The sequence below is a fragment of the Sarcophilus harrisii genome, chromosome 5, assembly GCF_902635505.1.
Source record: "Sarcophilus harrisii chromosome 5, mSarHar1.11, whole genome shotgun sequence".
NCBI lineage: Eukaryota > Metazoa > Chordata > Mammalia > Dasyuromorphia > Dasyuridae > Sarcophilus > Sarcophilus harrisii.
The window spans coordinates 76,732,741-77,836,935 of NC_045430.1; the positions used below are offsets into that span (position 1 = coordinate 76,732,741).

Genomic DNA, 1,104,195 nt, shown 5'->3' on the forward strand with positions numbered 1-1,104,195 from the left:
CAGGCTCCTTAAGCTACCAGTTAGATAGCTATATTCATTAACTCAAAACCCTTGGTTATTCCAGAGGGCATTTACCCAAAAACATTTACGCTTCTGTCCAACTGAGGCAGGACTCACCATTTGGCATTTCTGAGCAGTTTAAACCCAAACTGGCTGGATTCAGGATTTAATTAAGAAATCATATGGAAGATTACTTGGAATATTAAGAATAGAATCCTATTTTAATGGGGTTTGTCATATGCTTAGAATGTCTCTGATGGTTTCTCCCCATGTGGAAGAAGATAGGCTCCTGCTTCTGGGAGAGTCATGATGAGGTATAATGATTTCATGGAGGAGGTGCTTAGGAAAGATGGAGCATGTATAGACATTTTGCAGCTGGTTCTGGTCAACTGACCACATGGTCTATAAAATGCACCAATTAAAGTTGGCTGCAGATGCATTCATAAAGAACTAAAGCCAAAAGGATCAAATAAGAAAAAACAGTACAGCCTAGCTTTCCCTACTGTTGAGGTTACAGAGTGCAGACTCTCCCTATACCAAGCCACCAAAATGATGAGATTAGGAGTATGGGGTAATACACCAAAAAGTATATTGAGGTTACAGTTATGGGCTGGTGTTGTGAGTCACCTCAAGAATTTGTAGGCTTAGACATCCTCCAAATTAAGGGATAAAGATTTTATTACACTGCTAAGAGCAGGCTAAATCCATAAGAGTTTTTAGTAAGGATAGGAGTTTTAGCAATTAACAAGGGAGAAGACAAATTCCCTGGAAATAACCAGGAGGAAAATGCCATCAAGAGAAAAGCACCATGAGGTGAGATAATACCATTGATTGGTAGGCTAAATTCATAGAGAAGTTTATCAAGGATCTACAGTATAAAAAGATTTTTTAATAGGGCAAATATAAACTCCAAGGTTTAATATAATATATTCTTGGCTTTCTGAATAAATATAGTAAAGGTAGATTATAGAAAGCACCCGGGGTGGGATTGTTATCAAAAGTCCACTTGAACAAAAGGCCTAAATTCCAATAGACTTGTGATAGAAAGTGTCATCCATATCCAAAGAGAGAACTATGGAGACCTAATGTGGATTAAAGTATAGTGTTTTTACTTTTTTGGTTGTTATTTCTTTGCTTTTGGTGTCTAGAGTACTCAGCAAGGCTAAGCTCTGTTTTCTCAAAGCAGATATCTGAAAGAATGAAAAAACAAAATACATTGAGACAAAGGACAATGAGATACATATTTCTGGACATGGTCAATGTAGGAATTTATTTTGCCCGACTATTTATATTTTTAATAAGAGTTTTGCTTATTTTTTCAGGGGGGAGGTAGGGGAAGAAGATGAAAAAGAAAAAATACTTTATAATAATAAAAATAACATTGAATTAATTTGAAAAGGACTAGCAACCTGAATTTTGGCCATCCTGTTTTTTAACTGCACCCTTGATGGATCTCTTGGACTAGTTCACAGACAGTGTTTAATGAGAGACAATACTGTGAGAAGGCAAGTTTTAGATCACCTCATCAATGGCAACATGTGACCTAATGAATACAGACCTCAGTTCTTTGCTTGTCTTGGCATTAGTTCTTTTCTTTGTGAAGGGAATCGAAGGCATGTGTCCTGTATTCCAGTATTTAGATTTTGCTGTATTGACACAAATAATGATCAAAAGGTAACTTTGGGGAATAACCTTTGTGACCCAGCCCAGTAGTAGCTAACATTACTCATCTGGACATGAATTTGATGGAACAACAGTTATTAAAACAAAACAAAGTCAAGTAAAACATCTCAACTAAGTTTGAGTTCACTATCTTGAGAATAAAATGAAATAGAGTGTGAGTATCCTTGAAAATGTTGGGAGTATATGTTGGTACTTTTGTTCTTGTTGCATCTCTGAAATAAATAGCCCTCTGTAACAGTTAATTTAGGTTAAGTGATTAAATGGTACTTCAGTGCTACTCACTAGAGGGTAACAGTGGGAAGGAATACAACTGATGGGAATTTGAACTGATGGCAATAGAGAAGCGAAACTCCAAGCCTCTGAGGGTATCCCTAGAACTCTGAAAGGAAGAGGCAGTCAACCTAACTCTAGGAGAACAAGCCGGAGTATATTTGCTACACTAAAAGCTGAGAGGGAGAAAGTGTTTTTGTTTAACATTAAAACAAATTTATTTTGTTCTTCCTCATACTTTGGATTTTTTTCCCATTCTCATTCCTTTATTTTCTTGATTTCCTGATGCCTCTAGTCCTGGCTATCAGGAGAGCATTTTATAACATCACACATAAGTATGGGGAGTATGTGTGCATGTGGTTGTTAAAGCTGTCTCTTCTAAGTGTTTCTGAGAGATCAAAGTTAATAATCCCACAGCAGACATATTACAATTAGCCCCTAGTAGAGGATGATTGTGTATTCCTAAATGCCTCCTCTTTTTTTGCAATCCATCCCAACATCAGGACAGCTTTTGAGATCTAGAAATCAATATTGTTGACACTCATTAGGCCTGAAATATAAGAGTTCTAAGAAAAGGCAAGGACACTACTTAGGATCTGCTTTCCTGACTAGAGATGCTTGAGTGCCAGGACAGTAAAGTTGAAGCAAGGAGAAGAAAAACTTAGAGGAAGAAAGAAATGTCTACATAGAAGGAAGCTGGCTATGAAAGACAATGGTTAATGATAGAATGCAAGAATAGGATAACTAGAGGTGCTGCCAACTAGATTAATTCAGGCCTCTACTTCAGTGAAAAATTATAGCATAGATTCAGCAATGGGCTTATTAAGCAATAAGACCCAAGGAGTTCCTAGATTGGGGGAACATTCACTCCTATTTTCATTTCCTGGAAACATTCACTCCTATTTTCACAATTATGAATGCAGATTATGCAGACTTTGGGTATACCAGATAGCTTTTAGGAACATATTTGGTATGTGATAACTCATATGAAATGTTTGCAAATCTTAAAGAGCTATATAAATGCTAGCTATGATTGTAATTTATACAATGTGATTATAATTACTGGGATGTGTGACTTTTGTGAAGGAAGGAATACCTGACAGATGAATATCTCAGGTGGAATACCTGACAGATGTCTTTTTTTGAGTTGCTACATATTATTATGTAAGGTTTGGTACTCAGAGTAAAACCACAGTGCTACCCAACATTATCTCACCTTATGCAGCCACCTTCCTTTTTTAAAAAAAATGTTTTATTGATGCTTTCTATTTCTTACATCATCATAGCATTCCATGTATTTTCTCTCTCGCTGAGAGTCATCCAATATGACAAATAGTGGATTGTTTGGTTGTTTTGGGGATTTTTTGAGAGGATATATAAAATCAGCATAACTAACTCATCAATACATAGAAAAAGTCCCAAAATATGTGCAATGTGTGATACCCGTGCACTTCATATCTCCACAAAGGGGCAAGTTTGAGTCCCACTTGATCTCTTCATTAGAGTCTCATTTGATCTTATAATTTTGTTATACTTATTTTTTATTGTTAGCTATCTTGTTGTTTCCATTTCCATTGTTGTGGCCATTGTGTATGGGCAGCTAAAGTAGTGCAGTGGATAGAGTACTGGACCTGAAGATAGGAATACTCATCTTCCTGAGTTCAAATTTGACATCAGATACCTACTATGAGAACTCAGCAAGTCACTTCATTCCGTTTGCTTCGGTTTCCTCATTTGTAAAATGGCAAACCACTAGAGTATCTTTGCTAAGAAAACCCCTAACTGGAGTCACAAAGAATCAGATATGATTGAAACAACTGAACAACAGCAATAGTCATTGTGTGTAGTTTTCTTGATTCAATTTACTTCATTCTGAATCAGTTCATCTAGATTTTTCCATGATTCTCTATAATCATAACATTTGTCATTTTTTACAGCACAATAATATTCCATTACATCTATTTGCCACAATTTGCTTAGCCATTCTCCCATGGATGGGTATTTACTTTGTGCAACCAATTTTCAATTAATATTCATAGCTTTTCAAAATGTGTACTACATTATAAATTCCAGAATACTTGTAAACATTTTTGCATTCAATATTTTTCATACCTCTACTATATTTCAATATGCCTTGGGAAACATTTCTTGAATGTGACTAAAGAGAGATTTTAGTTAGATAGTTGAAATTTATGCATTATTAAAAATATTTGATCATTAATACTTCTTAAAATGTGAATGGCACTTAATTTTGCAGTCCATTTAAAAAAATGTTGCACTCTGTACTGCTATCTCTGGAAAAATTGGCACAGTGTAGCTTTGGGCTAAGACTAAACAGTCTAAATTAAGTAAAAGTTGAGCAAAGCATTTTTACTTCTGCTATTTAAGAAATCACTTAAAGGATGACATTTCACAAAATAGTTTTATACAATTGTTTCTCAGATGCTACAAGCAAATGATTAAGATTGCTACAATTCTTTCTAAAAGCATTCAGTTTCTTATTTATTAAATGGAAGCTGATGCCAGTCTTGTTTAATTTATAGGGTTTATAAGGAATATAAAATACAAGAGCTGGAAGACTATAGATCTCATCTAACTGTTATCATGATCAAATGAGATTATACATGTGAAATAGCTTGAAAAGCTACTAAAGATGATACAAATGTCAAAATTATATGGGTTAAATTTTTTTTAAAGAGGATCTTAACAGAATGGAAGAGCAAAGGACCACCCACAGTTTGCTGGATGTCATCTTAAAGGAACCAGGCTTTCAATGTTGAAATACATGGCTCTGTGGAGACAGCCAAGTTATAGCTGGGGGAAAAAGTGAATGAACATTTATATGGTATCTACTGAATGCCAGGAACGTGCCAAGTTTTTACAAATATAATCTTATTTGATTCTCACAACAACTCTGGAATGATCCCCATTTTATAGTTTAGGAAACTGAGGCAAATTAAGTGATTTGCCAGATTTCAACTGAAGTCTTCTTAATTCCATGCCTAGTTCTCTATCCACTACACTGCCAGATACCTCATTCTATGAGTACTCTATGAAATGGATATACTACCCTCTTGCTAATTACCCTCACCTTCTAATACTTAGACCTCCCATTATAATCTCCTGCTATAGGAGACTACCTGATAACTTGCTAGAAATCACAAAAAAGTAAATGGAAAATATAACAATATGGAATTAAAATTCCTAAAATACAGGAGACCTGGCTTGAGTTTCAGTATCTATACCCATAAACAAAGGAGTTGGATTAGATCATAACTTGCCACTAAGGAACATCTAGGTCAACTCTTCATTTTAGAGGAAAATGAGGTTCCAAGAAGTGTAATAAAGAGTTCAAGGTCACACATGTAGCAAGAGAAGAGAATCTGAATGCATGTATTGCATTGCACACCAGTATCTTTGCCCAAGAACCCCATCCCCATATTGACATGTTATGGTCCATAGGGTCACAAAGAGTTGGACAAGACTAAACAATTCAACAAGAACAATTGTTGCACAGAATCCATTGTTCTTTCTACTGTACCAGATCATCATGAGATCCCTGCTAATTCTAAAACTATGTTTCAGTTATTTAATGAATACAACTTAGATCTTTTTCAGAATAGAAGTTGCTAGTAGAATAAAAGAAACTTGGCTTGTTGTAGATTTCCCTCATTGATTATTCCATCAGCTACTGAACAGAAACATCAACATAATGTAACCTGTAAATAGAAAGATAAAGACCTTGTCTTCTTCTCCTGAGCATCATTTATAGTTGTAATTGGAGCAATATTCTTAAGTGAGTTTTTTTCTTAAATAGTATTGAGACTATCCTTGAAATTTAATTGACCTAGTCGATGACTATAGTAATCTAGTATTGGGTAAATCCAAAGACTCCATCTTTGGGAACAAAAAAACTCACTATTTGACAGAAGCTCCTGGAAAAATTGGAAATTAATATGGCAAAAGCTAGGCATTGACCCACACCTAACACCCTATACCAAGATGAGGTCAAAATGAGTTCATGATTTAGGCATAAAGAATGATACTATAAGCAAATTAGAAGAAAAAAGGATAGTCTTCCTCTCAGATCTGTGGAGAAGAAAGGAATGTTGGCCAGTGAAGAGCTAAAATACATTATAGAATGCAAAATGGATAATTTTGACTGTATTAAGTTAAAAAAGTTTTAGTACAAACAAAACTAATGCAGATAAGATTAGAGGGGAAGTAATAAACTGGGAAAAAATTATATCCAAGGATTCTTGTAGAGGGCTATAGATAGTGCGGAACCCTGGGCAAAGTATAAGATCCTCCAGTCCAATAAGGAACTCTGATGACTCATCTGGTTTGACTCCACATTGCTCCCCTAAGGGCAACTCAGCCTTCCTGAGAAGTCAGGGAGTGTGACAACCTGTGTTGAACTTGAAGTAGAGTTATGGTATTGTGGCAAGGAAGCATCTGCACACAATAGCAAGTTGTTTATGTGGTCCCATATGCACAGTATCCTATAGTTATATAAGTGTGTTACATAAGCTGAGGATTTTTTGAATAAATAGCCTCCTCTTTGACCATCCTTGTGAGTTCTGTCTCATCACTCCTCACCCATGGTCAGGACTTGGGCTAGTACCAAAGTTCTCCCATGAGTAGGTTCAGATAGGTTCTGATAAAGGCCTTATTTCTAAAATATGTAGAGAATTGACTCAAATCTATAAGAATTCAAGCCATTCTCCAATTGATAAATGGTCAAAGGATATGAACAGACAACTTTCAGATAAAGAAATTAAAACCATTTTAGACATATGAAAAAAAAACAGATAATTTTCAGATGAAGAAATTGAAACTATTTGTAGCCACATGAAAAGGTGCTCCAAATCACTATTGATCAGAGAAATGCAAATCAAGACAACTCTGAGATATCACCACACAACTGTCAGATTGGCTAAGATGACAGGAAAAGATAATGACAAATGTTGGAGGGGAATGTGGGAAAACTGGGACACTGATACATTATTGGTGGAACTGTGAACAGATCTAACCATTCTGGAGAGCAGTTTGGAACTATACTTTTTGAGTGTGACAACCTGTGTTGAACTTGAAGTAGAGTTATGCTATTGTGGCAAGGAAACATCTGCACACAATAGCAAGTTGTTTATGTGGTCCCATATGCACAGTATCCTATAGTTATATAAGTGTGTTATATAAGCTGAGGATTTTTTGAATAAATAGCCTTTGATCCAGCAATGTTTCTATTGGGCTTATATCCCAAAGAAATCTTAAAAGAGGGAAAGGGACCCACATGTACAAAAATGTTTGTGGCAGCCCTTTTCATAGTGACAAGAAACTGGAAACTGAGTGGATGCACATCAAGTGGAGAATGGCTAAATAAATTATGATATATGAATGCTATGGAATACTATTGTTTTGTAAAAAATGACTAGCAGGATGATTTCAGAGAGGCTTGGAGAGACCTGTATGAACTGATGCAAAGTGAAATGAGCAGAACCAGGAGATCATTATACACAGCAACAACAAGACTATATGATGATCAATTCTGTTGGACTTCGCTCTCTTCAACATTGAGATGATTCTGACCAGTTCCACTTGTGCAGTGATGAAGAGAACCATATACACCCAGACAGAGAACCATGGGAACAGAGGGTGGAACACAGCATAGCATTTTCACTCTCTGTTATTATTTGCTTGTATTTTGTTTCTTTTTTCTCAGTTTTTCTTTTTCTTATTTCTTGATCTGATTTTTCTTGAGCAACCGGATGGCTGTGTGAATATATATATATATATATACACATTTTGGATCTGGCATGTATTTTGGCATTTTTGGCATGTATTGGACTTCCTACAGGGTGGAGGAGGGGATGAGGAGAAGAAGAGGAAAATTTGTGGCAGGAGGTTATGCAGTGGTCAGTGCTGAAAAAATTACCTATGCATATGCTTTGTGAATAAAAAGCTTTAATTAAAAAAAGGAATAAAAATCATTCTTAATAGATAAGTGGCCAAAATATGATTAGACAGTATTTAAAGGAAGAAATATAAGGGATCAAAAACTATATAAAAATACTTCAAATCATTAGTAATTAGACAAATGAAAATTAAATCATTGTTGAAGTTCCCCACACTTATCAAATTGTCCAAAATGACAAAAGAGGAAGATGACAAATGTAGAAGAAAAAAAGGTTCCCTAATGCACTCTTGGAGAGTTGTGATTTAATACAGCCATTCTGGAAAACAATTTGGAACCTGCCCCAAAGTCACTGAACTATGCACACCCTTTGACCTAATAATACCACTATTAGACACATTCCCATCAAAACAAAACAAAAAACAAGAAAAGAAGGAAAAGATCCTTGTGTATCATTTTATAACAGTTGTTTTCATAGCAAGGGGAAAAAACCAATTAGAAAAAAAGAAAGTGCCTCCCTATTGGGGAATAGTTAAGCAAACATAATGGAATATTTTTGTGTCACAAAAAATGAGACAAGAAACTTTTAGAAGCACTAAGACATCTGTCTTTGAACTTAGGAAAAAAAGTTATATATTGATAGCAACATTTTGAAGAAAAACAACTTTGAAAGATGGAACTTTAATCGGTAAAAATATAAGCAATGATTCCAGAGGACTCATGACTATCGTCTTCCTGCCAGAGAGGTGGTTGATTTAAAATGCAAGAAAGGGCATGCATTTTGGAGGTGGCCAATGAGGGAATTTGGTTGGGTTTTTTTGGAGGGTTTTTTAGTTTGGGATCATAAATATTTGTTATGAGGGTTTTCTTTTTTTTCTTTTTATTGTTCAATTGGGGGGGGCAGAGATAGAGAGCAGAAAGGAGCAAAAAAAAACCTCCTACTTGTTCACTGGAAAGAATAATAAAATTGTATTTTAAAAAAAGAACTTGTGCTGAATGATCTGTTTTTTCCTGGCATTTGGGAAGCCAGAGAGGCAGCATAGTATTGGATAGATATTATGTCCTGCTTTCTAGAAGCCCCAAGTTGGGATAACAAAATACACTGTGCTTTCTAGAGCCCTCATGCTGGAGTGGTTAAAATATACCATCTTAGTGGAGAAGTGATGAGGCTAGACTCCTGAGGATGGTGGGAAATGGAGTCCATTTATTCCAAATTCTCTCCTTCTTATATACTCCCATACCCTTATAAAACCAAAGCAACACTGTGCATGCGCTAAGAATATACTGCACAAGTGGGACCACATAAACAATGTGCTATTGTTTGTAGTTTGCCACCAGGTATCACTCTTTGCCACCTACTATCACTCTACTTCAATCACAACCCAGGTTGTCACCACCCCCTGACTTCTCAGGAAGGCTGAGAGCCCTTAGGGGAAATGGGGAACCGAACAGACATTGTCAGTAGGTTCCCTTTGGGCTGAAGGGTCTTATACCTCACCCAGAGTTCCTCCACTATCTGTGGCCCTATACAGATAGAGAACCAGTCTAAGAATTCAGACCTGCATTGTCCTCCTGCCTCTGATACATAACTGTCTATATCACCCAGGCAAGTAACTTTTCCATACTCTTACCCAGAGTCAATTAGAAATGGGGGCCACAAGACTGTGCATATAAGAAAGGGTCCCTGCAGGTCACATGTTTACTTGGAAAACCACATATTAACCTTATCTGTATTCCATTGTATTTTTATGTATTATGTTAAATATTTCTCAATAACATTTCAATTTGGGTTCCTATACAACCCTTGGGGGGAAAATTTGACATTTTTAATTTGGACCACTCCCCGAATGCACAGAGAAAAGTTGCTGAGAAAATGTTGTTAAGATTTACCTTCTGGGAGTTCCCTTCAGTAATGAAATTTTAGGTCTAGGTTCTATCCCTATTTAAGATAATATTAGAACCTGTGCCTTGTGAATTCTACTGGAATCTCATCCTTGCTTCTCTATCTTGCCTTCTACAAGAAGCCTTTTATGAGCCTCTTATAAAGGTAGAATATTTGCTCTGTAAATTATCTCCAGTTTTTCCTAAGTTTTGTTCATACATAAATGATTCATACATGTTGTTTCTTCATTAGACTGTGAGCTCCTTAAGAGCCTTTCCTTGCATCCCTAGCTCCTAGCACAATTTATGTTGTATGGGAGATGTTAAATAATGTTTATTGAATGACTGATTTACTGAATAAGGTACTTGAAAGCACAGTTCTTGATCTTTTTCAGCGTCCAAAAGTCCTTTCTAGAATTGGACACATGGACAAATGTGCTGAATGCTGCCTAGTTGATAGTTATAGGGAAGGGAAAGGAATACATCACTTTAAAAGAAGAAACAGTTTCCTCTCTCTCTAGAGGGACTGTATCTCTCTTTCTTGCCAACACTTCCAATGAGGGATGAACCCTGTGGAGTGGACCCCAACACAGAATCTAGGCCATCCTTCTCCTGGCAAAAATGGCCTCTGCCCACATATGCAGCTAGAGTTAGTCCCCTGGCTTCCTCTTTTGCTTTTGTTCTTTCTTTAAGCATTGATGAGTGATTCTGAGCTGCACATTCCTAGTCATAGTGTAGCCTTGAGAATTCAAAACTACTATAGTCAGTCAATAAACATTTATTACAAGAACTATTTGCCTTTATAGGATCTGATTGCAATAAGAGGAATTTCCTGCTTTGGAAACGATGACTACCTGGAGGAGGAAACACAATCCTGGTCTGACTGCTCAGAACATATTGGGGTTGCCTGAGCCATCATCATCCACCTGATGGAACAGGCAGTACTATCCTGACCAACAGCACTAGCAATAGATAACCCAGCCCTACTATAGAAGGGCAGCCCCAGACCTGACCCGGGAAGACACTGCCTGGTCCCAGTGTAGATGGGGGGAAGGAGGGGAGGCAATGCTTAGGCTTTGGCAGTATTCATCCAATCAGAGAAGGACACAAGAGTATCCTCCACTTAGACCTCCTCATTAGAAGCAGCAACTGGCCCTGACACAGGGGGGAAATTTGATCCCAATACCATACTTGTAGGCAGCCCTTTTCCCAGAACAGGAGGATATTACTAAGCCTTGGCTTGGTGGGGTTACTGGTAGGCAATAATATAGATAAGACAGTGCTCAGTTCTAGCATAAGAACTGGCACTCAGAACCCCAAATCCACAACTGGGAGACATTGCTAGCCACAAAACAGGAGGCAGCACTCACTGTGCTAAACAGAGGGAAAGCACTAGCTCCTGGCCTAGGTAGACATCAGCCCAGAGCAATGTCAGTAACAAAAATATTGCTCATTCAAGCCCAGGAGAGCAGGGAAGGCTTAGGCACCTCAAACATAAGGGATAGAAATAACATGTAAGAGTTCCAGCATAGGAAGGCAATCCTTGACTCTAGCACCCTGGACAGGGCCACTGATCCTTGTGGCAATAGACAGGGCTATAGCCCATAAGCAGTATTAGATAAAACTAGATTATAACATGGGCCATAGCAACAGTGGAGTGAATATTGGCATGGATTGGAAAGGCAGGCCCATTGTTACCCTTTAAATGCTGTAATTTTGAACTGATAAGGTCCCTCCACATTGCTTCCAGTGTAGTCAACCAGAAGGTTTTGGAGAACTAAGACAAAAGAGTTGTGGGGAGGTCTTTTGCTTTCTACTGACACAGGTGGGAAGTAACATTATTGTTTTTTGTTTGTTTGGAACAAACTGAGATACCTGAAGGTCTTTCAACAATGAACAAATGGAGATTGTTTAGCCACAGCTGAAGGATTTTCAACTAGGCATGTGCAGAGAACCTCTCGATGTGAAACAGCTGAGCAAAACTCCCATTGTTATTCATCTGTCAAGCATCTTTGCTTCATAATCACACTCTGAGGAAGTGATGTCAATAATCTAAAGCCTTAGTCCTGTGAAAAACAACTAAGTTTTAGGGAATGCCTCAATAATACTTAAGGAAACACTAGTCTAATCTGCTTAGGGGAAAACGGTCTGGCTATTACTCTGGCCACACTATCTTTTTATTTCAGTAGTTTTTTCCTTCCCTTTAGTGCTGACCATACCAGATTTTTTGTATTGCAGAGATCAAAGTTGTCTAAAAACAATTTTAAAGTTATTTAAGTTAGAAGGTCACTCAGATTTTAGGCTCTTTTTGGACTTGTTAACAAAGGAGAAGGATCACAAGCCATGGTCTCTCTCTCAGATGGAGTTAGCTTAGAGTGCATGGCCCTGTGGTTTCTTCTATAACTGTGATTTCTATTCTTCCTGCTCTTAGGCGATTGGAAATGACTATAATCTTTTATTCTTCAAAACATCTGAGAACAACTGGCCAGAAGATCTAGCAATGGAATTTATGACAGATTTTGTAGCTAGCCAATCCAACATGGAAGTCTCAAGGAGTTACTCAAAAGTTAGACACATTTAGCAGCTAAGTCAAATTTGAAGGTGACCATAGTAGGGCAAATGCTCTATAGAAACCGAGTAAAGTCTAAATCCATTCTCCCCAGGGGACCAAATAGCATAGGGGAGAGTGTAGCCTACAGCTGTCAGGGAGAAATGTTTTGTTTTGTTTTGACTTTTATTTTTTAAAGGGGAGGGGAGAGAGACAGATAAATGAATAAACAGAGACAAAGAAAAGCACAGAGAAAGAAAAAGAAAGGAAGGAAGGAAAGAAGGAAGGAAGGAAGGAAGAAAAAAGGAAGGAAGAAAGAAATGAAGGAAGGAAGAAAAGAAGGAAAGGAAGGGAAGAAGGAAGGAAGGGAAGGAAGGAGTGAGGAAGGAAGAAAGAGAGAGAGGGGAAAAGAAAGGAATCTTTAGGACTGTTCCAGCAAGGGGTGGGTATGATGATATCATTATTCTCAGATCCTACCCCACATAATCTAGTGTAATTCTTCCTTAAAATGAATTGAAACCACCCTTAAGACATAATTGTCTTATTATTATTATAGATTTATATATATTATATATAATTATAGACCATAATTGGCCTAAAGAATTTAGATTTGAAACATTGGTGTAATTTCATGTGTTCTAAGTATAAAATCTAACTGATGAGAAGTCAGAAGCAACTCCAATAGATTTGATTGGTGCATCAATATGGCCAACATAGAGGGATGGAAGTTATAGCAATGTTTTATCCTTACTGAATATCTTTTCCATCCTGGGGTTAAGTAAATGTAATTTTTTTTAACTATTAGATGATAAAAGGAGTTTGATTTAATCTCAAATCAAACCTCTCAAATTCAGTCTGGACTACAACTTTGGAAAGTTCCACCTGCCATTATTCTTCTGAAATAACTGCTTTTTCATTTTACTGAGTACATGCAAACAATCCTTAAATTGAATTTTGCTACATTCACCTAACCCCATTATCTAATACTATATGTTCCACTGTCCATATAGCACATCAATCTAGTTATCTTGCTGTAGTTTAAAGGCATCAGAGAAAAGGCAGACCTATTTCTTTTTCCTATCTATTCATCTTGTCCCTCTGTTGGAAATTAGATTGAGTGAATTGAGGAGTCACTCAGAACTTTGCCCATGATAATAAAGCTTCACAACTGCAATTCTTTTTTCCCTTGAAAATATTTCATGACATTTATTTTCCCCTTTAAAAGGATTTATTCATAAACTTAAGCCAGATTCAGTCATATTTTAGTAGTTATTGTATCACTTAGGAATATATAATCCTTTAGAAAACTATATTACCACTGTCAAAATTATAGCATTTTTCAGTGGATTGTTTCTGTGCTACCACTGAATTGGCAATGAATTCATGCCCATTATCCTTGTCTCTTCTAAGAACAAATTTGAAAATATTCCAATATTTTATTAATTGCTAAACTAAATCTAATCTGGACATGTAACTTGAAGAACTGATTCCGACCCAGAAAAAAATTTTAATTGCCTCATATATTTCTTTTTTAACCAGTTATCCATGCTTTTGGAGATGCTATAGGGTAAAAGCATATATACAAATCAATAAAGGGGATGAATACTAGAACTGTGATAAACATGATATAGGGAACTTCCAGGTAAGGAAACTATCAGTGCAGGTCAGCACCTTTTCTGCAACTTAGTCCTCAGAAGTTATCTGTTCTAAAACATTAGGTCATAGAGCTAGTATATTTCAAAGATGGACTTTCTGACTTTGAGGCTGGCTCTATATCCATTATAGAAAGAGCCCTTTCCAAAACTTCCATTTAAAGAGGGAGTCCATAGAGTACAAAATATTTGGGAATCTACCTGCCAAGACAACATACAAGAGCTATATGAACACAATCATAAAATGTTTCTTTACAGATAGAGATAGATCTAAACAATTGGAGAAATATTAATTGCTCATGAATAAGTCAAGCCAATAAAATAAAAAAGACAATACTACTTAAATTAACTTATTTAGCACCATACCAAACAAACTACCAAAGAATTATTTTATAGAGCTAGGAAAAATAACAAAATTCACCTGGAAGAACAAAAGGTCAAGAATATCAAAGGAATTTATGTCAGAAAAAGTGAAGTAAATCAGCCCAACAGGACCAAATCTCAAATTATACCTCAAAGTAGTAATTATTAAAAACAATATAGTTATTGTTGTTCTTAGTTTGGTCATTTCAGTCATTCCATTTCTTTAGGACCCCATTTGAAAGTTTCCTAGCAAAGATATTGGAATGGCTTGACATTTTCTTCTTAGCTCATTTTCTCGATGAGAAAACTGAAGTAAACAGCGGTAAGTGACTGGTACTGGTTAAGAAATAGAATAATTTGTCAATGGAATAAATTAGGTACATAATATATAGACATAAATGACCACAGTGTTTGATATATTCGATTGATATATTCAGATATTGAAACAATGGCTCATTATTCAATAAAAATTGCTGGGAAAACTGGAAAGCAGTTAGTAGAAACTAGACAAAGAACAAGTATACTAATGTACTTTTGGTGGAACTGTGAACTAATCAAATCATTCTGGAGCACAATTTGGCCGGAGAATTTGGCCATAAAACTATGCATATCCTTTAACTCAGCAATACTACTACCAAGTCTATATCCAAAACAGATAAAAGAAAAATAAAAAGGACTTATATGTACAAAATTTATGTATTTATAGAAGCTTCTTTTGTGTTGGCAAAGAATTAGAAATTGAGGAGATTCCTATCAATTGGGGAATAACTGAATAAGTTATGGTATATGATTGTGATGGAATATTGTCATGCAGAATGAAATAATTAAGTGAATGATTTCATAAAATCTTGGGAAGACTTATATGAGCTGATGAAAAGTGAAGTTAAACAAAACTAGGAGAACACTATACACTAACACTATACACTAAACAGTATTTATGACAATTATCTTTAAAAGACTTAGCTACTTTGATCAGCATAGTGAGTCATAATTTCAAAGAACTCCTATTGGAAAAATTCTATCCACCCCTAGAGAGAGAACAGATGAACTTTGAGTGCTTATTGAAGCACATTTTCTTTCTTTCTTTCTTTCTTTTTTTTTTTTTTAACATAACATAGGTAAAATGCAAATAGGTTTTGCATGACTTTCCATGTATAATGGGTATCATATTTCTTGCCTTCTCAATGGGAAGGGGAGAATGGAAGAGAATTTGGAACTGAAAATATTTTTTTTAATTGAAGTACTTTTTTTTTAAAAAAAAAAGGAGGTTGCTTAATCCAGTCATCTTTCTCATTTCCCACTTGGTTGTACTCTTCGGACTTCTCCATTATGCCACATCACTGGGCATAATGGTACCTTCCTTCTCTCCCAGTTTCCTATTGTGTTATCTTCCCTCATTAGATTTTAAGTTAGAGAGTCCTCTCTCCCTCTCTCCACTGAGAGCAGGGATTATCTTTTTTTCACATTTGCATCCCCAGTTCTTATCACAGCATAGTGCATGCTTAATAAATATTTATTGACTAAATGACTGACTATATTATCATTTCTCAAACTCTTTGATCTCAGAACTCCTTTACTTTTTAAAAAATCATTGAGAATCTCCCAAAGAATTTTTGTTAAATATGAATTATATTTATTAATATTTACCATATTAAAAATTAAAATGTCTTAGCATTATCATGAAAATTATCTTGACCTTGCAGACCCACTGAAAGGGTCTAGGGGAGTAATAGGGATTTCCAGAACACATTTTGAGAGCCACTGTACCATACCATCTTGCCATTCTAAATAAATATATAATTTAGAGTTTTTGTGTGCAAATGTGTTACAAGTGTTTTCTTGCAACTCTTTTATCATTAATTTTTTAAAATACTAATTTATTAATTATTTGAAATTTTGGAGAAGGGAGTTGTTGTTTTTTTCTGCTTTTAAGTGATTTTTTAAAATAGCCTTTTATTTACAAGTTATATGTGTGGGTTACTTTACAGCATTGACAACTGCCAAACCTCTTGTTCCAATTTTTCCCCTCCTTCCCTCCATCCCCTCCCCCAGATGGCAGGATGACCAGTAGATGTTAAATATATTAAAATATAAATTAGATACACAATAAGTATACATGACCAAACCGTTATTTCGCTGTACAAAAAGAATCGGACTCTGAAATATTGTACAATTAGCCTGTGAAGGAAATCCAAAATGCAGGCGGGCAAAAATATAGAGATTGGGAATTCAAGGTAACGGTTTTTAGTCATCTCCCAGAGTTTTTCCGCTGGGCGTAGCTGGTTCAATTCATCACTGCTCCATTGGAAATGATTTGGTTGATCTCATTGCTGATGGCCAGGCCCATCAGGATTGATCATCATATAGTATTGTTGTTGAAGTATATAATGATCTCTTGGCCCTGCTCGTTTCACTCAGCATCAGTTTGTGTAAGTATCTCCAGGCCTTTCTGAAATCATCCTGTTGGTCATTTCTTATAGAACAATAATATTCCATAACATTCATATACCACAATTTATTCAGCCATTCTCCAATTGATGGGCATCTACTCAGTTTCCAGTTTCTAGCCACTACAAAGAGGGCTGCCACAAATATTCATGCGCATACAAATCCCTTTCCCTTCTTTATGATCTCTTTGGGATATAAGCCCAGTAGTAACATGCTGGATCAAAGGGTATGCACAGTTTGATAACTTTTTGAGCAGAGTTCCAAATTGCTCTCCAGAATGGTTGGATGCATTCACAGTTCCACCAATAATGTATTAGTGTCCCTGTTTTCCCACACCCCTTCCAACATTCCACATTATCTTTCCCTGTCATTTTAGCCAGTCTGACAGGTGTGTAGTGGTATCTCAGAGTTGTCTTAATTTGCATTTCTCTGATTAATAATGACTTAGAGTATCTTTTCATATGGCTAGAAATAGTTTCAATTTCTTCATCTGAGAATTGTCTGTTCATATCCTTTGACCATTTATCAATTGGAGAATGGCTTGATTTCTTATAAATTAGAGTCAATTCTCTATATATTTTGGAAATGAGGCCTTTATCAGAATCTTTGACTGTAAAAATATTTTCCCAGTTTATTGCTTCCCTCTAATCTTGTCTGCATTAGTTTTGTTTGTATAAAAACTTTTCAGTTTGGTATAGTCGAAATTTTCTATTTTGTGATCATTAATGATCTCTAGTTCTTCTTTGGTCATAAAGTTCTTCCCCTTCCACAGGTCTGAGAGGTAAACTATCCTGTGTTCCTCTAATTTATTTATAATCTCATTCTTTATGCCTAGGTCATGAACCCATTTTGACCTTATCTTGGTGTACAGTGTTAAGTGTGGATCAATGCCTAGTTTCTGCCATATTAGTTTCCAATTTTCTCAGCAATTTTTGTCAAACAGTAAGTTCTTATCCCAAAAGCTGGGGTCTTTGGGTTTGTCAAACACTAGGTTGCTATAGTTGTTGACTGTTTTGTCCTTTGAACCTAATCTATTCCACTGATCAACTAATCTATTCCTTAGCCAATACCAAATGGTTTTGGTAACTGTTGCTCTATAATATAATTTTAGATCTGGTACAGCTAAGCCACCTTCATTTGATTTTTTTTTTCATCAATTCCCTTGAAATTCTTGAACTTTTGTTTTTCCATATGAATTTTGTTGTTATTTTTTCTAGGTCATTAAAATAGTTTTTTGGGAGTCTGATTGGTGTAGCACTAAACAAATAGATTAGTTTAGGTAGTATTGTCATCTTTATTATATTTGCTTGCCCTATCCAAGAGCATTTAATATTTTTCCAATTGCAGACTTAATTTGTGTGAAAAGTAGTTTGTAATTTTGCTCATAAAGTTTCTGATTTTCCCTTGGCAGATAGATTCCTAAGTATTTTATACTATCAGTAGTTACTTTAAATGGAATTTCTCTTTGCAACTCTGACTGTTGGATTTTGTTAGTGATATATAAGAATGCTGATAATTTATGTGGGTTTATTTTGTATCCTGCAATTTTGCTAAAGTTGTGGATTATTTCTAATAACTTTTTAGTAGAATCTTTGGGGTTCTCTAAGTATACCATCATATCATCAGCAGAGTGATAATTTGGTTTCCTCATTGCTTACTCTCATTCCTTTAATCTCTTTCTCAACTCTTATTGCCAAAGCTAGCATTTCTAATATAATATTGAATAGTAACGGTGATAGTGGGCAGCCTTGTTTCACTCCTGATTTATTGGGAATGGTTGCAGTTTTGGGAGTTGTTACAGCATAGTAAATTCATGCTTTCAGTTATTACATCATAGTATAAGTGTGTGCTACATATGACACCTAGGGTATTGAATTATAAAATTTGTGACATCAGTAGTTGTCCAATTCTACTTGTATATTATGTAGGTAGAGTGTCAATTAATTATCCTGTGGGGGAATGAATACAATGTATAATTTATCCACCAAGAAATATTCTTTTCTAGGTATCACCAAATGGTTCTATCAAACTTGCTTTGGGTACTATGCAGAAGAGCCTTTCTAAAAGGGAAAGTATTGCAAAATTGTAGATTACTCTTTCTCCTATTACCACTGTGCCTCACAACTAATGATCTATCTAAAAAAGCCCTGTTGGCTGGGTTCTGAGTTATAGCCTAGAATTCATTATAAAATATGACTCTGGATTATTAAAATGGCTAAAATCTACAATTTTTCTCTCATATCTCATAAATGGGATTTTCCCTTCTTTCATTCCTGATGTCCTCTTCCCCTACATTCTCAATAGTAAGACCCAGTAATTCAAATCATACTGGCAACATGACTGACTAGATAGCAAAATTCAAAGAACATTTGAAATATTCCCCAGGTGAGAAGCAATTGCCAAAATATCTCTTAGAGTCCTTCCCTGAATCCTCACAACTGAGAAAAGCATATAAATAAAGAGATATGTGGGACCTAATCCAGTGGATCTTAGAGCTTTAACAAAAAAAGCAAGCAGAGTTCAGGGAGAAAGTTTGGCTTCTGGTTCTCATCCCATGCTACTCACTTCTTCAGCTCCAGTTGATAGACCTCTACCTCTCTGAAATTATTCCTTTGCTGTCAACAGCCTAAGAAATATGATTCTGAAAATCTGTTTCATTCTTTACACATAGCAGACAAGGCTCCCCAGTTTCTCTTTTGGGGGTCTCTGTCCCAACTGTCTACATAAAGGTCTCTCAATGTTGAAAATAACAAAAGGCAAAGGGGACTGGCAGAGTAACATGACTGAACCTGAAATCTCACCACTTCCATCCTCATATTCTTATGTAGCTTCATCTCTGTTGCTAGAGTACTTGCTTTTACCTCAAAGACTTATCTCTACTAGGTATATGTCATTTTGCATTTACATTATTTACATTGCAATTTACATTACATTACATTACATTACATTACATCTTCTTATTGACTTTCTTGTTTATGGAATTTCCACCCTTCTAGGAGGTACTATTTCAATATGTTTCCATTGTATCTGTAATTTTCCAGTATGTTGAGGACCATGCTTAAGTGTGGAACCCAGAAAGCTTGTAAAAAGGTTCAAGGGAACTGCACCTTTAAAGAGCAGCTTGGTTCTCCAAAGCCACTAATCCCAATCCCCACAGCTGTGAATCACAGCACACTAGAGAAACTAAAAGATATGTTTTGGTAATCTTTATCTCACTCTATGAACAGAACTAGCTGACTCTAGTAACTGCTTTGACCCACACTGGTATTCAGTGAGGTCATAAAACAATTTTATTGACAGATGGTGCTTGTGACAGAATGTATGCTTTTATTTTAATAATCTTGTTGTATTTTAAAAAACGTTTTATATATTCTGTATTGGGAATGGAATAAAGAGAAAGGTTCAAAGATTTTCACTGCAATTGCCTCTTTGTCTCCTTGTATCATTATCATCCTCTCATATAACACGATCTATTCTGCTGGTCAGAATTAGATCCCCAGCAGCTGCTAGCAAGGGGTTCCTGCACACCAATAGAATCATTTCTCCTTTGAGCCTTAGCCTTATTTTTTTTTTTAAAGGAAAAACAAAAGGAAAAAAAACTGCATTCCTTTATTTAAAAAAAATTCATGGCTTTTCTGAAATCTCCACATGTACTAGCATTAATCATATTAGCCAAGATAGGATGCCACCAGATTTCCTTTCACACATAAAGAAAAAAGCAAAATGATAATGATGAAAAGACAGTGAGCAATTTCAGGAGGCCAGGCATTTCATCTGGTTTGGAAGTAACCATTGGTTCTCAGTTCTAGGTTCAGAGGCAGAATCAACAAAGAGCTCAAAAGAATCACAGTTAATGGGAGGTACTCTCCAAGGTATTCATTTTCATTGTTTTCCACTTTGCATTGTACTTTTTATTGTCCAGCAGCAGCAAAATTAACAGTAGTGGTGATAATTCTGAAAGAGAAGTCAGAAGAGTAAGGTCATTCTTCATTTTGGAACCAGCCAGGGAAACATATAGCCAGGGTTGATAAGTTGATAAGTACATCTGGATTCTGAGGACTGTTTTCTTCATCCTTCTTTCTGATATCTTGATAAGCTACTATTGTTTAAACTTTATTCAGGAGACAATAAGGAAACATTGAAGGAATTAAGCAAGGAATATCATGACAAATCTATCCATAAAGAAGATAAATATAGTAGAGATAAAAAGGATGAATTAGGTAAAAAGTGGAGATGGGACAGATGGAGAGGGTACATTTGGGAAGACTTGTGTAAGGGATATTGCAATAGTCTGGGCAGGTGATAAACAAGGTTTACTTATTCTAGGGCAGTGATAGAAATAGAGGAGGGGATGAAGTGTAAATGTGGCATGAAAAAGACTTGGTAACTGAATGGATAAAATGTAAGAGATGGGGAATAATCCAAAATAACTTTGAGATTTCAAATGTGACAAAAATAGAGATTGAGAATTTAGAAAATAAAGCAATAATTTAGAGGGCAAGAAAAAAAGTTGGCTTTATACATGTTAAGTTTGGAGTAATAATAGATTATATAATGAAAACATTAAGAAGACAGTTGGAAATATGGGTCTGGAATTCAGAAGAGAGATCAATTTATCAATCAACAATTTCTTAAATGTCTACTATATGTCAGGTATTCTGCTAGGTGCTTAGGATAAAAAGATAAAAAATGAAACTCTACTGTTGAGCTTACATTTTACTGGAGATCAAGGTTGAAGATATAAATTTGGGAGCCATTAAGTCATTCAACAAGTATCTAACAGGTCACAGATTCACAGAATTTTAGAATCATAGAATTTGAGAGTTGAAAGAGGCTTTGGAGGCCATCCAGACCCACCCATGTCCAAAAGAATTCTAATAATGGCATACCCTACAAGTGGTCATTCAGCTTCTGTCTGAAGATCTCCATGGAGGAGGAATTCACCACTTTTTGATGCAGGCCAGTCCATTTTTTGATAACTCCAATTAGGTATGTGTTGGTGAATGTTAACTATAGGTTTTCTGAAAAAAAAAAAACATATATACATGATGCACTTTTAAGCTTAATCTGTATTAGTAACATTTTCTTTATCACTTAAATCTAAATCAGCAAAACAGTAAATCAAGCCCTGTTTTAAAGCATTTACCCACTTCCAATATATAAATGCTCACAATGAAAATTTTAAAATTGAATCTTGAGAGACAGTACAAACTGGCTCTAGAACATCCCTGGCTCTAATTCACATTCCTGGCTCTAATTGTTGGGCAGCTTTCCTGGCATTGTCAAAATGAACTTCTGTGACTTCTATCCATTGGTTTTGATCCTACTTTCTGGGACCAGTACTATGAGATATTGGAGATACAAAGATAAAAGTAAAAAATATCCCTGTCCTCATGAAGATTACATTCAATTTGTATGGTGAGAGGCAGAGAATGGTATATGACATGTACAAATAAATAAATTTCACAATAAGGAGTGGTGAGGTCAAAGGAAAGATCCAGAAAAGATGCTTTAGGAAAAATGTTTCTATCAGTTATGCCTCTATGCTTGACCTGTAATTGCCTGTCTCAATGAAATTTTGTGGGTGCCTCCCATGCTTAAAATGTATGCCCTTCTCATGTACATCTTTCAGAATTTTTACTTAAACTCACGTGTTATCTACTCTGTATAACCTTTCTTGATTTCCCTAGCTGAATTTCTCTTCTCAAATTTTCTTAAAGTGAATTTTTTTACTAATTGGGCAACTTCTAAAAAGCATTTGGAAGACTAAGGGATAGTTTTATTGGGAGGCACTTTGCTTTTCAATAGCATTGGGAGGTGAAGCTGTCAATATATAACTATGATTGATTATATTTACTTGGAAGAAAAAACATCCCTTATCTGACTTGATGACAATTCTGAATTACTAGATGTGGGTGAGAAAGAGTCCTAATTTAGCTTCTCTAAAAGAAGGTTGCAGCCCCTTCACAAAGACCTCTAAGATGGCAACTTTTTTTTTTTTTTTTTTTTTTTTTTTTTTTGCATCTTCTGATATGGTTCAAGAGTGGTGATTTTGGTAGATGGGTCAGAAAATACTGATTTGGTAACAGTACAGGGAGAGTCTCAATATTAACTTAGATTGCATGATAGAGTACATGAAAGAGGCTTATGGCCTTTTGACTACTTTACTACAAAAAACCCTGATGTATGACAAAGAATTATTAACTGTGCCAGAAGTGTCTCTTATATGTTCCCATTATCTTGCTCTAGGAGAAGAAATCTATGAAGTTACTGGAGATGGCATCTGTGCTGTACCTCTGATGTTCCTGGTGATGTTCTGGTTCATCTTCATCACTTTCTATTAGGAGACCCACAGTGAAGTACAAAAGATTTGGTATCACCCACCACATGGACCCAATTATTGAGACTTGAGACTTGGATTTTTTTGAAGGAGGGAGGAAAAGATTAGGATCTCTTACTTTTGTTCATATTTTTTCTTCATTTCTCTCATTATGGTAACTCCTTGGAGTATGTGATTACTTTTTTCTTTTTTTTTTTCTTTAGTATTATCCATGCCAAGAGCACTGTTTTATATTATTTTAAAAGGTAGAATCTTCCCTAAAAGTTAATAGATAGAAATAAAAAGAGAGGTTCAAAGATTTTCACTGCAGCTTCCTCTTGGTAAAAAGGACATGATAAGACAAGCATTTCCCTGATTCAAATTTTTTGGGGCAAAGTTGTCCTCTTTTCCTAATCTGTATGGATTAACTTTCCCTAAAAGGAGGCAGAGATATCCCCAGGATTGGACCTGATTTCCTGATGTACCTTACTAGGGATCTAAAAGCATAAATAATCCCAGTTTTGGTCATTTAGGGCTCCTCAGACTTGGTGGATTTCTGAAGACACCATAAAGTCCTTCACCATGTCCGGCTTTGCTGATAAACTTAAATGAATACTGCTGGCAACTGCCCCCTTTCCTAAGCTTTCTGTTTCTCTCTTCTTGACATCAGTTTATTCCACTACTAATTTTAAAATGTAATAAGCTAACCTTCCCCTACCCCTTCTTTTTGCATGTATTTTTATTTGTAGGACAGATTGGGGAACAATAATGAACCTGGAATAAGAGCAGAAAGTTATTCCCTTTCTCCTTATTCCTATCCCTCCACCAGCTATGTCTTGGGCTTTTTCCTAAGAAATCACCACACACAGGGACTTCCTGTAACAGTTTTCTAAACAGCCTAAGGTGATAAGCAGTAAAAGATTAGGAACCTAAAGAGAATCATAAATTTCTACCTAGACTATTGTTGTTAGGGAGTCAGAAATTCAGGACTGAGGAGGAATAGGAGAGGGACTTGACTAGATTCCACTATCATCTTCCTCAACTTTTTTCTATACATGGGGTTACCCTATCATGCTGTTATATGTGAAACATCAGACTTCATTCACCTCTAGGTAATCCTTTTTTGTATGACAAGAACTTTTAAAACCTCTTGCTACATATTATATATTGCCTTATTTTCTAAAGAATGTTCCCTTATAATCTCCTACATTTTATTTTTCAGTCTTAATTATTACTTCTTGAATAGCTAAATTACATGCTTCAGAAAACTTCAAATGCTTTCTACAGTAAAAAAATTAAAACAAAAGTAAGTTATAGAGGATCCACAATTAAATAATTTTAAAGTTCCTGTTTTTAAGTATAAAAAGGAGTTATTCAAATTTAATGGGTATATTCTCATATTATTAAAAGAATTGCTTTTTCTTTCTACTTTGTATATATTTCACAAACCCTAAAATCTGTAACTGCATTGTATGTCAACAACTCACCAAAAATTCTTTTTTCCCCTGAGGCAATTGGAGTTACGAGACTTGTCCAGGTTCACACAGCTAGGAAGTGTTAAGTGTCTGAGACTAGATTTGAACTCAGGTCCTGCTGACTTCAGGACTGGTGCTCTAGCTACTGTGCCACCTAGCTGTCCCCTCACCAAAAATTCTTAAAGAAAAATAAAATCCCATTCTGAATAGTTTATCAAAGGAAATATGAAGTAATTAAAAATTCATGTGAGTAGGGATTGTTTCATTCTTTGTGTATGTGTTCTCAGCAACTAGCAGAGTCCCTGGTACATAATAGTTGCTTAATAAATGTTTGCTGATTAGTTGAGTCTACCCTCAAATATCTAGGTCAGAAAACTAGTTCTAATTTTTCCTTTACTCTATCCTTCTTTTATACAAAAAACTGTAATGAAACTGTTTTTATTAATTTTAAAAATTTAACATTAAACATAAAATAAGGAAAACCAAAAAGAAAAAGAAAGATAGAGAATGAAACAAAACAAAACAAAACAAAACAATGAAACAATGTTATGTGCCCAGTAGAACATCAGGAAGAATTCAAAATATGTGACAAATTTCCAATTCAAGAAAACATATATAATAATAAAAGACATTATGCTCATGACTATCCCATCTTTTCTTTGCTTCCTTGAAGGTTATTCTTTTGTCTTCTGCTGCAAACTTTTTACTTTATTCTTTTTTCCTCCTTTTATCCCTTCCATCTCCCCCAAGCAGGCTACACATACACATACACACACACACACAGAGACATATATGTACATATACACATACATATATAGGTATATATACCCACATTCACATACATACCCCCCAACATGTATTTATATACACACATGCATTCACCTACATGCATACCTAGATTATATCTATTTACATATACATTTATACATATATAGATATGCATCTAAAATAATATTTTATTTTATTTTGTTTATATATATATATCTTATTTCCTGCTAACTCTTCTTCTTTAATTCTATTCTTTAACTTGACCTGCTATAACTCAACCTCCCCCCATCCATGGATCTCCCTTTTCTTCCCCCTACTATTGCATCTTTTCTCTCCCTCTTTATCCCTTTTCTATTAATGCTTCTGCTTTATTAAAAGAAGGCAGTCCTTAAAATTAAAAATTCAAGTTGGAATTTTGGTATGTCCCAGCCCAGCACTATGTCTCTGGCAGCTGTAGTAGCTTTCTATCTCCGTTTTCAGTTTTCACCGCCCTTCCCTGGATTCATGCTAGTACTGTCTCCTATCCAGTACCATCTTACTCTCACCTAGACATTAAACTGCCTAAAATTTTAGCTGGTAATAGCTTAAGCTATTCTGAATTCCAGGAGCATTTATATTTTAATAATGAAGCTCTTGAAGAAAAAAATCTTTCATCTCTGAAGCAATAAAACTCTAATGATTCAGGGGAATATCAGGAGGGACAGAAGAACTTGTTAGGAACAGATCAAATCATATCATTAAAATGGACGGCCACCTACCCATACCAGCAATCTGATCAGTAACTAATGAGGCTCCTCTAAAAAGCTTACAAAGTAGGGGCTGAATTTGGAGTTTTGTTTGTAGCAACAGATGACATCGAAAATTACTTATACCCCTTCTAAAAGAATTTCACTTTGACTTCTCCTGCTGAGACTAGCCTCTCAGAATTTTCAGTCTTTATAATTCACTTAGGAAAATTTCTCAACATCAATAATTTACAGACATCAGCGGCCATTTTATAGATCATTTGTTTGCAATGTTATCGCTTATTTTTTATATTTTATATTATTGATTTGCTAATTTTTTATTTTATTTTCGTTACCTATTTTTTCTTTCTGTATTAAGTTTTATAGCTCTGATCTTGCTTCATTCATTTGGCTATTATATAAATTCATTTTTGAAAATGTATTTTATTTTTAGTTTTTGTGTTTATGTCACCTACATTTTCCAATGTATCATCTCCTTAACTTCTCCCAGAAAATCATTTCAGGTGAAGAAGAATAAAACAGAGGAGGAAAAAACGTTTCATAAGAACTTCCCAATGTATTGGAAAAGCTTAATATTATACTCAGTGTTCCACACCCACTTTTGTACAGCAAAGTCTGGTTTGAAGTCAATTTTAGTTCACAAATTAAATTCTAATTAGTGTTCAAAAAAAGGAAGTAGAAGAATCAGGCATTTTATGAGTCAGAATAGTTCTATTTGGCTAGAGTATAGAGTACATGGAGAGGAATACATTTGGTTCATGAATTATAGGATCAAAGAATTTAGGGTTGACTTTTCATAGGGAATTCTAGTCCAAACATCTCAATTTACAGTTGAGGAAAATGAGGTCCAAAGAGGTAAAGATAATTGCCCAATGAAAATAAGGAATAAAACTAATATTCCAAACCAACTCCTTCACTTTTATTACACAATAAGGTCAGGAAGGTATCATGGCACAAGAATGTGAAGGGGCTTGAATATCAGACAAAGGAATTTAAACTCATATTTAATTTCCTAATATTTAATATTACTCATACTGAGCTCATTTAAAATATAAATTTATGAATAGGTAATAGGGAGCCACTTAAGATTTTTGAAGAGAATAGAGACAATCAGATCAATGCATAAGAAATATCATAAGGAAAGATATATTGGAAAGAATGAAAAGTGGAGACAATAATCTGAGAAGGTGAGAATGACAGTTTCTGCACTATATTGGTAGTGGGAAATGTATGCAAGTGATTGCAGAATCACAAAATGTAAGAGGTAGAAGGACCTCAGAAGCCATTCTAGTACAAGCAGTATCTGGCCAACCATCCATCTCTTTTGGAAATTCAATCTTGACTCGAAAAATCAGAGGGACCACCAATCAGTCAGTCAATTAGTCAATAAGGACACCAATAAGTTAGTCAATAAAACTAGTATGTACCAAGGACTGTTGCTAAGCACTGGAGATAGAAAAAGAGACTAAAGAGAATCCCTCTAGGACTTCTCAATCTAATGAGAGACATGATACAAGGGAGAATTTGGTGATGTTGTAGTAGTAGGATTGACAAGATTTTCATAACAGATTATTTATCAATGGTGAGGAAAGTAAAAAAGTAAAAAAAAAAAAAAAAACACCACCAAGATTTTGAATTTGGTAAACAGATTGATTGGTGGTGCCACAAGTGGAATTATTAATTCATAAGAAGCAAGCTTGGGGGAAAAGATAAATTTACCAAGACTCATTTTTCAGGATTGTAGATATTAACCTAAGATGTTGTGACTTTTAAAATTATTGCTCATGATTCCCTTTCCACTGGGCTCATTGATTATCTGTTAACCAGCAGAATAATTAAATAATTTTTAGAAAGGGATATTTACTAAGTAGATACATTTAGGACAATTATTACAAAAACAATCCTTCCCAATTCAAGACCATATAGTTTCCCACAGCTAGACTCTGTGAAGGAAATGGCCTCAGGTTTATAGAGTACTTGTGGCAGAGGGGTAATATAATTTCTGATTTGGGGAAGTTTTTTTCTCCTTGTGTGAATCTTTAAGAAATTACTTTTTAGGTAAAGGTCTTTGATGGACTTTGAGAAGGATGTGCTGATAGAGTCTTAAAGTGGTCTTTCCTTGGGTAAGTTTGTCCTTGGCATGTCGCCTGGATCGTAACACACCCATTGTCTATAGTCACTATTGCTTCAGAGAAATTGCTACTGAAACTTATCGTGATTATAATCTCCTGACATTATCAAAGCTCACAAGGTCAGTGATGGGAGGGGGAGGTGAAAGAGAGGGGAAGAATGGGGTCACTTCTCTCTTCTACAAGGAATCTACATTCTCAAGGAGTCTCAAAGCATGACATTTTCCTTGCTCAAATATCTCTTCCTTGAAATAAATGGGCCAAGAGATGTGTTTAATTCTCCCAGCCAATCTCAATATATTTCCTGTGGCTTCATCAACAATACTTCTCTCCTCTTAAGTTGATTAAGGATTTGCTCAGACTTAATTTATACCCTTGATTAAATAATTTAATAGAGGTGTCTAAAATTTGTTCACCCTTATTTTATATTTTTAATTGATTAATTAAATAAAGTACTCAGGAATCTGTATCTATTTGTAGGAGAATACGTCTTTGCCCTTCTATACATGTTGAAAATGAGGTGCTGATGAACACATCTAGATGCAAATGTCTTATAGGCAGTTGAAGATGAAAATCTGGACATTTGAAAAAAGATCAGTTTTAGAAATAAAGCACATGTTTGGAATGTATCTCAACAGAGATCGTTAGTTCAAGCTCAGAAACGAAATGAAATCACTTACAAAGTAGAGATATATAAGATGACGGTCAAGGGGAAGATTCTTGGAAAATTCACACTTTAAGGGCTTAGGAAGATGATGTTGATAATTAGGATCATAGTTCTAGATTTTGAAGGGACATTAGGGGTCTTCTATTCCAAAATTCTCCTTTTAAAGTTGAGAAATTTGAGGCCCAGACAAGTGAAGTGACTTGCCAAGAGCACACATTAGATCTAACATTGAATCCAGATTCCTTGACTCAAGATCTTGCATTCTTTCTACATACATTGCTGATTCCCTAAGGAGATAGCAAAGGAGCAGTTAAAGACAGAGAAAGAGAACTAGAACAGTAGTCTACATATTTCTTTTTATTAAAGCTTTTTATTTTCAAAACATATGGATGGATAATTTTTCAATATTGACCCTTGCAAAACCTTGTGTTCCAAATTTTCCTCCTTTCCTCCCACCCTCTCTCCTAGATGGCAAGTAATCCAATATATGTTAAACATGTTAAAATATATGTTAAACCCAATATGTGTATACATATTTATACAATTATCTTGTTGCACAAGAACAATCAGATCAAAAAGGAAAAAAATGAGAACGAAAATAAAATGCAAACAACAACAAAAAGAGTGAAAAATGCCATGTTGTGACCACACTCAGACCCTACAGTCCTCTCTCTGGGTGCAGATGGCTCTCTTCATCATAAGATCATTGGAACTGACTCAATCATCTCATTGTTGAAAAGAGTCAAAACCATTAGAATTGATCATCATATAATCTTGTTGCCATCTACATATTTTTAATCACATATTCCATTAACTTAAAAAATTACATCCTCCCCAGATATGTGTATTGTTTATAAATTGTCATCCCTAGGCTCTCCCTCCAACTTTGGTCTAAATCTCCAATTGCTTATTGGACATTTCAAACTGGATATTCCAGAGAAATCTCAAACAATGCATCTTTCATATGTGTCAGACTCAGTCTTTTCTTTCCTCCCAACCCTCTTCTCTTCCAAATTCCAGATTTGCAAGCTTCATATTATTCTCCACATCTCATTCTTTCACTATATTTCTAACATCTTGTATAAGGCAAGGATGTGCTGGAGTTAGCTCATGTTGACTCAGAAGTGCTGATTGTTGAATTTTCAGAGTAATCGTTTACACCTTAGAAATGGGCAAATGCTACAAAACAGGAATTGATTTACTTATTTGTTGATTATCTAAATTTAAGAAAACGATAGAGAAAATGCTAAAAATATAAATTATACTTAAAAGTGTGTCTTCTGTACATTCTATTTTTTTTGAAAGCAGAATGTTAAAAATTTTTATCCTGCTCACATTCTGCCTCTTCTCTCACTCATTTAAATGAATTCAGGTCTTCACTACCTCTCAATTATATGCATATGGCAAAGAGATTCTGTACTTATGATAGAATCGGAGGTTAATCTCCAACTCCTAACTAAGTCTTTTGTGTTATCCTGTCCCCAAAGCAGAGGAAACTAAATAGGGGTCTTGAGAAATGAATATATTTAGCCCTGAAGGCTACTCTATGTCTTTGAGATGTCTGCAATTGGTCACTCAATGAGAGTGAAATTTATATTATTATGAGAGATAAAGAAAAGCATGGTAGAAAGATGAGAGACACTAAAGAATCAGGACCTTGAATTGCTACTTATAAAATATAGATAGGAAATGAAATCACCTTTACAAATCTCCCAAAGATCCTTCTGATTTCTGGGGATAGTATGATAGAGATGATAGATTGTAAAATATATTTTAAATATATGGTAACATAGGCTTATGAACATTTGAGGAAATCTGTAACTTTGTCTCCTCAATATTTATTACTTTGTAGCATAAGAAGCCCTTTTAAATTCCCTTTAGGAAGACTATAGATGTGAATTATTTCTAAGTTTTGTTTTAGAGATTTTCCTTAGCATTCTACTTTGGGAATTGTGCCATAATGAATCAGGAACTATGAGAAAAGAATGATCATTATTGGGGGTCAGTCTCCCCTGAGAATGGAATTCAATCTGTGTGAGTTTAGAACAGGAGCCTTTTGTGAGAAAGGGACACCCTCCTGGGTCATAAGTTACATAAAATTAAATGGATTTAGAACTGGTTGGATGGCTGGAATTAAAGAGTAGTTAGTTATTAGTGTAGAATGGTCAGATTGGCAGGTAATCTAAGTCAAATGTTCCAGGGATTTTAATGTTTTTTGCCAATAATGAATCAATATATCAATCAATCAATCACCAAAGATTTATCAAATGCCTGTCATGTTTGAGGCACTTTGCTAGATATTGGGGATGTAAAAGCAAAAAATTGAAACCAATTTTGCTCTCATGGAGCCTTCATTCAATTAGAGGAGACATATATGTATTATGGCATAATGGGCCAGAACTCTGGAGGTTTTGAGTTCAGGGTAAAGAAACATGTGGGAGACTTAAAGAGAGAAGAGGAAGTTTTGGAATAGGAATCAATAAATGTTTATGAAGTGTCTACTATGGGCTAGGCTCTGTGCTAAGCTTTGAAGATACAAATACCAAAAAATGATAGTTCCTGTCTTCAAGAATTTTACAATCTAGTGAAAGAAGACAATACAGAAAAGACATGAAAAGAGACAGCTTAGGATGTAAATACTTGGTTTGGGGTCATGGTGGATAAGCCAATGAAATCCAAAATGAATGTAACTAGGTCAGAAATGTCTGAGTCTTACTACAGAATCAATCAGGGAGGAGGTAAAGCGTTGGCTTTCTTAATCAAGGACCCAGCTGATGTTTGCTGAGATTAGTTTTTAGTACCCAGTAAATTTAATAACAAAATTTGCAAATGACATAAAGCTAATAGGAATCACTGATATACTTGATGATAGAGTTAGGATCTAAAATAATTTTGACAGGGTACAGAACTGGATTAAGTCAAATAGATAAAATTCTATGGGGATAAATGTAACATTTTTTATAGTCAAATAGATAAAATTCTATGGGGATAAATATAAAATTAAAAAAAATAAAAAATTATTATAAAAATATTTTATTATTTATCTATGGAGATAAATGTAAAATGGTTTAAAAATAAACCAAACCTCTTAACAAGTATGAATAGGGGGAGACTTAGGTACAAGTTTGTCCGAAAAAGATGTAGGGGCTTTAGTAGGTACAAAATCAATACAAGTTGGCAGTGTGATATGACAGCTATAAAAGCTAATGAAGTCTTGTCCTTCAATAAAAGGGGCATAATTTCTGGGAAGTGAAGGAGGTCTGTATTCTATCCTGAGTGGATTATTCTTTATCAGGAACAATGGGTAGAACTTGGCAGGAAGCAGATTTAGAATTACTTTCTTGGGAAAACTTCCTAACAATTAGTGGAACTTCCTTCCAAAGTGGAATAAAATGGCTTTGGTGATAGTGGATTTCCTCTTACTGAATGTCTTGAAATTCATGCCAGATGAACATTTGTAGCCAGCTGGAGCATCTTTCCAGAGTCATATGTTAAATTTCTGGTATAAACATTTATACCTCAGAAACCGTCAAACACTACAAATCAAAGCTTAATTTAAACGCTTTGTCAGTCCTCTAGATTTAAAACACTTAAGTGATTGAGTAAATGTTAATAATGCAGATTAAACAAGTATCTTTTTTTTTTTTTTAATGGAGAGGCAGTTGTTAAAAATTTACCAACAAACTTCTGATAGGATTCTGATTGTTGCCCCCAGCCCATCATAGTTCAAACCTACCCCCAGCCCCAAGTCCTATAGAAATCATTAATCATGGATCTCACTAGAACAATGAGAAAGCCAGAATATTCTGTAACCACATCTCCAAGTTACCATGTGATGGACACCACAAAACATAGTACAGAAATCATCCAATAAAAAAACTAGCACCAACAAGATGATGAGCATAATATTAGACTGGAAACTTCAATAAATTTTTCCCTTGACATGGAGCTTGTGCAGTTGCCCTTCTTTGCAGTCCTTGGATGAACCTATGCTAGTTATAATATCATTGCCACACATTTGTATCCCCCCCAGGTGGGGTAGGATATACATTTTCTGTATGCGTTCTGGGTAACTGTATGCACTAGTTCCACCAAAGTTTTAGGAACTCCCCATGTTGGCAAACTATTCCAATAATCTCATATTTCACATATGTGATGTACTCAGCATAATTTACTTTATAAAAATCCTTTCCTTGCTTTGCTGGGCTGCTGACTCCTTCAGGGAGCTTGGTCTGGGCACTGAGTATGGGAATCTCATTAAAATGAGATTTTAATCTTTGCTTGGGTTAGAGACCATCTGAACCTGAATTTTTTCAGAGGTGACACCATGACACATACCTGATACTTTAACACTTCTGCTTCTTCTGTTGCTAGAGGAAAGACCTCGTAATCATATTTAAAGGGCTTGGGTTCTTTCTAACCCAATTTCTTTCCTTTTCCCTTATATATCAGGGCTTATTCAGTAACCTGATGCTGTAAAGACAGTTTGCCATTTGCCTCTTAGGTCAAATTTCTAAAAAAAATTTATTTTTTAGTGAAGCAATTGGAGTTGAGTGACTCATCAAGTATCACACAGCTGGTACATGTTAAGTGCCTGAGGCCCTATTTGAGCTCAGGACCTCCTGACTTCAGAGCCAGTGCTCTTTCCACTGCACTATCTAGCTGCCCCCAAATTAAATTATTTTGAGCCTTTCATAACCACTCCATTCCACCAGTTTTTCAATATTTACCATCCCATTTGCCAATCAATTGCCCCTTTCAACAACTAAATACTAGCTTTCTCCAAAATCTGCCCAAGGCTGATTCTAGTTCATCAGTGTATCTGATTGAGAAGGTTTCTTTACAATGTTTTCTTCTTCCTTCCTTATATGCCCTTCCACACCTTTTTAATTCTTCCCTAATAACAAGAGTGTGTCATAACTTCCCTTGCAGGTCAAGAAGAAAAATCCATTGAAAATATAGAACTCAAACTTTCAAAGCCAAAAGACCTTACAAATAACCTAGTTTATTTTACAGATGAATAAAATGAGTTCTAGTGAGATATAGTGGATTTGAAGAATGATGGACTTTTTGGTAATACCATGGGAAATTTTATAATTAATGATAAAATGACAATACCTTTTATTAGTGGTATTTATCCCAACTATATCTTATTTCTATAGTTGTTTGCTTGTTGTCTCCTCCATTAGATTATGAGTTCCTTGAGAAAAGGACTATCTTTTGTATGCTATCAGTTTAGCAAGTCCAGCCTTGTGTGACCTTAGGCAAGTCACTTTATCTCTGCCTCAGTTCCTTCACCTGTAAAATGAAGAAAGTAATAGCACCTACCTCTCAGGATTCTTGTGTGGATCAAATAAAAAATTGTAAAGCTCATAAGATAGTTCCTGTTACATAATAGGGACTATATAAATGTTAGCTTTCACTTATTTGTTTGTTTGTTATTTTGTCTGAGTTTGTGCAGGAACTCATAAAAAATAGTGGGGGCGGGAGTCGATATTTGGCTTACCAAATATAATGAAATTTTATTTTATTTTTTGACTTTTCAATATTTTATTTTCCCTGTTACATGTAAAACAATTTTTATATTTGTTTTTAATATTTTGAGTTCCAGATTCTCTTCTTTCCTCTTTCTTTACTTCCCAACTCCCATTGAGCAGGCACATGTGAAGTTATGCAAAACATTTTCATAAAAGTCATGTTATGAAAGGAAATATAGATTTCCCCCCCAAAACCCCTCAAAAACACATTTTTTTAAAAAAGGTATGCTTCAGTCTGTATTTTGATACAATCAGTTCTTTCTTTGGGTATAGATAACATTTTTGTTTTCTTTCTTTTTTTTTATTTTGATATTTTATTTTTTCAATTACATGTAAAAACAATTTTAACTTCATTTTTTACAATTTTAACTTTGAAAATTTCTCTTTTTCCTTTTCCCCATCAAAAGCAATTTGAAAATATGTATAATATGATATGTGTGCAATCATTCAAAAGTTATTTCTATATTAATTATACTGTGGAAAAAACAGACAAAAATTCTCAAGAAAAATAAAATAGAAAAACCAGTATGCTTTGATCTGCATCCAAATATGGCCAGCATTTTTCATAAGTCCTTCAGAGTTGTATTGCTGAGAATAGCAAAGTCATTCATAATGTGAATCATTTTACAATATTGCTGTTACTTTGCATATAATACATTTCCTTTTGCATGTACTCAAGGAAGTCTTTCCAGGTTTTTCTGAGAGCATCCTCTCATCATTTCTTATAGCACAATCGTATTTCATCATAGTCACATAACACAATTTATTTAACTATTCCCCAATTGATGGGCATACCCTCAATTTTCATTTCTTTGCCCTAAGAACAGAGCTGCTATAAATATTCTGTAACTTTATTGTAGATCCTTTCCCTTCCCTCCCCCCACCCCTTCTGTGATACATACCTAGTAGTGGTATTATTAGGTTGTTATGTTAACATTAGGATACTATGCATGATTTTATAGCCTTTGGGGCATAGTTCCAAATTGCTCTACAGAATGGTTGAATTATTTCGTAATTTCACCAGCAATGTATTAATGTTTCATTTTTTCCACATTCCTTCTGATATTTGTCATTTTCCTTTTCTAACTTATTACCCACTCTAATAGGTATGAAGTAGTACTTCAGAATTGTTTTAAATTGTATTTCTCCAATCTATAATGAGTTAGAGTATTTTTTAATATGGCTATAAACAGCTTGATTATTTTGTCTGAAAAATATTCATATCTTTTGATCATTTATCAATTAGGAAATGGTTCTTTTTTATAAATTTGACTCCGTTTCCTATATGTTCGAGAAATGAAGCCTTTATCAGAGATACTTGTTTCAAAATTCTTTTCACAATTATTATGCTAACTATATTTATTCCATTTATTCTATTCTCTCTCTCCTTCCCCCATCCCTCCACAAAAGTGTTTTGCTTTTGACTACTCCCTCCCTTCAAATGTCCTTGCTTTTATTCCCCTTCCCCCTTCTCATATTCCCTTCCCCTCTTATTTTCCTTCATGTTAAGATAGATTTCTACACCCAATGTTATTTCTTCTTTGAGCCAATTCTGATGAGAATAAGGTTCATTCGATCTCTCTCTGCTCCCCCTCTTCTCCTTCACTGTAAAAGCTTTTTCTTGTCTTTTTTATATCAGTTAATTTTTGCAATTCCACTCTTCCCTTTCCCTTTCTCCCAGAACATTCATCTCTCACCCCTTAATTTTATTTATTTATTTATTTTTTAGATATTATCCCTTCATATTCAACTCACAACTGTGCCCTCTGTGTATATTTATTCCTTCTAACTGTCCTAATAGTGAAAAAGTTCTTATGAATTATAAGTATCATCCTCACATCTAGGAATATAAACAGACTGACCTTATAAAGTATCATGATGTTCTTTCCATGATAACCTTCTTATGTTTCTCCTGAGTTCTGTATTTGAAATTCAAATTTTCTGTTCAGTTCTGTTTTTTCATCATGAATGTTTGAAAGTTCTCTGTTTCATAGATTATCCATTTTCTCCCTTGATGCATTATACTCAGTTTTGCTGTGTAAGTGATCATTGATTGTAATCCTAGTTCCTTTGCCCTCCAGAATATCATATTCCAAGCAGTCTAATCCTTTAATGTAGAAACTGCTAAATTTTGTGTTATCTTGACTGTGGCTCCATTATACTTAAATTGTTTCTTTCTGGATGCTTGCAATATTTTATCCTTGATCAGAGAGGTCTAGTATTTGATTATAATTTGGGAATTTTCATTTTGAGGTTTCTTTCAAGAAGCAATCAGTGAATTCTTTCAATTTCTATTTTACCCTATGATTACAGGGTTTTCCTATATACAGTTTTCCTTGATAATTAAATGACATCTAGGCTCTTTTTTTTTTTTTTTTTTTTTTGATTGTGGCTTTTAGGCAATTCAATAATTTAAAAATTCTCTCTCTGGATCAGTTTTCTAAGTCAGTTGTCCTTCCAAGGAGACATTTCACATTGTTTTCTACTTTTTCATTCTTTTGGTTTTGTTTTATTGTTTATTGATTTCTCATAAATTCATTAGCTTCTATTTGCTCCATTCTAATATTTAAGGAATAATTTTCCTTAGTGACTTTTTGTATTTCCTTTTCCATTTGCCAATATTGCTTTGTAAGGCTTTCTTCTTCTTCTGTAAGGCTTTTAAAACTTATTTTTGCATCACTCTCATTTCTCTTCTCAATTTTTCCTCTCCCTCTCTTACTTGATTTTCAAAAATCCCTTTTAAGCTCTTCCATGGCCGGATTCTTATTTTTCTTGGAGGCTTTGGATGTAGGAGCTTTGTCTTTGTTATTTCCTTTTAAGTGTGTGTTTTGAGCTTCTTTATCACAATGGTACCTTTCCATGGTCAGAACCCTTTTCTGTTGTTTGCTAATTTTCTCAGCCTATTATTTGATTTTTAACTCTTTGTGAAAGTAGGACTCTGCTTCCAGGGTAGAGGATGCATTGTCCCAAGCTTCAGGGACTTTGTTTAGCTGTTTTAAGAGATCTTTCTACGGACTTGTAAGTTTTCAGTTCTTTTAAGATGGCATGATCTATTATATACTTCAACAACAATACTAGATGATGACCAGTTCTGATGGATCAGGCCATCCTCAGCAACGAGATCAACCAAATCATTTCTAATGGAGCAGTAATGAACTGAGCTAGCTATACCCAGAAAAAGAACTCTGGGAGATGACTAAAAACCATTACATTAAATCCCCAATCCCTATATTTATGCACACATGCATTTTTGATTTCCTTCACAAGCTAATTGTACAATAATTCAGAGTCTGATTCTTTTTGTACAGCAAAATAATGTTTTGGTCATGTATACTTATTGTGTATCTAAGTTATATTTTAATATATTTAACATCTACTGGTCATCCTGCCATCTAGGGGAGGGGGTAGGGGGGGGGTAAGAGGTGAAAAATTGGAACAAGAGGTTTGGCAATTGTTAATGCTGTAAAGTTACCCATGTATAAATCCTGTAAATAAAAGGCTATTAAATTAAAAAAAAAAAAAAAAAAAAGATGGCATGATCTAAGAAGAAGTATATTTATTCCTCTCCTGGCCTCTGCTCTGGTCTGTGAGTTACCAGAAGCATTTTTTCCTACCTTGGAACCTCTGTGAGGAGGGTCCCTACTCCACTGTGTCTGTAAGTTCTAGTAGTGCTCCTCCTCCCTTGGGACTGTGAGACTCCTTTTCTACTGATTTTCTAAGTTGCCCTTGGCTGGAAAATTGTTTCACTCCATATTTTTATGAGTTCTGATGCTCTAAAATTTATTTAGAGTCATTATTTAAAGGTATTTGGAAAAGTCTGAGGGGCAATTTGGGCAAACCTCTACCATTACTTAGTCATCTTGGCTCTGCCTCTCCTCAGTACTTATACCATGAAATTTTAAATGGGAATTCAAGCATAAGATTAGTAATATTGAATTCATCAAGGTGGAAATGAGAAGAAAAATAATAATATTTTTATAAGCATAATAATGCTTACCTTCTCTCAAGCTATACTTTGCAGGGATTAATTCTATGGACAGTTTATTTTGCATTATTTGTGTGAAAGTGAATTTTGATGAGTTAATATCACATTTGAGACATGCCTTGAGAAAAACTGACCTTACCAAAGGGCCCAAAACTTGAATATATTCAGAAAGTACAGTAAGATTAAGGAACTCATTAGCTTCTCTAGTGATGACTCATTGTGGAAAGGCAGCAGACCAAACAATTACACATTGATTAGATTGAAGAATAAGTGCATTTTGACACTAGGTTACATTCCTAATGAATAATTTAGTTTTTATAAGTCACACTATATTGTGAAGTCTTTCTGTGATTTTCCCCCACTCTATTATTGTTCAAGGAGTGTGCTGTAAGGAGCAGGTACTTGACATTTCTCGTTTAACAATAACAAACACTATGTAGAGTTAATTGCCCTACTCATACAAAAATTATGAAAGGCTTGATATTTAGAAAGCAATAGAGTTTTATACAGTTTTCTGATAAAATTATTTTGTTCAATTAGCTTATTTAGCCTGAAGTCTTTCTGTCAAGGAGAGATGGTGTGGGGCAATGGATAGAGGGCTAGGAATATGTAGAGGTCCATCTCTGACATACTGGCTATGTACCTTGGGTAAGACATTTAATTTCTCAGCACTGCTCTAGGAAACTCTCAAACTATTTATAGTTATCCTTTCTATACTGGGAGTTAGAGGCATGGTGCCCCAGTGATCAGGAAAATCCATATAAAATTTGTTGGCCCTCCTTTTGCATCAGTAAGTTTGATTTTTTTCCTTTTTCTTTTATGGGATATTTTTAGAATATTATTATAAAATTTGCATTAAGTATTTGGTTATAGGCTCTGCATCATCTGATGGCCTTCATATATCATGTGCAGCTTCTCCAAAACTCCCCCAAATTCCCGTTAAATTATTTATGCTGACCCAGAATTTATCAAAACCATAATGGGGAAAGTTGAAATGTGGAAGGGATAACTGTATTGCAGCAGAAGCACTAACCTGCATTGGTAAAGGGAATTTTCTCTTGCCGGAGTTCCCCTTACTGATGAAATTATAGGCATTTCTATACTATGTAGAAGTTCCAAGAGAATAGACTTTCTTATTATTTTCATGGAGTATCACTGAGATATGGAGGGAACATCTGACTTTTTGTCTAAATAAATAAAGCTCCTAAATATGCCCTGTAGGATTAATAAAGCTATTTTGACCTGACCTTAAACCAAGTCTTGTGAACCATTAGCCAGAGCTCTAAGGGTCAAGACCACAGTTACATACTATACTCTCGGTTAAGCTTTATGAAGTGTGCCCTCTGCTGATCGTGGAGGAGGAAATGGAGACCCTTGAGTATCTGGGATGTGGAAGAGAGAGGCAGTGACTTAAAGAGGTCAAGGATGGACCTCAGAATGACTGCTGTAATATACAGTGCATGAAAGTGAGACAGATTTACTCTCATTTATGCTTAGGAGAACTCATGGTACACAAGAGGCTGTGTGCTCATCAATTCTCTTTGTTCTGCTCCTTTCATTCTTTATCAGTTTATAAAATTCTACAAAATTATTTGTTTTTGAAACATAGATACTTTTGTATAAATTAATTTTCTGGCCCTACTTATTTCACTCTGTATCAATTCAAGTATTTCCACATCTTTGAATCATCTATCTCCTCATTTCTTGCAACACAATAGAATTCTATCACATTCATATTCCATAAATAATTCATCCATTCTTCAATTGATGAATATCCCATTAGTTTTCAATTCTTATTTATTTATTTTGCCTCTACAAAAAACTACTATGAATACTATGAAGTTTCCTATTTCTTTGTTCTCTTTTGGGTGTAGAAGTTTCCCTAGTAGTGTGTCCATTCTCAGGCCCTCCTGAGAATGTGTCTGTTTTCCCATAGGCCCTCCAACATTTAACACTTTTCTTTTTTTGTCATTTTTTTCCACTTTGATAGACATGAGCTAGAATCTCATAATTGTGCCAATTTAACTTTTTTTCTAAATAGTATTGATTTGTAGTATTTTTTCAATATAACTATAGATAACCTGGGTTACTTCCTTTGAGAATAACATGCTTATATACTTAAACCATTTATCAATTGGGGAATGGCTCCTGTTATGGTAAATTTAAGTAGATTTCTTATATATCTTGCAAATGAGACCTTTATCATAACAATTTTCTGCAAAGATTTCCCCCCAAGTGATTGTTTCCCTTTTAATATTAGCTTTATTGTATATATACAAAATTTTTTATGTAATAGAAGTTATCCATTCTATCTTTCATAATTCTCTCTATCCTTCAGTCATAAACTTTTCTTTTATCTATAGATCTTATGGGTGATTCTCCCCTCCTGTGTATCTAATTTGTTTATGATATGACCTTTTATAGCTAGGTTACATGTCCATTTGGAGCTTAACTTGATGTGAGATGATGGTCTAAATCTAATTTCTTTCATTTTGCTATCTAATTTCCCCAGAAATTTCTGTCAAAATTCTAGTCCTTATCCTAGTAATTGGGGTCTTTGTGTTTAAGAGCATGCTTTAAGATTTGCAAAATGCTTTACAAATATCTCATTTTCTCTACATAACAATCCTGAGAGGTAAATGCTATTATTCCCATTTTGCAGATGAGGAAACTGAAAATAAAGCAGAGTATAAGTGACTTGCTATGAAACTAGTAAATGTCTGAGGTTGGATTTGAACTCAGTGGCTCTTGATTCCAAAAGCAATATTCTGTTCACTGTACTAGGAGGTGCTGTGCTCTATGAACAAAGCAGAATTGAATTAGCCCAAAGGAAATGTGAAATATGAAAAATTAGAGAAGCTGCCCCAAATGTTCATATGGACTATTGTGTCCAATCTGTGGAAGAGTATTCCGAGCTCCTATTGGTCTTATCAGTCACAATTGGACACACTAAAATAACTGAATTCTAACATAGTGATGGAATTTTGGTCCTCTTTGAAAATGAAGGTCAAAGGAGATTATATACTTCACCAACAATACTATATGATGATCAGTTCTGATGGACGTGGCCCTCTTCAACAACAGATGAACCAAATCAGTTCCCTTTGTTCAACGATGCAAAGAACCAACTCACCCAGTGAAAGAACTATGGGAAATGAGTGTGGACCACAACAAAGCATTTCCACTCCTGTTTTTGTCCATCTGCATTTTTTATTTCCTTCTCAGGTTATTTTTACCTTATTTCTAAGTCTGATTTTTCTTGTGCAGCAAAATAACTATATGGATATGTATACATATATTGTATTTAACATATATTTTAACATATTTAACATGTATTAGTCTACCTGCCATCTGGGGGAAGTCATGGAGGGAAGGAGGGGAAAAGTTGGAAGAGAAGGTTTTGCAAGGGTCAATGCTGAAAAATTACCCATGCATCTGTCTTGTAAATAAAAAGCTATATAAAAAGGAAAAAAAAAAAAAAAAAGAAAATGAAGGTCAACAAACTAATCAAAGTAAGATAACAGATAAATTTGCTTCTGAATATTGTTCTAATATTTCCCACTGATTTATCTTAAAATTTTAAACTAATAATATTTGGAGAACTATTAACTTGTAACATAGTTTGAGAGTTGGAACTTTTTAAACCTCTTTTATTCATATTTCTTTTAATTATTTCTCTTGAGAATCTTCACTTTTTACCTCCACATGAATTCTGATATTTTTTCTAGTTCTATAAAGTGATTCTTTGACAATTGGAATGGCATTAAATAAATAAATAAATGTAGGTAGTATTGTTATACTCATGATGACTCATCCTGCCCAGGAGCAATTAATATTTTCCCAATTATTTAGGTTGTAGTTGTATTTATATAGTTCTTGTATATATCTTAGTAGTTAGACTTTCAAGTATTTCAGACATATTGCAATTATTTTAAGTGGAACTTTTCATTCTGTCTCTTTCTGTTGGGTTTTGTTGTGCTCTGTAGGAATATAGAAATGATGACTGTGTGAGTTTCTATTATATACTGCAAGATTAAAGGTCTTATAGTAAGGGAGTGACATGCTTATGCCTGTGCACTAGCAAAACTAATTAGGCAGTGCTACATAGAATATATTGGAAGGGAGATAGAGTAGAAGCCAGTAGTTTTGTTAAGAAATCATGCAATGGTCTAGACGAGAAGTAATGAGGGTCTGAGCTAAGGTGGTGGCAGTGTGAGTGGAAAGAAGGGGATGAAATTGAGATACATAGCAGAAGGAAGTTGGTAAGACTTGATCTCTAAAGAGATTTGAGTAGAAAGAGTTGACTCTGAGGTCTTGAAAGTGGATAACTGGGTAAATGGTGTTTCCTTTAAAAGAAATGGAGATCAGTCAACAGTGTCAGACGTCAGACATTGTACTAAGCCTTAGGGATACAAAGAAGAGCAAAGTCATAGGCCCTGCTGTCAAGGAGTTTCTATTCTAATTGGGGAAGCATAATACAAAGAACTCTATATACAAGTTATATGTAGTGTATATAAAAGCTAATCCCAGAGAGAAGGCATTAATGTGATGGGACATAAGAGTAGAAAAGGACTCTTGCAGAAGATGGGAATATTGAAGGGAACCAAGGAATTCAGGAAGTAGAGGTAAGGAAGGAAAACATGTAGGGATGGAGAAAATCAGTGAAAAGGCAACTACAGTGGATAGTGGGCCTGGCATGGAAATAGGAAGTTCAAATCCAGCCTTAGAGACTTACTAGCTTTGTGACTTTGGGTAGGTCACTTAACCTGTGTTTGCCTTAATTTTCTCTTCTGTAAAGTGGGGGTATTAATAGTCTACCCTATCTCCCATTGTTGTTGTGAGAATCTAATGAGGTAATAATTATGAAGCACTTAACATAGTAGGAGCTAGATAAATGTTAGCTATTATGATTATTAATTAAAAGGCACCATGTCCAGAGATGGTGTGTCCTGTAGGAGGAACAGTAATACAGTGTCAAGAATGGAAAGGTAGTGAACAAACAGAAGACTTAAATATTTTATCCTGAAGGTAATAAGGAGTCACTGAAGTTTAGTAATAGTAGTAGTGGTGGTGGTGGTATATATGTGTGTGTATGTGTGTGTGTAGTCAGATCTGCTCTTTAGGAGAACCACATAGCAGTTTAGTAACAGATAGATTGAACCTGGGAGAGACATGAAGTAGGGAGATTTGATTTCTTCATTTGTTTTGTTTGTGGCTGGACATAGCTAGTTGGAGACACTTATGTGCTTTTTTAGTGGGAATACCTATGAGTTGATGGGAATTTTTGGTTAAGGGCTCAGAAAAATGGTTGGGATTCAAAATAGAGAACTGAGAATTTTTCCTATCCAGCTGAGAGTTTGATTTAATGAAATGAATGAAATTATCCATGGAGATTATAGAAAGAAAAGAGAAGGCTGAGGGGAGAATTTTGAGGCATATGTATGTTTTAGAGGAAGATGCCATTGAAGAATAGAGAAGTTGTACCAGAGCTGAAAGAACTTGTATTATCCAATATTATAGAAAATGAGAGGAAAGAATTTTTTAAAAAGGGAAATGATTACTGGTGTTTTGTATTGTGTCTATACATTGTGTCCAATGTACTCAAGAATTTTTTTTAACATTACTTTGTTGGTTGAAACATATCACATAATAAGTATGAGAGAAGGTTAGAAGCAAATTCATTATTTTTCTCCCGTCCCTGAATTTCCTGTTAACTCAGCTGGGGAATCTGAAATCTGGCCCTATAACTCATAAACTATCTTCTACTCTGATAATAAAAATTAAAAGAGTCAGAATATAACCTTGGGACTTTCACGTTGGCCTGGCTCCAGGGTATTAGTATGTGTTTATTATTACTGGAATAAAATATAATACTTTGTTCTACTTTCTAGGTACTAGTAAATTAAATAGCATGATTATACCTGACTTGTTCTACCTATCTATTCCTATAATCATATATAAAAAAGGCAGAATGGCCCAAAAGGAATGAAGTTACTGGGTCAAGAATATGAAAATTGGATTCAAGTGAGTGAGCATGAGCAAACAGATTCATAAGCTCATAAACCTAGAAGCTGTCTACTGCAACCTCTTCATTTTATTGATGGGGAAATTGTGCTTAAGAATTACAAGGACTGAGGAAAGTAATTCTCTACTGTTTATCCTGTATATAGTTGTTTTATATAAACTTGTTTGCATGTTTCCTCCTCTAGTAAGGTCCTTGAGGAAAGGGACTGTTTTTCGTGCCTTTTTGTATCACCAGTGCTTAGCATAGTGCCTGGCACTTAAAAGGTGCTTGATACTGATTGCTTGTTAGCCCTTTGCAAAAGGATTTCCAAACACATCATCTCATTTTATCCTCATAATAACTCTGGAGAGAAGCAGGGAAAGTATTGCTATGATTTTTTTTTCTGAGACAATTGGGGTTAAGTGACTTGCCAGGGTCACACAGCTAGGAAGTATTGAGTGTCTGAGACCAGATTTGAACTTAGGTCCTCCTGACTTCAGGGCTGGTGCTTTATCCACTGCACCACCCAGCTGCCCCTGCTAGGATCATTTTATAGAAAAAACAAGTGAGACTCAAAGAATCATTTTGCCAGTGTTACATAACCGTAAAATTCAACTGTACAATGCAGATAATATCAGCACTTACCTCAGAGTTCTTGATCAAATGAAATAATATTTGTAAAGTGTGTAGCACATTAAAGGCATTATAATTAGCTGTTATTATGATGATGATTGTTAAGTTCTAGAGCTGTCACTGAAATTGAGGGGTTTTGACTAATTCTCTAGTACTGTTTCTATTTTATCTTTCTATTCTAAGGGAAGATTAGGGAAAATTTAGAGGTGGAGAGCCCAGGGAGGTAAAAAAGAGTCTTTATATGTCTAAAAAGTTGATGATAGTTGGGGGGAGAGGGGAAGTAGGGAAAAGAGGTCTGAAGATTTGAGGATAGTAGACACTGTGAACAAAACTAATTTGAAAAGTCAGAAAACACTGTCTGTTCACTAGTCTAATTTGTCAATTCACTGACAATAAGCACTAATCATTTTCATTGAACATCAACACATGGTGGTTCTAATACAGCAGATGGAATTCTGCAAAGAAAGGCTAAAATAGTTATCAGCTTATTTTAGGTGCGATCAAAGGGCAGTTTGTGTGACTCTCCAACACCCATCAAATTATGGGCTAGCTTTAAAGCATAGATCTTTCTTTACAAAGAAATCTGAGAAGCTAAAATGACTAATGCCTTGGTGTTCTTCTGCCCTCTCCTGGACAACTGAAGAGCTATCAAGGAAAATCAGTGAACTATTAATCCACAATAATTCTGGAAATCTTCCAAAATATCCTAGAAAGTCATACCAACAATTTAATCAATCCATTTAAGAATTAAATAAAATCAATTTAACTTCTATTAACATCACACTAACTGGTGTTGATGTACTAGGGTATATAGAGGGAGGAAGAGAGAGACAGAGAGAGATACAACACAGAGATAGAGAAAGACCAGGATACAGAGAAAGACAGAGACAGAAAGAGATCGAGACAGAGACAAATACAGAGAGACAGAAAGATGGATGGAGAGAGACAGAGATAAATCAAAGCAGAGAAACAGACACAGAGAGACAAAGGTAGAGAGCAAAAGAGAGACAGAGACAGAAAGAAAGAGACAGAGAGGGACAGAGGAGATACAAAGGTAGAGACAGAGAGAAAGAAGGATAGAGACAGAAAGAAAGATAGAAAGAGACAGGAATAGAGTCAGAGACATGGAATCCAACAGAGAAATAGAAAGAGAATAAAACAGACAGAGATGGGGAGGGAGAGAGAGAGAGAGAGAGAGAGAGAGAGAGAGAGAGAGAGAGAGAGAGAGAGATTGGGTGGAAACTGTGAGCGAGGCAATGAAAAAGATGGTGAGAGCTATAGTGAAAAAGGATAATCCAAGAATACCTTTGCAGAAATCAACCACAGGGGTGCTCTGATAAATTACTAATAATTGGCTCTCCAAAAAATGTATCCAAGACACACTTTTAAATTTAGACTGCGTTATGATTTTCTCCATCATTTTCTCCAGGCAATCAACAAAATAATAAACCAAGCCCTGATGTACACTGTTTTGTGGTTTTTTTTTTTTTTTTTTTTTAAATTTCCGAGGTATAAATGCTCACACTGAAAATTTCACAATTTCTCAGGAGCCTGTGGGAGCTTTTTCTACTGCACTGACCTGCTAGGATAATGGTACTTTAAAGGCAAAATTTGTGATTATATAAAAAGAAGTAGGTAGAAAGAAAGGATTACAGAAGAGGTAATGAATAGCCTGTTGTGAGTGGATTGAATTAAGGAATACTTTTAAAATATAAATCATTGTGAATGTGTGCTCATTTGGTTTTGTTAATATTAAAATCATAATGAGTTATGTAAAAAATAAAAAGCAAGATGATATCATGCATCTCAGAGAACCATATTCACTAAAACTTTTATTTCTTTTGAAATAAAAGTCATTTCTGAGACACCCAAATTAGATCACTGTGATACAGTGGGCTGGTGTATGTGCACATACACTACACGCCAAGGAGTTAAAAGCATTTGAAGATCATACATATTTCCTACTTTTAATACTGAGAATTATTCTTATCTTTTGATGAATAATGTCTGGGACTCAATGAGTCATTAAATTGGCAAAAAGGAATCTCAAGAGAAATTTGGAGTATGTAATTAACACAAACACACAGAAGAGCTTGATTGCAATAGACACTCCTCCAAATATCATTAAATGTTTGCAAGTGCTCATGAAGTGTCTTTAAAAGAAAGTAAACAAAGTATAAACAAATCTGGGGAAAATTACACTTTCTTAAAAAAGAATGATGCTAGCCTATATTAATACTAGATATTCACGGATATGTATGCATGTGTAAGATTACTTTATATGGTGCAATGGATAGAGAGTCAAGTCTCGAGTGAGGAAAATCTGAGTTCAAATCTGACTTTGTGACCCTGGGCACTAAGTCACTTTGTTTGCCTCAGTTTTCTTATCTGTAAAATGAGTCCTAAAACCACTCCAGTACCTTTGCCAAAGAAAACCCCAAAATGAATCATAAAGAGGAACATGGCTGGAGATATCTAACCAAAAACAATAAACTCTTTATATACATATATATATGCATATACACATACACACACATGATATGTGTGTGTATTTATACAGGTATAGATGTGGATGTATACATACTCACATATATTGTTTAATAATCTGTTCATTTTTTAAATCAACCAGTGCATTACTTGGTAACGTAGTTCTCTTGTTTATAAAGGATTCATAATATTAGACTGTGAGTTTCTTGAGTGCAGGGACTTCTCCCCTCCCTTTTTTTCTTGTTTTCCCAGTTCTTAGCTGGAGATACGAAGGTACATAGTAGATGCATAATAAATATTTGTTGAATGAATAAATAAATAAGTGTGTATAAATAAGAATCAAGAATTATTTTGCACTAAATGCATTCTGTCTTGTATCATAGCTATTGGTATATATATCTTCCTGTCTCTTATCTTTTTGCTTTGCTTTATTATTGTGTTTTAGAGGCAGCTAGTGGTTTAATGTAGACAATATTGGATTTGGAATCAAAAGACAAATTCAAAATATGCTTTATTTAGTAGGTATGTATCATAATCTCTCATATAACTTTCCTCAGCCTTAGTTTCCTTATCTATAAAATGGCCAGCACCTCCTTCCCAGGGCTGTTGTGAGCATCAGATGAGATAGTATATGTAATGAGTTTTGCAAATTTTAAAAGGACTATATAAATGCTAGCTATTATTATTATCTCCACTTTATACTCAATTAATTTTAAGCTCCATTAAAGTTGGATCTGTTTTTGCAAATCTCTCTGGAATGCCTGGCTGACTGCTTTATATATGATAAATACCTCATTTGTATTTTTTGAATTGAATTAAATCCTCCTATTATACTAACATTTTCCACATGGCTATCAAATTGATATTCCTAAAGTACAAGCCTGACCTTGTCACTTAACCAGCTCAATAAGTTCAAAGGGCTCCCACCTGCATCTAGGATAATGTACACAATTGTTTGTCTTTAACTCTTCTTATAGTCTGACTTTTCAGGAGTATCTCAGTCCAATTAGCCTAGTTATTTTCTCCATATATGACATTGCAACTTCTGTCTCAATATTTGCACTATCACCCTTACTCTGCTCTTTCCCTCCACCCCATAGAACTTATAGAGTTCTTCAAAATGAAAACCTATCTAGATCCTGGCTAGTTCCACTCTGTGTCCCCAGAAAATGGCTTTGTAACTGCTGTGTTCAAACAATTATTCCCCTTCTATATTTATAAACTCCAAAATTCCTTTAGCTTATCATAATCTTTTATTATTCCACCTTTCCTTTTGCATTATCACCACAATGGTTTTTATTCTCTCTAGTTTTCTGTTTGTTTCCAGCTCATGATACTGAACACTGGCTATACTTCCCTTCCCTTTATAACACATTTATCCCTTGATGAGACAGTGTAACTTTATGTCATCCTCTGTTCTCAAATTCCTTGTCTCCTTATTCTGTCTGTGATTATACCTTGCCAAAAACCCAACCTTGGATTAGTCCTTCTCCCCCTTTTTAAACTACCTATTTGCTGCTGGATGAAGGTAGAGAAAATCACAAAAGTGTGCTGTGTCCACTATAAACTTGTCAGTTAACCTCAGATAGTACCTCATTGAAGCAGATAAATACTCCTTTACTCTAGAATCAACTTGTTACCTACTCTTCACAGCACAATGTTCTCTTAGATTTCTCCTTCATAAGTCTCCAAAATATTGAGGCTGCTGACTGTAACCGTTTCTGTTCTCCTTATCTCACTATTATTCAGCTATCTTCCCCCACCATCTCCTCTTTAAATCCTGTTTCTGATGAAAAGGTCATGCTTCCAAATTCCAAATTGGCTCCTTGCCAAATTCAATCCTTTTATAAGAAGAATTCTATCCCCTTCTGTTTTTTCAGATTTCCCCCTCTACTATCTATCTTCAATCTCTCCTTGCTACCTAAAAAAACCTGTCTCCTCCCTTCTTAAAAAAGAAAAAAAAAACTCACTTGATTCTATCATTTCCATTTTTACCATATTTTTTTTTTCCCTGAGGCAATTGGGATTAAGTGACTTGCCCAGGATCACAAGCTAGGAAATGTTAAATGTCTGAGGGCTGGTGTTCTATCCACTGCCCCACCAAGCTGTACCTACCATTTCCATTTTCTATCATCTAAATCTCCCTTCTCCCTCTGGGCTAAAATTGAAAAATCTATTTCTCCTTGGGAATTATCCCATCTTCTTCCCTCACTCTCTTATAAACCCTCTGAAATCTGGCTATCAACTTCCATCATTCAACTGAAACTATCCTCTTCAACTATTTGAGGATCTCTTAATTGCTAAACCATGTGGTCCTTTGGTCCTTTCTCAGTCTTCATCCTTGACCTTGCCATAATAGCATCTGATACTGTTGATCCCATTCTCATCCTGTAGACTAGCTTCTATCTAGGTTTTTGTGAAACTATTCTTGGTTCTCTATCTGTCCAACCAATCCTTTTCTTTTCCTTTGCTGGTTCTTCATTCATGTTGCAGCCAGTGCTCCTGGGTACTCTCAAAAGCTCTATTCTGAGCTTTTTTCATTCCACACTATTTCATTTGGTGTCATCAGTTCCAATGGGTTCAATCAAAATCTCTACATAATTCTCAGATACACATATCTACTCCTAATCTCTCTCCTATACTACTGTTGTAGTTTGCTTATTGTATCCAAAATCCAGGAATAAGGAGTCTTATGAATTAAGCCCCAAGTTGTAATAATACATAATATAATAATATGTAATAATATACATATATAGTATAACAATATGCATATAATATGAATAATATATAAATATAATAAATTTTGATTCATACATATTGAGTTTAAGATATCTATGGGACATCTTGTTGGAGATGTACAATAGACAGCGATGGAGGTTTGGAGACAGGTTAAGACTATATAGGATATATAGATATATAGGATATGGAGAATCATTTGCATTTAGATAATAATTCAATCCATGGGAATTGATGAGATCACCAAGAAAGAGTATATATAGAAAAAAGGGGCAGAGCCTTGGGGGATACCCCAGAGTAAGAAGGGTGATGTAAATGACAATCCAATAAGGAGAATTAGAAAAGGATATACAGGTAGGAGGAGAACCAAGAGAAAGCAGTGTCACAAAAATCTAGGGAGGAAAGAACATCCCTGTTAGTAGGGGATTTCTATTTAGCCCTTCCCATGATAACCAGAATAGAATTTCTTGAAAAGACCCATATTGGTACTGGTTCCCAAGACTCTTTGATGTCCTTCCCCTTGGTCCTGTCCCTTGAAAAAGGAGATATGAGGAACAGCTAGCTGGTGCAGTGGGAGGATTTGAGTTCAAATCTGGTCTCCAACATTTCCTAGCTGTGTTACTCTGGGCAAGTCACTTAGCCCCAATTGCAAAAGAAAGAAAAAAAGAAAGAAAGAAAGAAAGAAAGAAAGAAAGAAAGAAAGAAAGAAAGAAAGAAAGAAAGAAAGAAAGAAAGAAAGGAAGGAAGGAAGGAAGGAAGGAAGGAAGGAAGGAAGGAAGAAAAGGAGGTACCATATTAAGGTGTCTCTGGTACTACAGCATTTTGATTGCTAGATAGAAGTAACTCCTTATATCTAAGTAGGTTGGGCTTTAAGGCTTAGGTGGGGCGGAAGGGCCCTTACTGACCAGACTCTGCATGTTGTGGTTTCATTTATACCAGACCCAAAGCTCCTTCTGGGCGAATGTACGGCCATTATTCTCTCATCTAGCAAGGGGTCAGGCACCGTATTTACTGATAACCATATTTACCCAGCTGTCCTGACATGTTGTTCAAATGTCATCAGTTTATCTGCCTACGCCTGTATGGGGTGTGGTAGGGGATACCCATAAGGTCAATTTTGATGCCATTCAGTCAGGCTCTTTTCAGAAGGATCTTTAATTTCCATGAGGTAGATTGACTAAAAGCAGCAGCAGACTGACTAGGGAGATAGACGGCTAATAGGAATCTAGTCTATCTGATCCATCACTTTTAGGAACTTCAATGCCCTACTCCCCAACATATTGCCATGGAAACTCATTTATGAGGCTAGGTTTATTTAACTTCCCATCTTAGCCACTAATAAAAAAAGGGAAAATTATGGTCCCTATCAAGGCTTCTAATTGATTTTTAAAAATTAAATTAAATTAATTTTTTTATTAAAGCTTTTTATTTTTAAAACATATGCTTGGATAACTTTTCAACACTGACTCTCACAAAACCTTGTGTTCCAAATTTTTCCTCCCTTTCCTCCACTCTCTCCCCTAGATGGCAAATAATCCAGTATATGTTAAACATGTTAAAAATATATTAAATCCAATATATGTATACATATTTATACATCTAATTGATTTCTTAACTGACTTTGTAAAAGTAATTTTGTAATCTATAATTCCCCAAACTGATGGAATTCTGTCACAGGAAGAAATTCCAGGTTGCCCTCATTGTACCAGAGTCTGATTTTTTAGGCTCCTGTTTAAATTCTGCATCTTCTCAAAGTTCTTGGCAGTAAAAAGCCTGCTCACTCTTTGTTCTCTGAAAAGTAGTAATAGGGTAAACCTAAGGCTCTTAGTACTGGGCCAGATTCCCAGCCTTCGTCTTCACCCCTTCTTCTATTCTTTTACTTTATGGCTCTAATTTCAGAAAGATTTAACACATATTCATTAAGACCTTGGAATCAGAAACTATACTTCTGATCTGCTGGTTTCCACCTCAAGTGTCTGACTCTTCATGACTTCATTTGGCTTTTCTTGACAAAGTTAACAGAAGTGGTTTGCTATTTCCTTCTCTAGCTCATTTTACAGATGAGAAACTGAGGCAAATAGGGTCACACAAGTAGCAAGTATCTGAGCCCAGAGTAGAACTTTTTGATTCCAGGCCCAGTACTCTAACCACCTTATCACCGGCTGTCCTTTCTACGCCATTAATATTATCCTTTTTTACACAGGATTTTACAAAGTCTAGAAGGCATCCCTCTGTCTTCACGGTACAGTCCTTAAAACCAAAGATTTCTATTTCTAATTGCTGAATGCAGCGAATCAACTTATTTCCATTTTCTGTTAGCAAGACCATTAAGAATAACTCTGGGATTCTACATCTAGCTTCATTTTAATTGAATTGTTCCTTTCCTACTTCAATGAGAATGTCAGTTATGATACCATTTCCATCAAATCTTACCTCCTATACCAAAATGTTGTAAGTTAGGCTAGATTCATTTTGGTAGGTCAGGTTCAGTATTGAAATAAAATGGACACTCATAGTTCATTTAATAGTTAACAAAAAGAGGTTTCTTTATTCATAGCATGGAAAGAACACTGGCTTAGGAAGATGTGACTCCACCTCATTTTTTAATCTAAAAAAAAGTTAGCTTCAATATAACAATATTTTCATGTGCATTGTAGAACAGGACTATATGAAAATATGAATCTATTTCACAACACTAACTTTTAAGAATGTATATGCAAAATAAATTCTATGCTTTATTTCAAAACTAGACTACCTATCTGTGTTCCCCTGTGAACTTTCTTACATTCTCTTCTATATATCTTAAAAAATACTTTAATGACCTCTTTTTTCATCTTATTGCTTAGATCCTCTTCCTTAATTAAAAAACTGAAAGAAAAAAATCTAATTAATTACAACAAATTGACAATCTATGTCGAAAAATATTGTGTCTTTTCTGCATACTGAGTTCATTACCACTCTGTCAGGAGATATGGCTGATCATTGCATTATATTTATTATTAAGTTTTTTTAAAGTTGTTTTTATTTACAGTCTGCTATCCTTTTATAAACTGTTCTTATTTTACTGGTATGCCTATAATATCTCTACTATTCAACAAAAAGGCATGTTTAAAAAAATAAAACAAAACAAATAAAAGAAAAAAGAGGAAAAAATCAATACAACCAATCAATATGATAAAAAAGTTCAAAATATGTGCAGTGGACCTGTGGACCTCTCAAATTCATGAAAGGGTGGCTTGAGAGCATCATATATCTTCTTTCTCACCATGCTTATTTTTCATAATTTTGCAACATTCACTATTTATTTTGTGTGTGTTTATTCTTTCCATTTACATTGTTATGTTTTTTTTTGATATATATTTTTTTCTTGCCTCTGCTTATTTCACTCTGCACCAATTTATGTAGGTCTTTCCCCATGCTTCTCTGCCTCCATCACATTCGTCATATCTTAAAGCATAATAATATCCTATTATATTTCTACACACATTTTTTTTTTTAGCTATCCCCTCAATAGATGTGCATTTACTTTATTTCTATCAGAAAAAGTGCTGCTATCAAATATTTTGGGGGTATGTAGGGACTTTATCAATGACATCTTTGGGATATATGCCTCATGATGGAGTGTCTGGCTTGAAGAAGGTGAATGTTTTAGCCACTATTTGCACAATTCCAAACTGCTTTCCAAAATAGTTGTGTCAGTTCACCGTTTACTTATATACTATCTTCTCACAATCCAGCATTGTCCCATTTTTAGGGCGTGAAGTGAAACTTCAGGGTTGTTTTGATTTTCATTTCTCTTATTATTAGTGATTTGGACCTAATTTCCTATAATTATTAATTTTTTGCAATTCTTTTGAGAATTCATTAATCAAAATCTTTGATTTTTCTCTATAGGTCCCACAAACACACAAACTTATCTGCTAATTGTATACATATCTTGGATACTAAAAGAAATTTGATACAAAATTTTTTCCCATTCAAGTGTTTCTCTTTTTCTAAGTAAATTAATTTTATCTGTGAAGAAGTTTCTCAGCTCATGTACTTAAAGTAATTATCTCTATCTCTTATTTGATAAAGAATCTATTTACTACTCATAGTTTTGAAAGGTATACAACCTGCTTCTCTACTAATAAAAACAGCAATATAATCTTTAATGCTAGGGTCAAATATTCATTTAGTGTTTTGTGGAATATTGAATAAGGTCATTGGGCTAAGCCCAATTTCTGATAGGTTTTTTTCAGTTTTTCCAGAAGATTTTATTAAATAGGAACTTCTTTTTTGAGTAATTTGATTTTTGCTTTATCAAACATTGAATTATTGAGTTCTATTGCTTCTGTTTCTCCTATATTTCTTCTACTTTTATATTTAAAAAAAAAACTAATACCAGATGGTTTTGATGATTGCTACTTTATGATGAAGTTTCAAGTCTGGAAGTGTTTTTCTCTTTCTACCCCTATCTCTTTTAATCATTTTCACTGATAATTTAGAATTTGTAAGGAAGAATTATTTTTTCAAGTTGATAATTGAAATGGTATAGAATTTTGGTAGAATTGTCATTTTTATTATATAGGTATGGTCTAGCCATGAGTACTGATATTCCTCTGGCTATTTAAGATGATCTCTATTTCTGTACTTTGTAATGTAATCGATACAAATGTTTTTGCCTCTTTGATAGATTGCTCCTCAAATATTTCTGTGGATTTTGTTGTTATTTGGATTTCCCTTTCTATTATTTCTCTTGGATTTTTATATTATTATATAGATATGTGGTTGATTTTTAAGGATCTATTTTGCAGTCTGCAACTTTGCTGATGCTATTAACTTTATTAATATCTTTGTTGATTTTCTAGTATGGCATCATATGATCAAGAAATAGGGATAATTTTGCCTTCTCTTTACCTATCTTTAATTTCCTTCTCTTCTTTTATTGTTATTACTTTCATTTCTTGAACTATATAAGATAATAGTGAGGAGAAGGAGGATGTCCTTGTTTTACTCTCACATTTATTGGAGAAGATTCTAGAGTATCCCCATTGCATATAATATTTTTGTTTCTATATGCTTTATATATATATATATATTTTCCCCCCAAAGGCTCCTCCACGTTTAAATTAGTGTTCAAATTTGTCAAAGGCAAAATTCTTTTCTTCTTTACCCTGCATCTAATGAATAAAAATAAGGCTTTAGAAGTTTTTTTTTTTTTTTTTTTTTGTTTTTTTTTTTTTTTTTTTTTTTTTTTTTTTTTTTTTTTTTTTTGTTATTATACTCTTTTCCTTAAAACTTTGATAGAATTCCCCTTTACATCCATCAGGAGATCTCTTGCACTCCCCTTCTCCTTAGTTCTATTTCCTTTACTGAGATTGTGTTATTTATGATCTCTATTTAATCTTCTATGAATTTGGGTAGTTTAGGTTTTTAAAAGCGCTCCTCTGCCTTCTCAATTTTATTAGCATAAAATGATGCCTAATAGATTTTGATTATTCCTTATATTTCTTTTGATTTTGTTGTGATTTTTCCTAGGTTACTGTCTATTTTGTTGATTTAATTTTGTTTTTTTTTGTTTTCAGTAGTATATTCCTCCATTTGTAAAGATAGTTTCCAACATTCATTTTTGTAAGATTTTGAGATCCAAATTTTTCTCTCTCCCTCCCTTCTCCACGACAGTAATCAATCTAATATAGATTATACATGTATAATCACATTAAACTTATTTCCACATTAGTCATGTTGTGAAATAAGACTCTTGCTGCCTTCTTTTTACTGAGATTGGCTAAAAACTTATCAATCTTATTGTTTTCAAAGAATTAGTTCTTAGATTATTTATAATTTCTGTAGTTTTTTGGTTTCTAGTTTACCTAAAATTTTTTTTTTTTTTTTTTTTACTAATTCCACTTTTGTACTCATTTTAGTTAGCTAATTAAAACATATTCACTTCATTCTTTTTTTATTTTGTTAATGTGTTTGAGGAATATAATTTTGGCCCTGAGGATGGCTTTAGTTTTAGCTCAAAACTTTTAATATATTGTTCAGTCATAATTTTCACGTTTCTATATTCTTTAAACTCATTCAATACTTAGGATTTATTGTTGGCTCCACTTGAGTTTGTGTTCTTCACGTATGATTCTTGAATTGATTCCTATATTTATTCTTGTGGTCTGTAAAAGATGTTAACTATTTCTGCCTTTTTTTTACATTTGCCATAATATCTCCTTTCCCAACTATATAGTCAATTTTTGTAAACTTTACATGTGGTGCTTAGAAAAATATATTCTCTTGCAGTCCCATCTAGAAAAAGACAGCAATTTGTTCAGTTCCATATTTTCCCTTTTGTTTATGTTAGATTTTTTCAATATTGAGAGGGATATTGAAGTTTCCTATAACTACTGTGTTACTATGTCTTCCTGTAGCTCAATTAGGATTTCCTTTATGGATTTGGGTGATATGAAATTTGAAACATAAATTTAATTGATTGCTGTCTATGGTTCGCTTCAATATAATGCAGTTTTTATTTATTTTTTTCTTTTTGAAAATTTTATTCATTTATTTAAAATTAAATACTAAATAAGAAAAAAAAAGAAAATGGAAAAAGAAAGACAGAAAAAGGAATATAAAAGACTCCAAAACAAAACATTGTCATGTGCCCAGCAGAATGTAAGGATAGATTCAAAATATGTAACAACGAATTTCCATTTCAAATAACAGAAGAAATTATATTCATGATTGTTCATCTTTTCTTTGCTTACTTATAGGTTATTCTTTTGTTCTCTGTTGTACACTTTTTACTTTATTCTTTTTTCCCCCTTTCATCCGTCACACCCCTCTCCCCCTAAGCAGGCTAGAGTTAAACATGGACACACACACACTCATATTCATACCTCCCTCCACCTATATCTACATACACATCTATACATCTCTACATGTATACACATACACACATATACATATGCATTTACACATACATGGACATGCATCTAAAACAATATTAATGTGGCTGACATATAATGAATGTAGATTTCCCTTGATTGAATTTTAAGTTTGACTTTGAGATCAATGATTACTAGCTCTACTTAAAACAATAATAAATTCTATCCCTGATCCTTGTTATTTGTGTATATCTTCTACTTTAGTTCTAATCCATAACCAACTCCTCATTCTCCTACTTTTATTTCTACTCCGTAACTTGCCTTTCTATTATTAACCTCCCCTGCTCCAATTCAAGGATCCTTTCCTTATCTTTTTCCCCTACTGTCTCCCTCTTTATCCCATTCTTACTAAATTATCTCTCCTGTTAAACACCCTTCTGTGCCATCCTTTCCCTACTTCCTTATCTCTGTCCCATCAATCTGTGTACCTTGTCCCACTGCCATAAATGTATACATCTTTCCATACTTCACCTGGGATCACCTGATCCCATTCCTTCCTCTCTTATTTCTTTATGTATTTTGGAGAGTTTTTGCCCTTCATCATATCTATATCTATATATACAACCTTTGTGGTATATACATACATATTTTTACATGTATATATATATACACACAAACACATATATCAACCTGCTTTGATGATCACATGGGAGTATTTGTTTCCAATCTTTGTTTATCAATTTGAACCTGTATAGATCTGATCAGTCACAGTTGGACACTTTAACTTAACATAGTTTTGTCATTTTGGTCCCCTTCAAGAAGGAAGGACAACCACACCACACACATATACAAGAATATGTATACACACACATGCATATGTATGTATTGTTAGCTATTTAACCCATTGCCAATGTCAGGTTTTTTAAAATACTAATCCTCCTCTCCATCTGATGTCTGTGTCAATTCTTTCTCCACACCTCATTCATACAGCATAATTACTATTTTTTACCTTTTCCTAGACAATTTTGCTTTTTAGAGTGAGATCATACTCAGTTCTGCACCAATCTTTCTTTTGAACTACCTAATTACTGATGTCAATCTTAGACATATGGTTTACATTTCCATGTATAAAACATGAACATTTTGTCCTCGTGGAGTCCCTTGAAATTAATCTTTGATGTTAGGCTTATATGTAAAATTTTCTATTGAGTTCAGGTTTGGTTGGAACAAAATCCCAAAAATTTGCAAGTTCATTGAATGTCCTTTTTTGTTTTGTTTTCTTCAATTTTATGGTTACTTTTGCTGCACAGGTTTTTGGCTGCAGGTCTAATTCTTTTGATTATCAATATAAAGTATTCTTGGACCTGCAGTTATCTTTAATGTAGCTGTTGATAAATCCTATACAATTCTAATGGTAGCTCTAGCATATTTGAAATTTTGTTTGTTTTGTTTCTTGTAAAATTTTCTCTTTAATTCAGGGGTTTAAAAATTTAGCAATAATGTGCCTATGTATTTCCCTTGTAGGATCTGTTTAGGTGGTGATTGGTGTAGGATCTACCGAGGTGATGATTGATGGACTTTTTTTTTTTTTTTTTTAAATTTCTACCCTCCCCCTCATGTTTTACACTTTAAGGCAATTTTCTTTGATTATTTCTTGTATTATTGCAGTAAGGTTTTTTTTTAATCACAACTATCAGATAGTCCAATTATTTTCTCTTCTTGATATGTTCTCCATATCTCTTTTCTTATGAGATGTTTCACATTGTCCTTTATTTCTGCCATTTTTAATATTGTTTTATTATTTCTTGGTCTCCTACAGCTTCACTGGCTTCCCCTTTCTCAATTCTAATTTTCAATGTATTATTTTCCTCTTTAAGACTCTGGATCTCCTTTTTTTAGTTGACTTTATTTTCATAATCTTATTTTTCATGTATATATATATATATAAATAAAAGTTTTTCTTCAATATCTCTCACTTGATTTTTGAATTCTTTTTTGACTTCTATAAATTCTGGGCAGGTAGTCATTTAATGTTACTCTTTAGGGTAGGAGGGCTTTTTTTTTTTTTTTTTTTTGAACTTCAATGTCATCCTCTGATGAATTCCAGTCTTCCTTATTTCTAGAGTAACTTTTTGTTGTTAGGTTCTTTTTCCTTTGCCTGCTTATTATTCCTTTTTGATGAGAATTTATCAGTGTAACCACCTATAATTCTGGGGTGTGGGGAATAGTCTCTCTGGCTTCACTTCAGCTGTCCCCTTTGACCTGGAACCCCAAATCAAAAACTCCACCCTCCTGCAAGTGCCCAGAATCAGTAGCATTCCTGCCTCACTTTGTTTCTTGATGGGTTCCTTCTCTAGGGCTATATCTTTGCAGCACAGCAGGGCCTGGCATTCCTTATCAGGAGAGATTTTCACCAGACCCTGAATTCTCCAAGCTGTCTGAGAAATGAAAGTCCTGTGACTGGGCTCAGGCAACCTCAGAACCCAACTAGCCTCAGGGTTCCCCACTTGCTATTTCAGTGGAGCTAGCTTGGAGGTATTTATACATCACACTGGTTAAACCTCAGTCCTGTGGTCTCTGGTTCTTCTTGGAATGGCCCCAAAGGACCCCTTTTGCCCCAATTCTTGTTTTTCACCAGTCTATGTTCATTCTGAGGCAAAATTTATTTTGTTTGTGGGGAAAATCTGAAGAGCTTGGAATTTTCTGACCAGAATCCTCCAGTTTTGAAGGCTTTTGTTTTGTCTAACAGCAAGATTACAACCCCATTTTGGGGGAATTCTTTGGATGAGTGGCACATTTTTTTTCCTAGCATCCCTTCTTAAATTATTTTTGTTTCTTAAATGTTTCTTTGTAAACAATACATTTCTTTCCACTTATTTTTGCTTTATTAGATTGCTTGATTCATTCACATTTAAAATTAGATTAATATTTTCTCCATGTTTGTAATAGTTACTGTCCCAAATTATAATTTCCCTCTCTTCTACTGTAAACACAGTACAAAGTCTTGCTATTTTAGCTAAAAAAAACTTTTTTTTAAGGTGCCCTTATTTTTACTGGCTTTTGTCCCTTTACCTTTACACCCCCTCCCATCTGTATCTCCTTTCCCCTTGCTCCAGAGTTTTGCTTCTTAGTTCCTTTTTGTCTAGTTAATTCTTCTCTTTCTACTTTCCCCTCAAACAGAATGCCCACTTCTCATCTCCTTCATTAAAAAAAAAAAAAAAATCCCATAATTCTATGCCTTTTTCTAGAAAGGATTTATTTTTTTCATACGCATTATCTTCTTGTTCTATTCTAGACTTACTTCTTTTTTGGCTCATAATCCTTACACTTAGTTATTCCTTTATTTTCTGTAATTCTCATGGTATTAAAATTTTTGAGTTAGGTATTTTGAGTTTTCTAAACAGTTTGTCAATGCTGTGTAAATATTACTTTTTTTTCCCTATTGTGCTTTATTCTGAAAAATACCAATCCTTGTAGATAATAAAGATACTGCCTCAAGGCAGAACTTTTTATATGCCTGATCATACAGTCCATTACTGTTATTTCCCCCTTGCTGATCTTTTCCTCATTAGCCTCAAAATCTCTTCTCTGGGTCATGTCCTACTCTTTCAGATTTCAGCTGCTCTCAGAGCTCAGATTTCCTTCTAAGAATAAGTGCTTTAAGCACTAAATGTTTGCAGGTCATGCTCATTTTTATGTTCAGATCTCTCTTTATAGATTGACTTTCCCCATGGAACATCTATTTGTGATATCCTTTCTACCACTGAAATAAGATTCCCCTTTTCTTCTTTTCTCACCCGTTCTCTTTTTCCTGAGACTACAAGAATTATTATCCACTGTTAACCTCTGACATGGTTAGGGTACACCACATATTCTTCCCTTGTTCCCTTTTTATACACTCTCATTTTGTCATTTAGTCCCACAAAAATCAGATTTACCTGAAGGCAAGGTGTTGTGAGATTTAAGCTATGCTTAAGCATGTTTCTGCATTGACTTCTATTTGAATTCTACATAAATCCTTATCTCCTGCTATACATCTAGATAAATTTCTTAATGCTATTTTGTTAAATTCTTTTGTCCTGTGGTGTTTAAGAGATACTCTTTTCAGGTCTCGTTTTCTTTCTAAGAATATTTTGAACAGGTTTTACGGTTGAATATTCATTTTCTTTTTTCATTTAATGAGTAGGGGAAATTTGTAGGGGAGATCAATTTGGGAGGTATTTTGAGCTCCATTGCTCTTTGGAATACGTTATTCCATTACTTCATGTGTTTTCTGATAGGTGCTAAAGTTTATTCAAGCTTCTTTTGTATTTAAAGGTCTTTCTCCAGGTTTCTAGAAAAACAATTTTCTCAATAGTAATTTTAAAATTTAGCCATTATCTTGTTATCCTCTCTTTAGCTTCTTTGGTAAGATTTGCCAACATGGATTCAAGATTTTCTATTCTGTTTTTTTCAACTGGGCAAGCCATAAATTCTTTCATAATTCTTCTTTCTCTTTTAAACCATTCAGGAAGTGTGCTGTGGTTCCATGCTCTTTTAAAAATGCAAAGAGACCTTTTACTTATCAGGTGTATCATTTTCCTTTGTCTTGTATATTAATTTACAGATGTCTGAACTCTTTAGGATCTGGAGGCTCTTAATGTCTTCCCTGTTGGTTTACTGAATTATACTCAAGGTCTTTGAATTTTTTTCATTCTGAGACCTTTATTTAACTTCAATCTTTTCCCCATATTGTTCTTTTTCCGACTCTTTCTCCTCTGATAACTTTTCTAGGGGTTGCATTTCAAAGCACCTTGCTTGCTCTCTTCCCACCAGGCTAGTTCATGGTTCCCCAGTTTACAACTAGGGGAGGGAGGAGGAAGGAAACATAGAATTGACCTCATCTGGATGGTTCTTTTCCTCAGAATTATCGGAATTCCACAGAGATTTTCTCCCCACCCCCTTTTGTTAAAAAAGTCTGACCCTGAATAGGAACTTTTAATTATACTGGAGTTAAAAGATAAAAAGCCAAATACAAGGGAATAATTGAATAGGAATTTATAAAGATAAACTACTTACATTTTAATGGTGGATGAGGAAGAGGTGAATCATTCAAGAGTCCTTTCAGCCCTCTGTTGTCATGTCATCAGGATAGCCATATAATTAAATGAGACAAATTGCCTAAGATTGGTTTTTATTATGAATTGACAATGCTCAAAGAAAGGAAAGGATGCAGTGGAAGGCTACATTAAGGGGCAGGGGAAAAGGAGGAAGATGGGATAAACATCTTTGCATCCTCAACGCTCAGCAGAGATTAGCACTTAAAAAATTGCTTTTTGATGAATTTTTTTTTTTATAATTTCTTGAAGTACACTGTTCAAGTTTCTGTTTGATCATGGTTTTCAGCAAATTTGATAATTCTTAAAATTTATCTTTCCTTGTTTTCCAGGTCATATGTTTTGACTGTTCAAAACTATATTCCATTGTCTCTATTTGTTTGCTCCATTCTTTTTCTTAACCTTGCATGAGATTTTTCCACCTTCTAAGTTTTCTTTTTTTCTATTCCAAACCACAATTAGCAATTTAAAAAAAAATAACATTTCTTGACTAATTTCTTCCAGTCATTCTTATACTTTTTGTTAAGTCAGTTTATTTTCCAAGGTCCTACTTATTGGTATTATGGACTTCCTTTTTTTTTTTTTTTTTTTTTTTTCTGGATCACCTCATTTGGGCTTCACTTTATAAACAGCATTTCTTCTTTGTATTGTTTGTACTTGGTTTGGGATGTTTTGATTAGAATAGTCCTCTGGCTTTCTTGGATGGGATGGGTAAGCATTGATCCTAACCCCACTGTGATCTGGATGCCTCTGCTCCAGTTCATCCAGTTGTATCTGGCATTGGGGCCCCAGACTAGTCCCCAATTACTGATTTCTTAATTCCTTAGTGAGTCCACTTAGGATTCTAGTTTTGATTGGAAATTTGTACAGTCCCTAACTGGGAGTTTGTTTCAACACATCCTAGTGGTTTATTGGGAGATTAGATTGGTTTTAATTGTACACTCCCATGCCATTAACACCTGCTGGTTATCATATCAAGTATGTGTTTCCCAGTGCTTAAGGAAATGTACAATTGGGATATCTTCCTACTAAGTGATCTTTGGGGAACCTTTTATGTCCTTTGCTTCTTTTTTTTTGACAAAGTAGCTCTGGTTCTAGACCCTCCCTACCTCTCCCCCTTCCTCTTTACCAGAGTTGTGATGACTTGTATATCATACCTCTTCCTCCCTGCCAGATGAAAAGCTTCAAATTAATTTATAATAATGCTTATTAGCTTCCCTGACATAGTGACCTCTTTTCCCCAATCTTCTGGTCTATTTTTGTGTCGTACTTCTTTCTGAGGTTTTCAGTTTTTGGTCCACAGAGAGGATACTCTGTAATTTTTCAAAATAATCATCTTAACCAAAGATTTCCTGTGCTTTCTTAGGAGCTTTTTAAAAACTACAGTCTACTTTGTTCTGGTTAACATATAAGGATATTTTATTATTCCTCTTCATTTGTACAAGATTCCTTGGTTTTAACTCCTGTTATGTTAATCCCATTTTCTCTCTTCAAATCGAGTATGCTGCATTCAGAAAGAACACAGCATTTGGATTGAGAAAATCTGGTTTCAAATCACACCACTGATAATTATTAGTACTGAGCAAATAACATCCAGAAGACTGAACTCTAAGCACCTCTAAGATTCCTTCTAGATCTCTGATTCCACATGTATTGATCATAATATTTGTATAGGTACATTAGCATCTTGCCCATTTTAAATTAAGGTAAATGATCAACAGGATTAGAATCACTTAGATTAAAGTGGATTAGAATGGTGCTTCTGAATTTGACTTGTACTTTTTATAGTTTCATTATTTTCCCTCAGGCATGATATTGGCTAAATTGATTCATTTCTATAGTTATTTTTCAAAATTGGTAAATGTTTTATTTTGAAGATCCAAATGAATTTATTTACAAATGAAAAAAGTTCATTTTAATTGATGATGATGTTTTCATTGATAAAACATCACTCAAATCTTGGCTCTATTATTTCCTGTGTTCCCTTTGCCAAGTCACTTTGTTTCTTGTATTGTTACTTTGGTAAACATTGGCAAAATAAAGTGGCTGGACTAGATGGCCGTTAAGGCTTTTTAATTCTAAATCTATAATCCTATGATTTAAAAATACTTGTATGTAATGAGCAATTTTCTTTTATAGCATTTCTATTAAAAATAACATGCAAGTGAGATGAAACCATGTTTAGCTACTCAAGGAATATTTTTCCCAGAAACTTCTAAAAGATCTAACTCTCAAACTGATCAGAGTTTTTAATATGCCAACATCGTAAAGCTTTGTGATTTCCTTAGTATTTCCTCAATATAGGAGTTCTGGCCACTAAGACATATTTAAACACTTCCAGTGGTTTAGTTAATTTGTTCTACTGACCTTCCTGAGGCACAAAGAAGTTAAATAACTGCTGCAGGTTCACATAAGAGTCAGAGACAGGATTTAAATCCAGGTCTTGACTCAAAGCCCAAGTATTTTAAAGTACTATTCCTAGCTCTATATTTATCATCATCAAATTGGTTTTTTTTTTTTTTTTTTTTTTTTTTTTTAAAGATAGGCCGCATTCCTTAGAATTTGTTATAGGAAATATAAAAGTTTTGAATCTAGTTTCACTAAAAAATTTATAACAATTTACTTTCCTCAACTAAGTTGTAAGTATTCTTTATTGCTATTTGCATAGTTTGTTTCAACATTCTTTTCTTATAGTAAAGAACACAACATATCAAATACTTATGAATGTATGAAAGGTCAATAAATTTCCGGCAGAGAAGTAAATTCTTAAGTTTAAATAATCAGCATAAGTTTGAATATATTATAAATGTATGAAGGCAAATATTTCCTGCAAATGTGTGAAAGCAATTATTTCCCTCAAAGTTGATATTATGTGATTTGAAACACTTAAAGCTTTGCAACTGAAAGAGAAAAATTACTGAGAATGTAAATGAACAAATTTACTTTGTTAATTTTTCTATTCTTTGGTGGAACAGATCTTTCAAAAGTTACAGGAGGAACAAATATATTTTGGGAAAAAAGCTGAATTCCAAATGTATTTGGATTAATTTACTCATATTTTAGTCTATGGAAGAGTAACAGCAATAATAATGCAAGGCTACATAATATAGAATCAGGAAAATCTGGGTTTGAGTCCAACCTTTATTGGAAGTCACTTAACTTTTTAGTGCTGTAGAGAGCTCTGTAAGATTCCTAAATTATAGAATAAGTTTTGACTTTCATTGGTAAAAAGAGCTTTCCAATTTGGGCGTTACTAATACCAAGGAAATCATAGATCTAGTTTCTTTCTTTAACCTAATGATCAAAATGACAAAATCCTATCATTTCATCTCTCTTAACCAGCAAAGGTTTTTCTTTGTGGCTTCAGAAATTAACAGCTTTCTTCACTTTTCTTCCTGTTCTTCTGATAGTCTAGACCTTGTATTACTCCCAAATTCTTCAAACTTTATTCATAAGGACAAACCTAGAAAGAGTAGGTTCCCACACTGAATACTTAGTTTGCTCCTGGAATCCTCTAATTCATTGGTTCATTTCTTCTATTGTTTACTTCTGTTTAAATAATGTGATAGCATGTAATTACTGGGTAAAGCAGCAAGCCTGGCTTTAAACTATTTACTTGGTTCAGCACTCACTCACTGTCACAAATTATTATCTTGCATTTAGGTGTCAGAAATGATGAATATAAAATATTGGTTATAAAAGAAACAATGATTTGTACAAGAAGCATGAGATCAAATTTTAGAAACTCAATGACAATGAGGCTCCTTTCTAAACTCCAGTTGTTTTAAATTGCCACCCCCCAAAATCTGAAATCTATTATGACATATGTAATTTGCATATATGGAAAACACAGATCTTAGAGTAAGAGGAAATGGATGGAATCTAAAAGTGTTAATTCTGAAAAATGTGACATTCAATTTTATAAAAGTTTTGACTAAATTAAGGTACTTTGAAAAGTCACATATTAAGCTGGATATACTGCAATAAACTAAATCATTTGATTTCTAGTTAGGGTTTTAAAATATAAAAGTAATAATGTTAATTTTTCCTTTAAATTAGAGGTGATATCTAACCTTTTTTTGGGTATTGCTTTAGTTTTTCTTTTGTAAAAGGATAGGGGCAGATCATCTCTCCTAAGACTTAAAATTCCAAGTGCTAAGCCACATTTGTGGAGAGTTTTCCCTACCTGAAAGAAGGGTTAGGTTTCTCATATGAGTGAAACCGTAAGTCAAATCTCTATCCCTATAGTAATAATTTAAAACATTAAAAATTAGTTATAATGTGTTAAGAGTGCTGAATTTGAGTGTCACTAAGCAAGAGTTCCAATTCTGGCTTTGTCATTTACAGTAGTGTTAAGACAGTTTTTAATGTTCGTTGTCAATGTATAAAACTGAGTTAAGTGACAAACTCTCTGGTCCTCAATTTCATCTAAAAATGAGAGGGCTGATTACTATCTGACTCCATCTAGACCTAGATCTCTGGTCTTAGATGTATCTGTCTTTGTGAAGGTAGAAATTACAATCTAGGTGTAGAAAAACATGATTTTCAGAAAAATGAGCATGTTACATGCTGCTTTGCATGTCTGTTGTGCATCTGGTTCAAAATGGAGATATTCAGTTAAAATTAGCTTTTGTGATATGCTCTTCAGAGGATACATTTTGGTTTTGAATCATTTCAAATAATTAAGCTATAATTATGATGTAATAACTAATGAATGACATTTTGGTCACCTACCTATATAATAAAAGCTTTTGTCAAAAGGTTCAGAGTAAGAAATGAAAGACTAAATAAGGCCTTGAATAGCTTTATTGAAATCTGTATAAATAAACATGCACATTTCAAATGTAAACTCAAGTGAACTCAAGTGCAGACAAAATTTTAACCTCTGTCATGCAGGAGGTTAGTTTACATTAGAAAAAAAAACAAACAAAAAAAAATCCAAAAAGCAGCTTTAAAATACCAGGATGAAACGCCAGCTTTAATATCAAGGTATAAAGCAAAAGCCATGTTCAACATACCTCGTTTATCCTGGTCAAATGCATCTTTTTTTTTCCTCTTTTTAATAATGCTAACATAAATAAATAATTTACCAAAATGTGCACTCACAGAGTGAACTTTTATTTACAATACACAATTTATAACCTATTGTATTTGATTAGTTCAAGTGAAGAACATACTTTTTGCTTCAATAACAGTGGGACACAAAGCAACTCCCTCAGGTCATAGGTAGGTATATGAAGTGTGTCCCAGCACTTAAAAGATTTCCTATTAAAGGCAGTATTGTATGCCAATCAACAATACATTCTTTCAACTAGATCAAAGGGAAAGCAGCAAATAAAAAATGATTAAAATGTTCACACATATTTTTGGCATCCTGAATCCTTGAATGTGGTTAACTAAATCAAATTCAAGGTTTGTATGCTTTATATGCTGTACAGGTTCTGACTCTGGAACATGCAAATGCCAATTCTCTTATAACAAATTACCTTCTGAGAAAAGCTGTAAGGCTATGGTGAATTCCATCAGGAACACACAAAGAAAATTAACAGACCTACCTTTAAAGCCAATTGTCCATTAATGATTTAAAGGCAAGTACATGAAAAAAATCTCATCTAAGCTTGATGTACAGTTATTACTATGGATACAGAATACTATTAAGTCTGACCTTATTTTATAGTAATTGGGAGAGCTGAAAGTTGCCAAATGATGAAAAAAATGGGGCAGAGAAAAATGAGCAGCACAAATTTAAACTCTGGACAAACACCAGATTGAAGTTATGCATTTCTTATAAGCAATTTAAAAATTTTAATGTCTAAGTAATAGATCCAACAGCAATAAGGAATATTTAACTGAAAAATTACTTCATATGCGGTGAGAAATAGAGCCTGCTCCACAGCAGCAGTTAGATGAACATAATATTCTTGATGTTTAATGATACCACAAAGAGAAATAACCTTTCTGAGCTTATTTCTTCCACCATGATTCAGTTTTTCTTGATAGGCCAGCTTGATTATTAGGGAAAGATTTGAAAATTTGGTTTTCCAAAAAATACTACTGTTGTATTTATGCTGCATTTACTAGTGCAGCTAAATAGCATAGTAGTATGAAAGGTTGCCTAATACACATGAGTAAGTTCATCCAAAAACTAGGTTTAGTCATTGTTTTCTTGCAGTCTTATTAGAGTAAATTAAATGACCAACATCCACAAATTTAACATTTGTCATCAGTTAACTCACATCCAAAACAATTAAAGAAACATAATTCATCAAAACAGCAGCAAACTTAAAAGGGGTTTATTTGTGATTTCCTATATATATTTAGCTTGTAAATACAAGACTGTAAATGTATTAAGAGACAATTTCTGTTAAAGTTTTCATTGTGTTTCACTTCAAGTACTGCACAAGTTAAAATCTGATAAAGGATTTACATTCTCTTATTTGAAACTCCCCGTCTCAGACTTCTGTTTTAATGTGGTGGGTAACTTCATTATTTCAACAGAAACCACCTGCAGGAAAGTCTTTTTTATGGCTTCTAGGACTTTCATTAGTTAGTGTGCATACAATTTTCATTTTCTATATCATTGTCATTCTCATTACTATCTTCGTCACTCTCTAATGGGATGCCTGTGGCAGCTGAAGCACCTTGTTTAGTTTCTCGGTCAAGGGGAAAAAAGCCAGTTCCACTGAAAGTGTCCTGTCTCTGGTAGAAGAGCACATATGCTGCTTTGGACTGTAGGAGCAAACAGACAGACACACAGACAGAAACACAGACAAACAAAGAGTGTTAACGTAGTAATGATGTTTAAATGATGGCTGATATGATTTGAGAAGCAAGATGAAGTCAAGTAAGTGAATAATATGTGACTTAATGAAGATAGACGGGGGGTAAAAAGGGAATTTAGTTTAACTGAGGCACTCAGAACTACTTAAAAAAAATCTAATGAACTAAAACTTACCATTGTGTGTTTTCTTTCTAATAAGATTAAAAAAAAAACACGAGTGAGGAATCCTATTTACATAAATAAAAACTATTTTAGACTCATTATTATACCATTAAATTCCCAAATAACAGAATTATATTGTAAATATAATTAAGGGCAAATCAAAACTAGTTCAAACTTGAATCAAAAACAGTATCTGAAATACATACTAAATATTGATTACATACATATACAGTCTTGTCTAGGAATTAAAAACTCAGAAAGTAACCTGTAGTTCCTGACCTAACAGAATTCTTTGAATTTTAGGACAGGAAAGGACCTTTCTGACCATTTGTATCAACTCCCTGATGTAATCCAGATGAAAGAACTTTGGCCACAGATTTAAGGTGACTTGAGTTGTCACATGGAGATTTGATGAAAAAGTCAGGAAAGCTAGATCTCATAGTGTTGCTCCGTGATATTTCAAGAAATGTAAAACATGAAACAAGCTAACATCTCATTAATAATAGAACATTTGTGGGACCAAATTCACTGAAAACCCTGGATGACAAAGAAACACAAGAAGGACAACAATAGAAATCAAATTAGCTGACATTATTTTAACTGTGTGATGTTTTTAGTTTAAAAGTATCCTGATGTAGGATAAAATTATTAGCCTTTATAAGTTACCACTGATTTTTAAATTGACAAATCTAATAGCTTCTTCTCAATCCTCAATTCTTGACCTTTGTGCTGGCAGCTTTTGGTACAACTGATCCCCTCCCTACTGATGGACATAATGCTCTCTGGGTTCTGGGTTCTCTCCCGATTCTCCTTCTAACTTTCTTAATACTTCCACTTCTTTTTTTTTTTGATGGATAATCATTAATTGTCATGACTACCAACTATGAGTGAGGCCTCTAGGATCTGACTTGGGGTATTCTCTCTTTTCTTTCCTCTCTATATTCTCCCACTTGGTTAATCATCTCCTCAGTTCCCCAGGATTAAATCTATATACTTTGCCCTAGTTTCTCTCTTGTGTCTCAGGCTCACTGACTGTTTAGTGGACATTTCAAACTGGGATGTCCCTTGGTCATCTTAAACTCAACATATAAAAAACTAATTATTTTCTTCCCACATCCATCTCACCTACTGAACTTTCTTATTACTGCTAGGGGTATGATATCTGGTATGGGATACTCCTCACTCTTCTTCAATCCATATTTATTATTAAATTTTGTCATTTCTTTTTCTCATCACACTTTCCACACCTAACTCCTCAGAAAACCAACATTTTAGTTCTGGACCCCTCATTACCTTCCACCTGCGCAACTTAAAAAGCCTCCTGCTTGGTCCCACTCTCTCCTATCTCTTCTTACTCCAATCCATGAATGATAAAGTGATCTTTTTATGGCACATGTCTGACCCCATCATCACCCTGCTTCTTTCTCTTCCAATCTATACTTAGTGTCTCCCTATTATTTCTAGCATAAACTCTTTTGTCAGGCATTTTAAACTCTTCACCATCTAGTTCTTTCCTATATTTCTATTCTTCTTATTAACTTGTACCTTTCCACAAAGTCTATGGTTTGATCATACTAGTTCATTTGCAAGTTCCTCATATACAGCACTGGCCTTCCTGTTACTTGGTCATGAACTACTTTTCTTCCTCACCTTTTGGAATCTCTCATTTCCTCAGAAAATCAGCTCAAGTGTCAACTTTTGCATGAAGTTTTTGTCAACCTCCCTAGCTGCAATCCTCTCCCTCCCCAAAATATTGTGCATTTACTTTATATATATTCTCCTTAAAATTATATAGGCATGTCTCCCCAGTTAGAAGGTAGATTACTTGAGGCCACAAAATATTTTACTTTTGTCTCTATATCCCCAGCATGTAGGATTTGACAAGATTTTTCCCATCTAGGCTAGACTTTGAATTTAACAATTCATCTAAAAACAAAAAAGGCATATTCAGTGCATAGTAGAATATCAAAGAAGGAGCAAAGTTCTTAAAAGGAAGGAGGTAAAAAGAGACATTATGATGTTAAGAAGATAATGACTAAGAAAAGGTCACTTGGGTTTCGAGATTAAAATTTCATTGTTTTACCATAGGTGATACTTTTTAGAGTGAGTCAAAATAATAATAGTTAAGTTTTTTTTTTTTTAAATGGAAGTATAAACAATAAATAAGGAAGAATTAGAACTGAACAATCTCAGTGATGTAGTCTTCAGTGGTGAATTTATTATATTCAAGAAAAGAAAATTTCCTCAAGCTGTTGGGAAAAATGCAAAACAGTTTGGCAGAATTAAGATTTAAACCACCACCTTATACCATATGCTACAATTTACTCAAAGCAGAAAAGTCACTTAAAGATTATTATCATTTATAAAAAAATCACTCCTGAAACTTGAAAAGAATAAGAACAGGTATTTTCCATAGCTACGGGCAAGGGGGCAGAAGAGGGATACACAAGATTTTATTCATATAAGGGATAAAATTTCAATTATGTGAAACTGAAAAACTTTTATAAAAACAAAATGTAGTTAAAATTAAAAGGAAGCTGCTGACTGAAGTAAAACAAACAAACAACTTTGATCTAAAATATATAGAGAACACATGTAAGTACATAAGGGCAAAAACCTTTCCTTAAATAAGCAAGTGGTCAAAGGATATGAACAGTCATGAAAAAAATAATTATAAACTATTTGTAAAAGATAACTACAAATCACTAATAACAGGAGAAATTCAAATATAAAAACTTCATGTTTTATAACTCAACCAGCAAATTGACAAAGAGGATACAAAGTTGGGAAGAGTCAATAGTGAAAGAGTTGTAGAAACTAGGTGCATTTAATACTAAATCAAATGATCTAATAATTCTAGAAATCCACCAGAATTTAATCTAATAACATAGATAAATTATTCATACTTTCAGATTCCATGATCCCTCTTTTAAGCATATATATATATATCCAAAGGAAGTCAAACACAGAAAGATTTTGATATAGCACAACAGTCATAGTAGCACTTTTGTGAGAGCAAACAACTAAGCAAAAAGTAGATGTTTACTGATTATTAGCTAAAAAATACCTTGCTGAACATCAATGTAAAGGAACAGTACTAAATCATAAGAAGTGATGAATAAAAAACACTTAAAGAACCATGAACAGATGTGGGCAAACTGATAGTGAAACAACCAGAACTAGGAAAACAATATAAATAATGTTTGCAAAAATGTAATAAATAAAAAGGTGGTGTGCTACAGTGGAAACAATAGTACTAACTCTGGAGTCAGAAAAACTACATCTAAATCTCACTTCTGTTGTTTAATGCCTGCGAGGCCTTAGGCAAGTCACTTAATATCCATGGGCCACAGTTTCTTTATTTGCAAAATGAGGGATCTGGACTAAATTGCCCTTAATGTCTCTTCCCAGATCTAGATTTGAATCCATGAATGGAAAAAAAAAAAAAAAAAAGAAGAACAATGTTCAATTATAATGATCAAGGAAGAGATGAAAAAATATATCTCTTTCTTTGCAGAGATGTGGGACTATGGGTCTGGGACATTACCTGTGGAGTCAGATTTGTTGATGTGTTGATTAATTCTGCTAAATTGCATTTTACTCTCTTTGACTCTTAATTACAAGAGATAGTTTACGAGGTAGAGGAGGGATGTATTTGGAAATGAAAATGATGTAAAACAAAAAAAATCAATAAAAAGAAGAAAATTGAAAAAGAAAGTTATCATTAAGAAGGCAACTTCAGATGAATGGGGGAAAAAAACAGACCCCTGAGGATCATAGGGTTTTTTGAATTGAAAGCCACCTTAGAGACCATCTACTTTAATCTGCTCACTTTAAAGATGAGAAAATGGACGCCCAGAAAGATGGAATGGATGTAAAATACTGAAGGAAAGAAGTAAAAACACATACAAGCATAATATAACTTCTCTAGAAAAGGGTACAGCAAACTACTCCCTGAGAACCAAATCCTGGGTCCAAGGAATAGTTTTTACATTTTAAAATACAGTAAAATTTCAATTTAACAAAGTAAAAACTATTCTTAGTTCTCAGGCAATACAAAAGAGCAAGTAGGTGACATGAGTCCACTGACTTCTACCCTAGAATTTTGGCAGAGAAGAAGTGAGGATGAAAAGCAGGTTGGATGAATGGCTGGGCTGAACTTGGGTTTAGATGACTTGCCCAAAATCACACAGCTAGTAAGTGCTAAGTATCCGAGATCGGATTTAAATTCAGAACCTCCTGACTGTAGAGCTGGTAATCTATCTACTGGGTCATCTACCTGCCCTGGACATATTTTTCTTTTTAAGGGTAGGAGATATATATTTTTCTGTTGCATAGTTTTTTGCTTTGTAATGTGTTGCAGTCTTCTCATAGCCACATAATCTTTATAATTCTTTGAATGATCCTCAACTTTTTGCGAATATATAGCACTTTAATATTATCTTGAAAAAGATGAGCCTCTGTTTTCAGAGAGAAATTTGGGTTCATTAAAAGATACATGTAATTTTCCAAAGGCAACAAATATAGTTCAATCTCTTCTTATTCAATTCTGGGTTATTCTCAATGGTCATTTGCAGTATCAGTCCAAGGTTCATATACACAGATGAAACCAACAGCTTTTCATACGACTTGAGAAGTAAAAACAACTTACTTTTGCAAGTTAGTCAATCTAGACATGTTACATAACAACAGGAACTTCCTGAACAGGAAGAAAAAAGACTGGATTATGGAGACAGATAAAAGAAGGGTCAGGATATCTGTTGGATCATGTCTAGATTGAAGTGTTCTATAATAAAACATAGACTGAAGTAAGGTCATTAAAATTAGGCTGGTCAATCTCTTTTTGGGCATAGACAAATGCACCTTGATGACAAAGGGGAAAAGAGAAAGGGAATTTGAAGCTACAGGAAAAGAAGTTTTAAAAGAGAGGTCAAGCTGCCTTCTCTCCTTTTCCTGGTCTCTTATCATCCATCATTTCCCAATCTTCCTCCTCCCCCCCACTCCCTCTTTCTCACTTTCTATCACTTAGATGCCTTTTATTACTATTATCTCCTGCCATTCTCACAAGATGAAGTGGTCTTACTACTTTCCAAGGATAATTCCTTCTGCTTGTTCAAGAGACAGCATTCCATTCTATTTTCTCCAATGAACTGCCCCCTTCCTCAATCTCTATCATTTACCCTCAATATCTACTGGCTTCTCCCCTACTTCTATAAACTTGTGCATGTTTCTCCAATTCTCAAAAACTCTCATGTGAACCTTCCCTTCCCACTCTCATCCTATGTTTTCTGCCCTTTGTAGACAAACTCTCTGAAAAGACTGTCTATATAGGGGTCTCCCCCCCTTCCTCTCCTCTCATTCTCTTTTTAATCCCTTACAATTTGGTTTCCAACTTCCCTAAAATTACCAATGACCTCTTAAATGCCAATTTCAATGATCTCATCCTCATTTTCAATTTTTCTGACTCTGATAGGCAGGGTTCAGGATTGGAGTTATCCTCTTCTCCTGGATAACTCGATTCTCTCTATATTTTTGGAACTCCACTATCTCCTGGTTCTTCCCCTACCCATATGACCAGTCCTCCATCTTCTCTGTTGGATGCTTATTCAGATCATGCTGTCTAACCAAAGATGTCCCCCTAGGACTCTCTCTTGGGCCATATTCTCCTCTCTCTTTGTCCTACTTCACTTAGTGATTTCATCAGCTCCCATGGATTTAATGACTATCTTTTATGCTGCAACTTCTTTGCTGACTTCAAAACTTGCATCTCCAATGACCTTTCTTACATCTTGAACTGGATGTAAACACAATGTGTTTAAAATGGAATTTACCATCCTTCTCTGACACCCTCCCTGACTCCTAACTTCTTTATTATTTTACTTTATTATTAATTATTAATAAAAAAAATAATTATTATTATACACCATCCTCCATCTTACAACCTAATCTGTCACTCTTGACTCCTTGCTATCTCTTACCCCTTCTATACCCCCTCCCCATACAATCTTTTGCCAAGGCCTGCCAATTTTGCCTCTGTGACATCTCAAATTTGCCCCCTTCTACCTTCTGATGCTGCTGCCCCAACCTGGGGCAGACCTCTAACTTAGGCTTGGACCACTGAAGCAGCTTGTTGAAGGGTCTTCATATCTGTCCCAACTCCAGTTCATCCTCCATCTGGCCCTTCCACTGATTTCCCTAGAGCACAGGTCTAATCATGTTACACAGGCAAAGAAAGTGTGCCCCTACTTTCACCCACTCAATCAACTTCTGGTGACTTCTTAGTGCCCCAAGCATCATACACAAAATCCTCTGTATTCTAAGCGTTTTCTAATCTATCCCACGTTCCAGGCTATTTCTACCTTACTCCCTGCCATGTACTCTTTGATCTGGCAATACAGCCTCCTGGTTATTCCATGAACAAGCCATTCTACCTCTACCATGGGCATTTTTTTCTGGCTAATCCTCTTGCCTGGAATGCTGTCCTCCCTCTTTCCTTTCCACCTACTGGTCCCAACTAAAATCCTATCTTTTTTTAAAGGAAATCTTGCCAAATGTTCTTAATTCTAGTGCTTTCTCTTTTAAATTTCCCATTTTTCCTGCAATTAGCTTGTTTGAACATATTTGTTTGCTTGCTGTCTCTTCCATAAGACTTTAAGCTTCTTGAGAGCAGGGACCATCTTTTGACTCTTTCTTTTATTCTGAATTCTTCACTGGTTGTTGTTTGTTCTTAAAGAAGAACAAAATGACATCATTATGTTGAGGGTCAAGATACAGTGTGTGTGACCCCGGCTGAGAAGACTAATAACAAGCTCAGATTATAGATTGATGGTAAATAGTTCTTATGAACATTTGGAAGGAAGATGAATCTAAATTTGCACATCTCTTGTTTCTCTTGAGCTATTACAATTCTGCTTTGGTCACAAAGTGCAGTGCTTTTGCTGATGTGGGCATACCATGCTGGGTAGTCCTGTGCCAGGGTCTTCCATGTCTCACAACAGATTCCAAAGTTATTCAGCTAGATCTTGGGGCATCTCTCTTTCTTGCTCCTTTGAACTTCTATGGGAGCACTTGCCCTGTGTGAATTCTCCATAGTCTTTTAGGCAAATGTACATTTGACATTCAAACAAGGTGGTCAGCCCATTGGAATTGCATTCTCTGCAACAGAATTTAAATGCTTGGCAGCACAGATCACTAAAGAACCTCAGTACCCAAGACTTTATCCTGCCAGTGATATTCAAAATCTTCCTAAGGCTATTCAAATGGAAGCCATTCAATTTCCTGGCATGGTGCTGGTAGACTAAATTTCACAGGCTTACTACAATGAGGTCAGCTCTATAGATCTTCAGTTTGAAAGATAACCTAATGCCTCTTCTCTCCTACATGTTCCTCCATAGTCTCCCAAACACTGAGTTAGTTCTGGCAATGTGTACACGAACCTCATCATTTATGGTTTTATATATATACATATATGGTTATATACTCCCTGAAGAGTATAAACCAAGGTAAGTGAACTGATTCACAGTATCCAAAATTTCTCTTCTGTAACCAACATTCCACGTATGTGTGGTGTGGAGTTGGCTGGTGGGGGACATTTTTTCTCTGGTTTTGTCAGGCAAAATTAACACAAGTGGCAGAGGACTGATCAAGAGATCATTTGAGCCATTTCAGCCTCAGAGGCTGCATTTGAGTACACAATCCTTTGTGAATAAAGTCACACACCAGCTCTTCTTCCACTTTAGTCTTGGTTTGTAACCTTTTCAAGTTAAGTAATTTAACATCAATATCGAAGTTATCTTGACGTTTCTGACCTCTTTGAAATCATGTGACAAGACTGCTGAAAAGCATGGGAGCAACTTCCCTGCTTTGCTTCCCTCTATAAAAGAATAAGAGCATCGTCCTTAATACAAAACCCATGCAAATAGGCTGTCATGAAACTAACTGAACACTGACGAACTTCTCTGGGTAACCCATTTGAGTGCTCAGCACAGTGCCTAGCATATAGGAGATGCTTAATGAATGTTTACTGACTCAGGGACTAATATCCATTCAATGTCAAGAGAACCCAATGAACAGCTTACTGGGTAGACCTTTTATACTAACTGGATGAGTTCATGAGCAAGACTGGCACAAGTCAGGAAGGCATATGGGTGGATTATGATCTGCCTGGAAGGAAAACATATCCTGACAAGATAAGAAAGCCAGAGTACTGAAGAAGAGATGGAAAGAAATGAAGATGCTAGTAGGTAGAGGAAAAGACAAAAGTATAAGGCAAGAGAAGTGATGATTAATGAAGCAACATTGTAACCTTGTTTCTGTTATTTCACCAACTTAAAAGACAGATTCCTCTCCTTAACTGCTTGGCGACTCTCCATCAAGAAGAACTAATAATCAATATCAGTCCTGAATCATTAGAATACTTCTATAAAAAACAAACTAAATTACATCATCCCTTTCGGTATTTTTTCATAACTAAATTTAATTTTAACAGTCTAAAAAAGATTCTTTTCATTTGGAACAACAAAATAGGTACTTACCACAATTTGGTCTTCAGAACCAGTTGAGACACTAGTGTCATCAAAATAGTACCATTTTCCATCATCTTTATTTTTAGCGAAAGCAGTATCTAGAGTGAAATGTGGTCCCTTTAGTGAGTAGTCAATACTTTGCCTAAAACTATTTAAGTGGAAAAATCATATATAGGAAACATTTCTATAAAATACACAAAATATTCAATTACCTGTATATGCAGAGTAGCAATTATTTCTTATAGAACATTTGTAATATTGAGTAATTTCAATGAGACTAACTAACATCTCTTCTGCTCCAAGTTACATGCTAAGGAAATTATTTGCTATAAATTACCAACTCTAAAGTTTCATTATCTTAAGATTTTCTAGAAAATACTAATAAAAAAACAAAAACAAAAAAACCCCAAAAAACCACACCATATATCTGGCACCAAATAGTTTCATAAACAATTCACAAACATGGAAATTCACCATTTCAACTGTCAAAGGAAAAACTAATAAATTCTTAAAAGCTTCTTTTTTTTCCTTAAGTCTCATTCTATACAAAGCCCTTCCTGATTCATAATTATAAATGCTTTCTTTCTTTTCAAATTATCTTGTGTTTATCTGCTGGATCTGTGGGGAAGCTGCCAGTATCTTAAAGGCTGTTTGTCTTTGTATTCAAAAGTATCTTTAAGAATGCCATATTAATAGAGAGTAGGGTCTTAATAAATGTTTATCAAACAAATCATACCCCAGTCTTTAAAAAAACGATTACTGTCTTTGTCCCTCGCTTCTCTTCTATTCTGTTATACAAATAACAATTGGGATGGAGAAAGCAAAACCCAACCCCTTAATCATATGCTCTTAAAGCAGCTATAAAATATTAATGTATGTAAATTCAGATACAATTTCCCTACTGAAATTATTTTTTTCAAGTATATTTTGGATATTACTTGGTAAGAAAAGCGTGAGATTTAAAAATAATCTTTTGCTATAGAGAAATACAAGCTCTTAAATAAATTAGGGTTGGACAATTGATGTTCAGCTGTTTTACTATCAGCTCCTTAAAACAACGATTTTGTTTTTCACCATACTGACCTGAAGAAATAAACAAGTTCAAATTCAATCCTTAAAAATCTTATGACCTTTAATATCTATGACTAAAATCTTGATGATTATAGACCACAACTACAAATAATATATAAAATATCAACTTACAGTGCCCTCCTCCCATTCCTCCATAGTGGTTGGACACAGCAATCAAATTGTAGCGGCAAGGCCCTGCATTTGGATTAATAAGGAATTCTGACATATCCAAGTCACTGTTTAAAGAAAAACTCAAGTTACTGATAGATTATTATGTATTCAATAAATACTGATTTCTATTATCAGGAACAATTTGCTTTTTTACAGAAATTACTACGTCCCAGACATTTCCTGCTGTCTACTGGCCTTCCCCGGAAGTGCTTCTGAGAGGCTCTGGGATAGAGTAAAATTTGCTTAGGGACACATAATTTAAACTTATTCCACTGTTTGTCATTACCTAGTACTACCCAGATTTATAATGTCAAAACATTTTTACAACTAAAATACTCTATTATCTTGAATGAGAATTCTATTATTTCTAAAATCAGTGGTTTCTTAGCATTTATCAAATGCAATTCAAACTTACTTAATAGGAAAATCAACTAATGTGTCCAACTTATCCCTCATGTATCTGCTGTAAGAAAAACGTTTAAGATGTACCACCAGTACAGGAGGCAGTGACCATAAATCTAATTTTTTTGTAGCCTGCTGATGTTCTTTACAATTTGGACAGTACCTAAAAGAAAGAGAAATATTTGTAAACTTGATTAAAATAAACAAAAGCAGCAAAAGATACTAGTTATATTAACAAACTGAAATAAATCAAAGAAGCCATTTTCATACCTTTAAAAGAAAGCAATGTTTCTTTATTCTTATCATATGTTCTAAAAGATTTTAATCATTTAATGAAATGAATAAAAATATGTGAAAGTGCCATTTATAATGAAAAGAATGACACCTGGATTACTTGAAATCCATTAAGATAGGGACTTTTCCATAACAAATATTTTAGGATAGCTATAAAATTTGTGAACTGTTTATCTAATTTATATTTCTGTAACTTTCTAATAATTTACAACAAATCTGAAAATGCAACTGTAGCTACACATAGATACACAGAGCGCTATATTTGAAGAAATAAATGTCCTCAAAGTAATATTAACACTTAATAGAATTTGATTAGTGTTTATTAACCATTAGTTAGTTAATTTTCACATGAAGAAGGACATACCTGAGCAAAAATCCTTATAGGAAATAATTAGAAACACTTATTTAACATTGTCGCTTACCAAGGATCTTCAGCACCTAGCTTTTCTTTTGTGGTAAAAAGTTCAATGCAATCTTTTAATTTCACAAAAGGTTTTTTGGGAGGTTTATATTCCACACTTTCATGTTTTTCAAAATCCTAAAGAGAAGTATTTCTTGAGTTAAGAGAACAAATGAAACAAAACTCATTTTAGTGATATCATCCTTACTATGAAAAATAATGACAAGCTCCTAAAATATGAAGAATTTCTCTGAAAGTATTAAATCATATTGCAGGTAATACTTTTTAACAAGTTTCTAAAATATTCTTTAAATCACAACTTTTAAAATGTTAAACATTTAATAAACTTTTCACTATTTTTAGCAAATGCTTCAAAAATATTATTTTTTTTTCTGAAAAGTCTTTTCTCTAAAAAGCCAGCTGAAAAATGTGTACTAAACAGATTCAACATACATGTCAACATTATTGTGCATCATTAATTTTAGGATGCTAAATTGAAAAGTTAATGAAGTGACTTACCTCAGCTGCATTATCATCAAAGTATCTTTTTTTCAATTCAGGATCCCAATCCAAAGCAAGGAAAGATCTTTCTAAGATGAAAAACATTTTTCCTTTTATAATATCTAAGTATTTATTCTGTCAATGTTTAAATAAACATTTTTAACATGTTTAGGTAACTAGGGAGATTTTATTCCATTTACTTCAGGAATCATTGATGAAGCACTTATTAGGAGCAAATCACTGTTTGGTGCTGGAGATAAAACCAACACAGTGAAAGAGCTATTCCCAAAGACATGTTTGTAAATTAGCATTAAAAAAATGGATTAAAAAAAATGAAATGATTTCAGTACAAATTCAACAAATTTTGAATAGGTTATTACCCATTCCTAAAATAAAATCTCCAACAGTAGTTAAAATTGTCCTATTTTAGATACAAAAGCTTCAAGAAAAGATTAATTTATGTATGTAAATTCTGCATACAAATTCCAGACCAAAAAAAAAAAAAAAACAAACAAACAAAAAACCCACCAAGATACTTTTGATCAAAATTAGTGTTTTAAACTTTTATTCCGAAACAAACTTACCATCTAGTCTAAGCTGTCTGTCATCAAATCTAATATGTCTAGTATCATCTTTGATGTAATTGATATCTGTATTGCCTAAGTTGTTGAACTGGAATGTAAATAATCGCTTTTTGTGTCCCATGAGAAGTTGACCTTTGCAAGTTTCTTCAGTACATAATCCATTCTCAGAATCATTATCTCCTCCAACTGAATCTTCAGACTGACTATTCTCATTCTCTGAAGGAAGTTCTTGATCCTGGCTGGATTCATCATCTGGCTCATCTGTTTCCATTTCACCTGAGGAAGTATAATAGTTAAAAACAAAAAAAAAACAAAAACCCTTCAAATAAGCCTGAAAATCTTATTTTCTTCATTCTAAATTCTAAATCAGAAGTCAGTAAATTACTTATAGAAAAGAAAATTACTTATAGATTTTAGAAATCTACTAGCTTAAAAATAAATCCCATGGATTTCAAGGTTGTTAGGTTATTTTTCCTGTCTTTCACCATTGTTTTTTTTCATTATTAAGCACCACTATTCCAGGTGCTGGGAATAAAAGAATAAAAGACAACACAATTTAACAATCTAAGTGCTATTTCCAAGGATATAAAAAAAAATTTTCTTACTGATGATCAAATAAACCTCAAACAACAATGAAAATGAACACTTCCTAAACAGCAAATGACTCTTACTTGGGGAACATTCTTCATGTATTCCATTTGGGCCATTCCCATTAATATTTTGGTCCTTACAGCAATGTAGGGATCCTTCTGTTTCTTCAGTTTCAGTAGATGTTTTTACATAACGACTAAAATAAAATCAGGGTAAATCATAAATTACATATTCTACAATGTCTTATTGTGTCCTCTTCCTCCCCTCCATTGCAATCAATCACAAGCAGCTTTACAATGAAAAAGTTTGGTGGACAGCTTTCAGATCAAGATAATACTCAAATGTAATTTCACACTATAAAACATAGTATCAAAAGTAAAATTCACTATTATGGTATACATAGTGTCTTTTATTTCTAATAAGTAAAATTAATTTTAAGACATTTAAATGGCTTAAATTGAACTTTCTAAATTTGTGAAAAATATGCCTTTCTTCCAATTAACACACAAAAGACTTAATTTTCACATATATGTAAAATGAAGGAGCTGAATTATATGACTTCTAAATACAGTGAGCATGGATCGGTACTTTAAAAAAGTGTTTTATCGCTCAAAAAGAAAATGATCAATCAAGATTGATATTTGCCAAGAAGCTATATGCTGTACTTGGTAGCTAAAGAGGAATCTTTTGAAAAAGCTACCTATCAATACTCAACTCTCTAAGAAAAACAACCACCCAATCAATATGTTCTGAAAGTACTTTACAAGCTTTTTATTAGACATTTATTTAGGTTTCTCATTTACTTTTTTAAATGTGCACTTACCACATCCTCAATAATAAAAGATTGTAGAGTTTTTCTTCAGTATTATTTCTAGGTACTGCCATAAGAAAAGGTTGGCCAAAGAGTGATGAACCACTGTGGTGGCTATAACCTGTGTGTCTGTATTTTTCTCTTAAACAAACAGGAATTATGACTTGTTCAGTATCTTCTGTTCTATTGATGGTAATTTCAAATCTATAAAAACAGTAATCATAAAACCTCAGAATAGTATATTTCTTTTGTAAATGTTTGTTAGATAATCCACTATATAACATGTTGTGAACTTACACATAAATATCATCCCGTTCCATAATACTATTAAGATTTTCATCCATAGCAAATATTCTGTGAAATCTGTGATTGTAGATATCAGTAACTATCATCTAAAAGGAAAAAAAAATGCTATTAAAATGAATTCAACAATGCTGAAAAATTAAACATTAAGTTATATGTATTTGTCTAAAAAAAAAAAAAAAAAAACCCAGAAAAAAGAATTTTACCTTATCAGCTGGTACTCCTGACAAAGTGGATAGAGCTGTGCAAAGATCTAGTATGTTTCCAATTTTGGGAACAACTACTTTGTACTAAGCAAAAACAAAACACAAAACAAGAAGTTACAATTTGGCATTTTTGAAGAATGTTAAGATTGAGGCAAGAAGACTTTTCATATACTTTTATTTCCAACAAACTGAATGTCTTTCTATTAAGGAAAGGATGAATATGACTTACATTACATAAGCATATTGACTCATTTCTTTTAATTTCACTCCCCCAAAGTCTCTGACAAAAGTTCTATCCTTCAGTCTACAAATTCCAAAAAATGTATAGCTGTATTCATATACAGAATGAGTAAGAAAAAAAAAATGTGGCTAAATAAAATTTTTGTTACTAGAAAAACACACGAAGTCAAATGCTCTGATGCTAGAAGGGCCACACAAGATAAAATGATTTTTTTTTCTTTTTCATAGTGAGCTATGGTGAAAACAGCAGTGGATTGGAGTCATAAGAAGTATTATCTGAATCCTTGTTCTTCCACTTACATTCTTCTACTTTCACCACTCATTGGTAGTTGATCCTGGCTAGATTCATCATCTGGTTCTTTCACTTCTCAACCTGTTGTAGTCTAGCTTTTGACATCACAACTTAACTGAAACCACTTTCTCCAAAGTTAGGTGGTTTATTACCCTTATCACTTCCCCCTCCACTGCAACTATGTGTGAACAATAAGTCCCAGACCAGCCCTGACTTCTCTCTCTCTCCCCCTTATACTCTTCTCTATATAAAATTACAAGATCTAATACATTCATTCATGAGCTCCAGTTATGCATTTCCAATTGCCTACTAGACATTTCAATTGCAATCTCAGCTTCAACATCTAAAAAAATGTTCCTTATCTTTTTTTTCTGTAACGTGTCTCTTTAAAATTCCCTTATTTCTGTCAAAAAAAAAATCTCTTATCCCTCTAGTCACTTGGATTTGCAATATGGGCTAACTGATCCATGATATCACATATCTAGATGCCTTTGCAAAATCTTATCTGTTTTAACTCTATAACATCCCTTACATCTATCTCTATTCAAATGGCCACCAGTCTTGTTTAGATCCTTATTCCTCTGGCTTGCATTATTGAAAATAGCCACTTGATTGGTCCCCCTTCAAGTCTTTCCTACACTACAATCCACTCTCTATAAATCTAAGGGTACTTTCCTAGGTGTGACCATGCTATTTCCACATTCCACAAAGACGAACTTCTCCCTATTGGCTGTAGTATAAAATAAAATAAATTCTTTTGTTTGGCTCTTTACAATCTGGTCCTAATCTACTTTTTCAACCTTCAGAAACAAACCAAAACTAACCACAAAAGATTTCTATTATATGGCCCTCCTATGTGAGTCATGTAGGCCAAAAAGATTGTCCCCCAAGGATGACAGTATATAAACAGCCATCTCCTATTTCTGCCATTGCACTGACTGGCTCCTATCCATGCCTACGAAGTGCTCTTTCTTCATCTGTCTCCCAAGAAAGTCCCATTTCCTTCAAAACTCAGCTAAAATTTTGCCTTCAACATGAAGCCCTTCCTGATCTTTTCAGCAAATAGGGATCCCCATTTTCTTTTTTCTACATTTTTTATATATACATGATATTTCCTCTTATAGTGTGTAAGTTCCTTGAGGACAGGGACTGTTCCTTTTTTCATGAGTGTCCACAGATGCCCTAGCTACATGTTATGAGTCTAATAAATTCTTAATGACTAACATATTCTAAATGAAATTGGATATAAGTAACAGGACAGAGAAATAGAAAAATCTTTCCTGCTATTCTTAGAGTGTGCTTTCTGATAGTACTGTAAATCACATCTACTTACATGTGTTAAAATTTTTATCAATTCTCTCCTCCATTCTCATACATTATCTAGTTGATTAAGGGCACATAAAACTACTTTTCAAGTAAAAAAGTGGTTCTGGATCTTTTACCTCCTTGATTCAACACAAACTTCTTGGCTTGGCATTTAAAGCTCTTCGATTCCTAGCCTCAATATACATTATACTCCATTATGCACCCCACAGTCCAGTTAAACAGACCTTTCTTCATAATCTGCACATATATTTCTTCACCTACCTCCATGCATTTGCACAAGCCGACTTCAATATCTGAAATGTATATGAGCCCTTTCCTTTCTTTCCTCAGTGGCCTTCAAAGCTTAACAGCCACTTCCTTACTCTCAGTTGTAATCTTCATTACTTTGTACTTAAATTCTGACAGAATGTAAATTCCTTTTTAGCAAAAGGACAATTTCATTTTTGTCTCTATCTTTACAATGTCACATAAATGATTAATAAAAGGTTGCCACTAAAGAGTTTAAAAAAAAAAAATCTTGTGCGGTAGTTTTTCTTCAACAAACCAGAAGATAAAAGTTATGTGTTTTTTTTTAAGAAAAACTTTTGTGGATAATTAAATATTAAGAAAAAGATTTGTTTATTTCATTTAAAATGAAAACCTTGAAAAGATAACCAAAAACTTCTCATGTTTTCTACTTCATAGGATTTCAAACTTAAGAGCTGGAAGGGACATTAGAGGACACCGAGTCTAGACATCTACTCATTTACGGATGAGGAAACTGAGGGAAGCCTGGAAATATTAACTGATTTGTCTACTATCAAAGAGTTATATCAAAGATATCAAAGTATATATCAAACTTTTCCAAGTTTGGTTCTCTTACAGATTCCAAAAACTTTTTTTTCCTCACAATTTCCTGTGTTTCCCCTTCCCATATGCCCTTTTACTTGTAGAGTTAAAAAATTTAAGCAAAGAAAGAGACTTCATTATTTGTTCTGAGAGAGTTATAAGACACAGCTACTCCACTAAGCCTAAGTCCATTAGTCCTCTAAGACTAGCTAAGTTATGTCTTATTATTATTTTCTAATCAAAGAACAGAGCAATGAAGATCAAGTATATGAAAGGACTGAAAATGACAAAACAAAAGAGATAGAGATTGCAGTATGACTTATTTTTCTCTAGGTCCAGTGACTACTGAGACTCTGTGCCTGTGATAGCTCACTGAAGATGACAATGTCAATTTGTGCTTTAGGTATAAGGCATATAGATATAATTCAGTTACTGAATTTTCTCTCTTCTATCTCTATGTTTTCTTTTTCTATGTCCCTCTCTATATAAATAAAAGAAATGAGAGAGAAAGTGAAAATAAAAAAGAGAAATTGTATTAGCCCTAATGGACTCACTGTGTAGAACAAATCTAATCCTTTGAGATATCCATAAACTCATATTTATAATGAGGGAATATAAAATCTGACTTTAAAGGACAAAAAGCCGCTCTCTGACCTCATTAAAAAAAATTCTGATATATCAACCAGAAGGCAGAACATGTTCTCAGCTATAAACTTTTCCCAACAATAAACTCTTTTCTTTATTCTTGTTAAGAGTATGGGAAAAGCCAGAGTGAAAGAAGTGAAGCAGAAAAAGAAATCTTCATGAAGAAAAGCAGTTTCATTTGCCTGAAAAGGAGAAAGTATGGAGCAAGGAAGGTCTAGTATTTTCTTCCCTGATGTTACAAATCTACTTTTTTAGAAAGAATCAATAAGGTAGAAATGAGAAAGATAATTTATTTTTGAAAGTTTTCCTATTTTTATTTTTTCTTATATAGAGCATCTCTCAGATGTACCAATTATGACTGCTATTGGAGTGAAGTCCATGAGAAGACTTCTGGGTGACTAGGCAGTATAGTGTAATGGAGTGAGTATTGATTGGTCTTGGGGTCAAGAAGTGCAGAGCTCACTTAGCTATGTGATTCTGGACAATTAACTCCTTTGTGTCTCAGCTTCCTTATCTGGAAAATGGGGAATAAGATTGGAACTGCTAAACTCATAGAGTTGGAAAGCCAAAGTAATTTTTAGAGTACTATAAATGTGTGAATTATACAAATCTTTCTGGCCTTTTCTTGTCCCAGTTTGAGGACACTAATTTATATATATAAATATAAATAATATATGTATGTATATATTTTATTAAAGCCTATTTACAAAACATATGCAGGGGTAATTTTTCAACAATGACCCTTACACAAAGCCTTCTGTTCCAAATTATCCCCTTCTCCTCCCCACTCCCCCTCCCCTAGATGACAGGTAGTCCAATACATGTTAAAGGTACACTAAAATATAAACTGCAACTAAAAACTGACCTATCCAGTGACTTCAGAAGCAATTGTTAGGTAAACTGGGGAAAAAAATCCACAATGAGTTAGATAGAGTATGACTGACTACTGGGTATTATATGCATATTATATGATGATTGCATTTTAAAGAATACCTTGTAATCTTTGCATGGAAAGGTAAAAATGACATATATTTTTAGTTGCTTGTACAGTGGTAGTGGATTTTTCACTGATGGATTTCAGGTACTTTTGACCAAACTCTTTTAGGAAAGAGAAATTTTCTCCATTTGAACTTAAATAGAGCATATGTTCACTGCAGGTCTTACCCATAAGCATAGCTAAATGACCAGATTTCAAAGGTTTCCCTCACTAAAGACATTTTTATCATTAACCTTACTCAATCAACTGCTCCATTAAGAACTCACAAGTTGGGGTTAAAATCCAAAAAGCTAGGTACTGAAATTCAAATCTTAATCTGGGAAGATAACACATTAATATAACTTAACTATTAGTATCAATCATTAATTCAAATTTATTCATCAGATTACCTTGTCAGTCTGCTGACTTAGCCATAATGAATAAGACATATTTTAATTTTATTGCAGAAGGCGATCAGGAAAGTCTAAGTATGAAATAGTCTTCTAGGTGAAGTGTTAAAAGTTGGAAAAATTGATTTAGTCACGTTTAGTAAGAGAGAATGGGCATTTTAATCAGGAAGAAAAAGGAGGTAAGAAGGTAAAGAATGGTGGACTTAAGGAAGTAATTTTATCGCTCCCCTGGGACAAATTGAACTAAATGGCCCAAACACATAATACATACCTGTTGAGAGAAAACAGAATTTAAGTTCTTTGAGGGTAGGGACTATTTTGTTTTTGTGATTTTTACAGGAAAAATAATGCCACACAATTATGAAATTCTTTAATATCCTAAAAGTTACCATGTCTTAAATTTTTGAGCACATAAATCCTTGGCAATATACAATCAACCTACTTTTTTTTTTCAAATCTAAGTTGGGTCTGAAAAATGAAGATTCAAAGTGAATTTGTATTAATGTTTTATAAGTGTGACACAAATAGTGCTGTTTACCTGCAAATAATAATATTTACCTGCATAGGTTTGGTAAGTGGATCCATTCTAACTAAGTAAACTTCCAAGGTACGCTCTTTTTTCATAGGCAGTGGAAGTGTCAAGTAACAAAAAGGATCAAATGTTACTGAAATCTTAGCACATTCAGGACAAACTAGGGTTGATTTGAAAAGGCCATGAAATATATCTACTATGATAGAGTCATTTCTCTTTAAATGGTTTTCCCAGGCTTCTTCAGCAACCACCTACAAATAAAACAAACACATGTTTACAATACACTATTAAAAAATTACAAATTTTACACAAGGTAACAATTTTAATTTTACACAAGGAAAATTTACCTTGTCAGGCCTTCCATCAGCATCCTTCAGCTGAATATAAGGTTTTTTCCTAATTCTATTCAAATCTTCATGTAGACCATCTAAGAGGAAAGCTAGTAATTCTTGACAGTCTTGCTGTTGATACCCAGAAAACTGAGGTGCAAAACGTCCTACTTGTGTCTGCAATTAAAAGAAAGAGTTAAATGTAGTTTTATGTAGAGAACTGATTAATGATTATTTTTTAAAAGCATGATTACCCATTGTTTACCACACCTTGTAAACACTCAAAAAATTATAAATGATATACTTATCAATGTTTTTCCACCCAATAAAAAGAAAACAACTTGAGGTAGGAAATATTTAATTTGGCTTTAATTTTAATAGTACATGGCATGTACTTAATAAACCCTTATTTGCTGACTACTTATTTTGTATTTTTATTTGGTTTAAATAATTAGAACTGAGAGGGGAAAAATCTAGCAATCCAAATATGACAAATAGATCCCTTAAGAAACAATTTTATTAACTCCTAGTCCTCTGGTATTAGGCTTCTCTGTCATCAAGTACCAGTAACAAAAAGTCCAGAAGATTGTTCTTGAAATTCGTGGCTTCAGAAACTTAGAATTGGATAAGACCCCTAGACATCATCCAATCTAACTATTTAATTTTTATGAATAATGGTAGCAAGAGAGTTAAGTGACTTGTGTAAAGTCTTATTACTTGGACTTAAACAAAGAGCTTGAACTTAAACAAACATACTCTGACTTCAAATGCAGAGCTCTTTTCTATTGTATTATGCTACCTATTCTGTTTTTCTTCAATAAAATGCTTTATGTAAAGATTTTTAACTATGAAATAAAAAAGTTTTTTTGACCCTGTCTTTTATGACATTCATTTCTCAGAGTCATAGACTAGAGTAGGAAAGGGTCTCTGAAACCTCTCATTTTTCAATAAGATCCCTCTCCCTTGTGCCAAAGAAAAACAATGAAGTACAAGCATTGGTCACAGAGACCTTGTTTGACAATCTCTTATCGTGGTTCAGTTGTGTTTGACTCTTCATGACCCCATTTGGAGTTTTCTTGGCAAAGATACTAGGGTGATTCGAAATTCCCTTTTCTAGTTCATTTTATAGCTGAAGAAACAAAGGCAAATAGGGTTAAACAACTGGCCCAGGGTCACATAAGTCAGATTTAAACTAAGGAAGTTATGTTTTTTTGACTTTGGACCCAGTCCTCCAGCAGTGGCTTAGCTGCCACTTAGCTGGCCTGCTTTATAACAACTGACATTCAAAATTATGCCCTAGGATTTTCTCACTTTTCTACTATGAGAGAGAAGCAGCTTTGTTTCATTATATAATCTCCAGGATTTAGGATTAAAAAAAAAAATTTGAAGTTCAACTTTCTTTCAATGATTGTATTTATTTATATGGCTCTAGTCACTGCTATCATGTAACGTTATTTATCTTGTAAAATTTTTGTTTGAGTTCTTATCTTTTTATGTTTCTTGTAATTCTTCATATTCATCATTTCTTACTATAATATTCTGTTACACTCATTCTGTTTTCCCAGTTCTTTGGTCATAATAATAATTATTATTATTTTGGCTAAGGGAATTGGGATTAAGTGCCTTACCCAAAGTCTAGGAATTGTTAAGTGTCTGAGGCCAGATTTGAAGTCAATCTATACAAATTTTAAAAGAAAACTGACATCCCATAATCCAATCATTCACTCCCCCCCCCAATAATACTCATCTTTGTACTCCAAAAACTGATAGTATCTAATCTATATATGTACCCCCCTCCCCCCACAGATATATGTGGTATATGAGTTTGATTTCACTAAAGCTGGAGAGCTTTGTGTGTCAAATATAAGAATCAAAAAACTTTGTCATTTCATCATTAAAAGAGTAAATATTTAGAGAGAAAAAAAAATTAACTATGCTTTCCAGGTAAATTTTCTAACAAAAAACCCCATTCAATGAATTTTGTAAAGCAATTTTTCAACAAACTTATAATTTCATTAATATGGGCATTTCTGCCATCCATATACATTATACTAACCTTGAAGGCTCTTGGGGTGACATAGCTGTATTTTCCAGACCACATTTGCTTGATGAGCTCAGCATAAGATTTCGCTATTTCACCTCTCATTCCTAAGGGATTGTCAAAATTCAATTCTTCTTGATATTTATCATTGAGGAAATACTCAGTAAGAGGAGGAGTGTTGCTCAAACACTGCAAAAATCAAAATTGGTGACTTCAAGTAAAAGTAAACATAACCACACTTTTTAAAGAGATTTTACTATAATATACTGAGAGGAGCAGATATGTTTTTCTTTAATAATGTCCATATAGAAAGCTTTTAATAAGAATTTTAAGATTTTTAAAGCTTCTGGTCAAATAAAAAAACAAATAACTAATGCACCTTAACAATAATCCACCCAAATAATCCATTCTATGCTTCCAAATTTCAATTCAATTGCTTAATAAATAAAAACACTAAAGTAATATTCTGATCTTTTAGACTTAGAACAACCATTCTATTTCATTTTGATTTGGTAATAGAATATTTGTAAAACTTTTTAACTGTAGTAAATTACCTGTTAACTGAAAAAGAATAGTTCATTGTTTACTGCTCATTCTGTCATTTGAACTTGTAGAAATTGTTCTTTATTTAGTAATTCAGCAACTTGAAATAAGTTCTGACTGAGTAAGTAAAAATTATAGTCCCGTGGAAGCAAGATACATTGCTTTAAAGAATATTTGTTTCGTAACTACCAATTACTCAATCAAGTGTTCACAAAACCCCAGCTCTCTATTTGGCAAAAGAATGATAACTGCTGGTTCTGCCTGTGAGCTTAGCTGAGCCTAGTAAAACACACTGTCATTGAGAACTCAGGCCAGGTGCATTTTTACTCTCCCTAATTTCCTCAGATCCCAGCAATCCAACTTTCTTTTGGGGAAAAGCTGAAAACTGTAGACACATTTATTTACCTATTTCTTAAACCAAAATTAAATTATTTAATGGGTTAAAATATAACCATAAAAGCAAGCTTTTTCTTAATATTCAACCTCAAATTTCAATGATCATTTTTAATAGCTGACAATAACATATCATTTAACATCTATGTGGATAAAATGTTAAGTTTTTCTTTTTTTATTATACTCTTTTAGGCTCCACTTAATGCCACACAATGTATGTCACAGACAATGGACAAATGGATATTATCATGTAAGATACATTGCTTTAGTGAGAAAACTTGTTTTTGTGATTGTTGGAAAAACTTAAAAGCCAGTTGCCATTACCTATTTTTTGAGATAAATGACTCATTTTACTGTGAAATTTTATGTGTTAAATTTTTGATTACTTCTCACTTGGTTTAGTGTAAGAAAACAACTTAGACGAAAAAGGTTTAGATAACTTAATATTATAATCTAAATTATATACCTGGTTTATCTAACATTATTTGCTTAAAATTTCAACAGAAAAATGTTAGAAACTGACTTTACTAACTAAAAAACAATTATCGTGATGTTATAGCTGGAACCAAAAATATAACTTAACAAACATAGTCTAAGTAATTAAAATATCTATTTGGGGAGTGAATTGAGAGAACAGACTGGTTTAACAGGTAGCTTAAGTCCTCTTGCCCAGTCACAGTTAGAATTTCATATACTAAGTAGGATTTACTATTAGACAATTTATTTCATCAAGAAGTTGACTTGAGCAGTTTGGGATGGGCTTTGGAAACTAATCAAATGGCAAAGTGAATGTAAAGAGGGAGAAATGGAGTGGAAGAAGAATTTATGCAGAGAGATAAAGAGTTTCCTTTGTTGCTCCTGCCTATTCCCACTCAAAACCTTTAGCTATTCTCCAACTGATTTTTTTCCCTCTTTAATTTACAGAGTTAGCAATGAAAGTGTGGAGTCAAGGAAGATAAAAGAGGTTTAATTGTTACAACATACTAATATGATTCCATTTTTTTTTAATATACCAGGAATCTTTTAGATATCAAAAGAATATTTAAGTAAAAAAGCTAAGTTGTTAAAAAATTAAATAGCATTTATCTAAGTTTACTGTGCAGAAAATACTGTCCCAGTTCCTTAAGGAATTAAAAGAAGACATAGAAGTTCCTTTCTTTAAGGAATTAAGTTAATAGATATTATGGAGATAAGTCAACATAAACATGCATGCAAGAATACAAAAAAGCAGTAGTTTGGTATAGAGGAAAGAATGTTGAGTATGGAGTTAAGAAAGATAATGACTTGAATCTTTTATTCACTGTATGACCACAGGTAAATCCTAACTTTTAAACTTCAATTTCCTCATCTATAAAATGGGGGTTTATTAACACCTGCAATATTTATCTACTAAAGTTGTGAGGCTGAAATGAGATAATATAGTGTTGTGCCAAATTTAAAACACCATGTAAACATTGACTGTTTTTACTGTTGATAGACTCATAAAAGACCTTTCAAACCCATGGCCATCCACAGCAGGACTGAGATAAATAAATGTCTACATATTCATAACAGTAGAAAAAGAAGCTATGGGAAGAACAAATATGGTTTCCTCTTTCCCGCTATTCTCTTTACTTCTCTCCCTTTTCCAGTTTTGCTTCCACTTGTCTGCCTGCTCCTTTTTAATTTTGTTGATTCACGGCTATTCCATAAAGCTCTTTATTAGGATTTTTTCCAGCCTCTCACTAAATTCTCTCACTTGGTAACTTCATCACCTTGCAAGGACGTCATTATTTCTACACAAGTAATTTTAAACTCTATAGACCTAGTAGTCCTAGGGCTCCATAGGCCATCTAAAACTGGATGTTTTGTAGGCACCTCAAATTCAATATACCTAAACCAGAATTATCTTCACCTTAATACACTCCTTTCTTCTGAACTTCCCTATTTCAGTTAAAGGCATCAATATCTCCAGCCATCAAGGTTCAGAATCTTGGCATTATCCCTGATACTGAGTATCTAATCACTTAACAAAGCTTATGACCTTTAGCCCTATAACTTATCTTGCATCTGTTCTTAGTTCAGGCCCTCACTATTGAAATAACTGCCTGCACTATGGAAATAGCTTCATAATTTCTATCTTGTGTCATTCCTCTCAAATCTATCCTACATATAATTATCTATGCAATTCTTCTAAAGCATAAGTCTGACCATGACACTCTCCTCCTCGATAAACTTTAGTAAGTCTCTACCGCCTCCAGAATCAAACAAAGTCCTCTGCTTTCCTTTTAAACCCCTTTGAAACCTGGCTCCAATCAATCCTTACAAACTTATTCATCATTCCTCTTCCTACACTTAATGATCTGGCCAAATTGGATTTTGCTGTTCCTCACAAATGGCACTCTATATTCTATCTACATGGTTTTTACACTGCCAATTTTATCGTCTCCATTTCTATAATATTCTCTCTCAGTTCGAAGTGCCTTGTTTTCCTTCAAAACTCTCTTCAAGCATTACCTTCCAAATAAAGTCTTTCCCCAATTCTCCAGCTGCTACTGTTTTACCATCATTTTTATTTAATTTGTTCATACCTCTTTGTGTAATGTTTTATCTTCGTTGAGGACAGTTTCATTTCTTTCTTGCTAACCCCAATGCCTCACACTGCTTTAGGCAATAATAGGTACTTAAAAGTGCTTGTCTATCAATTTTTGGATCTGAAGTGATTAGAGTGACCAATTATGAGACGTTGATTGGTAGGATTATTTAAAAAATAGTATTTCATGAAGGGAAAATGATTTACCAAGTAGTTTTAGATCTTTATGGACAAGTAGATTTGCTTATATAGTCTTTGCTGACAAGCAGATTGGCTTACAAAGAATAAGAATACAAGTAAAAATTGCTGAAAAGGTGCTATAGACAAAGCATTTCATTCTATGAATAGATAGTATGTTCCAGGAGAGTAAGAATGGTTTGTGGATCAGTTAAAAACAAGAACTGCAAAGAATGCTAGAAAGTGACAAGTAGGTATATGTAGTCTGAAACACAGAGAAAGGACCAGGAAAGATGAGAAAAGCTAAGTGACATAATATGTTTTAAATTTTAATACATAAGCAATGTGGAGTCACTGTTAGGTTTTTTAAAAAGGGGGAGAGAAATTACACCCAAGACATAACTTGTTCTTATGAGCTGTTTGGAACTGGAGGATAGTAACTGAAGACAGATTAAGTAGATCATAAATAGGTCTATGGGAATAAGAAGGGGGGAGGATCTCAGCTTAAATGCCTCTTTTTGCAAAGAAATTTTTCCTAATTCTCTTCTTTCCTTTGAGATTGGCTGTATATACTGTAAATCTTTGATGTAGATGGTTATTTGCATTTTGTCTCTCATTAGAATGTGACTTCCTAAAGGCCAAAGAGTGTCTTTGTCTTTCTTTATACCTTTGCAAGTATCTATTATATTACTAAGCTATTCAATAAATTCTTGCTGCCTTGAGAAAAATGAAAAACCTATAGTTTGGGGCTATGGCAATACATTTGTTTTATATATGTCTAGCTATGGGGTAACAGAAATGGAGTTGCCTTGTGAGTTAAGAAGAAAAGGATATGATTATGTAGACAATGTTCAATATTAGTGATGCTGAAAAAGATGAGCAATAGCAAATCAAAACAAAAATGAATAACAAAGATATCAAGAAAGTAATAAAACTATACTGGTCCTTAAATGAAGTTTAAGAAATCTGTTAAGAAAAATAAGATACACATTATATTAAAGACAGTAGAAGAGTCAAGAATAATAAGAGAAAAGGCTGCTGAATTTGAGTAGAAGGGAGGCTTTGATCTTCAGCAATAGTAGAAATTCAATAACTTCTGACAGAAATAAACTATGGCTTTGAAAAAAATAACTTACTATCTCTTTGGATCGCTTAGGAAATATTTAGCATACCACCACTCTACTTCCTCAAGGTTGTTAGGCAGAATAAAAAATAGAAAGGAAACTCTCAGGTTTGCTTTTACTAAAAGATAGTAGTAATTGTAAAATGCTAAAGTAAGTGTAATCCACCTTCTAAAGTAGATGGAAATTGCTGATCTAAATTATCTTATGGGGGAAAAAAAATTCGATCTTATTTTTAAAAGTTTGCCCTTTAAATAGATATATCTTATTAAAAAATTATTTGTGGAATCTATTAAAAAATTATTTGTAGACACTGAGATTGCACAATTTCACTTGGAAAGCTGTTCTAATTAATCTTTTTTGTCCAAGATGGTTCCCTCCTGTCAAATAAATCTCTTTTTCTTGAAATTTAAGTTACTTAATTTTTAAGTAACATTTTTAAAACATTAAAAATATCTACCAAAGTTAAACAATCCAAATTCCTTATCCTCCCCCGCCCCCATTCTCTTTAATCACTATATCCAACATCAGAAGTGTTGACAGTCCCAAGAATATTTTTTCTACCCCTTGATGAGAGTGGACAAAACAAGATGATAATTTAAAGGATGGGGATAAGTTATTTATTTGATGCTATTTTGATTGCTTCTTTTTGTATAGGGATAATGCTTTTTATACTGTCAATTAATTGGCTTATTACTTCAAAATAAATTTTAATGTCTGAGAAATGTTTCTTTTTCTCTTTCCTAATCTAAATATATTCTTTTGATTTTTCAGATAGTTAATTAAATTTATTTCTTTCCAACTACCTTTTCTATTTATCACTATATTCAGTTTATATTAGGCTTCCAGGATTTTTTCCTGTTACTTGTCACTTGCTTTTGAGAAATATTCAAAGCAGTTCATATTCAGTTTATTTGCAGTCTCAGTTCTTATACCTCCTACTCTTTTAAGGGTAAAGGCGTCAGCTTTTGAAATATGGTGAAGTACAAAGGCCAAGGGCTCTGAAGTTTAAGCACTTGTGTAAAGATCCCAATTCTACTTACTGCCTAAATGACCACCCTGACTAGTCATGAACTCTCTACATCCTAGTTTCTTCATTTGCAAAAGTTTTCTGGGACTGGACTACAGACATAATGCAATCTGATGGTTATTACTGTCTCCCACCTTCTGCTATGCATGTCCTTCGAGAGTAAATTCAAACATGAACATTCTCATGTCTGGTCGTAACCTCCACAAACCTCCACATCTCAGTGACTGTAAATTCTTATAGAACATCATCCAAACTGCCTTTAAAATTATTTATTTCTCATTCCATCCCCCTCAGTTCTCACAGTCTAAAGTCCCAAACCAACTCCACTCAGCCCTTCCACTGTGCCATCTGGAATGCATACTTGATAGGAAAAGTTATTTTCTTTCACATTAAATCTTTCCCTCTCTCAGTCTTCCCCATTCCCCACTGATGACACAGTGTCTCTGGCCATCCTTTCCAATACTAGCTGAACTTTCACTCAGTCTCCTTGGCTCATTGATTGAGACTCTCTATTCCCCATTGCCACTTCCATGTTCTTCCCTCTTCTTCATCACTCAGCAACCCCTCTTCCTTTGAGATTCACACTACTCATATCTACCACTCAATCAAAATCTTGGTAGTTGTCACCTACCTTGTTTTCCTCAATTTTTTGATACCTTGGCTCACAATTTTTCTTTCCTCCTCCAATTCCTGCCTTTCTATGAGGCCATATACATTGATTCTCCCTCTAATACTTTAACCACTCAACCTAATCGCAGCCACACACAAAGTCATCGTGTTTCTGATCTTATTTACACTCAAATTCATTTCTAGGACATTTCTCTTTTTCTCTCCATGTTGACCCTTTGGTCAACCAAATCAATTCTAGCCTCCTTATCATATTTCTGATAATATCTTATATTTGTTGCTTTTGCTCCAAAACATATGCTGCTGAATAAAGGTGTGGAGAAAAATCATACCACCATTCAGACTGGGTCTACCACAAATGCATGTTACATTCTTAACTGGGCCCTCACTACAGCTAGGCAACCCTAATTCTACCACCCTTCTCAACTCACTCTCCTGTTCTCCACAGAGGCTCTTCTTTAATATATCCCCTTCTCTCCATTAACAGTGTCACCACTTTGATGGGGGTCTCAATTTCATGTCTTGGTTAGTGCAGTAGCTGATGGTGGATCCTGACTGCTTTTATTCCTTGTGTCATGGAGATAACTAGGATCTTAAAGCCTGGGACAGCAGAGTAGAAGCGCTGGGGGAGTTTGAAAGGCAGGCTTAGCACAAACTTAGTACAAACTGTTAAGTCTATTCTCTGAGGGCAAACTTTGTGAGGGCAGGTGGGGCTCATCTACAGGTGGACTTGTCTGGGCAGCAATAGAAACTCTTAAAGGCTGTTTACCAAGTCAAATATGAAAAGTGGCAAACTAAGAGAAGTACACAGTACTTTTAGTTAGGAGGGAACTTGGAAATAGTCTAATCTACGACTTCATTTTACAGATGAGGACATGAAGATTTAGAAAAACGAAGGGATTTCTAGGATACTAAGACATAGGAAGATAGATAAATGTTATAGCTGGGATCTGAAATAAATTTTTTGGCTTCACAATTTATTATTCTTATCAGCAGACTATGAGCATTCCTTTAGTTTATAAGTAGCTTTATATTTTATGGAATAATTAAAGAAAAATGAGTAGTTGTAAAACAAAAAAATTTAAGATACTCTTTAGAGGTTTGAAAAGATCAGTTAAAAACATATAAAAAATAAACTTAGAAGAGAGATAGAAAAAATTGGCTTAAACAGTGACTTTATAAATCATTTGGGAAAGATAAGGCAGGGACATTTTTGCTTAATAATAATGATCATCACTCACAGTTTGCCATATTCTCTCTTAGTTTATAAAATTAAAATGAAATTCTAAAAATAATATAGTCTTTTTAAATCAAAGTAAACACAGGTATATTTTACTTTGCAAAAAGTTTTCAACTAAAAATAGGGACTAATAACTTTTAATAATTGTCATTCATGACCCTGGGGCAAGTCATTTAACCCCAATTGCAAGGCCCAATTCAGCAAAAAAACAAAAAAATTGTCATATCTTTTGTTTTTGTCACCTTAATTTCTGAGTAGATTTCTCCCTCCCCAATAAGCCATCTTTTGTAGCAAAAAAACTAAAAAAAACTAAAAAAAAAAAACTAAAAAAAAAAAAAAAAAAAAAAAAAAAAAAAAAAAAAAAAAAAAAAAAAAAAAAAAAAAAGAAAAGCAGTTCATCAAAACTAATCAACCAAGCCTGACGGTACATATATGCAATGTCACAAACACAGTTCTCTACACCTCTACAAAGAAGGTAGGTAAGTACATTGTCATGAAATAATACTAAGCTATGGCAATGCACAAATTATGTCTGTAATAATTAAATTCAAGAATTCATCTAAAAACACAAGTCACTGTTTACATCAAAAAAATGAAAGGCAAGGTCTATTGAATTTCTTTTAGATGTCCTCATTGATTTTTCATTAGATCCATTGTCTACTTTTTATTGGCCTATCTACTTTCTTCTAAGTTCTGAACAAAAACCAATGTCTATTTTCAAAGTTATAAATACATACTTGGCAAAATCTGTCTCAACTGCATATGAAACAAAAAAAAAGTCCTGCTGCTAACAAAGTGATTTTCTTAGCTTTCTGAAAGAAATTGGTTGTTTTCAATCAAGAAGCTATAACCAATGATTTATCTTTTAGGCACAAATAGTTACCTTTAAATACCAACACTCAATTTTAAAGGTCAATTTCTGATGACTTAAAAGGCTGCTTGGAATCAAGCAGATATGGGATCAAGTCCTGTCTTTGTTCTGGGTGCAACCCTGGTCCAAATTACTTAACCTTGCAGGATCCTAGGCAATTTTCCAAAACAAACTATAGCAGAACAGGTACATTGGTGGAAGGAGTTTTTATATCAGGACCTTAACTCCCCCAATTGGTGAAATAATAGTCAAAATGACAACAAAACAATGAAAAATCAATCCAAAGGAGTGTAGTTTGTCCAAAAAAAAATTAAAAAAAAAAATAAAAAACCACACATATCGTTAAAAAATTACTAATGTGAGACATACCTTATTATGCTTATTATGTATAGGTCTATAAAACCCAAATGCTTGAATGTAGACACTGGACATAGCAAGTCCAGTTTTCATTAACAAACAAATCATAAAAGTTTATAAAAGTAAGTCTAAATCAAATTTTCCTACTTTTGCCCTAGAAATACTATTATATCAGAAAATTATATTACAATGTAAAGTTTCAGTAGAACATTCAAGCTTTCCCTTTTCAACTTTGTTGTACAGACTGAAAGACAATTTGTACAAATCCAAAGTCACAGTCTCTAAAACCACCATGAAACCAATCTTTTTTTTAAAGTTGCATATAATGGCTCATTTTTAGCACAACATCACACATAAAAAAATCCATAGAACAATGAATACAGTCCCCGAGGAAGGTTAGCAAACAACAATTTGTAATTGTATTATTCTTGAGTTTTTTTTCCCCTTAAACAATCATGTTTGTTACAGAAAATCTTTACACAAGTCTTTTATATTTATAGTGACAATTTCCACTTACTGGGTTGTTTGACACTATGTCTTACCCTAGTTAAAAACCCCATGCTCAGATAACCAAACAGAAGTATGAAAAAACTTCCTTGAAATTATCACAAGAAGGCATATAAGCTACTTTCTTAACTAGAATTCTTTTTCAAAGCAGTTTCTAAATCTCTACAAAAAGAAAGATGATCTCTGGTCTTCAATAACATGGGCAAGGTACAGTTACTTATACTAAACACTGTATCTTTTTATAAATTTTAAAATAGTTCAACTGAATTAAACTGAATGGTGAAATGAAGAGAACAGTGAAATCTAAGAAACTGACGAACTACATTTCAGTCTTGGTTCTCTGATTCAAACTATGTGAACCCAAGAAATAATTTAGTTCCTCTCTTGGCCTTAACTTCAAAAATGGAAATGTAAAATTGGAATAACTGCAATATTAACTAGATAGTTCTGAGAATTGTCAATGTATACGAAAACTATAAGGCATTATGCTAACAAACAGTATTATTGATTAGGCAATAAGTTTTGTGTTAGGTTGAAATTCATACAATTTTTCTGAACCATTCTTTATTATTGATAGTAAATTTATTTAGCTGCCCTAAAAGAAAATTCAGACTAACATCTTTACAAAAGATCAATTTGCTGTACAAAGATTACTAGATCCTACAACTACCACTATAGGAGATAATGGCTATAAAACAATGTAACTGAAATTAAATTTAACAAACATATTTAAGTAATTGAAAATACTTTACTCTAGAACATTCAAGAGATGATAAGCAGTAGGCAGGAAAGCTATATACCACTGTTTTGAAGAAAGATTTGGCCTTGAAGGGCTCAATTTTGGGGTCATCTGCAGGGTAACAGTGGTGAAACCCAGAGGAGCTGAGGAGTGTTATAAACTTACAATAGTTTTCTTGGAGGGGTCTGTTTGTATATGTATGTATGTGTGTGTGTGTGTGTGTATGTATGTATATATGTGTATATATATATATATATATTCCAACAATTTTGCTGTAGCTTAAAGCTTAAAGGGTTATTTTTTCTAATTGTATTCAATTTGCAACATTCTTTTGAATATTCTCAATGGTGGCAAATCTTAAGGCCAAATGATCAATGTAATTTTGGAGTAACATCTGCTAAGTTAGATAACACTATTTTTGGTTAAAATAATGATGACAGCAACAAGGACAAAGATATAACCATAAAGTATGCACAATGATTTTGTTTGGTGCCTAATCCACAATTTCAAAATATTTTGTGCAATGTTAACATTGAAATAAGTATACAGACTCATAAAATGAATCAGAAAGAAGAGACATTTTGATGTATAAGTCCGGTTAAAAACAACAAAAGTCTCATTCATTTCTTGACAGTCATTCATACCTTTAAGGTATGTTCTTTTAAATAGGTTTAATTGGAACCAAGCTAAGACACAGCCAAAACCTAGAAGTGGTGAAAAATTACCTATGCCTGTTATAGATCAGAAGTCAAAGTATTATAAGATATAATTTGTGGTCCCAACAAGAGCTTTGGATGAAGTGTCTTCTAAGAAGTTGATCTTCTACTCTAGTTCTCTCCTGTTAACATATATTTTTCAGATTAATAATGGTTGGCAGAAAAAGTTTAGGTTGAAGGATTGGGTCTGAAGATTAGCAAGACAAAGAAGGGCATTATGGGGAAAGCCAAACGCAAAGTGATGTTGATTCAGAATGCCAGGGTGGAAATGGAAGGTACAAAGACAAGTATGTTTATTCTGTAATTCTTTCTGTTGGTCCATGATAACTAAATTAGATACTATTGACAACAAAGACTGTACAAATGAAAAGTAACAATGAAACCTAAAACTGAATAAGTTCTGTGCTAAAAATCTGGATAACAAAAATTAAATCTGAATTTAATGCAGAAAGGTATTTTCTTGAGGCCAGAGACTATTCTGGTTTTGGCTTTGCATACTTGGATCTAAGAACAGTATATGGAACACAGCAGATGCTTAGTAAATGCTAATTATTGTTTAATTCAATTTAATTCAGATTGAGGACAAGATTAATAACTTTTTGGGGTATGGAGAGAAGTCAGAAGAAAGTTACAATAACTGATATAAGAGAAGTGGAAAAGATTTAAGGAATCAGAAAAACAAATTCTGGAAAAATTTCAATTTGTTCTCCTAACACACTAAAGTTCAATTGAACAAAACACTCCAAGAACAATTCTAGGATAGAACAGTTAGAAAGCTTAGGCTCTATATAGATCTAGCTTCATCAATGACTCAGTGTATGATCACACTGATGAACATAATTATTTAACCTCATTCTGAATCAATTTCACCACCTGTAAAATGGTAAAAATAGCACCTGGCCTACCTACTTCACAAAACCAATGTGAAAAACCCTTGTATAGCTGGACATAGTAGCAAAAACCTGTGATCCATGATCACTGGAGAAGTTAAGGCTGACAGAGATTGAGTTCAAAAGTTTCGAGCTTCCATAGGACAAAAGCTAATTCTATGTTTGCACTGTCTGGCTCCAATGTGTTGGGGACCCAGGAGTGGGTGGGGCACAAAAGAAGGGGTATACCATTATTGCTTAAGGAAATGTGAAGTGGTCAGAAATGGAGCATGTCAAAGGTTCCATGCCAATTAGCAGTGGAACTGGGCCTAGGAGGGACTACCACAGCCTAGGTGAAACAGGAAGATCTACTTATCTCCAAATCAACACTGTATATAATCTTACACATACTATACGCACACATATGCTTTAAAGCTCTGTACATTTTAAACATCAAGATACAGATTTAGAAATGCTCCTTTTATGTAGCTATTTCTATAATTTCTAACAGAAGTGTCATGATGCTTGAGAATTAAAAATACTTTAATATAGTTTTTCTGCAGAAGGGAAATAATTTTTGAGCAACTGACCTAAGAACTTCTAAGAAAAGTAATTGGAAAAAAAAGAAAAAAATTATTTTAAGGATATGACATGAATGCTCCTTGCAATCATCAACCTGGAATAAAACAAGTATTTCAATATTCTAATAGAAAACTTTTCTAAAGAAACAAAAATCTTAACAATGACTCTTCTGTTAAGTAGTTGAACATAAATAGAAGAGGCAAAGTATTAAAAAAAAAGAATAAATATATAATTAAGCCACTGTTTAATGGTTAATTCCTCTTTATGACATTTTCCACATAAAACTTTCTACCTTGATCTTAGCACTGAATATGATTTGAATACTCTAAATAGAAATGATATATGTTTTCTTTATTCTTTTATTACATATGAAGAAGTAAAACACAGTTTTCCCCTTATACACACATACAAAAATACACACAACATACATAAATCTTATTATTCTTATGTAGTATACTATACATTTCTTTTACTAAATACATTCTGACTTATATGACTGGATTTACAGTGCTCTGGTCTCTGCTTTACAATTCTCCCATAAATTCTATATCCACTTTTATTCGTGGATTCAAATATACTTCTATTATATAACCAAAACTCAAATCTTTAACACCATCATATTTCAGGAAATGAGTAATTAATAGCCATCCCAATAATTTGTAATGAATCTGGAATTTCCCCAGTACCTGGAAAATAGTCAAAGTAATCCCCTTCAAAAAGAGAAAGTTGTCTTTTGTAATGCTGAATATGAACCACTCCCTTTCTGTTCAGGTGCTCCAGAAGCCCAATTCTCAAGTGATCATTGTATGCTCACTATTTTAGTAAACCGGTAACTAGAACAGGAAAGAAAACAAACTTAATTTTTGATTACCTAAAGCTTTTGAATGAGTTGAGTAACTCAAACTGATCAAAATGAAATAATCTCTCACAATCCTTGGGGGAAGGGGGAGAAATCTTCCCACTGATAATAAAAATGAAAACCTGATCTAAATTAAAAGGTAATCACTTAGATTTGATAAAACAAAACCCAACAATTCTATGATTAAAAGCAAAATCTTCCTCCCCCTCCCCCGGAGTTTAAAGGGGATGGAAGGATGAAGAAACATTTTCAGATCTGACATCTCAGTAACATTTCCATGAACTGTCTTTCTAAAGTGTCATGGTAACAGTAGTCTGAAAAGCTGGTGTACTCTAACTTGAAGGTCCCGTATTATTTGTGTAATGAAATAAGGGAGGGAATAAAAGAATCACAAAACCTAAGTCTTTGCTTGATAAGGAAACCATAAAATCATTACAGATAGTTCTGTGCCACAACTTTTTTTCTTTAAAATTATTTTTTTAGGAAAAAAAAATCTGAATAAAATTTTAATATTCAAATTCTTCCTCAAAGTTTTGAGTGCAAAGCCATTTGTAGCACCATTTCGTATTGTACCTCTCTCCTCCTTCCTCAAAAGAAAAGTAAAATATAAGTGGAGACTAATCCTCTTTCATTTTACTTTTACTATGATTTTCTACAACAACTTACCAGATTAAGAGTATGGAAAGTACTATTCTTAAGAATTATGTAATCAGTAAAGTTTTAGAAACATGACTTTGATGATCAGGCAAAAAGATTTTGCTATTTTCATGTATTAGTATAGTATAGCTGTGAACTCCCCCCCAAAATATTCATGCTATTTGTAATGATTAAAAATCCTATACCATAACAATATTTATCTAATTTTGTTTTCTGATATTTTTCATCACTCAATGGCTTTGCTAATAATGGGAGTAGTTGCAGAGGAGTTTTTCACACTAAAGACATTTTTTAGTGTGATCTTAAAAAATTCATTTGTAAGGCTGAGTTATAAGAACTCTAAGTTCATCCCAAAGATAACTGCCAGGTTTTACACATGAAGGCCCTATTCATCAATATAGTAATCTAAACCAAACAATGATGATTATATAAATTGATGAATGGAGACAAAAGTTCTAAATGTACAAATACTGTGATGGAGTCACTTATTGTACAATATTGATTAAACTAGTCTAAAAGGCAAGGTGTTAAGAAAACATCATCAGCAAGAAAGTTTTATGTAGGCTGTGACTCAAATTAAATTCTAACACTAAGAATACATCCAACCACTCTGGAGAGCAATTTGGAACTATGCTCAAAAAGTTATCAAACTGTGCATACCCTTTGATCCAGCAGTGTTACTACTAGGCTTATATTCCAAAGAGATCATAAAGAAGGGAAAGGGACCTGTATGTGCACGAATGTTTGTGGCAGCCCTCTTTGTAGTGGCCAGAAACTGGAAACTGAGAAGATGCCCATCAACTGGAGAATGGCTGAATAAATTGTGGTATATGAATATTATGGAATATTATTGTTTGGTAAGAAATGACCAGCAGGATGACTTCAGAAAGGCCTGGAGAGACTCACATGAATTGATGCTGAGTGAAATGAGCAGGGCCAGGAGATCATTATATACTTCAACAACAATACTATATGATGATCAATTCTGATGGACCTGGCCATCTTCAGCAATGAGATGAACCAAATCAGTTCCAATGGAGCAGTAATGAACTGAACCAGCTACACCCAGAGAAAGAACTCTGGGAGATGACTAAGAACCATTATATTGAATTCCCAATCCCTATATTTTTGCCTGCCTGCATTTTGGATTTCCTTCACAGGAGAATTGTATAATATTTCAGAGTCCGATTCTTTTTGTACAGCAAAATAATGGTTTGGTCATGTATACTTATTGTGTATTTAATTTATACTTTAATATATTTAACATCTACTGGCATCCTGCCATCTAGGGAAGGGAGTGGGGGGAAGGAGGGGAAAAATTGGCACTAAAGGTTTGGCAATTGTTAATGCTGTAAAATTACCCATGCATATAATTTGTAAATAAAAAGCTATTAAAAAAAATTCTAACACTAAGTATGAAATCCTGACACTGCAATAGTTTTTGAAGATTTTTTTTCAGTAACATAGTCAATTATGTATTTCTAAAACATTCTATTATGTAAGCCTATATTTAAAGCAATAAAATGGTTTTGTTCTACTTCCAAGTTAGTATGATGTTCCAATGACTTTTCAATTTTAAATCACTGTTATCTAAAGCAACCTGTCTGTTTATTCTCTTGTTAATGAGTATTACTGCCTAGGGCCTTAAGAACTTTTGTTTTTACTTCATATGCCCTTTTACTAGAAATCTTGATCAGCCCCCTTTGGGTTCTAGTACCATCTTCATGCAGATGCTTTCAAATCTAGATAAATCTAGAATCTAGACATTCTAACTCTCTTTAGATTATCAGTATCTATTAATTATCTGCCTACCAATTATCTTCTCTTGAATGTTTTAGAGAGAGAGAGAGGATTTCAAGCATGACATTTCAAAGCAGAATCATTACCTTCTCTTAAGAACTTGCTGTTGAGGGCATCATAATGTCTAGATACCTGGGCTCAAAACCTTGGAGTCATCTATGACTCTTTCCCAAATTTTAGTGGTATTACATCTCTCACAATCACCCTCATTCAAGGCTCTTTGCTATTGCCTCTCTCATGTGATACTCTGACAGCCATTCTATTTTTATAGCTTCTTAGCCTTACAATAATACTCTTCTCCATTAGGAATCCTGCCTCTCTAGTCAAACTGGACTCCTTCATTTCCATAAATTACTCCATTTTTCTCAGTTTTACACATTTGCACAAAACATTCCTTAATTCTGGAATGTACTCTCTCCTCACCTCAGAATTTCCTTTCTTCGAGAGTAAGCTCAAATAATATCTTCACCTTTGTGAAGTCTTTCCTAACTTCACCTTCATATTGTTTTCCAAACGCCATCCCCTGCCATCTGTCTCCTTTTCTGAATTTTCTTGTATTGCATTTCCTTCTGTACATCTCCATTTTCCCTAATGGAAGTAAGCTTGAGAGTGGGAAAAGTTTCATGTTTGTCTCTGTATTCTCTGTGCCATCACAGTACCATACGTATAATAGGCAGTTAATATAAATTTAATCTGACTAAAACAAACAAACAAAAAAAACCCAAGTAGTTTTGTTTGTATAGAAATGATAAAAGAAAAAAAAAAGATAAAAGCAAACTCTATTAAAAAAAGTGTCAATATAACAATTCTGAGAAGTTCCCAAATGCCTTTTTTATACTAATGGTGTGACTTCACGCTCTACTTTCTAATTGTGTAATGAGGAAGGCATCACTGGAAAAGATTTATAAATAATTCTTGAGGGCAGGGATTATGCTATGTACATCTCTATCCATATGCCACTCTATCTTTTCAGCCATCTCACATTCAACATGTGTCACTCAGTATATATATATATATATAGATGGAATAAAATGAAAAAGCTTTTCATTATAATCTAAGGTTCTAATAATATTTAGTGATTTACTATATCTATACAAGTCTATTATAATTTGAACCAGGGTCTAGGGTGAGACTGTTTCTCAATAATAATTAACAGAAAGAAGAGGATGAATACAAACAGAGAAATATTTTAAAGATATGGAAATCAAAGAGATCATTGCAATCAAAAGGATTCCATGATATAATAAAATTTCCCATTCTATAATTTTTCTAATAAACTATAAAGTTTATGGAAAAAAATCTGCATTAGAAAAGGGACTTGAGGACATATCCAGAAATGATGATATAATACAAGTAATTTTTAAAAATGCATGAAATAATGTGCTAGGATTCTGAAATTTCAAAAGAGAAGTTGGAAAAATGTTTCAAGCAACAGTTGTTCCCCTAATATAAATTTAGCAAATAACTTCCTAAATATATCACTTTGAAGGAGACAATATTATCATTAGATTATGTAAACTCTGAAATTCTTACTGCAAAACTTGTAATTATGTATATTTATAGCTTATGTTACAGACACATATGATATTTTGAAATATTTATATGATGATAATCAAAAAATGTAGCATTAAAGTGATTTTATGAAGCATTCAGCTAAACCTTCTCATTCTGCTGGTTATGAAATGTGGATCAAGAAAGGATAGTGACTTGTTCAAGGTTATCTAAGTAAAAATAGGATTCAAGTTAAGGTCCTCTAACTCAAGATTCATTTGTCTTCCCTACTACTTAGGTATTAATGTAAAAACATCTTACAAAATTTACATATTTTTATATTCAGTTGCTACACCCCTTCAGTCTTAGACCAACAAAAGCTGATTATTATTTTCTGAACCAAAAAAGTATTCAAATTTTAATCTAAACCTAACCATTAAGTCTTAATGTAACCAGGTCTTCCGTTAACTTGTATGACTTTCCTTAACCAGAGTCACAGTAAGACTTAACCTCTTCTATAAAATGAATATATCATTGATATCATTTCATAATATCCTTGTGAAAATGAGATAAAAAAATGTGAAAAACTTATAAAGAGTCAAAGAGTATAAAATAGTATTAAATAGAAATAAATTAATTAGAAGTTGGACTTTTGGTAATAATTCATAATACATTTTGTGTATTTTATTTCAACACAGCTGAATGTTGGCATATTAGGGACAAAAATTCTGTACTATAGCTTAATTAGAAAAATCACTTCAAAGAAGCAATTGATTACAATAGATTCTGGGACACTATATAATATATATGAATCTGTATTATATTAGGATAAATATTCATATTAAGCATTTGACAATATGATTTCACAATCTTCCTTCTAGCTCTATTTCATATTATTACTCCATTCACGTACTATGTGTTCAAGTCGAATTGGATTGTTCAAATCAGTTGTTCCCTGAACTTGATATCTTTCACAGAAAATGCATATGCAAAATTGCAGGAACACTTTGTTGCTTGTCTGTTGCAGACAAACTAAGAAAAGATATTATAGAAGTTTATTGCATGAAGCAAGAAGCATATTTGGAAAATCATTTCTACTCACACAGAATAAAGTGCTTTTTAGATTTAGAACCCATTGATTTTTAAAACTGAAAACTAAATGGTGAAAAATGTTTGCAAAAACTGGATTAACAACGAAAATTTCATTTTTTGGGTAACTATCATCTTTAAAACAGATTAACAACGAAAATTTCATTTTTTGGGTAACTATCATCTTTAAAACAGGCAAGCATAAAAAAGCCATCAAAACAAAAACAATAACCCAAGCCCATCTCATATCAGTACCACATATCCGGCTCCCTAGGCATAAAGTCAATATATAGCCAACTAATCCTGCGACTAGACCCAGATGGCTCTGCAGGGGAAAGTGAGACAGGTGACCTTGCCCAGCCCTCCCACAAGCAAATCTATTTCACTAGCATGTCACAGTCCTCTTTGAGAATAAAAGAATCACCAACATTTCCATATAAATTTATAATATGATACAATGAATATTCATATCAAGGAACTCTATAATCTGGTTTCAACCTTCCTTATGATTTTATTTCATTCATGTACTTTTTGTATTGGACAAGTAGTTATTCCTTGAACTCAATATCCGATCTGCTAGTAGTTTTCACAGGTAATTATGCTTACCTGGAATATAATCTCTTCTTATTTTTGCCTTTCAGAATGTTTCTTCTAGGAGCAGATCAGAGGTTGTTCTTTTTTTTATTCTCCTTAGAAGAATGTATTCTTTTTTCTTTTGAAATATTCTTAGATTATTTTATTTGGATTTCCCCTTCATCCTATGTCATTTAAAAAATCTTTAAAATTTAAAAAGACTACCTTAAGGCCAGCAATGTTCCTTGGACACAGCAGGTGTTTGACAAATGTTGATGGATTGAAATTAATATCTGGAATTTTATATTGAGGAAGTGAATGAACTTTAGTGATCAAAGGAGTAATGATTTTCATTCTAAACATTCTAGTTAATCAAGATATTAATCCTTTGTAATATACCAGATACTGATGCCTGATATTCACTTAAATTAAAAGCAGTGGTGTGAATATGAAAGGAAAAATGCAAAATTCTCAAACAAATGACATATGCATAAAATGACAATTTAGCATGTTGTATTTGGTTTCCATATTAAATAAATTTGTTCTCTTATGGTTAGAAGAACTTTGAGGAAATAGTTAACACGTGCTTTTTTGCTTTAAACATTTTTCTACAAGAAATCCTAACAATATTCATTACAAATATATTCATTGTAATATGAATTCTAAACAGTATGTATTTTGGGATTATTATTAAATATCGGCTTACAGATGTCATATCTAACTCTGGTATCCAAATTCAGAGAAAGGCTTTTATTTCTCTTCAAAGTATTACTGTTCTTTATGTTGCTCTTTTTGTTTTAGGTCCAACATAAAACTGGTTTTGAAGAAATTTTTTTTAATGATTCAAAATATTGGCAATAAAAAAGGGAAACAATTTAAAATTATTCTTTTAGTCATGTTATATGGCTGGAAGACATGGAATACTCAGTACAATACCTGTAGAACTGAAAGTGAATTATCAGGTGAGAATAAAAAGGCTCATGGTGGGAGTAAGTTGTAACACTACATCAAAAAGTAATTACAAAGGAGAACCAGAAGGATGTGGTCAAGAGAGATATTAGTGAAAAAAAGGGGATTGGTTAAATGGAATGATTAATGAACATAAGTGCTACTGGTATTCTTATGATGTTGAGAAAACAAGAGATTAGGGCCTCTGGCAAGTTGGGTGTCCCAGCTACATGGAGAATTTATAGAATATAACAGGCATGGATGGGTGGCAACTTGAAGGGAGTAAACATATTGATTTGGTCAAAGACTGTTAGTATTTAAAAATGAAACCAACATGAGAGATATTATCAATCTGGAGGAACAATATGGCATAGATGTGGAAAGAACTACTGGGAGATGGAATCAAAATGTAAATTTCCCCCTTTCCCTAAAAAGGCATCAGACTGAATCCTGATGAGGAAATCCAAGAAAAAAAAAATCATTTCTACTCCAAGTGAGGACTGGGAGACACAAAGACACAAAGAGAAATCTTTAAATGCTAAAGTCAAGGTTAGGTCAGGAGCATAAGAGGTTGTCCTAGCGCAAAGATGGGACAGTGTGCTGAGAAGGAGCAAGTTCAAGAGCAAGCAGCAATGGTATGACTCATTTCATATTTCAAGAACAGAGCAGGATCTCAGGTCTTTCTTCTAGCTCAGAGTGAAAAACCAAGGCAGGAATCTTAGAACTAAGGGATTCTTAAGTTCTGTCACACTTATCCAGCAATGCTGCCCATATGGAGAGATGATGTTCAATCTCTGAATCTTATCACTATCAGAGTTCACAGAAGGAGTCTAGCGGTTCTATTTGATGACCTCAATAAGAGAAGGGAAATGGGGAAAATGCACTGGGGGGGAGGAGAGGAGGGATGGGGGGGGATGTGAAGGGAAGAGGGAAAGGAAAAGAAAATTAAGTAATACAACTATGCAAGCAAAGAAGAAAGGGGAAGAGTAGCAACTTAAATATTATTCTCATCTGAACTGCTCAAAGAAAGTAAGAGCATACATACAGTTGAGTACAGAAATACATTTCATTTAACAAGGAGTAAGAGGAAAAAGGGGTAATTAGAGGGGGGATAGATTAAAGAAGACATTAGCCCTAAGCAAAACAAACTTTAATTAAGGACGTATTCTTCTTTTTGAGGTGGCAAATAATGGGAATCTGAAGGAGTGCCCACATCATTTATAGAAAGGATAAACAAGTTTTGGGACACAAATGTGACAGAATACTTACTGTGTATTGAGGAAGAAGCTAGTATTGGAAAAATCTGAAAAGACTTGTGCAGTCTGATGCAAAGTAAAGTGAACTGAACCAAGAGAATCAATTTATACAATGACAACTATGTAAAGAAAAAAACTTTGAAAGAAATAGGAACTCGATCAATAAAATGACCAATCACACTTCAAGAAGACTAATGATGAAAGCATAATATTTTACTCCCGAGAGATAAGGGACTCAAAGTACAGAAAGGGATATATCAATGTTATCTATATTTATATAGAAATGGCCAGTGTGGAAATTTGTGTACCTTGACTATTTGTTTTTCTTTCATTCTCAATTGAATAGGCACTGAGGGTAGGGTGATTAGGTAGTATTTGGGTGGGAGGCAAAAAAGGCATAATATAATAAAGAGCTCATTTATTTTGAATATAATATCCATATTATAAATAAAAACAAATGAGCGACTGGATTAGGAATTCAGTTTTGACTTTGGAGTTCTGACCTGGATTCAAGACCTATCTCTAACAAATACTATCTATGAAACCCTGAATAAGTTTCTTAACTTCTCAGTTAGTGGTACAACTTTCTAAAGGTATTAAGTTACTAATGAGCATGGATAAAGTTTAGTTCCTCTCAAGGTTTTCCTACACCAATGAACTTATAAATATGATTTAAAAAGATAAATGTATGATTCTTATTTGTAATTCATGGAATACACCTGCCATTCGCCTTTAAAAAACATGTGGGAGCAGCTGGGACTTCAAATCTGGTCTCAAACACTACACTTCCTAGCTGTGTAACCCTGTGTTAACCTCAATTGCCTCAGCAAAACAAACAAAAACATGTGGATATCATGCTGCATTATTACTGACATTTCTTTCAATAATCAATAGAGAATGATGTTGAAATAAGTAGTAGAATTAAAAATCTTGTAAAACAGAGACAAATAAATCCTGTCCTTTTACAGGATTATTTTGAGGATTAAATAAGAGACAGAATACATTAAAAAACTTTTTAAACTTAAAGCATCACAAATGTTAAACTATTATAATCAACATGAAAATAAAGTATTTTTGTCCTAGTATGTTAAAAACTATAATTCCATTATCTTAGAAATAGCAGTGAATAACTTGATTAGAATTCTAGTTATATACATTAACAGTCTCTCTCTCAAAAGCAATTTTGTGACCAGTTTAATTCAAGGTCATGAGTAAATTTGCTATCAGGTATGATTTGTATTTAAAACTCTCAAACTGTTCACTTTCCTACTCACACAAATACATTATTGACTGTCACAGATTTAACCAGACATCTAACAAAGTTATGTTCAGAATACTGATTATTCTAAGTCAGTGATGAAACTGGTAAATCCATAAATATATCGAATCTCTGATGGATCTGTGGTTTCATATGTGGGTACTGCTTCCATTGATAGAGAACACAACATATATTTTAGTGCAATACTCATCTGTCTTTCCATAAATCTATCCCAAGAGATAGAGCTTTTCCCTTGGGTTTTAAAGTATCTTGTGGATTACAATACACATATGGACTATTTATCTTTTATTCTTGATGCATTAAACTTAATTAAATTCACCAATTATTTATTAATATGTACTGAATAAAAAAGAATGATATACTCCTTGTTCCCAAAGGGCTTAACATCTTATTAGTGGAAACAAGTTCATATAAATTTGTTATGGGTGGGAGTGAGTGAAACATCGACAATCACAGAAAAGTCCTATTGTGAAAGATGTCATTTGAACTAAATCCTGAAGGGCATTTCAGTTGGAATGTAGAATTTATAAAATATTGGGAAATATAGATGGAAAAATAAATTGGAGATAGATTGTTAAGTACTTTACATGAAAAATAAATTATTTTTATTATTTTATCCTAGAGTTCAAATGGATCTACTAAGGATTTTTTTTTGGGAGGGGGGAGGGAAGTGACATGTTCAAGACTTGTGCATTAGAAATATTAATTTGGGAGATGAAAGGATAGATTGGAGAGACTTGAGATAGGAAGACCAATTACGAGACTATTATAATATGTTAGGGCCAATAAAACCAAATTAGGAACTGGGGCAACTAAACGAAGGTATTGACTTAAAAAAAAACACATTTTAAGATTTTCTATCTTCTATTACATTTTTATTTCTTTTGTGAAATACTTCCCAATTACTTATTAACTGGTTTGGCTGAATTTAGGAATATATATATATACCAACTAACATCTTATCTCCTTCACAAAATGAAAAAGTTTCCGTCTGAAAACTATTCTTGATGATTTAGAATGGCAGGTGATTACCAACTAGGAAAAGATAGATCATAATAAAATTATGACACTTAAAAAGCTAAATCTGTGAGCTCAAACTCTGTTCAGAATAGCTTAAGATGCTTGAGGTACTGGGCAATTTTGTGGAATGTTTCCTGAACTTCTATCAAAGAGAAGTTAAGGAAATGGTGAACAGGGAAGGACTTGCTCATACCAGGTGTATTTGTTCTAGTAGGAAGAATTTAGTGAGCTGAGCAGTTTGATGTAGAGAGCAGAGATTCTAATAGGAGAAGGGAGAGTCAGCTTATGGAATTCAAGGCAAAACTCACTGCATTTGTTTAGTCAAGGACTGAGCTGCTGTGGAGAGCTCTGGAGCAGAATATGAAAGATCAGCTCAGATGCAGCAGTGAGAGACCACATGGGAAAAGCCTCTGAGGTACTAGAGCACTTAGAGGAATCAGCTGTCTTGGCCATACATGTTCCCTGTATGTGTTCCTCAGTACCAGTGTATTTTAAGTTTATATTCACTCTTACCACTGTACTTGTGGAAGAATGAACCCTAGAGGTTTATGGGTAGAATAACTTACATTTTTACTTATTACTCTATCACCTTAGTAAATGACTTTGCTTTGAATAAGATGTGTTTACTAGTACACTTGGAGAGTTTTGTGATCTACAGTTTTATTAAAAGTATCTACAAAATATCTGAAGCCTGGGAGAAATAACCTCTTAGATATAGATTTGGAAGTGATTTGTACTGGAAAGAAAATAGAAACCATGTGAACTGGTCATATCAACAACAGAAAAAATATAAAAGGGGGGAGGAATCACAAAGACCTAGCAAATGTCAGATTGGCACCATCAAGAGTACAATGCTGGATAAAATCCAGGGAGAAGAGAATATTTAGGAAGAAAAAGTCATCAAGACTTTCAAATATTGCAGGGGTCAAAAAAGAAGAGGACTGGGGGAAAAAAAAAACAAAAAACTAGTGGATTTAATATTTTACAAGTTTTAGGTTTGTAAACCACCAACCAAAAAACATTTATTAAACTCTTACAATGTTACAGATGTTATACTTCCCTTTGTGCAACACTCAAGCATCTCCTATTCTCAAGAAATTTACATTCCAATGTAAACTTGAAAAGAACAGTTTAAGTGGCATTCTAGAGTTATATTACAAATTAAAAGGGGTTCACAAGAAAGTGTGAAAAAGCAGAGGCAATGAATGTAGACTCCTTTTTCTAAAAGAACGATGGGGAAAAAGAGAAATAATTTAGGACAATATCTTGAAGAATATGACACCTTGCTTTCCAATCATGCAAATTTTTAAAGTTTTTTAATGCCACTTTTCACACACAAATCATTACTGATAACATGTTGTAGTTTATATAAATGTACCATATATATTTCCATGATCCAAAGAGTCATCTGTATTTTTAAAAATTTCCTTTGTAATTAATTTATGAACTCATGAAGAACCACAGAATAATTGAAATAGGTATGAGCTTGTATGTCAATAAACATGGGTTCACTCAAAGTGCTACGAAATTTCCCCAAATCTCCTTAGCCTTTTTTTCTTTTAAGTCTCTCTCGTTTTAGTTTATTGTCCATTTGTCATATCCTTCTAAGATATAAGTATCAATATATTCATACAGGCAGGGTCCCAAACAGTTGCTCATTCACAGTATGGGCCATTATGCGAAATACTTTTCCTACCCTTTAGAAATGTTTTATTGATGCTTTCTCCCCCCCCCCCCCCATATCACTGTCATTTCCCAATTGCCCCATGCCCAAAAGTGCTCCCCTTATATATAAATCAGAACAGTCAAACAAAACAAAACATTGACTATGTCTGAAAATGGATGTCTAACTCTCTGTAGTTCAATAAACCAATTTGGCCAGAGGCAGAAACAATACACTTCATTATTTCTTGTAAATGATGACTCATCATTGCATTATGAAAATGAGTTTTAATAAAAAGGATCATTTTTAAGATTAATGATATTTTGTTATAAAAGTTATTGTTCTGAAAAAAATACTTTTTATTTGGATAGTAGACATAACACTGAAAAATAACAGCATGTATTTCTGTTGATGTATGCCTTAATGAATCATAAATCGAAGAATCATAAAACGAAGTTAGTCCTGCTGCTGCATCTCTCTGGGAATCTTGCACAATCTTAAGAAATGTGTACATGACATTTCATTTAAGGCAAGTTTTAAAGCTGTGGTTTTATCTATTGAATCAAATGTATTTTATGATTAACAACATAGGTTCTTGTATTCTCTATACTCTCAACTATGTGATTATGAAACAGTGGTTTTCTGTTATCTGTAAAAGTCATCCTGTTCCTTCTCTTATTTTTTTTAATCAAAGATTGCACAAATCATTTTCATAATGACTAACACACGAGAGAGTAAGCAAATGAGTTAGTAGTTGTTTGGCTTCTCAGCCATCTTTTGTAGGTAATAATGCTAAGACATATTCTTTGAAAGTTTACCCTCTTTGAGACGTCTTGGAATCTTATTGTTGAGCAGCTCAAAAAAACCTTGGTTTCTTCTAGGATAAGCTTTCTTTGTGCATCAGGTCTGCTACTTTCTGCTTCTTTACATAGCATTATTAAGCATTATACTAATAGACAACAATTATGTCAAAATTCCACTGTCATTTGATGAAGATATTGTGTTTTACACATGTAAAAGAAGGCTTCTAAGATGGAGATGTGAAGTCACATAGGAGCTGAAGTCTCTATTATTTACTCTTAAAAAGGATGTAAAAGTAGAAAATTTTACCCAAGTAATGGAATCTGCCTCTCCCTTTTCTCTTCCCCCTTCTCCCCCACCAAGAACGAAAAGTCAGTGATTCCAGGAGATAAGAATTCTTAGGAAAGTTAGAGAAGATTTTAAAAATTAGGCTCCCTGGAAACCATGACCAAACAAAAAATCTGGATATTATATTTCAAGAAATAAAAAGAAAACTTCAACCATATTTATAGGAATCAGAGGGTAAAGTGAAAATAGTGTAAATCAGTAAATTAGTAGTGTCAAGGAAAACAAATATCCCAAGTTCAAAATAAAAAACCCCCCACAATTAGCATCTATAAGACTATGCTAAATAATAAAGGAGATGAAAACTTGGAATATAATATTCCCAAAGGCAAATAGTCAAAGAAAAAAGAAAACTTATGCTGCAAAACTGTGTAATAATACAAGAGGGGGTAAAAAAGTACCTTGTAATACAACAGGAGATTTTCAAGAATTCTTAACAAAGATTAGAACATTAAGTAAAAACTATAAAACAAATTCAAGAGACAGGAGAAATTTAGAAGAGAAAATACATTTGAAGAAGTGGAAGGAATTAAATATTGACGATTTGCTTACATTTTAATAGGAGAAAAGAAAAATATCTATTCAGAATTCTACTGTTTTCAAGGGTCAAAGACAAATAGGGTTTGAGAGTAGGTTTTGTTCTATTTGGATGATCTTAAGAGAGAAAAGGAATACATTAGGGAAGATGTGAGTAAGAAGAGAAGAGGATTAACTACTTCTCAAAACTGGGGTACACAAAAGGAACAATCTGGAAGGATAGGCTGATTGGAGAAAACAAATGAAGAATATTACTTTTCCTCCCTGAACTGGACAAAATAAGGTTAAACAAGTGGATAAACTCACACAAACTAAACATATTAAAGTAGCAAACAAGTAGGGAAAGAAAAAAATTTAAGAGAGAAGAAAGAGTAAGGCAGGAATAGGAACAAGCAAAAAAAATTCCAAATTATAAAGATACATTATAAAGAAGGAATAAAAAGGAAAAAAGTCCTAAATTATAAGAACTAGTGATTTTGAGGTCTCAAGGTGAAGAGAAGACAGCATTAGGAAATGGGTCACTAAAATATGATATGAGTGTTACTTACATTCACTTTCTTTGTAAAATGCATGGGAAAAGAGGGGAAAAAAGTAAACAAGGATATGACAGAGCAAAATACATAATTAATAATCACAACCATGAACATGAATATCATCCATAAAATGGATAGTAGAATAGATAAAGTGAAATAACTATATTATTTACAATAATTGGTACTGAAAATAGCCAAAATTTATACAATACCTTAAGATTTATAAAATCTTAAACACATGTAATCTCCTTTGATCCTCAAATAATTGTGTAAAGTCGGTGATATTAGTATCCTCATTTTATCAATGAGGAAAATGAGGCTAAGAAAGGTTAAAGGGACTTTTTTTTTAGAGCCACATAATGAATACGTGAACAAGGGAGGGTTTGAACTCAGATGTTCTTTAATCTGAGTCCAACATACCAGATATTATATCACCTACCTACTTTATAAGAAAGACTTGAATAAAAATTCACAAAAAAGTAAAATGAAGAGCTGGATCTAAATTTACATCTCAAAAAAAAAAAAAAAGGCAGCAATTATGATTTCATATCTCACAGAAGACAACAGTAAAAAACAGACACGGTTCAAAAGAGATAAGCAAGGAAATTACAATTTGTTTTAGCAGAGACAATGAAAAAATACTATCATGTGTATATGTGTGAATGCCATGTGTATATGTGTTACACAGGCATGTAAGTATGCAATACACATATTCCATTCCCCCCCGCCCCAACACATACATACACCCATACAGAATGACATAAGTACTTTAAGGAAAAAATTCACCAAAGTATAGGGAAAACTAAGACAACAAAACTTTAACATTTGGGACCTTTCAGTATGTCCCTTTCAAACATAGACAAATCTAAACAGGAAATCAGAAGCTGAATGAAAGATTAGAAAATATAGCTATCATAGTTCTCTGAACATTAATAAATGGAAACAAAAGGAATATACATATTTCTTTATGCATGGCACTCTCATAAATCATTTATCAAGTGACAAAAATTCATAAAGAAATGCAGAAAAATATAAATATCAAATACATTACTTATTGACCACAATGCAAAAATGATAATCAACAAAGAACATGTGAAGAAAGGATTAAAACTTAAGTAAAGTAAATTAACTAATTCTAAAGAATTAGTGTGTAAAAGATTAAATCATAGAAAAATAGATAATTTCGTGGAAGAAAATGATAATAAGGCAAAAATATGAAAATTTTTGGCTTTTGGCTACTTAGGGGAAAATTTATCTGAGTATCTTTTTCAAAAAAAGGAGGAGAGATCCATCATCACCTGAACTTACAATAAAAAACAAACAAACAAAACTCCAGAAAAGCAACAAATCAAAATACTAATTAAACATCAAAGTAGAAATTCTGGTAATTAAAATACAAGACTACCAATACTAAAAATAAAAAGTCCATTAAACTGATAAAATAAAATTCTCACCAAATCAAAATAAGAAAAATAAGAAACAATTTTGCCCCTTATACAAACAAAATAAAACAAAACAAAACCCAACCCCAAAACAAAAAAGCCTCCATAAAACCCCCAACCCAATGAAAAGAAATATTTACAAAAATATAATATACCAAGATTAATAGATTAAATAACCTAGTATCAGAAAAATAAACTGAATAAAACTGTAAAGGCACTTTCTAAAGAAAAAAAAGGATATTCAAAAAGTAAATTATATCAAACATTCAAAATACAATGAATTCTAACATAGCTAATCGTTTATCACGTTCAGAAACTGTTTGCTATCTAAAACTTAGAACTAGTAATAATAGAAAGACTAGAGATCTTTCCACTAAAACAGTAAAGCCAGGGTGACAATTATAATCATTCTTATTTAATACCAGTTCAAGAAGTGCTAGTTTTAGCAAACAGACATGAAAATTAAGGGAGTAAATAAAGATAAGCAAAGAGCAAACAAAACAATCACCTTTTGCAGATGACATACTTTGTTTCGCGAACTAGAGAAACAGAATAAAAATCAAAACAAGTAATTGGAATAATTAATAATTTCAGTAAAGTAGTAGGATATGAATAAATACACAAAAGCCATCAACTTTATTGCATATAACATAAAATCCAGGAGCAAGAAATAAAAAAGCCATTAAAATAACTATTGCATGAATAAATTATGTATAAATTTTTTGTGAAAAGATTGATCAAGATACATGGCATTTATATGAAAAAAACTACCAAACAGTATCTGCAGAAATAAACATAAGCTCAAATAATTGGAGAAAGATTAATTGCTCATGGCTGGGGCATAAATAAAATAATAAAAATGGCAACGTGACCTAAAAATAATAAACAATGCAATATCTAAGTATCAAGGAATTACTTTAAAAAGTCAGAAAAAATTCATTTGGACAAAGAAAAGGTTAACAATCTCAAGAAGAATAGGAAATAAAAGGGGTCATAGCAGTACAACAGATCTTCAGTTATACTACAAAGTAACAATCATCAAAACTACTTGGTATTAGTTAAAATTATAAAAGTTGTTTTATCAACCAGATTAGGAATATAAGATTCAGAATAGAGTGACACAAAGATTGATAAAACCTAAGAAATCAATTAGGAAAAACTAGAAAGTATTCTGGAAGAAATTAAGTTTAGATCAACATATTTCATGCATTATGCCAAAATAATTTCCAAACTGATATATAACCTAGATATAATAGTTCATGTCATAAACAAATTAGTAGAGTACTTTTTTCAAGTATGAAAAGCAGAAGAGTTCTTCACCAAACAAGGGATAGAGAAGATCATAATATAGCAACTGATTACATAAAGTCGAAAAGCCTTTTCATATACAAAATCAATAGTCAGAATTTAAAGTGAAAGTTACTTAGGGGGAGAATCTGCAGAAATTCTTTTTTGAAAAGGGTTGATAACTAAAGGGAACTGAACAAAATAGAGAGGAACAAGAAAAATTTGCCAAAAGAAAAATGACGAAATGATTGAGCAGTTCTCAAAAGATGAAAGGCAAAACTGAAAACTGTATGAAAAAATGTGACAAATGATTAATAATAGGAGAAATGAAAAAACTCCTCTTGGGTTCTGTCCTACACCCAATCGCATCGAAAAAAATGACAAAAAGAGGAAAATGAACATTGTGAGGAGAGAATATGGGGAGAATAGGCACATCAAAATACTACACTACATTACTAAGGACCTACAAATTGTTCTAGCCAGTCATGAAAGTAATTAGGAAATATATCACCAAAGTGACTAAACTGTCCATAACCTTTTGAGACAGTAATCACTATGTATCTCAAAGAGATTAAAAAAGATAAAGCATCCATATGTACAAACATATATAAAACATCATTTCTTGTAGCAAAGAGCTGGAAACTAGGGAGGGTATGCCCCATCAAGTAGAGAATGTCAACAAATTATGGTATATGAATGCAATGAAATATTACTGCACCATAAGAAATGATGAAAGAGTCAGATCAGAGAAATCTGGAAAGAAATGTATGAAGGGATGAAGAGAAAAATGAGCAGACAACCAAGAAATTTATGTTTGTAACAATGTAAAGAAAAACTGTAAAGTAAAAACTCTGATCAATGCAATGATGAACCATATTTCTAGAAGACCAATAATGAACTAAGTTTTTCACCTCAACATTAGTGACTACGTACAGATATACAGAATGAGACATACAATTTTGAAACATGACCCTGATATACAGTTCTTCTGACTGGCTTTATTATTATTTTTTTTATTGGGGTGGAGGTGGAAAATTTGTGGGAAAGAGTTTTGAGAGGTTTTAGTCATAGTGACTCCAAAAAGGGAAAAGAACATCAGCAAGGACAACTTTGGAACTGTATTACTTTGTTGTACTCTAAGAAAAACCACCTAGCTGGTTTAACAATATAGGACAACTTTGGAACAGTGTTGGTTTGTTACACTTTAAAAAAACCCCCACCAAGTTGCACGTAATAGGGATGTACAGATTCTCTTTGTCTATTTATTTTGCATAACAAAATGTTTATATGTATTATTTTTGTTATATATAAACATCAAATATTATAAATATTATATTTATAAGTATGTAAATATATTTATGTACATAAACATATATAAATTTTAATCAACAAAAAAAGAAATGTTAAAGAATAAAATCTTATTTCAAGTTTATTTGTCTTCTTCCAACTTTTGTCAATTAAGTATTTTTAGAATGATTTGGCTAACAAGTTTTCTTATCAAGATATCCTCAGGTTTTCCCTTCCATTATTGTTTTATGAAGTGATACTATCTTTCATTTTCCCATCCTCCTGTATGCTGTTTTAAAAAATGAGCTTGTAGTTTGAGTCCACATTGCCCTTGGTCACTATATGTTTCTGTATAGCACGGAGATTGTTTTTTGCTAGCTGATTAATTTTCTGGCTCTTTAGGCCCCTTTGTTCTGGTGACTATTTTATATCAGTTAAATTTCTCTAGGATACAGTGATAATGAGAGCCAAAATATTTTTAGATATTTCTCATTTGTTTAGCGACAAAAGCTTGTTTAAATAGGATGGGTAGGAGGTGCTATAATTGAACACAGGGTCTTCATTTTGTGCATTCCTTTAATTTGGAATAGACTTTGACTTAGTCTATGATGATGCTAATTCTAAATGACTTCCACATGAAGAACCAAACATTTCTTGTCTATTAATAACGAGACAGAGAGATATATAGGTTAATAGGACAGCAATGGAGTAAGGGAGACCCTGGGGTTTCAAGTCCTACCTCAAATAAAGGACAAGCTAGGAGACCATGGTGAAGTCATTATTTCTCCATCCTTTGCCTAGGAGGGCAATTAAGACCACAGATTATAGCGTAGTTACCAATCTGTACTAACTGACTGGCAATTCTGTTTTTTGGTAAAATTTTGGGTAGTGCATTGTTCCATTGCTTTCCATCTACAAAAGAAAATATCAATGACTGAAAAGCAAGAGATTTGCACACAGTCTGATTTTAATTTCTTGATTCCATGCACATGGAATTCCAATACAATGTTTTAGCTGGTATCTTCCAATTCCATACTGAAGTCACCATATATGAAGTTGGATATCTGACAATTTAGAGGAGCCTGATTGCTTTTCATAGTATTTTTCTACTTTGCAAAAATAGTTAAAGAATAAAATCTTCATGTTTATTTGTCCTCTTCCCACTTTTGTCAATTAAATATTCTTAGAATGACTTGACTAATTGGTTTTCATATCAAGTTGTCCTCAGGTTTGCTTTTCCATTCTTGTTTTATGAGGTAATAGCACCTTTCATTGTCTCATGCAGTAAATGCATGAGTACACAGTCTACAATAATTGTTTTTGTGGCTTATATAATGCATTGAGGAAAGTTGACTAAAAGTGCTATGAAATTTTACTTCTCACTGCCTTTTTGGTGAACAAAGAAAAATTCCACTACTTTCCTTATATGACTGAGAATAATCCATGGACTATCCTTCCATTTTTTTTTTTTTTTTTTTTTGCTATTTATGTGTTCTGGTTACATTTAAAAAGCAAATATCAATACTGATGTAAGTGCTATTCTTTTAGAGCTAGGTCAATGATCTAGTTATTCAACAAAGTCTCATACAGAGTACCAAGAGTTAATGTTTGTGAATGACTTAAAAACTGATATAAAGTTCCTATATCTAATTTTCTGACATTTTGTCACTGTCATAACAAATATAACTCTTCTTTTCACAATGATAGCAGATTGCATTGCATCTTAAAGGATACCACAATGTATATTAAGGATAAATAAGGTATTCACTATATGTGCAAGCTCCTTATTGACAGGGACTTTCATCTTTTTCAATTTATATCACCAGGGTGTAGCTAGTTTTTGACACAGAATAAGTACTTAATACACAAAGACTAAAGGCTACCATTTATGTTTAGCTCAATTGTACACTATCACAGCCAAAGAACACCACATCTACTACAAGAGCTTCTGGATACTCAGTTGTGCAGTCCTAATTCAGGAGACACAATTTAACACTGGGACTGTACTCATGGATCTTTCTGCTTGGCAGAAATTTGTCTTCTACTGACATAACCCATAGGAACCGTATAGCAACACGAGAGGCAGCAGACTAATTCTGCACATACTAAAATATTTTAAGATTAAAAAAAAAAACTGCATGAAACTCTAAAATAAAAGAATAATTCATTTATTGTGAAAGGGAATTTGAAATAGAAATGAAATTCCCACAAAGAACATTTATGGCTTAACCTAACTTAATTCATGTATATAATTTGGACAATGATATTTTTTGAGACCTACATAGAGGTACATAGAGGCAAAATAAGCTTATTCAAATTAGTTGTACAACATACTCACTAGACATCAAGCATACTATATGCTGGATATGTGAGGAGGCAGTCTAAGGCTTCAAATCAAATGGAGATAACAATCATGCATGGGGGTGTAGCTTCCTTTCCTAAAGCTTAGTAAAAACAAAGCTACAAAAGCAATACAATGAAACAAGACTTTGAGACTGTAGACATATAGAAGTCAGAAGTCTGAATAGATAATTCTGTCTTTACAAAAAAAGATAGTGTATAGCTAAACAAAGAATACATCTGACACTTATTTAAAGTGCCTAAAAATGGTGAGAATGATCTTTTTAATAATATTATAAAAATCATTTTGAAAGATGATTTCAAATGTCAAGTTGTAACTCTTGGGAACTGTGGTTATCTCATTTTCATTTCCTGTTCTATTCCAAATGATTAATATGCTTCAAAGAAATGTACCAAGCAATATTATTATGTTATTTAAGAACATTCCCCATTCAATGTGGTCTAACAATGAGGCTTATAATTATTAATCCTCCTTTATTCTTTTGCTATGATATGCTTTTCTGAAATTAGTTCGAAAGAATCTGGCTCAATTTAATTTGCTTAAAAAGATTTTTTTTGGGGGGCTGATATTTATGTTTAGTTGCCACTCACTAAAGATTTCATCATCTGTCATTTAATTTCAATTATCATTAACAGGAAAATCACTCATACCTCTCCACTCATACCTCCCCCTAAAGGATCCAAATAAGAAAATCTTAAAAATTTCTGGCTGGTTGCAAAAAGGCCATTTAAATTTATTTTTTTTTCTAACAAATCTATATTTGGGAAAGATATAAAAGTAGATTAGAATTTTCCTGTATTTTGTCAGCATAGTTAAGGTTTCTATTTACAGGAAAATAGATACATACCATTATTAAGCCAACTATGCAATTCTTTAAAATATCTATTGTGATCTAATATTGATATATATATCACAATGAATTGAAACATTTTTATTAAGATACTGAAAAACCTAAAACTTCTAAAATGAAACAATAAAAGAACAAAACATAGCTGATAAGGCAAAAAAGTTCTTTTGGCTTGGGGAGAACAATATTAAGCAGATAAACATTACTGAAAGATTTCCTTTCTTAATTAAGGGGAAGAAAACAAGACTAGACTAAAAATATTTCTTCATGGGATTTATTTGTTTCTTATTATATCTTAAAACAGAGTCCTTTAGTAATAAAAGACATGTCATTACTATTGAAGTTCAATCTCCCCCGCACTACAGTTAGTCCACTGCTTCCAAAAATATTCTTCTAAGAGTCATCTAGGAATAATGTTGTCTTACTGCCAGATCAAGTCATTCACTTTACACTTCTGTGAAACAGAAATACCCAGAAGTCCAGTTATTAACATGAATATTTTAAATCTATTTTACTCAGCATTAACCCTAAGAAAATAATTTATTGATGATAGTTTCCCTCAAAATATATACCTAAAATAAGAGTTGTTTTAAAAATTTATGTCAGCACCCAGGAGTTTAGAGTGGCAGGATTTAAGTTTAACTATTTTTTGAAATATATTTCTTTGTAATAGGCCAGTGATTTTAGGTTGCTGTACTCTGCATTAAAAAAACAAACAAACAAAATCACACTACAGAGTTGGCAATTGTTTAATGTAGAGATTGAACTATAACAAATTATAAATTTTGCTTTTAACCCATAGCTAAACACTTCAAAGAATTCTAAAGTTTTCAACAATTTGGATTAAAACAAACAAACAAACAAACAAAAAGAACTCCACCAGATTGGAATGTGTTCTACTGATCCCTTAGTGTCTCATAGGGAAGTTTTTTCCCACTATTTAGAAGAAAGCAATATAAATAGTGTTTTTCGCATGGAAAACATATTTAGATTATGACTCTCTAAACTGATTTTGATTGCTAATGGCAGTTCTGATAGTATATAATTTACTCTCAAAGAAAGTCATATTTATCAAAATGATTAAAAATCAATAATAGTAATAGCACACCATACTTAGAATTCTAGATGATTGTAATTATTCTAAAATCTCAATTGTGACAACTTGTGTTAGAGGTGAGGATATGCTAAGCTGACAAACCTACTACTAGATGCTCCTATCTCCTCTATAGAAAAAAGCAATATAAATGGTGTTTTTTGCATGGAAAACATATTGCTTGATTTAAAGGAGTGTCCTAGTTATACCTTTTAGGCCCATTGTAGTCATGAAATAATTTTTAAAAAATGAAAATAGAAACTGTAAAAAAGCTTTTATTATAATCTTGCATTATAACTTCTCAGAAGTCATTTTCAAGGAAATTATCATGTTTGAAAAAAAAAAATATTTCCTCTGAAATACACCACACCAAATGCCTATTTACTTTCACTCCATTTTGGACCGATGTAAGTGATGTATTTATGAGAAGAGTTGTGGAAATATTATTGCTATTTATTAAAATATCATGCAAGAATCTGCAAATAATACCTATCAGTCTTTTGAGAGCTATAGTTCAATTTGAAACACAAATGTTTAAAAATCAAAAAAATCAAAAGCTACAAGAAAAGTAACTTTTAAAAAATAAAATATTTAAGTCTAAATTCTATTGAATTTAGAGAAATTCACAATATAAAATAACACAAAATTATTTAAAAATCACATTTACTCAAAATTTTTATCATGAGCAGATTTTATATCTGTAAAAAGGTATAGGATAATTTTATTTTAGATCACAAATCTTGTTGATAAGAATGGAATGTGGAGGTGGACATGATATTTTATAAAACCCTTGGGAGAAGTGACCCATCCATTTAGAATTTGTGACCAAAAAGAAGGAGGAAGTCTGGAATAGTTTGATATGTGCACCTTTAGTATGGAAAAGAAAATTTCAAAGGGTTCAAAGGATAGTATTACTACAAAATAAAATTCTTCAGGGAATATCAGTCTATTCATGAAGGATGGGCATCTTAAGAATGAAATATTGAAGACATTCAATTTAAAATAATGTAGACATACAGAGAATTGCTGTACTAACCAAAATTTCAAAAATACTGAAGGTACTAATAATGGATATAAAAGCAGATTTAAGGAGTGGAATAGTCTTGTAAGTATATATGACAAGAATGCAAAACTCAAAATGAACTAAGTCTGATAAAGAAAACTATGAATAATCTTTACTACTTACCCATTATCCTAAAAAAGGTGGGGAAGAAAAGCTATACTGGGGAAAAGAAAATGGGCAAAATAGGACTGAGTGGGGGTAGATGAGATGATTCTTGTAACAATGACACCGAGAAAGTAGCCACTCAAATTTTACTTTGTTTCTGCTTTTTCTACCAAGGAGAAAATCTTTAAATTGTAAAGAACAGGACAAAGATAGCTAGGAGATGTTGAAAAGTTGGTTATTGTTCCTGAAGTGAACCAAAAAAGGATCAAGGTACAATATGACTGATCAGATGATTTGGAAAGCTTTGTCATACAGCGGACACAAATAATCCATATGAAGACTTACAGTGGAGATAGCTCTACACATGTATATCTCATGTTTCTTTTATGCTACACAATTCTACGTTGCACATAGGGTATAGAGCATTCTTCGAGGTAGACATGCCATGCCATGCTGGGTGGTACAGTGCCAATGTCTTTCAAGTCTCACAAGTGATCCCAAAGTTCTTCAGAAACACATAGTCTCTTGTAGTGCTTTTTCCACACTTTGTGTAAGTTCTTTGTAAAATATTTTTTTTTTTTGGAAAATAAGGAGATAATAGGAAAGTATTTAGATGCCATTGATAAATTCAAATCACCTGGCACAGCTGAACTACATCCTAAAACACTGAAACATCCTAAAACATTTTATAGCAAATGTGATTACTGTGCCATTGTTAGAATAGTTATTGCAGGACCTAAGAGCAAATGTACTATTTTATAAAAAAAATAAACACAAAAAACTAGGAATATAATAGTCCAGAGAGCCTGACTTTGATGCCTGCAAAATTCTAGAATCTGCTGTTAAAGAGATAGTGAACATATAAAAAGGAAGTATTAATTCTAAACAATCAATGTATAGCTTCATCGAAAATAGGTCAGTTTAAAGGGCAGGTAGATGGGGTAGTGGATAGAGCACCAGCCCTGAAATCAGGAGGATCTGAGTTCAAATTTGGTCTCAGACACTTAACACTTCCTAGCTGTGTGATCCTGGACAAGTCACTTAACTCCAATTGCCTCAGAGGAAAAAAATAGGTCAGTCTAGACTACATATTTCATTTTCTGACCAATAAAGTTACTGACCTGTTAAATGAAGAAAATGATGTACATAAAATTTGCCCAAATTTTAGTTAATGTTTTGTAAAGTTTGAAATGTCATTTTTGTGGACAAGACTGGAGAAATACAAATCGGATAACTGCAGAATTATTTAGATTAGCAAATGGTTGAATGGCCAGATCCAAAAAAAGTCCTTCATGAATTAATATTAACTTGAAAAGAAGTTTTCCATGGAATGCTCCTGGGAACTATGCTAGGTCCTTTTGCTGTAGGATATTTTCCCAAAGATTTGGACAAAAACAAAAATGGCATATTTAACAAATTTCCAGTTAATGCAAAGTTGGGATAAACAGTTAATATTTTAGTCAGAATTTAAAAACATCTTGATATAACATTGGGCTGAATCTTAAAAAATGAAATTGAATAGGGTATAAGTAGAGAAACATATTTGGATTTGAATTCAAATTACCTGGGCTAGATAAACTAGGTCCTAAAACATTGAAAGTTGGGCAGCAGGTCTGAAAAAGAACTTTTTTTTTTTTTTTTAAAGTAGACTACAAGTTCAATGAGCCAAGATTTTGATACTGAAATCAAGAAAATTAATATGATCACAAACTGCTCTATGAAAGGCAGGAATTAAGGAGGTAACAGTCTCATTATATTCTATTATTCTTGCCACATACCATTTGAAGTATTGTGTTCAGTTCTAGATGCCATAGTTTAGAAAGGACAGTGATACAGTAGAGGGTACGCACTTGAAAGTAACTAAGATAGTGAAGAGCCTGAAAGTCAGATGATGTGAGGACCATTTGAAAGAAATGAAGATGTTAAACATAAAAAATAGGAGACTTAAGAGAGGAACCCTATATCTGTCTTCAAGTACTTGAAAGTCAATTGTGGAGAAGATGGATTAATCTTACTCTCTTTGCTGCAGAAGACAAGAGGAAACAGGAACAGTGGGCTGAAACTGCAAAGAATTTAGGTTTGATGTAATGAAGCTAATCCAAAGATGAATCAGGTTGCCTTGAAGGGGAGTTTCCCTCAACTGAGAGATCTCCAAGCAAAGGATGAAAGTGGGTTCAAGAGAGGTTGCCTGACTAGCTGGTCAGGGTTCTGTTCCAAACTTGAAAATTCCATGTTTCTATTTCAGATTTTCACTATCTATAAGTAGAATCTTCCTTCTAATAATCATGTTCCATGTATAATGGAATGGGATATATGGCAAATTTCTAAAATATAAAGAGATATGGTTAGAACTGCACATCTTTCATGCCCGGGGGGGCGGGAGAACACCTTTATAATCCCTCTAATTAATAAAACAAAAAGGGAGAACTCTCATACTCATATGAAGCTTCTCATCTTTTAAGTATACAACATTATTCACAATAAAGGTTTAGAAAAAGGTGAGATGAATCTATTTCTAGCCTGCTGACATAAAGCTCACTTAGTTGGACTACAAATATTTACAGACTGCCAACACTGAGAAATATTGCACCAAGTGAAGTTAACAAGAATCTTGGTCCCACTGAATGACAATTAGACTTAAGTGACTAAAAAACTAGGTTCTGATCTCCCAGCTACATACATTGCTGTGTGACTTTAGGAAAGTATGGCCTTACTGGGACTCAAGTGTCTTATATGTCTTATGGCAAAATACCAAACTCTCACTCTTAGCCCTCAGTTTGCTCTAAGTTATCACATAGGGTTGTGATAAAGATTCAATAAAATAGTGTGTAATATATGCAGACACTGTAAATATGTAAGCTACTGCTATGAAAACTGAAATGAGTATCATAATTTTACACAAAAATAACTTTTTAGGTCATTCTGATTTTCTGCGAACATCTTAAGATCTTATGAGAAAAGAAAAATAAATCACAATCCTAAAGACTGATTCATAAGTAATAGAAAATTCAACTTAACCATGAACAATAAATATAGTACTTTCCCAAACAGTTCAGATTTTAATATAATATAATATAATAAGACAAATCATTTTCTAAATTATAATAAATTTATATATAATAATAATAAAAAGACATTATATACTAATGAGTCTATGAAAAAAGAATTTATGATTTCTTCAATATGGGAATCAAATAAAATTCATAGATTACTGATGATTCAAGATTATGGTACTAGAAAAGGTTTTTTTTAGCAATATATGACATATACTATTAAAATCTTAGGTAAAATTATATAAAACAGTTTTTAAAAAAAATATTCGCTTATCATCTAGCATTTCCTTATACTTACTTCAAGCTGTGTGGTATCCTTTAGCTATGTAGTATATAAAACCTGGTACTGTAGTATCCACTGAAAAATCTTCCATCACTAATCTAAATTCCTATTTTCTCATTTCCAGTTTTCTCAGCTAGTTTTTGAGGGAGAGTAATCTGACTGGAGAAATTACATTAGGGTATCAAGGACAGATGCTTTAAACTCCCATAATTCAATTGGAAGATGGGATTTAAGTCCCATCTTTATAATTACTTATAAAATACTCATAAGCTTATAAATTTCATACCTTACATTCAAATCTTTTGATGCTTTTTTTTTGAGCTTAGATTAATATTATAAATTGAATTTAAGAGTTCATGTAAAGAAATTTAAAATATGGATTTAGAAAATTCTTAAAGAAAATACAATGCAGGGGCAGCTAGGTGGCGCAGTGGATAGAACACCAGTCTTGAAGTCAGGAAGGCCTGAGTTCAAATCTAGCCTCACACAACACTCCCTAGCTGTGTGACCCTGGGAAAGTCACTTAACCCCAATTAAGAAAGAAAGAAAGAAAAAAGAAAGAAAAGAAAGAGAGAGAGAGAGAGAGAGAACAAGAAAAACAGAAATACAACCCAAATTTCCAGAGAGAATATTATAGCAAATGTCAAAAGAAGAAACAATGCCTTTTTCGGGGTCAAGACTTAAGTTGCTCTTTACTACAACTTTAGATTGACAGATAGTACATACAGCCCACAGCAGGTGAAGCTAGAAAAAACATCACTAAAGGAATAAGAAAAAACACGGTTTCTCTTACAACATAAAATACTTGAAATTCTAGTTAAAATTTTCAAGCAAAGTGTTTTTTAATATGGTAATCAATAAATTACTCCCATTAAGAAATATTACTTAGCATTATTTTATTTTTATTGACATTGGTATTTGAAACACTTTAGTAGATATTTCCCCTTTGTCAATCTCTTCCTGTGAACATCTCTTTCATATCATTAAATGTTTTTTTTTAGTTAGAAAAGCAATTTTTAGGGTTTCTAAATATTTCTTAAACAAAACTCCAAAACTGTTTTTAGTATAAAGAGATGCACATACTTATTATTGAGGTTTTGTTTTCAGAAAACTAAATATTTTCTCCTTTTAAATGAATATCTGAATGAAAAATTCCTTAAGCTGCTACTAACAACCAATCACCTGCTTGTTTAAACCAAAGATGTGGCAATGATGTTGTGATACACATTCTAGAACACTGAATATAAATTTGAAAATTATTCCACTATTCAAAAAGTAGCGATTTCCAAGAAATACATTCATTTCATTTCAATTTGAAACACCTACCTGAATAGCTGAATTCATGAAACACGTATTTCCCAAGTTACTTAGGCCACATAGGCCAGGCTGTTCATTGTTTCTTCCTGGCTCTGAATAATCATAGTTCTTATAAGCAGTGTATGATGGGAGACAATAATTTGAATTTTTCACACTGGAAGAAAACAAAACATCCTTCATAATGCAGCCAATAAAGAATCCATGGATTGCTATAATACACATAAAGCACTTTTTATCACTTATGACATAAATGGTCCAGAGTTCAATTTTTTTTAAAAAAGCATTTAACTTAGATATTTCTAAGTTCTGAACCCCAGCCAAAATAAACCCACCACACATCCCTTGATCAGTCATCAAAAACACTGCATCATGTATCACATCAACCAATACAGACTACTACTGTATTTTTCTACCCTTGATTAACTGGAGCAGCTTCACAGCAAACTGCATTCTTCATTGCTCCATCAAATTTAAAACATTTAGATTTTAAACACCACCAGCAGCAATAGATCATCTCATTTATGTCTCTTTTGCATTCTGCTACCATAAGAGTAAGAACAGTAGAAAAGGGAAGGAAGAGTTGTGCTTTAGTTACAGGTGAGAGCTGAGATTTCCAAGGCCACTGTGACATCACTGGCCTGATGCATTGAAAATTCTATTTATAGTTTCTCTGCTAGGACAGCATAATCCAGCATTGAAATACAGAAAAAGCTTGTGGTGATCAGAAATGCACAAATGCTTCTAAGTACGTATACCCCCTACTAGTGAGACATAGTTTTTCTTTCCTTCAAGCTTGTTAGCTTGAGTTATGTAGTTTATGTGATTGGAAGACTGATTTTAGGCTAATTTGCTTAAAGGCATCCTTTTATTTTTTAACCTATTAATGCGTTAGAAAAAATCCAATTAATTAAAATATAAGTATACAAGGGAAAATAAAAAATTCCTATTTTTAAGAAGCAAAATATTCTTGTCTAAGATTCGATTTAACTTCTAATTATAATTATAAAATGTTCATGGTAGAAACTTTGTATATTGTTCAAGGCATTCCTGCAATTGTTCAATCTTTTTTCCACCTTAGAAAAAATCTGAGTAAGATTCACAAGGTCATCTGATTTAAAAGCAAGCATGCAGTATTATGAATGAATAATGAATTACAAATCTTATCATGTTAAAAAAATTAGTTAACATGTTTTGCAATCTATGGTGTTTTAATTTTAAAAAATCATGTCTGTAGCTGATAACCAAAATAGCAAAAATATTTTACATTTCCCTTTATTATTATTTTAAGAATTGAACTGAATTATATTGCTGTAAATTTTAGTTACCTACTGCCTAAACCTTCTTCTGCTTTCCCAAATAAGTTAACTCCAATAAATGAATGAATGAATGAAATCGTACAACCACCTAAGATTAGACACTTAGTGCAAATGATTCAAAATCTTGAAATATCTGGTGGGAAAAAATGAATTCTTCAAACGAAAGAGAAATAAAGAGAAGACTACAATGAAATTAAGTGATGGAAGGGTTATACCAATTGACCCTTAAAAAAATACCTTAAAAGCCACAAAAATAAAATTCAAATGTGCTTTTTTTCTGCAAATTATTACTCATTATAGGTTCTTAAATAATGAAAACAAGTTGGCATAATATCCATTAAAAGAAATTTGTTATGCTAATGTTTTAAGTAAATTTAAATCGTGTTACATTCTTATTACTAAACATTAAAATACAGGTTTCTAGGCATGGCATAAAAATACATATCTGCATTTTATAGGGTTAATTTAATAGAAACTGAAACTATATCTTTGTTATAACAATATAATGACATTTCAGTAGTTACAACCCACAATTTATGGGGAAAAATATGCACAAATGTACACACATGCTTTCTCATGCATTCTCTCTCTCAAAACACAAGTAAAAAAAAGAAAGCAGTCTCACACACATGCAAAAAAAAAAAAGTAAAGAAAAATAAAAAGAAAGTACACAGCCTCACTACACAAGTATATATTCAGATATGTACCCTTCTCTATACATAAGTGGTGTATGTATCAGAATTCTTTTTTGGTGGCTAAGTAATCAATCAAGTCTATCAGAAAATGAACAAAATACATTTCCTAAGAGTTTAGGTAAGAGATAAATGTTAGGCTGTTTTGGTGACAAGCTAAGAATTGCTTCCCGAGATAGCAGGGGATGGCCTATATGATTAAATCAAATCATTTCACTTATGATACAATGACAATAAAACTTTTGAAAGCCCCAAATGATGTTACACTCCCTAAAGCAAATTACATTAAATCATTTATAAAACATTCTGTGACTTTAGCACTACTTTTTAAAAAATTAATCTTTACTATGCTATATAACTGCCATTCATCTTTTCTTATTATAACACCCTAAAAGCCAGTCTCCTTCATAAAAGGTAATTTTATTTTGCACAATTTCCAACAAATTCAATAGTAAATTGAGTGGACTGCATGTAAAAAAGAAAAAAAAAAAAGACTGTTTTAGGATATTGCTAGCTTTATACAACAGTAGAATATTAAAATTAGTTTTTGTAAAGTTGATCCCTATTTTCCTCAATGGTGCTTGAAATAATTTTAGGCATTTTATCTTTATTTCATCAATTTTCAATTGGCAGAACTCTTCAGCTTTGTTTTTTTCCTGTCATATAAACGTGCATTCTTAAAAAAAAAAAAACCCACAAGATTTATCTGCATCAAATATTCTTGCTTAAAAAACTTTTAAAAAACCCAAAACTTCATAATTTATATAAAAATTATTACAAGTAATGATTCTAAAATTTAAAATTTTTTTTTAATAACACTCAAAATGGCACAATTATGAGGGCTTTCCCAAATGGATGAAGAGGATTCTTAAAGAGAAGAACCTTTTACTTTTTACTTTTGATGGGCAACTTCCTTGAATGAGAAAGATGCTATAAAAGCCCTTTATGGAATGAATGCAAATTAAAGATAAAGGAAACTTTACAGATGAACCAATCTAATATCCATCCATCAATCTCCACATCTGTCCTCCGCTCACCTATTTATTTATTTTTTTACAGATTTAAGAATAAAACAAAACAAACCAAACCAAGACACAAGTAGTTTAAGTACCCCCAAAAATCTTTAATGCAAGAAGTTTAAGTGACTAAAACCAGGCTCAATAAAAGTCTCTTGAATCCTAGGAACGGGGTTTTTTTTTTTTTTTTTACTTATACCACAATGTGTTTATACAGGATGATTAAAAGTCTTAGTGAATTTTTTAATCTTAAAATTTTAATAGCAAATTCACTGATTTAAACTTAAAATTGCACTACAGCTTTTAGAAACTTTTGTATTTCAAATTTCTACATTCACTAAAAAAGTTTCACATGTGGATGGGAAAAGTCTTTCTTTATTAAGAGTGCAGCAATAGTTATATGACATTTACTGTCTTTTTAAGTAAATAGGAGTCAGAAGACGAAAGAACTACAGAGTAGAGGAAAAGGAAATTAGTTTTAAACTAAGAAATTAAGTTTTAAAAAATATTAAGAGCATTCCTCTAATAATTGGAAATTGGCATTTCTTTTTGTTAAATAATGATAGTAATTAACGGATCAGTCAAAAAAAATATAAAGTTCATTAAAGGTGGAGGAATACATTTTGGAGAAGGTAGAGTTCAAATGCTATATCAAAAGAAAAAAAGTTCTGGCCACATATTTACAATTCTTTTTTGCCCTATCATTAAATTTTTCTAAAATAATCAAATATTTATATTACATATACATATCAGTATATTATGTGACTTGCAACTGATTATTCATAATTCAAGATGGCAAATTTTTAAACCACAATATTGAATCACTTATAGAATTTTACAAGACTGATCACACACACACAGAAAATTATCACACACATTCATTTTAGCACACAATCTAAACATGCTAACATTGAGTGACACTTAATAACTGGCTAATGAATTGCTATCTGGAACTTCATTTATGCATTTAGTATTAAAGAGTTACCCTTAAATGACTTAATATTGACATGTTTATATCAACCTGAACCTGAAGTTCTATTCCTCACTGCTATATGATTTCAAAAACTGAAGAGTGGATCAAGAAAATACTATAGGCAAATAATTTTAAATATTTATGATGTAATTTCTACTTAAAATTTCTCTATGCAAAAAAAACTCTGATTCAGCACTGCTTAATTAACACATAATAGTAAGAGTTACAAAATATGGAAACATGCTTCTATGCATGAAAATTTAAACAGTGGTAGTCATGAGAATTTTATTAAAATTCCCTTCTAACAAAATTACCTGCAATGATAAATCTTAAATATATAACAAAAATACTAAAAGGAGTTTCCAAAATAATCCAATCATTACAGTAATATGTTATCATGTTGTGATTTATCTGACTGTGAAAATCATTTTCATCATGAGGGAACTCAAGATATAAACTTTAAAAATACTGCTCCTTATTAAGCACATAAGCTATACTAATCTCTAATTAACAGTTAGGAAACTAGTTCACCATTTCATTATGTAAATTAAATACATATTTACAACATCAAGTTAAATAGCATGTACTTTAATTTTTTAGTATTAATATTAATAATATTTAATACTGAAGAGCATCAAGGAAAAAATTACTTCTAATAAAAGCACTATTTACTAGAAGCTATGGTCCAAAATATGTGTATTTTACTATATTTTGTCTAAATTATTCTGCTACATACCAATTCGACAAAACATACGGAATAATTTAATGCAAAAACTATCAGCAGAAACAGGTTGAGTTCCTTTGAATTTGCTTAGCTTTACTTGACATGTAAGGTAATTAAATATTGTGTACTGTAACTAAAGTTAACTTAGCATATACATAATATTATGCTCAGATGAGAGACTATAAAGCAGGGGGCCTCAAACTTTTTAAATAGGGGGGCCAGTTCACTGTCCCTCAGACTGTTGGAGGGCTGGACTATAGTAAAAACAAAACCTTTGTTTTGTGGGCCTTTAAATAAAGAAACTTCATAGCCCTGGGTGAGGGGGACAATTGTCCTCAGCTGCTGCATCTGACCCACAGGCTGTAGTTTGAGGACTCCTGCTATAAATGATAAAAATCCTTAAGTTTTTTTTCCCAGAATTGGATCCCTCTAATACCAAACAATACAACTGCAACTTTTAGTTTGTATCATTATAACACATATGCTAATCCAAATGTCTTAAGAAAATATGCACTATTAGTCATGGATAAATATAAAATAAATTATAAGGTAACTCACCTAAAAGTTTTCTAACATTATGGATCATTATTTATTGTTCACATCAAAAATATATTTCTTTTTAATAATTTGAGCCATAACCTTTAATCACTGGTGTTGGAAACATCAAATTCTAAAGAAACTTTATTATATTTGACATATCTCTTTTAGATCAGAATTCAAATTAATTATACACATATATGTAATATATGTATATAAGTATATCTGCTAAATTAAGTGTAAGTTTATAAGCATACATGATTGCTCATTTTATAATGAGCAATGATGAAATGCTAACCAATAATTTAGAGAAACTCAGTTTTAATGCAAAAAATTATTCAACCTGAATTCTAGATAGGATTTATTTTCTGCAACCAGAAGGGAGTGATTCAATTAAACAAACAGTTCTTAAGATACATTGCTTACTTTCTGTTGTTGATGTTGTTATAATTATTTGATAGAGATGAAGGAGAGATCTTTGGTAAAGTTGAAAAATTGGATGCACCTGGGGACCTTTAAAAATATGAAAATGTTAAATTAGATAAAGATGCTAAATTCTGAAATTAATCATGAAATAAAGAAAAGAACAGATGCCAATGTATGTAACAAATGAATGTTGAAAAACAAGTTATGAGCAAAAACCACTAAATATCAATTGGTTTCCAAATTCAAAATGCATTCTTCACATAAAATTTAAACTCATAGCAAAAAAGTGAACATTTTTTGTTTAATTAGTCAAATTAAACAAGCAACATCATTCTTTTGATTATTTTATTAAATAAAATGTATCTCTTTTCTAAAAATTAAACATTTACTACAAAACATTTTGTTGCCAATGTTCCATTGATTGAAATATTTAAATTATTTAGGATAGTAGTCTCTTCTCATGAGTTAATCCAGAATAGCATTACATAGTAAGAAGCCAAGAATCCAATTGTTCACAAAGTCACTCAAACAATAAACTCTTAATAATAGAAAGAATACAGAAAAAGCATGAATAATAAATCCCAAAGATAATACACAAAGAATTTTTTGGTCAAGAAATTCAAAGCTGATTAATATTACAAGTATATAATAATAATAATAAACTTAGTAAATTCAGATAATCTTGAACCATTTAGAGTTTTTCAACATTTTATTTGGTGTCATTTAGTGCCACTCAGTGGCAGTCTGGTGAAGCCTAAGTATGGACCCTTTCTTGGATGATGTTTTAAAATGCATTTTAAAAATACATAGGATTACAGAGGAAACCAATTATATTGAAATTATCTGTTTTAGAAAACAAGTTCACTGATCCCAAGTAAAGAACCCTTGGTTTAATACAACACAGATGAAGAAAGATGCTTATGGAGATAGTAATTTGCCCCAAAGCCACCCAACTATTAAATAGCTAAGGTAGGATTCAAAGTAGGAGCAGGGCAGGCTCCTACTGCCCTGCAATGTTCTAGTGGTAATTCTTAAATTTGTTATCTACAGCAATTTAATCAGTTAATTTCTCCTATAATTTGGTTTACACTATTAATTTATTTGGCAAGTTCCTTTCCCACTAACAGTGTAAAACTAAACTTCAGTACAATAGCAACATTATCACAAATTTCAAATTTGGGAGGATCAAATGAAAATGGAAAAGGCTCAATTTTATTTTTATATTTTAATTTTGATCTACTCACAATTTCTCTATAAGATAAACATGAACTAAGATATACCCTTAATCCTATAGAGAATTTTAGCAGCAATCTCACGGATTCAAACTTTCAAAGTACAAAAGTACCCTCAATGTTCTATTTTGTGGCTAAATTCATATAAATTCTTTTGCTGACCATCAGACATTTGCTATATTTATCAACATGCAGTAAAAATAGTGTTTAACAGGAATAGGTAAAACTGATAAGTTGTTTTTGTAGGCTTTATAAAATTTAAGTATCTACCTACCTATTTATTCCCACAATTTTTGAAAATATCTTTTTATGCTGCTACTCAGGCATTTCTAACAAAATAAAGGGTTACCTGCATGGTATTGATGGGGTTAACAGACTAACTTGAGCCTGATAACAATTTGCTGAATTGAATTTGGAGTTAAATGCTTTCCTTCAGTAACCCCAAATTGAGCTACAGACCTAGAATACATGCAGGAAATTGTGAATCCACGATCAACAATTTTAGACTATTTAGAGGGGGTTGTAATATGATAAACCAGTTTATCCACTTATTATGTGGTTTTCTTTTTATAGATCTTGCCCACATTCTGCATATTACCCTGCTTATTAATAACCTCCATTGTTAAATAGACAAGATAGCTTTGAAATGTCAGTGTAGGTATGGGAAATTAGAAGAGATGAACTATATAGTCATATTGCAATAATGAAAAAGTGGTTTGTCTACATGGATTTTAATAGCTACTAGTGTTCCTTACTTCCTTTTTCACTTTTACCAATTAAAGATTATACTGTATCCAAAACTAATTTATCCAGTAGACATACCATAGTTATTATTCAAAAATCAATCTGTGAAATTAGATAAATGCCAGTTGAATGAATTTTGAAGAAAGTACACCAGAATTTGTAATATTAGACAAACTCTAATACAAAGTTTAAAAAGATGGTAGATGTTATTTGTCATTAATGTTTTCACACTAATTGCTATTAACAAGTACAATATTTTTAGTATTTAAAAAAAAGGTACCAAGTATTATTCTAAATTGAGTTTTTTTTTTTTATTCTAAGCTATGGCAAGAAAGGTTATACATGTCATTAGAAAACTAAAATTTAGTATCAATAAATAAAACATTCTCTTATGGACAACACTTACTGGTCATACATGACTCCTTCAAGAGAAACTAATTTTAAAATATCTGAAATTTTATTTACCATTCCGAATACCTACTTCTGTGCTCTACTTTTTTTTTTTTGGAGAGGATAAGAGGAATTTGGTATGGGGAATTCTAGATATGGAAATTCCTTTTACCAATACAAAAGAATAGCTTTTTGACACTTAATAGTATAGAGAACTGCTAACTGACTTGGTCACACACTTATGGTACATGTTTAAGGTAGGACTTTAAAATTCTGATCTTCCTGACCTTTATGCACATTACCACTCTGAACACAAAAATATTTTTTGCCTATTGAACATGGACTTGCACAGTGAATGATATGATTATTATATTTATTTTAAATTTACTTACATTTATATTAAATATATGACCATAAGGCCATTAGACATTTTTTACTTCCTCATACTACTTACATTACACATACCCTCCCCCCCACAGTAAAGCTTTTTTCCACCCAGAAATTGATTTACAAATTCAAACTTAAATGTTCTCCCAGTTTGAAATAATTTTTTCCTCTTCATTTAACAATGAAGGTTCTTGACAGAAACTTGAAAAGTACTGCTGAGTAATAATGAAGTTTCATATATCAAGGTTAAATTAAAAAAAAAAAAAAAAGAAATATATATATATATATAGCTAGCTAAAATTGCATGTATGTATGTATGTGTGTATGCTAATATAGAGCCATTACCCCTCCAACTTTGCTTTTGACTTTCTGTATTTTGTCATGATTTCTCAGTTGCTGTCTCACTCAGAAGGTTCCCTCAGCACCTATGGCTCTTCATCCTGGAACATTCCTTGTCATGCTACGTCCCTTCTCTCATTGCTGAACTCCTTCCTGAATCTCAATTAGCAGGTAGGGGTGGAGGACCCTAAACTGGCCAATTTTCATTCTCCTCCTGACTGTTTCTGACTTTTTGTACTTATAGGGTACCTACCCTCCCTTTTCTGTATTGTCTCCCCCATTAGATTGTAAGCTCCTTGAGAGAAGAAAACTATCTTTGCTTTTTGAGGTTTTTTTTGGTAGCCTTAGCACTTAGCATGGTGCAGGCACATAGTAGATAATAAATTTTTAGTGAATCGAATTCAATTGTTGCTTGTATTTGTATCTTTCCTATAGCACTGAGCACACCATCTGGGACATATTAAGCATTTAATAAATGCTTGTTTCCTTGCCATACAAGCCTTCTTTCCTAAAATAGCAAACAAACCTCTTTTCTTTATACATTAATATGCCATTTTCATTTTTTTAAAGAAAGGTTAGACTACTCAAGTACAAAGAAGGTAGAAAACAAGTTAACAATGAATAATAAGCAGATGATATAAAAAGCTCTCATGAATAAAGTCAAGCATACTGAAACTTCACTATAATATTTGCTTCAAAATCGATTTAGGCATAAAAAGAATGTACAATTACTTAAATAACAAAAAAGACTTATTTATAATGTAGTTTCAGCTTAAGGCACGGTGATCCTATTGCTGTCTCACTCTACTTCTGTCTCATTCTACTTCTCTATTTACTTTCACTGTAAAATTTTTTGACTGAGTGATGTATACCTTTTTTCTTTTAATGAGATATTTATTCCTCCTTAAACTGTGACAATTTGGCATTCACTTTCACCTTTTTACTTAAAGTTGAACAATGAAATACATGCATGATCTCTCAAAGACCTAAGCCATAGGCTTCTTTCATTATTTAATTGTTTTGCTACATTTGTGAGTGCTGACTACTTTTAGGACATTCTTTTGCCCAAAAGCCTTCAATAATCCCATATTTCCTACAAAACTGCTCTGCCTAATAATTTCATGGTGTATCATCATCTGACACCTTTTTTTACCCCTTCACTTCTAATTCATGCAACTTCTCTCCATTACATGATTGAGGGGAAAGGATCTACCCTGCCATCCCTTAAGAAGGTCATTCATTGTCCAGCTTATATACCTTTATTCACATTAATATAAGCCTGGAATGTTATTCCCTTTAAACTGTTGACTCTTCAGTAACTCAAATACCATTTCCTCCAAGAAGCAATAAACTTAAAAACTTCAAATGCATTTTACATTGGTGAGGTAATCCACAAACTGTTTCATGAAAATTAAATTTATTTATTATCTACTGGAAAGATGAGGGCAGGTTTTCTGGGATCCACATAGAAGAAAGGGGAAGCTGAGGGAAGCACTAACAACTAAGGGAATCAGGAAAGGCCTTTGGTAGAAGATGGTACTTGAGCTGAGCCTTACAGACAGGAGGCTGAGGTGAGGAAGAAAACATTTCAGACAAGGGGAATGACTTATGAAAAGGGAGGGAGACAATAATAAGACTAATTTGGCTGGAATGTACAGCCAAAAAAAAATGTTTGGAAGTATGTATTTCTGGAAGCAATTAGTAGATGCCTAAATGATCATAGCAGCACTGTGAAACATTTTTGTAATATCTTTACCACAGACAAATGCTTATCTGGCATTTAATCATATAAGAGACTTGTATGGTTAAATTCTCAGTGTTTGTCTCTTCAATGAAACAGTAAAATCCATGTAGATTTTAGAGCAATGAGGCTCTGCACATAGATGCATAAAAATAAATATGCTGAGTTATCTGAGCCCCAGCATGGATAGCATTATAGTAAAGTTCTAATATGTAAGCACAATGATAAAATTCCACTTAATAAAAAGAATGAAGAAAGCATATTAAAAAAAAAAAAGATTCATGAAAATTTTCACTTAAACAATTATAGCATGGTTAGTCAAACAATTCAGAAAGTTATACCCATGCATTAATATATTGAAACTAGCCAATATTTACTTATTTAAAGCTATGACTCTTTTTGAAAGAACAGTTCATATTTTATTATTACACATTTGTATATTATTTTAAAATATATATATAACATTATATAAATATATTATGTTATATAAAATATAATAACTACTTACAAATGGTTGCCTAGAAAACACCAAGTGGGGTCATGTAGTCAAACCCAACTGAAAAACTACTAAGCAACACCATCTATGAATAGGTCACAATAATAGGCATTGGTTATAGTTTGCTTGTTGATAAATGATTTAAAAATCCCAGGTGTGTTGAAATATGATTTGAATATGTAAATTTATGTGTGTATATTTGTTTACACTCATGTAAAAATAAAAGAAAATGAACATTAGAGACTCTTTTTATTCTTTAATGTTTTATTTCTTGATTGTCAGTCTGATCAGATTGAAAACAAGGGAAGTGAGACATAACAGTGAGGCTGGAATCAGATTGTAAGCAGCTTGAAATGTCAGAAGAATTTATATTTGATGCTATAGGCATTAAGAAGCTAATGGAGTTTAACTGAGCATGAAGTGACATGGTCTGACCTGTGCTTTAGAAAACTCACTTTGAATAGATGGGAGAAGAGAGAAACTTGAGAAGAAAGTATTAACTAGGAGGCTGATGTAATAGTTCAGGGTGAGAGGTGATGAGGTTCTACATCAGAGTGAGACTGATGGTTATGTGACTGTAGAGAAGAGGATGCATACAACAGATGGAGATTAAAGCTGACAATGCTTGAAGTTGTTAGTTTAGTAATTGATTTAACAGATTTTGTTAGTTTTATTCCATTTATAATATTTCCAGTTCTTCTAAGAACAAAGAATCCAGAGATAATTAGTACAAAAATTCATCAAGAATTTCTTTTATAGGCATTCTCCCCTCACCCCCAATCCTCATAACCGATGCTTAACGAACTTTAATGAGAGTAAATAAACGATCTTTAAAAGCAACATATTGAACTTATGAGTAGCTCTAATTGTTATAGAGTTAGTCCTCATATTAAACCTAAATAGTCATGTCTATAGCTTCTAACCCCTGTTGCCAGTTCTGCCTTTGGGACTAAGCAGAATAAAGGGTAAATGTTCTTCTAAAATGACAGTCATTCAGTTATTTGAAAATAAGTTATTGAGTCCCAACTATTCTTCTTTGCTCCATTCTAAAAATTTCTAATTCCAAAAAGGCATATTCTTCAATTCCTCTTACAATCCTGGTTTCTCTTTGACGTGCTCCTGTTCTTGACCTTTTTCCTAAAATACAGTACCCAATACTAAGTATATTATTATAGATGTGGTCTGACATGTTAATGAACATCACACATGTATATGTGTGTATGTATACTAATATATGTACTTTCTTAAATTGGTATTTGTTATATATTTTGAATACCTTCCTGATGTTCTAGTGGGGACATTATAATATTCTCTTTTGTATTGCTTTTCTGTTTTTCTTTTTGCTTATTTTGTTTCTGTAAATAAAATAATTTGGGGGAAAAGAAATTTTAATTCAAACACACACACACACACACACACACACACACACACACACTCACTCACCTAAATTATTGATCTAAATGTGGAAAAACATAGGGTTCAAGGTAAGATCCATGAAGCATCTTACCAGAGATCTCCCTCCAAGTTGTTATCAAAAAAGAGCTATCATTAATTTGGTCTCATATGACCTCTTCTTAATGAAGTCATTAAAGAAGATAAAATGGCTTTTAGTAATCAGAGGTTTCCCAAATCAATCTTTTACTGTTTTTTAAAACTTTCTCAAGATAAGTTATGCTCTCTGATATGTAGTTGGTTGCTCCCTTTAGTACTACAATCCCTTTACAATTAAAAATTGCTCTTTTCTGCTTGTACCCTCTTTCATCCTCTGCAATCCTTTTTAAATGACCAGTAATGGATCAACAATCCTATCTGTCAATTTTTAAAGAATTATAGGATATCTGGGTTCTGATAATTTGAACTTAACTGAGGGCAGCATGATGCTGATTACCTTATCACTTAATCTTAGATTTCTACACCCTTCTAACTACTTTCATTCTTCATTCCTAGTCCAAAAAGGATCTTCTTTGGAAAATAAGTAAAGTGAGTTGTTTTTTAAACCTTTTCATCACAATCCATTAATTACCCTAATCTCCCTGAGCATCAATTCTAGCCAAGAAAAAGCTTTTGCTTGTAATAAATGTTAAAATACCTTTTGTTTTTATGTTATCCTTACCACAAATCACAAGCATTATCTGATTTTGAGCTTTAGCTCAAACAGTTAGCTGAAACAGTGCTTACAGAACTGTGTTATTCTTTTATAGAGACCTGATGCAAGAAAAAATAAAACAGAGCCCTGACTGTTCTTTTAAAGCCCAGTTTGGTTTTTCTCCAGTACTGCTAAATTTATGCAAATATACTGAGGTACACAACAATTTTGTTTTTGCTCCCTGACAAAAACTGTTTTCATCCTGAAACTCTTAGATAACAAGGTGAATAAGGTCACTGAAATGCAAACATCACAGTGGCAGGGAGCTTCCTCTTTCAATATAATATATAAGGTTATGAGGTCATCTACTCTCATCTCTTCATTTTACAAATGATAAAACTCAAAGAGATCAAGCAACTTGCCCAAGTGCAAGTAGGTACTAAGTGGCAGAGGTAAGATCTGAATTCATGTTTCTGACTCTTTAAGTTTAGCTCTTTTCAATGTAGTATTCAGACTTTGACTTATCTCAAGGGTGTTAGTATGTCTCCTAATCTCAGAAAGTCAATTCTCTCTAATTATAGGGTCTTGACCCTAGTTCAGGTCATCATTTCCTTAGTATCTTGGGATTTATATATACATTTAACTATACATATTACATATATATATATAAAACATATACACACACACACCATATATTAACAAACAGTTGCAAACACTCAAACATCCTGAAGGTGAAATCAAAGATCACACTGAGATAGGATTTGAACTCAGGTCTTTCTGACCTAAAGCTCTAGGCATCTCACAAAACTGCTTTTTTTTTTTTTTTTTTTTTTAAAATACTGTTGCTCTTTCAATCTTCCACTATTTTCAACTGTCAGATTTACAAATAAGTGTAAGTTTTAAATCAGCACTCCCCTTGCCAGATTTATTAGATCTATTTTGCTAAAATATATAGTGTTTGCTAGTTAGGGCAGGTTCAAGGCTTTTTTCAGTTTCCTGATGGTAATGATTATTAATATTCCTTAGGAATTCCTATTGTCAATATCCTTTTTTTTTTTTTTAAATAGCAACTATTTAAATAAGTCAGGTTGGAGCTTCAATAAATCTATTTTTTTATTTTCTTGTGACTAGGTATCAATTTTGATCTTTGCTCTAAGAAGAGAATAATTTGACAGTAACAAAGACAGCTTTTTTGGCAGTAGTTATTTCCATTCTATTAAGTAAGTTAATTTCATTTATGAGGTATTTAAATGCTTGCCACATCTAGAGCCTACTTATTCTCTTCTGGAAGAGAAATGTCAATTATACAGAGGTTTAAGGACTTTAGCCCTTCCTTCATATTTCTTTTTTCTTAACATAGTTTTTATTGTCCTCCACTGCAACTATCTGTATTGAAATTACTGAATGATGTATATTTTGATGTCTTCTTTTTTGGTGGGAAGATGGAAGTGAGGGGAGGTGGTGCTAAGTTATTATAGAATTTTTCTTTCTTTTCATTGTAACAGATGTTGTACCATATGGTACATTTATCTTCATAGTAGTCTTTTTCAAATGTTTACCACCAACAAAAACTACAAGTCGATTAAATGTCCCATCAAATTGGTGTCTATTCTGCCTTTGGATGTACCAGAAAATCAACTCTGCAACTCCTTTAATTTACTTTTCTGGAAGAATCGAGTGCTATCTCCTCATTTGACTGCTATATGCCTTTGCCTTCTGGCTTAGTTAACAAAAACATCCCGTTTATTATGATTCAATTCAATCAGTAATAAATTTACCTATTAATCACCTTTTGGGGTAGGGAATATATGAGTTATGAAGAACATTCAAGAGGCCCTCATAGAATGATACCCAGAGTGTCAAAGGGTAAAAGGGAGAAAGACTGAGAAGACACGAGAAGCAGGACAGCAATTAAGAGAAGACACGAGAAGCAGGACAGCAATTAAGAGGATCTCTAAACACGGCCTACTTTGGGGTTGAAGAGGTACTGTTAAGAGCAATGTTTCCAGGCATGAGTAGCTAACTAAGGTTAGACCTGGAAAGGTAGGGAAATGAGATAGTTTTCCATTCTATCCAGAAAATGCCAAATCAGAGTGTAGGCTATGCATGCAGCTGTAACATATTCTGTGGTGTGTGTATGTGTATGTATGTATATATATATGTATATGTGTGTTTATGTATGTGTATATATATATATATCAATAAGTATTTACTATATGTCTATTATTTGCTGTGTACTGTGCAAGGTATTAGGGAAAGGGACAGGAATCTGACAGTGATTTCACTGATACTAAGAACTCCAGCATAAGGAAATTCCCTCTACTGAGAGGCAAAATGACTTGCCCAGGAACCCACAGCCAGACACTAGATGCTATGGATAAAAATGGAACTGTCCCTGCTCTCAAGGAGGGTATATACATATAAGTACATATTAAATATATACAAGCTAAATTGTGGGATGGAAAAACAGGACGACCTGGAGTGATCAGTTAGGGCTTTTGTTAGAAAGTGGCGCTTAAAATGAGATTTTCAAGAAAATAAATTGCTCTAAAGGGAAGCAGTCAGAAGAAAGTACAAGGGAAGGTGGGACATTTTAGCCATGGGAGCAAAAGCACAGAGGTAGGACACAGGAATGTCTCAAATGAGAAACAGGATAGTAAATTTATCTCAATCAAAGGGATAACTTTTAATTAAGTTGTAAAGATAGATTTAAGCCAGAGTATGAAGGGCTTGGAAGGTGGATTAGCATTACTTAACCTTAGAGATAATAAGAAGCCATTAGAGTATGCCAGTGATATATCTGATTTGATCTTTTGCAAAATCTTTTTGGCAAATGAAGGTGGATTGGATTGGAGACAGATTTGAGATAGGGAGACCAATTAGAAAGCTGTTGCAATCAATTAAGCAACACACATTTATTAATTGCCAATTCTGTGTCATGTGTACTGATAGGAACTCTTTTTTTGTAGCGAGAAACAACTGAAAACTAAGGAACTGACCCATCAATTGGGAAGTGATTGTCACAAGAAATAATGTAGGGTACTTACAACATAATATCAATATTGTAAAAACAAATAATTTTGACCTTGAGAGATCTAATCAATACAATTATGTACTGTTTCCTGAATGCTGAAGAATGACATCCACCTTCTGAAATAGAGGTGATGAAGTAATTATACAGAAAGAAATACACATTTCTGAATAGGAACAATGTGGAAATTTGTTTTGCTTAATTAGGCTTATTTGTTACAAGGTTTTTTGTTTTTTGTGTTTTTCATTTTTCTTTTTCAGCAAGGGAAGAACTAGGAAAAAAAAAATTAATTTGGAAGTTTTCCAGTGAACCCAAAGTAACTAACAAGTGATGTTATAGATGTAATCTCTGTATTAATATATGGGATGGATTAGATAAATTCTGATTACTACTATAGGCTTTTGGTTGGTATCCCTTCCTCAAGTCTCTTCTCTTATCTAATATCAAGTAGATTTTTAAAAAGAGGAGGGTGTGACCACATTCAAGAACCTGTAGTGGCTCCATATCACCTTCAGGATCAAATGTAAAACCTTCTTTTTGGCTTTTAAAACCTCCATTATCCAGTCAGTCTCTTTCATTCCCAGTTTCTGATACCTCTCCCCACCCCCCTTTTCTGAAATTCAGTGTCACTGGATCTGTGCTATCACTTGCACTTTGCAAAGCACATTTCACAATGCCTAGAAGACAGTAGGTGTTATAAAAATGCTGCTTTTGCTATCTTGGCTACCATCACCATTATCTCCACCTCCTGATTTCCCTGATGTCCTTCAAGTCTCAGCTAAAATCCCATATTCTGCATGAAGTCTTTCATAAATACTAATTACTTTCCCCCCAGAGAATTTCCAATTTATCCTGCTTATATCTTATTTGCATACTGTTCCCTTGCATTTCCTCCTAACCTCATATTAGACTGTGATGTGAGCCCCTTGAAAGGAGGAACCAATTTTATTTTTTTGTGGGGGAGAACACCCTTTTTTGTATCCCCAGGATGCAGCAGAGTATTTGGTATATGGAAGATATTTAATAAGTACTTTTTGACTTAGGTCAAGTTTTTATGAGTGTATAAAAACTATACTTTTACAAACAATTTAAATATAACTCTCTTGACTTTAGGAAAACTACAGTGAAGGATATTTAATAGCAAGCCAGAGCAAAATCCATTCTTTACAAACTAATCTATTAGGTTTAACAATCAAAGAGAATAACAAACTCAGAACTTTTCTCCTCAAATCAGAGAAAATAAGAATATTTGATATATTTCATAGGAAAATTATTACTCATAACTTGTCATTAGTAAAAATAGCACAATTTCAAAAGGTATAAGATAAAATTCTCTAGATAATTTGAATATCAATTACACAGTAGGTGAAGTCTCAAAAAAATCTGTAATTTTTGAAATCATGTCCTAAAAATTACTTAAATATTACAGAAGATATTGTATGACCTTTCTATGCAGAGGGGCCTAAGTTACAAGATCTCATATCCAAGTAAATAAAGGTTTAATTACTTTACCATATAATGCACTGGTATTTAACAATTGTATTTATAAAGTACTCTCAAGTCACAAGCATTCATGGCTAGGATGCTGCTGCATTATGAAATTCTGCTTAACAAAAAATACATGAGTAATACAGGGAGTGTGTAAAACTACTGGCTCAATCTTTCAGCAAAAACTATTGGCTCAATATTTCCATTTGGATTTACTTTAGGTTAAGGTTTTCTCTTAAGCATTATAATAACTATTATATATATAACATATTTACATTGTATGTATCCCAAAGTTTTATAGGCTAGAAATAATAATAATAACAATAATATAGCGTTATATGCCAGATACTGTGCTTAAGCACTTTCCAAATATTTTCCCATTTGATCCTCACAACAACCCTAGGATGTAGGTTCTATTAATACCCCCATTTAAAGATGAGGAAACCGAGGTGCAGAGCTGTTAAATGACTTGCCAACAAAGCTGTTAAGTGAAGATGGATTTTAATTCAACTCTTCCTGACTATAAGCCCACTGCTTAAATGGACAAGTCAAATAAATCTCTAGGTAAATATGCAAGATATCTTAATTTTGCCCAAAATAACTTAAAGATACATTTTATGACTTTTGGGATATTTGTGATCTGTTGCTTTTAGTTTCAGTCAAAGTTATTTAAACAAAGTATTTAATATTTTATTGTAAATAAAGCATTTTCTTGGTAAAAAAAAAGATTTATACTTTGGTTGGAGAGAGATTACCTTAAGTTTTCCTGACAAGCTCTGTCCAAGACAAAATGGCTAATTTTAAAATATTTCAGATTACTAAAGTAAATCACTAAAGAACAATCAAATGGGTATTTCACCGATATAATTTTTTATTTGGGAAGTATATGGCAAATGTTTAATTATTTATAAGTGAAAGGAATTCTAGGTGAAGAAATATATTACCATTGCAGAAGACAATAAGAAGTTAAGTGTTGTGTCAGAGGAAGAATGTGAAACCTTAATTCAAAAAGATGGCTTCCTATCTACGTGTCATATTTTCAATAAGAAAGTAAAATTTTCTTATTGTGTTAATTTTCCTTTTCATTTTAGTCTACATATCTGTTGGGTTTCTTACATAGAAAATACAATAGATACTAACAAAGACATTGAGTTTTAGTCAAACTAATTGAAATCTTAGCTAGGAAATAATATTGGTCATACTGTACATAATTCCAAATTTCACTAAATTCTGATTGGTCCAAAATATTACCAACTCCCTTCAATTATATTTGGTGTTACAATGCTACCAATTTTCAATAAACTACAAACCACTCATGTGACATCACATTTTTAAATGGGATCTCTGGTATTATTATATTGAATATTTTTATATATTTTATTTAGCAACTATAGTATGTTGTGACTTATGTTTTGCTTCTTAAACTAAATTGTGAAATTCTTAAGAGCAGGACATTGCTGTAGATTTCTGTATTTCCTGCAAGGAGCAATGTTACTATTGCTCATATGAAGCAACTGTATTGATTTCAAAAAAGAATTAAAGGGGCAGTTAGGTATGCAGTGGATAGAGTACCACCCTTGAAATCAGGAGGACCTGAATTCAAATCTGGCCTCAGACACTTAACACTTCCTAGCTGTGTGACCCTAGGCAAGTCACTTAACTCCAATTGCCTCAGCAAGAAAAAAAATTTTTTTTTAAGTTGAAGGAAAGATATTTAATGAAATAAAGGGTCAAATAACTAACCACTGACTTGCATGTCAGTGACTAAGTGAATCTTTTGCATTACTATAATAAGAGTACTCAGTAATATTATTATATTAATAATACTAATAATAAGAACAATAGTAACTTGCAGTTCTATGGTAGTTGAAAGATAAAATTATCTCATAATTCTTGTTAACTCTTCTGTAAGTGAGAGTAATACTGGAAGGATCCTCACTTTAAAGAATAGGTTTTGATCAGTTAAACAACTTGACGGTTATCACAAAGCTGATTAAATGGCATGCAATTTGACCTAGGCAAATGACCTAGACATTAAATTCAGTGCTCTTTCTACTACATAATTTCCTTCAGAATATCAAACATCGTTGCAAATTATGAGCAAAGATAAATTAACTTTATGAAATTCTAAATAGAAGACCCAACACTGACTCAAATTTTAATCTTAATAAGGAACTAATAATCAAACATAAGCTTTCAAACAAGTTATTTCCATATTTTGCAAGATTAATCTCTCACTCATAAAAACCTACATACTTTCTTTGGCTCTCTTTACACCAAGTTAATGCTTTCATACAGCTACCCACTGTAACTTGACTATGAAAATAAGCATTTAACTAATAGATTCAGGAATTTCCCATGGATATTTCAAAAACAATGTGACTGCTGTCTAATTATTATGTATATTTTAAGACTGGTGCTTAATTTAAAACTATTTTCTTTTATGTTATGAGCAAGTAGATAACTAAATTATTTCACTTATTAAAATTCAAGTCAACCAAAAGCATCTGTGTAGGCTGTACAAACAAGCTATTATAAATATATGCCTTACGATCAATATCTTATAGTTAAAAAGGAATCCTAAATTTAACTTTTGTCATTCTATTTCATATTCTAAATTCCTCATTTCTCAAAAATCTTTGTTTCATAGCAATATTACCAATAAAAACACAAAACATTTTACAATGCAGATTTGCCACTTTGAATAGAACATACCAGTATAAATAAAAAGTTTAAATCAATTTGAAAACTTAAGAAAAAAATCCTGAAACATTAAATGAAGGCATATAGATTATATTTCAGTTACATTCAATTATTCTGGATTTTAATGTACAAAAAGTAGTTATAAAAGCATAAAAGTTGAATCACTCAGATACTTACTTAGGAGTTGAAGGACCTCTTGGCCACGTTCCATCTTCATTTTTCTGCTCTATTACTAGCATCTGCAAATATGACATAATAAAATGGTCTTCTATAATTTTAAAGTTAAAAATCAAAATTAATCCATGATATTTTTTTCTTTGTTTTTAGTCCAAAAAAGGCATGGGTTCAGTTGTTATACAATAACAGGAAAATAAAACCCACTATTATAGGTTAGATAGTGTAACAACTAGTTTTTGATCTTAATTTTGACTCATTTACTAGAGTAAACAAAATACCTATAAAATCTATATTATTATTTTCTCAGGAATCAATGTAAAAATCTCGAAAACTAATTTGTAGAGAATGAATACTATTTGTGTGACTTTAGCGTGTCATGATCATACTCTATGTATTTTGTCAATGTATTCAGATACATTTAGATACAGATAAGAGGATCGCTATGAGGAAGCAAGAAAAATGAAATCCTTACTTTAAGAGTAACTACACTGGCATATAAATAATACATATTATATGTTTATATTTCAGCAAGGAAAATCTTTCTTGATATTCTTGGGAAATGATGTAAGCATTATGACCACAAAAATTACTATACATATAAAATTAAATGATCAGACCAAAAGAGCACTGAGCAATGTTAATCTAAAAGGAAAGTCTCTGGGAGTGTTAAGGGCTGTCCTTGTTCAACATATCATTGACTTGAATAAAAACATAAATAGGATGCTTAATCAAAATTATCAAGAATACAGAACTTGATAGGAAAAGGCAATATATTAGAAAACATTAAAAATCTGAAAAACAAATTTAAAAAATGGAAAAGTAGGCTAGAGTTAATAAAATGACTTCTGAGGTATCTTCTAATTCTTAATTATTTATTTTTCTAAACTGAGAAGTAACTAAGGGCTTAGCAAACCAAATTTTTTCTGAAGTGAGAGGTAACTAGGGGCTTAGCAAACCAAATTTTCTAAAAGTGGCTAACAATGAATGTCTAAGTTTAAAGAAAACAGGAATTTGAATAAGGAGAGGTGGATTTGAATCTCAGCTCTAACAATGCCTGTGACTGTGGGCAGTTCATTTAACCTTTCTCAGTTTCTATTTCTTCTTATATGAAATGAAAAAGTAGTGTTTGAGTTTTTGTTAGCAAAAGTGGTTTTTCAATCTTAAAGCACTAGATATATAGATACACATGACCAATTATTAACATTATAACACATAATTATGTTAACAACAAAAGGTAACCAGGTTTTGCTGAAACAATTACCATTCTTTTAGAAAAATGTCTGGGTTACTTATTGAAGTTTAGAGTGGAAAGAAATCCCAGATATGTCACCTGGTCAAAACCCCTCATATTAAAAGATGTATTAACAGAAAAAGGCACAGCCAATGATTGTGCAGCTAGTTAGTAAAGAACCAATACTAAATGCCAATAAATATTTATTTCACTGTAATTACTTTGAATTATATTAACTTTAAATAATCTTTAGCAGAAATTTTTTATAGAAAAACTAGTAATATAGACTATTATTCTAAAATCAATTCTATTTTGTTCTAATATTAGGAAAATGCTCTTATGGATGATATGAAATAGTAACATGAGTTATTGATTTTAGGCATTTAAATTTATTTATATATTTTCATGTTCAATACACTGGGTATTATTATGGATATTATTATTATTTTTAAACTTTTTATTGACAGAACATATATATGGGTAATTTTTTACAAAATTATCCCTTGCATTTACTTCTGTTCCGACTTTTCCCTTTCTTCCCTCCACCCCTTCCCCTAGAATGGCAGGCAGTCTTATACATGTTAAATATGTTATAGTATACATGGATATTATTATATTAAAACCTTAAACATATTAAAGTCACACCAGGGGAGATGTGACTGGAGAGATATGGATCAATTATTCAATTTTACTCATCTTGTCCCTAACCCAAGCATTCCTCAACACTCTTAACTGAAATGAACATTATCACCTTTCAGTCAAATGGAAATCTCTAAATAGAGCTTCCCCTATTTAAGCTTCCCATAAATTGTCTCTGGCAGTTTCCTCTTCTGAACAAATGCTTTTTTGGATAGATTTTTCTTCTTATTTTTGCTGGATTTAAGCTCATGCAGAATAGTAAGTTTTAAGAGGGATGATCATCAATAAAAAATTTAAATAAGCGTTGGTGTTAACAAGATGTTGGAAGTAATAAATGTTAACAGAGAAACTTTAAGGAAGTAAATTCAATTAGCTGAATTGTACTGAAATGTGAATATGTACTATAAATGTATTTTCCATCAGTCTATTTGCTGACTTATGATTACTGATTTTAATTTTAAAAATATTTAATGGGAGCCAATCTCCATTGCTGTCTCCCATCAAGAAGTGTTAATAATCTTCCTTTTAACAAAATGTATCCCAAGTCACAGAATCATGGAATCTTAGGAGTTAAAGGAATCTCAGAGATCTTCTATATAACTTTAGCATATGAACACTCTGCTAAAATATATCTGATAATTCACCATCTAATTGTTTGAAATGATAAAATTCACTCTTTTTCGGAGTCAAGCCACACAATTTTTTCTTGAATAGTTGTTAGGAAGTTTTTTCTTATAAAAATTGATATGCATTATGGAGCTCCTAATATGTGCCAAAGTACTATGTATGCATCTCAGGAGATACAAGGACAGAAAGTATCCAAGCCCTCTATTCTGTGGGGTTAAGCAGTATGAGTTCTCTTCCACATGCTAATTCTTCAAATACATAAAGAAAGTTTTAATACTCCTCATTCCTAATTTTTTTTTTCTAGGCTAAACATTTGATCAGTTCATTAATCATTATTATGAAATAGTTTCAAATGCATTTAACATTTCTGTACAAACCCTAAAACTTGTTTTAAAAAAATCTAAACATCTAGAACTGAACATATTTCCAGATGCAATCAGACAAGGATGGAAAAGACTGATGAGCACTAGCATTTCAGATAATACATTTCTTTTTGATAAAAAAGCATCATTAGATTTTTCCCACTTTGCTTGCTAAGTAAGGCTGGCTGCTAAATTAGCTTTTGGGTTTTTCCATGAACTGTTTATTTAGTCCAAAATTCCACCTATGTAGAGATAATTTTGGGGAATTAAGTAAAAGCTTTTATATTTACCTTTCTAAGGTGTTTAGTAAATACCTTACTAATATTTACCAAAACTTAAGCACTTCTTATCTATCAAAAAATTTTCAGATCTTGTTATGTTTTAAATATAGCAACTACCCTCTAAAGCAACTATACATTTGACAGACATTTGATAAACTGATATACCTTTATCCAAATAACTGATAAAGGTATTAGAACAGGACTAAGGACAGGCTCTTCTTTCATTAGATTTCCTTCTTGGATGACAGTGATCCATTAATCAATATCTTTTAGGTCTATTGAGTCTATTATGGATATTCAGGTACACACATATAAGTAATAAGTATCTAACATACTTAAAATAAAAAGTGTTAACAAACAATACCTGTCCTTGATATAAACCAGCATCCTGAATGGTACTGTCTGGCTTATTTAGTGGCTCAAATGTATTACTCATGTATTTGTTCCATAATCTGGTCTCTTTTTCATCTGGAATATTGAAGATTTTTCTTATTTCTTTTTCAATTGTATCTGAATTTAAAGAAAAAAAATTAAATATAAAAACTTAAAAGTTGACATCAGATAAAGTTAATCATTAATTAATAGTCCAAAACTTTAAATAAGAAGATGATATAGAAGCCAGGAAGTTGGGCTTAAAAGTCAGACAGAAGGGGTTCAAATACCACAGTACATAAACACACACATGCACACAGTCCTAGGCAAGTTTGTAGACATAAATTCCAAAAAAGGTCATTAAAATGTGAGATTGTTATTATACAAATGTTTTTTATTTCAAATGCATGTTTGAAAAAAGATTCCATTCAAATCAATAATAAAGAGATAAACATATAAGTCAAAGAAACTAAAAAGTCAAAACGCCTTTTTACATCAACTAGATCATTATTCACTAAACTGAATGTGAAATTTTTCTTTGAATAATTTCAATTATAAAAAATTAAATCAAGTCCATTAAAGATAAATTGCCTTCAAAGAGATTACCTCAAGTTTAAAAACACCTTAAAATTAAAAACCAGTCCCCTCCAAATATAGTATACTTTGAATTATATCATTTCACTATCATATTCTATTTTCTGCATATCAATTATATGATTATAAAATAAATCAAACACAGAAGCATAATTCAGCATATAGAAATGTTTTGATTACATTGTTTCTTAAAATTCAATTATAAGACTCATACTAGAATGTGCTAAATTTCAGAGTAATCAAAATCTACGAAATAAATAAATAAAATCAGTTTTAAAGAGTTCTATAATTATACAAAGTAAACATATTGAGGAAACTTAAATTTCTCTTCTTTAATATGAATCATTTAGGGTATACAGCAGATCTTTAAAAACATTACTTTTAATTCAGATTCCAAAAATAAAACCAAGATATTCAAAACAAAAGCTAATTATACAAAATTACCTTTTAAAAAAATCCAAATTAGATACCTTATTATTTACTAATCATACTTTTATCACATACTATGCTAAAAAGGAAGAAATGTTAAAAGATCAGATTTAGATAAAAAAAATTAAACATGAACTTAAATTCTTAGTGGCACTGGCACATTAATTATTTTTTCTGTTGACATGACTATGATCTTTCAGAAAGGGCTTAAAAACTATTAGAGTACTTCCTAAAGAGTAAATGAAAAAAATAAGGAACCTAGCTGCAGCTGAGGTTAGAATCTCTCAAAGTGACAGTCAATTATTCTCAGTTTTACAATGAAAAAGCTAAGCTAGAACGAGGATCAGATTAGAAAAACTGAGTCCTTGAAGCTTTGTGTTTGTTAAACACTTTTGGCAAAGTCACCAAAAAAAGACTCATTCTCATGCTTTGCAGAGGTATGAATATGATCCTGGGTGCTTGATGCCAAGAAGAGACTGTCTATCTAAACAGGATGAACAAGGATCAATCTAAAAGCAGAAGAGAAATTATCTTTAGGAAGTCATAGGCAATGATCTTGTCTTTCCTTTCTGCCTGCTTGCCTGCCTGCCTATCTGTCTGTCTGTCTATCTAGCTATCTATCTATCTAGAGATGGCTTGTAGAGAAAAGATTTTTCTTTGGTTAGGGCAACCTGTGAAAAAAAGTAAAATATATCATGACTTCCAGTTCTCAGTGGCCCCCTTCCATTTACAGTCATGGTAGTAAGATAGCAGAAGGTAATAAGAATCACTTAGTTTTAAAACTATTTGTGAACACAAATTTCATTATTAGTACTTGCATAAGGTTTTTTGATCAGATACTAGGATGGTATAACACTGGAAGAATCAAATCATATTAATATTGACAAAATGTAAAGTATCATTTTAAGCCCAAAGGCAGTTAAGAAACTTCATTTGTACAGTACAATCTGTGGCTTCTTTGAACCTTAGAGAATCTTATAGAATCTCCTAGAACACTGTGAGACTAGGGGACTTGGCCAGGATTAAGTGGACAATTTGTATAATATGTTGGACTTGAACCCAGGTCCAGTTTCCTCCTGGCTTCATTTTTTTTTTTTTTAATTAAAGCTTTTTATTTTCCAAACATGTGCACCGATAATTTTTCTACATTGACTCTTGCATAGTTGTGTTACAAATTTTCCTTTTTCCCCCAACCAGTCCTCCTGGTTTCAAAAGCAGTATCCCTATCTGTTATGCTACACTGACTCATCTAGTCCAAAACTTTTTTTTTTTCCTTTAAGCTATATGTTTATTTTGTTTCTCTTTGATGAAAAAATCCCAAAATCACTGAATAATAATCAAAATACTGTATTTATGTAAGCATACCTAAACTTTCCCCTTTCTACTAGCTCCACACAGGTACCAAAGTGATTTTCCTAAAGTTTGGGTCTAATTATGTCACCTCCCTCCTTGCTCAGCAAATTTTATTGCATCTACAATCACATATAAACTTTACTACTTTTATAATCTTGTTTTACTTTACTCTTCTCCTATGTGTACACTGTGTTGAACTCATACTAGTTAACACAATTCTGCACACACCATGTATATGTGTCTTTGCACTGGCAGCCCCCCTTGGATGCACTCTTTCCTCACCTGTCTTTTCGAATGTCACCTTTCTCATTTAGCCCTTCCCCATGCTGTTCTGTCCTGCCCCACTCTGATCCTCAAAATTACAGATAAGTACCTAATTATTGATAGTAAAGGGGTGGGGGAGATAAGATTCACTTGCAGAGCAGTCCAATTCACTATAATTTGGCTTGTCTAGGCATTATATCACAGAAGCTATGTCTGGGGACTCTAAAGAAAATTATTTAAATGTAGAGTTTATCATCACTCTCAACCATTGTTCCTATTCTAATCCCAACTGAGATAAATGAACTTTACATTTTACCCTTTTTAAGGGACAACTTGAAGAAAAAAAATTTCTTCTATTAAAGTTCTAGTTTTACAAAAGAGAACATTTTGATTTCATAGTCTATCCACAAGCCTTTGACAGAACTCTTTTATTTCTTAATTCCAAACCATATTCTCTTAAAATTATGATCATCCTTTGTTCAGCCTACTTCCTTACTGAAGTCATTAAATACTTGCTTATATTTTGACTTGATTTAGGGAGATTTTCTTTAATTTTTCATAGAATTTTCTATTTCATCCTTTGCAATAGATGTTGTCACACAAATGAATTGTTTTCATGGTAGTCTCTATATTCTCTTATGAACACTGCAAATTAAGATGATCACAGAAGCACACATGAAATGAAGATAATAGGGATAGGGAAATCTCAGTACTTTCTTCACCTGAGATTTCCCTATCCCTATTATCTTAGACTAAGTGATCTTTAAGACCATATTCTATTATTTTATGCTATGTTTTCACCTATCCCATCTATTAATGTATCATTTCTTTTTGATTTCATGAAAATTCATCTGTTATAGAAAATGTGACTAATCCAACCAATTTAACTTAAGCATTTCCATGTATTCAAATTATATAAAAGGTAAGGTTCAATTTATATAAACTTGATAAATATAAATCCAGATCAATATGATATTATTAAATATTCACTACCAATTAAACTGTTATTTAGTAAGCCTAAAAAAAAAAAAAAAAAAAAAAAAAATCAACATTCTTAGTTTTCTTCCCCAGATATCTGATGGTCTCACTCAGATTTTCTCATCAAAAGTTGAAAAACTTGAACTTTTAAACAAAGTAGAGATTCTTATTAATTTAGTTTAAAATTGTTTTCTGGATTAATGTTACATAACAGATTGTAGTAATTTTAAAAGATGTATACCGATTTCAATATAACTTATATTATTTTATGGATAATACTGAAAGTTATTCAGCTTTACATTTGTTCCATGCCCTTTAATGCATCAAATATTCATAGGCTCAATAAGAATTCTCATTATGAATAAACTGAACATAATCATGCATTAGCAGTTAATTCCTCCCCCTAAAATGACACTCAATACAATGTAATAAAGAGTCCATTATATACAATTGCTAACAACCAGGAAACAGATATTCTACAAATTATTTAATATGCTTAACCCATTCCTCTAGAATAAGATAAGGTTAATTGAGGAACAAATTTTTCTTATTACACATGAAAGAGCCAGATGAAAAGTGGGTTCTTGCCATGAAGGAGAAGCAACACAAAACCCACCTCACTGGTGAAAATCAAGTATTCCCATAGTTCTGAGAGTGTGAAAATGCTGATTAAACAAGCTGAGAAGTCTCAGAGCCATCCAATCTCGGCTGGCCTCTTCTAACTGCTAATGTCTCTTCCATGATGAGCATAATAGGTAAAAAAGCCAGAAAAGAGGCTTAATGTACCTGGCATTTTTCCCCCTCTCTAAAGCTTTTAAACAAGACAAATGACATTGTCATTAATTCCAAATTTAAAAACAAAGAACCTGCTTTCATACATTAGTATCTACAAATTTATGGGAAAATGCATCATGTCTTTAACATGTTAATACATGAGATGATAGAGGGAAAGTGATTGGAACTATGATTTCATTAGTCTGGGAAACTCCTAGGGAAGCCAACTCCTTTCAATAATGCAGGGCAGCATAACTCTCCGAACTTTAAGTCTTAGAAAGTTGCCAAGAGTGCTGGGAATCTAAAGTATCTGGCTCAAAGGCTACATAGGAAGAAATGAAGGAAATAAGCATTTATTAAGCATATACTATATGGCAGGCACTATACTGAATAGGTAGGTTCTGCTATTATTCTTATTTTACAATCGAGAAAACAGAGGCCAAAAGAGGTTAAGTAACTGGTCCAGAGTCACGTAGCTAGAAAGCATCTGAGGCTGAATTTGAACTCAGATCAGGCACAGTGCTCTCTGCACTGTGTCACAGCTGCCTCCACAATACAAAGGCAGTATGTGTCAAGATGCAAGACTCAAACCTAGGTCTTCTTGGCTTTGAGGAGGTCTGGCTATCCACTGAACCATGCTGCTTCTTGTAAAGTACTCTAGGAGTACTTTAAATCCAATGCTAACTTCAAAAATCCATATAATATAATATTACTCAGTTTTATGCTGCATTTTGGGGGGGCCTTCAGAATTTCAACTGCAGGGTTGAAAAAGAAGAAAGAGAAACATAATTGAGATGAATTACTAAAAATAAATTTAATTATCAATTCTTTAAGCTCCATTAAAATTTCTTCATAATGCCATTTTTGTGCTTTTATATTCTCATTTATCTTTTTTTCTAGTCTAACAAGGAAAACATAGTAACTAGGTAGTTAGGTTATGTTCAATTTTTAAAAAGGAACAAAAAATTTTACTAAGAGTTAAAGAATTTTACTTTAATAACCACTCTACTGTTACCAATTTTAATTCTCCTTCAAATAGTAAATGTAGTATAACTTGTGTTGACATAAAATATAATTCTGTCATTGAAAACATTTCTAATTAAAATACCCACAAAATGCAATGGTGACATTTTAAGATTATTTTAAGAACTTTATACCAAATAATTTGATTTCTGGCTAAAATTATACCAATATAACAACATTTAAGTTTCAACCCAAATCCTTTAAATAGAACTTCTGATGGAACTAGTCAGGTTACAATAGATTATCTGAGAGTAATGCTTTATTTTGTCATAAAAAATGATAAATTTGTTCATACCTATTGTGTCAGCTTTGCTAAATCTTCGTGTTACAACATTGTTCATATTTCCATTTTCGCACAGCTTTAATTCTGTTAGATATACTTCTACTTTGCAGTGCTTTACAAACATACCCTGTTCAACCACCTGAAAAATAACAATTCAATGTCAGCTATATAGGTAAATATAATTGAATTTCTCCAAAGATAATAAAATCTTAAGGTTTAAAAAACAAACTTGGAAATCTCCAATGGAAAATAATATTTATTTTAAAATTATTAAAATTTTAAAAGAAAAATTTGTTAGACACAAATAAATTCAAAAAATTTTGTAACCTGAATAAAACTTAAATTATGAAGGTATATTAAGTAAATTAAAGTTTCAAAAGCTATGCTATTAGTATTTAAGTTCACTTTTATGTATTTAGAAATAAACAAATTTAAGGAAGTATAACAAAAAAGTACCTTATAATACAGATCTATAATTAAGTCATTTAAGTATTTCTAAATTTTGTTCCTGATTCTAAGGAAAAGTAAAAGTATCTTAAAAGTACTATTTTTACAAATAAATTTGATAAGAGTTATTACAACAGTATAATGCTATATAACAGATAATTTTTACAAATGAAAACTATAAATGAATGGTAACTCTTAGCCAAAATATTCAGCCATATGCTCTTGTAACTGATATGTTAGTTTCTAAATGTAAGATGACTTTTAGTTTGACCTTAACTATATATTTAGTAATATAAAACTTCAAATGATAAAGGAGTTAAACAAATATGCAAGAAATCAAACTTAATAATAACACAGACACACATATAGGATCACCTTTTAAAATATATATATATATATGTGCATATATATATATATATATATATATATATATATATATATATATATATATAAAATATATATAGAGAGAATTCCTTGCGATCTTCCAAAGGGTAACTGTGGCCCTTAGTTATGAACACTGTTTCTGAAAATAGTCAGCTGCCTGACATATGATACAATCGACAAATATGGTATAAAGGGAGGCTCCAAATGACTGCTATGAGAATCACTCTCTCTATTCTAGTAGTCTTGCCATCTTCTCTAAAGAACAATGATACTATGTTTTATGAAAGCAGAAATGGATGCTTTTCAAATTATGTTATAGTTAAATTTCTGATATACATAAGGAAACCAAAAATGCTTATTGTAATTTGTTCAACTCTAATGTTTAACATTTACTACACAAAAATTATTATTATTCTAAATTCGCCTTAACAACGTACTTTAAAAAGTGTGGCTATTAATGCATAATACTAAATCCATTTTAAGATGACAGAGAGGATAATGCCATAGGACTTGGAACATTACAGAAACTATAATTAAAAAGAATACTTGGGAATCAAATACTCACAAGTACTCCCAAATACTTGATGATAATCAATTGTTTTCAGTGTAGAAGTAAATATAAGAATGAGAACCTGATACAATTAACATTCACATAACTTTAAAAGAGTAGATAAAATACCCAAATTTCTATACAGGAAAAAAAAAAAAAAAAAAAAGGAAAAACTTGGAAGCAGTAGATTAAAGTGTTAAAAGAGTGGCAAGCTAGCTGGAAGAGGGAAAATGCTCTGACATCAAGTAGCTGAGTCAAAGCCTCTCTGCTGCTGTCTTTGCAACAGCTATTTCAGCAGGTTTTGTAGAGTGCTTATAAAACTAAAAAACCATTAAGTATGAAACACATGCTTTCATTGCTCAGTTTTCTTATTTGTACTCTGACAGATTCAAGTTAAGAAACCCTATTAGATTAAAAACTCACAAAAAAACACTATTAGATATTTTAGCTGAACTTTTATGAGAATGGAGGGCTTTTTCTTCATTTTTAAAAGCACATTTTTACATTAAGAATATTGCTATTCTTATTTCTACTACTATAATGCATTTATAACTATATATATATATATATAAACATTATTTTCAGTTTTATTAAAAAGCATCTTAAGTGAAAACAAAAGGAAATAGGAAAAACCAACTTATAACAACAACAAAGAAAAAACACACAAGAAGTATCTGATGAAAGCTATATGTAACATTTGAGAAACTATGAGAAACGATTATTTTTGAGAACTATTATATAGTAGTCTGTTTTGGAAATGGGAGTGTCAAAAGTTCATGAAATTATACAAGACATCATATTTCAGGGCTGCCACAATCATCCCCCTTATACCTGTTTTATTTTCTATACCATAGCCTCATGCAATCTTTATTGCTCCCCAATCCCAAAAGAATAAGAGTTTGACAACAAATAACATAAGGGGATTAGAACACAATACATGTACTGCTTGAGTTTCTCAATCACAAAGTGAGTTTGGGTTTGGAAAACAAAAATTATTTCATTTAAAAACAAAACTATGATGCATTAAATGCATCAACAGGGGGAATATATCATGCAGTTCCTGAAGTCATTACCATTACCACCCCCCAATCCCATATACACTTCAAACCTATAATTGCCAAGATAGTCAAAATGAATAATAAAAATAATCAAGCCATTGTAAAGGAATTTCTGTCATTTTACGGGTTAAGAATAGGGTGTGTGTGTGTGTGTGTGTGTGTGTGTGTGTGTGAAAGTTTGTAGAATCAAGGAGGAAAAAGCAACCATAAAATTCTTCAACATACTTTGAAGTATAAAGAGGGTATCCTTATAAAGGTTTTATAAAGAGAAACATATTAGGGCAAATTAAAAAATATATTGATGTGCAAAATGAAAGTAACGTGCAGTAAGTAACGTGTGAAAACTTCTGTTTTCCATCTAAATGTGGTATTTTTATTACCAAAAATAATATGTTCAAGAAGGGTTTAGATAAATACATGGACAAGAGACATAACAGAATATTATGATAAATTCTAGTGGTATCTATAGCCCTACTTTCAGGGAGAACCTACCATGTACTCCTAGAAGATCCGATGTCCCTTTATGTCACTATCAGAGTTAGCTATTTTTTCTTGTCTTTTAACTATTTATTTATTGATAAATGGGTTTCAATATTATTTCTCTTAATTGTCTATATTCGTAACAAAGCCTCATGTAAGAAATTTGATAGTTTCCAGTTGACCTTGCCTTCTTACATGTAGCAATTTTGTTCAAAACTTTTATATTTTATGTAGTCCAAATTATCTATTTTATCTTTTGGAATTATTTCTATTCCTTTGTTTTAAATTTCATCCCTTTTCCATAGTTGTTAAAGATTTATGAATCTGCTTATCTTCTAATTTTTTTGTAGTATGATTTTTAATTTTCAGGTTACACATCCACATAGAATTGTGAAAATGGCTTAAGATGTTAGTGGTCTAAACCTAACATGAAGCTGCTAAACAGGACAAGTGCTAGTCCTGGAATCAGGAAGAACTGAATTCAAATCTACCTCTGATACCTATTAGCTGTGTATATCTAGACAACTTCTTTAACCACTGTTTATTCTAGGTCCCTCAAATGTAAAATGGGGTTGTTCATAAGATGAGATTAATAGTTGAAAAGTACTTAGCACAGTACCTGGCCCATTACAAAAGATACGATACATAAATGTTAGCCATTATCATTATGAAGTCTACAAGTTCTATTTTCCCACTTCCATTTCTCTTGAAATTCTAGATGTTTTATCCTTCAAATGAAATTGCATTATTTCTATTTCTATTTTTTTATGTAATATAAAAAACAACCAGTTTTTGTCAGATTAATCTTTTTACAATATAGTTTCAATCATTATATCAAATTTTAAAATCCAATATCCATGTAGTAATGTGTCTTGGTGGCTATAAATTAACTTTAGTACATTGTCATTTTTATTAGGTTGGCACAGCCCAACAATGATCACTGAACATTCCTCCAACTATTTAACTATTTATGTTCTTTATTACCTTAGGGAACACTTTGTAACTGAATATATATAATTGCTCAGAGTGCTTTTGTAGATGGACACCTAAATATTTTATGCCTTCCATAGCTCTGGAAATGCATTTGATTTTTGCAGGTTTATTCTAAAGCCTGTAACTTTGTAGATTGTCTGATTTCTTTGATTCCTTAGGCTTTTCTAACTAAACTATCATGCTGTCAGTAAACAGGGAGTGTTATCTCCCCTTGCCTTCTTTTTATATCTTTAATTTCCTAAAACTATGTCAAGTAGTAACAGGTGAATGAACACCCATGATCCTAACATTTATTAAACTCTATGATACTGTCTGCCACCAGAGGCTTTAAGACTCCACTGTTCCATCCATCTTGATTTATCCCAACGTATATAAATACTATCAATAAAATATATCAATAAAAATGTGTGCTTCTAAAAAAGAAACTTTAATATCCTCTAAATGTTGAGTCTTGCCCATCAGTTTTCTTGGCTAATTGTTCATAATGATACACCATAACATAACCAACCAGCTACTTAGGAAAAGAAATAGTACAAACAAAATCAATACTGACAAATCTGTCAGTTGTTTCTCTCTACTATGGACAATAGCTGGCACTTTGTACTTTATCATGATGTATTTGGCAGTCTGATTCAACAAACATTTATTCAGCACCTCTTGCTATACTGATGTGCTGCAATGGGAGAAGAGAGATATGCTACTTAGATAATACATAGACCTAACTCTCATAGAATTTATACTCTAATAAGGGAAAACAATTCCCTCTAGAGAACTGGAAGTAAACTTAAAAGTCATCTAGTTAAAATCCCTTATTTTACAGTTGAGAAAATTACATTCTAGAGAGAAGTGTCAAAAAACAGGATATTTGGAGCTGCAATCTCAAGTTCTTGCTCTTGCAGTATACCACAAGGCATGCATTGGCTATTGTGAGGTACACAAAAAGGTGCATCCTGCCCTAGGATTACGCTGCTACTGGTTCAGAGTCAGTACCTGAACCTTGATCATCAGTCTTTGGAACTTTTCAATTTCTTGTGTTACTGACCCAACATACCAAATTACTGCTACATAAAGTAATGAATACACTACTCTCTTCTCTATATTTAGGGAACAAGTTAGTTAAAGGACAACTTAGTTGTAAGTTATGCTACATTATAAAATTCTGTCTTTTTTAGCTTGTGAAAACAAGGGTAATTAGTGTAAAAGGAAATCAGAGACTATGAAATGTTCAAACAACATTATATCCATGAGATATTTAAGCTATCTTTAAAAAGAAGCGACTATGTGATTATGATTGAGGATAGGTAACACATCTTAAAAACTGAGGTCAGACGACAGCCTTAAAAAAAATTAGAGCAGGAATTCCCGAGAGCAGGGAAGATATAAAAGAAAATCCTTTGCTGACTTCTCCTAGCTAGTTATGCTTTTGGTTCACAGGGCTGTGATGAGACTCCCCAGGAATAAGGCTCTGAATATGTAAATATCCTAATTAACTACTATATTAAATATACTTCTTGTGAGCCAAATTAAATCATGACAGCTGGATACCAAATAGGAAAAAATGCACACAAAATAATCTCTATAGTCCTATTTGACTTTGTTCACAAAGAATTATGGCATTGATGCTTATATTCAATGTCCAAGCTAAAAACAACATTAAAAATGTTAATATTTGACAGAGGAAAGGCTCCTTCCTACTCTAAAGAATATAAGATCATATTTTAATTATCTTCCCATATTTATATTTTTGCCAAGCATTTGTGTCCTTGAAATTCTGTCATTCTATTACCTACATATATTTTACCTATTTAGTAATTAAAAAAAAAAAAGCTTTAAAATATGAAACATTACAATAAAATTCAAAACCTGAAAGAATAAGTCTGAATTTCATTATGACTATATGGTGACTAAGCAGCTATATCCAGGACATTCATATTTCAGAATATGCTGAGGACAGCCAAATTGTGATTGGCAAGGGGCAACTGAGAAAGGCTTGTCTCTGCCAGGCCCCATAGGGGTCAGAGCCTGACAAGCAGATGCCAGAAGAATCAAGTCTGTACTTTGCCACACCATACTAGTTAGAGCCTAAACGGTTTTTCATGGACATTTAACAGCTGGGGAAAAAGGCTTCTTGCAAGGCCAAAAAAGACAAGTTTTTACATATGTAATCAAATCAAACTTCTGTTAAAAAAAAAAAAAAAGACAGGCTTGCCCCTCATTTTTTTTTGATCATGGCCTTCAGGTAGAGCCAATAATTTTTATTTGTCTTTTTTGGATCAATTTTCCAGATCGGCTATTTATCCAATAAAGCATTTCACATTTTTTCATTCTTTTTAGTTTGAGTTTGACTGATTCTTTCTGTCTCACAAGTCATTAGCTTCAATTTGCCCTGTTCTAGTTTTTAATAGTGTGATTTGCTTCAGTTAGTTTTTGTACATCTTTTTCTATTTGGTTAGTTTTACTTTAAAAGAGTTGTTTTCTTCAGTTTTTTTCTTTCCTTTTCCAAGATGCTGACTCTCTTATGCATATCTCTCATTTCCTTTTCATTTTATCTTATGCATTTCTTATTTGCCTTTTGAAGTCTTTTATAAGTACTTCCAAGAAGCCTCTTTGGGCTTGAGATCAATTTATCTCACTCCTTAAGATTTCTTCAATGGCTATTCTGTCCTCATCTGAGTTTGTGTTTTTGGTCTGATCTGTCCCTATAGTAGCTTTCTGTGGTCAAGGTTCTTTTCTGTTTCTTGCTCATTTTCTTTCCTTTTCTTTTGGTATTTATTTCCTCTTGTTTTACTTTTAAGGTCGAGCTCTGCTACTGGAGTATAGGGGGCGCTATCCCAAGCTACCAGTGCAGCTCTATGCCTTGGATTTGAGCACAGTGCCCCCTTGTGTTTGCATGGGATAGTTATGATAGTTCTGTTCAACAAACAGTCTTATTTCCCAGAATTTGCCTTCTGAGTTGGGACGGGATGCTGCGCCCACCTGCGCTTCTCTGCTGAGCCAGGATGGAGGGTCTTAGTTGCTGATTTGTTGTGATTAAGACCCTCTCACCAGTTTTCCCTGAATCTGTCTTAGCTGGACTGAACCTTTTCACCCACTGATTCTGACTACCTTTTGAAGTTCTTTTCAGTCTATCTTGAGCTGGAGAGAATTTCAGTCTGTCAGACTCTGTTCCAAGACTTGATTTCATGTGGTTTTTCAAGGGAACCTGGAGGAGCTTGAGCAGCTTTCTGACTTTACTCTGCCATCTTGGCTCTACCCCTGGTCCACCTGCCCATCATCTCTTCTACATACTAATACCCTAGTTTGTTTGTCACCTGAAAATTCTGCTAAGGCTCAATATGAAAGAAATAAACTTAGTTTATTTTCCAGAAGTATTTTGACCCAGATGAGGTAGAAATCAAGAGAATAATTTGGGGAAGGGAAAAAGCTAGAAAAGGTTTGAGGGTCATTCTTCAGAGCTGACAAGATTCTTTTCTGTGGTATCATTTGTTGTTAAACTTTCTCAATGAGGAGAAAAAGATGTAAAATAAGACTGTTAATTTTAATTGTCATATTAACCTTCCTAAAATATGGTTTCCATCATTAAAAAGAACTTTTAAAAAATTTCACAGTACCTGTTACAATCTTCTCAAAAACCTCCAATGACTTTTCATTAACTATAAGATAGACGTATGGCCCAAGATTTACTTGCATGAGCCAATTCCTATTTCTTAAAGCTGTTAATGCCTTTTCCTCCAAGGTTACTTCATATCTGGTTCTAAACGTTTAAATTTTACAATCTATGCTTGTTGTCTAGTAGAAATATAAGCTCCTTAAGGGTAGCAACTATTTCTTTTTTCTCTGTATTGCCAGCACCTAAGTACTAGTGCCTGGCAAACAATTCTTAATAAATGCTTACTGGGTAGATTAATAATTAACTATTAATTATCTAAGACTTTTGCTACTATCTATATATCCCTGCTTAGTACATGATCCTCATCTGTGATACACTTGCCTACAGTCTTAGCTCACCTAATTCCTCTGCACGTACTACATTGTCCCACTCTTATAAAACACAGCCTTCTCTAAACAACCCCCTCAGCATTATATTTATCCTCTCACAGTTAATAGTGCGCATAATAGTGTCAACAGGCAATTACAACTTCATGAAATCTACATGAAAACTAGATTTACTAGAAGAGAAATGAGCATACATGTGGACTAGGAAGAATTTAAAATCTATATAGAAATTTGCATATTTATGATGGTAGGACAAAGTACGGAGAAGATACCAGACATTTTCACATAAAAGGAGTGTGTTATAGAAGGGAGAAAGTAGTAAAGGTAGGAAAAGGATAAAAAGCCCTCCTGAAAGAGGAGCAAGAAAATGGTAAAAGCCACACTGTTTCCCCTGGGAACTTTTGGACCAAGAAGATAGGAAATTTTATCTATCTACAAAGGTCCCAGACATGCAAAAGTAGTGCAGATTGTCTGGTATCTGTCCTGATTCTCAAAAACACACAGGAAGTCCAGTGTGGGATGCAAAGAACACATTATATCAACTGATGGTGGGAAGGGAAACTATATGACACTTTGACCACACATTTCAGGGCCTCCTGCATATTCTGGGTCCAGTGTTTATAGAAAACATGAAGTTCAGGATACTCTTTAACACGCTTAACAATACATAGTAGGAACTCAAATACTTTGTGGAATTAATGGGTCTTGTATACAAATAGGATCTGTGATTTTACTGATATAGGGAAACTTAGATGAAGATTCTCTCTGCCAATGTGCAATTCCTTGTGCTTAGCAGGTGTTTATTCAACAGAATTAATGAACTGAATGGATTTTTCTGAATATAACTCACTTGTCTCTTTAAGTCATGCTATAGTTTCTAATTCTTACCTCTCCAGAATTCAAAGCACCAAGAACTCTGTCACAATTAAGAGTAAAAAGTCAACAAGGAAATATCACAACAAAAGTTTGAAAAAGGAAAGGGATAATGTGGATTAACTATTAAGAAAAATAAGAGAGAGACAAAAGGGAGAAAAAGAAAAGGAAAGGAGCCCTTAACTATGGTACAAAATACCACATACCTTTACCTTTGAATATACAGAACTGTATTAAAAACTATTCCTGAAAATGGTCTGATGAACATATTTTTAAAATTCTGAATAATTATGCTCTGCACCAACATCCTTTGCTATTAAAAAAAAAGTCTATTATTTGAACGTTCTCCAACTTTTTAGTTTTGCTCTATTTTAGTTGGATAAGAAATTCTGTGAAATGGCTACCTCTAATTACTTATAACTGCAAAACAGCAATCAAACAATTTACAACCAAGTTAATATACATATCTGTAAAGTATTGCAATGATGAAAGCTATTAAACGACAAAATATAAAATTTCAGTGAATCATTTAGTTTAGACAGAATTTTAAAAATCATGGCCCAGCAGTACCAATAACTGAATAAAATCCTATAAGCATTTCAAATTCAGGATGAAATACCTTTTCCTACATACCCATCATTCTTTCAAAATTTTCTCTATGGTAATAGAGTCTAGGCACTTAACTGAACGGTTTGGGTATAAACCTCCACTCTTTACTCGTACTCAGTCCTCATATCTAATTGATTATCAAAAATCCTGTCCTTTCTACATCTATTCACATTACCATCACCCACAAGTACAGATTCTCATAACCTTTAGCCAGGATCAGTATAAACATCTCCTAAAATGGTATCTGGTCTTTAAGTTGCCCTAATTCAACCCATTTTCTACATAGCCACTTCTTTAAAAGACTGGTTTGACCCTTTGTCCATCTTCACTCCCTCCCTCAATTCAGTACTTATAGAATCAAATGTAATTTCCTTTGCTGGCCTTTAAAACTTTATAACCTTGCCTCTCTTTAAGATTAGTACAAGTACCATCTACTACATAAATTCTTTTATGAATTCCTCAATTGCTAATCTTCCTCTTTCCCAAACTACCTCACATTTATTTTTTATATATCATGAATATACTGTTTCCCTCATTAGAATGAAGGTAGTGATTATTTTTTTCTCTCTATATATATCCAGGTACATAGAGAAACTCAAATGACAGCATGGATGCAAGTAACTTTGTAAACCTTGAGGCACTATATAAATGCTAGTTTATTATTAGCCTATAGTCACCAAGTTTTTAAATCTCTTCTGCAATCCTGCTGAACTCAAGAATTGTTTATAGAGAAATATAGTCATGTGCAGGTAATAACCAGGTTCTCCAGAAATATTAAAAGTTTAATCTACATTTATTCTAGGCAGTCAACAAACCAACAGACTTGGTTTTAACTTTTTAAATATTTAACAGGATGATCAATACATGTTAAATATGTTAAAGTATAAATTAATACAAAATAATTATACATGTCCAAACCATTATTTTGCTGTACAAAAAGAATCAGACTCTGAAATATTGTACAACTAGCCTGTGAAGGAAATCAAAAATGCAGGTGGGCAAAAATATAGGAATTGGAAATTCAATTGTGAATCAGAATTTAATTTGTAGCAATTGTTAATTTTTGAGGTAATCACTCTGAAAACTTAATAGTAAACTGGTTAGAGCTGGCTCTAGCATACCATACTCCATATTCTTAGAGCTTAGCACAGTGCCTGGATATATAAGAGGCCTAATAAATGCTTCTTCATTAACTCAGCTGGGGAAGGGTAGGCAGATACAAAAAAGCCATAAGAATTTGGACTAAGTGACAAATATGGATAGATCACTCTTTTCAAGAGCTGCAAGATTGGCAGAGTCAGCTTGATTGCTATTTGTAGTGGGTTGGAACACAGTCTCAGGATTATAGACAGGAGGAGGAATCAGCCAGCTTTTCATGAATATGAAATATATACGAGTGTTTGTAACTTGATCAATATCTATACAAAGTATATTTAGCCACTGTTCTCTCCCTTCATACTGCATCAAATATGCTATGATCATAGTGTTTTTCAAAATTTTCTATTAAATTTAAAACCATACTATAATTCCAATATATTAATTGTATAATATAACGAATTCTATATAACTTTAACTTTCTTCCTAAAATTATTCTTCCAAATAATTAATACTTGCTCTATAGCATATCAAAAGAACATAAGGTAAAAAATGCACTTAGCTAAAGTAGTTGGTTACAGAACAGGAACAAAAAATTTAGAATTGGGACCTAAGAGATGATCTTATGTAATAGCTGAGGAAATGAAGTGAAGTAACCTGCCCCAAATCACAAAGATTGTAATTGTGAGATTTCAAATTCAGGTTTACTTCCTTATAACAAATCCAACAGTCTTTCTACTTTCTTTACTTTTTGTTAAATACCAAGATCTTAAATTAAACAACTGAAGTTTTAATAAAAAGGGCTTAATTCTTTCCTGCCTTATAAGGGAGAGCTAGAGTTTTTACCTAGAGTAAAGGGAAAAATGAGAAATTATGGAAATGTTATTTATTCCTTTCACAGAAAAGACACTGCAGTCCTCTATCTATATTTTGTCATAAAGAGGTTCTAATTCAAAGTTAAAGCCCTGGGAAAAGATGGAGAGAACTAATATTAAAAACAATGTTATTTTTTATATGTGAAAATATCTCCATGGGATTTATTATTAATGTGAAGCTGATAAAAATGAAAAAGATGAAACAAGTATGTAGGGAATAACATTGCCCTAAAAGATAAAGATAGAAGCAGCTAGATGGGGGGGGAGGGTTGGGGAGTAAGGAGAAGGAATGACAAAATGACATGACTACTTATTCTGAATGAGCCTTTCAACTTAATGAAACCAGGAATTTGGTGAGGAATATTATATATATACTTTTAAAATTTCAATAATATATTGAGTATTCCCCATATTAAATTATATCAAAATTACTGGGAAATAGAATAAGTTATTTTTTAACAACAACAAAAAAACAGGTAAGAAATTTTATGAATGATGAGTCTATTCATTTAAAGGTCACCAACTACAACTTGATTTATTCCCTTAAATTCTTTTTTTTTTTTTTTTATTTTTTTATTTTTAATAGCTTTTTATTTACAAGTTATATGCATGGGCAATTTTGTAGCACTGACAATTGTCAAACCTTTTATTCCAATTTGTCCCCTCCTTCTCCCCACTCCCCTCCCCTAGATGGCAGGATGATCAATACATGTTAAATATGTTAAAGTATAAATTAAATACAAAATAATTATATATGTCCAAAGCATTATTTTGCTGTACAAAAAGAATTGGACTCTGAAATATTGTACAATTAGCCTGTGAAGGAAATCAAAAATGCAGGTGGGCAAAAATATAGGGATTGGGAATTCAATGTAATAGTTCTTAGTCATCTTCCAGAGTTCTTTCACTGGGTGTAGCTGGTTGGGTTCATTACTGCTCCATTGGAACTGATTGGGTTCATCTCATTGCTGAAGATGGTCAGGTCCATCAGAATTGATCATCATATAGTACTGTTGTTGAAATTAAGTTCTTTATAGAAGCACTAAATAGGAAATGGGAGTCTAGCAGAAAACATTTGCAATACTACTTTTGGTAACTTTGTTGACCAATCTGTATCAGTCAGCATCTATCTACTAAGTTCTTACCAAATATTGGTCAGCAGAATATAATAATTGAATATAAAACTTTGAATCAGGGAAAGCCAAATTATAATAAACATTAAAATTAAAAATCAATCAATTTGGTTGATTAATGATACATGTCATTCTATTACTAATATTTGTTAGATCAATTTTTTTTAAGGTGATAAAGGTACAAGACCTAAAGCTACCAGCAGTAAGTTCAAGGTAGTTATACCTCCTATGAACCGGTTTCCATCTCTTTGCTGTTATTTCTACTAAAGATTTTTTTAACTAGTCTCCTGAAATCCAGACTTGATCATCCATTAAATTCCTCCACCAAACTAAGGTCTTTGAAGATAAATCATGTGCTAGAACATTAAATAGGAACAGCAATTATTTCAACATAAAAAATGCCCTACTTAAAAATATCCTTTGCTTAGAGATTCACGTTCCTCTACCTCTCAGAAAAGATTATCTGCAAAATTGATCTGTAGCATATCAAAAGAATAAAAGGTCATAAATGCACTTAGCTAAAGCAGGTGGTACAGAAGAGGAGCAAAAAATTTAGAGTTGGTACCTTAGAAATGATCTCATTTTATAGCTGATGAAATGAAGTGAAGTGACTTGCACCAAATCACATAGATTTAACTGTCAGATTTCAAATTCAGGTCTTTTTTCTTATGCCAAAACATACAGGGATTAAGGCTTTGCTTAACTTCTTCTTCTTCTTTTTTTTAACAGCATCTTCAGTCAAAGATTTCAGACTTGAGAAAACTCATTATGGGATAACCTCATCATCCTATAAAAATCATCAGTTTTGATGCCCTACCTTCTCACTACAGGGCCATGAATTCCAAATCACTATTTAGGGTTCAGTATAGGTATCTCTTTACATTTCTCTCCTGGATATACCACTCTGGGATTTTTCCCCATCCTTTTTCTGTTTCCTCTTGTTTTGTCTTCCCTTTTTAAACTGAAAGTTCCTTAAGGGATGGGACTGTCTTTCTCTTTTTTGTATTTCTATCTCTTTCTCTCTCCACACAGTGCCCTAATACAAAATAAATAACTTAATGTTTACTGACTACTAAATTAACTTTTAAATATTCTATGTTCTAAATAGCTTCTTCTGGTTAAGGCAAGGTATAATATACATAAAGAAAAAGTGACCAATAGAAGGAAATTGAAAACATGTCACACTAGGACAGATTGAAGAAACTGAGGATATTTAAAGATGTTATAAATATAACTCTCTTAAGAACTATCAATGTCGCAAATGACTGGCTTAGATTGATTTATGTAAGCATAGAGGTTAGACTTAATGATAATGGATAATAACTATGCAGAGGAAGATTTTATCTTCATTTAAAGGTTTTTCTTTAAAGAGCTGTCCCAAAGTGTAATAGGCTGCTTGAGTTTATAATAAATTCCCTTTGGATAGCTACAAGTGAAAGATGGATGGACAACTGTTAGGGATGTTAAAGAAAGAATTCCTCTTTTAAGTATGCATTAGATTAGACGAATTCCAAAGCTGCTGTCACTTCGACATTCTGATTCTATATTTCCACAAAAAATGGAAAAGAGAAATAGAAAATTTTACCTCACTTGAACATACAACCAAAGTAATCTAAGCCAATAAATTTCTTTTTCATCTCATTCACATATAACTAATCAAACAAGATAATATTTGTATAGCACTTAGAAGAGTGTTTGGCACATTGGTAGGCATTGTGGTAAAGTGGTACATAAATATGTTCCCTGTCCCTTCTAGCAAGAATCTTCTTCCTAGACAAAATATACTAGCTCAGATGGAGGGAAACCCCCAAAATATAAATTCTTTTTAGTTTTAGTCATCATTTTCAGATGATTTGCTAATTCTCAGATTATTTGTCCTTGACCTGTTTCCCTGGTTAGTGAGAGAATGTATCTTCCATTTTCTTCTTTTTTCAATTTTTTATCTGGTTTTAAAATTTCATGTTTTTTGACAAGAGCAAATTGTTTTTTAAATGTCCCATTTAAGCTTTCAGGGAGTTTAATTACTGGGTAAAGTTTATTTCTATCATTTCTAAGCTACTCATTCCCTTTGCAATTTGTTCTTCGCTGTCTTTTTTTTTTTTTTAATTATATATTTTGTATCTCTTTTTTGTTTCTTGCAGATTCTCTTCTAACCCTTATGGCCAAGGACATTATTTTCTCTCAAACTATACTGGATGTGAAGTCTTCTAGGTTTGCCTCTTGGGATTCTCTCAAGTCCATATTTCTTCATTATGGTTGGGATTTTCTTGTGCATAACTCTAGCTTCAGTTTCTAGAATGGAGCTTTATGCTTGGCTCAGACTGTGCTTTCTCCATTATTCTTAGAAAGCTCTGTTTATTTCTGAATATAGTGGTTAATTAAGAGTGGGCCCTATCATCTGCAGGGATTATTAGATTTTTTTTTTTTTTTGGCTCAGTGTCCAGTAATCTGGGATAGGTGTTTTAGCCTTCCTTTCCTTCATTGTCTTCTGTAAAGGGACTGAACTCTGGAGAAGTACACTTGAAACAAAGATACTTACAGCAGGGTGTTAACTCAGTTTGATTGATGAGATGATGGTTCTCTAGTTTACATATACTTAGTATGGTGATGCAATGGTTCTCTAGTTCACACATACTCAGTGTGCTGTAATGACTGGAAATGGAGACATTCCATCTTTGGCCATCCTCCTGCTGGCTCTCCTACCTCCTGCACTCCTCCACTAAGATCAAGGCTGGCCCTGAGATCTACCAGAGAGCTAGTCCGGACAGTACAGTCTTCATCTTGCACATTCCTGAAGCTTGAGTTGGAGCTCTCTTGCTGTGATGCTGAAAGATTCTATCCAACCCAATGTTACTGATAGTCCTGTTACTGCAGGCTTCCTATAAGTACTCAGGTGCTTAACTTCTTAAGTCCTACCCTGCTCTTTTCTTCTAGAGTCCCAGCAGGTTACTTGAGTGCTGTGCTAGATACTGGCTTGCATTTAAATGTTTTTCAGTGGCTTTGATGTGGGTTGGTATGGTCGTCTTGGCTCCTCCTGATGGGAGACAGGGATGCTATATACATTTTGCTTTTCACATACACTGGTTTGTCTTTGTTCAGAACTCCCAGATGATTTTGGCAGGCCTTTTATGTGGTCTTGGACTGGATGCAGGCATTCATACCTGTTAGTCTTTAAGTTTCTTAATTATTGTTCCTTCCGGAGTTTTTTTTACTATACTTTTTACTTTACTATAAGAGCTTTATTGTGAAACATATGGGGGATCTGAGTGCCTCTAAGTTCTAAGACAATACCATCTTCCAATGCTCTATTTTGATTTCAGATTTTCAGTAAGAAAAAGTTATTTTTGTCTTTTGTAAAATTTTTACTCCCAAAATGTGAAATTACCTTCAGTGGTTCAAAGCAAAACAGCATTATAACTCTGATTGAAAAATAACAATAACAAACAAAAAGACTACTTAAATTTAGAAGGTTTAAGGTGATGGTATTGTATTAAATGAAGGTGATTGTGTTTATAACAACATAATAAAATTTTAAGATAATTCCACATAAGCTTAAGAAGTAGCATCATATGAAATTTAATGGTTCATTATAAAATTCATTCTGGCACTATCTGGAAATAGAAACCACATTAAAAGTAACTCTCACAGAACATATTGCAAATTCTTTTGTGCTCCTTTCTGGTTAGACAATAAAAAAAGAAAGAGTAAAACACTAAAGATGGATATAGATTAAAAACAAACAAAAAAAATCCTTATACTATAGCTGTCATTTACCAACATTTTCTAATGCTAAAAATAGTGCAATTTATATTTTTTTGTATATATGTTCATAATGACAAGCTATAAGTCATTCATCTATCAATTCTTTGAGGATTTATTAAGTGAAAGGTACTGTTAGGTATTTAGGGGACAAAAATAAATATAAGGTCCTAATCCTAATTCAAGGACTTTTTAGTATAGGTAGAGGAGATAACACACAAAAATGAATGCACAAAACCACTTAGTTGTGTAAACAATTCAAGACAGAAGCGCTAAGTCATAAAAATAAGAAAATAAGAAGCAATTTTAGAACCAAGATTAAATTACGAATTTAAAAGCTACCTGTTCAAGTACAAGCTATTTGTACTTCTCTTTTGACACTTCATTTTGCTTAAGTGTAATAATTATTGGTTAAGAAAATTAGAAAGAAAGTATGATTATGGTAGCAATTTTCAAAATGAGACAAGATGAGGTGGGATCACAGTTAGCTCTCAATGTACCAAAAGACTCTGTCCAGGGCCTTTTTCTATCCTTTCTCTGCAATGTTTTGATGACTATCAAATCCCATAAAATTTTCTGTCTCTCTCTATACAGATAACTCACAGATCTATATATTTAGCCCTAGTCTCTCTCCTGAGCCAAACAAAACGGAGGTGGCATTAATCCAGTGTTAAATAGGGTATGAATATTAAGAGAATGGGGGTTGAGGGATGGATTGGAGACAGGACAATGCAGAATGTAAATGGTTAGCTGATGATAGGCAAGGAAGAAAAGTGAGGTTGGAGTAGGGATTGATGGGCTGGGAGCTTTATTCCCTGACTAAATATAAGCTTCTTAAGGACAAGACTTTTGTCTTATTTATCTTCATATTCTCTTTACTATAAAGTGTGAGACATTTGATACATATGTGTTGATTGATATTAACTGCAAGCAAAAAGGCCACAACAAATAGGAGGGTGTATTTTCTGGTTGTGGCAAATAAAACATTTTTTAAAACTATCATTTTAGGGGAATCCAAGTTAAATTATTAATCATTTTGACTAGTTCTCAAAAGATCCTGAAGCTTTCCATAACTTTTGTTTTTCTATTGCAATTTAATTGGGCAAAAATTAACATTTAATCAAAGAACAAAAACAATGATTTCCCTAATGATTTATTCTGCTAAATATGTGATCACACAGAGTAGTACAATAAAAAGAAATTTGAATTTAGAGTCAGAAGACTTGGATTTGAACCATTATTGCCTGTGACCCTGGATGTCACTTCACTTATTCAGCTTCAGTTCACTGATCTGTAAAGTGAAGGAGATTATATCTGATGACTTTTAATGTCACTTCTGGCTCTAAATACAAGATACATTTATTTATTTCAATCATTTATTACTTTAAAGCACTTTCTAATTGTTTCCCTTTTCTTCAAGATGTTCACAACAGTAAGCATTTTATACTTCATAGAATTAGATTTTTGGAGTTGAAAGATAGCAAAGATACCATGTAGGCTAACACCTCAGGGGAAAGAAAAAATTGATTCCTGGAGAGATTAATTTTACTTTAAAATACTTGTTTCAGTTCTGATGGAAGTGGCTATCTTCAACAATGAGAGGATCCAAACCAGTTCCAATTGATCAGTAATGAACAGAACCAGCTACACCCATTGAAAGAACACTCAGAAATGTGTGGACCACAACATAGCATTTCCACTCTTTCTGTTATTGTTTGCTTGCATTTTTGTTTTTCTTCCCAGGTTATTTCTACCTTCTTTTTAAATCCAATTTTTCATGAGCAGCAAGATAACTGTATAAATATGTATACATATATTGTATTTAACATATACTTTAACATATTTAACATGTATGGGATTACCTGCCACATGGGGAGGGAATAGAGGAAAGGAGGGGAAAAGTTGGAATAGAAGTTTTTGCAAGGCTCAATGTTGAAAAATTACCCATGCATATGTTTTGTCAATAAAAAGCAATAATAAAAAGAAAAGAAAAGAGAAAAAACAAAACAAAACAAAACTAATAAACAAACAAACAAAAAAAAAAAACCTTGTCATTTCTCAGGAAATGATTTCTCTCATATCTAAGGCTTTGGGATTAAGGTTTTAAGAAAGATTTTATTTTTACCTCTGTAAGTGCTGTGTCAATGAAAGTCGAAGGCAGCTTTAACTTTGTAGTTTTATAAAACTTCTTTCTCTAACCAGAAATTCTCTAAACCAGAACATGCCATTGTTACCAGTTTAACTAGGGAGTCTTTAGATATCATCAAGACTTTCAATTTTGGAAAGGTCACAAAGACATGTTGAAGCAAAACATGAAGCCCTATTAATCTTGCAAAATCTAATCAAGAACAACTGCATTTTCAACCTTGATTAAAAAAGTATTCCAGAGTGGCTATAAAAATTTAAATTTTTCTACATTCAAAAAATAATTACCAATGCTAACTTTGTATTACCATTTCCAAATAATCTACTTGAAATTATATAAATTCAATCTATTAGCTTTCTTACATTAGCAGACCTACATTCAGAATATGATCCATCCCTATTAGAAAATGTACATAACATAACAGAGACTTCTGCTTCTGCTCCCAGTGAGAAAAACTCAACTGGCTGGACAAAGTTAACAAATCTACTTGAAGATATTTTAGTGCTTGGCACTCTTAAGAATATAGCACTGCCCTTTGCTTTTAAGAATAATTTCAGTTTTGAGAGAAAAAAATCCTGACTAAAAAGTAAGCACAGAACTTTAGAAAGGTAACTATATAAAATTATGTTTTAAGTTTTCAATATTGTACCCTACAACAATAATAAATAAATCCTGATCATTCTTCAATGCTGAAAATTACCTTGCGTGCTATTGGTTCCTGACCTTCCATCAATGTGTACCAGCTGACAAGTTTATTCCAGCCTTCAGTTGGCAATAAGATATAATCCAATTCATCAATAAGATGTTCCTTAAGGGACTGAGCATCACCATCTACGAGAGAAAAATTACTCTTAATACATAAGATGTGACAGTACTTATTTCAATATGTTTAGGACATATATATTTCAAAATATAAATACAATCTAATTCTCTTTGATTTAGTACTTTTTAAATATAAGAAATTTCCAAATACTGATAAAAATGTACATATGGTTTTAATTAATTGGAAAACTATGAAATCCAAATGATGACTTTTATCTAAATTAGTTATCTTAGGAATTGTTTAAAATATACAAAAAATTATTTTAAATTATTAAAAAGAAAATTACACACATACATACCAGCAGGCAAAAAGCATGATTTCTGCAAAAAAAAAAAATTAGAAATGAGGAAGTCATATCCAATCTTTACCATCTGACAGTTGGAAATAGTCCAAAAAACAACCTATATCCACACCACCCCCCCCATGTTCGCCAAAGTCTGCAAATGAGATATTAATTATTATGACATTATTATATACATTATCAGATGTTTAATCTGTGATCTGGTTGCAGATCTAAATTCTACTGTCAAACTTCCTGTTGAAATGGAATTTCAATGACAGGGCAGCCCAGAAATGTAATGTTAAAATAAGTAGCTATAATCTTATTGGAAATGCTATTTTATTTCAAGTTCAGAATAAAATAAATAAAAAATTTTAAAAAGTTGTTGTGAAAACACTAAAATTCTGACCATTCCATGAATTAAAAATAAAGAGTTCCTACTAAAATGAATACTTTCAAGATGATCTGGTCACATCACATACATAGTTATATTTTTACTTTAAAAAGATATACTACTTAGTACATTTATAATTTTTGAAGGAAAAAAATACAGTACTAATAAAATTATATTCTAGCCCTTTGCTGGAAATCAATGGTGTCTATATTTGTATACTTAAAATTCAAGTTCAAATAATATTCCAAACTATAGTAACCTATAATGGTGGGAATTTTGGGGTCAGATAAGCCCAGAGAAAAATCAGGATTCTGAAACTTTTGGGCTAAAAAGTTAACAATCTAAATCAATGAACACAATATTTTAAATAGCAAAATTAAAAAAGAATAATAATAACAATGCAATTTGCTATCATATGAATACAATTTGCTACAATAATTAAAATATGCTATTGTGCAAATAAACAAAATAAAGGTCTTTCTGGATTTTAAAAAATATTCTACTAGTTGTATGTAATTATAGTCTAGTTTTCTGGTACATTAATATACCACAAGTTAAGTTACTCTCTCCTGCTGTTGGACATTTGTTTCTATATTTTTTTTATAATTAAGAAATAAAATTGCAAGAAAGATCTTTGTATACATATGTTCCTTCTTTTTGATAATATCCTCAGGACAACTTTCTAACAATGAAATTGATGTATTTGTAGATATGATTATTTTAGTAATTCTTAATGTATAGTCAGATTGCTCTCAAAAAAGTTTTCACTAGTCTGGGAATTGTACCAGTAATTCATAAGTATACCTGTTATGACGAATTTTTCTCAGCACTAATTTTAATTATTTTTGCCAATGTAAGTCGTGAGAATTGCAAATCTTGCTTTATATTTTGAATCTCTCTTAGTCGGATGGAGCATGTTCTTAAATGATTATTAACAATTTGTGTTTTCTTCTTTTCAAAGTGTTCTGTTTATATACTTCCAACTATCCACTGGAATGAATAAGAGCTACCTTTGTAAATTCTAAATATTTCCTTAGGTATTTAGATGCCCTTTTTGCCATCACTGTCATTACTAAACTCTTTAGTAAAGAATTTACTTTAAGAATGAATCTGTTTTTTAAAAGGTAAATAATCATTTTTCCCCTTGAAAGAATAAATTTGTACAAGAAATAAACTCAGAAAATAGTCTTTTTTCATATCATTTCTTATGTCCAAATAGCCAAGTACTTCAACAATTAATGGAAACCAGTAGGAATATATTTACATTTTAAATGTAATTGCATCATGTGGTAACATCATCAAAACAAATGATCAACTTAAGTAAAGACCTCATTTCTTAAATGGCTGTACTACTTTGAGGTTTCTCCAAAGAAGCCACTATGCCCAAAGAAACTCATTATTGGGGAAACCTCATCATCCTTAAATATCTCATCAATCTTAAATTCTATGTCATCACCATCATCATTCCTGCTGCTTGGAGGGTGGAGCCATGAACTCATTCCTTTATATAAAGAGCTCAGCTCAGAAGATTTCCATATTTCTCATCTGGCTACATTATTTTGGGACTTATTGGACTTTTTTTTTTTTTTTTTTTAATATATAGGCCTCGGGTACCTTCCCCTTCCTTTCCTTGTTCAGCTTCCTTTTGTGGGTTGTCTTCCCTCATTAAATTATAAGCTTCTTGAGGTCAGTGACTGTCTTTTTTCATATTTATATCCCTAGCAATTTAACACAATGGCTGGCAAATAGTAAATGCTTATAAATATTTATTAACTAAATGACTCATTTAAAAAATACTTGCTAGCTGGTTCATGTGGTTTTTTCCTTTCCTCTCAAAAGAAGTTCTAGCAGAATAGACATGGGAAAATCAATGGGTATTATAGGAAGAGGAAACATAAGAATTAAGACCACAAAATACTGGCTCCCCCCAAATGTCAACTAATTAAAAAAGATAAAGAATATGATTCTACTCATCCTAAAGTTAAAAAAAAAAAAAAAAAAAAAAGATTTTTTTTAAAAGGCTGAATTTCCTAATTAATATTTAAAACAGATAAAACAAAAACCCTTGTTACAAGCTACTTACTTCATTTAATTTAGTAAATTTTCATTATAGCAGGAAAATAAGTTACTCCAAATTCATGAAGATGTTTGTAGCCCATAATTCTGAAGTGATTGCTTTATAAATTACATATCCTTATGAATTCTATTACATGCTCATAAAACTTTCTAACTTAAGTTCTAAAAGTTTGTCAATTTGGAACTTGGAATTATTTTCCCACAGAAACAATGTCATAAATGATAGTCAGGTAATTTTTAAATTAATTAATTAAATTAATTAATTATTATTCTTTTTTAATTTTGCTATTTAAAATATTGTGTTCATTGATTTAGATTGTTAACTTTTTAGCCCAAAAGTTTCAGAATCCTGTTTTTTCTCTGGGCTTATCTGACCCCAAAATTCCCACCATTATAGGTTACTATAGTTTGGAATATTATTTGAACTTGAATTTTAAATATAGAAATATAGACACCATTGATTTCCAGCAAAGGGCTAGAATATAATTTTATTAGTACTGTATTTTTTTCCTTCAAATTCTATGAATCCCCATTTTAAATCTTAATGTACTAAAGCATAATAATGTATTAAGAATATTAAAGTATGTAACAATGTCTCTATAGGAAAGAACATTAGAGATCCAATATAGCATGTAAATACCTGACCTCTTTCTACAGTGAAGGATCAGAGAATCCTCATCAAAGGATCTCTAATCTAGCTAGATAATGGGGAGGAGAATGGCCCTCAAGGAACTAGTTGTAGCTACTACTGGCTTGGAAAAGACCAAGGGAACTGTTTAAGACACAAGGGAGAGCACGAGTACAGTGAAGACTGCAGGGAGGAGAAGGATGGCACTTATGTTGGTATTTTCCTCAGGATACTTTTTGATTTTAGCTAGTTCCCTGGTCATCCTTTTCTCCCTTCTTTTATTGACCTAAGGCTTTCTTTTGCAATATCTCCCCACTTACTCAGGAGGAGGAAATATTTATGCTTCTGAATGATATAAATAAGCGTTTTTTATATTATAAATGCTTATTATTATTATTTGGTACCTAATATGTACTAAGCACTTCATTTGATCCTCATATCAACTTCGCAAGTAGGTGCCATTATCCCCATTTTACAGACAAGGCTCAGACGAGATAAAATTTATAGTGCTTTACAAACTTTAATGTGATAAAATCAATTTTGTTTCAGACCATAGCTTCTTTCCTTCTAAGCCCATTTAAACAAAACAGTATCAAAACTTTCACCTGATTTTTAAGTTAAACATTCAGACATTTAAAAATGCTCCCTGCTAAATTAGTCCTTTTTTTTTTTTTCCCTCTTTTTCACAAAGACCCTCAAAGAGAAGACAAAGATTACACAGGGAGCTCTCTGGGTATGGTTTCTCTATCCAGGAAGTGGGAAGCAACGATGTTCTTGGTGGAATCATTAGCTCTCTGTGTTTGCTTTTCTGGTGCCCTGTCACCCAAGGTCCCCTGTTGTCTTTTGGGTGGGCCTCATTTATATGTAGCTTAACGTCATACTTACTGGCTCCCCTATTAGAATGTAAAGTCATTGAAGGCAGGGACTGTTTTTTTTTGGTCTTTGTTTAAAACCGTGCCAAGCATATCTATATATCTATAGCATTTAAGAATTCCTTTACTAATAATCTAGGCAAATTATTCAACCTCCCTGAACTTCAGATCTCGTCCTCTGTAAAATGAGGTTAATAATGCTTATTATATTCTTCCTCACGAAGATGTTGAATGGAAAGCATCCTTTAAATTTTAAAATGCTATATAAATGTGAATTTTTAATTATACAAATAACTAAATGAAAATTCATCTATTTCAGGAAAAATAAAGAGATTTAGGCTTTTCTACACAGTATATCCATAAGTTAGATTAGAGGTCTGTGGTAAAAAGACATAGAGAATGGAAGGGTAAGAATACTATAATGGGTGGAGGTAGAGAATGGAGGATAGATAATGTAAGAGCAGGGTGACATGACAGGGACAAGGGAGAAGTAAAAGGAAAATCACATAGGATTACAGTGGTTTTTTTCAACCCATATCTAATCTTTGACCAGAACTGGCTTTGGTATAGTAGATGTGAGAAAAAGGTCAGGGTTCTGATCTTAGGTTACGAGGAAAAGAAAGTAATTTTAAGTTTTGGTACTAAAGGAGAGAAGGGAATTTCTTGGGATTACAGGGATGAGATGTTATTTTTACGTGAGGGACATTTAAGACAGGTGTACTTAAACTGGAATAACAAAGAAGGCTTACTTATTTAAATTATCTTTTCAAAATGTTCATTTTCCCTATTTTCTCAATGTCAATAAAGTTAAATACTTATATTATTTCAAAATGAAGTATTAACTTGATCATAAATGAACAAAAATAATCAATTATACAGAATACTCTGGCATATCAGGTCCAATGTATAAAAGTTATAATGCAAAGGAATTTGTAATTTATTAATTCATTTAACACATTAACAGCCTTACTTAAGGAAGACAATAATAAATAACCTTTAAGGAGTCCAGAATTATCAATGGGACCAGGGTACACATTTTGATCTCCCATCTGGTATTTGTCCCAACTGTCAAACCCAACATATTTTTTCCACTGTTTGAACCAACGGCTATCCACTAAATACCTAGAAAAGAAAAGAAAAGAAAAGAAAATTGTTAAAGAAAATCAGTTTGAAACAAAAAAAATCATTCTTCTGACAATATAGTAACACTCAGGAACCACCCCTCCTTTCCTTCATAAATTCTTAGCAATCTCAAAAGATTACTAAGAATTATAGCAAAACATGTAAAGTTCTTGGGGACGGGAAAGGGGGGGAAGAAACATTATCTATGCATAGAGTATTATTACTGAAAAACTTCAAATGACTATTTTAGAGGGGAGGAACTAAGTCATATTTCTTGTGTAACTCTCTCCACTAGCATTTAGCATACTGTTAACAATAAAACAGTATTCCAAAAAAAAAGCTCCTGAAATGAACATTAATCTACATATACAATAATTTGAACAGTGGTTATTGAACAGTAGTAATTATTTCATTGTTTTGGCAAGTGCTGAATGAATAAACTCCCCCCACCAAAACCTACTCTACAATTTTAGAATTTCAGAGAGCTGCCTGGAGCACTAAAAGTACAATTACTTGTCCAAGGTTACACAGCTAAACAATCAGGAAACATTTGAAAGTAGGTCTTCCTTATTTATTAAGGTCAGCACTCTATTCACTGCTCCAAGTACTAATTATGACAATTAAATATTCAATACATTTTTTAAAGTGCCTTACTCCGTTTAAAAGCAAATCATGATTAAAACAAAAAAAAACATAGAGCAACAAAAAATTTACTAATAGAAAACATTCTGCAAATGATCTTAAACATAAGAGAAATTTGTATCATTTCTTTGCCTATAATAAAGCCCCAATGAAATAATCTGTTTTTTAAACATTTATACTATATTCTATAAGTATTTTATCTATATTTGACTAGAAATGTTTATGGTTAACATGAAATTTCAGAGGTGGCCATTTGTTTGTTCTTCAGTCATATTTAACTTAACTCTTTGTGATCCCTTTTAGGGTTTTCTTGGCAAAGATAGTGGAGTGGTTTGTCATTTCGTTCTCTAGCTCGTTCTGCAGGTAGTGCACTTGAGGGAAACAAGGTGAAGTGACTTGTCTAGGGTCACACAGTTGGTATGTGTCTGAGACCAGATGTGAACTCATGAAGATGAGTCTTTCTGATTCTAAGCCCAGTGTATTATCCATTTCACCACCTAGCTGTTGAGGTGGCTATATGTTTCTATAATGATACTCAAGTTTTCATCAGTTACCCCGTTGTTGGAATTTTAAAACTGTAATGAGCAACCTGGTACTGCAGTGGATAGAGTGCTAGACCTAAATTAAAGAAGACTAATCTTTGTGAGTTCAAATTAGGCCTCAGAGACTTACCAGCTATGTGATTTTAGGCAGGACACTTACCTCTGTTTGCTTCAGTTTCCTCATCTGTAAAATGAGCTGAAAAAGTAACCACTCCAGTATCTTTGACCAAAAAAACTTAAATGGGGTCATGAAGAGTTGGAAATGACTGAAAAAATGTAATTAATAAATTTTAGCTATTAATGTATCAGGAAGAGAGAAGTAGCAGTCTACAACTAGAATATTACATACATTTCTATTAGCTATACCTAAAGAAAAACTTGAGAGCTGAAGAAAAAAGCCATAAAGTAGCAAAGAAAATGACCAACAAGTTTCTTACTCTACATGGATAAAAGTTCTTAGGAATTATTCCTTTGGAAAGATGAAGGCTGGAATGGATAGGAAGAATGCAGATAAATTCCAGTATACTAGAGAGTACACCTTAAAACTTGGAAGAATATATAAGACAAAAGGAAGGATAACTTTTCCTAGCAGATAAAAGATTTATATAATGTTACCTCAAGAATTAGTGCAAGAAAATATAAATAACTTTAAATAACAAATGAATTCATGTATGATAAATTTCTAATGAGCAAAAAGTATGTTTTAAGGTACTTTCCTAATCCTTAACAGTTAATATCAGGCAAGAATGTAAAAAAATGACTGTTCCAATATGACAACTTTTATTTTCTCTATAGGAGTAAAGGCCAGGGGTGAAGAGAGAATATATTTGTTACCCAAAGATTGAACATTTAAATAACTATGCAGTTTAACTATAAAATATCAGTTATTTAAAGACTGGGTGAAAACTAAGAAATTCAAGTTGTCACCATACTGGTGCACAGGATAAGAAAATGCACCATAGTATCACAAGTCTATTTTCAGCTTTATAATAATGCAAGCGGGAGGAAATGACACATTTATCTAAAACAACCCACCCCCATCCCCACCCCCCGCAACTTTTAGTAAATTTAAGCAGACCAGCATCTGGAAATTAAAACTACAACAATCTATTTAGAATACCTACTATAAACACTGTAAACTAACATTCAAAATAAATAGATACAGTAAGACACTGAACTCTGACTAATCAAAAAGAACCTCAATTAAGTTCAGTATTGTTTTGATATTAATTCAAGGTGCTATTTTACTCTATCTTCATCTCACATATCCAATCAGTTCTTTATACAAATGAATTTTCCCTTCATCAATATCTCTTTCATTCACTTGTCCTTTCTATTTCTGGCCTTATCTTTTTTAACCTAATCTTTAATAAAAACTGCTTAAACTAGACTTCTTACTCAAATTTGTCCTCTTCCCAAAACAGACAACTGCTAAAGCAATATTTATAACTGACCATTCTGATGTCATGTAACTAAAAATCTTCAGCAAACAATTTTACCTACTGAATAAATATAAATTTCTAGCATTCAAGACTCTCCGCAAGAGAGTTTCAATATATCTTTCCAAGATGTCTTTCAATTGCCCTTCATATCCTTTATCTTCTAGTCAAAGTAGACTATACTTTCTCACCTGTATTTATCATGCCCTTGCCATTCCCCCCCCCCCCCCCTTATATCCTTACTACCATCTGGGTGGAAATCTGTGTCATAAACTGTGGAGATCAAGAAGGATTAGAACTGGGAAAAAACCATTAAATCTGGCAAATAAAAGATCAGAAGTAAACTTTGGAAAGAGCAATTTTGATTGAATGATAAGACTGGAAGCCAAACTACAGAATTAAAAAGAGAAAAACTTATTCTAATCTTTCAAGGAAAAGGAAGTAGAAGCAATGATTACTGCCAGCCTTCTTGGGTAGTTTAATAAAAAAAAAAGAGAAGAAATACAGGATGATAGCTAGAAAGAATCAATGAATCAGGTAAGCATTCTTGGAGGACGGAGAGGAGGAAGGCATGGGAATATTTGCAGGCAGAAGGGAAGCCAACAAGGAGAGACTGAAGTAAAAGGGAGAGGATGATGGAGGGAGCAATCTCCTGGAGAAGATGGCATGAAACTTGTAGAGGGGCTTGCCTCAGTAAGGAAAAAAGCTATCCATGTGAGAGGGGTAAAGAGATGTGTGGCATAAGATGAGATGAGGAGGAAGGAGGGCTCTCATCAAAGGCCTCAATTTTTTTCCCAGTAAAATATAAAGCAAGGTTCTCAGATGAGAGGTGCTGGCAAATGTAGCCACGGGAGGTTTGAAAAGGACAGAAACATTTACAAGAGTCAAATGTGATGAATGGAGCGTTAATCAGAAAGATTTTAAAAGCACTGTCTTGCCATAATGAAGCCAATCTAAGGTTATTTAGCATAAATTTATGGTGAACTTAAATCTGTACAGTGTTGAGAGGATTTTCTCCAACTTGATTCAATCAGCATGTGAGGAGAAGCAATGGCAGTAAATTGGTGAAAATAAATCAAGGCTGAAAGTTGGCAGGGCAAGATTATTATTCAGTAGTTTTTCAGTTGTGTCCAACATTTCATGGTCCCATTTAAGGTGTTGGTTTTTTTTTTTTTTCTTTTCTTTTGGGGTGGGGGGATGACAACAGGGGAGTGATCTGCCATTTCATTCTTCAGTTCATTTTACAGATAGAGAAGGTGAGGCAAACAAAGTTAAATGACTTGCCCAGAATCACTAATAATGACACAGTTAATAAGTGTCTGAGGTTAGATTTGAATACATGAAGATAAGACTTCTGATTCTAGGCCCTGCCCTCTGTTCACTATATCACCTAGTTGCCCAAAGCATTATCAGGGATATGAAAAGAGGTCGTCAAGGGATTCAAGGGAATGGTACTATGAGAACCACTTCACCAAGAAGTTAATATACAGAAGAGAGTAGGGTCAGGGAAAAAAAAAAAAAAATTGAGACGTCAAAGGATTAAAGGTCATGGTAAAGTTGGAGCTATTGGCAAGACAACACAACAGGTAGAATGACAATAGATTGTGTTCAGATAAAGGCATTTCAGAATTCCTGAGTATAGAAGTGGTGCATTTGCAGGTAATGGTAAAATCAAGAGTATTTTTATTTGTGGCTATGGTTGAGTGGAGGAATAGGGCACGTGAAATGAATAAAGTACTGTGAGGTTAGAGTAGTTGAGAGAGTTATCAAAATATATGCTGAAGTTACCTAGAATAAGGGTAAAAGTTCAGGAGGGAAAAATTGTAAGCCATCACTCAATTCACTTAAGAAAGGCAAATATCCCAAAGGCTGGAAAAATAAATTACACAATTATAAGAAATGGAGTAGTATAAATTAAGGTTGAAAATACAAAACTAAGGAGCTTGGATTTTATCCAGTGAACAAAAGAGAACCCACTGAAAGTTTTTGGAAATCTAGTTATTGAATATCTAGGGGAAAAAATGATGATTATAAAGAGCCAGCAAGGCTTTATAAAGAGGCATATATGGCAAAGTGATCTATTTTCCATTTTTAACAATTACTTAAGAACTAAATAATGCAGGACAAAGCTGTTGAGAGATTTTTAGCAAAGCATCTGATAAATTACTTCAAACTATTCTTACAGAAAAGATGATAAAAATAGACAATAAGAAGCAGATTGGATAATAAAATAATCAGAGGCATTCAGATTTGGTTGTATAAATAGATTCAAAGAGTGGTCATTAATGGTTCAAAGGCATCTTGGCAAAAAGTCTCCAGTGATGAACTCCAGGGATTTAAATATGACTGTTATTTATTGTTTTAATTAAAAAAAATTTTTTTATTATTATGGACTTGACAATAATTATAAACATTTCCTTATGTAACTGGCAAGGGGATGTCCCACTAAGACTCAAGAAAGTTTTGAGAGGCTAAAAAACAAGAGACTTTCAAAGATTAAGGGCAAGTCCTTCAGATAGAAAACAAATCTTCACTCTAAAAAAGGTGAGAATCTAACACTTTAAGTGCATATATGAATATGTCTCAGGAAAGCAATGAAAGTATAGACTATATCCAAACTTTTGTTTATAGTTATTCAACTACAAATTCTAAAATACGAGTATGAAAAGTGAAAATTACTAGAAGAAAAGGAACCACTTTAAAGCTGTGATTCTTAGTGTTGGGTTCCTAACCCAATAAATAGATTTCAGGGGATCCATATCCATGGACCAGGAAAAAACAAACAACAACAACAACAAAAAACACCCTTAATTTTATTTTCACTAATATAATTAAGATGTATCAGTTCCTTCAATTATGCATTTAAAAAACGTATTCTGGCATTATAGATTGCCAAAGAAGTTCATGACATAAAAAGGTAAGGCAACATGGAATGACTTAGAGAGGTATAAAGCTATTGGGATAGGAAGAATTTGTTAATAAGCGGAAATAAGTCTTTTCCCATCTCAAGTAGCAAACAGAGATAAGTCTCTAAGTCAATAAAAGGGAAAAAGCTTCTGACTCTTCTTGGCTTTGTAAAAAGCACAGTTCCAACAGAGATCAAAAATAAAAAAGACTGCAACTGCTCATCAAAGTGAGAGCACACAGGACAGTAGTGTACTGACCAGTACTGAAATGCTCTATCTTGAGATGTGAGCCCAGCAGATGAGCAACCTGTCCAGATTGACAGACACTGCTGCCCAATGACAGAATGACTTACCCAGCTCCATCTGGTAGTCATTTGCTTAGAATCCTGGTCCTGTCTAGTTATGGTTGATCCTGGTTGCATCTATAGCTGTTTGTGGCACTATAGCTATCTTCCTCTATAGGGTTAATTCAGATTTTTTTTCAGAACCTCCCTCATTTATTATCTAAACTCTACAACAAAAAACTCTCACTTTCTAGGAGAGCAGATAATCAAGTTCCACATTGCTGTTAGGATTGAATTCAGTCCCTTGGTAGTTTATGGATCATATTGGAATAAAACAGACATTGGTAGTTATTCAACAGTAAGTAAAAATGAGATTTATTTTACCATACCAGGAAAAGGTTATTCAACAAGGACAGACTTGAAAATACTTGGAGTTGATTCAGCTGAGTGAAGTTATCCATTATGATCAAGCATTAGAAAACTCTTGGAGTTTCAACATGAAATTAGGAGGTACTTTTGGCCATTGTCAAAATAGAGTGAGGTTAATTTAAAAAAAAAAAATGAGTTGGAGGTGGCACCATCCATTAGATAATTTGTAAGTATGAGTCTAAAGCTTTGAAGAGAGGGTAAGATAAGCAGATAAACATTTGGGAGTTATCAGTAGAGACAGAAGTGGTAGCTGAAGCCTGAGAAATAAGATTGCTAAAAATGTAGAGCAAAAAGGGCCAAGGAAAGACTTTTGAAGAGAATAAAGAACCACCTAAGGAAAATATTGATTCTAAAGCAGAAAAAGTTGCAATGACCAGAGAGAAGTCCTGGAAAAAGACCATTGTTTTTGACAATTAGGAGGCCTTTGGTCACTTAAGAGATTTTAGTACTAAATTTGAAGAAATAAGGATTGAGAGAAAAAAGTAAGGATGTATTGACATCCAAGTAGAGATAGTTTTTTCAAAAAATTACTCTGAAAGAGAAGAGAGAGATGAGTAAGTAATAGGGAGTAGAATTGTGAATAAAAGGTTTTTTAGAATTGGGAAGATTTGAATATATTTTGTGGCAGTCAATAAGCACTTTTAAAGTACCTTGCTAGTGCAAGGCTAGGGATTAAGTAAATATGCACATGTAGTAGGAAAAAAAAATGTAAATAGCACTAAATGACAAGGGAAAAGATCCATGAGAAAGAAGAATAACTTCTAGAGCAAGATTCTGGAAAAGAGAAACAAATGTTCTGGAAGATAAATTAAGACTATGAAGAATATCCATATCTCTATGTAATAGCTAAAGACAAATAAAAACATGTTTCTTTCAACCTATTCCGAATTATTTTAAATACTATATGAAAATAGAAGGGAGGATATAGGATAGAGCCTGAAGTTAGAAAGACTCATCTTTCTGAGTTCAAAACTGGCCTCAGATATTTATTAGTTGTATGGCTCTGGTTAAGTCACTTAACCTTTTTTGCCTTAGTTTCCTCATCTGTAAAATGAGCTGGAGAAAGAGATCACAAACCATTCTATTTCTTTGCCAAGAAAAACCCAGATGTGGTCATGAAGAGTTGGACATGAATGAAAAAAAAATTGGACTAAGTCATATCCTGATTATTTCCCTCTAATTTGTAATCACTGAATTGTCAGGGAATACAAATTAACCTTAACATCACCTTGGCCAAAAAAAAAAGAGAAAAGTTTATTGTGAAACTGAATTAGTTGATTTCATATTAAGGAGGTTTATCACAGTTTGATAATTCCATATCAAATCAAATAGAGGATTCCCCATAGTAGTAAGAATCTGAAACTATTGGCCTTCCTCACATAGGTTTATATATGTAAATATTTTAATTGTTATATATCAAAAAATCTTGCACTTTATAAGATTATAAATGTGAATGTAGACTATGTGCTTCTACCACTTCTCACATCTGTCCTTTCCTTCACAATGCTCATTGCTACCAACAAGTCCTCATTCCCTCACCTGGAGTACTGCAAAAGCCTCCTCCTGTTCACCATACTAATTCATCTTTCAACTCTCCTACAGTTTGCTGGAATATTCCTGAATATGAACTGCTCCATTGTGCCTTATTATACCGTTCCTTTAACCATTCCTTGTATGGCATGATTTCTGGTCCTTTTATCACCTTGATTGCTTTCTTTTGGCTGTATTATAGCTTCTCAGCTTTTTTTTATCCCCTTGGAATTTAAATTGATTATATTTTCAATTCAAATTGTTTCCACTTTCCCTCCTTCCTTTCCCAACTCAACTAGTAAAAAAGCAAGAAAAATATTTTTCAATATTAGCCGTGTTACATATGCATGAGTGTACACACACACACACACACACATACACACACACAAAGGAAAAAAAGGAAAAAATGAATTCATTAACTCTATGCATGTAGATATTATGTTTCATCATGAATCCTTTGGAACTGTGACTCATCATTTTGCTGATCAGTTAAATTGTAGTATGCAGCAATAAACACTATACTCCAGAAATGAGAAGACCAGGGAAGAGTTAAAAACAAAACTAGTACCTTCTTTATTCTAGGTGCTACATCTTAATGTAGTCTACAACAGGAAAAGTCCATTTGGCTGCCATGTAATAATATCAAACACAAAATGTTGGTTTCCATTTCCTTATCTGTAAAATGATCCGGCAAATGACTATAGTATCTTTGCTAAGAAAAGCTCAAATGGGGTCACAAACAGTTGAACACAACTGAAAAAATGCATAGCTTCTTCTTTCCCCTTCACTCATGAAAAAGAACTCTGGATCTCTACTACTGAATTGCAAGAATTAAATTATGTCTCAGTTTCCTTTTCTGTAAAATTAAAAAAGTTAATCTGGTTGACTTGTGGGGATCTTTTAGTTTTAAACCTGGCAAATCTTATTGCTATGAACTGCAAAATAAAATAAGTATATGTGTGTGTTTTTTCCCAAAGTATTGGTAAAAATGATAACAGCAAAGGAGGAGGTATGTGGTACTCCATTACAGACTTCCCTTCATCATTCAGACTGAACAATTATACCAAATAATGTTAGCTGATCAATCAGCTTACATTTGTCAAATTTCCTTACCTACATTATATCATGATTTTTTAAATTTCATAGTTAACTATGATAGCTGGCTAAAATTAAGATACAATATGTCTAGGACATTTCCTTCCATTATCAGTTCAGCAAACCTATCAAAAAGGAAATTAGTTTAATATTAAACTTTTTAGCTCTTAATGATACTTCCATCTTTCCCAAAAAACTTCCTAAGAAACTTAGGATCTAAGGGAAATGACGAATGATTCCTAATATTAAACACACACATCCACACCCACACACATCCACACCCACGCATTATAAAAGTATAAAGTAAAGTGCCAAAGATGATATCCAGAGAAGTATAAAGCACTTTGGATAGGGGATAGGATTTTGTAAACAATGGAAATTCAGGTGGTTTTCTTCAAAGAAAAGCAAACATCTGAGGTGAGTTCTGCTGGAAGGGTACAAATTCAACACAATGACAACTGGAAAGAGGAAATTCATGATATAGAGAATAGGATGACAAAAGCAGGAATAGGATATTTATTGTATCCTGGTTCACTTTATAGTCAAGACTGTCATCAAAAGGCAAAACCAAAATAAGAACTGAGTATTTGAGGCCCATGGTATCTGTTAATATTTCACTTTTTTATTTTCTTGCTCTGATTTATGTGCATTACTGATAGAAAAAGGAGTTCCCCCATCTTTTGCTTAAATAGCTCACAATATACTGGTTCTTTAATTTTAATGAAAAACTCTTGACAATTATCTATTCCACTAAAGATGCATGTTCCACAATGTAGAATTACACTCATATTTTTTGGCACAGTGTATTCCAAGATCTCCTTTCCTTAAAGGTAGAAGTTGTCAAGTCTTCTGTTTCTTGGTACTTAAACTGCTTCTTTCTGAATGTTTACAACATTTTTTCCCCTTTAATGTGGGAATTCTAAATTTACATTATGATATTACCAGGACTTTTCCTTTAGAAGATCATTTCAAAGGGCAATAAATGGATTTTTTCCCCCATCTTCATCTTTTCGTTCTAATATAATTGGGCAATTTTGATTTAAGATTCTTAAAAGTCAGCTATGCAATTGGTTATGCAGACTTTAAAAAAAAAATCATGGTTTTGAATAAGTCTGATTATTAAATTAGTTCTCCTTGACCTATTTTTCGGGTCAGCTATTTTAATATTTGATATTTTACATTTTCTTCTACAAGGTGTCCCAAATCTAATAATTTAAAACTAAGACTTTTGGGTCACTAACTTTCAAAGTTTTGATTTTATATTTCTTGGTATTCTATGAAACTACTGATAGCCATATTCATCTATTCTTATTTTCAGAGAATCCATTTGTTGGGCAAAGTTTATAATTCTTTCTTCTCTTCCTTTTTCTTACAATTTTTCCTCTAGAGTTACACTTTAAAAATCTCTTGGCACAGCTAGTCGATATACTGGATAGAGTATCAACCTTTTAGTCAGGAGGACCCGAGTTCAAATTTGACCTGAGAGCTTAACACTTCCTGGCTGTGTGATCCTCAGCAAATCACTTAACCCCAATTGCCTCAGCCAAAACAAACAAACAAACAAATAAATAGATGGATGAATGAATGAATGAATAAAAATCTCTTTGTTCTTTCTAGCTATTTATATTGCCCTTGTGGAAAATTTGCTTCCTTTCTCTTCCCTTTTTAAAGCTATAATGTACATGCGTTATATTGTTATTTTGTTATTCTTTCTTTTGGTGAATCTTTTTTTTCCAGTTACATGTAAAGATAATTATCAAGATTTACTTTTACAAGATTTTGAGTTCCAGAAATTTTTTCTCCCTCTCTCATCCCCCTCTTTAAGCCAGCAAGCAATCTGATACAGGTTAATCATGCATGTACAATCATTTTAAACCTATTTCCAGATTAGTTACATTGGGAAAGAAAAATCAGAACAAAAGAGAAAAAAACAAAAGGTTAAAATAGTATGCTTCTATCTGCATTCAGTATCCAAAGTTGTTTCTGTAGTATTTTCCATCCTAAAAGTCTATTGGAATTGTCTTGGATCATTGCACCACTAAGAAGAGCTAAGTCTATCATAATCACACAATCATGCTGCTGCTGTATTCAATGTTGTGTCTTGCTTCTGCTCACTTTACTCAGCATCACTAAGCCTTTTCAGGCTTTTCTGAAATCATCCTGATTTTTTCTTATAGAACAATACTATTCTATTATTCATATACCACAACTTATTCGGTCATTTCTCAGCTGATGGGCATCTACTCATTTCCAATTCCTTGCCAATTGTTGTTATAAAGAACTGTTATAAGCAGTTTTGCACATGTGGGTCCTTTTCTCTTTTTATGATTTCTTTTGGATACAGACCCAGTAGTGGCACTGCTGAGTCAAAAGAGTATGCATAGTTCCAAATTGTTCTCCAGAATGGCTTGGATCAATTCACAATTCCACCAGTAGTGCATTAGTGTCTACCCCAGTTTTCCTACATGGGAATGTAGGAAACATTACCCTCTAACATAATCTTTTCCTGTCATCTTAGTCAATCTGGTAGATAAGATAGTACCAGAGCTGTTTTAATTTACATTTCTCTAATCAACAGTGATTTAGAACACTTTTTCATATGACTATAGATGGCTTTAATTTCTTCATCAGAAAACTGTTTAAATCTTTTGTCCTTTAAAAATTGGAAATTGACTTGTACTCATAAATTTGATTCGGTTCTCTATATATTATAGAGATGAGGCCTTTATCAAAAACATGGCTGTAAAAACTGTTTCTTAGCTTTCTTCTTCCCTTTTAAACTTGGCTGCATTCATTTTCTTAGTGTGAAATCTTTTTAATTTAATAGAATCAAAATTATCCATTTTGCACTTCATATGTTCTCCATTTCTTGTTTGGTAATAAATTCTTTTCTTTTCCAAAGCTCTGACAGATAAGCTAATCCTTGTTCTCCTAATTTGTTCATAGTATCATCCTTTATGTCTAAATTATGAAACCATTTAGATCTTATCTTGGTATAGAGTGTAAGATTTTAGTTTCTGTCACACTATTTTCCAGTTTTCTTGGCATTTTTTTTCAAATAGTGAGTTCCTATCCCAGAAGTTGGAGTCTTTGGATGACAATTTTTTGATGCTGGTAACAGTTTTCTTTTATTTCTCTCTAGCTTTAATTCATAAATTGGGATTTTGTGCCAGGATGAGGCTATTAAAGCACCTTTCCCACTTTTGAATGATCTAGTTGGCCCTACTTTGGTTTTTCCCAGGTTACTCTTCCTTCCATCTTTGAAAGGCTGGATTTTTGCAAGCTGAGCACTGAACCTTTTCAAGAATTAGGGACGTCTAAACCTAGACTGTCCTGGTCATTCAGCACGTTCTTTAGCACTTTTAAGCTCCCCATCACAGGGCCTTCACTGAGAACTCTAGCTGCCTCAGAAAATAGAGCCTTAGAGGCTAACACAGATCTTTATTTGAGCCACAAGGCTACCCAATACTAGCACTAGCTTTGCTGGTAGACTTCTTTTCCTTTTGCCTAGGACCTTCTAGAAAACTCTTTATGAAGTTCTGAGAGTAGGAAGTAGCAATTTATTATAGTTTCATTCTTTTCCCCTCCATTACTTAGTATGATACAAGTTTCAAGCTTTTGCTAAAGTTGATAGGTTCAGAGCTGGATGGTCTGTTTCCTGGTCAGACACTCATTTTGCCTTACTGATTTCTTTAGATGTTCTCAAAATCTCTTGTGCATTATTCATTATTGTACAGTAAGGACTTCATTTTATAGGATCTCATGTCTCTGAAAAGAAGCATTTCCTTTGAGGGTCTTTAGCCAGAGATCATACCTGTTTCTTCTCTTTCCCATTTTGAAATCTGCTTTCCCCAAAGTACATGTCTATTTAGCATTCTCTTGTTACATTACAGATTCCAAAATCACATAATTACTTTTTCCCAAGGTTTTTGTCACTTCTACATCAGCAATCGCTTATTAGAATTATATACACTATAATAGTAATTCTCTTAATTATGTCATCACTTTTGAGAAATGAAATTGTCAACAAGGCAAACCAATTTATCAATTTCTCTTCTTTGAAAAGAATGAAGTATCAAATTAAATCTGATTGTTCAGTTCACTCCAACAAATGAGCACCCCTCCAAAACAGTTATAGAGTTAAGATTATAGGATTAAGTACAATTTAGCAGTGATCTCATCATCATCTTCTAACTATGCCAAACCACAGCCCATCCATGCATTCTTATCTTGTGAGACTATTTGCCCAAGTCTTCTTATAAATCTTTCATATAGGGTACACTCAATATGCTGAATATCTTCCTCTAGATCTCCTGACATGCTGTGGACACTAATGGAACAATCAAGCTGTCTGTTGATTATTGCTTATTCTTACCAATGAATTGACCCATTTCCTTTTCTGACCCCATTTCTTTAGCACTACCTGTCATTCTACAAGTCTTCTCCTAGTAATACAGCCTACTCATGCCCACTGTGTGCCTCTGTACTTGGATTCAAGCCAACTGATTTTTTTCTGAAACTATGGTATTACACAAACGCACAGCTTCTGGGGGAAAATATGTTAAAAAGTTGGACCTTTTTTTCAAAGAAGAAAGTGGGACTTTTTTTTTTTTAAGGCACTGTATAATTTCCCAAAGACAATTCAATTGAATTTCCTCTTCCTAATTCAATCCAAGATTAAGTTCACATTGTAAAAGCAGTGTCTGTTCCAATTCTATGTGCTATATTTATCATGGCCTGGATTACTTTGCCTTTCAAAATGTACTTCAAAGATACCTTCATGGAGTGGATAAGTCTCCTACCAAATACATTTTCCCCAGTCTTCACAAACTGGCTTTTGGCCAAGGGATAGCCAAATTAATCAAAATTTGGTATTATAGTCCATAGATATATACATTAAAAAAAAAAAAAAGGTAATATATATCCAGACTAATTTCCCATATAATTTTTCCTTTCTACAGTACTTATCATCACTTGGAGGGGAGAGTAAACTATTACTTGGTCTTCTTCAACATCTCAAATTCCCTCCCTAAAATTTCAATCTCAAAAATTCACTAAAGATTTCTTTTGCTTAATATTATTAATAATATTAATATTATTTAATTGTATCTAAGTGGGCAGCAATTAGGTGGTTTGACAAGCCTTTGTGAGCTCTCTCCATCACAACTTGCATATACACTTCAAAACAGTGCAATTCAAGATTGTCCTTGCTTTGTACTTATTGCCAGAAAACCACTAACTATCCTAATACCTTCACTTTTTCTTCCTGAGAACTCTATGACAAATTTATTCTTCCCTATGAATTCCTCAATATTTAACAAATATGGATGATATTTCTTTTTCAAAATGTGTGAAATCACCCTTTACAAGAAGTCTCATATTTGTTACATAATTACTATTTAAGAGTTTGTTTTTTTTCTTCACTACAATATTCTTGCACTCAAGTGCTTCTGGACAGTAATTTCCTTCTATTTTATTAAACCGTATTTCGCCTATGCTAAAACCCAGTCATTTTTCTCCCTTATAAACTGTAGTTTAAAGCAGCCTCCCTTTAAGCCCTTTTATTTTTCTCTAAAAGTATTATTTAAAAGTTTTCACACGATTGTTTTATGAACTTGAAATACATTTGTTACATATGGTTGCAAGATTCCTAGATTCCAATGACTAGATTGTTATAAGTCATATATGCTTATATGAACTATTACCTTCCTGAAGCATAGTAATTTTTATTCATACTTAAGAACCTAACTGTAATTACCCATGTTCTACAGGAAAACACTTTCAGTTGTAACTTGGTATTGTTCCAGAAATGCATTTCTTCTGCAGTAGAAGACTCCACTGAAGGGTTGGGTCTACTAATAGGTTAAGGAAAGTGATGGACAAATAGTAATGATCTATGGTTATTTGGTGCCTCCTTATGCATGAATCCCTCTTAACCCTAGCTAACAATCTAGTCATTCCCCTCCCCATTTTTTCCCTTTTGAGGACAAGCTGGAATAGTCATCATACTTCCCTTTCTAAATCCAGAAAGTTTTCTCTTTTTTCACTTATAACTCTCAGAGAAAATTCTGTGTAGGAGCTTACAGGATATCTTTGGATACATAAAGAACAAAAGGTTCAACTATATTTTCAAGATAATGTTGGGCATTTTATCACAGATACCAACAGTGAAAAAGGTCTGGGGAAGGATACAAATGATATGGGCCAAGGACAGGGAAATGGGCAAGGATGTAGTAGTATATTAGAGATTCAGTATAGTTTTTGGCAGTTCTCTTCCATTGTTGTTAGCCCAAGACTGAAGTGAATGGTATTTCAAGGAGATGTCTAAACAATGGCAAACAAAGAAAAGAGAGATGATAGAGAAAAATCCTGAACCCCTTGGTAACACGAAGGTAAGGAGCTCCTATGGTCATAGAATCAGTCAGAGACAGCAGCTACCCTGAGGTGTTAAATAAGGAAAAGTTGAGGATTGCTTATAAGCACATTTAACTATAAATTCAAACTTTTAAATACAACAACAAAAACAATTAAGATGTTATATGTGCCAAAGAACATTGCTAGTATGCAATGTTTCTGTTCATACATATCTTTTAAAGAGGTTAAAGTAATTAGATTAGTAATTATGAATTAGCACCACATCATTCTAGATATTTAAATTTGGAAATCTACATTTTAAAATATTTTACTTTGGCAAAAGCATTATAAACTAAAGATAAAATCATTCTCCCTAGTATTTCGGTTCTATTTAAGATTTGAAACATGATTACTAAGAAGGAATATTTCTCCACAAATAGTTTTTGGGAAAAAGTGACTGGTTAATGCCATTTTCAGAGAGGTAGATCAATTTTAAGTAGATTAATATTAAGTATTTTTACTGTGCGTTTAATAAGGAAGATTCCAAATAAGATGGAATGCATCATCTAATTTTTTTCTTTTCATCTAATATATAAACTTCAATTCAAAGAACTGCTTACCTGTGTGCATTCTTATATAGCCAGACATATTCTTGGTATTTAATACTTAACAATAATAAACACATTTACAAAGGAAACTTTAAAAATCAAATCTACAGATAATAAAAGGAACAATTCAACTAAACCAATATATGCACATGAAATCTAAGTGATACCTCCCCCTCGCCAATAAATTATAATTAAAGTATCATTTGAGAAAGAAACATAGAATCATAGTTTTAGATATCACCTAGTCCAATCACCTCAATTTTTAGATAAGGAGATAGTAGCAGAGAGGTTGTTATATAAGATCATATAAGAAGTAAATGATAGTGTCATCTATTTTCTTTCTAAATTCAGGGCATTTTTCATTTTACCATGTTATCTCCTAATCATTCATAGCTAGAAAGTACTATATATATATATATATATATTTATATAAAAACTTTCAATTTTGTTGGTAGTGAGTCACCTTAGTTCCTTAGGCAGGAAAAAAACCCCCCACCATTTTTGGTGATGTTTTAAAAATGTTACATAAAATGATTTTTAAAAGAAATTTACTTCAAAGTGGATTTTTATAGGTAAGGAAACCAAGACCCAGAGAAGTTGTTATTTGCCCAAGTCCTATCTTGCCAAAGTAAATGGGGGGGGGGAGGGGGAAGGCCCTCAAATTTGAACTCTTATAGTTTCAAGTTCAGTACCATTTCTACTGCATCATATTGCCTCTATAATCTTCTAGGTCTTTTGAGGAGGCAAGTGTGATAAGAACAATATCTAGGCCTTAGTTCCACAAAGAACATACAAATTTTTCCTTAAAAGGTACTGATAATGACTCAGGGGTCTAAATGCTCAGGGTATGGATGCAGGTTCCAAGGTTTAATGATATTAAACAAACAAACAAAAAAAAACAACAACAAAAAAAGCAGATCCTTTCTCAGAATTCTGACCACAAACAGTATCTTGGGCAATAGAAAAGCAGGAAAACCACACTCATATGAATCAATGCTGTATCTATGCTGAATATCCTGCCTTACCTATTTAAGAGGATAAATGAGTTTTATTTTCTTTTACTCATGATAGATTCCAAGTTTATCAAATAAAGTCTAATCTCACTATTAGGTAATGTCTTGATATTGTTCATTTTTTTGAGGTATTTAATAAAAGGCTTAAACAGAAACTATCATCAATCTATCAATCTTTTAGAGAATGAGAAACCAAGAAATTACAACCTTTAATATGGAAATACTTTTGCATGATTTCACATGTATAACAAGTAAATTACTAGTTTTTTTCAGTGGATGAGGAACTATAAGGAGTGAGAAAATTTGGAACTTAATTAAAAAAAAAAGAATACTAACAATAAATAAAATTTTAAAGAAATTACAGCCTTAATACTAGGAAAGAAATGATCTGTTAAAGCATGCAAATGTATACCATTATTGATTACTGAATTGCAAAGATCTAGAAGTCATTAAATTATATTTGTAAAATTCTAGGTAACACAATAAAGAATAACTACTAACCATTTTGTATTGAACACACTAAACTTTTTTTTTTTGCCAAAGCAATTGGGATCAAGTGACTTGCCCAGGGTCACAAGGCTAGGACGTGTTTAAGTGTCTGAGGCCAGATTTGAACTCAGGTCCTCCTGACTTCAGGGTTGGTGCTCTATTCACTGTGCCACATAGCTTCCCCTAAACAAAATTTTAAATTCTCTTTACATTATTGGATCAAAACAGTTTCACAAACGAGAGAGGTGATTGCTGGACTATTATGAGGTTTTTGGTTTTACCTATAGAAATCAGGAAGAAAGTTTACTAAAGGATGAAGCACTATCATTTGGCTACCATCATTTCTCCTTGTTGACTGGATTGGCAGCCAAGGTACTTAATAATGTTTATTAACTGATACCCAAACTACAAAACCCAAATTTCATTCCAAAATAACAACAATGAATTATTGATTTGAATCAACTGAATGAGATATTTATTAAGTGTCCCTTTTGAGAAGCAAAAGGGCTGGCCTAGGAGTCAGGAAGATCTAAGTTCCTACCCTCTGGAACATGTTAATTATGTAACCACAGGCAAGTCACTTAATCTAAGTGTCTGTCCTAGATAACTCTTCAAAACTATAAATTACAAAGAAGTGGCCCATCTATACAAGATAAGAAAGTTTTCCCAGAGATGAAATTACAAGCTTCCATCCAATGTAAAAGCACTGAGTACATTTATATCTCCAATAAAGACAAAAATCAAAGAACTTAAAAATTGACAAGAGAATAGATGTAGGGAATCTAAAATTTTTCACAATCCTAAATGTACTTCCCTTTCAGTGTGACATTCCCATTCCTCTCCCTAATTTACTCTACTCATGGGCTCAGAAAAAGGATAAATGAATGACTGAAAGGGTAATTGCCTATAAAGAGCTACAGTGACTGACAAGCAGACGTCAGACAGGATTGACAAGCAAGAGTCAAAAAGGTCAGATTGTTTGGCCCTGGATAGCAGGCCATACTTCCCCATTCCTATGTTGGGCCCTGGATAGTGGGGCATATGTCCTCCCTCCCCCCTTTTTATTTGTGTAATTAGACTTGAGAAAATTTTGTTTAAAAGAAAACTTTAAACCTTGAGGCTCTGACTCCCTTTCATATACCATTGATTGTGTCATAATGAAGGACAGAAAAGAAAATATCCAGATGCTTGTCTCTCTATGACTCCATCCTTGTCCAAAAATGTCCTGGAAATAGAATTATTGTCAAGGTCAAAGATACCAAGTTATGTTATCTAGTCTTCTTCCCCTGTGTGTCAGGGCCTGAGTCAAAAGCTCCAGGTTGCTAATGCCAAATTAACTACTCTCTCTTTGCTCTTTCTTTGAAGTAAAGATAACAACTGCAAAGGCTAATTGCATTTTTGGCTTCTATATTCTTCTTGCAAACTATATATAAAATCGCCTCAGTTTTTCTGTACCAAATGCTTTGGAAGCATATTCCCAATCGGTCAGCTAGCTCATTAAAACTCTCCACATTTAAAAATAATCCCTACTCATCTCAGTTTCTCTGGCATTACAAAATATGAAAAGATACAGGAAGAAGTAGCATCATAAAGCTAAGAAGTTATCCAGAAACAAATATGGTCAATTGTATCAAAAGTTGCAAAAAGGTCAAAAAGAATAAGAACCAAGAAAGACTTAACTTAAAAAAACAATTTAACCATTCATAAATTGATTGTAATTTTGGAAAGAGTACATTTAGTAGGAAGGTGGAGTCAGAAGCAAGTAGAGTGAGAAAGTGTAGACAATTAAAGATGATAAATGTCTCTAGAAACTTAAGTGACAAGGAAAAGAAATATACAATTGAAGGGATGACAAAATATGCAATGACTCAGGGAAAACAAAACAAACAAAAAATCACTTATAGAATGCCTTGACTGGTTTTAAATTTTGTACTATTAGTTGATATTTTAGGGGTCACCATTAGGTTTTTAACTTTTCTGGGGCAGACACCTTCTTTGTCCATTTAGTATTTTTGGAGCTTAGCATAATGCCTAACATATCATAGGCTCTTAATAAATATTTACTGATCAGTTACTATGTTTTCCACAAGGAATCCTGATAAAATAGCTCTCAATAATTGAATTTGGGGCTGCCAAGTAGAGAAAAATGAAAACTAATAAAGACACGACTGAAAATAACATGAAGGTTTAAAAGAGACAAGTGCAAAGTACATACTTAAAAGTTTAAAAAAAAAAGTTACAAGCAGCTAATCTGATACAAAATAGAGAATGAAGGGGGCAGCTTGATGGCATAATGGATGAGTCCTGGGTCAACCTGAGTTCAAACTCAAGCTAAGACACTTAGTAACTATGTGATCCTTGGCAAATCACCTCACTCTTTACCTCACTCTTATCTGTAAATTGAGGATAACAGCATCTACCTCTTAAGGTTGTTGTGAGAATAAAATGACATAATTATAAAGTAGCTCAATAACCTGGTACACAGTAATTGCTATATATAATAGCAAGTATCATCACTATCATTATTATCCTTAGGTTTAAGATGACTTAAGGGTGACTGTAAACTACATGTTAAATGAATCGTATAATTTTGTTATTTAAAAATCTAACAATGTTTATACGATACTGGGCTACAAAAAACAGAAGCCTGATCTGCACACCTGGAAATGGAAATGATCCTTCTATTACAATTATCAAAAAATATATATCTTATTTCTTAAAACAAAGAAAAACACCTCTATCTTTTGCCTTAGAATTTGAAAACTGCCATAAACTTTAAAAAGTGACACAAAGAGGGCAATGGAAAAGCATTTGATGAGTGTGAGCAACCAAAGAATTCTTCAAAGAAGAGGCAGAGTAAAAGAAGTCAATAAAAGGACAGACAGGATAAGGAAGGGAAAAAAGGAAGGATTCATAATGAGCTTAGGTGGAAACTTACAGGTAGAAAAGCAATGTTGCACTATTAGTACCTTCCAAAGTCAGGAGAACATAAAGACCTTTACAACATAGGTAGGAACTTCTGTGCTAAATTTATGGGAAGATATAAACTTCAGAAGCACAGACTAGCCAATATCATTGTGGGGTAATTGGCATTCCCGGAGTGAATTTCCAAATCAGTAATTTGCATTACTGTTTTGGAATAGTTTTATTTTGTTTTTATACCAACTTCATTTACAAACAAAACCTTCCCCCCAAAATAATTTTCCTAGACATTTAAAAAAAAAAGTTCAGCTAAAGTAAATAGTAAGTAAAAGTAAAAAAGTAAAAAAGTAAAAAAAGTAAAAAAAAGTAATGTAAAAAGTAAACTTTTGGTTAAAACAATGTTCAGAAAGGTTGTAGAGGAAAGGTTGACTCCAGCAAAGAGCTAAAATGGGCACCAAATTGATTAAGGATCAATAAAATAAAATAAACCAAAAACAGTGAGCTCCCCTATTCAGCCAAGGTCTGCACAAGAAGATAAGATTCTGAAAGAAGGGACCCAGCAGGGAAGCCACCTCTAGGCTTAGGTGACCAAGTTTGAAAACTGCCAATGTTCTAACTTAGGGGTCAGTGACCTATGAGTCAAGGGCCAGATTTAATCTGTCTTTTGATGTGTGTGTGCTCTTGGTTTTTTTTAACGGTTTAAAATAAAATAGAATTTTATTTAAAGTTATAAAAAATCATTTTTAATTCAGCAACGTAAAACTGGTGGAGAGCCAAAGTGGACCACAGGCCACTCTGTTAACTTCTTGAAAACTCTGACAAACAAACAAACAAAAAACAACCCATACATCATATTTTAAGAAAGTACTTTAATGTGTCAGGTCCCAGGCACAAATTATTTGTCCTGTTATTTACATATATTGCTATGTGTTTTCCAGGTTCCACCTTCATCCAGAACTGAAGGTCCCAACTCTGTAACCCTAGATTCTAATTGGTAATCACTTCATCTTGCTTCTCTCAGGCCCTGCAAGCTACTTCTTGAATATTTCTATGGTATGATCTCTGAACAAAACAGTTCTCCTTAACTGCTATTCCTCTATAGGTGTTGTTTTCCCTATTACAGTGTAAGCTCCTGGAAAGCAAGAACTACTTGACTTGTTTATATTTGTATCCTTAATGGTTGGCCCCATGCCTGGTACATAATAACTGCCTAATAATTTTTTTTTAATTCATAAAACAGCCCAGAATAATTAGAAATAAAGGCAAAGTGCGAAAAAAGGTAAATGCCAGTCATTTCCTGAAAGAATTTCAAGTTGAAGATATCCAGATTTGTGAGTAAAAATCCAGATTCCAAGTCAAAGAAAAACTTCTGTAGGCAGGTGACCTTGCATAGTCTTTCCTTACTTAAATCCAGTCCACTTCCATATCAGAACATCACCTCTTTTCCTTCATGGTTCTCTTCCAGAACAAAGATAAACAACAACATGGGCAGGCAAAAAAGAAAGCAATTAAGTACCAAGGATCTAGACTCAGGATTACACAAGATTAAACTGCAAACTACAAAAGAGAGGGAAAAAACTAGGAATGTTATCTCAACAGGGAAAAGGCAAAGGTTAAGAATCAAGCAAATTTACCCCTAAATATCGAGTATAAAATTACAAAGTAAGAAGGAAAAGGATCTTTAACAGAACAGAGGCTTTTTGAGGATGCCTCATGAAAAAGACTAGGGAAGAGTATAAATTTTGTAAGACAAAGAACCTGAAGGAAAAAGGAGAAAGGACTTACTATTCTTTCATAGTTAAAATGTGTAAGAAAAAATAGACAAAAGTACAATATATTTCAAATTTAAATAGATTATAAAGAGGAATTAAAAAGAGAAAAAAAATGAGTAAAATATAGAAACTAAGTAAAAGGAAAGAGAAAGGCAAGAAGAGTAGGAATTCCAAGAATATTGGAATGATAATTTATTAGTATTGATTAATTCTCTCTCTTAGAAAAAACACATCAGAAAAAAAAAGATTCATATTAAAAATAGCATAATGGAGAATTTAATATATCTTTTTATATAAAACACGAGCAATCTTAAACAAAAGCAAACATAATTAAAAGAAACTAAATTATATTTGAAGACAACCTTATGAAATAATAATTATGCAAAATTATCCTTTTCGTTAGATTTGTCTAGATCTGAAAGGGGAATACTGAGGTCTCCAACCATTATAGTTTTGCTGTCTATCTCTCTTTGTCATTATTTAATCTTTTCTCCAAATACTTAGATGTCATACCATTCAATGAAATGAATGACATGAAAATACAGATGACAGTGCCCCCTCCAGAGACAAATCTTAAAAAAAAAAAAAAAAAAAAAAAGGATAATTAGCTACAGATCTGAACCAGATTATATAAAAATTAGAATAGGCTAGCTCTGTGATGATTAAATAGGAATAGAATGGAAAATACATATTTTTGAGCTGTATATGATGATGGTCATGTACATAGGATAAAAACAACAAATGCAGAAATACTGAATACATTTTTAATAACTACCATAAAATTAAAATTATAACATTTTAAGAAAGGATTCAAACTTGAATAGAAACGTTTAACTGAAGATTTAATAGTTAAAATAATAGATAATTGCATCAAATAAATGACAAAAACAAAATCATAGAGCAAAACTTTTGGAATGCCACAAAAGTAGTTTTTCAGGCAAAACTCACATCTCAACACTTTTATCAACAAAAGGAAAAATCAAGATCAATAAAGCTGATATGCAGTTTTTAAAAATTGGAAAAGAAAAACTACAAATATAATTAACAAAATAAAAAATTTCTAAATCAGAGAAATTTATTTTATTTTTTAAAGTGACTTTATTATTTCTCTTTACTGAAAGTCTTTTTTAAAAAATGTTTTTATTTTCAGAATATATGCAAAGATAGCTTTCAACACTCACCCTTGAAAAACCTTGTTCCAAATTTTATAGACAAAATTTTAAAACAAGAAATATCAAATAATGAAAAAAAACCAGATTAAAAAAGAGTAAGAAATGGAAAAGTAAAATAACATGATCCTTAAAAAAAAAAAAAAAAAAAAATGGACAGGAAGTCAGTATAAAAGAGATTTACAAGCAAATTCTATTAATCAAAGGACAATTAATTTCAATTGTTACATAAATTAAAAGCAAAAGCAGAATAGAACCCCTATGCCCAATTCCTTCTCTGAGACAAATATGCTCTTCATATATAAACCAGGAAGAATCAAAATTGGCAACTATAAACCAATATTCCTGATACAAAAATATTTAATAAAATATTAGCAAAGAGGCTATAGAAACATATTAATAATATTATCTGCCATGACAGGTTGGATTTATAACAAGAATACAGGAGTTGATTCATTATTAAGAAAGCAATAAACATAAAAGACTTTATTATCTATAGTAATTCTATGTATTATTTTGGTTGTGAGATTAAACCATAAGAGTTGTTTTGATTTGCCTTTTTAACTGGTGGTTTGAGGCAAGCTTTCCCATGGTTGTTAATAGTATGTAATCTTTTAAGAATTTTTTTTATTCATAATCTTTGGAGAATGATTCTTGGTTTCATTCACATCTTTGTGTTTGTTCCATATCTCAAGTATTAGGCACTTAATAGATACCCGATGCAAAGATTTTCCCCTTTCAATTAAGTTTATCTTCTTTTTCTAGAGTTGCATTAATTTTGTACATGCAAGACTTTCAATTTTGTGTAGTCAAAAACATGATTTTATTTTTTATGAAGAGCCATATATTTCTTGTTTGGTTAAGTAATCTTGCATTAGCCAAAGCTGTAAAGGATACTTAATTTGGTTCTTTTCTAATATTTTTATGGTATGATTTCTATGGCAGTTGTATTTTTAGAAACACCACAAAACTTCCTAAAGTTCTAGCAAATGAGTTTCTTGTAACAAAAAAATGAGACTATTAGAAGTTAAAACATGATGTTATAACATTCATTATGATAGTATAATATATAGTATTATATTATATAATAGCATAATAGTAAAGGTTTTTTTTGAAAACCATTATTATATTAACTGGCATTAATTTAAGTGCTTTCAGATTCATAAAGTACTTTTCGTGTATTTTCATTTAATCCTTCCAATATCTCTATGAGGTTGTTAATATAGTTATTACAAATAAAGAAACTGAAGTTCAGAAAAGTTAATGATTTGTCCACAACCATACAATTAGCAAATTTCTGGGTATGGATTGAACTATCTATCATCCAATTAACTCCCAAGATGAAAATTCTTATAACTACAATGTAAATACTGGCATTTCTATTTTTTTTCAGAACACATAAGAATTAAACAATTTTGAAAAACAAAATTTACTTAATGTTTACTTGTTTCAAATCTACCAAGGTGACAATTTTCAAAGAAATGTGATACGGATGAAAGATTTTTTCAAAAAAGCAAAAAACCCTACCAAAAACCTTTGTGCTTTCAAAATTATGAGAGTAGTGATGCCATGTCTTTAGTAGAATAAGAGTATACCAAAAAAATTCATTTTTAAAAGAGTTTTTTATTTTTTTTCTTTAGCCATATAAAGGGTTCTCTTGATAACTCTAAAACTATAAAATACAAAAAAGTATTAAACTGCCATGGAAAAGGGGGTTTCCTCAAGTGGGAGGAGTACCCTATACAAATGAAATCACATACCACCCACACTCACACATGTATAAAAATATAAAAATTAAATATATATATATATATATATATATATATATATATATATATATATATCCTTTTTATATAAAGAGTACTGTGTCAAAAGAGTTTTTAAAACAAAACCAAAAATGATTAGCTAATGTGATGAAAACAGAGGAAAGCCAAATGACAATATAGTAATTTAAATGGATGAAAACTTACAAAAATATAAAATACACAGAAAAGAAAAAGAAATTGAAAATATAACTAATTCAGTATCAGAAAAAAAAAATAAATAGAAGTCTTAAAGTAACTACCAAAATAAAAAATCCAGGACCAGATAAATTTACAAATGAATTCTATCAATCAATTAAAAAAATATCATGTAAATAGTTTGCAAAGACAGAAAAGGATAAACAGGGGTACACAGAAAGCTTATGTTAAGCTCTGAACATTTACCAAGCTATTTGGTTCTCAGTCTTAATAGGCAATTGGAAATAAAGAGACTAGAACAGATAAAAGGTCAGTGCTGGATAAGATCCAAGTAAAGCCTGAAAAGGAAGGACTCAGAGAAGTAGGAAGACAATTAAGAGCAAAGAGTAAGGAAGAAGATGATGGTATCAAAGGCTGCAGAAGGATCAGTAAGGGCTTGAGGAATGAAGACAGGCTATTAATCTTGGCAATTAATTGAAGTTAACTTTGGAGAGAGCAATTTCCATTACATGATGAGACAGGGAGTCAGATTTAGAGTCAAATGTTGTTGTTTATACCTCATTTTGAAGAGGACCAACGACATCACAGGTGATGGCTTGAATAGGTGAACTGAATTTAAATAACACTGAGTTGCACAAAGTCATCAATCTCACACTCTCTTTTAGTCACTGACGTCCAATGGGCAAGACAAAAGTCAAGACAATGGGACCAGGATGCAGCAGATGACCTAAATGTCTGACTAACTTCTACCTGCCCCAAACTGCCCGCTTCAGTTTTTTTCATGGCCATTCTGTCAGGAGGGATCTTCATATGCTTGGTGTAGACAACACCCTGATTCACCAAAGGGTTTTAGGGTATATTGGGTATTTAGAGGGTTTGGGAGTATATGGAGTATTCAAGAACTAACATCTGATGACAGAACTTGGCCAAAGCCTTTTCAGGGACGTTTATCCACCTTAGTGTTTACTTTTCCTCTCAAGAGTTTAACTCCAAGAAATTATAGCATTCAATGAAGTCACAGTAAAAGCTTCTTGTCTTAACAGACCCATTAAATTAGGTTGAAAGTCACCAATAGGGCATTAAGTAGAGTGAGAAGATTCCTTGGTTCCTTCAACTCCTCTAAATATTCTTGTTAACCTTTTCTGGATGTGTTTTAGCTTGTTCATGTTCCTCTAAAAATATAGCTTTAATTATACCCTCATTTATCCCATCAGTAATGGCCGAAAATTCTAAACGGAATTTAAGGAAATGAAACTTATTGTCACTTAAAATTTCTGAACTTACATTCCAATTCAATTACTCTAATTCTTCTCATTCTATTAACTTAAAATTGGCCTCTTAGAGTTTGTACTTATGGCTGCTAGATAGATAAGAATGCTGAGTCTACAGCTGGGAAAACCTGAGTTCAAATCTGGTCTCATATACTTAGTAGTTGTACCACTTAACCCTATTTGCCTTAGTTTCCTCATCTGTAAAATGAACTGGAAGAAAAGTCAAAGTACTCCAGTGCCTTTGGTAAGAAACCCCAAAAGAGGTCAAGAAAAGTCAAACATGACTAAACTGAATGATCAAAAGCTAGTACTTACATAAGTTCCCAAGATAGATTGGCCTTGGAGACAATCAGTTTTCTGATAAACTTTTCTTCCTGAGTACAAGAGAGTCACTGGCTAAGTATAATATTAAAAAAATTATGGAACTAGAAGTCAAGGAAGCTGGATTTTAATCTCACTAGACCTTGCATTAGCTATTCCTACATATCAATTCACTTCTCTAAATCTCATTTGCAATTCAACAGTTCAATTAAGCTTGTACTTACTAAGTACTTACAGTATGTACTAAGTACTTCAGCAACACTGAAAAGGACTGTCTTTTAGTCCAATTCTTACTCTATGCATTTAACAAGTGGTTCATTTAGTCTTAGCTCAACTGAAAACCTCCAATCAGGGAACTCTCCACCAATCCATTTCTTTCTCTCTCTCTCTTTTTTTTTTTTTTTTTTTTTGACAATTTTAGTTATCAGGAAGTTTTGCATAAAGTACAGAAGTTATTTTTACACAACAAATTTTTGCTGGGATTTCCCCCAGGAATGACTTCCAAGGGACTGAAAAGCTTACTATGGCTCAGAATATTTGAACTGAAAATTAAACTAGTTTCATCATTAGCAGGTTACTCCAGCAACTATATGTAGAATGGAGCAGAGGAGTAAGGGATGACAATAGATCACTTAATATAATGTTAAGTACTAAGCAAGGGAAAATAAGGGAAATAATGTAAAAATGGATTATGACAAGAGATGCAGAAATGGGAAATAAAAAGATTCAAAAGATGCTTACGAAGGGAAAAAGTTAGCATTTACTGGCAGTACGGATATAGGAATGATGGTAGTGAACTCTGAAACTAGATTAGGGACCTCAGACTCTGAAAAGTCTGGGGAAAAAGTATACTTTTCCAGACAGGCCTTTTCCAAGTTAAGTGGTGTTATTTAATTGGAGATCTTGGTCAAATCACCCTCCACTAATCTTTTGGGAGTGGCCAATGCTCTTCAGGAAATTCCAGGCTCTGGGAAAAAGCCTTCAAAATGATTTCATTCAGTTGGAGATCTGGGTCTGATATTCCTATTGAGTGGCTTGAAACTCCAAGATAAGTACTCTCTTTTCAAATGGAAATCTAGGCCTGGGGGCATTGACAACATTGAGTGAAAATTCATTCAATTTTCACTGGAAGCCCAAGCCCCAGACAACTTTGAACTCCAAATTTAGGCAGAAGTCTGAAACAGGATTATGCTTTGCCAAGGAACCTCTCTTCTTCACACAGCTGCCTGCATCCCTCTTGCCCACTGTCAAGATACCCTCTTCTCAGTGATAATCTTTGTTATCTCTTTGACAGGACCTTGCCACTGAGGAGTCTTGTCTTCTTAGCAAAGCTGGCTTCTCAGTGCCAATAAAAATCCTTTTTGCCATTCAGACTTTTCAGTTTGCTAATTCTTTTACGTTGGACCTGTGTCTCCAACCAGAGGGGATTCTGACACCTCAATTCTACCACTAGAACCTCATCAGGAGGAACACAGTTGACAAAGAACAACATTGGGAAAATAGAAAAACACTGAACTAATAGAAGATCTAGAGTCTAGTCTAGTCTAGTCTTAGGTTATACATCTCAACAGGTCTCAATGCTTCCTCCCTTCCTTCCTTCATTTACATCTTTACCAGACCTAATTTGGTATACTGGCATAGATGAATTTAATATTAGGCATATGATCTTGAAAGTTAAATTCTTTAAATCTCAGAATAATACCTGCCTAACCTATTTCATTTGATTCCTATGAAATAAAGTGAGTTGCAATTCTGTGGGTGAAGTTGATAATAGGGAGAAGTGAAAACAGATGATTTCTGTAAAGTGAACAAAGTGAGATAGAGTTAGGTAGGAATGAAAGGAAAGGAAATGTCAGAGAAACTTCAACTTATGTACTTCAAAGATAAGGCAATCCCAAAAGCTGCCGCCCCCCCCCCCCCATGCACTACTTTCTCATATTCCAACAATTTACAATGAAAATTGCTATTCCCTACATTCAGATACCTAATTAGCATGCACACCATAACACCACTGAACAGTTTGATTACTAAAGGCAAAAAATGCAAATTATGTGGATTTTTTTCTTGCTTTAAGACATAAAAAAATTAAAGTCACAGAATATAATTGGGACAAAGTGGCATAATTCTGTTGCAAAAGATAAAATAGGTTATTTAAAATTTCTAGACATCCACAAATTTGACTTGAATAGGAATCTTCCACTTAAATAACAATTAATAGTCATATAGTATTTTAAAGTGTATAAAACATTTTAAATATATTATGGTACCATCTTTTGCCCCTTTTTGTATCCCCAGTGCCTAAAGTACCTGGCAAAGACTATGGGCTTAATAAATGTTTACTGACCAACTGAACAAGAAAAATTGTGAGTTACTATCTAATGAGTTACTAATGAGAAAACTGAGGCTCGGGGAAGTTTGGTGACTTGTCTAAGGTTACATAACTATTAAATGTCTAAGGACTTTAAATTCATGTTTCTTCAAATTCCAAGCTCAGTGCTTATTCTACTATATCACATTGCATAGAATTTTATAAAACTTTTTCAAAAAAGGAATATTCAGATTAACTTTTAAAAGTCATATTTAAATCTATCATTAGAAATTTTCAAAATATGTGAAGGCAAGAGATGCCTGTAGCAAACCTTTTTTTTTTTTTAAAGGAGAGTGAAGGGTGTGGGAGACAACTAGGATTATGCTTTCATTACTATAGAAAGCTTCCAGTAAAAACAATTTCTTCTCTCAGTACAGATCAACAACTTTTGAACTATTTACTAGTTTTGAAGAACTGCCAGAAGTACTCAGAGGTTAAATAACTTGCACAGTGACCAGCCAGCAGGAGTCAGAGGCAGGACTTGAATGGAACCTATTCCCCTCCAAAACTCTTCATTTACTACCTACGAAAGCAATGCTGATAAATGCTATAATTGAGAAAATCAAATCTCAGGAGTTTAATGTATCTTGTGACTTAAATTCTATGTTATTACCAAATAAGAAATGTAAATTAAGAGATAATAGAAAGTCTCGATCATTTTGGTCAAATAAAGATATTAAAGTTGGATTTCACAAAAGCTTTGTAATAATTAAAATACTTTGTAAAACTTTGTTTTAAAGTTATTTGAATTTTTAAATTTTTAAAAACGTAGCATGTCAACATTACAAATTTACTAAACATCTTAAATGACTGGTTTCCTATTTATAGAGCCTTTAAAAAGGGCTTATTTTCTGGTTTTTAGTTTCACTCACTATTTATTCATTTTGTGGAGACAACTGGGGTTAAGTGACTTGCCCAAGGTCACACAGCTAGTGCTAAGTGTCTGAGGGCTGGTGCTCTATCCACTGCGTCACTTAGCTGCCCCTCATTCACTATTTATAAAGCATTTTGAATACTCCATAGAAACAGTTAAGGATTGAAAATATTAAACATCTATCTGTCCATACATATATACATAAAATATAGATGCAACATTTTAAATTATTATTTATCAGGATTCAAAGGAAAAGAGGATTATAATGAAAAAAAAAGTTAAGCTGAAACAAGTAAAATCAATGCCTACTGAAATAGAAGTGCATTTAATTAATAAATTAATTCAAATTAAAAAAACCTTTTCATATCTCAAGGTATATAGAAAATGTCAAATTTATAAGAATACAACTGATTGATAAATGGTCAAAGGATCTCAGGCAGTTTTTTTGATGAAAAAACAAAATAAAAACAAAGTTATATAGAGAAAAAATATTCTAATTCATTATTGAATTAGAAATGTAAATTAAAACATCTTTAAAAAATTTTTTTCAATAGTATTTTATTTTTCCAAATACATGTAAAGATAATTAAATTAAAACAATTTTGAGAATCATCTCACACCTATCTGACTGACTAAAATGATAGCAGGGGAAAATAGCAAACCATTTATGAGAGCAATCTGGAATTAGTTCAAAGAATTAAAAAACTGTATATACCCTTTAACCAGTACCACTATTGGATCTGTTTCTCACAGTGATCAAGGAAAAAGGAAAAGAACTTACATGTTCTAAAATATTTATAGCTGCTCTCTTTGTGGTGGCAAAGAATTGGAAATTGAAGGGATGCCCACCAACTGGGGAAGAGCTGAACAAGTTGCAAAGTATAATTTTGATAGGTATAGTTCTTCTGTTAAAAATTAAGAGCAGACTGATTCTAGAAAAATATGAAAAGACTTGTCTGGAATAACAAGCAATATGACGAGATTATATATAGTAAATAGCAATATCGTCTGATTATGAATGACTAAGTTATTCTGAATATTCAAATATTACAGATTACATTATAAATATCAAAATCAACTACAAAGAATGCATAAAGGAGGATGCTATAGACTTTTAGAAAAAGAACTGATAAATAGAAATACATATAGAATGATATTACAGATTGTCAGATTAATCTATATTAAATAGTAGCCTTCTCTAGAATGTGATGGGGAGATAAACAATTCAAAACTTTAGAATGTCACTAAAAAAAAAAAATTAATTAGAAAAAAAAAAAAAGATACCTATTTTCCAGACAGGACCAATATGCTGGTTTATTTTATTTGAAAAGAAATGCTTCTATTAATTAATAAGCATTTATTAAACACTGAACAACATACATGCCAGGAACTGTATTAGACACTAAGAACATAAATACAAAAAAAAAAAAAGAAACAATACTTTTTAAAGGAAAGACTAGTACAGATGTAGTAATATGCAGAATAAATGTAAAAATAATAAACAAAAGCAAGGCAGTCTGGGAAAGAAGAACTGAAAAGTTGGGGGGATTAGGAAGGCTTTAGTTCTTAACCTTTTTGGAGTTATGGATGCTTCTGGTAGTCAGCATAATGAAGCCTAGGAATTCCTTGTCTGAAGAATATTTTTAAAGGATAAAATAAAATCCGTAACATTTCAAAGGAAATCAATTATATTGCAATAAAGTTATCAAATATTTTTTAAAAGTTCATGGAAGGAGTCCAGGTTAGGAAAACCTGAATTACAAAGTTATATTAAGCTGCTTCTCAAAGGAAGAGGGAATTTTAATTTTATGAAGTAGTGATGCAGAGCAAGATAATTCCAGGAACGGGGGGACAGTCATTGCAAAAGCAATGACCGGAATGCCCACTGAAAGGAAGAGAAGCCAGTTTGGCTGTATTATATAGAATGAGGAAAAGGTAGAATGGAGCAGGGTAAAAAAGGCTAGGGTCAGGTGAAGGGTTCAAATTGTCAGGGGGATGGAGAGGGCTAGAATGGGGGCAATAATAAATACTGAGATGGGAGAAGTTAGTGGACGAAGGGGTTCTTTTGTAAATAGTTTTACTGCATCAGCAAATGGTTGTAGGAAGCCATAGGGACCTACAATGTTTGGCCCTTTTCAGAATTGTATGTAGCCTAACACTTTGGGTTCAATGAGTGTCAGGAAGGCTACTGCTAGGAGGATGGGGATAATATAGAGTAGAAGGTTTATTGTGAACATTTATTAAGAAGAGGGTTTGAACCTCTGGGAATAAAGGCTTAAACTTTATGCAATTACCAACTCTGCCATCTTAACAACCCTGTTCTTGGGGAGAGGTATAAATTGATTTAGTATATTCAGATTGATTCATATGTTGGTTCTAGGGCTTATTGGGGATGTTGGCCCTATTTCTCTTGTCCTTTCATACTGGGAGAAATGAATTTATAGATAGAAACCGATCTGGATTTCTCCGGTCTGAACTCAGATCACGTAGGACTTTAATCGTGGAACAAACGAACCTTTAATAGCGGTTGCACCATTTGGGTGTCCTGATCTAACATCGAGGTCGTAAACCCTAATTTTCTATATGGGCTCTCAAATAGGATTGCGCTGTTATCCCTGGAGTAACTTGTTCCGTTGATCAAGAGATGGGTCAATTACTGGTATTGTTACACTTAGATTGGTTAATCTAGGTTATATTCATTCGGAGGTTATTTTATGCTCAGAGGGCTTTAAAATTTAAACAGATGGGCATACATTTTATACAGCCAATAGGAAGTTGCTGCAGTGTATTGAGTAGGAAAATGACAATTAGTTAGATTAGTACTACCTTAAGGAAAATCATTTGATCCTCAAAGTCAAAGAGGCACACTAGAGGGTTTTTTCTTTGGGTAGTGACAATAATACAAAGAAAGAAAAGACTATTGATGAACTATGTAAAAAGTGTAGAACCATGGCTATGGTTTCCTCCCCACCCCTCCTTTTAAAAATTTTTTAAAATATTTTATTATAGGGGATAGTTCTAGGAAGAAGTGGAGAAAATATTAATAAATTTTTATTTTAAAAATAAACAGAAGAGTGGAGAAGGAAATTCAGAAGGAATTGAACTATTTTGATACTACTGTGTGAAGTTTATACTCTAAAAATTTTTTTATAACGAGTTCAGGGTCTCATACAAATCATCTTTTCTGATCTTTGCATACTGAAATGCTCCCATTTGCTGACACTTAGGTTCCTTAATAAGACACATATTTTAAAAACTGATCCCATACAGAATTTTTCTGGATTGAGAACTGTGATATACTTTTCATCAATAGATTTTTAATTATGCCAAGCAAATTAAATTTCCCAAAGTTATTTTTAAAATGATATTAGAGAAAACACCAAAATTATTCTTAGTTTATTCAGAAGTGTACAAGCACATATATATTGCCTATCACACTATTTAAACAATTTAGTCATGCTAAAGAGATGCTAAAATATAACAAAACACAGAAAAAAGCCAGTACTTAAAAAAAAATATTACACCTTTGTTTTATAAAGCAAAAAAGTCATTCTAAAATAATGAGAATTTCTATTTTAAGTCAAGTTCTGCAGAGATTCTCTTGGCAATCAATTAGGCACACTTATACTGATCTGTCTTTTATTACTTTCTTCATATTAAACATAATTTGAATCATTTCCCTTTTTTAATCAAAAGTGAAAAATACTGTCAACTTCATACATCTAAAAATTAAGTTATTTTTCAGTGTTTCTTCATAGAAGCTATATTACAACTCTATTTTAAATCCTCTCTATCCACTATTCCAAAGTTACACAACACAGATGGAAAATACCTCATCCTAGAAAGGACTGCTTTACTACTATATTTTTTATTTTTACCCTCTTCTCTCAAATATATAATAGAAAAATATTCTCAATAATTTTGTTATAAAGCAGAAACTTCCAGTGCTACCCATTTTCCCCAACCCTTTCACCACTTTCCTCCCTTTTAAAAGCAGAAGCATTACTTTCTAAGTTATATTTAACTTAGGTCCACCATTAACTGTAGTGATTAATCATACTTGCAAAAAGTTTCCTATCTTTATTTTAAAGTTAATTTCTTAATTCAAGTACTAGTTTTCAAATATCTCTATCATACAACATTCACTATTTTCTCTAACAAGTACTCACTTAGCACTTACTATGTGTCTAACCCTTTACTAGACATTCTGATACACAAAAGTAGCATAATAGTGTCTTTCCATAAATAATTTACCGTTTCGCTATTGAAATGTAATACTATTTCCTTTAACTTACTCACAAATTAACTTGTATTATACTTAAGTGTAAAATGTGTATCCTTTTCTCTTATTTCCTCTTCCATTATTTGATTATAAGTTCCTTGTGGATGGCATTTTTTCATTTTTGGATTACCAGTGCCTAGCACAGTGTCCTATGTATGTATATATTACATATCATTAACTTTAAAATGCTTCATGAATATTATTTTTATTTGTTGTTGAATCATTTTACAGTTACAAACAAGTGGTCTGCCATTTTTTTCTCCAGCTTATTTTACAGATGAGGAAACTGAGGCAAGCAGGACTGATTGTTCAGGTTCACAAAGCTAATAAATGTCTGAGGCCAGATTTAAAGTCATGAAAATGAGTCTTCCTGACTTCAGGGCCCAGTGCTCTATCCACTGTACTACCTAGCTGTCTAGAATTTATATTATTGTTTCCAATATATCTGACTGTACTTTTGAAAATGTTCAAAGTAAATTTTTAAAAACTTATCACTGGTATACAGATTAGTTACACCTACAAAAGCAAACAAATACAATAGCCTCATGTTTGATAAAACCAAAGACTGATGCAACTCAAGTAGAAACTCACTATTCTTTAAAAAAAAAAAAAAAAAAAAAAAGTAGAAAAATAGAAAGTATTCTAGTAGAATCTAGTAGAATTAGATCTAGAGCAACATATCAAGATATAACTCTATAGATAAACATAGCTATAACTATGTGAATGTATGTATGTCACAACATACATGTATCACACATCTGGGTATAAAATACCAAGAGAAGATAACCTGAACAAATTGGAGAACAAGGCTATCTTTCAGATTTACACATATAGGAAAAGTTCATGAACAAACAAGACATATATAGTCTCCCTTAAGATAAAATAGACCTCTTTTTGTGGTGGCAAGGACCTGGTAATTAAGAGTATGCTTATTTTTTGGATAAGCATACTGAAAAAAAATATGGTATGTAAATAAATGGAAAACAATTGTGCTATAAGAAATAATAATAGGAATGATTTCAGAAAAAATATTGGAAGACTAATATGAACTGTTACAGTAAAGTGAGCAGAATCTGGAAAAATAATTTATATAATAAAGATAATACTATAAAGACAAACAATTTTAAAAAACAAGAATATCAATGTAATATTCAACCACTATTCCAGAATTCCCATGATGAAATATCTCTCGATAGAGAAGTGATAGACTTAGGTGTTGATATTTTCTGGATACAGCCATTGTAGAAATATTTTATTTTGATTGTACATATTTATTAAAAGAGTTTTCTTTTTCTTTTCAATTGGGAAAGGCAAGAAGGTGATGGGTTTTTTTTTTTTTTAATGTAATTTTCTTCCCCTAAAGTAGATTTTAAGAAACAAACATACAAATCTATTTCTAACATGTTTCCCCAAAAATTCCATTACTGGTTAGATGTTCCAATTATGGCTACTTCAAAATCATTAGTTCATTTACAATGGGCCTTTTTGTCTACAGTCCTGTAAAATAAGATTTTCCCATTAATAGGAAACCTTTATTTTTCCCCCCGAGGCAACTGGGGTTAAGTGACTTGCCCAGGGTCACACAGCTAAGAAATGTTAAGTGTCTGAGGCCAGATTGAACTCAGGTCCTGTGCCACCTAGCTGCCCCAATAGGAAACCTTTAAGGGTCAATAAAAACTACAGTTTATACAGCACTCAAGATTTGCAAAGTGCTGTATAATGTTATCTCATTTTATCCTCAAAATAACTTTGTGAGCCAAGTGCTATTATTATCCTGATTTTACACAAGCCTAGTAAAATGTCTTAAGCAGAGTGACCAAGGTTGAGAGAGATGAAGTGACCCACTCAGGGTCAACAGGTAGCTTTTGAGGCAAGATTTGCTAAGTTTAAAAGAAAAACATCACTTTAATTTAAAAGCAATGAACCAGGTAATATTTCAATTCAAAAACAAAAACGAATTAATATTATTGACGCTAAAAATATCAAACTTTTTTTTTTCTGTTCTTGGGCAGAAGAAACCCTCTGCCAAACTAGAAATAAAATATAGCCCATTTATAAATCGGTTAAGTCTCCCAATATCTACAACAATAAATTCATTTTCAGCCCCTTTTGCTTTTCTTTAATTAAAGTGGAAAATGGTGCAAGTCATTTATTGTATGATGGCATTTTACCACTAACAGCACATCTTGGCCTCAATTTCCTCAATGGTAATATAAAAGCAGCAAGAGTCTAAACCTGAAAAAAACTTTCAGATATGTAAGGAGAAACTATTTTCAGTAACTTTATCATAGAGCAAATACTTAACAGTAACCTTTAAATAAAAATGGGTAAGTATATGATACTCTTACTAGTGACTAGAACTTTTTACTACACACTACTTAAAGCATCTGCAATTTCATTGGTGTATATGGTCCCTCCACCAACCAAAAATTAAAACTGTTTCATGAATTCAAAAATTGGCTTCCTGAGTTGCTGTAGCAAAAATGCATCACTTTCAGTCAATCTGGCAATGAGCTTCTGTGGGCTTAGTGAAACTGATCGTTGGCCTATACTAGATTTTATCATTAAATGATATTACTAAAAAGGCTGAGGTAAGTTTTGAAAAGTTAATGTACTAGTTTCTATTTCAAAGCCTAAATTTCATTTTAAAGCAATAAATGTTCTTTTACTTACAGTAGGACAATTACTGACTCCATTCTGAAAGAACCATGTGCCTAAGTTAAATTTAAGTAATCCAGATATGCTTATTTTTTCCAAAGATTTGGAAAATATACAGATTACTAAAAGGCATTTAAAGTTGTTTTCCTGTATGGTAATTCCACAATTCATTTAAGTATAGAAGGTACTTGCCTAAAGTAAATAGCAGCTAGGCCAATAAACATTTGTTAGGGACCTACACTAAAACTCCAAACATTTTGTTAAGTACTTAATAGAAGCTACAGAGCACCAACTATAAACACACAAGCCAACTGAAGAAAATATCATTCAGGGTACTTGTCCATAACTTAACTTCCAAAACATATCATTTTAAGAAAGCAGACAACTAGCATTTTAAAGTACTTAATATGTGCAAAGCACTGAAGATACAAATCCAAGCATAAGTTAGAATATGAATTTAGATAATGCTTAATTTTCTTGAAATAAAAAAAAAAAAATCAGACAAAAAAAAGTTTATGTCCTCCAACTCCACGAATTTGGGTCATCTTTTCCTACATATTGTGCTTACCGAAGTGCCTGGATCACAGTTGTCTCTTAACGTTTATTAGGGTGTCAGGATGGCTCAGTGGACTCAGCAAGACCTCACTTCAAATTCGACCTCAGATATCAGATACTTCTTAGCTGTGTACTTAACACTCTATCTGCCAGAGTTTCTCATCTGTAAAATGGGGATAGTAACAGCACCTACCTCCCAGGAGTGTTGTAAAGATCAAAAAAAAAAAAATAAAAATTGTGAAGTGCTTAACACCACTCCTGACACATAGTAAGCAAAATATAAATGTTAGCTACTACTATTATCGTGATTATTGACTAAAGAGATGAATGCTTCTTGCATATAGCCTACATTTATACTTTCGGCTTAATGGGGTTACCAAATAAAAATATTACTTCCGTTTGTTTCAGCACTTACTCAGTACAGTGCCTCAAACATAGCAGGCCTTTAATGTTTACCCAATGACTGACTGACAGAGTACGAAACATTCTACTCTTTGGGATGGGATTAGCTACCTACCTATCTTGGGTAGGTGCAAGTATTCTGAGTCGAGTGCTTAACAAATATCACCAGCAAGTTGGTTCAACTCCCGCGGACTTATCTTTTTTTTTTGCAGGGCTCTCTTATCCCCAGAGTCCAGGAGGTACGGGCTGAACTTCAAAGTGAACCCCCGCCCCCCTCGCTACCGCCACCGCCGCCGCTGCTGCATGACAAGCTCCCTGGGAAGCCCGAGACCACGTGGGGCCTCCTCGATCGGTGTAAAGGGCTCCCAGACCCGCACTACTCCCCGACAGAGACGGGAAACTCAGGTCTTCTTCCTCTTTCGCAGTACCTCGACCCATACCACCTGTGCGGCCCAAAGCCCGCAGCCTACCCGGCCCGGAAGGATGCAACGCTCCCACACGAGCAAACTTGGCGGTCGGTCCAAGGGGAGGAGAGTGGGGGAGGAAACGACGGAAAGAAAGGAGGAGAAGCTCCGGATCCGGGCCGGATGGGACCTGTCCACCCACGCCCCTTCCCCTCCCTCCGCAGGGGATCACCGGATGAGGGCCCGAGGCTGGGAGCGGCTCGGGAGGGCGGGACGCAGGCGGCAGCCCCCACGCTCTCCCGGCTCCCGACCTCTCACCTCCAGCCTAACCTCTGACCTTCTTGCCACCCCCCTACCAGTCCTCCACGGTCCCAGTCAGACCTGCCCGCCCCGCACCTGTCACTCAGCAAAGACACCGGCCCCGGCGCTTCCCGCCCGGTTTCCCTTCGGCGTCCCCCAGGCAGCCGCGGGCGCCTCAGTCCCCGCCCCGCCCCGTCCCCCTCACCAGGTGTCCCCTTTCCGGAGCGAGGTTTTGAGCAACGTAGCGATGTCGGACTGCTGGGTGTCCAGATCCGCCGCTCCTCCCTCCGCCATCTTCTCCCACTAGTGGTAGCGGAGGCGACAGCGGCGGCGGCGGCGACGGCGGTAGCGGCGGCGGTACCGGCGGCGGCGGCAGCGGCGGCGGCGGCGGCGGCGGCGGCGGCGGCACCGCCCCGGAGCATTGTGGGAACACGGCGTCCCGCGGCCCCGCCCCGCCGCCGGGTCGGCAACCTAGAGAGACGTAATGGGGGAGGGGAGGGGAAGGGAGGAGCGGACTTTGGAGGGAGGGAAGAGGCCGATGGGAGCTTGGCCAAGAAGCGCGTGGGCGTCCTTTGCTGCCCCCTAACGGCCAGCGCCAAGGCCGACAGCGACAGTACCACCACCTTGAACTTCATTGGTTCTTTTCAACGAGTAAAAGCTTCCCATCCACGGTCCCCCACTGGGAGCCTCTGCTCTCTCTTTTTATTTGTGGCCCGGCACAAATCGGTCCTCGCGGCTCTCGGCACCTCTGCTCTCCTTCCCTCCCCCTCCAGGGGCCAGATTTGCGCGAAACCTTGTTTTTCTGACAACTCTAGCTAAATAAAATGTGTGTGTACGCGAACGTACGCGCGCGCCTGTGCCAGATAGGTGCGAAACACGACAACTCTGGCTTAGAGGAGTTGTGTGTGTGCCCGTGCCTAGGACCAGACGCGTGTGAAATGTGACAACCGGGACTTAAAGGGAGTTGTGTGTGTTTGCGTATGTATTTGTGTATGTATTTGTATACACATGCCAGTAGCTAAATGTGTACAAAACGTGACAACTCTCATAGGAATTGTATGTGTATATGTGTAGGCCGCTGGCCAGATGTAGGCAAAGCCTTAGCGTGTGTGTGTGTGTGTGTGTGTGTGTACCTATACAGGCAGAAGAGCAGCTAAAATATAGCAAATTTTGTTAGCTACTTGACTCTTGGGTTTGCATCAAAAATCCCCTTACCCAAGCTACTTGAAACCCAGGTAGAGCAAGAAAGAATTGGAAATTAAAACCCTTGGCCATAATGCCAAGACATTTTCGTTCTTCAGCTCTCCATCTTCCTACTGGTACCAGATTGTATACTATGTAGGGCCAATAATGGGGTTGCTTTATATGCCATGCCCATCCTCTCATTCAAATAGACCCCAAACAAGTTAAATTTAAAGAATTTGAAGTCTGTGCAGATTTTAAAAGTGATTAAAAAAAAAAAAACCCAAATTGAGCCCATTTATCTTCATGCCAATGAAGACCATACTTCCTGGCTCCATTGCCTAATGTTTAACAAAAACTTTTAAATCATTACATGTGACTAATTGAAGCTCGAGTAAATTTAGCAATTTTAGCAAAACAGTCCCTCACCAGAATATGAAGAGGTTCAAGGTGAGAATAGAACAAAATTGCATATTAAAAAAAAAATCTAAGAGCTTCACAAAAAGGGAAAGGAGGGAAAGGAATAGAACAAACATTAAGTACCTCTATTATGTGCTGTTTTTGTTTTAAAATACTGTGCTTTTTAAAAAAAATTCTGTAAAGCTATTTTTCTGAAATCAGATCTTCTGATAAATTCTCATTGATTACCTTAGTTTCACTATTTGTAAATAAAATCTGTCAATATTTTTTAGGGATGTGGCTAAGTAAGGTTAATAAGGTAATTTTAATGAAATATTTGATTATAAAAGATCCAGCACATTAGCTTTCTTCCCTTAAAAATTCTTTTCTTCTTACCATAAACTTTGGCAGGTTTCAGACCAAGCCAGAAAAGCTTTTAAGTATGGATGGGCCAGATTGACTAGATGTCATCAGAGGAACAGATCAGCTAAGTTCAGAAAAGCTCATCAAAAAAGGATTGGTCACCAAGAGATTTTTTTTTTCTCCAACAACTCATTAAACTCAAATATATTAGATAGGGTCTGTGTGACTGAAGGATGATCATAGCCACATAGATGAAATAATATGCCCTTTTTCTTTCTTCCTTTTCTCCAGTGACCTCACTTCTTACCTAATAATGGGGATTTTTTTTTAACCATTGTGCTACCTATAATATGAGAGCCTGAAAGCACTTTCCAGTCTTCAATTTAGAAACCAGAAAAGTAAGCAAGTTCTTAAGTACCTTGATGACAGCAAATAAAAAAAATAAAATAAATCAATGGTTTTAACTTTAGATAACTTTTGCTCTCTTCAAAGAATGACATTCCTGCTATTTGTCAGCTTTAGGAAATACATTAAGTGAAGTGAGATGCTAGAATTTTTTGTTTGTTTGTTTATGGTTACCAATAGCAACATTTGTTCATTCAGTCAACTTTTTATTAAATACCTTCTATGTTCAGAGCACTGTTCTAGGTACTGGAGGAGATATAAAGTTTGTATTAAGAAATGGTCTCTGATGTTCTGGAGTAGTTGATATAGACTCAGATCTTGTAATTCAGAATATCAAACATATATGTGCAGTTAAAAGGTGTAAAATGGAATACTATGTGAGGTACTCGTGGAAAGGTTCTTACAAATACTACTTGGGATAGTGGCAAGCATACTGAACTTGAGAGGCAAGAGGAATCTGTGTTCTTATCACATCTCTGATACTTAAAACATCTTTGTGACTATAGATGAGTCACTTAGCCAGATTAGCAATTGAAGGACTTCGGTTCAAATGCAGGTTTTCTGACACTACTTTCAGTTGACACTGCCTCCCTTTGGTCCTCAAGTTTTCTTATCTGTGAAATGAAGTTATTGAACAAAGAGCCTTTCCAGACCTAAATCTAAGATTAAATGAACTCTTTCTCATTTCCAAAAAAGAAATAAAAGGTGAATTGTACAATGCATAACCTGATATTCTCTGTCTAGTTTTGGTTGGCCCACTTTGGGGCTGTTTCCAGATGTATTGACTCATTGTTGAAAGAACTTGCCATTTTGTTAGGATATCTGAATGGTCCTTTGGTCTTTTCTTCTCCCACTTCCCCTCTGCTCTAAAATAGGGGACCGAAGTGCAATATCTGTTAAAAGAGATAACTTCTAGCTTTTTCCTCATTGGCTATGAGGGAGAAGCATATGACTCCACTGAGAGCTGGGGAAAGGACAAGGTACTCTACTTCCTATCATGGTGATCCCACCAACATGGGAGTTAGTGCTTGGAGAATCCAACTAGATGAGCTTGTTCCTGGGTCTCTCTGGCAGCCCCTGCTTTTCTTGTGTTTCCTTCTTGGAGCAGATGATTGTGAGATCCAGAAAAGATGGTAGCATCTGAATTGTTCACTCTGTTGTATAGGGAAGACCATTCTGCCATAGTATGACACCAAGTTCTTTCAACAATGAATTGGAGGCCAGAAGCAGCGACAAAGCTGCCCATGGTCAACTGGAGACAAATGGCAAATACTTTCATTCTGCATAATTCATGTTACATTTGTATTACCTAACTCATAAGGTGGTTGTAAGGATTACATGGAAAAATGTGTATAAAATACATCATGAACTTAATATACAATGTGTATATATTAAAATACTCTTGTAAATGTTAGGTATCCCCCATATCCCTGATTTGGCACTGTACCTTGTATATATTTGGCACTTAATATAGAGAATATTAGAGAATATTCTCTAATATAGAGAATAATAGAAACATTTATATCTTTTTTTGTTTGTTTGTTTGGCTGAGGCAATTGGGGTTAAGTGACTTGCCCAGGATCACACAGCTAGGAAGTGTTAAGAATTTGAGACCAGATTTGAATTCAGGTCTTCCTGACTTTAGGGCTGGTGCTCTATCCACTGGGCCACCTAGCTGTCCCAACATTTATACTTTTCTTTGCTTTTCCCTACCAATGAAAAGTATTTACACATTGGGAAGAAAAGAACAAAAATTGTTAGACCCAAAGTGGATAAGATCACACCTGGCAGGCCTCAGTGAGTTTGGAATCACCTGGACGAGGTGAACTTTTCATCCAAGGGATATATGTTGGAAAGGGAACTTAACCTTGGAGTCACAAGACCTAAGTTTGGATGCTGTCTCTAATTTTTACCCCCTGAATGACCATGCATAAATCACCCATTCTGGGACTCAGTTTCTTCATTTGTAAAATGGGGGAGGTGAACTCAACTCTATGATGACCTCAGTCTTAGTGAAATTGACTGGATCTTCAGCTATATGGATGGAAGATTTGTTTGTCATTGGCAAAGAAAAGGCAAAAAAAAAAAAAAAAAAGACTCACGTTGAAGGAGAGAGGAAGTTGATAAGGATAGAGTGAACACTTCTGGGGGCCTACCTATTAAATGGTAAGTTTATAGTGGGTAGGAACTGTCAGAAACTAGAATAGTGGGCATTATTACGAAATAATTATGTCCAGAACAAAGTTTTTATTTACTGTTTGATATCAAGATATTAGCATATTATTCTTCACTTATCAGAGACAGAATCACCATCTAGAATGCATGCATTTTTTTTTTTTAACTTATCTGGAGTTGTCTTCAAATTCTATGGAGATACAGAAAATAATGAAGGGAAGCACTCCCAAAAAAGGAATCAACATCTCTTAGACCAAGAAAGATATAGGTATAACAAAAATTGACAGTGGATAAAATTGATATATTTTGACAGCTACTTTGCCTATTACTGAAGTACATTTATAGATCTAAAGACTGACATAATAGTGATATTGGAGGCTTAATCTTGGAACCCTTCTGTGATTCTTATAAAAATGGACTCTGGAATGTTATATCACTTTAAAATCTCTACCCAACATTCTGAACAGATTTTCAAGTCATTTAATAGGATCAAATTGATCAATATTCCATTCCCATATCTGTGTCTTTACATTGGCAATCCTTATAGTTGGATCATGCTTCCAATTTTCTCTTAAGACTCCGGCCAAGTGCTGCATTCTGCATGAAATATACCTTTCTGGTCTCCTGATTCCTCCATTAGTACTTTCCTCCACAAAAGTCACCTTATATTTGCTTTGCATGTATAGGTATTTGTACATGTTGTTTCTTCTGATAGAATTTAAGTTGCTTAATAGCAGAGACTTTCATAAAATAAAAGATTAAAGCACTCACAGAGGGTATACAAAAAGTTTTCTTTATTCTCCAGGATTGAGAACACCCAAGGCATCAAGGCTAAGTTTTGCTACATATAGTTATGGCTAGATAAAGAAACAAGCAGTGAGGTGTAACTGCAACAATGTGGCAAGTTTGCCTAGTGACAAAAAAAAAAAAAGTCTATTCATAGCGGGACTTCATGACCAGAATGTGGTTTCCTGCAGATGCTTGTATGAGCTCAGAGACCACTTGGGGCTGGTTTGAACCAAATCTGATGTAGGTATAGCAGAGTTCATTCAGAAGATGAGCACAAAGGACTGTTGTTATACTAAGTTTAGAGCACAATTTGCTTGCTGGATCTTACCTCTGGAAAACAAGGTGTCTCCTAATAGTAATAAAAGAGACAAGTGAATAGGAGAGAAATGGTCTTGATATGGGGGTCCTGACAAATTTGTATCCCCAGTGCTTGGAATATAAGTAACAAATAAATGCTTATTGATTAACTGACTGATTCTTGAAATATATTTGATCCAAAAGATCTTCACAAACTGAAATAGAAAGATTATAATTACATAGCTAGCTATATAGACAACTGATTTTGACAAATCAGGTTATGTTATTTCTACACAGATGATTCCCACATCTTGTATATTTAGCTCTGTTCTTTCTCTTGTCCTCTAGTCCTATATCTCTTAATTGCCTAGTAGATATTTCAAAATATAGTTATATCAAACTCAGCATGCTCATAACAGAACTCAACTTTTCTACCAAACCAAATCTCTCTTTCAGATATTTCTATTACCATTGAGAGTACCACCATTCAAGTCACCCAGATCTTCATTCTCAGTATCATCTTTACTCCTCACTCTTACTCACCTTCACATATCAAATTGTCAGACTATTTTTTTAACCTTTATAGCATCTTTAATATAGGTCTTTTTTCTTTCCATTTAGACAGCCACCCCATGCTAATACAGGTCCTCTTCCCTTCTTGATTATTGGTTGGACTGTTACAATAGCCTTTTAATTGATTTCCTATTCCAAGCCATCCTCCACACGGCTGTCAGTGATTTCTCTAAAGTGTAGTTTTGACCCTAGGATCAAATATAAAATCCTTTTTTAGCTCTTTATAACCTGGCCTTTCCCCCCACAGTACCAGTCTTGTTACACTTTACTCTTTTTCACACACTCTATGAACCATATCACTCTACTACTGTTGCTTGCACATGACCTTTTCATTTCCATCAACATGCCTTTGCATTGGCTGTTCCCCAGGCCTGAAATACCCTCCTCCCCTCTATCTTTATCCCTTATTTTCTTCAAGATTCAGCTCAAATAATGCCTTCTGGTACCCCTTGTAGTTGCTGGAGCCTTCTTTTTGAAGATTACATTTTATTTGCCTTGTAGAGATTGTCCGTGTATCTATTCGCCTTTATTTGTTTTTTTCAATGGTTAGTATAATGTCTTAGTAAATTCTCAGTAAATGATTGTGAATTGACTATATAAATCTTCATTTATGTTGTTGCCTTCCAAAAAGTTCTGATTGACTTCTCTTTCTCTTCTTCTTTCTCCTCCTCCTTTCCTTCTTTCTCTTACTGCTACTACCACTGCTGCTGCTGCTACTACTAACTTTCTACCACTACAACCACCACTACTACTACTAACCATTTATTAGTGTTTTTATGTAGTGTTTTAAGGTTTGCAAAATATTTTACAAATATTCTCTTCATGACGATCCTAAAGCATCATTGCTTTTATTATCCCCATTTTACATATGGAGAAACTGAAGCACAAACTTACTTGTCTAGGGTCACACAAGTAGTAAGTGTCTAGCATCTGATTTAAATTCAGATCCTGACTACTGATCTATTTCTCTGTCTATTGTGCTGTAGGAGCATAATTTTAGAATCTGAAAGAACCTTGGATGCCATCTAGTTTACCCTTCCTCTGCCCTGTATTTTACAGATTAGACATTGAATTTCAGGGAATGTTCATTAACAATCAAAGTCATATAGGTAACAGGTGGTATACCTGAGATTTAAATTCCTCATGCTAATGGTAAGGAATGGCAGGAGAGGGAGATAACTTCTCTCAGTAGAAGTCTTCTTTAGGTTGATTGTACCCACTTGGCCATATCTTTTTTTTTTTTTTTCATTCAGAGATAGATCTATAACATAGCTAGAAGGATCTTCCAGCATCAGAGCAGACTTTGCAGAACAGACTACACTTAGAGACTAATATGAATACTGAGTGGGAGCTTCATGATTCTGTCTTCTACATAGCCTTAAGCACTAAGATACAGGCAGGTAGGTGGCACAGTGGATAGAGTGCCAAGGCTGAAGTCAAGAAGACACAGTAGATAGAAAAATAAGCCAGGAGTCAGGAAAATCCTTCTAGCTCTCATAGCCTAATAGATAGGGTATAACCATTTTTATAGTAAAGCAGATTCAAGAGATATATGGAAAGATCAAACATCTATATTTATTTTATGACAGGGTTAACCTGGATTGGCATAATTACCAGTTTGGATATCTAAAGAAGATAATTAGGAGCAAAAGATTTTTTTAATAACATAGATTTAATAATGTAGTCCTTCTGTTAGATTATTTCTTATAATAGAATTAAAAAGCCGTGTGTAAGAGAACACCATTTCCTTTCTCTTATTGTTCTCATTCTTGGGGATGCAACAAGAAACTTGGAATAGGTATTAGAACATGGTCCTGCATTGTTAGAACTTGTTAGAACAAGTTCCTTGGGATACTCTTTATGGTTAAACAAGCTTAAAAACCTCACCCAAAGTCCTTGAGAATGGTCATCGGTAGGCTCTTATGGGCTGTTAACTTTGTAATTGCACACATACGCAGGTATGTAAGATATCATGGACCATCTTGCAGAATTAGCACAATTATGAACTGAAAATCTGAAGGAAAGAGATTTTGGGCCACATGTCTTTTTAAAAAAATCTTTCCTTATAAGTTTGATATGTATATTTGGGTCTAAAATCTATCACTAAACTATTAGGACAAGATATTGGGTTTAATTAGAGGACCTAATTCTCAGCTGCAGTTTCTTGATATGTAAGAGGGATAATATATCTCATGAGGTCATTGTGAGAATTACATGAGATAATAAGGGTAAAGCATTTTGCAGGTATTAAAAGGACCTCATAAACCAGAGCTTTAGTAATGATAATAATTTGCATAGCAATATATTCAAAAATTATAATATATATAGCAATATAGTAATAATAATTATTAGTGATAATTATAATTTGTCAAGTTAATTTCTCTCTGCCTTAATGTCCTCATCTGTAAAATAAAAGGATTAGACTAAATGACTTCTAAGTCTCTTCCAGTTTCAAATCAGCCTTCTCAGCACCAGGGGCCTCCTCATCTTGGAACATCTGACCATCCCTTCCAAAGTGAAATATCCTTCTGTAAGACTTGCCTTTTGTTTCATTTGTGAGTTCTTGGGTCCTTCATTGTGTGGAATGATCCAGGCTGGCTTTCATTATCCTCCTGACCTTGTTTCTAGATTTTCATAATCAAGGTCACATACACACAGCCCTTTCCTCCCCTCAGTCCCTCCTGCTTTTCACCTCCCTTGTATGTGGTGTTTTCCTCATTAAAATGTAAACTCTTTGATGGAAAGGAGTATCTTTTTTTTAAAAAAAAATTGTATTCCCAGCATTTAGCAGATTCTTGACCTTGTGAGTGTTTAATAAATGCTTGTTTCAGTCCTTTCTTTCCTTCCTTCCATCTTTTCCTTTCTTCCTCCCCCTCTCCTTTCTTCTCTTTTTTTTCTTTTCTTTCCTTCTTCACTTCCTTCCTTCTTTTCTTCCTCCCTCCCTCCCCTCCCTCTTTCCTTCTTTTTTGCTTCCTTCCTCCTTTCTTGATGTGGTAGCACACTAACAAATAATGTGATAGTATAGAAATAGGGGATCAGCTAAAGAAGTCCAGTAAATTCTTTTAAGAGCTAACTGACAGAATAGAGGAGGCATGCAATAACCAACTCTCAATCAAACTGAAGGAATGCCAAGACGACAATCATACCAAGTTTTTTTGTGTGCTTATGACATTTGGCTCTAACTTAAACATCATTCAGTGTCCTGAGCAGTAAAGATACTAGTGATATCTATACCTCACTTTTCATGTCAAATAGCAAGACAGAATAAACAAGAATGAGGTTCTGGAGTCCAGCCAGTTCATCAGTATCTAAATTATGCTGACTATTTCTCATCTCCATTTGACTGGACTTGGGCCAAGGATAGATGGTGTGAGCTACTGAAATAGCTTCTGTAAAAGTTGAAATTGTACATGCTCTCCATTGCCTTTAGTATAAAAATATAAGTTCTTTTGTTTGGCATTCAAAATCTTTTACAATCTGGTTCCAGTCTACCTTTTCAGGTTGATAATAGAGCATTCTGCCATATGCATGGTATGCTCCAGCCAAATTTGACAATTTTATCTTTTCCATCTTTCTGTCTCTGCAGAGACTGTCCTCATTGCTGCCTCTCTCCTTACCTCTGCTTCTTGGAATCCTTCAAGCAGCTCAACTGCTGCCTTCTTCAAGATACCTTCTTTGATTTGCCCAGTGGTTAATACTGTTCCCCCAAATCAATCTATATGTGTTTTTATATATCCTCTATTTACCAGTGAATGTGTTGTATCCTTCTAATAGAATCTATGGTATATGACAGCAGGGACTCTCTCACTTTGCTGTTTGTATCTCTTATTCCTGGCTCATTATAACTGCTCGATAAATGCCAGTTGATTGTTATTTGGAGGAGTCATCGGGACATAGGCATTAAGTTAGAAAGGTTGCCTCATTCCAAGTCTTTAAGGGAACAGTTTCTACTATTGGGAAAATAGAAGGGGTTGGCTGGATGCTAACTCTTCATTATTCTATCTACAAAAAAGGCATATTGAGTTGAAATATCTACTATGTATTAGTGTAGGTATACAATGGTTCTTTTACAAGTTTGGAATGAAGGAAATATGCTGGCTCCTGTAATTAGTTTTATACAAATGGGGGAAAAAATTCAAAGACATGCTCCTTTTCAACATTTAGGATATAAAGTATATCCTAAAGTATAGTGCAAAAACTTTCTTTAAGAACAGAGAAGTTGAACACCTTAAATGACTTTCAGAAATTAACAGGAGATGTCCAGTGGATGCATCCAGCGTTAGGCCAAATTACCTATAATTACAACCATTATATGACATTTTAAGGGGAGACACTGCTTTTTAGACTCACTCCGCTTACAAAAGAAGCTCAAGAGGCTCTGAGAGAGGTTGAACTGGCTTTATCTAACGTGGTTGAAAGAGTCTCAAAAACCCTTGGAAATGTCAATTTTTGCTACAAAAGAGGCACCTACAGCAGTACTTCATCAAGGAGACAGTGTGATTGAGTGGGTGACCCTCCAAGCACAACTAGACCAAAGCCTTATTCCTTACTCAGTGCTTGTGGCTAGAATCTTATTAAAGGCCATTATGTAAGAAATACAATTTTCTGGGATAAGACATGACAAGATATATACCTTTTATACCAATGCACAAGTTAATATATGCTGTATAACCATCCCAGAGTGGCAAATTTTATTGGCCACAACTCCAAATTTTATACACGGGTCTCCCTTAAAGATAACCTGGCTATTACATAGTTGGCAATGGATTTTTGAAGAAAAGATTTTTAAGGTTCCTCTTAAAGGGCCAACCATCTTTATAGATGCATCCAAACTTAATATTTATACTGTATACTCTTATGACTTAACTGTAAAAAAGAGTAGAAGGAACTTCCTTTCAGTCCACTCAGCAGAATAAATTGTATGCAATCATGCTAGCTCTTACTTATTATCCAGGAGATACAATATCTAATTTGGCCTATTCACTAGGTATGATACAAAGAATTGCCACAGCCCAAATAAAATTTGTAACTTCCAATATATATCATCTCTTTAAGGAAATTCAAGAGCAAATGAGAAAACATTCAGGTAAGATTTATATCTTCCATGTCCATTCTCATAGTGGACTTCAAAGTTCTATTTTTTATGGAAATCCAAAGGCAGATTGCCTTCTGACCATATTGGCCCATACACCTTTATTTCAGGCAGCCCAAGAGTCTCATTCTAAATATCATTAGGCTGCTGGAGCTTTATGTCTGCAGTTTGGGATAACAAAAGAGGAAGCTAGGAGCGTAGTAAAAGCCTGTACAGCTTACCTTCCTTTACATACTCCTATACTCCCTCCGGGGAAGAACCCTCCTGGTTTGAAACCCAATGAAATTTGGCAAATGGATGTGTGACCCATTATAAATCTTTTGGTTGTCTGTCTTTTATCCATGTTGTGGTAGACATCTTTACAGGATTGCAATACCAGCAGCAAAAGAGAAAGCCCGAATGGTTACTGAATTCCTCATACAAGTTTTTGCAATTATGGGTGTGCCACAAGCAATAAAAATAGACAATGGACTTGCATATACTTCTAAACATTTTGCACACTTTTGTGCCCAGTATAAGATTTTACACACCACTGGCATACCTTTTAATCTTCAAGGACAGGCGAGGAGAAACATCAAGACGTTCCTCCGAAAACAAAAGAAGGAGCCACAGGTAACCCTAGAGAATTTCTAAACTTAATTCTATATACTGTTAATTTTAAAATTTTTGATGAAGATGCATTGGCTCTGGCAGACAGGTTTTATAACCCACTGGAAGGGCAGTGTCCAGTGTGAGCAGCTCCAGTATCTTTAAATAATCGCCAGGTGATGCGGAGAGATCCAGAGAGTGGTGAATGGAAGGGACCAGACAGACTAACAACTTGGGGCAGAAGGTTTGCTTGTGTCTTTACAGAGGGAAAAGGAATCAGATGGGTGCCAACAAGCCGGATCCACTTTGTCCATTGGAGAGAGACAGAAAAAGAGAAGACTCTCAAAATGAAGAAGACCCAAGAAACATTGGGTGATTCCATCTCTATGTGTGCCACTGAAAGAGCATGGCACTTAACCCTGTGTGTATGGCAATTGACTCATGAACATTACCATGACCATAAAAATATTTGTTAATGAGACTTATGCGGGACTTCAAAACCTGCAGGAATCATTGGATTCCCTGACACATGAAGTGATAGACAATAGATTGGCTTTGAACTGTCTCCTAGCTACTGAAGGAGGCACATGTATGATTGTTATTTATATATCCTCTTTTTAGGACTAATGAAAATCTTTTATAAAACCATGTCGATTCATATTGTTTGTTACATCAGTACTTGCCTGTGTGATTCCTCTCATGCTGATTCATATTGTTTGTTGAATCATTACTAGCCTGTGTTATATTACTACTTGCTTGTGTGATACCTCCCATGCTGATGGATTTATGTATACCTGTTTCAACTAAAACAAAAGAAAGCAGGATACAGAGAGCCACAGACAGTGGGGGAAACTCTCGGTGAGGTGTAAAACCCTTCAGCCTAGAGGGAACCTGCTGACAATATGTGGTTTGGCTCTCATCAACCCTTGAGGCGACTCACCTTTCCTGAGAAGTCGGAGTGGGGGGGACCACCTGTGTTCTACTTGAAGTAAGGGATACCTACAGTAAAAAAAAAAAGCATTTAGGCAGATTGCTTATAGTTAGCACTTGCACAGTGTGCTGTAGTGATGTAATTGTACTAAGTTATTTAGGGGCTGAGAGGACTTGCAATAGATGGATTCCATCTTTGACCAGTCTCGTGGGTCCCTGCTTCATCACCCCTCACTAAGACCAAAGACTCAGACTGGTCCCAAAATCCTCCAGAGATCTAGTCTGGACAGTATATTTTGGCACCCCAGCATAGCACCTCTAGAAAGCATAGTGGCATCCCAACTTGGGAGCTCTAGAAAGCACACTACAGATCCTGAATGGCCTGATGATTATGATAAGAGTTAAACCCTATGGTTAAATTTTTACTTTGTGTAAAAGACCCCCTGATTCACTAAAGAGTCCCAATTGGCTCATTCACATGAATTAAATTTATTTATTTATTTTTTATTTAATAGCCTTTTATTTACAGGTTATATACATGGGTAACTTTACAGCATTAACAATTGCCAAACCTCTTGTTCCAATTTTTCACCTCTTACCCCTCACCCTCTCCCCCAGATGGCAGGATAACCAGTAGATGTTAAATATATTAAAATATAAATTAGATACACAATAAGTATACATGACCAAACCGTTATTTTGCTGTACAAAAAGAATCAGACATGAATTAAATTTAGTTTTGGGAGATCCTGGCCTATAAAAAGAGAGATTGAATTCTTCATTTCCCTGATTCCTAGATTTCAACCCTGGAGCATCAGGGGAAATCTTTTCAGTTAGAGGTATGGCTGATATCTAGATTTCCTCCAACGAGTATTATCAGGGTTCATTATAGAAACCTATTCAGTGTATGGAATGGAAAACATTTACTAAGCTCTTACTATGTGTTATATACTGGAAATAGAAATAGAAAAAAAAGACAACTTCTACTCTTAAATAGCTCTCCCATTCTAATTAGAGAAGACAACATTTATAGGAAGATAAGACTGAAGGATAGATGAAAAAGTCATGGTGGCTAAAAGAAATCAAGTATAGTCCAACTATTTCCCTCAATACAAAAGACATATTACAGACACAAAAACTTGTGAGTATGCACTGCAAAGACTAAAATATGACACAAATACTTAAAGCATGAATAAGCATTTAATTTTCACATTGGCTCATTGTTGTTCAGACAATTCCTACAAGGTCCATACTTTCCTGGAAATTTAAAGCATAGTTTGAACTCATCCTTCTATTGGTGGTCACCTTCCACTTTAAAAAGTGCATTGTAGTAGCTACATAAAACTCCTATTGCTAGTCATCATTGACCACCCTTAAACTTATAAGGTAGCTTTAAATCATTTATAATTGCTGTTTGGTTATTTGTGCTCAGAAAAAGAAATGGAAAGCACTCATTTAAAGCTTTGAACTCAGCCTTAGATCTCAAATAGGCCAGGATATATATTCACTGGCATGAGCAAGAACCTACCCCCTCACAGGAAGTCCAAGGGAAGGAGCTCTCAGAGTTGCAAGCCAGACTTTTAGAAGAGAGAAGATAGGAAGACTAGAACTTGTCTCTTCCTTTAAAGCCTGCTGAGTAGGCAGTTTTTCCTGTCCCAGTGGCTAGGCTCTTTTATACGTTTCTTTCTACTGCCATCATGGAGACTAAAGGATTGCTTAGTACAAAGTGCATCAGTGCTAGAGACATGTCCTCTCAGCTCAGTTCCATACATAGTTCTTGAGATGTGCAATAACAAAACACAATCAGGGTGGCTCCCAAGTACCCTCATTTTACTTGAATGTATTTTACAGAACAATTTGTATCCTTCACAAGTTGAGAGGAGATGGCATAAAGTAACTGCCTCTGGAGTTTGAGGGTCCAAATCCTGTCTTTGGTATTAATTACCTGTGTGATTTTGGATGAGTCTCCTTGTGTCTCAGTTGTCTTGTCTCTTAAATGTGGGGAGAGGAGCAAATGGCCTCTGAGTTCCCTGCCAGTTCTAAATCTAGACTCCTTTGATATCTTAGTGTCCAAGAGTGGGATCTGCTAGTGGCTGCTGGGGATCTAATTCTGACCAGCAGAATAGATCTTTTCATGTGAGAAATACAATATAATACAAGGAAACTGAGAGGCAGTTGCATTCTCTGATCTCTCTCCTCTTCCCGCTTGCCTCCAATTTATTTTATTCCCAATTCACAAACAACATCTGTGTCAGTAATGGGCTGATTTGGTTTCTTCAAGTGTGTTATGATTTACAGCTGTGGGGGCTTTTGGAGAATCAATCTGCCCCTTCACACTTAGGTGTGGTCCTTAACACAGGGGGAATTAAAAAATCTTTAACCACTAATGATTTCCACTGTAACAAATATCAATTCTTCTTTTTGGTCAAAATCATTTGTTCACATAAACTGACAAAGTGATGAACTTTCATGCTCTAGTAGATTTCTTTAAACTTGTTATTGTCGTTGAATCATTTTTCAGTTGTGTCTGACTCTGTGACCCCATTTAGGGTTTTCTTGGTAAAGATATTGGAGTAGTTTGCCATTTCCTTCTCCAGCTCATTTTATAGATGAAAAAGCTGAGGTAAACAGGGTTAAGTGACTGATGTAGGGTTACACAGGTAGTAAACGTCTCAGGACTCAGGAAGATGAGTCTTCTGACTCCAGGCTCAGCACTCCATCCACTGAACCGCCTACCTGCCTTAAGGTATCCTTGATCACATAAAATATGGACATATATATATGTATATACATACACACATACAGATACACATTTAATACAGAATTCAGGAAGTCTCCATTTTAGGACATTTGACTTAAATTTGAACAACTATTCAGGCACAATTTGTCTTTCCAGATGGGACCACAGATCTTTTTCTCTTTTTGTTGCCTACCTGCAATTTCCCTGTCTTTCTTCTGCTTTTCCTTCCCATCAAACATTCCTTTTCTTGGGCCACAAGACTTCAAATGATAAAAATAGTGATTAAACCTGAGACTTTCTTTCTACTGATTTTCCTGATAATTCAAATACCTCCAAATCCTACCCTTACATTTTGGCTTCCACTGTTATCATTCTGCTAAAAGTGCTCTCTTCAAAATTGCCAATGATCCCTTTTTTAAATTATAAAACCCAATAGCTTTTTCTCAGTCTTCATTTTCAACTGCTTCTCTTCAATTTTTGACAATGTTGATCACTCTTCTCTTTGGTACTCTTTTGTCTCTAGATTTTTGGGATATCTAGATCACACTCTATAACTGTAAGGGTTCTAATATGGGTTTCTCTTCTCCCTCTTTACTGCTTCACTTGGTCATCTCATCAGTTCCCATGGACTTAATTACCATTTCTATGATGGTGATTCTCAAATCTACCTTTCCTGCCTCAGTATTTTTGTTGACCTTCATCTTTGGATTTCCAATTGCCTCTCACACTTCTCAAATTGGGTGTCAGTAGCTGTTCATAAGTGCTTGTTGATCAATTGATTTGTTGAAGTTCATATAGCCAATACATGTAGGAGGAGACCTGTTGCACCACACTATTTATCAAGTAGATAAATAAACCCTACATGTAATGTTCTATCACTCTTCTATATCACCACATAAAATGTGGAATGACCACTTATTGAAACTCTACAAGCAATTTTATTAGCTTTGTGGTCACTGGGACCATAGTCTTTGTTACTATATTTAAGAGAGTTGGTTACCTATAAAACTTGATGATGAAAGAATTGCTTTGATTTTAAAATGTTGACACTTGAGCAAACCTCAAACTAAATTAAACTGAAAACAGCAATTGTTATTCAGGATGTGGGTTTGCACTTACATAGTCTTGAGAAATAAACATTATATTATAGTACAGTACTGATATGCTCAGAAAAAGAAGAGTGAGAATTCTTCCTGTGACTTACATTTCCTTCATGAGGGTGCTCCTTGAAGAAAAGAAAAGCAGATGAAGAATTGAGAGAAATCACTATTTTAATTCCTTAAAAAGTTGTAATGATAATAATTTATATTTATACAATTTAGATATATAAAACTCTTGATAGAGTAGTGTATTATTAATATCTCCATTTTACAGATGAATAAACTGAAACTTAGATTAGGTGACACCCTCAGGATTACATATCTATTAGGTTTTAGTCAGGACTCAGACATATTGGTTTTTCCTAACTCCTTGTGCAGCTTTCTTTCCAAAATATAGTTTTCTATATTTTTTTATTTTCATTATAGTGAATGTTCTGGGCTATTTCTTTTTAAAGCTGAAAATAACATTCTTTGACTTTCCTCTCTTATGATGTAATCTCTAGTAAGTTGTCCAGAATTTGGAATGATGGATATATGCTCAGCTGTACTCTGTTGAGTTGATGGGGATAGTAAACCAATTTAACTTGGAGTAGAAAATGAACAGAGTGGGTCCTTTTTTTTTTTTTTTTTTTTTTTTTTTTTTTGCCTGAGAAGTCTGAAGACAAGGTGCTGAACTGTCTTTAAAATCTTAGGAGATCTCTGAGTTTATGAGGTTCATATTGGTCACTTGAATAAGGCAAAAAGGAAACAAATAAAAAATAAGACAATATACAAAAACTTTTGGGATGCAGTCAAAGCAATTCTTAAGGGAAAAATGGATATTGCTAAATAGTTTGATTAACAAAAGATCAGTGAATTTATTATGCAAGCAAAAATAAATAAAACAAACCAAGAAACACCTATAAAAGCAATAAATTAAAAAAAAAACCTAACCAAAGAGTAAAATATAAATTTTAAAAATCAAGAAGAGGTAAACAAAATTGAAAACAAAACAAAAAACTCCCAACAAAACAACATTAAATTGATTTTAAAAAGAGGACCTTAAAAAAAAAAAACCTTAACAAAATATATAAACACTTAACAATGTAAAACAGAAAAAATCAAATTGTCAAAAAAAAGGGGATGGGGAGAACTTATGATAAATAAAGATTCAAATAAGTTAATAAGGGAAATTATTAGCAACTATTTTATCTAATGTCTCAGCAAAAATTGAAATTTAAATGAAATGGATGACTAATCCTCTAAAAATAAATGCTTATTAATAGAGCATGAAATATAAGGATTTTTAAAAGTAAGTCTTATTGGTGTTTCTTGCTTTTATATTACAACCATTTCTGGATATCAACTTTCTTTCCTGTTATCTAGAATGGAAACCTCTCTAGTAAAAAGGAAAACAGGTAAAGACAAGACAAATGATTTTAGTGTACAGAAATAATCTACTCTGGTTCTCATACACTATGATTAATTTGTCAATTACATTCTGTATAGTCGCTGTATATATTGTACACAACATACTGTTTATTCCATTTGTATTCATAGATTTGCTATTGCCTTAGAGCTAAAAGGGATCTCAAGGCTATCCTGGCCAATCCTGTTATTTACAGATGAAAAAACTGAGCTGAGGGAGGTTAAGATGGTTCCAGAAATAGTAAACATTGTGGAAAACTTTAAAATTATGTATCAGAGTTGGAGACTGATTGGGGTTTGAAATCAACATATTTGGATACTTTTTCCAACAGAGCTTTGGAGAAGAAGTTAGAAACTATCAACTGGAAAAGGAGATCCAAGTTCTTAGAGTAGGTGTTCCACAAACAGACCTCCATTCTGGTACACAACTTTTCCTGTTAATCTCCTAAATTTTCTGATGCCGGAAAACTGTCTCACCCTGACTTTTTATAGACTCTGCTGATCCCAAAATTTGATTTGAGGCATTATTTCAAAATTGTTTGGAGGGAAATGTTGAAAGAGTTCAGCTGGATTGCTACCTCTGATCTTCCATCTTGAGTCTGCTTATTAAATTATTATTATTGAATTTTTCTCCTGTACCTGTTTTAAAGGACAATTTCTTTTAGAATAGATCCTTTACATTTTCATCTAGTTGTTTTCAGTCCTTTGACCTTGTTTTCATATTTATTTTTTCCCTTGGAGTCATGTGTCTATTTGATCTTTTTTTTTTTTTTTTTAGGGAGCACATTACTTGGTAAATTTTTCAACATTCTGTAATAAGTAATTTATTTTCTTCTTCAGAACCTCATTTCATCTCTAATTAAATATTTTTCTCTTTATCTTCCAATCAATCTAGCCAAGCCAAACCAGTTTCCCCCCTCCTCCATTTCTTTGTTTTAGTTGTTGTTTAGTTGTCTTCCAGATTTATCTTTTATACTTTTTTGACCCATAGTATTTTTTCATTGTGTTTGGTGTCTTTTTCTGTTTAGTATATATACAGATTCAGTTTTTAGATTGGGACTTTGTGCTCATTGCTGTATGGCATTCTTGAATGGATTAATATGTATGTATGTCATCTTTATATCATTCTGTACTCAGTTTTGATAACGTAATTCAGGAAAATGTGGTTTGTGCTAGAAGCTACTCCTTTTCTCAGATCTTAATTTCTGTCAATCTCCTGGTAATTCACTGTCCATTTAAGACTTGCCACATTTCTTTTTCCTTCTGGTTGTGTGATTATAAATAGGCTGTTATTTCAATTTCCTATTAAGCCCTGAAATATTCCAGTAAGTCTGAGTACTAATCTCTGGCTTCATGCATAGTATCCTGGCACAATGTTGGTTTTGTCTCTGTAGGATCTAGTGCCTCCCAGGAATGATTGGCTGGGTCCTGTGTCCTGTGCACAGGGTTGATTCTATCCTCTGCTGCTCTTTTGAAAGCCTAGAGTTGGGATATTGCTCCACGTACCCAATTATTTGGGCTGTTGGTGGCTTGTAATGCCACCATAGAGAACTCTGATTGACTAAAAATCTGTTTGTGGGTGCTTGTGCTGGTTCCAATTTTCTTTCTACCCTATTGGCTTTAAACTAGTCACCAGGCTTTGCAAATTTCTCTGGAGAAATCCTTCTATCTACTCTGCTCTCTTTGGCCATTTTTTGGTACAATTCTGGATTTGGCAGATAAGTTCTTTTTGGGATTTCTTTATTATATTTTTTCTTGGACTCTGTTCAAATGTTTGTTAGGTTTCTTTCTGAGACTGGACTTCTCCCAGATCTTTCATGTTGCCATCTTAACCCGAGATTTGATTCATATATTTGCAATATCTGCCCTTAACATGAGAACACTTTGTTCCTCTGGAGCTCCCATTTGTGGTTTCTTCAGCTGGGCACTATTATTACTTTCTTACCATCCTCCTTAAGCTTGGTTTTTGCCTTCACCTTTTTACTGAGTCTATTCTTCTGAATGTTATCAGTGACCAGCTCATTTCTAAATCCAATTTTAAAAAAATTTCTTGTATTTCTTTACTTACCTGTAATTTTTTTCATCATTGATCATTCTATATTACTGAATATTCTCTCTTCCCTTGTTTTCAGGAAATAATGCATCATAGAATCAATATTCTAACTGCAAGATTAAGATTTCTAATTTGATGTTTAATTGGGAATTTAAAATTTGTTCTTTTCCTAGTTTTTTAAAAAAAATCATATAACCAATTCATTAGTCTGCTCTTTATTTTGTGGATATAAGCATTTAGAAATATAAAATTTTCTTCTGATTACTGCTTTGGTTGCATCCCGTAGGATTTGGTAGTTGCCTCTTCATTGTCATTCTCCTTAATGGAATTATTGATTGTTTCTATTGTTTGTACTTTACCCCATTCATTTTTAAAATTAAAACTTTTTATTTTTTCTCTCTCATTCTTTCTGTATCTATACAAAATAATTTTCAACATTCACCCCTACAAAACCATGTGTTCTAATTTTTTCCCTCCCTTCCCCTGGCCTTTTTCCTCACTCAGCAAGTGATCCAATATATGTTAAATATGTGCAATTCCTATACACAAATATCATGCTACACAAGAAAAATCAGATCAAAAAGGAAAAAAAATATGAGAAAACAAAATGCAAACAATCAAAAACAAAAAAGTGAAAACACTATGTTGTGGTCCACTTTCAATTCCTCTCTCTGGGTGCAGATGACTTTTTTCATCACAAGACCATTGGAAATGATCTAAATCACCTCATTGTTGACCAGAAACATGTCCATCAGAATTGATCATTTTATAATCTTGTTGCCATGTACAATGATCTCCTGGTTCTGCTCATTTCACTTAGTATCAGTTCATCCTGCTGATTATTTCTTATAGAACAATAATATTCCATAACATTCATATACCATAACTTGTTCAGCCATTCTCCAACTGACGGGTATCCTCACAGTGTCTAGTTTCTTGCCACTGAAAAAAAGGGTTGCCACAAACATTTTTGCACATCATCCTTTATGATCTCTTTAGGATACAAGCCCAGTAGAAACACTTCTAGATCAAAGGATATATATGCACAGTTTGATAGCCCTTTGGACCTAGTTCTAAATTGCTCTCCTGAATGGTTGAATCAGTTCACAACGCCACCAACAACATATTAGTGTCTCAGTTTTCTCACATCTCCTCTAACATTGGTCATTAACTTTTCCTGTCATTTTAGCCAATCTGAGAGATGTGTAGTGATATCTCAGAGTTGTCTTTATTTGCATTTCTCTGATCAATAATGATTTAGAGCACTTTTTCATATGAGCAGAAATGGTTTTAATTTCTTCATCTGAAAATTGTCTGTCATATCCTTTGACTGTTTATCAATTGGTGAATGGCTTGAATTCTTACAAATTTGAGTCAATTCTCTATGTATTTTAGAAATGAGGCCTTTATCAGAAGTCTTGAATGTAAAATTTCTCCCCCATTTTATTGCTTCCCTTCTAATTTTGTCTGCATTGGTTTTGTTTATACAAAAACATTTTAACTTAATATAATCAATTATTACATTGATTACATTGATACATTTTCATAATGTATTCAGGTTCTTCTTTGGTCACAAATTCCTTCCTTTTCCACAGATCTGAGAGGTAAACTATCCTTTGTTCTTCTATTTTGCTTATAATATCACTATATCTAAATCATGAACCATTTTGATCTTATCTTGGTATAAGGTGTTAGGTATGGGTCAATGCCTAGTTTCTACCATACTAATTTCCAGTTTTCCTAGCAGTTTTTGTCAAATAGTGATTTGATAAAATCTGGGGTCTTTGAGTTTATTAAACACTAAATTACTATAGTCATTGACTATTTTGTCCCGTGAATCCAACTTATTCCACTAATTTCTTAGGCAGTACTAAATGACTTTGATGACTGCTGCTTTATAATATAGTTTTAGGTCTAGTACAAGTAGGCCATTTTCAATTTGTATTTTGTTTCATTTATTCCCTTGAAATTCTTGACCTTTTGTTCTTCTAGATGAATTTTGTTATTATTTTTTCTAGCTCTGTAAAGTAATTTATTGGGAGTTTGATGACACTGAATAAGTAGATTAATTTAGGCAGTATTGTCATTTTTATTATATTAGTTGGCCTACCTATGAGCACTTGATGTTTTTCCAAGAGATTAGATCTGACTTTATTTGTGTGGAAAGTGTTTTGTAATTGTTTGTCTTGGTAGGTAGATTCCCAAATATTTTATATTATATACAGTTAGTTTAAATGGAATTTCTCTTTGTATCTCTGACTGCTGGACTTTATATAAAAACATATATAAATGCTGATGATTTATGTGGATTTATTTTGTATTCTGCAACTTTGCTAAAGATGTGAATTACTACTAGCTATACTAGGACTCTCTATATACCATCACATCATATGCAAAGAATGATAATTTGGTTTCATCCTTTCCTACTCCAATTTTTAAAATCTCTTTTTCTCTTCTTATTGCCAAAGCTAACTGTTTAGTAATATTGATAGTGGGCAACCTTGTTTCACCCCTGTTCTTATTGGGGGCGGTTCTAGTTTATCCACATTACATCTGGTGCTTGCTGATAGTTTTAAATAGATGCTATTGATCATTTTAAGGAAACTCCTTTTATTCCTATATTCTCTAGTGTTTTTAATAGGAATGGGGGTTGGATTTTGTCAAATACTTTTTCTGCATCTATTGAGATAATTATATGATTTGTTAGTTTGGTTATTGATATAGTCAATTATTCTAATAGTTTTCCTAATATTGAACCAGCCCTGCATTCCTGGTATAAATCCTACTTGGTTATGGTGTATTATGCTAGGGATAACTTGCTGTAATCTCTTTGCTGCTATTTTATTTAAGATTTTTGCATCAATATTCATTAGGGATAGTGGTGTATAATTTTCTTTCTCTGTTTTGACCCTACCAGGTTTAGGTATCAGCACCAGATCTGTGTCATAAAAAGAACTTGGTAGGATTCTTTCTTTCCCTATTTTTCCAAAGAGTTTGTATAATATTGGAATTAATTGTTCTTTAAATGTTAGAATTCTCATGTAAATCAATCTGGCCCTGGAGATTTTTTCTTAGGGAGTTGATTAATAGTTTGTTGAATTTCTTATTCTAAAGTGGGACTATTTAAGTAATTTATTTCCTTCTCTGTTAATCTGGGGAATCTATATTTTTGTAAATATTCATCCATTCACTTAGATTTTCATACTTATTGGCATATACTTGGGCAAAACAGTAATTATTGCTCCAGTTTCCCTTTTATTAGTGGAAAGTTCATTCTTTTCATTTTTGATACTAACAATTTGATTTTCTTCTTTTCTTTTTCTGATCAAATTAACTAAAGATTTATCTATTTTTTGGTTTTTTCAAAAAAAAATGGTTCTTAGATTTGTTTATTAGTTCAATAGGTTTTTTACTTTCAATTTTATTATCTCCCCTTTTATTTTCAGAATTTCAAATTTATTTATTTGCTTGGAGGTTTTTTACTTATTCTTTTTCTAGCTTTTTTAGTTTCACGCTCAGTTGATTGATCTTCTCTTTCTCTATTTTATGCAAGTAAGCATCACAAACCGCCGAGAAACAAGTATACTTCATTCTGTTTCTATTCAATTTTTTCCAAAGATCTATCAAACCTACCTTTTTAAAAATTCTGTTTACCTTCTTAACTTCTTTCTTATTTATTTTGTGGTTAAATTTATCTATTTCTGAGAGAGCAAGGCTGAGATCCCCCAATAGTATAATGTTGCTGTCTATTTTCTTGCAGTTCTCAACTTCTCCTCTAGGAATTTGGATTGGTATACCAATATTCCATATTCCATATACCATATTCATATATGTCTAGTATTGATATTACTTTATTACCTATGGTACCCTTTAGCAAGATATGGTTTCCTTTCTTATCTTTTTAAATTAGATGTATTTTTTCTTTTTCTTGATCTGATATCAGGATTGCTTACCCTACCCCCCTTTTTTTTCTCCTGAAGCATAGTAGATCCTACTCCAGCCCTTTATTTTTACTTTGTTTGTATCACTTTGCTTTAAATGTGTTTCTTGCAAACAACATATTGTAGAATTATGACTTTTAATCCAGTTTACTATCTGCTTCTGTTTTATGGGAGACTTCATCCCATTCACATTCATAGGTAAAATGACTAATTCTGTATTTCCAGCCATCTTATTTACCCCAAGTTATACTTTTCTCTTTCCTTTTCCCCTTTCTCTCCTCCCCAATATTTTGCTTCTGATCACCACCTCCCTCAAGCAGCCTTCCTCTTTACAGCCCCTTCTCTTTTCTTATACCTTTCCCCTACTACTTCCATTTCCCCTTCTATTAGCTTCTCCCTTTCCTTTCCCCTTTCCCCTCCCACTTCTCTATAGGATGAGACAAGTTTCTCTGTGAAGTCATATATGTCTGATATTCTCTCTTTGATCCAAATCTGATGAAAGTAAGATTTACACAATGTTTATCCTCCTCTCTTCTTTCCCTCAATTATAATAGGTGTTCTTTGCCTCTTCATGAGATATAATTTCCCTCATTTTATCTCCATTTTCCTCTTTTTGTGGTATATCCCCTTTTCATCTCTAGTTTCTTTTTATATTATCACAATAAAATTATGCCTGTACTCTCTGAGTATACCCATAACAAAGATATAGTTCTAATTTTTAGTGAATTATTTAATTAAATTTAATAGAAAATTTTGAAAAACACTGTGATCATAGCATATTTTCCATTTGTTCAATTCTAATTTTTAGTGAATTATTTTCTTCAGTTACCTTTTTTTTTAGCTTCTTTTGTATTTGGCCAATTGAATTTTTAAATGAGTTGTTTTGTTCAATGCATTTTCTTTTCCTTTTCACAAATTCTGTTTTTCAAGGAGTTTTCTTTTTCCCTTTTGTCAGATCTGTTTTGTAAGGAGTTATATGGTTTTTCCATTTCATTAAGTCTATTTTGTAGGGAATTATTTGCTTTTTCCATTTCACTAAATCTCTTTTTTAATGAATTTTCTTCAGAAAATTTCTGTGTTTCCTTTTCCAAACCCTCTTGCAAAGTTCTCTTTTCCTTTCCCCATTTTTCTTCTAACTCTCTTTTAAGATCCTTTTTGAATTCTTCCAAGAGAAATTTGTGAGTTGGGGACCAATTCATATCACCCTTTGGGACTTCATCTGGAGGTGATCTGCTTTTAGTGTCCTCTGGATTTGAAATCTGTTCTTCTCTTTCTCCATAAAAACTATCTGGGGTCAGAGTTCTCTTTACTTTTTTGCTCATTTTTTTTTTAAAAAGGTTGTTGCATGCTCTTAGGGCAAAGGGGAGATTGTCCAAGCTTCTTCTACATGTGACAGTAGCTGTGCTGGGTTAGTGCTGACTAACTTCCAGTGCTGGATGGGTGTGGCCAGATCCCTTGGTATTCTGGGTTTCAGGGGCTCACTATTTGCTTTTAGTAGTTGCATTGGATGTCTTACAGCTAATCTGCTGATCTACTGGTTTGCAGCCAGGACAGAATAGCCAACACTGCTGTTGATACCTCTCAGTATATTCCCCAGATCACAGACCCCACACTGCCCTGGGTCTCTGCACTGTGTTTACGCTTGGCTGCTTCCCTTCATGCCTGATTAAAACAGACCTTTTCTGAAGTTCTTCCAAAATATCTTCTGCTGGAAATTTGTTACATTCCAAATATTTGTGGCTTCTGTCACTTCAAAACCAGTTCAGAAGCTTCATTTGGTATTGATCTGAGAGAAATCAGGGAGAGCTCAGATAAGAATGTGTCTTCTCAGTGCCATCTTGGCTCTCTGTCCCCTCAACCCACTCATTTTTTTAAGACTAAGTTATTTAGTCTCCAATTAATTTTTAATCTGTGTTTTCATAGTTGCATTATAAGCTGAAAAGGGTACATTTAATATTTCTGCTTTTCTGTATTTAACTATAAAGTTTTTATGCCCTAATATATGGCAGATTTTTCTAAAGGTACCAAGAATCCCTTTCAGTTCTCTTCAGAGATTTAGATTTATTTATTTAGGTTACTGAAGGTTCTATTCACTTCCTTAACTTCTTTCTTATTTTTTTTATTAGATTTATCTAATTCTGAGAGGGGAAAGATAAAATTTCCCATTATTAAATTATTACCATCCATTTCTATCTATAATTCATTTAACTTTTCCTTTAAAAATTTAGATGCTATAGTACTGTCAACCCCTTTACTCCCAATTTCTTCCACTGTAATATTTCTTCCATTCATGCCTCATTTGTATGAAATAATTGCTTCATTTTATCTCTCCCTATCCAGTTTTATTTTTTTTAGAATCATTCCCTATATTCAATTCTAAGCCTAATAGCTATGTGTGATCTTTCAAACTACTCAAGTAAAGATAACATTCTTAAAAGTACAGATGACATCATTTTCCTATATAAAAAAACAAAGACTTATTGAGTCTCTTATAATTGATCTTTAATGTTTATCATCTTTTATGTGTCAAATTTTTTATTGAGTTCTGGTGTTTTTGTCACAAATACCTGGAAGTCTTTTAATTCATTAAATATCCACTCCTCTCTCTCTTTCTTTCCTCCCCTCTCTCTAATTCAGGATTATTTTCAGCTTTTGTGGTTGTTATTCTTGATTGCAAATATAGCTTCTTTGCTTTTTAGAACATCAGGTTCTATGCTCTTCAGTTTTTTAAATGAATGTGGGACCTGCTATTACCCTGACTATATTTCTATAGTATTTAAATTGTTTTTTCCCTTTTTTTTGTTACCTATAGTATTTTCTTCTTAACTTGGGAGCTTTGATCTTGAGTGAAGTAAGATTGCCCCACTATCACCATTACTATTCAATATTGTATTAGAAACACTAGCCTCGGCAATAAGAGTCGAGAAAGAGATTAAAGGAATTAGAGTAGACAATGAGGAAACCAAACTATTACTCTTTGCAGATGATATGATGGTATACCTAGAAAACCCCAGAAATTCTACTAAAAAGCTATTAGAAATAATTCATAACTTTAGCAAAGTTGCAGGATACAAAATAAATCCCCATAAATCCTCAGCATTTTTATACATCACCAACAAAATCCAGCAGCAAGAGATACAAAGAGAAATTCCATTCAAAAATAACTGTCAACAGCATAAAATATTTGGAAATCTATCTGCCAAAGGAAAGTCAGGAATTATATGAGCAAAATTACAAAAAACTTTCCACACAGATGAAGTCAGACTTAAATAATTGGAAAAATATTAAGAGCTCCTGGATAGGTCGAGCGAATATAATAAAGATGCCAATACTCCCTAAACTAATCTATTTATTTAGTGCTATACCAATCAGACTTCCAAGAAAATATTTTAGTGATCTAGAAAAAATAACAACAAAATTCATATGGAATAATAAAAGGTCAAGAATCTCAAGGGAATTAATGAAAAAAAAAATCAAATGAAGGTGGACTATCTGTATCTGATCTAAAACTATATTATAAAGCAGCTGTCATCAAAACCATTTGGTATTGGCTAAGAAATAGATTAGTTGATCAGTGGAATAGATTAGGTTCACAAGACAAAACAGTCAACTATAGCAATCTAGTATTTGACAAACCCAAAGGTCCTAACTTTTGGGATAAGAATTCATTATTTGACAAAAACTGCTGGGATAACTGGAAATTAGTATGGCAGAAATTAGGCATGGACCCACACTTAACATCGTATACCAAGACAAGATCACATTGGTCCATGATTTAGGCATAAAGAATGAGATTATAAATAAATTAGAGGAACATAGGATAGTTTATCTCTCAGACTTGTGGAGGAGGAAGAAATTTGTGACCAAAGATGAACTAGAGACCATTACTGATCACAAAATAGAAAATTTTGATTATATCAAATTAAAAAGCCTTTGTACAAACAAAACTAATGCAAAGATTAGAAGGGAAGCAACAAACTGGGAAAACATCTTCACAGTTAAAGGTTCTGATAAAGGCCTCATTTCCAAAATATATAGAGAATTGACTCTAATTTATAAGAAATCAATCCTTTCTCCAATAGACAAATGGTCAAAGGATATGAATTTTCAGATGATGAAATTAAAACTATTACTACTCATATGAAAGAGTGTTCCAAAGCACTATTGATCAGAGAAATGCAAATTAAGACAACTCTGAGATACCACTACACGCCTGTCAGATTGGCTAAGATGACAGGAAAAAATAATGATGAAGGTTGGAGGGGATGCGGGAAAACTGAGACACTGATGCATTGTTGATGTTGTGAACTAATCCAACCATTCTGGAGAGCAATCTGAAATTATGCCCAAAAAGTTATCAAACTGTGCATACCCTTCGATCCAGCAGTGCTACTACTGGGCTTATACCCCAAAGAGATACTAAAGAAGGAAAAGGGACCTGTATGTGCCAAAATGTTTGTGGCAGCCCTGTTTGTAGTGGCTAAAAACTGGAAAATGAATGGATGCCCATCAATTGGAGAATGGTTGAGTAATTGTGGTATATGAATGTTATGAATATTACTGTTCTGTAAGAAATGACAAGCAAGATGAGTATAGAGAGGCTTGGAGAGACTTACATGAACTGATGCTAAGTAAAATGAGCAGAACTAGGAGATTATATACTTCAACAACGATACTATATGAGGATGTATTCTGATGGAAGTGGATTTCTTTGACAAAGAGACCTAATTCAGTTTCAATTGATCAGTGATGGACAGAAGCAGCTACACCCAAAGAAAGAACAGTGGGAAATGAATGTAAACTGTTTGCATTTTTGTTTTTCTTCCTGGGTTATTTCTACCTTCTGAATCCAATTCTCCCTGTTCAACAAGAGAACTGTTTGGTTCTGCACACATACATTGTATCTAGGATATACTACAACATATTCAACATATATAGGACTGCCTGCCATCTAGGGGAGGGGATGGAGGGAGGGAGGGAAAAAATCGGAACAGAAGTGAGTGCAAGGGATAATGTTGTAAAAAATTGCCCTGGCATGGGTTCTGTCAATAAAAAGTTATTATAATTTTTAAAAATTGGGAGTTTTGAAGCTTGGTTATGATATTCCTGTGAGTTTTGATCTTGGGATGGTGATCTGTAGAATTTTTTCAATTTCAATTCTACCCTCTAATTCTAAAACTTCAGGGTTATTTTCTTTAATGATTTCTTAAAGCAGAGTGCCTAGACTTTTTTTTTAATGATAGTTCAAGGGGTAGCTAGATGGAGCAGTGTATAGAGCACCAGTCCAGAAGACAGAAGGACTTCAGTTCAAATCCAGTCTCAGACACTTAACATTTCCTAGTTGTGTCATCTTGGGCAAGTCACTTAATCCCAATTACTTGACACAGTAAAAATAAATCATAGCTTCAGGCAGTCTCTTCTTGGTCTGTTTTCTAGGCCAGTTGTTTTCTAATGAGATATTTCATTTTAAAAAAAATTTGTCTTAGTATTTTATGTTTTATAACAGGCTACAACTTAGTTGATTGAGAGACAGTGCCTAACTTAAAATGTTTAATAACATTAGTTCTCCCTTGCCCAATTCTATTTTAACATGTTATTTTTCTTAAGTTTTTAGATTTCCGTTTCCAATAGGTTTACTTTCTTTTCATAATTTCCTTGATTTTCTTGGATTGCTTTTATTTTTCTCCCAATTTTTTCCTCAGCTTCTTTTAATGTTTTTTTTTTAAACTTTTCTAGGAACTCTTTTGGGACTTGTAGCCATTTGACATTTTTCTTAGATGTATGAGTGATTTTTTTTTTAACTTTACTATCTTCTTTTCAATATAAATCCAGATCTTCTCTATCCCATAGTGACTATCTATGGTCAGATTTTTTCTCCTTTGCTTACTCATTATTATTTTTTAGTAGCTAATTACAGTAGGACAATTCTAACTCCAAGGTGTGTGAGTGGGGATTTAATCTTCCAGACTTTAGATTTTTTTTGTACTTTTGTTTTCTGAGTGCTGTTTAGGGGCCTAATTTAGGGTACTATTCTCTGCCTCTGAGCCATAGTTCGGGCCTCCAGTCAAGCTGTTATCCCAAGTACTGTTGCTCCTTGCTGTGCTTCTTCAATGCTGAAAACTAATGCGCTCTCTCCTCTGCCCTGAAATGGAAACTAGGGATTCTGTTCTCCTATGAGTGCCCATAGCCAGGAGGGTCTTCCTCTGTTACCACACTCTCTGCTATGAGCTTACTTCTCCTTGCCTATAGTTGCAGCTTCATATCACTGTCTGGTCAGCATAACTGGGCCTAGCATCCCATCATTGGAGGATTATTGCAGGCTGATTAGCCCAGCAGCAACTAAGAAGTTTAGCCTAGGAGCAGATGGGTTGGAGGATGAGCTGACTAAAGTGTGGGTCAAGTGGAAAATGAAAAGCAACTCTATTTATTCCATAAGTAGCTCAATTTTATATAGAATACAAAATAAGAAACACCTGGATCCTGTCCTATGGGAGCCAAGCCAGCACCTCCCTGCCTCACTTCCTTTAGTGGCTTTGCCTAATCATGGAAAGGTCTCATGGAGAATGTGCTGAACCTTGAGCCTGGTTCTCATGGAACAAGAGAGTTGTGAGCTCTGACCTGGACTGGGGGCATAGATTTTGTTTAATGTTGTGTTCTTCTTATTTTCTCTAAAATATGATGGTTCTCTGGGAGCAGGTTTCTTGGGGAGCTTCTGGAGGCAGCCTTAGTTTCAGTTCAGAGTAATAATCACCTCAAATGCAGTCAGCTTGTTAAAAGTTTAAATCCTTTATTATCTCCTTCAAAATAGCACGGTTAGTTTTCTTAGAGGCCTATCTCCCTCCTTGGTTCCAAGAGCTCTTGCAGCTTGTCTGCCAGCTTCAGCCTCCAGCTCTCTCTGAATCTTGGTTTTGAATCTCCCGATTGAATTCTTCTTTCAATCTCTTCAACTGAACTCCTGACTGAAGCTCTAAGAGCTTCTCATATATGATCTCTTAAAGGTGTGAACCCAAAGGTTGACTCTCCTCCTCTGAGAGAGTGGGATTATGGGAGGCATAAACTTGTGAATCTCCTACTGAATCCTGAAATCTACCAAACTTGTGAACTAATGTGTGAGCTAATGTGTGAAGGACTATGGAGGAACCTCAAGAAAGGATTGTTAAGGACAATTTATAATCTCTAAATTTGACTTTGCAATTAGGAATGTTTTGGTGGGAGGTGGGAATGTTGGTGCATAGAGGAATTTTAACAATATTGGTGTTGTACCCGTTTTTTATTATTCCCAGAAAAGTTTATAGGGATTCTTCAATTGGAGAAAGTTGAATGAACATTTTTTAGGATAAAGAATTTATGAATGTTAATTCTGATCAGATTCTTTAATGAGAAATTAGTACAGTATATACTATATTTTATGTGAGTTTTAATTGATTGTATTTGGTCATTTTAAAGCTGTTCCCATTATTTAGGGAGATTCTGAGACAAGTGGTCTGTTGTTTTTGTCCCTTTGAACATACTTAGTACCTGAACATGTTTTGATATGGATTGGTTATTGAGCATCTTAAAATAGAAATGATTGGTGTAATGCTAAATTTAAAACCTGTCTACTTAGATATAAAGATAAGCTGTAAACTTTCTAGGATGAATCTCTTACTGTTATCAATGTAAATAGATGTAATCAAAATTTACTTAAGATATATGAAAAAATGAAGAGATAAAATAAAGACTAGGAGTGGCAAATATTAAATAAAATTGAGAGAGTATAGTTAGCAAGAAAAGGGCTTTTAACAATCAACAATGGAAAAGACAAGTTCCTCAGTGGAACTCACAAATTTCCAGTAGAAATGGAGTACCCCATGAGGTTGGGGCATGCCCTTGCTAGTGGGCTAAATGCTGAAAGGGATTTAGCACCTTAAAAGAGTTAGTTATCTGTAAGGAGAAGAAGTAGAGTTGGAAAGTATAGTCGAATTAGGGGAGATCCCACATGGCATGGAGGAAGGGAAAAGATATCACAAGGCAGAATGTTGTAGTGGGCTGACCCAGACTAAGGTAATAGCCATGGGATGGCCCACAAATAGGTTTTATAGGGAAAATTTAGCCATGGGGACATGACTGGGATTTCCACACTAGAAAGATTGAACAACCTGGAGGGGGAAGTCTAGTTAGACTTAAAGTTTTAGAGGGTAGGATTAAGGAATCAAATTGAAAACAGGTTCTTTGGTTCTTGACAACGATGGATTTCAGTAGAGAAACAGGACAAACCAGACCAGAGGGATTGGAGACTGAGAACAAGATGGTTGAGGAAATGTATCAAGAATGGTGTGAGAGGTCTTCAAAGATTCATAAATAAAGAGGCAAAATTGTGCAGGATAAAATGAGTGAAGACCTCTCATGAGAATATGACCTTAAATTGTGCCCTAATTATGGCTTGAGATTTTGCAAGTATTTGATTATCTTGGATGAACATTCCCTTCCTGTTTCCCACCACTTCTCAATAAGCATTTAAGTACTTCTTTTAAAGATTTTGGGATAAACTTCTACATTTAGAATGTAAACTCAGACTCCCCCAGACAATGGGAGAAAAGGTCGGGGGGGGGGGAGGGAGGGCTCTGGTCAATATAATCTCGTGTTTTGCAGTTTGTGCTTTGTACTTCTTTATTGACAAACACCTAGTCTGTTGGGAGTTGCCCTTTCTCGTGAGAAATCCTTTTTGCCTTTTTTTTTAAACCTGGAAAATCTCTGATTTTAATTTGGGATCACCGTCCCACACACTCTGATCCTTGTTTTGTCCCGAGGCTTTCAATTACTTCTCTTAAATATCTTCTAGAAGAAAGGGGAAGGAACCCTGACTTCCTAGAGTAACTGAATCTCCACTTTAGTGCTTCCTATCTAGGTGACCTTGGTCAAGTACCTTTTCTTTATGGAACTCAGTTTCCTTGTCTATATGAGAACCTTGGGTTAGATGACCTCAGAGATACCTCTTAGTTTAAACTCTGATATTATTCACATCCATCTTTCCTGAGGTGTGGTACTGCAATATATGTTTAACTCATGGATTATTCTAGGTTCAGGATTCTGTGACAAAACTCTCAAGAAGGGTTTTCCCTTTACTCCACTGCTGACACAGGAAAGACACAAGGGCTTTTGAAAGAACAGGCAGAGATGGGAATGAACAGTCAGCTATTTAGAATAGTCGATAGTAATTAAACAATTTTTAATAACCATACAAATATAAATAATTAGCATAGGAGGAGGCTCAAAAGAATTCACTGAAATGCACATGGAATGGTTGAAAAATAGTTGGAGAGGAAAAAAACTATGAAAGCAAAATCACAAAGTCCCTGAATTAAAAGAAGCATTTAATTGACTCAGAGGTTGCTTGTGATAGCGAACAATTCTGTTGTTACCCATTTGATGATACTCTCCATTGATGAGAAGTATGCACAGAAAAAATATTAAAAAACAATTTTAATTCTTAACAGAAACTAGATTCTGGATCACATTCTCAGAATTATTTTAATGAATTATAGACTTGATTGACTGGTGGCCACTTTTGGGGTATCATCTGGTCATCTCTTCCTCCTTCTTGCTGTTTGTTCTTTCCTGCTGTCTAGCTTCTTATACTTGATTCCTCAAGCCACCCTGTTGTCGATGGCTTGAGGAACTGAGTACCATAAATTTAGAAACCATTACCTTTTCTGATATATTAAGATAAACACTGGATGAAAAGAAAGGAGCACTGGTATAACTGAACCTTTAGTTATTTCTTTATTCAACCAAAAATGAAGATATACTTAATGGTACTGTTAGGACCAGGAAAAATAATTTTTTAGTCTTTTGCTTTCATCTTCACTAATCACTGTCATTATCATTATTTTTTATGTTCAAATGACTAGGAAAGGGAAAAGAAATTCTGAATATATAAATTTAATGCCCTAAACATTAGGAACAGCAGATGTAGGACACTATATTTACTATTGGGAATCCTTCCTGTGGAAGGAGGAGAAATGATAAAGAAATGATAATAGAAATTTTTCTCTCTAATGTTACTAATGCTCTCTAAACTGCTACATCTAGTGGTGTCCTCTTGATCCTAGCTACCTTATTTTCCTGGAGAGTCTCTTTATTTAATTTCCTTGACAATTCCCTCTTAAGTTCTTCTACCTTTTTGATCACTGCTCATTCTAATTTTCTGAATCATGTCCATCTCCTTCAATGTTTTCCCATGAGTCATTTTCTCTTTATTGTCTCTAGGATTTCATCACCTCTTAAAGAGTTTAATATCATCTCTATTCTGATAACCTCCTTTTTTTTGTATCCAATCTTAATCTTCTTAAACAAGCAAATTGTCCTACATAGCCAAACTCATACTAAATAGATACCTTCATGTGACTATCTCATATGTGTCTCAGATTTAAAAAACTTGAATTTCCTCTTAACTATAGCCCTCTTTCAAAATTCCAAATTTCTGTTGAAGCACCTTACTTTTACCTAAGTTCACAACCTCAGATTTATTCTTTGTTCTTCCCTTCTTCTTACTTACTGTGCTGCTCTTGCCCATCTCCTTTCTCCCACCTAATCAGCTGCCAAATCTTTTTTTTAATTATAGTTTTTTATTAACAAAACATATGCATGGGTAATTTTTCAACATTGACCCTTGCAAAAACTTCTGTTCCAGCTTTTCCCCCTCCTTCCCTCCACACCTTCTCCTAGATGGTAGGTAGTCCCATACATGTTAAATATATTGTATTATACAATATATGTATACATATTTATACAATTGTCTTGCTACACAAGAAAAATCGGATTTAGAAAGAAGGTAAAAATAACCTGGGAAGAAAAACTAAAATGCAAACAAACAATAACAGAGTGTAAATGCTATGTATGTTGTGGTCCACAGTCATTTCTCAGTGTTCTTTTGTTGGGTGTAGCTGATTCTGTTCATTACTGATCAATTGGAATTGATTTGGATCCTCTCATTGTTGAAAATAGCCACTTCCATCAGAATTGATCCTCATATAGTATTGTTGTTGAAGTGTATAATGATTTCTTGGTTATGCTCATGTACTTAGCATTAGTTCATGTAAGTCTCTCCAAGCCTCTCTGTGTCATCCTGCTGGTCATTTCTTACAGAACAATAATATTCCATAACATTCATATACCATAATTTACTCAGCTGTTCTCCAGTTGATGGGCATCCATTCAATTTCCAGTTTCTGGCTACTACGGAAAGGGCTGCCACAAACATTTTGACACATACAGTCCCTTTTCCTTCTTTAATATCTCTTTGGGATATAAGCCCAGTAGTAACACTGCTGGATCAAAGGGTATGCACAGTTTGACAGTTTTTTGAGTATAGTTCCAAATTGCTCTCCACAATGATTGGATCTGTTCACAACTCCATCAACAATGTAACAGTGTCCCAGTTTCCCCATATCCCCTCCAACTTGTGTCATTATCTTTTCCTGTCATCTTAGTCAATCTGACAGGTGTGTAGTGATCTCAGAGTTGTCTTAATTTGCATTTTCTCTGATCAATAATGATTTGGAACACCTTTTCATATGGGTAGAAATAGTTTCAATTTCATCATCTGAAAATTGTTTATATCCTTTGACCATTTATCAATTGGAGAATGGCTTGATTTCTTGTAAATTTGAGTCAATTCTCTATATATTTTGGAAATGAGGCCTTTATCACAACCTTTAACTGTAAAGATGTTTTTCCAGTTTATTGCTTCCCTTTTAATCTCGTCTGCATTAGTTTTGTTTGTACAAAAGCTTTTTAACTTGATATAATTAAAATTTTCTATTTTGTGATCAATAATGATCTCTAATTCTTCTTTGGTCACAAATTTCTTCCTCCTCCACAAGTCTGAGAGGTAAACTATCTTATGTTCTTCTAATTTATTTATAATCTCATTCTTTATGAACCCATTTTGATCTTTTCTTGGTGTATGGTGTTAAGTGTAGGTCGATGCCTACTTTCTGCCATACTGATTTCCAATTTTCCCAGCAGTTTTTCTCAAACAGTGAGTTCTTATCCCAAAAACTGGGGTCTTTGGGTTTGTCAAAGACTAGATTGCTATAGTTATTGACTATTTTGTCCTGTGACCCTAGACTATTCCATTGATCAACTAGTCTATTTCTTAGCCAATACCAAATGGTTTTGGTGGGCCCTCTTCATTTGATTTTTTTTTTTTCATTAGTTCCCTTGAAATTCTTGACCTTTTGTTCTTCCAGATGAATTTTGTTATTTTTTCTAGGTCATTAAAATAATTTCTTGGGAGTCTGATTAGCATAGCACTAAATAAATAGATTAGTTTAGATAGTATTGTTATCTTTATTATATTCGCTCGACCTATCCAAGAGCATTTAATATTTTTCCAATTGTTTAGATCTGAGTTTATTTGTGTGGAAAGTGTTTTGTAGTTTTGCTCATATAGTTCCTGACTTCCTTGGCAGATAGATTCCCAAATATTTTATACTATTGATGATTATTTTATTTTATTTTTTTATTATAGCTTTTTATTTACAAGTTATATGCTGTAATTTTACAGCATTGACAATTGCCAAACCTTTTGTTCCAATTTTTCCCCTCCTCCCCACCCCCTTCCTCAGATGGCAGGTTGACCAATACATGCTAAATATGTTAAAGTATAAATTAAATGCAATATAAACATACATGTCCAAACAGTTATTTTGCTGTACAAAAAGAATCGGACTTTGAAATAGTGTACCATTAACCTGTGAAGGAAATCAAAAATGCAGGTGGACAAAAATAGAGGGATTGGGAATTCTATGTAGGTTCATAGTCATCTCCCAGAGTTCTTTTGCTGGGTGTAGTTGGTTCAATTCATTACTGCTCTATTGGAACTGATTTGGTTCATCTAATTGCTGAAGATGATCACATCCATCAGAATTGATCATCATATAATATTATTGTTCAAGTATATAATGATCTCTTGGTCCTGCTCATTTCACTCAGTATCAGTTCAAGTCTCTCCAGGCCTTTCTGAAATCATCCTGTTGGTCATGTCTTACAGAACAATAATATTCCATAATATTCATATACCACAATTTATTCAGCCATTCTCCAATTGATAGGCATCCACTCAGTTTCCAGTTTCTGGCCACTACAAAGAGGGCTGCCACAAACATTATTGCACATACAGATCTTTTTCCCTTCTTTAAAATCTCTTTGGGATATAAGCCCATTAGTAACACTGCTGGATCAAAGGGTATGCACAGTTTGATAACTTTTTGAGCATAGTTCCAAATTGCACTTTAGATGACTGGATGTATTCACAAGTCCACCAACAATGTATCAGTGTCCCTGTTTTTCCATATTCCCTCCAACATTCCGCATTATCTTTCCCTGTCATTCTAGCCAATCTGACAGGTGTGTAGTGGTATCTCAGAGTTTTGACAGTTATTTTAAATGGAATTTCTCTTTGTATCTCTTGCTGTTGGATTTTGTTAGTAATGTATAGAAATGCTGATGATTTATGTGGATTTATTTTGTATCCTGCAACTTTACTAAAGTTGTGGATTATTTCTAAGAGCTTTTTAGTAGAATCTCTGGGATTCTCTAAGTATACTACCATATCATCTGCAAAGAGTGATAATTTGGCTTCCTCATTATCTACTTTAATTTCTTTAATCTCTTTTTCATCTCTTATTGCCGAAGCTAGCATTTCTAATACAATATTGAATAGTAAAGGTGATGGTACAACCTTGTTTCACTCCTTATTTTATTGGGAATGATTCCAGTTTATTACCATTATATATGATGATTAAATAAATGCTACTGACTATTTTAAGGAAAAGTCTATTCCATTCCTAGTGTTTTTTAATAGGAATGGGTGTTGGATTTTCTCTAATGCTTTTTTTTTTGCATCTTATTGAGATGATCATATGGTTTTTGTTAATTTGATTATTGATATAGTTAGTTATGTTAATAGTTTTCCTAATATTGAACCTCAGCTGCTAAATCTTATTAATTCATTCTTCATGTTATTTTTTGCTTGTTATTCCTTTTCTCTATTCGCATAGCCATTACTTAGGTCTAGTCTATTACCTCTTTCCTGGACTATTATAATATTCTCTTAGGAACAACATCTCTTACTAGGATGGTTTCATAACCCAAGTTTAGCATTAGAAAAACAAAAGAAAGACACTCATAGTACATCAAGGATTATATACTTACTACATAATTGCATAGTTGCTATAACTACATAGGGAAGTTTAGTTAGATGTCTCAAGAAAAGGACATTTCAATTAAGGAAGGGCTATTCATCCAGGAATCAGTCTCAATTTAACTGAATGTACTAGTCTTTGGTCAGTCTTGAGGGAGGTTTGACTGGCTGTATTTGTACTCAGCCTCCAGCTAGGTTCATAGTAGAAACCTTAGTCTGATGAATCGATTAAATCTTAAAGATTATTTCAGTACCTGAAAGGGGGTAGGGTATTTAAGATATAGATCCTAGGACTGCCTCTCAGTCTTTCTTTTTCCCTATTGCCCTTTTATACATAAGTGTAAAATAACAGTAGTGTACAAATACTTGGAATGAGCAGTAATTTTGATGTGGTTTTATTTTGTGACAGTGATGGTGATATTCTTGTTTAGATGATATGTTAACATAAAATATCCCCTCCGTAATGAGATTAAATTGGATTGAACTGGTTTCTACACCTTTGGTTAGTTTTTTTTTTTTTTTTAATAAGGAGAGTGAGTGTTGGATTTTCTGTCAAATACAAGTTTCATTGCTTTCTGTAGTGAGAGAAAGTGTGTGTGTGTGTGTGTGTGTGTGTGTGTGTGTGTGTGTAGACATTTAGGGTTAAGTGAGTTGCCGAAGGTTACATGGCTAGTAAGTGTCAAATATCAGAGGTCAGGTTTTTGAACTCAGGTGAATTCCTGACTCCATTCTGTGACTTAGATACTTAGTTATAATTATAATTCTTTGGTTTTTAAGAATTGAGTATTACTCTAAGGAAAAATACTAAAGTTATAACTAATAAAGGACACACTATTGAACGGAGCATTATTGGTGTGGGGAATCAAATATTTAAAGGATCATTCATTGCCACAATAAAATTAATAGCAAATTGTGTAAAAATAAGCAGGTATAGAAAAAAGAATGGGTATCAAAATAATTTAAGTGTTTAATATATATAAAACATTTAAATTAAAGTTACAAATAGAAATATGAAACACTCCCTGCTCTTAGAACTCACATTTTAATAAGGAAAACAGCAGATAGAAGGGATTTCAGATGAAAATCAAATAGAAAGGCCCTGGAGTCCTAAGGGTGCAGCAAAGTAATGACAATGTATTTTCTTTATGTCATTTAATGTGAATTATACCTATCTATATCTATATCTATTTCCTTATATTAACCATTAGACAGAAAGTCAAGAAATTTGGTGCCAAGAACTTTCTTTTCTGGATCTTCAGTAGCTATGGTCCCTTTAGAAAAACTTGTCAGTTTGAATATCCATAACAAATGCTCCTCTCAATGATAATTACTAAGATGAGGTAGCTAGCATTGGTAATCTGTGAGATGTTGATATTCCTGAGGTTGTGGGGTTTAGCTATCTAAAGGAAGCAGTTAGTTTCTATCAAAGTTTGTGGTGGCAGTGAGTCCTTTTTCTGTTGTGGGTTACTTTCAACAATGATGGCTCTAAAGACTTGCCTGAGGACTTGTCTAGGGGACATTGCAATTCTTGAAGTTTTGGGGCTTAGTTCTGGGCTGTTTTTGCCATATTTCAAGGGGAGGTGGTTTGACCTTACTGGCATATATTGTGCTTCCCTGAGTGCCTTCCTTAAGGCTTCAGCTTAGGTCGGCTACCCATCTAGTTGTTGGCAGTTAGTCAGCAGCTGGTTAGAGGGATGGTGGAGATTTTGGATTCTTCTTCATGATGTTTGCTTCCCAGGATGATGGCAAGCTGAATCAGTCTCCTTGCTATTTCCCCCAAATCAGAACATCAGCTTTTACCCAACTGTTGCCATGCTTGGAATATATTCTTTTCTCTTTTATTACATAGTATCCCTAGTTTCCTTCAAGGCTTAGCTCAAAGGCCACATCTTCATTTAAGCTCTTCTTGCTTGACCCAGTTGCCAGTATTCTCTTCCTCCTGAAATTATTTTGTATTTACTTATCTATGTATCTTTTATATCCTCTATTAGAATGTAAATTCCTTGAGCACAGAGACTTTTTTATTCCCCACCTTCCCTGGTTTCTACAATCCATCACAGATAGTAGATGATTAGAAATTATTATTATTTTTAGTTCAAATTACAAGAGAGGTAGTATAGTGGAAAGGAAAGAGATTTTACCTCTGACTTTTACCAAATCTCTGACTCCAGAGCCCAAACTCTTTTCTTTGTACTAGAATGTACTATCATTACATACTAAGCTGTACCCTTCCTGAATATTGTCCCATAGAAATGTATCATTCCAGAATGATCCTGGACAGTTTAAGGAGCTTCCTGAAGATGAGGAAGACCAACTTGTAGCTTTTAACAGAAGATAGCATGGTGCTCTAGGTGTTTCTTTCTTGCTATGTATGGTTTTCGTCCCAACCACTTGAGCTGTTATAAACTACATTCTTACATTTTTATGGATGTCCAGATTATGCCACCATTATTTGCTTTCTCAACAATTCCTGCAGTGTGAAGAGAGACCCCATACATAGGGTCTATAGACCATTCGATAGACCATTACATCAGATTTGTATTCTAAAGCAGAACCCATTTCTATTAAGAGATCTAATCTTAGTGCCCATTTATATTTCAGAGACTATAGTCATGATATAGAAAAATTGGCCCCATTTCAGGTTAATTACACAGGGCTCACAAATTCAGAATAGTCTGAAGAGTTGGTCAATTGCTACGATGAACTAAATAATAGTTCCAAAGTTTTTTGAGCAACTTGGGAAAAGAAAACTAGGTAAAAAATTTCATGCTATTGGTTACATGATTTATAAATGAATTTTCTTTCATAGTAAATAGATAAATGCAAAGAGAGTATTTTCTTCTGAAAAGAATGCCACTGGTGTATGATAAATGTTAAATTATAGTCATCTTGAATCAAAAAGATTGCTTGGAGCCAGAATTCTCTCAGCTTTCTGGATTTACACAGTGCAGTTAGCTTCTACTAGCTCAAGTCCTAAGCACTTAAGCACACAATAAACCAGAAAATTAGTCCATAAATGGTACCCTTTACAAATAATCATGAGTATATAGTGTTGCTAGGTTTAATCAACTGTGTAATGTTTTTAAAAAATTGCCTCTTTTAGTTGATAAACTGAAATGGCTGTGAGGCTTCATTCTAGCCTACAGGGTACATGATATGCATTTATAAATATGTAATTAGGTAGTTCTTAAAGCCAAATTTGCTACAGCCACAGTCAAAGCATGGCCAGCATCATAAGTACAAATGCCCTTTTGTTGTTTGTTTGTTTTGTCTGTCTTTTTTTTTTTTTTTTTTGGTGATGTTATTATATCTGAATGGTACTACTCAAACTTTGAATACAATTTTTGGTTTCAGATAATTGTTTTTATTATGTAATATATTTTCCGAAATGATGTGCTAAGAAGTGATCTTTTAAAAGGATATTGGTTAGCAGCTAATTTGCACATATTTGATAATATGACAGGAATCTATGATTTTATCATCATAAGGAATTCTTGGTGTGGAAGTTCTCTCTGTTAAGACAGGATGGCAACCAATTTATGACTAATGGATGAGATTATAGATTTAGAGTTGGAAGGGAACCTTAAGGTTATCTAGGTCAGCAGCTGGTTAGAGGGATGGTGGAGACTTTGCAGATAATCAAATTAGGACCTAAAAGGGGTAAGTTATTTGAGTCACATAGGTAGTAAGAACAAAGTTAGGACTTCACAATCATGTATTATAACTTGTTTAGTCATTCCCCAGCTGATAGACATGCTTTCAATTTTATTTTGGTTGAGGCATAAAGTATGTAGATGCAAGTAGAAAATAAATAAGGTTTGGAAGCTGGGAGTCAAATTAAGAGGGCCTAGATTTCCAGTTCCAAAGAAACTTTAACATACAGAAAGCAATAGGGAACCATTGACAGGTTTTGAGCAGAAGAATGGCTGATCAAATGTGTGTAAAAAATTGCTAAATCTAGCTGAAGTACGAAAGATGAATTAGAAGGGAATAGAGAAAAGGGTAAGACAGCCTATAATGAGGGTATTGGAAATATCTAGATGAGTGGAAATGAGGGTCTGAAATAGGTTGGTGACTACAGGAATAAAGTAGAAGAGGATAAATTTTAGAGATATTGCAGAACTGGAATAAACTTGATTTGTTATATACTGGATGCAAAAGATGAGGGAGAGAAAATAATAAAAAAATAACCAAAAGGTAATGTGATTTCCTTTGTTTAAAAAAAAGAAAGAAGAACATGGTTTTGATACCTAAATCAGAAAGAGTCAAAATAGACAAATAAAACTATAGACTAAATTATCAGTGAAATCACAGTGAAATGAATGTGAGAACAGTTATAAACCTTCTAGGACAGAGGGAGTTTCCTTTATCAGTGAAATAAAACAAACAAAATCTTTTGTTCCTATAAGTGTTAATAAGCAGTGATTCATATTTTCCTATCAGTCAAGCCTGGAAACATTTTATGAAGTAAAATTTAGAAGAAAAATTAGTTAAAAATGAAATTATTGCAGTTATTGAAACCATCCAGTGAACTATTTAGTGACAGAGAAAGACAAGTCTATTGTTTCTAGAGTTTTGTGTTTGTAACCCCAAAACAGTCACAGATATTGATCCCAGAGAAGAGATGATAAAACAAATCTCTACTCAGTATAGAGAAGTGAGGGAGTAATACTGAAGTTGCACATACCATCAGATTCAGTCAGTACGTATGATAAATGTTTAACAACCAAAAGCTCTGGGGGGAAATGTATTCACAACATACCTTTAAATTTAATCTGCATTGTTAGCAATTTTCTCTATTACTTTCTTAAAACAGACAATTGACAAAACAATAAACCAATAAAAACCCTGATTTGTTGCCTTTGCTCATTATGAAGGTATAAGTGCTCACACTGAAAATTTAATAATCACCTCCTTCATAGAGCTCAAGCTGGCTCAGCATACGTCTGGATTCAGTCAAGGTATTCTTTTGTTTTATGTGTTTCTTTGGGAATGGGATATGTGGGGCAAATCAATGGATGGTTATATTAGGGAATGACTATGGTGTAAAAAAAAAAGCATCAATAAAACTTTACAAAAAGCAATTAAGAGCAAAACAGAGGAAAGAGTAATGTTTTACTTGTCAATTAACTTATTATCATCTTTAAAGAAATTTTAGGATTATGTAGCTGTCTTTTCCTGTGATAGTTCTATGATGATATTGAAACAAAAGTTCATTTTGTGTTTTTGAACTAAAAAAATTTTCAAATTTTGTTGTTAGTATATCTAATGAAGTCAGCTTTCCTCTAAATGTCATTGATATTTTAAAATTTGCTCAACAAAGAGAAATAATGTAGTCTAGTAGGTGGCTTTGGAGCCAGGAAGACTTCAATTCAAGTTCCATCTGATCAATACTGGGCATATGATCTTAGTAAGCCATTTAAATTCTCTGTTTTCTTAGACTACAAGTTTCAAATTCAAATAGAAATGGCAAGCCACCTATCCATACATAAGGATTCCCATAGACAGTATATTGACTTAGTTTTAAATTTTAGTTTTATCTCTGTTTTATTGTGTTTCTGTTTATTTTGTTAAGTATGTCCCAATGACATTTTAATTTGGTTTGTGCAATACTTCGGAGTAATGAAAGTCCTTTGCAACCTGTTGGCAGTATATTTGACACCTCTGGTTTTAGGAAAATCTCCGAGTAGATAATGCCAGCCTTATACTGACAGAGAAAGTGTTTCCTCATTCAGTAGTTCCATATGCTAATGAGATCACAGATCAAGTTCCTATATTACTGACTTGGAAAAAACATGTTGACAAGAATATTTTGTAGGTATCAGAGCTCTATATAATTATGAACTAAAACAAGTCTTATTTTCATTATAAAATGACATAATAAAGGAAGCCTGAAATCCTAGGAGGTTATAGCAAAATGGCATTACAAATTTAATTTAACAAACATTCAATTTGAATTGTGTAAAAAAACACTGTACTAGGACTTGGAGGAGATATAAAATGTTTAGAATAATATAGAGACCCTTCCCTGAGAAGTTTCCATTCTAGTGAGAATAATATAAATGCAGTGAGAGAAATGATTATTTCTTTCTTATATTAATAACTAATTATTGGCATTAGGATTAAAGTGTTTTCTATTTCCTCATCCAGAAATTAACCATTATGGGAAATCTGGGCAACACTTATACCCAACCAAGAAGGTTAAGATCTAATCAAAGAGAATAAAGAATTTCTAAGTTTAGGTAAACTGGTAGATTCCTGCTCCTTGTGTTTAGTCATATTGGTTTGGAGTAGAAATTAATTCCCTCTTTAATAGGGATATTGATAAATCTCTTTAACAAAAACTGGCCATCAATCTTATATACTCGAAAACTCTTATTGGAATAAGCCTACCTTTCATTATGATATTTATTTTTTCATTGCTTATTAACTAATCAGAGTTGATTTCCATCCTGAGGTGCCCCCCTCTTTTCAAAGAGTCTATAATTATTAAAGGTTTGACAGAATAGTTCTCTTTGCTCACCTAGGGGAAACAATGATCCTATTTTGTTGACTGCTTTCTAGACATAGTTAATAACAATGATAATAATTTATACCTAGAAACCCTTTCTCTCGGAAAATTTTCAACGATCACAGCAATTAGTCATAATGTTCAATATTATAAGGTTGTTCCCTAGAGCAGAGTGACTTTTTAAATTTCAAAAATATTTTATTTTTCCAGTTGCATATAGTTTCTAATATTCATTTTTGTAAGATTTTCAGTTCCAATTTTTTTCCTCTCTCTCCTTTCCCTTTTCCCCTGTCCCCAAGATAGCAAGCAATCCGATATAGGTTATATATGTACAATCATTTAAAACATATATCCATATAAGTCATGTTATGAAAGAAAAATCGGGACAAAAGAGAAATATTTTGAGAAAGAAAAAAGCAAGCAAAAAATAATATGTTTCAATCTGTATTCAGTCTCCATAATTCTCCCTCTAGATGTGGATGGCATTTCTATCCCAAATCTATTGGAATTGTTTTGGATTACTGTATTGCTGAGAAGAGCTAAGTCTATCATACCTGATTATCTGCACAATGTTGCTATTACTATGCATAGTGTTTTCTTGATGCTGTTCATTTTATTCATCATCAGTTCATATAATTCTTTTTAGGTTTTTCTGAAATTAGCCTGAAGGGCTTTTTAAACTTTTCCCACTAGCAACCCATTTTCTCCTGAGAAATTTTTACATGACCTTGGGTATATAAATATATAAACTAGTTATACAAATCATCTATTTACTGATAACAAATCATAATTTTGTAACTTCCCATTCAGTTACATTATCCCATATGGGAACACAATCTCCAGATTAAGAGACTTTGCCCAAGAAAGATTACAATGTGCAATGCGAGGGCTTTAGGAATAGGTTGTTACAAGGGGATTTAGAGTAGCTTTTATGAAGGAAACATTATTTAAGCTGAACTATAATGGATAAATATGAATTCAGCATGTATAAAAAGAGCATAGGCTCAGACTCATGCAACTGTAGAATTGGAAAGAATCTCAGAGAACATTTATTTTGTTCAGCTCTTTCTGTTGAGCAACAGAATTCCCTCCTCTTACCCCAAAGCAAGTGGTCATTTAGCTTCATCATGAATACCTTTAGTGGGATGATGAATCCATCTCTTGAGTCAGTGCATTCAACTTTTGCATTCTTCAAATAAGTAGGAAGCTTATTCTGTCATCCTATCTAAATTTGACCCTCTGTAACTTTGTCTCATTGTTCCTAGTTTTGTCCTATGGGATCACAGAACAAAATCTCATGCTTTTTCTTCATAAAATTTCTTCAAATATCCCCAAACAGCTAAGTATTTAGATCTTGGCTGTGTGATCCTGGGCAGGTCTCTTTAATCTATTTTATAATAGCACCCCAAGGTTGTATAACCTTGAATATAAATGAAATATATGTGAAGAATTTTGTCATTCTTAAAGTATTATTAAATGGTAGCTTTTCTCCTCTTCCTCCTCCCCCCCCCCCCCATCATTCTTATTCTCTTCTTCTTGCTACTCCTCTTTTTTCTCCTCTTCATATTCTTTGGAGTCACCAAAATGACTATTCTCTCCTGGACATGATCCAGCTTGTCAATGGTCTTTCTAAAGTGGTGCCCAGAAATAAAAACTTTAAAAAGCAAACATTTATATAATGCTTTAAGGCATGCAAAGCATTGTACACACATTATCTCATTTGATCCCCACAATAACTAGGAAAGGTAAAATGGCAATATTATTGCTATTTTATGTTATGACAGGAGCCACCTTTCAGTGGCTGCTGGAGGTCTAATTCAGACCTGTAGAATGGATCTCTTCATGTGAGAGGATGATGATGATACAAGGAAACTGAGAGACAGTTGCTGTTCTCTGACCTCCAGACTGAGAGGCTGTTGTGTTGGCTGACCTGTCTCTTTTTCTCTTTGCCTCCAATTTATCTCATTCCCAGTCCGCAACACCTGTGTCAGTAAAGGCTACCCTGCAACTCCTTCAGATGCTATGATCCACAGCTGTGGAAACCCTCAGAGAATTGACCTGCCCCTTCACCTAGGCATGGTCCTTAACAATTTTATTGAAAAAACTGAAGCTAGGTGAGATTAAGTGACCTCCTCATGTTCATACAGCCGAGTAAATGTCTGAGGTCAGATTTGAACTCAGGTCTTCTTGATTCCAAATATAGCATTGCTTGTCCAATGGGCCACCTGCCTGCCTGCCTACCTACCTACCTAGCTACCTACCTACTAACCAACCAACCACTTACCTACTTACCTAACTCTACCTCCTTCTCCTTCTCCTCTTCCTCTTCTACCACTACCACCATCATCATCATCATCACCACCACCACCCCCCTCATTCTCCAAATGTAAACTGATCAAGATAGAGCATCTAAGATCTATTACATCACTTGCTCTGATTACTATACTTCTATTAATATAAACTATAATTATAGAATACTGTTGATCAATATCAAACTTAAAGTTCATCAAAACCCCCAAGTTCTTTCTATATAAATTATTTTTTGGTTATATTTCCTTCATTCTGTACTCAAGGAATATTTTTTTAAATCCAAGTATAGGATTCTTATCCTGATAGAGTAATATTTTACTTGATTGAATGAAATTCACTTCAAATACTTACCAAATCTTTGCCATGTCTAAGATACCATGTTGGACACTGAGGATATAAAATCAAAAATTAAAAAAAAAATTCCTGCCTTCAGGAGATTGAATTCAATCAATTATTCTACCCTATTAAGAAATTTTGGATCTTGACTTTCAATTAATGAAGCAAAAATCATGTTGAGATGAATACAGTCCACCCAGACACAATCATATATAAAGACTGATTCCTTCAATTTTCAGTTCTTTGCCACCACAAAACAAGTTGCTATAAACATTTTTTGTACATGTGATTTCTTTTCCAGTTTAAAAAGTGATACCTTTAGGATATAGACCTACTAGTGGTATTGCTGGATCAAAGTGTATGCAGTTTTATACCCCTTTGGAGAATAATGTACATTATGGCATATCATTGTATTTTTAATATGAAGTGGTAAATATGAATACTTATTATTGTATGAAATTGATTTAAAATTCCATGTCACTTCCAAAGTGACAGAGTAGAAAAAGAACTGCTTTTTCATAGCATCATAGAATTGGAATTCCCTTTCCCCTACTTTATAGACAAAAAACCTGATGATTAGAGAAATTAGATCACATACCCATGATCTCAAGGCTATTTAGTGGAGGCTAGTTAGTGGCAGAATCTTTAAGCTTTTTTGGACAAATCTCAGATAAATTCTCTCTTTTGATTCTCAGAAATATGAACTTTATAACTTTAAAAACATTAACAAAAACCAACAACAAAATTTCATGGGCCTGAAAGTATGTTATCAGCTCACTAGAACTCTACCACTCTGCCCACATTTACTCAGTGTTCCCAGTTCCCTCCTACCTACATCAATTCCCTGATACTGATCCCCATCTTAGGAAGCCACATGAACAGAAGCATAAAGCTGCCATCAGTCCCATAATTTCCCTCCCAAGCACTCAAAATGCTTGGTTTCCTTTAGAGCCAAAGCAGAAAGTTATGGGATGATTTCAGGGCTGCAACAAAACAAAACATCTATCCAAAAATAGATATTAAAATGTTTTATTAGAAACAATATCACACTCTAGTGCAACAAATTGAATAATTGCAATGGGAGGTATGTGTGTGGGAGCTGATCAATGAGAATCTAATCTTAATCCTAATGGTGATAATGATAACGATAGCTAGCATTTATACATCGTGTTTTAAGGTTTGCAAACATGTTATCTTAATTGCAGTAGACTATGCTGATAGGTTTCTTCATATGGACTTTAGAGTATGTACAGGAATCCTATACCTATCTTTTTATCTGCATCTTGAAAAAAGGACTTTTGATTGGTTGCTGAGTTAGAATTTAGAGTGCATGAAAATGATTTGAGTCAGTAGAACTGGGGGATTCAGTCTTCCCTCCACCCCTGGCCTTTGAATGAGGATCTTGTCAGTTCTGACTCAGCAACCAGTCAAAAAAAAAATCTGTATTCCTCTATTTACCATAAAGTAAGCAGGTTGAACAGTTATAGTCAATATAGTCTCACAATAATTCCCCTTTCCCCTGTGATCTTTCTCCATTCTATTGCCATTCTTTGTCCTAGTATTATATAAAATATATTACTAGACATGAATAATTGTTTATGTCATGCTGTGTAGACAATAAATTGGAAATCAATTCAATCTGGAATAAAAGGTTATTACTACCTATTGAAGAGGCAGGCACTAGGCAGAGAAATACTCTCCTCAGAAACTCCCAGACCTAATGGGACCATTTTCTAAGCTGGTAATAAATATGAGAAATAAAAGCAGTGTGGAAGATCTGTAATTTGAATTCATAAATCAACTCAAGATTATTGTTCCTGACAAGCCTGGAGCACAGATTTTACAGAGAGAGAAATGTTCTCTCTCTGGTTTACTTTATAGAGAATATTCCTCTGCTTGATCTCTCCCCTGCCCCCCTTTCATTGCTACTCATAAGATAAATTCGTTTTTGAATCCCTGTTGTATTTAAGTGACATGGTGTAAATATCTATTAGGTGTAACGGGAGGAACTCTGAAATATTTTAACTTTTCAGTGTCTTTATTCTAGTTTTTCTTGTTGCCTTATTTAAGCATTGAGTTCTATTTCCTTCATTCTGTTTCTCAGGGTATCTTATTTAGGTTTTCTTACTTAAGTTTTACTTACTTTACTTAGATTTTCTAATTTCATTTAAAAATTTAATGTTTCAGCTTCTCCTTTATTTCTCACATAAATTCTTAGAGTCCTTGTGAACAATACATAATTTTTTGGGGGGAATTTTTGTAGTTATTTCAGAGTTATTTTCTTTCTCTAGCATTTTATCTGGGGATTTCTTTAGCTTATAGTATTTATTATGAGAATGTTATGTGTAGAGCTTTAATTCTTGAATTAGAACTTTATGTCAGAGTCTGACTCTGCCTTTCTTGCATTACTATATGAGATATTAGGCCCATCACCACTGCCAGTTGAAGTACTGGGGCTAAATCATAGCACTGCGGTAGACAATTTGTTTCCCTACAGACTCTGAGTGCAAAGGCTTCTTCCACAGTGTTTGCCTCCGATCTCAGTTGTGGTGTGAGGTCAAGAGTTAAATGAAGCAGTGGTGTCAGATCCTGAACACTGCTTTAGTCTAGAGCTCCCCTCTGTCTTCTGTAGTCTTCCCAATTGGTAATGTTGACCATGTCAATTTACTTAGGTAGAAATCCTTCTTTTTTTTTGACCTTTAACTTCAAGTTATTTTTATTAGATTTACAATATACTGCATAAGGTCTCCTATCCCCCAAACTTAGATAAATAATTTTCTAACTGAATACTTCTTCAGCTAATTTATCTAGGCAGAAATCCTATTCAATGTTTGGAGCTTCAGGCCTTGCTCCCTGAAAGGAGATCTGAACTAAATCATTGGGTTTCAAATTGGTCTCCTGAGCCATCCCTCCACTTCTGATTATCATTACTTTGCCAATTTTCTATTTGATAAGTGACTTGGAGGTTAGCTCCAGACTTTGGTCCTTGCAGAACTGATGCTGGTTTGAAACTAATCTCTTTGGTGGTCCTCAGGCCATGAATATATAAATGTTGGCCTGATTTTCTTGCACTTTCATACCAGAAACTTCAAGCCTAAGAGTTACCCTTAGGTTCTATCTCCTTCTGTTATCTTTTATGGGACAGAAGAACTCAATGGGCTCTATCTTTAATTCTAAAATTCTGTTTGGAAGTTTTATTTATTGTTAATAGGTATTCTGTAGTGGAACTGAATCTGCTTAGAACTCTTCTTGCCACCATCTTAACCAGAATTTAATAGCTGTTTATTTTTATTTATTTATTTGCTGAGGTAATTGGAGTTAAGTGATTTGTCCAGGGTCACACAGCTAGGAAGTGTTAAGTGTCTGAGGTCATATTTGAACTCAGCTCCTCCTGAGTTGAGAACTGGTGCTTGATCCACTGTGCCACCTAGCTGCTCTGTATTTAATAGTTCTTTTGAAAAAGACTTCTTTTAAAAAATCAGTTAAAATATTTGAAAAATAATTTTTATTGATTTTTTTTGTTTTAGTTATTTTTATAAACTTCTTGTCAATAATTAAAATATTAGTACATTGTATCACTGTCTCATTTATTTTAAATCACAGATGTTCCTATATTGTCATTTTAATTCTATTATCTGACATTCCAAATGCCAGAATACCTACACTGGTTTGCAAGTATGATTTTATTGAATCTTCTATGTAAATACAGAACTGACTAGAAACATGTCCTTCAAAAATAGCCTTGGTAAATAAGAAACTGCTCCAATTCAAATTTTCTTCTAATTCTCATTCTACTTATCATCCTTACAATGAGATCGCAAGAAAATATAAGTCAAAGCAAGAGAATAGAAGTTGCATTGTATTTAAAAATTTTTTTTACATTTTTAGGTTCCTAAATTTAAAATTCTACCTAAATACATGAATATCATAGTAACTAATATTCCTGAGCAAGAAAAGTTGTTTAAAAAAAAGACAATTCCTTTTGTAGTTTTAGAATAACATTTCATCCCTTTATTACATTTTGTTCTTTATTAAAGGGGATACCGTATCTCTAGGTTAAGAGTGTTCCTTGAATTTATATAGGATTTAAAAGTTTATAGAGTATGTTCATAATATATTTTCTCTTTTTATTCTTACAACATCCCTATAAGATAAATGATATTATTTTACAAAGGAGAAAACAAACTCAGAATACTTAAATGACTTAACATGTTAACATGGTAGGAATGTGAAGCTGGATTTGAACTCAGGTCTACTTGATTTCAAATTCAGTTTTCTGTCCACTACACCACACTGCCCCTTGTGATTTCTCATTTTAATAGCTTAGTAAAGTAACAAATCACTTAAAGTGCTTGTGTCTCATTCCTGGAAATACTGGAGTGGGAAGAACAAAGGAAATTGATGGAAGTTACTAAACCTAGAACTCTTTAGATAGATCTGTGGTACATAGAATAATGATTCTTGAAGAGGACCAAAATGACATCATGTTACAGTCAGGTTATAGTGTGTCCTACAATGGCTGATCAGACCAATACGAGCTCGGAATACTGTGCTACAGATTGGACACAAATAGTCCATATAAACATTTAGGGTGGCTTCTCTAACTGTGGAGCTCATATTTCTTCTGAGCTAATTCAATTCTGCTTTGCTCATAGAGCTCAGCACCTTCTTTGATGAGGGCACGCTATGTTGGGTGGTCCTGTGCCAGTATCTCTCATGTCATATAATTGATTCTAAAGTTCTTGAGACCTTGAGAATGTCCTTGTATTGCTTTTTCTGGTCACCTTGTGAGAGCTTGCTCTGGGTGAGTTTTCCATAAAAAAAAATTTTTTTTTTTTGATAAGTATACATTTGGCATTTGAACAATATGGCCAGCACAACAGAGATGCACTCTCTCCAGTTTAGTTCGAGAAAGGACCCCAGTGTCATGTTCCTCATCCTGCCAGGGGTTCTTCAGAATTTCAGACAATTCAAATGGAAGCAATTCAGTTTTGTGGCATGGCGCTGGTATACTGTCTAGGTTTCACAGACATACAACAATGAGATCAGCACAATGATCTGTAGACCTTAAATTTGGTAGGCAAATACCTCTTCTCTCCTACACTTTACTTCAGAGCCTCCCAAACACTGAGCTAGCCCTGGCAATGCATGTGTCAATCTCATTATTAATGTGGACATCCCTGGAAAGTGTATTGCCAAGGTAAGAGAACTTATCCACAGCATTCAAAACTTTTCCATTTTCTGTAACTGATGGTTCCACACATAGATGGTGTGGTGCTGGCTGATGGAGGACCTGTGTTTTCTTGGTATTAATTGTTAGGCCCAAATTAGCACAAGCAGCAGAGAATTGATCAATACTTTATTTCATCTCAGCTTCAGAGGCTGCATTGAGCACACAATTATCTGGAAACAAAAAATCATGCTGCTGCTGCTGGCACTACTAAATCTTAGCAAAGGAGAAAGGCAACTTGGTGGTCCATTGGACAAAGTGTTGGGTCTAAAGTATGGAACACGGGTTCAAAACCAGCCTTAGACACTTACCAGCTATGTGACTCTATACAAATCACTTAACCCTGTTTTCCTCAGTTTCCTCATTTATAAAATGAATTAGAAAAGGAAATGGCAAACCATTCCAATATATTTGCCAAGAAAACTCCAAATGGGATCACAAAGAATGAAATGATTCAATCATTCACAACTGAAATGATTCAACAACAAAATGGAGAAAAGATCCTAAATGCCCTCTTAGCAGTTCCTTCTACCTGTTTTGTGATAGATACCTAATAAATATTACACACACCACACACACACACACACACACACATGTAACTGGAGGGAAATGGAACAAAGTTTTCAGTTCTTTTCAATCAGCTTTTGGAATTTCAGAAACCTGATGGATAAGATTTCAAGCAGTTTCCTCACTATATGTCCATTAAAAGGAATTCTCCCCAGTCTAACTAAGGAATCTCAGGTCTATGCCTTCCTGAATAAGCAAGATGTGCTTGGTAGAGTAATTATTCCCATAAAATCTGCACCTTACTGGGAGAATCTCTAAAAATCTCTAAAAAAAAAAAGCAGCAGCTGAATGGTTTAGGGGGAATAAGAAGGGGACGTTTTCCAATTTTATAGGATGTATAGCATCAGTTGTGATAGAATGATTGTTGCTGCTCTCCTTGGAGCATCTCCATTTCAACAAAGTATCTTCTTAAGTCATCCTTAAGATACAAAGAGGTCACCACTGAGAAATTCTCAGACTTAGGTTTAGAGTACACACAACTACTTAGGATGGCTTTATTTATACTTTCATTATTATTGTACCCCGTTCATATCTTTGTCTGGCTTAAACATTGGGACAAGAGAAATCAAGGGAATAGGCATTTCTTAATCATTTACTATGTGCTAAGTCCTTTACAACTATTATGTCATTTGATCTTCATAATCTATTCTTATAGGTGCTATTTTTATTCTTACTTTACAGTTAAAGAAACTGAGTCAGACAGGTTAAGTGACTTGCCCAATCTAATAAATGACTAAGGTTGGATTTGAAGTCAGATCTTCCCATCTCCAGGTCCAGCACTCTATCCACATGTCTCTAAGTTGACAAAGTCCCTGACTTAAAAAAACTACCAGTTTATGAAATAGCTATACACACGAACTGGTAGTTAGGAAATGTGTGTCACTACCACCACTTATATAAACATATATACCTTTTGTTTTGCCCAAATGGGTAAACAAATTGTGTACTCAGCAATATATGCCCTATTCCCCACCCTTGAGGAGTGGGGAGGATAAAAGTTTAGGAAATATGTTCCTGGCATTTCGAGTTGGATTTAATAGTGTATATTCTTGTAGAAGACATATGATAAATAGTGCTTGGGTGTAGCTGAAACAATACTATTATTTCTATAGACATAATGTTACTCATTGTCATTAGTTTAAAAACATATAACACAGGGAAAACAGTATAGGGACAATTAATTCCACAAAAAGTGTTACAAATGTAATGATGTTAAAGTAGGGTTCCTTGATATTTAATTACTCAAAAATCAATCAATAAAAAAGTAGTTGGGGCAGCTAGATGGCACAGTTATCAGAAGACTGAAGTCAGAAGAACCTGAGTTTAAGTCCTACCTGTCACTTAACACTTTTTTTTTTATTTAATAGCCTTTTATTTACAGGTTATATGTATGGGTAACTTTACAGCATTAACAATTGCCAAACCTCTTGTTCCAATTTTTCACCTCTTACCCCCCACCCTCTCCCCCAGATGGCAGGATGACCGGTAGATGTTAAATATATTAAAATATAAATTAGATACACAATAAGTATACATGACCAAACCATTATTTTGCTATACAAAAAGAATCAGACTCTGAAATATTGTACAATTAGCTTGTGAAGGAAATCAAAAATGCAGGTGGGCATAAATATAGGAATTGGGAATTCAATGTAATGGTTTTTAGTCATCTCCCAGAGTTCTTTCTCTGGGCATAGCTGGTTCAGTTCATTACTGCTCCATTGGAAATGATTTGGTTGATCTCATAGCTGAGGATGGCCAGGTCCATCAGAACTGGTCATCATATAGTATTGTTGTTGAAGTATATAATGATCTCCTGGTCCTCCTGCTCATTTCACTCAGCATCAGTTCGTGTCACTTAACACTTACTAGCTGTGTGATCCTGGGCAAGTAACTTAATCCCAGTTGTCTCACCAAGAAACAAAAACCAAACAAACAAAAGGTGCAGTGGATAGAACACAGGCCTTTAAGTCAAGATGATCTGAGTTAAAATTCAATCTCCTTTACCAGCTGTGTGACCTTTGGCAAGTTACTTAATTCTAATTGTCTCCAAAACAAAACAAAATAATAATTCATTAAATGCTTACTGTGTGCCAAGATCTGGATATACAAAGATAGAAAAGCAAACAGTTCAACCTGTACACATATAAAAAATATGTATGTTAACAGTAAGTACAAAGTAATTTCTGGAAAACAGACATCTGGAAAGGTGAAAAGGATATCATGCAGGAAGTAGAGCTAGAGTTGAGTTTTGAATGAAATGAAATTTTAAAAGGTGGAGGTAAGGAGGGAGATCCTTCCAGGCATGAGGGACAATCTGTGCAAAGGCAAAGAAACAGATGGAACATCATGTATGCAGAACAGCAAGTAGACTATACAGTACATGAAGTGGAATGATGTGAAACAAGCCTAAAGAAATAGGCAAAATCAGCTTATGAAGGATATTGAATATGAAAAAGAGGAGTTTATCTTTTTCCTAGATAGTATAGAAGTGATGATTTTAGGATGGGGTCTGGTTATGATATATTAATGATATTGTTGTAAAATTATGTTAGAGCTAGGTTAAGATGGATATTTCTAGTGTATACTATAGCTGTGTTAATTAGGCTTTTGTTGGATTGACCTATAAATTTATAATTTTCATTAAAAAAATCAATAAACATTTATTGAACATCTATTGTGGATCAGGCATTGTGTTAAATAAGGATACAAAAGGAGGGAAAAGACAATCCCTGCCCTTAAACAGCTTATGATTGAATGTACTCAGTTTCTAACTATATACTAAACACCTTTTTTTGTAATTAAATTTTTTATTGTTCCAGAAACAGAGATAAAGTATGTTTTTGAGGTTCCCCCACTAAAATACTGTTACCATAACACATATGACTCAACAGGCTAGCTAGCTTCTCACTGATGATATTTTCTAAACCAAGATATGTGAAATTGTTTGGAAACACAATAAACTGTGGTAAAGCTACACTGAGCATTTGTCCTGAAAAGAAAGGAAACCATATTCTTGGCTAAAAATTGGGAATTAGTATCATAATTACAAAAAAATTGTAGAAAAAGATGATCTTTATTCCATTTTTGTAAGGTGCTTATTTAGATTTTTAATTGTCATTATCATTGTTATGAACTATTTTTAAAGTATGCTAAAGTTTAGTTTTCTGCACTTAGAATTAGAAATGTCCATAATCAGTAGTTAGAAAATAGTCAAGGACTCCCACCAAAATGCATGTAGAAAATCTAGAAACATAACATGTTGCTGAAACTAATATTTTAAAATATGATCACAATCAGTTCATGAAGCTCTTGCTTTATTGACAAGAAACTCCTAAATTAATTTCTGGAATACAAGAACTTTCTACATTAACATGAACAAGAGAAAAATTGACTTTTATACACTTCAAATTCACAGAATTTTGAAATTACATGGAACCTTAGAGGCCATTTTGCCAATTTGTAACCAAAAAGGAATTTTCCCTAAACTCACCTAAATAAACAATCATCTAATCAGTGCCTTTCAGGGAAATCCCATCTTCTTTAGATGCTCCAATTGTTAGAAAATTTTTTCTTAAACTTGCCTTTTTGAAATATTTATCTATTTTCTCCTGGTCCAAATTGAACAAATGCACTTGCTCTTTCCTTTTACAGCCTTTCAAATACTTAAGACAATTATGATGTCCTCTTTTCAGACTAAACATCCTTATTTCTGCTGCTGGCATCAGCAATATCATTATTGCCAGTCTGAAATTGTATACTACTAGGCTGCAAGGACCATGTTTGTGTATATTTACATTTGTACATGGAGGAACTTACTGCCTTCCCTCTGTGAACTATTTCCACAGCTTTATGGAGCTTGCACTTATTCAATAGCTAGAGTGAAGTCTCCCCATTATATTGTAATTTCTTTTAGGGCAGGGACTTTTGCATGGAGCTTTTGCATGTCTTTTGCATTTCAGTAAGCCCTTAAAATCTCATACCCAAAGAGCTATGAAACTGCATACCCTTTGAGCCAACAGTGCCATTACTGGGTATGTATCCCAAAGAAATCATAAAGGAAGGACAAAAATGTTTGTAGCAGCTCTTTTTGTAGTGGCAAAGAATTGTAAAATGAATAAGGTGTTCATCAGTTGGGGGATGACTGAATAAGTTATGGCATATGAAAGTAATGGAATATTATTATTCTATGAAAAATGATGAACAAGCTGATTTTAAAAAGAACTAGAAATATTTACACGAACTGATACTGAGTGAGACAAGTAGAACCAGGAATACATTTTACACATTAAAATAAGAGTGTGCACTGATCAGCTACACAAGGCCTTGGTTCTTAGCAGTTCAATAATGCAAGGCAATCCCAATAAGATGGAAAACTCCATCTGCATCCAGAGAGAGAAATATGGAACCTGAATGTAAATCAACATATGATATGCTTATTTTTTTCCTTCTGTTTTTTTCTCTCATGGGTTTTCCCTTTTGTTATAATTTTTCTCTTCCAACATGATTCACAAGAAATGTGTTAAAAATGAATGTATATGTATAACAGAAAAACATTAAAATAATATATATATAAACTGACTGATAATTCTGTAGTTTGAACTAGCTTATTCTAATCATCCAGCTGGTTTACAAGCATCAGTAGGACTCTGTCCTGTGCCTTAGTATATCAATGCAACAGTAGAAGATGCCTACTCTATTCTACCTTCCCATCCCTGAACACAGAGGCATCAGTTGCAAATTCCAATTCTGATCTCTGTGTAAAAACAGGATTTTTTTGTCAAATAGTATTTTATTTTTTCTAATTACATGTAAAGATAGTTTTTGAGTTCCAAATTTTTCTCCTTCCTTCCTTCCCTGCCAAGATGGCAAGCAATCTGATATAGGCATACAGGTGCCATTATGTTAAACATATTTACACACTAGTCATGTTGTAAAGATGAAATAGAACAAAAGGGGAAAGCCGCAAAACCCCCAACAAAACCCCAAAAAGTGAAAATAATATTCTTTAATCTGCATTATCTATCTTCATAGTTTTTTTTCTGAATATAGATAACATTTTCCATCATAGATCTTTCGTAATTGTAAAGATAGATTTTTTTTCTTTCAGTGGCATCTTGCAAGACATGAAGTCTAGGGGCAGGCACTATCCACAAATCCTCTGGTTTTGGTATTGACTTATGCATAATTATGATCAAAGCTAATGTATAGAGGTTTGCAAGGCATTTTATGTTTGTTACCTAATTTGATTTTCATATCAGTGTTATGAAATATTCTATAAAATAATTATTATTTTACAGTTGAAAATACTGAGACCGAGGGAAGAGATTGGTTCAAAATCACATAACTTGTAAATGTCTGAGAGAGGATTGAACTCAGATTTTCCTGACAACAAATTTAGTGTACTGCATTGTAGCAGATTCAGACACTCCATGGGCTTCAAAGCCAACCACTTACATGAAAGGGAAGTTTCAGTTTTACGCATTACAGTTTCTAAGGTGAAGATTTCAAAGTTAGAGTGTTGGATAAAGACCTACAATAGAAGAATTATATCCAGGTTTATTTATGTCCTTTTTCATGAACAATAACATTAAAAAATTAACCTTCCTAAAATTCATTTTATTTGGACTCTAGTGGATTTATTTCCACTCTTTATTCTCTAGCATGCTCAGTGAATGCCCTCCATCTCCATTTTAAACTTAGATGATTAAAAGAAAAAAAAAAACCCTAACTCTAAAATGTTTAGCTGCAACTCATGATTTCTTTCATGATGAATTATATTGTCAAATAAATGAAGAAATAAATAAAGAAACTATCCAAAGAGACTCCATTTCAAATCAGTAGATTTTTAGGTAGAGCAAAGGACATGCTCAAAGGTTCTAATAGGTCTTTAAAGGGAAACAATTCTATCTGCCAGAAAAAGAATAGATGGTTAGAGAAAGGTTATTCAGGAGAGAAAAGAGGAAGAAAGTAAATTTTCATTAGTTTAAATCAGTGCACTTTATTGTAAAAGTGCCCAGCTCAGATTGCAGTCGATAGATTCTTAGAATGCCTAGAGAACCAAGGTCATATTTAACTCTTTCAAATTCTCTTGGAAATTATTTAACAATGGCAGAGAGGGTTTGTGAAAGCTAGATGGGGTATTACCCCCCCATATATAATGTTGAATTTGGAGTCTTGTGGACCCTATTTTACTCCTACATCACTTACTCAGCTGTATCACCCTGAGAAGGTCACTTAAACTCCTTTAGTCCAAGTTTCCTTCCTCATCTGCAAAATGAAGATAATGATAGAATGAATAAAACAGAATTTTTGTAAGGACAAAATGATATGACTATGTAAAGTGCTTTGTAAACTGTAAAACACTTTATAAATGATATTATCATTATTACTATTATTTTTACTATTATTATTAATATCATGCACTTCTCCTCTGTGTTGGGATGGTGTGTATGTATGTGTATGTGTGTGTGTGTATGTGTATGTGTGTGTGTGTGTGTGTGTGTGTGCGCTGAGAATTAGCAGGTGATCAATAGACTCCAAGCCACTAAGTACAGTAAGTTCTGCTGTAATGGACATACACATTCCTGAAAATCACTATGCTATGCAGAGTCATTCAATTATAAAAAACACAGGGCTTATGGGGAAAATGAAGTTAAGTCATAGCACTCAAAAGCTTTATCCATGACATTAAAGAAAAAAAATCTTTTTTTTTTAAAAATGGCAATACAATTTTATATGTTAAGTAATTAAAAAATATAGAAATGCTACTATGCAGAGTGACAGCATCCGGATTTCACAGTCTCAGGCTATTACTTGATCTGCTTCCCAGTTCCCATAATGCCGGAATGGCAAAGTCAATGAGAGGGCAACCTAAGTGGGTAGCAATTCCCAGAAGCATGTGTGGCAAAAGATGGGGATAGAGAGTGGAGTGCATGGATTTGGACCAACCCTCCTCCCCCTACAGCTTGAACTGTACCAGAAGACATTCAATAAATGTGCCATTTTACCTGAAAAATACCTGGTTTGTTTGTGGAAGTGGGTATCAGAAGGGTTGCAACTTGTGTTATTGTGAAATGGTACATTTTTCACATTCTCACTGTTTTTTAAGTTAGAAATTGTGCATAAGCAAATATGAAATTCACATTATGCTCAAATTGTTCCCTAGTAAAAAGGAACAGTTAGTTACATTGAAATAAATTTGCATTTCCAAATCAAGTGTTATAGCAGAACTAACCATAAGTGTAATGGGCCAAAGGAATGAATTGTACTTAATGCAAACTGAGTGGGCTAAGAGACAGTGATGAACCCTTCCCATTATTGGAATTATTGATTGTTAGCTCAACAATGACATTTCTTGCCTTTGACCTGCCCTTGTTACACAGACAGAGTAGGAGGGAGCCATGACCCTGGCATAATGGGCATGATTGCAGGAGTATAATGATAAATATTTCACAACTATTTTTCATGGGGAAAAATGTACACAGGACATAGTCAGGTTTAATTTGCATTATTAATATTATTCACCATCACTTTAAGTCTAGATGATCAACAGAACAATAAATCAAGGCCTGCTTTGTAGTCTTTGCTGATTTCTAAGGTATAAATGCTGACACTGAACATTTGAACTGGTTCTAGCATAGCCCTACATGGTTATAACCTAGGTTTGGGAGTCAGAGAATGACAGAAGTAACAGGTCCAGTGAGCTGGACAAGAAAATATAATCCCAACCTGATAGTAAAAAGTTCCAAGTTGGCGTATTGGAAGGAGCAATGTTTTGTTGGAACAAAATTAGGAAAACACCCCAGAGGACAGAGGCCTTACTAACTCACAGCTCCTCTCATGCAATTGAAAGAAATTCAGTTGGATTTACATTTTTTAAGGGCAGCAGCATACTAGCCATTTCCCTTTGTTACTCAACTATAGGTTTTTCACTGATGTGTTCAAATATATAAGATAATCCTATAGAATGTGGACAGCTTTGATTATAGCAGCAGTGAACACCTGATATAATGGACTTTTAATATTGAATTTTAACAGGGGACATAAGAATAGGAATTGAATTTAGACTAATGTAGCTCAGAGGTAAAGGAAGAGTTCCATTCTAATGATGGTTGATGCTGTAAGTAGTTACTAAAGAGAAATTATTGAATTTCTTTCCTAGATATTCTTAAAGTAGGAGGGAGTTTGAGTGAAGATATGTTTAGAGAAAGGAAGAGGAATTATATAATAAAAATTGAGATTATTTCCAGCCTAATATTGTATAGCAAAAAATTGTATGTCTAATGGACAGCTAGCAGGTAAAGCAGGTAAAACTGGAGTTAAGAAGATTTGAATGCAGATTACTAGTTGTGTGACCCTGAGCAAATTTAAACCTGTTTGCCTCAGTTTCCTTACCTATAAAATGATCTGGAGAAGGAAATGGCAAACCACTCCAGTACCTTTGCCAGGGAAACCTCAAAGGGAGTCATAAAAAGTTGAACATAACTAAAGCTACTCAATAACAACATTCTTCTTAATTAGATTGACTCTCAAAAGCTTCCTTCTATACTGTTCTCCTTGATGTCTTGCATAATCTGACTTTCGTAGGCAATAAAATAAATGTCAGTTTTATTTACTAGATAGGTAGGTAGATAGCTACATAAAACATTTATTAACTGTTTACTACATGCTAGGTGCTGTACTAAGTGTTTGGTATACAGAACTTAATGGTTCCTTCTTTGAGGGAACTTATATTTCAGTGGGGAAAGATAAAACATAGAGGGGAGATGAAAAGGGGGGATGGGGCACTTAAGTTGGAGCAAGGCAGCTGATGAGGAGGTGGAGCAGATTGCAGAGTGAGCCTGGATGGAAGGGAACAATGTGCTTCACACTTCTGATGTAGCAGTTCCAGACAAGGACATTGAGTCAGCCTCAGGGTGGAGTCAGATTTGAGGTAAAGGCATACAATATGGGGTTGGAACAGCTTTTTTGAGTGAGTTGGAGGTAAGGAAGGAAAGTGCATATGTCTGACCAGGGTAAATTGTTATTAGTATCAGAAAAGCTGGAATCTTTGAATTTGATTTAGTCATTGCTTTGTAAAAGATATGAAGAAGTAGGAGAATTAGTGGAACCTTAATATCCTTGTTGGAGCTTTTTATTAGAGATAAACATACCCACTCCTCTAATATTAAATAAACTATTTTAAAAATAATATCAAAGGATCTCTAATAGTCCCACTAGTAGAAGACCTTACTGAAGGAGTCTTGAACTTTTTCTGAATGATTGCCCAGTGAAATTTCTGCAAAAATTTCAAATATCTCAACTCTCTTACTGAATTTTATTCCTGAAGCTCATAGTTGTCAAAAGAGGGAGAGAGAGTTTGGTAAAGGAAGACCAAGAGAAGTGGGGAGACATTTTGGTAAGTATTTTCTGAATGTTTCGGATCAATAGTGAAATGGACAAACAACAGTACTGTTTGCTATAAATTCAAGCCTCTTTGAAATCTTGTGCTTCCCAATGCTCTGTTATTCAAACATTATGATTTTCTGGATAATTATATCGATGAATGAATGAATGAATAAAGTATATATTAAGTGATTACTATATACAAAGCATGGTATCAGCAACAAGGATGCTTTTTCTACTAGTATAGACTATAGCACCTGCAAATCTTTGGTTTTGTTTCTTACTGTTATTCTTGTCTTTCTATAAAACATCTCTAGAAGATTCCTTCAATTTGTTAGACCATAGAAAATTTTAGGAATTATAGGGTAATACCTGGATTATCCCTATGATGCTCTAACACTCTGATCCTGGAAAAGTAGCATAATCCCTTTTAGTCTCAATTTCCTGAAGCTGGGGATATTAACAGCACTTTACTTAACAGACTTTTTGCAGAGATATATAAAATACATTTTAAACATCTAACACTATAAAGGGTATTCAAAAAGTATTAAATTAGTTTAATTTAAATTATGATTATTATTGTTATTATTTTAAATTTCAGGGGAACCAATGCAGCATGTTAGCTATCATCTTAAATATTTCACTTTCATTCCATGGTTAGTCCACTTTTTTTCCCCCCAGCTTTATATGATTTTCATAAAATTCAAGAACTTTGGAGCTGGAAAAAGACTTCAGAAGCCTAATTCCCATTACAGAAATGATAACAAGTAGTCATGTACCTTTTGCTTAAAGAACACCATTGGAGGAGGTGGGAAGGGGCAAGAAGCCCACGATATCTCGAGGGGACTTATCCCTCTTTTGGCCACTCTAATTGTTAGGAAATACTTCATCAATTTGAACTCAGATTTAGCTCTTTATAAGATTAATATGATTGATTCCATCTATTTCTTCTATTTACCCTCTGGGACCAACTAGAACAAAGCAAAGCTCTCTTTTATATGAGAATCTTTCTAATACTAATCATTTCTTTCCCAAGCCTTTTCTTCTCTAAGCTTTTCACTAGACTTCCCAATGTTTCAAAAATTTTTGATTTTATTAATTTGGACACTTCTTCCCCGATGACCATCTATGATATAGTAGACATTTTCTGAGAATTGCCATGACCAAAAATTTTATGATTTTATGACCAACATTGTAATGAAATCCTGAAATAAAACAAATCTTTCGTAAGAAGTTATTAAATATACACATGGAAATACTATAAGAAATAGGCATAATAATACCACCAAAATGATAGCAACAGAAGCTAATCAGCATGATTGCTGTTCTTTCTCACTCATTAATATTTTTGTTCTTGAAGAAAATGACGTGACTACAAAATGCAGATTAAGGCCAGACACCAGGTAATTTATCTTATTTGATTGTATTCTTGTGAAAAATGTACTTTGTTGGTTGAGAAAAACTTGAAAAGGACTCTACAAGTTATTTTTCTATAAAAATATATTTTTAAAAAGAACTAATTTTGCATCCCATTTAAGACATTTTTAATTAAAAACAACAATAGATTGTCTAATTCTAACATCTTATCCTCAAACACTGGGAAAGATTTGAAAAGTTCATGTTGAAATATATGCCCTTCTGAAACATGTTGTTTATGTTCTATAAAAGATACCAGAAATGGATATTCATTAGCACTTGTGTTTAGGAATATTGTTCAAGGAGATTACTGATGTCACTGTGATCAAGTCTCATTATACTTCTGGGACCCAGTTTCCTTATATATATTTATTTCTAAGAGAGACAGAAATAGGCACAAACACAGATGGGGAGAGAGGAGAGAGAGAGAGAGAGAGAGAGAGAGAGAGAGAGAGAGAGAGAGAGAGAGAGGCTAACAAATACTAACACAAATATATGTGCCCAAGAGCCATTTCTCAAATGACTAAATGGTTAAAGGATATAACAAAACAATTCTCAAAAGAATAGCAAATTATTATTAATAATATAAAAGATTCCTACAAATCACTCATAATTGTTGTTCAGTCATTTTAGTTATATCCAAATCTTTGTGATACCATCTGAGATTTTCTTGGCATAGATACTTGGAGTGGTTTGTCATTTCCTTCTCTAGCTCATTTTACAGGTGAGAAAACTAAGGCAAATGGGGTTAAATGAATTGCCCAGGGTCACACAGCCAGCAAGTGGCTGAGGCTAGTTTTGTGTTTGTGTTTTCCTGACTCCAGTCCTAGCACTCTTATATATTGCCCTAATTAATAATAAGAGAAATGCTAATTAAAGCAATTTTGGACTTTCACCTTATACTAGTAAGTTGACAGAGAGGATAAAAGATGTGAATAGTCCATGTTAGAGGGACTATAGGAAGACAGGTATACTAATGCAATTTTGGCAGAGTTGTGATTTATAGAAGTCCAACTATTCTGGAACTCAGTTTGGAACTATGCTAAGAAAATGGTCAGAATATCCCTACCTTTTGATGTAGAGACCTCATTGCAAGATTTATACTCCTACCCCAAGGAGTTTAAAGACAGAGAAACATGCCATATACATATATAAAAACATTCATAGGTACCGCTTTTTGTGGTAGCAAAAAATGGGAAACAAAGTAGATATTCAACAATTGGTAAAAGGCTAAACAAACTGAAGTTCTGTAATATAATGGAATATTATTACATGAATGTAAGAAATGATAAAAATGGAGGTCAGAGAAACATGGGTGACCTTGTATGAAGTGTTGCAGAGCAAAGTAAGTAGAACAAGGAAAATAATATACACAATATTACAATAATGTATCTGAAAAGAATAATAGTGGCAACAAAATAAAATGAAATATTATGAACCCTGAAGAAAATGTGAGAATTTGTATCTTTCTGTCTTTGCAGAGGTGGTTTATAATTATATGTAGAACCTTGCATGTACTATGAAGCTTGTTTGATAGAGCTGTTAGTTTTGCTGACCTGCTTTACTTTCTCTTTCTCTTTTATTTGTTCCAAAGAATAGCTTCTAAATATGTGAAAGGAATGGATGTATTTGGAGATGAAGATATTAAAACAAGAAATATCATTAAAAATAAAAACAAAGAATCCATTGATTCATATAGAAATCTACAGCTACTTTTCTTGTTTCCTTTTCCCATTGTATCACTTATCTTGGAAGTCAATTAGATGGATCAGAGATCTGGGTTTGGAATGAGGAAGACTTGAATTCAAATCCAGCCTCAGATATTTAGCAGCTGCATGGTCCTGAGGAAGCCCTTTAATCTCTGTTTCAGTTTCCTCAACTGCAAAATGGGGATATTAATAGCACTTACCTCACTGTTTTGTTGAGAGAACTGAGATCATTTGTAAAGTGCCCACCACAAAATCCACTCTTTATAAATGCTTATTTTACTTCCTTTTTTTTTGAGTATGCACGTTTATGTATTTTACTTTGAAATGGACTTATAATTGACCTTCAGATGATGCTATTTAGTTCAAATCAATTCAGTAAACAATTTTAAAATAGCCATAATTAGGATATTTGACATCTAGGACAAATTGGAGAGACAAAAACACAGACTGCTGCTGGCAAAATGCCACTGCTGCCTATGATACTGGATATCCTGTATGGTGTGGCTCCCCAGGTCCATGATACAACATGGGGAATCTGGCCCATCAGCTGATGTTCAGAGATAATGTAACTTGGGTAGTGGTGACAGGTCATGGAACTAAAAAGGGATTATGTCATCATTTGCTATAGATCAATAAAGCACAAGGAGGAAAAGTGCCTATCACCCATCCCTGTGCCCTACATATGTTAGGCAAAAAAGCAAAACCCTGATTGCTCTGTGCTAATTAAAACTGATTAAACATTTACTCTGTTAATTATTCATGCATAGTTTTAAAGGTGATATTTTTCTTCCTTAAAAAATTGCACAAGGATCTCCATTAAAATTTTGAACTTCTATATGCCAGACACTATTATCTCAGTATTATTATTATTATTTGCATAGCATTTGCACTCTAATGATGCTTTAGGTTTAGATCTGAAAAATATCTTCATCTATTTTTTCATAGGTTTCCCATGAGTTGTCTATCTCAGTATTACTTGGAATATCTCTACTACAGGCAATTCTTTTCATTCCCTTTGTGCACCATTACACTGTCCAATTAACTGCTGCATTAAAAAAGGCATTAAAAATTTTAGAGCCAAAATGTCCTTTTAAAAGTTTAGTCATTACTATGGGTACTTTTGCAAAGGACTGAAAACAACTCCTTTTATGTTTTGTTGCTTTCTTGCATATAATTAAACTTTATCATCCCCTTTTCTTTTAATCTTTTTTTTCTAGATTGCTGAGGAAGAATTTTGTTTTTGGCTTAACAGAATGTGATTTGCACTTTTTCTATTTTAAAATTTCTTTTTATTTCTGCTGCAAGCAATGGTGTTGTTTGCTTCAATAGTATATATACTAAAATTGGAAGGAAACAGATAATTACTAAAGCTCCTATGCAAAGATGTCCAATAAGTGAAGTGTTCTATATTTTAAAAAATATCATTAATAAAATAATATAACACAATATGTATGTGTATGTATGTTTGTTGTTCAGTCATTTTTCAGAAGTTTCTGACTCTTTGTGATCGCATTTGGGGATTTCTTGACAAAGATACTGGAGTGTTTTGTCATTTCTATTTCCAGATCATTTTGTAGATGGACTCAGGCAACCAGGGTTAAGTAACTTGTTCAGTGTCACATTCCTAGTAAGTGTCTGAGACTGTAAATGAATTCAAAAAGAGGAGTCATCCTGACTTTAGGCCCAATATTTTATCTGCTTCATCACCTAGTTAGCTTATATGCATATATGTATGTGTGTATGTGTATATATATATATATATATATATATATATATATATATACAGTTCAATACATGCATGTATATATGTGCACATATAACTGAATATGAAAACAAGAAGTTTAAAAAAGAATAGAAATGAATAGAGCAACTGTTACTACCTTTTAAAATTTAATATACTTTTACAAAACAAACTATAAATAAAAGTAATTAATAGCATCATATACAGTCCATTTTTATTCCTATTTGTGTATTGGCATGTTTGTGTTTGGGGGCATTAAGCTTAAAATTTTTAAAAGAACATTTTTGAAAAGAGAAAAATAAAAGCAACAGAGCATCTTTTACTTGAAAATTTTGTTCCTGTAGTTGGCACTTGACCACTAGAGGTCAGACGTGCACCTGAAATGTGTTCTAGGTATGTTCAACAAGAATGAATAACAGTATAAAGATGGAAAGAAGCTATATAAACGAAATCAAAAGAGCATGAGTGGAAGAATCCACATCTCAGCTCCCAATTCTTCTCAGACTCGGTCTTTTTTTGATGACTATAAAAAAAAATCCTGGCTATTGCTATATGGTAAGTCTGCGGGCAGTGAGAAGTGCCTTTTTTTTTTTTTTTTTTTTTTTTTTTTTTTTTTTTTTTTTTTTTTTTTTGAGAGGCAGTTGGGGTTAAGGGACTTGCCCAGAGTCACACAACCAGGAAAAATGTTTCCTGTGTCTGAGGTCAAATTTGAATTCAGGTCCTCCTGACTTCTGGGCTGGTGCTCTATCCGCTACACCATGCTGTCTTTCTTAAAACTGAGGTCCATCAAAGTAAAGTGGCTTATCCTAAGTCAAACAGTGAGTGTTGGTTCCATGATCAGTACTCTTTACATTATATCATATTTCACTTAACCAAAGACCTGATCAAATACCAGCTCTGCCACACAGATCTTGGGCAAGTCAGTTGGCCCTCAGTTTCTTCATCTATGGAAGCTATAGAATAATAATATCATAGACTCATAGTTTTAAAAATGAAACTTTACACCTTAGAGATCATCTAATTAGACTATATCATTTTACAAATAATGAAGAACGCTCAGGGAAATTAAACAATTTGACCAAGACTACACAAAGTGTAAACTGCTGAAAGAATCCACATCCTTTGAAGCCACAACCATCTTCTTTTTCTGCTGCAAGCAGTGGTGTTTGCTTCAATAGTATATATACTAAAATTGGAAGGAAACAATTACTAAAGCTCCTATGCAAAGATGATGTACAATAAGTGCTTGTATATGCTTGTATATTATTATATGGTTATTATATAATATGTTATACTATTATATGCTTGTAAAACAGCTCAAATCTGTCATCTCTAAGATCTTTCTAATTTAGTAATTTTGGGATCCTTAATTCAATTCAACTCTGTAATTAAGTACCTATGATGTGTTACCTTCTAGCTGTGTGACTAAGGGCAAGCCTTTTAATCTCTGAGCCCGAGGCAACATACTAAAATGATAAATTCTAGATGATCTGTGATCCTCTTTGTTAGAGGAAGCTTTCCTAGTAATAATGACACAGGTGCTTGATATTTTGATGTATATACATATAAAGATGAAACTAAGGTGGTCACTGCTTTTAAGGAGTTGAAACAGCACACAAATAATAATAGTCAACTGGAACTTTATGGCTGGTTATGGATGGGTGAGGGATAAGAAGAAGGGTCTGTAGGGTTTTATGTTGAGACAGAGCTAGACATCTTTATAAATACACTAATTGAGGCTAAGTAGATTCCCAACTATTTTGATATAGCCCAAATCACAAATAAAATACATAAATATAACCATAGGATATGATGGAATTCCTTTAGTATCAGTAACTGTATTTCATGTCTCTTTTATTCAGGTGATTTCTGTCCACATGTTCATTTTTCCCTTTCTGCAAGAAGGGGCCTAGACTAAACAGACAGCATCAATGTTCGATAAGGAAAGTTAAGCCAGGACTATGAACCTTGGGCTCTCTTCCCCAACCCCATGCATTTTCCTTTAATAAAGTAAGTGGAATAAGCATAGGAAGACAATTTCTTCTGGTGATTTCTATACTCTAAGATCAGTTATTAAATACTGCAGATAAATATGTGGATAAAATGTATCTTACCTTTTATTCAACACACCTTCAATTATGCAGAATATTTTTACAAAAAGTAAGCAAAAAACACCTCCAAGGAGTCCAAAATTGGCTTTACAAGCCCACTTGTTAATGCCCATGAACTTTATCCCCTGCAAGAATTTTTTATTTTATACACAATTATAATAACACTGCCTGTCTGGTTTCTCAGCATAGGGAAAATAAGAAGTACAAAATTAGAATACAGTAAGGGAAGTAAGGAAAACTCTTGGGAAACATATGCTGATGGCATTTTTAAATATGGCAACAGATTTTTAGGGAAAACCAAAAATGCATCCCCCCAAAGAAACCCAAACAAAAAACCCACAAACCACAAACAACTTCTAGAATAGCACTTGGTTTGTTTTGTGTGGGAACAAAGGATCCTACTATAACTACTTCTCTGGAGCTGCTACCCTACTTCTCACTTACATGCCAAGTTACCAGATCATGGATACTAATTCCTTTCAGGGGTCTGGGGGGCACTGAGGAGTTGGGGTTCTGTTATAGTGCTATCATTTATGAACCACCCACTAAATGTGCTTCCTTTCCCTCCAAATGATCAGTTGAAAATAATGAACTACACTTAAATTGTATTTGGAAAGTGGTATTTGCCAAGATGATACAATAAGAAAAGTTGGTACAAACCATACTTCCAAAACTTGTGAGACACTATCCTACTAGTACACACAGGTTCTAGGGGAAATCTTTTTGTTTGATGATAGCTTTTTATTTTTCAAAATACAGGCAAAGATAGTTTTAAACATCCACCTTTGCAAAACTTTGTGTTTCATATTTTTCTATCTCTCCCCCCCAACTTCTCTCTCCCCTAGACAGCAAGCAATCCAATATAGGTTAAACATGTGCAATTAATCTAAACATATTTCCACATTTATCGTGCTGCACAAGAAAAATCAGATCAAAAAGGAAAAAAGAGAAAAAACAAGCAAGCAAACAACAAAAAAGGTGAAAATATTATATTGTGATCCACATTCAGTCCCCTGATCCTCTGTTTGAATACAGATGGCTCTCTATTACAAATTCCATTGGAATTTGTCTGAATCATCTCATTGTTGAGGAGCCAAGTCTAGGGGAAATCTTAAAGAGCACATGTGGTAAAGGGATAAATCACAGTACCAGGTTACTGAAAATCCTTTTCATATAATGCTCAGGAAATTCTCTTAGACATGGTTTAGGATCCCTCTCTGCACCCACTGCCTGGATGCTTTGTAGAACTGTGAATCTGCGTGCAATTTGTCCTTAATTCCTAATATTGATACTGCCACCGGCTGCTGCTGGCTTGGGACACAATTCTAAGGTATCAATGGAAAGATAGCCCCAAATTTTCTGACTCTTGGAAGTTCAAAAGCTCTTTCTCTGCCTAAAAAGTATGGGGAAATAGTCTAAAGCTGAAGTTACTATGTTCTTCTTTTCCAAAGTAACTTTCTCAGGGGGTTTAGCTGGAATGCTTCTTACTGGTTCTTCATCTGCTAAAAGTCACATCTCAGGCAGATGCTCTAAATACTTGGGTTCTGAACTGGTCTTCTATTTTGACCTACAAAGTATGATTAAATGTTCTCAAAACAATCCAGTTCATTCAAGAACTCTTCATATTTAATCTGAAAATGTTAATTTGTTATTACCTCCTTAAGGTATCAGGGCATTGAATCATTTATTTTAAGTTGGGGGTGGGACGGCTTAACTGATTTATATTAATCCCACTTTATATACTTTACTAGCCTTTGCAAGTATATATTAAGCATGGAATAATAGTGTGTTTATAAAGAATAATTTACTAAGTGCATGCTGTATGCAAATCACTATTCTAAGCACTGTTAATTCAAATAGAAAAGTTTAGAGGGTCCCTGCTCTCAAGGAGCTCTCATTCTGATGGGGGAGAAAACATATATGATAGGTTTTAGCTGTCTCAAATGGAAGATTCCCTTGGTCCTCAGGGTGCAACACAAAGCAGATGTTAATACTTCTTTGGAAAATGGAAATGTTATTGTCATTTGGAAAATGGAAATGTCATTTCCATTAATAAAATCACATCAGTTTGATGTTAAACTTTTTGAAAATGCCAGAGACTTTGTTGGCAAGAAGTTTCCTTCCTGGGTCTTCAGTAGCTGTGGCTATAGAACTTTCAAGAGTAGTTAGTTGCCAGGCTGCATCTCCACAGGATGATAGCTGAGGGCACTGGGCTAGAAACAATGTTATTTCCAAGAATCTTGGCTTTAGAGTCCTGGGCTGACTCTATTTGAATGTAAAGGGAAATGATGGCCAAAGTGCTGGTGATATTGATTTGACTTGTCTGGAACATACTGGTTCCTGTCTCTCCCTCAGAGTGCCTTGCTGCTGAATTAAGGCTCTGCTCTCCTGAAGTTGATTTTCCTGTCCACTGTGTGGCAGATGGTTGGCTGGCAATTGATGGAGATGGCTGACCTTTTCTCCACAGGAGCTGCTTTCCTGGATTATTGGCTGTGAAGGATATGATGATGTCTGAAGTATCAAGGAAAAAATATGTATATATACATATTATTTAAGAAGAAAAACAATAGTATATATATTGTAGAAAATTTTCTATCAAAATTTTATTAAAAATTTCTGATACTTAAAGAGATAAGCTTCAAAATTACTTGGAATATCTACTTATATTAAACAACCCATTCCCTAACATCTATCACAAATTTTAGGAGTTGGAAAGGATCTTAGTGATACCAATTGTTTCTAGACCTTGCAAATTGTTATCATAAATCAGTTATGTATTAACAATAGTGCCTATTGACATAAAGTTTTGAGATTTATAAACAATAAGACATTTAGCAGAAAGCACTTTTTTCCCCAATAATTTTTTGTGAGGTAGGTGGAATTCATATTATCAGACCAATTTTGTGGATGAGAAAATGAAACCAGGATATTAGTAGCTAAATTTAAGCAGGGAGGCAATGTGGTCTTGTTGAAAAAGCAGAAAAAAACTAGTAATGACCTGGATTCTATTCCTGACTTTGCCTCTAATTAATAATATAACCTTGTCCAAATCACTTCTCTGATCTCATTTTTACCATCTGTACAATTAGGAGATTGCACTAGATGATATCAAAAATCCCTTTCCACTTCAAATTTGTAGGATTCTAGAAATGAGAGTTAGAATATTTGAGTTCAAACCCAGACTCTGACTGTAGTTACCATATAATCACATCACTTAACCTCTTTTATAGTCTATAAAATGGGGAGGAGGCTGGGTGAGATAATTTCGAAGGCTCACTTTAGTTCCAAATCCCATGATTCCATAATCTCATGTCCAAGCAGTTAATCCCCTTAGTATGTGTTATACCATCTTCTGCTTAAAGCCTCTCCTGATTCTCCAGAATTGATTGTGCATTTAATTTCTTTATATATGTTTATATTGATACCTTTTATTGTTATGCTCTATGTTTATTATATACAATATACACAATATATATGTCTATGTATGTATATATATATATATATATGTATATGTGTATTTATATGCCAATATGTCTACTTCCTAGCTATTTCTACCATATTCTGCCTGTTCTTTGGCTATCATCCCCATTGTTCTCCCTTCCCTGGAACTCTGAAGACCATCACTGGCTCTGCTCATTCTGATAGATGGATTTTTGCTCAGACCACCTTATCATTTCCTAGGAGTCTAATATCCCCAGAATTCGAAACTTGCACATAGTAAGTAGTTATAAATTAACTTGTTCATTTATTTTCATACCATGCTCCTCTCCCTTTTTTGACAATTACTAAACTAGTAGATGAGGGAATGCTGTGGATATAATTTACCTATATTTTGGCAAAATTTAATGAAGTAATATCATTTTGAAAAAATTGATAAATATAGATTTGAAAATAATAAAATCAGATAGATTCAGATCTGGTTGGATAGCTAGACAGAAAGTATAATGGTTAATGGTTTGATGTCAGTATAGCAGGAGGTCTCCAGTATAGTATTCTAGGGATCTATACTTGGCCCAGTGTTTTATGTCATTTAAAAAATATTTTAATTTTGTCATTTTTATGAATAATAGGTAACTAGGGTGCTTAGTTATAGAACTAGATAGATTTATTGTTATTTATATGTTAACTTATTTATTAATAAATTAGATAATACAGATAGAAAGCTATTTGATATCCTTATCAACAGTTTGGCAAGTTTGATGGCTTGGGAAAATATTGAAGCATGGAGGATTTGGAAGTAATGGTGAGGACAAAGTATAGGTGTAGGAGGAGTAAGATATAGAAAAAGGTTGAAGGACATGGAATTATGATCAGATAAACACATTTCAGACCTCTTGACCATGGAAGCAGAAGATATGTGGATAATAGTGAGATCAAGATTATGATTTTCTCTTTTTGAGGCTGATGTAGAATGGAGAATAGTTCAAGGTAATTGAGTAGAATAAGGAACTAGGAGGTTCAGGTGTTTAAGAGAATATCAACATGAGATCTCCTCTAATAAAAGGACATGAATTAAAGTGGAAGAATGATCTAGGGACTGGTAGATAATTGTCACCAGCTTCTTGACTGGATGATAAATTTGAATGGAGTGTACTCTAAGGAAGAGGAAAGATTGCTATGTGATGACAGCTGAGGGAAAGTCTGGAAATAATAATGATGAGCAAGAAAAAACCCCATTTTCCCCTCCAGAAGCAATGAGAGAAGGTTCAACTAGTACTGGTGATCACTGTCATGAGATTTTGACAGGAACTATGTTCCTGTAAGTGCCAAAAAAGTGAAAAGAGTATGAAAGGAAGAGATTTAAATTAGAGATATATATATTAATTAAGCAAAAGGAATGCCAGAGGTCATAGTGGAAGGGCCAGGTATATTTGGAGTGAGTTAATAGAGGGTCAGGGTTGAGGAGGATCAGGACATGAGAACAGGCAGCAAAGAGTATGAGTTGGCAAAGAAGTTATTTATTTATTGGGAGTGGGAATCAGTATCACTGAGACTAGAAGAATAAGAAAGAGTGGGAGGTTGTTAAATTGGTACACTTTAGATCTTTACAGTCACACTCATAAACAATAGACCATAAAAATAGATAAAATCTCATGGGACTCTTCAAATCCCATTGCAATTTTATATCAGTAAATGTCTGTTTAAACAATTTCCTATGTTTCTTGGATAGATAGTTTAGGATTTGTAGTTTAATCCTCCATGGGACTGCATGTTAACTGCATGTTATCTCAAAGATAACTTTATAGCAAGTTGCCCTCACTATCTGAAATAATTGCATTTTCAATTGAAATAATTCTTTTCTCTTTTTCTCTATCTGTTCTTAAACAAAAGCTTCTCAAACAGAGTACCATAGTGAAAACCTGAACAAAGTCTACCTGAACTTCAGGTCTATCACAAGACTGCAAATCTGGGATCAGAGAGAACCTCAGAATTAAACACCCTCATTTTTCACATTAGGAAACTGAGGCCAAGAAGGGGTTAAATGATTTTCTAAAGTCATCCCTGATTAAAAAATTGAAATCATCTCATTTCAAATGCAGAGTTCTTTTATATTGGTGTATTTTCAAGGGCTCTGAGAAGAATCCTTACCTCTGAGAAGTATCCCTGACTACACCTTTTTATATCTATTTACTGAAGGCGTAAAAATCTATTGTTTAGGATTTTTTCTCCACTTTAAAATTTCAGTGTCTTTAAATGCAAATATCCTCTGGGAGATGTAACAATGGCAGGATAGTGTGAGTAAGGACAGTTTTCAGTGAACAGAAGTGACAAAATTGGAAGCTCTTAGACATTAAGGAAATCAGTCAGAGTGATCATTTAGCTTTGATTTCTCTCCTGGTCAGTGTCCATTCATATGGGATGGTCACCAAAATCTTAATGCAGTCTTAGGCTATTAAAGTTTAAAACTACTCTAAACTTTTGCAACATTCTCCACAACACCTTGGCTATTCAGCAGGTGGGATTTTTAAAAATCTTATATTAACTTAGATAACCAAATTTAAATTGAGAAGCAACATTGCAAATTCAATAGAACATTGAATTTGATACATCTTTAGCCCTGAGTTTGAATCCTACAACTGCTTTGTAAACCTACCAATGCACTTAACCACTGAGAATCTCATTTCATTATTTGTAAAATGGGAATAATAATACTTTTATTATCTAGCCCACAATTCCCCTCATGATGAATATGATTTATAAATATATGTTTATTAAGAGTGCTATGTGGTATATAGTACAAAAGTACCAAACCCACTAGCTATTTGACCCTAAGCAAGTCATTGCTCCTTTCTTAGCCCACATAATAGTGGTACTGACTTAAGGTTGTTGTAAAGATCAAATAAGACAATATATGTGAAATATTTTGTAAAAACTGTTATTATTGTTGCAATTCAAAAGATATCCTCATCAACAGGCATTTATTATTAAGTGCTATTGTGCTTTAAACTCTTGTTGATTAATTGTTTAAATGAAACAATTCCTACCCAAAGAACTTATATTCCAATAAGACAATAAGTATATATAACTAGGGTGTCGCATGTGACCAAAATCATGCAAGATGGAGTCATCTATATAGGTAATGCTATCTTAGGTGGTCCAGATATATATACTAAATACATATAATCACATAGGCATCGATATGCATGCAAAAATTATAAAAAGAACAAAAATAAATAAATAAAAGGTAGTTGGGGGTGAGGGTTATTGGAGGGAATCAGCAAAGACCATGCAGAAGGTGGAATTTGAGCTGAATTCTGCAGGAAGAGTAGGATTCTATGATGTAGAGATAAGGAGTGAGAGTATGTTATAGGCATTAAAAATGACCCATACAAAAGGCAGACAGATGGGAAGAGTGTTATGTGTGAAGATCAGAGAAAAACTCAGTTTGAATGGATTGTGGAGAATGGGAAGGGGTGTTAGAAAGCTAGATTAGGTTCAATTTGCAAACATCTTTAGGAGCTAAATAGAAAAGTTAGGATGAGAATTAGTTTATATTTTATGCTAGACATATTAGGGAGCCATTGGAGTTTATTGAATAGAAAAAGTGATATGGTTAGACTTTTCCTGATGGAAAACCATGATAGCAGTAGTGTGAGGGATGGACTGGACTAAAGGAAGTATTGAAGCTATGAGACCAATTATAAGCTGTGGCAGGATCTAGGTGGCAAGAACCTGAGATAACAAGGTGGTATAAAAGAGAAGGAATTAAGTTTGAGAGGTGTTGTAGAATTAGAAATGAAAAGTTTGGCAACTAATTGAATACACGGGATAAGGGACAATGGGGAGTCAGGGATAAAATCAAGAATGGAAACCTGGGAGACTGGAAGAATGGTAGTGGTACTTTAAGGTCCATAGGAAGTTTAGCAGAAGAGTGAATTTTGGAGGAAAGATAACCATTTCTCTTTTGCACTTGTTGAGTCTGAGATGCCCTTGGGGCATCATCCAGTTTGAAATAGGAAAAAACCCAACAAGCCAGGAAAAACAATAAAAAACCAGATTGCTGAAGAACATGATGGGGTCTTTAGTGCCTAGAGAATAGGAAGAAATATACACAAAAAAGGGAAAATATAGAGCAGCTAGTGTCCCCCCCCTCCAAAAAAAAATTCCTGTTTATCTTTTTCTTTTGTCTTTTTACAACTTTTATACATTAGATCAATTTTTTCCTGTCACAAAATCCTATTGGGTATTGTAATAATAATAACAACAACAACAACAATTATAATAGCTAATATCTATATAGAACTTATGTGCGAGGCATTGTGTTAAGCACTTTATAATTACTATTTCATTTGATCCTGATAACAACTGTGGGAGGTAAGTACCTTGAACTTTGAAGAAAGCTAGGGATTCTAAGACACAGAAATGAGGAAGAAATACAGTCCAGGAATGGGGGATGTGTTACCTGAGAAAAGGCACAGAGAGAAAGACTGGGTTTCTGTGTATGTGTGAAGAATAACAAGTAGACTAGTTTAGATCCTTTTTATTGTGTGTAAGGTCTTTTTATTGTGTGTAAGGGTAACTAAAAGGTTACCCTAAAAAGATAGCTAGAGATAAATTGTGAAGAATTTAAAATAATTAAGGAGTTTTCATTTTTATTCTAGGAGTAATAAGGGAGCCACTGAAGCTGTTTGAGCAAAGGAAAAACATGAGCATATCTGCTGTTAATGGCAGCTGTGAGGAGGATGGATTGGAGAAGTGGGAGACAAATTAATAAGTCTTGCTTGGTGCTTACACATAGTAGGCAATTATAATCTGGCTGGTTGACTAAAAGGAAGAACAATTTGGAAGTTATTGAATAATATAGACAAGAAGTAATATATATTTAAATATTTTAATTTATAGTTCACATGTATGCATGCATGTAGATTTGTGCATAGATATGTACCCATGTATATGCATACATGTTTAAACATATAAGCAGCAGTGTGTATGTGCATGCATGTATACATATGTACACATGTATACACACATACATATGTATACATATGCACACCCAAACTAATGTGGTAGTTAATTGAGTGGAGAGAAGAGAATGGATGAGAGAGATTTTGTAATAGTAGAGTCATTAAAATTTAATGATAGATTAAATATAGAAGGAGAATAAAAGTAGAGTTTGAGATGAATTTGAGTTTTACAAATCTGATTTTGACTGAGAGAAGGCCATTGAATAATCTTTGGTACCTTTGGAGATAACAATTCCAGTGAGTGATAAAGTCACAAGCCAGTTTGCAAGGAGATTGAGAGGAGATAAAATAGAGGTTTGAAAATAAACAGCTTTTTCTAGAAGTTTCTGCATTGGAAGGGAGAGGAAAGCTGATACTGTATATATTTAATATATAAATATATACCATATATATTTAAATAGGGGGCCAGTTCACTGTCCCTCAGACTGTTGGAGGGCCAGACTATAGTAAAACAAAATCTTTGTTTTGTGGGCCTTTAAATAAAGAAACTTCATAGCCCTGGGTGAGGGGGTTAAACGTCCTCAGCTGCTGCATCTGGCCCATGGGCTGTAGTTTGAGGACCCCTGCAAAAGGGCTGGCAGGATCAAGTAAGGTTTTTTTTTTTTTTAAAGGATGGGAGACACATTTGTAAGACAACAAGGAAGGAATCAGAAAATAAAAAAAAATGAAAATTGAAGAAAGGGATGATTATGGTAGAGGGAATAATTTGCAGGAGATTACAGGAAGGAGTGGGACATAAGAAGCATGTAGAAGAAATGGCCATAGTAAGGCATGCCTTGTCTTCAATAGAGACAAGAGTAAAGGAGAAGAGAAAGGGGAATAATGTCAAGTGGGAGAAGCAGACATGGGGAGAATAGATAGCTCATGGTAAATGGTCTTTATAAAATATGAAGAAAGGTCCTGTCATGAAAAGGTTGAGAAGGATTAGGGTGTTATGGCATGCTTGAAGAAAAAATAGAAGGTTCAGAATAGGAATTGTAGGGAATGGGATATAGACTCAATTAGGGAGGACTAAAAGAATTGCCATGAACTGGGCAATGACACCCCAGTTTTGGTAACACATTTTTGGTGACATGCATTTGTTTCATGATTTCTTACTATATTATAGTAGATAAGAACAGAGGAAGTAATCCAAAGAAGGGGATCTTCCATAATATGAATGATGATTTTCAAAAGGGGGGAAGGAACAGAAGAGTAAGTTTTAATCCCTAGGTTTATTTTTGCTTGTTTTTTAAATTTTAAATTGGATCTGTGATTTCATTTGTATTGGGAATATTGAGGATACTCTCTTTACTAGTGTAGATAAGCAGTTGCTCTTCAATTATAATTTTAGAGTGGTGTTAGGAATATTGAGACATTCAATTACTTTCTTAGGGCCACAGAAGAAAGTATGTGTCAGAACTGGGATTTGAACCCATATCTTACTGACTGTTATTTATCTTCTAGAACAGAGGTGTCAATTACATGGCTTACAGCCACATGTGACCTCTAACACTTCCTGGGCCTGAGTCAAATAAATATGCAATTAGGAAATATTTAACAAAATAAATAAAGATACAATAAAAGATAGTATTACAACTCATTATGCAGCTTTCAAGTTTGCCTTGGTTTTGATTTTCTGCTGGCTTAGACACAAAATTTCTGGATCTCAGTTTCTTTTTCTAAGCAAATGAGATCATTTGCTTAGGTGATATCTGAGATACTTCCTAGTTCTAAATATATAAACCTATGATTCTAGGAAATATTTTAGAGCTGTGAAAGTGCAATAAATGAGCAATGGAGGTGGGAGCAGTGTAAGAAGAATTGGGTATTACCATCAGACTTAATTCCTCCAAAATATTTCAGTTCTTTCCTTAATAGGTAAATTTTCTGGAGAGCCTTCAATTCTTTAGAAATGCAGATTTGAGATTTTTCTGGTTAATTCCTATTTTGCTTATCATAAAACTTGAATTGATGTGAATTTCAGAAGAGCCAGCTTTCCATAGTGTATGGTAGTATGGATCTTGGAGCAAGAAGAACTGGGTTCAAATTCTGCTCCTTACATTTACTGGTAACTACAGGAAAATTTCTATTTGCTTCTTGCATCTAAAATCCCAAGTATTAAATCATAGAGTGAGAGAATTACAGATCCATCCTGTAAATCAATATAAGGCAGGTCTGTCAGCCTGGTATGAAAGAGCATGAAACTCTCTTGGAGGAAAACATGAATTAACCACTGTACTTTCCCTTGTATTCTTTCTATTTCATACTGTGATTCAGAATTTTTTTTCAATGAAAAAGTTCAAATCAATCCCCAAAGAGAGAGATAAACATAGTAAATTCACTCTGCAGGAAAAGATTACTTAGCAAAGTATATGCAAATAGCTCAATTTTGAGTAGATGTGTGCCAAATCTGTATACATGCACAATCTGACACTGCTACTTTCATTTAGAGAAGTGTCATAGATAAGTTTTGCTACTATAATTGTAATTGAACTTGAAATGTGTCAACATCATTTCTTCTAGGAATTCTAATTGAATTTATTCCTAAGCTATGTTTTGTTCTGAGGCTTTATTTTTAGATGTTTTGGAATTCTTCTTCTAGATTTGTGTTTTGAACATCCTTGTCACCATAATTGTTCTTTAGGGTGGGAATCTCTTTTTGTTTCTTTATTTTTCCAGTATATTTTCCGTCTTTGGACTTTGTATGAGGGTTGGGCTCTGCATACTGATGGAGGAAATATCTGGGTTGTGCTTGTGTTTTCTTTAGTCCTGCTGCTAAGATTTCTGGGTACTGGGTATTGTATTAGATATTAAAGCATTTAGTGCTCCCTGAATTGTCTGATTCAGGGAAAATCTGAGTGCTGAAGTTTTGGGCTGAACTATGCAAATTCCTGATCTGAATTTGGGTCTGAGCAATACAATTGTGAGCTTACCCCTAGTTGGAGTTCTAGCAAACTAATGCTGGACTCAGTCACTGTCAGCAGCTAAAAAGCTCTGCAAGTGTTAAAAACTATAGGCTCCTTTTTGGTTATTCTGCTGTAATCTATAGGGAGTTTTTCCTTTGATTTCCCAAGTTAGGACTTGATCAGGTGCATTTTCCAGATCTTTGTTTAATAGTTGTGTGGGATAGCTTGGCTTTACTTCTTGCTACTCCATCAGCCTGGCTGGTTTCTTCTTTCATTTGATTACATATAGAATCATAGATTTTGAGTTCAAATGGTACAACCCCAACCTCTTGATTTTATAGTTTAGGAGATTGAGATCCAGAAAAGTTAAATGAGTTGCCCAAAGTTACAGTTACTAAGTATCTGAGGTGAGGGATGAAATTAACTTCTTTGCAACACTAAAGCACGATAAAATTTCAATATAATTGATTTTCAAAAACCACTAAAATGACACAATATTTTATAATTACATTGAACTGTACAAAACAAAATAGAAATACATGCACTAATTGAAAATGTGACCCCTCACATGACCTGGACACACTGCTTGCTTCATAATCATTTATTTGAGGAAATATGAAATATGAGTGAAGAGTTAAATATATTTTTTCAAGTTACAGAATAAACAACTTTACAAAAAACCAATCTAGGCTTTTGTTTTGACAAAATGTATGTGATGAGATGAGATGAGATGAGAAAACAGGGCACTTCTGTGAAATATGCTAGCTTTCTCCTTCCAAAGTACTTTGAAGGGGGTTTAAGGTAGAAAAAGAAAAAAAATGGGCATTTTGAAGGTGACAGTAAAAGAGATTTTATAGTGGTTTTTCTTCTGAATTTTGGATATTCCCTGTTGTTTTTTGAAAAATCTGAGTTTTCTAAGTTTATTAGTGCAAGGTTCCCTATTTCATACTATGATTCAGAATGATAAATTGCCTGCATTTATGAAAAAGTTAGAGCTATGGATAATACATTTTCAAAATGATATTTTCATACATTTACAAGTTTAAAAAAATATTTGTCCTGTAAATAAAATAGAAGTAAATAGTGTTACTTCTTAATCATTTGACTGATATTCAGAAGCAATTCTCACTTCATTTTAAAGAACTAGACATTTCTAAATATGAATGTATAGTAAATCCATTTCCTATGAACAGTTCTGATATATTAGATCCTATTCTTATTCAGATGGCAGCAAGATTTGGAATATCACTCTGCAGAATGAACTAAAGATCATTTTTCTAATCTACAAATATAACAATTATAAAAAATTTTATCAACATCGTATATCATGTTTTATTGCATGATTACTTTTTTTTTGTATGTTATAAAGGTTAACATAGTCTTAATTTTATTTTGATAAATTGTGACCTTGATATTATGGCTTACACTAAGGCCAATGAAGGCTGGTTAAGAGCTATAACAAAGGAAGAACTTTGAAGACAATCAGGATGAAATTGCTGATGTATTTGAGCAGTTGAGCAAAATATGAATTAAGAAAATTATAAAAAACAAGGATTATTTAAAATTTGTTTTTTGTATCCCCAAGCACCTAATATGTCTGTCATATAATAAGTCATTAATTGTTTTATGAAGTGAAGGAACTTGCCTTTTTTCTGTAAAAAAGGAAGTATCACTACATAAAGTGGAAACTACTGATGTTCAGGATGAACTTTTCTTAAAATTTTTATTACCAACTAATCTGAAAAAACCTTACCTGAAAACACATTTCTATGAGGGAAATCCTTACGTCTTGACTTTTTACAGATTCATCAAGATAAGCTGACAAATATTTTAGTGGAAATCCTCTCTTGGGATTTCTTTAAGGTGACATCTGCATAAAAGTAATATTCTGGAACCATAGAATTTCTTTTTTCTCTCTGTCAAAAGGAAACCTGAACTCTAGCTACGTCAGTTCAGATTTCTAACCCTATTCTCCCTCTGGAGGGAGACACAGTCCAGCTTTTATATCAGATTCCATTTCTTCCCTTCTCATCTCTCTTACTCTCCTTTTTCTGCAGGACCATTGTTTCTTTTCAGCACGCGATAGTAGCAACTTGCAGAATTGACTGTTGGGGGAGAAGCTGAGGCGATGCTGCCGGATCTTTCTATCCCATTTTACTGCTAAACTCAGCCAGGAGCTGAGGGTGCTAGAGACTTCTGGAGTTTCAATTGGATTTTGTTGTAATTCATTCCTAATTCTTGGGAGAGATAGGTGGGCTAGAGTCTAGATAAGATAGCAAAACTCTGCCCCCAGAGGACTTTTTTTTATTATTTTTTTTAAAATCTCCAGTTTCTTTTGCCAGTGCAATTTTCGAAGGAAGAAAGGTTTGTAGATCTCATACGTTGTAGGTTCCATACGTCCTTTTGGGGGATTTGTTTCCTCATTACCGTCCCTCCTTTTCCCTTCCTTTTCTCCGTTCCTGAGGTCTCTAGTGAAGTGACATAGACGACACTTGCCCGGCTGTATTTGACGTTGGGACTCACACTTTTTCCTCTCTCGTGACAGTGCTAGTAGTAGTAGGGGAGAGGGGGGACGCAGGTGTTGGCACTCGGTAAACGGCAGGTTTCCTGGGACCATTCGGAACAGTCTAGAGCCACTGCAGCTGTCCAGGAGTTGCTGTTATCGGGACTCTAGGAGCCAGAGCAAAGTCACCGCAGCTGGAGAGAGAACAAGCTATCGGAGACCTGCCAACAACAACCTTGCTACCAGGACCAAGGAATCAGGCTATCTCCGGTAAGGGAGTACCAGGAGAGCCCGAGATCCCTCCGGTTTCTCACAGTGTGCCTGCTCTAAGCTCCAACAACATCTTCCCTTGGCTACTCACCGGGTGAGACCTCGGAATCTCGGTATGCCCGGTAATCTAGACAATTCATGGAAGATGCTGCTTTCTTGAAGGTGAACCCACAGTTTGCCTTTCCCAAGAGAGAGAAGGGGAGAGGGAGGGCGGAAGGAAAGAACAGAGTTGGTGTGCCTGCCTGGGTGTGAGAGGGAAAAGGAGAGAGAAAAAGAGAGGGAGAGAGAAAAAAAAGAGGCAGCTTATGATGAGGATAAGTCCTTTCTCTGCATTAAAAGCAAACAAATCGAGACCGGTATAAAAGAGGTAATCGCTGCAAGAGACTCTTAGATTCCGGTAGTTGAGGTGGACCTCACCGCTACTCCGAGGACCAGTGGCGGGGGCTAGCTGAGCTGCCTAAGGCTCCAGGACTTGGGCTTTCTCAATCAACAAATCTTTTGATTACTTTGGCGCTGTGGGAGCAAAAAAAAAAAAAATTTTAAAGAAAGAAAGGGGAAAAAAAGAGAGGGAGAAACGCGCATCCTATCCACCACCTGCTTTGGGGATTCCGGGCTTAGATTTCAGGAAATTCCTGAAACCTCTCTTTGCCATCCAAAAGGAGGAAATACACTCATACACTCTCTCTCTCTCTCTCTCTCTCACACACACACACACACACACACTCACACACACACACACAGACACGCGCGCGCGCGCACACAGGGTCACACTCATACGCCCGCTCCAAGCACACACCACCAGACCGCAGGTCCCTATGCCCCTGGATGGTGAAGGCGGATTGGGATTTGGCAAGCGATGCAAGAACTATAAGTCTGGCGCTGGCCCCCGGAAGCTACTGGAGCATCACTAGGTGTTGTCACCTGGAAGCGGGGCTGAAGGTAGGTGCGACAGCAGCCACTTCAGTTCCCTCCCCAGCTGGAGGTTCCGTCAAGGGGTGGGGTGAGAGGGACTGGCCTGGCTCTGTAGTAGACTAGGACAACCCTAGCGGATTGTGATGGTGGGAGAGCCCACCATCCTCCTCTCCCTTGGTGGTCTTGGTCTGCAGTGGAGCACATACGGGTTGAACAGTCAGTGTCCTACCTTCCTGCTCAAAGAAGTGCTATTGTGGACACCCAAGGGAGAGACGAAAGTGTCGGGTACACGTTCTAGAGACACAGTTGAAAGGGTTCTGTGAGGGGCTCCCTCTTTCTGCTCCCAGTTCCTTTGCTCCTGAATTGATCAAGGATCAAAGACATGGGATCCCCAGTCTCAGACCAATCCGGATTGTAACCATATTGGACTCCTAATAAGTAGAGTCTCGTACTAAGAAGCATCAATGGGATGTGTCAGGTCGTCTTTTTGAAATCCCCACTTTCTGGCCACTTCTGATTAGTTAATTCTCCGGCCTGTCTGCTCAATGTGGGGCGCTTTAGTGAGATTATCGATTTCTCTACCCAACTATTTTCATAAAGCACCGGGCTGGTAAGCTCCGGAGCCTCAGATATCCAGAGTTACAATTGCTTGGAAAATGATCTCTCGGGTTTCAGGGTAACGATGTAAAAGAATTAAGAATCGTTTCAAGAACAACCTTAAGAAAAAAATAACTCGGAGAACCTGTGGTTCTTAATCTTTGCTTTCCGAACAGATACACCTTCAATCGTGGGAATGATATCGGAATTTTCCTTCGGGGTTGTTTTGCTGATACTCCTTTTTTCTTTTCTTCCTTTAAACAGCTCAGTTAACCACTAAGTGGTATTTTCTTTCAGGCTACAGACTCTTGCTCACTTCGCAGTGGGGAATTAGTTCGCTATAACTGGTACCCTGGATAGGAAAGTTTTGCAATTGAGCCCTATTTCTCCGAGAACTGTAGGATTAGTTGTCTAGCCTCTCCATGTAAAGAACACACAGCTGGAGCTCTCTGCGTTGTTGTGCTTGCTCTAGTTGGAGCCAGCACCTTCTTATTCTGTGTATTATCTATCTTCCCGACCAAGAGTTAAACAATTGCCTGAAGCGCTAAGAATCAGACTTGTAGTTACTATCTCGGTCTTGAGGAGAGTTTGGCTTGAGGCAGTTCAGACAGAAAGTAAAACACCTTGCTCTTGGGAGCATGGAAGGAATCTCTTACTCTTGTACGGTTCTTAAATGTGAGGTATGTTTAATCCGAACTCTCAAAGTCCTTTAAAGCATCGGGGTGTTTTAGGGTCTTCTCTCCTCACCTGATAGATTTAAATAGTCATTGACTAAATGATCATTATCTGGCTTCTGACTTCCCTGCTAGATTGCTTGAGACATCAACATTCAGACTGTTAGTAATTAACTCTTTAAAATGGCTCTATTAGGCAATATAAGCAAAGGCAAATCAGGAATTAATTTCAGATTTCTTGCTAAAGTGCCAAGATAAAAGAACTTGTCGAAATTGGAAGCACTTCTGAAGCCATTTTAAAACAACAGCACAAAGATTTTCTTTAGTATCCCAGTTTTCTATATTTGCACTTTTGCTGTCCTGGTAAATCTCGATCAATTTGAAAATTGACATTCAAGTTTTCATTAAAAAAAATCACACATAATCCAATTTCTTTCTTCCTCCTTCACACTCTATTTTGATCTTTATAACATCATGAGGACAATTGTTTTGATCTTTAGCTTACTATTGCCCTGCTTTTTAAAGATAAGCTGCTACCTGTAACCACACTAGACTTAAGCATTATTATCATTTTTCTGATAGCTGGCTGAAGAAATAGGTTGCATTATTTATAGATAGAGAATGAGAGCAGGGTTATTATTTACTGAATACTTAGTCTGCCTATAATCAAGCATAGAGAGACTTTTAAATGAGAAAAATATACAGTTGGGCTATGTTGTCTGGTTAGCAGTGTATAGTTTCTGAGATGAAAGACTTGATTCTCTTAATACTATTTTAATCAGTATATTCAGTAGACTGCAACTAATCCAGCAAGTGCATTTGGTCACATGCTTGCACATAGCATATATCTCTTAAAGAGAAACCAAGAAATTCAGATATTAAATTTGACACCTGTATTGTAATTATATGGATTGTGTTGGAAATGAATACAGGTTTGGGAGTGTGTGTGCTTTTATATATGTAAATTGGAGGTATTGTAGCAGTGACAAAAATGATGTAAAGATGTATTGAAATGCAAGTTTGTGGAGAAAGGGAACATTCTGTTTAGTGACTACATTTGCTAACAACCAAGTTTCAAAATATAATGATGTGGCCCTAAAAATGAACTCTTTTCAGATGAAGCTGTTTTATTCTTTTCTGAAATATAAAATGTTAAAAACTAATGAATACATCAGAGTTCTTAACATAATATCCTGTATATGATCATAAAACTTCCTCCCCTTTGGAAATTTTAAAATTCTAGGAGTCCTTAATGATCTTATTTTAACAATGACTCTTTAATATAATATTTTTAATAACAGTTCAATATTAAAGTTGCATTTTAGTCTCTATCATAATAACAATATGAATTACCTGTTACAGGTAGAGTTTAATAAGCAGCACCTATCTCTATTGTATTTCTTAGGCATTTCCCCCTTTTTGTCTAATATAAGATATCAAATGAGTGCTCTTGACTGATCATGCCTGTATTAAGCCTTGCCTATGTAAACTGACATTTACCCATCTACCATACAACTTGATCCAGAAATATTTGAAAGCACCACCAGTTTCTTTATCTGTATTTGAAATGATGAAACTACTAGAGACCAAACAGTTCTGTGCCCCTGTTTTTACTTCTGCAGTATTTTATTAGGGATGCCTCATTAAGTCACATTATTCTGCAGCTGTTTTGCTCATTGAAGATTCAAGTAAAAATAGGGAACTTTATTGTGCAATGCAGTATTGTTTTCTTGGTTAAAAACTGTAAGTTAAAGCAGAAGTATACATCTAGCAGATTCTCCTGTGATCTATTCCTGGCCTTTACAGATGCAATTCATCAACCTGTATATTAGTAGGACTCCATCAAAACAAAGAAAATTAATGCATTAAAACTAATAGATTAAAAAAAACTGGAGCTGGATATGAAGGCCAAACTGACTGAAGAGATTTCATATCTGAAAAATTTATATACAAGCACATTTCCACTCTATTTTGAAAATCACATTTCAGAAAATACTTTATGGATATAGCTAGTGTGAGTCATTGATTTTTGTACTTCTGTACAACATGGTGAATCTGCCATTTCCTCTGAACATTTAATGGTTAAAGATTATGTTTTTTTGTTCTTAGTTTTATAGATTTAAAGTCAGAAGATATCTTAGATACTATTTGGTACAATCCTCTCATTTAACAGAGTGGGAAATTTAGATCTAGAGAGATTAAGTTATTTTTCCCAAGTCATGTAAGTAGTAAGTGAATTTGAACTCGGATCCTTTGATTATGGGTCAAATACTTTTTTCATTGTACCAGGCTGTTGCCTTCTTGGGAAACTACTTGAATTTTTGCTGTAAATTATTACAATGCTAATTATAAGAACATTTCAAAATGCAATATCATGTATGACTTTTAAAGAATGAATTCTCTATATAAATTGAGATCATTATCTTAGGCAGGAGCAGCAGGATACAGCAAATACTGCTAAGCAGTCATAGTTAGACTCCTTTTTGGTGAATGCTCTTGTTCTGGGAGAGTTTGGGCAAATGGCATCTACTCATTGCAATATTTCAATGTTCCCATCTGTAAAATTAGGATAACCTAGTTACTTTATGAAAATTACTATGAAAATTATTTAGCCATGGTCTGCTAAGTACCTTTAACACATTGAAAAAATACTATGAGAGTGAATTTGCTATTTTAATAGTTTTATTTATAATGATATTCCATCATGATACTGATTGAGTGTTAGGAGACAAGACTATCAACAACAGCTTTTCATGCCCTGTTGAGAGGTATACTATCCATCCTTGAATTTGTGAGAAATATTATTTGACCCACTTGCTTTCCCAAGTATAAAAGGATCCTTGGCATAACAAGGTATCTTGTAAAGCAATTATCTCATTCAATCTCTTACTATATTTTCCCCCCTATTTTGTTTTTGTAGATATTTTGACTCACAAGCTTGAAATGCAAAATTAAATTTTTTTAAAAAATTGCCTTCTGTGCAAGAATGTTTGGGGATATGTTTATTAAAACAGCGATAGGGAATTTTGATACATTTTAAGCACTGAATATCTCAGTATGCAATACTTATTAAAGATAGACCTCCGCAGTCAAAACACAAACCATGCATAACATTACAGCATTTATTTTGTTCTACAAATTATAGCTACAGATTTTTCCAGAATCAAACTCAGACTGTACTAAAAAAGCATATTAGGTTGCCAAAGACCACCCACTTCCAATGTGTAAACCAATACACACTTTTATGAGCATATGCTGGGTTTGGGACTCACTCATTGATAGACAACCCTGAAAATAGCGTCAATGGTAATTTAGCCTGCTAGCAATTGAGAACTCTGCCCGTTGGAAATTCAGACATTTAGTTTGTTTTGGGACTAAGGTGAACTGTGAACAAACCAGCAAAGAGGAATATATTCTGTTCTGTTCTTTGTAATTCATAAGGGCTATGATACTCTATTGCAGGAGCAAAATTTATGTTATCCTACCGGATAGAATGCTTTTAATCATCTCCTTCATCCTCTTAAGTTACATCCTAGGAGTTGTAATTGTTTTTTGATTTCCCCAGACTGGCCACTTAGCCGAAGGCACAACATTTACCAGTACAAACCTTAGATTCACAATTCAATTTATATTTATATTGCTTCTTTTAGAGACTATAGATCTAGGAAAACTCTTTCAAGAGAGATGCAGTAATGTGATAATATTGCATGCTGGCAATTGTGGTGGGATACTGAATACTGTACTTTGACAAAATGAAGACAGCTGGCCAAACAAATTTTCTTTGCTCTTTTGTCTCCTGGGGTGTCTGAAGATCTCTCTCCACATGATGTCTGGAGGGTTAAAAAGGAGCTTTTTGATAAATGTAAGATTTGTTTTATTAAATAACTTCATATCTCTTGCAGTAGCAAACCAGTCATCTGTATAATTGCATGTATGTGAGTGGGTAAGTGGGTTGACCTTTAAAGGTCACAAACCTCCTAAACCTTTTATTAAATGGTGTTAATTGCCAATGGCTTCCATTAGCTGAATATGGTTTCCTACTGTTGACCCTCATTATATATAGTGATAATATCTGACTTCCATTATAGAATTGTGCAGCTATTTCTATGGAGAGATGGTTTAGAAGGTCTATGGAAAAGGTCCATTAATAGTGTGAGTAAAGAAAGTTTTTGGAAAGTTTAAATTTATGCCTAAAACCTGAAAGCACAATATATCATAGAATAACATTGGCTATGATGAGTAATGTATATATATTATAATATTTAATATAATAATAATATAATATATATATATAATGTTTAATGCTATAACTTATAATCTGATATTTTTATATATGGAATAACACTTTTACATTTTTTCATTTCTGTACTATTCTTTGATTTTCTCCATCGCTCCTTTTTCTCTCTGCATGGAGAATTTTCAGTGATAATCGACACAAAACATTCAGATATGTCAACACATTTGTCTTTTTCCCCTTGCCTGTAATAAAGATCATGTGTGTACTCAGGAAGTATGTTATATCATCTGTCCTTGACCATCTTTTCCTTGTACTGTACTCATTGGACTGGTGTAAAGAAAGAAAGAAAAAAGGTTACATGAGCACAGAAATCTTAGCAACAAAGCTCCATCTTTTGTTGTCAAGACAACAGATAAATTTTCAAGAAAAAAATCAAGAAATATTTATTAAACACCTACTATGTGCCAGGTGCTAGAGACATAAGTACAATGTATGGCACATTTGTTACTCATTTAGGCTTCTTCCAGAAGGTAGTCCTTCAGCTGAGTTTAAAGGAAAAAGGGATTCTATGGGCTGAAGATGAGGAAGAAGCACTTAGGGGATTTCCAGTGCAAAGACAAGGAGTTGAGAGTTGGAGTGTTCTGTGTGAACACAGAGAATGAAGGAGAAAAAAAGGCCATTTTGATTGAATTGCAGGGTGCAAGAGAAGTAAGATAGGTTGGGACCAAGTTGTAAAGAATTTTAAATTTAAGCAGAAGTCAAGAGTCACTTGGAATTATTGGTAAGGAAAATCACTTTGAGAGCAATGATGGACTAGAGACCAATTGGGAGATCATTGCAATCAACTAGTTGAGCAGTGATGAGGAAAACTATGTGAGAAGAGAGAAATGTTACATGGGAGAAATATGGAGATAAAAACGGCAAGATACGGCAACAGGTTAAATGTGTGTGGTGAGGGAGAGTGGGGAGTTGAGGATGATATAGAAGTTATGGACCTGGGACACTGCAAGACTTTTTTAGATTATAAACTCCTAGAGGACAAGGACTAAATATACCACAGTTCTCTTTCTATTTATTACAACACAGATAAAACATGCATTTATTCTTTTTGTAAGTGATGGTAATAGTGATTGTGATGGTGATAAGGAGATTCACATGAAGAGTGAATCTGAATGTTTCATTCATGTTGGTGATATTTTGTTCTTGACTTCTCTTCTTGTTTGTTTCTTTGTCTAAAGTGTTTTTTCTTTCAGTTTTATACAGGATAAATGTCTCTAGACACCCCATTCACACCTTCCTTTTTTTTTTCCTTCTCTTAACTCCTGCAACTAAGCAGAAACTTCTTTAGGGGTCGAGTGTAGTCTCAATTTTTAGTTGTAAATTCATTTAGCTATCTAGTCCCTGCAACCAAGAAGAAAATATAGCAGAAATTGAATATAAAGTCCACAGGGTGATTTAGTTTAATGTTTCTCTTCTGTTAGATAACCCTGTAGCTATTTTGTGGTAAATCTATAGTAGTAAACCTTAAAATGTTTTGTAAATATGAGTTATTAGTAATAATACTAGATTTTGAGCTCTTCAGTCAGTCCACAAACATTAATTAAGTGCTTACCATGTGCCAGGCAGTGGTGCGAGGGATGGAGGACTGGAAAAAGCCTCTGGCAGAGATGGGGATTTGACCTAAGTCTTGAAAGAAGCCAGGGAAACTGAGATGCAGAAGTGAGCAGGCAGAACATTTTAGGCAAGGGGAAACTTCCAAAGACTCACACTACATCTTTTTGATAAAAAGATTTTGGTACAATGTGTCATAGAATCAGTAGACAAGGGGTATGCTGGAGTCAGCTTGTACTATATCAAGAGAACCAATTGTTAAATATTTAGTGTGAGTATTTACACTTCAGAAATGGGCAAAAATACAAATCAGTGATGGAAAAAGATGTTAATTCAGATTAAACTTAAGAGTATATCAGAAACTACATTTTTTGGTGTAGTGTCTTGTTCAACATTTATTAGCACACTTGGAAAAATGGTTATCAATAACCAATTTATGGGGGAAAGTGAGGTTTTTTTAATTAAAGTTTTTTATTTTCAAAACATATGCATGATTTTCAGTATTCACCCTTGCAAAACCTTGTGTTCTAATTTTTTTTCCCTTCCTTCTTCCCACCTCCTCCCCTAGAAGGCAAATATTCCTATATAGGTTAAACATATGCAATTTTTACACACACATACATATATATATACATGAAAGTCCAATTCCACAATTATCATGCTGCACAAGAAAAATCAGATTAAAAAGGAAAAAAAACAAGAAAGAAAGCAAAGTGTAAGGAAACAACAATAAAAAGTGAAAATACTATGTTGTGATCCAATATTCAGTCCCCATAGTTCTTTCTCTGAGTGCAGATGTCTCTCTTCATCACAAGACCATTGGACTCTCCTGAATCACCTCGCAGTCAGAATTGATCATCATATGTATAATCTTGCTGTTGCTGTGTACAATGTTCTTCTGGTTCTACTCACTTCACTTAGCATGAGTTCATGTAAGTCTCTCCAGATGTCCCTGAAATCATCTTGCTGGTTGTTTCTTATAGAATAATAAAATTCCATGACATTCACATACCATAACATATTCAGCCATTTCCCAACTATGGGCGTCTGTCCACTCAGTTTCCAGTTTCTTGCCACTACAAAAAGGCTGCTACAAACATTTTTCCACATATAGGTCCTTTTCCCTTTTTTATGATCTCTTTAGGATATAGATCTAGTAGAGATATTGATGGATAAGGGGTATGCACAGTTTGATGACTTTTTGGGCATAGTTCTGAATTGGAGAGTTGGGTTTTTTCCTTGTCCTATTACCTTGTTCCAAGTCCAGTCATTACTGACCGCTGCCAAAAATATATCCCACCTAAGCTATTTTATGTAGGAAAATTCCAACTCATTATGTTCTACTAAAGTTTAGGTGGGAGTAAATTCTTTCATTAAGTAGCTAAGAAGGTAATTTGGAAGTAAGTGACATAACCAAAGTCCTGTCCTCCAGTCCCTCACTATAATATTTATTTTAATATTACAATATTCACTCTCTCTCATTACATGTTAATCAATCAGAGTCAACTGCCACCCTTAAGGAACACATTGAGTGGATTCCATGATTGGTCTTTGACAATCGAGAATGTCACTGACCTTTTATTAATAATATGCTAGCTTTATTAATAAAATGATTAGTTACCAGATATTATGTCTCTTAAACTTTTTAAACATCACACATCACTCTCAATGGCTATCCAGTAAAATTTTTGTTGCTTGATGTTTTTATGAAAACTAAACCCACACATTATGTCTACTTTTTTCATGAATATTGCTATGACTATTCTGTATTCACGTTCCTTATATAGCATGTAAATTCTTTAAGGGTAATATCCTTTCTCCCATGCCAATATAAGCATAAGTAGTTTCAGCATATCACTCTGTGTGTGTGTGTGTGTGTGTGTGTGTGTGTGTGTGAAATATTGAGTTGTCAGACTCTGTCAGAAAGAGTTTCAGAGATTCCTTTGTACCTTGGTCATTCATCTGAGGTCCAGGGTTTGGTCTGTAGTTTTTCAGGTTCAGAAATTTGATGTTAATCAGTTCTTCTAGAGCTGATCAAGTTCAGGGGAATGGAGAACAGTAAGCAAACTCATTAGAGGCTGATTGACAATCCAGAATGTCACTTTATTTATACTGATAGATTAATAATCTTTAAATTTAATTATTTATTATATTATTAATTATACATTTATATTTTTCCTTTTAAATACCAAGTAGACCAGATTGCTTGTTACAGCTGATTAGCATATTCTCCTTTGAGTAGAAAACCAATTTATAGCAATATATCAAGAACTTTTGATTTGTCCATATAAAGTCATAGAAAATTTCTTTGAGGCTCATAAAGGTTAATTGGATTGCCTGTAGTTCTCAGGTGGAAAGTGTCAGGGACAAGATTTAAACATGGGCCTTCCTGTGCTCTATCCACTATAGGCATTGCCTAAGGTTAACTTAAGAAATCACATTAATTAAGTAAAATTAATTAATTTATTTTTGTCAGATAAATCAGTTGCTCAGATGTTACAAGTTCATTATCTGGTTGTTATTTCGATTTTCAGAGATATTTTGAAAATATAATATGATAAAACTGTTGCAAAGAGGATCCTGGAAAGAGAGTCAGGAAGTATAGGGTCTCTTCTTGGCTCTGGTAACAACTAGTTACAAGCCCTTTTGGCAAAGTCATAACACCTCATTTGCCCCCATTTTCCTGAACTCTTTGATGGGTGGGTTAGACAATATGAGTCTTAAAAATCTCTTAGTTGTAAATTTCTAAGAAATTATAAAAGTTCTGAAAAGATCAGAGTTTTAAAAAATGTAGTCATGATATAGTCATGATTATGAGGGTGTGAATCTATTAGATGCCCTTATTCTATTACCAAAAATAATTTAACGAGGAAAAGCACTAATGAAAATATATACTTGCCCATCTTCCTTTTTCTTGTTTTCTATTTTTCTGCCTTCAATTCATTTGCCCTCCCATTTTCTCATCTAGTTGAAGTACTTCTTTCAAAATCTTCATTTTTTTTAATCAATTATTTTCATGTAATTTCATCACTTCTCATGCTTACACTGAGTATAAATTATATTTGCTATTACCAGGTTGTTTTCTTTTCAAATGAAGATTTTTTTTTCCTCTTCTGGAATCCAAATTTCTAACAGTTAAATTTATGTAAGCAGACATCGGAATTGTAATTATTCAGGGATTGGTTACATAGATTGCTTTATTTCTGCTTCCTTTCTGTTGTATGTACTCCTTTGAACACTTTATTGTTCATTATCATCTCTACCAGAAGGATAGGAAAAGAAATTTTAACCTGTCAGATTATATATTCCTGAGCAGATTTGGTTAAGGAAGAAGACTAAAAGTATGTATGAAAGCAGCTAGTTTGAATCATCATTGGAACTCATTTCTCCACTCCATATATCCATAAAAATGGATAATTCTTGTAAAAATTGTTTTTCACTTTTCTATATTTTGAATAGATGAAATGCTTTATGCTAAATTGCCTAGTATTCCCTAATAAGATAGAAGCAATATTATATTATTTTAGTCATGCTTTTTTGGAGGAAGCTTAGACTTTTTACTGGTGATCATGTTAAAAACTAATGATAGAAACTCATTGTAGAAATTTTAAGATTTACAAAATTCTTTCCTCAAAATAAAACTTCAACAACTTTGAAATACATAATATAAACATGTTATATATAGTTGATCTGGACCTGTGAATTCTTTGGTATAGAAAACTCATAGTGAGAAAAGTTCTCCTATGGTAGCTATTATTATTATTATTATTATTATTATTATTACCAATGCATGTCAATACGTACTCTGCAATTTAGAAAGTTGCATGTGGGCACTTAGAGATTAAATAGCTTGCTCAAAATTATATATACAGCCAGCACTTGCCACAGATCTCCCTGACTTCATGGCCAGCTCTACAACAAATTTTGTACTCATCTTACAAATGAGCAAAAACTATGTCTTAAAGAAATTAATTATTAAATGGTCACACAGTTGATGTGAGCCAAGATTCATACCTAGGTCCCCTGATTTACTGGTCTAGTTTTCTTCTCTACTCAGCTGTCTCTTAGTGATGAATAGGTAATTCAGATGATAGACTTGAGATCTAATATGAATTATATACAAAGTTTGTTTATTTTACTTTTCTCTAATAAGATATTTGGGCTTAATGTATTTTCCCCATCCAAATAGAAGGTGGAATTGAGTAATGAACAAAGTATTGCACTAGGAGTGGAGAGCCAAATTTGAATACCAGCTATATCATTAATGCGGCAACTAGGTGGCTCATGGAAAGAGGGCTTGGAGTAAAAAAGACCTAAATTCAAATCCAGCTTCAGACATTTACTAGCTCTGTGACAAGCCATTTTGCCTCAGTTTCCTAATATGTAAAATGATCTTCAGAAGAAAATGGCAAAACAGTTCTGTATCTCTGGCAACAAAACCCCAAATGAGATCACGAAGAGTTGGACATGACTAAAATGACTGAACAATAACAACAATATCACCAAATATTTGACCATGGACAACTCATGTAATTTCTCTCAGTTTAGTATCTTTTACCAACTACTCTATTTTACTAGGCTGTCAATCCAATCTCACACTCATTCTTGAACTCCAGGACCATGCATACTAGAAAAAAAATTGTGAAAGATGTTTCTTGCAATTAGAGAGATTACCATATGCTATAGTGAGGTAGATAAAATATATATGATGAAGAATTTTATCTTATTTTTATTATAGCTTTTTATTGACAAAACATATGCATGGGTAATTTTTCAACATTGACCCTTGCAAAAACTTCTGTTCCAACTTTTCCCCTTCTTTCCTCCACCCCCTCCCCTAGATGACAGGTAATCCCATACATGTTAAATATGTTAAGGTGTATGTTAAATACAATATACGTATACATATTTATACAGTTGTCTTGCTATACAAGAAAAATCGGATTTAGAAAGAAGATAAAATAGCCTGGGAAGAAAAACAAAAATGCAAGCAAACAACAGGAAGAGTATAAATGCTATGTTGTGGTCCCCACTCATTTCCCAATGTTCTTTCGCTGGGTCTAGCTGGTTCTGTTCACTACTGATCAATTGGAACTGATTTGGATCCTCTCATTGTTGAAGAGAACCATTTCCATCAGAATACATCTTCATACAGTATCGTTGTTGAAGTATATAATGATCTCCTGGTCCTGCTCATTTCACTGAGCATCAGTTCATGTAAGTCTCTCCCATCCTCTCTATTCATCCTGCTGGTCGTTTCTTACAGAACAATAATATTCCATAACATTCATATAATACAATTTCCCAACCATTATCCAATTGATGGGCATCCTTTCAATTTCCAGTTTCTGGCCATTACAAACAGGGCTGCCACAAACATTTTTGCACATGTGGGTTCCTTTCCCTCCTTTAAGATCTCTTTGGGATATAGGTCCAATAGAAACACTGCTGGATCAAAGGGTATGCGCAGTTTGACAACTTTTTGAGTATAGTTCCAAATTGCTGTCCAGAATGGTTGAATCTGTTCACAATCCACCAACAATGTATCAGTGTCTCAGTTTCCCCATATCCCCTCCAACATTCGTCATTCTCTTTTTCTGCCATTTTAGCCAATCTATCAGGTGTATAGTGGTATTTCAGAGGTGTCTTAATTTGTATTTCTCTGATCAATAATGATTTGGAACATATTTTCATATGGTAGAAATAGTTTCAATCTCATATGATGAAGAATTAAAATGAAGATTTGTGAGGATCAAATAAAATGTGTGTAATAGAGTTTTGAAAAATATAAGCAAGATCTTTATCACAATGGGGGCTGTCTGACTGAGCAAATTGCCTTGAAAAGTAAGCTTTCTGTGTAATTGTAAGTGTTCAAATTGGAGGTTCGTCGAAAAGTTGACTCCTGTTTTGGTCAAGATATTGAAAGTACCTACCAACAAAACAAATTGATTATGTAATTACTATCAGAGACATTGTATTGTGTTTGTGGACACAATCAAACTTCAAATTAATACAATACCTAAATCCTTGATTTAAATGAGCCATTCTGTTCTTTGCTCACAAGGCTGTTTCATGAATACCAGCTGTGTTTGTTGATCATAAATATCATGGTCAAATTAGGTACAACCAGTTAAGATGACTAAATCACCTGTAGCTCATTGACAATTTCATCCAACTGGTATGAGATTGGGTAGAAAGTCTATGTTAATATATTGGTCAATCTGCCATCTGGGGGAGGAGATGGGGGGAAGGAGGGGAAAAATTGGAACAAAAGGTTTGGCAATTGTCAATGTTGTAAAATTACCCATGCATATAACTTGTAAATAAAAAGCTATAATTTTAAAAACATTTTTTTTGGGTTGTAAAAAAAAGTCTATGTTAAATTGAAACTTTTGGTTCAAGAACTCTGATATTCTCTGAACATTTAAAAAAAGTTTTTTTTAAAAAATAGAACCCTTGGGAATATTCTGAGTATAATTCTTGAAGGTAAATAGGTACAAAAACCCCCCAGAGGGACCTCATTTAGCTAGGATTAATGGTGAGATAATCTGAGAAGGAAGGAGATGTCGATCAATGAACAAAGAATTTATTAAGCACCTGCAAAAGGCTAAGTGCTGGAGGCATAAAGACAAAAGGGAAATACACCCTACTCTAAAGAAGCTTATATTATTAGGAGTGGGAGTTAGATAGTAAATGCAGGCATAAATAGCGTACATAAATGAACATTAAAAAGTAACCTTAGAAGGAAAGGAATGAATAGATGGGGATGACAGATAGCAGCGGAGAAAGACCTTAGAAGGAGGTGATTGAGCTCGATCCACTTACTCAGGTTTGAAAGCTGGATGCTGTCATTTATTCTTCATTCTCACCCTCTCTCCATATCCAATTTGTTGCCAAGTATCTCAGTTTTACCTTCATAACATCTCATTATATACCCTATTGTATCCTCTCACACTGCCATCATACTGTTATAAGTATTCACGTCTTTATACCTGATTTATCAAAATAGCTTGCAGTTGATTTGTCTGCTTTAAATCTCTTCCCCATTCCATTCTATTCTCTACTCCCCTGTCAAAGCCATCTTCCTAAAGTGTAAGTATGACCATGTCATCCTCCCTCCAGACTGGCCACCATTCACCCGTTACTTCCAGCATCAAGTGTAGAATTCTTGGGAATTTGAAGTTCTTCATATGCAGGCCCCTTATCTTTCTAGTCTTTTTATACCTTACTTTCCTCTCCCCCACCACATGATCTTCCATCTAATGATGTCCCTTCTGGAAGTCCCCCATGGACTCCTCTCTGCCCATCTCTGCCTCTGGCTTCCATGACTTTCTTGGTTTCCTTCAACTCTTCACTAAAATCCTATTTTCTACAAGAGATCTTCTGGATTCCTCTTAATGCTAGTTCCTTTTTTTCTATTAATTATTAGCAATGTATTACATATATATATATATGTATATATATATATATATATATACATATATATATACACACACACATAGAGAGAATGCTTGTTTGTACAAATTGTTTGTATGTTATTCCCATTAGATGGGGATCCTTGAGATCAGAAACTTTTATTTGGCTTTTCTTTGTAAACCCAGAATTTAGCATTGTCTGGCACAATGTTTATTGACTGACCAAAAGAGACAAGAAACTCTAAGAGGTAGATAGGAGAAGGGAGAACATTTCTGACATGGAGGACATTTTGTACAAAAGCATGGACTCAAGAGATAGAATATCATGAACACCTGAGGCACCTAGTTATAGGAGCGTCATTTGGTAAGGTAGAATAACTGAGGATGTGTAATATAGTAAGCAATATGAGACACGTGGGAATACAAGAGCAATCAGATTGGGGGAGATTTATACAAATACTGCAGATGGCCATGTTTCACTCCTTATGCTTTCATATATCTCCAGCTTATCAAAATAAAACGGTTTGTGCCCTCAAGGAGTTTACATTCTAAAGGAGAAAAACAGGCATTTTTTATTTTGTTTTTTCCTTCTGTATGGGCAGGAGTATGCTTAAGCAGCTTCAAACCTAAGTTTAAGCAGATTCAGACAGGTAAATTATTAAATTTTCAGCATGAACCTTTACATGTCAGAAATCTGCAAAGTATAAATCAAGGCTTGATTTGTTATTTTGTTGATTGTCTTCCCTTAAGAATGTAATAGAGAAAATATTTTCAATGCAGATTAAACTTAAAAGTGTATCCTGCATGCATTTTTTTGGCTTGGGGCAATGCTTACCAGCACAATATTGTATAATATATGTAAAGCAAATACAAAGACATTTTTGTAAGGAATGGAGAGCTCTAGCAACTGTGGAAATCAGGAAGGCATCTCCCAGGAGTTGATGGACAGCTCATCACCTTTGAAATCATTACCCTTTCTGTCAAGGGTATTCCCATTCTTCTAGTAACCCAGATTTTTGAAACCTCAGCATCAACTTTGACTCATCTTTCTGATTCTCACCTGTCACATTTAATCATTTTCCAAGTCTTGTAGTTTCTACCTCCATGACACTTTGACCTGTCCACTTCTCTTCATCTTCCTACAACTATCATAGTTCAGCACCTTTTGCCTGATGATAATATACTCTCTGTTGTTCTCCCTACCTTAAATTTCTCTATTGGTCCATCCATCCCGGTTAGTTGAAAGTAACAGACCCAAAGCATGGGTTTGACTGTATTAAATTTCCTACTCAAAAACTTCATTAATTTCTTATTGCTTCTAAGTTAAATCCCATATTCCTTAAATTTGGCACTTAAAGTCTTTTATAACTTGGCTTTCATTTATCATTCCAGGATGATTAGAATTACTCCCCTTCATAATAATAGCTGACATTTATATTGTGCCTATATGTACCAAGCACTGTGCTAAGCACTTTACAAATATTATGATTCTCATGATCATCCTGAAAGGTAGGTTCTATTGTTATTTCCATTTTACAGGTGAGATAATGGAGGCAAACAGAATCACACAGCAGGTATGTGTCTGAGGCAAGATTTAGTGCATGAAATAGCATGAAGTATACTTCATTCAAACTGATTTTTCTTGGATAACATTTTCTTTCTCCCTTCCAGGCTTTGGCTCAGTCAGTCTCCTCTTACCTATAATTCTCTTTTTTCTTACTCATGCCTGTTCGACACCCCCAGATTGCTTCAGGACTCAGAGTTCCACTTTCTTCATTATTGTGTACTTATTTTGTATATACTCTCCATTTATTTGTGAGTATGTAAATTGTCAATAGAATGTATTTGTATTCCCAGAACTTACACAGTGCTTGGCACATGGAAGACTCTTAATGAATCTTGTCCGATGATTGATTGGGGGACTAGTTTAGCATTACAAATATTCAGGATGCTGCACATATCCTCATACATCTGGGAGTAGAATTCAAGGTTTCTGATTATAGTCCAGTGCTTTTTTTTTTTTTTTTCTATACATATCATCTCTCCTGGAAGGCTATTTAGGGAGTCCCTAACTGACCTGTGTGTAGTTACATTATTCTCTCAGGCAGGGAAAATGTAATCCTCTAGTATAAACCTAGAGTGGTTTTTTTCTCTCTTTTTAATTCAAATCTTGTTTCTTTTTCATAAATTGGGAGAATCAGGTTCATTAATCTCAGTACATAGAATATCATTTTCTCCAATCCACTATATGTAGACAACCTCTTAAGGTTAAATTCCACTTCCCCGGCTCTCTTCCCTTACCCAGTAACTTTCACAGTCTGAACAATAATTACTTCTTTCTAGGACTTAGATGTTAGGACTTCAAGAGCTATGATTTGGATCCTTGGGGCATATAAGCAGCAATAATGAGTTTTTTTCCAAATGAATTTGCCACCTTATAACTTCAAAGTGAACTTCTTCCTGACCTCTATCTTCTTCTCTCCTTCCTAAAATAACCTTTCCAAAGGAAGTGATCATTTGTGAGTTTGAAGATGTAATGAATCTCTCTTTCATGGGATCTACCTTTTCAGTAAACATTTGTTAATGTTATGCTCGAGGACAGGTTTTGAGTCAGCTACCATCATTGCTCTGGCATCTGTCCTGGTACTACTGTGACCTAGGCTAATGTCCCAGCCAGTTCATTATACAGAAATGTTTAATTTGCAGCTTTCTAAATGATGTTGGAAGTTTTCATGCTTTTCTTCCAGTGTAATATGCCCAATAATAATAATCAAGAATTAGATTCAGAAAGGTCAGTTTGGGTGAATGACTGAAGCAGCTTTTCTCTTCCTACAAAATTTCCCCTATAATCCTTATTAATATTAATAATATAGTAATGTTAATGCCAGAAGACTGTAAAGTATTTTTTCTGTTAATTGCTTTGGTAGATTCTGTTGTATAAAATAAAGTGGGTGCATCTAAAAGCAATGACACAATTGTCAACCTAGGTTTTAGAGTTTTCAAGGTGACCACACTATGATGTAATTTTTGACCTCCATAACTCCCAAGCTCAACATTTTAGGCATGGGGAGAGGGAAAATTGAGACCTGTGGCAGAGAAGAGTACCCACATTGCTTTAATCATAGCTCTTTTAAGTATCTTAGTATTTTGACCATTATTCACTTTATTTCACCAACTTTCCTTCGAAAGGAGAAGTTCCTGAGATACTTCTCTTTCCTGTGCAACTGTCATATAAATTAAGTAAGTCTTCAAAATGAAATCTGTGTTGTGAATCACATATGGGATATATTTTGATTGCTCTTGTCACTGACTTGACTCATCATCCTTCAAGGAATTTGCAGCTATTCATTCATCCTTATCTTTATAATGATCATATTCATAATTTGTATTAAACTCTCTAGTTGTTCTACTTTCCAGATTTTTTACCTATTGTAGCATCTATTGGATTGCAAGACATTGATATATTCTAAATTTTAAAAGTATTTAATATAGCACCTTGAACATAATAGGTGCTTATATATTTGTTGGCATGATTTAACTTTTTCTTCTCTATTGTCTGGAAACCAAAGCCTTCAAATTTTTTTCATATAATACTATAATAAATTTAATAAAATTCAAAATTTTTAGGTTTTTTTGCATGTTTTCTTGATTTCAACAGTATCAAGACCTGTTATTTTTTTTCTTTCAAGTAGAAAGGCAATGTGACTGAAACTTCTTGTTTTAGATACTTGTATTGATCACTGAGTGATTTAAGAAACATGTCCATGATCAAACAAATGATGTGTCAGAAAAAAAGATTTAAACTCAGGTTTTTCTGATCTCAAAGCTAGTTTTCTATCCATTACATTATGTTGCTTTTTGGGGGTTGCTTAATAATTGATTAATCTACTATCTCTGTCTTTGCCTCTGTTTTATACAGTGGCACTCTTTCTTGCCTAAGCAAATCCCTCTATGTGTACAACTAATCTTATTCCATTTGAACTTCACCAGCAGATTTCCCCATTTATCATCCCCTTTCTCTCACTTATCTTTAATCTCTCTTTGTCTGCTGGTTGCTTGCTTACTTCCTAGAAAAATGCCTATGTCTCCTCCATCTCAGAAAACCCAAATTCTCACTTGATCTATCCATCCCCTCATATCCCTCCTCCTTTTTGTGACAAAATTCCTTGAGAAGGTCATCTAATCGATGTCCCTGCTTCTTTTCCCTCTCTCTCTATTTCTAAAGTCTGGTTTCTGATCTCATCATTCAACAAAAATTGCTTTTTCAAAGTAACCAATAATCTCTTATTGACCAAATATGATCTATTCTAAACCCCTATCTTTCTTTATCTCTGTGCAGCCTTTGGCATGGTTGATCATCCTTTTCTCTTTGATAGTCTCTTTTCTCAAGGTTTTAATGATGCTGTTTTTTTATCCTTATATCTATCTGGGCACCCTCCATTCTTCTGGACTGGATTTGTATCTAGATCATGTCCTCTGATTGTGGGGGTCCCACAGGGCTCTTATCCTGGATTCTATTCCTTTCTCCATCTATATTATTTCACTTGGTGATAACATTAGCTCCCTTGGCTTCAATAATCAGCTCTATGTAGAGGTTTCGCAAATCTACTTATTCAACCCTAACTTGTATGCTAACTTTCAGTCTTGTATCTCCAGCTGCCTATATCAAAATGAATGTCCTGTAGACATCTTAAATTCAATATGTACAAAGGGAACTCTTTTTCTTTTCCCCAAATCCTCTTCTTTTCCTAACTTCCCTATTATCATCAAAGGTTCTACTATTACTTCAGTCATCCCTGGTTCAAAATCTAGGTATCATCCTTGATTCCCTGATATCTCATCTTCCATATCCAATCTGTGGCCAAGGGCTACGAATTTTACTTTTACAATATCTCTTCTTTCCTATGATATTGCCACCAGTCTAGTGTAGGTTCTCATTACTTTAAACTTGGACTGCTGTAATAATAATCTGTTAGTTGGTCTGACTGCCATAAATCTCTCTCACCTCAGTTTATAGTCTATTCAGCAGTCAAATTGATCTCCCTAAAGCACAGGTCTGACAATATTAGCCCACTTCCCTAATTGATAAACTTCAATTGCTCCCTATCACATCTAGGATCAAATATGAAATCCTCTGTTTGGCATTCCAAGCCCTTTATAACCTGGCTCTATCCTACCTCTTTAGCCTTCATGTATCTTATTCCTTCCAAGTACTTTCTGATTCGATGACCGAACTCCTTGCCATTCCTCACACAACCCTTCATTTGCCACTTCCAGGCATTTTTACTGGCTGTTCCCATGTGCTTAATAAATGTTTATTGACTGATTGATTAAGGGAATAACTACAAACTGGAAAAGTCTATATTATAGCTACAAGGATTCAGACCCTATAGCTAAATTCTTTATGATTGTCAGTCAATTTATGTTATATTATATTTAACAATTTTATTACTTCTTGCTTCCCTCAAGTTTATCAAGTTTTCCCGAATGTCTAAAACATTTTCTTTATACTTGGTGAGGTATATTATAAAACCTATATCTTTTCCAGGTTCTCTAAAGGTGCTAAAGGCAAATTATAACTTTTAGAAATCTGGCATTTTCATGTACATGCTGAAAACACTCCAATTCATTAATTTCAGATTAAGGTCTACTGAATGGGATTGTATTTTCAGACATGAATATGATTATTTCTATTCCCTCTCTTCTTTCTCATTTCCCATCTCTCCTCAGCCTTGTATGTAAAACAAATTGAGATTTAAAAATTCTTGAAGTCATGGCAAGAACAATTTCTATTCATGTAGTTGAAGCAGTATCTTTCCTAAAAGATAGGGAAGCTGTTCTTGAGATTTGACTTGATCCAAGGTGCTAGATTCTAGACATTGCTATGGTTTCTTGATAACACAGGGCATAAAAGATTAGGTCTCAAGGAATTAATACTCTTCAGATTTGGTAGATGTTCCAGCTTTATCAATCAAGTTTTAGAGAATATAGTGGATAAAGAGAAGCCACTGGATTTTAGACATGGACCAGAACAAGCTTTTTATACTCACTTCCCAACAATCTGAAAAGGAAGCCCAGAGGTTTATTGATTTATGGTTTTGGAAAATTCATATACTACCCTTGTGTATACTGATGGCTTACATTTACTTAATCACCTACAAGACAGCTTTATGTAAATATGACTCAGACAGAATAGGCTAGAATGCTCAAAATGGGCTGTCCAATCGTCTCACTCATGAACTCTTATGACTTTGTGAGGTCCCTCTCCTTGGAGGCTTTAGTCCATAAAAACCAGGCTCATGGCAATTTTTGACAGATACCTAAGGGTGGTCAGAGGAAATGATCAATATAGTTATGGAGCTGTAAGCTCTCTGAAGTATCCACTCATAACACTATTTATGAAAGAGAAGAGGAAAAGTAAGGGAATATACAATTTTAAGCATTTATGTGCTTAATCAATAATAATAACCTATGTACTATATGCCAGGTCTTGTGTGAAGCATTTTACAAATCTTATCGCACAAATTTAATCTTCACGACACTACTGTGAGGTATACATTATTATTATCTGCATTTTGCAGTTGAATAAACTTATGGCCCCTATGTATACATTGGAAGACAAAAGGTTAAATGATTAGCTCATGGTCATACACCTGGTAACTGAAGCTAGATTTGAATGTAGGCCCATAGATCTATTCATTCACTGAGAAGCATTTGCTCACCTGTAACTCAGTCCTAGTTGCTTCTGAACTGGTGAAATAAGGTCTTACATTATTACATTAATTTAGAGCCAATTATCAGTTAGGTGATTTGAAATGGTCCCACTAACAAGATGGCTAGGGCACACATTTGTGCAATAGATTGCAACTCTTCTGGAGGCTGAGACCTCCAGCCCCAGCTCTATCACCGAGACCCTACCTCCTCCAATGAGCCCTAGTTAAGAGGACCTGGCTTTGAAGGAATTCCATTTTGCTTGGGTAGCTGAAGGCTGTCAGCATTTGGCGGTATTATCATTTACCTTCACACTTGGTCTTTTGTGAGGAACCCTGGTCAGTATTGCTAAGTTAAATAACCAGGTTGATGCTATTAAGAGAGTGGAAGAGCTTGGTGATTGCAGTTCCAGAACTGCATTGTCAACGTGTACATAGGGTTCAAGAAACTATATTATTATGCTGAATGTGGGACCATATGATCCCACATCATATGGGTGTCTATATCCAGCCAGTTAATAATGTGTTAAGGGGTTAACTAAGAATTAGAATAATAGATATTTCTATAATAGAGTCCCTTATCTCAACCACAGCACACATATATCCTACTCCCTGCTGGGAAATTGACCTTCTTGGCTCTCTTGGGGTTTGCCAGTATTAAGAAAAAATTTTGTTGTCCTGCCCCTAACTCAAGGGGTTAGATGTTCCACCTTAATGAAACCATGTCCATAATAGGAAGAAGAAGAATAATTCAGTCTTGTGATTCCTTACATCTAACCTACCTCAATTGGCAGGTCTCCTTTCTTCTGAATAATTTGACCTGGGAAAGCTGAGGGGTTGGTGAAGGGTAAATCTTGGTACTGAGACATACTTTCCCCCTAATCATTACTTTCTATTGGAAAATCTACTGTGAACTGCAAATATCTGGTAACACTCATTATATGAACCAAATCACTAAGATCCTATACTTCTGAAAGATGTTTGGAATTTCTTTTTGGTTCTCTTCCATATTTGGTTACTCCTTTAGGAGGAGAAAACATTGATTGTTACTTCTTTATTTATTTAGCTACACTAAGCTTTTTCTTCAGCACTACCTACTCTAGGTTTTTTGAATCCCTGAGATCATGGTAATCCAGGAACAATTCAGAAGCCATTTCATTGGTGTAAATTCTCCAGAAGATTTTATGGGTCCTTTCCATTATAAGTGGTGTAATATAGGAACAATATCAGGGAGGCAGATAGACTTTTCAAGTTAAACTTAAAGTGTGTGTGTGAAATCTATCTATCTCTCTGTCTGTCTGTCTATCTGTCTATCTATCCTAAAGCTCAGTTATTGGCAACCTGGATGGTCAGCAAATGCTTCATTTAGGATATAGCACTTGATCTGAAGAATTGAGGAAGCCTAAGTAAGAGATAATAGTAGAGAAAAGGAGAGAAAGCATTCCAGGAATAGGGCAAAACAAAGGAACATATATGAAACATGAAATGCTTGTGGAACAGCTAGTATAGGCTTGTTTGTAAAATAAAATTAATGGAAGAAAATGCTAGGGAATAAAAGTGTAATAGTTCAGAAAGTTAAGTAAAGGTCAGATAAAAGCTTTATTGTTATTACAAGCCATGGTAGTGTGAGATTAATTAGCAGCACTCCTGTCAGCCAGGTAAGCTTTGAACACAATTTTATCTCTCTCTCTATCCATCTGCCTCTCCTTTCTCTCTTGTTCCTCCTATCCACATAGGTATATAACTGACACATTCATATGCATACATACACACTTACACACAGTGTAAAATGCAGAAAAAATGGAGCACAAGTCAGTTTGGGTCAGTTGCCTACTTGGGATATAGGGCAGAGTAAACTTTTGTCATTGTAAATTATTCTGTCACCGAGCTCAGGGGAGTGGAACAAGGCAAGTTTGTTTTTCTCTGGCTAGCATTGAAGGGGAACTTGGGGATAAGGTGGATGTGACTGCTCATTTTACAATGAAATACAGTTTAGTTTAAAGATGGCACCACTGATGTCAGAAGGGGGAAGATATTGGACTCTTTCTCCACAGGAAAAAGATATATTTAGAAAGTAGATTGGAGCTGGATTATAGAAAGCTTAGCCTAGGCATTTCTATCTTATCCTAGAGCCAAAAGGGTAGCATTGAAGATTTTTGAGAAGTTCATTTTCTTAGAAATATTAGTTATCCCTTGCAGGGGTCCTCGAACTTTTTAAATAGGGGACCAGTTCACTGTCTCTTAGAGTGTTGGAGGGCCGGACTATAGTAAAAACAAAAACTTTGTTTTGTAGGCCTTTAAATAAAGAAACTTCACAGCCCTGGGTGAGGGGGGTAAACGTCCTCAGCTGCTGCATCTGGCCCGTGGGCTGTAGTTTGAGGACCCCCCTGCTACAGGATAGTATGTCCTCAGAATGGAGAGTCCAAGCCAATTTCTCCTTCAGTCCTATAAAATTTCCATTTGAATCTATATTAATAATAGCCTACTTCATTTAATATTGCATATGACAACTTTAAGTTTTTAAAGTACTTTACATATTTCATTTGATTCTCACAACCATTCTGTGAAGTGAGGGAGTGTTTTTAATTTCTTTTTTTTTTTTTTATAGATAAGCCAACTGAGGCTGAGATGTCATGAAGGGTGTCTATATTCAGCCAGTTAATAATGTGTCAGACTTCAAGGCCAGGTCTTCCTGACTCCAAATTTAGAATTATCCACTATGCCCCACTGCTTCTCAGTAGAGAAATTTAATCATGCTTTGGACCATTTAAAAAAAAACCTTCCTAGTGAAGATTATAAAATTATACTTTTAATCAAGTGCCCTGCTGGAGTCCAGAAGATCTAAATCTTGATAGAGTTCAGTGACTATATTGGTCTTGCTGTAGGCCACAGCCATTTGCAAATCATATTCTAAAAGAATATATTATATATGAAATAGGTGGATGTTGATAAATAATAATTATTCAAATCATATTTTGGTGAAAAGAGTAGTCTGTATTAAAATCTATATGGTAATTGAATGTCCTTAGGCGGATTACAAATCTGTTGAACTTCATTTTTCTTCCCTGTAAGATGAAGGTGTTAAATTGTAATTTCTGTAACTTCTTTCCACCACTACTATTTGTGATTTTTTAATTCTAAGAATTTGAATTATTTTACATTGCAATTTTTATAGACAGAGCCATAACTAGCCAAATTGGTGCTTGAGACAATTGTGCCCTTAATCAACTTCTAAAGACAAGTTTTATGTGTATATATGAAACACACATATTTATGTATATATATATATATATATATATATATATATATATACACATGCATAATATGCACATCCAAGTATAGGTAAGAAATACCAGGACACTGCCTAATGCTGAAAAGAGAATCTTTGAATTTTCACCCTCAGCCTGGGAAGGAGATTAATTAGGATGTGGCTGACTTGGTAGAAAAAAAAGTTGGTTATCTTGTAGCTTCTTATTTTAATTATTATTGATAAGTGTGTGCTAAGGCCAATTGTTGCCAGAGGAATGTTGCTGAAAGAGTGCTGTTAGTAACTTTTAAGTTTCATGACTAGGGACAAAGCTTATCTTAGACTAGTTTATTTTAGTTATATCTCTGTCATATAGCATTTTTAAATGAAGAACTTATGCAACTGAAGAACATTTTTGTTGAATAAAAACATTAAACATATTACATTTGCATTCCTTAGAGTGGAAATAGGACCAATGAGTCCAAAGAATTTGTGCTCCGATCTTTTGATCTGTGTGAACATGGCCAAGTCACCTCACAAATGTAGATTTTAATTTCTTTCTCTATTAAGTGAGTGGGTTGGATTAGCCAATCTTTAAGGTCAGCTTTAGCTCCAAATTCTATTTTCCCATATTCTATTTATTAAGTGAACTCAACAGGGCTAGAAGGGGAAAGAGAGGATGGTCCAAGCCATTATTTGAGAGAGAGAGACACATAGAGAAAAAAATTAGAGCCTTGCTGACTCAAATCAAATTCAATATGAATTTAAAATCTAGCAGGGAAGGTCAGAGGTAGAAAATAGAATAAGAAACTGATCTAAAACCAAGGAAACTGATATGGAATCATGTGAAGGTTTTCCTGGAGGCAGCCTTAGTCTCAGTTGAAATAAATAATTACTCCAAAATCGCAGCCAGCTGATAAAAATGCAAACGTTTATTTCTCCTTCCAAAATTAGCCCGGTTAGTTGAGGCCTATCTCTCTGCCTGGCTCCAAAGCTCTTGCAGCTTTGTCCTTGGCTTCTGCCTTTGATTTCTTCAGCCTCCAGCCAGCACCAAAGGTATTAGATACAAGGAATCTCTCTTGCCTCGAAGATAGGGCTTGTAGGCTTTCTTCCAGAGTCTTTCTGTCTCAGAGCCCTGTCGATGTTCCGGAGAAATTCCTCCTAGCTCCAAGAGCTTCCTCCATATGTATCATCTCCCAAAGGTTAACTCCTCCTTCTCGAGGCAGGGATTATGGGTTATCTCCCAGAGTGCTCTCTGGTCCTAAGAACTTCAAGGGAGGTGTGAATTCAGACTAAGCCAGCCCTGAATTCTCCAAAACGTGTGAACTCCATTGAGTACTTAGATACTTATGAGCTCTCTAAAGGTGTGAACACAAGCATTGTTGTATCAGTTCCACATAGTACCTTGTTTCAAGTTCTGGCTCAAAATATCTCTTTCTAAGATCAAATAAACTCCAATGGCTTAACACTTTGTAAAGATTCCAACAGAATCAGGAAGAACACACTTCAGTAAGGAGCTACAGATGTTGCTGAAATTACTGATTTATTCTTCCTTAAGGCAAGAGATCTGCTTCCTCTCTGCTCCATTGGCTATTGTTGTTCTGTGGTTGGACAGATGGAACCATTGCTGCAATATTAAAAAAAAAAAAAAAAAAACCTTACAAGATACCAATAATGTAAGATTGACTCATAAACAGAAAAAAATTATATACTTATGTTTTGTTATTAGCCTTATCTCCATCTAAAAAGAAAGAAAGAAAGAAAGAAAGAGAATAAAAATATTTTAATATGTTTCCTGAGTCCATTCATTCACTTTTTAGAGGTGGATAATACATTTCATCATGATTCCTTTAAAACTGTGGTGGGTCATTGTGTTGTCCAGAGTTACTAAGTCTTTCACAGTTGATAATATTTATAATATTTCTGTTACTGTTTAAATTGTTCTCCTGATTCTGTTCACTTCATTTTGTATCAGTTCATACAAAATTTTTCAGGTTTTTCTGAAACTATCCCTTCATTGTATTCTATTTTATAACATATGTCACATATAATAATGTTATTATATTATATTTTCAAATTAGTTTTATTTAATAAATAATAATATTGTAGTTACTGCCCAGTTGACTAGAATCCCTCATTTTGCTGCCTTTACTTGGGCTTACCTTCTTTGTATAGATGAAACCTTGTAAAAGAATAGTAAGATTATAGAATTTGGAGTTAGGTCTACATTGGAATTCCACATCAGCCATTAACTATCAGATGTTGAGTGAGTGATTCATTTAAGCTTTCTTGGGATTCAGTTTTTTCATCTGCAAAATGGGAGCAATGTTACCTCTATTATCTATTGGGCAAGGTTGAAGAATTGTAAGGATGAAATGAGATAATGTATATAAGGTACTTTTGCACATACTTTGGGATGCTGTATAAATGTTGACTTGTTATTATTGAAGTGCCTGGGATTATTTGTTGAATATATATATATATATATATATATATATATATATATATATATATAACCTCAGGTCTTCCCTCTCCTCTCCAATTTGCTCTACTCCTTTCTTTCTTTTCCCCCTCCTCTTCTTTCTTTTTCCCCTCCTCTCCTTTCTTTTCCTCCTTCTGTTCCACTTTCTTGCTCCCTTATCTCTACTATCATCTTGCTCCAGGAACCATTTGTGATATTTCCAAAGGTGTAAAATTCCTACAAGTGAAGAACATTGAAGAGTGAGGCATTCTTTTTAGTTTCCTCCACCTAGTGTGGAAATTTTCTGTTGTAGGTTTATATGAAGCAAATCCCCAAGTCACAGGCTCATTCTTCACAATAATATGTAAGTTGAAAATTTTTCCCAAGCTCAAATATTTTAGATCTAATGACATTAAATTGGATCCAAAGGTATCAAAAACTACACAATAAATAACCTCTATATAGTTCATAGAATATAGCAATAATAGTAATGATAGTTAGCATTTATATTTGTCTTTAAGATTTACAGTCTACTTTATATACATTTTCTTATTTTATCTTCACAATCCTATGAAGTAGATGCTGTTATTGCCTCCATTTTATGGACTAGGAAACTGAACCTGAGAGGTTGGGATATATTTACACAGTAAATGTAGCAAACATAGATTTTCCTGATAAATAGCCATTTATCCACTGTGCCACATAGCTACTTATAATGCTATAAATAAAAATATTTATGATTTCTTCTTCATTCTTTTAATTAATAAATATTCATTAAGCATTTAGTATGTGTAGGGCAATAGAAACGTTGGAAGAGATACAAAGTTAGGTAAAATATTGTCCTTGCTTTCATGGGAGCCACTGGGATTAGAGATCCACTCAGATATCTACAATATACAATATTACAATGGTTTCTTCTGGTTTGCCAGCTCCATCTCATTGTTTAGAGAAACAATTGCTTGGAAACAGCTCCAACTGTAAGTCCAGTTTAGATCAAGAGCCCTCAAATCCATTTCATGAGGTTTCAATATTTAAAAGTGATTATGATCCTCAAGGTCTCCAGGAGCTCTTGCTAACTTACGCTAGAAATTCACACAAAGACCTGGTGCTATATTAATTCCTGACCATCCTGCCCAAAGAGATCAGGAGTTAGGTGAAATCACAATATCAAGAGAGCAGTAAGCAGAAAATATCAAATTCAGATTCTTAGAGGGGAAGACCTATCTTCTCAGGATTCTACCTCAGGAAGGAAACATAGCAGAAGTGGTAAAAGCCCCTAGACTTCTGACAGCCAAGTTCCAGAGAGAAAGAGAATAATTTTTCATCTGGAAAAAGAATAGAACAAAGCAAAGGACAAAACAAAATCCCAAATGTATATATTTGGACTGTACCTTTGCCCAAGCTCCAGGTTCATAGTAACATGAAGATGCCTGTTGGATATCTGATTGAAATTTCAAATTCAACATGCTATAGATTGAACTCAATACATTAATGTACCGTATGTTGTTGTATATTTCAATCATATCTGACGCCTTATGAATTCATTTGGGATTTTCTTGACAAAGATACTGGTGGGTTTGCTATTCCTTCTCCAGCTCATTTTACAGATGAGGAAACTGAAGCAACTGAGTTTTAACTGAGGATTAAGCACTTTGCCCAAGGTCACAGAGTAATAAGTGTGGGAGGGGAGATTTGAACTCAGAAGATGAGCCTTCCTTCCTTCCTGTATCACCTAGCTGCCCTGATCTTTCAATAACTTCCCTATTGCCTACAGGATTAAAAACAATAAGCAAACCCAGAAATTCCTCAAGGTGGAATTTAACTTTCAGGAGTCTGGTGACTACTTACTATTCCATTTTTCTTTTACATTAGTTCCTTTCATAAACTCCATGACTAAGTCAAAGTGGACCACCCACTGATCACTAAACTTGAAAAACCAAGAGCCTTGTATGTGTATTCACTCAAGCTAAGAATTTCTGTCTGGAGTTCATTCTTTCCTCATCTCTGCTTCTCAAAAATCTTACTGTCCTTCAAGCTCTGCTAGTTTTCTTATCCTACACAAAGCCTTCCTTGTTGCCCTCAATAATAAAAACTCTTCCATTCTTGAAATTACTTTGTATTTTTGTTGTTGTTGAATCATTTTTCGATCATGTCTGACTCTTTGTGGCCCTAGCTGGAGTTTTTTTTTTTTTTTTTTTTTGTCAAAGATGGTTTGTGAGGAAACTAAGGCAACCAAGACTAGGTGATTTGCCCAGGATCACATAGCTAGTAAATGTCTGAGGCCAAATTTGAACTGAGGTACACTTGACTCCAGGTCCAGTGCTTTATACACTGAACCACCTAGATGCTCCTACTTTGTATTTACTTCTCCAGATACATGATACATCCTTTAATTAATGGAACCTCCTAAAGATCAAATACTGTTTTTGTTTTTTATTGTTCTATTTTTTTTTTGGAGGATACTAGGTGTTAAAGTAGAGTATTGGTTGGACTTGGATTCATGAAAAGCTGGATTTGGATCTTGCTTCACACACTTACAAGCTGTGTGCCTCTGGCTCTGTTATACAACCTCTGTCAATCTCAGTTTTTTCATTTGGAAAGGAATAAGGATAATGATCTACCTTATAAAGTGGCTGTGAAACTCAAATAAGATTGATTCTATCTATCTATCTATCTATCTATCTATCTACCTATCTTTCTATCTATTGCTTTGTAAACCCGAAGGCATTATATAAATTCCAGCTATTTTTATCTTTATTTTATTATTATTAATTATTGTTAGATCCCTAGTTCATTCCAGCACAAAGCTTGAAACAGTGTATAAGCTTAATAATGAGTTGTTGAATTAAATTCATTTGGTTATATGCTTTGTTAGATAATAATATAAATGTGTATTTTGTGCAAATTTAAAAATGATTATTTTAGGTTTCTTATTTACATTTTAGTTTGATTGATCAATAAATCAACCAATAAGCATTTATTAGGCAATTGTTATGTGTTAAAAACCTTACCAAGTGACAAGGAGAGAACATGGGAGCAAGAAACCCTCCTCCAAACTTTAAACTAATGGGCTAGATGAAACCTATATCTTCTTGGAATTTAAATTAAGTTTTATTTCTTATTCCATTTGTCTTACAGAAATCTGTTGTTAACACTTGCTATGTAAAATGGAGGAGTTTCTTAGGGGTATGAACAGCATGTGCATCCATGTTTGTTGCAGGATTGTGTTGCATTTGTAGAACATCAATATGAAGCTAATCAGATGCTAAATGTCTAGTGAGTATTGAGTAGTGCAATTTTCTAATTTTCTGATTAATGACAAAGCCTTATGAAAACATTAATTATAGTTGGAAGAATCTAAACAACCCCTTTTGAGTTATACTTAAAATTAATTTTATTAATAACAAATGTTATAGTAAAAACAGAAGAAATATTTGGAATTTTTAAAATTTATAACATGATAATGCAGTCAACAGGCATTGTTTCACAATGATGTTAATTTTAATTGCATCTTCTTATTCTAAAGTTATGGATGTTTTTAATATGAGGGCAACATCAAAGTAGCAGCATTGCATTAATAGCTACAATGTATTTTCTTCTACATCTGTCTCTGAAGAGGCTGATTATATGGTTTGCTTTCATTTCTTTAAATGACCGATTCTGTGCAAATTTTCTTATTTTCTCAAGTATGTGCACATAGATAGATCAGAGGATAGATTGTAGGACTTACGAATCAGGAAAACTTGAATTCAAATTTTTTTTATACTTATTGGCTGTGTAATAATGGGTAAGTCATATCACCTCTCTGAGCCTTAGTTTCCTCATCTATAAAATGGGGTAGTAATCTCTGCATTCTATTATCAAAGGGTTTTTTGATGAGGCTCAAATGAGATCATGTGTGTAAATCATTTAGCAAATATCAATGTTTTAAATTTAAATGCTTTCTGCAGATTTTAAAATTATTATTTTTTAAAGATACAATTTGCATCTTTTACTTTGTTTTCTTTCTATATATTTATCTTTGCCTTTAAAGTAGAATCACCATTCATTGTTGACAATTTGTTTAAATTACCCATAAGCCATGAGTGACTATTAGATGTATTGCAGAAATGATAAATATTAGTGATGCTTTCACAGCTGGAGCAGAGAAAGGCATTCTATAAAAGATAATATTCAAAGTCACAACAAACCACCATGTAATCCTACTTGAAGAACTACTTTGAGGATGATTAAAAGGTGGTGCTTTTTCAGCTGGCTGGGCATACAGCGAAGCGAGTGTGCCATAAAGTTGGCTTGTTAGAGATGTAAGAACATTTAAAAAAATCAAAATGGAAAGTTTAAGAAAATGAGAAAATATGGCGATAGAGATATCGAAAATAGAGATATCAAATATTTATGTTTTACGTCTCAAGTTTTAATTCCCCGGCAGTATTTTATTTCATGGGATGTAAGAGCTATCTCTTTAAATCTATTTTATTTATTTAATTCCCCATCTATTTAAATCTATTTAAATCCCCATATTTGACAGATGAAGAAAGCAGGGTGTGAAACTGACTTGCCCAAGGTCACAAAGAAGTGGCAGAGCTGGGACTGAAAGTGACTTCTTGACCTTTCAAGGTCATTTCCACTTCTAGAATTCTGTAATTCCTTTTTTATATATGAAAATTATTTTATCAGTATCCTCTGAACGTCATAGTCCTCTGTATTTCTAATGCATTCATCACCTTCTGTTGTGCAATCTAAGTATTTTTGTATGACCTCTCCAGTGTTAAATTGTTGATTCCTTGAAGTTAGAGATTTTGTTATGCTTTTATTGCACGACTCAAGGCCACCTGATGGAACAGTAAATGTTTTCTGTAAATGACTTGTGTTTGAAAGGGTAAGGATTTTTCTGCCTTTGTTCTTCCTGAACTGGATTCATTTTGTGTTATGGATCATGATAATTTGTGTCATTTTTTATTTTGGATTTACCAGGACTACTTTGAATTCTAATCTTAACTTCAAAGGTGTTTAACACCTCATCTCCTCATCTGTCTTGGCTTTGTTAATTTGTAAATATAAAACATCTGGTATGTGTAAAAAAAGTGTGCAAATTAAGAAACAGGTAAAATATACAGTCCATGTCCTCAAAATTATGTGTGTGTAGTTGAAGGATATCCAGTAGATATCCAAAGTTCTTGATGAAATTGCAGAATGCTGGTTTTAAAACAGCCCACTTGTTCTACCCCTACTGGGTAGAAGATTAACAGTGACAATGAGAAACAGTGGAAAATTGGCAATGGATGTGTCTTGGGTTTGTATTACCCTAGTGCTTTTCTTTGCCCACTTTGCCCACGTGGGTGATGTGGAAGGCTGTAATTAAAAACTGGGGAACTGAATTTAGTTGAATCAGTTGAAAAGAGACTCACAACTTGAGGAATTGCCCTTGTACCAATTGTAAAGTATAATAAGGTTGGAGAAAAGGGGGTTTTATTTCCTTCTTTTATCAGCAACGTTATCTTGCAGAAGACTCCCACTGCCATTGGGAATGAAATGGAGAGTATAAGTATTTATTAAACACCTGCTGGGTTATTAATCTTATCATCTTTAAACCTCACGGAAACCCTGGGACAGAGGTACTGTGATTATCCTTTTTTTTATAGGTGAGGAAACAGAGGCAGACAGAGGTAAAGCCACTTGTCCAGGGTCACAAAACTAGTGTGTATCTGAGATCGTATCTGAATTCAGATCCTGACTCCAGACCCAGATCAATATACAACTGCCAAAGGGGGCATGCGTTTGTTTGAACTCTGAGAGGGAGATTCAAAGACATATTGCTTTCCTTCCTGAATTCCAACTCTCTTCATAAAAGTTTAGGGGAGAGAGGGAGGGAGGGAGGGGGAGAGAGAGAGACAGAGAGAGAGACAGACAGACACAGAGACAGAGAATCAGAGACAGAGAGACAGAGAGAGAGACAGACAGACACAGAGAATCAGAGACAGACAGACAGACACAGAGACAGAATATGAGAGAGAGAGAGAGAGAGAGAGAGAGAGAGAGAGAGAGAGAGAGAGAGAGAGAAGGAGAGATAGAAAGAGGGAGGAAGGGAAAGAAAGAGGGAGGGAGGGAGAGAGAGCTTGTTACATTGACTGGGACACTTTCTGCATGGAAGATACAATCTCACAGTTGAGACTGTGAGGAAGCAGAAGTACTCTGTTTAGTACTCTTAGAAGATTAAAGGCTGCAAAAATGATGGCAAATGAGAGGAATGAGCTGGCCTACGAACATTTGCAATAGACCTAACTAAACAATAATACATCTTGCCAAGATACCTTTCTTGTTGAGGAGCAAGGCATTTTTCCCATGTGAGAATATTAGAGATCCTTTAGTGTCAAAAGTGGGAGTTGTCCTTGCTCATATTATTCATGTGTGGATTCTGATGCATTATCTATAGATTTTCCCATTACCTCCTTCTCTACTATTTATACTGTTTATGTTTGTGTGAGAGAAAACACCTCATATTTGGTGGGAAGGGAAGACCGTTGTATTGTAAATCTTCTTACTATGTTATTCCAACAAGTGCCTTTGTTTTGGGCTAATATTGTCCTCTGGCCTCATACTGAAAGGCAGATGCATCAGGGAGCTTTGTGAAGTATAATTTCAGAAATGTGAACCTACAAAATGCCATTAACCTAGTCCTCTATAATCCTGACCTATAAACCTGAGTGGCACTTGCCCTAGAGACAATATGCTCATCATTGGCTAATAATGATAATGATAATAGTAATAATAGCAGGGCTTATCCTAGAGACTTTCCCCTTATCTTTTATAACATTATTAAACATACCACATAAGACAGTTGGGTATTCTGGAATTGGCATTTTAAATTCTAGTTTCAGCTCCCATCTTGGACACCTACTAATTGTACAGTCACAGGCAAATCATTTACATTCTTAGAGTCTCAGTTTTTTCCTTTTGTCTGCAAAATGGGAATAATAACATTTGCCCTGCTGAGCTTGTTGAACAAAGTGTTATGTCAAAGTGAGCTATTATTATGCTCTCAGTTAATTATGTAGAACACAAATGAATATTTTAAAACTGGGTGTCCAAGGTTAATAGCTTAAAAATGGTGTAAAAAAAGAATGGGCAAGGATTCATAAAGCCTAAGTTTGTGGCCCAGCTCTGATACTAATTGCCTGGGTAACTTTTGGCAAACCAACTACTCCTCTAGTCTTTAGATTCCTCATGGGTAAAAAGGGGTAACTGGAATAGATGATCTCTTTCTTTCTAGTGCTAAGATCTATTCATTGAAACTTGTGTTATCATCAGATTGATTCTTATCTGTTGCCATTATGTGATCTTGGATGCTTTTTTTAGATTTGGCTTAAAAGCCATTCATTCATATATTTATTTTTCTTTTAAAAATAATTTATTTATTTTTAATACATATTGGTTTGTGAATCATGTTGGGAGAGAAAAATCAGAACAAAAGGGAAAAACAGAAGAGAAACAAACAGAAAGAAGAAGTGAACATATATTTATTTTTTAAAGTGATTTTTATCCTCATCGATTTCCAAAAAGCATGTGAGTTTGAGAAATATAAGTTTGAATCAAGACAGTTTTGAGTTCTAGCCTTATCTTTGCTACATATTGGTCATATGACCCTGGATATATTCAGTGCCCCAATCTAAAAGGTCACAAGTTATATATATTAAATAATAGTAATCAGCATTTATATAGTGCATTGGGGCAAATACACAGCACAGTGAAGTCAGGATTTATCTTCCTTTGTTCAAATCCAGCCTCAGATGCTTATTAACTGTGAGAGCCTGTCACCACATTGTATGCCTCAGTTTCCTCATCTGTAAAATGAATTGGAGAAGGAAATGGCAAACCACTTCAGTACCTTTGCCAAGAAAATCCCAAATGGGTCAAAAAGAGCCAGAAATGTCTGGAACAATTGAACAACAACATATAGTGAATCAAGATTTACAAAACACTTTACAAATATAATCTCATTGATCATGATGTTAAAACTTGGGTTCAAATCCTGATTTTATCACATACTGGTTGTGTCATGATAGGTACATCACTTAATTGGTCAGCACCCAAGAGGGGTCTCTTGAGATCAAAATTTATAGGTGAGATGCTGCTCTGTATCAATGGAGGTAAGTTCTAACTGGTTTTCCTGACAGCAGTGAAATCACAAGTCTGCTCCTAAAAATATTTACGTCTTATCTCAATGTCATTGTTAGGTACTTCATCATAAGGAAAGGAATGATGCTCATTTAACACTCCCATGAGGCTTTTACTTCCGTAGAAGGTTATTTTTCCTAGGAACCCTGTCTGGAAGGAATGCTGACACAGTAGAAGTCTCTCCTGATCATCCTCCAGCTTTGTTCTAGCCACAGCTGTCACTTCCCCTCAATAACAACATAGCCCATAGCCCATAGCCCGTTAAGTGATGAGAATAGCTTCCTTTTTTGAACTTGTATCAGATTTCAACTTGAAAATTCTATGGGAGGAATTTTACTTTCTGTGAGACTCTCTGTTCTTTTCTATATACATATACAAGCTGTGTAGGATCTGGCATAGCCTGGTCTGCTATATTAAAAGAAAAATAACTGTAATAATGGTAATACTCTGTGTAATTGAAGATATACCTAGTTAAATGATGATGGATTATACCAGTGAGCATAGTAATATCTATCTACCAGCAATGCTTAAGTGTGGATCAATAAGGAAATTAACATAGGACCTTATAATAATATAACCTCATATTTCCATGAGCCTTAAAGTTTCAAAACACTCTCATATTCTCATCGCTATCACCCTAGTTCAGACTATTTATTATTATCTACTATCATAGCCATCTCTTAACAGTTCATCCTTTTTCCAGGGTCTGCTGCTCCTTCACTCTATCCTTGATACTGCTACTTGATTTGAGTATATTAGTTGTCTATTCAAAATATCTTCGGTAACTTCCTGTTTTTATCAAGGAAAGTTCAAGCACATTTCCATGGCATTCAAGATCCCTCTCTATCTCATACCACCCTATTTTTTCCATCCTTAACCTAAATTATTCTTGTCCAAACATTTTTTTTTTTAGAAACTGGGATCTATTCTTTGTCTCCTGAACATGCCATATTTCTTGATTTTTTCTCATACTATTCCAAATGTCTGTTGAATTCCCATTTGTCTTTGAAAGCCTTCTCCTCCTTTTCTAATTTTCCTCTTTTCATAGAGAAGGACCTTACTTGAATATCACATAGTATTTTGCAATGTAATGTGCATTATAATTATCTGTGGACAATGGTAAGTCTGCATTACAATGTCAACAATAGCTATATCTTTGACAACTCTATCTGAACCCTTCCTGAGTCTCTTAAAATATGCTTTTACTAGAATTTGCAGGGTCACTGTGCACAATGATAATATGACCTTAGCACTATAGATATTAATTTATTTGGAAACCTTCCTCTCCCTCCTACTGCCCTCCTCCCCTTCCTTCCTTTTTTTTCTAGAAAATTTTTTATTGTAGGTGGAGCAGAATAGCTGGATACAGACATTTTCTTTTTTGTTGGCAACATCTAAAGCATCATAGTCAGGAGCTAGTCAAACTTACATAGATCTTGTTTCTATCAAACCTGTTCAGTATGTTAACCTTGGATGCATCAATATCATATAACTTTTACCACCTGCTTGGTCTGATGCTTGTTAACCTTAATGAAAAAGTGTCTTCAGTCTTCTTCATGACAGACTCAGTGGTCAGGGGAAACTTAATGATGGCATAGTGATCAAGCTTATTTTTCTGACACGTTACCAAGGATATTTGTCTGGGTGCATTTGGATTTTCTCTTTTTTTTGTAGCTATGGACATTCTTCATCATTGCATTTTTGTTCTGAAAGCCTTAAACTTCACTTCTGTCTTGGAGGGTGGATAACCACTTCTCTCTTTATTTTTGGTTCCATTTTTTGGGAAAGTTGCTTCTCTGGGATTTCAGAAAAGGAAGAGATTAGGGCTTCCAAAAGGAGGTGTGTTGAACTACCCTTGAGCTGGGTAATATTTTAATAGATGAAGAAAGTATAGGATATTATGCCAAATGCAGGCCATTGTATGTGAGAAAGGCTAGAGACAGGAAAACATAAATCATTTTAGTGGGACAAAGAAAAAATAGATTTTTTCTAGAATGAAGGGTATTTGTTGGTGAATAAAGGGGATAAGTGGAAAATAGGTTGGATCAGTATTGTGGAAAGCCTTGAATACCAAGTTATGGTATTGGATCTTTAATCTTTTAGGTCACTGAAAGGTTTTTCTTTTTCAGATAGGTAGCATTTTGAAAATTAATATTTAGGAAATATTTGAAAAATAATATTTAGGAAAGATTTAACTAATAGTGGTATGCAGCTTAGATTGGAAAGGAGAGGAGACTGGCAGACAATGAACCCAGATAGGGGATATTAGAAGTTTATAATCCAGTAATTGCAATGAGAATAGAGCAGAAAGATGCAATATATTTTGTGAGGACAGAAACAAAGAGACTGCTAGGACCCAGCATATTCCAGGAGTGGATTTGTGATGGGCTCTTCCTTGCATTTGTAAAGGTGGAAAGAAATGTCAAGTTATCACTTTGTGCGTGCCTGCAGTAACACATTATACACATACAGCTGTTTCTCATGTGAGAAATGCTAACTACTAGTGGCCTGGAGCTGTCCACAGCTAGAGCTTGTTTCAGAGAGATGGGTGAAATGTACCACAAATGCCAGGGTCCTGACAATATTGCTGCTCAGTGAGTCCAATTCAATTCAATTCAGCAATAATTTAAGGACTTACTATGTTCCAGGTCACTTAACCCTGTATGCCTCAATTTCCTCATCTGTAAAATGAGCTGGAGAAGGAAATGACAAAGCACTCCAGGACCTTTGCCAAGAGAACCCCAAGTAGGATTACAGAGAGTAGGATGTGACAAATTATTCAACAACAAAATGTTCCAGGTCATTCAATCAAGAAACATTTATTTAGTACCTACTATGTGTCAAGTATTATGACAAAAATGAAAATAGTCACAGGATCACAGATTTCAAGTAAGATTTTTTCCTGGAGTCTGTGAACTGTTTTTTTTTTTTTTTTTTTTTTTTTTTTTTTTTTTTTTTTTTTTTTTAAGATTTTGATAATTATGTTTCAATATAATTGATTTCCTTTGTAATCCCCTGGTTTTTGTTTTATGCATATAAAAACATTCTGAGAAGGGGTTCAGACCACCAAAGATGTATAACAACAAAATTGTGAAGAAACCATGGTTTATAGTATGAAAAGACTGTAGATTATAACTTTGTCTAGACTCTTAATTTTACAGATGAAACTGATGTTCATAGAAATTAAGTGATCAAGGTCACACAGGTAGTGAATGATAGAGTTTAAAGAGTTCAATTCAAGTCTATGACCCTGAGGTTGTTCTTCCTAGGTAAGCTATCTATGGTACCACTCAATACTTGCCCCCAAGGAGCTTATATTCTGTTGTTAGGAGGTGCCTTTGTAGGCTAAGCTCAAATATATCTGGGTTGATCTGACATTGGACTGTTTTTTTTTTCCCTGATTTTGATGTCTTGCTTGATTATATTTACAGGCTTTGGAAATGCCTATGGTCTTTGGTCCCAGAGATTATCTCTAAAATGACTGATTATCTCCAGGGACAGAATCTTAGGCCTCTGATAGCCTCTTTCTTACTTCTGGGCTTTCTGTTAACTTGGACAGGAATGCTACAAAGTGCCCTTCACAGATCGAGTCAGCCTGCTGACCTCTTAGTCACAGTCCTGGCCTGCTCCTAGGCCCGGGGCTCAGTTAGTTTTGCCAGTTGGGAAATTTGACAAAAAAGGGGAAAAAAGTGAAAAAAATGGAAAATAAACCTCACAAAGTTGAAATATTTTAATTTCAATAGCTTCTGTGGCAAACACAGATAGTAGTGTCCCATAGATATAAAGATTTCACAGTTGGAAGACACCTTGGAAAACATTTAATCAAAAATCTTTTTTTTTTTTTTAACAGATGAGAAAATTGAGGCAGAGAAAAGGAAAGTAGTTAGGCATTGTCTGCCCCAAATGGCATTACATAGAGATGAGAGTACTTGATATGGTGAGAGCTTCTGAGTAGCAAAATAATAAGGTTTTTTCTGTCAGGTTATTCTTTCCTTCAGATGGTTCTTATCTACACTCAAGTGAATAAATCACTCAACTTCTATGGGTAAAAGTGTTTTCTCAGGACAGAATAAGAGAATCAAGATACTTTAGACTCCAAATTTTGACTCTCTAAATTGTTATGGGGGCTTGGGCAAGCTTCCCCCCCCCCCTTATTCTTCTTAGCCTTAATTTTCATGACTCCATAGAGATTAAGAATTTTTTCATTCAAAAATGTCATGAAGTCCAATAGAGATGGGGTAGTTTTGTCTTCTCTGTGTCCTTCATTAACATTACACCATTCTCCTAAACCACATGCTACAGAGGATCTCCAGTTTGTTGTCTTCAGAATTTCCCATAAGCCTTATCCCATTTTAGGATTCAGATTTCCTAATATTGTTATGATTTTGAACTTTTCTGAGCTTGTATGCCTCTTTTTATGTATGTCTATCTATATCAATATATCTATTTATCTATATTTCCTAACATTGTCATGGTTTTCTGCCACTCTTTTGAACTCTTCTGCGCTTGTATGCCTCTTTTTGTGTGTATTTATATCCATATATATATTTCCTAATATTGCTATGCTTTTGTGCTACTCTTTTGAACTCTTTTTTTTCTACTCACTGGGGATAAAAAAAGAGGCAAAAGATGGATCCTCCCCTCAGGGAACTTAAAATCCAATGGGAAAAGTTAGCACATGGTAAGTAATATATAAATATTAGCTATTGTTCTAGTCCTTTTTTACTTTTTAAGGTCATATTAATACATATATTTATGTATGAATATACAAAGATGTATCTCACATTAATTCAAGTTAATTTTCCAAGTTTGTGTCACTTAATAATGCTGCTAAAATTGTAACCTTGAAGTATTTTAAAGGTTTTTTGGCACTACTGCATGGGAAAATGTGATTCAAATACTAATCTAGGTTCATGAACAACAGATACACACATTTTGTCAGTTCCCAAATCGTTTTTTTCTCCTTAGATGATAAAATTATAGTTAAGAGAACTAAAAACATTCTTTACAGGGTATATTCTTATCTCCTAGCAGTCAATCAACAGTATTCCCCTTGAGGGTGTTTTCCCATATCAAGGAATCTTAGGAAACTCTTCTATTGCATTGAAGGTGACTTTTATCTGATAAAAACCTTTAAACATAGGCAATTGAGTTTATGCTGTACTGGTCAGTCCAAAGGATCATGGAATTGGAATATCCTTGACATAGTAATGGATGTAATGTTTTATACATAGTTAAATATCAGGAAATATTGGTTCAATTTTTAATTTCTTATTAAGGATATGTCATGACAAGATATACTTTTTGTACTTCTATCTTAATTTATTTTTCAATTTAGCACTTCTTCTCTGGAGCTGTTGAAGAACAGAATTTATACAAGCCTTGACTAGATGGTGGGAGATAGATTAGGTGATCTATTTAGCTAGAAGTTTGTATTTGTCACCTGAAATATACAAATATTTGAAATACACCATTATCATCAAACTGTCATCATTCTGATTATAATCCCACTTGAAGGAACATTAATTATGAGGCAGCTATATGGCACAAAGGATTGAATGCTGGACCTGAAGCTCCTAGGTTCCTGAGTTCAAATCCTTCCTTAGTTACTAATTATCTGTGTAGGGCGACTAAGCAAAACAGTGGAGAGAATGTCAGGCATGGAAGCAGAAAGAGTCTCTTCTGAGTTCAAATCTGGCCTCCAACACTGTGATTCTGGGCAAGTCATCCTCTTTGTCTTAGTTTTTCATCTGTAAAATGAACTGGAAATGGAAATCATCTTTGTCAAGAAAACCCCAAATGGGGTCATGAAAAATCAGACATGAGTGAACACAAGAAAGTCTGGACTAGGTACTTAACCTTTGTTTGCTTCAGTTTCTTCATTTGTAAGAAGGGGACAATAAAAAGCATCAACCTCTTAGAGTTGTAAGGATGACATGAGATAATATTTGTAAAGTGCTTTGTAAAACTTAAAGTGCTAAAAATAAATACTAGTTATTATTGGTATTCTTTGGATTAGATTTGCTGACTATGAGAAACCTTTAGATGACAAAGCTTTTTTTTTTTTTTCAGTTTAATACCCCTCAGCCACTGCCACTGTGTATTTGAAACATACCACAAAGATGATATCCGATATATTCACACATCCTGTCACAGTTAAGAGACAAATATGAAAGGAAAAAAAAAAAGAGAAGGGGAAGAAAGAAAGCAGATGGAAGAAGAGAAGGGAAGAGAAAAGAGGGGAAAAGAAAAAAAACAGATAAATGAAAGAACAGGGAGAAGAGAGAATAATTAATATTGCTGCAAAATTGTCTTTTCTTTTTGCAGTCACTTTCCCATCATTCTCTCCAGGGAGTATGTACATACCAGAGGAATCTGGGAACTAGGAATTAGAAATGGAACCTATCTTTTTTTTTTTTTTTTGTATTATTCTGTCAGAAATGTGGAAAGGAATCACAATACTTTAGTATTCTTTAAACAAAAGCATTAGCCAAGTGATTAAAAGTGAAATTCTTGATACCTATGCCCCTCTTACCTTTTATTGCTGAAAAATAAAACAGGTTGGTAGACCTTCCATAATGCATTGGTTACATGGCAATGTTTAAGTGAGTACTCTTCTGTAATAGCTTTTATGAAAGCTTTTATATGTATTGATAGTGCTTAAGTTTAATAGAGTTAATACTAAGAGAGAACTAGAATTTTAGGGTTTATTTTTATTAGTGTAAAAAGAGAGTGAAATCAAAATCTTCCTAAATGCTGCTAACTCATTCATAATGAATTGTGGATGGAAACTCCACACTGATGAGCTCACATCTATCAAAATATACTGAAACACCAATAGAAAGATGTCTGATTTGTTTCCTTATTCTGTTTTAAATAAATGAAGCATTTGTTAAGCACTTTTACTATGAGTGCTAGGAATTGCAAATATAAGCACAAAAGGCATTCCTTACCTTTAAAAAGCCTACATCTTAATATAGAAAGATAAAAACATAAAATGAAGTTAGAAATGGAGAGAGAAGAGATTAGCACAAAATGAGAAAGTTTGGAGATTCAGAATTAGAGCTGGAAGAGAAGTAAGCATGTATAGCCTGGGCACTTCATAAAAAAGGTGTACGAGTGAAGAACTCACTAATCAGAAGATGAACCCTCAGAAGTAGAGGCATTTACAGGGTGAGAAACCTGTAGTGAGGAGATAGAAAAAGATGGAGAGTCAAGAGTGGAGGCAGGAGAAAAGTGAGTCTGTATGATTGGGGCATTTCATGAAATGATGGTACCAAGAAGGAACTCACTAAATTCTCAAGGAGAGATAGCAACTGGTAAGGAGGTAGCAAAGTCTGAGGAGTCTCAGGACAGTGGGTTTCAAACCAAGCCAAAACATATAAGAAAGCATAAATGGAGGGAACTTTGGATTTAGAATCTGATTTAGAATCAGATAATCTGAATTCCAACCCTTTATCTTCCATATACTACCCAAGTGACCTTACGCAAGTCACTTACTATATGGGCATTTGTTTCCACAAGTGTAAAATAGGAAGGATTGGACTAAATAATTTTTAAAATCTCTTCTATCTTTAAGTCAATGATTTCATGATCCTGATAGAAATATCTATCCAAAAGACTAGCTAGTAAAGGATTCAGAAAAAAGTTAGTCAGAGAAGCTGGAGAAGAGTCCCAAGGAGTGTCATTGAAATCAAAGGAAGAAGATGGGAGTGGTCACTAGTGCCAGGTATTGAAAATACCTTTCAGGTATTAAGAGATCATTTTATGGAGAAGAATTGGATCTGTTCTATTTGGCCAGAGAAACAATAAGGAGATTTTTCAGAGAAGCAATTGCTTTTCCTGGTTGCCCTACATAAATTCTCTCCCCTTATCCCCACTTTATTTATATTATTTCCATTCTAGACCATTTATCTATAGAGCATGGCTACATGCTTTGCTTATACAGTTCTCCAAGTCTGGAATATACACTCTTTCTCTTTTTATCTGTGAAATTTCTTCATATTCTTTAATACTCAGTCCATATGCTACCTGCATAAAGCCATACCTCATTGCCCTGGTAGTAAGATAGTTCTCTCTCAAATCTCACATAAATCTTTGTTTTGCAATTCTTGAATGCTCTCAGCATGTAATTATATACCATCTGTGTTTGTATCTTTCCCCTCTACCAGTCTAGTAAGCTTCATGGAGTGGAGACTATGCCTTATCTAAAATTTATCTCCCCTTCAGTACCTGATACGATGTTTTGTTGTATACAGTAGACATATAATAAACATCCACGAAATAAATTGTTGTAGAGAACCAGACTTTGGTTCTCTTGAAATGAGAATGTTCTGGCCATTTTTTATTTCCTGGCCATTTTTTAAATCACCTGTTCCAAAATGGAATGTGCTGCTTTGGTGGATAATTAGTTTCTCCATTCTTGGATAGCTTGGATAGAGTGGATGATTAGTCAATGATGAGAAAGAAGAGAAAACTTGAGAGTCTGTGTTATTCTGTGATTTTAGCATTGTGATTGAATAAAACTGAATCTTAAATTCTCAAAGAACAGAGAGATGCTCTCTGTTTCTAGAAACTAAATGAAACTTTGGCTGTCCTTCAAAAACACAAAGTTCACCAAATCAGAGATCAATGAGCTGAACTCTTTCCCAAATTTCAGAGAGAAAGAGAGAGATCACTATGCATAAAGAGTGTGGTGAAAGCTCAGATGTTCTTTGAACTGTATTTGTAAAAAAACAAATCAAATGCAAGATTTCTAGCCTATCTTTGATTGGTTGAAATAAGATGATTCCTAACATTTAAAAAAATTTATATTTTCCTAAATAGAAAAAAAAGATCTCAACTCTGGTTATGTTTGTACCTGTTAAACCAGAAGATTCAAAAAATAGTCTTTGGCAAAGATTTAAAATGTATTTTTTTTCTTTTTCCTTAGTCTTTACTTTTTAATATACCTGTCAAAAGAAATATGATATGTGAATACAAATGGTTACTGGTCCTAGTCAATTCTTGTTCTGTCTGTTTTTTTTGAAACTCCATTGTAGTGATGATGACTCAGAGAAGGATTCATTTTATTTTGAAAACAAGCAAGCTAGTATATAAATTTTTTGTATTTAAACAACGGCCTCTTTCTCAACTGCATCTGTCTTGGTATAAGGATTTCACAAATGGAAGAAGACATTGTTTAGGCTCCTATATTTCTGTGATGACTTATTTGGTTTCAACAAATCATCTTTAAATAGGTAAGATACCTTCCTGAAAATGAGAAGGAAGGGCAAAGAAAAATGAGAACTACTTTCTTTATCCATCTCACTCTAGAAAATAGCATAAGCAATTTGAGAGAGAGGATGTTTCGTGCAGCACAGAATTTGTTGGGCTTTAGGGGAAAAAAAGTATATGGCATTGAAAATAAAAAACAATTCTTTAAGCAGCCATTTTAGGAAACAGCACAATGAGTGGCTATTGATTGTTGTGATGATAGAACAAATAGTAATGGTCATATTAATTAAAAAAAACAGTTTTGAAGAGCAACAATTGTGAGTCATGTTTGCTCTCCAAGACCTGGAAACTTTTGTCTAGATTTGTGGATCATTTATAGAATGTTTGGTGTGCATACTCCTGTCAGCCATCCCTCTTTATCTTCTTAGATTCCATTATTGCTCTTTGGTCATCTGTTACTCAAGTAAAATAAACAAAAGGTTTAAAACAGCCCATTTTCCCTCCTTTGGAAAATCCTGTTGATTTCCCAACTCTTAGATGGTTGTGTTATGGTGGAATGTGGGTTAGGAGACCTGGAATCTGAGCCCTGGTTTTGCCACTAACTCTGTGTAATCCTGAGCATATCACTTAGCTCAGATCATTTTTCTCCTTTTGTGATGTAATGGAGTTAACTTCGATGGTTGTTATGGTCCCTTCCAATCCTCTGATTTCTATGGTTCCTTCTAGACTACTGTAAGTGTAGATAATGAAAGACGAGTAACAAATATAAGCTTCTTTAGGTTAGTGACTATTTTCAGCTCACAGGTCATAGAGCTTTGCTACAAGAATGAAATTTAAGGGTTTCCAATAGTAGCCCCAAGGGACATTCTTTCCCTTTAATCTTGTTGGTAGCATTCATATTTCTCCTCCAGAAGCTTAAAAAGGTTTGGATTTCTCCCCCTGAAAGTTGTACCCCAGGTGCCTTTCCCTTTTCCCTTTTGCTTGAGGAACAAAAGTTGATAATTATAGTGCTGATTGTATTGTTTTTATCTTTGTATACCCATTATCTGGCTCAGTGGTTTGCACATTGTAGGTGCTTAATAAAATTTTTTGAGTGATTGGTTGATTAGGACCAGGACATGGAATGAGACCAACTTTTCCTGACTCCAGGCTCTTAATAACTATCTTTAGTGTAGCTCTAGATGAGAATGATGAGAATATGTGATTTGATAGAATCACTTGACTGGAGGAAATATATACAATAGATAAAATTGTTTATCTTTTCAAGGAAGAGGGGATGGTAATTACAGATCCATTTGTTACTTTAATTGAAAAAAAATCAATTTTGATCCATTTTGGGTTTTGAATTGCTATTTGCTGTTGGTTTTGTTTATTTAATTTTTAAAAATTTGTCCTGTGATAAAATAACCTCAAGATACAAATCTAAAAAAAGCCAAAACACTCCAAACCAAAATAAAACAAAAACCAAACCCAAACCAAATAAAATACTGGAAACCCTCCTAATGGACAGTTTTTCAGTATGTGGTTTTGAATATTCATAGAATCATAAATCTTATATTGAAAGTCACCTTAAAATTGATCTGATTTAATACCCCTGCCTTCAGGTAACTTTGTAAATGTAAGTCATGTCACCAATATTTGTTGAATGAATCAGTCCATTTTTTTCAGGTGAAGGGAGACCCAAAGTGGTTAAGTGACTGTTCCAAGGTGACACAGCTATATATGGCACAGGAAGGGCTGTAGTTTTGCCCTTTAACTCCTTTGTAATGTTTCAGGCAGCGGAAAGATAATTCAGATACATAACCTCTACTTAATATTAGAATCTTATAGTTTGATCCTTACCTGAGACCTTTTCACTAATTATAGAAGAATTCAATTAAATTCATAATGATTATGATTGACGATGATAATAACAACCACTGATATTTTAAAAATCATTTTAACATTTGTAAAACATTTTACAAATATTATCTCATTTTATCCTAATAACTCTGAGGTAGCTACTATTATTTTTCCATTCATGCATTTATTATTTAGTATATGAGCTTGAATTTGAACTCAAGTCTTCCTGAATACAGGTGCTGTGTTCTGTCCAGTGTGCCATCATTTTTCTATTTTGGAGAATCTCTAGAAAAGATTCTCCATGAATAAGAAAGGATTTGTAGAAAGTGCTATGAGAGAAACTGGGCATAGATGAATATTTTACACCATTTAAGGTAAGGTCAAAATGGATATGTGACCTAAATATAAAGAGAGATATTATAAGAAAATTAGAAAAACATAGAACATATTACTCATCAGGTTTATGGACAATTTATCCAAGTTAGATGTAAAAATGGGTTATTTCAATTACATTAAATTAAAACATTTTTGTACTACAAAGACAAATATAGCAAAGATCAGAAGGGAAACAAGATTGAGAAAAAATTTCAATAGACAGTTCTTCAAATAGAGGTCTCATATCTTAAATATTTAAGTAACTTTGTCAAATTGATGTGAAAATGCATCATTTCTCAATTGATAGATTGGTTATCTATCAAAGAGTATGAATAGACTCTTCAACAATAAAGAAATCAAAATAATTTATAGCCATATGAAAAATGCTCTAAATCATTATTGATTGGAGAAATGCAAATTAAAATAACCTTGAGATATTATTTTATATCTACCACATTGGCTAAAATGATTGAAGCAACAAATGTTGGAGGGGAAGTGGAAAAAATTGGAAATTATTGTATTGTTCATTCTTGGTGGAATTCTGAATGAATCTATTTTCGGAGAGCAATTTGAAATTATGACCAGTTATTAAACTGCTTGTATCTTTTGACCCCAGAAATATCACTACTATGTCTATTTCCAAAGATGATTAGGGGAAAAAAGAACTATGTTCCAATATATTTATAGCAGCTCTCTTTGAGATGGCAAAGAACTAGAAATGGCAGGAATGCCATCAATTGTGGAATGATTGAGCATTCCATGAGTGTAGTTTATGATTATGATGTAACATTACTGTGCTTTAAGAAAGAATGAGCTCAACAATCTTCAAAAAAACAGAGAAAGATTTGAACAAAATAATGAAGAGCAAAACCAAGAGAACATTATATATAGAGGAACAACAATATTGTTTTAACAATCACTGAGTATTTTCATTATTATGAGTACTCACATTAACTGTAAAAGACATGAAGAATTCTTTTTGAAGTATATGTTCTCACACCTGGCCAGTGTGTAGATTTGTTTTGTTTACTTTTACTTACTTGTTTAAAGGAAGGGCTTTCAAAATTTGAGTGTATATTTTAACATATTTAATATGTATTGGACAATCTGCCATTTAGAAGAGGGGGTGGGGGGAAGGAAGGGATAATTTGGAACAGAAAGTTTTGTAGCCCTGATGTTGCAAAAAGAACACTGGAAAAGAGGGCAAGATACTCAGTTTGGGCTGAGCTATTTAACTTTCTTTTGAGGAAGTTTTTTTTTAGGGTAATTTCACAGGGTCACACAGCTGAGGCTGGATTTGAACTTGGTTCCTTCTGACTTCAGGGGAGCTACTTCTTTTTTTTCTTCCTTGTCTCATCTGAAAAATAAGACAATTGGGCAAAATTGTCTTTAATATTCTTTCTTATTCTATGAAAGAAAGATAATATAGGAAAGCTGATTTTTTTCGTTCCTCTTCTCTTTTCAAAAGAATTTTCAAATTTGTGTACTTGTGCATAAGAAAGGAGTCTTTATTTTAACATACTTCTGCCTGGGGATCCATATGCCACACATTAGGATATATTGGATTTATTTGGCTGGTGTATTTATGGTGTTAGAAACAGTAATAGGACTTGAGAATAAATTCCTCAGCAATGTTTCATTTAGTTTTCAAATCCAGTTACCCAATGAGCTATTGAAACTAGGTAGCCTGATCCCTTGGTTGGATCTGGTGCTAGGGAGAAATAGAAAGTATCACTCGACCTTGTGCTTAAAGATATTTTCAATAAAGCAGGCATTTTTGATTTAGCGATTTCCCCTCAAATAGCTGGTCCTTCAGGAACACAAACACAAATGGCATTGCGTTAGTAGGAGTGCCAAATACCCTCAGACCACCTGCATTGAGAACTTGTGGATATCACATAATATCTGTGAGGTTTTCCCTGTAGTTCGAAATGTTTTGTTTTTTCCTGAAACTTACATGTGTGTGACTCACTATGTTGTATGCATTGTGAAAGAAAAAAAAACATGAGAATAGTTATTACTTTAATTTTTTTTAATGGGAAATCGACAATCAGGTTCAGAGACAGATAAAATGAAAAATCTAAAAGATCAAGACCTGAAGAAAGAAAAAATGCACAAACTCCCATACTCAGCAACATAAATACATTTATCATATTAGAATTTAGACAAGATCCTGAATGGCAAAATTGTTTTGCTTAATAAGATGTTTTATATTTTATTATTGACCTTTTCTTCCTAGCCTAATATAACACTTTGTTTTACCACTAGAAGGTGATAGATGGTTCAGCAAATAAAAAGCCAGATATGGAGTTGGGAAGATCTGAATTCAAATCTCACCCTCAGCACTTCCTGCCTGAGTAACTCTTAGCAAGTCATTTAAACTCTACTACGATTTCTTCAACTGTAAATGGGCATAATAATTGCACTTACTTTGCAAAGTTGTTGTGAGGAACCAATGAGGTAAGATTTGTAAAGCACTAAGTACTGATAAATGTAATCATTAATAAATGTTTCCTACTTTTCTCCCTCCCTCTCTCCCTCTTTCCCTCCCTCCCTCTCTTCCTTCCTCCTTCCCTTCATTTCCTTGCTTCCCTTCCTTCCCTTCCTCCCTTTCTTCTCACCTTTCTTCCTTTTCTTCTTCCTTCCCTCCTTCCTTGAATCATTCAATGACAAATTTTAGCTTGCTTTAAAGAAAAACTTCAATTTTGTACTTCTAGTTCAAAAGTAGAGAAGGGCTTCTTTGAGGCTTTACAAATTTCCCATTTCAGGAGGTTTGTGGTGACTTGGTAATGAGGCTGTAGAACAGATTTTTGTTCAGGTATGGGTTACACTGGAGCTGCAAGGTGGCACAGTGATTAGAGCACCAGGCATAGAATCTGAAAGATCTGAATACAGATCTAATTTCAAACACTTACTAGTTGCATGAACCTGGGTAAGCCACTTAACCCCTATTTGCCTTAGCTTCTCATCTCTAAAATGTCAGCACACTGAAGGAATGGCAAACCAGTAACTTTGCCAAGAAAACCCCATGGACTTTCATAGAATCAGACATGACCAAGTGACTGAACTACAACAATGGGTTAAACTAAGTGACTTTTGAGGTGATTTCCAACTCAGATGCTATAATTCTGTGAATTATTATCATTGGGCCAAGAACTGTTTAGTCTGGCACTGATGTATAGGGGTGAAAATTTTTGAAAACTATTTTAATTTTCTTTCAAATTCCAATTCATTTTTTATTCAGAGAGCTAGTATATAGCTATTTCAAGATTCAAGGATGCTTTCATAGAGAACTGAGATAGAGAACTGTGAAGAGGGCAATGAATACTTTTTGACTATACACAGCTACAGGTTCTTACCTGAGTAATTGAAGCAAGGGAAAAAATATTTTTTCCTACATGGACTAAATTACTATGGCTTTATAAACAGCTTTAGAAACCATAAAAGTGTAAAATTATAAAAGCACCCCAGCCAGTTCTCTAGAAAATATTCATGTTTTCCTTTCAATAAATCTTCATATTTATTGAATATCTATTTCAGGGGAAGAAATCTTTCTGAGTTGTATGATAGGGTATTCACAGAATAACATGATCCTAGATTTGGAAGGGATAATTATTTACATGGTGCTTTAAGGAATGCAAAGTATTGTTCAAATTTAATCACATTTTCCCCCATCCAACTATCCAGAGAGGTAGGTGATATTATAATATCCATTGTACAGATGAGGAAACTGAAGAAAGAGAGGTTAAGTGACTTTTTCAAGATAATACAGATATTAATTGTCTGAGGATGCATTTGGAGCTTCAGCTCCAGACATAGATACATGATAGTCCTTCAGGCACTGGAAGCTACTATCATATTTGGTTTCTGTCTCCTCCCTTTTTTCCCTTAGGCTAAATATTCTGAAATCATAAGATAATAGATTTATAGCTGAAAGGTACTGTGATACGGGAGCCACCTGCTAGTGGCTGCTGGAGGTCTAACTCAGACCTGTAGATTGGATCTCTTCATGTGAGAAGATGATAATGATACAAGGAGACAGAGACAGTTGCATTCTCTGATCTCTCCCTCTTCCCTTTTGCCTTCATTTTATTTCATTCCCAATCCACAAGGAACTTCAGCGTCAGCAAAGGCTGCTTTGCAATTCCTTCAAGTGTTATGATTCACAGCTGTGGAGGCTCTCGAAGAATTGACCTGCCCCTTCACCCAGGCATGGTCCTTAACAGAAAAGTGTCCCAGAAGTAATCTGTCCTAATGTGTTAATTATTCAGATGAGGAAACTGAATCATTACAAATTGTCTTGAGGCATGTTTAAAAGGCCAGCCATCATCTTGGTCACCCTCTTCTGGGGACTCCTTAGCTTATTACTATCCTTCTTAAAATGTAGTGGCCATAAGGAAAGAATTTCTCTAGATGTGTAGTAGAGTAAGAAAGCTATCTTACTAGTTCTGTACATTGTACCTCTCCCTGAAGCCTAAGATTATTTTAGCTTTTAGGATTTCCATATCAGATAGTTGACTCATATTGACTTTGTATTCAGAAAAACTCATAAATCTCTCAGACAAATTGCTCCCTTACTATGCTACCACACTTCTGCTACAAGTGTAAGAGTATGTTCCAGGTTCTGATCCTTAGTGTTCTTGGCAGGCAAGAGGGATGTTTTGGGGTGTGGAAATGTTAAAAAAAATTATCATATTCTGTCTCTGACATTCTTGGCCCGATGTATGCTCAATGTGAGACACCATAGAGGATACAAGAGAAATGTGAGAATTGGCCCCTATACTAGAAAAAATTTATAATCAAATTGGGGAAATAGTGAGTATGTACATGCATACATATACATACACAACACACACATATATAAAACATACACATGTGTGTTATGTTAAGGACCATGCCTAAGGGGCAGCTTCTCCAAAAGTCCCCACAGCTACTGAATCAGAACAAACTTGAAGAAATTGCAGCCTTTACTGACACACTAATTGGGAATGAAATAAATCAGAGGCAAGAGGGAAGAGGAAAGAGGTCAAAGAATGCAATGACCTCTCAATCTCCTTGTATAATTATCATTCTTTCACATGAAGGGATCTCTTCTGCTGGTCAGAATTAGATCCCCAGCAGCCACTAGCAGGTGGCTCCCACATAACATGTATACACACATATATTTATATGTAAAATATTTTATTGTGCTGTTTTCAAATCATTTCATATATATGGTTCACATACATATGAAACAATTTTAAAACAACACAAGAATATATTTTATTAATTTCTAAACTGTGTATTGCCAATAGTAGGGGCTATAAAATAACAGTTCTAACATTTTGTTTAATGCAGGATCAGGGTTTTTAAAATTCAATTTAATAAAGATTTATTAACTATCTATCAAGTGTCAGGCACTGTGCAAAACATAGGAGATACAAATAAAATAAAGGAAAAAAGATTCAAATAAGAAAAAGGAAGTCTGTTTTTATGTTACTTGAAAACAGACAATTTAATGGGGGAAGACAGCATATGAAGGAAACTGAAAAGCCAGAGATGGGCACCAGGGGCAATGTGGGACACAATGTTCTGTGGAGTTGAAAGCAAGCAGAATGCTAATGGAAATTGGAATTACCTGAAAAGTTCTAATCTGAGCCCTCTATAAAGAAAGACATTAGGAATAGTATCTACACAAAATCCATATAATTCAGGTATCGGTATCTCTCTCTCTCTCTCTCTGTATGTGTGTGTATGTGTATATATATATATATATATATATATATATATATATATATATATAATTAATGTGGGTGGACCGCCAATAGTGCAGATCATAGCCCATCCATGATTGCTCATCATGTGTGTCTTTAGTTTATGTCTTCCCACAAATCACTAGGAGTTGCCTCTTGGAGGTTGAGTGGAGTAGAGTTACAGTGTCATAGTCATACCTGAAACATTTTCTGGATCCCAAGGCCTGCCCTGTAGTCATTACACTATACTCTCTCAGTATTCTAATTATTATTAATGACTTGAATATTTCAGTTGATTTATTATCTCACTGATTTGGTTCTTCCTTCAGTTCAATGCATCTGTGCTTGCCCATCCTGTGAAATCTTTCATATCCTCCCAAAAGTTTGCAACAGGGGCCCTCCTAATATGCTGTCAGCCTTCCTCAAATTTTTTTGACATCAGGAGGATAATAGAGGAGCCAGCTCACTCAGTCCACCTCCTTTGTTCATTATATATTTTTCTCTTTTTTGAAAAATTTTGTTTTAAATTGTGAACCTTATAAACATCAAGAAAAACAGATATTTCAATATAAAAAGAAAAACAGAAAAGAAGATCCCATATAAAATAAAATCCCATATTAAAAAAATACATACAACTTCTTTTAAATTATGTAGTATATTTAACATAACAGTACCAATACTCTCCTTCAGGTTTGTATCCTTTGAGAACTTCCTTTCATTCTCTTCTGTATATTTCTTGAAGCATTTAATTGATGATCTTTCCCTCCCTCTCTGTTAGACATCACTATCAGAACTTTCCTCCCATAAATCTCTAGCCTGCATCTCAGATAAAAACTTTCCCTTGTAACAAGCAAAGTAAATCTACACATTGGTTGTGTCTGAAGAGATATGTTCCATTTTGCATTTCTATTCTATTACCTCCTTTAAAAATTAAATTATTTTAACTTATGGAATAAAACAAGCATTACCATAATAATATAATACATAATAAAAATAATTGTAAAAATAATTAAAATGCTTGCATTGCTACTGCAAATATATTTTGTACAACTTCCTATTCATTTAAAATATATAATAAAGTTACCATGTAAAAATTTCTTTTTTTCTCTTTTTTCCTTCCTCCTCCCCTCCTAAAGATGGCTACCACTAGACACAAATAAGTATATATGTAAAATTATTCTATACTTCGATTTATCAGTTCTTTCTTTGGATACAGACAGCATCTTTCTTCATATGTTCTTTATACTTAATTTGTGTACTTATAAGTCTGTCACTTCTTTGCCAAGAGAACAAGAAGCATGCTTTTTCATCAGTCTAGAAGACTGGCCATTGCATAGATCAAAGCTCTTGTGTTTCTGCTGTTTTCCTTTGCAATATTCTAGATATTATATAGAGTATTCTTCTGGATATTTTTATTTCATTCTGAATTAGCTCATAAATGTCATCCCAGGTTTCTTGGATTTTGTCCTTTTTCCTATTTATCTTATCTATATCATTTATCTATCCATCTATCGATCTAATGCTCTATCCACCCATCCATCTATTTATCTATCTCTCCACTTATTTATTTTTCATTCATTTATATATATAGATATCCACTTATTTATTTATTCTTCATTCTACCTACCTATTTACTCATTGTAGCACAATAAAATTGTTTTATATTCATATCATAACTTGTTAATCTATTTATTAATTGATGGGTACCCCTTTTGTTTGTAGTTCCTTGTTACAATAAAAAATGCCATTATAAATAATTTTATATATATGGATCCTTTGCTTCTTTCTTTTATCTTTTTTTGGTAGATGTTTAGTGAAGAAATTGCTGTTAAAGGGTTTATATAATTTAATGTCTTCTGGGATGTAATCCCAAATTGCTTTCCAGATCTACTAACAGTATATTATTGTGTGCCTGTTCTCTCACAGCTCTTCTAACACATGTCATCTCTCTTTTTTTGGGTTATTTTTGCCAATATATGATGGGTATGAGAATGGTAGAGTGATTGATCATGTGTTTTGGGGAGGATATCTTTTGTTTCTTTTTTTTTTCTGAGTTCATTATTTGCCAGGTGTTGCAGCCCACTCACAGCCACTATGCACTTCTCCAATGCCCTCTGAGTACTACTCAATTTTAATTCTATCAAGACTGTGGTTTTCCATGTCTCATAGTCACACAATAACTCTATTATTACTAGGTTATAAAACAAAGCAAAATAATTGTGCCATTCTACAAGACATCAGAAAAACTAATTTGGGAAGGAATAATAATAGCATCTGACATTTATGTAGTGTTTTAGGTTTTCAAAAAACTGTTCTAGTTACATTATCTCTTTTCAGCCTCCCAAATTCTCCAAGATAGTTACTTATTAACAGCATCATTATTCTACAGTATTTCATGAAAACATCTGGTTGTATAGACATATTCTAGTTTTTGAAGGTCGGCTTTTTTAGTATCTTATGAGAATAGCTCAAACAGTTGGCCCAGACTATGACCTCATTCATTTGTTCATTCAAAAAAAATTAAGTGCCAACTATATATGTATATATAATAGGAATTGGGACTACAGAGAGAAAAATTACCTGTTTGTATTTCATGATAAGTGAAAGATGAGCATATATTGAAGTCTTTTTTTAGCTTTTTATTTTCAATATATATGCATAGTTTTCAACATTTACTCTTGCAAAAGTTTGTATTCCAATTTTTTCTCCCTTCCTTCCCCTATCTCTTCCCTTAGCCAGCAATCCAATATATGCCAAACATGTACAATTCTTCTATACATAGTTCCATAATTCTCATACTACCCAAGAAAAATCAGATCAAAAAGAAAAAAGTGAGAAAGAAAAAAAAAAGCAAGCAAACAATAACAAAAAAGGTGAAAACTATATTGTGATCCACATTCAGTCCCCATAGTCTGCTCCCTGGATGAAGATCACTCTCTCCATCATAAGTGTATTAGATTTGGTCTGATTCACCTCATTATTGAAAAGAATCACATCCTTCACAGTTGATCATCACATAATCTTGTTGCCATGTACAAGTGTTCTCTTGGTTCTGCTTACTTAGCATCAGTTCATGTAAGTCTCTCCAGTCCTCTCTGAAATCTTCCTGCTGATCATTCCTTACAGAATAATAATATTCCATAACATTCATACTCCATCACTTATTCAGCCATTCTCCAGCTGATGGGCATCCACTGTTTCTAGTTCCTTGCCACAACAAAACGGGCTGCCACAAACATTTTTGCAATATGGGTCTTTTTCCATTTTTATGATTACTTTGGGATACAGACCCAATAGAGACATTGCTGGATCAGAGGGTGTGCACAGTTTGATAGCCTTTTGGGCATGGTTCCATAATTGCTCTCCAGAATGGCTGGATGCATTCACAATTCCACCAACAATGCATTAGTGTTCCAGTTTTCCCATATCCCCTCCAACATTTATCACTATATTTTCCTGTCATTTTAGCCAATCTGAGAGGTGTGTAATGGTTCCACAGAGCTACTTTAGTTTGCATTTCTCTAATCAATAGTGATTTAGAGCAAATTTTTCATATGATTGGAAATGGTTTTAATTTCTTCATCTTAAAATTGTCTATTCATATCTTTTGACCATTCATAAATTGGAGAATGGTTTGTATTTTTACAAATTTGAATCAATTCTCTATATATTTTAGAAATGAGGCCTTTATCAGAACCCTTGAATGTAAATTTTTCCCCAGGTTTTGCTTCCTTTCTAATCTTTTTTTAAAGCTTTTTATTTTCAAAACATATGCATATACCATAACTTGCTCAGCCATTCTCTACCTGATGGGCATCTCCTCAGTTTCCAGTTTCTTGCCACTATGAAAAGAGCTGTCACAAATATGTGGATCTCTTTTCCTCCTTTAAGGTCTCTTTGCTTCCCTTCTAATCTTGTCTGCATTGATTTTGTTTGTACAAAACCTTTTTAATGTAATATAATCAAAATGATCCATTTTTGCATTTTATAATGTACTCTAGTTTTCCTTTGGTGACAAATTCCTTCCTTATCCACTGATCTGAGAGGTAGACTCTCCTTTGGTCTTCTAATTTGCTTATAATATCATTCTTTATATCTAAACTATGAACTCATTTTGACCTTATCTTGGTAAAGCATGTTAGGTGCTGGTCAGTGTCTAGTTTGTCATATTATTTTTAAATTTTCCCAGAAATTTTTGTCAAATAGTGAGTTCTTATCCCAGAAGCTGGAGTCTTTGGGTTTATCAAACACTAGAATACTATAGTCATTGACTATATTGTCTTGTGAACCTCTCCTATTCCACTGATTAATTATTCTACTTCTTAGCCAGCACAAAATGGTTTTGATGACTACTGCTTTATACTATAGTTTTTGGTTTGTGTATACTTTCCTTTGTATTTTTTTCTTACTTTCCTTTGAATTCTTGATCTTTTTGTTCTTCCAGATGAACTTTTTTTCTAGTTGTATTTCTTGGTAGTTTAATTGGTATGGCACTGACAAAGTAATTTAATTTAGGTAGAATTATCATTATTATATTAGCTTGGCTTACCCATGAGCACTATTTAGATCTGACTTTATTTATGTGGAAAGTGTTTTGTAATTGTGTTTATATAGTTCCTGACTATGTCTTGGCAGATAGACTCCCAGATATTTTATATTATCTACAGTTATTTTAAATGGAATTTCTCTTTGTATAACTTGTTGCTGGACTTTGTTGGTAACATATGTTGATCATTTATGTGGATTTATTTCATACATTTTTTCTTACTTAAAAGCTGTCCATTACCAGTGTATTTAAGGCAACAGAATAAAGAATCAAATTGTTCAGGAACAAAAAGAAAAGCCTTTGTATGTATCCTGTCCCCTAAAACTGGCTCTTGCTTCTTGGGTTAAGGTCTCCATTCCTAGCCTCAGTCCTTACTTGTCTTTACCAATTTATAATGGTGAAACTAAGAGAGGTGTTTTTAAAATACTGAAACTTGTCCTCTTCACTGTAGGTTCTGAGACAGAAGGGTAAAGACAAGACAGTTCATTACAAATACAACTAGGAATTAATCTCCTGAACTGCACTTATCACTAAAATAGAATTTTGCTCTTCTAATCCTACAAGAATGATCTAAAAGTGATTATAAGTAAACTCGTTGGAAGATAAGAAAAGCTGTTCAATTTTTTTTTTGTTCAGGATATTTAAAACTGTAAAAACAAAATTGCTCATTTCAATTAAAAATGACATTCTTTAAAGTTACATCTATGAGCTTTACATTTTGAATAGGTACCCCAACTAAATTCCTTTTGAGGATGTGGTCCCATTGCAGAATTGATCCACTATATAAACACATACATTTACTCCTACACACACACATACACACACATATACACTACCACCACCACCACCACCACCACCATCATCACAAGTAGTAAAACAAACATATAACATCATCATCATCATCATCATCATCATCAACAGTAACATATACAACAATATCACCCTCATCATCAATAAAATCACACACATAATCTGCTGCAGAGGAAAAATCATTTCTTTCTTGTCCAGGGAGTGGCTTGACATGCTGTCAAAGATATACTCTGTTTATACAGATGTGCCAGATGTGACCAAAGGAAACGGCTCAATTTGTTTGCTCTTGGTAGCAGTTATGCTGTGCTTCTGACAGCCATTTCCCAGAAGGTGGTTTTGGGGAGAATAAAACGGAAGCATATAACTAACCAAAGGATTTTAATAATTCTGAAGAAAGATATTCAGCAGGATGGCCATTAATATAATGACTTGTACTATCATTACTAGTGCAATTGCCACCATAAAATAAGCATGTAAAGCTGAATTCCTGAGTGTCATAAAATTCTCAAGTATCTGGTAGGGTGCATTTATTCGATTTAGGGAATGCAACTCATAAGAAAATTGGCTAACAGGGGCAATTTGTTCCTTTGAGTATCTGTCTTCCAAGTTGTTTGTCACTGGAAAGCTAAACTATGTACTTATATGGTACAATTTTATTGATTTTTTTTTTTTGGAGGGGGTGGTACAGATCTGTGATTTTATTAATGTTGAGGACTATCAATGTGGAATTTTCCTCCACTGATATTGATCATCAATTCATCTATACCTAACGATTTTTGGCAGTTGCTGGAATACTAAGAGCTTAAACTATTTGCCTAAGATCATATAGCCAGTATATTTCAGAGGCAAGACTGGAATTTAGTTCTAATCCCAATGCTGACCTCTTCATTACATCATGCCATTTTAATTTATTTTTATCTATTATCTATCTATTTTTAAGACACATTGCTTTCTAAAATCATGTTGGGAGAGAAAAATCATAAAAGGAAAAAACTATGGTAGAGGAAAAAAAAAGGAAAAAAAGAAGTGAAAATATAGCACATTATGTTGATTCAGATTCAATCTCCATAGTTCTTCTTATGGATGCAGATGACATTTTTCTATCCAAAGTATATTGGGATTGCCTTGGATCACTGAACCATTGATAACTAAATCTTTCATAGTTGATCATCTCACATTCTTGCTATTATTGTGTACAATGTGTTCCTGGTTTTGTTTTAACATCAGTTTAAGTAAATCTTTCCAGGCATTTTAAAAATCAGCTTTTTTATAGAATAATATTACCTTTATATATCACAACTTGTTCAGCCATTTCCCAATTGATGGGCACCTACTCTTTTCCAATTCTTTGCTATCACAAAAAGAGCTGCTACAAACATTTTTGCACATGTGGGTCCTTTCCCCTCCTTTTTGATTTCCTTGGGATACAGACCCAGAAGTGGCACTACTGAATCAAAAGGTATGCATAGTTTTATAGCTTTTTGGGCATGGTTCCAAATTGCTTTCCAGAATGGTTGGATCATTTCACAACTCTACCCACAATGCATTATGTCTCAGTTTTCCTACATCCCTGCCAACATTTGTCATTATTTTTTCCTGTCATCTTAGCCAATCTTAGAGGTGTGAGGCAATACCAGAGTTGTTTTAATTTGCATTTCTCTAATCTAGTATTTTTTTTTTCATATGACTCTAGATGAGGTTAATTTCTTTATCTGAAAATTGTTTGTTCATATTCTTTGACCATTTATCAATTGGGGAATGACTTGAATTCTTATAAATTTGACACAGTTCTCCATATATTTTAGAAATGAGACCTTTATCAGAAACATTGGCTGTAAAATTTCTCCCTAGCTTTGTACTTTCCTTTTAATCTTGTTTCTGTTAGTTTTGTTTGTGTAGTCCTTTTTAATTTAGCCATTTTGCCTTACATATTGTTTAGTTCTTCTTTGATCATAAATTCCTCCCTTCTCCAAAGATCTGATAAGTAGATTATCCCTTGCTTTCCTAATTTCTTTATGGCATCACCCTTTATGCCCAAATCATTTCTCCATTTTGACCTTATTTTGGTATAGGGTGTGAGATGTAGGTCTATTCTGAGTTTTGACATATCATTTTCCAGTTTTACCAGCAATGTTTTTTTTTTTTTTTTTTTTTTTTAAATAGTGAGTTCTTATCCCAGAAGCTGGAGTTGGGGGGGGGTGGTTATTAAATGCTAGATTACTATAGGCATTGACTATTGGGTCATGTGTATCTAATCTATACCACTGATTCACCCCTCTATCTTAGCCAATACAAAATAGTTTTAATAATTGCTACTTTCTAGTATAATTTTAGGTCTGGAATTCTTAAGCCATTACCTTTTGTAATTTTAAAAATTAATTCCCTTGATATTCTTCACTTTTTGTTTTTCAAACGAATTTTTTTATTATTTTTTCTAATTCTATGAAATAATTTTTGGCAGTTTGGTATGGCGCTGAACAAGTAGACCAATTTAGGCAGAATTATCATTTTTATTATATTTAGCTTGGTCTACCCATAAACAATTGATATTTTTCTAATAATTTAGATTTGACTTTATGTGATAACTGTTGTGTGATTGTGTTCATAATGCAATATCTTGGCAGGTAGACACCCAAATATTTTGTCTACAGTTATTTCAAATGGAATTTCTCTTTCTATCTCTTGCTGCTGGACTTTGTCAGTAATATATAGAAATGCCGATGATGGGTGTATTTTATATCCTGCAACTTTGCTAAAGTTGTTAGTTGTTTTGTGTAGATTTTTGGATAATTTTCTAGGATTCTCTAAATATATCATCATATCATTTGCAAAGTGTGATAGTTTTATTTCCTCATTGCCTATTCTAATTCTTTTAATTTTTTTTTTCTTATTGTTAAAACCAACATTTCTGGTGCAAAAATTGAATATTAGTAATGATAATGGGCACCCTTGTTTCACCCCAATCTTATTAGGAATACATCTAGCTTCTCTCCATTACAAACAATATTTGTCTTTGGTTTTAAATATATGCTTCTTATTATTTTGAGGTATACTCCCTTTATCCCTATGTTCTCTAGTGTTTTTTTTTAAATAGAAATGGATGCTGTATTTTGTCAAAAACTTTTTCTGCATCCATTGAGATTATCATATGATTTCTGTTGGTTTTTTATTGATATGGTAGATTGTATTAATAGTTTTTCTGATGTTGAACCACCTCTGTATTCCTGTTTTAAATGCCACTAGGTCATAGTGTATTATCCCATTGATAAGTTGCTGTAATCTCTCTACTAATATTTTATTTAAATTTCTTTCATTAATATTCATTAGGGAGATTGATCTGTAATTTGGCTCTTCCTGATTTAGATTTCAGTATCATATTTGTGTCAGAAGGAATTTGGCAGGATACCTTCTTGACATATTTTTTCAAATAGTTTACATCGTATTAGAATTAGTTTTCTTTAAATGTTTGGTAGAATTGACTTGTAAATCCATCTGGTCCTGAAGATTTTGTTCAATTTCCCTTTTTACAGTGGGACTATTTGAGTAATTAATTTCTTCCTATGCTAATTAATAATATATATGTTTTTGTAAATATTCATCCATTTTAATTAGATCTTCAGATTTGTTGCCATAAGTTAGGCAAAATAGCTTCTAATTATTGTTTTGATTTCTTTTTCATTGATGGTAAGTTCACCCTTTTCAATTTTGATGCTAGTGATTTGGTTTTTTTCTTTCCTTTTTCTAATCAAATAAATCAAAGACATCTTTTTTTTTTTCATAAAACCAACTCTTAGTTTTATCAATTAGTTTAGTAGTTTTCTTAGTTTCAATTTTATTAATCTCTCCTTTGAGTTTTAGAATTTCTAATTTGGTACTTAATTGGATTTTTTAATTTATTTTTTCCAGCATTTTTGTTGCATACCCAATTTATTGATCTTTATCTATTTTATTCACATAGTTATTTAGAAATATAAAATTTCTTCTAAGAATTGCTTTGGCTACATACATAAAACTCTGGTATGTTGTCTCATTATTACCATTCTCTTGGATGAAATTATGGATTGTTTCTGTGATTTGTTGCTGAACCTACTCAATTTTTAGAATTAGATTATTTAATTTCCAATTAACTTTTAGTCTATTTTTCCCTGGCCATTTATTAAATATAATTTTTATTGCATTGCGGTATGAAAAGGAAGCATTTACTATTTCTGTTTTCTGCATTTGATTGTGAGGTTTTTTCCATTTTTGTGTAGGTGCCATTTACTGTAGAGAAAAAAGGTATATTTTTTTCTGTCTCTCTTCAATTTTCTCCAGAAGTGTATTATATCTAGTTTTTTTTAGGATCCTATTAAACCTCCCTAATTTCTTTCTTGTTTATTTTATGGTTAGATTTGTCTCATTCTGAGAGTGAAAGATTGAAGTCCCCCACTAATATAATTTTGCTGTCTATTTCCTCTATAGGAATATGTATGCACTACCACTTAGTGCATATACATTTAATATTCTTACTACTTAATTGTTTATGGTACCTTTTATCAAGATTACATTTTTTCCTTATTTTTTAAAACGAGATCTATTTTTACTTTTTCTTTATCTGAGATTGGAATTGCTACTCCTGCCTTTTTTTTTTTTTTTTTTTTTTACTTCAGCTGAAACATAATAAATTCTGTTCTAACCTATTGCCTTTACTCTCTATGTGTCTATATCAAATGTGTTTCTTGTAAACATATTGTAGGATTTTGGTTTTTTTTAATCCATTCTGCCAATTGCTTCTGTTTTATGGTAGAGTTCATCCCATTCACATTAACACTTATAATTACCATCTCTGTATTTCCTTCCATCCTATTTTCTCCCCTATATTCTTTTGTTCTCTCTTTTCACCCTGTCCTTAATGGTGTTTTATTATTTTGTGACCCATTCTGCCCACTATATTATCTTCTATCACCCTTTCCTCTTTCTCTTACCCTTTTTTCCTAGTATTTCTGCCCTCCCTTCTATCTAGCCCCTCCATTTTCTTTCCTCTTTTTCCTCTTACTTCTTTATAGGGTTAAATAAATTTTTATACCTAACTGAATGATTAAGTTATTTCATCCTAGAGCCAAAAGTGATGAGATCAAACTTCAGACATTCTCATTCCCCTCCCTTCTTTTTCTCTATTGTAATAAATCTTTTGTGCCTCTTTATGGGATCCAATTTGTCTCATTATACATCCCCTTCCTTTTTCTCTCAATACAGTCCTTTTTCTGCCCACTTACTGTCTTTTTCTTTGATATCATCATATCAGAGTCCATTCACAACCATACCCTCCCTCCATGTGATACCCCATATAACAGATATAGTTCTCAAGAGTTACAGATATAATTTTCCATCAAGGTATGTAACCTAATTTAACCTTTAAATAATATTTATTTCCCCCTGTTTACCTTTCTATGCTTTTATGTCTTGTGTTTGAAAATTAAATTTTCTGTTTAGCTCTGTTTTTTCAATAGAAATGATTGAAAGTCATTCATTGAAGATCCAAATGTCTCCTCTGGAACATGATGCTCAGTCTCACTAGTTAATTCTTGGTGATAACCCCAGGTCTTTTGCCTTCCAATATATGTTATTCCAGGCCCTCTGATCCTTTATTGTAAAAGCTTCCAGATCCTGGGCAATCCTGACTGTTGCTCCCTGGTATTTGAATTGTTTTTGTTTGGCAGCTTGCAATTTTTTTTTTTTTTTTTGAGATTGTAATTCTGGAACTTTTCAACAATGTTCCTTAGAGTTTTCTTTATGGGATCTCTTTCTGAAGGTGATTAATGGATAATTTCAATGACTATTTCCTCCTCTATTTCTAGAATATTAGAGTAGTTTTCCTTGATGATCTCTTGAAGAATGCTGTCTAGGCCCTTTTTTGGTCATGGCCTTCAGGTAAACCAATAATTTTTAAATTGTCTCTTCTGGCTCTATTTTCCAGGTTAGTTGTTTTTCCAATGAGATATTTTACATTTTCTTCCATTTTTTTCATTCTTTTTAGTTTGTTTGACTGATTCCTGATGTCTCATAAAATCATTAGCTTCCATTTGTCCCATTGTGGTTTTTAATTTGTGATTTTCTTTATTTAGCTTTTGTATCTCTTTTTCCACTTGGTTAATTCTATTTTTGAAGGTGGTGTTTTCTTCAGTGGATTTTTTTTTTACATTTGGCCAATTGCATTTTTTAAGGTATTGCCTTCCTTTTCCATGCTCTTTGGGCTCGAGACCAATTCATATCACTCTTTGAGATCTCCTCTGTCTTTGTCCAAGTTTATATTTTGGTCTTCCCTGATACCATATTAATTTTCTATGGTAAAAGTTCTTTTCTGTTTCTCACTCATTTTCTTTTGGCATTTACTCTTTTTTTAAATTTTTTTACTTTTAAGGTCTAGCTCTGCTCCTATGGTAAAGGGGGTGCTGTCCCAAGCTTCCTATGCAGCTCTGAGCTTTGACTTTGAGCACAGTTTGTGTTTTCAGGGGGTAGCTTTGTTTGCTCTTTCCATGAAAAAGTCTGGTTTCCAAGAATTTGCCTTTTGAGCTGGGACTGGGTACAATCCTCCTGGTTTGCTTCTCTAGTGAGCCAGGTCTGATGTCCCAGTTGCTGATCTGCTGTGATTAAGACTCTTACTGGTTTTCCTAGACTCTGTCTGATCTGGGCTGAATACCCCTTTCACTCCCGTGAGACTGACCTTTCTTGAAGTTTTTCCAATCTATCTTGAGCCGGAGAGTGGTTTCATTCCATCATTCTCTGTTCAGAGGCTGGATTTCATATTGTTTTTGAAGAAAACTGGGAGGGCTCAAGCACTCAAGCACACTTCCTTGTTGCACTCTGCCATCTTGGCTCAATCCCTGAAAGTCTTTGGAATTTTTCCTCAACTTGTGTTATAATGTGACTTACAAACTTACATTTATATATGAAGATTGTTTAAATATAAGTAAATCACTTAACCTCCCTGAGCTTTGTTCATCTACAAACTGAGGCTTTTGGACTAAAGGTAAAATGAATTTTTAAGGTATCCTCCAGCTCTAAATCTGTGATCTTCTGAATTCTGACTCTCTTTCACTTTCAATATTCCCTTCAAACCATATTAGATCCTTTTGTGTTGGTTGATTCATTTAAAAAATGAATTGCAATGAAATAATTCTTAGGGCCAACTATTTTGTTGTTCATAAAAAAATGTCTTTGGTTATTGTTAATACATTTTTAGAGGTATGCGCTAGATCATCTGACCCAGAACATATTTCTTGATATCCTACAGGTTTGTTTGTTTGTTTTTTTTTTTTGTATGTAGAGTGGAACAAAAAACTGTCAGTCTGGAAGAGTGGTCTTATTTGCTACTTATATCTTCTACCATGGCAACTATCCTTGTTCACTAACCCATGCTTAATTAATCCCCTAGCTGGTCCAACTCTGATTGTGTTCAGAACCCACATTAATATCAATGTATCACCAAATTGTATTATAAAAATAGTTGTTAACAATGGCATTCATTTATCTAGTGTTTGTGATATGAAATACATTATTTCATTTTATCTTCCTGATAAATGATGATAATACAATCCATTTTCCACATAGCTGCCAAATTATTATTATCTAAGAACAATTCTGACTATCTTATCCCTTGCTCAATAAGTTTTAGGGGCCCTTTTTTTTTACTTCTGTTATCAAATTTAAATTCTATATTTAGCATTCAAAGACCTTCACAATCTAGCTCCTATTTTTCCTTCCTTCCTTCCTTCCTTCCTTCCTTCCTTCCTTCCTTCCTTCCTTTGTCATCTCTTGCCTCTGCATTTTTTGGCAGATTTTTTCTTCTTATACTTTAAATGCTTTCCTTTCTTCTATCCCTTGAAGTTCCTAGCTCCCTTCAAGATTTGATATCACAGGACGAATTTCCTGATCTCTTTAGAAAATGCTTGCTTTTGTTCCTCCCTGAATTACTTTGTATGTTTTTACTTGTGCACATCTTCTGTATCTCCAATATATAAATCTTGTTGGCATATATATGCATTATATATGTATATAATTTAGTATGAGGAAATTGAGGTTCAAATTGATTCACTTACTTGTCTCAGGTCACACAGCTAAAAAATGACAGACTTAGATTTTTCAACTCTTGTCACAATGCTCTTTGCACAGTACTTCTTTGCATCAACCAGAATTTGGAATTCTTCCACTTAAAGGAACACACTGCCCCTGTTAGCCAATTTCCTTCTGAGTAGATGTACATCCTACAAGATACTTGAGAATTTTATGACACACAGTAACTCAGCTTTGCATGCTTTTTTTATGGTGGCAATTGCACTAGTAATAATAGTACAAGTGATTATATTAATGGTCATCCTGCTGAATATGACTTTCTTTAGAATTATTAAAATCTTTTGGTTAGTCATTTGCTTCTATTTTATTCTCCCCAAACCCACTTCTTGGCAAATAGCTGTCAAGAGCACTGTGTGAAGTACTACTGGGAGCAAATAACTTGGTTTCCTTTTGCCACATCTGGCACATCTGTATAAGCAGAGGATGTTCTTGCATCAAGTCACTTACAGGAACAGGAAGGAAATGATTTTTTCTCTACAATGGATCATATGTTTTTGTTGTTGTTGTTGTTGGTATGTGTGTATTTACATGTTTTGTGGCTGGGGCATCAGGAAGATCTGGGTATTGTTAAAGTTGACCTCTGTTTCTTACTAGTCGTGTGAGCCCGTGCCCTTAGCTGCAAAGTGAAAGAATTGTACTAGATAGACTCTAAGATTCATTTTAGCCACAAATTTGAGTCAAGAAGACCTTGTAAATTGTAGTACAAGAAGACCTTGCAAATAAACCAGAAGAGCAGGTAAACGCTTCCTCTGACCTTTACTAAGTATTTGACCCCTGGTAGGTCATTTAACCTTGTAGCATTTTAGGACACTCTCAAAGATTTCACAACTTAAGAGAAATACTGACTCACAACTGTAAGTTAATTTATTAGTGAAGTCATAAGTTTAGTCACTCTTCACTAATTTGCAGAACAGCTCATAGCAATTCATATTTGGTCTATAATTATAAGGAGGTTCCTATAGACCCTTGGACAAAGTCTATTTAGAGAAATTCCCAAGATGGCTGAGCAATCAGTATGAGCAAAATAAGGACAATCTTAGCAAAATGAAATCATAATAATAATAGCTAGCTTTTTAATAGCAATTTAAGGTATGCAAAATACTTTATAAATATTTTATTCACCCAACTCTAGGAGGTAGCTGCTTTATTATACCCATTTTACATAGGAGGGAACTGAGGTTGAGAAAGGCTAAATGTCTTGTCCATGATGTGCAGCATCTCTTAATAAAGATGAAGAATAGCACATATTTGTCTTCAAGGATTTTTACAACTTATTAAGGGAATATGTGGTATGTAGTGGAATGTGAGATGGGCAAAAAAGAGACAGACAAAATGCTATGGATAATTTTAAGAAGGGAGAGAATACTTTCAGCAAATGGACTCAGAAAAGGCTTCATGGAAAGGAGGTCCCTAAAATGAGACTATAAAAAAAGAGATTATTTTCAAAAAGGAGAGATAAGGAAAAAATATTCTGGGTGCAGTCTGCATGAATTCAGAGGGAGATGAAGCAGGTTGAGATTAGGGAAAAGTTTGTAGTCTAGTTTAATAGTAACAGAGTACAAGAAAGGGAATAATGTGAGTTAAGGCTTGACAGATAGTTGGGAATTACTTTGTGAAGAGCCCTAAATGTTTATTAAAGGGATTTATATTTATTTTCTAAACAGTAGGGAGTCACTGGAGGCTTTTGAGCAAAGGTTGACACAAAACATAGAATATGATTATCTTCGCTCTACTGCTGGAAGAGACCTACAAAGATGTTTAATTCAACACTTATTTTAAGGATGAAGAAAATGAAACTCAGCGAGGATATGATTGGTCAAAGTCATACTTCATCAAGCCTCCATGTTATACACATTATTTTGGCAACTGCATGAAGAATAGACTGGGTAGAAAAATAGTATAGGCAGAGAAAACAGTTTAAATTTTTCAGTTTCAATTTTTCAGAATTAAAACCAAGATGATGCCCATCTTTGCAGAGAGTAGGGGATGGAGGTAAAAGTTAGTGTGGAAAATGACAGTAGGGCTTAAAACAAGACAGGGAGGTAAGTTAGCCTTGTGTTTCATTAGCAACTAACTAGGTAAAAGGAAAACTAGGAGGGTAAAGAGAGGAAGAGATTTTGATGTGTGGAAGATAGGAGATGAAAAAGACTTCTTCATGAATGGAATATACTCCCTCCTTCTCTCTGCCTCTTGAATTAATTCTCAGCTACCCCCATCTCTGCTGAGTCCAGGAAATGTTTGACATTTTTGAATACCCTCTTCTTCTGAATTTTTATTTTTTCCCCTTGCTTTTATTTATGTTGTATTGTCTTAATTTTCTCCTTAATTCTATCTTCCCAGTCATTCTTTTTTCAGTATTCTCTTTCATTTGCCCAAAATTCCCATTCCCACCCACCTTGGTGATTTCTTCTATTCTCACAATTCTAATTATCATTTTTTAAAATCATAGACTAATCCCAAATACAGTCTCTAACTCCATCCCCTTTCTTTAGCTCTAGGATTGCATTTTCCTTTCTTTCTTTTTCTCCTTTTCTTTCTTTCAAATAAAAATATATATCAATATCTTCTGTTTTTGCAACATCTTCATTTCCAAATATATTCTTTCCTTACCCTACTATCCAAGAATCCATCATTGTAATAAAAGATAAAGAAAGGGAGAGAAAAAATCCATCAAAATGAAACAAAATCTCAATTCTGCCGGACATTATATGCAGTATTCCAAACCCACAGTCACCCACTTTTACAAAGAAGGGAAGATGGTTAGGCATGCATTTCAATTAGCTATTGGATACCTCCAGCAGGATATTCTGCCATTAATTCAAAATTAACACGTTCAGAATTGAATGTCTTTCCCCGAAATGTTCTCTTCTCAGTTGTTTTTCTCAAGTAATGACCATGCTGTTCTTTCTGCCCCAGGCTCAAAAGCTGGGATTCATTTCCCATTCTTCATTTTCCTTTGCCTCAGTGTTCACTCAGTTGTGAATTCTTGTAGTTTCACATATAGGATGCATCTTCCCTTCATCTAAGCAGGACACAGAAGGAGAGGGCAATGCATTTTGCCTTTTTTGACGTGATTCATGACATTTTGGAATAAACCTCCATTTTAGTGTTAAATTGTCACATCTAACCCCAATGTTTGTCTTCCTTTCTTCTGTTTTTTGTTCAAGAACAAACAGGAGACAACCAGAATCCACTCAGTTTCAGACCTAAGGCTTTTTTTTTTTTTTTTTTTTTTACTATGAAATATATCAAATTACCTCCAAGACCAGTGACTAACTGGTTGTGAATCCATCATGACCTAGCTTTCTTTATACCAAAAGTAGATGTGGGAAATGACCTATACTCATTACATCGTTTGCCCCATAAACATTTCCTTCTCTGTGTTCCAACTGATGATCCTCCCTGTCCCGTCTTGTAAATGCAAGTATTTTACTGACTTATATTCTAAATTGTAGTAATGCAGTTTTTCTCTCCATGATATATCTTTTCCTTTTCATTTCCACTGTCATCTTAGTTCAGGCACTTTTTGCCTTTCACTTGAATTATTTAGTTTTCAAACTGGTCTTCCACCTTTTCACCTTCCAATATTCTTACATACCATTACCAGATTCTTTCTTGTATATATATATATATATATATATATATATATATACAAGAAAGAATCTGTAATCATATATATATTATATATATATATATATATATATATATATATACAAGAAAGAATCTGGTAATGGCATATATATATATATATATACATATATACATGTATATACACATATATATTTACATATATATGTATATATACTAGAAAGAATCTGGTAATGGCAATAATATACATATATATGTGTATGTGTGTTTAAAATAAACCCCCAACAGCTTTCTGTTGTCCACTGAATAATGCCCAAAATTCTTTGCTTGACATCCAAAATACAATCTGGCTCCATCCCACCCTCCTAGTTTTATTTTAAACTAGTCCTTCATATATACTCTGTGCTCCAGACAAACTGAACTATTAATCAATCTCTGAACATGTTCAGACAATTTTTATCTTTGTGCCATTGTTTAATATTTCCTTTTTTGTTCAGAATGCTTTCCTTTTCACTTTTCATTCCATTTCTTCCTATTACAATCTTACTCATCCTTCAAGGTTTAGTACAAATGCCACCTTCTTCATTAAGTTTTCCCTGATACCCCCCAAAATATTTTCTGTTGAACACTTTTTAACTTTCCTATCTACCACAAGCTAGTCTATATCACATTTATTTGTGTTCCCTGTCATCTCTCTTATTGGACTGTAACCTTGAGGCTCAGAGTATTGGCTGATTTATCTGTAATTCTTCTTTAGTATCTACCAAAATGTTTTGCCTTAAATAAATATTTGCTGAATGCAATAGAAATTCAGATCCTGTTATCTGCTTTTCTTGTTCATTTTCCCCTCCTTTCTTTTTTGTCCTCCCTATCTTCTTATTTTATTCTCTTTTTCCATCCTCTCCAGCTCCTAACTAGTAGGGAGAAAGCACATTTTTGTGGAGAAGGCTTATACTCTGATACTTGTATTTGTGAATGATGGAATACAAAGCCTTCATGGGGTGAAGAAGCAGAAATCTTCTTCTCCAAAGATTATCAGAATTGACAGAAGAATCACTGAAGAAACAAAAGCTATCTCATCTTGTATGATTTTGGATTTTTATCTATCTGACCATTTGTATTAAATGATTCATAACAATAGTGTGACTTTTTTAAAAAATGGATTTAACTCTCAAGATTTTGGAATCTTATGTCCAGAGGATAAGAAAATTAATTTTTTTCTTTTTCCTAAAATAAATCTTTTTACTTTCAGGGGTATAAGAATATTGAAAACAATATACTTTCTGGTTGCTTACCTGGGGAAGTATTCAAAACACAATTACATTTGTAAGTCACTGGGAAGTCAAAGAAATAAGATGATTCCATGAGAAATAATTATCTAGACTGTGATGAGTCAAACATTGTCTTATCAGTATTCATCTTGATTCCTTTGGCACTGAAAAGAGCATCATTCTCTGAAGACACATAAAAGCATAGTAGTGTGAAGAAACCATGCATATATGTGCATGCATGTCTTCCTCTTAATATTTATTTTGTTTATCTGATATAGCACAAAATAAATAATTTTCCATTAGTTGGATCCTGGTGAATTAAAACATTAAGTTTTCTTGTGGCAATTACTAATGTTTTTCTTTTTACAGCACACAGAGTGCTATTACCAAGTTAAGTGAGTTGATAATATTAGTAAGTACACTGGTACAAAAGTGATTCATCAGCATTTTAATTGCTTTTTAATGGGAAAACTTATTTTCCTTTTTTTGTTGTGTTATTTTCTTCTCCCTCCTTCAATGTAAATCCTTTTATTTCTTAAATGTTTTTGGGGGGCCTGGTATTCCTTGTCTTCTGTAGACTCTCTGCGTTCCTACTTTTATTGCGAAACCTCTGTGTATTTGTCTACTCAAGATAGTCGTGTTTTGCTTGCCTTATGACCTAGGTAATGGGAGATTTTCATTTTCACTAGTCAGAGAATTTCTTAGTCATACATCTCAGGATACCTGTCACTAGAACAGTAAGGAATTTATTAAAATGTCCAGGCCTTCAGAATCATCTTTCTGCTAGATAGCAAGTTAGAAGAAGCAAATTTTGCCAGAGGTGTGACTTACATGTCCAAGATCATCTGGAACATACATCAGGAGCCTCTCTTTTCAAAAATTCTTTTTCTTTCGCTTCTACTGAGCATTTTTCATAGCACTGAGTTCTTGAATGTCAAACTTATAGCAGCACCCAATTTCTTGGTTCTTTATTAGTATATAGGCCTATCTCAAATATAGGAAGCCTAAGGATTTGGCTGTCAAATACACCCTGGGAGAAATACGCAGAACTGGAGATTTTTTTCTGTGAATAAGATCAGAAAACCATTTAATTCAGAAATCAAGGTAATTTAGGTATAAGGTAGAAGGGTTATTATATATGTCTTGAAAGAATCACTGTGTAAATTTTAAATTAAAATCATTCTTTTGGGGGGGAGGGCTATCATGTTAGTATGTGCTCATTTTGTTCATCATTGTGACAGATCGATTTGGTACCAGGGTAGAAAGATCTGTCAGAATAATTGAGGGGAGGTCTTCTACTCTTATGTATACTTGACCATAAAGAGAAAATGAAATATAAATAATTTCAATTTAACAGATTTTGTGAAATTAAATGGAAATTGGCAGCTAGATAGAGCACTGGGGTTGGAACCAGAAAGAATCATTTTCATGAATTCATATACAATCTCAGACACTTACTAGTTGTCTGACCTCATGCAAGTCATTTAATCCTGTTTGCCTCAGTTTTCTCATCTATAAGTGAATTGGAGAAGGAAATGGCAAGCCACTCCAATATCTTTGTCAAGAAAACCCCAAATGGGGTCACAGAGAGTTGGACATGGCTGAAAAATGACTTACTAACGACATGCAAGATACTGTACTAGACATATGGGATAAATTGATGGAAATTGATAGAGTACATACCTTTAGAAATTTACAATCTCATGGAATGGGGTCCAGTAAGTGTGATGGCATGTAACTAAATAAATATAATACAAGGAAGCATGTATAAATACCAATGACAGCTTCAGATAAAATTTCTCAGATGGGTTTGAAGAAGCAATGATCACTTGCAGGCAGGAAGATTAGGGAAAACTTGGAAATGGTGGCATCTAAATTGAGTCTGCCCTGTAGAGATGAGGAAGGAGTACTCTACAGCACTGGTGTCAGTCTTAAAATAGAAATAGATTCTTATTTGGGACATATTGATTTTAAAAACCACAAATGAACATTATCTACATTGCATTGTATTTTTATTTATTTTTGTTAAGTATTTCCAAGTTATGTCAACATCTTGTTCTGACAGTAGGGAATTTTGCAGAGTGCAGTGAGTTTAACTCTTGTGCTTTAGAAATAAGGCATTATATTTACTTTCAAGAATATATAATGGCAAGAGATGGTAAGATAAAATTGGGAAACAGCTAGTAATCCATTTTAACGAAGTTGGAGAAACAGAAGGGAAAGGAAGAGATAAGCATTTATATAGTGCCAGTTAATGTGCTAAGTGCGCTCTCGCGCTCTCTCTCTCTCTCTCTCTCTCTCTCTCTCTCTCTCTCTCTCTCTATATATATATATATATATATATATATATATATATGTAATTTTTTCCTCATAGCAACTCAGAGAGGTAAATGCTGTTTTTAGTCATTGCCAAAAATTTAAATCATGAGATAGTAACTCATGACTCTTTCTACTCTTCCAAAAGGTGATACTTAAAACATTAAACCATAAAACTCTTAATGGGAGTGACATTTCATTCTTTCCTTTAGTTGTTCATTTTCTGAACAATTCTTTCAAGGTCCAAATCTTCTGGCAAACAGGTAAATGATTGAGTTTTTTCTTGTAAATGCTCATATTATTTAAGACAATTGTGTTGTAGGGAATTCTTTCAGTTGCAAAGCAACTACAAATGAGAGACAAGAACTCCTGTCCACTTAAACTCACAAGTTTTTGGATTGCTATTTGATCATGTATGTTCAGGGCACAAAACAGAAGAGAGAGACAGGGCCCATGTTTGCTTAGGCACCAATGTACTCATTGCTATGTATGAGAAGCTTCTCTGCTGGATTAGAGAGGACAATCTTCCTCCACCCATTATGAGGTTGAGAGAATTCTAAACTACACATTCATGAGAGAGAAAAGAGTAAGTAAAAGTGGGACTTGTATTTTCCTTTAAAGTTCCTTGACCAGGTAGCTCTTCCTGGAAAAATGCTCTGATATCATTCCCTTCTATTTTGCCAGGATTTGAGAGATTGTTGTGTCACTGAAAAGCCTTCATTTTTGTTTACTTTTGCTCTTCAAAGTGGCTGGGGAAATTCATCTCAACTTTATGCACATTCCATTGTTCTCTGCCCCCATGACATAGTGACAATGGTCCTACTGGCATATGTATACATTTGTAGTTTTATATTATAATCGAATTCTATTATTTTATAGTGTGAACTTGAGTGAACAGCAAAACAAGCAATTTCATTGGTTTATTTCATTAATTAATAATTCACTTATGATTTGTGAAATGATGTGATGTAGAGGTAGATATGAAGAAGAAAAATACAAAGATGATCCAAAGGAATTAGAGATACAACAGTGAAAAAAAGAACCAGAGACAGTGCATTTCATAGGACAAAAATATGGACCATACACAAGTATAAAAGAATAGATTAAAACTACGCAATACTTAGGTATTGTTAATTTTACTTTCTCTTTGGCCTTTTTTCAGTCTAGATCATTCTCCATTTTATTCATTCTGCTGCCATATTGTGTTGATATAAAGATTTGATCATATCTCTCCTGTTCAAAATCTTTCACTGGATTCCTATTACCTATGAAATTTTGTCCAAACTCCTTTGCCTGTCATTTTACCAATCCTACAGGACCCAGTTCAATGCCACTTTATTAAACCTATCTCTTTTATCTTTTTTCTCTCCAGGGTTTTGAATAACCACATTTGTGTGTTGGCCTTACTTGGAGAAGGATATAAAAAGTACTCTAAATGCCCCATTCCCTATTCCCGCTTTCTTCCAACCAGTGACTAGATATACTAAAGGAGAAGCTAGACCACATTCATATTGACAGATTCATTGTAGATAATAACAATTCAATAATAATAATAATAATAACAACAATAGCACTTATATAGGGTCTACTAATGTATCAGGCGCTGTGTTAAGTAATTTACAAATGTTACCTTATTTGATTCTCACAGCAACTCTCTGATATATGTGCTGTTTTTATCCCCATTTTACATATGAAGAAACTGAGGCAGGTTAAGTGACCTTCCAAAAGTCACACAGCTAGTAAGTATCTGAGGCTGGATTTGAGCTCATGTTTTCCTGACTCCAGGCCAATCACTCCGTCCATTGTACTATCTTTTTGTCTATAATGACTTACACTAGCAGTATGCTAAAAAAAAATACAATTTATATACATATAACCAAAAAAAGGAAATAATTCTATCATTCATTCAGTGAGAAGGAAACTGATGGGCAGCTCAAGTATTGTGTTAGTGTCTATGAAATATGAGAAAGGGATTGGACCTATAATATCATTAGCATAAGAGATTCCTGGATAAAGAAACTTTTCTATTAATATGGGTTAACACATACTTGACAATCTTAAAGAGCTATCCATAACACTAAGAGGATGATACTTGTTCAGGGTCATATATCAATATGTTTCAGAGGCAGGAATTATCTCAGATCCAACTAATTTTGAAGTTGGCTTTCTATCCAGGATTATTTTTTTTCACATTTATTTTATTCTAAAAAGGCTCTAAAGATATCTTTGAGGGATTGAGTACTTTTTCCTAATGCTGTTATCTCATGCCTCAATTCTGTTTGTATTCATCTACTGTTGGAACTAGTACTCTGTTCCATTTAACCAATAACATCAATTTTTACAATGGAAAATTTACTTGGAAGATCTAGCAACAAAAATAGTACAAACATTTCATCCCCACATTTTAGAGGCATGCTATTCTATATATTACTCATGGCTTGCTTCTTGCCCTTTCAAAGATAATTAGGGCATAGCCTCCAATCTCCTTTCCCTAAAATTAACATTGAAATAAAATATCAAGACATGTATTTATGGGCCATATATTATCACTGGATGACGAGGGCCCAAGAACTGGTTAGTAGACCAAAAACAGTAAGAGTCAATACATGGTCCAAAGTTCTCATGGAAAAGCAACTGCCAAGAGCTATTTAGATACTCATAAAGTCTATATTCTTTGGCCACTCTTCATGTTTTTAGGTTTCATACTGGCTTAAGGTATGAGACTTAGTCACCTTGTTATATGATTTATAAAAAACAATAAGAGGAAGACATGCATTGTGTTGAGGAAATATTATAATATGGCTTTTTTGAAAGATATAGACAAAAATAAGAGAGAAAGGAATGTCCATATAACAAAATCTCAAATATATTGTAATACTAAGTTTCTTGGAGATTTCTAAGATTCTACCAAACACTATATAAAGTTCATTTCAGCTGAACTTTATAAATTTGTAAGATAGTTATTGAAGATAAGTTTTTTATTTTATTAAAGTAGGTTAGTTAAGCAGTTTTAATCTACATGAATAAAATGAAGATACTTTTTCATAATAATAAATGATTGTTTATGAATAATTCCTATAATAGTTCAAATTATATATAATTAAATAATAACTAAAATTTACGTAGCACTTTTGGATTACAAAGAATTTTTCATACATAGTCTCATTTGATTTTCCCAGCAATACTGAGAAAAGAAGGTAGTACTTATCACATAAAGAAACTGAAACTCAGAATTCAACCTGCTTGAAGTAACATAGAAAATAAATGTAAGAATGAGAACTACAACAAATCTGAAAACTCTGAATCCAATGCTCTTTCCTTAAAATTTTTTTTTGAAAAGTGTGAATATCAGGAAGACCCCAAATTGCAAGGGTAGGATTGGTGAACTCTTTATTTCAAAATTAATTAAGAAAGAATAAAGAAGCTGATTCTAAAATTTGTTTGATGCTTTTGCTCTTAATTTTGAATAGTATTTGTAGACAGTATATGTTCATGTATTTCCTTGTAATTTGTCATTTCCAGAAAAGCTGATGGAATGTTGTGTATTGTCTCTTGTCATTAGTGCATGTTCATCCATTTGAACAGTATTATTTTCTGTCAGCTAACTTGTCAGATCCACAGTTGTCATAATCAGTAGCTAATATTTTAACAAACAATTTGCTTCTGTTTACCACTTGTCAGATTTTTTTCCCTTGCTTACTTATTCTCTTCTCTAGGTTCACATTATTTTCACTCTTCTGAGTTGACCAGGATTTTGCAATTTAATAAACTTCCAAAAAAGAAAAAAATATATGCCTAATAAATAGAGCTCCATAAAAGTGGAATGGATTGCCTTGAGAGGTAGTGGGCTATTCAGTGTGGCAGAGTAGAACTTCAAGTAGAAGTCAGATGATCTTTTTTAAGCGTACCACGGAGGGAATTCCTCCTGATCATTGATTCATAAATATTTGTTTCCCTACTTTAATTTAATTCAATTCAATTCAACAAATAACCACTATGCTTCTATTCCTCCAAGCACTTTGAGGAAACCTAACCTCTTTAGAGAAGATCGTAGATGTATTCATGCCTCTTATTTTTTGGAAGGAAAAACTAAGACCCAGGGATTTAAATTGTTGCCCAAGATCACATAGGTAGTTAGTGGCAAAATTAGGATTTGAACCCATACACTCCCTAAAACAGTACCTTAATTTTGAAGCTAGAGTTGGAAGTAACCTTTTATGTTTCCCTGATTAATTTAGTATTCTACTTGCCACAAAAGTTGGTGTAAATCTCTTCTCTCCTCAAACTTCCTGCAACTTCCCATCCCCACATAGAATATGGCTTCATATTTGTCTGAGAAAATAAAAGATATTGCCATGAGTTCTTTCATTCTCTACAATGAAAACTCCTTGACTTCATTACCTATTATCTCCTCCTACATTTTAGTCTCTGATAATTAGTCAATCTCTTCAAAAAGGCAATCCTAGATGTATCATTCCCATTCCATTGGACAAATTGATCTTAAAATAATTTTTCTTTTCTAATTTTCAATCTATTCCTATCCCAGGGTTCTCCTATCCTAACACACATATGTTAAGTATATATAAATATGTATGTGTCCACACACACAGAGACACACACATATACACATATTGTTATTCAGTCTTTTTTACTTTCTCTGCCTTTTCATGACTTCATTTGGGGTTTTCTTAGTAAAGATACTGAATGGTTTGCCATTTTCTTCTTAGCTGAGGAAACTGAGACAAACAGGGTTAAGGGACTTTCCCAAGGTCACATAACTAGTAAGTGTCTGAAGATAAATTTGAACTTAGGAAGATGAGTTTTTCTGATCTAGATCTGGCATCTTTTTAATTTCAATACTGGCAGAAATACATGTGTATATATATGTATATATGAATACACAAATTTATATGGAAACATCTGCACATACACATTAAATATATGTAAATATGTATACACACATACACATATATATTATGTTCTACCATCCCTTCAAGGTATTGTCAGATTCTTTTCCTCCTCTTACATAGCAAAATTCCCAGAAAATAAATGTCTAAAATTATTATTTCTACTTCCTTTCTTCTCATTTGCTTTTCAACCTTTTGTAATATGTCTTCTGAGATCATCACTCAACTGAAATTGCTCTCTCCAAAGTTGCCAGTGATCTTTCATTTAACAAATGTGACAGTCCTTTCTTAGTCCTCATACTTCTTGACCTATCTGCAATAATTAGTACTGTTGATCTTTTTCTCCCAAATACTTCCTTTCTAAGTTTTCAAGGCACGACTCTCTCCTAGTTCTTCTACCTGACTCATAAGTCCTCAAGTTCTTTTATGGATCATAATTTGTCACATCACCTAATTATGGATACATTCAGAGTTTCTCCCCTTAGCCTTTCTCCCATCTCTTGTCTCCTCTGCCTCTGCCTCTCTTTCTGTCTTTCTCTGTCTTTGCTTCCTTTCATCTCTTTTCCTAATCTGTTCATTGTCAGACAGCTAAATAGTACACAGAATAGAGCATTACCCTTGAAGTCAGATAGATATAGATTCAAACCTGACCCTGATACTAGCTATGAGATCCTGAACAAGACACATAACCTTTGTCTGCCTCAGTATCCTAATTTGTAAAATGTGGATAATTTTAAGCACAGTAGTTATGCAGATCAAATAAAATAATTTTTAAAAATTTACATAATGCATATTTTTAGTAAATAGTATTTTATTTTTCCAATTACATGTAAAGAGAGTTTTCAACATTCATTTTAATAAGATTTTTGAGTTTCAATTTTTTAAAACTCTCTTTATATGTAATCAGAAAAAATAGTAGTAGTGTATTATAATAGTGTGGAAGCCATGAAGATTTGGTTTCTTGCTAGCTTTGTGACCCTAGACAAATAATGAACAGATTTCAGAAGAAATAGAACAAAAGGGAAAATCCATGGAAAACAAAACAAACAAAAAAAAGTGAAAATAGTATGGTTCAATTTGCATTCAGACTCTATAGTTCTTTCTCTGCATATGGATGGCATTTTTTATCATGAAAATTGAAATTGTTTTGGATCATTGTATTGCTGAGAAAAGCTGTCTTTCATAATATAATAACACATAATAACATGATGTTGTTACTGTGTACAATGTTTTCCTGGTTTTGCTCATTTCACTCACTATCAGTTCATGTTAAGTCTTTCCAGGTTTTTCTGAAATCTGCATGTTCATAATTTTTTATAGCTCAATAGTATTCCATTCCATTCATATAGCACAACTTGTTCACCCATTCCCCAATAAGATAATGATATAATATTTTAAAAAACACTTTGCAAACTTTAAAGAGTGAAATAAATTATTATTATTAATAATTCCCAATGGAAAATATATTCTAAGAGAGATCTTAAACTATTTTGGAATTATAGAGTTTTTTGGAAAGGCTAAATAACTTGCCAGGCTCATACAGCTAGCAAGTCTTTCTGACTTCCAGACTCTCTATGCCCTATACCTCATTGCCTTTAATGCTTTTAATATTAAGTTAATAAATTATTACTCCTGTCCTTCAACTCTAACTTGAAAAGTTCCATAAATAAGTATAATACCTTGCATTTATATGCAGGTTTGTTTTTTGGTGTGTCTAGACAATGGGCTATTCATGTTATTCACATATTTTACTTGATAAAGAGCTGAGATAAGAGTTTTTCTGGCTTACTGCATATATTTTCAATAGCTGATTTGTAAAGAACTGGAATACAATAAACCATGAAAATGGGCGTGGTATACTACTAATAGTAAGACGATATTAACCATTTTAAAAATTACTGACATCTTTTGTTTTTGCAATATCCTTATTTTTGAATGCAGTTATTGTTCTCCATTATCAGCAAGTTATCCTTTGCTTGTAATAATAAGAAAAGAAGTAGCTCAGCAAAATTTACCCACATTAATCAAGTCTGATATCTTCAGAGTATAATTGATAGAGTACTGGATTTTGAGTCAGGAAGACTTGGATATAAGTCCCACTTCAGACACTTACTAGCGGAGTAATTCTGGAAAAATCAATTAATTTCTCCATTTTAGTTAAGTGAAGTGTTTAGACTAGGTTGTCTCTATAATCCTTTCTAGATTTAAATCTATGATTCTATGATTATAATAACCAACTTTTGCAAAGAAGAGATGACATTTTCTTAATATTTCTAAGCTTTAATGTTATAATGTTATAATTATTCAATGTGTATTTTTATTTTTTTGTCCTTTCCACATAAAGTCATAGTCATTATATTTACTAATTTCAGTTTCTTCTTACTTCACTCTGCATAAGTTTTATATAAGACTTCCCATTGTTTCCATTTTTCTTTGTTACTTATCATTACTTGTGGCACAACCTATTGCATTATATTTTAGTAGCACAATTTCGATGACTTATTTCCCATCAGATGGGCCATTTAAAGAAAATGTGCCAAAGATTCTTAATGAATCTAAAGGAACTTTGAGGTTTTATTGTACCTTCATGATTATGAATATAAATTACTATTACATAGATGAATTGAAATTTTAGTTTATAGATATTTCTCATTAACCAAATGGTAGATTATGAAGATAACAGTAGTGTTATGTGAAGAAAATCAAAAGATTTCTTGTGTTAACATGGTTAAATTTCACATTTTGAGTTAATTTTGCTGGTTCACATCTTCTAACACTTAAGTGCTTCAGCATATCAGAGATCTCATCTAATGGTGTTCTCTATCTTGGTGCACATTTCACTTCATTCAGGTGCTCTCATTTCTATGTTATTCTTATCCATATTCTTCTTCCTCCTACTCTATATTCCTCCCATATTCCATAAAATATGTATTTAATGTACTAGTATCCTACAGGTTTGTTTGTTTTTACATTTTAAGGAAATATTCATATTATTTTTTTCTTTTATCACTTTTACCCACTACATCCATAACACTATCTCATTAACTTGGTGAGATTTTTATATCACTTCTTGTAGCTAAATCATTGTTGAGATATGGAGCATTTACCCTCTGTCCCCTAATCTCTCCACTGCCTTTTGGGTCAAATTTATTTTTAATTATAGGGATTTTGTTGCTGTTTCTTTCCAGTGCCACTGAACCATGACTTGATCTTAATGAGTTGCTAAAAGACAAAAACAAACATCCTCTTCTTTTATTCCCTCCCCCTGCCAATCTTTATCAGGACAGAAGAGTCTTCATCAGTATAATCTATCTTTACTATACCTTTTATTACTGATTATTACAATAAGGGACATGAGATTGAAAGAAATATGTCTTTCTTTCTATAGTTACATTTTAATATCACTATAAATTTGTTATTCAATCGTGTCTCTTGACAAAAATATTGTAGTGGGTTTGCCATTTCCTTCTCCAGCTCCTTTTATGGATGGGAAAATTGAGGTAAGTAGGATTAAGTGACTTGCCCAGGGTCATACAGCTAGAAAGTGTCTGAAGCCAGATTTGAACTTGGGAAGATAAGTCTTCCTAATTTCAGTGCTTTTTCCACTGTGCCACCTAGCTGCCTTTATAATAATAATAAAAAAGCTAATAATAACATAATAGCTAACATTTATATACTATTTTAAGATTTGCAAAGCACTTTACAGATATTAGCTCATTTGATCCTCACAAAAACCTTGGGAGGAAGGTGCTATTATTCTTACTTTATGGTTGAAGAAACTGCGGTAAAGAGAGGTTAAGAACCTTTCTTAAAGTCACACAACAGTAAATGTCTAAGGCTAGATTTGAGCTCAGGTTATCCAGGCCTAGAGTTCCCTATTTACTGAGACACTTACCTGCCCCTAGATTTCATAAAATATCTATAACTATAATCACATCATTAAGTATATATCATATAACTCGTCTTCTCTGTAAACTGGTATGTATTCTAGATTTATAACATATATAAACAAAGAAAACAGAGGAAAATAAACCTGTATATATGATTTGAAAAATTTAGAAGCTTTTATTATATGAAATAGCTTTCATAATTATTTCACACAGAGGCTTCTTGATGCAATGGATTGATTGTGGGTCTTGGAGTCAGGAAAGTCTGGGATCAAATTCTGTCTTTGGCATTGTCTATGTGAGCCACAAAAATCATTTAACCTCTATATATCTCAAGTATCTATGTGTCTCAACTCACAGAGAGGCAAAAATCTGTTTTGGTGAAAGGTATTGACTATGCTGATGAAATTGCATAAGCTTTTCATTATTATTTTATTATAAAATTATTTATAATGTTATTTATTAATAACAAAATTAATACTAAGATTATTTATGTTATTATTATGCCTGATTATTTTGATACATAGCATAAAATTGAAGCAAAAATGTATATATAAAGCAACACTGTAACACCTGGAGACAGATATGCTGCTTAGTAGTTATGTTCAATAGGAATCTATATGTTAACTTTTTTTTTTGAGTGGGTAGGTGGGGACTTGATCTCTGACATTATTGTTATAGTAAACTCCCAGTGCATAAATTTCCTATACTGGTAAAAATAATAACTATCCTGGAATTTTTATTCTTAGATTGTTGAAAATTATAGCAGATAAGAACCAAAAAGCAGAAGTATCTAGTCATAGAATTGCTGAATATTAAGTTGGGAGGTAGGTTAAAGATCATTTAGATCAACCTACTATGTATTATCTGACTTCCCTCTATAATAAATATAACTGACAATTGGCCAACTAGTCTCTGTTCGAACACTATTAGTACTCAAATGAGATAATATTTATAAAGTGCTTAGCACAGTTCCTAGCACATAGTAAGCCCTATATACATGAAGTTATTAACATCCCTGAATTCACTGTATCAAAAGGGAATTGATTCCACTTTTGGCTAGCTATAGTTGTTAAAAAAAAAAAAAAAAAAGTTTTCCTTATATTAAGGCATTCAACTAGTTAGTCAAAAAAAAAAAAAAGTTTCCTAAGTGCTTGCCATGTATCAGGCATTGTGTTAGGAATAAAATATAATATTGAGATTGCCCTTGTTCTCAAAGAACTTACATTCACGAATAAAATACAGAGAATAAAATAAATATAAAGCAATTTTCCTAGGGAAGTGGTGAAAAGGAGAAGTGGAGAAAGAACTGAATGAAACAGGAAAAATCTGGTTGAACTGAGCTTTGAAGAAACCTAAAAATTCCATGGGGCAGAAGAGAGGAGTGAGAACATTCCAGTATTGCAATGAGCATAGGCAAAAAAAAAATCGACTTACCTGTTACTTACATCTATGGATTCTAATTCAGATAATTATAATTGTTGAATTCTGCTCTTTTCTGAATAATTATCTTGGTCTCTACTTCACTTAATTTTGAATGGCTGGAAAGAGGTGTGTTATGGACACTGCAATGGCTTTTTCAATAAGGAAGTTGAATAATATCAGGGAGGTTATTTAAGTGGGCTGTCAAGAATTTGAGTATTCCCTAGAGAGGTTATTTAAGTAGGCTGTCAAGAACTTTAGTATTTCCCAGTTGCCCCACTTCATTCATCTATAAATATAAAGACTTAGGCTCAGAATTCTTTTCTGTATCAGTATATCAATAGTGGCTAGCTATGCATTGTCAATTCAAAAGCCATTTGCTAGCTTTTCATTCCTTAAACAGACATTATTTGTCTACTAAAATACTCCTTCCTTCCTTTCCCCAATACATATTTGTGTAAAGCCAGATTTTTTTCACATCACTTCAATCAAAACAATATATCACACCAGATTGAATGCAGAAATTATATGAGAATCCAGTTGTCTTCTATAAGTTAGATATTAAAAATATCTGCAGAAAAAGTAAAACAATGCCATTCTCAATAATATTTTTTGTTTTGGAAAACAGTTATTTTTCATAAAAATGTCGAGTTAATATTTAATGCGTTTATTTTTAATTTTCATATGAATTTATAAATATTTAAAAATTTATCAGTTTCAGTTTCAATTTTGGTAAATATCGACAGATATAAACCACATATATAAAAGCTCTTTGGAACCATCAATAACTTTTAAGTGTCAAAGGGTCTGAGACCCAAAATTTGAGAAGCACTGGTCTGAGAGAACATCAATGAGTGGCAAAAGCAATGAATCTGAAGTCAGGAGACAAGGATTTGAATTTTGGCTCTGTATTTTCCACCTCAGGATGATAGGTAAATCATTTCTTTTTTGGAGGGAACTAGTTTGTTCATCTTTAAAATGAGGAAGTAGGATTAAATAATCTCTACCTAAATTCTCTTAAAGCACTAGACTATATTTTTAATGTGTGATACAGATTTACTTTAAGTAAAATATCTTTTTCATTCTGGATCTTTAAAGGTGTTCATTTCTCTCTCTGCCCTCCCGTCTCATGGCTTGTTTAGGTCAATTTTGTCATCCTCCTTTATAATAAGAACCAAATCGATAAAGTGGGCAATAACATTTCCTTTTGTTTAACGGAGATCAATAGCTACTTTTTCAATTTTGACTTTTACCTTATATTTCTGTTGTCTTCAATAAAGTTGGAATGGTTGGCATGAAATCGACTAAAGGGTAGCCGTATTTTTGCTGTTGTGTGGGCTTCATACAATATACTACAGTCTATCAGGTTAGCTACTGTATTAGTGATATCAATGCTTTTGATTTATATTCCTTCAGCAATTCTACCTACCTTATTATTTACTCTCTTTACTTGAATGAAATTCTTAGCTAAAGACTCTCAAGCATTAAAAAAAAAAGTCTTCCATTTATTTTCCCTTTAAAAAAATTCTCCTGCTGATTTTTTTTCTTTCAGCTAGTAGTAATCTGTCTTAGTCTCCTTTGTCATTCAGCTTGTCAGTCACTATTCATCTGCATTTGCTCCTGGCTAATACATGAAATGAGGAAGATCTTTTCTTTCCTTCTCTATTCCTTTATATCTTTAGATAACTATCTCGAGAATCTTAGAAATAATCCATTCCAGTTTGTATAAATAAAAATAAACAGGGGCAAGCAGTGATCTTTGTAGAAACGTAATCAGAGCTACTTGCCTTGATTAATAGGATCCTGCTGCTGTTGATTCATCTGGGTCCTAAATCTGATCTGCTTTGAAATGGTTACATACAATATTATCGGAAATGGAATGCCTAAGTTTAGATCTCAGGGTGACAGAAGGAGAATTTTGAGAAATGACCTCCTTCTTTTCAGGGCCTGATGTTTTACAGCAGCAGACCCAGCAGAGGGAGCCCAAGATAACGATCAAATCCTTATTAAGGCCTGTGCAGTTGAAAATGAATAGGACCAAAGAGGGAGGGAGACTTTGAGATTAAGGGAGAGAACAGGAGAAGGAAAAAGTTAAGGGAGGAGAAATAATATTTGTGAATTTCAAGGAGAATTTGAAACACCTTGGAGAAAGACCACTTTTGCAAAAAGAAAAGGACAAAATTGATGGAAAAAGAAATTTTATTTTCAGGTTCTGATAAGGTGCTTTAAAACCTTAGAGGCCATAAAACTACTTTTCCCACTTTTTAATTTAATTCTTTTCCTTTGATACCCTTCTGATTGAATCCTAAAGTCATTTTTATTTCTACACTATAGTTATTTTCCAGCTGAAAACTATCTACTAAATTCATCAGATCATCCAATTCAATAATTCAACATTCAGCAAACATTTTTGCATTGTACCAACTATGTGTGAAACATGGTTTTAATTCTTTAAGTTTTTTTTTTTTTTGTGTTCCTCAGAGTCTAATTCAAATATTTTAGCAATACAATAATCAACAAATATTTACTGGGCAACTACAACATACCTGGGGGCAGTTAGATGATATAGTAAATAGAGTGATAGGTTTAGAGTCAGAAATTCTCATCTTCCCTGAGTTCAAATTTGGCCTCAGACACTAGCTGTGTGACCCTTGCAAGTCACTTAATCCTGTTTGCCTCAGTTTCCTCATCTGTAAAATGCACTGGAAAAGGAAATGGTAAATCATTCAGTATTTACATCATAAAAAACCACAATAGAATCCCAAAGAGCTATATGTGATTGAAAAAATGATTGAACAACACTATGTATTTAGATGTTTTTCTTAGTAGTTTCATTGGCACTGGATCTTAGAGGAAGATTGAGTGATTAAACTCCCGAGTCAGATTAGTAACTGTTCTGCTATTTCTAGTTTAAAAATATTGCTTGGAATATAGAGTTTAATTGATGTACTTTGGTGTCACAGATAGGTCTTGATGTCAGGTTTTCCTAACTTTGAGACCAATTCTCTACTACTCATGTTTTATGTGATACAGAAGAAATATATAACTTTGTTCTTGCCTTCAAGGGCTTAAAACCTAACTTCTTGAAAATTAAACCATTACAAATAATGATAGTTATGTGTTAAGTAGTGTGGTATATACTAGAAGTGTGATAATAATAGATTTTTCCAAAGTGCTTTGCAGTGGAAAAATCACTTTATAGCTAATATCCCACTTCACCTTCACAATTAAGAAATCTTCATAGTATTTTAGCTTTAGATGTGCAAGGAGCCTTAGATATTGTTTCATCCAGGGATTCCCAAACTGGCATACATGAAACCCCAGAATGTTCAAGAAGCTTGTCAAGAGAGCATAGGAATGTTTTGTAAAACCTGTTTTTCTATTGAAATTCTTTTAAAATTTTATTTCTTATGAATAATACTTTGCAAAATTAATTTTACTTCATGTTGAATAAAGGTTTGAGAAGCATTTTTTTTATCATGAGAATTTAAAAAGAGTTGGGAACTCCTGATCTAGTTCAATCTTTTTTTATTTTATTTTATTTTATTTTTTTTGCAAACGAAGAAATCACTTTTTCTCTTCTGTGAACTCTAAAATTCAGCTACATTGGTCCGCTTGAAGAACATTCCATATACAGGCTCTGAGCATTTTCACTGGCTGTCCCCCAGGCCTAGAATTTCATCTCCTGATTTCCTTCAGGATTTAGCTCAAATTCTACTTTCCTTAAGAGGTTTTTCTAGTCTCTCACATCCCTCTTCCCTCTCCAACTGCTGGTACTTACTATAGTTTTTTCCCCCCTATATTATTGTCTTAGTCATGTTAATGTGAATTAAAATCACTGAGATCAATGAGATCAGGGATCAAGTCTTTGAATTTTTTTGTATTGTCTCTATCTAGTGATAGACACATAATTAGTACTGAAAAAGTGTGTTTTGACTGACTTACTGACCCAAAAGTATGAAGTTAGATACTCAATTCAAGATTTGAACTTAAATCCTTTGATTACAAATTCAGTAATCTTTCTGCTACATTAGATTCCCCCCCCCCCCACACACACACACTCTGATCCTCTTAACAATCATATTTGGTGAAACTATAATTATTATTACCCAAATTTTATAGATGGAGAAACTGAGACTTGGAGAAAGTAAAGTGTTCCATGAAGGCTGAGATGAAGCTTACATTCAGGTCTTTGAATTTTCACTTTGAATTTTGAATTTTCCAGTGCTACCTTTTTGCTGTTTGTAGTTAATTCTCGTTTTAGTTGTGGCTTACTCTTTATGATATCATTTTTCCCCCTGGGGCAATTGGGGTTAAGTGACTTGCCCAGGGTCACACAGCTAGGAAGTGCTAAGTGTCTGAGGTCATATTGAACTCAGTCAGGTCCTCCTGACTTCAGGACTGGTGCTCTATCCACTGTGCTAGGCTAACTGCCCCTTTATGACATCATTTGAAGTTTTCTTGGTAAAGAGGCTAGAGGAGTTTGTCAATTCCTCCTTCAGTTTATTTTACAGATGAAGAAACTGAGGCAAATGAGGTCACACAGCTAAGTATCTAAGACCGGAATTAAACACAGGAAGATGAATCTTCCTGACTACAACCAGCACTTTATGCCCTGCACTGTCTAGGTGCCCTTTGCTAGGTTCACATAATTCAATTAAACCCAGTTTAGTTCAATTCAATTAAACACATTTATTAAGATCCTAGTTTTTTTTGTTTTTTTGTTTTTTTTTTGCAGTGCTCTGTATTGACATTGACATAGAAAAGATTTCAAGGAAGTAGATTTCAAGCTATAGGATTTGAATAAGCAGGAAGGAAGAAGGCACCAGAGAAAGTATTATTTTTTCCATTATTTGCTTCTTATACACCTTATACAGTCTTATACATCAGACTTTCTGCTGTAATAAAGGGCAGTTGGTGATGAGGTGGAGGTATCAGTCCCTTGACGGGGTAGTTACCTGGGAAAAGTCAGTTTAAGAAGGCACCCAGAGCTCTTTTCAATAATGGGGTGATTTAAGGCAATTCCATAGACTTGTGATGGAAAGTGCCATCCACATCCAGAGAGAGAATTATGGAGACTAAATATTGATCATAACATAGTATTTTCACCTTTCTTTTTTTATTTGTTTCCTTTCTCTCTCTCTCTCTCTTTTTTTTTTTTTTTTTTGATCTGATTTTTCTCGTGCAGCATGACAAACATGGAAATGTTTAGAAGAATTGTATATGTTTAACCTATATTAGATGGCTTGCTGTCTAGGATGAAGGGGAAGGGAAAGGAGGGAGAAAAATTTGAAACACAAAGTTTTGCAAAAGTGTATGTTGAAAACTATCTTTGTCTATATTTGGAAAAATAAAAAGTTATTAAAAAAACGAAGAAGAGGGCACCCAAAGAGTGGGTAAAGAGAAAGGCAGAACCTCAGGGCAACTGAGGTTTCTAAGGTACTGAAGGATAAACTTCTTGAACTTTCTCTGCTTCCAAGATATAGCAATACTGGCTTTATAACTGCTTTTCCCAGAAGACAATCCATCTCTTGACTGTTCATGTCTTTTGACTATTTCCTGATTTCTGTTTCTTAGCTTTCTTCAAGATTTATTTAGCTCAAATCCCATCTTCTGCAGGAGTCCTTTCCCAGATCATTCCTTCTCTTTCCACTCCCACCCACACTCCTTTTCTGGTGCTTCCCTCTGTGAGATTACCTTCCACCCACTCTGAAAAAAATCATATATATAATATTTATTTATATTTACATATATATTTAAATATATATAAATACATATATTTCATTGTTCGCATTTTGTTTCCCCCATTAGAATGTGAGCTCCTTGAATGTTGATATGGCAATATTTTATCTCTAACACTTGTATTCCCAGCACTAAACACAGTTACTGCAACATAGTAAATACTTAATATTGACTGACTTCAGTCATAGCATCCACAGACATCACAGCCTTCATTCTTCAATGGTGCAACAGACAAGAATAACTCAATTAATAATCAGTAAATATGTATTAAGTGCAATTATTAAAATAAGATAAGATATAAAGAAGTGCTTATTAAGATAAGCAAGTATCATCACTACCTGTGAGGTAGAGGAAAAATTATCCCAAGGATGATGCTCTCAGTGCTTTCTAAATCTCTTATTTAGGACAAAGCTCTAGTTATCCCTCCCCTGATTTGTCAAAGGCTTTGTCAAAGGCAATCCTTACCTACTTCATACCTTTTGTATGTATATATGTGTATTTCTACAACAACTATACACACACACACAGATATACATATATACATACATGTGTATATTTTTTATGTTATCTCCCCAATTAGATTATAAATTCCTTGAAGGCAGAAGTTTTTTGCCTCTTTTTTGTATTCTGAATTCTTAAACAGTGCCTTATGCATAGTAGGCACTTAATACATATTTATTGATTATTAATTGAGTTATTCTTGTCTGTTGCACCATTGAAGAATGAAGGCTTGATGTCTTTGGATGCTATAAAGCTACTATATTGTCTGTGCCATCCAGAAAGTGGAGCCAAAGGTAGTGGGAAACCTAGTTTAACCTTGTGTGAGTAGCTCAGCTATGGCCTCAGGCTGTGGATGTGAAGGGATTGTTTTGAAATGGATTTTGCCTGCTTAATCTAGCTGGTGTCAGATGTTTCTGTTCTTTATTTCCTGTGTCATAAAGCTGCTAAGCTACTTTCAGAATCAATCTCAAGTAAATATGAGTTTTTAATTGTCTCTTTAAATGGAAACAAATCAGGTCTCTCTAGTCTAGTAAGAGGATGTAAAGTGAGAAGCACAATTTGATATCTAGCACAGTACAGAGATACAGTATAATAGTTTAGTCCTGTCTTTGATCTGAGCAAAGAATGGAGTAAGGCCATTCTAAGTTGAAATCCTTATTTTGAATTCTTATCCCCCAAAGTTAAGTCTTTACACTTATCAAACACAAGGTTATTATATTCATTTACTGCTGTAGATTGTATTTCTGCTCTGTACCACTGATGTATATTTTTACTTCTTAGCCAGTATCAGATAGTTTGATAACTGCTACCCTATAACATGGTTTAAAATTAGGTACTGCTAAGCCTCTTTCTTTTAAATTATTTTTAAAAATAGTTCTTTAGGTATTTTTGTCCATTTTTTCTTCCAAAAGAATTTTATTATTTTTTCTAACTCAGTAAAATAACTTTTTGTTAATTTAATTGGAATATCTGGTTTTTCACACACACACACACACACACACACACACACACACACGGATAAATATCAAACTTTTTATCTATCTATCTATCCATGTATTTATCTAAACACATATTGGTGTTTAATAGTAGCTATGTCTAGGGTGGCGGGGAGGAGGGAAGAAAATAATAAGAAAAAAAGAAGAGATATTTACATGATTATTATATATTTTAAAGGATAGCAAGTTGTATATACTTTATTTGCAGTTTCATGTGCAAACAATTTTTCTGTTCTACCATGTTATGAAATTATGTTTTATTTCTTAAGTCCATGTCCAGAAAAAATCCTAATTTTGCTCTTAGTTGCAGTAGATAAGAGACTGAACTTGGAACCTAAGGTGGGGGTGAGGAGGAATGCCCTTTACCAGTGTAGGGCAGTACCTTAAGTCTTAGAGAATTGCTTAGGGGGCAGTGAGATTACTTGCCCAGGATCATATAACAGATATGTGTCAGAGGCTGACCTTGACCTTCCTGCTTTTGAGGTTGTAATGCCAGAGAAACTGAGGCAAGATAGAGAATAGAAAGTATTTAATATTTTATTTGAAAGGGAGAGATTAACTAGGACCAAATGGATCCACGGTTTGGTCCCAGGGCTGAATGAGACTATTGACTCCAAGAATAAAGCAAACAATGAGAGTTCTTAATGACCTATATACACAAGGCTCAGATACAGGGGGTAGACTAAAGCAGGGGCGGAGTCAGAGCACTGAGAGTGGGAAGGGACTCTGACAGGATGGGTGGAGGCACGGGACATTCTGGGATTGGGAGAGGCATTCTGATAAGTAGGGAAGAGCTGGGGTCATGATGTCTAAAATAGAAGGTTTTTTTTATCCTTATCAAATATTTTGATGATTAGGAGGGTGGAGTGGTGTTGCAGGATTAACCAGAACAATTAGGAACTGAGGCAACACAATTCAGGGAAACCCAGGTGGGACAATTTAGGGAAACTGAGTCAGGATAATTAGGGAAAGTGAGTCAGGATAATAAAAGAGAACTGTGGCACAACAAGGTCAAATCCCTATCCAATATATATATACCTTTGGAGGCCAAAGGACAGTATTTAACAAATATAACATTTATGATGCATATACTGTGTAGCCAATATCTTAAGTTCTTGGTATGCAAAAGATACAAGATAGAATTTACTCTCAGGTATTTACAATCTAATGGAGACAAGCATATACATAAATATGGTAAGAGGGAGAGTGCAATAAGTACAAAGAATTAGAAGAAAGAGTGTAAGCTCCTTGAGGTCAGTGACTTTTTTCAGTTTTGTCTCTACACTAGCCCAGGACCCAGTGTTTCATAAATTCATTTCAAATTGAAAAGAAAAAATCCAGGTAAAATTATTTGAGGAATTTGAAGTGGGAGAGATTACTTTCACATGGAAGAGAGAGCCAGTGAATAGGGACTAAATAAAATCATAGATGAGAGTGAAGGAGTCCATTTAAAATATGGAACAAGATGGAGAAAGGAAAGAACTAGAAAGAATGGGGGACTGAAAGTAATCCAGTTTGTGAGGGGATGTTAAATAATGCAAGGAAAATAGAATATGAGATAAGGTAAAAGAAAAGAATGAGAACCAGATCATGGAAATCATTGAATGACAGAATCAAGAGTTTCTACTTATTCTGTAGGCAATGGGAAGCCAATGAAAGATCACGTACTTTAGATTTCATAGGATCCTAGGTATAGAGCTGAAATAGATTTTGGGGGGTCATATAACTATGCTGTGCTCTGCAGATGAGGAAACTGAGACTCAGGAAATATACATGGCAATGTGGGATTTGAACCCAAGATTCCAGGGCTAGTGCTCTTCCCACTGTTTGCCATACACCATTGGAAATAATCACTAATAGTTTTATGACACTTTAAAATGTGCAAAACTCTTTAAATAAAATGCTTTATGTGATCCTTACAATAACCCTGTGAGGTAGTTGCTATTGTTATGTTTATTTTACAGAAGAGAAACCTGCCTATGGTAAGATTTGAACTCAGATTATCTTGACTTTCAGTTCAGCACTCTATCTACTGTATTATTTTAGAAGCCTGCAAGATTATTCTGTTGTTGTGTTATTATTTTTTCTTAGCTCTCAAAGAGAACCATGACATCAGGAAGGTGATGTCATACATGGAAATGAATTGGATTTAAGTGAGGGAGGGCTATATGCCTCACTTTCTCCTGCAGAGCCAAAGCTGAGGTCTTTTTCATGTCTTAGTTTTTCTGAGGCAAGCTTCAATCAATGGTTAAGCCTAGGTAAAAAATGAGGCAGAGCATTGTTTCTTTTACCTAGCAAAAAAAAAAAAAAAAAATATATATATATATATATATATATATATATATATATATATATGTCAATCTGATACAGGAAGACCCTTAGGGTTTCTGAACTAAACAGAAAAAATTGCTATATACATTCACTCTGAACCAATCAGGGTCCAAATAATGATCAAGTGGGGCTTGGCCTGGGATCTTTAGTTGTTTAATCAATGAGAGCCAGAGTTATTTGGGTTTAAAGTGGGATTCTAACCCATAAAGTTCAAGATAACTTGCAAGGTCTCAGTGATCAAAATTCACATTCCTTTGAGTAGAGCATGGGCAAATAAGAGTATGATACTCTATGTGGATAGAGGAAAAGGACAGAGAAAAAAAGAAAGGAAAGGAAAAAGAAAAGAAAAGAAAAAATAAAAAAGGAAAACAAACTTTGTTGCCAACTGGCCAGTTCCAGTTGGGTCCACGGGGGTGGGGGGTGGGTATTTCCTACTCCTACCCACAGAGGTTGTGTTTTTTCCTTTGTTCTCATTAGAACTATGATATCTGGAAGGTGCAAGTGAATTGGATTTAAGTGAGGGAGGGCTAGGCTATTCTGGAAGAGGTGTGAAGGACAGTTAGAGAGGTGTTAGATTAGAAACAAAAAGAGGATAATAATAGCTAGTGCTTATATAATACTTATTATATGCCAGATATTGTGCTAAACACTTTAACAATTATTATCTCACTTGAACCTCACAAGAATCCTAAGAGGTAGGTGTTATTATTAGCCCTATTTTACATTTCAGGTAACTGAGGCAAACAGAAGTGAAGTGGTTTGCCCAGCTAAGTTCACATATGTAAGACATGCCTGAGGCTGATTTTGAACTTCTAAACCCAGCATATTATCTATTGTGCCCCCATCTGCTGTTAGAAGACTGTTAGCCCATTTAATCTTGTTCTTTCCATTTCTTACTGTGTTAAATATATTTTTCTATTGCACAGGCAGGTAATGAGTCCAGTTTGACTTTATGGAGATATTCAGAATAGCTAATGCTAATGAAATTTTTTGAAAACAAAGGAGGAAGTTGACACTGCCAACAATTAGATACCTAATTTGAATAATGCTTTAGTCTCCTACTAAACCAAAGAAAACTTCAGAGGCAAAGGATTAAATGTTAGAAGGAGCAGGCTGTTTCTTGGCTGCCTTGGGAAAGTGTAGTAAATGCAATTGTGTTAAAGATGTCAGATTCTTCCTCTCAGATCCTGGCAGATGACTCATTTTTGAAAATGTTAGAGAATTCAGTACCTTTTACAAATGTATGGTAGATATTTTTGGGAGAAATACTTTTTTATTTTAAGGAAAAAGAATTTCTTTTGCTGGCTTGATGGGCTCAAGGATAGAGATGGGTGTAGTTGGGGAAGTTGACTGGTATGGAATCCATTTAAATTGTATGTTTTCTTTAACCTGTAACTGGGAACAACTCAATCTTCCTATTGCATAAACACAGGACTGTCTATCCATTTCTCTGTTCTGTTCTCTCTCTCTCTAATTTTTTTTTGTGTGCAAAATATCTATTTCTGATGTTGTGTCTCTTTCTTTCTCTATTTTTGCCTTTTTTCCTCTTTTTTTCTCTCTCAGTCTCTGCTTTCTCTCTATTTCTTTCTTTCTCTTTTCTCCTGGCTTTCTCTCTGCCTCTACATATCTCTGTGGGTTTCCACAATCTCCTTTGTAAGGAAGCAGTAAATATGTGGTAATCAATTAAGTATTGTTGGGACTCTTATAAATATGACACATTGTTGTGGAGAAAAAAAATAAAACTGTAGATTGGTAGTCAGAAGATGCTAGTTCAAATCTTGGTTTTGCCATTTACTACTTGTGTGACTTCAGGCAAATCACTTGACCTTAGTTACTAGATAATCTATAAGATTTCCTTTAGCTCTGTAGTTGTAATTCTATAAATATATAATGGGACATCTAGCAATCAAAAAAATTTCTTGAGATTAATAATTCTTATGAAAAATGAACAACTGTTGACTGAGTATCTCCAATGAAAAAAATTAACAATGAAGAATATAGTCTGAACATTTTTATGCTGTTAATACATTTATAATTTATTCATTACTTTTTATATATTGCATGAAGTCTTTGCTTTTTTAATTGGGCCTATTACATATGAAACAATAATCTCTAATTCACTGTTTTCCCTCTTCATTTAAGTTTCATGGCATCTTTTTTTCCCCTGAGGCAATTGAGGTTAAATGACTTGCCCAAAGTCACACAGCTAGGAAGTGTTAAGTATCTGAGGTCACATTTGAACTCAGGTCCTCCTAACTTCAGGACTGGTGCTCTATCCACTGCACCATCTAGCTACCCCTTCACATTAAAGAAGGGGCTTTACTATCTACTTTTCTGTTGAACTCTAAACTTTTGAGCCCTTCCCTATGACTTGCAACTGAAACTTCCTATAAGCTGTCTCCCTTTAATCGAATATAAATACTCTGAGATCAGGGACTGTCTTGTTTTTCTGTTTGTGATGCTGGCACTTAGTACCATGTTTTGCATATAGTTATCATTTAATACATTCTTTTATTCACTAATATTTTCATTCTTTCATGTAGAAGGTGGTACTTCTGCTGAGTCTTGAAGGAAGGGATCTAGGCAGTAGGTATGAGAATATGTAGGCTGATCAACACATTAGCAAGAGAAAAAGTGTTTTGTGTGAGGAATATCACGTAGGTCAATTTGGTTATATTACAGAGCATGAAAAAGGAAATAATGTATAATGAGACTGGAAAGAAATAGAAATGGTCCTAAAGAGAATAAAGATGGAAACCAGATTAGTTTAAGTATTTAGAGAAGGTATATGCTACATGAATGCAATTTTGAGGGCATTGAGAGACACAAATTATCTAAAAGGCACAGAGATACTTAAGGCATTGGAATGAAATATCAATCAGATCTTATTAATGAAAAAAAATGACCAAGGAAACATTGACAACTAATGACCTATATGACTACTCCATCTATCTAGAGTCCTCTTGAGGATCATCTATGAATTGAAGGCATTCTTCAATGAGGATATTAGGAGAGAATCAGATAATCTACCAAAGACCACATATTTATCATCTCAAAACTTGATTGAAAGAAATAGAAAATATAAGATCTCATCATGTTTGTCACTCGTTAATTCTGAATAAGCACTTAGCAGAACAATATGTTGTCTTAGTTCTTTTTACAACAAAATACCTTCTTCTGTCAAGCTTATTTAAGGTTCCTTGGAAAATGAAATAACAGAAATAATTTATTCAATGATCTTTTGATATTAAACATCTGGAAATACATAAACCAGGGAGATGAATGTTGGCCATTGTGATGGAGGACTTCCAGAACAGAATCCAGGAGATCAAGTAAGGATTTTTAGTAAATGGAAAGGTCCTTTAGATCTAGTGTTGATTGCATGAAGCCTATATATTGTGGAATCTTTTAGAAGAAATCTCTTAAAAGCGGTTGGTTTATCCTTCTACAAAGGAAACAACAAATAGTTGAAGAATATCTATTGCCCAGATTTTCAATGTATGCATCTGAATGAACATCCTAGAGAGTTTCTTCCACAATATCTATATTTGGGAAAGACAATACATAAGGACAATGATCTGAATTGAAACAGTTTAAAAGGAAGAGAAGGAAAGCTTTAAAGAAATTGCAAAGAATTTTTAATGACCCTGAGCTTTCCTTAAGAAAAGCTTTCTATAAGATAAAGAAATTGAAACCCTCTCTAGTCATATGAAAAGGTGCTCTAAATCACTATTGATCAGAGAAATGCAAATTAAGACAACTCTGAGGTACCACTACATACCTCTCAGATTGGCTAAGATGACAGGAAAAGATAATGACGAATGTTGGAGGGGAATGTGGGAAAACTGGGACACTGATACATTGTTGGTGGAATTGTGAATAGATCCAAACACTCTGGAGAATAATTTGGAACTATGCTCAAAAAGTTATCAAACTGTGTATACCCTTTGATCCAGCCGTGTTTCTACTGGGCCTATATCCCATAGAGATCATAAAGAATCTCTTTATGAGATCCTTTGAGCAAAAATGTTTGTGGCAGCCCTTTTTGTAGTAGCAAGAAACTGGAAACTGAGTGAATGCCCATTAGTTGGAGAATGGCTGAATAAATTGTGGTATATGAATGTTATGGGATATTATTGTTCTATAAGAAATGACCAACAGGATAATTTCAGAAAGGCCTGGAGAGACTTACATGAACTGATGCTGAGTGAAATGAGCAGAACCAGGAGATCATTATACACGGCAACAAGAAGATTATATGATGATGAATTCTGATATATGTGGCTCTTTCCAATAATAAGATGATTCAGAGCAGTTCCAATGATCTTGTGATGTAGAGAAACTGAGTGTGGATCACAACATAATGTTCTCACTTCTTTTGTTGTTGTTTGCTTCAATTTCATTTTCTTTTTCGTTTTTCTTCCTTTTTGATCTGATTTTTCTTGTGCAGAAAGATAATTGTTTAAATATGTATGCCTATGGTCAATTTACAAATAGTTTTATTATGTTTAACATATTGGATTACTTGCCATCTAGGGGAAAAGATGAGGGAAGGGGGGAATTGAAACACCTGATTTTGCAGGGATCAATGTTGAAAAATTATCCTTGCATATGTTGTGAAAATAAAAAGCTTCGATAAAAAAAGGAAAAGCTTTCCATAAAAAAGACAATATAAAGTTTCAAGATGGGTATATGGAGGCTGCAACATATGACCAACAAATTGTTCTCAAGAATAAGAATAATAGATGCCATCAAGAAATTGTATTACAGAGGGAAGAGAGGCTAATTATGTGTTAAGAGTAAGACATAGAAAGACAGACCTCTTCATTGGTACCTAATAAATGAGTTGGAAGAAAGAAAGGAAGGTCTTTAGCATGTTGAGTGGATTCCTTCGGATGACATGAAGGAGAACAAAACAGAATGGGTAGGCATGAGAAATTTAAATCTATAATATTTGAAGGAACTCTAGAATCAATAAGATATTTTGAACAGTTGAGTGGTTGGGCCTATATTGTGGAGGGTTTTAAAAGATAAATAGTAGAGTTTATTTTTGAATCTGCAGAATTTTGAATTGTACTTCCTGTATTATATAGCCAGAATATTGGCTTTAATTATTAGGTTTGATAGAGACAAACTGGGATATTTAGAGAAGAGAATGAACTTCAAACTAGAATAATAAAAGTTAGCTCTTTCACTTTGTGTATATACATATATGTTCAAATATGTGAACACATGCATGTATATGTCTATGAACACACATGAAAGTTTATATAGATGTAAATACAGCTACATATTTGTGTGTGTTTATACACATATGTATTTTATGCATATATGAATGCACACATATTTCTATATGTATATATACTAAGATAGATAGATACACACGATTGAGTGCTTATCTGATTCAACACAGTCTCAAGGAATAAATAATATTAATAGCCTACATTTCCATGGAATTTCACAGTCTACAAAGTAGTTTCTCACAACAACCCTGGAAAATAAGAAGGATTGTAATTATAAATATCTCCACTTTATATTTAAGCCTATTAAATAAATTGCAGAGATGGTTAGTGACATGCCAGTTTCTTCACAACAACTTTGTAAAATAGATAGGATTGTAACTATTATCTCAACTTTTTATCTAAGCGTATCAAATTGCAGAGATGTTTAGTGACATGCCACAAAGAACATGGATGGAGCCCTATGCCTGGAGAATGGAGAAATTGGACCTGGGACTTGAACAAAAGTGACCTTACCCCATATTTTATGGTAGGTCCTGATACTGTAACAGGAATAGGAAATTCTTGTACACAAAACGAAGTAGTGGGCCATGGAATAGAGGCAATGTTGCTCTTCTTACTGTTCCTCCTATCTCTAGTAATACATCCAGATTCTCTGCTGCACATGTAGCCCACAGAGAAAATTCCTACAATGTATTTGTAAGGGGGGATAAACAGAATAGAACAGACTTGAAAGTTGTGGAAATTCTGGATAAGTGATTAAAGAGAAAGGTCCTGTTTTACCTTCACCCAGTCAGTTTTGCATTTTTGCATACAGCAGAGAACCAAAAAGAACAGGGATAAAGATGTCTAAGATGGAATACTTTATTAAACCTTTGCTAAGAGAAATCATCAGGTTTTGCTACTTTTAATTTTTCCAGATGGAGAAATGGAATTATTCTTTTCTCTTTAAATTTATAAAATGCCCCAAAGTCCCCAGCTTTCACAGAATTTTTATCAAGAACTCCAGTTGTTTCAACAATACTTTTTGGACTTTGTCACTGCCAAGATACCACAACTGCCAAAGATGAAGAGATGTACCAGTAAGCAGGGGATAGTGTTTGTTCCCCAAACCAAGGAACCCTGGAAATATCAATTTAGCTTACTGATTCACACTGTTCCTGAATTCTCTGTATACCTGCAATTCTTGGTTCCCAAATCTATCTTGTCAGGATCTGTTGACAGTCCCTCTGCTTTCCTTCCAGTAGTCTGTTTGGCCTAAGGCAGCCTCCAGTGCACCTACTCTTATTGAAAAATTGGGCACCCTCTGAGTCCATTCCACTATAGTTCAGCCTTGCCTCTTCCCCTGCTGCTCAGCAACAATAACCTCATTCAACAATGACAGGCAAAGATTGAAAAGCTGCAGAACTTGCTTTGAAACCTTATTTACCAAGTGATGAAAATCAAACTGATACCCTTGCAATGAGTTGTGATAAAGAAAAGATTACATTTAAATATATCAGGTCACTTTGAAATAATAGTAACCTTCTGAACCAGTTTGGAGAAATCATTTGATAAAAAAGCCCAGGAAATGGGGACAGTAAGGAGTATAACACTGGGAATTTGGTCTGAAACATTGGTGTTCCTTGGTGTAGGGACCTCCCAGTGCAGAAACTCCTGCTAAGGTGGATCTGCAACTTAGAGTCTTAGACAGTTGTCTTGATTGTGAGAGGTGGGGCAGAGTAGATGGGAAGTGAAGAACTGAGAGCTTAAGTAACTTGTTCCAGATGACAGTTACTTAGTATGTGTCAGAGGTAGATATTGAAATCATGTTTTCCTAATTCAAAATTCATCTCTCTATCCATTACACAATGAGGGGGTTACCTCATTAGACTTGTTATTATTGATTCATTTTGGGATCCGATCCCATTTGAGGTTTTCTTGGCAAAGATACTAGCATGGTTTGACATTTCCTATTCCAGTTCATTTTACAGATGAGGAAACTAAGGTAAACAGGACTGACTGATTTGCCCAAGATGACACAGCTAGCAAATATTTGAGGTTGAACTTGAACTCTGGAAGATGAGTCTTTTTGATTCCAAACTGTGCTCTACCCACTGCACTATCTAGCTGCTCTTCTCTAAGTTTACATAATTCAATTAAACTCAGTTTATTTCAATTCAATTAAACACATTTATTAAGCCCCTATTTTTTACAGAGCTTTGTACTAAACATTGAACATTTAAAATTTTAGATAGGTGCTTTCCTGTCCTCTTGGTGTTTACACTCTAAAAAAAGGAATAAGACACGTGCACAGAAATATTTATAATATAAAATGATACACAATAAAGCCAGAAGAGAGATACAAATCAAGAGATACAAAGAAGGATCTTTGCAACAGAGGAATATCACAAAAAGACTTCCTAGAAGAATGACTTGCTATAAATGATGGGTAGGAATTTTACATATTAATGAGATTAGGGAAAAACACTTAGAACAATTAGAACAACATTAAGACATAAATTAGAACATAAAGAACAGTATGAATAAAAGCATGGGGTGTAGCATATGTTTCCCATATAGAGAAATATATGGGGCATGAATGGTAATGAGTAGTCTAGTTTTACTGGGGCATAATCTATGGAGGGAAGTAATGATCCCTAAGATTGGAGAAGTAAGACAGTGTTAAAGTAAAGTAGAGTGGAGAAGTAAAGACTAGTGTTAAAGATCTTGAAAATGCAGCAAAGGGATTTGAATTTTATTGGCAGGAGGTATAGAGCCATTGAAAATTCTTGAGCAAAGGAGTGATAGGAACAGATTGATGCTACTAGAAGATGGCTGACAGAAGATAGATTGGCTTGGCCAATCTGTAGAGGTGAAAAAATTTGTTTAGAGGCTATTAAAATGGTCAAGGTAGGTAGTAATGTGGGTCACTTTATTTTGGGAATGAGGGGCAGGGATGTGGTAGGAATAAAGCAGAGGGGTGAGTATGGATAAATAAGATATGGTAACTGTTTACACATGAAAGATGAGTGAATGGGGAGAATCAAAAATAGTGAGAAGATTTTGAGCTCTGTTGAGTTTTAAAATGCTCATTGGGCATTGTGGTAATGATACCTTTAGGTCACTGGAAATCAGGATCAAGAACTGGGAAAAGTTTAGAGATTATAGATTTGACATTATGGACTCAGTACATATTGAATTTGAAGCTCCCAAATATTTCCCAAATATTCAACGCAATATATATTTGTTAAGTATGTTCTCAGTCCTGTATAGTAGACAACAGAAGCATAATAATAACTCCTATTTGTTTTCCTTTGTGTGTATTTGTGAGGCAATTGGGATTAGGTGACTTGTCCAGATCACACAGCTAGGAAGTAAGTGTTAAATGTCCAAGGCTAGTTTAACTCAGATTCTCCTGACTCCAGAGCTGGTGCTCTATCTACTGACTAATCTAGCTGCCTCGATAACCTCAATTTCTTTATCACTTCTAGGCTTATTTGTGTTTTCCTTATTATATCCTGAGGTAGGTAGTATGAATCTTGAATTTTTAACAGGAACTTTTAGGTTTGGTAAAATGTTTTGGCACCTGAGTGGTGAATTACTAGACAAAAAGTGTTATTGCAGTGATATTAGTGACATTTTCTACTGTGCATTGGAATAGATTTATCTGATAGAGGGGTGAGTTGACAAACTAGGAAATGATTTCTAATTAGTCCATAATTGTTTTCTAACCATTTCAGTGACATCTTCATTGGATTATATATTTTTAGAGTAATAAAGGCTCAAATTACTTCTTGGAGGACACTAACCCTGATTACTTAAATCAAAATCTCTAATATTGATAATACATTTGTTATGTAGCAGAGTTATAAGATACTCATCAAATCTTGTAGGGGATTCTACAGTTCCATTTAAAAAATCAAGGAAAGTAAAATAAATCAAATCTAATTGACCAACACAGTGCCTTCTCCAAGTCTCATCAAACAGAAGCCCAGGGAAGAAGGTTAAATTAACTTAAAATCTATAGTCTGAGATTGTGCTATATTCAAAAAGAAAAAGGTTGAAGACATAGATGGGAGAATATTTTTATTTCTATTCCTGTGATTCTGTGAAAATTGAGCTAGTTTTGCTATTAGAAGTTCTAGTTTCAAATCTAAGTTTGGACATTTACTACCCTTGTGACCAAGTCAGTTAGCTTTCTGGTGCCTGGTTTCCTCATCTATAAAAACAAAGAGACTATACTAAAGGACCAGTGAAATCCTTTTTTTTTTTTTTTTTTTTTTTTTTTTTTTTTTTTTTTTTTTTTTTTTTTTAAATAAAGCTTTTTATTTTCAAAACATATGCACAGATAATTTGACAACACTGACCCTTGCATAGCCTTGTGTTTCAGATTTTCTCCTCCTTACCCCCACTCCCTCCCCTAGATGACAAGCAATTCAACAGATGTCAAACACGTTAAAATATATGTTAAATCCAATATGTATAAACATATTTATACAATTCTCTTGCTGCACAAGAAAAATCAGGTTAAAAAAAGAAAGTAAATGAGTAAAAAAACAAAATGCAGGTGAATAACAACAAAAAGAGTGAGAATGTTATGTTGTAATCCACCTTCAATTCCTATAGTACTCTCTCTCTAGGTATAGATGGCTCTCTTCATCACAAGATCATTGGAACTGGCATCAATCATCTTGTTGAAAAGAGTCACATTCATCAGATCATTATATAATATTGATCTCGCGTACAATGATCTCCTGGTTCTGCTCATTTCACTCAGCATCAGTTCATGTAAGTCTCTCCAGGTCTCTTTGTATTCATCCTGCTGGTCATTTCTTACAGAATAATAATATTCCATAACATTCATATATCATAACTTATTCAGCTATTTTCCAACTCCACTCAGTTTTCAATTTCTTGCCACTACAAAAAGGGCTGCCAGAAACATTTTTGCACATGAGGGTCCCTTTTTTTCATTTAAGATCAGTGAGATCCTTTTTTACCTCTGAATTTAGGGTCTGTCATCCTGTAATTAAAATAGATATGCTTTTGGAAAAAGTAATCATTTAAGCCATACATGAAATGTATGACTGTAGAAATCAGTTAATTGTATCTAGAAGATACTTAACGACCAAAGGGTTCAGTGGGGCATTATTATTCCACTGTGCTAATTCCAGGAATATAAACATTAGCTAAGAAGGGACCTTTGGGTCTGGACTACCTCAGAGACCAATTGGGCATTTATCTTGTGGTTCTTATGATAATTTGTATGTCATATTATTTTTGAGAGATTGGGAGAATAGGGATAATGAACTATCACCTCTGGGAAATCTACTGAGGCCTGATATTATAGAAATTTTCCAAGGTTAGTTGATTTTTGCCCTAATACTCCATCAATCTGGGATCTCATCATTTGGGCATTCCCTAAAATGACTGTAACTTATTCATATTTGCTCATCCTATGAGACTCTTTTATCCTCCATTAATCTGCTACAAGGCAGTCCATCCAAGGTGCCTGAGACCTTTGTGTTTTCCTGGCATTTGTTGCTATTGTTGAATCATTTTTAGTTGTGTCCAATTTTTTTTTTTTTGACCCCATTTGAAGTTATCTTGACAAAGATACTAGAGTGGTTTGCCATTTCCTTCTCTAGATATTTTTACAGATGAGAAAACTGAGGCAAACAGGGTTAAGTGACATGCCCAGGGTCACATAGGTAGGAAGTGTCTGAGGTCAAATTTGAATTTAGGAAAATGAGTCTTCTTCTCTCCATTACTTTAAGCACTGTGCCACTAGTTGTCCACATTTCCTGGCATTACATGTATGCTAATGAAGCACATGGACTGTTTGTTTATCTCTATTCCACTGATATATATATATTTTTAATTCTTACCTACTTTTCTGATGACATCCTTCACACCACTTTTCCTGAAAATTTCTTGTTTGTAATATGTTGCAGCCTGCTTATTCCCACCATACACTTCTCCATTGCCCTTTGCATGCATTTCAATTTCAATTTTCAAAGATTGGGGTATTTTCTGACTGACAGCCATGCAACATCATCTAATAGATATTGGTATTAAAAAGAAGGATCTTTATTTCAGAGCATAAATCCTTAACTTTGGGGACCATGTACTTGCTTTTAAAATATTTTGATAATTATATTTCAATATTGTTGGTTTCTATCAATTCAGAGAAGAGATATAGAGATTTCATCATATTTCCAAAAGAATATAATCACAAAGGAAAAGATTAAGAACTCGTTTTAGAGAGGTGTGGATTCCTTAAAATAACTATAATTTCCTAAAGGAAATCTGGCCCTCTTTTTTCTTTGTGCTTAATTCTTAGTTTAGCCCATTGAAATTTATACAATTTTTTGACCCCATTTGAGGTTATCTTGACAAAGATACTAGAGTGTTTTGCCATTTTTTTGTCTAGATATTTTTACAGATGAGAAAACTGAGGCAAACAGGGTTAAATGACTTGCCCAGGGTCACACGGGTAGGAAGTATCTGAAGATAGAAGGAATTGACTAAGCCTTTCCAAAGCATATGGCAGGAAGAATAGTAATACAATCAAAGGAATTTTTAAAAAATCAATTTTTTACCAAAAAAAGGTCCTGAAAGGAATATGGGGGTCAAAAAGCATGGAGTAAATACCTATTATGTATCAGGCACTGTGCTATTGTTGAGGTCAGGGAACCAAATGTTGAGGTCAGGAACCAAATGTTGAGGTGTAGACCACATGTTGAGGTCTACATTTGGGGTACCTAAATGAAATTAGGGTTTAGTTAAGGTCTAGTGGCAGGTTTGGGGTACAGGGAGTCAAACAGAGTTCCCCTGCAACCCCCTTGGATTCGGCGCAAGGATACGGTGGTAGTAGCGGAGCAGAATTCCCAATAAAAGCATTTATTGGCCCAGAGAGCTAGATTAATAAAAGAAGTTTATTACTGAGTTTAGAAGTAGGAGATAGGTGAAGGTAGAGATAAGGAGGGCACTGGACAGAGGGTCCAGTGGACAGAGGGTCCTCACATGGCTACCATGTTTGGAATCTCTGCAAAGAGGGGTTCCCAGTGAGGCCCTTTTAAGTCAGAGACTTAGCTCGAGGGGCTTTGGGGTGTAGCCCCAAAGTTGGCTCAGATCCTGGTGGGGCTGGGACAGGTCCGGATTTTCTATTGGAATTCAAAGGGACCAGGATTTGTGAGTCAAAGGGTAATTTACATTAGCTAGGGGGGGTTGGGAATCAAAGATTGGAATCTTTCCCCACATCACTATGAGCCTGTAACCTTTGTTCATCAGGAGTTGCCACAGTCTAATCTTCCTTGACCCTAGAAGTGGAAGAGAACAGTGGAAATAGTAAGGGAAAGATAGAGGAAAGGTATCTTCTTTTTAAAAATCTATTCTCTATCTATCTATCATCTACCTACCTTTCTTCTATCCATTTATCTATTTATTTGAATTTTGAATTTTATTTTAAATTTCAAATTATCTCTCTACCACCCTGTTTTCTTCCCCTTTGAGAAGGCAAGAAATATCTATTATACATGTGAAACCATATACATCACATTCCTACCTTAGCCATGTAAAAGTATTTTTTTTGAGGGACTCCTTCCTGGAGAAGAGCTTCTGGCTATTAAGTGATCAGGATGTAGTGAATCCCTGGGAAATAGGGGGCAGTGTAGGCTGCAATGGGGAAAGAAGCTATGAAAGTAGAAAATCCAGTTTTATCTCTCCTAATTGCTATCCTTTCCAACAGTGAAGAGACTTGAACTTTTAATCTGCTGAAAGGCAAATATAGCAGCTGTCTTCACTGTGGGATATTGGGGGCTGAGGGGAGAGTGTTGGGGAAACAAAGCTTTTCCAGACAAAATTCCATGAGAATAAGATTCAGAAAAGAGTTCTTAGAGAAGAGTGGAGTTCTCTCTTTTGTATCTTTTGAAGTGACTTGTTGCTAAACATAACAAAGGATCTGACTAAAGAATTTATTGTTGTCAGAACGAATTAAAGGTCATTTTAAAAGTTTTGAAGTATTCCTCCCCCTACAGCTCTTATAATTCACTGAACAAACTTTGAATTTAGAGTTTCCTAGGAATAGGCAATGCTATTGCAGAATATTCTTTGTTCTCTTCCTTAATTTTCTTTTTCTTTTTGGACACATTATTTTATCTGGAAAACTGAAACACTGTGAGATCTGGGCTAAAAGTGAGAAACTTCACAGATTTCTATTAAAACAGCAAATTTGTTAGTAATTCTGTGAGCAATGCATATGACCTACTAAGGAAGATGGCCTCCAGATATTTCCTTTTGATGATGTCCTTTAAAGGTCTTGTCAGGGAACATTGTTCTCGGCATTAAGCTTTTCTGATTCTTGGTGGTTGAGTTTCACTTGACTATTGATTGGCATTACATATGCCTTTCAAGGCTAGCATTAGAGGATGCTGTTTCAGAGCACTTAGTGGAAGGAGAGCTACTGTATGTAGGTAGAAAGTTCACTAAATTGTTTGAACTCTGTGTCTGGGATGCATCAGGAGGCAGATATATGTACCAATCATCGGACAGATTTGGAACTTTCCTCGATTGACTGGTTTTCCCTCTCTCAATTATACACTTTACCTTTCTGGGGTAGCATGCATTATTTAGCTAAATGTAAGAACTTGTTTGCTAACATAATTCACTCCATTTGTAATGGATGCTAATCATATAGATTGTCTTATGTTGGGGATCAAAAATGGTTTAGGGATCTCTCTGGTGACCATTGAAAATTTACTTCTGAGTAAATTAAAAATGAAATTAACGTCACTGTCAAAAACAGGCAGGAAAAGAAACCCCATTAAAAAATAGCTTTCCCCTAGGTGAAATATATTTCAGTAATCATTGCAGCACATAATAAAAGTGGCTTTGCATAGAAAATTAATTCATGCTGATTTCATATTCAGCAATGTTGATTTTCATTTTAATCTTTTACCTTTTTGTTCCTCTGCTCTGGACTCCCAGGTGCCACATACCTGTTCCAAATGGTAGACTTTTCCATGGCAACAGGATTTTTTTTTCTTTTTTTTTGTACAGTCATGAACTGTTATGGGGAACAAAACTTTAACTGTCCTGTTTCTATTCGGTTGTCTGTGTTCTGTCCAGTAAGGTAATTCCCCGGAGAAAATCGAGGAAGATTAATGCCTATTTCATTGAAAAAGAAAAGGAAAACCAAATCTGGCACCCAAATTCTGTTCTATGATTTCATTAGCATGTTATACAGGGAAGGGGGGGGGGAATCCTGATCTTCAATTCAACTGTGAAAGCTATTGTGAAGCTAGGATTGTCTCCTTTGTCACTTTTTCTTTTTAATTGTTACTTAATAAATTCTCTCAGAGAATCTATTTTTAAGCTAATTGTATTCTATTAAAGTTATCACTTTTCATTTTAAATATCACTCTCTCTCAGTCACATTGTTGCAGGATCCTGGGAAAATATACCGGTATTACTAACTCAAAGGTGACTTGTGGCATCAGAATGATTTATGCTTGTGGAATTGTAGAGGTCTAAAAATAGGGCCCCGTGTTACATTAGTATGAGCTGCAGTACACAAACACAATAGGGTTAGAGGAAGATAGAGTTTCATTTCCAACTCTCAGTTTCCTTGCTTTTGTCTCAGAGTCAGAGCTGAGCCTGAGTCATTAGTCATTGCTCATTTGCCATTTGGGACACTTTGTATCAGCTAGGACCATCCTACCTTACTATCCCCAGGTGTGTTTGAGGAATCATTTAATACAGTTGAGCCATTCTGGATAAAAGAGGCAGGTTTTTTTTGTTGTTTTTTGACCTGGTTATATTTTCAACTCCCCAGGTTAGAACAGTCACAGATCACTTCCTGATTGCAGGCTCTGATGAGGTAAGTGCATGAATGTGAGCTCAGAACCAAGAACTTGGATTGGTATAGTCAAGTTAGTAGAAGAGCACTTGTTAGGGCTGCTGAGAGAATATAATTTGTCAGTGAGAGATCACTGCTAGTTTTTCAGTGGGGGAAGCAAGTTCTTGAGGCAACAGCATGATTTTGTTCAGTGTTTCCCTCAATGTGATGATCCTGCTTTCAGCTATAATGACTGGGAGACAGCAGAGTTGGTGGAGGCTTTCTTCAACCTTTTTCAGGTGTGAACTCTCTTCAGATGAATGTAAACCCTATAATTGAGTTCACATATCTATTGTCAGCAGGGTTAGAGGTTGTATGAACACAAGATGATTCACTTTTAAGAAGAGTCTCATCTGGAAAAATATGTTGGAAATAGGAACTGTGCAGTGAAGTTCTCTGCTGGCGGGACTGGAGTGAAAAGATGGAAAGCACATTAAAACAACAGCAGTGAGATGAGAAGGACCAGCTGCTGGACAGCGCAGCCCTAGATCTCCAGAGAGTGCTGAGAAGACAGCATATGATGCCTGGAGGATTGCCCAAGTATCATAAATTGCCTACTAATTTTTCCTTTACCACCATATGTACACCTCTTTCATAGAATGAGCTCATGAAACAGGTATAATGGCAGGATATATATATATATATATATATATATATATATATATATATAAACATTTCTTTTTTCTTTTTAAATTATATTATCTCATTTTACCCTTGTGATAGCCCTGTCAGATAGTCCAGACAAATGTCATTATCTGCATATCAAAAAGAATATATCTGTATAATATAATAGCAACAATTTATATAGTGCTTTAAGCACTTTACAAATGTTATCTCATTTTATCCTCACAACAAATTTGGAAAGTAGTACAGAAGAGGAAACTAAACTGGACAGAGATTAAGCGACTTATTCAGAGATCATACAAATAGTCTCTGAGGTTAGATTTGAACTCAGTCTTTTTTTAGGTTTAGTATGTATAACCTTTCTTTAAAAATTTTGTTGGTATATTTTATTTTTCCCCCAAATTATGTCCAGATCCAACACTCCATCCCAGCCACCTCTTAGCCTTTTCAGATGAAGAGACTAATGCTCCAAGATGGCAAGGGATTTATCCTAGCACATACAGTAAGCAAATGCCATGATCTGAACCCAGATTTTTAGATACCAAAGTTCAGTGTAAATCTTCTACTTGACTGATTACACCATATTTACTGACATACTTTGTCAATAGAATTTTCAGATCCCTTTAATTCTTGGAAGTAGTTTTCAAAATTTACTATATAATGTTATTTGGAGCTTTTTATATTATTATCAGCTTATTCCTAATGTGACTTCCAAACCATGGCACTCTATCAGAGTGATCTTTTACTGGCAAAGTTTTCAGACATCATAGTCATAGTCACTTCAAGGATCATTCCATATTTCAAAATAGAACTTTACTCTTGTTGTTTGGTAACTCCAAGTGTAATACCTATAAATTACTTTCTATTTATTAGATTCCATGTGCTAGATAAAAAGTATATATTTGTTCTTACTTGGGGTAGCTAGGTGGCGCCCTCGATAGAGCACTGGAACACATTTCTCGGAGATCCAAAGTCTGGCCCCAGACACTTACTGTTTGACTCTTGGCAAGTCACATAACACTGGTTGCCTCAGTTTTGTCATCTGTAAAATGAGGTAGAGAAAGAAATGGCAAATTGCTCCAGAAAATTTGCCAAGAAAATCCCAAATGGGGTCACGAAGAGCCAGACATGAATGGAAATACTCAATCACAAAGTTTTTACTGAGGACTAATGTTTACTTTCATTGTGACTTTTCCATCAGATCTTTTAAAGCTATACTTATTAAGTTTTCAGTTTGTGGTATCCAGACATCTTGTTAATATTATGAAAAAAAAAAACAAAACGCTGTCTCCTATAATCTGGAGGTTATTGCCTAAATCAGGGTACCTTAAACTTTCACCACTTTGCAACCTGGACTCACACTTAAGTGAGTCCAGATATTTAGATATGTAAAATAGGTATACAAATCAAACATTACTGATTACATAATTTTGGGACCTTAACTATTCAGTTGATCAACCCCATGTGGGATTATGAGTTAAAGTTTAAGAACTTTTGGTGTAAAGAACTGTTTCAAATTGTCAAGTTGCCCTTGTATCCTAGGGAAGTTCTGGGAGCTTAAAGGAACTTTTATTGAATGCAGGTTTATTGTGAAATATCCTCTATGCTTCACAGTCATTGTAAAATGATCTATTCTTAACCTAGGTCATTCCTGGAAGTTTTTGTTTATGTGGTCTCAGAGTTCCAAATTGATTGCGAGGGATCCTATGGGAATAGGACTGTATTTATGAGGAAATTTGTGTCCATGGCAAAGACTGTTTCTTTGTGGGACACTATCTAAAAAAAGCACTGAACTTACAACCTGGAGGCAGCATGGTAGAGTGGAGACAGCACTGGCCTTGGAAGCAGGAGTACTTCTACTTAAAACAGAGATTGGCAGAGGTTAAATGACTTGGCCAGATTCAGCTAGGACATGTCTGAGGTCACATTTGAATTTAGGTCTATTCTAACTCCAGACATAGCACTCTCCATTGTGTGACATCTTGCTTTTTATTCTTTTCTTTTTTTTTTTTTTCACACAGATACTAAAAATAGTCACAAGTCTGACCATGTAAGTCCCAGACAAATAACCTTCCATAGCTCCTATAGGATAAATTTTCAAACTCTAATTCCTCTAGTCTAGTTTAAATCTATTTCCCCCCAGGTTCATTTCCTAGTATTTTTCTCATAAACTATCCTCTAATCAAATTGCTTGCTACTGATTCATGAATTTGGCATTATAGCTCAACCCAGTGCTTGGAGTATGATGTTCAGTCATTTAGTTGTATCCTATTTTTTGTGAACCTGTATACCAAAATGCACCAATATTGGTGGGAGAGGGGGACAAAGACACTGGAGCTGTCTTTTCTTTCTCCAGTAGATTAAGGAAAACAGAGGTTGAATGACTTGTCCAGCCAGTAAGTGTCTGAGGTTGGATTTGAACTCAGGCTTCCTGACTCCAGGCTTAGAGCTTTATCCACTGAGTCATCCACCTGCCCCCATGGCAAACAGAGCCAAGTCACACAGGTAAGCTACTAAGTGTCTGCGACTGGATTTGAAATCGTCTTTCTGATTCTAGACCCTGTGCCCTCTAGCAGCCTCTGTTGGTCACAACACTTAAACAAAGCTTTTCATTCATCTTGAGTCATTGCAAAAAAGGATAGCCCTCACATCTGGAATGTACTCTTATCTTTTAGAATTCTTGGCTTCTTTCAAGGCTCAGTTTGTCTGCCATGTCCTGTGGAGAGCCTTTACTCATCCTATTCATTGTCAAGGCTCATTTCCTTTTTTAATTGCAATGTATATGCCAGACTTTTTTTTTTTTTTTTTTTTTTTTAATATCTTCAATCCTCCCAGTAGAACATAAACTCTGAAGACAGGGGTGATTTTTTATTGTCATTGTATCTCTGTACCTAGTGTAGTGCTTTGTACACAGTAAACATCTAAAGAATTATTGCTAGATTAAATTGGAACCTGGTTATGTATTTACTCAATTTTTTTTTTTTTGTTTTTTTGCTTTGAGCATCTCCAATGATAAGCATATCATTAGGGGGGAAACATGAGCATTTGAAATAGTGACACATTAAAGTTCTGTATTGAGAAGTGTATTGGAGGTAGTTCATCCCAGCTCTCAAGAGCAGATTGTAAAATTTTCAATGTGAACATTTATACCTCAGAAGTTGGCAAACACTATAAATCAGGTACTCACTTTATTTTTTTGGTTTTTCTTTTTGATTGTGTAGATGTAAGAAAGTAATGGAGAAAAGGTTAACAATGAAGGTTGAACTTAAAAAGCATGTGATGTATACATTATTGTTCTAATGGAGTGTTCTTACTAGCACATCTTTACTTATATTGTTTGTAGATTCCCATTCAGAGTCTTGGTAACTTTTATTTAACCTGGAATTCCCAATAAACTTAGTGATATACTTTATAAGACTATAAATTATGAGCAGCCACATACTAGAAGGTGAATGTATTAGCCCTGTAGGAGCAGGAATAATGAAAGCAAGAGAAATAATAGTGAACAAACTGATAGTGAGGAAGGAACAAAAAGAAAAAAAAATTAAAAGCCAATATGAAACTGTATGACTATGATATATGATGTTTATAGTGGGTAACATCATGCAATGGGAAGAATATTGGTCTTGAAGTGTACCGAAATCACCTCTGATGTGTATTAGTTATGTCATAGGCATGTCCCATAATTTCAATGAACCCCAGTTTTCTAATCCATAAAATGGGCCTAATAGTACCCATTCTCCCAAAAAAGATTGATGTGAGAGATGTGAGAAAATGTAGATGAAGCACTTTGCTAATCCTAAGGCATTATGTAAATGGCAATGATTATGAAGAATTTCATCAATTCTTGAAGAAATAATAAAAATATATTTAGTATTTCCTATCTTAAAAAAGCAAAAAATAATGTATTGACTTTCTGAGAAGGATGAGGTCCCTTAAATCCATCAGTCATTCAATTAAGAGTGTTAGAATAGACTTTGAGAAGTCATTGAATGCCTTTGGATGAAATTGAGTAATCTGGTACAGGAAGTATATTTGGATTGTATGAAGAAACTCAGTCACTCCCTGTGGGTTTTCTATATTATAGCAGATCAATTGGGAATGAAGGAAATTCTGTTGGTAAGGTAGGAGAGAGCTGCTTCAGCCAAATCCCCCAAAGAAAATCTCTGGGAGGAGAGAAGAGAAGAGCTCTTGATCCTCATCTCCCACCCCCTCCAACCAGAGAAAAACCTCATAAATTTCTCAGGACTGGAAAATTTAGGCTTTTGCTCACTGTCCTAGAAATGTCCCTGAGATAGCAGTGATTATCAGTAGTGTCTAGATCAGGACTGGAGGACAAATTAGATACACTGAGAGACTGCAATTTCTAGATTTCTACAAAGAGGTCACAGAAAGCTATAGATGTTTTCTCTAACGGGAAGATCTTGAGGACTCCAACAGAATCACTTCCAGGAACTGTGGGTTACCCTCTTTGCTACATATACTCCGAACTTGAGTCCATTTCCCTTTGGGTTCTTTATGTACTTTTGGAAGAGTGTCACAGACTTTGGTGAAGGATGTTTTGTTTTCAACTATTTTGTCACTAGCTTATCCCTGGTAATTTACCCATCCTTGGTAAATAAAAATTAAGTAAATATGGCTGACTAATTGATATCAACTATTTATCATGGGATGCATATTAAGGGGGTTTCTGAGATATATTACTAGAAAACACCTTCCCTGCCCTATGCACACAAGGTTCCTTAGAATGTTATGGGGAGTAATAGTAGCCAGTATTTGTTGGTTTGATGTGCCATTGTGATTGGTAATTTAGGATAGGAATTCTAAAATATTTGCCATACCTTGTACAGTAATTTCATTTAAATTGGTTTCAGTTCTGATGCTTAATGAAATGAACAGAGCCAGGAGAATATTGTACATTAGCAGCAATATTGTTTGATGAAGAATTGTGAGTGACTTAGTTATTCTCAGCAATACAATGATCCAAGACAATCCCAAAGGACTAATGATAAAACACACTATCTGCCTCCAGAGAGAGAACTGATATTGACTGAATGCATATTAAACCATGCTATTTTTCACTTTCTTTCATTTTTTTTCTTTTATTCAAGTCTTCTTTTACGAAATGACTAATATGGAAATGTTTCACATAATTGCACATGTATAACTTATATCTAATTGTTTACCATCTAAGGGAGGTAGGAAGAAAAGGAGGGATAGAATTTAGAACTCAAAATTCTAAATAAAAATGTTTAAAAGAATAAAGTGACTAGAGATTGGAAAACAAATAAAATAGTTTCAGTTAAAAAGGCAATCTTTGGTATCTAGACTAGTGAGCGTCAGTGATGAAGACCATTTATTACTGTAGAATACTTTATTAGCTGATGGGGCCAGATAAATGAAAAAATGTATTTCATTTTCTCTAGTGTGAATTTGAAAATAATGGAAAATCTGGACAATGGCTGTTCAAGGAAGGCTATTTTTGTAAACGCTGAATCATTCAGATTTTGTTTAAATTCTTCTCTTGTGGAACAATAATGTTAAAGGTTGCATTTTTGTTCAAGAACCATAAAACTACTTGTCTTTCAGTTTTGAGGGCTTTTTTTTTTTTTTTTTAGTGATGTCACAGTCTGAGTAAGAAATAGGAATGACATTTCATTAATTATTAAAATGACCAAAATTAGAAAGACTGATCACATTTTTGTGTTGTGAGCTTTTAATATAGTTTTAATAATGGTTCTGGGTTGTGTTACAATTCACTCATTTGTTCCTTTATTTACTCAGGTGTGTCTAATTCTTATTTTATGCCTTATTGATTTGGAGGATGTTCTGGAGACTTATGATATCGATTAATCAGAGTGTTTCTATATTATGTGATTTACCAGTGTTCGCTTTTATGTCATCATTACCACAGGAGTCAAATTGAAAAGAGCCACAGTTTACTTTCTACTTTCGATTTTTTTTTTAAAAAAAAGTTCTATATAGCATATTCTGACTTAAAGAACTAGATGAAAGCTGCTTAATTCCCTTATTTATTTAAGAGGTCCCATCTGTTTCACAAAACTCAAGTGATCTTAGAAGTTTATTAAATTATTTTCTAAGCAAACATTTAATGTGGAAATGTAATTTAATAATCTTCCCACAGGTGTCTAAATTAGGCTCTAATTTCTGCCACTAGAACTGAATTTGTGGTTCTATTTAAAATGTAGGTAGATCCTCAGATCATAGTGATAGTTTTAAATTTTAACTGATCAAACCCAAATTAGTACTTTCACTCAATTTCAATTTAAATGTCTTCAATTACAAGATGAGGCATAACTTTGGTTCTAGTATCAGAATATTACATTAGCGTATTTAAGGCAGCCAGATGTGCTTTTGTAATGAGTCTGTAAAATGCCTTTTCATTTCCAAATGGTAACCTCTTGTTATAAAAAGATACCACCCGGTAGAATTTGAGATTTCCAACTTTTATAGAAAGATGATGCTACTACAAATTCCTTAAGTAACCTAGGGAGGGAAGCAAAACATTATCATCTAGAGAAGAGTCTTCTAGAGAAAGTTTCTGGAACAAACCAATTCATCAACCACTAAGTCTTTATTGTGATCCTTAAATGATAAACATTATGCTAGGGATTGGGTAGAAAAAGACAAAAATGAAAGTCTTGCTTTCACATAGCTTACATTCTACCATGGGGAGATAGAATTAACCTGAGGGTAACCAAAAAAGAGAATTTTAAAGTGGCAAACATGGAAAAACAATGAATATAGTTCAGAAGAGCTCAAGATCTGACTTTTTTTTTTAAATGCCTTACAGTGATTTGGTCAACTCATTATGCCAAAAAAAAAAAAAAAAAATGAATGCTTTGTTTGCTAAACAGACTGGAAGCTTTTTATAGGGAGATTCAAGAAGAGTGTAGAGGTAAGAGGAACAGAGATAACAGGAAAATCAGGGGAAAGTGGGAGTGCAGAAATGATTGGGAATAGAAACATTAATAGTAGAAGCAGTTTAAGGCACAGCTACCAGTGATTGGAAGCCTCAGTGGGCACAGTGCCTAGGAAATATTCTGTCATTAGAATAGAAAAAAACAATGACTTGAGATGGAAGATAGAGCTGTTTAGTCCTTGGGGGTGGCAAATAGCTACTTGTATCCCAGTAACATAGTCCTAGAAGACATAATAATAACAATAAGGGACTAGTTCATAGAATACAGTCTAAAATAATAGGCTTAACACTTTCTGTAAGACATTGTATTAGGGCACAAAGATGAAGGGAAAACCAGTCCTTATTTTAAGGAACTTTTATTTTTTGTAGGGAAACTCATAGTCTACTGACTTTGACACTAAGATTATCAAAGCACTTTAGCATCATAAAACCCTGTGAGATAGGTAGTACATCATTAAAGAATAGAAAGAAACATTGTAGTATAGTAGTTTAGAGGAATGATGTAAGAATCAAGAAGACCTAGATTCAAATCCTACCTCTAAAAAAATGAAACTCTGTGATCTTGGGCAAGTAACTTTATCCCTTTTTGCCCCTCAGAAGTCTTTTGGAGTGAGATATATTGATGGATGGATGTTCCACCTGAGTAAATTTTTATAATCATGAAATCAGGGGTCTCAGCAACAACAACAAAATATATGAAAACTAAAACTGAGGGCTATAAAGTGATTTGACAGAGCTAGTATGGATCACAGCCAGGATCAGAACCCCTGTCTTCCAAGGGTGGAGATTTTTGAGACTCTTTATTCTTTTTATTGCTTTGTCTCTTGTTTCTCATATAAACCCTTCCCCTCCCCAATTTTAAAATTGGACTCAGGGATACTAATCAATACTGTCTGAGCTGTCCAACACCCTGGGAGAGGGGTCTTTCACTTTATACAACGATACAGTGATAACCTAAACTGTGCAATCCAATACCCAATAGGACTTATTAGTACCTCTATCTATAGCTCCAAATACAGGGAAGTACAATATTTTAAAAGGGGGGAAAAAGTATAGGGCATCTTAGAAATATTTACAATTTAAATGAGCTTCCATTCTAACAATGATTTTCAAATAAGACTCAATTTATCAGTACTATTTATCAATAATAAACAGTAGAATCTAGATCTATATTTATAACTATATCTATATCCATACCTATATCTATCTCTATACTTATATCCATTCTCCTAACCATATCTATATATCTCCAAATAATTGATTTCCTTTAAAATAGTCAACTTGGGAAAGGTTATGCATATTCCAGTGATGAAAAACATAGTATGACAACTACTCTTATGAAAGAGTTTTTTGCATCTTGTTTCTGAGACACATGAAAAGCAAGATCATTATATTATTCTTGACCAAAAATGGCCTGAAGTAGAGACCATCCATTTTAAAAAGTACATAGATTGATGTGTCTTGTTTTGATACAAAAGCTACCTCCCAACAAATACTTTCCAATATTTAAAAAGATACTCTCTCCTCAAAACTCATTAGATTATTGATTGATGCCAGGAAGAAAAGATGTGACCTTTAACTTTGACAGCACAGTATTAATGTTGACTATGGTATTTTAGAAGAGTTTTGCTATCTCTTCATATTATCTTTATGTCTTTTGCACTGTGTGTGTATGCTTTTTAAAAAATTCTGTTTCACTTTTTACAAATCCTATTTCTCTGAACTCTTCAAATCCATCATTGCTTATAGTATAGCAATATTTAATTACATTTCTAAATCATATTTTGTTCAGCCATTCCCTAATTGTTGGGCATATATATTACTTGTAGCTTTTTGTTATTACAAATGATGTTGCTAGACACATTTTGCTCTTCTTTGTTTACCATCAATATCCTTTTTGGAGCATAATCCCAGTAGCTGGATCACTAGGCTCAAAAGGTTGAACAATTTAATGACATTTCTTGCACAATTCCAAATTGTTTTTCTGAAAGGTTGAACCAATAAACATTTCCCAAAGCAGTGAATTAGCATACTTGTCTTCTCATAGTTCCTCCAATAATGATTTCCCCCATCTTTCAGCATCTTTGTTAATTTGATGGGTGTAAGGTGAGACATTGAGGTTGTTTTAATTTGCATTTCCCTGATGATTAGAGATTTTGAACATTTCTTCAGTTATTTAAAGTTTTTTATTTATGGTTTGTGTTAATTTCTTTGAAAGTTTATTCATATTTCTATTAAAGAGTGGTTTATAATTCTTTATGGTTTTGATCACTCATCTTTTTCATCAGACTTTGCTCTTTGCTAATTATTAGAAATCAAATTTGCTGTTAGAGGATTACTATTTTTCATCACTGAGGATATTCAAAGTAAAGTGATTTAGCTTCTTAACAACTATACAAACTGTAAAACTTCATGATAATCCAAAACAGTCCTTTAAAATAGACATAAATGTCTCATACATATTGATTATATAATATATTCTATATCATAAAATTTGTATATAGTACATAAAAGTACAATTCTATTACAACAAACTTGATTAATAATTCAATAACAATCTATGAAAAGAAACAAATGTATAATTAAACCTGTTTGCTCTCTAAATTTGCAGAAAGTTTTTTTTTTTTTTTTTGAGAGCAATGCGGGAACAGGTGATTTGCTTGGTTCTGGTTACTTTCAAAAGTTGCTGAAAGAAGCTTAGGCTTCTTAAATTTTCCCTTAACAAGTGGATAATTTTATAATCATAGAATATCTGAACTGGAAGAAATTTTTGATACCATCTAACATAACCTATATTCTTAAGAGAATTTTGTTGATTTAAGAGGTGCCCAAAAAGCAGAATCTGGTGTTCAAGATATTTTTTTAATATGATGATATCCTTCCTACTATAATGATATTTTTTAAAGAAACAAAGGATGAGCCAGTATTTAGTCCTTTCATCTTTTTCTATTTACTTAATTTCTTTACAATGAAATTATAATAGTTCAGTATAAGACTAAAATAGGAAACAATAAAAATTTTTAAAAGTCACTCTACTTGATATTTTGTTGATTATTATCAGAATGTAATAATAATTATAATAATAAACTTCATGGAAAAGTCATAACAAATACTCAGCAGGTTATCAGCATGGATTTTTTCCAAAGGAACTTCATAGTATGCTTTAATATCTTTTAAGACAGCTAAAAGACAACATTCTGACTATTTTTCCATCTCGTGTTCAGATTTTGGTGGAAACCAATGAATATACATGTAAGGGTAATAGAATGTTGCTTCTTTGTAATTTTCACTCATTACTCTTCTGACAAAATAGAATTTGAAGAGAAGGCATATGAGAAATTTGATGCACTAGGTAATTCAATTTAGCTAAATGAATATTTATTAAGTACCTATTATATTGGCTTGATGGATAAAGAATTGGCCTAGTAATCAGGAGGATCAAAGTTTAAATTCTCCTTCTGAATCATACTATATAAATCTGGACAAAACATTCAACTCTTAGTGCCTTAAGTAACTGTCCATGTCTTAAATTCCAAAATGGGTGCTGACCTGGATTGGGGGAAGGAGTTTCAGCACTGGGAGTTCTTTCTATCATTGAAATCACAGGTCTATTTTGAAATAAGAAGTACAAGGCACAGATTAGGAAAATAAAACAGTCCCTACTCTGAAGAAACTTATGTTTTTTGGATAGGGGTAGGAAAAATTTCCTTGAATATAATGTAATATAATGAGAGACCTTGTCAAACTGCTCTAAGAAACTTTGAAACAGAGAACATTATTAACTGGGAAGATCATGAAAGCCGTATGCTCACATGCAAATAATGTTTAATTCTCTATCATTCACATTATTATGGAAAGCTAGAAGACTGTGTGTGTGTGTGTGTGTGTGTGTGTGTGTGTGTGGTGTGGGTTTGTATATGTGTGAGAGAGACAGAGATAGAGATGGAGGCACAAACACAGAGAGGTGTAAAATTCTATAATAAGTCCTTTGCTATTTGTTTTACATTTTGGAAGTAGTTTGGATGGTTGGTTCATGCTAGGTCTCCCTTTTATGTTTTCAAAGTGAATGAGGACATTAACCATTTATATCAAAATTAATATGTTACTTAGGACTGATAAAAGAAACCAACACATGGGAAGCAATGTGTTTGTGCTATAACAAAAGTATCAAATCAAAATCTATGCTGGATTGAGAAAGTCAGTTAAAAACCCTGTTATTTAGCAAAAATTAGACTTAGACATTTTAGTCATTTAGATTTCAATATAACATGGATCAAATTGAGAAGTAACAGAACATAATGATTAGAGGACTGTTCTTGAAGTCATGAAGACCCATATTTAAGTCTTTTCCCTGAAATGTAATAGCTTTGTAACTGTGAGAAAGTCACTTAATAATTACTCTTAGAGCCTTAGGCAACTCTCTAAAACTATAAGTTGCAGTGAAATTACAGCACTGTATTGTGGAGGAAGTTTCAATACTGATGAAGTTGCAAATCTAGATCAGAAAAAAGACAGGGGCTATTAAATTGCATTCCCTCAAAAGCAATGGTTCTCCAAGTGTGTCTAAGACCTGCTAGGGTCCCGGAGACCTTTTTGACAGTGCCCACAAGGTCAAAACTACTTTTATAATTATGCACTAAGATGTTTTCATTTCTATTACAGTAAATATTGATAGCCATAACCTATATATAATGGCTCTACTGGGGCCCCTCAAACATTTTTGAGAGTGCAAAATGGTTCTGAGGCTAAAAAGTTTGAGAATTGCTACTTTAAAGCATAATATCTTAATCCTAATCTAATTTTTGTCTGTTTCTTTCTTGAAAGGATTATCCTTGGCAAGAATGGGTACTTTCATCTCCTAATGCAGATTGTTCAAACTGTCAACAGTTTATCTAAGAAGGATATAAGTCTTCAGAATGCAAACATATTCTTCAATTTTTTGGTATAGAAACAAAAATTATTTTATGTTTCTTCTCTCTGGATAGTGCTTCTTTTGTTCCATCTAGATTAGTTGTGAGACATAAACTAAAACTTTTTTCTTTTCTTTTTGACTTTGTATTTGAATAGCTTATTGTAGTTTGGCCAATAGACAATAAATTTGGAGGAATAAAAAAAAATGACAATTTAGCTTTTAACCTGCCAGAGTTTCCCTCTCTGTGTAATTTTGTTGAGTGTTTAGCTCTATGGTAAAATGTCTTTGATGGTCCTCACAAGAATCCTGATCCATAGCAAAGAGCATAAAGTTGGTACCTGCAGTCAATGGTATACAATGCAAATCAATATCAAACAGAAAACAAAGTTCAGATCTTACTGAGTGATTAAAACACAAATGAAGATCTCTGACGATGTTGGTAGATATATTGGAAGCAGTAAGAAAGGTCATGAAATCCAAGATCCTAAGATTTGAGGGTAGTAGAGGTAAAAAATACTCTTAAATAGTATTTTGGTTTTTGCAATTACATGTAAAGATAATTTTTCACATTTTTTAAAATAAAATTTTGAGTTCCAAAATTTTTCCCTCCTTCCCTTCTCTGGATAGAGAACATTTGGAGGAAGAAATAGAAATGATATCATTATAGGAAGTGAAGAAAGATGGCAAAAGGAAGTGATATTTTAAATCTAACTTACGATGAGATAATATGAATGAACTATTTTAGAATTTGTGATAGAGGTAAGGAATGTTGGACATAATCTAATAAAGGCTCTAGGTTTTGGGAAAACAGCTAAACTACTAAACTTTTAATTTGTTTTTGTTGTCTCTGTTAAGGAGAATGGTTGTTGGCTTAGAAAGGGTAGGACAAAAATGATTAAGGAGTTGAAATTTAATAAGGAGATGAAATAAGAAAGAGTTAAGTATTTGGTCATAGTCTGTTAGTTTTCACATGTCATCTATGGTTTCCACAAAACTCCCCCAAAATTCTCATTTAATTTCTTATGTTAAACCATGATATATTAATACCACAATGGGGAAAGTTGCTATTTGGAAGAGATAACTATAGTTCATCCAGCACTGATGATTTGATGAAGACCCTCATCTAGGATAGCTATGTTCTTTCTTATTATTTTATCATCTTACAATATGTTAATGTAAACAACCAAAAAAGAAAAAGAAAACATTCCGACTTCTTCTATGGTATGAAGAGAGGGCCAAAGATTTTATACCAATTTTCCAGATCCCAGGGGGTTCATGCCCCTCCCAAGGGTGTCATGTTCCTATTCCTATGATGTGGAAAGGACTAACTGTATCTCCTAATAATGGAATGTGATTAAACCTCTGTTGAGATTTGAAAGAAAGACTAGAGAATGAGAGAGGTAACACAAGACTGGGGAAGGGTAAATGTGTCATTTTTTTTTTTTTCCTAAAAAGGGAAGAGAGTAGTAGCTGTGTTATGGGTTAGCGATCTTTAATTTCATTCTTATAAAAATATTATAATTTATTATTAAAGGTATGAAATATAAATATTTAGAAAGAAAAGTAGTAATCACTAAAAGGTAGAAAGGTTTCATCAAGAACAAGTTAGTCACTAGATTTGTAAATTGGGTGAATGCTACAGATGGAGTCTACTTAAATTTTCATTAAGGGAGCGTGACATAATTACAGAAATTAAGGGGTAGATTACAAATGAGTTAATGGCCTAATAAAATAAAGCACATCTTTTCTCTCATGTCATTTCCTTAAATCATGTGAAAAAGTTCTTTGAATTGAAAAGGGAGTTGATCATTGCCCTGGATAAGACTGGCTGTTTGCTAATCTAGCTAAACTGGCAGTTTGCTAATCCTTTAGGGAATTAAGGAGAAATTTATTTATCAACAAGAAGGAGACATATAAAGTTGGAAGAAAGAAGAGCATGAGAAGCCATTTGGAGCTGGGAATCTGGGTGGAGGCAAATAGTATGATAGGAGGCAGATAGCACCAGGAATCCAGGAAGGATACTATAAGGTTCAGTCAGGTATGAGATATATCAGGATAAATGCCCACACTCCACTTCCCAACAATTCAATTTTCCCCTGCCCATGATTTCAGACTCTAATGTGGCAATTCTATATTTCTATTCTTCTCTTGGAATAAGACTTTGTGGGAGCCTGAAGTCTTTCCTTTGACCTTGGAGAAAGTGTATTTCTTAAAAATTTAAGTTTTATAAAGTCAGCAATTGTAATAAATGATGTTGATTACAAAATTACTAATTTTGATATGCTATTGGGAATCCATTTGGGAGGAGATACTTTCCCAAAGAGGAGAGAAATAGATACAGTTAGGCTTAAAATGGAGAGAGAGAGAGAGAGAGAGAGAGAGAGAGAGAGAGAGAGAGAGAGAGAGAAAGAAGAGAGAGATGAATGGAAGAAGACATACAGAGACACACACACAGAGAGCAGAAACAGTAACAAAGATAGAGACAGAGAAAACCCTACATTAGTGGAATAATAGATCTGTTAAAAAAAAAAAGAAATGAAGACACAGAGTTCAGAATGAGAGGAATGATTGTCCTGCCATCCCATATACTATCTTGGTTAGAATTTATTTACATTACTATATTTATGTAAATCTGGGCATCACATTTCAGAGTTACATTGAAAAGGATGGTGAGGAAAGAAATCTTAAAGAAGGGAAAGGGACCTGTATGTGTAAGAATGTTTGTGGCAGGTCTCTTTGTAGTGGCCAGAAACTGGAAACTGAGTAGATGCCCATCAATTGGAGAATGGCTGAATAAATTGTGGTATATGAATATTACTGAATATGATTATTCTGTAAGAAAAGACCAGCAGGATGATTTCAGAAAGACCTGGAGAGACTTACATGAACTGATGCTGAGTGAAATGAGCAGGATCAGGAGATCAGTATATACTTCAACAACAATACTATATAATGATCAATTCTGATAGACTTGGCCATCCCCAGCAATGAGATGAATCAAATCAGTTCCAATAGAGCAGTAATGAACTGAACCAGCTACACCTAATTTTGTGCAGAAAGAACTCTGGGAGATGACTATGAACCACTACATAGAATTCCCAATCCCTCTATTTTTGTTCACCTGCATTTTTGATTTCCTTCACAGGCTAATTATATACTATTTCAAAGTCTGATTCTTTCTGTACAGCAAAATAACTGTTTGGACATGTATACATATATTGTATTTAACTTATACTTTAACATATTTAACATGTATTGGTCAACCTGCCATGGGGGGGGGTATAGGGGGAAGGAGGGGAAAAATTGGAAAAAAGGTTTGGCAATTGTCAATGCTGTAAAATTACTCATGCATATAACTTGTAAATAAAAAAAAAATTAAGAAAAGAAAGTACATGGCATGAAGATAATTGTATAAATATGTTATAAATATATTGGATTTAATATATATTTAATATATATTTTAAGATGTATTAGACTACCTGTCATCTAGGGGAGGGGTGGGGGAAAGCTGGTAATAATCTGAAACAGAGGACTTTGCAAGGGTCAGTGTTGAAAAATTACCCATGCATATATTTTGTAAATAAAAAACTTTAATTAAAAAAATGATTATCTTAAAAAAAAAAAAAGAAAAGGATGGTGAGGGATTATGCCTTATAAGGATCTATAGAAGAGCTAGGGATGATTAGTCTAGGGAAGAGAATACTTAAGAAACATATGTTAGCTAGTTCCAAAGGGATGTCATATACAAGGTACATTAGATTTGTCTTGTGTGGTCTGATAGAGCAGAATCAGGACAATGGGTAAAAAGAGTAGAGAAACAGATTTGGATAATGTAAGGAAAACCTTTGTAACAATTAGAGATATCCCAAAGTGGAATGAGCTGCTTTGGGAGGAAATGGGTTCTCTATCGTATTGCAGTGGTTGATCACTTTTTAGGGAAATTCTAGAGGAAGATTCAGGTTACAAGTAGATTAGTTTAGATTCTTGAGGAGCTCTCATAACACTGAGATTTTGTGATTTTTTTCATATTTAAAAATGGTGACAGATCACACAATTTAATGTTCAGCATGTCTCCCACAGGGCATAAAAAAACTGAATGACAGATAAAAACACAATAGGATATTTATTTGATTAGATTAAGTGAATGGTGAACCCAGGTGCACCAGTGCTACTATTCAGTGTCTCAACAGTCTGATCATGTCAAGTGATATCAGTTCCAAATGAAGAAACGAATAAACAAATGAATAATTTTGATCATTTTGTGGGGTAGTTTGAAAGTTTCCTGTAAGATAATGAACCAGTGAATTAAAGCCAGAATGTTTTATTTAGGGTCCAATTTCCTTTAACTGGTTGCTTATTTCCAAAAAAAGTTGGCCCAGATTGGCCATTAGTTCAGACATACTCCAGGAGTTTAACTCTACTAGATTAGATATTAGGAACTATTCTGAAATCATGCTGAAATTTAGTCTGCCAAAAAAGTGCATATTTGAATGTGAATTGAGGCCAAGGGATATTTCAATGCTGAGTAAAATAAGCAATCATTTCAATAGCCTAGAGGAGACTATGTGTGGACCACAATATTTGGGTCATTTTAAGAGATTATTTAGGCAACATATATTCCACAAAGGATAGTATCTCAGTGGTATCCAGTTTAATTTAGAATATAGGAAACTATGATGAGCCAGAATTGGTGACTTTATGGGAGTACCAGTAATAAAGAACATTGTTAAGGGCATAAAGCATACTACTATAGCATTTTGCCTAGGCCTTTGACCTTGAAAACTTAAAACAAAGGGTAAACTTTACTTAACCTTTCCATCTGAGGACTTCTCAGCAATTTCCAAACTGTTACAGTTCAGTGATTGTTAAAAAAAAATAATAACACCACCACCATATCAGGAGTTTCTGTGACTATTACATATTGGAAAGATGAAGCCCAGGTAACAGGAACATAGACTACATCAATAGTAATATAGGAGGAGAAAATAAGGAGGTAGATGATATTAAGTTGGATTCAATTAAGGCTCCCCTGCCCTTCCTTTCCTATTTGGTTGCTTCAAAGATTTTCAAGTGACAAAGCCATGTAGGAAAAAAATCAACATTGAGACTTGAGGCACCATTAGAGTTGGGTTTTTGTTTGTTTGTTTGTTTGTTTGCATCAAGCTGGGAATCACAGTAGGAGATAGGTGACATTGCTAAAAACTTTTAAGTTCCTTTGGCTTTTGTGGGGAGCAGGTGAAGAGGAACAATTCCCCTGGAAACATAAGGAATATTTTTTATTTTCTTGTTCACTGAGATCTTGTTCTCTTGCAAGTCAATTATAAATTGCTTTGTTTTTAAGTATATAGCTTCATTAAGCAATAAGCAGACTAATTGAGCTTTACCTCCAAGTTGAGTATCCAGCTAAGGTTTGATTGTGGTACTAAAGTCTGGTATTAACTCAGCAAAAACAATTTCCCTAATGGTTAAGCTGTTCTTGAGCCCCAGCTTTGATGATAGAAGAAGACAAAGCTGTTCAAATGGTGAGTTGTGACTGCTGCTTCTCTGGTGAAAAAGAAGAAGAAATAAAAATAGAAAATTCTTCCTTCCCCCACAAATCCACTGTAAATCCACTCCCCCTAAGTCAACATTTTATTGAATATAAAATGAATATTTTCTAATATTCTATTTAGAATATTTATTAAGGACCACCTATAGGTAAGGTAATTTGAATTCAGAGTTCAGGGTCTCCTACTAGTCATGTAGAATGATTGGGTGGAGGTCAGGGGTGGGTAAATGAAGAAATCTATTCCCCATTTCACCCCCAATCCCTTGCACTAAAGTGATTGACTCTCAGAAGCCTTATTCCTTTTCCATTATTGACTTGAATTTTTGGTAAAGAGGCTGATAGAGGAGGAACAGGAGGATAAAGAAATCCCTCCTTCATCTCATTAAAGAGACTCCCTAAAATGTTATCTTGGAACTCCCTTGAACTGAGATATTTGTATGTAGGGCTTAGTTGTTCAAAACTTTGGAAAATGTGTCTACCATTTGCTATTTCAATGAAGGATGATGGCATCTTTTTTTGTTGTTGCTGTTCAGTCATTTCAGTAATGTCCAACTCTTTGTGACCTCATTTGGGGTCTTCTTGGTTTACAATTTCCTTCTCCAGCTCATTTTACAAATAAGAAATGGAGGCAAAGAGGGTTAAGTGATTTGCCTAGAATATACACCTAGTGTCTAAGGGGAGATTTGAATTGAGGTCTTTCTGACATCAGACCCAGTGCCCTATCCACTCTGCCACTTAGCTGCCCTGATAGCATTTTTATATTTAATTTAATTCTTACTAACACTTTCGGATGGCATTTAGGAACTTCTGAGTTGGGTCAATTTGTCAAAGATCCACTGTCTTATACTACTAATCCAAAAGCAAGAGAGGATGTGACTAGACAGCTATAGCATAAGACAGAAAGTATGAGATAAGTCCTCCAGCAAAATGTTAAAAAAAGTAATGATTCCCAAGGACCAAGTTGTTCCTTCTTTATTTGTATGAGTATAGTATATGACTCAATGAACTCATCTGCATAAACAAATCTTCTGGTGTGTCTCTGTTAAGGTAATAGTCTTTCTGAGCTTGAGGAAAACTACAGCAGAGACTGATCAATCAGTAAACATTTATGTACCAGGAACTGTGCTAAGAGCAGGGATACAAAAAAGAGGAAAAAGACAGGTCAGTCTTTAAGGAAGTTACAATTTAATTGGGGAGATAAGATATAAACAAATATGTATAAACCAAGTTATTTGTATAAAAGTTAAAATGGGGAAATTAACAGAGGAAAAATGCTGGAATTAAGATAGGTTGGGGAAGACTTCCTATAGAAGGCAGAAGAATTCTTCTTCCCCTCCTTATAGAATGAGACCTAATAACAGCAATCCCTGACTTCTCCTTGTAGCATAATAAAATGGAAAAAACCAAATCCCATTCGATGGATTTTAGATGGATTGTAGCTCTGCTGTTAACTCAAATTCTCGAATTGTGATCCATCCTCAGACTTCATTTCAAGAAATGAATGTGCATAATGGTCCAAACACCAGGGATGCTAATTAAAAAGGAAGGATTCAGTGGGTAAAAATGAGTGTCTGGAGGGAGAACTTGCCTTTTGACTATTTTCTCCTTCCTTTTTCTCTGAAGCACAGCTTTCCCATTCACAAATCCAGAGTAGATTTACTCCTAAAATTACTTTCTGGTTTTAGTGTAAGCTTTCCGATGACATACTCTGGTAAATAAAGCAAAGTCTCTTTGCTGAGCTCTTTTAGGCAATCTTTGAACCTTTATAATGCCCCAAATTAGCAAGTAACAAATGAAAAAAGACTAGAAGCTTTCATATTTGGATGACCAAATAACAGAAGAGCTAGTAGATAAGTCACAGGATAGAGAACTAGGCTTGGAGTCAAGATCTGAGTTCAAATTCAGCCTCAGACCCTAGTTGTGTGATCTTGGGCTAACCATTTCACCTTTGTTTGCTTTAATCCATTGGAGAAGGAAATGGCAAGCCATTACAAAATCTTTGCCAGGAACACCCTGCGGACCATAGCACACCAATATTGTCCATGTCAATACATGGACAATATTGGTGTGCAATAGTCCATGGGGTCACAAAGAATTGGACACAACTGAATGAACAACAACAAATAGAAAAATGATCTCATTTCCAAGTTAAACATGCAGTTAAAAATGGTTTTGTTACTACAGTTTTTTTTTTAATCAAAGTTTGAAAACTTTGAGGAAAAGGACTATAAAAGGAGATAAATTATTAGAAAAAATATAGTGCTTGTTGCCAAATGAATTTATTTCTCTTTGTATACCTATTATAGATTTTGATGAAAGTTTGGCCTTTGGGAAATGTACTGTGTATGTCTACTTAAACCATTAATTTCTTGGAGAAGAGGTTCAGCATAAAATGTCTTCAGGAATGCCAATCCAATTCTTTTTGAATTTTTTTTCTTAGTTGTGGGAAAAATGCAAGGATAAAATGTTCTCTTGTATCAATCAAAAATGTGGGAAGAATTCAAATTAGATTATAATAAATGAGAACAAATATTAATGCTGACTACTAATATGATTTTTAATGTTTTAGGTATTTTTTAATCCTATATTGGCAAGAGAGCTGATGGGAAATGTAGCTTTTCCCAGATGAAAGGGAGTGAAGGATGATAGTAGTCAATGGTGTGTGTGTGTGTGTGTGTGTGTGTGTGTGTGTGTGTGTATGTGTGTGCCAGGGAACTTTGGAGCACCTTTAATAAGAGAGGAGCTTACTGATGGCATATATCAATGCCAGGAGGATGTTGCTGAATATAATCAAGAGCAGTTGGAGCCTTTTCTGGCTCATTGATCAGCTTAAGGAGTGATCTGCTTGGACATAATTTTGATGTTTACCTGACTATTGCCAATAATGGGACCTGGCAAATTTATCTTCTCTCCGATTCCTTCTGGCTAATTGATGCCTGGAAACCTGGCATTTTATCTTTGGAATTTTGCTGCTTTCTTTGTTGTTGTTCAGTTGTTTAAGTCATGTCCAATTCTCCATGTCTCTATTTAGGGTTTTCTTGGCAAATATGCTGAAGTGGTTATCATTTCCTTCTCCAGCTCATTTTACAGATGAAGAAATTGAAGTAAACAGGGTTAAGTGACTTGACCAGGGTCACACAGCTAATAAGTGTCTGAAGCCAGTTCTGAATTCAGGAAAATGAGTCTTCCTGACTCCAGGCTTGGCACTCTCTTCTGCTGAACCACTTAGAGCTGCTCTCTTTAAATCTTGTTTATTTTCTGCCTACTTTTATAATAGGTTTTGTATCTAGAGAAATATAAACTGATTTTCATTGCATTCTGAATGATTGTTTACTAAAAAGAAGTGGACCTCATAATGGGAAAGGACAAAAGGACCTCATGGATTGATTGTATGGTCCTAGATTTAACTGTGAACTTTTATTATTTTGCCATCTCAAGGAAAAAGAGTTCCATTTTCTCATTTCATTAAATAGGAAACATGAAAAGCAATGATAAAGTATTTATATATTTTTGGGGGTTTGGCTTTTTTTTTTTAACAATAAGTTTGCTCAAGTGTAGATTCCATAAAGTTCAGAATCATACCACTCCTGATGAGAATTACTATCTTTTATTTCCATATCTTCATATGCTCATAAATAAATTCTAGGCAAAAATGTATTAATATTTACTCTGTGCCAGGTACTATGCTAAGTATAGTAAATATAAGCAAAAAGAAAGGTACATCGTTTGTTCATGTAACTTACATTCAATGTAAGAATATGCCTAGCACTTTAATTTCTCACAGCATCAATGATTCCTTCGCCCTTACAAATTTATCCTCTCATCGCAGGTAATTGTCTACATGTCTTCCATATCTAGTTATCTCACTCACTAGATTTGTCAGGACTGTAGGACTCCCACATGAGACTGAGGTAGGGAATGGGATGGAGAATTAGGTGTGTTCAGATGCCAGTAGGCAAGCAAGAGGTTGTTTTTAGTGTTAGAAAGTCTCCTTATTGATGGTGTTGATTAAATGTAAGGTTGAGACTGATCTGGAGACAGTAGCAGGTGTGAGGTTGAGCTAATGATCACAGAGTATTGTCTAATTGTAAATTGAAGTGAATTTGGAGATCGAGAAATTACTGAAGAATTATATTAGAAAGTAAATTGTATGGGCAGATAAGTGGGGTCATCCTAGTACAAAGAATGCTGGACCTAGAGCATGGAAGTCATTCATTGTCCTGAGTTCAAATGTGATCTCAGACTTACTGGGTGTGTGATGTTTCCTCATTTGTAAAATGATCTGGAGAAAGCTAAGACCAACTACTCCAGTATTTTTGCCAAGAAAACCTCAAATGGGGACATAAAGAATTAGACTTGATTGGAAATGACTGAACAACAATCATGGAATCCTGGAATGAATGTGTATGTACAATATGAGGAAATTCTCTGTGCATCAGGGCAAGGACAAAGCATAGGAACCATAGGAATCACAAATTTGCACTGAGATTTGATGAAAGAAGGAATGTGTAGATTCCCAATCTTTTTTGTGTCTTGTAACCTTTGGCAGTCTAGTGGAAAGCTTCTTAAACTATGGGTGGTGACCCCATATGGCATTATGTAACTGAATATGGGGGTCATGAAATTATAGCTTATTATCAGTAAATGTTTGGTTTGTATACCTATTTTATATACCTTTATACCCAGGATTGCAAAAAAAAAAAAAAAAAAAAATTCTTGGGCAAAAAAGGGGTTTGTGAATGGAAAAAGTTTAAGAAATCTTGGTCTAGTGAACCGTGCAGATCCCTTCTCTGAATAATGTTGCTTACATTTGTATAGAAGGAAATGTTCAATTTCAGTTAGAGGTTAGGGAAAATAGTGATGTAATTTGGAATTCTTTCCCTAACCAAATTCACTGATCTTTTGAATTCTATCCACGAATCTCAGATTAAGAACTCTGGTTGTAAGAGAAAGAACTCTGACCTCACTGCTAGTCTCCTGTTAGATCTATGCCACTCTGAGTAAGTTATGAAGAAAGCCTATGAGATCAACTTCTGTCTTTCATGGAGTATATGAATTGTGAGTCTTACTGTCTTAGTGTCTTCTGGTTTTGCTTTCAAGAGTGTCCATGGATAGGAGGTGACATAGCGTAACTTAGGAATGTCACTGCAGTTTGAAGATGAAATTATAAATTCCTAGAGAGCATGACTTTTGTATTCCTACCATTTAGCATAGTGTCTTGAATATTCTAGGTACTTAATGAGGTTTTTTTGAATGAATGGATCAGAAAGTACACTGCAATTCCTATTCCTGCTTATATTATTATTTTTTTCACACAGCAACTTTTACTGTGATCCAAAATCTAGTTTAGATGTTATCCTTCCATGTGAATTTTAGTGGTGATCTTGAATCCAATTACACATGCTGTACTTTGATGATAGTAAACCTTCCTCTCCCCCAGTATTTTAGATTTAGGATCCTGTGAAATGTCTATAAGTCACCTGGTTCATTTCCTCCAGGTACCACTAATTCACTCTAATTGCCCTATCAGTTTATCATGACAGTAGGTCAAGCACTGAATTAAACATCTGGATTAAAAGATTACATCCTGACCTTCTGAGGTCAGGATTTTGATTCAGTTTTGGACTTGTAAAATAAATACCCACCATTCCTTATTTTGCTAATGAGAGTCAACCCCTTTCCTCCAGAATTATTATAGGACACCTTTAGAAACTTGCTAGTTATATAGATGATAGATGATACTATATATCATTGTATATGTCAGAGGACCTGTATACAAATGTTGTGCAAATTTGGGAAAATCACTTTGTTTCTGAAACTGTTTCTTCTTCCAGAAAATAAAATGGTTGCTCTTGGTTCTAAATCTAAAATCCTATCTGTATTTTATGTTAAATAAAAACATTATATAAATACAACACTACAATGGTACATGCAACATATGCATAGCAATGTTTACATGTGTGTATGTTCACACACCCATGTATGTGTGTATATATAAACACACACATATATGTCACCTTAACCCAGTCTCTCCTGCTTGAATATGTTTTCCCTATCCTGTCTCCTTCTTGGTGAAAAGACTGAAATGATTTGACTTGTCAGGATGTGGTGAAGAATAATTAATTAAAGCTACTAAACACTTTGAGATCCTCAGGTGAAAGGTAGTAGATAAATTAAATTGGGAATATTATTAATTAATGACACTTTCATCAGCATTTATTAGGCCATTAACTCTTATGAGACTTTCTTGAGATCAATTAACCTAGTTTTATTATTTATTGTTTGAGTTTAGGTGTTATTTGTTCTGATCTTTTAAAAGAAGGGAAAGCAGAGCAGTGAGAGTAATCCTAGAGGAATTCTAATGCATGTAACAGAATTGGGCTCATTACGCAGGAGGCAAAATTTCCTTTCTTTCTCAATAAAGAACAGAATAAAAGTAAAGATATTTAAAATTCACAATATTTATATTTTTGTTTATCCTTCACTGACATAATCATCCTTTAAGAGAACAAAGAGAGACATTTTACAGAAATGTGCCTTACTTTGAAGGTAATATAACTTGAAAATGAGAAACTGCTTACTTTACAATGTACTTCTTGTCTTCCTTTTCTACTTATCAGTGGTTCCAATAATCCCTGACCTGTGGTAAAGCCTTCCAAGCTTGTATTGGTCTGATCAGCTACAGTCGGACACCTTGTACCTTGACCCCAACATTGTGATCTCATTTTGGCCCTCTTTCAAAATGAAGTTCAACAAATGATTTATTAATGATATAGAGATGACTGGGCTCTCTAAGATTAGGCTAATAATTGTAAGCTTTTGTAGTCACTACCAAATTGGAAAGGTTTTGCATTTAGACCTGTTGATAGACTGTTTGCTCAGTCTAAGTCAGAGCACCTTGTCATTAAGTCATGAATTTGTTGGTGATACAGTGACTTCAAAGTTCATTTTAAAAATAATAGAGTAGTTGGAATCTGTGTTTGTATCCCTATCCCTGGAATCACAGACTGATAAAGTTCCCTTTTATTGGAATTATAAATTTTATTTGGCATAGCTTTTAGACTATTCTCAAAAGCTCCTATAGAAATCAGATATATTTATTAAAATACCTACTATGGTATTTTATTGAACTGAGGAGGACCTGAGTTCAAATCAGGCCTCAGACACTTAACACTTCCTAGCTGTGTGACCCTGGGCAAGTCATTAACCCCAATTGCCTCAGCAAAAACAAACAAACAAACAAAAAGCCCTACTATGTCAGGCACTGTGATAAGTGATTTACAAATATTATCTCATTTGATCTTCATAGTAATCCCAAGAGATGGGTGCTATTGTAACTCCCTTATTATAACTGAGTAACCTGAGGCAATAGAAGTTAAGTGACTCATTAATGGAATACCACATGGGGGCCTGAGGTCATATTTGAATTCTCCTCTCCCCAACTCCACCTAGGTAGGGACCCAGATTCAAATTCTGCATTGTACTTATGGTCTGGTTGACCTTGAGCAATTATCTTAATCTAGATAGGTTTCAGTTAATTCATCTGCAAAACAAGGAGGGTTGGACTTGGTGATATATAAAGTTGAAGTCTGTGACTCCATAAGCTTCTTTCTTTATTTTTTCATAGCCTCAGAAGAAAAGAAAGAAAGAAGGGAGATTAATCACCCTGACTCTGGATAAATCCTTTTGAAAAATAAATTAAAATTAAATTAAATTAAAACTTGAAAATTAAAATATATTATTCTCTAGAAATGCAAGGAGACTTTCCTAGTCCTAAAACTTCTTTATGAGACTAGTTGGTATAGACCCATTTGGACCACCTCACCATGGTCCCATAGTTATTTATCTATCTTAACCTCTCATTTAAGTAATTTGGGAAAGACTAATGTTGGGCAGTGGGTATAAGTGGGGAAGACTATCGCATGTTAGTCAATGGATGACATATATGATATATGAGTTAAAAAATCAGTTAGGACATGGATGAATAGAAAAGGAGGTGGGTCACTTATGTATTGTAAATGAGGACAGACTGAGGTTGCATTAATATCCATAAAATATTAAAAGATTCAGAGAATGGCCTAAAGTAAATTACATAGATCCTAGGACTATGGGGGATTTATGGAAAGGAATAAAGAGAGTAAGAGACATAAGAATTGAGAAGACATCTATGGATTATGATCTGCACTGGGGGAAAAAGACTGCACTGCAAGGAAATCATAGATTCATTGAGTTCTCAAAGTAAATGTTGGACAGCAAATGATTAACCTATTACCATACCAATGTCTTTCAAACAGCAGATGTTTCAATACCAGGATATGCATTTCATTAGAGTTAAGTACCAGACAAGTAAAACCCTCAGAAAAGGTCTTCAGAAGCTGATGAGCATGGTACACTAATAAAGATACTCTATAGTTATAAATACTGCATATGAGAAATCCTGCCCAGTCACTATTTTGAATCAGTTGCCAAATAACTGGCACACAAAACTCTCCAGAAAAAGTGATTAAAAGTATTTTTTGGGGAAGGGGAGTATGATGTGATAGTTATAGATCTATAATCCCTGCTACTGCAGAGGCTGAATCTAATTGCTTGGGTTTGGGGTTCTGAGCTGCAGTATACTAGATTGATTGGGTATCCACAGTAAGTATTTTGAGATCCTGGAATAAAGGGGTCAGTTTATTTTGCTTGATTATTGCTTTGTTTTTAGGGTGCACTTTCCTTTTATGGTAAAAAAAATGATCATTAATGACCAATGATTTGGGGAAATTCAGATTTCCCCTTTTTCTTTTACCCTCATTTCAAGACCTCATTCACTAAAGGTTAGTCTTCTCTAGCCAGATCCTACCCCGATGGGGAAGACATTTTGCTCTATTCAGGTTTAGGATAAATTCTTTGGAAAAGATTGTCCAAGGCTGAGGTAACTTAGAAGTAAATGACATAATCAAAGTTCAGATCCAGCCTTCCATTGCAATATTCATTCTCTCATTAATTGTTAACCAATCAGAACTGATTGCAACCTTCAGGAGCACTCTTCTTCCAATGAGCATATAAACTGTGGGCCAGCTGCCATAAATGTCTTCAGTTTATGAGAGATGTGACCAAACGATTATCCTTTTTTTTTTTTTAAAGCTGGCATTATTAATAAAATAATTAAATTACCCCAAAATTATGTCTCTTGAACTTTTTAAACATCATAATTATGAGAAACTGGGAGAGGTCTGGGGAAATAGCTAATCTGCCTAAGGAGAAGAAAAAGGGCCCGGGTTGGAGACATTCTATTGGGCCAATTAGTAATGAGATTAGGCCATGAATGACCCCTATATTTCTAGCCTGGATGAGATAGAGAAATCCAATATCAAAGTAAGTTATTTAAGGGTAGATTGATTATTTAATAAGTATCAAAGGATGCAAGACTATTATAATTTATTGAAATAAATCTTTCTTAAATACAACCTAAAGTGCTATCTTTTGTTGAACCTTATTGGGTCTACCTCTTAGAGTAGGAAATACAGTAAGGTGTTTTATTATTATTATTATTTTATAATTTCCATTGCTAGTAGGAGGGACATCTACTATCTTAGACACTCTTTGGGATTGATTGGGAATATATTTATTATATAGTACCTCATACTGTGAGCAACTTAAAGGAGTTAATATATTCAAATCAGTGAAGGGTTAGTTCTTTTGCTAACTTTAGTTTCTTCCATGATGTATATTATCCTTATGTGGCATGTGCATAATTAGGTGGATGTTATCTACATAATTTCATGTTTAAAGGACAATTTGCTTCTTAGGTCAATTTCATTCAATTCTTTTTTTTAATTCCTATGCAAACAATATTACTTCATTTCTGCAACTCAGGAGAAAAAAACTAACAAAGCATTTTCCAGATTAAACATTAATTTATGAAGAAAAATTAATTTTAATTTCTAATGAAAAATATAATATATATATAATGCCATTGACTCTAAATATTCATTAATATTTCCTTGTCAATTAGTGAAAATACAATTAAAGCATCTCATTAAAGTTGGCATGTTTTGTGGTGTTTAAAATCAGTAGAACCAAATTACTGAAGAAAGTGTCTTTAGACTGTTGACTTTAACTACAGTGCCAGTCAAGTCAATCAACAATAATGCTCTAAGATTCCTAATTAATATATTCAATAGCATGTTTACTCTTTTTAGTTGAAGTATTTTTTAAAAATAGATTTTTGTTGATTTCTTTTTACACTTCCTACACTTTCCTAGTATCTCTCCTTCTCTCCCTCCAAGACAACCATTCTTTATAACAAGTTACTTAAAAAAAATAAAAGAAGAAAATAAATTCAGGAAAACCTGTTAATTATGTAAAAATCTAAGATCATATGCATTATCCCTTATCTATGGGCCCTTCCTCCTTTGCAAAGGAATGGGAGAATGTATCTTCTCCTTTATCTTTTGTGTCAATAACATCTTAGGAGGTAAGAAATATTTGTAGCAGAAGTTTTTTTTTTTTTTTTTGTATCAAAAATATAGAAACAAAGTAGATGCTCTTTGATTAGGGAGTAGCTAATTAAAGTGATTGTTCTTAAATAAGTCTTTGTGTGGTTGTTAAGACCATAAGTGTTTCAAAAGAGGTGATTCATTTACTTTAGTGTAAAAATTCCAGAAAGTTAATCACTTGACCCTAGATTGAGATCCTTGGGAAATATTAATAAACTTTCATAACATTTAGACTTTTGAGATTTTTTTTTGCCATTTAGAAATTTCTCAGTTTCATTTGTTTTGTACTCAGTATGCTTTATGGAAATACAGGGAAGTTTTTTTTTAGCTTTTTGGGATTATTGGGATAGCCATCAGAATTCTGATAAAGATATGAAAAATAAAGCAGTCATATATTTATTTCTGTTATCTGTATTTAGAATATTAGAATTGGAAAAATTTCTTTGGAGATAATTAAATCACTTTTATTTTCAGCATATTTAGTACCCTCCCTTATTCCTTCCTTTGCATTGATTCTATTAGATACCAAAGCACACATATCTGGTCTTAGTGAAAGTAGGATCTGTAAATGATAAATCGATAAATCTTGCTTCTAAAGAGAGACTTGAAGGACTTAGGAGATAGCAGTTTATGATATCAAATGAAATTTTTGTGCCATTTGGTTTTTGCAAGTCTTTCTTTACTACAAGGAAAATTTTTAATTGGAAAGTTCAGGGAAAGAGATGCAAAAACAAAATGCAACAATGAAACTAAAGGAAATAATATCACATAGCATAACTGAGAATTTATAGTATAAAGATAAAAATCAGCAGATTAAAAAATTCTACTTCCTAAAAAGGAACAGGTTGCTTGGTAAGGACACTAGAGAAAAGAATGTCATTAAGGAAATGTATGATAAAAAATAAAGAGGGAACGGGTCACACGGTGGAAGCAAAGGGCAAGATCAATTTATGCATAGTTTGTTTATTCCATTGGTCTCCTGGGTGTGGCAGAAAAAAATAAAGCCTTAAAGCCTCAGGCAGACTTGCTATGTGGATCTTTGTGAATGGCAGAGATATGATTTGCACAGACTGACCAGGGATGCATAGGGGTGAGCTCTATAGTTGGAGTGAATAACTAAACCAATAAAATTTGAAATCAACATTGAGTATTGGAATATTTGTAGCCACCAACTCTGTTGATCCAAAAAAATCTCTCAAAAATTCATAAAGAAAATGGTATTTCTTTCTAATTTTTGAAACATTATCCTGCAATTTTCAATTTCTTTTGAGCTTTGGTTATATTGAAGAAGATTCTATATGTAATATGAAAGACACTGTAGCTCAGTGAATATGATGCTGGGCTTGAGTTAGGAGGATCTAGTTTAAATCCTACTTCTGACATTTACTAGTAATGGGTAATATATTTAACTTCTCATTACCCCCTAGTAATTTTTGAAAACTGTAATTGCCTCCCAATAGTCTCTTGATGTCAAAGGAAAGCAAGCAGATTTTTAGTACATTGGATGGAGTGTATGTGAATAAAATGTGAGTACATGAATAAGGGTCACACAGCAGGATAAACTGGCATGACGTAATTGTAATACACAAGGTTGGAAGAAATATACACATTCATGACTTAACAGAAGCAATCAGGTTATATGTATTATAGTTATCTCTATTTATGTCTTTTTCATTATCTATGTTATCTTTATCTCTTATTTTTATTCTCTGTTTCTATCTCTCTTTTTGTTTCTCTCATTTAGAATACAGTTTAAATGAAAAAGGGGTTATTCCATAGGCTGCCATATAACCAATCTCAATCTGATCATTAAGACATTCTCCATTTATTTTATTTTTCCTTTGTGAATGGTGTAGTCAAATTCTTTTGAATGTCTGAGGACTTTTTCAAAAGATTCAGCAATATTTTAGGGCTTGTTGTAAGCAGGCTTAGTACCATTTACAAATAGGAACTTCTGGGAAACCTTATCATCCAAGTTAATCCTTCTTCAACTTGACTTCCGTTTTGGATCTCCTCCATCACAGTGGCAGCCTCCTTTAATAGTAAAAACATTGCCCCTTATTTAATGCCTTACTTGATGCTTATGATCAGATAATTGAGGAACAAGGCTACTTGTTACTTTCATGGTGTCACAAATAATTTTGACACTTGGATTGGAAGGCCTTGATTGGAAAAGAGCCATTAAGGTGAGGTTTTACTTTGTTCAAATAAATGGTTTTATAATCAATAAGTGATAAATGTGTTGGATTTTATATTCTCCATTATCTTTTAATCAACTGTGTTATAGTTAAGATGTGTTCCCTTGTTATATTACTTGTGAAAGTTTTTCCGTTCCCTACCAAAAAGTCTCATCAAGAATGCTCTTGATGCCTTTGAAACATGGATTTAAACTTAGGTTTTCCAGCTCAAAACTATCTCTTTATTTGCTATGCCATGTCTCTCTAATGTTGAATATAGTTTGCTGTAAATATATTTGCAGATCTTTCCCTTTTTTCTTCTGTTTGTTGGATTGTCCTATTTGTTTTCATCTTTAAATGCCCTCAGAATGACTTTGTTCAGGTAATCCCTTCTCAAGATTTCTTTAAATTGATTTTAACCTCCACCATTTTTCTCTGTTTTATGAGGTGGTACTTCTCCTAATTATCCATCATCCTTCTCTGTAGGATTTGATAGATGAGTTTATATTCTAAATCAATGTTACCTTTGGCTACCAGCTTTCTCCATTTGCCAAGTAAGGCAAATGTTTGCTGACTAAGATGCTTTTCAGCATCCTTTGGTATCCTTATTATGGTAATTGGTTTACATCAGTTAAAATTCTACATGAAATTAATGTAAGTCTTTTTCTATGCTCTTTCATTCATTTATTATTGATATTCCATTATCAATGACTTGTTGAATTGGTCAGGATTAAATTGTTTCAGATGGCTGCCATATCTTTTTCCAATTTTTATTCTTTCTTCTTTATTTGTCCTAATTTAATCTTTGTGTTGAGGTGTGAGAAATGAGGGTTGAGAGTTCTCCTGACAGCAGTGGGGTCCCACTGGCCAGTGGCAGGCTTTGCAAAAGAATTCGCAAATCTCAACTAATATAGGATCAAGGTTGTGACAAGCATGGGTTTATTACTTAAGAAGAAAACTTTCTTAATGGGCAAAATCCTGTTAGGACTTTTGCAAAAATGGGTTTACACTGAGAAGCAATTCAGTGGGTATTCCTGATTAGGAATTAGCAGAAATGGATTGACAGGCCTTTGGTAATATTGGGTTTATTTTGGCCAGGAACTGGAGGACCTTTCAATAGAGGTGGTGATCATGCCCCTGGACAAGATCTCTAATTGAATAGGAGATTACTATTTGGGGGATTTCCCTATGAACAGGAGGGTGGAGGGTTTGAGACTCAGCTCCACCCTTTCCCCAAAGATTAAAGGGGACACAGTTTACATCAGGGCCTTTCTGACTCTTCCCTCGCAAAGATCGGGGAATAGTTTATATCATTTGGTCTAACAAATTGGTGATCTTGACTACACACACACACACACACACACACACAAACACAAACACATACAGACACATAGACTGATTGGAATGAGCTTTCTTGTAGAAATATAATTAATTTTATTTTCATTATGTTAATTGGTGCTCACCATTTCTAGTACTTAATGATTTTTATTCCAAGATTTCAAGAGATATAGGCCATTGTTTAATATATAAATCAGTGTGCTCTCATTTTTTTTCATAGATCTGTGTTTTCTAATATAATTTTCACCATCCTCACCTATTCCCTTTTTTGTATTGATCTTGCCAAGTATAAAAGTATATGCTGAATTATTCTGGAAAGTATTCTTCCTAGAATTTCTTTTCCTGAATGAATGAATGAAAAAGAATTATTTAGTAGATATTGTGGTATAAATTTCAATTATTTTCATGGTGGTCAGTTTGGAGACGTCCCTGGATACCTCTAGGCCATTAAACAATTGGTCAAATTCTTCTTTAAGCAGTTGAGTAAAGGTCCAAGTTTAGGGTTAAACGTTTTCTGCTGGAAGAGCAAGTCTTTGCTCTTCTTCCCAGAGCCTAATGATTAAACAAATCCTTGGTGCTGAGTCTTGAATTACCCAAAGTTATTATTCTGAGAAGTCCTCAGTTTCCCTGTTTCTTTTTCCTTTGGGAAGAAAATAAAAGCTACTTCACCATTTGCTTTATCTGTCTGTCCACAGAGAACTTGGGAGTTATCCTTGCCTTTAACTGTACCTTTCTTCTGATTGAATTTATAATGAAGATATAAAAACTGATATGGTCCAGTTCTTCTAGCATAGAAGTTTTTAATCCTGAGCTTGTGAATATTTAAAATATTTTTATCTATATTTTAATAAAATGTGTAATTCTCTGTATTTCATGAATTTAAAAACATTACTCTAAGAAGACCAGAATACTATAGGAATCCTTTACACAAAAATATTGACTCTTTTTTCTAGTAGTATGTTTATTCATTAGTCATTGAATAAAGAACATCCATTTAGACTACAGCCAATAAAGAGTAAAGGGATATAAAAGCTATGAGATTCTGTTCTGTTCCTTTTTCTAGCATTCTGAAATCATTAATACAGAAACAAAAAATGATTACATAAGACTGATGGTCTTTACATAGTTTCTTTGTTTCATAGATTTCCATGACCAAAGAATTCATCACCAAGTGGCCAGTCAACTAATTGAGAAGTTCTTTGTTCTTAGAAAGACTGATGCTGGGAGTACAGAGCCAGACTGCAGTTGATTCAGCTTAAAGCCTTCCCATCATGATAGGTCTTCTACTAGCTGGTATAGACTTTAAGAACCCAAGGTCACCTTCATTCCAATAACTAGAATTTTATGAAGGAATTATGAATAGTGACTCCAAAACTGGATAATGTCTTAATGCAAAGGCTTCTGGATTACAAATTTATCATCACTTGATAATTTTCATTAATTATGAATTTGTAAGGAGAAAGCTCTCCTCAAACATTTATATTGCATTAAAAACAATAATTTGAAGGGTTTTTTTTTTAATTCTTCCCTTAAAATGAACACTTCAATTTGGAGATTAAGGAAGATTAAAAGTTAAGGAATTTATGCAATGTAAAGTACTTTGTTTAATGATATGTGCTAGACAAGCTTTTGCTCATGCTCACATTATCAAAACACTTAGGATGCAGGGAGTGTTTAGTGGTCTGAATACAATATCTTGAGTACAGAGATCTGAGGCTAATCCTGTTTTTGCTACAGTCTGCCATGTGGTCATTTGTCACTTATTTTATTCCATCTCTTGGTTTTTTCATCTGTAAAAAACCCAGCAATAATAAGAAACATCTCTTCTCATTAGGATGTTTTCTAGATTAGTAAATTAATACATGGAATAATCAAAAAAGGTAAAATAATGCCTTTAAATAATTGGATATAATTATATCCAATCTTAAACATGCAGTTACATGTTTAAGAGCCATGTCTAAACCCTAGGTAGTTTTGTTAAGTAAGTCAATATGTTAAAGGCAAGTTTATCCCTCCTGTCCTAATATAATTCAGATCACATCCCTTGTAAATTCAGTAACAAGCCTTTATAACAACAAAAAGTCTGATGTAATCTACTGTATTTAATACCAAACTAGCTCATGCCTGCTTTGTTCACGTATATTACAAATTTATAGGAGAAAGGACATACTAATTTATTTGAGCTGTATATCTGTGTTTTTAATACTGAAAATTAAAAGGAATTAAAATTTAAATGAAGGAATGGAATTCTGGCATTTAGACAACTTGCACAGACTAATTCTTATTTTCAATGATCAAGTTTTGGTTATTCCATATTTTCTGGGGGATTGGTAATGGTGCCATTTCATGTTGAGGATTAAATTCGAGGTATGCTGGTATCTTCACTGATACCAACATTGATTGATAATACCATTTTCTTTTCTTTCTAAGAAAGGGATGTAATAAGAATAGAAGAAAAAGAGCCTGTGAGTATTAAGTAATCACACTTTGGCTGATATTATTTTGGAGAATAGTTGGGGATGGCCAAATGAGACTTATAGTAGTATAGATAGTTTAGCTGGTGATTATTTTCTACCCCCAAGGAATTTTAAAATGTTGAAAGTATTAGAGAATTAAAAAAAAGGCTGTTTTTTTTTTTTTTAAAGCCAGCAGAACATTAGAATGTTTATTTTAATAAATAACAGCTCTTATTTGTATGGTGCTTGACAGTCTACAAAGAGGTTTGTTTGTTTTTTTAGAACTTTTCTGCCTAATAAATAGCTCAGGTATTGTTAGAGTTTAAGGTAAGATTACATATATGCCTAGATATCTAGATATAGATATACATGTTATAGCTTAGGTAAAAATAACTTAAGTAACTTGTATATGACTACACAACTGACAGAAACAGGTTTGAGCCCAAGTCTTTGGATTCCAGAAAGTGTTCTTTCTAGTCTATGATGAGGTCTCTATTTTCAGAGGGAGGAAATGGATCATAAATTCTGGAAATATATCACAAAACTAGTATGGCGATGGTAGATACTGATATGTATATAAGCAAATATGCACATATTTATATGGATGCTCAAATGTATATATACAGATGTACCTATGTATCTGTGTTTACAAGCATAAATTCTATTTCTGCACAGATATGTATATGTACATGACCATGTATGTGCATGTGCAGAACTCTAAAATATTTTGGTATATGATGGTCATTCTCTGTGTTAAAATTAGACCAGCAGATAAGCTCTAAATACTTCCCTAAGATTATTTTATTCTTTCAAAATGGAGACTGATAAACAAAACCTCAGTTGTGTATCTGACTGACCAATAAGGAGGAACAGATTTCTGAAATGGAAAAAATGTGAGTCTTGGGAAAAGGTAAGTGTGCTCAGTCTTAGAATTTGTGATGGATAAAGAATGAGATATGTGTGTGTGTGTGTGTGTGTGTGTGTATGTATATGTGTAATACAAAGCATAGTCTGATATCATATTGACTTTGGGAGAGTTATTTTCAGGGTTCAAACGAAAGTAAGTAGAGTCCTCTACCTTCTAGGATACTCTTATGAGGTTCTTACCTTGTTTTGTATGTGCCATGGACCTCTTAAGCAATCTGGTGAACCGTATAGACCTTTTCTCAGAATGTTTTAAAATAATTAAGGGAAATGATACATTTCCATTCAGGATAGTGAAAATAAAGTTCTAATTTTTTTTCCATTCAAGTATACAGATGCTGTGAAGTCTATTAATAGTCATTGTCTTTTTGATAAAGGTCTGTAGATCCCAAGTTAAGATGCTCTGATAGAAGGGAAAGACTATATAATAATTTTCCTTCACCTTTTCTCTTCATCCTTTTTTTTTCCCACCCCTGAAATTTAACAGGATTAAATAGATCAAGGAAACACTGGGGATGTCAGGGAAACACACATGGCTCTACATATTCCCAATTATTTCTTTTCTTGATCTAGAAGAAACTTTGTGCCACAGGATTCAGGGTGCAGAAGAAAAGAAGATACTTTGAAGGGAGGGATGCTATGCTGCATGTTGATCATACCAGTTCCAGAGAATGAGTGGATTTGCCAGCTTTTGAAATGACACTTTTGGCGTGTTCATTGCTCCAGTAGTTGCTACAACCTTTATCTGCTTTGACCAGAACCAGCCAGACCTGAGATGTAAACCTGGGTCAGAAGCACTAGCTACCCACTGAAAATATAGGAGGCAATATTTTGTGGGAGAGTTAGGTCAGAGACAAGATGTAGTCTGGATGCTCTGAGAACTGTCAGTCCTCAAAGGGACTGAGAGGGAGAAGGGACAACTCCCCTTATACAACATTTCTTGTTCCCCACTTATATAGGTACTTGACCCTTGAAAAGTGATCTTGATATATTGTTCCTTCCCCTAATCCTTTCCATTAATTCTCTAAGAATGATAAAGATGGTTGGGAAGATTTATGGAAATGATCAAATTGAAAACTCTGAATCATTAACATATTTTCTTTGTATGATAAAATGTGTATGGCTACACTGTTAATTACATGTAGAAGAATAGGAAAGGAAATAGTGATGAATGAGGTGAGACTTTCAAAGAAGAAATGAAGGCTAAAGCAGAGATGAGAATTTTTCCTGTATTAGTAAGTTTTGGAACATATTCTGTACCATACTCCTAGATCTGTATTGAACCTGGTAGGATGAGCATTTCTCTTCCTGGCTAATTTATTATTAAAGTGACAGCCTAGAGAAAAGCGGAGCAGTGAGCTGACTGCAGGTTTTTGTTGCTCACATGGTACCTCAAATGTCATTTGGGAAAATCCATCAAGTTCATATCCCACCTGAACTCACTGCCACAAATGCTTGAATGATAATGAAACAAAACACAAATGATTTTGAGAGGGAAGAAAAGGGAAAATAAACTAAGATATTGATTGAATTACACAGAAAATCCACCAACCAATTTAAAATAAGAAGGCATACTTACAAAAAAAACAAATACAGAATATATGAATATATCAAATACTACACAAAATGTGAAAACAAGAGAAGATAAACCAGGATCAGTTCAAAATTGATAGGAGAATTAAAGCTCCAAATGAGTTAAGGCTTGGCAAAGTATGCTAAGTACAACTTTAAAAACATTAAAAATACTATGTTGGGAGAAAGAAGAATATAATAGGTTGGAGCATGGAGTAGGAAACGAAGATAATAACAGTAAGTTACACGCAGCAGGGGAGGAACTGGTAGATGAGAAAAGACTGGAGATTAGAGAGAGAGGAGAAATATATACTTGCATTTTTGCAGACAAAATATATATTCATAATACACTCTTTGTGTGTACATATTTATGTTTGTATGTATATATATTATGATGTATGCATATACACACATAGATATTTTATATGTACATTCATGTCTATATCTTGTATAAACAGTGTAGACAGGCAGTTATCTGGTCCAAAAGGTGAAGAGAGGGAGGAAATTAGGGGGATTACTGGAAAAATTGCAAAGTATAATTGACATTTGTAAGATATTGGCAGCCTTGAAAACCTATCTTTTTAGCATCAATATTCCCTTAGTAATGTTAAATGACTAAAAGTCATTGAGTATGAACTAAGAAGAATTGTAATTGTACAGAAAAATTAATGGGCAGTATAGAAAGACTGAGAATATTACAAATGATTATTTGTGCATTGAGAAGTCACATAAAGCACATGAAAAACATGAATGATCCCCAAAGAAGGTGACAAACTAATAACCTGAGTGACACATGGGTAACTACCCAATTTTAAATGAATTAATGGAAGACCTTTAGTGTGTTGAATGGTAGATCATTTCTGGAGAATTTGTGGGAAAGGAATGGATGAGAAAACAAGAAAGAATATAAATTTTCATGAGTATAGTGAAATACTAGTGAGATTGAAAAGATATTTTGTTTTCATACATATGTAAACCAGGTGTCAAATATATTTGCCTAACATCCTTCTTATTAGTGGAAAACGAATCCTGAATTTTTAGCCCAGTACCCCCTTTTGACGTAGAGCAGTCTCATGACTCAATCTTACAATCTCTTGTAGGCTTAGAAAAAGATAAAAGGAAGATAGATCCTTTTGAAAGAATCATGTGGACACATATAATTTTCATGGACAATACTTTTCCTCTCTCAACACATACCCTACACATATACTATTATTTATGGATGAATTAATTCTATAAGTTATCTATATTACTGACTGTTGGAGCATTTCATATCAATCTACTTTATTTTAAAAATTGTGTGTGGTTAGTTTTTTTTTTCTGGAATGACTGAATTTCACAAGGGTTTGTAGTATTCTGTGACTTGATATTTTTAGGGCAATGTCAGCTGCAATTAGGAACATGTGTAGAAATTCACTTTCACTTTGATTTGGAATCTGTACAGAATATGTTCAATCTCCCACTTTAGGTGAATATATACTTGCCTATAGATTAACCTTCCATATTGCTTATATACAAAAGATCATTGAAATAAGTCATTTTCATTTGCTTATCTGACAGAGAATCTTGTTTCATAAACACATGTGAAAACATTAAAAATTGTCTTTTTGAATTTAGCTGAAAACATTAAAACAAAATATTCTCTCTTGGCTCAAATTTTTACGTTTCCTTTCAGAAAAATGTAAAAAAGTCCAAGAATGAAGTCTAATGTCCTGAAATTAGGATTGCTGGTAGAAACTCCTTTTAGAAGGAAGAATATGTTACATTTAGTTGAAACCATTGCTTTTCTTACCCCTGAAATGTCTGGGGTAGGATCCACTTAAAAAAGTGGCTTCCTTTTCTATTCAAAGATAAAGATACTGATCACAGAGAAAAAGTCTTTTTGATTTCTTAGAGGAGTGGTCAAGGAAGGAATCAATTGTTTCTGAATAAGATTAAGTGGTTGTTCTAGAATGTTGATCTTCAAACTGTATTTTAATATTTAACATTTTAACATGGGACATCTACCTAGTTCAAAATGCCTACATATATGTCTTCAAATTGTCTTGGAGAGAGACGTTAGAATGCATCAGAAGACTATAGCAGTTTCCACATTTTTCTCTCTAAATTAGAAACAATTGGATTTAGAAAAGGGATAAATTAAATTAGTTTCTTATAGATTAGTGCCTAAAACACAGAATATAGTATGAGTGTTTGTTCTTAACATACTATAGGTAGTAACCGATTTAAATATCTATTAAATCATTGTTGGTAACATTAACATTCTTCACAGTCTTGTGTAATATAAAATAACCTGATCTATGAGGATGATTTGGTGCCTTTTCACACAAATACATACATACACATAATACAAATAATTGTTACATGTATGGAAAACAGTTCTGGGATTGGGAATAAAATAATTTTTTGTAATCCAGTGCTATTTGTTATATCAGGACAACCCAAATTTCCCAGTAATACTTTTAAATAACAAAGCAATCAATAATAAATTACCTTGCCTCAATTTTTATAATCTTTTTCTTCTTGCAAATCTTTCAGCTGGCATGGCATAGTGGAGAGTCTTGAGCTTTAACTCAATGAGCCTAGAGTCCAAATCCTTATCCTGGCACTCATTAGCTGTGTGATTATAAGTATGAATGGCTTGTGAGCTGCCTTAGTGGATAAATATCTCACCCCAATGATATCACAAGTCATTAAGATGTATGTTTCATAGAAGATCAGAGTTCAGACTAATTTAACTATTATTCTATAATAGCTATATAGACTACATAGAAATAGCATTGACTACTTACACTCTTTTTCCATCTCTTTGGATAGCATAAATGCTGTTGAGGTCCTATGACAAGTTTTACTTTACTTACCCTTTCAGTCTTTGATTTTTTAAGATGGATTCCTTCATACCAGATTTTTTATTGTCTTGCCTTAGACACTCCCGGTTTGGCGTCATCTCTATGTCTTCCTGTAATATATTCCATCTTCCTTTTTGCATAGGGACTGTTTTATTTCATCTTTGTGTGTTGTATATAGCTGGTGCTTGATTAAATATTTATTGTATCAATTGGTTGAATTGAATGTAGTGGGCATTCATATAGAGGGTGATAAAATAGGATAGGTCAATCTATTGCTACTAACTTGGAGATATACTAAATGTGCAACTTTTAAGGGTTGTCATTATGATTTGATGTCATTTTCCCTATTTTTTTATTGCAAAAAATAAAGATGATTGCAGTTTAACGAATAGAAAATCATTCATTATTGATTCCTGAATCAGTTGTGTGGATATGGCCAAATTGCCAACTTATTAGAACAACTTAATACAAAGGTAAAAGAAAGGTGAAAGATGGTAAAAGAAAGAATAAATTTTTTTTTTCAAAAAGGTAGCTTAAATAGAAGGACAGACTATAAGAATTTCATATTGAAATTTAACTGATATGAATTAGTTGCCATAATAAAAAGATCAAAACACCTTATTTAGCTAACACTTGACTTTCTTGCCAAGTTGAGGTAGAGATAAAGATATCTTGTTTTTCTCTTCTTAACTTTGGTTTCTTTATAAAATTAAAAGTTTGGGTTAGAAACTTACTTTCAATTCTATATCTATAATCCTATTATAACAGACTTTGCCTACTTCAAACCAGCCACAAGTTGCTTCTTCAGTGCTTGAATGTTCTGGGAATGATGAAGTCTTTGCTTCTGACTGTCTATGTGTGACTGAAAAGAGGGACTGAAATGCTTTTGGGCATAATAAGGCAATACTTTTATTGACACAGAAGAACTTTTAGTGAATCTTTCAAAAGTGGTGACTCACCCATGGTCTTGCTTTTTTCTTCCTATTTGCAGAATGTACAAAGGCTGTTTGATTCTACTTGTGAAGGTGGAGAAAGGGAATAAGACAACTAATTGTTGCATCCCAGTAGCATAAAAGTCATTCTAAGGAGGCAACTGTAGAAAGAAGCCACAACCAGGAAAGCTTGAAGCTGGGATCCTGGTTGATTTTTCTACTTTATTTTCCTGTATACAAGCAATGAAACAGCAATCCTGAGATGAATTAGGAGAGGGGGGAAAGCTTATCCCTTGACCTGGCTTACCAGAAGACATAAAAGGAATTATATAGGCAGTGCACAGCCAAAGTAAAATGTAATATTATGCATTCAGCAGTCCCAGAAACTGTTTTATGTTCCAGAGTTTAGATCTCAACCTATAATAGTGGTTATAAACTATTGATAATCAGTCTTGTGAATGTGCACTTGTGAGAGTCTTTTGTGCCAAGCATTTCTTTTCTATGTAGGAAATAAATACCTGCGCTAAAGCCGATTTACATTGTACAATGAATAACTTTCTACTCCCTCCTTGGAGACGTTAGCTATGAGACAAACCTCAATTTTAAGTAAATCTCTAGGATACTAGTTTAAGGGTATGAGAGAGAATGATAAGACTTTTTTTTTTTTTTTTAACTTGGGCAGGTTTCCTCAAAACTGAATTTAGTCTATAATATGTACAGAGTCCAGAGCAGATGGACCCCTTAGTCCTCCTCTTCCTTCTTCCACCCATGCAATAGGGGTTCTAATTTGTTCTTTTTTTTTTTTTTTTTTTTTTTTTTGGAAGCAGTTGGGATTAAATAACTTGTCCACTGTCATACAGCTAGAAAGTGACTGAGGCTGGACTTGAACTCAGTTACTCTTGATTTCAGGACTATCCAGTATGCCATCTAACTGCACTAGGGGCTCTGTTTGCCTACTATTCTAATATATTTAAGGGTTTCATTCTTTCTTTTCTATCCAATTTCATGACTCTAAAGTTTATCTTGTATTTAGTTTTAATATATTTTTTGTCTATTTACATGGATACATACATGTTTTTGTTTCTTTAAACTCCTTGAAGGTAGGAATGCATCCTTTGAATGGCTAATGTCTGGCACATATTGACTGAAACATATTAGTCACTTAATAAACCTTTGTTGATTGATTTTTTCCATATATAGTGTCTCAAATATAGTAGGTACTTATGTTTGCAAACATGAATTTTTGTAAATTTTATTTGTATTATGCTAAATTAACTTTTAGAAAAATCATTATTTAAATATGAACAAACTCAAGTCATCCTATATTTTACCTACATTCTGAATATCTGGAGTAGAGTAGTCCATTTTCAGAGATTGTGCAACTGAGATATTCCTTAAAACACTCTGATGATCCAGGAAGTAGCTTTAGCCCTGGAAGAAGCTGGATTCACCTTCTTGATTGAATGTCAGCTATGTGCTAGATGTGTACAAGGCAACGGATTAGATGCAGTCTCTGCCTCTTGGGCTCATTGTAAAAGCACCAGATCAGTGATTTCTCAAAAATAAATAAAACAAGCTCTTTAAAGAAACCTGAGTTTTGATTCTTTTCTGAAACCTCTGCCATGGATTTGGTATTTTGGCCAGAGATAAACTACAAAAGGTAACAAGCTGTCATGAAGAAATAAGAAAGAAGCCAATCTAAAGAGTGAGGGACTTTATCATAGAACAGAGAAGTCATTTATAGGTGGCTCACAAAGACTGCATAAACTAATCCTCTCTGTGGAAAATGCCATACCCAATAACTGCCTCTTTTGTGACTGCAGTCTTCAAGGTAGTTTTGTTGATTTCTACAAGTATATGTTTTGTGAGGACACTTATAGTACAAACTTGAAAAAATATGGGGAACAAGAACAATAAAAATAGGCAGTCACCAAGTAGAGTCCAGACATTCTTCTGTTCAGTAATTTATATGGCAGACACTGGTAATGCCTTTAACCAGTAGTTATTTGTTATTTTTATTTGAAAATGATTACCTATTATTGTAAATGATACTGAGAGATACAATGACTTTCATTGTAGAGATTCCTAGTAGTAGTTAGTTATGCTTCAAAACAGCCACACAGAATAATAGGACAGATATGCCAAGAAAGCTGTCAGAAATAAATGTTTGGCTCAATGGAGAAGGATTTCTCTAAAATGGTTTTTTGAATAACATTTCCTGCTAGTCTGAGCCTGTGAATTTTTCCATTTCCATATTCTGACAAAGAGTGGTAGCATAAACCCATCTGATGGGATAAATAGAATTAAATCTGAATGCTTCTTTGAACCATTGATAAGCTTATTCTGAAAAGGTTAGATCAGGGCTTCTTAAACTTCTTCAACTCACAACCCCTTTTATAAAATAAGCATACAAATCAAACATTTACTAATTATAAATCACAAAGTAACTATTTTAAAACAATTCTTTGGCATACATATAATTTTACCTCTTATTAAAGACAAAAGCAAATTTCCATACCAATGAAATGGTATTTTGTTTATATATATATATTTATATATATATATATAGTTTATTTTTATATATAGAATTAACTGTTGGTGGAATATTTAATAACTTTTACTGCTACCAAAATTTGTTATTTAGTTATTTAATCCTATATAGGGTCAGGATCCACAGTTTAAGAGGTTCTGGGCTAGAGAATTATTTTGATGGGACCAATAAAAAATAGCTTTGTTAAATGAAAGCCTTTATTATAAAAGGTATTTAACACAAGTTTGTTGAGCTGAACTGGATATTTACATGTGTAATGGATACAATTCTTTGAGTAAAATGGCATGATTTGTTAAGTGGAGTTAGGAAGACATGACTTTCAATCTGGCTTCTAATACTTACTAGTTGTGTGACCCTGGTCAAATCACTTATTTTTATTTGCATCAGTTTCCTCCTCAGTAAAATGGTCAGGAAAAGGAAATGGCAAATCACTCTGATATCTTTGTCAAGAAAACCTCAAAGAGGATGACAAAGAGTTGGTCACAACTGAAATGACTTGACAAAATAATAATGGCTCTTCATGATCCCATTTTTATAGTTTTCTTGATGAAGATACTGGAGTGGGTTTGCCATTTTCTTCTCCAAACCAATCTATGATCTTTTGTACAATTCAGAGATTTTCCAAAAATACATAATTCTTGTTTACATCTGGTCACATAGTGAAAGTGAGAAATGACAAATGGATACCTGGTAGATAACAAAACATCTGGAGAAGGCATTCTTATTTTTTTTGGGGGGGGGATGGACTTTGGCAGTATGATGAAGTCTGTTTTAAAGCCCTTCTCAAAATAATGAATTTAAATGCATAAAATGAAAGAGGATTACAAAGAAATCCAATGTATTGAAATATAGTTATCAAAATATAACCCCCACAAGTTTATATAATGTCAGCAGAAAACCCCTATTGTAGAATTGAAACTACATTTCCCATTTCTCTCTTTAATTCTTTATAGAGCATTAATTGAATGACATAGACAAGAGTCACATAAAATAAGGCCAGGATGAGTTGTGATTTGCACCACTGGAGGGATTATCCACATAGATGAGATCCTTGATTCACTGAAATAATGAATAATAAGTATAAAATTGTTAAGTTATTTTCTTAAAAATTCATATCTTTGGATAAATGGATAAATTTGAATATATCTTTTTTTTAAAATTATAACTGCATTTGTAATTCAACAGATATTTTTTTTGTGTCCATTATACAAGGCCTTTTTCATGGAATACAAAAATAAAATAAGACCTAGATACTGCCTTACTGCTTGTGATCTAATAAGAGGTTTTGACATTTAAACAAATCAAATAGAATGAATTCCTCTGATAAAAACTAGAATGTTATTGTAATAACTGATCTGTGCTGATTCTCAAGGTAGCTACTCTCAAAAAAAATCATTCCTCATGGTGTTCAGTCAACTATGTTCATAGAAAAAAAAGCACAAAACGGCACAGGAAGTCAAGGACCTAAAGCCCAGATTCAGGCTGTCCAAACAGTCCATGTGTGGGCTGTAATCAACACCATGGGACAGAAGAGAGGAGTTCTCATCTCTCTCACAGGAAATCTCATAGGGATATTTTAAAATTACATATTTTAGAGAGAGAAACAAGAGAGTGAGTGGAAATGGTTTCTCCCTTCAATGCCTACTCAGTTGGTGATCATTTATTTGTTTGCTTGTTTATTTGTTTATTTTTAATTCCATGGTCAATTCTTTTTCTCTCTTGTTGTCAGAGATGGGATGAGGGACCAAATGACCTTATGTTATCTCAGAGTGAGTAATACTTCAGTACTAAGCACTTGTGTTCCTTGTTGTCAATCAATAAATGTTTCATAGGCATCTATTATATGTCAGACACTGTGTTAAACACTCAGGATAAGAAAGTCCCTGCTTTTGACGTGCTTACACTCTAATGGAAGAAGATATCATACAAAAGGAAGCTAAAAAGGACAGAAAGGGAAGGTCTTGTTCAGGACATGATGGAAACAGACGGAGAACCTGGTCTGGAGTAATGAAGATCTTAGTTCAAGTAGCCTCAGACACTTCCTAGCTGTATGACCTTAAGTAAGTCTTAACCTCTGGCTCAGTTTACTTAACTGTAGTAAAGTATCTTAACTTCTACCTCTCAAAATTCTTATAAGAATCAGGAAGGATAATAACTGTAAAACACTTAGCACATTTTCTGGCACATAGTAAACATAATATAAACATTGGATATTATTTTTATTGTTATTATTTTGAGGGGCTGAAGTATTATTAGCAGTTACTTGCCATGGAGAAGATTCATATTGTGCAGGCCTCTGAGTATTTATTTTTTTGCCATTCAAAAATCACTAGTTTTATTTCCTTCCTCCCTCAATATTGTTCATTGTCAGCTGACTTCTGTTTGGTGCTCAAGTTCTTACTAGAAGTGAAGTGTATCACTTTAATGAGCTCTGTCTTAGTAGAATAAATAGATTGGATACTAGATTCTGATTTTATGCAAAGCTTGTGCTTTTTAAGAAAATAGTTTGGAGAAAATGCCTTGTTATGAGATGTTTGGAGCTAATTCCTGAGACTGAAAGAAAGAGGGGAGAGGAAGGGACGAAGAAGGAGAGGAGACTATTTGGAGGGGAAAGAAAAGGGAGAGAGGGATACAGAGAGACAAGACAGACAGACAGAGACAGAGACAAAGACTGAGGGAGGAAGGGAGGGGAAGAGAGAGAGAGAAAGAGGGAGATTTGGCTTGCTAATATTGTGGGGATATTCTTGGATAGATAATGTTAAGATAAGGTGAGAGGAGCTACTTAAAATGTTCATCTATGTAATATTTATATAAAATCGTCAAACATGGGTAAGAACAATAATCCACATTTATATGGAATTTTTAGGTTTACAAAGAACATTTCTCAGGATAGAAGGGGGTCAATAAGTTATAATGGTTATAATTTCTTCCATGATGGAGCTCCTTACACCTATGCTGATTGTAACCATTTGTAATAGTAGATATTTTTTAAGAGTGATGCCTATGGAAAGGTAAAGCTTACTTTTCTTCTTTTACAGATGAGGAAACTGAGGCTTGGAAAATTCAGTGACTTGTCCAAATGTCAGATCCAAGACTTAAACTAAGGCATTCTTTGTCTGTACTTTTTTCAGTATACAGTTGACCTCATCTATATGGATGAACCCTCACATTATTATAGTTAAAAATATAAAATCAATACTGGCAACATAGTAATGATTTCAGTACAGTGAGGCATAAGTACATAGGGCAACACAATTCAATGATGAATGAATAGTAATTCTGCAGCACCAAATACTGGAGTAATCAATAGATCTCATTCTTTGCAATAAGACCATTTGTTTATTAAAGAACTTTCTTTGGTACCACTGTGTTTGAAGATGGTAGATTCATCCATGTATATCCATTTGTATTAAGCTCTTCTATCTATAGAAAAGGAGTGATGGTTTTGACTAAATTTATAATTGGACAGATTATAATATAGAGCATTGGGGTGGTTTTGAATTGGGAAGACCTGAGAGTTGTTTTGGGTACTTCAGATATACTGCCTTTATTTTCTTTTCCATTCATTCACGTTATATCTGGAGTATTATGTTCTGTCCTGGTTACCATAGTTTAGAAAGAAAATTTAGAAGTTGAAAAGTGTCCAGAAGAAACCAACCAGGATTGAAAAGGACATTGATTAGTTAGTTAGTCAGTTAGCAAAGATTAATTTGTCAGGACTTGCTGGAACTTCTCATAGTTGACATAACCTTCAAGAATATGGAATTACTTCCATGCCACAAAGGGGCTTCTAAGAAGGATTTTAATGTAGGAATAAGGCAGCAAGATATAATATGTTAATACAAGTTCCTAAAATTGATCAATCTTCCTAAAAGGAAATGTGTTTTGAAATCACAGAAAGTAATTAAAGAATTTGTCTTTTAACTATTTTAATGGAGAGCATTTGTAGAAAGAAAATACCAATGATAGCAACTGAATAACTTATCAAAAAGTCGACTTATTGTCAAATTTCTGAAGAAAAGTGACTAGTAAAAAGGATGAGATATGAATTAAAAAAACTATTCTGCTAGAATTTAAAGTTCCTGATGGTTTGTTAAAAATAATAAACTTTTAAGGAAAATCTTAGTGGTTAAATAAAACACATGAAACAAGATTCAGAGGTTGGGTGAATGAATCTAGTCATAACATTTACAACTGTAAGAAACTGCAGAAATCACCTAGTCCAAACCCTTATTGTATAGTTAAGGAAACTGAAGCTAGAGAATTTAAGTGACATGCCTGAAAATCTTAAACTTAATAAAAAATGTATTTTTTTATTATAGTTTTTTATTTACAAGATATATGCATAGGTAATTTTTCAGCATGGACAGTTGCAAATCCTTTTGTTCCACCTTTTTCCCTCCTTCCCCTCACCCCTTCCCCCAGATGGCAGGTTGACCAATACATGTTAAATATGTTAAAGTATAAATTAAATACAATATATGTATACATGTCCAAACAGTTATTTTGCGGTACAAAAAGAATTGGACTTTGAAATAGTATACAATTAACCTGTAAAGGGAATCAAAAATGCAGGTGGACAAAAATAGAGGGATTGGGAATTCTATGTTCATAGTCATCTCCCAAAGTTCTTTCCCTGGGTGTAGCTGGTTCAGTTCATTACTGCTCTGTTGGAACTGATTTGGTTCATCTCATTGCTGGAGATGGCCATGTCCATCAGAATTGATCATCATATAGTATTATTGTTGAAGTATATAATGATCTTCTGGTCCTGCTCAAAATGTAATTTTTTTAAGCAACAGAAATTTAGGTATGTTGTAGGTCAGCTATCATTTTCCAAACATTAACAAATTAATGTGATAATTTGATAAAAGTTTAATATAACATCACAGTATAATGTTACTATTATTTCTGTTTCACAGTCTGTTATAGAGGTGGTACTAGAAACAGTCTGTTTATGTGGTTGCTACCAATTTGTGATATGATAAACATTTATTAAGCATTTCCTGTGTGTCACGTATTGTGCTAAATGATAGGGATGCAAAAAAGAAATAGGACTATCTCTGCCTCCAAAAAAGAATTAGGACAATCTAATGAGGAAAGATAATACACAAAAGTAATCTAAATAATGGATTGAGGGATGGGGAGTTTGCACCAGAAAGGGACAAGATGATGAGGATGCAATCAGAGTAGCCGATGGAAAATGAAGAGAAAGATGAGATTTTGAGCCTTCTATTCAGGGAGACTATGGGAGAAATTTTTTTCTCCATTCCCTAGCCCTCTCAATAGAGGGACAGAAACAATTGAATGTTCAGGTGGTCTGATGTGAACACAATCCAGACTTGGAATCAAGAAAACTTTAGTCCAATCTAGCTTCAGAGACTGCCTAATTGTGAAAACATTGGCAAGTCATTTAATCTCTGTTGACCTAAACTATAAAATAGGGATATCTAGATCTGTATCTTGTCACAGGACCCAGATGGCTGTGGAGGGGAGAGTGAAGCAGGTGATCTTGCACCACCTTCCCTTACTTAAATCCAAGTCACTTGAATGTCACAGCACCACCTCCCTGATGTCATGGTCCTCTTCAAGAAGGAAGTTCAAGCAACAACAAAATAGGGATTAAAAAAAAAACACCTACCTCCCAGGATTACTGTGAGGATCAAATGATATAATAATTACAAAGTGTTTAGCCAAGTCTGGCACATGTAAGCCAAGTTAGCTATTATGATTATTATTATTATTGATGAGGTGTGAGTACCAAAGTTGAAGCAATTTCCATGATGATGAGCTTGCTGGTGTGAGAAGTCTTCTTCTCTATCCTTCTAGCCTATCCCTCCCTGTTTCCTTCCCTGCCCTTCTTTTCATCACTAATCACCAGTTGATTGTCATGGTTGTTACCTATTGGAAAAGAATCAAGGGACAAAAATAGTCAAAATATAGATTCTTCAGTAGAGGGAGTCACTATTCTGATTGGAATTGTGCTTTTAGCTCTTACTTTGGTACTTACCAAGTACTTTTGGTACTTTTCTTTCTGAGTCTTGATTTCCTCATTTGTAAAATGGCGATAATAATACTCTGTCGTGCTTATTCTCACAGGTTTGTTAAAGAAGATCAAATAAGATAAGTGCTCTATAAGCCTACATCAGTGTTGGAAGATTTATTGTTATTGTTGCTATTATTACTAATTTAAGTTGCTATTATTACTATTATAAGAAGTCATAATTAGAATGGTAAAGTGAAAAGAACACCAAACTTACAACTGAAAACCGTAGATTTAAATCAAACATGACTTGTTTTAACTATATGACCTTAAGTAAATCACTTCTCCAAACTCCAGGCTCTTCATCTATAGAATTAGAAAATCATACTTTTGTTACCAAAGTAACTGTGTAAAAGGCCATGGAAATATGAGTTTTTTAAAAAAAATTCCAAGCATATCTTCTCAGAAATACAATGATCTATGAAAATTCCAAAAGATTCATGAGAAACAATACTATCCACATCCAGAGAAAGAACAATGGAGTCTAAATGCAGTTAGAATCATACTATTTTCACTTTGTTGTTGTTTTTTTCTCTCTTACAGTTTTTCCCTTTTGTTCTGATTCTTCTTTCACAACATGACTATGGTATCACCTCCATGATGTCATGGTTCTCTTTGAGAATGAAGAACAAAAACTGTTGAAACATATTTAACAGGAGTGTGCATGTATAACCTATATCAGATTGTTTGCTGTTTTTGAGAGAGAGGAATAGAGAGAGGGAGAAAATAATGGAAATCAAAATATTATAAAGCAAATGTGGAAAACTATTGAATCACACAAAAAAACAAATTCCTAGCATAAAAGATCCTGAGATCATTTTTGTTTGCAGTGATTAGTCTGAAATAAGCTCATTGAAATTTAATTATTGGCCTATTTCTAAGTCAGACAAACCAAAGACAGGGATTGGCCTGGCTGGGAGTAAAGTAGGGGTGAGGTAGAGAAAGGATCATAAGTGAATTAAATGACAACTGGGGATGTGAAGGGAATGAAGGGCAAGGCTGGCCATTGGCAAAATTTTGTAATAGGGGATGATTTTCTTTGATACTTTTTCTTTTTGATCCCCCTCTCTTTCTCCTTCTGCCAAAAACTGTTGTCCTATGTTGTCTTCCACATAGAATAATAATGCTCTCCCTATATTGTCTCATGTTTCAAAATTACTTCTTGATTTCCTGAAAATCTGCCACTTTCTTAGTTTTCAGTTTTAGAGAAGCAATTTGATTCAATAACATTATCTCTTGTCACATTAATCACCTATAAACCTTAAAATAAATAATTTAGTGAATGGTTTTTCCATGACATTCTCTTCAAAAAAACTGCCAATTGCTCTCTATTGCTTATAGGATGAATTACAGACTTATTCATCTCGCGTCTAATGTGCTCCACAATTTGGCCCTAATACCTTGTGTAAGATCATAGATTTAGAGTTAGAAATGACTTTAAAAGGCCATTGAGTCTAACCCCATTAAGTAATGGGATGAGGAAACTGAGGCACAAAGATATTTATTTAAATGATTTGCCCAGTATCACTCAGGTAATGTGTGACAAAGGATTTTTAACCTGGGTCTTCCTGACTCCATGTCCAATGCTCTATTATGCCATACTACATTTCTAACTTTACCAAATATTGTTTTCCTTCACATTCTCTATTTTATTGAACTGAACCTCTATTATTTCCTGAGTTGATCTCATCATCTCTTCCCTTTGAGCCTTTGCACAGATCTCTCCTCATTATTGGATTGCATTTCTAATTTTTATCTGTTAAAAAATTCTTTTCCTTCAAGTCAGAGATCATTTGCCTACCTACCATGAAACCTTCCAAAGATTTTACAAAAATCATCATTAACTTAATTTATGTGAATGTTACAATAACCATGACAATAACAATTAAGCATAGAATTTAATGTGTCAAATTAACTTTGTTATTTAATTTTCACATTACACATTTATCCTTAGTCTTCTTCTTTTGAAGCTCATAGAGAATTACTAGTTTTAAGTTTCAAAGAATATAATGTATTACAGAGACATGGTTTATGTGTGGATCAGGAGGCCAAGGGTCTAATCCTAATCTTGTCATTACAGTCCTATGTGATATAATCTCTCTGGGCTTTAGGAATTTTTTTCCTATAAAATAATAAGGTAGGATTGGTTCCCATTTTTTTGTTCAGTGAACTCCTTTTAGCACTTCAAGGGTAATTTAGTATACTACTCATAACATTCTTCATAAATATGTTCTGTTTTGGAAGTTAGTAGGGGAAGGTGGATACAACAGTGGCAAAAGAAGACCAACACTTTTAAGTTCTTGAAAATCAACACTAGCAATGAATATTTGAACTTTAAAACAAATTGCCTTTCAATATTTGTTAGGACTTTAATTTAGATCCAAGCATTCTTGTACTACTAGTGATACATGAGGAACTTTGATACTAGGAACAAAAAAATAATTCTTGGTTTTCTTCTTCAGATCAATATTTCTTCCTGGTGTTCTCTTCAAAAATGGTTTGATTCCTACCATTTGTCCATTCAGATTATTGCTGGTTTCTATTATTAGAAGTCCCTTGGACATTATTTCTTGAAATTATTTCCTTTTTAGTTTTTTACTGTATAATTTTATTGTTTAAAGGATGACTGGACAGTAATTAGGACTTGAATAACAGTTCATCTTTGTTAGGAATTTAACTTCATCAGAGAAATGAAATAAGTATGAGTTGATGCAGAAATAGCAAAAAACTAATTATTGTGGTGTGTTTTGCAGTATATTAAATAGAAATGATAAGTAAAGTATCACTTTTTCCTTAAGACATTTTCATCATTTTTGAATAAATCAGTTAAATATTTCATGCTATAGTAAAAAAGCAAAGTTTTATATATATATGTATATATATATATGATAATTTTGCTGGTCTTATTCATAAATTGTAAGTATTTATCTCCAGTCTTCTGTGATTGTTTTTATATATATTTTGTATAGACATATGTATACATGTTGACTTTTGATAGACTATAAGTTTCTTCAAAGCTTTTTCTTTCTATCTTTCTTTTAATAGATTTTTATTGATATCTTTTGTTTTGCTGGGTGCCTTGCTCATGGTCATACAACTTATAAATGTTTGAGGCCAGATTACAACTCATGTATTCTTAACTCTAGGTCTGGCACTCTATCCACTGTACCACCTAGCTGCCTTAGGATCATCTAAATTTCTCCTTCTTTCCCTCCCTTTGGAGGACCAGCTCCTGAAACTGTATAACATTGCATGTAATTTTTCCTGACTGTGGACTCTAATCTCTATCATGTCTGGGGGAGATTTCTTTTCATCTCTCTCTTTTTTTGAGGACAAATTTGTTCTTTATAATTTCACAGCATTCAGTTTGGATTGTTTTGTGGTGGTTATTCTCTTCATTACATTATTATATTTATAATCAATTGTTTTCCTGGCCCTGCCTACTTGATTTTGCATCAGTTCAAGTAAATTTTATGCTTCCCCATATTCATCATAGTAGTTGTTTTTTACAGTAGAGATTATATTATGAACTACAATTTATTTCTTTTTTTCCCAATTGATGGGCATCTAGTTGTTTTTGGTTCATTGCTATCATCAACAATGCTGCTATAAATATTTTGGTATATTTGAAACCTTGCTTTTTGCCAATGTCTTCTTTGGGCTATATGTCTAATAACTGATTTTATGAGTCAAGGTATGGTTATTTTGTACTGTCATTTTTTTCACTGTATAGCACCCAGCACAACACTTAACATGTTTTAGATACCTAATAATGATTAATTATATATTGATAAAATAATAACATATTTGTAAAGATTTTTATATTTGTAATGTGCTTAGCACATTTTTTCTCATTCACTCGTGAGCAACCACAAATTATATATTAAAGGTATTATTTCCCTTCATTTTACAGATAAGGAAACTGGGGCTCTGAGAAGTTAAAAGTTATACCTATGATCATACATGGTATCAGAGGTGGGATTTTCACCTAGGCTTTTTCTGACTTCAAGTCCAGAGCCGATAGCTTCAGTCTCAGCATCACTGATGACTGTAAGACTGGAAAACAATGCTTTTTATAATGCTATGAAATGTGCCCAACTGTTATATATTTAGAACAAAGTTTTATGGAACAGAATGTTGTTTTATGTAAAATAGCAGCTTTCACACTTCAGGTAAGATAGGCTTTATAAAGCAAAGCATTAGGTGTGAAATGCCACATTTTTATTCTGTTTATGGGATTCCAAAAGAACCATGATATTGCTTTTGCTTTAAAATGTAATTTGCAGCAATGTGTCTGAAGTTTAACTGCATCTGGGTCATTCTGAAAAGAGTTTCTTTACTAAAATATAGCCACCCTTCCCCTTTATATCTGTTTTCTACCTCTTAGAGATTGTGGGTTGGCTTTGGATTTTGAAAAGATTCTGAAACATTTCCACCTAAGGTAACCTCATGTTTACAGACATGAGTCTAAAGTAATTTGCCACAACACATGATGCTATTAATGATGATAGGGTCATGATTAGTGACTCCTTTTCACCCTGTCAATATATAGTAACTATTTTGAGTTTGTGTTTATAATTCATACCCATATTTCTTCAATTCAATTCAATCCAATCTTTTTGTTGTGCAGTTTTTCTGACCCCTTGTGAGGCCATTTAATATTTTGGCTTTCTTTTTTTTTTTTTTGGCAAAGATACTAGAATAGCTTGTCAGTTTATTTTACAGATGAGTAAACTAAGGCAAAGAGGGTTAAGTGACTTTCCCAGGGTCACACAGGTACTAAGTCACACAGATTTGAAGTAAGAAGAGTCTTTTTGACTCCAGGTGTGCTACTCTATCCATTGAGCTATCCTTATTCTAGTCCCATCCAGTTTAATTCAATCCTATTGAATTCAATTCAATTATTAAATATTTGCATTGTTTGGTGATTGAGTATACAAAAACAAAAAATAGCAACAATAACAAAAATCTTTTTTAGTTTTTTCAGACTTCCAGCTGTCATTTTATAAGGTATCTGGCCTGAATGGAGGAGCTTACTAGAGTTTCTCTTTAGATTTCTTAATCATTATTTGATGTCATGGAGTATATGTGAGAGAGCAAAGCTCCTCTAGAATCTTTTAAATTTCCATCCTAACTGAACATACAGTATTATTTTAAAAAGCACTCCAGAAGATTAGAAATAAGTTCTGCTCTTTAGGTTTCTGTATATTTAAGGCTTTCATTCATAGTGACCATACAAATATGTATCACCTGCTGGGAAAACATTACTTTGAAATATAATGTACTTGAGGCTTAGTGAAAAGGAAAATGATTTCTTCAGGATTCTCACTGTTTGTTCTTTCTATGCTTTTGCAATTTTGATGTGAATAGCAATGAATTAAATTAACATTCATTTTGGAAGTCTTTGCAGTACTACTAGTAACCTGTTTATTCCCAGAAGATTACTTCTTGGATTTTTAGGAATAATTTGGTCTGATTCTCATATCACAAATACTTACATAAAAAGAGAGAACACTCATTTTTCAACTCTTATCTCCATCAACTTTTGCTAAAGTGTATAATCATCAGTTTATTGTATGGAACTTTAAAGAATCGACTATCAATTTATTCACTTTTGAAAAAAAAACATGGAATGGTATTATTTTCTCTATCAACAAGGGCTTAAAGTATACTGAATTTTGAAGTCTATTTGAAAGGAATAGGGTATTTTGTTATGTTACCCAACTGTTATCTTTAATTATCATGTCCTTGCCAAGGAGGAAACCTTTTGATTAAGTTAATATCTCTTGATTTGTTCTACCATCAGAAACAGATATTGTTTTCTTCTTATCATTGGAAAGGCTGATAAAAATTCTGTTAATTCTAATAAGATATTGTAAACTTTCTAAAAATATGTTAAGCAAGTGTCCAAAGTACAGGATTATAGCAAACAATTTGTCTTCCAGTATTTCTGCATTTTTGGAGTTTCTGGATCACCTGGCTCTTTTAAGTAGAGCTTCAGATAAAGTGATAACTGGTTCCTTTTTTTTCCCTACTAGCCTGCCACTCTAGTAAGAACAGTAATATCAACACAGACTTTTATCAGAAAACACAAACTGGGCTGGGAGAGGAGAATGTAGAGCAAACTGAAGAAGAGCAGGGGTCAAAGAAGACTTTCAAAAGTGACTCTGTTTCTGAATTTGAGTGAGATCTATAAGAAATTATAGCGTTATTTCTTGTAGATACTCTAGGGCACCTAACTATAAAGCTCCAGTGCTATTTTCTGAACCCTATATGTCACCATCCATGTTTTCTCTCAGTGTATTCAGGGAATGTGTTTGATTATTAAATATCAGAAATAAAATCAAACAAAAAAAGAAATTATAGTTCTAGATAGATAATATTCTTTTCTATCTCTAAAACAGACAGGTAATACTATGAACTCTGTGAGCAGGACAGGAGTTTCACTGCATGTAGACTTTTAAATGGAAGATGGAGCTGAGGGGTAGCATTTGGCAATGGTAGCAGTAAGTTATGTGATGATGATTAGATTCCTGAATTAATTTTGTGTATAAATTCTGGAATAAGAAACTAAACATGGTAGGATGACTTCTACAGTTAAGCCTCTTCTCTATAGGCTGATTTCAGACTGAAGCTGTTTTTCCTCTCTGTCTCTTTAAGACCTGAAGAAGAACTATGAAAATTTTAACTTCTTTAGTTTCTCCCTGTCTTTCTCTCTCTCTGTCTCTGTCCCTCCCATCTCTTCCTCCCTCCTTCTTTCCCTCCCTCTTTTCTCTTTTTGTCTCTGTCTCCCTCCTTCTCTCTGTCTGTCTCTCTCTCTGTTTTTCTCTGTCTCTTCCTCCTTTCCTTCCTTCCCCACTTCCTCACTCCATTTCTCTCACTTGCTATCACTCTCTCTTTCAGCATCTGTTATTTTTTAAAGCTATTTCTCCTTAACAATGTGAATTTACACAAAAACTGCAATCAATCATAATTTCTTTGTGTGGCGTACATGTCTGTTCAATAAATGTATGCCAGGCTAGGGTAAATGGAGGATGCTCATGATTAATTGGAAGATGTAGAACTTAAAATAAAGACAGCTAACTGGTGCAGTGGATAGAGTACTGGTCATGGAGTCAGCAAAATCTGAGTTCAAATCCAACTTCAGACACTTACCCCAACCAAGTCACTTAATCCAGTTTGCTTCAGTTTCCTCATCTGTAAAATGAAATGATGAATCATTCTGGTATCTTTGTCAAGAAAACCCCAAATGGGGTGTAAAGAGTCATTTAGCTTAAACTGATTGAACAAGAACTTAAAATAGGTCAAGGGATTAGTTTTCTCTCCCTGATGGTCAGGATTTCACTGTAAATTGATGGTTTTATGAGTTTAAAATATGAGATGATCATATGATTATGATTGTGAATAATTTTTGATTAACTTCCCAAGATCCAGAACTCACCTGGATCCAGAACTTTATTTTGCCTCAGGATAACAAAAATGAGTCATTGTTGTAACTTTGGTTGCCTCAGAGAAATCTTCCTTCTCCAAATGAAAGCCAGGATAGAGGCCTGGAACAACAAAAAAAAGTTCTGCCTCTTGAAGTACCATAGGAAGGACAATGGTGTCTGAGAAAAAATTTCCCCATTTGAAATAGTGTGAAAGATGAGTGAATGAAGGGTCATAACTCAAAATATAGTCAGGGCATCCAGGTAGTATAGTGGGTAGACTATGAGACATGGAATAAGGGAGACCTGAGTTAAAATCCAGCCTCAAATACTACCTCTGTGACCCTTGCCATGTCATTTAACCCCTGTTTCTATTTCCTAATCTGTAAAATAGGGATAACCTATTAGGGTGTTGTTAGGTTCGAATGAGATATTAATGGCAAAGCCTTGGTACAGTTCCTGACACATGTTAAGTACTGTATAAATGTTAATTATTATTATCTTGGCTTGCCCATATCATTTGGGCAAAGATAAAAAAATAAAGAAAAGTTTATTGAGTACATATTATATGTCCAGCTTTTAGAAGTGGAATGGAAAAGGGCAAGTTTTAAAAGAGAAGTATGACTGCAAGAAATCTTTGATTGTTGAAATATTGGCTTCCCAGAAAGAAATAGTTAGACAGGAAGAATATGATAATTATAAGGATAGGCAGAGAGGAATGTATTTCAAACTTTGTGAAATAAATACATTTTTTGCAGAGTTAATGAATTTTGAAATATGATTATAGCCATTTAAGTGTTTGGCTTTATATATATGTTTATATGGGAATATATTTAAATGAGTATCATTGAATACATTTGAGAAGCCCTTTTTGAACAGTTATTGAGATTTATAAAACAATTTAAAGATAGCAGATCATTTTACATATATAATCGTATTTGAGTCTCACATAATCAAATGTGAGGTGGGTATGATAATAATTATTTTCATTTTATAGATTTGCACTATTGATCAGAGAAATGCAAATTAAGACAACTCTGAGATACCACTACACACCTCTCAGATTGGCTAAGATGACAGGAAAAGATAATGATGAATGTTGGAGGTGATGTGGGAAAACTGGGACACTGATACATCGTTGGTGGAACTGTGAATACATCCAGCTATTCTGGAGAGCAATTTGGAACTATGCTCAAAAAGTTATCAAACTGTGCATACCCTTTGATCCAGCAGTGATATTACTGGGCTTATATCCCAAAGAGATCTTAAAGAAGGGAAAGGGACCCAAATGTGCAAAGATGTTTGTGGCAGCCCTTTTTGTGGTAGTTAGAAACTGGAAACTGAGTGGATGCCCATCAATTGGAGAATGGCTGAATAAGTTACGGTATATGAATGTTATGGAATATTATTGGTCTGTAAGAAATGACCACCAGGATGATTTCAGAGAGACCTGGAGAGACTTACATGAACTGATGCTGAGTGAAATGAGCAGGGCCAGGAGATCATTATACACAGTAACAACAAGACTATACGATGATCAATTCTGATGGATGTGACTCTCTTCAACAATGAGATGATTCAAACCAGTTCCAATTGTTTAGTAATGAAGAAAGCCATCTACACCCAGTGAGAGGACTATGGGAACTGAGCATGGACCATAACATGGCATTTTCACTCTTTCTGTTATTGTTTGCTTGTATTTTTGTTTTCCTTCTCAGGTTTATTTTTCCTTTCTTTCTAAGTCCAATTTTTCTTGTGCAGCAAGATAACTATAAATATAAAAAATAAATAAATACATATATTGGATTTAACCTATATTTTAATATATATAACATGTCTTGGATTACCTGCCATCTAGGGGAGGGGATGGGGAGTAGAAGGGGAAAATTTGGAACAGAAGGTTTGCAAAGGTCAATGTTGAAAAATTGCCCATGCGTATGTTTTGTAAATAAAAAGCTATAATAAAATTAAAAAAATACATTTTATAGATGTGGAAACTGAGAGGCTTAGTGATTTGCCCATGATCAGTAGGGCAGCTAGGTAGCTCAGTGGATAAATTGTCAGGACTGAAATTGGGATGATCTGAATTCAGATCTGGCCTCAGACAATTACTAAGTGTGTGGCTCTGCACAAATCACTTATCCTTGTTGATCTCAATTTCCTCATCTGTTAAATGAGCTGGAGAAAGGAAATGGCAAACCATTCTAGTATGTTTGCCTAAAAAACCCCAAGTGGAGTTATGAAGAGTCAGACATCATCATCATCAACAACAACATAGTTACACAGTTAGTGGGTATTAAAAGCAGAGCCATAATCAGCAAATCTAGCATCTAACCACAGAACATAGGGACAGGAAAGATGCCTTCAAAAGAACATACTGAGGTAAGGAATGAGGGTGTTCCTGGACAGAGAGACTTTGGCTATTAGAGCATAAGGTCCTGTGCAGGGAGAGAGACCCTGACACATAGCAAGACTGTGACTATGAATGACTCAGGTTAGGCAGAGTTCATGTGGAGAGTGGCCATGGGAGTTTTCATATGTTTGTGCATGTCCATGTGTGAGAAAACCTATCATTTTCCAGATTCCCACTTTGAGTGATTATTATTGAGAGCTTGGTGCCAAACTTAGTTGTTTCTACATGTAGAAGGCATACAAGTGATGTCAGCAGCTGTTCTACTTCTGAATCTTAGGGAAAAGTCAAGTTTTCTAGTCATCTAGTCACATCTAGTCAAGTCATCTAGTTACAATTCTAAATGGAGGCAGGATTCAAATTTATGTCTTTTCTTTTTTTTTTTTTTAACACTGAATTCAATATTCTATTTGCCATATCACAAATGGAGTTTGAAATAGCTTTATAATATGACATTATAAAATATTTTATGTAACCAGTTATCAATGATTTATGAAGCACCCTCTATATGCCAGACATTATCTAAGGGTTATAGCCACAAAGAAAAAAAAAGAGTGTTGTTCCATTATGAAGGACTTTGAGCTTCTTAGCAATACAATGATCCAAGACAATTCCAAAGGACGCATGACAGAAAATGCTATCTACATCCAGCAAAAGATCTGTGGAACCTAAATGAATATTGAAGCTTACTATTTTTATGTTTCCTATTTTTTGTATTTTTTCCCTTTTGGTCTGTTTCTTCTCTCACAACATGACATAGAAATATATTTTATCTATATAAAATTGCTCATTATCTTAGGGAGAGGTGAGGGGAAAGTAAGGAGGGAAAAAATTTGAGACTCAAAATAAAAAAAAAAAGTTAAAAATTGTCTTTACATATAATTGGACAAACTAAATTCTATTGAAAAAGAAAACAAAGTGATAGTCATGTCCCTCAAGGAGCTTATATTCAATCGGATAAATAAATACAAATATTAATAGAATATCTCCCTCTGCCTCTCTATGTTTAATCAGATGGGAAAAGGGAATATTTGGGTTTGTATTTTTTTCTTCTTTCTATGAATTGGTTCATTCATCCTGGCATTCATATAGTTGGGGGAATAGCTCCCTGGCTGAGAATGATTAACTTCCTCCTGCAAATGTCAGCATTACTTTTTTATGAAGGGCACGCCATGGGCTAGAGTATGCTGGTTTCATGTTATCACAGGCACTCCAGGGTCCTAGGGATACTTGGGCTTTGACCTAATGCCTTGCTCCATACCTAACACACATCTGTCATTGTTATTCCCTTGTACTCTAAAACCACATATGGAAGAGTTCACTTCAGTCTGAACTTTGGATAATACATTCTGAAGGGAAATAAGAAACTCAAATGTTACCTAAATACCAGGAACTGATCTAGCAAAAAAAAAAAAAAAAAGTGTTCTCTCTCTGGTATAATTCAATAGCCCCAAGAATGGGATTAAGATGAGCCCCCTTGAGTAGAGTGAATTTTTGTACTGAAAAATGTTGTTCTGTAGAGATCAGTTCCTATCAGTTGGAAATATTCCATATGTGCAGATAAAAACTGGATTGATTGTTCCTGCTTTGGTCTTTTCTGGGAGACTAAGATTGAGCAAGTAGTATGTAAAGTAAATGACATTAATTCTTTTTCACAAAAATATAGATCACAGTTTGTGGTAATTTCAATAACAACAATGGGATTCTGCTTTGACTTGTCATCAATCATTGTATTTACATGCTATTTACATAATTTTGCATATTAGTTATATAATAACAATTAGCATTATTTAATGCAAGAGTGCTTGAAAACAGAAATCAAGTTTAAGTAGCATAATTGCTTCATTTTTTAAATAGAGAATTCCTTTTAAGAATGCTAGTTTATAATCCATTTTAAAGTTTATTATAGCTATATTTCATTTGGTTCCAGGAAATGAGGAAATATCTTATTGCTAAAATGTACTATTCGTTCCATATAATTATACTCACTACCAACAAGTATTTAATGGATATCTCTATGAGAAGTGCTGTGGACTAACAGTCCTTGTGTATCTCAAGCTACATAATAAAAGAAATTATAGCTACTAGATTGCTTATGTTTATAATCTGCAATTAAAAGCCTGAATTTCATGAAAACATGAAAGTAAAGGACTTGCATCTGCCCTCAAGTTAGGTGCAAATATAAATATTTGGAGTGGACTTGCCTCTAATTTTTATATTTCATGTTTCTTTTGAGTTAGTGCAACATTTACATTTAGGTAACATTTAGGATGACTATGGATAAAGAGAGGCAACATGGTATAGTAGGTAGAGAGTGGCTCTTGGATTCAAGAAGATCTGACTTCAAGTCTTATCTCATGCAAATGTTGAATTGAACCTTTCTCTAAGGTTTCTCTATAATATATTAGAGATCCAAGTCTGTGAATTTCTCACAATGATGAAATTACATAATTCCCTTTCCCTCACATTTATAAAGAAAAGGGGAAGTCATTTCAATTATTTATATAACTGTAAACGTTTGAATATTTTCTTTTCAAGAATACTTTTAGGAGTTGGGATAAAAACTCCAGTCATTGATGTTAATGAAAATAATAGAATGTTATTATAATTTAGTGAAATCTACTTGCAGAAATAATTACTTAAGTATACCAGGAAGGTAAAAACAATAATAGAATTAATATACTTTACTTAAGAAAAATGCCATTGCTTTATTGCACATTTCTTAGTAAGAGGTGGAGGCAAGAATATGAGAGAAGATTGTGTTTCAATGTCCCTTACTGGGATGAAAGATTAAAGAATGAAGGGATACTGTGAAGATGAAAGAGGAGAGAAGTAATTAGGTTCTTTGCTGTCAGAAGGACAATAAAATATTAGACAAATATCAAAGGTTGACAGCAAAAAAAGTATTTTCCCTTTTACAAATGATCAGTAGGAAGAATGTAGTTAAATTCTATTTTGTGTGTGTGTGTGTGTGTGTGTGTGTGTGTGTGTGTGTGTGAGAGAGAGAGAGAGAGAGAGAGAGAGAGAGAGAGAAAGGGAGAGACAGAGACAGAGAGAGACAGACAAAGGGAGATAGACACACAGAGAGAGATATACACACCAAAAGAGACAGACAGAGACAGTAAAAAAAAAAAAGACATAGAGGAAGGGGGGAACAATGTTTTTTGGGGGAGGGAAAGAGATAGTAGTAGGAGGAATGAATTTTCATATAAAAATGCTTGCATGCAGGAAAGCACAAAACAGAAAGAAGAGTTTTAAGCTGAGTGATTGAGGGAAGAGATAGAAGTGATATTTATTTGGTTTTAGTTATAAGGGAGCATGAGTATCAAAGTAGTTCTTGATAAAGAGGAAATTTTTAAAGTCTCTAGGGTATTATCAATTCAAAAAGTATTTATAAAGAGTTCACCATATGCCATTTTGTTAGGCTCTGGAAATAGACACAAGTCAGTATCTTCAAGGACTATATTTTAAAGGGATGGCATTATATAAGTTATAGGGACTATACTTGTAATTTCATTGCTGTAGGAAACTTCTGGATGAGGTACTATTATTACCTTTTCTGAAATTTATATGCTTATAGAATTGCCCAGAATATTATTGAGAAGTTAAGTGACTTGTCCAAGATCACACAGTCACGTATGTTTCAAAGGCAGGACATCATTCAATTCTATCTCTGAAAATACTATGCCATCCTATGCCTGGACACATAAATATATACAATGGATACAAGGTAATTTTTTGGAAGGGAGTAAGGAAAGATGCATTATTGCTCAGTCAGAGATAAGTATATATCTCTTCTAACCACACCAAGGATATTTTACATTATCAAAAGAGTGTACCTTCAACCATTTATAAAAATAACACTTGAGGGCAGCTAGATGGTGCAGTAGATAGAGCATTGGCCCTGCAGTCAGCAAAACTTAAAATTAAATATTTAACACTTCCTACATGTGTGACACTGAATAAGTCACTTAACCCCAATTGCCTTACTTTCCCCTCCACAAAATAACATTTATGTGGATATGGAAGTAACTTTCACGTGGGCTTAGTGTTTGGGAGAAATCTTTATGGGGAATTTTTTGTCCTGAAAAATCTGGGGCATCTTGCTTTTCTGATTGGCTGGGAAGACAGGTGTCCTTTTTCGTCTGGGGCAGCATGAGTAGTCTTGAGGTGGCAGCAACACCAAAGGTATTTCTTAGTCCTTAGCTTACAATTAAAAAGAAGTGCCTTGAAGGTGTAAAGAAGATAATGTTGGGATTCTGTCCACTGTTTTTTTCCTCCAAACCTATTGTATAAGTAGCTAGATAAGTCAGTAGAAGGCAAGCTAGGCCTGAAGTCAGTAGCTCAAATCTGGCCCCAGACACTTATTAGCTGTATGACCTTGGGCAAGCCACTTAATCTCTATTTTATTATGCTGGAGAAGGAAATAGCAAACCACTCACATATCATCGGCAAGAAAAGCACATAGATGGTTCTTGGAGCCACAAAGAGTTAAACACAATTGATCTTTTGGTACATAAATAAGAGAATATATTTCAAAAGTTTTAAAATTATAAAACAAATGTTCATGAACATGACAACCAAAACAAACAAAATAAGAATGCTTTTTATCTTAAATCTTTAGTATTTAGCAAAGGAGCCTAAATCAATTAGTAGAGAACAAATAAAAATATTTTTGTTCTATCCTTCCAAATAAATGTGAGGTTCTATTGTCTATGTTTTATTTTCTTATTTAATCTAGTTATATAAAATGTGTCAATATATCTATATATAATTTTGATTGTACTCATTACACTTTGTATTACTTATATGTCTTGCTATAGACATTGCATTAATATTTTAGTTCCATAACAATCTATAATTTATTTAAATATTTTCTGATCATTGGGCATAATGGTTGTTTCCAGTATTTTGAAATGCTATTAGAAATAAAATAGCTATGAATATTTTGTATAAGGAGGGATCCTTTTAAGAAATTAACTATTTTAGGATAAGAACTTAGTAATAGAATTTTTGGGCCAAAAGATTTAATTTTGTGAATTTTCTTACATACTATATAACGCTTCCAAATATTTACACAGTACACCTCTACCAACAATGAATTAAAGTACCTTTTCCTCATAGCATTGCCAATATTGAATATAATACTTCTTTTTTCTCTTATTTTTGTCAGTTTAGAGGGTGGTATCTAAAGGTTGTCTTGATTTGTATTTATTAGGGAATATGAGCATCTTTTCATAGGTTTGATGACTTTCTTGGGAATGTCTTGAATTACTGAATCCTCTGCTGATTGATTCTAGTCTTATTTATCCTGGGATGATGCAATAGCTCTTGCTTCTCTATGCTTCTTCTTCTATGATTATTACCGATTTGTTCTTCCTCTTGATTTTAAATTATCTATAAAACTCCCAAGATAATTGTGCCTGACTGAGCAGAGTACAATGACTTTTTGTAGACTTTTTTATTTCAAACGAATTTAAGGAAACAAGTCAATTCAATTAAAAAATATATATGGATATACATATATATATATATATATATATATATATTAAATAATTATTAAATACATGGTGCTGTCCTAGGTGCTGAAGATTTTTTTTAAAAAGCAAATCTACTTTCTCTTCGGTATTTGAATGAAAATATTGGTGATATAGTAACTACTAGACTGTTGTAGAATTTTTGAGCATTCCTTATTGTGCCTTTTGTCTTTAAGGAATCTTCAGCATGTATAAGAGAAGTATGTGTATTGTCACATTCATTTCTACACTCATCATTTAAAAACTCCATGATGCACAATGTCATATGAAGTTTTTTGATTGTACCCTACTACTTCACCATTCCTATTATTACAATAAAGCATAAAAATGATTCAGTGATTCTAATCTCAAAGGTAAATTGTTATTAGCTTACATTTCTAATGTTGTCCAAGTTGTACATTGACATCTCTTTTATAGTACTGTTTGAAAATTAGTTGCTAAAACATAAATAAGGGTATTTTTCTAGATGTTTCTGTTGGCTGAATATAATAGATTATAAAAGGAGATAATATTTATGTAGTACTCTAAAATTTGTTCAGCATTTTGCACATATCCCCTCACTTCATCCTTACAAATCACCCTGTGTATAATTATTAGCATCTCTATTTAGGAAAAACAAAGCTTACATAAAATGATATGTATGTGTGGTTACATGACTTGAATATTAAAGGTAAAATTTGAATCCAAGACCAACACTATTTTCATTATAACACCAATGCTACATAGTCTTCATTTCTTTGTTAAAAGCTTTTTATTTTTTTTAATCCGGTACTATGATTTTATCGGTATAGCATATGCTAAGTTAGGAACTCCCCTAATCCTCAGAGATAGGTAACTTTATTAAAACTTATAGATTTAGAATTACTGGGGGCCACTAAGAAGTTAAGTGACTTGTTCAGAGTCACCTTGCAAATATGAGACAGAGAAGGGATTTGAATACAGGTCTTTCCAATTCAAAGACAAACGTTTTATCTTCCATTCCATACTTCCTCTTAAAATACTATAATTAAGGACAAGTAAAGTAAATAATCTTTAGTTTTTTTCATTATCCCTCCCTTTACATAGTCTCTGTCTTTTAATATTAATCATTTTACTCTATTACTTAGAAGTTCTCTTACTTGTATCTTTATGTTTACTTGTTTTTGGTTATTATTCTTTGGAATAAAGAACCAGAGTTTGTTTGGCACAATTAAAGCAGCATGACCTGGATTTGTCTATTTGGATAGCTACCACAACTCATAGGATAAAATAGAGGTAACAGTAGTCTGATTGCCAATAAGCAAATAAATCTGTGGCAATAGGGAAGGGATCTTAGATGAAATGGCACTTTGGTAAAAACAGAGTAGGAACATTATCAAGTCTATGTCTTAGTGAAATTACAGCTAAGTGCTATGCATAGTTAGCTGTTGTGCTGTCATAGTGCTGTTCTGGCATTACTAATTCACACACTGATATATGGAATGCTTTATTAGGTTTATCTCACTGTCATTTCCTGGAAAAGACCACTTAAAAGAAATTCATTCTGCTATAGAATAATAGGAGATCTCTGCCAGAACTTGCCTTTTCTTTCTTAGATTAGTATTAGATTACAAAATTACAGAACTTTTGAGAGAATTTTAAAGACTCCCCAGTTATACTAGAGCTCCCACTCTTCTCTTTTACAGGCTAAGCATCCTCAGTTACCCAGTTTTTTTGCATAGTTTTCATGTGGGATGAACTCAAGGATTTTTACCTTAATTGTTCTTTTTAGGAAGATATCCAGCTTATAGTGTTCTTTCTACAATATTATACTCAGAATATTAAACAATATGGGTGTGATGTAAGTAGGGCTGACAATTTCCTTATTGCTAGAAGATAGAACTCTCTTAAGGTAAGCCAACATTATATAAACATTTTTAAGCTGCCACATAACACCATTGATTATAATCAGCTTGCCATTCATTAAAACCTCTAGATCATTTTTAGACAATTTGCTCTCCAACTTTATTTCCTTATCTTTGTGCTTGTAAAGACCATTTACTGAACCCATGTATAAGACTAGACACTTATCTCTGTTGAAATATATTTATTAAGCATACTTTGATGCTCTATACCTGTCATGGTTTTTATATACTGATTTTGTCACTTATTATGTTAACTATGATAGTTCTGTATTATCTCCAAATGTAATAAACACACATCTATGCTTTTATCAGCTATTAAAATTTTTTATTTTTCCCAAATTAGATATAAAAACAATTTTAACATCAATTTTTTTAAATTGAGTTCCAAAAATTTTCCTTTTTTTCCTTTTTCCCTTCCTTCTCTATGACAGCAATTTGATATAGATTATGCAAGTGCAATCATGCAAAACTTATTTCCACATTGGTCATGTTTGTAAAACAAAACACAGACCAAAAAAAAAAAAAAATCAAACTCATTTAAAAATGTTAATCAGTTCAGGGTTAAGCACAGATCCTTGGGGCATCCCACTGACAATACCCTGTCAACTAGATATGGTGTCATTAATAACTAATTTTTTGAGTCTAGCCATTCAAACTATTTTGAATTCATCTACTTAATTCTACTTCAGCCTCCACATCTCTGTATCTTTTCCATATTAATAGAATGAGATACTTTGTTAAACAGTTTGTTAAAACCCAGCAAATATATCTACCACACTTCCCTCACATATTCCAATTTAGTAACTCTGCCAAAAAAAGGAAATCAAGCTTGTCTAGCGTGAGCTATTCTTTATGAAAATATTCTGTCTTTAGATTCTGTACCATCTGGAGTGCATTTTCATAATGTCTTCTCCTCACTCCCACCTAGGTCCTAAGCTAGCAAGAATACATTTAGTGTACTTATGTTCTTGTTGCTTGGTTGAGATCTCTACTCTGCTTTTAGCTCTTATAGTTCTCCATCTCTTATCAACTGCCCTGCTTCTATACCCCTTACATATCTGCTACTGTCCTACAAATGAACTTAAAGACCCCAGAACCTTGTCAAACATCCTACTTTTTAATGGTTAGAAAGTCCACAGCTACGTATTATTTTATATCATGTCTTTCAGAATTAAGAGTGTGAATTCCTAGAGAGCAGAAACAGTATTATTTTTTCCATTTTTATCCTCAGTGCTTGGAACACAGAAAGCATTGAATAATTGACAATTAATTAATCAATTGGCTAATTGATTTATTAATTCTTTCCTCTGAAAGTAGCAGTAATATTAGCAATTCACTTTTAGATAAAGCTTCAGGGTTTACAGAGATCTTTTGTTATAAAATAAAAGATGAGCTAGAATTCATGAATTTCTTTTATCATTCTGTGGGGTTGAAGGGATTATTTTTTATCTTTAAAATGTAATTTTTTCTAACTTTGACAAACAAACATCAACAACCACAAACATTGTCATAGACAAGGAGTAAAGAAAAGATTTTATACAAAACTACAATTCTTTATTAAGTAAAGCCGACTTTTAATAGTATGTGCTAAATTCAGCTCAGTTATTTGTTGTCTCCCTTTAAACTTCCTTCTGCTCTCTTTCATGCATGTAAAAATATTTATTAATGCTCTTTTCTTCTTTTTTCATCATTATCACTACTTATTTCCTCTTTTTCTCAATCCCCATTGCTCTCAAACTATGTCCTTTGAAACAAATAACAGTAGTCAAAAAAAAAAAAGAAATTTAAATGATTTATGTCTGAAAATATGTCTTACTCTGTACTTTTTATCCATCACTTCTTTGTCAAGAAGGGGTTCAACACTAGTGCATCTCTAGATTGTGTCTGGTCAGAATGCTTGCAGGCTTTTGTCTAGGTTTTTGATTGTGTGTGTGTGTGTGTGTGTGTGTGTGTGTGTGTGTGTGTAGTCCTGGTTTGGAAATCAATTTACTCTTTTCTTTTTGGAATTCTCAGCCATTTTTTGATATGATGCCATTTTTAGATTTTTAAAGCTGGATATGTGACTGTATTAGGCCAGATTATATAGCTGTGATCCTTTTCGATTGTTCACATCACCACCTTTACTGAAAAGAGTTTCATCTTTGTCAGTTTATCCAGTTTCATCATCTAAGAGAAGATGAAAGGTAGAGAAGATAGATGAAGATACAAAGACGTTTTGAGATGTGGAGAGGGAAGGGAAGCTAGGGGAATTAACATTTAATAGCTTAGCTTTTATCTAAATAAAGCAGAATGCAAAGTAATCTTTCTTAGCACACAGCTTGGCAGATATTAGGTGCTTAATAAATGTTAGTTAACTGAATGAAATTGTAGTGCTAGTGATAGTGGGGTATGGGCAATGGTAATATTGTAAGATTTAAAATAATAATATGGAAATGGGAAACAATGGAAGTGGCAAATTTTCCCTGTGAATCAGGGTCCTGGGACAAGATTTAGTCTCCATTGGAGCCATTTAATAGAAAAATGACCTTTCAGTTAGAGCCAGGAAATGGGAAGGAAAATTTGTGAAAAAAAAATCAAGGTTGTGAGGGAACACAATGCCAGAGGATTAGTGTTCTCTAGGGTATGATTAAAAAAAACAACAACAAAAAAACTAGTAGATGTGGAGAAGTCCTACCCTGGGAAGGGATAAAACTGAACTAGATGAGGAGGTGAATGTGTGAAATAATTGCAGCAGGAAAATATGCATAAGGCAGTAAACGCTATCTCTTAAATTTCCATCCAACAGAATTGTTAAGGAGAACTAAATCATTTTATAATACCTGAAGCCCAAGAGGTAAGGAATTTTCAGTCTGGAGCACATAATGATAGATGATGGTGAAATGTGATTACTGCTGCCTACCTCTATTAGCACATTGTAAATACCTTGCCTGAAGGAGGAGGGGAATGTGAAAATAATTCTTGAAGGTTTAGCTGTGTAGATAGGAGATCCATAAACATGAGGAAAATTCCTATGATGGAGAGTGAACAACAAAGGAATAGCATATGGAAGAAAGAAGATCTTGTAGTTGTGGAAGTACCACAAAGAAAAATTACACTACAGGTCAGGATCAGTGGTTCCAATGGGTCATGAGATTGAACAGATTCATAAATTCATTTTTATTAAAAATGTTAGACTTTCCCAACTGGGAGTTTTTTTTTAACCAATGGGACCAAATCTCGAATTGTGATGGAAATCAGTGAAAATATAATTTACAGAATTAATTTTCCCCCCTCTCAGAATACAACTTTTCTAGATATCAAAATAGATAGGGGACAGAGAAGGATCAGGATGATGTGAGTCCAAATTTTTCCTCAGCCGCTTTCTATCTGCATTACTCCTGGCAAGCCAACCTCTTCTAAATTCAGTTTCTTTATGGGCAAAATGGAAATAGTAATAGAACCTACTTCACAAGCTTCTCATAAGGATCAAATGAGACAACATGTGTAAAATGCTTTACAGACCTTAAAATATTGTATAAATGATAGCTCTTGTGTCTCAACCATTAGACTGTTAATTCCTTGAAAGTAAGGACTGTATTCTTTTCTGTTTGTATTCTCAGTGCTGATCGGAGAGCTTTGTATATAGTAAGTACTTAATAAATGCTTTAATCATTCATGCTATGTCAAATGAAGAGAAGCCATCAATTATATGGATAATTTAACTTTTTCATTTAGAAATATTTATTAACTTCCTGCTGACAGTTTGAATAATTTGAGCAAAAATAAATGCATTGGGATGTTACATATTCTCAGATCTCAAAGTTGGTGGAGACCTTAGAGGAAGGGTTGTAAACAGGAATCTCAGCACTTGGGAAAAATGCATTTGGGGGTTGAAGCAAAACAGTTTCTGCCCCACCACAGTAAATATGGTCTGGGAGAAGGGAGATGGGGTTCATGAAAGTTCCTCTAGATGTCAAAGTAATTGTGGGTGACACTAAGTGTTTATGTCCTTTTCCTCTTCTTCTGACCTTCAGATTACCTGAAATCTTAATCTTTTTCCTTTCATAGGATACGCTTTCTCCTCTCCCTCAAAGATATAGGTAAATGCAGCAATACTTAGAAAGTTATGTTGTTATTACTGTTTCTATTATTCAACAACTCTGTTTCTTTATCCTTTTCTAAGGCTGCCTTCCTGTTAGTTACTTTCTCTCAAATTGTATGGATCCTCAGCAGACCTTGAGGCATGATATATGAAACTATTGGTATCTGAACAGTGCTGGAGAAGAAGTGTGTCCTTGAGATACTGGCAATTTAAGCAAATTGCTATCAGCTTTTCTCAAAGGTCATTTAATCCATGCCATACCTGAACAAAAATCCCTTCCATAATACACTTAATCAGTGGTCTTAGGTCTTTAGTGATGGGGGATGATTGCCCTCTCACAAGTATAAAGACCATTTTGATTTTAGATGGCTTTAAGTATATATTTTTAACATTGCTTTAAAAAAGTATTGATTAAGCCTAAATTGACCTCTTTTCAATTTATCCCATTGTCCTAAATTGGACTATCTGGGATTGGGTTTTTTACCTTGATCAAGACAATTAAGGAACTGTCCATTTTCTTCTTCAGAGTATTTATGCTTGTTTCTTGTTTTATTATATGCCACATGGCTGTTAGATTTTCATTAATTAAATAATATTCAACAATCAGTAAATTAGTAGATTGATGCAGGCATTGATGCTACTATCCTTAACCCAATGGCTTTGTTTGGTTGTTTAATTAATTGTCATAATTATGGGTTGTTAGCATGTAAAAAAGAGCAGATTTCATAATCCAACAATTAACCTTGGGAAGAAAAGAATACATTTGCATGCAATATATCCTTTTTATAGTCTCACTAAGCATCATTTTAAGATGTTGATAATCCCTAAGGAAAAAAATTAGTAATTTTTCTATGAAACAATAAACCATCAGGTTGAGTAACAAGTCTGTATTTGTTAATACAAAGGCACTTATCTATTAATTATATCACCTTGTCTTGGTTCTTGATTTCTACCAATTTTCATAGACATTGAACAATTGGAATGAAATAGAGCATATATAAGAATCCCTGGTTTTAGATCTAATAGGGGATATCTTTGTTATGATTGTTATTCATTCATATCTGATTCTTTGTGACCTCATTTGGAGTTTTTTAAGCAAAGATACTGGAAGGCTTTGCCGTTTTTCTTCTTCGGCTCATTTTGCAATTCAGGAAACTGAGGCAAATAAGGTTAAGTGGCTTGCTCAGAGTTACAAAGCAAAAACAATCTGAGGCCAGATTTGAACTGAAGCCATTGTGATTTCAGACCTGGCATTCTCTTTACTGCACAACCTAGATGCCCTTAGTGGGAACTGCAGATGCTATCAACTCCACCCTTCTCATTTATAGTTGACACCTAGGGAGCTTAATGACTTTTCCAAGGTCACATAATTACTATTAATTACTGGACTTTGAAACACTTTCTTCAATTTAAGATAAAGCATTCTTTTACCTGTAATATGCCACTTCATTATAATCATGTCTATTACTTGTGTATTATTTATATTTTCCAGTATTTTTCATTTTTTTTCAGAAAGTTTTTGTCTATATATCAGTTTAAGCATGGATGAACATACAGGCTTTGTGTAGGGATTAAGGAGCAAGTGCAGTTTTTTAGCTTCATGTATTTGATATTCTTATATTAGTATATGACATAATAAAATATAATAAAATACCAACCTTTAGAAGAATTTAATATTTGGCTTTCTCGATGTTTTATGACTTGTATTAAATTGAGCTCCTTTTTAAAAAATAAATTTTATTTTTTTAATTAACAGAAATCTATTTTTTTCTTCGTTTTAATCTTTATTGAAAAAAAAAAGAAAAACAAACTCTTTGCAGCTCATATGCATAGCCAAGCACACCAAATTCCTTCATTGGCAGTGTGCAGAAATATATGTTTCATTCTGTATAGCCTCTATCAGCTGGTGGAGAGCATATTTCATTATCAGTCCTCTGGAAAAGTATATTCATTGCATTGATCAGAGTTCTTGTAGCTTTCAAAACTGCTTTTTAAAGCAGTATCATTTTTATGTGACTAATTTGGCAGTATGTTTTACATGACTAAGTATTTATAACCCTATATCAAAATTTGGAACTCAAAATTTAAAAAAAAGTCAAAATTGTTTTTAAATGTAAGTAGAAAAAAATAAAGAAAATAAAAGAAATAGTATTGTTTTATTATACAATTTGTTCTCCTGTTTCTGTTTATTTCACTTTAGGTTAGTTAATACAAATCTTTCCATGTCTCTTTGAATTCATTGATTTTTTTCATTTCCTATAGTAAAATGGTATTCAATTATATTCACATACCATGATTCATTCCATTCTCTAATCTATGGGCATCCTCTTGATTTCCATTTGAATTGGGTTTTTCACATTTCTCTAGCCCGTTAAAACAGAGAAATGGAGAAAAAACAGCTTTTATGGAAGCTTTTATCCCCTACTTTAGTTCTTCCCCTCATATATTGAAGCAAGTTTCTAGCTAAACACTTCCTGAATTGCCTGCCTCTAGATCAAAATGGGAATCTGACTTATCTTAGATACTTTTATAGCTTCAGTCCATGAACATCATCAGGAGTGGTTCCTATCTCTTTTCCCTAGTCTCATTAATCTTCCTGCCCTAGTTGTTCTAGGCAAAATAGCCTGCTGTTCTCTATACTCTACATTCTATATCCCACCTTTGTGACTTTGAATATGCCATACCTCCAAATCTGGCATATATTTCCTTTTCACTTCTGTCCTTTAGCATCCCCAGCTTCCTTCTAAGCATAGTTCATATTCTCTTTCCTAATGGAACCCCACCTAATGGTTCCCTCATCCCTCTTGAAATTATTTTGCATGACTCTATATTTACTTATCTGTGCCCATTTAATATTTATGTCCCTCCCTCCAAATCTATTTAAAAAAAAATTTTGTTGCTGAGTTGCTTCAACCATATCTGACTCTTTGTGACCTCATAGGGAGTTTTGTTGGCAAAGATACTGGTGTGATTTTCATTTCCTTCTCCAGCTCATTTTAGAGATGGGGAAATTGAGACAAACAGGGTTAAGTGACTTGCCTAGGGTCACTCACACAGCTAGTAAATGTCAGGAAAATAAATGTTCTTTACTCCAAGCTCAGGACTCTAGCCACTGTGCCACCATTAAAAAAGTAAATATTGTCCAGGTCACTGGTGTTGTTTTTGTAAAATACATTTTTGGTGCCATTCTATCTCCTTTAAATAATGCAAGTCCTTATGCTACTTATATTTCCTAGTGCTTTTAAGAAAATTTCCAAATAAGGGTACGTTATTTCTTTGAGATTGGGAACTGTGATACTTTTGTCTTTGTATTAGCATCTAGCAGAGTGTCATAATTATTAATAAGAAGTGTTCTTAATTGCATCAAATTGAAGGGATTAACCCTTATAATCAAGTAGCATCAGAACCATTTTGGATTTAACCTGTGCCTTTTAAAAAAGCATTTCCTAACTTCACTGTTGCCTCAATCAGTCTTCACCACATGACAATATGACTTTTGCTTTCTTTTTTGTTTCTGGGACTCCCTCCATATCCCTCTAGCTTGTTTTCTTCTTCCCAGTTCATCATCTCATTTTCTAGCTGAGTTTCCTTGGATCCCACATCTCATTCTTAAACTCCCTCTAAGCTGTCTGGATGTATGCACTAGGTTCTTTTACTCCAGGCATTTTGCTTTCTTTCTGGCCCTTTGTTGCTTCTCCCCATGAAATACCCAATTGGGAGGCCTCTTTGCTGTTTACAATGCTTATAGTGTAAATGATAAGGTTTTCTGAGCTGTTCTGGGTAGCCATTACAGTTTGATTGATTTTTGAAAAGGGAAAAGGAAAAAGGAAAAACTCATTTAGATTCTGCTCTAAGTAATTTTTCTTAAAGATTTGAAATATGAACATTTAAAATTGCCCCAGGTTAATATTTGGCCTTAGAGCCTCAGAGATAGATTTTTTTTAATGTAAGAAGATGTGGCACAGATTTATAGAGAATAATTTTAGAAATATAAAATACTTTCTGTTCAAATGTTGTGTCTATTGCTTTTTGGTATTTCCTTTTTGGTTTGCATTTTTAACATCCACATTATTGTATTTGAAAAGAAAAGGACAAGCACTTATATTTTTATGTAGCATCTCCTTGGGAATTAGACTGTGTGCAGTGTATCATGAAATCTGGCTCGCCCACTGAGAATTATTATTCTTAGGAGGGGATGAAGCCTTTTCTTTCCCTCTATTTCTTGGTCAGGTTCCAACTGAAAGCTTATAGTGTTTTATGAATAATTAAATGCTTATAATTAACAGATTAAGAGAGTATGTGAGCCTAAGCATTTGCAGAAAAGTTGGGAGGGAGGTTATTTGTATAAAGTTACCACTAAGTAAGACAGCTGGAAGCATGGCCTGAATGTGTTTGCATTTGAGAGAACTGGGAGTTCCTTGGAACTTTATTCTTATTAATCAGTGACACAGGCAACACCCACTGGAGGTGAGGAAATACTGATATCCCTTCCATACTGCAGGGGTTAGGGATACAATGCCTACGCAACCTTGAAAATCTGTGTAAATTTTTTTTTGGTTCTTCCTTTGTATCATAGAAGAAGTCTGAATTACTATGGTATCATAAGATAAAATATGTTATTATATAATATTATACATATATGTGCATATCTGAATTTCTAACTTCTTCTGTGTCATCTTCTGGGCTTGTTTGTCATTTGTGGCTTTTGCAAAACTCTCAAAAAATTCCCTTTTAATTTCTCATGCTGACTGATGATACATTGGAACCATGATTGGGGAAAGTCACAAGGTAGAAGGGAAAACTATAGTGTTAACTGATGAAGAGATTGCCTCAGTCTCCTAGATTCCTACAAATTGGTTCCATATGACATAACAATGAAGTAGTATGGTATTAATACAGCCTTAAGTATATTGTTACATGACTACAATCCAAGGTAATTTAGAAATGTATTCCTGGTATCCCACAATTAGATTTAACATTAACATTTTAATCTAAATGTTGTTGCTAGCAGTATGAAATGATGATAATGGCCATTCATGTAGTATTTAAGAATGCACCCAAAGTACTTTAACATATATTACCTCATTTGAGCCTTACAATATTCAAAATTGATACTATGAATATTGTAACTTTCATTTTATAGGCAAAGAACATGAGGAGAAGAAGTTAAGTGACCTGATGTTGGTTTGTGGTTGTTTAGGCTTTTCAGGCCTGTTCAAATCTTCATGACTCTATTTGAGATTTTCTTAGCAGAGGTACTGGTTACAGATGAGGAAACTGAGGCAAACGAGGTTAAGTGATTTGTTCAGGGTCAATCAGCTAGTAAGTGCCTAAGGCAAGGTTTGAAATCAGGAAGATGAGCCTGCCTGACTCCAGGCCCAGCACTCTACCCTCTGTGCCATCTACCTGATTAAATGGCTCATAAATATCAGAAGCAGGATTTGAAACCAAATGATTCTGATTCCAAACCCAGAATTCTAATGACTGCACTGTTATTATCACTTAGAACATAAAAATAGCCCAAACTTCTAAATCCTAAACCTATTGGTAGGATAATTGTACATTAGGAAATATTGTAGGCTATTTAGAATATACTAGCTTCCGAATTTTAAAAAATAAAAGGATTGCCTCCTTTTATCTCACCTTAAAAACATGTCTAGCACTTATTTTGTATAGACTATCTAGTCATCAAATACCTATTAAACCGTGACCATGTACCAGGCTCTGTGCTAAGAGTTTGGTTGGAATACAAAGAGAAAAATACACAGTCTCTTCCCTCAAGAGCTCTCCCTTTCTGTTTCTCTCTGTCTCTGTATCTCTTTCTGTCTCTGTCTCTAGCTCCCTCCCCCTTTCTTTTTCTTCTTCTTCTTCCTCTTCCTCTTACTCCTCCTCCTCCTGTTCTTCTTCCTCCTCCTCCTCCTCCTTTGTCTTCTTCTTTCCTTCTCCTTCTCTTCCTCCTCCTCCTCCTCCTCCTCCTTTTTTAATCTCTTTCACATACATTCAATTCTATTCAAATGTCTTACTAAGTTGTACAGCTGATTCTGGGTTTTGAAGGCTAGGCCAAGCAGAATTCAGTTCTGTCATTATGGAAATGCTTATGGTGTTTCTACCTTTCAAGAACTAATTTATTCAAACACAGAGAGTTTGCTCAGCAGCAGGCTGGCTCCTTGGCCCTTGGAGAATTCTTTGATCAAAGTTGTGAAAATGTCCCCCAATACTTTATGGCCCTTCCCCTCTACCTTTTTTTTTTTTTTTTTTTGAGAGTGGCAACATGAAAAAAAGTTCACAGCTTGGTAAATATAATAGTTTTTAGACTATCTCTAAATTTTAACCTGATCATCCTTGTCCAAAGATAAATGAATTGATGCAATACTTGGAAAAATTAATCATCAATCCTGGTGCTCTTTTTATGAATGAAACCAAAAGGAAGGAAGGTAACACTGTTCCATGAAAGGACACATGCAGAGAGGTGGGAAATTAAAAAAAAGGGTTTTGCCTTACTCAAAAGGAAAAACGAAACAATATTTCATGAGAAATGTGGTTATTGTGTGTAGATTTCATGATAAGTTGCAAAATGACTCTGATTTAGGCTTATATTCCAATATCAGTTGCAAAGGATGAGGAGGTTGAGGAATTCTATTTAATAAGGATCTCTTAAGACATAGATTCTTATCATGGTGTTTGTGTAATTAATTAAAAACATTTTGACAACTGTATTTCAATATATGATTTCCTTTTGTAATCCTACATAATTTATGCATTTAAATTTTTTTTTTTTGAGAAAGGGTTGATAGGCTTTACCAAGTAATGACCAAAGGCTTGAGAAGCCCAATGCTAAAGCAATAAGCATATACTTTGATATAGGACTAGAATGTAAAGTTGGAAATAGGTAGTGATTTTGAGAACTAAAATATTGATTAGGAATAATGACTGAGGTCAAACATTTGCAGATTACAAAGAAGCTTCACACTTGTGTATATTTTCTTTGAGAAAATGTGTAGACGTTAGACATGGATTTTACAAAATAATATCAAAAAATGAAACATTATATTTCAACATATAGGAATTTATATAGAAGTCATTTCTGGATCTGTCATCTATATATAGAAAAATAATATTTTGTTCTCGCAAAGATAAAAATTTCTGTTAAGTTAGAATAAAAATAACAGTCACATAGAAATAATGCATGCAGTTGAAATGACTCCATCCTGACCTATTCACATATGTTGATGGGTATGAAAAAATGACTAATAGAAGAAAAAAAACTATAATAATTTTTTTAAAACTATAATAATTTCATACAGAAATTTAATCGCTACAAATTAGAATATGAACAGTGTTGTCTCATTAAAAAAAGAGAAACAATGGAGGATAAAGCCATTTTCCAAAAGCTTAGAAAGAGATTCAATTAAGAAAAGTCATCCTAAGGTCATAAGTGTGAATGAACATAGGAGAAAAATAAATGGAAGGAAAAAAATCTGCAAGATTTTTTTCAATACTAAACTGTTTTTGTTATCACGGCCAGCAGTACCACCACATAGCCTTATAGTCCTGGAGTCTTGGGCATGTCTTTGTGACATTTCACAGCTTTTTTAGGGATCTCAAACTTATTCCATAATCAAAGGTTCATCTATTTAATACCAATATTCTTCTAATGTTGGTAGATAGCAGCAAGTCATTGAATATCTCAGTGTTCTAATAATTAAAAATGGGTTTCATTCAGAGGTGAATGTTTTATAATAAATATGAACAAAATTTTAAAGATAAAACTTTATTCAACAGTCAAAATCTCCTTCACATTCATCACCTCTGACAAGATTTCTTAATGTTCCTGCCAAATTCTACTTAACTCAAGTAACACTCATTGTTAGACAAAAAAGTGTCAGATTTCACTTAATATCAATTTTTATAACACCAAGTTTGCTGCTATAAGCCGTTATTATAACTAAAAACTCTGTCCAATAGTTTTCATCTATTAATTAGCATAAGTCATATTTTACTTAAATAAAAGATTAGAAACTAAATATGAACTTTTGAAGAGCTACAGAAAAGGATGTCATTAGTAAAATATATGGTAAGAAAAGAGGGAATGGTCACAAGGCGATAGCAAAGGATTACAAGTATAAAACTTGAGTGTTTTTCTGATAGCCTTCCAGTGTCCAGAGAAAATAAGAAGATTGTCAGAATGTTGAGTGAATTTATGGGGGGTATGGACAAGAGATTTACAACATAAGTAGGCATGGATGAAACATGATCAAAGATCCAAATTAATGGATTCAAATGTAAAGATCATTATATTAGATTCTGGGGAAATAATGTTTTGATAAAACATAGTCCCTATACCGTTGTACTTTTTATGGAGATAAGACATAGGTACACCTAACTAACACAATAAGTTCTTTAGAGGTTTTTAGAAGATGAGGTAGGAGTGGGGAGATGTTTATTGATTTGGAGGAGTAGGAGAGGCTTCTGCAGGAAGGGGCATTTGTGTTGGGCTTTAAAGAATTGGTAGGAATTTTTAAAAAATCATTTTATTTTTAATTTAAGGAGTAAAATGAACATTTCCATAGCAATATAATTAAAAAAGATGATTGCACATGAAACTGCAAATCTATTATGTAAAATTTTCTATTTCCTTTAAACATATAATAATGTTTAAAGGATAAATATGTGAAAGGAACATATAACAGCGTAGGAAATATCATGTCCAAATACTCAGAAGTGGGAGAGTGTAAGACATATTTTGGGGGCATGATGTAGTCTGGTTTCGCCAGAATGTAGAGTATCTTATTTGTGTAGGGATATGTGGGCAGAGTAATGTGAATAGGACCTTGATTGCCAATGAAATGAATTTGAAGTGCTTTGTGAGACAAAAGGGAGGCCATTTAAGAGATTTTTAAATAAATTTAATAATGTGCAATTGAAATATGTATAAGGAATATTATTCTGGGAAAAGGAGGATGTATATGAATGGAGAAAGACATCCTATCAATCTATGGGGGAAATGAACATGCATATTTTAAATCCCTACTATTTTCCAGGCACCATGGTAAATTCTTTACAAATATTATCTCATTTGATCTTCACAGTGATACTTTGAAGTAGGTGTTATTATGATGTCATATTACAATTAAAGAAGCAGGTTGAGAGAGGTTTTATTTCTCCAGAGTCACACAGCTACTAAGTTGCTGAGGCAGGATTCAAACTCATAATTTCTTGATTCCAAGTACTCCATTCTATCTACTGCAGGGTCATATAGGTAGTAAGTTCTGGATGTCAAATTTGAAATAAATCCTCCCAATTCCTTGCTGAGTATTCTATTCATTCTTACTGTACAACCAGAATTAGTTCATATTGTTAATATAATTATAATATATTATCAATAAGTATTATCAATCCATTATAACTAATATAATTGCACAATACAATTATACTATTGGGATTAGGAAAAGTTCAAAGAAGAAAAAAATGAAAATGAAATAGCCTGAAGTTCATATTTTCTGGATATATGTTTGTGTGTGTGTGATCCATGAAGATTGTCATCATATTTCATTAGCATATAGACTTAGAAATTTTTATTTTATTTTTATTTTTTAAAATAAATATTTTTTTGAAAAATCAATGAAAAAGACATTTTATTCATCAAACTGAATGAATTAAAAATTAAGTAATTTAAATTACAATGAATCTTTATTTAAAATAAAAATTTTACTTAACATAATTAAAAAAAAAAAAAACAAGGAACAAAACATCAAATTCCTTTGAAACATTTAAATTGTACCTGAATATAAACTGACATTCTGTATATGCATACCTATGCATCCATCTCTGCTTGCATTCAAAATTACCTGATCCAGGAATTTGGCCTATTTTCATGAGCCTCTTAAAGGGTTGTTGCAGGGATTTGGAGAAGATAAATGTTTATATTACTCTTTCAAGGACACATATTTTTGTAGAATCTTAAAAAAAAACAACAACACTTATCTTGTGAATTGACTCTAGCATGATCTCATACCCTGAGGATCTTAGCCTGTGGACAAAGATTGGGCAGCCTTAGTACACCTTCACTGGAAATAGAGGCACCTGACACTTAATTTTTGGCAATAGTAGTGGTCATAATGACATGGTGCTCTCTAGAATCAGATCAAGGTCTTCAGGAATGATGTGTTAAAAAAACTGAGTATTTCTATAAGCATCTGGAAAATGGTGACAAATGTGGTGGGAAGACTGGAGAGTATGCTGTGCTAAGATTCTTTGAAAGATTTGAGGATTAACCTGGAGAAGTAAACTTATCAGAATAAGGAAAGTCAAGACAGAGCTGTATTCCAGTATCTGAAAGACTGTCATATGGAAGAGAAATAAGATTTGTTCTGCAGTTATGGGAATGCTAGACACAGACTCAATCAGAAGACCTGACCTCAAATTCAGTTTCAAACACTTATCACTGTGAACATGAGCATGTCACTCAATCTTTGTTTGCTTCAGCTTTTTAAACTGTAAAATGGGGACAATGACGGTATTCACCTTACAGGGTTGTTGTGAGGATCAAATGAAAATATTTGTAAAACACTAAGCACAGTGGCTGATACGTAATAGACACTGTATAAATGCTTATCTCTTTCCCCATTCCCATCCCTACTTTTTCCCCTTGCTTGGTCTCAGAGGGTGGATGCAAGCAAATTTTGCCTTGATATAAAGGAAAACTCAGCAATTAGGAGAGACAAAATTGGCTGTTTTAGCAGGGAGTGGATACTCCTTTTCCTGGAAGTTTTCAAGAGAAGGTTGATAGCAGTTAGTCATTGCATTTGTGGTAGGAATTCTTGGTGAGATCCTGGTTGACCTGAATAGACTCTGCACTTTATCCAACTCAGATATTCTGTTCCTCAATCTATAACTTGATCCAATTGATAGTGGTCCAGGAAATAGACTTTTTATACCTGGTTGCCTAATGAGGAGATACCCCAAAAGGTGGAGCTGGGATAAATTCCAGTAGTCTCTTTTATTACACATCAATGAGCCATTCTGATTGTAAATATTCCATTGCTGGTAGAAGAGAATGGGATTAAATAGGATTTGTGTCTGAGATGGCGTGCCAGGCAAGATAGTTTGGTTTTACCATGAAAAACCAATGCTGTGGACCTAATGAATTTATTAGTCTACTCCTCTCTCAAATAAAATGATGCCCCCCTTGTACCTGTGGCCTTGAAGCACTGGGTGCTTAGTTCCAAAATTTTTATGGACCCAGATGGAGTGCCTCTTTTGCCAAAAACATGGAAGGAAGAGAAAAAATAAGATTAAGAATGTTGGGTCTCGTTCTGTTCTCTCATGATTTAAAACCATGAAGAAAATAATATATTTTTGAAGTCTCTCTTCATTCCATCTGAACAGATTTCACACCTGGCTGTTCAATTGGCATTTGGATGGTAGCATCACTGAAGAATGAAAGATAAGGATGTAAGATATTAGCTCTCAATACTGACTCCAAATCCATTGATACAGTACATCCCATACAGGATGGGAATACAGGAACATCCCATATAGACTATTGACTTACCAGCAGATAGGAGAACTATAGATTCAGGTAAGGAATAAGGTATCATGAACAATGACTTCTCTTTTCTTCTCATTAAAACTTTTTTTTTAAATCAGAAAATCATTATTTTCTCTTCTTTTCTGAATCCAATTAGGAAAAAAAAATTCTTGTAAGAAATATTAGTCAGTAAGCAAAACAAATTTCCAAATTGACCATATCCAAAAATGTATTTCTCATTTTGCATATTTTGCCTACCATCTTTTTCTTAGGAGATAGATAGAATTCATTATTGGTCCTCTGGAATTTTGTTGCACTGATCAGAGTTCTTGGATGGTGGCAAAGAACCAGAAACTAAGGTTTTTTTTTTTTTTTTTTGTGTGTGTGTGTGTGTGTGTGTGTGTGTGTGTGTGTGTGTATGCTCGTATGTTTGTGCCTGTCACAGTGAATAAGACAAAAGAGGGCTTTGGACAGCTTTCCACTTCTGTTTATACTTTTTTCCTTCCTTTATATTTTCTATATCTCAGTTTCATACTGTATATGCAGTTCCCAATTTTCTTGGGATTTTCTCCCATAAAAATGAGCTCTCAGATGCTTCATTATTATTATTATTTTTAAAGTGAGATCTGAATTTCACTGGTTTATAGAATTCCTAGTAAGGAGATCCTTTTCCTATGAGTTTGGATTGTTACTTGCTGTGTAATTAAAGTCTTTTAGAACTGCCTGAATTGTTTAGGTTCACAGAAGGAAAATATGTTGGAGGAAGAACTTGAACTCAGGGTTTTATGATTCTTAGGCCAGCTTTCTGGGTATTTCTGCACACTAAACTGAAAATAATTGATAATAATGGGGAAGTGTCACCTCTTCAAGCAGAATTTGCATGTCAATCGGAATAAAAACCTAATGACAGAATTTTAACCATCTGCCAACAGGTATGAGGCTTTTATTTTGGGAAAAAGCAGAATTCAGATAAAAGAAAATCTCCACTGTTCTTTCGAAATACCTTGCTAACCATATATGGGATTTGTCTGCCTAATGTTTAACAACTATGTCTCTAGGGAAAAGAGAAAAATGACATATATAAGCATAGGATGTTTGCCTATATGTACACATGCACATATTTGTATCTAATGATAACCATCTGTAGGGCTGGGGGAAAGAAAAAAAAATACATGATAACTTTATTATATATTGCAAAGGAATAGCAAGTTGAACACAATAGATTTTCAGTTTCATGTGCAATCATCCTTTTTATTATACTCTGTTATGGAAATGCTTGTTTTTTTCCCATAAAGTAAAAATAAAAGAAATAAAAATTAAAAAATAAATATGTGGGGAGGTGGAACCAAGATGGCAGAGTGAAGGCAGGAACTCATCCAACCTTTTCCCCAAACAGCTCCAAATTCCTTTAAATAATGACCCTAAACAAATTTTAGAACTTTAGAACATCCAGAAAGATAGAGTAGAACATTTTCCAGCCGAGTCAAATTTATAAAAAAATAAGAGCCATACTTTAATTGATAAATGATCAAAAAGATATGTTCTATGCCCAAAGAGCTATAAATTCATGCTGTAAATTGACCTAACAATACTACAACTAAAGTATAAATACCAAAAGAGATTTTTTTCTTAAAAAAGGAAAAGGACCTATATATACAAAAGATTTATAGCAACTCTTCTTAGAGCGAAAAAATGGAAATTGAGAGGATATCTGTCAATTGGGGAAAGGCTGAATAAATTGTTATATGTGATTGTGATGGAATATTATTGCTCTATGGGAAATGATGAGCAGGATGCTATCAGGAAAAAACCTGGAAAGTCCACCATGAATCCAAACAAAGTGAAACATACTGTATACAAAGTAATAACAATGTTTTAGAATAATCAGCTGTAAATGACTTTGCTATTCTCAGCAGTACAATGATCCATGACTGCTCTGAAGGACTTATGATGAAACATCCTATCCATACCCAGAGAAGGAACTATTTGTATCTGAATACAGATTGAAGCATACTCTCTTTATCTCTCTGTTTGTCTCTGTCTCTGTCTATCTGTCTATTTCTTTTTTAATTTCCTTTTTCTGGCGTTTTTTTCATTAGTATGGGAGATCTATGTTTTCTTTCCCAGCATGACTTTTACAGAAATTTTTGCATAACTTCACATTTGGTTTCTTAATTGGGGCTGAGGATAAGGGAAAGAACCTGGAACTCAAAAGTTTTAAAAACAAATTATTAAAAATCACTTTTAAAATGTAATTAGGGAAAATATTATTATTATTATTATTATTACAATACTTTATGACAGAACCCTAGGGTTTTTTCAACATTATCCTTACGCTCACTTCTGTTCGATTTCCCCTCCCTCCCTCCACCCTCTCCCCAAGATGGCAAGCAGTCCTATACATGTTAAATAAATTACAATAGATCTTGGATACAATATATGTGTGCAGAACTGAACAGTTTTCTTGTTGCTCAGGGAGAATTGGATTTAGAAGGTATAAGTAACCTGGGAAGAAGAACAAAAATGCAAGCAGTTTACATTCATTTCCTAGTGTTCTTTCTCTGGGTGTAGCTGCTTCTGTCCATCCTTGATCAATTGAAACTAAGTTAGATCTTGTCTTTGTTGAAGAAATCCACTTCCTTCAGAATACATCCTCATACAGTATCGTTGTTGAGGTATATAATGATTTCCTGGTTCTGCTCATTTCGCTCAGCATCAGTTCATGTAAGTCTCGCTAGTCCTCTCTGTATTTGTCCTGCTGGTCATTTCTTACAGAACAATAATATTCCATAACATTCATATACCACAATTTACTCAACCATTCTCCAATTGATGGGCATCCATTCATTTTCCAGCTTCTGGCCACTACAAACAGAGCTGCCACAAACATTTTGGCACATACAGGTCCCTTTCCCTTTTTTAGTATCTCTTAGGGGTATAAGCCCAGTAGAACCTGCTGGATAAGGGTATGCACAGTTTGATAACTTTTTGGGCATAGTTCCAAATTGCTCTCAGAATGGCTGGATGTATTCACAATTCCACCAACAATGTATCAGTGTCCCTGTTTTCCACATCCCCTCAACATTCTGCATTATCTTTCCCTGTCATTCTGGCCAATCTGACAGATTGATGTGGTATCTCAGAGTTGTCTTAATTTGCATTTCTCTGATCAATATTGATTTGGAACACTCTTTCCATATGAGTAGTAATAGTTTTAATTTCATCATCGAAAATTGTCTGTTCATATCCTTTGACCATTTATCAATTGGAGAATGGCTTGATTTCTTATAAATTAGATTCAATTCTCTATATTTTGGAAATGAGTCCTTTATCAGAACCTTTGACTGTAAAAATGTTTTCCCAGTTTATTGTTTCCTTCTAATCTTGCTGCATTAGTTTTGTTTGTACAAAAACTTTTCAATTTGATATAATCAAAAATTTTCAATTTTGTAGTCAATAGTGATCTCTAGTTCTTCTTTGGTCATAAATTCCTTCCTCTTCCACAGGTCTGAGGGTAAACTATCCTATGCTCTTCAATTTATTTATGATCTCATTCTTTATGCCTAGATCATGAACCCATTTTGACCTTATCTTGGTGTAGGTTGTTAATGTGGGTCAATGCCTTAGTTTCTGCCATACTAATTTCCAATTTTCCCAGCAATTTTGTCAAATAATGCATTCTTATCCCAAAAACTGGGTTCTTTGGGTTTGTCAAACACTAGATAATTAAAGTTATTGGCTTTTTTGTCCTTTGAACCTAACCTATTCCATTGAGCAACTAGTCTATTTCTTAGCCAATACCAGATAGTTTTAGTAACCGCTACCTTATAATATAATTTTAGATCTGGTACAGCTAGCCACCTTCATTTGATTTTTCATTAATTCCTTGAAATTCTTGACCTTTTGTTTTCCATATGAACTTTGTTGTTATTTTTCTAGGTCATCAAAATAGTTTTGGGAAGTCTGATTGGTATAGCTAAATAAATAGATTAGTTTGGTGAGTATTGTCATCTTTATTATATTTGTTTGCCAACCCAAGACATTTAATATTTTTCAAAGTTAGATCAACTTAATTTGTGGAAAGTATCTGTAATTTTGTATAAAGTTTCTGATTTTCCCTTGGAGATAGATTCCTAAATATTTTATACTATCAGTAGTTACTTTAATGGATTTCTCTTTTAACTCTGACTGTTGGATTTTTGTTAGTGATATATAAGAATTTGATGACTTATGTGGGTTTATTTTTAACCTGCAACTTTCTAAAATTATGGATTATTTCTTAACTTTTTAGTAGAGTCTCTGGGTTCTTTATGTTACCATCATATCATCAGCAAAGAGTGATAATTTGGTTTCCTCTTCATTCTTATTCCTTTAATATCTTTCTCAGTTCTTATTGCCAACTAGCATTTCCTAATACAATATTAAATAATGGTTGATAGTGGGCAACCTTGTTTCACTCCTGATCTTATTGGGAATGGTTGCAGTTTGTCCCCATTACATATGATGCTTACTGCTGGTTTTAGATAGATGCTACTGATTATTTTAAAGAAAAGTCCATTTATTCCTATACTCTCAAGTGTTTTTAATAGGAATGGATGTTGGATTTTATCAAATGTTTTTTCTGCATCTATTGAGATGATCATATAATTTTTGTTTGTATGGTTATTAATATGGCCAAATATGCTGATAGTTTTCCTAATATCGAACCAGCCCTGCATTCCTGGTATAAATCCTACTTGATCATGGTGAATTATCCTGGGATGATTTTCTGTATCTTTTGCTAATATTTTATTTAAGATTTTGCATCAATATTCATTAGGGAGATTGGTCTATAGTTTTCTTTCTCTGTTTCAACTACCTGGTTTAGGTTTTCAAGTACCATGTCTGTGTCATAAAAGGAATTTTGGACTCTTCATTCCTACTTTCAAATAGTTTATAAAGCATTGGGACTAATTGTTCTTTGAATGTTTGGTAAATTCACATGTAAATCCATCTGGTCCTGGGGTTTTAAGGAGTTGATTAATAGCTTGTTCTATTTTCTTTTTCTGAAATGGGACTATTAACCAATTTACTTCCTCCTCTGATAATCTGGAAGTATATTTTTTGAGGTAGTCATCCATTTCATTTAGGTTATCAAATTTTGGCGAGTTGGGCAAAAACCCTATTATTTCTTTAATTTTTCTCTTCATTGGTGGAAAGTTCTCCCTTTTCATTTTTAAACTACTAATTTGATTTTCCTCTTTTCTAATCAGATTTCAAAAGTTTATCAATTTTATTGTTTTTCATAAACCAACTCTTAGTTTATTTATTAGTTCAATAGTTTTTTAGTTTCAATTTATTAATTTCACCTTTAATTTTAAATTTCAAGTTTAATAATTGATTGGGGTTTTTATTGTTTTTCTAGCTTTATAAGTTGAACTCAATTCATTGACCTACTCTTTTTTCTATTTTGTTCAAGTGCTTTCTAGGATATAAAGTTTCCCTTATTACGCTTTGGCTGCATCCACAAATTTTGGTATGATGTCTCACCATTTTTCATTATCTTGGTGAAGTTATTAATTGTGTCTATAATTTGTTTTCACCCAATCATTCTTTAAGATGAGATTATTTAGTTTCCAATTACTTTTTGATTTATTTTACCTAACTTTTTGTTGAATAGTTTTATTGCATTTTGATCTGAAAAGAAAGCATTTATTATTTCTCCTTCCTGCATTTAATTTTATGGTCTTTATGTTCAATATTAATTAATTTTTGTGTAGGTTCCATTAGCTGCTGAGAAGAAAGTTATCCTTTCTATCACCATTTCAGTTTTCCAGAGATCTATCATACCTAGTCTTTCTAATATTCTATTTACCTTTTTTCTTTCTTATTTGTTTTGTGATTTGATTTTCTAAATCTGGGTGTGATTGGTTCTCCCCTATTATAGTTTTGCTGTCTATTTCTTCTCAAACTCTCTTAACTTCTCCTTTAGGAAGTTGATGCTTTCCACTTGGTGCATATATGTTTAATACTGATATTCTTCATTTCTATTCCTTTTGAAGATATATTCCTTCCTTATCTCTTTTAATTAGATCAATTTTTTGCTTTTACTTGATCTGAGATAAGGGATGCTACCCCTTTTTACTTCCCAAAACATAATAGATTCTGCTCCAGCCTTTTATCTTTACTCTTTATGATCTCCCCTGTTTTAAATGTGTTTCGAAACAAATATTGAAGGGTTCTGACTTTTGATCCAGTCCTCTCCACCTCCTCTTTTGGAGTTCATCCCATTCCTTTCGTTAAGATTACTAATTCTGTTTTCTTATTATCCCCAGATTATGCTTTTCTTTTTTCTTCCCCTCCTTCCCACTTCCTTATATTAAACTTATTGGTCCCACTTTGCCCCAGCTCCCCTCTTTATATTCCTCCCTCCTCCCCTTTGAATCCCTTCCCTTTCTTGCACCCTTCCTTATTACTCTTTTTCCTTTTCACTTTTCCTCCCCACTTTTAATGAAGTGAGAAGGATTCTCTTAAAAAACAAATGTGTCGTTATTTCATCTTTGAGCCAACTCTGATGAGGTAAATTTTAATGTTCCTCCCCCCTCTCTAAGTTCCTCAGATATGATAGGTTTCCTTTGCCTCATCAACTCTGAAGTTTCCCTCTTTTTATCTCCTTTCCTTTTTTGACACTATCCCTTTCCATTTTCTACTTCCCTTTTTATGCTATATCAGTAAAATAAATTATACATGTGATTTTATTATATCCACAACAAAATACAGTTCTCAAAGTTCCTTTTTACCTTTTTCTACTTGTCTTGAGTCCTGTTGTTGGAGATGACATTTTTTGTTTAAGTCTGGTTTTTTCTTTAAAAACAGATGGAATTGCTCTGTTTCATTAAATGTCCATCTTCTTCCATGGGAAAAAAAAATGCTCAGCTTAGCTGGGTAGTTTATTCTTGGAACTTATTCCAAGTTCTTTTGCCTTTCTGAATATCAAATTCCAGGCCCTTCGATCCTTTAATGTTGAGGCAGCCAGATCTTGTGTGACCCTTATTGTGGCACCTTGGTATTTGAACTGTTTTTTCCTGGATGCTTGTAGAATTTTTTCTTTAATCTGAAAGTTCTGAAGTTTGGCCAAATATTCCTCGGAGCTTTTTTTAGGGTCTTTTTCAGAAGGTGTTCAATGGATTCTTTCCACGCCTATTTTTCTTCCGGTTCTATTCTTCTGGGATTCTTTTAATAATTTTGTAAAATAGTATCTGGTTCTTTTGTCATCATATTTTTGGGATCGGTGACTTGGTTTTCTCCTTGATCTATTTTCCAGGTTCATTGTTTTTTCAAGTAAATTTTACATTTTTTCCCAACTTTCATTTTTTGGTTTTTGTTTGACTGATTCTTCCTGTCTCAATGGTCAGTCATTTCTATTTTTCAGTTCTTGATTTTAGGTGTTTTTCTTCATTAGCTTTTTACTTCTTTTTGTATATGTCTGATTGAGTTTTAAATGGTCATTTGTCTATGGGAATTTTTTTTCCATTTCACTAATTTTTTTTTTTTAGTGAGTTATTTCCTTTCTCCAATGCACAAATTCTGTTTCCCTGCACTTCTTGGGAGTTTTTTACCTTTTCCAGTTCATATTTCAGGGAGTTGTTTTCTTTTACCACTTTGTCAAATTTTTTTTTTAGTGAGTTATGTGTCTTTTCTGTACTCTCTTGCATAGCTTCTCTTTTCCTTTCCCATTTTTTTCTGTTCTCTTTTAAGGTTTTTAATAGTCTCCTTTAGGAGAGCCTTTTGTATTGGGGACCAACAAGTCTGAGACTGTCTGCTATTAGTCCTTCAGGGTTGGCTGTTCTCTTCTGGTAGAAACTTCAATTGTCCTTTTGATTTTCTTACTCATTTTGTTAAACCTTTAGGGTCTGCCTTCAAGGCCAGGGAGGTTGCTTCCCTCTGAGGGCAGTGGTGATGGATGGAGTGTCCTGTAGCCCACTGCAAAAAAGCATGAGGTACTGGAGTGTCTGGGAAACAGTTCCCCACCTGAAGTAACTCAGGTCAGGGCAGAGCTGGGAAAGTGCCCCTGAAAAGAACCCCTGCTTGTGAGATTGACTGCCCTGGGGCCAGGGCTGAACAGTGAGAGTTTCACATCCCAAGCCAAATCCCCCTGGGGCTGTGGGTTGGTTGAGCAGTGAATGGATTTGGGGATGGAAGTGTTTCTCTGGAAAGCACAGTCCTGTTGGGGAAGTTCTTTGCCCCAGGCCGAGCACCCCACTGTGTGATTAGAGGCTGCCCGTCTGTGTCCCCTGCCATGTGGGTTTGTAACTGCCCTAAAGCTCTGAATGCAGGATGTGCCAGGGTGTTTCAGTCTCCTGAGTCACTTCCGGGTTTGAGTAGTACAGCCATGTTAGGTTCTGGGTTTTTAGAGTACCCTCTGTTCCAGGGCTTTAATTTCTCTGCCAGTTTGCTGCTTTGTAATCAAGGCAGAATAGTTAGCCCTACGAGTGGTTCTATAATTTCTTAGCCAGAGAGATCTCCCTGCCCCTGGTCTCCGGGACGCTGTCTCCCTGCCTGTGCTGGTCTGCTGGCCCCTCAGGACAAACCTTTCCTGGCGATCTTCCAGATTGACTTCAGCAGGTAAGTTGTAGGCTTCTGATCTTCATGAATTTCAGCAGTGAAGAGCTATTTCTGAGGCTGGATAAAATAGTTGGTTATGAGGGGAATGAGAGGAGCTTAGAAAGTCACGTGTGCCTTCTCCGGCATCTTGGTTCCCTAGGGAAAATATTAAATAAATAAGTTAAAAAAAGAAATGTGCACACAACACACTTTTAGGATTAATCTATATTATTGCTATTTTCTCCATCATTTTCTTAAGTGTTAGGTAATAAAAAATCATAAATAAAACACAGATTTGAAGAGTTTGCTGATTTCTGAGGTGTGACTTCTTATCCTGAAAATTTAACTTAATTTAACTAGTTCTGTGGAGCTACTTCAAGCTAGTTTCACCACATGTCTGCAAACCAGTGAGAGCATCAATAGCAATATGTATACTAACTATTAGTAAAATTAACTTTTAAATTTTTCTTTTCAAAATTTCTTTTATCTCTTTTAACCAGCATTTACAATTTTCTTTGCCCATCAGGCACCAACCATATTTTGCTCTTTTAACCCTTAGTTAATCAGAAGTATTTGATTTGTTATAATTGAATACTGGATACTCCATGGAATCTGGATGGTAACTCTTAACAGGTGGGGAACTGAGAATATGTGGGATGGAACTCTATTTGCTTCAGAGAGTTAGGTTATTAGAATTCTAGGCCAGAAAGAATGATTAATTGAAATGAGTCCTTTCTATTTATTTTGTCTACTCTTGTCTGAAATATTTAAGTAGGCATAGGACTATAACCATGCTGGACCATGGATTTGGAGTGCTCTCTTAGATAGTCCTTCCTGAAGTTTTGCCTTGTTCTATTTATCTCCTTTTAAATTACTCATAAATAATAAGACAGTCATAGTTCTTTAGACTCTATTTTTCCCTTTAGAAACTGATGCTTTCCAGATACTCTCCAAAATTCTTCTCTGTAACATTTCTGGATGTACTTGTTGGTTGGTCAGATTCTAAAGTCTTTTTAGTCACAGAAAGTTTTTGTAGGGTAACTTTCCCATCTTTCTTAGTTTTGGAATTCTAAGATGCCTGAATATGCCTGAAAAAAGAAGAAAATGACTACTATAGAATTGTCATTTTCTTCTTTTTTCCGCATCTAAATTTAGTAGCAGATCTTGTTCTTCATCCAAATGGTCAATAGCTGGCTGCAAGAGCTGTGACAAGGGTAGGGGAAATAGTGATTTTCTGAGCTTCTGAAGAATCTAGCCTGAGTTACCTCTCCATGAAAGTTTCACTAATTACTTTATCTGAAAATAATCTTTCTTTTTCAATTTCTTATAATTTTTGGCTGGATCTCTCCTTCACTCCCATTAAATTTTACTTAATGTCAAATCTGTGTACATCTTATGTTCTCCTGAGGTTGTGAGATCCTTGAGGGCAGGAATTATTATTTTTTTTAATCTGTGAATTCCAGCGTCTCTTTTAGGACCATACACATATGAGGAGCTTAATATTACTGGACTGAATAAAGATGGTTTGTGAACTTCCCAACAGAGCTAGCAAAGCATAAATATTTAGTGTAATATTTTTCACATGATGTTCTCCTTACATTTTAAAAATTAAAAGCTTAATAAAAGCACTATTAAAATCTTAATATTTTTCTCCTTTTTAATTTTTTTCAAATTAATTATTTTAAATTTTAAAAGGTTCATCTAATCTGATACTGACAGTTTTAAAAAATAATTTTTATTGAACTCTTGTTTTTACATTATTTACATTTCCCTATGTCTTCCCTATATTCCCTCCCCATTCCCCAGAGAGGTATCCCTTATAGCAAAGCATAAAAAAAGCAAAAATATGCAATACACTGAAAAAGTCTGACCATTATATTCAGTAGTCCACATTCTTACTCTTCTAACACCTTAAAAAAGGAGGAAAATTCTTCAAGAACTCATATCTTAATTCTAATCCATCAATATAATCTATATAAATAAGTTTATGAGCTTATTATAAGTATTTTAGGATCAGTTGGATATTTGTTGGTGATTTTTGAAAAGTGCAAAGGGAGAAAGTTAAAACAAAAAGGAAGACAGGCAGATTGTGATCAATTTTTCTTTTCCTGAATGATAGTGGTCCTTTAGTTTCTCAATTTACCTTTTGGGATGATAAAATCCTAGTAATCACTAAGAAAGGATTGGTTTATGAGCATTTAGAAATGAAAATAGTGATTGGTATGACATCTTAGATCCAACAAGAAAAAAAACATTCCAGACTAACTTTTTTTTTTCTTTTTTGGTTTAGTTTATTAGAGTGGTACATCTACATATGCTATATAGATTTCATAAAAAATAAAAATTCCAGTATCTTTATGGAAAAGATGACAAGATCTGACCTGAATGATAATATAGGTATGTGAGTTTGAAAATAAATGGTTAAATGATCAAATATGAAGAGTGATCATTCAGGGATTAATAATTTTTTTCATGGTTTATTCCTAGCAACTGGCATGGCAATTTGTACATGGTACATATTTAGTAAATGTTTGCTGAATTTAACTGAATTAGATGTAGGCAAAGGTATTATGCCAATCAAATCTGTGAATGACAGAAAGCTGGAAGATATAGTTAATTTGTTGATTGAATGAGAAAAACAGTTTCCAAAAAGACTCTGGCTAATTTTATAAGTGAAACACATCTGTTGTTCAATTCTGTATTCATAAAGATTACCGGGTGTAATGTGCAGTTTTTGGATGGTAAGTGCATTTCATTTAGTCAAAGCCTGCATCCTTACTTGGCTGGGAGCTTCCATCTCAATTCAGTTTGTGTCAGGCTAGCAGATCATTCAAGGAATATGCTTTGTACTAAGCTAGCAGATCCCACAAGGAATATATACTTTAAAAGTAAAGCATTTAATTAAGATTTTAAAAATTAATAAAATTAGCAAAATAATCTTAAAATATAATATATTTTAGGATTTAGGTTCTCAATTTCAAATAAATTATTGGGGAAAATTTCCTCTGATAATCTCATTTTTTGTGGAGTAGGCATGGGAAATACATTGTGTGTGATTGGACCAAAGTTTTGAAAGATCAGCTCTTACTTAGTCAAGAGAGGAGACTCAGTCTCTCTAACTTTGTCTCTGTCTGTCTTTATAAAATATTTTATATTCCTGGAAGGACTATCAATAAATGTTTAATAGTTATAATTTTAATATCATTTTAATGTTCAAATTAGATTTTAAAAATTATTTAAGTCATCTTTGGATATTGCATAGCATTGTAAAATATATCTGGAAAATATTATTACATTTTCTCATAGGTCTTTTGAGAAATATTATATTACCTTAAAAAGCTTTGTATAGTCTAAATTCAAAGCAAATACTATACCATTAAATATACTAAAATATTATAAAATGCCATATTTTTATTTCTTCAGCTGAATATCTCTTCTTCCCAACAGCACATCTATACATCTAATACAGGTAGTTTTGACTGCTATGGATAAGTTCATTCACTTTGAATAGTATACTTTCTAGGAATGTCCACATTGATAATGAGGTTGATACATGCATTGCCAGAGTTAGCTCACTGTTTGGGGGGCTCCAAAGGAAAGTGTAGGAGAAGAGAGGTATTAGACTGACTACCAAACTGAAAGTTTGCAGAGCCATTGTGCTGAACTCATTGTTGTATGCCTGTGAAACCTGGACAATGTACCTGTACCATGCCAAGAAACTGAATTGCTTCCATTTGAAGTGTCTTAGAAAGACTCTGAAGATCACCTGATAATAAGTTATTGGACACTGAGGTCTTTTCTCAAACTAAACTATTGCAGAAGGTACAACTCTATAGAGTGGGACACAGTTTTCGAATTCTAAACATACAATTGCCAAAATGGTTACTTTATGGAAAACTCAAACAGGACAAATGCTCATATGGTAGTCAGAAAAAATAATAGAAGAACATTCTTTGGGATTAATTTTTTGGCATGGGAGTCACAGACACAAGACTACCCAGTATGCTGTGTCCTCATCAGAGAAGGTGTTGTGCTCTTTGAACAAAGTAGAATTGAAGTTCAGAAGAAACAGGAGATGCACAAAGTCAGAGAATCGACTCAAAAAATTCATATAGACTATTTGTGTCTGACTTGTGGTAGAGCATTTAGAGCTTATATTGTTCTGATCAACCACAATTGGACATATTACAACTTGATTCTAACACAGTGATGTCATTTTGGTCCTCTTTGTTGAGAACAAAGGACAATAATCCCTAAACTACATTTATGGCCAGGCAATTAAATAGGAGCCATAAGTTACTCAAATTTATGCCCAGAAATTCATAAAGCCTCATTCCACTTGACTTTGGAAAGACATCCATTGAATAGTTCTATGCTATGCAGTATAGTCATGAATCTATTTCTAAGGTTGGATGCTTTCAAAAGGGACCTTTGCCCAAAATACCTTTATCCATGGGTTTTGATCAGGTCCTTTCATGAAAAAATTTTCGATTTGAAGACAATTTTGAAATTTTCTATTCATATTTTTCTGAAGGCAAAAAATGTTTCATTGTAAAAGAAGGGACATGCTATGGGGAAAAGAGTGAATCAAGTTGCAAAACAATAAAAAATAAAACTATGTGTAAGGCATTATTAAGTCTGAGCACATAAGGATAAGAACAATCAACATCAAGTTTTTCATGATTGACATTAGAGGAGGGGGAAGAGAGAAAGCCTGTAAATATTGAAATCACTGGGGAAAGTGGGGAAGGATCCTGTAATTTGGTAGGACATGGCAGTGACAATACTCTGAGAAATGCAAATGTTAGAGAAAAGAAGCTTTTGAATGATGGTAAAGGTCTGGAAGTTTCATTGTGATTTAAGGAGTATATCAACTCCTCCTCCGGTCCCATGGATTTTGGTATTGTGAACTAATAGCACTGGAATTGCCAATATTAGAAAAGATGACAAGGAAACAGAATGATTCAATAATAGGGAACTTTGAGAATTGTGGGTCAAACCCAACCCCTGCCACTTGCTATCTGTGTGACTTTGAACAATTTGACTTCATTAAGCCTCTGTTTCCTCATCTGTTAAATTTATGATATTTAGAAACAGTTTCCTCAGGATAGTACCATGTTTCTGTGACTTTTGAGGTATTACAGCAGAAGAGATGAAGAAAAACTTTTATAATAGAGTGGGAGTTTCAAAGGCAGTGTGAAAGAAGATAAAATGAAATAAGAAGCAGGGGTGGGTAGGGCTCAGATGAATTGAGACAAGAGTATGCTAAAAGTAAAAGGGTTTCCACTTAAAGTAGTAGTGATTTTGGTTGACAGAGATTAGGTCATCAGGAATTTTGGGGTAGACCAGAAGGGAATCAGAGAAGGGAGAATAAATGGATGCTTAAAGAATAAATCAGCTCAAAGATTTTAGGAGGCTTTTGATAGCTTGATTGAATAGCTGGGCAGGACTGGTGACTGGCATTTTTAGATGCTACAGTATATAAAAACTCTCCTTGAGTTTGTGCTTTACTAAAATCCTTAGCTGTTTTTCCAATGGAATTGCTTCTAGCCATGCTTTCTTTATCCTTTACATCTGTGTAAATTAAAAATAAAACTATGTGTAAGGCATTGTTAGTTCTGGGCACATAAAGATAAGAAGGATCAACATTAAATTTTCCTTGATGATGCTGAGGAGGGAGAAGAGAGAGAGCTTTTAAAATCTGTGTAAGACTTTTAAATTATCCTTATTGGTATCCCTCTGCCTATAATTTGATGTATATCCATGGATAGATGTCATGATGTGAATGAGAGCCAACAAAGGAGACCTCCTCACACTGGTAGGCAAAGAATCAAGAGAAAGCAGCATGACAAAAAATCCAGAGAGTGAGGAGAGAAAATCTAGGAGGAAGGGATAGACACCAGTGATTTTTTTCCTTTGTAACTCTAGTATTTATGACTTTAGTTGATACAGAGTAGGTGCTTAATAAATGTTTGCTGACTGATTACATTTTATCTTAGCTTCAGACCAAGGTTCTGGCCCATTTGGACTCTAATGAGTTAACTTACTCTTGGCTTTGTGTCATCTGTCTATTTTATAAGCATGCCATTTATACATTTATCTAAGTTGGACACTTCTATCTAAGTTGACATTGAGCTAAGATTGATTACACTTTGTGACTGGCTATTCTACCAGTTCAGAGTGCATAGAAATGGATCATTTAGTAATCCATGTTGCCCACAAATATTGCAGGAGGGATTTTGCCAAATGCTATGCTAAAATCTAGGTATGTCTCTAACATTCCTTCTTATCCACCAGTCTGGTAAAATTGAAAAGGAAGATAGTAAGCTTGATTAGAGAAAATCAGTTAGAGGATGTAGACTAAGAAAGACTAAATGATATATTTAGGGTCAAATAAGTAATAAGCAATAGTGCTGGGATTTGAACACCTGTCTTCTGGTTTTAAATTCAGTAGGGCTTTTATGATGTAACTGAAAACAGAGAAAGCTTGCTATAAACTCTGTTTTTCTCTGACTCTCCTCTCCCCTCCTTCTTTATCTCTGTTTCTCTGTCTGTCTCTCTCCCCTTTCTCTCTCTCTCTCTCTCTCTCTCTCTCTCTCTCTCTCTCTCTTTTCTTCTTTACTTCTCTCTTCTATCTTTTTCAATCTTTCTGGTTTTTTTTGTCTCATTTGTGTATATACATATGCATATCTCTCTCATAAATAATGCTCATTTTCTGCCCCAGATAAAAATACAAAAGGATTGGATGATATGGTTTGTGTGGCCCTACTTATACACGTAGGGAGTTCTTGGACATGAAGCTGACTTTCTCTTCTACTTTCCACTTGCATAAATACAAAGTTTTACAATATTTTTTCATATCTGGTTTTGGAACAGAGGGCATGAGTAGAGGTGACATCGCATTCATACCATATGATTTGCCTTTAGATGTTTTATTCTAAGCTCCATTTGGCAAATTATTTCCTTCAACATTGCTTAACACCCTATTTTTAGGCAGTTGCGTCATAACCCCTTTGCTAGTGTTGATCTAGAATGAAGAAAAATCCAATAAAAGGCACTTTCAAAGTGGTGTGTTACGTATCTCAGCCTCCTCTTATTCCCTTCACAGGGACATATGAAACAAATTAAAATGATTTATTAGGAATGAAGAATCCATTCTAGGATCCTTACTCAGCTGTTTTCATAGAGTACAGTAGAAGTAGGAAAACATTTGTCATTTTTGGACAGATTAAGAATAAACAATATAGAGGACTAGTTTCAGGTACATACAGTTTAGTTTCTGAAATCTTATATGCATGAAATTTAGCTATCATTATACTCCAATAAAAATGGTAGTTCTGCTCAAGTTTTGATCCTACTTTTTTGTGAATTTTAAATAACTGACTTTACAAGTCAAGTTTGATTCTTAGCACTTTGCCTAGTATTTCCTTTGTCAGGATATTAATTTTTTTTGTTTTGATTTTGAAAGTGACTTAATAGATAGGTAATTTAAAGGTAGCTGGATGGTGCTTGTGTAACCACCACTGTACTTGGAACACTGTACTTGGAATAAGGTAGACTGAGATTAATATGGATTCAGACACTTAACTCTCTAACCTGGAAAAGTCACTTAATATTTATCTATCCCAGTTTGCTCAATTATAAAATGAGGATAATAATTGTAGAGTACAGACTAGCTCCCTGGAGGGCCTCGGGGTTGGGCAGAGTCAGAATAAATTAAAGTCCTTGGTCTTTAGGGGGAGAAGTGAAGGAGGCAGGCAAACTGCCATGAGGCTCACCAAAGGTATATCATGGATCCTAGAGTTGAGAGTCACAGCCTCTCTCCTCCTCATCCTGCTGCCAAGTGACTCTGGCCTTTCTCCCTCTGCCCTCCAATCCTTGCCTATGGTTATCTTAACACCAAACATTCAGCAAGCACCAATGGTGAGAAGAGTCATTTATCCAAATGTATGCTAATAGAGTCCTTATCTCAGATCATATAGGTAATTAACCTTAAGTGCTCAGTTGTCTGATTCAAGCATACCTTTTCAGAGTTTCAGCCCTCTGCATCTCCTGCTTTCTTTTGTTTTAGAACACAGGTGATCACGCCCTCCTTGACTTCTCAGGGAGGTGAGAACCCCAAAAAGGAGGTGATCACCACCCCCTCCCCCCGAGTTCTCAGGAAAGGGGGGTGAAAACACCAAAAATGAGGTGATTATGCCCCTCTCCTCCACCCCCCGATTTCTCAGGAAAGGAGGTGAAAGCACTAAAAAGGAGATGATCACACCCTCCCTGACTTCTCAGGAAGAGAGATGAAAAATACCAAAGGGAATTGGGAGTCAAGCCAGATATTGTTAGCAGGTTTCTGGGCTGAAGGGTCTTACTAGAAACAGGTATACACAAACCCATCAACATGGGAGGTATTACACAAGCACATAGTAATAAAGCACAGGCTAGTAGTGATGACTCTCCTCACAGCTGGTGCAGGCTCAATGTGGTGTAACAAACATGAATTGTATATGCAAGTAGTGATATAACAAACAATATGAATCAACATGGTGTTGTAAAAGATTTCTAGAAGTCCTAGAAAGAGGGTATGTAAATAAAAATCACACATCTGCCTCCTTCAATAATAGTGCCTGCTTCCCAATGTTGTGATGAAGATGAGATAATATTTGAAAAGCACATGGCACAGTATGTAGTACATAATAAGTGCTTATTTTAATTTTTATTATTATTTATTTCCTTTCCATTTCTGAATAGTAGTATCTTAGAATAATGATATCTTGTAATGTCAGTTCTCTGCTCAAAATTATTTGTGGCTAACTATTGGCTACTAATCAAAGTTCAAATTACACTGCTCAGTATTTGAAGTCTTTGAAATATGGTGCCATTTTCCAACTTTATTTCATTATTGCCTTATATATACTCTTTATTATAGCCAAACTATACTGTTCTCTCTCCTTTGATCATATTTTTAAAATTTATCATCCATATAACTTTTTTAATACTTTCCCCTATGCCCAAAATGCCCCCTTTTGGATTATTGAATCCTACCCCTCTTTTAAAGATGAACGTGAATGCCAAGATTAATCCTCTGTATACTTTAGGTGTTTAATAAATCCTTTTTGAATTTGAATTTTAAGCAATAGCCAGACAGGTCACTGAACTGTGTATGTTGGGGAGGTGGCATTTAGAGCAGTGCAGTGGTTAGGGGGCTGGACCTAGAATCAGGAAGACCTGAGTTTAAATCTGGTCTCAGTTGTACATATGCCAAATTATGATCCTAGTGATCCCCAACTGCTTCAGTTTCCTCATCTGTAATACAGTGATAATAATGGCAACTACCTTCAGGATGTAAAAAGGATCAAATGAGATACTATTTGTAAAATATATTGCAAAATTAAAATATTATAGACATAGCTATTATCATTACTAATACTATTCCTCTTCCTTTCTTTTTCTTCTCCTCCTTATACTACTATTACTACTACTACTACTACTACTACTACTACTACTACTACTACTACTACTACTATCACTACTCTGGATAATGGAAAGAGACAATCTACTCAAACCTTTAAATGTTTTCTTTCTTTTTTGGTGAATCTGGCAAAAGAAGATATAAAGATGATATTTGAAATATATCCTTTTGTTTTGTGAGATATTAAGTAAATCCATTGTAGAAAGAGTAGCCAGGTAGATATAAGGTAAATATCTCCTTTTGATATACTGTACTTCTTGCCACAGTTCCATTCTATTTCATATGCTTATTTCTATCTACCTAGCCCTCTTTCTAACTTCAATATATATATATATATATATATATATGTGTGTGTATATATATATATATATATACACACATATATATATACATATTGAAAATGTTATTGAGATTACTGCTACTCAATTTCATTATTAGTTGTTTTCCATTTTAATAATTAAAGACATTTACTATATGAGTTAATGACAACCCCCCCCCCTCAAAAAAAAGCTACTACTGGGTGAAATTTCTGAAATTTATATATATATATATATGAAACTTCAATTACATATAGATATACATATATGTATATCTATCTATCTATTTAGTACAGTTTTCTGGATTAAAAACAAAGGGGAATCAGGCACTAGATTCTGTGATAAAAATGTGGTATTGCCAGTTAAAATAATCCCTCTTGACCAGTTAGTGAATATATGTATATTAACATGGGCGTAGCTTAATAAACCCATCACCTTGGCTTCTTCTAGATATTATTTAAATGTGGCAGAAATAGATTAAGTATCAAATGACATTAGGGAAATCAGTAATTTTGCATTTCATGGACTCAACTGAAAGTTGGACCATAGGAAATGATTTAATGTCATCACCCTTGGTGATTCTAGACTTCACCTAACCATGGGGATGTGGGGAGCCCATGATGATGCTTTTCCATTATGGCATGCATAAAGATGTTGGCTCTGTTGCTACTTGGTTGTAGATTTGTATCAAACCCTTGCTGCACAGATGGATAATGGTTTGCATGCACAGATGGAACAGGGAACGGCAAGTTCATTGGCAGAGCTTGTTCTAGGAGAGATCAAGGGAAAAAAGAGGAAGAGGAGGGAAAGAAGCAATATGAAAAATTAATAACTACTTGATTTTGTAGAAAATATTTCCTTTCCTGATGTCTTTTAAAAAAGAGGAAACAGAAAAAAAATTTCAGAAATTTCACCCAGTAGTAGCTTTTTTTTTTTTTGAGGGGGGGGTTGTCATTAATTCATATAGTAAATGTCTTTAATTATTAAAATGGAAAACAACTAATAATGAAATTGAGTAGCAGTAATCTCAATAACATTTTCATATATTCCTACAGAGCAGAAAAAGTTGAATTAAAAGAATGAAAACAATGATAGATTTCCCATATTTTCAACTATAGGGACCATTATAATTGAAATTTAAACCAGCAAAAGCAGAGGCTTTCTACAAAGAAAGCATTCCTGGTACACTGAAAAGTTTCCTTACTTTTTTTGCTGGCATTTCATCTTTAATGTTTGACATTTGCCTCATTTTATCACATGTCATTATCCTTAAATAGACATCAGATGGAACCATTGTTTCCTGATATAAGGTTTATAGTCTTCCTTGAAAACTCTTCTCTGAACCTTTCCATAAAAAGGGAAAAAGATGTCAGGGATTCTTATCAATCATCAATTATCAAGCATTTATTTAGTGAAGACTCAAGGGTCATATAAAGATCACTGCTAGATACAAGGGAAGTACTATACAAAAGAAATTCAGGCAATTTTTTATATAAGAACAATTCATACTTAGAATGATGTTGATGAGGAAAGGGATAATTTGCCCTTTATATCAATCTTAATTTAGTTGGAGGTGATCAGCCTAGACAGTTTTCTTTTTATATAATTGTAGAAAGATATAGTTTTTGAATGCCACCTTTTTCTTGAAGCTTCCACTGGTCAACCTTTGCATGGATGAGCTCTTCTTCCTCCAGTGTCTGAAACACTGTTTATACTACTCATCTATTTATTCCTTGTATTATAGGGTTTTTCTTAGAGTTACATGTAAACATGCCTAATCTCTCTCACTATATTCCAAATTTATCAGGAACCCTTTCCTTCTTTATATCCCCCTTTTTCTTCTTCCTTCAACTCTAGCATAATACTTAGCACATAATATATAATAAAAATTTGTTGATCGATTAAATGGAGAGGTATTTTGTCTGACTTTATCAATCAAAAAGTATTTTTTAAATGCCTACTGTGTGCCAGGTATGATGTTAGGTGCTGGGAATATAACTTCCTGGGATAAAATCATCCTTACATGAGAGTAGTTAACAGTCAGGAATATTCCATGCTTTCCCAAAGCCCTACCAATATGCTTTTGAAAAACAAAAGTTGGATACTATTTTTAAAAGCTATGTTCCATATCTGGATTTTCTGAATGCTTTGACATGGTGAACAAGAGAAATATACTCATTTGTCGCGGTGTGGTGGAAAGTTTTGAAGCCCAGAAAACCTGGCTTGAGTTGACTATGAAATGTACCAACCATATAATTTTATACAATTTCTCTTCTCTGACTTTCCATTTTATCTTTTGCAAAATGGGGACAAGTAATATTTGTACTAATTCCCTCTAAGCAATGGAATGAAGATCAATTAAGAAACTGTTTGTAAAGCTCTGTGTAAACAAAACACTCCAGAAAAGAAAGCTATTATTATGGTGATTATTCCCTCTTTAGCTAGGAATTGGAAAGATTACTACGAAGAGATGGCTGCAGTTAACAGTGATGATGTTGGAGGATTTGTTCTGAACTGACTTTCAGTACCTTCCTATATTTATTGGCCATGATTTATGAAGAGAAGGGAAATGCTTTTAGCTTGTGAAAATTTGTGTGTGATGTGATGGTGGTGAATTTTAGTTATTTGAGGGGTAAAAGTTGGAAAATTATAAAGAAGGACCACTGAATTTTCATCCCTTCATGACTGAAACACTTGGGATCAGTGGCCTTCAATGGATGCTTTGCACAGAGGACTATAGATTTCTTGTTAGAAGAAGTGGGAAGGAAACTTAGAGGTCATAAAATATAGCCTCTTTTTAGTGGGGGTCAAGTAATTTGACCCAAAGAGGAGAAACTTTCAGAATTTTTCAATTGAATTCAATCCAACAAAAGTCAATCTCAATCTTTTTCTATTTCTTAATGAGAGTATTACAGAAATGCCTTATTTCCCCAAACACAATCAACTTTTTGTTTCCATAGGAAAAAATCTCATCTTGGGGAGTCTATCTGTAAAGAAATCTGACAGGGAAATGAAGCACGTATAACATATTTATTGATGATCTGACATAGTTAATTCTGTCTTTGAGAAGTGAGGATAGCAGCCAGAGAACAGCATGTTTCATTGATAGCAAGGCAGGACCTTTTGTGTCCTGCTCTGGTGGGGCTTGATGAACTAGCTGCCTGATAGTTCATGTAAGTGCTTCTTTGCAGGTGGAATCTCTAGTTGTGGAAAAATTGTGAGAAATAGAGATATGGACTTTAATTTTTATTTCTTCTCTAATCTCTCAGTAAATGGAAAGGGGGAAAAGCACACACACTCATACACAGAGGAAAGAAAAGAAAAACCAGAGCTTTATAGGAGGATATCCCCAGATGAGAATGGTTCAACATTTTCTGAATTTATTTTTTCAGGTAAACAAATGGAGTACAGGCACAGACCCTCAAGCACTTCAGTAATACAATTTTCTTCCATCCTAGTTTGTCTGCTTATTATAGAACCAGGGGAAGCTGATGACACTCTTGATGCACATAAATGTGAGCATCTCAGAACTGAATCTATATTTGCCCTGTTTTTAAAGCAATCTCAAGATTATCTTGGTTGTTTCAAACCCCTCATCCCCATTGAATACTTTTTAACTGCCCTTATTGTCACATTAGGATACATTGAAAGACTTAGGGATGCTTGACCTATAGAAGACAAGATGGGGATGGAAGCAGCAAGGGAGTCATCTTAGCTTATTCTTTTTGAATATTTGAAGAATTGTCATGTAGAAGAGAGATTAGATTTGTTTGGGTTGGCCCCAGAAGATCAAACTAGAAGCATTAGATGAATGTTTCAGAGAAGACCTAATAATTATGGTTCTTTTATGGTGACAGTGGTAGATTCTTTTTTCCAGGAACAAAAAGACCAGTTTGTACAATTCCTTCACAAACATGGAAGTACCTTAGATATAATCTAGTCCAAGTATTTAATTTTTATAGATGATATAACTGAGGCCCAGGCTGGTTGTATTGATTTATTCTAGGTCATATGACAGCTAGGTGCTGTAATAGATAGAGTCTTGGGCTTGCATCCAGGAAGGCTTGCTTATCTTCCTGAATTCTAATCAGGCCTCAGATACTTACTTACTAGCTGTGTGATGGTGGGTAAGTCATTTTCCTCTCTTTGTTTCAATTCCTCATCCATAAAAATGACCTGGAGGAGGAAATGGTAAAGCTCTCTAACATCTTTATCAAGAAAATTTCAGATGAGATCATGAAGAGTCAGACACAATTGTAGTGCTATTCAACTTGGATCACACAGAGAGCATCAGAAGTAGATTTGGAACCCAGGTTTCTGGCTCTAATTTCCATGTTCTTTCCACTACTTCTCTACCGTGAATAGATGTTTTTTCATGCAGCTTCTTACACATAAATAATCCTTGGTCATGAGCCTGCTTTTATCCACAAAAATATTTTCATTTCTTTTTTGAGTAAACTGAAATTATGATTCATACTGTGGTCTTCTATGAATCACAATTATATACAATCATTGAAAAAACAGTTATTAAAAGGGAGGGAGATCACATCACAAATCAACCATTTTGGGATTGTGAATCCTAGTACCCCTCTCTTATACTATTATATGCAATATTGCTTGGGAATGTCAGATTTGTCTTCTACACAAACATTTTATCCTTCCTGGTTAGAAATAATTGTCGGTGATGTTGGCAAAAATTAGAGATTAAATCCTAATGCACATGTTCAGTCTAGTTTTTCATTAAAGGCCTGTCACAATCTGGCACCATTAAATGAGAACCTCTCACTGAAATAATTGAATGAGAGCTCCTTGTTTTGGAGGAGTTTTAAAAGTTGGGAGAAGTCTTGATCAATTTTTCCTACCCATTCCAGTTCTTTCATTTGGCAGCAAATGCCTCTCTAAATGAGTGAATGTGTAGTAATTTTAAGTCCACTCTAGGGAGGAGGAAAGGAAACTCATAAATAAGTGTTGTGTCCAAAGGAAATTTATTAAATAATATACTTTGTGATTAGGTAGTGATGGTACTGAGATGGTTTCCAAATATACTTTCACATTGAGATAGTGTTGTAAGTTATCCCTATTAGGTGATTTGGCAGCTCCTAATGTCTTTCTAGCATTCCCTTTTTTGTATCAGATAAATTTTGTTTTTAACATATGTTAGAGGTACTTCCTCCTTTTGGGGGGTTGCAGAATGGGGTACCAGAGTTTTATGCTACTTCTGTTTCCAGATATATGCTTTGGGATTTTTGAGTATTTGGTTGAGAGGGATGAGAGCATAAGACTGGAATATTCTTTGAAACACAAAGTCAGATTGTTTTTTGTATGTATAATTGAGGGAACCAGGAAAAGGGCTCTTAAAAATATAATGTTAATAAGCAATGTGCCCAACCAACTGCTCCTATGCTTTTCTAATCTCCTTTCTTTTCTCACACCAACCCTTTTACCTGCAATGACATTGAAATATGACCCGAATCTGAAGTTGCAGTTTAAAGGCCACCTCTGCTGTTAGGTATCCCCAATTCTTCCTCAATTAGAAATAGTTTTCCTTTTCTTGAAGATTTTATAGCTCTGTACCAGTTATAGCTTTTGGTACTAGAAGAACTGAACCACAACAATATTGACACTTACTGAAAATAGAAACATAAAATGTGAAGAAGTTGCAGCTAAAACAAATGGCTCACAGGTTGTCCTTGGAGAGGCAAATAAAGAAATTGGCAGAGTTGGTATCATCATATGCCTCAAAGGCAGCAAAAAACATAATTTTATGGGAAACTTGGTAATCTCCTCCTGCCATGCTCACGATGAATGTAAGCAGAAAGATCACCATGAAGATAATTGCAACTTATGTGCCAACATCTGCTGCAGAGGATAAAAAAGTAGGGGACTTTTCTGAAGAACTTGATAAGAACTGATCAGCTAAATCAAAGCATCCTTTGACGTGGTGACTTAAATGTGATGGCAGGGCATGATAAAGTTTGAGATAAAGAATTCAAATGGGACACACTAGGGTAGAAGCTTTATGAACAGATATCACAACTAATTTCTTTTAAAAGAGTGAGCTGTAAGGCATGGGGAATGGTGAGTTTTTTACATCAATACTTAGATGGGTCTGTGATTTCATCAGTGAGTATCCCTTCCAAAAGGAGGTTCCTTTTATGGATTCTTGTCCATGACCGATCATAAATACTTTTTAAAGGGTCTGACCAATATGCTGTGAGCCTTCCTCTAATTCACTTGATAGTTTGTGAATAATGAAGCATACAAGCTATTTATTGGTTATCCCTTGATCTTGCTGTCTGAACCATCTTCTTTTGTCTCACTTTGTCTCATCTTTATCTGTCTTATAGTATCTTCTATATCACTTCTCTTGTGAAATTCTTGAAACAAATAGTAAAGACATTAGATCCCATTTTTAGTATTTCTTGAAAGGCACTATAGATAGACAGGGAATTGGACCTAAAATGACCAGGAAGAAGAGGGAAGATTAGGTTTTATCTGGGAAATTGAAAATCCTGACTAGGGTCAAAGTTTAAGAGTTGTGGCAATGAGAGTGATACAGTTATAACAAAAAAAATTTATTAAAATAACAGAAAACATAAAGGTATATATATATATATATATGTGTGTATGAAGCTTATGCTTCTAACAGCAAGCCAAGGCTTCAATAACATCTCTAAAAACTAAAAAGAGATGAATGAGGAGCTCTCAACATCTTGGCTAAGTTGTACCATTATTGTGTTCTTTGTTCAGAAACCAGCTCAGCAAATGAGTCTTGTACAATAGGTGTCACCTAGTTATATAATTCATAAGAACAAATAAAGGGATTCCAGTGACTGGGCTCTAGCAGAGGTCACTGTATGTCTAAAATCAAGATAGACCTTTTGTTCAACTTGTCTTCAGATAAATAAGCCCTTTAGCAAATTTCCTTGTTACTTAAAGATATAATTCAATTTGTACTAGAGTTATTGTGATGACATCATGGAGCTAGCAAAATATTTTCACTACTGATCACACCTATTTTGGTTGAAATGGTTCAATTCATAAGAATTAGCAAGGGATTATTCTTTATTCTCTCTCTCTCTCCTTTCTTTCTTCCTTCCTTCTTTCCTTCCTTCCTTCCTTCTTTCCTGCCATCTACTCCACTACCTTTCTAATATGAATAATGATAATTAGGAAAAAATACTCATGATGAAATAGAATAGTTTTTTTTTTTTAATTGGAAGTCTTCTGTATTACATTACTTTAGCACTCACTGCTCCTTCTGCAACCACTTTTTTATATTCCAATTGGATAACCATATTCTGGATCAAAATGACTTTATGTCACTAAGTCATAGTGATTTTTTTGTTTAGTTAATTTTTATTAAAAAATGCAAATGCATTGTTAAAAGCTAATTAGTCAAAGTTAAAATGGTACTTAACTCAGTTTGAGTATGGAAAGAAAACTGAACTTTAGAAACAACAAAAATCCCTTGAATATTTTATATTTTCAATATTTGGCATTATTTTATACAATATTATTTTAAAATGAATCTTTAAAAATTTTCCTAGTGGGTATTTCTTATTAACTCAGTATGATATTAAGTCTATAAAACAAATTTCCAATGTTTTGTGCATTGTGCATGTTTTAGCCCATGCATGGAAATAAAAAAGCTGATTATGCTATGAAAATATGGTATTCTGTTACTTATAATAAGCAGCAGAGGACCTTGTAGTGTATATAGAAAAATAAACAGTCCAACAAGAATAGGAAAGTAGCTTAGTCTAGAATTTGTTTTTTATAGTGGTGATGTGACCCTTGTGCAGATGGTACTTATGCTTAATAAACAAAGTTAATTTTAATCATTTTTATTTTGGTTTCTAGCCCCTGTCACTGTTGGTTATAAGAATTCTAAAGACCTTTTGCTGCGATTAAATCACACAGTAAGGGTTTAGAAAACTTTGATCATACATAATTTAAACAATTCATGTGAACTTGCTTAGAAATCATAGGACTTTCCAAGACCTGGAAGCTATAGTCATTCAGTTTCTTCTGTTTTGTAAAAGAAAACTTTGAAACACAGAGGCTAAATGATTTTGTGATTATACAACTATTTATTAGCAGAGTCAAATGTTAATTATTTCATTTTGGGAGGAATGGCAAGGATAATTCTACACATAAGGAGGAATGGCAAGAATCATTGCTAATGCTTTTTTAGGAGGGCACTATCTTCTCTCTACCCACTGAAGTTGTCTTAACATGGTAGATAAAAGCAGTATGAGCCAGAGCCTCTAGGATGATATTTTTATAGACTGTCCCATTTTGTAATCAGATTTATTTGCCTGCAAAAGAGAGATAAAGAAAAAGCCAGATAAAATCTCTATATGGCAGAGCAGTGTAATTTCTAAAATCTATTCTTCCTCAGATGTCTTCCTTGTGTTGTTTGTCCCTGGAGAAATCTTGTATACCAGGCTGTTCTGTGAACTGCCTGAGGTCTTAGAAACAAAAAAATACTAAAAAGGTTATTCAATAATGGTCCTGTTTCACAAGGTCAGTGACAGCTGCATCCTAGACAACACCATCTAAGCCCTCCCCTATCCTCTTTTGGTCATGCATGTGTCAAAGAACAAATAGATCTTTTAATAGATTTGGTCCATAGGGCTCATTGCTCCTATGGCTTAATGGAGAGCCTTGAACTGGGAGGAAAGCATCAGGGTTTTATGTTCAATAAAACAATGACATGAAACACAGGATAAAGGATTTCAGTCCACATTTATCCAATTTGGAGACTGGAGGAAGAAAAAAAATGTTCCACACAATATGCTTATCTAAAACGTAGAATTAGATTCAAAGATCTAAAGCAATTGTATGACTGTGCATTCTGGCAGTAGATTAAGGTCTCACTAGAGTGAAGATAATTCAAAGTCAATGCCAAAGCAACAAATAGTAATGGGGAGAAAGTCTTGCTACTTCATGGATCCATGATTTTATTGGTCTCCCTCCTTGCAGGTGGAAATTGATTTATACTTTTTTATTCCATGTGATTCTCGGTCATATTATCCTGCAAATCTTTCATAGAAGACACTTTCAACACATTGGAATCCTTTTCTTTTACTATTTTGTGGCTACCAGTGAAGACTTTTTTGTTACATTAATTCATTTATTCAATCAATAAACAACAAAGACTTATCATTTCAATCCAATATAATTAACCTTTATTAAGGACTTACTATGTACCAGGAATTGTGCTAGAAGCTGTTAACAAAGAAAGAAGCAAAATAAATCTTGCCTTCAATAATATTACGTTATAATAGGGAAATCAATTTGTATATCTCTTGGTCTATATAAAACAAATACAAGTTAATGCTGGGGACAAAGCATTAGTAGCTGGAGAGAGAAACTTGAGGTGGTATAGAAAAAGCACCAAAGAGAAGGTAGGTTGAGTTTAAGCTCTTAATGGAGAAAATCAGAGATTCTAAAATGGTGGAAGTGAGAAGGAAATCCATTGAAGTCGGAGAAGAGCTTTTGCACAAACAAAAGTAAGACATGTAGTGTCTTGTGTAAGGGCAAATAATGTGGTCAGTTTGGCTACACTGTTGTTTGTATGGTGGAAGTAACATATCATAAGCCTGAAAACATAGGCTGGGGTTAGGTTGTAAAACACTTTAAATGCCAGAGATATTTATATGTGGTCCTGGAGAAAATAGATTCCCATTGGCCTTTATTGACTAAGACAGAAGGCTAGATTGTATCAAGGAGAGACCTGAGATAGGGACACCAATTAAAACCGATTGTAATAGTTCAGATCAGTAAGGTGGTTGTGTGAGAAGATAGAAAGGAACAGATACATAAGATACCAAGGAGATGGAATCAAAATTTGGCAACAGATTGAGTGTTTTCCATGTATGAAGACCAAAATGACATTCTTTGTCAAGTACAAGTGCATACATCTATGGTTGATCAGACTAATAGTTTGGTAGAGCTTGGAAGGCTCTACCACAGATCAGACACAAATAGTCCACATGAACATTTGGAATGGAGATGTCTTTAAATTTGCACATATCATATTCCTTTTCAGCTTACTGCAATTCTGCTTTGTCATAGAGTACAGCATCTTTTTTGAGGTGGGCACTCTATGCTAGATGGTTCTTTGCCAGTGTCTCATTATGTCATACAGTAAATTTCAAAGTTCTTTAGAGATCTTGAGAGTGTTGTTCATTATGCGGGGTGAAGGAAGAAGTAACTATAGAGGATGGCATTGAACTTGTGAACTTGAATGACTGAGAAGATGGTAGTGTCCTCAGTAGAAATAGGGAGGTCTGAAAGAGGGGCAGATTTGGGGGGGAAAGGTTAGTTCTATTTTAAAACTGAACCTATGTTACTAGGATTTCTAGATCTAAGAGTCATATACAGGAAGGTGATAACTATATCTGTAAGAACTGAAGAAGTCACCCAATGAGAAAGTATATAAAGAAGAAGCTTCAGGACAAAACTGTAAGATACATTCTTGTAAAGGGCTGAAACTTTTGAGTTGGAAGCACTGAGGTCGGACAACCGAGCACTTAAGACTAATTACTGATTGGACAATATTAACATATGCTTGGAAAATGGCCTGTTCCACTATCCTGTGCTAGCTCAATAATTGGTGTATATAGAGAATTGTAGGAGGGACTAGGGGGTGGAGTAAGATTAGCCAGAGTCACTTTTGGGTGGGAGACAAAGAGGAGAGGTTGTGGAGATTCTGTGTCCATCCAATTCACTTCTATCCTTAAAGACCAAAAATAAAGACCAAGGACTTTTGCTTATCCTGACTCTGGCTGATTATAAGATATCCAGGGAGCTGACTTGGTCTTCACATATTCTCATTTAGGGGACATAATATGAATGATGAACCAGCAAAAGAAATTGATAACAAGCACTTAGAGAACTGAGAAGAGTAATCTAGGACCAGGAAGGAAAGAGTTTGTAAAAAGAGAGGGTAGTTAATGAAAGCAAAGGCAGCAAAATTCAAGAAGAATGAAAGTTGAGAAGAAAACATTTTGGTTTGGCAATTACAATATTAATGGTTATTTTGGAGAAAGCGGTTTCAGTTGAGTGATGAAGTCACTATGATTAGAGAAAGATGGTGAATGGTTGAGTGAGCAATATACTGTAGAAGATAGGAGGGGACAGAATCAAGGGTATATGTAGAAGGACTAGTCTTCATAAAAGGAAAAGTTATTCTCTTATCAGAGAGGGGACAAAGAGAGGGGAGGGGTTGGAGACATGAGCTCAAGAAGTTGTGGGATGAAGCAAAGAGAAGGAAACTCAGTGAGAAAGGCTTCAATTTTCTTAGTCAAGTAAGAAGCAAGTTTCACGGCTCAGAGGGGAAGGTGGGGATATAATATTCTAGAGGAAAAAAGAAAATGTTTGAAATCATTCTGTGGGGAGTGAAAGAGAGAATATATTAGGGAGGATTGCCCTGATGCTGTGAAGGCTCAATTAGATAACATCATAAAATAACATAAATATGGTATTTCTATTCAGTAGTACGTGAATGGGAATGGGAAAGCCTAGCCCTAGCACGGTCTTGGCACACAAATGCTGGTTGATTGATTGCTTAAGATCATCTCACAAAAGTTCAAGCTGCAACTTTCTATTTAATCAATTACCTTCAGTTCAGCTACAGCCTTATGGTCTTTGGAATCCCAGAAGCATTGAGTGTTCCAATCATGCCTCCATGCAGGTAATTTGCAGCTGATTAGGTTGACCAAGGGTTCCAGTCTATAAAGTTCTTAGATAAAGTTTCCATTGCCAGGCAACTTTTCGGTTGATTCAGCTTTAATCTTTTTTTCCTTAAAGGGAACATGAAAGCTTTGTTACTTGCTTAGGCTACATAGAATTAGGAGGTTGATAAAGACATTAAGGGTTCTCAGCTTTTCTTAATTACTTATTAATTTTATTGTTCTGTTGTTGAGATTCTTTATAAATTACATTCCATACACTGGAAAGCTCAGGATGATTTGTCTATGCTGTGTCTCTATACACTATCCCTCTTCAGACTAAAACACCCTTCTCTGATTATCATTCCCTTACATATGTTGCCTCTTCCCTATTGGAGTGCAAGCTTCTTGAGAGCAGAAAGAGCCTCACTTTTTGTGTATATATATATCTATTACAATGCCTGACACATTTGACACTGCATAAGTGATTTTTCATTTCATCATTTATTTCTTTTATGCAAAGTAAACCAGAATGGGAAGATAGCACCAAGGAATTTTAGGATAAAGAGAAGAGGGAACTCAGAAAGAATGTTCTACATTTTCTGCTTTTTCTTTTTTTTTTTTCTTTGAAGGTAGAAAGTTAGACAAAATATTATATATTTATATATAAACAATCAGTCATGTTGGACACTGGTGAAAATATGCATTTTCCTATGATATAATAAACTGAAATTTCTTAAAAGTCATAAACTTAAATATCTCAATTTTAGTTTTTGCTTCTAAGCCAGAGTAAGCAGAAGAAAACAGAAAACCATCTGAAAAAGAGGCAGGACCTAGTTTAAAATTAGTCATTTCCACTTGGGGGTATATCCCCTTTGTATTTGCAGAAAATCCTAGGATGGGAACCATGGGAGATAGGAACCTGATTCTGAGAATGGGAAAAGATAGTAAAAGATAGAAGTAGGATTCTAAGTTCCTAAAACAAAGGGAGTAGAGAAAAATGAAAAAAATATCTAGAGTTATGACAGTCAAGCAAATACAAAGGAGTACAGATTGTTAGATGTTTATAAACAACGAGATATGCTCTAAGGAGCATTTGGAAGTAATACAACTCCAAAAGCAACATTGCCTTTCCCATTCTCTTTCAATAGGGGTTCTTAACTTTGAGTTTGGGAATTTTAAAAAAACTGGATAATTGCATTTCAATATAATTGTTTTGTTTTACAATCCTATGTATTTTATTTTATATATTTTAAAACATTATGAGAATTCACCAGACTGACAAAGTAGCAAGTAACACAAAATACGTTAGGAATTCCTAGCAGAGCATACTTCATAGTTGGTCCCTGAAACTCCCTCACTACCCCCAAATTCCATACCTGGGAATGTCTCATGTGGATAAGTATATTGGACAGCAAATACTTTTCACCTCTATTCCCTTACCTAATCATACTGGAGTTACTAACAGGGAGAAAACATCCATTATAATCCTTTCTGTACCTATCCTACTTCCAAGGCCATGTCCAAAAGCTTTATGCTGCATGTTAATTCCCTATCTTGTAATCACAGAAATAGAGAAGCAGTCCCCAGAAAATAGAATCTCCTCAAGTCCCTGGTCCAGCCTGGGAAAAATTCATTTTTTGGGTTAGCATTTGCATATTTTAAATTATTCTACTTTCAGTTCACTGATTTTTTCTAATGTTACTGCCATAAATATGCAGCAGATGTTTCACTAAGTTTGAAAATTAGAAATAATTACTGTAGAAATAGTGCTTATAGATATCATTCTGGGAACCACAGGGGAGACATTGTTTGGAAAGAGATGAGGAGCCACTGAAAAAGAATTAAATACTTTGAGATATTGATTTTTAGAGGAAAGGCCCTAAAATTATATAATCAGATGAGTTAAAACTATAATTTCAAGCTGTGCTCTGATTTGTTTCCTGCTGTTTGATGTTGTCATTTAAGTGAAGTCAGCATGGTCCAGCATTTAAATACAAATTTATAATTCTAAATGTTTTCTATCTTCAAAATGGCACATTTAGGCATGTTTTTTTTTTTTATAAGTGTTAAGTCCTCAGAAGAATTATCTAAATTGAAAATGGTTTTAAGATGAAAACTTTTAGAAAAAGTAAAAGACATAGATTATAAATTAAGTAACTTTGTTTATAGAAAACTTGGGTGGGATAATAGCAATTCAGATAAGATTTGATGTCAGAAAGATCTAGCATTAGTTACTGCCTCTTCCCATCCTGTGTTTGTATGACTTAGAGCAAATCTCTTTTTGATATTGTTGTAAAACTATGATTTATAGATGAGTTGTAAATTTTTCTTGATAGAATGAATTTCCACACTGGAACTTCCCTATGCTGATGAAATCTCTCAAAAAAATTATATGTCATAGAAGGTGATGCAGTGGCTGGAATGTTGAACTTAGAATAAGGAAGACTAGCAATTCAGATTCTATATTAGACATTTATTTAGTTGGACAAGCCACTCAGTCTCTCTCTGCTTCAAATTCCTTATCTGAAGTATAAGAAGAGTACCTCTCAAAGGGTTACTGTAAGGGTCAAATGAGCTAGCATATGTAAAGCTCCTTTTCAACCTTAAATCACAACATAAATACTAGATATTATTAGTTATTAAAAGATCTTGAGGATCCTCTCTTTGGATTCCTTCCTTTTCAAAATAAGGAAATGAAGCTCTGAAGAGGATAAGTGTCTCTACAAAGGCCACAGTGATAGAAGATAGCAGAGCTAATATTCAAACATAGCTAATTATAATTTTCTAATGCTCTAGTTCTAAAGGCAGTATCAATATAATGTAATGGAAAGGATAAACTGGATTTAAAGTAAGACAAATTTAAAACCAAGTTCTGCTACTTATTTGTTCTTTGTGTGAACTTGGCCAAAGCCACTTCTTACTTCTGCTTCTTAATTCTGGGATTAAATAACTTGCCCAGAGTATAAGACAGCTACTAAGTGTGGTGTTTTTTCTTCTAAAATATAAGATTGTTCTCTCTGGGGGAGAGGGTTTCTCGGGGAGGTTTTCTGGAGACAGCTTTAGTTTCAGTTACAAGTAAATAATCACCCAAAATCGCAGCCAGATGATAAAAGTTCAGATCTTTTATTGTGTCCTTCAATATAGCCTGGTTAGTTTTCTTAGAAGCCTATCTTTCTGCCTGGTTCTAAGAGCTCTTGCAGCTTTGTCCTTTGCTCCTGCCTCTGCTTTCTTCAGCCTCCAGCCAGCACCAAGGTGGAAGATGAAAACGAATCTCTCTTGCCTCAGAGAGAGGGCTTATGGGCTTCCTCCCAGAACGCTCCAACCCCAGTCAATGTTCTGAAGTAAGACTGTTGAGTAGCTCACTGAAGCTCTATTTATGCTGAGTGTAAAAGGATGATTCTGCCTTCTGGAGGCAGGGATTAAGGGAGGTATGAATTCAGATATCTCTTTCTAAACCCTGAAATCTCCCAAACATGTGAACTCCAATGAGTACTTAAATATTTCTTGCTTCTATGAGCTCTCTAAAGGTGTGAACACAAGCATCATTTCTGTCAGTTGTACTTAGTACCTTGTTTCAAGTTCTGGCCCAAAATATCTCCTTCTAAGATCAAATCAATCATATTGAACCATGCTAAATTAGATAATTATTGTCTCTATCAACTCTAATGGCTTAGCAGTTTGTAAAGATTCCAACAAGTAAGTGTTCGAGGCTAGATTTGAACTTGGGTTCTCCTGATGCCAGGACTGGTACTCTATCCACCTAGCTCCCCTGTTCCCTCATTTATAAAAGAGAGAGAGTTGGACTTATTTTCCAAGGTAAACTCCCAGCACTAAATTGGTGGTCTATTTATTTCCACATCACCATACTACTTCCAATATTACTTCCTTTGATAATTTCAGAGAATAATATCTCATACTGTACTTTGGATATCTTTCAGGTGCTGCATTAATTTATGAACCATATTTCATTAAGAATAAATTTGGGTCAAATGACCATGGCCCACCAGCTAATAGAGACATCAAAGCCATTTATAAGGCAAGCAGAAAGGTCAAGTCAAGCTGAAGCTAGACATAGAAAATAGGATCAATAAACAGCTAAACCTGTTGGTGAGACAAAGGATATTTCTAGGTGCTGCAGAAAAGGAAATTTGCATTAGTAGGAAAGGAGCAAATCCATTATTGATGAGAATGAGTGATTCTGTACTCCATTGTACACAATGAGGGAACAGTGGTCAGTTTTAGGTGGCAGTCTCCAGGGGACCATACTACCTTCCTCCCAACCTCTCTCCTGTGGTTGGATTTATCCTCTTTTTAAAATTTCAGGCCTTGCTATTTAATATTGCATAAAAATTTTATAGAATGAGTGAGCAATGGAGTATTCATGCTATATGATTACTTCATCAACCATTACTTTTCCCGTTTTACCTGTAATTTATCCAAAGGTAGAGGAAGGCTATACCAGAAGAAGTATAATGGGCTTTTTTCATGGCAGTGTTTATCTCTCCAAATGATACAATAAGTAGATCTCACAATCTTAATTCTTCTGATCAAAGTGCTTGAAGAGTTACTTTTTCTTGGATTATAAATGAGAATAATGTTCATTGATTGAATTCTAGAAGTTTATTAAAGCTATGCATTATAGAAAATGAAGTATATTAGACTGTTTGGCATGGTGAGATGTTATTCCATTTAATTTGGAAACTCTTGAATGGAAGGGCTTATTTTTAATGGCAAATCATTATAGAGTTTAATCTGGGACACAAATCTGTTAAAATCTGAACTGGAAGAGGATATTTTGAACCAAATTAAAATCTTCAAATGATCAAAATTGATTAATCTTTATCAAAATAATTTAAAATGCATCTTGAATACTCATGAGTACTGTATGAAGACAATTAAAACAGACATTTTCAGTTTATAATCATGTCTATATAATGAAATTGACATGTTTTGGATTGAGTTGAATTGGTGTATCTGAATATGGGATTCTGGCTTGTGGAAAAACTGGATCCCACTCATGATGAATTTTATAATTTTTCTTCCACATGGATATGTTCTCTAATATTGAAGAAATATTTTTTGGGCCTTCTATTTGATGAATTTATGTAGCTGTTTGAAGGTACTGTCTTGCTGTATAAAATCATAGGGCTTAAAATTGGAAGGAAGATAGAAATCTTACATGATTTCTTCTTTTTTACAGGCAAGGAACTGAGGGCCTGAAAAGGAATGTAAGTTACATTTATAACGTCACAAAGCTAGCATCTATTTTACAGTAGTGGGGTATGTTGGTAAAAAGCAAATCAAAATAACATTTGGAGTCAGATCACCTAGCTTCAATTTCTCCTTTGACATCATCAATCTTACTACAGATATCATAAGGTACTGTTCCAATTAGATCAATCATGGACTCTTTATCTACTAAGGCTTCTGAAAGCGGGAACACTAAGAGGTAAGTGTACCTGGATGGTCCCACCAGTACCAGGCACTGTATCCGAGGTATAGGAGAGCCTGATAGTCTAGATGTTAAAGGAACAACAGTTCTGAATTTTAAAGGCTAATCTTTGTATACACATGTTTAGCATAGTATCTATTACACAGCAGGGATTAAGTACTTATCTTGATTCAATAACCCTAAAATGACTTGAGTCCTTCTCTGATCGAGTGCTCATCTATACCTTCACTCATCAAATTTATAGTTTGGCCCTATTCTAAGGATTCTTTTTGTAGGAAGCCAGGTTTCATAGCTCAGGGAGCCTATGCCCTTGAACTAAGACTGATTGCCAAACCTCACAAATAGGGCATTGGTTATGGAGTAAGAGACATTGGTCTCAAGAAATACTAGCAGTATACCTCTTTTATCATGGCTCTGGAGTTTGACACTGAAAATCTAAAAGAGGTTTCCCTTTTATTATTCTTTCTTTTTGTTATTTCTGAGATATGAGAATGAATGTTATCTTTAAAAATCAGCAGATATTTATTATAGTCTTCTTATTCACTTTTTTTTGATGTTCACCAAATTGTAAATGAAATGAAAGGGAAGTCATTCAATACAAGTGAAAAATCTATTAATCTATAGATTGTGACATATCAGAATTAAATTCATTCTTTTAAGTTTTAAAATGGTTCCATAAATTCATTATTGGTTAAAATTATATTTATAACAAAAATACCTATGAGAAAGGAAAAGAGGAAGTATCAGCAAAACTAAATGAAAGACTTATACTAACCACTAACTTTTTTATATTAGATTGCAATTCCAGGACAAAAACTCTAAAAAAGGAAAGCAGTGTGGTCTCATGTCCTGGGTCCTTAACTGAATCTTAAAAAAGATGAATGAATCCATTGCCAAGAACTCTGAGACTCTGAGAAAACTTGGCAAATGTTGGTAAGGCATATTTTTCTCCAGTTTAAAAAAAGTGTCATAAAATATTTTTTCCAGAATAAATGTCAAAGATATATTAGTTTGTATTAATAAAGCATTTCCTCCTCTAAAATCCATTCAAAATATTTTGACTGATAGAAATAATTAAATGTAGATATGTGCACATATCAATACACACAGCATATTTTACATATATGAGAAATATATTTACATATATGACAAAAGTTACATATAAAATATATTAATTCACAATATAATATCGATTTACATATGTGAATATATATAAATACATATGTGAATATATGTAAGTATATATTTAAAAATATAGGGTTGGAAATCTAAATTATAACTAATGGGCTATAATATCTTAAAACTGCACTAAGATTTTTGGAACATTTTCTACATCTATTTCAAACTACAGAACTATCTATAGCTAGAGACAGGTGGATAGAAAAAGAACTACGGATAGATACAGAGATATATCTATAAATAATTACACACACACACACACACACACACACACACACACACATACACACACATACACACACACATCTTTATTGCTGAGTTTTTGGGTGTTTTTGTTTCAGACAAAAGAAAAGGTTTAAAATGCTTTTAGGCCGGACATTAGAAATAATTACAGAAAGCTCTTCATAGTCACAAAAACACAGATGTATTCTCTACAGCTTTGGCAGTTAGAACATGTACTATGGTTTCTTAGTAGAGGCAAGAGATCCTTTCTCTAGTGATGTTGAAGAATCTGGTCCCAGCTAAGAAGGGAAGCTCGTTGTAATTAGTCAGGTTCCATGTACAGAATCTCATTTATAGCTGTTCTGAGATATGTTCCCTCTGCAATTGATGAAGACTAAAAAGTGGAAAGTATATCTGGGTATGGGGTAACTTGGCTTTGTTAGCAGTTCAAAGCACTTATGGGAGGAGGTGGAAAAAGAGGCTGAAGGTTAAGCAAGAAGAGAAACAAATCACCAAAATCTCAGCTGTAGCTAAGTGAATCTTGCAGACAACAGAGCCTCAGTATCTCTTCTAGTATTGGGAAGACTGGCAGAGCAGCTTAAACAACACCCTTATCACCTTCATGGGTCCAGAGACTCAGTATTGGAGATGCTGAATTACATAAAAATATCTATGGGAGAAAATATCACAGTCTAAGGGGCAAGGTTCATAACATAATGTATTGGAGGGTCCTTATCTTCTTATCCATTTTTCTAGACTTGACATCCCAGACCATATCTACTTCATGGCTGGAGTCTGGAAAAATCCACCATCTCCAGGAACTTTTTTCCAAGTTCATTCAAATTTCTTTTTTTGGCTTCTGCTCCCCACCAGGGACCCCCAAATCCAGATAAAAGTTGGAGAGTGTTAGTTTGGGCATGGTTTAGGAGCTTATTTAGAGGGAGGATAGCTTGTACCTAGATTTCTTAATGGGTGAAATTATAGCCATTTGGAAGTGGGGCCCAGGAAAACAGTCATTCTGAAGTTATGGGAACTCTATGATATGGAGGGATAGTGGAAAGGGACACGTTGTTTATAGATTAAGAAAGAAACTCTAGAGAAAATTCCTTACATAGATGTCAGTCTTATTGAAATCCAACCAAATCTACAGCCAGTTTCCCCTTCTTAGAAATGTTTTGCCCTAGCTCATTGGAATCTTTGCTTTTCTTTCTAGGGCCTAGTATATATCTTTAGGAGATTCCCTTTGATAATCTGATTAACTCTTTCATTGTTAAAAAAAAAAAAAACCCTCCATTTAGGTCTTTTACTTGTGCTCAAAGTATTGATTACTATTTTTATTGCATTATGGTCTAAAAAGAATATGTTTAGTATTTCTGTATTCTCTGTTCCCTAATGTTTTTTGTTTTTAAATAAAGATGTCAAATGATGACAAAATATTCAATTTTTGATCATATTTAAAAGTTACCACAAATTTTTAAGCTATTTACCAACAATAACATCCCAGTCTACAGTTTCACTTTTGTATATCTTTGTGTTATATTTGTCCTTTTCAGAGCAAGAAACTTAAGATCTCTGATTTTTACTTCCTCTTTTTTGTTACATAATCAATTTCTTCTTACATATTTAGGTAGCTTTTCCTTCATGAATTTTGATATTATTCCATTTAGTCTGTACACATTTATTATTGATATGACATGGTAGATATGCAAGTTTGCAATTCTGCTCATGAGATTTTCTTTTATTTTTAGGAATTCCTCAAATGCCTCTCTTTTATTCAAAGTCTATCTTTTTCATTGATGATTAAGCTCATGTTTTCATGGTTTGTCATCTTGGATTTCACTTCATTTTTCTTTGCTTTTTAGAATATATTATTCTATTCTCTTTCATAGGTCTTAGTGAGTGTGTAAGCTTGTGTTATTTGATTTTCCTTTGTTTTATATTTGAAAATCTTTTTTTCTGTCTACTTATAATTTTGCTTTTGTTATTGGAATTGCTAAATTTAACTGCTATCTCTTTTAGAGTTTGACGTAGTTTTGTGTGTGTGTGTGTGTGTATGTGTGTGTGTGTGTGTGTGTGTGTGTCAGTTGGCGCTATGGAGGAGGTGATCTGAAAATTTTTTATTTCTTACATTATAATATTTAAGTTTTTTGATTATCTATGTTTTTCTTGGAGATCTTCAGTCAAACTAATGATCCTTAAATTGTGTCTGATTAAAGTCAACACTTTGTTTTTTTATAAAAGATTTTGTGTTTTTATAACAATGTTGTCTTTTGGTTCTATTTTGTCACATTTTGCTCCCTTTCAACATTTTTTTTTTGTATTTGTTATTCTCTCTTCATAGAAATTCTGTATTGTGAATTAATTTTTTTCTAATAAACTTTATAAAATATTCTTGTTCAGGGCTCTTAATTATGACTAATATTCAACCAAGGTAGAACATGACAGAAATAAAAAGATGGTTTGGCAATGTTACTAGGATTAGAGTTAACAGGTTGGCAGGCAGAGTGTTCTACAATCCCCTATCAATGTCAGGAGAAAATAAAGAGGATTTAAAGCACATTGAGTGGACCTCCTCTAGTAAATTTTTGGATGAACATAGATAAATATCATACAGGATGGAGCAGTCTTGATGAACTGCAATCTCCCTCAATGAATGGGTCTCCCAAAGTTATGATTTTACAGATCCATATGAGTATTTGGGTGCTCGTTCATCATTTATTTTCTTATAGAATTAATTCATTTGAATCATTTTGGAATTTCCTGCTGTTCTTATGCTCTCTTGGGAGTTCACAGTATTCTATATTTTATGAAGTACTGTTTCACTTTCCTTTGGGTTTTAATACTTATTAAGGAAGATTTGTATTTTCTTTGAGATTTTAATGCTAACTGTCTTTTCTAGTCTTAGGGTTTACCTGATTTCTTTGCTTGTATTCTTACTTTTTGTTGAGTTTTCCTCCTCCTGAATTCTTTGATTTAAAAAAATTTATTCCCCATTACTCATTCTTTTACTCCTACCCCTTTCCTGGTGGATACACTCTTTAAGATGAACTATAAAGTGGTCTCAGTAGATCATATTGTATGATTTAGAGTCCATTGGTTTGGATTCCTGACCTATGTAGGCTCTGGATATGCATAGAATAGAGTCTAACTGGGTTTTAATTCCTCTTATTTCAGACCAGCATAGCCACACACATTGCATCTCTCTGTCTAGTTTTCTCACTCTCTTTGAATCTCTTAATTTCTGTCTCTGGTTAGATTAAATCAACATTTGCTGATTTTTACATGTTTACATTAGAGTATGGAATGTGTATAGTCTCTACAGTTTTGAGTGTCCCTAACACAGAGGTATGCAAGCAAGAAGCAACAGACTTTCCTTCCCTAATCTCCTTGCAGGGTTTGAGCAGAATCAATGTTTGTCCTACATCCTTTTTTTGTGGGAATGAGGAATGAAGGGTGAGTAGGGACTGACAGTGTGGCAGCAAGGTTCTGGAAGCAGGAGGAGGGATATTTCCAACATGGGCTATAGATATAAACCCTTTGGTCAATTTGTATGTTTCTGCTAAGGGCAAGGAGGTTGTTGGGGGCAGGGTAGTGGTGATAAATAAACACTCACTTTTAAGGATTACCACTTTTCAGGGCTAATATAAGGCTTTTACTTTGTTGTAATTCTCTCTTTTTTTTCCTTTAAGAATTAAGCTGGAAGTTGCTCTTCATCTGGCACAAAATTTCTCTTTTGGAATTTTTTTCTTTCTGAAGAGTTGTTAGAGATTGAAAAAAGTGTCTAATATATCATCTTATTTGTCCCATGACCATTTGCTGAGTTTATACATAGCCAAACACATCCAACACTATATCGGAAATCTTTTTTATTTAATCAGACACATAAGGGCACCTTGGGACTAATCGTCATTTCTTGATTTTCACATCCTCAGTGAATGCTTATTTATACCCTTCCATAAACCTCATAGTAAAGTCAGCAAGGTTATCTACCCTCTGGCTAAAAAGCTAGCAACATGAATTTAGGAAGAGTAGTGAGAGAAAAATAAGTATATTTGAGAAGTTTTAAAGAGATGTTTCTTCCCTCATTCCAATTTTTTCCCCTTTCCTCCTGTCCCTAATAAGCCCTGGAATAGTAGTACAGCAATCCAACCCAGATGAACAGAAAAAAAATCTTCAGAAGTACAAAATACTTTTATTCTATCATCATGATATTCTCCAGAGAATTTCCAAGGTGTGCTGATTACTTTCAGATATTTAAAGGAAGGGATAGAAGTTTATTCTTACTTTTTGTTGCAAACTGATGTTTGACAACCTGTTTAATCAGATTTTCTTGTTTATCTCACTGATGAGAAGGTGTTGGTGGGGATTGGGGAGAAAGAAATATTTCCTGGATTTCTAAATGACCTAACATTTTCCTCTGTCAATGAAATGATAAAGAACACAGATTTATGCTATATTCTCTCTCTTTCTACATACACACACACACACACACACACATTATACTCATATACATGTTTATATATGTGTATATATATTTTTTTGTATACTTATATATACACAATATTTATAATGTTCTTCACATTTTCTTTCTCCTTGTATCTAATCAGTTTCTAAGTTTTAATTATTCTCTATCCCTACCATTTTGTGTATATACCTTCTTTTCAATACTCACATAGCTACCACCGAAATTTAGTCCTTTATCAGTTTTTGCCTGATTTCTTGCAGTTTTCCTAAATGGTAAATTTTCCTTTTGTCTCTTTCTTCTTCATTCCATTCTTCATACTACTGACAAAATAATTTTCCTAAAGCATCATATAACCATATAATTTTCTCTGTTCAAGAACAATCTTTGGCTCCCCATTTCTAAGATAAAATATAAACTGCTCATCCTATACAATCTGGGTCCAAGATGTCTTTCCCTAATAATTTCACCTTATTATCTTTTCCCTAAGAACTCCATGTTCTAGTCAAAGTGACTTTCTTGAAATTCCCCAGTAGTACTTTTTATTTTATTTTCTGTCTTTGTGCTTTTGTTCTGGGTATTTCCCTGGCTAGAATTACTTGCCCTTCATTTTTGTCTTTCAGCTTCCTTGGAACCTCATCTCAGGAGCCACCTAACTATTAGTATGCCCTCCTGCCTTAAATAATATTGTGTTTACTTGTCTATTTACAAGCTGAATTCAGCATTAAGAATATAAGCATTGAGTACAGGAACTTAATTTTTTTTTTCTTTGCATCCCTATGGAAATAAGGGAAAAAAGGCAGTGTTTTCATTATGCATAATGTTTGCCTAACAAATGTTTGTGGAATTTAATTTCTAGACCTAAATGTGTACACATTTTAGACTAGGCCTGATTTAGGATGTTCTGCTTAAGATTTGAATTGGATAGAAATGAGATATTCATACATCTAAAAGTTAGCAAAGGGAAGTTTATTTAACTAAATGATGGAAAGGATACTAAGGAAATATATAGCACTGGTTCATGTTTCCCTTCATCTCTATAGGAAATTTGTCTGTTCTGTAGAGTGTGTTGGGTATGGTGACTTGCATGGGAAGGGGACAAGTACCAGGATTAAAGGGAACTGGTTCCTCATGGAATGACCTTTTATTTTCTAAGGGACCAAAAGTCTTATCAGTGGCTTTGGTCTTAGTCTTCAAGACCAATCAAGACTGAGGCCTGGTTTCCCTGCTTTATATGGGAAAAAGACTAGCCCTATATGGTAAATATTGCTTCTACCAAAATACAACAAAGCTAAATATTAAAACAAACTCCCCCACAAAACTATGGACTCTGAAAATAACATTTTCTAGTATAGGCAAATGTCAGATGTCAAAATAGTCAAGTGAAATGTCTTGTTTTATAATCAATTGAGAAATAAGTTGTATATGAATGTAGATATGCACATGTGAACAAACTGTATATTCACATGAATGTGTATATATGTGTGTATATGTACATATGCACATATGTATATATATGAGATATATATGTATATGTATATATATATTTTCTTTCCTTTGTCTCTTTCAACCATCTGTCCTCCCTCATTTCCTCCTCTAACTGTTAAGATAGTTGCAACAATTATTCATCCTGTGACTTCATCATCTTTACTGCTTGAAAATGTGCCCTAAATGCTAACAATTTGTTAGCTAGATAAAAAGACTTGAACTTCATCTTTCATCCCTTCCTTCTTATCACAAATGCATACAAACATATACATGTCCACCCACACAGCTTTTTTAGGAAATAGGCTGTCTTTAAAAACGTGTGGCAAAAATCAAGCTTTCAGGGTTGAGATTCTCATGATTTCCAAGTTGTGATGATATGTACTTTTTGGCAGACTCCCTAATGGGGGAATGCTCATGCTTCTCATTCAGGTAAACATATTAAAAACTAGAAAGTAGGACTTTTTTTTTTTTTTAAAGAACTCTTGCTGTTCATTGTAGTTGTTAGCTAGTGATTCAAATCCTTACCTCTTCCTGACTAACAATGATGATGTGATGTTACAATCTCTTTAGGAAAGTTACTTGTAAGCAGAATCCTTCCAATCTGAATAAAGATACAACTTTGATTTTTTTCCCTAGTAAAACAAAACAAAATGGTTCAAGTGGTGAAAAACGCAGTGTTACAATGGATGACTTTGTGCAGGGGAGAGGTGGCTGAGAAAGTTCATTTTTTCACTAAGTGACACAGTGCATAGAGTGCTAGATGTGAAATTAGGAGGACCTGAATTCAGTCTTATTTTAGACACTTAAAAATCATGTGATCTCAGACATCATTTAACTTTTCTGTGCCTTAATTTCCTCATTTGTAAAATGGGAATGATAAATTATAATGTCTCATAGGATTTTTGTTAGGATCAATCAAGATAACATTTTTGTTGTTGTTCAGCCATTTTCTATTTCATCTGACTCTTTGTAATCCCATTTGAGGTTTTCTTGGAAAAGATACTGGTGGTTTGCCATTTCCTTCTCCAGCTTATTTTACAGATGAGAAAACTGAGGCAAACAGGATTAAGTGACTTGCCCAGGGTCACAACTAGTGAGTATCTGAAGCCAAATTTGAACTCAGGAAGATGAGTCTTTCAAGCTCTATACCAGGAACTCTACTCTAACTGATGAACCACAAGATAATATAGGTAAAACATTTCACAAACTTTAAAGCACTATATAGATGTATTATTATTAAAAGTTTTATATTATTTATTTTATTATTAAAAAGTTTTAATAACATTTTATTTTTCCCAATTACAGGTGAGAACAATTTTTGATATTCATTTTAAAAACATTTGAGTTCCAAATTGTTTCCCTCCCTCACCCATCCCTCAGATGATGAGCAATTTGATATAGGTTATGCATGTGCACTCATGCAAAACATATTTTCATATTAGTCATGTTGTGAAAGAAGACACAGACCAAAAAGATTCCAAGCCATGAAAAAAATAAAGTAGAAAAAATAGTATGCTTCGATCTGCATTCATATTCCATCTGTTCTTTTTCTGATTGTGGATAGACTTTTTCATCATGAGTCCTTTGGAATTTTCTTGGATCATTGTATTTCTGAGAAGAGCTCACTCCATCATCATCATCATTATCATCATCATCATCTTCCTTATTTTCATGACTATTATATTACTACTCCAGTGGTTGGAGGGTAAAACAGGCAAAGGTGACTTGTGTCGCTGTGATGGGACCCTGGGCAAATTTTAGTTACATAACAAGCTATTGGAGGATAATTTTTGAGCAGATCTCATAGCAGTTGCATCAGGAAAAATATTTGCCCCATTCCTATCAATGCTGTTTTCTTGGATGAAATCCCTTTTTACCAGTCACCAGTTATGGCTCTGAGTCTCAACATTGAAGGTGAAATCTGGTTCAACTGTCACATTAGTAAACCAAAGCAATTTAACACACACTGTTTACACAGGCCACAGAGTAGGAAAGATGAATACTGTCTGATAAGGAGCGTAAACCTTTTTTGTTCTAAATCCTAGAGACAACAAGCCATTCTTTTACATGGTGGCCCAGGTTCATTAAGCAACGTTAGATATTATGCCAGAATCATCATATGGCGGGCAGCGCAGGGTGAAAACTCATATGATCAGTTGTCTGGGCACAATGGGGCAGATCTTCGGGCTTCTATTTAAGGCAGTTTGAAGTTCACGTATCATTTTAACCTATCACAAATCAATATATGGGTGCTTTTAGACTGCTGCCCTAGATATGAGATGAAGACACACACACAAAATAGTCTTTAAAAACTTTACCACTAAATGAAATGCTTTTAACAAGACATCCAAGTAAATAACTTAGAAACTTGACAAATGATCATGGATTTATTTAGAACTGGAAGGAGCTTTAGAAACCATTGACACCATCCTCCCTTACTATTTTAAGATAAAGTGAGGCATTGCCCAAAGTCATATAAGTGACATAAGTGGAATGAGGGTCCAAGTCTTCTTGACTCAAAGTCTAGTAGTTTATTCAGCATTGATAGGAATGGGGCAAATATTTTTCCTGATGCAACTGCTATGAGTTCTGCTCAAAAATTGCTATCTTGTCTTACTTTTTTAAAAATGTGATTAAAAAATAAACTTTATTAACAGAAATCTAAGGCTTGGTTGCTTATATATTTATTGACATGTTAAAAAGAAGGTATTTAAATTTGGTCTAAGACCATGTCCCCCTGATTTTGTCTGATCTCAGGATCTAAGCAGGACCATGTCTCGTTAGTATTTGGATAGGGGAACCAGCTAGGGAAATCAGGCTAATAAGTGAAGTAGGCTATAAATGGTTTTTTTTGTAATCAGTAATAGGTGGATATAGTCACAAGCTTTATAAGCTCTTGCTTTATTTTTGGGAAAGTTCCAGTGTCATTAATTAAATATAATATGTATCTAGACTTGTTGCAAGCATCTGCTAACCTTCTTGGTGAGCACGTGAAAAGTGATAATTCTGAATATTTCTCACTGGCAACATAATGTATTTTGATGAGGGATTATGCCATTATACACAATTTAACTCCTTTCAGAATTCCATTTTGGCAGTGTTTACCTGGAAGAGATGGAAAGCATTTTTGCTAATATATATTAATTTTCACTTCAGTGTCAGAAAGTTGATTATTATAAATTCTCAAACATTTTGTACATGCTAATTACTCATTTACTGCAGGAATAGCTCAGTACTGTATGTCACTGTTCAGTAAATATTACATTTTCCTCAAGTAACTTTGAGATGACCAAGTGAGATTCACATATTGGGGTCTACTGCAAATATCATGGGATCATCATGTCCAGGATTTTTGAGCAAAGCAGAATACCTGGTGAATACCTTCTACATTATTGGTATTTTATCTCATTTGTTTATACATTTGGTATAGATCAGTGGTTCTGAAACTTTTGTTCTCAGTATCTTCATGTTGTTAAAAAACTATTGAGGATCTGTTCAAAGAGTTTTTGTTCACATGGGTTATATTTATAGCTATTTACTATATTTGAAATAAAAAGTAATTTTGAATTTGTAGACCCTCTGAAAGGGTTTTAGAGACCCCAACAATTCTTTGGACTACACTTTGAGGACCACTGGTAGAAATTTTTGCATTGTTCTTTTATTTTGTTTTTGTAAATAGACTATCTGAAGGTAAGGTAGTTTTTCCATTATTGCTGAGGGTCCATCATATCAGTGATTAAAAGTTAACAGCCATTACATTGGTAGAGGTTGTTGGGAATAGTATTTATAACCCAGAAAATAAATTCAGTGTTTTGAGCTATTATTATTTGGAGGGAAGAAATAAAATTTGGATCTAACTTCTAAAAATAATACATATATATATATATATATTTTGGGGGGAAGGACATATTATGGAGGGAAGAAAAAGCATGTTGCAATTACAGATAAATCAATGGCATAGACAGAGACAGAACCCTAGCTGGTGACACATGTGCCTTCTGGACAAATATCTTCTTCATAGATGCTGATGTTTTCATTTCAGAATGTAGCAGATTGTCTTTCTTATACCTGCACAGAAAGGTCAGGCAGTATGTGTTGGTAGGCAGTGTTAGATAGAAAATAAATAACCCCTCTCCATATATTTTCCAAGAGTAGATTTCTTTTAGTTACGTATTATTGCATCTATCATTATTCTTCATTTATAAGCTCCTGAAAGACAAGAGATATCTTTTTTTATTTCTTTTGGAATACCTCCCAGAACCCTACGTGGTGAACAATAATAAACAGAGATTGATTGACAGTCCTCAAGGTGGCACTGTTGCTGGTTTTGTTATCTGTAGGAATGCTTGTCAGGAGACAAGTCAGAGGAGGCACTCAAAGAAATAATAGGAGAATATGAATTAAGTTCTATTCTTTTCACATTAAAAGATACTTTGCCCAGTAACAACTTGATTAAAATTTAAAATTCTATTTAAAATTGTGTTTTCTTTGTGCCTTTGTAGAAAAGGAGCTCGTGGCAGTAACAGAAGAATCTGACAGAGTAGAAGCATTTTTCTAATTAGTTTTGCTAGTGTCTCAGTCTCCTCCTGAAGCCATTGCTATTATTTCAGATCTGACATTTTTTCAAAGGAATTTTTTTTCAGGGATACCACTTAAGGTTTACAAAATTTTCTCATGTTTCAAGCTGAAGTCTTGGAGACTAAAAAAAAGAAAATGACTCAGTTCCCTTGCCTTTCCCCTTCTCCATTCCTGGACAATTTTCCTAAAAAGAATATAAATGAAAAAAATGAGCTGTCATTTTGCTTGAGATTTTAGCTCTCCTCATAATGATGCATCATTTATCATGATAGGTTGTTAGCTTCACTTGAAGATGCTGCTGTTGATGGGATTTCTTCTTGTTTGTAATCATAGAGCTGAAAGACAAACTTGCAACTAGAAGTTCCTTCTTTTTTTTTTAAAGCTAGAACTTTTATTTTTTAATTGATAGAAGTTCCTTTTATATTGATTCTATATAAAAATTTTAGTGCTTTAGTTGATGGCAGTTGCTCCTTCCTGAGAGTCTCTTTGTGACTGATTTCATGACTCCATGACCTCTTGGCTCTGATTATAGCAAGTCATCTTTTAGGGGTCTCCTGGCACTGTGTCCCTCACCATTGTTATCATCTGGCAAGGGTGTAGCTTGTTTTTTTTAATTGACATTTAAAAAATATTACCATCATTTCAGAATGAATGTCTCCCTTGTAACAAAGGATAGTGAGAGACAGAGACATAGAGACAAAGGCAGAGACAGACAGAGACAATGAGGGAGGCAGAGAGTAAAAGAGACAGAGACAGACAGAAAGCCAGAGACTGAGACTGAAAGACAGAGACACACACAGAGACACAAATAGAGAGACATACACAAAAATAGTAATAAAGAGAAAGAGAGACAGAGACAGAGACAGAGAGAGAAAGACACACACACACACACACACACACACACAGACAATTAGCGATTGAGAGACACATACACAGAGAGAAATCCAGTAAAATTTACTAACACATCAACGCAATCTGATAGTATGCCTCAGAGTTCTAAACTTTGAACTTTGGCAGGAAAAACTATTTTCTCCCTAACTTCTGAATTAAATTTTCCATGTCCTGAAATTATTAATTTAGGCAACAAATCATTATTCTGAAAAGGGCCATAGGATTCACCAAACTGCCAAAGAGGTCCATGACAAAATAAGTATAAAGAATCATTGACTTATGTAATGTTCCACATCTTTGCAATGAAAAGAGGTAGGTAATTTTCTCATTTTTTTAATTCTGTGCTAAACTTGGTGATTATACCATGTTCATTTTCATTTTTTCTTTTAATTTACATTGCTGTAGCTATTATGTATGTTGTTTTCCTGGTTCTGTTTATATTACTTTGCATAAGTTTGTATAAATTTTTCTATGATTCTCTATTTTCTTCGTATTTGTTGTTTAGTATGACATTGCAATATTGTATTATATTAATGTACCATGATTTGTCTAGCTTTCCATAACTGGGGGGGTATTAACTTTGTTTTCAATTCTTTGCAACTTTAGCTAGATCGTTGTTAGTGTAAAGAATGAACCCCAGGAAGTGGGGTTCATTCAAATCCTTAATATTTGAAGTTATAATGATATGTAAAATATGGTCATTAGTGTAGCCAATGGAAATATATTGTGCAAATTCAAATAATGTGACCACTACACAAGACTTAGATTTTCTACTAATTTGGACTTCACGGTACAAAAAGTGTTATAGTGGGTATTGTGATAAATATAAGACCTTTATTTCTATCTTTGATCTCATTGTGATATATATTGCCAGCAGTGGAATGTCTGGGTAAAGAGGTATATTTATTGATTATACCTATATCATCCATATCATATTTCTTGCTATCTTGGGGAGGGAAAAAAGAATAAAAATTCAAAACTCAAAATCTTATTAAAAACACCTTGAATGTTGAAAACTAAAAAAAAAAAAAAAAAAAGATTTGTTCATTAACATTAGTTTTCAATGCTGTCATTGAAATTTCATTTTTATAAAGCTAAATATCTTTGATGTATTTCTTCTCCATGCAATCACTTTCTTTTAGATCATTATCCAGTAATTATTTAACTTTCAATAATAACATTATAGCTAGATAGTGCTTACTATGTGCCCTTTACAACTATTATCTCATTTGGTCTTCATAAGAACTCTAGGAGGTAGGTGCTATTATTGTCCTCATTTTGAAGATGAGGAAACTGAGATAAATAGAGGTTAAGTGACTTGCTTGGTGTCACACAGCTAGGGTCTAAGGGTAGATATGAACTCAGGTTTTCCTGATTCTAGGCCCAGGATTTTATCCTCTGTGCTAGTTAGTTGCCTATTATCATTAACTGAGAGCTTATTCAGCACCTTAAGAACACACAGACAGCTACTGTATAATACAATGACTTCTACACCTTTCTGGTGGCTATAGCTTTACAAATTGTATATACCTTGATTTTTTCTCAATTTGTTTTGCTCATTTGATATTACATAGGATGTCAGGAAACTTACCTAGAAATTGAAATATTTCAAGATTTCACTGGATCTATGACATAAAGAGCGTGGGTATTCTCTCCAATGGTGAGATGTCCATCTTTTCAATGATTGTGTTCATGCCTTTCCACAAATCCTCCATTGGTTTCTACTCAATATTCTAGGAGCCAATCTCTAGGTCTTGGCATTGTATCCATACCAATCTAGCACATGGGTTATCAATGACTCTTGCTATATGACCAGCTCTCTTTCTTTTTCTTACTGATAAGTCTTACTTATCAGACAATATATTTTACACAATCTTTTGTATTTCATTTTGTTCATGACGATATTCTCTAGTCTCTTTAAAGACAGCATGTCCATTGCCCTTTAGGTGACTTGAGATTTTGATTCCTCAGAGACAGTAGTAATTCATGATTTTTAGCTAAACAACATCACTGTGAGAATATTTTTTTGAATTTCTTTTGAAAAAAGAAGTGTTTTGTTTTAAGGAGAAACTTGAGGTCACTGAAAACATTTTCCATTTATTGCTGTGAACTTGGAGAAGATCTCACCAGCCACAGTATGAGGAATTTCTTTTCAATTTGGACTTTTCACTGGATATTCTTCATGTCATACATTTTTAGTGAACATAGGTCTCTTTTTCATGTCTCCCTTGGCATTAAAAAGCCAGAGATTTATTAGCCATTTCTTTTAGAATTGGAAGCTGAAATACTAAATTCATGTCCAATCTCATGACCATGGTATTCACCAATATATTTACTTTGGTCTGAATCATGTTGCCTTTTTTATGTCAAATTTGTTCCATTAAAATGACTTCCCTGGAAAAAATTACTTAACCTCTCTTTGTCTCATTTTCCTCTTCAGCAAAGTGGAAATAATAATAGCATCTACCTATTGTTGTGAGAGATATATAAAATAATATACTAAAGAACTTTTAAACTTCTAAGTTTATGTTATTGTTCAGTTATTTTTCAGCCATGTCTAACTCTTTGTTATGCTTTTTAGGGGGTTTTCTTGGCAAAGGTATTGGAGTAGTTTGCCATTTCCTTCTCTAGCTTATTTTGCAGATGAGGAAACTGAGGCAAACAAGGTTAAGTGACTTACCTAGCATCACATAGCCAGTCTCTGAGATCAGATTTGAACATTTGAGGAAATGAATCTTCCTGACTCAAGGCCCACCATGCTATCCATTGTACCACCTAACTGTTTGATGTGTATAAGTACTATATAATGTTGACATTATTTTTTCTTATTAATGAATATGATTTATCTGTTTCTTCATCTTCTATTGCCATATACATATAATTCTGATCTGTGAAACTAATGAAAAATTTGACTTAAGATGTATTGATACTTACATAGTACAATTAGATGTGATCAAAGATCACCTTCCATATGGCAAAATCATAAATAGTCTATGGACTTTTAGATCCTAAATTTTTTCACACCCATTGTGCATGTGTAGACATAATAAACACATTAAATTTTACCACTTGTAAAATGATAGTCTTTCATAAATTTAAAGCCGTGTGTATAGATATTTTGGATCTTTGATATAATTTGTTATATTTCAATATAAATAACTTTTGTTTGAAAGAGCTAGTGCAATATTATTATTGTGTGGCTTAGCTTAGAGACAGGTTATTTAGACATAGACAATTTAGGTTATATTTCTATTGGAAAAGAACCCTGACTGAGTTCTGTTTGAAGGCATTGCTCTAGCATCATGATAGAACTTTTTAGGATGTAAATTGATAAGCTGAAGAGAACACAGAGAAAGGAAATCAGTATCTCAAAGGGCTGCAAGATCAAGCAAAATGAATGTTGGCTGAAAGAACTATGGGTATTTATGCTGAAGAAGAGAAGATTTAGGCAGAGACAAGATAGCTGCCTTCAATTATTTGAAAGAATATCATGTAGAAGAAAAAGTTGGCTTATTCTGCTGGGCTTATTCATCACACTGGGCAGACCTAACAGTTATGAGTAGTAGGTACAGAGAAGAGATTTAATTTAGATGTAAAGAAAACCTTCTTAACAACTTGAGCTCTCCAGAAGAATGGGTTGATTAGGGAGGAAGTGGATTCTTCCTCATAGGAAATCTTCAAGAGGCTAGATGGCCTTCAGCCTGGGAATGTGGTAAAAGAGATTCATATTTTTGTTTGTATTAAACTAGATGGATTCTGAAGTCTCTTTCAGTTCTCATATGAATACTGACTGTGGACTTAGAATTCATAGTTGAATTCAAGCAAACCTCTAGAACATATTACTCGTATAACTCTGGACAAATCACTTAAATCCTTGGGTTTTAGTCCCTTAACTGTGACATCAACTAGATGGTTGCTGAAGTCTTTACAGCAATAAATCTATATTACTTTACTCCTGTGACCCAATGTTCTTCCAATGTTGTACTATCATTTGAATAAAGGAAAAGTCAATAATATACTAGGGTGAACGTGCTGTTGAATGTTTAACTACTGGCTTGCCAAAAATAAATAAAGAGAAAGAAAAAAGAATGAATGAAAAAAAAGGAAAAAAAATAAATAAAGAATAAAATGGAAGGAACAAAGGAAGGAAGAAGGAAGGAAGAGAGGGAGGAAGGGAGAAGGGAGGAAAGAAAAGAAAAAAATCACTTGCAAAAACACTTTTAAATTTAATTTGCATTATTGACATTTCCCCCATCACTTTATTCAGTCTAGACAATCAGTAAAACATTAAATCAAGCTCTGATTTGTAGCTTTGCTGATTTCTGAGGTGTAAATGCTCACACTGAAACTTTAATAATTGTTCTCCAGCAAACCCCTGGAGGGGTTTAGGGAGGAGGGGTGCAGCCTAACTTCCACAGTAGCAAACATGCTATAAGATGACACATATATCTTTAAATGTCTGGTGGCAATTTTCTTTACTTCTGCTTCTCTTTTGCATTTATTAAAATGCTTCCAAAAATATGTTAAGTAGAGAAACCATATTCTACTTGTTCTCCATAAATTCAAATTTGTTAGGCACAATGACTACAGAAATATGTGGGTGGATGTTAGTATATGTGAATTTCTATTATGTAGCTCCTCAAGTAAATACTATGCCTTCACAAGCTACAAAAAGCCTCAATTTATTCCACCTGTTTTACCGTTGTATAATCCAGCCTAATTTATCGCCCTGTTCAGATCCCAGCCTGTGCCCCTGATTTTGCTGGATTTCTGTTTAGAAATGGCAAACATTCAATAATAGGCTTAATTCATGAGAGAGCATCTGTAGATAATTTCAGCGTTCCCTGGAGAACAAGCATAGTTTTCACTGTGGGACCAACGAATGCCTCTTGGGCAAGGAATTAATTTTCAACACTGTAATGAAGAGGGTGTGTTTTTGCCTGTGTCTAGTATATGCAGCTCTTTTGTTAACTGGGCAAATTTCACCGCAGTGTCTGTCTGCAGCATGAGTGCATTCACAAGTATTTTCTGCAGTCAAACTACATTTCCATCAGTATGTAGATTTAAGTGATTTCTTTTTCATAGTTGAAATAATCAGGCAAACAGAATATCTTTATTTCTCTTCTCAGTGGCTTTTATTACTGGGACACTTGAGCAATGTTTGGGCATGAAAAGTATAATGCCTGTTTGTTATTGGTAAGGTTAAATCTGAAGGTCTATTCTTTAGATTGCATTGTTTTTGCCCATTAAGATTCTTCCTATTCTTTTCTGTAGAGTGCTCTTAAGAATGAGAGATAAGAATACTATGAAATGAAATGATGGAGTTGGGAAAACATGTCACCCTTATGAAAGATTTGTTTACTTCTTCATTTTGGGCAAATGAATTGATAACCTTGGCGATTTAACCTGAAAGCTGCTGATAAAATTGAGGTTGGCTATTTTTTGAGTGATTTTTGTAATGGGAAAAGAAGCAATGTTAGATAGAGGATTGGCCTTAGAATTAGAAAGTACTAGATTCAAATTCTGCTTCTGACTCATAAAGACTATGTAGACATGGAAAATAATGTCTTGTACCTCTTTGTAACCTCTAAGACCACAATTTATGAACTGATGTTTAGAAACTAAGGACCATACTCCTGAAATTAGTTTTATACAGAAAAATATCACAACAGGGCTTTAAATACCATCAAAATTTAAAGCAGACAGGAGGTTTAGGCTATTTATTCATAATGGAAAACATTCCACTTTAAGTAGAGTATTTTTATTTAAAGGAATTAAAATAGAAATGACTCTGGGCACCTGGCTACCACTGGACAAAAAGAACATTGCATAAGGGCCAGAACTTTAGACAGAGTAATATCACCTGAATTTGAGATCCTGAATCTGTTATTTGTTAACTGCATCTCTTGAAGCAAAATACTTGCTATCTTCATCTGTTTAAAGTCAATTAACCCTGTTTGCCTCAGTTTCCTCACCTGTAAAATGAGCTGGAGTAGGAAATGCCAAACCACTCCAGTATCCTTCCCAAAAAAATCCCAAATGGGGTCACAAAGATCAGATATGGCTGAAACAACTCAATGACAATAACTTCAGATATTTATATTTTCTTGGAATAAAGACAAAAAAATCACTGGCCATGAGATCCTTAAGCAAAAAGAACATCTGGAACTAGACAATATTCTCAGAAGAGCTATTTCAAAAAGCAAATATGAGTGAAAGGGATCATATTCACTTTTTCTTACTGTTGCCTTGAGTTTCCTCGTTTCCCAATTCTTCCAGCTATGAAGCACATTAGTCTTTTGCAATATTTCCTGCTACAAATATCACTCTTTGGTGACTCCAAAATCTATGGAATGTTCAATTTCATATTGTATCTATTAGTCATCCAGTAATACATCTGAATACTCACTTTATTCAGGGTCCCAAATTAATGCTTGTAACAAATTCTCAAGGTTGGCGGAGTCATATTACCCAAATGCACACTGCATATTTTTATTGGGCTAGAATAAAATAAAAATTACCTAATTTATAGACTTTCAAGTGTGGATTCAAATATATGTAAGCACTGCAGAGGATTCATTGTTCACATTAATTGAGATTAGCATAACAAATGTTTATAAAAAGATAGAAAAATATGTGTATTTTTGATATGCATAGAATCTAGTTGAGATCAGTATTATCTATATGAAATTATTTAAGAGAAATTAAAAAACTGGAAGCATATAGATGGTACAGTGAATAGAATATGGGCTCTGGAGTCAAGAGGAACTGAGTTCAAATTTTACCTCAGATGCTTTCCAGCTCTGTGACCCTGGAAAAGCCACTTGTAAGCTCTGCCCACCCCCCAAACAATTACATAAACCACAGGAAAAAACATGCAATTTTTTCATAGTCTAATTTCCTTTTTTTTTTTCTGAAGCAATTGGGGTTAAGTGACTTGCCCAGGGTCACATAGCTAGGAAGTGTTAAGTATTTGAAATCAGATTTGAACTCTGGTCCTCCTGACTTCAGGCCTGGTGCTCAATTCACTGTGCTACCTAGCTGCCCCTGTCTAATTTCCTTCTTAAAGATTTCTTTATAGGAAGGGATAAGAGAAGGGGAAAATTAAGCAATTATTAAGTCCTTATACCACATACCAGGCACTGTGCGAAGCACTTTATAAAAATTATCATATTTGATCCTGATAACAACCTGTGAGGTGGATGCTATTATGACGCCTATTTTTCAGTTGAGGAAACTGGGGCAGATAGAAATTAAATAATGTGTCCAGAGTCACACTGGTAGAAAGTGTCTGAAGATGCTTCCTATCCCAGTGTCTGAAATCCATTGCATATATGAAACTAGTTTTCATTTTGGTTAAAATGAGTCACATTTTTGATTTTGATAGTTGAAAAAAATTCTGAATAAGGAGAAACTATATGCATAAATGAGATAAACTTTTGATTTTTAGCCAAAGCTAAAAAGGTAGGCTGTATGGATTATAGTTCAGATGAAGACATTTTTATCAGTTATCTATTGTGCACAGTGTCACTGCCATTATTGATGAGGATTTTCCTTTAAGGATTATCTGGATGGGAAGCAAACTTTCCTCCCTCTTATCTCTTCGTAAAGAAGCTATAAAGAATAGGGGCCTCTCTTTGAATTTTATCATCCCTTCTAAGTTCACCAATAAATAGGACTATGATATGAACCCAGTTGTTCCTCTATCACATTTCACCTACATTAGGGAACCAGCATGATATATTCATTACAGACAGCATTAGTAGTTTCATTCTGAAATGTGACTTTTAGAAATTCTATGATTTTTTCAGATTCATATTTCCCTTTCACTTTTTACCTGATCCCACAAATGAAACCAAGTGTATACTACCAGGGTTTGTCTTGATTTAATTTATATATGGACTTGAGATTTTATTTAAGGTAATGATTAACATAATAAAATCTTTCTGGTTAGAAAAGCTAATCAAGGAGAGGACCCAAGTATGACCATGACAACAGTCTTCTTTCCAAAAATGTCTGTTATCATATTTTTCTCTCTTTTCGACCCCACAATTTTCTTTCAAAGGTCACTTCTCCCATCATGTGCAATGTAGATCCTAAAAATGTTGGCAGTGAAATTGATAGTGTCAGACATTTTTCAAAACACCAAGTAACTGCAATCTCTTTCTCTCTTTGTATATATATATATATGTGTGTGTGTATGTGTGTGTGTGTGTGTGTGTGTGTGTGTATGTATGTGAATATATCTGTCAAATAGTACTGCATGTTGATGGACAGCAATGTCAAAAAATGAGTTGGAACCTCTTTGGCATGTTAACAAATTCATAAATTTTCTAATTTCTTTGTAGTTGCAATAATTCTTGAAATGAGTTCATGCCCACATCAGTATGCCTTCCAAATATGATTTTTTTCCTGAGATGGTTGTAATATTTCTTTTAAAAGAAGTTTAGATACATCATTTCTTGACTAGACTTAGGAGTTTTTTCTAAATATATACTGGTATATTAGACATATTTCTATTTTCACAGGCTTTGTCAGTATGATAATAAAAAGTTAGTATGAACTAGCAAGCCTTGACACAATAAAAATACATATTTTCCTTCTGTTGCCTTTACTATCTATCATCTATTCACTTATCTATTTTTTGTGTGTTTTGCTTTTAACAAATTATTATTCTTTTATAATATATTTCCCCTGAAGTCTACTCTGATTTTCCATCATGATGTATAGGAAGTCTTTGTCTCTTGAAGACTTTACTGGTGCCTAGCATATAGTAGACACTTAATACATATTTACCGATAGATTTACTGAAATTCAGGTTCTGGTAGTCAGGAAGTCTTCCAATGTGAGCACTTCTGAAATGCTGTATGTTTATTGTATAAGAACTCAATTAACTCCAAACAAAGCTATCATATCTCCCCATAGTCTTCCTTTATTTAAACTTCTGTGGTTGTTGAACTATTTTTTCAACTATTTTTAATGTGATTTCTAACATTTTTCCTAGCTGTAGTTGTATTTCCATGGTTTCCCTCTCATTTGTAATTATCCATCTAAAAATATGGCACCCAAGTTGAACACAGTCCCCTAGATTTGACCTGACTAGAGTACACTAGAAGGGATGACATTTTTTTCCCCTTTCATATGGAGGTATGTTCATGGGGCCTAAGGGCACTTTTTTTTTTTTTTTTAGCATGATGAATGATTGATTCTTGGAGAAAATGTATATATATTCTGTACCAATATGGTTCCAATGACGCTATGTGACTAAATTAAATATCTGAAGAATTTAAATTGTGAAATCACAAAGGATTTGCTGGGTATAAGAAAGCTGCTACATATTATTAATGATGGTGTATAAAACAAATGGAATTGAACATGTCTTTCAGGAAATATATGATCAGAAAAGGGTAGGGTGGTCATATAGTGAGAATGAGGCAATATCAGATGGACAGTCTGAATCATACAATGATGCCCATGTAAATATTAGAAGATCTTGATGAAGACCTCTTCTATACTGTGTAAGTCCTTTGTAGAAAGACATGAATAAGAATTGACAGAATGGGAACATGTTAATGGATTGTGATCTTTGCTGGTGGTTTGGAAGTATGTCATATTATTAGTTTAACTAAAATCCCAAATATTTTTTACATGAAATTCTATGGACCCAACTTGTTTACCTGAAGTGCATTTTTATAATTACTTTTGAAAAAAGATCTAAGTGAAATATTTTACCTTTGTCTGTGATAAACTTTACTTTTTTCTCCAGCCTGTGGAGATCCTTTAAATTATGATCCTGTCATCAAATGCATTGATTATCTATCCAACTTTATTTCCTCTGCCAATTTGATAAATTCATCTTTGATCTCTTTATCCAAGTAATTGATAAAAATGGTAAATAGGACAAGACAAGGGTAAACTCCTACAGCATACCTAGACACCCATCTTCAAGCTTACATCAATTCATCAATAAACTCTCTTGATACATAATTGTTCAGTCAACTATGAAATCACTTCACTTTTCTTCATTTTGTCCACAAGGACAACAGAAGATTTGCTGTTGAGTTTCTCACCAAAATAAAGCTACTTTAATCTATAGGATACTCCTGACCATCCCCACTATCTCCTCCTACTCTGATAATTCTATGAAAACAAGCAAGAAGACAACAAATAGATATAAAATGGAACAGATCTTTTTAGTACTTCTGTATCATCCTAGTCTTATTATTTATGATAATAGAAGTAGCTTAGGATGGAATTTTGAAGGCAGGTTTTGGTATTGCTGATTATAACTGATTTCCATGATCAATATATTTGCAGGCTATTATGTACAAAGACAATTCTTGCACATCACTGTCTTCCCAATCCATTCCACTTGGTAGTGGTTATACCTAAATACATTGTTCACTCATAAAGTGATTTTTAAACCTATTTTCCCATCTTTTTATATTTATTTTCATTTCTCATAAATGCCAAAATCCTAAATATAATTTTCATAGTATCTTGCTATTATTTTTGTGAGATGCTTTATAAAGACTAGTATTTTAAAAGATGATATATCTTTTTCAAAATGTTTTGTGAAAAGTCCAACTTCTCTGAATAATGGATGTAATTCCTTATCAGAGAAAGTGAAACAGTGTCAAGAAATGACCAGAGTTTTAGGGACAGAACTAAAAGTTAAGGGCAAACTAAATTATTAGTCACTACAGCTAATTACCAACTACTACTAACAATTAATTATTATTAGTAGTAGTAAGTATTGGTAAGTTACTATTAGTACTATCATTACAATCACCATTATTATCATCCCTCTTACTAATACTATTGTTTATAGTTCAAATTTATATAGAAATTTAAGATTTCCAAAGTAATTTACATTAGTTGGTTTGTTTGGATACCTGTTCTTAATAGTGACTAATATAAGTTCTTGCATAAGAAAATGTGATAGAGAAAATTGTATTTGTGAATAGTCATCCTAGTAACTATATGCAGCATACAATTCATATGACAGAGGGCACAAATCACAAGAAGCCCATTTAATAAGCAGTTATGATAGTCTTTCCTGTAAGTAGCCTTATTTACTTACTATGTGTTTTTATTTTAATCGTACCTATGATTTTATTGGCCCAAGAAACTCTTCTATAAGGAGACATCCTCTGCCAGTGCACACTAACATCTAATTCTTAGAGAATTGCCCAGGCCTCTGAGAATGACTTGTCCATTATATACATCCAGTATGTGTAGAGAAAGAATATGAATTCAGCTATTTCTGTCTCTGAGGACAGTTCTGCATTCAATTGTATCCCTCACTAGCTGTTGAACATATGAATTCTCTGAAACTTCCTAAATAATTATAATCTATCTCATATATTTAGAACTAATAAAATATTTTAAAAAACAAACATTTTTCTCTTTCCATTTTTTTAGGATCGACATTGTGAAACTGGCTGCTTAAGAAGAGCAGCATCTCAGGTCCTAGCATCTCAAAGGTGCTTGGAAAATAGCTCTTTCTTGGGGAATTGCCAACACTTACACATAGGATTTCTGTGCTTAAAAGGTCCACCAAGTTCTCCTCTTTCTACCAGCAGAGGGCATGTTTCACAGCCCTGTCTCTTTATGCCCATCGACTAAAGGTAAGGGAAAAAAAAAAGTATCTGAATGTTTATGTGCTGTACGCATAGATTTAAAAAAGTAACTATTGTTGTTGTTTTTGATAGTATTGTTATTTAGTAACCACATAATCTTCAGCTTGGAAGGAAACAATTTGTCTTTTTGTCTAGAGGACTTAGGACCATAAGCCATCACTGATAGATCAGAAATTATTTAGTTTGAATAAAAGATATAATTTTAAATTTTTTCTCTTGGAGTCTGATTGTAGAAGACGAAATAAGTGTACTTTATTTTAAGAAAATATGATTTTGAAAGTTTTGCCACTTAGAAAATAATAAGCTAAGAGATAACTTTATCAAAGGAAGGAATGCATGAATTAGCTTAAAAAAAAAAAAAGCATTGATGTTATGTATCAGAAACTGTGGTAGATGCTTTAGACACAAATATAAAAATGAGATCATTCCTGTCCTAAAGAAACTTGGATTCTAATAGGAGAAGCTAACAATACAAATAGGGCTAGTAAACAAAGGGTCTTTTGGTCTGGGGTGAGGTAGGAATGTTATAGGAATGGTGAGTGAAGGTAAAGGATGATCACAGGTATGTCCTTTTTAGAAGAAAAAGTAATATTGATTTTGCTCACTGTTTCCAGAGCAAGGGAAAAAAAGTCTGGGGAAGAGAGGTATGCATGTGTTTTCAAGCAAATGGCAAGATGTCCTAGATGGATGGATCTGAAAAATGGCTTGGAGTTAGCTAGATATTGGTTGATTGGTTGATTTTGTAGTCCTTCATTCTTGAAGAGAACCAAAATAACATCGCTGTGTTAGAGTCAAATTACAGTGTGTCTGACTGTGGCTCATCAGACTCAGAATGCTCTACCACAGATGGGGCACAAATAGTCCACATGAACATTTGCACATCTCATGTTTCTTTTGAGCTACTGCAATTTTGCTTTGCTCCTAGAGCACCACACTTTCTTTGATGTGGGTCCACCATACTGGGTAGTACTGTGTAGGAGCCTCCTATGTCACACCATTACTTCCAAATTCTTCAGGGAAACCTTGAAAGTGTCCTTGTATTGCATCTTCTGATCACTGTGAGTGCCTTCCTTGTGTAAGTTCTCCATAAGATAGTCTATGAGTTTGGCATTGGAACAACATGGCCGGTTCATTAGACTTGCACTCTTCAACAGTAGTTTGAATGTTCGATTCTTCAGCTTCAGGAAGGATTTCAATGTCTGGTGACTTCTGCCAGGTGATCTGCAGAATCGTCCTAAGACTATTTAAATGGAGTCAATTCAGTTTTCTGGCATGGTACTGGTAGACTGTCTAGGTTTTACAGGCATACAACTATGAGATCAGCACTATAGCTCATTAGATTTTTCTCTTTAGTAGGCAGTGGAACACCTTTTCTCTCCCATTTTCCTTCAGAGTCTCCCAAAAACTTAGCTAGGCTAGATATAATAGGTTAGCTGTAGTTGTACACATTTAATAATCAGGTCTTTTCAGCCTCAGGGTAGATCTTTGCAGAAGATCCTTCTGTAAACATCCAAAATATTCCTTAAATGCATTCCCAATGCATTTAAAATGAGTTTTATTTTACAAAAAGAAGTCATTAGATTAAAAAAAAAGCAACCAGCACACATCCAACAAACATTTATTATAGTCAGGCACCACTACAAGATTTTGCATACTCCAAAAAAGGCAAAAACCCCACATCCCCCCCTGCTTCAAGGAATTCACATTTCAAAGGGGAAGATAACATTTAAATATGTATGTACAAGATATCTACCTTGTAAATGGAAGATGCTCTTAAAGGAAAGGGAGTGACAGCAAGGTATAAGATAACATTTGTAAAGTGTCATAAGGTTGGCAAAGCACTTTTATACATATTTTCTTATAAGAGAAATTAAATGACTTCCAGGGCCACTTAGCTATTATATGTCTGAGGTTGGATTTGAATTAGCATGCAGTAGATTTCAAGAAAATACTGCAGAAAGGAAGACACATGTCTACTTAAGACTATTTCAGAAAGAAGGAAAAAGCAAGGAATAAATGGAGAAAACAGAAATTTAAAAATAATCAACAACTCAGCCAGTAAGCCTAAGAATGGTGGGGTGGAGTACTTCAATTTCTGAGCCTTGATTTTTGTCACCTATAAAATAGGAATAATTATATTATGTCAGAGTTTTTGTGAAAAAACTTCATTAATCTTTGTGTTCCATAAAGTCATTATTACTTTCATTATTAAATAATATTTATGAGTCAAGATTGTTTCTATAAGAGAATGTTTTCTAAATTCCAAATAACCTACAACAAATTTAAATTTTAGAACACAACCCATTTTCAAGTTGAAGACTGCCTCCAATTGCTAAATATAGAAGGATAGTATCCTAATCATGTTGTGCTTCACTTTTTTTGCTATATCAGACTATTAGCCCTGGGGTTCTAAAATCTGTGAAGATACATTGCCTCTTCTATTCTATTGATAAAATCAGGGTTGAGACTGGACCTGTGATTTTATTGGAAGAAGAAACTCCTTTTTCTAAAGCAGGTCAAAATTTGTTGCAAGTCAAATTACTTAGGGGACCATCTAGTGCATCATATGGCTCACAACCTTCCACTCAGCCTGGGCCAAATTAAAATGTAATTTGGGAGATATTTAATAAATTAAAATAAATAAAGGGGAAGAAGATAGTACAGGTAGGAGAAAGTCAGATTGTGAAGAGATGTGATTGCCAGAGGAGTTGATGTTTAATCCTAGAAATGCAATGGGGCTACTGGAGTTAACTGAATAGAAGAGTGACATAGATAGCTCTGCATCTTGGGAAGATTGATTCATCAGTTGAGTGTCAGATGGACTGGAGTGGGAAGAGATTTGAGGCAGGTCTCCCTCCACTAATGGAGAGTAGTTATTGTTTTATAGCTTGAATGTCTGGTGGAATTGCCAATTTTAATATTTATCCAGAAGTACCCATTTACTATATTTGAAGCCAAGAATTCCTGAACCTTAGGCTCTCTATACACTAAGCTTGATCTGAACAAGTCTACTTGAAACACAAACAGGGAGAAGCTTTTTGATCTGGCTTCACAGCAGAATGAGGTTTTAAGGTGAACTCAGAGGATGAATTGGTATTAGTAGGAAGAAAGAAAATGGGATCATGGGATTTACAGGTAGAAGGTACCTTGGAAATTATTTTAGTCCAACTTGCCTATTTTGCAGATGTGATTCATTCAATTAAATTTGGAAAGCATTTAATTAAGTATCTTTTTTGTGCATGCTTTACTAGGTACTCAGGATTCCCAGAAGGAGTTTAGTTCTACTGGGATGTTCCCTCTTTTTCTTTCCACCTCCTGGCTTCCCTGGCATCCTCCAGTCCCAGCTAAAGAATCTCACCTTCAAGAAGTCTTTTCCAATCCCTCTTAGTTCTAGAGCCTTTACCCAGATCATTATTTCCTACATATCCTATATATAGCTTGTTTTAACTTAGTTGACTGCATATTATCTCTCCCATAAGACTGTGAACTTCTCAAAGTCAGGGACTGTCATTTGCTTTTTTCATTTCGCTAACCCCCAACTTGGCACAATGTCTGGTACACAGTGGATGCTTAATACATACTTATTGACTTACTAACATCATTATTTATTTGCATAAGTAAATTCAAAGGAATATAGTGGGAGGAAGCATTATTTAGCACCAGAAGCTCACAAACATGTAGTTTGCCTAGGGTCACACAGGTAATAAGTAATGGTATAGAGCTTTGAAGCAAGGCTTTATGATAAACATAATGCTCTTTTTACTGTACAATCTTCCAACAGTGAAACTACAGGAGCCAAAACATAGGGAAGATAAAATTTTAGGCTTATTAGGGCCAATTAATAATCAGTTGGCTGGAATAGAGGGATACTAAGGGGAAAGAGAGGGAGATAATATTGGAAAGACACATTGTGTGGCCAAAGGTTGGTTATTTCGTTATTGGTTATTGGACTATTGAAATGTGACAGTGAAGAAAATGCATCCGCACATTTAATACCGTCATCTGCAAGATGGTTGAGTGGCTCCAAGACAGAATTTTGTGGAGTTGAATTTTTGATGAGTCACCTGATATAGCAATTGCACAACACTTGCATTCAGGTTCTCTCTTTTGATTCAGTTGCAGTTAAAACCACCTCTGATTTGCATATTTCCTGGATACCTGCTGTAAATTATGGAGTAGTAAATTTGCACAAACAACAGATGTGTGAGGTCTCTTTTTGCTGTCTCAGTCAGTAGTGATTCTCCCTCTGAGATGGAAAAAAATATATATGCAGGGAAAACAAATTGAAGAATTATAGGCACTACTGTTCATATATTGTACTTGAAATATGTCTACTTCCTAGTAATTTCAACATGCAGACATATGAGTTGCATTTCCATTTAGTTCAACAAACAGTTTCTTTTGAGGATTTAATATATGTAGAGCACTGTCCAGAAACTGGGGGAAGATATAACATCGAGGAAAGAGATTATTCTTATTTTCTGCTCAAGTTAGGGGAGTTGAAGAAGACAGAAAGTCAGAGGGGAGATAGAGTTGATGGATTTGGAGAGAAGGAGCTTCAGGACTTACCATGCAAACTTTTTTTTTAATCTTTCAACTAATATGGAAACCATTGAATCCTAAAACAAAATCTTAGAATTGTAAAGAACTGGAGAGATACCTCATATAGATTTTTTTATTTTACAAATGAGAATATTTTTAATATTCAGGAAAGTGAGACAATTTCCCCAAAGTTACACAGATAAGTTGCAAAAGTAGCTAATGAAATTGGAAATAAAGTTCTGGTTCCTTAAACTTTTAGTCAGTAATTCTCAAACTTTTGTTTTCACTATCTTTATCCTATTAAAAATCATTGAGGATCTCTCCAAAGCATTTTTGTTTATCTGGATTATATTTATAGACACTTACCATATTGGAAATAAAAACTATTTTTGAATTTATAGACCTTCCAAATGGGTTTCAGAGATACCCAGGATTTTCTAGACCATACTTTAAGAACCACTGCCTTTAGTCCATTTTCCCCTATTATAACACAGTGCCTCTTGTCATTCTTTTGTGTCTTATACATAGTAAGTAATGAGCCTTTATATAGCCCTTTAAAGTCTGCAAGATGCTTTGCAGGTGTTATGTTATTTGATCCTTATAAAAACTCTGGAAGGAAGATGATATTATTATTCTCATTTTACAGATGAAGAAATTGAGGCAGAGAGAGATTAAGTGACTTGACCAGGACTACACATATAGTAATTATCTAAGGTTAGATTTGAACTCAAGCTTTTAGACTTCAATTCCAACACTATCTACTATACCTTCTAACTATATTACTAATAAATGCTACCAATTATTAGTAAGTATTGGATAAATGATTGTTGAATTGAATTGAAGTATTACTATCAAAGTCTAAATTTACTAAATTCCTTCCTAAGTGATGTCTAAAGATTAGTAGGAAAGAGAAAGACTGAGAAATAATGATATTAAGCTTAATGGTTTTATTTTGATTTGATTGCTGCTCTCAAAGCATTCTAAGCTAGAAGGTTGAAAGGCCATCACTATTATAGAATATTATAGGAAGAGGAGGAGGAGGGGGAGAAGAAAAAGGAGGAAGAAGAGAAGGAGAAGATAGAAGAAAAGTTGGAGGAGAAAAAGGAAGAGGAGGAGGAGGAGAAAAAGAAAAAGAAAAATAGAGGAAAAGGAGGAAAATATATAACTATGTCACAAATTGTATAGTGAATGATATAGGAAATTTATATTAGAACCTAGAACAGTCGAGGAGGTCTTCTTGGAGCAGATGGTTCTTGAACTGGATTTCAAAGATATTTAATAAATTTTGGGAAAGTATATAGAAAAGTGGAGAAGCCATTCTTGATAAGAAGAAACTTGAACACAAGCAGATGGGCAGGAATAACTATGGTGTGTTCAAGGCCAAGGGGGAGATTCTGTTGACCAGAATGGCAGTGGAGTGTTAGGTTGAACAGGTAGCACAGGACCAGAATACCAAATGTCTTGAAAACTAGGGCAGAGGAGTAGACTTAATTCGACAGAATTTTTGACTCTCACTGTAAACTTTTTAAAGTTATGACTATATATATTTTAAAAAAATTTTTTTTTCTATATGGCAGATAGGGGGCCCAGTAGGTAGAGTGAGCTAGAGTCAGGAAAACCTGAGTTCAAATCTTGCCTCAGGTACTTAATATTTGTGTGACTGTAAGCAAGTCATAGTCTTTGTTTGCCTTAGGTTCCTCATCTATAAAATGAGAATAATAATAGCAGCTACCTCAGGTTTTTGTGAGAATCAAACAAGATGATATTTGTTAAGCACTTAGCAAAGTGCCTGTGCATAATAAAGCACTCCATAAATGTGAGTTCTTATTATCGACCTCTCTTTGCCTCAGATCCTCATCTGCAAAATGGGAAAAATAATAGAATCTTCCCCCAGAGTTTTTGTGAGGATCAAATGAGATGATCATTGTAAAACACTTATCAAAGTGCCTGGAACATAGTAAGTATTATGTAAATGTGAGTTTTGTTTTCTTCTTGTTCTTTCTCCTCCTCCTTTTCCTTTTCCTCCTTCTTTTCTTCTTTATTCTTCCTCCTCCTCTTTCTTCTTCCCCATTTTCCTCTTCCTCCCCATCCCCCTTCTCCTCTTCTTTCACTTTCTAATAGATGACCTTGGCAAAATCCTTTCAGTAACCTGTGTTTCAGTTTCCTTGTCTGAAAAAAAGTTTGGCCTAGATGATCTCTAAGGTCCCTGCTGTGCCTACTTGGTTGTTATGGGGATAATCACAGTCAAGTGTTTTGAAAAGTAAATGCACCGTATAAATGAAGGCTATTACATATGCCTGATTACAGCTGGGCAAATGTATGCTAAAGTTATTGCTAGAGTTAGTTGTTGCTAAACTTGTTTTTTTCAAAGGAGTTTGAATAGGCTTTTTAAAAAGGGACATGTTTTGGTGGGAAGGCATTTCTTATATATCTTCTGGTCAAACTTGAAAAAAAAGAACACAAGATATTCTATGCATCTTTCTACTTGTTGGGATCTACAGAGGTGTGTTCTTATTTAAGATGAAATCTCTAGAATTATAATGATATGGTATCTAAGACTATGTAACCAGAGTTGGATCAATAACTGAGCCCTTGTATTTTCACAGAGTAAGTCAGCCTTTGGTTGTTTCACTGAGAGAAAATGTTTGGTTCCATGCTGAGAGATTAGGCACAAACAGAAATGTCACTCATACCTTCCTTGGTTTTGGTATATAAGTGGAAGTAGTTTTGAGTTGTGTGTATGTGTATTTATGGAATCAACAGTTTTTCCCATTTGCATCCTTCTAGACACTTCTCATTTTATAGGATTAAACTACTACTTAAAACATGGGTAAGAAAAATGTTGTTTAAAAAAATGAAAATGTGAACTTTCAATAGAGTTCTTTGCAAATACTTGAACAGCTAAATATTATAAAATTCCTTCCAGTTTTGAAACAATATGAGTCTATGGTTCTAAATTCTCAAACTGTTATTGAGATATCTTGAATGGCAGTTTTAGACAACACACATATGTGTGTATATATACATGTATGTGTATATATAATATGCATGTATTTGTATATGTGCATATTCTCTAGGCTATATCTTCTTAAGTTATGTTTTTGTCAATTATTTCTCCATTTTCTAATATTTAATTAATGGAAATGTTATTCTTCCTCATTTATAAAATGAAAAGATAAGACAATAATCGATAAAGTCCCTTCCTTCTTTAAAGTTATATAATTACATGATTCTAAGTGTGAGGTTCATTTTCCCTTCAAATCAAACTCCTTTAGAGTTTGGTACCTCAGATGACAACAAATCCAGCATGTATTCAAGCTAGAACCCACTCTATGGTTTATCTAGCAAATGTTCAGCCAGTATTCACTTAGGAACTCTAGTGATGGGAATCTTATTTGGAGTTGGGATAGGAAGCAGGACAAATTGGTGGGCAGTTTTTCCTTCTATTGTCCACCTTTTCATGGCTCATATTTCATGTTCTTTATTTTGAAGCAAGGGAAGCAATTTTATTCTCTTTCAACAACTCAGTTCTTCAAATACATGAAAGCAGCTATCATGTCCCTCCTAAGTTTCTTTAGGAATTTGGAATCCTTTTGTCATCCTGATTATTCTTTTCTGGATACACCACAATTTGTCAAAATCCTCCCTGAAATATAGTAATAAGTACTGCACATAATATGTGTTCCAGTAATGGCAGAATAAAGGCATGCTATAACTTTTGTTTTGGCCACTTTTAATGTGTCCTACCTACACTATTGGCTACTTTTGATTATTACATCACACAGATGACTTATATTGAGGCTGAAGTCTAATAAATCCCTTGATTTTTTTTTTTTTTTAATGCCCGAAATACTTTCCAGTTATCCCTACCCTACTTTGGACCAGTGTAGATTATTTTTCCACTCAAATGTAGGATTTTATCTCTATTAATTACATGTTTTTCTTATAAAATTTGGCCCATTGCTTTAGGCAAACTACCAACATGGTATTATGTTAAATGGTATATAATGTAAGAACCAAATCCAGCCTGCTGCCTGCTTTTTCTCTGGCCCATAACCTAAGCATGGTTTTACATTTTTTAAATGAAAGAAATGTAAAAAAAAAAAAAACATTTTAATTCTTGCCTTGAGGACCATAGAAAAGCAGGAGGTGGGCCTATGTGTCATAGTTTGCTGACCTTTATTTTGGGTTGTAGAGCTCTCTTTGGATTTTGATTCTGGCATCAGAATCAAATTATGCTATTTTTCCCTTATAAATATTTGATAAGCACTCCACCTTCATTTTCATCCAAGTCATTTAAGACAATATTGAATAAAATAGGACCATGGACCCAGCTCCCATGAGAGTCCACTAGAAATTTCCTTCTAGTTTCACACTGATTTGTTAATCTCCAGTCTTTGGGTATGACTGTTCAAGCAGCTCTGAGTCTACCTAATACTTGTTATCTATCTCATATTTTCCCTCCATTTCCTCTCATGAATTCTAAGAAGGCATTGTCAGTTCCTCCCCAAATTCTCATAATTTCTAATTTAGCAACCAGTTATGCTTATTGGTAAGAGTTAGTCAGTATAACAGTTCCCCTCAATGTTCTATCCCATATTTTAAAGAATGAAATTCTCATTATCAAGATAAATCAAGAATTTGACAATAACTTTGCTTTCAAATAGAGGAAATACTAGATATTTGAATAATTGAATTCCCTCATCACCACTTTATCCTTTCTCTGTAGTAGCTTTTGAGCTCTGATTCTGCAACTCATAATCCATTTCCTCTTGTTTGAATGATGATATGTAGAATATTTCCCTTATTATATAATTCATTTTTCCCTCAGAAGATACCAAATGCTGTCCAGCTTGCTTCCTTCCCTCTGGTTTGTGGGTTTCTTTTTTCCCATTTATTTTAGAGCTGCTCTAAGAACTTTTTGAGGATTATGATTTTCAACAATATAAGTTGGTTCCCTTTTCCCTTAAAAAAAAGGATTCTCTGATTCAATTTGTCTTTAAAGCAGAAGGTATTTTTATATATCTCAAACCTTTTCTCTCCATAAAAGAAATGTTGAGGATCATTTTTCTTTTCTTTCACTTAATTCAGTTATAGGATTTTGTGGATTTCTCTACTATAAAATATATTTGATTAGGTTTAATTTTTTTTCACAAAAAAGTTTATAGATGCCTTTTGTTTTTTATATCATAACTGTTTCAGGTATATACTTCTCTTTCTTTGTTCCTTCCCCTTCCTCCATTTCCTCATAAGTTTTTCTTTTAGTGGGAAAAAGAAAAGTTAAGTGAAACCAAGACACACAATATCTTTGGCAGCATATGTAACATTCTACTTCCATCATCCCTTACCTTTCTGATAAATGAAGGAAGCAATACTTTTTCATCAATGAAGGGAGGAACACTTTTTAATCTTTTTTTCCCCCAGGCCAAGAAGTTGGTCATTATAATTGCAGTTTTCTCCTATTTTGTTATTCTTTTAATTTGAGAACATCTGTATCTTTAGATTTACCTATTGTGTATGTCTGTATCATAGGCTATATAGTGTTCTGGGTGGCGATATTGGGGTCTCTTAGATAGTGGTTCAATGGCACTGAATTAGAGATTCCAAATTTTTTCAAGAACTTTCATTATTTTCTATAAATGAGCCTGTATTCCAACACAGACAAATGATCCTTGTCCAGAGTATCTGATAGGTCAATTCCAAATCATGGGAAATATTCTGTGAAGGAAAACATATTTTTCTTTTTTTATTAAGTAGTAGCAAGTTGCTGCAGGGTGCGAGGGGAATTGTAATGTGCTGATCCACTTAGGAAATTTTAATTAATTAGAACAATTTAGGAAATTTGACAGCCAGCTGGCCAGATTTCTGGTAGAATTCTATTAGATATTTTAAAATTTCTGTGTGTGCTGATTTATCTTGTAAATAAATTCTATCCCCTCACTGTCAAGCACATATTTGATGTGGAGTGAGTGGGTGGGGAAGTAGGGATTGTTTATCAGAGTTAGCATGCAAAGAAACATTGGCAATAGGTGCCTTTTGGGAGTTCAACATCATGATCATAATAGGACAAAATACAGAACTAAGTTGACTCAGCTGCATTGAGATAGATCAACTGTTGCAGAGAGCACAATGAGGAGGAAGGAGCCTGGGGCAAGGGCAAAAGTTCCTAGAGCCAATTAGAGAGCAAGTTGATTTCTTAGGAAGCTGAAATTTAAGGAATGACAGCCTGACTCAGGAATCCTTTACAAATTGTGTCTATAGAACCCTCAAATATCTACATAAAGAGTAAAAATGTTCACTTTTTACTGGTTTGATTTACAACAAAGCTTCTTAAACTGTGGATTGCAACCCTATATTCATGTAACTGAATATGTGGATTGCAAAATTATGATTTATTATCAGTAAATGTTTGATTTGTGTATCTATTTCATATACCCATATATCTTGGCTTATAAAGGGTCGAAAGGAGAAAAAGAATATATATTGTGGAAACATCTGGATGTCTATTACTTTCCATTGGTTACTTTGGTATCCTAACATACTTAATCTAAGTAGGCATATGGGAAAATCTTGAATGCTTGTTTCTCTCTACTTATATCAATGAATCAATCAACAAGTATTTACTGAGTGTTCATTATGTGCTCATTACTTCCAAGACTTGTCTTGAAAATATGTCTTATTCTTGGAAGTATCTATAATTTTGTTATTCATTGCTTATTAGCTATGTAAAATAGGAAAGAATAAAAATATTTTTAATTATCTCAAATTCATATTAAGGTGATAAAAAAGTGAATTTTTAGTTAATTTTCAGTGCTAATGGAATTTATATTGTAATGTTTCTCATGGAAATTTTAAGTATCATATTGCAATAGTGGCAAATTATATTTGTGCAGTATGTAGATCTTAAGATATGGAACTATATGTGCCCTTCAGAAAGCTTTAAGTTCAAATAGTACTTTTTGGGTGTATCAGTAAAGCCTAAAGCAATACCAAAAGAATCAAATACAATGAATTTTTGAGTCATATGCATTTTAGACACATCTTAAAGTTATTTTGGTCTGGAGATTTTTGGTTTTTTACTGCCTCAATTTTTACTTCATAAAATTTTTGTATTCTTAACAAATTGTCATCACGTAATAAGTGGTATTAGATATAGCTATAAATTTCTTAAGAACACTTTGAACAATGTCTCATGTATCGTCAAACCCTTAATAAAAACTTGTTGAATAAATGAATTCATGTCTAGGATCCTACAATTGGAGGGGGTGATAGAATTTCTCTTGACAGTTTTAAAATGCATAATGACATTTAAAGTGGAGATGTAAAACAGGTCTAGTCTCATGATGCTACCTACCTGTCCCCTCTACCCCCAAACTCTGGAGTGCTTTCTGACCAAGTCTTTGTTAATTAGAAAACATTTGATAAATAATTAAAAATACAACAAGCATAGATCTACGGATTCAAGAGTACCTGATTTCTTGGCAGCAACTATAAAAGTAGCAATGATTTATCTGAATATCTTGATTGCATTATTCATAGATCATCTTTATTTTTGTAATGTCATAGATGATCATAAAGTAGTTAGCATTCAAATCAGATGATCACTTGACTGACATATTAGGATGCTATGTAATAATACATACATTGTAGGTTATTCCAGGTAGGCTTGAGAGATATTACTCTGTATTCATTGCTCCTTGATAATGGTATCAGATGACTTTCTGTTTCTGCTGCTAGGAAACACCAGTAACAAGTTCAGTTTGTGTTTATCTTTTGCCAAGGAACATTTATGAAAAGTAACACAACTGCCAATGGGGAAGAACACAAATGGTCTTATGAATTTATGGGTAGCATGTTTAATATTGATATTTATTGGTTCTGGGTAGGCATAGCAACATTAGAAAATTGCAGAAAATCATGCAAAAAGAATGCTTCCAAAAATCAGGAGATCAAAATTCTGGTTCAATTAATCAATTAGCTAGGGTAGTTTATTTCAGTTTTTTGCATCTCAGTTTCACCATTTATAAAACTGGAGATAGGATGAGACCATGGGGTTTTGAAGATTCTGTCCATCTTCAAGATTTCTGTGTCCATAGGTGGTTAGATCTCCTTTTGCACTTATGCTCCTACTAATCTAATCTTCTCATTCCAGCTTACTTCACTGTCCTATGAATTCTTTTAAGAAGAATTTAGGATTTTCCAAATAGATATTTAAATAATTTTAAGTTGAACTGAAGCTAACTTCAGATATTTGAGAGTAAGGCATATTCCATTTAAGAGCAAAAGTCTCTTTTCATTGCAAAAATTATCAGGATGGATCTTACCAGAATTAAACATTCATGCATTTCAGGCTCTTTCTCTGTCCATTTATTTATTTTTACTTGATAAGTAGAACTCTTTTGATGTTAAGCATATGAAAAGAACAAGAGCAACACAGGATACGTTGTATAATACAATAGCATCTCACTTATTGAGTATTTTCAGGAATGAAGCATTTTGTATTTGTGAATCTTCCATGAATTGATGCTTTATTCCTTTGGGTGCTAACACTTTTAAAAATGGTTATTTTCTCTTTTTTGGATGAAAATCTTTCTTACATGTATCACATTATATCTCTGCCACTTTAAGCAAAGGGCATAATCTTTTAAAAGTTATTTAATATTTCCCTCAGTTACATTTGAAATAATTTTTAAGTATTTGTTTTTAAAACTTTGGAGTTCTAGATTTTTTCCCTTATCCCCACTCTCAGACTCCATTAAGGAAGAATGTGTGAAGTTATGCAAAAACATTTCCATAAAACTCATGTTGTGACAGAAAACAAAGATCTCCCCCTCCTCAGAAAAATAAACAAAATTCTCAAGAAAAATAAGGGAGACAGACAGACAGAGAGAGATAGATAGAGAGAGAGAGAGAAAGAAAGAAAAAGAAAAGAAAAGAATACTTCAATCTGTATTCAAAAGTAATCAGTTCCTTCTCTGGGTGTGAATAAGATTTTTCATCATAAATCGTTTGGAGTAGTCATGCATCCTTGTACTGCTGAGAATAACAAAATCATTCACAGCTGATCATCTCAGAACATTGCTATTACTTTGTACATAGTATTTTTCACTTTGCTTGATTTCATGGATGACTCTTCTGGTTTCTCTGAGAGCATCCTGATCATTATTTCCCATAGAACAATAATATTCCATCATAATCACATATTACAATTTATTGAGCCATTCTCCAATTGATGGACATCCCCTCAATATCTATTGTTTTTGCTCCAACAAGAGAGCTGCTACAAATATTTTTGTACATATAGGTAATTTTTCCTTTTTAAAATCTCTTTTGGGATTCAGGGCATAATCTTAAACAAAGCGCACTTTGCCTTTTCTTGATGACTCAGGACTCTCATTATGAACCCCTGGGATTGGTCAGCATGGCCATATGATTCCATACTTTTGAGGTTTACTGTCTTTTCCATTTACATCATGATCTTAACAGTCCTTTCTGTTGTCATTGTACCTGTTCTTTGAATTCTTCTTCCTTGGTCATTGTACTTCTCATTTTCTGTTTCTAATCATCATTGTTCTGGAAAACCTGATAAGTCTACTTGTGAAGAAATGTATGTTGGATAAGTATCAGTTAGTTTGGGTGTGGTGCCTAAGTTTGTCATCCCTCCTGGGAAGAGGGGGCTGGTGGATCTTTAAGTTCTGAGCTACAGTTGGAGAAGGGCTAAAGCACTGGCACCCCTAATCTAGCACCAATATGGTGAATTTTCAGGAGGAAGGACCATCTGCTTGCCCATTGTTGTTGTTCTATTGTGCCTGACTCCATGGTTTGTTTTTTTTCTTTTTTTAACAAATATACTGGAATACTTTGCCATTTCCTTCTCTAGTATGTCCCTATTTTTACAGATGAGGAAGTGTGGTAAATAGGGGTTAAGTGCTCAATATCATACAATAAGTGTCTGAAGCCCAATTTGAACTGAGATCTTCCTGACTCTAAGCCTGGTGCTTTACCTAGATGCACCTACCAAGTTGCCTACAGAAAGGCAAGTTGTTGCAGATTACAAATGGAGAAGGTCGATCCTGAGGTACAGCCAGGAGTAAATGCTGTGCTGCTAGTTTGGGCAAGATAAAGGAACAGTCTAAAAAAATAAAAATCAATTGGACTGTCAGTGAGGGCCTGTCTAAGGAGTGCAAAGGACGTAATTTTTATTCAGAGATTTTGTAAGAGTAATATTTCAGTGACTCAGAGTCCGTTAGCTGTTTCCCTACTGGCACTAAGATCAGGAGATTGGGAGTTGAGATAACTCTGACCTCAGAATAAACAGGCTGTTATTATTTTTAGGATGCATGAAAAACAATCTGATATTCAGTATGAATGGCATGCTGTGTCTTTGGTTTCCTTCTTTCCTCTCTCTATTATTTATGTCTTAATGATAAATCTTTGTGGAAGACCATAATTGCACAAAAGAAAAAACTAAAGCAAGTCAAAGAATGAGTCAGCTGTCAGAGTATGAGAGTGAAAAATCAGCAATGACAGAAGATATGAGTTCAAGTACTGCCTCAGGCTAGTTGTGTAACCTTGGAAAGTCACAACTTTTTTATACTTCAATTTCTTCATCTAGACACGAATAGTAATATTAGCTAGCATTAGTTTTTATTGTGTGCCAGGTACTGTGCCAATTATTTTTCAGTTATTATTTCATTTGATCCTCAAAATAACTCTGGAATATAGGTACTAATGTTATTCCCACTTTACAGATGAGAAAACTGAGACAAAAAGAGGTTAAGTAACTTGAATGAGATAGTCTGAGGTCAAGTTTGAACTCAGATCTTCCTAAATCCAGAGTCAGTTCTCTATTCACTTTACCTTTTGTGTTTAATATCCCTTCTAGCTCTAAATCTGTGATTTATTACTTTTTGACCATCAGGATAATCCTAAGGGTTATTAAGTAGAAGTAGAAAACAATAAGTACAATCTTTCCAAGTAGGAAGAACTGTGCCAAAAGGGATTTCATATGTAGTGCCATCTTTCAATAAGGGTTCAGGGCTTTCTGTGTTGTTCTACTTTACAAACAGGCATCCTAGAAACTAAAATTGCAAGAATCTGACTTTTTGATAGGGTCATATATTTGTCTTTTTTTTTTTTTTTTTTTACTTTACCAATCATCTTAGGTGAAAATGGGAATCAGATACTAAGTCCTTAGGCAAGTAGAAAGCTCTGCCTGGAGTCTGGATGGCTGTTTAGTTTCCCCGAACCTTTTGGGGCCATTTGGGGCCATTTGGTCTTCCATAGAGTGACCTGAGTGGATTTGAGAAGGGACAAATAAGGGTGTATTGGTCCAGGATCTTGACCCTTGATCCAGTGAATACTAGAGAGGAAACACTGTCAGTTTTAGAGCCAAAGAATGATACTTTTAACCAATTACATTGAGTTAATTTTTAAGAATAAATCACCATAAAATGAAATGTTAACCAAAAGATAAAAGGATGTATAGAAATTGCTTTGTAAATTTCCTTTCCCCCTAATTTGTATGGATAGTTTAATCTAACTGTTGATGTTGTTGCCAGATGCAAATGTTTGCAAGCAGATGAGAGTTTTCAAGAGTAAAGTCACATCCTTTGGCTTGCATTTAGATAAAGTTGAAAGTATAATTGAAAAGGGAAAAGGGAATCCTTTTGTTTGAGGAATCTTCCTGTCTCCTAAGGAATAGTCATTTGGTCAATACTCAGTTAATACTCTAATAGGTTACTAATAGAGGCTAAGGAGAATTCAAAGGTAGAATTTGGAAATAACATGGATGAGGAAAAAAAGTCTTCTATTATGTGAAATCTTTAAGGGATTGTCAATTTTGGGGGTCTGTTATTCTGTCTCTTACATACTGTTTTTCTTGTCCTCATGTTTCCCTCTTTCTCTGTCTCCCCTTTCTTTTCTCTTTCTCTCCTTAACTTTCTTTTTTTTTCATCTTAATCCCATCTCTCTCCTCTCCCATTGTTCTTCTTTTCTGTCTCTTCTTGCTCTCCTCATTAAACTAGATATATGGGAAAATAGTCTTTTTGGCATCTGGTACTTCAAAGTTTCTTTGGTTTGTTAAAAGCTCGAGACACAGTTCCTGACGTACATCTAATTCAAGCTGAAGTGAAGTGTGTCCATACTCTTCAACACAATTAGTGAACTCAAGAGGGAGAATATACCTTTCATTCTCATTTTTTCTTTGTGAACTCAAACCTGACAATGAAACAGGCTTTTTTTTTGATGTGAAAGAGAAAGTATTGTCTCACTATAAGTGGCCAGAAGTATTTTCAACTCCAAAATTGTTGTCATTGCAGTAAATATTGGGTATCAGAATGACAGAAACTACTTTTTTTTTAAAAGTAATTATTTGGGATTTCATTGATGTGAATGAGTACTCAATTGAACTTCAATAATCATTTATTAAACTCTTATAATGTATAGGTATTGTGAATACAAAGTCAACAATGAAATAGTTCTTACCCTTTAGGAGCTTACATTTTACTCATGTGAAACAATATGTACACAGATAAAATCAAAGGATATCTAAATTATTGTTTTACTAGTGAGCAATAACAGCTAGGAGGGTGATAAAAGGTCTCATAGAGGAGATATTTCTTTAGCTGAACCTCAGAGGTAGAAGTGAGCGTGATGAAAAGTCTCATAGAGGAGATATCTCTTTAGCTGAATCTCAGAGACAGAAATGAAGAAAGATGCATGAAAAACTGCAAGAGGTATACCAACAAACATTTAATAACCAGCTCTCAAAAAAAAGTAAAAAAGTGTATATGACACTCTTTAAGTTTAGTAGGAATTAGCAACATTTCTACTTTCCTGAGTCTGACAAAAAAAATGAAACACTCTAGCAATTGTCAATTTCTGAGGTAAAAATGCTCCACTAAAAATGTAGCAGTTATCTATCTTGAGCTAGCTTGAGCTGACTCCAATATACCTTTGATTGATAGCCTACAGAAAGACACACAGCAGTGACACCACATGGTATATTCAGGCAACTGCCAAGTAGGTCAGTTTGGTTTAAATGTGGGGTATGAGCAGGAAATGATGTGAAATAAATTTGGATAGAAGATTGGAAGAAGTTTATGAAAGACTGTAAATGCCCAAAAGAAGAGTATACCTGTAAAGAGGCAAGGAGTCACTAAAATTTCTTGGAAAGGGAAGTACCACAATCATAGCTGTATTTAGACTGCAGTCTCTCTATGCCTTTTTTCCCCTTAACAGAGTTATGACAAACCTCTGAGATTATCTTCCACCATGCATGGTAAGGAGACAGTCAGAAAGAAAGCACACTTCTGTAAAGGGAAGATTGTATTCTATTTCATTCTCAGTATCATTTATGCATGGGATAGAGTCCATGGTGCCATGATTTTCTTGTGATTGACTCTCCTAAGGTCAATAAGAAAGCTTTCTTATTCATCCCGAAGAGAGTATAATTCTCTAGTTTGGTGCTCCATAGAATCAGTATCAGTAAGCAGATTCCACCTCTTTATAGAAACATATAGCATGGAATTAGTATTAGATTATGAATGTTAGGTCTAGATGATTACTAACCTTTTATGTAACTTTGGGAAATTAATATGATATTTCTAAACCCCTTTTGAAAGCTGCGGTGGATCCATAATCTTATCAGTTGTGAACATACCCTCATTCCATCCAGGTCAGCCCTTCTATGTCTTCTTATCCCTGTCCTCTGTTGTATTTAATTGTTTTTCGGTGGTATTTACTCTTTGTGATCCCATTTGGGATTTTCTTGGCAAAGATACTGGAGTGGTTTGCCATTTCCTTCTCTGTTTTATAGATGGTAAAACTAAGGCAGACAGCATTAAGTGACTTGCCCAAAGTCTCACATGTAGTAAGTATCTGAGACTGTATTTGAACTTAATCTTCTTGATTTCAGGCTGAGTATTCTATCCATTTCACCACATAGAGATCTTCTTTTGATTCTTCCATAAGTCAGAAGTTCTTTCCCTGGCATCTATAAACTTTTCTTTGGAAAAAATATGTGTCCTTTCACTTATTTGTTACATTTTGAACCTTGGGGAAATATATTTCTCAGCTTGTTTGGGTATTTAACCAAAGAATCATCTAATTTCTCTCTTGAGATACTGAATTTTTATGGAATAGTACATTTTTACTTATTATTTAATTTATTTGTGTAACAACAAAAGAGCGTTAATGATATTTAATAATTGATTAGGCCATTATTGAATTGATCAACTTTACTCATTTGCTTTATATATGGGAATATTCTGAACAAATAATTGTATATCTATTTCTATATAGGTATATCTATAGAGACCTTTTAAATTACAAAATCATACTGTATCTTTGGCAAATACAATTTTTTTTATCACATTAACAATTGTTTAGGTAGGGTACAGCAAGTGAGAGAGAAAGAGACTATTTCTATCTGTCTCTCTCTGTCTCTTCCCCCCTCGCTCTCTGTTTCTCATTGTCAGTTTATATCTTTTCTTCTCTTCCCCATTGTCTTTTCCTTTTTCCTTTTCTCTTACCTCGTTCCTCTTCTTTCTCTCCCTTGCTTTCTTTTCCCTCACATATAAAAGAGTAACATATATTTTAGGTAGCAATTATAAAAATATCTTTTATCACAGTATTTATATCTGGATACAAACACATTATGTTCATTTTATAGACATTTAAAACAACCTTTTATAAGGTGTTTCATTATTAGCTACCTTCCAAAATGCTTCATACAAAAGCTAATATGGTTATTCAGTCATGTCTGATTCTTTGTGATCCCATAGACCATATCATGCCAATATCGTACATGGGGTTTTCTTGGCAAAGATACCAGAGTGATTTGCCATTTGTTTCTCTACTGGATTAAATGGCTTCCCAGGTTCATTCAGCTACTGTCTGAGGCCACATTTGAACTCAGTTCTTCCTGTTAGTCCAGCACTATTACCTACTGTGTCACCTGAGTTGCCTCCACAAAAATATTATACAAAGATGAATATTTTGTCCCCATTTTGAAATTGTATTCAATTAAAATAAATTGTGACACTGCCACTATTTGTAAAACACTTATGTTTTTGCCCTTCCTATCTTTCATGATGTGAGTACAACTATGTAAGATTAGTTTTTAGAACATCTAAAGGGTGACCTTAGTTCTCTTCCTTTATTTACTTCCCTAAGGCCTGTTGCTTTTGAAAATTGTTTTCTTGGCCAAAAGAATACCTTTGAGTCAGTTGATGACTTGAATATTGAAGAGTATCCCACTCTTATACCCAGAGCCATTAGCTCTGCCTCTCCTCTGCCTGTATTTTAGGGTTTTCTTTCACCTTATCTATATAACTAAAAATCTCACTATGAATCCTCCAATAGTATCAGTCAGCCAGGTATTGAATATGTGAGCTAACAGAGACCTGGGAGATCAACTGGTCTAACCCCCTCATTTTACAGTGGAAGAAAACAAGACTCAGAGAAAATAAATAATTTTCTTAAGGTTGTACCATTATAATTAATGATATTCATATATTATAAATCTCATAATGCTCAATAAAATGAATGCTTTGTATTTACAAATGTCACAGTAGAGAGGAATACCAGATATCTTGAAAAGCTAGCAAAATAATCTTATGTTAGTCCAGGAGCTCAAGGCCACAACTGTTTGGTACAAAAAGTACTAGATTTAGAATCAGAGGAATTAGTTTTGATTCCCTACTTTCCTGCTCATAATGTCTGCATGATCCAAGCTTCTTAAACTTAACCCCCCTTTTGGGGTCTTGTAACTGAATGTGAAGGTTGTGAAGATTTATTATCAGTAAATGTCTGATTTGTATATGTATTTTATATCCCTATATATATTTTCTGGTAAGAAGGTATTCCAAGTGAAAAGTTTAAGAAGCTCTGGCCTTGATACCGCTAAGGTCCCTCCTAACTCTAAATCTATGATTTTAACTTTATGAACTATGAATTTAAAAATATATGATCTTTTGATAAAATTACTGAGGATGGATTAGAATCGAGTTCTCCATGTCCTAAGTTCCCCCTCCCCTCACTGTGCCAGTTAGCTATTCACTATAGGATAAAATGAATGCCTACTTTTACCTTTTTGTAATATATTCAAAAATGGTATTGCAGGGAATGGTAAAGGTAATAGTATCCATCTACAAAGTGCTTTCCCCATAACAACTCTATTAGTTAAGTTAGTATCAGGATTGTTACCTTCTTTTTTATGATCAGAGAAAGTAAATAATTGTTTCAAAAGAATATTAGTCTTCTCAGATAACATTTTATAGCTGATGTCCCAGGATTCTGTAGATTTCAATAGTATCACGATTTCAATGCTACTGGATATTTTGTTTCACAAATGGTGGATCATTTAGGAAGGAGATCTGGATCTATTTTCTGTACTTGCCAACTCTGAGTTCTGTCATTGTGAGTAAATAAAGTTTTTTTAAAAAGCATTTATTAAACTCCTACTGCATATAGGGGCTTTTGCTAGAGGCATAATATCTTCCAGTTTCAGTTTTGTCATCTGTGAAAGGAAGGTAACAATCCTGGTACTACTTAATTCATTCGATTGTTAGGGGGAAAGCACTTTGTGAACCTTAAGATGTTATAAATGGGTTAAATAATATTAATTTTAGTATCCCCCACCTTTTTTCTGAGTATCACAAAAGGTAGGAATAGGCATAAATTCACAAATTCAAATAGGCATACCTATTCATTTTATCCTATAGTCACCAATTAAGTGAGATAATAGAAGAAGCATTAAATGTGGAACCAAATCCATCCTCAGACACTTACTAGCTGCATGACCAAGTCACTTAAATAATTTTAACCTCAGATTTCTTATCTGTAAGATGAATGTGTAATGATACCCACATCCTTGGGTTGATGTGAGGATAAATTGAAACAATATTTGTAAATTACTTTGAAAACCTTAAAGAGACTTATAAGTGCTAGCTCTGAATATCTGTGAAGACAAAAGTAGAATCAGATGAAGTAGGGTGCTAGAATGGGTCTGAGTCAGGTGAAAAGGCAAGTGAATAAGAAGACTGAACCATAGCTACTGTATTGAAAAAGAATTTTTCTAAGCTGAGAAGAAAAAGATTTTGAAACAAATAACATAAGAATACGTTACAAAATAAGGTAATCAGAGGAAAAAAATTTTTCTGTTGGGTAAAAGCAGGATTTTTAGTCTACAAATTCAGCATGCCAGGATACACACACACATACACACACACACACACACACACACACACACACACACACACACTCTTTCATTTCAACTCAGCTGAATTCTTTTGCCTATTTATCCACATTTTCAGTCTAAGGGTATGATGAGAAAAAGAGGAGCTGACATTATAGCCTACATGTAGTAAAATGAAGGGGAGAAAGGGAGAGAAGTTAAGAGAGCCTCTAAAGAGGAAGGAACCATTATTTGCACGGGGTGGAATAATTTTGTGCACCATATGAAAAGTGATTCTGTCCATTTTTCATGAGCATTTGCTTTTTAGGCCCATTATGCTAATAGTGTTTTCCCCAAATGTGGGAGATTTGTGACTCTCCCAGCAGATATTAGGAACACATGAACTTAATTTCAACTCACTGGAGAACATTTGGAAATTTTAAAAGGAATATGAAATCCCAAAGTGATAATTCAACAATCTCATACCTATATGGCATATTCCATAATGATAAATTGCTGAGAATTAATACTGACTCTATTTGTACTCTAAAGAACTTCACACTCAAATATAGTACTATTATAATATTTTGTTTTTCACAGTTCTGAGGGACTCAGGTGTGCATATAATAAACATTAATTGTAAAAAAATTTTGTTATCTTTTCCAGTATATTTGGGGATGTACTATAAAGGGAAGAATGTTAATAATACGCACATTGGTCAATATCACTTTTCTCAAGTGTAAAATGTTAATATTAGGTTGGATGATCTCTAAGGTGCTTCTTTTACTAATATCTAGTCAATCCCATTCAATATTCATCATGTTGTCTTTCTTTTCTATTTTTCCTGTCTTTTGCCTCTTTTTGAATCCTAGTCTTAAAACAGTGACTGGCACATAATATGTACTTTAATATTTATTGACTGATTATTATATGAATAGAACTGTGTTATCTAATGGAAATATTCAAAAAATAAATGATCTGTGACTTGATTCTCAGAGTGGGAATTCCAACATCCTGATTTGATTTAGTATTTAAGTCCTAGGATGTTATTTGACTTGTGCAAAGTCTCTCCTGGTGTCAAAGACAGGATTTGAATTTAAACCCAGTGTCTATATAGAAATCACATTGCCTCTTTCATAGGAATACAAAGATAAATACACAGGATTTTAAAATATAAAGGATTTGGAATGTCTGACTTGTAGATAAGAACTTATGTTATCAGTGGGACAGATATAAAATCTTGACAGAATACTGTGAGAAAATTGAAAGAGGAAGAGATCACTTTCAGCTAGAGGCTCAGGAAATATTTCAAAGAAGGTCCCACCTGAGCAACCCTGGAAAGAAAATAAATGTTTCAATTCAATTCAATTCAGTTCAACAATCACTTATACATCGACTTTGTACAAGATACTGTGATAGACATTGAGGTGAATGTGCATTTGGATAATGTGGGATGGTCTACCTAGAGGCACCATGTAGAAAAAGCGAGACTAAATTAGGGAAACTAGTAATAATTTAATTCATTGGAATAAAGAATTCATGAGTCTGTAACAAGAAAAAAATCTGAGGCCTGGAGAGACTTACATGAACTGATGCTGAGTGAAATGAGCAGGACCAGGAGATCATTATATACTTCAACAACAATACTATATGATGATCAATTCTGATGGACATGGCTCTCTTCAACAATGAGATGATCCAAATCAGTTCCATTTGTTCAATAATGAAGAAAACTAGATGCACCCAGCTACACCTATGGGAAATGAGTGTGAACCACAACATAGTATTTCAATCCCTCTGTTTTTGTCTGTTTGCATTTTTGATTTCCTTCTGAGGTTATTTTTATCTTATTTATAAGTCCGATTTTTCTTGTGCAGCAAAATAACTGTATGGGTATGCATACATATATTGTATTTAACATAAACTTTAACATATTTAACATGTATTGGTCTACCTGCCATCTAGAGGAGGGGGTGGGGAAAAAGAGGGGAAAAATTGGAACAGAAGGTTTTGCAAGGGTCAATGCTGAAAAATTACCCATGCATAGATCTTGTAAATAAAAAGCTATAATAAAAAAAAGAAAAAAAAAAGGGAAATAAATCTGAAAAAAGTAGATTGGTTGCAGATTATAGAGTGTCTTAAATGTGGAAAATTTGCTCTATAGAAGGTGAATTGAATTTGTAATAAAGGTGTGTCTGATACTTCAACCCCAATTAATGTAACTAATAAGACTATCCAGTCTGATATTTTTATCTGATGAAAATACTTCTTGGATTGAGTCATAGAATGAACAGTGTAAAATAGGTAGGTGTGAATAATTCATGTGTATCAATCAAACAATAAAATGCTTGAAACCAGTAGATGAAATGAAAAGGCACTATACAAGTTTATTAGAATTGATTGAAAAGAATTGGTCACTCCTCATGAAGCTTGGATAAAACAGCAAGTCAGTTCATAATTGATTATTAAAATAGTAGGCTAGCCTACTAGGAGAATAGTTATAGCTAGTTGCTTCGGAGGGAATATATTGTTAATGAAGAGAGATTTTGCATCTTTCTCCTTCCCTCTCCTTAAAAGAAGAAATCTTAGAGATTTTGAATGATTTTTATTGGTGTTGGTAATGATATCCATAGAATAACAGTGACTGATAGAAATATCTACTTAAGGGCAATCCAGACATGCTAAGAAAAAGAAGATGTGGTATTTTACAAAGACCCCACAAGATCCCACCTCTCTTAGTCTACAAAAAGAGAAAAATAATTCTATAAGCTATGATTTACCCTTTTGCCACATACCCTTTTCTCTTTAAGCTTGATTTCTGCTTTTCCCCTGTATATTATATGTCCTTGAAGGAAAATATGTTCCAGACTTTTACAAGTTATATTTTGTACCTACTGTTTATTATACCCCCTGAGTAAATAAATGTCTCTAAATAAAAGCTAATTAACATTGGCATCTTAATTGACATTAACTGGATAATCAATAGGTAACACACTGATGGGGGTTCATGAGCAATAAAATTTGAAACTTTCCCCCATCCCACAAAGCATCTCAAAGTAACCCTTATATGACTGAAAGGAAAAGTTTATAGGGGTACTCTGGAAATCCCAACCTACCACAGTTTCTGAGAATTGGGAGGGTGACCCTAGATTTCATATGGGAAGAAACATTTTCCTCTTTCAATCCTCATCTACATAACTAAATTTTAGGTAAGCAGACTCTCTAAGTCTTTTTTTAACTTTACTTAGATTTAATAAGAGAAGACTGAGGCTAGAGTTAAAAAATATTTCTTAGAATTTATATTTATCTACTCTTCAGATCTAAGGTTATAGAGAAGGTTAACTTGAGAGGTTGTCTAATGCCACTCTCAGCTTGTTTCAATTTCTTCATTTCCATCATCACTAAGTTTGATGATGATCCTCCAAAGAAAGGAAATCCACTCAACTTTTTCAGATAATACATGGCTTTCTTGGTAGATGTGGTAAATTTACCACACCTCCTCCCCACTCAAGTTCATTCCAATTATTTAAATGATTCAAAGGTGAGAATATGGGAGCTGCAGCTGCTGGGCTTTCTCTACTTCCTCCATATGCAATCTGGCTTTATCTTAAAACACTGGGAAGTGGCATATTGCAATTTTCCAATAATATGATGAAGACAATTTAAATTTGAGATTCAACTCTGGTGAATATTTGCATAAATTATTTTTTCTTTCTTTTTTATTTTTATTTATTTCATTTTAAATTTATGGAATAAAACAAATATTTTCATAATACAATATGATAAAAAGATTATTATGCATGTGTTGTAAATCTATTAAGTAAAACTTGCTATTCCTTTTTAAATATATAATAAAGTTACAATGTAAATATCTTTAAAAAATTTTCCCCTTCTTTCCTTATCATCCTTAGTCACTATAGAGATGGTTGCCATCAGACAGAAATATGTACATGATAAGATATGGTAGTGCTTAACTTCCCCCCAAATATATTGGGGTTCCAGGACTTTCCCCATATGGGTCATCAAATATTGGGGTTTGAGGATTTGACCATATGTATATATATATATATATATATATATTGGACTGGTGTTATAAAGTATCTCAAAAGAATTTGTGGTCTTAAACCATCTCCAAATCAAGAGGCGAAGATTTTATTATTACACCAATGACACCCAGACTAAATTCCAAAAGGAGTTAGTAATTAACAGGAAGGAAGATGCATACCAAGTTCTTTTTGAGGAATTTGCTATTAAGGCTGTTTAAATTCCTAATGAATTAACCATTATGATGCTTAGTAAGTAAATTAACCTTAAAAGGAGTTAGCTGAGATTTATGCCAAAGATTGGTGGGTTAATGCCCAAAGGACTTAATGAAAAAGTGGGTACTCATATGTTCTTTTACAGGGGAAAAATAATCCTGGAGTTGACATCATAATTTGACCTTCTGATTGGATACAGTAACTGTGAGGTCATGATAATTTTATCATTGCAAGAAAAAGGAATTCAATAAGGGCTTACTGCAATAAAGGTCCATTTAAGTATAACAAAAGACCTACTTGAGAGCAAAAGATTATTTTAAGGAGATAATCTATCAGTGTTCCTCCTTACTTAGGTTATAAGTTATAATTTTATATATATATATATATATATGTATATATGTAATTTTTCTATACATACTTCTATTTAGCAGTTCTTTCTTATGATACAGATAGCAGGTTCCTTCATATGTGCTTTGTAGTTAATTTGGGTATTTATAAAAGTCAAAATAATCTATTTTCTCAAAATTGTTCTTTAAACAATATTGCTGCTATTCTTGGTTTTAATTGTTTTGCTCTGCATTATTTTGTGCAAGTCTTTCCATGTTTTTCTAAGAACATGAACTGATCATTTCTTATAATGCAGTAGTATTCTGTTATAATCATCTACTACAACATGTTCAGTCATTCCTCAATTGACAGCTTTCCTCACAATTTCTTGTTCTGTCATCACAATAAGAGCTGCTATAAATATTTTAGAATATATTGGTCTTTTCCTTAATCATCTTTGGAAATAAACCTAGTACTGGTATTGTTATTATTGAATCAAAAAATATGAATGACTTGTTTTCCTAGCAAGGTAATTTTATACAAATATAATTATTTAAAAAAACCCCTACTATAAAAGTAATGGTGTTTTTTTTTTTTTTCCCTAAGGGGGAGGTGAATGAAGGTGGGATGGACATTGAATTATCTGGATCCCAGGAGATTTCGATTATAATTAAATGCAAATTGTTAAATGAGATTTCTTTAACTTGCTAATTGTGACCTTGGAACAAATGATCTGTGATCTCATAAGGAAGGATTGTTTCATTCTTTATATTTGCAACCCCAGTTACTATCCTGGGGATATAGTAAAAGCTTAATAAATACTTAATTGATTGATGATTGGAGTCATAGATATAGAACTGGGACTGACCTCAGAATTCATTTACTTTTAAAGAAATAGTAATTTCTGAGAGATTTTAGAAGAGTATATTTTACTTTTAAAAAATTACTTTTTAAAAAAACAAACATTCATTTAAAAATTTGGAGTTCTAAATTCTCTCTTCCTCCAACCTCTCCCCCATTGAGAAGGCTAGCAATGTGTTGGTATGGGAAATAACTGGAAGTGGTTCACATAATCTTCATAAAAGTTTGAATGCTGAGTCTAGTGAGGATTGTTAGTGAGAGGACTCCTGGAAGGAAAGTCTAGAGAACTTTGGCCATGGCTTTGAGTTATGTAGCATTAATTAAAAACATTTTTTAGCTTCAAGTTAAAAAGAACTCCTGCACAAAAAGAAAATAATCTCCCCTCTATACCCACACCCATCACCACATCCAGGGATGATGAAAAGAAAGTCTTAGGTTGTTGTGCCACAGATGCCTTTTATTGTCCTGCCTCAGTTTCCCTAGTTGTCCTATCTCAGTTTCCCTAATTGTTCTGCCTCATTTTCCCTAATGGTCCTGCTTCAGTTTTCCTAAATTGTCCTGCCCCAGTTTCCCTGAATTGTTCTGCCTCAGTTTCCCTGGTTGCAATCCCCCTTTCCTGCTCATTAGAACTGAGATTATTAGGGCTGTGGAGATCTGACATTCTAGAAGATAAGAATCCAGATATCCTATGTCAGATACCTAATAGGCATTGTCTATATCTCTAAGTTCCAGACTTCCTGGTTCTAGTTGGATACCTCCTAAGTCCTCCCAATTTGTAAGAATTTATCCTATCCCCAACCTGTCAGAACCTGATTGACGGTCCCTGCCTGGAGATTCCTGATCACCAGAATTTGGACTTCACCCTGCTTTATGGACCCAAATTTAGAGTCATATATATGTCATTGAGAACTAATATTCGCTGCTGGATGCTTTTGGACATCAGCCCTGGGGAAAACATGCTCCCAGCACAATCTCTCCCTCTCAGAAATCCAAATAAAATATTAAAAAAACTCTCTAACCTCTATGTTGCCTCAGTTTCTCTGGCATTACAAGGTTTGGAGTGAGTTTGGAAGAAGGGTTGAGGATACTGGAAAAGACAATCCAGTGACTCCAAAAGAAGACTTACTTATTAGCAAGGTATGAAGACTAGTGTGAGGCAATAAGGTATAATGAAAATAATTTTTTGGTTTAGGAAATGAAACAGAATCTATTCCTCACCCTGCCAGTAATTTACTCTCTACTCTTGTGTAGATCATAAACCTCTGTGTGCCTTAGTTTCTTTGATTATAAAATGAAGAGGTCATATGAGACAATCCTTGAGATGCAGTGCTATTACTATTAATTTCAGATGCCAGAGGCATCTAATTTAGTTCTTAAGAAGAACTGGAGGAAGGAAAAAAGGCCCTTTTCTTCCTTCTTTCCCCTCCTTGTCAGTGACTTCTCTTTCTAGATGCTGTATTAAATATATCAAAGAAGGCTCAGAACACAAAAGTGTTCTTCATCAATATAAAAAAGGATGGTTTTGATGTTGGAGAAAAATGAAGTGGATGGACTAGAAAAGATATTTTTCCTGGTGGTAATGATTAAATGGCCAGTTAACTAGTAAGCCCATCAATGTATCTGTCATGGATTAGTCCTACATATAGACAAGAAACTAATTTTAAAACTGATTAGGAACTGATAAGATTCTATTGCATGTTGGAAATTGTACAATGAATTCAATGAGTATAAACTGTATTCCTGTGCAAAGGTTCATTTCCTTAATTCCAATATTTTCCCAATGATGCTTTATGTCTGCAAGTCATGGAAAACATTCATCTTAGGGACATTAAAATTGAACATTCATGGTGGATGTCAATGGACTGCAGCATGTTACCAAAGAGAATTATTACAAACTGTTGTTGTTGTTTTTTGTCCTTCACTTTTGTAGATAACCGTAGCATTAGGGAGTTTATGCCATGACATGCAAATAGATTGAGTTTCAGTTAAGGAGGGCTATGCAAGGTTATCTGCCTCATTTTCTTCTCTGGAACCATCTGGGTCCAGTGGCAAGATATGGATCAGGACAACTAAAGATAGACCTGGATACAGTACAGCCTTTTTAAAGTCTTTAACAGGTCTCAGTTTGACTGAAGCAACTGTCCATTCAGTGATTAAGGGTAGATAAGCAAAGAATTGCCTTTTTTTTTGTTTAGTCAAAAATTACTATAATTAAAAGCATGCTTGCAAAACAGCAAGAAGGAGAGGCAACAAATGTGTATCTCAAGTGGTATATTGGTATCCTCCACTTACAGGGAGAAAGAAGGTCTCCAGTGTGCTGAATAGATTCTCAGTGAAGGGCTTTTGGAATACTTATAGAATGGTCATACAGGATGAGAAGTTATATAGGGAGAATCTATACTAATGAAATTACGGATCATTCCATGCATCAAAAATGGATCAAAAGACCCAATATGAATGTTAGAGATAATTCATACTGAGGAGTCTTCTATTTTGTATGATCGAGGGTTATCTTCAGTTGTCCTGATCTATATCTGTGAGCCCTCTCTAACTCAAGTCCAATTCACTTGAATACCATGGCATCCTTCTTTGGTGTCATGGCTGTCCTCAAGAATGAAGGACAAACAATAACATTGTATGATTGCAACAGATATAGATGATAAATGGGACTTGGAAGATGGGCTAATGTCAGAATCCACCTTAATTTAATGTCATATCAATAGGAATTCCTAGATTTCAAATGAATTTCATATTTCTCCCTACCCCCAACATGTTATTGCTTGTTTTTTTTTTTTTTTTTTTAATAATACTGAATTCCACATCTTCTATGGTGGCTTTTTTGAGATGCAGTGCATCTCACCCTCTGCCCCAATTCAATTCACAGCTAGCTGATGACCTTCTCTTTCTTTCTGAAATAACCCAATCTTTCTTAAAAATTAAATTTGAGCAGAGTGTGGATCCTGGGAGAACCAGAAAGAGCATAGTAAATATTTAACAAAGGCACAGTACCTGGGACAGAGCATTTGTTATACACTACTTTTTTTTTTTAACTTTAAAAGAAAATGCTCTCTGGGCAGTGGGCATTTTCAAATATAAGTATTATATTCATTAAAAGAATTTGTCCTGGAGGAACCACACAATCTATATTTATCTTTAGGCATCCTTTTTTTTAGGTGAATATATCTTGATATTCAGAATAAAAAAGTATCTTTAATAAGAATGAAATTATAACAAACAAATATCAAACAATTTCACTAATTACTTTGAGAATGAATATTTCTTAAAACATCTTAACTGTAAAAGATGCTTGAATGAATAATACATGCCAAAATGGATCTGAAAAAGTCTATTTTGGTGTGAATTCAATTCAAGTGAGTATTTTTCTAATATTCAAGTCGAGAAAAACTGATGCTGTCACTAGTTTAGACAGCAAACCCCAGAAATTTTCTTTGTGTCTAGTTGAAGAGTTAATCAAAGGTATATTCAAGGACTTTCCCTGCTCTCTAACAATCTCTTTTCATTTCTTAAAGTATTAGAAGAGGGAGCAAATTATAGTGTTATTGTAATATACAGATGATAATTGATAAAGTTCTTTAACATGTAGGCTAATTTTATTTGTTCCATAGACCTGAACTTTGAGGGTAATACAAACTTTCATATTATTATTTTCATATTTTGGTAAAATTAACAGGCATAATATAATATACACATTAGTATCATCTAGTAACAATAGTAGCAGCAGCAGCAGCAACAATAACAAACCAAATTTACTTAGTGCTTTTATCTTCACTTTAGAGGTAGTAGACCAGCAAATTACAGTCGATTTAAAGTCTGCCAGGCCAAATTTCAATTCTATTTCTTGTGTGATTTGTATGACTAGAAGTGACTTGTGTCACTTTTTGGGAACAAGTTAAATTGTTCTTAAGTTTCCACATCTGTAAGAAGTCCTCTTTAGTACTAGATTTCATGATCCTCTATTTAACTCATATAATAGATACATTCCTGAAAAATTGTGTACAAATCAAACATTAAAAATGAAGGCCTATTTTCCCATCATAATATCATATAAATGTTTCCAAGGCATCATAAAAATTGCATTAAAAATGTATGAATATCAAAATAACATTTCAAACAGATAAAACCAAGTGGAGTTCATCAGTTTTCCTTGCATAAGTGTTATTTTTTTCTGCCTTTAGTTTGAAGTATGACACTGAAGTAAATTTACCAGTGAGGGAGTGCAGTTTATAACTTGCCCACAAGATAGCATTATACTTGAACCATCTACCCAGTGGTACAGTCAAGCTCTCTCTGACAGATGCATGAAAGATTCCCTTTCAAAATTTCCCGCTCTTACTGAAACTTCAAATGGTGCCTTGAAATGGCTGAGCAAGGAAGGAATCCTCACTGATCCTAGTTCTGAATCTAAACAAAGAGGGGAGGCAATACTTTGAAAAAAATTATGGTTTGTCTTTCAAAATACAAATGGGATTTTTTTTTCTTAGCTTAATCTCTTTCTCCTATGTTTTTATAATGCAAGGAAGCAATTTTAATTTGGCTTCATGGTTTAGTAGATATAGCAAAAATTCCAAAACAAACTGTTAAATATCCTTCCCCATATTCTGGATAACTTGACTTAATAGAATTTAAGCACTTTTAGAGAAAGGAATATTTTGTTTTTTCTTTTTGTATCTGTAGCACAACATGTGACCCATAGTGGACACTTATAAATACTTGCAGTTTGAATGATCATCTCCTAATCTGCCCTCTTCTTTCCTGCTCTTCCTTGTCCACCTCCTTCTAGTAGATTGTGCATAGGAAATAAGGAGGAGTTGGTGTTATTGTCCAGGATTTTACTCTATGTCTGGAAGTGGAAAAGCAAAAACAATGAAAAAAAGGGACTGGACTACTCTTCTGACTTTCTTACTGGTCAGTGAGGTTTTATAGTGGCTTATTAGTACAGTTCCACATTTTCTTTACATCTGCAATGTCTTCTTCTCTGCTAGGGCCATCTCCAGCTATCCTATTCTGTGTCTTGGACCCAGATGGCTCTGGAAGAGAGAGTGAGGCTGTTCCTTTTGCACAGTCCTCCTTTACTTAAATCCAATTCACTTGCAAGCTGTAGCATCTCCTTCCTGATGGCATTTTCCTCTTAGAACGAAGGGCAAACAAAAGCAACACAGCTCCAGGGTTTCCAACTCTCTAATACTACACTCCAGGGTTTTTTCTCAACTGTCCTCCTGCTATTTCTGGTTCAGGTTGTAGCAGTGATCAGTGATGGGAGAGCCACATGTCTTACTGGCATCTTTTCATCTCCCTCTCTCTCAGACTCTGACTAGATTCATTTCTCAAAATCATGGAAGGAAAGGCAAAGAGAAAGGGCTCTGATGTGCACCTGCACACAAATCTCACCTTGTCCCCTCATCTACCAAAGGGAATAATCCCTTCTATAGTTATATGCTCAGCTACTTCATTTTCCAAGGTCTTGCTGACTCAAATTTTTTTGAAGTTACCTAGAGGTTCTATTATCTTCCATAGAGATAAAATAAGTGGAAAGCATTGCTACACATACATTCAAAATCACCAGAGGAGGAAACAAAGTTTCAGAAAGTTTAACATTTTCCTAGAGTCATATAGTTAGGGAGCATGGCTCATCCCAAGCCCAGCTTTCTTTTCAGTACTTGAGAATATTGAAACATTTAATAATGTGTTTAATAAGTAAACAACTTAATGATGAAAGTATATGTATATAGTTTATTAATATTTGCAAAACTAGCTATGTTATCTTATATATTATATGAATATAATAATATACATATAATATTGTATTTTATTATATCTCACAACAGTCTTACAGAAGTGAAAGTTGAGGCTCAAAGATTTTAAGTGAATTGCCCATGTTCACTCAGCTAGGAAGATTCACAGATGGGATTTGAACTAAGATCTCTCATGTTTCAAAAGCCTCTATAGAAGGAAATACTATCTAACCTTTGACATTTGATATATGATAAGATGATTAATTTTCCACAAGAAGGCGATAATTTTACTTGAGGTATTTAAGCAGCAAAGCTATGATTCATTTTACAATGTACAATATTTATTTAAAGAATAATTATTTACTTGTGTGGTTAAATGCTAAGCAGTGGCAAGATAATTAAACAATAGAGCATGTAATTACAAGGTAATTACAGTATTTGGGGTAGAGAGGTTTGTTTGAAAGGAATTGATTTTAATATTAACTATTCCAAAGATCTAATATGAATAATATCAAGTTATCTTTAGGAAAATGGCAAATGTACTAGTTTTACAGTAGTACCTGAATTTTACCCCCTAAAGAAGCAATTCTGGAGGTAAAAGCTGAGTTTTTTTTGTCAGATTATTAGACTGGGCTTTTTTGCTGTGATGATGATAGGATACACACTCATAAGTATGAAACTAGAAGGGACCTTAAAAGTCATCTATTTCATACTCTTTAATAATTTGTTTAAAGCCATTCAGGTAGCTTGTGGCTGAACCAGGATTCAAAGTAGGTTATATGACTTCAAGTTTGATATATGGGGCCTTTGGGGAAAAGACTTACTTGATCATTAGCATAATTTATTTCCAATTTAAAAAAGAATATGTTTGTAACATGAATGGAAACGGTTAGTTTGTACTTTGTCAGACATGTGACCTATAGGCCCTATGTGGCCCATGACATTTTTCAAGGCAACTCAAGCAAGATTAAAATGTAATTGAGCAATAGTTAACAAAATAAATAAAAATACAATAAAATATAGATTATATTACATTCTGAAACTAAGCAAATATTCACTCTGCAGGGATACTTATGTATAGTTTAGTAGCCCTTCCCGCCCCCCAATCTCTATTTCAATTTGATAATACTGACTTGTTCATTCAGAAACATTGAAGACCAACTTTGAAAGGTATGATGGGCTTCCTGTGCCATGTCTAATTTTAAAAGATCAGGATTCTCATTTTTTTCTGTTTCAAATGAAACCAAAATTCATTTGCTTTGCAGAAATTAGATAAATAAATATTAAACTGATAATAAGTTACTATAATTTTACTTGAATCCTCCAAAGGTGTATTATTTAATTAGATGTGAGAGAGAAGATCATAATACCCTTTACAGACCTTAGTAGTTGGTTTTATGAGTTGTTGAAATTAAAAAAAAACATTATCTGATGGCCAGTTTTTGGATGATAGTAATTTCCACAAATTATCATAAAATTTTATTGTTCTGCTCTAAATTATAGCATATATTTATATTCATTAAAAATGCTTCCTGATGTTATTTAAGAAGTCACAGTCTTCCATGACACAAAGTTCCTACCTGAGAATGTTTGGTCCATTTAGAACATACTTTAAAATCTTTTTATGCCACTAATATGTCATTTTATAAATTACTTTTTCAATATATCTCATTGGTAGAACAATTCAAGAGGGTTTCAAAGAACCTATTTTATGACTGGAAAGCCATTTATGTATTGTCACTATAGCAACCTTTTTATGGTATTTCCTCCATTTAAACTTATACTCAAGGGGTGGGTCCCCAAAGGGCAGTTATTTATCCCAAAAGTTTCCAGATATTATGTTTTTTTGGGAGTGCTGCTACTACTTTGCCTCACTTAAATCTAAAGCTTCTGAATCCAGATGTCATCAGTCTCTTGGAAAACAAAGGGCAAACAACAACTATTGATCCCAAGTCAGCAATGATGGAGCTCCTGTTAACAATCACTTGGCAGATAATGGTTTACTCAAATCCAAGGTTTTTTTTTTTTTTTTTTTTTTTTTTTTTAAGATATAACAGTAAGAACAATACCTGAAAAGCATTCCCCTGATAAATTTTGGGGTGCCCTCTTTCACAAATATAACATTCAATGGAAGAATAGTCTCAAATTTGAGTATTATTTTAATAATTATTTTGAATATTAATATTTTAATAATAGTAATTAATTTAATAATTAATTTTTGTAGTAAATTGTAAATATAGAGAATACACATGGCTAAGACAACTTAGGACAATGGTACTATAGGATATCATGATGTCCTTTCTCTCTTGTGGTCCCCTTATACAGCTCCCTAACCTGGGCATCATGTTTCCTCTGGACAGTTTATTCAGTTGTCCTTCTACTGTCTGAAGTTCCATTCTTGACAGGCTAGGGCTAATTCTTTTGTTTGTAGTTGGCTCTCTTTCAGCTAAACCCCTTCTTGAAGATACTTCTGACCTTAAATTACTGAGTCTGGAATGTATCTCTACTCTCTGCTAGATTTGAATGTTTCCTAGTGGTTGAATAGCATGAATGATTTGGGAGGACAGAGGAAAGAGGAAGCAAAAGCTTTTTACTTCCTCTACTTCCTTCCCAGCTCACTTTGTTATCTGACTTCTGACCTCATCACTTAAGTGAAACTGGTTTCAGTTACCAATGACTTCTTAATTTTCAAATATGATTGAGTTTTTCTCAGTCCTCATCATTTCTTGATCCATTAAGATTTGACACTGTTAAGCACCCTCTTTTTTCTCTGCGCTTTTATAATCTTCTTTCCTGATTCTCTCTCTTTAATCACTTTTTTTTCTCAATCTTCTCAATCTCAATCTTTCTCAATTAAATATTATACCACCCACAATTATGGGTGTTCTCCTAGACTTTGTCTTAGTCTCTCTACTCTACTCATTACTCTCTACTCTCTACTCTATTCATACTCTACACTTTTTCTCATGATGTCATCAACTCCCATGGATTTAACTATTATCTCCATGTCAAAAACTTGTCAGTAGTAGTTTCTCCCCTGAATTTTAGTCATACAATTTTAGTCATATATCACCAATTGGTAATTGGATATTTCAAAATAATGTCCAGAGATTTCTCAAATTCAGCACATCTAAGAAAAAACACATCGTTTTCCCTCTTTCTCTCAAAGATACCATAATAGTTTAAAACTATTGCATTATGCTTGACTCCTAATTCCACATATCCAATCAGTTGTCATATTGTATTTCTATTTGCACAGTATCTTTTTCATTTAACCTTTCCTTCTGCTCAGGAAGTTACCACCTTAGTTCAATCTCTCTTTCTTCTTACTTTGCTAATTGCAGCAGTCTTCTAATTTTCAACCTGCCTTAAGTTTTATTCTATTCTAGTCCATTTTCCACTCCGTGGCCAAAATGATTTTCTTTAAATCTAAATACCATCATATCACTACTCTTTTTAAACTCTACTTGCTCTCCCTATCACCTTTAGATTAAATTATAAACTTCAATTTAGTTTTTAATATCCTTCAAAATGCTCTGAAACCTATCTTTCTAGACTCATTGTACATTACTATCCTTCTGACACTCTGTGTTCTAATCAAATTGACATTCTGTCTGCTCCTCATATATATTCCACTTCCCATCTTTTGTTTTGCCTTAGAATATATTCCTTCTCATAGAGTCTCTCTCTTTTAGATGTATCTCAAGAACCGCTTTTCACATGAAGACTTTTTTTTGATGCCTTGAACTACTACTGCCTTACCTCTCAAACTAACTTTTTAGTTAAGTATCTGAACATATTTCTATTTATTTTCCTTATACTTATTTTGTGTATTCTTATATATGTACTCATATATGTACTGGATTCCCCCAATAGAATGTAAACTCCTATACAGTAGGGATTTTTTCATTTACCTGAGTTTTCAGCCTTATAATTTCTCCAAAACTGCTCTCTTCAAAGTTAGCAATGATCTCTTAGTTGCCAAATCTAATGTCTTTTCCCAATCTTCATTTTCCTTGACTTCTCCTGCAGCCTTTGGCATTAGGGATCACTCTCTCTTCCTTGACACTTTTTTCTCTCTATGTTCATGAGATAGCAATCTCTTCTGGATTTTCTACTGCCTATTTGACTATTTCTTCTATATATCTTTTGTCAAATCCTTCTCCAGATCATGCGGTCTAACTGTAGGTGTTCCTCAGAATTCTGTCCTGGGTCCTAATGCTTAGTAGGCACATAGTAGGTGCTTAATAAATGTTTATTGATTGATGTTTGTATTTACTTTTGACTCTCTTCCTTCTGTCTTTTGGGGTTTTGCTTATTTGCTTGTCAACTAGTTTTATACTTAGAGTTTTTCCATTGAACTATTGGTCTTTCAACTTTTCTCTCCTTATTCTTTGGTTCCTTCCCCATCCCACTGCTTCACAAACCTTTTGAGGCTTAATGGTACCTCTGTGCTAGAAGTTCTAGGCACCAGGTTCAGTTCCTAATACAGAGTGAATTTCAGAGTTAATACCTTTTGGCTTGAGGGATAAAAATTATTTTCCTTCTGTCCAGTTTTGTTTTGTCCTAACTTCCATACCTTCCTCCAGTTAAGTCAAGAGCACTTATCAGCTACTCCTACCAGACACTGTGCTAAATTCTGAGGATATAAATACAATGAATTGAATAATCCCCACTCTCAAGAATCTTGCTCTCCACTTTCTGTGGCTCAGAAGAGTAGTGATCTAATACTGCCAGTTGTGGAGAGCAAGGAAGGAAGGGTTAAGGTTACTTATCATTGAAAACCTGAGATAGATCTCCACAGCTATATCTTGAAACACAGACCTTTAAGATTATTTGTACTGGCTCTAATGATGGTAAGGATGCTGATTTGTGATTCAAAGTAATACAGTTTTCTGATGTAAATAGAATACTTTTTTTATCTTGTATTAGTATTTCTGTCATCTCTTATAGATTTAGCTTCAGTTAGGCTGAATTTTATGCCTACTTTTAGGTCACTGAGATATACCAACCATTAGAACCATTAGAAAGAACCATCTTTCTAATGTAATCCTAAAATATTCTCTCTTGATTATAAAACATATTAATTGTCTTATTCTAAAAAATAGAACTCTAATAAACTGAAGCTATTTTCTTATCATTTCTTACTTTGGTACACAGATTTCTGAATACTTTCCTTAATAAGAACCAGTGTGAGTTGAGGTTAAGGGAGCTTCTGGTTGGTAAAACAGTGTATTCTGTTTAGGTCACCAGATCATTTTATATTACCTAAGTTAGACACAATTTTAATTCTTTTGAGACCATAGTATTGCATGGTTCATTGTCACAGCATTTATCAGAAAAAATATTAGTGTTAGAGATAGGTGAATCTTTGCAGTGGTGAGAAATGTGAGATTATTGAATATAGCACACCTTTTCTAAAATGAATTCTAGTCACTTTTCCCCTTCAATTCAATTCCTGTTGAAAAAAAGATATAATAATGAGAAGAAAAATGATGAAAATCACCAAAAAATAGGAGGAAAAGAAGTCAAAAAGAGAAGAAGAGAAGTAGAAATGTAGAAGTGAGAATTATAATCAATGTGTCAAATGCCACTAGATGAAGTGAAGGAGTATCCACAAAACCACCTGTTTCATGTTGATTTTTCAGTGAGCATGAAAAGAATGTGAATGAATGACTATACAGTATTGAAAACTCCTAAAACTTAGAGAGTGACATAAAATCTTTCCTTTAAAAAAATGACAAATTTAGGTCTCTAATTTATTAACTGAAAAGACATAGAAATGCAATTTTATACTTTTTAGAGGCCAGGTATGTGGTTATTAGATAAACTTTAAAATAGGAGGTTTCTGTTTAGACAGACTTGTTAACAGCAGCTTATTGTTTTTGTCTGGCCTTACTAGGGAAGGCATAACAAGTGCATGCTTGGTGAATTAATGTCAAATAGAAATATCAAACAATAAAACGGGTTTTTGTTTTATATTTGCTTAATACTCTTTATCATACTTCTAGTGTGGATGAGAAAATTACAAACTGTCTTTTAGGGAAGGAGATAATTAGGATAAAGAAAATCTTGTTAAATTTTAATGACTCAAAACTATCCTAATGGTTGAAGGATAAATATTTTATTTATCCAAATATCTTATTAAGAAGATAAATGGAAAAAAAGAATCACAGAGAACATTTAATGAGACTTTAGGAAAAGCTTACCTGTGTCATTGGATGTTTAAGACATGTATGACATATCCTGCAGGATTCTTACTGATCCTTTACTGTAAGGTTTGTTGGATAAGCAATTTGTGTTTATACAATACACTCTGAAACTTTGAAGAATTTGTATTTTTATCTCTGGAAGTTCCATGAATATAGATTGGAATCCTTTGAGGCCTTCTTATCAGAATAAAGTTTTTATATATGTAATGTGAGAATGGACTCATGCCTCACATTGGCTGAAATTAATTCTAGGGTCTCAAACTCTAAGAGAATTAGCTCTAATAGAATAACCTCTTTTTTCAGTCTAGTTTTTTTGGGTTCATAAATTCCGTTATGAAGAATTTCTGCACACCAGAAAGGGGAGGTTCCTAAAACTCCCTACCCATGTGCTGAATCCCAAGGGGTATAGGGAAGCCAGACCTCTCCATTTGTTTCCCTGAACCCCAAACCTGCCACTAGACTTTATCATTTAACTCCCTGACCACCAGGAAACCTAATATCATTTTGGTTCCCTGATAACCCTAAATCTAGATTTCATCATATTTTGGTTCCCAGAACCCCAAAACCTAAACCTCATTAGGAGTACTAGAATATAATTTAGGTTTCTATTTATAATTAGCCATCTTCCTTTTTTGATCTTACAGATTCTTTGTGTCTCCAATGACTTCCTTCTTTATCTTTGCCTTTTCTTTTAGTATGTCATATTTCCTTCAAGATTCAGCTCAGATACCACTTCCTAACTAATTTCCTGATTTCCTAACTAATTTCCTAATTATCTGCATTTCCACTTAGTCATATTCTTTTCCTCCTGAAATTATTTTGTAAGTACTAAATTTGTACTTTGGGTAGATCAAATATGGATAGATCAAACTTTTTTTTTTTATCTTGTCAGGACCCAATATTTTTTGTCTAGTTTCATGTTATGGGCATATTTTCTGTGGTCTTTAACAGTTCTTCTTTATGGTATGTCTTTCCTATTAGAATGTAAGCTATATTGCAGTCTTGCTTTCTATCCCCTGTGCTTAACCAAGGGCTTGGCACACATAATCTGTCTGTCTCTCTTTCTCAATGTCTCTCTTTTTTTCTTTCTCTTATCTTTCATGTATCTCATCCATTACTCTTTCCATCCCTCTATCCATCTATCTACCCCTTTCAGTAGAAAATCTTTGAGGACAGCAACTCTTTCATTTTTATACCAAGCACTCAACATGGTAAATTCTTAATAAATAATTGTTGAATTGAATAGAATTTAATTGGTGCCAATTTCTGAGAGCATCATTGCTAGTAATATTTTTATTGTCTTTTGGCTATTTTAATTGCCTAATAATTACATTTTAAATTGTAAACTTGACATTTAAAAATAATGAGCGGATAAAAAATAACGCTCATCAAATTTGTTTTAAAATAGAAGCTGATTTGGATATTTGGAGGCAATAGAGTAATCAGTTCTTGTGGGGCTTTTTTATGGAACGGCACACTTTAATATTGCCATCGTAATTTACATTTTCAAAGTCATTTGCAAGCTGTGAAATGTAGTTAGTCAAAGTCAGACTACATTTTAAATTGTTAAAAATAGAAGGATTTAATGAAAAGAGGAATAAACCTTTAGCTATGATGGTTATAGAATTATACCATGACCAGTTGAGCAGACTTCATAATGAACAGCAACACTGCTGTCTCAAGGAGTAGATGCCTGTTTTGTTTTTGTTCGGATACCCAACATATCCATATTATAATGACTGGTAGCAGAAACAGAAGGGGACAAAATGACAGTGGTATTTAGTTCAATAAAATTCAAGAAGCATTTATTTTTAAGCCCCTACTCTATGCAAAGTACTTTGCTAGGGGTGTGCGTGTGTGTGTGTGTGTGTGTGTGTGTGTGTGTAGGGATGGAATAGAGAGATGAATACAAAGACAAATTCTCTCCCTTTGGAGAGAATTTGCCAATGGATAGAAATAGCGAAATGGAAGTTTCCGCCTAATAGTTAGATAATATTGTTATAAAAGTAAAGACTATTCTCTAATGAAATTATTTGGCAAAATTTCCTGTGCAGGAGTATGATGAAGATTGGCAACAGCCACAATTTGTGCCTACCTTTGAGATAAAAGTCCTGGGCCTAATTTAGCAGTCAAACTTTTCTTCTGACTCAGGCCCAATGAATTTCATTGACAACAGCTAATCCATCCTGCAAATTTAATTGGGTGTGTGGCTGCTCTTCCTTTAACATTTGTCCTGTACAGCTGTCACTTTGATGACAGAGGCCTAAGTGCCACTAACACCAACTGGTAGCAACTGGGGCTTTTACCAGGCAGTTAATTTGCAAAAGGCCAAGAATGAACATTTCCCCCCTATTTATGTAGCACAACGATTCTTTAGCAAAAAGAAACCTGCATTGATGAATAATTGAAATCCCAGTTTCCCAGCAAGTCTATAATCACGTGCCCTATAGAGACTGAAGTACATTCTGCTGTGAGCATTGTGCAGGAGATTAGTTGCTCCTTGGTGGCAAGGCTGCTATAGCAGTGTGAATTGCACTTTTAATTTGTCTTCCCATCTGACAGAGCATCTAATTATACTTTATAAAATCTGTTTTAAATTATGGTTTAAAAAACCCACCTTTCCATTGAATGATATTTATGTAAAAGGTAAAGATTAAATAAATGTATAAAATCATATCTTAAAATCCTTTTTAATGAAACAACCATTCTTTGGCATTTGAGAGATAATATGTATTTTATTCAGAGTCATCTTATTCACAATTAAACTAAGTCATTGTTTTTACAATCTGTTTAGGTGGAAAACAAGAGGTATTCTTTCTAATTGTGAAATGACATACTAATTTCCACAATTAGCTTATATATCTGAGATTTAGAAAACATTCAGCAGCCTCTTCGTCCCTCTACCCCCAACAGCTTTTTTTCCTTTTTCAAAACTTTAGATGGAGTAGTGAACAGAACATGATTTAAAAAAAATAATTGCAGAAAGACTTAAAAGACTGAATTGTTCAATCTTCAAAAGAAAATAGGTTATATTTCTTTTTCTCCCATTGTCTTAGTCTTTTTATGAGCCTGTCTGAGCTCTAATTGTCAATAATGTAGTTAACATAATGGCTGATCTACTTACCAGGGCATCATTTGCTTTCAATAGTATAATGCATGTTCAGATTTCATTTTTTTCTTTTTCTTTTCTTGGTTACAGTATTTTTATTACACAGTTTTATTACAGTAATGAGAAGTCTTTCCCAGACATATGATGTTCTGTATTAACATTACTAACCAGACTGTAGAATGATGGATCAGGCTTTTGTTATGGGGACTTATATTAACCTAATTGAAGCAAATGCTTTTCAAGGAAATCAGACTATTGGTGGATTTGCAACATATCTTTACTAATGTGTATGCCCTTTGTTGTTATGAATCCCTTCTCAGTTTTTCAGCACCATGCGTTATAGTACTAATGATTCTTGGCATCATAAGGCTTCAGATAAGTATAGTACCCAGATCATTTAGATTTATGTATAACCTGTTAGACAAAAGCAAATGGTATAAGGTATTACATTAATTGTAGTCTTGCTCTATCATTGCCACATGTATAAACAGAATCATTTACTATATATTGCAAGGAGGAAACTTTTCTTTTATGTTGATATTGAAATAAAACAACTTGATCTATTTGTTCTGTTATATTGTCTTCTTCCACAGTGAAAATAATTTCTGAGAGTAGCATGTAGCACCTCATTTACTAGCACTTGTACATATCAAAAGGAAGCATGAAGATAAATATGATTTAGTCTACTGATACTAAGTGAGAAAGAATTTGGATAGCTCAGGAGAATAACCATCTCAAAAGTGTAGGTAATAAAGTTATCATCTGAGATGAGAGCAAAGGCAGGGACTCACCAGAGCTCTTCCCCCACCAACAAATACTCTAAGAAAATTTCAGAGCATTAGAACTCACAAGAAGATGGAGCAAAACAATTTTCCAGCTCAGGACAACTTAGAAGGTCAACAGAAAAGGTTTGTCACACCAGGATGAGAATGGAGCACAGCCCAATGCAAGCCACACCCTGGCCCCAGTAAAGCAGGAGTAGACCTTGGGAGCCATTGAATCAGTAAAGGTAAAGCTCTCAGCACACAGACAGTAAAGGGATTGAACAACTGTAAAGAAGGAGATTACAAAAGTCTTTTAGGGACCTTTGAAATCGGGCTTTGCCCATACACAGATTTGGGTCACAGTCCTGAGAGACAGTAACAGGGAAAAGAGGAACACTAGCCCATGAGAACTTGCAGTCACAGTAGAGTGGGAGACCCTCCTCATAATTCTAAGGCAGAAAATAGTACTTGTGGTCATTCACACTCCAGAGCACAAGCTTACTCCAGGAAAGGAGTAAGCACATCTCTTCTTATATCATACCACCTTGGAAACACTGAAAACTTATAGGTCCCTAGAAGTATCTTTGAAAACAGCTCCATAAAACCCCTAAATTTTAGGACAGTGCATCCTCCACTCTGGAAGCAGATGCCCACTTTAACAAAGAGTGAAAAGTCAATAAATAAGCTGTGAAAATGAGCAAACAACAGAGAAAGATTCTGATCATGAAAAATTATTATGGTGACAAGGAAGACCAAAACATACACTCAGAAAAAAAATATAATAAGGTCAAAGTTCCTACATCCAAAAACTTCCAGAAAAATGAATGTTTCAGGCCATGTAGGAGCTCAAAAAGGTTTTTGAAAATCAAGTAAGAGATGCAGAGGAAAAATTGGGAAAAGGAATGAGAGCGAGGCAAGAAAATCTTGACAAGTCAACAGTGTGATAAAAGAGACACCAAAAAAAAAAAAATGCTTAAGGAAACAATGCCTTAAAAACAAAGTAGGTGAAATAGTTGTTGTTTGTCCTTCATTCTCAAAAAGAACCATGACATTACGGAGGTGAAGCCATGGCATGCATTGTATATTGGATTTACGTGAGGGAGGGGTGTACAAGTTCAGCTGCCTCATTTTCTCCTCCAGAGCTATCTGGGTCCAGTGGCCAGATATAGATCAAGATGACTGTGGATGGCTCTGAATGAAATAGGAGGCCTTGGCCTTTTTAAGCAAAGGTCTTTAACAGCTCTCAGTTTTACCCAATTAGCGTTAGGTAGCAATTGAGGCAAAGAATCTCCTCTTTCATCTAGTGTAAAAAAAAAACTAAATAAATAAATCTGGGAGGGGAAAATCCTCAGGATTTCCGGCTAAAGGATAAATGACTGCATTTTACATTCAATTTGAGTCAATCAGTACCCAAACAATGACCAAATACGGCTTGATTTAGGACCTACTGCTGGCCAATTAGAAGCAAATACAAAAAGCCAGTGAGGAGACAAATGCCTTAAAAAGCAGAAGTGGTCAAAAGGAAAAAAAAATCCACTGGATAAAACAGCTCCTTTAAAAATAGAATTAGACAAATGGAAAATATAAAGAGAGATACAAAAGCTCAGTGAACAAAATAATTTCTTAAATATTAGAATTAAGCAAATGGAAGTAACAATTTTTTTTTTGAGAAATCAAGAAACAATAAAACAATGCTAAAAGAATGAAAAAAGTAGAAGAGAATGTGAAATATTTCATTAGATAAATAACTGACATGGAAAATAGATTTAGGAAATATAATTTTTAAATCAATTGCTTTATTTTTTTCTGGTTTTACATGCATATTAACTTTTTAGATAAACTTTTTTTTTTTTTTATGAATCATGTTGGGAGAACAAAATCAGAACAAAAGGGAAAAACCATGGGAAAAAAAAATACCAGACAAAAGGTGTACATAACATGTGTTAATTTACATTTAGACTCCATAGTTGTCTTTCTGGATGCAGATGGCATTTTAATCCAAAGTTTATTGAGGTTGCCTTGTATCACTAAACTGCTGAGAGGAACCAAGTATTTTGTAGTTGTTCAATCTTGCTATTAATGTGTACAATGTATTCCTGGTCCTGCTTGTTTTACTCAACATCAATTCCTGCAAATCTTTCTAGGTCCACCATTTTTAATAGAACAATAATATTCAATTATTTTCATATGCCATAACTTATTCAGCAATTCCTCGATGGGCATCTACTCATTTTCCAATTCTTTGCTACCACAAAAAGAGGTGGTAGAAATAGTTTTGCACATGTGGATCCTTTTCCCTCCTTTATTATTTCCTTGGAATACAGACTTAATTGGGGTACTGTTGGGTCAAAGGGTATTGGCATAGTTGCAAATTGCTCTTCAGAATAGTTGGATGTTTTTACAACTCCACCAATGCAATAATGTCCCAGTTTTTACACACCCCCTCCAACATTTATCATTCCCTTTTCCTGTCATTTTAGCCAATCTGAGAGGTGTAAGATGGTACATCAAAGTTGTTTTAATGTGCATTTAATGTGATTTAGAGCATTTTTCATATGACTATAAATGACTTCTAAAAAGCCATCTAAAAATTGTCTGTCCATATCCTTTAACCATTTATCAATTGGGAAATGACTTATATTCTTATAAATTTGATACAGGTCTTTATGTATTTCAGAAATGAGGTCTTTATCAGAAATACTGGCTATAAAATGTTTTCACCAGCTTTGTACTTCCTTTTTAATCTTTTTTGTATTGATTTGTTTGTGAAAAACATTTTTAATCAGAAGAGATAATCTAACATTGTTGAACTACATGAAAATGATCAAAAAAAGAACCTAGACATCTTTCAAGAAACTGTCAAAAATAATTTTCCTGATATTCTAGAATCAGAGTAAGATAGAAATTAAAAGAATACACCAATAATCTCCTGAAAAAAAAAAAACACAAATTAAAGCTACCAGGAATATTATAGCCAAGTTTCAGAGCTGCCAGATCAAGGAGAAAATTTTTCAAGCAGCCAGAAAGAAAGAATTCAAGTATTTTGGAGCCACAGTCAGAATAACAGAAGATTTAGTAGTTTCTAGTATTAGAATGCCTGGTATATTATATTCTGGAGGGCAAAAGATCTAGGATTATAGTCAAGAATCATATACTCAATAAAATTCAGTATTTTCCTTCAGGGGAGAATTGGATATTCAATGAAATAAAGGATTTTCAAGAATTCTTTATGAACAAACCAGAGCTGAATAGAAAATTTGATTTTCAAATACAAGACTCTAGAGAAGCATAAAAAAACTAAACTGGAAAGGGAAACTATAAAGAACTTAATAAGGTTAAATTGCTTACATTTCTACATGGGAAGATGATGCTTAAACTCATAAGAACTTTTTAATTATTAAGTCAATTAGAAATATATGTAAACAGAAGACACAAGTGTAGTTTAATGTGAAGGGGATGATATCTAAAAAATAAAATTAAGAGATAAAAGAGGATTGTATTGGGAGAACTGGAAAGGGAAAAGTAGAATGGAGCAAATTATCACGCATAAAATAAGCAAGGAAAAGATTTTACAGTGAAGGAGAAGAGGGGAAAGTAAGGGAAAGCAAGTGAACATTACTCTCATCTGAATTGGCTTTAAAGAGGGAAGAATATATAGACTCAATTGGGTCTCTCTTACCCTACAAGATGATAGGAGAGGAAGGAGATAGATAAGGGTGGCTGGAAGTGACAGAAGGGAAAGCTGATTGGAGAAGGCAATAGTCAGAAGGAAAACATTTTTAAGGAGGGATAGGGTGAAAGGAGAGAGGGGATAGAAGAAGTCAGGGTGGGGGAAATACAGTTAGCAAGAGTAATTGTGAAAAAAATTGAAACAAGTTTTTTTTTTTTTTTTTTTTTTTATAATGGCCTCATTTCTCAAATATATAGAGAATTGAGTGAAATTTGCCAAAATAAGAAATATTCTTCAATTGATAAATGACCAAAAGGTAAGAATGTTGAGGTCAGGAACCAAATGTTGAGGTGTAGACCATATGTTGAGGTCTACATTTGGGGTACCTAAATGAAATTAGGGTTTAGTTAAGGTCTAGTGGCAGGTTTGGGGTACAGGGAGTTAAACAGAGTTCCCCTGCAACCCCCTTGGATTCGGCGAAAGGATACAGCGGTATATGAGGTCTAGTAGCGGCGCAGAATTCCCAATAAAAGCATTTATTGGCCCAGAGAGCTAGATTAATAAAAGAGGTTTATTACTGAGTTTAGAAGTAGGAGATAGGTGAAGGTAGAGATAAGGAGGGCACTGGACAGAGGGTCCAGTGGACAGAGGGTCCTCACATGGCGACCATGTTTGGAATCTCTGCAAAGAGAGGTTCCCAGTATGGTCCTTTTAAGTCAGAGACTTAGCTCCAGGGGCTTTGGGGTGTAGCCCCAAAGTTGGCTCAGATCCGGGTGGGGCTGGGACAGGTCCTGATCTTCTATTGGAATTCAAAGGGACCAGGATTTGTGAGTCAAAGGGTAATTTACATTAGCTAGGGGGGTTGGGAAGCAAAGATTGGATTCTTTCCTGCATCAAGAACATTTTTCAGATGAAATAATCATAGCTATCTATAGTCAAATGAAAAAAATGCTCTGATTCACTACTGATTGGAGAAATACAAATTAAAGTAATTCCAAAGTATTGCCACATAATTATTAGAGTGGCTGAACAAAATGACAAATGTTGGAGGGGCTTTGGGGAAGATGAGACATTAATGTGCTGTTGATGGAATTGTGAACTGATTCAACCATTCTGTAGAGAAATTTGGAACTATGACCAAAGGACTTTAAAACCAGGCATACCCTTTGTCTTAACATTACCCCTGCTATGCCTATATCCCAATTGAGATTAAAAAAAATAAAAAAGAATCTGTATGTACAAAAATATTTATAATATCTCTTTTCTAAGGGCAGATTGTGTTAAATGACTGGACCAGGATCAAACAGGTAGTAAGTATCAGAGACCAGATTTGTCCTCAAGAAGATCTTCCTGATTCCAGGTTTGGTATTCTTGCCACTGTGTCCTTGTAGACACTTGTAATATATGCTTTGAGAGGTCAATTGCTGCTGCCTTTTTCAAAACTTCTTCTTGGTGGCAGTAATATATTTTCTTTTTGACCCACCAGTTTCGACCCCATCAGTACATCTCCTATCCTAGAGTCTTTCTCAAGTCCTTTCCCTCCCATTTCAGATTACTCCCTGTAATTACACCTTTACCACTAAGTACCCATTGTATTTATAGCTTCCTTAAGCTATTGAATCTGTGTTAAATAAAAAAAAAATTCCCTTGCATTCATCCTCATTGTACCTGTATGCAGAAACCATGCTATTTTCCATCCTTATTCTTCTCTTACTCTGATCATTCAATTATTCTTAACAAGCTTTTCAAAGTCACCTGTTCTTCCAAAATTCCATTCCCTTTTACTTCCTTGTACAGAATTTGCCCACTATATTTCTTCCACTGGGGCAACTTGGTGACATAGTAGATAAAACACTGGTTTAGAATCAGGAAGACTCATATTCCTGATGTTCAAATCTGATTTTAAATGCTTACAGCTGTGTGATCTTGGACAAGTTAACTTTCTTTGCCTTGGTTTCCTCATCCATAAAATGAGCAGGAGAAGGAAATGGCAAACCATTCCAATATCTTTGCCAAGAAAACCCCAAATGGGGTTATAAAGAATTAGACACAATTGAATAGCAGCAACAGTATTCTTTGCATTATCTTATTCATATTTAGTCACCCATGTTTTTATTCTCCATTGTAGTAGCATCCTGATTCTCTTACTTCTCTCTGCCTATAGGTTTATCCCACTTGAAAATTGTCCCTTTGGTAAAATGGAACAAAATAGGACATGTCATTATGATGAGGTTTGTATCCCCTCAATTCCAGGTGGTGATGAGGTTAGTGACAATAAAACTGTTGTTAAAATCCCTGTTAAATCGACCACAGGTTTAAAGTGAAAGAATTCACTTATTCCCAAATTATTAATTGCAAAATGAAAGCTCTGCAATGAAAGCTCTGACCCTCTGCAAGGAATGAGTTTAAGGGAACCTGTTATATGGGTATTTTGGTGGGTGGCTGGGACATTCTGAGCTGATCAGACCAAGATTTCTCAATTGAATGAGGATTTAGAATTTCAAAAAGATCAATGGGACTTGATTTGCCCTTGAATAGTGTTGCTTCTCTCATCCTGGGACGATGGGCCTTCTCTCTAGACTCCTTGGAGCCTGGGAGATCCTGATTTCTGAGATCAAAAAAGGGGACACAATTTAATTTTAAAGGGAACACTATTTAGTGATAATCTTAAAGGGAACACAGCTTCAGTAAAGTGAACAGTTTCCCTCTCACTTCAATTACTTTTAGGACTTTCTTACTTTTTACTTTTCCTATTGGTATTGGTGGAACAAGTAACCTAGAAATATAGGCTCATAATCTTAGAGTTCTGAACCATTCTTTTCTCCATAACATCTAATCCAACACCAACCAAAAAATGAGGAATAAATACAGTTCATATTCCATAACAGTGGCAGAATCTATCACTCTTTATGGAATTCTCACATCCAGAGGATCAGTAAAATTCTCCAATAGTTTGTAAATCTAAAAGCAAATGGAATTGGAGACTTAACCAAATAGTATGTTCAGGCAAATTATTGAAAATCACTGGAGGGGACCCCAAAACCACAAATGATTGTATAATTTTAAAATATGAAATAAAGTTTGTCTCTTATATTTCACTTATATTTGGCTAAGTGAGAGAACTGGAAATAAATTAATCTAATAGAGACTTTCAAACTGATTCTCTTAATAAATACTTGTTCCCTAAATATACTTTGGATATTCTATATCTGCACCTTTTCTCATACACGTTCTCTGTCTAGAATCCTCTTTTTGTTCCTCTCTATTAATACAAGTCTTCCTTTCTTCAACATATCACTCACTTCTTTCCCATAGCCTTCCTCAATCAACATATCTCTCTTTGATCTCTCTTGTGAACCCTTAAAACATTAATTTTCTGTTTCAATTATACCAGTACTTAATTGGACAAGGTGTTACCCTTCTGTTTGAATGTTTTCAGATGTTAGCTTAAGTCTTAACTCCATTGAAAGCATAAGTGACATAAAAGAAGGATACGTCTCATAAATCAACAGCCATCAATGATGCTCAAGCATTTAGTTTAATTACTAATTGAGTGAATGAAGATGATTGACATTTTAAAAAGAACTGTGTCTCTGTGTGTGTATGACTTCTGAGTTCATAGGACTCATAGCTTTGAGCTAGTAGATAGCTTAGACCTCAAATCACTCCACACCTTCATTTTACAAATTTGGAAAGTGAGGTCAAAAGAACTGAGCTGTCTGTAGTGATACCAACTGGAGCAATGATCCCTTATTTGAAGCTATTTGACTTCTGTTGTAATAGAAAGAATACCTGAATTTGAATGAGGAGGTCTATATCCTTGTTCCTATAATTGTGACCTTGTAATCTTGATCAAGTCACTTGATCCAAGCTCCATACCCTTATCTATTGAGGAAGGGATGGAAGTGGTTAAGAAATCTAATCATTGAGTGTCTGCAGCTTTTAAATATTGGTGTAGCTAACTTTTTCTTCACTGCTTCCTAAAGAAATATCAATTGCTGCTCATCATGGGGAAAAGAATAAGTTCTGACCTTCCAATTCTTGTTTTTGCTCCCTATAATGTCTGTTAAGGCTCAAAGAGAGTCATCTAGACTGGTGTTTGGCATTTGAAATATATTGCATTCATTTCAATAACACCATTGAATGACTATACCTGTCTTTTAAACTTCCCCATCCAATCCCAACTACCATTAGATAATAAAAATCACTAGTTTATTGTTAGTTATTATTAAAGGCTTTTTGAAATAAAATTTCACAAATAAGAGTTGAGAGGAAGAAATATATACATTTTCCAGTAAATTTATCATGAACCATTTTTCTGAAATCAAATATTTACAGAATCATGGTTTGAGAGTTGAAAGGGACCTTTGAGGTCATGTAGGACAACCTCCTTATTTCAAACATGAGGAAAAAGGCTGAAGCTCATGCTAATAGTGAACAGCCCTGTAGGGATTTTAATTCAGTTTCCAAGATTCTGAACTCAGAATTTTAAGTTCAGTGCTCTAATGAATGTTCACATAATTACTTTTTATTTATCTATTCAATAAATTTTTATTGAATTCATAGGACTTCACAATAGCAGTTATGTAAATATAGGCTACTATCAGGGCACTATGGTATAAAAAAAAAGGATACTGATATTGTTAGGAATACCTAGATTCAAATCCTGCCTTGGACATTTGCTAACTCTAGGAGTCTAGGTGGTTCATTTAAGTTTCTCTATGTCTGGAGAATGAAAATGATGGATTAGATAGCTTTTAAGATTTCTTCAGATTCTAAATCCATGATCTATGATTATCATCATCCCTATCATGTGGCATCTTCTATGTGCCATGCTAAACCCAATTATTATCTCACTTGATTCTCACAAGTAGGTCTATTACTCTGGGAAGTAGGTGCTATTACTCTGCCCATATTACAGATCATAAAATTATGGCAAACATAAATTAAATAATTTTCCCAGGGTTGCAAAGTCAGTAAGTTTCTGTGGTTGAATTTGAACTTAGGTTTTCTGATTCCTAGCCCAGTGCTCGATTCACTATGCTACCTAGCTGCCTCATCATCAACAACAAGCAAAATGTTTGTGTATCATGGTAGCAAAAGAAGTTGTTCTAAATTGGAAGAGCTTTAGTGTCACCTGCAGGATGTATATGTCCAATACTTTACCTGTCCTAATGTCCCTTAAATAATCTCTTATTTAAATAGAGTAGCTACATCTCAGAAAATGATTGATTTTGTTATGTGATATAGGACCAGATCTACACAATCACGCCTATATATATATATATATATATATATATATATATAAATATATAGGGATATATATACATACACACACACACATATATATTATATATGAATATGGATTGAGTACAGAAGGAAGAAAATGAAAGCACCAGAATTCTCCCTTCCTAAAACGTATCTCAGACTGATCCCATCCAGGCTTGGCTAGCTCACTTCTGGTCTTAACATGCACTCTCCATACCAATTATTGAATTGTTTCTTTCTGCAAATTCTTTCTTCTAACTCTTGCCACTATCCTTGTATCACTGCTTCTCTAAATACACAAAATCCTTTCAACTCCAAAATTGCTTTTTTTTAAATTAAAGCTTTTTTATTTTCAAAATATATACATGAATAATATAATCCAAAATTACTTTTATTTATTCCTTTATTATCTTGTTCCAAGCTTTCCCAGAACAATTTTGATAGCCAATAATAGCTCTGAAGCTAGTCCTGGAGTCCCTTAAAAATGCCTGGGGAAAGGCTTAAAGGACAACTATTAGCAAGGTGACTCTTTAGCCTCAGGCATTCAGATTTTTCCCCTTTCCAATATCTTCTTACTCTAACAGGATGAGAGTTAGGATAATTGTTCATAAGTTTCCGGTGGGAAGAGGATGGAGAGAATATAGGATGCTGAAGGCTTATTTTAAGAAGCTACTTTTTCTATTTTTTATTGACTTCACTGCTTTTCCCTTCTCTCTCCATCTAATCAAGGGTACTTAACCTGAAGTCTGTGGATGAATTTTAGGGGCTCTGTGAACTTGGGTGGGAAATAATTACATCTTGGTTTTTCACTAGGTTCTAGACCAAACTAAGCATTTCCTTGAATTATTTAAAAGATTCTTCTGGGATTCATCAGACTACCAAAAGAGGTCCATGACAAAATAAAAAACTAACTAAATAAATAGATGAATGAATGAATGAATGATCAAACAAATAAATAAAAAGGCTAAGAACATCTGTTCTAGTCTATTTTTCCAAAAGTTAGACTCATTTTCCTTGAGCATTATTTCCATAATTTCATTACTTTCTCAAAATGCTGCTGTGTTTTCCTATTGCTTTTTCCTTCCTTTAAATTTAAATCCCTATTCTTGGATATTCCTTGACATATATTTAGTATTTACTTATCTATGTATTTGATATTTTCTTAATAGGAATTAAATTCCTTGAAAGCAAGTATTTGGTATCACTGGTATACTTAATAACTAGCAGTTGCTGGCACACCATGGGGATTTAATTAACATTTATCGATTTGACAAATTAAAAAGAGCAGGATGAAGTGCTATGAGCATCTTAAGTTGGAAGAGATCATTTCTGGCTTGAGAGAGAGAGAACAGAGAAGGGGAAGTAAAGGAAGCTATATAGAAAAAAAGCATCTGAGCCAAGTAGAGGACAACTCAGCAAGTGAATTTGACAAAATAACAGAACTAGGGCTTTAATTTTACATGCACTAAATTACACATGGCAATTATTGATTGGCATATACTGATTATGTGACTTTTTGACATATTCTGGGTATGTGATCCTGGGCAAGTCTCTTACCCTATCAGTGCTTCATGTCACCCTCTAAAACAATGAATTGCAGAATAAATGCCAATGGAGGGAGTTTCTTCACTAAAAATTCCCTATATCTTTGAAATCACAAGTTCATACAAAAAGAAAATGACAGGCACATGATCCAACATTTCCTTTAAGTCCAAAATAAAATCCTATCTTTAATAGGAAGCTTTTCCCCAATCCTCTTAATTCTAAGGCTTTCCCTCTTAATTATTTTCTCTCTCTCTCTCTCTCTCTCTCTCTCTCTCTCTCTCTCTCTCTCAGTCTTTCTCTCTCTCTCTCTCTCTCTTTATATATATATACATATATATTCTATATATATCTATATTATATTCTATATATATTCTCTTTGTTTCTTTGTCTCTATTTCTCTCTGCCTCTGTCTCTATATGCCTCTGTCTTTCTGTCTCTATTGTATATAATATGTAAAACATATTTATTTGTTGTCTCCCCCATTAGACTGCAAGCTCCTTGATAGTACTCTTTTTATATACCCACTGCTTAGCACAATGTCTTGCCCATAGTATATATTTAATAAATATTTATTGGCAGAAAAAACTTCAGGTCACTAAGCAATAATCTATGCAAAGGAGACAGATAGGCTAAAGTACAGGGCAAAGTTTAAAAAAAAAAAACCTTAGTCTTTCTAATCTCTGCAAATAATCTGCCAGCTTTGTTGAAGCATAAAATGAAATAATAGTTGTAAAAGGCTTTGCAACCCTAAAAGTGGTAAAATATTATCTACTATTATTTTTAATAAACCCCCACAGTGTTGAAAAAATGTAGTGCAATACTCTTCATCCAATAGCCAATCAGATGAGGCCATGCTTCCCTTTTCCATTCTCTGTTACTTGGTTCCTTCATCATTCAGGGTTTTCTATGCCCTTACCTTCACAACCCTCTCTTTCCTATCCTGGCTGATCCACTCTCTCTGTCTTTTCACCTCCAACCTCTCCCCAATTTGTAACATTTTCTTTATGGTACTAATTATCCTCTGTAATGTTGTTCATCTAACTTCATGCCTTTGTGGAACTAATGCACAACATTAAGTGGAATTGTCTCCTTACTTTTTTCTGACAAAACTAAGTTCAGAATTAGTCTGCCTATAAAGCCTTTCTGGTATGCCTATAATTGACTTTCTCATTTCTCTAACTAAAAGAAGGGAATATACTTCTATGCCTTGGTTTCTTAGCATTTTTTGTATTGGTTACCTCTTTGGAAATTAGTGAAGCATATGGGCCCCTTCTCAAAGTAACATTTTTAAATCTATAATTACAAATTTTAAAATCTTGTGGCTAGAGTTTATTTTTTTAGCTGCTTTATGATAAGCTAGAAATACACGTGTTTATGTAAAATATTGGTAGTGTAACATTGTATTGTTTACTTTTTTAAAAATAACTATATTTAAATCAGAAGTTAAAATCAGCAAACCATTTATAGTTTCCTGAAAATAAAGCTGTAATTCCCTGCCCCCAACTCAAGTTCATGAATCCCTTGGAATTTGTGTTTAGACCTTCAGGTTAAAAATCCCTATTCTCTTGAATGCTTCCTTTGTAATCTTCCCTTTTAGGAATACTGAGGACTTAGACCTAATGTATCCCAGAACATCCATGGTTTGTTGTATATATTGGAACTGCGTTACAATGTCATTTGCTAGACAACAGAATTCATTATAAGGTGAGTGTAATCCAACGGGCCCTATTTTCTGAAGTGCTCAAAAATCTTATAATGTATTCTCATTGATAGGGTAATTCTACAGTCTAATGCTGAGACTCCAATCTCTTTGTATGTGGTTCTCATGCTTATCTTTGTATATTCATCTTCTGTCTCTCCCTTTGGATTTGAAAGTCTTTGAAGCAGGAACCATCCCTTTTATATACTTTTTCAATCTTGGCAGTATTGAGCAACAGTGGGTGCTCTGAAAATCATGACTGAGTGACTCCTGGTTTTGTTTTCCACAGATATCTCAATTCATCATCTTTCCTTTGTCTCTCCCTGCTTTCCTCCTCATAACACCGTGATTATTTGTTGCTTGTCACATTCTGAACTGCAAGGATGCTTCTATGCACAATGCTTTGAGTGGTTCAAGGAGTTGATTCAACTTTAAATTCAATTTTCTGCATCTTGCCATTATCACAGATTGAAAGGACAAGGCTTCTGTGTCATTGCTTTTTGATGTAATATGTTAAAATGTCCTGAATATATTCTATTCAGACTGATAGCAAGAAGTGCAATCCTGTCTGAAAAATTTGACCTGCATTGTTTCATAGAACAAGTCTGGCTTACTAAATGGATAGTGAATGACTATTAAGTTGAAGTGTTTATCAAAGAAATCTAAATTTTATGCTTTTTTGGAGGATTTTTCTCTGCATTTTAAAAGAACTGAATCAAGATAGATACCTCACAGTCTTTAAGATATTCCTTTATAGTAAAGTAGTACAATAATGCATTTTTCTCCACTTATGTCTTCCCTTTGACACTTCTTGATGTGAAAGTGACTCTGGATTCTTAAAGACAATGAATATTAGGAGAGTACCAGCTGACATTAATGTATGGATTTTTACATGTTATTTTTGCCTCATCTAGAGTAAATGAAAAAATAAAGTAATAAATTATTATTAATAATAAATGATTAAATGTAAAAACAAATGATGAAACATGTAACAGGTCAAAAAATAGGTTATGTTATAAATTGCATTTATATTTTTAAAAAGTAATATTAAAGTTTCCCTTTTTATATTGAACATAAGGATCCACCTACATTGTTTATACCTATTCCTAGCTGTGATCTGATTTATAAAGCGCTGATTGCCTTTCAAATATTTGTTGAGAAGGGTGTTATTAAAGTAAATACCTTGGCTTAGTGGAAAGAACACTGAATATTTCTATATCAACTTGTGTGTGTGTATATGTGTATGAGTGTGTGTGTGTGTGTGTGTGTGTGCAGTCAAACTATCAAGCAATGCATAATATTTAAGTTGAGTTAGAAGAAAAGATAAGGATAAATATGAGAAAAAATGGCATGGAATTATAGTAGCTTCAAAATGACCCATATAAATAAATCTTGATGATGAAAAATAGTAAAGATATTATATAAGAAAAGGGCATTGACTCAATCATTTTTTCCTCTGGAATTTTTTACTTTTGTAAAGCAATCACTTTCAAGAAAGAGACCCCCAAAATAGAGAAAATATCTCTTCAAAAGATAAGCAATTTATCTGCTTGACAAATGGAGAGGTATGGCAATGTTAGTATAGAATATAAACTTACAGAACATTCTGGAGAGGAATAGTGGCAGATTATTAGCCACATTTCCTCACAAAGTAAAGAAAAGCTGTGGATAGGCACTAAGTCTGCCCATAACTTGGCAGCTTATTCATCAATACGTATATCTTGGTCAGGTCAGTACAAATGTACAAATTGTACTCATAGTTGAATAAAAAGAGAATGGGCTACATGATTTTTGTGAAATTTCAATGCTCCTTTCATGAAATTAAGCGTCCTATAAAAGCAAAACCCTATCTTTTCTAATATCAATATTCTAGCAGTATTGTAACATGGCAGCAGAATGTAAAATACAATCTTTGAATAATAAGACATGGATACCAGAAAGAAGTCAATGGAAAGGCATATTTAATGTGTGAATGAGTAGACTGCAAAATATCAAAAAGATAGAATTATGAAGAATAGGAGAAAAAAAGATATTATCAAGAACTCACGATACAAAGAAAAGATAGGTTGGTCATGTGGCAAGAGAAAAGAATTATAGGTGAGTAGTTACAATATCAAGAGAAAGTGAAGAAGGTCTCCAGAATGTTGAATGGACCTATTGTGGTGGACTTAAGAGAATTTTTGGATGAGAATTGGACAGATATGAATAGGTTGCAATCTACATATCTGGAGATAAGTTTTAAATAAATTAAGTGAACTTCCAAATATCCTTTTGAGTAAAAGTATTTTTTTCTATAGTGCTTTCATGTTTGCAAAGGACTTCTCTTGAAATAACCCAGTGATGTAGTTTAAAGTATCATTTAGTATTTAATTTTATAACAATTATAAAATTATCAGTAATTTATAATTAGAAAATATATTGATATGATTTAATTATCATTTTTACTACAAACCTAGAAAATTAAGTCTTTGAAAAGTTAAATAATTTATCTATTTTTATTTATTTATTTGGAACTATAATTTCATCAGTACATGGAAGTTGTAATGAAGAAATTCCTAAATTGGTAACTTATCTGTCAGCTGATAGAAAGTTTCCAGAAGACACTAAGGAGCTTACTCTTGGTCTTACAGCATACTGTCCATGATTACACAGAGAGCAAGTGTGTGAGGCAGAATTCAAACCCAAGTCCTTTGGCTCTGAGACCAAAAATCTATATATTATGCCTCTAAGAAAACCAGGTCCTTAAGATACTGTACAAACTTAAAGGTTTGTGGATATTAGAATTATTTATTAAAAACCAAAAGAGACCTTTATTATTTTTTTCCTATGGAATTTTTTTTTACTTTTGTAAAGTAATTACCACAAGAAGAAAACACAAAATGTAGAGAAAATATCTCTTCCAGCAAATACACTATAGAGATCATCTATGAGATCAACAGACACAGAGAAGTAAGGTGCCTTGCTCCAGGGTCACACACACTGAGTAAATAAATGTCTGAGATGGGATTTGATTCTTGGTTTTCTTGACTCTAAGTTCAGTGTTCTAGAGTGCCTTTCAAATGACATTGTTAGTGATGCAAGTTTCATTAAACAGTAGAATGCCACAGGATTCCTTATTAATATCCACAGATGTGCAAAGGAGATTATCCCAACACTCTAGCATAGAGATCTGGACTTAATGTTTAGAAAACTGAGTTCAAATTCTTACTAACAAACAGTTAGTTGTGAGATGCTGAACAAGTTACTAAACTTCTCTTTACCTCAATTTCTTCATCTGTAAGGTGGGAATAATAATAGCACTTAAGATCAAATAAGATACTTTTTATAAAGCATTTTTCAATATTATTTTTTGTCTAGAACATGGAATTTTATTATTTTTTTCTTAAGAGGTCATATCATAATTTTTTTTCTTGAAAACACAGTCATTGAATTGGTCATCTGTCTGAAGTTTCTCAATTTTTTTTTTCCTTTGCAATACTTATGTTTTGTATGAATTGCTTTCTTGGTTCTGCTCACTTCACTTTGCATCAATTCAAACAAATCTTCCTGTTTTTTTCTGACTCCATTAAAATCATAATTTTTATGGTTCAATAATATTCTACTTTGTATACCACAATCTATTATTCATGTCACAATTTATTAATTCTCTTTTTCTTTCCAGTTCTTTGCCATAGTAAAAAGTTCTCCCTGTCAACAATTTTGTATATGTGAATTCTTATCCTCTGTTTTAACCTCTTTGGCAGTATATGCCTACTAATGATATCACTGGGTTGAAGGGTATATATATATATATATATATATATATATATTCAGTTTACTGATCCTTTGGATATTGTTATAGATTGCTTTTTGGAAATTTTTGACCAGTTTGCAGCATCATCAGCAGTGTATTAGTGTGTCCCATTACCCCTCCAACAGCCAATTTTTCTCTTTTGTCATTGTTAATCAAATGGAAATTCAGAGTTGTTTACATTTGTATTTCTATTATTATTGGTGGTTTGTTGCATTTTTATAAGGTTGTTGATAGCTTGCATTTCTTCTTTTGGAAATGTCTGGTCATATTCCTTCATATAACTATTGAAAGATGGCTATTCTTATATATTTCTATCAATTCCCTGTATGTCTTAAATAATAAGATAGAACTGAAGAAATTTGTTACAACGGTTTCTTTGCCCCTTGTGTGGGGCAGCTAGTTGGTGTAGTGGATAGAGCACTAGCCCTGAAGTCAGGAGGACCTGAGTTCAAATTTGGCCTTAGACACTTAACACTTCTGGTTGTGTGACCCTGGGCAAGTCACTTAGCCCCAGTTGACTCAGAAAAAACAAACAAACAACCCCCCCAAAAATAAATTTGCTTTTTCCCTTCCAATTATACTTTTTGATTTTGTTAAATGAAAGTTTTAAAATTCTATGTCTATTTTGTTTTCCATGATTATATCTCTACTCCTTGTAAAAATTATCACTAATCATAGTTTTAAATTACATTTCATTCTACTTTTCTCTAAATTATTTATGATAGGAACTTTTATATTTAGATTATTTATTAATTTGGAGCTTATTGTGAGAACTGGTGTTAACTGATCAATATTGAACATAATTACTTTCCTGGTAATGCTAAATGACTGTGAGTTGTGGAACACCACACTCAAAAGTGTGCCTGATTCAAAGAATAATGAAGAGACCTATGGTAGGTCTCTATAATGACTTGCTAGGTAAGGTGACACACGTCTATAATCCCAGCTACTGAGGAGGTTAAGGTTATTGTGTCACTTGAGATCAAGAGTTCTGAGTTGAAGTGGGCTATGTTGAGTAGTATCCTCACTACATTTAGCATTAATAAAGTGAGTCCCTAGGACTGGGGGCTACCATTTTGTCTAAAGATAATGTCAAAGCTCCTGTGTCAGTGTTAATCATAGTGGTGATTCACACTATTTCATAAAAATTGCCTGTAAGAAACGACAAATATATATGTCATTCAGCAAGTATGATCTACAAAGGACAAGAAGAGTGGTTATGTACCGAGAAATAGGAACATTGTTTATAAACAGGCTCAGTGATACACTGATATTCATAAAATATTAGATGAAATATTTGAATACATCCTATTTGAAGGATTTGAAGGAAGATTTAACCAAGAATAAAATCATCCTTTGGAAAGGAGTTCTAAAAGTGTGAGTTACTACTATGATTAGCATTCCTATTTCTATTGTTTGAGTTTGCATGTCAAAGCTCAGTCACTGGCCATTTAAATACAAATTTATAATATCCTCCAACTGATTCAAAAGCTATCAGAGGAAGCCAAGTGCTAGCTCAAAAAATCCCATTTAGGGACTTTAATGAGGCCTTCTGATTATTGTTAAATAGTGATGGATTAGTACTAAGTCCACTGAGGCAGGCAAGTTTATTGATAAGCTTTGATGGGAGGGAGGATATAATGTGTGTGTTGGAGATGTTTTAGAATATAGGGATGCTAGAGTACCAAAGTATTACATATGAAGCCGAGACAATGAGTGAAGGACTACCTAAATTGGGACTTTCATTTCAATCATTTCTGATTGATTTCAATCATATTATGATGCCAAGATGTGGTGATAAAACTGAGTGGGAGAAATGAAAGAAAAAGAAGGGAGATGAAGTCCTCTGGGGAAGGATCTTGATTGAGCAATTTGGTAGCTGAAAGTGTAGGTCAGACACTGGCAAAATTAGTTGCTAAGAAATAGGATTCAGCAGATGTAGAGGCTCAGAATTGAATGGGAATGGAGTGGACTCTATTGTTTTGGAGAATTTCTTGCAAAGCTTTTTTAAAAATTCAAAGCTTCTGATAAAAGCAAAGGCCTATCTTTTTAATAATATCCATGTACTCGTATTGCTATATGGCAGCAGGACCTGAGATAAAACAGACTTCAATCAATATAGAATGAATATGACTTAGGTAACAATGGGAACACTATATGATGGGTATGATTAGGCTATATCATATGTCAGTGACAATAATATTGATAAGCATTTATATATGGTTTTAAGTTTTATAACATACTTTATAAATGTGGTCTTATTTCTCCTTACAATAACCATTGGAAGTAGGTGCTACTATTATTCCCATTTTATAGATGAGGAAATAGATAGCTTTTCCCACTAATTAAAAGAAGCAAGCAACCTATTTTATTATTTTCATTTAAATAGTTGCTACTTTATCCATCAATTCACTGTTATTCAATTTTGTTTCTTATCTTATTTGATTTTTAGATTCTATTTTTAATATGGTTCGAGGAATTTATTTGTTGCTTTAAAAAAGTTTAAGTTTCCTGATTGATTCAAAGACTTATTTTTACTTCTGTTGATAAAATTGTCTAGATAAATATAAAATTTTCAATAAATAATGCTCTGGTTATATCACAAAAGTTTTGGTAAACTTGTTCATCTTTTTTTAATTTAATAGACAGATGACCTTGATGCAGTTTTAATTCTCTGAGCCTAATTTTCCTTATTTACAAAAATGATGTCTACCTCACAGGGATATTTTAGGGTTCAAATGTGATAGCACATGGAAAGTACTTTGGAAAATGTCAAACATTATGTAATTGCCAATTATTATTTAACTGATATCATCTTTGCATCTCTTCACATTTATTTAAAGTCTAGGTTATGTCTTCTAAGAGTGAAAAATGAGTTGGATATTTATATGTTGGGGATCAAGATAGAATCTTGGGAGTTAGGAGCCTACATCTCAACTTCTAATTTTGACAATGATTCATCTTGGGTACTCTGTAGAATGAGGATAGTAACACTGTCTATCTATTTAGTTCAAAGGAACATCATGAAATTTAATTAGCTAATGGTTATAAAGTGGTTTGAAAAAAGCTCCTGCCAGCACACAGCGTTGTTAGATAATACACAAGAAGTCTTCCACAAAATCTGGATACTGTCAAGTAATTAAAGGCAAATGCATTGTAGATGCTTATATGAGACTACCATTAGTGTTCATCAGAGTTTTCCATGCCCATTGAGGAAATAGCAAATTCCATACTGCTCTGAAATGGTTCTTGAAAAAAAATACTTGCACTCCCCTTTTGAAATCACGTTTGCCATCTGCTTACAGAATTGTTGAGATGGCTGCCTATGAACTTAGCAATTAAATGTGCTAATACAGTAGCGAGGGAAAATGGTTGTCACACCTGTTTTAAAAAAAAACACAACAAACAAAACAAGAATTCAGCCACCACCAAACAGAAAGAAACACCATCTGGTTTTCTGTGAAAACAAGTCCTCTGTTGCTAAAAAGAAACAACAAAAAAACCCAAATACAACTACTTTTTCAGCAAGATGAAGTTCTTTCCCCTCTCTCTGTGAAAAATGAAGTTTGTATGTGAAAAATTCATCAACTGGTACTTGAATATCTTAAATGAATGGGGTTCTCCATCTTTTTTTGTGCAGGAGGAAGAGGGAGAGGAATCATTGAAAGAGATGCAGGTTCATTTTTAATATAAATCATGGAGATTCTTTGATCATTTATTTGTGACAGACCAAACCTAGGATAAGATGTGGATTTGTATCACACTAAGAAAACTCAGATGATGGTAATTCAAACTTAGAAAACATATAAGAAATGAAATCATAAAATACACAATTGAAAAGCTAAAGAAGACCTGAGATTTAATTTCTCTTCACCAAGAAACTACATGAGAGAAGAAAAATGACTTACCTACAATCACATTGCTAGTTAATAGTAGAATGAGATAGAACACAGCTATCCTAACACAGGAATCTTCTTTTTTTTCCAAAGGATTGATTTTGTGGGTTCTTCAAAAAACAAACTATTTTTAATTTATTTAAAATCTGATATGATTTTTAAAAAAATGACTAAAAAACTTTTAGAGAATTCATCTGTTAAGTAATAAAGAAGTTAAGACCTGAATGATGTTTTTAAAAAATTAGATCGATAGCTCTATGACAGAGACTCTTAACTCTGTGTGTGTGTGTGTGTGTGTGTGTGTGTGTGTGTGTGTGTGTGATGGACACCTCTGGAAGTCTGTTGAAGTTTAAAGATACCTTTTCAGAAAAAATTTTAAATATATAAAATAAAACACATAGAATTACAAAGGAAACTAATTATGTTAAAATATATTTTATGAAATTAAGTACCTGGACCGGTATATGTGGCTTTTTACAAAAATTGACAATGTACTATGATATTAAAAGTGTAAGCAAATGCTAAAACCCAGAATTTTTAAATATATTCCTTACTGGCAACAATTCAGTAAAATTATTAGTAATGAAGTTTTGAAAAAATAATTTAAACTTAAAATATAAATCCTAAAAAAACCTGTTGAATAAAAGGACAAAGTATAGAAAGAATATAAAATTTCAATTAAAAAAAGATGAACAAGTTTACCAAAACTTTTGTGATATAACCAGAGCATTATTTATTGAAAATTTTATATTTATCTAGACAATTTTATCAACAGAAGTAAAAATAAGTCTTTGAATCAATCAGGAAACTTAAACTTTTTTAAAGCAACAAATAAATTCCTCGAACCATATTAAAAATAGAATCTAAAAATCAAATAAGATAAGAAACAAAATTGAATAACAGTGAATTGATGGATAAAAGTAGCAACTATTTAAATGAAAATAATAAAATAGGTTGCTTGCTTCTTTTAATTAGTGGGAAAAGCTAACATGTCACTACAAGAAAAGAGGGGAAAAGCACTAAAAGTGAAGAAGAAATAAAGGATTTCATTAGAAATGACTTTGCCCATTTTATACACCAATGAAACTGATGCTTTAAATAAAATATATGAATATTTACCAAAACCCCCCCAGATACCCAAACTAATAGAATAAGAACTAAATGTTTAAATAACTAAATTTCAGTAAAATAATTTGAACAGATAACAAAGGAAAACAAGCAAACTCAGAACCACATGGATTTTTATGTTATAATTTCAAACATTTAAAGAATAATAAAATCCCAGCATTATCAAAACTTCTAGGCAAGCTAGAAAACAGTTTGACAGAAATTAGTTTTAGATTAACAATCATATTAAATGCTAAATTATGGTTGAAATAACTACAACAGTTAGAGATAAAAAAGTTATATAAATTAGAAGAATGGGAAAGAAGATATTTCATAAGTCAATGAATCAATCACGATATGTTAAAAATTAAAAGCAACAAATAAACTCCAATCAGACAAAAAAATAGAAATTCTAAAAATTCTTAATTAGGAGAAAGTGATGATCTCAGGAAATAAATTGGATAATGTGGATGGCACAAAATTTAAAAAGTTTCTGCACAAATACAATCAACATAGAAGTAGAAACAAACAAGTTAACTTTATCTCTGTTAAAGACTCAGTTTCCACAATATATAGGAAATTGATGCAAACATACAAGAACAAGAATCCTTCTCCAATAGTTAAAATAGTTAGAGAATATGAAAAGGCACTTCTCAAAAGAATAAACACAAACTATCAACAACCATTTAAAAAGATGTTTCAAATCACTAATAATGAAAGAAAAACAAAATTTAAAAATAACCTCATCCTTGTTACAACATGAGTTGATAAGAAAGGAAAAATTACAATTCTTAGAAGTCATGTGGGATTATAGGCATGCTAATTTCCTGTCCAAATGGAGAAATGGTCAGTCATTCTAGAAAGCAATTAGGTACTACACTACAAATTAGTTGTTTATACATACACATTAATCCAGTGATTCCATTATTAGGTTAATAACACACAGAAATCAAAGAAAGGGGGAAAGGACCCATATGTATTAAAAAAAACCACAGTGCAATATTTTTTTTACCATAGCAAAGAAATGGAAACAAGGTGAGTGTCCACCAGCTGGGGAATTCCTAAAAATTATGGACTATGAATGCAATATGATATTTTGTTTTAAGAAATGATAAAAGATAGTTTCAGAGAAACTTGGGACAATTTATGTGCATTGATGCCTAATGAAATGAACAGACTAGAACAGTTTCTATAATGATCATTTAAGATTTAAGAACTGGAACCAATTCTAACTTTAGGAATACTGACAGTGAATCATTTTCCTTTACTTTTGAATAAAGAAGTGATGAACTAGAGGCACAAGATGCTATATATATATACATATATATATATATATATGCAGACACAGACAATGTATGAATTTGTTTTGTGTGACTATAGTTATTTGATACATGGGAGGTTCTTTAAGAATGCTTTGAAGGAAGGGATAGTTGAGGGATTAGGGATTGGGATGCTGACACTAATAAAGGTAGAAAAGAAAGCAAAGAAAGTCAATGATACATTAAAATAAACAGAAAAAAAGCAGAAAGTAGTACAATGGGGGATACAAACAAATAGGGAAGTATTGAAATTGTCATGATAAATGTGGAATATATATATAATACCTCCCCTGTATATAGATACTCCATCTCAAAGACAAGCAACATATAACAGAAGTTCATAGTTGTACATATAATCAAATTTTTGTTTTCTTGAATATGTTGAAATTTTTGAATCTCTGTTTATACTTCCTTTGACATAGAGATCATTTCCTATAAGTCAGAAATAAACATAATAATGATAGCTCTTTTATTTCATTAAATGTTTCCAAATTACTTGTAATTTTTTAATGATCATTTTTTTTTAAATTGAGTTCCAATTTTTCACTCCCACATGAACTTTTTCCCTACTTGGAGATTATAAACAATTTTGAGATTAATTATACATATGAAGTCATGCAGAATATATTTCAACATTAACCATATTGCAAAAAAAAAAACAGATAAAAATAAAGGAAGAAAAGTAAAGAAAGTTTAAAAAGTATGCTTCAATCTGCACTGGAGTTCATTTAATCTCCCTCTGGAGGTGGATAATGTTTTTGATCATGGGTCCTGTGGAATTGCCTTGATCAGTATAGCTAAATCATTCACAATTGATCATTCTTACAGTATTGGTATTACTGTGTACAACTTTTACTTGCTTTTTACTCACTTCATTTTGTATGATTTCATATGTCTTCTCAGAATTTTTGAAACAGTCCTGCTCACCATTTCTTATAGCTTGGCAAGAATATTCCATTGCAACTATATACCATAATTTGTTCAGTCATTCCCCAATTGATGGGCTTCCTTTCTATTTTTAATTCTCTACCACTACAAAAAATATGTACAAATAGGTCCTTTCCACTTTTATTTAATCTTTAGGATATAGACCTAGTAGCTCTGTATTGCTGGATCAAAGAGTATACAGTTTTATAGTCCTTTCAGCATAATTCAAAATTATTTTTTGGATGGTTGGATTAGTTCATAACTTCACCAACAGTGTATTAGTATTCCAATTTTTCCACATCCCCTCAATATTTGTCAATTTCTTTTTCTTTCATGTTAGCTAATCGACAGACATGAGATTGTGTCTCAGAATTGTTTTAATTTACATATTCCTAATCATTAGTGATTTAGGACATTTCTTCATAGAATCTATTGATAACTTTGATTTCTTCTGAAAAACTGTTCATACTCTGACCAAATAATAGCTTTAAGGTTTGCATAGGATTTCACATATTTTGCCATTAAGTGGCAATGGTCAGCATGATCTCCTGAGTTGAGTCAGTAAATGAGTAGATTTCCATTGATTCCCAATCAGTGGATTCCTACTAATTAAATGGGTCTTCATACCTAAATACCTCTTCCTTTCTAACATTTTCCAAGTTAACTCAAGATTAGGACAAAAGAAGGAAATGTCAGGTACCTTGCTTTATTCACACCCATATTCACCCTAGTAGGGTTCTGATAGGTTCATGTATTCTAGGAGTATCAGATTCCAGAGATTATCTTTCTCTCTCTCTCTCATGTAAATAGTTTTCTCTTATGATGTTTAGTTCATTAGTTTTTCTTTGGTAGTGTTAACTTGGGTTGTAAAGGCATAAGCTTAACTTTTTCTTTCCTTTCTTTCTCCAGAGTTTAAATAGCAAAATGCCTGGGACACAGTGGTTGCTTAATAAATGTTAGTTGAGAGGTGAAGCCAGAAAGCTAATTGAAGTTTCCCAATTTTCCTAAAAAAACACATAAAACCAGGACTCTGAACAAAGGTTGATGGAATGGAACTACTCTCCATCTCAAGATTGTAAAGTTTTCAAGAAAGGTCAGTCTCATTGAGGTGAAAGGGGTGCTCAGCCCAGCTCAGATAGTGTCCATTAAAGTCAGTGGGAGGGTCTTCATCACAGGAGATCCGCAATTGAAACTCTTGGTCCTGGCCCAATGACAAAGCAGAGCAGAGGGGCAGCCTCCAGTTCCAGAACAAAAGACAAATTGCCAACCTAGGAAATTAATCTGTTTCCTGGAGAGAGTAAGTAGGGCTACCCCTTGCTATGATCAAGATACAAAACACAAGAGGCTCCTGTGCTCAAAGCCAAGGCTCAGAGCTGCACAAGAAGCTTGGGACTGTGTCTCCTGTACTTCAGGAGCAGAACTTGACCATAAAAGTCGCAAAATAGAAAAAGGAGATAAAGCAGATAAAGCAAAAGTAAAAATAGATCTAATTAAAAGAGATAAAGAAAGAAATTACATTTTGTTAAAGAGTGCTATAGACAATGAAGGAGTGCAGCATCCAAAAGAAGTTAAGCCAGTAATAGAGAAGAAATAGAGAGCAAAACTATACTAGTGGCAGACCTCAATCTTTTCCACTCTGTCTTTAGTATTTTTGACCTACCTTGTCTTCTATCACCCTTTCCCCTTTTCTTCCCTTTTCTTCCTAGTGCTTCTGCACTCCCTTCAATTCAGTCCTTCCCTTTTCTTTCCTTTTTCACCTCCTATTTCTTTATAGGATTACATAAATTTCTATACCCAACTTAAGGATTACATTATTCACTCTTTGAGCTCAAACTGATGAGGTCAAGCTTCAGATAATGCTCATGCCCCTCTCTTCATTCCTTCAATTGCAATAGATCTTTTGATCTCAATCGATGATCTAATTTGTTCCATTATACTTTCTCTTTTCTCTTCTCCCAGTAAAATAGTTTTTCCATCCCTTAATGTCTTTTTTTTTATATTATCACATCAGAATTTATTCACATCCACACCCACTGTCCATGTGATGCCCACCTCTGTCTGCTCCAGTAGCAGATTCAGTTCTCAAGAGTTACAGACATCATTTTCCCATCTAGAAATGTAAACAGTTTAACTTTTGAATAACATATTTTCTCCTCATTACCTTTCTATCTTCTCCTGAGTCCTGTGTTTGAAGATAAAATTTCTTTTAGTTCTGATTTTTTCAAAAGAAATGATTGAAAGTTTCTTACTTCATTGAAGATGAATCGTCTCCCCTGAAAGATGATGCTGAGTTTCACTGGGTAATTAATTATTGATTGTAACTCCAGGTATTTTGCCTTCCAGAATATGGTGTTACAGGCCCTCCAATCCTTTATTGTATTCTGATTGTTGCTATTTGATATTTGAATTGTTTTTGTCTGCCAGATTGTAGTATTTTTTCTTTGAGATTATAGTTCTGGAGTTTTGCACCAAGGTTTCTAGGGGTTTTCCTTGTGGAATCTCTTTTCAAAGGTGACCAGTGGATTCTTTCACTGAGTACTCCACCGCTCTGTTTCCAGAATACTGCGGCAATTTTCCTGGATGATCTCTTGAAGAATGCTATCCAGTCTCTTTTTTTGATCATGAACTTCAGATAGACCAATACTTTTTAAATTGTTTCTTCTGGCTCTAGTTTCCATGTTGGCTGCTTTTCCAATGAGTTATTTTTTTCTTCCATTTTTTCATTCTTTTTATTTTGCTTGACTGATTTTTGATGTTTCATAGTGTTACTAGATTCCATTTGCTCTGTACTAGTTTTTAATGTATGATTTTCTTCAGGTAGCTTTTGTATCTCTTTCTATTTGGTTAATTCTGGTTTTGAAGGTGGTGCTTTCTTCAGTGTTTTTTTTTTTTTTTTTTTTTTTTTTTTTTTTTTTTTTTTTTTTTTTTTTTTTTTTTTTTTTTTTTTTTTTTTTTTTTTGTTTTTTTTTTTTTTTTTTTTTTTTTTTTTTTTTTTTTTTTTTTTTTGCATTTGGCCAATTGTATTTTTTTTTTTTTAAGGAATTGCCTTCCTTTTCCAAGCTGTTGACTCTCTCTTACATATCTCTCATTTCTTTTCTCATTTTTTTCTTCTATCTCTCTTAACTTGTCTTTTAAAGTCTTTTATGGAGCATTTCCAAGAAGTCTCTTTGGGACTGAGAACAATTCATATCATTCTGTGGACAATTTATCCTTGTTTGAGTCAGTGTTATCGTCTTCCCTGTCACTGTAGTAGCTTTATATGGTCAAAATTCTTTTCTGTTTCTTACTCATTTTCTTACCTTTTCTTTAGGTATTTCCTCTTTTTTATTTTTAAGGTCTAGCTCTGCTTCTAAGGTAAAGGGGGTCACTGTCTCAGCTTCCAATGCAGCTCTTAGCCTTGGTTTTGAGCATAAGGGTTCCTTGTGTTTGCAGGAAACAGCTTAGTTTTTCAGAATTTGTCATCTGAGCTGGGAATGGGGGACAGCCCTACTGGTTTGCCCTGCCACTGAACCAGGACTGATGGTCTCAGTTGCTAAGCTGCTGTGATTAAGACCCTCTCACTGGCTTTTCCGGATCCTGTCTGGCTGGGATGTACCCAGTGAGACTGATCTTTCTTTAAGTTTTTTCAATCTATCTTGAGCTGGAGAGTGGGTTTCATTCCATCAGACTGTTCAAAGCCTTAGTTTCATATGTTTTCAAGGGAAATTGGGACAGCTCAAGCAACTTCCTAGTTTCATTTTGTCATCTTGACTCCACCTCCAAAAATTATATGATAATTTTAATAGATGCAGAAAAAGCTTTAAAATTTTTTTTAAACAAAATACAGCACCCATTCCTATTAAAAACACCAGAGAACATAGGAATAAAGGGTGTTTTCCTTAAAATGATAAGTAGCATCAATCTAAAACTATCAGGAAACATTATATTGGAGAGAAACTGGGGACATTCACAATATGATCAAGGGTAAAATAAGGATGCTCATTACCATCACTCTTATTCAGTATTATGTTGGCCTTAGCAATAAGAAAAGAACAATAAATTAAATTAATTAGAATAGGTTATTAAGAAATAAAATTATCACTCTTTACAGATGATATGATGGTATACTTTGAGAATTCCTAGAGAATTATCCAAAAATCTACTTGAAACTATTAACAGCTTTAACAAATTTGCAAAACACTGAAAAACCCCACACAATCATCAACATTTCTATATATTACTAACAAAACCTAGCAGCAAAAGATAAATTCTACTTAAAATAATTGTAGACAAAATAAAATATTTGGGTTTCCACCTGTCAAGATAAACCCAGGAACTATATGAACACAATTACAAAATACTTCTCACACAAATAAAGTCGGACCTAAATAACTGGAAAAATATCAATTGCTCATGAGTAGGCTGAGTTACTATAATAAAAATGACATTTCTGCCTAAATTGGTCTACTTATTCAGTGCCATCTCAATGAAACTGCCAAAAAATATCTTATAGATCTAAAACATTAATAACACAATTTATCTGGTAGAACAAAAACTCAAGAATATCAATGGAATTAATTTAAAAAAAATACAAAGGATGATGGACTAGCAGTACCAGACCTTAAACTCTATTATAAAACAGCCATTATCCAAAACATTTGGTAGTGGCTAAGAAATAGAGTGGTTAATCAGTGGAATAGGTTGAGATATACATGACTCAATAATCAATGATGATAACCTAGTATTTGAATAAACCTCAAAACTCCAGCTTCTGGGTTAAGAGTTCACTGTCTCACAAAAATTGTTGGGAAAATTGGAAAATAATGTATCAAACTTTGGTATAAACCTATATTTTCACAACCTCATACCAAAATAAAGTAAAAATTGGTACAGGATTTCGACATAAAGTGTGATACCATAAACAATCAGGAGAGTAAAAGATAGTTTACCCATTAGACCTTTGGAAAAGGGAGGAATTTATGACCAAATAAGAACTAGAGAACATTATAAAATGCAAAATTGCCAACACTGATTACATTAAATTAAAAAGATTTTGCACAAACAAAATCAACAGAAGCAAGATTAAAAAGGAAGTACAAAGCTGGGAAATTTTTTATAGCCAGTATTTTTGATTAAAATTTTCTTATTTCTAAAATATATAAAAAGTGTCAAATTTATAAGAATAGAAATCATTCTCCAACTGATAAATGGTCAAATGATATGAACAGATAATTTCATGGTTATGAAATGAAAGTCATCTATAATAATATGAAAAAATGCTCTCAACCATTTATTATTTATTAGAGAAATGCAAATTAAAACAACTCTGAGGTACTACCTTACACTTTCGAGATTGGCTAAGATGACAAGAAAAGGGAATGATCAGTGTTGGAGGGGGTGTGGGAAAATGGAAACACTAATATATTGTTGGTGGAGTTGTGAAATGATCCAACTATCCTGGAGAGCAATCTGAAACTATGCTCAAAGGACTATAAAACTGTGCATACATTTTGACCCAGCAGTGCCATTACTGGGAAATTATCACAAGGAAATTATAAAGGAGGGAAAAGGACCCACATGTACAAAAATGTTTGTAGCAACTCTTTTTGTAGTGTCAAAGAATTAGAAAATTAGTAGATGCCCATCAATTGGGGAATGGCTGAACAAGCTGTAGTATATGAAGATAATAATGGAATGTTATTATTCTATAAAAAAAAATGAACAAGCTTATTTTAGAAAAGCCTGGAAAGATATGAATGAACTAATGTCAAGTGAAACAAGGAGAACTAGGCATACATGGTACAGAGTAACAGCAAGATTGTGTGATAACCAGCTATAAGAGACTTTGTACTTCTCAGAGGTTCAATGATCCAAGGCAATCTTGATAAACTTTGGATGAAAAATGCCATCTGAATGCACAGAGAGAACTATGGAGACTGAATGTAAATCAACATATTCTATGTTCACTTTTAATTTTTTTTCTCTTCTGGTTTTTCCCTTTTTTTCTCATTTTTATCTCCCAACATTATTCATAAGGAAATGTGATAAAAATGAATGTATATGCATAACCAGAAAAAATTAGAAATACAAATAAATTTAAAAAAAATATTAGTTGACTGCCTCATTGACTCCAAGGATTTTGTTTTCTCCCTTTTGAGTCTTATAATTAGTGTTTTTCCCCAAAAGTATTTTATTTTCCCAAATACATATATTGATATTTTCCAGATTTCATTTTTGTAAAACTTTGTGTTCTAAAATTTCCTCTGGCCATTTCTAACTCACCCCTCTCCAAGATCACAAACAATCTGATATGGTTAAATATGTGCAGTCCTTTTAAACACATTTCTATATTTGTCATATTGTACCAAAAAAGTCAGATAAAAAAATGAGAAAGAAAACAAACAAATAAAAAGATTAAAATACTATGTTTTGATTCACATTCAATCTCCATAGTTCTTTCTCTGTATTAACATTTTCCATTCTAACTCTATTGGAATTGTCTTGAATCATCACATTGTTGAGAAGAGTCTATCATAGTTGTTCATCACACAATCTTGTGATTATTGTGCACAACGTTCTCCTGGGTCTGGTTACTTCACTTAGCACCAGTTTATGTAAATCTTTCCAGACTTTTCTGAAATTATCAGTCTTCTTATCATTTCTTATAAAACAATAATATTTCATTATCTTTACGTACCATAATTTATTCACTCATTTCCCAACTGATGGGCAGCTACTCAATTTCTAGTTACTAGAGAAAGCTACTACAAACATATTTGCACATATGAGTTTTTTTTTTCATTTTTCAATTTTCTCATTGGGATACAGACTTAATAGTGAGACTGCTGAATCAACAGTTTTGTAGTCCTTTAGGCATAGTTCCAAATTGTTCTCTAGAAGGGTTGGATCACAATTCCATCAATGATGTATTAATGTTTCAGCCCACATTCCCACCGACATTTATCATTTTTTCCTGTCATCTTAACCAATCTGAGAGGTATGAGGTAGTATCTGAGTTTTTTTTAATTTGCAGTTCTCTTATCAATAATGATTAGGGCAATTTTTCATATGACTAGAAATAACTTTAATTTTTTCATCTGAAAATTGATACCCTTTATCAATTGTGGAGGAACTTGTATTCTTATAAATTTGAGTGCGTTCTCAATATATTTTAGAAATGAGACCTTTACCAGAAACACTGGATATAAAAATATTTTCTCAGCTTTCTGCTTTCCTTCTAATCTTGGTTGCATTGACTTTGTTTGTACAAACCTTTTTAAATTAATGTAATCAAATTTATCCATTCCACATTTCATAATGTTCTCTAGTTCTTCTTTTGCCTTTATACCTGTCTTCTACACAGATCTGACAGGTAGACTATCCTTGCTTTGCTAATTTGCTTATAGTATCACCCTTTATGTGTAAATCATGTTTCCATTTTGACTTTATCTTTGTATAAGGTGTGAACTGTTAGTCAGTGCCTAGTTTCTGCCATAGTGTTTTCCAATTTCCCAGCAATTTTTGAGAAGTAGTTAATTCTTATCCCAAAAGCTGGTGTCTTTGGGTCTATCAAGCACTAGATCAGTCATTGACTATTGTTTCTTGTGTACTTAACCTATTTCATTTATCCACTATTCTATTTCACTTTATAATATAGTTTTAGGTCTGGTCTAGCTAGACCACCTTCCTTTGCATTTTTTTCCATTAATTCTCTTGATATGCTTGACCTTTTGTTCTTCCAGTTGAATTTTGATATTTTTTTCTAGCACTATAAAGCAATTTTTGGCAGTTTGGTTGGTATGGTACTGAATAAGTAGATTAATTTACATATACTTGTCATTTTATCTCCAATTAGTATTACAGAATTAGCACATATTTGTGTGGCCATATATATTTTGATACATAAAAATAAAGGTAGTGACATAATATTTAAACACAATTGAAAGAAATTGAAGTTAAAAGAAAAGTCAGGCTATAGCTTCAAAGCAGGAAGGAGAATCAAGTGGCATAGATGAGTTTTCTCCATTGGGGGACATAAAAAACATGGGAATAACCTACACTATGCTAAAATCCAGTCCTACTGGATTTTTTTGTCAGTGCTTTGAAATCAGCAAATGCTACAAACCAGGGCTTGATTGACTGTTTTGTTCATTGTCTAGATTTTAAAAATGTTGAGAAAATTGTGATAATATGGACATGGGCATATCCAGTTCCTGGAAAACCAGATGTTAAAAATGTTACCAGTACACACCTGAAAATAACCTAGTTAATTGGAAGGCAGACTCACTCTGGTAAGTGGCCAGCCCTTGAAGTCTATTACTAAGGAGCCATAGTGCCTCATACCATTAATTTCAATATAAAATATGGTATAGTTTGATATATGCATAAGTATATGTATATGTATATGTATACACACACACACACACACGGGCACTTCTGTGACCTTAAGTCTCCTCCATTATCCACTTGTGTGAAGTTCTTTTCTTTCACAATGCTCTTTTGATATTATCACATTCCCCTTCTTGTATTCACCAGTTATCTTCTAGGTTAGGATCAAACAACAGAAACAAACAAAAATAGGGTCAAACAATTTTTGGGCAATTTGTTTGAAAAATCCCTGCAGCTTAGAGAGCTAGGGAGACAAGGCTTGTCTGATTGTAAGCAGCTCTGAATTGCAAGAGCATTTTGGGGGAGCTCTGAAACAGATCAGTTACATGTACATTATCTTCTATGATCCTGACAATAGTTTTGAGAAGCAGGTGATTCTATTATCTTTACAGATGAGGAACCTGTACTCTGAGAATAAGAATACAATTCTAATGTATCATAGCTAGAAAGAGTCTTCTTGGACTTTCCAGCATCATCTTTTTTTTTTTTTTTCTTATATATGATATTTTTTCCCTGCTCCTGTTACTTCCCACTTCAGAGCTGAATGTCATTCTTATTCTTTGTGTATTGATATATGCACATAGATGAAGGTTTCCTTTCCTTCAGCACTAGTCCAGTGCCTAAGAGCTATAAAACAAATGAAGTCTTCAGAATCACAAATCTTGTGTCTGATTTAATGTCTTTGTGCATCTTAACACATTCTAAAATAGGGCTTTTGTGAGAAAAAAATGTACATGGAGTAAAAATAGCCATTGCTTTTAATGCAATAGATAGGCTATGCCTGATTCTCCAGATGTAAAGTAGTTTATTATTGTGCAGAGTGTTTGCGCTTCCCACTCCTTATGAGACCAACCCCTCACTTAATAGTGAAGAAAAATGGGAAATAAATGATAAAAATGAAAGTTGTAAGAAATGTGAATTCCACAGGGAGTGACTGGCAACAGCTAATATGCCAAAAGAAAAGCAGGATCAGATCTACATTTTACTTGTTCTTACCCCACAATGTAACTTTTCTTGAAATGACACTTTCACTGAATGGTTGCTGTTCAATCTTATACTCTGACTTGAAAAGTTGGTGCTACCCTGTAGTTATTTTACAGTGGACTCTTTGTGACAAACACCTACAATCCACTTAAATAAATAACTTTTTTTAAAAAAACAAGCTACTATAGGAATTATAATCAAAATTTATTTCTTAAGCTCTCCCATCCAGCTTTATTTAATAATAATTCACTTCAACAAATTTTGAGTTTTATTTATTGTGCAAAGATTAATTTGGCTGGGTGTGGAGAGAAATTGAAAGAGAAATAAAAGATGATTTCTTCCCTCACAGAGTTTCTAGGCAGCTAGTAGGGGATATGCAGAAAGAGTAGCAATACAAAAAATATAGTTCCAGTGGTCTTAAGAGTGGTATATAAAACAAATGCTAGAAAAGTTCGAGAATTGGGAAGAATCTTTGTATTGGGGGAGATTAAAGAAGGAAACAAAGAGAAGACAACATTTGCATGGTGAGGAGGGCACAAATGAAGTAGCACTAGGTCAGAATCTTTAAAAAAGTGTGTCTTAAGTGAAATTTCCAGTAAATGGAAGGTAATTCATTCTCAGGGTCATACATTGCTTAGATCTTTCTTATTTCCCTTGATGTATGTGAATGTTTTGTATTTTATAAAGTATGGGTGATGAAGAAGGCTAAAAAGAAAGGAGAGAGAAATAGAGAAAGAAAGAGACAGATGGGAGAGGGAGGGAGAGAAAGAGAAAGAGAGAGGGAAGGAGAAAGAGAGAAGGAGAAAAAGGAAAGGAGGGAAGGGGGGAGGAAGACATACACACATGGGTGGGGGAAGAGAGAGAGAGAGAGAGAGAGAGAGAGAGAGAGAGCGAGCGAGCGAGCGCAAAGGCAAACTTGACTGATATGATTTTGCTCTAGGTTTCCACCAATTATGAAAATTGTGCCAAAAATTGTTTCCAAATTTACCAAAGAAATGATCTCAAGAATTTCATTTTGAGTGCCAAAGTAGGTAAGCGTCTGTACTACTCTAGCTTATGCAAAAGGGAAAAAATTCTTATTTCCAAGAAGCGCAGATAAAATTTATTATTTCTTCTATAAATATTCTATGGCTTTAAATATTTGAAAATTGTTCTAGAAATAAATGTGATCATCGAGACTACCTCTTGGGAACCATGTGATAGGCACTTGCTAAGTACATAGATACATAGATAAAAAGGTCAAAGTTCTGTTATTTTCTGTAAATTCTTCAGTACAAGAATTCTTTTTTGTTTTTTGGAAAACCCAGGGATTGCCAGTAGCCAACGACTACAAACTTTAAAAGTTGCCTTGTGTGGATCCTAAGTAGATAACCTGAACACTATTAGCCACATAGAATAAAACAAATGCTTTTCTGGGCATGGGATCTCTACTTAATTTCCTAAATTTGGTTTTTAAAAATGGATAAGAAAAGCCTGTCAGCAGCAAAATAAGAAGCAGCATGGAATACTGTATAAAAGGAGAGTCTAGGAGTAGAAAGCTAGCATCTGGCATGTGCTACTAATTATTTTGACTTCTTACTATTCTTGGTTAGAGATAATGTGTCAATTTGTATAAATGGAGTAAATATTTACATTTGGAGTTACTTTCACTGGTAAAAATCACAGGTTCAAATACAAAAGAAAAAATATAGGAATGGTTAGAGAGAGACAAAATAAATTAGAACCCAATCTGTAGTATAGAAGTTTGTTTGTAAGTTTAGGAATACTCTCAGAAATGATGCAGCCCAATCTCCTGTCTGGTAGATGGATCTTGTTTCTAACATCTGTTATAAGAAGGAGTTTAGCTTTTTCTTGAATACTCCTATTGAAAAAGCTCTCACTACCTCAGGAGGCTGTCATAAATGACAGTTGTCATTACTAGGAAATCCTTTATTATGTCAAAATAAAACCTGCCTCCTCATAACTTCTGCTTTCATCTCATTATCTGTTACTATTTCTGTACCACATGGTGATTGTTCAAGTATTCAATGACAACTATTGTTACGCTAATAAGTCTTAACTTCTACATTCTTAATAGGACTTCTAGATCATGAAGTGGATAGAATACTGGGTCTGCAGTCAAGAAGCTCCATTCTTTGACTCTCAGATACTTAGTGGTGTGACCTTGGACTAGAAAATCAGTATTCTTTATCTCACTTAATCTCTCATTCAGTTTCCTTATTTATAAAATGGAAGTAATAATAGCTCTATATAATAATAATTCCACACTTATTGTGAGAACCAAATGAGATAATTGTAGAATATGCAGCACAGAGTGTGATAGAAGTGCTAATAAATGTTAGTTATATAATATTCATAACAACACATAATATTAATTACTAACTAATAATATAGTAATAATGATAAAGAATAAAATCCTACTTCCTTCAACTATTCTAGTTGTGCTATTGTTTTGAATTTCATTATCCTGGTCCCATTTCTTAGGTTGTACTCCATCTATCAATATTAATCTTTTAAAGAAGTATCCAGATTCAACATGATACTTTGGATATTTTCATTGAAGATATGAAGGAATTATCTCTCTTGTTCTAGAAAATTCATTTGTAATCAAATACAAGTGTTTGGGAGAATTAGTCATATCACATTACTGATTCATATTGAAATTGTAGTTAATACTACTACTAGTAGTTATTTATATAGTACTATCAGGTTTGCAAAACACTTTATGCATTTTACCTCATTTTGTTCTCACAACAACCCTAGGAGATAAGTACTTTGATTATCTTCATATTAGAGATACAGAAACTGAGCTAGGGAAAAGTTAAATGACTTGCCTAGGGTCATACAGCTAGTAAATGAGGCTAGATTTGAAGTCAGGTCTTTTTGACTTCAAGTTGGGTGCTCTATCACTGAGCCACTTAACTTCTTTGTACTCTTTAAAATGCATACATAGATGTAATGGTTTCTATTTATAAAATATATTTTATGAATACACATTTTCTTTTAATAATAATTTATAATTTATTATTTTATTTATTATACTTACAAAATATGTACTTCTTGGCAATTCTGTGAATTAGGCAATTTTACAGAAGGCAATAGAATTATATGCATAATAGAAAAATACTATTATATGTATAGATAATAGAAACAGAACCATAGAACAATGAGGATCAAGAATGGTAACCTGTTCCTAGGTTTCTGCTTCCATTTTGATTTACAATTCTAGGATCATAAGTTTAGAATTAGAATGGAACTTAGAAGTCACCAAGTACAGCCTTTTCATTTTACAGATGAGGAAACTGAGACAATGAAAAATGAAATCACTTGCTCAGGTCACAGTTATTAAATGTATAAAGCAGAATTCAAATTCAGATCTTCCTGACTCCAAATCTATTCAACCTGTTTGAATTTATTTAAATGTACTATTATTTATTCCACATTTCTCTATTCTGACTGGAAGGATAGTAAGAGATTTTGTTGTAGACCTTACTTAAATTTGGTTTTATTATCTTAACAATAGCCTCCTCCTCCTCTAACCTACTAACTCTATCAACAAAAGAAATGAAAATCTGGCACATGACTATGTTATCCTTTTCAAAAAATAAACTTTCTTACTGATATCTCCATGATGAAATCCCTCCTATCAATTATGTTTTACCTCTTTGCTCATTTTATGGTATATATTAAGAATTCATCACTATTTTATTCTTTTAGTTTGGAAGGTCAGTATCTTTGATCCCACAATTAAATTACTTTTGAATCTCTTTCCCCATTTCATCATCTCAAAGTTTTTTCACTGCATTTCTTGTTCCCTCCCTCAAATTCATTAATTTCCACATGGTTTGGTGTTTTCTTGAACATACAATCAGATGTGTTCTGTGGCTAACTCCTTGAAAATTGGTTGTTCAATTTTCGATATGCATATTTATGCTTTGGAAATTAGTAAATGCTACAAATCAATGCCTGATTTGTTGTTTTGTTAAGACTTAAGAAAGTGATGGAAAAATACTAATAATATAGATTTAAATTAAAAATGTTTCTTGCATAGTTTTTTGGGGGAGGTGGTAGAAATGAGTCAGTTGTTAAACATTTATCAGCATGACACTGCATATAATGCTACTTTTCTGTTCCTTCTATTACTTATTCCATTTGTTTAAATTAATAAATTGCCATATTTCAGTCCTAATTCTGAATCCACAAAGTCAAAAAAGCCTGTATCTTATGTATTAGCAATTTTGATGTATGAGGCCATACATTTTGTTACTTATCCTTTTCACATTGTTTTCTGCTTTGAATTACTATACAGATTCTTCACTCAGTGTGTTTTCTGTAGCACCAAACCTGACTTTTTCATATTATCCAAAGAGTATGTGAATTTTCTTTGGATTTTTTCTCTTCATCTCTCCCCTCCTACACTCTTCCCCATTTTCAAAATAAAACCTTCCTGATCATGTCTGAAGAATTTCTGGCAAACAAAAAATGCCTAATCTTTTTGTGGCATTCCCCTCCTGCCACAAACTGCATATGGTCCCTCCCTCTCATATAAGCTATCCTAGATTCACGATATTCTGGGGGTTCACATTTACTCACAAAAGAGCCTCCATACATGCCTTTACTTTCACTACTCAGAAGACATGATTCAAAGCAAAGCCATTTAATGAAACAGTACAGTAAAAAGGCAGCAGTTGGGTGGCACAGTATTTAGACTGTGACACCTGGAGTCAGGAAGAACCGAGTCCAAATGCAGCCTGAAGATATTTATTAGCTATGTGACCTTCAGCAAGTCATAATCATTTTTTTTCTTTAAGTTTCCTTATAAGAAACATAAACTGGAGAAGGGAATGACAAAGTTGTCCAGTATCTTTGCCAAGAAAACCCCAAACGGGTTCCCTAAGAGTCAGACATAATTGAAATGACAAAAAACCAGCAAGTAAAAAGGAAGAAAAATAATATTTCCATTAGAAACCAAGAGACTCTCATATAGGTACATTTATATATCTTTACATACATGTATATACACACACATAGGTGCATATATCTTTACACATATGTGCACACACACATACACATACATGTTGAATAGGAAAAGTGAACATCCCTATGTGATGCGAACATACTTAGGGAGTATGTGTGCCCAGGGCAGACACATGGCAGGAAAGCTGTAGAAGGGAACGCGCTGTCTTTCAATGACTTTGTTTTGTTCCTTCGTTCTCACAGCTACTGCTCTGCAGGAAGGTTGGTCAGTATTGGCCAGTGCCCAAGCATGCCTCCATTAGGTATGAAATTGTGAAACTTTTCTCTGCTGCCATCATCTGACATTAGCTGAGGTTCTTAGCTGAGATATTCCTTCTCCCTTTTAAGAGGAAGAATGGTTTCTTCCATCTCTCTTTGAAAGTTCAGAGACCTTAACTACTGCTCCTTTAAAAGGTAAAGCCTTCATATATCTGTTCTTTGGGTTATGGAAAAAAAAAGAATCTTTACCAGTTACCAAAGGAAAGTCTGAGAATTTTCACAGTCTTGGCTGGTGAATATCTTTTCTTCTCTAAAAGAGGAGGGTGTTTTTATTATTATTTGTGGCAGAAAACAAGAAGGACTTGCTGGAGTGTGAACTGTACTTTGTACTTATAAGATGCATTTCATGATTTTAAAATTTTTTTTAAACCCAGGGAGTGGGGTTAAGTGACTTGCCCAGGGTCAACAGCTAGGAAGTGTTAAATGTCTGAGACCAGATTTGAACTCAGGTCCTCCTGACTTCAGGGCTGGTGCTCTATCTGCTGAACCAACTAACTGTCCCACAGTTCTTATTTTTTCTAAAAATCAAATCCTATTCTTTAACACATGTATCTGTTCATTTTCCATATCTTTCTTTTGCTTCTAAAATCTCTTTGCTCCATTGGAATAATAAATGAAAATACCACCCAAGACCTTACTTTTTCCCCAGGGCTTCATAGATCTTCAATATATTTTCTAGTTTCCTATCCCTCTACAATTTAGTAGAAATAGGTAATGGCTGGTGATCTTACAGTGTCTCAGCAGACTCTTAGTTATGATATTATGATATCTTTTCTTGTTCAAAGATCACAAAATATATACTCCATGACTATCATATTCCTCAGTGATCATGTTAAGACAAATAGGTCTCACAGAGGATAGAGCACTCACTTTGGAAGTTAGGAAGTCCTGAATTCAAACCCAGACTCAGATACTACTCACTAGTTGTGTGATACAGGGCAAGCCACTTTACCCTGTTTGCCCCAGTTTCCTCATGTATAAAATGATCTGGAGAAAAAAAAATGACAAATCATTCCAGTGTCTTTGCCAAAACCTCTAAATGGGCTCACAAAATGAGAGAATAACAAAAATGATCATGTCAGGCCTGAAAAAGCGACAAAGGCAAGTCACAATTCGCCATGACATTTTATCCTCATGGGGACTAATAATAACTTTCCCCAAACTTATTGGTGCCTCTGGATGCTCATAATTCCTTGGATCTTGGCATAATTCTTCTTTCTCTGAAGATACATATTCCCTTAAGTGCTTGAGAACTTATCCTTTTTTATGTTATGAACATGGAAGTTGGTGACACTTATGGATTCTTCCTCAGAATAATGTTTTAAAATGCAGAAAATAAAACGTTGAAATAATGATGAAATATTTTTCCCATCCAAGACCCGCTGAAATCTATCCCTGTGATCTCTAGTTTAAAAAATTCCTGCCCTTGAGTTTCTTCTGTATTCTTTTCTTCTTTCCATCTAGTTCTTAACTCAGCAATCTCTTTGTGTTAGCTGCACATCTCCTTTGCTTACTCAGAATCTTTTACTTAATTCTTTTTTCACATTGTTCCTTAAACAATAAATTATTTCTTCTTCATGCCTTTTTTGAGAATCAAGCAAAAGAAAGCATTTATTGATGGAGAAAAACATATAGAAAGGACAGACAATTTTGTCTAAGTCACAGATGTTTTAATGTAGGAGCATGGAACAGAATAGGTTTTTGAAACCTATTATCTGTCTGCTTGTCAAGCTCCCTGCCTATATATTTATATAGTAGTACCTGGTTCATTTAAACAAGCGGGTGATTAGCAATAACTAAAATCAGAAAAAAAGGGTGGAGAGGAAAGGAGAATAATCCCTTCCCTTATCAGTCTGTATTTTTTTTTTACCACCCAACAATCAATTCTGCCAGGTCCATGGTTGATTGCCAGTCTAGAGGAAGTAGTAATTGTTAATATTTATGTAGTCCATAGTGTTTACTCTCTGGTACTATTTGCCTTTCTTTTCATGTATTAATTATGTGAAATTTAAAAGCTTCTGTGATGAGATGGATTTTTGAATCTTACTAAAATAATCTGACTAGAATTTAACTGATAGACCAAAGATTTTTACATCTTGAAATGGTTGAAAAACAAATCTTTTCTTAGCCCATTTGTAGATGCTAAGAGGTAGAAGTTATTTTGGCATATATGTTCCTTAATTACTCCTTTAAATTTTTTTTCTTCATAGTTTTAGTTACCTTCTAAATGTCTAAAGAAAAACTAAGTTGAGATTATCAAATCCTCTCTCCTGTATATGTCTTTAAGTGTGTGTGTGTGTGTATGTATATGTATATACGTATATATATATATATATATGTATATATATATAAACAATATTCACTATACAAACACATATACAAACCTATATGATGGGTATAGGTATGTGGATATGTATATGTGTATGGTGAGGCAAAAACTGTTCAAGCCTCTAAGGCAATACAGATTATTCATTAAAACTTCCTATATTTACTAATTTTCTGACTATAGGCAAGGTCCTTAAACTTTCTAAATTTCAGTCTCCATATCTGCAAAATGATACCAGAATATAATTTTTCTCATAAAAGCCATTGACATTATGAACAAATAATGTTTGTAAAACATTCTGCAGACCTCAAAGTGATTTATAAATGTGTATTGTGATAATTCCAGGGACAAGAAATAAATCTGTGATTGCACTAGTTACAGGAGTTCCAGGAGAGCAAATTCTCTTCAAAAGTAGGCAGGTGCCTTTTCTACAAGTTATCTTTTTAAAGAGAATCATCTAGAGTAGAATATTGAGAGGAAGTCAGAAGATCAGTTTGTATCAAATGCAGAATTTGAATTCAAGTCTTCCTGGTCAGCTGGTATTCACTATGCTATGCTGTCTCTCAGTAACAATAATAATAATTTTATGCCCACACATATGTATGTATCATACAGAATAATATCTTAATTAATATAATATGGAATCACATAGTATGATATAATATAATATATTTTACATTTGTATAGCACATCATTTCATAATTTGTGAAGTCTTTTATGTAAATTATTTCATTTGATTATTTCTCCCCTCTCACAAACCAAAAAACTTAGAAACTATTCTTATTACCATTTTACAGATGAGGAAACTGAGGCTGGGAGATGGTAAGTGAGTTGCCCAGCAAAGTGAGTTTCCTCAGAGGCAGGATTTGAATTCAAGGTTTTCCTAATGTTAAAACCAGCACTCTGTGTTCTAGGCCATCTAGTTACACATAAGTTATGCACATGATATATCACATATAATATGACATACATATGTAACATGTAGGCACATTGTATATAAGGTATAAATTGTATCTCTGTGTTTACATGTACAAGAGATGTTCATACATGTATAATCTATAAACGTGTATACACATATATACATATGTATCTCCCAATACCTGCATATGATCACTCCTATTAATATATGATTATGTCACTTATGTACATATGTTATATAAACATTTATGTATCAGAAACAGAGATATTATATATACATGTATTTATACATACATGTGTACATGTCTATATACATGTCATATATACATATGTATATATACATATATACATGTTAATCAGGGTTAGTCAATAAAGTTTCAATCAGGAAGGGCCAAATGGTATAGAAATAAGTGAGGTATCCTGTTCTTCACTCCACAGAATTTTCAGATTTTCTAAGAAACAGGCTTTTAAGTGGCTGAGATACTACTGAGAGTGCATTCAAAATGCACTAACTGAAGTGAGCCTTTCTCCTATCTGGCTGAGTCTGAGTGAAGAGACCAGAAATGTTGTAAGCCTCCAGTGTAGGGATAGAAAGCTAAGACTAAGCTAAGACAAGCAGGACAGGACCTTCTATTCCACATTATCAATCACTTTTGAAAGGAGACAGAAAATTAATATAGAATTCCAGGTCAGTTCTTCTCTTGTATTACATATCTATGTACATGCACCAAAGATACATCATAGATGCATGTAAATACATGTATATGTATATATGTGCATATACACATATCTATGGGTGTATATATGCACACATGTACCTATAATGGATTTATACATACATATGTATGGGTGTATATGTTTATTCTGATATTGAAAGTTATGTCTTACACATGGGAGCAAGGAAAGTGAATGAAACCAGTGATCTGGTGTCCAAAGACAGTGGCTCCTTGGGATGGGATCAGGAAAGCAGCAATGGAAAACCAATCAAAGCATTCTTGCTATATCACACTAGCAGTTCGATTTAACACCAGGCAGGTAGATCTGTGATCTAGGGGGTAACAGTATACTTTAAAACAATGATTCTGAAACTTTTCCTTAGTAGTAGGATCCTTCAGTTTGAACAAAACTTTGGCAGAACCATTGTCATAAAATTCTCTAAAATTATTATTTTAATGCTTGATAATAAGTAATGAAAGGTTAACATCCCTCCCCCAAATGAAAACCAACATTAGAAACTTGGAGTGTTTTAGGAACCTTGCAGCATAGTTTGAGAAACACTGCTTTAGAGCACAACTAAGTGATGTTTTAGCCCTGAAAACCATCTATGGAGTTGGAGAATACCACTAACAATCTTTCCAGGTGTCCCTCCCTAGTAGAAGTGACAGGTTTTGTTTAAGAATACTGTGGTCTGATATTCTGAGTTTTTGTACCCCCATTTGGATTTTTTTTTTATCAAAAAGGTTAATAATGGGGGCAACTAGTTGGTGTAGTGAATAGAGCACCAGCCCTGAAGTCAGGAGGAACTGAATTAAAATCTGGCTTCAGATTTCCTAGCTGGGTGACCCTGGGCAAGTCACTTAAACCCATTTGTCTCAGGAAAAAAAAAAAAAAAGGTTAATAATGGTGGAGAGAGGATTGTGTGTTTGTGGGTGTGTGTATGTGTGTCTGTTTGTGTGAATGGATCTAATTTTAGAGTATTCTTCTAATTGTAAATAAGAAAAACTACAGATAAGCAGAAAAGAGTCATATTTGAATAGGAAAGGGTCTCTGTCAATAGCAGGAGAGCCAGTATTTATTCTATGTAATCTTGGGAAAAGTCTCTTTCTCCCATGGGGACTTAGTTTCTTCATCTATAGAATGAGAAGATTCTACTAGGTGATCTCTGAAGTCCTTTCCAGCTCTAAATCATATGGTTCTACAACTAGGACCCCAGTAGGATTCCTTATGTAAATCTTAACTTTCTTTGTTGATTTTGAGCCATCCTGGGTACTTGGTGCCTATCTATTGATGGCCTTGGATTGTTTCTGTCTCTTATTTCAGCAGGTCCCATTAGATTATGTTGATATAGCACTTTCTTAATGACTTCTGACAGCTTTGATGCAGGCTTCCGTTCCACACAGAATGGAATGATAGAAATAGGGAAATAAAGGCTCTGAGAGAATGAGCTCTCACCTGGAGAAAGGAAAAAAAGCATTGGATTGCTTGTGTTCTATCAAATGTCCTATTCCACCCTTCATTCATTTTAAGTCAGACTTTTTTTGTATGGGAACAAAAAGGTCAAGGGGAGTAACTGAGTGCTTAACAAATCGTTGTTTACTTGACTTGATTTAGAAATGCCATTGTTACCTGTCCCAGCCCTGGTTGTTTTATTTTTCCAATTTCTCAGCCATCTACTGTATTCCACCCTGAAATGAAATTATGATGAAAAGTGGCAACCCCAAAATATAATTCAATTAAATAGTTAAGTAATTTAAGTACTAATTAAAAGCAAAGTGAAAGGCAATACAATATAATGAATGAATAACTGTCTTTAAAGCCAAGAAGACATGGATTTGATTGTCCAGATAACTCAGGGCAAGTCCCTTAACTTCTATCTGCCTCATTTTCTTCATTTGTAAAATAGAGATAATAATAATATCTACATCCTTTGAGAGGATCAAATGTTATATTTGAAAAAGGATTTGTAAACCTTAAAGTGCTATGTAAATGGTAACCTGTGATTATTATTTTAATGAGTCAAATTAGGTGTTCTTATTATTTGTGTTTATTCCCTAAATCCTTTGAGGAAAATCTTGGGATAATGTTTTTCCTCTGTCTGAATGACCAATACCTAGCAGAATTTAGACTATTTTTATTTTAGGAAATCTTGGTAAGATTAAATAAATTTCACAATGAAGGTGATTCAATTTCAAGAACCTGAGGTGTTAATACATTGGATGGTGTTTGAAATTGGTGTGGCACAAAAACATCAGCTGCTTGGTAAGGCATTTATAAACTCATAAATAGACAGATAAATTATTTCCTTGATTCTGGGATTATAATGGCATTTTGGTCTGGTGACTTTCAATGAATTAGATCATGGTGAGGTTTTTTTTGATGAGCTATTATAACAGTGGTTGATCCTAATGAATTACTATCAATAGAAAAACAGCTTGTATTTCTGGGAATAGAAGTTGAAATAATTCTGATTTAAAAAAAATTCTTGGCACCCATTGTTTCACAATTATTTCTGGACAATGTTGTTCAATAACAGAAATTATAAAAATAAAATTTTCATGGAATTAAGATGTTTTTAAGGTAATTATATTATTATAATACATTATGCTTTATATGTAGCATTTTAAGAAGCTATTTCTCATCCTGAATAGCTGATGGCTCCATACAACTGTTAATTAGCTTATTTATACCCCAATGACCATTTTAGTTAATGCCTATGATTTCCACTAAATAGATTGAATTGTCAAACTTCTTACCTATCATAAAGTACCTATGCTTCATATTCCCCAGGAAATACATTCCTGAAAGCTATGTGCCAATAACTTCACACTTCAAAGGCAGGAGTGAAGCTGAATGTTTAAAGAAAACTTATGGTAGTAGAAGGGACATTTGGAAGCTGAAGAATTGTAAAATTCACAATCACTCGTTGATTTATTGGATTTGTATATTCAATGGTGATGGCAGTCAATTGAAGCAAATATTCTTAAAGGAAAGCACAGCTGTATTTTGTATTAGGCCTGTACCACACCTGCCAAATCACAGGACAGCTAGGAGGAATCAGGATGCAATGGGAGTTGGGGAGGGGAGAGTAAGACTAGAGATAGCTAGTCTATGATAATACTTCAGAGGGGTAGTTCCAGTTTCTTGAATAATAATTGAAAAGTGATAGAGTTTCAGAAAAGCTTGTATTTGTTATTATGTTTATCTTTGCTATTACATGGAGTTGCCTTGCAATAATAAAAGTTCACATTTATGTAGTGTTTTAAGGTTTATAAAGAATTCTCTACCCTTTATAACAAGTCTATAAGCATCTTCATTTTTATCATCACCCTTTTACAGTTTAGAAAAATAAGACCCCCAAAATGCAAGTGATTGACCGAGGCTCCATTTCCTATATTACCATCATCTGATTCCAAGTCCTGTATACTTTTCATGAATCAGTGCTATTTTTTATTGAATATCTAGTGTTGTTCATTGTCCAACTCTCTGTGACCCTTTCTGTGTTTTCCTGGCAAAGATTCTGGAGCTGTTTGTCATTTCCTTTGCTAGCTCATTTTACAGATGAAATGAAGGTAAACAGGGATAAAGGACTTGCACAGGATCACACAGCTAGTAAGTGTCTGAGGTCAGATTTGAACTCAGATATTCCTGACACCACAGTAGCTTCACAGAATATCTATTAGAAAAACCAAGATAAAACATTATGTATTAAAGAACCCATTTACCTGGTTTGTCAGATTTATACCATTCCAAACAAATGAAAATCTTAACCATTTTTAATATGTCACAGAGAAGACCCTACACACTTTTCAGTAATCCATTCTAGCGTTAAACTTGTCCTCATATTTTGGGAGGTAGATGACTTTTCCCTTGTTGGATAAAACCATGATTTTTCAGATTTATGATAATTTGATACCTCTCTGTCTTTTCCTTTCTCCCTACCATCCCAGTAAACTTTCAAGTATGCTCATCACCTTAATAATAGAATCCATGTTAGCCACAAGTAGGAACCAAAACCATTACTCTAAATGACTATATCTAACAGTGATATTCCAGGATTTGTTTCCTAATACTGAGGATCTTCAAACTTGACCAAGATTGTACAGCTAATTAATGTCACAATCAGGATTAGAACCTGTTGGAATCTTTACAGAGTGTTAAGACATTGGAGTTGATAGAGACAATAGTTATCTGGTTTGGCATGGTTCAGTGGAATTGATTTGATCTTAGAAAGAGATATTTTGGGCCAGAACTTGAAACAAGGTACTAAGTGGAACTGATTGAACAATGCTTGTGTTCACACCTTTAAAGAGCTCATAAGTATCTAAGTACTCAATGGAGTTCACATGTTTGGGAGAGTTCAGGGTTAGGGTTTTGCACTCTGGGAGATAACCCAGAATCCCTCTCCCTCCAGAAGGTGGAGTTAACCTTTGGGAGATCACATATATAGGGAGCTCTTGGAGCTTGTGTTACTTCTTCTTGTGGGACTGACTTGAGTTAGTTACTTGAGGGAGTTTCTTAAAGAATTTCCTTTTGAACATCAACTGGGGTCAAAGACAGAGCACTCTGGAAGAGAGCCTACAAGCCCTATCTTCGAGGCAAGAGAGATTCATTGTATCTTCTACCTTGGTGCTGGCTGGAGGCTGAAGAAAGCAGAGGCAGAAGCCAAGGACAAAGCTGCAAGAGCTCAAACAGAGAGATAGGTCTCTGAACTAACCGGGCTAATTTGGAAGGAGAAATAAACGTTTGCATTTTTATCAGCTGGCTGCCATTTTGGAGTAATTATTGATTATAACTGAAACTAAGGCTGCCTACAGAAAACCTTCACAAGAACCAAGGTCGCTAGCTTCAAAGACTGGTATCCTTTGTTGTTATTCAGTCATTTTTCAGTTATGTCTGACTCTCCATAACCCTGGAGTTTTCTTGGCAAAGATACTGGAATGGTTTGCCTTTTGTTTCTCCAGCTCATTTTACAGTATTAAATAAATTGCTTAGGGTCACACAGCCAGTCAGTGTCTGAGGTCAGATTTGAACTCAGGAAGATGAATCTTGATTCCAGGCCCAGTGCTCTATTATCGTACTTGGTACTATCCCCGTATACCATCTTTTAAATGGTATATGGAACTTTTAAATGACATAGGGTACAAGTTTAAATTAGAATAAGAATCTGTGCTCTTATAGTTAATAGTTTCTCTAAGGATAGCTATAGAACTTCAGAGTACCTTTTGGGAAGGCACCAAGATGATCATGCTACTGACCAGCAAAATGATGTTGAACAAAGCTTCTGGTAGTGGAACTAATATGACCCTTCAGTCTGGTGCTCAGATGATAGTTCCTAGAGTAACATGGCTTGATTCTTTGGATTTACTTGGGGCTGCAAAAATTTGGGAATCTATTTAATTTAGAAATTTTATATCACATTTCATAAACAAGAGATATTATTTTCATTAAGAGGTAGCAGTGAAGATGAGGTTAGACATGATATATTGTCTTAAGTTAGATGGTGATCCTGTACTGAATTAGACTGAAATAATCAGCTCTATGCCCTCTATGCACTAATCAAAATGGTGGGCCTGCTCTTCTCTGCAACTGATAGTACTTCTTCCATTTTTCAGGCCAGGAATGCTTTTTTACCTCACCTCTTGGAATTGTTAGCCCCTTCAAGGTCCAATTCAAGGGCTACTGCTTTTAAGTTGGGTTTTTTTTTTTCTGATTCTCTCAGGGGTGAATGTTCTAGCGCCCCTCTTTCCCTATCATTTTGTGTATGTGTGCATATGAGAATATATGTGTATACATGGTCACACAGTTAATATATATATATATATATATATATATATATATTGTGTATGTATATGTATGTGTATGTATATATTGTGTAATATAATATATATATATATATATATATATATATATATAGTGTATGTGTGTGTATGTACACACATCCACACCTATAGATAGATAGACATCTCTCTCTCTCTCCCTGAAAAAAAAAAAAAAAATATATATATATATATATATATATATATATATATATATATATGAAAAAACCCTTTTCTTCTTTGGTTTTTGTATCTCTAGTACCTAGCTCATTTCTTGGCTTATTGTAAGTGCTTAATAAATGTTTATTGATTTATTACCTGAAAGTCTGCCTAAGAATGAAAGCCTTCAATATGGTCTTGATGATAGACAGTTCTCCTCTCATCCAGTGAGTGACCAGACTATGTACTTTCATCACTAGGTTGGCTAGAGAATGATGGTTTTTAAGCCACATATAAAGTTGCTATGGCTAAATAATACATAAAGAGACTGTGATCTGTTCCAGTGGAGGGAAAACCCACACTAATGAAATCATACATCTTTCAGGTGTTGAAGAATATTTTAAACCAAGAGGGGGCTAGAAATAGGGAATAGACCTGTGATTTAAATTATATTAGGGAACTCAGGGAACTCTTAGATGATTAAACTCCCTCTCCTAATACAGGCTGGCAACTTCTCTGCAACTGATAATTTTAGAGTTGTCTAGGATGCCAAGAAGTTAAATGGCCCAGGGTCACAGAATCAGTGGGTGTCAAAGGGGGGACTTGAACCGAGCTTTTCCTAGTTCTGAGGCTAATGCTCTCTATCCACTATGCATTTTAACATTTAACATTTACACATGTGATAAACTTGTTTAGGCCTAAATCTTGAATTGTGCAAACTGAATGCTAGTATGCAGCTCCAAATTACTAAATGATCCATATAAACCCATAATAGCTTATAGGTCACACTTTAGGGAATTATGATTGCAGCAGGTTGCCTTCTCCTTCATCTTCTGGAGGTGGAGAAAATTTGTGGGACTGTAGTAATCACAGTTCATACAATGTCTTCCAATCTTATCGGCTGTCTGCCTGCTCTGATCTCAGGAGACAGTGTTGTATATAATCCAGGCTAGCTTTGGAATCAGTAAGGTTTGAATTGTTAGCCAGCTATAACCCAGCAGAGCATCTAGCGCACAAAATAATTTCCCATGGACCATCATCAATTGTTAAAGGATTGGTTCTTTGTCTGAGAAAGGGAAAGATTTGGGAGGGCTGCAGAAGTCTTCTGGGGATAGGTCAGTCAGAGGGCTTATTGAGAAGTGTAGCAGTTTTGCTCTAGGGCATGTCTGAGGATCCAGAAGAGCTAGGCAGGGGTGTGGTCTCTATCTTTTCTTTTGATTTGGTTGTCACCATTCATTTTTTATTCTGCTCTGTCCAGGTTACTATAGCTCTCAATTTAAGAAAATGCTGCATTGAGTAAAAGATCATTATACCCCACAAAATAATTTTTTAAAATAATTGCAGTGTAAATAGAAAGGAGAATAACATCACTTCATGTATACACCATTTTCCTACCTTTTACTATTGAGAGAATTTTTTGTTTTAGGATTAACATTATAATAACAATGAATTTTAAGTGACCCATCATAAAATTATAGCAAAGAAAAAGAAATCTACAAATACCGTGTTGATTTAAAATGAAATAATTTTAGGACATTTAAAAATTATTTTAATTTAAATAAAAATCTAATTTAAATGAAATACATTTTATTAATAAATATTTCTCAAATTTCCATATCTCTGTATATCTATATTTCTCTATAGTTGGTAGCTATTACTAATTCGGGTAAGGAAACACATTTCCTGCTATTAAATTTCGTTTTACAACCAGTCAGTGATTTATACGATTATTTGGTGTGGTGGGGAGGAAGAGAGGTATGAGGTGAAGGGAAAATTTATTCATAGATGTAAAATTTGTAAGGAATGCAAACATTCATGAACGAGAATTATCTTCAAATATATCCCTGCAGTCAGGCAAAAGCAGGGTATACTGAATTTTGATTATCTTTTGAAATTTCCAGGCACATACCTGATAAAAAATGGCTCTGCTGTATATTACTTTCTTTGAGTCCAGAATATTTCTCAAAGTAGATAATTCATCTGATAAAGTTGCTTTATAAACCCTCTGTGCATTTTAAAACAAAGAACTCTTGTAATAGTGTAAAAACCACAATAACCAACAGGGATAGATAGCACCACCAGAGTCAAACTGTATCTCCCAATCCTAATATTAAAAAAAAGTCTATTTTATTGCAGTTTTTGAAAATGCTGGCTGAATCAGAGCAGATCCAAGGTTTTGTAGATTGTCTTGAGTTTTAACAAAAGACAATGTGGCAAGCTGTGGCAAGTGTATAGATTCCAAGTTCAGAGCTTTCGTGAAACATTGTTTACTACTGAAAGGCATTAAAGGTATCCAATTTCACAGCAGCTGACCAATGCTAACAGCTCAAATGGCTGAAGATCAGGGACTGTACCCACTTCATTGCCTTTGGTTTGAAATAAGAGTCTTACAATATTTGCATTTCAAATTAAAGAAATGTTTTTCATAGATCAGATCAAACAAAGCATTCAAGGTTTTCTAGGCGACCTAAAAGGCATGGAACATGAGGATTAATTTGGGTGCACTCAGAGTAAGGATTAATTACCAGTGCCAGAATCAATCAGACATATCAGGTCAGTGGAGGCCAGCTTACAATTTAAAAATAAATGGTTCTATATTGCTGTCACAGAGCCATGAATATAAAGCTACAGATATTTATGATTTTGATTAGACTGATGGTGACATGTAGAACAGAAATAAATTATTGAATAGCATCATTTCTTCAGCTATGATGACATAGAGTACAGCATGAAATATACTATCTATCACTTACTTGTCTGTTCCATTGAGTCTACCAGCTACAGTACATAAGCTCATCTACATTGGAGCGGGGGAGACTTCTTAGAGACAAAGGGGTAATATTCTGGCTAGAGCAACATGCCTAAAGTAAGGCAAATCTGATATTTTAATCCTTTCTTACTGGGTATCTGTGGGCTAGTCATTTGACATTTCTGAACATCAGGTTCCTCATTTGTGGGGATGAATGACCTCTATGATCTTTTCCACCTCTAAACTTTATCTATGATAATGGTATCTGACCTATCTTCCACAATAATCCTTTCTCAAATCCATCTCAACTGTAGAACCTATTTTTCCTTTATGTATCTTGTTTGCACATTTTTTCCCCTGTCTCCCCTGTTACATTATGAATTCCTTGAAGGCAGAGACTGAACTAAGAGCTGGGGATATAGAAAGAGGCAAGAGATTGTCTCTGGCCTCTTTTCATATCCCCAGTGTTTAGCTCAGTGCTTGACATTCGTAGGTGCTTAATAAATATTTACTGGCTGAAATTCTATGGATTATGAGATCTAGAAGTTGAAGATCTTTTAGTTCAAATCCCTCATTTTACAGATGAAGATTAAGTTAGAACCCAAAAGGCATATATACAATAAGTAGAACTTTCTTGTCCCTTCTGGTACTCTAATTTCTAGTAACCAGTCAGTAGTTTAGACCATTTCAATTTTTGCTATCAGGTAGTTTTGGGAATTGGAAAGTGCTATTTATATTAAAGAATATAATTTGTGAGTTTCTTTGCACAATTGTAGGAAGTTATTGTATTAGAATGTGATCTGACAAGTTCAGGAAAATGTAAGCTTGTATGTGCTCCATTTGTCAATAATTTGTTAAGGACAGGCCATAAATGAGTGACTTTGCTGTGGAGTCTCTGTGGCCTTTATTATAAGTGTTGTCAGATTGCTGAAGTATATTCCTGATTCTAATACTTTTATTCACCTGTGATCCCAGTGATCAGAGTATTCTTGTAATACACTGAAGCCTGTTCATACTGCCAATGTCTTCCCATCAAACCAACACAGTTGGTAAATTTCCTTGTTAACATCCTGGCATTTTGGGGATGTCATCTGAGTGTGAGGACTGTAATTTCTGGAATTCTTGCTTTGAGGCACTGATAAATGACAATTTCTGGGACTACCATTTCAATGTTTCCCTTTATTCCCTCACCATTTTTTTGAAAGTCTTGCCAATAATGTCAGAAACCATACTTTAGTGGTTTTAACACTTTCATCTTTGGAGCTTTTGTCTTGTGATTCCTATACTCCCCACTGGGGTCTTCTTTTCTTGTTTACTATTTCAAAAAGGCTCCAGTTATAATACACTTCATTCCCAACTTGCCAGCCATTTTCTCAAGAATTTTGTTGACATTGGAAAGGCTGTGTCAATCTCCTCCCTAGAGGTCACATAAATTATCTATCTCAGCAGATATTGTTCTGTCCATTAGAATGAAGCATCTTGAGGCCAAAGATTATTTCCATCTTTGTTTTTTCTTCCCATAGTTTAGCATAATATTGGCAGTTGTAAAAGCTTAATAAATGCCTTTTCATCCTTCACTTATTCTTTGTTTCTTAGTCTTGACTTCAACATTTTTTTTTGACCCATATATTTTTCTGCTGTATATTTCTCATTTATAATGCGTTTCAATCTGTTTACATTCATCCTGCTCTTGTTGGTACTTGACAGATTAAAACTTGAATTTTATTAATTGATTAACATCATTTATTAACATATTAGAATAATGTATGTAGAATCTTATACTAAAACTATAGGAGGATACAACAAGTGTGTGTGTGTGTGTGTGTGTGTGTGTGTGTGTGTGTGTGTTGGCAATAAGAGATGGGGACAAACCAACAATTGTATAAAGACAACATACTGAATATGTCTTTAATCCAGATATACAGGGCATTTTTTACAATTGTATAATATTTCTGATTAGCATAATGACATGCTTATGGATAGCATTAAAAACCATGCTAATAATTAAATTAAGACATCATAACTAATTATACATTATTCTCATTACATTAGTTAAATTATATTATGAAATTAGAGTTTTATTTCTAGATTCTGAGTTCTATTTTATAGGACATGGAGTGAGGGTGAGGAGGGGAGGTGACTCCTCTAATAAGATTCTGGATTTAAAATTTTTCTTTTTTCCACAGATTCTCATTGTTGGAATTTCCAGGTCTGAGTACATATCATTCATCTAGTTCTTCTAGATTGATAAAACTTTTCTGGAATTCACTGTTTCTATGTATTACCTAATAAGTAGAGATAAAATTTCTCTAAGTTATCTAAATGAATCAATTAAAGAAACAGTCCCAGACAGAACGTCAGCTTGTCAAACCACTTTCTGAGATAATGGTTTATATGCACTCTGATTTTCTTGAGAGCCATTTGTAAATGCATAAAATAAAAATGCCACACATGTACTGGGATATAAATATGACTTTAACTCTCATGTGTATTTTGTAAAGCCTTATAGATGATCACTCAATTCTTAGGCAGTTGTCTAGTTTAGCTAATTTTCTATTAATATGGCATAGTATATAGAGAACTGTTCTTGAAGCTGCAAGAAATGGGCTCAAGTCCTGCTCTTGACACACTGGCTATATTACTCTGGACAGGTCACTAACTTCTCACTGTTCAAGTAACTGTCTAAAACTAAGAGTCTCAGGGAGTGTCAATCTTCATTAGAAAAGATAATTTTCCTCATGGAGGAGTTCCTTAAAATTAAAACATCACAGTTTCTAATATCTATTATATCCAATGATGGAATTGATTTTCTTTTTTACTTTTATTGATCCAAACTTTTTTATAAGTATGATGTGCCAGGGTCATAGTTGGCAAAGTCAACAAAAGAGTAAGAAGGCATAGCAAAAGTTACAATCCTCTGTAATGCTAATAATGTCTGATAGATCAAAATTTAGAGAGCTATCACTTTGCTTTTTGGGGTATATAGAAGAAAATTCTAGACCAAAAAAAAGGCCATTTCATATTGTGAACACGATGTATTTTCTAAGTATATCATGATTAGTTTTTTATTAGTTATTAACTCAATTCTGAAGGAAATGTAAAGAGAGGAAAAGGAGGCTGAGTAGATAAGCTTGTGACTACATGCCACTGTTCAAAAATGAATTGTAAAGCTTCCATTTTAAAAGGATGTTTTGAATCCAACTAAATGGACACACACCATGGAAAGATTTGAAAAAAGAAATGGTTATGTGACTATGCAGGCTGTAATCTAACATAGACCAAATCATTGAGCAGGCAGTAGGATGGGCTTTCTTACAACCTTACATTAAGAAGCAAAGAAAGAAGTGAGCTTAGCTGCTTCAAAAGCAAATCAACCAACCAACAAAACCAAATTCAGAACATTTTTCATAGAACTCTAAAGCTAGAAAGGATCTTAGAAAAGAGCCTATAAGATGGAAAGCTTTAAATTTGATGTTAGAAGACCTAAATTTGAATCCTTAGTCTGCCATGTGTTACCTATTTAATTTTGTTATCCCTCTAATTTTCTGAGTCTCAGTTTGTTAGCTGTTAGAAAGCGGGTTTAGAATAGATGACCTCTAATGCCCATTCCAGCTGTCCCTTTATGATGTGAAAAGTCATTCAAATCAGGGTCTTCATTTCCTATATGGGAAGACATATCTAGAGAAGTTAGGGGATATTCTTTAGGTCACAAAGTTAGTTAGCAGCAGAACTAATATTATTGAACTAAAATCAAATAATCTTTCTGACTGCTATCATCTCTTAAGGAATTTAAGCAAATTTTGAGGGAAAAAATCTTTTAAAAAATATAAAGTTTTATTTTTCCCTAATTACATGTTAAAACAATTTTAAAACTTTAAGAAAAACTTCTGAGTTCCAAATTCTATCTCTCTCTTCTTCCCCTTTCACCTCTCTGAGATAGTAAACAATTCAACATAGGTTATATATGTATATGTATACATATAATCATGTAAAACATTTGTGTCAGAAAAAAAGCATCTTTATGATGAAAAATTAAAAGTCATTTGATTCAATGTTCTCATTTCCCATGCTGGAAGACATGCCCAGAGAGGTAAAAGGATATTCTTTGGGTCACAAAGTTAGTTAATAGCAAAGCCAATATTCTTGAGCCATTTATGAGTTGCATCATAAAGTTTGTTGTTGAGTTATTATGGTCTTTTCCATGATTGCCTTTGCCTTCAGAGTACTATCTCTTCCAAATGAATTTTCAGTATTGGTAATAAACCCTAAATTCATTATGCATACACCCACAAGATGAAGTTTTAAGTAGTCCTATTGAAAAATTTGAATCATGCCTCAGATACTAGTCATATGATTTTAGAGAAGTCATTTGCTCTCTTTGCCTTAGTTTTCTTTTCTGTAAAAGGATAGGGTTGGACTTCATGACCTGCCTTCTAATTATGAATCTCTGATCCTGTGACTTCTGTGAGGTTGGAATTTTCTGTATGCTATATTCTTTTTGCTAATTAATGATGATTGTCAAGAATTAAGGCAAACCCATCATTACAATAACTTTAGAACACAGGGATGATGAAGAGTAAGGAGGATGGCTGGCAGGTACTGGTATTGGGGAAGGAGTTGTAAAATAGGGGAATGATGTGTGTTGGAATAATTATAAGAGATCTATTAAGGACAATGCATTTGATATTACTAGGAGAGTAATATAAATTTTAATTCCTAAAAGAATAGATTATATGGCTCCAGATAACTAATCTGTGTTACTGTTGGGAACAGGTATATTGGGTGATAGCATTCCTCGTGGCTAAATTCCCTGGATCAAAGCGGGGCGTCTGTAAGTTGTTTCAGTAACCATTGTCATGGTGTAAGACTTATGGTAAAATCATTTTGGACTAGGACTGATTCTATTAAGTAGGCATAAACCCTCAATCTATAATCATTAGGAATGATAACAACCAAAATTTGAATTTTGGCTCTTGAAATTCCTATGCTCCTTCTGAAGATATTTTATCTGTTCTTTAACAATCTTGATTCTAAGAGTCTCTGGTTTCAGAAAGAAGCTGTCTATAGCATGGTTGGTGCAGTGTGAAGAATGCTGAGGTATAGTCTGTAATTGGAGAATTTGGCTTCCAATTCTGTTCTTGCCATTTACTACCCATATGACCTTGAGCAATTCATTCAATTTCTTCTTCTGTGTTCCTCTAATAGCTAAATCTATGAATCTATTCTGCTTCTCTTTACATATATTCAGATAGCACTTTTAAGTTCTAAAAAGCATTTTTTAAGTAGAAAAGATAAATACTGTTATCAATACCAAATGAGAAAACTGAGATTTAGAGTTGAGAAGTCTATGGTTACATACCTTGTAATTTTCACATGTGGGATTTGAACCACTGGTCCCTTACTCTATTCTACTACACAGGGTTGAAATAGAAGATACCCCAATAGATAAAACCAAAAAAAAAATAGGATAAAACAAAAGCCACCTTTTGGCTCATAAATCACGGGACAGTTGTCCATGAAAGACTCTATTTGAGACAGCAAATTTAGGATTAGGGGAAGATGGATCTTCTCCCTATTAGAAAAGACCGAGGGAAAAATATATGTGCTCTCTGTGAGTAGGGTATATGATCTCAAGCCCTTTAGCTAGAAGTTTGCTTTCCACAAGGTGACATTTCAAATCATATCAGGCTGTGGGAAAACTTCTCCAACTCTTGAAACTTGCCTAGTTTTAGGAATCTTCTACAGAGACACATGCAACATGATTCCTCCACTGTAGGCGATTTGTGTAATCAGGGAATTCTCTTGTACAGGAGAAGAGAAATGGGGAGCAAGAAGCAAATGCTCAGTGCTGGCAGTTATGGAAATCACTTTCTTAGGTACAGAGTGTCAGGGACCAAAGGTAAAATAAAGGTCAGGCTGGAGCAGACTGCCAAATTCTTGAGGCAGTGTGGCACAAAGAACACTGGGACTTTATATCCAGGATACCTGAGTTCAAATCTTGCCTCAGATACTTACCACTTGTGTGACTCTGGATAAGTCATTTAAATTCTCTATGCCTCAGTTTCTATTCATGTAAAAAGAGGCTAGCTACCATAGAGAAAGAAAAGGACAATAGCTAATATTTATATGGTCCTTTAAGAGTTTACAGATTTTAACTCTAGGAGGTAGGTGCTATTAACCCCATTTTACAAATGAGGAAGCAGAGGCAGGTAGAGATTAAATGATTTGCCCAAGAGTCACACAGGTAGTAAATATTTGAGGCAAGATTTGATTTGAAACCAAGTCTTTTGGACTTCAATTCCAATACTGTGTCATTTAGCTACTAGGATCTGAATTGGGAGAACATTCAGAGGTGGATAGTCAGTTGTATATGTATATTGCCAGATAGAGAGATAAGATACATGTAATTCTAGTGTGCTGACTAGTTGTTTTAATCTGCCAATTTGAAATTCTTCTCTTTGATCATGACAGTATGTTTTCCATCCTCCTTTGTTCTGACTGGCAGAAGTTGCCTGTGCTCTTTCTTTCTTGTTCTGAAGAATCAAAGAGAGACTTCAAGCTATGACTCTGATATTGCAAGGTTGATGGTAGGATCCCACCAATTCAATAACTGAATACTGTGGGTTGGAACTGTGAAAATGGGTTTTGGGACACACATCTTGATACAAGGAAGATACCTTAAAAAGAAAAATATTCAGGGATTGCCTAAGAAACTTAATTTATTACTTACCTTATTGTTAATAATAGTATTTATTTAACATTTTAAAGTTGCAAAATACTTTACATAAATTATCTCATTTGATCCTTTTCCAAACCTTGAGAAGTAGGTGCTATTTCTTTTTGTTCATCTAGCATGTCCAATTAACTGGTAAAATCTTTTTCATTCCTATTGTTATTTCTGAAATCAAGTCCTATTCCTTTTTACTTGGACTACTGTAACATCCTCCTAATCGGAGGCCTCCAGTCTCTGCCCCATTGCATCCTAATTAATCTTTCTAACTTTCAGGTCTGTTCACATCACTTCGCTGATTCAAAAGTGTCAGCAGCCCCCCATCATCAGACAAATAGAATCTGTACTTTTAAATCTGACATTCAAGAAATCCACGCCTCCCAAACTTTCTATGACTATACCTTATAAATTCAGTTTTATTTCACATCATCCCCTTTCATTTTATTCATGCTTCAGCCAAGTTGAGCTACCATGTTTCTTGACTTTATGTCTTTTCTCACATCATGTTCTCTATGCTTATTATGATCCCTTGCATATATCATGTTACAGATTTAAATCTGTAATCTATTGAGAATAAATGACTTACCTATGAACGTACAAGTTATAAATGGGGAGTCAACATTCAGACTTCAAATTTGAATTCCAAGTTCTATGGAAATATTTACTGCCTGTCATTTGTATACATGATATCATCCTTTAAGAGGCCTTTCTTGGTTCTCTCATTTGCTAGTGCCCCTGAAGTCACTGCATGTTAATATGTATTGTGTATTTACTTATTTTTAAGTATGCTGGAGAGTCCCTTTAAGAAAATAAGCTCCTTGAGGGCAAAAACTGTATAATTTAAAAAAAATGTCTTTTTTGTTATTGCTGTTCCAAGTTTAGCAAATAGCAAAAATAAGAACATTTCAAAATATAAACAAAAAGAGAATTGCATATGATATTGAGAACTTTTGTAAAATAAAGTTTATTAAAAATTCTTCAATAAATTCATATTACCTTCAAAATGGTAGTAACAAACCTGTCCTGGTTTATGTCCTCCTCAGAAATTCCCTCTGCTCTCTTATGTGTATTTTAAAAGTTTCTTTAATGTTCACTTCTTTCCTCCTCTTCCTCTTCTCTTCCTTCCTACCTTCTTCCTTCCCTCTCTCTCTTTCTTCCTTCCCTTTCTCTCTCTTTCTTTCTTTCTCTGTTTCCTTCCTTCTTTCCTTTTTTCTTTCTCTTTTTTTCCTCTTCTTCTCCATCTCCCTTAGCCTTCTTTTCCCTCTTCTCCCTTTCTTTGTTATTGTTTTTGCTCTTCTTCTTGTTCTTGTTCTTCCCTTTCTCCTCCTTCTTCTCTTCCTTTTCTCCTTCATTCTCTTTTTTCACTTTTCACTTCCTGCTTCTTTTCCATCTTTTTATTTTTCTCTTTACCTTTTTTGCATCTTCTCCTTATTCTTCTCTTTCTCTTCCTTTTATTTTGTCTCTATCACTATCAACTACTCTGTCTTCCACCGCATTTTTACTTTTGTATTAATATCATTAGTGCTTATCATAATAGCTAGCACATAGTACACAAATAGTCAATGCATATTGATTATTAAATTGTATATTACCTGAAGGTTTAAATCTGTGATTTATTTTTCATCTCTACTCAGTGCCTAGAATAGTGCTAGTAGAAGCTTCAAGGATCATTCAGTGAATATTGGATGAAAATAAAATTTTGTACTCTTTTCAGAATGTTTCTAGTCTTAGATCCATGAAGACAGGTTTATGCTTGATCTCACTATTCTGTTGATCTCAGCTTCCTTTTTTTAAAAAAAATAAGACTTTCCATCAAAGAATAATATGGTTCTTTGCTGTCACGCAGCGCTGCCAGGTTCACTTGTCAACTGTCCCTCTGTGATCTTGAAAGTTCAGCTTTGCTTTTCTTTCTCATGCTGGGAAGCTTCCAATGGCAGGAAATGGAAGGGGGAATCCACATGTCTCACTCTCCTTGTCTTGTGCAAATTCTTACTACTCCCAGTTGGGCATTTAGGTTAATTAGACATGAATGACAATGATGTGACTGAACTTATCATAGTTAATGTAGCTATTAAGAATACATTTCTATGCAGCATCTGTACATAATTTGGATAAGGAAGCATAAAACCTAAATGTATCCTTCCTTAATTATTTTAAAGCAAAAATGGAGAGCATTTTAGATTAATTTAGAATTTTATCTGTAGTTATGTCAATGTGAAATACAAGATTTATCTTGAACATGCACTGCAAATGTGTTGTGACACATGGCCCAGGTGTCCTTCCTCAAGAACTAGTTCTAAAAAGAAAGTAAATTAAGGGGAAAAGTCAGAAAATAAATGAATTACCATAGAAATTATAAAAATACAAAAAGGCAGTAATGAGATGAAAAACACAAATAAGGTATACATGTTTTTTTAAGTAAAAGGAATGAAAACCTAAAAGTATTTTTTTCCAGCCTAAGAGATAGTTACCTGTTGACCTTTAAAACTTTTACTAGATGTGTGACCCTGGGAAGGTTATTTATATTCTTTGAGATATATTTGTACAATAGAGATAAAAATGCCTGTAGTATGAATCTCATAGAATTATTGAGGATGTCAAATGAAATAACATGAAGTTTTTTCAGATCCTTAGTGTATTTTATAAATGTCAACTACTACTATTATTTCAGTAAGGTAGAATAGCAAATAGGATGCTGGAACTAGAGTCAGGAAATCCCGAGTTTAAATCTAAATTGAGATGTTTAGTAGCTGTGTGATCTTGGGCAGGTCATTTAACTGCTTCAGTTTAAAATGGGGATGACAATAGTACTTATCTGCTAGGGAACAACTGAGATAATAATTATAAAATATTTAGCATGGTACTTAGCACACATATTAAGCAATATAAAATGTTAGTTATTATTATTGTTGCTCTTAATTTTATTAGTATGCCTTGAAATTCTGTTAATTCATAAAGGAATGTATCTCCTATCTGACTTCTCCTTGGAAGTTTTCCATAATACTCCTCCTTGCCCAGATGTATCTAATCAGGCTAAAATAGATTTTGATGTTTGATTGATTGAATATATTGAAATCATAAGAAAATAAGTAACATATTGTCGAAGGAATGAAGAAAGATTCTCTTGTACCATAGTGTCTGTCTCCTGCCTCTCTCACCCAGACAAAACAATCTTTTCTGAGTCTGATGAGACTCATCTCTGTGGGAGACTCCTCCCACTAAAACACAATAGTCACATGAAGTACAGTAGCTGAGTGGACCATGATGGACCACAATTTCTCAGCATTTAGGATATATCTTTCCCATGCACTTATCTCAGTGGAAAGTGCATCTATTGTTAAAACTTATTGAAAATGTTGTGTTCAGCAAAATATCTTCAGTTTGAGATATTTTAATTCAGATCAGAGCAATGAGATCAATTTTAAGGGGAAAACTGAAGAAAAGAGGGAAAGAACTGGTATCTGATGTAATAGATTATAAAGGATAAAGTTTGAAATTAAATCTTATGGATTAGAAGGGAAGCAATAAATTGGGAAATAATTTTCACATTTAAGGTTTCTCATAAAGGTCTCATTTCTAAGATATATGGAGAATTGACTCAAATTTATAAGAATTCAAGCCATTCTCCAGTTGACAAATGGTTTAAGGATATGAACAATTTTCAGATGAAGACATTAAAACTATTTCTAATCATATGAGAAAGTGCTCTGAATCACTATTGATCAGAGAAATGCAAATTAAGACAAATTAAGAGGTATGTACCACTACATACCTCTCAGATTGGCTAAGATGACAGGAAAAGACAATGATGAATGTTGGAGGGGATGTGGGAAGAGTGCAACACTGATACATTGTTGGTGGAGTTGTGAATACATCCAGCTATTCTGGAGAGCAGTTTGGATCTATGCTCAAAAAGTTATCAAACTGTGCATACCCTTTGATCCAGCAGTGTTATTACTGGGCTTATACCCCAAAGAGATACTAAAGAAGGGAAAGGGACCCACATGTGCAAAAATGTTTATGGCAATCCTTTTTGTAGTGGCAAGAAACTGGAAACTGAGTGGATGCCCATCAATTGGAGAATGGCTGAATAAATTGTGGTATATGAATGTTATGGAATATTATTGTTCTGTAAGAAATGACCAGCAGGATGAATACAGAGAGGCTTGGAAAGACTTACATGAACTGATGCTGAATGAAATGAGCAGAACCAGGAGAACATCGAACATGGCAAAATCAATATTATAGAATGATCAATAATATGTCTCTTTCTAACAAGATGATTGATGCTTCCAATGGTCTTGTGATAAAGAGAGCCATCTGCCCCCAGAGAGAGGACTGTGGGAACTGAATGTGGATCATAATATAGTATTTTCACTCTTTTTGTTGTTCACTTGCATTTTGTTTTCTTACTCATTTACTTTCTTTAATTCTTTTTGATCTGATTTCTCTTGTGCAGCAAGAGAATTATATAAATATGTTTACACAAATTGGATTTAACATCTGTTTTAAGCTGTTTAACATATATTGAATTATTTGCCATCTAGGGGAAGGGGTAGGGGGAAGGAAGAGAAAATCTGAAATACAAGGCTATGCAAGGGTCAATGTTGTCAAATTATCCATGCATATGTTTTGAAAATAAAAAGCTCAAAATAAAAAAAAAGAAATTAAATCTTATGGTTTAAATGTTTTTATAATTTATCTCCACTCTACCCCCAACTGTGCCATAAAGAAATAAAACAAAAAACTCCTCATAAAAAAAGAAAGAAAATGTTTTATTCACTCTAGATTGCTCTTCCTATAAGGGAATAAAACCCTACCAACACATTATCTATCATGGATGGTCATTTAATGATAAAAAGTAAATATTTGGGAGCTAAAATTCCTGGATTAAAACCTCTCTTCAGTCTGACCCTTCAATCTTAAATATTTTTCCTTATCACCCAATGAAACTATCAAGTTGGATAAAAATATTAAATCAAGAAGACTTTAGAATAGTCTATACTTCAAGCTAAGCTATACAAATATCATACTTGTAGATTCACCAGCAGCTATCATTGCCAGAAACCATGGATTAACCAAGGATTAAGTGAGTCTTGAGGACCTCTTTGAATGAATACTGTTGTCAGCTTGATAGCAGTGATGGCCATTCTCTTAGAAGTCTAGTCATACACTTTGGTGTAAACTAGAATCAGAAACTGTCTCTAAATCAACCTCTGGACCCCTAGGCAAAATAAGTACCAGAAAGCAAGAATTGTGTCATTCTTTATATTTGTCTCCACAGTCCTGAGCATGGCACCTAGTGTTTCTTTATTAATTACTTGACTACAAATACTCCAACCACCATTTAGTGACTTTCTCTCTTCCTGGCAATCCACTATACCTCTGTGCTCTTCTTTTCCCCCTTATAACATTTGGGAAATAGTCAGAGGGACTAGACCTGAGTTTTTATTGGCATAGCAAATTCCCCAGGAAGAAATTCCTTAATCAGAGTAGATTGGTATTTTTCTGCAAATTGTTTTCTTTGAGAGCTGCCAAATGAACAACATTACACTTTTGACTGTATTTTTAATTCACTTTGTTAAATATTTCTCAATTATATTTAATTTGGTTCTGGTCCCACTCAGGTCACAGTGCAGCCCAGTGTGTTGGACACCTCTGGTCTACAGGTTAAGTGATTTTCCCACGGTTCTGTAACAAGGAAGATTTGGGTCTAAGATGGTCTTCCTATTTGTGAAATCAGCTTTCTGTTCACTGTTGCATGATGCCTTCTTTTTTAAAAAAATTTAATAGCCTTTTATTTACAGATTATATGTATGGGTAACTTTACAGCATTGACAATTGCCAAATCTCTTGTTCCAATTTTCCCCCTCCTTCCCCCGCCTCCCCCAGATGGCAGGATGACCAGTAGATGTTAAATATATTAAAATATAAATTAGATAAACAATACGTATACATGACCAAACCGTTATTTTGCTGTACAAAAAAGAATCGGACTCTGCAATATTGTACAATTAGCCTGTGAAGGAAATCAAAAATGCAGGTGGGCAAAAATATAGAGATTGGGAATTCAGTGTAATGGTTTTTAGCCATCTCCCAGAGTTTTTTCATTGGGTGTAGCTGGTTCAGTTCATTACTGCTCCATTGGAACTGATTTGGTTCATCTCATTGCTGAATGCCTTCTTATTTTGGAAAAATCTGCTAAATTGACTCACTATATTTGTACTATCATATAGTAGCTCACCACAGTGCCTGGTATATAATAGTGATGTGGTTAAAGGACCTAAATGATGTGGGGGATGTAGACATCAGATGATGGCAGGCACCAAATTAGGGGTTTGATCATGTGAAGAATTCACAATGGCCATTCTCTTTGGCAAAAGATAGATTTATTTAGGGAAGAGATTACAGACAAAATGAAGAAATACAATAGACATTGGGAATAGTAAATATGAAATAGAGTGGGAAAGCATGTGCAAGAAAAGTTCCTCAGTAGAGCCCCCAATTACCTAAGAGAATGGAAATATTCCCATGAGGTTGGGGTATGTCCTTAACTGGGAGGATAGATCCTGAAAGGGACTTAGCATCTTAAAAGAGTTAGTTAACTCTAAGGAGAAGTGGGGTTGGGAATCATAGTGGAGTTAGAAGAAACACCACATAGTATGGAGGAAGGTTAGGGGGAAAGATACCATAAGGCATAGTGCCCATGGCAGACTGATCCAAAGGAAAACATCAACCATGGGAAGGGCCATAAGTAGATTTTATGGGGATTTGTTTTTATTAAAGCTTTTTATTTACAAAACATATGCATGGATAATTTTTTGACACTGACCCTTGCAAAACCTTCTGTTCCAAATTTTCCCCTCTTTCCCTCCACCCATTCCCTAGATGGCAGGTAGTCCAATACTTGTTAAATATGTTAAAATATAAGTTAAATCCAATATACGTATATATATTTATACAGTTATCTTGCTGTACAAGAAAAATCAGCTCAAGAAGAAAAAAAAAACCCGAGAAAGAAAACAAAATTCAAGTAAACAACACAGAGTAAAAATTCTATGTTGTAGTCTACATTCAGTTCCCACAGACCTCTCTCTGGGTGTAGATAGCTCTCTGTATCACTGAACAAGTGAAACTGATTTGAATCATCTCATTGTTGAAGAGAGCCATGTCCATTAGAACTGATCATCATATAATCTTGTTATTGCCATGTACAATGATCTCTTGGTTCTCCTCATTTCACTTAACATGAGTTCATGTAAGTCTCTCTAGGTCTCTCTGAAATCATCCTGTTTATTGGAAAAAATTAAATTCAGGGACTTGACTGGGATTTCTGACTAGAGATCTCTGTAATGGATGGATCTCGGGGATTTGACATAACTTGGATTTCAGACTGGATCACCTCCCCAAAGAGTGGAACCACAAAGTTATCAGTGCCTTCTCCCTGCTTGTCTCAGGGATCAATTCTTTAGTTTCTCTCTGTCCAAAACACCATTCAGGACCTCTTCATTAGGTGCTTAATATGTGCTTATTGATTGATTGATTATGTCTTTTAGATTACCCTATAGAAAATTACTTGGGACTTTTGGGACAGATATTAATATTCACAATATTAAAAAGATTGAGTTTATTTATGTGGAGTTCTGAGTCATATGGAGGGAGATGGTGGAGGAGATTACAAATAGAAAGTTATATCAAACCCTGATCTTGAAGACATCAAGGTCAGAAGCAGGGGATATCTGGTGATAGTTACATTTTCTTTTTTTTTCCATTACATTTATTTATTGTGCAATTAAAAATCAGCAATATCAATATTTCAACAAAGAGCAAAAAAGATTGTATATAAAATTATGAATGCCTTAATATGTTCATTTTAAAAAGAAGTATATAATAAATTTAATACAATAATGTTGAGTTAACTGTTTCCTGAGCTTTCTTCTGCTCTCATCTATTTTTGTTCTTAATCTTTCATTTATGGTATTTTCTTTTTCACTGTCTCACTATCAGATAGTTACATTTTCAATGTGAGCATTTTATACCAGGAAATCAGCAAATTATACAAAGCAGGGCATGGTTGATTGCTTTGCTGCATGCCCAAACTTAGGATAATGTTGGAGAAAATGTATGTAGTTCAAACTAAAGTTCAAATTTTTAAAAATTAAAATTAATCAATAAATCAATTGATATTAATATAACTTGATTTAATCTTAATTTAAAATACTAAAATTAAAGGTATGTGGTGTGTACATTTTCCCCAGAGAGCCTCTTGTTCAGCTTTTACCAGCATACCCTTCATTAAGAGCCATATTTTTTCAAAGAGATTGAGAGAGACAGGAAATGATAATGTAGGGCAATATATTGATTGAATGAGTATTCATATATTTTCTGAAGTGTCCCTTATAACAATGGCCTGAGGATCATCATTATTATTTGGCATTTGCCATATAAAGACCTTTTAACTTTACAAATATAAAAAGGGGTTTTATGCATCTGTTAGTTTGTATTTATGATGCTCCCCAGAAGTGGCTTGGAAGTGTCATCTTTTCCCAACAGAAGGGAGAGAGAGAATATAGGCAGGAATAGGTGCAATAATTTTTTCAAGGTCACACATTAGTTTCCATGGGATATCCAGAACGCTAAGTGCCTAATTGTAATTCCATCCTTGCCCCGTCAGGTCATACTACTACCTGGTTTCTAGGATTTAAGACTGAATGAGACTGAATTCAAGAGGCACAGCACTGTGTCTTCAGGGGACAGAGATCACACAGTTCCTGACTCCCAAGTGTCTGGAATACTTCTTATTAATATTTGTTTCACAACTCTGCTTTCCTGGTCAGTTAATTGCTAACAAAATGAATGGGGTCAGCAGTAATCGCAGCCAAAGTCCTTCATGCAAGAAAGCCCCAATCTGGTTGGAAGAGCACACAGTCCTTTCACATTTCCATCACTAGTCAGAGAGAGAAGATTAGCAGAGGCTGGTGACAGTGATGGGGTATCAGCAGACCCTGTGTTTTAATCCTTGTCTATAGGGTCACTTCAATCCAAATTAAAATAAAATGAGATAGAATAGTTCAAATGTAGAAAGAACTGAATTCCCTTGTTTCCTTTAAGTCTCAACTAAAATCCCTTCTACTTTTGGAAGCTTTTCCCAGCCCTGCTTAATTTTTTTTTAGTGCCTTCCTTATTATTTCCTATTTATCCTATTGCCTGCTAAGTGGCACAGTAGATAAGGCAGTAGACTGGAGTTAGAAAGAACTGAGTTCAAATATATGTCAGTATCTATGTGGCCTTGGACATGTCACTTAATCCTGTGTGACTCCATACCTTAAATTTGTAAATTGAGCTAAAGAAGGAAATGGCCAACCATTCCAATATCTTTTCCAAGGAAATCTCAAATGGGGTTAAGGAGAGTCAAACAGGACAGAAATGACTTACAATTTATCCTACATTAATTTACTTTGTATATATCTGCTTGTGTGTTTGTTGCTTATTGTCCTGCTTATTAGATTGTAAGTTCTTTGAGGGCAGGAATTGTCTTTTGCCTCTTTTCATATCCTCAATACTTAGTACAATGCCTAGCACATAGTAAGTGCTTAATAAATATTTATTGATTGAATAAGGACTTCAAGTTTCTAATCCTAGTGCAGCTATTAATTTACGATGAGACCTTTGATAAATCAACTTCCCTCTCCCTTAAACCTCAGTTTCACCTTTTTGTCAGTTAAGAATGCTTGACTTGGAATCAGAGGAACTACCTGTGTAACCTTGGGTAAAAATTTCTTTAAAAAGAGAGTCTTTAAAAAGAAAAGAGGTATCTCTTTTATTTTCAATTGCTTCATCTCTAAATTAGAAGGTTGGACTAGATAGCCACCAGTCTTTCCAGATGGAAACTCACTGGCCACTTCAAGAACTCAGGCTCACCTCAGGAAGATCTACCCTTACAACTGTTCAATTACTTCTAGCATCATGATAGAAACTGAGTTATGAAGAATTTAAAATACCATATACATATGCAGGAGCATAGTGACTTAGCTCCAGAATGTGGAGAGTTAAGACTATTTGCCCTACCACTCACCACTTTTGATTTGCTTGAGTTGGGAATAGCAAGTTCTAAGGCAGATGGTAGAGCTAATGGCTGTTCAGGGCTGTGAGAAGAAATGGAAGTATAGAGGAGAGCAGATCTGGACCAAGGTGATTCTCCAAAAATGTTCCCAGCAGCCTAGGGTAGGGGTAGAGGGAGAGAGGGATCTGATATTGATAATAGTTATAAGACTAGTACTCTCTCAAGGAAAAACAAAAACAGAAACAAAAAATCTAAAGATATTTGTCCAAATTCTTTCCTAACACAAATGTATAAAGAAAAATTATTTATCTTACCTTCCTGTCACTACCATCCTCCCCCTGGAAATCTGGAAGGACAATACTCCAATAAATGTAATCTTTTCCAGCATCTTTACATGATATTATGGATGTCACTCTGCAGCCAAGTGGGGAACAAGAAGGCAAATCACCAAAGTTATTTCTGCAAACCCTAAAGAAAAAGAGACAATCACACTTGGCCTATGAAACAATATACCTCCCAAAATAGAGCCCCAAACATCACTGCCAGTTTTAAGACTGATATTTACTGGCTCTGAAGAAACACAGATGGTTCATAGTTGCATGGGGAGAGGTCTGGGGAGTATTTAGCACAACTTCAAAAGGGATGCTGATTAAGATAGGGGTTGGCTCTTCTGGTTTTGCAGCATGGGGTCTATATGCAAAAATAGAAGCAGTTCAAGACTGAACTCTAATTCCATCTCCTCTAAAAAGGTCCTCATAGAACTTTTCTTTATAATTCACAGCATCAAAGCATTGCTCTTTATGAGTCTGTTAAAATTAATCATATATAGCTATATAGATTCTTGTCTGGAACACTTACTCAGTGTTACTTCTGTGGTACCAAGGAAAATATCCATATCTGTATCCATATCTATCTATCTATTTATTATCTTTCTATCTGTAGTGTGTATGTTTATGTATATAAATGTGAGTATATGTATATATGTATGCATATGTGTATACATATACACACATATTTATAAAGAGAGAGACCGAAAGACACAGATATTGAGAGAGACAGGCAAAGAGATAGTGATAGCAAGAGAGAGAGAGAGAAACACACACACAGAAATAGAGATAGAGACAGAAAGAGACAGACAAACATTGAGAGAGACAAAAAGACATGCCCACACAGAAATAGACAGACAGAGACACATAGAAAGAAACAGAGGACAGACAGACAGACAGGTACAGACACTGACACACAGAGACAGAAAGAGAGACAGAGAGACAGAGACAAACAGAAACACAGAGAGAGACAATGAGAGAGACAGACACACAGAGAGACAGAAACAGAGAGACAGAAACACAGACAGGCACACACAGACATTGAGAGAGACAGAGATAGAGACACACTCAGAGACAGACTGACACAGACATTGAGAAAGATGGAGAGAAACAGAGAGAGACACACACAAAGTCTCAGAGAAGAGAGAGACAATGAAAGAGAGAGAGACAGACACACAGAAAGACAGAGACAGAGGGCAGGATGTCACAAAGGATAGAGTGCTGCAAGTCAACAAGATGTGAGTTTGAATCTAGCTTTAGACATTTACTAGTTATCTGACTCTTGATAAATCACTTAGAATTTGGCAAGGTTTCACTGTGGAAAAACAAATTATATTTATAAAGCACAAATCTTATCTTGTCTCTCTCCTGCTCAAGAAGCTTCAGAGGCTCCCAATTACCTCTAGTGTAAAACTTCAACTCTTCTGGCATTTGGAACCTTTCACAAACTGGCTCCATTCTGTTTCCTGTATTGTCAGATATTACTTGTCTTTATAGTCTCTATGGTTCAGCCAAATTGGTCTGCATGTTTTAATACGACACACAATCTCTTACCTCTGTGACTTTGAATAGGCTGTCCCCTATACATCGAATATATTTCCTTCTCACCTTCATGTCTTAAAATTGCTATCCTCCTTCAAAGTTCAGCTCAAATGCCACATCCTATAAAGCTTCTCATGATGATTCCTAGTTGGTGGTATCTTAGCCTCTCCAGAAACATTTTCTATTTCTCTTGCATGTATTGTTCCTTATTATTTTAATGTTCATTTTAATGTTCGTCTAATACAACACATATAACTTGAGGACAAAGTCTGTTTCATTTTTATCTTACTGTATTCCTAATACTTAGCAAAGTGCCCTGTACTTAAGGCATTCTTTCTGAATTCAATTGAGGCAATGAATTTAGAGTCAGAAGTGAGTTTGTATTACTTCTGTTACTTTATTAACTAACTCTGTAACCTTGATCAAATTGATTTATTTTTCTTGGCCTTAGATCTGTCTTCTAAAAAAAGAGAGAGTTGAAATGGATCATCTCTAAGGTCCTTTCTAGCTTTTAATCCATCAAACACTAGTTATGCAAAAGGGAATAGCAAACAAATCCACTTATTTGAGCAAAATTGCCAGCAATAATTGGAGACATTCTACATGTATATATATATATATATATATATATATATATATATATATGTCAGATAATAAATGAAAACTAAGTAAAATCTTATCTCAGATTCATAGAGAGGCACTGATCTTACCTGAGGGGAAATCTTTTTTTCTGAATTCTCTAGGTCCACTATACCTACTATGTTCCAGGCACTGATAAGTACTGAAAATAAGCAGAAAGGCAAAGACTATCTATCCCTTTTCTCAAGTGACTCAAACTTAAAAGGATTCAAGCATCTAAAACATTGCCTTGTACTTTAGAGGGCCTCAATATCTGCATGAATGATTGTAATTTAATAGCATACTATATGTCTATGAAGGACAATATATTCCTTGTACCTCTGAACATCATGGAGACTGTCACTGGGTCTCAAGATACTTTGGTGTTCTGATTATTTTACAAACAGAGTGATGAAGGCATGCAGAGGTTATGACTTTAAAGTCAAAAATGCAATTAGAATGAAATAACTCAAGACTAGCTTCCTATCCAATGCTGGCATTGTAAAGCTATTCACTCAACAATTCATGATATGTGACCATCCTTCACTGCATCCATGGGATTACAAACTGTCATCTCTTATAAGTCTATGACAGTGAAATGTAGACTCCTTCATTTGAAACTTGCTTCCTGAAATTGCACCTTTGGATCATTGTTGGATTACAAATTATATTTCAGATCAGAGAATAAACTGATGAAGGAAAAACAAAGCTCATGTTAGTTTGGTTTACATTTTCAGAATGTTGGACATTTGTGTTATATCAGAGAATTGTGGGGATAGAAGGGGCCTTGAGAGGTCATCAGTTTCATCCATTTAGCTGTCAGTAGTCCTACAAAAAAGACTTAGGACAAATCATGTGAGCATTACTCCCAGCTCTGTTACTTTCTATCTAGTAACTTGTTACTAGATAACTTGTAACCTGGGTAAACTTGTTAATCTTGCAGCCTCATTTTTTCATTTACAAAGTGAGAAGGTTGGAATAAAAAATCTCTTGTATTTAAATCCTGTGATTGTTATCCATTGGATTTTCCTCAAACTTTAAAGATTAGACTTCTAAAATTATTCATGATTTTACATGAAAGTCTGTGTCTTATAATTCTGTGTGATTTTTTTGGATGTTTGATCTTTGTCTTAGCTTCACAGCATATTTGAAGTACAGAATCACTTCAGGGATGAGGCACCCTGGACTTGCCATAATACTTGCCATATCCTGAGTGGGATTCTAGATTCTACCTAGTTCCCAGGCATTTATTTCCCCATCCTGTACCTGAATGACAATGGTGAGTTCATAATCTTTCATATACCTGAGAAATCTGCATCAAGTCATTAGATTGGTCCCATTTAGGTGACGGAGCACAGAAGACAGAGCACCTGAATTTTTAATGTAGAATCCCCTTTATTTCCAATCAGCAACTCTCTTAATTCCACACACATTGGTCTTACATGTTTCCAATAATTGCTATTAGAAACTAATTAAGAATTTTTAAATGTAAGGACAGAGTTTTGGGAAGAGACAGCTACTAAAAACATTTTTTGCTAGAAATAAATTATCTACTTACTAGGATTCTTCAGTTCAGTCCTTTTGAATAAGGATGATCCATATATATATATATACATATTTACTAATGATGATATTATATATATATGTATGTATCTACTAAGCTTCAGTTTGAAAACTATCTTGAGTAGTCCCAACATTGCTACTTGTAGTTATGGGACTTACTAGTAGTTGAGAAAGTCTCTTCACTTTTTTGTGCTTCCATTAACCCAACTATAAAATGAGGAGATAACAGACTAGGCAATTTCAAATGTTCCTTCTAACTCTAAAATTCCATGGTTCTATGATGACATATTACCTAGACCTTGCCAGGTCATTTTTCTGCTTAACAAGGTCCAGTGACATCCTATTGCTTCTGGAATCAAATAAAAACTTCTTTGTTTGGCTCTTCATGGCAGGCTTTCATTCCCATTTTCCAGACTTATTACACATTAAGAGACATTTTGTTTACTCTTTAAAACAAAGTGTACTTCTTGTTCTTTCTTACATTATGTTTCATTATCTGTGTCTGTCTTTGTACAAGTTGTCTACCTTATTTCTACCTCTTCAAATTCCTGAGGAAACTTTCTTTGAAAGTATCCTGGTCACCAGTATATGAAATAATTCTATCCTTTAAGAAAATTGGTGATGCTGATACATTGTTGGTGGAATTGTGAATACATCCAGCCATTCTGGAGAGCAATTTGGAACTATGCTCAAAAAGTTATCAAACTTTGCATACCCTTTGATCCAGCAGTGTTACTACTGGGCTTATATCCCAAAAAGATCTTAAAGAAGGGAAAGGGACCCACATGTGCAAAAATGTTTGTGGTAGCCTTCTTTGTAGTGGCAAGAAACTGGAAACTGAGTGGATGCCCATCAACTGGGGAATGGCTGAATAAATTGTGGTATATGAATGTTATGGAATATTATTGTTCTGTAAGAAATGACCAGCAGGAGGATTTCAGAAAGGCCTGGAGAGACTTACATGAACTGATGTGGAATGAAATGAGCAGGACCAGGAGATCATACACTTCAACAACAATATTATGATGATCAATTCTGATGGACATGGTTCTCTACAACAATGAGATGAACCAAATCAGTTCCATTTGTTCAATAATGAAGAGAACCAGCTACATCCAGTGAAAGAACTCTGGGCAATGTATGTGAACTATAACATAGCATTTCCAATCCCTCCATTTTTGTCCACTTGCATTTTTGATTTCTTCTCAGGTTAATTTTATCTTATTTCTAAGTCCTGAATTCTAAGTCCTTATTTCTAAGTCCTGAAATTGGAATATTGATACTGTTATAGTTAGTTTTGAACTATAATTTTAAGAACTGACAATTTATTGTTATTTCATCTGATTTTTTTATATATTATATTATCTAATCAACACCATTGTACTTTATTAAATCAGGCTTTTGAATGGTAATATAATCTCTTGTTCTATAAGGAGAGATTATCCTTATGAAATACTTCCATTAAGCTCTAGGACTTGGCTTTATTGCTAAATCAGATGCAGAAGTTCTCATTGGTGATAGAAAATATGTAACATGACCTTATTATTTCCTAATTAATTGTTTCAAAAGGAAAACGTGGAAAATAAAAAAAATGTTTTGTGAATATGATATTTAATATATTCTATCTTCATTTCACCAGTTATTCTTGACTTCCTCTTGGTGGTCAAAATTTTACTAACTTGATTAAGGAGATTTAGAAAATCCTAAAGATAGAAAATCAGCAATGGTGATGTTTATACCTTTTCATTGAATTCAAGGATTAATATTTTTCTGAAAGAAATATTTACTCTTATCCAAATTGTGCTATATTCGTTTTTTCTTGCTATTAGTTCAATTAATATTGGCACCTAAAAGTGGTGGATTGATATTAATCAGTGTCAAAGGAATTGGATGAGAATAACTATTTCACATGTCTGCTATCAGGCAACTCCATACAAGATGAAGCATGTCCCATATTGCATTTTTTTAGTGGGAGGTTTGATGCATTAATGACTAAATGATTATTATGTTAGGAGATGGCCTTAACAATTGTCTGCTTTTGAATATCACTTGTCTCCTGATAACTGGAAGGGTTGAATTGAACTAATTCAGTGTTCATTTATAGAGCAGCTACTTACTATGTATAGCTTACTTTACAAGATGCTAGAGAAGCTACAAAGGAGCTCTAGGACATAGTCCTTTACTTTCAGAGAGCTTACTATCTAGTAGAGGAGAGAGGGCACACACACAAACAACCACAATGAATAATAAAATATACTTTTTGCTTAAGAATATAAAGAATATGAGAAAGGAAAATCCATCTCCCATTTGAAGGATCAGGAGAGGCTTTATTGAGGCGATATCAGTTAAGCTGAGCCTTTAAAAATGTATAGAACATGAACAGAAGAGTGATATTGTGGCAATAGAGGAAAGAGTACTGAAATTTGAAATATAGACAGCTGGCTTTGAATTATACTTATGATATTTACAGTTTGTATCACTTAAAGTCAGTCAGAAAACTAGGTGGTGTAGCGGTTAGAATTCTGGACCTGGAGTTAGGAAGAACTAAAATGAAATCTAGCCTAAGACACTTTCTAATTATGTGATCTTTGACAAGTCATTTAACAATTTGCCTCAATTTCCTCATGTGTAAAATGGGAATAATAATAATAATAATGGCTTTCTTGGGATGGTGTGAGAATCAAATGATATAATATTTGGAGAGCCCTTAGCACAATACCTGGTACATAATATGTATTATATATAAATGTTAGCTATTATTATAATTTGTCATTTAACATAGTTGAAACTCAGTTTTCTCATCAGAAAAGTAGGAATAATAATTGCAATACCAACTTTGCAGGATTATTTGACAGAAAATCCTTTAAAAAAACCCTGAATTTTCCCCCAGGCCTGTGATTTCATTGGCTTCATTCAAGACTGCCCTCTGAGATTGCCTTCTGTTTTGTACTGTATATTTCTTATATGTAATCAGACTGTGGAGGAGCTTGAATATTACACTAAGGAGTTGTTTTTTCCCCCCTTAGGCAAAAGAAAACTTTTGAAAAATGTTGAGCAGAGAATTTTTGGAAAGGGCTTCTAAATTTCCTTTGTTGTCAGTGTTCTTTCCTTAAATGAATTTATATTCACTTATTTGTGCATGTTATAGTTTCTTTTCCTTTCTGACAAGTAGAATGCAAGTTTCAAGAAAGTCAGGGCAGTGGTCTTTTTAAATTTTTGTTTGTGCTCCCCAGTCTTGTACATAGTAGTCTTAATATTTGAACATTGAATTTAAGAGTGAAACTACTATGTCTGCAATAAAGTTATATATATATATATATACATATATATATATATATATATATATATGGAAGAAGAGATTTGACACATTACGGGGAGGATGTTGCCCTAACCCAGGTGGTTCAATAATTAAAAGAAAAAAAAATTCTATTGTGGTGACTATGTTTTAGGGGGTCACCGTTTACTGCCTTCTGAATCTCTCTTCTTATGTTATGGTTAGACTGATAAAGTACTATGGATCTTTCCTCTCCCCTTCCTGTAACTCCTTAGATAATAGTGGTTTCTGATGGTCCAGTAGGAAAAGTTGAACAAAGTTCTACTCCTTCTTCAAGTCCAGTCTCCTTGGTTCTGTTCTCACCAAGACACTTGCTAAATGGATATTATTTCTCTGCCCGGAATAACACAGAATCCTAAACTGTTCTGACAATTCCAAAAATCATTGGTTAGCACACACTTTTTGGATAGGGAGATTTACCAAATACAATCTTTCCATTAATATGGTGGCCCATTGTGCCCATATTCTCCATTACAGTTGAACATTCCTATATGTATTGTGTCTCTTAATTCAAATGTGAATTACTGAGAGAAGAGGACTATCTTCTATTTCTATTTGTATTACCAAGACATGGTAATTTTTAATAAATGTTTTCCTCATTTGATTCCTACTGTGTGTATACAAATTAACATAATTAGATAAACAATTTGCAGTTTCAATCAACATTCATGAAGTGTCTACCATGCACAAAGCACTGGGTACAGAGATTAACTAAAAACAAAACAAAATAAAACATAGTTCTTGTCCTCCAATAGAAAGGATGTAACTTATATGACAATAAGTATGGCATAAAGTAGAATGTATTAATGCATATAGGAGTTCTCTTAGATAAATTGTTATCAAAAATATAAAGAGGGAAAGACTACTTTCAGATAGAAGGATCAGAGAGTTTTTATGAGGGTGATGGTACCTGAATTTAGTCCTTGTATGCATAGAAATATGACAAACTTACTCTTCTGGCAGGTGGAATCATTATCACACAGAGGCAGAAGAGGACAGGATATGATTAACATGAAGTCTAATGAAGGAGAGTGGAGAGTAGAGAGAAGAGGTTGAGTGGATGGGTTGGAATAAGCTTCTGGTTTTAACTTCTGTGGTCTTAATGTTGTTTTTAAAATAGATCAAAATTCATGCCTCAACAAAGTAGACATCCTTAGGTATGTGATGACAGTCTTTTAAAGGAATAGGATATATCTAGAACTGGACATTTTTTCTAAATTTTTTACGTGTTTTATTATTTTGTTAGTTGAAAAGGCAGCCAGGTTAATGAGTGTAAATTACAATTGGCTTTGTAGAGAAAATTTATTCTTCTGAAATTTTTCAATACTACTAAGATCAAACTTTCTGCCTTGATGAGTATGAATAAATTTTAACTCAGTGCTATTATTTAGCATGCAGGAAAACTTCAGTTTCTATATTTATTATTATTGTTATTATTATTTATTAGTTTTTTCATCAAATAGAATCTCCAAGGTTGTAAGAATTGAAAAGGTGAAAAGACATAATTAAAAAAAAACTATTTTATTTTCAATTCATGATACAAAACAAGCATTTCCAAAACAGTGCTATAAAAAAAGATGATTGCAAATGAAACTGTTGATGCACCATGTACAATTTTCTATTCTCTGAAAATATGCAACAAAGTTATATATATTTTTTCTTTTCTCTTCCTGCTTGCCCCCTTCCTCCTCTTTCTCCTCACCTTCCCCTCCTTTCCCCTCCTCCACCCCCTCCACCTCCTGTGCCCAGTGAGTTAAAGAGAAAAGGACATTTTTTTTAAGACCTAGGGGAATAATTTTCATTTTTGATGGCAAAGATATGATATTGCAACATATGATTCAATTTAGCATTTATTTGACTAATTTTTGCAAAATTCTTACTGATTTTGTATAGCTTGACGTGTCAGTTTTGTCAGTTTTGTGATTGTTGACCATGTGATCTGCCTTCAGCTTTCTAAAAAATCATATAGTACTAATAGCTAGCATTTATGTAGTATTTTAAGGTTTGCAAAGATGCAAATGTCACAACAGATAGTTGCTATTATTGTCTTGTTAGAAGTGATTTTGGCACATAGGTTAAATAAGACATATCCCTTTGCCATCAGAGAGTTTACAAACCAGTAAAGAGTATGTATACATGAACAATTACAGTACAAAATAAAATGTGATATCTGCATAAGAATATAAATAATTATCTGAGGTTTGAGGAAGGAAAGTTAAAGGATATATAGGGTATTAACAGAGTAATATTGTGGTATAGTGGGAAAAACATTGGATTTAGAGTTAGTAGACACCTAAGATTGAATCATATTCCATACTTTCTCCTATTTATATAACTCTGAACAAGTCAATCAACCAGGTGATGTACTGGACCTGGAGTCAGGTTTCTTCTACATATATTTCTGTCTCTTCTTGTGCTTTTAAAAATGTTTTGTTTATTCTCTTCTCTTGCGCTGGCACTCCCTCTTTGTGTGTATGTGTGTGTATGTGAGTATCTCTAACTTAAGTACTGGATTCACTCATACAGTTAGAGGTAGATAGGGCATATTATGGGTAAAACGCTGAACCTACAATCAGGAAGACCTGAGTTCAAGTTCAGCCTCAGACACAAAGCTGTGTGATCCTCAGCAAGTGACTTAATCTATGTCTGCCTCAATTTCTTCAATTATAAAATAAGGTTAATAAAAGGAGTTACTTTCTAGTGAGAATCAAATGAGATAATATTTTAAAGCACTCAGCAAAATGCCTGGCACATAGAAGGAGCTCTACATAAATACTCTTTTTCTTCCTTTCTCTGTCTCTTTTTCCCCTCTGTATCTTTTTCCTTCTCTCTCTTTTTTCTTTTCTCTATTGTTCCCTCCCTCCTTCTTTCCCTTCCTTCCTTCCTTCCTCCCTCCCTTTTTTCCTTCTTTCCTCCCTTTCTTCTTCCTTCCCTCCTGCCTCCATTGTTCTTGCCCTCTGTCCCTCCCTTCCTTCCTTTGTTCCTTCCTTCTTTCTTTCTTTTTGCTTTCTTTTCTCTTTCCTTTCTCTTTTCCTCCCCTTCCCACCCCTTCCTCTCCTTTCTTTCCCCTTTTCCTTTCTTCCTTCCATTTCTCTTTTCTTTCTTTCTTTGTTCTTTTGTGTGCTGTGCCCCTCACCTTCATTCCTGTTAGCAGGTTGAAAGAAGTTGGCAAGATAGTAAAAAAAAAAAAAAAAACCAAAAAAAAAACAAATAACTATCTTCTAAGAGATCATTTCTAAGTTAAAAACAAATATTACAGGCCCTCCCATTTTGTGTTGCCTCTCCTCATTAAACAAATAGATCGAAACCTTGATAAACTAAACTCTTTTAAGCACAAATATTAGCAAGGGAAGATCTTCAATGAATTTGAAGTGGCCTAGTAATATCAGAGAAAATGATGGGAATTGTAATCTAAGCACTTTTCAAGTGCTGTGTATTTAACTGTTAAGTTTATTGCACATGGGCTTAGGGAATCCCTGGGCAAATTAAATATGCAGTGTTTGGAAGATTATATAATATTTTATTGGGTTTGTGTAAATGTAACATAATTAGAACCTGGTAGACTCCTTGAGCCTTTGACCACAGCTGTTAATTTTTTCATCACAATTTCATTAATTTTCTACTCCAGAGTCATCCCTATCTCCATGTTTGGTTTGGGATGTGATTAAGTGAGGAGAAAAAAAGAACTGAATTGCTGTCATCTCACACAAAACAAACATTTTTACATTTCCCCCCTATACCTCCTAAACTCAATGTCCTCTAGCCATATCAAACTTAATGTCTAAAATTGAGCTGATTATTATCATCCAAAACCTCCCCTTCATAAATGTCATTATTTCAGTGAGCAAGGATTCTTTTAAACGTCTAGGTTACTCTCCTTCAGACCTTATGTCCAGTAGGTCAACAAATCTTGCTACTTCTAGCTCTCAAATCAGAACCTCTCACTCCTTTCATACAGCTTTAGGTGAGTTCCTCCTCATCTTTTACTCATCTAATTGCAATGGCCTCCTAATCACTTTCCTCTTTTCAAGACTTTTCCACTCCAGGATCCGTCAGTGGAACACTATGAAGTGGTTTCCACTAGCATGGTAAATCTCTCTCTTCCCTATGACTGTCAAATGTCAATGAAAACCTTTTATCTAACTGCTTATTGGAACTCAAAACCTACTATCATGAGGAAATGTAGTCAAATTTTTCCATTCAGAGTTTTCCATTTTCATCCTTGTGAGACAAGAGGCAGCATCATACCGTGTAGGGGATAGACATAAAGTCTTGAAATCAGGGAAATTTGGGGCCAATCCCTGTCTTAGGCACATATAGTACATGTCATCCTGGGTCAGTTGGGTAACATCTCAGTCCTTTAGATATCTAAGATGGCAAGTTGAAAAGAAGTCACTGACCAACAGTGGTAGAAGGAATTCTCTAACTCTGGAACTCTATACCAATGAAAACTCATATGCAGTCTATATCTCTGTCATTGTGAGATATAATTTTTCACCTATAAGAGTCATTATAACCAAAAATCTAAATAAATTGTAACTCAGAACCAGATCTTTGAAATACTATTTAACAAAGTATCAAATTCACTTTTAAAATAATAATGATGGATATTCAATCACATTGGTATAAAACTTTTATTCTAATGGTAAATTTTAAAGAAATAGAAAACATATCTTGTAATCCCTTTCTTTTGAATCTACTGTTATATAGGTTTTGTAATATACCTAGTATATTAATAAAACATACACATATATAATAAATAGTTAACTCATATTTATTAAGCAGTTTCTATGTTCTATGGACTATGTGAAGTGCTCAGGATACAAAGAGAGACAAAAATAGGTGTACTTGCTATTTAAAAAATATTTTATTTTTAATTTATGAAATAAGCATTTCTATAACATAGTATTATAATAAAATAATATGATTGGACATGAAACTGCAAATTTGTTATGTATAATGCTGTTATATATGTATATATAACTGTTATGTATAACTTCTTTTAAATATATAATAAAATTATCATGTAAATTTATCTTCTTTTCCTTTTTTCTTTCCTTCTCCCTCCCTCCCTAGAGATTACACACTCATACATATGTGAAATAATTCTATAAATTCATCTATTTATCATTTCTTTTTCTGAATGCACTAAATATCTTCCTTCATATATCATTGGTAGTTAATTTGGGTATTTATGCTAGTCTAAATGACTTATTTGCTCAAATTTGTTTTTTAAAACAATATTTTTGTTACTAGATACAATGGTCTATCTCCAAAGATGATTAAGGAAAAAGTAAAAGAACCTATATGTTCTAAAATATTTATGGCTGTTTTCTTTGTGGTAGCAAAGAACTGGAAATTGCAGGAATACTTGTCAACTGGAGAATGGCAGAACAAGTGTGGTATATGATTGAGATTAAATACTACTCTGCAATAAGAAATGATGAGCTCAATGATCTTAGGAAAACATGAGCAGTCTTGCACAAAATAATAGAGTAAAATGAGCAGAATTCTTTTTTCAAAATATTTGAAAGGACTATAGGATCAAAAATGGTTTCAAGTTTGGTGACTACTGATCTAAAGGATGTGTCATTATATCTGGAAACCAAGATTGTAACTTGCTTTCTATTCCTTTTCTATGAAGGGTATATAAAGGTGTCCTAGGTTATAATGCAATTGTTTATTTCAGCAAAAAAGCTTCATCTGTGGAGTTACTGTAATGTGCCATTCTGGTACATATTGATCTTCAGTCTCTTTTATTCTTCTTAAGCCCTGCTGTTTGGAACCATTACTTCCTTTGGCTCCCCCTGAATTATTTCTGAAGTATCTTTGGCCAATTTTGGAACACTCTTTGATAAGCTCTGGAATTAGGGTCTATTCTATTTCTGACACTGATTATTTGTGGCATTCTTAAATACTAGGTTAAATTTAGAATTTTGAATCAACCTCATGTTGGGGTGGAGAAGGGTCATGATTTTTTTTTTCAATTCCATACCTCTAAATGAGTAGTGTCAACATTGACAGGTGATATATTGACGTAGAAAGACACATATTAACAGTCTATGTTCTGTTGGATTTTTGTTTATTTTGTTAAATATTTCTCAATTACATTTTAATTTCATGTTGGCTGTACTAAGGATCATGATGGGGCTTAAGGAGTTCATATTTCAACATATATTTTCTAAATAAGGACTGGAAAATAAAGATCAGAATCATACAATTTAACAACTGGGAAGGAACTCCAAACCCATCTTATCTAGTCAATACCTGCTTCTTATATTAGGGTGTCCCAAACATCTAAGTAGAGTTTACTACACTAGTGAATAACACATTGGGTTTAAAGACTTGGGCACAAATGATATTTTTGACTCTATGCAAGTTTCTAAGCTGACAAAATCACAAACAACTTTCATGTTATGAAACCAGTCTGTTTTACTGGAAGGTACATTGTACTAGGAATTAGAAGTGGTTGCTGTTGTTCAGTTGTTTCCATCATGTCTTACTCTCAGTGATTCATTTGGGGTTTTCTTGGCAAAAATATTTGTTTCCCACTTCCTTTTACAATTCATTTAACAGATGAGGAAACTGAAGCAAAGAGGGTTAAGTGATTTGCTCAGAGTCATTCAACTAGTGAGTGTCTGAAGCAGAATTTGAATCCAAATCCTCCTGACTCCCATTTTGGCCTACTGCATTACCTAGCTGCCTTTGGAGTCAGGAGACAGCAGTTCAAATCCAACTCTGTTACCAACTAGCTATATGATTCTGGTTAAATCAGCTTCTATTGTTGTCTTTTTGAAATCATAGATCTCTCACGTAAGCGGATCATGAAAATTTGTGCAGTTTTATAACTTTACTAAGATGTTTGGGGACACCCTATCCAGACAGCCTGTTCTGTTTTTGGTTAACTCTAATTATTAAGAAAATTTCCCCAGCATCAAACTTCAATCTGCGTATTGTTCCTGGTTCTGCCATCTGGGACCAAACAGATTGAGTCTAATCACTCTTCCATATGATGGCCCTTCAAATACTTGAAGATAACTATCCGATGTTGAACTGCTTTTCTGTATAAGGCATTCACTCAATATTGATTAAAATGAATTAGATTGTCTTCATTTCCTCATCCATTGCTTGAATATATCAACACACACATACACACATTCAAACACACACAGGAATACTCCAGTTGAAAAATTACTTATTTTCATTTTTGTATGCCTTTTTGCTTGTGTTTTTTCCCTTTTTCTTCTGATTTTTCTTTCACAACATGACAAATATGGAAATATATTTAAAATATTTGTATAATTATTTCAGATTGCTTGCTATCTTGGGGAAGAGGGAGGGAAGAGAGAGAAGGAGAAAAAATTTGGAACTCAGAATCTTGCCAAAATGAATGCTGAAATCTATCTTTATATGTAACTGGAGAAATTAAAACATTATAGAGAAAAAAAGAAAAAAAATTAACCATTAAAAATAGAAGAAAAATGAGCTATATTCTAAAAGGTGGTCTCTAAATCTGTTTTGAACTCAGAATTAATTAGGCCTAGAAACAGGCTAGAAACAATGCCCTAAATATTTTTTCTTGATTGTCTACATGAAACTATTCAATCTATTTAAAGAATAGCTCAAGTGCTATACTGCACATTTGCTATGAGAAAAAATATATATGAAACAAATTTGAAAAACTAATTTTTCCCTTAAATTTACCTTGAATGTTAGTGATTGAGAAAAGGATAGGCTATAAAGCATCCAAAAATGAACAGTGAAATAAGTCAAGATTCCATGAAATTGTTGTCAGCAGAAAGGATGAACTGTTTACTCCTGTGTGGTTTTCTTTATTTTTCCCTCCAGGCATCTTGTTGGAAATGTAGTAAAGGTGAAAATTACAGTTAATCACATTGAGAAAGAAGTCTTGTTTAATCAGAGTTACATTAGATACTAACCACACACAGCTAGTGTATAAGGATACTATAGATCTGCAGCTGTATCATATCATTTTAATGTAGCAATTGTAGCAAATGTAGCAATTTGGCTACAAATGCATTATTTGGCAAGGAAAACACATCTCCTAAACTTTCAAGAGGTTGTAAAGTGGCTTTAGCTGTTAGATATAATGACAACCTATGAGATAAAACCTACCAGGAGTCTAGTTAAGAGATTAAATTTATCAAGTTTTCAGAACCATAATAATATATAGAGGAAACATTACAGGTAAATATAATTATATATATTTCAAAGTATTGTTAGTGACTTAAGTACAGGATAAATAAATGCACAGTTTCTAGAGAAACATTCTCAAGACTTAGAAAAAGAAGGAAACTTAGAGATAACATTTAGTCTAATTTCTCACTTTATAGATGAGGCAATGGAAACAGAGACAAATTAATAGGTAGCAGAATCAGGATTCAAACACAAGGCCTTTCACTACAGAATTGATGCTCTTTTCACGACAACACACACACACACACACGCACATACATATTTACTTTGTTTCCTCTGAAAGCGTCTACTGGCTTCAATTTAATAATCTAGCCAGTTGACAAGCGTTTATTTATTTTAAAAAATGTTTTTATTTTATTTTTAGCTTATGAAATAAAACAAGCATTTCACAACAAAATAATAAAAATACATTTGCACTTGAAACTTTCAATCTATTATGTACAACTTGCTATTCCTTTTAAACACAATAAATGTAATCCTCATGTAAATTTCCTTCCCTCCCTTCCCTTATCCTTCCCTAGTTAGGCTACCATTAGAAACATGTGTGTGTGTGTGTGTGTGTGTGTGTGTGTGTGTGTAAAATAAGCATTTATTAAATAGCTATATGTGCCAGTCAGTATGCTAAATATTATTATGCAAAGAGATAAAAGATACTTCCTGCCCTCTAGGAGCTCACACTCTCACAACAAGCAAACTGTATTATTCAAATCTATTGCCTAATTCTTATTTATAATTTAGACTTCTTTAGTACCAGAACACCTTACACATTCTCCTTATTTGGGCTAGGTCAAATTAAGATATCCTCATATGGGGGAAATACATTGTGTTTTGAATCAGTGCAGCCTTACTTCTTTCAGTTCTCATGTGAATTTGGTCATGATACTTCATTTCTAAATGTGTTTTCTATTGTGGGTTCTAAAAGAGTTCATAAATTCGTTAGTGTAAGATTTAGGGGATAGAGTTGTGGTTCCCTCTAAAATTTCTCTTTATGCCTATGGGATGCAGCAACTATTTTTTCTTATTAGCCTTAGATTAATTTTTTGTTTAATGAACAAGTGTTGTGGGCCGGTTTTATTGGAGCTGTTGTCTTGAAAGTTCTAATTTCTATGTAGGACAGGAAAAGAAGTGATCCAAAATGAATAACATACCCAGTTTGGAAACAAGAAGTCTTAGATATAAATGCCACTTCTGATACTTAGGAAAGCTATCTAAGTTGACAAAATCACAGATCACTTGCATATGGAGCTTATGAAGCCAGTTTGTTTTATTGGAATGAGTGTTTAGAGTCAGGAGATCTGAGTTCATCACCAACTAGATATATGATCCTGGCCAAGTCAACCTCTTTGATTGTCTGATGAAATTATAGATCTATCATGGAAATGGATCATGAAATCAAGAGGGAAAGGAGCACTATTCTTGGAGTAAGAATGCTTTGGGTTATTTGCAGCTATATTACTGTGTGCTTTAGGTAAGATAGACAAGCAGACAGATAGATATGGAGGAGAATGGATAATAGAGAAGTGGTAAGTCAACTGGTGGGTAAGTGAAACTGTTCAGAATCTGAAATGAATGAAGAGAGTAGTTTGCCTGGGATCTATTTAAGAAAGAAAGGAATGTCATTCAATCTTTCTGGGCCTTCTTTTCCCCACTTGTAAAATGAAGAATTTGACTGGAAGATCCCTAAAATCAGAGAGGCTGAGAAAATCTCAACTTGACTATAGAATGCTTCTGGCATTTTTGAGTTACTCTCTTTCAAACCAGGAGGAAATATGTCAAGTGTCTGTGATTTCATCAGTGTAGAAAATCAAATGGATTATAATCTGTCTATGATTTTGTAGACAAAATGGAGATTTGTTGCAGGCTTAGAAAGGTTAAGTGATTTACTTAGGGTGACACAGTTAGCACATTGTCAGAGGCAAGATTCAAGCCTAGAGCTTTCTGAGTACAGATCATTTATAGCATGTTGTCTTTCTAGAAGGATATACAAGAAAAAAAATAAAAACCTCTAATCTTATTAGGAAAAGATTTTATGTTGGATCAACTACTTTACAGAGGTAGTATGACAAGTATAGTAAGTGCTTAAGAAATGATTGCTAGCTGACTAAATAGATTCTGTATTTATAATCCCAGCACAGTGCTTGGTATACAGTTAATGCTTAATAAATGTCATCCAATCATTCATTTATTTATAAAAGAGGAATAATAATTCCAATAATACTTACCTCACAGAGTTGTTGTATAATTCAAATGAGATAATATTTGTAAAGTGCCTCAAGTAGTGTTAGGCATAGAGGTAAGTTTAGTGTGTGTGGGTGTGTGTATTGAGGTATGTGGAATGGAAGACATAGAAAGTATCTATTTTCAGCAGCACAGAAGATGCCTTGGGTAAAAATGAGGACAAATTGTCTCAGAAAATGCACAGCACTAGTGGCTTAGCTACTATGGGGCATGTCCACTATAAGGAAACAATCTTAGAGAGTTTAAGCAACTTGATAATGACCACAGAGCTGGAAGGGATATTAGAGGCCACCTAGTCCAATCTTGTTCATACAGAAAGATGGTGAAACATTTATTAAACTCTTACTTTGTTAAAAAGCATTATGCTGGGCATACAAATGCAGGTCCCAGAAGTTAAGTGACTTGTCCCTGATCACAGAGGTAGAGCAAGTTTCTTGATTCCAGAATCAGTCCCCTTTCCTCTGTAGTTTATAAACTTTATTTCAGTAATTTTTGCTGACCTTTTAAAATAAGTGTGTTCCAACTTGCAGTTTTAATCCACAAATTCTTGAAGTCTGTATCTGATAAGAGACATAGCATGAAAGTGCCCCTCTCTGTCTTTGCGGTGGAGCTGTTCAGCCATGATGCTGAGGCTGCCACTTTGGTGCTGACGCTTATATTTGTGTTTTAGTCAGTGAATATACTGAAAATGTTTTCCTCTGCTGATACAAGTCAGTTCTGTCTCTCAGGAGAATCCGAGCATATTACAGCCAGCTTGGACCCTGTAATACATTGTCCTTCAAAGTCAAATTTCAGCCTGTCAAGGAAGTGGAGAAAATGATTTGTGACCTGAAGAGATGGAAGATTAATATTTCTGAATAGCAGTGCACTAAAGCCCCTATAGCTACTTGTTCTTTCCACTATTCAAACCTCCCTCTAGGAAAGGAAATGTTTTGCAAAAACAATACCTTGCTTTGTATATAGAAATTTCCTTTGTGACTGCCAAGTTTTTGTTTGGCAAGGTAGAATCTAACTTTTCTTAGCCCCTTCAAACAATGTAGTCTGCCAACAGAGACTTGTAGCTTAATCTCATAGCTTCATTTCATAATCAGAATTCACTTTGTGTCTAGGGGAAGCTGTGATGTATGAAGCAGAAAGAAGATTGATTTTTCACGAGCTACCTTGTACCTGGAGTAATGAGAGTGGCAAATTACTTGTTCACTGAGCAAACACGACAGGAATGTCATAGAGGGAATTTATATATATGCAAACACAGAGGGGTCACAGAGGTGGTACTTTTGCAAAGTGACCTTATCTATTCGAGGAGCACTTTTAAATTTTCTTCAGTTTACACCATAAAAGCCATGTATGTTTGCATAGAAACAAATGCTTCTAATAACAAATATAAGATTCATTATACAACATAGCATTATACTAGCTATATTTCCAAGTGAGAGACTTTAATTCATAGATTTTCCTTCCTTCCTTCCTTCCTTCCTTCCTTCCTTCCTTCCTTCCTTCCTTCCTTCCTTCCTTCCTTCCTCCCCCCCTTTCTCTTCCTCCCTTTTTCATTCTTTTGCTCCTTTTTATCAGTCTCTTCCTTTGCCTTCCCTTTCTTTATATATTTTTCATGGCCTCAATTATCCTCTCTGCAGGTGAGTTCCATATTTGTAGCACTAGTTTTTCTCCTGAACTTTATTCCTCTACCAACAGCTCATTGAAAATTTTCCACTAGATATCTCACAGATAATTCAAACCTATATTGTCCAAAGGAAAAAAAAAAAAAGAAAACTAATTCTTTTCCCCAAATCCACTCTTATCCTGAATTTCCCTATTTCTGTTCAGAACACCACCATCTATGCAGTGATCTAATTTCAAAATCTAAGAATCATCCTTGAATCTTCACTCTCTCTCAACTTCCCATATCTAATCAGTTACCGAATGTTGACCATCTCACCTCCTTATCATCCCATTCTCTCCATTCATGCAGCCACAATCCTAGTTCAAGACCTCATCATGATTCACTTGAATTATTGTGATAGCCTCATAATTGGATTCCCTGTCTCAAATTTTCCCTTTTCCAATCTATCCCTCACACAGTAACCAAAATCATATTCCAGCTCAAAATGTTTCAGCCATTCCCTTTTGCCTTTAGGGATAGGTACTGAATTTGTGATTTTACTTTTGTAATGAGCTCCTAGGTGAGAAAATTCTCTCTACCAATTCATGTCAGCATTTTCTCTGCAACTTAAAAGCCTCAGATTTGTCTAGAACACTGAGTGATTAAATGACCTGTATAGGGTCACATAGTGAGTATCTATCAGAAGAGGGATTTAATCCTGTATTTTCCTACTTTCTAGACCAGTTTTCTAACCCATTATCCAACATTGTTTCTTGGATTAAAAAAATACAAACTTCTCTATTTGGCATTCCCTGCACAATCTAACTCTAAACCTTTTTCAGGTTTATTTACTGTCTCTTATGCTTTGTGCTACGGTCAAACTGGCCAGTTAGGACATTTTAATTCCATTGAGAACACTATCTCTAGTGCATGAAATGTGCTCCTTCATTTTTAGCTCAGATCTAATACCACTTCTTCCTTGAAGCCTGTCTTGAAACATTCATCCCCTCCACCCCCAAACAGCCACTTATACCCTTGCCCCTAAAAATTATTTTGTACTTATTGCATATATATATATATATATATACATATATATACTTATATATTTGCATATGTATGCACACATATATAAATGTGTATATCTGTATATACTTATAAATATGTACATATAAATATAAATATGTAAATAAGTATTAATATACTTATAAATATGTATAAATATAAATAGATATATGTGCATATCTATATCTCTATATATCTACTTTTAAGTATACATATTTTGCAACACAGCTGCAAATTCCTTGAAAGAAGGGTCCGTTTCATTTTTGTCTCAATATTATTAACTCTAAGCACAGTTCTGGGCACATAAGATTACTTAATAATTGGTTGCTGATTGATCTTCAGCCTTAATCTATCTTCTAACATATCCAACTGCCTCCTGGACATCTCTACCTGGAAGTCCCAGTGGCACCCTAAGTTGGACATGCCTGGAGCAGAATTCATCACTTTTCCTATAAAACTTGTTCTTTCCCTAACTTTCATGTCTCATTTAATGAAGTCCTAGGTATATCATTTATGAAATCTCTCTCTTCTAGCCTTATAGACAACTCTGTTCTGCTTTTTGTTTGCTTAGTATTTTTTATGAAATCATAAAGGTATTTTAAGATTTCTTTAGAGATTCCATAATTATCTTCATTTGTATTTTTTCAATCTGTTATATTAATTTACTTCATTAAAATTTTCCTTTATGAATCTTTTGGGAAGTATCCATTTCAAAAAAAATGCAAGTACTGTTTCTATTTGAACAGATGATTTTTTTCCCTTTGGATAACATTCTTTGAAAACAGGAGATACTTTTTTGATAATAGAAATGCCATGAAAGAGAACCAAGTAGCTAAGCTACACTAAATATATGTAAAAGTCCCTACTAGAGATAACATCATTTTGAAGGCATAGAGGATATTTGGAAAAGAAAATACCATAATTTTATGGAAAAAAATGATAAAGGTGATGGAGAGAGCTTCAATGGTAGTCAACTAAATACCTATTTTCTGATTTTAATAAAATCTTTTGAGAAATAATCTGCACATATACTAAAGACACCATTGGTAAAGTCAGGAGAAGAGAACAAATAGACTCTCAAAATGATATTTTAAAAGTAAACTACATACAATCACAAACATAAATGAAAATATAGAGAATGCAAGTTTTTAGTATTTTTATTGACTTTAAAAAATATATCTTGATAACGTGAAATGTTGCATTAAAGAGCTCTTCCAAAAAGCTGTTTTGCTTAACTGATAACAATATATTTTTTTCAATGATCCTCAAATCACTAAGGTAAAATGATATGTAAAATAAGATAGCATATGTTAAACAAAGGTATTTGCTTCTCAAATCAAGAATGTCACTGTCAGTACCAAGTCCAAATTAAAGAGGGATTCTTTTATTTGTCCATGACATTGTTATTTAAGTCTTTCAAGATTATATAACTTACTAAATTATATCAATAAACACCCAAAAGATTTTGGTTTATCTATTCATAAGGGACACCAATTGAAGAAAGATTGTCTTTTGTCTGGATTATAATTTACAATTCAATGGACAACCTATGTTGCTGGCTAATCAGTAAATATATCTGTAGGACAGTCTTGTGGATAAACTATGAGTTGGGCCTGCAATTGAACAGAAGAAGAGTGAGATAGATTATCTTTGGAAAATGAAGTGTTCTTAATGAACTCAAATATGTCACTGAAATGAGGATACAATTTTTTTGTTTCATTAATTAATTATTTTTCTACTAATGCGATATAGTTCTTAAGCTATCGAATACCACAGTTTTCATAGAATTATAACTGAGGATCACTCAAAAGATAATGGAGAAATGTGTTGTGAGCATGAGTAAGTTTATAAATTATATTAGAGAAATTTTACAAGGAATCTTATTAGAAATGTGTGTGTGTGTAGAAAAGAAGGTAGGCCAGTCGCATAATTGGAGCCAAGAAAAACTGATTGATTACCCTTATATTTCAGGGGTATTCCATGCAAGGTCAAGTGATTTAGAGAAATGCCCTTAATTTATTGGGTGGGTATCCTATGGAGGATTGATGATAGACCATGCATAACTAGGAAATAGGATGAGACATATATGAGAAGAATGTGTTCTGTTATATTGAAGGAAGTACTCATATTAATGAGATTCCTACCTATTGCTTTATAGCTCCTCATTTTCTCTCTTCCCTTACTCCCTTTCAGTGCTTCATTTTTCCTCAAATTTTTTCCCCTGTGCTGGCAGGTTAGTATTTTTCTAGTAGAAGAAAAACTGTTAAGATTCCTGATCTCAGGATTCTAGAGTTAATGCTTTTTCCCCCCCTGAGGCAATTGGGGTTAAGTGACTTGCCCAGGGTCACACAGCTAGGAAGTATTAAATGTCTGAGGTCACATTTGAACTCAGGTCCTCCTGACTTCAGGGCTGGTGCTCTGTCCACTGCACCATTTATCTGCCCCTAGAGTTAAGTCTTGTTGTTAACTAATCCCACTGATATTATAGCTCATAAATCTCTTTCCCCACCTCCAAGTATTTCTCTTAAAAATCAATCACTGATACTTAATTGAAATTAAATAAAGCACTTATTGAAAATGCAAAAGAAACTTTTAATAATTAGATAATATTCCACTCATAAACAAATATATACAGATAACAATGGAGATAATTTTTCCATGATCTGTAGAGAAATTGAGTGCATGCTTAAAGTTCCAGGGAAATAAGATATGTACAAACTGACCAGAGTAACTTACAGTTCTAGAAGCACCCCAAGCTTCTTTGAGTCTCAGGAACTGCCCATAAAGATGCTAGATGAATCTAGCTTCTATTAAATAGATCTGAAACACACTGTGATATTCTAATACTTCACTTGATGTGATGTCTCTGCTGGACAATATGCCCCTTGGGGCCACTTTTCTGATGTTTTCCTCTCAGCTGTTCCTCTGTTAAGCTCAGTCTGCTTTTCAACAGCAGTGCTAGCTTCTGCCACTTCCAGTTTCAGATTCAGCTGATGCCTTCAGCACCCTTTATCTTTTTATTTTTATTTTTATTTTTATTTTATTTTATAGCTTTTTTTTTTACAAGTTATGTGCATGGGTAATTTTACAGCATTGATAATTGCCAAACCTTTTGTTCCAATTTTTCCCCTCCTTCCCCTACCCCCTCCCCCAGATGGCAGGTTGATCAATACATAGGTTAAAGTGTAAATTAAATACAATATAAGTATACATGTTCAAACAGTTATTTTGCTGTATAAAAAGAATCGGACTCTGAAATAGTGTACAATTAGCCTGTGAAGGAAATAAAAAATGCAGGTGGACAAAAATATAGGGATTGGGAATTCTATGTAGTGGTTCATAATCACCTCCCAGAGTTCTTTCTGCTCAGTGAAAGCTGAGCACCCTTTTTCTTAATCTGTCAAATTCTCTCCAACTCTGTGTTTTTGTATGATTGTCCTTTTCCTTTTCTACTTCTCAACAGGTATCAAGGAAGAGAATTATCTGCTGTCTTCCTTTTTTTTTCTCAGCAGTAAACAGATGACAGTAGTGAGAATTACCTCTTTTTGGTCAATCAAAGCTATTTGTCAATAAGTGATAACTGTAGAAAGTTAAGGCTTTTTTTTTATAGAGCTTAAATGATATACACACATGTACATTTATGTATTCATATGCATACATATATACATGCACACTACATATAGTATATATTTGAAATTCATATAAAATGCATAGAAATATACACATTCATATATATTTGTATTTATGTATATATATATATATATATATATAGAGAGAGAGAGAGAGAGAGAGAGAGAGAGAAAGAGAGAAAATGCCAACACAAACATATAGATACTGAGACTTCTATTTGTGAATAAATAAATAAGTATATTATATATGATATTCTATTTAAAAAGAAATGTTTATTCTATTTATATACAAATAAATTTATTCTATTTATATATATCTCTGTATATATTTATTTATATCTCTTAATTTAAAAACAAATTATATATTATATTTATGTAATATATATACATATAAATATGTAGGTGTGAATAATCAGTAGGAAATTTTCTATGAAGGATGTAATTTAATATAATAGTTTGTAGCATTATTATCATATTTTGGTACTTATCCATAATTGGGTTAAGTATAGTTGTCTGATAATCATAAAACAGTCCAATATTCATATATCCCTAGTTATTAACTCAGACTTCTCCAACTTTTCATATGCAAATAAACATGTGAAGTACAAAACATTTAAACCTATGTCACACTCAGTTCAAAGTTCAACAGATTTTATATGCAAATGAGCTCTACTATCTCAGAATACTGAGACAACCTTAATTTGGAAACTGCTTCCTCAGAAAACTAAAGGAAAATTATGTTCTAGGCAAATGAATTTGTCAAGGATTATTCCCCTTAAGGAAGTATTAACAATTATACCCTCAGGTTATATTTTCAATTTTTTATGAGATATGATATTCTACCCTCTATTAATAAATATGATATTATCTAAGCACACTTATAAAGCTGATCATTCATGATTATCAATGGGAGCAGCTAGGTAATACATTGAATAAAGGACTGGGTCTGGAGTCAGAAAAACAAGTTCAAATTTGGCTTCAAGCACTTATTAACTGTGAGACTCTGGGCAAGTCAATTAACTGTTGTATACCTCAGTTTCTTCATCTGTAAAATGGGAATAATCATAACCCCTAATTCTAGGTCAAATGAAATAATATTTATACAGCACTTAGCACAGTTCTTTGCACATAATAAATACTATATAAATAGTTAACTGTTCTTATTCTTAGTCACTGAATATTGCTGCTTATTGATATGCAAATTAATGTAGTATTTTTATCATTGTCTTGTCTGTACTCTAGCAATTATTGTCTTTTAAAAAATACAATTGGTACTTTCCATACATGATCTTGTGTTGTTAGTAGTTATTTGACCGTCTCTCCATTTACATGCTAAGCTCCTTGAAGGAAGAGATTATGCTTTTTTGCTCATCCAATGCCCAACACAAGGTCATGTACACATTGAACACTTAATTAATGTTTGCTGTTGATCATTGTTATAATGTTTTTCTTATAAATAAAGTTGTTTAGTTGGTAAATAAATATTTATCAACTACCTACTGAGTGCTAAGGGCTGCTAGTTGAAACAGTGAATAGAGAGAGCAGTGTGCCTAGAGTCAGGATGAGCTGAATTCAAATCTGACCTTAGACTTTTATTAGTTATTTGAGTCTGGGCAAATCACTTAACACTTTTGCCTCAGTTTCTTCATCTGTAAAATGAGCTGGAGAAGGAAATGTCAAATCACCACAGTATCTTTGCAAAGAAGATACCAAATAGGGTCATGAAATGTTGAGCTTTACTGAAATGACTGAACAACAGAACCATAAGGACAACTGTATGCAAAATGTTGTACTAAATCCTGGGGATATGAAAAAGGACAAAAGACAGAACTCCTATTCTTTAGTAGTTCATAATCTAATGAGGGAGACAATATGCAGACAATTATGAACAATTATTTCCATACATGATAAATGGAAATTGGTCAATAGAAAGAAGGCATTAACATTGAGAGGGATTAGTAAAGGGTCCCTATATTAAGTAGGATTTTAGCTGGACCTCAAAGGAAGGCAGGGAAGTCAGGAGACAGAGATGAAGGAAAACATTCTATATATATAACAGAAAACCAATAAAATGTCTGGAATTTTCAGTGGAAAGAGTGTGGATTTTGAATGAGAGATCCTGCATTCAAATTCTAACTCTTGTTATTTATTGGCAGTAAGCTCTTGGGCAAATCACTTTATTTTGATGAATCTCAGTTTCCTGATTGGTTAAATGAAGAGGATTAATCCAATGATTTATAATTCCCTTTTTAGTCCAAAATATTGGATATCAACATTGCTAGACTAGAAAGTTCAGTTAGCATTGGAGAGATTGAGAAGTGTACATCAAGAGTAAGTGATCATGTTCTATAATACAATTGCTAGAATGGTGCTTTTTAGGGACACTGGGAACCTGCCATAAACTCTTATACTGATAAGAATAATTTGCAAAATGTATTTGTAAAATGAAAGAGAAGTTAAAATGGAGCATTTTTATAATTACTTCCACATGAAAGGTGATGATGACTTTTTGAATTATGTTGGCCTTCTGATTCCCCCCAAAATGTGGTAGCTGTTTATTAACAATATTTAAGAACCTCTCATTCAAGGAGACAATGTCCACAGTATCAGTCTTAGAGACAAAAAAAAAAAACAAACAGAAAAATGAACAAACCCATATAATTCAGGGATAAACCTTAGTTTTTTTTTATTTTTTTATTTAATAGCCTTTTATTTACAGGTTATATGGATAACTTTACAGAATTGACAATTGCCAAACCTCTTGTTCCAATTTTTCCCCTCTTTCCTCCCACTCCCTCCCCCAGATGGCAGGATGACCAGTAGATGTTAAATATATTAAAATATAAATTAGATACACAATAAGTATACATGACCAAACCATTATTTTGCTGTACAAAAAGAATCAGACTCTGAAATATTGTACAATTAGCCTGTGAAAGAAATCCAAAATGCAGGTGGGCAAAAATATAGGGATTGGGAATTCAATGTAACGTAAACCTTAATTTTACTACTGATTTTATGCATGTGTGCTTTTAGGAGAATCATCACCTTTTGCACATTTTTTTCCAATTGTAAAATTTTGAGTCCATGTTATATTCCTTGGGTCTTAGGAATAGGAATACGTAAGAGTATTATCTTGGAAGTCAGAACACATAGCTTTCAGTTTTGACTCTGCTTCTAGAAATCTGTGTGACTCTGACCAAGTCCCTTAACTTCTACATATTCCAGCTCCACATGAATAAAACAAGAAGGATAGAATAGATCAAAACATCATATGAACTTTTGTTCATATGTTTCTTCTAGGGCCTAACAGTGCCTGGCCTAAAATAAGCATCTAATAACTGTTTCCTGATGGATAAGACAACAGGAATAGCTATAAAAACCAATAAAACATGGTCTCTAAGTTTCTATAAAGCTCTGAAATTTATATAACATTTAAAAGTTTTCCTTCAGGACTCATTTCATTTTACTGTTATAATCCTTTGAGAGAGAAAAAGCTCTATTCCTCTTTTCTTGTGAGGAAACTGAAGGTGAAGGGTTTTTAATCTTTCAATCAACAACTATTTCTTAAATGAATACTATGTGTTGGGCACTATACTAAGCAAGGGAAAAATAAAAGAAGGCAAAATAGTTCCTGTCCTCATGAATCTTACATTCTAATAACACAAATAAAGAAGGTAATACAAGTTATTTAAGATGAGATAGAATGTAACCTTAGAGAAATAAAACAATGGAATAATATCTATAAAGAATATAAATGTAAGCTTTTTGCAGAGAGATGACATTAAAAAGATTATAAACTAGGATCAGGACTGCTTAGTTGTTCAATATACCATATTAATAACAAAAATAAAATCATGTGTTGCAGAAAATCTTTTGAAAGAATACATTTTTATATGAAAAAAAATTAGAAATTATAGGATTAGGCTTTCCTTAATGAATAATGCCTATTTAAAGCCATCATTTTTAATGAGTAAACACTAGAAGCCTTTCCAATAAAGTAATGGGTGAAACGTGGATAACCATAATTACCACTAGTTCTAGAATGATTTTCTATGGTTATAAGACAAGAAATAATAAAGTAAGGCAACAAACATTGTCATAGAAGAATCAAAAGTATCACTTTGTATAGATGATATAATATTTTTATTTAGAAATTTCTAAGAGATTCAACCAAAATTTAATAGAAACTTTAATTTCAGTAAAACTATAGGACATAAATCAACACAAATTATCATTTCTGCTCAGTAGTAACAAAAATTAGCAGAGAAAAGTAGAAAAAGAAATTCTGCTAAAAATTACTATTGTTTTTTAGTTATTTCAGCCATGTCCAATGCATTGTGACTCCATTTGAAATTTTTGTGGCAAAGACACTGGAGTGGCTTGCCATTTCCTTTCCCAGTTTGTTTGATGGATCAAAAAATTGAGGCAGAAAAGGTTAAGTGATTTGACCAGGATTATTCACACAACTAGTAAATAGTTGAGGTCAGCTTTTTTTTCATATCATAATACTTCCTCTTATCAAAGATGTATGGGTAATCAATATCAGTATATAAAATCAAGAACTATTTCCCAGTAGCAGATAGTCAAAGCATAGGAAATTCTCGAGAAACAGGAAAAAATACTTCAAATCACTAATAATAAGAGAAATACAAATTCAAACTCTAATATTTTTTCTTCTCACAATTATCATATTGACAAACATGACAAAGAAAATAACTATTCTTGGGAAAAAAATAAAAGCAAAGACTCACTAATACATGGTTTGTGGTGTTCTTAAATAACCTAAGCATTCTGGAAATCATTTTGGATCTATACACCAAGAATCAGTAAACTACCTATTCTTTGATCCCCAAATAACTCTACTAGACCTATAAAAGAAGAAAGGATCTCTATTTGTAAAAAGAAAAACTAATTATGGCTATACTTTTTTGGGGGGTCTTGCAAAAAACTGGAGACAAAGTGGCTACTCATTAATGGAAGAATGACTGAATGAATTATAATTTATGAATGTAATATAACATTATTTGGCAATTAGAAAAAAGAAATTTCATATTTGGAGAAATTTGGGAAGATTTATGAACTGTTGCAGAATGAAGGGAGCAGAACCAGATTAACTATTTATTGAATGACTGCAAAAATGCATAAGAAAACAACCTTAACATATTTTAAAAATTCTGACTAATGACTCCAAAAAAACAATGTAGGAGCATGGTTTCTACCTTTTGGTAGTGAGGTGATAAATTATGGGTGCATAATGAAATATACATTTTTCAGACAGCTCAGACTGTGAAGTCAGAACTTCACATATTAATTTGCTCAACTATACTTTTATTAAAAAGAGGACTTTTGCTTTTGGGGTAGGCTTTGTATGAGAGTAGGACAGGCAGCAATAGTTATTCAAAAACATGTAAAAAATAAAGAAACTAAAGGGAGGTTCAATTTGGGTCACATTAAAGCAAAATAATATTAGTAATACTTTGTTGACTGTGCATTATTAGTAAGAATAATCAATATGATTTACAATTGTATTTACAATTTTTATTTCCTGTTCTCTTTATCTATAAATGTTCATGATGGTTGATAATTTTCTAGTACATATTTTAAAAGTCACTTTAAATGAAAAAAAAGAAAGAAAGGTTTGTCCTGACATGAGTCAGTGAAAACAAAATCTCAAAGGGATGGTTCCTAGGAAACTGTAAATCACATTTTCTTATTTTTCTTCTTTCTTAGATATCTTTCTTTCTAATGTTTTTAAGTATATATTTAAGTCACTTTGCATTATCTGTTCACATAACTACAATTAATAACAGGGAATCTTGGCCAGAAGGGAAAAGCCAGGTTTATATTAAAAAATATTTAAATGGGTAACTCCCTATATATACATACATATTACATATATATGTATGTGTGTGTGTATTATATATATATATATATATATATATATATATATATATATATAATGTGTGTGTGTAATGCTCACATATCATTAGTGAAGAATTGATTGTATTCTGAAATTCCTTGTTTATAGAATGTTATGTTGGAGGCTGTCAGCAAATAGAGTCATTATTTCTATGAAGATTGTGCTTTTAGATGTATTTGCTGTACAGAAAATATAAAACAAAAGACAATGAATGGAAGAAGAACAAAGATACACTTGTCCCTGGTATTGTGCCTTTCTCCTTTCTTTATATAAAATGGCATCTTCTTTGAAAGTTTGGAACTAGAACTCTTCATCTTGTGTATAATTTGCCTGATTCACTTATTCCTGGCTACTCTTAAAGCAAGGATGCATATTAATCATAAAGAAATAGAAATCCTATAATACATTCTAATTCTTTAGAAGAACTATATGGAAGACACTCATAATTCATAAGAGACACATTTAGAGATTAGAGATTTTAGAGATTGTGAATGGGGAAATCTGCATAGACTGACCTATAATGAAAATAAAGACCTTTTATCTTTCAGCTTTTCACTCATTCACTTAAAAAAAAACATAACAAAGGATACATATTAATACTAGATGCCAAAATGTACAGGAGGTAAAAATACCAGGATTGTGTAGTAGCAACATGCTCTCATATTATATCATGCCATGGGCAGATAAAGTGACATATTATGAATATTTAAAGCCAAGACATTGCTGATCCAAATATTCTGCGAATTTCCTCTCTTGTCATTGCATTTAGTCATATTGACACATCAATGGGAGATATGCTTTATTAAACATCTGTTTTGATAATTGAATATTGCTCTTTGTGGTACATGATATTCACAGGTTCATTATATTCACATTTTAGAAGAACTTACATTGATTGTATTTCCCTGAGTAGAATTTTTGGAGAGCCTGATGCAGTTCTCTTATCTTTGGATAATAACCAGGAGTTATGTTGGCTGGGATGTCATTTATAATACAAAAACAAAGCATAGATAGTTATATTTGGTGATATGATTTCAGCCTGAGGAAATTACTAAAACTAATTAAGATACTTGTAACTCCATTTAGGTCTGAAATTCTATAGTTGCTTTTTGGACAGTCATCAGTGATGAGGTGGTACCCCTTCAGTTTAATATGTCACCTGAAGGATCACTAAGGCAGCATTCTGGTATACATTTCAAAACCTTTGTTGGTTCTAGAACCAAATTCTGATGGGCCTTGTTAATTCATTTTAAAATTATAGAAATGTGTAGATAAGAAGCAATTTCTTTTTTAAGCTTCCTCATTCCCTTGCCACCAGGCTACCTTAACCTTAATCTATTTAAAACATAATAATTTTACTGAACTATCTTGAAATATGTGCCTTTTAATGTACTCAGTGTCTTTTGTTCCTACCTTCTCAAAAGTCAATGGATATCTCAGAGGTTTAATTTATTTTTCAAAATTCAATTATCTCAACTTCCTCAACAGTGGTTTGGTGATACATTAATAGAGAGAAGAAGAATGGCAAATTGTAGGGATTAGGAAAAACATTATAGAGAATATGAATTCTTAAACTTTTTTGCATTATGGACCCCTTTGCTAGTCTGGAGAAGTCTGTGGATACTTTTTGAGAATGAAATTTTTAAATGTATGAAATAAAATAGGATTATAAAAAAATCCAACATATTGAAATAGTTATCAAAATATTAAAACAAAACATTTATAGACTGTAAATTAAGAGCCCCTTGTGCAAAAAAGAAATGAAGAAAGAGAGAGATTTTATGAGGCAGAAGTTGGCAAACTATATTCTAGACATGGGACGCTACCAGGCAAAGGCAGAGAGATAAAAGATATAAAGCTATGTGTAAGGAACCAATTTGGCTGGATCATGAAGTGTGGTAATAGAAATAATTCATAGAAACCTGGAAAGATATATTGGTGCCAAGTAATGAAGGTCTTTAAGAGCTAAGCAGAGGAGTTATTTTATCATAAAGGCAACAGAGAACCACTAGAATTCATTGAGTAGATGATTGATATGGTAAGATGCGTATTTAAAGAAAAATCACTTTGGGAATCTTTTCCAGGATAAACTGAAATAGTGAGAAATTTGAGTCGGGGAGACCAATTAGGAGATAAGAAGTATAGATAAGAAGTGATGAGGGTTAGAGCTAGGGTGACATCTGTATATGTGGATACAAGGGGATTCATCTAAAGACTGCAAAAAGATAGAAAAAAAATTTTTTTGGCAAATAGATTTGTGGAATGATTGAGGAGTTAAATGTTATACCTAGACTATGATTGTTTTGGAAGAATGGTGCTGTCTTTGACAGAAATCAGAATGTTTGGAAGAAGAGTGGGTTTGGAGGGAAAAATAATGAATTGTGTATTGGATATGTTAACTTTATGATGTCTTCAGTACAACAGATTAATATATTTATCATCTCTCCCTCAACTGTTCCCCTCTAACTGAACAATAATTAACAAAAATCCTCATAATAAATTGTATAATCCAGAAAAATATTCCTACATTAAACAGTATTCAAATTTGTTTTTTCCAATTCAGCATTTTAAGTCCATCAATTCTTTATCAGGGTGAAGGTGGTGTGTTTCATACTCTGTCCTCCAGGCTTCTGACTTATTATTGGATTGATTAGAGTTTTAAAGACTTTTAAATTTTTTTTCTATAATCTTGTCATTGTATAAATTTTTTTCTAGTTCTGTTTATCTCACTTTGCATCAGTTCATAGAGATCTCCTGGTTTCCTGTGAAAATATACATTTCATCATTTTTATGGCATTATGCAATAATGAATCATTTATTGTGATTAATATGTAGAAAGCACTGTACTAAGCCCTGGAGATTCAAATAAAAAATAAGACAGCCATTGCTGTCAAGATCATTTTTTAAAAAAAGAAAACTTAATTAAACTTTATATTAAAGGTAAATTATTTTTCCAATTATATGCAAAGATACCTTTCAACATTCATTTTTGGTAAGATTTTTCTTCCTCCTTCCCTTACCGTCACCTCCTTAAGAGAGTAAGTAATGTGATCTAGGTTATAAACAAACACACACACACACACACATACACACACACACACACGTACGTATATATGTATATATCTATGCATATAAAACAATTATTTTAATATATTTTTCATATGGTTCATATTGGGAAAAATCAGAACAAAAAGGAAAAGCCACAAGAAAGTAAATAATAAAACAAAAATGTGAAACTATTGCATATAATGTTTGAGAAACTCATTTTTGATAGATATTACATTAACATTCTAATAATGTCCCTTATACTCATACATCATAATTTGTTTTAGCAATTTTCCAACTTCTGTTTTTTTATACAAAATGAGTCTGTTCAGAACAAGGGGGTTATAAAAAGATGTGTAGATTAATGGGAATGGGATAAAGAGAGAAAGAAAGAGTAGGGAGAGAGGATGAGAGAGATCTAGGGAGAGGGAGTAGGTTGAATAATAGTGAGGCAACATAATGGGTAGAAATAAAGCAGCAGGGACAGGACATAAGAGATATATCCAGACATATGATCAGATGTAAAATTTATTAGAAAAAAACAGGCATAGTATTCATTAATTCTAGATAAAGTTAAAGATAAGATAGATTTAATCAAAAGACAAAAATAAGAAAACTATATCAAATGTCAACCATATTAATCAATATTGTTTTAGACTACTTTAAACAACTACATAGTATAAGATTGGAGTATTGCTATGGTATAGAAAATGATTTAGATTTGAAAAATATAGAAAGACTTGGACTTATGAAGGAGGATGTTATCCATATACAGACAAATATTGGACAAAGATACATAGCTTCCTTATATAGATGTATATTAATATATATGTATATATATGAGTGTGATTAGAGATATCTATGTTTCTATGTGGATATGTATGTATATCTATGTTTAATTGTAGTCTTCTTTGGGAAGGTAGGGTGGGAAGGAAAAAGGAAAAAAAGAATAAAGTGTACAGCAGGAAAAAAAAGCTACAAGGAAGCAAAAAAAAAAAAAAGATGGATAGTTCTGAACACAATGTGTATTATTTATCATCTATGATTTCTTAGAATGGAAATTCAAAAAATATTTTGAATCTTCTCTTATTCTGCTGTGCACATGGCAATATTTTTTCTTTTTGCATTTTTAAAATAAATTTTAAATAATTAAACTTTTAAAATAGGTCTTTTTTTTCTTTTGATTAAAAAAATTTAATTTTTTTAATCTCTTTAGGATATTGACTTGGTAATGATATAGCCAGATTAAAGAGTATGCATTTAATAACTTTTGTGAGCATAGTTGCATATTGCTTTCCAAAAAGACTGGGATAAATCACAATTTTGACACTAGAATACTAGTGTGTCTGTTTTCTTTTCTTTTTCTTTGGCCTAATATTTTATGTTTCCTTTTTTGTCATTGTTAAACATTTGATGGATAAAAGGTAGAACCTTTGCATTTCTCTATTATTGATCCTGAGCATTTTTATATGGTTGCTAATAACTTGAATTTCTTCCTTTGAAAACTACCTGTTCATATTCTTAAACCACTTATCAATTGGGGAATGGCTCTTAGTCTCATTCATCTGAATCTCAAACAGCTTTTTGAATGAGCACAAAAATCAGGTAACCTCATTTATAATGAAATACCATGAAGATTTTTCTCCATAAATCTACAAGTCAAAATAAAATTTCCCCTTCAAATGAAATTCAGTAGTTATCACCATATTATCCCCATTATGAAAAAAAAAACAAACCAAAACCTAAACATATTAAATAATAAATTCATCATTAATTATTGTTAAAAGAAGCACCATGGAGTAATGGAAGAAGAGTCAGTTTCAAAGGCAGAAAGACTTGGGTTTAAGTCTCAATTCTGATACATTTTATTTGTTTGTTTCTGGGCAGATTATTAATTTTTCAATGTTCTGGACAGCTGTTTGACTTTAAGTGGTAGAGAAGATGCGAGCTTCCATTGGTAAAGGAATTTTTCTTACTCAGCAGTTGCCTTTACCACTGAAATTATAGATTTAGTTCCTCTCTCCTAATCATTAAGCATTTATTAAATATAACTGTGTTTTATTAATCTCCTATGTGATTAAATATTGCAATCTATTTGGTGAAGCTGGACACATACAAAATAAAGGATGGCATATGTGAACTAGCAAAGGAGAGAGAAAAATAATAAGTGCTAGAGAAGGGAGAACCCATCAAGATGTGGCATAGACTATCTGACCAATATGTTTACCATATATTTCAGTAAAAATCTAGTTTATGGAGTATTGACATATATACCCTTTTTTCAAGAGAAATGTGCTAAAATTATTATTGCTAATTTATTGTTAAATAAATCTAGTATAAATGAATAAAGTATAAATAAAAATATATATAAAAGTATCAAGTATAAATAAAAGTATATCGTATAAATAAATCTAGTTTATTGTTGAAATCTATTCCAAGTAAGTTTTTTTTTTTTAATGCTACCTATGCTACCATAACTTACTTTTTTTAGATTCAGTATTGCCTGGAAAGCAGATTGTTAACTCCAGATTTGGTTTCTTATTTGAGTTTGAACCTTTGCAGTATTACTTCGAGCAACAATTGGTTCTATATCCCAAAGAGATCATAAAAGAGGAAAAAGGACCTCCATGTGCAAAAATATTTGCAACAGCTCTTTCTGTGGCGACAAAAAATTGGAAAATGAGTGGATGCCCATCAATTGATGAATAAATAAATAAGTTATAATATATAAAAATAATGGAATGTTATTGTTTTATAAGAAATGCTGAATAGGCTGATTTCATAAAAGTCTGGAAAGATTTATACAGAATCAGTTTGTGTAAATTTACATGAACTGTACACAGTAACAGCAAGAGTGTGTGATGGTCAACTATGATAGACTTAGCTCTTCTCAGCAATTCAGTGATCCAAGGCAATTACAATAACGTTCGGATGGAAAATATCATCCATATCCAGAAAGAGAACTATGGAGACTTAATGCAGATCAAAGCATACAATTTTCACATTCTTTTCTTCTTTTTTCACTTTGTGTTTTTTTCCCTTTTTGTTCAGATATATCTCCTACTCATATAGAAATATGTAAAAATGAATATACATATATAATTTTAAGTTTTTAAAAAAATATGCTGTATGTTATCACCTGGATTCCTTGTGTTTTCCTTGATTGAAATCTAGAGAGTGAAAGGCAATAATAAGGTCAATAAGTTTTAGATAGAGGCATTTAGCAAATGGCAAAAATGTCAATGATTTAGTCTAATTCCCTTCCAAGATATAAAAGAGAAGACTGATTCACAATGCATTTAAAAAAATAGGCAACTGAGCTCCCATCATTACTGTGGGGTGTTATTCCACAATCTAATAAATCTTACAGTTGGGAAATATTCTTAATATGATATAGATAACCATTTGGTTATTGCTGTGCGTTTTTAGTATATCTTATAAAAATCACATTTGCTTTCTAGCTAAGGAAAGTAGAAGAGCCATAGAACATATTGTTTACAGTGAAATATTGGAGTATGCAAACTTAGTCTAGGAAAAGGAAAGGAAAGAGTTAATCTCATGCATTTTCCATTAAGATGGCTATAAAGTGACAATGGTATTATGCAAAAAATTTATATTCATAGGACAATTTTGATTCAGAAATGGAAGTCCCAGAAATTTGGGCCCTTTAAGAATCTATAATGTCAATGAATGAATAAATTGAAAGTTAAAGGAATTGAAATCTCATTGTAAGAGACAATAAAATATAAACAATATATTACAGAGGTTTAATATAGGGTATGGTTCACAGCATCTGGGTGACTGCTGCTTGGATTGTTAATCAGTCAAATGCTCAGGTGTTTAAGCTATTACCCAAGTACTATATTAATATAGTATTGACAATATTCTGCTATTTCTACTAAATATAATTTATTGCAATAACTATAGTTATATTGCATACCAAACACATATGTACAAATAGTGTAATTTGCAATATTTTTCCGTGTAGAAATAAATGAAATTCTGTCTTCTTATTAATGTTGTCACAGTAAATTCCCTTCAGATGGGGTAGTTCAAGAATTCCATGAAAAGCTACAAGAATTTTCTGACAATAACATTCTTGAGGGAAATCTGAACTTGTGAGGAGGGGATGAGAGACAGACAGACAGACAGAAGAGAGAAAAGAGGAGAGAGGAGAGAGGGAATGAGGGAGAAAGAGAAAGGCAAGGAAAGAGGGAGAGAGAGACAGGGAAAGGGAAATCCTTTGTATTTGTACATCAGGACATTAGTCTAGGGAAATGCAATATTACCAAAAGCTTCCTATCTTTCTGATCTCTCACTCTGGTAAAGGTAATAAGAAATGAGTACTGAAGAAAAGAAAGTACTCAATCTTTTAAGTTAATGGTTCTTAAATATTTTTATTCCAGGTTCCATATTATTCTGTGTTGTGAGGAACTGGGACACTAGGGAAGAATTGAGCAAGCAATTGGGAATATAACTCTTAAATTCAATCCAGGTCACTGTCACATCTGTGGGACATCCTTTTAGCTACTGTTTTAGGTATGGCATTGATTATGTGATTGTGTTTTCACTCTAAGGTTATGATTCCTCACTGAAGATAAAATTTATTAAGAAGGGGAGTGACAGAGTCAGACCTGCATTTTAGGCAGCTGTGTGGAGGCCAGTCTGACGAGGTGAGAAACTTGAAGCAGGAAGACCAATTAGGAGGCTGCATCAATGGTTCAGGTGAGAGATCATTAGGATGTGAACTTGGGTAACCATCATTTAAATAAAGGAAAGAGGATGGATGCAAGAAAATTGAAGGTAGAAATGACATGGTATGCCAACTGATTGAATCTGTGGAGTAAGGCAGAGTCAGGAGTAAAGGATAATGCTGATATTTCTTTAAGTGACCAGAAGAATAGTAGTGCCCTCAACAGAAATAGGGAAGCTAAGAAGAGTGATGTTTGCATGTGCGTGTATGTGATAATGAGTTAAGCTTTGTACATGTTACATTTGAGATGCCCATGGGACATTTATTGTGAAATGTCTAGTAGGTGGATTGGACAGATATAGCAGGGAGATCAAGAAAGATAGGAATTGAGATTTTACCTTTGGAGAGAGCAATTCCAGTCGAATAATGACAACTGAAGTCAAACTGCAAAGTGTTGGCTAGAACCTAAAAGAGAGAAAGAGGAGCTGTATCTTTTTCTTTCAGATTGTTGCTATATATATATATATATATATATATATATATGATGTTAAGAGAAGGCTGAGACTTAAATGAAAGGTTGGGATTATCTGTAAATATCAAGTATTCTCATTTTCTCTTTTACCAGTGATAATTCAAAAAAGCATGCATATTCAATAGGACTTGATTTCAATGGAAGAGCTTTTAGTACATTTCATATTTAATTTGGTTAACTTTGACTCTTATGGATGGCATGCGAATTGTCTATTACAGATGGCACCCTATGATATCTTATTTTCCCCTTCAAATCATAATCATAGTGAATTTTCTTTATCTGGCTTGGAGATAAAAACAGATTTGTACATTGTAGAACATATTTTAAAAATCAACAAACATGCTTAGCAAAATTGCTTGTAGAGGGTTTGAGAAGTGATTTCATGAAGCAGAAAGCGAGCCTGAGCTAAATAGGCTCAGGCTTAATTCGGATTGACAAAGCAGTCTGGTTTTTTCAAAGCATTTGCATGGTGGTTGCTAGTGCAGTGGCATCAACAGGGCAAGTTAAAAAGACTGGAGAGCTATTAAATGCACAATCTTGTAGCATCCTCCTAATGATCCTCAAGAGAATCAAAGCAGTGATAATCAGGCTTGGTGAAATAATATAGATGAAATAGGCTAGAGAGCACATGATCTCAGAATAAGGATAACCTGAGTTCAAGTCCTTTTGGACGCAGTTGTGATCTAAGGCAAGTAAGGTTACCTACCACTGTCCTAGGCAAATATCTAAGATTGGCTTAATAGCAGGAGGGAGGCAGTGAATTTCTTTAGCATTTAACACCCTAAACTGATGAAGTTGCAGATCTATTAAAAAATGGTTTTGATGCAAAAACCAATAGACTTGTAATACATTTATGTTGGTAAATGTTTAATAACCCAGTTTAGGAAAAAAGAAATGTATGCGGGACATACTTTTAAGTTTAATCAACATTATTAACATTTTTTTCCATCACTTTCTTCAAGGCTCAACAATTAACAAAATAATAAATTTCTCCCTATTTCTCAGTTGTAACTGCTTAGACAGATATTTAACAATCAGCTCCCCCAAGCTACTGGAGCTTGGCCCAACTCAACCCTATTAAAAAAAAAAAAAAGATGCCTTCCCTTGGAGATTATTTCCTATTTACCCTTAATACATGTTATCTATATATTGTCTCCCTCTTTTCCCCTTATATCTGGGTGGGGAAACTCTTTTCTGCCAAAATCCATTTGAATATATATAGCATTATTTACACAAAACTATCAATTTAAAGAATTCAAATAGGGTGAGTTTGTTCTACCTAGCTTTCAGTTATCACTGCCTATGGTTGATTATGCAAATCCCAGAGGTTTCCTATATTGTAGGGACTGTCTTTTGGTTTTCTTGGAATCCCCAGGGATTAGCACAATGTTGGGCACATTTTGTTATTTAATTGTTTCAGATGTGTACAACTCTTAGTGACCTCATTTGTGTACATAGCTGGGTTTCTTTTGTTTTGTTTTGTTTTCTTGGAGGCAATTGGGATTTTAAGTAACTTGCCCAGATTCACACATTCAGTAAATGTCTGAAGCCAAATTTGAATTCAGGAACATGGACTTTCCTGACATCACTGAGCCACTTAATTGGCCCCAAGTAAATGGGCCAAGAAATAGCTTGAACACATAAATAATGGAATTTACACTTTTGTATGCCATCTTTTCCCATTTTGTTTATATATCTGAATATTTTTTATATTAATGGATGCTGCTAAGAAGAGAAATTTTAATTTTTAAAAAAGGCTTGGGCTTCTGATAGCTACTTATTTGATAACCTTCATACTTATTACAAGGTTTTAAGTGACTTCTGATCTAAGTTTCTTTTGTTTTAATCATTCTGCCAAAAGTGCAATTTTAATGTAAAATTAAAATTCTCATTGTAAATTGGGCATAACAATGTCACCTATCTAATAGGGTTGTTGTGAAGATTGAATGAGTCAATATGTAAAGTGCTTTGCAAACTCTAAAGTTTATGTAAATGTTGGTCTTAATACAAATGCTATAATGGAATTTTAATAGATATTGCTGGTGATGAGGCATTTCAAAAATATTTATTACATATGTGCTATATGCAAGGCAACATAGCATGTGCTAGGTCTGTGCTTCCACTGGTATAAAAAATCCTGGTTTTTATGCAGTTTTCTATTTGGTTTGCATGGTACCTCTGTATAGATTGGGAATTTTGTTGTTGTTATTCTGTCATTCAATCGTGCATAACTCTTTGTAACATTATGGATCAGAGGACATCAGGCTCTTCCACCCCCCGCTATTTACCAGTCTGTCCATGACAGTATTTATCTATCCCATCCACTGCCATCACCTTCTATTTTATCTTCAATTTTTCCCAACATCTTTTCCAATGAGTCCTGTCTTCTCATTATGTGACTAAGGTATTTAAGCTTTAGCTTCAGCATTTGACCTTCCAGTGAATAGTCAGAATTAATTTTTTAAAATATTGACTAGTTTGATGTCCTTGCTGTCCAAGGGACTCTCAAATTTCCTCTCTAGCACCATAATTGAAAAGTGTTGCTTCTGCAGCACTCAGTTTTCCTCTCTCCAACTCTCACAGTCATACATTGCTACTAGAAAACCACCAGCTTTGATTGTAAAGGCTTTTTTCAGTTATGCTGTAAAAATTTGTCAAAGCTTCACTCTTTGCAATATGATATGTTTGCACATCTAGAAAAAATAACTAAAAACTTGAAATAATTAACATTAGCAAAGTTGGAGGATATAAAACAAATATATAAATCATCATCATTCCTATATGATTCTAATAAAATCCAGCAGCAGGAGATAGAGAAATTCCATTTAAAATAAATGTAGACATTATAAAATATTTGGAAATCTACCTGACAAGAAAAACTATTATGAACTCAGTTACAAAACACTTTTTGCAGAAATAAAGTCATATCCAAGAAAATGGAAAGATATCAATTGCTCATAGGTAGTTAGAGCCATTATACTAAAGATGACAATTCTACCTAAATTAATTTACTTGTTCAATGCCATACCAATCAAACGACCAAAAAAATATTTTATAGAGCTAGAAAAAATAATAACAAGATTCATCTGGAAGAATAAAAAATTAAGAATATCAAGAGAATTAATGAAAAAATGCAAAAGAAGGTGGCTCATCCAAAACAGAGGCAAAACTATATTATAAAGAGGCAATTTCATACTGGCTAAAAGAGCGGTGGATCAATAGAATAGATTAGACATACAGGACATAGTAGTAAATCACTGTAGTAATCCAATGTATGATTATCTCAAAGATTCCAGCTTCTGGGATAAGAACTCACTATTTGGTAAAAATTGCTGGGAAAACTGGAAAATAGTATGACTGAAACTAAACATAGACTAACATCTCTTGCCATTTACTGATATAAGGTCAAAATGCATCATTTAAAGATGTCAATTTGTTAAATGAGTTTTGTTTTTCTTTTTTTCAATAGGAGGAGGGAGGCAGGAGATAAAAAATGCTTGTTAATATGAAAAATAATTTTAAGAATATAATTTTATGAAGAGAAGAGCACTATTGTTTACAAGAAACACATTTAAAGCAGGGAGATACATATAGAGTAAAGGTAAAAGGCTGGAGCAAAATCTATTATGCTTCAGGTGAAGTCAAAAAAGCAGGGGTAGCCATCCTTATCTCAGATCAAGCAAAAGCAAAAATTGATCTAATTAAAAGAGATAAGGAAGGAAACTACATCCCCCTAAAGGGTAGCATAAACAACAAAGCAATATCAATATTAAACATATATGCACCAAGTGGTATGGCATCCAACTTCCTAAAGGAGAAGTTAAGAGAGTTGCAAGAAGAAATAGACAACAAAACTGTAATAGTGGGAGATCTCAACCTTGCACTCTCAGAATTAGACAAATCAAACCACAAAACAAATAAGAAAGAAATTAAAGAAGTAAATAGAATATTAGAAAAATTAGGTATGTTAGATCTTTGGAGAAAATTGAATGGAGATAGAAAGGAATATACTTTCTTCTCAGCAGTTCATGGAACCTATTCAAAAATTGACCATATATTAGGACATAAAGACCTCAAAATTAAATGCAAGAAAGCAGAAATAGTAAATGCTTTCTTTTCAGATCATGATGCAATAAAAACTACATTCAACAAAAAGTTAGGGGGAAATAGACCAAAAAGTAATTGGAAACTAAACAATCTCATCTTAAAGAATGATTGGGTGAAGCAGCAAATTATAGATACAATTAATAATTTCACTCAAGATAATGACAATGATGAGACATCATACCAAAATTTGTGGGATGCAGCCAAAGCGGTAATAAGAGGGAATTTTATATCCTTAGAGGCTTACTTGAATAAAACAGAGAAAGAAAAGATTAATGAATTGGGCTTGCAACTAAAAAAACTAAAAAAAGACCAAATTAAAAACCCCCAATCAAATACTAAATTTGAAATTCTAAAATTAAAAGGAGAAATTAAAAATATTGAAAGTAAAAAAACTATTGAACTAATTAATAAAACTAAGAGTTGGTTCTATGAAAAAGCCAATAAAATAGATAAGCCTTTGGTAAATCTGATTAGAAAAAGGAGGGAGGAAAATGAAATTAGTAGTCTTAAAAATGAAAAGGGAGAACTTTCCACCAATGAAGAGGAAATTAGAGAAATAATAAGGAGTTATTTTGCTCAACTTTATGCCAATAAATTTGATAACCTAAGTGAAATGGATGACTACCTCCAAAAATATAGACTTCCCAGACTAACAGAGGAGGAAGTAAATTGCTTGAATAGTCCCATTTCAGAAAAAGAAATAGAACAGGCAATTAAACAGCTCCCTAAGAAAAAATCCCCAGGACCAGATGGATTTACATGTGAATTTTACCAAACATTTAAAGAACAATTGGCCCCAATGCTATATAAATTATTTGATAAAATAGGGAATGAAGGAGTCCTACCAAATTCCTTCTATGACACAGACATGGTACTGATACCTAAACCAGGTAGGCTGAAAACAGAGAAAGAAAATTATAGACCAATCTCCCTAATGAATATTGATGCTAAAATCTTAAATAAGATATTAGCAAAAAGACTACAGAAAATCATCTCCAAGATAATACACTATGATCAAGTAGGATTTATACCAGGAATGCAGGGCTGGTTCAATATTAGGAAAACTATCAATATAATTGGCCATGTTAATAACCAAATTAACAAAAACCATATGATCATCTCAATAGATGCAGAAAAAGCATTTGATAAAATCCAACATCCATTCCTATTAAAAACACTTGAGAGTATAGGAATAAATGGACTTTTCCTTAAAATAATCAGCAGCATCTATTTAAAACCATCAGTAAGCATCATATGTAATGGAGACAAACTGCAACCATTCCCAATAAGATCTGGAGTGAAACAAGGTTGCCCACTATCACCGTTACTATTTAATATTGTATTAGAAACGCTAGCTATAGCAATAAGAGCTGAGAAAGAGATTAAAGGAATAAGAATAGGCAATGAGGAAGCCAAATTATCACTCTTTGCCGATGACATGATGGTATACTTAGAGAACCCCAGAGATTCTGCTAAAAAGTTATTAGAAATAATCCACAACTTTAGCAAAGTTGCTGGTTATAAAATAAACCCACATAAGTCATCAGCATTCTTATATATCACTAACAAAATCCAACAGTCAGAGTTACAAAGAGAAATTCCATTTAAAGTAACTACTGATAATATAAAATATTTAGGAATCTATCTGCCAAGGGAAAATCAGAAACTTTATGAGCAAAATTACAGACCACTTTTCACACAAATTAAGTCTGATCTAACCAATTGGAAAAATATTAAATGCTCTTGGATAGGGCGAGCAAATATAATAAAGATGACAATATTACCTAAACTAATCTATTTATTTAGCGCTATACCAATCAGACTCCCAAAAAACTATTTTAATGACCTAGAAAAAATAACAACAAAGTTCATATGGAAAAACAAAAGGTCAAGAATTTCAAGGGAATTAATGAAAAAAAAATCAAATGAAGGTGGCTTAGCTGTACCAGATCTAAAATTATATTATAGAGCAGCAGTTACCAAAACTATTTGGTATTGGCTAAGGAATAGATTAGTTGATCAGTGGAATAGATTAGGTTCAAGGGATAAAACAGTCAACAAATATAGCAACCTAGTCTTTGACAAACCCAAAGATCCCAGCTTTTGGGATAAGAACTTACTGTTTGATAAAAATTGCTGGGAAAATTGGAAACTAATATGGCAGAAACTAGGCATTGATCCATACTTAACGCCGTACACCAAGATAAGGTCAAAATGGGTTCATGACCTAGGCATAAAGAATGAAATTATTAATAAATTAGAGGAACATAGGATAGTTTACCTCTCAGACCTGTGGAAGGGGAAGGTCTTTATGACCAAAGCAGAACTAGAGATCATTACTGATCACAAAATAGAAAATTTCGATTATACCAAACTGAAAAGTTTTTGTACAAACAAAACTAATGCAGACAAGATTAGAAGGGAAGCAATAAACTGGGAAAATATTTTTACAGTCAAAGGTTCTGATAAAGGCCTCATTTCCAAAATATATAGAGAATTAACTCTAATTTATAAAAAATCAAGCCATTCTCCAATTGAAAAATGGTCAAAGGATATGAACAGACAATTCTCAGATGAAGAAATTGAAACTATTTCTAGTCATATGAAAAGATGCTCCAAGTCATTATTAATCAGAGAAATGCAAATTAAGACAACTCTAAGATACCACTACACACCTGTCAGATTGGCTAAGATGACAGGAAAAAATAATGATGATTGTTGGAGGGGATGCGGGAAAACTGGGACATTGATGCATTGTTGGTGGAGTTGTGAACGAATCCAACCATTTTGGAGAGTAGTTTGGAACTATGCTCAAAAAGTTATCAAACTGTGCATACCCTTTGATCCAGCAGTGTTACTACTGGGATTATATCCCAAAGAGATTATAAAGAAGGGAAAGGGACCTGTATGTGCACGAATGTTTGTGGCAGCCCTTTTTGTAGTGGCTAGAAACTGGAAACTGAATGGATGTCCATCAGTTGGAGAATGGCTGAATAAATTGTGGTATATGAATATTATGGAATATTACTGTTCTGTAAGAAATGACCAACAGGATGATTTCAGAAAGGCCTGGAGAGACTTACACGAACTGATGCTGAGTGAAATGAGCAGGACCAGGAGATCATTATATACTTCAACAACAATACTAGATGATGACCAGTTCTGATGGATCAGGCCATCCTCAGCAACGAGATCAACCAAATCATTTCTAATGGAGCAGTAATGAACTGAACTAGCTATGCCCAGAAAAAGAACTCTGGGAGATGACTAAAAACCATTACATTGAATTCCCAATCCCTATATTTATGCACACCTGCATTTTTGATTTCCTTCACAAGCTAATTGTACAATAATTCAGAGTCTGATTCTTTTTGTACAGCAAAATAATGTTTTGGTCATGTATACTTATTGTGTATCTAAGTTATATTTTAATATATTTAACATCTACTGGTCATCCTGCCATCTAGGGGAGGGGGTGGGGGGGTAAGAGGTGAAAAATTGGAACAAGAGGTTTGGCAATTGTTAATGCTGTAAAGTTACCCATGTATATATCCTGTAAATAAAAGGCTATTAAATTTAAAAAAAAAAAAAAAAAAGAAGAGAAGAACGCTAACTCTATGGAGCAGGAAAGGCAGCATGTAGAAAGTTTCATATGAGTTAAGCCTTTACAAACTGATTTTTAAGAAGTGAGAAGTCCATTCCAAAACATGGGAAATAGCCTTTGCAAACATTTGGAGACAGGAGATTCAGTTTGACTGAAATGTAAGGTGTATAAGGAGAATTGCTGTGAAATCAGCTAGAAAGGAAAGCAAGAATGAGATGGTATAGTCTTAATTTCCAAAAAAGAAGATTTATTATTTTATCCTGTAAATAAGCAAAGGAACACTGAAATGAACTTTGATGAAAAAAAAAAAAGAAAAGAAAATGGCTTTGAAGTTAATGTGCTTACAAAAAACTTGATTTTTTAAAAAATGTATGTTTCTTTTTAAAAAAACATATTTATCCAGAGGTAGCAAAGGTACCTAGGTGACTAGAATTATGTATTTTGGGTGGGGAAAGAACATAATTATGGTTCTTAAATGAGGCTCAAGCCTTTTAGCAGTTGAGCTTTAGAAACAACAGAATTTTCTTCTAAAATTTTGGCAAACTCAGGGTTTTTAATTAAACAGAATTCCAGACAAAAAGAAAAAAAATGTTAGATATTATACAGCAATTGTTTTGCCTAAAAATGGATTAAAAATAGGAAATGGAAATTAAGTTTATGTTTTGATATTTCCTAAGAAAGAAATTCACAGTAAAAGTAATTATTTTTATTTATTTTTGTTAAATTTATTTGTGTTTTATTTTTCAATTAAATTTTATAGGTTTTGAGTTCCAAATTTTTTCCCTTTCCCTCCTTCCCTTCTCCATCTCCAAGATGATAAGCAATCAATAATTTTTTAAAGTGACAATTTGTACATAGTATATAGTACATTCAGTCAACAAAGGGTATAAGATTGTAATGAGTTTTTTGTTGTTAATAATAGTGCCCTTTCCTGAGGATTTTCTTTAAAGTCTCAGGACTTTCTTTGACATAGTAAATTTTATTATATGTTCACTTGGTTCTGAAATCCTAGTGATTCTCTTTTTGTGCATCTCCCCCTCATTTTCTACCTACTGCTATGATCCTCATCTAGCCCTTCACTAATAGTCATCTGGACTATGGCAATAAGCTTCTTCCCAGCATTGCCTATCTCTAATTCATCCTTTATGTTATTCAGATCAATCGATTTTTATGCAAACATGATGTCATATCACTCCATTGTTTGAAACCCTTGAACGACTCAGAATCACAGAATTTTTTAAAATACACATTTCTTTATGAATCATTTTGGGAGAGAAAAATCAAAATAAAAGGGAAAAACCACAAGAGGAAAAAAAAAACAGAAGGAAAAGAAAAAAACAAGTAAACATAGCATGTGTTGAGTTACATTCAGTCTCCACAGAATCACAGAACTTTAAAAGCAAAGCCTTTAGATATTGATTTTTAAGAAGTGAGAAGCCAGCACATTCCAAACACTGGAAATAGCCTTTGCAAAGACTTGGAGGAGGGAGATTCAGTTTGACTGAAATGTAAGGCTGGGAATAAGGTAATATCTGTATATGTGGACAGATGGGGATGAGGGCTAGAGCATAAGAGAATAGAAAAAAAACTGGGCAAAAAGAAAGCAAAAACCAAATGGTAGAGAGAAGTGGTTCTCAAAGTATGGTCTAGAGAATCCTGGGGATCTCTGAAACCCTTTTAGAAGGTCTACAAATTCAAAAATAGTTTTTATTTCCAATATGGTAAATGTCTATAAATATAATCAAGATAAACAAAAACGCTTTGGAGAGATCCGCAATAATTTAGGATAAAGATACTGAAAACAAAAGTTTGAAAACCACTAGTATAGAGGAATCCTCACTGTAAGATACCTATCAGGTACTCATGCAGCCTCTTGCAATCTCTTCTTGAAGACTTGAAATAAAAGGTGATTCACCATCTCTTAAGATAGCTCATCCCATTTTTAGTGGATTTTGGAAGTTTTTCCTAAAAGCAAACCTAGTGCAGAATCCAGAGCATTGGACCTGGAGACAAGATTTGAGTTCAAATCCAACCTCAGATACATCCTTTTATTTATTTATTTATTTATTTATTTTTTGCTCTCATTTATCTTTTTATTGAGGTTTTTTAGGAATACTTCTTGCATTAATTTGAATTCTGCAATTTTCTTTTCTTTTTTTTATTTAATAGCCTTTTATTTACAGGTTATATGTATGGGTAACTTTACAGCATTAACAATTGCCAAACCTCTTGTTCCAATTTTTCACCTCTTACCCCTCATCCCCTCCCCCAGATGGCAGGATGAGCAGTAGATGTTAAATATATTAAAATATAAATTAGATACACAATAAGCATACATGACCAAACCGTTATTTTGCTGTATAAAAAGAATCAGACTCTAAAATATTGTACAATTAGCTTGTGAAGGAAATCAAAAATGCAGGTGGGCATAAATATAGGGATTGGGAATTCAATGTAATGGTTTTTAGTCATCTCCCAGAGTTCTTTCTCTGGGCGTAGCTGGTTCAGTTCATTACTGCTCCATTGGAAATGATTTGGTTGATCTCATAGCTGAGGATGGCCAGGTCCATCAGAACTGGTCATCATATAGTATTGTTGTTGAAGTATATAATGATCTCCTGGTCCTGCTCATTTCACTCAGCATCAGTTTGGGTAAGAATAAATGGTGAATGATAACAAAATGATCCTGTTTCCTCTCCAGCTTGTCAATATTCTCCTCAAATGATAACACTTAGAATGGAATGTAAAAAAAAAATATTACTTCTTAATTTCTGGAAACTGTCTTAATATATACCAAGCTTGTATTAACTTTTTCTGGGGAGGGGTCTCATAGCACACCAACTCAGATCTTAATCATAAAAATTTCCACATAACTATGTTCCCTGCATTCTATAATTGTGAAGCTGATTTTTAAACTTAATTTTAAGATTTTAGATTTGTCCACATCTTTCAAAGTTGTGTTAACTTCAGATTTAATGAGCATGCCATCTAAGACATTAAAGCAATTGATAAAAACTTTAAAAGAACAGGGTCGTACATAAATCTTCTGGGATACTTCAACAGAGACTTGCTGTCAAGTTGCCATTGAACCATTAATGACTTCTTTTTGAATTTGGCCATTCAGCTGGGTTCAGATTCACTTAACTGAATATCAACTGGTCCAGAGTTATCAAATATACTCTCAAGTCTGACCTGAACTAGATTAAAATCTAATTGGAAAATATTTAACAAAACAAATACTAATATAATAAAACATAGATAATGTTAATATGTGGTTTTCTAAGCCAACATGCATTCTGCTTGGATTGTTTCTATTTCCATTTGAGGTTGCTACTAGTCCATTTTTTTCCATCTTTTCCACAAAAATAATCAAGTGCTTAATAGGTGTTCTCTCAGTGAATAAAAGCATGTGTGCATCTCTATCATATTATTCGCTGGAGAACAAGGAATCTAATTTTCTCTTTAGCACATTCAGCTTTTATTCTTCATGAAGAGCTTCAAATCTATTTTGTTTGTTTTCTGTTCCAGTTATAGAGATTTTCTTATCATTCTTTTCATCTTCTGTGTTATATTTTCCATAATTTACCACCTCCCAACAAGGGTCAATTTTTCCTTCTTCTACCTCAGAATTCCCTTTTCCCCTACTGAAGCCCTGGTTCTATTACATTTTCCCTCAAAGCCTGGAGTATTGTCAAGTTTCTCTAGGATTCTTTTATGTCTATATTGAGTATGTACTGAGACAGGAAAAGGCATATGTGATCTTTCTTTTTTAAGGCTAATGGAGTAATAATAGCAAGATAAATCCTATCTCACATTTCTATATAGCACCTTAAAATTCCACTATCATTTTTCTCTCAGCCTTGTGAGATTGGGAGGGTAAATATATTCCTCATCTTGAAGATCAGGGAACCAAGCCACAGGGAGATTAAATAATTTGTTTATCAACACACACTCAGTAAGTATCTGAGCCAAAAGGGTCTAACCAAAGACTTTTGGGCCAAATTGTGTACTTTTGGCTTGAAGTCAGGAAAATAAAAGTCAAGTTTGGTTTTAGATATTTGTCAACTACATGAACCTGATCAAATCACTTATCCTCTTTTTACCTCAGTTTCCTCAACTGTAAAATGAGAATGTAGTACCTACTTCCCAGAGTTGTGAGGATCCAATGAGATAATATTTATAAAGTACTTAGTATATAATGCTTAATCCCTTATCCCTTCCCATGTCAGGCTTCCTCGATTCATCAATTTGATATCTTCATTTTGTAATTTCTAACTGAAAAATGAATTTGACTGAGTGGATAAGGTTACAATTTGTTAAGCTATTTTGTCTTCTTTTGCCAAACAATTCAAACAATCATGTTTTTTTCCTTTAAATATCCGGATCAAAATTTTGCTTAATGTACTCATGATTTCTGGGGAAAAAGGTTCAGTATATGTTGTTACAATAAAGATCTTTCTGCTTTTGGAGGTAGCATATTTGTGGTGTGATAATTCAGATGGAGAAACAATGTAAAGAATTCATATATCAAAGGAGAAAAGCTGTCTGACAGCCAAAAAGTAACCTTAGAACATGGAGAAGGGATCGGAACTGGTTTAGACCAGAGGAGTCAAACATGTGCTCTTTGCTGCCAAAACTAGTTTAAATATAATTTGGAAATATTTAACAAAATAAATAAAAATACAATAAAACAGGTAACATTACACTTTAAAACTAAATCAATTCCATAGACATCCTCATATTCAGATTATTGACCCCTGTTCTCTCAAGATTGTTACCTGCCTTAGGCTTTAGGCTAAAACTGAACCAGATCAGAAATTCACCACATTTGCTTGAATGACTAATGGACTACTCATAGCCTAACCTATGGTTTGGGGATGAATAAGGAACACAGATGAAAGAAATGCAGATGAAGGACAAAGGCAGACTGATATGAGAGGAAAGGTAATTTACTCAAAAGCCCCCAACTTCAGGTACCCCAAAGCTCCAGGAAGGATACTACAGGGGAGCAAATACTGGCTCTGAAGCCAAGAGATCCATGTTCAAATTCTGACTCTGATGCTTATTACCTTATTAACATTGGGCATGTTAATTATGCTTTCTGTATTCAGATCCTTATCTGTAAATTGAAAAGTCTGGACTAGATGGTCAGTTCTGAAAGATGGGAACCATCTTGCGTTATAAAGATCCTTGCTATTGATTCCACATTGGAGAGGGTCTTCTCATGATTGTGTTGTTCTATAGTCTCACCTCTTAAATTATTTAAGATGAGGTGGCAAATTGATGGAAGAATAATTGGACTCCATCCTTTCTTCGCCAAGATAAATAACTACCTAAGTGCTCCCTATTTTCTGCTGTTCCCTTTCACTTAATTAATTCCATATTTTTTTGTTCAAAGTCCAGGCTCTTTTCAGGTGATATAGTTCCTAAATTTAATTTCTAATAATCAGATGCTTATCCATCTCTTTTCTTTCCCTGAAATAACTGAGAAAACATTAGGTATGCTCCACATATTGTTCAGTACAGCTACAGGTTATTATTTTTGTAGAAAGGAAGTTGTGCCTTTCCAGCTTCTGAAGGCATTTCATTTTTGAAATGAATTTTATTCCATGGAGGGAATAAAAACACCAATTGTCCCTAAAATTATGTACCATTGGCAAATGACAAATTAATGAGGAAAGGCAATTTTCAAAAGCACAATAGATTTATTCAAAGATAATTCAAATGAGTAAGTAAGCATTGGAAATTGTGAATGAATTAAACATACTTGTTTGGACCAAAACATTGTTGGGGTAACTTCAGATTGCACCAGATTTATTTAGATTATAAGCAAAACAGATCCATAGAAGCCAAAAGTTAAATAAGACGTAGAGGATGACTTCTTGCCTCATGAGGCTCTTTAGGGAAATTGTTTGCTTTTAATTTCCTTGGTTTATCACTAGAGAAAGATTTTTAATTCTTCAGGCAAAGCCAAAGTCAAATTAGGAACTAAAAGTGTTAGGTGCTATTGGAGTTTTTAAATGCAAAAATGTAAAAACATTTGCCTGAATCCAACCATGTGAAATCTAACAAGCAGAAATATATTGCATTCTGCCACAAACTCCCTCAAGTTTAAGATGGGAGAGTCATGATTAGAAAGCAGATTACTTCAAAAAAGGTATGGGAGTTAAATAGAATTCAAGTTCATTTTGAGACAACAGCATGGTATTCCAGACACAGCAGCCAGAGTAGCTCTGGGTTTCATTAAGAGAGATAGAGCTTCAAGGAATAAATTGAGAGTTCTACTGTATTGCGTCCCAGTCAGCCCACATCTGGAATATCACATTTCATTCCTAGAGCATAAAAGAAAGATATTAATAAGATAGAGAATATCCAGAGAAAGACAATTAGGTTGATGAAGCATCATGTGATAAGAGGATTAGTTGAAGGAATTGAGGTTATTTATCTGGAATAAAATCTCTAAGTCTTTAAGTTAAGGACTCTCTTTTGGAAAAAGGATTAGATTTATTTTGTTTAGCTCCTGAGGGCAGAAACCTGTAGCAATTGGGTGGGATTTGTAGAATTAAACATAAGCTTGAAGCCAGGAAAATTCCAGTAATTATAGCTGTTTCAAAAGGGAATGGACTGGCACAGGAAAGAGCCCCATCCTATTGGAAGTCTTCAAGCAGAAGCAGGATGAAAACTTGTTCAAGCATATTACAGTGAGAATTAGTTTTTGGATATAGTTTGGACTGGGTGGTTATTGAGATCTCTTTGAAGTCTAAAATTCTGTGATTCTGTAAAAATGGTTGTGATAGTGTCATGTTCTTATGCGGTTTCCTTTTTTTTTTCTTCCCAGGATGAATAAGAGATACTTACAGAAAGCAACAAAAGGAAAGCTGCTAATAATAATATTTATTCTAACCTTGTGGGGTAAACTAGCATCTGGCGCAAACCACCATAAAGGTAAGAAATATGAGCTCCTTTTTTTCAGCACCTTGTTGAAGTTGGTGCTGCTTAAACAAAAGCATGGCTCTGCTTGGGTAGTTTTTGTGATTTTCCTGGGTGCAAATTTCTCCTGAGAGTGCTCTACAAATAAAGATCAGAGAGAGTGATTTCTAAAGTGGTGCATTATGGAAGGAAATGGTTATTTAATGTTTCCCAGATTGGTGCCATATCAGTTTAGCATGCTGATTCAATCCACAGAAAATTGTAACTCTGACAATTTCAATACTATTTTCTTTTCTGGATGGGGCAGTTGAAAAGTTAAGTTGACATGTAATAAAGATGTATCAAGAAGCACATGAGTGCTCTAGAGAAGTTCTTGACTGGAATAGATGTCATAAAGAAACCATCTTTAATAACATCCATTTCGCTATGGCATGCAAATGGGTTCCCTGTCAAAGCTAAGTTTTTGAGGGTCCTGAATGTCATTGGTACCTTAATTCTTGGTTCCTAAAGTGCCTGTGTCTACTTCCACTGAGACACTAACCATAATATGCTTAATATGCTGCTGCTAGTTTTGCCTTCCCAAGTCAAGCAGTAAGAGTTTCTGATCTATAGATTCACATTAAACCTGAAAGGTTTTGGTAGCTAAAAGGCTTCTCTTTGCTTTTTCATTTCTGACTAGTAAGATTAATATAATGAATTAAAATGGGACTATTTTTGACTTTTTCCTTTCACAATCAAGCAGTAATGTAAGAAGTCAATTTCCTGAAATTTAAGTATTGTTTTTCATTATCCACAAGAGTCCCACTTGCCTAATTAGAAAATCTGATATCATTTTACCTCTCCTCATATTTCACCCCTATAAATATACCTATTGTCACCCCTAGGGAGTTTTCTAAACCAATACTATCCCAGACTCATAAGTCTATTATGTCACATTTTGGCTCTTGGTTAAGTCATTATGGTAGTTTTACTTTCAGATTCTTTTTTTTTTTTTTTTTTAGGATAGAAAGTAAGAATTTAAAAATATATATATATATATATATATATTCTAATTAACAGTAATTTATTTTCCCTTCTCACTCCTCTCCAATTGAATAATAATAATAAAAAAACCCCTCATAACGTAATGTATATGCATAGTTAAGTAAAATAAATTCTTTTATTACCCAAGACCAAACATGTATGTCTTATTCTGAATCTTAAACCTTAAGTAAGCCTCTGTGTTTCTATACTATTAAGTACAGATTAAATATCAAGGCAAATTTTAATTTTGCATTGATATCAGGAAAAAGAATAAACAAAATTCAACTTTCTAACAATTAGAACTGTCCCCAAATGAAAAGTGTTATCATGAGAAATAGGGGATTTACCTCATTGAAACTATTTTGATAAAGACTGGAGGACCTCTTGTTAGAGATATTTTAGTGAACAATTCTTGTGATATTTGGCATGGGATAAAGGGAAGTAGAGGTTTTTTTCCCAACTGTAGAATTCTGTGTTTCAGTAAAATATTACCATGGATTATTTGGGAGTAAATTTAAGAAACAAACAAACAAAAAACCCCACACTTTTACTTATGCAGGGACATCATTAGATTTGCTAATAAGATCTTTCCAATTTTATGTCAACAGACTCCTATTTGACCTTGAGAGTGGCCATTTTGTCACAACATTGACTCATGGTGCTGTTCTCTAAAGAGTCAGCACCCATTCCTTGCAGAAGGTACTTTGCCTGACTTGAAAAATTTGTCTAAAGGTTTTTGAATGAAGTTAGTCATCTCACCAGGGAAAATGCTTATATATTTCTGCCTCATTTGTTACCAAAATCAAAGTAATTTTTTGATGCTAATCACTTAAAATAAAAAAAAAAAAAAGCTTTTTTTTCCCTGGTATAACTGCATTTTAGTCAGGCCTCGTTCCTGAAAGCATGGTGCACAGTTATCCCATGAAAAATAATCTCATGGGGAAGTCATTTAGAATTCATTTGGTCAGTTTGTTTTGTTATTTTGTTTTTCTGGTTTTGTAACTGTCACAAAAATTAAGAATTACCTCCTTCTACCTAAAAGTTACAGATAAATTATGGTGATTTATTTTAATTGCTATTATACATCTCATTGGATATTAGATTGAAGTCTACCATTATTGAATCTAAAAGACCAGTCACTAGAGCCTTTTACAATCTAAAGTTTAAATGACTAAAATATAAATTATTTTGGCAAATAGAATTGGATTTTACTTCTGTTATGGTCATTTTTTTCTAGGTGCTTCAACACATAATTAATAGAAACCAAATTTCATTTCAAAAGTTCAAATATATCATATTTAACTTATCAAATGATAATGAAACTATTAATAAGTTTAAAATGCATGAGAAGCAACCGGTGGCAAATCATTCTAGATCCCAATTTCCTCACCTACAATGAAGGGACTGGTCGAGAGGTTCTAAGTAATAAATTCTTTTCTAGTTATAAAGACTATAATATATCCACTGAAAATAATATGTTTCTTACATATAACTTTGATGCTAGTTTAAGAGTTCATTGACAGTAATCATCTAAGTAAATTTACATATGGATAAAAAACTAAGTAGAAACTCATTTTCAGGATATATAGTGTAGTCTATAGAATTCTTCCATCAATTTTTATTGTTTTCTTTTAGAGACCTTGAACTTTTTTCATGATGTCCAAATACTCCAAAGTAAAATGTATTTTAGGAAAGAATGTAAAAAGGCCTTTAATAATCAACATTTTAATATTTTTCCCAGGTACATTAATTCTTGAGTTTAATTCTTGAGGGAAGAGATTGTTTGATAGCTATCAACTTTCAGCCAGAGAACTCAACAAGATATTCCACTTTGGGAGTCATTAGAAAGGATAGTATATATTTGTATCTCTACTTCCTGTCTTCTCATTTCATTTTTCAACCTTTTGCTTTCTGGCTTCCAACATCATCATTCAATTAAAGTTGCTTCTTTCCAAAGTTATTAATGATTTTTTAATTGCTAAATTTGATGGTCCTTCCTCAATATGCAAATCTTATTTTTTTTCTGAAGCATTGGAAACTGTTAGGCACTTCCTTCTTCTGGATACACAGTCTGCTCTGGAGCTTTTATAACATTGGTTCTCCTCTTCTTTAGATGTTGCTTCTCAGTTCTCTTTCTTTATCCTGCATGTCACATCCTCTAACCAGTAGTATATCTTAAGCTTTCAGACCCAGGGCAAAGCCTTAGTGTGCTCCTATAGATCCTGGATAGGATGTGGATAGCACAGAGGTGAATTGGTTAACTAAAGAACTGAAATTAGGAAGGGATAAAAGTCATATCAAAGCAGAAGTGATAATGTGAGTGAATACTGTGGATGGGAGCATTGGAAGTTACAGTGCAAATGAAGAATTGGATTAAGAATGGTAAAGTATATGGAAAACCTAATAATGGGAGGTTTGCTTGGATAAAAGAATTTCAGTAATCTTAAGTATGGAAGCAGAACACATGTAAATGATAAAAAGCTCAAAGCTGCTCACAGCTGAGATGGAATAAAGGGATAATTAATGGAAACTGAGTAAATTGAGAAATATAAAAGGGTATTTTAGGGAAGATCACTATGCATGTTGAAGGTCCCTAGTATAAGGCAGGTATTAGGGAGAGGAAGCAGGGCTAGGAACTGAGGAAAAAGGGAAAAGGAACTTAGGCAACTGGTAGATAAAAATCTCAGAGATCTGCAATAGATGGTGAATTTGGATGGAATGAATCCCAAAGAAGGAAAGGTTGCTCAGTGTTGACATCAGAGAGGGAACCTCTATTCAGTATAGAATAAGTAATATGTTGACTGTCCCTCTAAGACCAATGTGTTGTTATATATGGGTAGAGAGTTATAAGACTTAGCAGATAAGATTATAAGAGGGAAATGTTATCTGGACAGCACAAGATCTTTGTGAATGCCATCAAAAGGAAGAAGTGTAAAATGAAGAAAAGTTTGTTAATTATAGCATGAATTTCCTGAGGTTCCAGAAAAAAAAGTGAGAAGATCTGAAGTCAGACTTAGGAAGAGAATGAAAAAACTCTGCAGGTAGAAGGATAACTAGTTCTTCTTTTCCTGTGACCAACAATGGACTGGGGTTTGAATTGTTATCTGAAGCAAAATTTCTAGTAACTTTTTTTTCCCAGTTACTCTATCAAAACTCTTATGAGATGAAGATAAAATTATTATTTTTATCTTATAGAGAAGGAAAAAAGGAAGTAAAATTTTATTTTTTTAGAGATAAAAGAAAGTTCATCTTTATACTTTTAATATTTACTATGCACTCATAATGTGCTTGCTTGGAGCTGTAAATGCAAATATTTTTATAGTCTGTGGACTGATATTGTAAGGCATTTGATACATTTATTCCATGAAATATATCACACCTTCAAACAACCACTCCAAGATGCACTGATGTTTTTCTGAGGTTAGTATGAACACCTCCTTTTAAAGTTTTCTTTTTTCCCACCATTTCAAATCCCTCTGGCACTTGATAGATGATATAAGAGCAATGTTGAGGGAGGAAGTTGCATGGGGCTCAAAAGCAATAGGGTGATGCTAGATTCCAGCAAGAATAAAAAGAAGCTTCCTAGCCAAAAGAAGAAGAAGAGAATTTCAAATTAAGTGAGATAAGACACTTTAGCAGATTAGAGTCAGAAAAAAAATTCACATAAATTTTTGTAACTATGCAGTATGTTTATAGGGAAAAAATGTTGAGAATGTGATGAGGAAGGATGAAATAAAATAGACTTTGACAAAGTTTGCAAGCTTAAGCATAAGAAAATAAAAGAAAAATAAAATAAAATAAATGACCCCATAATTAGAGTAATAGAATACAATAGTAAAATAGTTGGTTCAGTAGAAAAGGGGAATTAGTAACTAATTATTAAACTCATGAACTAATTTAATTTTAGAACGAGGCAAAAGAAGTTGTAACTTAACAGAGTTGCATGGATAATAAGTGACAGAGTCAGAATTAGAACTCAGATCTTCCAACTCTTGATAGCTAGCTGACCAAGGGGATAGAGAATAGATTCAAGAAAAAATTCAAACTAAAAGAATCCCTTGTATATTGAAAGTCGGTATCATTTTGGTAGCAATAATAATTTTTACTAGAAAGAAAATCAGTATAAGATACAATTTATTCCTCATTTCTTCATTCCCTAATACAACCTCTCTATAGAAACGATAGAGGAATTTAAATCAAGGCTAACATATTTCTTTTCCCCTCTTCATAGTGAAGAGTTATTAAGTATCAGAATTCTTTCCTGGGGTAGTTGGATTGGTCTTTTTTTGGAAGTTATTTTAGTCAGTGTCAGTCTATTTAAGTGAAATAATAAAGAAAGTTCTTAAAAGAATTAGCTTTTTAAGAAGGCACTGGATTTGACAGAATAAACAAATTATTACTATCAGTGTGAAGGTTTCACTAAATCATTAGCTTAAGACTCTTGGAAACTTATTCTTTGTAATCAAAGAAGTTCCCTGATCAATTTAATAATCTTTCTGGGAGACTAGCCTTTTGGGGGACTTTGTGATTGCATCTTTCTAAAGAGTCTTTGTTGTCATCTGGAGAATAACAGTTAAGGTGGCTGCTTCCAATATAAATTGATTGGCTCAGATTCTAGGGAGGAAAGATACTTGTGGGAAGAAACAACCCTTTGCACTAGTCAAAAAAGGCAAACACAAACCACCTTTGGTATCTTTTCCCTTCATCTTTAACTCATAATGTTTATCAATGTTTATTGCTACACAACATCATTTTTGAACCTCCACTCCTAGAAGAAGGAGGCTTAAAGATTCTCTGGCAATAAAATCAGTCTTAGAACCAGACCTTTTAAATAGTGGAAAGGGATTTTTGGGGCCATTATTAATTTAGACTGTCTGGCATTATATTCAGAGAAGATGAATTGATTGAAAAATGTATGCCGTGGAGAGAGAAGATGACGTATTATCTCTTCTGAGGCTGGGTGAAACGGTAGTTAAGGACCAAAGTTAAAATAAAAAGGAGCAAGATGTGTGAATTTTATACTCTGCTACTGCAGGTCCATTGGGAAAGGGATTGGCTGTCCAAGTAGTTCCAGGCGTCCCTTTGAGGGATATCAAAAATAAGATGCTTGGGGAGACTGTGGAAGGAGGTAGTCACTGGAATGTTGGGTAAAAGTTGCCTTGTTGATAGCTTCAAGTTGTTTCCTTCTAAGAGGAAATCTAAAGGTGGCAGTAAACATGGAAAAATGTAGGATCTTTGTATGAAAGTCAAACTTGTTGAATGTCGTTATTCATAGGTCATTAAATCCCTTCATAAACTTTTTGTATTTGTTTATGGGCTTCTTTAAGTCTTTCCATCTTCCAAATTATCTAAGTGGTTGAATAAAGCTGTCCAGACTCTACATAATGGATTTGTTACTTTGGGTGTACTGTATGGATCTGGGGGGGAGGGTCCTATTACCTACATTTTTGGAGATATCGACATGAGATTTCCCAGAACAAACCCAAGGGGAAAGTTATTACCAATTATGGGATCCCATTTTTAATTCTCACTATACAGGGAATAGCATATTTATTTAGAGATTTAAGACATAATTTTATTAGTTAGGAACTATGAGAAGCCCTTTTTAAATCAATCCATCCCATGCTCAATCTCACTATGCTTTGGATATTGGAAATCACCTTTGAAACACGACAGTTTAGAGTTCATAGTTTCCCATTAAATCCTTTTCTAAGCTCCAACGAAATTAAATCTTGGGAGGATAATTACTATAAATAGTGAATTGATAAGAACTTATTTTCTCCCTAAAGTAATGCTAACTTATTCAAAGACATGCTGCATGGAAAAACTAATTTTCATTAGCTAAAGACTAATAGAAGTTGTCTTCATCAAAATAAAAGAAATGGATTAAGCCCAATGTAATCCTAGATTTATGAGTAATTTTATCATAAGAAACAATTCTCCTAGAACGTAACTCTAAAGGAGACTGGTTTTCTTGGGACTGATTGAAGCAGTCTCAGACAGAATTTGTTCAGTAAATGTTCTTGTCAAAATATAAGGTCAGATGAAACTGTAGAATTCTCTAAACAGGAAGTCATCTGATCATTTATGACCATAACATTTAATATCTGTTATTACACAATAAACATGACTTGTTTTGTGGGGGAGGGGAAATAAGCTTGTTCTCACGCTTAAACTCAGACTGTGCATTCTTTTTATTGAAAATCCTTCTCCCTTTGTGACAAATTGAAGGATAAAATTAAAGCACATACCCCCTCCTCTAACACACACATATGCAAACACATTCCAAATGATTCTCCTAAAGTTTATAATTCAGATTGTAGGCCATTAGAGTTAATCAGGTAACACAAAGTAATCTTGACTTAATTTCTTATCTCTAAGATGTCTAATTTTATTCTGGGCATTAAAAGGTTGGAGAAAACTATCAAGTAACCTTATTATCTATTGTGTGTTTTAATTCATATACTATCTTTAGTGTTATGTGACTCTTAAGAGTTATTGAGAAAATATTCTACCACTCCAGGGACTGGGTCTTTAAAGATGTTTGATAGGCAATTCCAAGAAGTATAGCTTGTCTCCTTAACTTTGAAAGCAATGAACTGATAATCAAATATAGTTTTCATCTTAGAAAATGGTTGGGGCATTAATTCTGTTAGATATTCTCTAATTAAGAAATAGTAATGTCGTAATGAATGAGGGAACAAAGAATCTTTTATATCAATTTCATTATTCTTTGATATTTCTTAAGCCTACCTTTTAATAAATGATCATATTTATCCTATATTGTTTATTATGAACACAGAGTAAAATTGGGGAGAAAGAACTATATTTGGAGCCATGAAGACCTGGATTCAATTCACATCTTTGATACATACTGGAAAAGTCATTTTATATCTCAGAGTTTTGTGCTACTCTAAATTAGAGACTCTGTCTAAATTAAAGACTGAGTCTCTAAGAAGGGATTCATCCATGTACATAGAGAGTTTCCTAAAGCAATTAAATCACAGTTCTAGTCGCTATCCCTGTTATTTATTATTTATCACCATTATTATAATTCATATAATACTGTTATTAGTAATGATAGTGATGATGAAGTAATGAGGTCAGGGTTTTATTTATAATCCTATAATATTTGTTACTTAGATTTTAGAATGTCACTTAACTTTTCAGGATTCTTTTCCCCCAATAAAGCATTAGTGTCAGATCAAGAAGAGATTATTATATAATCTAATATTTCATTTTTTCATTTTGTGGATGTCTTATTTGTAACATTAATACTTTGGAGACTGATATAATGGGAAGTCATTTAAAATTCATTAAGCATAGTTGTAAAATTCCTATAAAAGTTATTAAAATAAAATCAGAAACAAAGTACATTGTTGGATATTAAATGATTGAACAAATTGGATGCTTTATTGATGATTTCTCTGAAGATGAACACTCTATTTTTCCAAAGAAGTTGTTCAAGTTCAAAGATTAACTGTACCTGTTATCTGCAATGGTGACCAAATATGGGAAACTGCTTCTAAATAGCAATTAAGATATTTGTCTGAAACTGATCTTATTGTTATAGTAGACATTTTCATTGATCATGTATTTATAAATAGTAAGGTGGTTGAGTTTTTTTTTGAAAGATAGTTCTTGGAAGAGAAAATCAATTTGCTAGCCACTAGGAGTAATCTTCTCTTAGGAAATGTAGAGACTTCCAAGAATTATCATGATTCAACAGAGAATCACATACGTTCTACTTCCCAGCTCATATATGAAATGCCTTTGTGTGTGCAAATATGTATCTGTGGCTATGTGAACAATATGGTGGAGCTAGGAGAGAAAGGACAGAAATCTTACTATGCTACATTTGGTAGCAATCATTAATTATCATCATATAGGAAGGCTGTTCCTCCTCATCCTCTTCTTTGAAGTCATGTGGAATCATTGGATTTGGGAAGTAGAAGGGATCTTAAAGATGATCTCTGAATCATAGTCTTAGCATTGTAAAGGACCATAGAAATCATTTGTTTCAACCCTTTTAATTGATAAATGAGCAAAATGAGACCCAGGGAGATCAGTCAGTTAGTCAGTCACTAAACATTATTGAATATTATATGCCAGGACCGGGAAATACAAAGAAAGATAAAAGACAGTCCTTATCCTCAAGGAGCTCATACTATAATGGTAAAGTAATTTGTGCAGACATATAATCTGTCATTGTTAAAAATAGCCTGGCTTCCAGAATAAATATCAAGACAAATCAGACATGTAGAATTGCCCCATCCTGGTCTGATTTTTAAAAATTTGCAACAAAGTTGAAAAAGAAAGCTCAATGAGATGTAAATACAAAATAAAAGGCAAAGACAAAACTATAACTTGGAATTTTTGTACCCAGGAGAAGCAAAATAAAGTATGCCTTCAATTCAGTTGAGGTAGAGTTATGACAGGGGCAGATAAAATGAGATTGCCATAATTTATTTCATATTGCTTGATTTTTGGCTCCTTTAACCCTCATAAAATAAGACATATTATATAATGTGTACGTTTCAGGTAAACATATGTACATACCTTAATATGTCCACATCTTTATATGGATATATTTATGTTATATTAAATATATAGATCTAGATATACCTATGTCAACGTGCTTAATCTACCTTTCTCTCGCTTTTCTCTCTCTCCTCTTTCTCTCTTTTTCTTTCTGTCTCTCTTTCTCTGTCTTTCTGTCTGTGTTTGTCTAATTGTTGAGAGAAAGAAAGCCATCTCTAGATAGGCATGCTTCTTAGGTTTGTTTTAACTGTTTAGGGTTGTTTTAACTGCAAATGTAATCCTGATTTTATGAATGTAAGGAAATTCTCATTGCTTTCTAGAAAACATATGCTTACATACATGTTAGTAAATTGTCTATTGACCAATTTTTAAAACGTTAGATACTCCAACGTGCTAAGTATGAGAGATTAATTAGCACTAAATAATTAATAATAAATTATTAAGATTAACTTGTTAATTGAACCTGTAGTATGCTTTAGAATCTGGAAAGTAGCTCAGGAGAGTTGAGTTAAATCAGAAATATAGACCATGAGCAAACTGAATGCCACCTTTCTTCTTTGTTTTGCCCTGAGGCCTGTTAAAAGCTCATAGCAAGTAACCTGTGGGAGCAATGAATTCCTAAGCTTTGTGAAAGTTTTCCAAGTCCAGTTAAGGTCATGAGAATAAACCCTTATTTTTGTGAGATCAGACTCTGTAAACTTGCCAAATTAGCTGTAGGGTATGTGAGAATTACTCCCCCATCTCCTTATTCCCTCTTTACCTTCTCAGTCAACTTCAATACTGAAAGGTTCCATATCTTCCCCTTTATCACATCAATTTCCTCACAACAGCCTTTGAGTCTAGACTAACTGCTTCTTCCTTTCCCAAACTTAGCTATACACAGATACATACACAAATGCAACATGCTTATTTGTTTTCTCAACTCTATTAACAGTTGTTACACCCTTGATTCAAAATGGTCTTTATACCTAATAAGGGCACAGACACCCTACCTCTGTGATTACATTCTGGAGCTTCTGGGATTGCATCCACAAGGTGGGGAAAGCAATCTCCTTCTTTACCTGTAGCTCTAGGATTGGAGGATAACAAACAGTGCTTTGTTTCTCTGCTAATCACTGCCTTGGTGACCAAAAAAAATAAATAAATAAAATTGGTGATTTTTTTACATATACACAAAAACACACACATCAAAATGGAACCTTTTCCATATTGAAAAAAGGAAACTAGGAAACCGTATTTGTTTGTTGCAACAAAGTGCAAATTGATTTTATGCAGACTTAAAGATCAAAGGTATCCCCCATTTTCTGCCCTTCTGAGGCCTCAATTAGTGGTTGGAAAAAAAAAAAAACTCTTCAATAAATCTCATTTGGATATATTACATTATCTATAAGCTTTCTTTTTCTTTTTTGAATAAGAACATTCATTTTTAACAAAAGCATTTGTAGAGTTATTTGCCACCAAATGTAAGGATTAAAATCAGTTAAAGAACATCATTGCTTCTTGTTCCAAGAAAAATAATCTGGCAAACAGAAGAGGGGGGAAAGCAGCAATTTGAGAGCAAACTCTATAAAATCTTTTAGACTTTTGCTGGAATGGCCAGAAATGGGTGGGAAGGCTTAGAGTGTGGTCTGGTGTGGATGGGAGGGAAAGCAGGATTTCTAGTAGTTTCCTATATTAATGAATTATTCTTTCTGCTGAATGTAGATGCAGTTGTTTATAACTAGTGAAGGACTTTCTGTGTCCTTTCAGAGTTCTCCAAATTTTGGTTACAAAAGAGTGAATCTCAGTCCTTGCACTCTAACTTTGAGTCTAGGTTTAGTTGATATAGACAACAGTCTTTTTTTTTTTTTTTAATTTAAATTGCTTTACTAACCAGTCAGGTTAATCGTTTGTAACATAAATGTTTATCAATTTCTAAATCTAGGATTATTTTTCTGATGCCAGATATATTGCTCATGTAGTCAAGCCCATTGTATATTCAGTTGTAAAATAAATCTACATCTCTTGAGGCTAACATAGGAGAATATGATAGTCCAATGTACCTGAATATTGTGACAGAGATTTTTATTGGTTACCTTTGTGCATTGCTGACATTAAGTCGCTATATCTGTGATTAATTTTATAGAATTTGTTTTCCTGAAAAAATTTAATTATTATGATTGTTATTTCTAATAATAATAATATTAGAATTGCAGTCAGAGGACCTAAAATTAAATCCAGATAGCTATGAGATTTGGGGGAGAGATACAACCTTGCTAGGTCTTAGTTTCTTCATCTGTAAAATGAAATGGCTGGATTAAATCATGTCTAAGATCCTTTCTAGCTCTAATCTATATCTAATTAAACTTTTAAAATATCAGGCAAAGCTTCTGTTTAAACACTGTGGTGATTTTTTTTGGGGGGAGGGTAAGGCCAAGAATCCTTTTGCAATAATAATAACTAAGGTTTATATAGAATTCAGGATATGCCAGTTGCTGTTCTAAGCATTTTACAATTATTTTTTCATTCTATTCTTATAACAATCTTGGGAGGAAGGTGCTGTCTTTACTCCCATTTTACATCTGAGAAAATGGAGGAAACAGAGGGTAAATGATCTGTTAGGGTTCACATTTCTTGTAAAGATTTGAATTCAGGCCTTCCTAATTCCAGGTCCAATACTATACTACTTATATATTTCCTAGTTAATTATTTTGCCACTATTTTTCAGATATTAGATTTACTTAAATCTATTTGTAAATGTCAATTACAGCTGCTTTGTGGAGTAGTTATAGATACAGGTGATCCCAACTCTCCCACTTCTTATTGGTAAACAAGCAATCACCACTTACAGGTATCTGAGGCCAATTAAGCCCTACCATCTAGGAATGAACTTTGGCTACAATGTGTGTAAAAGATATCTCAAATCTAGGCTTTATTGTTAGCTCTGAGAGATTCCTTTCAGTGTGGCTGCTTTGGGACTGAAAATTGTTCAAATGTTTTGATGACTGATTCTTCCTTTCCTAGTGGCAATCAATCAATCAATTAACAAGCTTTTATCAATTATTTACCATATGCCAGCCATTGTATTAAGTGATAGGGATACAGCACTTAATACAATGAAGTTGTATTCATTATAGCAGTTCTTGTCCTCAAGGAGCTAACATTCAGTGTTGGAGGAGAACAATGTAAAAAGTAATATATCATATAAATACAAGTAAAATTTTTTTGAGTGAAAGATTCCCACAGCTGGGAGGATCAGGAAAATTTTAGTTGAAAGATGGTGCTTGAAGGAAATAAGAGATCCTAAGAGGTTGAGGGGAGAAGGGAATTCAATCCAAGTGTGATACAAATGTGTAGAAAAGCAAGATGAGATATCTTGTATAAGAAACACAAAGATCTCTTTGTAATTTGTAAATTGTAATTTGTGATTTGTGAATTGTAAAATGAGGAAAGGAAAATAATTTTATTTATAAAAAAAAGGTTGGAAAGGTAGATTGAAGCCAGGACTTTAAAAACCAAATGAGGAACTGGATTCTGATAGCAGTTGGTCTGGAACCCTATTTTCTTGCTTAAAAGAGGCATGTCTTATGGTGACACAGTGGTTGGAGTGAAGATAGAAAGATGAATTCAAATATGACTCTAGAGACTGACTAGTTTTATGACTTCAGGCAAAGCACTTAATCTCTCTCTGCCTCAGTTTCCTCATTTATAAAAAGGAGATAATAATCCTCCCAGGATTATTTTGAGAATAAAATTAGATAATATTTGTAAAATGCTTTGTAAACATATTATCATTCTTTTTAGGAATGGATAATAATAATAATTACTACTAGTAGTATACATTTCCAAGAAAAGAGGTTTCTTTTTGAGACATCTGCTTATCTTAATTAAGTCTGTGCTCTTAGAGAAATTTGGGAATTTGGAATTGGTTTCTAAGTTAGTCCAATTACTGGGGAGGAGTGAAGGCTGACAAAATAAAATCATATGAGCCTTTCTTTAGGTTTGACTCTTGTCAAAAAAAAGGACTCTTGTCCTTTCGTACTGGGAGAAATGAATTTACAGATAGAAAACGACCTGGATTTCTCCAGTCTGAACTCAGATCACATAGGACTTTAATCGTTGAACAAACGAACCTTTAATAGCGGTTGCACCATTTGGGTGTCCTGATCCAACATTGAGGTCATAAACCCCAATTTTCGATATGGGCTCTCAAATAAGATTGTGCTGTTATCCCTGGGGTAACTTGTTCAGTTGATCAAGAGATGGGTCAATTACTGGTACTGTTACACTTAGATTGGTTAATCTAGGTTATATTCATTTGGAGGTTATTTTATGCTCCGAGGTCACCCCAACCAAAGACTATAACTCAGGGGTTTATACGGGTTGTTTTGGTAGGTTATATGTTAGTATGTGTTGAGTTATGCGACTTAAGCTCCACAGGGTCTTCTTGTCTTGTATAAGTATTCCCACCTCTGCACAGGAAGGTCAATTTCACTGATTGGGAATAAGAGACAGTTGAACCCTCGTGATGCCATTCATACTAGTCCCCAATTAAGAGACAAGTGATTATGCTACCTTTGCACCGTCAGGATACCGCGGCTGTTAAAGTAATAACTCACTGGGCAGGCAGTGTCTCTAATACCGGTAAATGCTAGAGGTGATGTTTTTGGTAAACAGGCTGTGCTCATGCTTGCTGAGTTCCTTTTATTCCTTTTAATCTTTCCTTTATATGCATGCCTGGGTTGGGTTAACAATGTGTAAAGTAGGGTGCTAGTATGTGGCTATAGTTATTTGTTTGGTTAAGTGTAAGCAGTTGTTCCGATCTGTATTTATGCTTGTGCAAGGAGAATATGTTCAGGTTACTCATATTAGCATTATATCTTCTAAATAGTTATAGAATTGTCCTATATAGGGTTTAGGGATTTGATTAATTGTTGGTATTAAATGTTAGGTATGTTTGAGCTTTAACGCGTTCTTAATTGATGGCTGCTCTTAGGCCTACAATGTTTTGTGTGTGTTTCATTATCCTTTAGGAAAGTTTGTCTACGTATCAAAAGAGTTGTCCCTCTTTTGAGTAACATTTAAATTTAAATAGTGTTTGTTAGTACTTGAATTAAATTTAAAGTTGAACTTAAATTCGTTTTTTGGACAACCAGCTATCATTAAGTTCGCTAGGCTTTTCTCCCCTATTGTAAAATCATCTCACTGTTTTGCTACACAGACGAGTTCGTTCTGACAACTGTTCTACAATAGCTCACTTAATTTCAGGAAGACGGGCTTTAATTCATTTTGTCCGGTTTGACTAGCTAAATCTTTATGTAGAAGGTGCAATCTTTGCTTTTTGTTGCTTGCAGGATGGAATCTTTCAACGATCCCTCACGGTACTTTCTCTATTGTGCCTAGGGGTTAGTCTGTTCTATCACCTATACTAGGGCTTATAAATGTTTTCTAGGTGTTATAAATAGTTTAATTGGATATTTCTAGGACTACATCTAGCTCAAAATGGTCAGGATTAGCTGAAATCTTTTAGGTGTAAGCTAAATGCTTTAATTAAGCTACATTTTGATTGTCCAAGTGCACTTTCCAGTACACTTACCATGTTACAACTTTTCTCCTCTTTTTGGTGTATTCTAATTAGGAATTAAAGGTTACTTTATTGAGGAGGGTGACTGGCGGTGTGTATGCATCCTATTGCCTATTTGAATTAAGCTCTCTATTCTTAATTTACTACTAAATCCTCCTTCATGTCTTTGTTTCAATAGACAATCCGTTGTGTTCTAATATAGAAAATGTAGCCTGTTGCTTCCCCCTTCATATGCTACACCTTGACCTAACATTTTTATGGTTTCATGATTTTGCTCACTTTGGGACCCTATTGGGGTGAGCTGACGATGGCGGTATATAGACTGTTGAGCGAGAAGGGGTGAGGTGTATCGGGGTTTATCGATTATAGAACAGGCTCCTCTAGGAGGGTCTAGGGCACCGCCAAGTCCTTTGAGTTTTAAGCAGTGGCTAGTAGTTCTCTGGCGAGTAATTTTGTTATTTAATTACCTAGGTTTACGGCTAAGCATAGTGGGGTCTCTAATCCCAGTTTGTGCCTTAGCTTTAGTGTCTTCAGCATTGGTAAAGTCACGTAAGTTGTGTATTTTAATATCAACTAGGGCATATTACAGTACAGTTGAGCTTTAACTTTATTTGGTAGGTTGTATGCTTAAACACCCTTTACGCCATTCTTCTGTTAATTTGGGTTAATCGTATGACCGCAGTGGCTGGCACGAGATTTACCAACCCTTTTTATTATGATTTAGTCAAACTTTCGTTTATAGCTCAATGTTAGTCACTGCTGTAACCCGTGGGGGTGTGGTTGAACAAGGTGTCATGGGCTACTTTTGTAAGTGTGCCTGACACCAGCTCCTTTAGACTCTATGGAAGTTAAAAGGGTATACTCACCGGGTTGAGGAAATTTGCATGTGTAGGTCTAATAAAAATTAACAGTAAGGCCAGGACCAAAACTTTGTGCCTGTGGAACTGATTAAAGTCCATCTAAGCATTTTCAGTGCTTTGCTTTGCGTTAAGCTACACAAACAGTAAAGCAAAAATTTTAAAATTTATCAAAATTTATCAAAAAATTTGATAAATTTAAGTTTGTATACTATGTCGGTATTAAATTTATTTTGCTAAATTTTTTGTTTTTCCATGAAAAAAATTTTAAGATTTGGGTTGGAAAGCGGGCATATGCTTAATTTATAGAACAGTAGGGTGTTTATTATAATATCTTATAATGGTTGAAGTTTAATAGTGAGTGGCTGTTTGTGGGTTTTAGTTAGACTTAGTTGCTGCTTGCATGTGTTTTAGTACCTATTTTTCCATGGTATTTAATTACCATACTAAAGACCTATCATCCAGTTTTGGGGTTTGACGGAAGCGATAAAATTTAGTAAGGGGGGTAGGGGGGTTTAGTGGTAAGAAACTATTATAAATATTGTTTGTCTTTGTTTTCGTTTAAAACACACGCACACACACACACACATACACATACACACACACATACACATACACACACATACACACTTGCGTCCACACTCACACAAATGCACTTTTAGTACTATCATCTAGTCAAAGGTGGCATATTGTGTGTGTGGGAAATATAAACACATGTCTAGTGAGGTTTTAGTAATATAATAATATGTCTATCGATCATTGACTAATATGTGTAAATTAATTGATAATTTAATATTTAACTTAATATCTAAATATTTTATGTTATTATTGTTTTTTATTAATAAAATGTTTAATCATCATTCATTGAATTATACCATTTTGGAAATAAGCGCATGTCCGATATTCATTCTCAATTGATGTCCGGTTGAAATGTTGTTGGCCTTGTTATATAAGTCTGCACTTTTAATGGTGTCCTCCAGGCTCCCGCCCTGGTGATAAACCACCCCCAAATTAAAAATTACCTAATGCCGTAGCAATCACTGGAGATGCCGCGATATGAGGCCAAGCAGCATTGTTACCATCACAAATGCATCTACGAAAAGCATGGTTGAGGTGAAATAGGAACAAATGGGCCTGAAGTAGCAACCAATAGCCAGTCAGAGGAAATAAGGTTCGTCCGCAGATTATGAGCTTGCTCTGAAGGATATAGTGTCTTCAGATGGTGGGTTGCTGATCTCTCCTGAGTGGAGGATGAAGGTATTTCTAATGGTGGTGATCTGCTAGAGGAAATAGCCTAGTTGATCTTGATCCATGGATTTAATATCTATGTACGCCAACATGATATGTCTTATGTAATATATACATATTATGTATTATGTACAATTATGAAATTTATTAGTTTAAGATATGCATGTACTTATTAATGTTCAACAATATATTATATTAATGTATTTAGTAATATATACTTAATATGTACGTTAGTATATGATAGAGGACTATAAATGTATGCTCTATATACATAAATATATACAAATACATTGATATATATGTATATATAAGTATTTATATTTTTACTTAAGTGAAATTATAAAAATTTGCAAAAAATTTAATACTTGGATAGTATACAAATTGAATTTTGCGATAAAAATAAATAAAAATTTTTGGTGCAGGAAGTAGTTTAAGTAGAATATTGGCTTTGGGCGTTGATGCTGGGGCGTAATGCCTTCTTCCTGATGGGTCCTAGGAAGGGGTTTTACCTTCATAGCTGACTTACAAGGCCAGTATTTTGGTTAAATTACTTGGACTCTTCATTTAGGTTTTAATATATAGTTTTCAAATAGTCCTGCAAGAGGTATTAGGACAAGAATCAGTAAGAAGTAAAGTATAGAGGCTAATTGGCCAATAATGATGAATGGTTGCTCTATAGGTTGGCTGCCAATTCAGGTAAGTGGGATTAAATTGGAGGTGAGGATTCAGAATAAGGTTTGGGAGATTGGGCGGAATATCATGCTTTGTTGGTTGGCAGTATGAAGTAGGGGGATGATTAGGAGAATTAGGATGGATGCTAGTAAAGCCTCCTCCTAGTTTGTTAGGAATAGAGCCTAGGATAACATATGCAAATAGGAAGTATCATTCTGGCTTGATGTGAGGGGGTATGTTTAGAGGGTTGGCAGGTGAGAAGTTGTCTGGGTCTCCTAACAAGTCTGGTGAAAAAAGGGCTAGAAGGTGGAGCACGAGAAGAAGGAGTATGAGACCTAGGGCGTCTTTAATAGTATAATAGGGGTGAAATGGGATTTTTTGGATGATTAGGCAAACTCCTAATAGAGATCTAAAGTTCCATCAGGCAGAGATGTTAGATGGAGTGGGGAGGTCGATAAAAGAGTGGTTGATGATTTTTAAAAGGGGGTGGGTTTTTCGTAGATTGGTCATTAGTTTTTGTAGTTGAATTACAACAATGGTTTTTCATGTCATAGGTTATGGTTAGAGTCCATACTAAAACTAATATGGAAATGATGCTTGTTTTTGTATTGTCCTTGTTATTAATTTTTGGGTTTGTGGCATTCGCTTCTAAGCCTTCTCCCGTGTATGGCGGTTTAAGTCTTGTGGTTAGTGGGGGTTTGGGTTGTGCGATTGTTGTGAGTTTAAATAGTACATTTTTGGGGTTAATTGTGTTTTTGATTTATTTAGGAGGAATGTTGGTGGTGTTTGGTTATACGGCTGCTATGGCTACAGAGGAATATCCTGAGAGTTGGGTGGATAACATGGTGGCTTTTAGTATGCTGCTGCTCAGTTTGTTAATAGAGATAATTTGATTTATGGTGTTGGGGGAGGTTGAGGTGGTTACAGCTGTTGAGTTGTTTGACTCGTTGGGTAATTATTGTGTAGGTCAGGATTGGAATGGGGTCTTTGCTGATGGTTGTGGGGGTTGGGCGATGGTATTATTAGGTTGGATTTTATTTATTACTATTTTAGTAGTTTTAGAAGTTATTTGTGGTCTTTAGTTATAAAATTAGGAGAATTAATGTTATGGAGATTATGAAGGAGAGGAAGTAAGATTTAATAAGTTCCTTTTGAATAGAAGTAGTAGCGGAAGATATGAAACTGTGTAAGTTGGCTTGGCCTTTTAGCCCAGTATTTTCATATCACCCTAGATCAATTAGTATGGTAGCGATGTGTTGACCTATTTGTAGACTTGCTAGGGGGTTTAGTTGGTGGAAAATGTGTGTGAAATACCCTAGTATGTTTATGAAGTTGTGTGTATGGATTAGAGGTGTGATTGGTATTTTGTTTGTCAGTATGCTAAGTTCTATTGCGAATGGGATGCCCGCAATGGTTACTATTAGGGCTGAGATTTTTGTTAAGGTAGGTATTGTTATGGGAATTATTGTGGTAGGGGGGATGTTCATTGTGAGGAGGAAGCCTGCAAAAATACTTCCGAGGGCTAGTCATATAATAGGGTTAGTCATGTTTTGGCTGTCCTCGGTTATTGGAGATAAAGGTAGGAATCGGGGTTCTTTTAGAAGGGCAAAGTGGATTACTCGCATGCTGTAGAAGACTGTAAGTATAGTGGCAATAAGTGTTATGCATAGGGCTCAAGTGTTTATGTGTGATGTATTCATGGCTTCAATGATTGCATCGTTTGAGTAGACTCCTGCTAAAAAAGGGGTTCCTATTAGAGCTAGGCTGCCTAGTATGATTTCAGAGGATGTGATTGGTAGAAGTGTAAGTAGTCCCTCTATTTTACAAATATCTTGTTCATCATTGAGGCTGTGGATGATAGAACCAGAGCATAGGAATAGCATTGCTTTAAAGAAGGCGTGTCTGCAAATATGTAAGAATGCCAGGTGTGGTTGATTTAGACCTAATGCTACTATTATTAGACCTAGTTGACTTGATGTGGAAAAAGCTACGATTTTTTTGATGTCATTTTGAGTGATAGCACAGATGGCAGTAAATAGAGTTGTAATTCCTCCTAGGCAAAGTATAATAGTTAAGGCTGTTTGGTTGTTTTATGTAATAAGGTTAAATTGGATTAGGAGGAAGATACCTGTGAGGACTATGGTGCTAGAGTGGAGTAATGCTGATACAGGAGTAGGGCCTTCTATGGCTGAAGGTAGTCATGGGTGTATGCCAAATTGGGCTGATTTACCAGTTGTAGCAAGGATTAGTCCAAGAAGGGTTAGGGTATCGATGTTTGTTATGAAGATGTGTTGGATGTCCCAGGAGTTATATATTGTCTGGATTTGGAGGACCCAGGTTTCCCATATATACTCCAAAAAATATCTGAAATGGTCACCAAGATTGTTGTGTATCTTTCTTTTCAAAGAGGATCAATCATTTCACATGGTGATGTCTAGACTCAGGGGTGAATTGGATTTAAATGAGACAAAGTTGTAGAGTCATCAACCTCACATTCTTCCAGTCATCAAAGTCCAATGATACAAGTCAGTGGGATTCAGTGGATGGACAAAGCTCTAAGTACTTTACAATGCCTGCTTCAGCCAATTTCATGGCCAGTGGAACAAATTGTTTTAGTCCTCCTCTAGTGTGTTTTCACATACTTGGAAAAAGCATTCCCCTAACTCTGACAAGTTATCTTCAACCTGTTGGTTATCATAAAACTGGGAGATTAGCTATGTGGCTCAACTGGGCCTGGAGTCAGAAAGAACTGAATTCAAATCTGGCCTCAGAAACTTACTGTTTCTGTGTGATCCTGGGTAAGTCCTGGCAAACTACTCCAGTAATTTCCAGTTTTGCCAAGAAAGTTCTATGGACAGTATAGTTCATGAGGTTATGAAGAGTCAGACATGACTGAACAACAGCAACATTCTGATCAAGCCACCAGATCTATCAACGAAATGGAGAGAATATAAAAGAAAGATGCAGTCTGAACTACAATAAAAAAATAAATCCAGAATGCAGCATAAGCTGGTAGAAAGCTTGTACATATTCAATCTAGCAAATTGGTTGTGAAGCCTGTGTATTGTGGAATGCAGGTCCCTCCAAGGAAGCCAGGTTCTGTTAGTGCATCTAGTGCTTGCCAGTGCTGTGAGAAATTTTATTCCAAGGAAGCCAATGGGGGGTTTTAATAAATATGTTGGAAACCAGATCTCATCTCTAGTCTGTCAAAAGAGAAGTTAGGATATATCTTGCCCCACAGGACACTGTATAAGGAAACAGGAACTAGATGTGCATTCCTTGGAGCACTGGGAGACAGCGCTAACTCAGCTCTTGATGATATGTATCATGTCTAAACTAGTATCATCTTCAAAATTCAACTAGGACCTCTCAGTGTTACAGCAATTGACAGAAGCAACTCTTGGTGAGGAAGTATATAAGGAGAAGGAGAAGGAAAAAAAGATGGGCCAGAGCCAATACTTATTATATTGAACCAACAAGAAATAGTAATGAAAGATTCATCTCATCCAGAAAGGAATCGGCAATGGCTTCCAGTCTACCGAGGAAATGACCTACTTAACCCATCCAAGAGTGTTGGAACTTGGCCCTGGCAAAAAGTCCCAATCCAGGAAATGACACTGGAAAAAAAAGGGTAAATAGAAGAAAACATCAAACATGATGAAGAAATAGTTGGGTTATAAGAAATCCAAAAGATAAGCCCAGGAAAAAAGAAATTCCATAATAAGTATAAAAAGAACGTTAGAAAAAAAGTCAAATGACTTGGCTCACACAAACTGCAAAAGAAACTGGAATAAATGAAGAAGTAATTATGAATGAAATTAAAACACTGGAGGCAAAAATAATGGAAGGAGAATAAATAGCTTAGAGCCAAAAATAGAAAAATTTACCCACATTGTGAACATCCAGAAAAACAGAATGGACAAACTGAACTTAATGACTTCACAAGACAACACAGAACAAAATCAAAGGATTAAACAAAAGAAAGGAAACCGTGATCTAAAAAAGATTTGCAGGAATAATTTAAAAATCATAAATGAAAGTCATAGAAAGCAAAAATCCTGGATGTCATAGTTTAAGAAATCATGAAAAATCCCAACATATTTAATATCTTTTAGAATCATAGGATAAAGTGAAAATAGAAAGAACCTACAATCTACAAAATAAATCTCACACCAAAAACACTTGAGAATGTCAGAGTAAAAAATCTTGAATTTTCTAATGTGATAAATAATACTGCAAGCAGCCAGAAACAAACAAAAAACAATTAAGTTCCAAAGAAACACAGAATCGCACAAGATTTGGCAGTAACTACTTTTAAGAGGAGGAAATATTGGAGTCCAATATTCCAAAAGGTGAAGCATAAGAAACTAAATATATTTCATCCTGAAAGGACATGATGGAACACAATAAATAGTTAACAATCAAAATTATGACAATGAGAAGCATATCATGTAGTAGACAGTGAATTGGTCTTGAAGATAGGAAGACACAGGTTCAAATCCTGTTCCTCATATACTGCCTGATATATACTTGCTTTGTGGCCCAGTTCAAGTCATTCAAGTTCTTAAAGCTTTGAACAATTTCTCAACCACTACAAATGTCAAGGAAGTCTCTGATGTGGATAGTAGGGAGAATCTTCTTGTCTTGGGATTCCTTATATCAATGTAATAGTTGTGATTTAGAAGCTGAACCCCAAAATATATTGGGAAGCTGTCATGAGGTGTCTCAAAGGAATCTATTGGCCTAGACCAACTCCAAATCAAGAGGCAAAGATTTTATTAGTAATCATTGACTGGCAGGCTAAATTCCAAGATAAGTTAGCAAAGTAGGGGGAGACACACAGTATATTTAGAGTGGTAAAAACTTTTGGAGGTATTGTTTAGGTTATTTCTATTACTCATTAATTTCTATGGTTTAAACTCAGTAGTTTCAAAAGAACCTCTGATATGTTAATTTTATGGAGGCTATTGATATGCTGATGTAAAAGTCCTAGGATGCCAACTGAGAGAGGAAGGAAGAAATTCAGCAGTCTACTTTACCACATGGCAAGTCTATAATCTAAATATATATAATATATATTAATATATTATATTATATGTTGTGTACATATATAATATAATATAATAAATATATAAAATAATCTAAAGGTAAGATACAGTATTCCTATAGCAGACATCTTAGAGCCAAGTATACAGACAACTTGGAGCCACAGTATGGTATTCCTGAGATTACACTCACATAATTTCCTCCTGAAAGAGTATTCCTGAGACAAAGAAATGTGGAGATAACAATCACATCCCAATCACAGGTCCACCATACTTCTATCTATGATGATAAATGGAATGAATTCACACACAAAGTAGAGGAAGTTAACAGTTATTCAGAAAACTGAATACAACAATGTATTGTTTATAAAAAAATGTACTTGAAGCAAAGGTCTCAGTATAAAAATGAAGAATTAGGGAAGAATTTAATTTGCTTCAGGAAATTCTTAGAAATCAAAGTTTGGAATCATGATTTCTTACAAGGCAACAGTAAAAATAGGTATGGTTAAAAATGAAAAGGAGCAAAACAACATTATACTTAAAGAAAATGAAATAATATCAATATTTAATATCTGTAGACTGTTTGGAAAGCAACTGAATATTCGTGTTGTCAAATTATAGGGGAAAATACATAATAATTGAGGTAGTCATATTTATAACATTAATTCTTTAGCCCTTCCCATTGTGCTTTACTTGGACAATTAGGCTCAATTAGTTCATTAATAAATTGCATAAGAAAAACAGTAATTATGAGCATTTCCTTCCCTGTGGTGCTAGAGCTATCTTCTGTCTCTGGAGAGTCTATTATTAATTTTTAGTGTAAACATTTATACCTTGGAAATTAGCAAGTGCTACAAATCGGGGCTGAATTTATTATTTTGAGATTGTCTAGACCTAAGAAAGTGATGGAGAAAATATAAATAATGCATTCAGTTTTAAAGTGGGTTGTGTACTTTCTGTTTTTCAGAGAATTAGCTATTAAACATTTACAAGCATACCTCTTATTTCTTCCCTATACAAGAGGCACACCCTCCCACAAATACACCCAGTCTTACATTGGAAAATAATAGTCATGAATTAAAAACAAAAAGGATTGTAGAGAGTCATAGGCATATGGCTAAGGAAACTGAAAATTTTGGGACTTCAGAGCATCTGTGTTCTTTTTCTCTCTCCAAAGGGTATTCTTTGACATTTGTATTGGGGTGTGGTGTCATTGATGGATGAGTTGCTCCCCTTTTTAGTTGGCTCCTCACAGAACCAATGGCTCAGCATATCTAGGGCATGGTGTCTCAGCTGGATGGGCCAATCTGTTTCTGGGCTGGGTCAGACAGATTACTTGATAACTGCTCTGGCTCTCTACCATGTTTAGCTGCTGCTAGGCAGTAGTTGCCAGACAGTTGTGGGCAGGCCATCCTGCTGCTGGGCAACTGCTACCATGCTCTGTTGGGCAGGTGGTTCAGCTGCTGGGCTATTTTAACATTGCAGCATCTGTGTTGGATGAGCTGATTGCTTCAGCTGGAGCTTGATTATACTCTTTTCAGCTGGAGTACAACAGAGCTCTTTCAGCCAGGGCAATGACCCTTATTTCAGCATTGGAAGAAGACTCTTTGACTCTCAGAGCTCTTCTCTGAGGTTGTTTGTTATGTCCAGGAAGAAGATGAGAGTTTTGTTGTTGCTTGGTCATGTCTAACTCTTTGTGACCTCATTGACCACACTGTCCAAGGTTTTTTGTTTGCTTGTTTGTTTGGCAAAGATATGGAGTGTACCATTTCCTTCTCCAGTAAGTAAGGCAAACAGAGGATGACTTGCCCTGCATCATATAGCTTGTAAATGTCTAAGGTTGGATTTGAATCCAAGTCTTTCTGACTCCAAACCCATTGCTCTATCAAGAAAGTCATCTAGCTGTAAGAAATTTATCCCCTTCTCTTCATTATTCTTCAGTAATATTTTTTACCTTCCTTCTTTGTATGGAATGGCTCTTAGGTGAACAGGGACTAGGGACAAAGATGTCAAAACAATCTATGTCCTGGAGGCAAGTTCATTGTCTTCTTTACATGCAATCTAACTATTTTCTCCAATCCTTTCTGGGGAATATCTCTTGTTTGAGCTCGCATGGCTCAGAGTGTAAATAGCAATTATTTCTGATTTTGCTAGAAATCCTGAGCGTCTTCCCCTCCCATACTGATTATTTTTTGACTAGGTAAAAGAGACCAATCTCTGACTCATTTCTTCCCTAGCCTTTACTCACTCAATGGGTATTGCCTACAGACCTGTTGAAAACCTTAGCTTAAAAAGCCTGTCTCCCACAGCAATCATTTGTTCTGATCTATATCTTGTTACTGTACTTGGATGACTTGGAAGGATTGAAGCTAGTAACTTTTGACCATTCTCCCTCTCTTGACTCTGATTCACTTGCAAGTTATGATGTCACCTTCCTGATGTCATAGTCCACTTAGGAAAAAAAAACAAACTACAAATTGCATCTGAAGGCTTCTATGTTTTGACTTAGCTTTTTATAAAAGTCTCACTGGGATATCTTCTTTTATACTAATAAAACCCACAAATAAGAGATAGAAAAATAAAATTTAAAAATATATATTTATGTGTCTGTGTATAAACACACACATATGTACATGTTCATATATGCATATACATATATAAATACACCTATATATACATATATACACATACACATATTTATACACATGCACACACATATTTGGAAATCTATCTACCATGACATAGGCAGTAATTATATGACTATAAGTACAAATAATTTTTTACAAAAATAAAGACAGAAAAATGGAGGAATTAAATGCTTGTGTCTGGGTCATGTCAAGATAATAAAAATTGTAGTGCTACAAAAATTAATTTGCATATATAGTGTAATACCCATCAAACTATCAAAGAGTTACTTCATAGAGTTATAAAAATATTTTAACAAATCAATATGGAGTAAGAGAACCAAGAATCTCAATAGAAATAATGAAGAGTAGATAGAAGAAAATGAAGCAGTATCACATTTCAAACTATATTTCAAAATAGTTGGCATCAAAAATACTGGTAATAGTTTTAAAAAATTTAAAAAGTAGATCACTAGAACACATCAGTTTTGTAAGACCTTGAAGCAATTGAATATTGTAGCATACTGTTTCATAAGCTCAACTTTCTGATTACTGGTAAAAGAACTACTGGGGAAAAGACTTGGTATTTGGTCAAAACAGTTCAGAAAACTGGAAAGCAATCCAATAGAAATTATTTATTTATTATATAGCATCATACCTCCCAATAAATATATGAACTAAATTTGAAAAATCATGCCACAAACAAATTTGAGGAAGAAAGGAGATACTTTTCTCAACTAAGAGGAGATATCTTGACTATGCAAAAAATTAACAGGAAATAAACTTTGATTTCATGAAATTAAATAGAAAAAAATTATGCAGAAGCAAAATTAGAATTAGAATTTATAAAGGGAATCGTTTACTAGGCAAATATTTGTAGCAAGTCTTGGATAAAGGTTGTGAAAGAATTCCAGGAGGTTTTCTTATAATCACAAAAGAATTTATTGATGCCCTAGAAGAAGGACCAAACTCAGAGAGTTTGACAATTAGAAAGAGTTTGGGAGAGTTTTTTATACTGAAATCTGAAGAGAGTGATGTGACCAAAACTAAGAGAATTACTTATATAATAACTGTATATGGTAAAGAAAAACAACTACAAAAAACTTAAAATGGTGATTAATGTAGTCACTAAAAAGAACTCCATAAAACTGATAATGAATCATATTTTTTACTTCTTGGAAGAGAGATATAGCCTAGAGGTGTCAGATAAGATGTATTTTTAGATAGTGACAATGTGTGAATTTATTTTTCTTGACTATACTAATTTGAGAAAGAAGGAGGAGAATGGGATAGGAGATAATGGAGAAGTAATAATACAGAAAGAAAAATAGAAAGTAAAGAAAGAAGAAAAGAGTATTAATGATACCTTTTAAAAATACACAGAATATAATAATATGAAGTTCATAATAGGATATGGTAGAGATTCACAGTGTCATATTCAATCTATTTCCTCCCTGCTTTGTTCATGTTTCTTTATATTTATCAATTTTGTTATAATAATCATAATAATAATAGACATAAAATGAACAAACCTATTTTCACATATCCTGGTATATACCTATGAATCTCCAAATATATTAATATGTGACATATATCTTTCCATTTTCTGGGTATATTCTGATATGATAGAGTTCCTTTTCCAAACTATTGACTTTCTCTGTAGGAATAGCATTTTGATGGTCTGGATGATGTGATGTGAATTAGTAAACATAATTAGATTAATGTTTAAATAGAGTTTTAACCATTCCAGTCTAAGCATAATATCAGTATCTAAATTTCCTGGGCCTAATTTCCTTTGAATGGACTTAAATTCCCTTCTCTCCTTCTTGAAAACACTCGGTGTTGCATGAGTATTTAATTTTCACTAGTTCACATATAGATATATAGAAAAACACATACATTTACCCGGATGTAACAAAGCCAAATGGGATATGAAAAACATCAATACATTGAAAAAAAGAAAAAAAGTCAAGGTTGGTTAGTCAGAGAGAACAGGTCAGTGAGAGAGAAGAAAGGGTTATAGATTGTCTTATGTGGGCAAATAAGATGTGTGGGAAAGAATGATAAAAGAATGGAAATCAATTAATGGGAGCATAAGTGCTCAAGTCAGTAGTCTGAGGGTGGGAGAGAGGTTATTAACTATAGTAAATAAAACAAAGTTGTTTTAAATAATTCTTCTGGTGAATTAACTTGAATATTTAATTTTATTGTGAGAGATATTATAGTATATTGAATGGATGACTTTCTTTGGAACTAGAAGTTGCCAATTCAAGTCTTTTCTTTGATACTTATTGCCTATTTGACCTTGAGAAAGTAACTGAGCCTTTCATTCTACAGGTAGATTATAATTATATTATAATGATTATAAGTCATTATAATGCATTTAGACAATTTTTTTCACTGGGTGTCCCCCATTTTAAAAATTTCTAGCTTCAATGCCTTTATCAGTTTGATTTCACTAAAGTGATAATATGGATTTTGCCTTTTACCTTGTTTCAATAGTTATCAAAATGTGCCCTTTTATATCTTTAAGAGGGAGATTAAATATTTCTAACAAGAATATCACCATGCCATCTATAATATTATCTTGAACAAGACAACAGAGAGGTTATAATTTGAGTGCTCATTTAATCACTTACCAAGGCTTCATTTTAATGGAAATAATTTTAAAGTTCTGTATATAAGAAAGAGAATACTAATCTGGAATATCCCTGTATTATGAGAATGCTTCTTTATTACCTTTATCTCTAATGTTTCTACCTGAATGTATTTTGGGATTATGATCTCATTTCTGCATACACAGAGTTTTCCAAAAAGTCATAAATGAGGATGAGATTGTTATCAGGATCGGAAATGCTAATATAACTTTGGGAGGGGAACCATTCTGATATTGCTCTTTTCTCAGCCTCTTTCAGCAGGATAATCTGTACTGGAATCTCATAGTTTAGAAGACCGATTAGAAATGGAGTTGCCCATTTGTTTGCCTAGATAGAAAGTGATAGATTGAGTCAGATTCTCTTTCTAGCAAATATGATAAACCAAATGTGCTGAAGTATAGATGTATTATTTGATTGTAAGTACACTATTTGTGATGTATTAATAAGGTTAGTATACTTTCCTACCAATCTATTATGCTCAAAATGCTCAAGCCAGAAAATTCAGTGGGCAAGTGTTTTTTTTTGTTTGTTTGTTTTGTTTTGTTTGTTTTAAAAAGAATATTTCAACCAGTGAATCAAAATAATTAATTTTCCTATCATGGTGCTTAACAGGTGGAACATATGAGTCCACATATTTGAATATGTGCAAAATATAAAGTATTTCAGGGGTTAAGACCCCAATAGCTGTGGAGGGATGAGGGTGGGAATTTGGAAAGTCTTTATGTGGAAGGAGATGCTTGACATGAGCTTTGAAAGAAATAAGGAATTCTAAGAGAGAGAAGTGAGGAGGGAGTGCATTTCAATATTGTGAGATAACTTGTATATAAAACTGTAGAAATAGAAGATGAAGCATTACATATTAGGAAAAGGAAGAAGACAAGTTTGAGTGCATAGAAAATATATGAATAGGAGCAAAGTACAATCAGGTAGTAGGTAGATGATACATTAGATACAGTGCTGGGCCTGTTCCTGCCTCAAACACTTACTAGTTGTGAGACCCTAGGCAAGTCATTTAACTCTGTTTGGCTCCGTTTCTTCATCTGTTAAATGAACTGGAAAAGAAAATGGCAAATTACTCCAGTATCTCTGCCAAGAAACCACAAATGAAGTCACAAAAAGTCAGGATGAAGTATAATTGGCCTGGAATACATTGTGAAGGGCTTTAAGCAACAAACATAATAATTTATAACTGACTCTAGAGGTAATAAGGACTCAGAGAGTGAAATGGTTGAACCTGAATGTTAGGAAAATCAGGGAGCAGTGTGGATGATGGATTGAAGGAAGAAGAGGTTTGACCCATAAAGATCACTTAGGGTAGTATTACAGAAGCCTAGGTGAGAGCTGACTGTGTGAATAAAAAGAATTGATAAAAGCAGGACATGGAGATATCCAAATGACAAGATTTGGCAACTAATTAGACATGTGGTGAGAATGAGTTTGAGGAGCCTAGGCTGATGCTGAAGCTGAGAACCTAATAAATTAGAAAGATGTTTAGATCCTTGTAAACCTGAAATGCCTGGGCTACTTTTCAGCCAGATTCCTGTGAATGCTTTTTTCTTAACCATCTGCCCAAAGCCCATCACTTACATTATAGTCTTGTAGGACTTTATCTTTGATTATGGATAATCTCCTTATCTTCCAAAGTGTTTCATTCATTGGCTCTTGCATTCAACTAATTTCATATTAGTTTTATCTCCCATGATTTGAACTTTTGACCAGAAATTATGTCTCTCATATCATACAATCGTTTCTAAAGTACTTTTAAAAATTCATTTATTTTTTCTAAAGTACAGAAGAGAGGTCTTAGAGTGTCCTTGTACTGCTTTCTCTGACTTGTGAGCACTTGCCCTGTCTGAGTTCTCCATAAAATATTTTTTTTTGCAAGTATACATTTGGCATTTGAACAATGTGGTGAGCACAATTGGAACTCATCCATACTTTTGTTGCATCTCAGCTTTGGAGGCTGCATTGAGTGCACAATAATCTATACCCCAAAACTCATGCACCAAAATCCCTCTACTCTAATTTTAGCTTTTATCCTTTTCAAGTTGAAGAATTTACCATCAGGGTGGTAGCTGACTTTGAATCCATGCTTGGTTCTGGAAAATGGGCAATGCTCTCAAGCTTTTGCAGTCTCCAGTGGAGTAAAACAAGGTTGTGTGTTTTCAGCCATGATGTCAAATGTCTCCTGGCCTACTAGTTTATGAAGTAGTAAAAGTATTCAGTGCAATTTTTTGGGAGTAGAGAACAGAGTTCAGCAGTTCAGATTTATGAATTCACTAGTGTGAGTAAAATTCATGTGAGAAAACTTCCTCTACTGAAGAAGATCAGCAACTGTTCTTCAACTTATACTATTAGTAAATTTTTATGGGCACTAGGAGGTTAAATGATTTGCCCAAAGTCATATAACCAATATATGTTTGAGTTGTGACTTAAATTCCTTTTGAATTTGTAAATTTTTTTAATGTAATTTAGTTTTCCATCTAAAAGGACAAATTATGTTTTAATCCAATTCAACCACACAAAAAATTGAGATACAAAATGATATGAGTTGAGTGCTATGAAAGAATAAAGAATCATAACTGAGTTTGAAAATGTCTCTCAGAGTCAATGGAACAAGGCCATAAGAATATGAGAATTTTAGGAGTCAGTGATGGATGGGAAGGACACAACAGATACAGGAAATGATTTGAACAAAGCCCCAGAGACTGGACAGTGAAAAAGTACATATATATATATATATATATATATATATATATATATATATATATATAGGCAAATAACCCTCTTCTTGAGTATCTTGCATTTGGAAAGAAATCCTGTGTAATAATGGTGGAAAAAGAAGGTAGTGTCAGATTCTGAAAGGACTTTGATTGTAAAACTAATGAGTTTGTACTTGATTTGACAGATAAGGAGCCATTGAATGGTCTTAAGTTGAGGCAAAGATGTGATAAGATCTTCCTTTTGGAAAATTAACAACATGCTGGTATGAAGAATAGATCAAGGAAGGCAAAAGTGGAAGTAGGAAGACTGATAGGAAGAGGTTACTGCAATATTTCAGGCAAATAAGATCTATGAATATCCTCAATGATGACAAATCTTCTTGGAGAGTGGAATTGATTTTGGAGACATTTAATGGTAACTTAGAGCCAGACAATTGAATAAGGTTGGTAATCAAAGTATGAAACATTATTTTTGGTCAGACATTAGCTGCCACTCTGCATTTATGATACTAATTTATTAGCATGACTTATTTGTTGTATTATTTATTAGTTCAGAAGGCAATATCAAAAGAGGAATTTTATGTTTGGATCAGTCATTGGGAAAGTGGTTAGCTTCTTACTTGGCCATATGAATTCTCATACTCTTGGTTTTAAACTATAAAAGCACATAACCAATAATTATTTCAGTAAGATTGGGACTGTTTTATTTTTGTCTTTGTAACCCCAGCTGTGTCTTTTATGTAAACAAATAATAAATATTTCTTGAATTGAATTTATTTGCAACCCCAGCTTAGAATCCTCTTGTACAAATGAATTTGAATATGAAATTCAGCAAGTGAATAGGTTTGGTTTTGCCCATAATTCCAAAGGTGTCTGAAATTAAACTTCAGGTGCTTCAAAAGAGAAAAGGAAGCATAGAATTATGAAATAAAGAAGGATATAAGGCAGTCATTTAGGAGTCAGGCCAGGGTTGTGATTGTTCCTGCCCTCTTCTTGCAGTTTGGTTCTGCAAATGGGGTGATTGCCATTACTTAGTTCCCTATATGGAGAGTACAAGAGTGCAATCCTGGTTAGGCTAGCTCTTTGCCTCCATCTTTGATACCTCAAATTCAATGTCAGAAGCACTTGGGAATTTTGAGTAAAAAGTCTGCTTGCCTGCCATAGTCATATCCCACCTCTTAAATTCCCATCATTACACCTTTGAAAATAGAGAATTGGAGATCATTACTCATAATGCCTCTAGGAAACATAAGGACCTAAGAAGGAAAGGAAGACATGGGAAAAAATAACAAGTTTGCTCTTGAATGTGGTGAGTTTATCTTGCTGATGAAATGTCCAGGTGGAACTTTCAAAAACCTAATTGGTAAAGAAATAATCCCTCCCTGTAACCTTGATAATACTAAACTTAATAGAAAATCTTGATGAGTTACATTTTGGAGAAAGTTCTTGAAAAGTATGTGAAAAATTCAGCTTGACTGTGAACTCTTACAATGAGTAAGGAAGTTGAACTTTTTTTTTTTTTTTTTGGTAGGTAGATTATTGCTTATATATAATGGAGTTCTGAGTTGAGGCACTGAAATGGAATTTGTCTAGATTTCAAACTTATCAAAACTGCTTTGAGACTGCTGCAAGAGACCACTTAGAAAGTTAGAATTATTTTTCACCATGGAAATACTTGCCATTCTATGTCAAAGACTTAAAGCTCGAACCTTATTGGGTACTGATTGAATGCTGCTTGTTTGAAATGTGAAGACAGAGTCTTGTGGCCTTTTCACTGTGTCCCATTAGAGTGGAAAGGTGCAAGGATTATTAAATGAACGATCGTATATTTCAATTTTATTCTTTTATCTTATTGTTCCTATTTATTTATTATTCTTGTCATACTATCTGCCCTATTAAATTTCACAACTTTATGTAAATATCTAATAATAATGACACATAGCACTTTAAGGTTTGCAAAGTGCTTTATAAATATTATTTCATTTTATCCTCACAAAAACCTGGAGATGTAAGTACTCTTGTTATCCTTTTTTCATAGATGAAGTGATAGATGTCAAATGCCTTGCCTAAGGTCACATAGAGAACTGGATTTGAACTGGTCTTCCTGACTCCAAGGCAATCTCTATCAATCAAGTTCTATTTACTCTATCACTCAACTTCTTTAAAATCTATTTCTAATAACAATAATCATTTTTAAAAGTCCTAATTCCTTTTTTTATATATAGCTTTTTATTTTTTATTTATATATTTATTTATAATATGTTATATATTATATGTAATATATACATATATAATTTATATATTTATTTATATATAGCTTTTTATTTACAAGATATATGCATGGGTAATTTTTTTCAGCATTGACAATTGCCAAACCTTTTGTTCCAATTTTTCTTCTCCTTCCTCCTACCTACTCCCTCAGATGGCAGGTAGACCAATACATGTTAAATATGATAAAGTATATGTTAAATACAGTATATGTATACATATCCACACAGTTATTTTGCTTCATAAGTCGGACTTTGAAATAATGTACAATTAACCTGTGGAAGAAATAAAAAATGCAGGTGGACAAAAACAGAGGGATCAGAAATGCTATGTAGTGGTTCACACTCATTTCCCAGAGCTCATTATTGAACAAATGGAACTGATTTGGTTCATCTCACTGTTGAAGAGGGCCACGTCCATCAGAATTGGTCATCATATATTATTGTTGTTGAAGTATATAATGATCTTCTGGTCCTGCTTATTTCACTCATCATCAGTTCATGTAAGCCTGGGCCTTTCTGAAATCCTCCTTTTGGTCATTTCTTACAGAACAATAATGTTCCCTAACATTCATATACCACAATTTATTCAGTCATTCTCCAATTGATGGGGAATTTACTCAGTTTCCAGTTTTTGGCCACTACAAAGAGTAAAAGCCCTAATTCCTAAAAGAAAGTTTGTACATGGTTCACTTCCTTGTAGTGAGCCTTGTACTATGTTTTCATGAAGGACAGAGTATTTTTCTAATAAGTTTTAGAATATTAAAAGTTTAAAAGATAATTTAGTCTAATTTTCCTCCAAATTCAAGGTCTTTTATAATACCGTTGAGAGATGATTATCCAATCTCTGTATCAACATCTCCATGGATAAGGAACCAAGTATTTAATGAAATGTTCTTTAGTTATTTTTCAGTCACTTCCAACTCTTTGTGACTCCATTTGTAGTTTTCTTTCTAAAAGTGGAGTGGTTTTCCATTTCCTTCCCTAGCTCATTTTACAGATGAGAAAACTGAGGCAAATAGAGTTAAGTAATCTTCTTGAGGTCACATAGCTAGGAAGTATCTTAGGCCAGATTTGAACTCGGAAGATGTCTTCTTCATCCTAGGCTCAGCACACTCCATCTACTTTGCCACCTTGCTGTACCACCTCATCCCATGTATTTGTCAAATAACTGAAAATACTTGGAAGTTCCTCCTTATATGAAACAATGTATTTATGTTCTTAGTAATTTTCAATAAATAATCTTAGATCTTTTTTCTAAAAGAAAATTAGAGTAACCTAAAATAAGTTTGTCATTTTTAACATGATAAATAATCTTTCTGACTCTTCTCTATACAATACATTTCCAGTTCCTTCAACTTTTCTTGGTAATTTTAAAATATTTAGACATTTTAATATTGAAATTCATCAAGGGATGCTTCTATGGAGACGCAACTTTAGTTTTAAAATTCCCTCTTTATATGAACCTCAAAATAGTGTGTAGGTGGAAAGTAGGCTCTTAATAATGATTATTTGCAACTGACTTAAAATTAATATAATAATATAGATATAGTCAGCAAGGAGTACATTCAAGCTATGTCTTATTGTGTCAGTATGCTATTGTCCTGTTGATATAACCTAGGATTGCAATATCCTTAGTGTCAGTCATACCATCACACTCCTGGCTCATATCAGGTTTGAATTTGAAAAGTCCCCAGAACTCAATTAACTTGAATTAAAAGTTCCCAGACCTTATGATTGACTTAAAAAAAAAAACGTAATCATAGTATTAAAATTTCATCTTTTTGATTTGGGCTCAGTATTTCAGTTTCTTGAAATAATAGTAAATCTCAATTCTGTCATTTTTATTACTACTTTGGAGGTGCTTATAGATTCCTCAGCAATTCAGGGATCCTAGTAATTCAGAAATTTAATAAGAATTAGATCATACATTGGGATTTCTAAATGTATTTTTCTAAATTCAAATGTATAATTTAATTCAAATCCTGGAAAATTTTATTCTATTTGGGAATAGTAGAAAGAATACTATATTTAGAGTTAGTTGATCCTAATTTCAAATCCTGCCATTTACATATTACCTATGTGACCTTGGGTGAATCACATTAAGTTCATTGGGATCCCAGTTTCCTTATCTGTCAAATGAAGGAGATAGACTAGTTTGTAAGGAAGGTCCTGTCCAAAATTCTGATCTTCATCAGAGACTGAATTTATCTAAATTTAGTATAAGGATCCTCAAACTACTTATATATAATCCCTCTGAACTGCCTAAGCATTAAGTCTTTAGATTGGTCTTCAATTTCCTCCTACAGATTTATCCATTCAACTGTGTGGTGCTTTCAAATGTCAGATGGAATTGTAAAAGGTTTTGTACCTGACATTTTCAAGAGCAATAGGCTTCAATTTGAATATTTTTCAAGAATTCTTTTCCTTAAAATGGCCTTTATGAGCTAAATTTGATAGCAATTGAATTTGGCTATTTGACCTCCTCAAATCAGAAACAAGCGGCCCCATGTTGGGGGCAATTCTTGGCTCACATATATCGAAACACATCTATTTTCTTCATCCCACATAACTTTTGTACATATGAAAAATTGATGTACAGAAGATCCAGTCAGTCAATAGGCATTTATTAAGTAGCTAATGTATTTCAGGTACTGGGCCATGTGCTGGGGATATCAACAAAGGGAGCAAAATGAGATTCCTGCATCTGTCTTAATGGGGCAAACAGCATCCAATAATTGTGTATATACAAGACATTTATAGTGCAAGTGGAAGATATTTTAGAGGGAAAACACAGGGGGGTAACAATAGGGACTAGAAAACACATCTTGTACAAGATAATGCTTGAGCTAAGTCTTGACAAAAGCCAAGAAACCCAGAATTGGTGGTGATAAGGGAAAGCAATCCAGAAATGGATGACAGATTGTGCAAAGGCATGGAATTACTAAGTAGAGTTTTATGTTCAAGGAACAGGAAGGGAGGGTAGTGAAGGCTGATGCTAAAGGAATCCAATGGTCAAAGGAGATTTGTCTTCTAAGTATTTTGTAACAATGAGTTTTGAAGTGTTTCTCCTTAAATATATCCGTCTTTCAGAATTATCTAGTACTTTGAAAAATTTCATGGTACAGACTGGACAGGGCTTAAATTAGGCACTAAAATGTTGTTTCTCACTCTATTTTTTCCCTACCTAGCTAGCTCTTCTATTTCTCTCTCAATCCCTACCTATTCCATCATTCATTTAATTAGTCACTGTGATTAATGTATCTTTCCAAGATTCTTTCTCCACTGAGAGTGGGATCTCAGAAACACCTTCTTAGACATGAGTCCATGGTTTAGCTTGAGAAGTTTACAGATATCGAGTTCCCAGTTGACCAGATCAGGACATTTGTATGCAGTTTATCTTTAATCTTCAAACAGACTTACCTTGATTGTAAACCCTTCTCACCTCCATTCCTCAGAATTGCCAGCTTCCCACAAAAAGCTCTGGTACCATTGCCTACATGAGGCTTTCCCCTTATTTCTCTAGTTGCCAATGTTTCCCTTGCCAAAATAACCTCTATTTACTTTAAGTGTATCTTATATTTCAGAGAAAGTTTGTAGTGGTAGATAAATAACTGACTCTGAAGTCAGGAAGGCATGGGAGAGGAAGAGAAAGAAAGAAAGGAAGAGGGAAAAGGAGAAGAGAAAGAGGGAGAGGAGTTAATATTGGGAAAGCCAAGACATATATACATACATACAGAAACTCAAGAATATTGGCAAAGGTGAAAGACATCAAAGAGGCAAGTAATCAGGAAGTAATACACAAGTGTCAATAATTAAGGTAAGAAAGTTAGAAGCCATTCAAGATGCTAGAAGTGAGGCCAAAGAGCTAAATGCAAAGTTCTACATTTCTTCTTTCCTTTTACTTGAGTAGATTTTCTGCTTTCTCTTCTAAGCTGTTTGTTTTCTTTCTCATTCTTTCCTTTAGAGCTCATATTTCACATAATTCAATTTTCTCTCTTGCTTCATTTCTTCTCGGTATTTTTTTTAAAGTACTTATGTAATTCTTGTGATTAAGCCATTTTCTTTCAGAGTCTCTGAGTGTACTTATTGTGGAATTATTGTTTTCTTTTGGGTTACCTTTTAGAAGCTCAACCTATACCTCTTCCTACATTTTGATACTTCTACTTGTTCTTCAGGCTAAGTTACTCATTTGGGACTTTGTTGTGCCAGAGCAGAGCAGGCTCTGATCCCTCTCACATTTTTGGGTAAGATAACTTATTTGGTATTGATCTATATTTTCTGGCTTCCTACTTGATGGCTTCTATATCCCACGAATCTCAGAAAGCTGGCAGGTTTAGAGACCCCTGGATTATTCAGAGTCAGAGTATTGTGGTGTTTAGGGCTCTGTGGAGCATTGGAATAATAAAAGATTTTTGATATGTTTTGGTAGAATGCATCATTTCAAGTTTCCCACATCCTAGGACCATTCCAGATTCATGCCCTCTAAGGCTTCAGTTGCCCCAGATTATCTCTGTTCAAGTGCTGACAAGCTCCTTGCTTTATTTCCCATGTTTACACTGCCTTCTTTGCCAGGATTCTTTTCCCAAAGCTCACATGATTCTTTTTGGTTTAGTCTTAGATTATCTAGAAGACTGAGTTTACTATTATTGTCCATCTTTGTATTTCTTGTTCAGTATTCAATCTTTGTGTCCTTTAAAATTTTTGCTAAAATATATGTAAAAAAATGAATTCTATTATTTTTCTCTATTCAACAGTAAGTTTTTTGGATGTTTTTCTAAAATGCATATTTCAGGATTTTGCATATTTTTGAGGTGGCATAATACTTAAAGAAAAATAATATATAAGTAAAAATAATAATTATTGTTATTATTACATGAATAGTTATTTCAAAAGAAAGAAAGGGTCACTTTAGGTAGTCAACAAAGATACTAATCACCAATTTTTCTAATTCACAGATATTCTCTCTTTTCCTGACTTGGAAATAATTGTAGGAGAAAATAAAAATAAAATGTATCAAACTGTTCCTGACTCAGCATACTGACTGTACCTAACATCTAGGATGTTATTTGTTAATTCACCCACAAGATGCAGAAAATAGAATCTAGAATGAAGTCTGAACTGCTTTCTTGTATAGGCAATCAAGAAATGAATGTGTTTAGGTAGAGGGTCAGAAAGTAGGTAGCCAAAAGTATCTGAAAAAAGAAAAAAGGGGGAAAGATGCACATCCCAGAAAAACAATTAAGGAAATAAGGCTAGAAAAGAAATCATGTTCTAAGAGCCTAGTTTATAGATAAAGAGAAACAGGAAGCAAATATTTGAACATGGCATAAATTCATACACTGATGTTCAACATCTGGTAGAAAGGAAGAAGTTTGAGAGAGACAGGGAAAAAGAAAATGCAGCATGATGTAATATAGTAAATAAGTAAATAATCATAACAATAATAGCTTACAGTTACATAATGCGAAGTGCCAAATATTATATTAAATATATCATCATCATCATCATCATCCACAGCTAGAATTAGTTTAATTCTTTAAGGTAAGCAGAGTACTTCTACATATTTATCTCTTTGATCCTTATGATAGTTATGAGTTGTAGATGCTATTATTATTTCTATTTTTATAGATGAGGAAGCTGAGGATGAGAGATTAAGTGACTTGACCAGTTTTTACAGCTAGTAAATAACTGAGGTAAAATTCAAATATAGATTCTTTCTGAATCCAAATATAGGTGACTTTCTGACTTTCTGACTCAGAGTTCTATTCAATGTGCCACCTAGCTGCCTACATAAATAGACTAGATTTAAGTAATGATTACTGATGTTTGTCATTTTTAATTAGATTAACAATAAAATTATTTTATCAATTCTATCAATAGATTCCAGATTCAGTATTGTAAGGGGTCTGGGACATCATCTAGTTCATACCTTTTCATTTTACATTTGAGGAAACAGGCTTACAGTCTCAGTTGTTGTTCAGTGACTTGCTATGGTCACATAGGTAGAAGTGATGGAACCAGGATATAAACCAAGATTTTTTTCAAGCCTTATAGACTTTCCATTGCACTATACTGCCTCTTATAAAGAAGACTTAATTTGAAAATATGGTTCTCTTTATATACAAAACCTTTGTGACCCCATTTGGGGTTTTCTTGGCAAAGATTCTTGGAGTGGTTTGATATTTCCTTCTCCAGATCATTTTATAGATGAGGAAACTGAGGTAAACAGGGGTAAATGGTGTGCCCAGTGTCACACAGCTAATAAGATTGGAATTCAAGAAAATGAGTCTTCCTGACTCCAAACCTGGTACTCTATTCTCTGTGAATCCCAGTTGCCCTTTGACAGTAAGGGATTTTGCATGATATAACATCAGTGGATGAACATTGCTGTTAAAAGGATGAGATTTTACTGTTTTAGGATATTGACCCTAGTCCAATGAAGTCATTTTTAGAAAAAATTGAGGAAAAAATGTTAGATTATTTTTAGTTATTCCAGGGTGAAAAATTCCTGTTTTCTGCTTCAAAGGCAATTTCACGATTTTGGCACACAGTGGGTTCAAAAACCAGCTGAGCTTTGAAGTGCTGACATCCCCTATATGTCAGCTGTTAGCATATTTGGAGGCTGTATTAAAAATAACCAAGTCATTTACTCTTAGAGAAATCTCACTATGAAACATATAGGGAACATTTTAATAGGTAACAGCTTTCACATTTCCCAGGAAGGCTCAGTGCATTGTAATGTAGAGTGTGTACAGGTGAATGAATGTATGAGATAACAGAGATTTCTCTTCCTTGCCCATTTCGTATTCTAGTCTGGCTTTTTTTTCCTCTCCTGTTCTGGTTCTTTTCTCTGATAATTTTTCTTTGTATCCCTCATAGTATTCTTTACAGAGTTCTTGCACAAAGAGCTTTCTATAAATTTTTGTTGAATAAATAATATGTGCTCCCAATTTGGTTTTCTCTGTCTAGATTGAAGTCCATTTCTCGTGTATACTCAACAGTATTCACCTCCTACTCTGAAGCTGCTGTGACAGAGTAAAAAATGGCTGTAGATTACTGGTGATATACTTAAATGCTTAGAGGAAAATCTCATTATTCACTATAAGTATAAAAAGATCTTTCAGTCAAATCCCTTTTGTTTCTTTACACTATCATAGAGACAACTTGATCACATACATATATGTTTTAACATGGTAAGCAACAACTTTCTGGATTCTAATGCAAGTAAGAGAGTGTTAAACCTAGGAGGTGAACAAATTATTTCTTAGCATGGTGAATTTGTTAGTCCCTGTAATTGAGTGTTAGATTCACATTTGGGCCTTAAAAATCTATACATGTGATTAGTGCTTATGTTTTTTGTCAAAGTAATCCTAGTAATATAAATAAGAAATAGGTAGAGCTCCTGGCCTGGAGTCAGAAAGACATCTATCTCCCTGACTTTCAGTCTGGCCTCAGGCATATACTAGCTATATAAGCCATACTTCACTTCTTTTTGCCTCAGTTTCCTCATCTGTAAAATAAGTCAAAGAAGGAAATGGAGAAATAGTCCTGAATCTTTGCCAAGAAAATACCAAAAGGGATCATGAAGAGTTGGATGTGATTGAAATGATTAAACAACAAAAATCTCAAATGTGAAAGAAAATAAAGTTACAAATAAATGTTTTCAGATGGCATAGCATATCATATCCATATTACTTCTCCTACTACTATTACTACTCCTACTGCTGCTACTCCTGGAACTAGTAACTACTACAAGACCTTTTTTTTTTTTTAACTGTTACTACTAAGACTACTAAATATTATTGGTACTGGTACTACCACTATTAGAACTACTAATAGTGAAAACAACAATAACAATAACTACAATAATACTACTATACTGCTGCTGCTACTGGAACTACTAACTATTACAAGATCTACTAACTACTACTACTACTACTACTACTACTACTACCAGTACTACTAGAACTACCAACTACTACTGGTATTGGTATTACTACTAGAACTACTAACAATAACTACTACTACTACCACTACTACCACCACCACCACCACCACTACTACTACTACAACTACTACTACTACTATTCCTATACTACTACTACCACTACTACTAGAACTACCAATTACTACTGGTACTAGTACTACTACTACAACTACTAACAACAACAATAACTACTACTACTATTACTACTACTACTACTACTACTACTACTACTACTACTACCACCACCACTACTACTACTACCACTACCACTATTACCACCTCTACCATTACTGAAGCCACTCCTCCTCCTCCTCTTCCTACTGCTACTACTACTATTACCACTACTATTCCTATGCTACTACTACCACTACTATTATTATTTCTATACTACTACTACCACCACCACCATCATTACTACTATTACTACTACTACTACTACTACTACTACTTCCATACCATACACACATAGCAAAAACAAAAAGTTCATAAGCATATACTGACAATATGTTAAAATAGTAATTCTCAACTCCTGTTACTCTCTTTTAGGAGATTAAAACTTCCTGCATTAAACATGAAAATGCTTTATGGGGATATTTCTCTTTAGGTCTGCATTGTTGGAACAATGCCTTGAGACCAATTTCTTCTAGAAAACAAGAGAATACTTGAACTGATCTTCCTGTTAGGGGTCAGCTTCTCCAAGACAAATGGAGCAGCAGAAAACTCATCCTGCTTTCAGTCAGTCTTTGATGAAGAACTTAAAAATCTTTTGTTGTATTGAGCTTGAGAAGTCCCTCTCTCATCACCTCTGATGGGTCCAGGAGACATAAATCAGAGCAGGTAGTCAAATACCTGTTCACATGTACAAGAAGCTTCCATAGCTTGAAGGGGTGGAAGTGAAATAGTCTTTCCTCTCAAAGTCCATGGAAAAAGTCCAATAGAGTTGTTGAAATTTCCTAAGACCCATGTTGAGAAAGGAAAAAGAAGAGAGAGAAAACAAAACAAAATAAAACAAAATCAGTTGTCTCTATCTGGATTAGTCTACTTGGGAAGGGGAGAGTCTTTCTGTTCAAATGAGCATTCCTGCTGCCCTGTACTTTGCTGCTTTCATAGGGACTATGGGATTTCTGTAGCACCAGGGTCTCTGGAAGTGGACAGAGAGGGCTGAGTTCCACAATGCTATATGAAAGGTGATTTATCTCTATTATCTTGTTATACACAACTATTACATGTTAGATGAATCAGAGCAGTAAAAAACAAAGGACTATATAGTCCCTAGGTCTGTGTAGTCCAAAGGTGAAGATTATTACAGCTTTATGAAAGAAACATAATTTCTTGTCTCCTTTTCTCCTTTCTTATCTATTTCATAGGTTCATTATAAAATAGGGAACAAATTAAATATTTTACAAATTAGAGCTAAGAGATATAGTTCCAAAGCATTTAAAAGTCACTTGAAAATTGCTGTATGATCATATATTTAGGCATAGAAGTAACCTTTGAGTCATCCAATCTAATCTTGTTAATTAAGGGAATTGAGGTCTAGAGCAGTTATGGTTTGTTCAAGGTCACAAAGTAAGTATCAGAACCAGGAAATCCAGATCTTCAAACAGGATATCTTAGAGATTCTGGGGATTGAACCCAGTATATAATTGAAAAGTCAACTTAAAAAGAATGACAATTTTACCTCAGAATTATAGTGACACAGTTAGGCAATCCTTTAATAAGATTTTGTTCTTTAAAATTACTTTTTGATTAAAATACTTTTATTTTCTTTCATTCCCTACCCCGTTGGGTAAAAGAAAATCCTTGTCAGAAAAATGCACAATTAAGCAAAACAAATTCCACATTGACTGTATCAAAAAATGTCTCAGCTTCAGTTTCATGGAGATGTCAACTAAAATTCCAGACAGACAGTTGTTTTAGGTGTTGCCCACATTAAGCTTTTTTTGGAGTCTCCACATCACTACTAAACTGAGTATAAAACAGAGAGGCCGCAAAGATGCAATAAAATACAGGGAGAAATTTTAGCCAATTATTGATTTACTGTGAGACTAATAACTAGTGCAAGATCAGAGAAGGTCATTTTTCTCATCTATAAAATGGATTTATAGCTCCACCTCACTTCCCAGGTTGGGTACAAGGATAAACTCATTGATTGGACAATATTTTCAAAATGTAAACCCCTCTGAATCCAAACTTACCTATAAATCATAGAAAATTCAAGTTGGCAGAATCCTTAGAGATTACTTAGTCTAGCAACCTTAATTTACAGATGAGGAAATAACCTCCTGGAGAGGCTGAAGTACCTTCCCAATAACCCAGAACTAGATTGGGCAGTATGATTTCAATAATTTAAAACCCTATAATTTCATTAAGGGTACTGATAAAGATAGAAGTAGATGATTTTCAGCAGTTTATGTAGTCAGTTATTCCTTACCCTATGGCCAATCTGGTATTGAGCCTCCCTAAATTTAACTAGTATTCTCTTCAGACAATAGAATGTGGTTCACTGGCAGGACCACATATAAAACCTTCCTAAGGGGATATGATCTGTCTGAAGTTGAGCTCCTCCAGTACTGACTTTGGGAACCCAGAACCACCTCCATGCCATGTTGAAGGGAAGGACTAGAAAGGAGAAAGTGTCAGAAATGGCACTAAAATTTAGATATCCAAATTCATATTCCAAGGTCCTTTTCTTGTCATTAAGCTTCCCATGATGAAAATATGCTGTTTTCTTTCATTCTCTTGGATGCTTCCCTTTAGAAAATATTATTGAGATAGATTTCTGGAGCAGAACAGAAAAAGAACTTCAAATCCACACATAGGATTAGTTCTACTTTTGTGTAGTATGTGTATGTGTGTGAAAATGCATGTTAAATGAAAAAGATATACTATATCTCATCATTCAAAGGAGGGACATGATAAAATGGTATAATTAGATGCCTTCAATTTGCTCTGGGATTGTATTATTGCAGTGAAGGCTCACAAGAAGTCAAATTATAGCCCGTTAGTTCCTGGCCATCCTATGTAACTCTTGTTCATATGTTCCCCATAAATTTATCATAGAAGCTTTACCTAATATGTTAGCAACTACCTTTTGTACTTTATATGTCTGCCTTGTGTGTTTTTTTTTTTAACACAATTTGGATGCCAATGAAACATATAGGTTATATACACTGTTTCTTTTATATGACCAGTTCATCTTTGGAAACTACTCATTTATTTGATAACATTATTTCCACCATTTTTCCTTGTTTGTTATATATTGTATACTCATTAAACTTGTATCTCTTCAATCGCCCACTGGATGATGCTCAACATTAATTCTTCAGACTCTGTAGTATTCTATTTCTCATAATCATACATTATCAGAGGTGAACCTTTGTTTCAGGGAAATGCTTGAAGTTACAAAAGTAACTCTGTAATTTCCCAAAGTTAATCAACTTTTTCTTCTTCCTGTTTAATTCTTGGCTTAACTCATCATTAATTTCCAGTTTAATATATGCATGCCCACATGTTATAGACATATATGTTCATTTATGCAATGTATATATATATATATATATACACACACATACATATATATGCATGGATATGTGAATGCAATTCAAGAGTTCTATATATATTTATATGGGTTATACACATATTTACATGTATACAAAGTTAAACAAATCTATGGATAAATGCACATATATATGAATAAAAGAATTCTATATTCTGTGGTCAACTGCATAATTGTAATCTGTCACTAGACAATAAGGTGGATGATTATGCTGAATTCCTTTAAATGTTTAAGATATCTCATAAGGAAGTTTAATTTTTTGTAGTTATTCAAATTAAACATTTGTATTAATGAAGATGAAGTTATAAAGGAAGCAAATTTCTCAATGACCTGTTTTGAATAGCTATTGATAAAGAAGCCTTGCTATGAGAAGTACATGAATAATGAAGAAAATTGTAATTGGAGCATATTTTGCTACAGGTATCTCTACCTCTAACAAAAGTGCATTTTAGGGACTGTTCCATTGGCTAAAACTATGGATGTGTCCATTACCCTGCTCAACTGCTAAATCAGGCAACTCTAGTTCCATGCTTTCTGGTCTGGGAAAGTGACTTCAAGAATGGCTCATGTTTGTTTCTCTCCATGTTAACATCATTTTAGATTCTGAGTAAACAATAAGGATAATTGTCAAACCACAGATTTGGCCCAGGTTTTGCGAGATTTTTTTTAAAGACATAAAATGTATAATGATTATGGAATTGAATACTTTTCATGGGGAAAGTTTCTTTCCAGATGTTGGTGAATTTATGAAATTTAATAAAATTGGGTGAAAATGGGCAGCAAAAAAAGCCTTCCGGGACATTTGTCAGATTCACAGTCTAAATTCAAGAAATGAAAACCAGAAGCTGTTCTGAGCTGTAGTCATTATGTAATAGATAGTAAACATGTGTTTCCGATGAGTGAATAGTTAGCAAATTAGGCATCTGGAAGAAGTGGGATTTTGGATTCCTAATTGCATAATTCACCCCTGAACATCTGCCAGAATTGAAAGAGGGATGAACGATAGATAACATAGAGTGTGAGAAAAGAGACAAGCTGATTAGTAGGGAAGGGCGATGCAGCAAAGTTTTTAACATCACGCCTCTCCTATGGTTTTAGTATATAATACTTTCTCTTAAATGGTCCAGGAACTTCTTCACAAGTCATTTTTTAAAAAATTAGCATAAAAGGTATTTTAGGGACATACAGTTTGAACCATTTCCAAAACACTGAATAAAATTTCTCATTTTTGTAGTTTTTCCTTACTTAGACTATCTTAACGAATCAAGACTCTAGTCTCTGGTATGTTTCCAAGACACTAAGGCTGTAGAGGGATTGAAAGGAATAGGACATTTTTAAGAGTTGACCAAATTATATTTGAGACTATTATAATTTTTTCACATAAACTTAAAAATCTTAGGTCTTGAAAGGTGTTTTATCATCCTAAATTTCTTATTTCTTTGTAATATTTTCCTTATTACTTGATTAAGAGAATACATGAATCAATCATACAGTGTGAAAAACACATGAAGAAATGCCTTAATTAAAAAAAAATTCTATGAAGGCAACACATCTATATAAATGGTAACAGAACTTGATTAGTTACCAGGAGAGCCACTTCTGTTGGGAACAATTCTTATGTCTTTATAATAATTCAGATCACATTCCTAGTCTGGGTTTTGGGAGGTTATGTTTGATGAAGGTAAAGAAGAGTGACTCAAGTATATATTTGGGAGCAAAATTTGGCCATTTACTAAGGGCCAAAAAAGTAGAAGTGGAAGAATTATGGCTTTGTTTTTTGTAAAAAAAATTATTTTATCTTAAGAAATAAAACATTTTCCTAATATAGTAGACTAGGGGGAAAAGATGATTGTATAGAGAAGCAGGAAAGAACTGACTGAAGAGCTTTTGTATTCTAAGTTCCTTAACAATAAGGTTTATGTAATTTTTTTATCTTTTTATCTCCTGTAGTGCTTAAAACAAGGTATTAACTGTAGTAGGCTCTTAAATATTTGTTGAATTAGTGAGTTTAATGAATGGTACATGGTAGGTACTTAATAAATGTTAATTTGCTGAGTATGATGGGGACCCTATGTGATGAAGCATCATGGTCCCAGGAAGTTCTCAGGAAGTATAATATCCAATCACAATGTAAACTAGAGAAAATATGTATCTTTGATATGATAGTCATAGACATTGTTAATAATTAAAGAAAATAAGAAGTAGTAGAAACAGAATGATAGAGGCAGCTCTATTATCATGGGAATAATTTAAAATGTTTGAGGATAAGGGCTGGAGAAAATGAAAAGTTATGATTTTGGGAAAGTATATGGGGAAGGGACTAGAGTGGGGCAGGAGTGGGGATCAGTCCAGGAGAATACATAACTATAATTTGTAGAAGAGATGAATTGAACTGTCAGTATATCATTTGGAGGTGACTGATTTATTATTCTTTATTGCTGCTTACATTTATCAGTATTATTGCTTTTTGTCAAGATTCATTCATTGCTGCTTTACATTGCAGACCAGGCTTGTGGTGAATTTGCATCAGAATTCAAAAGTTATAGGATTCATATTCAAAGGTACAAGCCTATCTATTACCACAGGTACAGTTAAAACAAATCTCTCTAAGGTGAATGAAGAAAAAGTCTAGAAAGCCTAGTTTCTTAATGTTTAAGAGAACCTCAAATGTCACATTTGGAGGGAATCTCACAGGTCTTTGGGTTCAAACTAAGCAAAAATGGCAGATCTCCTCTACAAGTAATTCTGTGGTCATTCAATATTTGCTTCAAAATCCTTCATGGAGAGAGATCCCATTGCCTCTGAAGGCAGCCCATTCTGTTCTCAATTTTAGGACTCTCCTTCCCCTTACATTAAGGCAAAATTGCTGCTCTGAAATTCCTTCCTATTACTCATAGCTCAATTTTTCCCTCCCCTCCAATGCTATTTTATTTATCTTATTAGTTCAGTTCTAAGGAACCACTCAGAACAACTGTAATTTCTCTTCTGTACTTGAAAAGTATATCTCTCATATGGCTTCTCTTCTTCAGGTTGTTGAATGTCCCTAATTCTTGCAGTCATTTCTGCTGTGGAATGGTTTTAAGGTTCTTCATCATTCCTTATTGCTTATCAATACCATATCTTTCAAAAAAAAAGGAATATCTAGAACTGATCACTGCACTCATTCATTAAATAAACATTTATTAAGCTCTTACTATATGCTCAGTCAAAAAAAAAAGGCAAAAGTTATCCCCTACCCTCAATGAATTACAATTTAATGAGCAAATAGATATATGTAAAGCAAGCTATGCACAGGAGAAATAGGAAATAATTAAAAGAGGGAAGGCACTAGAATTAAGAGGTGTTCAGAGACCTTCCTGTAGAAGGTGGGGTTAGTTGGCATTTAAAGGAAACCAGGGAAGTCAGTTATCAGAGCAGAAGAGGGAGCCTATGCCAGACATAGGAACAACTAGAGAAAATGTTCAGAGTAGAGAAAGGGAGTGTCTTCTTTGTGGAACAGAGAGGAGGCCAATGTCAGTTGTTTAAAGAATATATTATGTTGGAGAATAAGATGTCAAAAGAGTGAAAAGATAGGAGGGGGCTAGGATAGGAAGGGCTTTGAATGCTAAACCATTTTGTATTTGCTCCTGGAGGCAACAAGAAGCCACTGGAATTTACTGAGTAGGGGAATGATATGATCTGCTGTTTTAGGAAAATCAGTATAGTGATTGATTGATGAATGATTTGGAATTGGAAGATACTTGGAATAGGCAGACCCACCCACAGATTACTGCAGTAATCGAGACAAAAAGAAAGAAAAGTATGAACAAGAGTGGCAGCAGTGTCAGAAGGAGGAATATTTAAGAAATGTTGTAAAGGTAAACTTGAAAGACTTTGGCAATAGCTTGGATGGAGTGATGGGATGGGGGATGAAAAATTGTGAGGAATCAGGATGGATCCTAAGTTGTGAGCCTGAGGAATTGGGAAGATGGTATTGTCTTCTACAGTAAGAGGGAAGTTAGGAATAGGGGAGGGTTTAGGGTTAAAAATAATTAATTTAGAGTTTAAGATGTTTGCTAGAAACCTAGTGAATGTTGTCTGAAAGACTGGAGAATAGGAGAAAGATAGGGGTAGAAAAATAGATTTGAAAATCATCAGCATAGAGATATTAATTAAATCCATGAGAGTTGATGAGGTCACAAAGTGAAGTATTGTACAGGGAAAAGAGAAGAGGATCCAGAGCAGAATGCTGAAGGACACCTATCATTAGAGCCCATGATGTGAAGGCAGATCTAGCAAAGAAGAAAGAGAAGTGGTCAGATTGGTAGAAGTAAAATCAGGAGAGAATAGTGTCCGCAAAACCCAAAGAGAAGAAAGTATTGCAGATTTAATCTGACATAAGGATGAGATAATGAATTCCTGATATGACTTTCATAATCCTGGGTATAAAATCTTGCTTAATGCAAACAAAGGTCACAGGCACTGATTTACCAGCTGAATGATACAGTGGATCTATAGAGCATGGAATCTGTAGTTAGGAAGAACTGAATTTGGATCTTGCTTCAGCCACTGGCGAATGACAACATTTCTGGGTCTCAATTACCTTATCTGTAAAATGAGGATAATAAGAACAGGAGGCTGTTGTGAAGATCAAATGAATTTACATAGGTAAATCATTTCTCAAACATTAAAGCACTAATAAGTGCTAGTTATCATCATCATCATCATCATCATTATTTCCCTAAACCCTTAGATCTTTTTCAGACAAACTGCTACCCAGTCTTACCTTTTTATCTTATAATTGTGAAGTTTTTTTGAATACAAATGAATGATTGTATTTATTCCTATGTAAGTTCATCTTATTAGATTCTGTCTGCTCTTAAGCTTTCCTTTGACATTCAGCTTGCTAGTTATTCCACCAAATTTTGAGTCATCTGTTTATTTGCTCAACATGCCATCCTTGTCTTTGTCCAAATCATTGATAAAAATCATGATAAGTATAAGACCCAGCACAGATCCCTGGGGTTCACCACAGAAGAACTTTAATAATTACTATTACTATAATTAATTACTATCATTTGCATCCTGCCATTCAACAAATTTCAACTATCATCTTATTCATCTCTCTCCTTCTTCCTTATCCTCTCCTTTTCCCTCTCCCTTTCCCTCTCCCTCTCCCTCTGTCTTTCTCTTTCCCATTCCACTTCTGCCCTCTCCTCTTTGTTCATTCTTTTCCTCTTCTCTTTTTCCTTCTCTCCTCTCTATTCTTTTTTCCTCTCCTTGGTTTTCTCTCTCTTTCTCTCTCTCTTTCTTTCTCTCTCTCTCTCTTTCTTTCTTTCTTTCTCTCTCTCTTTCTCTCTCTCTTTCTTTCTCTCTTTCTTTCTTTCTTTCTTCTTCTCCTTTCTTCTCTTTCTTTACCCCCCCTTATTTAAAAATATTCCTCCATCAGAATTGTAGTGTGAAAGACTTTGTTATGTATTTTGTTGAAATCTAGGTTATGTCTACCTACATCTTACCTAAACCTTTTCTTCTCTTTCATAGCCACCACCCTAATACAATATCTTACCCTCTCTTTTCTGGATTAATATAACAGTCTTCTCATTAGTTTTCTTCTCACATTTCTCTCCATTGTCTGTTCATCTGCCAAAATAATTTTCCCAAAGCACAGATCTGGGGATATCCTTCCTCCTGGACTCATTAAACTCCCTGTTACCTACAAGATACTCTCCATTCCATGTAGTCTCTGAGATAGTTACATTGGCTTTCTTGATATATATATATATATCTATATATACACACACACATACATACACCGTTCCATCTTCTGTCTTTAGACCCTTCTGTGGGTTGTCCCTCTTCTTGGAATAAACCCCTTGATTACCATAATTTCTTAGAATGTAAGGCTCAGGTCTAGTGTTCTTCCTGCCACTAAATCATCTTTTATTAATTTTGAATATGTATAAATAATAACAGTAATAATAGATACCATTTATAAAGTGCTTATTATGTACCAGGAATTATGCTCAGTACTTTGCAATTATTATCTCATTTGATTTTCCCTATATATGAATTGCCTCTTTTGGCTAAACTGTAAGTGCCCTAAGGGCAAGGAAAGTTTAATTTCTGTATTTGTATTTCCATAGTCAAACACAGCCTTAATACATAGTAGATACTTGTTGATTGACAGATCAATAGCCACTAGAATCTTTTACTATGGTTAAGAAAACTTCATAGATCATCCTCATAGTGCTTTGTTATACTCATGATGTGTTAACAATCTAATGATATCAAATATGATACTCTCTTATCCATCCATTATTTTCTGTGTTTATAGTTTTCCTACCAAAATCAGACTATGGGTTGGGGTCTTGTTTTCCTCTTTTATTCCATCCATATTGCTAGGTACATAGTGTTAGATGTTCACTAATCTTTATTTGGGAATTAACTATTGTAAAAATCCAGATTAGTTAACAAGTCATAAAGCTTTCATTAGGTAGTTACTATGTCACAGGGATTTTGCTAAGAGCCAGGAATACCAATACCAGCAGAAAGATCATCCCTGAAGTCAAGAAAAGCTTACATTCTAATGAGGAAAGATAATTCATAAAAGACATGGAAGAAAAAGTCTGGAAAGTAAAGACTGGAACCTGGAAATCAGTGAAGATTTTAAAAAAAATTTTAAATAGTATTTATTTTAGGAATCATTGATTATAAAATTTCCTGATAAACATATAAACAAAGAGGAAAAATATATTTTTTGGCTTGCACTTTTATGTTCTTTTAATGAACAGAGTCATAAAAAATGTAGGGTTTTTCAAATAGCTGCTGTAGCCATAAGACCAAGAATACTTCTCTATACATCATGATGTCATAACTGTTTTTGTTGTTGTTTTTGTTGTTTCAGTCACATCTGCAAATGCCTATTATAGTCACCATTATTTACATAATTTTAGATAATGAGGGAAAATTGTATAGTTAACAATGTGACATTTTAAGAAGTTTGCCTAAAAGAGGTTAAAAACTTCATTTCTTAGATGGATATAACATCTCTTTGATATTTTTGCTCTCTCTAATGGTTGTCGTTGCTATTCAGTCTTATTTCCGCCTGGCTGCATTATTTGATTTTCTTGGCAAAAGTAGTTTGTCATTTCCTTTTCCAGTGAATTAAGAGCAAAGAGTTAAATGACTTGACCATGGTCACCCAGCTAGTAAGTGTGTGAAGTCAGCTTTGAAAACAGGAAGAAGAGTCTTCTTGATTCTAGGCTTGGTACTCTACCCACAGAGATTGCCCAACTGTCTCAAAATGAGCACTTTAAAAATACTTACCCATGGGGTGTGGGAGTTGAACCCTCAAAACATTGGGATTTGGTGCTATTGTCATGAGGCATTTCAAAAGAATTTGTAGGCTTAGGCCATCTCCAAATCAAGAGGCAAAGATTTTATTACACTGATGGCAGTGGACTAATATCTAAAAGAGAGTTCTGGCGATTAACAAGGGAAAGATAAGATCTGAGTTGTTCAGGGCAACTCGAACTTAATAAGGGGGAATTTGTCGTTCAAAGGGGAAAGACACCAAAAGGTGAAATAAATTCATGACGGATTAACCATTGTGATGCTCAGTAAGTGGACTAAGTTCTTAATAGAAATTAGCAAAGATGTAGAATATTAGTAGATTGTTTTATAGGAGAAAAATGTCTGTGGGGTTATGATAAATTTGTTAATGTGAGGAATTTGACAAGAAATTCAACAAAGACCTGCAACAAAGACCAACTTAAATTCCACTTAAATCAACAAAAACTTTATTCTGTCAATGTCCCTCCCTATGGTCCACCTGACTACCAAGGATCAGGGGTCCTTTTGCTGGAGTCTTATTTACCCCATCTCTCTCTCTCCCTCCCTCCCCCCCTCTCTTTCATTATATGTATATACACACATATAGACATATAGTTATCTGTCTTTATTATATAAGTAGAAAGAATGTATTATATAGAGTGTATGTATGTGTATATATACATATAAATCCATAAGTATATATATATATATATATACTCTAGCTATTGTTGTTCATTTGTTTTTAAATCTTTGTGACTTCATTTGGAGTTTTCTTGGCAAAAATACTGGAGTAGTTTGACCTTTTATTAAGTTCATTTTACAGATGAGAAAACTGAGACAAACAGGGTTTAATAGTTCATCCAGTATCACACAGTTAGTAAGTATCTGAGCTCAGGAAGATGAGTCTCCCAGCCTCATAATTTATCCATTGAATCATCCAGCTGTGTAACTCCCTTTTCTCAATCGTAAGGTTTGTAATTCATCTATATCCTTTCATTCTGGAGTATTTTTGACTCTCAGCATAAATCCTCCAGACGGCCCATTCAATGTGCTCAGGTCCTTTTCCCAGGTCAATTCTTATTGCAAGAGTGCTAGTGCAGGGCATCTATCAATTATTTCTCATTCTTTGTACATAACTAGGTCACCTGCTCTTCTGATCATATATCTCTTGGATGGTATATTCTGTGCCACTTCTTACACATAATTAATCACTGATAATGTGTTACAGTCTATTTATTCCCCCATTAGTTTCTCCAATTTTCTTTGGGTAACTCAGTATCAAATAACATCACTAGAAGAGTATTGGTATTAAAAATGTGGAGATGTTTGAATTTGAAATCATTGAAAATATATACAATTTCCCAAATATAATTCATCCTACTTTGTTATTTCCAAACAATTCAATTTAATCATTCAAGAAGTAATTATTAAATGCTTATTTTATAGCAAGGGGTGTGATTTAAAAAATGAAACAAAACTAATCTTTGCCCCAAAGGAACTTCTATGAAGGTAGGAGAGTGTAAACAGCATGCATACAGAAAAGAAAATATAAAATGTGTTAAAAAGAATTACAAAGTAATTTTAATGAAAATAGGGCAAAGAACATTTGTCCTATTTGTACTGAATCTTGAAGAGAACTTTAAGATTCTAATTGGTGATGGTAAAGAGGGAAAACATTTTGGGAAAGGAGGATAGATTGTGCAGATATGTAAAGATGAGAGATAATATGTCATGGTGTATTGGATTTGAGAAGCAATCTAGCCCAACCACCTCATTTTAGAGATTAAGAAATTGAGGCTTGGGGCATTTGTGATACAAACATATACACACATCTTTTGTTTGTGTTTGTATACACACACACACACACACACACATACACACACACACACACACACACACACACAGAATATCTCTATATGGCTGCATAGATAGCGATATTTATAGGTACTTATTTTTCTATGTATTTCTTGCTCTTTGCCTTTTTTTTTTTTTAGTGTAGGTTAGTGGGGATTTTCTCTTTCTTTTCCACTATTGACTATGACATCCAGCAGCAGAATCAGTTCAAGAGAATTCTATGCACAGTTAAGAGCATAGAGAATTAAGAGAGAACAAGCCCTGGAAAGAAGGATATGATCATTAGTGGAATTCTACTAGGAAATAAAGAGCAGTAATGTGGCACAGGAAATAGAGCTTAGGATCTGAAGTCAGGAACACCTGAGTTCAGACGTGCCAGCTGACACTTAAAAGGGGTGTGATCCTGGGAAAATCACCTAATTCAGTTTGCCTGAGTTTCCTTTTCTGTAAAATGAACTGGAAAAGGTAATAGCAAACGAGTCCAGTATCTTTACAAAGAAAACTCCAAATAGAGTCATAAAGAATAGGACATAACCGAAATAACTGAACAGTAACTAGGACAAAAAGAAAGTTGTGGCTCTGCAATAGTGGAGTGAATATCCCTTATATGCTCTTTTCACATATGACTCACTGATAGGATACTTAAAGCTTGTTCCCTCTTTTCTCAATGCTGTATGTATTTATGAGAGAATGCATTCCAGATTTGTTGGGAGGTAAATGTTGTTGTAATACTTACTATTGTTATCTTAGCAAATGCTTTTTACTTGTGTCTACTGACTAATTCTTATTGGGAAGTCTGCCAATGGGCACTAGTAAGTTATAGTAGAAGGAGTATGGGTCTACATGTAATACTTTTAAATGTGAGATTAGTCACTCCCCTGGAGACTCATGTTGTAAACCTCTGAATGCTGAATTGGAGAGAAGCCCAGAGGGGGTGCATATTTGTAGGGACTCACTCATGAGATCATCCAACCGGTAATCTCTTTTTTGGATGCTCTAGTACTATAGGGATTCACTGAAAAAAAAAAAAAAAAAAAAAAAAAAAGAAGTGTTTTGTTTTTTCTGCTTTTGTTTCAGAATGCAATTAGACAGTTTTCTGTTGTGTCTCATAAGTCAATCCAGTTTCTTTGAGATAAATTCTGCATGGTAAAACATTTACACACTAATATCTGTTCTAGTATTGTATTACTATGCTCATGATAGATATGAAAGCTAATATGAATAGTATGGATTTTGTATCTTTGGAATACTGTTTGTCTAGCAATTCATCTAGAGCACTTTGTGGGAACTTGTCCATGTCCATTAAAAAAAGAAAGAAGAAACCAACAAACAATGAACAAATGAAAGCAAACAGCAAACTTTTAACAGACCTTGCTTCACTGTGGCATGATTCTGAATAGCTTCTGGATTGCAGATGAACAGAAAGGTTTGCCTGATGGCAAATAAAACACAAACGATAAACTTCAAGTGTTTAGTTAATTGTTTTGGGGGAGCCTTATTCCTCTTTGAGATTATCTGACATTTTAAAAAATTTCTCTTTAAGCTAATCTTTTTGTCCTAGTGTGTGTATAGACACTTTGATTATTTTATTTAATAGGGATCTCTTAAGGAAATTTTGAATGATTTGTGTTATACAGAATTTATTGGCAAGTCTTTTGTCCATATCTTTGGTTGGAATGACTTGTAGATTATAGAAATCTGGAGGAATTTTCACCCTAAGGATTGACTTCAGTCTGTTCAGAGAAAAGAAGCCTTTAGTAGCAGAGGGAGAACATAAGCAACCCTGGACTCAAAGGATGTGTATGTTATACGAGCATCTGGACAAGGCAGTTTGGTTTCTTTTTTGAAGGATGAATGGATAACTTCTAGTCAACCTCAAACCTGACAATAATTTCAAAGATCATAAGCCCTAGCAGTAGAGAAAAGAGCTATGGATTCAAACGAGAGTTATACCTAACAATTCAGAATTTAGTTTCCTGGATATTCCACTACGAGTCTTAAGTAGTTCTGGCCACATTTGTTCCCTACATATGAACCTTACTACCTTTGTACAAATGATATATTTATAAAAGTGTCTGCCTATATAAAACAGTCCCTATAGAAATGCTTATTCCTTTCTTTTCCCTTCTCTGTACTCCTGATGCTGTGTTTCTTTGTGAGGGTATCCCAGATTTCCATGTTAATGTTTTGTAGCAAATATATATATATATATATATATATATATATATACCCCAGTGAAGATGTTATATATCATTTTAATTAAGCCCCTATTATGAGCAAGACACAATATTATGTGCTAGGGACCCAAAAGTAAAAATAAACAGCCTCCGACCACAGATGTACATATTTTATGGATGGAATACAACACGACCCAGGAAAGTAAAGGCATTAAAAATCAGAGAAAGGAGAGGACACTCATGACTGACAAGGATCTGTAAGCCCTTTGCATCAGATATGTTGCCTCAGAGTAATTTTGAAGGAAATGAGGGGTTCTAAGTTGTGGGGCTTAAGTGAGAGTGTGTTCTAGTCATATGGGTTAGCACTTGCACAATTATGGAGATTGAAAATGGAAAGTCAAGTTTGGAAATAACTCATAGTTAAACTTTGTTAGAATGCATAATGAGACTAATCTGAAATGTCTAGATGAGTAGGAGAGAACCAGACTGTGGACATCTTTAAGTGTCAGTATAGAGTTTGTAATTTTTATCTAGACAATAGCAAGCCATTCAGGCTATTTTGAGCAGACAAGTGACAGGGAAAACCTGTGAATTTTCTTTTTTGTTCTGACTTATGATTATGTTGATATATAGGAAATCCATAGAAAGTAAAAATCTTTCTACCAGTAAAGTTTTGCAACTGTTTTACAACTTAGTCTTAGTTCTTTAGGGGCAGTGAGGGATTAAATGATTTTTTTTTAGGGTCACAGTTTGTATGAGGTAGAGGCAGGGCTTGTACCTCTTCTTCTTAACTTAAGGTGCCTGGCTCATAATCCCCTAGGCAAATGTACTTCCAATCCTGTGTTTTAGAATTGCCATTTCGACAGTCATATGCATGATGGATAGGATAAAAGAGATTGGAAATTGGGGACTCAATTAGTTGATAGGGTATTGATATCAATTAGACCAAAGCAACAATTTATTTAAGAAATATCCTCTTTCAAATAAAAAATGTTTTAACTTTTGACTTTGTGTTGTTAAATATGGATATGGATTCAACTCAGTATAGAGAAATTTTTTTTTATATAAGGCCAACATTCATGATTAGATGAGCCAACTCGTGTGTGTGTGTGTGTGTGTGTGTGTGTGTGTGTGTGTGTGTGTGTGTGTGTGTTTGGGATCATAAGTGCAGAAAGAACAGATTTAAAAAAAGGTATAATTTACTCCTAACTGCCAACACATCTATCTTAATCATCCACTGTTATGTTTGAGCAGTGATTTAAAAGGGAATTTAATTTTATTTTGTCTGTTACTCAGTAATAGGAGTAAAGCACCTACATTTAAATAATTTGACATCTATAACCCAGAGTGATAAATGTTAGAAAACTCAAAGTAGATGGCTAATATTTCAACAATATATTATGTCTCCATGAAGGAATAAGTGGAAATTGTCACTTTGTGAAGTTGGTTTTAATGTCATAGTGGAATGAGTATTGTAGATCAGGACTACAAAAAACTTTGCTAATAATTAGCTTTTTGACTTTGAGCATGCCAGAAAACTTAACAGATCTAATTTTCCTCATCTACAAAGCAAGAGAATTGGGCTAAACACATTCTGTACTTCCTTAAAACTCTGATCACTAGTGATTTTGCAATTTTGGACATCTTAAAAAACAAAACAAAACAAAAACCCTGAAGATTTTAAATATTTAATAGGGTTTTTTGTTGTTTTAAAAGAAGACATGGTATGCATTTATGTGAAAAAATGAAAATGAAATGCAATGCTTATCAAACTATGTAAAAATAAAGGAAATTTCTTTTGTCATTTTCTTCCTAAAATCCTTAAGACGGTTCTATGATAACTCAAAAATAAAACTTATTTCAGCCATATAGTTATCAGTAAAACATGGACTTGTGATTTCATTGATATAGAGAAGTCCTCAGTTAGGAAACATTCTACTAATGTAGGATAATATCTTCTTTGCAATATTTAGAGTACTATCTACAGAATTGATGATTTAGTGATTTGACACAGAGTAAGAGTGTGTTTCAAAGTCAGTAGTCATTGTTGAACTTCTTGACTTGAGTTTGGCTCTTTGGACTATACCCTAAATATAATTTGAATCCTTTCAGTTTTTCTTGACATATGGGGTAGTATGAAAAATAAAAGTATTATCAGTCTTGTAAAGTTGCCACTTAGTGATTTTATTTTTCAAATATTTCAAATCCAGATGAGTATCATTGCTCCTAAATTCCAAATTGTTTTCTGAAAAAAAGCCAAAGATGAACATATTCCAAATAATTCTTGCATGTTACTGTGGCCAATAACATTCAAAAAGCTTTTGTTATATTTTTATGTCCCAGCAACCATAATTGTCAAGTCATTGGGAAAATATATCTTGGGTCTTTACTATTTCTTACATAAAACAACATAGGATGAATGTTAGTATTGTGTGTAGTATCTTTCTTTCTTTCTTTCTTTCTTTCTTTCTTTCTTTCTTTCTTTCTTTCTTTCTTTCTTTCTTTCTTTCTTTCTTTTTTCTTTCTTTCTCCCTCTCTTTCTTTCTCTCACTCTTTCTTTCTCTCGCTCTTTCTTTCTCTTTCTCCTCTTTTGGCCTCTTTTTCTTCTCTTACCTTTTTATACTACATTATATAGGTTAATTATTCTATATCCAAGTTATTATCACAAATTTACTCAATAATATCTCATGCCATGTCTTTAGTGCAGACCATCTAACACTGTATATCTCCCTGCTCTTTTTTCTTCAATATGAAATGTTCTATTATGCTTTGCATTCCCTACAATTTTGATTTTTTTGCAATTTTTTTTTTTTTTGCTGAGACAATTGGGTTTAAGTGACTTGCCCAAGGAGTTATGGACAAGGAGTTATGAAAATTTGAATGCCCTCATAAATATTTGCTACCTGTATTATCTTTTGTGAAGTTATTACCATTCTAGGCTTATGTTTCTCAACTGTAAATTGGAAATAATAAGTGCAACCACTTTCAGTATTGTTATTTGCTCTTGCAGAGGACCTATATCAATCATTTCATGGATTTGGCATCAAGTTTTAATGAGGTGATGAGTATAAAGTACTTTGCAAACATCTAAAGTGCTATATAAACATTAGGTATAACCAATATTATTGAACATTTTTTTTCAAAATTTCAGATATAGTCTTGGATAAGAAATTCATGAAAATCTACTTTTTTTGGTGTATTACTACTTGTTATAGTATTCATAACAAGACCTTTTCTTACTTAATTCAACATTTTCCTATCTACATTTCTCTCTTTGTGTCTCTCTCTCTTTGTCTCTGTTTCTCTTTCTCTCTGTCTCTGTGTATCTCTGTGTCTGTCTGTCTGTCTGTCTCTCCCCCTCCCTCTCTCTGCATTCATTCTCCTTTCAAATGGAATCTTCTCCCAGGTAGGATCTATTTCACTTTTTCTTTGTATCTTCATCACTTAGAATACTATATGGCACATAATAAATACTTTTTGATTGATTGTCAAAATGTTTTATTATCACTTTTTGTTTCTACTTGTAGATATTTCTATAATATTTTATTGTCATTTGTTCATTTTAATCAAAACCGACTCTTCATGATCCAATTTGGAATTTTCTTGGCAAAGATATTGTGGTGACTTCTTCAACTCATTTCTTTAACATACCCCTCATAAGGTATTCCTTTGTAAAAACAACAGGAACAGCAGCAAGAACAACAAAAACAAAGCTATTCAAAACTAATATACACAGGGATTGCATCTGATAGAGCATAAATGTTCTTTATCTATAGGTTCCTCACTGCCTTTTGCAACTTCATCACCCCTGTTTGACAAGGAAAGATCCACTTCTTCATGGTTCTCTGAAGTTGAGTTTAGTCACTGCCATTTACCCAATTTTGGCTACCTAATAGTATTTTTTTCCTTTTTTTCTTGATTCTATTTCCTTTGTGTCATTATTTGATAATGCCACAGGTCTGTGGCTATGGGACATTATTGTTCTCACAATGAACGTTATATTCACAAGATCTTTTGACTCAGGGCACAATTTCTTTATTCATATTCATATTTCATGGAAAAGGAGTAGGTGGGTATTGCTTCATCAGATTACTGCGTATGATTTGTTACTTCTTACAGATGAATATTATCCCCTTAAATTCAACACAAATATAGCTCTAGGGTCCTGTTAATATAGTCCTCCGCGCAGTTCCCATCATGTTGGCATCCTCAGAAAACAAAAATAACAAATAATAAAAAAGAATTATTACTAGCCATGTTGGGTACTCTCAGGTTCTATCATCATCAGAATCTTAGCAAATACAAAAAGGATTATTAAACCAAAAAAAAATATGCTCAGTATAAATTAAGGCAAGCTAAAACCTGAAAATGCTATCACATTTTGTGGTGGGGTAATTAAATTGGATATTTTCATGCTTGCGACCTGAAGCAAGATATGTTATTACATCTCATTGGTATGGAATGTTTGTTTTGGTTACTCTCAGGGACTGCTTTTTAGACTTGTCAATTGTTAATGTGTTTTGACACAAAGTAATTTCCTTTTGATTGGTGGTTGACTGTTAAAGTTTCAAAATTCATTTCACCTTCTTTCTGTCCATTTTACTTCAAGAAAATATCCCCTGTATTATTTTAATGATTTCAGTGAATAGCTATAAAATAAATTCTGCCTTGCTGGTTCTAACCTAAGCATCAATTAACATAAAACCTATAGTGAGTATTTCTATATATAGCCAGGGTTAAAAGGAAGTTTTCTAAAGCTATTTAAAAAGAGAATGGTAACAATAATTATCCTACATGTTTCCTATTTATTATTAGCCTTTTTACTATGTCTAGTTACCAGATTACAGGTTTAATTATTTTAAGTATGGAATATCTAAATCAATGTTATAAACTGTGTTATAATTCTGCAGATTGTATATTTGAATTTGAGTTCTCTTGGCCTTTTATGTGTATTCATATAGAAAAGGATTTCTTTCCCTCTTTCGTCTCTATTTCCTCTCTTTCCTCTCTCCCTCCCTCTCTTCCCCTTTCTTTCTTTCTTTCTTTTTTCTTTCTTTCTCCCTCTCTTTCTTTCTCTCCCTCTTTCTTTCTCTCGCTCTTTCTTTCTTTCTCTTTCTCCTCTTCCTCCTTCCTCTCCTCTTCCTCCTTTCTCCTCCTTCTCCTCTTCCTTCTTCCTCCTTCTCTTCCTTCCTCCTCCTTCCCCCTCCTCTTTTCTCCTTCTCCTCCTCTTTTTTCCTCCTCCTCCTCCTTCTCCTCCTCCTCCCTCCTCCTCCTCCTTCTCTTCCTCCTCTTCCTCCTTTTCTCTTTCTAGTTCTCTCTCCTTCTTATCTTTTGTTCCCTCTCAAATTCTCTCAAATTTTCTGTATGTGTGTATACATATACAATCTCTCTATATATTCTTTTTCTTCCCCCTCCTCCTCCTTTCTTCTTCTTCCTCCCCCTCTTCCTTCTTCCTCCTCCTCTTCCTTCTTTATCTTTTTTCTTCCTCTTCCTTTCTTTTTTTCCTACTCCTCCTGTTCCTTCTTTTTCTTCTCTTACCTTTTTATACCACATTATATAGGTTAATTATTCTATATTTGTTAAATCACACCTCATACCTCTCTCATCTCATCTCATATTATTTTTCTGAAATACTATACTACCTACAATATCCTTTGTCTCATTGCCTTTTGTTGGTTATTTCTAATGTATAAATTGCTCTTGATCGTAGCATAAGTTCTTCAAAGGGTTTTATTTACAGTTTTAATCTTACTTAGTAATTAGTACCTTTTATTATCACAAATTTACTCAATAATATCTCATGCCATGTCTTTAGTGCAGACCATCTAACACTGTATATCTCCCTGCTCTTTTTTCTTCAATATGAAATGTTCTATTATGCTTTGCATTCCCTACAATTTTGATTTTTTTGCAATTTTTTTTTTTTTTTTTTTTGCTGAGACAATTGGGTTTAAGTGACTTGCCCAAGGTCAGACAGCCAGGAAGTTTTAAGTGTCTGAAACCAGATTTGAACTCAGGCCCTCCTGACTTCAGGACTGGTCCATTATCCACTACACTAACTAGCTGACCCTTATTTTGCAATTTTTGTATCACAAGATTCTCAATCATAGAGAATTGCTTGGAAATTTTATGTAGAAGAGAGGGGACTGTTTAATGTCTAAGATGAAGCTTTGTATCATGAAAAAAGCTATCATTTTTCCAAATATAATTATTCTGTTATCCAAATTTATTGCCTGCATCAATCACATCCCTTACTAGACGGCTAGAAAGTCCTAACTTGGATGTGTATATACTAACATTGATTTCCTTATCATTTAAGAAGGAGATTCAAAGTCTTTAGATTTAAAATCCCAGAATGAGATTTCTTTTCAATCCAATATTTCTCTTAATATTTCTAGGGAAAATCTTGAACAGTTATCCTTTCCTCAGTTCCTTTGGACAGATACTCAGAGAGGCTTCTTAGCTGAAAGGATTTAAGATTCCTGAAATTAAAGCCAAGAAAACACAGAAGACAGATATTACAAGCCAGAACTTCTTTGACCATGGCAGTTTCTTGACAGATATGCTTATACTTATCTATTTTTATTGACATATATTTGAAGGTATAATTTATCATTTGCTTGCTTCATTAATAGTGAATTAGATGCTCATGTAAATTGCTTGTTAAAGACTAATGATTTTTGAAAGGGAAATGTGACTTATAAAAACTTCAAGGAAGTATTTTCCCATTGGTATTTTACTAGTGCTTCCACCTGGTGGGAAACATTGGAATTCTGACTTGAACACCATTAGGGTTCAAAATGATAATTAATTATAGTGATCAGTATTTTCAGCCTGAATCATTGAACATACATTTGGAATACTGTATTATTTAAGAGACTTTTTGGGGTTTTTTTTTTTTTGTCTTGTGTTGTGAAATCTATCATTTGGGGGCTTCTGAGATTGGTCATTGAGTGAACTGGTGCTGGGTGCTTTTTTTTTTTCTTTATATATATTTATATTCACATATATTTAAATAAATCTGTGAGCTCATTGATAAGGCATTCCTATGAGTTGGGATGAGGGCATTTTGTTAGAGTCTTCCTTGCTTTGTCCTGACTTGATGATATCCATAATCTTTTTTTTTTTTTTTTACTTTTTATGAGTCATAAGTATCATGTTCTTCTCCAAAAAATATATATAAGAAATAATATTTATTTCAAAAGATCCATGGTTTTATTTTAGTGATAACTCTTTTTATTAATACAGATGCCAACACAAATCATACAATCTCTATATTAAGCCTTCATCATCTTTTACTATTTATCATTATATAATTTCATTACCATATAATTGGTCTCCTAAAATCTGGTTTCTTTATTTTTTCTAATCCATATTCCACTGAATAACCAAATTTGGTGCCCATCATTTGCAGAATGACTGGTCAAACCATGTCATAGAAATGTAATAAAATATTATTATGTCATAAGATTTGATAACTGAAGAATTCAGGGAAACTTGGGAAAACTTAAATGAACTGATGCATTGTGAAGAGAAGACTTTACAAAATGATCTTAACATTGAAAAACTTCAAAGTTCTGATCAATTTAGTTAAGAAGTGATTGTGAAGCATGTCTTCTGCCTTTTCGCATGTTAGTGGGGCTTAGGAATGCATATAAGTCATATTTTCAAGTCTGAGAAATATTTTTGAATTGTTTCCTTGGTGAAGTCTATTTCTTACAAGAGGAGGTTGTATTGGGAGAAAATTGAAAAGTGACAATTCTCTAGAGAGAAAAGAACAATAACAAAACATTCCAATAATCAAAGATCTTAAATGAAAGTCTATGGAATATTGCAAATGACAGATTATTGATTTGTTTGATTACTAGCCATTACTATTTTTATTTTTATTTTTTGCTGAGGCAACTGGGGTTAAGTGATTTACCCAGGGTCACACAGCTAGGAAATGTTAAGTGTCTGAGGCCAGATTTCAATTCAGGTCCTCCTGATGTCAGGGCTGGTGCTCTATCCACCGCACCACCTGGCTGCTCCACCATTACTATCTTTTAATTAGATTTTTAAAAAATGATAAAATAATCTTGAATTGAATGAACTATCCACTTTTGTGATATTCTTACCATGGTTTCATGTTGTATCCTACTTAATCTAGCATCATATCAGCATCACCTTCTTAGGAAAGACGTACATCCCTATTTTATTCCATTTAGCATGTGGGGGCAGAAGAGGGTAATCTATTAGATAGTAACTATGTAGAAGAGTTCAAGGGATTAGTGCCAATGATCTGCCTCCATCTCTCATTATAGTTCTGCCAACTAAGCCTTAGCTGTAACTACAGTCATGGAGAGGGCTTTGACTTCTGTGGAAGTTGAGATAACCTATTTAAAAAAAAATCATTCTTCCTTGTGCCAATGGACTGATTGAATAAAATTAGCCTGTGTAAACCCAGGAGGCTGAAGTCAGATGGCTGAAAACTGTCCAAATCCTAGAGTTTCTACATGGAGTACTCCATCTGTGGTTTTATGTTTTCTACAGATTTTGTGCCCAACTGGGATGAAGCCAATTTGCCATGTTATTCCAACAAACCTTTTCCTGACTCAGTGAAGATAAATCCATCCCACAATCTATTGTTAACAGGGAATCAGGGCCATGGGAATCTTCGGGGCTTAATTTTCCTGGGTCATTAGTGACTGATCCCTAGAGAATGCTTACATTTTAGTTTTACTTGATTTTTTTCCAAGGGGGGGGGTGCAAAAGTCTTTTTTCACAGATGGCTATAGCTAGTGGCTGGCAGACAAGCTGATGAATGAGACTTTTCCCCCCAACGGCATCATGCAGTAGAGTACACTTGGCAGGGTGACTATGGCCAACCATTCATTAACTCTGCTTTTAAAGGCTACCAGGGATGTTGTTGGCATACAATGTCACATGAACTCTGCTTACCATCCTTTATCCAATTGGACTAAATAGGTTAATTGCACAGTGGAAGTAGTCCTTCAAGCATAGCTGGGCTAACATCTGTGGGATAAACACTTGTCAAGAACTGTTCTTGTGATTTCAAAACCGCTTTACAGTGGAGAGGAGTAATAATCCATTTGAGTGTGGATTGTTAGGTTTGTTGGTAAAGATTAGCAAGGTGCAAAGTCTCCTTGTTGCCTAGGGCTTCTCTTGGTGCTGGACAAAAATATTCTTTTGAAACATATATTCATGCTAAAATTAATAGTTTCAGATTTACAATAATTCCGTGCCCTTTCCTCAGAACAAAAGGATGATATAGATGAAGAATTCTTTAACCTTTTGATGTCGTAGGTCTCTTTGACAATCTGTGATTGTCACAGGAATTGTGAATTCCTTTTCACAATAATTTTTTTAATGTTATAAATGAATCATGTGATATATTTCAGTTAGTGGTAAAGGAAAATAAAGACGTGTTTTTTTCCCTAACAAGTTCATGGAGCTCCTGAAATCTGTCTGTGAATTCTTTGTAGAGCCCAGGTTAAGAAGTCCTGCAATATTCAAGAAATCTATTTAGATTTTAGAGGGCATATAAATTTGGATGTGAAACAACTACATTTTTTATTTTCAGTAATCACTAAATGAAATTTAGCATTTACTTTCATTAAAAAAAATTAATTTGAGAAAGATTCCATAATCCTTACTGGACTGTTGCTATAGGAATCCATGACCCCAAAAAAGATTTAGGATCAATGGTTTAGTATATATACTGCTAAGACCAGGAATCAAGAAAACCTGAATTCAAAGTTTTGCTCACATACTTATTATCTTACCCCAGGCAAGTCGTTTAATCATTCTTAACCTATTTCTTTATAAGTGAAGAGGAAATATAAATAGCACCTATTTCACAGTGTTGTTATGATCATTGAATGATTGCATTTCAAATGCATTGCAAAGTTAAAATACAGCACTTTAGATCTATTACCTATTATTTTTATAATTTATTAATTTTGTTATTGTTATAAAGCTGACCCATGCTAAATTTAGGTCAAATTAAAAGAAACCATTATATTAATGTATGTTTCTTTGCTTTTGACTCTCCAGATTCCACTTCCATGTTTTGGGTGGCTTGATTTTTCCCTGCACCAATGGCCCCTTCTTCCACTGTTGAGTTCCTTGGAGTTTCCATTTTGGGGAATTACCCATCTTTCATTCCCTTTGTGGCTGTGCTTCTGATCATGTGGCCCTCACTACCATTCCTCAGCTTTTTTCTTTTTCACTCAGTGTCTGGAATATCCTGGCTTCCTTTTGGACCTCTTTCCCTATTGTTGAATTACTCTTTTACTCTACTACCTCCCTGAGCTCTGATTTTTTTATTCCTTTTCTGTCTTATCTTTTTTCATTAGACATTCCTTCTGGTCAAAGACTATCTCTTTTTGCTTCTATTTGCACTCACATTTGTCCAATACATGGAAAATGCTTGAAGAATGTTTGTTGCCTGCTGATCACCCACTATATTCAGTTCAGGATGTAACTCAGACATCTAGCTGGATTTATAGATGTTAACTATACTGTAGAGAGACATAGTGTGATGTATTGAAGAGAGAGGGATGATCTTAATTCAAATCCTGGCTTTAGCATTTACTAGCTGGTCAGTGATAGACATGTTTCAGTTAACTATTAATTAGAGATGTATTGTTCAATTCTGGACACTTCCTTCTAGAGGTCTTTCATGATTGCATTATTATTGTTCCCCTGCTTATATCATTTTGGATTTATTTTGTATCTTTTATCATCTTTGAATATGTTATAATCTCTATCTTTGAACCTCAACTACTTGAAAAATCCCAATTCTTTTGTATTTGTATTCACAGAATCTAAAATGGCATTTGAGACAACTAGATGGGTAATGAATGCTTGGTGATTGATTGATTTATTTCAGTGTGAGAAAGTCCCACACTGATAAAGTCACCCATGTTTTGACTATTGATCTGATCAGGTGTATATCTATATTAAGTCAAATGGTAAAAGTAGAGGCAATTGATAATTTCAGATTTCTTGAAAATTTCAGCAGTTCATGAGTTATGATTTTATCTCTCTAAGTTCTGACACAGACATCCTATTATTGATGCTCTGAACAGTCAAGAGTTTGGATAAGCAACAATAACAACAGATCCCTTACCTGATGACTAATTTTCTTCTGACAATTTTTTTCCAAACTTACCTGGGCTGGTCCATAGATTACAGACCCAAAGTCTCTCACTGGTTAGGCTAACCTGATGGGATGTATTTTCTACTGGAAGAAATTTTTAAATCAGCTAGTTATACAGCATGTATTGAGCCTACCATGCATCAGTCATTGTGCTAAGCACTGGTAATATTTTTTAAAAAGCATAAAAATCAACCTTTCCTCCCCCCTACACAAAAAAAGTCTAGTCCCTGGTCTCTGAGGCTTACAATTTAATGGGGACACTTTTGATCTATGTATAAGGATGTAAGTGAAGCAGAATTGCAGTTCTCAGCCTCATTCTCGCTTCCAGAGTCATCACTGTCCAGTGATTGGATAAGGCCAAAATGACTGGTGATGACTTGAAATGCACTAGATGATTATGTTATCTTCTTTGTCTATCTAAGCTCTAAGCACCCTATAGCACCTGCTTCAGCTGCTTTCATAACTGTTGGAACAAATTGTTATCATCTTCCATTCTATCAGGGGATGCTTACAGTTTAGAAGACTATTGCTTATCATTAAAACAAAACATTAATGGAAAAGATCTTTTAAAATTCTATTTTATTTTTTAAAATTATGTTAAATCAGATTTTTAACATTTTAAAAAAGTTTTGAGTTACAAATTCTCTTTTTCCTCTATTCCTCATCCTGAAAGGGCAAGCAATCAGGTATAGGTTATGCACATACAATCATGAAAAAAAAACATTTTTATATTATTCATTTCATGTATCAGTAATTGAATTAAAGAAAAATAATGAAAGAAAATGAAAAATAGTGTGCTTCAGTCTGTATTCTAACAATATCAATTCTTTCTCTGGAGGTGGATGGTATGCTTCATCATTAGCCCTTTGGAAATGTCTTGCGTCATTGTATTGCTTAGTCATTTACAATTCTTCATGTACAATATTGCTGTTATTTTGAACAATGTTTTCTTTAAAAAACACTTTACAAAAGTAATGTTTGTCTTAAGCTCAAAGTTCCTTGGTTGTAATTTAGATAATTTTCAAGTATGCATTAACCCTTTCTGTTTTGGTGACCATAACACTCTAGTGATATAAATAAATTAATCCACTTTCTAAGACATAAAATCAATTTAGTTATTAGAAGGGCAATATGGCCCCTTTGGAATTGAACAAAATACAAGAGCATGCTAAAGAGCATAGTGAGTTCTTGTATTGCACTTGATTCCTTTGTAACAATATCCAAATCCTAGAGTTTAGAAGAACAAAAATAAAGGAATTAATCTATTCAAAATAACTTGAGTATGCATTTTAGGCAGACTTTTCTTCTTTCTGGATCAACAAGCCTTGATGAACTTTAAATGGTTGTCTTGGAAATTCAGAATAGCATTTTAGTCTCATTCTTGCTTGTTAGAATTTTATTTTGCTACATCTTTGGGAAATTTTATTTCTCTCTTATTTCCAATTTCCAGATATTCTTTCATTTTGAAATCTCCCCACCCTCATTTCTCCTGCTAATTCTTACCAGTTTCCCAGTGAGTGTTTTTCACTTATGGTTTTGAATAACAATTTAGGTATGTGTGAAGCATTCATTGTCTCTCTGTCTATGACTAAATTAAGGCTTCTCACTGCAGCATTTAGAATGAGGACTCCTTGGGTTTGAGGAGTTTAACAATGAAATGATCTCTGTTTCTCTTACTCATTTGATAGCAAATGCTTCTCCAAATTAATAATTATATGTCAAATCTGTGTCCACACTTTTATTCATGTACAAGACATATATATTTAATAACTTTTAATGCAACATAATTCATAACACTTAAGAATTTGCTAAGTACTATATATAAAATATGTAAATTCATATATGTACATAATTTCACATTATCTTCACAACAACTCTGAGAGATAAGTTATATCATTATCACCTTTTTGAAGATGAGGAAACTGAAGCGATCAGGCAGTAAGCATTTATTAAGTACCTACTAGGAACCAGATACATGGTTCCATCAGGGATCCCAAAACAGGCAAAAGCCAGTTCTTAGTTCAAGATCACAATCTAATGAGGTAGACAGCAGCTAAACAAATATATACAAACAAGCCAGACAGAGGTTAAATAGAAAATAATCAATGAAGGAAGATGTTAGACATAAGTGTTGGGAAAGGCTCCTTGTAGAAAATGAAATTTTAGTTGAGACTTGAGAGAACTACAGAAACAGGGAGGTGAAGATGAGAGAGAGCATCTCAGGTATTTGAGGCAGCCAGAAAAAATATCTAGAGCCAAGAAATAGAGTTTTTGGCTTGTAAAAAAGTAAGGAAGCTATTAGTATCACTGGATGGAAGAATGTATATGGGGAGGTGTAATGCATAACAGAATTAGAAAATTTGGAGAGGATTGGATTATGAAGGTATTTGAAAATTGAAGATTTTGTATTTGATCTAGGGGCAACAGGGAATCACTGAAGTTTATTGAGTAGGGAGGTGAATTTTGGAACTATGTTTTAGGAAAATCATTTTAGTGACAGGATGGAGAATGGATTATAGTGGGGAGATACTTGAAGTAAGCATACTTACTAGCAGACTGTCACAGTAATCCAATAATGAGGAGATAAGGTTCTATACCAAGGGTTGGTCCTATCAGAGAAGAGAAAGAGGCATATTTGAGGGATGTTACCAAGATGAAATCGTCAAGCTTTAGCAACAGATTGGATATTGGATTGAGAAATAGTTAGAGTTGATTGGAATTTTAAGAGGCTGGGAGAATGGTTATTGCCCTCTACAGTAATAGGGAAACTTGGAGGGTTCCATTTTGGATATGTTAAACTTAAGATGTCTACTGGATATCCAGTTCAGGATGTCTGAAGGAAGATAGAAAAATGGGATTCGAGATCAGCAAGGAATTTAGAGAAGGATTGATAGGTCTGAGATAATTAAGCCCATAAGAGTTTATGATATTGCCAGGTTAAGTAATATAGAGGTAGAAGAGAAAAGGATCCAGGACAGAGCCACCCATGGATGGAGAAGATGGCCCTTGATGGGGATCCATAAAAGGAGACTAATCACTGGTCTGAAAGGTTATAGGTAGCCAAAAGTCAAGTGACTTGCCCAGAATCCCACAATTAGGTGTTTAAGTTGGGATTCACACTTAGGTCTTCTTGACTCCAAATCCATCACTCTAGCCATTATGCTACCTAACTTCCTGATTTGTTAAATAATATGCTGTATTCCAAAGCAAGGCCCCAGAAGAACTGGAGAAAGGAATAGGATGCTTTAGTCTTCCAAACCTATGTCTGAAGGGAAGTGGTCTTGTGGCTGCTCCAAATATGGTCTCTGTTTAGGAAACATCTCAATTTTGATGGGTATTAGAGATTTTATCTTCTTCTTAAGGGTTCTAAGATGGTGAATAGTAGGGAGCAATGTGTTATTTTCTCCTATTTCCAGATTTATGTTATAACCATACAGCCAAATAAATGCAAAATATATAAAAGATAAATACAAATAAAATGCATAGGGAATGGGAACACTAACAGCTGGCTAGTCATTTACTTCTTCAGCTCCTTGCACAGATGAGGAAATTGAGGAAGGTTAAGTGACCCGCCCAGAGACACATAACTAGTAAATGTCTGAACTGATCCCTTAGTAGTCAGGAGACCCGAGTTCAAATACAACCTCAGATACTTCTTAGTTTTTTTTTTTTTTTTTTAATTCTGGATAAGTCCTTAGTTTCTGTCTGCCTCAGTTTCCTCAAATGTAATATGTGGTTGTTGTGAGGAACAAATGAGATGATCAGTGCTGTGGACATAGAAGGTGCTTAATAAGTATTCACTGTTGATTCTCTTCTATCAGATCCATCTAAGAGAAAATAGGAATTTGGTGGTTATTTCTTATCCATTCTCATCAGTTATATCAAGCAGAGATCCTATCCTTTCTTTGATATTTCTTTTGCCTTGATCCTATCAATAAAAATCTTTTAAAATAACATTAGCAATTTTAAAATCTATAGTTTTTATTAGCCTATTCACTAGGTAGTATTAGTAAGTGAGGCTAGTTTAGCTATCAATCATTTCATGATTGAGCATGTCAGGGGAATTCATTCCCTTAGAATGAGCAGGGTTTTCTGCAACTCACTTCCTTTAGGGGTATGACTTTTATTAGATCCAGCCCAGGATACCTTCTAAGGAAGGCGAAAATGACTGTTCCCCCTCCCTTGGTCCTGGATTGAGATTATACTAGCTGTTAATACCCCTAAAAGGAATCATTTGGAAATATATTTGATCTTAAGTTATTTAGAACTTTTTCTCCCTCTTTTTTCTTTGTTTTTAATGCCTTTATTCCCATTCACTCCCAGACCTACTCAGTTGTACAAAATATATCTCTTGAAAGGGAATCTATTGCCTACTTTCCTTCTTATCTTCTCTAAACACAATGCAAGGTTTAGGATTTCTATTTGCCCAATTGGGTTCTATCCTATGATAAAAGTTTAAACATAAAAGTAAATATTTAGGGAAAAGAACAATACTTCTGTATTCCCAGCTGCTCTTTTCAAATAGCCTGAGGCTGGACAGACAGAACAGAAAGTTAAAGTGTGTAAATAATCCAGAGAATGTACAGTTCTTCCCCTGAATAGATGGCAGGGAGGGGAAGAATGTATCACTGGCTTGAATCACATTTGCTCTTCCCTGTTCAGACTTAATCCCATTCAAAATTCTCCCTCAGGTTGCGCAGGGCTACCTACTTAGGAATCCTTGTTTCCTTCATGCTGTGGTGGCCCAGCAATTCTTGATGGCTCTGATCCTCTATTTTCCTTCTGCTACTTGTTCCGTCTTCTTGCTTTTACTTTCCACAAAATGAGCACACAATAGACAATATTATTGGTTGACTGCATGCACACATATGTGAATGAATGAACAAATCCCTGTCCCCTCATATTCTAAGGTATTTTATTTAATATCTCCTTGATATAGCCTCATTTTAGGAATATATGCTTTTGTATTATCGACAATTAGGTAAGTGTTGTTAAGTTGTTTTTTGTTTGTGTCTGATTCCTCTTGACCCCATTTGAAGTTTTCTTGGCAAAAACATTGAACTGGTTTGTTATTTTCTTCTCCAGCTCATTTATGATGAGGAACTGAGGCAAACAGGGTTAAGTAGTTTGCTCAGGATCACATAACTAGTAAATATCTAAGGCCAGATTTGAACTCAGGAAGATGAGCACTTGGGGATGTGGAAGTATTATTCTTTCCCTTAAACATTTACTTTTATGTTTAAGCTTCTATCATAGGTTACAATCTTGTTGGGCAAATAGCCTCTAAGCCCAGCATTCTATCCATTGCTCTTACCCAGCTGTTCAGGTGAGTATAGAGTTTATTCACAGGATTTGGCTTTCTGAATCATAATGTGGCATGTAGGAATACAGGGTTCCATTCAAAGCATGGAATTCCTTTCTTCGTCACAGTTGATTCTCCTTCATCAGGTGCTCTATTACACTCATAAAGCTATATCCTATAAAGTTTCAGTGGTACTTATTAGGTCATAACAATTACTTCAAGTTGAAATTTTGGTTTGCTATGTTTACCAGTAATACAGAACTCAGAGGTATCATTTCTACTCATCATCATTCTGAACATTGTTGGGGATTACTGAACACCTCTATTGATATTCTTCCTCCTACCTGCTACCCTCTGTGTTATCTGGTTTAGCAACATTATCTGACTGCATTTATCCCTCTCATCCTTTTGTAGTTTAAAGTCTCTTAATCAGATCAGCCAGTCTTTGGGCAAATGCATTCTTCCTTTCAATAGTTAGTCATACTCCATTTCTGGTCCAGAACCTTAATTCTTACATCCTATGTCATGACCCAAGAAACTAAATCCTGTGAACAAATAAATCCTCTTTTCCTCACTATAATACCTCTAGAGCCACCTGCAGTGAGATGAACTGTTCTGATGGAATCATAGTATTTACGGTTGGAAAGGATAACAGAGATCAATCATTTAGCCCAATTCCCTCATATTATAGGTTAGGAAACTGAGGCTCAGGGATTTTAATTGACTTTAGCAAATACCAAAGGTAAGATACGTCTATAATTTGAGCCCTGTTTCTCAGACTTCAGATCTTATTCTCTTTCCATTATACAATGTTGTATTCCCTAGATTATGTTCCCATGCTCTCTTATTTGAATGGCTCAATTCTCTTCTTTTAATGACTGGGAATCTTATAGAGGAGGTCTCCTACTATTCTGGGACTTCATGCATTCAGCATGAAGTGATTGTCAAGAACCTCTGAAAGGCTATGTCATTTATAAGGAATCTATAATAAGGAATATTATAAGATACCTAAGTCCCTTCCAGCTCTGAATTAATAAATCTATTACGCATAAATCTTAACTTAATAAGATCTGATATGCAATTTAATACAAGATTGACCCCTACTATGCCCTAGGGTGGTCATCCTCGGCTTCCCTTCCACCACCTTTGTTGGGATCCCATTCTTGGCTGCCTTTTTGTTACTCAAAACATTCTCTCACCTGGAGAGTTAATCAGCACTGAGAAATAAAATTTATTTAGCCATCCCTAGATTAACTCTTGTTAAGTGTCTTGAAATGCAACATTAAATTACACAAATATCTAAATGACATACTTCATTTTCTTAAAAGAAATGGAACTCCCTAAAAGATAAGCATGTTTAGAGACTATATGCAAGTTGTTTGTGGAGCCCTATTTTTCTTGCTTTGATGTTTTACATGCTGCTTATTCAGAGAACTACTTGCACTGTTCAAAGGCTTGTATCTGCAAGGTGACACAGATTTAAAGAGTAAGTATATTTAGCCTATGGAGAAGACTCAGAGGGTCATGATAACTATCTCCAAGTATCTTAAAGTTGTCTTCTGGAAGAGAAATTGTACTTTTCCTGTTTAGCTCCAGAGGGCAGAACCAGTAGCAATAAATAGGTTAAAGTTGCAAAACAGCAAATTTAGAAATTATTCCTAACAATTAGAGTTATCAAAAGGTGGATAGCTGACTGGAATTAGTGGGTTTTTTCTCTCTGGAGGTACTCAAATGTAGGCTGGATGATCACTTTGGGGGAATAATGTAGGGAGAATTTTTTAGGTATAGAGAATGGTCTTTTTCAGCTCAGAAATTCTGTCATCCTATAATGGACCCTATTTCTTTCTTCCTGAAGTTTTATTTTTCATATTTATGGGGTCCATATACACATACATCATGGAAGTGGAGTGAAATGAAGAAAGTTCTGTAATGTGTGAGACAATATTGAGCAGATGTTTGAGGGAAGATGTGAAGAAGATTTCATTCACACATTTCATTTGTGCTAGGAAAGGCTATTGTTATAATTTGATTAATTTTGTTATCATAAATAAACTCAAAACACTATATATTTCCAGAATCATGGAACTCAACCCTCTTCAGGTATTTTGAAATGTGTGAGAGTCATGATACATATTTTCTTTGAAAGAATTCAAAGAAATTCTCTCATTCTCACAAAAGAAGTATTAATGCCATAGTTGATAGACTAGTCTCTAAGCTAATCTACTGATTTGAACCTAGATCTTCTCCTTTTAAAATGCAAGGCTCTTTCCCTAAATCACACTCCCTGTCATCCTCTCATCCCAGGACCTCTTATTTGTTCAGCTTCTTGATATATTGTCAATTTAACATGTTTGAAATTAAATATTCCCAAATAAGTTTATGTACGTTTCCTTTGGTCCAATTCTGAGAACTTATAAAAAATATTTACATCTCAATTCATGCTTCATGCTTCCAGTGGTAATACATGTCCAGCAAACAACAAAATGAGCAATGTTGGGCTACTTATCTCCATTTCTGCTGAATTATTTAAATCTTTGGTTGGTTTGATCAAGGATTTGGACTTTGAATTGTCAATTTGTGCTCCAGAAGGTTTCATTCATTTTGTTGGGTAGATTATCTAGATCAGGGTTTCTTAACCTTGTGCTCACAATCAATAGGTACATGAACCTGAATGGGGAAAAATCATCTTTCTTTCACGATAGTTCTTTGCTTTTTAATACTGAGTATTTTATGCATTTAAAATGTTTTCTTAGGTGTCCATAGGCTTCATTGGTGAGGGGGGGGGGAATGTGTTCATGATATATAAAAATCTCAAAAACCCCACGTTTAAATGAATAAGAGATTCAGAGTATTCTTTTTTTTATTCTTTTTTTTACCACCCACAAAGCAGGGGAAGGAAGTCTTAGATATAAACTACCCAAGCTAAGTTCTTAACTCCTTGATTTTAAAGCTATATGAGCTGGGTAAGTGGCAATCTTTTGGGGCATCTCTCGGTTACTTAAACTGAAAAATTGGAATATTACTCTTTAAACTTCCCTTGTAGGGTTATTGTGAGCTAGGCACTCCAAACTTTAATTACCTCAATCTGTTAATGAAACTTCAACCTCATTGATGGGAAGATATCTCACTGGGGCTACAGATTTCAATTTTTAACATCTTTTCATCCTATACAACCTTGAACTATATCTTTTTGAAAATCTACCATAAAGGATTTATGTGACTTTCCTCCAGTTTATTGAAGATTTAATTAATATTGATGTAGTTCTCACCATTTCAAGTGCTAGAAAAGGAACCCCAAAGGTCATCTAGTGCACCCCCTTCTCTTTATAAGGAGAATTAAGTGATTTACCTAAGATCATATAATTAGTGACAAAGTGCTTCGTTGTTGCTTTTTCTTGCTATATAATCAGCTCAGGTTCTTTTTCAGTTAAATATGTCTTTGATGACTTCTTGTATGCTACATCTCTTGGATAACTCATTGCTGTTAATATGCTACAACCTATTTTAACCTATCATAGTTCTTTCATTTCTAAATTCATTTTTCAATTAATAAATATTTATCTTCACTCCCATAGTGGGAAAAAGGAAAAACAAAATACCATCTGTAATCCCATTGCTTTTTTGGTTCCCTATTATAATTTACTTCAAATTACACTGATCATATAAATAAATAATCCTTTCCTGTTATATGATTATTTATGCATATAGTACCTCCTCTTCATGGTTGTTTATACTTTTTGTTAAAATGAAAAGGTGATAACTTGATAAGTAATTAAGAATGTAACCTGTTTAGGTTAAATGTTTACTTCAGATTTTTCAATAATTATTGACTCAATTTGCTGAGATATTTTTCTGGACATTCTGTTTAGTAAAAGATTCATATCTTTATTCAGTTTGGTACTTTTTTATTGATATAAAACAACCCTTTTCCATACCATACCTTAATATTCAGTATCAATGAATTGCCAGGACCAAAGAATATTCATTACTGGTTGGTTTACTTTCTTAAGAGGAGGTTCCCTGTATTTGTTTAAACTGGTTATCTGGAGACAAAGCCCAAACTCCTACTTTAACCAGATTAGAGCATAGGGCCTATCAGAATTTATGTTTTATTGGCCTCTTTTGAAGAGCTTGTAGTCACTTCTTTGTTACAGTTAGTCATTAATCTTCCACTTACATTGATTATTAAGTTTATTTTTTTTCTTGGGAAAAGAGCATAACTATGTTTTCACTGGCATTGGGGATATCCAATGTGGGATCTTCATCTATGGCTACAGATCTTCAACCAGTTTAATTTAGAATTAGTCTTGTAGGGTTTCTGGGGGTACAGAGTTGATCATTAAGTTATTCATGATCACCCAGCAAAGATGTATCTGGGACAATTCTTGGATTCAATTTTTCATTCTAAGGTTAGTACTTATTCACTATGTCATACTACCTCTTGTTAAAGTACATAATATGTAGAAATAAAAGGAATCGTATTGTACTATATCAAATTAGACTTGACTGAGTCAATATTAGATGGACTTAGTCCATCTAAAAGGACCTATTAAAGATATAGCTTATCTACAAAATTCTTTCAGCATTAAATATTTAGCTCCATGAAGCTTCTTGATTTATAAGTGTTCAGGGGCCTCATTATGCTAATATTTATTCATTTTGAGAAAATATTTTATTTGTTGAGCATGGATATTTATTTCCTTAATGTGGGATATGTTGCATTTACTTGGGCCTTAAATTTTAGAGGGATAGATTTTTAAGACTTGAAAGTTATCTAAGACCATTCAGTCCAACTTCCTTAGTTTACTTCCCAAAACTAGGGAGAGTTCTCCAAAGAGCATATGTGTCCTCTTTCAGGACATCATTCTTTCCAATATTTATGCTTCTTCCTTTAATAAATTCCAATTCCTGAAATTTCTTCCAAGAGATGTATGTTTTATAGCACACAAAATACTCTTGAGTATATTTTTGAGTTGAGTATATTTTCTGTGCAATGGAATTAAGCAGAAATCTCCTTTGTCATTGAAAATTCTTGTGAATTGTATTAGTGTTATCTTAGTAAGTACAGTACGGTGAACATAATTTACTATTTCTCTGATGGATTGATGATTTTTAGCACTTTTGGGTGATATTCTGATCACCAATTCTCACTATCCAGTATTGTAGATATATTTGTCAAAAGGGGAGGAAATCATACTGGATGTATTTTATGCTCAAGGTAATGATGATAATAAAAGCTGGCATTATTATAGCATTTATTATGTGCCAGGCACTATTGAAGAGCTTTATAATTATTTTATTATTTGATCTCAACAACTCTAGAGATAGGTGTTATTGTTACCTCTATTTTATAGATAAAGTGAAAGAAATAGAGGTTAAATGACTTACCCAGGTTCACAGAACTGGTTAAGTGTCTGAAGTCAAATTTGAACTTATCTTCTTAAGTAGAGGCCTAGAGGTCTATGTACTGTATCACCTAGCTGACCATTTAATAGATGTTTTTTCTTTAAATTCCTAATATTAAGAGGATTTTCTAATAATCTGCTTCATTTCTCTAAAAGTATTATACAAATAAGTTGCAATTGAGAGTTTTGGTTAAAATTTTTTTCCAGTAAAAATGGTGGAATATCAGAGGATTTTTATCATTTTTCTTTAGTGACATAATATTTCCGTTCCTTGTAGTTCTATGTTTCTCTATGAAAATATCAAAATGGTTCAAGTAGTTGTCTTTGGAAAACTGACAGTGACATTTGGTTATTTTTGTTCCTGATTTGATTTCATACATCACTCTATCCTTCAGAAATATAAATAACGATTTTTATTTTTTATATCAATTACAATAATTTGTAATAATTTATTGTTTATACAAAAGTCTACAATTTTCTTTTTTTTTAATGAACAAAAGTGAGAAATTAGCTGCCTTAAAGATTTGTTTGCAGCACTTCCCCCTTCTCCCTTCTTTAAAATGATTTACAGCCACCTAAATTCACTAACTAGCTTGCATTTCAGATGCCTATTGGTGCATGTAGATGATGCTTTATTTTTACTTGGAAAGTATAATACAGGTTCTCTCGAGAGCTAGTCGAGCTGGGTAAATAGAAGTGTATGGAGACAAACAAAATTTCAAAATCAATGAGACAAATCAGAATACAAATCAGTACTGAAATTGAATGAAGAGGAAACTGAGTAGGAACAAATTTACAATCCGGTGTTAAATTTATTCTCCAACACAGCTCAGCTGTCAAGTCTTATTTCTTTTTACTTGAATATCATGTCAACACAATTAAGTGAGTATGTTTTAAACTGTAAAATGGACATAACTTTTTTTTGAACAGCTGTGCATAGAATGCATTATATTATGAACATCTTGCATATTCATTATATATTTTAGGATCATGGAATCATAGACTGTTTGAGATACAAGATTCCTTAGAGATGTTCTAGTCAGAGAGATTATTGTTAAAGTGAAAGCCTCCAAGGATAACAGAGGGTTTTAAATGTCAGGCTGAGAGATTTGTATTAATTAATTAATTAATTTTCTTCATGAGACACTAGGGACCTACTGAAACTTCTGAGTAGAGAGAGTTGCAGGGTCAGGCTTGTGCCTTAGAACAACTATTTTGATAACAGTTAGCAGAAACTAGAAAGTTGATTAGAAGAATATTACAGTAATGCAAGAGAGAAGTGATATATTCTTGAACTAGGATGGTGACCGCATAAGTAAAGAGGCATTGGATTTGAGAGATGTTATATAAATAGAATTCAGTGGATTTGGAAACTTTCGATATGAGGGATGAGGGAGAGGAATGAACTAAGAATGATTCTGGGGTAACTAACTTTGGTGAGCGGCAGAGGGTGAAGTGTATACATTCAATAGCAATAAATATGTTTAGAGGTTTAGAAGGAAAATTAATTTTATTTTGGACATGTTGAATTGGACATGTTAATGGAACATTCATAAATACATATCCAGCAGACAGCTCACAATGTAGTTTTGGAATTCTGACAGGAAACTCTCCTTGAATATAAAGATCTGCACAGATACAATAATTAAATTCTTGGGAATTGTTGATGTTCCCAGAGAAGAGATATAAATAGCAAAGAAGAACTAGGATAGACCAATGGAGGCACATATTTCTATAATGATTCCAGAAATCTGACATTTTTCCCTTTTCCATATTTCCTGGAAATGTAGATTTAGAGGTAGAAAGAGTAAAAGATTTAGACCTAGAAATCATCTCAGGAAATCTAGTTCATTTATAGATTAGGTAATTGAAGTCCCAGAAGGAAGTAATTTGTCCAAGTTTATATAGAGTGATCCCCCAAATTCAGAGCTCTTTGTTCTGTTCACAGCTCAATATTCCAGGCAACCACACTTTCACTGTGCCTCTCAAACATGGCATTTCGTCTCATATCTCTGTGCTATCGGAGAAACATTTTCCATCTCGTCTCTCTTGTCTTTGATGCATTTTCTTCTGTTTCTTCTTCTGTTAAGAGCTCTCTCAATTTTCACATTTTATTCTATTTGCTTTTCTTTGTACATTTTGAACCCTTTCTCCCCTCCCCAGTGCAGTAGAATTTAAACTTCCTATAGTCAGGATGCACACAGCAGATCCTTAAGATTGCCTGCTGAAAGGTGATTTCAGAGAAGTCTGGAGCGACTTACATGAACTGATGCTAAGTGAAATGACTAGAACTAAGAGAACATTTTACACAGCAACAAGATTATGTGATGATCGATTATGATAGACTTAAGACTTTTTTTTTTTTACAATGAAGTGATTCAGGGCAATTCCAATAGATTTGTGATGAAGAGAGCCCTCTGCATCCAGAGAGAGGACTATGGGAACTGAATATGGATCACAACATAGTATTTTTACTCCTTTTTTGTTGTTTTTTGCTTGCATGCTTTTTTTCTCATTTTTTTCACTTTTGATCTGATTTTTCTTCTACAGCGTGATAATTGTGGAAATGTGTTTAAAAGAATGGCACTTGTTTGACCTATATTGGATTACTTGCTGTCTAAGGGAAGGAGAAGTGGGGGAGAAGGAGAAAAATTTGGAACATGAGGCTTTGCAAGGTGAATGTCAAAAAGTATCTTTGCATGTACTTTGAAAAATAAAAAGCTCTTACTATAGAAAAATATTTGTTGAATTAAAATGATTAATGTTATATTACATAGTATAGAAACATAGGACTTAGATTTTGAGTTATAAGATGACTTAAAGATTACTTAATTCCTCATTTTGTGAAGAAATTGAGGTTTGTGACTTAGCTATAATCACAAAAATAGTACTGGGGTAGTATTTGAACCCAAATTTTTCTGATTCCAAATCCAGGGACCTATCCACCAAACGAGGCTGTCTCTACCATAATAATGTATTATACTTTACTAGTGTAAATCTAGGATTTTGTTCATAGACTCATGGATTTTTCTACTGGTAATAAGTTGTAGAACATGGATTTGATTCCACATTTAAAATAATACTAAAAATATTAAATAAAATATAAATAAAATAAATCTAAAAATAATAAATAATCAAATGAAGATAAAATATGTAAATTTTAAAATGGCACTTTTCCTTTTTTCCTAAACTATTGTTTGTTCCAGATGAAAGTGGAATATAGAATCATAGATTTAAGAGCTGGGAGGGACCTTATTTGTTAGGTAGTTCAACTTTTTTATTTTACATGTTAGGAAACCAAAGCCAAAGAGATTAAGAGGACTTACTCAAATAATACAAGTTTGTCAAGATTCCAGATCTTCTTCTGCCTTACTAGAACTTTTTCCTCTATTTTACACTACAGTCTTGATGTGAAGAAATCTATTCAGAAGGTTTAAAAATTTTTTTTAAACCCTCCTAATATTACACCCAATAAACTTTAAGAAAAAAAAATCTCTTCTGGGATTTCATTTCAATAGATTTTTTTATTAAACCAATTAATGAGCTCTTTTTAAAATCTGAATGTGTTATTTCTATATGTTCAAAAAGACTTATTCACATCAAGCTTTCATGGATCAAAAGCAAATCACAAATAATTAGCTATGATCTTGAAGAAATTCACTTTCTGGTCAAGTTCAAGTAATGAACCTAGTTTTTAAATAATCATAATTCCTCTGAGAAAGTTTTTTTTTAAGCTTTTTATTTTCAAAACATATGCATAGATAATTTTCAACATTCTCCCTTGCAAAATCTTATGTTCCAATTTTTTTTTCTTTCACTTTCCCCCTCCCCCTCTGGAAAGGAATCCAATATATGTTAAACATGTACAATTCTTCTATACTTATTTCTACAACTATCATGCTGCACAAGAAAAATAAGATCAAAAAGGAAAAAAAAATGAGAAATAAAACAAGATGCAAACAAACAACAACAAAAAAGTAAAAATACTATGTTGTGATTTTCAATATCTATAGTATTCTCTCTGGGTGTAGATGGCTCTCTTCATCATAAGAACATTGGAATTGGTCTGAATCACCTCACTGTTGAAAAGTGCCACGTCCACCAGAACTGATCATTGCATAATGCTGTTACCATGTATAATGATCTCTTGGGTTCTACTCACTTCACTTAGAATCAGTTCATGTAAGTCTCTCCAGGACTCTTTGAAATCATGCTGTTGATCATTTCTTATAAAAAATTAACATTCTATAATATTCATATATCATAACTTATTCAACCATTCTTCAGCTGACAGACATCCACTCAGTTTCCAGTTTCTTGACACTATACAAATGGTTGCTATAAAAAATTTTGCACATGTGGGTTTTTTTCTCTTTTTTATGATCTTTTTGGGATACAGGCCTTATAGAGACCCAGTGACATGGTTTTTAGAACTTACTTCCACAACCAATTATATTCTTTCCCAAAATGTTTCATTTAAGAATTTAAAGTCCTGCTTGAAAAGGCAGCCAATTAAGATTGTAGTGGGATCAAATTTTGTATCTCTATTTCATGGGAATTTAATAAAAAGAATGTCTCAGACATTTGTTTTCAAACAGTCAACAGCACTTTGCATTGTGATTCTGAATCTTTTGGAGAAAACAAACAAAAACAAAAATTTTTTGCAGGCTGGGATTTTGACTTGAATAAAATTGTTTTTTTTTATTTAAATCTTCTTCAGGGGACCTTGTATTATTTTACTATGACTTTAACTGTTCATCTGTGAATCCTATTTTGTTCATTTGGAAGGTGGAAGGTCCTACTATTAAATGGTTAATTCATCATATTTTGTGTCTCACCTATAGGTATAAAGAAATTTTGTACTTCCTACCTTCTAACATTTTAAAGCAAAACTACTGGATTTCATTTTTAGCTTCCTGCTTTATTAACTATTACATAAATACCTACTACATGCTGAGGAGTTTATATGTAGTAATAACTTTTATTTTTTATGATTTCATTTGTCTTTATTCTCAATCTATATAACTACATAAGGCATAGATTACTTTCTCCTGACTTCATCAAATTCCAAATTTCCTAGACAAACTTGAGAGCTGTATTCTCCTCCTCCTCCTCCACTTCCTCCATCTCCTACTTCTCCTCTTTCTCCTTTTCCTCCTCCTCCTCCACTTCCTCTTCCTCCTTCTCCTCTTCTTCCTCCTCTTTCTCCTCCTCCTCCTTCATCTCCTTCTCCTCTTCTTCCTCCTCTTCCTCCTCCTCCTCCTCCTTCTCCTCCTTCTCCTCCTTCTCCTAGGTCAGAAAAACAATCACATTTCCTCATCTGTAAATGATGAGTGTGTGTACATGTGAGCATGTGGATGTGTGTGTGTGTGTGTGTGTGTGTGTGTGTGTGTGTGAAAGTGGTAAGGAAATTTTACTGTCTGCCCATCACCATATTATTTCTAGTAGCTGGAGTTGTGCTTAATCTGAAATTATACAACAACATGACAACTTGGAATTCTGCTGTGAATTAAGTTTTCCCAAGCTTAATGCTGTAAAATAGATAGGGTGAGTAATATTTTTATCATCTTAAAGATGGGGCAGGTTTGGCCTGAAGGCATAAAGTCACATTTATTAAATTCCTATTATGTGCTAGGCACTGTACTACGTGTTGGAAATAGAAGTTTGTAAAAGATTATTTCTGCTCTCAAAGAGCTTACAGTCTACTAGAGGAAAGTAATACACAAAAGGAAGCTGGAAAGGGGAGGGGATTGAGAAGTTTCCAGTCTAGGGCATGATTAAGAAGTCAAAGAAATTCAAAATGAGTGCAGCCAGGTGGGAAAAGAGGAATCTGAGGAGATATGTGGATGATGATTTAAAAAAAAAAAAAAACCCTCCCAAAAATAGTTTGGTTAGAGGACGTGATAAGTGTCTGAGACCAGATTTGAATTCAGGTCCTCCTGACTTCAGGTATTCTATCTTTGAACATTTTTTTAACACCTCTCTTGTTTATATTGGGAATCTCCACAAATGAAAACCCTTATTGAGTATTGCTTTGATGAAGCCAGTTGGATTGGGAAGTGTGGTTAGTAAATAATTTCTCCTCTGCTCTAATGGCATATCCAGTGGTGACTGTTCAGGTTGTGTGTGTGTATATATATATATATATATATATATATATATATATATATATTTCTTTTATGAGTATATATGCAGAGGAACAGACATGGAAAGTTGGTACAAATACAAAATGTACTTATGACCTTTTAAAAATAGTCTTCACTATGATAAAGACATAAGTGAAATCTCCAGATTGTCTGTTTGTTGAGTTTCCCATTGAATAGCTTATTTTTGAAAGAAATAAAACTTAAACATTCAATGAAGGTACTATAGGATATTGATGGAACATTGGTTTTCAGAGCTATATGTGTGTGTGTAAGAGAAAGACAGACAGACAGACAGAGAGAGAGAGAGAGAAACACACAGAGAGACAGAGACACAGAGAGAGTATCTTTGGCTTTTTCATTTCATGTCTTCTTTCAAAGGAGAGTTACTTCTGAGAAGTGATGAAAAATAATTATAGCACTGAAGGAAAATAATGTTGATTTTCGAGTTGAACAGAAAGGTGCAAAAAAAGTTACCCATTATTATTATGCAAGTACATACATTTTTGATGATCCTTTACAATGCTTCTATATTTCAAATTGCTGTAATTGTTCACTAGACTGTCTCCATTAATTCATTTTGCTTCACCAAGTATTTACTGATGGAGCTAGTACTACTACATTTAGAAAAGAAATCAAATTTGCATTAGCAAGTTAGCATCATTGTGATTCTAGTTTCATGCATGACCAATTCCATATAGAGCTATAGTTAATGTATTTCTAATTAGAAGGGGGGGATATAGTAAGTTGCCTTGACATTCCATCTTCTTTTTCTTTTTTTGTTTTGTTTGCACAGCTCACCATGTTAAAACTGGAACCTGTGAGGTGGTGGCGCTCCATAGATGTTGTAATAAGAACAAGATAGAAGAAAGGTCACAGACGGTCAAGTGCTCATGCTTCCCAGGACAGGTGGCAGGCACCACGAGAGCCGCTCCTTCTTGTGTTGATGGTGCGATTTCTTCAATTGTTTTATTAAATTTCTACAATTTTTTCCCCAGAATACTACCAAATATTCTGGTGATTTACAATAACATTGACTTTCAAAGATATGGGAATGTGGTAAAAAATAAGGGTTAGGGAGGAAAAACCTCTGTGCTCTAGAACAAGACTTATAATAAGAACTTTTCAATTCTTCAGAAATCAATTCTAGAAATAAATATTAAAGTCCTTGATAACCATTTTTATTTCTTAGAAGATGATATTTAATTGATAATCTGGTATATTTTGCTCAGCAGTGCACATGCTCTTTATTTTGATTGGCATTTTGTTGAAATGCAGTCAGGAAAGAAGATTAAAAAAATGGGAAAGAAGAAATGAAATTAGTGATTTGATATTACTCTACTAAAATAATTTATGTAACAGATTCTTTTAAGAATTTAAATGACAGGAGCAGCTAAGTGGCACAGTGGATAGAGCACCAGCCCTGAAGTTGGGAAGACTTGAATTCAAATCTGGTCTCAGATATTTAATACTTCCTAATTGTGTGACTGTGGGCAAATCACTTAATCCCAATTGCTTCCCCCCAAAAAAAGAAAAAAAGAATTTAGATAATAGAGTCTTTCATTGTCAGTAAATTTCACATTATTAATTTATTGGGAGACAAGTCAATATCTTTTCTAAGCAGAACTCTCATTTGATAACTGAGTAAAACCTTTGATATGTTTGTCATTTTCAAATAAGCAATTTTAATGTCATATCATGTAGAATTTAAACGCTTATATGAATATTTTTTATATTATATGATGCTGTTTTTGCCTGTAGTATAAGTTTAATGTTACAACACCTAAGAATTTCAATTTGTTTATAGAGAATTCTATATTCATTTTAAAATGGAAATATTGCTTCTAGTCAGAGTGTTTGACATCTAGAAGATTGTAAACAGTATGAAGAAATAAATTTGGTAAGCCAATCTAGGAGCATATCACACACATCCCTTTGGCTAAAATTAAGGAACTTCCCTCAAAATCCAGAATATCAACTGAAGAATGAAATCATGCTTTTTTTCATCTCCTTTACTTCTCTTCATTCCCATTCCATATAGTCTTGCCACAGAACCATAAACAATAATGAACAGGGAAGAAAAGAGTAACTTTATTTTTTCCCTTTCCTGAAGCTTCAATAGTGGAGCAGAAATGGTGGTGTCACATGCAGCCATGTCTTGAAGGAGAGGAATGTAAAGTTCTTCCAGACCGGAAAGGATGGAGTTGTTCCTCGGGAAATAAAGTGAAGACAACGAGGGTAGGTACAAGCCAAACCTTGGTTTATAATATGGTATAGAATATGGCTAATAAAACATGAAGTAGATATAATCAGATCCAAGTGCCATTTTTGGGAAGGAATTTTGTTTTAGAATTATACTTACTAATTGGTCTTGGAAAGGTAAATATCAGCTACAAAACTATTTGGCAAATGGCAACTTTTCCTTCAGAAGCAATAATACAAAACTGGACTAGTTAGAAGAGGTTATTTTTCAGCCAGGAAGATCTGGGAATCAGTCCTGCCTTTGATTCACTCTAGCTGGATGAATACTAAATCTTTTAGTGTTGCAGGAAATGTTATAGGATGTGAAGTTGCAGATGAGTTGCAAATCTGCCTCAGTGGAAGGAATTTCCATATTGGAATTCTCTGGGTCAACAAAATCATCTGTCTGGATCGAAAATAAAATCCTTTATCACATGAGAGACTGATTGTTAGAACCTGTTAACCTCTCCTGGAAAGGTAAACTCATATCCTTGTCCTTCCAAGGTAGATTAAATTGAATACCACAAAATTTGTTCTGGCTATGTCAGCCCCTGAGATCTTAAAAACCAAGACTCCCCCAACCCCCCATGTGACTATTTGGAGTATCTGGATCTTCTAGTTAAAATTTTCCTAATAATGAAGGTGGTTAAATGCTGAAATAGATTCTTAGGGGAGGTTTGGGGATGTCAAGATCAGTAAAAAATATAAATTCTCTTTGGATAACAATCTTTTTAAACTTAGGAAAGAAGCACCCATGACAAATAATGATTAATAATTAATCTAACCTCTTTATCTGAGAGTTGAGTTTCATAAACCCGAATGTCAAAATCCTGACAATGTATTCTGTGGTGAAGGATGAGAAAATTTGAATTCTGCTTCACAGAATTTGCTGATAAAATTTTTAATGTCCAATGAGCCTCTGAAACCTGGATTTTTAACTATAGCCCCTTTGTATGTGTGAGTGTGTGTGTGTGTGTGTGTGTGTGTGTGTGTAGTGTGTGTGTGTGTGTGTGTGTGTGTGTGTAAACTAGTGATGGTGAAGTCTTTGAGCCCAATCTCAGAATAAAATATTTACATACATAAACTAAAATATATAGTTTTATAAAGGAAATTATATTGAATTATATTGAAATAATGATGCAATGATTCTTTTCCAATCTAAATTCACAGATCCCTTGAAATCTATACACAAACCCCCTGTGTTCTTTGAAACCTCTACATCAAAGAGTATACTTACTTAGAAGTTGAGTAGAATCAGAATGTTTGATAAAGGTCACATGATTATAAAAATGTTGTTAAATTTTTATTGTATTAAGTGAGATGAAAAAAAGCAAGTGAAATCCAAACCAAAATAAAATCTGTACAACAACTGGAGGCTGGCAAAGTTGCAGTAATTTTTGAGAACGGTGTACCTTGTAATAGATTAATTTGCCTTTCCAGTTCCTAGCTAGCACTATGATTTCATCTGTACTAATAATTTGTCAAACATCAGAATGTTTGATAAAGGTCACATGATTATAAAAATGTTGTTAAATTTTTATTGTATTAAGTGAGATGAAAAAAAGCAAGTGAAATCCAAACCAAAATAAAATCTGTACAACAACTGGAGGCTGGCAAAGTTGCAGTAATTTTTGAGAACGGTGATACCTTGTAATAGATTAATTTGCCTTTCCAGTTCCTAGCTAGCACTATGATTTCATCTGTACTAATAATTTGTTATTTCATATGCTACCTAAAGTCATATTGAAGAGCTAGCAAGTATAATCAAATTAACATTCTGTCAAAATAGTCTTGACTCTGTGATCTGGTGGCTAAAAGCCAACAAATCTTTTTAAAACTCATGCTATGTCCCTCATTCATAGAAATACAGTCAATTAACTAGAATAACTGTATCACCCAGTAAGGCAATACTACATTTGGCAATTATTAATTTACTTTAAAATATTCTGATAATGCTAGATTATTTGTATAATAAACTATATTAAGAATCTCAAAATTTCTCATTTTCTCAACAGTTAAATTTTATTTCAAAAGAGCATTTTTAGAAATTTACCTCACCTCTTCCATTAAGATTCAGAACAAAGCAAAAATACTTCTATACCTACCTCTGAATATTAAACCTTTGTTTACTTCTATAGAATGTTGATAATAAAATTAATTTATATTAATTAACATTCCTTTTTCATTAAATGTACTAGGGATAATACAACTTTTCAAAGTGCTATTGAGATAAAATAGACAGCTTCAAAAAGATCTTTAGATTTGTTCTAGAATTATTATAATTGTTTGACCTTAATTCTCATAGTAAATTGCCTTTGAAATGAGTCCATTGTTGTCAATCTTTTAGTCTCAAAGGACATGTCCTGTCCCCATTTCTCAAATAGTTGATAACTTAATGAAGGAAGAAGCTTGAAAGATTGAGGGCATAGGTGCAGAGGGGCTCAGCCCACTTATTTCATTCTGACATGCCTAAGTCACAGTCAGGGTTGATACTCTGAACACGGGCATTTTGGATGCAACTCATTATCTCTCCTCTTCTCCTTTTATCACTGAAATCTGCCCGGTCTTCTAACTTGAAAAAAAAAAGAAAAGCTCATTTATGATTAGATTTTTTAAAAGTGTGAATGAAACATTAGTAAGAAAAAGCAAAGAATGCCACTGACATTTAAAAAAAAATTATTATGCCTAAGACAAAAACCATTGGTGATGTAGAAATATAGTTATTTTATATTGAAAGGAGACAATGGTTAGAAAAGAAAGATTTTCAATGATTACAGTTAGCAAACTAGGAAAAATCCTTTGAAACTAGTTGGGAGGAAAAGTTTTCAGAAATGGAAGCCATTGTTGGAAAGGGCAAAAATGGCATTTGGCACCCTAGAACATGAGGAAAATGCTCTGGGTATTTATTGTCAAATACAGTTGGGCAGAAATAGAATTTCAAGAGCATATTAGTGGTGAAAATTTCACAAAGAAAAAAATCTTATCGTTTTTATTATTATTAATTTTTCCTGTGCTTTTTTCCATATAAGGTAGCTATCTTGGTGATGGTAAGAAAAAGCAAACAGATATTGTATGGCAGGGGTCCAACTGCAAATAAAAATGACTGGAAGTTAAACATGAATGAATTACAAAGTAGTAGAAAGTTCTCCGCCAAAAAAGCAGTTGTTTCTTGAGCAAGATATGTAGGTCTTGTGGGATGATGTCTATTGGAAAAATGGCATGAGAAATGATTAAAATTTGGAATAATGTATGCACTCTCTGGACTATAATTGTACATCTCCAGTCGGGAGCTTTCCAATGGATCTAATGTTCAAGAAATATAGTTGGCCAAAATAGGGAGCAGCTGAGCTAAGTTGGCTCATAGCAAAGGCCAGCAGTACCCTTCTGGTACTGAACATTTAGAGTATAAGGGAATGGGCCATGCTGATTGTTACTATGTGTGCTAATCATATACTCTCTTTTGCTCTATGCTGAATGCAAAAGAAAGCTTCTACTTCTTTCTGCCTTTTCTGTCTCTGCCTCTCTCTATCCCTCCCTTTCCTTTTCTCTCTCTCTCTCTCTCTCTCTCTCTCTCTCTCTCTCTCTCTCTCTCTCTCTCTCTCTCTCTCTCTCTGTCTCTCTCTCTCTGTCTCTATTCTTTCTTCCTCTCTCTCTCTTTCCCCCTGGTCCTTTCCTTTTTCCTTTATCCCCTCTCTTTGGAATTTCTTTTCTCTCTTCCTCCTCCTTTTCTTTCATTCTATTCTATTATGAAAACAAAAAGGCAAAATAAATGTAAATGGGGAAAAACATTTTGTGAGACATTTTTGTTTCCTAATACGTAATCTTCCTAAATCAAAATGTTTAGTTGCTAAATAATACTATTGGAATCCTTATATTTTGTAAAAAATATTCCTCTTTTCACATAACTGAAAATTTGGAACTGGAAGCTGTAACCATTTACCTTCCTATTTTACCATTAAGAAACTACTAGTATTTTTTGTTTGTTGGTTTTGTTTTTGTTTTTTTTTTAAAAGAGAGAAAAAGTAATTAAAAGCTTTCTGGCTTCTCATATTCCAAGATAAATAATGAAGACCTTTTCAAAGAATCATTAATAAAATAATACTTTGCTTCTGGTGTGAAAGAGCATGTAATTATATGCTAATTATATAATATAAAAGTAGCAAGGGGAAAAGGTGCTATAAAACTTGTAAATCTTGAGAGAATTATTTTCTTAATCTTAATGTTGAAAAGAATCATAAGAAAAATCAGACATACTTACATCTTTTAATGTTAAGATACTTCTTTTTTTCTGGTGGAATATCTTTTGAAGAAGTCAAGACATATTACACCTTTATAATTCAGTATTTTCTGTCATTTCAGAAGGACATCAAATTCCATGTTGGCTATGCTCATTTAGGTTAATTCAGTCTCTTTTAAATCTGAAGAAAGAGCATTTGGCTCTCTCCTATTCAGGAACGAATGTTTTCATTTTGTATAGTTTTAGATTTCCTTCAACCATTGTATCTCCCAAGTGCACTGACTCTATTATCCTTAACAAGAAGTTTCTTAGTTGGTTTCTTTTATAAAATACAATCTTTTGCTTTTTTCCTCATTGAACTTTCAGATCTCTACAGCAGGGAACTCTCCAATCCCCCAAAGTTCCTGTTTAAAAATAATGATTTTCATAGAGAGGAAAAAAAATCCCACAAAAAAATCAGGTTACTTTCATTTTTCCTTTACTCCCAATAAATGAATGAGAATCAATATCTAAGATGAATTAAAGCATCTTTTCTATATAGAGAACTGTTCCAAAATATTGCCATCTCTACAATGCAGGAACTATAAGCATTGCATAGTGAGATATAATCTTAACATTCTTAACAGGTAAACAGTGTTTATGAAAAATGAAAATTTATCTCATTTCCTATCAGTTCCTTCTGCAACATTATTTTTCCTTTACAAAACCAGGACATTAAAATCACAGCATCTTCTTATTCAATGACCTCTTCCTCTTTTAAAGTTGCTCCCATTAAGGCTTAGCTTAGTTGCTTCCTATATGAAACAAGCTCCTTTAGATTCCTTCTTCAGCATCTCTCCAGTTGTTAGTGGTGAGATTTACTTTGTGTTCACTTGAGTGTGTACATGTTATATCCCTTGAATAAAAGGAAGTTCCTTGAGGAAAGGGACAGTTTTGTTATTGTCCTATTCCTAGTGACTAACACAGCATCTTGCATATATATGTCTACTAAATGTTTGCAATATTGTTTTTTTTTTAAAGTGCCTATTGTGCACCTATATCAATGCTACATGCTGTTTAAATAATAAAATATAGATAAGAAGTTGACTTTACTTCCCTGAGCTCATAAGAGAAGTAAGATATAAATAGATAATACTTTAGTATAAAATACTATGTATATATATATATATTTATATATACTATAATATAGTATAAAATATAGTATTACCAAAGTTTTAAAGGTTTAGGTTTAAATTTAAATTAGGTTTAAAAGGCAAGATTATTATCAAGAGATTGAAGATGGTACTATATCAGGGATGAGGGTATGTGAGGGGGTGGTCTTTGGGCTGGGCTTTTTTTTTAAGACTGGGTCTTCCTATCTCAGCTTATAAATGCAGGGACCACTCTCATAGCCCACTGGCACTTGATTGGGCATAGGAGCTTTGACCCACTCCACTTCTGACCTTTGCTAGTTTGCTTCTCCTAAGGCAACCTAGTGCCCCATCCCTTTCCATCACTATATTAATTCATTAGTTAATACAGAGCAGCTTAGCTGCAGGTCAGTACTTTCAAATTCAAGAGATCCACCAGGATTAGCTTTCCTGGTAGTAGAAATTACAAACATGAAATAAGTTGTCTGGCTTGGTTTGGGTTTCAAAGATTTGGTTAAGATTTCAGCAGTGGGGATATCTGTAAAGGACCTTAAAGATAATTTCCCCATTTCCCCACCAGCTCTCAATGACATTTATTTATTTTTTTATTTTTGTAAAATTACAACTGGGTAACAAAAGATGAATTTATAGTTAGCAAGGCTATCTCCTATATCTCTAGTGCTTTTAGGCTTACATCCTCACAACAATTCTGTATGATTATGCAAGTATTATCATTTCCATTTTACAGATAGGGAAATTAAGACTGAGCAAAGAATGGGAATCCTTATTTCTCTTGATACCCTTTGTGCTACTACATTGTTTCATGGTATAGTAGAGGTGATATATTTTTCTGTTCTAATCTAGGGTGACCTTGAAATCCCCAGGTTGTCTGTATGTAGTCATTGCAAAACAGAGATGCAGTAATATCCTATAGTTGCTTTGTGGATATAGACTGTTAGCCTTCCCCATTCATACTGTCTCCTATATCAGTTGTTACCTCCTCTGATAGGCTCCTAGTATAACCTTGAACAAAATTGTTGTTTCCTTGCACCTACTCCTAGGTTTATTGTGAAAATTAAATGTGATAATATTTGCAAAGTGTTATCACAGTGCCTGTCACAAAATAAATATTCCATAATGCTAGCTATTGTTACTATTATTATTAGAATAGGCAGGGGGGAAAGGAAGACACAGAAAGGGAAAAAGAAATAAAAAAAATGAAAAGATAAAAGAAAAAGAAGAAAGGATTGAGAGAAAAAAATGATCAAAAGAGGCTCAAATTGATTCACTTGCCACAACATTTCTTCAACTGTAAGATGAAGGGATTAATTTAAATGATTTATTAGATTTTTCTTAGGTATAACATTATGTAATTCAATGAATAATTTCATTCCTACTTCAACATCCATCTTTTTAAAAGGCCCTATTTCCCTTTGTTTTCTTGGCTTTTTTTCCAACTGAATACAAAATTGAATCCAAATTAATTAGGCCAGAATGTATTGACATTCTTTAGAGACTTTGAATGCTGATGTCTTCATATGGTCTACTCTTCAATGGAAATAATTGTTAAGTCAAGACACAAGGCAACAAAATATGGAGTAAAAGACTATTATACTGAATACAGACTTTCTGATTTTAATTTTATGTATCCTCATGAATTTAGGAAATAAGACAAGCAAAATCTGGTAAAGATGAACTTCATGAAAAAGAAAATTTATAGTGAACAACTTTAGGTTAATTTCTATTAAAGTTCCTTTAACTCAGTGTAATCATAATTATAATATAGAATGCACATTTTAAAAATGTCATCATTTGTTTATATTAGTAATTTTATCACTAAATCACAATGAGGAGACTTCAATGATCATTTGCAATCTCTTCATTTTATGGGTAAAGATATTTAAACAAATGATTTATCAAAGGCTTCACAAGTAATAAATATCAGCTTTAGGACTTGAATATCGACATTGACACATGAACCAGTATTATTTCCACTGTATCATCTTGTCTCTTTATTGTAGTAAATATGGATGGAACTTTTGAATGTAATGAAATCCATATTATAGGTATGTTTTAGAATATGGAATGAGGATGAGATTTCTGATAAAAACATTTGGGAAAATTTTTAAAAAATAAGCCAATTTGAAGAATAGCCAAGTACCTGAGGTCAGAATAGGGCATCAGGAAGAGAAACTGATAGATGACTTGAATTATTCAGAGCTGTTGTTTTGGCCTTCTGTTAAGATGGGAGTGAGCTGTTTCAGCCTATGCATTCAGAAAACATTATTTACCAAAGTAGCATGTCTAATCTAATATTTCTAATTAAAAGAGCTACTTACTTAGATGATAGCAATTTTACAGTCCTACGAGTGTATGCTTTGGCAATAGTTGTATGGGATTTCCAGGAAAGAGAGGCTATTTTAGAAATTATCACTAAGGGTATATTTTCCAAACTTGGCTCTGGTTTACACAATTAAAAATGGGGAATAAGTAGCATATGCATGCCTTCATAATCCTACATAAAATTAGATGGTCTGTGATTGAGCCAGGTGCTAATGTGTACAAAATACTCTATTCTATATTTGTAGTCTTATAATAAACTGAAAGTGAGTACAGACTTGGAAAAAAAGATTAATTGGTTTAGTTTAGTTTAATGTGGCATGCATTGGCCATATTACTTGGAAAATTTCATGGCTAACTTGCAGGGCTTCTCTTAAGTGTGGACCCATTAAATGCAATTTTTTAATAAGAAATCAGAAAAGTGCAAGGAACCTCATGAAATTATTTTCCCTGTCAGATGGCCAATGCCTGAAATTCTATTTGAGACTCATTCCTTTAGTTCAAAACTCCAATTCATGTGAAAACACTACTATTACAGGATACGATAATGCAATTGTCAGCTTTCAGCAACTCAAATGACTTATTGATTGATTGAATGAGTAATAATGTATTTGTCTATTTTCAATCATTTAGGTTGAATTAATAGAAATATAGGGATTAGGACTATATATGTGATTTATTATTATAGGGAACCTTATGGATGAAGAAAGTCACTACCAATTTGAGTTGTCTTCTTTGCTATGTACAGTCTTTAAGGGCTATAATAAAGTAACTTAGAAATCAATGAGGTAAAAGGAAAAGCAGTTGAGATGCTCAGAAGTTAAAAGAAGATAAAAATCCAGGAAAGAAACCAGTTGTAAAATCTGTTTTTTTAATATCTATATACAACGGTCCAAAGTTTAGATGGTAAACAATAAGAACTAGCAATAAAAACATAAAATGGAAAATTTAACCTCAAATATTAATTGGATTTGATGAGATGAAACTTCTGTTTGAAACATTGGACACCATGACTGGGTTATATCTTATTCAAAAGAAATAGGATAGTTAAAAGACAAGTATTGATTTATTAAGCAAACATGAAATTAGGTCCGTAGAGAATAAAATAAAAGACATTTTGTCATTGGAATGTACTAGAGACCACTTAGACAGTAGGAGGAAGTTTATCACTTTAGGAAATAGATCATGAACTTAGTTCAGAGGCATCTACTGGAGCTCTCTCTCTGCCCAAAACAGAATAGTTCCTTCTGGCCCAAATGTAATAATCATTTCATGCTTCAAAAGGTGGTAAAATAAAAAGGAGAAAATTCTGCTTTGTATGTGATCTTCACTAGAAGGGAAGAACTGGTTGCTGTTGTGAAAATGATTGAGATATGGGGAAATGATTATTCTTTCCTAGAGTTCATGAGAGAGGAAAAGAAAGCCAGGCAGAGTCTGACACGCACATAAAATTTTCTAAGAGTAGATTTCAGAAAGTTCAGAGAAAGTATGAGTAGGATTTCCTGGCTAAAATTCTATAGAAGAAATCATTTCAAGAAAGAGAGGAAACTCAAAAATTCATTTCTTGAATATGGAGAATAGCATGGAGAAAAAAAAATGGTTTAGACATGTGTCTAAAGCAGAGGTGTCAATCCCAAACCAGATTAAAATATAATTGGGAAATATTTAACAAAATAAAAATACAACAAAACATAGTTTTATCTATAGTTAATATATGTTTTTCTAAGTAAATATATGGCCTTCAGGGATCTTTCTATATGGTTTAGTGGCTCTTGTTTTTATCTGAATTCCATAGCACTGGTATAATGCAACCAGCTTGGCTATGTAAGTGTCAAGTCCAAGTAAAGTGAAAACATGGAGATTTTTGGCCCGCTAACATATTTCAGTTCATTTTTTCAGAAGGCACATCTCTTGGGCATATGTAGGGTACACTTACATATGGCACCATATTCAGGGATCTCCATCCCTAATATGAAACACCAAACTGACTTAATCTCTGTCTTTATGACTAGAGGGACTCTGCTTCTAAGATTTTTTTGTTTACCCACTACCATTTCAATATCTATTCTATATAGAGACTGGACCATCAAAGTTGATTAAAACTGTGAAAATAGACTGATTTGGACTGTGGTTTAATAGCTGTATTTAGAAGATACGAACAAAAAGAGGAAACAAAGGTTGAATATAAAAAAAAAACATGGCACAGACCTGTAAAATTAAATATTGTCAGGAGTTACAATGGTTAGAATGAACCAAGATTTCAAAGTAAAGTCGGGCCTCTTTACTTTTTTTGTGGAAGAAAAGATCAAAACAAAGCTAAGCCTTGAGATGGTGGGAATGGTAACAGAAAGCAAGCTAGGAAGAGTTCCTCAATTCTTTTACTTCTGGTTGGCTTCCTGGCCAAAGAACAACACATATGTAGTAGAAATATCAGATCAGAAATATCATGGGAGAGAAAAAAAATCAGAAAAAAGAAGTGATCATTAGCATGAGTTGATTTATATTCAGTCTCTCTTTTTGGATGCACTTTCTATCCAAAGTCTATTGGGATTGCCTTGGATCATTGAACCACTGAGAAGGATCAAGTCTTTCATAGTTGATCATCACACATTCTGTTTATTATTGTATACAATGTATTCCTGGTTCTGCTTGTTTCTCTCAGCATCATTTTTTGTAACTCTTTCCAGCCCTTTCTAAAATCAGCTTATTCATCATTTTTTATAGAACAATAATATTCCATTATCTTCATATACTACAATTTGTTCAGCCATTCCCCAACTGATGGGCATTTACTCATTTTCCAATTCTTTGCTATCAGCAAAAGAGCTGCTACAAAGATTTTTGCTCATGTGGGTCCTTTCCCCTTCTTTATGATTTCCTTGGAATTATAGATCCGGTAATGTCACTGCTGGGCCAAAGGGTATGCACAGTTTTATAACCCTTGGCTATAGTTCCAAATTGCTCTTCAGAATGGTTAGATCATTTCACAACTCCACCAACAATGTATTAGTATTTCAGTTTTCCCACATGCCCACCAACATTTATCATTATCCTTTCCTGTTATCTTGGCCAATGTGGGAGATGTGAGATGAGACCTCAGAGTTGTTTTAATTACATTTCTCTATTCAATAGTGAGTTAGAGCATTTTTCATATGACATAGATGGCTTTAATTTCGTCATCTGAAAATTGTTCTTATTCTTTGACCATTTATCCCATTTATCGATTGGGCAATGATTTATATTCCTATAAATTTGACACAATTTTTTATATATTTTAGAAATGAGACCATTATCAAAAACACTGGCTGTAAAGATTTTCCCCCCAGCTTTGTACTTCCATTTTGATCTTATTTTTGTTGATTTAAAAAAAAAATTAATGTCATTTAAGTTGTTCATTTTGCCTTTCATAATGTTCTCTCGTTCTTCTTTGGTTATAAATTCCTCTCTTTTCCAAAGATCTGAGAGGTAAATTATCCCTTCCTTTACTAATTTGTTTAGGTATTATCCTTTATGCCCAAATCATGTATCCATATTGACCTTATTTTAGTATGGGAGGTGAGATATAGTTCTATGCTGAATTTCTAAAATGTTATTTCCTAGTTTTCCCAGAAATTTTTGTCAAATAGTGGGTTTTTAATTTCAGAAGCTGGAGTTTGGGGATTTATCAAATATTAAATTACTATAGGCCTTGATTATTGGGTCATGTGTATCTAATATATTCCACTGATCCACCATTCTATTTCTTAGCCAGCACCTAATGGTTTTGATGACTGTTGCTTTATGATATAGTTTTAGGTCTGATACTGCTAAGTCACCATCCTTTGTATTTTTTTTTTTCATTAATTCCCTTGATATCCTTGATATTTTCTTTTCTTTCAGATGAATTTTGTTATTATTTTTTTCTAGCTCTACAATAATTTTTGGTAGTTTGATTTGTATGACACTGAACAAGTAGATCAATTTAGGCAAAATTATCATTTATTATATTAACTTAGTCGACCCATGAGCAAATAATATTTTTCCGATTATTTAGACCTGACTTGATTTGTGTGAGAAGTGTATGTAATTATAATTCCTGTGTTTGTCTTGGCAAATAGACATGGAAATAATTAATTTTATGTATTAAGTATTTTTATTCAAAAGAGTTGACTACTTTGTTAGTGGTAATTTACAGTCCTGGGAGTGTATGACTTGATATTAGGTAACACTTCCAAAAAATACATACCTCAGTATCTGTTGAGTTTTCCTTCTTTTGGGCGTCTTCAAGCAGAAGCTGAATGCTCACTGGGTGGGTGTATTATACTGGGATACCCTTTGTAATATAAATTGGATTAGTTTCCTACTGATATGTCCTATAAATTTACAATTCTTAAATTATGTAATTACAAATTATTTACTTCAACAGAATTTGATAAGAGGGAGGGGGAACACTAGCTATCTGAATAGGAAAGAGATAAATTTTAGAAAGCTTTTCCTTAAATTGATCCAAATTCTATCTGTATAATAGGTTCCTTTTGTTCCTTTGCTTACTTATCAAGAACAAGCCTAAGTCTTTTTTTTTTTTTTTTAATTATAGCTTTTTATTTACAGAACATATGCTTGGTTATTTTTCAACATTGACCCTTCAAAACTTTGTGTTCCAACTTTTCCCCTCCTTCCCCCCACCCACTCCCCCTACATGGCAGGCAGTCCAATATATGTTAAATATGTTAAAGTATATGTTAAATCCAATATATGTACATATTTATACGGTTATCTTGCTGCACACACGCAAAAAAATCAGATCTAGAAAGAAAGAAAAAAACCTGAGAAGGAAAACAAAATTCTAAGCCTTTTATATCACAATCATATATACATTTATGTACTCAATTATAGACTATATATTATATATGTATATGTATGTGTGTTTATATAAGTCTATCTTCACACACACACACACACACACACACACACACACAGACGGAAGATAGATGAAATAGTGAATAAAGCACTGAACCTGGAGTTTGAAAGCCCTGAATTCAAATTAAGCCTCAGACAAGTACTAGCTGTTTGACCCTCAATGAATCACTTAACTCTTGTCTGTTAGTTTACTTATCTTTAACATGAGAATAATTAGAGTACCTATCTCCCCAGTCACTTCCTCTCTTTCTGCCTCAATTTACTTATCTGTAAGGTAGGGATAATAATGACACCTAATTACCATGGTTGTTTTGACAATAAAATGAGATATCTGTATACTACTACTTTGTGAATGTAAAAGTATTATAGAAAGATAGCCATTATTAGAAGTATAGTGTTTTATATATATATATATATATATATATATATATATATATATACTTAAACATATAAGTACATTTGAAGACAATTATTATGTTATCTTGAAGATAATTTCAAGCAAAATATTAGCTATTTCTTCAATTGATCTTCACAATTTATGGTTTCTAGTCTTTTTACCATTCTAGCAAAATTCCTTGGGCTTCTTTAAAATGAAAGAGTTAGAACAAAACCACAACTTAGATAAGATCTGATCAAGCCAAATATGATAGAAATATAATCATCCCGTTTTCTGAATATTATTCCTATACTAATATAACCTGAGATTTTGTTAGCATTTTTATCTGCCATGTTGTATTTTTGACTAATATTGAGCTTAGAATTTATGAAAACCCCTGTTTTTTTTTTAATGCAAAACGATTAGTTCCATTTATTTGAAAATGGGAAGAATCTGATTTTATACCCAGTGACAAGCAATCTTTCTGTCCAGTTGGACCAGTGAGATGATAAATTCCTCCTATCTCCTAGGTCTGTACTACATATGTATCTGTTTTATGTAGCAGATATATCACATAATATACATACTTAGAGGACCTTGGTTTCACTTATTTTTAGCGATACCTTCAAAGATACCAGTTCTATAAGTATCAGAAACAAGTGGGGGAGACATGACTGATTTTGGACCCTTGATATGTGTCAGTACATTCTCCTAGGGGGCACATCTCCTGGGTATATAATTGAATATTGACAAATGGTACCATTCCACAGTTAGAGTGGAACACGGGCTTAGATTTTGTGCTTTTATACCTTGAGGGATCTGTTTCTGCAGTTTCAGATATACTTCCATTTTCAGATATAGGATTTGGAAGTATTTGGTCATCAAAGTTAGCTAAGATTGTGAAAATGGGTTAATCTGACATGGTTTTGCTTTGCAGTTTATAATATATGTCAGACATATGAGGCTTACATATTCTTATGGGGATAAAAAGGAAACAAAATCATCACCAATATTTGACATAATTTAACAGTGTATAAAACATGGCTGACATTAGTTACATCTCACATATAATGGGCATAGTGATCTTCTCATTTAGACTATTATTTCAACACCAATATATTTCTACCCCTTAAGTCTTAAATTAACTCATTCTAATCATCTTGACAAAATAAGTTTGTATTTGTGAGATGAATTTTCAATATCAATATAAAACTATATTTCATCAAGAGTATTTGTTTATGTTATAACTAAACTATGGCAATAAGCTAATGTTCTGTGAGTGGTACATTAGTAGAGACAGGCTGTTCTCAATCTAATAATTTATTTATTGTACAAATAAACATTAAGGGCTGCTAGTTCTCATTAGAGAGTGATAGCACATCCAAAAATGCTTTTTGGAAAACCTCAAAGGAGAAATGTGAATGTAATATTTTATCTTTCTGTCAATCCTATTTTCTGGGGTGTGGTTATGATGTCTGTATATGTTAAACTCATATATACATGCACGCACACATACAAGTGTAGGAATAATCTCAGCGATGATTGAAATTCATTATTTTGGGAATCCTGACTATTAAATATTGGTGGGATTAAGTAGCCCAGACAGGAATGATATGATTGATACTGTTTAAACTACTAAATTTTCTTCCTTTACAATGTAATGTAAAGTAGTCCACCATAATCTGTTTTTTTAATGGCATTTCTGCTGCTACAGAAAAATATCACTTAAATTAAAATGGAATTTTATACTAATTAATATTTCCATAAGAGTAACAAATTAGATCTGTTTAAAAGTATTGCTCCATTTCAAGAAGCCACATTTATAATGGCAAAAATTGCACATTCCATAACTCTTACAAATCTATGTGTTAATCTTGAATTGTGATAATTCATTGATATTATTTAAAATAAAAGAACTCAATATGCTCATCTTCTTTTCAATGTGTACTTACTAAAACCAGCTAAACAAATTTAGGCAAGAACTGGCTAGTATTTCACCTCTTTACTTCAATGTTATCTGTCTAGTATGGCTAGATCCTAATTATTGTCAATAATGAATGCCATGGAGTAATGGTAATATTTGAATTTGCATAGCATATTTACTGTTGCCTGGAATCAATGACCATATTTTACATAATTATAACTTCAAATAGTGCAAATTTGAAAACATGAAGCTCCTTCATGGGATCTGTTATTTGCCATAACTAGGAAGTAGTCATAAAGACTTAATAGGTGCTTGTTGAATTGAATGAATGATTTTAAATTAATTTTAAAATCTGAACATTTCTAGAAATTTTAGATTATTTTTACATAAAGAATTGGGACTACAATGTTAAATTTGATTGGCTAATTTTCATTCTTCATCCTCACATCAAAACTTTTGGCACTTTAAAAAATTAATAATTAGTATTAATTGACAGCACTATATATACACATATATATGTATATGTGTGTGTGTATATGTGTATATATATATGTGTGTGTGTGTATAGATATAATTTTTCCCCATCGCTTAAATGCCTTACACTAGATATGGCAAAATCAGCTATTCTTTTGGAATGTCATTTAGGATGACTGAAGGACACAAGAAAATTAAATTAAAATTAAGAAAAATTTCATTGTCTTCTACTCACAAACTCTTTTCACCTTAGAAATTTTTATGTAACTATATAATAATAATATAATAATAAGTATATACATCATAATTCTGTGATAATAATAAATCATAATTCTGTGATTCCCATTTTCAATTATATGATCCCACAAAGGATCATGACTCAAAGATTAAGAAACTTTGGTCAAAGCCAACTCATTAAAATTTATTTAAGATGTATAATGTTTTTGAATATTAATAATTCTCAGTAGAGAAAGTGGAAAGAGCACTAGGCCTGAGTTAGGAAATCCTTTTTTTTTAATTTTTTTTTTATTTAATAGCCTTTTATTTACAGGATATATGCATGCATATGCAAGGATAACTTTACAGCATTAACAATTGCCAAACCTCTTGTTCCAATTTTTTACCTCTTACCCCCCCACCCCCTCCCCTAGATGGCAGGATGACCAGTAGATGTTAAATATATTTAAAATATAAATTAGATACACAATAAGTATACATGACCAAAACGTTATTTTGCTGTACAAAAAGAATCAGACTCTGAAATATTGTACAATTAGCTTGTGAAGGAAATAAAAAATGCAGGTGTGTATAAATATAGGGATTGGGAATTCAATGTAATGGTTTTTAGTCATCTCCCAGAGTTCTTTTTCTGGGCATAGCTGGTTCAGTTCATTACTGCTCCATTGGAAATGATTTGGTTGATCTCGTTGCTGAGGATGGCCTGGTCCATCAGAACTGGTCATCATATAGTATTGTTGTTGAAGTATATAATGATCTCCTGGTCCTGCTCATTTCACTCAGCATCAGTTCGTGTAAGTCTCTCCAGGCCTTTCTGAAATCATCCTGTTGGTCATTTCTTACAGAACAGTAATATTCCATAATATTCATATACCACAATTTATTCAGCCATTCTCCAACTGATGGACATCCATTCAGTTTCCAGTTTTTAGCCACTACAAAAAGGGCTGCCACAAACATTCGTGCACATACAGGTCCCTTTCCCTTCTTTATAATCTCTTTGGGATATAATCCCAGTAGTAACACTGCTGGATCAAAGGGTATACACAGTTTGATAACTTTTTGAGCATAGTTCCAAACTACTGAGTTAGGAAATCCTGAGTTTAAATCTAGCCTCAGACACATACTATCTATGTGATCCTTGATGAGTCATTTTATCTCTGTGTACCTCAGTTTCCTTAATTGTAAAGTGGGGATAATAACACCTATCTCATAATTCTGTTGTGATGTGAAAATCAAATGAGATAACATGTAAAAATAGTGCAATGCCTGGCATATAGTAAGCACTATAGTATGTGTATGTGTGTGTGTGTGTGTGTGTGTGTGTGTGTGTGAGAGAGAGAGAGAGAGAGAGAGAGAGAGAGAGAGACAGAGAGACAGAGACAGACAGAGAGATGGAGACAGACAGAGACAGACAAAGACAGAGATAGAAACAAAACAAAGAGAAACAGAAAAACAGAGGGACAGAGAGAGAGAGTCAGAAATGGAAAGAGTTAGAGAAAGAAAGGAAGGAAGGAAGGAAGGAAGAGAGAGAGAGAGAGAAAGAGAGAGAGAGAGACAGAGAGAGAAAAGAGAGACAGGAAGTGAGAGAGACAGAAAGAGAGACAGAAAAAAGAGACATACAGAGAGGTAGAGATAGAGACAGAAATAGAAAGAGAAAAACAGAGACAGAGAAAGAGAGAGAGATAGAAAGAGAGACACAGAGAAAAGGACAGAGAGACAGAGACACACAGAGACAGAGATTGAGAGACAGAGACATTTGGAATTCATTTGTAATTATAATCATACTTATATTCAACATGAGGATGGGTGTGCTATAATTTTTTTTTTTAGTTCTTCCAACCTTAACTAGATTTTTCAGGTATATTTCTTTGCAGTAAGTTTAGTGTGGGACGTCTCAGCTGCCTAGAGAAATCATATTAAACAAAAGCAGGATAGTTGTCTATATTAAATATTCCAGACAAAACCCTTCCTTGAAGATAGAAGCACATTTAAAAAATTAAGCTAACTGAAATGTTAGCTATAATATATATGCCAGGATCAACTCTGATCTATGCATTTGGACATTTCTCACATCCCAAGGGGCTAGCCTAATACTAATTAAAGCATCACATTGCAGCATTATCTTCTCCTTTTATTATTTTCATGAATTTATCTTATTTGAAAAAATCAGACCATTTCTAAATGTGAATAAATTTGAATATCAGAGACTTAAATGTGAATCTGAATGTCAAGACCCATACAAATCCATAATGTCAAGTTTTGAAACCAAAGAATCATGGGAATAATCAAATAAATTAAATATGGAGGGAATGACCTGTTAGGTCATCTAGTTGTTCCTCTTACTTGTTCAGGATGAGTCTATACACTATCCATTTTTTTTCCTTCTGAAAACACCTATTCTTCTTTCCTCCTCAGGCTCTTATCAGTCTCCTGACTTTTACCCAAGAAATAGGAGTATGGAACAAACAACCTGTAAAATGAATGGATTAGACTAGATGACCTCTAATATTCTTTAATTTTTAAATTTGTGAACTTATGATCCTATGATTATTACTTTACATGGTGAAAAGGTGTATCTGAATTCAAAGGACATTTTCTTGGGAAGGTTTTCTGTAAGATAAGTCATTACAACATTATTTGATGAGGGTAGGAGAATACAGTTATCCCTTCTACATAATAACTTTCCCCATTACAGTTTTGATATATTGTGGGTCAATATAAGAAATGAAGTGGGGATTTTGGGGTAATTTTGTGGAAGTGGCAGATAATATGTGAAGGCCAACAGATGACAGAGAAAGTTTAGAAATTCAGAAATGCATAAAATATATTGCATAATATCAACATTTTCTCTTTCAATGCTATAATAATTCAGACTTCTTCCCTGGTTTGAAGGGAGGGCCAAAAAATTTCAAGTAAATTTTCCAGATTGTGGGGTGCCACTGCCCTGACTCATGCAATATGAAAGGGATAACTGTACTAGTAAGTGGAAGATCAGAGAAGATTTCACAAAAGAAAGCGGTAATAAGAGGGAATTTTATATCCTTAGAGGCTTGAATAAAACAGAGAAAGAAAAGATTAATGAATTGGGCTTGCAACTAAAAAAACTAAAAAAAGACCAAATTAAAAACCCCCAATTAAATACTAAATTGGAAATTCTAAAATTAAAAGGAGAAATTAAAAATATTGAAAGTAAAAAAGCTATTGAACTAATTAATAAAACTAAGAGTTGGTTCTATGAAAAAGCCAATAAAATAGATAAGCCTTTGGTAAATCTGATTAGAAAAAGGAGGGAGGAAAATGAAATTAGTAGTCTTAAAAATGAAAAGGGAGAACTTTCCACCAATGAAGAGGAAATTAGAGAAATAATAAGGAGTTATTTTGCTCAACTTTATGCCAATAAATTTGATAACCTAAGTGAAATGGATGACTACCTTCAAAAATATAGACTTCCCAGACTAACAGAGGAGGAAGTAAATTGCTTGAATAGTCCCATTTCAGAAAAAGAAATAGAACAGGCAATTAAACAGCTCCCTAAGAAAAAATCCCCAGGACCATATGGATTTACATGTGAATTTTACCAAACATTTAAAGAACAATTGGCCCCAATGCTATATAAATTATTTGATAAAATAGGGAATGAAGGAGTCCTACCAAATTCCTTCTATGACACAGACATGGTACTGATACCTAAACCAGGTAGGCTGAAAACAGAGAAAGAAAATTATAGACCAATCTCCCTAATGAATAGATGCTAAAATCTTAAATAAGATATTAGCAAAAAGACTACAGAAAATCATCTCCAAGATAATACACTATGATCAAGTAGGATTTATACCAGGAATGCAGGGCTGGTTCAATATTAGGAAAACTATCAATATAATTGGCCATGTTAATAACCAAATTAACAAAAACCATATGATCATCTCAATAGATGCAGAAAAGCATTTGATAAAATCCAACATCCATTCCTATTAAAACACTTGAGAGTATAGGAATAAATGGACTTTTCCTTAAAATAATCAGCAGCATCTATTTAAAACCATCAGTAAGCATCATATGTAATGGAGACAAACTGCAACCATTCCCAATAAGATCTGGAGTGAAACAAGGTTGCCCACTATCACCGTTACTATTTAATATTGTATTAGAAACGCTAGCTTTAGCAATAAGAGCTGAGAAAGAAATTAAAGGGATAAGAATAGGCAATGAGGAAACCAAATTATCACTCTTTGCCGATGACATGATGGTATTCTTAGAGAACCCCAGAGATTCTACTAAAAAGTTATTAGAAATAAACCACAACTTTAGCAAAGTTGCTGGTTATAAAATAAACCCACATAAGTCATCAGCATTCTTATATATCACTAACAAAATCCAACAGTCAGAGTTACAAAGAGAAATTCCATTTAAAGTAACTACTGATAATATAAATATTTAGGAATCTATCTGCCAAGGGAAAATCAGAAACTTTATGAGCAAAATTACAGACCACTTTTCACACAAATTAAGTCTGATCTAACCAATTGGAAAAATATTAAATGCTCTTGGATAGGGCAAGCAAATATAATAAAGATGACAATATTACCTAAACTAATCTATTTATTTGGCACTATACCAATCAGACTCCCTATTTTAATGACCTAGAAAAAATAACAACAAAGTTCATATGGAAAAACAAAAGGTCAAGAATTTCAAGGGAATTAATGAAAAAAAAATCAAATGAAGGTGGCTTAGCTGTACCAGATCTAAAATTATATTATAGAGCAGCAGTTACCAAAACTATTTGGTATTGGCTAAGCAATAGATTAGTTGATCAGTGGAATAGATTAGGTTTAAGGGATAAAACAATCAACAAATATAGCAACCTAGTCTTTGACAAACCCAAAGACCCCAGCTTTTGGGATAAGAACTTACTGTTTGATAAACATTGCTGGGAAAATTGGAAACTAATATGGCAGAAACTAGGCATTGATCTATACTTAACACCGTACACCAAGATAAGGTCAAAATGGGTTCATGACCTAGGCATAAAGAATGAAATTATTAATAAATTAGAGGAACACAGGATAGTTTACCTCTCAGACCTGTGGAAGGGGAAGGTCTTTATGACCAAAAAAGAACTAGAAATCATTACTGATCACAAAATAGAAAATTTCGACTATACCAAACTGAAAAGATTTTGTACAAACAAAACTAATGCAGACAAGATTAGAAGGGAAGCAATAAACTGGGAAAATCTTTTTACAGTCAAAGGTTCTGATAAAGTCCTCATTTCCAAAATATATAGAGAATTAACTCTAATTTATAAAAAATCAAGCCATTCTCCAATTGAAAAATGGTCAAAGGATATGAACAGACAATTCTCAGATGAAGCAATTGAAACTATTTCTAGTCATATGAAAAGATGCTCCAAGTCATTATTAATCAGAGAAATGCAAATTAAGACAACTCTAAGATACCACTACACACCTGTCAGATTGGCTAAGATGACAGGAAAAAATAATGATGATTGTTGGAGGGGATGTGGGAAAACTGGGACATTGATTCATTGTTGGTGGAGTTGTGAACAAATCCAACCATTTTGGAGAGTAGTTTGGAACTATGCTCAAAAAGTTATCAAACTGTGCATACCCTTTGATCCAGCAGTGCTACTACTGGGATTATATCCCAAAGAGATTATAAAGAAGGGAAAGGGACCTGTATGTGCACCAATGTTTGCGGCAGCCCTTTTTGTAGTGGCTAGAAACTGGAAACTGAATGGATGTCCATCAGTTGGAGAGTGGCTGAATAAATTGTGGTATATGAATATTATGGAATATTACTGTTCTGTAAGAAATGACCAACAGGATGATTTCAGAAAGGCCTGGAGAGACTTACACGAACTGATGCTGAGTGAAATGAGCAGGACCAGGAGATCATTATATACTTCAACAACAATACGATATGATGACCAGTTCTGATGGACCAGGCCATCCTCAGCAACGAGATCAACAAAATCATTTCCAATGGAGCAGTAATGAACTGAACCAGCTATGCCCAGAAAAGAATTCTGGGAGATGACTAAAAACCATTACATTGAATTCCCAATCCCTATATTTATGCACACCTGCATTTTTTATTTCCTTCACAAGCTAATTGTACAATATTTTAGAGTCTGATTCTTTTTGTACAGCAAAATAACGTTTTGGTCCTGTATACTTATTGTGTATTTAATTTATATTTTAATATATTTAACATCTACTGGTCATCCTGCCATCTAGGAGAGGGGGTGGGGGGGGTAAGAGGTAAAAAATTGGAACAAGAGGTTTGGCAATTGTTAATGCTGTAAAGTTACCCATGCATATATCCTGTAAATAAAAGGCTATTAAATTAAAAAAAAAAAGAAATATTATTTTGGAGCCACATAGTTCCACACTGCACAGAATGCTGGGCTTAGAATCTGAAAGATCAAAGTTCAAAAATGATAGTTAATGTGTAATTCTGGACCAGTCACTTAAGTTACATCTGCTTCTGTTTCCTTATATGTAAATTGGGGATGATAATAATAACATCTTACCCCATAAACTTGTTATAAGAATATAATGAAGTAATATTTGTAAAATATTTTTGGAAATCTTAAAGTACTTTATTAGTGAATAGTGGGTAGGTTGAGAATAGATTTATGGATGATGGAGGAATTGCAAGTGTATAATGAGATAATATTTGTAAAGTCTTAACAAAACTTAAAGTACTACATAAAGTCTTTTTGTACTTAAAGAACTATATTAATGAATAGCGGGTAAGTAGAGAATAGATTTATGGATGATAGAGGAATTGTAAGGATATAATGAGATAATATTTGTAAAGTCTTAAGAAAACTTAAAGTACTGCATAAAGTTTTTTTGTACTTAAAGGACTATATTTGAATAGCAGATAGGTTGAGAATAGATTTATGGATGATAGAGGAATTGTAAGGATATAATGAGATAATATTTGTAAAGTCTTAACAAAACTTAAAGTACTACATAAAGTCTTTTTGTTCTTAAAGTACTATCTTAGTGAATAGTGGATAGGTTAAGAATAGATTTATGGATGATGGAGGAATGTTTTTTTTTTTTCAATGGTCCTATGAATTTATTTTAATATGAAATCCATTAAGTTCTTGAGCTTAATTCTAAGGTTAAAAAAATCAATACATTACCAGATAAGTGGTATAAACATAGTACAAAATTGGTAGAAACCATATAAACTATTTTAATAATTGGTTTAACAATGGACTTGGTTTGGAACAACCATATACATGAAGTAAACTTCCTGTGGGAAATAGAAATAATTGAATATGCTATTCCATGACATATTTTCTTCAGATATGTTGCCATCATATTCATTTCAGGATCAGTGAAGAAGAGATAGAACAGTATAGGATTGAGGTCAGAAGACCTTGATTCAAATCCCAGCTTTGTCATTACCTACTTAGGTGACCTTGAGGAAATGCACTGACCCTCTCAGGACCTCAGATTGCTCATGGGTTAAATGAGGGTCTTGGACTAGTTTTCTAAGATCCTTCTCAGCTGTAAATCTATGATCCAATGTAAAATATATTAAAAGGAAGGAAGAAATTCTTCTTTCAATACTGAAAATTTTTAGTCCTTTAGCTTTCATTTTGTTTAGCAAAACTTCCTTTATATTATATAACTTACCCAGTCCACATAAACTCCTCAATTCTGTAAAACTTGAATCATGGTATTTTTATATCTCTGAGGTTCTTTAGGAAACTGTGAGTGGGCTATCTATTAATGTCTATAGGATGCCACCCTTCTGTTATGTTAAGCGCAATGTCCTCTCATTTCTTAGATTTAATTGTATTTATATCCTGTGCTATATTCCTTTTTTACAATTCTTAACTCATTTCTCATCAACTCTAAGGAAGGGTCATTATTATTCTTGTACCAAATATTGTGAAAATTGTTTTGTTTTAACCAATGCATGTGGGTATTATTTTAATTTTAAATTTGTGAAGTTCTTGAACTTAATTCTCAAGTTTAAAAATCAATATGTTACCAGCTAAAGTAGTAATTTCTTTGCAGAAACTGAAGTAATGTTTTGAGATGGACCAAAAAAATTCAACAAACCTGTTTATTCTGAAGAAAACAAAAAAACTTTCCCATGATGCACTTTTAAGGGGTGGGTGGGATAAAAGACATTATTTTTGCTAATAAAAAAGAAATACTTTGTCACTTTACACTTGTTTTTCTAAAGTAAAAATGTTCCCCTTTCCTCCAGGTTTGTTATGTATAAATAACATTTGAACAGTAGAGTACCTGACATGTGTTTATTCCTTAGGCAAACGTGTAAAACTCTTCAAGTCCGAATGGAGAAGTAGAAAGAGAAGGTTTCTGCTGTGCCCGATGACAATTTTTGATTATTCCACACACAAAATAACACTCTGGCTCTACGTTAGAGCACTAGTTGTGATGAATTCTAGTGTTGGTCGGATTCTAAGGAAGGGCCAGAAGTTTCGTTGAGTCAAAACCACTCCAGAAATGTGCTCCTGTCCTGGTTTATTTCTCACAAAGCAGCAGGTGTGTACACCATCTTCAAGGGATTAACTATGACATCCTCTTTATCATAGCTCCTGCTAGTCTTCCAGGCATTCCGGCTTTCTAAGGGCCCTCTGGTTCATTTGATGAAGCTTTAGGGAGGGAGGGTTAGAGGACAGACCTCCCTTTTATTGAACAAAGAAGGAAATACTTTGCTGCCTACAGGAATTCTTTTCTTTGGAAAATTGCTTTATATATATATATATTTTTTTTTTTGCTGATAGGAACAGAAGTGAACTGACCTTGCTCTATTCTATGAACTCAATTGGTCACCAAAAACCAGTTTGTAATCCTTGGTCTATTCAATTAGACATCTCACACCATCAGTTGCCATTTCTCTGTATTCTTCTTTTTTCAAAAGCTAAATAATGGGTGATACAAGCTATGAGGGTGTCTTCCTTGGCCTTTGTCAGTGCTGAAAACATCTATTAACTCAGGAAAATAGTGTGAAATGAATTAAGCCATCTGATCCTCTGTCTTGAATGTGAACATAATCCTCTGGATTTCTATTTAATTTTTGTCAACCAAATGAAGATTGTGTTCTGACCCAATCAAATCCCTTAGGCTCAGTTGAGATTTCTCCAACACTAAAATAAATGTCTGCACATCAAGATGCAGACAATTAGAAATTAATGGGACCTTAGATTTAGAGCTAAGAGGGGACTTTAGAAGTTATTTAATCCAACTCTTTCATATTACAGATGAAGAAATTGAGGCACAGAGTAATTAAATGATTTCCTTAATGTCACTCGAGTAGTGAGCAACAAACATGATCTTTGAACCTATTTTCTCTTATTTCAACTCTGTTGCTCTTTTCACTGAACCATACTACTTCATCTAAATTTATAATCCAACACAGAGCTGAATGAATGATCCTGGATCCTAGTTGAAAATAGGTTGCAAGATGGTTAACAAAAATTATTTTTATTAGTTCAATTGATCATGCTCTATCCAGTCATTCAAACCAGTAGTGTCAATTGCAAAAAAGAGAAAAAAAAAGGGGGGGTGGAGTGGTGTGGTGGAGGTCACTAATCCTTACATAAGAATCCCAGCAGGTTGTCTATTGAGTTATTGAGTTAGATTTAAAATGTTCTATTACCTATATTTTATTGTATTTTAAAAATTTACATCATTTTTATCTAGTTTGAGATTATTATGGGCCTGTGGCTGCATTTTTGACATCTTTGATCTAAAGCAATTCAATTCAATTCAATTTAAATCAATAAGCATTTATTAGCACTATCCTAATTGGTAGAGGTACTAAGCTCAAAAAGAAACAATTCTGCCTGCCAGGATATTCTACTGGACAGAATTAAGTAAATGAAACCATATATCAAGCAGTAAAATATGACCTTCTTTTAGTAAACTAAAAAAGACTTTTTCTTGGACTCAATCTCCCTCCTCTCTCAATTTTTGCTTCTTGTTAATATTAATGCAATCTCCATTTCTCAGGCAAAATAAGAAGTGGGTTCCTTATGGGTATAGCATTGTTGATTAAACACAGAATCTACTTTCCATGGGGGAAAGGACTGAAGTGGGGATATGTCTAGGTACAGAGATGTGATGGTGGGAGAAACCTGATACAGGCCATCATCTTTGCTTTTCCCCCTAGAAATTAGAATTGGATATATTTTAAAAAGTAAATCTAGTATCCAGTTTATCTTGTAAAGTACATCTCGATTGAATCTACTTAGAGATTCATTTATAATGTGAGAAGTGTACACGTATGCAAAGTCAATATCTGAAAAAATTGACTCAGATTCCCTAAAGGGATTTTGGCTTTGTTATTCTGATGCTTCTGCAATGGTTTTCTTTAATCCTATCATATTCTGGTCCAGTCAACTTTCTTTGTTTACCATGAAAAAACAAAACCAAACCAGGAGAAATATGGATTGAAGGTCTGAGTAGAAAAAGAAAAACCTTAACTTTCTTCCTCTGAATCCAGATGAATTTAGGAGCCTAGGAAAAGTTGTTTTGCTAATATTGAAAGTCATCCAAAGAGAATCAGCTCCTCTCTGCTCTAGAGGGCATGAATGTGCCTAAGTGATGATGCAAACTGTCATCTGCTTTCATGACTCATGCAGAAGAGTTGGTGGTGGGCATGCTGTACTACTGCTTTCAAAGTTCCAAGAAACAACATAAGTCCATCTGTTCAAGAGATTCATTACCAGCCTAGATCTTCATTTGTTGAGTACAGGAAGCTGCTAGAAATTGTTGACAGATTTTTGTCTATGGCAATAGCTCACTCTAGATTGGTGTTCTAATATGATTATTTAAGTTCCCTCCACCCAAGTACTGTTGTAACTATTACTTCAATAGTTTAGCTTTTGGCCTAAACAGAATAAAAACAAATTATATAATGGTAAAGCTGGAAAGGACATTAGAAATTTTGTTTAGCCTACTTATTTGATAGTTGATGGAAATGAGTTATAGAAAAGTTAGATTATTCATCCAAGGCTAGTTAACAGAAGCAATAGAAGTAGAACCAAGTCTTCAGGAAGATGTTAACCAACCATCTCATGTATTATGCAGAACTCTGATAGGAAAGGGAAGGGGATAATCCCTGCTATATGCCAGACATTATTATTAAGTACTTTACAAATATTGTCTCTATTATCTCTCAGCAAACCTGTGAAGTAAGTGCTATCATTATCCCCATTTTATGATGGAGAAAACTGAGGTAAATAGAAATTAAGTAACTTGCTTCCATGGCACAGCTAGTAGTTTAAAAACTATTTAGAAAAAGCTTATCCTTGGGGCAGCTAGATGGCACAATGAATAGAGTACGAGTCCTAAAGTCAGGAGAATCTGAATTCAAATAAAAAAGAAGAAAAAGAAAAAACTTATCCCTGTATTCACACTCCAAGATTTTCCAAGGTTATTTCCATTAATTGTGTGTCTGCATTCTAAAAATTGAATGGTATGTAGAATCATGGTAATACTTAAAATTTTTAGTATTATTACAGTAATCATTACAGATATTATTATCTCTCCCTGACCAAGAAGGAAACTGAGACTGTGAGAGAACTAGTCACTTAAGTAAGTAGTTGGTATAAAAAAATATTAACTGCCAAAAACTAGGTTTGAACACAGATTTTTGCTCTTTCCAATTTTAGCAGTCTTCTATGTACATCATATTAAGTATTATGAGAAATCATGTAAGTCACTTATCCAACTTTCTGACCAATATCTCATGTACTTCTATAACACATCTGATAAGTGGACATTTGGGCTGTTCACATGCCTTTGTCACATGAAGAGTTCTCTAGAATATGCACAGATATATATCTAGAATAGAGAGGGAAAAGTGGCAGCTAAATGGTACAGTGGATAGAGTACCAGCCCTGGAGTCAAGAGATCTTGAACTGGAATCCAGAGTCAGACACTTAATACATATTAACTATGTGACCTTGGTCAAGTCATATAACTTCAATTACCTTCTCCCCCCACCCCACCCCCCAAAAAAAAGGAAAGGAGAAAAAGCAACGATTGTAGAAGAAAAGATTACTGCATCAAGGAGATCTTCCTTCTTGATACATCTGGCAGATTTCTGTCTCTGGATCCTGATAGCCTATTTGTACATACATGCACATGCACATACATACATTACACACAAGCACATACACACATTACACACTATCATATATATCATATAATATATAGATATTGTATAATATTAATCATATATTTATCATTATGTATTTAGGCACCTACAGAGCAGCAAAGCACAGGGGCAAGAGGATCAATATTTGGGGTCAAAATCAAATTCTAGTTATGCTGCTTGCTATATTGTGACCATGAACAAGTTATTTCATTTCTCTGGGTCTTAGTTTCACTCTCTATAAAATGAGTAACTTGATTTAGATTTACCTCTAAGTTTCCTCCCAATTCAGAAGTGTATCATTCTATAACTCTATCATACACATTCACAATTGTTAACAGAAAATTTTCTTTTAAATGCCAAAGGTCATTTGTGCCACTGAAAGTTCACAGAAAAAAAAATGAGAATAATTAGAATGTTTTAGTAGAAATCCTAGCCAAAGAATTAAAATAAATGGTTATTCCAATCTTGTTTTGGGTGAGGAAATAAAATTATGGCATCAAAATCAGTACTTTACTGGATGCCTGAAAATAGTTCTGATAGCTTGAAGATCAAAATATATTTGTTTTGTCATAGAATTAGATATATGCTTATTCATTAAGTTAATAATTTATCATTTCTTTTCCTAGTGTAATTCCTCTTCTAAAATATGATTATATGTGGTTTTATGGGCACAAAGATTTCCAGGTCAGGTTCTTAAAGTTTTACTCAGTTAAATTAACATATTCATATCATGTTAATACTTCCTCATATAAGTTGCTTTAAAATGAAATAAGTGAATTCATATACAGTTGGTCCCACCCATACAGCATCTTCTCTTTAGCTTCAGTGATAAAGTCATCTTCTGCAGAATAATTATGCTTTAAATGTACTTTTGGTACTCAGAATGTGAAATAAGAGTTTAATCCATTGTACTTTTAACAGCCAAGTCAAAAAATGCATTAGCATTAAAAAGATACTAAGTCTAAAAATGAATAAATTCATTAAAACCAGCATTAAAAGGAGTGAAGATGTTAGCTTCCCACCTCCTCTTATCAAATAAAAGCTATATTTCAGATGAATTTTGTATTGAAAGATTTTTTAAAATGTATTTTCTCCATTTGAAATGATAGTTGTCTCTGAAGAGTTCAGCAATTCAAAACAATATTACCAATAAAACTTACAGGGGTCCTACATCACTATTGGGAAAAAATACCCACTTTGCTACATTGCTACCCTAATGAAGATTGAATTTACAATGCAAGTTTATAGGTTTATGCAAATTTCATAAGCATTTTAGTGAAAATATAACTAGTTCCTTATGAAATCAATTTCAATATTTATAGTTCCCTTTCTCCTCTCTAATGTCTATGCACAGGTCAAATTCACATCCTTAAGAATGTGGGAATTGCTCAGTGGGTCCTCGTAACAGGTTTTTATGACCAAATCAGGGGAAGAATATATCTTTTACGCATCAGGTCAATGTGGTAGGATGAAAATCTATGTAATGAAGTAGATATTTCACTTTTCTGGTTACTTTGATTAATGGAGTCAGCCCAATTGACTGGAAGATTTATTTTCCTTCATCCTTATCCTATCCTTGTCATCCCCTCAAAAGTGCTTAATGACTAGAAATGAATACATTTTCTAGGAATGGAAAATAACTAATGTAAAGCAAATATCTAGGCAGTCATTCCTAAGGTAAATTAGCAAAAGTTGAGAAGACTTTGGTATGAACATAATTTCCAATTTTGTGCCAAACTAGTGAGTGTACAGTTCTGAATTTCTTAAAATATATTTCAAAGGGAGAGATAGTGTGACTTAGTGCATAATGAGCTGATTTTAAAGCCAACTTGAAGTCCTGCCAGTAATCCTGAATGACATTTCAGTGCCCTAAATAACTTTCTAATAACTGTAATCTTGGCCTTCTTTGTGTCATGGAGTTATTTGGTAGTCTGATAAGGCTATGGATCTCTTCTCAGAATAATATTTTAAAATACACAAAATACATAAGATCACAAAGTAAACTCATTGTTTTGAAATACAGTTATCATCAAAGTATTTTTTTTAAATGCACACACAAGTTTATGAACCCCAGGTAAAGAATTCCTCTCTAAGATTATAATGGCAGAGAAGGTGCTGAACTACTTTAATAGGGGGTTTTCCTCATTCAGGAATTTTCAATTCTATTTTAATTTTCAAATTAAATTTTCAAATCTATTTTCAACCCTTATCTCTGAGTTACAAAGTCTGAACCTTGACATGTTCATCCTTAGGTCTGAAAGAGGATATCAGGAGAGTGATGTCTTGACCTGCAAATGAATTGGATTTAATTGAGGGAGAGCTATATTAAGTTATCATCTAGATTTAAAATAAAAAAGACAGTCTATCAATAAGTATTTATTAAGTGCTTATTGTATGCTAGGCATGGTATAGTGCTGGAGACACAAAGAAAAATAAAGAATTGTCACATCTTCTGAGGCGTTCACAATCTTTTTGGAAAGGACAGAGGCAAGAGGACATTTGAGAAAGTAGAGTTGCATACTAATCAAGAATAGTAAGATATTTGCTGATAGTTATAAAATGTTATCATTATCACAATGATACTGGGATCTTACCTAATAATAACATGGTGTTACAATATAAGTATTATCAATAACATTATTGGGGACAGAGGGAAGATTCACTATAGTGCAATAGAGAGATAATCAGCTTTAATTTGAGGGAAAACTGGATCCAACTTGAGTAGCTGACAAATACTGACTGTATGACAGTGGGCAAATTTAACCTCTTGAGTATCCCAAGCAATCCTCTTAAACTCTTTTAAGTTGTAGGCACTTGCTGATCTGCATTGATAGAGGGAATGTAATCATCAACATTTCCTACATCAGTGAAATTATAAGTTTAGATCCTACCTCCCTCCACCTCTAGGGGAAAACCAAAACCAAAAAGAAAGAAACACTACCACATCCAAAACTATACCAAAATATAATATGTTTTATTATTATTGAGAAAAAATACTTTCACAGAAAGAATGTGAAATAATCTAATCTTTAGATTTAGAAATGATTTAGGAAATGATTTAGAAAACCATAGTGTATGCATGCAAAGAAACAAGAAAAAGACACACTTTTCAATGTTTTCCCGCTTTAGCAGAATTGTGTTATTTGAATGTGAAAGTGAATTGTAGAATTGGTAAAGATGTATTTTAAAATTTTCACCCATTTTAGAAAGGTATATTGTTATCTAGGAAGGGGTGGGTAGGAATAATGACTAATGGGATATCTTTCCCTCCTCAATTTACCTACAAATTAAGAGAATATTCAAACAAAATTAAGCATGGAGTCACCTTTAAAAACAAATGACCAAATGATAATTGCATTGAGTTCCATATTTTCTTTTATTTTGAATTTCTCTCCTGCCATTACTTATTTGTTTTCTCATTTTCAGTGGTTAAACTATGCATGAAACTTGAGCTTCTATCAAACTTTTTTTTTGAAATATATTAATTTTTTCAGGGCTCTAAAAAATGTACTAGAATTAAAAAAAATATCGAATGCATTTTGAAACCTTAAACATTAATTCAGTTCTTTAAAAGGAAGCAGATTAGCTCCTTTTTTTTTTCTGCTGGCAGGTCATTCCCTGTATCATTTTGTGCTTTTGTCTGGAGCAACAAACGTTATTATTTTTCCCTTTGCATGTTCTCTGCAGCAGACCATTTTCAAAAACCAGAAGGGTTGATGTGCAGCACACACAAGGAAGATTTACACAAAAAAGAACAGCTGTGTAAAATATTGCCTTAGGGAAGGGAAATTTACTGAGCTGGTGATTATAGTGTATGAAGCTCAAGGCATAACAATAACAATCTGAGTACCATTTCTCTCCCTTGTGCTGTGCACTATTTTATCTCTTGCCCCCAGAACCAGAAGACAGTCTGCATTCATGGTAGCAAGTACTATTCTCTCTCTCTCTCTCTCTCTCTCTGGGAAACCCAGTTTATAGCAATATTCTGCTTTCAGTTACTGAAAACTTCCAAGAAAATCCTTCATGGAAAATAAATCTAATATTTGGCCTCTTCCCAAAGTGAAGTTTTGAGGGTTAAGAGATTAACAAATCAGGTCAGTGGTTTTGAGCCATGAGAATGTGACAACACTTCTTTTTTATGTTAAAAATCTTACTTTTAAGCAGTAGTAATTTTAAAATGTTTCACAGTCTCAATATTGCTCAAGCAACCCAGCGTGGAAGAGGTCTAAAATTTATATTTAAATTTTGTTTTCTTAAAACAATTGACTTTAAGTTTATATTTCTTGTTGAATAAATAGATAGGCCAAAAATTCTACTTCTTTTTGGGTGAGTAGATGGGACATAAATAAAAAAGTACTGGGGGAAGCCCCTATATTTGATGAATCAATTTTTCTTATTTTTAAAAAGATTATATATTTTGGATTTTTTATATTCTGTACCTTCATAGATTACTATTACATTGTGAGATGTCTCTTTCATCCTAGTAAAACTGTTTAATAAAATTAATCATACACATACATTTATTAATTTCTTTTAAAAAGTTTTACTGATATAGTTTGTTTTTACATTCCATACATTTATAATTTATTCCTACTTCCTGAGAGGTCTCTTGTAATAAAGTGAAAGAGTTAAGTATAATTAATCATATACCTACATTTTAATTCATTTATTTATTTTTGGGTGGGTGATAATTTGGAGAAATTCCTAATGTGGAAAATTCTTTCCATCAGTGTAGATCAGGAGCTCCTCTGTTATTTAAATCCTTGAGTTTTCTGAAGCACTGGGAGTTCCTGTGACTTGTCCATAGCTTTATAGCTAATAAATGCTAGAAGTACTTGAATCCAGCTCTTTTTTACACCAAGACCAGTCCTCTATCCACTTTGATATGCTAATTTTTACATTTAATACATTGTTTTTGAATTGTTAAGTACTACATTGAGTGTGCATATCAAAATGTTTAATTTGTGTATTTTTTGATACACAATTTTTTTTTCTTTTCTGATATTATTGATGTAGGAAACTTCTTCCACAAATAAGAGTAGCAACTCATCTATAACATAGAGTTTCAGACACTGCATGTTTAAATTTCAAGGCCGTGGTTAAAAAGCATGTAGAGATAGAACTTCAACCCACAACTTTTTGACCATAAGGCTTATCCTCTATGCAATATACTACCTTGCTACCCCATTATCTAGAATAACCTTTACTATTTAGAAGAGTTATTTTGTTTCAGAATGACCAAATCTTTGAACATGAATGTTCCATTTAGAGTTTTTGCTGAAAGATGCATGATTTACTTATGCTGGATTGAAAATGGAAATTCATTGGTTGGTGTTTATTTCTTTTCCATAATTATGTATCCTCCTTGTAAAATATATTTATTAGTATGGCCTTTATTTACTCCTTTTGACTCACATTCCATTTAGTAATCATGCTTTTAAAAATAGGCTTCCCTCCCTCGTGTGAGATTAGATTATTATTTTTAAAAATACACGAAAAACATACCCACTTTTACTCACACAAAGAATGATCTATCTCTAGCTTACCTTACCCTAACATTTAATATGCTAGAGAGTCTTTGATTAAGCATAGGAATTGTCACTACTTCGTGTAGGAGTAGAGAGCATAATGTCACTTATCACTTTCTTTTGTTCCCAAAACAAAATAACAATAACATATTCCTGTATAGTGTTAAGAAAATATTTAATAGCAATTAAACATAAAATGTAGCATATTTTATTTTTTGATAATCCAACCTATAATTCTGTGCTTTAAGTTGAAAATTCAAATTTTAAAGCATTTTATTAAGAAAAATTAAATAAATTAATAACTGAAGGAGTCATGACTTAGTAATGATTTTAGATTGATATCAGTGATCAACAACTATTATCAACCTCTGAAAACTTTCCTGTTGAAATATGTGATTCTTCAAATGCAATCTTCAAAGTTCAATCTTGAAGATTGCATTTGAAGAATCGCATATTTATAAAATTGAAATCCACCCAGGACCAATTCCATCACAATCGTGTGGAATGACTTCATGAAGTGTTAGAGGGACAGACTGAAGAATGTGAATTATTTTGTTGAAACACCATGGAAAATTGGAGGACAAATATACAACTCCAAATGTTACTATAAATGATCTACATTACCCTCTCCTTTAACTTTCACTTTTTTTTAAACTCAATACAACACATATAAATAAGAGACCCACCATACTTTTTCTGCAAATGTTTCTAAATGTCAATATTGTATATGCCTTGTGTGTCAGATGTCCCTTTCCAACTCTTGAATGAAAGTGTTTCTGTGCTCTAACTGTTACTGCAGAGGTAGGGGGCAGATATTTTGAACATGTTAATAACAATTTTCATTCTAATGACAAAAATAAATTGACCTTGCTTTATAACCAACTATATCTGCAAAATATTTATCACAATTTCATTTCTTTTTTAAGCATTATTCTAAACTAGCATTGGAAAATTTAAAGTTTTGGAGCATACCTTAATTGCTTTTTTATTACTAGTTCTGTTCTGAACATTAGCAAACATTTTTTGCTAATGATAAAGTTTTAATGCTAAAGGAAAATGACTCATTTCCAAAAATAGAAAGAGAGAGAAACATATATCCTATTTAGTTATAATTATTGGATTTCATTTAGTATAGAATCAGAATATGAGAGCTGGCAAGGTCCTTATGCATCAGCAAGTCTAATATCTTTATTAGATGAAAAAGATCTAGAGAGAGAAAGAGACTTTTTTCAGGTCCAGCTATTAAGTAGGAGAAACCAAGATTAAACACTAGGTCTTTTAACTCTAAAGCTATAATTCTTTTCATAGCATCTTGTTTGTTTTCATATTCCTTCCACAAAAACTTGCTCCTCCCTGACATAAAAAAGGATAAAGGTGCTAATTGTAGATATAGACACATCAGAAATATTTCTCTTATATAAAATTCATATGATACATACACTATATATGAGTGTGTATATATATATATATATATATATATAATATGCATATACTTTAGTTTTAATCTCCACCCTCTCCCAACATAGTCTTCATATTTTAAGATCTACTTAGGTATAGGTACTCTGAAATATTCCTTCTACTTGCCTCTAGCTATGTAGTTCATGTGTTTTGAATTTGCTTGAATAATTCTACTCTATTAAAGTTTATGAAAACCTCTGGACACTATGAAAAATGGGGTAATCATTCACTCCCATGAATAAATATATTTCTTCTAAAATTCTGTTGTCTTTCTGATTAATTAAAAAACTCAAAAATATAGTTAGGACCAAATGGGGTACTGTAGAAGTAAACACACTTCAATAATAAAAGAATGAGGGCTATAAGTTGAAATGTTTTCTCTTTTCAAATACTGTTAGGGAGCAGACAAAAACAGAGCAGGAGCTCAGTGTTGCTTCCTCTATTGACAACAGTGGGAAAATCTAGGAGTCTTCCAAAACAAACAATAACGGTATATGTTCAGATAAAATTCATTTTATGAAATGCAATGTCTTTGGATTCATTGTATCCTGTATTCATCTTTAGTGTGACATGATAGTGAGACAGTTGCAAAACCATCTCATGGATTCTAAAGTCTCTCTTCTCAGACTCCATTCTCCTCCAGCTCCATGACCTCCCAGCTCTCTCTTCTCCCAAATGAGAGGGTAGTCAAGTCCAATAATTTAGGTCAGTTGAATGACTGAGAAAGTTTCTTCCTCACTTTGTAGATAATTTAATTACAATGTGTAATAAATATTTTAAAGAAGAAGTTTTTACCAGATGGTTGGTTCCAATTCCTGTAAACTTATGGATTTGGTTTGAAAGAGAAACTTTCAGAACTTTGAGACTCATGTCCATGTGCACTCTGCGTACCTTTCTTATTCCAATAATGCTGCATTTATATTGTGCTCAGTTTCTTAAAAACTATTACTTGTTGATGAAAAGCTAATTATATTTTCTTTTTCCTTTGCAGGTAACCCATTAGCTAAGGACAAATCAAGCCAGTTCTAAGGCTGAGAACATTAAACATAACCAATATCCGGAATGTATTACTTGAGATCAACCAGAAGGAAGCTTTTTATACTGGGGGGAGTATACCCTTTGGTAATACCCTCACATTTTTCCCAATGGGATTCTTGGCTTGCAATTAGCAACCCTTTGAGATCAAAACTTCTACAAAATTAACTACGAACTTCTTTGGGTTGTGAAGCTCTCAAAGAGGTTAGACAATTCACACTTATAAATTGCACATGCTAGAAGAATTTAAAGTTGCAATCCAAGGAGTTGATATGCTGGAAGATGATGAAAGAGATGCTAAACTCTTGAGTTCTTGACTTCAGATGTAATTGCTTTTCAAGCTTCTGAAAGCAGTCTACAAAACACTGGCTGGTCTCCATTCCTGAACTCTATGTTTCATTGGCTGGTGGGACTGTACACACCTTTAATAATCTTTCTTCTGTAGAACTTGTCCTCTGGCATGGCATACATTTGGACTTTTTGATTTGTCTCTTAATCTTGGAACTCTCAAAGCCTACATATTTTAACATCTTAAAATTGCTTTTGTTATAGGAATGGAAATATATATCTATTGTTAATGATGATTGTTGGCAAGTAATAGTTATCTGATACATCAATCATATAAAATGTGTAGACAAGCAGCATCTTTCCTTCCCTAAGGCAAATGGACTCCTCTAGCTCCTTGTCAGTTAAATAAGTAGTGGTCAGAGCTAGAGTGCCATATTTATTATAAGATATTTTGACTTTAGAACATTTCCTTTCAGATTTCTTTTTTTTTTCTCTCCCCCAAAGTGTGTTATGTGCTTTGGTTCCTTAATGTGCCATTCCCCCCCCCCCAATTACACCAATCAAAAATAATCTGTCATTAATATTAAGTAGTCCTGATTTTTAAAAATTGCCAGGGATGCATGCCAGTTTATAATGCTGAACTTAGATGATATTCATTTAAAACCCCTTTTAGTGTTTGTTTCTCTCTTTTCTTTTTTTCTTTTTTCAAAAGAGGTCTCTGACTTGAACAAAATGGTGATCTGGATGCTTATGTATTTGTCTGCTAAGTCTCTCTGTTGATAGAGGAAGGAGTTCACTTCTCCCAGTCTCTAGTTCACAAATATTTGCTTACAGTTATCCAACTCAAACTGTTTCTTAGGCCAGAATTTTTTCTGCATTTTAGTGGCTAGCTTTTGAATTTGTGATTTGCTGTTCCACAAAAAGTCTTCTAAATATTTAAAAAGCCTTAAACATCTATGAACTTGTTTTCTAAGTTATTACAGAATGTATAATTTTATACTCCATTTGCTATATTCCACTTGTAGCATGGAAGCAGAGGAGAATGGACATTGCATTCCTGTTCTGTATCATTTCTACTACATAATTCTGCAGGTGGGAATGAAGAGGGTGGGACTTCAGTACTTATATTTTGTAAACAAACATGAAGACTATACAGATGTGGGCCTATTGAAAATAATTGTGTGGGCAAGCTCATTCAAGCAGCTGGCATGAGGCATCAATATGCTGGAGAAGCAGGGAAAATCTTTTTATTTTTACAACTCATTGACATGGCCAATTAGACATAAATTGGGTTCCATGATGGATGCGCACCCTGGAGTGCTTTGATAATTCACTATATGCAACACTTTTCCAAGACCAATTCATTACCTCTGCTGTTTTATTGTTCAGGAGAGGTAAAACGTAACAATTATTGGAAGCTAAATTGGAGATGTAGACTTATAGCATTGTACTGAAGAATATTGCACACCATCAACATTTCCAGGGAAAGAGATGTGTGTCTGCCTCCATTTTAATTAGAGTGGTTATTAGGACCAGCTAGCTGGCTCTGAATGTTTTTTTTTCTTTCAATAAGCTGTATAGAATTGGGCAGAAAGGCATGTGGGTTGGGGAGGGAGAACATCTTTTGAAGGATTATCCCTTTTTTTGGAACAATGCAAAGTGAAGACTATATTATTTTGTGGGCTATGCATTTGGCCCCCATTTGTTCTTGATTCTGCATCATGCTTCTCCATATTGTTTCCTTTGGCTCTTCTTGAAAACAACACTGGAAATTCTGTATTATATACAAGTGTAACACATGCATATCAATAGGTGAAATAAATGGACTTTCAAATATTCTAACTAGATTATCCCCAGTAGATTAATGTTGTGAACTATTCAGAAAAAGTGAATAAAATTGTGATATAAAATTGACTCCCCTTCTTGGATGTACACTAGTGGGGATGTGATTTCTCTTTTATTTTAATAATGCTTCTAGCTCTAATAATAGCTAACTTTTATAAAGGCCTTCAAGATTAAAAAAGTGCTTTACAAATATTATCTCATCTTATCCTCATAATCATCCCCAAAGGTAAATGCTATTATTATCTCTGTTTCACAGATTAGGAAACTGAAACAGAAAGTAATTAAGTGACTTGCCCAGAATAACATTGCTGGTAAATGTCTAAGGCTAATTTGGAAGTCAGATATTCCTAATTCTAAGTCCAATGTTCTACCCACTGTGCTACCCAGATACTTCTTGTTGTTCCTACCTAGGGGAAATTTCTACATTAATATTATTCCTGGCAAAATTATTTAATGAGTTTCTAAATAAAAGTCCATGGGAAGTTCTGCCACTTCCACAAGATTATGATGTTTAATTTGTTATGTTCTAAATAAAACCATTTGAACAGATTTAGCACTGCCCTAAGCCCACCTCTCTCGGCAATGATGTACTGTTACCACAAATACATAGTATAAATTTTCCTTTGAAAATGGTTTAAGATGCTCTTGTAGTTATGTATTATCATTTGATCTATGCGAAGAAAGATTCAACACATCAAATACACATGGACTATGGCCTTTTTAAAAATAACATGTTGAGTTATCTATTAAAGCAAGCCACAATAGTGAGCTTCTCTGATTAAAATAGAGGGTAGTAAGAGTTTGATTTCTGAGAATTCTATGGAGTTTATAGTGTCTATATTTTTCACATATGACCATGACAACTTTATTTTCAATAGAAGTCTATTGGCAAAATACAGTGTTTGTGACCTGCTTTTTCCTTAGGAGATATTCTCTAAGTGCTCAAATCTGCTATTTGTTTTCTAGCTGGGTTGGTAGAGAAGAATTGGGAAACTACTCCAAGATTTCAAAGGCAAGCTGATTCTTATTCATTGTCCTCATTCAGTAGACTCTTTGTTGGAGCTAAGTGTAATCATAAATAATTGGGACTTATGAAAATTAGGAAGAGATAATACAGTTATTAACTGGTACTTTTTTCTATATGAAATTTATTTTATTGATGCTTTTTCTCTTAAAAAAAAAGCCACATCCTTCCAGGTTGAACTTTATCTTGTGTGAAAGAAAAATAGTGATCACAATGGAAAACCTATACAAGTTCTCTTCGTAATCCTCTAACCACGATAAGGAGTATAGTACACTTATCTGTTTTCCACCATCTTCACTGGTTTTTTTAAATAATCTTTTCATTTATTTTATTGTAGCCAATTCTTCAATTTTTTTCACCTTTATTCTGCATCAATTGAAACAGTTATTCCCATTTTGTATGAATTTCTCATTCAAAATTTCTTATGTATAGTAATATTCCATTATATTCACACATATTTCCCTTTCTTCCTTCTCTCCTCTCTTCTTCCCTCCCTTCCTTCCTTCCTTCCTTCCTTCCTTCCTTCCTTCCTTCCTTCCTTCCTTCCTTTCTTCCTTCCTTCTTCCTTCCTTCCTTCCTTTCTTCCTTCCTTCCTTCCTTCCTTCCCTCCCTCCCTCCCTCCCTCCTTTCCCTTCCCTTCCCTTCCCTTTCCTTTCCTTTCCTTTCCTTTCCTTTCCTTTCCTTCCTTCCTTCCTTCCTTCCTTCCTTCCTTCCTTCCTTCCTTCCTTCCTTCCTTCCTTCCTTCTTTTTGGATGAAATTGGGGTGAACCAGGGTCACACAGCTAATAAATGTCTGAGGCCATAATTTAACTCATATCTTCCTGATTCCAAGGCCAGTACTCTATTAACTATTTTGCTATTTCACACTTCATATTTTTTCAGTCATTCCCCAATTGATTTTGTTTACAATTCTTTGATTCTTTATTTCCAATGCATTGGAATTTCAAATGACTATTGATAAATGCAGATGTTCAAAAGGTGTTGATACATATTTAAGTTTTATTGACTTAAGCTTTTTAAAGAAATTTAAGACTTCTGGGATACCCCATATTAGACCCTTTTATTCCTTGAGGTATTCCCTGGAGTAATTTCTGGGTCAAAAAAATATGGAGAGTTAAAGTTACTTTTCTTGTATAACTGCAACCCAGTCTTACATCTGAGGCAGATTCATGAAATAGAGCCTACATTCACAGTGATTCTATAATTAAAATGCCTGTTGAGAAATGTTTCATGTTTATGTCCTACCCCCATCCTAGTTAGAGAGTTAAACTTTCTAATAATTGGTTAGGAGTTGAGCTCCTGTGTGTTTTTTGTTGTCCCCTTCTGCTGCAAACAAAGAAACATCTGATAAGTGTAAGGACAGGATCAGTCATAAGTGAGCATGACAAAGAATAATATTTCTAGAACAGAACCAATTAAACACACACACACACATACACTTAATCTCTCTCTCTCTCTCTCTTTTTTTTTCTCTTTCTCTCTCTCTCTCTCCCCGTCTCTCCTGTTTGTCTGTGTCTCTCCCTCTATCTCTCTCTCTCTCTCTCTCTCTGTCTCTCTCTCCCCCTCCCCCTATTTCTATTTCTGGTTCTCTGTGTCTGTGTCTGTTTCTCTGTGTCTGTCTCTGTCTCTCTTGCTCTCTTTCTCTCTCTATCTCTGTCTTTCTCTCTGTGTCTCTCTATCTCTGTCTCCCCAACTCACTCTCACTCTCTCTCTCTCTCTCTCTCTCTCTCTCTCCCTCCCTCCCTCCCTCCCTCTCTCTCTCTCTCCCTCTCTTTCTCTCTGTCAGTGAAATGAGACAGGGAGGGGATGAGTAAAAACTGCCTGATTCTTCTTTCCAACTTTTTTTCTTTTAATGCACCTGTTGCAGGAGAGAGCCTCTGTAATAAAAATACACAGCTACACAATTGTCCATTTAGAAGCCATCTCTCATGTTCAAGGGAAGGAAATTACAGATGTAGTAGACAATGACTTCTGATAATGTTGTATTATTGCTATGGGACGATTGCCAACTGTCCCTCTTTACTTGTTCTCCTCAAGTCCTAAAGAATTCTTTGTGTGGAAGTACAATTCCTGGTACATAGTAGGCACTTAATATATGTTTATTGACAACTTAAAAAAAAAAAACAAAAAAAATCTCTACTCTTTGAGGATAATCTCCTATTTTCTTAAACTGGTAATAATTTAAAATCTCAGGAATGTTCGTGATCAGCCAACCCTTTGCTAGGGCTTGTTACAACTTTTAACTTGATATCAGAATGGTTTATCAATTCATAGTTCCATTAAGAGAGAACAGGCACTTTAATATGGGATAGTTTTGTTTTTCCTAGTCTTTGTCAATTTGTCTGGTATGAGTGAAATCCTAGAGTAGTCCTAATTTGCATTTCTCTTACCATTAGTGATCTAGAGGCTATTTTTATATGATTATTTAGAATTTTTAATTTTTCTTTGGAAAACTATTATCTATGATTTTTTAATTAATGCATTAAGAAATAACTTCACAGACTGTGCCAATTCTAAATATATCAGATGCTAGATTTTATCAGTGATACTTAATATGAATATTTTTCCCAATCTACTTGTTCTTCATTGATTTTATAAGTGCAGAAGTTTTTAAATTTGATTTAATCACATTTATTTTGCTACCTTGTTTCTAATCTTGTTTGGTTAAGAAGTGTCCCCTTACTTATTATTATGATAAGTACTTGATCTCATTTTCTTTTAACTTTTTTTATGCAATAATTTCTTGTATTTGGATCACTTTCTATGTTGAACTTATATAGTTATAAAATATTTCTCTAAACCAGAAATCCTTAACCTCTTTTGTGTTTGTTTAGTGGATTTTATTTGGCAGTCTGGTGAAGTCCAATAATCCTTTCTATGAGTAATATTTTTAAATTAATAAAATAAAATACAAAGCATTTCAAAGAAAATCCAATTATGTTGAAACATAGTAATCAAAATGCTAGCAACAATAACAATAATAATTCCATGAACCCAAGGTTAAGAAGTTCTGGTCTAAACTTTATTTCTGCTAGTTTTATTGCACTTTTTTTTTTTTTTTTTTTTTTTTTTTTTGTCAAAAAAGGAATCTTCCTCTAGAAAGGATCTTACATCTTTTATTTTATTAGTGAATTTCAATTTTCAAATGCTTGTTTCTAGCTCATCAAATCTCTTCATCTGATTTTTTTTAAAGCCAGTATCAAATATATTTGATGATTTCTGCTTGAAATTTAAATTGGGATCTGGTAGAGCTAGGTACCCTTCATTTGTACTTTTTTTTTTTTTTTAATACTCCCCTTGAGATTCTAACTTTAAAAATTACAAATAAATTTTCTAGTTCTATAAGCTAACCACTCCCCAAAGAAATTTGACTCGGCATTCAACCTATAAATCAATTTAGATAGGATTGTTATTTTTATTACATCCACAGAGCTTGACAAGTAGCAGTGAATATCTCTCCAATTGTTTATCTTCTTTTCTATAAAGAATGATTTGCAGTAGCATTTATATAAATTGTAAGTGTATCTTGGTAAGATACTTCCCGATATTTCATGAATTTTGTAGTCATTTTAAATAAAATGTCTTATCACTTCTAACTTGTTTGCATAGTTTATAGGAAGGCTGATGTTTTTTGTGTTTATTTTTGTAAAATTTTTACCTTACTGAAGCTATTAATGTTCCTATTTAGTTTTTTTCAGTGATTCTCTGGGATTTTCTAAAATACAATCATGTAATCTGTAAATAAGGATATTCCCCCCGTTACAGGTGTTTATATCTTTAATTTTATTATCTTATTGCTCTAGCAATTCTCCCATTATATCAAATAATAATAGGAATGGGGGTGAGACATTTTTGCTTTATCCCTCTTTGTACTTGGAAAGTTTGTAGTATCTTTCTTGCAAATAACATTACCTCATGATTTTAAAGCTATGATTATATATGAGTGGTTCCTTATGTATCATTTTTAGGAGTTTTGACATAAATGAACCTTTTATTTTGTCAGAGTTCACCCTTCCCCTCTATCTCCTGAAATAATCATGTAGTCTTCCGAGAGAGAGAGAAAGAGAGAGAGAGAGAGAGAGAGAGAGAAAGAGAGTGTGAGTATGTATGTGTGTGTGTGTGTATGTATGTTTTCCTCTTCTTTATCGTATCTCTTCCAGAATGCTAGAGATTACCTCTTAGGGATATCTCTCTCCTTAACCTTTTACTAGAGCAAAAATTCTTAATTTTTTAAAACTAGATTTTTTTTCATTGGACTTCATTAATCCCTTCACCTCCCTTCCCTCATCCCATTCTCTGGAGAAATTAATCTAATAATCTTCGGAACTCACATTCTGGGGCCCAGTAGTTTCTTGATGCCTATGTGATTGCAAATTTACCTAGTTCACTATATTGAATTGGGACCAGACTTTCATGGCAAACCGTTCTTCATCCTATTTAATCATCCATTCAAGCTATCTTATTCTCTTCTTGATGGGCATTTCTTTTTGGTTTCTATCATTTCTTCTATCCTTTTTCCACTCCAATATCCCTCCTGACAATATCATATTTGATTATGCAGTCTGAGGTCAAAATAGCATTTCCTCCTTTCTGAAAGTTGACTGAAACATAAAATATTGTGCTTTATAGCGTCATTCTAATCATATAAGTCTATATATTTTCAATGTATTTTTCATATTAAGGAAATGAAAAAAATAGTTCCTTAATTCTTTTTAATGAGAGGATTTAATCTACTGATGCTGAGGATTATAATATTACATACATATATAATAAATTTGTGTTTTCTTAATTAAATGTAGATGCAAATTTTCCTATTTTCTCAAGTCCAAATTAATCTCTTCTGGTTTATGTTGCTTACAACAAACTAAGTCTAGATACCTCTACTTACCTGCATTCCCTTTATTCCAGTTTAATGATTATTCAATTTAGTTTTATGTCTTTCTGTCTCTGTGTATGTTTCTTTTTCTCTCTGCCTCTGTCTCTATTTCTGGCTCTGGCTTTCTGCACTTTTTATTTGTTTTATTCTTTCTGAGATTATATATATATATATATATATATATCCTGTTTTCCCAATTCAGCAACTCCATCTTTACTTCAATTTTATTTATGCCATTAATTACAATGCTTTCCCCAAGATAATAGTTTTCCTTCTGCCCACCTTTCTTATTCTCTCTGCTTCTAGGATGTTATAGGCTAAGGGTTCTGAACATTATATATACTGTCAGTTTGGTGAAGTTCATTTGTAATGAGTGATCATTTCTTAAGAGGTTCTTAAATGCAAAAAGTAAAATACACAGGATTACAAAAACCACCAATAATATTGAAATAAAATTATTGAAGCAAACAAACCAAAAATTATAAACTCCTAAAGGATGTATTTAGAATAAGGTCAATTTTTTTAAAATAGTGAGTTGTGATAATAAATGTTCTATAACTGTGGTCTGGAGGAAGCTCTCCTGTTATTTACCCTTTCGTGGCTGTCAGGTTATCCTTCTTTTGTATTTGTGAACCCTGTTCCTCTCTTTTGTAGTTATATTTTCCTGGGATCTCAAATATTCCTTCTCTCTTAGTAGGAATTATTAGCAAAAAACATGACTCAGTCTTAGAAAAACTGTAAGGGTCTAAACCATTGCTTTTCCACCAATCCAGAAAAACTCATTGTACATCTCACCTCCTTTCTCCTCTTCATGCTGGCACCCATCCCTTGCTTTTTATATCCTTTGTTTTCTTCTCGTCAATTTGCACTTCACCCCCTCCCTCAAGCCTATATTCTAATAACTTTAAAAACAGAGGAAATCCTTTCAATCACCTCTTGGTTTAAGATTTGAATGGCTTTGGCTCTCTCCCTCCATCCCCACCTCTCTTTTCTATCTATGCAGAATTCCTCTATATTACCCTATCATCTATAATACTAGTAATAATATACCATTAATGAATGGTATTATTTTTTCCTTATAAACTACTCATTCACTTCTTCCAATTGTTCTTTTTATTTATTGCTGCCTGCAAAATGTGTTCTTCAATGTTATAGTTCTGAAACTTAAGGATAATGTTTATCGGGTCAGTTTGGAATTTTTTTCATGTGAACTGTATTGATCTGCATTTTTTTTACCTGCTCCTGCTATTCGAGGGCATTTTTTTTCTGTATGATTATTTAAAATATCTATTTAGATTCCCTTTTTCATTTTTTCTGCATTCTAGTCCTCCTCTTTTCTTTTCAGACTACCTTAAAGTTCAGTATTTTTTGTTTTATACAATTCTCATGAATTCTTCCAGTCTTATTCTTTTTTTTTCCTTTTTAAAAGTTTTCATTATTTTTCTTTCTAATTCTATGTTTTTGCATTCAATATTGTCATTTTAATTGTGAAAAATATGTTTTTCATTCAGTATTTTCCAGGCTCTGGTTAAAATTGTTCTAATTTCTCTCCTTTGTTTCTTCTTTATTTTCACTTAATGCTTTGTTTTCTCTTGTGAACCATTCTAGAATTTCTTGAAATGTCTCTATTACCATTTCATTGTGCCTTGCAAAGTCTGTCATATTATCTTTCTCTTCCTGAGGAAATTTCAACTCAATTTCCTTTCTTCAATAATAACTGTCTTCAGTTAATTGTTCATTTCACCATTTTTTTCATCTTTTGTCTGTCTTTATGTCAGATTGTTTTTTTTTTTTTTCTTTCTCTTTAACCTTTGTTGTAAAACCTTTCCCTGCTTAAGGCATGTACTGTTGTGGCTCTCCTCCAGTCCTTGATACCTATTATCTATTCTGATTCTTTATATTAGATGAGGATTCTGTCCTTAAGCAGTGGGAGTGACCTAATTATGTCAATATTGCTAGGTCTAAGAGACCGCTGAAATTGGACCTATTGTGTACCCTTATCAATTCCACTCTTCAGTTCCACTTCGTGTCAGACTAATTTTTTAATAATATTTTAAAATTTTATTTTATTATTTTATTTTATTTTATTATTTATTTATTTTTTATTATTATATTTTAATGGGGGGAATATCCTTATTTACAGATTACATGATTGTATTCTTAGAAAATCCCAGAAAATCACTGAAAAAAAACTAAATAGGAACATTAATAGCTTCAGTAAGGTAAAAAATTTACAAAAATAAACACAAAAAACATCAGCCTTCCTATAAACTATGCAAACAAGTTAGAAGTGATAAGAAATTTAATAATATTAGAGTATTATTATTACTAATTACTAATTATTACTAATATTATATCTGGGTTTTGGTAGTGAATGGGTTTCACAGAACACTGTTTTTGGTTGAGTACTTTTTTACACTCTTTCTCTTGGTCATCTATTTCTTCTTTATCTTTATTAAATAGCTGTATCTGATGTTTCACTTCAGGATTCCTCCTTATGATCCAATTACACAATTTGCTTCTCAGGATAAAATGAGATAAACAACATAAATCGCTTTGTAATCCCAAAGTGCTGATAAATAGCTGCTATTAATCTATGACAGACAGAGGGGAAGCATCATGGTTCTCTTTCAGTTTTTGTTTCAAAGATTAATAGTATTAATCAACAAATTAATGTATTTAACAAATATTTATTGAGTTTTCTACTAGACATTTGGGCGGCTAAAGTGACACAGTGCTAGGTATGGAATTATCTCCTTGGGTTCAAATTTGGCCTCCGATTTACTAGCTATGTGACTCTGGGAAAGTCATTTCACCCTATTTGACTCAGTTTCTCATCTGTAAACATGTTGGAAAAGGAAAAGGCAAGCCATTTCAGTGTCTTTGCCAAGAAAACCCCAAATGAAGTCATGAAGAGTCAGACATGACTAAAAGATGACTGAACAACAATTACAATTACCTGGTATTGTGAGAGATCAAAGGAAGTTATGCTGTGTTCCTGTCTTCATGATTCTTATAATTTAATAGAGGAAGTATTATGTATAGAAATAGTGGATAAAAGATTATGGAATAATAGAAATTTGAATCCTCCTGATTCTAAGTCCAGTGCTTTATTCACTGCACTACCTCACTGTCCTGATTCCAAACCTAACAGTTAGTATACTGCTTATACTGAGTAAAGGTAAATTTTCTTTTCTTTTCTTTTTTTTTTTTTTTTTTTTTTTTGAAAAGGGAGCTTTCCCTTCTCTTGAAATGGGTAAAAGATATGGCTTTCATGGAGGATTCAGGATATAAGTTAATACTTGTATGGATAAGAATCAAACAAATAGAGGTGGGGAAAGAAGGGACTTTTGGAAGGAATGAACAAATTTGGAGGCTGGAAAATTTAAGACAGGTATAGAAAAGAAGCTGATTTGAATGGAACATTGAGTATGTTCAGGACTGAAAAGGTAAATCAATGCTAGATGGATGTTTTGTATTTTGACAGCTTGAAATCTGATAGGCAAGAAGGAGCCACTGAAGATTTTTAAAGCACATGAATGGCGGCAGTATGTATTAATCAGAGCTATGATTTAATCTGATTAGTTCAGTATTTTCATTTCCATATTCAGTCCATCAAATTGTGTGTTCATGTGTTTCTGTCTGTCTCACTGATATGAAATTCATGATGTGTACATTTTGTGTCTGAACATTTTTGTGCACACATACATATTCATGTAGAAAACATATAGTCAAATTGAGTAGAGACTCATTTTTACTTACATTTTACATTTTTGCCAAGAAAGTAGCAAATAGATCATGCTTTTGTTTGGTAGAGCAAATTACAGTCCCTCTGCCTTGCTCACTCTTTCTGTCTCTTTCTGTCTATCTTTTATTTATTTATTTTTGGTTTTGTTTTCTTGCTGGTAATTAAATCTCTTGATATGTGTGTCAAAAATGTCACTGTTAAACAATCCAATAGGATTAAACAGCCCCTCATAATTCTAGGCCTGCTAAAAAGCAAAAAAGAATATCACCTAATCACAACTGTCAGGTCTGACAGTTCCCTTCTTTTCATGGAAAATTCACTTCTTTGTTGCCATTAGGAAATGAACCCAAACTATAATTTCCAAAGTTATTTGCAGTGGATCTGTTGTCACTTTTAATAGTCAGCCATTCTAAGTATATCACTGGAAATGCTCCCTGTGTTGGTCCTTTAAAAAAAATACATGTCTTTTATGTACTCTTTCCTCTCTTCTATAAAAAATGATATTGGAAATATTTGAATTCTTTGTAGTTTCATCATGAAAGCTGTTGACACATGTCAGCATCTCTGAAAGTTAAGTATTTCTAGTGGTGGAACTATTTCCAGTAATAGATCTAATAATCCCATGTGAATCTCCTTTGACCTATCTCACTTCAACCTGGGCTAAACATTCGGCCTTTCCTCTCATAGTGGTTAGTTACAAATGACTCCAATTTAGTGGTAGGGATTTAATATGACCCATGTTTCCCCTTTAGAGGCCTCATTATTAGAAACTATTTCAGCAAGTGCTGTTAAGGGTGTTGCAAAGGAAAAGGTATTAGATCTTTCTGCCTCTTGTAGATTTACTAGAAAAAAGAGGGTAAGGATGGATTGTAGGTAATTACTTCACAGGTAGCTTAAAAATCCAGTTACAAGATTTCTAATTCAAATAGTCAATATTAACAATAGAAAGGAACAGACATTGTATTTTCCCATTATTATAAAATGGCATTCCACAGAATTCAGTATGGAAAATGCATCTTTGGGGGTTTAATTCCAGACGGGTTTAGTAATAACACATACTCTCTTGTAATCCATCCCTTGCCACAGATTGTGAATTCAGCATTAAAATGAAGCTCTGGTGTATAGTCAGTTAATTTCACTAAACAATAAACCAAATTTGAACAGAGTGGATTCAGATATATCTTGTCACTTTTGTTCACAGTCAACTCCATCAAATGTCAATTCATAAATGAGAATACAGACAGGATGCCTTTCAAATGAGAGGGAATTCTTCCTGAATGACAGATCTTATCTTAGCATCTGTTTTGTTTCATTTGACTTATATTTTTGGCATTTATTTTAAAAGCAAAATAATGTAATAGAAATCAGAGAATCTTGGTTCTGGGGCTGGTTTTGCTCCTATTATATTTTGCCAGTCAGTAGTAATATTGGGCAGTCATACTTTTCTCATTTGTAAAAGAGAAATAATATTTATTCTGCAAAATGATAAAGGGAGGGGGCAGAAATTGCAAAGATTTCATTTTAGACTTTGAACTACAAACTCAATATGAGTCAATAGTTTAACATGGAAACTCCAAGAGATAATATTATCCATTTAGAGAGATGTAGTAAATAGAATTAGAGAAGTGATAGTCTCACTGTATTCTGTTTTGACTAAATTTAGAACAGAGGTGTCAGATTCACAGCTCACAGTCCACAACAAGTGACAGCAAAACCTGAGTGCTTGAACCAGATTAAAATGTAATTGGAAGGTGTTCAACAAAATAACAAAAATGCAATGCAAACTAAATAATGTTAACTCATAGTTTCCTATTTTAATATGTGGCCCTTGGGATGATTTCTATTTGGATTCAAAACACCTTTGGTCTAGAGTATTGATTCAGTTCTAGATAGATATAGATACATTGGATCATGTCCAGAAGAGAGCTAACTAGGTTAGGAGACAGGAGGTAATTCTATTAGAGCATCATTTGAAGAGATTGAAGATAATTAGGAAAAGTATGAGACCTATTTGAAGTATCTAAAGGACTGTTACATGGAAGATGGGTGAGACTTGCTCTATTTGACATCAGAAAGAACTATGAACAATAGATGGAAGTTACTAAGAAGCAACTTTGAGCTTGATGAAAGGGTAAACTGCTTAACCATTAGAGCTGTCTGCTTTTTGGAAAATTAAAATCTTCATTGCTGGTTAACATTTGCTAATAATTTTACAGTGGTATTTCTTGTTTAAGTATTAGCACTATATGTTCTCTGAACTCTGCTCCAACTATGAGATTACATAACTCTGTGAGTATTAGGAAGAAATGAATGGACAATGAATATATGAATGAAAGAGTTTATTAAGAATTAATATTATTATTATTGCTATTTTCAACCTCCATGATAAATAATGGGGATACAAATACAAAATCCCTGTCATAATGACCTTGGATTTTAATAGGAATAGATAACACATATGATAGTAAGGAGAAGTTTTGGTTTGAGAAATCATAACTATGCAACTGGAACAAATGAGGGGATTGATTAATAACTCCTATTCAATCACAATAGTAGTATGTATTTGATGACAATTCCAAAGCTAGAAATAACAGGAAAAAAGGTTGAGGATAATGGTGCTCATACACATATGGCAGGAGATATGGCAATGCCCAGTGCTATAGAGGTTGCTGTGGAAGGTATAGAATATATTAAGAAAATGGCAGACATGGAAAGAAAGCTATTTATGAAAAAAACAAAACAGCTACTGTGATAGTCCAAGAACTTATCATATTTGAATATCATCTGCTGGATCGAGTACAGGATAGAAAGTTGGTAGTTCAGAGTTAAAATATTTGTTTTGCCACTGATATGCTATATTGTTTAAGACAGCACTCTGTTATATGGCTTTGTATCTTTGAGTTTCATTTTTTCTTTATTGAAAACTTTACTTTCTTTAAAGAAGCAGCTGAAGTTCCAGTGGGTAAAACATTCAGTTTAGAGTCAGGAACTTCTGAGTTCAAATCTGATATCATATACTGGGCAAGTCACTTTACCTCTCTGTGCCTCAGTTTCCTAAACTGTAAAATGGATAATAACAGCTCCTTACTCTCAGGGTCATTGTAAGGATTTTTGTAACATTTTACAAATTAAATTTAAAAATTGTAACATTGTAAAGATATTTGTAACAAAACAAAACAAAACTCAGCAGAGTACCTTACCCATAGTAAGTGCTATATAAATGCTCATAATTTCCCATTTACAACTTGAATATAATTATTAAATGAAGATATTATGATTTAATAGTCTTTATCCTTTAGACTTCTCAAGTTCATTATGCACCAAATGAAATTCAGTTTCTTCCCCTCGGCAAGCTCAATCCTTCTCTGAACTTCCGTATTATTGTCAAGATCATCACCACTGTTCCAGTCACCAACTAGATCTCTAGGGTTGTTATGAAGGGCAAATGAAGTCATGTTCCTCTGGTGAGGAAACTACTTGTTATTGAGCTTTGCACTGCTTTTTCTTTTATTCAACTGAATTTTCTACTCCTCCTTCAATTAAGACATTTATAGAATATTTTAATAGAAACATAATGCACAGATTGAGGAATGTCATAGTTTTGCCTAATGTCTTCTTGGTTAGAAACCATCTTGAAAAGAAATGATGTATAGTTCTGGATGTTATAATTTAAAGAGATATCAGTACCAAGCTGGCATGGATAGAAAGGAGAGAAATCAGGATGATTCTCAAAAAAGAAGATTTAGAGCTAGAATGGATTTAACTACTCACCTAGTCCAGCCTCTTTATTTTGAAAATGGGAAAACTGAGAGAGAGGTCAGATTTCAACTCAGTTCGTTTTTACTTCAAGGAAAATTCTCCACTTTGCCATGTTGTCACTTATTGAATACTTTTTCATTCATTCACTAAGAGGGAACTATGTCTTAAAATATGGAAGTAGAATTCCAAAGTAAAGTACTGCCTGACAGGTATTGAGTTCTTCATCTTTTTATTTCACCACATTTCACCAATAGGAGGCTAGGGAACTTATAAAAATGTAGAGGGAAAGATCCTGTTTGAATTGGACAATCTCTAAAATACTTAGAGCTCACAGAATATGTGATTCTATAATTTTTCATACTATCCCTCTACTCCTGAGGTCCCCAAATTCTTGGGGCATTAAGTAATTAGGAACACGAAATGTCTTATAAATGATATTGCACAAGGCATTCCTGGAAACAGTCATATCAGTATCACTTTTTTTGGAAGGTATTTCCTTCATGTTAAGAAAATATACTTGAAAACTGAAATATATTGGATATGTCAAGAATACCAGAAAAGGTTTGCTTAAATTCTGACAGTTATTATTTTTGTCTGGTCACCCCTTCCCACTGTCAGTTCAGAGATGCTAACAGAATAGTCCAAGTTGTATATCAGAGTACACAGTGCAACTTACAGGTAGAGATAATGATTTGTTCTAACATCCACAGTCAGGTAGGCCCTGACATTCTGCCTAGGAATCATGGCAAAAGAACTTGAAAACAGCATCTCCATATGCCACAATTGCTGAGAATATTCCTCAGACAGATTCTCTTGTCATCCTTCATATGTAGGAGCTCATTAGACACCTAGAGGAAAAACATATGGAGGGAGAAGATGATGATTTTGGTAGAGAATGCTGGATAATTGATATCATATTTATATTCTAAAAGGTCTCACAGTAAACAGTTTATAAGAGCAGACAAGATAGTTGTTTCTTTTTCACTCTCATGGATCAGATAGTCTCATAATTTTATGGCCATAGATAAAATACATTTTCAATTTTCATACTGTTTGTCAGTTGCATGGCCAAACAGAATGTTTTCATATTCATATACATACGAATGTTTCAGTTAACAGATTCTAGGAAATTCATTTACGGGGGAAAAAAAGGAACTCTGTAGAGAAATCCTTTTTAGCATTAAAATATTGAATTAATATTTTCTTTTCAAATATATGGAAGTGTCCAAGGTTATGTATTTTTTCTTTTATTAGATTTTCTTTTATTTTAAAATTACCTAAAATAGGCATATATACACACATATATAAACACATGGATGTTTACAATGTAGTATATGTAGGTGTGAATATAAAGCACATATAGTTTATATATATATATATATATATATATATATATATATATATATATATATATATTTTCTATATATTGTCCCATATAAAAATAAGTGATTAAAATTAAATAGTTTTCTCTTAGCTAAATGACTAGTTGTCTGAGCCCTCCAAATATTTCTCCTTATACAAATCCATCAAACTAAAAGAATTCAAATGCTATTATTTCCCCTTGCTGTGGTTTAAAATAATCGTTAGTGCATGCTCACTTTGCAAATTGGGTTAGCTATCCGTTATTATTGTGCATCTGTAGAGTTTTTTGATAGCTAGCAATCTCATTTGCCAAGTTAAGGAAATCTTCAATTCCTAGTCATGTTTTCGCCTTTTTTTTTGTTGAGTTGCAGGATTTTTGAGTGTGATAACTCTTGTTGTTGTTGTGGTCTCCCATAAAATAAGCCTAATTAATGTTCAAAAGCAATTTAAACTTTATCATGGGATTAGTGTAATATGGGGTGCAGATTCATTCTGCTACTTATTCTTTGATAATATGCTCTTCTTTGGCGCTAGCCTTGGAAACAGAGGTTCTATGTTAAAATCTGCCACCTCAACCAGTGTAACTAGAGGAGGTCCTTAGTTTCTTCATTTGTAAAGTGAGGTTGGATTAGAGAGTCCCAAAGATCCCTTTGAACTTGTATATGATCCTCATAGGAAGGAGAAAATACTAGGAAAGATATAGGGAATGAATTAGAGTCATTTAACCATTTAATGATTTTTTTAAATCAAAGATTAAATGAAATTGGAAATGCCAAGTACTTACAGAATCTTAGTAATGATAAATTATTTTTCATTATTATTTGTGTGTATTTGGGGGTGGGGTGAGGTTACAGGTTTGAACATTTTTCATTTGTTATTTTGCTACAGTCCTATAATCTCTCAGGCTCAGTTTCCTATAAGTGAAATGATATTTTTATTCTCTATTTATAATCCATGGCTCAAAAACTGCAACTCGGAGCTCATATGGACTGTGTTTAGCCCATAAAATTGCCTTCTAAAATATCACTGGCTCATTTTCCTCCTATCCACTATTATATTTGGTAACAGTATATGAAAGGGCCCTCTGTAATCAATCAGGTTGAAATAAGATATTGAAAATAAGAATGATTTTATTTAATCTGAGAGCAAATGTAAAAAATCTTTTGCTTAGTCTGAAAACAGTCCACACAATGACCTTTCCTTTTCTGATAGGTCTGCATCTTCCCTGTATAAGTTTAAGACCTGGTTTATACTATGGAATCATAGATTTAAAACTGAAATGGACTTTAGAGAATCTTTTGTTTTGTAAATGAAGGAATCGAGGAACAGATAAATTATGCTTTGTTCAAGATTATATAGAACCCCAATTTGTCTGGTCCCCTTTAAATTGGATGTTCCTTCTATTACAACATTGACAATGTTTTATCTTAATATGTTACCCGCCTTCTCTGCAATGATAAAGAACTTGAGTTTGTTGGGAGTTAACCGATTTTCTTTTGGCCATCATTGTCCCATTGGATTTAGACAGTTCATTTGATTCATGGTTCCAATGAAAGAATAAATCCAGTCTAATATCCTATATTTTATTTCTCCACTTTTCTGATTTTTAAAAAAAATTCCTTTTGCATTTCCATATGCAAAAGCTTATAATTACTCCATTCTCTCCCTCAAGAAGATATCTCTGGAGTTATGAGTATTCTTTCCCTTTGTCCTGTGCCCTTTATTTTCTTCATCGGACATTATTTTCTAATTACAAATGATTCCCTGGAGTTACAGGTTTCTCTGGAAGGTGTGCTTGGCTGTGAAGTCTCCTTCCAGGAAACGGCATCTGCATGTAGTTCTTCCCCAAATTTTTCTAACGTCTCTCTCCAGCTCTCTGTGAGTTCATTGCTTTCAAAGGAGAAGTTAGGGGGATCCTAGGATCCTAGATTTAGAGGTAGAAGCAAGAGTGTGCTAGAAATAGTTGATGATAGCCAATTGTTAAATTTTCAGCATATTTGTACCTTGGAAATCGTTTACAGATCAGTTTGATTTATTGTATTGTTGATTGTCTAAACTTAAGAAGATAATGAAGAAAATATTAATGATGCATATAAAACTTAAAAGTGTGCCATATACATCTTTTTCTCTAAAGAACTGGTTGCTAAACATTTATCCCCATACCACTGGCCAGAAGGAACCTTAAGGACCATTAATTTTAACCCTTATTTTTAAGATGAGAAAATAGAAGCACACTGAAGTTAAGTAGTTATACTTAGTGTCATTTGGATAGTAACTTGAATCCATGGCTTTGTAATTTTTAAATCCAAATCCCTATTCACTAGCACGCAAAGAATGTAAACTTAGGTCATTAAGAGAACCAAGGATTCCTCAGTAAGACATAGAGGACTTAGAAAGATAAGTTTATATATTACCCCTTTATTAGGGTTTAGAGTGACCTGGTTCATGAAGGAGAAAACAAACCAGGGGTCTGGATGGAGATGGATTCCTCTGTATAGATTGTTGGAGGTAGCTGAGTCTCACAATCAAGCATATTATCATCAAGAGGACCTGAGGACTTCTAGCCCACCTCTTCATTACATGTCCACCAATCAGGGTTAAATTTCACTTATCAGGGACAGTCCCTTTCAAAAATACTTAAAGCTTTTAGATTTTACACATTTTTATCACTGTTTACTAAGCAAAACCACTGACCATCAATTTATTGATTGCTGGTTAGCCTAATTGGTATATTGATTATTAATTATCCCGAAAAAAGAAGGTAAAAGACAAAAGAGAGATTTTACTTACATCCTAGCATGTGCCTGAACTTAATATTAGTTATAAACCTCACAGGAGTGATGTGAACAAAATATTTTTTAAAAAGATTAAATGTCTCCCATAAATGCAAGTTATTATCATTGTATTTGTGAACCCTTCTTCTTTTATATTGTCTAGTGCTAAGCAAATAAGCCAAGAATGAAAAATTCAATCAAATTCCCTGTGGGTTATCTCAGCTCTGAGTAAGCAGAAAGACAGATGGCTCTAACTCTTAATCATATAGGGATGAACCAAACTGCCCAGACATTGCGAAGAGGCAAATTTTGGCTTGATATCAGGAAAACTAGCTTCTTTCGAGCCGTCCTAAAGTGGAATACACTGCCAATTAGAGGAACCATTCCCACTCCTTGGATATCTTCAAGAAGAAGCTAGATGACCATTTATCAGGAATGTTACAGTGAGTAGGTGAATGAATGAGTGAATGAATAAATGAGTGAAAATGTACTTACTATGTGGCAAGCATTGTGCTAGGCTCTGAGAAAAGAAATTAAAAAATGAAACAGTCCTACCTCTTAATGAAGTATGAAAAAATAGAGGCTATTATGACACTCTACTAGAGGGAGATAATTCATATATATGACTTTAGTCTTCAAGGAAGAGAGAAAGGTCTAGAAATCCTAAGGATGCAATAGCAATTCAGCGTATCATAATAAGATTCTGGAGGGTTTTGTGGCAGGGCAGATGATAAGGTCTAGAGGACTTAGGGTGCAGCTGCATGGCAGATATTGAGGTCAGACTGTTCTTCATGTTAATGAAAAACTTGTAGATGGTAACTCACTTAAGTGATTCAAACAATTATGTTAACTTGAACCAACCTTTCTAGTTGTGTGTGGGTAGCCCTAGGTTGGGTAGAGTGAAAGAGGCAACATGGAAGGTTACTACACTGGCATTTCTTCCTCAACTACTGCCCCATAGTTTATGGAGCCTTTGGAACAGAAGTGAAGGAAGACCAAGAAATGGGGGATCTCCCTGGAATTCCCCACCAGATTTTAGAATAGGATCAAGAAAGGGAAAAGCAAGAGGTAATCCTATAGAAGGGTTTCTTTTATGTAAACATTTTTATTGAGATCTCTTCAAATGCTCAAGTTCTGAGAGTCTGTGATTGTTCGGTATGTCATATTTACCTATTATCTTTTAACCCGACCACAGGTTTAAACATCAGCCAGAGTTAAATAACTCCTCTGGTCTAATAGAGATTGTGCTTGTTATCTGAAGGAACTGGAGGAGAAATGAGAATTATATTATTAAAGATTACAAGATCAAAGGAAGAATAACACATACGTGATAATAGAAGGGCCCATTAGTAATCTATGGCTATATCTAAATTAAAAAGTAAAGTGTACAATGGAGGATGTCAGTTCAAACTACTGTTTCTTGGCTCAAAATATGCAGAGAATTATTTTTATTGCTCCATTTGCTTTGCAGGTGAAGACATAATCTAGAGCATTCTTAATAAATACTTTATTCAGAATTCTAGGAAATTCAGAATACCCTTTGCCTAGAAAAAAGGGAGCCCTTGCTTGGTAAGTGAAGGCCACACTATATCTTGCCAGGTCAAACAATGCCTGAGGGAGACTAATATGCTAAATGACTTCCCATTATAGGATGTCTGGATTTACAATTTATAACATTGCATATAGAAGCAAAAGGGTAATGGAGGATTAAAATAATATGAGACTATAATTGGATCTATTACATGATAACTAGATGTAAGGATCTAATGGATTTTCATTTCATCATTTCCTGTTAACCTGTGGTTTTGAACACCATTAAGACAATGAAATATAAAATCAATTGTTCTCAGGCATAGTAGGAATATAGGCAATTAAATGTTTTCATTTATTTGTAGTTGCTTCCTGTATAAAACCAAAATAGTAGTTTTCAAGTCTACCACTATCATAACCCTTCTCTAGCTCCATCTCTTTCTGTTCCCTCATCTCTTTCCATTGGCATCATCTTGCTTAAAGATCCCAGCCAGATTCTACTGTGAGTTGGAGGACAGAGTAAGTCAGGCCAAATTCCCAACCTATTCTCAACACCCCACTCCTTCCTGATTTCAGAGTCTACTAATATTTTCCCTTCCTCACTTGGCAAGCAATAATCCTTTCAGAATTTTCTTTGTACAACAAACTTGGCATCTCATTCCAGTATGAGATACTTTATACTTCAGTAAGCAAGAAGCTATTAACTATTTTCCTTCTAATAAAATCTAGGTAGAGACATGAAAACAACTTTATATAAACAAGATTTTTACAGGATAAATTAGATATGATCAACAGAGGGAAGGGACTAGCATTAAAAGAGATTAGGAAAGATTTGTTCTAAAAAGTGAGATTTTAGCAGATATTTGAAGAAAACTGGAGGGAGAAATTTATAGGTGTGGGAGATAGTGAAATGTATAGAATTAAGAAATGGAGGGTCTCATCTATTCTCTGGGAAAACCTCTTTTTATGCATAGATTTGGAGATATCATTACTCTGCATAACAAGCTTTGAGGGTGCCATATAGCCATTGTAAGAAGTAAAGAAATTTGCCAAATGACAGACAATTAGTAGAGAAATGATTACATGTTTATGTATATATGCATGTGTAAATATATATGTGTGCATGTATCTCTGTGTGGATAGATGGCAATATCTCGATTATTAGCTCAGTGTGCTTCCCATTATCCCATACTCATGTGAGAATTTATTTTGTATTTAATATATATATATATATATATATATATATATATATATATAATTGCATCTTCAAATGGATCCTCTTCTCCTCCAATGTACCATATAAGCTAGAAGAGGGCAGATGTCAGGTTTTACCTGAATTTTTAAATTTAGTACCCAAAACAGTGTCCTACACACAGGGAAGGGAAAAGCATAAATGTATATATATGTATAGATACATTTAATTCATTCCCTTGCAAGTCAAGACATCCTCCTCTTGATGGGATTGGTCCTCTTTAAGAAGAAAGGATGAACAACAATATTATATGTAGATAGAGAGAGATAGAAAAATGGATAAATCGATAATTGATATCCCTCTCTACTACTCAGATTTTATTCTTCCTTTAGATTTGTTACACTTAATAATTCTCATGTTCCCTCTAGTTCCTTCAGTTAACAATGCCATGATAATAAATAGATATTCATGGCCTTAAGTCATTGAAACAAACTGAACCTCCTCCTGAATTACCAAAAGAGAATGAAATTATATTCAGCAGTTTTAATGTAATAGATAATAATGTTATATAGGTAAGGTATACATATATATGTGAATTATGAATACCAAGGAGGGTATATATATATATAGGTATTTATGAACATATTAACAAATGTATATGCACACATTGTTTTCTGGAATTCTATGAACTGAAAAATTCTTTTTTTTTATTATAGCTTTTTATTTACAAGTTATATGCATGGGTAATTTTATAGCATTGACAATTGTCAAACTTTTTGATCCAATTTTTCCCCTTCTTCCCCCACCCCCTCCCCTAGATAGCAGGTTGACCAATACGTGTTAAATATGTTAAAGTATAAGTTAAATACAATCTAAGTATACATGTCCAAACAGTTATTTTGCTGTACAAAAAGAGTCGGACTTTGAAATAGTGTACAATTAGTCTGTGAAGGAAATCAAAAATGTAGGCAGACAAAAATAGAGGGATTGGGATTCTATGTAATGGTTTTTAGTCATCTCCCAGCGTTCTTTTGCTGGGTGTAGTTGGTTCAGTTCATTACTGCTCCATTGGAAATGATTTGGTTCATCTCATTGTTGAAGAGGGCCATGTCCATCAGAATTGATCATCATACAGTATTTTTGTTAATGTATATAATGATCTCCTGGTCCTGCTCATTTCACTCTGCATCTGAAATGAAAATTCTACTACATAAGTTTCATTTCCTGCATATCTGTAGTGCTATAATAAGTAGATACTCATGAAGATGAATTTAAGCTACTGAAAGATCCCAAATCTTTTTGTGAATCACCAAAATACATACACACACATACCTGACATTAAAACTAGAGGCATACACATACACACATACATATATGTATATATATTTATATACATACACATAGCTAGCATTAGATATATGACTATATTGATATAGGTATTAGGCATATACACATACATATATGTGTATATAATGAAAAGTTTACTGTAAAAAGTTTACTCTTTTGATGATTCAAGAGGAAATTTAGGGTCTTTCAGTGGCTTAAGATCATCTTTATAAGAATATACTTGTTAAATAGCATTATAGGGATGTAGAAAATGCCACTTATTTACAAAATGTCTGATTCATATAATGACAGAAAATACTCTCTGAATATATATATTTACGGTGGGTTGGTTGGAAAGAGAAATAACAATAATGAATATGAGTTTCCTTTTATATTAGATAATAAATTACCTTGCAGCTATTTCTATTCATAAGCATGGTGGAAAAGAATGATGCAATCCTAATAGCTTCTTTCATCTGTATCCTTGAGGGTCAATACCACCTTTAGTTTTTAGTGGTAGTCAATGTCTCTATATTCTCCCACTATTTGAATCTGAGGATCTTCTGCCTCAGACTTTTGAACAAGCAAAACCATCTGATTTCTGCATGGGGGCTTTCTCACACAGCAGATTGTCTCACTGCTGTCCTGCTATATAGAAGTAGGGATATGTTTGGATCTTTAGTTAGACTATTGTAGCATGATACCACCATGTTAGCTCTAACTTTTCTGAGCTCTCCACAAAATTCATTTGGCATCGATGTAATTCTTAAATTTAGAAATTGAGGCTAGTCAGAGTTTAATTTAATTTTTGAATAATAATCTCTTGATTTCTATAAGCCTAATAAATCATCTCAGGAACACACTAAACTTTTTTTTTTAATTTTGGAGGAAAAAACTGTTTGATGGGTAGTAAAGATTAAATCTTATACTTCTAACTTTTTTGGGAAGTCTCTATTCATTGTGGTACCATACAGTATTTCTTATATGGAGCTTAATTGTTAATAAAAATGAAAAGGCAATGTAATAATAATGTGTTTTTACCTATCTGAAGCTGGACTTTTGTCCAGAATAATGACATAAACTCTTCAATTTTTAAAGTTTTAAATAGATGAGAATGACAGACAGAGACAAAGAGACAGAGACAGAAACATGCAGACACACACAGACACACTCACACACTGAGAGATAGAGGGAGGAAAAAGGGGGGAAGGGGAGAGAGAGACAGAAACAGAGAAAGAGAGAGACAGAAAGAGAGAGACAGAGAGAGAGGGAGAGGGAGGGAGAGAGAGTTGGGGAAGGAGAGGGGGAAAGACAGGGAGAGGGAAGGAGAGAGGGAAAGATTTTGATAATAGTAAAGACAAATATTTCTTTTATTTGGAGGAAAGGAGAAAAAACCCCAAAAGATTATTGTTAACAGGCAAACTGAGTAAGTACAATCATGGATAATTTCTTCTTCATCCTGTTGCTTTCCCCCCAATAAAAAAAAAATCCTATCTATTTTCTAGAATCTATTTAATAGAATTATCTGCTTACTTGTAGTCTTCATTTTGTAGTGTATACTTTGAGTAAACACAACATAAAATCAAAAGAAATATTTAATATTTACAATTCATTTTCCTAGAGAAGTAACTCTTTAAGACTATAAATTGAACAACATATGGATCTGCATTAGTAGAAAGATTTACCTTTTTGGGAATTTTTATACTGATGAAGTCATAGGTTTTATTTTAAAAAACATCAAATTTCTAAAAATTTAGTTCAGTATAAAAATGTTCATGGCAGCTTTTTTTGTGGTAATAAAGAATTGAAAAAAATGAATAGATGCCCATCAATTGGGGAATGGCTGAACAAATTGTGGTATATGAAGGTAATGAAATATTATTGTTCCATAAAAATGATGAACAAGCTGATCTTAGAAAGACCTAGAAAGATATACATGAACTGATGCTGAGTGAAATAAGCAGAACCAGGAATACTTTGTACACAATAACAGCAAGAATGTAAGATGATCAGTTATGAAAGACTTGGTTCTTCTCAGTGGTTCAGTGATCCAAAGCAATCCCAATAGGCTTTGGATAGAAAATGCCATCTGCATCCAGAAAAAGAACTAAGAAGACTGAATGTAAATTAACATACACTATGTGCACTTCTTTTTTCTGTTTTTTTAAATCTTTCCCATGGTTTTTCCACTTTGCTCTGATTTTTCTCTCCCACCATGATTCATAAAGCAATGTGTATTAAAAATAAATGAAAAAAAGAAAAAAAATAATTCAAAGCACAATAACAAAACTCAGGAGAAATCTTAAAATTGGCACTACTACCAACTGTAAGTTGTTCCCATTTTTGAAAAATCAAAGATTCCAGTTCTTGTTTACAAAACTGAGATGGTAGAATGTATACTTTTTCTGAATCCCCATACACTCTCAATATTTCCCTAAAAACATACAGTTGCATTTCAATGGTAGGATAAAGTTGGATCCACAGGGAAATGAGGAAAGAGTTTTGATAAAATTCCCCATGAATTAATACTTAACTCATCTTTAAAGCTCTAATTCAGGAGCTCTATCCCATCAGCCACCACTTGAATAGCAGAAATGCATCAATTAATCATCAGTTTTTGCCTGCCACCCAAGGATCCCCAGTACCTTAAGGAGTCTGACTACATAATGCCATATGCTCTTCTCTCATCAAAAAAGTATCTCAGACACTGACTTTTTCCAACCAAGTGAAGAAGTGAGGTGCTTAATGTATTCTTCCTTCTGCTTTTAACTTTGTACTAGGTTAGTGAGGTTCATGGTTGCATTCAGGTCATATCTACTAACTTTCAGTGTCCCTTAATGCTCTATCATAAGCAATCTTGTATTTTCATACTGTACTTTTATATTTGGTGGTTGGATGGTTGAAATACTTGGATGGTTGAAATTATCATCTCTATGCAGATGATCCCCAAATGTAGGTACAAGTCCTTGACTCTCTCCTAATCTCAAATTTCACATTACCAAGTGCCTATGGGAATTTCATATTGGCTATCACATAGCTTTCTTAAATCCAGCATGAACAAAATAATATTCATCCTTTTTCCCCGGAAAACCTACTCTTTATAATTTATTACTTTTGGGGAGGATTCTCAGTCATCCAGGTTTATAGTCTTACTATCTAGCATGATAGATTCACTTATCTCACTTCACATATCCAATAAGTTGCTAATCATACTTTGGTTAAATATTTATTGATTCAATGACTGATAAAAAGAAGGATAAATGATGAATCCTCAAAGAGATTGCAAATTTTCTTGACAGATCTTACCAAAGAAATCTGAAACAATGTCTGATGAAATATGGGACACTGTAGACCTCCAGGTATGGAACAACAGCAAGAAATTCCAGAATGGCTAAAAAGAAAAGTAAAATCCGTAAGATAATAATTTGAGAATTAATATAGTTTGGAATTTTTAGTTACCTAAACAAAATTTAAAGTTAATATTAGGAAAAATTAAATTCATAATAGGAAGTTACTCTAAAAAAGTAAGAGAAATTAGTTGATATGGAGAACAAAAAATGTGTAGTGAATGAAAATGTCAGGAGTGAAGCAAAGGATAACAATCTAAAAGCAAAAAAAAAACCTCACTCCCCCAAAAAAGATTTCTATACATATCAACATGACTAACTTTAAGATAGTATGTTTAAAGGTAATATAAAGATCATAAATCTTCTTAAAAACATGAGATTTTACAAATTCTGACATAATATTATAATTCAGGAAATCATAAAAGAAATTCTGAACGTAGGAAAAAAGTACAATCTGAAAGAATCCATAGATTGTCTCAAAAAAACCCCAAACATAGCAATTAAATGTAACAGTTTCAATGATAAACAATGCATTTGTAACAGATTAATAGAAAAATTTCAATATATATATTAAAACTTTAAAGAATTCTAGATTATTCTACACACATAAAAAACTACCAAGTAGAGTGAGAGAATTTATTCCACAAAGCAAAAAGCTCAAACTATAACCCAAAATGGCATACCCTAAAAACCTGAGCAAGATGGATGTTCAACAAGAGAGACATTTGAGACACTCTTCAAAAATAAATACACTCACTGACATGAGCAGAATATTCAATTCATAAAAACAAAAACAAATAACCCTTCCCTCTCAAACCCAGAAAGGTGAATATGAATAATTGCCAAGTGGGAAAGAACAAAATAAATTATCTTAAATTTTAAAATTATTGAGAGAAGAGAGAGTAGAGTTATTGTGGGTGCAGGAGGATGAGAGAGAGAAACACACAAACACAGACACACATGCATGCACACACACACAAGAGAAACACACACAGAGACAGAGAAAGAGAGAAAGGGAGAAGAAAAGAGGGAAAGAAAAGAGATGGGCAGAATGACAAGACACAGAGAGAAACAGATAGAGAGGGAGGAGAACAGAGGTACAGAGAGACAGAGAGATAGAGGCAGATAGATACAAAGAGATAGAAGGAAAGACAAAGTGAGAGAGGGAGAGAGAAGAGACACAGAGACACAGAGATAAGAGAAAGACCAATGGGTTAAAACAACAACAATAGCAAAGAGATGTCTTTAAGAATTAAAACATACCCACAAGGTTGTAGATGTAAGCAGAACTTATGAAAAGCAGGCAAAATGAAAGTGGAGAAGACTAAGCTTATAGCCTCTATACAGGTGAACACATGTATTTAGTGATCCAAAATTGGAAAGTAGAAGAAAGTTTAAATGGGAAGAGAGGAATTGTAGGAGAGAGGGAAGATGTGATAAACCTCAAGCTCTTACCTCAATAGACTCATATTGTTTCTTAGCAAGAAGAAGGGATGTAGGGTAATAAAAATAGTACAAGGAAAGAGTTAAATCTAGGAGAATTAAAGTAGAAATGTCTATCCATTAATGGGGAGGAGTATGAGTACGCCGGCTGATAAATATTTATCAAATAGCTCTCCAAAAATGTACAAAATGCTTTTAAGCTTAATCTGCATTAGTCACATTTTCTAGATTATTTTGTTAATTCTAGAAAAATAACAAATGTTTGCTAGTTTCCAAGATGTAAATGATATAACTAAAAATTTAACAATCAGTTTTTATGAGCCAGTGTGAGTTGACTCCAGCATGGCACTGGAAGGGATTCCAGTGAATAGTACACCTATGGGGAAATAATTGTATGCCCAGAATGGGAAAGGGAACTATCATAATGGGTTTAATCTGAGGGTAATTTATGCAATTAGAGACCTCTTCTTTTATTTTGCCTCTACAGCCATCATCCTGTTGCAGAGGGAAAAAAAGCAATAGCTACTAGGTTTAGCCGACATCTAAAAAGACTGGTAGAGTGCATAGGATCAGAGATGAGTTAGCATTGTCCATTGGGAAGAAGAACAATCTTAGAAAGCATAAGGAATTGAACTGCATTACATGATTTGGGACAATGAACACCACATGATATTACTCTTATGTAGCATTACTTCCTTAATGAACTCAAATACTTAAGATTTAGGGACACTGAAAAAAGGGATGATGGAGCACAATCAACAAAGAAAGTAACAGAAATTTTAGTTAGAAGAGAAAGTTCAAGACAATTTTCAGATGAAGAAATTGAAACTATTTCTAGTCATATGAAAAGGTGCTTCAAATCACTATTGATTAGAGAAATGCAAATTAAGACAACTCTGAGATACCACTGCACACCTGTCAGATTTGCTAAAATGACAGGAAAAGATAATGATGATTGTTGGACAGAATGTGAGAAAACTAGGACACTGATACATTGTTTGTGGAACTGTGAACAAATCCAACCATTCTGGAAAACAATTTGGAACTATGCTCAAAAAGTTATCAAACTGTGCACACCCTTTGATCCAGCAGTGTCATTACTGGACTTATATCCCAAAGAGATCTTAAAAGAGGAAAAGGGACCCACATGTACAAAAATGTTTGTGGTAGCCCTTTTTGTAGTAGCAAGAACTGGAAACTGAGTGGATGCCCATCAGCTGGAGAATGATTGAATAAATTATGGAATATGAATGTTATGCAGAAATTTCTTGTTCTGCAAGAAATGACCAAGAGGATGAAAACAGAGAGGCTTGGAGAGATTTACATGAATTGATGCTAAGTGAAATGAGCAAAATCAGGAAATCATTATACACAGCAACAACAAGACTATGTGATGATCAATTCTGATAGACGTGGCTCTCTTCAGCAATGAGATGATTCAAACAAGTTCCAATTGTCCAGTAATGAAAAGAGCTATCTATACCCAGAGAGAGGACTATGAGAACTGAGTGTGGACCACAAAATAGCATTTCACTCTTTCTGTTATGGTTTGCTTGCATTTTTGTTTTCCTTCTCAGGTTTTTTTTTCTTTCTAGATCTGATTTTTCTTGTGCAGCAAGATAACTGTATAGATATGCATTTATATATTGGATTTAACATATAATGTAACATATTTAACATGTTTTGGACTACTTGCCATCTAGGGGAAGGGGTGGAGGGAAGGAGGGGAAAATTGGGAATAGAAGGTTTTGCAAGGGTCAGTGTTGAAAAAATTGCCCATACATATATTTTGTAAATTAAAGTGTATATTATTATTATAAATTAAATTAAATTTAATTTAAAAAAGAAAAGAAAGTTCAAACCTGTTGTTTCAGAAATTTTAATCTCAAGAGGACCTGGCATGATGTCAATGTCCTGAGAGTGAAGAGGCCAATATTGAATTCCAGAGACTGGTGAAGTTAAAAAAGGACTTTATGAGCATACTGATCATAGCTCAGAGAATAACATTTCAGAATAGACTGGAAGGAAAGAGAATTAATCAAAAGAGCAAAAGAAAGAAAATTTTAGAAAAAAAAATCCTGGGGGAAAACCATGCTTTCTGTATCAGAGACTGAGCACCCTTTCTCATGAAAAAGAAAAAAAAAAGGTTGAGTGTTGGGGTGGAGCTAAGATGGTGGAATAACGATAGATAGGAAGCTGCTTGAACTCTCCCAGTTTCCCTCAGAACAAGCCTCTGAACAGAGTCTGATGGAATGAAACCGTTCTCCAGCTCAAGATAAACTGGAAAAACCTTCAAGATAAGTCATTCTCACTGGGGTAAAAAGACTATTAAGCCCAACTCAGATAGACTTTGGGATAGCCAGTAAGAGCGTCTTATCACAGCAAATCAGCAACTAAGACTCTCAGTCCTGGCTCAGTAGAGAAGCAAAACAGTAGGGAAGCTTCCAGTCTTAGTTCAGAGGGCAAACTCTGAAAACCAAGCAGGCAAAGCTACCCACTACAAACACAAGGGGCACCTGTGCTCATGGCCAAGTCTCAGACCTGCACAGGAAGTTTGGAATAGCACTCCCTTTCCCTCAGTAAGCAGAGCTCAACAAATAAAAAAAAAAAAAACAAACAAACAGAAAATACCAAAAGAAAAGGAAAGAAAATAAGCAAGAAACAGAAAAGAACCTTGACCATAGGAAGCTCCTGTGGTGACAGGACAGGCCAAAACACAAATTCAGATGAGGACAGAATGTCCACAGAAGAAATCTCAGAGTGATGTGAATTGTTCTCAGACCAAAAGAAGCTTCTTGAAAAAAATACTTTGAAAGGCAAATAAGAGAAAGAGAAGAAAAACTGAGAATCCTAGAAAATCATAAAAAAAAAAAAACTTACTGGAAACAATTCACAGCTTTAGCAAAGTGAGAATTTAAAATAAGCATAGAAAAAATGAAATTTTGGGATGTATTCCTTCCAAGACTAATCCAAGAACTATATGAACAAAAAAAAAAAAAAAAAAACACTTCTCAATCACATAAAGTTAGATCTAATCAGTTAGAAAAAATATCAAGTTCATGGCTAGGCTGAACTAATATAATAAAAATGACAATTCTGCCTAAATTGGTCTACTTTTTCAGTGCCACACCAATAAAAATGTTAAATCATTATTTTATAGAACTAGAAAAAATGACAAAATCCATGTGGAAGAACAAAAGGTCAAACATATCAAAGGGAACTAATGAAAAAAAATACAAATGATGGTGACTTAACAGTACCAAATCTAAAACTGTTTTATAAAGCAGCAGTCATCAAAACCATTTGATAATGGCTAAGAAATAGAGTGGTGGATCAGTGGAATAGATTAGATACACATGATAATGACAATCAAGGTTTATAGCAATCTAATATTTGATAACCTCCCAAACTCCAGCTTCTGGAATAAGAAGTCGCTATTTAATGAAAATTGGCAGGAAAACTGGAAAATATGCCAGAAACTCAGCATAGACCTATATCTCACACCCCATACCAATATAAGTTCAAAATGGGTATATGATTTGGGCATAAAGGATGATACCATAAACAAATTAGAAGAACAAGACATAACTCATTTATCAGATCTTTGGAGAAGAGAGAAATTTATAACCAAAATAGAACTAGAGAACATTATGAAAGGCAAAATGGATAACTTTAATTATATCAAATTAAAAAGGTTTTGCACAAACAAAACCAGTAGAAGATTAAAAGGGAAGTACAAGCTGGAATAAATCTTTATAGCCAGTATTTCTGATAAAGGTCTTATTTCTGAAATATATAAAATATATAAAAATCTGTGTCAAATTTATAAGAAAACAAGTCAGTCCATAATTGATAAATGATCAAAGAATAGGAACATTTTTCAAATGATGAAATTAAAGCCATCTATATTTTATGAAAAAATGATCTAAATAATTTATTGATTAGAAAAATGTAAATTAAAATAACTCTGAGGTACCACATTACACCTCTCAGATTGATTAACATGACAGAAAACTATAATGATAAATGGTTGAAAGGGTGTGGAAAAATTGGGACACTATTGCATTGTTGGTGGATTTGTGAAATGATCCAACTATTCTGGAGAGCATTCTAGAACTATGCCCAAAGGGCCATCAAACTGTGCATTCTCTTTGACCCAGCAGTGTCATTATTGGCTCTGTATCCCAAGGAAATCATAAAAGAAGGAGAAGAATTCATATGTGCAAAAATATGTATAGCTGCTCTTTTTGTGGAATTGGAAAGAATTGGAAAATGAGTGAATACCCATCAACTGGGGAATGGCTGAACAGGTTATAGTAGATGAAAGTAATGAAACAAGCAGAACTAGGAATACATTGTACACAATAACAGTAAGAATGTATGATGATCAGTCATGAAAGGCTTGATTCTTCTCAATGGTTCAGTGATCCAACACAATCCTAAAAGAATTTGGACAGAAAATGCCATCTGCATCTAGAAAAAGAAATAAGGAGAATGAATGTAAATCAAGACATGCTATGTTCAGTTTTTTTGTCTGTTTTTTTTTTAATCTCTTCCATGTTTTTCCCTTTTATTTTGATTTTTCTCCCTAATGAATATAAGAATTCAGAGAGAAGTAAAACTTTTGAAATAATTGCTTAACTGAAAGGTAAAAGAGGTAGGAAAAAAAAAGGGGGAGGGAAATAGTTAACAAATCAAAAGTGAAAATAACAAATGATTTAAATAAAACTCCCCACCTATGGAAAATGTGATGAATTCTCTCTCCTGGGTTTTTTCCTATCTATGTAACAGCTTCCTCTTTATCTCCTTTGCAGGATCTTACTCCAGATTATGCCTTACCACTATAAGTGTCTCTTAGCATTTCTTCCTGGACTCTCTTTTCTTCTCTCTCTGTATTACTTCTTTTGCATTTAATGACCTTTTCTAATGCTGATGACTTTTTCTTTCTCAATCTCTCTGATGACTTCCAATCTCACATTTCCAACTGCCTTCTTCATATTTTGAACTGATGTCTTGCAGACATTTTAAACTCAATATGGTCCAAACAGAACTTGCTATCATTCCTCTTAACTCTCTTTTGCTCCTAATTTTTCTATTACTATAGAGGGCAATCTCACAAAGCAAATTCTCCCAATGCCTCAGGTTCACAATTTAGAGAATATCATGGATTCTTCACTATTTCTCCTCCACTCTGATGCTAAGTGAAATGAGCAGAACCAGGAGATCATTATATACTTGAGCAATGATACCGTATGAGGATGTATTCTGATGGAAGTGGATTTCTTCGACAAAGAGAAGATCTAACTCAGTTTCTTTTTTTTTTTGTTTGTTTTTTTTTTGTTTTTTGTTTTTTTTGTTTTTTTACCAGTAGATGTTAAATATATTAAAATATAACTTAGATACACAATAAGTATACATGACCAAAACGTTATTTTGCTGTACAAAAAGAATCAGACTCTGAATTATTGTACTATTAGCTTGTGAAGGAAATAAAAAATGCAGGTGTGCATAAATATAGGGATTGGGAATTCAATGTAATGGTTTTTAGTCATCTCCCAGAGTTCTTTTTCTGGGTATAGCTAGTTCAGTTCATTACTGCTCCATTAGAAATGATTTGGTTGATCTCGTTGCTGAGGATGGCCTGATCCATCAGAACTGGTCATCATCTAGTATTGTTGTTGAAGTATATAATGATCTCCTGAGTCCTGCTCATTTCACTCAGCATCCAGTTCGTGTAAGTCTCTCAGGCCTTTCTGAAATCATCCTGTTGGTCATTTCTTACAGAACAGTAATATTCCATAATTTTCATATACCACAATTTATTCAGCCATTCTCCAACTGATGGACATCCATTCAGTTTCAGTTTCTACCACTACAAAGGGCTCACAAACATTCGATGCACATACAGGTCCCTTTCCCTTCTTTATAATCTCTTTGGATATAATCCCAGTAGTAACACTGCTGGATCAAAGGGTATGCACAGTTTGATAACTTTTTGAGCATAGATCAAACTACTCTCCAAAATGGTTGGATTCGTTCACAACTCCACCAACAATGAATCAATGTCCCAGTTTTCCCACATCCCTCCAACAATCATCATTATTTTTCCTGTCATCTTAGCCAATCTGACAGGTGTGTAGTGGTATCTTAGAGTTGTCTTAATTTGCATTTCTCTGATTAATAATGACTTGGAGCATCTTTTCATATGACTAGAAATAGTTTCAATTTCTTCATCTGAGAATTGTCTGTTCATATCCTTTGACCATTTTCAATTGGAGAATGGCGATTTTTATAAATTAGAGTTAATTCTCTATATATTTTGGAAATGAGGCCTTTATCAGAACCTTTGACTGTAAAATATTTTCCCAGTTTATTTCTTCCTTCTAATCTTGTCTGCATTAGTTTTGTTTGTGCAAAAACTTTTCAGTTTGGTATAATCAAATTTTCTATTTTGTGATCAGTAATGATCTCTAGTTCTGCTTTGGTCATAAAGACCTTCCCCTTCCACAGGTCTGAGAGGTAAACTATCCTATGTTCCTCTAATTTATTAATAATTTCATTCTTTATGCCTAGGTCATGAACCCATTTTGACCTTATCTTGGTGTACGGCGTTAAGTATGGATCAATGCCTAGTTTCTGCCATATTAGTTTCCAATTTTCCCAGCAATTTTTATCAAACAGTAAGTTCTTATCCCAAAAGCTGGGATCTTTGGGTTTGTCAAAGACTAGGTTGCTATATTTGTTGATTGTTTTATCCCTTGAACCTAATCTATTCCACTGATCAACTAATCTGTTGCTTAGCCAATACCAAATAGTTTTGGTAACTGCTGCTCTATAATATAATTTTAGATCTGGTAACTCAGTTTCAATTGATCAGTGATGGAGAGAAGCAGCAACACCCAAAGGAAGAACACTGGGAAATGAGTGTAAACTATTTGCATTTTTGTTTTTTTTTTTTCCTCAGGTTATTTTTACCTTCTGAATCCAATTCTTCCTGTGCAACAAGAGAACTGTTCGGTTCTGCACACATATATTATATCTAGGATATACTGTGACATATTTAACATGTATAGGACTGCTTGCCATCTGGGGGAGGGGGTGGAGGGAGGGAGGGGAAAAGTAGGAACAGAAATGAGTGCAAGGGATAATGCTGTAAAAAATTACCCAGGCATGGGTTCTATCAATAAAAAGTTATAATTATTAAAAAAAAGTAATTAAAAAAACTATTTCTCCTCCACTGACCCTTTTTTTATCCCCACAACAATCTGCTGGCAAGACCCGTGCAACATCTCTGATTCACTCCTCTCCTCTGACACTGCCACCACTGGAGCAGGCCCTCATCATCTCACATCTAGACTGTCACAATAGCCTGTTGGTGGGTTTACTTGACTCAAATGTCTCCCCAATCAAGCCCACTCTGCATTCAGCAACTGCAGTGATTTTTCTAAAATTCAGGTGTGATCAATGATACCTCCTTGTTAAGATCGTGTATTTTAAGATCAGCATGAGTCAGGAATTCAGGTTAGGGGAAAATCGTCAGTCTTTATTCTCAGTGAAGAAGGATCGGAGGTGGAAGAGAATCGCGAAGCAATGTGTGCACTGAGTCAAAAGCTAGCTCGACCAGCAGCCACACAACCAGCAGCGGAGTCTCGAACCCAGCCCAATCTCTCCCAGCTTGTCTTCCTCCCTCTCTCTCTGCCTCCACCCACCAAAATCGTCATTTCCTATACAACACATCAGGACTTGCACTGAGAGTGGGCAGGGACCATTCTTTATCCAATCATGTATATTAATAAAGTATAGCCCAATTACTATCTAGCCTCATGCACTTGGGACCTCAGTGCATCAGCTCAAACATTACATTTCCCGCTTTCTTTTATTTTAGAACACAGGTGGTCGGTCATGCCATCCCTGACTCCTCAGGGAGGTCAGAGCCCCCAAGGGGAGGTGATCACAGCCTCCCTAACTTCTCAGGGAAGGAGGTGAAAGCACCGAAAAGGAGGTGATCACAGCCTCCTGACTTCTCAGGGAAGGAGGTGAAAGCACTAAAAGGAGATGATCAGCCCTACCTGACATCTCAGGAAGGAGATGAAAAGCACCAAAGGGAAATGGGGTTGCTAGCGGGTTTCTGGGCTGAAGGGTCTTTATGCAAACCCATCAGCATGGAGGTATTACACAAGCACATAGCAATAACGCAGAGGCTATTAGGGATGACCCTCTCCTCAGTCAGTGCAGGCTCGATGTGGTGTAACAAACATGAATTGTACACACAAGTAGCGGAATAGCAAACAATATAAATCAACATGGTGTTGGAAAAGATCACCAGAAGTCCTAGAAGGTGGGTATGTAAACAACAGTCACACATACACCTTCTTCAGCAGCCAAGAGATAGTCCAAAACCAATCTATTGTCCATTGTTTCAATGTCAGGAATCCAATGATCCCCTGAGTTTTGAAGTCCTGCAAAAGTCTTTTTATGTGTTAGGAATCCATTGATTCAGCAGATTTTGAAGTGTTGTAACAGTCTTATCATTTCTCAGAGAATCCAATGATTCCTAGAGAGTTTTTCAAGTCTATGTCTCAGAGAATCCAATGATTCCTGAGGGTTTTAGATCCTATGGCTCAGAGAATCCAATGATTCCTGAGGGTTTTGAAGTCCAACAATCTTTGATGTCCATGAGTCAAACGCCATAACTGCCACGCTCTTTCAATGGTGAGCACAATCAGCAACAGCACCACCCGATATTTCTTGGGTCTTCTCCTTTGTTTCAAAGATCTGCTCCGTCTCTCTGCAATGGACAAGGCGAATATGGTCGTTGGCTTACCATCTGATTCCTTCTCCACCTGTAGAGATACAAGCAAACCCTCTCCCCAAAGCAGTTAGCCTATCTGGTCCTTTCCATTCACCACTTTCTGGGTCTCTCCACATCACCTGGCGATTATCTAAAGATAGTGGAGCTGCTCGCACTGGACACTGACCTTCTGGTGGGTTATAAAACCTGTCAGCCGGAGCCAGTGCATCTTTGTCAAAAATCAAGAAGATAATAGTATAAAGAGCTAGATTTAGAAGTTCTCTAGGGTTACCTGTGGCTCCCCTTTCTTTTGTTTTGGAGTAGTGTCTTAATATCTCTGTTTCTCCTCTCCACTATTGCCTGTCCTTGAGGATTAAAAGGTATGCCCGTAGTGTGTAAAATCTTATACTGTGCACAAAAGTGTGCAAAATGTTTCGAACTATAAGCAGGACCATTGTCTGTTTTTATTGCTTGTGGCACACCCATAATGGCAAATGCTTGTATGAGGAATTCAGTGACCACTCGGGCTGTCTCTTTGCTGCTGGCATTGCAAAGTGAATCCTGAAAAGGTGTCTACCACAACATGGATGAAAGACAGACGACCAAAAGATTTATAATGGGTCACATCCATTTGCCAGATTTCATTGGGTCTCAAACCATGAGGGTTCTTCCCTGGAGGCAGTGTAGGAGTGTGGAAAGGAAGGCAAGCCGTACAGGCTTTTACTATGCTCCTAGCTTCCTCTTTTGTTATTCCAAATTGTAAACGTAAAGCTCAGAGCAGCCTGATGATATTTAGAATGAGATGCCTGAGCTTCTTGGAACAAAGGGGTATTGACCAACATAGTTAGAAGGCTATCTGCCTTTGAATTGCCATCAAATATGGGACCTGGAAGTCCACTATATGAGAATGGACATGTAATATATAGATCTTACCTGGATGCTTTCTCACTTGCTTTGAAGTTTCTTAAAGAGCTGATATATATAGAGGCTGCAAATTTTATTTGGGCTGTGGCAATTCTTTGTACCACACCTCTGAATAGGCCGAATCAGATATTATATTTATGTCTCCTGGATAATAAATAAGAGCTAGAATGATCGCGTACAATTCATTCTGCTGAGTGGACTGAAAAGAAGTTCTGACTACTCTCTTTATAGTTAGATCATGAGAGTACACAGCACAAATATTATGTTTGGATGCATCTGTGAAGATTGTTGGTCCTTGAGAGAAATTTAGAAACTTTTTCTTCAGAGTCCATTTAATTATGTAATAGTCTAGTTATCTTTAATGGAGACCTGTGTGTATTTGGAGCTGTGGCCAATAAAATTTGCTACTCTGGGATGGTTTCACAGCATACATTAATTTGTGCATTGGTATAAAAATGTATGTCTTATCAGGTCTTTTCCCAGATAATTGTACTGCTCGCTTAATGGCCTTTAATAAAATTCTAGTCACAAGCACTGGGTGAGGAGTAAGGCTTTGTTCTGATTGTGCTGGGAGGTTCACCCACTCTATCACACTGTCTCCTTGATGAAGGACTGCTCTTGGTCCCTCTTTTGTAGCAAAACTGATATCTCAAGGGTTTTGAGTGACTCTTTCAACCACATTGGATAAAGCTAGTTCAACTTCTCTCAAAGCCTCTTGAGCTTCTTTTGTAAGCTGGCGTGGTGAATTTAAAGCACTGTCTCCCCTTAAAATGTCATATAATGGTTGTAACTGATAGGTAGTCAAGCCTAACACTGGTCGCATCCATTGGATATCTCCTATCAATTTCTGAAAATCATTCAATGTGTTTAGCTTTTCTGTTCTTAAGGAGAGTTTTTGAACTGTAAGCATTAGGTATACTTCATATCCTAAATATTGAAAAGGAGCATGTCTTTGAATTTTTTCTGGTGCTATGTAGAATTTGTAATTCCTTAGTGTTTCTATGTTCTTTTGTAGACATGCCTCTAACATTTGTTCCTCAGGTGCATATCCCAAAATGTCATCCATGTAATGTAATAGCATAACTTTTGGAATGCTTTTCTTACTGGAGCAAGAGCAGCAGCAACATACATTTGACACATAGTAGGGCTGTTTTCATTCCTGTGGTAAAACTGTCCATTCATATCTTTTATAAGGCTCAGCTAAGTTAATGCTGGGCACTGAAAACAAATCTTTTCATATCCTCCTTATCAGAGGGATAGAATAGAAACAATCCTTAATATCTATGACCCAAAGAGGCCATTCTCTAGGCAACTGAGTAGGAGATGGAAGTCCAGGCTGAAGAGTTCCCATAGTTTCCATCTGTTCATTCACTTTTCTTAAATCCGTTAACATCCTCCATTTTCCAGATTTCTTTCACAACAAACACTGGGGAATTCAAGGACTTAGAGAAGGTTTAAGTGTCCTTGGTCAAGCTGTTCCTGTACTATATCTAATAAGGCCTGAATTTTATCTTTATAGGGCCACTGCTCTATCCACACTGGTGTATCAGTTTTCCATTGGATAGGAACAGGTAGAAAGTGTTGAGGCCTTCAACAGCAGCCCTGCTTAAAAACCGAAGTACTCATTTTTAACCCTAATTGCTGTAAAACGTCTCTTCCCCACAGATTGATGGGGATTTTTCAACTATAAAAGGAGTAAAAACTCCTGTTTTGCCTTCAAAGTCCATCTCATAGGGGCAGCACTAACTCAGCTCTATTGATCCTCCTACACCAGACATGTAGGTGTCTGCTTTAATCTTTGGCCAGTGACTGGGCTAGCTACTCTAATGACCGTCCGATCTGCACAGTGTCTACCAATCCTTCCAATGGAAGGCCATTTATATAGATTGTGAGCATAGGTCAGTCAGTTGTTACAGCTGCTGTCAGTAAATTGCTGGATTTGTGATCTGGAATCAGAATCTGGGTGACTATCACCAGGCTGCTATTAGGATTCTGTATGGAGTAAACCTGATGCTACTATTTCTCCTGGGTGATAAGTCACACATTGTCTGCCTGTATTGGTGACTGGGATATTATCTACACATTCCCAGTTTCCCACATCAGTATGTGGATGGACTACTTTTTGTACGTACTCTCAGGAGGTAAAATGGTCAAGCCTACTGTGCCTGGAGGCAAGGGATCCATAGGCTGGAGAGGAACAGATTTCACCTCTCTAGGGGTATCTCAGTTGTCTCAGCTGCATACAACTCTATTCTCCCTAATTGTAATCCTTTCTTCCATCAGGTTGCTTCCTGGCTGATTGATTGTGTAATCCTTTCTGCCATCATATGGCTTCCTGGCTGATTGGTCATATTGGGGTATTGGCCGTCTAGGCACTCTCTGGGTGCACCATTGGCTGCCATCATGCCCCAAGTGTTTTGCCTGGGGCCCTGGGGCTGGGCCTCATCCCGTTTCCCTGAACCTGTCTACATTCTGAGGCCCAATGGAAGCCTCTGTTGCATTTTGGACATGGGATACTGGGTCTTGTTCTCCCACCCTACTCTGCCTCTATACCAACATTGAGCTTTCAGATGCCCTACTTTACCAAACTGAAAGCATTGACGTGTCTCTCTAGAAGTCCCTTGCTGGAAGGGACCCTGTCTACCCATGTTGGGATCTTGGGAAGTCTGCATCATAGTCTGGCTATAAAAGGCATTTGTGCCCACTGTGGCACAGCGTCTTATGAACTCCTCTAAGGAGCATCCTTGGGCAGTCCTAGTATAATCCTTCTGCACCTCATTAGCATTTTCCTTAGCAAGTTGCCTTATTAAAACATCTGTTGTTGGATTTTCCCCATTAGTTCTTGTGATAGCAGTCTGCAAACGTCCCACAAAGTCAGCAAAGGGCTCATCTGGCCTTGCATTATTTTATGAAGGCCTCACCTTTATCATTTTATTGTGAATCAGATCCACGCTTTGATAGCATTAGCAGCAATTTGCTCATATGCTGCTACTGAATAATTAACCTGTGCTGTGACGTCTGCATATGGACCTATACCTTGTAGTAGGTCATAGGTGATTGCAGCATGAACAGCATTTTGACTGTTTTGTTGGGCTTGTATCCTACAGAGCTCACTATATTCAGAAAGCCACATGTAATTTTGTCCAGGTTCTAGGCATACCCTTGCTATAGATTTCCAGTCATCAGGAGTCAAGACTTCGAAAGCCAAATTCTGTAACAGCATCTTAACATAAGCTGATGTAGCCCCATAATTAGTGCAGGCCTTTTTAAGATCTTTAATGATTTCTAAGTTAAAAGGAGCATATCTTCGACTTTGTTGACCTGAGGCATTAGACTGGGAAATTACAGGAAACATAAGTGGTTGAAGTTCCCGGATGTCCACACCCTTTTCTTTGGCCTTCATTAAGCCCTCTTGAAGCCTGCTCAAGATTGGTCCCCTCACTGCCCCCCACTGCCCTCCTCCCTCCATCCTGGAGGGGTGGAGTTAGTGGAGGAGAGTCAATCACTTGCTCCTGGGTGGGGCTAAAGCCCTCAGAGGAAGGTCACCACACCCTTGCTCATTAAGTCTCCATGCCCTGTGGGGATATGGTCATTAATCTCTTCATTGTCTTCCTCCTTAATATCATGGCTAATTTGAGGAGGAGTGGAAGGAGCCAAGGTTTTTCTTTCTTCTAGGGATTCTTAGTGTTAACTGAAATACATTGTATAAATAAAATGCCTCCATGAAATTGAATGAGGACCATATTCTCGAAATGTATGAACATCTCTTGTCCAACCAGGACCAGTTATCTCGAGAGATCTGCTCCTCCTCTACGATCAGGGGAGATGCAGTTTAATATACCCACAAATCTCGCTATCTGTTCCCAAGTTATAAGTAACCCATGTATTTCTGTCAGCTTAATCATGCTTTACAAAGCACCATTCTTGGGTGGGGTTGGGGGCGGGGATGAAGAGTCTTTAGCTAGCATTTGTCCCATTTAGCCAAAAAAAAAAAAGATTACTGGTTTAGTTTTTAAGAAAATAAGTTCCTTATTTGTCTATTAACAATACTCACCCAAGTTCCTGGTCACCGGAGACTTCTTCAGTCCTTGGTTCCCACCGTTGGGCGCCAAATGTTAAGAACGTGTATTTTAAGATCAGCACGAGTCAGGAATTCAGCTTAGGGGAAAATCGTCAGTCTTTATTCTCAGTGAAGAAGGATCGGAGGTGGAAGAGAATCGGCGATAGCAATGTGTGCAGCTGAGTCAAGAAGCTAGCTTGACCAGCAGCCACACAACCAGCATTTTGGAGTCTCAACCAGCCAGTCTCCCCAGCTTGTCTTCCTCCTCTCTCTCTGCCTCCACCCACCAAAATCGTCATTTCCTATACAACACATCAGGACTTGCACTGAGAGTGGGCAGGGACCATTCTTTATCCAATCATGTATATTAATAAAGTATAGCCCAATTACTATCTAGCCTCATGTACTTGGGACCTCAATGCATCAGCTCAAACCTCAGCCCATTACACCTCCTTACTTAATAAACCCCAGTGACCTCATCTCCTCCAAGAGCAAATCCCAAATTCTCCTTTGGATATTCAAAGCCCTTCATAACTCAGTCCTTTCCAACTTTTCCATTTTTTTTTACAATTTATTTCCTGATGGAGACTCTTTAATCCAGTCTCATCAGCCTCTTGACTGTTAGGGGAACAAGGGACTCATCTTTTACCTCTGGTCATTCTCTCTGGATGTCCCTCATACGTAGAATGCTCTTCCATAGGCTGCATTGGTGGTCCTCTGGAAACTTGTTTACACATTGCATGCATTTCAGAAGACCAAAATCAAGCCCTTGACACCCCAGGATTGATATTCCCACAGGAAGGTCAAGGAAAGGGGCTCCTTTCCCTAGAGCAATTCTTTGACCTGGAACACCAGGTTTATGCTCTCTTGTTGTACTTGAGTAATTTCTCTGGACAACATCTTTGGCTACTGCTTTGGCAGTTGAAAGAAAGAACCAGCTTTTCCCCCAGGGTCCACTTCTCTAAATTCTCATCTCTTATGTGACCATGCTGCCAGTTCCTTATTAGTGAAAAGGAGCAGCAGAGAGATCCAGGAAGTTTTGAAGTGCCCTGACACAAGTGGTAATGATGAGAATATATGGCAAAGATGTAAGCAGCTGTTCTAGAGTACTTCTGGACAACTTCAGCTCATCTTTTCAGACAGAAGTCTAGGTTGATTGCCTTTTCCATGATGCGTTCTTGTGCGCAGAAATATTTGCACATTTATCAATAGATTTGCTCCTTCAAAAAAATTGTAAGATTTTCTTTTTTCCTGAGGCAATTGGGATTAAGTGACTTGCCCAGGGTCCTGCAGCTAGGAAGTGTTAAGTATCTGAGACCAGACTTTAACTCAGGTCCTCCTTTCTTCAGGGCAAGTGCTCTATCCACTGCTCCACCTACCTGTCCCAAGATTATAAGAATTGTGAAGGCAAAGACTGATTTTCCCTCTTTTTTAATCTTAGAATTTAGGACAGTGCATGGCACATAGTAAGAACAGGAGAGTCCAGAGTGCTTTGGAAAGACAAGTTGTATAAACAAAATTGCATTAAAATAAGATGAATAAAATTAATATTAGAAAATAGATTGATAAAAAGGAAATGGATTTAAACTAAATTATAAGAAAATACCTATAGAAAACAAATTGAAAAAATACAAACCTTCAATTATAATTTTAAATAAGAATGTAAAAAAAAAAAAACAAGAAATGAAAGTGGGAGAATGAGTAAGAAAGAAAAAGGTCACAATCTCATTTAAAAGAAATTTATCTAAAAAAGATATATTAGAATCAGAATCAAATTTAATATAAGGTAAATGCCCCAAAGTAGAAATTGCAATCATACCATCAAAGTGAAAAAATAAAATTACTCAAAATTAAAGATTCTGTTCATATGAAATAAAAAAAATAAATGTTTGTAAAAGTGAATTCAGCTTGTATAAAAAGGGAAAAATTTATTCACAGAAAAAAATTAGTCATCCCCAATAAATATCTGATATTTAAGATCTAATAGCTAATAGATATTTGAAACTAAAAGACATTCCATGACTGATGTTATAAAAGGATATAGACAAATACTTATCAAAAAAAGAATGATAAATTATTAGCCAATGAAAATGCTCCAAATTATTAAAAATTAAAAAAAATATAAAGTGAGGTTTTATGTTACGCCCAACATATTAGCAAAAATGACAAAGATTATTATTTCTAATAAATATTAGAAAGATTATATGAATATAATTACTCATTGTGAACGATTTCATCCATTCTTCAGGAAATCAGTCTGTAATTTTTCTGCCTTCTCCATCTTATTCTTTTCTCCTTTCCCTTCTCATCACTTCAAAGGAAGAGATTGATTAAATTGTCAATACTCTTTACCTAGATATAACCTCCAAGGATACCAATGATAAAAAAAAAAGATCGTTAAATGAAAATACTTAGTTGTTTTGTAGTTGCAAAGAACTGGAAATAAATTAGATGTTAATCAATGGGAAGTGGCAAAATAAATTGTGGTCCATGTATATAATGAAATATTACTATAATGTAAGAGATAGATGTTGACTCTGAAAGATACTAAGAAGAATCAGAACATTTAGAATTGACAGAAAATAAAATAAATAATAACAAAAATGTAAATTTTTTACACACACATATACATATACAAATGCATATATTTGTACATATAAATTACACGTACATATAATGGGATATGCACATATATACATATATTCATTTGTGTTTGCATGTATATGATGTACATATAAGTTTTTGTGTATATGTGTACTCACACATATGTACACATATGTTCACACACAATTATAATAATGTGAGAAGAAAAAACAACAAAACAATAAAAAATGAATCTGTGAAATTATAATGATAGAGTTCAATTCTCCAAAAGAACCTTGAAAAATCATTTCCTCACACTTCTTGGAAAGGTGAGTTACTGTGAATTTAATGTCAGACATTTTTTACATATTAGAAAGTTTTGCCGAACTTTTCTTCCTTATTTTGTATTATTTATTATAAGAGATGGAGAGAACAGAAAGGGTTTTGGTAGGTGATATGAAAACAAAAAATATTACAAATTTATTTTTTGAAAAAAAGAAAAAAACACAAACCATCCTGCTTCCAAGTGCAGCTCTCAGGTCAATTTTTAAAAATTGCAAATGTTTCTGTATTTATTGTATCTGAGAGAGTGTCATGACTCCACTAGAAGCTTGCCTTCCTTAGTTTGTCTCAAAGTTTTAATGTTATTAAATGCATCTGGCCCAGAATAGATATAAACCCACTCAGCTCATTTGCAATAAAGAGCTCTGGTGCCTTTCAGCTACTTTTCCCAGTCATAGGATTGTCAAGGTGACCTAACTGGCTGCTTCAATTACATAGCATTGCCACCAATTGTTTAACCATTAGAGTGATGGAAAGCTTTCAGCCTTGCTATTTATGATGGATGACATTTTAAGAGACAGAAAACTTACAAAGGGGAATTCAAGAGAATATCATATTAATGAGTTAAGAAAAAAATACCTAGAAAAACCATGAAAAGAGGAAAACAATCAAGAATTAGGTGTATTAGGGAATCACAAAAAGCCAACTTTCCTTACTGAGTATTGGGTCATTAATAAGTACTATTTAGAACTAGGTTTGTCCTCTCTTCAGCTATTTTGTGAGAGAGGTGAAGTAGCTGCTGTGTTTCATGGCTCAATGGTATTTTCCATCTGCCCTTCAAAATAAACAAGTAATGGAGCCTTTTGGAATCATTTTCATGTGGATTTTAACTTAAAATGCGATGCAGTTGGGGATGACATTTGTAATGTACTAATATATTTTGTTAAATGGCAATTTCAATAAGTTGTATAAGCTTCATTGCCAATTTCCTGTGCAGAGTAAGTTTCAGATATTTTGTTCATCAGTCACCACTGAAAAATATAGGGAAACACAATTTTCAAAAAGCTGCTGAAATAGACATTCTTAGAAGTTCAGTTACAAATAAAGGTACAATACAGGAGGTAGCATTTTTTTCCCATTATGCCTATATTTTTCATGTTACCTCTAGTATGAAGATGTTTGATGGAGATACATGAAGGGGTATGGAGTTATTGAGGCAAAATGGAATCTCTTGGATTGCTATCAGGAGGATAAGAACAGAAAAAGCAGAATTGCTTTCAAGCTGGGAAGAGGAACAGGAATCACCTTTGTAGGTTCTTTTAGGGACTTCTTTTAGGCAAGTGGTTTTTCACAGAATTACAGAATCATGGAGTTGGATTTACATATAGTGACTGAGAATCCATTCTACAACATTGTAGATTCAATAAAATAGTTATGTTATTTTTAAACAAACATTCCCCACTCTTATGTCTTTGCTTGTTTTATAAGTAAGTGATGCTACTCGGCAGAGATTTTCATTGCCTGCAATTGGATGGGAAGAGGGACAAGAGGATAAACTGGAATGGTTCCCTAATATCGACATAATTTTATTTGCCTTTAAAACTTAACTTTCTCAAAAGCTATATAATCCATACCTGTACTTTTAAAAATTGCATATGAATGACATTAAATACATTCTTTATAATTTTGGAATTTTTCATTAGCATGTGAATATTTTGCTAAAACAAGAATAAGAATAATGATAATATATTTAAGTTGGAAGCTTTTTTTTTTTTTTTTTAAATTGCTTGAGTATCAAAATGGAAAAAATTAAAGCTCTAATATTTAAAGTGTAGGCTAAGACAGACAACCTCTTCCCTAAGCTGCATCTGACACTTCATACAATCTTTAAATTCGCCTTCTCTTTATTCCCTAGTCATATCATAAAACTCAGAGAATTATGGGTTTATAATAAAATATCGGGCTTTTGACTGGTGGAATAAGGCCAGTATTTCCCTGACAATTTTTTTTCCCTCTACAACACAGTGAGATTTTATTTGCCTTAAAGGAGACAAAACTACTGAATGGACATGCATGGCAGTGGCATTCAGAGAAGCAAATGATATGATATATTCATTTTATATCTTGGCTGTGTTAGATAAAACAAAACCCCTTTTGTAAATGTTCAGTGACTGGCTTAGGAGCACCTCATTTTGTCCTAATATTGAATTTGAACTAAGGAAAATGCTAGTATTACAGTCATGAATCTAACACCTGGAAATTAATAATTAGTCCTTTATCTTCCTATTTTCTATTTTTTCCCCTTTTTGTAACAATTATTTCCAAATAAGTCTCTTGTAATACTCTCTTGGAACAACAACAGTTAAGCAAAACTGAGTAAATAAAAAGTATGTTTGAGCATCTGATCTGTTCATTGGGACTGAGACTGATGATTGTAATGAATAGGAAGGGATCAGGTGCTTTTTAGCACTGTTTTAATCTACATTCTCATACTAAGTTTATCTATTATTCTTTTATAACTTAATATCACAACCTCTCTAGAAATATGGGCTTTTGAGGGACAGACACTAAATTTGTCCATTAAATGCCATGACTGAAAGGACCACATTCAAAAATTGAGTAAGGAAATGTGAAGTAGTAATTTGTAGTCTAAAGAAATTTTGCTTTCGTAGGTCACCATTAGGCATAAGTGACAAGAAAAAGGAAGGAGGAGAAGAAATTAATGATTTCAAAGCAAAAATGATAAATGAAGGGAAATTGTCATCCATGTGAGTGAACTTAGACGAGAAAAAAAACTTGTTTTAGTTCATGACAACGTAGAGGCTGTGCAATTCATGTAGCCTCATTTTAGAAAACTGCTATTTATTCCTACATTTTGAAAACAATCTTAAGCAAACTCACCTTATATTAAACAATGACTACTGCAGGGTAAAAGAAAATCTATTTCTTTTTCAAGGATATAGCAATGCTAGTACTTTAAAAATCTTAGAAAGAACGGCTTTATTAGGAAAACATTTTTAATAGCCACATTTTTAATCTTCCCCACCCACCCTGAGAAACAGAGGAGGGGTGAAATTTGGGGATCAAGCATCATTGACTTCAGGCTCTCTGAAAGAAATATTTGACTAGGAACAATCCTTTTTTTTTTTCTTTGCCTTAATGTCCAGGAACATTTTTATTTACATCTGAAATCTATGCAAAACTTGAGTCAGTGAATCAGCTGATATAATCCTATAACTAATCTGAAGATCATTAAAAGAAAGGCAATATAGTATAGAAATGCAATGTTGGAGGCATGGTCAGTCTAACATCAGGTCCTCCTGAATTTAGAGGACCTAAACTTTTTTGTCTACGTGGCAGTCTTTTGGTCTTTCTCAAGCTCATTTTGCTTTTCTGCAAAATGAGGATGCCTTTATACCCCTCATAAGATTGTTGTAAGGATCAAATGAAACAGTCCTTTGCAGATCTTAAGAAGTCATATAAATGTAAACCATTATCATCTATTTATAAGTGACTTTTATGTCACCCTTTCTAGCAACAAAATTATTTTGTTAATAATGCATTTTCCACATTATTTATTCATGCACTCATATTTATCCAGGCTAGAATGAGGCAAAGTTGTGACATAGGTAATGGATATATTTCTTTTCAGCATCTGTTAGCTCTTACTTCATATGCTTGGGATTCCCTATTTGGACTTTTTTTCCTCAGTCATGGTCCCAAGCCCTTGGACCTCTTGCACTATATCTCAAACTACTTTTTGACAACTGTTACTATTGGAAAGAGCTTATAAAACATCACAAAAATATTAGGGGATGTTGGTCTAATGTTGGCCTAAACTTCATATTAATCAAATTTTAAAAATAGACCAACATGAAGAATAAGTAAATTTAGGCTCCTCATCATGAGATCTAATGTATAAAATCATGTTGATCCCATTAGAAGACAAGGAAGAAGAAAAATATTATTATTTATTTGAAATGTCTCAGACTTTAAGCAAGGAGATATTAATATAGATAGTTTCCCCAGTAATTGTGCATCCTTCCCAAGGAAAGAAATTAAAATTTTTTCATCACTTTCTTAAATCTAGAAAATCAACAAAACAATTAATTAAATTGTCTCTCTCTCTTATTTGTTTGCCAATTTCCAATGTGTAAATGGTAACACTGAAAATTTAACATTCAGCTCTTATGAGCCAATTTGATCTGCTTGTAGCCACTCCTGAATTTAGGTTTCAGTAAGTTGTAAGAAAAGTAGTTTGGGGCAGCCCTTCCAGTAACTCCACACAAATGACTTTCTCTCACATACTTTTAAATCTGGAGTCCTGGGGAACAGAGGTGACAGATGGAGAAATATTTTCTTATTGGTAGATACTACATTGGTTCCAAATTGGCATTCATTGGCAAGGGAAAGGAAAGATGCTTTTATGGCATTAACAGAAAATGGCAATTCATCTTGTTTAGCGAAAAGGCCTCCTTTTCAGGAGACCGGAAAAAGCCAAAACATTAAAAATTGTACTTTTCTCAATGTCTCAATAGGGGGTATCTTCTGGCGAAGTATTTTGAACATAATTTCTTTTTATAAAATTTTAAGCTCCATATTGCTGAATTTTCAGTTATTAGAGTGATTTGCTTTTAGGTGATAATGTGTTTTGTCCCCCAAGAAAATGTAGAGTCATTTAAGAGCAAGAAAACTTCACAGTTCATTTCACCATCAAAATCCAGTCATTGCCTGGTTTTTCCAAGTGTAAAATAACTTTTGCATAACCTACAAAGACCCTGAACATAACAATCTCCAGACTAAATTGTCTTTAAGCATATAATCAGTGGTTCTTAATGTGGTTGGGACTTGTAGGAAAAATATACAAGTACTTTTTGGTGAAATTGTTCCATTTAGACTTTATAACTGGTCTATTTCCCTGCTATAATTATATCCAAACTATAAGTGTATTCCTTGGGAATGATCATTCTTGAACTATTTGTAATTACAACTAGAAAGTCCATGGGTACTTGGGGTTCAATTCTGCTAAAATCATCTTAAAATAAAGAATGTTTGCTTGATACATAGTTTAGGGCTGGTACATGATTGGGTTAGATACCCATGACTGGTCTTATGGAAATAACAAATCAGGCTCATAGGAGATATTTCCAGCAAAAATGGTGAAATGGAATGTAGCAGCTGATTCCAGTTGTCCAAAATTAGCAATAAATGGAGGGTCAGAGCAATTTAATTCTAATACAGTATTCTCTCTCTGAAGTGATCAGATTGGCTGAACTCTTTTTTTCTTCCTCTGAGGCAATTGGGGTTAAGTGATTTACCTGCAGTCACACAGCTAAAAAGTATTAATTATCTGAGGATGAATTTGAATTCAGGTCCTCCTTACTTCTGGGCCAGTGCTCTATCCATTGTGCCATCTAATAGTCCCTCCTGACTCTTTTTTCTGATCATTCCACTTGATCATGGAAATAACTGGACAAGACTTCATATGTGTGTCTGTGACACACATATATACACATACACACATTTTATATATACACCATATAAGCTCTAGTTATACTATCCATAGAAATACCCACACTTTGTTGCTTGTCCTTCATACTTGAAGAGGAACAAAAATGATATCACAACATTGAAGTCAAAGAATAGGAGTCTGACCATGGCTTATCAGACCAATATAAGTTCAGAACTCTGGACACAAATAATCTAGTGAACATTTGTGGTAGAGATGTCTCTGAATCTGTGCATCTTTTGTTTCTTTTGTACAACTCGCAATCAATTCAAAAATTCTTCAGGATCAACCTTGAGGGTATTCTTACATTGCTTCTCCTGACCTCCATGTGAATGTTTGCTTTTGTATGAATTCTCAGTAAAATCATATTTTAGGCAAATATATGTTTAGCATTTGAACAATGTAAGCCAGCTCATTGGAATTGTACTTTCTGTGGTAGAGTTTGAATGCTTCAGAAAGGACCTTGATGTCCAGGACTTTATCTTGACAAGTGATCTTCAGAATTTTCCTAAGAAGTAAGTAGAAGTGATTCAGTTTCCAGGAATGGCACTGATACTGTCCAGATTTCACAGGCATGCAACTAATGAGATCAGAACAATAGCTCGGTAGACCTTCAGTCTGATAGGTAACCTAGTATCTCTTTTCTCCAACAAAAGCTACAATAGCAATGCATATGCAATATCAACTTCAGTATTTTTGTGAACATCTCTAGAAAGTATACTGCCAAAATAAGCAACTAGCATTTGGTGTAACTGATGGTTTCACATACTGGTTTCACATGTGGTGCTGATTGGTGGAGAATCTCTACTGTGTGGGTATTAATTGTCGAGCCAAAATGAGCACAAGAAGTGGAGAACCAATCTGAGAGGCTACATCGAGAGCCAAATACCTCTGAATGAAAAAAAAATCATGCAACTCTCCTTCTATTTCAGTTGTAAGTTGTAGCCTTTTCAAGTTAAATAACTGACCATCAGTGTGGTAGCTAACCATGCCATTTTTTAAGCTCACTGAAGGTATCTGACAACATTGCCGAAAACATACTACACAGCATGAGGGCTTCACTTGGTGATTTGGAGAGAGTGTGAGAACACTATCCATTACCCCAAAAAACTTGTAAGCATGCTATTGTGGAACTGGTGTACAGCTTCTCTAAGGCAATTACATTTTGCTTTGCTCTTCCACAAATCCTCATGATTGACAATATCAATGATCTTTCTCAGATTGATCAACAATGTGTACAGAAATCCATTCTACTCCTGGAATTTCTCCTGGACTCATTGGGCAGCAAATAACAATATGACCATTCCTCAATCCTTTATGAAGTCACATCATTCTCAGTTGGATGACCATGTTGCAGGTGAAGGTTCAGCCTATTAAGGAGAATCTTAGCAAGAATCTTGCCAGCAATGACTAAGAGAGCGCTCGCCCTTGTGAACAACTGATAACTTATTTCCTTTTCCTTTAAGGCAGCCTTGAAATCTAGGGGATAATCTCCTTTAATTTCAATTGACTTTTTATATAAGCAGTGGACCTTTGCCTTATAAATCTCAAGCTGGGATAGAATCAGGATCAGGTACTTTGCCTCAAGAGGAAACTAACGGCATTAAGATAAGCAGAGGTACAGGTGCCTGGGGTCCACTGAAAGTCCTGAAGAAGAACAATCTTTAATATCCTTGTGAGATCTGTCATGGTTTCAGGAGGTGACAAAGGCAGTTGCCAAGTATTACTAGATGAGGAGAATGTGAATATAAAAATAGAACTAATGATTGTATTGATACACCAAAAGAAAAAAGGTGGAAGTCTGGACTGAAGTTGGATCCTGGTTTCAGCATCAGGTCCAGCTATCTGGAAAATGAGGGGAAAAGGAAACAGTGTCACATCATTCAGAACTTTGGCAAAACAGTATAAATGGCATCCAAACTAAAAAGAGGCAGGACTAGAATCAAGAAAACATATTCAAAAGTGAAAGGGTGAAAAAATATATTCCTAGCTCAAAGTCTCAAATAGATAATTGAGGCTGAAGACATTATTACATAGAAGAAAACTCTTGATACAATGTAGAATTACTATGTTTTAAATTATATTTAAGGGGCATAGTAAGAAGAAAAGGAGTATATTCATAATAACCACAAGTAGAAGTTCACAAAAATGATTATCTTGGCCACGAGGACAACCAGAGCAGATAGAATAAATGAACCAAATAATTTTTTTAACTAATAGGGCTCTTGAGGGAAAAAATGGAAGGAAAATAAATAGCTTGTAATAGAAAGGGTGAAAGTTTAACCAAAATAATATGTCCCTGGAAAACAAAATGGAACAAGAGCTCAACAAACAATTCAATAACAAAAAGAAATATTAGAATTAAGTCCAATGATTGAAAAACTGGAGGAACATGTGAAATACCTATCAAAAACAGCTGACCTGGAAACTAGACTGAGGAGAGATAATTTAATCAAGATAATCTCCCTCAAAGTACATCCAAACAATAAACTTGAATATTACATTGATGAAATTAAAAATAAATATTTGTTAATCAGAAGGCAAAATTTACAAAAAATTTAACATTAATTTAAATGAGACATTAAATAATTTATTAAGTAAATTAAACAATAATCTATTGATGACCTAAATAAAATAAATTTTATATATTTTATAATAAATAGACTTGGATAAAATAAAAAGACTTGGTATGACCAAGTCAAAATCTGAAGATTATAGATGAAAGAAAAAAAAATACTACAAGCAGTCAGGAGGGAAAAGATTTCATGTATTAAGAAGCCATATTCACAAAAAAAAGATTTTTGAGCAAAATTTACAAAAAAATTTAACATTAATTTAAATGAGACATTAAATAATTTATTAAGTAAATTAAACAATAATCTATTGATGACCTAAATAAAATAAATTTATATGTTTTATAATAAATAGACTTGGGTAAAATAAAAAGACTTGGTATGACCAAGTCAAAATCTGAAGATTATAGGTGAAAGAAAAAAAAAAAAACTACAAGCAGTCAGGAAGGAAAAGATTTCATGTATTAAGAAGCCATATTCACAAAAAAAGGTTTTTGAAAGTAGAGTTAAAAAAATGTCGGGGTATCATGTATTCTAAAGATCAAAAAACTGACAAGAGTCAAATCGGGACTGCCTATTTTATTAAAATAAAATGTAAAAAAATATTCTTAGCTCATGACTATAGCAAAGCAGGCAACAGTCTGGAGGTGGTCCATGCATTATAGTTTGCTAACCTCTGCAATGTTTTAAAATAGAAATACTAAGTTTACAAAGAAAAATCCTTTAAAAACACCTGTGTTTAATTGTACACTGAAATAAATGTACTTTTTATGAAATAGAAAGTTTCCAATCCAATTTTAAAGTTGATAGAATCTTTGAAATACAAAAATGGAAGATGAGTGAAATGTGAAAAAGTAAATCTATTTCAGTAATTGGGAGGGACCAAATGATAATGATTAGATTAGATTGTTACAAGAGTAGAAAAGATGAGTGTCTCTTTAGAATTCTACAATATTTGAGGATCACAGAGAATATAAAGAAAGACAAATAGTGGGTTTGGTCATGGTTCATTTGTTTTCAGAGAGGAAAAAGAGGAAGGGAAAGGAATTCAATAGAGAACAATTAGGTAGAAGGCTGGGAGGCTTACTATTTTTCCATAAATGATGGGTATGATGATATGCAAAAGTATAGTATGAAAAAGTAGGTAGAGATAAAAGTCATCTTATGAACTTTCTATTATTTGAATCAGGCAAAGAAGCATTGGATATCAGCATATAAGAACAAATACAGTTAAATATCCTCCTATAGAGTGCCAAAAGGAACAAGCTGAATTTACTTAAATTGTTAATTTCTAATATTATTAGTTAGTTAGTTATCCATTTCTCCCATTCCCTTTTACTCTTACATTTCATATGTAATTAGACTTTATGATATTCAATTTTTGAATTTACTCTTTTATCTGGATTTTATGTTACTGACTTTTCAGATGAACCTCACTCTTAGAAATATCGATTCATTGTGGAAGCAATGTTGAATGCATACAATGCTGCAAAGATGTCATGCTATACATAAAATTATACATTCTAAGTTTTTCCTGTTTTTTGTTATATTCTCAGATCCTCTATCTCCAAAGTTTGGTTGCTCCTCCTTTTGTTCTATTGTCTCCCTTCCCCAACACTCTTAAAGCTAGCTGCCCTTAGTAACTCATATATCTCTTTTACTGGCACAGGAAACAGAGTGCAGTTATAAATAAATCTCAGAGGAGGTAGTTCTAAAATGTGCAGACTGTTCATAGATAAAGCTCATTGCAAGATTCCCATTTTCTACTTCCTCTCTGTTATATTCTTCATTGTTAAACCATTTCTATTTCTTCCCTGTTCCCAGCATCTCTCCTTCTACTACTTTTTTCTTTTATTTCATAACTCCCTGCTTACTCACTGACAAGAGGAATCAAGACAAGACAAGAGGAATCAATTGCGTTGTTCACTCCTCTCTGTCTTTTTTCCCCCTTCTTACTATATCCTTTTTCAACAAATAAATATCTTAAACAATACAATCTGAGAAAAGGAAGTTGGTTTAGCTGTAAAGGGATTGTTAAAAGGAAAACAAAACACAACAAAACAAATACTCCTTGTCTAGATGAATTTACAGGAGAATTCTTTCAAACATTCAATGAACAAATAATACTGATAGCATGGAATTATTCACAAAGTGAGAAATTGCTTTGTCAAATTTCTTTTATGAAATACAGGCATAATAATCGAAATTAAGTATAATAATAGAACTTTATTTTAAATGAAAATTAATTCAGAATTTTAAAATAAAATATTGGCAAAAAGGCTAAAATTATTTATATAAAATATTACTATGTTAAAGTTGTAGCCATACCACAGGTAGTTCAATATTGAATAAATAATTGATATAATTGACCATATTAAAAACATTCCAAACCATGCAATTATATGAATAGAAACAGAAAAAAAGCCTTTGACAAAGTACAATATGCATTTATGCTAAAATTGCTACAAAGTATAGGCATAGTGGGATTTTTATTAATATGATAAAAAAATCCATCTAAAACTGAAATCTAACCTCATATGTGGATTGGTTGTTGTCTTTCATACTTGAAGATGACCAAAATGAAATCATTATGCTAGAGCCAAGTTACAGTGTGTCTGACTGTGGCTGATCAAACCAATATGAGCTCAGAATATTCTGACATAGGACAGACACAAATAGTCCCTAAGAACATTTGGTGTAGCTTCTCTAATTTTATACAGTTCATGTTTCCTTTGGGCTGATTGAATTTTGCTTTACTCATAAAGCATAGTACCTTCTCTTATAAAGGCCTTACATATAATGAGGAAACATCTGAAGTTTTAACAGTACATAAAAATAAAACAATTTTGCCCTATTTCCCTACTATTATTTGATATAGTTTTAAAAATGATAACAATAGCAATAAGAAAAATGAAAAAAATCAAGAAGATAAAGATAGGCAAAAATAGTCAATTATATAATTTGAGAACTGAAAAGGACCTTAGTGGTCATGTGATACAAGACACCTAAAAAGAATATGCAGTATAATATTGCCATTTTCAAATAGATAAGCAATAAAAGAATATAAACAAGTATTTTTCCTCAATAGAAAAATCACAAATTATTTTAAAAGTAAATTTATTTTTAAAATTCTGAACTTAATAGTTACTAAATAAATGACCATTTCCACACACATAGTAGAGCAGAAAAAGAAATTGAACATGGAACTGCAGATTTCTCTTACATATAGATTGCTCTTTCTTGTAGAACATATAATAAATATAGTCTGTGACTTTCAAAATCACTTCTTTGAACAATATTATATGATGACCAGTTCTGATGGACCTGGCAATCCTCAGCAACGAGATCAACCAAATCATTTCCAATGGAGCAGTAATGAACTGAACCAGGTACGCCCAGAGAAAGAACTCTGGGAGATGACTAAAAACCATTACATTGAATTCCCAATCCCTATATTTATGCCCACCTGCATTTTTGATTTCCTTCACAAGCTAATTGTACAATATTTCAGAGTCTGATTCTTTTTGTACAGCAAAATAATGTTTTGGTCATGTATACTTATTGTGTATCTAATTTATATTTTAATGTATTTAACATCTACTGGTCATCTTGCCATCTAGGGGAGGGGGTGGGGGGGGTAAGAGGTGAAAAATTGGAACAAGAGGTTTGGCAATTATTAATGCTGTAAAGTTACCCATCCATATAACCTGTAAATAAAAGGCTATTAAATAAAAAAAATCTCTTGTTTGTGATTGTTTTTGAATTTCTGTTATTTTCTGTGCATTAAGAAAAAAAAAGTAACAATGATTTTTTTCTTCCCTGTCTTTTCTTTCTTTCTTCTTTTTTTCCTCTACCACTGCCATCTCCCAACTCTCATTGGAAAAAAAAATTCTTGCCACAAATATGAATAGTGAAGAAAAACAAATGCCTATGTTGTCCATATGTGAAAATGTTTGTCTTATTCTGCATTTTGAATTGTTGAGACATGGATAGAATCATCTGTCCTTTGGAATTATGGTCAGTCATGACAGAGATCAGAATTTTCAAGTATTTCAAAGTTTTGTTTCTTTATAATTTTATTATTATTATATAAATAAATTTCCTTGTTCTGCTCACTTTTCTCTACATCATAAATCTTCCTAGTTTTCTCTGGAATCACTCCTTTTAATTTTTTTATGGTATAATATTCCATTTCATCAATAGTCATAATTTTATCAGATATTCTTGACATCCCTTTTGTTTTCAGGTTCTTTGCCACTGCAAAAAGATTTGCTTTAAATACTTTTTGTACATAATGATTCTTTTCTTCTTTTATTGATCTCTTTGGAGTATAGGTATAGACCTAGAAGTAGGTACTATCAGGTCAAAAATATGAACAGTTTAGTAAATTTGGGAGCATAGTGGCAGATTGCTTTCGAGAATAAGAAAAGAGTTAGTTGGGTGTTAGAAGTTAGAGGAGCACAGATTCTACACAAATTTCTATTATAAATCAAAAATTTGCCCAGAAGAAATAATGATAAAGAAAACCAATGAGAATTTGCTATAGACTCCGTCTAGTCCAGGGCTACACACGAAATTGGGCAAGGGTTCTGCAGAAGCTTTGAGTAGAGAGAAACCATAGTTCACAAAGTTCTCAAGCAGACTGGTGTCACAGATGGAGCCCACCTAGGGTAGGTCTGGAGTCACATCTGTATCTGAGAACAAACCCAGACCAGTACAAGGCTGCCCCAGAGCACTGCATGTGATACAGCAACAGCAGCAGCCAGGGCAGGGTGCCTGCCACATTAGAAGCAGGAGGTAGGACTAGAACACTTCCCAGTTTGTATCTAAGATTCCACAGAAAATGAAATCTTCACCTCCACAAACCAACTTCATTTCAAGCTATATAATTCAAGCTACTGATTATTCTTTGTTACATTGCTTAATGAAAGAGTTAGAAATGCCTTACCACATTGGATATTGAGTTCTACACTGAGCAATGACCTTCAAATATATAAATGATTATAGGATGGTGACCAGTTCTGATGCACCTGGCCATCCTCAGCAACGAGATCAACCAAATCATTTCCAATGGAGCAGTAATGAACTGAACCAGCTACGCCCAGTGAAAGAACTCTGGGAGATGACTAAAAACCATTACATTGAATTCCCAATCCCTATATTTTTGCCCACTTGCATTTTTGATTTCCTTCAAAAGCTAATTGTACAATATTTCAGAGTCTGATTCTTTTTGTACAGCAAAATAACGTTTTGGTCATGTATACTTATTGTGTATCTAATTTATTTTTAATATATTTAACATTTACTGGTCATCCTGCCATCTGGGGGAGGGGGTGGGGGAGTAAGAGGGGAAAAATTGGAACAAGAGGTTTGGCAATTGTCAATGCTGTAAAGTTACCCATACATATAACCTGTAAATAAAAGGCTATTAAATAAAAAAAAAAGAAAAATAAATAAATGATTATAGGAAGAGCTTACCTTGTAAGGAATACTTACCTTGTAAGTATTTTTCTTCAGAGAGGATTAAACTGGAGGGAAGAAAATGGACTGCATTCAAGAGAGTTTAGTTAACACGAAGTAGAAGTGGTGTAGGCAAATAAATTAAGTTGTAGAATCTTCATTCCTATGGGACTTTTAAAATCAGTATCAACAGCTAACTGTACTATATATTTTAGAAGCTGACCTGGTGGAAATAGGGACTTGGCCTGATGACTTCCCAAAAATCTTTTCTTATTCTACAATTCTGCTGACAGGTATTTCATAAAATATGAAAGATTTCATATTTCTACTGTATATTGGATTTTTTTGTCTCATCATTTTTCTTTGAGAATCATTTTATACCTGTAATTTTTTTCAGACTGCCAGTTTTCTCTATTAGAAGGAGGATTTATTAGCAGTGGTATAGAAACAATTCTTTCTCACTTGAATGAACTGTTTTCTATAAGTTTCTCAGTTAAGGCTTTTTAAGCACATTGGTTAATTCTACATATGAATATATACAGATATAAATATGTACATATATTAATCTTTACATATAAATACACACATATGTGTGTACATACACACACATATATATGTATAGGCATTTGAAAGTATGTCTCTTTTGAAAGTTGAAACTAGGATGAATACCTCCTGCCTTCCAATTTTCTATTATAAATGGTACCTGATACTCAGAACCATGTTTTCAGTTCTTCTTTGGCTCAAGCTTTATTTTAATATGTGACCACGTTGATATATTAGTATGTTTGGTGTATAACTATGTTCAAAGCATCAGGGGGTAAAATCCAGACATGAAGAGATCTGATATGCTTTGTTTGAGCATGTTCATATTATGATGCAAGTTCATCTGAAATAGCTGTCATTTGGGGGAGCTTGGCTAGAAAGAGAAGGCTATAAATATAGAAAAATGCAACAGCCAGGAAAAACAATGTGCTTGGAACTCATTTTCAGAACAGGAAGGGAAGATATTTTGGAAGACTGGTTCTTCATTGTTGCCCAAATACCCTCCCTAACTATGGATGAATGATGACAGTCTGTAGAAAGGGATGTTCCAATTGAAAAACATCAATATAAAGCCATGGGTCCACTAATTTAGCTTTTCCACAGGCTTGTTTACAGAAGGCATATAAACCCACATAGTCCTCACATTGTGAACCAGCTTAGATTTGTATTTTTATTTCCAAATTCTGTGGTTATCATTGGCTTTCAGCCAGAAAGCACATATTCTAAAATCACAAATCTTTATTCTCAGTCTATTTGTACTCTTGCTAATTTAAATGTTTATAGTCATTTAAGCTCAGGGGATGACATAAGAGATGCTGGACCAAATGAATTTTTTGTTGAATTGCTTTATAATTTTCAAATAATTTTTGGGAAATAGATAATCCTTCCCCAAGTGGTTTCTGGTCTTGGCTTCAATAAATACAAGTTTATTGAGTGTGATGATTTCTGATTTTTACTTGTTATTTTGTTTTCCTGATTTATTTTTACATTTTAATATATATACATACATGTATATATATATATATATATATATATATATATATATATATATATATATAAAATCAAATTGTGTCCCCTGATTACTACTCTGAAATGTACTTTGAATTCTGATAGTATTCTTCTATATTACTTCTTACTATTTTTCATTATTTCCCTTGATATTGTGGACTTCCTCTCCTATCCATGGAAATTTGTTGGTATTCTGAATATAACATGAATGAATCAGGAAATAACTCTGTGATACTTTGATATATTTCTTAACCTATAAAATAATGTAGGTAGTATTTTCATTTTTGTTTTTATTATTGTGTTAACCCAAGTACTGGTGAAATATTTACTCACCTTTATTTTTTATAAATAGGGTTTTGCAAATGTAGTTATGTAAGTCTCAAGTATGTCTTGATAGATTGGATCCCAGATATTTTTATATTTACAAGTTATTTTTGAGGAGGTATCTTTTTCCATTTCCTCTTACATTTCATTTATACTTTATAGAAATACTTACACTTTGGTTTATTTTATATTCAGCTAATTTACTAATACAATCTACTTATTTATTTTTAGTAAATATATGGAATTTTTAAAATAAATAAGCTTATCTGCAAATAATCATAATTTTGTCACTTCTTTGTTAATTTTTATGACTTTATTTATTTTCTTTTTTTCATTTCTTTCACTAGAACTTTTAGAAGTCTATTAAATAATAGAGATAAAGAACATAATTATTTCCCCCATTTTTGTTTTTAATACTTCTGATGTTTTATTATTTCTCCATTGCAAATAATGCTAATTTTTGGAATATATGTGTAGATATAGATATTCATATACATAGATATATACATATATATACATATAGTATACATAGAGACATATGGAATATGTATGTATATGCCTTTTGCCTCATATATGCTACCTATATATGTGAACATAAATATATGTAAATATGCTTATAAACCCGTCATTATTTTAGAAAATGGCCCTCATGATTTTGGAAGTTTTCACATACATGAATATTAATTTTTATCAAAGGCTCTTTGTATTTCTCTCAATATAATGCCATAGTTCAGGTTGTTGAGACTGATTAATGTGTTTTATTAATGTGACTGATTAAATTGTTTTTCTAATATTGAGTCATTCTTGGTTACTCTATATAATATTCAACACAGTTATACTGAATAACTTTTACATACATTAGTCTTTTTTTTTCCCTATAATTTCATGGTTAAAATTTTTTTCCTCAAAAGTCATCAATCATTTTGGTCTATAGATTATTTTAAATGTTTTATTAAAACATGCTTTAGGTACTAAGCTACTAATTTCAAAATGAATTTCACAAGGTATTTTTTGCAACAATTAAGAATAATTTTTGGACTAGTGATAAAAAGAGATACCTCAATATGTGCCAAAATATATATGACACCATTTTTTGAAAGCAAAGAAATTAAGTAGATGCCCATTTATTGGGCAATGTCTAAAGAAATTGTGGTAATATATTAGAAATTTATTGTGCTTTAAACATGATGAATGTGATGACTATAGAGAAGCATGAAAAAAACCTACTTGAACTGATGTAGAATGTGTTAAGGAGAATGGGGGGTACTGAGGGCAGGGGCAACTTGTATTGGTAGAATACCAGTGGCATCAAGGAAATTGCTAAGTATACACTAGAACTCCAATATCTTGTCTATGATATGGTCCCACAATGATTTTTTCTTTTTTTTAAAGAAAACCTCCATCTTCTAGAGCATTGATTTTTGAAAGATTGTCATGCTAAAGAGTTAATTAAGAATTATATCCAGTTACAAAGAATTATTACCAGTGTAGTAACCATCAATTTGCAAATATATTTCTTTTTCCTGATTTTATGTTTTGTTATTAGAAACTACCATTGAAGGCAGCTCCGTGGCATAATGGATAGAGCACCAACCCTGAAATCATGAGGACGGGAGTTCAAATCTGACCTCTGACAGTTAACACTTCCTAGTTGTGTCTCCCTGGGCAAGTCACTTAATCCAATTACCTGAGCAAAACAAAAAAACAACCCCCACCCCCCCAAAAAAAACTATAATTGATCATAACCTCTTTGTGATAAAAGCATGCATCATGATTGCATGCAGAGAGAAGTATATGGAGGATGTTTGTGAATACCTGAGAATGCAGAAGATTAAAACTAGGGCAGATAGTATACCTCCACTGCAGAATTTTAGATTTTTTTCCTGATTATGAACTCTAAGCTATGATTGTAAGTAAGAATTTTATGATTTTGATTATGATCAACTTTTTCCAAAACTTCCAAAATGGCTGACCTAAACTGCATACAGATCTTTCCCCCTTTGTGATGTGATAAAATGAATAAGATTATCATTTTGCTTTCTGGGACAAGACTAAGGCAAATGTGTCATATTTCCCCAGGAACTGTTTGCCTGCACTGCTCTCCTTGAGGTTAGGGTCAAAGATGGAGACTACAAAGTGAGAACCTCTTAGTAGGAGAAAAGATAAGTGTGACTGGACCTGATCTGTAACTACTTTACTTCTCTCATGGGAGAGATCTACCTTTTAGGTTATTTTTTTCTTATGTAATCAAACCTTAACAGACAGATTCATTTGGTGAATAAGGGGTCTATTGGCTGTCTTGTCTATTAACATGGAGTTCTGATCACCTCCACTTAGTAGAATATAATCTCCTTGAAGATAGGGATTATAATTTTTATTTTTATTTTGATAGCTTCCTTTTTATAGGGAAATGAAGAAAATTAATCAATTTGGAAGCAGTCCCATAATGAAGAAAAGTGGTAAATGGTTTGAACCTTTTAGTAATCATTTGTTAAACTTTTCTTGACTGTCCTGAACATGGGGGGGAAAAAAGGTGGAGTAGATGGAGCCAAGATGGTAGAGTGAAAATAGGGACTTGACTGAGTTCTCCCCCAGAACCCTCCAAATACCTTTAAATAATGTCCATAAACAAATTTTAGAGCATCAGGACCCTCAAAAAGATGGAGTAGAACATTTTTTCCAGCCAAAGGTGGTTTGGAAGGGCAGCAGTAAGAGTCTGTTGTGTTGGGGTGGAGCCGGAGCACAATCAAGGTGCAGTTTGTGCCAGCACAGCCCAGAGTTCAGGAAATCAGGAATTGGCAGTGATAGCTAGACCCCTCAGCCCACAGAGGCCAAGTTTAACTCAGCAAGAAAGGTTTGTTATTCTCAAGTATAATGAGAGCCCCAGCTCAGGACCTGGCTTTTAGAACCACTGAATCAACACCAGTAAGCAGCATTATGGTAGGAATAGCATCATGAGGGGAGAAAAAGGAGAAAGAACAAGAGCTTTAGCTTCCAAAGATCTCACTTCACAGGAGGAGGGACAAATAGCAGGTCAGAGAGAGATTGCATTCGTCTCTTTGCTGGCATTGTGGCATGACACTATTATTTTTCCCATACTTAGAATTGCATAGCAGTGTTAGCTCACAGTGTAGGTCCCTAGAAGGATCTCTGAAAACAGCTGTGAAAAACTTCTGAAGCTTGGGACAGTGCAGCCTACATCCTGGGAGCAGAGTCCTACTTTAACAGAAATTTAAAAGCTAATAATAGAGTAGAAAAATGAACAGACAATAAAAAAAAGATTCTGATGGTAGAAGGGCTGACCCCTTCTGGTGACAAGGAAGACCAAAACACAAACTCAGAAGATTATAACAAAGTCAAAGTTCCTACGTACAAAGCCTCCAAGAATAATAAGAATTGGTCTCTGACAATGAAAAAACTCAAAGGGGATTTTGAAAATCAAGTAAGAAAAATAGAAGAAAAATTGGAAAGAAAATTGAGAGTGATGCAAAAGGAACTACAAAAAGTCGATGAGAAGGCATTAAAAAGCAAAACTGGTCAAATGGGAAAGAAGATATAAAAAGCTCACTGATGAAAATAATTCCTTAAAAATTAGAAATGAGCAAATGAAAACTTCATGAAAAATCAAGATACAATAAAACAAATCCCAAACAATGAAAAAATATGGGGAAATGTGAAATATTTCATTGGAAAAACAACAGACATGGAAAATAAATCTAGGAGAGACATTTTAAAAATTATTGGTCTACCTGAAAGTTTTGTGGTCTATCCACAAATAGATCCTGGACATCACCTTTCTTTTTTATTATTATTATAGCTTTTTATTTACAAGATATATGCATGGGTAATTTTTCAGCATTGACCCTTGCAAAACCTTTTGTTCCAACTTTTCCCCTTCTTCCTCTTCCCCCCTCCCTCAGATGGCAGGTAGACCAATGCATGTTAAATATGTTAAAGTATATGTTAAATACAATGTATGTACACATGTCCATATAGTTATTTTGCTGCACAAGAAAAATCGGACTTAAAAATAAGGTAAAATTAATCTCAGAAGGAAATCAAAAATGCAAGTGGACAAAAACAGAGGGATTGGAAATGCTATGTGGTTGGATATCATCTTTCAAGAAAATATGAAGGAAAATGTCCTGATTTTTAAAAAATTGTATTTTCTGGTTATACATATATATTAACTTTTAAAATAAATATTTCTCTATGAAGCACGTTGAGAAAGAAAAATCAGAACGAAAGGGAAAAAAAAACCCCAGAGGTTTTGATTATGGAAAACCTTTTTATTTTAATATAATTAATGTGGTCTATTTTGCCTTTCATAATGTTCTCTGGTACTTCTTTGGTCATAAATTTCTCCCTTCTCCAAAGATCTGATAGATATCTTGCTCTTCTAATTTGTTTATAGCATCACCCTTATGCTCAAATCTTGTACCCATTTTGACCTTATTTTTATATTAGCTGAAAGATGTAGGTTTATCCTGAGTTTCTAGCATATTATTTTCCAGTTTTTCCCAGCTATTTTTGTGAACTAGTGAGTTCTTATCACAGAAGCTGGAGTTTGGGAGTTTATCAAATACTAGATTACTATAATCGTTGATTATTGTGTCATATGTGTATAACATGTTCCATTGATTTACCACTCTATTTCTTACTCAGTATCAAAAGGTTTTGATGACTGCTGCTTTATAATATAGTTTTAGGTCTGGTAGTGCTAGACCACCACCCTTTGTATTTTTAAAAATTAATCCCATTGATATTCTTGACCTTTTGTTCTTGCAGAGGAATTTTGTAATTAATTTTTCTAGCTCCATAAAATATTTTTGGCAGTTTGATTGTTAGGGTACTGAATAAAAAGATCAATTTAGGTAGTCATTTTTATTTTATTTGCTTAGCCTACACATGAGCACTTGAAATTCTTCTGGTTGTTTAGATCTGGCTTTATTTGTGTAAGAAATGTTTTGTAATTATGTTCATATGATTGCTGAGTTTGTCTTGGTAGGTATATGATGAAAGAGTTTATTTTGTCTACAATTATTCGTAAATGGAATTTTTCTTTATATCTCTTCCTGTTGGGCTTTGTCAGTATTATGTAGAAATGCAAACTGTCCTGATATTCCACAACCAGAGGATAAAGAAATTGAAGAATCTATCTCTTGAATGAGATCACAAGATGAAAGCTTTCAAGATTTATAATCAAATTATAGAACTCCCAGGTTAAGAAGAAAATATTTCAAGCATTCAGAAAGAAACAATTCAAGTGTCATGGAGCCACAATCAGGATAATACAAAATTTAGCAGCTTCTACAATAAAGGATCGCAGAGTGTGAAATATGATATTCTGGAAAGTAATGGAGCTAGGATTACAACCAAGAATTACCTACGAAGCAAAACTGAGTATAATCCTTGAAGGGAAATGATAGATATTCAATGTGATTGAGAATTTCCAAACATTCTTGATGAAAAAAACAGTGTTGAATACAAATTTGATTTTCAAATACAAGACTCAGGAAAAGCAAAAGTCAGTAATCAGGAAAGGGAAATCAAAGAATTTAATAAGTTTTATCTGTTTACAATCCTACAAGATGATACATGTAACTGATAAAAGTTTTTCATATTATTGTGGCAATTAGGAGTATATAGAAAGAGGGCACAAGTGAGTAAAAAGAGATAATATCGAAAAATAAAATAAAATCAAGGGTAAGAGAGGAATGTACTAGGAGAAAAGGAAAGGAAGACTTGGAATGTTGTAAATTATCTGCCATAAAAGAAGCAAGAAAAAAGCTTTTACAATGGAGTAGAAGAGGGAAAGAAAAGAGGAGTGAGTGAACCTTAGTCTCATCAAAATTGGCTCCAAGAGGAAATAACATACCCAGTCAATATGGGTATGGAAAGCTATCTTACCCTACAGTAAAGTAGGAGGGAATAGAAAAGAGGTCATATTGGGGGAAGGGCTGGTCAGAAGCAAAATACTTTTGAGAAAGGATAGGATTAAAGGAGAGAATAGAATAAACAGGAAGAAATTAAGTTAACAATAAAAATTATGAAATGAATTTTGAAGCAAGTTTTTTGATGCCCTAATTTCATAAATGTATAGAGAATTTAGTCAAATTTATTTAAAAAAGAGAATGTGCCATTCCCTAACTGAGAAATGATCAAAAGACATGACTTATGTGCAAAGGAAAAAAATCATACATATCCTTTGATCCAACAATACTACTACTAGACATGAATCTCAAAAGAGATTTAAAAAATGAACCTGTATATATAAATATATTTATAGCAACATTTTTCTCAGGGTAACGAATTAGAAATTGAGGAAAATCCATCAATTGGGGATGGCTTAATAAATTGTACTATGGGATTATGAAAGAATATTTTTTATTCTATAAGAAATGATAAACAGGATTCTATCAGAAAAACTTGAAAAGTTGTCCATAAGCTCAATCAAAGTGAAATGTACTGGTACATAGTTAATGCAATGTTGTGGGAAGATCATCTTTGAGTTAACTTTGATATTCCCAGCAATTCAGTGTTTCAAGATTACTGTGAAGGACTAGAAGCTGAAGCAAGCTAGTTTTTCCTTTCTTTTTTCTTGAGGGTCTTTTTTTGGGGGGGGGAGATTTATATTTTTTCCTGCAACATTACTTTTACAAAAAAGTTTTACAATTTCACATGACCTTCTCAAGGTAGTAAAGTGTGGAGAGGAAGGGAGAGAATCTGTAAATTAAAAATTGAAAAACAAATTTAAAAAAAGCTTTACAAGTAACTGGGGAGAATAAAATATTTAAAAAGAAAATATTGTTTAAACCAAAGAAATTTCTGTGACTCCCTCAGGTTAGAGACCCTCTCCTTGTTAATTCTTCTCATCACAGATCAGATTTCCATATGGAAGTATTGAAAACATGTTGGAAAAATGTAGGAAAACTTGAATTATGTTCCAGTTGCAAACATTTTTTAACTGTATCACTTAGATAAGTTACTTTATCTCTATTTGCTGATCTGTAGAGGGAAAAATAATAATGGTGCCCATCTTGCAGGGTTTTGTGAAGATCAAAATGATATAATGATTGTCAAATGCTTAACATAGTGACAGAATATTCTAAGTATTATATTATTAATATTTTAATTGGATATAATTCTGTATTTGATAACTCTAAACTGGTTTTGAAATGGTAATAAAATCAATGTTTTTTATATTATATAAATATTGGAAAAATTAGAAATGCAATTAATGCCATCTGAAGTTTTGTTTCATGTCTTAAATACATGACTATGTTTATGTTATTTTGTGTGAAATTTGAGAGATCAGCAAAACACAAGTTCTTAGACAAAACTTTTTTATCTGGATCCTGTTACACATGAATTTGTTTTTTACATGGATGTGATAAAACAATAGACATTTGAAAGTTGTTAAGTATTTAATGAGGTATATTTTGCTATAAAAATGTTTACTGTAATATCAAATATCCATTTGAAATTCTTGGCTATTAGAAAGTTTATATAGTGATCAAAAGACCAACATATTAAGGAGTCAGCTATCAGGTATTTTCTGTATAGCTGAAACCTAAGAATATAGGTAGCATTAATTTATAAGTAAAGGATTAATGAAATGTTAAGTGTTAGGGAAATATCAGGAAAGAGATTCCAATCACAAGTTGTGGTTAGTGAATTTTTGCTATTTAAATTAATAATTCCTGCTATTATAATTTATTATTTTTTGAATTTTGATTACAGGGATACATGTCAGAATTGTCATGAAACTAGTAAAAAAATTGGCATTTGCTGTAGTCTAGGAACTGCTAAAGGTGGATACTTATTCTTTTTAAAAGATAAGATCCTTCTGGCTCTATTTCCCTATTCTGTTATTAACTTTATGAAAAAGAAATTTTTCCACCTGATTAATCCTGAGTCTTATTTTATAATCTGACTACATGATTGGCTGTCAGATATGACTCATGCCTGGAATCAAACAGAGTTAAGGCCCCCCCTGTTGTGATACTACATCTCTCTTTTTTCCTTTGACAACAAATTTCTGTAATCAAGAAGTTTGGTAGGCACAATGTTAAATCTATTACATAATAGATTGATGTGGGAATATTTCTGAATTAATATCATAGTATAAAATATGAACAACTTATAATTTTAGCTTGTATTAGTGGTAAATTTATAATGTACAGATATCTTTCAGGAGAAAATAAATAACAAAATAATAAGACAGATGAAATGTGAAAGTTTTCTAAATGAACTGGAATAGTAATTTTGAGAAAAGCAAGAGGATTAGATTGTTTTCTCTAAGACAAATTTATCTATCATGGAAATTCAAACTTTGAACATGCTTTGGTAATCAGTTTTCAAAAATGGATATTACACATAAATTGTTTGGAAAATAGTAAAGAAAGTACAATTGTTTCCCATTATTAAAGCATTTGATAATTTTACTTGTATTATTTTTATTACAAAATTTTAATTTAAAAAGATATGTATAAATAATTTTTCAACATTGACTCCTGCAAAACCTTGTGTTTCAAAATTTCCCCTCCCTTCCCCTAACTCATCCTCTAGATGGCAAGTAATCCAATATATGTTAAACATATTAAAATATATTAAATCCAATATATATATATACACACACATACAATTATGCTGCTGTACAAGAAAAATCAGATCAAAAAGGAAAAAATAAGAAAAATGCAAGCAAACAACAAGAGTGAAAATGCTAGGTTGTGATTTGCACTCAGTTCCCACAGTCCTCTCTTTGATTGGAGTTGGCTCTCTTCTTCACAAGATCATTGGAAGTGGCCTCAAGCATCTCATTGTAGAAAAGAATCATGTCCATCAGAATTGATTATCATTTAATCTTGTTGTCCTGTACAATGATCTCCTGGTCCTTTTCATTTCATTTAGCATCAGTTCCTGTACGTCTCTCCAGGTCTCTCTGATATCGTCCTGCTGCTTGTTTCTTATAGAATAATTGTATTCCATAACATTCATATGCCAAAACATTTTCAGCCATTTTCCAATTGATAGGCATCCACTTAAGATCCAGTTTCTTGATATTACAAAAAGGGCTGCCACAAACATGTTATTACATGTAGGAACCTTTCTATGCTTTATGATCTCTCTGGGGTATAAGCCCAGTAGAAACACTGCTGTATCAAAGAGTATCTACATTTTGATAGCCCTTTGTGCATAGTTCCAAATTGCTCTCCAGAATGGTGGGATTCGTTCACAACACTACCAACAATGGAGGGGCGGAGCCAAGATGGCAGAGAGGCAAACACGACTTTCTAAGCTCTTCCCTTACCCTCTTTATCAATATTATATCGAGCCTCAAAAATAGTCTTGACTGCTACAATTCGTAAAGATAAGAAGGAGAACAACTCACCAGCCGAAGAAAATCTGCAGTCTTGCCAAAAAAGGTTGGTTCCAGGGCCAGGGGGAAGATCAGCGTAGAATGGGAGAGAAATTAGGTTCTGAGGAGAGCCTCAAACCGAAAGTGAAAGCACAGATCTCAGAACAAGCCCGCAGCCCCAACCCGCAGTACGGGGCTTTTCCTTGGGGCAGTTGTGATCCTGCATGGCAAAAGGACACAGCCCGGGTTAGCCTCTAATCTGCACAGTGGGGGGCTTGGCTTGGGGCCATAGAGCTTTCCCAGGGTTGATTTCTTGGGTAAAGACTCTGGGGCAGAGTTGGCTTTAAAACATGAATAAAAAGATGAAAAGAATGAAGGACAGCTTCTATGCAGAAAAAGAGCAGGTCAGCAAACCTGAAGAGACAGCAAACAGCAAACATGGACCAGATTGTCCTCCTTTACATAATGCTCTCATAGAAGAGACCATTAAAAGTCTCAAAACAGAGTTAGAAGTTAAATGGGGAAAGGAAAGAGAAGCCTTACAAGAGAGCAACAACTTCCTGAAATACGAATTGGAAAAGTCAAAAAATTCCCAGGAAAGGGAAACAAAATTTGTGAATTGGAAAAAATAAAAAAAAATCTCAGGAAAGTAAGAATTGTGAATTGGAAAAAATAAAGAATTCACTAGAAAGTAGGATTTGTGAATTGGACAAGACAAAGAACTCACAAGAAAGTAGGATCTCTGAATTGGAAAAGACAAAGAACTCTCAAGAAAGTAGGATCTGTGAATTGGAAAAAGAAAATAATTCACTAAAAAAAAATTAGTGAAATGGAAAAAAATTCTACAGACCAAAACAATACATTTAAAAACTCAATTGGATATATAGAGAAAGAAGTAAAAAAAGCAAATGAAGAAAATAATTCTTTAAAAATTAGAACTGAACAAATAGAAACTAATGATTCATTGAGACAGCAAGAACCAGTCAAGCAAAAACAAAAAAAAATGACAAACTGGAAAAAAACATGAATTATCTACTTGCAAAAACGACACTCTTGGAAAATAGACCTAGGAGAGATAATCTGAGGATTATTGGACTTTCCGAAAACTATGATGAAAAAAAGAGCCTAGATACTATTTTACAAGAAATCATCAAAGAGAACTGCCCAGATGTAATAGAATCAGAAGGTAAAATAGGCATTGAAAGAATTCATCAAACACCTTCTGAAAGAAACCCTAAAATAAAAACCCCAAGGAATACTGTGGCCAAATTTCAGAACTATCAGATTAAGGAAAAAATTTTACAAGCAGCCAAAAAAAAAAACCATTTAAATACCGAGGTGCCACAATAGGATCACTCCAAGATCTGGCTGCCTCACATTAAAGGAAAAGAAGGGCCTGAATATGATATTCTGAAAGGCACAAGAACTTGGGATGCAGCCAAGAATAAACTACCCAGCTAAACTGAGCATTTTCTTCCAGGGAAGAAGATGGACATTTAATGAAACAAATGAATTCCATTTGTTTCTGAAGAAAAAACCAGAACTAAAAAAAAATTGATCTCCAACCATAGAACTCAAGAGATGCAGAAAAGGTAAAAATAACTCTTGAGAATTGTATTTCTGTTGTGGATATACAAAAAGAATACATGTATAATTTGATTTTACTGATATAAAATAAAAAAGGGAAGTAGATATGGAAAAGGGATGATGGCAGAATAAGGTGGAAGGAGGGATAAAAAGAGGGAAACCACATCCCACAAAGAGGCAAAGGAAACTTATTATATCTGAGGAAATTTAGAGAGGGGGAGGAACATTGTGTGAATCTTACTCCCATCAGAGTTGGCTCAAAGAAAAATAATTGTCATTTGTATTAGAGAAAACTCTCTCTCGCCTCATTAAAAATGGGGGAGAGGAAAAGGGAAAAGAAAAAGTAATAAGGGAAGGAAGGGGAAAAAGACCAAAGGGGAGGGAGGGATTATAAAGAGGTAACCATCGTGATACAAGAGGGGTACATAAGTTTAAAAGGGAAAGAGGGTTGGGGAAAAGAAAAAATAAAGCATAATGTGGGTTATTAGGATGGCAGAAATACAGATTAGTAATTCCAACTGTAAATGTGAATGGGATGAACTCCCCATAAAGAGGAGGAGTAGCAGACTGGATCAAAGTCAGAACCCTACAATATGTTGTTTACAAAAACACATTTAAAGCAGGAGATACATATAGAGTAAAGGTAAAAGGCTGGAGCAAAATCTATTATGCTTCAGGTGAAGTCAAAAAAAGCAGGGGTAGCCATCCCTATCTCAGATCAAGCAAAAGCAAAAATTGATCTAATTAAAAGAGATAAGGAAGGTAACTACATCCTGCTAAAGGGCAGCATAAAAAAAGCAGCAATATCAATATTAAACATATATGCACCAAGTGGTATGGCATCCAACTTCCTAAAGGAGTTGCAAGAAGAAATAGACAACAAAACTGTAATAGTGGGAGATCTCAACCTTGCACTCTCAGAATTAGACAAATCAAACCACAAAACAATTAAGAAAGAAATTAAAGAAGTAAATAGAATATTAGAAAAATTAGGTATGTTAGATCTTTGGAGAAAGTTGAATGGAGATAGAAAGGAATATACTTTCTTCTCAGCAGTTCATGGAACCTATTCAAAAATTGACCGTATATTAGGACATAAAGACCTCAAAATTAAATGCAAGAAAGCAGAAATTGTAAATGCTTTCTTTTCAGATCATGATGCAATAAAAACTACATTCAACAAAAAGTTAGGGGGAAATAGACCAAAAAGTGATTGGAAACTCACATCTTAAGGAATGATTGGGTGAAGCAGCAAATTATAGATACAATTAATAATTTCACCCAAGATAATGACAATGATGAGACGTCATACCAAAATTTATGGATGCAGCCAAAGCGGTAATAAGAGGAATTTTATATCCTAGAGGCTTACTTGAATAAAACAGAGAAGAAAAGATTAATGAATTGGCTGCAACTAAAAAACTAAAAAAGACCAAATTAAAAACCCCAATCAAATACTAAATTTGAAATTCTAAAATTAAAAGGAGAAATTAAAATACTGAAAGTAAAAAACTATTGAACTAATTAATAAAACTAAGAGTTGGTTCTATGAAAAAGCCAATAAAATAGATAAGCCTTTGTAAATCTGATTAGAAAAAGGAGGGAGGAAATGAAATTAGTAGTCTTAAAAATGAAAAGGAGAACTTTCCACCAATGAAGAGGAAATTAGAGAAATAATAAGGAGTTATTTTGCTCAACTTTATGCCAATAAATTTGATAACCTAAGTGAAATGGATGACTACCTCCAGAAATATAGACTTCCCAGACTAACATAGGAGGAAGTAAATTGCTTGAATAGTCCCATTTCAGAAAAAGAAATAGAACAGGCAATTAAACAAATCCCTAAGAAAAAATCCCCAGGACCAGATGGATTTACATGTGAATTTTACCAAACATTTAAAGAACAATTGGCCCCAATGCTATATAAATTATTTGATAAAATAGGGAATGAAGGAGTCCTACCAAATTCCTTCTATGACACAGACATGGTACTGATACCTAAACCAGGTAGGTTGAAAACAGAGAAACAAAATTATAGACCAATCTCCCTAATGAATATTGATGCTAAAATCTTAAATAAGATATTAGCAAAAAGACTACAGAAAATCATCTCCAGGATAATACACTATGATCAAGTAGGATTTATACTAGGAATGCAGGGCTGGTTCAATATTAGCAAAACTATTAACAAAAACCATATGATCATCTCAATAGATGAAGAAAAAGCATTTGACAAAATCCAACATCCATTCCTATTAAAAACACTTGAGAGTATAGGAATAAATGGACTTTTCCTTAAAATAATCAGCAGCATCTATTTAAAACCATCAGTAAGCATCATATGTAATGGAGACAAACTGCAACCATTCCCAATAAGATCTGGAGTGAAACAAGGTTGCCCACTCTCACCGTTACTATTTAATATTGTATTAGAAACGCTAGCTTTGGCAATAAGAGCTGAGAAAGAGATTAAAGGAATAAGAATACGCAATGATGAAACTAAATTATTACTCTTTGCCGACGACATGATGGTATATTTAGAGAACCCCAGAGATTCTACTAAAAAGTTATTAGAAATAATCCACAACTTAGCAAAGTTGCTGGTTATAAAATAAACCCACATAAGTCATCAGCATTCTTATATATCACTAACAAAATCCAACAGAGTTACAAAGAGAAATTCCATTAAAGTAACTACTGATAATATAAAATATTTAGGAATCTATCTGCCAAGGGAAAATCAGAAACTTTATGAGCAAAATTACAAACCACTTTTCACACAAATTAAGTCTGATCTAACCAATTGGAAAAATATTAAATGCTCTTGGATAGGGCGAGCAAATATAATAAAGATGACAATATTACCTAAACTAATCTATTTATTTAGGCTATACCAATCAGACCCCAAAAACTACTTTAATGACCTAGAAAAAATAACAACAAAATTCATATGGAAAACAAAAGGTCAAGTATTTCAAGGAATTAATGAAAAAAATCAAATGAAGGTATTAGCTGTACCAGATCTAAAACTATATTATAGAGCAGCAGTTACCAAAACCATTTGGTATTGGCTAAGGAATTGATTAGTTGATCAGTGGAATAGGTTAGGTTCAAAGGATAAAACAATCAACAAATATAGCAACCTAGTCTTTGACAAACCCAAAGACCCCAGCTTTTGGGATAAGAACTTACTGTTTGATAAAAATTTGGAAAATTGAAACTAATATGGCAGAAACTAGGCATTGATCCACACTTAACACCGTACACCTAGATAAGGTCAAAATGGGTTCATGACCTAGGCATAAAGAATAAAATTATTAATAAATTAGAGGAACACAGGATAGTTTACCTCTCAGACCTGTGGAAGGGGAAGGGCTTTATGACCAAAGCAGAGCTAGAGATCAATACTGATTACAAAATAGAAAATTTCGATTATACCAAACTGAAAAGTTTTTGTACAAACAAAACTAATGCAGACAAGATTAGAAGGGAAGTAATAAACTGGGAAAATATTTTTACAGTCAAAGGTTCTGATAAAGTCCTCATTTCCAAAATATATAGAGAATTAACTCTAATTTATAAAAAATCAAGCCATTCTCCAATTGAAAAATGGTCAAAGGATATGAACAGACAATTCTCAGATGAAGCAATTGAAACTATTTCTAGTCATATGAAAAGATGCTCCAAGTCATTATTAATCAGAGAAATGCAAATTAAGACAACTCTAAGATACCACTAACACACCTGTCAGATTGCTAAGATGACAGGAAAAAATAATGATGATTGTTGGAGGATGGGAAAACTGGGACATTGATGCATTGTTGGTGGAGTTGTGAACGAATCCAACCATTTTGGAGAGTAGTTTGGAACTATGCTCAAAAAGTTATCAAACTGTGCATACCCTTTTATCCAACAGTGTTACTTCTGGGCTTATATCCCAAAGAGATTATACAGAAGGGAAAGGGACCTGTATGTGCACGAATGTTTGTGGCAGCCATTTTTGTAGTGGCTAGAAACTGGGAACTGAATGGATGTCCATCAATTGGAGAATGGCTGAATAAATTGTGGTATATGAATATTATGGAATATTACTGTTCTGTAAGAAATAACCAACAGGATGATTTCAGAAAGGCCTGGAGAGACTTACACGAACTGATGCTGAGTGAAATGAGCAGGACCAGGAGATCATATATACTTCAACAACAATACTATATGATGACCAGTTCTGATGGACCTGGCCATCCTCAGCAACGAGATCAACCAAATCATTTCCAATGGAGCAGTAATGAACTGAACCAACTATGCTCAGAGAAAGAACTTTGGGAGATAACTAAACCATTACATTGAATTCCAATCCCTATATTTATGCCCACCTGCATTTTTTATTTCCTTCACAAGCTAATTGTACAATATTTCAGAGTCTGATTCTTTTTATACAGCAAAATAATGTTTTGGTCATGTATACTTATTGTGTATCTAATTTATATTTTAATGTATTTAACATCTTCTGGTCATCCTGCCATCTAGGGGAGGTGGTGGGGAGTAAGAGGTGAAAAATTGGAACAAGAGGTTTGGTAATTGTTAACGCTGTAAAGTTATCCATGCATATAACCTGTAAATAAAAGGCTATTAAATAAAAAAAAAAAAAAGAAATGATGAGCAGGAAGTTTATAGAAAAGCCTGGAGAAACTTACATGAATTGATGCTAAGTGAAGTGAGTAGAACCAAGAGAACATTGTACACAGCAACAACAAGATTATGTGATGGTGAACTCTGATAGATGTGACTTTTTTCAAAAATAAAGTGATTCAGAGCAATTCCAATGGATCTGTTGGAGAGCCATCTGCACCTAGAAAGAGGACTTTTGGAACTGTATCTGGATCACAACATAGTTTTTTTTGACCTTTTTGTTGCTGTTTGCTTGCTTTTTGTTTTCTTTCTCTTTTTTTTCCCTTTTTGATGTGATTTTTCTTCATCAGCATGATCAGTGTAGAAATATGTATAGAAGACTTGAATGTGCTTAATATATATTGGAATTCTTGCTGTCTAGGAGAGAAGGTGGAGAAAGAGAGGGAGAAAAATTTGGAACGCAATGTTTTGCAAGGGTGAATGCTGAAGACTATCTTTGCATGTATTTTTAAAATAAAAAATATATTATTATTCAAAAAATGAGTCTCTAAATATAAATCCACCTGCTGTTAATTATACTTAATTGAGACCTCTACGTATTTTAATCTATACCTGACTTGCTGTAACTATGCAATGAATGGCATTGGTAAAAACATTTTTGCATTGTTTGAACCTAGAGTATTGGGGAAATTGGACCATCTTTATTACCTTTAATGTATTATGTACATATAATTGTAAGAAAATTAAACATATCAAGCAATCCATATGTCTTATGTGAAAAATGGCAATCTGATTTTTCTAAGGACCTCTATTAGGTCCTTCTGACTATTCCCACAGCTGTTAAATTTGTGGTCATGTACTCTTAGATCATCTGAAGAAAGTTCCTACTCTGAGTTTGGTGTAACAAAAGCATTTTGTACTTACTCTTTGGATGATCTCATTATCTGGCAAAATCATATTATTGTATTGTTTTGACCAGCTCCAGATATTGCTTAGCTCAAAGAAGCACCAGACAAGTACTCATGTTTTAGTCCTGAAACCCTATTATGAATCAAACTTGTTTCATTGTTGATGTTATCTTTCATTTTCAGAGTCATAGCTCAATGAATAGCTAATGGTATTATTACTGAGGTCACCCCACACTGCCTCTGCTCCCCCAACCAGGGACAGAGTTTCAGCATAAATTTTTTGATCTCATCTTTACTTACAAGCTTTTTTCCTCATTTTGAAATTAAACTTCTGTTTGCTTCCCAACTTTGCAGTTTCTAGCATGTTCTATTTGATTCTGATAATCAAGAGGTTAGAGGCTACTTAGGTCCCAGTTGACAAAAAATCAAGGAACAACTAATAAGGGGAAAAATGCTTCTCAAGACAAGCATTTTGTTCCCACCAAAATTCACTTCCTTCTCAGCTTTCCCTCTTTCAATATGTGACTGGACAATTCCTCTTGTCTCATGGACTAGAACATTTAGAATTATCTTTGACTTTCCCTTTTTTATCTCCTCTATATAATCTGTCACTACATTCTATCACTTTTCATTTGAGATGCCTTTTTGAGATGCCTTTTCAATTCTCACTTTTCTTTTCAATCCCACTGTCATTCACTTAGTTCAGGCTTGAAGTTTAGGTTTCTATAATAGTGTGCTAGGCAGCAGTCTTGATTCTATATTCATTCCTCTCTAATTTATAGTTCATGGATTACAATGATTTTTAAATCTTAATGTTTGATTGTTGATGTTGATAATGTTTGTGAAGAAGAATTGGACTCATCTTCCAAAAATAAATATCTATTTTCTATTGCATTAGATTCAAACTTTTCTGACTAACTCTGGGTACCTCTCATATACCCCACTTATTTCATCAAATCTCATTTTCCATTACTCCTTAAAGTGGTATGGTGGAAAATCAACAAAACTTTAGAAGTTTAAGCCCTAGATTTGAAAATAAGCTGTAATTTAGGAGCTTTATGACTTTAGTCAAGTTATTACTTAATTTCCTCAACTACAATTTGGGTATGAAGACATTTATACTAATGATACAAGAAAATGTATGTGAAAGTGTTTTGTGATAATGAGTTACTATCTAACTGTGGGGTGTTATTTTTATGTAGCTATCCCAGCTGACTTATAGTAGGTACTTTAAAAGTATTCAATGAGACAAGTGTGTTGGCACATACCTGTAATCTATGCTGCTGGAGAGAGAGATAGTTATACTTCTAATGTTCAGGAGTTCTCAGTTGCAGTTATATTTAGCGATGTGCCAGTCTGGTATCTGAATTAAACTGGAGGCCACCAGGTTGCCTAAGAAGGAGGCAAAATGATCCATGTCAGAAATGGAACAGGTTAAATTTCCTTCATTAATTAGTAATGGAACTGGGCTTGGGAATAGCCCCTACTTTTTCAAGGTAGGAAAAATCAATTTTTACACACACACACACACACACACACACACACACACATATACACACATATTTCTACTATAATAAATGCATGTATGCATATGGATTGAAAGCATTATAATAGATATGAAAGTAATTTGCGAAGTTCAAAGTTATTTCTATTTTTATTTCAAGACAAATGGGCTCATGAAGGGCTGTCCTTTGTTAACTGTATATATCTACATTTTTTCACACTACAAAAGCATTGTTTCTTCTCTATAAATCCTCTACATATATACACATGCACACCAAGTTTTTTGTCTTTTGTTGTTATATATCATAATTTATTTATCATATATTAAAAATAATTCTTGAAATATATATCTATCTTTATCTATGTACCTATAATTGTCCCCATAGAAAATGTGTATATATTACATAGAAACATTATGTACTATATGTGTATATATGTAATATTATACACAAATATATGTGTTTCAAACAATGCTTTATATAAGAATATGTAATAGATATTTTGGGGGGTTGATTACAACTGCCCATTTATTAACTTTCTTTTTTGCATACATTACTGGCCTATAGTAATTTCTGCTCATCCATTGTCTTCATTCTTATCTGGGATAGATATTTTATACCATTTCTTGTTAATTATCATCAATCATATGCTCTAGTAGTCTACTATATGTCTCTGAATGAGATTGAGATAACATTCTAATAATTTAGGGATAAAATAGAAAATATTTATGATTTTAAACTATTTTTCCATACAACAGGCAGACAACAAATATGAATAAAGAATGCCAAGGAGTTAGTTAATTTGCATTCAAATTCACATGATTGGTCATTCTAGTTAATTTATTCTGAGAAGATTGTGTTCTCTAAGCAGCTAGGTAGCTGTGTTGCATTTCATTATTTTGCCTACTTCTGATATTCTTTCTCAAAGCAGAGCATTAATAGAAAGTCCCCATAAAATAAACTGTTAACTAAGACTTGTTAAGTTATATAAATATAAAATAAGCAGATTAACCTCTGCTTCAGAGACTACAGCTACTGTTATTCCATCTTTAAGAGGGAAGAGAATCTTGGAGAAAGTGGTAGTTAGTTGTCATTCTGGAAAGAAATTTTTTGAGATCAAAGATACAGGACTAAGAAGATCTCTTTCCCAGTCAATTGTATACTTCTGGCACTTAAAACATATCAAAGTTAAACTTCTTAAGCTATACTTATGAGTATGAAGTGCCAATTCTCTTGTTGTGTTGACTTCTGTTGCTTCTATTTTCATATAAATTTGTGCAAAGATTGTACATATAGTCAAAGTGTGCAGCTATTGATTTGCAGGTTTTTGCTTACAGGATTTTACTAATATTTCAAATAACCTGAGATAAGTTTCAACTAATGGCATCCCAGATACAGTTGGTAGATCTAGACATATCAGTCATGCTATAAACATTCTTGATGACATCAACAACTTTCTTGGAAATTTATTATTCCCTAATTTAGTCATGTTTTTAACTCCTTCTTCCTTGGCGCACCAGACCCTTCTATCATCCGCTATCCCATGAATTCTGTACAACCTCAATATTCTTTGCTTCTTGGACACTATCTATCCATTCCATCCACTGTCATCCCCTTCCCCTTTTGCCTTCATTTTTCCCTGACATAAAGGGCTTTTCCACTGAGTCCTGCCTTCTCATTATGTGATCAAAGTAATCAAGCTTTAGATTCCAATAAATATTCTGAAATAATTTCCTTAATAACTGATTGATTTGATCTTACTGCCTAAGGGACTCTCAAAAGTCTTCTCTGGCACCACAATTTCACAGCATCAGTTCTGTAGCAGTTAGCTTTCCTTATAGTCCGACTCTCATAGCTATATATTATACTAGAAAAAACATAGCTTTGACTATATGGATTTTTGTGAGCAAAATAATATCTCCATTTTTAGTGTGCTCCATATTTGTTTCCTGATACTGATTCTTTAGAAAATCAGCTTCTCACACACCAGTGTTTTATTTTTCTTTGAGATATATTTGGCACTTATGTGTTCATCTAAGCCGCAGCTGTAACAGAAAATAAATCTGGTTCTCTATCATAAATGTGCTAGTGCTGATTTTGCATCAAATTATAGTGACCTTTGTTCTTGTGGTCTTTCATTTTCACAAATGGGATGATATTGTTTGATTTTCTATCTTTTTGACAGAGCTCTAAACTTTTGTCTTCAAATCTCTTTTGTCACTGTGAGTCTCTTGCTTTTTCTTTTGTAGTCAATATACAAAGTATTTAGGAGCTACTCAACACTGAAGTTGGAGTTTAAATAATAGGAATATTTCTTATCATCTAGTCTTAGCTCATTTTACAGTGATGTATACTACTACTACTATCACTACAACTACTACTGCCTATAATTGTATGCTAGCATTTATAGAAGGTATTAAGCTACTCTACTTCTACCACTACTACTACTACTACTACTACTACTACTACTACTACTATTACTACTACCAGTACTACCATGACTACTACTACTACTTCTACTACTATTACTACTACTACTACTGCTACTATTACTACTACTAACTACTACTACTACTACTACTACTACCACTACCACTATTACTACTACTACTACTACTACTACCACTACCACTATTACTACTACTACTACTACTACTACCACTACCACTATTACTACTACTACTACTACTACTACTACTACTGCTACTACTATTACTACTACTGATTATTGCTACTATTACTACTACTACTACTACTACTACTATCACTACCACTATTACTACTACTACTACTGCTACTATTACTACTACTACTATTGCTACTATTACTCCTACTATTACTACCACTACCACTACTACTACTACTACTACTACCACTACTACTTTTACTATTACTACTATTAACTTATCTGCCACTATAACTATTATTCATGACTCATTTACTAAGTTACTATTACTACTACCTATTACTATGTGCTATTTCATGTATAAAGTACTAAGCTTTACCAAATGTTTGTATATTATTTATATATATATATACATACATCTATGCATGCTCACAACACACACACACACACACACACACACACACACACAACAAAACAAAACAAAACTAAAATAAAACCAAAATAATATGATCCTCATAGCCCTGTGAGGTAAATTCTATTACTTTACCGATGAAGAAAGTGAATCTGAGAGATTGATTTCTCCAGAGTCAGACAACTAGCAAATATCTGAAATAAGATACAAATGTAGTTCTTCCTGGCTATGTTTACCCGTCTATCCATTGTGCCACAAAGCTTTCTTAAAAGAATTTCATTAAGGGCTGCTATGTGAAATTCAGAAATATACTGAGAAAAAAATGGAAACTTATCCGATACCTGAATCATAAACAATTACCACAATTATTTGAACCAAGATTGAATTGATTCACTTTTAACACACATTTATTAAGCATTTAATATGTGCTTAGCATTGTTGTAGATACTGGGGATATAAAGACTAAGATGAACTTGATTTTTTTTGACTGGGGGTTTGCATTTATTAGGAAGAAACAATATATACACAGATAAATAGCTACAAAATATATAAAAAGGAATTCAAAGCTTTTTGGGGATAAGACAAATTACAGAGCTGTTGAAATCGGAAAAGTGTCACATAGTTCATGAGCCTTCAGGGAGCTAAGTGTGCAAAATAGTGATTGTGAAGAGAGAGAAATCATTTCTTGCATGATCTGGGGGGGCTGGGGAGACTGCCTGTACAAGAATTCAGAGGCTGTAGATGGAATAATATGCTTTGGGGATACTATTTACACTAATTAGAAACAGAGAATGGTTTTATGCTTTTAGGAAGTACTAAGTAATCAGTCCCTGCTAGGAGACACAGGGAGGATAAGGTGCTGATCTTGAGTTCAAATTCAGTTTCATATTCTAATTGTGTGACTTAAGACAGATGCCTGCTTCAGTTCCCTTAACTATAAAATGGGGATAATATGAGTACCTACATCAAAGGGTTGTTATGAGCATGGAGTCAGATAGTATTTGTAATGAACCTGGTATAGCTCTTGACACATATTAGGTGCTTGATAAATTCTTATTCTCTCCCTCTCCCACATCACAGGAACTTTAACTGCCACCTACTTGATTTTATTCCACCAAGGACCAGTCACTAGCCAAATGAGTGACTGAGTTTAGACTAGACCAGATTAGTTATTTTCTAAATCTGGTATATGACTTCTATGTCCTCTCCCTTCAAGAAATATAATTTGCACTAACTAGGGCTGTTTTAATTAAGTACTGTTGATCCTGAAATGACAAAGGATGGAAATAGAGTGATTAAATCAACATTTGAAATAAGACATCAGAACCGCCATCCAAATATTAATTATACCTTGGAGGAGATGACATTGTTTGGAATGCTTCCGTCTCTGCCTCCTGAGATTATTGAGGTAGTTCCATGAGATCATTAAAGGGAAAAGAGTTTGGACTTTGGTTTGACACTGATGGCTTGTTAAAAGGAAGGCCGAAACCTGTGTTCTTATCCAGTGTTTAATGAGCTGGTATGTCTATAATTGGGGATAGAAAAAAGGTACAAAATGTACCTGTAAAGTTATATTAGTGAGTTATTAGCCATTTGAAACAGCTGCGCAGAGCACACTGAACTCAAATCAATGGGATGATACACTTAGCAAAAGGCCTTTTATATGGAAGGCAATCCTGAACCATAATTGCTAATAAAAGATCTATTAATGTCTTAAAATATGTTAACAAGTTCATTCAAGTGAGCTGGTGAATGAGTAGGTGATAATTAGGAAATCAAAGGTTAGACTGGTACTAGCAATTCTAGATCTAGCTGTAGAAAGTGTCCTTTGACTACTCACTAGCATGCCATAGAGTTGGTGTATGAGCTCATTTATATTGGGTGAATTTAGAAATCTATTTTAAGGAACATGTAAATTAACATTCTTTTTTCCTACACCTTCTGCACTCAGTATGGTGTCAGACTCTCCAGTCCAGTGACTAGCAGAGCAGAGAGTGATGGGGTGGGCTAGCAAAAGGGTTTGTGTATATTTACTTTTACTCTGAGGGAGGGTTTTTGGAACAGCGTGAACTCCCACACATCACCCAGCTTGATCCTGAAGAGCTTTTGTAGTTGACTGCCTTCGAAAACCCTGCAGGAGATTGCTCAGCTTGCTTCCCAGCTGTGCAGGCTTGACTAAGAACTGAGACTTATGGAACATGACTTTAACCTCACTTCTTCATTCACTACAGGGTCCATCTTTCTCTATTTCTTTCATCTTTTTCTACCCTACAGAGAAAGGCCCTACAATAAAAAAATATGCAATGAAAAACCAATTAAAAAACACTAAACAAATACAACATCACATCTCATTACCCCTTCCTGAAAGAAATCAGTCCAGTGATTGTTTTTTTTTTAACTAATTTAAATCAAGTATTTGAACAATATAAATATTCAATATTTTAAAAATCCCTTATGCTAGACTATCAGAGATAGAAATTTAAGTTTGTTTTTCTCCTCATAGTTGTTTCACATTTTCTTTTTATGGTCTATTATTTGCCTTTCTAACTTTTAGTTTCTGCATCTAATTTATTTCATCTAACTGCAATCTCAGTCATATTTTCCCCAGTACTTTCACTTGAATCATTGACATTTCTTGTTGGTTATATCATTTCCATTTCAAATATAAAAAATGAATGCAAGGTTCATGTTCCTTTTTGAATGAAGGAAGGTAGGATTATGATTTCTACTAACAGCATGCCACTTTGATTTGTCTCAAAGGAAAGGTTGTGGCTTTAATGTCTTATTTCATTTCTTTCTGCAATCTATTAAGCCACTCCTTGAACTCTCATCTTTGAACACTGATACATGTTTTAGAATGAATAAAAGGACAAACCAAATAATGAGATGATGAGATCTAGAGTACAATGCACATAAAGTATTTTAAAGCATTAAGTGAATGCCAGATAATAATAATAATAATGGAATAGTATTAGGAGACGAAGGAAGAGGAGAGAGAAGGAAAAAGAATATTCATAGTCACAGTAGTAGAAATAACAAAAGTAATAGTAGCAATAGCAATAATAATAGTAGTAGTGAAGCTAAGGTGATAGAGATAAGCAATGCAAAGAACAAAATAAAAATTCTACACTAACCAAAAACAATATTACAGAGCCCATTGAAGTAGAGATCCAAGAAAAAAAGTGTCCGCTAGAGCAAATAGATATGATATATTTTTGGTTATCCATATATCTGAAAGTAATTTAATACAATGAAAATTCAAATTAGCTCAAACATAAAATGAACAGTTTGCTCATTGTTATTGTAAACCAAAATTGCATCAATGCTAGCCTCAAAGCAAAATTGGAGAAAGATGAGGTGAACTGGGTAAGATCCATGATTATTGTCTGAAATGCCAGTCAATGAATTACTAGCAAAGTATTTGTCATCTATGACAGACCCCTCTTTTCTTAACAGAAGACATTACTACTTCTATTAAGAGATGAAAACAACTATTAAAGCTTAAAATGGCTCTAACATTTTTGCAACATTATGTGTTTATCTTTGTATCACAAACTATATGTATATATATAGTTATGGATATACATAAACACATCCATATAAGAAAACACCATATTGTTGAGATGCATAAAGGATAACCTAAAAGTCCCAGTGTTGCAAAGAGCAACTCATTGTTGATTCAATAATTATTGAACAAGATGTCTGAAAGTGCCATGACATTTATATTGCTTTTATTGATTGTTGCAAAACCTTCGACTCAGTTCCACACTCATAGCTTATTTATGTGATGCAAATATATAAAAGAGACTCAAATATAATGAAAATGCTAGTGCATTTGATGTTCATCAGGAAACCTCTTTCCTACTAAAAGCAATGATAACACAATGATGTCAAGAACAATTTACAATTATATAAAAATCTCTAAGTGGCAAAATGTTTGGAATGATGAAGCTGGTGTTCAGAAGGCTAGAATTTAAATCTTGTTTGAGTTACTTACTAGCTTTGTGACTCTCTTAGTCTCCATTTTCTTAATTTTAAAATGAGAGGATTGGACTTGAACTCAGTTTCTACTTATATTTATATGATAAAGCTCTGTCCTACATAGATTTTTCTTTTCTTCTTCTGTGTTATATCATTTAGTAATCTCATCAGTTCCAATGGTTTCAATTATCAACTTTAAATTCTCAGCTCCCAGTTCTATCTTTCTAGTCCTAACCACTTGCCTAACCTCCAGTCTCAAATGCCTTTATGGCATGTTTTGTTGGACTTATGTCCAAAACAGAACTCATTGAATTTTCCCCCAAATAATCACATTCTTTGGATATGAGAGTTAAGAGAAAGCAAGCAATCAAGAATCAAAACCTAAATTGCAAGACTTATTGGGAAAATGGTGGTAACTTTTGCAAAAAGCAAACATCTTGCAAGTGGTGACTTATATTGTTAACTTTAGATCTTTAATAATACAATTGCAATAGATATAACACTATAGATACTTGAAAAATGATTATTTATTGATTATGGAGCTTACAATTTATTGACAAAGCTTTAAAAAAATTTCACTGGGAAACACATAATAGCATCAATGCTAAACAAGTGGTATAATAAATGCTAAAAGAAAGAAATCACTGAGGGCTGAAGTTATTTCCTGGAAAAAGGACTTCCTGGGGGAAAAATCATTTTGATCTAAACAGTCAACACTGGTCAGAGTTTACTTTTATGGTTTCAGACTCCATAATTATATTACCACAGTTTAGTGCATAGAGGATTAATTTTGCTTTCTAAAGGATCTGAGTTCAGATTCTGTCTCGAAAACATACTAACAATGACAAAGAACAAGTCCCTTAAGCCAATTCCCCAGTTAGAGATGATTTCTTTATTAGTAGAAGAAAGTTCCCCATACTGAAGAAATTACAAGTATAGACAAAAGAAAAACAAAATGAAAAAAATCAACATTTTCTTCTCATATTCTGAGAAGAAAAAGACTTATTCCTTCTTTTCATCCACTTATTGTTTTAAAGTTATACTTATAATGGTTTTTAAAAATAATCTAACTCCTTCAATTTTATTTTCATAAACACATTTCTTTGCTCTCTTCCTGGCTGTCAATTAATATAAAACAGTTTTCCTTTCAACTGACAGGTTGACATTCTATAAACAAAAAAGGCTAGTACTAAAAATGAGGAAGTCATATCACAGAGGAGAATAACATAAAACTGAATTACCTTTCTTTCATTAAAAGGGTGGGGCTAATATGAGAATTTAAAAGTCATTTTGAAATTGTAGTTCTAGGAACACGACAGATAGAAATATCTTTGTGATAAGTAAAGTCTGCATATACAGTTGACTCTGATTATTGGATTATGAAAGACTTTGATATCATGGTTCATGCAGTTCTATTAAAGGAATTATCATGAAAAACAGAATGCTTGGGAGGGGGGATAGACATAATGGCTGTCTTCCAATATTTGAAGGACTATTTTATTTTTTAAAAAGTATTAGAATTGTCCTTCTCAGCTCCAGGTCTCAGAATGAGAAATAGTGTCTGGAAATTTCAGGGAGATAGATTTAAGTGCAATGTAAAATAATAACAACTCCTCTCCCCACCCAAACAAACAAATCTCTTGATATTTAGAACCATATTTTTATATGGGTTATTTCAGGAAAAAATGAACACCATCTCACTAGAAGTAATAAATCTTTATTATTATCTGTTGGATGTATTGTACATAGAATTAATACTTAGTTCTTGTCTTTTGAGGAGATAAGCACTGAGGTTGATATTTTGTGTTTCTGGATATTGTATTCAATGAAAGACAACAAAAACTTTTGTTAACGAATTACAAATAGGAATTGGCTCTGTGATTTCATAGATACAGGGAATTGGAATGTAAGGAAACTGTCCTTCCCAATTCTTACAGGCATTTTCTCTGAAATTCACAATCTTACAAAGTTGCCTAAAGCACAGAAAGATTAAGACATTTGCCCAGGGTGACATAGCCAATAGGTGTTAGAGGCAGAGCTTGAAGCCAGGTTTTCCTAGTTTTGTGGCTAGTTCTCTAGATATTAGAAGATACTACTTATGCAAATTAAATAAAAATTATACTTTTTTTTCCCCAAAGAGAGTCTGATTTTTACACTCTTCAACCATTATTGAACCTATTGGGCAGGGATAAAAGATATGCCATAGAATTAATAGATTTAGAACTAGAAGGGCTTATGCAAGGCCATGAAAACCAATTTTATCGTTTCACAGATGAAGAAACAGAGTCCAGAAAGATTATATATTGCCCAGCATCACAGTTTAAAATGTGTTTGAGGGAAGATTCAAACACAGATATTACTGACTCTGAAGCCATACATCATCCATTATGTACTTAGCTACCTTAGTATTAAGTACCTTCTTTTTTACAGTGCAATGTGTTAGAGGAGTTACAGAGTTTAGATGAGATAAATTCTTGCCTTCAGAGAAATTATGTATAGGCATTTTATCAGACAGGTAAGCCACAAACACAGCTAACTGTAACTTCATTATGGCTGATGCTTCTTTAGAAGTTTATAAAACAAAATCATATATCAATAATCAATAAATATTTATTAATGTTTAATTAATTTAGTAATGCCAATTATGTGCCAGGCACTATACCAAGTTCTGGGAATACAGAGAAAGACAAAAGATAGTTCCTGCCTTCAAGAAACTCAGAAGTTACTGAGGGAAGACAATAGATAAAAAGAAATTGAAAAAATAAATTGGAGACAGGGAGGAGATAGAAGGTAAATTTTCGTTTCTGAGCATGAAGAAGTATTAGAGCCAAATAGGAAATATTGAGGTATCTGCCCAGGATCTCCTCTTCCAATAGAGGAATTGAGATTAGCTCTCTCTTCTGCCTTTTACCTTCTACTATCTTCTATCAGAGGAAAGGATAGTAACCCTAAGAAATAGGGGTTACTAAAGAGATGGGAGTTTCAAAGTTATTTTGATTTTATGAGATCAGTGTTTAAAGAAAATGTTACAGTATAAATGAGTAGCTAGGTGGGAAATGAACCTTAATATTTGAAGTTTAAAGGGAGGGTTATTACTGGGAAATTCATTTTCTTGGGAGAGATAGCACCTAAATGGTATGTTATATAATGGGGATTCAGGTCTGGTGCATTTATTTAAAATTCTTTCCATTAGTCGAGAGAGTAATTATTCAATGTTCCATGTCTACATAGCGTATGGAGTTGGTGAGAGCTTGAAAAAGAAGGTATTTTTTTCTGACTTCTGGCTTGGAATGAGGACACATGGGGTTCCAGGCCCTCTTCCAAGAAAGACCTCTGGAGTGAAAAAAGACATTAGGTAGGAGGAGATGTGTAGAGGAACACCCAGAGCCCAGATATGATCCAGATTTCCAGTTTGCCTCATTAAATATTTTGGGGAATTCCTCTTGGGTAAAATCAAACACAGCTCTCCCTCACTTTAAATCCAATTAAATGCCATTTCATGGCAGAGTAAAAATTAATTTTAATCAGAAGGGAAATACTACACGATAAGATTGGAAAGATCAGGGTCCTTGAACAGGATCTAGAGATCCAATAATACTGATATGCTACCTCTACAAAATGATTGATAATACTACTCTTCACTCTACAAGGTTCCCCTTGGGAATTTCTATTCCCTGGGTCAATTGAGTAATTGACAGGATTTGTCCATTATAATGATCTCAAAGCATCCTAGATATTATTACTACTATAATAACTAGTAATTTTAATAAAATTATCCTATAGGTTCATATGGGGTAAACTTTGTTTCACCATGCCATTGAAGAAGCAGCAGGTGGTGAGAGAGTGGTTTGAAATGTGAAGAATTTACAATAGGTGTTATAGTCAAAAGATGCTTTTTTTGCCATGAAAAGGTTCATAGCAAGATCAAAATGATTAAGCAATGGGCTATGAGTGAAGTGGACTTTTTAAAAATCAGAGGCTATCTATAGATAGATATAACTGTTCATACATGTATGCCAGTCAACAAATATGTACACCTATATGTGTGTGTATGTGTGTGTGTGATTATATTATCTAATCATCATAGAGCATCCTTTGGGAATAAAAGACAAAGTACAAGTTAATGTAAATGACTGTAAGAATGAAAGGAAGAGTAACCTTCTCCTTGCTTCACTTATATTTTATTCATAAACCTAATCCGAAGAGATCACATTGCTATAGCCATATGGGCTTGTAATGTGTCCCTTCTCTTGGAAATGTACTTGCAGTAGTGGACTGAGCTGCTGAATTTGGCATTTCTCCTTCTTGCTTTCTGAGGTTTGGAAACAAATGAGTTAAAGTTCTCAGAAGGTGCTAAAATAAACCACTTATGAAAAATTAATTGGTAATTACTATATAATTTCCTGATTCTCAAATATTGGTGAGAATTGATTCTAATTAAGAGAAATTTAATATATACAAATAGCTTGAGTTTTACATTTTGATTCAATTCAATGAATGATTTTATTAGCCAGCAATTTGAAACAGCAGAACCCAATTGTAATTCAAAGTAGAAAGTAGAGAAGAATGTTTAAAAAAAAGTCACCCAAGGACAAATTAGTCAGTCCCAGAACCAGAAGAGAAATAGATTTTCTTAATTCTATTTTTTTTTTTTACTTTGGTTTAAGGAAGTAAGATGATTGCTTGGTGGTCTATGGGGTAAATTGGTCTTTTTGACTTTTTCCTCCTTGATCCCAACACACGTATACATTCCTCTTCTCCTCCCCATTCCTTTATTCCTCTTACCCCACTCATGCATACAAATATTCATACTGTATTGGAAATATTTGAAATTTCAGGACTAGATTATTCCCAGAGCAGGAAAACAAGACCCTAGAGTAGCCCAGGGCAATAGAGCAGCTGAGACCATTTGCACATTTTGCCTACACAGACTCTGGGCATTCAGCAGAATGGAAGTCTGTAATGGGAGAGGGTGTTTTTCTCTGACCTTTGTTGAGATTGGCCTTAGAGTCTAGAGCATTTATATTCTAAGAACAACAGAGATGATCACTTCAGTAAGACATGTTTGACAGTGGAGAAGCATTTCATCAACTGTCTTGACCTGGATGTTCTGCCTCTTTTATTATCTTGCTAAGGTGAAGAAATCCTGGTGACAAAGCCAGGTAAATGATGTATGTGTGTTTCCATTATCTCAGAAGCCTCAGACCCTGTGGACACTTTTGGTATAAGTCATAGAAATCTAGGGCACAGCTACATAATGGAAGTGAACTTCTGATAAGTCTCTAATTCAAGTTCAATAGCTTGGTCACACCTAATTAATCATTTATATTCTTCTTAGGGATACAGCCTAATGGGGTCTCACCCATGACAAAGGTAGGTCTGCCAGGTTCTCTCTCATCATCTGCTAATGGAGGAAGTCAGCTATTCAATGAGTAAAGAACACTTCAGGTGTGGAGGTAAAAGGTTAAGAAGAAGGGTTTCAACAGCAATTTACTTAAATAGACACATGTCACAAAGGAGATGGGACTAGAGGGGTTTGCTCTCTCTAGAGATGAACTTGTAGACTGGCTTGATGAAAGTTTGCCTGGGCTTCTGTGAAGAGAATATTTTGTTCTGGAAGGTAATTTCATCCTGCTTTTTGAACCCTTGGGATACCAGGGCAAACTGTAACACTCAGAAATCACACAATTTGGTTATTGGTATTCTCTTCCTCTAATCTCTCCTCTCTCAACTCATATTCTCTGTCTTTTTCCTTCCTGCCTCTACCTTCCCCTAGGATTAAAATTCTAATTCTTATTAAGGGGAATTGGGAGTTCAGTGGTTGGAACACTGGTCACGAGAGTCACAAGTCACGAGAACCTGGATTCAAATCAAACCTCATATATTGGTTAGTTGTTTGATCCTGAGCAAGACAGTTAACTTCTGTTTGCTTCAGTCTTCTGAACTGTAAAAAGGATGGTGATAATAAAAGCATTTACCTGCCAGGTTTGTGATGATATCATAAAATTCCTGGCATTTAGTAAAAGTTATATAAATGTTAACTATTATTATTATTATTATCATCATCATCCCTGTATCCTAGAGTACTTCTGTAGATGTTATAGGTCCATGATATTAAGCTTAGTATTTCTCTGCCTAAGGGAATTTACATTTCTACTGGGGGACCCAAAGGCATGCCAACAGGATTGAGAGCTAAGTATATAAGTAGAGCCAGGGCCCTAGTCGTCAAATAAGTCTTACTTAAGAACATCTCTCTTTGTTGTTCTTAGAATATATGTGCTCTGAGGCAGGGCTTCTTAAACTTTTTTCATTTGCAACCATTTTTCACCCCCCAAATTTTTACCTGACTCCAGATATATAGGTATATAAGATAGGTATACAAATCAAACATTTACTGTTAACAAATCATTTTTTTGACTTTTTTTTATTTAATAGCCTTTTATTTACAGGATATATGCATGGGTAACTTTACAGCATTGTTAACAAATCATAATTTCATACCCCCACATTCAATTATGAGACTCCACATGGAGTTGTGTTCCAGAGTTTAAGAAGGTGGATTCAGGACATAGGTGGCTGTCTAAATATGTGAAGATGACTTTAGTGAACCTCATTTTATACATGTAATCTTGTGTTAGGAAGAAATCACATATTGTATTCAATTAATAAATGTCTAATTGATTGATCAATTGATTTTCTTTTTGAGGACTGTGGGATATGAAACCATGTCACTAATACAGTAAGAAAAATCTCTCTACAGATGCACTTGCTCTGCATATTATAGTCTTAACTTATAGAACTAAGAGATTAAATACTTTGCCAAGGGTCACAGGGAAAGCATGTATAAGAAGTAGAAATAAAACTTAGATTTGAGGCCAGGTTTCTATCTTGCTTGTCAGGTTGCCTCTTTATTTCCCTTTCAATCATCAAACTCTTAGTTTCAGTATTATGATTATTATGCCTCACATTTATATGACACTTTATAAGAATGATGTATGATTTTGTTAGTATGAGAATTCCATATAGAAAGCTTAATCCTTATATACATTAGATAAACAAGAGAGACTCAGTCCTTCATGATTTAGTAGTAAGTATTAAAGAGTTACTTGAGGCACATATAGTTTAAATGACTTGTTCATGATCATAGTTTACCCAAAACACTTTTTAATCACAACTCTGTGAGATGATTAGGCTACAATATTCCCATTTTATAGATGAAGCTTAGGAAAGTTAAGGTAGCTAGACAATATAGTGGATAAAGTGCTAGGCCAGATGTCAGGAGGATTCATTTTCATGAGTTCGAATCTGACCTTAGACATGAATTTGCTGTGTGACCCCAAATCACTTTGCTCCGTTTGCCTCAGTTTCCTCATCTGTATAATAAGGTAAAGAAGGAAAGACAATCCACTTCATTATCTTTGCCAAGGAAATCCAAATGGTGTCATGAAGAATTAGACACAACTGAAATGACTTAACAACAATATATACTATCTGTGGTTACAAAGCTGATAAATGAAAGAACCAAGCCCAGAAGCCAGGATTTTTGGCTCTCATTCCAAAGCTCTTTCCACTCTCTGTTGCTGCTCTCTCCAGTGTGACAGAGCAAAGGGGTTGTCATCCTTAACTCTTTCCCCTAAATTCCTAAGCATTTCCTCCAGGCCAAACAAACTCTGTAGACCAAAAATCACTGACAGATTACATCCCTGCACTCAAGAATTTGAAATAGATTTCCAATTTGTCCAGGTCTGAGTCTGCCATCCCTAATAGATAGGCAGCTTTGTGACAAAGAGTGGAGGGGAAGTGCTCAATCATAAGCATTTACTAAAGGCTTCTGTGTCTGTGACAGTGGTTTTCTTGAACAAAATACAAGGCACCTGACTAATAAATTGCTCTTGGATGGTTTCTCGGCAGACATATAACAGCATGCTTGCTGTTTGTCCACCCCAAGGAAGATCATTATCTTCTATTACCTTTCATGTGGCCAGTGAAACCTAGATTACTAGACAGGCTTTCCCAGGCATAACAATGTCTTGATTCACAGACTTATTGTGCTTTACCTCTCTGAGTATTGCAAGCAATTGACATATTAATAAACCATTAAAACATTTCTCCAAGGGAGTTTAATGTAATGACTATTCAATATATGTCTCCCAATTGTGCAAGGATATTCCTTAGTCTGTGACAACAGTACACCATAATTATAAAGTTAAATGATGTTCTCTTTTATTTTTAGCTTTAATCCATATCAAACACAATTGGTGCTTTAAAAATCTTTTAAAAGATCTTCTGCTTCCATTTTATTTAACCTACCATATTATTTAATTTTCTTTTACCTTGAAATGGCATAGTTCTACTGTTTTTCCTTCCCATTTTGATCACTATTTCTTCTTTACTCATTTTCCCAAACTGGTGCCTATGCTTTGAGAAATAATCTTTTGATCATTGTTAGTGAACCTTCTTCTATTGACATGTTCTACAATTTGACAAAAGTCACAAGAGTCTTAGAAGTCTTTTATTTTGGCAATTTTTATCTTGGCAGAGTGTAAAAAACAACTTAAAATCACTTGTTTATTTTTGAAAACTGGAGCTTAATCATGATCTCAGAAGATTGATAATTAAGAAGACTGTTCACCTCCATATAGAGAGGTGATGGACTAATGTGAAGAATGAGATAGATTTTTAGATATAGACAATGTAGGAATTTCTTTTGTTTAATTACACATATGTGTTTCAAGAATTTTTTTGTTTTGTTTTGTTTTGTTTTGCCAGTGTAGGAAAGGAGCATGAGAGGGAGAAAAAGCTTTGAAAGTGGGGAAAATGAAAAAAAAGAAACTGTGTCTTTAAATTTATTGAGAAAAAAGAATATATATATTTTAATTTTATTATGTTACTAGACATTGATAATTTTGCTGGACTTATTTCTTGGTTCCTTTTTACCTTTGTTTTTTAAAATTGTTCCAAGGGTACCATCTTTTTAGTTTGACTGTCATCAAGTACGTTAGTCTAACCATAATAATATTTAGAAATATATGTAACCAGGTAGAACCAGTCACTTCCCCCAGATGGTAACAATGAGTTTTTTAGAGGATCCCTGACACTAAGTTTCTCAGACTGCTTGACAATAATTTCATTATTCTTAGGTATTCCAGCTGGTAAAAGTTCAACAGGCAGATACAACATTGAGGGCATCTTGTAGACAGTTTTGTTGGTTTTTCATTTTCATTGACATCTCGAACTCCCATTGCATCCAGTGATTTATTTTCATGTAATTTTACTGTTCTTCTTTCATAATTGATGCTGTTGTAACATCATCATGACTGAAAGGGAAAAAAATAATGATAAATGTTGAAGGGGATGTGGAAAAACTGGGACACTAATGCATTGTTGGTGGAGTTGTGAAATGATCCAACCATTCTGGAGAGCAATTTGGAACTATGACCAAAGGGCTATAAAACTGTGCATAATCTTTGACCCAGCAGTACCATTACTGGGTCTGTAATCCAAGGAAATCATAAAGGAGAGAAAAAAATCCACATGTGCAAAAATGTTTGTAGCAGCTTTTTTTTTTTTTTTTTCTGGTAGCAAAGAATTGGAAAATGAGCAGATACCCATCAATTGTGGAATAGCTAAACAAGTTGTGGTATATGAAAATAGTGAAGTATTATTGTTCTATAAAAATGATGAACAAGCTGATTTTAGAAAGGCCTGGAAAGACTGACATGAGCTGATGCTGAGTGAAACAAGCAGAATCAGGAATACTGTGTACACAATAACAGCAAGAATGTGGGATGATCAACTATCAAAGACTTGATTCTGCTCAGTGGTTTAGTGATCCAAAGCAATTCCAATAGACTTTGGATAGAAAATACCATCTGCATCCAGTAAAAGAACAAAAGAGAATGAATGGAAATCAACACAGGCTATGTTCACTTCTTTTTTCTGTTTTATCTCTCCCATAGTTTTTCCCTTTTGCTCCGATTTTTCTCTCTCCACATGATTCATAAAACAATTTGTGTTAAAAAATAATAACATCATTATGACTTCCTAAGTAAGTCCCTTCTTTTAGTCAGGGAAATTTGCTTTCATTTTCACACATGGTTTGACAATATGTATCTTTAATCCATTGAATATAATATTGCTCCCCATTTTGCATATAATACTTTATCTTCACTGTCAATTTTTATCTTTGATTAAATTAATATTACTATGATTTTTTTCATGTGGATTTTTCTTTTTGTTCTTTCAATTTGTGTGTATTATTTTTTTCTAAGCTAATATGTGTGATGTGTATCACAAGAGAATCCCTTCTTTTCCTTTCCTTTCTCTTCCTTTACTTTCCTTTCTCTTCTTTTCCTGTCCTGTCCTCTCCTTTCCTTTTCCTTCCCTTCCCTTTCCTTTCCTATTCTCCTTTCTTTTTTCCCCTTCTTTTTCCATTCCCTTTCCCCTATCCATTATATTTTATTCTTTGAGGAAATTAACTTAGGTAGTTATATGAAGAGTAAATTGAAATGGGAAAAGAATTGGGAGAGACCAATTATAAGGGTATTATATTAATCCAAATGAAAAGGGATAAGAAGATAAACTTTAATTATATCTATGTGAGTAGAGAGAAAAGGTTATATGTGAGAGATGTAAAGACAGAAATGCAACATGTGGATTAATTGGATATGTTGGGTAGAGAATGGTGAGTTGAGAATAATACCGAGGTTATAAACCCAGGAAATTAGAATAATGGTGGTGCCTTCAAGATAAATAGGGAAATTTTGAAGAGATATGTTTGAGATGCAAGATATTGTTTTGTACATGTTGAGATGTCTCTGGGGCATAATTTTAAGTGTTCTGTAGACAGTTGGTAATATAAGACTGAAGTTTTTGCCCAGAGGGAACAGTACATATAGATCAGTGAACCATTTGCATTGAAGTGGTACTTAAACTTGTGGAAGCTGAAGAGAGAAGGGATACACTCACACACACACACATATACATAATAGGTATAATAGGTAGAGAGGCAAGATTACTTTTGGGATCATCTAAATTTAGGGAGCATGATATAAATAATTAAGCAGCAAAAACAGATTGAGAAGAAAGTCATATGTAGAACGAGAAAAAAGTTGTATCATGAAAATTCAAAGATATAGATAGCATCAGGTAAGTCATAATGAATAATGTAAAATACAGAAAATATGTCAAAAAGCAAGGAGACTGAGAAAAATCCAATAAATCTGGGCAATTATGAGATTTTTAGTAATTAAAAACCCCCAGCAGTTTCAATTGATTAATGATGTTGGACATCAGATCAAAAGAATTAAGGTGTGAGTTGGGAATATAGAAAGTGGATGAAAGAAGCTAATTTTTTTTCTAAGAGTTGCCTAAGAAAAGGAAGAGATAAAAACAATACTTGAAGGAATGGTAAATACTAGTCATGGTTTTTCTTTTCTTTCTTTTTAAGGATAGGTAAGAACTGAAAATGTTTGAAGGCAATAGAGAAAGTACCTATAATTTTTTGAGAGTTCATTAGAGAGAGGGGCAGAGGGGAGGGAAATGATTCTGAAGAAGATGGAGGTATACAGGATCATGTAGACACATTGTCATAAGCAAAGAAAAGGATCACCTCATTATCAGAGGCTGGAGGAAAAGGACAGTGGGGAATGATATGCTGAGTTTTGATATGAAGATATAATAAGATATATGTGAAAGGCTTAATAAAACCACTGAAATAGCATCTGTGATAATATGTGTTTATAAAATATATATATATATATATATACCTATATTCTCTTGAATAGAGGTTTAAGAGTAGAAGTTAGTTTTGGTTGAATTGAAACAGTTAAATGGAGGTTTAATTGGGAATGGGGAAAGTTAAGTGACATAGTAAATAAATATCCAGTCCTAGAGTATAAAAGATTAATTTTCTTGAGTTCAAATCTGGTCTCAGACACTTTTTAGATATGTTAATCCTAGACAAAACACTTAATCCTATTTACTTCAGTTTCCTTGTATGTAAAATGAGTTGAAGAAGGAAATGGCAAACCACTCCAGGACTTTTGCTGAGAATATCCCAAAAGGAGTAATGAAGAGCTGGACATGACTGAACAAATGAACAAAAATAATTGCAAATGGAGGAAAGAAAAAGAATAAGGATAAGGGCCTGAGAATGTGCTGAACAGTAAGGGAGAAAGAAACAATCATTTATTTAAAAAGTGCCTGCTGTATGTGAGGCACTGTGACAAGTATACTGGGAATGTTAAATTACTTGATTTTTACAACTAGTTAAAATATTATGCTATTATTATCCCCACTTCACAGTGGAAGAAACTGAGGTCACAGTGAGAACAGAGAATAAATTTAGGAAAGATGTGTCACACAAAAAGATGGAATAATACTTTAATAGATTACGGCCAAAGTATGGAATGTTAAGACTTTTGGTGAAAAAAAGTAGAACACGTGGTTAATGATGAGATTTAGGATGTACTGATAATGTTCTTTTGCTCCAAACTTATGGTAAAAGAATCGCATTAGAAGTACAAGTGAATACAGGGGAAAACTGGATGTGGGAATCTTCTAACCATTCAGTAATGCATATATTATGGATTTTATTTCTATCTTTTTCTCTATTCTCATTAGTAATTTTTAAGAAGTTTTTTTTTCTTCATAAATATGAAAGAGGCTGAAAAAAATGAAAATTTCATGAATGGTCCATATCCTTCCTGCCTTAAAAAAATGACCCAGGAAGCAAGTGCAGTATTTATATCTTGTACCATTTTAATAACTACAAATTGGCCTAGTTATAATCGACGCAATGAAATTCTGGAACTAGTTGTACTAATAGGATAGAAAGATCCTGAAGATCATTTAAGTAGATTGAAAATGTTAATAAAATAACAACAAGGCATTTAGTCTCAAAATGTATCACTGAACAGTGCTTTCTTTGTTCGTTATCACTTCCTAATGGGGAAAAACTCCCCAACACAACAGAAAATATGCCTGATAATCAATTTAAATTCATATAATTAGGAAACTAATTTGGTTGGAAAGAAAGAACAAATTAGATATTCTTTTCTTAAAGGAAAAATAAAAATTAATGCATTAAGAAATACTTAATGACATTTCCAAGACTGCTGAACTTAAGAGTTTCTTTATAAGTCTTTAAGTATCTAAGTTTATAAGTATGTTTATATGTTTGTATTATTACAGGTTACTCAAATAGCAAATCAGAGTATTAATCAGAATGCTCACCTAATACCCAATGAAAATGTAACAGCCTTAGTTAGAGGCATCCTTTTTTATCTGTACACATAAATTGTGATCTTTTTCTTTGTCTTTCAGAAATCACTAAAGAAATATTTTTTGGTCATCGGAATGGAAAAATCTGTCCATTTTAATGATTTTATACTACTGCACAATTTTATCTCAATTTATTTTGTAAAATTTAAATGAACAAGAGTTAAAATTATTTAGGAAACAATTAAATATTAATGGGTGAAAAACCACTTAAAACCCTTAGATCAAGCATCTGAGCCTTGTTCTATGTGGAGAACTGAATTTTGGGCTCATTCTAATATGCTTTTTCATTAGAATATGAGAGCATTGTAAGATATCTATTTAATGAGTATGATCTTGAAGGGAAAAGGACAAATGGACTTAGTACTGACTTTTTTTAGGGAGGCAGGTTGAAGGGGGCTAACATGTCCTTTTTTTCTTAAGTCCTTCTCCATGAAGTCATAATGGTCCAAGCTTCTGACAAATTCTAATCATAAGTCAAGACATCCATATTTATGTTTCAGTTGTCTTTCTTGACCTTTAAGGCACTTAATATCTATGTTGCGCATTTTCATGTTTTCTTATATTTTATCTTGTATGCTTATCTAATTATTTAATTTGTTTTATTTCTACCAAAATATTTTAGGTTATTTAGAAAAAGTATATCAACTTAGGAATCTATCTGCCAAGGGAAAATCAGAAACTTTATGAGTAAAACTACAAAACACTTTCCACACAAATTAAGTCTGATCTAACCAATTGGAAAAATATTAAATGCTCTTGGATAGGGTGAGCAAATATAAAAAAGATGCCAATACTATCCAAACTAATCTATTTATTTAGCACTATACCAATCAGGCTCCCAAAAAACTATTTTAATGACCTAGAAAAAATAACAACAAAGTTCTGAAGAAACAAAAGGTCAAGAATTTCAAGGGAATTAATGGAAAAAAAAATCAAATGAAGGTGGCCTAGCTGTACCAGATCTAAAATTATGTTATAAAGCAACCATTTGGTATTGGCTAAGAAATAGACTAGTTGATCAGTGGAATAGGTTAGGTTCAAAGGACAAAAGAGTCAATAGCTTTAATACTCTAGTGTTTGACAACCCAAAGACCCCAGCTTTTGAGATAAGAACTCACTGTTTGACAAAAATTGCTGGGAAAATTGGAAACTAGTATGGAAGAAACTAAGCATTGACTCACACTTAACACCATACACCAAGATAAGGTCAAAATGGGTTCATGACCTAGGCATAAAGAATGAGATTATAAATAAATTAGAGGAACATAGAATAGTTTACCTCTCAGACCTGTGGAAGAAGAAGGAATTTATGACCAAAGAAGAACTAGAGATCATTACTGATCACAAAATAGAAAATTTTGATTGTATCAAATTGAAAACTTTTTGTACAAACAAAAGTAATGCAGACAAGATTAGAAGGGAAGCAATAAATTGGGAAAACATTTTTACAGTCAAAGGTTATGATAAAGGCTTCATTTCCAAAATATATAGAGAATTGACTCTAATTTATAAGAAATCAAGCTGTTCTCCAGTTGATAAATGGTCACAGGATATGAACATACAATTCTCAGCTGAAGAAATTGAAATTATTTCTAGCCATATGAAAACATGCTCTAAGTTATTATTAATTGGAGAAATACAAATTAAGACAACTCTGAGATACCACTACACACCTGTCAGATTGGCTAGAATGACAGGGAAAGATAATGCAGAATGTTGGAGGGGATGTGGGAAAACAGGCACACTAATCCATTGTTGGTGAAATTGTGAATACATCCAGCCATTCTGAAGAGCGATTTGGAACTATGGTCAAAAAGTTATCAAACTGTGCATAACCTTTGATCCAGCAGTGTTACTACTGGGCTTATAATCCAAAGAGATCTTAAAGAAGGAAAAGGGACTTATATGTGCAAGAATGTTTGTGGCAGCCCTCTTTGTAGTGGCCAGAAACTGGAAACTGAATGGATGCCCATCAATTGGAGAATGGCTGAATAAATTGTGGTATTTGAATATTATGGAATATTATTGTTCTGTAAGAAATGACCAACAGGATGATTTCAGAAAGGCCTGGAGAAACTTACATGAACTGATGCTGAGTGAAATGAGCAGGACCAGGAGATCATTATATACTTCAACAACAATACTATATGATGATCAATTCTGATGGACCTGGACATCTTCATCAATGAGATGAACTAAACCAGTTCCAATGGAGCAGGAATGAATTGAACTAGCGACACCCAGTGAAAGAACTCTGGGAGATAACTAAGAACCATTACATAGAATTCCCAATCCCTCTATTTTTGTCCATCTGCATTTTTTATTTCCTTCAAGGCTAATTGTACACTATTTCAGAGTCCGATTCTCTTTGTACAGAAAAATAACTGTTTGGACATATTTACTTATTTTGTATTTAAATTATACTTTAACATATTTAACATGTATTGGTCAACCTGCCATCTGGGGGAGGGGGTGGGGGAAAGAAGGGGAAAAATTGAAACAAAAGGTTTGGCAATTGTCAATGTTATAAAATTACCCATGCATATAACTTCTAAATAAAAAGCTATAATAAAAAAAGAAAAAGGATATTATTTCCTGTGATATATACATATATATGTATATTTATATATATATATTAGTATGTAGCATGGTGCTGAATAAAGGAAATATATTTTAAAAACAAACAAATGAAGGAAGGAAGGAAGATAAAAAAAGAAAGAAAAAAAGAAGGAACAAAGAAAGGATAGATGGATAAATGGAAGCAAGAAAAATGAAAGAAAGGAAGGAAGGAAGGAAAGAAGGAAGGAAGGAAGGAAGAGAGGAAGCAACTAAAATTTCAAATTCCATCTTTGATAACCAGAGGAGAAGTTGTTGTAGGGCTTGAATTTGAATATTCATGCTTTGTCAGACATAGAACAAGATAAGATCCAGCAGTTGCTAGATAAAAATCTTTTCATGCTGCCTTTCCTGATTGTGCTGGAGATCAACTAACTTAAAAAAAAAAAAAAAAAAAAAAAAAAAAAAAAAGATAAGACCTTGTAGCCTGAGTTGTTTAAGAATGTTTGGTGGATAATGAGGTGACCATTATCTTTGACTAGTCATGCATGACTAGACAAATATATTGGAATGACTGACTGTTTTACTGCTATTCTTATTTTACCTGAATGCTATAAAGGAAGCTGGGTGAAGTTAGTTTAATAGTGTCTCTTGTCAACTGCAGGTGGTAGTGTGACCTCATTTCACATTGCCTACATCTGTTCATCAGTAAGTTGGTAGAAAGGAAAGAAATGGATCATGGGAAGAATCAGAGAATGTAGTTTGGTTAATGATCAGAGCAGCAATAGGGCAAGAAAATAAGGATCTTTTAAGTAGAGGTTCAATTTGTAATTGATATGCTAGGTGTGAGGTAACACTTCTGAGCTGCTTTGATTTTTTAAAATAAATTTATATTTTATATAAATTTTATATTTTTAACATTTTCCCTTTTTTTTTTTTTTTTTTTTTGGTAAAATTGAGTTCTGAATTCTTTCCCTCACTCTATGCCTTTCCCAAACCACTGAGGAAGAAAAAAATATGATATCAATTATATGTGTGAAATCATGTAAAACATATTTTTATATTATCCATATTGCAAAAAACGCCAAAAAAAAGTGAAAAATTGTGCTTCAATATGCACTTAGATTTCATATTTCTCCCTCTGAAGGTGGGTATAATTTTTCATTGTGAGTTCTTCAGAATTGTCTGGGGGAGTTCCAGGATGGAGCCAAGATAGCAGATTAAAATCAGGAAACTGCTGAAGCTCTCCCAGTTTCCCTCAAAAAAACACATGAAACCAAGCCTCTGAACAGACTCTGACAAGAATGAAACCATTCTCCAGTTCAAGACAGACTGGAAAGATTTCAAGAAAAACCAGTCACACTGGGGTGAAAAGGGTGTTTAGCCCAGTTCAGAAAGACTCTGGAATAGCCAATAAGAGGGTCTTAATGACAGCAAATCAGGAAACCCTCGGTCCTGTCTCAGTAGAAGATCAAATCAGTGGGACAGCCTCCAGTCCCAGGTCAGAAGGCAAAATCTGAGAATCCAGGCTTTTTCCTGAAAAAAGCAAACAAAGCTACTTCCTACAAATACAGGGTCCCCTGCACTCAAAGCAAGACCCAGAGCTGCAGAAGAAGCTTGGGGCAGCATGTCCCTTACCCTAGGAACTGAGTTTAACTGTAAAAGTTTTTTTTAAAGAAGAAATAGAAAAAGAAGAGAAAAGAAAATGAGCAAAAAATAGAAAAAAGAAGTTGACCATAGAAAACTACTATGATGATAGGGAAGATGAAAACACCAATTCAGACCAGGACAAATTGTCCACAGAGCAAAACTCAAAGACTAATATGGATTGCTCTCAAACCCAAAGATGGTTTTTGGAAATGCTCTTAAAAGACTTCAAAAGACAAATAAGAGAGGTAGAAGAAAAAAATGAGAAAAGAAATGAGATGTATGCAAGAAAGAGTCAATAGTGTGGAAAAGGAAGAAATTTCTTTAAAAAAATCCAATTGTCCAATTGCAAAAAAAAAAAATCCACTGAAGAAAAACAGCACCTTTTTTCAAAAGTAGAATAAAACAAATGGAAAAAGAAATAGAAAATCTAGTTGAAGAAAATCACACACTAAAAACTAGAAAGGAGCAAATGGAAGCTATTAGCTTCATCAAGCTAATCAAGAAACATCAAGAATCAGTCAAACAAACTAAAAAGAATGAAAAAATGGAAGAAAATGTGAAATACCTCATTAGAAAAACAACGGCCTAGAAAATGCATCCAGAAGAGATAATTTAATAATTATTAGTCTACCTGAAAGCCACGAGCCTTCAACAAAGAGCCTGCATAGCATTCTTCAAGACATCATCAAAGCAAAATGCCATGATATTCTAGAAACAGACAGGAAAAGTCTCTTTGAAAGAATTCATTGACCATCTTAGGAAAGATATCTCACAAAGAAAACCCCAAGGAACATTGTTGCAAAATTCTAAAACTAAAATCTAAAGGAAAAAATTATTTCAAGCAGACAGACAAAAAGAATTCAGATATTAAAGAGCAGCAGTCAGGATTACCTAGAATCTGGAAGCTTCTATAATAAAAGATCAGGAGGCCTGGAATACCATATTCTGGAAGACAAAGGACCTGGGGCTACAAACAAGAATTAACTGTCCAGCAAGACAGAGCATCATCTTTCAGGGGAGGTGATGGATCTTCATTTTTACTGAAAAAAAACCCTGAACTAAGCAGAAAATTTAATCTACAAACACAGGACTGAAGAGAAACAAAGAAAAGTAAACAGGAAGAAAATATATGGTATTTAAAAGATAAACTGTTTCAATCTCTAGATAAGAAAACAATATCTGTAACTCTTAAGAATTGAGTGTTACTGAGGCAGACAGGGTGAGAGGGTCATCACATGGACTGAGATTGTGGGTGTAAATGGACTCTGATGTGAATACACATTAAGTGGTGGAAAACGGTCTGTGCTGCAAGAAGAATAAATAGGAGGACAAATTAAAACACATGAAGGGGCATAAAAGACATTAAAATTGAGGGAAAGTGGAGAGGTTGATGAGCATTGTCTGAAGCTTGATTTTATCAGTTTGGTCTCTAAGAGGTAATAACCTAATCATTCAGTTGGTTATAGAAATTTTTCTAACTCCTTAAAAATATTAAATATATATGTTATTTCCTCTGATGAGAATATGGTTTACTCTCTCACCCTCTCCTCTCCTTCTTTCCCTCTACTGTTAAAGCTTTTTCTTGCCTCTTTTTTTATGGTAGATAATTTGCATCATTCCACTTCTGCCTTTCTCTTTCTTCCAATAAATTCCTTTCTCACTCCTTCATTTTATCATCTAAAAATATTATCCTTTCATATTCAACTCACTTGTAACCTCTGTCTATATATACTCCTTTTAGCTGCCATAATAATGGAAAAGTTCTGAGTTACAAATATCATCCTCCTATGTAGGAATGTAAACAGATAAACCTTATTAATTTCTTTATGTCACTTTTCTGATTACCTCTTTATGCTTCACCAGAGTCCTGTAGTCAAAAATCAAATTTTCCATTCAGCTTTAGTCTTCTCATGACAAATGTTTGAAAGTCCTCTATTTCATTGAATGACCACCTTTTCCTCTGAAGGATTATATACTCAGTTTTGTTGGGTAGGTGATTCTTGGTTATAATCTTAGCTCCATTGCTCTCTGGAACACCAGATTCCAAGTCCCTTGGCCCTTACTATAGAAGCTGCTAAATTTTTTGTTATCCTGACTATGGCTCCTCTGTACTTGAATTTTTTTTCTTTCTGGTTGCTTGCAATATTTTCTCCTTGACCTGGGACTTACAGACTTTGGCTATAATATTCCTAGGAATTTTCATTTTGGGATGGCTTTCAGGAGGTGATTGGTGGATTCTTTCAATTTCTATTTTACCCTCTGGTTCTAGAATATCAGTACAGTTTTCTTTGATAATTTCTTGAAAAATTATGTCCAGGATTTTTATTTATCACATCTTTCAGATAGACCAATAAATTTTAAATGATTTCTTCTGCATCCATTTTCCAGGTCAGTCATTTTTCCAATAAGATATTTTACATTAAAATTTTTTTTTTGGTTTTGCTTTATTGTATCTTAATTTCTTATAAAGTTATTAACTTCCATTTACTCAATTTAATTTGTTTTTCCTGAGGCGATTGGGGTTAAGTGACTTGCTAGGAAATGTTAAGTGTCTGAGGCCAAATTTGAACTCAGGTCCTCATGGCTTCAGGGCTGATGCGCTATCTACTATACCACCAAGCTGCCCCCTCAATTCTATTTTTTAAGGAATTATTAAAGGAGCTTTTGTACCTCCTTTCCCTGTTAGCCGCTTTTGCTTTTTAAGGCATTATTCTTCTCACTGATTTTTTGCATTTTTGTTTGGACCACTCTCAATCCTTTTCCTAATTTTTCTTCTCTCTCTCTTACTTGATTATCAAAATCACTTTTGAGTTCTTTCATGGCCTGACTCAATTTTTATTGTTCTTGGAGGCTTTGGATGTAGGACCTTTGACTTTGTTATCATCTTTTGAGTGTGTGTTTTGATATCCTTTGTCACCATAATAATTTTAATGGTCAGAATGTTTTTTTCCTTTTCTTATTTTTCTACCCTATTACTTAACATTTAACTCTTTGTTAAAGTAGGGTTCTGTTTCCAGTCTGGAGGGTACATTGTTCCAAGCTTCAGAGGTTTTGTGCAGCTGTTTTCAGAGCTCCTTCTAGGAACCTGACTAAAAGCACTCTTTTTTGCCCTAGAACTGTTAGGATATTCCTGTTCCACTGTAGCTGTAAGTCTAGTGTACTGACAGAGAGTAGGACTGCTGACCAGGATTGCACTGAAAAGGCTTGTGCTGGGATTGTGCACTGGATTCCCACTCTGGTGCCACAGACCTCTCCAGTGACCTTCTGAGTCCTCCCTGGTGTCCTGGGACCAAGTGCAAGCCAATAGCACTACTGCCACTTCAGAAGTCCTGCCTCCCAGGTGCTGGGGTCTGAGCCAGGGCCAGAGCTAGGGTTCCACAGATCTTTTTTGCTGACCTTCCAAATGGCTCCACCTCCTTTTTATTCATTTTAATCTTATCTTGGTGTACAATCTGAGATGTTGGCCTTAAACTAAGAGTTCTTAACTTGGGGCTCTTATTCTTGTTTTAAAAATATTTTGAAAAATGCATTTCAAAATAAGTGGTTTTCTTTTAATTTAATGATGTTATTTTATGCATTTAAAATATTATCATGAAAAGAAGTTCATAGGCTTCACCAGACTTCAAAATATAACTTCTAAATACAGGCTTCCCAAAACAGAATTCTGTGATGCACAAAAAAGTGGCTCAAAGAAGAAATACTATACACTCTCAAAATGAACATAGAAATCTATCTTATTCAATAGGAAAGTAGGAAGTGAAGGGGATATGAAAAGAGAGGGCATACTGGAGGAGGGTGTGGTTAGAAGCAAAACACTTTTGAGAAGGGACAGGGTTAAAGAAGAAAACAAAATTAACAGAAATGAAATACAGTTAACAATAGTAGTTTTGAAAAGAATTTTGAAGGAAGTTTCTGTGATGGCCTAATTTCATAAATATATAAAGAACTGAGTCAAATGTATAAAATATGAGTCATTTCCCCATTGATAAATGATCAACAGATATGAAGTGTGCCCAAAGGGCTATAAAGTCACACATATCTTTTGCCCTAACAATATCATTACTAGACATGAATCCCAAAAGAGACTTAAAAATGGAAAGCACCTATACATATAAAAATATTTATAGCAGCAATTTTCTCAGGGCAAAGAATTGGAAATTAAGGAAATCCCCATCAATTGGGGAATGGCTGAATAAATTGTGGTATGTGATTATGATGAAATTTTATTGTTCTCTGGAAAATGATTTACTGGATGCTCTCAGAAAAACCCAGAAAATCTTCTATAAGCTAAAGCAAAGTGAAACGTAATGTACTGTGTACAAAGTAATAGCAATGTGGAGGGATGATCAGCTACAAATAACTTTGCTACTTGCAACAATACAAAGATCCAAAATTATTCTGAAGGAATTATGATGAAAAATGGTTATCTATACTCAGAGACAGAACTGATTGTGTCTGATTACAGACTGAAGAATATTTTTTTTTTACATTTTTTCTTGAGAGTCTTATTTATTTATTGGGGGAAATCTGTTTTCTTTTGCAACATTACTTTTATGGAAATGTTTTGCATAAATTCACATGTGCCTTCTTAATGGGAAAGGGGAAAATGGAGAGGAAGGGGGAGAATCCAGAACTCAAAGTTTTAAAAACAAATGCGAAAAATTGTTTTAGATGCAACTGATGAAAATAAAATTTTAAAATATTAAATAGTATCCACAAAGATTTCTAACTCTAAGTTTAACAAAGATGACTGTGGAAAAGTGATGTGGAACATACCCTCCTCTTGGTGTTCAAAAATCAAAGCTTAAAATAAACTACTCTAAAACATCTATGAAAAATAGTATCTATGTTTTTACTAGGGCAGATAATTTTCTTCTGAAGAGTAAATGTGCATTTTAGTTAAGACTTAGAGACAGACAGGTTCCTTTTATTGGAAAAAAAAAGTCACTGAAGGTTGTTTTTTTCCCCCTTGTTCAATAACAAGTTATGTGAAGTTTTTCACTTTCAAAACTAATAAGAACAGAGTTTCCTCCTTTTCTTATCAGAAAAAGGCAGCATATCATTTGAAGCCTACAGCTGAAGCCTGAAAATCTAAGTACTTCTAGTAGCTTCTCTCTAACAAGCTCAAAAACCCAGTAGGATTATACTTTATAATGATAATGAGAACATGAGAGTTCAATCAACCAGCTATCAGTCTTTAACATAATCTTTGATACACAGTAGGTGCTTAACAAATGTTTATTTATTGATTAAATATAAGACTATTTGATTCAACAATTGAATCAATTATATATTTCCTGACAGACAGAATGGATTTCTCAATATATAAGAAATATTTCTGAGTGATGATTTGCATTGAGGAAAATAGTCTCATATGCAGCATATCCATATTCAGCATATCCATGTGAAGTCCAGGGAACAAACAATTAAAGAAACAACCCAAAACAAATAAAAACAAACCAAACTATGAAATTCCATAGTCTTTAGAGGAGTGAAGACCTTGGTAAGAATAAAAAGAATCAAAAGTTCTAGATGAATTGATGAATATAATTGAATCAGAAACATATGGATCAACTTCTTAGCATATGAATCTAGTACCTACCAAGAAGTCTGGCTTAATGTCACATTGACATTAGCAGTAGCAATCTTGTTCCCAAATGCTCATACCCAGTTTCATCTGTTAGAAGAAAAGTTATAAAGGATGAATAGACTGAAGTGTTAAAAGAGAAGATTATTTACTTTCTTTGTAGTTGCTGAGCATCTCCACTTTTATTAATACCTTTTTCTGGTGAGTATGGACAGTAGGAAATTAAGGAATGTTATTCAAGAAGAACAATATATTTGATTCATATTGATGACTCCTTTGACTCCCTTGCCGCCATTCCCTCCCATTCACATCAAGTTAGTTATATTACCACCATAGATTTGCCTAACAAGTGTCTGGGAAATACTGAGAACAAATTTAAAATTGTCTTTATATAGAACAAGGAAAATAATCATTTTAAAGTCATGTTCTTTAATTTACCTGCAATGTAATCGAGATTATTGACCCATGTTACAAGCATTTTCATTGACAGAATGTATGTTTTCTATGTAGATGACTTTATGGGGAAACAACAGCAGATTTGGTGTGATTTAGACATACTCAATAGAATAAGAGAAATAGATGTTCTTAAAGGACAGAAATGTCAATTACATTTCTCAGGCCTGGAAAAGAAGATTAAATAGTAAGCACAGATTTCCACAGATATTAAGTTAGTACACAAATAAGGAGAATATAGTCATTTTCAGGTATAAATGATTATTGAACTTCTTGTTCTAAACATCATGCTAAAGCTAGTTTTTTGACTAGTCTATGTCAAATTTTGGATATTTGTAAAGATATTGTTATTCAAATATGATTTCTAAAAAAACAATAACAGAAGAAAAAAACAAACTGGTGTGAGTATGGGTGTGAGAAGCACCATACTTTTTTTTTGAAAGTCTGGCAAATCAAACACACACAAATGCACGTGCACACACATACACACACATATAATTGCTATAGGAAAATTTTATTTTATATGGCAATCACAGTCTTTATATGTGTTCTGACCATCCACATGGATATTTTCATTTAAAAAGCTAGGAAGAAAAAAAGGAAAAATGGGAGAAGGAAGGAAGGAAAGAAAGAGCCGAGGTAGAAAAGGAAGAAAGGAAAGAGAAAAGGAAGAAAGAGGCAGGCAGACAGACAAGAAGACATATAGGAAGGAAAAATGTGAGGAGTTATAACAGGTTATAGTGGGTGGCAATAGTGGATAAAATGCTTAGGAATGACTGCAACCACCCCTCATTGCTTGACTTATTGCCTGTTATTCTAAGAAATGAAGGCTGTTATATGACCTGTCATTTACTTAGCAAACTGAAACTATATTAATATATTTGGTCCCCAAAGGACCCTCCTGCTACCAATGAGAAGTGTAACCTTGAGTCAACTGGACCCCAGCTTTAATAGGAGTCTATTTAGCATAATGTTTAAAATAAAATGTTCAAAATAAACCAAAAAAAAAAAAAAAACCTCTTTCTTCAGTTATCTGTAGAAGTGCTTTTCCCATGGACTATAAATTATTAAAGAGATTTTTAAACATACTTGGGTAGCATAGAAAACAATAACAATAAGAAGAAAAAGAAAAAAGGGGAAAGAAAACAAAAGGGCTTTGAAATGAGGAAGAACTTCACATTCAAAAAGAAGAAAAAGGAAAAAAGGGGGAAAGGAAAAAAAAGGCTTTGAAAATGAGGAAGAACTTTCTTCACATTCAAAAAACTCTCCCAAAGTTTCCAATAAAAGTTAGCAGAAGGGAAGAAGGGAAAAAGGAAGAGAGGATGGAAGAAAGGAAAATGGAAAGAAGGTAAAGCAAATAAGGAAAGGTAGGGCTTAGTTTTATGTTTTTGTTTCTTATAAATCTTGCATAGTAGGAGTAAAGAGAAGAGAAGTAGCTGTAATTCTTCAGTAGAAAAAAACCCACAAACAAATAAACAAAAAACACATTGGAGTCTAGATAAATCACTTCCCTTCTCTGGTCCTCAGTTTCTTTATTTGTTAAAGAAGGATTCAGAAAAGATGACCTCTAATGTCTCTTAAATCTCTAATGTTTTAGGATAAAATTAAAAGCTCTCATATCCTTAAACTTCATTTTCCTTAACTACCTGGATAATTGCTTTACTTTTCTGCTCTTTATTAAGTTACAGAAAGCTTGTGGAACAAGATCAGTTAAGCAGTAAGCTTTAAAATATTTCCCTAGTCATTTTTATATCTATTTCCTATGGTAGATAGAATATACCATAAAGCAGATTAACCTTACATTAAGATGAAATTTGAGGTTTATATCTTTCAGCATGTACATTGTCCTTTCACTTTTTCAATGAGTGTTATAGATTCCAGGTTCCCAAGAGACAGGGATGTGAGCATGACTTGGGTTTCTATCAACAAAGTAGCTGGTCTGATTTACAATTCCCAGAACAGTGTGTGCTCAGGAAATTTGTTTAAACAACTGTTTCTAAAAACAAGTTGACGCCAAATTAATTGAAGCTGAAATCATCATTGATGGCTGTTGGGAATTGTGGCAAAAGCTAATTGAATTCCATGCATATCAAGATGACCCAAGAAAGATAACTGTCAGACTCAAGGATTCCCATCCTTTGTGCCACAAGGCTTTTTCAAGATTTCATTTTGTAGCTGTTTCAAGTCCATTTATGCAAAATCCTCTTTTTTTCTTCTCTCTGAGTGAAAATGTATCAAGAAGTTCAGAGAATAGCAGTCTTTAAAAGGAGAGAAATGTTAAAAGCATATTTGAATTGTATTCAAGATACTTAGATTTGAGTCCTAACTTTTACTTTTTAGTTCTATGCTTTGAACAAAGTTCATTAACTGGAATATGGGAACATCATTATTTATGCTTCTTACCTCACAGGTAGGGTGTTGTAAGCCAGGTGTTTTGTGGGCTTTATATCGATATACAACTGTCACTGATTCATGGAAGACAATGTGTGCCAGTGCTGAATTTGGAATTAGAGGGCTTGGGTTTGAATCCCAGCTAGCTCTGTAATATCAGCTTAGGTTTCAGTTTTCTTGCTAAATAAAATGAGGTTGCCAGATTAGTTGACCTCCATAGAACTCCCTCCAATCCTCTGTTAAGACTTATGATCTGTTCTTTTTTAGGCTGTAGCTCTTTAATCTTTACAAAACTTCAAATAGGGAGACAGGGTGGAGAGTTTGGGAAGTCCATCTTGTTTATTTTGAATATGAAGAATGAGATAAATAGTTTAATAATATTCAGCAATGAGTTCCTATACCTCCTATATATCATAGTTATTTATAAGAAACCCAGAACATTTTAGGTTTATCCTCAAAGCATTTTCCTTTCATCATTTTGTTATGATGTTGTAGACACACAGATTATTCTATCTTTTGAATCTTTAAGGATCATAGCATCTAAAATGTCTGCTATAATTTCTCATCTCATTTCAAAGGGAGAAGAAATTTCTAGTTTGGGATTCATATACTGAGTTTGGCAGCAAGATCTATGTGTGATCTAGACAGTGATCTCTAAACACTTTTGATTATAGTGATTACAATTGCAATATAGCAATATGTTAGAATCCTTACAAAGTGTTAACTCATTAGAGTTGATGGAAGCAATGCTTGTGTGCTTAGGTTTGCACTTTTAAGAATTTACACATTAGAGTTCACACATTGGAGTTCACAAGTACGGAAAATACCCAAAGTCAACTTTGTAACTGTGAATTCACACCTCCCATAATCCCATTCTCAGATGAGGAATGAACCTTTGAATTTACACTCTAAAAGAGCATAAAAAGAGCTTCAGTCAGTCAGTTTGGAAGATTGCCAGGAGTTGGAGTTGAGCTAGAGATAGAAGCTGGCAGAGGCAAAAGACAAGCTGCAAGAGCTCTTGGAACCAAGGAGGGAGAGAGGCCTCTAAGAAAGCTAACTGAGCCCAAGGAAAGAGACAAGACTTGGAAGGAGAAAATAAACATTTGGATTTTATCAGCTGGCTGCATTTTGAGGTGATTATTACTCAGAACTAAAACTAAGGCTGCCTCCAGAAAACCTCCCCAAGAAACCTGCTCCCAGAGAGAACCATTATATTATAAAAAGAACACCACAGCAATATTTACTTAACTATAAATTATGTATTTTTGTTCACTTATTTCAGTAATGTCCAATTCTTCATGAACCTATCTGGAGATTTCTTGGCAAAGATACTAGAGTCATTTTATCATTTTTTTCTTCATAGAATATATTTGTCCTAATAATTACACATATAAAAATTGAAATTATAATAGATAAAATCAAGATGAAATAATCTTAGATCTGTGTAAGAGAAGACAACAGAAAAGATATAAGAAACATTGATAGGTGTAATTTTAAAAAGAGAATTAAGAGAAAACTCATAATAGCTTCTGGTAAGAATATGAAGTCACAACAGCACAAACTTACTGTTTGTCTTTCTACAGTCTTGATAAACTTAATTTCTCTTCAAAGGGATTTATCTTTAAAGGATTAGGGAGGGGTTATACATGCATGTTAAGTACAACTTTGTTCTTACTGTTTCTTGGACCTAAACCTATTTCTATTATGTGTTTGCTGAGTTTATTGTTTTTAGTGATTGTTGATTCTTGATCCTGTCTTAGGGTCATAAGGTCTTTTTCTGAGTTGCTGAAATCAATTCAGTACAGCCAAGATCTATTAAGCTCTTACTATGTCCAAAGAGGCAACTCTTAAATAATAGGTAGCAGAATAGTCATGGGAAGGTCCTTCAAATCAGAGAACAGTTCAAACAACTTGAAAGACATTGGGGATACAAATATAGCTCTGGTACCACTAGGCTGAGGACCTTGGGGATGGTGAATTCTATCAATCTTTATTCATCACCTCTCTTGGTTTGCTTAGGTTCAGCTCAGGGAGACTGATTTCTCAATAGGGTAAGTATTATAATTTTTGACTCTTCATCATCCCCCTTCTTCTCACAACCTTCCCTTGTCTGCCCCAACACAAGGTACAATGTATAAGTATGAATTGGATATGAAACAGGAGCTTATTTTCACTCAGAAAAGGTAATGCTAAATAATAAAGGGTTATTAAAACAAAATCAGTTAGTTTACTAGTACCAGTACAATCCAAAGAGAGGTTAAAAGCCAAGTCTTATTGGGATATTTGCAGTTTCTTTTCAGGTCTGTTAATTAGCCAATTCTGTCAGTCTAATCGGTGCCAACTGGAATTTTTCTTCTTTTCTCTGTCTTATGTTTCTAACTTTTCTTCTGTCAGTTGGTCTCCTTCTCTGTCTTCCTTTCTAACTCTTCCTTTCCTTAATTTTGATAACTCAATTGCTCTGTTACCCTCTTGTTTGGCTGTCTGGGAAGAGGACGATTCCATCTAGGTTTTGAGATCTCACATGGCCATGTACCATATTAAAGAAGATATAAACTTAAGGTACCCATCCGAGGAACAAATTTGTTTGCCTAGGAAGCATGAATTGAAGCTTGTGGCAAGGTTGGGGAAAATACATTTCATTGTTGCCATGAATAGAAGATTTAAGGAGTAAGGATTGCTTATTTATAATATCCAAAGAGTTCTAGCTTAGAAGTCAATTAAAAGATTTTTACCATCACATAGTACTATCCGGTAAGTTATCAAGGCCTACAAGAAGCAATAAGGGATATCTATACATACTTTAAAGTACATTATGGAAAGTGGGATGGAGAGGAGCTGCATCTTGAGTATTGGAAGCAGCCTCCCACTCTATATGCTTGACTGGAATACCAACTGAGAATGTTCCAATGTAGGGTTGCTACATAAAGGTGGCAAATAATAGAATTCTTACTCTCAAAGAGCTTACAGTATAATAAAGAGGGATATGTCAAACAGAAATAGCAGTGGTTCAAGTCAGAAAGTAATAAGCACCAAGGATCATAATTTATTTTCAATAAAAAGGTTACATGGAACTTGAGGAAAGAAAAACTATTTTTCCCAGGTGGTGTGGGGGGAAGAATGGTAGTATGTTCCAATACAGAATCCTGAGGGTAGTATCTGTTTTGGGTTTGGAAGAGAAGAATGGATTCTAAGAGTCAAACTATTTGGGACTAAAGAGGAATTGATCAATAGAAAAGCTTGACTTAGGACACAATTCTGAGCAAAGGCACCAAGATAGAAATATATAGACAGAATGAGGACGGTGTATTTTAATCTTTGGCTACCATGTGAGTATCTGAAGTAGAATAATATAAGATAAAACTAGAAAGGTAGATTGAAACCTGATTGTGGAGTGCTCTTAATAGCCTTAAATTACTTTCTTCTGTATTCTATAGGTAAAGTGAAGCTCCTGAAGATTTTTGAGTTTGGCAGTGATTTTATCAGAGAGGTACATTTGGCAGATTACCAGGACAGCAATGTGAGAGATAGATTAGAGAGGTGATAGACTAGAAGCAGAAGAGCAGTTAGGAAGGCATTTTATATCAGTCCAGAAATTTTGATGACCTGAACAAGGATGGTTGTAATGGGAATGGAAAAGAGGAGCTGATGAGAAAGAGGTTTTCAGAACAGAATTGACAGTATGTTACAATGAACTGAAATTAGGGGATTGGGCACAGATGGGGTGGGGGGAGATAATGAGTTCTGTTTAGCTTTTACCTGTACTATTGATTATCTAAGTCCTTGTATAATAAGAAAATATATCTATATTTGTAAAGTAGATCCCAGCTTCTGGAAGATAATCAAGTGTGCAAAAAGTAAAATAAAATAAAATGCCTCCCCAACACCTCCCCAAACCTAAAACAAAACTGTTTAGCACTCTAACTTTAGGCTTGTACTTATAGTGGGAGAAGAGGCTAAAAAGCCACAATATATTTTTCCTTCCTTCTCCTCAATTAATATCTTTTAGATGCCCATTGCCACAGTTTCTATTTTTACCTTTATCTTTTATTAGTTGTTATTTATTTTATTAAAAAACAGAATAAGAAAAAAGAAAAATGGAAAAAGAGTACAAAACAAAACAGAACATTGTCATGTGCTTAGCAGAACATCAGTGAGGATTCAAAATATGTAGCAATAATTATCAGCTCAAGAAATGATATGTAATGATAGAAAAATTATATTCATTCATCTTTACTTCCTTGTAGTCATTTTGTTCTCTGCTGTGCACCTTTTTTACTTTATTCTTTTTGCCCCTTTACAGGTCCCCTCAACTTTCCCAGGAAGGCTATGGGTAAGCAAGGAAATATTTATGAATACACACACACACACACACACACACACACACACACTCATTTTTCCTATTCCTGCTAACTCTGCTTTAATTTTGTTCTTTAACTTGCCTTGCTGTTACTTAACTTCCCCCTACGCATGAATAACTCCCTTGTTTTCTTCCTCCACACTTTGCTTTCCCTTCTGCCTATCCCTCCCTCTTATTTCTTTATAGATTTTAGAAGGTGCTGTACACATCATAGTACATGTAGTGCTGTCTATTTAACCTCATGTGAGTAAGTTTTCATAACTATGAACCCTCCTCATCCCTTTAACACCTGTCTATACCTACTTCCTCTGTACTTCATTTGTATTACACAATTATTATTTTTGTCATGACTCTGCCCCAATCTTTCTTTTGAGCTACCCAGTTGCTGATGGCATTCTTAAATATACGGTATGCATTTTTATGTAAAAACAATTTGTTTAAGTTCCTTGAAATTGATCTTTGATATTAGCTCTTATATGTTAAATTTTCTATTGAGTTGAAGTTTGGTTGAAAGTCCTGAAAATCTGTAAGTTTGTTGAATGTCCATTTTTTTTTCTCATTCATTATTATGGATAATTTTGTTGGAAATGATATTTTTGGCTTCAGGCCTAATTTAATTGCTGGGATATATGATTCCAAAGCCTGTGTTTTTTGTTGTGGCTGCTGATAAGTCCTGTACAATTCTAATTTGAATTATTTTCTTGTTTCTTGAAAAATTTTCTTTTTGATTTGGGGGTTTCAAAATTTGGCAATAATATTCCTATGAATGCTCCTTGTAGGATCTCTTTGAGATGGTGATTGGTAGACTTTTTTTTCTATTTCTATTTTCCTTTCATGTTCTATCCCTCCAGGACAATTTTCTTAAATTATTTCTTACATTATTTTATCAAGGTTCTGTTTTTGGTATAACTTTTATGTAGTCCAATTATTCTTATATTTTCTCTTCTTGATCTGTTTTCCAAATCTGTTGTTTTTCCTTATAAGATGTTTCCCATTCTGTTCTAATTTTTCATTCTTAAAAATCTTTCTTGTTATTTCTCAGTCTTTCATAACTTCACTGGCTTCCTTTTTCCAATACTAATTTTCAAAGAATTATTTTCATCTTTGAGATTCTGTATCTCCTTTTCTAGTTGGTTAACTTCCTTCTCCCCCATAATCTTCTTGTATTTCTTGTATGGTTTTTATTTTTATTTGTTGATTTTTCCTCAATCTCTCTCATTTGATTTTTAATTTTTTTAAGTTCTATAAATTCTCGCTGGGATGGTAGCCACTTAATGGATTTGGGTTAGAAGAAGCTTTTTTTTTTTTTTTTTTTAACTTCAGTATCCTCCTCTGAAGATGAACGCCAGTCTTCCTTGTTTCCATAGTAAGTTTTTATGGTTGGATTATTTCTTCTTTGCAGCTTCATTTTTTTTAAAATAAGAGTTATCAATATAAACACCTGCAATAGTGGGGTGGGAGGGGATAGTGCTTCTAGTTTCACTTCAGCTTTCCCCTCTGACCTGGAACCCCAAACCAAAAGCTTTACTCTCCTGCAAGTGTCTGCAGCCAGCAGCTTCCCCCATTGTTTCTGCATTCATTGGGATGCTGGCTGTTTCTCAATCAAGATCCTATCCCTGCAGCACAACTGGGCCTGGAATTCCTAATCAGTTGAGGTTTCCTCAGTCTTACTGGACTCACACCTTTTGACTCTCCATGCTGCTTAAGAGGTGAAAGCTTCTGTGGTTCCTGCTGAGACTCCAGCAAAACCTAGCTAGCCCTAGGAATCCTCACTTGGTGTTTTTGTGTGTTTGAATTCCCCATGAGTTAATCTCTGACCCAATTTCTTTCTTTGTATCTTCCAGGGTTGTACCAGGAGGACTCTTGTTCTGCCCCAAGTCTTCTAGATTTTCCACCAATCTATGTTTGTCCTGAAGTGCAAATTTGTTCTGTTTGTGGTGGAAATCTGGAGAGTTTGACATTTACCAACCTACTCAGCCATCTTCTTAGAACCCTAACAACCATGGGTAGGTCAAACATGTTATAAGTCTTTAACAAACATTTACTGATTGTCATCCCTGGTTCTCAAAGTGAAAGTATTAGAGGAAGAGTTGTAGATTTTTTTCCATCAATATGGAGGAGCGGAGCAGTGGATAAGACTTATTATAAGGAGAGTAACTTAATGACTCATATTTTGATTCAAGGGAGTTGAAATCATTGTCTAAATAACTAGACAAGAAAGTTTTACCTTTTGTAGTCCTTCACTGAAAGCTCCTATTAAAAAATTATAGATCATTGCGGGGAAAGGGATACCAATTTAAGTTATGATCAGCTATTAATAGCTCAGGTAAAATTAGTAGAGAATGTAAAGTACTTTAAACTTTAAAGTACTACATAAAGTAGCCACTATTAGTATCAAAAATAATGATAACTGGGGCGGAGCCAAGATGGCGGAGAAGACACACGTGTCTTTCTAAGCTCTTCTCTTACCCTCTTTATCAATATTATATCGAGCCCCAAAATAGTCTTGATCACAATTGTAAAGATAAGAAGGAGAAAACTCACCGGCCGAAGAAAACTCAGTCCGGCAAAAAAGGTGGTGGGGGCCGGGGGAGACCCAGATGGGAGAGAAATTAGGTTCCGAGGAGAGTCCAAAAACTGAGGGTAAGGCACAGATCTCAGCAGCCCACAACCCCAACCCGCAGACGGGCTTTTCCTTGGGTGGAAATCCTGCAAGAGGAGGGAGCCGACCCAATCGGGCAGTGGGGGAGCCGGCTTGGGGCCAAGAGCTTTTCCAGGGCCGATTTCCAGGCAGAATTGGGGAGTTTGTAGTCTGCAGTCTGGGCGTCGATCTGGGGGTCAGTTTAAATCCAAGTCCCAAAAGGGCCCAGGGGAGGACACTTTCACCCCTTTTTCTTAGCCGAGGGGAACGATAATCCACTCAGCCCTACTAAGAGTTTGATAGCTCGGCCAGTGCTGAAAATTTCCTTTGGGGAAGGGAAAATCCCACCCAGAGACCCATACTGAGCGGAAATCGGTTTTACATCTTTCCCTGCTCTGCAGAGGGGCTGGAACCCCTTGCCTAGGGAGACCACCCTAAAGGCAAAAATGAATAAAAAAGATGAAAAGAAAATCGAAGTTCAGAAAAAAAGAGGTCAAAAACCGAAGAGACCCTCAAAAGCAAAAGCATCAGACTGTCCCCTTTACATAATGCTCTAGAAGAGACCATTAAAAGTCCAAAAGAGAGTTGAAGATAAATGGGGAAAGGAAAAAGAGGTTTCAAGAGAGCAAAATCCCTGAAATAGAATTGAAAAGTTAAAATTTAAATGCAGGGAAACAAAATTGGTGAATTGAAAAATAAAAAATCTCAGGAAAGAAAATTGTAATTGAAAAAATAAAGAATCACTAGAAAGTAGGATTTTAATTGAAAAGACAAAGAACCTCAAGAAAGTAGGATCTAAGAAAAAGAAAATAATTAAAAAAAAATGAAAAAAAATTCCACAGACCAAAAAATTAAAAACCAATTGGACATACAGAAAGAAGTAAAAAAGCTAATGAAGAAAATAATTTTTTAAAAAATTAGAACTGAAAAATTGAAACTAATGATGCATTGAGACAGCAAGAATCAGTCAAAAACCAAAAATGACAAACTGAAAAACCATGAATTATCTACTTCAAAATGACAGACTTGGAAAATAGATCTAGAGAGATAATCTGAGGATTATTGGACTTTCCGAAAACATGATGAAAAAAAGAGCCTAGATACTTTTTAAAGAAATCATCAAAGAGAATGCCCAGATGTAATAGAATCAAAGGTAAATAGGATTGGAATTATGAACACCTTCTGAAAGAAACCCTAAAATAAAACCCAAGGAATATTGTAAAATTTCAGAACATCAGATTAAGGAAAAAAATTTTAAACAGCCAAAACCATTTAAATACCGAGGTACAATAAGGATCCCCAAGATCTGGGCCTCTAATTAAGGAAAGAAGGGCCTGGAATATGATATTCCGAAAGGCACAAGAACTTGGGATGCAGCCAAGAATAAACTACCCAGCTAAGCTGAGCATTTTCTTCCAGGGAAGAAGATGGACGTTTAATTTCCCTTTCCTTAAAAGGTGATCTCAACTTTGTTTTTTTAAATGAGCAAAAAACCCAAAAGTAACTCTGACCATAGATAGTTTTTGTGGTAAAGGAGAAGAAAAGATTTTAATCTCTGAGGTCACTAAAAGCAGATTTTCTCCAGGTCAAGCTCCAAAGGGGGATAGAATTTGGTCCCTATCTCACAAGGCTCTCTTGGAAGAAATTAAAAAGAATCTTAGAAAAGCTAGAAGAAAAATGGGGAAAAGAAATGAGAACTTTGCAAGAGGGTTGGGAAAAGGAAACACAGAAATTAGCTGAAGAAAATTCTTTACAAAATAGATTTAGTGAAATGGAAAAGCACATAACATCTCACCAAATAGATTTAGCTATTGGAAAATGAAAATGGAAAATGAAAGCAACTCCCTGAAAAACAGAATTTGTGAAATGGAAAAAAACATTCACAGAACAAGACAACTCATCAAAAATTCAATTGGCCAAATACAAAAAGATCTAAAAAAGGTAAATAAAGAAAACATTTCACTAAAAATCAGAACTGAACAAATGGAAATGAATAAATCAATGAGACATTAGGAATCAGTCAAGCAAAACAAAAAAAAATGAAAAAGTAGAAGAAAATGTAAAATAACTCATTGGAAAAATAACTGACCTGGAAAATAGATCTAGAAGACACAATCTAAGGATTATTGGCTTCCTGAAAGCCATGATGACAAAAAGAACCTAGACATTTTCTTGCAGGAAATCATAAAATCTGTCCTGATATTTTAGAATCAGAAGGTAAAATAGCCATCAAAAGAATTCACCAATTACCTCTTGAAAGAGACCTCAAAATTAAATCCCCAAGCAATACTGTGGCTAAATTTCAAAACCAGAAAGAAACAATTTAAATGCTGAGAAGCCACAATTAGTATTACTCAGGATCTAGCAGCTTCTACCTTAAATGATCTAAGGGCCTAGAATGTGATATTCCAAAAGGCAAAGGAACTTGGAATGCAGCCAAAAATAAACTACTCCACTACACTGAGCATTTTGTTTCAGGGAAAAAGATGGGCATTCAATGAAATAGGTGAATTCAATGAATAGGTGGACTTATTTCTAATGATAAGGCTAGAGCTGAACAAAAAGTTTGACATCCAAATACAGAACTCAAGGGAAGTATAAAAAGGTCAAAAGAAAAGAACTCTTGAGAACAATATATCTATTATGGGTATACATAGAGAGTCCAGGTATAATTTCATTTTACTGTGATAAGATAAAAAAGAAACTAGAGACGGAAAGGGGGCTGTACTAGAAAAATAGGAAAATGGAGGTAAAATGAGGGAAATTTCATCTCAAAAAGAGGCAAAAAAAACTTATTATAATTGAGGGAAAGAAAGAAGGGAGAATGAACACTGTGTGGATCTTATTCTTATCATATTTGGCTCAAAGAGTAAATATTAGACATATTTTGTTTCACAGAGAAACTTGTGTCACCTTAGAGACAAATGGGAGAGAAATGGGAAAGTCAAAGTGGAGAATAATAGAAGGGAAAACAGAAGTAGTAGAGGAATGATATAAGAAAGGGTCTGTAAAGAGGTAGAGCTGTTTGAAGGAGGTGGTGTTCAAAAGCAAAATACTGAGGAGGAGGTGAAGAGGAAAAGGAAGGAAAAAAGTATAACATGGGGTAAATAAGAATTAGTCATTTTAACTTGAGTGTGAATGGTATGAACTCTCCCATAAAAGAGAAGTACATTAACAGACTGGATTAAAAGACAGAATCCTATAACACGTTGTTTACAAGAATCACATTTAAAACAGCGTGATACATATAGAGAAAAGATAAAAGGCTGGAGCAGAATCTATAATGCTTCAGGTGAAGTAAAAAAAGCAGGTGTGGCCATCATGATCTCAGATAAAGTAAAAGCAAAAATTAATCTAATCAAAGAGATAAGAAATCTTGCTAAAGGGTACCATGGATAATGAAGAAATATCAATAATGAAGAAAGATCAATACTAAACATATATGCACCAAGTAGTATAACATTTAAATTCCTAAAGGAGAAGTTAGAGCTGCAGGACAAAATAAATATCAAAACTATACTAGTTGGGAATCTTAACCTTGCTCTCTCAGAACTAGAAAAATGAAACCACAAAATAAATAAGAAAGAAGCTAAGAAGGTAAATAGAATACTAGAAAAATTAGGTAAGGTAGATCTTTGGTGAAAATTGAATGGAGACAGAAAGGAGTATACTTTTTCTTGACAATTCATGAAACCTACATAAAAACTGGCCATATGTTAGGGTATAAATACCTTAAAATAAAATGCCTTTTTTCAGAAAGGCAGAAATAGTAAATCCACTTTTTTTCAGATCACATTGCAATAAAAATTACATTCAATAAAAAGCCAGGGGAAAATAAACAAAAAATCAATTGGAAACTAAATAATGTGATTCTAAAAAATGAATGGGTGAAATAGCAAATCATACACACAATCAACAATTTTATCCGAGAGAATGACAATTATAAGATAACATCCCAGAATTTATGGGATGTATTCAAATCAGTAATAAGGGCAACTTTTATATATCTGGATGTATGCTAACATAAAACAGAGAAAGAGAAGATCAATGAATTGGTCTTACAACTAAAAAAGCTAGGGGGAAAAAAAATCAAATTAAAAACTGCCAAACACAGCCCTCTTTGTAGTGGCCAGAAACTGGAAACTGAGTGGATGCCCATCAATTGGAGAATGGCTGAATAAATTGTGGTATATGAATATTATGGAATATTATTGTTCTGTAAGAAATGACCGGGGGGCGGAGCCAAGATGGCGGAGAAGACACACGCGACTTTCTCAGCTCTTCTCTTACCCTCTTTATCAATATTATATCTCAAAAATAGTCTTGATCACATTAAAGATAAGAAGAGAACAACCACCGCAAGAAAATCTGCAGTCTTGCCAAAAAGGTTTTCCGGGGCCGGGGGGAGATCACCAGACGGGGAGGAAATTAGGTTTGGGAGAGTCTCAAACCAAAAAAGTGAAAGCCAGATATCAGCACAAGCCAGCCCCAACCCCCAGCGGGCTTTTTTGGGGGGTGATCCAGCTTGGCGGAGGATGCGCCCCGGTTAGCCTAATCTGGAGGGGGGCTTGCTTGGGGCCAAGGCTTTCCAGGGCCGATTTCCATCAGGCAGAAACCTGGGCAGAGTTTTCGGAGGTCTGCGTCCGTCAGCAAACTACAGTCCCACAAGAGGCCTCCAGGCTGAGGGAAAGGACTTTCACCCTTAGTTCAGCCAAGGGAACTGCAACCCACAAAGCCCAATGGGCCGATACTCCCCATTAACCATTCCTGTTGGGGGAAGGGAAACCCCCCAGAGCACCCCATACCCTCGGACAGAAATCGGATTTCCCCTGCTGCAGAGGTTAACCCCTTGCCTAGGAGACCAACCCTAAAATTTTTAAAAACATGAATAAAAAAGATGAAAAGAACTATGACAGCTTTAAGAAAAAAGAGCAGGTCAGCAAACCTGAAGAGACCTCAAAAGCAAAAATGCTCAGACGTTTCCTTTACATGATGATCCAAGAAGAGACCATTAAAACCAAAAGAGAGAAAAAAGGAAAAGGCCTTACAAGAGGAACAACTTCCTGAAATACGAATTGGAAAAAATAAAAACACTAGAAAGTAGGATTTGTGAATTGAAAAGACAAAAAGAAGAAAGTGGATCTGTGAATTGGAAAAAGACAAAGAACACGAAATAGGATCGAATTGAAAAGAAAAAATTACCAAAAAAAAAAAAAAATTAGGAAATGGAAAAAAATTCCACAGACCAAAACAATACATTTAAAAACTAATTGAATATACAGAAAGAAGTAAAAAAGCTAATGAAGAAAATAATTTTAAAATTAGAATGAACAAAAGAAACAATGATTCATTGAGATAGCAAGAATCACAACAAAAAAGAAAAAAAAAAAACTGGAAAAAACCATGAATTATCAAAAAACAGATTAAAAAATAGATCTAGGAGATAATCTGAGGGAATTGGACTTTGGCTTTATGATGAAAAAAAGAGCCTGATATTATTTTCAAGAATCACAAAGAGAACTGCCCAGATGTAAAGAACAGAAGGAAAAAGGCATTGAAAGAATTCATCAACACCTTCGAAAGAAACCCAAAATAAAACCCCAAAGGAATATTGTCCAAATTTCAGAACATCAGATTAAGGAAAAATTTTCAACAGCCAAAAAACCATTTAAATATGAGGTGCCAAATAGATCCCAAGATCGGCTGCCCACATTAAAGGAAGAAGGGCCTGTTGATATTCCCAAAGGACAAAATTGGGATCAGCCAAGAATAAACACCCAGCAGTGAGCATTTTCTTCCAGGGAAGAAGATGGAATTTAATGAAAAAAGAATTCCATTTGTTTTAAGAAAAAGAAAAAAAAAAAAATTATCTAAGAATAGAACCAAGAGATGCAGAAAAGGTAAAATAACTCTTGAAAATTTATTTTTTGGATTCAAAAAATACATTTAATTTGATTTACTGATCTTGGGAAGTAGATATGGAAAGGGGATGGAAAAAGGTGGGGAAGGAGGAAAAAGGGAAACCAAATCCCAAAGACAAAGGAAAGATCAATCTGGGGAATTTAGAGAGGGGAGGAACATTGTGTGAACTTACTCCCATCAGAGTTTCAAAGAAAAAATAATTGAATTTGTTTTAAGAAAACTCCCCCACCCTTAAAAACGGGGAGAGGAAAAGGGAAAAAAAAAAAAGTAATAAGGGAAAGAAGGGGGAAAGACCAAAGTGGGGGAGGGAGGATTATAAAGAGGATAAGAGGATACAAGAGGGTAATTTAAAAGGGGAAAGAGGGTGGGAAGTAAGAAAAAGCATAACTAGGGGTTTTGGGATTAGAAAAAGATTTGTTTCTAACCGAAATGTGAATGGGATGAACCCCCATAAAGAGGAAGATGCAGACTGGATCAAAGTCAGATCCCTAATTATTTTACAAGAAACACATTTAAAGCAGGGAATACATATAGAGTAAAGGTAAAAGGGACAAATGTAATTTATGCTTAGGGAAGTCAAAAAAATCCATCCCCAGATCAACAAAAGAAAATTGATCTAATTAAAAGAATAGGAAGGAAACTAATCCACAAAGGGTACATAAACAACGAAGCAAATCAATTTAAACATATATGCACCAAGTGGTATGGCATCCAACTTCTAAAGGAGAAGTTAAAAAAGAAGAAATGACAAAAAACTGTAATAGTAGGAGATCCAACCTTTGCACTCCCGGAATTAGACAAATCAAACCAAAAAAAAAAAAGAAATTAAAAAGTAAATAGAATATTGAAAATTGGTATGTTGGATCTTTGGAGAAAAGTGAATGGAGATAAAAAGGAATTACTTTCTTCTCAGCAGTTCATGGAACCCATTCAAAAATTGAATTAATTAGGACATAAAGACCTAAAAAATGGAAAGCAGAAATAGTAAATGCTTTTTTTCGATCATGATGCAATAAAACACATTCAACAAAAAGTTGGGGAAATAGACCAAAAGTAATTGAAACTAACAATCTCTCTTAAAGAATGATTGGGTGAAAACAAATTATAGATACAATTAAAAATTTCATAAGATTGTGATAGACATCATAAAAATTTGTGGGATGCAGCAAAGGAATAAGGGAATTTTATATCCTTGAGGCTTTGAATAAAAAGGGAAAAGATTAATGAATTCTTGCAACTAAAAAAACCAAAAAGACCAATTAAAAAACCCCCAATCAAATATAAATTGGAAATTCAAAATTGGAGAAAAAAAATTTGAAAGTAAAAAAACATTAACTAATTGAAAATAAGAGTTGGTTCTTGAAAAAATAAAATAGATAAGCCTTTTTAAATCTGATTAAAAAAAGGAAAATTAGTAGTCAAAATGAAAAGGAGAACTTTCCACCAATGAAGAGGAAAAAGAAATAATAAGGAGTTATTTTCTAACTTTATGAATAAATTTGATAACCTAAGGGAAATGGAAGAGACCTAAAAATATGACTTCCCAGACTAAAGGGAGGGTAAATTGTTTGAATATCCCATTTCAGAAAAGAAAAGAAAGGAATTAAACAACTCCCTAGGAAAAACCCCCAAGGACCAGATGGATTTAATGTGAATTTTACCAAAATTTAAAGGAAAATTGGCCCCAATCTTATAAATTATTTGATAAAATAGGGAAGAGGTCCTAAAACCTTCTATGACCGCTGGAATTATAAACCCAAACCAGGTGGGAAAAAGAAAGAAAATTATGACCAATCTCCCATAAATTATGCAAAACTTAAATAAGATATTAGCAAAAAGACCACAGAAAATCATCTCCAAGATAATAACATGATCAAGTAGGATTTATGGAATGCAGGGGCTGGTCAATTTAGAAAACTATCAATATAATTCCAAAAACCAAATTAACAAAAACCCATGATCATCCCCAATGATAAAAAGCATTTGATAAATCCAACATCCATTCCTATTAAAAACACTTGAGGTATAGGAATAAATGGACTTTCCTTAAAATAACAGACATCTATTTAAAACCATTATAGTTTTAATGGGAAAAACTACAACCATTCCCATAAAATCTGAGGAAAAAGGTTGCCCAATACCGTTATATTTAATATTTATTAAAACCTTTAGCAAAGAGCTGGAAAGAATTAAGGAATAAGAATAGGAAAGGAAACCAAATTATCACCTTTGCGATGACATGATGGTATACTTAGAGAACTCCGAGATTCTCAAAAAGTTATTAGAAATAATCCCAACTTTGAAAAGTTGGGTTTTATAAAATAAACCCAAATCACCATTCTTATATACCATAAATAACAGTGAGTTACAAAAGAAATTCCATTTAAAGAACCGTAATATAAAATATTTAGGAATCCCTTTCTGCCAAGGGGAAAATCAGAAACTTTATGAGCAAAATTAAACCACTTTCCAAATTAAGTCGATCAACCAATTGAAAAATATTAAATGCTCTTGGATAGGGAGAAATAAATAAAGATGATAATATTACCAAACTAATCTATTTATTTAGAGTATACCAATCAGGTAAAAACTTTTTTGACCAAAAAATTTAAAAAAAAGTTCATATGGATAAACAAAAGGCAAGAATTTCGGGAATTAAAAAAACATCAAATAATTTATGTCCAGATCTAAAATTTATATAGGACAGTTACCAAAACTAGGTATTTGGGGAATGTTGTTGATCAGTGAATAGTTTGGGTTCAGGGATAAAACATCAACAAATTGCAACCTAGTCTTTGACAAACCCAAAAGATCCCACTTTTGGGTAAGAACTTATGTTTGTAAAAAAGTGGGGAAAAAATTGGAAACAATATCGAAACTAAATTGATCCATATTACCCCAACCAAATAAGGTCAAAATGGGTTAGACCCGGCATAAAGAAAAATTATTGATAAATTAGAGAACATAGTAACTCTCAGACCTGTGGAAGGGGGGTCTTTATGACCAAACAGAACTAGAGACTTACTGATCACAAAATAGAAAATTTGATTATAAAAACTGAAAGTTTTTGACAAACAAAACCAATCAACAAGATTAGAAGGGAACAAAAACTGGGAAAATATTTTTACAGTCAAAGGTTCTGATAAACCCATTTCCAAAAAAAGAATTAACCTAATTTTAAAAAAACCCCTTTCCAATTTGAAAAATTAAAGGATATGAAAGACAATTTCAGATAAAAAGAAACATTTCAGTCAAGAAAAGAGTCCGTCAATTTCAGAAAAACAAATTCAACCAAGAACCACCAACCTTCGTTAAGATACGGGAAAAAAATAAGATTTTTGAGGGGACGGGGAAAACGGGGATTGAGCATTTTGGGGATTGTGAACGAACCAACCATTTTGGAGATAGTTTTGGATCTATCCAAAAAATCAAACGGATCCTGATCCAGCAATTTACCGGGAATTTACCCGGGGTGTAGGGAGGGGAGGGACCGGTGGCACAGGTTTTGTCCCCCTTTTTCTGGACGGGAGACATAGTCCATCATTGAAACGAAGAATTGGTAGGAAAATATGGAATATTTCGTTCTGGGGGATGACCAATGATTTCGAAAGGGCCTAAAACGAACGATGCGAGTGGGAGAAGGACCAGGGGATCTGATTCACAACAGGCGGGATGACCACTGATGGATCACGTCCCCAAAGAGATCAACCAAATATTTTAAGGGGGATGGAACACATCCCAGAGGAAGAACCGGGAGACCGAAAATTACTTGAATTTCCCAGTCCCCATAGGTCAACCGCATTTTGATTTCCTTCCATATTTGTGCAAAGTTCCAGATCATTCTTTTTTAGCAAAGTAGTTTTTTCATGTGACAGGATCGTTATATTTTAAATATTTTTAAATCCTTTCATCCCGCATTTGGGGAGGGGTTAAAGGTGAAGGATTGGCGGGAAATTTAATTTTGATGCTTAAGTTACCATGTATATATCCGTAAAAAAAGGGCATTAAAAAAAAAAAAAAAAGAAAATTATAACCAACTCCCATGAAAGAAAAAATTTAAATAAGATATTTAAAAGACACAGAAAATCATCCCAAGATAATACACAATCAATAGGATTTATACCAGGAATGCAATTTGGTCAATATTAGGAAAACATCAATATAATTGGCCATGAATAACCAAAAAAAACCATATGATCATCCAATAGATGCAGAAAAAGATTTGATAAAATCCAACATCCATTCCATTAAAAACATTGAGGATAAGAAAAAGGACTTTTCCAAAAAATCCAGCATCATTTAAACCATCAGTAACATCATATGTAATGAGACAAACCAACCATTCCCAATAAGATCCTTTAAACAATTGCCCAAATATCACCTTACATTTAATTGATTAGAAACGCTAGCTATAAATAAATGAGAAAGAGATTAAAGGAAAAGAAAAATAGGAAGCCAAATTTCCCTTTGCCGATGACATGATTTTTAAAGAGAACCCCAGGATCCTTTAAAAAAAGAAATAATCCCCTTTAGAAAGTTTGGTTTAAAAAAACCCACATAAGTCATCAAAATTCTTATATATCAATAACAAAATCCCCAACAAAAAGAGAAAATTTAGTAACTACGTTATAAAAATTTAGAATCCATCGCCAAGGGAAAATCAAAACTTTTGAGAAAATTAAGACCACTTTTCACAAAAATTAAGTCGATCAACCAATTGAAAATATTAAATGCCTTGGATAGGCGAGCAAAATAATAAAGATGACAATATTTTAAACTAATCTATTTATTTCGCATACCAATCAGACCCAAAACCATTTTTAATGACCAGAAAAATAACAAAAAGTTCATATGGAAAAAAAAGGTAAAATTTAAGGGAATTAATGAAAAAAAATCAAATGATGGTTTTTGATCAAAATTTATTAGAAGCAGTTACCAAAACTATTTGGATTGGCTAAAATGTTATTGATCAGTGGAATGTTGGGTTCAAGGGATAAAAGTCAACAAATATAAACCTAGTCTTTGAAAAACCCAAAGATCCCAGCTTTGGGAAAGAACTTCGTAAAAAATTGCGAAAATTGGAAACTAATATGGGAAACTAGGCATTGATCCATACTTAACGCCGTAACACCGATAATAAAATGGATTAGACCTAGGAAAAGAATGAAATTATTAATAAATTAGAGGAACATAGGAGTTTATTCAGACCGGGAAGGGAAGGTCTTTATACCAAAGAGAACTAGAGATCATTACTGATCACAAAATGAAAATTTGATTATACCAAACAGAAAAGTTTTTAAAAAAAAACTAATAGACAAGATTAGAAGGGGAAAATAAATGGGAAAAATTTTTACAGTCAAAGGTTCTGATAAAGGCCCATTTAAAAAATATAGAGAATTAACTCTAATTTATAAAAAATCCATTCTCCAATTGAAAAATGGTCAAAGGATATGAACAGAAATTTCGAGAAGAAATTGAAATATTTCTATAATGAAAAGATGCTCCAAGTTTATTAATCAGAGAAATGCAAATTAAGACAACCTAAGATACCACCACAGGGATTTAAGATGACAAAAAAAATAATGATGATTGTTGAGGGGATGCGGGGAAAACTGGGACATTGATGCATTGTTGGTGGAGTTGGAACAATCCAACCATTTTGGGGATTTAACTTGTCGGTTACAAACTGTATCCTTTGATCCAGCAGTGTTACTCTGGGATTATATCCCAAAGAGATTATAAAGAAGGGAAAGGGACCTTAGGCACGAATGTTTGTAGCCCTTTTGTGTGGCTAGAAACTGAAACTAATGGAGGTCCATCAGTTGAGAATGGCTGAATAAATTTGGTATATGAAAATATGGAATATTCTTTTGTAAGAAATGTCCAACAGGATGATTTCAGAAAGGCCTGGAAGACTTTGAACTGATGTGAGGGAAATGAGAACCAGGAGATCATTATATACTTCAACAACAATACTATATGATGACCAGTTCTGATGGATCAGGCCATCCCAGCAACGAGATCAACCAAACATTTTTGGGGTAGGGAACTGAACTGTATCCCGAAAAGAACCTGGGAGATGACTAAAACCATTACATTGAATTCAATCCCTATATTTATAAATGCATTTTTGATTTCCTTCCGTAATTGTACAAAATTAGAGTCTGATTCTTTTTTGTACAGCAAAATAATTTTTTATGTATATTTGTGTATCTGTTATATTTTTATATTTAACATCTACTGGTCATCCTGCATCTGGGGAGGGGGGGGGTGAGGGAAAAATTGGAACAAGAGGTTTGGCAATTGTTAATCCTGTAAAGTTACCCATGTATATATCCTGTAAATAAAAGGCTATTAAATAAAAAAAAAATAATGCTAACTAAATTCACCAAGGGACCTGTGGGACTAGGATATAGTGTAGATAAGGTTTTGGTGGGGAAGATTCAGAGAGTGGGGAAAAAGTGATGCTCTGCTTTGAGGATTGCATTGATATTAGAACTGAGCAGAACTGAGCAGACTGCAAAGTGTAAGTAATTAAGATTATTAGGCTTGGAATGAGAAGATCTAGGATAAAATCTTATGTGGCTTATAGGGAAAGTAATTTCACCTTTCCTAGCCATACTTCCCTTATTTCAAAATACATATTTTTAGCATTTTGTTGTAGAGCTCAAATAACATATAAGGTCTTTCAAATTGTTTTGTAACAACTGACTTGACTTCATCATTCAACCAAAACTTCTCTTTCCAAAAAAAAGGCCCAGAGAGATTAAATGACTTTCCCAGAATGATGAATAGAATTCAAGCAATATAGTCAATCAATCAAAACCAAATTTTTTATGATTTAATAGTTTATTTTTCCCCAATTAGATATGAAATCTATTTTAACAGTTTTTTAAATTGAACTCCAAATTTTCTACTTTCCTTCTCCTTCTCTCTATTCAATCAAAAATACAAACAGTTTGATAAACTTTATCCATGTGAGTCATGCAAACCATATTTCTCAGTTATTCATGTTGTGAAAGGAGACACAGACCAAAAAACAAACAAAAAAAATAGAGTAGAAAAACAGAGTGTAAAGAAAAAGTATGGGGGCTGAGCCAAGGTGGCAGAGGATACATTTCTTTTTCTGAGTTCTTCCCAGGACCATCAGGCTAACTAGCAAATCAGGCCTCTGAATTAATTCTGAACTGATAGAACCCACAAATATTGAGATGTAACAAATTACCAGCAGAAGATAATTTCATAGATTTCCATAAAAAGTCTATTTTGATTATGCACAGAGGGAGGCAGGCCAAGTGTAAACAGGCTGAGCACAAAATGATAAGTGCAGGCAGCACACAGTCTCAGGACACAGCAGAGAATCAAGAAAAAGGAATCTACAGCAGTGTTAGCTACTCTGCTCTGGCTGCAAGGCTTGTAGAGAAAACTTAAACAATTTCCCTTTCCTTTTTTTTTTTTTTTTTTTTTTTTTTTTTTTTTTTTTATTTTTTATTTAATAGCCTTTAATTCTTTAATTTACAGGATATATACATGGGTAACTTAGCAAAATACGTTTTGGTCATGTATACTTATTGTGTATCTAATTTATATTTTAATATATTTAACATCTACTGGTCATCCTGCCATCTAGGGGAGCGGGTGGGGGGGTAAGAGGTGAAAAATTGGAACAAGAGGTTTGGCAATTGTTAATGCTGTGAAGTTACCCGTGTATATATCCTGTAAATAAAAGGCTATTAAAAAAAAAAAGAAAAAGAAAAAAAAAAGAAGAAAAAAGAAATGACGAATAGAATGATTTCCAAAAGGCCTGGAGAGACTTAACACAAACTAATGCTGAGTGAAATGAGCACGGCCAAGAGATCATTATATACTTCAACAACAATACTATATGATGACCAGTTCTGATGGACCTGGCCATCCTCAGCAATGAGTTGAACCAAATCAGTTCCAATGGAGCAGTAATGAACTGAACCAGCTACGCCCAGCGAAAGAATTCTGGGAGATGACTGAAAACCATTACATTGAATTCCCAATTCCTATATTTTTGCCCACATGCATTTTGGATTTCCTTCACAGGTAATTGTACAATATTTCAGAGTGTGATTCTTTTTGTAAGCAAAACAATGGTTTGGTCATGTATACTTATTGTGTATCTAATTTATATTTTAATATTTTTAACATCTACTGGTCATCCTACCATCTGGGGCAGGGGGTGGGGGGAAGGAGGGGAAAAATTGGAACAAGAGCTTTGGCAATTGTCAATGCTGTAAAGTTACCCATACATATAACCTGTAAATAAAAGGCTATTAAAAAAAATAAAAAAACTGCCCAACAAACACCAAATTTAAAATTCTAAAAATAAAAGGGGAAATTAATAAAATTGAAAATAAAAAATATTGAATTAATAATTTAAACTGAGTTGGTTTTATGAAAACAAAATAAACCTTTAGTTAATTTGTAGAAAAAGGAAAGAGGAAAATCAAATTCTTAATCTCAAAAAGGAAAAGGATAACTTTTCATTGATAAAGAAGAAATTAAAGCAATAATTAGGAGTTATTTTTCTCAACTTTATGCCAACAAATTTGATAACATAAGTTAAATGGAGGAATACTTAACAAAAATATAGATTGTCCAGATTAACCGAAGAAGAAATAAATCACTTACATAGTTGCATTTTAGAAAAAATAGAACAAGCAATTAATCAACTCCCTAAGAAAAAATCCCCAGGAGCAAATGGATTTACATGTGAATTCTACCAAACATTTAAAGAATTATGAAGTATAATACTATACAAACTACTTGAAAAAATAGGGAAAGAAGGATTCCTGCCAAATTCCTTTTATGATACAGACATGGTACTGATAGCTAAACCAGGTAGGATGAAAACAGAGAAAGAAAATTATAGACCAATTTCCCTAATGAATATTCATGCAAAAATGTTTAATGAAATATTAACAAAGAGATTACAGAAAATCATCCCCAGGATAATACGCTATGACCAAGTAGGATTTATACCAGGCTGGTTCAATATTAGGAAAACTATTAACATAATTGACATTATCAATAACCAAATAAAAAAAAAAGCATATGATTATCTCAGTTGATGCAGAAAAAGCATTTGATAAAATCCAATACCCATTCCTATTAAAAACACAAGAGAGTATAGGAATAAATGGACTTTCCTTAAAATGATCAGTAGCATTTATTAAAAAACCATCAACAAGCATCATTTGTAATGGAGATAAACTAGAACCATTCCCAATTAGATCAGGATTGCCCAGGATCACCATTACTATTCTATATTGTGTTAGAAATGCTAGCTTTGGCAATAAGAGAAGAAAAAGAAATTAAAGGAATTAGACCAGGTAATAAGGAAATCAAAGTATCACTCTTTGCAGATGATATGAAGCTATACATAAAGAACCCTGGAGAATCAACCAAAAACTCTTAGAAATAATCCACAACTTTTGCAAAATTGCTGTATACAAAATAAATACACATAAATCAGCATTTTTGTCAAGAGATACAAAGAGAAATTCCATTTAAAATAACTGTGGATAGTATAAAATATTTGGGAATCTATCTGCCAAGGGAAAGTCAGGAACTATATGAACACAACTATAAAACACTTTCCACACAAATAAAATCAGATCTAAAAATTGGAAAAATATCAGTGCTCTTGGATATGTCAAGCAAATATAATACAAATAAATAATAATACTTCCTGAATTAATCTATTTATTTAGTGCTATACCAATCAAACTCCCAAAAACTTATTTTATAGATAATAATAAAAGATAATAAAAAAGATAATAAAATTCATCTGGAAGAATAAAAGGTCAAGAATTTTAAGAGAGTTAATGAAAAAAATTGCAAATACAGGTGGCTTAGCTGTATGAAATCTAAAACTCTATTATAAAGCAGCAGTCATCAAAACCATTTGGAACTGGCTAAGAAAGAGAATAGTCAATCAGAGGAATGGGTTAGGTTCACAGGACAAAGACCCCAGCTTTTGGGACAAGAATTCACTATTTGAAAAAACTGCTGGGACAATTGGAAACTAATATGACAGAAACTAGTCATTGACCCATACCTTACACTGTTTACCAAAATAAGGTTGAAATGGGTTCATGATGTAGACATAAAGAATGATATCATAAACACATTAGAAGAACATCAGATAGTTTTCCTGCCAGATCTGTGAAGGAGGAAGAAATTTGTGACCAAAGAAAAATTGGAGGTCATTAGTGATCACAAAATAAATTATTTTGATGATATTGTTAAAAAGTTTTTGTACAAACAAAACTTATGCAGACAAGATTAGAAGGGAAGCAATAAACTAGGAAAACATTTTTATATTCAAGGATCCTGATAAAAGCCTCATTTCTAAAATATATAGAGAATTGACCCAAATTTATAAGAATTCAATCCATTCTCCAATTGAGAAATGGCCAAAGAATATAAATAGACAATTTTCAGATGAAGAAATTGAAACTATTTCTAGTCACATGAAAAAGTGCTCTAAATCATTATTGATCAGAGAAATTAAAATTAAAGCAACTCTGACATATCACTATATAATTCTCAGATGACAGGAAAAGATAATGACGAATGTTGGAGGAGATATAGGAAAATTGGGACACTAATACATTGTTGATGGAATTGTGAATGGATCCAACCATTATGGAGAGCACTTTGGAACGATGTTCAGAGTTATCAAACCATGCATACCCTTTGACTCAGCAGTGATAAACTGGGTTTATATCCCAAAGAGATCTTAAAGGAGGGAAAGGAACCCACATGTGCAAAAATATTCCTGTTAGTGAGATTTGTAGTGTCAAGAAACTGAAATCTGAGTGCATTTGGAGAATGGTTGAATAAATTTTGGTATATAAGTGCTATGGAATATTATTATGTAAAAAATGATAAGCAGGATAATTTCAGAGAGGCCTTGAGAGACTCATATGAACTGATGCTAAGCGAAATGAGCAGAACCAGGTAATAATTGCAACAGCCATATTATACAATGATCAATTCTGATGGAGGTAGCTCTCTTCAACAATGAGATGATTCAGACCAATTCCAAAAAGCCATCTATACCTTCTAAGATCAGGATTGTGGGAACTAAGTGTTGTTCACAACATATATTCTTACTCTTTTTGTTGTTGTTTGCTTGCATTTTATTTTCTTGATCTTGTTCTTTTCTGGTTTGATTTGGTTTTTCTTGTGTAGTTAGATAATTGTATAGATATGTATGCATATATTGGATTTAACATATATTTACACCATGTTTAAGATATTTTGGATTACTTGCCCTCTAGGGGCGGAGAGTTGAAGAAGAAGAGGAAAACTGGAACACAAGGTTTTGCAAGGGCTAATGTTGTAGAATTATCTATGCATATGTTTTGAAAAAATAAAAAAGCTTTAATTAAAAAAGGGGGAAAAAAGTAAAAAAAAATGACTCTTTTCAAGTTAAAAAATAAACATTTTAGCTCCACAGAAAAAAAGAAAAAGTATGCTTTGATCTTTAGTCAGACTCCATCAATTCTTTCTCTGGATTTGGATAGCACTTTTCACATTAATTCTTAGAAATTATTTTAGATTACTGTATTGATCAGAATAACTAAATCACTTCCAGTTGGTCTTCATGCAATATTGCTGTAACTGTATATAATATTCTGATGATTCTGCTCATCCCACTTTGTATCAGTTCATGTTAGTCTTCTCAGGTTTTTTTTTTTTTAAGAGCATTCTGCTTGTTATCTTTTATAGATCAATCAATAGATATTTATCAAATGCCTGCTATGTACCAGGCACTGCTCTAAATTCTGGAGGAAAAAAAAATACTAAAGACAGTTTTTGACTTGAATGAGTTCACACTGTAATGGGGTAGACATCAAATCAAGGGTGTGTGTGTGTGTGTGTGTGTGTGTGCACAAAACAAGCTATATATTGGATAAATAGAAATCGTTAAAAGTCAGAAAGCATTATAATTAAGGGATAGCTAGGTGATATATTAGATGGAGTGCAAATCTTGAAATCAGAAATACTGTTCTTTTTGAGTTCAAATCTGGCCTCAGATATTTACTAGCTGTTTGACTCTGGGGAAGTCACTTTATCTTGTTTGCATCAGTTTCCTCATCTGTAAAATAAGCTGGAAAATGTAATGGCAAACCACTCTAGTTATCTCTGCCAAGAAAACCCTAAATGGGATTAGAAAGAATCAGATAAGATTGAAATGATTGAACAACAATAATCTTAAAATTAAGGGATTGGGAAATGTTTTCTATAGAAGGTGGGATTTTTAATTGGGATTTGAAGCAAGCCACAGAAATCAGTCAGTGAGGAGGAGGAAGAGAACATTCCAGACCCCTGTGTTGGACAGAGAAAATTTCTGCAGACAAGAAATGGTATCTTAAGGAAAGAACAGTTAGAGGGCCAGTGTAACTGGATTGATGAGTACTCAGAGAGAGATAGGATTACAAAAGACTTGAAAGACAGGAGAAGATAGTGTATGAAGGGCTTTGAATGTTAAATTGAGGACTTTGTATTTGTTCTTGGAGGTTACAGGCAGGCACTAGAGTTTATTGAATAGGAATATGACATAATTAGTCTCATGCTTCAGGAAAATTAGTTGACTGAATTGAGGATGGGTTGCAGTGGGGAGATACTTGAGGCAGGCTGACTCACCAGTAGGCTCAGGAGTAATTCTTCAGGAAAGAAGAAAATGATATTCAAGACAGGTATTGTACTAATGGTATACTATTTAACATGAAAATGCTATAAGCCAAAACAAGTAGAGTTTTTTTGATGCATGATTGTACAATCAGTGAAATCTCTGAAGTTGAGATGCAACAAAGTATGGATTGATTCTCTATTGCTTGTGCTAATTTTGGCTTAACCAAAGAAAACATAGGTTCTTTACCAGCCGACATTGCACCATTCCTACGCAGTCATCAGGTTCAGCAGATGAAGAAATTTCACTTACCTTGACAATATACTTTCCAAGAATGAACACATAGATGATAAGGTTGATGCATGTGTTGAGAGAGTTAGCTCAGTGTTTGGAAGGCTCTAAAGGAGGACGTGAAATAAGCAGACTGGAGACTCCAGAGAAAGCTAGCCCAGACATTACACTCCAATACAGTGATGGAATTTTGTTCTTCAAGGAAGGACTAAGAAGCCAACTAAGAAACCATTCAAAGAATTGTTGAAAGCCTGCACCAGAGGGAAGAAGCATTGATTTCTGAAAAATTTACCAGTAACAACAGCATTCTACTCTCCTACTACCTTTGTTGTTACTTCCAGATCCCATGAAATTCACTTGAGGATGTTTTTCTAATAAACTATAATCATTATAGGGCCTATGATGTAGCTGGAACACTGAGTATCTGGGGGAAAGGAATGAAAGAGAAGAGTCTGTAAGTATTAAGTATTGAATTGGGGGTGGGGTAGGGCTTAAAATAAACTTTTTCCTCCCCAATTTTGCCTGGGGACAGTCCTGGAAAGGACTTTAAGATAATTGGGGTGAGTTCCTGCCTTTTTTCCCTCCTTAAATAAAACTAATTTAAGACTTTGTATTTTTGGAATTACTTGATATTTGGCAGGCCCAGAGCACTGCAGATTACTTATTCCTGAAGAAAAGAATCACAATGTAGTGAGAGGGGAAACACAAACATTTTTGTTTGAGTATGAAGCAGCATGTGTGCCAAATGGGAACAGACGCTAAGAAGAATTACAGCTGCACATGTGCTTTCTGGGACATAATAGGGTTGGCATATTTAGTAAATCAGAAAAAAAAAATTGAATGTGGTTTCAACTTCATTATAGAGCAGCTGTGGCTATTTATTAAACTGCTTGGTTTGTAGGACTTCTTTAGTTTAGATATTTTATATTTGTTATAAAGTATCTAAGATTTTTTTTCTCCCTAAGCTTTTCTCCCCAATGAAACACATGCACATATAGACACACATGCACATTTGTTTGCATGCATAGTCCTTTACATCTTCCACCAAATCTGTGATATTCTTCTTCCTCTTCACTTCTTGACTTCCCTGATTCCTTTCAAGTCCTAGCTAAAATTGTTCTGCAGGAACTATTTCCCACTCTCTCATAAATTTTAATGCATTTACTTTATTGATTATTTGTAATTTATCCTCTATACAGACTGTTTGTACATATTTTCATGTTGATTCCCTCATAAAATCATGAGATTCCTTATAGTAGGAGATGTCTTTTATATCCCCAACACTTAGTAGTGAACTTGACATATTAGTGCTATTTACTCATGTCTGACTCTTTGTGACCCCCATGGACTATATAGTGCATGGAATTTTCTTGGCAAAGATACTGGAGTGTTTTGCCATTTCCTTTTCCATTAAGGATTAAGGAAAACATTAGGTGACTTGCCCAGGGTCTCATAGCTTGTAAGTGTTCTGAGATCAAATTTGAACTGTCTTTTTGACTCCAGAACTAGCTTTCTACCCCTTGAGCCATCTAGCTGCTTCTTTGGCAGATAGTAGGCATTTAATACTGCCTATGATTATTATCTTATTTATTTGATTTCTTTATTATCATTTATTATAGTTACATTTATTAATTTGATTATTTATTCATTGTTTCCTCTTCTGTAGAATGAAAACAATAATTTATCTGAAGTACCTCTCTCATCTAGATGTTGTGAAACTCTAATGACATCATTTACATGAAGAGATTTTTTTTTTAGGTTGTTTATTGCGTCATTATTTAGGTAAAAGAAAATATATCCATAGCTTATTTTTTTTCCATCACAATACCATTCAATAGGGTAGGAGAAAAAATGATATTGTGAAAGAAGTGCTTCTGTGATGGGGAAAATAGACTGGATGATTTTAAGTTATAAACAGTATAATTCTTTATTTAATGGTGGTGTTAACAGAAGCAAATTTTTAGTGTTAATACAGTTAGCTCTGCATGCATACCACATATTTGTATGCATACATGTATACTATATCATATACATAAACACATTTATATGCATACATATATCTATTCTATGGAGCTAATTATGGAGAAAAAAGATTTCTTCTGTTATTTTAGTGCTTTTTACTCCCTGATGATTGTGAACAATATGATTCTCTTGCTTCCTTTAATTTATCTCTCCAAAGCCTCTCATTTAATGCAAGATATAAGCTTAAAAACCTCCAACCTCCTACAAAAAAATTGAATCACTCTGACTTGAATTGTCCTTAGATTTCAACCAGGTAGTTCTGTATTCCATTCCATAATAAATATCATGTTCAAAATGGAATCAATTCCCCCTGGGAGTTGTGGCTGCATTATTCCTTCAAATCTGCATACAAGTAGGTAGCTTTTTATAGACCTATTTTCCCCTTGTTTCTTAGTACTTCCAAGCCCTGAAGTACTTTTGTAATTTCTTGAATCTTCCCTTAAAAGTTGCCACCTTTTAATTTAATATGAAAAATGAATTGCTTTTCATATTCTTTTCAAATGAAATATTTTAATGAACTAATCCTTATGCCCCTACAGGATGCTTTAGCATAATTTTTCAACACTTTTCCTTGTTTTGCACATGCTGAACGGCACAGACACGGGAGAGCTGTCATGGTCTTTAGCAATTTAATTTACAGTTCTGGAATTCACCCAGTCGACCAGAGTGGTTATAAAGTGAACTCGGTGAATTACAGTATGGCAGCAAAAGTAATCTATGTGGTATAATAGACAGAAGCAGTGGGGCATATTAAAGGATTGAATTTCTACCATCAGTTAAAATGTCTTGCATTAGCAGATATCACTAATGCCATTGTTGTTACCTCGATTGTGGTGTAGTTATTTTAATGCTTTAAGTCATTAATAATTTGTGAAAATAGAGTGCTGGCATAAATTCATAACTGCAAAGATTTATTAATGGATATGTGTGTGTGTTTGTGTGTGTATGAATTTGAATACAAGAAAGTTAGACATGTTTTGGTCTAATCCAATGAATGTAATCATAAAAATAAAAGTTTAATTTGTCTGATTCAATTCTGTTATACTTGGTAGAAAAGAAAAGGAAAAAAAAAGAGAAAGAGCAAGGATGAGAAAGAGCAAGGATATGATACCCCAGTAGTAACAAAAGATCAAAAGATTATAGTGAGATTGATTGATGAAAGATTAAAAGAGCCAGAGTCAGCCTAACCAACTGGTAGTTATTTAGTGCTCAGACCTCAGTGGAACTGGGAGAAATCTAGATTTCTCCCATTAGTATGCATGCTTCTTAAAGGCTTGGACTATTTCTTTTTTTTTTTTGTTTTTTTTTTTTGTTTTTGGCAACTAACAGTGCCTTGCATTTTATAGGCACTTAAATATTTGTTGATTTGAAAAAAAATATATTTCTCAGGTAATAATAGCTAGCGTTTCTATATTACAAAGCACTTCACATTTGTTACTTCCTTTGATTCTGACAGTAACACTTGAGGCATCTAACATTATTTTTTTCATTTTTCAGATGAAGAAACTGAGAAGCACATATTAGGTGACTTGCATAGGACCATATAGTGGTATATTTCAGACAACTGATTTGAACTCAGTTCTTTCTTGTGGTGTTCTCTTCTTTTTTGTAATATATGATCCTTCTCTCTGGGAACAAGTTTCTTGGGGAGGTTTCTGGAGGCAGCCTTAGTTTCAGTTCCAAGTAATAATCACTCCAAATGCAGCCAGGTGTTAAAAGAAGTTCAAATCTTTTATTTTCTCCTTCAATATAGCCTGGTTAGTTTTCTTAGAGGCCTATCTCTCTGCTTGGTTCCAAGAGCTCTTACAGCTTGTCCTTTGTTGCTTCCAGCTCCCTCTGAATCTTGGTTCTGCTCCTCCGAATCCTTTGTTCTGCCTGACTGCAGTCTCTAGCTTGTCAGTCTCCGGAACTGACTAAATGACTGACTGAAGGTCTAAGAGCTTTTTATATATGATTTCTTAAAGGTGTGAACCGAAAGGTTGACTCCTCCTCTGAGAGAGTGGGATTGTGGGTTTCTGACTTGTGAATCTCCAGAACTTGTGAACTCCAATGTGTGAGCTAATGTGTGAACTCTCAAAGGTGTGAGCTCTAATGTGTGAATTCTCCCAAAGGTGTAATTCCTAAGCACACAAGCATTGTTTCCATCAACTCTAATGAGTTAACACTTTGTAAGGATTCTAACACTTCCTGATTCCAAGATTCGCACTGTGTCCACTTTGCCCCCTAGATATTGATAGAGGAAGTGTGATATAACAAAAAGAGTGTTGAAATTGAGGGTCAGAAGAATTTAAATTCCAAGCTCTATGACTTACTGTGAGAACTTTAGCAAGACCTGCATTGTATTTTTTTTTTCTTTAAAGAATAGATTTGGTAGCCTCTAAGCTTGCTTCTTGTTTTTTAATCTGTTGCCAATTCTTTTACCAGAGATTGTATTGGCAAAGTATTGCTCTTTTTCTTGAAGTTCTTATTTAAAATAAAACTATTATATGGATAGTTAATTCATTAGAGCCCTTGATGTATGAACATTAGTAAAATCATTTTCCTCTTGGAAAGGAAAGTTAGAAAAACAGAAATATCAAAAAATGAAATGTGATGAATGAAATGTCCAAGAGACATATTTTCATGATCTCAATAAACTTATTAATTATGACTAGCAAATAATTAATAGATTGATGTCAATGACTTTCTCTCATAAACCAGAGACCCTTACTAAAGAATATTGAATGCTTAAAAAGCCTCTGAAAAAGAGGATGTAAATGAGGGTACAAATTAACTCTGAATAGTTAATAGTCAATGAAGGGTAGACATATTAATAAGATGTGCAAAAAGTCTTGAGTTCTTCCTGATGAGAACATGACCTGATTATGAGACATGGGGACCTCCAGCAAACTGCACCAAAAAAAATCCATCTATACCAAATCTACTTTCATAAGTAGGATCATTCTAAATTCTAATGAAACATTCTAAAAATAGATTCTTATTTTCTAATAGCAATAACTTGTTTAGATTGGATTCTCTTTGTATGATCTACTTATTTGGATAAGGTCCCACCCAAGATTAAAAAGCATATACCCAGAGGATTTGGGAAAACCCATCTATCAACAACATATTTCAAAAACTTGTTGAATGACCTGCAGGGACTGGTTCCTGAATGCGGAAATAGAAAAAGAAAACCTTAGTCTTAATTCAATAATTGATTATTAATACAAGGTAGAAATAACCCAATTCCCTCAGAATTAGGAAATGGGGTAGGGACAAAAAGAAAAGTTAAAAAAAATTTGCCTATTTCCCAATTTTGCTTCAAATTAACTCTAAAAAATAAACAAACAAAGCCTGCAATATATTTCACTGAGGGGTCTTTTAATGCTTTATTATTCCTTCCTTAATATGATTCAAGAGAAACCCATGCTCTGGAGAACAAAGGATTTTTTAGGTGACTCAAGTGAAATGTTGACTAGTCTGACTCCTAAATATGGAATGAAAAGCAATTGAATAAAAAAAAACCCCAGCATATTTCTTGCACTCATGAATTTTGAGGATATCTGTGGAAAATGTCTCCCTTCCACATAGATGATTTTTTTCAATTTTGTTATAGCCAGGGATCTATGACAATTTAAAAGTTTGACTGAAAGTAAAGAAAAAGCAAGATATTCTCTTTAATTGACCGCACTTTTGGAATGTGAGTATAATTGACCTTTTTTCTTTTACCAGAAAGAGCCTTCAGTTTATTTACTACCCTATAGAGAAATATCTTCACACATTCAGGGATGGAAAAACCATGGAGAAGGTGTCATAACTGGATCTACCTTCCTCACAGAAGACCTTCAGTGCATACTTTTAGTTTCTGGAAGAGAAAACCAGGATTTAATTCATGTTGGTAAATAGAAAAGTTTATAAAAAGAAGAAATAAACATTAATAAAATCTCTTTCATTCAACTCTGTAATGTCTAGTAAGGAGGGAAAGCACTCTGTCTGTCTGTCTGTCTACTTCTCTCTCATTCACAGATGATGACGCATATAATTAAGATTAATTCTCTTGTTAACTTTGGTGCTAATTAAGATAGAAGGAATGAAGGTAACTTTAAAGAACATGTCAAGATTTTAGGAGATACTCTGTTTTCAAGAACTAAGGTGGCAAGCAGGCTATGCCCTGAGCTTGGTATAGCAACAATCCCACTCTCTGGATGAGCTCAGTCACAGAAAAAATCCCAGAATTTTTTCTGGTCATGAAGCCTTGCTATGAATCAAATTTGATATATTATTTTTATTATCCCTCATTATCAGGGCAAGAGCTCACTGTAGCCATAGTTGTAAGTATTGAGATCTCTATACACTGTCTTGGATCCCATCCACTAGGGGTAGGGCTCCAACACATGTCCTTGCTTGCAAGTCATTTTTCTTGTTTTGAAATTAAACTGTTGCTTATCCTAATTCTTTTTTCTAACTTGCTCTGACTATTCACAGATTAGCATCTAGTTCCATCTGGTTGATATTAATTGGTGTCAGAAGTGGGATTGGACACAAAACTGAGTCACTGTGTCTACAGTACAAGTGTGTATAGACTAGGTGCCATAGGAGTACTATTTCTCTAGAGCCTGACCTCCCTACTCACCATGATCCAATTCATCTTGGGTCTTTCTGGGAAGGATAGCCTTCCTTAGCTGTATACCTTTATTAATTGGCCTCTTTGCATGTCTATGTAAAATTTAACTGTGTGCCTTTTAACAAACTGTACACTTTGGTAATCGTATGCCTCAGCCACACTAGATCTGTTTATATCTGTCTTGTCATTTTTACTTTATCTGTGTCTTTGTAAAATGTAAAAGGTGTATCATGTTTGTATTGTAAGCTAAATTTTGTTACCTTAAAAGATTTTCAATGCAATCAGGCACAAAAATTTCTAAGGGTTATATATAACCAGGCAGTTTAAAACTCTGGGAAAGATAAATTAACTTTCATATTTAAAATAATTGCCCCAGTAAGCAAGACTAATTCTTATTTTAGGCTTTCAGTGGAAGATTATGTTATAAGAAAAGAAAAAAATCTGTAAGACTCCCCGTTTCTGCTTGCCAACTGTTATTTCAGCTTTTGTTGTGCTGCATTTACAGAAAAAAAAAAAAACAACTACTAAAAACATTTTAGCAGATTAAGGAGTTTGAAGATTAATAATTTTTTAAATGTAGGGTAGAACTTTAGAGGATTTGGGGGTAATTCCAGGGTTTTATTCACTTCTGAACGATCTTAGTAAGTTTTGGGGTACCACTCTATAGAATTTGTTTTAAGAAAAAATAGGGGGTAGAACCAAGACAGTGGAGAGTAGACACATCTTTATCTGAGTTCCTCCTAGTGTCCCTCAGATCAACACTAGGTAAAGCCTTTGAATTGGTTTTGGAATGACAGAATCCACAAAGATTTGAAATATAATAAAATTCCAGCAAAAGATACTTTGGAAGAAAAGGTCTGTTTCAATTGGGAAGGGGGTGAGGTGGCAGAATGCAGACACAGAGTAGGGAGCCAGGGTGTTGTGGCATCCTTGTACTGGGAAATCTAATAGGAGGTTCTTAGGCTATCCTATCCTGATTGCAAGTCAGTGGATCAGCATATTACCTGTGAGACATCCAAACAAATACAAAAGGCAAATAGTGAGCTTCTGAAGCCCAGAGGAATGTGAGACCTGGCCAAGCCCACCTAGCACTAGAAGTCAGTCAGCAGCATCAGCCACAAGGCAACCTAAAGTAGATATTACCTCTTTGCCCTAAGAACAGACCTCACCTTTGAAAAATGAGAAAGCAAAAAAGGAAAAAGAACTCTGAAAGTAGATAGTTTTTATGGAGAAAGAAAAGAACAGACCTCAAAACCTGAGAAGCTAAAAGGCAAATCATCTCCAGATGAAGCCTCAAAGGGTGGTATGAGTTGGTCCCATTTCAGAAGGCTCTCTTAGAAAAATTAAAAAAAAAACTTAAAAGAGTTAGGAAAAAATGGGGAAAGTAAATGAGAACTTTGCAAGAGAGTTTGGAAAAGGAAAAACAGAAATTATCTGAAGAAAATTTAAAATTAAATTTGATGATGGAAAACGCATATAACTTCTTACAATATACATACGAAAAAGAAACCAATTTGTTGAAATGTAGAATTTTTGAAATGGAAAAAATGTAATGAACAATACATCTCATTTAAAAGTTCAAGTGTCTAAATGCATAAGGAGATTACAAAAAAGCTAACTGAAGAAAATAATAACACTAAAAATTAGAATTGAACAAATAGAAGTCAATGACTCAATAAGACTTCAAGAATTAGTCAAATAAAACCAAAAAAGAGAAAAAAAAAACAGCTCACCTGGAAACTAGATCGAGGAGAGACAATGTAAGAATTATTGAAAAATTTTCTTTCTGAAAAATAATGAAAAAAAGAGGCTAGACGTCATCTTTCAGGAAGTCTTCAAGGCAAACTGCCCTGATGTCCTAGAACCAATGTGCATTGCATTTTCTGGAGTGCCTTTTAGACCAGCCTTGGTCTCAGTGGGGGAAGTGCAGGAGGCCAGCCACCAAGGTGGTATGAGATGAAGTGAATCTGTCTCTGAGTCTGTCCCAGCTTATATGCTCTAATTTAATTACATAGGTATGAATGATCTGACTCTCAGTCCCTGATGGCTGTTACATACTCTAGTATAATTACATTGTGGGTATGAATCTTGTAGAACTATATTAAGTACCAAGTATATGTACTGAACTAGAGAACTATTAATTACCATGCTAAACTAGATAACCATTATCTTATCAATTCCACTGGAACTGATACCTTGTAAGAATCCTTATTTCAAGTACAAGAGTTCTGTCCCATAATAGAGAATTAGTAATTTTAACTGTGAATGGGATTGGGATAAACTATGCCATAAAACAGAAGGAGATATCAGACTGGATTAAAATGTAGAACCCTACAATTTGTGGTTTACAAGAAACACATTTAAACATAATACATTCAGAATAAAGTTAAAAGGCTGGAGCAAATTCTATTATGCTTTGGATAAAGTGAAAAAAGCTGAGGTAGCAATCCTGATTTCAGATCAAGCAAAAGCAAAAATAGATCTAATTAAAAGAGATAAGGAAGGAAACTAAAAAAAAAAAATAAGAAGTTAAGGAGGTAAATAAAAATCTAGAAAAGTTAGATATGATAGACCTTTGGAGAAAACTGAATGGAGATAGAAAGGAGGATACATTTTCTTAGTGGTTCATGGACCTTATACAAAAATTGACCATATATTAGGACATTAGAAACCTCAAAATCAAATGCAGAAAAGCAGAAATAGTAAATGCTTTTTTTCAGATCATGAATTCATGGTTCTGAATTACGTTCAATAAAAGGACAGATAAATTACGTTCAATAAAAGGACAGAGGAAAAAGTAAACCAAATATTAATTGGAAACTAAATAATCTAATCTTAAGGATGAGTGGATGATTCAACAAATCATAGACACAACCAATTATTTCATCCAAGAGGATGACAATAACCAGACAACATACCAAAAATTGTGGTCTGCAGCCAAAGCAGTTATTGGGGAAAATTTTATATATCTAGATGCTTATTTGCATAAAATAGGGAAAGAGAAGATTAATGTATTGGGTTTGCAATTTAAAAAGCTAGAAAAACAACAAAAAATCCCAATTAAATACCAAATTTGAATTTCTGAAATTAAAATGAGAGATTAATAAAATTAAAAGTAAGAAAACAAACTATTGAATTAATAAACAAAACTAAGAGTTGGTTTTATGAAAAAAATCAGCAAAACAGATAAATCTTTAGTTCATTTGATTAGAAAAAAAGGAATGAAAAAATCAAATTGTTAATATCAAAAATGAAAAGGGGAAACTTTCCACCAATTAAGAGGAATTTAGAGCAATAATTATGAGTTATTTTGCCCCATTATATGTCAAGAAATCTGATGATCTAAGTGAAATGGAGGAATATCTACAAAAATCTAAATTGCCTAGTTAATAGAAGAGGAAATAAATTAAATAGTCCCATTTTAGAGAAAAATTGAACAAGCTATTAATCAACTCACTAAAAAATAATCTCCTGGGCCAGAGGGATTTACATGTGAATTCTACCAAACCTTTAAAGAATGATTAATTCTAATACTATGCAAATGATTTGAAAAAATAGGGAAAGAAGGAATTCTATCAATTCCTTTTATGACACAAATATGAAGCTGATACCTAAACAAGTTAGGGTCAAAACAGAGAAGGAGAATTATAGAACAATTTCCATAACGAATATTTATGCAAGATTTTAAATAATATATTAGTAAAGAGATTATACAAAGTCATCCCCAAGATAATACATCATGACCAAGTAGGATTTATACCAGAAATGCAGGGCTGACTCAATAAGATAAATATTAGCATAACTGACTATTTCAATAACCAAACTAATAAAAATCATATTTATCTAAATCTAGAAAAAACATTTGAAAAAATCCAACATCCATTCTTATTACAAACACTGGAGAGTATAGAAATAAGTGAAATTTTCTTTAAAATGATCAGTAGTATCTATTTAAAACCATCAGTAAGCATCTTATGTAATAGACACAAACTAGAACCATCTCCAATAAGATCAGGGGTGAAACAAGTTTGTCCACTATCACCGTTACTATTCAATAATGTATTGGAAATATTAGCTTTGGTAATAAGATAAAAACAGATTAAAGCAATTAGAGTAAATAATGAGGAAACCAAGTGATCACTCTTTACACCTGATGTGATGGTATACTTAGAGAATTATAGAGAATCAATTGAAAAGCTACTAGAAATAATTCACAACTTTAGGAAAGTTAGAGGATACAAATAAATCCACATAAATCATCAGCATTTTTATATATTACCAACAAAGTCCAGCAGCAAGAGAAACAAAGAGAAATCCCATTTAAAATAATTGTAGATAATATAAAATATCTGGGAGTCTACTTTCCAAGGCAAAGTCAGTAATTATATGAACACAATTACAAAACAGTTTCTACACAAATTGAGTTAGCTCTAATCTAATGAAAAAATATCAAGAGCTCATAAATAGGCCAAGTAAATATAATAAAAATGACAATATTGCCTAAATTAATCTACTTGTTCAGTGCAATACCAAGCAAACTTACAAGAAATTATTTTACAGATTTAGAGAAAATAATAACAAAATTCATCTGGAAGAACAAATGATCAAGAATTTCAAGGGAATTAATGGAAAAAATGCAAATGAAGGTGACCTAATTACATTAGATCTAAAACTATATTGTAAAGCAGTGGTCATCAAACTCTTTCAGTACTGGCTAAGAAATAGAGTAATCAATCAGTTGAATAAGGAAAGTTCACAGGAAAAATAGTCGATGACTGTAGTAATCTAGTGTTTGACAAACTCAAAGACCCCAGCTTTTGGAATAAGAATTCCGAATTTGACAAAAACTGCTGGGAAAATTGGAAATTAGTATGGCAGAAACTAGGCCTTAACCCATACCTAACACCATATACCAAGATATGACATAAAGAGTGATATTATAAGCAAATTAGAACAACATAGAATAGTTTATCTCTCATATCTGTGGAGAAGGAAGGAATTTTTGGCCAAAAAATAACTGGAATACATTATTGAACACTAAATACATAATTTTGATTATATTAAATCAAAAAGTTTTTATACAAACACAACCAATGCAAATGATATTAGAAGGGAAGCAATAAACTGGGAAAATATTTTGCATTCAAGAGTTCTGATAAAGGCCTCATTTCTAAAATATTTAGAGAACTGACTCAAATTTATAAGAATTCAAGCCATTCTCCAACTGATATATGGTCAAAGGATATAAACAGAAAATTTTCAGTTGAAGAAATTTGAAGCCATTTCTAGTCATTTGAAAAGGTACTCCAAATCATATATGATCAGAGTAATGCAAATTAAGACAACTTTGAGATACCTCTGCACACCTCTCAGATGGCTAAGATGACAGGAAAAGATAATGACAAATGTTGTAGGATGTGTGGGAAAACTGGGACACTAATACAATATTGGTGAAGTTAGGAACTGATCATCATTGGGAACTGATCATTCATTGGGAACATTCTGGAAGGCAATTTGGATCTATGCCCAAAGGGCTATAAAATTGTTCATACCCTTTGATCCAACAGTGTTGATATTGGGCTTGTATCCTGAAGAGATTATAAAGGAGGGAAAAGGACTTGCATGTGCTAAAAAAAAAAGTTTGTGGCAGCCTTCTTTGTAGTGGCAAGAAACTGGAAACTGAGTGGATGCCCATCAGTTAGAGAATGGGTCCATTAGTTATAGTATATAAAGGTTATGGGATATTATTGTTCTATAAGAAATAATCAGCAGGATGATTACATAGAGGCCTGGAAAGATTTACATGAACTGATGCTAAGTGAAATGAGCAGAACCAGGGGATCTTTGTACATGGCAACAAGATTATACAAATCAGCTCTGATGGACATGCCTCTTTTCAACAATGAAATGATTGAGGTCTGCTTCAAAGAGCTTATGATGAAGAGAGCCATCTATACCCAGAAAGAAGACTGTGGGAACTGAGTGTGGATCACATGGCACTTTCATTCTTTTTTTGTTGTTGCTTGCATTTTGTTTTCTTTTTCATTTTTTCCCTTTTTGATTTGATTTTTCTTGTTCAGCATGATAATTGTATAAATATGTATACATATATTGGAATTAACATATATTTTAACATATTTAACATATATCCTATTACTTGCCATCTGGGGGAGAGGGGAAGGAAAGGGGAGACATTTGGAATACAAGATTTTGCAAAGGTTAATGTTGAAAAATTATTCATGCATATGTTTTGAAAACAAGAAGCTTTAATTAAAAATTTAAAAAAGAAAATATAAGAATTATATTCTGAAACTTTTAAAAATAAATGGTAAAATTAATAGACTCATTGTTCTAGGACAATTCAGGAAGACAATGTGAAAATAACAGAATGAAGAAAGATAAAAATAGATAAATTATTTGCATATTATAGCAAATTTCTCTTGATTATTTATTGACATTCTAATAATGAAATGAGAAAGCGAAAGTTCTCTTGTAACTTCTGGTTAAAGATCTCCCTTTCCCTATTATCCTCTCTTATCTCAAATCAGATTCCCAAATATAAATGTTAAAAATGGTGCAAAAATATATAGAAACTTGAATTATGTTCTGTACCTCCAGCTGTGTAGCCCCATTGCTGAGGGCTCATCCAATAAAGAAGGAAGGACAAGTGCTTTGGAGCATCCCACTAGCAGTGACTACAACTGTCCATTGGCTCTGGCCATCCCACATCCCACCCCTCTAGGAAACCCTGGAGGAATCACTCAAGTGTTATATGTACTACACAACCTGCCCTAACAAGTGGCCTCAGTCTCAGTAGTACCTGGCTCCAACTCTACAAATGTCAGTGGGAGGAGGGAGGAAAAGGGTGGAAAGAGGACCCATGACCAGTGTTCACTTTTCATTGTCACCAGGAGCTATCATCAATAGGAAAGTCCTGATACCAGACCCCCCTGTTCCTAGGATTCCCATTTTATAGCCAGTGGCCTCTCTTACACCCCCATCTCCACCATCTCTATTCCCCAAAGCCCAGGCAGTGTCTCCAGTGCAGACAAAACCGTTAGCAGTCCCTACCTAGCTGCTGCCTGGGAAGATGCTAATGCCCCAAGAAATGCTTAGCATATTAGTACTACTTAAGGGGGCTGGCCAGTATTTGCCCTTGGTTCACTTGCCCTTCTTCTGATTGCAGAAACTTATTAGCTATGTAATCTTAGGCAAGTTATCTTATCTCTGATGATTCAGTTTCCTGATCTAAAGAGAAAAATAATAATGGTACTGCTTCTGTAGGTTATTGTGAGGATCAAAATAATAAAATGGTTGTAAAGTATTTAACCAAGGGATTAGCATATGCTAAATGGTTTATTATTATTATTTCTTTAATTGAATGTGATTGTTCCATACCTGATAACTCTATAATGGTTTTAAAATGGCAAAGGCAATTAGGAATACAATTGATGTCAACTGAAATTTATTGTTTGTATTATTATTGCATTTCTAAATTCTCTTATTTGGGGAAATTTGAGAGACCATTATAACATAAATGCTGTTGGACAAAACAATCTTTAATCTGGATGCTGTTACACACACATGTATCTGCTAAAAGTATATAATAAAACTAGATATTTGAAAACTGTTAAAATTTTAATGACATACTTTGTTATAAAACACATAAATTCAACATGGTGTACATGTTAAATATATGTTAAATCTGATATGTGTAAACATATTTATACAATTTTCTTGCTGTACAAGAAAAATCAGATCCTAAAAGAAAATAAATGAGTAAGAAAACAAAATGCAAGCAAACAACAACAGAAAGAGTGAAAATGTTATGTTGTGATCCACATTCAGTTCCTATAATCCTCTCTCTAGGTATAGATGTTTTTCTTCATCACAAGATCATTGGAATTGGCATCAATCATCTCATTGTTGGGAAGAGTCAGGTTCATCAGAACTGATCATCGGATAGTCTTCTTAATGCAGTATATAATGATCTCCTGGTTCTGCTTATTTCACTTAGCATCAGTTCATGTAAGTCTCTCCAAGCCTTTCTGAAATCATCCTGCTAGTCATTTCTTACAGAATAGTAATATTCTGTAACATTCATATACCATAATGTATTCAGCCATTCTCTAATTGATGGGCATCCATTCAGTTTCCAGTTTCTTGCCACTACAAAAAAGGCTGCCACAAACATTTTTGCATATGTGGGTCCTTTTTTCTCCTTTAAAATCTCTTTGGGATATAATTCCAGTGGAAACACTGCTGAGTCGAAGGGTATGCACAGTTTGATAACTTTTTGAGCATAGTTCCAAATTGCTCTCCTGAATGGTTGAATCTGTTTACAATTCTACCAACAATGTATTAATGTCCCAGTTTGCCCACATCCCCTCCAACATTCATTATCTTTTCCTATCCTCTCAGCCAATCTGAGAGGTGTGTAGTAGTATTTCAGAGTTGTCTTAATTTGCATTTCTCTGATTAATAGTGATTTGGAGCACCTTTTCACATGACTACAAATAGTTTCAATTTCTTCATCTGAAAATTGTATGTTCATATCCTTTGATCATTTATCAACTGCAGAATGGCTTGAATTCTTACAAATTTGAGTCATTTCTTTATATTGTAATGGGCTGAGGTTTGAATTGATGCACTGAGGTCCCAAGTACATGAGGCTAAATAGTAATTGGACTATACTCTATTAATATACATGATTGGATAAAGAATGGTCCCTGCCCACTCTCCGTGCAAGTCCTGATGTGTTGTATAGGAAATGACGATTTTGGTGGGGGGAGACAGAGAGAGACAGGAAGAGAAGCTGGGAGAGATTGGGCCCGAGTTCGATACTCTTAGCTGCTGGTCGTGTGGCTGCTGGTCTAGCTAGCTTCTTGACTCAGCTGCACACATTGGTATCGCCGATTCTCTTCCACCTCTGATCCTTCTTCACTGAGAATAAAGACTGACGTTTTTCCCCTAACCTGAACTCCTGACTCCTGCTGATTTAAAAATACACATTTTGGTCTTCACATTTGGTGCCCAACGGTAGGAACCAAGGACTGAAGAAGTCTCTGGTGACCAGGAACTTGGGTGAGTATTGTTAATAGACAAACAGGGAACTTATTTTCTTAAAAACTAAACCAGTAATCTTTTTTTTTTTTTTTTTTTTTTTTGGCTAAAATGGGACAAATGTTAGCTAAAGACTCTCCATCCCCACTCCCAACCCCTTCAACCCCTTCAACCCCACCCACGAGTGGTGCTATAGAAAGCATGCTTAAGCTGATACAAGGACAAGGGCTACTTATAACTTGGGAACAGGTAGCTAGACTTCTGGGTATATTAAACCACATCTCCCCTTGGTTCGTAGAGCAGGAGCAGATCTCTTGAGGTATCTGGTGCCTGGTTGGACAACAGACGTCTGCATATTACAATGAAAACTCATTCAATTTCCATCGAAGTATTTTATTTATACAATATAATTCAGTTAGCATTAAGAAACCCTATCCCTAGAAGAAAGAAAAAAAACATTACTTCCACTCGGAGTAGCCAAAGAGGGAGGCCAGATATTAAGGAGGAAGGCAATGAAGAGATTAATGACCATATCCCCACAGGGCATGGAGACTTAAGTGAGCAAGGGTGTGGTGAATTTCTACCTCAGGAGGCAGCTTCAGCTCCACCTCAGGAGCAAGTGATTGACTCTCCTCCATCAACTCCACCCTCCAGGATGGAGGGGCAGTTTGGGGGCGTGACAGCAAGCACCTCCCCACTTATACCAATTATGAGTAGATTACAAGGGCAATAAGGCCAAAAAAGGGCGTGGGCTGGGCTCAAGCCACATATCTTTCCTGTTTTCCCAGTTTAATGCCTCCGGTCAACAAAAGTTGAATCGCCCCTTTTAAAAAATCATCAAAGACCTAAAAAGGCCACTCTTTTGGGGCTACATCAGCTTATGTTAAGATGCTATTACAGAATTTGGCTTTTGAAATCTGACTCTAATGACAAGGAATTAACATACTAGAACCTGGAAAAATTCTGTGGCTTTCTGAATATAGTGGCTCTGTAGGATACAAGCCCAACAAAATAGTCAAAATGCTGTTCATGCTGCGATCACCTATGACCTACTAAATATGGTCTATTCGACTCAAGAAATTAATTATTCAGTACAACTATGAGCAAATTGCTTAAACTATTAAAGCGTGGGCTTAATTCACAAAAATGACAAAGGTGAGATAACAAAAAATAACACAAAAGGGCCAATGAACCCTTTCTATTTTTGGGACGTTTGAACTCTTAAAGAACTAATGGAAAATTAAAAGATGTTTTAATAAGGCAACTTCTAAGGAAAATCTAATAGGGTGTGAGAAATTTATACTAAGGTGTCAAGGATGCTCCTTTAGAATTCATAAGACCTTTGTGCCACAGTGGGCCAAAATCCTTTATAGCCAACTATGATCAGACTTCCCAAGATCCTAACATGGGTAGACGGGGTCCCTTCGGCAAAGGGACTTCTAGAGACACGTCAACTTTCAGTGTGGTAAGAAAGGGCATCGCTCAATTTAATCGAAAGGCAAGTGAAAAACAGGGTGGAGAACAAAATACCCCATGTCAAAAAAATGCAACAGAAACTTCCATTGGGCCTCAAGAATGTAACATTCAGAAACGGATGGGGGCCCACCCCAGGAGCGGCAAAAACACGGGGCATGATGGCGCCAATGGTCCCAGAATCCTAACGGCCAATACAATATGACCAATCACCAGGAAGCCATATGATGGGAGAAAGGGTTACACAATCAACCAGACGGAAGCAACCTGATGGGGAAAGGATTACAATTTGGGAGAATAGAGCATGCAGCTGAAAACTGAATACCCCTGGAAAGGGGAAATTGTTCCTCTCCGCCTGATCCCCTCCAGGCACAGTACACCATTTCACCTCCAGGTACTACAAAACAGTTCCATCCACACACTGATTGGGAAACTGGAATTGTAGATCATATCCATCACCAATACGGCGAAATGTATGACTTTTACAGGGAAATAGTAGCATCAGGTTTACTCATACAGAAACTAAAACGCTTGGTATAGTCCCCAATTTGATTTCAGATCACAAAATCCAGCAAATATTGGACAGCAGCTTAACGACTGACCTATCTCCAAATCTTATAAATGCCTTTCATTGGAAATTGGTAACACTTGCTCGGACTGTCATTATGGGGTAAATTGGCCCATCACTGGCCAAAATTAAAATAACAACTCATGTCTGGTGTGGGGATCAATACGCTAAAATTAGTGCTGCCCCTATGAGATGGACTTTTGAAGGCAAAACAGGAGTTTTATTCCTTTTATAGTTGAAAAATCCCCATCAATCTGTGGGAAGAGATTTTACAGCAATTAGGGTTAAAAATGGTATTTTGTTTTTAACAGGGGTGTCCACAAGCAATAAAACAACAATGGTCCTTATACTTCAAAACATTTTGCACTTTGTACCTAAACACACACGGCATACCTTTTAATCCTCAAGGACAGGCAATAGTGGAGGAGAAACAGAATATTAAGACGCCTTCCAAAAAACAAAGAAAGGGCCACAGGTAACCCTAAGAACTTCAAATCAGCCCTTTATACTATTCTTTTGATTTTTGACAAAGATGCCTGGCTCCGCAAACAGGTTTTTAACCCCACTGGAAGGGCAGTGTCCAGTGCGACAACTCCACTTCTTTAGATAATCACCAGGTGATTGGGAGACCCAGAAAGTGGTGTGGAAAGTAAATAGGCTAACCCTTTGGAGAGGGTTTGTTATTCTCTACAGGTGGAGAAGGAATCAGATGGGTCCAATGACCATATTCACATTGTCCATCAAGAGACAGAGCAGACCCTTGAAACAAAGGGGAAGACCAAAATATTGGGTGGTTTGTTTGAAGTGCACCATTGGGGGGTGCGTTTGTTTGACTTTGGAATAAAAATTTTAACTTCAAAACCCTCAAATCATTGGATTTTCTGAGACATGATGTTGTTGTGGGACTTGAAAACCCTCAGGAATCTTAGATTCTCTGAGACATGGGGAAAAACCCTCAGGAATCTTGGATTCTCTGAACTGGGGCAAAACCCTCGGAATCATTGGATTCTCTGAGATGTGGACTTGAAAATCCTCAGGATATTGGATTCTCTGAGACATAGGACAAAAACTCTCAGGAATATTGGATTTCGGAAATGATAAGACTTTCCAGGACTTCAAAATCTGTTGGAATCTTGGTTCCTAACACATAAAAAGACTTTGCAGGACTTCAAAAACTCAGGGGTCATTGGATTCCCTGACATGAACAATGTCCAATAGATTGGTTTGGACACTTGGCTCCTGAAGAAGGTGTATGTTGACTGTTTTTAATACCCTCCTTCTAGGACTTCGTGATCTTTTCCAACACCATGTTGATTTATATTGTTAGCTATTCCGCTACTTGTGTGTACAATTCATTTTGTTACATCCAACGAGCCTGCGCTTGGGGAGAGTCATCCTAAGAGCCTCTGCTTTTTTGTTTGTGTGATACCTCCCATGCTGATGGGTTTGTGCAAAAGACCCCAGAGAAACCCTTTAGCAACCCCCTTCCTTTGGTGCTTTTATCTCCCCTTCCTGAGATGTCAGGAGGCTTGATCACCTCCTTTTCGTGCTTTCCCCTCCTCTGAGAGTTAGGGAGGGTGTGATCACCTCCCTTGGGGCTCTGACCTCCCTGAAAGTCCGGGGATGGCATGACCACCTGTGTTCTAAAAAAAGGAAAGGGGAATGTAATGGGCTGAGGTTTGAATTGATGCACTGAGATCCCAAGTACATGAGGCTAAATAGTATGGACTATATTAAATACATGATTGGATAAAGTGGTCCCTTCCACTCTCTGTCAAGTCCTGATGTTTGTTGGAAATGACGATTTTGGGGGGAGGCAGAGAGAAGACAGGAAAGAAGCTGGGGAGATTGGGCCTGGGTTCGCTCTAGCACTGGTCGTGTCGCTGGTCTAATTCCTTACTCAGCTGCACACATTGTACCATTCTCTTCCACCTCCGATCCTTCTTCACTGAGAATAAAGACTGACGATTTTCCCCTAACCTGAACTCCTGACTCCTGCTGATTTAAAAATACACCGTCTTCACAGTATATATTTTAGAAATGGGCCTTTTATCAGAACCTTTGAATGTAAAAATGTTTTCCCAATTTATTGCTTCTTTTGTCTGCATTGTTTTTTTTTGCAAAAAATATAATCAAGTATTTATTTTGTGTCTTTAAATCTAGTTCTTCTTTGGTCACAAATTCCTTCCTCCTCCACAGATCTGAGAGGTAAACTATCCTATATTCTTTTAATTTTCTTACAATATCACTCTTTATGTCTAAATCATAAACCCATTTTGACCTTATCTTGGTATGTTGTGTTAGATGTTTTGTCAATGCCTAGTTTCTTTCATGCTAGTTTCCAATTTTCCCAGCAGTTTTTGTCAAATAATAAGTTGTTATCCCAAAAGCTGGGATCTTTGGATTTGTCAAACACTAGATTGCTATATTTATTGATTATTTTGTCCAGTGATCCTAACTTATTCCACTGATCAACTACTCTATTTCTTAACCAGTACCAAATGGTTTTGATGACTGATGCTTTATAATATAATTTTAGGTTTGGAACAGTTAGGGCACTTTCATTGGCATTTTTTTTCATTAATTCCCTTGAAATTCTTGACCTTTGGTTCTTCCAGATGAACTTTGTTATTATTTTTTTTCTAGGTCTGTAAAATAATTTCTTGGGAGTTTGACTGGTATGGCACTAAATAAGTAGATTAGTTTAGGTAATATTGTCATTTTTAATATATTCACTTGGTCTATCCATGAGCACTTGATATTTTCCCAACTGATTAGATCTGACATTATTTGTGTGGAAAGTTTTTTGTAGTTGTATTTATATAGTTCCTGACTTTTCCTTGGCAGACAGATTCCTAAATATTTTATACTGACAATTGTTTTTTTTTCTGCTAAGGCAATTGGGATTAAGTGACTTGCCCAGGGTCACACAGATAGGAAGTGTTAAATGTCTGAGGCCAGATTTGAACTTAGGTGCTCCTGACTTCAGAGCTGGTATTCTTTCTACTATGCCACGTTACTGCCCCAACAATTATTTTGAATGGAATTTCTTTTTGAATCTCTTGCTGCTGGATTTTGTTGGTCATACATAAAATACTGATGATTTCTGTGGATTTATTTTGTGAATTGTTTTTAATAATTTTTTAGTTGATTGTCTAGGTTTCTCTAAGAATACCATCATATCATCTGCAAAGAGTGATGATTTATTTCATTACTTACTCTAATTCCTTTAACCTCTTTTTCTTCTCTTATTGCCAGAGTTAACATTTCTATTACAATATTGAATAGTATTGATGATAGTGGGTAATCTTGTTTCACTCCTGATCTTATTGGGAATGGTGGTAGTTTGTTCCCATCACATATGATGATTGTTGATGGTTTTAAATAGATATTACTGATCATTTTAAGGAAAAGTCCATTTATTCTTATACTCTCTTGTATTTTTAATAGGAATGGATGTTGGATTTTATCAAATTTTTTTTTCTGCACTGATTGAGATAATTTTATGATTTTTGTTAGTTTGGTTATTGATATAGCCAATTATGCTAATATTTTCTTAATACTGACCTAGCCCTGCATTCCTGGCATAAATCATACTTGATCATGGTGTATTATCCTGTGGATGACTTTCTGTAATCTTGTTGCAAATGTATTTAAGATTTTTGCATCAATATTTATTAGGGATATAATTTTTTAGGGCTATAAATTGGTGTATAATTTTCTTTCTCTGCTTTCACCCTACCTGATTTAGCTATCAGCAACCATATTTGTGTCATAAAGGCAATTTGGCAGGAGTCCTTCTTTTCCTATTTTTTCAAATAGTTTATAAAGTATTGGAATTAATTGTTCTTTGAATGTTTGGTAGAATTCACATTTAAATCCATCTGGCTCTGGAGATTTTTTCTTGGGGAGTTGATTAACAGCTTGTTCTATTTCGTTTTGTAAAATGGGATTATTTGAATAATTTATTTCCTTTTCTGTTAACCTGGGCAATTTAGATTTTTGTAGATATTACTCCATTTCATTTATATTATGAAATTTATTGGCATAAACTTGGGCAAAATAATGCCTAATTATTGCTCCTCTTCATTGGTGGAAATTTCTCTTTTTGTGACTAACAATTAGATTTTCTTCTTTCCTTTTTCTAATCAAATTAACTAAAGGTTTATTATCTATTTTGTTGATTTTTCCATAAAACCAACTCTTAGTTTTAGTTATTAATTCAATTGTTTTCTTATTTTCAATTTTATTAATCTCTCCTTTTATTTTCAGAATTCCAAATTTGGTATTTAATTGAGAGTTTTTAATTTGTTCTTTTTCTAGTTATTTAAAATTGTAAGCCCAATTCATTGACCTTAAAAGCCCATTCTCTTTCTCTATTTCATGCAAGTAAGAATCTAGAGATATAAAAATTTCCCTTATTACTGCTTTGGCTGAAGCCCACAAATTTTGGTAGATTGTCTCATTATTGTCATTCTCTTGGATGAGGATGCTGATTGTGTCTATGAATTGTTGTTTCACCCATTCATTCTTTAGGATTAGATTATTTAATTTCCAATTAATTTTTGGTCAATTTTCTATTGGCCTTATTGTAACATAGTAATATATATTACATGAGATTTTTATCACAAAATGGTAAAATATTATGTCTAGATCCTTTTTTATCATTATGGCTTTCAGGAAGTCCATTAATCCTTAGATTGTCTCTTCTAGATTTAATTTCCAGGTCAGTTGTTTTTCTTAGGAGGTATTTTATATTTTTCTCTATTTTTTTTATTTTTTGTTTTTGTTTGACTGATTCTTGAAGTCTTATTGAGTCATTCACTTCCATTTCTTTAATTCTAATTTTGGTATATTATTTTCTTCAGTTGCCTTTTTTTTTAAACTCCTTTTATATTTGGCCAATTGAATTGTTTTGTTCAATGCATTTTTTCCATTTCACAAATTTTGCTTTGCAATGAATTTCTATCTTTTTCATATCTATTTTGTAAGGCATTATGTACTTTTTCATTTTATTAAATCTATTTTGTAGGCAGTTATATGATTTTTCCATCCCTCCTTCAAGATCTTTATTTTCTTTCCCATTTTTTTCTTTTTAAAATCCTTTTATGTAATCCAAAAAGCCTTTGTGAAAAGGGAGAAGGGGGAGCCAAGATTGGGAGAAAGGTTAAGGCTTTTCAAGCTCTTTCTTACCCTCTTTATCAATATTAATTGAGCCTCAAAAATAGTCTTGGCTGGTTAAATTCTTGGATAAGTAGAACAACTGGCCGAAGAAAAATCTGGGGTCTCGCCAAAAAGGTTGGTTCCAAAGGGGAGAATTGGCAAGACTGGGAGAAAATTAGGTTCCAAGGTCTTCAAACCCGGTGAAAACGAATCTCCAACACAAGGCCGCAACCCCAACCTGGTAAGGGGCCCTTGGGGTTTGGGGATTCCTGCAGCAGGAGGTTTGGCAGGTTAGCCCCTAATCTGTGCAGTGGGGAGCTCCTTGGGGCCATAGAACTTTTCCAGGGCCGGTTTGCATCGGCAGAGAATTGGGCAGGATTTGTGGTTCTGGTTCTGCAGTCTGCGCTCAGCTGCTAATACCAAGTCCCCGGGTCCGGCCTGGGGTGACACTTTCACCATTGTCTCAGCCGAGGGCAACCGATAATCCACTCCAGCCCTACTTGCCGTTTGATACCCCTGATGCGAATCCCTTCCTGTTGGGAAGGGAAACTCTCACCCAGAGCACTCCCAACCTGAGCCAGAAATCGGTTTACATCTTTCCCTTGCTCTGAGAGGAAGTTGGTAACCCTTCCTAGGAAACCCTAAAGGCTTTAAAACATGAAAAAGATGAAAAGAAGATTGACAGCTTCTATTGCAGAAAAGAAGGTCAGGCAAACCTGAAGAGAACCTTCAAACGGCAAAATCACGACGTCCTTCCTTTAATAATGTTCTCAAAGAGACCATTAAAAGTCCAAAAGAGAAGTTAAAATGGGGAAAAGAAGAAGAAGTTTTCAAAGGAAGCAAAAAACTTCCTGAAATAAATTGGAAAAGTTAAAAAATTCCCAGGAAGTAGGAAACAAAATTAAAAATTGGAAAAAATAAAAAATTAGGAAAGTAAGGGTTGGGAATTTGGAAAAATAAAGAATTCACTAGAAAGTAGGAATTTGGAATTGGAAAAAAAGAATTTAAGAAAGTAGGATCCAATTGGAAAAGACAAAGAACACGAAAAAAAGGATCTGTGAATTGGAAAAAAATAATTCACTAAAAAAAAATTAGTGAAATGGAAAAAAATTCCACAGACCAAAAACAATACATTCAAAAACCAATTGGACATATACAGAAAGAAGTAAAAAAAGCTTAATAAGAAAAAAATTCTTTAAAATTAGAACTGAAAAATTGAAACTAAGGGAATGCATTGAACAGCAAGAAATAGCCAAGCAAAACCAAAAATGACAAACTGGAAAAAAACCATGAATTATCTACTTTAAAAGAACAGACCTTGGAAAAAGATCTAGGAGAGAATAATCCGAGGATTATTGACCTTTCCAAAACTATGATGAAAAAAAAAGATTTTTTAAAGAAAAATCAAAAAGAGAACTGCCCAGATGAATTAGAACAAAAAAATAAGGCATTTGAAAAGAATTCCATCAAACACCTTCTGGAAACCTAAAATAAAAACCCCAAGGAAATTTGGCAAAATTTAGAACCATCAGATTAAGGAAAAAATTTTCAAGCAGCCAAAAAAACCATTTAAATAAGATGCCACAAAAGGATCCACCCAAGATCCGGCCCCTACATTAAAGGAAAAGAAGGGCCTGGAATGAAATATTTCCCGAAAACAAGAACTTGGATGGTGAAAATAAACTAACCCAAATAAGCTGGAGCATTTTCTTCCGGGAAGAAGATGGAATTTAATAAACAAAAATTCCATTTTTTCTGAAAGAAAAAACCAAAACTAAACAAAAAAATCTCCAAAATAGAACTCAAGAATGCAGAAAAAGGTAAAAAAACCTTAAAAATTGTATTTTTTGGATATAAAAAAAAAATACATTAAATTTGATAGATGATATAACATAAAAAGGGGAAATTGGAAAAGGGATGATGGCAGAATGGTAAAGGAGGATAAAAGAAAACCACATCCCAAAAGAAGCAAGGAAACTTACCATTCTGAGGAATTAGAAGGGAAGGAAACATTTGTGTAACCCTTCCCCATCAAGAGCCTCCAAAAGGAAAAAAATAATTGACATTTGTTTTAGAAAAATTCTCCCTGGCCTAAAAACAGAGGAAAAGGAAAAAAAAAAGATAAAAGGAAGGAAGGGGACCCAAAAGGGGAGGAGGGATTATAAAAATAAGTTGAAAAGAGGGATACATAAAATTTAAAAAGGGGAAAGAAAGGGTTAGAAAAGAAAAAAGTAAAAACACAACCAAGTTTATTAGGAATAAGAAAACAGATTTGAATTCTAACCTAAATGTGGAATGGGATGAACTCCCCATAAAAGGAAACAAATAGAAACTGGACAAAAAATGGAAACCCACAATATTTTTTCAAAACACATTTAAACAGGGGAACCATATAATAAAAATTAAAAAGGCTGGAAACAAAATCTAATTCTTCAAATTTGAAACCAAAAAAGGGAAAAATCCTTATCTCAGAATCAAGCAAAAATTTATCTGATTAAAAAGAATAAGGAAAACATCCCAAAAAGGGTAACAAAAACAAACAGAAACAATATCAATAATTAAAAATATACCCAAGTTTTATACACCAACTTCCTAAAGGAGAAATTAAGAAATTTGCAAGAAAAATAGACAACAAAACTTAATAGTAGGAGATCCTCAACCTTCACCTCCTAAAATTAGACAAATCCCAAACCACAAAACAAATAAGAAAAGAAATTAAAAAGTAAATAAAAAAAAAATTAGGTATGTTGGATCTTTGGAAAATTGAAATGGAGGATAGGAAGAGAATATACTTTCTTCTTTCCCACAGTTCATGGAACCTATTCAAAAACCTAAACCATATTTAATAAAAGACCTTAAAATTAAATTCAAGAAAGCAGAAATAGTAAATGCTTTCTTTTCAGATCATGATGCAATAAAACCCATTCAACAAAAGTTGGGGAAATAGGACCAAAAAGTAATTGGAAAACTAAAAATCTCATCTTAAAGAATGATTGGGGAAGCAGCAAAATAGATAAATTAATAATTTTACCAAGATAATAACAATGTAAGACATCATACCAAAATTTGTGGGATGCAGCCAAAGGGTAATAAGAGGGAATTTTATATCCTTAGAGGCTTTACTTGAATAAAACAGAGAAAGAAAAAGATTAATGAATTAAAACAAAAACTAAAAAGACCAAATTAAAAACCCCCAAATCAAATACTAAATTAAAAATTTAAAATTAAAAAGGAGAAATTAAAATATTGAAAAAAAAACTATTGAAATAATTAATAAAACCTTAAAGTTGGTTCTATGAAAAAGCCAATAAAATAGATAAGTTTTAGTAAACTAAATTAGAAAAAAGGAGGAGAAAAAATAAATTAGAACTTAAAAATGAAAGGGAGAACTTTCCACCAATGAAAGGAAATTAGAAAGGAAAAATAAGGAGTTATTTTGCTCAACTTTATGCCAATAAATTTATAACCTAAGTGAAATGGATGACTACCTCCAAAAATACAGAACTTCCCAGACTAACAGAGGAAGAAGTAAATTGCTTGAATAGTCCCATTTAGAAAAAGAAATAGAAAAGGAAATTAAACAACTCCCCTAAAAAAAACCCCAGGACCAGATGGATTTACATGTAATTTTAAAACATTTAAAGAACAATTGGCCCCAATGCTATATAAATTATTTGATAAAAATAGGGAAATGAAGGAGTCCTACCAAACCCTTCTATGACACAGACATGGTACTGATACCTAAACCAGGTAGGCTGAAAAACAGAAAGAAAAAAATAGACCAATCTCCCAAGAAATTGATCTAAAACTTAAATAAGATATTAGCAAAAACGAAAATCATCTCCAAGATAATACACTATGACAAAGTAGGATTTATACAGGAATGCAGGGGCTGGTTAAATTAGGAAAACTATCAAATAATTGGATGTCAATAACCAAATTAACAAAACCATTGATCATCTCAATAGATGCAGAAAAAGCATTTGATAAAATCCAACATCCACCTATTAAAAAATTTGAAATATAAGGAACCTGGACTTTTCCTTAAAATAATCAACATCTATTTAAAACCATCAAAGCATCATATTAATGGAGACAAACTGCAACCATTCCCAATAAGAATCCGGAGGAAACAAGGTTGCCCACTATCACCGTTACTATTTAATATTTATTAGAAAACCTAACTATGAATAAGAAGCTGGAAAAATTAAAAAAAAAAGACAAGAAAGCCAAATTATCCTCTTTCCATTAACAATGGTATACCAAAAACCCAAAATTCCTCTAAAAATTTTAGAAATAATCCACAACTTTAGCAAATTGCTGGTTATAAAAATAAACCCACATAATCATCAACATTCTTATATATCACTAAAAAACCAACAGTCAGAAATTACAAAAGAAATTCCATTTAAAGTAACACTGTAAATAAAATATTTAAAATCCATCTGCCAAGGGAAAATCAAAATTTTATAGCAAAATCAGCCACTTTTCCACACAAATTAAGTCCAAATCCCAACCAATTGGAAAAAAATTAAATCCTTGGAATAAGGCCAAAAAATATAATAAAATGACAAATTACCTAAACCAATCTATTTATTTAGCCCATACCAATCAGACCCCAAAAAACTATTTTAAATGACCAGGAAAAAATAACAAAAAATTCAATGGAAAAACAAAATAAAAATTTCAAAGGAAATTAATAAAAAAAAAAATCAAATATTGGTGGCTTAGCCAACCGATCTAAAACCATACTATAAACAGCAAACCAAAACTATTTGTATTATTAAAGGAAAATTAGTTGATTGTGGGAAAAAATTAAGGTTCGGAAAAAACAGTCAACAAAATAGCAACCTAGTCTTTAAACCCAAAAATCCCAACCTTTTTGGGAATAAGAACTTATATTTGATAAAAATTCTGGAAAATTGAAACCAAATTGGCAGAAACTAAGAAATTGAATCCATATAACCCTACACCAAAATAAAGGTCAAAAATGGGTTCGAACCTAAACATAAAAAATGAAATTAATTAATAAAATTAAAGAAATAAGGATAATTTACCCCCTCAGACCTTAAAGGAAAGGTTTTTTATGACCAAGCGAAACTAAAGTCATTACAATCACAAAAATAGAAAATTTCGGATTAAACGAAAAGTTTTTTACAAAACAAAACTAATGCAGAACAAAAGATTAGAAAGGAAGAAATAAACGGGAAAATATTTTTACAGTCAAAGGTTCTGTGGCCCCATTTCCAAAATATATAGAAATTAACTTAATTTAAAAAATCGCCATTCTCCAATTGAAAAATGGTCAAAGGGATATGAACAGACCAATTCTCAGATGAAAAATTGAAACCATTTCTAGTCATATGAAAAGATGTCCAAGTCAATTAATCAAGAAAGAAATTAAGACAACTCTAAGATACCACCACACACCTTCAGATTGGCTAAAGATGAAGGAAAAAAAATGATGATTTTGGAGGGATGTGGGAAAACTGGGACACTGATTCATTGTTGGGTGGTGAACAAATCCAACCATTTTGGAAGTAATTTGAACTATCTCCAAAAAGTTACTAAACTGTCATACCCTTTGATCCAAAAGTGTTAATACCGGATTATATCCCAAAGAATTATAAAGAAAGGGGACCTGTATGTGCACAATGTTTTGTGGCAGCCCCTTTTGTAGTGGCTAGAAACTGGGAAACTGAAATGGATGTCCATCAGTTGGAGAATGGCTGAATAAAATTGTGGTATATTAAAAAGTATGGAATATTACTTCTGTAAGAAATGACCAACAGGATGAAATTTGAAAGGCCTGGAAGACTTAAAAACTGGATGCTAAAGTGAAATAAGCAGGACCAGGAGATCATTATATACTTCCAAAACAATACTAAGATGACCGGTCCCTGATGGATAGCCATCCCTTCAAAAGATCAACCAAATCATTTCAATGGAGCAGTAATGAATAACCAGCTTATACCAGAAAAAGAACTCTGGGAGATGACTAAAAACCATTACATTGGAATTCCCAGTCCCTATATTTATCACCCACCGCTCTTTGATTTCCCTTTCCAAGTTTAATTGTAAATAATTCAGGTCTGATTCTTTTGTACAGCAAAATAATTTTTGGTCATTGTTTATTAATTGTGTTCTAAGTTATATTTTAAATATTTAACATCTACTGGTCATCCTGCCATTTTAGGGAGGGGTTGGGGGGTAAAGGTGAAAAAATTAAACAAGAGGTTTGGCCCAATTAATTAATCCTGTAAAAAGGTTTAAATAAAAAAAAAAAAAAAAAAAAAAAAAAAAAAAGAAAAGGAGACCAGCTCTTATCTCCATTTGGGCTTCCATCTGGAACAATTTACCTTTTGGTTCTTCAGGTCTTTCTTCCCCTCCATAAAAGCTTTCTATGTTGAGAGTTCTTTTTGTTTTTTATTTTTTGCTCATTTTTAAGGGCTTTTTGTTTGCTCTTAATAAAAAGAAGGGATAACAGCTTTAGTTTGCCCTGAGGCATCCCTGCTCACTGACTTCCAGTCCTAGGTAATAGGCTAGGTCCCATGTTCTTCCAGGACTCAGTGGTTTACAATTTGCCTTTTGTAGCAAATCTACTAAACCACCTCTTCCAATTTGGACAGAAGTAGTAAGGAATTTCACAGAAAGATTCCCCAAGGTGCATGGAAGTTGTCCTGACTCCCTACCCCAGCTTCTTGCCCCTGTCTTAGCAGACTGACCCCTTTCCTGTTTGAAACAGACATATACTGAAGTTCTTCCAAGATATTCACTTCTGGAAATATCTTGTACTCCAAATATTTGTAGTTTCTTTGACTCCAAAACCAGTTTAGAGGTTTAATCTACTGTTGGTTTGAGAAAAGGTCTGGAGGAGGTCACAGATAGTTATGTCTGCTCTCTGCCATCTTGGGTCTGCCCCAAGTTATTTTCTCTTTATTAAAGTATCTGTCTCATGATTTTAAAAGGCAAGAGTTCATTTGCAGTTGGACCCTCATAAATATATAAAATATTTTTGTATAAGGTACAAGATTTAGTAAGGATAAAAACAACAAATAGTATATGAACTTAAATTCATTGGGATTTCAAAATTGGAGAACTAAATTTAAACAATATAATAAATAATAAAGAATTATATAGGAACCTCTACATTTAGAACCAAAGAAGCAGAGTTCCTTTTAGAGCTATCAAGTCTATTGTTTAAGGAACAAGATGACTACATGAGACATCTGGGATTTAAAATGTGCTAATTAAATGGACATGGAAAATGGGCTACTGCAAAAATACTTGATGTCAATTAGTATTGGTGATAATTATTATATTGCTTTTCATGGTTTGTCTTGATTACCTTGGAGACAAATTAATCTCCCTCCTCAAAATAAGCAATTTGATTTGTATCTGACAATGTAATTATGCAAATATGGGAAATGTGAGAAAACTTTCTTATAGTGTTTGAACCTAGCTCTGATTGTCTGGAAACTGGACCATCTCTATGTATTACTGAGACTCTTAACTAAGGACCTTAATAATGCTGATCAGAAACTCAGACTCAAATATTGATGTAAGGAGCTTTCTCTAAGGGTTTCTGACAGATCCTTCTGACCATTCCCACAGTTGTCAAACTTGTGGATGTGTAATCATGAGTCATGTGAAGAAAACATCTGCTCCTTAGTGAATGGCAAAACTTTCTAGGGACATTAAGGTTTATCTAGTACAGATTGTGAAGCAACTGACATCCAATAAGACAGTTGTCTCAAGATGTTGTATGAAGCATGAATATCTGTCCTAGTCTTCCTCCACCCTTTCCTTTTCTTATATTCCCATCCATATTCCCATCCACCTAGATTATGATTCAAACATGGGTTGGCATTTTCTTTCTCTAGGTTCTCGCATTGTGCCCTTTTATTTTCTGCTTGCAAGCAGACAATGGTTAGTAACAATACCTGGGACACACATCCTCAATAGGTTACCCTCAGGGAACTAAAACTCCGGGTAATATCTTATCCTGGCCAAATTGGCCTCTTGTTATTACCTGACTTTCTGTATTGCCATAAAGGCAGGGGTTCTTTCAGACTCTTTATTTTTGGCCTAAAGGGGAAATATCAAGATATTAGGAGACACTCTGTTTTCCAGAGCTAAGTCTCAGCAAGCAGATTGTGCACTGAGCTTGGAATAACAACAATCCAGTCACAGCAAAATCCTAGAATTGTTACTTGTCTTGAAGCCCTGCTATGAATCAAATTTGTCACATTGTTCCTGTTAGCCCTCATTGTCAGGGCAACAGCTCACTGTGTAGTCATGGGTATAAGTATTGGGATCTGGGTATACTGCCTCAGGTCTCACCTATTAGGGGCAGGGCTCCAGCACCTATCTTTGCTGGCAAGCCATTTCCCTTACTTTTAAATTAAACTTCTGTTTGATTCCTGATTATCCCGTCTCTAACCTGTTTTGTTTGGCTCTGACCACCCACAAGTTAGAGGCCAGTTTTATTCAGTAGACAAATAAGAATTCACTCTGCCTGGGAGGATCCCATCTTCTCCTGTCTCATTTGTGACCTTGTTCCATCAATCATCCCTTCACTCTTATGTACCTTCAGTCCATATTACTGTACTGAACTTGTCCTCCCCAAGATTATTAATGGCATATTTATTGCCCAATCCAAGAGCCTATCATTCATAGCCAGACCTCATCATCTGGAGAAAAGACAAAATTAATTATTGAGAGTTCTTAGCTTTTTCTACCATTATAACTTCTGTCCCCACCCCTACTCCTTGTGAAAGTTATTTCTTCCTCTGCTAAGTTTTCATAATACTTTGCCTGGTTGTTTCTTTCTTCCTTATCATATTTTCTCCCTGAATCATAGTTATTTTTACACATGTATTTCTTTCTCCTACCCTTCCAACTCTCTATCTCAAAGATTTTAAACTTAAGAGAGCAAGGTCACTATAATATCCATCTCTCTGAAACACTAAAATGGATTTTTTTCCATATAGAATATGACTAATAAAAATTTGAGTTTTGAATTGAGGTAGTCCTCAAATCTTTTTTTCAAATAGGATTGGGAATCCAACTTAAACCCTAGTCCTAATAAGACTAGCTCTGTTATACCACTATATTAAGAAGTTGACCTGAGAAATTGATATTTCATTGAAAACAATATAAATCAGGGAATTTTAAAAACAATGGGGTAGTCATTGCAATAATAACTTGAGTTTTGTTAATTGTTTTCATTCAATTAGAATTGATACAGAAAATAGAAGTAATAAATGATTTTTGAACTGGGTTCATATTATAAACCATGTAAGTTTCCCAGGTTCCTTATCTATATAGTAAAGGGATTGGATGATATAATAACATAACATAATAATATATCATTATATGTTATATAACATGGATAATAATAAAACCTAGCATTTATATAACACCTTAAAGTTTTGCCAAGTGCTTTTACAGACATTATCTCGTTGGATCCTCACAATAATTCTGTAGGTGATATTGTTATCCTCATTTTACAAGTGAGGATACAGAATGAGAGAGGTTAAGGAAAGTACCCAGTACCATAAAGCTGTTGTCTGAGGAATGATTCAAATTAAGGTTTTCCTGACCTCTGATTTTGAGCTGCTTAGGTTTAATTCTGGGTTACTAAGGACTTTTTATTTCATTAAAAAATATACCAAGATTTTAATATTTAAAGATTATCACTTAAAAGCTGGTTTAAACTTCTTCCAATTGACCCCACAGAGGAAATCTAAATACAATGGATTAAAGTTGCATAGAGGCACATTTAGGCTGAACAATTTGAAGTATAGCAAAGAAGAATGGGTTATGATAGGAACTTCTGGGTTTCCCATGTTGGAAGCCTTTGAACAAAGGCTGGATGATCATTTTATGGATAAGAAAGAGAAAGAATGATCTTCCAGTCCTAGATTGGGCTAAATTGATTATAAAATTCCTTCTATTTTGAAATTCTTTCACTTTACTAAAGTCTTCTGACTGGCTCTGAAGTGAGATGAGACCCTCCAACCTGTTTCAGCTGATGCTGCTTACAAGCGGTTTTAGAAACCACAAGCGGTGTTCAGTGAAGTAGAAACATCATGTATTAATTATTAGGTGGAGAAATATAGCCCAAGAAGCTGTTTCTTATATCCTATGGCTTTGATTTTACCCCTCCCACAAAGTTTTGATGAATTGTTATAAAGGGTGAAGTGGCCTATATCTTAGGTAGGATGAAGTAATTTTGCTCCAAGAAAAAGAAGAAACAGGTGGCATGGCAAAGCAATTTTTTCTTTCATATTTCAATTATTCAAAAGAGCTTTTTAGAAAGATGCTGTGCCTATCTTGTAAAAAAGAGTTTACACAGTGAGGAAGAAACTAAATGAGTTGGGGAAAAGCAGGTTAAAATGCTTAAGGGATTTTTTTATTACATCTGAAAGATTTTTAATTAGTTATTTATAATCTTTATGGGCTAGAACTTGTTCTACATTCTAACTCTCACTTTTCCATAAAATTTTTCCAATTATTTTAAATCTGGGCTTGTTTCTCTGCTATTTCCCTAATTTTGAAAGATATTTAAAACATTTTATTGAATTAAAAATGCCTGTTGGGAGTTTTAGAGCAATACATTCAGTTAATAATTTCATAAGGTTTAATGTACTTTCTAATGTACTAAATCTTAAACATTCATTAGGTCTCACATTTGCAACCATCGACATTTTTTAAAAATGCTTCACACTGATAAAGTTGCAATCTTCATTTGGGACACAAGGAAGAAGGAAGCAAAACAGGAAAGATTAGATAGGAAGACATAGAGCACTATACTTGGAGTCAAGAAAACCTGAGTTCAAATCCAGCCTCACATATTAATAGCTATGTGGCTCAGGTTACTTTGACTCTGCCTCAGTTTCTTCATTTGTGAAAAGGACGTTATAAGTACACTAATAATGTAAGATTGTTGTGAGGATTAGATTAGATAATATTTATAAAGCATTTTGCAAAGCTTAAACTCTATGTAAATGCTTCTTATTATTGCTGCTGCTGCTGCTGCTACTACTACTACTATCTAGAAAATTGTCTGTGATGAATTCCACATATGTTACATAGACGAAAGCAAGATAAGATTTGGTAGAGGTATATCAGAAATCAGATAGTGATGTCTCATTTTCTTGAAAAGATTTCATCTAAGTAAAATAATTTTTTGAAAATTAATAAAAAAGAATAATACCAAAAACCAACCAAAAAGAAAACACTGTCAATGTAATCTCCCAGAAGTTTTTCATTTTTCTTGCTTGAATATAATCTCTCATTTTTCTTTTCTAGTTTTTTTTTTTTTTGTAATTCACTTGAATGACTGAATATCTGATTACACCAACAGCTTCTATTTATGATATAAAGGTAAAATTTTTACTATAAAATTGGAGTAAGTTAATTTGTTGAATAGGATAGCTGGAATGTAAGTGAATAGAGAATAAGGCCTGGAGTTAGGAAGGCTTATCATTCTGAATTCAAGTCTTACCTCAGACATTTACTGATTGTGTCACTTTGTCAAAGTCACTTAACCCTATTTGCCTCATTTTCCTCAGATCAGGGAAAGGGAATGGTAAATCACACCAGTATCTTTGCTAAGAAAACCCCAAACAAGATTAAGAATGCAAAGACATCACTGAAATGACTGAACAACAACTTATTGAATGGTCCCTATCTTTCTTACTTATGCTAACCTGTATTTCTTTATAAAATATAAATTGTTTCCTCATTAAATTGGTGTGGTAGAGATTATTCAGTCATATTAGTTGTACTAAGCATGAGTGTAAATTGCCACTTCCTGGTTTCAATAAGCATAGTTTAGTACATGTAGACAGCAGAAATAAGCAAAATATCTACTGTGCCCACCACAGAAATTTGAGTTTTATCTTTCAGTTCTTTCCTTGGAACACATTTTCAACAGTCAAAGCATGAGAAATGATATGATGACCAGAGGTATTTAGAGATGAAATTGTTATGTGAGCTTCATTTTCTATGGGTACTTATTATCATATCAGCAAGGATAAGTTTCTTTTTCATTTTTAGACATGTAATACTGTTATTGTTAATGTTTCCCTCTCTTTACCAAAAGAGGTATTGTGTGGTTTTTTTTTCAGAATTTTCACAGAATCATTTCTTTCTGGGTCTCAGACAGCTAAAAAACAAAAACAAAACAAAACTCCCCCAAATCTCCTTAAATTGGAGTTTAAAGAAATAGCTGTGGAGTACAGTACTCCACAAATATGTTGGACAAAAGCAGCTCTCTTAGTTTGCAATTATATTTTCTATACTGTTTTATCCTTATAATCACAAATGTTGCAAACAATACTTGTTCCTTTTAATAGACTAAGTATTGATTATTGAGACACAGAATGTAGGATAAGATATTGCAGGAACCTCTAGATACCTCTCATAAACATGAAGTGCTTCAAGCATTGTGATCCATCCTCTGTGGTGCTTTGAGGGCAAATAAAGCCCCTTAAGCCAGAATTTGAAGCTCAATGTTGCTATTATCAAATGTGCTTAGCACAGGAGTGGATCCTCCTATGAGCAGTCACTGATGATAAATGTCGAAGTCAGCTCAGGTCCCATTTCCAATTACCTGTGGTGTCCCAGATGTTTTAAAATTTTTGGAACTTTGTACATTGTTTTTCCTGCACTGAATCCCTAGCCCATGATGTTAGGATTGAGTCTGGAACTGATTAAATACATATAAATTAAAGATGTTTTCTCTGACCACACATGATGAATAACATCATTCAGAGTCATAACTAGGACAAACAGGGCTTTGTCCCAGGGCAACACGATGAGGTGATAGTGGTGGGGCAGCTGAAAGGTATACAGCCCCCTCACAGCTATTACTGTCACTCTGCCTGTCCATGAAATTCCCTGCTATCTTGTACCATTGTGCAGTACAATCACTCCTAGATGATCACACTTAGGAGCCTGTTGCTGAATTGTTCCTTTCTTGGGGCTTGCATTATTCCTAATTTCTATGGAGAAAAGACCAGCAATGTCATGTGCATATTGATTTAAAATATTACCAATCACATTTAAAAGTTTTAATTTTCATTAATTTTGTTCAGCATTTTGCCATTATATTTTAATCTGGTTCCTGGCACTACCACACTTAGGAGTCCTGTGTTTAATACTTTTCTCCGGAATGACAACAGCCATTGACTGTCCTCTGCACTGTTGTAACCATGCTTATTTCTCTCCTTGAATATTTTTGTTTTTTCTTCATGAATAAGACATCTGTCCATTCAATGTAGACAAACTGATAACAGAAGTTTATAATCGGAAGAAACCAGAGAAGCCATTTGTTAAACTGTTTCATTTTATAATTTGAGGGAATTGAGACCCAAGAAATGGAAAGACCTCTCCAAAGATATATCCAACATTAATTATAGTCCTAGGATTCAAAAGTAGATCTCCCACCTTCCAAGTAGTGTACTTTCTATTTTGTCATGTGAAGATTATTTAGAAGTCAATCCCTTTGACCATTTTAAATTAAAAAGCATGGCATGATCCTAATGCTTACTCTGGTGTCTGACACATTTCCTGCCAGTAAGAAATATATTAATGGCTCATAACTTGTACCTGTATAGATAGAGTGAAATACTTGGTAATGATAAAGAAGAAAAAAAACAAATACTTAGATTCATTATCTCAATTAAGTAATTTCCCAAATTATTAAAACAATTGTTTCAACTTTCTTCATCCTGTTACTGAGTTCACTAAAGGCAGCTTGGAGCTGGTATATTCTGACAGCTTTCTAAGATCAGGTATTATACTATAGAAATTTCACTGAAAAATTCAAGCAGTTGGTTCAAGTCTTCTTGTATCTCTTCTCTGTCTTGCAGATAGGACTTAACTTTACTTTTTCCATTCCATTGCAGCAGCATTCAGCTCTGGATTCCCAGAGGGAATGGTCCAAATTTAGGCTACAAGAAGGGAATTTTCCAAGTTTAGGCTGCACGATAGGCCGGCCTACCTGCCTCTTCTTAAGACCAGAACTAACCTCCAAAAGGACATTGCTTTTGTTTTTAATTGGATCTGTTTCTGTACTTTTTCATTCTGGATAGAGCACTGGCCTGTGCCAGAAGCTCCTCTTCCCAGTGGCCTGCTCTAAATTGTTATGGTTCTTGACCTGGTCTACTCCATTTCCTGAATTATGGTAGTGATATATTCTATTTCCATAATCCTAGGAATTTTGAAATGACAAATAGAAAACTAGAATGATAGGCTCTATCTATTTTCCAAAACAATGTTCTAACATTACTACTCAGCTATTAGTAGTGTCTTTCTTATTAACAATAAAAATATATTATGATATAATATCTGAATATTTTCTTTCAACAGCCCTTTACAAGCTGACTATCATACCTCTTAGATTTGTGCAGTGATGAGTGACGAAAGTTGATTTCTGTTTTTTTTTTTTTTTTGGCTATTTAGTTCTTTTATTTTTCCCTATGGCCCTTCATAACTTTTTCATGAATAGGAAGATCAATGGAAATTTTGTGAAATATTTGGAAAAGCTCAATTAAATGGGACTCTAATGGAATTCCATTCCCTGAATGGCAGCTGGTTAAAAAACTGTGAAGATGTTTAAAACATATTAGAGGAGAGCTTACTTTTTGAAGTCTAGTCCAAAGAAGAGATGCTTTATCATTCTGAGTGAATATTTGGAGAACTAGGATAATGATAGCACCCATTATAAGAGATGTCAAAATTCAAATTTCAATTTTAAAACTTACATTTTTCCTTCTATATAAAAGGAAAAAGAATGACACTGCTAAAAATATCTTTCTAAAACTTATTTTTAACATCTGATGATTATAAAGTTAGAAAAACTGGATTCATTTAGATTTTCTACTTGTTAAACATAACTTTTAAATTTACCTCCTTCATCATCAGTTTCTTCATTGCAAAATGAGGATAATAACATCTGTATTACCTAGCCTACAGTTTTGGAAATTGCATGAGATAAGAAGCTACACAAAACATTTTGAAACTGGAAAATTTTTGTGAATTTGAGTTATTCTTTTTGAAGACAATTATAAGTATTACAGTAAAATGAAAAAATAGACACTGTCTACTTTTGTATGATGTTATTATGGACATGATATTTTTGTTCTAAATTTTATGGATAAGAATTGACTCAAACTTAGTGACATTGTTTCTAATCATTTCAGAATATAGTTGTTATTAAATATTTTCAATTACTTATTAATTTTAAATTACTTATTAAAATCTACTTTATTGGCATCTAACTGCTCCCATTGAGGAGCGATGGTCACCAACTTAATTTCCATTTCCTTGCTCCACAAAAAGAGCTGCTATAAAATTATTGTCAATAGAGTTCTTTTTTTCTTTTTCTTTGATCTTTTTGGGGTACAGACTTACTAATGACATTGCTCTATCAAAAGATATGCAAAGTTTTGTAGTCTTTTGGGCATAATTCTGAATTGTTTTCACCATCATTCTTTAATGTACCTCTTTTTTTTTCACATCCCTTCCAGCATTTTTCATTTCTGACGGCTATGAGATCCTTCTTACTGCATTTCTCACATCAATAGTGACTTATAGCAATTTTCATATTCAGCATAAAAAATTAAGATGATTTCTTATGAAAAGTGCTTGTTCATGTTCTTTGAACATTTGTTAACTGGGAAATGATACTTAATTTTATAATTTGACTCAGTTTCCTACATCTTTCAGAAATATGGCCATTATATGAGGAAGTTGCTGAATTTTAAAAAATATTATGTCATTATCTATGGCACCTTTTAATATATTGTTAAAAAGTAGCATGCTTTTTGCTTTGCCTGAGATCATGATGAGTACTCACCCTTTTTTATTTCAACTGGAGCATATTAATTTCTTCTTTAGCCATTAATTTTAAATATCTGTGTATTTTTCTGTTTCAATAGTTTCAAATTCTGGTTTTGCATCTATCCTAGTATCTGCTTTTGTTTTATAAATTAGTTCTTCCAATTTGTAATTACATTTAAAAATATCATTATTTATTTTTCACATTATTTTAAAAATATATTATAGTTTTTCAGATTATACATGTACATTCATTTTTACATATTTCCATATGAATCATTCTGGGAGAGAAAAATCAGAACCAATGAAAAAAAACCATGATGAAAAAAAAGAGAAGAAAAAAAAAGTAAAAATAGTATGCTGTAAGCTGCATTCTCTCACTGCATGCCAATGGCATTTTCCATTCAAACTTATTGGAAGTGCTATGTATCATTGAATTGTTGAGAAGAGCAAGGTGTATCATAGTTGAACATCACACAAATCTGAGGTTGCTATGTACAATGTTTTCATGGTTCTGCTTGCTTTACTCAGCATCAATTTATATAAATCTTTCCAGCATTTGTAAAAGCAACTTGTTCATTTTTTATAAAACAATAATATACCATAATTTTCATACATCATAACTTATACAGCCATTTTCTAATTGATGGGCATTCATTCACTTTCTAATTCTTTGCTACCACAAAAAGAGCTGCTACAAACATTTTTACACCCATCTCTTTTTCTCTCTTTTATGATTTCTTTGAGATACAGAAGTGGGACTGCTGGATCAAAGGATATGCACACTTTGATAGGTCTTTAGACATGGCTTCAAATTTTTCTCCAGAATGGTTATATACATTCACAACTCCACCAACAATGAATTACTGTTCTAGTCTTCCCAACATTCATCTTTATCTGTCATCTTAGCCAGTATGAGAGATGTGAGTGAAGTGGTACCTCAGAGATGTTTTAATTTAAATCTCTCTAGTCAATAGTGATTTAGAGCATTTTTATATGACTATAGATGTCTTTAATTTAAGTGTCTATTCATATCTTTTGGCCTTTCATAAGTTGGGGAATGACTTGTATTCTTATAAAATTGACTCAGTTCTTTATGTATTTTAGAAATGAGGCCTTTATCAGAAACACTGGCTGTAAAATTGTTTCCCAGTTTTTAGCTTCCCTTCCAAAACTGGATGTATTAGGTTTCATTTGTGCAAGATCTTTTGAATTTAATATAATCAAAATTATTTATATTGCATTTCATAGTATTTTTTAGTCCTTTGGTTATAAAATCTTTCCTTCTCCAAAGATCTGATGGGTAAACTATCTTTTGTTTTCCTAATTTGCTTATAGCATCACCTTTTATGCCTAAATCATGTATCCATTTTAACCTTATTTTGGTATAGGGTTTGAGATGTTAGTCTATAGCTAGTTTCTGACATACTATTTTCCAGTGTTCTCAGAAATTTTTTTTTCATTTAATGAGTTCTTAATTCACAAACTAAAGTCTTTGGGTTTATCAAACAGTAGATTTACTGTAGTAACTGATTATTGTGTCTGTGTACATAACTTATTCCACTAATGCACCATTCTGTTTCTTAGCCAGTACCAAATGGTTTTGATGACTGGTACTTTATAAAAGAGTTTTGCATCTGCTTCTGCTAGGTCACCATCTTTTGCATTTTTTTCATTAATTTCCTTATTATTCTTGACCATTTGTTCTTCCAGATAAATTTTGTTATTTTTTTCTAGCTTTATAAAACAGGCTTTTTTGGCAGTTTGATTAGTATGACACTGAATAAATAAATTATTTTAAGTAGAATTATCATTTATATCATACAAGAAATTTGGCAGGATTTCTTCTTTGATTATCTCCCCAACCAGTTTATATAAAATTGGAATAAATTTTTTTCTAAATGTTTGATACAATTCACTTGAAAATCTATGTGGCCCTGAGAAAATTTTCTTAGACAATTTACTGAGAGCTTGTTCAATTTCTTTTTCTAAAATGGGAGTATTTTGTTTCATTTTTTATTTATCTGATTAATTTGAGTTTCTGTAAATTTTTTTATCAATTTCAATTAAATTGTCAAATTTGTTGAAATATGATTGGACAATATAGTTCCTAATTATTGTTTTTAATTTCTTCTTCATTAATGGTAGATTTACACTTTATGTTTTTGATGTTGGTAATTTTTTTATATATTTTTATATATTGTATACAATAACAGCAAGAATGTTTAATGATCAATTATGAAAAGCTTAGTTCTTCTCAGTGGTTCAGTGATCCAAAGCAATCTCAATAGACTTTGGACAAAAAAGGCCATCTGGATCAGAAAAGGAACTAAGGTGACTGAATGTAAATCAACACATGCTATGTTCATTTCTTTCTTCTGTTTATTTTTTCCCATCTCTTCCCTGGTTTTTCCCTTTTGCTCTGATTTTTCTCTCCCAGCATGATTCGTAAAGCAAAGTATATTAAAAAGAAATTGAATTTACTAGAAAAAAAAGGAAAAAAATTGACTCAATTTCCTCTACATTTGAAAAATAAGGCTTTATCAGATAAACTTCATTTGAAATTCTTTGTACTATTATTATAGCTAACCATACCTCTCCTCCTCCCCATTTATTCTCTCTTTCCTTTCACTCTATCCCTCCTCAAAAATATTTTGGTAATGGACATTCCCTCCCCCAATATGCCTTCCCTTTTATCACCTTCTCCCTTCCAATATCCCATTTCCCTTCTATTTCATCTCTTCAAGGTAAAATAAACATCTATGTCCCTACTGAGTGTGCATGTTAAATGATTAAGAACATAAGATAGTTTATCTCTCATACCTGTGAAAAAGGAAGGAATTTGTGACCAAAAGAGAACTGGAGATCATTATTGATCACAAAATAAATAATTCTGATTATATTAAGTTAAAAAGTTTTTGTACAAACAAAACTAATGCAGACAAGATTAAAAGGAAGCAAAAACTGGGAAAACATTTTTACATTCAAAGGTTCTGATAAAGGCCTCATTTCTAAAATATATAGAGAATTGACTCAAATCTATAAGAATTCAAGCCATTCTCCAATTGATAAATGGTCAATGGATATGAACAATTTTCAGATGAAGAAATTGAAACTATCCCTAGTCATATGAAAAGATGCTCTAAATCATTATTGATCAGAGAAATGTAAATTAAGACAACTCTGAGGTACCACTACATACCTCTTAGATTGACTAAGATAATAGGAAAAGATAATGATGAATGTTGGAGGGGATATGGGTAAACAGGAATGGTAATATATTGTTGGTGGAAGTGTGAACATATCCAACAATTCTGGAGAGCAATTTGGAACAATGTCCAAAATTGCTATCAAACTGTCCATATCCTTTAACTCAAAAGTGTTTTTACTGGGCTAATATCCCAAAGAGATCTTAAAGGAGAGAAAGGGACCCAATTGTACAAAATGTTTGTGGCAGCCCTTTTTGTAGTGGCAAGAAACTGGAAACTGAATGGATGTCCATCAATTGGAGAGTGGCTGAATAAATTATGGTATATGAATGTTATGGAATAATATTGTTCTGTAAGAAATGACCAACAGTATGATTTCAGAGGCCTCTAGAGAGACTTACATGAGCTTTTGCTAATGAAATGAACAGAACCATTCTCCTCAAGCATAATTCTGCTACAGCTCTTTATCTTGTATCACTCTGCTTTAAATGAGTTTCCTGTAAACAACATATTGTAGGATTCTGGCTTTTAATCCAGTCTGCCATCCACTTTCATTTTATGGGAAAGTTCATTCCATTCACATTCACAATTAAAATAACTAACTCTATATTTCCTGCCATCTTATTTACTCTAAGTTATGCTTTTCTCTTTCCTCCTTCCCAGCATTTTGTTTTTGATGACCACCTCTCTCAAACAGCCCTTCTACTTTAGAGTCCCTCCTCCTTTTTTACACTTTTCCCCTGATATTTGTTATCCCTCTGTTAGTCTTTCCCTTTCTATTCATCTTTCCCCTCCCATTTCTCTATAAGGTAAAGCCAAATATGTCTGATATTCTCTATTTGAGCTAAATCTGATGAGAGTAAGATTTACATAATGCTCATTCCTCTCCCTTCTTTCCCTCAAGTAAGATAGGTCTTCTTTGCCTTTTCATGAGATGTGATTTCCTTTATTTTAATTCCTTTTTTCCAGTATTATCCCCTTTCTACCTCTAGTTTCTTTTTATATTATCATAATAAAATCAAATTATATATGTACTCTCTAAATATAGCCATAACATAAATATAACTCTCAAGATTTTTTACCTTTTTATGCTTCTTTTGAAGAGATCAATTTTTTTGTTCAGTTCTGGTCTTTTCATTAGAAATAGGTGAAAATCACCTATATCTTTGAATTTCTACCTTCTTCCCTGAAAGATAGTGCTCATTTTAGATGGATAGTCCAAGCTCTTCAATCCTTTAAGGTAAAAACTGCTAGGTCTTGGGTAATCCTAATGGTGGCTACTCAGTAGTTAAATGTTTATTTTTCCTGGCTGCTTGCAATATATTTTCCTTGGTGTAATAAATCTGAAATTTAGCCATGATATTTTTTGGCGTTTCAATTTTGGGGTGTCTTTCAAGAGATGATTGGTGAATTCTTTTAATGACTATTTTAACTTCTGATTCTAAGGTATCAGGGTAGTTTTCCTTTATTATTTTCCTGTAAGACAATGTCTAGGTTCTTTTTTTTTCATCATGGCTTTCTGGAAGTCCAGTAATCCTTAGTTTGTCTCACCTGCATCTATTTTCCAGTCAGTTGTTTTTTTCTAGGAGGCATTTCATATTTTCTTCTATTTTTTTCATGTTTTTGTTTTTGTTTGATTCTTGAAGTCTTATTAAGTCATTCATTTCCATTTGTTCAATTCTAATTTTTAGTTTATTATTTTATTCATTTACCTTTTTAGATCCTTTTGTATTTGACCAATTGAATTATTTTGTTCATTGCATTTTTTTCATTTCACAAATTTTGTTTTTCAGTGAATTGTTATCTTTTTCATATCTATTTTGTAAGACACTATAAGCTTTTTCTATTTCACCAAATCCATTTTGTAAGGAGTTATATGTTTTTCCCATTCCTTCTTCCTAAGATTTCATTTCCTTTCCCCATTTTTCTTTTAATTCTCTTTTAAGATCTTTTATGCAATCTTCCAAGAAAGCCTTGTGAAATCGGGACCAGCTCATATCTCTGTTTTAGATTTCATCTGGAGTTGATTTGCCTTTGCTCATTTTTTTTTAAGACTTGAGGTCTGCTCAATGCAAAGGAGAGACAGCTGCTTTAGTTTGACTTAGGGCAGTTCCGCTGATTGAGTTCTGGTGCTGGGTAATCCTCTAGATCCTGTATTCTTCTGGGGCTCAGTGGTTTACAATTTGCCTTTTGTAGCACATATGCCAAACCACCTGCTTACAACTAGAACGGAAAAGTCTAAGAGACTCATAGAAGATTCCCAGGTACATGGAAACTGCAATGCTCTGATTCCCCTCCCTAGCTCTTTTCCCCCATCTCCTTGTGCTGTGGTCTGGGCTTGACAGTGATCCCTTGCCTGTTTGAAACAGACTTGTTTTAAAGTTCTTCCAAGGTACCTTCTGTAAATGTGTTGTATTCCAAATATTTATGGGTTCTTTGGCTCTAAAACCAATTTAAAGGTTTAATTTACCATTGGTTTGAAAGAAGTGCAGAGCAGGTCACTGAAAGTTGTGTCTGCTCTGTGCCATCTTGGCTCTTCCCCCACTAATACATTGTTGATGGTGGTGTGAACTGATTCAGCCATTCTGAAGAGCAATTTGGAACTATGTTCAAAGGGCTATCAAACTGTATCAAACCCTTTGATCCAGCAGTGTTTCTACTGGGCTTGTATACTAAAAAGATCATAAAGGAAGGAAAGGGATCCACATGTGCAAAAATGTTTATGACAGCCTTTTTGTAGTGGCAATAAACTGGGAGTGGATGCCCATCAACTGGAGAATGACTGAATTAGTTATGGTATATGAATGTTATGTAATATTATTGTTCTATAAAAATGAGCAACAGGATGATTTCAGAGAAACATAAAGAGACTTACATGAAGTGATGCTAAGTGAAGTGAGCAGAATCAGAATAACTTTATACAAGGCAACAACAAGATTATATAAAGATTAATTCTGATTGACATGGCTCTTGTCAACAATGAGATGATTCAAGCCAGTTCCAATGGTCTTGTGATGAAGAAAGCTGTCTCCATCCAGGGATGGGAACTGACTGTGGATCACAACATGGTATTTTCATTGTTTTTTTGTTGTTTGTTTGCATTTTGTTTTCTTTCTTATTGTTTCCTTTTTAATCTGTTTTTTTCTTGTGCAGCATGATATTTATGGAAACATGTATAGAAGTATTGCACATGTTTAACTTATATTGGATCACTTGCTATCTAAGGAATTGGGGGGGAGGGAAGGAGAATAGTAGAACACAAAGTTTTGTAAGGGTGAATGTTGAAAATTATCCATGTATATATTTTGAAAACAAGAAGCTTTGATTTAAACAAAATCCTTAATAAACCTTCCTAAGAAAGCTCTTAGGATTGAGACTAATTCATATCCCACTTTGAGGTTTTGTATATATAGGCATTTTGTTCTCTTCTGAATTGATGTTTTGGTCTTTCCAGTGACTATAGTAGCTTTCTATGATTAAGGGGTTTTTTGTTTTTCACTCATTTTCCCTCTCTTTTATCTTTTTTCCCTCTGTCCTCTCCCCTTTCTTTCCTCTCTTCCTTCTTCCTTACTTCCCTCCCTCTCTCTCTTCCTTTTTTCCTCATTTCATGACTTTTATATTCAAACTCTGTTTTGGGGGCAAACAGGGTGCCATCCCAACTTTCTTGTATAGCTTTGAGCTTTGACTTTGAGCACAAGGGCCTCTTATGTTTGGGGTCTTGCTCACAGTGCTGGGGGGTAGTCCGACCTAGTCCCACCTGCTGTTGTCTGGTTTTTCTGGCTGACAATTTGTTTTCTGTACTGGTACTGGAGGCTACTTAATGATATGCTCTGCTACTTTTACTGAACCAGCACTGAGGGTGTTGATACTCTGTGATTAAGGCCCTCTCACTGGCTTTCTAGGACACAGATGAGCTGGACTGTACACCATTTTCAATTTCAATGAGATTGTCCTTTATTGAAGTCTTTCTGACTTATATTGAGCTGGAAAATTGTTTCATTCTGTCCCTTCATAGACTCTATCATTCCTCTGTTCAGAGGCTTGGTTACATGTGGTTTTAGAGGGAAACTGGGAGAGTTCGAGTACCTTCCTGGCTTCACTGTGCCATATTGGCTCCACTCCTGGAAGTCTCCTTTATATTCTTTTTAAAATTTGAATTCCAAATTCTCTTGCTTTTTCCTTTGTCCACTGAGAAGGAATGCAATATGTTATCAATTACACATTTTAAATCATGCAAAACAATTCCCCAGTCTCTATTGCAAAAAAGTAAGAAAAACAAAATCAGAAAATTATATTTGAATTTGCACTCAAAATTCATCAGTTCTCTCTCTGAAAGTGGATAGCATTTTTTTTTTCTCATGAATCCTTTGGAACTGTCCTAGATCATTATATTGATCAAAGAATCCAAGATTTTTTTTAAACAATTCATCATTAGAATGGGATTGCCATTTCTATGCATAATAATCTAGTTCTCACTTCATTTTGTCTCAATTCATGTTAGTTCTTGTTATTTTTTTTGAAAGTACTTACCTTGTCATTTTTTTATAGCACAATAGTACTTCATTACAATCATGTCACAACTTGTTCAGCTATTCCCCAATTGATGAACATTCTTTTGATTTCCAATTCTTTGCCACCACAAAATGAACTGTTATACATATATTTGTACTTACAATTTTTCTAAGTACTTCTTTGGATACAGACATAGTAGTTGTATTCTAGATCATAGGGGTAATCTTTTTGGATATAATTCCAGATTATTCTTCAGAATGGTTGGGACATGAATTAACAATTCATTAATATTCCTATTTTCCCTCATCCTCTACAGCATTTGTCAATTGTGATAGGTGTGAGATAATTCTTCAGAATTTTTCTTTTTTCTTTTTTTTCAACTGTCAAACAGGCTTTCTCATTATTTCAAGTTAATATTTATTTTTAACATTATTTTTTTTAAATTTTGAATTCAAAATTGGTTTGAGAAAAAAAATCCATTCAATCTCTCCCTTCCTTCTGCATTCTCCTCTTTCTCATCCCTTGTTATTTTTATGTCATTCTTTCATTTTCATATTATACCCATACTCTTTGTCTAGGTATACTCCTTCTAGCTTCACTATTAGTGGTATAATTCTTAAGAATTATGAATATCATCTTCTCATGTAAGAATGCAAATAGTATCAACTTTTTAAATTAGTCTTTTAAATTCCTTATGTTTTATTTTCTTCAATTTTACCTTTTTATGCTTATCCGTAGTCTTTTTTTTTTTTTTTTAATAGCCTTTTATTTACAGGATATATACATGGGTAACTTTACAGCATTAACAATTGAAACCTCGTTCAATTTTTCCCTTTCCCCCCCCCTCCCTAGATGGCGGATGACCAGTAGATGTTAAATTATTAAAATATAAATTAGATACACAATAAGTATACCTGAAAACTTATTTTTGAAAAAGAATCAGACTCTGAAATATTTACAATTAACTTGTGAAGGAAATCAAAATGCAGGTTGCATAAATTAGGGATTAGAATTCAATGAATGGTTTTTAGTCATCTCCCAGAGTTCTTTTTCGGCAAGCTGTTCAGTTCTTTTCTGCTCCATTGAAATGTTTGGTTATCTCGTTGCTGGGGATGGCCTGATCCTCAGAACTGGTCATCATATGGTATTGTTGTTAAGTATATAATGATCTCCTGGTCCCTGCTCATTTCCTCAGCATCATTCATTAAGTCTCTCAGGCCTTTCTGAAATCTCCTGTTGGTCATTTCTTACAGAACAGTAATTTCCAAATTTTCATATACCACAATTTTTCAACCATTCTCAACATGGACATCCATTTCAGTTTAGTTTTTCCCACAAAAAGGGCTGAAAACATTCTGCAACAGGTCCTTTCCCTTCTTCATAATCTCTTTGGGATATTAGTGTAACACTCGGATCAAAGGGTATCACAGTTTGATAACTTTTTAGCATGTTCCAAACTACTCTCCAAAATGGTTGGTTCCAACTCCACCAACAATACAATGTCCCCGTTTTCCCATCTCCTCAAAATCTATTTTTTTCCCTGTCATCTTAAATCACGGGTGTGTTAGTATCTTAGGTTGTCTTAATTTGCATTTCTCGTTAATAATGACTTGGACTCTTTTCAATTGACTAAAATAGTTTCAATTTCTTCATCAGAATTGTCTGTTCATTCCTTTAATTTTTCAATTGGAGAAGGCTTGATTTTTTATAAATTAGGTTAATTCTCTATATATTTTAAATGAGGCCTTTATGAACCTTTGACTGAAAAATATTTTCCCATTTATTTCTTCCCTTCTAATCTTGTCTGCATTATTTGTTTGTAAAAACTTTTCAGTTTGTATAATCAAAATTTTCTATTTTGTGATAAATGATCTTTAGTTCTCTTTGGTCATGGGATTTTCCACAGGTCAAAATTAAACTATCCTATGTTTCCTCTAATTTATTAATAATTTCATTCTTTTTCAGGTTGAACCCATTTTTGACCTTATCTTGGTTGGGTTAAGTTGGATCAATCCTAGTTTCTAATATTGTTTCCAATTTTCCCACAATTTTTATCAAACATGTTCTTATCCCAAAATGGGATCTTTGGGTTTCAAAGACTATTGCTATATTTGTTGACTGTTTATCCCTTGAACCTAATCTTTCCACGATCAACTAATCTATTCCTTAGCCAATACCAAATAGTTTTGGTAACTGCTCTTATAATATAATTTTAGATCTTGGCCACCTTCATTTGTTTTTTTTCATTAATTCCCTTAAATTCACCTTTTTGTTTTCCATATAATTTTTTGTTATTTTTTCTGGTCATTAAAATGTTTTTTAATCGTTGGTATGCACTAAATAAATAATTAGTTTATAATTTGTCATCTTTATTATATTTTCCCCTTCAAGGCATTTAATATTTTTCAATTGGTTAGATCAGCTTAATTTGTGAAAAGTGGTCTTAATTTTGTATAAAGTTTCTGATTTTCCCAATGGATTCCTAAATTTTTATATTATGTGTTACTTTAAATGGAATTTCTCTTTGTAACTCTGACTGTTGGATTTTTTGTATTAAAATTGATGACTTATTGGGTTTTTTATAAAAAACTTTGCTAAGTTGTGGTTATTTTAATAACTTTTAGCAATCTTTGGGGGTTCTCTAAAGTATACCATTGTCATCAGGGTGATAATTGGTTCCTCATTTATTCTTTTCCTTTAATCTCTTTCTCAGCTCTTATTGCTATGCTAGCGTTTCAATACAATATTAAATATAACGGTGATGTCCCTTTTTCCTCGATCTTATTGGAAGATATTGGTTTTTCCATTAATATGATGTACTGATGGTTTTAAATAGATGCTGCTTTTTTTTAGGAAAAGTCCATTTTATTCCTATATTAAATGTTTTAATAGGAATGGATGTTGGATTTTATCAAATGCTTTTCTGCATCTATTAGGATATCATATGGTTTTATTAATTTGGTTATTAACGGAATTATATTGATGTTTTTCCCAATATTGAACCACCCTGCATTTCTGGTTAAATCCTACGTCATAGTGTATTATCTTGGGATGTTTTCTGTGTCTTTTTGTAATACTTATTTAAGTTTTAGCATCAATTATTAGGGAGTTGGTCTATAATTTTCTTTCTCTGCCCCTCCTGGTTTGGTATCATCCATGTCGTTCAAGGGACTTTGGTAGGACTCCTTTTCCTATTTTATAAATAATTTTATATAATTGGGAATTGTTCTTTTGTTTGGTAAAATTCACATTAAATCTATCTGGTCCTGGGGTTTTCTTGGGGTTGTTTAATTTTTCTTTTTTTTCTGTGGGACTATTCAAAATTACTTCCTCCTCTTTAGTCTGGGAGTCTTTTTTGGGGTAGTCATCCATTTCCTTAGGTTATTTTTTGGCAAAAGTTGGCAAATAACTCTTTATTTTTTCTAATTTCCTCTTCTTTGGAAAGTTCCCTTTTCTTTTAAGACTATAATTTCTTTTCCTCCCTCCTTTTTCTAATCAGATTTACCAAAACTTATTTTTTGGTTTTTCTAGAACCAATCTTGGGTTTTTAATTTTAATAATTTTTTTATTTAATTTTTTTTCTCCTTTTAATTTTAATTTAATTTAATTTGATTGGGGTTTTAATTTGGCCTTTTTGGTTTTAGTTCAAAATTCATTAATCTTTTCTTTTCTGTTTTATTCATAAAATTCTAAAGGAAAAATTCCCCTTATTACCTGGCTATCCCACAAATTTTGGTATGATTTCATCATTGTCATTATCTTGATAAATTATTAATTGTATCTATAATTTTTCCTTCACCCAATCATTCTTTAAGATGTTTTTGTTTCAAATTTTGGATTTCCCCCTAACTTTTTTGAATTCGTTTTTTTGCATCATGATCTGAAAAAAGGCTTTACTTTTCTTTCTTGCATTTAATTTTCTTTTGTCCTAATATATGGTCAATTTTTGAATGGTTCCATGAATGCAAAGAAATAATTTTTATCCAAGTTTTCTCAAAAATCAACTTAATTTTCTAATTTCTATTTACTTCTTTAATTTCTTTCTTTTTGTTTGTGGTTTGGTTGTCTAATTCTAGGTGCAAGGTTGGATCTCCTATTTAAACAGTTTTTTGTTATTTCTTCTTGAACTCTTTACCTTTAGGAAGTTGGTCCCCAAACTTGTTTATATATTTTTAATATTGATATTGCCGTTGTTTATGCTCCTTTAGCGGATGTGGTTTCCTTCCTTATCTCTTTTAATTGATCAATTTTACTTTGCTTGATCTGAGGTGGATTACCCCTGTTTTCTGACTCCCTAAAATAATAGATTTTTGCTCATTTTACCTTTACTCTATTTCCCCTGCTTTAAATTGTTTCTTGTAAAAACATGTAGGGTTCTGACGTCCAGTCCTATCCTCCTTTTAGGGGGAGTTCATCCCACATTTTCGTTAGTTACTAAATTTGTATTTCCCCTCCTTAACCCCAGATTTTTTCATTCCCTCCCCAACCCTCTTTCCCCAAACTTTTACCCCTCTTGATAGATCTTATCCTCTTTTTCCCTCCCTCCCCTTTGGGTCTTTTCCCCCTTCCTTCCCTTATTACTCTTTTCTTTTCCTTTTCTCTCCCCGTTTTTTAATGGGGGAGAGAATTTTCTCTAAAACAAATGTAATTATTTTTGAGAACTGTGATGAGGGTAAAGTTAAAAGTTCCTCCCCCTCTCTAAATTCCCTCAGATATGATAAGTTTCCTTAGCCTCTATCTGTAGTCTTGATATTAGAAATCAAATTTTTTATTTAGTTCTGGTCTTTTCCTTATAGAAGCTTGAAATCCTTCTATTTCTTTAAATGACTATTTTCCCCCTTGAAATATTATGCTCAGTTTTACTGGGTAGGTGATTCTTAGTGGAACTAGACTCTTTGCTTTCTGAAATATCATGTTCTATGAGCTCTGTCTGATCCTTTAAAGTTGCAGGTATTTCAGAACTTCTGCATAATTCTCATTGTGGCTCTCCAATAATTGAATTGTTTCTTTCTGACTCCTTATAATGTTTGTTTTTTTTTACTTGACCTGGTAGTTCCAAAATTTGGCTATAATATTTCTTGGAGTTTTCATTTGGGGGCCTCTTTCTAGAGGTAATTCATTGATTCTTTTAATGTTTATTTTGTTTGCTGGATATCTAGGCAGTTTTCTTTTTTTTAATAACTTCTAGTATGATGAATAGACCACCCTGTCTCTAATTTTCAGTTTTCTAAATGTCATTTTTGATGGTTTTTGTTTCCAAAGGGTCTTTGTGACCCCATTTGAGTTTTTTTTGGCAAAGATAGGGGGGTGGTTTGCCATTTCTTTTTCCAGCTCATTTTATAGATGAGGAAATTGAGGCAAAGTTAAGAGATTTGCCAAACTTATATCCCAAAGATTTAAAGAAGGGAAAGGGACTCGTATGTGCAAGAATGTTTGTGGCAGCCCTCTTTGTAGTGACCAGAAACTGGAAACTAAGTGGATGCCCATCAATTGGAGAATAGCTGAATAAATTGTGGTATATGAATATTATGGAATATTATTGTTCTGTAAGAAATGATCAGCAGGATGATTTCAGAAAGGCCTGGAGAGACTTACATGAACTGATGCTGAGTGAAATGAGCAGGACCAGGAGATCATTATATACTTCAACAACAATATTATATGATGATCAATTCTGATGGATGTGACCCTTTTCAACAATGAGATGAACCAAATCAGTTCCAATAGAGCAGTAATGAACTGAACCAGCTACACTCAGTGAAAGAACTCTGGGAGATGACTATGAACCACTACATAGAATTCCCAGTCCCTCTATTTATGATCACCTACATTTTTTATTTCCTTCACAGGATAAGTGTGCACTATTTCAAAGTCCTATTCTTTTTGTATAGCAAAATAACTGTTTGGACATGTATACATATATTGTATTTAACTTGTACTTTAACATATTTAACATGTATTAGTCAACCTGCCATCTGAAGGAAGGAGGGGAAAGTTGGAACAAAAGGTTTTTCAATTGTCAATGCTGAAAAATTGCCCATGCATATATCTTTTAAATAAAAAGCTAAAAAAAAGAGAGACTTGCCCAAGATTCCACAAATAGTAAAGTTTTAAGACCAGATTTGAACTCAAGAGGATGAACCTCCTTAACTGTAGGCCAAGTGCTTTACCCACTGTGTCACTTAGTTGTCCTAGAATTCCACATTCTGATTTGAAAGGCTCGACTATATATCCTTAAAATAACTTTTTTTAGTGAATCTTTCATTTTCTGATCTAAACTTGCTGTGACCCTCTTGGGAAGAAAAAAAAGAAAAACAAACAACAAAACAATATAAATGAATCCTTACAAAAAGATTGAATGTGAGTTTAGGCTACCTGTCTACTTAACTTAGCATACATGACCATATGTTGTCAAATACTATAGCTCTTCATAGTTTTATGATTTTTTTTCTTGTGACAATCTGTCAGAGTACTTTATTTTAAAAAATTTCTAATTGTCCATGAACATGACTCATTTGATCCTACTCATGCAAGTGATTCTGACAAATTGGTGGTAGTGAAATGATTTTCTATATTCCTCATCAGAATTGTTTCAGGCACAAGAAAAAAATCTCTGCTTGTCTTGTCAAGCCTCCAAATGTCTAATTTCCATTTCCCCAGATTAATATGGAATATATTAGGGAGGTATTGCCTTTATTTTAATATGATTTTTACAATCAAAACTTTAATTTTTACCTTTTTTAGAGAACTCATTAAGAATTTCCCATAAAATAAGCTAATTTTTCTGCATCATATCCTACATGGCATTAGTTACATGTTTTGCCTCTCAGTGCAGTAGAGACAACTGATCAATTGCTAATTTTTTATTGAATGGCTAGTATGTCACCAAAACCATGCTAGGTGCTATGAGGGACATAATTCATGGCCCCTATTCTTAAGCAGTTGAAAGTTCTCTAGCTAGAGGACAAAACTTTAAATAAAACAATTAGAGAATTAAATGACAATTTGCTTCTCTAACCAATTAAACTGCAAATGAAACTGTGCAGACTATATGTGCAATATAATATGCACAGACTATATGTGTAATATGACAAAAACAATCACTGGAGGTTAGAATACTAGAAGATATCATGAAAAAGGTGGATTTTGAAAAATGAGAAGGAATTGGAGAGGAAGGAAGTAAAAAGGCTTGGTGGGTAGAACCCAACGGGAATAGGAACCTGTCAGGGATATTGTGGTAATAATACTACCACATTATGTTAGTGTAGAAACCAAATGGACGAGTAAGAATTTTCTATTGAGGAGTTATAGGAGATTAGGCCAGATTAGCAGGGTGGGGTAAGAAAAATTTCTCATTTGGGGGGTGAAAATGGAGCCTTATTCATCTTTCAAAGCTACTAGTAGTGATGGTTGTTGATTGATTTAAGAATATTGGCTTCTGTCCATTTAATAATATCAGAGATGATATGGCCAACACATGTAAATTTGACTTTAAAGTTCCCTGTTCTGGAATATCTGCTAAATTAACAAATTTTCATTTCCTTGATAGCTTGTATCTCACTTTGATTTTCATAATAATTTTGCTCTTCCTGACAGGACATTTTAACTGGGCTTTTGTTTTGTTTACTTAGTCTGGCTCATTGGTCAACTTTTATATTTTTACCATATAGTTTTGTTATCTAATAATGTCAAAATAGTTTTGAAAATACCAAATATTTTTGATAATTATTATTTTATGGTACAATTTAAATATTGATAGTGTTAGATACCTTTAAATTCTATTTTTTAAAAAAATACTTGAAATTTTTGATCATTATTTCCTCCATATAAGCTTATTATTTTTATAGTTATTGTTATTTTTATAGTTGAACTAAGTATCTCACTGATGACACTCAAATCTGTAAGTTAATTTAGGATGTGTTATTAATCTTAAATGTGCTATCATGATATAATAATAGCTAGTTGCTTTGTAGTGATGAAAAGTCTTTTTTTCAAAATTTCTGTAAAAATTATTTTGCAGTTGTATTCAAATAAGTAGGTACATTCCAGACATTTTACACATTTTCCAATTTCAAATAGAATTTCTTTTTCTATTTTCTCCTATTTATTGATATGTAATATGAAAAAGTTGAAAATTTTGTGGATTTATTTTATATCCTTCTAATTTTCTCAAAAGTATAAATTATTTCAATTGAAATTATCCTTTCACCAGTAATTATGTTCCTGTGTTTTTCAAACAATAGGATACTGTTTTCTTGTATTTTAGTTTGTGCTATGAATTTACTTTCCTGTTTTTTACTTTATGATGACAATTTGTTTATAATAGTTTTCTGCTAATGAAATTCCTCCTTCATATTTTTCTATGTTATTTCTCTAGAGATCCTAGGCCTTGTTTTTTTTTTTTTTCCTAATGTTTTCCCATAGTAATTAATGCTGACTAGCTGGAGTCAGCTATGTGGCTCAGGGCATAGAATATTAGGCTTGGATTCAGGAAGACCTGGATTCAAATCTGGCTTCAAAACACACACACACACACACACACACACACACACACACACACACACACACACACACACATAGTGCAAGCTTTGTTACTACAGATAAGTCCTTTAATTTCAGTTTGTCGATCCATTGGAGAAGGAAATGGTTAACTACTCTTCAGTGTCTCTACCAAGAAAATCTCATATGTAGTAATGAAGCATCAAATACAACTGCACAACTACAAAGTATTGTTTTTAGGAAGTATTGATCATATTGAGGAAAATGAATTTATTTTTATGCTTCTTAATATGTAAAGACATAGATTTGGAGTCCATTTATATAGGAAATGGTCAGAAATCTGAGTTTTGGACCATCAGAAGTGATGGATTTCCCCCGGATATCCATATTTTCAGTGAGCGCTTACAAAACTGGAAGAATTCTGAGGGGAAAGAGATTTAAAGAATGAGAACTTGGAATATTGATAACCATGCCAAAAAAACAAAACAGCAACAACAACAAAATCCTATCTTCTAATTCACTAGAAATTAGAGAAAATGTATGTTAAAACAATTCTGAGGTTGTACATTAGATAAAAAATAATAGAAAAGAGAAAGGACAGTTGTTGGAGGGATTCTGGGAACATATTAATTAATTAATGCACCATGTTCTTTGCCTGTGAAATTTTGTGAGCTAAGGTTTTAGAAGTGCAGATATTTAGAGTTCCTTGAACCTAGATTAATTGTATTTTATAGGAGAAATCTTTGAGTGTGAATTGGAGGGGTGTAGTCACAAAGAGCCTTACAAGTATTTTTATTTTTTTAAACATGAGCATTTTGTTGGGAAATGAGTATTGGATTACAATTTGTTGAGAGTTTTTTCTGCGTATATTCATCTACTCATGTGGATTTTATTGTGTCTGTTCTAACATTAAAAGACCAATCTATTGCCCCTAACAGGTTTGGCATACTGTGATCCCTTTCTGTCTTTTCCACTGATAAGTAATTTGGACCTGGTTCATTCCTGGGAGGTGAACTTCCAATAATAAAAGGCTCCTACTTCTCACAGACATTGACTTTTTAAGTCCCTTCATTATGACTACCCTTAGGTTGATTTTAATTTTGACTCAAAAATCTAATGTTTCACCAAGAGGATAGATGTTTTAAGAAAAGGAACTCAGTATGCAATATATATATATATATATATATATATATATATATATATATATATATATATATATATGGAGAGAGAGAGAGAGAGAGAGAGAGAGAGAGAGAGAGAGAGAGGAAAGAAGAAGAAGAAGAAAAAGAAGAAGAGAATACTAAGCAAAAAGAGTCACAGCATGGATTAATGGAGTACTTAGAATGCAATAACTTATAATCAGCTAGCAAGCTATTATTAAACCTTATAGAACATAAAGAAATTTTTGATCCTATTATTAATCAGGTTTTTACATTTCACCTTGTCCTGGCATTGTCAGATCAAATAGGCAATCTTTGGTCAATTTTTTCTTGCAACTGTTTCCTCTGACACAAAAGCTCCCCTTGTCTCCAGGTTCCTCTGGTTGCTGCTCTACATATAGTCAACTTCTCAGGTCGATGATACTTATCACAGTTGCCTACCTCCAGACCTTTCAAATTCCCAAGGTCACACATTTAGAAAAGAAAGACAGAAAAGAAAGAGGTTTCCATGTAGTCAGATACAAGCTGAACTAGTTGTGACTTCTGACACTGATTGCCACATAAATCCCACCATGATATGGAGGTAGAGAAGGATCCAGTGTTTCCCCTCCCCTTACCAAAGTTACATTTTGTCACCTTGAAAGCCAAGAGACTTGGGGTGGAAGTTGCTTGTTCTTTTAACAGAAGTAGCGTTCTGTCCCACTACTTCTCTAACAGTAAGGAAGACCAAGGGACAACAAATGGTTTTCTATATCATCATAGAAAGTTAAGTCCTTTCATCTCTGCATCTTGTTTAGAGACAGTCAAGAAATTTGTCAGTGTCAAAGAAGTACCATGTCACTTGAGTCTGTGAAAGTTTCCAGGAGAGTTCTTGGTGCACCCTCAACAACATAACCACTATCAGCTCATTCAATCTCCCTACATTGTTAGTAAAAGAATTCATTACACTCTGCAGTTTTTTCAATGTCAAACCATTTCTGCATTTCTATTATAAAAGCCACTTAGTCACAGTAAACATTTCTTTGAGAATAGAGCTGTATCTTAGCTCTTTCTGTCTTTTGTTTAGCTTTTCCTTTAAATTTAGCTACTGTGTCATTCAATAAATATGTATTTAATATTGATATTGTTTCATTATTTATGGTACATTTAAGGAGAAGGTAATTTCTCTATCTAATTCTATTTTTACTGTTGCCTTGACTGAAATCATGATTACCATCTCTGCTGCTTTGATTCAGCTGAGTTGTAATTCTACTATAGTCCTTCAATTTGTCCACATGAATTTTTGTTTCAAATGTATTTCTCACAATAAAAGTATTGTTGGGTTTTGATTTTTTTATATATTCTGCAACCCTTCTTCATTTTATAAGTAACCAGCTCATTCACAATTTTCATTTGACTACAGATTTGTTTTGCTGTCATATCTTTATTTCCCTCTCACTCTTTAAAAGGAAAGGAGGATTAGGGAAAAAATTTTTGATTGCTAATTCTTTTTTCCTCTGCTTTTCCCTTGGATCAGATAAGTAGATTTTTTCCTTTTTGATCAAAATCCAGTAAAAGTTTGTTTTGCTTATATGACTGTTATATCCCAATTGTACTTTTACTTTTAAATCCTCCTTCTACTCCCTATACCAACCACATTCATTTTCCATTATATTGTATTTCTATGCTAAATTACAAGTGTTTATTGTGTGCAAGTACATGATGTTTGCTGGCCTCCCTATGTCATCTATGATTTCCACAAACCCCTCTCAAAATTTCCATTTAATTTCTTATGTTGACTCATAAAAAGTCATGATATGGAAGAGATAACTGTACTTTAGACTCCCCTTGCTGGATGCCATGAGCAAAGAAATCATCAAGATTCTTCAGAAACAGGCAGCTTTTTTGGAATTGCCTTCACAGCCAGTCATCTTCAACATAGTTGAAGTCCATTCTTTAATAAATAGTTAACTGGAATCAGTTATGGAATGTCTATGTCTGTTTCAACTTTTCCTGATTCCTCATTCCTCACAACTTCTAATGTCCTCTCTTTCTAAGCATCTTGCTTATAACTCCTTTTTAGCTAAATCCTTCAGGGTTCTTGTGGGGATCAAATGGGAGAATATATTTTAAAATTTCCTGTGAATCTCAAAGTACATATAAATGATAGAAATCATCAATTTTATATTTATTCTTTAAATGCTCACATATGTATAATGACAAAAAATATAACTTCTAATAGACTTTAAGTTCTTTATGAATATAAATGCTTGTGTTCTTTTTATTTTTTAGCACCTAGCAGTATTAGAGATATAATAGGTGCATACTGAGGTCTGATTGATGAATTGATTGAACTCCTAACTTGATTTTTTTCATGTTTTCTGCTCAGGTGCAATTAGCACACTTTTGCTGGTGCCTTAGTGAGGCAATAATTGTTCTCAGCCAGTTTGGAACTATGCACAAAAAGTTTTCAGACTGTGCATACCCTTTGATCCAACAATATTTCTACTGGGATTATATCGCAAAGAGGTCTTAAAAGAGGGGAATGAAAAAAATGAAAAAAAAAAAAAGTGAAATACTTCATTAGAAAAATAGCAGACCTGAAAAATGGATTCAAAAGAGGCAATTTTAAATTATTGGTCTACCTGAAGGCCATGATGATAAAAAGAACCTGGAGAGCATTCTTTAAAAGTTCATCAAGGAAAATATCCTGATAGTTTAAAAACGGGAAATACTCATTGAACGAATCCATCTATCACCCTTCAAAAGAGATCCTGCAAGGAAAACACTAAGGGACATTGTTGCAAAATTTCAAAACTATAATCTTAAGAAAAAAAAAAATACTGCAAACAGCCAGACAAAAAGTATTCAAATATCAAGGAGCAATAGTCAGAATTATCCTGCATCTATCGGCTTCTACAATAAAGGATCAGAGGGTCTGGAATACTACATTTTGGGAAGTAAAGGACCTGGGGTTACAACCAAAAATTAACTTCCCAGCAAGACTGAGCATCATCTTTCAGAGGAGGCAATGGATCTTCAATGAAGTAAGAGACTTTTAATCATTTTATTGAGAAAAAAAACAGAACTAAACAGAAAATTTAATTTACAAACACAAGATTCAAGAGAAGCATAGAAAGGTAAACAGGAAAAATAAATGTTATTTAAAGGTTAACTGTTTACATCCCTAGATGTACATTTCCTAGATGGAAAAACAATATATGTAACATTTGAGAACTGTATCTATTACTGAGGGAGACAGAGTTGGGCATCATATGGACAGAGGCTGTGGTTATGAATGGACTCTGATGTGATGGTACCAAAGAAATAGACATTACCAGGTGGAAAAAAGGTCTGTACTGGAAGAGGAAAGGGGAGGTACAATGGGATAAATTAGATCACATGAAGAGGCATAAAAGACCTACTATAATTGAAGGAAGAAGGGAAGGGAAGGGAAGGGAAGCATTGTAGGAAGCTTGATCTTATCAGTTTTGGCTTTAAGAGGGAATAACTTGATCATTCAATCAAAGATAAAAATTTATCCAATAAAGAGGTAGGAGGAGAAAGAGTAAAGAAAAGGGAGGGGGCGGATAGAAAGGAGGGGAGAAATACGAGGGGGAAAAAGTAAAAGAATGAGGGAAGGTGATAGAAGATAAGGTAGTAGGAGGGGTGGGTAAAAAAAAAAAAAAAGCCAAAACATTATTAAGGTCAGGGTGTTTCCACCAAAAATTTACACACGGGAGAAAATATAATGAAAGGAAATACAGATCTGGTAATCATAATTGTGAATGTGAATGGGAAGAACCCTCATATAAAACAGAAGTAAATAGGAGAATAGATTACAAAATAGAACCCTACAATATTTTGTTTACAAGAAACCTATTTGACATTTGACATAGAGACACCAACAGAATAAAGGTAAAAGGCTGGAACAAATTTTATTTTGCTTTAGCTAAAATAAAAAAGCAGAGTTAGCGATTTATATCTCAGACAAAACAAAAGTAAAAATAGATCTAATAAAAAGAGGTAAGGAAGAAAAGTAGAACTTGATGAAGTATACCATAAACAATGAAATAGTAATGATATATATGTGTATGTGTGTGTATGCGTGTGTGTGCACCACGTGATAAAGCATACAAATTCCTAGGGAATTTATTAAGCCAGTTAAAGAAACAGACAGAAAAATTATATTAGTGGGGGACCTCAAACTTTCTCTCTCAGAATCATATAAATCTAACCACAAAATAAACAAGAAAAAAACTAAGAAGGTTAATAGACTCCTAGAAAACCTAGATAGGATAGACCTTTGAAGAAAAATGAATAGAGACAGAAAGGAAACCATCTTTTTTTCCAAAGTACCTAGACAAAATACCTACCTACACAATATATAGTACCTACACAAAAATTGACCATATATTAGAGCATAAAAACCTCAAAATCAAATGCAGAAAGGCAGAAATAATAAATGTGTTCCTTTCATACCACAATGCAATAACCATGTCTGCAATAAAGAACCAGGGAAAGATAGACTAAAAATCAATTAGAAATTAAATAATCTCATCCAACCATTCTGGAGAGCAATTTGGAACTATGCTCAAAAAGTTATCAAACTGTGCATACCCTTTGATCCAGCAGTGTTACTACTGGGCTTATATCCCAGAGAGATCATAAAGAAGGCAAGAGGACCTGAATGTGCAAGAATGTTTGTGGCAGTCCTCTTTGTAGTGTCCAGAAACTGGAGACTGAGTGGATGCCCATCAATTGGAGAATGGCTGAATAAATTGTGGTATATGAATGTTATGGAATATTATTGTTCTGTAAGAAATGATCAGCAAGATGATTTCAGAAAGGCCTGGAGAGACTTACATGAACTGATGCTGAGTGAAATGAGCAGGGCCAGGAGATCCTTATATACTTCAACAGCAATACTACATGATGATCAATTCTGATGGACCTGGCCATCTTCAGCAATGAGATGAACCAAATCAGTTCCAATGGAGCAGTAATGAACTGAACCAGCTACGCCCAGTGAAAGAACTCTGGGAGATGACTAAGAATCATTACATTAAATTCCCAATCCCTATATTTTTGCCTGCCTGCATTTTGGATTTCCTTCACAGGCTAATTGTACAGTATTTCACAATCTGATTCTTTTTGTACAGTAAAATAACTGTTTGGTCATGTATACTTATTGTGTATCTAATTTATACTCTAATATATTTAACATCTACTGGTCATCCTGCCATCCAGTGGAAGGGGTGGGAGGAAGGAAGGGAAAAATAGGAACAAAAGGTTTAGCAATTGTCAATGTTGTAAAATCACCCATACATATAACTTGTAAATAAAAAGCTATGAAATAAAAAAAAAAAAGAAATTAAATAATCTAATTTTAAAAACAAGTCAGAAAAACAATCCATAGTTTCACCCAAGAGAATGACAATAATGAGACTACATACCAAAACCTATGGGACACAACCAAAGCAGTTCTTAAAATACATTTTATTTCTCTAAAGAGCTACATGAATAAAATAGAGAAAAAAGATCAATGAATTGGGTATACAACTAAAAAAGCTAGAAAAAGATCAAATTAACCCCCTCCCAATTAAATACCAAATTAAAAATTCTGAAACTCAAAGGAATAATCACTCCTTTATAATGAAATGAAATAAAGTGAAAATTAAGAGAACTTATTAATAAAACTAAGAGTTGGTTTTATGAAACAAGTCAACAAAATGAATAAACCTTTAGTTAATTTGATAAGAAAAAGGAAACAAACAAACAAAAAAAACAAATCACTAGCATAAAAATGAAATGGGTGAACTTGCCACCAATGAAAAGGAAATTAAAGCAATAATAAGGAGGCATTTTCCCCATCTATATGGCAACAAATCTGACAATCTAATTGAAATGTTTGAATATTTACAAAAATATAAATTGCCAAGATTAACATAAGAGAAATTAAATTACTTAAATAGTCCCATTTTAGAAAAAAAACAAATTGAGCAGAGATTAATGAACTCCATAAGAAAAAAATTCTGGAGGGACAGATATATTCACAAGTGAATTTTACCTCAAATTATTCTCCAATTGATAAAAGATCAAAGGATATGAATAGATAATTTTCAGGCGAAGAAATTAAAATCATGTCTAATCATATGAAAAGGTACTCTGAATCACTATTGATCAGAGAAATGCAAATTAAGACAACTCTGAGATACCACTAGATACCTCTCAGATTGGTTGAGATGACAGGAAAATATAATGACATGTTGGTGCAATTGTAAACAGACTCAGCCATTCTGGAGAGTGATTTGAATTATGCTCAAAGAGTAATCAAACAGTGCATGTTCTTTGATCAAGCAGGATTTCTACTGGGCTTATATTCCAAAGATCTTAAAGGAGGGAAAGGGATCCACATGTGCAAAAAATGTTTGTGGCCATTTTTGTAGTGGCCAGAAACTGGAAAGTCAGTGAATATCCATCAGTTGGAGAATGGCTGAATAAATTATGGTATATGAATGTTAAGGAATATTATTGTTCTGTAAGAAACAACCAACAGGATGATTTCAGAAAGGCCTGGAGAGACTTAAATGAACTAACTGAAGCTAAATGAAATGAGCAGAACCAGGAGATCATTGTATATGGCAACAAGAAGATTATACAATGATCAATTCTGATGGACATAGCTCTTTACAAAAATGAAATGATTCAGATAAGTTTCAATAATCTTATGATGAAGAGAGCCATCTACACCTAGAGAAAAGACTGTGGTAACTGAGTGTGGACCACAACAACACATTTTCACTCTTTCTGCTATTGTTTGCTTGCCTTTTGTTTTCTTTTTCAGTTTTATTTTCTTCTTGATCTGATTTTTTTTTCCTGCAACAACATAATTGTATAGATATGTATGCATATATTGGATTTAACATATATTAACATATTTAACATGTTTTGGATTACCTGCCATCTAGGGGAGGAGGTAGGGGAAAAGGAGGGGAAAATTTGGAACACAAGGTTTTGCAAGTGTAAATGTTGAAAAGTTACCCATGCAACTGTTTCGTAAATAAAAAGCTTTAAAAAAAACGGGGGAAAAAGTGAATTCTACCAAACATTTAAAGAACAATTAATTCTAATACTATATAAACTGTCTGGAAAAATTAGTGAAGAAAGAATCCTGCCAAATTCCTTCTATGACACAAATATGGGACTGATACCTAAATCGGGAATAGCCAAAACAGAGAAATAAAAGTAAAAACCCATCTCTGTACTGAATATTGATGCAAAAAATTAAATAAAATATTAGCAAAGAGAACAGCAACTTATCAGCAGTATAATACACTATGATGAAGCAGGATTTATACCAGGAATTCAGGGCTGGTTCAATATCAGGAAAACATTTACCATAATTGACCATATCAATAAAAAACAATAGAAATCATAAGATCATCTCAATAAATGCAGTAAAAGCTTTTGAGTAAATATAGCAATCGTTCCTATCAAGAACACTAGGGAGCATAGGGATAAAGAGGCTTTCCTTAAAATAGTAAACAAACAGTATCTATTAAAATCAATAACAAGTATTATTTGTAATGGAGAGAAGCTGGACACATTCCCAATTATATCAGATGTGAAAGAAGTCTGCCCATCATCACCACTATTTTTCAACCTTGTACTAGAAATGTTGGCTTTATCAATAAAAGAAAAAGAAATGAAAGGAATTAGAATAGGCAATGAAGAAATAAAACTATCACTTTTAGCAGATGATATGAAGTTAGAGAATTGTATAAAACCTACTGAAAACAATTAACAGCTTTAACAAAGTTGCAGATATAAAATAAACCCACACAAATCATTAGTATTTCTATATATTACTGACAGAGCCTACTGTCAAGAGATAGAAAGAGAAATTTTATTAAAAATAACAAAATAAAGTATTTGGGTGTCTATCTGACAAAACAAACCAAAGAACTATATGAACACAATTACAAAATACTTATTACACAAATAAAGTGAGATTTAAACAACTGGAAAATTATCAATTGCTCCTGGGTAGGCAGAACCAATATAATAAGAATAAAAATTCTGCTCAAATTGATCTACTTGTTCAATGTCATATCAATCAAACTGACAAAAATTATTTTATCAAACTAAAAAACAATAACAAAATTCATCTGGAAGAAAAAATTATCAGTAATATCAAGGAAACAAAATAACAAAACAAAAAAGAATATCAAGGGAATTAATGAAAAAAATACAAAGGATGGTGACTTAGCAGTAACAGACCTAAAACTTTATTATAATGCAGCAGTAATTAAAATATTTTGTTATTGGTTAAGAAATAAAGTGATAGATCAGTGGAATATATTAGAAAGAAATGACATAATCATCAAATCCTATAAACCCTTAAACTCCTGATTCTGGATTAAGAACTCACTATTTGACAAAATTTGTTGGTAAAACTGATATGTCAGAAATTTGACATAGACTTACATAGACCTACTATTCCTCCATAGTAAAGTCAAATGGGTACATGATTTGGGCATAAAGATGATACTATAAGCAAATTAGGAGAGCAAGGGATAAATTACATATTAGATCTTTGGAGAAGGGAGGAATTGATGACCAAAGGAGAACTAGAAAACATGAAAGTTAAAATGAACAACTTTGAGTATATTAAATTAAAAAGGTTTTGCACAAACAAAATCAACAAAAACATGGTCAAAGGATATGAACAGACAATTTTCAAATGAAAAAATTAAATCTATTTATCTTCATATGAAAAAATGCTCTAAATAACTATTCATTAGAAAAATGCAAATCAAAACAACTCTGAGGTACCACCTTATACCTCTTAGATTGGCTAAGATGTCAGGAAAGGATGATAATAAATGTTGGAAGGGATGCAGGAAAACTGGGACAATAATACATAGCTGGTGAAGTTGTGAAATTAGCCTATCATTCTGCAGAGCAATGTAGACCCATGCTCAGATGGCTATAAAATTGTACAAACCCTTTGACTCAGCAGTGCCACTTCTTGGTTTATATTGCAAGGAAATCATAAAGGAAGGAAAAGGACCCCCATGTGCAAAGATGTTTGCAGCAGCTCTTTTTGTGGCAACATAGAATTGGAAAATGAGTAGATCTCTATCCATTGGGATTTGCTAAATTATCTGAATAAGCTGTAGTATATGAGATAATGGAATATTATTGTTCTATTAAAAAATGATGAACAAGCTGATTTTAGAAAGGACTAGAAAGATTTACACGAACTGATGTTGAGCTAAGCAAGCAGAACCAGGAATACATTGTACAGAACAACAGCAAGAATGTGAGATAATCAACTACGAAAGACTTGACTCTTCTTAGTGGGTCAGTGATGCAAAGCTGTCTCAATAGACTTTGGACAGAAAATGACACTTCATCTAGTAAAATAACTAAGGAGAGTGAATGTAAATCAGCACTTGCTATTCTCACTTCTTATAAATTTTTTTTCTCTCCCATGGTTTTTCCCTTTGGTTCTAATTTTTCTGTTCCAACATAATTCATAAAGCAATGTGTATTAAAATCAATCAATTAATTAAAAAAAGAAATACACCTTCTAATCACTAGGTGATTTCCTTTGTTCTCTTCCCTCTCATATTATCCTATTTGATTGAAAGTACTATTTTTTGTTTACTCTTATCTTGCTTCATTTTCTGTTCATCTCTGCTGACTTTCAACTAAGGATTTGCTTCCAATTGTTTTCTGTCTTTTTCATAGAATTTTCCAACAATTACCATCTGATTTCTTAAAACAATCTGAAATTAACAAAAACGGGCCAGTTCTTTACACATATACACACATACATATTATTTCACTAAATATTTTCCAATTACAAGTCATTTTTTAAAATTTTGAGTTCCATATTCTTTAACTCCTTCCTGCTCGCTCTTGAGAAGGTAAGCAATATATCAATCATACATTTGTAGTTATGTAAAACATATTTCCACATTAACCTAGTTGAAAAAGAAAACATACACACACATACAGAAATCAAGAAAAATAAAGTTTAAAAAATACACTTCAATTTGCACTCCAAGTTCATGAATTCTTTCTCTCTCTGAAAATGGATAGGATTTTTCACTATGAGTCTTTTGGAATTTTCTTGGGTCATTATCTTGATCAGAGTAACTAAGTTTTTTGTAGTTAACAATCTAGTGATCTAAACAGTGCCATCTTGCTGCCATCCCTTCAATCCCAGCCCCACCCAACTGAACTTAAGTTGACTTATACTATTTACTGAAATATTCGAGTGCTTTTAATATATGATTTGCATGAGCATAAGAAGTCTGCTAAGTGAGTACAATTGTTAAAAATTTCAATTGGTCAAGTGGAGTCTGGCCAATTACATTTATATACTATCTTTCAGCTTGTCACTTGAGTCATTCTCTTATTTACTTTTATCTTCCCTAGCTATAGAGAAATCCAAGTTTATATGTAGATAATTTACTTTTCATTAGTGAAATTGCAATCATTCTCATTATTTTAATTATTCATTAAATTGGGGAAATTTCCTTTCCCAATAGCAATTATTTCTCTATAATTAAATATTAAAATTGCAGACTATCTGTAAGGTATTAAACTTGTAGTAATAATAAAACAAAGATACACACATACACACATACATACATATGTATGTTTTTCTTACAATTTTAGCTATAAAAATGTTCATCACCAGAGTTATGCCAAATCTGCAATACTTTTTCACTTATTTAGAAATAGTTATATACTAAACTGTGCATTTCAGAAATGATTAAAGTTTTAAGAATTTTTTTTATCTTTCTCTTATTTAAAAATAAGAACTAAATTCAGTTTTTTTAGGAAATAGACTCAATTATTCCTTTCTCTTTGTTTTCTGTAGGAAACAAACTTTCCAAAATACACTGTATCATCCAGTTCCTCAAAAGCTCTTTGTATAGTTATTTTTGTTTCATTATTATATCTCACAACATTTCTAATGAAGAAGTTTCATATCACCTTCTATCTCCCTCTCTTCTCCACAAATTTCTCATCCATCCCCAAGGATCAAAAAACACACTTTTTCCCGCACTTAACAAGGAGACATGCTTCTTAACCATCACTCCAAAATTCCAGCACAAACTGGTTTTGTCAAAATTCTCTTTGGATATTGCAGCTAGACTAGAGTCTGGGAGAGATGTAGATTTTTTAAAAGCTTACAATGGCTGGCTTTTGATACTGTCTCTTAGGTCAGTTGAACATCAATTTGCAAGATCTTGACTCCTCTCTGATCAGACTTAAGATAATGAATGCTTCTGAGTTGCTTCATCATTTGATCAATCCTATGCTTAATACCTAGCTTGTGTTCACTCTTTTAATGGAGAGGAATCTTGTAGAACAAGAAATCTATTCTTGATTTTTATAGAGACTCAACTTCTCCAGTTTTGATATTTTACTTCTTTATATTAGTCTTTGATTATTACTTACTATTTCTCTGCTTAGTTTCTGGGATCTGATTTCCTCAGTAACGCAATAAACAATTGCACTGTTGTTGGCTCAGTTATAAATGTCTGTAACTTTCTTAAAGTGTTATTTCTGTTTATTTCTGAGGAGTTTTCAATGTTATGCTGAAGGAGTACACCATTGAGAATCACATGGAACCATAATATCAGCTCTTATATAGTGGCTCATTGTAGCTTATGAACCCTAGGCCTCATAGAGGAATATACTCTTATGGAAATTCTATATGGATGATAATAATAATGATGATAGCAATCAAAAAGTGGCTATATGCTTTATGTAGCTCAGTATCTTGTTGCTTTTGAAAATCTATTATTTTTCCTCTCTTTGCCTTTTATTTATTTTTAGAAATTAAAAACCAAACTTTAAAGACCAAAAAAGGATTGTTTCCATTCACACATCATATTTACCTTTGTAATGGTGCTCACCATTTCATTCTGTATTATTCTAAAAATTTTCTTGATTTTAGTAGGTAAGGTGGTGAAAGCAGAAATAACTCATTGAGGGAACTGAATTCAGAGATCAGACATTTCTGTGCATGTTTCTAATTGTCAAAGTAATATAGGGGTTCAGATTAGAATGTGGCAGTATTGATGCTGTTATTTCTTTCATTGAACTTCAGACTGGGACTTCCAGCCAAGATGGCGGCAAGGAGGCACACAGCTGTGTAAGCTCTGCGTTTTCTCTCAGAATACATCTCATTACAAGCCTCTGAATTAATGCCTGACTGAAAAAAAAACCCACAAACAGCTACCAAGAAAAGACATCCTTGAGATTCGCCAGGAAAGGTCTGCTTTTGCTCGAGGGCGGGACAGTTTTAGATCAGGCACAGGCTGAGGGCAGCAGCAGCAGGAGCTCGGCAGGTAGCTCACAGCCGAGCAGAACGGAGGGGATTGGGGTGTGATCTCAGCCATCTCTGCGGGGAGAGCTTCACCACAGAATTGGATACTTTGCTCTGGCAGCAAGTCAGTAGCCCAGCAGAGAAGCTAAAAACACCGGGGGTGAAGAATACAACCCCAAACAGCTGGAGTTCCTTGAGACCGGCCACCCCTCCCCCACAGCATCTCAGCACGCTCTCAGAGTCTCAGAGCGCAGGCTCAGCACAGTCCTGCTAGTGCCTCACTGCTACCCCCGCAGTCTGTAGAGGAAGCTCGGTAACGCCACCCAGCCCCTCCCCCCAAAAAAGCAGATTCCATTTGTGGTTTTTTTTTTTCCTTTTTTTTTCTTTGCTGGTTTGTCTCTGATTCTTCTCTGACAAAATGAGCAAAAAGTTAAAAAGGACTTTAACAATTGACAGCTTTTATACAAAGAACAGACTCTAAACCCTGAGGAGACTAAAACAGATTATCTTCAGGTGAATCCTCAAGGAGGAGATCATCTGTTCCTCAGCACAGATGAATTCAGAAGAATTAAAAAGGCTCTCCAAGAGAGCTACAAGAAAAATGGGAAAAGGAGAGGGAGCCTTGGCAAGAGAGTCTGGAGAAGTCATCCCACTCACTTAAAGGCAGAATGGATAAAGAAATAAAATCCTTGAAAAATAGGATTAGTGAAATGGAAACAGAAAATAGCTCACTAAAGAATAAAATGTGGAAATGGAAAACATTCCAAAGAACAAATTGGACAATTAGAAAAGATATAAAAAAATTGAGTGAAGAAACACTTCATTGAAAATAAGAATAGAACAAATGGAACTGAATGACCTGAGGAGACAAGAAGAATCAACAAGGAAGACCAAAACCAAACAATGGAGAAAAATGTGAAATACCTTCTGGGAAAACAAAAGACCTGGAAAACAGGTCTAGAGAGCAATCTGAGAATCATTGGACCCCAGAAAATACGATGAAAAAAGAGCCTGGACACCTATTTTCCAGGAAATTATCAAAGAGAACTGCCCACAAGTCATAGAAACAGAGGTAAAATAGACATTGAAAAGGATTCACCGATCACCCACTGAAAGGGAATCTAAAATCAAAACAAAGAAATATAGTGCAAATGCCAGAACCCTCAAACAAAGGAAAAAATACCTCCCAGAAAACCCAATTCAAATATAGAGGCCACAATAAGGATCACCCAAGATCTAGCAGATCCACATTAAAAGATCGAAGGCCTGGAATAGATATTCTGAAAGGCTAAGGGAACTCGGTATGCAACCAAAATAACACCAGCAGAATGAGCATCTTTTCCAGGGAAGAAGATGCTCATTCAATGAAATAAGTGAATTTCACCTATTTTTGGTGAAAACCAGAACTTAACAAGAAGTTTGATCTGCAAATATAGAACTCAAGAAAAACCTAAAAAGGTAAAAAGAAATCTTGGGAACTATATTTATGGTGTAAAGATGTATAAAAAATACATGTATACCTTGTTCTAGAAATCAGAGGTGGAAAGGACATTGTATCAGAAAAAGGGTAAAGTGGGGGTACTATATTCTCACAAAGAGCAAAAACCTATTATATCTGAGAGAAAGAATGGAGGGGATGAATATAGTGGGTATTTTACCGCCATAAGAATTGACTTTAAGAAAAAAATGTTAGACATATTCAAATAGGGAAACTCTCCCATCTCATTGAAAAGGAAAAGGGAAAAGTGAAAAGGAAAGAATAAGCTAAGTAGAAGGGAATACAGAAACTGTGAGGGAAAGGAGTAAGATAGGGGGAGGAGCTCTAAGGTGGGGAGGAGGGACACTAAAAAGGGAGGGCTGTGAGAAGCAACTGGTGCTCACAAATTTAATACTGGAAGGGGGATAAGGGGGAAAGAAGGGAGAAAAGCATAAATAGGGAGGGGTTAACAAGATGGCAAGTAATACAGAATTGGTAATTTTAACCATAAATGTGAACTGGGTAAACTCCCCCATAAAGAGGAAGCGATTAGCAGAATGGATTAAAAGCCAGAATCCTACAATATGTTGTTTACAGGAAACACACCTGAAGCAGGAGATACATGCAGAATAAAGGTAAGGATGGAGCAAAATCTACTATGCTTCAGGTGAAGTCAAAAGAGGGTAGCCATCCTGATCTCAGATAAAGCAAAACAAAAAATTGATCTAATTAAAGAGATAAGGAAGGCACTATATCTTCTAAAGGATAGCATAAATAATGAAGCAATATCAATATTAAACATATATGCACCAAGTGGTTAGCATCTAAATTTTAAAAGAGAAATTAAGAGAGCTGCAAGAAGAAATAGATAGCAAAACTATAATAGTGGGAGATCTCAACCTACTCCTCAGAATTAGATAAATCAAATCACAAAATAAATAAGAAAGAAGTCAAAGAGGTAAATAGAATACTAGAAAAGTTAGATATGATAGACCTCTGGAGAAAACGAAATGGAGACAGAAAGGAGTTAATTCTTTCAGCAGTTCATGGAACCTATACAAAATAGACCATATATTAGGACATGAAAACCTCAAACTCAAATGCAGTAGGAGAATAGTGAAATGCATCCTTTCAGACCACGATGCAATAAAAATTACACTCAACAAAAACCAGGGAAAGTAGACCAAAAAATAATTGAAACTAAATAATTCATACTAAAGAATGATTGGGTGAAACAGCAAATCATAGACATAATTAATAACTTCACCCAAGAAAATGACAATAATGAGACATCATATCAAAATGTGGATGCAGCCAAAGTGGTAATAAGGGAAATTTCATATCTCTAGAGGCTTACTTGCATAAAGCAGAGAAAGAAAGGTCAACAAATTGGGCTTGCAACTAAAAATACAGAAAAGGAACAAATTAAAACCCCAGTCAAACACAAACTTGAAATTCTCAAAATAAAAGGAGAGATCCAAAAATTGAAAGTAAAAAAAAACTATTGAATTAATTAATAAAACTAGAGTTGGTTCTATGAAACCAACAAAATAGACAAACCCTTAGTAAATCTATTAAAAAGAAAGAGGAAAATCAAATTGTTAGTCTTAAAATGAAAAGGGAGAACTCGCCACTAATGAAGAGGAAATTAGAGAATAATTAGGAATTCTTTGCCCAACTTTATGCCACCAAGAAATTGACAACTTAAATGAAATGGAAGAATACCTTCAAAATATAGCTTGCCCAGATTAACAGAGGAAGAAGTAAATATCCTAAACAGTCCCATCTTAGAAAAAGAAATAGAACAAAGCTATTAACCAACTCCCTAAGAAAAAATCCCCAGGACCAGATGGATTTAAGTGAATTCTACAAACATTTAAAGAACAATTAACCCCAATGCTATATAAACTATTTGAAAAAATAGGACTGAAGGAGTCCTACCAAACTCCTTTTAGCACAGACATGGTATGATACCTAAACCAGGTAGGCTGAAAACAGAGAAAGAAAATTAAAGACCAATCTCTAATGAACATCGATGCTAAAATTTAAATAAAATATTAGCAAAGATTACAGAAAATCATCCACAGGATAATACACTATGATCAAGTAGGATTTATACCAGGAATGCAGGGCTGGTTCAATATTAGGAAACCTATTAGCATAATTGACTATATCAATAAGCAAACTAACAAAAACCATATGATCATCTCAATAGATGCAGAAAAAGCATTTGACAAAATCCAACATCCATTCCTAATAAAAACACTTGAGAGTATATGAATAAGTGGACTTTTTCTTAAAATAGTCAGGAGCATATATTTAAAACCATTAGTAAGCATCATATGCAATGGCGAAAAACTGGAATCTTTCCCAGTAAGATCTGGAGTGAAGCAAGGTTGCCCACTGTCACCATTACTATTCAATATTATATTAGAAACACTAGCCTCATCAATAAGAGTCAAGAAAGAGATTAAAGGAATCAGAATAGACAGTGAGGAAACCAAACTATCACTCTTTGCAGATGATATGATGGTATACTTAGAGAACCCTAGAGATTCTACAAAAAAGCTATTAGAAATAATCCATAACTTTAGCAAAGTTGCAGGTTATAAAATAAATCCCCATAAATCCTCAGGATTTTTATACATCACCAACAAAATCCAACAGCAAGAGATACAAAGAGAAATTCCATTCAGAATAACTGTCGACAGCATAAAATATTTGGGAATCTATCTACCAAAGGAAAGTCAGGAATTATATGAGCTAAATTACAAAAAACTTTCAACACAAATAAAGTCAGACTTAAACAATTGGAAAAATATCAAGTGTTCCTGGATAGGTCAGGCAAATATAATAAAGATGACAATACTCCCTAAACTAATCTATTTATTTAGTGCTATACCAATCAGAGTTCCAAGAAAATATTTTAATGATCTAGAAAAAATAACAACAAAATTCATATGGAATAATAAAGGTCAAGAATCTTAAAAGAATTAATGAAAAATCAAATGAAGGTGGCCTCCTGTTACCGACCTAAAACTATATTATAAAGCAGCAGTCACCAAAACCATTTGGTATTGGTAAGAAATAGATTAGTTGATCAGTGGAACAGGTTAGGTTACAAGACAGAATAGTCCAACTATGCAATTTAGTGTTTGACAAACCCAAAGATCCTCACTTTTGGGATAAGAATTCATTATTTGACAAAAACTGCTGGGATAACTGGAAATTAGTATGGCAGAAATTAGGCATGGACCCACACTTAACACCTTATACCAAGATAAGATCAAAATCGGTCCATGATTTAGACATAAAGAACGAGATTATAAACAAATTGGAGGAACATAGGATAGTTTATCTCTCAGACTTATGGAAGAGGAAGAAATATGTGGCTAAAGACGTACTAGAGACCATTATTGATCACAAAATAGAAAATTTTGATTACATCAAATTAAAAGGCTTCTGTACAAACAAAACTAATGTAAACAAGATTAGAAGGGAAGCAACAAACTGGGAAAACATCTTCACAGTTAAAGGTTCTGATAAAGGCCTCATTTCAAAAATATTAGAGAGCTGACTCTAATTTATAAGAAACCAAGCCATTCTCCAATTGATAAAATGGTCAAACATATGGACAGACAATTTTCAGATGATGAAATTAAAATCATTACCACTCATGAAAGAGTGTTCCAAATCATTATTAATCAGAGAAATGCAAATTAAGACAACTCTGAGATACCACACACCCTGTCAGATTGGCTAAGATGACAGGAAAAATAATGATGAGTGTTGAGGATGGGAAAACGGGACACTGATACATTGTTGTTGGAGCTGTGAAGAATCCAACCATTCTGGAGAGCAATCTGGAATTATGCCCAAAAGTTACAAACTGTGCATACCCCTTTGACCCAGCAGTGTTTCTACTGGGCTTATACCCCAAGGAGATACTAAAGAAGGGAAAGGGACCTGTAATGTGCCAAAATGTTTGTGGCAGTCCTGTTTGTAGTGGCTAGAAGCTGAAACTGAGTGGCTCCATCAATTGAGGAATGGTGGGAAATTGTGGATATGTGTTATGGAATATTATTGTTCTGTAAGAAATGACCGCAAGATGAATACAGAGAAGCTTGGAGAGAATTACAGAACTGGATGCTAAGTGAAAACAGAACCAAGAGATCATCATATACGTCAACAACGATACTGTATGAAGATGAATTTGATGGAAAGTGAATTTCTTTGGACAAAGAGACCTAATTCAGTTTCAATTGATCAATGATGGACAGAAGCATACACCCAAAGAAAAAAACACTGGGAAATGAATGAAACTGTTGCAATTTTTGTTTTCTTCCTGGTTACTTCTACCTTCTGAACTATTATCCTGTGAACAAGAAAACGTTTGATCTGCAACATACATTGTATCTAGGATATACTAGGACATATTCACATTATGACTGTTGCCATCTAGGGAGGGGTGGAGGGTAGGGAAAAATCGGAACAGAAGTGAGTGCAAGGGATAATGTTGTAAAAAAAAAATTACCCAAGCATGGATTCTGTCAATAAAAAGTTACTATAATAAAAAAAAAAGAACTTCAGACTGAATTTATAGACTTGAATTATCAGGCCCATAAACTTTCCTATGACCTCTTTACTCCAGGTGCATCTAAAACTACTTGGCTTCAGTCTTGGTATAATTGTCAAGACAATAGTTGTTTAAACTCTATTTTTAATTTCCTTTTTTTCTTAAAAAAAAAATATGGGTAAATGAACTAATGAGCTGGCTTTTGAGTAAGGAAATATGAATTTATATAGCAACTCTGACATAAAATTATCTGTATGACCTTTGATTTTTAGTGTCCAAACAACTTTGCAAGGCTATATGTGCAAAAAAATGAATGAATGAGCCTGAACAAATTACTTATTTAGTTTTGTCTTATATTTGTTTATTTTTAAGATTACATTTCTGAGCTTACTGCTCAAAAGAAAGCATTCTTATATAATTAAAGAAGAAAAAAGAGGATTCTATATGAAACCATTGATCATCATTTCATGCCATTTGCTTACAAAATTTACATGCTATTTTCTTTTTTTTTTTTTTTTTTTTTTTACATGCTATTTTCAAAACTTCTACTTGCCTGTGCTTCTTTCTTGTCTTCCTTGTATTTTCTTCTGTGAAAAAAGAAAAAAAAAGTCAAATATCCTACTTTTCTATGCTTTCATTCCTCTGTAAAATAAGAAGGAAGACTAGATACTGAGATCCTTCTCTATATCTCTCCATCTATGATTATGCCTTGATCACTGTAAACCAAACATCCAGATTTTCACAGGACAGCACTGAGCCAATAGAATCCAAGGACACCCAATATGGGAACATCTTAAAACATGAAGTTGAAATCAGGCAGAGAAGCAGATGCAAAGGGAACTGACCTGATGTCCAGTTTTTTCCCTCTATAGAGGAAGTCAACAGGTGGAGTTTGGTACCTATAACCCTCAAGTCAGAGAGGAGAGAAGGATAAGGGTAGTGATGTTAATCAGGGCTTAAATTATCACTATAGTGATGAATTTAGAGTCCATAATGACCCCTTAATTTCACAATGGTATTTTAACCTAAGCCCCTCTGACTCCAGAACCAGTGATCTTTTCAATGTATTAGTCATTCTATAACTCTTATATTTATAAACTACTTAGTATAGTATCTGGCATGTAATGGCAGCTTTTTTCCTTCTGGTTAGCTTGTCATGATGTGAATAGCAAGCAACATTTGGGAAATGAATGCATTGAATATATATTGCTTTCATTCAATGATTGGCTACCATCTTTTGTTCTGTGATATCTTCCTAATGCAATCTTTTATATCACATCTTCAGCATAGTTCTTCATTGGTAATATATTGTAACCTACTCCTATGAATCGTAGACCTATTTATAACCTGTGAGGTGACCTGAAGCTGCAATTTTTTAAAGATTGTGATATTAAAAGATATATATATCTATATCATTTAATAAATATTAGTTTTTTTTTAATTTAATAGCCTTTTATTTACAGGTTATATGTATGGGTAACTTTACAGCATTGACAATTGCTGAACCTCTTGTTCCAATTTTTCCCCTCCTTCCCCCCATTCCTCCCCCAGATGTGAGGATGGCCAGTAGATGTTAAATATATTAAAATATAAATTAGATACACAATAAATATACATGACCAAACTGTTATTTTGCTGTACAAAAAGAATCGGACTCTGAAATATTGTACAATTAGCCTGTGAAGGAAATCCAAAATGCAGGTGGGCAAAAATATAGGGATTGGGAATTCAATGTAATGGTTTTTAGTCATCTCCCAGAATTCTTTCGCTGGGCATGGCTGGTTCAGTTCATTACTGCTCCATTGGAAATGATTTGGCTGCTCTCATTGCTGAGGATGGCCAGGTCCATTAGAATTGGTCATCATATAGTATTATTGTTGAAGTATATAATGATCTCTTGGCCCTGCTTGTTTCACTCAACATCAGTTCGTGTAAGTCTCTCCACGCCTTTCTGAAATCATCCTGTTGGTCATTTCTTACAGAAAATAATATTCTATAATATTCATATACCACAATTTATTCAACCATTCTCCAATTGATAGGCATCCACTCAGTTTCCAGTTTCTAGCCACTACATAGAGGGCTGCCACAAACTGAATATTAGTTTTTAAAGATAGGATGTATTTTAAGTTGGGAAGTTAGAAGTTTGGAGTTACTAAAAATATTGTACATTTTCCCAAATGCAATTCACTCTGTTCTCTATTATTGACTTTCAGTTCATTGACCAAAATGTCTTCCCAAGATGTATTTATAGATGGACCACTTCTACAGATGGAATATACAAAATGCATAGAAAAACCCAGGCCAGGAGTTCTTAAAGTTTTCTGTGCCTTGTACTTAATTTTTTTTGTATTCCAGGAAAGTCCATGGACCCTTTCTCAAAATAATTTTTAAATAATTAAAGGAAGTGCTAAATTTCAGGTCTAGATTAGTGAAAATAATACGATTTTTCTAAATCTCAGTTTATAAATTTTTTTATAATCTACCCATGGATTCTTTGGAAGTCCATTGAGTCCACATTAAGAAGCTCTTGGCAAATACTATCAGCATTTTAATTAACTTGTTTTTTCTTGTTTCGATTATTAGACTAAACTGTTTTGAGTTATCATTTGGGAAAATCTACAATGTTACAGAGCTTGAAGCAATTAGCATACTATTATCCAAAATTAGGTGAATGTAGAGCACTTTGTGATCTATGAGGACTCCTGCTTTGTTCTGTGAAATCTTTTCTATGACAATAGCAAACATCAGTGGCAAGTATGCCCTTTGACTATATTAATAGTAAATGAATAATTAAAATATCTCAGAATGGTAACATATTTCAAGAAATGATTTTAAAATATTCTTGGGAGACAACTAGTTGGAGGAGAGCCTTTAAAGTCACATTCTGCCCCAAACTTAACAAAGTACCCTCTACCCCCACAAACTAAGCACAATATTTTCTTCAGTTTTTGGTCAATTTTATGAATGCTTTTCAAATCTATTAGGCATTTAAGGGAAACTTGACAGAAGAATTATATAAATCATTCTACATTAAAGACAATTGGTTTTTATTTAGTACTTTTAAAGAAAAATTTTCTGGTTTACACAGAGATCCCCAAGAAGCAGCAAGAAAGATGATTAGGTAGCATTTGCTCCCTAAATTATGTCATTAACTAACATCTTCAGAATAAGAGGGAAACAGATGATAAATCTCTTATGATACCCAAGAATGGTACCAAGTTTTTCAGGCTTAACTGCTTTAAGGGCTTTTTAAAGGATGCCCCCAAGGTCTGACACATTGTTGTCCCAAGCTCTTACCATTCCTTTTAGTTTTGATGGCCAGGAAACTTCGCGGCATCTTCACTCCATTCATCAGGCCAGCTCTGGAAAGAACTTTGAGATTTTACAAGGAGAGGTAGGATATCATAGATCTATCTGATTAGTTTTGAATTTCTTATATTATATGCAAGGAGGTCATATGAGAGATAGAAATTTCTAGCATGGAAGAACAAAAGGGATGCAGACAAGAGGAGGAGGGAATAGAATACAGACTATTATAACAAAGGCTAAACCCATTAAACTCTAAGTTTTTCTGGACTAGCACAATTGTAAAGATGTTATCTGCTATAGAATATTGTTTGAAAAAGTACCTTTCTTATACCTTTGCTCAAGGATGCTTTATTCTCATAAAAACTTTATAGAGGTTTTTTATCTCCCCTTTTCAGTGAAATAAGATCTGTGATTTTCCTCAAGTGTTTGACAGTCTCCTTTTTTTTACTTATCTTGGGAATCAATTTTTCAAAAGCTTCCAAATTGTGTCACCTCTACCATGAATCTCCTCTGTATACACAGTACTTGTCTAATCCAGCTGTTCTCTCATCTTTGTTTTTATTTCGTTTCTACTTCCTATTGTCATATTTGTCTTCTTCACTCTTCACACATCAAAATCAGTCTAGTGCAGATACTTGTTACCTTTCATTTGGACTATTGCAATAGCTTTCTACTTGGATTCTATCAGAGACAGTTTCTTCCTTCTCCAATACAATGCCCTTATAATTGCCACACTGATACTTCTTTTAGATAGGTTTGACTTTTCACTGCTCTCAATAAAAACTTCCAAGACTTCTCATTGCTTTTAAGGCCAAATAACAAGCTCTCCTGGATAACATTTTAAACCCTTCACAATCTGGCAAGATTTCTGGGCTTATTACACATAACTCATTTTATGCTTTAGTACAGTGGTGACAAATTCAAATAGAAATGAGGGCTACTAATCTGTATATAAGTTTTCCTGAGGGTGATTCCGAATTTTAAATTTAATATTATCTATGTTTTGTGGTATTTTATCTATTTTGCTAAATATTTCCCAGTTTTAATTTTTATCCTATTTCAAATGCACTCTGGAGTATTGCTGCAGCATGTTTGATCCTTCTACTCTATACTGTATACCCTCTTGATCCTGGTAACAGGGATATGCTGGTAAATGTTTAATAGCCAATGGTTTCTTCTTGCCAAAAAATAGAAAGAAACAAAAGCATTTGGGACACTTTTAAGTTGTCTGCATTAGCACTTTCTCCATAACTTTCTTAAGTCTAGACGATCAAGAAACAATAAAACTCTATAGTGAAAGTGCCATTGTCATTGGTGAAGAAAAAAAATTGTTTTAGGCATTTTAATAGGTGATTTCCATATTTCATTTACTTACTGGCCATATTCTAGTTTCATTCCTAAATCACCTCATCATGATGTTACTTGGTTGTGTATTTAATTAAATTTAAGTTAATTCCTCCCCACCCCCCACTATTTCTTGCTTCTTAATGAGGTGTTGCTGCTCATTCCTTCAATGACATTTTACAAAAGAGTTTGTATTCTAAACCAGCATTGATCATGGTTATCATATCTCTCTAACTGGTGAGTATTTGTTGGCATAGATAGTTTTGAGATTCTTTGGATTTTATTATTGTGGTGATTAGTTTAAATCAATTCATCTTCCTTGGGAATTTGAAAGATTTTATGGTAATGTGTAATGCGCTGAAGTTTGAGTTGATGCACTTAGGTCCCAAGTACATGAGGCTAAATAGTAATTGGGCTATACTCTATTAATATACATGATTGGATAAAGAATGGTCCCTGACCACTCTCTGTGCAAGTCCTGATGTGTTGTACAGGAAATGACGATTTTGGTGGGTGGAGGCAGAGAGAGGAACAGGAAGAGAAGCTGGGAGAGATTGGTCCTGAGTCCGTTCTCCTGGCTGCTGGTCGTGTGGCTGCAGGTCTAGCTAGCTTCTTGACTCAGCTGCACACATTGCTATTGCCGATTCTCTTCCACCTCGGATCCTTCTTCAATGAGAATAAAGACTGACGATTTTCCCCTAACCTGAACTCCAGACTCTGCTGATTTTAAAATACACGATCTTCACAGTAATGTATCTTTTTTCACTTATTTTCCATTCGTGGAATTAATAGTTTGTTAAGCAGCTTAAATTGGAGTTGCCTAATTTGCCACATATATCCCATCACATTGGCCCTTCCAATTTGTTATTGCTTTTGAATTTTGTGCTCACAAGTCAAAGTCCTGACTGTACAAAACAGTTAATTAAAAAATGAATCCAACATTATTATCTTTACTTCTGTTTACTCCACTGTGAAGGTGTTCTCACTTTTGGGGGATATGAAGAATCCTTATTAACATTAACATGTGTTAGTTTCCATTTCTGTATGTTTGATACCATTGTGCTAAAATATAAAGGGAGTAAAGGAGAGTCATGTATGATAACTAGAAAATTAGACAGAAGCTAGATAGTGAAGGGCTTTAAATATAAATTAAGGGAATTTGCATTTGGTCCTAAGAGCAATGAAGAACTCTGGCAGCTTCTTATTCAAGGCAATCAACAAAATTAAACCTATTCAAAAGTAATGTATTGAAAAATGAAGTTAACTGTCTTTGGCAAAGAGACCAAGTAAAAGAGCTATTGTGTACCAAGAGACATTGTGTTTTATTTTTGGCATATGTTGAAAATTCATGATAACTAAAAGCTTTTATCATTCCAGATATGCTTTTAAATGATATTTTATTTCTCACCATTCAAAAATGACATACATTCAATAATGAATCACACACAGAAAGCCATACTAATTATTTAAAATACAGGAGACAAGTTTACTCATTTATCAAAGAGTTTAACACACTTGTAGGAATGAAATAAAGAGAATGAACCGGTGTTTACAATAGTGCCCATTTTTGTCATTTAATGATTTCAATCAACACCTAAGGCCTTAGCTTAAACTTTTGAATTATAGTAACACTTGAAAAATAGTTGACTCTTTTGTTGTATTTCCTGGTCAATGTATTGCAATATGTGCTGCCCTAATTGACTTTGGCTACCTTCCATGGCTGGGTCTCTTAATCTGCTCTGATTTGGGTCTTTTAATCTGTTCTGTTCAGCTGCTTTCATCAACTCAGTACTTATTCCTGTAAAATAGATGCATTTCTGAGCAATCTTTTGTGTGTTCCTATATAAATCTTTATATGTGTGAATATCCTAATAGTTTGAAGGTATTTTTCACATTTTAATTACAGGAGCACTCAAAATATGATGTGAAACTCAGACTTGACTTTCTATTAGTTTTCCCGAATTTGATTATCTGTAACTATTGAGTGTATCTAGAATCATTGTCTGAGTTTTAGCTTAATAACAAAGATAAATTTTATTAATAAAAATTCTGAGTCTAGCAGGCTCTCAGTGACCAAAATATTTTTATTTCCTTCATTTAACAATATCATATCCTTAATACAGCCCCACTTGTCACCCAGAGAAATGCCAAGTTGTAAATGGTCACAATTTCAATTTTTCTCAAAATCCTATTGTTCTGGTTGTCTTTGATCACAGTCTACATTTTGATAAAACAACAGTACTATACCTATTTGTATAGCATTTTTAAAAGACCTATATCTTAAAAAGTCCAGCAAAACTATAGTTTTCAATGAAAAAGAAGTTAATCTGTAATTTGATATTAGACAATTTCCATAACATTCACAGAAAAAAAATGTCCTTTATATAATAATTAAAGTTTTCAAATCACTTTGCAAACATTTTTTTCATTTAAGCCTCATTAAGCCATAGTATGTTATAATAGGGAATTTATTATTGGTCCTAACTATTACTAAACTATTACTAAGCTAAACTCAGAGAAGTTAAATGATTAACCTACTGTCACATAGTAAAAGAAGTTGGGTTTTAAACCAGGGCTTCATGATACTGAGTCTAACAATTCAACCACTGTAACATGCATATTTTCGTGAATTATAAAGAACCCTTCCAAAGTATAAACCTGTGAATATCTGCTCCATAGACCAAAATGCTTTGGACAGCTGTCCACTTTTTCCCCAAAGTTGTCCATCTCACAGTGGTCTTTCATTTCTTATGGGAGAAAGCGTCAATCAGGTGCCATAACAGCTGCTAATGTTCTTTTAACAAGAAGGGTGTGCTCAAGGCAATTTGAGTCTAGAGCAATGGCAGCTTCCATGGAGAAACTGAGGGTAGGGAAGAGATAGATCAGCACTAAGGAGCTGTCCATAAATTATCAGGGTACAAGTCAAAAATGCAAAACTTGAAAATCTGAATACAAGAATATAGCATGAAATCTATTCCTATATTATTTTTATTGTTAGTTTGACTTTTTAAAAATGCATCCTCATGGTGCTTTTTGTCCTTATATCATTTCCCTCCTTTCTTCTCAACTCAATAAGCATGCAATAATGTCTTAGGTACTTGCTAAATACTATGGGTACAGAAATAAAAATGAAACAGTCCCTGTCCTAAAGGAACTTGCATTCTCCTGGATAAATAGCAGAAAAGGAAAAGGATTTGTGGCTGAAAGTAGTATTAAAATGGAAAATGTAACACTATTATTTCTCTGTGTTTCATCAGTTATTTTCCATTCCACTATATTAAATCTTCCCTTGTGTCAAAGACAAACAATTAAGCAAAAATCATTGGATTCAGCATCCTTTCATTACAGTATGTACAATAATCTATCTTAGTAGTCATCAAATTTTGTGTTCTTAAGGAGGAGGGATGATACTGTATCTTTTTCAGGCTCTTCATTTCCCTCTCATTAGTAAGAATTCTATTTCCTTTTAGGTATCTTTTCATTTACATGGTGGTAATCATGGTATTTACAGTTTTCTTGGTTCTATTTATTTCACTTGACATAACTGATATTTGAAAAGTTTATATGGATCATTTTTTCAGCATCTCTTTTCCTCCATAAAAAGAAAAAAGGTGTGAGGAGTTCCTTGATGACTGAAGCTTAACTAAAATAATGAACTACAAATCCAAATGTACTGTCTATTTAGCCATACTCATTTAATTTAATAGCTTAATAGTAGTTATACAAATGTAGAGAAATGACATTTTAATCCAATTTAAACATGGTTTAGAGATACTTTCAGACATGGTTAAAGTCAAGTGATGTTGCTTTTTGATTATGGCAGCTAAATGGTATAGTGGATAGAACACTGGGTCTGGAGTCAGGAAAAGCTGAGTTCAAATATATCACACATTTGCTAGGCTTGTGATCCAAGTCACTTAACCTCTGCCTTAATTTCCTTAAGTAAAAGTGATTTGGAGTGCATAGAGACTTAGGCAGGGAGACTAACTGAAAAATTGGAAGATGTAATAACATACTGCCTTAAGATGGTGACTGTATGAGTGAAAAGCGACAGATGCTCTGGAAGTAGAAATGGCAAGAGATGGCATTAGTTATGTGGAGTGACTCCCAGTCAAGGATCAGATCAAAGTTACAAAGCTGGGAGACTGAATGTTGGTGGTGATATTAGTATAAATACAGAAAACCAAAAAAGCATGCATTTGGAGAAAAAAAGATAATGAATTCTATTTTGGATATAATCAGTTTGAGATGTCTCTGTGATATATAACTTGAAACTTCCAGTAGGAAGTTGGGGATATGGGATGAGAACTAGAGAGAAACTAGAGTTATATGTGTAGATCTGGGAGTCATCTTCATAGGAATAATAATTAAAACCATGGGAGCTGATGAAAGCAGCAGTTGGAAGACTACATACAAAGAAAAGAAGAGGTCCTAGAACCTATTGCACATACCAGTAGTTGCCAAGTGTATAATATGGAGGAGTCAGCCAAGGAAATTAAGAATTGTGTAGATAGACAGGAGGAAAACTAGAAGAGAGAGAATAGTTTTACCAAAAATGACAAAAGAACAATAACAAGAAAAAAGAAAAAACTACAGGAGGAGTATCCAGGAAGAGATTACAGACAAGAGAATATAGTATTTAGAAAACTCAAGAAATATGAGAACTGAAAAAAAGAATTTGTAAATAAAAAAAGTGTTCTTTATTTTGGTTTTGTTTTTAGCTGGGTAATGAGGTCAGTCACTTGTAAATAGTGTAGATTATTACATATTCAGTCAGCCTCAATTGATGCTTTGCTTGTTTGTGCTCAGCTAATTTTTTTCCTTTGTGTTGGGAGAGACAACTGAAAATAAATGTTTTGTAAAATCAAGAAATGTCAATATATTTTATACAGTATATGATTTTTCCTTTAATAAAATAACTATACAAAATAAAAATATCACCTCATAGTTCGTTCCCCCATCCCCACCCCCGAACAAGACAGACTTCTACTGGTATCAAGTCTTTGCAAAGGTAACATCAAGGCTCTGACTACTGGCAGTTTTTTGTCCTTCCATTTTCATTGTGTATCAGGATCTGATTCTCTCAAGTTTGGTCTTGAGAATCACATCTGTTCTTGTATGTTCTATCTCTGATTGCACTCAGCTAGGACAGACTAAATAAATCTTGAAAGGAAAAAAAAATGTCTGGTTGTTTAGGGGCACTTAGTCTGTAATTTTAAAAGTGCTGATTAGGCTATTCCCCTTGATTTTTTTTCTAGGGTACTTAAAAGAAAAGACCCTAAGCAGAAATAAAGTAGTAATAGTTATTATTTCTTTTCCAGTGCCATATATATGTGCATATATATATATGTATATATATATATACACACACACATACATACATACATATACATACACACACACACACACACACGCACGTGATTTAAGAAGTGCTGGTTAGATATTTTGAACCTTTCTTTGGCCTAAATTTTGATATCTAAATCTCTGTTGTTCATTTTTTCTCCTTTTTCCTCTTCCTTTTCATCTCTCTTTCCCTCTGGACTTCTCTGTGCTTTTATCCCTAAAGCTAAGACATTATCCTTCTTCTTCATCCTCAAAGTCTCTCAAGAAGAGTATCAGTTCCCATGGATTCAAATTTCATTCATATGCAAATAAGTCTTATTTCTCTGGCTACAATCCAAACCTTTCTTGAACTCCAGACCCAAATTAAAAACTGCAGGTATTCTATGTACACAAGGCCTATCAGTATCTGAATTTTAGCATGTTCATAAAAGGAGGTCATTTTCTTTCTCTATAAACTTTCTTCTTGTTGTTTACATTTCCTGACCATCCTACTTCCTGGATTGTACTTCAGCATCTTTATGATTCTTCACTTTCTTCTACTCCTTTGCCCTCATCAGTATCAATATCAATCAGTACCTCTATAATGGCCCTTCGTTCTATACCCTTTATTTCATTCATACCTACTTTAGCTTGGTGACTATTTAGTCAGGGGGACTATTGTAATAACCTCCTTATTTGTATACTTGTTTTTTGTCTTCCCCCTTTTCAATCAAACTTCCACACAGCTGCCAAATTAATATTTCCAAGACAATATTTCTGACCATGACAACAGCCTGCCTAAAAATATTCAGTAACTTCTTATTGCCTTTAGGATAAAACACTACTTCCTGAGAGACTCTTCACAATCTGGTTTTGACCTACTTTTCCAGATTTATTTTATATTTATCCTTTGGATGCATACTCTGTTCCAGCCAAACTAGACTACTAATCATTTTCTGAACTCAACATTTCTTTTCCTTTTCTTAGTGCTTTTCACAGTTTATTCCTTATACTGGGAATGTACTCCTTCCTTACTTCTGCCTTTGAGAATTCCTCACCTTCTTCTAGATTCATCTCGTGATACCTCTATAAGAAATATTTTCTGATTTCACTTAGTAGTTTATTTTCCCTCCTCAGATGGCTTTGTATGTATTTTTAGCAGAGATTTAATCACAAGATTTCTAATACACACACACACACACACACACACACATAAAAAAGACATATAAAAGACAGATAATAAAGACGATGAAGTGCTAAGAATTTGCCTCTTTCAGAACTGGAGAAGCTGAATCCGCAGATTGGAAAGGTGCTAAATCAGAAGTAGCCCTATTCATATCTTTTAAATGCACTATAAAGAAGTGTTTATTCTTTGTTGGTCTTTTAAGATATGTGAAGAATCTCCTCCTCAATATGACAACATTATTAAGCAGCTAGCCATTGTCAGATTGAAAGATTACTCATAGTCCTGGTGACTCTTTTTAAAATATTATTTATTATTCATTATGAACTTAAATACAAAAGGACAAAAATTTCCATTTTCACAGCATAACACAAAGAGAGGGTTCAATATGAAACCATAAATCTTCATTACAGTTTGCTTCTGAAAAAACTATGTAATAATTATGGCACATTGTTTTCAAAGTTACTCTCCTTTTCTGTGCTTCCTTTTCAGTGTTCTTTTGTTTTCTGCTATGCCCTTTTTTTTCTTCCTCCCTTCTCATTCCACACTATAGAAAGCCACTATTAGACACAGATGTATGGGTGTATATGTATATATATATATATATATATATATATATATATATATACACGTGCATATACATATATGTATGTATGAGGCCGTATATGTATACATGTGGGTGTATTTGTGTGTACACGCACACACATGTAAAACTATACTGTGCATATTCTATTTATAAGTTCTTTCTCTGGAGTCAGATAGCATCTTTATCAGTCCTTTATATGGATTTGAGCATTGATACTCAAAATAACTTAGTCATTCACAATTACTCTTTAAACAATATTGCTGTTACTATACACACAACATTCTCTTGATTCTATTCACTTCACCCTTCATTATTTTATGCAAGTGTTTCTATGTTTTTCAAAAACTTTTCAACTCTTCATTTCTTATAGCATAGTAGTATTCCATCATGATCATATGCCACAAATTGTTTAGCCATTCCCCAATTGATGGACATCCCCTCATTTTCTAGTTCTTTTACACAACAAAGAGAGCTACTGTAAATATTTTAGAACAAATAAGTTTTTTTTTTTTCCCTTTTCCCCTAATCACTTTGGGAAACAGGCATAATAGTGGTATTTCTAGATCAAGGGCATGCACCTCTTTGAGCATAATTTCGGATTGGTCTCCATAATGGTTGGATCAGTTCACAGTGTATTACTGTCCCAATTAGTGCCCTAATTTTTCCATATCCCCTCCATCATTTGTCATTTTCCCCTAATATAATTTTAGCCAATCTGTGGAAGACTAGGTGAGATGATATCTTAAAGTTATTTAAATTTGCATTTCTCTAATCAATAATGATTTATAGCATTTTTTATTTGACTTGATAGTTTTGGTTTCTTCATCAAAAAAAACCATGTTCTCTAGTCATATGAAAAGATGCTCCAAGTCATTATTAATCAGAAAAATGCAAATTAAGAGAACTCTAAGATACCACTACACACCTGTCAGATTGGCTAAGATGACAGGAAAAAATAATGATGATTGTTGGAGGGGATGTGGGAAAACTGGGACATTGATGCATTGTTGGTGGAGTTGTGAACGAATCCAACCATTCTGGAGAGTAGTTTGGAACTATGCTCAAAAAGTTATCAAACTATGCATACCCTTTGATCCAGCAGTGTTCCTACTGGGCTTATATCCCAAAGAGATCATAAAGAAGGGAAAGGGACCTGTATGTGCAAGAATGTTTGTGGCAGCCCTCTTTGTAGTGGCTAGAAACTGGAAACTGAGTGGATGCCCATCAGTTGGAGAATGGCTGAATAAATTGTGGTATATGAATATTATGGAATATTATTGTTCTGTAAGAAATGACCAACAGGATGATTTCAGAAAGGCCTGGAGAGACTTACATGAACTGATGCTGAGTGAAATGAGCAGGACCAGGAGATCATTATATACTTCAACAACAATACTATATGATGACAAGTTCTGATGGACCTGGCCATCCTCAGCAAGGAGATCAACCAAATCATTTCCAATGGAGCAGTAATGAACTGAACTAGCTATGCCCAGAAAAAGAACTCTGGGAGATGACTAAAAACCATTACATTGAATTCCCAATCCCTATATTTATGCCCACCTGCATTTTTGATTTCCTTCACAAGCTAATTGTACAATATTTCAGAGTCTGATTCTTTTTGTACAGCAAAATAACAGTTTGGTCATGTAAAAACAAAAACAAAAACAAAAAACAAAAACATGTTCTGTATTGGATTGCTTGCCATCTAGTGGTGAGGGTAGGGGGAAGAAGGGGAAAATCTAAAACACAAGACTATGCAAGGGTCAATATTGAAAAATGATCCATGCATATGTTTTGATAATAAAAAGCTTTAAAAAAAAGAAAAGGAAAAAAAACATGTTCATATCCTATTTATCATTTGAGAAATAACTCATATTTCCAAATTTGATAAAGTTCTCTATATATTTGAGGCAGGGCGTTTTAAACTTTTTCTGTTCATGACTCTTTTTCACTTAAAATTTTTTTATGAGCCTCAGGTACAGAGGCATATAAAATAGGTATATAAATTGAACATTTATTGATAATAAATTATACTTTTGTGGTCTCTACATTTGCCTATAAAAACCTATATGGAGTTGTGAACCACAATTTTAAAAAAAAGTGAGAAATATAAGACTGTTATCTGAAAAGCATTATGAAATTCCTCCCTCCCATTTTTTTGTTTTCCTCCTAATTTTATCCAGATTGGTTTTAATTGTATGAAACCTTTTTAATTTAGTGTAATTAAAATTATCCTTTTTGCACCTTACCCTAGTGGCTCTTAAAAAGCTGGCTAGTTACAATTCCAATGGTCTTGTAATGGAGAGAGTGATCTGCACCCAGAGAGAAGAATGGGGACTGAGTGTGGATCACAATATAGTATTTTCACTTTTTGTTGTTGTTGTTGTTTCCTTGCATTTTGTTTTCTTTCTCATTTTTTTTCCTTTTTAATCTGATTTTTCTTGTGCAACATGATAATTGTGGAAATACGTATAGAAGAATTGCACATATGTAACATATATTGAATTACCTTCTATCTAGGGGAGGAGGGGGGAAGAGAAGGAGAAAAAAATTGGAACACAAGGTTTTACAAGGGTGAATGTTGAAAACTATTTATGCATGTGTGTTGAAAATTTAAAAAAAAAGCTCTATTTAAAAAAAGGCTAGTTAGTCCTACAATAACTCTGGCAGATAACAGAGAATCATCTCTCGCAACTAGTATTTGAACTACAGAAAGCAAGTCCAGAGAGACAGGCTAATCCACCTGTTCAGCAGAGCCGGAATAACAAAAATAACCAATATCATAAAAATATAATAAGAGAAAATACCTTCTGGTTCTGTGGTGCTTGAGATGTAAGTTTGCTTGGCCATATGTATTCTCTATATGTATTTCTCTTGTAATATATACTCTATGTCTGGGTCTACTCAATGTGTGTATACTTTTTTCGGGGGAGGTATAGTGAATCCTTGGTGTATGGAAGCAATGTTTTGCCACTACTATGCACATTATTCTTTTTTAGTAAATTGCTTTGGAGCAATTTTGTCAATTGGCTGACTATTAAAGGCACCTCTCTAAAGTGGAAGTTCATGATCCATAGAGTACCTTGATTGTGAGGTAGCTGTATTCCAGAGGATCTAACCTTCAAGTGGGAGTTAGTAGAGTAACTCATTAAGGGTAATAAATATTTATTTGTGGCAATGTTGTTTGTTCCATTACAAGACGAGCTCATTATTAGCAAAAAATTTTCATTGTTGTCTACCTATATTTAGTGTCCAGCACAGTGCCTGGAATAAAACAAACGTCTAGTCAATGTTTATTGTATTGAATTTGAAGGATTATACTTTCCATTCCTAAGGTGTATGTATGCATGTTTTAAAATTAAGCAAATTTCAAAGAGAAGGGAGCTAAAATACCCCATTTCTTCTATAAAGCTTCATCCACACTGTTACTGTTACAATGAAAATGTGTTTTATCAGCTTTCCATCCTTTACCTTATCCTTCTTTCTGGCCTCCCACTCTCCCCAAATCATATCTGGAATAAGATTATTATGACAAGCGATCTTCTTTTATGAGGCTTCCTTTTCAGCAGCTCCAAAGGAAACTACACATGCATAGCTGTGATTTACACCAACTCAGCACAGAGAGATTTAATGTATTCACTCATCTTGAAGAGCAAGACTATTAGATGAATGGTAAAATGCTTGAAAATACAGAATGCCCTGTTCTACAGCCACTGGAGTGAATAGTTGGAAGCAGCTATAAATGAATGGAGTTTGTTTAGGAACATAAGCAATTTTTGAAATTTTGGGCAGGATGTCAATGTATTTATTCCTAGATGCCAAACAGTATGTTGTTATATTGATGTGCATTGTGCATTGCCACAATATACAGAGTGGTGGTTAGCTGTCATCATTTTTAATATCTGATTTCAAAAAATAATTCAGATAAAGAAATGTTAAAGGATTAGGTAATGGGGAATGACTGAAATCATTTAAGAATGCTGAGAAAGCAGGCTGGCATAATAATAAAACCAGTTATTATTATGAATTATGATAAAGAATACTTCCTGAGGTCTATGTCTAAATATTTTATCTTTGAATAATTATTTCTGAGAATTAAAACGCCTCATTGAAATGAGAGTTAATATGAAATAAAAATCTTGTTCTTAGATATTTGCTTATTTGTACAACCAAAAACTGAAATGATTTTGCCATAGCATCATGCAATTTCAGACTTGAAAGGGAACCTTAGAGATTATCTAGTACAATCTGTTCATGAAAAATGATTCATAGAGGCAGTTAAATGGTACAGTGGATATAATACCAGCCCTGAAGTAAGAAGGATTTGAATTCAAATGAGGACTCAGACACTTAACACTTATTAGTTGTGTGACCCCAGGCAAGTGAACCATAACTACCTTGGGGGAAAAAAAAAGTTATCTGCTTCCCAATATTCCTGATGGTTTTCTGATGAGATGGGGAACTCCCAATTAGTTTATTCCACTTTTAAATGTGTTTTTTTTAAACTTTTTAACAGTTCTCTCTCTTTTAATAATAGCTTTTTTATTTTTAAACTACATGCAAAGATAGTTTTCAACTGACTAGCTCTAATTATTAAATTGACTTCCCTTTTTGATCCAATATTTTATTGTTTTTCACACATTTCAGGCATGTTTGACCTGTTAGAGGAAATAAAATAAAAAACATATTGGAAATACTACATTTTGGTCAAAACTGCTAGATGTAATGGTGTAAAATAAATCAGATTGATATTCACACATGAAGATATAGAACTTCCCACTTCTGATCAAGAGATTTTTGAGGATAAGAAAGGGTAGTGCAGTGGAGATAGGACTGGATTTAAAATCAAAGGACCTGAGTTTGGTTACTAACTAATAATTACTCCTTAGGAAGCACATTCCTAAGTGAATAGAGCTTCAGCCCTGAAGTCATCAAAAGTCATCTTCCTAGGTCCAATCTGGCCTCAGTCACTTACCAGCAACCTTAACCCTCCTTGTCTTGGTTTCCTTATCTGTAAAATGATCTGAAGAAGGAAACAGCAAACCACCATTCTGTCTGCCAAGACAACCCCCAGATGGAATCATGAAAACATAACTAAAAAGATTGACCAATCACTTGCATCAAATTTTCAGATGGCATAAAAGTGAAAGGAATTGTAACACATTAAATGACAGAGATCTCCCAAGATACAGTGATAGAACAAAACAGTGGTCTAAATCTCATAAGATGAAATTGTATTCCCAGGACTTGAACACAGTATCTGGTTCAAAGTGGGTTTTTTCAAATGTCTGTTGATTGACTATTAACTGATTGAGACTATAGTGAACTCAAAGGATGAGTGCATTGATGAAATCTGCAACTGATTTTTTCAAGTGTTGGGTGTCCAGTTAGCACTGAGAGCTCCATCATTATTTGGCAGTATTCATTTGAAGAAAAAATATGCAAAATATTTATAGGGAATTTCAAAATCTTAAGACTTTGGGGACACGGTGTACAACATGGTGGTGATCTTTTGTAATCCTTCAGAATGATGGATAAGAATGCCTTTTCTTTAAATTAAATGAAACTTTTCTTGATTCATACTGAATAAAAGACTTGTCTAGCTGATATTTGCTTTGTTTCCTTCCTATCATCTTATTATTTACTTTTGATATATGTGAAGGTTTTCTGGAGGCAGCCTTAGTCTCAGTTGAAATAAATAATTACTCCAAAATCTCAGCCAGCTGATAAAAATGCAAACATTTATTTCTTCCTTCCAAATTAGCCTGGTTAGTTGAGGCCTATCTCTCTGCCTGGCTCCAAGAGATCTTGCAGCTTTGTCCTTGGCTTCTGCCTCTGTTTTCTTCAGCCTCCAGCCAGCACCAACTTGGAAGATGCAATGAATCTCTCCGTACCTCCAGTCAGTTCCACCAGAAGAAGTAACTTCAAGCTTCAAAAGCTCCCTATATTTATGTGATCTCCCAAAGGTTAACTCCTCCTTCTTGAGGCAGGGATTATGGGTTATCTCCCAGAGTGCTCTCTGGTCCTAAGAATTTCAAGCGAGGTGTGAATTCAGACCAAGCCAGCCCTGAATTCTCGTGTGAACTCCATTGAGTACTTAGATACTTATGAGCTCTCTAAAGGTGTGAACACAAGCATTGTTCAATCAGTTCCACTTAGTATCTTGTTTCAAGTTCTGGCCCAAAATAACTCTAAGATTAAATTAACTCCAATGTCTTTAACACTTTGTAAAGAAATGTCTTAACGCTTTAGTAAAGATTCCAACAGATATAGGTCCATTATGATCTTCTTGACCAATATAAAAGTTGCTATTTATACTAACCATTCCATTAGGCTTCTATCAGTTTGTGTATCAAATATCACAATTCATTGTACTTCAAATCTTAACTTCTATTTAATATATATATATATATATATATATATATATATATATATATATATATTTCATGGAAAAGCTTCCTTGAAGGGGAGAGAGAGGAAAGAGGGATTGGGGAAATCAATGGTTGTAACTGTTTTTGGATGAGGATGGTTGACAGAAGACAGAAGATTAAGCTGCAAAAGTGTACATGTTCTAGCCTGAAGTCATGTTTTAGTTGAAATAAAAAGTTATTTTTATTTGATATTGTATTTAGTATGTGCTGGTTTCCTGGGGCATTGACTTTAGAGGCTTCCAGAGGGTGTTTTCAGAAGGAGAAAATAAATAGAAAGCTCAAACCATAAGGTTTCTGGGAATGGAGGGACACTGAAAGACTCAGTGCCCTGCCAGAGAGGGTGATATTTTTCTTTTGGCAGCAAAATATTTCCCAGTATTGCAATAACAAGCACAAATGTGACAGACAAGAACATTCTTTTTAGTTTGGGGAGCTTTTCAGAGATTTGAACCTTTATTTTATATATCAATTTGGCATTCAAAACATATATCTAGGTTCCTTTATTCATATATTCCATGTATTTTACTTTCTAAGTATGGTGCCTTTAAACTGGGCCTACATAAATCTGGAAACTAAACAAGTCTCAGCTAAGCTGTTGGAGTAATGACCAGCAGCTATTTTTCATATTCCCATATATCTCCTTAATTCTTTTTTGGTTATTTGCTACTTTTTTAGCCATTATACTTTGAGAATATTTCTAAAGACATAAGAGACAGAAAAAGGCTACTCACTGCTCAGGTCTCACTGGGCTTAACTATATTTCCCCAGGGAGAAATCTCAAAGAGTTATATAAATGTGAGTTATTATTATTGTAATATGGTACTATTGTCGTAATAAGTGTGCATGGTTGCAGTATATCAATGGTCCTTTATGAATAGTTGGGTGTTTTGGATGTAAGTGAATGTCAAACCCAATACAGAGTTCACTCCTGCTATGACACTCCCTCCCCTCAGGTCTTTTATCATTTATCTACATAATTCATTTATATAATTCATTTTACCTTTCTAGTTCTTTCTCCCACATACTCGTCCATGCCCTTTCTTTTTATTCTCACTGGACTGTGTCATTATTATAGCAATATCAAGTGTCATTATCATAGTTAGAGGTCTAATTTGATTAAATAAAAAGCTCATATGATACATTCAACAGAATCATGAAAAGCAACTATTTGTTTTCTTCCACCCTTGAGATGAAGTCTTAATCCCTCTAACTCCTGAACCAAGAAGAGAGAAAGAGAAGAAGCTAATGCTTAATGTGAAGCCTAAAGAGGAGATCTAGTTACTTCATTCAGCATTGACAGAAAGCAGGACTTATCTCAATCCCATCTATAACCTGTTTGCATGTTGTTTAGTTGAGAGAGACAGACACACACACACACACACACACACACACACACACACAGAGACAGAGAGAGACAGAGACAGACAGATAGACAGACACACAGAGACAGAGACAGAGAGAGAAATAGAAACAGAGAAAGAGACAGAGAGATGAAGAATAACTATTAGTAGTAGTGGTAATAGTAGTATTAGTATTAGTATTAGTATTAGTATTAGTGGTAGTAGTAGTAGTAATAGTAGTAGTAGTAGTAGTAGTAGTAGTAGTAGTAGTAGTAGTAGTAGTTTTGGGGTAGGCATTAGGAACAAGAAGTTTAGATGAAGTTTTAGATGATAAGGATAGATCTGGAAATGTGTACATTTGAGTTATTTTCCTTCCCATGTGTCTTTTTGCTTACTAAACCAGGGCTTACCTTGACAGTGGAAGGCAATTCCCAAGACTAGATAGTCTGTCAATCAGTAAGCATGTATTAAGTTCTACTTATTTGTCATGTATTGTGCTAAATTCTGGGAATAAAAACAGATAGTCCTCATCCTTAAGGAGCATAGATTCTAAGGAGAGAGAAAACATGTAAATAATTAGGCATATACAAGGTATATATAGAGTTGATGGAATGTGAAATGGGAGGGAAAATACTAATAGCTGGGGATTGTGGAAAGATGGAATTTAAGCTGAGTCTTGAAATCTGGAATAGGAGGCAGACCAAATACAAATAATAAATGGGAAAGAAATCCTTTTTTTTTTTTTAAACAAAATTGCAAGGTCTATTATGTTTCATGATTGTTTAGTTGTGTCTGACTCTTTATGATCCCTTTTTGAACTTTCTTGGAAAAAAAATACTGAAGTGATTTGCCATTTCCTTCTCTAACTCATTTTATGGATGAGGAAACTGAGATAATCATGGTTAAATGACTTGATCAGGTTCACACAATTGGTGTCTCAGGTTATATTTGAACTCAGGTATTCCTGATTCTAGGTTGGTGGTCTATCTATTGTACTACCTAGCTGTCTCAAGTTCTTTTATGCAAAAACATAGCAAGTCGTTGCTACAACAGTTGATGAAACCCTCTTATATGCTTTACCATGTCCTTGACTTGACAAAGTGTTTTTTGTATATAGGAGTTGAGGATTTTTCACTATCAAGCTACCACGTGATTTAGGGAATTTCTATATAGTTGGTCAATCAAGATATTTCAAAATAATTGCAGTTCCGATTTCCACTGCCCCCTTTTCCCCACTATAAAAAAGCAATAGATATTTTAGATCAATTAAGTGAAATATTGTGGTTTCTTCTAGAATTTATTATAATGAGAAATTAATAAGTAACCGGAGATACAAGAATGTTTAAAATACAGCTAAAAGGTCATAAAATTATGAACTGAAATAAACTGTATGTGAAATCAGAACAAATGCACTTCAACAAAATTTTATTTTTATTCTAACCTTCTTAAACACCAATATAAATATCATAAACAAATAAATAGAAGAGAATATGTGTGACTACAGCTCTGTGGGGACAAAAATCTCCTTAAATGACTAAAAGAGAAACTGAGGCAAAGCTCTGAGCCAAAGAACTTTATTAAAGGGATCTGATCCCCTCTAATGAAGAGGGTCCTAGACCGTCCTCATGGCCTGAGATAACCCTTTCTTCCTGAACTTTATTTTTCTAAGACTTAATACCAGACTTATTACCTGAACATTTTAAAGTAGCTGTACAAAATATAGAATTCCATTGGTTGACATATCTCACATAAAGCTAAAAATGGTATATCAGCGGAACCATGAATTGAGTGAGACATGAAATATGTTCCCTGACTAGGTGGTGACCAGATGAATGGGTTCCTTTTTAGGTTGTACAAGAGGAAGAGATATGAGCTATAAATATCAGGGGGGCTTCCCATATCATACTACCCATGCTTGGTTTGGTCATGGAATTGGAGCAAGATAGGAGATACCTATGTCAACATTCTTGTGGTTGTACAAGTGAACTCCATACTTGGTAAGCAAGAAATGAATATTACATTATAGTGTGAGACCTATTATCCAGTTCTTCTATTAGTATCTTCATCCCTATGTGACAAATACAAAATATGTATTGTTATTCTGCTTATTCTTTTACCTATTATTAGATGTCTGATTAAATATGTATTAAAATGAGTAAATTGAAATAATAAATATCATTAACCTTTCTAGAATCATAATGAATTGATTAATACTGATTACAGTTTGAGTAGGAATCCTCAATATATAATCTCTCTCAATTCTTACATGAAGCTTCCTTTTTAAATGTATAGAAATTCAGCCTGTCACTTTCAAAGCTGTCCTTTAATAACTGCTTCCTTTTGAACTTCCTCCTGTTCTCTTATTTGCATTTAAGAAAAGTATTAGGTAATACAATGAATAGAATCCTCTTCATGTTTCAGCAACTTACTTGCTTTGTGACATTGGGCAACTTCCCCTTCTCAGTTGTTTTTTTTTTGTCTTCTAAAATCTCTTTTAGTTCTAAATATGTGACCTATTGATCAAACTAACAATCATTAATTTTCTGTATTAATTTGATAGCTATGAGAGGATTTTTGAGTTGTAATTCATGTTATTCTATGTTTTGATTCAGAACATTTTAAAAAATACGGATGCTGATCACTGAAACTTCTTCCTTTGAGAGATTCCTACTTATAAAATTGACCATTTGTCTATTGGTGAATGACTTCTGTTAATCCATTTCTACATATCCAGATATTAGACCTTTGTCATAGAAATTTGCTGCAAAGTTTTCCTGTTAATTATGTACCTTCTAATTGTATCACATTGATTTTGCTTCTGCTAAAGTCTTTAAATTCCATGTAATTAGTTTAACAATTTTAAAATCCAACATTCCCCTTTTTATTTTTTCAATAATCTTTAATAGAATCAGTTAAGGGACAAGTGTTCAAAACAATAGAAGAACCAAACTGGTTCTCCAATTCTGATATGTTTAATTTAATTAGTTATATGAGTTTTGATGTATAATTACAATATTGTTTAGTTTGGAATATGGGCTTTATTTTATCTTATTTTTATGTATGAAAGTCTTCTAAATTCTTTATCTTAGTTAATAGCTGATGTCCATATTGGGACAAATCCAGTACTCCAAGGACTAATGTATATTATCACATGTAGAATAGGTACAAAAGGATGACATCTTGGGAGTCACAGAACATGAGTTCAAATTCCAGGTTGATTTGCTTTCTGTATAACCTATTTGTCCCTCAGTCTTTGTAGATCTGTTTTCTCATTTTGTGAGGAGCAGGAATTGAATTTGTTTAGAATTGGACTTGCTGTCCTTTCCAGTTTCTAAAGCTCTGACTAGCACCCTCAGAATGAAATATATTTTTAATAGTTTGAATATCTGGCTGAAGTAATGATTTTAGGTGAGGCAGGACACACCATTTTAGTTAGATGTTTTCAAGTTATTTTTAACAAAGATTTACTGCACTCCCCCTTGTATTTAATACAAAAATGTATGTGACAGTGCTGGAGGTCAGAGATAACTCTGGCTAGGCATACTCAAGTAAGTTATTAAAATGTGAGTTGTCTCAAGAATATTTTGTTCCTGCACACATCACTGTACTGTCCTTTTTAGTTAGTAACATCTTGTAACTGAACACCTAGCAGAAAATAGTAAACAGCTACTCCACTATAATGAGGAGAAACATGAAATTGTTTTCTTCAAAATAAGGATCATCAGATAGGAATTGGAGATAAAAAATTTTAAGTAACTACATTCAGTCTTAATGAAAAAATAAATTTTTGTGATGACTATATGATTTACTAAAAAGAGGACGGGAAATGTAGTGTTAGCTATAAGAAATTCATAGCAGTGTCTTGGGTGTTATGTTCCATAATATTGAAATTGGAATCAAATAAACATAGGCTATAATCCTACCTTTCATACTTATTTAGTTGAATTAAATGTTCAATTTATTTAAGTACTCTGATCTTAATTTCCTTATCTCACAAGAGGAACAATGACATCTATAGAATTCGATTTCCTAAAATATTGACTTTGTGATGGATAAAATTCCTCAAGACAAAGCTATCATTTCCTCAAGTATGATGTGTGAAAAGAGTTGTAGATTTAGACCCAGAGGACCTAGATTTAAATCTGTCCCTGATGATTATCACATGTATTTCCGAAAAATGGCTTTTATAATTGATTATAGTGCTCTAGGTTTGAAGGGGATGGTACATGTCATTTCCATTAGCCAGAAAGAATATGTTGTTTAATGGGATCACATCAGTTTCCAAACTAAAATGATTTTGTAAAAAATGGTGTGTGTATGTGTGTTTGTTTACATATTTTTTCATTAATGAAGGTCGAACCTCATCTTTATTATCCATGGAAATGGTCTGCTCCTCAGGATTCTAGTATGACAATTCATAAGAAAACTTGTTGGTGCCATATTACAATTTCAACAAATCCTATCACTTTCTCTTAACACAAGAAACTGATTTTTAATAAAGGAGTATGTATATACTAGGTGATTATAGGGCAGAGGAACCAATTCCAAAAGCCTATTAAGTAGCAGATGGAAGTTATAATAGGAAACTATTTGTTGTGATCAGTCCAGTTATGGTCAGTTCTTTGTGGATCTGAGACTTCACTGGATTTGGTCCTTCCTCCATTGATAAAGGCCCTCTTTGAGCACTGATAGCCCCCTTCCCAATTTGTCATTCATATAAAATCATTTTCAGCTTGGTATAACTTGTCCCAGATGTATTTTGTGGCTATGACTTTCAAGAACTTAGTGTCATGTCCAAACCATGATGGAACAGTGTAATAGAGTTTTAATGAAGGAATAATCAAGTGTTGCAGTTATTTCTCAGGGTAGATAATGTACAAGCCCAATGAAACCATAGACTGGATTCCTAACTCAGGAGGTTATAAATAACCAACAACATGGATTTAAGATCATTTTTAGCAAGAAACACAGAATCCTAGTATGACACATAACTGCAATTAGGCTTAATCAAAGTTAGTTGGATCAGTATGGCTTAGTGGACAGTTAATTGGCCTCCAAACCAGGAAAACTTGTATTCGAGACCTGCCTCTAAGATAAACTTTTTTGGCAAAGTCAATTAAATTCTTAGTGCTCCAACCAATAGTATAAACATAAATAAGAATTGATCTCTGAGTTTTGGGGGTTGCATGTGCCCAAGGATATCTGTAGCCAACTCTCTAAAACTATAAATTACAGAGAAGATGCTATCTTATATTGATACAAAGTGTTCTTATATTTCATATACCAGTGAAATTACATGCTGGATTCCTAACTCAGTAGTTATCAATAACTTTCAAAATGGGGCTAAGGATCATTTTTAGCTAGAAACACAGAATCCTAGTATGACACATAGCTGTAATTAGGTTTAATTAAAGTTAGTTGCTAGTACAGAAGGGCTAATGGCACTCATAAAGAATCACTGTGTGTTGTGTTAGGTGAGCATTCCTTATAGTATGAAAAGCACATTTCAATTTTCTCTATTCTTTCTAATTTGAAAGAATATCATAAATCCTCCATAGGGCCATTTATTGTAAATTTGGGGAAGAGAATGCAGAGCAGCTATAGTCTTCTGCATTTTCGATACATTTTACCAAGTCATTTAGTGAAATAAAATATTTAAAGAAAATCAATCCATTTTTGTTCAGTGACATCAATGGGAAAGGAGACAGATATAATCAACTGCTCTCCTCAAAGAGTGGTAATGCTGTGTAGTCATCTTAAACTGGTATATTGAGCTTTGATGTCTGACCATTTAAGAAAATGAAAATCTGTCTTGTCAGATGCAATACTTCTCTGGGCACTGGATTGGAACCATACCACCAAAGTACTATTAGTTATTTTGTTCTCCATGAAATGTTCAGTGTTTGAGCTTTTTGCTGTATATTGTTATCTACAGAAGTTTCAATTGAGGAAATTAAATGTATGTAGTAGTTTAATGGGAAACAGGGGTGTTTAAAAATGCTGAAATGAATCCATTCAAACATGGCTTAGTTTAAAATGAAACTGCAGCAGTTTTCAAAATGGGATTCTCACTCTATTAAAATGCAAATAAACAATACTTCTCCCCACTCCCAGACCTCAAGGCATCCCAATTTAGGTATCAAATAACTATGGGGAAAACTTCTATCCTGCCATTCCACAGACATGTATTTTAGGTGTTTAAATTTATGAACAAATTATGAAAATGTCACTTTACCTTTGTTATTTGTAGCAAGCAGCTGGTCTGAGATGGTTCATGAAATAATTTCTATAATGAGTAAGCCCAGTAAATTCCCAGAGGAACATAAAATATTAGCAGACAAGGGGAGGAAGGTTGAGAACATCTGAAATCTAAAATCTGCTTCTCACCAAGGACCTTTTGGTCTGCAACTTGTTTGGCTTATGACAGAAGGGCATTTAGAGGATTCTTTTTTGCATAAATCTGTCTCTCCTATACCAGGTTGAGTGGAGAAGTAGCATTCTCACATTCAGAATTATGATTATGTTAATGTAATTGCAAGTTGGAATCAACATGCTATATAATAGCAAGTATTTAATGATCATTAGAATTTATATAGTGCTTTGAGGTTAGAAAAATGCTTTATGAACATTATTTCATTTTATGCTTATGACTCAGGGAGGTAAATGCTATTCTCATTCCGAGGGTAGGCAGAGATGAAGTGACTTATCCAGGGTCACACAGTCAGTATCTCAGCCTAGATTTAAATTTAGGTCTCCTTGTTTCCAATGTTTTATCCACTTGGCCACCTAATGCACTGAGTGCTGAGCTTGAAGTAAGGAACACTGGCTTAAATCTCATGGCAAAGTCACTTAATCTCTATTTTCATAGGCTATGATTTATGACTTGAGTTGCTAAGATATTGAATATAGGTATAGAATTACAGAATATTGGAGTAGCAATAAATCATAGAGATTATCTAGTGCAACTTGCTTATAAAACTTAATAATTGATATGGGACAGGTGGTTCAAACTCTGTTGTGTACAAGTGGCTAGTTATGCAAGGATTTCATATATTTCACACTATATAGCTAGGTCCTATTACTGTGTATTTTAGGCATGCAGTGAGCAGTGTTGGTTTAAAATGATTAATAACTTGCAGTTATGGGACATGGTGTAGTGGATAAAGTGTCTAAGCTGGAATCATTAAGACTCCTCTTCCTGAGTTCAGATCTGGCCACTAACTATAAGACCCTGGGCAAGTCTTTTTTTCCCCCTTTTTTGAATTATAGCTTTTTATTTACAAGATATACACATGGGTAATTTTTCAGCATTGACAATTGCAAAATCTTTTGTTCCAATTTTGCCCCTCCTTCCCCCCTCCCCCTCACCCAGATGGCAGGTTGACCAATGCATATTAAATATGTTAAAGTACAAGTTAAATATAATATATGTATACATGTCCATGCAGTTATTTTGCTGTACAAAAAGAATAGGACTTTGAAATAGTATACAATTAACCTGTGAAGGAAATAAAAAATGCAGGCAGACAAAAATAGAGGAATCGGGAATTCTATGTAGTGGTTCATACTCATTTCCTTCTTTCGCTGGGTGTAGCTGGTTCAGTTCATTACTGCTCTATTGGAACTGATTTGGTTCATCTCATTGTTGAAGATGGCCAGGTCCATCAGAATTGATCATCATATAGTATTGTTGTTGAAGTATATAATGATCTCCTGGTCCTGCTCATTTCACTCAGCATCAGTTCATGTAAGTCTCTCCAGGCCTCTCTGAAATCATCCTGCTGGTTGTTACTTACAGAATAATAACATTCATATACCACAATTTATTCACCCATTCTCCAATTGATGGGCATCCACTCAGTTTCCAGTTTCTGGCCACTACAAAAAGGGCTGCCACAAACATTTTTGCACATACAGGTCTTTTTCCCTTCTTTAAAATCTCTTTGGGGTATAAGCCCAGTAGAAACACTGCTGGGATCAAAGGGTATGCATAGTTTGATAACTTTTTGAGCATAGTTCCAAATTGCTCTCCAGAATGGCTGGATGTATTCACAATTCCACCAACAATGTATCAGTGTCCCTGTTTCCCCACATCCCCTCCAACATTCCACATTATCTTTCCCTGTCATCTTAGCCAATCTGACAGGTGTGTACTGGTATCTCAGAGTTGTCTTAATTTGCATTTCTCTGATTAATAATGACTTAGAGCATCTTTTCCTATGGCTAGAAATATTTCAATTTCTTCATCTGAGAATTGTCTGTTCATATCCTTTGACCATTTATCAATTGGAGAATGACTTGATTTCTTATAAATTAGAGTCAATTCTCTATATATTTTGGAAATAAGGCCTTTATCAGAACCTTGACTGTAAAAATGTTTTCCCAGTTTATTGTTTCCCTTCTAATCTTGTCTGCATTAGTTTTGTTTGTATAAAAACTTTTCACTTTGATATCATCACAATTTTCTATTTGTGATTAATAATGATCTCTAGTTCTTCTTTGGTCATAAATTCCTTCCTCTTCCACAGGTCTGAGAGGTAAACTATGCTATGTTAATTTATTTATAATCTCATTCTTTATGCCTAGGTCATGAACTCATTTTGACCTTATCTTGGTGTACAGTGTTAAATGTGGGTTAATGCCTAGTTTCTGCTATACTAATTTCCAATTTTCCCACCAGTTTTTGTCAAACAGTGAATTCTTATTCCAAAAGCTGGAGTCTTTGAGTTTGTGAAACACTAGATTATTAAAGTTATTGACTATTTTGTCCTTTGAACCTAACCTATTCCACAAATCAACTAGTCTATTTTTTAGCCAATACCAAATGGTTTTGGTGAGCGCTGCTTTACAATATAATTTTAGATCTGATACTGCTAGGCCATCCTAATTTGATTTTTTTTTTCATTAGTTCCCTTGAAATTCTTGACCTTTTGTTTTTCCATATGAACTTTGTTGTTCTTTTTTCAAGGTCATTAAAATAGTTTTTTTGGGAGTCTGATTGTTATAGTTCTAAATAAATAGATTAGTTTAGGTAATATTGTCATCTTTATTATATTTGATCAACCTGCATAAGTCTTTTAACATTGTTTGCCTCCATTTCCTCATTCTCAGTCAAATGAGCTGAAGAAGGAATTGGCAAACCACTCCAGCATCTTTGCCAAATAACCTCCAATCGGGTCATGGAAAGTCAGGAACAACTGAAAAAAAATGACCAACATACATAGAGAAGAAGGACTGCTGGAAATCATGAACAATATCAAAACAATAATTAAAAATGTAATAATAATACTAAAACTGATTAATATTTAATGAACTAACAAGAAAGTAATTTAATTAAAAAATCAGTGGTCCACTTGGTAAACAATGTGGAATACAACATGAAAGTATATCTTTCTCTAAGTGTTTTAAATATATTTTCAGATATAACATACATAGAATTAAGTTCAACATTTAACTGTCTTAATTCTAATATATAGGTAGTGATTAAAAGAAATATTCTGTATTACAACAGCTCCTTCCACCTGAGGACTACAAAACTCTCCCATATTATTTCCTTAAATCTCTCCTTCCCTGGGAAATACGTAGGTGGTAAAAATGACTATACTTGCTTATGAAATATAGTCTCATAGAGAGGTTAAATGATTTTTTTTCTTGACTGTAAAGTGAAATATCTAGACCAAAGATCTGTGACAAAATGCAGACTTCCAGTCCTTTTCTTCAAAATCTTATATTTCCTCAATTTGCTCACCCCAGTGAAAAAAATTCCACTCCTCAGATGATTCATCATAGCATTAGGGTGAGTCCTAGTTCAAACAGGACTGGAGTAAAAACTCTGACAGGAGCTGTCAAACTGAAAAGTTTTGAAGTACTCAGCGATGAGTCGACTATTGATCTTCTGAGGGCTACTCTAGCTAAGTTTAGAGATGGTAATCAACTGGTTGTATTTTTTAAAAAAAATTTGACCATAAAAAATTATGAAATACTATAAATGAATGAATGAGTGAATAAAACATTTTAAAAGTTCTTATTATGTGCAAAGTCCTGTGCTGAGTACTAGGGATACAAATGAACAAATGAGTTAGTTCCTAATCTCAAAAAGCTCACATTCTAAAGAGAAAGGGAATGTAATACCTGAAAAGTTTTAGCTGCAAATCAGATAGAAATTGCCATTGTCTTTAGGGTAGAGTGGTGAAACAGATACTATTACCTTTTTTTTAATGTCATTTTCACTAATATAATCATTTATCAGTTTCTGATGCAGAACCACTTGACACTGCCAAAGACTTTGGTTGCAAAACATATTTTTTTCTATTTGGCTGTGACACATGCAGGGGCAATTGCCAGACTGACTCTTCACAGAAGTTGATTCTCAGGATGAAAGCTGTGGACATTAGTCTAAAAGCATGGCTAGTTATTTTCATCAAAGTTTAAGAGGAAAGCTGATGAGAGTTGTTTGATTTACCTGATACATTATTTTTCCTCTCTATCTCTCAGAGTGCCTTGTTCCTTCCTCTAAGCTGTCTTGTCTATATGTGGGTGGCAATTGATTGTCAATTAGTGGAAAGCTTGCCCCTTGTGTACAGAAGTCCCCTTTAATGGTAGAACAAACCTAAAAAGTGTGGATTAAAAACATAACTAATTCTGGGGAAAGAGAGGGTACTTCTACTACTAGGGACCTTATGTTTAATGCTTGTTAGTGTAAGTCAGTCAGCAGCTGTTGCTAGTAATAATGAGAAAGATAATAAAAATTATCCATTTTATACCTAACTTTGTTCCCTATCTCTTGTTTTTTTCCCATGTATTATTCACCTATTCATAAGTATGGTAATTAATATGTTCCATGTCCTTCTAATTTTCTTGTAATATTTCTTTTTATGTCTAGATCATGTATCCATTTTGACATAATTTTGGCAAATGGTGAATGATTTTGGCTTTTGTCTGATTTATGCCAAATTGCTTTCCAGTTTTTCCAAATTTTTTAAAAAAATAATCTATTTTTATTCTAAAACCTTATCTTTGTACTTGTGAAATACAAGGTTATCATATTAATTTGCTGCTGTAAATTATATATCAACTCTGTTCTCTTTTGCCCTTTTTCCCCTTAACAATGGCTGCAAAGTTGGCATTGAAGCAGGTTCAGTTGTTTGGAGGCTATTCCCAAGGCTCTTAGGCTCACAATTATGAACTATCTTCATCAGGATCTTAGGGAAGATGGTAGGTGGTGGTGGCCATTTGAATTACTTGACCTATATGACTTCAGAACTTTGTCTCAGTATACTTTGCTCATTCTGCTGTGCTAGGCTGCTTGCCCGATGAGTAGCAATTTTTTGAAAATTGTGTTCCCATATGTAACAATCTAGAAAACCCCATAGAATTTAAGTTTCTTGAGGGGAGAGTCTATTTTGGTTTTGTCTTTGTAAACCTAATATATAGCACAAGGTCTGACTCATAGTGAGCATTCACAAATTCTTGATTTGTAATTTGAAATATTTAATTAAGATGAATTAATGTCTAGCTATATAGCATCAATCTAGAAAGGTATTTAAAATTTTTTTTTCACAATTTTTCATAGTATCAAATATCTCTGACCTTAAACTTTCAATGAATGGGGAAAATTACCTAACTATTCATTATCTACTATTCTAGGTCTTTTAAATATTAATATTGGAAATAGATACTTGGAATGTATCTAAAATTAAATGGGTCAAAGCAGCAGGACAGATCACCTCAATTTTCTTGGCTAATCCAATTCTTATATTTCAGTGAGAAATGGCAAATAACTCCATTGCAGTCAGCATTTTTAAAACAAAGATTGGCTATCACCTTGGTCATAGTAACATCCAGCATTTATGAAAACTTTAAGATTTGCAAAATGCTTTTGAAAATCATTTAATTTTACCCTAACAATTCTAGGTAGGAGGTGTCATTATTATCCCCATTTTGTAGATGATAAAACTGAGACAGAGAGTTTTAAATGATTTGCCCAAGGTCATCCAGCTGGTAAGTCTCTGAGTTTAGATTTGAACTCTTGTTTCACTTCACCACCTAACTGCTGGTTATCATTTCTTTAGATAGGAGAAGAAATGTATCTATTATTTCACTGCTATAAGGAAATCCTGAGTGTCTGAATTTCCTTTGCTAATGAAGGGTTAGTAGCTTTCCTGCAATTTAGAGAGTTGCCTAGAGCACTGAACACTATTATTTCTCTCTGTCTCTCCCCCCTTTATTATTTGTCTCTTTTCACCATCATGGTGTAGTTCCAGAACAAAACCCACTTCCCTGGTAAACATTCTGTTAGATGTGTTTTCTTCATGGTCTCCTCTCATTAAAATATAAGTTCTATGTGGACAGAGACTACTTGCTTAAAAACAAAACAAAGCAAATAAATAAACAAAAACAAAAATCAAGCCAAAACAAACAAAAAAGTGTATTCCTCATATTTGTGTATTGCCTTTACTTAATACATAATTAACTCTTAAATGCTTTTTTTATTCATAAATTATTTTGTATTTTTCATTCTTATAAATCACAGATTTAGTTACCATAAATTTAAAGTAGGGAAAAAGGCTTTTGAATCATTATGCAAGAGAGAAAATGTCCTAAAGATTTCCGAAAAAGTGAAATGGCTATCATACCATGGATCTAGTTGGTAAATATGTAAATTGAAAAAGGGAATGTATATCTCCAGATTTTTCATTCCAGGAGAGTAATAATCATTAAGAAGTTTTGCTGACAATTGTTGTTGTTTTTGTACTTCTCTTAGAGGAAAAATAGTAAACAAACAATTCCCTTTCCCCCCAAACAAACAAAAAGCGAAACCATTTTTTTCCTTGTAAGGCACAAGGGCTCTATGACTGATCATTGTATTCAAAATGATTTGAAAAGAAAATTGATGAAAATGATTAAGAATTGATTTGTTCTCATCCTTAAAGTTTTTAAGAAACTATGAGTTGAATGAAGCTGTATGAATGGGGATAGGGCACACAAGCTATCAATTGGGAAATATGGGTGATAATTTTAAATGAAAGATAATTTTGGATAATTTTGAACATAATAGATACTAAATAAATAATGTTGGCATAAAATGTTTGTTGACAGAGGAATTTTATCATAGGATTATAGAATTTAGAACTAGAATGCCCCCTAGAGGCTACTAAGTCTCTTTTAGAAATGAAAAAAAAATGGGATTACAGAACCATTGAGTGTCCAAGAAATTTGAATTCAAGTCTTCCTGCCTCAAAAACTAGTGTCTTCTCCATTACTTCATGTTACCTCTAAGATTCCTAAAGTTTAATATGATTTTTAAAATAAACAAATCTAAATAGCTAAGGACTACTTTTAAATTTCATGTTTTGTGAAAGATGATGTTTATGCAGTTATTTTTTTCCTTTTTATTATTTTCTTTTTTTCTGGTTATACATGTACATTGATTTTTAACTTACACATTTTGTTATGAATCATGTTGAGAGAAAAAAATGAGAACAAAAGGAAATACCATGAGATAAAAAAAAAAAGAAAAAAAAAGTGAACATGGCATGTGTTGATTTACATTTAGTCTCCTTAGTTCTCTCTCTGGATGCAGATGTCATTTTCTATCCAAAGTTTATTGGCATTACCTTGGATCATTGAACCACTGGAGAAGAACTAAGTCTTTCATAGTTGATGATCACACAATCTTACTGTTATGGTATACAATATATTCCTGGTTCTACTTATTTTGCTCAGAATCAGCTTGTATAAATCTTTGCAGGATGGGTAGTTATCTTTAACTAAGTATATTACAAATGAGAAATGCATCTCCCTTTCTTTATTCTCATTTATTTAATACTATTGAAAACCTTACTTCTTAATCGAATTTAAATTAAGCTATTAAGTCACGATGTTTGAACATCAAAAACATTATATAGGTATAGAGATATAGGATAGTATAGATCCAGCTTCTTAAACTGTGTTTCATGGACCCCATATAAAGTCTTATAATTGAATATGGGATTTATGAAATTATGATTTATTGTCACTAAATGTTTGATTTGTATACCCATTTTATATACCTATATACGGTCATGTAAAACTTCCATGTTTGAAAAGGGGTCATGAATGGAAAAAGTTTAAGAAGCTTTGATATAAAGATTCAAGATAATTAAAGCAATAAGAGGCCCTCGTTATTTTCCTGGAAATTTTGAAATATAAATCTGTAAAAAGAAAGGAACCAGACATATAAAATAAACAAATAATACATTTAATTTTTTTCCCAGATTTCTAAAATCCTTTGTAAAATCACATTGTAATTATATAAGAAAATAATAATTTTGGGGTTAATTGTTGCATTTCTTCTTCCAGCAGCACTCATGGGATTGGACTCCACCATGATTTTGCCTCCACTATACCTTCCTCCCCTAATAAAACCCCAACAAAACCAAAAATATCACTCACTATCATGTGACAACTATTAGATTTGATTCTCATAATTCATTGGTACCTTGAGTACCTTGTGCCCTTCTGATCATTGGTGATCAGAGAACTCCCATTTAATGTGGCCTACCAGACTAGGCAAATTTTTATTTCCTATCAGTTGCATTTTTTTTGGCCTGGATTCCACCATGCCTTCTTGCTAGGTGCATACTTCCCCAGTATTTCTCACTTTTTCAACCTCCTTTGTGCCTTTGTTTCTCCTATTAGATTATAAATTTTCTTTTCACCCTGAGGTAATTGGGGTTAAGTGACTTGCCCACGATCACACAGCTAGTGTCAGGTGTAGGAAGTTAAATTTGAACTCAGGTTTCCCTAGGTCACTAGTGTGGCCCATGTAGCTACCCTGATTATAACTTTTTTGAGGGTTAAGGACTTTCTATTTGCATCATTTAACATAGTACCTGGCATATAGAAATTGCTTAATAAATTTTTATTGATTGAATAAAATTTGTACAAATATCATACAGCTAGCTACCCATGCAGATATTATACAACCACAATAATATATAAATGTGGCCATCAGATAATATTGACAGATATGATTAATTACATAAATATATGATTAGTTATATAAATGGAGTAATCTCACTTTGGAGTTTGGGGTTTAGTTAATTATTCCATCTTTCGTCATTCACTAGATGATCCCAAGGTGTCCATGTCTTGGTCCATGCTTTGATTCCATTCTTCACTCTGATAACCAGAAATTTCCTTGAGGGGTTATCACTTAATGCAAATTTAATTTGCTTATTCACCACCCAGTAGCCATGGGTGGTTGGTTCCAAGTCATTTAACTCATTTGTCTCTGTTGTAACTCTATTAAGATAAATAAGGGTTAATAAAGCTAACTTTGATTAATTTATGAGTTCATAAAAAAGATGAAGGTAACAAAGAAAATCTCGTGTAAATCTCAGAACTCCCAAAGCCTGAATTAAATTCTAATTTAAAACCTTTTTAAAAATTTTCTGTGTATTGTTATCTATTCTCAGGCTTCTTCCATATCAATCCCTTTGTGCACAGTTAACAGAGAGAGTAACAGAGAATTTATATTTGGTCATTTTTAAAAATATAAGACAAAAATCAAGAATTAGAAACAGCTTAAATAGAGAAATCATACTAGTCAATCAATTATGACTTATTAAGCATGAGCTAGATACTGTGTCTAATGGTTGAGAGTTTAAGAAATGTTTTCTGTAAACTGAAGATGAAACATACTACCCACCTCCTAATAGACTCAGAGTGAAAGATTTTCTTTCTTTCTTTCTTTCTTTCTTTTTTGGACATCATCAATATGACACCTTTTCTTGCTTGATTAAAATTATTTATTATAAGAGTTTTGTGTTTGTTTTTCAAGGAAATGAGAGGGTGAAAAATAAATTATTGTTAATTGAAATACATTAAAAACCAAATAAAAAAAGAAACGTATGCTAAATGAAAACAGAAGAAAAAACTAGGAATAGAGTAGTTAAATGTTCATTACTATCTCTTTACTGATCTCGAGGAGCAAATAGTTTCACTCCATTCAGCTTCTTTCCCATTCTTTGAATTTTGATGAGATGGAGTGACAAACATGACTTCATCAAAATCACTACCCTTCCTCTCTTTCCATTGTTAATCTTCATTCAAAAATAGCAGCTTATTCAACTTAAACTCAATTTTGTGCTCAACCAATGAACTCATTATTTTCCTTCCTGAGTCTTACAGTTTTTCCCTTCCAAGTCATATCATTATCTTTCCCACAAATCCATGAAAACACAGCCTGGACCTGGTTATTATGTATATATATATATGTGTATATATCTATATATCTATAAAATATCTTAAGTATACTTAATTAAATTGCCTGATAGTGCTGCATAGTCCTAGAAACGAAATATCTTCCTTTCCATTTCTTTATTGCAATTATTTGAATTTGGATCAACTAGATACATGTGGCTCATCAAGCTTATATTAATGAGTAATAACACTATTGATTAATTATGATTTCATACATTAGGCAATAGTCTTTATTCTGAAGTTCTCATCTTCAATGTAGAGAAGGCAGCTAGTTAATAATAATAATAAAAAAATTGTTCTTTATTTGCTCCTGTGACAACAAAAGTGAAAAAGGATCAGGTATAAGGATACAAATATAAAACAGTAAATCACATTTAAGAAAAGCTATTTAATAAACATGCCACCCTAAGGACCTCAAACAGAATATTTGATACATTGTCACCATTTCATTTTATATCTTTAATCAATACTCTATTAAATAGTGTTACTTTTTATTTATTAAATTTAAATCAATCAAATTTATTTTGTATTTTATTTTCACCTTTGCCATCTAGCCAAAAATGCTACTGTCTATGTCGTTTTGAAATCACATAGAAAAGCCTATATAAAACTTTCATTAATCATAAATTTACTTTTGCTTTAAAAATACTTATCAAGGTAATAGGTGACCTAATTCACTTTTTTCAATTCCCCCTTTCAGTTCAGTAAATGGACAAAAGAGCCTAGAGCACTGAGCTGGACATTCTTATTTGCTCAAAGTAATAGCCTTTACAAAAGACCTTTAGACTGTGTCTTTCTGTTAATATTCTCAACCATTTTTATTTCTATTAGTGAATCATAGAGTGATACCTTTTTTATCCCCAGTTGAATCATTAAATTGAAACAGTGTGACATATGCTTTCATTATTCAACTATGCAGGATGGTAATGTTACTGCTCCCCTTATCCCACCTCTCCTTTCTACATTTTTTTTTTATTTTGAAAAGAAAATGTTGAGAATCAATGTTGCATTCTGATTGTTCTCTGTTAAGAACTGTGGTATTAGTCTGTGACCACTTTGAGTTCCATTTTTATGTGGCCATCTTTCTTTCTCTGCCAGGCTTAATCGAAAGGTACTAAGACATGAATGAAATGTCTGGTTCAGGCCAAATGAGTCTTTATGTAGGAAATGTCTACACTGTGCTGCTAAAGCAAAATTTTCCTTAAATGCATATATACAAACATGCATGGATTATAAAATATATATTTTGCATATTTATAAAAATCAATTAAAAGTTTGGTACAGGGAGCTCCCTGCACAGAATTTGAACCAAAGAACACTGATACTTCTCTGCAACTTATAGACTTTGTTACATGCTGGAGAGTTGTGACAGACTAAGAGCCTGTTCAGGTCTTCCTAACATGAAAACCAGCTCTTAGCCAGTCAGTCAACATTTTTTACTAGGTGGTAGGTATTGTACTAAATATCGGGGATACCAAGAAAGGCCAAACATATGTCCTGTTCTCAAGGAGTCTGCAAACTTATAAGAGAGAAAATATGAAGAAAAAAAAAAAAAAACAACAATGTACAGATAAACCATATATGGGATAAATGGGATTTAATTAATAAAGGAAAGGCTAGACCAGAATTTAGAGGATTTGGAAACATTTCTAGTAGACTTGGGATGTTAGCTGCATCTCAACAGGTAGAGATGAATCTAGAGAATATTCTGGGCCATGAATATGAGATATGCAGAACATTTTGGGGCCAGTAAAAATGGCTGGAGTGAAGAGGTGGAGCCTCTTCTCTGAGGGATAGCAAGGAGGCTTGTGTCACTGAACTGAAAAGTCCCCGATGGAGATGAGGCTGTTGTTTGTCCTTCATTCTTGGAGACAAGCATGCCTTCATAGAGGTGAGGCCATGGAGTGAGGTGGATCTAAATGAGGGGGGCTGGGCAAGATTACCTGCCTCACTTTCCCCTCTAGAACCATCTGGGTCCAGTGGCCAGACATAGATCAAGACCCTGGACTTGACCCTGGATGCAGGGGGAGATGAGGTGAGTGTAACACATAAGAAGACTTGGAAAGGTGAGAGGAAGGATATGAAGCATTTTATATTTTTCCTGGAGGTGGTAGGGATTCATAAGAATTTATTGCTATCTCTATCTCTAATTCTCTCTCTCTCTCTTTCTCTCTCTCTCTCTCTCTCTGTCTCTCTCTGTCTCTCTCTATTCCTCACCCCTCTCCTCTCTTTCTGTTTCTGTCTTTTAGTCTTTCTCTCTCTGTCTCTCTTCCTCTCTCCCTTCTTCTCTCCCTTCTCTCCCTTCCTTCCTTCCTTCTTTTCTTCCTTCCTTTCTTTCCTCCTTCCTTCCTTCTTTCTTGTCTTCTTTCCTTTTTTATTCTTTCTTTCTTTCTTTTTCTTCTTTCTCTTTTTCTCTCCCTCTCTTTCTCCCTCCTCCTTCCCTCCTTCTATCCCCCCTCTTTCTCTTCCTCTCTTCTTCTCCCTTCTTCCCCCCTCTGTCTCTTTCTACTCCCTCTCTCTGCCTTTCCCTCCCTCTTCTCTCTTTCTCTCTCTCCCTCCCTCGTTATCTCTCTCTCTTGTTCCTCCAATCTCTCTCTCTCTCTCTCTCTCTCTCTCTCTCTCTCTCTCTCTCTCTCCCTCCCTGTTTCTCTCTTTCTCTCTTCATGTATGCATGCATTATAGTTTAGTGGAGGATGGACTGGAGTGGGAAAGACTTGCGGTAGGAAAAACAACTAGTTAACTGTTGTAATTGCCCAGGCTAGTTCTGGAGTCAAGTAGATCTGAGTTCAAATCCAGACTCAAAAACATACTACCTGTGTAACTTAACTACTACTTACCTCAGTTTTTTAAACTATAAAATGGGAATACTAACTCACAGGTTTTTTGGAAAAATTCAAATGGAATAATATTTGTAAAAATTCTTAGCACAGTGCTTGACACATGGTAGATGCTCTATAGATAATTACTTCCTTTCCATTGCTTTTGCAGACTTAAAGTGATGAGGACCTACATCAGGATCATGGCAGGTTCAGAGGAAAGATGCTAAGCCTGTATGCCACATGCAGTATATGTAAATATATTATGCATAATATATTTATATAGACCTCTATTGTGAGAATATTTAATAGTAACACTTTTTAGGAATGGTGGCTTTCATCTCTCTCTTTTTATATATAGCTATAAATATAAATTGATATAGATATTAATTTATATTTATACATATAATTTATATCTATATCTTATATTTACATCTATCTATCTATATAATTTATATTTATATCTATATATAAAGGCTTTGAAGTATTTTAAAGAAGTCTGTGATTATTTAAACTTCATGGTATAGCTAGCATTTTTCTTTTTGTTTCCTTTTCCTTTCTGTCTTTTTTCTTTCCTCTTTAGTTCTTTATTTTTCTATTTCTTTCTTTATTTTTGTTTTCACTAGTTATATGTAAAACATTTTTTATATTTGTTTTTAAAATTTGGATTTTCAGATTCTGCCCCTTTCTTCCTATCTGCCTCTATTGAGATCCAAATCTTTGTGACATTGTCCAAAACATTTCCATAAAATTCATGTTGCAAAAGAAAGCATAGGTTTCTGTCCCGCAAAAAAATACTCAAGAAAAAGAAAGAAAAGGGGCAGCTAGGTGGTGAAGTGGATAGAGCACCAGTCCTGAAGTCAGGAAGACCTGAGTTCAAATTTGGCCTCAGACTAAGAGTCCTTAGTCACATACTTCCTAGCCATGTGACCCTGGGCAAATCACTTAATCCTAATTGCCTCAGGGGGAAAAAAAAAAAGAAAGGGAAAAAAAGTATGCTTCAGTCTGTATTCATACCATTTTTCAACATAAGTCCCTAAGAATAGTCTTAGATCATTGTATTGTTGAGAGTAGCAAATTCATAGCTGGTTATCCCATAATTTTGCTATTACTACATGCATTGCATATTTCACTTTGTTTGAGTTCATGGAGGACTTTCCAAAATTTTTTGAGAATATCATGCTTATCATTTCTTAAAGATAAGTGGGGCAGCTAGGTGGTATAGTGGATAGAGCACCAGCCCTGAACTCAGGAGGACCTGAGTTCAAATCTGGTCTCAGACACTTAACTCTTTCTGGCTGTGTGATCCTGGGCAAGTCCCTTAATCTGAATTGCCTCAGCAAAAAAACAAAAAAACAACAAAAAAAAACTATTCCATCATAATCACAAACCACAATTTATTCATCATTCCCCAATAGATGGGCATGTCCTCAGTTTCCAGTTTCTTGCCCAGATTAAAAAACTGTTATAAAAATTTTATGCATATAAATTCTTTTCTTTTAAAAAACAAACAAACTCTTTTAGGATTCTTGCCTAGTACTGGTATTGTTGTGTCAAAGAAGATTTTGAGCATAATTTATGTCTTTTGATTATTTATCAGTTGGGAAATGGCTCTTTTTTTTAATGACTCAGTTTCCTATACATTTGAGAAATGAGGTCTTCATTAGAGAAACTCAGTTTTCCTGGAGTCAAATCCCCAACTCCACATGGGAGGTGAAAGTTTCTGTGGTTCCTCTGAGGCTCCAGCCAAACCCAGTTCATCCCAGGAGTCCCCACTCCGTGTTTCTGTGGTCATAGCTTGGAGGTGTTTGCACTTCACATGGGTTAATGCCTAGTCTGGCATTCTATTTTTTAAGGAATTATTTTCTTCAGTAAGCTTTTGTACCTCCTTTCCCATTTGACCAATTTTTCTTTTTAACAGATTTTTGTCCTCTTTAACTTTTTGTATTTCCTTTTGCATTACTCTCAATTCTCTTCCCATTTTTTTCCTTTTCTCTCTGACTTGAATTTTAAAATCTCTGTGGGGCTCTTCCAGACTAGAGACCAATTCTCATTTTTCTTGAAGGCTTTGGATGTAGGAGCTTTGACTTTGTTACCATCTTCTGAGTTTGTATTTTTATCTTCCTTGTCACCTTTGTACTTCCTATGGTCAGAATTTTTCTATTATTTACTCATTTTTTGGCTTATTTTTTGGTTTTTAACTCTTTGGAAAAGTAGGGCTACGTTTCCAGGGTGGAGGGTGCACTGTCTCAAGGTTCAGGGGTTTTGCCTATTTTTTTTTCAGAGATTCTTTTAGAAACTTGTACTGTGAGTCAGCATTGCTACTCATATCTGAGTATAGGGGAAACAACAGAGTTCTGTGTCAGTAAAAAGGCCCATGAGAGCTCCCTATGACCAGTTGTGTTGCTCCTCTAGTGCTGAGATCTCAGAAGCCAATACTGCAGTTGCTGCAGTCGCTGCTCCTACCACAGCTATCTTACCTACATGAAATCTGAAATTTCAGGAAATATTTATAACATAATTGCTTTGTCCTTTCTTGTGCAATTTAACTGCCCATTCTTTTACTTTAAGGTCAAATACCCTCTCCAGAATACATATGTGGCTCCTATGTATATGTTTTTTAAAATTAAATTTATAAAAAATGCTATCTATACATGTTTCTACTTACCTCTCATCTTATTCATTTTGGCTCCTGAAATCTTGCTTTTCTTATATCACTGTGAAACTAATTTTTCTAATTGCCAATTATGTGTCAATCACTAATTTCCCACATTCATCCTTCTGATCCTCTTTGTAGAATTTGATCCTATCATTAACTTGGATATAATCATTGTAGTGATTTTTATGACACTGCTCTATCTTGATTTTCCTTTCTGGCATGAAAGGCTTGCTGAGTCCCTTTCAGGTCTGCCTTTCACCTTGGTATCCACCTTAATCCAACTCTTAATTGTGATTCTAAGAAACTATAACATGGGCAGGAGCCATATCCTGGTAAACCATCTAAATCAGATTTAGAGTAACCAAAAGGCTTTAAAACTGTTGGGAATTAGTGGATGTCTATCCAAGTTATATGAAGACTTCCCTCAATAAAATGGACCAGTTTGTTTCAGTGGCCATGAAGGCAGCTGAAGAAGGCTTTTGGATTGCTTACAGCTTTGTCAGACATTGAAGATAGCAAGGTCATTCACCGCATCACTAGTCATTTTGACTTTATCCTGCTACTGAACTTTGATGACTCAGGAAGAGAGAAGGAGACTGATGGCTTTTTCACAATTTTTTTTATGATTATTTATATCATGTCCCTTAATCCTTTTCCTTTTCTCTATATACTTGTTCTCTTAGTGTCTTATCATGTTCCATTATTCAATTTAAGTCTTTGTGCAAAAACCTCATATACACATATATCTGGATGAATTTGATAAATGCTATTGGGGCACAAAGTTGGAAATGAACAATAATATTCAGTGGCTAAAGCCACACACAAGAATTCTCATCATATCTATCTATCTATCTATTTATCTATTGGTTTGTCTGTCTGCTTGTCTGCCTGTCTGCCTATTTATCTGATCAGAGAAACAAAATAATAGGCTATAAATATAGAAATATATCCATCTTTCTCCTTAAAGATCATTAGGCTAGGAAATATAATCTGATTGCTTTGTCATTTTTGTAGTGAAGGGGGGAATCCGAACTCTATATCTAAGGCTTGATCACTCTTCACGTAATACCAGTCCTATAGTAAACAAACAGCAAAAACTACCCTCCAAAATTATCTTAATTACAGCAAAACATAGAGAAGATATATATATATATATATATATATATGCAAGACAATACAGAGTAAAGGAGTTCTTTCATGGGGAGTGAGGTAACTCAGCTTAATCAAAAGGAAGTGTCCTGGATCTCACCCAAAAGGAAAATCCCAGATGTCTTTAGTGTAGCAAGCTAAGAATGGAGACATGATAGATAAATATAGAGATATCCTTTCTCATTACTTCACAAAGTTTTTACTTTCACTAATCTGAAATGGAGTCAGTCTTTCTCATCTTCTCTTGAAACTGAAAACCAGGTTCAAACAATCCTGGAAGCTTGACTATTTTCTGATAGGGACTGGTAAGAACCAAAATCCTGTCTCTGTTTCTGGCCAGCTCCATTCCTCTTCTCACATAGAGCAGGGCCTTCATCTCCACAAATAAGAAGAGAGTTCCATTTCAATTAACTTTCCAAGAATTCCAAATCAGGTACGCTGACAACAGGTTTTGAGACTTTTCTATTATGCCATTCTTCCTGCTCAATTATCCTTTTCTATTTTCACAGATTATACATTAGTTTAAAAATCAATTTCAAAAGCATAACTATGCTTCTAGGGGACTATGGGTAGGCAACATTTTTTTTTTCTGGAACAATTCAGTTTAATGGATCACAAACTCAACATGAATCAACTATATTATTTATCAGCCAAATTAAGCTAATATGATCTTTTCCTTTTGGATGAGATCCAGGACACTTCCTTTTGATTAAGCTGAGTTACCTCACTCCCCATTAAGGGAAGCATAAAGTTTTGGAATAAAGAGATGATAATCTCTCTGTACTTTTTAAAAATACAGATATCTTTTGAGTACCACAATTTAAAAAGGATACTAATAAACTAGAGAGTATCCAGAGAAAAACAGCAAGGATGGTGAAGGCTTGAAAGTTCTCATGGGAGGACTGGTTGAAGGAACTTGGGATGTTTAGTTTAAAGAAAATAAGATTCAGACTGTGTTTAGGTATTTGAAGGTCTTTCATGTGAAAGAGGGATTAAATTTTCTTTATTTGTTGCTAGAAGGCAGAAAAAATACATACATCTATATATGTGTATGTGTATACACATACATGTAAGAAACACTCTTGGGAGGTTTTGATCTTAACACATACAAATATACATGCATGTGTGTATACAACTTGTATAAAGACAATTAAACTTCATGTCAGAAATAAGACCCTTCAAAACAAAGTGAAATGGGAAAACTTGAAAAGTATTGCCTTCTACTTTTTTTTGGTTGTTATTGTGTTCCATTTAGGATTTTCTTGGCAGAGATAATAACATGGTTTGCCATTTCATTCTCCAGTTCATTTTGCAGATGAGGAAACTGAGGTAAATACGGTTAAGTTATTTGACTGGAGTAAAACAGTTAGTAAAAGTCGATGTTAGATTTGGACTCTGGTTCCCGGCCCAGTGCTCTCTGAACTATGGCACTACCTGCCTGGCTTTCTCTATGCACTATATTATAGTGTGACTACCTGTCGTGTGGATTGGATTAGATAAGCAGCAGGGCTACCTATAAACTCTCAAAATTCCATTTCATGATTTTGTGGATGAATTAACTTTATCAAATAGAAATTCAATGGACTTAACTCTTGCATTTTTTTGGATGTAGGATCAATAATTTGAAGTGACTCCTCGTCCACTTACTCACTAGATTCTCATTTTTCTTCCTTCTGGTGGATACAGTTCTGGGCCTAGAGTCATGGAAATCTGAATTCAAATTCTACCTCTGATATTCACTCTCCTGGTGTCAAAGTCCTGTTTGAGCACAAAGGACAAACAACAACCGAATGACAATAATACTAGCATCTACTTCTACAGTTGTGAGGATTAAACAAAATAATATTTATGAAGCACATATCACAGTGTGTGACACTTATTAGGCACTTTGTAAATGCTTCTACCATTCTCTGATTAAGTTCTACTTTTTTCCCCTTTTGAAATTAATTGACATTGATTTGTATTTGCTTTGTAATTATTTACATGTATTCATATTATTCCCCATACATAATAAATCACTGAAATAATTTCACATTTTGATACATTAAAAGATTGAGGTAGTTTCATTTTTTTTAATCTCTTTTTCTCTATGTAACTGGCCTACCTCCTTTTCTGGTCATATATATCACTTTTCAAGTATAAGCCATTACTATTAATATAATGCAGCCTGTTCCCACCCAGTCTGCATCTTCTTAGTGATTCCTGGGGGCTCATTTCTAGAGTTAAAGAAACTTCTTTCCATCTGCTTCTAAGCCTTCAATTATTTTTTCCATGAAATGTATGACATGCTTAAGTGTCACTGGGTCATTGTTTCAGGAAGAGCTTTAAAGTACAATGATTAAAGGGAATAATGTCATTTCCACTAAAGCATCTTGGGCACATTTGATCTCTATTATACTAAATTCACAAGTCACTGTTCTCTTTCTTGGTGAAGTATGTTTTCCAATTTTTAAGTAGAACTATGATGAGATTTGTGAACAGAGAGAAGATAGCTAATAAGTCATGGAAAAGCTCATGGAAATTTATTCAACTCTTCACTTTGGCTAAATCTAGTTAGAGCATCAAGAAAAAGGGAAGTTAGAAGGGGAATCAGCACATTTTAACTTGTTTTTTTTGAAGACAAAATGGACTATTACAGAGGAAAATAATCAATTTGGGTTAGGAATTATCTAATTTGGCTTTATATGCTGGTGAAATAAGTAACACAACTATTACTTTACTGAGGGTTGTAGAAGCAGTGGAAATTTTTAGAGACTCTCAATGTTTAGAATTTTCACTTCAATTTTTTTTAGTTCCTGTAATCATTGTCACTGTCTAGAAAAGTCGATTCAGCACAGCAATAGAAAATAACAGGTAAGTAAAGAAACTGGTCTCCCACTGCTTCTCCTACTTTCTGTTTTGTTTTTCCTTGTGAAGTATTTATTCTCTAATATCATTCTTTTAGGGGTAGATTCTGACCCATGTTGACTTATGGAAATGTCAACCTATTTACAGTAAAAAGTATTGTACATTACTTTTATTGCAAAGTAGTCATGTTACATCATTCAAAAACTTTGTTGTTTGGTTGAGTTTCAAAGGGAAATTCAGCTGACTAAATATTTTTCCCAGCTTTGGCTGTAGCAACACATACTGTGTAAGAAACACTCTTGGAAGGCTTTGATCTTACCTTGTAGCTGAAACAACCATCTGTAGTCCCTCAGCATGGTGGCACAATTGTCAGTCTTTTCAACTGAGCCATGGCTGATTGGTTTAAATAAATGCCAAAGTATCTTCATTTTCTCCCTTACAGTATATTCTTTTCCATTCCTCCACCCCTCTAAGTTTAGGATATTGCCTACTTATGTCCTAATTTCGCTCACCTTATTTACTCTCTATTTCTTTTCCTATAGATAAACTCTCATTATTTCAAGGTTATGCCTTTAATATTTAATTATAAATTCAAACAAATCTTTCTGTGAAACATGGGGCAAAGAAAAGAAATATCGACAAACTTGTTCAAGTTGAGATTGGTCTCAATACAACATTTCAGTATCAGGTTTTGTTTCACTAAAAGAATAAATATCTCCTGATTTTGATTTGGTCAACTGAAAGATTATGATGTGAATTCTGATTTCAATTAGTTTTATTGTTCCCCTTTCACTTTAGGTCATAGCCATTCTCTACTGAGAGTCATAGTTATTTTCTCTTCTGCTGAAGAAAATGCAGCAATACTTTTTCTTTTTAAAAGTACATTTTATTACTGCATTCTTTCTTTACATCTTAGTCAATTCCACCATTGGATTGAATCTTCCTCTGTGAAAAGTAGCAATTAAGCAAAAACATCCAATATACCTGAATATGTAGAATGATAATTGCAATATTCTGCTAATAGTCCCTTATCTCTCATTAATGAGAGAGGTGCTATCTTTTCTCTAAAACTTGCACTGTTTTGTTTTAATTGCTCAGAGTTAAATTCCTTTTACTGGACTTCTTCATTTATATCATTGTAGTCATTGAGATATTGTTGTCTTGGGCCTCGTTTTCTTTGCATGACTTTGTACAAAACTTGCCATATTTTTTTGAAATCTTAATATTCATAATTTCTTACTGCAGAATAATATTTCATAGCATTAATGTGCTGGGGTATCATGATGGTTAGTTAACCAGCTTCTGAGTCATGGAGAATACACTCAAGTCCTGGGTCTGGCTTATTTGGGTTTGGACACTGGGTAATATGTAAATTCTTAGCATTTTAGATCATTCCCTCAAGTTTTTAATTTGCAGAGTATCATTAGAGGAAATTTCTTTATACAAGAGTTTCACATACAAATAAAATCACAGAATCATTCCATATTCATAGAATATATATTTTATTTTACCCATTCTTCAGTTAATAAGTAGTTACTCAGTTGTTAATACTTTGCTACCAAGAAGAGTGTGACAATATTTTGATATATATTGAATCTTTGTCTCTGTCTTCAACTTTCTTGGTTTGTGTTTATGTATACACACATTAGCATATACATCTAATTTTGGCAGCTAAAGGTGTAATGAGTTAAGTGCTAGATTTGAACTCAGGAAGACCTGGATTCAAATGTAGCTTTGAGACATGCTATCTGTGTGATGCTGGACAAGTCACTTAAACTGTTTGCTGCAATTTCCTCAACTAAATTAAAAATGGGGATAATATCATCTTCCTAACAGGGTTGTTGCAAACATCAAATGAGATAATGCTTATAAAAAGTACTTAATACAGTGCTTGGTATATAGTAAGTGTTAGAAATACTCATTCAGTTCTATCACATAAATATGTCTATATACAAAAAAAAATGGGTGTGTGTTTGTGTGTATGTGTATATATGTATCTATATGAATGTATACATATATATATATACACATATGTAAATTTATGCTATATTTTATACACACACACACACACACACACACACACACAAGGTATCCCAAAAATT

The 1,104,195-nt window shown here is 33.7% G+C and overlaps 2 protein-coding genes across 13 annotated transcripts; one reads left to right on the top strand and one right to left on the bottom strand.

Annotated features, from left to right (window-relative positions):
• Positions 1–66,992: 66,992 nt before the first annotated feature.
• Positions 66,993–225,230, bottom strand: USP15 (ubiquitin specific peptidase 15). Of its 9 annotated transcripts, XM_012550414.3 has the most exons (23): positions 225,056–225,141; positions 223,758–223,933; positions 186,133–186,260; positions 180,766–180,896; positions 161,680–161,806; positions 155,962–156,107; positions 152,458–152,519; positions 137,644–137,730; positions 131,969–132,113; positions 90,641–90,814; positions 88,603–88,761; positions 88,282–88,506; positions 83,007–83,090; positions 82,795–82,889; positions 82,510–82,701; positions 81,767–81,882; positions 81,096–81,371; positions 80,530–80,600; positions 80,033–80,148; positions 79,330–79,479; positions 78,876–78,979; positions 77,682–77,770; positions 66,993–68,933 (listed from the first exon to the last, which is right to left on the bottom strand). In XM_012550414.3, the coding sequence occupies exons 3-23, from the start codon at positions 186,185–186,187 to the stop codon at positions 68,748–68,750; spliced, it is 2,790 nt and encodes a 929-aa protein (XP_012405868.1). In that variant the 5' UTR covers positions 186,188–186,260; positions 223,758–223,933; positions 225,056–225,141; the 3' UTR covers positions 66,993–68,747. The 9 variants fall into 9 exon arrangements, 8 of the variants coding, with proteins under 8 accessions (XP_012405868.1, XP_003770874.1, XP_031796805.1 ...); XM_003770826.4 differs by lacking the exon at positions 223,758–223,933 and having other exon boundaries at positions 225,056–225,230; XM_031940945.1 differs by lacking the exons at positions 137,644–137,730; positions 223,758–223,933 and having other exon boundaries at positions 225,056–225,144.
• Positions 225,231–307,802: 82,572 nt separating this feature from the next.
• TAFA2 (TAFA chemokine like family member 2) lies at positions 307,803–847,246 on the top strand. Of its 4 annotated transcripts, XR_004229940.1 has the most exons (10): positions 516,643–516,745; positions 534,737–534,764; positions 535,784–535,921; positions 559,233–559,438; positions 707,482–707,629; positions 722,679–722,785; positions 807,692–807,844; positions 809,009–809,133; positions 833,079–833,317; positions 844,917–847,246. XR_004229940.1 is itself a non-coding variant. In XM_031940950.1 (9 exons), the coding sequence occupies exons 6-9, from the start codon at positions 722,680–722,682 to the stop codon at positions 844,926–844,928; spliced, it is 396 nt and encodes a 131-aa protein (XP_031796810.1). In that variant the 5' UTR covers positions 516,643–516,745; positions 534,737–534,764; positions 535,784–535,921; positions 559,233–559,438; positions 707,482–707,629; position 722,679; the 3' UTR covers positions 844,929–847,246. The 4 variants fall into 4 exon arrangements, 3 of the variants coding, with proteins under 3 accessions (XP_031796812.1, XP_031796810.1, XP_031796811.1); XM_031940950.1 differs by lacking the exon at positions 833,079–833,317; XM_031940951.1 differs by lacking the exons at positions 707,482–707,629; positions 833,079–833,317.
• The last annotated feature ends 256,949 nt before the right edge of the window (positions 847,247–1,104,195 follow it).

Excerpts from the sequence above, each read along its gene's own strand:
- USP15 (XM_003770826.4), bottom strand. The coding sequence starts at position 225,144 with ATGGCGGAGGGAGGAGCGGCGGATCTGGACACCCAGCAGTCCGACATC. Across the intron at positions 81,372-81,766 it reads ACATGAAGAATGTTCCCCAA|GTGAAATGGAAACAGATGAG; the intron begins GTAAGAGTCATT and ends ATACTTCCTCAG. Across the intron at positions 80,149-80,529 it reads TTGATGATAATGCAGCTGAG|GATTTTGAAAAACATGAAAG; the intron begins GTAAGTCACTTC and ends ACTTCTCTTTAG.
- TAFA2 (XM_031940952.1), top strand. The coding sequence starts at position 722,680 with ATGAATAAGAGATACTTACAGAAAGCAACAAAAGGAAAGCTGCTAATA. Across the intron at positions 722,786-807,691 it reads TGGCGCAAACCACCATAAAG|CTCACCATGTTAAAACTGGA; the intron begins GTAAGAAATATG and ends TTGTTTGCACAG. Across the intron at positions 807,845-809,008 it reads CGCTCCTTCTTGTGTTGATG|CTTCAATAGTGGAGCAGAAA; the intron begins GTGCGATTTCTT and ends CCTTTCCTGAAG.